Below are 1,153,433 nucleotides of genomic sequence, written 5' to 3'. Positions count from 1 at the left end.
CAAGACTAAATGGGCACATCAGCTCAGGGGCAAGGATGAGAAGGCAGGAGGGGACAGGAAAACTGGTAACAGGGAGCCCAAGGGTGAGAAGGGGAGAGTGTCGACAAGTCAAGGGGTTGGCAACCAATGTCACAAAACAATATGTGTGTTAATTGTTTAATGGGAAACTAGTTTGTTCTGTAAACCTTCATCTAAAGTACAACAAAAGAAGTTAAAACAAAAAACAAAAGGGTGGTGAATTGAACCCAACCAGAGGCAACTGGTCACAATCTTGAAAACCCTATGATCAGTTCTACTCTGTATATATCAGGTTACCATGACTTGGAATCAACCCTACAGAAGGGCAATGCATGTATGTCGGGTCCCTGTAAATACTAGTTTAACTTTTTACTGCTCTCAGTATGGCTACGGTGTTGGTTAAGGATGCTCCTAAACCTTAAACTTTCTTTTTTTTTATTTTTTAGTAAAACATGCCTTCCCTATAAATACATTAAAAGCCATGACTTTATAGGAACCAAAGGAAGCACAACTATTCAGGTTTTAATAATTCGTTTACTGAAACAAGCAGTAATTACCTTGATTCATGAGCAAACTTGGTTAGTTTTTAGCAGCTTGACTTTTTACAAAATTTAATCACTGTTTGAAGAAGTGTATGGCTTAATGGTGCATAAAAATTAGCTATATTAAAGTAATAAAGTGACCAGCAAATAAAGGGCTAATAAAGTGTTACAAAACATTACCTAAGTTATTGTAATGAAATATCACAAGCACCTGACTACTGATTTTTGATCATTTTTGACTATGAAAAGTACATTTTGTATAAAAAAGCAATGAGTCATGTTTTCAAAACATAATGTTTTGAAATATCTAGAACATAACTAAAACATGAAATTGTGCTACTATGAGCAGTCCTATGACTACTTGGATTTAACTACTGTCTTTTATACCAAAAGGTGGGAGTTCAAATCCACCAGGTGCTCCTTGGAAACCCTATGGGGCAGTTCTGCTTGGAATCAACTCCATGGCAATTTTTTTTTTTAATGTTAAAATACTTTTAAGACATTAATAAGTAAAATTTTAATATCTTCAAATTAAATACAGTGAGAACGTATTTATAATTTGACATATTCTTTCTGTTCTGTAATAAGGCATATAACAGATCAAGACTACTTTTTTTTAATTTATTTTATTTATTTGTTGTTGTTGAAAATATACACAGCAAACATCCACCAATTTAACAACTTCTACATGGAAACCCTGGTGGTGTAGTGGTTAAGTGCTACAGCTGCTAACCAAAGGGTCGGCAGTTCAAATCTGCCAGGTGCTCCTTGGAAACTCTATGGGGCAGTTCCACTTTGTCCTATAGGGTCGCTATGAGTCAGAATCAGCTCAGCGGCACTGGTTTGGTTTTTTGGTGCATGCACAATTCAGTAATATTGATTTCATTCTTCAAGTTGTGCAATCATTCTCACGCTCATTTTCCAAATTGTTTCTCTCTCATTAACATAAATCACTTCCCCTAAGTTTCCTATCTAATCCTTTAAGTATCTATTGTCCATTTGATCCCGTATAGATAGTTCTTAAGAAAGCACAATGTTCAAGGCAGACATTCTTTACTGGTTAAACTAAACTATTTTTTTGGTTTTAAGAAGACTTCGGGGGTTATTTTTGGTTTAAGATTTAAGATTACAGATTATCTCAAGGCAATAATTTTGGGAGTTCATCCAGCCTCCATGGCTCCAGAAAGTCTGGATTCTATGAGAATTTGAAATTCTGTCCTGTGTTTTCCCTCTTTTAATCAGAATTCTTCTATTTAATCTTTGATCAAAATGTTCATTAATGGTAGCTGGGCACCATCCAGTTTTTCTGAATGTCTTGACTTCCAATATGGCATAATGGACAGCCATTGCAGATCAAAATCATTACTTGCATTTTTCTTCTGATATTTCCATCAGGTCTCTAAGCCTGTTTAACTCAAGAAGAAATAGATTCCACAATGATAACATTTTTCAACCATAATGAAAAATTTTATAGTATAAAAAGCACTATTGTATACATTAATTTAATCCTCACTGGAACTTTTGAATCACATATTAGAATTATTTTTATTTTCACAAAGGGAGATTAAACCCATTGCTGTTGAGTCAATGCCGACTCTTACAAACCCTATAGGACAGAGAAGAACCGCCCCATAAGGTTTCTAAGGAGTGGCTGGTTGATTCCAACTGCCGACCTTTTGGTTAGCAGCTAAACTCTTAACAACTGCTAGTGTTTAACTGACTAGATCAAAACCAAAAAGCCAAACCCATTACTGTCAAGTGGATTCCAACTCAGAGAGACCCTATTGGACAGTGAACTGCCCCACAGGATTTGAAAGCCTGTAATCCTTACAGAAGCAGTCTGCCACATCTTTCTCATCGTTTTTTCACATCATTTTTTTATGGTTTTTTTTTAATCCTTACAGAAGCAGTCTGCCACATCTTTCTCCTGCAAAGCAGCTGGTGGGTTCAGACTACCAACCTTTTGGTTAGCAGCCAAGCTCTTAACCGCTGCGCCACCAGGGCTCCATTAGCTAATCAGTTCCCCTAAAATAGTTTTGGAGTCTTATTAAAGAAAAGAGAATTTATGCAATAAATATTAAAAAAATTATTATTAAAGATTATAATTATTCAAATGAGCTTGAAACTAATAAATTAAATATATTTTATTTCAAAAAGAAAACACATAAAATCAGGATATTTCCACAGCTAATTCTAAAAAAAAAAAAAAATTCTAGCACTGTTTAATTTGTTTTTTTCCATTAATAGAACCTTTTACATTTTCTTTTTCTCCTGTGCCCTCTACCTTTTCAGCTAGCAGCAACTCATTCTTTCCTAACTTCTTTTCTGTGAGTAAAATTTGACCTTAAAATATCTTCTTTCTTTGTTGGCCTAAAATCAACTTTACTGAAGTATGAAGTGTGAGTAGTTCATTAGAAAGTAACCTGGATTTGTTTTCTTTGTCTTCACACTGAGCTGTGTAGCATTGGTAGATTACCAACTTCTCTGAACTTACCATGTAAAATAAGAATTAAAATACTCGTTCCATAATGCTTGCTGTGAGGAATATGAGATAATATATGTCAAACATTTTTGTACAGTAAAACAATCTTTACTGGCCATGAATTGTCATTGTATATCTGATTTTTAATGACTTTGACTCTCCAAGTAGATAATAGCTGTTTATTTTAATTTTACTCCTGAGGCATAAAAGCTGTCTTCTGTTTAGAACTGAATATTGGGGAAACACTCTAATTTGTCACGATTAAACCTATGGGGTCCATTTGCTTCAGAGTTCTAAAATTGCTTTCTTTTCCCTTACTAAACTCACAATATGAAAAGTTCTTATCTAAATTATTTAGAGCTCTAAAGAAGTTTCAAGTCAATTCTTGATATTATTGGATATTTGTACAAGAACAGAACAGACCATGTGAACTGAATTATTCATCTCCAGGTATGCCTTTATAAATAAGTTAAATCTTCATACTTAACCTTTTTTTTTTTTTAAAGCATCTTTTATGTCTCATGGTTTAATATTAAATAACTATAAAAGATGTAGAATGTCTCATACCTAGAATTTGTAGCATGATTTTGGCTTTTAGAATAAAATGATAAATTCTGTAGTCTACTAGAATCATATGATTAAATTGTGAAACCACTTGTTTCACATTTCTATACTTAAATTTTAAAAGTTCCTTTATGTATTTTTCTTTCATTCATAATAACTTTTCAAATGATGCTATTTGACAAACATATATTCTTAAAAAGTGACTTAGATTACATTGCTAGCTAGCCTAGTTGCATTCTGAACTTGCCAGTGAGTAACCACATATTTTCCAGATCTGGTGAAATCATATAGCTAAGTATCCATTCACCATTCCTACACTAATAGCCCATCAGTACTATTCAGTTTATTGGTGAATAGGATTTTTTTCCCTACTGTTTTGTTTAGACCCCCTGTAGTTCATGGTTCTGCATAGGCGTTAGTCATTTTCTCTGTCAAGTAGCCTAATAATGCTGAGGAGGTGGTATCATTACAGGGCTTAGTTATCTTTTGCCTGACAGGGGATGTAAATTCTCTTTTAGCAATTTTAAAGAGATAGCTAATAAGAACAAGAAAATGACATGCTGCCGGTGTTACTTTAATTTTCATTTAGAGAAAAAAATTCTTAGCAAAAAGTTAGCCATGCTTTTCACTTATTTTTTGTCAAGGTATAATATCATCCATGTTATCCAGTTCACAGTTCAGTTTGGAAATAAAAAATGTGCTTTTGAGAGACTTTGGACTATTATACTTTTGTCATACTAACCCCTATTTGTAAGATTTAGCTGGATGATGTTCTAATAACAAAGGAACATTTTCCTGATTTTATACATGTGAAAATAATTTTGGAACTGAAGAACCCTACATAAATTAGCTGGCAGTTTTAAATTTAACTTCAGATTTAATTGAGGACTATTTATAAAAATGGAGCCCTGGTGGCCCAGTGGTTAAGAGCTACAATTGCTTACCAAAAGGTCAGCAGTTCGAATCCACCAGCCACTCCTTAGAAACTCTGTGGTGCAATTCTACTCTGTCCCATAGGTTCTCCACAAGTTGGAATCTACTGGATGGCAATGGGTTATTTTTAATTTTTTTTTTTAATAAGAACATTCACCAAGAAAAATAAACTAATTAAAGCAGAAAGATTTCAGAAGAGTGCTACTCAGAAGAAGATGAATATTGAGATTAAGATTTCTGGAGTATAATTATAATTGGGAATTAGCAACAATTATGAATAATAAACTGAATGAAAAGGAAAGCCTCAATTTTAACCTCCAATTAATTATTGAAGGAAAGTAAAGTCCTCCCCTTTCTTATCTTCTCCATCCATCATGAAATCATATACCAACTCCTGTTACTCTTACCTCTTTGGAACCTTTAAGATAGTCCTTTTAATTTTAAAAAAGAAATCTCTGACCATTATTCATGCATCATCCTCCAAATGGCATTCCCACCTTCCTACACACTCTCTCCCATCTATTTTTCCACTGCCCAAAGTTATCCTCTGAAACACAACACTCATCTTGTCACTCTCCTGATTTAAAACCTCCAGTATCTCCCCATAACCTTCAAATAAAGTGTTTCCTCTTAATATCATATACTAGGTGCTTTGTGATTATGCCGTCTTACGTTTTCAGCCTCATCTCTCTCCAATCACCTCACACTCTTGCCATGTTAAGTTTGCCACATCTCTTTCTCATCTGGTCTGCTTACATGGCCTCCATACATTTTGCGTTATTCAATCAATACCTCATTACTGTACTTCAGATCTCTACCCAGGTATCAATTCCTTTTTCCCATCCATTTCCATAGTCATGGTCACAAAACTAGTTTAGGAAATGTCTGTGCTTAGAGCAACCCTTTGAGTACCACCATCACACCATTTTTCACATGGTAATCATGGTATTTTTTTAATCATGGTTTTATTGTGTAACTCCCTACTGTAGTTTTCTCAAGGATGAAGCCTAAACAGTATTTGTCTGTGCATACCCAGAAACTATTGCTTTACTAGGTACATATAAAGTAATTGCTGAATGAAAGAATTTGTAATAAATTCATTGGGTCATGCATTTCTATCAAGTAAAAGCTATCAGATAAGTGACTTATTTCTCTTCCCTGTTCATTTTATTCATTAAATATGTTTAAAACATAGCTAATATTTTAATTTTTGAAAACAATCTGAAGCTACTATAGAATTAAGAATAGGAGAAAAAGGAGTGGCATCTAAATGTTTTATTATGCATAGCAAATGAAACTGTATATCAAGTGCACCATCCAAAGAAGTAAATATGCTCTGGTATTGTGTTTACTGTCTGCCAAGCACTGAATACTGAATACTTTGCTTGTATGAACCTAAGTATGAAAACTCTATGAAGTAGGTATGCTATTACTGCCATTTTGCAACAGAAAACTAAGGTAGAGAAAGTTAAAACAATTTTCTCAAAGTCACATGGATAGAAAATGAAGAGTTGGGGAGTTGAACTCACAAAGTTTAGCTATTGTATTTATGTATTTAATCACTCTACAATGCCACAATTTGTGAGGTGCCAGACATACATTCAGGGAAATGAAATATGTTTCCCATTTTTATCCATATTACAAATGTTTCTAGGATTTGATGTGTTAACTAGCTACCTTTCTACTGTTTCTCATTCAACCATAGATTATTCGTGCAATAACCATGGTTAAATTTAGCTAATTTAAGTAACTAAACAATGTTGTCAGTGACAGAATAATATTCATACACCTACAAGGAAGACCAAATAATACCACTATTATTCAAATTTTTGCACCAATCGCTAATGTCAAAGATGAAGAATTTGAGGACTTTTACCAATTTATGCAGTCTGAAATTGATCAAACATGCAATCGAGATGCACTGATAAATACTGGTGATTGGAACTCAAAAGTTATAAACAAAGAGAAAGGATTAGTAGTTGGAAAATACGACATGGGTGATAGAAATGACACCAGAGATCACATGACAGAATTCTCTAAGACCAATGACTTATTCATTGTAAATACCATTTTTTCAACAACATAAATGATGATTATACATATGAACCTCGCTGGATGGAATACACAGGACTCAAATTAACTACATTGCTGGAAACCAAAAATGGAGTAACTCAATATTATCAGTCAAAACAAGGAGTTAAAGAACCAAAAAGGAAGAACACGCTTGGCATTTCTCAAACTGAAAGAACTGAAGAAAAAATTCAAACCTTGAGTTTTGATGTTGAAGGATTCTATGGGCAAAATATTGAACAATGCAGGAAACATCAAAAGAAGCTGAATTATATGAAAAAGAACATGGCATCAGGACTGGAGGAAGACTCATTAACAACCTGTGATATGCAGATAACACAAATTTGCTTCCCCCCCAAAAAGGGAAGAAGACTTCAAGCACTTACTGATGAAGATCAAAGACTACAGCCTTCAGTATGGATTATACCTCAGCATGAAGAAAACAAAAATTCTCATAGCTGGACAAACAGAAAATACTGAAGTTGTCAAGGATTTCATTTTCTTTGGATCAACAATCAAGTCCCATGGAACCAGCAGCCAAAAAATTAAACAACAAATTTTACTGGGCAAATCTGCTTCAAAAGACCTCTTTAAAATCATACAAAGCAAAGATGTCACTTTGATAACTGAGCTATGCCCAACCCAAGCCATGGTGTATTTAATTTCCTCATATGCTTGCTAAAGCTGGACAATAAAAGGGAAGACTGAAGAAGAATTAACAAAACCTGGACAATAAAAGGGAAGACTGAAGAAGATTTGACATATTTGAATTATGATGTTGGTAAAGAATACTGAATATACCATGGACTGCCAGAAGAACAAACAAATCTGTTTTGGAAGAAATACAGTGAGGATGGTGAGACTTGGTCTCACTTACTTTGGACGTGTTATCAGGAGAGCCCTATCCCTGGAGAAGGACATTAAGCTTGGTGAAGTAGATGCTCAGTGAAAAAAAAGACCATCAACGAGATGAGTTGACACAGTGGCTGCAACAATGAGCTCAAACATAGCAATGATTGTGAGGATGGCACAGGACCATTTTGCTGTATGTACAGTCACAATGAGTCAGAACCACTCGAAGGCACCTAACAACAACAATGAAGAAAGAATAGTGGTTTCTAATTAATGACTATAAACTTGTGATTATCCTCTGTCTTGGTTTTTTAGTGCTGCCATAACAAAATACCACAAGTGGGTGTCTTTAAACAACAGAAGTGTATTGATTAACAGATATGGAGGCTAATGTCCAAGCAGAGCATGGGCTCTAGAGGAAGGTCTTCCCATTTCATAGCCCCAGGCATTCTTTGGCATTCCTTAGCTTGTAGATGAATCCTCACATAATCTGTTCCTCCTGTATGCATCTCCGTGTCCATTCACCTGTTTTTATAAGGCACCTCTCAGAAGGGATTATTTTCAGGACTCATCTTTATGACCTCATTACCCTAACAAAAGAAAAACCCTATTTGCAAACAAGGTTACATTCACAGGACTTAAACATATCTTTTGGGGGAGAGGGACACAATACAGCTCATATTATTCTTTTTCTTACGTTTTACTTTTTCTGTATGTACTTGACCCAGACTTCTAAAGGCACTTCAAATACCTTGTAGCCAGAGGAAAGCTTTTAAAGCCAAGTTAAACAAAACAAAGGAAAACAAAACCAATCCACCAAACAAACATCTTTATCATGGCAGTGCCTTGCTAAATATGAAAACACTGTCAAATTTAGGTGTTAGTTGCCAGGAAGGAAGATGTAATATTAAATTTTTTTTAAAGTTTCTCATACATTAGAGAATTCCTATTTTATGATGGTGATACAATGTTATTGTTCAGTTTAACTTTCACAAATGGAAAAAGTTTGTTTGTTAGACATTTTTAACATTGACTATAAGCAGATAAGGAACCAGATTTAATGTCAGCAATAATTTGTGTACAGTAACTAAAGCACTAGCTTCTTTAAAAATCCACTTCCAATTAATTACCAAGTGATAGATATGACCCATTTGCATGTAGATTGCTTAAAATGAACAGTGGGCGTTCTAACAGTTGTGATTATTTAACTCAATCTCTTTGTCATAGACAGAAACAAACCAATAATAAGAATTAAGGAAGAGGTCTTAATTCTACTGGTCATGTACTTTAAGATTCCATCTAAGTAATCTTTTTTTCCTCTATTAAAGTCTGTTCAATTTTTTCACTTATACTACACTAAGTTATAATATTGTTTAAAATTAAATTCATACATATATACATACATTATCATTATAAAAACAATATAGTATACTGGATGTATCCATGTTTCAAGCTTTATCAGTGCCTTCTGCTGCCTATTTGATCTTGGCTATGGCTCTTGTCCTCTTGTATCTACCTACCTGCATGTTTGGAAACCCTGGTAGCATAGTGATTAAGAACTACAGCTGCTAACGAAAAGATCAGCAGTTAGAACCTACCAGGTGTTCCTTGGAAACCCTATGGAACAGTTCTACTCTGTCCTCTAGGGTCACTATGAGTTGGAATTGACTCGATGGCAACTGGTTTGGTTTTGGTTTTATCTGCGTGTTAGGAAAATTAAGCACAATATTACACAGAGGGGAACACTCAGTTGTCTTAGTTACCTAACCCCACTAGTACTGCTTTAAAAAAAAATACCTCAAGCAGATGGCTTTAAAGAAAATAAATTTATTTCCCCACTGTTCTGGCAGCTAAATGTCAAAATTATGGTCTCAGCCTTCTCCATTACTTCTTTGTAGGCAGCCCTGTGTGTTCCTTGGTTCCTTGGCAGTTTTTTTGTAGAGAATTATCGCATGGCAGCTACCTTCCCTGTGTGTGTCTGTGTCTGATCTGCTCTTTTTATAACTCAGAAATGATTAGATTTAGAACGTACCCTACTCGAATTGATCTGATTAAATATAGCAAAGAAAACCCTATTTCCAAACAGATTACAGTCTCACTTTAATCCATAACAATAAACATTTGTGGCTTCTAGTGTTGCTGCAATGACTATTCTGTGGGCTGCTGTTGTATTTATTTTCGATAACAAAGGGAATAGTTTTTGGGTTCTCAGAACCACGTAACCAGAAGTAGAAATCAAAGGTTTTAGTTTCCTAAAATTTCTATTTTCTCTCTACAGTTTTTCCTCATAGATCTTCAGGGTGGGTGTTTCTGTGTTTTAGGCCATTCCTCTACCCTCTATCAAAGAGCTAGCTCAGTCCATGTCCTAAGTAGCCAGTCTTTTATTCTCAGATGTCCAAACAATTTAAGCCCAGGTAGATACCTTTCTGAAGTACCTGGTTGGGGCAAATGTTACTTTGCTCAGCTGCTAACCGAAAGGTCACAAGTATAAGTCCACTCAGAGGTACCTCAGAATAAAAAGTCCTGTCAATCCGCTTCTGAAAAATCAGCTAGTTCCAAAAAATCTGCCTTAAAAACCCTTCGGAACACAGTTCTACTCTGATCCTCATGGGGTCACCATGAGTTGGAATCAATTCAAGGGCAACTGGTTTAGTTGCTTTTCCATCTAGCCTAAATCTCAGTCCATTTGTAAGGACTATGTTTAACATAGATCAGATTGCTTCCTCTTTCTCAGTGAATTTGACAGATACAGGGCTTTTCTAGTCTAGAAGTCCCTAAAGGATTTTAAGGAAGGTTTCTGAGAATTTTTTCATTTAATTTCCTTTTTAAATCTTTCAAAAAAATTAAGAGCCAAGATGTCAAAGTTGATCACAGAGAATCAGGGAATTTAAGAGATAACTTTTGTTTACTTTGACGACTGAACAACAAAAAGATAAATAACCCAATCATGAAATGGGCTAAGAAATTGTATAGATATTTCACCAAAGAAGACATTCCAATGGCCACCAAACACATGAAAAGATGTTCAACGTCATTAGCCATCAGAGAGATGCAAAGCAAAACCACAATGAGATACCATTTCACTCACGTTACTGTTGTCGTTAGGTGCCGGGGAGTTGGTTCTGACTCATAGTGACCCTATGTACAACAGAACAAAACACGGCCCAGTCCTGTGCCATCCTCACAATGGTTGTTATGCTTGAGCCCATTGTTGCAGCCACTGTGTCAATCCATCCCATTGAAGGTCTTCCTCTTTTTCACTGACCCTCTACTTTACCAAGCATGATGTCCGTCTCCAGGGACTAAACAAACCTCTCATCCTTAGGTTACTAGTTGAAACACAAACCACTTGCACTACCCAGGGACCTATTGACCTGCTAGCTTGTGATAATATATAGTATCACAATGGCTTATTTGATAATCTAGATGGTACTTGGATACTGGGCTGTAATGCTAAATTATACTAAACAGATAAACTCAGATAATGGCTTTGGGAACTGCTATAGGTAAAATAATGGTCCCCCCAAAGGTATCCATACCCTAGTCAAGAGAATTTGAATGTTAACTTACATGGCAAAAGAGACTTTGCAGATGTGATTAAATTAAGGATTTTGAGATGGGAGATTATCCTGATGGCCTCTAAATGCAATCACAAGTGTTCTAACTAAGAGGAGATAGAAGAATTGACAAAGAAGGAGGTGATGTGAGGACTGAAGCAAGATGATACACTGCTAGCTCTGAAGATGGAGAGTAGCGCCCATGGCAAGCAATGCAACAAATGCAGCTCGAGAAGCTGGAAGAGACAAGGAAACAGATTCTCCCCTAGAGCCTCTGGAGGGAGTATGGCCCTGCCAACATCGTGGTTTTGGGCCAGTGACTTTGGAGGACTCATGACCTCCAAAACTGTAGGAGAGTTAATGTGTGTTGTATTAAGCCACCAAGCCTGTGGTGATTTGTGATAGTAGCCACTGAAAACTAATGTGGAAACTGATAGGTCTTTATTGTTTGGCTTGTTATTTGATTTTGTTTGGCATTTAAACTGTGATTTGAAGGAAGTTCTTACCCATTCTTCCCCTCCACTATGAATTACACTTGGTAGTTATTAGGTAAACAATCACAGTATTGGTACAATGAAAACAGTAAAAATACTATAAATGTCAACCTGGAAAGGATGGAATAGCAATGTCTCACCAGGCTGAAGACAGGATTTAGGAGAGCCAGGGCCTCATGAAACAGGCATTCCATTTAACGTAAAATCAAAATATTTACATAATTTTAAATATTTTAAATAACCTTGGCAATATATGGTATTTCCTTCTGTTAAGGGCCAAAATATGTCAAAAAGTGTAAATGCTGTGCCTGTAAGGTCAGCTGAAGTCCTCAGACTGTTTTTTCTCACAGTCTCACCTACACATGCACCCAACATCTTAAATATGATTTGACTTGCCCTCAAGTCCATTAATCAGGCTTTGTCCTTGGGCTTCTAGTCTGTCCTAGCACTAATTTTGTGACCATACCTGCTTTAAGATCCTAAACTAAGGATTTTGAGATGGGGAAAAGGAAAGCAGATATTCTTCCTCAGTGGGAGCCCTTTTATTGTACTAAGAAACAAAATGCAGATGAGGTGGATGGGCTGTTCATAAACAAAACATCACTATCACATAAATATATTCACCCAGTCAAACTGGGTTAACAAACACCCTATATTTTCATACTTCTGTTGTTGGTTTAGTAACTATTAGCTGCCCTCAAGTCAGCCCCCAATTTCTGGTGACCTATGAACAATGAAACAAAACATTGCCCAGTCCTGCACCATCCCCATGATTGGTTGGGGACCAAACTGCTGTGATCCATAGGGTTTTTACTGGCTGCTTTTCAGAAGCAGGTCACCAGGGTGCTTTTCCTAGTGGGAGTCTGGAAGCTCCACTAAAATCAGTTCAGCGTCACAGTAACACACAAGCCTCCGACGACAAATGGGTGGTGGCTGAGCACCAGGCGCGTTGGTAGGGAATGCACCTGGATTCTCCCACGTGGAAGGTGAGTAGAGGTGAACCACTACTGCCCTCTTGGTTGCTTTAGAGAAAAGAAAACATTATGTTCTCTGACTTTTAAATAAATACCATGGTCTGATCTATTTCTTCCTGAGAATTCTTGTTCTTAAGAAAGGGCATACATATATTTCAAAGAGGAAGAAAATCATAGCGTTTCAGTTAGAAAAGACTTTTAAGGCTATATAGTCCAACATTCTGACCGAAGGCCAGACTGTCTCTGAGGGATGGTCAATAATTTATACTTAAACATTTCTAACAACCAGACTTTCACTGCTTCCTGAATTTGAACATTCTCTTTTTAGAGCTGGTCTATTAATAGAAGTTACTCTACTTTGGATGGAAATCCATTCCTCTCCATCTTCTTTTTCTCTCTATCCTTCCTCTCCCATATTGCTATGGAACTATTTTGGGTTCCATGTGGTGTAAAAGAAAAAGCCCTGATTTGGAATTTTACTGATCTACATTCAAATCTTATTTCTCCCTTTTACTAATGGTGTGACCATGCATAAATTAACTAATTTGAGCCTCAATTTTCTCATCAGCAAAATGGAGTTAATTATATCTAAATCACAAGTGTGCTGTGAAAATTAAGGAACGTAAAGTCTCCTGGCATAGTCCTAATACAAAGTGGATATACCATAAATCTTAATTAGTTCCCTTATTCATCTTTGGGCCAGAAATAATATGGTGGCTGCAAATAAAACATGGTGAAGAGGGGCAGAACATTTAGAATTTGGGGATTTATAAGCAGAGATATGCAATAGTTACCTTTTAGTTTCATGAATTGTGTCAAAATTTTTTTTTTAATTTAAATATTGTTTTGAATTTTTGCTGTGTCCTTCTTATAAATAGACAGTGTTTTTCAACTAAATTCTATTCCCAGCGTTCATTTTGGCAGTTTTTTTTGTTGTTGTTGCTGCTGGTGGTGGTAGTGTTTCTTTGCAATATAAACTAGATATGTTTGAAAACCCGTGTAGTTATTTTTCTCTTTCTAATGTTTAATCACTTTCCTTTCCTAAGTTGACTGAGAACATATCATCCGTGAGTTAATTTTCAAGTCACTAATTATAAAAGGATTTTTTATAGCTTACTAGTCTTTATGTTGACTCTTAGACAACAACTGGATCCCTCCTTTCTTGTAAAGGTATAATTTTGTTCAAATTTCAGCTCCATTTTCCCCCCAAAGATTTTTAATAATACAGCATTTCCCAATGACTTAAGTGTTTTTTTTTTTTTTACATTGATCTCTCTCTAAAATAATGGTACTTTACACAGCACTAGACATGAGACCTCCCACTTCAGTCTTATATTTTCTTTGTCTAATAATGGGCATGCAATTGGAAATGCTTTTGGGGGGGGAACATTTGACACTATCATCTCATTATTATTATTGCTTTTTTCTCATTCTATTTCTAAAGAAAGGGAGCTGAAACCTATAAATATTCCAACTATAAAATCATTTTTACTGACTTTAGTAAAATGACAAAAGTAATACCTAGAAAAACCTGTATTCTTGTCTCTGCCATTTTTTAATGAAATGTCCAGAAAGAATACATTAAAGTCTTTAGAAATGTGTAAAGGTGCTTAAATGTATAAATGATCTCAAGCTAAAATTCTTATTTTATTAATATCTTATGAGTCTAAAATACATCCGTTTTATATACATATATATAGTAGCTGTTTTCATAAAAATGGTTCTCTAATTGATTATACATTCAACGGAATTGAAAACCAACTGAAAACAAACCCAGTGCCATCGAGTCGATTCGGACTCATAGCGACCCTATAGGACAGAGTAGAACTGCCCCACTGTTTCCAAGGAGTGACTGGCGGACTCGAACTGCCGACCCTTCGGTTAGCAGCCGTAGCACTTAACCACTACCCACCAGGGTTTCCCAATGGAATTGAAGGGGAACTTATATACATGTGTTTTAATATATAGGCATTAAAAAAAAAAAAAAAAACTGCCATAGAGTTCATTCTGACTCATAGTGACCCTATACAATATAGATGTTCAGGTTATGTAGAGAAATCATTGAAAAAATGAAATGATTGCTTGAAATTGAGGCTTTGTCTATTTCAACTCCTCCAAAATATCTTTAAAGTGAAGCTGTGACTCACTGAGTTTTAAGGTATCCTTGATGTTCAACGTCATCCTAGTGACAAGAGGAAGTGCTGAGATCTCTAAGCAGAATCCTTTGGTTCCTACCATCTCCATGGTAATGTCCCTAGGCCTCCTGGTCCCCAGTGCCCTACTGGTATCTAATAAGGAAGACTGCAATTTATAAGCACAGTCTGTCTTTTGATCTCTGGCAAGGCTAGATTGATATTATGGTTTGAGTTTTGTCTGTGACCCCGAATAGGTCCATGACCCAGAATGGTGCCTCTGTAGCCTTCAGATATAGGTCCACCTCACCAGCTTCTGTAGCAGCCCACTCAGGCACATTCCTCAGCCCACACCTATAGCTCACTTCTGAATCACTCTTCAGTTCATTCATGAACTTCTGTATATATTCCAGACCACAAGGGTCTCCTGTTTAGCTAAATTCAAGCTCTTTCTCTGTCAGCCAGTGATGTATCAAGTAGTTTACCTTGACCAGATCAACCCCTGGGGTCTTTTCTTTACAGAGTTCCCATGAGAAGCATCTGTCTTAGGACTCCTTCATACTAGTCTGTTTCTAAGACTATATCCTTGATCAGTCATGAGAGGGTAATGGGAAAAGGCACGAATCTAACACAGGTCCACAAATCTTTATCTGACACCCTTGGAGCCAGATGTGTTTCAGAATTCAGAATTTTGGGAGTTTTAGAAAGGTAATCGGGTATATATACCATGTATTTCATTATACTGTCAATAGGATCTGAGGCAATACTCCCTAATGAAATGCATTAGTGTATATGTGTGTACATTAATGCATGCTACACAAACATATACACAGTATAAGTGTGAAACACATTCAACCTAAATGTAAAACACATGGACAAGATAGAGCCTATATATCTACCAGTATCAGTCAGTTTCTGCTCATTATTCCTACACTAGAAAAGAAAAATAACCTTGACCACCAGACTTGGCCTGGATACAGTAAGAATATAAAGGATATCTCTGCCTCCTGGGAGGTGAAACAAGTTTAGAAATTCTCTCTATCTCTTCAAAATTCTGACTTTCAAAATTTTCTTCTTCAGGAAAGACTCAAACCTGCCCTTCCTGCCTTGGGGCAGTAAATATTCTAACTCAACCTTAGACAAGGAAGGCTGCAAGGAAACATGATTTAAAAGTACAATTAAGTGTCAGGAGCCTAAGATTTGCAAATTATAATACAAGCTACACTGCAATGTGGTGAAACCATGAATCAGTCCTGTTCCTCTAGCTGCAGTATTCACACTCTTAAAGACCACACTGTCTCCCATCCACACTGGCTAACTTTTCTTGTGTATTTACCATATGTAAGACGCCTTTCTAAAATGTTTATGTGCATTAAATGACTTTATCTCACAATAGCTTTGGAAGATATTATTATCCTCATTTTATAGACAATGAAATTGTGGCTCAAAAAAAGTCATTAACTTACCCAGGGTCACATGGGCAGCGAGTAGAAGAATTAGGATGTGAATTCAGGTAACTGACAAACTCTTTCTAGTACCTTTCTTAAGGGATTCAAGATTCCAGATAGAATTCATTGAAAAAAAAAAAATCTTACCCATAAATTGGCTCATTTACTAATGAAAACTTTGTATTTCCTGAATGCTAAATGCAACCATCAGTTCTCTATTGATGTTGGTATTATTTTATTTTGTTTATATTTTAAGCAAAATGTGTCCTTTAGTGCTATCATGTGGAGAAGTTTCAGTCTACATTTGTCATCATGCCACACATTATGGATTGAATTATGTCTCCCCAAAATATGTGTTGGAGTCCTGACCTCTATACCTGTGGATGTAATCCTATTTGGAAATAGAGTTTGGTTTTGTTTTGTAAACAAAGCCATCTTAGTGTAGGGTGTGTCCAAAACCTAATCACTTCTGAGTTATAAAAAGAGCAGATTAGACACAGTGACTAGCACAAGTGGCAGGGGTTGGGGGGGGCAGATGTCTCATGGGGACCACCAAGGAACAGAGGAGTGCTGGGGCTACAGAAGCTGAGACAAGGATCTTTCCCTAAAACCCACAGAGAGAGAGAGCATACCCCTACAACCAAAAAAAAAAAAAAAACACTCATTGCAGTGGAGTTGATTCTGACTCATAGTGATAGGGTCGGTATGAGTAGAACTGCCCCATAGGGTTTCCAAGGGGCCACTGCTGATTTGAACTGCCGGCCTTTCAGTTAGCAGACAAATGCTTAACGACTGTGCCACCCGGGCTCCTCCCCTATAACCAGTGTCCTGAAATTTGCACTTCTAGCTTCCTGAACGTCAGAAAATAAATTTCTGTTCTTTAAAGCTAACCACCTGTGGTATTTCTGTTCTAGTTATAGCCTTACTAGGAAACAAGACACCATGCTGTAAGTCTCTTACTGTGATGAGCTCTGATAAAAAAAGAAGCTAATAAAGAAAGAAAAAGTTAAGCAAAGGCACTAAGGGCTCAGTGCTAACTGAAAATGAAATAAGCCATTCAGATTCCTTCACTTCAGAGCATCATTGTTGGTGTTTAAGTAATTCTAAAACCGTTCTTGGCCTGACCATTTTTAGAGATGGGTTGAACATAACTCTGTATGTCAAAGAGAGAACTATATAGAAAACTGTATATATATTTATATGTATATAACTATATAGAGGTTTCAAGGCTCTATTTCATCACATACTATATGCACTTACACAAAATGCTGTTTAAATCTGTAAAATTGGTAAAACATCAAATTTGTGAGTTACCTGTGAAAATTAAATGAGATAGTGAATGTTAAATTACTTTGTAAAAGTAATGTATATCTCTGTGAAGAGTTTGTTTTACCAGATTACAACTTATATTAGTCATCTAGTGCTGCTATAACAGAAATACCGCAAGTGGATGGCTTTAACAAAGAGAAAATTCGTCTCTCACAGTGTAGTATGCTACAAGCCCAAATTCAGGGCATCAGCTCAAGGGAACGGCTTTCTCTCTCTGTTGGCTCTGGAAGAAAATATTTGTCATCAATCTTCCCTTGGTCTGGGAGCATCTCAGTGCAGGAACCTCAGGTACAAAGGACGCCCTCTGCCCCTGGCGCTGATTTCTTGGTGGTATGAGGTTCCCAACTCTCTGCTTGATTCCCTTTCTTTTTATCTCTTGTAAGATAAAAGGTGGTGCAGGCCACACCCCTGGGAAACTCCTTTTGCATTGGATCAGGGAGCTGACCTTAGTAAGGGTAATCTGACCCACCCTAATCCTCTTTAACATAAATTACAATCACAAAATGGAGGGCAACCACACAATACCGGGAGTCATGGCCCAGCCAAATTGATACACACATTTTGGGGGAGGACATAATTCAATCCATGACACAACTACTAATGTTAAACTAATATAGGCAATAATCATCAGTGAACGCAAAAACCTTTGGGTTAGAAGATATTCAAGTATTAAAGTGCCTCTCCAGAGATTACTTATTAACTGCAAAAGGAAAAGGGAACCTTTACAATGAGGAAATACAGTGCTCACCATCCCAAAAATGTTATTAAAAAATTAGCATTACTAATAATGAAACAAACTAACATTACACTGAGAAGGATACAGTATCACCTAGGAGTGGGGCGGCGCAGGAGTGGCATGGGTTGGTGATGTAATTGTGAGGAATCAATTAGGCAGATTTAAATTTAAGCTTATTCTTTAAAACACCTGGCCAGATCTCTTCATAAAGGACAAAGGAAAAATCTGTAGAATGATTAAAGAGGCTAAAAAAACCTTGATAACTAAATGCGTGAAATTTGGCTCCTGGGTTTAAATAAAAAAAAGACGTTATTGAGCCAATAGAAAAAATTTACACATGGAATCCATGTTGGATTATGTTATGAAAGCAAAGTCAGATTTTTTGAACCTTATTTTGATATACTCGTAATGCAGGCGAGGTGATACATGCTGAAATAAGTAGGCAGGAAAGTACCTAATTACCTAAGCAAAAAAAAAAAAACTATTTGTGAGCTGAGTATGTGTATGTGTGTAAAAGCCAGAGAAAAAGAGGGGAAGAGAAGAAGGAAAAACAAAGAGAGAAAACAAATGTGGCAAAATTTTAATAACTGCTAAAACTAGTCGAAAGAAGAATATACATTTATTGTATCATTGTTTTAAATGGAGGCAAATTGTTTTAGATATGAATATAATTGCAAACATTCAGCATGTATTTGTGATTTGGTAAAAAGGTTCCTGGAATACAGTTAGGAAGTGTGGGTTTTAACTATGCTACTAACTGATGGGGTAACCTTGCTGTTTAACCCCTTTTTCAATTTCCGCATAGGTAATGGATTTTTTTTTAATGGATTAGATAATCGCCAAAGTCTTTTTAGCTCTTAAATTCTATGAACATAAAACATTAGAATTGGAATTGATTCATGCAAGTTTGTGAGGAAGGCAAATAAGGAAGTTCTAAAGGTTGTTGAGTGTAGTATAGACCCAAGCTTAGAATCAATTGAAGACATATTAGGGAAAAGTGAAGAGGCCCTTGATATGAGGATGGGTCACTTTTAGGTCTACTTTATGCCTTTGTCCATTATTTTTCTATTGTATTTCCCTTATGCCTCACTGCCAATATTCTAATTGAAAAATTTTCTGAGCCAGGGTGACTTACATAAAGACGTTTCGATTGCAGAATTGTTCACATAACACAAAAACGAAATGCATATCACCAGTGTTTTTATTGCTTCGAAGAGTGAAATTGAATAAAAATTTGATATATCTGTGCAGTGTATTCAGGTAATTTACATAGAATTTTGAGGTTCATAAAAAAACCTCTTCACTCAACAGACCTTCGTGACACCACATAATAGATTGATTTTTAATGTAGTGTAGTGATTAGTCTCAGTGAGTAGAGATTACGGACTATAATTAGTTTTGGTGACTTAGAAAAAATATTATCTATGGTGATTGATGATACTCTAGCTATGTATGTGAGATTCCATAATTAAATTTAATTATATTCAAAGCATGTAGGGATTTTATGCCAGTTTAGTTGTACATCATATATTTATTTTCCTGATCTCAGGATTCTTCAGTAATATTTCCACCACCCTAATTGTATTTCTACAGATTCATATAAAATTTTTCCTTGTTACTGATTAATTGGAAAAAGTCAAATCATATGGCTAATGCTACTTTGAATATACACTTTAAATAAGATATTTCCAAACAAATGTTCTAATTCGGGGCATTCTACAAAATGCGTTTTATCAAAAACAACCTTGATTTTTTTTTCTCTGAGACTGGGGTTATTTCAATGCAACTAAATTGGATAACTAATTACTTGATCAGTATAATTAATTTCTTTAATCCATTTTATAGAGGCCTCTGGCTAATATAGAATATCATATGATTTATTTTCTTAATCTTAACCTTAATCCTACATACTTTGGACATGTTGTCAGGAGGGATCAGTCCCTGGAGAAGGACATTATGCTTGGCAGAGTACAGGGTCAGTGGAAAAGAGGAAGACCCTCAATGAGGTGGATTGACACAGTGGCTGCAACAATGGGCTTAAGCATAACAACGATTGTAAGGATGGCTCAGGACCGGGCAGTGTTTCGTTCTGTTGTGCATAGAGTCGCTGTGAGTCGGAACCGACTCAACAGCACCTAACAACAACACCAACATTTTCTTAATCTGAATTCCAGATGCTGGAATAACCAGCACAATATGTTTTATTTCCAAATTTATATGTAAACGGGTTGTATGATCTCCCTTGACTAAAAAAATTTATGCTCAGGATACCAAATAAATAAACAACCCATTGCTGTCAAGTCTATTCCAACTCGTAGCAACCTATAGGACAGAATAGAAACTGCTGCATAGGGTTTCCAAGTCTGTAATCTTTACAGAAGCTGACTGTCAACATGTTTCTCCCTCAGAGTGGCTGCTGGGTTTGAACCACTGAACTTTCAGGTTGACAGTTGAGTGATTAACCACTGTGCCACCAGGGCTTCTATGCTCAGGATAAACAACAACAACAAAAAAACTGTTGCTGTTGAGTTGATTCCAACTCAGCGACCTTAAAGGACAGAGTAGAACTTCCCCATAAGGTCTCCAAAGAGCAGCTGGTGGATTCGAACCGCCGACCTTTTGGTTAGCAGCCAAATGCTTAACCACTTTGCTACCAGGGCTCCTATGCTCAGGATAGAATGATTAAATTTTGAATAATATTATAAAATACAGACATTATCCTGTCTTCTCCTTCAAGGTTTAGTTTCCTTGCCTCCCTTTCAACCCTAAGAAAACGTTTTTATACAAATTTGGCATGACATGGATGGCCCTTACCAACTTGACCACTACGGAAATTTCTAAGGAACCCCAGCATGCATGTGAAATTCATGTCACACCAGAAGGTCATTCCTCAACACCTTGTGCATTTTCACACTCTAATGCCTTTTTTTTTTTAATGCCTTTACTGAGGTGTAGTGTCATAGTCATAAGGAAGGTTCATAAATGTTCTATCTCACCTTCTTTGCCATGAAAATTGTGAAACTATACTTTTCTACGCCCTCTGAAGGCTGTATGACTTATTTGAGCCAGGTAAATATGAGCAGAAGTGTGTAAATTCCAGGCGGGAGTTGAAAGAGAGAGTGAATTACTTACCATATCATTTCCCCTGGCATGATGACCATGGAAGCATGGACCCCATATAGATGGTGGTCTCCATCAGCTGGATTGTCTGCAGTGGCCAAAGTTTCTGTATCAGTCAAGCCCCTTGCAGGAAATAGAATTCAGCTAACTTGGTTCAAATGAAGATACTTTAACAAAAGGACTATTTACAAATATGAGCCAAAGTTAAGGGAACTTAAATGTCAAGGCCCCTCAAGATCAGCAATGAGGCCTGAAGACATAAAAGGAGGAAATAGAATTATAGCATCACCAAAACCAGAAACCCACTGTCATCTAGTTGATTCCAACTCCTAACGATCATATATAACAGCATAGAACTGCCCCGTAGTGTTTCCGCAGCTGTAATCTTTACAGAAGCTGGCCGCCACATCCTTCTCCTGTGGAGCAGCTGGTGCGTCCCAACAGCAGACCTTTCAGTTAGCAGCCAAGCACTCTAACCACTACTCCACCAGAGTTCCTTTTATAGCATCACGGTTCTAGCTACAGCTATGGAATAGGGGCCACCTAACTGGAGTTAAGATCCAGAACACAGCCACTCCCAAAGACATGACACCGAAGCAGTGAAGGAGCCCAGAGGAAATGCCTATAACTCTCTCTGATATCCCTGAAATACCCAGTTGCTGTCAGGTCAACTCTGATTCATGATGGCCCCATGTGTGTTGGAGCAGAACTGTGCTCCATAGCCTTTTTCAATGGCTGAATTTTTCTGAAATAGATCACCAGGCCTTTCTTCTGAGGCACCTCTGGGTAGACTCAAACGTCCAACCTTTTGGTTAGCACCTGAGTGTGTTAACCATTTTCACCACTGAGTGACTCCATGATATCCTTTAGATGCCTATAATTGGCTACACCCAACCAGAAGCCATCCGGCAAGGGATTCCGGGCAATACAGTCTATAGCGTTAAGTTTCCTGAAGCATTCAGACACTAAGAATTTGAGCTTGTGCCGCAGTACGACATAACCTATCCTGGAGGACAAAGAAATTGATACTAAAAGTGGTATGCTACTGTAATAAAAACCTAACAAATGTGGAAATCATTTAGCGATTGGCCAATATTAGGCGAGGAAACTGTTATCAGAGGCTAGAGAGGTGGCAATCTATATAATGCAGTGATAAAATATTTGAAAAAGCTCCACTTATGGTAACATTAAAAGCAGCACATGTGCCTAACGATGTTGTAGCTTTAGATCAAATGACTGGAACACTGACAATTGGTACTGTGTGTTGATTGCAATTGACTGCTGGTTGTACTTGGTAAGGTAACATAAAAAAGAGGTGAGCTCAGAAATGAATTATCAGTGTGTGAGTGGGAATGAAAACAGAGAATGTGTCCACATTTTTTTTTTTTTTAAAGCTGAAATATTACAACATTGAGCAATGCTTGGTGTTACAAAGACTGATTAAAACTCAGCTTTACAGCAAATAACAAATGAAGAGTATGGACATAACAACCGTTGCTGAAACCTCTGAACAGAGCGTTAGCATAGAAACGCATCGAGTAGTGGCGCCCAGTAAAGCCTTTCACTTAGACCAAATAGCACAAGAAGAAAATAAAGGTGCTGTTCTTCCAAGAAAGGAGTCCTGGTGGTGCAGTGATTAAGTACTGGGCTGCTAATGGAAAGGTTGGTGGTTCGAACCCACCAGCCACTCTTCAGGAGAAAAATGTGGCAATCTGCTTCCATAAAGAATGAAAGAAAAAAATTTTTTTTTTTTTTTTTTTTTTTAATACAGCCTTGGAAACACTATGGGGTATTTCTACTCTGTCCTATAGGATCACTATGAGTCAGAATTGACTAGATGGCAAACAACAACAACAAGCTGTCCCAAGTAAGCTGATAATTTTATGGTACTTTTTTTTTGTAGCTGTAGTGGTCATTACAAGATAGGTCAGCCTGCCCTCACTCATATACCTGTAATGTTTTCTCTGCTTTAAATACTATCCTTTGCTTAGGTATCTCTTAGGCAGCTGGGGCGTTTGTGGTGAAGTGTTTCATTCAACATTTGCTCAAACATCCTTTTAGTGCGATTTCCTTTAGTGTGCTAGTAAGATAAAGATGATTATTTGCCAGACTCCTTTGCAGCTAGGGTTTAAAATATGATTTAGTTTCTGGAAAACTTGAATTCAAAGTTTAAATAAATGAAGAAAAAAAGGAAACAACATAGAAAACATCAAATTTGTTGAGATGGATCTATCATGGGGAAAATGCTTCTGGAAATAGTATATTTCTTTATCTTTGGATTTCAGCTAAGCAGAACAATATTGGAGCTAACGGAACAGTAACTTCCTGATTCTTTACTTTCTTGAATATTGTACCTTAGCAGGCCTTTTGCATGTTGTTCTAAAATGTTGTTCTAGGCAACATTATTAGAGGACCAGACTAGAGCTGTCAAATGACTTTGTAAGCATGCAATTACCTAAATTAAAAAAAACCTGTTCTATTTAAAATTGGTAGAATGATTTCTATCCAGTAACCAAATTCTAACTGATATCACAATTTTGTCCTACTTGTCATGTTGTTTTAGGAGCCATTGAATTGGTTCCAACTCATAGTGACCCTACATACAGCAAAACAAAACACTGCCTGGTCCTGTGCCATTCTCACAATTGTTGATATGTTTGAGCCCATTGTTGTAAGCACTGTGTCAGTCCATCTTGCTGAGAGTATTCCTCTGTTCCAATGATCCTTTACTAAGCATGATGTCCTTCTCCAGGGACTGGTTCCTCCTGATAACATGTCCAAAGTACCTGAGTCAGAGTCTTGTGATCCTCCCTTCTAAAGAATATTCTGACAGTACTTCTTTCATGACAAATTTGTTAGTTTTTTTGGAAGTCAATGGTATTTCAATATTCCTTGCCAACATCATTAATTCAAAAGCAGCAATTTTTCCTAGGTTTTCCATATTCATTGTTCAACTCTTACATGCACATAATTTGGATCAGGCACACCTTAGTCCTCAAAGTGACATCCTTGCTTTTTAACTCTTAAAAGTGGTCTTTTGCAGCAGATTCAGCCATTGCAATACGTCGTTTGATTTTTTTGCCTGCTCTTTCCATGAGCGTTAACTGTGGAGCCAAGTAAAATTAAATCCTTGACAACTTCAAAGCTTTCTCCATTTATCATTACTTTGCTTATAGGTCTAATTGTGAGGACTTTTGTTTTCATTTTTTTTTTTTATGTTGAGGTATAATCCATACTAAAGGCCAAAGTCCTTGATTTTCATCAATAAGTGCTTCAAGCCATCTTCACTTTCAGCAAGGAAGGTTGTGTCTGCATATCACAGGTTGGTAATGAGTCTTCCTCCAGTCCTGATGCTGTGTTCTTCTCATAGTCCAGCTTCTCAGATTATTTGCCCAGCATACAGATTGAATAAGTATGGTGAAAAGATACAACCCTGAACCAAACCTTTCCTGATTTTAAATTATGTAATATCCTCTGCTTCTGTTTGAATAACTGTGTCTTGGTCTATGTACAGTTTCCTCATGAGCACAATTAAGTGGTCTGGAATTCCCATTTTAGTAATGTCGTTCATAATTTGTTATGATCCACACAGTAGAATGCTTTGCATAGTCAAATAAAACACAGGTAAATATCTTTCTGGTATTCTATGCTTTCAGCCAAGATCTCTCTGACATCAACAATGACATCCTTTGTTCCCTTGATCCACCACCTCTACTGAATCCGGCTTTAATCTCTGGTAGTTCCCTGTCGATATACTGCTGCAACCACTTTTGAATGATCCTCAGCAAAATTTTACTTGGCTGTGATATTAATGGTATTGTTCAATAATTTCCAGATTCTTTTGGACCACTTTTCTTTGCAATGGGCACAAATATGGGTCTTCTCCAGTTGGTTGGTGAGGTAGCCAACCGACTCAATGGCACACAATAGCAACAACATGCCTTCCTTTCTTGTCTTTTTCCTTGTGAGTTTATGACTATTTTATTCCTTTAGTGACATTTCACTAAGATTTTTGGAGGGAGAAGATGCAGTGTAAATCTTCAACTACCCAATGTTCAACTAGCCATGGTTAACTAGAAGCCCAGAAAAAAAAAAAAAAAGCCTGTTGCTCTTATGTCATTTCTGGCTTATAGAGACCTATAGGACAGAGTAGAACTGCACCATAGGGTTTCCAAGGAGCCGCTGATGGATTCGAACAGCCAATTTTTTGATTAGAAGCCAAGCTCTTAACGACTGTGCCACGAGGCCTCCACTAGAAGCCCTACTCCTCTCTTACTTATCTTTGTGTTCTCAGTGACTTACCCTGATGCAAAATAATAATTAAATAGTTTTAAATTTAATTTTTATTTAGATATTTATAAGCAATTAGCACTCAAAATATATGGCAACTAATATTGAGTCATAAGTACTAAAAATGTACACAACTGTATGCTGATGACATTTGGATTCAAAAATTAATGAATATATAGTAATGGCATTCTAGAAAATGGCAGGCAATATTATAAGTCACATTTAAACTATTTTAATGGAACAGGGAATGGGCAATTTGCACTAATAACTAGTCTTTTTTAAGTAAAGACTTTACTAGTTTAGTACCTCAGGGAGAGAATCATTCCTCAGATTAAATCTGAGACTGAGATCTGCACCTAGTCTGTGCAATGCAGTTTTATTATTGAGGTGAAATGCTTCACATTTCAGAATGTCACATATCACACACATTATTATTGGAATAGTATTAGAATTTTCCAACATATAACATCTATCTGTATTGTGGATTGAATTATGTCCCCCCAAAATTGGAATTCAGTGGTTAAAGAGCTTGGCTGCTAACTGGAAGGTTAGCAGTTCGAATCCACCAGCAATTCTGCAGGAGAAAGATGTGACAGTCAGCTTCCAGCCTTGGAAACCCTATGGGGCAGTTCTACTTTGTCCTGTAGGGTTGCTATAAATCAGAATCGACAAGATGGCAATGAGGTTGTACCTGTGGATGTAATCCAATTTGGGAACGGGATTTTCCTTGTTATGTTAACAAGGCTGTATCAGTGTGGGGTGTATTTTAAACCTACTCGGTTTTGAGATATAAAGAGCAGATTAGACACACAGAAGTAAGCACAAATCGGGAAGACAGATGTCCCTTGGAGATCTGTAAGGAACACTGAGAACACTAGAGAAGCTGAGGCACAGATTTTTCTCCAGGGCAGACAGTGATAAAGAGAGCCTTCCCCTAGAGCTGGCAACCTGCGTTCAGACTTCTAGCCTCCTAAACTGAGAGAAAATAAATTTCTGTTAGTTAAAGCTACCCACTGTGGTATTTCTGCTATAGCAGCAGCACTAAGAAACTAAGACAATCTGATCGAATCAAGGAGTAATGTGTTTGGTTTATCAATTCCTTGAATTATTTCTAGGGTAAACTAACAAGTCTTTTAATCTAATTATCAAATTATAAGATATTTTTACTGTATTATTCTGGGCTAGATTTAAGGAAGTTCCTTTTGACTAAGACTATGTGTTCCCTCTTATCGAGAAAGGCCCCAAGCATTTCACACAGATCAGAATTGACTGTCAAGCTTTGGGAGAAGATCAAGTCTCCTTCCAAGCAAATCTTTTCAATACCATATGTGTACTCCTGGTAAATAATCAAAAAAGAACTAATGAAAAATATAGTAAAAGTACATCATTCTGTATTCCAAACAATTTAATTCATTATTTTGTTAATCTATAAACTGTTGAACTGACCGATTATTTTATCCATGGTTTTTAAGCACATGATTTAAAGTATATAATTTTTAGTTTTGAAATTTTCCAATTACAAAAATTTTATATTTTTAAAATATAGACCATAGTTTGGTCAATATTTGAAATGTCCAATTGTTATTTTTATAAACTATTTTTAGAGTGGCCTCTATAAATTTCAAGGAAATAAATGCAGAATTTTCACTCCCAAATATGTTGAGGCACAGATCTAAGTTATGCTGAATCAGTAAGTCAGTCAGATAAAACAATTTCGGAGAGTTATACTAGGTCAGAATTCAGAAGTCTGGGTCATTGACCAAATCTTACATTTTCCTGGGATCTTAATTTTAAATATTAACAATAAATAATTTGGAATAAATGGGATTTTCCAACTTCCTGATAAATAATTTATTTTTCCAACTTCTTTACCTCTTAGCCACTTTCAACACTGTACCCTCTCTTTCTTTTAAATTAATCTCATTCTTGGATTTCTTGACATATCTCCATTCTACTTTCCATTTTAAGTTTCTGGTTATACTCATCTTTGTTCTATTTATAGTCCTTTGCCCAGTACTTTTCTGAGAACTTAACTCTTCTACTCAGCTAGTCGAAGCTTGGCCCCAGACCCCGTGTTTTTCTTCCACTCTGCCTTCTCTCTCCTGATAATCTAATCCATGTCTATTGCTTTAAATGCCATCTCTAGAAAACAGCCTCTAAATTCACGGCTCCAGTGAGACTTAGGTGTCACCATCAACTTCTTAATCAGCATCTCTATGTGGATAAATCAAAGCCAACTCAAAGTTAACCAGTCCTAAACCAAATTCATCATCTATTTTTCACTGTTTCTCCTTCACTATTTCCATTTTCGTGAATACTTTCATGGTTTATCCAGGTGCATAAGACAATAGCCTAGGTGTTATACTTAATACTTCCACTCTGTCACTCTCATATACAATTATCCATCGAGGTTTGTCAAAGACACCCTCTAAATATCTTTCAAAATTATTTATCTGCATCAATATCACTCTTACGCTAGGCCGAGCATCACCATCTCTTGCCTGTACTAATACAGATCCCTTCTAGTTGGCCTCGCTTATACGTATTTTCTACTTTCCAGTCAGTTTACCACACTTCAAATATAATAGCCATTTTGAAAATTACATCTGTTAAGGTTGCCCTTTAAAAGCTATGTCTCTTAGGGGAGAGAGCAAAAATCCTTTTTTTTTTTTTTTGACATACAGGTAGTACATGATCCTTCCTTGGTTATAGGGTCAAGTTTAATATAGTGGTTATAAACAATGGTCAGGCTGCCTGGATTCAAATCTAAACTCTATCACTCATTATCTATGTGAAATATGGAAGGTATTTTCTTTGAGCTTCTGTGTTCAGATGTACTTAGTTCATAAAATTGTTTTTAAAATTGATTGAGCTAATACATATAAAGTACTTTGAACAGTGCCTGGCATTCAATTAGGCATCAATTTATCATAGTATCAGTATAATATTTTCTATTTCATTTCATAACTTGCCCTTTCAATCTCTGTTGTTTAACCACAATACTGTTTGTTTGTTTAAGTTTCTCAAAAACCTATGCTCGGCTCAACCCTGGGACATTTGACCAAGCTACTTCCTGTGCCTGAGGTTCCCTCCTCCTCACCTCTACCTCCACATCAAAGATTTAACTCTGACCCATTTCAATCTTCCTGAAAAGTTCCCCTAATATTAAACTAGTTTCCCTTGGTGTAGGATTTTATAGCCCTCCGTACCTTCATTCATAGTCCATATAAGTTTGTAATTAAATACTTATACAGTTTTTATATCTTTCTCACTAATTATACTATAAAGACTCTGGGCACATGAAATGGGTAACTTTTATTCCATGCTTTTCATCATTATTTTATCTTTTCATTAACTAACCTGGTTAAGGTGCTTTACCTAATCATATCAGGAGAAGTATGTTGTCATTTATTAAGGAAATTATCAAAATTTGGAGATAAGGCAAGATTAATGTAAATTTGAATGGATAAAACCAAAAAAATCAAAACCCATTGCCATCGAGTCAATTCCAACTCATAGCGACCCTACAGGACAGAGTAGAACTTCCTCATAGAGTTTCCAGGGAGAGTCTGTGGATTCAAACTGCTGACCTTTTGGTTAGCAGCCATAGCACTTAACCACTACGCCACCAGGGTTTCCAACATAGAGGAGGATAAAAATAAGTTTCCTTTATATTTGTACTAAATGAGTTCCATTCTTTCAATATAATGGTTTATTTTCCAAACTCTCTTATAATATGTATATTTTGTGTAGAAACAATATGGTTTCCATAGGAGTCCTAGTTAAATGTGCAAACTCCACATGTTGCTGTTAAAAAAAAGTTCCTCCTCTCTTCCCTTTCGTTATCCAAAAAAAACTTCAGTTGAAATGTCCAGGAATTTCCATACTTCACAAATAACAGAGGGGAAATGTCAAATTCATTGTGATTCCATGATGCTACACTGATGACTAGGGAGTAGGGGTTGCCTTAAATTACAAGACATCTGGGGCAGAGTCTCTGGCAGCAGTAGAATGCTACCAAAGCATCAGTTCTCTGCTCCTGGGGCAAAGGGCAGTGGCAGTGGTGATCTATCACCAGCAGAAAACATAAGCTGTGGTGAGACAGTAGTGCCTGAAGCTATGAGTGAACTTAGAGGTCATGTCTAGAAGGTGGTAATTGTGTTTATGCCCTTCGTTTCAGCTGCTACCCTAGTTCTAAAAGGAATTCTCTTTCAGACACATCCTTCAAGGAAAGTGACTGTTCCAGTGTTTTACTCAGTTGAAAGCCTATCATTATCCTTAAGGACCTAAGTCACATAAGTAACTTTTTACTTGCATTTTAGCCCATACAGAGTCAGTTTTGTGGATTTCTGGGCTCTTTTATTTTTTTTCCTTTAGCTGTGGGCGTCCTCTTACAAAAGGAACCCTAGTAGAACAATAGTTAAGCATTGGGTTGCTAACTGAAAGGTTGGCAGTTCAAACCCACCAGCAGCTCCATGGAAGAAAAGACCTGGAGATCTGCTCCCATAAAGATTTCAGCCAAGAAAACCCAACAGGGCAGTCCTAATGTATCCTATAGGGTCACTATGAGTCGGATTCGGCTCAACAGCGCACAACAAGAACAACCTCCTCTCATGTCACCAACGGAGTTTTCAAACCCCATTTGAGAGTCACAACCATGACTCCTTTAACCATTGGCTCCATTCTGGGAGAAAAATGGAATATACTTTCATAATCCTCCATAGGAATAACTAAGCTTCCATCAGTTTATTCGGAATGGAGCATCTTTAAAACCAACATGATTTTTTAATTCACAGTCTCTCTTAATATAACTTTAATGAGTTACTGTACTAAGGGAGATTCTTGTCCACTGTGAGAAAGGAAAGGATGAAGTAAGTAAGGGAAACAGAACACCATACTGCTCCCTATGTTTTAGGATCTTTTACATGCAGTTGTTTTAAATTTTAGATTTCAATTAACATATCACTTGATTGGCTAAATAATATCATTCTCCCATATACCCTTCACTAGCTTCCTATTTTATATAAGCCCTACCCCCCCCCCACTATAGTTCTGGTGGCACAGTGGTTAAGAGCTCTACTAGTAACCAAAAGGTGGCCAGTTCAAATCCACCAGCTGCTCACTGGAAACCCTACAGGGCATTTCTACTCTGTCCTGTAGGGTTGCTATGAGTTGGAATCGACAGCAACAGGTTTGGTTTGTTTTTGGATTTTCACAGTTCTCCAACACTCTCTAAAATGTCCATTTTATGTGCTTCTGGATCCCTAGAAATGCAACCATTAAGGGCACAGCTGCTAACTGAAAGGAGGGTGGTTTGAGCCCGCCCAACTGCTCTGTGTGCAAAAGACCTGATAATCTGCTGCCATAAAGATTACAGCTTAGGAAACCCTATGGGGCAGTTCTATTCTGTCACATAGAGACACTATGAGTTGAAAATCGACTCGATGTCAGCTAATAACAACAACAAAAGTGCTTTTGGTTTAAGAAAGTATATTTCAGAAAAAGCATAATTGGAGAAAGGATTTCTGATTAAACAGGAATTTGAATAACATAAAAATAATTTCTATATATTATTAGCTACCTTCTCTGCTTGAGCAGCTGAAAACTTCCGCTGTTTCACTTCACGATGCTGACTTATCACACGTGAGCCTCCAGGAAAGCGTGTATTGCCGTCGAGCGTGCAAATAGACTTATGGAGAAACTTTATGAAGACATTTTACAGTAGAACACATTATTTATAAGCTATTATACTTGGTGTGTGGTCCTTGATAAATTAACAGTAGTTTTTACACTCTCATGTTTTACTTTCATTCTCATACATAAAACTAGCTTGGGTGACCTGATTCTGCCACGGAACCCAGTTATGACTAGACGTTAGGGGAAGAAGCCCTGGTTGTGGTAATCACAGTTGACCGGCTGTGCTATCAGTGAGCACGGTACTTCCCAATAGCAGACAAATTCTGTGCCAAAGGCTTCACATCAAATTTAAACCAATGTCGTCACTGATCAAGGTTGCCTTGTTCAAATACAAACAATCCACTTCCCTCTGCAAACTAATTGAGCCTCAATGCACTCTCTTACTTTGCTACCCTGGTTATTAATAGTTCCAAAGTCTGTAATAAATCCCAAACCCTATAATCAGTGAGGAAATTGTGTTTGGTTGGGTGACATAACTTATAATTAGAGATAGATAGATTGCATGCTGTTATACTTGGGGTAACTATCAGTGATAAATGAACTGCAAATGCACATATTTCTGTGGAGATCAATTCAGGAAAGAGATGATAAATGTAAATAACTAGACAAAATGGAATTGAGTGCCCAAGCAATGCATTTCCGATGAAAAGTAGTATGGAGTACAGCTTCACTTCAGAATAAAGGGTTAATCGAGTCTTCTTAAAGAAGACAATGTCAAAATAAGCAAAAAACGACAAGACTTGAAAACAGCAGTGGAATGAGCTTGTCCGTGAATTTGTAAGGTATAAAGTATATCTGTGTGTGTGAGTGAATATGTTGTTAAGAATTGTGAAAGGCAAAGAAGGTTCTATGACTCCCCTACTGTCCTTTCTAAAAAGAAAGTGTCTAGGAAGTTGTAAAGATTCTACAGTAAAGAAATATATTGATGGAATGAACCAATAAAATACCTAGTTATAGGAAATATAATTTCTAGAGAACTGTTCAGCTGAAAGATAATAAGCAGGCAAATAAATACTTTCAAAAAATAAATAGAGCCAAGCTTGAAGGTTAGTAATCATGCAGTTTTTTCATGAAGACTTGGAGTTCCTGATATGAAAAGGCCTGTATTTGGCATAAAGTAAATCTAGTAAGTACTAATGCTCAGACTTGAGAGAAAATCACTTTCTCTCGTGGTCTAGTAAATTGCAATCAATACTCTGCTTTCCTAGTAGTCGAGATTTTTTTTTTTAATCAATTTGTCTGCAGTTACCAAAGGAATATCATGCAGAGGTAATTACATGCTGTTCTCACCTTTTGAAAAGTAGTACTTCTTTCAAATAGTGCTTGGATATAGCTCTTGGCCCTGTACAAAATTCAAAAGGAATCTGGAGAAACTACAGAGGAAAATATATCCTTCTGTTTGATTTCATTTCAAAGTTATATAGCTAAGAATTTAACTGCTAGTTATAAAAATGTTATGTGCATCTCTTTGTGTGACTTTTATAATTTTATCGGTAGCTCTATGTAAAGAAAAAGCTGTATGTAGAGACCTATATTTAAAAGATACATGATTTTCCTTTTATTATCTAAGATCTTTACTCCTTTTGTTAATTATAATTATACGTCTTTTAGGTTCATATGTTTTCATAGTTTTTTAGCAGACATAGATGAAGTTATACTGGGTAACATTTATTGGACATTTGCCATGGGCCAGGCTAAAGGACTTTACATGAATAAACTTATTCTATCTGCAGAATGAATCTTGGAGGCAAGGATTTTGTTTTCATCCCAATTTTACAGATAAGACAAAAATAAGGCACAGAGAGGTTAAGTCATGCTTTTGGTTACAGAGTCCTCGATGGGCAGATCCAGGCTTTAAAGTCAGCAGTTAGCTCTGGAGCCCAATACTTGAATGCAATGCCATATTTTCTCTTTTAAAAAATACCCACTAAAACAAAGGAAGAAGAATGTTTCTTAGAAACAGCTTTTCAGGCAAATCCACCAGAGGCTTGCAGAATGTGATACTATTTATTGTAAAAAAGTAAAAATTACCACAAAGAAAGATTGTTGTAGGCGGTTTGGTTAGGACAAAAAAAAAAAAAAAAAAAAAGACAGCCGTGGTGGCACAATGGTTTAGTGTTCCCTACTAAGTAAAATTTGGTGGTTTAAACCTATCCAGCAGTTCTGTGGGAGAAAGACCCAACAGTCTACTCCCTTAAAGATTCCAGCCTAGAATAGAAAACCCTGTGGGCAGTTGCACTGTCACATGGGGTCACTATGAGTTGGAATCGGCTGGTTGGCACTTAACAAAAACATAAATAATTAGAGTCTGTACATGGACAATACACTAAGATACTGCCAAAACCTCAGTAAGAAAGTATTATTTTAATACATAAAGTACTTAACACATTAGGGGGTTTTTGTTCCTTGATGTTATGCCTACAGGGTGGATGAAGGATGATAAACACAGGCAAGCTTTTGTTTTGTAATGATTACAAAATTCCTTGTTTTCATATAATGGTATATAATCATTTTTAAACAAAAATGTCCTGTGTTTCATAACTGTGTTTGAGAGTTTTTTAGACAACCTTTTAGAACTACAGTGTTTTACAAATATCGGAGTACCAAGTGTGAGAGCACCTCTCTGTGGTGGAAAGTTATTACTATTTTTCAAAGAGAAAAAACTGATGTGTTCTAGTTATCACTGAATTGTTCAAGAGCTTTTTTTCTTTCTTTTTTTTTCTGAGCCGTCTGCTTTTCTCCTGACTCCTACGTTTTTCCTCATTTTTCTGTTAATTATTACTAGGAAAGAAAAATAAGCAAAGCCCTCAATTAATATTCATGATATTATGCTACTCTTTTCTTTCAGAGAAAATGACATGATAGAATTCTGAATTCTGTGAAGAATCACGCCTAAAATCATGACACCATATTTCTTTCTTGTATATGTCTAAGTCTAAATGTATTTCTGTTCATATCCTGGATACAAAGACAATATTTCATTCAGGGTTCAACCACCAAAGAAGCAGAACCACTAAGAAAGGTTATACACATGTATATACAGGAATTTGACCTTAAGAAATTGTGGCAGTTTGTTAAGCAATCACGGTAAAACAGTTGCTTTGTGTCTGATGCTAGAGCTTGACCTCTACAAGGTAGGCAGTATGGAAGAGAAGATGGATATAAAGTAGAGCGAGAACAATCAGGATCTCGTAAACACAAGCTGGAGGCCACGTGAACATACTGAAATCTGTATCATTTATTGTTGACCTCAGTGGTGTGATTGTTCTGCAGAAGCCAACATCCTTGGTTGTGGAGCTAAATACCCACATCTGACTCTAGAGTCAGAAGCTAAAGCAGCATTCAGTAGAAGGTGGGGAAGTTGCACACTGGGCTACAGCTTCACACCAATGAGATGAGCCAACAGACAGATGAAAACGTGTGTGTGCTCTAAAATGTCTGCAGCTACTTTTCTGCTCCCCAAATTTCCCATTAGAAATTGTTGGTGTTCCACATTAACCCTTTCGTGGCCCAATTATTGTTGCCTTTTAATTTTTTGTTGATACTACATGTTTTCAGTAATAGAGGTCATGCTGAATCATTATGTCTGAATTTTTGGTAGACGATATAGATTTTGTTTTATTCCTCCTTCCAAAAACTGTACCCTTGGAGTCCAGAGGTACATATGCATACCCCTTATAAACACAAATTCTACCCCTAGAGTCCAGAGGTACATATGTGTACCACATAAAAAATTTTCAAACTTCATGTTTTTCCTACCAAAAATTCAATGAGTCAGCACTACATCATACAATACCCTATAAAAAGAGTAATTTGTGTCAAAAGCCTATTTTTTTCCATTTCTAACTGTTATTTAGGGCCCTGCCTGACAGCAGCACGTACTGTCAGTGGAGAAATAACTTCCCAAAGGACCCAGAGGTACAAAAAGTAAGTTGTAGTTATAGTACGCCGCCACTTCTGAATGCGTATAACCAGAAATAGAAAACAAAATTTTGGAAACTGTAGTTTAGTCTGGAAAAGTTGATGCATCACAAAACTGCCAGTTTACTCCAACTTTACTCAACTTGGCACTCATGTACATCTTCTCAAACCAATAAACTAATCTCCAAATAGCAATAAGAAAGTCGTGCTTCTCCCTAACACGATATACCTATCCCATATACAACTGAAAACACATTAACCCTTTCCCCAGAAAAGATAGAAATTCCTTTTTTTGTCTTTGGGGGATACTCATTCTTCTTCTAGCTGATTCATTTTCCATCTTTGATATCCCATGACTTAAATACTGAGATAAAAAGTTAACTGCCCTTAACACACCTTGTTTAAGATGATTAGAGAATGAGAGGGGGAAGAAAAATACAAAAGGAAAAAAGTTATTTATGTATATTATATGTTGTTGTTTTTGTTAGGTGCTATCAAGTCAGTTCTGATTTATAGTGACCCCATTAACAACAAAACAAAACACTGCCTGATCTTGTGCCATCTTCACAACCATTGCTATGTTTGAGCCCATTGTTGCAGCCACTATGTCAATCCATTTCACTGAGGGTCTTCGTTTTTTTTGCTGACCCTCTACCAGAAAAAATCTGCTTCTACAGGAGCTAGTCCCTCCTGATAACCTGTCCAAAGTATGTGAGACTATTCTTGCTTCTAAGGAACATTCTGGATGTACTTGTTCCAATACAGATGTGTCCCCTCCTCTAGGAGTCCAAGGGATATTCAATATTCTTTACCAACACCATAATTCAAACACATGGATTCTTCCTCAGTCTTCTTTATTCACTGTTCAGCTTTTGCAAGCATATGAGGTGATTGAAAGTACCATGGCTTGTGTCAGGCTCACCTTAATCATTAGAGTGGCATCTTTGCTTTTTAACACTTTAAAGAAGTCTTTTGCAGCATATTTTCCCAATGCAATACATCCTTTGATTTCTTGACTGCCGCTTCCATAGTTATGGACCCAAGCAAAATAAAATCCTTAGCAACTTCAATATTTTCTCTATTTATCATAATGTTGCTTATTGGTCCAGTCTTGAGGACTTTGTTTATGTTTAGGTGCAGTTCATACTGAAGGCTGTAGTCTTTGATCCTCATCAGTAAGTGCTTCAAGTCCTCTTCATTTTCAGCAAGCAAAGCTGTGTTATCTGCATGTTGCAGGTTGTTATTGAGTCTTCCTTCAATCCTGTTGCCACATTCAGATATTTCTCAGATTATTTGCCCAGCATACAGACTGAATGCAAGGAATAGAAATTTCTAGAACATTTAATTGTGTTCATCCATTACCTGTACATAGATCAAGATGCAGTCTTTCAAACAGAAAAAGGAGATACGGCATGGCTTTCAAATAGTAGAAGATGTGTGTCAGGGTTGTATCCTTTCACCATATATCGTATATATTATATAAAAAATAAATGCCATTTATTACATATAAAATGTCATATATATGATATGCATTATATTATTTATTAGGAGTCACTGGGTGGTGCAAATAGTTAAGTGCTCAACTACTAGGCAAAGGTTTGGTGGTTCACACCCACACAGAGATGCCTTTGAAGACAGGCCTGGCAATCTGCTTCAGAAAGGTCACAGCCTTGAAAGCCATATGGAACAGTTGTACTCTGCACACATGCAGTTGCTCTGAGTCAGAATCAACTTGATGGCAACTAACAACAACATATTATTTATTATTATTAATATTTATGCATTTCAGAATTTCTTATCAAAATAATAAAGAAGCACTGATAACTATTACAGTCTTTGTTTTCCAACTGTTACATGGTCAGGGTTGGTATTTATAACTATGTTCTTCTACTACCCATTCCATTAACCCCTTGCCCTAAGCAAGCACCCCTCTGGACTATTAGCAGTCCTGCTTGAATTCAGTCATGATAATTTTTCATTGATTTTAATCATAGATCATAGGAGGACTAATGGGAAGCCTAGAGAATCCATCCTTGCCTGCATTGTGCAGTAGCAACCCAATTTTACCGTAACAATTAAAAAGCAAGCACAGAAATTCCATTATTTCCTGATAACTCAAGATCCCAAACTGGCTACGTGGAAATCTCAATTCAGTTCAGTGTAAATATTGTGTGTGTGTGTGTGTTCCCTGTTTGGAATTAAGACCTCTAGACTAGCAGAACCTAAGATTGTGGGGACAGGAAGCAAATATTTTTCTAGTGGATCACTTAAAGTAATACTGAGAGAAGCCATTCCTATTTACTTACCTTGAGTCCTGGGCCCATGAATTCTGACTGTGGTAGATACAGTACCATAGATGCATGATGAACATATAGCACATTCTGTAGGACATTACCTCTGCCTCACAATGTGTTTCCACCTAGCTGGTGTCATAGCCAAGTCCTTAAAACTCCAGTCCACCATATTATAAGGGAAAATTATAGTAAAACCAGTTAATTCCATGATCCTGAACGTGTTGCCACACTTCATATGCTGTGAAATAAGTTCCTTGGTTAAAATTGATGCTGTAGAGAATAGCAAGATGATAGATAAGGCATGTTGTATGTGCACAGATGGTAGTTTATTAGGTTTGGCAGAAAAATTGCGGGAAGCAAAGAAGATTCATATTCAGAGTGTCTATTCCAATAAGAACAAAATACTGATCCTTCTCTGATGAACGCAGTCCAATTTAATCAATCTGTTGCCACGTAGCTGTCTGAACCCCTTGGAAAATGGAGCCATATTTGGAAATCAGTGTTTGTCTCCGCTACTGGAAAACTGGGCACCCAGTAGTGGCTGTAGCCAGGTTATAATCGATGAGTTGAGGTCCATGTTGATGTTGTTATGAGGTACCCTTGAGTTGGTTCTGACTCATAGTAACCCCATATACAGGGGAATAAACACTGCACAGTCCTCCATCATCCTCACAATTGTTGCTATGTTTCAGCCCATTGTTGCTGCCACTGTGTCAATCCATCTCTTTGAGGGTCTTACTCTTTTTTGCTGACCCTCTACTATACCAAGCATGATGTCCTTCTCCATGACGTCATGTTCCCTCCTGATAACATGTCCAAGGTACATGAGATGAAGTCTCACCATTCTAAGAGGGCATTCTGGCTATCCCTGTTCCAAGACAGATTTGTTTGTTCTTTTGGCAGTTCATGGTATATTCAATATTCTTCACCAATACAATTCAAAGGCATCAATTCTTCTTTGATCTTCCTTATTTACTGTCCAGCTTTTGCATGTAAATGAGGCAACCGAAAATACCATAGCTTGAGTCAGGTGCACCTTAGTCCTCAAAGTGATATGTTTGCTTTTTAACACTTTAAAGAGATCTTTTGCATCAGATTTGCCCAATGCAATACATCATTTGATTTTTTGACTGCCTCTCCCATGGGCATGGATTGTTCATCCAAGAAAAATATTGGTCAGTGAAAACCTTATGAACCAGGTTGACAAGCCTATGTGTAAGTTTCATCCTTGCTACTATATTCACTTTGGTCATAAGCCCATTCATCAATAGCAGGAGTGACAGATGCCCACAGATCAGTTCATCCAATTCATCTGATTATTGAAATTTTCTTCTGTTGAAGAGGTGTTTCTTACCCTTTAGTGAGCCTTTAGAGGGAGTATAAATGTCTTCAAACCCTGTGTCTGTTTAAACAATCTCTCCACATATCTCTTATCACCTATTTACCATTCATTTCCTTCCAAGTTCTTGACCATTCAGCCAAACCACTGGCCTCACCTTATGTATCCATATAGACTTATATCTCTGGCCATTTTTCCTTCCAGGTAAAATTAACAACCAAGTGCATTGTTGAAAGTTCTGTCCACTGGGAGGATTTCCCTTATCACTGTTCACCAGGGCTATCCCAGAGTGAGGCTGTATATTCCAGCTACCCACTTTCATGAGATGACTGAATATCGTGCAGAAACATCTATAATCCGGGCCTGAGATTTATCACCCTCAGTCAACTGGCTGTAGGGAATTTCCAATGAGGTCATGGATCTAGGATGGATGACAGAGGGCAATGTAGCAGAAAGAGGGTCCATGAGCACTTGGACTGCTTCCTCATGCTACTTATGCCTTCAGGGTCTGATCAAGTCCTATCTCGTATATGCTACTTCCAATTGATAATGAAGTTCTGCTATGCATGCCCAACTTTATGGCTCAGTGCACGGACAAAACCCAGTTTGTGATAGGCAGCTCAAGTGGGTCCATGGTGAAATGTTCAGGCTCTTCTAAACCCTAGTAGGAAGCAAAAGGTTATTTATCAAAAGGAGAGTAGTTACCTACAAGAGATGGCAGGGCTTTCTTCCAAAATCCTAATAGTCTTGTTATGATCCACCCACAGTGGCCTAACAAAGGCTTCAAACAGCACCATTATCTACCACTAACACTTTGAGCACAATTGGATCTGCTGAGCCATATGGCTCATCAGAGCAGCTCTTGCAGCAGCCTGGACCTGTTGTACAGGTCTCTTTTATTCTGAGCTACACTCAAAATGGCAGCTTTTTGGATCACTTCGTAAATGTGTTAAAGTAAAACACTAAAACAAGGAAATCCATTAATTCCTATAGTCTTTTGGGGGAGGTGGGATAATTTCCTAGAGACAAACAAATTTTAACACTTTCTAAGTATGCTCTGATTCCTTAAAAAATAAATAGAATTTCAAATAAGATTTGGAGATATTTATAAAGATACATGCAGTGAATTTCAAAACTGTTCATCTACACTCTCTAAAGATTTAATTTCTTCCTTATCAAAAATAAAATGCATTTAAATCAATGCTTAAACTCAAAGTAAGTGTAGTAATATGTACCCGTGATTCTATTTATCTGGTAATGTCTTTGGTTTAAAATATTGGCAAATATTGTTGCAGTAAGTTCATTCATTTTAGTAAATTCAGTACATGTTGATTTCTAGAAGTGAACAATAAAAAGCTGAAAATTAGAGTTCACAAAAAGTGTTGCTGTATTGGTAAATATAAATGGTGGGTGAAGTTGAAAGAAATTTTGATGACTTAGCCTACAGAAGAGAAAGCTAAAGGGAACTATGTCTTTGAAGAGGATGTAGAAATTTCTAATCAGCCAATAAACAAAAAAAGAAAAAGAAAGGAAAGAAAAAAATAGATTCTCAGTATTGAAAGTGTACTCTGTAGAGTCAAAAAACAGAGGAGTAGAGTGTTTAGATACCTTTTAGTTTCATTTTTATAACTAGTTTTTAATCTAGAAATCATAAATGCTTATACTCATTACTGATATTTAATAATAAGGTGAAACCTGAATTTTTAGTAAACAAATGATTTCTACTACAGAAGACATACTCTGTTCCATTTTCTCTTTGCCTACATCTGTTTCTAACTTGGATAATTCATTTGGTTTCCCTCTCTGCTACATGTACACAAATTAAACAGAAGGTTTACTCAACATGCTGTTTATTGAAGTTAACACCTTGTTAAGATACAGTAAATTCACTAATTTATTTGCTATATTTAAGACTAATACCTTATTGTACAGCAGGTTTTATTCCATGTTTTCCAAAGAGGTGCTGATGTAAACCTCCAAGCTACCAATGTTACTGTTAAGAACTCCTTCTCCTTTTGTTAAAGTGCCAATTCCCATTTTTCCCTGCTGTGACTTTTGCTTCTACTCACATGGAGACTGCATAGTGTCTTAGGCTTCAGGAAATCCTCCTTACTAATTCATATGGGTGAGAGACTCCTTGTAGAAGTACAGATGATTAACTGCAAGCTCTCCTGCTGTTCTCAGTCAGTAACCAGCTATGCTCCTGGTTGAACAGATGTTTCTTTTTTAGATCTTTAAGAACTATAATTGGGTGGAAAAATAGCATGTTTTACTTAATTCAATTAACTATTTGCATTCTTTTGTTAAAAAACTTATAATTTAAAATTCACATAATATGTGCTTTTGAATAAATGAAGGGATTATGAAAATGCCCACTAACTGTCAGCCAGTTTCTTGTGCTGTGGTTGCCTCCATTTTGTTGTGACACTGGAAGCTACACCCCCAGTATTCAATAGCCAGCATGGTCACCAATGGTGGACAGGTTTCAGCTGAGCTTCCAGGCTAAGTCAGACTAGGAAGAAGGGCCCAGTGATCTACTTCTGAAAAAATTGGCCAGTGAAAATCTTATGTATAGCAGCGGAACATTGTCTGAGACAGTGTCAGAAGAGCTGCCTCTGCAAAACAGAGTCAACCTTAATGATGTAGATGGAGTCAAGCTTTTATGACCTTAAATTGCTGATGCGGCAAGACTCAAAATGAGAGGAAACAGCTTTAAACACCCGTTAATAATTGAAATGTGAAATGTACAAAAAATGAATCCAGGAAAATGGGAAGCTATCAAAAATGAAAATGAAACACATAAAGATTGATACCTTAGGAATTAGTTAGCAGAAATGGACTGGTAGTAGCCATTTTGTATCAGATAATCATATGGTCTACTATGCCAGGAGTAGCAAAGAGGAATGGCATCACATTCACCATCAAAAAAAGAAAAATAAAATTTCAAGATCTATCCTGAAGTACAACACTGTCAGTGATAGGATAATATCCATATGTCTACAACGAAGACCAGTTAAAATGACTATTATTCAAATTTACACACCAAACACTAAGGCCAAAGATGAAGAAATTGAAGATTTTTACTGGCTTTCACAGTCTGAAATTGATCAAACAGGCAATCAAGATGCATTGATAATTACTGGTGATTAGAATGTGAAAACTGGAAACAAAGAAGAATCAGTAGTTGGAAAATATGGCCTTGGTGATAGAAACAATGCCGAAGATCAAGTGATAGGATGTTGCAAGACCAACAACTTATTCATTAAAAATAACTTTTTTCAACAACATAAACAGTGACTACATGTGTGAACATTTCCAGACGGAATACACAGGAATCAAATCGACTACAACTTTGGAAAGAGATGATGAAGAAGCTTGATATCATCAGTCAGAACAAGGCCAGAGACCAACTGCAAAACAAACCATTAATGGCTCATATGCAAGTTCAAGTTTAAGCTGAAAAAATTAAAACTAGTCCATAGAAGCCAAAATGCTACCTTGAGTGTATCTTCCCTGAATCTAGAGGTAATATTAAGGATAGATTTGGTGCATTGAAACTAATGACTGACGACCAGACTAGTTGTGGGATGACATCAGGGACATCATACATAAAGAGAGAAAAAAGTCATTAGAAAGACAAGAATTCTAGAAAAGACCAAAATGGATGTCAAAAGAGACTCTGAAACTTGCTCTTGAACACAGAGTAGCTAAAGCAAACAGAAGAAAAGATGAAGTAAAAGTGCTAAACAGATTTCAAAGTTTGCAAGAAATCAAAGTAAAGTATTATAATGAAATGTACAGAGAACTGGAGTTACGAAACCAAAAAGGAAGAACATACTCTGCATTTCTCAAGCTGAGAGAATGGAAGAAAAAATTCAAGCCTCGAATTGCAATTTTGAAGGATTCTATTGGTAAGATATTGAACAACAGGAAGCATCAAGAGAAGATGAAACGAATACACAGAGTACTGTAGAAAAAGAACTGGTTGATGTTTAATCATTTCAGGAGGTAGCGTACGATCAAGAACCAACGGTATTGAAGGAAGAATCCAAGCTGCACTGAAGGCATTGGAGAGAAACAAGGCCCAGAAATTGACAGAATACCAATTGAAATGTTTCAAAAAGTGGATGAAACACTAGACGCACTTATTTGTCCATGCCAAGAAATTTGGAAGACTGCTACCCAGCCAGCTGACTGGAAGAGATCCATATTTCTGCTCATTCCAAAAAAAAGATGATCAAACAGAATGTGTAAATTACTGAACAATGTTATTGCTATGAGTTGGAATCGACTCTACAGCAATTGGTTTTTTTTTAAGAGTTATCAATATCACATGCAAGCAAAATTTTGCTGAAGATAATTCAAAAGTTGTTGCAGGGAACTGCCAGAAATTCAAGCCAAATTCAGAAGAGGATGTGGAACCAGGGGTGTCATTGCTGATGTCAGATGTTTCTGGGCTGAAAGCAAAGAATACCAGAAAGATGTTTACCTGTGTTTTATTGACTATGCAAAGGCATTGAACTGTATGGATCCTAACAAATTATAGATAACATTGCAAGGAATGGGAATTCCAGAACACTTCATTGTGCTCATGAAGAACCTGTACATAGATCAAGTGGCAGTTGTTCGGACAGAACAAGGAAAGGTGTGTGTCAGAGCTGTGTCCTTTCACCATCCTTATTCAATCTGTATGCTGAGCAAATAAGCCAAGAATCTGGACTATACGAAGAAGAACGGGGCTTCAGGATTGGAGGAAGACTCCTTAACAACCTGCATTATGCAGATGACACAACTTTGCTTGTTGAAAGTGAAGAAAACTTGAAGCACTTACTGATGAAGATCAAAGACCACAGCCTTCAGTATGGATTACACCTTACTTAACATAAAGCAAATAAAAATCCTCACAACTGGACCAATGAGCAACATCGAGATAAATGGAGAAAAGATTGAAGTTGTCAAGGATTTAATTTTACTTGGATTCACAGTTAATGTCCATGGAAGCAACAATCAAGAAATCAAATGATGTATTGCATTGTACAAACCTGCTGGAAAAAGACCTCTATAAAGTTTTAAAAAGCAAAGAGGTCACTTTGATGACTAAGCTGTGCCTGGCCCAAGCTATGGTATTTTCAATATCCTCATATGCATGTGAACATTGGATAATGAATAAGGAAGATTGAAGGTGAATTAATGTCTTTGAATTATGGTGAAGAATACTGAATATACCCTGGTCTGCTAGAAGAATGAACAAACCTGTCTTGGAAGAAGTACATCCAGGATGCTCCCTGAAAGTAAGCATGGTGAGACTTCCTCTCATGTACTTTGAAAATGTTATCAGGAGGGTCCAGTCCTTGGAGTAGGACAGTATGCTTGATGAAGTAAAGGGTCAGTAAAAAAAAGAAAGACCGTCAATGAGATGGTTTGACACAGGCTTAAACATGCCCACTATTGTGAGGATGACGCAGGACCAGGCAATGTTTCGCTCTGTTATATAAAGGGTGGCTATGAGTCAGGACCTATTCAATGGCACCTATCAACATCAATGAAGCTAAATGATTCTTTTCCATGTGTCTATAAAATATGTTGCACAATGTATGACACTTATAAAGGGAAGCTTAACCAGAATTCAGAGAATTGTGTCTGAATGCATGTGTAACTAACTTGATAAGAAAGGTTTGGTGTTTGTCTAAGGTTCTCCGAGGTAAGGTAACTTATCTATTTAGATACTGGCTATATCTCTGCCTTCTAACTAAAATATTAAACATCCAATAAGTTTTAAAACAAAATATTATACTAACATATTAATAATAGTGTAGTCATATGGCAGAAACCCTAGTGGCGTAGTGGTTAAGTGCTATGGCTGCTAACCAAAGGGTAGGCAGTTCGAATCCACCAGGCACTCCTTGGAAACTCTACAGGGCAGTTCTGCCCTGTCTCATAGGGTCGCTAAGAGTTGGAATCGACTTGATGGCACTGGGTTTGTTTGTTTTTGGTAGTCATATGATTAGGGTATACAGGAGAATGATTTAAAGAAAACTTTTAAAAATCCAATTATAAAAGCACTTCTTATTTATACAGTATTTTTGTTGCATGCAAATATCAGTAGATTCTTTTAATTTACCTTTATTTTTAATTCATTGTTTTTATTGTTGTAAAAATGTCAATAACGCAACATTTGCCAATTCAACGTTTTCCATATGAACAATTCAGTGAGACTAATTACATCAATCACGTCATGCAGCCATCGCCAATATCTCTTGCCAAATTTTCCATTACCATAAATAGAAACTCAAAGCTTCCTAAACAATGACTCCTCTTACCCCTGTTTTAATGAATATTAGAATAAATGTTTTTAAGAATAAACAATACATTTAGTTATCTATAAAATTATGTGAAAGGAATTAAAGAAATCATAAACTTCAGAGATGGAGCATTTTTCAAATATGACTCATAGTTCTAAAATTTTTATTGACAGATAAGAGCAGATGAATCAACATAGCAAAGTTTTTATTCAAATGATCACTCAGTATTTCATATTTATTACTTAATTACATAATAATTTAATATTTGTCTGAATTGAATTAATATGGTACATTAATATATCAGAATACTGTTTAACTATAATTGTGGGTTAGTCAACCACTTAGAACAATAGGATCCAATAAGAATGTTCCTCTGGGTACTTTTTTTGTTAGGCATATATCATTCAAGATCATTCATTTTGGTTTACATATTTTTAATCTGAAATGGAAGACTATAACTTATACTTTGTTTTAGAGAATATTAGGAAATTCTGTGGAGCTACTTTATAATTTTGGAGTTGGGGCCTGTAGATAACCTCTGATCTTAAATACCAAATTATTTAATATTAAGGCTTAACTATATGTAGGTGTTATTTTGTAGACATTTTATCGGCAGTATTTCCAGGATAATTTATACTAAAAATAAATATAGAGAACCATAAAATATGAGAGTTAGCTATAAATCTAGAGAAGCACTCTTATTTTTAAATCACTTCACTATCCCATCAATTATCATCTTGAAGTATCTGAATTTATATAAACCAAGTTTATAAAATTACTAAACCTATGCTTAAATTTAAGTGACAGAGGTTAAAACATTCAGTGAATTTCTTTTATATGGCCTTTCTAGCCATGGTCTTATAACTCCCACAAAACAGTTGGCTGGGACTGTGCAAATAAGGTGTGTAAAACTTTTGCAAGGATTGGACATTTTACTATGACTTTGCAAATAAGGTGACTGTGGCCTACCAAAGGGGTTGGTTAGTTTTGAGATCCCCTTAGGCTTAAAAGCTCCAACCCCACAGAGGTTTGGGGGTGGGGGAGCTTCACTACCAACAAGAAGAGGAGTCTAGAGCAGAGCACGTCCTCTGGACCAAGAGGCTGGGGACCCTGCCCTGAGAACCTCCTAGACCCAGAAGAAGAAGAGAACACTGAAGATGACTGAGACAGAGGTGATGAGGCTGCACCACCCATGGATCACGAGCTGAATGCCTTCAGGCGGGAGGCTTGCCAGCAGAGCTAAAAGAGCTGTAACACTGGGCCCAAGCAGGGCAGAGGCCTGAGTGTGTCCTGTGCCAGGGTTGCACTCGTCCTTTCACCCGGCAGTGGGGGACCTGGTTAGCATGGCCGCAAGAGATGCCACAGGCCCAGGAAGCATGGTGAAGCCAGCAGCAGAGGCTTAGAAGGGCCTAGTGGCAAAGGCTCAGGAGATCATGTGTAGGGGTCTTCCAGCCACAGGCTGAGGCTCAGCAGCAGAGTAGAAGCCTCAGGAGCCATGCAAGCCCCACAAGCAGCACGGTGGTAGCTGGAGGCAGCAATGACATGAACACAGCAATTGACCTGAACCATGGCATACATGCCCAGCAACATAAGAATGGACACAGGTAATTTGGGAAAGAGTAAGCAGCTCTCCTTTGGGAATATGTTGTTATTGTTTAATGTCTGCTTTCTATAAATAATAATAACGGCTTTTACTTTGCCAGCATCGCGTAAGTTTCTCATGTGTCTGGCTCCATGACAGATGAACACAGCAGCCATATAATGGTTGATACCAGTGGGTGTATGTGTCTCATTCCTAGCAGTCTGATGGCTGCCTGCAACTTTAAGGCACAGCCTGTCTGTGTGAAATGCAGACAGACATATACATATAACATTTATTTAAAATACAGTAATGATATTGGTATTTGTTCTTTGCTTGATTTTATGTTTTCTAAGCTCTTACTACTTTTTAGCTATACCTAATAAAGACAAATTCTTTACGGTCTGTAATATGTCCAGATAATCAAAAGTAAGACAGCAAAGAATTAGAACTACTGTAATAGTGAATAAAAAAAAAAAAAAAAAAAAAAAATTTTTTTTTTTTTTTTTTAATAGTGGAGCAGTTAAGCACTAGGCTGCTAACCAAAGGCTTGGTGGTTGAATCCACCAGCCACTCCCTGGAAAAAGATGTGGCAGTCTGCTTCTGCAAAGATTACAGCCTTGGAACCCTATGGGGCGGTTCTACTCTGTGCTAGAAGGTTGTTATGATTCAGAAGTGACTCGACGGCAACAAGCATAAAGGAAGTGTTTCGTTTAATTTTACTCAAAAAGATGGCAATATGATAAAAGCAGATTGAGTAGATTGATATTTCACATGTAGCTAAATAGAATTTTACTAATTTATTGTGTAGAGTTTATTCTCAAGGACTTGTTTAGATATTTTATTTAGAAAACAAATCCATGCAATGGTTTCAAATGTGCAAGAGCAACCGAATGATTTTTTTAGTTTTCCCCAGGTTAAGGGTGTTGATTTTGTACTTATTTTCTATTTGAGAAATCTTTCCAAATTATTCTGAAAAAGCCTGAAAAATTGGAGAGGAGTTTCTGAATAATGATAAAAGGAGGTTCTTTTATTTATTTATTTATTTATATTAGTGATGCCTTGAAAAGGAGAAAACATTTAAAGATTAGGATAGTAGAAAAATTAGCATTCAAGTGTCATAGTAAATTCAGAGAGAAGTTTCACTAAACGAATATCAAACATATGGAATATGTCACCAAGAAGACCAATTAAAAATGTGATAAAAAAAGTGTCAGCATTTCTAGTGGAACAAAAGCAAAATAAGACAAGAGAACAAAAGTAGATGCTTGCTTTATTGAAGAAGTTTAGCCATTGTTGTTCTTCCTTTTCTTAATACAGAACATGCTGTCTCTCAGTTGCTGTAAACAGGGAGCCCTGGTGGCACAGTGGTTAAGTGCTCACCTACTAACCAAAAGGTTGACTGTTTGAACTCACCAGCTGCTCCTCAAGAGAAAGAGGTGGCAGTCTCCTTCTGTAAAGGTTACAGCACTGAAAACCCAGGGGGCGGTTCTACTCTGTCCTGTAGGGGCCACTCTAAGTTGGAATGGACTCGACAGTGATGGGTTTTTTGGATTGGTATAAAAACCTGAATAGCAATCTTACCTTTGCATATGCAATATTTTAAGTTAACATTTTTCCTGTCAGACTTCTATTCGAAAATACACATTCTTGAATTTTTATTCTCTAATTATTTCTATCATTCATTTTGGGATGACTGTACAAAATTCTGAATACTTTCAGTGTAAAATTCAAAACTTACATTTTCATTCTGATGTTATCATATTAGATCAATATACATTCAATTCTACATAGTGAGACAATCTTTCACAGGTAATAGATCCCAATCATTTTCCTTCACTCCCTAAACAGCTTCACCACTTCTCCAGATATCAAGTTTAACAGTTAAAAATTCAGTATTTGCTGCTAAGGCATCCTGTTCTTTCTGCTGAAATGCAAATCCCTCTAGATACATAATGTATTCAGACATAATCAGCTATATCTTCTGTTAAGATGATTCTTCTTCTTTTTTCTTTTTATTTTTTAATTTTTCAACCAGGCTATTGCTTGAGAGAAACTGTAATGTGGGTTTAGAAAATATTTGATTAAGCACAGAGGATTGAGGATGTTGCCAGGTGTAGAGTTTTGACCATGCAAAGGTAAATACAGTCTCTGAGCAATGAGGGAAACAAAAAGGACCTAAAAAAAAAAAAAAATTTTTTTTTTTTTTAGACCTCTGGAAATAGAAAATGGATGTAAGAAAGAGAGGAGACAACAGAAGGAAAATGGAGACAAATTTTAAAAAACTAATTCAGGAAGAAAGAAAAAATATTGTATTGGAATATTTTAAAGAAAACAGCACTTTTATATGAATGTGCTTAATTTGGAGAGAATGTGGAGCTCAAATACTTGGAAGAGATATGGATCTGGCATTTTCAATTTTTGTCAGTAATTTTTGGAGGGTAAATAATATCTATAACAGATTATGAATTGATGGATTTGGGTATCATGTTTATTTAGGAAGGAATGAAAGGCTTTCTAAAGCACTGCATAGTCCAATATAAAATTTTAGAAGTAGATAAAATCTACGGCAAATTATTTTATGTTCAATTTAAGCTTCTATTATGCTTCATATAAAATTGAGACTGGATTCTTCTGGAAAGAAATTTTAATGCTGAGATATCAAATTGCATAACAGAGTCAGTGCATTATAAATTAAATTAAAAACTAGTATTTTCTGATTTAATGATATGATTAAAATAAATTATAAACATATAAATGAAATATAACCAGACTGCTAAATATTGGAACACAAGCTTCTTCTGGTATATTTATATGTAAATAGCACAAAAATATTACCAATCACATAGTATTAACCACATTGTTAATATTTCTGAGATGTCTTTGAATCTGCAGTGGTCCATCAGATTTGCTTTCCCTGGGAATTACTAAAGCTATGAACATCCCTCTCAATGCTTTAAAATTGTTCTATTTACACAGAAAAGAAAAGAATCATATGGTCATCTCAATCAACACAGAAAAGGCATTTGGCAAAGTCCAATGCCCATTCCTGGTAACAACTCTCAGTAAAATATGCATAGAAGGGAAATTCCTCAACATAATAAAGGGCATCTGTGCAAAACCAACAGCCAACATCATTCTTAGTGGAGAGAAGCTGAAAACATTTCCCTTCAAAACAGGAACAAGCAAGGATGCCCTTTATCACCACTACTATTTAACATTATGCTGGAAGTCCAACTAGAGCAATAAGGCAAGAAAGAGAAATAAAGGGCATCCAAATCAGTAACGGAGAAGTTAAACTCTCCCTATTTGTGGATAATATGATACTATGCATAAAATGCATAGAAAACCCAAAAGACTCCATGAGAAAACTACCTGAATTAATAGAAAGACTTGGCGGAGTAGCAGGATACAAGATAAACCTACAAGATAAACATACAAAAATCAGTTGGATTCCTACACACCAATAAAAAGAATGATGAAAAGGAAAACAATATCATTTATAATAGCCCCTAAAAAAGTAAAATACTTAGGAATAAATACAGCTAGGTATGTAAAAGACCTATACAAAGAAAACTAAAAAATACTACTTCAAGAAACCAAAAGACATCTACATAAATGAAAAAAACATACCATGCTCATGAACGGGTAGACTCAACATTGTGAAAAAGACGATTCTACTACCCAGTCTAAAACTACAATGCAATCCCGATCCAAATACCAACAACATTCTTTAAGGAGATGGAAAAACTAATCATTAACTTTACATGGAAAGGGAAGAAGGTCTGGATAAGTAAAGCACTATTGAAGAAGAATAAAGTAAGAGCACTTGCACTACCTGATCTCAGAACCTACTATGCAGCTATGGTTGTCAGAACAGCCTGGTACTGGTACGACGACAGATACATTCCCCAGTGGAACAGAATTGAGAACCCAGATGTAAATCCATCCACCTACGGTCACCTGATCTTCTACAAGGGCCCAAAGTACATCAAATGTGAAAAAGACAGACAATTTAACAAACGGTGCTGGCGAAACCGGATGTCCATCTGGAAAAAAATGAAACAGGATCTTCACAGCATTCACAAAAGCTGTATGTCCAGTGTCAGAACGTCCGGCACAATCTGTCTGCTTGGTTGATACTCACTAAGCGTGTGTCGAATGAATAAATCTGAATTTCTCTTCCACAGCCAAGAGCAGAGTGGGTTTTACCTGTTTCCTCTTCTTCATTTCACATGCACATTCACACCTGCACCACCTACTGAAATTCCTTTTAACTAAATTCTCCAATTTTTCCAAATTGCAAACACAATAGCTATTTTCACTTCTTTTATTGAACTTCTCTCTCATTTGTGCTTGTTCTTCTACCCCTTCTTTTACAAGTCTTTCCCAAAGTCTTCTGGTTTACCATCTTCAGGTTTTTCTCTAAACTCTATGATAACTCTTCTCCTTCCTTTATCTGGTACTTAAAGGCTAACAAAATCCAGAATTTTGTCCTTAGTCATCTTTCCCTACTCTAGCTCTTTTCTTGTGAAATTTTTTCTAATTTCCTTCAAATCTATAACCTATACTCAGGCATCTATTTTCTTCTATCTCCTACATTTGTTCCGTACATTCAACTGCCAGTTATACTTGACTCTACCATATATGTCATGTATAAAATAAACTTCTTATCTTCTTCCATAATAACCTTTTTCTCTTGCATTCTCTGTCTGTGAAAAATACCAACAATTACCTAGTACCTTATTCTAAAATCCTGTCAAGTGTAGGAACTAGCTCTTACTTCCTTCTCACTTCTCATTGGTCTACCACTAAAATGTAACTCAGTTCTTCCTCCTTGACATCTCTGTTACTGCTGCTTTAATTTAGTACTTTATATTTTATTCATGTTTGAACTGCCAACCTTTAAGTTAGTAGTCTGGCACAAACTGTTTGTACCACCTAGGGATCTTTGTGAATGATGTTGTTGTTGTGTGCCACTGACTTGATTCCAACCCATAGTGACTCAGTGTGACAGAGCAGAACCCAATACACTTTTGGGGCTGTGATCTTTACAGGAACAGAGTATCAGGTCTTTTCTCCCTTGGATGCAGACGGTGGGTTTGAACCTCAACTTTTAGTTAGTAGCCAAAAGCCTAAGCATTGCACCAACAGGGCTTATTTTGTGAATGATATTGTTGTTGGTAGCTGCTGCCAGTCAATTCCAACCCATAGTGACCCTATGTATAAAAAAACAAAACACTCCCCAGTCCCATGCCATCTTCCCAATTGTTGCTATGCTACAGCCCGTTGTTGCAGCCACTGTGTGAAACCATATTGTTGAGGGTCTTCCTCTTTTTCATTAGCCCCCTACTTTACCAAGCATGATGTCTTTCTCCAGGAATTGGTCCCTCTTGACAACACGTCCAAAGTACAGGAGAGGAAGTCTTGTCATCCTGGCTTCCAAGGAATATTCTTAGTATATTTCTTTCAAGACAGATTTGTTGTTCTTCTGGCAGTCCATGGTACACTTATTATTCTTTGCCAACACCATGATTCAAATGAATCAATTCTTCTTTGGCCTTCCTTATTCATCGTCCAGCTTTCACATGTATATGAGGTGATTGAAAGTACCATGACTTCAGCATTTGATAAAAGGTATTAATTATTCTCATGTTACAAATAAGAAACATTTTTCTTCAAGAGTTAGAGTCCTCCAGCATCATGACACCATCACATCTTCATAACATCAGATCTTAGAAAGGATTTTCTCCAAGTTCTAGTGCCAGCCTAGAGACAATTGTTTTGTCTCCATTATATTTGTTTTGCATCCTGAGATCCTTTAGTCCAAATCTGTGGGGAAATTACTATTTCAAAGACATGAGGCCAGAACTACAATGATCATGATTCCAAACACAATTTAAAACAAATAACTATGGCAGTATTTTTATATCCTTACTAGAAGTTGTGATAGAAGAAGCATGGAAATTCTGTATAACAGACATCCAGTATGTATTTATACACCCATATGCATATAACTGGGTATGCATATGCCGGAAACCCTGGTGACGTAGTGGTTAAGTGCTACGGCTGCTAACCAAAAGGTCAGCAGTTTGAATCCGCCAGGCGCTACTTGGAAACTCTATGGGGTAGTTCTACTCTGTCCTATAGGGTCGCTTTGAGTCGGAATCGACTCAACCCTTGCTAGGATGTTTTATACTCCCTCTCCCCACCTCCCCCGCACCCTTCTCCACCAAAAAAAAAAGGCAATGGTGTCAGGTAATTCACTTAATGACATTAGTATAAACCAAAAAAACCAAATTAGTTGCCATGCAATGGATTCTGACTCATAGCAACCCTATAGGACAGGGAAGAACTGCCCCACCTTAGCGTTTCTAAGAAGGGGCTGGTAGATTTGAACTACTCGCCTTTTTGATTAGCAGTCTAGATCTTAATCACTGTGCCACCAGGGCTCCTGAATATTGTGTTGTTGAATTTTCCAAACTGGTACTTTAATTTGTAAGCCTATTTTTTATTTATTATTATTTATGGAGACTTGGTAACTCAGTGGTTAAAGAGTTGGCTGCTCTCCGAAAAGTCGAGATTTAAGCCTATCGGCCGCTCTGAAGGAGAAAGACGAGGCGGTCTGCTTCTGTAAAGGTTATAGCCTCGGAAACCCTTTGGGGCAGTTGTACTCTGTCCTGTGGGGCCTCTTTGAGTTGAAATTGACTCGACTTCAGTGGGTTTGGGCCTTTTGGGGTTTATTTATTTCTTGAATTTAAGGCATAGATTTTCAATTCCTTATTAAGATTTTAGATTCCAGCAGCACATTTTAATTTCTGACTTTTATTCTTTTAGATACTGAAGCTTTGCACATCTAAAGTAATAAACAAACATAACTTTTTATGAAAATCCTGTCTTCAATGAAAATTTAGTTTCTAGTCTCCTAATCACTCAACCAGAAAGAATAGAAGCAGCATTTGCAAACAAATGGTCTTTGTTCTAAAATAGTTGTCATTTCTTGTTCCGATTCTCCCCTATTCCATGTGATGCTCTCCCTACACTCTGTCACTTTGCTTTTCCTGCAATTATGTCAAACCCTGATTATTTTGATTCAAGATTTAATTCATTTGGCATTTATTGAAGTTCTGCCAAACAGCATCTTAGTTATAAGGCATACAAATAGAACACAAGCACAGACTCTATCCCTCACCATTCACAGATGACGAAGCCAACATTTATTCCACCTAATGTATACCATATTGCCTCTCCTACAAGTGATAAGCAAAACTTTCAAGCTCCAAACACCTACCCACAGAGAAGATGTTATGTATATTATTCATGAATATAAAGAGTTCAGAAATATTAGACACAAAGGATTTAAGTGGTCAGGCCAACCTTTGAATCTAGGACTATATAATATGTATAACTATATAATATGTCTATGACACTATGCTGCTTCAAAATACTGGGTTTTTTTTTTTTTTGTATCAATACATGTTCAACATTATCATAAATTTGCTTAATATAAATTATAAATTTACATCTGATTCAATATTACAGAATCTTAGGTATGTTTTTGAAGTTTTACTTCCCAATAAAACACATTCAGTGTTCTTTGGTGTTTTTCTTTTCACACCTTTATTTGATATATAATAAATTGCACATACATAAACTGTATAATCTGATAAATTATGACATATGTATCCCATTATTCTTTTCTCGGCCTTTTACTTGTACTTATAAATATTATACATTTTACTTATAAATTCCACTTTCTATTGTTATTAAAAGTAGCCCCCAATTCATGACATACTCAAGTTACGACAAACTGCACTTAAACTGTCTGTGTCTATTTTCTTTTTTTAATCTTATCATTAGTATATGACAGAACATTGCAGCACTAACTTGCTGATGTTATTATTCTCAGATGTTCACTCTAACATGTTCAATGATTGAATTTATGAAGATATTAATAATAAAAGGCAGTAATAATGAAAACCAAAAAAAAAAAAACAGGTATTCGACTTCAGTCAGAAACAACTGACAATGGAGTTACCGGACAGAAGTCCGTCGTAAATCGGGGACTAACTATATGTATTTAAACAGTCAGCTATTATATTAGTAAATGTAAATAATAAAAAAAACTATATATTTACATTTACAGAACTCTTTATATAGATAGTCAGCAAACCTTTTTTTATAAGTCATTTAGGCTCTGTGAGCCACATAGAGTCTCTGTATCATATTCTTCTTTGCTTTTTCTTTAAACTCTTTAAGCATATAAAAACCAGTCACATATCATGGCCTGTACAAAAAAAAAAAGGAAACCCTGGTGGCGTAGTGGTTAAGTGCTACGGCTGCTAACCAAAGGGTCAGCAGTTCGAATCTGCCCGGCGCTCCTTGGAAACTCTATGGGGTCCTTGGAAACTCTATGGGGCAGTTGTACTCTGTCCTGTAGGGTCTTCTATGAGTTGGAATCGACTTGACGACACTAGGTTTGGTTTTGGTTTGCTACAAAAATGGAGCACATTTGGCCTGTGGGACATGGTATGCCAATCTCTGGTTTATGTCCATATTTCTATCAGGCATCATTTTTCTTCTGCCTGAAGGATATTCTTTAACACTGATCGTAGTGAGAAGATGCTATTAAGACATTCTTTCAACTTTTCTTTGTCTAAAAAAAAGCTTTTATCTTTCCCTCAACCCTTTTTAAATTCATCAGTGTTTTAGAAAGACATTTTCATTGCCTATGGAAACCTAAGGGAATCCTGGTAACACCGTGAATAAGCACTCAGCTGCTAACTGAAAGGTTGGAAGTTCAAACTCAACAGCTGTTCCTCGGAATAAAGGTGTGGCTGTCTGCTTCCATAAAGATTACAGCCTTGGAAACCTTATGGGGCAGTTTTACTTTGTCCTACAGGGTCACTATGAGTCAGAATTGACTCAACGGCAATGAGTTATAGAATTCTAGATTGACGGTCTTTTTTTTTTTTTTTCTTTCAGTACTTTAAAGATGTTTTCCACTGTCTTCTTGCTTGCTTTGTTTCTAACAAGAAATCTGATGTAACCCTAATTTTTGTACCTCTGTATATAACATAGAAATCTGGTGGCTTAGTGGTTAAGTGCTACGGCTGCTAACCAAAGGGTTGGCAGTTCAAATCTGCCAGGCGCTTCTGGGAAACTCTACAGGGCAGCTCTATTCTGTCCTGTAGGGTTGCTATGAGTCGGAATCAACTTGACAGCACTGGGTTTGGTTTTTTTGGTTTTTGGTACATAACATGTTTATATCCTCTGGCTTTATTTAAAATATTCTCTCTTATGGTTTGAATTGTGTCCCCCCAAAATGTGTGTCAATTTGTCTAGGCATGATTCCCAGTATTATGTGATTGTCCACCATTTTGTTATCTGATGTGATTTTTCTGTGTTCTAATTCCTACCTCCATGATGTTAATGACGCAGGATTAGAGGCAGTTACGTTAATGAGGCAGGATACCTCTTTTGGGATATAAAAGAAAGAAGCAAGCAGAGAGACAGGGGGGCCTGCTATCAACAAGAAAGTGGTACTGGAAACACAGCACATCCTTTGGGCCTGGGGTCCCTGTACTGAGAAGTTCCTAGACTAGGAGAAGATTGATGACAAGGGCCATCCCCTGGAGCAGACAACCTGAACTTGGACTTCTAGCCTCCTAAACTGTGAGAGAATAAATTTCTCATTGTTAAAGCCATCCCCTTGTGGTATTTCTGTTATAGCAGCACTAGATAGATAACTAAGACAGAATTTGGTACTTGTAGTGGGGTGCTGCCCTAGCAGATACCTACAATGTGAAAACGATTTCAAATTGAGTAATGGGTAGAGACTGGAAGAGTTTTCAAGCACATAATAGTAAAAGCCTAGATTGCCTTGAGAAAACCCTAGTGACGTAGTGGTTAAGTGCTATGGCTGCTAACCAATAAGTCAGCAGTTCAAATCCACCAGACACTCCTTGCAAACTCTATGGGGCAGTTCTACTCTGTCCTATAGAGTTGCTATGAGTCGGAATCAGCTCCATGGCAATGGGTTTACAGGGTTTTTTTTTTTTTCTAGATTGCCTTGAAAAGACTGTTGGTGGAATTATAAACATCAAAGATAATTCTGGTGAGGGCTCAAAGGTGAGGAGAGCTGTAACACAGGAGATGGTATCGATGGGGAGAAGCAGCAGCAGAGACACAGCAGCAGCAGAATCGGGAGACCAGCAAGAGGTAGCATGGGAGCCAACCCACAGAGTGGGAGCCAACCCACAAAGCAAGAGAATTGAGTGTCTTTGTGCAGGAGGCTTCCAGGCAGAGTGGGGTGCCTCTGAGCATTTACTGGTAAGCTAGGCTTGCCGACTCACAGAACCAAGAGAGCTGAGCGCCTTCAGACAAAGTGGAGTGGGGCACATCCAGGCACTTACCGATGGAGTTAAAGAGCTTTGGAACAATTTCCAGAGCAGGGCAGGCATGAGCAAACAAGGTATGAGGGGCCGAGAGGCCAAGGAACCAAGAAGCAGAAGCCGAGGAGACAAGGAACACAGGAGAGTTACCTCAGTCTCAGAAGTTAAGGTCATGACCTCTGAGGTCTCAAAGGGTGGAGCCATGGCCTCTGGGGTTTCAAAAGGTGAGGCCACAGCCTCCTGGTTTTTAAAGAGTCAGATCTTCACCAACTTGATTCTAGGGTGTAGAGTTGCCATCCACAAGGGCCGGATCCACTGCCCAAAGCTGAGGGGGTGGGGCTGCCATGCCTAAGGGATGGAAGAATGGGGCTGAGGAAGTAGGGCTGCCACTCAGCTAGACTAGGAGAATGGGGCCACCCAAAGCCAAGTGAGCCAACTTGCTATTCCAGTGGGCCTGGAAGGCAGAGCTGAAGCCTAGGGACAAGGGACCTCCACCCAGAATCCAGAGAGTGTGGCTAACACCCAGAGACTGGAAGGTAGGGCCATTTCCTAAAGGCTCTTAGAGAAAAGAAGATTATTTTCAAGCCTTGAGAGCTAATGTAATGTGTTCTGTTGACTTGCTTGGTGCCTGTTATCCCTTCCTTCCCCCCAGTTTCTCCTATTTGTAATGGAAATGTCTAGCTTGTGCCTGTTCCACCATTGTACTTTGGAAGCAGATAACTTGTATTCTAGATATCACAGATGAAGAGGAACTTTTGGATTTTGGACTTGGAGTTGAATTAAGACTTTTGCTATGATATGATGGGTAGAATGTGTTTTACATGTGGCAAGGACATGAATTTTGGGGGGCCAAAGGGTAGAATCTTATGGATTGAATTGTGTCCCCCTAAAATGTGTGTCAACTTGGTTAGGCCATGATTCCCAGTATTGTGGGATTGTCCACCATTTTTCCATCTGATGTAATTTTCCTATGTGTTGTAAATCCTACCTCTGTGATGTCAATGAGGTAGGATTAGAGACAGTTATGTTAATGAGGCAAGACTCAATCAACAAGATTAGGTTGTAACTTGAGTCAATCTCTTTTGAAACATAAAAAAGAGAAGAAAGCAGAGAGACAGGGGGACCTCATACCACCAAGAAAGTCGTGCCAGGAGGAGAGTGTGTCCTTTGGACCAGAGGTCCCTGCACTGAGAAGCTCCTAGCTCAGAGAAAAATTGATGACAAGACCTTTCCCCAGAGCCAACAGAGAAGAAAAGCCTTCCCCTGGAGCTGGCACCCTAAACTCAGATTTCTAGCCTTCTAAATTTTGAGAGAATAAGTTTCTTTGTTAAAGCCATCCCCTTGTGGTATTTCTGTTACAGCAGCAAGACATGCTCTTTACACCAATTTTAAGCAGTTTGGTTATGATACACGTTGGTATATATATATATAAAAAAAAAATTGCTGTCAAGTCGATTCTAACTCACAATGACCCTATAAGGCAGGGTAGAACTGCTCCATAGGGTTTCCAAGGCTGTAATCTTTACAGAAGCAGACTGCTACAACTTTCTCCTGCAGAGTGGCTGGTAGGTTCGAACCCTCACCTTCTGGCTAGCAGCTGAGCACTCAACCACTATACTACCAAGGCTCCTCACCTTGGTACAGAACCATAATTTTAGGTTTATTAGAATTCTCGAAGTTTCCCCATAGCTCGCTGATGCTCTGTTGCTATTTATTTTTCTTCACTTTCATGTTAAATTGTGGATAGTGTGTATTGCTATCTCTTCCATCCACTAATAATTTCTTCTGCAGTTTTTAATCTGTTATTAATTGTACTGGGTGTATTTTTTTTTTATCTCAAACACTGTAGTTCAATTTGCGGCTTTTTTTATATCATCCTCTTCTACACTTAACTTTTTCAGTGTGCGGAATACAGTTTAATTGATTTCTCCTCACTTTAGGCCACATTTTCCTGCTTTTTTTTTATGCCTGGTAATATTTATTGGATTACAGATATTGTGAAGTTTACTTTTTTGGGGTGTTCAATTTTTTTGCATTCCGATAAATATTCTTAAGCTCTGTTTTGTGATACAGCTAATTATTTGAAAATAGTTTGGAAACCATTTCTCCCTTTTTATATCTTGCTTTTAATGTGTGTTAGGTGAGAATGGAGCACTGCTCAGTCTGGGCTAATTATTACCCGCTACTTTTTTTTTTTTTTTTTTACTGAGCAAGGGGGTCCTGGTGGTACAGTGGTTAAGAGCTCAGGCTCCTAACTAAAAGGTCAGCAGTTCAAATCCACCACCTCCTCCTTGGGAACCCTGTGGGGCAGTTCTATTCTGTCCTATAGGGTCACTATTATTCGGAATTGACTCAATGGCAATGGGTTTTTGTTTGTTTGTTACTGAAGTAAGATCCTTCTGTGTACTCTATTCAATTCCCGGTGAATTGTGCAATTTTCCAGTCTGTTTGGTGGGAATGAGTACTATTTCCAGCTCTGTACATCTAGTACTGTTTCTCCTAACCCTTTTACGCGATTCTTTCCTGGGCCTCAGGTAATTTTCTCATATAGATCGGCTGAATAGTCAAGGGGAACCCTCTGCAGATTTCCAGGCATCTATCTCTGTGAATCTCTTTCCTCACTGGTAGTCTGTTTTAGAAATTCTAGCCAACTTTGTTTCCCCAGACTCAGCTCCATCTCCTCAATTCAAGGCTTTCATATGCTCCATTTCAGTTCCCTCTCTCTACACATAGCTTCGAAATTCTCTCAAAGCGGCAAGATGGTGCAAAATTAGGGCTTACCTCATTTAGTTCTTGTCTCTCAGGGATCACTGTTTTTCACTGTCTGATATCCACTGTCTTAAAAACCAGGTTTTATATATTTGGTGAGTTTTTGTTTGTTTAGGTAGGGAAGCGGGAGTGGTAAATCCATTCCCTACTCCTCATCTTGGCAAAAAGCAGAAGTTATCCATCAGGTGTTTTTACTCAATTTTACTACTATGATCATGCCTTAGGCATCCAAATATGGGTATGGAGACCTAATATTGAGGTAAACAGAAATTTGTTTTATTTTTCTTTGTGTTCATTTTAGCTATATATTTTTTTATAAATTTTTAAAATATATTTAAATATATCCAGACTTTATTTCTAAATATATATATATATATTTAAATATATCCAGACTTTATTTCTAAAGTTAAAACTTTTCTGTTTCTTATTTGCTTTGATTCATAAGGATACCCATGTTGTTGAATATAAGGAGTTTGAATTAACCTGATTACTACTTGAATTTTTTTCCAAAGGCTCAACGACTATTTCCAAGTATATTTCTGGCTTTGAGCTTCCAGGATCTTCCAAACTAAGTTCTCCTTTCCTCATTTTGTGGAGCAAAGCACTTTGCATATTATACTGGTTACAGCTTAATGTAATTATTTGTTTCCAAGTCTGTCTTCTCCATTCCTCTGGAGCACTAGAATACAGAATACCTCATATTAATGAGTGTAGCCAGAGGATTTAGTACAGTGTTTGACATAGAAGATACTAAGTAAATGTTGACAAAAGAAGAAAGGCAAGAAGGCTTGCAGGCAGGCAGGTCTGAGCAGTGAAAGAGCCAGAGTGTAGCTATTGTACAGTGTAGCACAGAAGTAAGGAGCATCACACGTGGAAACTGACTTCCTTGAGTTGCCTCATAGCTCTAGCTTTTGCCATGTATTAGCTATCAGACTGTGAACAGTTTACTTATCATTCCTGTGCTTTAGTAATCATCTATAAAATGAGCATAATAATAAGATTTTGGTCACAGAATTTTAATGAGGATTATGTAACTGGAATAACAGTTACTACATATGATATTAGCCTTATTATGCACAATTGAATATAGCTGTAACAGTCTGATGTAATTAATATTTTGCTTCACATGGCTTCTATTATTATTCTGTATGGTGAAAGAATCAAACCATCTCCAAATCCTGTGAATTTTATCTCCTAATTATCTCTCCAATCTATCTAGCTTCCCCTGTCTTCTGAGCAGCCAATGCACCAAAATCTTCCATCCCACTGTCTTAGTCTTCTAGTGCTGCTGTAACAGACATACCACAAGTGGATAGCTTTAACAAATACAAATTTATTCTCTCATAGTTTAATAGGCTAGAAGTCCAAATTCAGGCGCCTCCTCCAGAGGAAGGCTTTCTCTCTCTGTTGGCTCTGGGTCCTTGTCATCAATCTTCCCCTGGTCTAGGAGTTTCTCAGCACAGGGACCCCAGGCCCATAGGACATACTATCTCCCAGCCCTTGTTTCTTGGTGGTATAAGGTCTTTGTGTCTCTCTCTTTTATATCTCAAAAGAGATTGACTCAAGATACAACCTAATTTTGTAGCTTGAGTACTGCCTCATTAACAAAATTGCCTTTAATCCTGCCTCATTAACATCATAGAGGTAGAATTTACAGCACGTAGGAAAACCACATCCGATGACAAAATGGTGGACAATCACACAATACTGAGAATCATGGCCTAACCAAATTGATATACATTTTGAGGGGGACACAATTCAACCCATAACATTCTTTCATAACAGTTTTCTATCAGCTCTGGCTCCTTTTCAATCTTTTCTCTTTTCTACAGGCAAACAATGATCTCAAAAGTTAAATCTGATCACATCCTCTCCTAAGCACACAAACATAACTAAAATGTTTGATTAACTTTCTAATTCTTTAGGATAAAAATCTCAAATCTTTAAATGCCCTATACACGACTAGCTCATCTGAGCTACAAACACCTTCCCAGCCCAATTCCAGGTCATGTACCCCATTCTCTCACACTAGCTGTTTGTTCGTTCTGTATTCTCTCTACTATAGCACCTTCTGTCTCCTGACATTTTCCACTGTGGCTGCTGCATTCTCCATCTTCTGTATTCGAATCTCCCCTAAGACATCCCTAGCAAGTAATTTCTACTCTTCCTTCAAATGTCAGACAAGCCACCAATTTTTCAAGAGACCCTTTCTTTCCTCCCTGGAATAGGTAAAATCTCCCTAGTATATGTTTTCATAGAGCCATATACCCTTCTTTGTACAACTAATCCCAGTAGCAGTTATTTGATTTTGCATTTATTTGATTAGTATCTATTCCCATCAGATGCCTGTAAGCTTATTATTGAATTCTGAACCCCAAGAGTACTACCTGGCACATGGTGGTCACTGAGTATGAAGAAATAAATTAATAAAAATATTTATTTATTTATTTATTTTTATGAACCAGGTGGAGTGCCTTATGCAGAAAACCCCACATTTGAGAAATCTATCTATTCAAAGGGATTTTACCCTAAAATTCTTATCTCAAACTTCAATGGCCAATTGAGTCGAAAGTATTAAAATAATTGTCCTGATCCTTCACTTTCAGGTACACAGAGGTCAATTACCAATTATTATGCATTTCAGATACTTGATGCCAACTAGGTAGAGAACTAAGAAAGAAGTAAGAGAAAATAATAAAATGGTATTCTACTCAGGGAAACGCTAAGTACCACAATACATCTGAGAAAGGAAAGAAAAATCTGAAACACAAATTGAAAGGGCAGGAATTATCTAAAAGACTGTAATGCCATATAAAGAACTGAGTGACGGTAGATAGCAAATTGTTCATGAGATTATAATAGAAATCCAAAAGGGCGATTATTCCTTGTGCTGAATATCAAAATGCATTTTGCTGCCAAGAAGTAAGATTATAGCCTCTGTGTATTAAAAATAAAAGCAGTGCATGACAATCCACTGGCTCCTGTTGGGCATTTGATATGGAACATACAGGAAACTGTTGAGTAAAAATTATTTTAGTATGTGGATCTGGGTACTTTCACAGCTATGGGAGGGCGATAAGTTACAACACTAAGCTATTACCCTTCAAAGTATGTTTCAATTATGAACTGATGACATGGAGTTTCAAATCTCCTCCTCTAAGAAATGCTTTTTTTGCACTTCGCTTTCTTCTCCAGGAAATCCCTGCCCCAGCTAGCCTCCCATCTCTAACATTGCTATTTCCTCCTTGCCACTGGTGTGTTTGTGTGCGTATGTACTAAATATACATGTGTGCACCTATAAAGCATCATCATGATTCCAGCTTTGCTTCATCCAAAACACCTGTCTATATTACCCAAATGTATATAGTTTCTCAAGTTCAAAAAAAAAAAAATCCTGTTAAAATTACTACTTATTTCAACTGAGCAAATCTTAACCCATGAGACTTAGAATTCTTATCTATAAAACAGAAATAATAATGATTTGTTTGTGGGATTGCTATGAGTCTTTAAAAACAGTGTATATAAAAACTATTAGGAATTTTTGAAATGCTAATTTCTCTTTTACTTTAAGAAAATAGTAAATGATTATAAAAAGATATATTGTGTGAATTAGCACCATGAACTTCCTATGGCATTTGCTTCTCTGTAATCTTTGTGCAGTTGAAGTGAAAATGTCTTAACATTGTCGAAAATACAATTTTATTATTTAAAGCAATATTTTTGCACTGCACATCAAGATCTTCTCTAAAATTGATGAGACTGAAATTTTCATTTCTTATCTAATATTTACCATTATGCTGGTGGTAAGATAAGATTCATAATGTTTCCTCACTTGGCTCAGTACTAAAATCTGAGACAAAATCATGGGCATAAATTCTTATGTGAATCATTTTGGACAAGATATTAACCTCAATACAAGGTAGAAGGCTGATGAAATTCCACAGAACATTGAATCAGCAAATTCTTATTGAACCATCCAACATGACTCTATTCTGAATGATAAAAAAGAGATATATCACAAAAAGATCCCTAACTTCAAGTGCTTTTTCTTTTTAAAGTAAAGAATATTTATCCTCTTAAAACAAGCTCATTTGTGCCATTTATCAAAAACAGAACAGCGAACCTACCACTCTGACCAAAATCAGTAGGAGGTTCTGTTTAGAGTGGGAAAAAAATGTAGAACAAAACTCAGATTCACACAAAAAGACCAGACTTACTGGTCTGATAGAGACTGGAGGAACTCCTGAGACTGTGGTCCTCAGAAACCCTTCTAACTTGGAACTAAAGCCACTCCAGGAGATCACCTTTCACCCAAATAATAGACAGGCCTATAAAATAAGCGGTAACAACTCTGAGGAAAGTACTTCTTAGAACAATCATTTATATGAAACCAAAACTGCAACACTGCCCAAAGCAAAGAAGAGAAGGCAAGAAAGGGCGGGGAAACCAGCTGAATGGGAACGGGGAGCTCAGGGTGGTAATGCGGAGAGTGCTGACATATCGCAGGGACTGCAAGCAATGTCACAGAACAATATGTATATAAATTATTGAATGGGAAACTAATTTGCTCTGTAAACTTTCACCTAAAGCACATTTATGTGTTCAGAGAAAAAAAAAATTGAAGGACATATAGAATTGGGCGAATCTCCTGCAAAAGGCCCCTTTAAATTATTGAAAAGCAAAGGCATCTCTTTGAGGACTAAGATGCACCTGACCCAAGCCAGGGTATTTTCGATTGCCTGAAAATTGGACAATGAATAGGGATATATTGAAGAAGAATTGATGCCTTTGAATTATGTTTTTGGCAAAGAATATTGAATATACCATGGACTGCCAGAAGAATGAACAAATCTATCTCGGAAGCACTACAGCTAGGATGCTCCTTAGAATCTAGGATGGTGAAACTTTCCCTCACATACTGTGAACATGTTATCAAGAGAGACCAGTCCCTGGAGAAGTACATCATGCTTGGTCAAGTAGAGAGCCAGCGAAAAAGAGGAGGACCTTTGATGAGATGGATTGACACAGTGGCTGCAACAATGGGCTCAAACACAGTAATGATTGTGAGGCTGGCCCAGGACTGGGCAGTGTTTTGTTCTGTTGTACATACAGTTGCTAGGAGTCAGAAGTGAATTGATGGCACATAACAGCAACAAGAACAATGAGTATTAGGGGCAGTGGTAGTTCCGGGGCGGAACTTTCTCCTTCTGTGCAGACCTGGGTTCCGCCTCCAGCCTGTGTACCTCAAGCGCAGCCACCAACTGTCTGCCGTGGAGGCTTGCGTGTTGCTGTGACGCTGTGCAGGTTTCAGTGGAGTTTCTGGACTGCGCCTGGTGATCTACTTCTGAAATTCAGCCAATGAAAACTCGATGAATCACAATGCTCCACTCTGCAACGGGTCCTAAGGGTGCTGCAGGACCGGCTGCATTTTATTCCATTGTGCATGGGGACGTTACGAGTCGGGGACCAATTCCGTGGCAGCTAAGAACAACTATAAGTGAGGATTAAACAAGCTAATAAACAGAAAGAAAAAAGAGTGTGACGAGAAAGTGTGATAGATTAATTTTAAAAGGTAAAGTACATCTTCACGGAAATTTAAAAAGGGTGTTTCTGGCGTAGAATTCCTACAACTATGTGATAGTCATTGAGAACCCAGTGTGAATTCTGTTTTAATATATAAATATATAGCTTCTTAGTAAAAAGATATCAAATAAAATAAAAGTAAGAGTTAGTGTTCTACAAAACAAGCATTTTAACTCCTTCAAGCAGGAATGTAAGGTAGAAACCTTGACTTTATCAAGCTCCATCATGGCCCTCCAAGTTTCTCCAAAGACTGGAAGTAGGGGATGGGATGGAGTGTCCAGGACATGTGTTTTTGGTTACTTTTTTTTAAGTGCCTTTCCAGAATGTGTCCAGCATCTCTCTTTCAAGTGTGTAAGCATTTACTACCCAGTAATACTGTTTTTTTTTAATACTGTGGCGGAAACCCAGGTCGCATAGTGGTTAAATGCTATGGCAGTTCAAATCTGCCAGGTGCTCCTTGGAAACTCTACGGGGCAGTTCTACTCTGTCCTCTAGGGCCACTATGAGTTGGAATCAACTCGACGGCAGTAGGTAATACTGTGGCATCAATTAGAACTCTGAGACAAGAAAAGTCTTCTAGCATCATTCTACACATATACCATTAAGTCTTCACAACTAGTCTGCATGGTCAATATTGTTCTCTTTTATAGGACAATAATATAAGGAGGTGAAACAACCATCCTAAGATCACATAGCTAGAAGGAAGAATTTCAGAAACTGTAATGCAAATCTCTAAAACCCACTATAATTCTATAAGGTGGAATCTTATTTGACAGTCAAGTTTGTTGGCCCGTGTTAGTCTGAGGACCCTCCTCAAGTTTATGGCAGCAAGACTAATTTCCCATTTCATTCACTGGAGAAGATAGAATTACTAACACACTGCCAGACTTGTTCATGTTGGTTCAGATAGAGAACGGAACAGGGTTTGCATGGTGAAATTAAATGAGGTAAGGCAGTGTAAGTAAAAGGCCGATAATGCAGTGTCTTATAGAAAAAAAGAAAAAAAAAAGTAGTATATTGTTCTTACAGCATTTTTACCCGGTAGACATCTCAGCTTTCATGTGGTTATCCAGAAATAGGAGTTCTGATTGCTATTTTGCTATTCCCTAGTACATTGTCATCATCATCCAGGTCAAAGCTGGATTGATATATGCAGATTCCAGCTAGAGAGAAAAGACACATGTGAAAGAGACAGTTACTGTCTGAGGACTCCTTCAAGGAAGTAGCACATCTCCACCAATTCCATGGGTGAGGACTTAGTTCACGGCCACATCTAACTAGGAAGAAGGTTGGGCAATCAAGCAAAGCTGGGCAGCCAATATCTGACTATACTCCTAGTATTATGGAAGACGGGAAGAACAAATTATGGTGGGAAACTATCACTATCTGACGCAACAGCAAATGGCAAGAACTGAGTAGAAGTGAAAGAAGACAATAAAGTTGGGAGGAGGGACACAATTCACAAAGGTGATGTGCAGTCATAATATTTGATAATGAAAATCATGTCAGTACCAGGGGTGGTAATGACACTTAGAAGGTCCACAAGAGACTGAATGTTTGAGGGCAAGGATTAAGTTAGATAAGAAAGAGTAAGGTTTGTAAGAGGAATTAGAGGAGGCAAGAAGAGGAAATGAGAGAAGAATGTTTTGTAATAAGCAAACAACAAATAAATAAAATTAAAACAAAGAGTCCAGAGAGCAGAGTTCCAGTAAGGAATTTACCACTGACTTTTTTAGTAAGGTAGGTAAGTCACATTCTATCTGGATTTTTTATTTCCTCATCTAAAAATTAAGGATGTCATATTACAATATGATGAAGAATCTTTGCAGCTCTAATGTTTTGGTTGTATAAGAAGACCCTATAAACAAAATGATCCACTAAACCATGGCAATTGGAATTATATGCTAAGAACAGTATTTGAGGAAATTTGTCTGTATAAAAAGCATTTCTGGAGCAGATGTGATGATAAAGATAGCTTTATAAAGCCCAGTTTGTTAAAATAAATAAATAAATGCTCTATTAGAATGATTGTAGTGGAATTTGAAAGGAAAGACAAACTTCTACAGCTGCACACTTCAAGACAGTAGCCACTAGAAATATGTGACTACTCTTTTACTTAAGAGATTTATTGAGCAATAATTGACATACAAAAAACTGCATGTTTAAAGTGTCCAATTTTTTGATAAATTTTGACACCAAAATCAAGAAAATAAACATATTCATCATCGTCAAACTTTTCCTCATATCCCCTTGTAAACTCCCTTTTTCAACTGTCCTCATCCCCTTCCATCCCCAGGCAACCACTGAAGTGCTTTCTGACACTAAAGGTGTTTGCATCATCTAGAATTTTATATAATTGGAGTCATACAATATGTACAATTTTTACTTTTTAATCTTCCTTCTTTCACTTGACACAATTATTTTGAGATTCATTCAGATCACTACGTATATCAATAGTTCATCCCTTTATATTGCTGAGTAGCATTTCATTGTATGAATGTAGTAGTTTGTTTATCCCTTTACCTGTTAAACGACTTTTGGGTTGATTCCGATTTTGAGCTATTATAAATAAATTTGCTATGAACAACCATGTGCAAGTCTTACACAGATAAAGTGTTTTCATTTGTTTTGAGTAAAAACCTAGCCATGGAATAGCTGTGTCACATGACAGGTAAATGTTTAACTTTTTAGGAAACTACCAGACTTTTCCAACGTGGCTATAACATTTCACATTCCCACCAGCAGTGCATATGACTGCCAGTTAATCCACGTGTTTGTCAGCACAGGCTATGCCAGTCTTTTTAATTTCAGCCATTCTAATAGATGAGTAATGGTTTCTCATTGTGGTTTTAATTTTAATTTCCCTTGATATTTGTATATGTGATTTTATGGACCATGATTTTATTATCATACCAAAAAAATCATTGGCTAATCCAAGGCAACAAAAAACTCCCTATGTTTTGGTCTAGAAATTGTTTAATGTTATTTTAGTTTTTACATTCAAGTCTATGATCCATCTTGAGTTAATTTTTGTGCATTGTGAGTGACATGAGTCAAAGTTCATTATTTTGCATATGAATATACAATTTTTCCATCTCCATTTGTTGAAAATGCTATTCTTCCTCCACTAAATTACCTTTGCACCTTTGTCAAAATTCAATCGACTATATTGGCACTGGGTTCTGGGTTATATACGTGTAGGCCTTTCCTGTACTTGATTCTCATCCTCTGAACTATTTGTCGGGACATCAATACTACAGTGTCTCGATTACTATGGTTTTTAAAATAAGCCTTAAATTCAGGTAGCATATGACCTGCAAATCTGCATTTCCACCTGAATTTTAGAAACAGCTTGTCAGGAAGAACATTGACATCTTGATAATATTAGCTCTTAGGCTCCACGAAAGAACATAATATATCTGTGCACTTATTCAGATGTTTTTAATTTCTCTCAGTAACATTTTGTGGTTTTCAGTGTACTGCTCCTGCACATCTTTTGTCAGATTTACCCCCAAGGATTTCATATTTTGATGTTTCTGCATGGAGACAAGGTAAATGGGTGTTTCCTAAACAGCATGTGTACGGCAATACTAAAAGGACAAAACATGTATGATGCAAAGTTTTGTCAATTAAACTGTCTCAGGGATCTCTTTTCTTCCATTTAAAAATACCTTGAAAAAAATATTGAAACACTTTTTTGTATTACTTGCCAAAATGCTTTAGTACAGTTTTCAAACCACTGAGAGTTATGACTGATATAAGAAGGGCTCTAAATACTTCAATCCCTTGCTCAATGCTTCTTGAAACTTTTTCACCACTTGGCATAATAGAATGTGATAATGTTTGTATAGCATGCTAACATAAACAGGAGAGGAGATGGGAATATTTACAGAATTTAGACAAAATAAACTCATCATATAATCCATTACATAATTATAATTAAAAGAAAATAGAAGATATTAGAAAATATATTAAATATTAAATTTGTGTAAGATTTCCAAATAAGAGCTTCCATATTTCAAGGTAGTTTATATTCCACGCTCCTCCAGACCATTTAATATCTAATAGTGCTCTAGATTTTTGCATAAAAACTGAGGTATCATCTATAAAGAATTCTCTCTCTCTGTTTAAAAGTTTCATCTTTTATCTTCTTCTACTTCTTTGCATTAACTATCAAAGAAATGTGGTGGTTAACACCACTGGATTCATAACGTAGGAAGAATTTCAGTAGCACTGAACCAAAAAGTTGTTGCCTTTGTGTGGAAAATCAGAGATCTATAAAATATAAGCAACTACAAGGGGAAACATGAGCAACGAGACTTCTAGGAGACTTATTTCAGAATATAGTTTGCAGGGCACACTAACTAGAAAAGAATTGTACCTTTAGCCATAGTACCTTAGTTGTCCTGAGCCATGAAGAAAAATAGCAAAAGTGACATAAACACAGCGTGTAAGGGATAGAATGCTCAAAAAAAATTTGACAATGCACAATGATCATTTTGTGAAAGCTTCTGTTTTCCTTGTCTCATAACGGCGATGAGATACTTGCCTATTATTTTTAAGTGCCCAACCAATTCAAGTAACTCTCAAAAGTATTTGACTCAATGGCAAAACCAAGAGCTTTATACAATTTACATACACAACATTTATTTGAAAAGCACTGAACATACAGTGGAATATGTTATATATAACTTAACTAAACAGTGAGTTTACAAATTGCATCCAGGAAATATTTGTACATTTCTATAAAGAGGCTGATGCTTCACTGGGTGTTAGGGATTGAATTGTATCCCCCCAAAATGTGTATCAACTTGGCTAGGCTGTGATTCCCAGTATTGTGTGGTTGTCTGATTTTTGTGATCTGATGTGATTGTCCCATGTGTTAAAAATCCTACCTCTTCGATGTTAATGGGACAGGATTTGGTTGTGTCTTGAGTCAATCTCTGTTGAGATATAATAGAAGCAAGCAGAGAAGAGGGGACTTCATGCCACCAAGAATGAAGAACCAGGAGGGGAGTGCATCCTTTGGACCCAGGGTCCCTGCACTGAGAAGTTTCTAGAACAAGGGAAGATTGATGACAAAGCTCTTCCCCCAGAGTCAAGAGAGAAAGCCTTTCCCTGGAGCTAGCACCCTGAATTCAGACTTCTAGCCTCCTAGACTGTGAGTGAGTAAATTTCTCTTTCTTAAACCCAGCCAGTTGTGATATTTCTATTATAGCAGCGCTAGATCACTAAGATAGTGGGGTTTTCTTGATTAACTCTTTTACACCAAATTACATCTCAACTAAAATTATCCATGCTTGAATTTTAAAAGATCTGTCTATAATATATATTAGAAACAAATATTACTTTGCTAATTCTTATAAATTTAGAGTTAACAGATTTTATTTGGTTAAATATAATTTTATTATTATAAAAAATAATATAGGTCAAGCCTTAAATATAATTTTATTATTATAAAAAATAATATAGGTCAAGCATTCACAAATTAAAATATAGTGTAAAAACAGCAGTTCCCTACCCCATGCTATTCCCAGTAGCAATTATTTCCAACTCTTTTAGGTGTTTCTTCCTGAATTTATATTCATATTTATAAATAATACCCATTTGAAGCTAATTCTTGATTTTGTTTTTAGTCTCAGCTTTTACTTCTTTGTTAGGAAAAATGAAAATTCTCCTTTCTTAATCCAATCTCTCTTTATACTCCTACATTTCCATCTTTCATAATACTGTTTCTGACTAAATGAAAATTTATATTATTGAACTGTATAAATATTATTCAGAACTAAGCCAGAGCATGTATTCCAAATACATTTCAATTTTATGACTTTTGTTATCCCTAGAGTTAATATTTAATTTGTTTCATTTCTTTGCTTAGTTTTCTAGGTCCCTGTCACAAATTAATTTGTAATCTCTGACAGTGTTCTAAAAAATACTTATTTTCTATATTCAAACACATCAGGCATTCTATTATTTTTATTTTTCTTCTTTTGAGAACTGTTTTCTGGACCCCTCCAACCTCCTGTTCTAATTAAATTGCTTTATAAGTCAGCTACAGAGATTTTATTCTGAGATTTCCCTGCTCCATCATCTTGGATATTCTTTTCATTTCTCTCCTGTATTAAATCCCCTATGGTACATCCCATGTCTTACTCTTTGTTGGTTCACTTCTTTGGATTGGGCGTATCTTCCAGTTAATTCCAAAAAAGGGTACATTGGGGAGACATATCTTGTTCATTCTTTGCAAATCTGAAAATGTCTTCATTCTCTACATTCACACTTGATTGCTATTTTGGCTGAGTATAGAATTGTACATAAGAAGTAATTTTCCTTCAAAAATACAAAGAGGTAATAGGGAACCCAAGATTGAGAAGGAAGAGTGTTGACATGTCATGGAATTGGTAACCAATGTCACAAAACAATATGGGTACTGTTTAATGAAAAGCTAGTTTGTTCTGTAAACATTCATCTGAAGTACAATAATAATAATAGAATTTTAAGTTAAAAAAAATGCAAATGACAAAATGAAAAAAAAAAAAACATATGAAGAGCATCTTCCTCTGTCTTCTAGCTTCCAGTGTTGCTTTTATGAGGCTTAACATCATATTCTCTCTCTCTGTATGTCTCTTCCACTATGTCACTGAAAGGGTCCTAGATTTTTCCTTTGTATCTGATGACAAAATTTCAAGAAAATGTGGCATAAGGAGTATTTTCCTTAATTGGTCTGTGCACAATGCCACTTAAAAACTTGTAACTAATATCCTTCAATTAAGATAAGTTTTATTGTAACTAATACCCTTCAGTTAGGATAAATTTTGTTATACTTTTCTGTAATTTACTTCCACCTTCTTTGTTCTCACTTTCTGGAAGTCCTACTGGTCCCACGTTTGACCTCCTAGACTGATCTCATTTTATCTTTTTCTAATTTTCCAATCCTTTCTCTCTCTCTTTTTTTTTTTTTTGATACACTTTCAAATATTTTTTTCTCCCTGTATCTTCTATTGAAATTGATATAAATATGTTACTATATTTTACATTTCCAGTTGATCATTATTTTTCTCTAACTATTCTTGTTCATAACATTGTCATTTTTTCATAGATGACTTTCCTTAGATACCCAATGTAATTAATTTAATATCTTGGAAAGTAGCCTGAATTTCACATTGACTGGTTTCTTTGATGTTCGTTTCATGAGTTGATCTGTGTATTTCATATCAGAGGTTTTGCTTTTATGTCTCATTATCTTTGCATATCCATTAATATTTAAGACTGAGACTCAAAAATCTGATTGGAAGCTCTTTTTGATGGAAAGTTGGACTTTTTGCCTGGTGGACTTGCAATAGGATTACTGAGCTAGGACTTGGTCAGTTTATTGGTTCTCTCAATTATCAGCATGTGTATAGTTCTTTTCCTTTTGGCTTGTCAGTTTTCTTTAAAAGTCTTTCCCTATCTTCCATCTACAGCATCCTGGAAGAAACCAAGCAGAGAAAGAATTTGGGAGCTTCATATCATTCATTATACAGACTTCCATTCGTTTCCTCTTCTCAAGCCAGCACCTCACTCCGATTCTCAATTATGCCTATTTCCTGAGTCCAGCCGTAGTCTAGATTAACCCGCTCAGAAAGAACTGTTAGTTTACTACAAGTGGTGGCTGAGAAACATAGGAAGTTCCAAAAATTATATCATTCAAACAGTCTCCATTTTACCATCTCTCACTCTCATTTTATGAAGTAACAATGACTCCAATTCTGAGGTAATTCAGGGCTTCGCAGCTCCAATTTATTCATGTCTTCTTGAGTTTCCTCCCTACAAACTGAGTGAGGCTTCAAATTTGTATGTACTGTTTAGGTCATTCATCAATCATGTTTATATTTCTCAGTTCCTAGAATTTTGTTGATGTATACTCTTTGTTTTTTGTCCCCCCCCTTCAGAGTGTCACATTCTTATATGCTGTATAAATATTACATATTCTTCAGTACTTCCATTCCCGCTTTTTGTCAATAGGAAAGAATGTAGAAGCACTGAAGAAAACAGTGTGGAAAGCTACTCTCAGGCCTCGTTTCCCAAATCTTCCTTTACCATACCAAAAACCAAAACCAAACCTGTAGTCACTGAGTCGATTCAGACTCAAAGCAGGGTCCCTATAGGACAGAGCAGAACTGCCCCGTGGGGTTTCCAAGGAGCTGCTGGTAGATTTGAACTGTCGACTTTTTTGTTATCAGCCAACCTCTTAACCACTATGCCACCAGGGCTCCTCCTTTAGTATAAAATATGAAAAACATAAAATATTTTTTCTGCTACCTTTTGCCTAGGTATGACCCTAAAAAAAAAAAAGACAGAAGTCATTTGGGTTTCTAAGAAAGCATTATAAAGGAGACACTGAGGAAGTTAATGGTATGTTGACAATTGAAGCCATCCTGAAAATGTGTCTTAGTGTCCCTTAGTAAAGATGCAAACTGGAAAGTAGGATCTTTGAACTTCAATGATACCCTTCAGTAGCTACAGCAACCTTGGACTGCCATGTCTTGGATTTTTTTTTTTTTTTTTTTTTATTGTGCTAAGTGAAAGTTTACGAATGAAGTCAGTCTCTCTTACAAAAACCTATACACACCTATACACACCTTGCTACATACTCCCAATTCCTCTCCCCCTAATGAGACAGCCCAGTTCCCTCCCCCGACTCTCTCTTTTTGTGTCCATTTCATCAGCTACTAACCCCCTCTACCCTCTCATATCCCTTCCAGACAGGAGATGCCAACGTAGTCTTAAGTGCCCACCTGGTCCAAGAAGCTCACTCCTCACCAGCATCCCTCTCCATCACATTGTCCAGTCCAATCCCTGTCTGAAGAGTTGGATTGGAAATGGTTCCTGTCCTGGGCCAACAGAAGGTCTGGGGGCCATGACCACTGGGGTCCTTCTAGTCTCAGTCAGACCATTAAGTCTGGTCTTTTTCCGAGAATTTGGGGTCTGCATCCCACCCCTCTCCTGCTCCCTAAGGGGTTCCTTATTGTGTTCCCTGTCAGGGCAGTCATCGGTTGTAGCCAGGCACCATCTAGTTCTTCTTGTCTCAGGCTGATGTAGTCTCTAGTTTATGTGGCCCTTTCTGTTGTCTTGGTTTCTTCTTACTGAAAGTAATCAAGTTGCTACTTTTCAAGTTACTATACTTGTCAGCTTTTCTTAGCTGACATGGACCCTCTCTCTAGGTAGTAACACACTCGGTGTCCATATATTAATGAACACCTTCAAAAAACTCAAAAATAATAGAAAGTTATGAGCTCTAAAGCTTATTCTTATAGATTATTCTCTCAAATTGGAAATAATTGCTTTTTAAAATCTTGATTGAATTAAAATTTATTAAGCTTAAAAGCACTAATTTTTTGCTTTCAACAGCTTGTTTTGCTTTTTTCAGGTCCCTGACTTTTATGGCGGTCATACATCCCAGAATATACCCCACTAGATACACCTGTCATGAGTGTGTTTCATATTCTGTACAATAGGGAGATGTAACCAGCATACATAAAAGATTTAACAGCCTTCTTAAAATATACTACAAATAGAGGAAGTTAGAATAAATAATTATAAATATGTACCTGGCAAAGGTATCAACAATAATTTTAAAATGAAAATATATAAGATGTTCACGCCTATTAAATAAAAATAAAATGCATTTTATAGACAAGCATGCCATATTAATTTCTAGAAGCTAAAGGGCTAAAAGATATTTTCAATACTTTTCATTAATTATGTGATTAATTGGAACTTTAAGAAAAATTACATTGAAAAACTGCCTAATTTCCAGAAAGCATTGATGTTAGAAGCAAATTACTCAGAGAGGGAATTGTGTGGTTATGTTTGCATGAGACATACAGTCCCAGGGGCATTGTAAACATCAACAAGCACCATTTTGTCACACTAGTATTACCTTTCACCGAAGTTGAGATATCTGACAAGCAAAGTCTCCATGCTAGAATGCACAGACTCCCAAGACACCTTGGGCTTTCAATGATCTTAATCCAGCTTGTTGGATTTCAAAAGAGCTTCAATAAATTGAAAAGCCCAGGGGGGGTTCTTTTCTCCATACACACTGAACAAACAAGAATCAAGTTTTTACAAAGTTGAAGAGGATTGGTGATTATGCTACCCACCCTCATTTTTGTTCAAATGCTCTTTTTATTCTCAAGTGAAATAAATTTGGAAATTGTTTACTCAGTATTGAAGCAGTACCACTTCATTAAAAAAAAAAAAAATTAGCTTTCATTTCTTTTTTTTTTTTTAATTTAATGCACATGATAATATTCTGGGGGAAAAAGTGTGATTTGGTTTCATTTGGGATTAAAGCTGGGCACTTTACCTTTGATACAATGTAGGGAGTAATAGAACTTTCAATAACATTTATGCAACAGTTCTGCAATAGCTCTAAGTCATCTATTAGCTGATACAATTACTAATACCCTAATCCATATTATTACCATTTGTTTGGACTAACAAAAGGGCTTCATAATCATTTTAACCCCCAAATTTTCTCTAATCAATTTTCCATGCTTAGATCTCTATCTAAAATCAAATCTGATCATGACACTCCTTCCCATGAAGTCTTTAATGGTGTCTCATTGCTTTTCGGCCCAAATCCTTTAATCCTTTCCCACCATCTCTGGTACAGTTTTTTAAACCCTCTTTTTGTGTGTGTGTTAGAATTACTACAGCTCTTTCCAATACGAATCTTCAGGCAGCATGCACTATTCCATTTGCTCGAACAAGGCTTCTTACTGACTCTGCCCCACAACCTAATCATTCCATAAAATCCTCAGCCCAAAGAATTCCTTTCTAACCTCTGAGACTCAGAAATTCCCCCATTGTATGATTTCATAGTAGCCTCTATTTCTCTTTTGCAGCAATTGTGAACAAATAACTATCTGTGTATCTAGTTGAACGATGTCTATCATCCGTGCTAAAAGTTAATTTCCACGAAGCCAGTTCTATGTCTATTTTGTTCCATCACTGGACCGTCATCACTGCATAATAAAAACTCAAGCTTAATGAATATTTCTTGAACATACAAATTAACAATGTACACAAACCCCACATGCAGCCATGGCAATGCCAGATAATTAAGTGCTAAACTAAATTTTACTTATCATTATTATAATGTATCCAAAGAGCTCTGTCACAGAGACCTTAGGCTGCCCATAATGTGCAATTACAAACGTGGAAGCTATATGCTTTCCATTTTCACCACCACCTAAAAGGAATGCTTGAATTAAGTGAGGAAGAGTTACGTCAACAAAGGTATAACCTTCAGCCCTCTCTAATTTTGAAAAGGGTTGCGTTCACAATAATCAGTTCCTTGTTATTAGTTACAAGTACATGCAATAAACCTGCTGCCCTTGAGTGGATTCTGACTCACAGCCACCCAAAAGAACAGAGTAGAAGTGCCCTATAGAGCTTTCAACGAGATCCTGGTAGATTCAAACCGCCAACCTTTTGGTTAGCAACCGTGGCACTTAACCACTATGCCACCAGGGCTTCCATATTATGCAATACATCCCATAAAATTATGATGGAGGGTCAGCAAATAGATTATAAATGCTACAAAATACCTTGTAGACTAAATATTTTTTCCAAAAATTAAAGAAAATTATCTCATATGCTTTTTTTAACATTTAAATTTGCCCTCAATTCTTTGCTGCTATTAGATGTAAAAAAAAAAAAAAAATTTTTTTTTTTTATTAGATGTGGTGAGTAGATGAAGGTTGTTGTTGTTGTCAGGTACCGTCGAGTCGGTTACAACTCATAGCAGCCCTATGCACAACAAAACAAAACACTGCCCGGTCCTGCGCCATCCTTACAGTTATTGTTATGTTTGAGCCCATTGTTGCAGCCACTGTGTCAATCCACCTCGTTGAAGGTCTTCATCTTTTCCGCTCTCCCTGTACTCTGCCAAGTATGATGTCCTTCTCCAGAAACTGATCCTTCGTGACAACATGTCCAAAGTATGTAAGATGCAGTCTTGCATATAAGGAGCATTCTGGCCACACTTCTTCCAAGACAGATTTGTTGGTTCTTTTGGCAGTCCGTGGTATATTCAATATTCTTCACCAACACCACAATTCAAAGGCATCAACCCTTCTTCAGTCTTCCTTATTCATCGTCCAGCTTTCACATGCATAAGATGTGATTGAAAATACCATGGCTTGGGTCAGGCACACCTTAGTCTTTAGGGTGACATCTTTGCTCTTCAACACTTTGAAGAGGTCTTTTGCAGCAGATTTGCCCAATGCAATGTGTCTTGATTTCTTGACTGCTGCTTCCAGGGCTGCTGATAGTGGATCCAAGTATAATGAAATCCTTGACAACTTCAATCTTTTCTCTGTTTATCATGATGTTGCTCATTGGTCCCGTTGTGAGGATTTTTGTTTTCTTTATGTTGAGGTGCAATCCATACTGAAGGCTGTTGTCTTTGGTCTTCATTAGTAAGTGCTTTAAGTCCTCTTCACTCTCAGCAAGCAAGGTTGTGTCATCTGCATAACGCAGGTTGTTAATGAGTCTTCCTCCAATCCTGATGCCCCGTTCTTCTTCATGTAGTCCAGCCTCTCAGATTATTTGTTCAGCATACAGATTAAATACCCAGTGCCGTCGAGTCGATTCTGACTCATAGAGACCCTATAGGACAATAGATATGGTGAAAGAATACAACCCTGACGCACACTTTTCCTGACCTTAAACGAATCAGTATCCCCTTGTTCTGTCTGAACAACTGCCTCTTGATCTCTGTAAAGGTTCCTCATGAGCAAATTAAGTGTTCTGGAATTCCCATTCTTCGCAATGTTATCCAGTTTGTTATGATCCACACAGTCGAACACCTTTGCATAGTCAATAAAACACAGGTAAAAAATCCTTCTGGTATTCTCTGCTTTCAGCCAGGACCCATCTGACATCAGCAATGAAATCCCCAGTTCCACGTCCTCTTCTGAAACCGGCCTGAGTTTCTGGCAGTTTCCTGTCGATATACTGCTGCAGCTGTTTTTGAATGATCTCCAGCAAAATTTTGCTTGCATGTGATATTAATGATAGTTTTATAATTTCCACATTCGGTTGGATCACGTTTCTTGGGAATAGGCATAAATATGGATCTCTTCCAGTCAGTTGGCCAGGAAGCTCTCTTCCTTATTTCTTGGCATAGACGAGTGAGCACCTCCAGTGTTGCACCTGTTTGTTGAAACATCTCAGTTGATATTCCATCAATTCCTGAAGCCTTGTTTTTTACCAATGCCTTCAGAGCAGCTTGGACTTCTTCCTTCAGTACCATTGGTTTCTGATCATATGCCACCTCTTGAAATGGTTGAATATCGACTAATTCTTTTTGGTATAATGACTCTGTGTATTCCTTCCATCTTTTTTTGATGCTTCCTGCATCATTTAATATTTTCCCCATGGAATCCTTCACTATGGCAACTCAAGGCTTGAATTTTTCTTCAGTTCTTTCAGCTTGAGAAATGCCGAGCGTGTTCTTCCCTATTGGTTTTCCATCTCCAGCTCTTTGCATATGTCATTATAATACTTTACTTTGTCTTCTCGAGAGGCCCTTTGAAATCTCCTTTTCAGTTCTTTTACTTCATCAATTCTTCCTTTTGCTTTAGCTGCTCAATGCTCAAGAGCAAGTTTCAGAGTCTCCTCTGACTTCCATCTTGGTCCTTTCTATCTTTCCTGTCTTTTCAGTGACCTCTTGCTTTCTTCATGGCTGATGTCCTTGATGTTATTCCACAACTCACCGGGTCTTTGGTCACTAGTGTTCAATGTGTCAAACCTATTTTTGAGATGGTCTCTAAATTCAAGTGGGATATACTCAAGATCATATTTTGGCTCTCGTGGACTTGCTCTGATTTTCTTCAGTTTCAGCTTGAATTTGCATATGAACAATTGATGGCCTGTTCCAAAGTCAGCCCCTGGCCTTGTTCTGACTGATGATATTGGGCTTTTCCATTGTCTATTTCCACAGATGTAGTCAGTTTGATTTCTGTGTGTTCCATCTGGAGAGGTCCATGTGTATAGTCACCATTTATGTTGGTGAAAGAAGGTATTTGCAATGAAGAAGTCGTTGGTCTTGCAAAATTGGGTCATTCGATCTCCAGCCATGTTTCTATCACCAAGGCCATATTTTCCAACTACTGATCCTTCTTCTTTGTTTCCAACTTTTGCATTCCAATTGCCAGTAATTATCAATGCATATTGATTGCATGTTTGATCTATTTCAGACTGCAGCATCTGATAAAAATCTTCTGATTCTTCATCTTTGGCCCTAGTGGCTGGTGAGTAAATTTGAATAATAGTTGTGTTAACTGGTCTTCCTTATAAAAAAAAAAAAAAAAATAGCCGTGTGGATATTATCCTATCACTGACAGTGTTGTACTTCAGGATAGATCTTGAAATGTTCTTTTTGGCGATGAATGCAACACCGTTCCTCTTTGAGTTATCATTCCCAGCATAGTAGACTATATGATTGTCCAATTCAAAATGGCCAATACCAGTCCATTTCAGCTCACTAATGCCTAGGATATCGATGTATATGTGTTCCATTTCATTTTTGATGATTTCCAATTTTCCTCGATTCACACTTTGTACATTCCAGATATGAATTATTAATGGATGTTTGCAACTCTTTCTTCTCATTTTGAGTCGTGCCACATCAGCAAATGAAGGTTCCAAAAGCTTTACTCCATCCATGTCATTAAGGTCAACTCTACTTTGAGGAGGCAGCTCTTCCCCAGTCATCTTTTGAGTGCCTTCCAACCTGGGGGGCTCATCTTCCAGCACTATATCAGACAATGTTTCACTGCTATTCATAAGGTTTTCACTGGCTAATGCTTTTCAGAAGTAGACTGCCAGGTCCTTCTTCCTAGTCTCTGTTAGTCTGGAAGCTCAGCTGAAACATGTCCTCCATGGGTGACCCTGCTGGTATGTGAATACCGGTGGCATAGCTTCCAGCACCACAGCAACACGGAAGCCCCCACAGTATGACAAACTGACATACAGCGTTGCAATTAATTCAGAATTTACATCAATTGTACTTCGTCTATAATTTAGGAAGGTGGAGGATAATATATATCTTTTCTAATACATGGAGAATAAGTGAGAGTGAAGGAAGCTCGAAGATAATGAAGGTCCTCGCAAGACTGTTATATCAGTAAAAAAAAAATTCAGGTCAGGAAACAGAAATTATTTGAGGTATTTTAAGCAAAAAAGAATTTGGTGGAGAATTGGATGTTACCAAATTGTTGGAAATACTGAAGCTATCTAGGAATGAATCACATTAGCGTACAAAACTGACCTCTGAAATCTTCCTTGAGGCTATGGCGGAACGAATGCATGGGTTCATGGGCACAGCATTGTATGTACTAATCCAGGAATTAGGGAGTAAGAATAAACGCACCATTGACGCTATATAGCCACCACACACAGGAGACCAGCATATGTACAATGGAACATTACTGCAGAAGGAACTCAAATATCAACAACTTTGCTTACTAGCAGAAAAGGCAAAAAGACAGGAAGATGGCTACTCTCACCCCTCTGCCGTCTTAATGGCATACAAGAACATTCAATTAGGGAGATTTAATTTGTGCACTGAAATTGGGACATCCACTACAGCTGTGAAGGATAGAATGAGTACCATGACACCAGACTTAAGTCTACTGAACAAAGAAAATAGCTTTTCTAAAAAACTGACTTTCAAATTTGACAAGGCAGTACCACTTTATAGAATATTTTAAGAAGATAACCAGGTGGTAATGAATATTACTTCTATGCTGGGAACCCTATTATTCTTCATCAACCCCTTAGTTCCTAACATTATTGGGTATGTGTGTTTGTGTGTGTGTGTGTGTGCGCGTGCGTGTGTGTTGGGTGAGGGGATAGTAGGTCCTACAAATTTTAAACACAACTGTTATTTATCTTTTTTTTTCCATGTCCTCACTATTAATGTTGTTAATTACTTATTTAAAGAAGTTGCTGTTGTTGTAGTATATTCTAGTACGTTATTGTTAGGCACTGTCGAGTTGGGCCCCAATTCATTGTGATCCCATGTGTTACAGAGTAGAACTGCTCCATAGGATTTTCTTGGTGGAAATCTTTATAGAATCAAATTGCCAGGTCTTTCTCCTGCGGAGCCGCTGCGTGGGTTTAAACAGGCAATCTTTAGCCTAGCAGCCAGTTGCAAACTGCTTGCACCACCCAAGCTCCTTACTAGTATACTGGTGTCCGTTATTTCTATCATTTATGAGGGCATATTGTGCACTAAGATACACACATGCTGACACATGCATACACACACAAATATATAAATAATACATGTTAATTACAGAAACCCCGGTGGCTCAGTTGTTAAGTGCTACAGCTGCTAGCCAAGAAGCTAGTAGTTCAAATCCACCAGATGCTCCTTGGATACTCTATGGGGCAGCTCTACTCTGTCCTATAGTGTCACTATGAGTCGGAACCGACTCAAAGGCAACAGGTTTATACGTTAATTAAAGCCTAATTGTATCTATCCACACACTAACCAGTGATGCCACATCTTTGTTGTATACATAGCCCAGCTTCTCGTATTATTTTTTAGCATACAAATTAAATAAATAAGGTGTAAGAATACAACCTTACCAAAAAGACAATAAAATCTTACCTGTTAGATAATATTTCAAAGTTTAAGAAGTTTGGAGTGAAAACAGTATACACTCAGCTCTGAAGTCTTTATAGAAGATGATAGCCCTGACTGGTGGCCAAAAATAATTTTAGTCTTAATTATCCTTTCTTTCAATTATTTTTTTTTTTTTTGAGTAAATGTGTTAGTCGATTCATTTAATGGTTCAAACTTAATGTAACTGAGGTGATAATCCAAAAAGTGCATTTAGGACTAAATACTTTTTACATTTCCATTTTACTGAAAAAAGAAAACTTCTTGAATTATGCTTACAGTAATAAATTTGTTACTTATTAAATATTGATTACCTAATATTTTAATAAAATTTCATGGTGCATATGAAGAAACAAAGTTTCAAGTTGTTAAGGTCAAATTACTAGTTATTACAGTAATATTGTATATAGCCTTATAATGTTTTTAATTTATAAGAATATATAAATTCACTCTCCCAAGTGTGCAACTGACTCTCTTCACAGCTCAGATTTAATTAAAAAATTCCAGACTTGGTTACAGGGCTATGCAATTTCCAACTTTATAAAATCCTAATACTCTAGTGAACACTTGTTATGGAAAATATAGCTTTTGCAACCCAAGAGATACATGCATAATTTCATATCACCACTAATTGATTAAGCAAACCCTTCAATAATCTCAGCTCCAGTTCTGCATCTGAAAAATGGGCATATAAAATTTAACTTTGGGTTTGTTTTGAGGATGAAGATAATATGTTAAAATTACTTGCCAACCTTGAAATGCTTACTAAATTTTGGACGCAATAGATGAATAAGATGGAAAGGGAGATAAACTGGAGATACAGTCAGCCCCTGGTTATTAATGAGATCCATTCCTAAATCTTGTTAAGCATTAGGTAGACAAATGTTTGCCTTAGTATATAGTACATATATTTACTTTTCTGTGCATGGGAACCCTGGTGGTGTAGTGGCTAAGTGCTACAGCTACCAGGTACTCCTTGGAAACTCTGTGGGGCCATTCTATTCTGTCCTACAGAGTCACTGTAATGTCAACAGCAGTGGAGTTTGGTTTGGTTTACCTTTCTGTGCATATGAAGCTCCTAAAAAACACTTCCAAATCGTGCAGTGTTTTCATGAGCATCACAAAGTAGTGCAGGCATTTGTTATTATGAACCATTGTATTTAACTCAAATTTTTAATATAATAGGCTTTATGGCAGTCCATTCTTAAGTATGAATGAGTTGTCTGTAAGTTGGATGTTCAAAACCCGGAGGCTGTAATTGATTTTGGTTTAAGTCCTGACAAAAGTAATTATTTGCTATTTCATTAAGTTTTTATATGACAAAAACCTTACTTTTGAGAGTCCATTTTCTAATTTATGGTGCCTGGATGGTGCAAATGGATAGCATTCGACTTCTAATATAAAGATTGGTGGCTCAAACCCACTCAGATGCATTTTAGAGAAAAGGCCTTGTGCTCTGCTCCTGTAAAGATTTCAGCCATGAAAACCCTATGGAGCAATTCTACTCTGTAGCCCATTAGTCAGAATTGACTCAATGGCAATGGGTTGGTTTGTTTTTCTTACTTATAAATAGAAAGATTTAAACCTGCCTTGCACAGTTATGAACATTAAATGAGATAATATGTAAGAAAAAGCAGGGGAGGCGGAGCCAAGATGACAGACCAGACAGATGCTTCCGTCGATCCCTCTTTACAACAAAAACCTGAAAAAACAAGTGAAACAAGTATATATGTGACAAGCTGGGAGCCCTGAGCATCAAACGCAAGCTTAGACAATGAACTGAGGGATAGGGGGAGGAAGAGGCCGTTCAGAAGTGGGGAGAACTTACTGGACCTGAAATGTGGGGAGCCCTCAGGCACCATTCCCAGAGCGGCAGCAGCAGGCTGGTCCTAGTTTTCCACCACAGTTTCCTCAGGGAGAAGCAGCCAGCCACACAGCCCACTCACACCTCCGGAATCTGAGGAGAACAGTGCGCTGTCAGAAAAGCTAAGTACCTGCGTATATTTTACTGCACCCCCACCCCCCGCCCCCAAGCCGGCTTCAGTGACTGAATCCCTGGGCCTGAAATAGACCCTGGTGAGCACCTAGAGCCATCTTCCCAGCCTTGGAGAAGGAAAAAAATTGCAACTGGGGGGAAAAGATAATCTGCTAGCTCCATTAACTGGGGGAGCTCAGGACAGAAGCTGCTCCTGTCCAGGCATAAACCGTCCGTGGACCTTGAGCATTTTCCCTTCTGCATGGACCTGTGTGGGCCGATTTTGGGACAATAGGGCCTTGTAGGCAAACTCCAACCATTTCAGCTGTGTGGCGGAAAGGTGGGTGTTTGACATTTGACATTGCTTTCCCTACTAAATAAGGTCCTCACCTACCCACATCAGAGACCTGAGGACTGGTGGCTCCTCTCAGCTCACCCAGCCACCTGTGACAGGGGTCCAAAGATAACTGGTATCTCCCAGTCCTTACAACCACAAACGTTGGGTGACCATGGTCCCTCTGCAGAACTCACCCACCAGCACACTGTAGGGAACAGAGATGCATTTTCCTCAGAGACACTTGGGGGCTGATTGTTCAGAGCATGACCCACTCCTGCAATCAGAAACTGGTATATATGCCAATCACCCTTGCCCCTCTAAGAGTGTAGGACAGAGCCTGTACCACACACTTGAAACCTGTTACCTGGAAAATTGACCTGAATTCATACAAGAAAACTGAATGGACTCCTGGACTGATGTACCTATTAACAGCTCTTGCCAGCTGGGGACAGGACACCAGAGCTCCAAAGGTAAAAATAATCAAGCTAGCTCACTCAAGCAACCCATAGGGGTATACCAAAACAAAACAAAGCAAGCAGCTATGACAGAGTAAGCAAGCATAAACTAATACAATAACTTATAGGTGGCTCAGAGAAAACAGTCAATATCCAGTCACATAAAGAAACAGACCATGATTACCTCAACAGGCTCTCAAAGCAAAGAATCCAGGGATCTTCTAGATGAAAGTGCATCCCTGGAATTACCAGATGCAGAATACAAAACTTTAATATGCAGAACCCTTCAAGACATCAGGAAGGAAATGAGGCAATACGCAGAACAAGCCAAGGAACACACAGATGAATCAACTGAAGAAATTAGAAAGATTATTCAGGAACATAATGAAAAGTTTAATAAGCTGGAAAAATCCATAGACAGCAATCAGAAATTCAGAAGATTAACGATAAAATTACAGAATTAGATAATAGAAAGTCAGAGGAAAAGAACTGAGCAACTAGAAGCTAGAATTTCTGAACTCGAAGATAAATCACTTGGCACTAATATATTTGAAGAAAAATCAGAAAAAAGAACTTAAAAAAATGAGGAAACCTTAAGAAACATGTGGGGCTCTATCAAGAGAAATAATCTACAAGTGATTGGAGTACCAGAACAGGGAGTGATAACAGAAAATACAGAGAAAATTGTTGAGGATTTGTTGGCAGAAAACTTCCCTGATATTGTGAAAGATGAGAAGATATCTATCCAAGATGCTCATCGAACTCCACATAAGGTAGATCTTAAAAGAAAGTCACTAAGACATATTATAATCTAGCTTGCCAAAACCAAAGATAAAGAGACAATTATAAGAGCAGCGAGGAATAAAAGAAAAGTCACCTACAAGGGAGAGCCAATAAGAAAAATCTCGGACTACTAGGCAGAAACCATGCAGGGAAGAAGGCAATGGGATGACATATTTAAAAAATTGAAAGAAAAAAATTGCCTGCCAAGAATCAGATATCCATCAAAACTGTCTCTTAAATATGAAGGTGAAATTAAGACATTTCCAGATAAACACAAGTTGAGGGAATTTGTAAAAACCAAACCAAGACTACAAGAAATACTAAAGAGAGTTATTTGGTTAGAAAATCGATAATATCAGGTATCAACCCAAGACTAGAACACTGGGCAGAGCAACCAGAAGTGAGCCCAGACACAGAAATAAAAAAAAAAAAAAACAAGATTAAAAAAAAAAAAAAAACAACACAGTGCAATGGCGATGTTATTATATAACAGAAGACAACATTAAAATAATAAAGAGGGACTAAGAAATGTAATCATACACCTTCCATATGGAGAGGAAGATACGGCAATAAAAAGAAATAGAAGTTATAAGTTTAGAAAAATACGGGTAAATAATAAGGTAACCACAAAGGAGACAAACTATCCTACTTATCAAAACAAACTACAAGGGAAAAATACAGACTCAGCAGAAACAAAATCATCAACAACAAATACGATGAAAGGCAATATATAAAGAAAATCTACTCAGCACATAAAATCAAGTGGGAAAAAGAAACTGTAAACACACAAAAAAGGCATCAGAATGATAGCACTAAATTCATACCTATCCATAATTACCCTGAATGTAAATGGACTAAGTGCACCAATAAAGAGACAGAGAGTGGCAGAATGGATTAAAAAACAAGATCCATCTATACGCTGCCTACAAGAGGCACACCTTAGACTTAGAGACGCAAAAAAACTAAAACTCAAAAGATGGAAAAAAATATATCAAGGAAACACCAATCAAAAAAGAGCAGGAGTGGCAATAATAATTTCTGACAAAATAGACTTTAAAGTGAAATCCGTCTGAAAGGATAAGGAAGGACACTATATAATGATTAAAGGGAAAATACACCGAGAAGATACAACCATATTAAATATTTATGCACACAATGACAGGGCTACAAGATACATAATACAAACTCTATCAGCATTGAAAAGTGAGATAGACAGCTCCACGATAATAGCAGGAGACTTCAACACACCACTTTCGGTGATGACAGGACATCCAGAAAGAAGCTCAATAAAGACACGGAAGATCTAAATGCCACAATCAACCAACTTGACCTCGTAGACATATATAGAACACTCCACCCAACAGCAACCAACTATACTTTCTTTTCGAGTGCACATGCAACATTCTCTAGAATACACCACAAATTAGGTCATAAAGCAAGCCTTAGCAGAATCCAAAACATTGAAATATTACAAAGCATAAGGCCATAAAAGTGGAAATCAATAATGGGAAAAGAAACCAAACACTTGGAAAGTGAACAATACCCTGCTCAAATAAGACTGGCTTATAGAAGACATTAAGGATGGAATAAAGAAATTCATAGAATCCAGTGAGAACGAAAACACTTCCTATCAGAACCTTTGGGACACAGCAAAAGCAGTGCTCAGAGGCCAATTTATATCAATAAATGCGCACATCCAAAAAGAAGAAAGGGCCAAAATCAAAGAATTATCCCTACGACTTGAAAAAGCAGAAAGAGAGCAACAAAAGAAACCCACAGGCACCAGAAGAAAACAAATAATAAAAATTAGAGCTGAACTAAATGAAATAGAAAACAGAAAAACAATTGAAAGAATTAACAAGACCAAAACTGTTTTTTTTTTTTTTTTAAATCAACAAAATTGATAAACCACCAGCCAAACTGACAAAAGAAAAACAGGAGAGGAAGCAAATAACCTGAATAAGAAACGAGATGGGCAAAATTACAACAGACCCAACTGAAATTAAAAGAATCATATCAGGATACTATGAAAAACTATATTCAAATTTGAAAACCTAGAAGAAATGGATGAATTCCTAGAAACACACTACCTACCTAAACTAACACAAACATAGGTAGAACAACTAAATAGACCCATAACAAAAGCAGAGATTTAAAAGGTAATCAAAAAGCTCCCCCCCCCCGCCCCCGCCAAAAAAGCCCTGGTCCTGATGGCTTCACTGCAGAGTTCTACCAAACTTTCAGGGAGCAGTTAACACCACTACTACCAAAGGTATTTCAGAGCATAGAAAAGGATGGAATATTACCAAATTCATTCTAAGAAGCCACCAAATCCCTGATACCAAAATCAGGTAAAGACACCACAAGAAAAGAAAATTATAGACCCCTATCCCTCATGAATGTAGATACAAAAATCCTCGACGAAATTCTAGCCAATAGAATTCAACAACATATCAAAAAAATAATTCACCAGGACCAAGTGGGATTCATACCAGGTATGCAGGGATGGTTCAACATTAGAAAAACAATTAATGTTATCCACCATATAAATAAAACAAAAGACAAGAATCACATGATTTTATCAATTGATGCAGAAAAGGCATTTGACAAAGTTCAACAGTCATTCATGAAAAAAAACTCTCAACAAAATAGGAATAGAAGGAAAATTTCTCAACATAATAACGGGCATTTATACAAAGCCAACAGCCAACATCACCCTAAATGGAGAGAGCCTGAAAACATTTCCATTGAGATCGGGAACCTGACAAGGATGCCCTTTATCACCGCTCCCATTCAACATTGTGCTGGAGGTCCTAGCCAGAGCAATTAGGCTAGAGAAAGAAATAAATGGCATCCAGATTGAAAAGGAAGAAGAAAAAGTATCTCTATTTGCAGATGACATGATCTTATACACAGATAACCCTAAGGAATCCTCCAGAAAACTACTGAAACTAATAGAAGACTTCAGCAGAGTATCAGGATACAAGATAAACATACAAATATCAGTTGGATTCCTCTACACCAAGAAAAAGAACATCAAAGAGGAAATCACCAAATCAATGCCATTTAAAGTAGCCCCAAGAAGATAAAATACTTAGGAATAAATCTTACCAGAGATGTAAAAGACTTACACAAAGAAAACTACAGTACACTTCTGCAAGAAACCAAAAGAGACCTACATAAGTGGAAGAATATACCTTGCTCGTGGATAGGAAGACTTAACATTATAAGAATGTCTGTTCTGCCAAAAGCACTCTATACGTTTAATGCAATTCCAATCCAAATCCCAAGGACATTCTTTAATGAGTTGGAGAAACAAATCACCAATTTCATATGGAAGGGAAAGCAGCCCCGGATAAATAAGGCATTACTGAAAAAGAAGAACAAAGTGGGAGGCCTTACTTTACCTGATTTTAGAACCTATTGTACCGCCACAGTAGTCAAAACAGCCTAGCACTGGTACAACAACAGATACGTGGGCCAAAGGAACAGAATTGAGAATCCAGACATAAATCCATCCACATATGAGCAGTTGATATTTGACAAAGGCCCCAAAACAGTCAAATGGGGAAAAGACAGTCTTTTTAACAAATGGTGCTGGCATAACTGGATATCCATCTGCAAAAAAATGAAACAAGACCCATACCTCACCTCATGCACAAAAACTACGTCAAAATAGATCAAAACATAAATATAAAACCTAAAACAATAAAGGTCATGGAAGAAAAAACAGGGACAAGGTTAGGAGCCCTACTACATGGCATAAACAGTACACAAAACATTATAAAGAATGCAGCAGAAAAACTAGATAACTGGGAGCTCCTAAAAATCAAACACCTATGCTCATCCAAAGACTTCACCAAAAGAGTAAAAAGATTTCCTACAGACTGGGAAAAAGTTTTAGCTATGACATTTCTGATCAGTGCCTGATCTCTAAAATCTACATGTTACTGCAAAAACTCAACTGCAAAAAGACAAATAACCAATTAAAAAAATGGGCAAAAGATATGAATAGACACTTCACTAAAGGAGACATTCAGGTAGCTAACAGGTACATGAGGAAATGTTCAGGATCATTAGCCATTAGAGAAATGCAGATCAAAACTACAATGAGATTTCATCTCACTCCAACAAGGCTGGCATTAATCCACAAAACACAAAAGAATAAATGTTGGAGAGGCTGTGGAGAGATTGGAACACTTACACACTGCTGGTGGGAATGTCAAATGGTACAACCACTTTGGAAATCGATTTGGCCCTTTCTTAAAAAGCTAGAAATAGAACTACCATACGATCCAGCAATCCCACTGCTTGGAATATATCCTAGAGAAATAAGAGCCTTTACGCGAACAGATGTATGCACACCCATGTTCATTGCAGCACTGTTTACAACAGCAGAAAGATGGAAGCAACCAAGGTGCCCATCAATGGATGAATGGATAAATAAATTATGGTATATTCACACAATGGAATACTACGCATCGATAAAGAACAGTGAGGAATCTATGAAACATTTCATAACATGGAGGAACCTGGAAGGCATTATGCTGAGTGAAATTAGTCAGTTGCAAAAGGACAAATACTATATAAGACCACTATTATAAGAACTTGAGAAATAGTTTAAACTGAGAAGAAAACATTCTTTCGTTGTTACGAGAGGGTGGAGGGAGGAAGGGTAGGAAAGTGGCATTCGCTAATTAGTAGATAAGCACTACTTTAGGTGAAGGGAAAGACTGCACTCAACACAGGGGAGGTCAGCACAATTGGGCTAAACCAAAAAAAAAGAAGTTTCCTGAATAAACTGAATCGTTCGGGGGGGAAAAAAAAAATCAAAGGTCAGCATAGCAGGGGCAGGGGTCTGGGAACCATGGTTTCAGGGGACATCTAAGTCAATTGGCATAATAAAATCTATTAAGAAAACATTCTGCATCCCACTTTGAAGAGTGGTGTCTGGGGTCTTAAACGCTAGCAAGCAGCCATCTAAGATGCATCAATTGGTCTCAACCCACCTGGATCAAAGGAGAATGAAGAACACCAAGGAACAAGGCGATTACGAGCCCAAGATACAGAAAGGGCCACATGAACCAGCGACTACATCATCCTGAGACCAGAAGAACTAGATGGTGCCTGGCTACAACCGATGACTGCCCTGATAGGGAACACAACAGAGAACCCCTGAGGGAGCAGAACAGTGGGATGCAGACCCCAAATTCTCATAAGACCACACTTTATGGTCTGACTGAGAGTAGAAGGACCCCAGTGGTCATGACCCCCAGACCTTCAGTTGGCCCAGGACAGGAACCATTCCCGAAGCCAACTCTTCAGACATGGATCGGACTGGACAATGGGTTGGAGAGGGATGCTGGTGAGGAGTGAGCTTCTTGGATCAGGTGGACACTTGAGACTATGTTGGCATCCCCTGCCTGGAGGGGAGATGAGAGGGTGGAGGGGGTTAGAAGCTGGCGAAAAGGACATGAAAAGAGAGAGTAGAGGGAGAGAGAGCTGTCTTATTAGGGGGAGAGTAATGGGGAGTGTGTGGCAAGGTGTATATGGGTTTTTGTGTGAGAGACTGACTTGATGTGTAAACTTTCACTTAAAGCACAATAAAAATTATAGAAAAAAATTAAAAAAAGAAAAAGCAGCAAACTGTGCTGATATAATCAATGCTTTTCATATGAGCTCTGAGGAGAGCTCTTTGCATGGTGTTGGGTAGACGGCATTGCTAGGCCAATGAAATCATAGCCAAAGAAGGATTAGTAGGCTGGGGCTACTCAATGGCATTCCAAACACCTAGGGAAAAAACAAAATAACACTTCAACTAATTCCTAGTCAATCACCCACACCACCACACCCAAGTACTTTGTTCTTGCCGGAAATCACACCCCCTACTAGAAAAGGAAGGAAGTTGTATTCAAAGGGACCTGTGCTGGATTTTGCACCCGGGTCAATTTTTACTGGTTATTTGATGTACAAGTGCTATATCCATGATCTATTATTCTTATTGTTACTAGGTCCTACTGTTTTATGTACTGAAAACAACAGAATTTCCATGCCATCGCCAGGGTAATGACAATTTTACTTCCATCTCTATTGTTTCTTATCTAATTTTAAAGACACACAGAATGAATGTAAATGTGTTTTACTTTTGAAAACGAAGACACGAGCACATTATATTACTGCACAAAAGACTGAAGTCTTATTTTATTTGAAATTATGCCCTTTTTTAAATGATATTGGAATCTGCACATGATGCAGTGTGGCAAAGGATTGAAGAAAACAAGTGAAAACAACTGCATTATTCTAAATTGTTGCTGCTTATTGTCACATAATTCCATCGAATGTTCATGTCTCACAAAACTATGTGATGTAAAACATGTTTAAATGGTAATAATTTCACACTATTTCTCCAACACATACACAATTGTACGTGCATGCACAAACACACACAAAATCAAACACTGTCATCAGCATTATATATAAGGAAACTTACTGGCACTACTGCTTATTTACTACTAAATTTTTAAAGAAAGCATATACAGCCCTTTTTTTTTTCCTTTTTCTGAAGATTACAATGATGCTTAAAAGGTACCAGCAATCTCAATCTTGTGTCCAAAAAATTCTCATGAGAAAAAGAAGACAGAGGAAGACAAAGACAGTCAGAAGGCAAAGAAATTACCTGAAAAATAACTCAATGAATTTCTCTCTGACTCCTTCATATGCACTAAAAGCCCCTGTTGTGCATACCTTAGACATGGAGGTTTATTAATATGCAGCAAGCGTAAGTGGAAACAGTAATGCACAGTCAAATTTAAAAATAGAAGATTTATGAGAGGAAAATCCTTCAGTGACTTGATACAGGTTCACATTTTGATTTTGACCAAAAAAAATAAACATCAGTTTGATTGGGCATCTAAATCAATTAATCTTGGCTCAATTGTAGCAAGACCCATCTTAAATGACATAAGTATAATTATTAGGAAAATGTTTCTTCAGCTAAATGGCCTATGATATCTACTACTCTCTGTTTTGCTATTATGGCTTTTTAAAATAATACTTTATCAAAGATTAGGGGAGAAGCACAACACTGAAAAATTGAACTATCTCAAGAGTGTGAAATAAATTCTACTACTGTCATAGCTAATATGTGAGGAATGATGTAAAGTGTGTTTACACTGAAATATAATTCCAAATAAATTATTTTAACTCCCTATTTTGGATCCTCACGTATACCCTTGTGATTCTGATTTCTTTCAAGAAAACCTCAAGCCTCATTTTTACAACTGCACCTAAAGTACAATGTCTGATCTCCACTGAATGTTATATTCCCTGTTATAATAATATTTCATTGGTCCCTGTAGAATCAATTTTAAATTTAATTGACTAGAAAGATGAATACTGTAGCATTGTAAAAATAAAATTGCCAAACCTTCATAAATGATGTATCTATTAAAACAAGAGTTATAAAATTAGAGAATTACACAAATATTTGCTGAGAATTTCTTTGTGCTCTCCACGGTGGTTGGTACTAGAGAGAGAGAAAAAAAAAAAAAGAGCAGCCTCAATGATTTAATAATTTAGTGAATAAGATACACATCCTTTCTGAAAAACTTATTATTTTCTGTTTTTTTTTTAATTTGTCAATATGATTAATGAGCCATGTGCCACATATGCATTATTCTTCTTGAAATTCATGGTTAAAAAAAAAAAATCATTTGTTTGGTGGCCATTGATTTCTTTCTCTGGGATTAGTCAGTTTCATAATATTTGCTCACTTTTCTATTGCATTATTTGATTTGGTCTTACTAAGTTCCAGGGTTCTTTTATATAACACGATACTTTATTGGTTGTATGTATTGCAAATATATTCTTCCAAAGTGTGGCTTTTTTTTTTGTAAACTGGATTTATTTTATCTATTATCATATAAAGGATTTTTTAAATTTTAATGTACTCAATTGCGTCAATCTTTTCCTTTTATGTCTATGCTTCTATTTTAAATAATTTTGTATTTAAATAATTTCTAATGCTGAAGTCATAAACATAGTCTCCTGTATTTCCTTATGTAACTTTTACAACTTTGTCATTTTTATATATACTATGACATAAAGATAAAATTTTAGGTTTTTTTTCCTTCATGTGGACAACTAGCACGATACAATTATATTTTGTACAACTCAAAACACACTAAATCCTTTTTCCGAAGATGCACAGTTAATACATCTTGTGTTTTATGGTGAGTAATGGGATAAGAGAGGAAAGAAAACAAAGATATTTGATACAAATACAACACACACAAATAAATTAATAATAAACCAAGGAAGAAATACTTACAACAATAACAGCCCTCATTTCTGCAACTGGTCATGTGCTCGTACCTGGTATTTGTGAGTACCTTCTTCCACTGTTGTTGTTAGGTGCTGTCCAGTCAGTTCTGACTCATAATGACCTTATGTACAACAGAACAAAACACTGCCCAGTCCTGAGCCATCCTCATGATCGTTGTTATACTTGAGCCTATTGTTGTAACCACTGTGTCAATGCATCTCATCGTCTTTCTCTTTTTTTTTTTGACCTTCTACTCTACCAAACATGATGTTCTTCTCCAGGGATTGATTCCTCCTGATAACAAGTCCATAGTGTGTGAGATGAAGTCTCACCATCCTCGGTTCTAAGGAGCACTTTTATACCCATTCTATATTCCCTTCGCCCTCACCAAGCATCACAGCTGTTCATCGTTCTTTGCCTGGTGAGGTGACCCAAATCTGCATTCCACAAGGTGTAATTCTTAGGACATCAGTACTACAAGATCCTCCTCCAAAGGAAGAAGGTGAATACATTTGGGAAACCCTGTGAAATCATAAATGGTTGTTGTGTTAAGCTGCTAAGTTTGTGATAATTTGTTACACAGCAGTAGAAAACAAAGAAATATGATAAACAAGTGTATATTCAGTGGCACAGGATAAACATGGGAGAACTTAAGAGAAAATTGTCTATCCAGATTTTGGAGAAGTATCAACACTTTGTTTTTTTTAAAGAAACACAGTTTTCTAGTTTAAAATTATAAATTTATGTGAATATATAAGATAAAACATTATAGGGATATAGTCTTGAAAGCAATACCAAAGTGCTTCTTCAATATTAATACAATTGTATTAAATATCCTAGGAATGCCTCCAACTCCTTCCCCGAGACCATCTGTGCAATGTCTACTTTTTCTCAGAGACACAGTTGCACAAGCTCACATTTTATCTCCTTCACAGGCACTTTCCTGACTCCTCATATCTCAGCCTGCCTTCGGTCCTCCTCTGACAATATCCATCGGTGTGTTGTTCTAGAAGTAAGGCCAGGTGTGGTCTTATTTGTCTTTGGAACCATAGTAACAGGCACAATCCTTGAAACAAGGTATTTCCTGAATGAATAAAAATAAAAACTACATTATGTATCTTCAGATTAGGACAGCTGTATGTCATGTTGATTTACATGTAAATTATTCTTCCACTGAGATTCACTGTTGATATTTTATTTTTTAATTAAAAAATAAACTTCTTGTTTTTAAAAATAAATACCCAAAGTGATTCTTGGAATAACTTAGTAGCTTATATTTCCTCTTTTGCCTATATTCTTTTGTACAAAACTGAGACTGGGGATAAATTCTCATAGTGAATAGAAGCCTGAAATTGTCATGTGTTTGTTTGTTTGCTTTTAATTAGCATGTTTAATATATTCTTGACAGCTTCCTGCACCTCTGAAATGGATTATTGTGTTTCTTTGGGTTTTATCTCAGTAATTAAACTTTTCTGAAATTACTTAGGGATTAATTAGATTTTTTTTAATTCAAAAAAATTGCAATTGATTTTTAGAGTAAAGTAGGAAATCTCCTAACTGCCTGAGGCCACATTTAGAATGGTGATGGAATTGCCTTTGCCCAAAGCATCAGTAATTTGGATATGTGTGTGACTTCTTGACAGCTTGTGAATTTATGAGAAATGAGACAAAAAAGAGGATGGGACAACATAGCCTTGCTATCTCAATTCTTTATATATTCAATCTAAATATTCATTTGAATAATGTTTCTTGGACTTTTGAAATGAATGTAAAAGCATAATTCAGAAAGTAGGTACCAACTTCCCACCTTGTGTTGAGTTAAGAAATAATCCTTAACCAAAATGGAAAAAAAAAAAAAACTGGCTCAAGAGTTGAAGGCTGACATCTTACCTAAGACTGAATGTCATTTTGCTGGTTCCTTTAAAGCAAAAATGGATCAAGGGGCAACATTTTATGGAAGATAGTTTCCATTTCTAAGAAACAGAAATAATCTCCCAATATGCAAAGCTGTGGAGAAAAGGAAATATGCATTATTGTGAAGTGACAACTTTTTCTGACTGGAAATTTGTTTAAAAAAATTTTTTTAATATATGTACAGTAAAATTCACTCTTGGTGATATACAGTTCTCTGTGTTTTGAGGAAAGCCTAAAGTCATGTATTTATCACCATAATTCCATACAAAAGTGTCCTATCACCAAAAAAAAAGAAACACCTAATGCTACACCTCTGTAGCCAACACCCTCCATCCCAACCCATCTCTGGAAATGACTGATATTATCTCTGTCTTTTAATTTTGTAGTTTCCATAAATCACATAAATGGAATCATACAGTATTATCAATAGGTTTGGCTTCTGTCACTCAGAAAAATGCTAAGTGACAAATTCCATTCTTGTTTGATTGTTGAGTACCATTCCATTGTTTAGGTGTCCCTGGGTGGCACAAATCATTAAGTGCTGGACTACCAGCAAAGAATGAGCCCAGAGGCACCTCAGAAGGCAAGTCTAAGAATCTGTTTCTAAAGATCACAGTCTTGAAGCCCTTATGGAGCAATTTTCCTCTGCACACATAAGTTGCCATGAGTCGGAATCAACTTGACAGCCACTAACAACAATAATTGTATGGATGTACCACTGTTTCCATTCAATAGCTGAAGGTATTTGATTTATTTGCAGTTTTTGATAATTTTGAGTAAAGCTCTTAAAGTCATTTATCTCTAGGTTTTTGTGAACATAAGTTTTAATTTTTCTTGGGTAAATACCTAGGAATAGGATTTCTGGGTCATATGACAAACATATATTTTACTTTATAGGAAATTGACAGATTATTCCAAATTGGTTGAACCATTTGGCATTTCCCACCAGTAATGTATGAAAGATCCAGTTGCTCCCCATCCTCACGAGTGCTTGGAATTGCCTGTTTTTTTTGTTTTTTGTTTTTTTTTTTAACATTTGTATTACATGTGTAGTGGTATCTCACTGTGGTTATAATTTACTCATTTCCATTTCTCTAATGACCACTTGATGGCACAGTGTTTTAATGACTCGTGATGTAGACCATCTTTTCATGTCCATATGTGAAATTGATATATATTCTTTCTTGAGATTTCTGTTCAAGTGTTTTCCACTTTTTTTTCCCGAAGTTTGTTTACTTATTGTTGAGTTTCGAGAGTTCTTTGTGTTCTTTATGAATACACGTCCTTTGTCAGTCATATGATTTGCAAATATTTTTCCCAGTCCATTGCTTGTCTTTTCATTCTCTAAGCAGTATATTTCACAGAATAAAAATTTTAATTTTCATAAAATGCAATTTATCACTATGCCTGTGAAAATTACAAAAATCATGTAGTTCTTGTGGAGTTTAGTGTTTCTCCTCATGGGTCACACTTCATATCTTGCCTTTTGGGTCCTGCTGGGGCTTGGTTCTTTTTTAGGTCTAGAAGCAAAGATGGGTGGTTCCTGGGGACAATCAATAGTGTATTTCAAGGTATCTACCAAAAAAAAAAAAAATTTTTTTTTTCTTTTTTTTGCCTCGGGGGGAAGCCATTACAGTTTTTTCTCACGTGAGACTGGGTTAATCTCTTCAGATGAGAATAGAGGGCCTGCTTTTACTGGCATGAAGACTCAGCAAAATTTAAGGGCTCAGTATACCCAGCTTCATCAGCATCTGCCCATATAATTCAAAATGGCGTTTTAATTCAGCCACTCATAGGATGAGACTGGGTTTTATTTTCAGCAATCTCAGCTCTGTTCCTACAGGACATAAGATTTTATTTCAGGGCAAACATAGCAACTTTCAGGTAATTCATGTGGTACTTGAGCTAGGAATTTGAAGCCTTGCGCTCATCCTTTCCTTTGCACATTTTGTCCAGCAAAAGTAAGAACAATCAACCAATGTCGTTATACTCATAAGTAAATGATCAGGAGTGTTCAATCTATATGCCACATCATGCCATAGACTATCAGCCCTCTTTACTATTAGAAATAGTCATTAGTGACTTTAAATCTAACCAGATTTGAAAATCAATTCCAGAAACCCCAAAACCAATTCAGAAAACTTATTCTTAACATTTTGCTCCTCTAAGATCAATTTCAATACCAAAGTGTCTTATGGTTCTCAAGATAAATAGAAGATAGAGCCAGGAAGAGATTTTTAAGTAATTGTCTCGTGCAATTGTAAGGGACTGGCAAACCCAAAATTGTAGGTCAAACCACAGGCTGACGACTCCTGCAATCTTGTGTCACAAAATTCCTAGGTCAGGGAACTGGAAGAATGAAGGAGTTCTGGCAAGATGTTGACTTAGCCTGGAGGCAGAATACACCCTAGGGAAAACTCAATTTGCTCATAAGGCTTCCAAGTGATTGGATGAGGCCCACCAACATTATGGAAGATAATATGCTCTACTTAAAGCCAGCTGATGCAGTCACATGTAACAACTTCATAACAGCATTTAGACTAGTGTTTGACAAAAAAATTGGGCACCAGAGACAAGCCAATTTGACATATAAAATTAACCATCACATAAGATATTACTCTTAAACGTAACTGTATCAAAAATTTAAATACATGTGAGTGGTCTAAACACCGAGTTAAAAAGTAGAGACTGAGAGAGAGTAGATTTCTGAACTGAGAATATTATCATGATAAAGAAGTTGGCTCCATAATAATAAAGGAACTAATTAATCTAGAGGACAATTTTACACATGCACACCTCTCACAAGAGACTATCAAAATATATGAAGCATAAACTGATAGACACACAAGGAGAAACAGGCACATCCACAAAAGTTGTGAAAGATTTTTAACACCATTGTCTCAATAATAGATAAACAAGCAGGCGAAATTAATCAAGGATATATGTCTTGGTCATCTGGTGCTGCTATGACAGAAATACCACAAAGTGGATGGCTTTAACAGAGGTTTATTCTCTCACAGTCTAGTAGGCTACAAATCTAAATTCAAGATGTCAGCTCCAGGGGAAGGCTTTCTTTGTCATCTCTGGAGGAAGGTCCATGTCATCAATCTTCCCTTGGTCTGGGAGCATCTCGGCACAGGAACCTCAGGTCCAAAGGACACACTCTGCTCCTGACACTGCTTTCGCGGTGGTATGAGGTCCCCATGTCTTCCTGCTTGCTTCTCTCTTTTACATCTCAAGAAATTGGCTTAAGACACTACCTAATCTCATAGACCTCATCAGTATAATTGGTGCCAATCCATCTTATTATGTTATAGTGATAGGATTTACAACATATAGGGAAATCACATCCTAAGATAAAATAGACAATCATATAAGGGAATCATGACCTAGCCAAGCTGACAGATGTTTTGGGGGACACAATTCAATCCATGACAATATAATAGACTTGAATAACACTCTCAGCCAACTTGACCTAATTGACGTTTGTAGAATACTCCACCCAGCAACATTAAATACATATTCTTTTTTAAATATACATGGATCATTTAATAATATAGACCATATTCTGGGTATCTTAGTCACGTAGTGCTGCTATAACAGAAATGTCACAAGTGGATGGCTTTAACAAAGAGAAATTTATTCTCTCACAATCTAAAAGGCTAGAAGTCCAAATTCTGGATGCTATCTTCAGCAGAAGGCTTTCTCTCTCTGTCGGGGGAAGGTCCTTGTCATCAATCTTCCCTTGGTCTGGGAGACTGTCAGTGCAGGGATCCCGGATACAAAAGACACGCTCCCCTCCTGGTTCTTCATTCTTGGTGGTAGGAGATCCTTCTCCTCTCTGCTTGATTGTCTCTTTTATACTTAATGAGGCCTCTAATCCTGCCTCATTAACATCATAGAGGTAGGATTTACAACATATAGGAAAATCATACCAGATCACAAAATAGTGTACAACCACACACTACTGGGAATCATGGCCTAGCCAAGTTGACACATATTTTTGGGAGACACAATTCAAAACATAACACTGGGTAATAAAATAATTCCCAATATATTTAAAATGATTCAAGTAATACAAACTATGTTCTCTAACAACAATCAAATTTTTAATCAAAAAGAGAAATTGCTTAAAAAAAAGAAAGATTGGCAATATTTGAAAGCTAAATAACCCACCTCTAAATAGCCCATGTGTTTATGAAAAAATCAAGAAGGCAATTTGAAAGTATTGTGAACTGAATAATAAAAAGAAATATAATAAATCAGAATGTTTGGGATGTCACTATAGGCAATATTTATGTCTATGAATTTTAAAATAAATGGACAAATTCCTTGAAAAAGTATGAAAGCTCACCCAAAAGAAATAGATAAGAAATGTCCTATATCTATTCAAGAAATTGAATATGTAATTTACACCTTCCTACACTGAAAACTCTGTGCTGGGATGGTTTCACTAGTAAATACTAACAGACATTTAAGGAATCAGTAATACTAATGTGAAGCAAACTCTTCCATGAAATTGAAACGAATATCCCTCAAGAAACTAAATGTGAAAATTCTAAACAAAATTTTAACATATTGAATCTAATATTATATAAAGAGGAAAATCCATCATAATCCTGTGGGTTTAGCCCAGTAATACAGAGTTGGCTTAATATTCAAAATCGAATGAAGTAACTCATACTGACAAGTGAAAAATAAACACTGTATGATCATCTCAATCGACACAGAAAAACATTTGAGAAAATACAACACTTGCTATGGATTGAACTGTGTCTCTAAAAAGAGATATGTTGACATCCTAATCTCTGGTTCCTATGAACATGATATTATTTGGAAATAGATTCTTTTATATTTTCAGTTAGGTTAACATGAGGTCATATCAGAGTACGGTGGGTCCTAATCCCATCTGAGTACTGGCCCTAATAAAACAGGATGAAAGACAGAGAAAGACATACAGAGAAAGAATGCCATTGATGCTGCAGCTGCAAGACAAGGAATGCCTGGAGCTACCAGAAGCTAGGAAAGAGGAATGGAAGAGTTTCTCCCTCAAAGCCTAAGAAGGAATTAACATGGCAATATTCTGATCTAGGATTCTCAGTATCCAGAAATGTGAGACAATAAATTTCTTTTTTTTTTTGAAGTCACCCATTTTGTAGGATTTCGTTACAGCAAACCTAATAAACTAACACAACATTCATCCCTAATTCCAAGTCTCGACAAACTAGGAATAGAATGGATCTTCCTCAAAACTCAAAAGGGTATCTTCAAAAGACACACAGCTAACATCATTCTTAGTGAAGAGAGTACTTTCCTTGTAGAGATCAGGAATAATACAAGGATATTTGTTCTCATGATTTCCATTCAAAATTGGTTGTAACCAGTGTGGTAAAATAAATAAATAACAGAGAGATGTACTATAATTCAATTCTCCTCAAATTGGTTTATAGACTCAACGCAATCACAAAATCCTAGCAAGAAATTTTATATAAGTTGACAAGCTGAATATAAAATCCATACAGAAATGCAAAGAACCTAAACCAAAACCCACTGCCATCAAGTCGATTCCGACTCATAGCAACCATATTGGACAGAGTAGAACTGCCCCATAGAGTTTCCAAGGAGTGCCTGGCGAATTCATATTGCCGACCTCTTGGTTAGCAGCTGTAGCACTTTAACCACTATGCCACCAGGGTTTCCCAGAATAGCTAAAACAACTTTAAAATAAGAGCAACACTGGGAGACTAACACTACCTATTATCAAGAAATAAGGTTATAGCAATCATGCAGTGTGATATTGGCATACATATAGACACACAGAAGAATGGAAGAGATTACAGAGCCTATAAACAGAGCCACACATATGTGAACAATTGATCTCTGACAAAGGTGTAAAGGGAACTTAGTCAAGAAAGTATAGTCGTTTCAAAATATATTACAGGAAGTATTAGAAATACAGATGCAGAAATAAAAATATTAATTTTGATCCATTTCTCACTTCATATAAAATAATTAAATTGAGTGGATCACAGAGCTACATTTTAAATAAAACCCAGTAAAAAAACAACCCAGTGCACAAGAGTCAGAATATAAGATGATAAAATTTCTAGAAGAATCATAAGAGAAAATCTCTGTGTCCTTGGATTAGGAAAAAAAAAAAACAAAGATTCCTGGAATATGATACAAAAGGATGACCCATAAAAAAAGAAATTCATAAATTAGAATCCATCAATATTAAAAATCTCTGCTCCTCAAAAATAAATACCTTTAACATACTGAAAAGACAAACCATAGACTGAAAAATAGTATTTTTAAAGTTTATATCTCATGAAGGACTTGAATCAAAACTATTAAAAGCTCTCTCAAACTCTAATAATAAGGAAACGACCCAATTAAAAAATGGGCAAAAGCTTTGAACAGATGCTTTAAAAATTAACACATGTAAATGTTCGTTGTTAGTCATTAGAGAAATGCAAGTTAAAACCATAACGATATACCACCACAAGTCTATGAAAACAGATATAAGTAAAAAAGACTAACCACATGAGTGGGAATTGATTCAACTGCAATGGGTTTTGTATCAAACTTTGGCGAGGATATGAAGGAAATGGGACTTTCCTATACTGCTCTTGAGAATGTAAAATTGTAAAAACACTTTGGAAAATCATTTGGCAGTTTCATAAAAAAGTTAAACATACACCTAGCACACAATCCAGAGCCCTGGTGGCTTAGTGGTTAAGAGCTTGGCTGTGAACAGAGAAGTCAGCAGTTCAAATCCTCCAACCACTCCTTGGAAAGCATATAGGGCAGTTCTACTCTCTCCTATACAGTCGCTATGAGTTGCAATCAACTCGACGGCACCTAACAAAAACAACAACGATATGATCCAGCCATTCCACTCCTGGGTGTATACCCAAGAGAAATGAAAACATAGTTCACAAAAAGACTTGCATACAAATATTCATAGCAGCTTTGGCATGGCTGAAACCTAGAAACAACCCAAATGTTGATCAGTAGGTAAATGGATAAACAAATTGTGGTAGGTACATAAAACAAGATACTTCTCAACAAAAAAATAACAATGGTACACTCAAAAATATGAATGAATCTGAAAATAAATTTGCTGCGTAAAAGAAACCAGACAAATAAAGAGTATTCATTGCATGGTTCTACTTACATACAACTGTAGAAACAATCTACAGTAAAAGAAGTAGATCAGCGATTGCTTGTAGGAGGAGGGAGGAAGGGACAAATAAAAAAAACACACCAGAAAATTTTTGTGTGTAATCGATACATTAATTACATTGATTGTTGTCATGTTTTTACAAGTGTATAAAAAAAAATCATACATTTTAAATCTGTCATTTATTGTATACCTAGTATACCTCAATTAAGATTTTTAAAAATTTTTTATTGTGCTTTAAGTGAAAGTTTACAAGTCAGTCTCTCATACAAAAATTCACATACACCTTGCTATATACTCCTAATTGCTCACCCCCTAATAAGACAGCCCACTCCTTCCCTCCACTTTCTCTTTTCGAGTTCATTGTACCAGCTTCTGATCCCCTCCGCTCTATCATCTCCCTTCCAGATAGGAGATGCCAACATAGTCTCAAGTGTCTACTTCAGCCAAGGAGCTCTTTCTTCACCAGCATCCTTTTCTATCCCATTGTCCAGTCCAATCCCTGTTTGAAGAGCTGGGTTTGGGAATGGTTCCTGTCTTGGTCTAACAGAAGGTCTGGGGGACATGACCACCGGGGTCCTTCTATTGTCAGTCAGACCATTAAGTCTAGTCTTTTTACAAGAATTTGGGCTCTGCATCCCACTGAAGTAGAGAAAATAGTTTTCTCCAGTGTTTTAATACTAAAGTAGAGAGAATATATTTTCCTTGTTTGTTTTAGTATAGCTGTATAAACTGACTAATCTCTAGAAAATGGCTTAGGTTCTGTTCAAGATATGGCTGAGCAGTCTGTTGCACTCTTAACAAACACCCTAATACCTTACAACATGTTTTCTCCTATTTACAATGGGTGATTGAGAACTTGACATAACTAACACGATAATGATACTTTAAGTAATCTCTGAAAACATTTTTTTCATTGCACCAAGTGCACCAGTCTCTTACACAGAGGTGCAGAGCTTTCTAAGCTCCTGTGGCCTTGGTCTGTCTTCTCTTCTTTGCTCTCTTGAGAAATGGCCTTCGGCCTATAAGACGACAGCTAGAAAAGCCTCTGGATATTTTAAATCTACAACTTTCTTTCTTGCTCCCTAACTCAGCCAGAGTGGAGTTGGCAGAGCATTTCCACTAGCAGAGAGATTCTTTTTTTTTTTTTTTTTTTTAAATTTTTATTAAGCTTCAAGTGAACATTTACCATTCCAATCAGTCTGTCACATGTAGGTTTACATACATCTTACTCCCTTCTCCCACTTGCTCTCCCCCTATTGAGTCAGCCCTTACAGTCTCTCGTTTCGTGCCAATTTTACCTTCTTCCATCTCTCTCTATCTTCCCATCCCCCCTCCAGTCAAGAGTTGCCAACACACTCTCCCGTGTCCACCTGATTTAATTAGCTCGCTCTTCATCAGTATCTCTCTCCCCCCCACTGACCAGTCCTTTTCATGCCTGATGATTTGTCTTCGGGGTTGGTTCCTGTCCTGTGCCATCAGAAGTTCTGGGGAGCATTGTCTCTGGGATTCCTCTAGTCGCAATCATACCATTAGGTGTGGTCTTTTAATGAGAATTTGGGGTCTGTATCCCATTGGTCTCCTGCTCCCTCAGGAGTTGTCTCTTGTGCTCCCTGACAGGGCAGACATCGATTGTGGCCGGGCACCAACTTGTTCTTCTGGTCTCAGGATATTGTAGGTCTCTGGTTCAAGTGGCCCTTTCTGTCTCTTGGGTTCTTAGTTGTCGTGTGACCTTGGTGTTCTTCCTTTGCCTTTGCTCCCGGTGGGTTGAGACCAATTAATGTATTTTAGATGGCTGCTTGTTGGCATTTAGGACCCCAGGTGCCACAATTCAAAGTGGGATGCAGAGTGTTTTCATAATAGAATTGTTTTGCCCATTGATTTAGAAGTCCTCTCAAACCAAGTTCCCCAGACCCCAGCCCCTGCTTCGCTATCCTTTGAAGCTTTCATTTTATCTCGGAAACCTCTTTACTTTTAATCCTGTCCAATTAGGCTGACCTTCCTTGTTTTGAGTGTTGTCTTTCCCTTCACCCAAAGCAGTTCCCATCTACAGATTGATCAATAAAAAGCCCTCTCCCTCCCTCCCTCCCTCCCTCCCCCCTTTGTAACCACAAAAGTATGTGTTCTTTTCCGTTTTTTCTATTCCTCAAGATCTTATAATAGTGGTCTTATACAATATTTGTCCTTTTGCAACTGACTCATTTCGCTCAGCATAATGCCTTCCAGATTCCTCCATGTTATGAAATGTTTCAGAGATTCGTCACTGTTCTTTATCGATGCGTAGTATTCCATTGTGTGAATATACCACAATTTATTTACCCATTCGTCCGTTGATGGACATCTTGGTTGCTTCCAGCTTTTTGCTATTGTAAACAGAGCTGCAATAAACATGGGTGTGCATATATCTGTTTGTGTGAAGGGTCTTGTATTTTTAGGGTATATTCCGAGGAGTGGGATTTCTGGTTTGTATGGTAGTTCTATTTCTAACTGTTTAAGATAACGCCAGATGGATTTCCACAGTGGTTGTACCATTTTACAATCCCACCAGCAGTGTATGAGAGTTCCAGTCTCTCCGCAGCCTCTCCAACATTTATTATTTTGTGATTTTTGAATTAATGCCAGTCTAGTTGGTGTCAGATGGAATCTCATCGTAGTTTTAATTTGCATTTCTCTAATGACTAATGATCGAGAGCATTTTCTCATGTATCTGTTGGCTGCCTGAATATCTTCTTTAGTGAAATGTGTGTTCATATCCTTTGCCCACTTCTTGATTGGGTTGTTTGTCTTTTTGTGGTTGAGTTTTGACAGAATCATGTAGATTTTAGAGATCAGGCGCTGGTCTGAGATGTCATAGCTGAATATTCTTTCCCAGTCTGTAGGTGGTCTTTTTACTCTTTTGGTGAAGTCTTTAGATGAGCATAGGTGTTTGATTTTTAGGAGCTCCCAGTTATTGGGTTTCTCTTCATCATTTTTGGTAATGTTTTGTATTCTGTTTATGCCCTGTATTAGGGCTCCTAGGGTAGATCCTATTTTTTCTTCCAAGATTTTTATCGTTTTAGTCTTTATGTTTAGGTCTTTGATCCACTTGGAGTTAGTTTTTGTGCATGGTGTGAGGTATGGGTCCTGTTTCATTCTTTTGCAAATGGATATCCAGGTATGCCAGCACCATTTGTTAAAAAGACTATTATTTCCCCAATTGACTGACACTGGTCCTTTGTCAAATATCAGCTGCTCATACGTGGATGGATTTATATCTGGATTCTCAATTCTGTTCCATTGGTCTATGTGCCTGTTGTTGTACCAGTACCAGGCTGTTTTGACTACTGTAGCTATATAATAGGTTCTGAAATCAGGTAGGGTGAGGCCTCCCACTTTCTTCTTCTTTTTCAGTAATGTTTTGCTTATCCGGGGATTCTTTCCTTTCCATATGAAGTTAGTGATTTGTTTCTCTATTCCCTTAAAGTATGACATTGGTATTTGGATTGGAAGTGCGTTGTATGTATAAATGGCTTTTGGTAGAACAGACATTTTTACTATGTTGAGTCTTCCTATCCATGAGCAGGGTATGTTTTTCCATTTAAGCGTGTCCTTTTGAATTTCTTGTAGCAGAGTTTTATAGTTTTCTTTGTATAGGTCTTTTACTTCCTTGGTAAGATTTATTCCTAAGTATTTTATCTTCTTGGGGGCTACTGTGAATGGTATTGATTTGGTTATTTCCTCTTCGGTGTTCTTTTTGTTGGTGTAGAGGAATCCAAGTGATTTTTGTATGTTTATTTTATATCCTGAGACTCTTCCAAACTCTTCTATTAGTTTCAGTAGTTTTCTGGAGGATTTCTTAGGGTTTTCCATGTATACGATCATGTCATCTGCAAATAGTGATAGCTTTACTTCCTCCTTACCAATCTGAATACCCTTTATTTCTTTGTCTAGCCTAATTGCCCTGGCTAGGACTTCAAGTACGATGTTGAATAAGAGCGGTGATAAAGGGCATCCTTGTCTGGTTCCCGTTCTCAAGGGAAATGCTTTCAGGTTCTCTCCATTTAGAGTGATATTGGCTGTTGGCTTTGCATATATGCCCTTTATTATGTTGAGGAATTTTCCTTCAATTCCTATTTTGGTGAGAGTTTTTATCATAAATGGGTGTTGGACTTTGTCAAATGCCTTTTCTGCATCAATTGATAAGATCATGTGGTTTTTGTCTTTTGTTTTATTTATGTGATGGATTACATTAATGGTTTTTCTGATATTAAACCAGCCTTGCATACCTGGTATAAATCCCACTTGATCAGGGTGAATTATTTTTTTGATGTGTTGTTGGATTCTATTGGCTAGAATTTTATTAAGGATTTTTGCATCTATGTTCATGAGGGATATAGGTCTAAAATTTTCTTTTTTTGTAATGTCTTTACCTGGTTTTGGTATCAGGGAGATGGTGGCTTCATAGAATGAGTTGGGTAGTATTCCGTCTTTTTCTATACTTTGAAATACCTTCAATAGTAATGGTGTTAAGTCTTCTCTGAAGGTTTGGTAGAACTCTGCAGTGAAGCCATCTGGGCCAGGACTTTTTTTTGTTGGGAGTTTTTTGATTACCATTTCAATCTCTTTTTTTGTTATGGGTCTATTTAGTTGTTCTACTTCTGTATGTGTTAGTTTAGGTAAGTAGTGTTGTTCCAAGAATTTATCCATTTCTTCTAGGTTTTCAAATTTGTTAGAGTACAATTTTATGTAGTAATCTGATATGATTCTTTTGATTTCATTTGGTTCTGTTGTGATGTGGTCCTTCTCGTTTCTTATTCGGGTTATTTGTTTCCTTTCCTGTTTTTCTTTAGTCAGTCTAGCCAATGGTTTATCAATTTTGTTAATTTTTTCAAAGAACCAGCTTTTGGCTTTGTTAATTCTTTCAATTGTTTTTCTGTTCTCTAATTCATTTAGTTCAGCTCTAATTTTTATTATTTGTTTTCTTCGGGTGCCTGATGGATTCTTTTGTTGCTCACTTTCTATTTGCTCAAGTTGTCGGGACAGTTCTCTGATTTTGTCTCTTTCTTCTTTTTGTATGTGTGCATTTATCGATATAAATTGGCCTCTGAGCACTGCTTTTGCTGTGTCCCAGAGGTTTTGATAGGAAGTATTTTCATTCTCGTTGTTTTCTAAGAATTTCCTTATTCCCTCCTTGATGTCTTCTATAACCCAGTCTTTTTTCAGGAGGGTATTGTTCATTTTCCAAGTATTTGATTTCTTTTCCCTAGTTTTTCTGTTATTGATTTCTAGCTTCATTGCCTTGTGGTCTGAGAAGATGCTTTGTAATATTTCGATGTTTTGGATTCTGCAAAGATTTGTTTTATGCCCTAATATGTGGTCTATTCTAGAGAATGTTCCATGTGCGCTAGAAAAAAAAGTATATTTTGCAGCAGTTGGGTGGAGAGTTCTGTATAAGTCAATGAGGTCAAGTTGGTTGATTGTTGTAAGTAGGTCTTCCGTGTCTCTATTGAGCTTCTTACTGGATGTCCTGTCCTTCTCCGAAAGTGGTGTGTTGAAGTCTCCTACTATATATGTGGAGGTGTCTATCTCACTTTTCAATTCTGTTAAAATTTGATTTATGTATCTTGCAGCCCTGTCATTAGGTGCGTAAATATTTAATATGGTTATGTCTTCCTGATCAATTGTCCCTTTTATCATTATATAGTGTCCTTCTTTATCCTTTGTGGTGGATTTAAGTCTAAAGTCTATTTTGTCAGAAATTAATATTGCTACTCCTCTTCTTTTTTGCTTATTGTTTGCTTGATATACTTTTTTCCATCCTTTGAGTTTTAGTTTGTTTGTGTCTCTAAGTCTAAGGTGTGTCTCTTGTAGGCAGCATATAGATGGATCGTGTTTTTTTATCCAGTCCGTGACTCTCTGTCTCTTTATTGGTGCATTTAGTCCATTTACATTCAGCGTAATTATAGATAAGTAAGTTTTTAGTGCTGTCATTTTGATGCCTTTTTATGTGTGTTGTTGGCCATTTCATTTTTCCACATGCTTTTTTGTGCTGAGACGTTTTTCTTAGTAGCTTGTGAGATCCTCATTTTCATAATGTTTAACTTTGTGTTTATTGAGTCGTTACGTTTTTCTTGGCTTTTTTCTTGAGTTATGGAATTGATATTCCTTTTTGTGGTTACCTTTTTATTTACCCCTATTTTTCTAAGTAAAACCCTAACTTGTATCCTTCTATTTCGCCTTGTATCACTCTCCATCTGGCAGTTCAATGCCTCCTATATTTAGTCCCTCTTTTTGATTATTTTGATCGTTTAGCTATTGAATTCCATGATTTCCTGTTGTGTGTATTATTTTGTTTATTTATTTATTTTTTAGAATTAGTCTTAATTTGTTTGTTTTTGTGCTTTCTCTGTTTGAGTTGCGTTGATATCAGGACGTTCTGTTTTGTGACCTTGTATTGTGCTGGTACCTGATATTATTGGTCATCAGGCCAAACAATCTCTTTTAGCATTTCTTGCAGTCTTGGTTTAGTTTTTGCAAATTCTCTAAACTTGTGTTTATCTGTAAATATCTTAATTTCTCCTTCATATTTCAGAGAGAGTTTTGCTGGATATATGATCCTTGGTTGGCAGTTTTTCTCGTTTAGTGCTCTGTATATGTCGTCCCATTCCCTTCTTGCCTGCATAGTTTCTGCTGAGTAGTCTGAACTTATTCTTATTGATTCTCCCTTGAAGGAAACCTTTCTTTTCTCCCTGGCTGCTTTTAAAATTTTCTGTTTGTCTTTGGTTTTGGCAAGTTTGATGATGATATGTCTTGGTGTTTTTCTTTTTGGATCAATCTTAAATGGGGTTCGATGAGCATCTTGGATAGATATCCTTTCTTCTTTCATGATGTCAGGGAAGTTTTGTGTCAGGAGTTCTTCAACTATTTTCTCTGTGTTTTCTGTCCCCCCTCCCTGTTCTGGGACTCCAATCACTCGCAAGTTATCCTTCTTGATAGAGTCCCACATGATTCTTAGGGTTTCTTCATTTTTTTTAATTCTTTTATCTGATTTTTTTCCAGCTATGTTGGTGTTGTTTCCCTGGTCCTCCAGAAGTCCCAGTCTACATTCTAATTGCTCGAGTCTGCTCCTCTGACTTTCTATTGCGTTGTCAAATTCTGTAATTTTATTGTTAATCTTTTGGATTTCTACATGCTGTCTCTCTATGGATTCTTGCAACTTGTTAATTTTTCCACTATGTTCTTGAATAATCTTTTTGAGTTCTTCAACAGTTTTATCAGTGTGTTCCTTGGCTTTTTCTGCATTTATCCTAATTTCATTCGTGATATCTTTAAGCATTTTGTAAATTAGTTTTTTATATTCTGTATCTGATAATTCCAGGATTGTATCTTCATTTGGGAAAGATTTTGATTCTTTTGTTTGGGGGGTTGGAGAAGCTGTCATGGTCTGTTTCTTTATGTGGTTTGATATGGACTGCTGTCTCCGAGCCATCACTGGGAAACTAGATTTTCCAAGTAGTCAGCTAAAAAAAAATGCAGTCAGATCCCTATCTGAATTCTCTCTCTGGCTCCGGGTATTCGGATGTTAATGGGCTCGCCTGGGGAGGGTGAGGGAGGGATCTGAGAGCTAGGAGTGTAGCACCACAGAATATAGAGCTGAACACCACGTTCACGCTCCGCCCCCGTTTGCCAAAATCCGGGCTGGACGGGTCCCTGGCTAGGACACTGCTTTCCTTGCTCGGAAACCAGTCCCTTCCTCCTGGGGACTTCCTCCGGTGCGCGGCACCGCTCGTGGGCACTGGGTGGGCGTTTCCCGCACGAACGGGTGGGCCCGCCCCCAGGGTCTATTCAGGGCAATAAAAATGGACTCCTTGCTCACGCCCCGCTCGTGCGCGCGCCCAAGCCCCAGCAGGGTGGCACTCTGTCTGGGATGCTACTTTCTGCGCTTTGGGACCAATCAGTTCCTCCGCACGGCCAGGTGGGCCTGCCCCCTGGGTCAATTCAGGGCAATAAAAATGGACTCCGCGCTCACGGCCCGCTCGTGCGCGCGCCCAAGCCCCAGCAGGGCGGCACTTTGTCTGGGATGCTACTTTCTGCGCTTTGGGACCAATCAGTTCCTCCCGGGGACTTCTCCTTCCAGTGTGCCGCACCTCTCGCGCAAACTGGGAGGGCGTCACTCGCACGACCAGGTGTTCCCGCCCTCTGGGTCAATTCAGGGTAATAAAAATGGACCCCGCTCTCATGCCCCGCCCGCGCGCGCGCGCGTGCCCAGATCGCAGCGGAATGGCTCCCCGTCTGGGATGCTGCTTTCCCTGTTTTGAGACCAGACACCTCCGGGGATTTCTCCCTCTGGTGTGCCGTGCCACACGCGCGGACTGGGTGCGCGTCCTCCCGCACGAACGCGTGGGCCCCGCCCTGGGGTCACCCCAGGGAAACACAGCTGACCCCCCCCCGCGCGCGCCCCGTCGGCTTCTCGCCTAACTCCCGGCGGACAGCAGGGCACCCCAGCTGGGACGCTGTTCTCCCCCCTCTCAGATCAGTCACTGCCTCCCGGGTGTTTCTCCCTCCGGCTGCGCCCCTACGCCGCCCGCGCCAACCTGCTAGGCTTCCTCCTGGGATGGGTTCGGGGGGGAAGGGGTGGGCCCCCTTTCTGTGCCGTCTGCCCCCCTGGGCTCTGCCCCAGATCGAGCTCCGAAGGTCACCTGCCTGGTGCGCTGGCTCCTAGTTCTGAAAACAGTCGCTGTCTGCCCGTATTTGTTCGTCCTCCGTCTCTAAGTCTGTGCTTGTTGTTCAGAGTTCATAGATTGTTATGTATGTGATCGATTCCCTTGTTTTTCCGAGTCTTTGTTGCAAGAGGGATCCGCGGGAGCGTCCACCTAGTCCGCCATCTTGGCCCCCCTCCAGCAGAGAGATTCTTATGTGAGTTTTTTTCAGCCTGTTACAAACATACAGATTAAAGTCCAGATGTCTGACAGGCATATCTTTAGTGTAATAAAGAGTTTCTTGTAGTTGTTTTGTGATGTATAAGGCCATCTGTGGACTGCGTGATCAAAATATTACATGACCCTGAACTTCCCACTATAAAACACTCCCACTAGCTCTTTAGAATTAGACAGAATTTGGGAGAAATTTAACACCCTCTGTCTCTTGAAAACCGGTATTCAATAAAGCCCTCTTTTTTAAAGGGGTTACTGCTTACCTCCCCGTGTCTTAGTATTGGCTTTGCAGCAGGCAGCTCGAACCTGTGATTTGTGATAACACCACTGCTCTCCTATTCCCTCAGGGGCTCTCTGCTGTGTTCCCTGTCAGGGCAGTCATTGGTTGTAGCTGGGCACCATCTAGTTCTTCTGGTCTCAGGCTGATGGAGTCTCTGATTTATGCGGCCCTTTCTGTCTCTTGGGCTCATAATTACCTTGTGTCCTTGATGTTCTTCATTCTCCTTTGCTCCAGGACGCTTGAGACCAGTCGATGCATCTTTGATGGCCCCTTGCTAGCGTTTAAGACCCCAGAAGCCACTATCCAAAGTGGGAGGCAGAATGTTTCCTTAATAGATTTTATTATGCCTCTGAAACCATGGTTCCCAAAACCCCGGCCCCTCCTATGCTCACCTTCGAAACGTCCAGTTTATTCAGGAAACTTTTTTCCTTTTGGTTTACTCCAGTTGTGCTGACCTCTCCTGTACTGTGTGTGGTCTTTCCCTTTACCTAAAGTAGTTCTTATCTACTATCTAATTAGTGAGTACCCCTCTCCCACCCACCCTCCCTCCCCCCTCTCGTAACCATCAAAGAATGTTTTCTTCTCTGTTTAAACCATTTCTCCAGTTCTTATTATAATGGTGGTCTTATACAGTATTTGTCCTTTTGCAACTGACTAATTTCACTCAGCATAATGCCTTCTGTTTCAAAGATTCATCACTGTTCTTTATAGATGTGTAGTATTCCATTGTTTGAATATACTGTAATTTATTTATCCATTCATCCATTGATGGGCACCTTGGTTGCTTCCATCTTTTTGCTATTGTAAACAGTACTGCAATAAACCTGGGTGTGCCTAAATTAGTTAGTGTAAAGGCTCTTATTTCTCTAAGATGTATTTCAAGGAGTGGGATTGCTGGATCGTATGATACTTGTATTTCTAGCTTTTTAAAGAAGCACAAAATCAGTTTCCAAAGTGGTTGTCCCATTGTACACTCCCACCAGCAGTATATAAGTGTTCCAATCCCTCCACAACCTCTCCAACATTTATTATGTTGTATTTTTTGGATTAATGCCAGCCTTGTTGGAGTGAGGTGGAATCTCATTCTAGTTTTGATCTGCATTTCTCTAATGGCTAATGATGGTGAGCATTTCCTCATGTATCTGTTAGCTACCTGAAGGTCTTCTTTAGTGAAGTGTCTGTTCATATCCTTTGCCCATTTTTTAATTGGGTCATTTGTCTTTTTGCAGGTGAGTTTTTGCAGTATCATGTTAATTTTAGAGATCAGGCACTGATCAGAAATGTCATAGCTAAAAACTTTTTCCCAGTCTGTAGGAAATCTTTGTACTCTTTTGGTGAAGGCTTTGGATGAGCATAGGTGTTTGATTTTTAGGAGCTCCCAGCTATCTAGTTTTTCTTCTGCATTCTTAATAATGTTTTGTGTACAGTTTATGCCATGTATTAGGGCTCCTAACATTGTCCCTATTTTTTCTTCCGTGATCTTTATCATTTTAGATTTTATATTTAGGTCTTTGATCCATTTTAAGTTCGTTTTTGTGCATGGTGTGAGGTATGGGTCTAGTTTCATTTTTTTGCAGATGGATATCCAGTTATGCCAGCACCATTTGTTATAGCAACTGTCTTTTCCCCATTTAACTGACTTTGGGCCTTTGTCATTTATCAACTGCTCATATGTGGATGGATTTATGTCTGGATTCTCAATTCTGTTCCATTGGTCTATGTATCTCTTGTTGTACCAGTACCAGGCTGTTTAGACTACTGTGGCGGTATAATATGTTCTAAAATCAGGTAGAGTGAGGCCTCCCACTTTGTTCTTCTTTTTCAGCAATGGGTTACTTATTTGGGGCCTCTTTCCCTTCCATATGAAGTTGGCGATTTGTTTCTCCATCTCATTAAAAAAAGTCATTGGAATTTGGATCAGAATTGCATTAAATCTATGGATCGCTTTTGTTAGAATAGACATTTTTATAATGTTAAGTCTTCCTATCCATGAGCAAGGTATGTTTTTCCACTTATGTAGGTCTCTTTTGGTTTCTTGCAGAATTGTTTTGTAGTTTTCTTTTTATAAGCCTCTTAGATCTCTAGTAAGATTTATTCTTAAAGTATTTTATCTTCCTGGGGGCTACTTCAATGATATTGATTTGGTGATTTCCTCTTCGATGTTCTTTTTGTTGGTGTAGAGGAATCTAACTGATTTTTTTATGTTTATCTTGTATCCTGATAATCTGCTGTACTCTTCTATTACTTTCAGTAGTTTTCTTGAGGATTCCTTAGGGTTTTCTGTGTATAAGATCATGTCATCTGCAAATAGAAACACTTTTAATTCTTCCTTGCCAATCTGGGTGCCCTTTATTTCTTTATCTAGCCTAATTGCTCTGGCTAGGACCTCCAGCACAATGTTCAATAAGAGTGGTGATAAAGGGCATCCTTGTCTGGTTCCCGATGTCAACAGGAATGCTTTCAGACTCTATCCATTTAGGATGATGTTGGCTGTTGGCTTTGTATAAAAGCCCTTTATTATGTTGAGGAATTTCCCTTCTGTTCCTATTTTGCTAAGAGTTTTTTATCCTGAATTGGTGTTGAACTTTGTGAAATGCCTTTTCTGCATCAATTGATAAAATCCTGTGTTTCTTGTCTTTTGTTTTATTTATATGATGGATTACATTATTTGTTTTTCCAATGTTGAACCATCCCTGCATAAAAAAAAAAAAAATGCATACCTGATATTAATCCCACTTGGTTATGGTGAATTATTTTTTTGATATGTTGTTGAATTCTATCAGCTAGAATTTGTTGAGGATTTTTGCATCTCATTTCATAAGGGATATAGGTCTGTAATTTTCTTTTCCTGTGGTGTCTTTACTTGATTTTGGTATCAGGGTTATGCCGGCTTCATAGAATTAGTTTGGGAGTATTCCCTCCTTTTCTATGCTCTGAAATACCTTTAGTAGTAGTGGTGTTAACTCTTCTCTGAAAATTTGGTGGAACTCTGCGGTGAAGCCATCTGGGCCAGGGCTTTTTTTTTTTTTTTTTTGTCAGGAGTTATTTGATTACCTCTTCAGTCTCTTCTTTTTTTAGGGGTTTATTTATTTGTTCTACCTCTGTTTGTGTTAGTTTAGGTAGGTAGTGTGTTTCTAGAAATTCATCCATTTCTTCTAGGTGTTCTAATTTCTTAGAGTACAATTTTTCATAGTCATCTGATACGATTCTTTTAATTTCAGTTGGGTCTGTTGTGATTATGCCCATCTCATTTCTTATTTAGGTTATTTGCTTCCTCTCCTGTTTTTCTTTTGTCAGTTTGGCCAATGGTTTATCAATTTTGTTGATTTTTTCAAAGAACCAGTTTTTGATCTTGTTAATACTTTCAGTTCTTTTTCTGTTTTCTATTTCATTTAATTCTGCTCTAATTTTTATTATTTGCTTTTTTTCTGGTGCCTTTTCAACGCTGATAGAGTTTGTTTTATGTATTGTGCAGCCCTGTCATTGGTTGCATAAATATTTAATATGGTTATATCCTCCTGGTATACTGTCCTTTTAATCATTATATAGTGTCCTCCTTATCCTTTGTGATGGATTTAACTTTGAAGTCTATTTTGTAAGAAATTAATATTGCTGCTCCTGCTCTTTTCTGATTGTTGTTTGCTTGATATATTTTATTCCATCCTTTAAGTTTTAGTTTGTTTGTGTCTCTAAGTCTGAGGTGTGCCTCTTGTAGGCAGCACATAGATGGACCTTGTTTTTATTCCATTCTGCCACTCTCTGTCTCTTTATTTGTGCATTTAGTCCATTTACATTCAGCGTAATTATGAATAGGTATGAATTTAGTGCTATCATTTTGATGTCTTTTTTTGTGTGTTGATGGTTTCTTTTTCCCACTTAATTTTTTGTGCTGAGTAGATTTTCTTTATATATTATCTTTTCCTCATATTCGTTGTTGATTTTGTTCCTGCTGAGTCTGTATTTTTTTCTTGTATTTTATTTTGGTGAGTAGGATAGTTTGTCTCCTTTGTGGTCACCTTAATATTTACCCCTATTGTTCTAAAGTTAAATCTAACTTTTATTTCTTTGTATCGCCTTGTCTTCCTCTCTATATGAAAGATCTATAACTACGTTTCTTAGTCCCTGTTTATTGTTTTAATGGTGTCTTCTTTTTTTTTTTTTCTTTTACGTAATAACATCACTGTTTCCCTGTTTCGAGAGTTTTTATCTTGATTTATTTTTGTGATTTCCCTGTCTGGGTTGACATCTGATTGCTCTGTCCAGTGTTCTAGTCTTGAGTTGATACCCGATATTATTGACTTTCTAACCAAAGCACTGCCTTTAGTATTTCTTGTAGTTTGGGTTTGGTTTTTATAAATTCCCTAAACTGCTGTTTATCTGGAAATGACCTAATTTCACCTTCATATTTGCGAGACAGTTTTGCTGGATACGAGATTCTTGGCTGGCAATATTTTTCCATCAATGATTTATATAAGTCATCCCATTGCCTTCTTGCCTGCATGGTTTCTGCTGAGTAGTCCAAGCTTGTTCTTATTGACTCTCTTTTGTAGGTGACTTTTCATTTATCCCTATCTGCTCTTAAAATTCTCTCTTTTTCTTTGGTTTTGGCAAGTTTTATTATATGTCTTGGCGACTTTCTTTTCAAGTGTACCTTACGTGGAGTTTGATGAGCATCTTGGATAGATACCTTTAAGATTTTTTAAAAAAGAAAAAACTTTTAAAAATCAATGTGTAAAACACTCAAAAAGCAAAATAAAATAAAACACTGTCTACTGTATACAAGTCTGTAGCTTTTAAAATAACATCAAAGGAAATATTGCTGGTTGAAAAATAAATTTATTCCATGCTCCAGCTTGTAGGCTAAATTGTTGCTAGAGCTGTGACCTTTGAAGTCTTCAATTACTTATTAGTAACTGCATTTTTACCTCTGAGTTTCCTTACAGAGCTTACTTAAGAGCTTGTATCAATCCCTGAGCAAAAGGTCAGAATATTGCAGTGTAATACGGGCTTTCATTATTTCCTTATAAACTATGACATTTTCGAAATGTCAGCATCAGAGAAACCACAACGTTGTTCACTCTTTCTTCTATGAAATATATAACATGGAAAACATATGGAATAGTTTCTATTGTTGTGGTATATAATAAATGGGGAGAAATAATATAAGCATATATATTTTCATTTTTCTTTTAGAATTTAAAGGGAAACTGAGGTATGTTTCTATGTTACCTAAGAATATAAATCACATGGGTGTCATGTATCATATTTTTTCATATTAAAATATCTCAAAATTAATTTTCTTGCAAACCTAAACCACATAACAAGTCAGTAAAATTCGTAGGTAGACTTAAAATGAAGAAAATATAAACCAGTAAGACATTCTGTATATATTTGGAATAATTAAATAAGCATAAATAGTTCTCACGCTGGAGTAAAAATGCTTTTCAATGGCTCCTGTAAAAATATAAAAATTTTATGCATTTAGTAGTTAACTATGAAGCTCTGGTGGCACAATGGTTAAGTGCTCAGCTATTAACCAGAAAATTGGTGGTTTGAACACACCCAGAGGCTTCATGGGAGAAAGACCTGGCAATCTGCTGTCTTAAAGATTACTGCCTAGAAAACCCTTTGGGGCAGCTCCACTCATTCACATGGGATCACCTTGAATCAGAATTGACTTGACAGCTCCTAATAACAGCAGTAGTTAACTAAAAGTTTCTTAATTTATTCTACTATATTGATTTTAAAGTATGTTATTCTGTCTTCACTCAGTACAAGATTTAGAAAGCAATTTATGTTAATCAACTGCATATGTACTCCAAAGACTACTGGTATAAATATGCCACATACATTTCCATTTAAACCAGCATATTGTTTTTCCATAACATCTGGCTTCCATTAGACTACAGCAATTTAATATTAGTTACATTATATCTTATCCAATTTGATTTATTTAACACTGGGTTTTTGGAACAGTATGGTGAAAAAAAGAAGCCGTGTTTTATTATTTTTGACAGCTAAGTTTTTTATGCTAGCAGAGTAGGAGAATACGTATGAATTGGGGAAAGCTGTCTTCTAATTGGGATTTATTTCCCGTCAGATCAAGATAAACAAAAAGTGGCATATACATACAATGGAATATTATTCAGCCATAAAGAGCAATGAAATTCTGATACATGCTAAGTGAGTGAGCCTTGAAAACATTATGCCAAGTAAAATAAGTCAGCATAAAAAGACAAATATTGCTGACCACATTTAGATAAAATATCTAGAATAAACAAATGCATAGAAAAAAAGTGTATTAGGGTTGCCAGGTGCTGGAGGGAGGAGGGAATGGGAGTTATTGCTGAAGAGGTACAGGGTTTCTGTTTCTGATGATGTAGAACTTTAGGGAATAGGTAGTATAATGTAGTAAAACATAGTTAATGTAACTAATGTCACTGAATTGTACACTAAAAAAAAAAATGGTTAAAATGACAAACTTTTTGTTTATATATTTCACCAAAATAAAATTTTAAAAATAGGTGAATAAGTAGGGGGTATTTTTTTATGGTAATATGAGGAGCCCTGGTAATGCAGTTGTTAAAGCACTGGGCTACTAACCAAATGTCTGTGGTTCAAACCCATCATCCTCTGCACAGGAGAAAGATGTGGCAGTCTGCTTCGGTAAAGATTACAGCCTTGGAAACCTTATGGGGAAGTTCTACTCTATCCTATAGGATTACTATGAGTCAAAGTTGAGTCGACAGCAATGGGTTTTATGGAGGGGGTATTATAATATGGTAGAATAAAACACTGATCTGGAGGACTAAGAATTGACTCACAGCTCTAGCTATCCCATTAAAAGTATCACCTAGACAAGTCTCTTTAATGTAGCAGTCTAAGTTTCCTCATGATAACATGATAGCCAAACCAAAACCAAACCCATTGCCTTGGAGTCCATTTATACTTATAGCACTGATGGTGCAATGGTTAAGCACTGGGCTGCTAACCTAAATAAAGGTCTGCAGTTCAAACCCACTAGCCACTCCTCAGGAGAATGATCTGGTAATCTTCTTCCAGATAGATTACAGCCTTGGACACCTTATGGGGCAGTTCTACCCTGTCACATGAGGTTACTACTAGTCATAATCCACTCAAGGACAATAGATTTCTTTGAGAAACGCTGGTGGCACACTGGTTAAAGCATTCAGCTGCTAACCAAAAGGTTGGCAGTTCAAACCCACAAGCTGTTCCTCAGAGGAAAGATGTAGCAGTCTGCTTCTGTAAAGATTTATAACCTTGGAAACGCTATGGGGCAGTTCTACTCTGTCCTATGGGATTGCTTCACGTCAGAACATGATAGTACATAGCATTCATTGAGATCCACTCCTAGGAAACTAGGAGAGGTCTAGGGAAAGAATCAATAAGGCCAAGACCCTGAGTTAGACTACCAGCCTCCGGATCTGGGAGTAAATAAATTTCTGTTCTTTAAAGCCACCCACTTGTGGTATTTGTGTCACAGCAGCTCTAGCAAACTAAGACAGGGCATTATTGAAAACCATTCCAGCAAGGGAAAGAGAAAAAGGGGAAAAAATCTATTCCTGAAGGAAGGGCAAAAATACCTGTTGGTCCCAGACGTACTTCTGAAGATGAAGCAATATTACCAAGAAGGCTCCTTAATCAGAACTATACAGAATGCCTTCTGTCCCATATCACCAGCTAACATATGGTCTACTGCAGGGTGAGAACATGGAGAGAAATATACACTATGAGATGCAGCAAAAAGAGTACACCTAAAATTGTGAGTACACATCGGAAAAAAACCACTGATGAACCAGTCCTACCGAAAATGTGAAGTAACAAAGTAACACTGAAGATAACGATATCAAAAAACAAACTCTTTGCCATCTAGTAGATTCCTACTCATAGCGACCCTATAGGACAGAGTAGAGCTGAACCATAGGGCTTGCAAGGTGCGGCTGGTGGATTCAAACTGCCTTCCTTTTGGTTAGCGGCTGAGCTCTTAACCTCTGCACCACCAAGGCTCCAAAGATAACAATAAAGCAACCAAAACCTGTTGCCTTTGAGTAGATTCCAACTCATAACGACCCTGTAGAACAAAGTAGAACTGCCCATAGGGTTTCCAAGGAGAGCCTGGTAGATGCAAACTGCTGACCTTTTGTTAGAAGTTATAGCTCTTAACCACTACACCACCAGGTATCCAAAGACAACAATAGCAGCAAAAAATTCTGACTAGGTGAACTCATCCACTCTTTTTAAAAGCCCAGCAGAAGAAAAAAAAAAAAGGTAGGCACAATTCCAGGTGTAAAACTAATTATCTCAGCCTCCACTATTGTAAAAAACGTGTCCAGCTTTTAACGAAAAGCAATGAGGTGCACATATCGACAAACCCAAAAACAAAAAGCAAACAAAAAAAAACACTGTAAAGAGACAAAGCAATCAATAGCACAATATGATTCAGATGCTGCAGAATGAAATAGAGAATTTAAAATAACTATGTGTTGCCATGAACAGAACTGACACAGTGACAACTGGATATGTCTTTGGTATGATGTTATATTAGGAACTGTATTCATGATAAGAAAGGTAATTTCACTAGAGAGATAAAAAATTAAAGAATCAAATGAAAGTGCCAGCAACAAAAAGTAGAGTAACAGGTAAGCTCTTCATTAACTCCACACAGCTGAGAATCAGTGAACGTAAGGCTATCTTGAAGATATATCTATACAGAGCAACACAAATCACATAAACTGAAACACAAACAGAAAAAGGAGATTCAGAGAGGGAGTCTCTAAAGAGTAAACATTATGAAAAGCAGGAAGTGGAAGCTGTCAAGAGACACACTTTTTTTCTGTTCTATTGGTCAGGACAGTCACAATGTCATCCCAGATTCAAAAAGGTGGAGAAAGGCACTCTGTCTCTTGAGGGGAATAGCCAGTGTTACGTTGCATAAGAGCATGTGAGACTGGAGATCCTGTTGCAGCCATCTTTGGAAAATATAATCTGGCACATAAATATTTATTGAATTCTCAGCGTGTGAAATGGTTAAATGCCTTAGGATATGTAGCAACCGTATCTCCTAACCATCTCGAGTGCAACTCCGCAACAAAAAGAAAAATCAAATAACATAATACGAGGTAAACCCAAACCCACTGCCGGGGAGTCGATTCCGACTCATAGTGACCCTATAGGACAGAGTAGAACTGCCCCATAGAGTTTCCAAGGAGAGCCTGGTGGATTCGAACTGCTGACCTCTTGGTTAGCAGCTGTAGCACTTAACCACTATGCCACCAGGGTTTCCTATAATATAAGGTAGAATGTGCCAAATATCATAAGCAAAGAACAGAGTGCTATGGAATTTCAAAGAAGATAATCAACTTTTCCATGGAAAGAAATTGGAAAATAATGCATGTGAGAGTTGGTATGTGAGATGACCATTAAAAAAAAAAAAAGAAAAACAGATTTTTGTTTCCATGAGGAAAGTGAAGAACACAGAGCTAGTGAATATGTAAGTTGTGGAAACATAGAAGCAAAAAAAAAAAGTGAAAATGTTCTGGTATGTTTGTGAGAAAAAAGAATGAACATTATGTATAGAAAAAACCCTGGAAGTTAAAAGAAGGATGCTGATATAGAGGGGAGAGGAAAGGGCTCACTAACCTGAGTACTGGCAATGGATCAGGCAGTGTTCTGGGTGCACTATATAACTGAACTCACATAAATCTTCATAGCCACCTTGTAGCTTTTATTACATATATGGGAAGCCGGGCTTCCAGAGTTTCAAAAACTTGTCAAAGGCAGAATAGATAATAAATTCTCATCCAATTCCAGGGCTTCAAGTTATACATTTCACCAAGTGTCTCTCCTTTAAAGAAGGTTAACTCTTTGATTTAGAATTTAGTGGAAATTCATAGAAGGATAAGGGCAAGAATGTGAAACAATTTTAGTTATGCTTAAGAAAGATTTGAGAGGCTTGGAAAAAGAATCCAAAAAAGCAGGGAGACACCTCAGGTGGTCATTGCAGTATTCTATTACAAGAGATGTGAGACCTTGAATTAGAACCAGGCAGAAAATACGAAGAATAGAGAACTAATTTAAAAGGACTGACAGATTCAACGTAAGATTTTATAACCTATTGTATACATGCCTATGAGATGTGTGGAGACCAGTGGACCAACAATTAACCCAGGGTACAAGAGTGATTGGTATGGGTTTAGGCAAGGAAGATACTTGAAGACATACTTGATCTTTGAAATATTGATGAAATAAAAAAAATTAAAAATAACAACAGCGACAACCAACATTATCAAAAGACAGATATAATGGCATCATAGAAAAAACATTAGCAATAGCCTCAAATATTAAAAAAAAAGGATAAAATTTCTCTGAAAGCCCTGTAAACTTAAAAAAAAAACTTAGCTACCAAATATACATGAGAGGCAGATGGAATTTATGATTGACCTGGCATGGATTTTTATGATCTGTGAAGTTTTGAGTATTTATAAATGAGACAACTATAAAACCATCAGCAATTTCCTACTGTTTCTCATCCAGGCAAAGGCCCTTGATAATGGAAATATTAAAAAGTGAACTTATGTTACAATTGCAGAATTTTACTATTTTATTTCTCTCAAAGAATAATTCAATATTTTTATACTAGTCAGAGGGTTATTTTTCAGTGAAACACTGCCTCCATGTACTGGGAAACAAAATAAATGGGATAATATTTCTTTCAGATATATCAGCTGGCTTCTTCCCTTGTGAACTATTGATTCATAGAATAATACGCTTTTTTTATCTATAGTAATTTAAATTAAATCCATGTTATATATTAGACTAATTTTATCTTTACAGCTCCCTAACAGGAGAAAAATTGATTTTGTATTCTATTATCTACATTAAATAATTCTGGAAACTGTGGCCTAGAGGAATTAATTACCTAGTCTTATGGTTGTTATACAGTCAGTACAGATACTGTTGTTGCAGTTGTGGGGACTTCCAGTTGGTTCCTATTCATAGCGACCCTGTGCACAACAGAACTAAGCACTGCCAGGTCCTGTGCCATCCTCATAATCATTGATATGCTTGAGCCCATTGTTTCAGCTACTGTGTCAATCTATCTCATTGGGGGTCTTCCTCTATTTCGCTGGCCCTCTAGTTTACTAAGCATGACGTCCTTCTCCTGGGACTGATTCCTTCTGATAACTTGTCCAAAGTATGTGAGGCATAGTCTCGCCATCTTTGCTTCTGAGGAGAAATCTGGTTGTACTTTGTCCAAGACAGATTTGTTCATTCTTTTGGCAGCCCATGGTATATTCAATATTCTTAATCCTCAAGGTGATATCTTTTCTTTTCAACACTTTAAAGATGTCTTTTGCAGCCAATTTGCCCAATGCAGTACTTCTTGATTTCTTGACTGCTGCTTCCATGGGTGTTGATTGTGGATTCAAGTAAAATGGAATCCTTGACAACCTCAATCTTTTCTGTGTTTATCATGATGTTGCTTCTTGTCTAGTTGTGAGGATTTTTGTTTTTTTTTTATGTTGATATATAATCCATGTTGAAGGCTGTGGTCTTTGATGTTCATCAGTAAGTGCTTCAAGTCCTCTTCACTTTCAGCAAGGAAGGGTGCATCATCTGCATATTGTTAATGAGTCTTCCTTCAATCCTGATGCCCTTCATAGGGGCCGGCTTCTTGGATTACCTGTTCAGCACATAGATTGAATAGCTATGGTGAAAGGATACAATCCTGACACACACCTTCCCTGACTTTAAACCATGCAGTATCCCCTTGTTCTGTTGGAATGACTGCCTCTTGATCCATGTACAGATTTCTCATGGGCACAATTAAGTGTTCTGGAATTCACATTCTTCACAATGTTACCCATAATTTGTTATGATCCACACAGTCGAATGCCTTTGTGTAGTCAATAAAACACAGGTAAACATCTTTCTGGTATTCTCTGCTTTCAGCCAGGATCCATCCCATCTGACATCAGCAATGATATCCCTCCTTCCAAATCCTCTTCCAAATCTGGCTTCAATTTCTGGAAGTTCCAAGTAGATATTCTGCTGCAGCTGTTTTTGAATGATCTTCAGCAAAATTTTGCTTGAGTGTGATATTAATAATATTGTTTGATAATTTCTGCATTTGGTTGGATCACCTTTCTTGGGAATAGGCATAAATATGGATCTCTTCCAGTTGGTTGGCCAGGTAGCTGTCTTCCAAATTTCTTGGCATAGACAAGTGAGTACTTCCAGTGCTGCACCCTTTGTTGAAACATCTCAACTGGTATCCTGTCACCTCCCGGAGACTTGTTTTTTGCCAGTGCCTTCAGTGCAACTTGGGCTTCTTCCCTCTTCTTCCTTCACCAGTTCCTGATCGTATGCTACCTCCTGAAATGACTGAAAGTTGACCAGTTGTTTTTGGTATAGTGACTTTATGTGTACCTTCCATCTTCTTTTGATGCTTCCTGTGTTGTTTAATATTTTCCCCATAGAATCTTCAGTATTGCAACTCGAGGCTTGAATTTTCTCTTCAGTTCTCTCAGTTTGAGAAAAGCTAAGCCTGTTCTTTCCTTTTGGTTTTCTAGCTCCAGGTCTTTGCACATGCCATCATAATATTTTACTTTGTCTTCTTGATCCACCTTTTGAAATCGTCTGTTGAGCTCTTTTACTTCATCATTTTTTCCTTTTTCTTTAGATATTCGACTTTCATGAGCAAGTTTCAGAGTCTCTTCTGACACCCATGTAGGTCTTTTCTTTCTTTCAGCCTTTTTAATGACTTCTTGCTTTCTTCATAAATGATGTCCTTGATGTTATTCCACATCTTATCTGGTCTTCGGTCATTAGTGTTCAGTAATTCAAATCTATTGTTGAGATGGTCTCTAAATTCAGGTGGACTATACTCAAGGTCATACTTTAGCTCTTGTGGACTTGTTCTAATTTTCTTCAGTTTCAACTTGAACTTGTGTATGAGCAATTGATAGTCTGATCTGCAGTCAGTCCCTGGCCTTGTTCTGACTGAGAGTATTGAGCGTTTCCATCATCTCTTTCCACAGATGTAGTGGATTTGATTCCTGTGCATTCTGTTGGTGAGGTCCACATGTATAGTCGCCATTTATGTTGGTGAAAAAAAGGTATTTGCAATGAAGAAGTCATTGGTCTCGCAAAATTCAGTCATGTGATTTCCAGCATCATTTCTATCAAGGCCATATTTTCTGACTACTGACCCTTCTTCTTTGTTTCCAACTTTTGCATTCCAATCACCAGTAATTATCAGTGCATGCTGATAGCATGTTCAATCAATTTCAGACTGCAGAAGTTGGTAAAAATTTTCAGTTTCTTCATATTTGGCCTTAGTGTTTGGGACATAAATTTGAATAATTGTCATATTAACTGGCCTTCCTTGTAGAGGTATGGATATTATCCTATCACTGACAGCACTGCACTTCAGGATAGATCTTGAAATGTTCTTTTTACGATGAATGCAATGCCATTCCTCTTTAAGTTGTCATTCCAAGCATAGTAGACCATAGGATTGTCTGATTCAAAATGACCAATACCAGTCCATTGCAGCTCTCTAATTCCTAGGGTATCCATCTTTATGCATTTCATTTTTGACAATTTCCAATTTTCCTAGATTCTTACTTCTTACATTCAAGGTTCTGATAATTAATGAATGTTTGCAGCTGTTTCTTCTCATTTTCAGTCATGTCATCTCAGCAAATGAAGGTTCCAAAAGCTTGATCCCATCCATGTCATTAGGGTTGTCTCTACTTTGAGGAGGTAGCTCTTCCCCAGTCTTATTTTGAATGCCTTCCAACCTAAGGCACTCATCTTCTGGTACTATATCAGACAATGTTCTGCTGCTATTCATTAGGTTTTCACTGGCTAATTCTTTTCAGAAGTTGACTATCGGTTCCTTGTCCCTTCTCTTAATCTGGAAGTTCAGCTGAAACCTGTCTGCCATGGGAAACCCTGCTGGTATTTGAATACCAGTGACATAGCTTCCAGCATCACAGCAACACACAAGCCCCACAGTGCAATAAACTGACAGACTTGTGGGGAGTACAGATATTAGAACTCCAAAATTCTAACAGTCAGAATTGATACTGTTTCCCCTAAGTTATTGATTATGTAATCAATATTAAAAAAAGATAAAATTTACCTAAATAGTATTTTATTCCATCTTATGCCTAACATATTTACAGGTCTTAACAAACTTTGTTGGTGTTGTTAGTTACCACAAAATTGACTCCAACTCATGGTGACCCCATGTATCAAAGAATGAAAAGTTCCACACTGTCTTCATGATCCTTGGTATGTTTGAGTTCATTGTTGTAGCCATTGTGACAATCCATCTCACTGAAGGTTTTCCTTGCCTTCACTGGCTCTCCATTATACTAAACACGATGTCCTTCTCCAGCAATTGGTCTTTGCTGATGATGTGTCCAAAGGAAGTGAGTCAAAGTCTCCAACAGTATTCCGTGATCCATAGGGATTTCATTGGCTAATTTTCGTAAATAGATTGTCAGGCTTTTCTTCGTAGTCTGTTTTAATGTGGAAGCTTCACTGAAACCTGACTCCCATGGGTGGCCCTGCTGGTATTTGAAATATCAGTGGCATAGCCTTCAGCTTCAAAATAACATGCATGCCATCACAGTGCAACAAAATTGAAAGTCAGGCGGTGGCAAAGGACTTCACCTTCATGAAACACACATACTACAAACTATATACATAGTACAGTCTATATTCATAGATGTCTGTAAGACTAAAAAAAAACCAAACCCATTGCCATCAAGCTGCATCCAACTCATAGTGACCCTATAGGACAGAGTAGAACTGCGCCACAGGGTTCCAAGACTCCAAAATTTACAGAAACAAAATGCCACATCTTTCCCCTAGGGAGTGCCTAGTGGCTTCAACCATCAAATCTTCAGTTGGCAACCTAGTTCTTAACCGCAATCTTAATTTTTGAGCTGATATTGAACACCTTATATATCACTTCCTAAAAAATCCTATCTGGAAAAAAAAATTAGTATTTTCTGTATATGCATTGGGTTATGTTACTGTGTATAAACACATTATGTAAATACATAATGTGTATATATATGTTTATATATATACACATTATGTATACAGACATACATATTATATATACATAATATATACATTATATATACATAATATATGCACATTATGTATGCAAATATATATATACACATGTGTACATAATATAGACACAATATGTGTACAGGCATATATGTATACATACAAAAAAAGAAAAAAAATTTTTATATGTATATATATTTATTTATATACTGTGTATATACTGTGTTTATATGCAGTAACATAACTCAGCACATATACAGTAAATACTATTTGTTTTTTCTAGATAGGGCTTTTTAGAAAATGAAATGAAAGTTAGACATTCAACGCAACTAAAAAACTAAAATTTTGTCAATATTGGACCTGCTGATCCACACTAATCTAATCAAATTATTACTTAGTTTTTGTAAGGGGGAGGGATTGTTGCCCTATCTTTAATACAAGTAAGAGACCATGAGCTCCAACTGACATCCTGCCCATCCTGATAAAATTTGCTAAAAACAAACATTTTGATATTCCTACCAAAAATGTATCACCTTAGTCTAATCATGAGTAAACACGAGACAAAACCAAATAAAGGGATCTTTTTACAAAATGTCTTGTAATTAAAAAAAAATTCAAGTCATGAAAGACAAAGACTAAAGATCTACTCTGGAATAGGGAGACTAAAGGGACATCGCAATCAAATGCAACGTGATCCTGGGTTAGATTTTGAACCACAGAATTCTTTTCTTTTTCTATACAGAAATTAGTGGAACAATTACAAAATTTGAATGTCTGGTTTAGAGGGAGTCCTGTTGGAGCAGCTCTTGACTATTAATCCAGTTAGTTCAAACCCACCAGCTGATCCACAAGAGAAAGATGTGGCAATCTGCTTCTGTGAAGATTTCAGCCTTGGAAACCCTAGGGGCAATTCCACTTTGTCCTATAGGGTTGCTGTAAGTTGGAATCAACTCAATGGCAATGAGTTTTTTTTTTTTTTTTTTCCGTAGGTTAGATATTGATATTGTATCAATATTACCTTTCTGATTTTGAAATTGAACTGATGTTATGTATGAGAATACCTTTGCTTTTAGGAAAGCCACAATTACTCAGAGATAAAAAGGCATCATGTCTGTAACTTACTCTCAACCATTACAGAAAAGAGCACACACACACACTGAGAGAAGAAAGGAAAAAAAGAGGGAGAATGATAAATAAGGTGTCTTGTAGGATTTTATCCTAAAAAATTAATAGATATTCAGGTTTGCCATACATAAACTCCTTTATTTATTGAAAAGTAGTTATGGCAAAGCACACAAGTAAGCCCTTACAAATCTTATTTAGAAACTGTGAATCAGAATAAGCAATTATAATTACAATGTTAATTCAGGGACTCAAATCTTTAGACTTCAGGCTGTTACCATTAATGACAGTTTTCAGGAAGAAGGCTTAGCCACAGCTCTAACAAGGTGAAAGTCCCCCATTGCTAGGGTCCCAGGTCATACAGAGTTTCAGTAATCTTGAGTGAGCAGAAATTTAACATTTTTATGTGAATTTGTCGCCTTGTATCCGCATGATAAAGGCCAATGTGACATCAAAGACTAGTGTGTTATGCCTTTTCTCCAGAAATAGAGATTAGCTGAATGGTGCATCTTTTCTTCAAGTTAGAGATTAGGGAGGTTATTTAGATTTATGTCTCAAGGCTAGTTTACAAAAATAACTATGTTATTACTTCTTTTATCACAGATATCAGGTCACAGTCAACTTAACTTAGAAGTTGTTTACCACATCCTTCACAAACTTCTATGTTTCTATAACTTTTATGAATTACTAATTTCTATTTAATGATGTACAGTTATTGGCACAGTGATTAAGTTCTCAGCTGCTAACCAAAAAGTTGGCAGTTCGAACTCACCAGCGGTTTGGCAGGAGAGAGATGTTACAGTCTGCTTCCTTATTCTACTAAAAGTCAGAGTCAACTCAATGGCAACAGTTTTCTTTCTGTTTGCTTGTTTCTTAGTTTATAGTTAATGTTAGCCTCACGAAAGTAGACTCACTTGTAAGTTGATATTATGAGTGCTTATATGCACGTGTTTTGAAAGTATAATAGTGACTTATACCTTATGGGATTTGAGATCATTATAGAAATGTACAGAACATAAGGTAAAACACTAGCTTCGGGAAATCTCAATGATTACTGTATGGGGATTTGTTGTATTATATTTGTAACTTCTCAATAAATTTGAAATTTTTTTCTATTAGTTTCTTCTGTAAATAGGATCAAATAATTCCTTTTTTGATTTACTTGTTCAAATAATCGCCCTTTTAAATAATTAATATTTGTGTAAGGAGTATATATGGAAAGGGGGAGGCCCTCAGCAGTTTTGTCCTCATTCCAACAAAACCAAACCTGTTGCCGTTGAGTTGATTCCAACTCATACCAGCCCCATAGGACAGAGTAGAATTTTCCCCTAGAGTTTCCAAGAAGGGGCTGGTGGATTCGAACTGCCAACCATTCAGTTCATAGCTTTAGCCCTTAACCACTATGCAACCAGGGCTCTAGTCTTATCCCCAAACCTCTTGCTGTGGAGCTGCTTTTAACTCATACCAACCCTATAGGACAGAGCAGAACTGCCCCATAGGGTTTCCAAGAAGCAAATGGTGGATTTGAACCGCTGACTTTTCAGTTTGCAGCCTTAGCTCTTAACCGCTGTGCCACTAGGACTCCCAGTAGCACCTTAACTCTTTGAACACTCCTTAGAATAATCCCTTTCCCTCAACTTTATCCATGTATTGTCCCTTTCTTTATACTCCATAGTACTCCATACTTCTGGTCCAAGCTATGATTGTCTCAGTATAAATAATCACTCTCTTTTCTGGATTTTAATGTCTTAAAAGATAGGTACTGGGTCAAATGCCTTCCAGGTGCTCATCATTGATGCAGTACATTTAAGAAAAAACAATGTGGATCCCAGTGTTAGGCATGCCTGTGTGAATTAAGCAAATTACTGAACCTCTTTTGAAATTCAATTCCCTAATATGCCACATGGGAAGAATAACTTTCATTTTACAGAGCAAAATGAAAGATTAATTCTGTTAATGTATTTAAAAACTTGGCATGTTCTCAAAGTGCAATGAAAGTGAAAATAAATTTTGAAAAACTTCGTAGAAATGATACTAAAATCCATGAACATAATGAGGTGTCAACAGAAAACAAAATGAAGCATATAATATAGAAACACAGTGAAAAATAAGCTATGTACCTATAATTCCTTTCTATAAATAATCTGTAAATTTTAATATCAAACGATCATACAGAAATATTTCTAGCCACTCCTTTCAGAGGGATAGTGGAATATTCATTAATTTTATGCAGGAAGAAGCAGTTTATTAAAAAAAAAAAAAATTGGCTACAGTGTTCATTTTCTTCTCCAAACAAAAAGATGCTCATTTCCTAGCATAGCTCTTAGCGTAGCACTCAGAAAACATTTTGTTGAATGGATTATTGAGTGCCATTAGTGAATGAATAACTATTCTTCACTTCTTTCTATTGTAATAGAACCCTCAAGTTTTACTGGGGCACACACTTCCAACCTCAAGTGAGCCTCAAAGCACTTCAGAAAAAAAAAAAAAAAAAAAAAAAACCTCAAGCAGCACTAATTCACATCTTTTAACAAATGACAAAGCACATAAGGAAACAAGGAAGCATGGGCAAAAACAAAAATCTTAAAGAGATGAATCAAGTCACAAGGCTTACATAAGGAGGGAGGCAGTGAGGCGTATGCCATTTCTTTGACATTTCTGTTTATAGCACCACAACACTGGAAACAAGATGAACAGATTGGATTAATTCAACACATGAACAGAATGATTTGTTTAATTAACATGTTTTAAGTGTATTTTATGAACTTAAATTACAATATATAATGTCAAGGGACCTGTGCATTTGACATTCAAAGCTGAATACTTATTAATACCCTCCTATACTTTTTTTTTTTATACAACAAATTATTTTCAGTAATAATAATGCAGTATCCCACTTTGGTGAGTGGCATCTAGGTCTTAAAAGCTAGCAAGCGGCCATCTAAGATGTACCAATTGGTCCCAACCTACCTGGATCAAAGAAGAATGAAGAACACTGAAGACACAAGGAAAATATGAGCCCAAGAGACAGAAAAGGCCACATAAACCAAAGACCCAGCTGCCACCAATGACTGTCCTGACAGGGAACACAACAGAAGGTCCCTGATGAAGCAGGAGAAAAGTGGGGTGGAAAACTCAAATTCTAGTAAAAAGACCAGATTTAATGGTCAGACTGGGACTGGAGTGATCCCAGATGACATTGCCCTCAGGCTCTCTGTTAGCCTCAAATTAAAACCATTCCCAAAGCCAACTCCTCAGACAAGGATCAGACTGGACTGTTGTTGTCGTTGTTGTTAGGTCCCAAAAAGTCGGTTCCGACTCATAGCGACCCTATGCACAACAGAACGAAACACTGCCCGGTCCTGAGCCATCCTTACAATCGTTGTTATGCTTGAGCTCATTGTTGCAGCCACAGTGTCAATCCACCTTGTTGAGGGTCTTCCTCTTTTCCGCTGACCCTGTACTCTGCCAAGCATGATGTCCTTCTCCAGGGACTCATCCCTCCTGACAACATGTCCAAAGTATGTAAGACGTAGTCTCGCCATCCTTGCTTCTAAGGAGCATTCTGGTTGTTCTTCTTCTAAGACAGACTTGTTTGTCTTAAGACACATGTCTGTCAGTTTATCGTACTGTGGGGTCTTGCCTGTGGCTGTGATGCTGGAAGCTATGGCACAGGTATTCAGATACCAGCAAGGTGTCCCATGGAGGACAAATTTCAGCTGAGCTTCCAGGCTAAGACAGACTAGGAAGAAGGACCCAGCAGTCTACTTCTGAAAAGCATTAGTCAGTGAAAACCTCATGAATAAACCGGACTATAAGACATAAAGTGATACTGGGGAGGAGTGTGCTTCCTATCTCAAGTAGACACATGAGACTGTGTGGGTGGCTCCTGTCTGGAGGAGAGATGGGAAGGTTGGGGGGACAGGAGCTGGTTGAATGGACACAGGAAATACAGGGTAGAAAGGAGAATTGTGCTGTCGCATTACAGGAGGAGCAACTAGGGCCACATAACAACGTGTGTATAAGTTTTTGTATGAGAAACTGACTTGAATTATAAATTTTCACTTAAAGCACACTAAAAAAAAAGATTGCCTCAAGACACACACACACACACACACAATAATAATCGTGCACTAATCATCACTTTTCCCTGAATTTTTCTCTTTAGTTTTAAAATAAAAATCAATTTAAAAGTACAAATATCAAGTTTAAAAACATTCAAATTCAGAAAATATTTCATATAAATATATCTAAAAGTGTACATACCGTGCAAAAATATTATATCTCATAGCTCACAATCTTTCACCGTCTTAATTTTAAACTCAAGCAAAACATAAAAATAAAAAATCTCCAAGTGGTCATACAAAGTAGCAGAATTGAAATAAATTAAGTTCTGTTTCTTCATCTTTACCGTCATTAAGCTATCATATTCCATTTTCAACAACTAGGGTTTCTTAACCAGGGTTCCATGAAATATTTGTTTTCAGCAAGATGTCGCTAGGGTTTCCAAGAGAGAACATGCTTGATATTAAAATAAATATATATATATTTTTACTTTACATACTACATGAAACTAGTGATCACAGTGATGAGAAATGACTCAATAACCGCCTTAGCAATTGTATTAGAGGGCATTCAGCTCCAGTTAGCAGTGTACACAAGGGCAGTGTTCCTTTGGCTGAGACCATTGCCAGTTTTTGATGTGAGACAGGAAAGGCTGTTGATTACTGGTGAGCATTCTATTGCATGAAAGGGATGACTGCTCATAATGTCATTCTCTCCCTCTCCAATTTGCTCTCCCAAGCTGCCCTCGCATATAGCTGACTTACTTGAAAAAGAAAACATGTTATACTTCTATAAAAGGACTGAGGAACAAACTTTAATTCTAAGTAAGGAATTGTTACATGTTGCAAAATGCCCCTGCCATTTTGTTGCAGTTTTAAATGCTGCAAAGCATGGATTATACAAATGAGAAGAGAATTGTAGTATGAAGTTTTTATTCTTGCGCATTTATCGTGACCTTCCGTTTTGTATTTGATTAGCATTTATGTTTTCTAAACTTGTCTGAGTGTCCAACGATTGACCATTTTTGAAGATGATGTGGGAAATGGAAGAGAAGGATCCTAGGTCTAGGACTAGGAATAAATCTGATGATATTAGTGATGAAGAATTCCCATCTTCTTCTATCAAACTTTCAGAGAAGAGTTAACACCACTGCTACTAAAGGTATTTCAGAGCATAGAAAATGACGGGATACTACCAAACTCATTCCATGAAGCCACCATATCCCTGATACCAAAACCAGATAAAGACACCAAAAGAAAAGAAAATTATAGACTTATATCCCTTATGAACGTAGATGCAAAAATCCTCAACAAAACTCTAGCCAATAGAATTCAACAACATATCAAAAAAATAATTCACAATGACCAAGTGAGATAAATACCAAGGATGCAGGGATGGTTCAACATTAGAAAAACAATTAATGTAATCCACCGTATAAATAAAACGAAAGACAAGAATCACATGATTTTATCAACTGATGCAGAAAAGGCATTTGACAAAGTTCAACACCCACTCATGATAAAAACTCTCAGCAAAATAGGAATAGAAGGAACATTCCTCAGCCTAGTAAAGGGCATTTATACAAAGCCAACAGCCAACATCACCCTAAATATAGAGAGCCTGAAAGCATTCCCATTGAGATCGGGAACCAGACAAGGATGCTCTTTATCGCCGTGCTTATTAAACATTGTGTTGGAGTTCCTAGCAAGAGCAATTAGGCTAGATAAAGAAATAAATGACATCCAGATAGGCAGGGAAGAAGTCAAAGTATCTCTACTTGCAGATGGCATGATCTTATACACAAAAAACCCTAAGGAATCCTCAAGAAAACTACTGAAAGTAATAGAAGAGTTCGGCAGAGTATCAGGATACAAGATAAACATACAAAAATCAGTTGGATTCCTCCACACCAAGAAAAAGAACATCGAAAAGGAAATCACCAAATCAATGCCATTTACAGTAGCCCCCAAGAAGATAAAATACTTAGGAATAAATCTTACCAAAGATGTAAAAGACTTATACAAAGAAAACTACAGTACACTTCTGCAACAAACCAAAAGAGACCTACATAAGTGGAAAAACATACCTTGCTCGTGGATAGGAAGACTTAACATTATAAAAATGTCTATTCTACCAAAAGCAATCTATACATTTAATGCAATTCCGATCCAAATCCCAATGGCATTCTTTAATGAGATGGAGAAACAAACCGCCAACTTCGTATGGAAGAGAAAGAGGCCCCGGATAAATAACGCATTACTGGAAAAGAAGAACAAAGTGGAAGGCCTTAGTTTACCTGATTTTAGAATCTATTATACCACCACAGTAGTCAAAACAACCTGGTACTGGTACAACAGACACATAGACCAATGGAACATAATTGAGAATCCAGACATAAATCCACCCACATATGAGCAGCTGATATTTGACAAAGGCCGAAAGTCAGTTGATGGGGGAAAAGACGGTCTTTTTAAAAAATGGTGCTGGCATAACTGGATAAAAAAAAAAAAAAAATCCACCTGCAAAAAAATGAAACAAGACCCATACCTCACTCCATGCACAAAAATGAACTCAAAATGGATCAAACACCTAAATATAAAAGCTAAAACGATAAAGATCATGGAAGAAAAAATTGGGACAACCCTAGGAGCCCTAATGCATGGCATATACAGTATATAAAACATTATTAAGAATGCAGAAGAAAACTAGATAACTGGGAGCTCCTAAAAATCAAACACCTATGCTCATCCAAAGAGTTCACCAAAAGAGTAAAAAGGCTACCTACAGACTGGGAAAAAGTTTTTAGCTATGACATTTCTGATCAGCGCGTGATCTCTAAAATCTACATGATACTGCAAAAACTCAATTACAAAAAGACAAATAACCCAATTTAAAAATGGGCAAAAGATATGAATAGACACTTCACTAAAGAAGACATTCAGGTAGCTAACAGATATATGAGGAAATGTTCACCATCATTAGCCATTAGAGAAATGCAGATCAAAACTAGAATGAAATTTCATCTCACTCCAACAAGGCTGGCATTAATCCAAAAAGCAAAATAAATAAATAAATAAATAAATGTTGTAGAGGCTGTGGAGAGATTGGAACACTTCTACACTGCTGGTAGGAATGTGTAATGGTACAATCACGTTGGAAATTGATTGGCGCTTCCTTAAAAAGTTAGAACTACCATACGATACAGCAATCCCACTTCTCGGAATGTATCCTAGAGAAATAAGTGCCTTTACACGAACAGATATATGCAGATATATGCACAGCTATGTTTATTGCATCACTGTTTACAATAGCAAAAAGATGGAAGCAACCAAGGTGCCCATCAATGGATGAATGGATAAATAAATTATGGTATATTCACACAATGGAATACTACGCATCGATAAAGAACAGTGAGGAATCTGGGAAACATTTCATAACATGGAGGAACCTGGAAGGCATTATGCTGAGTGCAATTAGTCAGTTGCAAAAGGAGAAATATTGTATAAGACCACTATTGTAAGAGCTTGAGAAATAGTTCAAACTGAGAAGAAAACATTCTTTTGTGGTTATGCAAGGGGGGGGGCGGGAGCGGGGTATTCACTAATTAGATAGAAATCTTTTACAAGAAAGACTCAGGATTGGTGCTTGAAAGAAAGTCAGTTTAGACATGGTATCTGGCCTCACTGAGCCGAAAAATCTAGCTAGGATGCAGCACACATGCATAAATCACTTTTCAACAACGGTATACTTACTTGGAAAAAATAAGCTGCACGTTTGTGTGGTGTAATAATCAATGTTCACTATGACAGGAGAGTGAAATGTAAGTTGGCTTTGGTTTCTATAAATAGACCTTAATTAGGTCAAGGGGTGTGTTTAAAAGCTTCCAGACCGGAAACAATATGGACAAATGTGGGAGATATGTATGCCTTTGGCATATTAGATAGCAAGTGAGAAATTTCATTCTTTCATTAAATATTCAACAAATATATATTGAGTTCTTCCTGTGTGCCAGGTATTAATGCTAAGGAATGTGGATCCAAGAGAATAAAACAGATACAGTGTGCTTGTGGAGGTGTGTATAGTGAGGCAAGTGGAGAAATAGCTAGGATTCCAAGTTCATAATCTTTATCACCAACAAAATTTCATCACAGTGGGTATAGATGTTAAGTAATTACCTTACAGTTCTAAAATGTTAGTTTTCTAGGAAAAGGAACGAATTACTTAGTCATAATAATACAAATATTCTTTTTTTTAAAGCTGGAAATTTTTTTTAATTGATAAGAAATTTGATTTGAAGTTCCACACTGTATTTTCATATTTCTTCTTTTAAATGATAAACTCAAGCAACTACACAGAAAAAAAAAAATTTTTAACTTGGTGAACATTGTATTCCCGTATCTTTGTTGCTAGATCTTTTTTTGTTTGTTTTTTAATTTTTATTGTGCATTAAGTGAAAGCTTACAAGTCAGTCCCACATACAAAAATTTATATACAGCTTGCTATATACTCCTGGGAAACCCTGGTGCCATAGTGGTTAAGTGCTAGGGCTGCTGACCAAAGGGTGAGCAGCTCGAATCCTCCAGGTGCTTTTTGGAAACTCTATGGGGCAGTTCTACTCTGTCCTATAGGGTTGCTATGAGCAGGAATTGACTCTACGCACTGGGTTTGGTATTGGTTTTCATGTACTCCTAATTGTTCTCCCCCCAATGAGACAGCCCAATCCTTAAAAATATGGAACACTTCACAAATTTCCTTGTCATCCTTGTGCAGGGGACATGCTAATCTTCTCTGTATTGTTCGAATTTTAGCGTAGGTGCTGCCGAAGCAAGCACCAAATATTCTTTACATAAAATCAAAAAAAAAAAAAAAAACCCACTGCCCTGGAGTTGATTCCGACTCATAGCGACCCTATAGCTATTCTTTACATAAAAAAAAATATATATATATAGATACACAAATTATGAATCGTGTAAAGGAATGTTTATGCTAATATTATTAGCAAAATTGTCAGGGATGCTGAAAGTATTAGGACACCCTCGCCATTCAACTCTCTGAACATGTGTCCCGGTTATTAGCCAATATGTGTGTCCCCTGAAGAAAACATGGCTGAATTTTTGTTTGTCTTTTTTTTCATAAATCTAGACATTATTATTTGAGTCAGCCACACAGTTAAGAATACCAGTGAAAGATTCATTGACTGCTCTCTCCATCCAGGACTAACAACACAGCAGATGGCAACTACTATAATTGGTTCATAATCTCTGAATGCTCATGCTATTTCGTGAATTTAATTTCAAATAGGGGAATGAAATGTTTTAGCTATACTGTGAATCAGTTTATACAGAATAAGCTCAGGTAACTTTTGATTATTCACAGTTAGCTCCGGGGCATTTATAGAAAACATGTTATCATCATTTCCTTAACATTTAATGGCTTCATACAATATAATATATATTATAATTCTTTAAAAATAAAAGATTTGGGTGCCCCTATAAAATAGTTTTTTATTTATTTATTTTTTAATAGGATGTGTGAAACAATGGACTATTGTAAATGCCAGTTCTGTTTTCTATCACCTAGAAACATGATTCGTGTGTAACAAGTTCCCAAATATTAAATACATATGCACATGCCTAACTATAAATGTACCAAAGATCATGAAGGTGACTCAGAACTGGACATTTCGTTCTGTTATACATAAGGTCGCCATGAGCGCGAGCTGACTCCACATCAACTAACAACAAAATATAAATTTGAAGTTATTTTTAAACTCAATAATGTTCAATTAGCAGTTTTATTTTGTTTAAGATAATACAACATTATTCATTTTTAATAAAATTGGGTAGTGACACATATGGTTAAGCACTCAACTACTGAGCCAAAAGGGTGATGGTTTGAACCCATCCAAAGGTGCCTTAGAAGACAGGCCTGGCAATCAGCTTCTGAAAGATTACAGCCTTTAAAGTCCCATGAAGCAATGGAACTGATTTGACAACAACCAACAACAACATATTTGTGTATATATGTATATAAAACCAAACCAAACCCAGTGCCGTCGAGTCAATTCTGACTCATAGTGACCCTGTAGGACAGAGTAGAACTGCCCCGTGGAAATTCCAAGGAGTGCCTGGCAGATTCGAACTGCCGACTCTTTGGTTAGCAGCCGTGGCATTAACCACTACGCCACCAGGGTTTCCATATACACACACACACACACACACACAAGATTTTTTATTAAAATCACAATAAAAAATATAGCTTTGTAGAGTGAAAAATGAACCCTTAATGTCAGAATCGACTGGATAGCAATGGGTTTGGTTTTTTTAGTTTGGATTTTTTGACAGGCAACACATTTCTAGGATTATATTGTTATTCTCTCCACATGTTTGCCTTGAGACCTACCATCTTCCTAAAATGTAACCCAGCAATCTGACCACAATAGATTGCTACTGGGGTAGACACTGATCCAAGTTGTGCTAGTAGGTTCCTTTACTGAGAATGTTAGATCAGCCAATTAGAGAGGGAAACCATTTTCCCCGGTGGCTGGACATGTTATAAAGTTTTACTTGGGACTATCAGAAGCTATTTTTCTTGACACATTGAAAAAAACTAAGCTGAAGCAATAAGTACTAAAGCATGTGTAGAGAGTAAAGCAGATATAACAGGAGAGAGGGAGTGTAAACCAAATGGTCTGGTCTTTGACTGGCTTTCAACTGGACAATAGAGGTGATTGGCCTAGGCTTGTTCACCTGGCAGTGTCAGGATTCCATAAAACAGAACAGAAGCATGCAAGGTCCCTCGAGGCTGAGGCTCAGAAGTGGTACACTTCCATATCTGCCACATTCTACTGGCCAAAGCAAATCACGAGGCAAACACATATTCAAAAATTGGGGAAATAGACTATACTTCTTTATCGAAGGGAGTCCCTGTATGGTGTTAATGAATAATGCTCTCAGCTGCTAAATAAAAGATTGAAGGTTGCAGTCTATCTAGAGGCACCGCAGAAGAAAGGCCTGGTGATCTACTTCTTTAAAAACTAGCCATTATAAACCCTATGAAGCACAGTTCTACTCTCACACACATGGGGTCACCACCAGAATCAACTCTTTGGCAACTGTTCTGTTTTTTATTGGTGTTTACTGAAGGAGTGGCAAAGTCATATTGCAAAAAGCATAAATACAGGAAAAAATGAGAAATTGGTGCCATTACTATAATCGACCTACTGATTTCTAACCTATACAAAGGATGACACATTTTGCATGTTGTTCTACACCTCTCTTTTTTAATAATTTATTTTTGTTGTTCTTTTCGAGAATATACAGAGCAGAACATATACCAATTCAACAACATCTACTTTTACAATTCAGTGACATTGAGTGTCTTCTTTGAGTTGTGCAACCATTCTTACCTTCTTTTCCTGAATTTTTCCTCCCCCATTAACCTAAACTCACTCCCCCCTAAGATTTCTACCTAATCTTTTGAGTTGCTGTTGTCGGTTTGATCTCATATAGATAGCTATTAAAAGAGCACAATCCTCAAGGCTGACATTCTTTACTAGTTAAATTAAATTAATGTTTGGTTTTAAGAAGATTTCAGGGAATATTTTTGGTTCAAGGTTTAAAGATTATCGCAGGGCAGTAGTTTCAGGGGCTCATCCAGTTTTAATTGCTCCAGAAAATCTGGATTTCATGAGAATTTGAAATTCTGTTCTGCAGTTTCTCCCTTTTGATAAAGATTCTTCTATAGAATCTTTAATCAAAATATCCAGGCAGGGAGGAGCCAGTCAGTTCTCCTTGTCTCATAGGAAAGGAGGCAGTTTTTTCTTGGAGGCAATTAGCCACAAATTCCATTTTCCTCTTCCTATCCTTCTTTCTTTTTTGCTCCAGGTGAATAGAGAGCAATTGTTGTACCTTGGATGACCGCTTGCAAAATAATCTCTAAAATAGTTCATGCATTAAATACTTCAGAGATTATTTTCTATCAGTGCATAAAGAATTCTTTGTTATATTTTATAGCTGCATAGTTGTTTGTACCATAATTCATTTTACTCCTTTTGCTTAAGAAACATTGTTGTATTGAGAAGCCTTTTATATTAGTAAAGTAGTTGCTTTGCACCTGAAAGAGTATATACAGAGAATAAGTTTTTAGAAATTGAATAACTTGTTGAAAATGTATGTACATTTGTAATAATTATAGTTAGTGAAGAATTTATAAGGTAAAGGTCATACCAATTTATACTCACAGTAGAAATGTGTATGAGTCCTGGTTACCCCATATTCTTGGACCAAAACATCTAATCAAACTTTTTGATCTTTCCCAATATGATAGGTTAAAAATTAATTTTTCAACATGATTTAAATAAACAAATGAGGTTGGACATCTTTTCATGTACTTAATGATCATTGTATTTTCATTCAAAGCTTTTGGCTATCTCTTCGTTGATTGTTAGCTAATACCAGTGACTGAATTTAACTTTATGTGAAGAAAAATGTATGTAGCCTTCTCAGTTGGTTGACAATTCCCTTGAAAGTGTTTTCTCTGATTCTTGGTTAAGTATTTGATTTAGCCTAAGTTATACTCTGAACAAGGAGCCCTGATGGTGTAGTGTCTAAGCACTCAGCTGCTAACCAAAAGGCTGGCAGTTTGAACCCACCAGTGGCTTCATGGGAAAAAAGACCTGGTGATCTGTTCCTGTAAAGACTACAGCCTAGAAAACGCTATGGGGCAGTTCTACCCTGTCATATAGGGTCACTATGAGTTGGAGTTGACCTGATGGCACCCAACAACATACACTCAACTTACTCATTCTTCATTATTGCTTTTTTGCTTATTTGTTTATGTTAATATATATCAGTCTTTCCACTGACCTCTGGTCACTGGAAATATATGTATGAATATAACTTTTTCCCACAAAGAAATTATGGTTTTGTGGGGAGACTATTCAAACAGAAAGATAAATATTAGAATAGTTACATAGAACTGTGGAAGCACACCAAAAGTTACCTAATCCAGAATTAGGTAGGAGAAAAATGTTAGTGAAGGAGACTCTTGACAGATAAATAGAAGTAAACCAGTCAAATCATAGTGGGAGGCATTTACTGCAAAGGGAGGAGCATTTGTTAAGGCTCAATGTCAAGAATATGCATTTTTATTTTAAGAAATTTAAATGGAAAATATTCTTTATAATTTAGAAGTTAAGTAGTCTTGGAACTAGAGTTATAAATCAAATGTGAGAGAGGGTTTTGTGAGAGATGAAACTAGAAAAATAAATGAAAGCTTAGGAGCTGAGACTTTACACTAAAGATTCCCTAGAGGATTGTAAGCATCTAAGTGACAGGAAGAGTTATACATTTTAGGAAGAAAACATCGACTCAGTAAAGAGAATGAGATAGAGCAGGACTAAACAGGTGGCAGTAAGGATGCAGGCAAGAAACAATGAGGGATCGAAAGTGAGGCGTGACAAAAAGGTCAATGATGGCCATGAAAGCCGGACAGCATGCACCGGTTATGCACGAGATAAATGTTTGGGATTGTCAGGAAGTGGCTTTCAGAAACAAGGAGAATATGAATCCACCCCAGTCATGAAGGTACATGGAGTGGCGGATACCGCGCACCCTACAATTCAGCGATCAGCTGGCTATCAAGTAACATCTTATGGATGAAGATAATTTAGTTGATTTATTTTTAATGAAGGCAAGAAGGTATGGTGAACATTCTTCAAACAGGTTAAGGATATATTTTGCTTATCATGCAATGGACTTTGAAAAAAAAAATAATAACGGACTTTACAGAGGTCAAAATCAAAGATTTTGGAGAGTAGAGAACAACAGGGGGTTGGAGCTGAGGAAACAATCACAGAGCATTTTGGGGATGGGAATTAAGGGGGAAAAACAGGCAACCAGAAGATGATAACATAATGAGCTGATAGCAAAAAAGACAAGGAAGCAAATGATGTAAGATTAATCGACCTCAAAAGTTCAGATAAAATTTGACATAAAATTGTCAATGAAGGCGTAAGCAAAGGTTTCAACTATGAGTAGAGACTGGGCAAAGCCAGCAGTCAATCTAAACTTAACTTTGTATGTGCTTCTTTCCAAGGAGCATTTAGGGGCTAACACAAATCACTCTCACCCAGAAACATTCATTTCGTCAGTAATTTCCGTTTCTATCATTATTAACAGTGTAGCTAGAACATCTCAGAAAACAGTATAACTTTCAGAAAAATCTGACTTTTTTTAGATGCAGTAATAGCCCTGCATTTTCCAACTTTATATTGAACTAATATGGCACCCACGGAATTTCTGAGACTAGGCGGAGTCCAGTCAGGAGAGAAAAATCATACCAGTTATTTTAACAGGGAGAATTAAAAATAAAAAAATGTTAATTTGATATGAAGTTGTTAACTAGGTAACTGAAAAATCCCAAAAGAGAAGTTATCGTGGAGGTAGCAATTGTAGGAAGCAACTATCATACCTAGATCTGGACAAATAAACAGAAAAGACTGAAATTATGTTAAAACTTAGAAGCTTGGAGAGGAAGCCCCAGGACCTCTGAGAAGGGAATGCTGCTCAGTCGGTGCTAGTACCTCTCAGGTTTGTGAGGGGGCTCCATTGGACTTGGAATCAGGGTCTCTGAGAGAGCTGCATAAAGGCTGGTCCTGCAAAGTATTATAAAGATTTCAAGCTAGATTCAAACGTTGCCATGAGAAGGCGTTGCTGCTGCTCCTGCTCCTGCTGCTGCTCCTGCTGCTGCTCCTCCTGCTGCTACTGCTGTTCCTGCTGCTCCTGCTGCTGCTGCTCCTCCTGCTGCTGCTCCTGCTGCTCCTGCTGCTGCTGCTCCTGCTGCTGCTGCTCCTGCTGCTGCTGCTCCTCCTGCTGCTGCTGCTGCTGCTCCTGCTGCTCCTGCTGCTGCTGCTGTTCCTGCTGCTGCTCCTCCTGCTGCTGCTCCTGCTGCTCCTGCTGCTGCTGCTCCTGCTGCTGCTGCTCCTGCTGCTGCTGCTCCTCCTGCTGCTGCTGCTCCTGCTCCTGCTGCTGCTGCTCCTGCTGCTCCTGCCGCTCCTGCTGCTGCTGCTGTTCCTGCTGCTGCTCCTCCTGCTGCTGCTCCTGTTCCTGCTGCTGCTGCTGCTCTGGCTCCTGCTGCTCCTGCTGCTCCAGCTCCTGATGCTGCTCCTGCTGCTGCTGCTGCTCCTGCTGCTGCTGCTGCTGGGATGAGAAAGAACTGCTAGAGTGATTCTCATAGGACCTTGAAGTAGACAGGAGGTAAAGCGGAAGGAACAAGTCCCTAGTCTCTCAGTTTCCCTCTAGCACCTTCTGTTGGTAACGTCTAAGAGGCAGACCACTGGCAAAGTAGAAGTATGCTCCTCAGAGTCCCAACCCCAGTATCACCACAAAGCCCAGTACGGAGGTGGGGTTGGAGATGAGAGATGATTGCCTAAGAGCCAGCACAATATACATTTGTTACAGTATATTTAAAAAAAATAAATGTAATTATATGTGGATGTGGTGTGTTTGTATATAAGGAGCCCTGGTGTCGTAAGGGTTACACATTCAGCTGCTAACCTAAAGCTGGTAATTCGAACCCACCAGCCACTTCTCTGCAGGAGAAAGATGTGACAGTCTGCTTTCTTAACAATTACAGTGGAGGAAACCCTAGAGGGCAGTTCTACTCTGTTCTATAGGATCACTGTGAGTCAGAATCGACTTGAAAGCAACAGATCTTTTTGTTTGTTTTATTTTGTTTTGTTTATATATGTGTGTGTGTATAATTACATATAAAAAGTTTTTCTGTTATACACATGTGTATATGTTGTCATTGTTGTTAGTTGCTGTCAAGATGATTCTAACTCTTGGCAACCCTGTGTGTGCAGAGTAGAACTGCTCCAAGGGGTTTTCAAGGCTGTAACTTTTCAGAAGCAGATCACCAGGCCTGTATTAGGAGGCGCCTCTGCTTGGGTTCAACCATCAACCTTTTGGCTAGTAGTCGAGAGCTTAACCATTTGTGTCACCCAGGGATGCCCATAAACACTTTTGAATGTGTGTGTGTGTGTGTGTGTGCGTGTGTACGTATTCACTGGAAAGATCTCCTAGGGCATCCTTACAGAACCTTTGTCCTTTACTTACCTTAGGCGTGAACTTTTTTTTTTTTTGCACTAGTGTGGATCCATATTAATTTTGCTTTTCTGGTAATGTTACTTTACCTTTAGTAATCTAGTGTAGTATTTGGATAAACTGTCTGCTGTCATAAAGCAGCTAGAAACATCACTCATTACAGCAATGAAAACCTTGTCGGCCTTAGTAAATGAAAGATGCATTAATATCTGGCTTGCAACTCTAGCTGAACATCCTGCTTCATTATGAGGGAGAGGAATCAGCAAATCTGCCATCTGTCAGCATTCCCTAGCACAGACTCTTCTTTCTCCTGCTACTTCACCTGTGAGCTGAATACTCATTGTTTTCCAGGATGGCAGTATCATGCTTGGCTCCTTTGACAGCAGCGTTTGAAAATCTATTTGTCTGGTCACCTTAAATCATGCAAATATTTTTTTTGTGTCTTTCACTGTGTACTTTTCATCAAGCTCCCATGAGTGCCCCTTTTTCTCTATATTTAAATGATATTGCCATTCAGTGAAAGAAAGGTAAAATAGATACATTTTTCCTTGCATAATCAAGTTGTTAGTAGAGCTGCAATATGCAATGAATATATATTTAGGTCATTTGAGCATTGCTATTTCACAGGAGAAGTTCCTGGGTGGTGCCAACAGTTAAGCACTCAACTACTAAGCTGAAAAGGCTGGTGGTCTGCACCCAACCAGAGGCACCTCAGGAGGCAGCCTAGGCCATCTCCTTTTGAAAGGTCACAGCCTTGAAAATGCTACAGAGCAGTTCTACTCTGCAAGCACGGGAGTGTCACGAGTTGGAATCAACTTGATGGCAACTAACAACGAATTTCATAGGAGCTTCAGCTTTATAGTCAAAAAGCAGTCAGAATTCTGGTGGAACTTTGCTCAAGGAAACAAACAAAAAAATGATGAAAGGCTTAAAAGGAATAAATCATTAGAAAAAATGATGATATCTTAAAACAAGTTTATATTTTTCTGAACTGAATCACTCCTAGAGCATAAATTACTCAGTAAGTCTTTTGTGGGGAATACTCACCCACAACAAAGATTAAGTAAAATTGAAATACACAGATTGCACCCTTTCACTTAATTTTTTATTAAGCATCTCTTCCTAACCATCTCTCAGGACTAAAACGTACACATTAGTTCACACAATATTTTTTCTCTAAAATACTGTGGTTACAATAAGTTTGAAGGATCCTATTCGTGTAAACCAAACCAAACCCAGTGCCATCAAGTCTATCCCGACTCACAGAGACCCTATAGGACAGAGTAGAACTGCCCCATAGAGTTTCCAAGGAGTGCCTGGCGGATTTGAACTGCCGACCTTTTGGTTAGCAGCTGTAGCACTTAACCACTACACCACCAGGGTTTTTTGTAACCTGAATAGTTTGTATTATTCTTGAGTGAATCCTGTTATAATGCTGTGCAGCTGAATAGGAGACCAAAAAAAAAAAAAAAATCATATGAGTTAAGATTAGTTCTATGACAGAATAATGCTTTAAAAACATTAGCAGCAAATATTTAAAAGAAAATATTTTAGAGAATAAAATTACTACATTAGTTAAATGAAAAGGTAATGATTTGATTTTTCACTTGGAAAAGAAAATCTGGTTGGAGGTGGTGAAAGAAACTAATAAGCCCAAAATTAGAGCTCACAGTCAAAAAGAACAATTTTTAGAATTTTCCTGAGTACTATTTAAGAAATTTGAGACTCTGCTAGCACTACAATAATGACAACCAATTTAAATTTGAAAAACTAAAACTTTTCTATCAATGTGTTTCAATTATATCACAGAGTTGTTGTTAGGTGCCCTCAACCCCGTTCAACTCATACCGACCTTATGTACAACAGAACAAAATACTGTCAGGGCCTGCATCTCCCTCACAATCATTGCTTTGCTTGAGCCCATTGTTGCAGCCTCTGTGTCAATCCATCTTGTTGAGGGTCTTCCTGTTTTTCAATGACCCTTCCCTTTACCAAGCATGATGTCCTTCTCCAGGGACTGGTCGCTCCTGACAACATTTCCAAATTATGTGAGACAAAGTTTTGCCATCCTCCCTCCCAAGAGGCATGCTGGCTGTACTTTTCCAAGACCAGCTTATTCATTCTTCTGGCAGTCCATGGTATATCCAGTATTCTTCACCAACACCATAATTGAAAGGTGTCAATTCTTCTTCGGTCTTTCTTATTCATTCTCCAGCTTTCACATGCATATGAGTCAGTTAAAAATACTATGGCTTTGGTCAGATGTACCTTAGTCCCCAAAGTGACATCTCTGCTTTTTAACACTTTAAAGAGGTCTTTTGTAGCAGATTTGATCAATGCAATATGTCATTTGATTTCTTGACTGCTGCTTCCATGGGCATTGATTATGGACCCAAGTAAAATGAAATCCTTGAGGATGTCAATATTTTCCCCATTTATCATAATGTTGCTTACTGGTTCAGTTACGAGAATTTTTGTTTTCCCTCATGCTGAGGTGTAATCCATACTGAAGGCTATAGTCTCTGATTTTCATCAATAAGTGCTTCAAGCTCTCTTCACTTTCTGCAAGCAAAGTTGTATCATCTGCATATCAACCTGCATATTGCAGGTTACTAATGAGCCTTCCTCCAGTCCTGATGCCCCATTCTTCTTCGTGTAGTACGACTTCTTACATTATTTACTCAGCGTACAGAATGAATACCAAAAACCCAATCCCATCTCTGTTGAGTGGATTCCAACTCATAGCAACCCTATGGAACAGAGTAGAACTGTCCCATAGAGATTGCAAGGAGCACCCGATGGATTCAAACCGTCAGCTATTTCGTTCGCAGCCGTAGCACTTAACCACTATGCCACCAGGGTTAATACTGATTGAATAAGTATGGTGAATAGATACAATCCTGATGCACACCTTTCCTGACTTTAAGCCATGTAGTATCTCCTTGTTCTGTTTGAACAACTGTCCTTTGATTTATGTACAAGTTCCTCATGAGCACAATTAAGCCTTCTGGAATTCCCATTTTTCCCAATGTTATCCATAATTTCTAATGATCCACACAGTCAAATGCTTTTGCATAGTAGAAAAAACACAGGGTAAATATATTTCTGGTATTCTCTGCTTTCAGCCAGATTCAGCTGACATCAACAATGATATATCTAGTTCCATGTTTTCTTCTGAATCCGGCTTGAATTTCTGGCAGTTCTCTTTCAATGTACTGCTACAACTACCTTTGAATGATCTTCAGCAAAATTTTACTCGTGTGTGGTATTAACGATATTGTTTGATAATTTCCGCGTTCTGTTGTATCACTTTTCTTTGGAATGAGCACAAATATGGATCTCTTCCAGTCAGTTGGCCAGGTAGCTGCCTTCCATATTTCTTGGCATTGACAAGTGAGTGCTTCCAGCACTGCATCTATTTGTTGAAACATCTCAATTTCGTTAATTCCTGGAGCCTTGTTTTTTGCCAATGCCTTCAGTACAGTACAGCTTAGACTTCTTCCTTCAGCACAATTGGCTCTTGATCATATGCTATCTCCTGAAATGTTTGAATGTCAACCAATTCCTTTTGGTGCAATGACTCTGTATTCCTCCCTTTTTTTTTGATGCTTCCCTTGTAGTTTAATATTTTCCCTTCAGAATCTTTCAATATTGCAACTCGAGGCTTCAATTTTCTCATTAGTTCTTTCAGCTTGACAAATGCTGAGTGTGTTCTTCCCTTTTGGTTTTCTAACTGCAGATCTTTGCACATATCATTACAGTACTTTGTCTTCTCAAGCTGCCCTTTGAAATCTTCTGTTCAGCTCTTTTACTGCATCATTTTTTCCTTTCACTTTAGCTACTCTACTTTCAAGAGCAAGCTTCAGAGTCTCCTCTGACATCCGGTTTGGTCTTTTCTTTCTTTCCTGTCTTTTCAATGACGTCTTGCTTTCTTCAAGTATGATATCATTCCACAACTCATCTGGTCTTTGGTCATTAGTGTTTAATGAGTCAAATATATTTTTGAGATGATCTGTAATTTCAGGTGGAATATACTGAAGGTGGGACTTTGGCTCTCATGGAATTCTAATTTTCTTCAACTTGAACTTGAACTTGAATATGAGCAATTGATGGTCTGTTCAGCTGTCAGCCCTTGGCCTTGTTCTGACTGATAATATTGAGCTTTCCCATCATCTCTTTCCACAGATGTAGTCGATTTGATTCCTGTGTGTACCATCTGGTGAGGTGCATGTGTGTAGTCACTGTTTATGTTGTTGAAAAAGGTATTTGCAATGAACAAGTCATTTGTCTTGCGCAGTTCTATCATACAATCTCAGGCGTGGTTTCTATCACTTCAGCCATATTTTTCAACAACTGAACCTTTGTCTTTGTTTCCAACTTTCACATTCCAATCACCAGTAATTACTCTAGAATCTTGATGGCATGTTTGATCAATTTCAGACTGCAGAATTTTGTAAAAATCTTCTATTTCCTCATCTTTGGCATTAGTGTTTGGCGCATAAATTTGAATAATAATCATATTAACTGATCTTTCTTGTACTAGTATGGGTATTATCTATCACTGACTGCACTGTAAGTAAGGATATATCTTGAAATGTTCTTTTTGACGATGAATACAATGCCATTTCTCTTCAATTTGTCATTCCAGGCATAGTATACCATATGATTGTTCAGTTCAAAATGACCAATACCAGTCCATTCCAGCTCACTAATGTCTAGGATATTGATCTTTATGCGTTCCTTTCCATTTTAGACAACTTTCAATTTTCCTAGATTCATACTTCGTACATTCCACTTTTCTACTATTAATGGATATTTGCAGCTGTTTCTTCTCATTTTAAGCCCTGTCACATCAATGAATGAAGGTCCTGAAAGCTTGACTCCATCCACATCACTAAGGTCCACTCTATTTTGAGGAGGCAATTCTTCCCCAGTCGTATTTTGAGTGCCTTCCTTCCTGAGGGGCTCATCTTTCAGCACTATATCAGACAAGGTTCCACTGCTATTCATAATGTTTTCACTGGCTCATTTTTTCAGAAGTAAACAGCCAGGTCCTTCTTCCTAGTCTGTCTTACTCTGGAAGCTCAGCTGAAACTTCTCTGTCATGAGTGACCCTGCTAGTATTTGAAATACCAGTGGCATAGCTTCCACCACAGTAGGACAAACTGACAGACAGAAAAAGTATAGTACCTGTAATGTACATGTAGCTATATACCATGTGCATGGGAATGAAACAAACCAACTTCAGGATAGTGGACACCTCTGAGGAAGGAAGAAGTGAAGGAATGGGATAGGGTAGGGGGAAAGAGTTTTAGTTGTGTCTGGTCTATCTATTTATTTAAAGATTTTGGAAAACATGTACATGAAGGGAGAAAATGAGCAAGGAAAGTACATTGTCTTGACGACATTGACTTTGGCTAATCTCAAGGTTAAAAATAGGTTAAGCCTACATATGAGCCTAATACAAGTGTGTGTTGGTTTTTATTAGTTTTGATGTATGGTGTGATTATAGACCTTACCAGAGTAAATTGTGGCAATTCAAACTTACATGCATCATTTGATAGAGAAAATGAGTTTATGTACCTGTAACTAACGTAAAATGCATTACATTGTAATGAAGTGTAAGCAGGTAGGAAATAAAATTTATAAGCTGATGTTTTAAAAGAACAGAAAGAATTTCTACTGGTAAAAAATATCAGCTCATTTTATAGGTATTTAGCGAAAGGACTATAATGTGTAAGTGGCACAAGATAATTCACCAAGTAAAGTGTCTTTATGCATTGATAGAGGATTTCTTCTGCAGCAAGAAGAGGCAAAATGTGAGCTAATTTAAAATATTGCACATAAATTTAAATCTAAGATTATAATAAAATAACCCATCTGTATATGGAATCATCCTGTTCCTCTTACCCTTTTTTTGTAAGGCTATAAAACAGGAATTCCTGCCTCTTTAGAAGTACTAAATACAAGTAGCTGCCAATCCTTCTCTCTCTCACAGGCTCCTCACCACGGCAGGACTGGCTTGTCAAATGTCTGACTGGAGAGACTGGCAAAAGATCTGAGCATGCATAAATCAACTCACCTGGGATCTTTCCTTTTAAAGGGTAATTCTCCCACGGCAACAGTGGTCTATTGTTAGTATCCCTAACAGAGACTTTGTTCTTGCAGGGGGATACATATTTCCAAACTACATTTCCTAGAACCATTAGTTGTTGTTGTTAGGTGCTATCCAGTAGATTCTGACTCATAGAAACCCTATGCACAACAGAACAAAACACTGCCCAGTCCTGTACCACCCTCACAATCATTGCTATGTCTGAGCCTATTGTTTGAGCTACTGTGTCAGTCCATCTCGTTGGGGGTCTTCCTCTTTATCGCTGACTCTGTACTTCACCAAGCATGATGTCCTTTTCCAAGAACTGGTCCCTCCTCCTGATAACATGTCCAAAATATGTAAAACAAAGTCTCCCCATCCTCCCTTCTAAGAAGCATTCTGACTGTACTTCTTCCAAGAGAGATTTGTTCATTTTTTTGGCAGTCTATGGTATATTCAATATTCTTCACCACCATCATAATGCAAAGGCATCGAATTTTTCTTTGGTCTTCCTTATTCATTGCTCAGCTTTCTCATGCATATGAAGTAATTGAAAATACCATGGTTTGGGTCAGGTGCACCTTAGTCCTCAAAGTGACATCTTTACTTTTTAACACTTTAAAGGGCCTTTTTGTAGCAGATTTGCCCAATGCGATGCATCATTTGATCTCTGGACTGCTGTTCCATGGGCTTTGATTGTGGATCCAAGTAAAATGAAATCCTTGACAGTGTCAATATTGTCTCTGTTTAAGTAATGGGGAAGCCAGCACAACTTGTGCAAGGCAAGGTCATGGAAGCTCCATAGACACATCCAAACTCCCTGAGGGACTGAATTGCTGGGCTAAGGGCTATGGGGACCATGGTCTTGGGCAACATTTAGCTTAATTTGCATAACACAGTTTACAAAGAAAACGTTTTACATTCAACTTTGGTGAGTAGTGTCTGTCTGGGGTCTTAAAAGCCTACGAGCAGCCACCTAAGATACAACACTGGTCTACCCCTTTGGGAGCAAGGGAGAATGAAGAAAACTAAAAATACAAGGGAAAGATTAGCCCAAAGGACTAATAGACCACATCTACCATGGCCTCCACCAGACTGAGTCCAGTACAACTAGATGGCGCCTGAATACCACCACCAACTGCTCTGACAAGGGATCGAAATACAGAGTCCCAGACAGAGCTGGAGGAAATGTAGAACAAAATTCTAACTCAAAAAGGACCAGACTTATTGGTCTGACAGAGACTGGAGAAACCCAGAGGGTATGGCCCCCAGACTCCCTTTTAGCTCAGTAATGAAGTCACTCCTGAGGTTCATCCTCCAGCCAAAGATGAGACAGGCCTATAAAACAAAACAAGACTAAAGGGGCACACCAGCCCATAGGCAAGGACTAGAAGGCAGGAGGGACCAGGAAAGCTGGTAAAAGGAAACCCAAGGTGGAGAAGGGAGAGTGTTGACATGTCGTGGAGTTGTTAACTAATGTCATAAAACAATATGTATACTGTGTAATGAGAAACTAGTTTGTTCTGTAAACCTTCATCTAAAGTAAAAAGAAAGAAAAAGAAAAAAATACATATATTTTCTCTGTTTATCATGATGTTGTTTATAGGTCCAGTTGTGAGGATTTCTGCTTTCTTTATCTTGAGGTGTAATTCACACCGACACCATCAGAAAAAAAAAAAAATCGGAGTAAGGGTAAATTCAATTCTCCTCTTGGTTGGACCCCAAGGTCTGGATTGGGAAAAGCCAGAAAAATCCTGATTCTAACTGCATGTCCACACCTGCACTATGTTCATTAATTCATCTCTAAACCATAAATAATCCTGATATTTTTATCCCTGTCTGGCTTCTTGCTTTATTTCTATTACAAATTGAGAGGGGAAAGTGTGAGATAATTTGATATATTTAATCAATTACTACCTTCAGAGGCTAACATACAAAAAAACCTTCACTGTTACTCTCATTATATTTAGAAAGTTTGGACTTCCTTGCCTTCTTGAACTACTTTTAATGCATAGGATAAATAATAATGTATAATTATACATTAATTCTGTAATAATTCATTTAAATATTAACCTGCCCCTAGAAAAATATGAGCTTGATAAGGACAGTAACCCTGTGTGTGTGTTTTTTACTACATCATTACCAGGGCCCAGTGCAATGCCTGGCATATAGATAGTTCTTAGAAAATGTTTGAAAAATAAATTAAAAAATTATTCATTGAATTCACATCTTGATACTTCTGTGAAATACTGTATTAAACACTATAAATATGATTCCTGGTTTTAAGGAGTTTTGTATTTTCTATCCTTAACAAAGCCCCCCATTCCAGTTATCTGTATGGTAGCATCTCTGACAAATAAAATATTCACTGACTAAAAATGAGAATATGTTATGATGTTATTGGAGTCCTGGTAGCATAGATATTAAGATATTAGATATTAAGAACTCGGCTACTAACTAAAAGGTCAGCAGTTCAAATCCACCAGCTGCTCCTTGGAAACCCTACGGAGCAGTTCTACTATATCGTATAGGGTCACTATGAGTCAGAATCAGCTCGACAGCAATGGGTTTAGTTTTTTGGGTTTTATGATGTTATCAGAATTGTCCATAGGTTGAAGAAATGCAGCCCCTGAAAATTTAACTTGCAAAATTTTTATTTTTATTCTCTTTTTCAGAGATCCAAAATGCTTATATAATTCCAGGCCACCCTTGCTTTTTTTTTTTTTTCAGTTTGCTACTTTTAAGCAATAGCTTTGTAAAATCCACACATCGCTATGGTCTTTCAAGCTTCAAAGCAGAAAGAGTCATCTTTCCCAAGACAAACGTCTTTGCTAAGATGCTTGGCTTCCTTCCTTTCTTCCTTCATTTGTTCCATGAATAATGTATTCAGTGCCTGCAATGTTCTTCTTTCCAGAAAGACCTTATTACAGGTACTGACCAGTGTAGTGAAGAAAAACAAAGCAGAGAAAAGGGATGAAGTGTCTGATGGGTGGGGTGGATGTTTTGATATGTAAAATATTTCTTTGATTGAGTGATATTTGAGCAGAAATCTGGAATAAAGAGGGGGAGAAAGTCATGCCAAAATCTAGCTGGAGAGTGTTCTGAGTATAAGAAACAGAGTGCAAAACCCCTAAGGTGACAATTTGGGCTTCTCTGAGGGACAGTAAGAAGGCTAGTGTGGAATGAGCCGTATTAGCTTTTGAAATGAAATACTACCCATCCGTTTCTGTCCTCTCTCTTTAACTCCACTTCTCCCTGGGATGTTCTGAGAATCCCCTATAACCCCGTTCTTTCTTTTCCTCCACAAAAGCTCCAGATGTTGTTATTAGTCCATAGTGTAATTTGATCAGGAGTTCCTGAGTGGCACAAACACTTTAGCACTGAACTACTAACAAAAAAGTTACCCATTCAAACCCACCAAGAGGAGCCTCGGAATCTGACCACCTGCTTCCGAAAGGTCACAGCCTAGGAAGCCCCATGAAGTGCCATTCCAGCCTACACACACAGAGTAGCCATGAGTCAGAGTCTACTTAAGAGCAACTGGTTTGGGTTTTTTTGTTATTGTTTTAGAATTTAGTCAAGCTTTTCAAGCTGAGATTGTGCATAACTTTGCAAGAAACTAAGGGACAGGTATATGTTCAATATAAAGCTAATTGTGTGACTCTTACATAAAAACAGACTGCTTCAAACAACTCATATATGTTTGTTTTAGCTTCAATCTCTCATTTCCAGACTTATTCAGTAATTTACAAATTTAAATTAAAAACAAAATAAAACTCATCCAGAGACCTCAATAAACTAAAAATATTGAACCCTGTCCCTTAACAGCCCCATCTAATGAGCAAATCCTTTACATTTACAATCCTAAATATCTCCCTTATTTCACATTTGGGTAAATGTGCCAGACTACTGTATACTAGAGCCCTGGTAGCATAGTGGTTAAGAGCATGGCAGCTAACCGAAAGCTCAGCAGTTCAAATCCACCAGCTGCTCCTTGGAAACCCTATGCGGCAGTTCTACTCTGTCCTGTAGGGTTGATATGAGTCGGAATCGACTCGACAGCAGCAGAATTGGATTGGGATACTAACTACTAGAAGAATTAAGAGGCTCATCTATCATCAATTTAGACCTAAGTTTGCTGAGTCAGAATAGACCCATGGGCAAGGGTTTTTGGTATTGCAACAGCATTCCATTCTTCAACCTCATACTATTCTCTAAAGTGCAAAGGCTCTGAGGCAGAGTTAGGTCTAACATGTTGAGAAGCAGAAAGGAGTCCTTGAACACTCTTATAAGGACTTTGGTTTTTACCCTTAGTGAGATGGGGACAAGTTAGAAGGTTGTGAGCAGAGAACTGCCATGATTTAACCTACATTTTTAAAGAATGACTCTCTCTGATCTAACGTAAATACCCTGTAGAGGGCAAGGATGGAAACAGGAGGCCAGTTAAGAGGCGACTGCAATATCGTGGACCAAAGAAAATGGTTGCTAAGCCAAAAGTAGTAATAGTAAGGATGGTGACAAGTGGCCAGATTCAAATTATTGGAGGTTGAGACAATAGGAAACACCGACAGATTAACTGTGGGGCGTGACAGGAAGATAGGAATTTTTTTGGATGACACCAAGCCTTTTTCCTCAGCAACTAGGAGAGATTTCTCTTTAACCAAGATGAGGATGACTTCAGATTCAGTTTCAGAGGAAGAGATTAGGAGCAAAATACTAGTCATATTACATTTCACAATCTATCCGGTATCTTAGTGGAAATGTCAGTTTGGGAGTTGGAACTAAGAGTCAGAGATCAGAGGAGAAGACCAGTCTAGAGATACGCTTGTTTAAATCATCAACATAGAGATGGAAATTTAAAGCCATAAGACTGTTGAAACGGATTCCAGGGCGGGCGGAGCCAAGATGGCGGACTAGGCAGACGCTATCTCGGATCCCTCTTACAACAAAGACACGGAAAAACAAGTGAATCGATCACATACATAACAATCTACGAACCCTGAACAACAAACACAGATTTAGAGACGGAGAACTAACTAATACGGGGAAGCAGCGATTGTTTTCAGAGCCTGGAGCCAGCGTACCAGTAAGGTATGGCACAAGCACAGAGACCTGCTCCATCCCCCTGAACTAACCCCGAGAGGGGGACCAGCCGGTTCCGCGGGCGGCGTGGGATGCAGCTGGTAGGAGAAGCGGGGACTGGTCTTGGAACAGGGAAAGCAGCTTCCCAGCCGGGGAACCGTCCCGCCGGGATTTGGACTGGACGCAGGTACAGCATAAACACGGAGAGCTGCTCCACCCCCCTGAACTAACCCTGGGAGAGGGCCCAGCAGGTTCACGCGGGCGGCGTCCGGTAGGAGAAGTCCCCGGGAGGCAGCGACTGGTATTGGAGTGGGGAGAACAGCATTCCCAGCCGGGACACTCGGTCACGGCACAAGCATGGGGAGCTGCTCCACCCACCTGAACTAATGCCGGCAGGGGACCCAACTGGTTCGCGGGGGTGGCACGGCAACACTGCTGGAGGGACGCGAAGTCCCCGGGAGGCAGCGACTGATTTTGGAGTCGAGAGTGCACCGTCCCAGCAGGGGAGACTTGACCCTGGGCGTGGGGCTGGAAACGGAGGATCTGACCATGACTCCAGCGGGCCAGACCCCCTGGGGGCAATCTTCACACAGCCAGCACACATAGGCGACGTGCCCTGCGGGAATCTCAGATATAATAGTCATTCCAAGCAAGACAAGCAACTCTGGCTATATTCTGAGGTGCTACTCTCCTATCTCTCTGTTCCCTCCCCCACCCTCCCCAGGCGCCTTCATTAACATCCGAATAGCCTGCGCCAGAGGGAGAACTCTGATAGGGATCTGACTGCTTTTTTTTAGCGGATTTTCTGGAAAAACTAGTTTCCCAGTGATGGCTCAGAGACAACAATCCATACCAAACCACTTAAAGAAGCAGGCAATGACAGCTTCTACAACCCCCCAAACAAAAGTATCAAAATCTTTCCCAAATGAAGATACAATCTTGGAATTATCAGATACAGAATATAAAAAACTAATTTACAGAATGCTTCAAGACATCACAAATGAAATTAGGCTAACTGCAGAAAAAGCCAAGGAACACACTGATAAAACTGTTGAAGAACTCAAAACGATTATTCAAGAACATAGTGGAAAAATTAATAAGTTGCATGAACCCATAGAGAGACAGCATGTAGAAATCCAAAAGATTAACAATAAAATTACAGAATTAGACAACACAATAGGAAGTCAGAGGAGCAGACTCGAGCAATTAGAATGCAGACTGGGACATCTGGAGGAGCAGGGAATCAACACCAACATAGCTGAAAAAAAATCAGATAAAAGAATTAAAAAAAATGAAGAAACCCTAAGAATCACGTGGGACTCTATCAAGAAGGATAACCTGCGGGTAATTGGAGTCCCAGAACAGAGAGGGGGGACAGAAAACACAGAGAAAATAGTTGAAGAACTCCTGACACAAAACTTCCCTGACATCATGAAAGACAAAAGGATATCTATCCAAGATGCTCATTGAACCCCATTTAAGATTGATCCAAAAAGAAAAACACCAAGACATATTATCATCAAACTTGCCAAAACCAAAGACAAACAGAAAATTTTAAAAGCAGCCAGGGAGAAAAGAAAGGTTTCCTTCAAGGGAGAATCAATAAGAATAAGTTCAGACTACTCAGCAGAAACCATGCAGGCAAGAAGGGAATGGGACGACATATACAGAACACTGAAGGAGAAAAACTGCCAGCCAAGGATCATATATCCAGCAAAACTCTCTCTGAAATATGAAGGCAAAATTAAGATATTTACAGATAAACACAAGTTTAGAGAATTTGCAAAAACCAAACCAAAGCTACAAGAAATACTAAAGGATATTGTTTGGTCAGAAAACCAATAATATCCGATATCAGCATACCACAAGGTCACAAAACAGAACGTCCTGATATCAACTCAAATAGGGAAATCACAAAAACAAACAAATTAAGATTAATTGAAAAAAAAATACACATAACAGGGAATCATGGAAGTCAATAGGTAAAAGATCACAATAATCAAAAAGAGGGACTAAATACAGGAAGCATTGAACTGCCATATGGAGAGGGATACAAGGCGATATAGAACAATACAAGTTAGGTTTTTACTTAGAAAAATAGGGGTAAATAATAAGGTAACCACAAAAAGGTATAACAACTCTATAACTCAAGATAAAAGCCAAGAAAAATGTAACGACTCAACTAACATAAAGTCAAACACTATGAAAATGAGGATCTCACAATTTACTAAGAAAAACGCCTCAGCACAAAAAACTATGTGGAAAAATGAAATTGTCAACAACACACATAAAAAGGCATCAAAATGACAGCACTAAAAACTTATTTATCTATAATTACGCTGAATGTAAATGGACTAAATGCACCAATAAAGAGACAGAGAGTCACAGACTGGATAAAGAAACACGATCCATCTATGTCCTGCCTACAAGAGACACACCTTAGACTTAGAGACACAAACAAACTAAAACTCAAAGGATGGAAAAAAATATATCAAGCAAACAATAAGCAAAAAAGAAGAGGAGTAGCAATATTAATTTCTGACAAAATAGACTTTAGACTTAAATCCACCACAAAAGATAAAGAAGGACACTATATAATGATAAAAGGGACAATCGATCAGGAAGATATAACCATATTAAATATTTATGCACCCAATGACAGGGCTGCAAGATACATAAACCAAATTTTAACAGAATTGAAAAGTGAGATAGATACCTCCACAATTATAGTAGGAGACTTCAACACACCACTTTCGGAGAAGGACAGGACATCCAGTAAGAAGCTCAATAGAGACACGGAAGATCTAATTACAACAATCAACCAACTTGACCTCATTGACTTATACAGAACTCTCCACCCAACTGCTGCAAAATATACTTTTTTTTCTAGCGCACATGGAACATTCTCTAGAATAGACCACATATTAGGTCATAAAACAAACCTTTGCAGAGTCCAAAACATCGAAATATTACAAAGCATCTTCTCAGACCACAAGGCAATAAAACTAGAGATCAATAACAGAAAAACTAGGGAAAAGAAATCAAATACTTGGAAAATGAACAATACCCTCCTGAAAAAAGACTGGGTTATAGAAGACATCAAGGAGGGAATAAGGAAATTCATAGAAAGCAACGAGAATGAAAATACTTCCTATCAAAACCTCTGGGACACAGCAAAAGCAGTGCTCAGAGGCCAATTTATATCGATAAATGCACACATACAAAAAGAAGAAAGAGCCAAAATCAGAGAACTGTCCCTACAACTTGAACTAATAGAAAGTGAGCAACAAAAGAATCCATCAGGCACCAGAAGAAAACAAATAATAAAAATTAGAGCTGAACTAAATGAATTAGAGAACAGAAAAACAATTGAAAGAATTAACAAAGCCAAAAGCTGGTTTTTTGAAAAAATTAACAAAATTGATAAACCATTGGCTAGACTGACTAAAGAAATACAGGAAAGGAAACAAATAACCCGAATAAGAAACGAGAAGGACCACATCACAACAGAATCAAATGAAATTAAAAGAATCATTTCAGATTACTATGAAAAATTGTACTCTAACAAATTTGAAAACCTAGAAGAAATGGATGAATTCCTGGAAAAACACTACCTACCTAAACTAACACATTCAGAAGTAGAACAACTAAATAGACCCATAACAAAAAAAGAGATTGAAACGGTAATCAAAAAACTCCCAACAAAAAAAAGCCCCGGCCCGGACGGTTTCAATGCAGAGTTCTACCAAACTTTCAGAGAAGAGTTAACACCACTACTTCTGAAGGTATTCCAAAGCATAGAAAATGACGGAATACTACCCAACTCATTCTATGAAGCTACCATCTCCCTGATACCAAAACCAGGTAAAGACATTACAAAAAAAGAAAATTATAGACCTATTTCCCTCATGAACATAGATGCAAAAATCCTCAACAAAATTCTAGCCAATAGAATCCAACAACACATCAAAAAAATAATTCACCCTGATCAAGTGGGATTTATACCAGGTATGTAAGGCTGGTTTAATATCAGAAAAACCATTAATGTAATCCATCACATAAATAAAACAAATGACAAAAACCACATGATCTTATCAATTGATGCAGAAAAGGCATTTGACAAAGTCCAACACCCATTTATGATAAAAACTCTTACCAAAATAGGAATTGAAGGAAAATTCCTCAACATAATAAAGGGCATCTATGCAAAGCCAACAGCCAATGTCACTCTAAATGGAGAGAACCTGAAAGCATTTCCCTTGAGAACGGGAACCAGACAAGGATGTCCTTTATCACCGCTCTTATTCAACATCGTGCTGGAAGTCCTAGCCAGGACAATTAGGCTAGACAAAGAAATAAAAGGTATCCGGATTGGCAAGGAGGAAGTAAAGCTATCACTATTTGCAGATGACATGATTATATACACAGAAAACCCTAAGGAATCCTCCAGAAAACTACTGAAACTAATAGAAGAGTTTGGAAGAGTCTCAGGTTATCAAATAAACATACAAAAATCACTTGGATTCCTCTACATCAACAAGAAGAACACCGAAGAGGAAATAACCAAATCAATACCATTCACAGTAGACCCCAAGAAGACAAGATACTTAGGAATAAATCTTACCAAGGATGTAAAAGACCTATACAAAGAAAACTACAAAGCTCTACTACAAGAAATTCAAAAGGACATACTTAAGTGGAAAAACATACCTTGCTCATGGATAGGAAGACTTAACATAGTAAAAATGTCTATTCTACCAAAAGCCATCTATACATTTAACGCACTTCCGATCCAAATTCCAATGTCATATTTTAAGGGGATAGAGAAAAAAATCACCAATTTCATATGGAAGGGAAAGAAGCCCCGGATAAGCAAAGCACTACTGAAAAAGAAGAAGAAAGTGGGAGGCCTCACTCTACCTGACTTCAGAACCTATTATACAGCCACAGTAGTCAAAACAGCCTGGTACTGGTACAACAATAAGCACATAGACCAATGGAACAGAATTGAGAACCCAGACATAAATCTATCCACGTATGAGCAGCTGATATTTGACAAAGGACCAGTGTCAATTAATTGGGGAAAAGATAGCCTTTTTAACAAATGGTGCTGGCATAACTGGATATCCATTTGCAAAAAAATGAAACAGGACCCATACCTTACACCATGCACAAAAACTAACTCCAAGTGGATCAAAGACCTAAACATAAAGACTTAAACGATAAAGATCATGGAAGAAAAAATTGGGACAACCCTAGGAGCCCTAATACAAGGCATAAACAGAATACAAAACATTACCAAAAATGATGAAGAGAAACCCGATAACTGGGAGCTCCTAAAAATCAAACACCTATGCTCATCTAAAGACTTCACCAAAAGAGTAAAAAGACCACCTACAGACTGGGAAAGAATTTTCAGCTATGACATCTCCGACCAGCGCCTGATCTCTAAAATCTACATGATTCTGTCAAAACTCAACCACAAAAAGACAAACAACCCAATCAAGAAGTGGGCAAAGGATATGAACACACATTTCACTAAAGAAGATATTCAGGCAGCCAACAGATACATGAGAAAATGCTCTCGATCATTAGCCATTAGAGAAATGCAAATTAAAACTACGATGAGATTCCATCTCACACCAGCAAGGCTGGCATTAATCCAAAAAACACAAAATAATAAATGTTGGAGAGGCTGCGGAGAGATTGGAACTCTCATACACTGCTGGTGGGAATGTAAAATGGTACAACCACTTTGGAAATCTATCTGGCGTTACCTTAAAGAGTTAGAAATAGAACTACCATACAACCCAGAAATCCCACTCCTAGGAATATACCCTAGAGATGCAAGAGCCTTCACACAAACAGATATATGCACACCCATGTTTATTGCAGCTCTGTTTACAATAGCAAAAAGCTGGAAGCAACCAAGGTGTCCATCAACGGATGAATGGGTAAATAAATTGTGGTATATTCACACAATGGAATACTACGCATCGATAAAGAACAGTGACAAATCTCTGAAACATTTCATAACATGGAGGAACCTGGAAGGCATTATGCTGAGCGAAATTTGTCAGAGGCAAAAGGACAAATTTTGTATAAGACCACCGTTATAAGATCTTGAGAAATAGTAAACCTGAGAAGAACACATACTTTTGTGGTTCCGAGGGGGGGAGGGAGGGAGGGTGGGTGAGGGTTTTTTATTGATTAATCAGTAGATAAGAACTGCTTTAGGTGAAGGAAAAGACAACACTCAATACATGGAAGGTCAGCTCAATTGGACTGGACCAAAAGCAAAGAAGTTTCCGGGATAAAATGAATGCCTCAAAGGTCAGCGGAGCAAGTGCGGGGGTCTGTGGAACATGGTTTGTGGGGACTTCTAAGTCAATTGGCAAAATAATTCTATTATGAAATCATTCTGCATCCCACTTTGAAATGTGGCGTCTGGGGTCTTAAATGCTAACAAGCGGCCATCTAAGATGCATCAATTGGTCTCAACCCACCTGGAGCAAAGGAAAATGAAGAACACCAAGGCCACACTACAACTAAGAGCCCAAGAGACAGAAAGGGCCACATGAACCAGAGACCTACATCATCCTGAGACCAGGAGAACTAGTTGGTACCCGGCCACAATCGATGACTGCCCTGACAGGGAGCACAGCAGAGGACCCCTGAGGGAGCAGGAGATCAGTGGGATACAGACCCCAAATTCTCATAAAATGACCAAACTTAATGGTGTGACTGAGACTAGAGGAATCCCGGCGGCCATGGTCCCCAGACCTTCTGTTGGCACAGGACAGGAACCATCCCCGAAGACAACTCATCAGACATGAAAGGGACTGGTCAGCGGGTGGGAGAGAGACGCTGATGAAGAGTGAGCTAATTATATCAGGTAGACACTTGAGATTGTGTTGGCAACTCTTGTCTGGAGGGGGGATGGGAGGATAGAGAGAGAGGGAAGCCGGCAAAATTGTCATGAAAGGAGAGACTGAAAGGGCTGACTCAAGAGGGGGAGAGCAAGTGGGAGTAGGGAGTGAGATGTATGTAAACTTACATGTGACAGACTGATTGGATTTGTAAACTTTCACTTGAAGCTTAATAAAAGTTAATAAAAAAAAAAAAAAAAAGACTGTTGAAATGAAGAGATCAAGGACTGAACCTTGAGCACTCCAAATTTAGGAAGATGAGGAAATGAGATAGAAATAAAAAAAAGAAGGAGACTGCATTTATTAGGGTAACTCTGGGTATTAAAACACCTAGAGGCCAAAATGTAGATAATGACTCAAATACAATAGAATTTATTCTTCTTGTTCACATAAGTGTCCCAAAACAGTGTTTCAGGTTGGCAGAGGCAGCTTTCTTCTAAGTGGTCATTCAGAGATCAAGGCTAACAATCTCTAAAGTTGCTGAGTAAAAGAAATTGAAGAAAAGAAGAATGTAGATTTTTATAACCATCTAGAAGTTCTACCATAGAACTGAAAAGTGTAATCAATGAAGTAGGAGGAAGATCAGAGGAATATGAAATCCAAGAAGCCAGTTGAAGACAGTTTTTCTAGGAGGAACAAAATAATCAATTTGTTAAATGCTTCTGATCCATAAATATATATAGAGAGAGAGATACCCTATAGGACAGAGTGGAACTGCCCCATAGGGTTTCCAAGGAGCTGCTGGTGGATTTCAACTGCCGACCATTTGGTTAGCAGTCAAGCTCTTAATGACTATACCACCAGGGCTCCGTATATATTTTTGTACATATGGACAAAGAGTTGATAATTAGATTTAACTATGTGGTGGTTATTTGTGTCTTAGAGTAGTAGTATAGTATAGCAGCTAAGATTAAAAAAAAAAAAAGATTAGGGACTACAAAATCTGTGTGCCTGGATTTTAATCAGACCTCTACTACTTAACAGCTGTCTTAGTTGCCTAGTGCTGCCATAACAAAAATAAAAAAGATACCACAGTTACGTAACTTTAAAGAATAGCAATTTCTTTCATCACGGTTCTGAAGGCTAAAACTCAAATCAGAGTCCTGGCTGTGTTAATTCCTTTTACTAGCCTCTCTTCCAGTTTCTAGTGTCCATCAGCAATCCTTGGCAAAAAACATGGAATCTGGCATACAGATAGAAAAATTGGACTTAGAAGTATAAGCAGTTTATGTCTGGTAAAACAGATAAAGCAGAGGTCTTAGCTCATGAAAATTTGGGACACAGGAAGGATAGATATGGTGGGGAAGATTGTAGAAGGACTTTTTCAGTCATTTAGATTTTTCACTGTGAGATAAAAGGCAGAATCATCAGCTGTATGCTACTGTGCTTTTTATATAGCACACTATCTGGTATAAAGTAGACATACCAAAATATTTTAGTAGGTACTTGAAAATATCTTTGAGGGAGCCAATACTCAAGTCCCTTTGTGTGATAGACAAAATAAAGATGTCCACATCTTAATCCCTAGAATCTGTGAGTACGCTGCCTTCCATGGCAAAAGTGACTTTATTGATGTGATGAACTTAAGAATCTTCAGATGGGGAGGTTATCCCAGATTAGTCAATAAACAAAAATCCAAACCCGCTGCTGTCAAGTCGATTCTGACTCATAGTGACCCTGTAGGGCAGAGTAGAACTGCCCCATAAGGTTTCCAAGGGATTAGTCAATAGGTCCAATGTAATCACTAGAGTCCTCATAACAGAGAAGAAAGGGTCAAAGTTAGAAAAAGGAGGTGTGACACAGAACCAAAGGTTATTATAGCCATCAGCTTTGAAGATAGAGGAAAGGGCCAAAGGTCAAGAAATGCAGTAGCCTCTAAAAAAAAGAAGCTGGAAAAGGCAAGGAAACAGATTCTCCCCAGAAGGAAGCCTCCAGAAGGAACACTCTCCCAACACCTTGCTTTTAATCCATTAAAACTTTATCTTGGACTTCTGGCCTTCAGAATTATGAGATATTAAATTTGTGTTGTTTTAAACTACTAAGTTTTTGGTAGTTTATTACAACAGCAGTAAGAAACTAATATACTTGGTAATTAAACTGATCACTCCTATGAATTAGAAGCAATACAGGCTCCACATATGTATAGGAGCTGAGACGATCTCAGGAAGATTTCACTGATCTATCTCACTCCCACATAAACACTAAGATAGCTTTTATCTGCCTTCCATTACCCCACCATTTGATCTTTAAGGTGGAGAATTAGATGAATTCTCTATGATGATAGATAAGTATGATAGAGATATCTTCATGTCATGTATGGTTTTAAGATGAAAACAAAAGCTCTAACATTATAGACATGCTTCATTTTAGTTGCAGATATTAGATCTACTTCTATTCTTGTATACAAAAAAAACTATACTCTTGTATAGATTATGGAAATTCTTTATAGGATTCAGTCTTAGAAACCTGCAAATGACATGCAGGTGGATTCAAATTTGAGAAAATATTGGCAAGTGTCTAATAACCTTTTGCACAGTCAGTTGTGAAAGTGACTTTCAGTGACAAAATATATTACACACATTAAAATATTTAAGCTTTCTGGACATATCGTGAATCCTAAGGCAATGGGTATTTTATTTTTGATGCAGCTAAATGCATCTGCAGCTTGATGGCCCTCATAAGTAATAATCTGAATTGCCTATCAGAGGCAAGTGCCTGAGTTATTTACAAAGGAAAAACGGACCCAATAATGCAACGTGTCACCATTTTATGCAAAAATAAAGTAAATCTGGCAGCAAAAATAATGAAATGCGATAAGCCATACACTTGAAATCTTACATGCCACATTACCAAAAAAAAAAAAAAAACTTCATAAAAATATAGCCTTAGGGAAATAGAATTCCAATACATTGCCTAGATGATCAGCCAAAGCGCTGACTCTAAAAGTCCTTGTAATGACTCCAGTCATGACTTCCCAAAATGTCTGTAAAAGTCCCATGTCTTCTAAGACTTTTGCTCAGGCTCTCTATTTCTGATATTATCCCTTTCCTCCAAACAAAACAAAACAAAACCCACTGCCATCGAGTCGATTTCGACTCATAGTGACCCTATCCTTAGCTCCTCTAAAACAAATTCTATTTCTTCCACAGTTCACGTGTTATGGCTGCCATCCCTCTGTGGGTTAAGGTGAAAAACCCATTCTAAAAAGTGTTCTTCGTTTTATTCATCTTCATTTTATTTTAAGCCTTCATTTTATTCATCAGATGCCGATATTCTTGTGATAGTTATTATTACGCAGATTTAAACACACAATAACGAACATCTGTTTTTACTTTTGACATGCAACTTCTTTTGCAACTTCTTCACAACAGATTTTTATTTTTTTTAATTTGTGTGGTATTTACAACGAATCATCATTCTGCCCACAATGTCTCAATATTGATTATGTAATTTATTGCCTAAGGGAAGAACACGGATGTTATGGAAAAAGCATAGCCTTAAGAAACAGTCTCTGCCATAATTTAGTTGTGGGTGCCAAGTAAAGTTACTTCCCTCCTGGCTTTATTCCCTCCTTTGTAAAAAAATGGGCATTAGCAATTTCTGCTAGAAGAAAGAATAATTTAGACTGTTTAGAGGAAGTGATTAAGGTAAAGTGCTTGCGAGCATCTAATACCCTGGTTGGAGCATACATTATGATAACGATTTCTTACCTTTCATTTTGTAAGGATATTGGTATCATGAATAGAACAAGTGCTAGCCAAAACAGTTAGGAGCACTGTGTCTATTTTTGGCATGACTGATCCAACACCAACAGAAATAACAGCAACTATAGGAGTTCATTCCTGTTATCTGATTTCTTCAGTCCTGTGATTCTCAATGTATGGTTCGGGGATCCCGAGAGATCTTTATCAGAGGGTTAACGATGTCAATTTATTTTTTTCAAAATTATATTAAAACAGTATTTCCCTTTTCACTCACATTCTCTTTCACATGTGTGCAGTGAAGTTTCCTAGAAACTACACGATGCCATTTATCGTAGCAGTGTAGAGGATAAGTATGAGAACTGAGCCATCTTCTAATAATCCAGATAGTAAGGAGATATATGTCGAGCAATGACATGCTTCTAGTTTTTTAAAGAATATAGTTATTTTTCATAAAAAATATGTTATTTATGTTAAAAAGTAATGGATGTATTGCTAGTTTTTAATTAGTAATATTTTTAAATGTCTCGGTTTTCATTTCTAATATTGTAAATATTGATCGATAATCCACAAACAAAAAAAAAACTTTTGAGAGTCTTCAATACTTTTTAGGGATGTAACAGGGTCCTAAGGCCAAAATGTTTTAGAGCCGTTACATTAGATTTTCTACCAGCAGGGAACCCTTCACTGTCACGCCATTTCACTTAGATCACTTTGCGTCTCCAATGTTTTCTCCTAGGGTAACATGACTTGCCCTGCTTCCCTTAGAGTATTCATAAGAATACCCCTTGCATTGAATATATTTAACAGTGATGGAAATGGAAAAATACAAATTCTGTCTTAATAGGAGAGTTTAAATTTTCCAACCCATACTTGTTAATCTTATGAAGGAAGACTGTTGAGAGCAGGGGATATAGATCTCCTTATTTGTACCGGGCATAAAGGCAGTCTTCCCTCAGACCTGGTCTGAACCATGAGCCATTCATCTTTCTACATGTCCTTGGGTCTTGTCTCTAGAAGTCTCTCCCTCCAACCACGCTGAACTCTGAACACCGTAGCCCACTTCTCTGTTGAGACAATGCACTTTACTTCTTTCCTCCAATTCAACTTGGATTGTGAAATGAACATCTTGTTCTAGATTCCTGGCAAATTCTAACTTTTTCCTGCTGAATTAACTTATTCATCTGGAAAGTCTTATTGACTTATGCTTAAAAACCAAAAACCAAACTAAGTGCTGTCGAGTCGATTCTGACTATAGCGACCCTATAGGACAGAATAGAAATGCCCCACAGAGATTTCCAAGAAGCACCTGGTGGATTTGAACTGCTGACCCTTTGGTTAGCAGCTGTAGCACTTAATCACTATGCCACCAGGGTTTCCAACTTACGCTTAGAGACTCTTAAAGAGTCTCCAAAATAACATTGACTTTAAAAATTACTGTATTCTAACCCTGTCATCTAAGCCAGAAGTGACCTAAATTTTTTAAACTTTATACTCTAAGAAAGTGATTGATTTGTTGTTGTTGTTTGGGCATGTGATGCTTCTAGAACTTATCAGTTCCCATAGTCAAGAGTTGTACTGTCCAATAGAGCTATTGAGCACTTGAAATATGGCTGGTCCAAATTCAGATTTGTTGTAAATATAAAGGACACACCAGATTTTGAAGACTTAGTACAAGAAGACACAGTCTATTCCTCTGTCAATTACTTTGTCCTCCAAACTGTTCTTCCTACTTTCACTCTTCTATCTCTACAATTCATTTCCTATGTAGCAGCTAGAATGAAAACATAAATTACTCCTCAAGACTGCCTGTGTCATGAAAAAAAGGAAAGTCTGAGAAGCTAACAGTCCAGAGGACACAAAGAATAAATTACAACTAGACTGTTGTTACTGTTGTTAGGTGCTGTCAAGTTGGTTCCTATTCATAGTGACCCTATGTACAACATAATGAAATACTGCATGATCCTACATCATCTTCACGATCGTTGCTATGCTTATGCCCATCACTGCAGTTACTGTGTCAATCAAAGGTCTTCCTCTCTTTCACTGACCCTCTACCCTCTACATAATGTCCTTCTCCAGGGACTGATCCCTCCTGACAACATCTCCAAAGTACATCTTCAAAGGAGCACTCAAGTCCTCTTCACTTTCAGCAAGCAAGGTTGGGTCATCTGCATATCACAGGCTGTTAATGAGTCTGCCTCCAATCCTGTTGCCCCATTCTTCTTCATATAGTCCAGCTTCTCAGACTATGTCTGCAGCATACAGATTGAATAAGTATGGTGAAAGGATACAACCCTGACACACACCTTTCCTGACTTTAAACCATGCAGTATCCCCTTGTCCTGTTCGAACAACTGCCTCTCAGTCCTAAGTACAAGTTTCTCATGGGCACAATTAAGTGTTCTAGAATGCCTATCCTTCTTAATGTTACCCATAATTTGTTATGATGCACACAGTTGAAAGCCTTTGCATAGTCAATGAAACACAGGTAAACATCTTTCTGATATTCTCTGTTTTAGCCAAGATTCATCTGACATCAATAATGATATTCCTTGTTCCATGCCCCCTTCTGAACCTGGCTTGAATTTCTGGCACTCCCTGTCAATGTACTGTAGCAACTGCTTTTCAATTATTTTCAGCAAAATTTTACTTGCCTGTAATATTAATGATATTGTCTAATAATTTCCACATTCTGTTGCATCACCTTTTTTAGAATGGGCATAGATATGAATCTCTTCCAGTTGGTTGGCCGGGAAGCTGTCTTCCAAATTTCTTGGCATATATGAGTGAGCACCTTCTGCGCTGCATTCGCTTGTTGAAACATCTCAATTGGTATTCCGTCAGTTCCTGAAGGTTGTTTTCTACCAATGCCTTCAGTGCAGCTTGGACCCTTCCTTCAATACCATCAGTTTTTGATCATATGCTAACTCCTGAAATGGTTGAACATCCAGCAGTTCTTTTTGGTACAATGACTCTGTGTATCCTCTCCATCTTCTTTTGATGCTTCCTTTGTTGTTCAATAACTTGCCCACAGAATCCTTCAGTATTGCAACTCCAGGCTTGAATTTTTTCTTCAGTTCTTTCAGCCTGAGAACTTGGTTTTCTAACTCCAGATGTTCACACATTTAATTATAATACTTTACCAGACTAAACCACAACTAGACTAGACTAGACTACATTATACTAGACTATTTTTTTTATACTAGACTAATCCTTTGCCATCCAGTCAATTCCAACTCATAGTGACCATATAGAACAGACCACAGTGTTTCCAAAGAGTGGCTGTTGGATTGGAACTGCTGACCGTTTGATTAGCAGCCAAGCTTTTAACCACTGTACAACCAGTGCGCCACAGCTAGACTAGAGGACACTAAAGAGATACAGTAACTAAATGCAATAGAAAATTCAGTGAAATCCAAACAAAGTCTGAATTTTAGATAATGGTAATGTACCTGTGTTAATTTCTTACTTTTGATAAATTTATCATAATATTGTAAGATGTTAACAATGAGAGAAACTGGGTGAGTGGCATACAGGAATTCTCTGTATTAACTTTGCAACTTTTCTGTAAATATAAAATTATTCCAAAATAAAAGTTTATAAAAAATAAGTGAAACTATATTAGCTTTTTGTTTTGAGTCTTTCAATGGTTTCCTATGCTCATAAAATGAAATCCAAGCTCCATTACTAAGAAGGTCTCTGCCCACCTCTCTGTTTTTATCTCATATACTTCCCTGGCTTCACTACTATCTAGCTATTTTGGCCTCTCTTCTCCTCATTAAACATGCCAAGATCAATCACACTTCAGGTTATTTGTATTTACTGTTCCTCCCATTAGTTACTGTTCCTGTCTAGAACTCTTTTCTTGAAAATACTCTGATGGTTGACGGCTTTCATCATTCGTATCTTTATTTAATGTCACTTCTTCAGAAAATATTTCCAATAATTTCCTTACCTGAAGTTACCACTCTCCCCTGAGGCATTTAATATCATGTTATCCTGATTAATTTATTTATTTTATAATATTTCAGTATATGAAAGTTAATATATTATTTTCATAATTATATTTTATCCATTTCTTTCAATTAAAACATAAGCAGGAATATTTCCTAATTTGTCATGGTTTAATGTCCAACATCTAGAAGTGCACTAGTAACAGTTTCAGTTTTTTTTAATTGTATTTTTGATGAAGGCCTACAGAGCAAATTAGTTTCTCATTAAACAATTAATACACATATTGTTTTGTGACATTGGTTGTGACCCACAAAATGTCAACACTCTCCCCTTCTCAGCCTTGGGTTTCCCGTTACCAGCTTTCCTATCCCCTCCTGCCTTCTCATCCTTGCCCCTAGGCTGATGTGCCCATTTAGTCTTATTTTGTTTTATGGGCCTGTCCAATCCTTTGTTGAAAGGTGAACCTCAGAAGTGACTTTAGTACTAAGTTAAACGGGTGTCCAGGATGTTCCACTTAATAGGTAATTATTGCTGCAGAATACAAATTGGTGGCAGAAAAACAATTTATTAATATCACTCATGGTTCTGTGGATCAGCACTTGAGACAGGGCATAGCAGGGATGGCCTACTCTTGTTCTACAAGATTTGAAGCATCAGTTAGGATGAAGCAAATAGCCTGGCTATTTGGCTCCTTCAATCATATCGTAGACAGCTTAAATTGAGTTGAGGATGTATTGTTTCTCCATGTGGTTCTTTCCAGTATTTCCTCACTGCATGACAGCTGGATTCTAAAATAAAGAAAGCAGAGGCTGCTAGGCCACTAAAGGGCTAAACCCAGAACTTTCTTCTACCTTTTTTGTTGTTAAATCATTCATAGGCCAGATGCAAATGGATAGAAAAAAAAGGCTTCACTTCTTGTTGTGGCAGGGATAACAATGCAGAAGAGCACTTAAGATCAGAGATGCTGTAGAGCCAACTTTGGCAAATACAACCAGTCCACTATATATGGTCACAACAATTCACAACCTTTCACATGCAAAATACACTCACACCTTACCACAGATTCCCAATGTCTCATTCTATTATGGCATCAGATCTAAATCTGCTGCATGACATCCAGAGCCTCAGCTGAGGTAACCAAATGGCAGGCAAGTTGGCACTGGCTGTCAGATCAGATAGAAGCTCAGCTGGAACTGCCAGATGGGCACCTTGGTTGCTCTCCATTTCAGCCTCTCTAGGGCTCCCACAAAGCTGGGTTCCAAGAGGCATGAAGTGAAAGCTACAAGACCAAGTAAAGGCTACATGTGTATTCAATCATTTATAGCATCCATAGCACCAACCCAAACTCAATGAGAGGAAGAAATAAACTTCATGACTTAATAGAGCATAATATTTCAAAATATGATCTCATCTGAGGGAATCCTTATCCTAGGTCCACCAAATAGTATTCTGTGACCTTATACAATTTACTAAACCCTATATCTTAGGTTGGGTTCTCTAGAGAAGCAAAACCAGTAAAGCGTATAAATATATATGGAGAGAGAGTTATATCAAGGAAATGGCTCACATGGTTGCAGAAGCTGGAGTGTCCCAAGTCCATGAATCAGGATACAGGCTTCTCCTGATTCAGGTAGCCACAGGGGCTGATGAACCCAAGACTGGCAGGTCACAGAGTAGGGCTGCAGAGATCGATGAACTCCAACGTTAGCAGGCAAGACTGCAGGTAAGCTGCTTGCTCAAGTCCCAAGAACCAGAGGTGAGACAAACAGGAGCGAGCCGCAGAATCCAGAACGAGCAAAAGCCCACAAGCCTTGTCAGAATGTCCACTTATATTCAGTGCAGGCCACACGCCCAAGGAAACTCCCTTTCAACTGATTGGCTACTCACAGCAGATCCCATCATAGAGGCAATCATATAACATCAAATCTTATCACGGAAGTGATCACAACATCATAAAACTATCAAACCACTGAGAATCATGGCCCAGCCAAGTTGATACACAACCTTAACCATCACACTATATAATGCTTGGCTCCCTTGTCTGTAAAATGAGAATGATAATAATAAGGACCTTGTTGTTCCAGTTGTTGTTACTTGCCAACAAATTGGCTCCAACTTTTTGTATAATAGAAAGAAACATTGTCCAGTTCTTTGCCACCTTTGTGATCCTTGGTTTGTGTCCGTTGTTTCAGCTATTGGGTCAATTCACCTCATTCAGGGTTTATGTTATTGCCTTGTTGTAAGGATTAAGTGACTTGATTTCAATAATATATTCAGAAAAGTATTTGGCACAGAGTGCTTGCCTTGTTTTATCTCTGTCTCTCTCTCTCTCTTTTTTTTTTTTACATCCTCTATATTTTAGGTTCCTATCTCTATATCTTCTATGGCTGTTGATTGTGGACCAAGTAAAATGAAATCCTTGACAACTTCAATCTTTTCTCCATTTATCATGATGCTGCTCATTGGTCCAGTTGTGAGGATTTTTGTTTTCTTTATCTTGAGCTGCAATCCATACTGAAGGCTGTAATCTTTGATCTTCATTAGTCAGTGCTTCAAGTCCTCTTCACTCCCAGCAAGCAAGGTTGTGTCATCTGCATATCACAGATTGTTAATGATTCTGCCTCCAATCCTGATGCCCCATTCTTCTTCATATAGTCCAGCTTCTCGTATTATTTGTTCAGCATACAGATTAAATAGGTATGGTGAAAGAATACAACCCTGATGCACACCTTTCCTGACTTTAAACCAATCAGTATCCCCTTGTTCTGTCTGAACAGCTGCTTGTTGATCTAGGTAAGGGTTCCTCATGAGCACAGTTAAGTGTTCTGGAATTCCCATTCTTCGCAATGTTATCCATAATTTGTTATGATCCACACAGTCGAATGCCTTTAACACAGATAAACACCCTTCTGGTATTCTCTGCTTTCAGCCAGGATCCATCTGACATCAGCAATGAAATCCCTGGTTCCATGTCCTCTTCTGAAACCAGCCTGAATTTCTGGCAGTTCCCCGTCAATATACTGCTGCAGCCATTTTTGAATGATCTCCAGCAAAATTTTGCTTACGTGTGATATTAATGATACTGTTCTATAATTTCCACATTCAGTTAGATCACCTTTCTTGGGACTAGGCGTAAATGTGGATCTCTTCCAGTCAGTTGGCCAGGAAGCTGTCGTCCATATTTCTTGGCATAGACGAGTGAGCACCTCCAGTGCTGCATCCATTTGTTGAAACATCTCAATTGATATTCTGTCAATTGCTGGAGCCTTGTTTTTCACCAGTGCCTTCAGAGCAGCTTGGACTTCTTCTTTCAGTACCATCGGTTCCTGATCATATGCCACCTCTGGAAATGATTAAACAGCGACTAATTCTTTTGGTATAATGACTCTGTGTATTCCTTCCATCTTCTTTTGATGTTTCCTGCATCTTTTAATATTTTCCCCATAGAATCCTTCACTATTGCAACTCGAGGCTTGAATGTTTTCTTCAGTTCTTTCAGCTTGAGAAAAGCCGAGCATGTTCTTCCCTTTTGGTTTTCCATCTGCAGCTCTTTGCACATGTCATTATAATACTTTACTTTGTCTTCTCGAGAGGCCCTTTGAAATCTCCTTTTCAGTTCTTTTACTTCATCAATTTTTCCTTTTGCTTTAGCTGCTTGACGTTCGAAAGCAACTTTCAGAGTCTCCTCTGACATCCATCTTGGTGTTTTCTTTCTTTCTTGTCTTTTCAATGATCTCTTGCTTTCTTCATGTGTGATGCTCTTGTTGTCATTCTACAACTCCTCTTGTCTTCGGTCACTAGTGTTCAATGCATCAAATCTATTCTTCAGATGGTCTCTAAATTCAGCCATAGAAGCAGCAGTCAAGAAATCATGAGACACATTGCATTGGGTAAATCTGCTGCAAAGGACCTATTTAAAGTGTTGAAGAGCAAAGATGTCACCTTGAAGACTAAGGTGTGCCTGATCCAAGCCATGGTATTTTCATTCTCATCATATGCATGTGAAAGCTGGACAATGAATAAGGAAGACCGAAGAAGAATTGACACCTTTGAATTATGGTGTTGGTGAAGAATATTGAATATACTATGGACTGCCAAAAGAATGAACAAATCTTAGAAGAGGTAAAACCAGAATGCTCCTTAGAGGCAAGGATGGTGAGACTGTGTCTTACATACTTTGAATGTGTTGTCAGGAGGGATCAGTCCCTGGAGAAGGACATCAAGCTTGGCAAAGTACAGGGTCAGTGGAAAAGACGAAGACGCTCAATGAGGTGAATTGACACAGTGGCTGCAACAATGAGCTCAAGCATAACAACAGTTGTAAGGATGGTGCAGGACCAGGCAGTGTTTTGTTCTGTTGTGCGTAGGGTTGCTATGAGTCAGAACCCAACTCAACAGCACCTAACCAGCACAACAACAGTCTCTATATCTTAAGCCTCTCAAAGAAATCTATATTTGCTGGGAGCCAGCATATAACCTTTCCATACTCAGCTCAGCTTATGTTTCTCCTATTTCTTAATTTATTATGTATTATGAAAGACAAGAGAGTATAGAACTAGCTCTCTGAAGGAATGAAAGAAAATGTGAGTGCAACAAAACAGTATTGTTTTGTTTGGGGGCTAACTTTAATAAAATTTTACCCACACTACTTGCTTTTTTTATTTCTTATTTTTTAGTATAAGATATTTTGAACATTAAGGACATGGTGGCCAATTTTGTAAAGTTGTCCTGAGCATGAAATTCTACTCCGTTAGGACTATCTTGGTGTTTAAAGTAATAGTCTTATTAACTGGTCATCCCTGTAGGCTTATGGATATTATCCTATCACTGACAGCATTGTACTTCAGGATAGATTTTCAAATGTTTCAGGAATCAAATTGACTACAGTCGTGGAAAGAGACAATGGAAAAACTCAATATCATCAGTCAGAACAAGGCCAGGGGGCTGACTGTGAAATAGATCATCAATTGCTCATGGGCAAGCTCAAGCTGAAGCTGAAGAAAATTTGAACAAGTCCAGGAGAGCCAAAGTATGACCTCAAGTACATCCCACCTGAATTTAGAGACGATCTCCAAGAATAGATTTGAACCATTGAACACTAGTGACTGACAACCAGACAAATTGTGGAATGACATCAAGGATATCATCCATGAAGAAAACAAAAGGTCATTAAAAAGACAGGAAAGAGGGGGGCCAAGATGGCGGACTAGGTGGACGCTCCCGCGGATCCCTCTTGCAACAAAGACTCGGAAAAACAAGGGAATCGATCATATACATAACAATCTATGAACTCTGAACAACAAGCACAGACTTAGAGACGGAGGACGAACAAATACGGGCAGACAGCGACTGTTTTCAGAACTAGGAGCCAGCGCACCAGGCAGGTGACCTTCGGAGCTCGATCTGGGGCAGAGCCCAGGGGGGCAGACGGCACAGAAAGGGGGCCCACCCCTTCCCCCCCGAACCCATCCCGGGAGGAAGCCTAGCAGGTTGGCGCGGGCGGCGTAGGGGCGCAGCCGGAGGGAGAAACACCCGGGAGGCAGTGACTGATCTGAGAGGGGGGAGAACAGCGTCCCAGCTGGGGTGCCGTGCCGTCCGCCGGGAGTTAGGCGAGAAGCCGACGGGGCGCGCGGGGGGGGGGTCAGCTGTGTTTCCCTGGAGTGACCCCAGGGCGGGCCCCACGCGTTCGTGCGGGAGGACGCGCACCCAGTCCGCGCGTGTGGCACGGCACACCAGAGGGAGAAATCCCCGGAGGTGTCTGGTCTCAAAACAGGGAAAGCAGCATCCCAGACAGGGAGCCATTCTGCTGCGATCTGGGCACGCGCGCGCGCGCGGGCGGGGCATGAGTGCGGGGTCCATTTTTATTACCCTGAATTGACCCAGAGGGCGGGAACACCTGGTCGTGCGAGTGACGCCCTCCCAGTTTGCGCGAGAGGTGCGGCACACTGGAAGGAGAAGTCCCCGGGAGGAACTGATTGGTCCCAAAGCGCAGAAAGTAGCGTCCCAGACAGAGTGCCGCCCTGCTGGGGCTTGGGCGCGCGCGGGCAGGGCGTGAGCGCGGAGTCCATTTTTATCGCCCTGAATTGACCCAGGGGGCGGGCCCACCTGGCCGTGCGGAGGAACTGATTGGTCCCGAAGCGCAGAAAGTAGCGTCCCAGACGGGGTTCCGTCCTGCCGGGGCTTGGGCGCGCGCACGAGCGGGGCGTGAGCACGGAGTCCATTTTTATTGCCCTGAATTGACCCAGGGGGCGGGCCCACCTGGCCGTGCAGGTGACGCCAACCCAGTTCGCGCGAGAGGTGTGGCGCTCCGGAAGGAGAAGTCCCGGGGAGGAAGTGACTGGTTCCCGAACAGGGAAAGCAGCGTCTCAACCCGGAAGTCATCCCGCTGGGATTTGGGCGCGCGCACAGGCGGGGCGTGACCGCGGGATCTAATTATAATCGCCTGAATAGACCCTGGGGGCGGGCCCACCCGTTCGTGCGGGAAACGCCCACCCAGTGCCCACGAGCGGTGCCGCGCACCGGAGGAAGTCCCCAGGAGGAAGGGACTGGTTTCCGAGCAAGGAAAGCAGTGTCCTAGCCAGGGACCCGTCCAGCCCGGATTTTGGCGAACGGGGGCGGAGCGTGAACGTGGTGTTCAGCTCTATATTCTGTGGTGCTACACTCCTAGCTCTCAGATCCCTCCCCCACCCTCCCCAGGCGACCCCATTAACATCCGAATACCCGGAGCCAGAGAGAGAATTCAGATAGGGATCTGACTGCATTTTTTTTTAGCTGACTACTTGGAAAATCTAGTTTCCCAGTGATGGCTCGGAGACAGCAGTCCATATCAAACCACATAAGAAACAGACCATGACAGCTTCTCCAACCCCCCAAACAAAAGAATCAAAATCTTTCCCAAATGAAGATACAATCCTGGAATTATCAGATACAGAATATAAAAAACTAATTTACAGAATGCTTAAAGATATCACAAATGAAATTAGGATAAATGCAGAAAAAGCCAAGGAACACACTGATAAAACTGTTGAAGAACTCAAAAAGATTATTCAAGAACATAGTGGAAAAATTAACAAGTTGCAAGAATCCATAGAGAGACAGCATGTAGAAATCCAAAAGATTAACAATAAAATTACAGAATTTGACAACGCAATAGAAAGTCAGAGGAGCAGACTCGAGCAATTAGAATGTAGACTGGGACTTCTGGAGGACCAGGGAAACAACACCAACATAGCTGGAAAAAAATCAGATAAAAGAATTAAAAAAAATGAAGAAACCCTAAGAATCATGTGGGACTCTATCAAGAAGGATAACTTGCGAGTGATTGGAGTCCCAGAACAGGGAGGGGGGACAGAAAACACAGAGAAAATAGTTGAAGAACTCCTGACACAAAATTTCCCTGACATCATGAAAGAAGAAAGGATATCTATCCAAGATGCTCATCGAACCCCATTTAAGATTGATCCAAAAAGAAAAACACCAAGACATATCATCATCAAACTTGCCAAAACCAAAGACAAACAGAAAATTTTAAAAGCAGCCAGGGAGAAAAGAAAGGTTTCCTTCAAGGGAGAATCAATAAGAATAAGTTCAGACTACTCAGCAGAAACCATGCAGGCAAGAAGGGAATGGGACGACATATACAGAGCACTAAACGAGAAAAACTGCCAACCAAGGATCATATATCCAGCAAAACTCTCTCTGAAATATGAAGGAGAAATTAAGATATTTACAGATAAACACAAGTTTAGAGAATTTGCAAAAACTAAACCAAGACTGCAAGAAATGCTAAAGGAGATTGTTTGGCCTGATGACCAATAATATCAGGTACCAGCACAATACAAGGTCACAAAACAGAACGTCCTGATATCAACGCAACTCAAACAGGGAAAGCACAAAAACAAACAAATTAAGACTAATTCTAAAAAATAAATAAATAAACAAAATAATACACACAACAGGAAATCATGGAAATCAATAGCTAAACGATCAAAATAATCAAAAAGAGGGACTAAATATAGGAGGCATTGAACTGCCAGATGGAGAGTGATACAAGGCGAAATAGAAGGATACAAGTTAGGGTTTTACTTAGAAAAATAGGGGTAAATAAAAAGGTAACCACAAAAAGGAATATCAATTCCATAACTCAAGAAAAAAGCCAAGAAAAACGTAACGACTCAATAAACACAAAGTTAAACATTATGAAAATGAGGATCTCACAAGCTACTAAGAAAAACGTCTCAGCACAAAAAAGCATGTGGAAAAATGAAATGGCCAACAACACACATAAAAAGGCATCAAAATGACAGCACTAAAAACTTACTTATCTATAATTACGCTGAATGTAAATGGACTAAATGCACCAATAAAGAGACAGAGAGTCACGGACTGGATAAAAAAACACGATCCATCTATATGCTGCCTACAAGAGACACACCTTAGACTTAGAGACACAAACAAACTAAAACTCAAAGGATGGAAAAAAATATATCAAGCAAACAATAAGCAAAAAAGAAGAGGAGTAGCAATATTAATTTCTGACAAAATAGACTTTAGACTTAAATCTGCCACAAAGGATAAAGAAGGACACTATATAATGATAAAAGGGACAATTGATCAGGAAGACATAACCATATTAAATATTTACGCACCTAATGACAGGGCTGCAAGGTACATAAATCAAATTTTAACAGAATTGAAAAGTGAGATAGACACCTCCACATATATAGTAGGAGACTTCAACACACCACTTTCGGAGAAGGACAGGACATCCAGTAAGAAGCTCAATAGAGACACGGAAGACCTACTTACAACAATCAACCAACTTGACCTCATTGACTTATACAGAACTCTCCACCCAACTGCTGCAAAATATACTTTTTTTTCTAGCGCACATGGAACATTCTCTAGAATAGACCACATATTAGGGCATAAAACAAATCTTTGCAGAATCCAAAACATCGAAATATTACAAAGCATCTTCTCAGACCACAAGGCAATGAAGCTAGAAATCAATAACAGAAAAACTAGGGAAAAGAAATCAAATACTTGGAAAATGAACAATACCCTCCTGAAAAAAGACTGGGTTATAGAAGACATCAAGGAGGGAATAAGGAAATTCTTAGAAAGCAACGAGAATGAAAATACTTCCTATCAAAACCTCTGGGACACAGCAAAAGCAGTGCTCAGAGGCCAATTTATATCGATAAATGCACACATACAAAAAGAAGAAAGAGACAAAATCAGAGAACTGTCCCGACAACTTGAGCAAATAGAAAGTGAGCAACAAAAGAATCCATCAGGCACCCGAAGAAAACAAATAATAAAAATTAGAGCTGAACTAAATGAATTAGGGAACAGAAAAACAATTGAAAGAATTAACAAAGCCAAAAGCTGGTTCTTTGAAAAAATTAACAAAATTGATAAACCATTGGCTAGACTGACTAAAGAAAAACAGGAAAGGAAACAAATAACCCGAATAAGAAACGAGAAGGACCACATCACAACAGAACCAAATGAAATCAAAAGAATCATGTCAGATTACTACATAAAATTGTACTCTAACAAATTTGAAAACCTAGAAGAAATGGATAAATTCTTGGAACAACACTACTTACCTAAACTAACACATACAGAAGTAGAACAACTAAATAGACCCATAACAAAAAAAGAGATTGAAATGGTAATCAAAAAACTCCCAACAAAAAAAAGTCCTGGCCCAGATGGCTTCACTGCAGAGTTCTACCAAACCTTCAGAGAAGACTTAACACCATTACTATTGAAGGTATTTCAAAGTATAGAAAAAGACGGAATACTACCCAACTCATTCTATGAAGCTACCATCTCCCTGATACCAAAACCAGGTAAAGACATTACAAAAAAAGAAAATTTTAGACCTATATCCCTCATGAACATAGATGCAAAAATCCTTAATAAAATTCTAGCCAATAGAATCCAACAACACATCAAAAAAATAATTCACCCTGATCAAGTGGGATTTATACCAGGTATGCAAGGCTGGTTTAATATCAGAAAAACCATTAATGTAATCCATCACATAAATAAAACAAAAGACAAAAACCACATGATCTTATCAATTGATGCAGAAAAGGCATTTGACAAAGTCCAACACCCATTTATGATAAAAACTCTCACCAAAATAGGAATTGAAGGAAAATTCCTCAACATAATAAAGGGCATATATGCAAAGCCAACGGCCAATATCACTCTAAATGGAGAGAACCTGAAAGCATTTCCCTTGAGAACGGGAACCAGACAAGGATGCCCTTTATCACCGCTCTTATTCAACATCGTACTTGAAGTCCTAGCCAGGGCAATTAGGCTAGACAAAGAAATAAAGGGTATTCAGATTGGTAAGGAGGAAGTAAAGCTATCACTATTTGCAGATGACATGATCGTATACATGGAAAACCCTAAGAAATCCTCCAGAAAACTACTGAAACTAATAGAAGAGTTTGGAAGAGTCTCAGGATATAAAATAAACATACAAAAATCACTTGGATTCCTCTACATCAACAAAAAGAACACCGAAGAGGAAATAACCAAATCAATACCATTCACAGTAGCCCCCAAGAAGATAAAATACTTAGGAATAAATCTTACCAAGGATGTAAAAGACCTATACAAAGAAAACTATAAAACTCTGCTACAAGAAATTCAAAAGGACACGCTTAAATGGAAAAACATACCCTGCTCATGGATAGGAAGACTCAACATAGTAAAAATGTCTATTCTACCAAAAGCCATTTATACATACAACGCACTTCCAATCCAAATACCAATGTCATACTTTAAGGGAATAGAGAAACAAATCACTAACTTCATATGGAAAGGAAAGAATCCCCGGATAAGCAAAACATTACTGAAAAAGAAGAAGAAAGTGGGAGGCCTCACCCTACCTGATTTCAGAACCTATTATATAGCTACAGTAGTCAAAACAGCCTGGTACTGGTACAACAACAGGCACATAGACCAATGGAACAGAATTGAGAATCCAGATATAAATCCATCCACGTATGAGCAGCTGATATTTGACAAAGGACCAGTGTCAGTCAATTGGGGAAATAATAGTCTTTTTAACAAATGGTGCTGGCATACCTGGATATCCATTTGCAAAAGAATGAAACAGGACCCATACCTCACACCATGCACAAAAACTAACTCCAAGTGGATCAAAGACCTAAACATAAAGACTAAAACGATAAAAATCTTGGAAGAAAAAATAGGATCTACCCTAGGAGCCCTAATACAGGGCATAAACAGAATACAAAACATTACCAAAAATGATGAAGAGAAACCCAATAACTGGGAGCTCCTAAAAATCAAACACCTATGCTCATCTAAAGACTTCACCAAAAGAGTAAAAAGACCACCTACAGACTGGGAAAGAATATTCAGCTATGACATCTCAGACCAGCGCCTGATCTCTAAAATCTACATGATTCTGTCAAAACTCAACCACAAAAAGACAAACAACCCAATCAAGAAGTGGGCAAAGGATATGAACACACATTTCACTAAAGAAGATATTCAGGCAGCCAACAGATACATGAGAAAATGCTCTCGATCATTAGTCATTAGAGAAATGCAAATTAAAACTACGATGAGATTCCATCTGACACCAACTAGACTGGCATTAATTCAAAAATCACAAAATAATAAATGTTGGAGAGGCTGCGGAGAGACTGGAACTCTCATACACTGCTGGTGGGATTGTAAAATGGTACAACCACTGTGGAAATCCATCTGGCGTTATCTTAAACAGTTAGAAATAGAACTACCATACAAACCAGAAATCCTACTCCTCGGAATATACCCTAAAAATACAAGACCCTTCACACAAACAGATATATGCACACCCATGTTTATTGCAGCTCTGTTTACAATAGCAAAAAGCTGGAAGCAACCAAGATGTCCATCAACGGACGAATGGGTAAATAAATTGTGGTATATTCACACAATGGAATACTACGCATCGATAAAGAACAGTGACGAATCTCTGAAACATTTCATAACATGGAGGAATCTGGAAGGCATTATGCTGAGCGAAATGAGTCAGTTGCAAAAGGACAAATATTATATAAGACCACTATTATAAGATCTTGAGGAATAGAAAAAACGGAAAAGAACACATACTTTTGTGGTTACAAAGGGGGGAGGGAGGGAGGGAGGCAGGGAGAGGGCTTTTTATTGATCAATCTGTAGATGGGAACTGCTTTGGGTGAAGTGAAAGACAACACTCAAAACAAGGAAGGTCAGCCTAATTGGACAGGATTAAAAGTAAAGAGGTTTCCGAGATAAAATGAAAGCTTCAAAGGATAGCGAAGCAGGGGCTGGGGTCTGGGGAACTTGGTTTGAGAGGACTTCTAAATCAATGGGCAAAACAATTCTATTATGAAAACACTCTGCATCCCACTTTGAATTGTGGCACCTGGGGTCCTAAATGCCAACAAGCAGCCATCTAAAATACATTAATTGGTCTCAACCCACCGGGAGCAAAGGCAAAGGAAGAACACCAAGGTCACACGACAACTAAGAACCCAAGAGACAGAAAGGGCCACTTGAACCAGAGACCTACAATATCCTGAGACCAGAAGAACAAGTTGGTGCCCGGCCACAATCGATGTCTGCCCTGTCAGGGAGCACAAGAGACAACTCCTGAGGGAGCAGGAGACCAATGGGATACAGACCCCAAATTCTCATTAAAAGACCACACCTAATGGTATGATTGCGACTAGAGGAATCCCAGAGACAATGCTCCCCAGAACTTCTGATGGCACAGGACAGGAACCAACCCCGAAGACAAATCATCAGGCATGAAAAGGACTGGTCAGTGGGGGGGAGAGAGATACTGATGAAGAGTGAGCTAATTAAATCAGGTGGACACGGGAGAGTGTGTTGGCAACTCTTGACTGGAGGGGGGATGGGAAGATAGAGAGAGAGGGAAGAAGGTAAAATTGGCACGAAACGAGAGACTGTAAGGGCTGACTCAATAGGGGGAGAGCAAGTGGGAGAAGGGAGTAAGATGTATGTAAACCTACATGTGACAGACTGATTGGAATGGTAAATGTTCACTTGAAGCTTAATAAAAAAAAAAAAAAAAAAAGACAGCAAAGAAAGAAAAGACCAAAGTGGATGTCAGAAAGGACACTGAAAGTTGGTCCCAGATGCCGAGTAGCTAAAGCAAAAGGAAGAAATGAAGTAAGAGTTGGACAGAAGATTTCAAAGGGCAGCTCGAGAAGACAAAGTAAAGCATTATTATGAAATGTACTAAAACCTGGAGTTAGAAAACCAAAAGAGAAGAACAAGCTCAGCATTACTCAAGCTGAAAGAACTGAGAAAAAAATTCAACTCCGGAGTACAATGTTGAAAGCATCTACGGGGAAAATATTAAATGACCCAGAAAGCATCAAAACAAGACAGGAGGAATACACAGAGTCAATGTACCAAAAAAAATAGGTGGGCATTCAACCATCACAGGAAGTAGCGTATGATCATGGACCAATGGTACTGAAGGAAGATGTCCAAGTTGCACGGAAGATATTGGCAAAGAAAAAAAAAAGCTCCAGGAGGTGACGGAACACCATTTGAGACGTTTCAACAAACAGATGTAGCCCTGGAAGTGTTACTAGTCTCCGCCAGGAAATTTGGAAGACAGCTACCTGGCCAACTAACTGGAGGAGACCCATATTTGTGCCCATTCCTAAGAAAGTTGATTGAACAGAATGCTGAAATTATAAAACGATTCCATTAATATCCTACACAAGTAAAATTTTACTGAACATCATTCAAAAGTGGTTGCAACGGTACATTGACAGGGAACTACTAGAAATTCAAGCTGGATTCTGAAGAGGACCTGGAACAAGAGATATCACTGCTGATGTCAGATAGATCTTGGCTGAAAGCAGAGAAGACCAGAGAGATATTCTTTGTGTTTTATTTTACAATAACTAAAAAACTGTGTTTTCTTTTACAAAAACTAAAACATAAATAAATAAAATATTTATTTATTTACGTTTTAGTTTCCTTTGCTTTATTAACTATGCAAAGGCTTTTGACTGTGTGGATCATAACAAATTGAAAGAATGGGAATTCCAGAACACTTAATTGTGTCATGAGGAAACTGTACACAGACCAAGAGGAAGTTGTTTGAACAAAACAAAGGGACACAGAAAATTAGGAAAGGTGTGTGTCAGGGCTGTTTCCTGTCAAAGTACTTATTCAATCTGTATGCTGCACAAATAATCCAAGAAACTGGGCTATATAAAGAGTCAGGCATCAGGAGTAGAGGAAGACTCATTAACAATCTGTGATATGCAGATGACCCAACCTTGCTTGCTGAAAGTGAGGAGAACTTGAAGCACTTACTGATGAAGATCAAAGACTATAGCCTTTAGTATAGATAATACCTCAACACAAAAAAAACAAAAATCTTCACAACTGATCCAATAAAGAACATCACAATAAATGGAGAAAATATTGAAGTTGTCAATGATTTCATTTTACGTGGATCCACAATCAACTCCCATGAAAGCAGCGGTTCAGAAATCAAATTACCTATTGCATTGGGCAAATCTGCTGCGAAAAACCTCTTTAAAGTGTTTTAAAAGGAAAGTACACCAGACCCAAGTCATGGAGTTTTTAATTGTTTCATATGCATGCGAAAGCTGGACAATGAATAAGTAAGACCGAAGTAGAATTGATGCCTTTGAATTATGGCGTTGGCAAAGAAAGTTAAATACACCATGGACTGCTAGAAGAAAGAACAAATCTGTCTTGGAAGAAGTAGAGCCAGAATACTCAGAAGCAAGGATGGTGAGACTTTGTCTCACATACTTTGGACATGTTATCAGGAGGGACTAGACCCTGGAGAAGGACGTCATACTTGGAAAAGTAGGTGGTCAACGAAAGAGAGGAAGACCCTCAACAAGATGGGTTGACACAGTGATTGCAACGATTGGCTTAAGCATAACAATAATTGTGAGGATGGGGCAGGACCGGGCAGTGTTTCATTCTGTTGTACATAGGGCCTCTATAAATTGGAACCAATTCGATGGCACCTAAAAAAACATCAGAACTGTCTTATATTTCTAGAAAATTAATTTATTACTTTTAGCAGTTCAAGAGGTGTAACCTATGACAACACAAACAAGTTCAGTATTTCGAACAACAAAAAATAGAAACCCCATCAACTGAGCCAAATCTACAGTATTTCTAACAGGAGTAAATTAGTTATAAACTCCTACTTAAATGTGATTATTTTTACTAGAAAAAATTGCATATGATTTTTTTTCTAATGAAATAATTAGAGTTACGGAAATAGCATTTTGGTATGTGAAAGTTAAAATGCTATTAAGAATTTTGAGCTGAGGTTATTGGAAATAATGGCAGATATATACATATGCATTTTGCAAAGTGTAGACACTGTTTCCTTCAGAAATATTGATCAGATGTAGAAATTGAGTGTAACTCATTTAAGCAGAGAAGGCTGAAATGGATATTGAATAATTTAAAGATTTCGGTATCTTACAGAATCACCAAGAATGGGAAAAAAAAAAGAACATTGCGGTCCAGTCGATTCTGATTCATAGAGACCCTATAGCACAGAGCAGAAATACCCCATAGAGTTTCCAAGGAGCACCTGGTGGATTCGAGCTGCCAACCTTTTTGGTTAGCAGCTGTAGCTCTTCACCACTACGACACCAGGGTCTCCCCACCAGCGACACTGGACGATAATGAGCATCATATCACAAAATCATGATGACTGAATTTTCTGTGCCAGGATTTGGACTACTGTTGCTGTCACTGCTCTTCACAGGGCAACACCATTAACCACCACCCAAGCTGTATCTGGAGACCTACTGTTGCTGTGACTGCTGCTTTCATCCACCGGAATGGATTATCCCATAGATCGTACTACTTTCTGTCACAAATCCAGGTTCAATATTGTGGACAGGTATACCCCATCGGGAGCTCTGGTGGCATAGTGGTTAAGAGCTTGGCTGCAAACCAAAAGGTCTGCAATTTGAATCCACCATTTGCTGCTTGGAAACCCTACAGGGCAGCTCTACTCTGTTGTATAGGATCACTACGAGTCAGGGTCGACTTGACCACAATGGGTTATACGCCATTAACTGAGCCTAGGTAACTTACCCAAGCTCAAGGAAGTCTGGGAAAGTATTTCATGTTTGCAACTTCTATCCAGATATATAAGTTGCAGGGTCCCCTAAATGTAGAAATGGGGTTCAGATTCAAGGTGCATTCACTCTAGAAGCATTTCTGCTTATCACTATTCCACAATTTACCAGAAGATAATATTATAAGTTCACAATAAAATTATTTTACAGTTTTAAAATCTGTATTAACTTCCACTGACATACTGCAACATTTATTTTCAAGGTCAAAGGAACTGTTTTTTACTTTTCTAATTATAGATAAAATACATCCACAGATCTGTGGCAAGGTGATGACTTGAAATTTTCAGTAGTTAGCTTCCTTTTTTGTTCCATGTGTGAGTGGTGATTATTACCATTTTGTCAATATATTTTGATTTCTCTAAATTAGGTATTAATTTAACAATTAACAATATATTTGAAGAATCTGTGTATGCATGTGTGACCAGCCCAGGCTGGATTTTGGCATAGATTGAAGTCAAACTGCAATTTTGAAGTTGCTTGAATTGCTCAGGGGCATCCATTCTAAAGTGTTATCTTATTTTATTGCTAATACAAGTTGAAACATATACATAAAATAACAAATAAAACATAAACTAATGAGCCACATCTTCAAACAATAAAATACAAACTTAACACATTGAAAAACAATAAAATAGCCTGTTCACAACATGTGTATTTTGAATTTCCTTGAAACTCTTTAATGAGGAAACCAGGGGTAAAATTTTCAAATCATTTTATTTATTTATTTATTTATAGAAACTTGGACATCTTAGCATTAGTGAAACAGATCTCAAATTATGAGCAAAAGAATTACAAAGAGAGGGAGGAAAAACTGAGCCTGAATTTTAAGTGATGGTGGTGTATGGTGCACAATTAACATTAAATTATGATGCTATTTGGCAAGGGAACAAATTACAGCACTCTGCCTTGCAAGTTCCTTCAGCCTTTCCTAAGGGAAATATATGCCCAGAGAATCAACCAAGGAAAGTAACACTTTGTCATTGATTGGACTTTAGCATCTCATCCTCAAAACAGAATTATAGTAAGTCAAAAATATTCTGTATTTTCTATTTTGTGGGCACTGTATTCAATGCTAAAGAATAAAAAAACAAAAACAAAATCCATTGCTGTAGACTTGATTCCAACTCATAGCAACCCTATAGAACAGAGTAGAACTGCCCCATAGAGTGTCCAAGGAACACCTGGTGGATTCTAACTGCCAACCCTTTGGTTAGTAGCAGTAGCACTTAACCACTACGACACCCGGGCTTCCTATTCAAAGCCAGGGACATCAAAATAAAAATCAGCACAGGGCCTTCCCTTTTGGAACTCACAGTCCAGTGGTAAAAATATAGATCAGACAAATCACCTGCAACAATTAACTAAATAATTCAAATTGTGGCAAGACAAATCACCTGAAACAATTAACTAAATAATTCAAATTGTGCCAAGTGTTGCAAATAGGGTGGATGAAGAGTTTAAAAGTGGACCTAACTTACTGAGGAGAAAGGTGAGAAGGATTCCCCGAGAAGTTGCAATGAACCTGAGACGTGAAGGATGAGTAAGAGTTTTCCAGACTGAGTGAGGAATGAAAAGATGCAGCAAGTAATGAGGAAAATGGGTTGATTGAATAAAGCATGAAAGAAGGGAGACCAGTTTGGCCCCTACTTCAGTAGGCTAGGCAGGCTTGACTAACTGAAATTCCTTACCAAACATAAAAAAAAAAAAAAATAGGCAGACCTAAAAGCAAAGAAGACGAAATTTTTAGTCCTGGTTGTTACCCTGAAGCCTAAACCCAAAGCAAGGTCACATGAAAGCATTTAGAAACAGGTTTTGAGAATGTATTTTCTCATGTTGCTTAAACGGTCCCCTGCTTTGTATTCTATGGAAAGTGTTTTGCCAGATTCAAGGATGAGTTTGAGTTGACATGACGGGAAATGCAAGCAGTCTGTCAACGCATGAAAAGCATAAGTAACATCTGGCTATGATACCAAGAAATATTGCCATGGAAATTATTCCCCCCAAGCTACACTACTTTGAGTCTTTTCACAAAAACATTTGGCTTATTTTAAAAAGCTTTTACATTTTGAACAACTATTTTGAATCCTCTCACTGAGGCAGAATATCACCTAGCCATATTGAAGAATAAGAAACCCAAAGTAACATAAGTACTAATTTGAATGCAGTCTATTTTCAGATACATAGTTGCACTTAAATATATTAATATATCAAAGGCTGTATCCAAGCCATGTCCTGAAATCAGTGCAATGTGAATGAGCTGTTTCTCTTTGGATGATGGGTATGTGAATTGGGACTGAGAGAGTGAATAAGACAGCAGAAATATCAGGTCTACATGAAGAAAGGAAGAGTGAGAGGAAATAAATGAATGTAAAATATTTTATGTTTCTTATTCTTAACTGATCTAACATAAAACAATTTCTTCAAAATAATAATAACGTTGTTGTTGTTAGGTGCTGTCAAGTCGGTTCCGACTCATAGCGACCCTATGCACAACAGAACGAAACACTGCCCGGTCCTGCACCATCCTTACAATCGTTGTTATGCTTGAGCTCATTGTTACAGCCACTGTGTCAATCCACATCATTTTAGGGTCTTCTTCTTTCCCACTGACCCTGTACTCTGCCAAGCATGATGCCCTTCTCCAAGGATTCATCCCTCTTGACAACATGTCCAAAGTATGTAAGATGCAGTCTCGCCATCCTTGCCTCTAAGGAGCATTCTGGTTGCACTTCTTCCAAGACAGATTTGTTCATTCTTTTGGCAGTCCTTGGTATATTCAGTATCTTCTCCAACACCACAATTCGAAGACGTCAACTCTTCTACTGTCTTCCTTATTCATTGTCCAGCTTTCGCATGCATATGATGTGATTGAAAATACCATGGCTTGGGTCAGGCGCACCTTAGTCTTCAGGGTGACATCTTTGCTCTTCAACACTTTGAAGAGGTCCTTTGCAACAGATTTACCCAATGCAATGCATCTTTTGATTTCTTGACTGCTGCTTCCATGGCTGTTGATTGTGGATCCAAGTAAGATGAAATCCTTGACAACTTCAATTTTTTCTCCATTTATCATGATGTTGCTCATTGGTCCAGTTGTGAGGACTTTTGTTTTCTTTATGTTGAGGCGTAGTCCATACTGAAGGCTGTGGTCTTTGATCTTCATTAGTAATTGTTTCAGGTCCTCTTCACCTTCAGCAAGCAAGGCTGTGTCATCTGTATAACGCAGGTTGTTAATGAGTCTTCCTCCAATCCTGATGCCCCATTCTTCTTCATATAGTCCAGCTTCTCATATTATTTGTTCAGCATACAGATTAAATAGGTATGGTGAAAGAATACAACCCTGACACACACCTTTCCTGACTTTAAACCAATCAGTATCCCCTTGTTCTGTCCAAACAACTGCCTCTTGATCTCTGTAAAGATTCCTCATGGGCACAATTAAGTGTTCTGGAATTCCCATTCTTCGCAATGTTATCCATAATTTGTTATGATCCACACAGTCGAATGCCTTTGCATAGTCTATAAAACACAGGTAAACATCCTTCTGGTATTCTCTGCTTTCAGCCAGGATCCATCTGACATCAGCAATGAAATCCCTGGTTCCATGTCCTTTTCTAAAACCGGCCTGAATTTCTGGCAGTTCCCTGTCGATGTACTGCTGCAGCCGTTTTTGAATGATCTCCAGCAAAATTTTGCTTGCATGTGATATTAGTGATATTGTTCTATAATTTCCACATTCAGTTGGATCACCTTTCTTGGGAATAGGCATAAATATGGATCTCTTACAGTCAGTTGGCCAGGAAGCTGTCTTCCATATTTCTTGGCATAGATGAGTGAGCACATGCAGTGCTGCATCCATTTGTTGAAACATCTCAATTGATATTCCATCAATTGCTGGAGCCTTGTTTTTCACCAATGCCTTCAGAGCAGCTTGGACTTCTCCCTTCAGTACCATCGGTTCCTGATCATACGCCACCTCTGGAAATGATTAAACATCAACTGATTCTTTTTGGTATAATGACTCTGTGTATTCCTTCTATCTTCTTTTGATGTTTCCTTCATCTTTTAATATTTTCCTCATAGAATCCTTCACTATTGCAACTCGAGGCTTGAATGTTTTCTTCAGTTCTTTCAGCTTGAGTAACACCGAGCATGTTCTTCCCTTTTGGTTTTCCATCTTCAACTCTTTGCACATATCATTATAATGCTTTGCTTTGTCTTCTCGAGAGGCCCTTTGAAATCTTCTGTTCAGTTCTTTTGCTTCATCAACTCTTCCTTTTGCTTTAGCCGCTCGACGCTCAAGAGCAAGTTTCAGAGTCTTCTCTGATATCCATCTTAGTCTTTTCTCTCTTTCACAATATATTATATGATTATAGCATACTGAGAAGTGAAATGAAAGATAGCACTGTCATAAGGGATGGGAGAGAGGAATTAAGAATACTCTGTGTCTTTTTTTCCTAGGGCTACCAAATTCCACAAAGTGCCTTTAAATAACAGAAATTTGTTGTCTCACAGTTCTGGAGGCTACAAGTCTGAGTTCAGAGTATAAGCAGGGCAATGTTCTCTTCCTGTAACTTCTAGGGACAGATCTTTACTTGTCCCTTTCAGTTTCTGATAGCCCCAGGCATATCTTGGTGTTCCTTGGCTTATAGATGGACATGCTGTCTTTTTTGTGTGTGACTGTGATGGCTAATGTTATGTGTCAACTTGGCTAGGCTATGATTCTCAGTGGTTTGGCAGACATTGGATTGATTGCCCTTCCATAATATAATATACGTTAATCACCTCCATGATGTGAGCTGATGTGATCAGCCACTTACTTGAAAGGGGCATTTCCTTGGGGGTGTGGCCTGCCTTTAGTATATAAATGGATGTTCTGGCAAGGCTCTCTCTCCCCCCCACCCCCACCCTGCAGTCTTCTTGTCACCTGACCTCTGGTTCTTGAGACATAAGTCCACAGAAGTCTTCAGCCTACCACTTGACCTGCCGACTTTGGGTTCTTCAGCCCCTGCCACCACATAAGCCAGCAGAGGTCTTCAGTCTGCTATCTGACCCATGAATTTGGGACTTACCAGCACCCACAATGGTGTGAACAATTTCTTCATAATAGTATGGGCCATTTCCTTAAAGTAAATCTCTCTTTATATTTTTATATATACACTTCACTGGTTTTGGTCCTCTAGAGAACCAAGACTAAGACAGTGACTCTGGTTCCCTGATCTCAAAGAAAAGTATACTTGATATGAAGCCCTGGTGGCACAGTGGTTAAGAGCTACAGCTGCTAACCAAAAGGTCAGCAGTTCAAATCCACCAGCTGCTCCTTGGAAAGATTACGGGTAGATTTACTCTGCTCTGTGAGGTCTTTATGAGTTGGAATCAACTCAACAGCGCGCAATAACAACATAATTTTATGGTAACAGAGGATATAAAATATTATTATATAAAATGCTCAATTAAATCTATAGAAGAGTGGAATACAAAGAAAGAAGAAGAAGAGGAGGAAGAAGAAGAGGAAGAGGAGGAGAAATGGGGAAGGAGCAGAAGGAACAAAGAACAGGGGCAGCAAATAAAAACCACTTACCAGCAAATAGAAATTAATAGGAGCCAAATTGTAGATATTAATCCAACTATGTCAATAACTATTTTAATGTGAATGGTCTAAATACACCAATTAAAAAAAGAGAGAATATCTGAATGGATTTTCTAAAAAAAGAAAAGAATCATACACACAAAGCCAAAATTCTACTACGTGTTGTCTATAAGAAACCCACTTTATAAAGACACAGGTAGATTAAAAGTAAAGGGATATAGAAAGATATTAAAAGAAAGTTGGAGCAGCTATGTTAATTTCAGACAAAGCCAAATTCAGGGCAAGGAAAATTATCGGGGAAAGGCGGGCACTACATAGTGATAAAAGGGTGAATTCTCCAAGAACACAAAACAATACTTAATGTGTATGTGCCTAATAACAGATTCAATACATGTGAGGCAAAAGTAGATCAAACAGCAAGTAGAAACAGATAAAACCGCTATGACAGTTAGAGATTCCAACACCCCTCTATTAGTAATTGACAGATCCAGCAGGCAGAAAATAGTGATATGGTTGAACTGAACAGTACCACTAATCACCTGGATGTAATTGACATTTATAGAATACTTCATCCGACAATGGCAGAACATACATTCTCAAGCACACATGGAACATTCACCAAGACAGACCACATACTAGGTCAACTGGAAGATGCTCTGATGGGTTAAAGGTGGGACAATATAAGAATCAACATGAATAATAGCTGTAATAAATTATAACACTTTATAAGTATATGTAAATAGTTAAGTTTAAAATTTTATTTTAAAAATCTCATTGACCATTTGGAGAATGCTAAAGAACAAAATCATTAGTCTGAAAACTAGTTAATAAAAGGAAAAAAAAATAAGCATAAAAAAATGGACTATAGGTGAAAGGGAACCTACTGAAGCTTAGAAGAAAGAATTTGTAGCTATTCAGCTAAAACTGGGAGGCTGATACATTGGATCCTTGAACATTAAAATGGAGACCGCTCTCTTCTAGGTTGTTGTTAACCGAATTCTACAAAAAAAATAGAATAGAAAAGCATGATTTTTTTCTTAGTTTTAACAGATTTTTACTGCAGATTCATAACTTCATATAACCATGTAATAAATGGTTAATGGGTGATGATGAAGGTAAAGGAAGAAGTCTCATTTTAAATAGTTAAACAAAATAGCTTAGACGAACAGGTCGTAGCCATGATACATTTATGTTAGTTTTGCAGAGAATCTTCCATTTCAATTTGCGCTCATATATTATCATTGTGGGCCATTATCCCTATGTGTACATATTAATAATTCCAGGTGATAAAAATAAGATATCTTTAAAATGAACAGCCAAATTTATGTGTAGACTAGACGGCACTGGGTATACATATATATAATATATGTCATGATCTTTAAAAATTAAAAAGCCTGCAACCCAAGTGACTTGAAGAACATTTTTAATCACTCATCCATGAGTGCCAACCATACTGACTTCCTTGTGAATTCTTTAAGTAAGTAATCCTTGCTTGGTTTGCTGAAGTGATACCTGAGGCCACTGTTTCCAACAAACCAAACTACTGACAGGGCGGTTACATACTTTCCTGACAGTGTCTGATTATTTGGATTCTAAAAGAATCAAAGCCTACAGGCAGATGCAGTCCTGGGGTCTACGTACCAAAGAACACACAAAAGATGTGTTTCTGAACTGATAAAAGAGTAGCAGCAAGCACTGAATGAGACTCAAAAAATCAAAAGCATAGTCAGCTTTCCTGTGACCTTGTGAAAACCCTAGTCCTCTGATATAACCAACGTGGCTAAGGAGACCCATGCTGAGAGCAGCCTCTGGCAAAAGTCATAAGAAGTGCTACAGTATCAGTCGTTGGTCTGATGGTTGGTTGGACTGGATGGTTGCCTGGTGCAATGCCAAGTACTCACCCTTTAGAAGATATCTACTAGCCTTCTATTGGGCACTATCTGTTGAAAGACAAACTACTGAAGCACCAAACAACTCTAAGACCAAAGATTCTGACGATTGTATGTGTTTTCTAAGGGACACAACACATTTAAGTATGGAAGGACTCGATTTTTTTTTTTTTTAATCACTGATTTAGTTATAGAAGAATGGTTTTTGTTATGGTTGGGTACTGCCAAGTTGATTCCAACTCCTAGCAACCTCATGTAACAAAGTAGAACTGTCCCTTAGGGTTTTCTAGGCTATAATCTTTATGGAAGCACATCACAAGGGCTTTCTCTCATGGAGCCAATAGATGAGTTCCAACTGCCATGCTTTCTGTTAGCAGCTAAGTACTTAACTGTTACACCAACAGGGCTCTTTATAGCATGGTTAGGAATATAGAAAAGAGCTGTGGGAGGTGTATACAGAATCTACGAACAGTAAACTTTGCCTGCAGCAATTATTGCTGTGACGTTCCAATGGTGATTTTCTATTTCCCTCATTCTTTTAGTTATTATTTGAAGTCTTCAGTAAGAAAGCTATATCCCTTTCCATTTATATATTGATCAAATGTATTCCTTTACAAAATAATGAATTAATAGCAGTATGGACTCCTGGGATCCCTGGTGGCAGAGTGGTTAAGAGCTCAGGCTGCTAATCAAAAGATTCACCCTCAGGATTTTATTGAGGCTTTTTTCAGTTTGTTTTTATGTCCATCCTTTTTTTTTTTTTTTTTCCTAGCTCTCACTTACTTTCCAAAACCACAAGATGTTCCAGGCTCATCTTGTATTTTTCTTTGCCCATCCTTAGAATCAGCCATTTCACCAAGGATCCTTGGGTCCTTTTATTAGAGGATAATATTTACAAACCAAGCTGGGGAAGACATTGCTGCAATAGACAGAAGCAACACAAAAGGAAGACCCGAAGCCAAGCAGAGAGATCCGAAGTAAAGAGGGAGAATATATTCAGGAATAAAAGCACTGGCAAATTCACTCAACATAAACACAAGGTATTATTAGAGGAATTTGAAGTCTCTAGTGGAGTGGAAATAATGACAATAACAAAAAACTTCAAACCCAGCCTAACTCCTGAAGATAGTAACACAAATACCTATGCTAAACTCCTAATGGAAGAAAAGTTGAGCTTATCTCAAAGAATAAAAAATATTTAACTCAGTTTCTGTGAGTCCCTGGGTGGTAAAAACAGCTAATGTATTTGGCCACTAACCAAAATGTTGGAGGTTCAAGCCTACCTAGAGACTCCTTGGAAAAAAGGCCTGGTGATCTGCTTTCAAGAAATCAACCACTGAAAACCCTATGAAGCATAGCTCTACTCTGATATACATGGGTCACCATGAGTTGAAATCAACTCAATGGCAACTAGTTTTGTTTTACCTCAGTTCCTACTGTCTTATAAAACATGCATGCATTTCAAAAGAAAATATGAGGCAAACAAAAAGGCAAGAAAAAGTTATAGTCTGAAGAGAAATCAGTAATAGGGAAAAGACTCAGATAGATACTATATAGATTGTGGAAAAGGAACCAGAAGGAAGTAATTAATAAAGACTAGACCAGACCAGAGGTAAATGAAATAGGAAATAGAAAAACTAAAGAAAGAATCAACAAAATTGAAAGTTTGTTTTGGGAGGTGAAAATCAATTAAAATTGGATAGTGGTGATTGGTGAGCAACATGGTGAAAGTAATTAAAATGGATAAAGTGGCAAATGTTTTGTTACCTAAATTTTACCACAAAAATTTTTTAAAATGTGCATGATCTTTATGGAGAAAATTATAAAAATTTATTCCAAATCATATATCAGATCTAGATACTGGAAAGTAATATCTCAATAGTGGATTAGATGATTCACGGTCACAAAGATGCCAATTGTCCCCAATTTCACACACAAATGTAATGCAATTACAATCAAAGTCCCAACAGGGATTTTTATGCATTTTAATTCACTGATTCTAACAGTTATGTGGGAAAAAAAAGAGGCCAAAATAGCTCAAATAATTTTGAAGAATAGGAATAAATTTGAAGGCCTTGCTACAAAAGATACCACAGCATATTGTAAAACCATGACATTTAAGATATTAGTTAAGAGAAGGAGATAACAGAAAAACGAAATAGAACCGAACAGAGACTAATACAGGTGACGTTGCCAATGATTGGAAGAAGGAATGGAATTTTCAGTAAATGATGCTGAAAGAATAAATATCCGAAAAGAAACATAAAAAAGAAAAAAAAATCTTTTTTTATAGACAACATAAATTAGAATTACATAAGATAAATAAAAATAGCATAACTTAATACAGATTAAAATAGCATAATTTAAATAAAACTGGATACTTACTTCACATCTTTCTAAACTAAAATTTTTATAAGATAAAGGAGATATTTTTATGGTCACACGGTAAAAAGGTATTTCCTAAACACTACCAAACACAATCCTTAAGAATGTCATCAAAAAAAAAAAAAAAGTGAAAGAAAAAGCTGCATACAGCCATGGAAGCCGCAGTCAAGAAATCAAGAGACTCATTGCATTGGGTAAATCTGCTGCAAAAAGGACCTATTTAAAGTGTTGAAGAGCAAAGATGTCACCTTGAAGACTAAGGTGTGCCTGACCCAAGCCATGGTATTTTCAATTGCATCATATGCATGTGAAAGCTGGACAATAAGGAAGAATGAAGAAGAATTGACACCTTTGAATTGTGGTGTTGGTGAAAAATATTGAATATACTATGGACTGCCAAAAGAACAAACAAATCTGTCTTAGAAGAGGTACAACCAGAATGCTCCTTAAAGGCAAGGATGGTGAGACTGCGTCTTACATACTTTGGACGTGTTATCAGGAGGTATCCATCCCTGGAGAAGGACATCATGCTTGGCAAAATACGGGGTCAGTGGAAAAGAGGAAGACCCTCACCGAGGTGGACCGACGCAGTGGCTGCAACAATGAGCTCAAGCATAACAACATTGTAAGGATGTCTCAGGACCGGGCAGTGTTTCGTTCTGTTGTGCATAGGGTCGCTATGAGTCAGAACCGACTCGACAGCACCTAACAAACTACAACAACCTATCCTGATTACATTAATAAGTGAACTCCCTCAAAACAATTTAAAACAAAAGAAAAAGAAATGAGCAGAAAATTCACAAAAGTGGATATTTTAATGACTAATAAAAAGAAAAGAAAAATTTTTGAGTTGATTCCAACTCATAGCAACCCTATACGACAGAGTAGAACTGCCCCATAGGGTTCCCAAGGAGCAGCTGGTGGCTTCGAAATGCTGACCTTTTGCTTAGCAGCCAAGCTCTTAACCACTGCCCCACCAGGGCTCCAGTGACCAATAGATTTTGAAAAAACTATAATTGCTCAATGTCTCTAATAATAAGAAAGATATAACTTAAAACCAAGATGAGATACCACTGCACATTGTTTAGATTGGCAATTATGAACAAAACTGAAAATACCAAGTACTAGCCAGCACGTAGAACACAAGGAACGCGTGTCTGCTGCCAGAAGGACCAGGAATTAGTACAAACACTTTGAGAGCCAACTGCGTGATATTCAGAAAATTTGAAGATCTGAAGGCCATATTACCAACTCATTGTCCTATGAGACATTTGATCTAAAAAAAGGTGTAAGGAAGAAAATAGAAATGCCTACCCTATGCTGCTTATGTGAAGTTTAAAAACACATAACTTAATAGTATACATTGCTTAAGTTTACACATATAGAGTGAAAGTATAAGAAATATAACCCAGTGCTGTCGAGCCGATTCTGACTCATATCGATCCTATAGGACACAGTAGAACTGCCCCAAAGAGTTTCCAAGAAATATACAGGAATAAAAATCATCAACAGTAGAGTGGTGATCTCCTAAGTAGGGAATGGAGGAAAATGCTCTCAGGGAGGCGTTAGGAGGCTATCGGTAATATTTTACTTCTCAAGCCGGTTGCTGGATAAATGGCATTTATTTTTGCATGTTCAAACTATTTTGCAGTAAAATCTGTAAATAAATATTAATATTTTAAAAATATAAATGCAAGTACACATCACAAAACCATGTTTATCTTCCAAATTGTATGTAATTATTATGCATATTTACTTCTTTTCTAGAAGCAGCTTACTAACAAAAACTAATACGTCTAAGAACAAAATTGTGCCAATTTTTCAGAAACTAGGTAAACATATTTGTGAAAACTCTTGATGCTTTATAGTTAATTATGTCTGTATTTCCAGTTTGTTCAGTTTCCCTTGAAATATCTAATGATTATATTATACATCTATTTTCCCCTGAAAGAATTCCACACACTTTTATGAAAGTCAATAGATCCTATTGGATAATTCATGTGATTCTGTTATTATTTTCATTAATACATAATTTTTTATGACATCCTGCATACCAAACATTTAATCATAAGATTTGACCTTGTTTTTGTATTATGTAAACCTATATAAATCGTAATTTTGCCAATAATACTGGTACTTGAGTTTCCAAAGTAATTTATTTTCCCCTTGGTTAATCAGCTTAAGCTAATTTGCCCTTGGAAAAGGGCTTCACTTTGGGCTCTGAATTTCTTCCTTGGCAAGCTAAAAGTGCCACACTTATGATATCAAAAAACAACCTTCCACATCTAAGATTCTCCTTGTTATTATCATTGATATTCACTGTTAGCTCTCGGCATTCTTTGGACCTTAGTCAGAGAGGCTGACATAATTCTTAATGAATGTAATAAGTTCACAATCTAAATTAAACAGCCATAGGAAATACATCACATGGGAGAAGATTGAAATGAAGTCATATTCCTCGCAACCAGGTTCATGAAGAATAAATAGAGGTTTTGGATAAGCAAAAAAAAAAAAAAACTAACGCCGAATTAATAATGTAGGGTTAACACGGTTCGTAAGAAAAAGAAATTGAAATGGCCCCTTATCTCAGTGTCATGGATTGAATTATGTCCCCCCAAAATATGTTTCAACTAGATTAGGCCATGATTCCCTTTTGTGATTTTTCTACATATTATAAATCATAATCTCTACCTGTGGTTAAAGAGGATTAAACCCGGTGCCGTCGAGTCGATTCCATTAGGGTGGAATATAACACCCTCGCTCAGGTCACATCCCTGATCCAATGTAAAGGGAGTTTTCCTGGGGCTTGGCCTGCACCACCTATTATCTTACAAGAGATAAAAGGAAAGGGAAGCAAGCAGAGAGTTGGGAACCTCATACCACCAAGAAAGGAGCACCGGGGAGAAGAGCGTGGCCTTAGGACCCAGGGTTCCTGCGCAGAGAAGCTCCTAGTCTGGGGGAAGATTGACTAGAAGGACTTTCCTCCAGAGCAGACAGAAAGAGAAAGCCTTCCGCTGGAACTGACACCCTGAATTTGGATTCTAGCCTACTAGACTGTGAGAGAATAAATTTCTCTTTGTTAAAGCCATCCACTTGTGGTATTTCTGTTAGCACTAGATGACTAAGGCACTCATCCAGCCCAACTCATGGCAACTTTACCTGTGTCAGAGTAGAACTGAACTCCACAGGGTTTTCAATGGCTGATTTTTCAGAAGTAGATCCCCTGGGCGTTCTTCTGAGGTGTCCCTGGGTGAACTCTAACAGCCAGTTTTTGGTTAGCAGCTAAGCACATAAACTGAATGCACCACCCAGGGACTCCCAAAGAATGGGCTCTAGGAAGCCTAAATCCAGAGGCATTGGTGCATGCTCACCATTAACACTTACTATGAATAGCACATATTTTGGTGACCTTTTTCCTATTACACTTTGCTAACAATTGTTTTTATCTCATATCATTAGATGCTAGACTATTTTGAAAATTTAATGATTATATTATTTCTTCAATCTTTTCCACAATGTTTAAAAATTAGGTTTATAGATGGAAACATTTCTGATTTTAAATGAGTTTTTATGTATAACTCATAATGTATTTAACTTTCTTCTCTTTTAAAATATAACTTTGTTTTAAACAGTTTTAACTTCTTTCTAAAGTATTTAAAAAAACTGTTGCTCTTGTTAGGTGCCTTCCAGTCGGTTCTGACTCAAAGTGACCCTACAGGACAGAGTAGAACTGCCCCATAGGGTTTCCAAAGAGCAGCTGAGCTAAGCTGTCTTGGTTAGAGTAGGGCAGAGAACTATTTTAAATTTGAGCACAAAATGGTGCTATCACAAGCAATTCCAGATATAACCAACTTCTATGCTAAATTATTTGAGCTTCGCATAAGCATCTTTCCAAGTCAGGCTTTTAAATTTTAAACTTCTCATTAGTCAGTGTCTTTCCCCAACATATTTTGTATGTCAATGTCTGTTTCGAGGTCTGTGATTTAATTTTCTTTTCTTTTTTTGTCACTCCCACCTGTTGTTGATTCACTTCCCCTTCAAAGGAGATCAATGAAGTCTATTTTCTTGAAAATCATATACAGTATTGGTAAATCAGTATTTCAAAAAAAAAAAAAAACCAGTATAATTCTGTGTGTATGTGTTGTTTTTGTTTATTTGTTTCCTCTTGTTTAGCAAAAGAGGTATTTTTCTTTCTACAAAAGTCAATTAATGTACCGGTCACAATCTGAACAAGCATCTGAGGCAATAACAAGCTCAATAACAATGTGAAAGAGTATTTTCATTAATTTGGCCGGGTCTTTCTCTTTCCTCACTGTCTGGATCTCCATGTGTTGAAGGGCTTGCCTAGCCAACAGAGGCAGCAAACAAGGCTCTTCTCCAAGACGCCAAGAAATGCGGAGAGATTCTTCACAAAGCCTTGCTCCCAGGTGATTCAACTCCCTCACATGGCATTCTGCCATCTTGTGCCAAAAAGGATATGGTTACTAACTGAGTGTTACTGTTTTATGAGGCACAAAATATTGAGGATTTTAAGGCTGCAACTTACCTGGAACCTAAAAGTAAAATCTGAAGATTGTTGAGACTCTCATTGTGTCATTTAGAAGGTAGCAATTGCAAAGTGTCAATGGCCCAAAGATAAGAGCTGAGCACTCATGCACTGTAAAGGTTAATTTATTGCAACTTTAAAGGGAAAATTTAAAAATCTCAGAGTGTGTGTAGAAAATAATTTCTGCAGTACTTATTAACACAGAGAGCATATTCATGGTACCTCTTTTAGACCAGAGGTCAACAAACTTTTTATGTTTCAACTACTCAGCTCTCCTATTGCGGCTTGAAAGCAGTCATAAACAGTAAGTAAAGGAATGATAATGACTGTGTTCTAATAAAAATTTAATTCCAAAAATAGGTAGAATTAAATAGTTAAGTATAAATTTAACAACAACAACAACAAAAAATTTTAGGGCTTGTAAGCTAAAAACTACAAAACATTGTTGAAAGAAGTTAAAGAAAGCCTAAATAAATGAAAAGATAGCCTAATTCCATGAGCACGAAGACTTAATATTAAGATGGCAAATCTCTCCACATTGACCTATACTTTCAATACATTTTCTGTCTGAATTCCAGCTGACTTTTGCAGAAATAGACCACCTGATCTTAAAATTCTCATGGAAATGCAAAAGACCGGAATAGCCAAAACAATCCCAAAAAAGAAGAACAAAACAGCTTTCTGATTTCAAACTTACTAAAAAGTTACAACGATCAGGAACGTGTGGCACTGGCATGAAGACAGACGTATAGATCAATGGAATAGAACTGAAAGCCCAGAAGCAAATCCTTATATTTATAGTCAATTGATTTTCAACATGGGTGCCAAGACCACAGAGGAAAGAATAGTCTTTTCAACAAATGATGCTGGGATGCTGGAGATATATATATATGTATGCAAAATAATGAATTCGAACCTCTGCATTACACTTTGGAGCCCTGGTATCACAGTGGTTAAGACCTCTGCTGCTAACCAAAATGTTGGCAGTTCAAATCTACCAGCCACTCCTTGGAAAGTCTATGGGGCAGCTCTACTCTGTCTTATAGGGTCGCTATGAGTCAGAATCGACTGACGGCCATGTCTTTTGGTTACATCCTACCTTACACAAACATTAACTCAAATGGATCACAGACTTAAATATAGGAGATAAGATTATAAAACTCCTAGGAAAAACAGAAGAGTAAAATTTTGTGGCCAATGGTGACAAAAGCACAAGTGATGAAAGAAAATATTATTAATAAACTGAAATTCATACAAGTTAAAGACACTGTTCACCATCAAGAAAGTGAAAAGACACCTCATAGAATGCAAAAAAATTACTTGTAAATCATATGTCTAATAGGAAACATGTTCCCATAATTTATAAAATCTCTTACATAGAAAAAGACAAATAACCTAAAGTAAAAATGAGCAAAAAATTCTAATAGACATTACCAGAAAGAAGACATGCAAATGACAATTAGCACAGTAAAAGATGATCAACTTCATTAGTCATTGTGTTGTTGTTGGGTGCCATTGAGTCAACTCCAACTCATAGCAACCCCATATGACAGAGTAGAACTGCCCCATAGGGTTTTCTAGCCAGTAATCTTTACAGAAGCAGATTATAGGTCTTTTTTCCACCTCCCACTGAGTAACTGTATGGGTTTGAAACCACCAATCTTTTGGTTAAGCAACCCATTGCTTAACCATTGGAACACGAGGGCTCCTTAAGGCAATGAAAATCAAAACCACAATGAGATAACATTTTACACTCACTTTAAAAAAAAAAAAAAGTTGCCATCCAGTAGATTCCAGCTCATAGCAACTGTATAGGACAGAGTAGAAATGTCCCATAGAGTTTCCAAGGAGCACCCAGTGGATTCAAACTGCTAGCCTTTTGGTTAGCAGCCATACTGCTTAACCACTACACCGCCAGGGTTTCCTCACACTCACTAGGTTGCCTAAAGTAAAAAAATAAAAAAGACAATTATATCAAGTATAATTAATGTGAAGAGATTGGAACCCTCATTTTTTACTGGTGGAATTATAAAAATTGTAAAGTAATATAGTCACTTTGAAAGAACTTCGAAGTTCCTCAAAACGTTAAGCAAAGTTACCATATCTATTTCACATAATAAAAATAACTAATACTTATTGAGTGCTTATTAAGTATGGAGTGAGTCCTGCTGGCTGCAGTGATTCAGAGCTCTGCTGTTAACCAAAAGATTGGCAGTTCAAATCCACCAGCGGCTCCTTGGGAACCCTATGGGGTTACTGCAAATCCAAATTGACTCGATGGCAACGGGTTTTTTGTTAAGTGCATTAACTCACGTAATTCTCACAACGGTTATATAAAGTACATAGCTTATATATATATATATGTTAAATGAAAAACCTGAATACATAATTAACTTGCCCAATATTACATAAGTAGGAAGTTGAGGGTCAGGTTACATACCTAGATAGTTTGATTTTATAGTACGTACTTTTTTTGCACTCTTTTTTAAAACCATGCTATAGTGCCAACTTTGTCCCATAAATCAAAATCAACTTCAGTCCAACAAAATAAAATACATTCATGTCAATTGCATAGAAATGCAACCCTACAGATTCTTAGTAACTGAAAATAGTCCTGTTAGAAATTACATACTTTTACTAATGGTAGGATTTGACTGCTAATGAAAATTGATTTCCACTCTTTTGCTTTCTAGCTAGGTTGCTTTGAGCAAATTATTTAACTTCTCTAGCCTCAGTTTCCTTGTGTGAAGTGCACACAGCAAAACCTACCTTATGTGATTGTTGTTTTTGTTAGTTGCCATCAAACCAGTTCTGACTCATGGCAACCCCACACGTGCAAAGCAGAACTGCTCCATAAGGTTTTCAAGGCTGTGAACTTTTCAGAAGCATACCTCCAGGCCGTACTTCAAAGGTGCCTCTGGGTGAGTTTGAACCACCGAACTTTCAGTTAGTAGTCCAGGGCTTAACACTGCACTACCCAGGGACTCTACATATGATCGTTAGAAGCATTAACTGACATAATGCATGTGACAATGCCTAGTACAGAACTTAATGATTTATACATGACAATAATGCTTTGACAAATTACTACAAAATGTGGTGCCTTGAAACAAACAAACAAAAAGAAGTATTTATTTGCACTCCTTTCTGTTGATCATTTGAGGGTCGACTGATCAAGGTTGAGCACTGCTGAACTTGACTCCAAGCTGCAGGCCGGGTCCAAGTCTGCCTGTGTCTTTTTCATCCTCCTCGGACCCATGGGCTATTTGAAGCATATTCTTTTTGTTGCACTGACGAAAGAGCAAATCCAACCCCAAGAACACATCTCAAGCTTCTGTTTGCATTACCAGCTTACATGCCATTGGCCAAAGTAAATCACATGTTTGAACATCAAGGGGCAAGAAAGCACCCTTTGCCTTTAGTGGAAGAAACTACAAATTCAGAAGGCAAAGGTTACAGACAGAGAGGGAGTGAAAACTGAGGCAAAATTCCATCTTTCAATGATTTTTGGATAATTCTAGGGAATGAATCTATCAAAAAAATTATATTGGCTTCATTTAAATATCTCATTCCGTCCAAACCTTGAATTTCAGGAATAAGGAAACCGCCTTTGTATTTGAACAAGCTCTACTTGAAAAAGCTATTTACACACAAGCATGAAGTAGTGTACGATTATTATTTTATAGTTATTGTCAATATTATTATAACCTTTATAAAGCAAAGAGAAGCTGCATGAATAAATTTCTCCTGTAACCTTCATTTTCCTTTCATGGAGACTATTTCCTCCAAATTTAATTCATGGAGTCTTTGCCCATGTCCAGTCAAGGTAACTACCATTACCATAGATAGAAGCCAAGTGGTAGTGACAGTTATTTCGTTGGCCTTTATACAGCCAAAGCCATAGAAAACCTACAGAAGCTATTTCATACCCAACAAATATTGTTTCAGTTCCACATGACCATTTCCTTCTTTCATTTTTTTTTTTAAGCTATAACTAGAAAGCAGGAATAAGAATAAAAATCAATATTCTGGTCTCAGTCATACTCAAAATGTGTTGCAAAGGTGATGATCATCCAGGTTTGGCTTTTTTCCTCAATATTTGTGGTAATAATCTATACCATTCTAAGTGAGGAGTTAAAAATACTAAACAAATTATATAAAATATTCACCTATAAATATGTTTTATTAAAAATAATAATAACACTTAATTTTAGTTAGAATGCTGTTATAGAGACTGGAAATTGGCATTGCTTTATTTTGGAATATATTAACAATATATTCCAAAGCCCTTACTCAAAATGTTCATAAATTTTGACACAGAATCGCTATAAATAGAAGCCTTTGTCTCTGACTGACAACTGGGCCACCGATAGAGTTTTTGATAATATGCCTTAGTCATGTGGCAACAGTGATATTTCCGTTATTATAGCCCAGAATCAAAGACTTGCCTAGCTGGTTGCAAGCTCCTCTAGAGAACTGCGGGCCTCCCCTGCCAGGACAGAGCTTTTATCTTTAGACTTAAGCCACTAAAGCCCACCAGGGCACATGACCTCTGCAGGCCAGTGAGTCACAAAATGAAGAGGCGAAGGACAGGGACTGAGCTCTGTACATGTTCTTAGTTCTCGCTTCCAAATTTATTGTAACAAGGGGCTGAAGATAGTGCAGTCATGACTGTCTCCACCTCTTAGGAAATATCAGAATTGAAGAATAAGTATTCTCACACAGATCTAAAAACAGATTACAAGTCATAATCAGAGATACAAAGATGTATACCCAAACAAGTATTAATGACGGTAATAATGATAGTGGCGTATAAGGCAAAGGACTTAAGCTATCCATTACGTGGTCTCCCTGAGGAGACAAAAAGCACAACAGTTATTTTTACAGAGTTCTATATAAACCAAAAAAAGGATCGTTTATTAGGTATTGGAGAATCAAAAAGGCAAACGGGGGACTTTAAGGAGCCATGGAGGTAGCGGCTGCAGAAGCAGCTGCCACTCTGAGGACTGGGAGAACAAATCAAAGAGGCTAGGATTATCAAAACTGGGAAATTTGGAGGATGGGTCCATGGAGCTAGAACTCAAATCTCTAGGGAGAAATCACTTCTCAGTCAGAGCGGGCATCTCTGAGCTCAGAGCAGGACCCTATAGGCCTATGCCTGGACTTCTGTGGAAGGGACACAAGGCAGCTAGTGACGGTGTCTCTGAGGGGGCACAATGAGGCTGGTTGTGGGAGAACAGCAAACTGAACGCAGCACCAGCTACCGGAACAAATTCTTGCTGCCAGGTGAAGAAGAGAAACTGGGGTGACTCTGACAGCAACAGAAAACAAACATGAAAACTGCAGGAAGCCGATGAGAAGGAGCGAGGCTTTTCTTCCTTCTCTAGCCTTCCGCTAAAACTCCGTCTTGGCAGAGTCCAACAGGCAGCCAACTGGAAAAGCAGACATGAGGTCTGCAGAGCCACAAAGCTGAATGTAGAATGGTGGGGTTGGCGCTGAAAGATAATGGCTTAATAACTGGCCATATGGGAATGGTTACATTTTGGTGTATATAAATCATGGGATATTATATAGCTATTAAAACTGTGTTTTGAAGAATCCTTAACAGCTTTTGAAAGCCCCACACTATAATAATAAGTTTAAAAAATCAAGATGGAAAACTGTAATGTCGTCTGATGTAATATTGAATATACATACCACACTGAGATAGCCCTGCAAGGAAAAACACCAATATGTTAGTAGCAATTACGTCTGGGCATTGGGATTGGGAATTATAATTATTTTTCTTTTAATATTTTTATGTGTATTCTAAAATCTCCATAATGCATATGCATAATTAACAATAAAAAAATAGTACAGCTTATTTAGATATATTGCATGCACGTGCTTTATTCAAGCAAAAATGCTACTGAGAGATTCGTGTTAATGATAAACAGAGTATTTTATTTTTTAACTTCCCTTCATTGTGAATATTAAAAACCAAACCTGTAGCTGTCAAGTCAGTTCTCACTCATGGTGCCCCTGTCTGTTACAGAGTAGAGCTGAGCTCCATAAGCCTTTTTCCTGCAGTGCTGCTGGGTGCATTTGAACTGCCAATATTTCATTTAGTAGTCAAGTACAAATTGCTTGTGTCATTGAATGAATTCTGTACAGGCTGAATTAAGTTGTACAATTCCAACTTCATATTTGAAGAAAAAAACTAGTACTATAACTACAGTATTGGGAAAGATTTTTATTAATCATTCTTAATGTAAGAAATTCAAGTTTTGCCACTCTTGTCAAAAGCTGCAGACCACTTCTTTCTCAGATTTAACTCATTTCTTGACCAAACTTTAGATGATGAAATCAAACTATGATACATTCAAAAGTATTTTTCTCCCGCTGGCATAGTGCTTACAATTTACAAATCTCCTTCACATAACAAAACCCATGAAGATAGATAAAACAGAAAATGTTCTGGAAGAGTTTATATTTGTATATTACACATATGTACACACACACATTTCAGGCAGTATTCCGGGCATTAAAAATACTCAGTCTGAGGGGAAAAAGACATTAAGCAGTGATTTATAATATAACTATGTAACAATATATTGGTGACAATATAAATGGTGCTGTGAACAAGTCTAATGAGCAATGAATTTTAGGTTGAGAGAGTAAGGAAAGACTGAGTCAGAGACATTGAAGATGAGACCTGATGTTTTTAAGTTTAGGAGTAATCAGCATGGAGATTTCACATAAAGCTTGGAAGTTCATAAAACTGCTTTTGAAAAGAATGTAGGGTGAGGAGAGTACAAGGCCTGAGTACCACAGAACATTAGCATATAAAGCAGACAATGAAGTCGTGGAAAAAGAGATAGAGGATGAGTCAGAGAGGAAAAAATGTGAGGTTGTGGGAAACAAGAGTATTCCATGATGTCAAAAACCATTTAGAAGCCATGTTAACCAAGAATGAAAACTGTCCATTTGATCAAATCAACATAAAATGGTAAAATGAAGAGTGTACAACAACCTACAAAATAACTTAATCTTAACAAAACCCTGGAAGGAATTATTTCTAAAATAAATATTTCCTTAATTTTGTATCTTATTTATCTAAAGTTATTTTTTGTTTGTTTTTTTTTCTGTAACAATTTCCCTTTAAATTTAGTTCATGCTTGCCACTGTCCTGAATGGTGCATTTGGGCAAAATAAATCTTCTGGAAAATATGTATTTCCATCTGGCATAAAATTGTTCTGTTACATGAATTTCATAGGTGCAAGACCCATTACTGCCATCTGTGGAAAACTGTCTTAAGAAATATAAAAATACACAATGTGCATATTATAAAAGGTATCCCTTTAAATGCAGAACCATACATAGCAGCTCTGTGATAACCTTGCTTTTCTCTATATGTTAATGACTGATTGTTGTCATTGTTATTGTTATGTGCCTCAAGTTGGTTCCAACTCGTAGCGACCCTATGCACAACAGAACTAAACAGTGCCCGGTCCTGAGCCATCCTTACAATCCTTGTTACACCTGAGCTCATTGTTGCAGCTACTATGTCAACCCACCTCGTTGAGGGTCTTCCTCTTTTCCACTGACCCTGTACTCTGCCAAGCATGATGTCCTTCTCCAAGGACTGATCCCTCCTGACAATGTGTGCGAAGTATGTAAGACAGTCTTGCCATCCTTGCTTCTAAGGAGCACTCTGATTGTACTTCTTCCAAGACAGATTTGTTCGTTCTTTTGGCAGTCCATGGTATATTCAATATTCTTCACCAACACCACAATTCAGAGGCATCAATTCTTCTTCAGTCTTCCTTATTCATTGTCCAGCTTTCACATGCATATGATGTGTGATGTGATCGAAAATACCATGGATTGGGTCAGGTGCACCTTAGTCTTCAAGGTGACATCTTTGCTTTTCAACACTTTAAAGAGGTCCTTTGCAGCAGATTTGCCCAATGCAATGCGTCTTTTGATTTCTTGACTGCTGCTTCCATGGCTGTTGATTGTGGATCAAAGTAAAATGAAATCCTTGACAACTTCAATCTTTCCTCTGTTTATCATGATGTTGCTCATTGGTCCAGTTGTGAGGATTTTTGTTTTCTTTACGTCGAGGTGCAACCCATACTGAAGGCTGTGGTCTTTGAACTTTATTAGTAAGTGCTTCAAGTCCTCTTCACTTTCAGCAAGCAAGATTGTGTCATCTGCATAACGCAGGTTGTTAATCAGTCTTCCTCCAATCCTGATGCCCCGTTCTTCTTCATATAGTCCAGCTTCTTCTGTTATTTGCTCAGCATACAGATTGAATAGGTATGGTGAAAGAATACAACCCTGACGCACACCTTTCCTGACTTTAAACCAATCAGTATCCCCTTGTTCTGTCCAAACAACTGTATCTTGATCTATGTACAGATTCCTCATGAGCACAATTAAGTGTTCTGGAATTCCCTTTCTTCGCAATGTTATCCATAATTTGTTATGATCCACACAGTTGAATGCCTTTGTGTAGTCAATAAAACACAGGTAAACATCCTTCTGGTATTCTCTGCTTTCAGCCAGGATCCATCTGACATCAGCAATGAAATCCCTGGTTCCATGTCCTCTTCTGAAACCAGCCCAAATTTTTGGCAGTTCCCTGTCGATATACTGCTGCAGCCTTTTTTGAATGATCTTAAGCAAAATTTTGCTTGGGTGTGATATTAATTATATTGTTCTATAATTTCCACATTCAGTTGGATCACCTTTCTTGGGAATAGGCATAAATATGGATCTCTTCTAGTCAGTTGGCCAGGAAGCTCTCTTCCATAGTTCTTGGCATAGACCAGTGAGCACCTCCAGTGCTGCATCTGTTTGTTGACACATCTCAATTGATATTCCATCAATTCCTGGAGCCTTGTTTTTTACCAATGCCTTCAGAGCAGCTTAGACTTCTTCCTTCAGTACCATATGCCACCTCTTGAAATGGTTGAACATCTACTAATTCTTTTTGATACAATGACTCTGTGTGTTCCTTCCATCTTCCTTTGATGCTTCCTGCATCATTTAATATTTTCCGCATAGAATCCTTCTCTATTGCAACTCGAGGCTTGAATTTTTTCTTCAGTTCTTCAGCTTGAGAAACGCCAAGCATGTTCTTCACTTTTGGTTTTCCATCTCCGGCTGTTTGCACATGTCATTATAATACTTTACTTTGTCTTCTCGAGAGGCCCTTTGAAATCTCCTTTTCAGTTCTTTTACTTCATCAATTCTTCCTTTTGCTTTAGCTGCTTGAAGTTTAAGGGCAAGTTTCAGAGTCTCCTCTGACATCCATCTTGGTCTTTTCTTTCTCTCTCGTCCTTTCAATAATGTCTTGCTTTCTTCATGGCTGATGTCCTTGGTGTCATTCCACAACTCATCTAGTCTTCCATCACTAGTGTTCAATGCAGCAAATTTTCTTCAGATGGTCTCTAAATTCAGGTGGGATACACTCAGGGTCGTATTTTGGCTCTTGTGGGCTTGCTGTGATTTTCTTCAGTTTCAGCTTGAACTTGCATATGAGCAATTGATGGTCTGTTCCACAGTCGGCCCCTGGCTTTGCTCTCTTTCCACAGATGTAGTCAATTTGATTTCTGTGTGTTCCATTGTATTGGGCTCATATTTTCCAGAGATCTTTTTTATGGAGTTCTCCTTCTACAAAATGGTAGAGTTCCCCCCAAGCCTGTTCACAATATGTCATCCATGCTTCATTGCTCTCCTTCTTTTGCTTGAGTACATTGACAAGAAATCTCATAAGAAAAGATGAATAGGAGATGTATTATCTTAGTTATAGTATATCTGAAAATGACTTTATTCTATTCTTAGAAGACATTAATAGTTTTAGTTGCTGTAGAATCAAAATGGAAAACAGTTTCTCTTAAACTTTAAAGGCATAGCTCTGTTGTCTTCTAGCACAGGGCCTGTCAAAGAAAAATTTGCTTCTAACCAGAATTTCATTTCTTTTCAGATAGGCTGCTTTGTGTGTCTGGTTTTTTTTTTTTTGCTCTCTGGAAACTTTAGAATGTTCTTTTTAATGGTGTTACTGTTGTCGTGTGCCATACATTTGATTCCAATCATAAAAACCCCATATTGTAGAGTAAAACTACCCCATAGGGTTTGCTAGGCTGTAATCTTTAAGGGGGCAGATGCCAGGTCATTTCTACTGAGGAGTGGCTGGTGGCTTCCAACTACTAACCTTTCAGTTAGCAGCCAAGCGCTTAACCATTGCTGCACCAGTGCTCGTTTTTATAAATATTAGTGGCCCTAAATATCACAATGTGTCTAGGTATATCTGGTAGCCATTAATTATCCTCAGCAAAAATTCCTGTCTCTTTTCCTTGGGCTCTTGTGGTAGGTTGACCCTTGTAATCAGTTCTGACCAGTGAGGGTGAGTGAAAGTGACACGTGCCCTTTGGAGCAGAGTATTTGGTTGTTGATGGGAGACTCTCCAGAGTATTCTCTCCTTCTCCCACGATGACCCGCAATATTCCAGATCATGATGATTCAGCCCATTGGTTTCTAGTTTGAGGACTATGCAGAGCAGAGCTACCTGAGACCTTTAATAGAGAAGTTCTCAGGTATGAAGTAACCTGTATTGCTTTCAGCCACTGAAATTTGGGCTTGTTTATTAGCACACCAATTGCCAGTCTAATTGATACAATGTGTTCTCTACCTTTTCATTGTCGTAAGCACTAGATGGACCCCTTTAAAGGGAGACTTCTATCCTTCAGCCATGAGAAATTTCATCTGATTTATTTATTCATTAATGTATTTATTTTGAAAATTTCTTCCTCTTGGTTTACAGTGCTATTTCTTTAAGATTTTGTAACTTGGATTTTGCAGTTATTGAATTGATCTTCCATTTCTGTATTTTCTCATATTATCCTTTTCAATTTTAACGTATTTTCTTTCAGCTTTCTATTGATTTTTTTTTAAATTATTTCAGTTTTTAACTTAATTTTTTCTTGTCTTTTGTTTCCTTTATATATTGGTCTTTGTTACAGAATCAACAGTTTTCCTAGTCCAAGATAGTCTTTATAAGGTTTTCTGTTGTTCTTTGATTTATCTCCATTTCTTTTCTGATTTAATTTTTTTTGTCTATTAGTGAAATAGAGAAAATACATTTTCTGGTGTTTTAATATTAGAGACAATATATTTCCTCATTTGTTTTAACATAGCTATATAAGCTATGATTAATCTCTAGTCTTTAAAAAATGGCACAGGTTCTGTTCAAGATATGGCTGAGCAGTCTGTTCCACTCTTACAAACACCGTAATACCTTACAACGTTTTCTCCTATTCACAATGGGTGATTGTGAACTTGGCATAACTAACGCCATAACGATGCTTTAAGTAATCTCTAAAAACATTTTTTTATTGCACCGGCTGCACCGGTCTCTTCCAAAGGGGTGTGGAGCTCCCTCAGCTCCTGTGGACTTGGTCTCTCTTGTCTTCTTTGTTCTCTTGAGAAATAGCCTTCAGCCTATAAGACGACAGCTAGAAAAGCCTCCTGATATTTTAAATCTACAACTTTCTTTCTTGCTCCCTAACTCAACCAGAGTGGAGTTGGCAGAGCATTTCCAGTAGCCGAGAGATTCTTATATGAGTTTTTTCAGCCTGTTACAAATATACCGATTAGAGTCCAGATGTCTGACAGGCATATCTTTAGTTTAATAAAGAGTTTCTTATAGTTGTTTTGTGACATATTAGACCATCTGTTGGACTATGTGCTCAAAACATTAGGTAACTCTGATCTTCCCCCTGTAAAACTCTCCCCCTAGTTCTTTAGAATTAGACAGAATTTGGGAGAAGTTTAACCCCCTGTCTCTTAAATACCGGTATTCAATAAAGCCCTTTTACTGTTTACCTCCTCCTGTCTCAGATTGGCTTTGCAGCAGGCAGCTCGAACCCACGATTTGCGATAATATTTGTGTATTTTGGTAGCTCTATTTCTTCTTTTCTTCTTTTAGCATTTCATTAATTTTTGTTGTGTATCGTTACTATTCAACTTATCCTAGAGGTGTGTGGATGAAGTGTTGCTGTTCCTGTCAAAAGCCACAGTCCATCACTGTACTCTTAATCCTTCTTGCCTTCTTGGAGACTGCCCTTATAGAGTTATTCCTTCTGAACCTCTCCTGAATTGTTCATTTTTCACTCTGTCTTGGAACATTCTTTTTTTAAAAGAATGATTTAAAAAAGAAAAACAAACAAACCCTCCCATCTTCCACATCTCCCTCTAGGTCTCCCTGCTCCCATCTCTGTGTTTCCCTCTCATCTTTTCAAAAAAAAAAAAAAGTATACTTGCTTCCTTCACTTCCTCATACTCCACTTACTCCTTAACCAAGCCCATTTGACTTCTGCACTCTTTGCCTGTAAAACTGCTCTAGCCAAAGCCACAAAGTTGCCAAATCCAATTGTCACTTTTCTGTTTTGATTTTAGTTTATTTCTTAGTACTCACCAAGACACGACCATTCCTGACTTTATGAAATTCTTTTTTTCCTTTAGGTTTCTTGATATTATAATCTTTGTAGTTTCTATTATCTCTCTGGAAAACTTTACATACTAAAGCACCCTTTTGGGATTCTTGAACTTTGTTAGAATAACCAAAACTCAAACCCATTGTCACTGAATCAATTCCAACTTATAATGACCCTATAGGCCAGAGTAGAACTGCCCTGTAGGGTTTCCAAGGAGCGGCTGGTGGATTCAAACTGCTGGCCTTTTGGTTAGCAGCTGAACTCTCATACACTGTGCCACCAGGACTCCATTGTTAAGAGTAGTAAGGACTAAGCCAAAAAAACAAACCCATTGCCATTGGATCAATTCTGACTCATAGTGACCCTGTAAGACAGAGTAGAGCTTCCCCACAGGGTTTCCAAGAAGCAGCTGGTGAATTCAGACTGCTGACCTTTTGGTTAGCAGCCAGGCTCTTAACTACTGCGCCAACAGGGCTCCAATAAAGGTGAGAGTTCTATAAAGATACCTGTTTAAGTTTTTTAACAAATTTTCTCAAATTATGAGCAAACGATGCTTGGAAAAGGAGGGAAGTTGTTCCACATTTATTAATAACTAATATCTCAATCAATTCTGTGGAACATTGGTTTGATGTAGGGAGATATTATCAATCACCGGTGAATATTTTCAGAACAGTTAAAAAGAACCTTTGTGTTAACGACTGGTGACAGAATAGCTGGTCATATCAGATCTCTTTTTATGGACTGCTAGATTGCTGTATGAGTCAGTAATCGACTGGACTGCAGTGAGTTGAGTTTCAGAAGCCCAATTAAAAAAAAAAATCAAATTGGAGAAAGGAAAGACCGATTGCATTGTATTCATGTTAGTATTTTTTCTTCTTTCTCCTCTAACCACTTCCTGAACAAACGGTTGAAAGAAAAAATCATGCCTGAAACACCGGAAATCCTAGCATTTTGAAATATAAAACCTAGCAATTCCATAAAGTTTAGATTAATATATTTTTTTTTTTTTTTTAGAATCAAGATATAAGAATTCTTGTTTGGTTTTTGTTAATGAAGGGAATTAGTGCAGACTTACATTTTCATAAATGGGGAAAAATTATGTACTGTTCCTATAAGATTGAGTCAATCTGCCTAACCACTTGCAAGAATGTATAATAAGTGTATACCATCATATAACCATATAATTTGAAACTGGTATATTAAAACCTACAATGAAAAAGTTTCTTAGACACACACCCTGAACTTAAGCACTATATGCTAGCATCCTATAATGAAGCTAGAAATTACTCTTTTTAATGTATATTTACTTCACATATTTGAAATGATCATAAATCAATAATTGGATGTATGTGCACTCATAAACAGAAAGAAGTAGTAGGAAAGTAATTATTTGCTATAAATATGCCATATTTTTAATAAAACCAAAGCTTTCTATGTTTTACATAAATTACATTATTTTCAAAATGTTTTCCACTAAACATTCTTCTTGGAGTTTTTAGTAAGTGCAATATGAAAAAGGATTATAAAGTCAAATCACTCCATAATGTGTTCCCCTTTTGGAGATTCCTGAACTTTGTCAAAATAATAAATACCAGTGTCCTGTAAACATATCTGTTTAAGTTTCTTTTCTGTATTTCTCAGGTTACATGAGCAAAGAACAATTACTTGGTATAGGCTACAAGAGCTGCACTTTTTAATTACAAATAGATCATCTGCTGACAATCCCCTGGGTTCCATTCATCAAACAGTCACAGAAATAAAAATGGACTTCACCCCATTTCCAATAGGGATATGCATCTTATCACCTCCGCTGTGAGTCCTTTCTGCAGCCTATTGTTTAAGGTAACACCATTTGCTAAATTCTGTGCCTCTCTTACGTCAAAGGATTTTAATTTGCCTTCTTTGCAATGCAAGAGGGTTTCCTCTGATCATCTCAGACCAAGCTGCAAAGTCTGCTCTATTACAGGAAGGTGATGTTGAAGCGTTCTACCAGAGAGAATGGAACTCTAGGGCCTAAAGGGAGACACCATTGCCCAAGCCTTATCCCTAATTCAGGACTTAGTTTCAAGATGGTTAGGGATAGTTTTATTTATCTCTAGAATCTTTCCTGTCCCCAAGACTTGGAGGGCTTTATTATAGTCTGCGAAGAGAGAGAAAAGTTCAATTAAATCATTTTTGTCTCAATGGAGATACTAAAATGCAAGAACGAATAATCTTGGCACAGTTATTCTTTATGGGGGTGATACTTGAAGCACTGAATGTTCTTTTCAGCTTCTAAAGGGAAGGGTGAACAGGTAGAATGTACAGGCAGGAAAAAGAAGATAACACTCTACACATCATCAATCATCTAGCATATTATCTCCTTAAATGGATTAGAAATAAACAAAGTCATTCTATATTCTGTTCTTTTTTTAATGAAAAAAATGAAAGTAAAAAGCAAACATTTAGTCTTTATTAAGAACTAAAATTCTCTTGAATGACATTAATCTTTTTTCAAAAATATTTCCCTTCTATAAAGTATTTTTATCAACTCGTAATAGAGATAATTTTTTAGACCTTAGAATTTCGTTTGACAAAAATTTAGTCATTTAGGAGCTAAGTCATGATTAGCTGTATTTTTTTAATTAATTATTCTAATGGAAAAAGTTTATTATTATTAATATTCTTTCACTCTTTTTGGAGATTATTTTTATTAGAAATGAAGAAGACAATACCCCTTGATAAATAACAAGGGGCAAAGAATACAGTATTATGTCAGTTTTTACATGTTTAATAAAGAAGAAAAACTTTTTTTGGGGGGGTAGTTGTTAGCTCATTACCTGTGTTAAGCGTAAGATTTAAATCACAAGGTAATATGATTTTTCTATTACTTTTTCCTTAAATGCAATCTAAATGTTCTATCAAGTAAAGGTTACCTTCTCTATAGATGTACTTAGCTATGGACAAAATAATAAAAGAAAAACTAAGATAGTTTTGAGTTTCATTAATTAAACTTGCTAAGCTGAAAAAAGAGAATTTGCTCTCTGAGATAAACTTCAGCACTGTAGTGTTTCATGCAGCCTAATTCTTCTTATTCATAAATAGATTGTTCAGAAAATATGTGCTTAAAGTAAATTCTTAAAAAGAAATATATATTTAATTACATTAATTTTAAATTAATCACACCTTATACAAAGCAGCATCCTGCTGGTGCTATTTGAATAAACTGAATGATAAAAACGTGACATTTCTTCTAGGAAATAAAGAACATAAACTTAATAAAATAAAATAAAATAAGTTTCCACTTCTTAGTTTTAAATCTAAATGTATTTACCATCTTTATAAATAAGCCAAGGAGAATGTGCTGACAAAATTTCCATGCCTTATTTGTTTGAAATAGAGCGAGTACTCAATAATGGACTACCTTTGATTTACAAAAACAGCAATTTCGTATCATTCAAACTATTAAATAAAACAAAAATTGACACATAGTAAAAAAAAGTGAGCTAAAGGCATTAAATTACAATTAAACTTGTCATTGTCTTGTGAATGAGCCTTTAACTTATCTTTATATTAAGAGAAATAATGAATTATAACTCAAGTAAGAACAAAGGCAGTATTGTAGACCGTCTCTCTACACAAATGTAGGTAGCACATATTTTGTTTATACCGCTATTTCATGTGCATAAGCTCATTGCTCCTCAAATGCATCTCCTAATAGAGATCGGAAACACACCTAGTCATTGTGCTGTTAAGGACTCAGAAGCTTTGGGAGGTTAAGTAACTTGGTAAGAATTACAAACCATTGAGAGATGGAGTCTGATGCTACCGTACCATATCTCCCCTCTTAAGAAAGAGGGGCTATGCACAAAAACAATTGTTTTTCAGAGGAGTCTACTTTTGTGTGGAAACTTTTTTTTTTATTGTGCAACAGTTTCCTCAGCATTGCAGAATTTTGACATCCCTGGCCCTTGACCACTAGTGGACAATCAAAAATTGCCCCACACTATTTCCAAATCCTACCTCCAGCTGATAACCACCACTACATTATATAGCAGTGCTTCCCAAACTTTTTCACTTCATTGAATAAAGAAAATAGTATTTGTATAGCATGCAGGGACAGACTGGAGGGAAACTGGACTCTATCTAGGACTCAATGAAAAAAATTATTTTTGTTATATTCTGTTTATGTGATAAATAGTACTAAAAAAAAAAAAAACTAAGCAGGTATTAAATACAAAATTGGCGTTCAACATCAATATAACAGTTTTCCTGATTATTGAATGAGAAACACAACCTTGCTTTCATAAACATAATATTTTACACCAGAATTTATGCTTGAAATAGCTATGCACAATTTTGGAACATGTCTTTTTACTGATGAACTCAACATCAATGAGAAATTTTGTAAGTGGTAGCAAATGGCAGTAGAGCACCACATTTTCTTCAACTGACAGATTCTCCTACCCCATCATTAAATGGACTTTAGTGGATACTTCAAGTGTGGATCATTTTTCTAAATGTATCACATCTTCTTTTTCTATCCTTCCAATTTTGAAAATGTTGTGGTATGGCTAAAGTTTTTTTAATCACACAATTTTCATATTGAGAATTTCAAAATAAGAAAAAGCACTTCACTAAGCACATAGGAATCACTCTACTTTGATTTAACTTATAACACGGAATAAAACTAACCAGTGAAAAATTTAACTTTTTTTTCAAAGTTAAATGTTTGTCTTAAATAAAAAAAAAAAAAAAAAAAATCTTCTGTCACTACACATTAATACATTTTCAAGTGGATTTTTCATTTTTCTTTTATGCGATATCACATATGCAGATATCAGATATGAAAAATATTTTTATTAATCTATTTTATGGTGAAACAATATAACAGAAAATACTATAAAATATGCATTCAAAATTTAACATATAACTACAAACCAAGTGCTCATTTAACCACTATCAGGTCAAGAAATAGAACATTATCATCTCTCTGGAAGGCACATCTTTCCGGAAGGCACAGAGTGTTCTCTGCCTGTTTCCCTGATACAGCGCACAATCATAACTTTTCCTTTGTAGTTTTATGCCCATGAATACTTCCCAAAGAACGGAGCTTAAAAAAGGTAGTCATATCAGTTTCTCTGTTTCTCTGTCTCTGATTCTCTGTCTCTTTTTGTCTGTCTCTCTTTTTCTCATCCATCTCATTTCTCTCTCTCTCTCTCTCTGTGTGTGTGTGTATTGAGCTTCAGTTTGGATTCAGAGGGTTTTATTTATTTAATGTTTATATTTAAATTAAGATGTTACTCTTTCTGATTCTCATTTTTTCCCTAAATTTAGCCATTGGAAACCTCAGTCTGTCATCTATGTCCTTTTGACAAGCCTCCATCAGTCTTTGAACAATACTACTATTCCAAAGCTATTTTTTTGAAGAAACTTCTTTTCAACTAATCCGAAAAGTTAATCATTCACACATATTTTATTACTATTTCTTTTTTAACTGGTAAACTTTTGGGGAAAATGTTCCTTTAGTATCCTTTAAAAATCCTATGGCCTTTTTAGTCACCTAATCTCACTTTTCCATTTTGGGAGGGGGGGGGAATAGAAAATGCAACTGCCACAGGTAGTTTTTTTTAATATATGTATTAAAAAACTTAATTACATCATTTAAAATGGAATTCAGGCATATAGGCAAACATTAACTTAAAATTCAGATCTGTAGGTAAACTTTAATATAAAAGAGCTTCCCTTCTATGCCAGTTATCAATTTATTGTATCTGAGCTCCAAATTCACCCTTCACTGCCTGTTCTACAAAAATGAACCTGGGCCCTTTAAATATTTCTCTTTTTTCTTACCTGATGAGATGTTTAGTTTTATTAGGAGAGAAGACTGGAAGGACACTGGAGAAGGAAGAATTTTTTTTATGTTTTTCTATTTCTGGCTCCAGTGTGCTCTTTCACTGTGCTCCTTCAGTCAGCAGGTTCTCCAGATTTGGATTCCTGTAGTAAGCCGCATCTATGCCCTCCTGCATCTGTACTGTACAGGGCACGGTAGCCAGAAGCTTCCCTTGACACCCCCTTGGTTGGCTTCACACAGAGTGCTGCTAGTCAGGCACCTCGCTCTGAACAGCACCCCTGATATTCCTTTTTTTTATTTGGTGAGTTCAGCATACAGCCTATCTCTGTAGGCAGCTTCCCTGGTACATTTACAGCAAGCTCTACCAGCACAGAGTCACAGCACCTTCTCCGCTATCTAGCAATCTACAGGGTCTGGATCTCAGCCTCTCGGAGTGAGCGATGCTTCTTTGGATGCTTAATCTCAGTTTTAGAGACAGTGGCTGCTCCTTATACTTACAACTCCTGAATTTTTTAGATTTTACTTCTTACTAACCAAACTGTTATTACTCCAACCCTCTGCTACTATTAAAAAGTCATTATGTTAAACTTTTCCTACTCAAATTACAGAGCCTCTGGCTGGTACAAATGGTTAATGTGCTTGGCTATTAACCAAAAGGTTGGAAGTTTGGGTCCACTCACAGGCATCTCAGAAGAAAGGCCTGTTGATCTACTTCCAAAAAGTCAGCCATCGAAAACCCTACGGAACATAGTTCTACTCTCACACACATGGGGTCATGAGTTTGAAATTGACTCAATGACAATTGATGGTGGTGGATTCAAATTACATTGTGTCTTCTCACTCCTGTTTGGACCCAAACTGATACATAATTGGTAACAGAGTGGTAGCAGGAGCTAGAACTGCCAGAATGGGGTCTTGTAATTGGTTTGGCACTGCTCTTGGAATTGAGCAGAGTGCTGAGCTCCTTGCCAATGGGAAATGGGATGATTGTATCCATGACATTCAGTGGCATGCTGTTCAAACTAATTCCTGTGACTGATTGTGATGAAGTGTCAACTAAAGCACATTGCCTTGGGATTCCAAGTACCTGTTACGCTGAGCATTATTGCAATAATGATGACCAGAAGGACTACAGCGTGACAGAAGTTCTTTTTTGAGGTCACTTGAGGGTTATAGAAAGACAATGACAAGCTCAGATCCCTGATCTCTCAGCTCAAGTCATGTTGTGAGGACCAAAGAGCTTCTAAAACAGCTCTAAAAGAATCTTTTAATTTTTGTAGCCACCTGACTTGTATTACTGAGAATCAAGCACAAAATTTAAATGTGTGGGTTGCTGACTCCCAGCAACAGTTGAATTCACAGACTCACTAGGTTTCACGAGTGAAAATTAGGGCATTGATTTGGAAAGCATAGAACTTGAAATTCAGATGGAGACTCTGATTTGATTTAGATAAAACTGGCAATCTTAAATAATCAAATCACTTAAAACTCCTTTACCAGTGAGTCTGAGAACACTATCCTTCCTTTGCTTAAAAACCCTCTGATAACCTCTTCTAGAGCAGATGACTTAGAGGCAGATGCTCAATTTTCTTAATACCCATCACAATCACAATGACATTAAATTTATAATTAGTGTCAAATCTTACCATGCTCCAAGAAGATAGTTACACTGTATGACTCTTAAGTAAATCACTTAGAACCTTAAGAATTGCAAAACTTTGCTAAAATATGTTAACAGAAAGGAACCTGGGGTACAAATCTGGGGTTCTACGGATGTTTACCAAGGTAAGTAGAAGACACTACTAGCCTGAGCCAAATTCATTGATGTGGATGGTGGAATAGACTGCTATTCCAGGCCAAATTCTTTTGTATGGATGCACTTACAGAAATTCTGGATTTAAAGCAATAGCTTGAGCAGCTGGTGAAGGTTCTAACAGCTAACATGCTTGGTTGACTGAAACTTGGACTCAACTGTTTAACGAGGCTGAAGTGCCTGAGATTTCCCTGGCATGACATGAAGGAGTGATTTTTAAAATGTCTTCATTGAATTTCATCTTTTCAGAATTAATTCTTGATTTAAAGCTCATAAGCTTTTCTATTTACAGCCACACAGTTGCACAAACTTACGGAGCCTCTCCATAATACCCAATTTGTCTCAAGTGTTCATTTTCACTTTGAATAATTCATCCCTAGTGACTTTTTTTAGTATTGCTTTGCAAAACACGCCACGTTCTTGCATTTCTCTGAGAGATTCTAACTACACTATATTACCCAAGCACATTTATTGATGTCTGAAGATTCATTGACTTGTGATGAAGACGATTTAATAATCTTCTGAATTAGTGTCATTTTTATATCACTTGGCATGCAAAGCATCTTATAATAAATAGCATTATTCCAAAGTATTATCTTTTTATTTGATTTATTTGTTGGTCCAGGACATGGCATTGACAATTTCTCTGCTGCATGATGAAATGAGTAATTCTCTCATTTTGTTAGGCATCTTGGCCTTAGCTATTAAAGATGCCACTTTTTAACTAATTTTGTAATCTTCATCTGATACTTTTTTCTAACAAAACTCAAGAAAGATCTTTATTACTTATCTTGTATTTGTAAATGCTTAATAACATTTAATTATTTTTCTGCATAAAAGTTTCATTTGTGTAAGGTGGGTGGCAGAGTTTGCTTTGCACCATTTCTTGAGTTGATAATTTTTTGTGCAAACAAACCATTTGGGTTGAGAGGGAGAAGAATTATAGGGCACACAAATCCAAATTTAAACAATCCTCATTAGTTGCCTACTCTTAAAACAAATAATTATTTTACTACTATGCTTGCCTTGCAAATATGATGAATTTACATATTTATGTCAAAAAAGTTGACAATAGGACAAGCTAAAGTATATACAAAAAGAAAATCTATTTGAATAAAAAATACTTAAAAGGATTGTACACTTTATTGCTTCAGAAACAGATTTTCAAAAAAAAAAAAGATGAGTTTTTTTTTCTCATTCAACAGTTTATATACAAATTGTTTTGTGACATTGGTTGCAATCCCCAGGAAGTGCCAACACTCTCCCCTTCCACACTCCAATTCTCCATTTCCATCCATACATTTCTCCTGTCTCTTTCTGCCTTCTTATCATGGCTTTTGGGCAGGTGTTGTCCTTTTGGTCTTATATACATGATCGAACTAAGTTAAATTAAGAAACATGTTCCTCACTTGTGTTATTTTTTGTTTTATAGGCCTGTCTAATCTTTGACTGAAAGGTAAACTTCAGGAGTGGATTCTGTTCTGAGTTAAAAGGGTGTCCAGGGGACATAGTCCCAGAGTTCTTCCAGTCTCTGTCAGACCAGTAAGTCTGGTCTTTTTTTGTGTGTGTGAATTTGAATTTTGTTCTATATTTTTCTCCCGCTCTTTCTGGGGCCCTCTATTGTGATCAGTGTTAGAACTGTTCGTGGTGGTAGCTGGACACCATCTAGTTCTTCTAGGGTTAAGCTGAGTGGAGGCTGTGGTACTTGTGGTCCATTAGCCCTTTGAACTAATATTTCCCTTGTATCTTCAGTTTTCTTCATCCTCCTTTGCTCTGGACAGGATGGGGCCAGTAGGTGTGTATTAGATGATCATTCGCAAGCTTTTAAGACCCCAGACACTACCTACCACAGTTGGATGTAGAACATCTTCTTTTTGAGCTCTGTGATGCCAATTGACCTAGATGATCTGAAACCATGGTCCCCAGCCCTCAGCCCCAGTAAATCAGCCCCTCAGGGTTTCTAATGTATCTATGAAGCTTCTATGAGTTTGCCTTGGTCAAATTGTGCTGACTTCCCCTATATTGTGCACTGTCTTTCCCTTCATCAATGTTTACACTTATCTACTTTTTTTTTTTTTTTACTATCTAGTAAATGATTTCCCCTCCCCAGCCCTCTCTCGTCTTTCTTAACCATCTTTCTTTCTCTGTGTAAATCTTTTCTTCAGTTTTTATAAAGGTGGTCGTATAGAATATTTGTCCTTTTGCTATTGTGTTATTGACTTATTTCATTCAGGATAACGCCCTACAGATTCATCCATGTAGTGAGATATTTGGTGGATTCATCACTGTTCTTAAGGTTGCATAGTATTCAATTGTGTGTATATACTATAATTTGTCTATCCAAATGGGCATCTAGGTTGTTTCCATCTATTTGCTATTGTGAGTAATGTTGCAATGAACATGGGTGTGCATATATCCATTCATGTGACAGCTATTATTTCTCTAGGATATATTCTTAGGAGTGGGATTGCTGGATAGAATGGCGTTTCTATTTCCAGGTTTTTAAGGACGTGCCATATCATTTTCCATAGTGGTTGGACCATTTTACATTCCCTCCAGCACTACATAAGAGTTCCAATCTCCCTGCAACCTCTCTAACACTTGTAACTTTTTCTTTTTTTGATTAGTGCCAGTAATGTTGGGGTAAGATAGTATCTCAGTGTAGTTTTGATTTCCATTTAATGATCACGAGCATTTCCTCATGTTTCCATTTGCCACCTGAATGTCTTCTTTGATGAAGTGCCTGTTTATGTCCTTTGCCAATTTTTTAATTGGATTATTTTTCTTTTTGTTGTTGAGGTGTTGCAGTATCTTGTAGATTTCAGAGATTAGACCCTTGTTGGGTATGTCATAGCCAAAAACTTTCTCCCAGTTTGTAGGTTCTGTTTTTACTTTTTTGGCCAAGTCTTTTGATGAGCATACCCACCCACCACTGCCGTCAAGTTGATTCCGACTCATAGCGACCCTATAGGACAGAATAGAACCAGAGCATAATAAGTGTTTAATTCTTAGGGGCTCCCAGTTGTCTAGTTTATCTTCTGCATTGTTAGTTATGGTTTGTATCCTATTTAAGCTGTGTGTTAGAACTCCTAGCTGTTATCTGTATTCTTAAGAACATCTTTTAAAAATAATATCAAAATTATGGTACACAATAAGCAGAATAAAATTGTTAAAATGTATATGTCACTTAATTCAATAACTAAGATCTATAAATTTATAAAATATAAATATTGTTTATGCTCATGTATGATAAAAAACAAAAGGATTCATATACTGGAATCATGAAAGCAAACATTCTCCTGAAGTTAATAAATTTAATTAAACAATGTTTAAGTAATTTTTTTCTTAATTTCTAAAACAAAATGTCATTATGAAATTTGATCCAAAATCATGATTTGAGTGATTGCTAAATTTAAGGTAATTTACAAAATAAGGCATGACTCTCTAAAATCACCTAATAATGGTGGTAACCATGTAAACATAATACACGTACATCTCTTCTATGTTTGCAGGAGAAAAATATGAAAAGTAAGAACAATTTTTAAAGGGAAGAAAACGTGAAAAATTATTGTCTGTATGGGATACAAATGATTTCCCTGATGATAAATTATGAGAAAATAAGTAATCAGACTAATTGTGATGATTCAAGAGAAGAGTCAGGGAACAGGTTCGCGATGTATCAGTGGGCCTAACACACCAAAATACAGAAAGCCTTACACACCAGAATGATAGTTATAGGGAATGAAAATTTTCAGTGGACATCATACAAATAGTGTTTAAATGAAGTTTCGATGCTTATAAATGTTGGATAGTCATGAAAAATGACTTGTTTATAACTATAAACAATATTTAGCTGTCAAAATCTCATGGCATACCTGTAACATTCACAGCACAACAAAAGAGATGCTTTTCTCTTCAGTTTATTTAGGGGAAACGGACCCACAGTGCTTGTTAATGTAGGAGAGATCATTTCCTACACACGCAGATTTGGACTATGTTCTCCACAGGTCTCACGTGTAACCAAAGTTTTAATCTCATATTGGAAAATATGAGCTTTCCATTCTTCTAATGTCTTTGCATTTTAGACTTAACTGTGATGTGAGCGTATGATATTTTGAAATTGTTGAAAGGACACTTTCTTCTTGAGATTGTGCTTGGTGAAAACAACTAAAGCCCAAGCCACCTCTTGTTACACTACTGAAATTTTCAGCTAATAAATAACAGACAACTTTGTGTCAGTGCATAAAACAAGGTGGGTTTTCAAGGATCTACCCACCTATAAATGATGTCAACAATCACATGGACAGTTCTAGTACACAAATTTGAAGGAAAAAAAAAAAAAAAACTAAACCTGTTGCCACCGAGTTGATTTCAACTCATAGCAACCCTATAGGACAGAGTAGAACTGCCCCAGAGGGTTTCCAAAGAGTGCCTGGTGGATTTGAACTGCTGACCTGTTGGTTAGCAGCCATAGCTCATAACCACTAGTGCCACCAGGGTGTCCAATATGAAGAAAGATCCAGTGAATTTTGGAAAAGTCCAGAGATGGTGGTATAAAGTAGTTGTTAAGAGCATGAATTTTGGAGCCTGACTGCCTGAGTATAAATCTTGGTTTGCCAATGCTAGTTTTTGTGACATTGAGCAATATTTTCCTTAACCTCTTTTTGCCTCAGTTTTGTCGTCTATAAAATGGCAATAACAATAGCACCTACCTCATACAGATATTATTGCAATTAAACTGAGATGATATTTTTAAAACACTTAGTAACTAGTGCACAGGAAGTGTTTTTACGTACTTTTAATATGAGTAAACCATAAAAATTTAAAATACCTACACATGAATTAAGAAATTGGTGGACAAAAAACATATATTGAGACTCTTCTCCTAGGGATGACGAAGAAACGTGACAGAGTTGAGAAAAAGAGTAGGCTTAACATCTAATAAATCAATAAAATATGCAGATAAGGTGATAAAAGGTGATAGAAACTGCAAATCGATGCACTGCCATCTCAAGTAATGCAATGAAGTTTATTAGCAGGTCTTCAAACTTTCTGAGGAAATTTTAGGGAAAGTAAAAAGGACAGGAACATTCTTAAAATAAGTTTAAGTATGTAGAATTTTACATGCTTGTAATAATCCTCAAGTACATAGTTATAATATTGTATAAAAATGCAAATCGTTTTTCAAAAGTGTTTAGCTAAATTCAGAGTAATTATAATCATAGGTACATGGTAAAATGTTCAAGTGTTCCTAATTTTTTGAGACAGATACTATGAAAACAAATAAATTATTCAACAACACATCATTTTGATACTTCAGCCAGGTGACTAGAGGTTTCATAAGCCTAACTTAATACTATGATTTCTATATTTTTATGACATAAGTCTGAGATATCTAAAAGAAGTGAAACTATTTCTGAAAACTGCACTAGCCTCCTAACTGGCCTTTCTAATTTTACTCTTGCCTCCCTCCAGTCTCCTTTCTATTCAATACCTGAAGTAGCCATTTAAAACTAGAAATCAGATCATATATCCCCTCTATTTAAAATACCTTCATGATTTCGAATCACCTGCATTTAGGTAAAACTCAAAAGCTTCATCATCTCCGTACCTGTTTGTATAATAGAAATGTGGGGAAATTATGTAGCAGAAATAATGGATCCAATAATGACTGCAATGTTTCAGGTAGGTTTTGTATTTGCAGGAGGAGACCACACATGCACAAGAGAACACACATACACAAAGACTTTAGTATGTTCCCAGTTTAATTAGCCAAGGATGTATGATTGCAGCAATGGCATGTTGGCCCAACAGAGCAGGAGCAGACGCAGACTGAGTACCACATCTCTAGTCCTTAGAGAAGTTAAAAGGAGCAAAGTTAATGATAGGCCAGTAATTGGCGGTCATTAGTTTCCTAGAATATTGCCATAAGATTGCTTTCTCTTTGGAAAGGAAAAAGTCTAGCATGGAAGCACACTATGAGCTTCCTTTCTCTCATTGCCACCTTATTAATTAAATTACTTTCTCCACAAGAATTCTTGGTTTTGTTTTTTTCAAGAGAAAGCCCATAAATAATTCAAAGTTCCATCACTGAAAAATTAGTCTCCATATTAAAACATTTTCAAAATTAAAATCCTTACAAATTTCCTCTCACTTTTGTTTTTCTTATTTTTCCCCATAAAGATGGGTCACGGTGTAAGTGTGCTGTGTTCTTTCTTCAACCCATCGAGCCAGAGTTGTCATACATTGAAATTGATGTAAACTTTTCAGTCACTTGCAAAGATAGAAAGTGTTTAAACTTTACAGAGCTTGGAAGAATCAATAGGACACAAGCAAATAACACACCCATAGACAAGTTCCGTAACTGTGATGTATATAACCAACATCATAACTGAAGCAGCATTTATCAAACAAAAGTCATGCCTCATTTTGCTATTGTCAGTCATGGAACACTTCAGAGAATCCCCATTCCACCCTCTCTACCACAGGGAGAAGACAGAGGAAATAAAAATCCTGGTTTCAGCTTTATTAGAATGGCAGTCAATCCAGGTCAGCTGTCTAGAATTTACTACATGTGGATATAAACTCAAATGGGAGACATTTCCCCTCAACAAGTTAATTGTGGCCGTATAATACCTATATGCTTGGGAGAAAACCCACCCAATCATACTTTTATTAGTTTTATAATGGATTTCCCTGAAGTCCCTACTTCTTCCCTTTGACATCTATCCTGTATATTTAAAATGTCTCAATTTTACCTCTCTTTTGAACCTCACTGCCAGGCACTTCAATGCAAAATGTAATATGAGGTATTTCTAGGGATATAATCTTCACCCCCTCAAGAGAAACTTTACATTTATTGGAGGCAAATCTCCAAGCAATATTTATGACTGCATTATCCACAATTCCAATTCTCTGCTTGCTTCTCTATGCATCCTACAGAATTCCTATGCTTCATCTAAAGCTTACAGTTGATATAGAAATGCTTATATCCATGGAAGGTACCTACCTGGTCCCTGCATTTGTCCTGGCTGAAGGGTTATACTCAGTACATTTTTGAAGACAAATTGACAGTATTGAAGCCATTACTGGGATTCTGGTGGTTATAGCAAAGATCAGTATCTCAGTATTTCTTTAGGAATATACTCCACCCTATTACCTCACCTTCCTTCCATACTTCAATTTTCTTGTCCTTGAATAATTATTTCAGTTGCAACACATGCTTTCTTTCCATGTCTTCTTTATTTGTCCCATTGATAAATGCACCTTATATTTCATTTCCCTCTCTTTTTACAACAATTACTTCCATGTGGAGTCTGTAGACCAGGTGAAATAAAATGAAAAATTCTCATCCTGCTTCTTTGTTAAATTATATTTTTTTTTCCATTTTTTGTATTTTCTTTCCACTGTACAGGTATCAAATAAAACTTGCATTTTATAAATGTCTGATATTCTCCTTCTAAATATTGAAAAATAGATTTTTGTTCCTTACCACATTTATACATGGTCTCTGTCTTTCACTGTAGTTTTCCCACAGCCTCTAAGAAAATTTGATAGCCATAGTCTACCAAGAACTCCTTTAAATTGTCTTCCTATTCTTTGAGTTTTAAACAAATCCTTTGGGCTTTTTGCTCCAGCCAAGAAGATGACATATATCCTGCATAGTATGCGGCCTTTGTATTCTTTGCCTATTATTATGTTACATTGCCTTGTAGCTAATTGGCCTGCACCTATGATATCTACAGCTATGGTTGGGCTTACCAGATGAATAAATAAGAAACAATTTGAAAGTGCATGGTACAATAATGTGAGGGCAAGCTATATGAATCTTCAAGTTAATATTTTCAGGGCTCACTCTTTATACCGTATGAAATTGAAAGCGTGATAAAGAAGAACAGAGTTTGGAGCTACCTAACAAATACAGATATTAGACTTCCCTATCAATGAATTACTTCAATAAGCTAAAAGCTAAAACACAAAGTACCAAGTCTTTATAATCCTTTAAAAATTATAATCTAAGAACTAGAGACCCTGTTGATGTACATAATGCCTTTATTCTAAAACACTAGACCCTTTTCACGTACTGGTTCAGATTCTTGAGGATTTTCTGACATTGTAGTGATCAGTTGTACACCTACATCAATGACTTTCTCAAACCCAGATCACGAACTCATAATTTCACGAAAATTTGATCCAAAACATGCCCATCAGCCAAAAAAAAAAAAAAGGAATGGAAAAAGTCACAGTGTCTCCAGTGCCCATTTTGAAACTAAGCTGGGCAGCCTGATCCCAGCTGCAGAGCAGAATTGCTTGGGTGCAACTTGCAAAAAAGGGAATGGAGAGAAGTAGACATTTTCTGCATTCCTATACCTCTACAGACATAGAAGAAAACATTCTAAGAAAGAGAACAAGCAAGTTTTTGCCAGGGGCTGTAAGTTCAGTTTTCAGATCCCACTGCTTGATCAGAGAAAGAGAAAGGAGTGCAAATTGGACTCGAATCAGGTTACTGCATCAGAAGCTTGAATACAAGAAGATGAAAAAGAGAGTTGTATGTTTTAAACAAACTACACCTGTCACTGCACGGATGGTGAAACTTCAGCTCACTTACTTTGGACACAACATCAGGAAAAATAAATTGCTAGAAAATGACATTATATTTGGTAGAGAGTCAGCCAAAAATAAAACACTCCATGAGATGGATTAAAACAATAGCTAAGACAATGGACTTAAAACACCAACCATCATAAAGGTGATGCAGGACCAGGAAAGGTTTCATTCTGATATACATAAGGCCCCCATGAGTCAGTGCTAACTCCACAACAACTAACAACAGCAACAGGGTCACTAGTAAAAATTGACCAAACCACATCCTGGGCTTTAACAAAGAAGATTAGCCTTTCTCCTACTTAAAATGAAATAGAAAGGTAAAAAGAATATTGCTCTCCACAGAAATTATTACTAATGATATATCAGCATTCAATTTTTTTATGCATCATAATATGTATTATGCTATGTAGTGTTATTATATAGGTACATAAGTGTATTAACTATATATTGTTTTCATACCTTAGGTTAGAATGTTCTTGTTCTAAATCAAGAATAACTAATGATGTCATCAAAAACTTTTTGCTGGGCATACATTCATATTCCAGGATTGTTTGTGTTGACTAGATGAAACTCAGATCCAAATTTGCCTTCATCCTACCTATAATGCCAATCATTAAGAGAAATGGAAAAAGAAAACTCATAGTTACTAAGTAGGAAAGATCAGTGTTTTACAGCTGAATACATTTCTGTATCACAATATATCAAATTCCTAAGGATACTTCAAAAAGTTGGGAAACATGAGAGGCAGGGCCAAGAAGCTGGAAGAGTCAGATGTTTCCTGTGATCCCTCTCACAATAAAGACCCGAAAAAACAAGTAAGTTGATTATATATGACAATATAGGAGGCCAGAATATTAAAGACAAAGTTGAGGAGTTGGACTGAAGAGCAGGGGGAGAAAGACACAGTTCAGAAGCTGAGAAGAAGTGGTATACCTGACCTAGCTGGCACCCTGCAGGTTGAATCGGCTGGCACATACAGACTGAGGCAAGCAGTAGTGCTCAGATCGTGTTTTACCACTTCAGAGAAACCGAGTGGTGGAGGGCCTGTACAAGCCTCCAGAGCCAGAGAGAATCAGCACCAGATCTGTGAAAGTTAAGTGCAAGTGTCTAACCTACTGCACAGGTTCAAAATAACCCTTCCCCCTCTGGGACTTCCATGAAGGAGAAATGCCTCTCTTTTTGTCACCTGCTCCCTCCCCGCTCTGCTCCAGTAATGTTCTGACAGTGTTCACCAGTTGTTACACACCCTAGGCCAGAATTAGGACCTATCACACTAGAGCCAGTCTCCTGGCTTTAGGGAGGGGACAAACAAACAACCAAACAAAAAAGAAACTGCCAGCTCCCTTAAGCTGGGTGCTCAGGGTTAAGAGTGCCCAAACCAGTCTTGTGGCTTTAAAAAATTGCCATGCCCTTAAGTCAGCAACTCAGGGAAGACACTGCCCCCTTGCCTAGATAGAGGCATAAGAGGTACACAGACTTCAAGTGCTTTTCACCCCTGCCTAGACCTGTGTGGGCTGATTCAACAGAGTAGGCCCTCATTAGCATAGCAAAATAGAGTATATACCTGAAGCCTATTTTCAACATAAACAGCTAAGGAGGAGTGGTAGATTTGTGATGTTTGACACCAACCTGCCCATTAAGCAGGGTCCTCACCCACCCACATCAGGGGCCTGAGGACTGGCGACTTTACCCATTCCACCTAGCCACCCACTACAGGGGTCTGAGATTAAGTGGTGCCTCCCAGACCTTACAGCCAATAGCTTTGAGTGCCCAAAGTCCAGCTGCAAAACCCATGCACCTACACCTACACACTCTAGGGGGCAGAGACATGCCTTCCACCCAGGCACTCAGGGGCAGCCATCAGCCCTCTACCTTGCTCAGCACATAACCCCTACTGCAGCCAGATGCCAATGCCTGCTCCAATCACCCCTATGTAGCCCTGCCAGTCTAGGACTATAGGTGAGAGTCTGCAACTCACACTAGGTGGTCAAGAACCTGGACACCTGAGCTGAATCCAAACAAGAAAAGTAAATGGACTCCTGGACTCACACACCTAGTGGTGCTCTAACCACCTGGTGACAGGATGTGAGAGTTTCAAGACCTCAATAACCAAAGTACCTCACATGCCCACCTTATTTGGGCATATCAAAACAAAACAAGAAGCAGTAAGCAACATGCAATAAATAAATACAACACTTATTACTTGGAGGCAACAGTCAACATCAAATCTCATAAACAGGCAGACCATGATGGCTTCAGCAAGCCACCAAAACAAAGAACCAGAAAACCTCCCTGAGGAAAATAAGATCTTGGAATTACTGGAGGTAGAATTCAAAAGATTTAATATACAGAGCTCTTCAAGAGATCAGGAAGGAGATCAGGAAGGAGATCAGGCAACTCTCAGACCAGGCCAAGGAACACACAGACAAAGCAATAGAGGAATTTAGGAAAGCTATACCTAAAGACCAGAATGACAAATTTACAGGCTGCTAGAATCCATAGAGAGACAGCAAATAGAAATCCAAAAGCTTAGCGATAAAATTGCAGAATTAGGCAACTCAGTAAAAAGCCATAGGAGAAGAATTGAGGCAATGGAATTCAGAATTAGTAAGACCGAAGATAAAGAACTTGACAACAATTTATTTGAGGAAACATAAGATAAAATAATTAAAAAAAAAAATGAAGAAACCCTAAGAATTATTCATGACTGTATCAAGAGAAATAACCTACCAGTCATTGGAGTACCAGAATGGAGGGGTGAGTGGAGGAATAATAGAAAATACAGAGAAAATTGTTGATGATTTGCTGGCAGAAAACTTCCCTGATATTGTGACTGATGAGAAGATATCTATCCAAGAAGCTCATTGAACCCCACACAGGGTAGATTCCAAAAGAAAGCCACCAAGACATATTATAGTCAAAAGTGCCAAAACCAAAAATAGAGAATTTTAAGAGTGGCTAGGGCTAAACAAAAAGTCACCTACAAAGAAGAGTCAGTAAGACTAAACTCTGACGACTCAGCAGAAACCATGCAGGCAAGAAGACAATGGGATACATATACAAAACCTTGAAGGAAAAACATTACCAGCCAAGAATTATATATCCAGCAAAAATATCCCTCAAATATGAAGGTGAAATTAGGGCATTTTCAGATAAACAGAAGTTAAGGGAATTTGTAAAAATCAAACCCAAATTACAAGAAATACTAAAGGGAATCCTCAGGCTAGAGAACCAATAATATCAGGCAACAACCCAGGACAGAACAACCAGAGATCAACAAAGATAAAAAAGTCACAAAAATAAGTCAAAGTTAAAACACTGAAAATAGGGAAACAGAGACATCAATATGTAAAAAATGACAACATTAAAACAAAAAAAGGGACTAAATAGTGTAGTCATAGAACTTTCATACGGAGAAGTTAAGGCAATATCAAGAAATAAAAGATTGGTTTAAACTTAGTAAAACAGAGGTGAACTTTTAAGGTAACCACAAAGAAACTAACATATCTACTCATTAAAACAAAAAAGAAGAAAAACCTAAAGATTCAGCAAATACAAAATCAAAAACAACAAAAAAGATGAAAAGAAAATAATAAAGAAAAACAACTCAGCATAGAAAATTAAGAGGAATAGAGAAACTGTCAACACCACAAAAAAAAAAAATCAAAATGACAGCAGTAAACTCATATCTATCAATAATTACATTGATGTAAATAGACTAAATGCACCAAGAGACAGTGAGAGGCAGAATGCATGAAAAAAAAAAAAAAAACGATCCATCTACACACTGCCTGCAAGAGATACACCTTAGACTCAAACACAAAAACAAACTAAAAGGATGCAAACAAATATATCAAACAAACAATGAAAAAAGAGCAGGAAGGTGGTATTAATCTCTGATAAAATAGACTTTAAAGCAAACTTCACCACAAAGGGTAAGGAAGGATGCTATAAATTGATTAAAGGGTCAATACACCAGGAGGGCATAACCATAATAAATATTTACGCTCCCGATGACAGGGCTCCAAAATACATAAAACAAACTCTAATGGCATTGAAAAGAGAAATAGCTCCACAATAGTAGTAGGAGACTTCAACACACCACTTTCGATGAAGGAGAAAACATCTAGAAAGAAGTTCAATAAAGACACAGAAGATCTAAATGCCACGATCAACCAACTTGACCTCATAGGCACATACGGAACACTCTGCCTAACAACAGCCAAGTATACTTTCTTTTCCAATGCACATGGAACATTCTCCAGAAGAGGCCACATATTGCACCACAAAGCAAGCCTTAACAGAACACAAAACACTGAAATATTACAAAGCATCTTTTCTGACCATAAAGCCATAAAAGTAGGAATCAATAACAGAAAAAACAAGGAAAAAAAAATCAAATACATGGAACCTGAATAACACCTTGCTCGAAATCTACTGGGTTATAGAAGAAATCAAAGATGGAATAAAGAAATTCAAAGACTCAAACGAGAATGAAAACACATCTTACCAGAACCTTTGAGACACAGCAAAAACAGCTCTGAGAGGTCAATTTATAGCAATACATGCACATACCCAGAAAGAAGAAATGTCCAAAATCAAAATACTAACCCTACAACTAGAATAAATAGAGGGAGCAGCAAAAGAAACCCTCGAGCACCAGAAGAAAGGAAATAAAATTTAGAGCAGAGACTCCATTAGCCTGAGATCAGAAGAACTAGATGGTGCCCAGCTACCACCAACGAACTCCCTGACAGGGAACATGACAGAGTCCTTGACAGAGCAAGAGAAAAGAGTGGAGCAGAACTCAAATTCATATAAATAGACCAAACTTACTGGTCTGACTGAGACTGGAGGAAGTCCCGAAGTCATAGCCCTGGTAGTTGTGTGAACCCAGAACTAAAATCATTCCTGAAGCTCACGCTTCAAAGATTAGACTGTACTATTAAACATAAAATCATACTTGTGAAGAGTGTTCCCTTTCGTTCAAGCAGACACACGAGACCAAATGGGTGGTTCCTGTCCGGAAGCAGGATGAGAAGGCAGGAAAGGACAGGAACTGGTTGAATGGAAACAGGAAATCTAGGTTGGAAAGGGTGAGCGTGCTGTCATGTTACAGAGATTGCAACTAATGTCACATAACAATATGTGTGTAAATTTTTGTATGAGAAATTAACTTGAGTTGTAAACCTTCACCTAAATCACAATTTAAAAAAAAAAAGTTGTAAAACATGGCTCACATAAAAAGATTATATATTCTCTATTTTTCGTAAAACTATCTTGCTCAGGAATAAACTATTTTTTATACCTCTGGTGTCTAAATCCAGTACTCTTTCAGCTCCAATTATGGTAGCAAAATAATTTGTTTTTAATTTTCAGAACAAAAGTGTACTAAAAGAAAGAACTTTATCCCATAAGGAAATCAAAGAAACAAACTCTCTCACAATGTATGCTTTTACCAGTAGCCCACCCTCTACTCTGAAGGAAAATTTAAATGCCACTAAACCAACTCAGGAAATCAATGAGAAACACATACATCAGCTGTATGAGTTGCTTATCAATGAAGAAAACCAATGTAAAGGATAAAGGCTATTATAAAAAAAAAAAAAATCACATAGAGACAGGAAAATCTGAGGAAAGGAAATTGTGGTACCGGGATATCATGTGGTTCACCTATTTATGCTGAGTGTTTAGAAAGAATGTACAACTGAAAATATAATGAAAGGAAGTAGAAACCCAAACCGTTGAAAGCGTCATGATATTATTCAGCAGGAAGCCTGGTAGCATACTGGTTAAGTGCTACGACTGCCCATCAAAGGGTCGGCAGTTCGAATCTGCCAGGCGCTTCTTGGAAACTCTATGGGGTAGTTCTGCTCTGTCCTATAGAGTCACTATGAGTCGGACGGAATCGACTCGACAGCACTGGGTTTTTTGTTTGTTTGTTTGTTTTGTTTTATATAAACCTATAAATTTCTTATGGGAAAAGAATGGGTTACTTTTTATCACCCCAATGCATATTTTGCCATGAAAATAGACTCAGGCGTTTGTTAATACAGACTCTGATACAAAAGATCTTAGTTACAATTTCACCTTCAGAGCTTTATTTCAGTGACTTTCCTATGAGAAAAGTTTCACCTATATGAAATTCTACTAACAGATCGTACACATCAATGGATGTCTGTCCTCAAGATCCACACCCAGACTTTTGTTCTGGAACTGGATATGTGTTTTCAGCATCCTTAGTCTAAAAAATTTACAATGCATCCTTAACCATATTTAATTAATACATTTAGAAGATGTGTACATAGGTTTATGTCTTCAGAGATTAGAAGTCTCAATAAAATCACCACCTAGAATATCATTCTTCAATCTATATAAAGTTAAATTTTCTCCATGTGTTTATAATGGTCTTATTACTGCCATTACATTCTTCCCACTGAAATGATTATATTCTAGAATTTATTACAAGTTGGTAAACATTCTTGTTCTGAATAGAGAAGAATCAAATACTTTTTACCGAGATCTGTATTGACGAAATTCTAGGTATATCATAATTAGATCTAAATTTGACTTCATACTACCTATAATAAAAGGACAAAATATATCAATGAACATAAAAAAATTATTTCATTATTTTGGCAGCCTAACGATATTCAGGAGCCCTGGTGGTGCAGTGGTTAAGAGCTTTGTTGCTAATCAAAAAATTGGCAGTTTGAACCTACCAGCCTTTCCTTGGAAACCCTATGGAGCAGTTCTACTCTGTCCTGTAGGGCCACTGTGAGTGAAAATGAACTTGATGGCAACATGTTTCGTTTTTGAGGTAATGATATTTTGTTGGATTAACTAATAATGAAAGTGAACTCAAATCAAGAGATAGTAACTAAGTATAGAAAGATGATTTGTTGCTTTGTGGGAATACATTAATCAATAAGAAATGATTTGTTGTAGTTTTATATATGTCTAGAAATTTTTTAAATCTCCTCCCTTCAAGAATTAGAGCTTAATTTATCTTTCCTAGGGTGTGAGCTGACATGGTGACTCATTTCTAACAAATAGAGTAATGCAGAAGTGGTGGTGTGTGACTGTGAATCTAAGACATAAAGGGCATATGGCTTTTGTTATGGCCTCTCTCTGTCTGTTGAATCATTCCCTTGTGTGAAAGCAGCCCCATGGAGAGGGCCATATGGTAAGAAACTGAGGCCTCCTTGCCAACAGCCATATGAGTGAGCTTGGAAGCATATTCCAATGGAGCCTTCAGATAACTGCAGCCTCACCTAACCTCTTCACTGCAACTAACTCACTCCTGGATTCCTAATCCTAAAATTATGTGAGATAATAAATGTGTGTGGTTTTAAGCTGATAAGTTTGGGAGTAATTTTGTTATATAACCATAAATAACTAATACCTAAAAACTGGTAAAAGAGTCAGACATATTCCATAATACAGGACCAGTTATGAAAAGTTTTGAATTGTTCTTCAAAAACTATATAATAGAAAAATGGGAAAATTATATAGTAGAAATAATGGATCCAGTAATGAATTATACCGTGGTTGTGACATTTCAGATAGCTTATGTATTTGCAGAAAGAGACACCACACACACACACACACACACACTATAAGGGTTTAGTAAGCGCCTAATGGCAAGATGGCCAGATTAGCAGCAGATGAAGATTATCTGAGTACCACACGTCTAGTCTTCAGAGACCCCAAAGGGCAAGGTCAATGATAACCAGATAATTATTCTTTTTTCCTAACAATGTTAGGGAGAAATAAATTACCAAGGCTTTATGGTCATGAATGTTTTCTCTCTTTCTTCATTTGTTTCCATTGCAGGTGTAAATATTACTATTCAGTATAAACGGCTCTCCATTGTCCTGAGATCCAAAATATGGTATAATTTGAGACTGGAAGACAAACAATTGCCTAGAACATAGCAACAGGGAGTTGATATTGTTGTGAGTTGCCTTGTAGTCAATTCTGACTGCTCCACAGAGTTCTCAAGGCAGTGAACTTTTGGAAGCAGATCACTGGGCCTGTCTTTCAAGGCACCTTTGGGAGGGTTCCAACCACCAACCTTCCTCTGTGTGCGTGTGTGTGTGCGTGTGCATGTACGGTAATTTCCTTCAAATACATAACCTAGCTGAAATCTTGCAACCACAGTGCCACTCATTATTACATCCATTACTTCAATGGTTCTGAACCTCAAATGTGAAAAATAATGGATATGTCACCATTATAGCCCTCCGGCCTAATTTAGTAACAAGGAAATAGCAGTCATAAAATATAAAAGCTTCATAAATATTTGCTACATCTTCTCTAGAAATACTTCAGTTGGACAAACAAACATGAAAACCATGTATAAATGTTCTTCTCTAGATATACTTGGGAATTTAAATATTTCATTTTTAATACTCTTTTCCACTTTTAATATTTCATGTAAATGATATTCTGTGCATATGTGGAATCAGATTTTGTTAGACAAGGACATTTACATTCCTTTAACAATGTTCCTCATTCTGTAATTACCCCCTGAGGATGCTGTCTAACTTACAAACCTCCATATATTCTACTTTAAATCTGACAGGGTGTTTACAAACATTAAAACATATATAACTCTCTTAATAAGCTATATTTTTAAAAATTTTGAACTACTGGCTGATGTGTTTCTGCAACCCTTTGTAAAAACCAAAAAAAAAAAAAAAAAAAAGGTAAAGGTAAATCAATGAGTCTAGGCAAGGTATGGTAAATAAGTAAATTATACAGCATGTTAGGCAACTGGAAGAGCAATGGTGCCTCAGCATACTCTGAAAAATATTTTTTAATTTGTCTGTTCTAGCTTGTAACACTTTTACAATATATTGTGCTGTTCATTAGTCAATTCTTCTGTATACCTCAGCTTCCCCAGAAAGTGAATATTGAATCGTTATTACTGAAAATGGTGATAGGTTTAACAGCTACTACATGCACTTGTAGGGTGGCTATGAGTTGGAATCGACTCAACGGCAGCAGGCGGGTTCACATGCACTTGTATATTCGCTCAGCAATCAAATTATTTGTCACCAGGAAGAGACTCAATTAACTCAAAAGGAAAACCTAGAGAATGCAGATACAAGGTGAGGACCTAACCTGAATTTTACTCTGTAAGGAGCAAAAATTCAGAATCAGAACTCAATTCAAATATTCATTTTTCAGTAAAGAGATGACTTTTTATGAGATAAAATACACACCAGAGAAAGTAAATGGAGCATTTTATAGATCTGAATTTCTTTAACCTAACTTCCATTAATAATTGTTTTATATGAATTTTCAAATGAAAAATAACCTTGGGATATTTCAGATATGAAATAGCTTTTATAAGATAGCAATTATAAAAGCAATGTTTATTTACATTAACACAATTTCTTCTTTCCTACAATTTTTGCCTTCCTACGATACTTAACTGTTTTCAAAATGTAAATATTAAAGATAGTTAATAATAGGTAAAACTAATGGAGCACGTAATAGATACATAGAAGGGGTGATACATACATACAAGGCAAACAAAAAGAAAAATTACTAATGCCCGTTGATTCATTCAATCAATATTTATTGAGTACCTACTATATGGCAGTCACCATATATCAGATACAGCAATCAGATACAAATACATCACATACGACAGGTTACAAAATAGACAAAACTCATTGCCCTTTAGAGCTGACATTTGGGGAGAGAGCAGTAAGTAATACAGATGGTAAGTAAGTAAATTATATAGCATGTTAGGCAAGTGGAAGAAAAGCTGGGCATTTTGATTTAAGGGTCTGGGAAGCAAACTAGAGGTGAGATACATATATTCACACTTAATGAATAATTTCCAGTTAAAAATGTGACTCATCATATCACAAAACAGATGAAAAAATAATAGAAAATCCTCTACCAATAGTCATATTTATAATTGTTTCTTTTGTCTACAGATAAGGTCTGGGTAAATGTGGGGGCAGGGGTGAAGGAGTAGAGGTGAGTGTGGCAAATGGAATTAAGGATGAATTTCTCTGAGTCACACATGTATTGAACAAATAATTATTGTCTTCTGTGAACCATGTACTGGGGATACTAAGGCAAAGAAAATAAACAAATGAAAATTATCTGCTAACAAGACTAGACAGGAAATAAATAAAACAAATAAATCTGTGGTGTGTCAGATATGATAGATGCTATGTGAAATACAGCAAGGAAAGGAGATAAGGAATACTGGTGTCTGAGGAGGAGTAGGAGCAGGGTTTGCAATTTTGCACATGGTGTGTTGAAAAAGAGCCTAAAGGAAATAAGGCAGCAAGTCATGCAGCTATCTGGAGAAATAGTGCTCCATCTCAAGAATAGATTTGACACATTGAACACTAGTGACTAAAGACCAGACGAGTTCTGGAATGACATCAAGGACATCATACATGAAAAGAGGAAAGGAAGAAAAGATCAAGATGGATGTCAGTGGTGACCCTGAAACTTGCTCACAAACATTGAGCAGCTAAAGCAAAACGAAGAAATGATGAAGTAGAAGAACTGAACAGAAGATTTCAAAGGGCAGCTCCAGAAGACAAAATGAAGTATTATAATGACATGTGCAAAGAGCTGGAGAAAGAAAACCAAAAGGGAAGAACAAGCTCAGCTTTTCTCAAGCTGAAAGAACTGAGAAAAAATTGAAGCCTTGAGTTGCAATAGTTAAGGATTCTTGGGGAGAAAATATTAAATGATGCAGGAAATATCAAAAGAAGATGGAAAGAATCCACAGAGAGTCATTACACCAAAAAGAATTAGTCAGTGTTCAACCATTTCAAGAGGTAGGCATATGATTAGGAACCAATGGCACTGAAAGAAGAAGTCCAAGATGGTCTGCAGGCATTGGTGAAAAACAAGGCTCCAGGAACTGATTGAATATCGAGATGTTTCAACAAACAGACGCAATGCTGGAGATGCCCACCTGTCTATGCCAAGAAATATGGAAGACAGCTTCCTGGCCAACTGACTGGAAGAGATCCATATTTATGCCTATTCCCAAGAAAGGTGATCCAACCGAATGTGGAAATTATAGAACAATACAATTAATATTACATGCAAGTGAAATTTTGCTGAAGATCATTCAAAAACGGCTGCAGCAGTATATAGACAGGGAACTACCAGAAATTCAGGCTGGTTTCAGAAGAGGACGTGGAATCAGGGATATCATTACTGATGTCAGATGGATCCTGGCTGAAAGCAGAGAATACCAGAAGGATGTTTACCTGTGTTTTATTGACTATGCAAAGGCATTCAACTGTGTGGATCATAACAAATTATAAATAACACTGTGAAGAATGGGAATTCCAGAACACTTAATTGTGCTCATGAGGAACCTTTACAGAGATCAAGAGGTAGTTGTTCAGATGGAACAAGGGGATACTGATTGGTTTAAAGTCAGGAAAGGTGTGCGTCAGTGTTGTATTCTTTCATCATACCTATTCAATCTGTATGTTGAGCAAATAATCTGAGAAGCTGGACTATATGAAGAAGAACGGGGCATCAGGATTTGAGGGAGACTCATTAACAACCTGCAATATGCGGATGACACAACCTCGCTTGCTGAAAGTGAAGAGGACTTGAAGCACTTACTAATGAAGGTCAAAGACCACAGCCTTCAGTATGGATTGCACCCCAACATAAAGAAAACAAAAATCCTCACAACTGGACCAATGAGCAACATCATGATAAACAGAGAAAAGATTGAAGTTGTCAAGGATTTCATTTCACTTGGATCCACAATCAACACCCATGGAAGCAACAGTCAAGAAATCAAAAGATGCATTGCATTGGGTAAATCTTACGCAAAGGACCTCTTTAAAGTGTTGAAAAGAAAAGATGTCACCCTGAAGACTAAGGTGCACCTGACCCAAACCATGGTAGTTTCAATAGCATCATATGCACCTGAAAGCCGGACAGTTAATAAGGAAGACTGAAGAAGAATTGACACCTTTGAATTGTGGTGTTGGTGAAGACTATTGAATATACCATGGACTGCCAAAAGAATGAACAAATCTGTCTTGGAAGAAGTACAACCAGAATGCTCCTTAAAAGCAAGGATGGCGAGACTGTCTTACATACTTTGGACATGTTGTGAGGAGGGATCAATCCCTGGAGAAGGACATCACGCTTGGCAAAGTAGAGGGTCAGCGGAAAAGAGAAAGACCCTTAATGAGGTGGATTGACATAGTGGCTGCAACAATGAGCTCAAGCACAACAACAATTTTAAGGCTGGCGCAGGACCAGGCAGTGTTTCGTTCTACTGTGCATAGGGTCACTATGAGCTGGAACCAACTCGATGGCACCTAACAACAACAATACTCCAAGGAGAGGGAACAGCAAGTGTAAAGGCCCTGAGACAGAAGCATACCTGCCTAATTAAAAAAAAATAATATTAAGGCTGGTGTGACAGGAATGGTTTGCCCTTGACTACTAATCTAAAGGTTGGCAGTTCAAACATGCCCAGTAGCAGTGTGGAAGAAAGGCCTGGTGATCTGCCTCTGTAAACTTTATAGCCAAGAATATCCTATGGAGCAGTTTTACTCTGGCATACATAGAATAGCCATGAGTTGGAACTGACTCGAAGGCAATGGGTTTGTTTTTGGACTACAGCAGAGTGAGCAGAGGGGGAAGGGAGAAGAGTAAGAAGTTAAGGCAGAGAGGTAACAGGAGTTCAGGTTTAAATGTAAATTATTAAACTTGAACTTTACTGTAAATTGGAAAGCCATTGTTAGTGGCATGACCTGACATGGTTTATTAAGAGCGTTCAGATGTCTGTATTGAGCACAGATTATGGGAATTTAAGAATAGAAATAGCTAAAGCAAGGAGATGAGTTAGGACACTTAAATCAGGATGTCGTAGTAGAAGCAATAAGAATTATAAAATGTTGGATATGCTTTAACAGAACAGTTGACAGGATTTGCTGATAATCTTGATATGAGGTATGAAAAAAAACCAGCAAGAAACAAGGATAACTACGAGGTTTCTGACCTACACACATTTGACATTGTTGTTTATTAAAAGTAGAAGATAATGAAGGAAGCAGTTTGAAACTTCTAAGTTTTGAACTTGTCATTACTAAGTAATTAATGAATTTATCATTACATACCTACTATATATTTAAATGAAGTTTTAAAGAAAGCAATTGATTGCTACTTTCTTATGAGCCTGCAGCCCATGGGATACATTTAAGTTAGAGATTTAAATTCAAGGTCCAAAAAAACAGTGTTTGAAGTCATACAACTGTATAAGATCACCAAAGAGATTATGTATCACTAAAGATGAAGAGGCCCAAGGATCAAACTCTGAGGCACCCCAAATTTAAGAGGTGAGGGAGAAGAGGAAAAATGAGCAAAGAAAATTGACAAGTGGTAGTCACAGAGGTATAGCTAACAAGAAGATTCTTAGTGTCCTATAACCCAAGAGAACAAGTGTTTCAAGGTAGAGAAGATGCACTAAAATTGCTCTGTCAAGGTGACCAGTATATCTACACAGCTAATTCCAATGGTCAATTCTTGGTCCTCATTGCATTTGATCTATCAGTGGTAGTTGACATAGTTGATAATTGGTTTTTCCATCAGAGAAACTTCCTCAGTCTCATGGGAGGAGAATAGACTTGAGTTGGTATGGGAAACCTGCATAAACATGAACCTTTATGGAAAGTATTATTATTATTATTTAGCACAAGGGAGGGCAGAGTCTAGGTCCAACTAGTGAAAGTGCATAGCATAGAGGCTTAGTTAACCTCCTGTCCTTCCCCTGTCTTCAGACTACAGGACTAATAATGGTTCTTACATGTTATCTGCTAGAATAAATCAATCATATCTTAGAATGGGTAGAAAATTGTCATGAAGGATTAACCCACTCTGTATCAGAACAAACAGGAAATCTTAACAAACTTACGGTAACCATGAACAAAGCAAAAAGAATGACACTATGTAAACACAAAGTGGAAGGAAAAAAAAGAAGGAAGACATGGAACGGAGACAAGCAAGATGAAAAAGGAAAAGAAAAAATGCAAGAAAGAACTAAAAAGAGGACAAGAAGATGACACTGATGAACATAAGTGAGGAAGAAAGGAGGGAGAGAGGAAGGGAAAGCAGCCTGCAAAAGACAGGCGAATAATCTAATCTAGAAAGGACCACCAGTTGTAACAAAAAAGCTTTACCTGGAAAAGCTCATTATAAGAGCTTTTGATGAAAACATGTTTCTATGAAATGAGATTTTTTTAAAAAGTGAATTGCTAAGGCATTATGTGAAAAGTGAGACTGTAGTGGAAAAAAAAATTAATGGAGAACCAAAGGAAATTACAAATAATAAGTAAGTTGAAAAGAAAGAAAATAGAGACACAACTAAAAACTGCATTGGTGACTTACAGGGAAGTCTAAGAAAATCACTTTGAATGTAGAAAAAAATGTAAAGAAATTAAATATATATAAGAGAGAAGAAAATAAAATACATATCAGAAAATATGTTGTACATGGGAATAACTCCACTCCCTGAAGTCAAGAACGGAAAAATAAATAAATAATTAAAATACAACAGAAAAATATTCATTTGGTAATATAACATTTTTCCTAAAGGAAAAAAACAAATTTGTTTATTGAAAGGGCACAATGTTTCATGAAAAGAATTGATATAGAACAAGAAATATCCAGATGTATGCTAATGAAGTTACTGAACTTCAAAGACAAAGGATTTTTCAGACATCCTAGCATAATTATCACATTCCTTATGACGTTCCTTACAAATGAAGGTTAGAAAACGTTATCAGGCTGGCCCCAGACTTCCAGACATTTTGCATTGCCACATTCATTGCCAGAATGTGGTAGAGCAATTTCCACAAAATTCTGAGAAAAATAAAGAGCAATGCAGTAATGTTTACTATAGAATCCACCAAACCTATCATTCAAGTCTAAAGGCAGTAACTAATATTCTCAAGAATGGAAGAGTACCAATGATCCCCATTGAATGAGATGAGCACAAAAGTAAAATTATTCTATATTTTAAAAAATCTACCCACCCAACAGATGATTAGAAAAACCATGGTAAAGTGGTTTTACACACTGCTAATAAGGACTTAATTCTAAGATGAAGCTTATACAACTGCAGGAAGATAAATATTATAAATGTTGACAAATTTAAAAAGAAAAATTAAAAATAAGAAAATATGTACACATTTCTCTCCAGGTCTTTTTAATGGGGATTCAAAAGATACTGAATCTGGCAAAACAAGAAATAAGAATGTCTCTATATTATTTAAAGTTATGCTAAAAGACCCAGGAGAAAACTTATAATAACATTAATAATTAACATGTGTTAGGAGATATGGTAAGGAAAATAAGTTGAAGGAAGTTAACTTAGTTCTGTCAGCTATTGGCTTCCCAAAATGTCCACGAGAAAAACTAATGTTGATTTTAAGCAAGAAAACCTGTTTATCAGACTTATTACAGCAAGCGAGAACACTATTTTGACAGAGACTGACTATGTCTCAGAGCGGGGAGGTCACATTGAAAGGGCTGAGCTTGATGATATTAATGTGGTCTTGCAAGGCAGGGAACTGATTTGGACTGGATAACAATTATGACATAATAGCTTTGCATTGCTGAGCACAGAGGGGTAAGAGTCTTGAAGTGAATATTGATAAGTAGGCTGCAGTAACTAGCAGCAACAATCTTGATAAGTAAACTGTTTGGGCTGGTTAATAACCTTATCTTTGACAAGTAAGCATTTGGTGGAGCAAGAAGCTAAATTATTTTTGCATAAGCTCAATATTGTTTAACACACAAAAGTAAAGTACTCGGGTTACTTAGCATAAAGACAGGAATGTGGATTTGGGCCAAAATTTCTAGTACAGGAATAGGAAAGTATACTGGTTTCAGTTCGCAATAACCTATTTGGTTGTTCCTTTGCCCTACAGGGGGGACAAACTGTTACCATCTGGGAAAATAACGAATCCAGATCTATACAAGTGTTTGTCGTGTCGTGGTCATGTGTCACATTTCTAATGGTAGTTGTTCCAACATCTCTTAAGTGTCAAATGTCAAATTTTCTTTATTTCCTTCTTTGTGGAATCATTTTATAGAATCGCAGCTGTGCGGCTGCATTCTCTCAGGAACCAAAGACAAAGACCAGATTCTTTGGGTAAAGTTCATGTAAACCTCACAATAGAGGAAAGTTCTTAGTTTGCTTTAGACTCCCAGACTTCAATTGTAGATTCTTCTTTTTTTTAACTAGTAGAATTTTGTCTTATAGAGATGTAAATAATCTCTGTGCAATGAAATACCAAAAAACCCATAGCCAGTGAGTAAATTCAAACTCATAGCAACCGTATAGGACAGAGTAGAACTGCCCCATAGCATTTCCAAGGAGCAGCTGGTAGATTTGAACCACTGGCCTCCTGGTTAGCAGCCAATTTCTTAGCCACTGTACCACGAGGATTTATGTCATGGTTGAATTGTGTCCCCCCAAAATACGTGTATCAATTTGGCTAGGCTATGATTCTCAGTATTGTGTGATTGTCCACTATTTTGTCATCTGATGTGATTTTCCTATGAGTTGTAAATCCTATCTCTGATATTAATAAGATGGGATTAGAGGCCATTATGTTAATGAAGCAGGACTCAATCTATAAAATTAGATTGTGTTTTAAATCAATCTCTTTTGAGATATAAAAGAGAGAAGCAAGCAGAGAGACATGGGGACCTCTTATCATTGTGCTGAGAATCTCCTTGACCAGGGGAAGACTGAAGACAAGGACCTTCCTCCAGAGCTGACAGAGAGAAGGCCTTCCCCTGGAGCTGAAGCCCTGAATTAGAACTTGTAGCCTAACAGACAGTGAGAGAATAAATTTCTCTTTGTTAAAGCCATCCATTTGTGGTACTTCTGCTATACCAAAACCAGTGCCGTCGAGTCGATTCCGACTCTTAGCGACCCTATAGGACAGAGTAGAACTGCCCCATAGAGTTTCCAAGGAGCACGTTATATAGCAGTACTGTATAATGAAGACATTCAACAATAACCAGTTTTTATCTAACCCAGCAGTCATATTCTCTTCTAAATAACCTAGCTTCTCAGGTGAGTTTTGAACTGGTTATAACATCATACTGGTTCCTTCATTAATTAATTAGTTGAATAATATCTTTGTTCATGTTATATATTACATACCGATGACTTTGCTTTTTTGAAAATTATATTCTAACAAATGTAGGTGACAAACCAGTTTTATTGGCAGCTCCTGTAGCTTGTAACAAAGAGGAACCACAGATAGTTTCACATCATATTACAGTTACAAGGAATTCAAAAATACCCCTCTCATTTCGAATTTGAAATTACAGGTTGTTACTACACTTATATCTACATCATTATTGAAAAAAAATTATAAAGACAAATTTTGGTATATCAATACAATTGTAATATTTACCATTGTATTTCACTATATTTAAATTTTCTCTGCAATCCTAGGAACATCCTTTTCCTTTAGAATATATTACATGTCTGTCCTGCATCCTTCACTTCTGCATAGAGTACTTTTCCTCTCTTGAAGAACTCCATTCTTACTCTTAATAAATAAAGATTTCAGCAGGTGAGAACATGATCCAAGTCACTCATATCAGAGTTAGTCCTAAAATGTTTCATACTAGAACTAAGTAAAAAGGGTTTTTCACTCTGGTGATACAACTGGAAAGAACAGAGTTTTAGAAGAAGGGATCAGTTTGATAGTCCATTTTATGTATCAACTTGACTATGCTAAAAACCTGTTGCCATCGAGTGACCCTATAGGACGGAGTAGACCTGCCCCATAAAGTTTCTAAGGAGTGCCTGGTGGATTTGAACTGCTGACCTTTTGGTTAGGAGACGTAGTACTTAACCACTACCCCACCAGGGCTCTAAGGATCTCAAATGTTTCAACTAGGAAGTGACACATGGTCACTAACCATTGACAAAATTAGCCACTTGGCCTGGCTAACCACCAAGGGGCTGGAAATTGTGGGAGAGCACATGAATACACAATGAGCAGGAAAATCTCTCTGCTACTGTGTGGTGCAGTCACATATTCAGAGTTGAATTTAACTGAGTATTTTCAATTGGGAAACCCTGGTGGCATAGCGGTTAAGAGCCTACAACTGCTAACCAAAAGATCAACAGTTCAAATCCACTAGGTGCTCCTTGGAAGACCTGTGGGGCATTTCTACTCAGTCTCATAGGGTCACTATGAGTTGGCATCGACTCAACAGCAATGGGTTTGGTTTTTTACTTTATTTTCAATTCAGCATAATGAAACAAGAGGGCAAGAGATCCAAGGGTTATTAAAATAATTAACTATAAAAAATTTAAGCTTAGAAACGAGGGAAGAAATGTCATAAGAAGAGTGAGGGAAAATGAATGCATTGCAGTTCTCAAAGGGTCAATGGATTGTTGTAAGCATATTTCTAGAGGAAGAAAGCTGGAAAGACTGGGGTTAGAACACAGTGTAGAATTCATGTAAACTAGAAAAAAGTTTTACATTTTAATGGAAAACTCTGCATCATCTATAGCACATCCTTGCAGATTATCAGATTCTAGCCCTGTTCATTGTCTTTGGGCTATTTTACAAGTCTTTATAAATTGCAGGTAACTGATAGATATGCAAGTTCTGCCCTATCTGGTAGCAAATTAATTGATTTTCTACTTCCCTATAGAAGATTTTCGTTTTGTTTTTCATTTGCAATTCATCTCAACATTCCTTTCACCATATATATTTGTGTTCTTTAACTTTTCTATTAAATTGAATACAACATCTGGTCAGTTTCCTAACATATGAGTAAAATATTTTTAACACATGTTCATTTTTATTTCTGTGTATAAGTCATGATTTTACCGTTCTATGAAAATCATTTTTTAACAGAACGGAGATTCTGAAGGGGTGTGTTTCTGTTATTGTTTTTGGTAAATTCTAAGACATGATCAAGGGAATGAGTGGCTGAAGTGTGGTGGAAGATAAGATCATTTCAAACCAAAGAAACAACCCATTGCCATAGAGTTGATTCGGACTCATAGCGACCCTATAGGACAGAGTAGGACTGCCCCGTAGAGTTTCCAAGGAATTCTAGCTGGTGGATTCAAACTGCCGACCTTTTTGTTAGCAGCTGAGCTCTTACCCACTGCAACACCAGAGCTCTAAGATCATTTCAGGAGGCATAAATTCAAATGCAAATTGAAAATAAAAGGTCATAATTCTCCTTGTTAAAAATAAGAGAAAAGGTTCCCTCCTCTCCTCCCCTGTTCTCTCGGAATTCACTTTAGATAATTTTAATCGTAAATACTTTTTCTATCACTTTTTAAAGTAAATTTAACTCAAAGACCAGGCAGCAACCTCTTTAAGATGTACCTTCAGGTAATCCTGCTCTAGAGTTTTCTGGAAAGAGATTAGCATAACATCAGGTGTCCCAGGACCCAAAATGCAAATCTATGTCTGACCTTAAAGACACTAGAAAATTAGCAATTTCATCCTGAACTCATGAATGTAATGGATTGTAGCCACTCGTCTATGCGAAGGGTCAGATTCCTTTCTGTCTTTGCAATTGCTTCAGTGAATTGCCTGTGATGCGTCAGGTTCTGGTTTAACACTTATTCAATAATAAAACTTTTCTTTCTCTTACGTATTTTCTGGTTTGGAAGTAGATTTTATTTTCAGTAACCTTTCTGAAACAGAGGGTGGATCCAGAAATTGAACAGAGAATTGAAAGGCTCAGCTACTACATATTAAAATCCCCAAGAATTAATCAGGAATCCTCCTGCAGAATCTGATGGTAATCCAGTAGCGAAACTATTTGATAAATGGAGGCAAGTTTGGTAAAGAACTGGGGGGAGCATAGTGGATCACATGAGTTGGAATCGAGTCGAAGGTACACAGCTCTCCTTACTAGGGCTGGATATTTTATTTTATTTTTAGTTGACAAAGTTAAGGACTGGCTTGAGGTTTTCTGTGGTGATGGAGGTAAAAAAGAATAAAGGACACATGAGATTAATGCTGATCCTATGGCTAATTATTGAACATAACACAGGTATGCATAGGTAAGCACATACCAGTGAACATCAGTCTTCCAAGAGAAACAGTTAATTTTCAGAGATCATAGTAGTTTAAATACATATATGGGGAAAATAACAACCCTGGATGTACATTAGAATCACTTAAAGATCCTTAAAAATGTACAGATGTCCAGGTTCCATATTCAGAGATTATGATTTAATTGGTTTCCAATGGGGACTGGCCATTAATATTTAAAAAAAAAAAAAAGCAAAAAAACTCCTCCAGGTAATTATAACTTGCAACGGGAATGAGAACCACTGGGCTATAGTTACAACTCATTTACTTTGCCAAATAGAGCTTTTAGTATCTGAATCTTTGTTTATGCTTTATTAGCTGTTTCTCTATACCTGAGAAGGACTACAATTACACTGATCTCAGCAGGAATGGGAGGAAGCCCAAGGTGGCAGGACACGGAATTGGCTCTTAACCCCTCCACTGAGGTTTTACGGTTATTTAGGCACCAGGACTGATGTGCTAATTGGATCTCTGAAAAAAATGCCACTAGTTGTGATAACATTAATCCTGGGTCCCTGGGAACAGAATTTACAGACCACCTACCAAAGTTTTTCTTGATTTATAGAGCCTGAGTAAAATAACCATAAGAGCCTTTGACCTTTACTCAACTCATACCTAACAAGGAGTATATTATCAGCAGAGTCATCTAATGAAAGGCAGGCCTGGTTACCTTGAGGAATGTCACCACTGTTACACTGGGGATCAAGTGGCAGATAGAATTTCTACCCAGTGCTCACCTCATTGTCAGCCCAGGGACTCAACTAATTCAATGTTTATTTCCCAGTTTCTGACTATATAGTTGGAGTTGTATATATTTTATTTGCTATTACTGTCTTAGTATACCTCACTAATACTATCTCTGACACTTGCTACAAAGTACAAAAATTACTACAGTAGGCCAATGCCGGTCTGTAACTGGTATTGTCACACACTGTGTGCCCAGAGGAGTCCTTGGGTGTTGTAAATAGTAAAATGCTTTCAGTACTAACTGAAAGGTTGGCAGTTTGAATGGACCCAGAGGCACCTCAAAAAGAAGGCCTGGTGATCTGTGATGGAGTGTAGTTCTACTCTGTACTCATGAGATTGCCATGAGTTGGAATCAACTCAATGGCAACATTTTTTGTTTGTTTTGTTTTGTTTTTTGTGGCCTAGATGCATTAGCCATAGAGAATATTCAGGTATATAGGGTCAAATGGGCAACACCATATTTCAAAGTTTTGGTGTTGTCTTGAAGAATGCAATATATCATGTGAACCAGTAACCAACATATGATTCTGTTTCTACTATGGTCAGAATAGATTGCTGTGAATGTTAAGAGATGGAGCTGCAGGTAGTTTTTTTTTTTAAGATAATAAAATTTTATTTATTTATTTTATTCTACTTTGGAAAAAAATTTACTGCTCAAGGTAATTTCTCATACAAAAATTTATACACATATTGTTATGCGATACTTGTTGCAATCCGAGTTGGAATCAACTCGAGGGCACTGGGTTTTTTTGTTTTTTGGGTTGCAATCCCTGTATGTGACAGCACACTCTCTCTTTCCACCCCGGGTTTCCCATGTCCATTCAAACAGCTCCAGTCTCTTTCTGTCTTCTCATCCTGCCTCCAGAAAGGAGCCGCCTATTTAGTCCCATCTACCTGCTTGAACTAAGAAGCACATTCTTCACAAGTATTATTTTATGTTTTATACTTCAGTCTGATCTTTGTCTGAAGGGTTGGTTTCGGGAATAGTTTCATTTCTGGATTAATAGGTAATCAGAGGGCCATGTCCTTGAGGGTTCCTCCAGTCTCAGTCAGACCATTAAGTCTGGTCTTTTTAAGTGAATTTGAGTTCTGCACCATACTTTTCTCCTGCTCCATCAGGGACTCTCTGTTGTATTCCCTGTTAAGGCGGTCTTTGGTGGTACCCAGGCACCATCTAGTTCTTCTGGTCTCAGGCTGATGGAGTCTCTGGTTTATGTGACCATTTTGTCTCTTGGGCTAATATTTTCCTTGTGTCTTTGGTGTTCTTCATTCTCTTTTGCTCCAATAGATGTATGTTAGATTGCTGCTCACAAGCTTTTAAGACCCCAGACGCCGCTCACCAAAGTGGGATGCAGAACATTGTTTTAATAAACTTTGTTATTCCAGTTGACCTAGATGTCCCCCAAAACTATAGTCCTCAGGCACGTGCCCCTGCTACTTTGTCCCTCGAAGTGTTTAGTTGTGTTGAGGAAACTTATCTTTTTGTTTAGTCCAGTTGTGCTGACTTCCCCTGTATTGTGTGTTGTCCTTCCCTTCACCTAAGATAATTCTTGTCTACTTTCTACTTAGTGAATTCTTCTCTCCCTCCCTCCCCACTCTCGTAACCATCAAAGAATGTTTTCTTCTGTGTTTCAACCATTTTTTGAGTTCTTATAATAGTGGTCTCACACAGTATTTGTCCTTCTTCCACTGACTAATTTCACTCAGCATAATGCCTTCCAGATTCATCCATGTTGTGAAATGTTTCAGGATTCATCATTGTTCTTTATCGTTGCATAGTATTGCATTGTGCGTATGCGCTTTGTTGGTGGGCATTTATCTGTTGGTGGGCATTTAAGTTTGTTTCTATCTTTTTGCTATTGTGAACAGCACTGCAATGAACATGGTTGTATGTATGTCTACTTGTGTGATGGCTCTTATTTCTCTAGGATATATTCCAAGGAGTGGGATTGCTGGATTGTATGGAAATTCTATTTCTAGCTTCCTAAGGAAGTGCCAAATCTATTTCCATAGCAGTTGTAACATTTTATATTACCACCAGCAGTGTGCAAGTGTTGCAGTCTCTCCACAAACTCTCCAACATTTACTATTTTGTGTCTTTTGGATTAGTGCTAGCCTTGTTGGGATGAGATGGTATCTCATTATAGTTTTGATTTGCATTTCTCTCATGGCTAATGACAGTGAGCATCTCCTTACTTATCTAAAAGCCACCTGAATGTCTTCTTTGGTGAAGTGTGTGTTCATACCCTTTACCCATTTTTTAATTGGGTTGTCTTTTTGTTTTTGAGGTTGTGCATTATCTTGTAGATCTTAAAAATTAGACCCTGATCGGATATGTCATAGCCCAAAATTTTTTTCCCAGTCCGTAGGTTGTCTTTTTACTCTTTTGGTGAAGTCTGTAGTGAACATAAATGTTTAATTTTTAGGAACTCCCAGTTATCTAGTTTCTCTTCTGGTGTTTGTGCATTGGAAGTTATGCTTTGTATTCTGTTTATGCCATGTATTAGGGTTCCTAATGTTGTCCCCATTTTTTCTTCATGATCTTTATCATTTTAGATTTTATATTTAGGTCTTCGATCCATTTTGAGTTAGTTTTTGTGTATGGTGTGAAGAATGGGTCTTGTTTCATTTTTTGCAGATGCATATCCAGTTATGCCAGTACCATTTGTTAAAGAGACAGTATTTTCTTCATTTAATGGTCTTTGGGCCTTTGTCAAATATCAGCTGCTCATAAGTACATAAATTTATGTCTGGATTCTTAATTCTGTTCCGTTGGTTTATGTATCTGCTGTTGTACCAGTACCAGGCTGTTTTGACTACTGTGGTGGTATGATAGGTTCTAAATTCAGGTAGTGCGAGGCCTCCCACATTGTTCTTCTTCTTCAGTAATTCTTTACTTATTCAGGGCCTCTCCCCTTTCCATATGAATTTGGTGATTTGTTTCTCCATCTCATTAAAAATGTCCTTGGAATTTGGATCAGGATCACATTGTATCTATAGATTGGTTCGGGTAGAACTGACATTTTCACAATGTAAAGTCATGGCCAGGGTTTGTTGTTGTTGTTGGGGCTTTTTAATTATCTCTTCAATCTCTTCTTTTGTTATAGGTTTACTTAGCTGTTCTATCTCAGTTTGTGTTAGTTTAGGTAGGTAGTGTGTTTCTAGAAATTTGTCCATTTCCTCTAGGTTTTCAAATTTATTGGAGTATAATTTTCATGGTATTCTATTATGATTCTCTTAATTTCAGTTGAATCTGTTGTGATATCGACCACCTCATTTCTTATTCAGAGTTAGTTGCTTCCTCTCCTGTTTTACTTTTGTCAGTTTGGCCAATGGTTTTTCAATTTTGTTGATCTTTTCAAAAAAACAGCTTTTGGTCTTGTTAACTCTTTCCATTGTTTTTCTATTCTCTGATTTCATTTATTTCAGCTCTAATTTTTATTATTTCCTTTCTTCTGGTGCCAAAGGGGTTCTTCTGCTGTTCTCTATTTGTTCATGTTGTAGGGTTAGTGTTTTGATTTTGGCCATTTCTTCTTTTTGGATGCATGCATTCATTGCTATAAATTGACCTCTTAACAGTACTTTTGCTGTGTCCCAAAGGTTTTTGTAGGATGTGTTTTTATTCTCATATGATTCTATGAATTTCTTTGTTCTGTTCTTGATTTCTTCTATAATCCAGTAGTTTTTTGAGCAAGGTGTTGTTCAGTTGCCATGTATTTGAATTTTTTCCTTGGTTTTTCTGTTATTTATTTCTGTTTTTATGGCTTTATTGTCAGAAAAGATGCTTTGTAATATTTTGATGTTTTGGATTCTGTTATGGCTTGCTTTGTGGTCCAATATGTGATCTATTCTGGAGAATGTTCCAAGTGCCTTGGAAAAGAAGGTATACTTCACTGCTGTTAGGTGGAGTGTTCTGTATATATGTCTATGAGATCAAGTTGGTTGATCGTAGCATTTAGATCTTCCATGTCTTTATTCGGCTTCTTTCTGGATGTTCTGTCCTTCAACTAAAGTGGTGTGTTGAAATCTCCTATTTTTGTGGAACTGCCTATTTCTCTTTTCAATGCATAGAGTTTGTTTTATATATTTTGAAGCCCTGTCTTTGGGTGTGTAAGTATTTATTGTGGTTATGTCCTCCTGGTTTATTGACCCTTTAATCATCATATAGTGTCTTTCCTTAACCTTTGTGGTGGATTTTGCTTTCAAGTCTATTTTGTCAGAGATTATTATTGCCCCTCCCGTTCTTTTTTGATTGTTGTTTGCTTGATTTATTTTTTTCCCATCCTTTGAGTTTTAGTTTGTTTGTGTCTTTGAGTCTAAGACGTGTCTCTTGTAGGCAGCATATAGATGAATCGTGTTTTTTTTTTTTTTTTTTTTTTTAATCCATTCTGCTACTCTCTGTCTCTTTATTGGTGCATTTTGTTCACTTACATTCAGCATGATTGTTGCTAGGTATGAGTTTAGTGTAGTCATTTTGATGTATTTTTTTTGTGTGTTTGTTGACAGTTTCTTTGTTCCACCTAATTTTTTGTGCTGAGTCATTTTTTTTTTATGTATTTTCTTTTTACCTTTTTTCATTTTTGCTGATTTTGTATTTGCTGAGTCTTTATGTTTTTCTTCTTTTTTATTTTGATGTGAAGAATTGTTAGTTCCCTTTGTGGTTATGGAGGTTTTTTTTTTTTCATGATTGCTTGTAATGATATATTTTGGAGACTGATAGGTAGAGAAAGAGAGAGAGATGGAGAAAGAAAGAGAGCTGTTTTCCTTTCTATTGTTCTCAGGCTTTCCTGGCTTAGAGATTTTAGTGCCTGAGGGAAGAACTACAGAAGGACTGGACATCACTAGAGATCCTGAATTTGGAGGTGGATGAATTAACTAAGAAAGTCCTTGTGTTCTCTCTCTTTGAAGAGGGTATACAAATCAGACAGAGTTCATGATATGTCAGTTAGGTTTTACCCTATAACGAATCACTCCAAAACTTAGTAGCCTAAAACAAGAAACATTTATTACTCCTTATGATTCTGTAGATTAGATGGTATTTCTTCTGATCTGAGCTATTTTGGCTCATTCGTGTGGCCATCTGGAAGATGTGCTGGTGTGAGGTGGTCTAGGATAGCATCACTCATATGTTTGGCAGGCTGTTAGATCTAGGAGGTCTCAACTGTGACCACTTGTCTATTCTTCACGTGATTGCACATCCTCCAGTACATCAGCCCAGGCTTATTGACATTGTTTTCACATAGTCTTAAAGAGGAGCAAAAGAAAGTAAATCTAATGAGCAAGACTTTTCAGGACTTCTGCTTCCATCTTGCTTGCAGATGTCCCATTAGCCAAAGCAATTTACAGGGTCAAACCTACAGTCAATACAGAATTACATGAATCAAAAAAGAAAATCATTGTAGCTCTTTTTGCAAACTATCTCCCACACTTGTTCACAACTGACAAGACCACATTTCCTTATATAAAAGAGCGATTTTTAGACAGATATTGGAACTAGTACTACTAACCAGAGAATAAAGAAACAGGCTTGGAAAACAGGGAAGAATCAATGAGGATCTTTAAGTTTGGAAGGAAAAACAACGTAGTCAAAATAATAGTATTATATGCTACAATACTTGCTAGACATTCCATATTTTGGGGCATCACAGATGCTTTTGTAAGGCAGAACAAATCAATTCTAACCAATCCTTCACCTTATCAGCTCTTGATTGAAATCTTAGGTGTGGCCAAGAGTAGATCACAGGAATTAGGATAGTGGAGAACTTCCACCTTTATTTTTTCATAGTGGAGGCAGGGAAGGGCATCCCACTAATTCTACAAATAATGATGAATCACTCTAAAATAGGAAGGGCAGATATTGAAAAATCACACACACATATTGACACACACACACATGCAACACGTACACAGAATGGGCACTGTGGGGAGATGGTGTTCAGTTGCATCATTTTGAGAAAAAGCCTACTCAATCTTTCAGCTCTAGGAATTTGAACCTTGGGAGTAGTGGCACAAATGAGCAAAAACTTGAAGTTTTTTTAAAATCACTTTTTGTATCATGAAAATGTTCCTGGCCTTTCTGAAGACTGATTTACCAGCTTTTCCTTTGCTATTGTTGTTGGGTGCCAGTCAGGTCAATTCCAACTCATAGTGACCCCATGTGGCAGGGCAGAACTGCTCCATAGTATTTTCTAGGCTGTACTCTTTACTGAAGCAGATCTTCAGGTCTTTTCTTTTGCAGAGCCACTGGGTGGATTTGAACACCAATTTTTAGGTTAACATCTGAGCACCTAACCCTTGCACCATCAGAGTTCCTTTTTCGTTTGCTAAGATCAGCTATATGTATAATCAAAAACACACACTCATACAGAAATTGAGGTAGAAAGAGCAAAAGAAACACATATGCAAAATTAATGAGATTTGCATCTCCTACTCTTGTCCACTTTATTCTGCCCATGCACATTAGTAATTTCTTTCATTTCTTTAGGACTGAGCAAATAGATTTTGAATTCAATCATTACCCTTCCTATATAACAGCATCAGTATCAATGGAACGATCCATCTTTGTTATCTAAACTCAAGTTTGTGGCTTTGAGTAGGAAAACAAAAAAAAGAAAACTTTTGAAGTAAAAGAATGTTCTTACCTTTCCTTCCCCATTTCTACTCAGACATGCATTTCTTTTTCACTTCGTGCTCTGGCACATACTCACACATAAGCATAAAAAATTAGAAACAGGCATTTCTTAAATAGTGTGTGGACCAACCGAACACAATTAGTTTAAAAGACATACTTTCTCAGTCTTTGAGTAATATGTGGTATCCAGCATTTTTTAGCATTTATAAGATAAAGCCTGTTAGTCAACAAATATTTTCAAAAATCAATAATCCAAGGGTTAGGGGAATAGAGATAGGGCCATGTATCCTGACTTTGGGAAGTGTACAGTCTATCAAGGAAAACAAACATTAAACAAATGCAACTTAATTATTGGGTCCTCCGTTTCCTCTTCAGGAATTACCTTATATGAGAAGAAAATGAACTTGTCTCAAGTCTCATACTGAATCACCTGGTAGTAGTTTGTGTGTGTGCATGTGTGTGTGCCCCATGTCTTCCTCCTCATCGCTGTCAGCTTTGTCTTGAACCACAGGTCATTTTATTGTTGAACACTATGCAGGCCCTTTATTCTCCAAGTATCAGACAAGAACAGGGGCAACAGAAAGCAGTTTCTCCTCCCCACCACCTACATGATACTTATAATGAAGCTGTACTGAAAGAATGTACCCTAGGGATGCAGGTCCCCTCCCCTAGTGCTTTAGCTGTAAGTTTTCCTGGAGGTAGATGATTATGTAATTGTATGCTGGCAATATCTAATCTTAGGTCCCAGATGGGGAGGTAATTTTTTTTTCCTTTGACACCATTAAAGCTGACCATAGACAGTCACATATCTTGAGACCAGACTGTTTCAAGAAGCCTCCCTCTTCCTCTTCTTTGCCTCTTCTTCTGCATTTGACCTCTCCAGATTCTTCCCCTTCCCAACCATATAAGCCTCAGAGCCCTTTGCCCATTTGTTCCCAAGGCCCATGACATATTTATGGGGCTATACAGGCGTGGAACAGATCTCTGGGTCAACTCACCAGGGGAAGAAGGACATTTTACACTTTCCTCTCCATCTCAATTACAGTCTATGTAATATAACTAAAGAAAATACCACTTGGTACATGCCAATTATTCACTGACAGCTACAGCCCTCAATGAATTCATTTTTCCTCATTGACTCATCACAACAAGTTTCTTTAAGTAACAGAATTTATTGAAGATTTGGGTCAATGAGGGAGGAAGGGGCAGATACATTGATTTATAACACAGAGAAAACATTTAAAACAAATATCAGATATGTTTTTCATAAAAATTCATTTTATCACCTCCAGCACTGAAAACTTCTCTGTCCAAAGCTTCTCCCAGCTCACTCCTGTACTCATCTACCACCTGTCATATGTTGTTCAGACCTTCCTTCTCTTACTATCCTCCTCAATAGACTTATTCCTTTTTCTTCTCTCCAAGTCTCTTTTGTTTTCTTCTTATGCAGGTTAGTTGAACTGCCACTTGTCTAGCTCCAGCCCATTCAGGTTATTGCCACAGAAGCTTCTCTTTTAGCCAAACATGCCCAATAGTGTATTCCTATGAGTCTGAACTGATTGGATGGCAATGGGTTTGGTTTTTAAATAGCAGGTACATTCTCTCCCTGAAAGGAATTCTGTAATCAGATTTTAAAAGTTTGTTCCTTCCTTATTATCAAATACTTAAGGGTCACTATGAGTCGGAATAGACTCAATGGCAACTTTTTTTTTTTTAATCATACTACTAAGTATGATTACGATTTAGTTCAAGTATGGCTCTCAATAAATATTTTTGCATAACTAAATGAATAGTGGATACATAGAAGTTAGCCAAATCTAGGGGATAATAATTTGAGGCAGAAGAAATAGCTCAGGTACAGTGTTTATTAGGGAAAGAGCAGGTGGCATACTTGAAAAACTGAGAATTCATTGTAAGTGGGAGATAGTGATCAAGAGGTGAGATGGAAGAGGTAAAAGCACGGATCAGATTATACCTATTAGGCCTGCTAGTTTATTTTGGTCTTTTTTGTAAGAGTAATGAGAAGCCTTTAAATGATTTTAACCAAGAATCAACTTAAATTTTGGAAAAAAAATTTCTCACTACAGTTTGGAGAAAGGAATGGAGAAGTGCAAGATTGGAGTTAGACTTATTGGTGTAGCCCTGGAGTAAACTAAGAGTTTATATCTATTGTCCGTATCTATAACGATTTTCCCCTACAAACATCATTTTCTAATTTCATTACCCAGATACCACTGCCAGTGGTGTCAAGCTCCTCAGAGCTGTTGACAGAGCCATTTGGTATGAGTCCTGGCTCAAGATCAAGCTTGACACATACTCCCATCAGCAGAGCCTTCTTTAAGCAAGTGTTTTGCTTTAAATTGCTAAGCAAGCAATGGGCACAAGCACAACTTTATCATTAGCGACCCATAGAGCACCATCCCTGCCATGACACAAAATCACAGAGTTGATGCTGGTTGACCATTTTTCTACTTGGCCAAAATGCCCTACCATTTAGCTCTTGAATGCCCCAGGGCTAAGTAGTTGCCTCTTTAAAAGTGAGTACAGTGCACCATAGCAGAGTGTAAGATATGGCAATCACAACACAGATATGTTTAGAGACATGATCAATATTCTATACACAAAACAAATTACTTACCCTTGATAATCATCTACAGCCTCTAATTTATTCTATGATGATATTGGAAGAGTTACAAAACGCAATTGGTTTGAGACTCAGATGGAAACTGTCTTCTATCTATGAGACAGACAGATGTGAAATTACTTGGCTAAGTTACTTCAAGGTTATATGAACTCGGTAATTGCTTTGGTGGCTACTTCATATAAAGGAGTAAACGAAAAGATGCTGTTCGGGACTATTGGAAGATGCCTGGGAAGTTTGATTCTTTTAATATCGAAAAATTGCTCTGAAAGCCCAAATAATTATGAGGCAGGGCCAAAAAAACAAACAAACCTACTGCCGTCGAGTCGGTTCCGACTCATAGCGACCCCATAGGCAGGGCACCTCTTGTAAATACCATTTAGTAATGGTCATCTAAGAAAAACTTTACAAATGTTACAGAACTCTTTATACACTAAGCTTTTTCACTTACAGATTCTTTTTTTATTTTTCCAGTATCTTTCACCTTTATTTTTCCTAGAACCCAGACACGATTGTCTCAGAGGCGGTAAGCGGCTCAGTGCTACTTAAGTCTCGGTTTAGACTCTAAGTGCTGCGTTCTTTGTAAACGTGAAAATGCACATTTCGAAAAGTGGGAAATTGAGGAGATTATAATAAACTCACTCAGTAATACTACACAAAACTAAGTTCTCTACGTAACAGGGCCTTTATTACAGAACGCGGCCTTCTTCCAAGGCCGCTTGTATATAAACATTACTAGTTACTTCCACTTTTCTGTCCTAACCAATATTAAGCATTCCAACCAACCCTACTCCCGTTGCTTTTCCACCAGGTTCTTAAAGACCCCTCTCCTTAGACAGGTGAAAAAAACACTCAATTGCTGCTTGAAGCATTTCAGTTAACCCTGAATAGTTTTAGCAGAGAAAACAGAATTATAAAGCTTCAGTGTTGACCAAAAGAAGACAATGATTTCTCATCAAACTTTGTTTTAATGGGTCTCAAAATTCTGTGACAGATTTTTGGTCAAGTTGTTTCCATTTAAAAAGTACTAATTTAAAAACTAATAACTTAAAACTGCCACAGACACAAAAGAAGCAAATGGTCCACAAAACATTCTTTTCCTTCTGAATGCTTTACAATGCACGGTTATCATTAACCAATCTTTTACTACGAAACTTAAATGGTCAATTGAGACAAACAGTTCTGAGACTTGTCTTCCATCACTGGTTAAGACTGGGGTGGCAGGTGTTATGGGTGACAGTCACTTAGCCTTCTGAGCTTCCTGAGCAGACTTGGTGACCTTGCCAGCTCCAGCAGCCTTTTTGTCCGCTGCCTTGATGACACCATAGCAACTGTCTGACTCATACGGCGAACAGCAAAATGACCCAAAGGAGGATAGTCAGAGAAGCTCTCAACACACGTGGGCTTGCCAGGAACCATGTTAATGATGGCAGCATCACCAGACTTCAAGAATTTGGGACCATCTTCTAGCTTCTTGGAAACACTGGTGGCGTAGTGGTTAAGAGCTATGGCTGCTCGCCAAAGGTGGGAAGTTTGAATCCACCAGGTACTTCTTGGAAACCCCATGGGGCAGTTCTATTCTATCTGATAAGGTCACTAGGAGTTGGAATTGACTCAAGGGCAATGGGTTTGGTTTTGGTTTTCTAGCTTCTTACCAGAATGGCAATCAATCTTCTTTTTGAGCTCAGCAAATTTGCAAGCAATGTGAGCTGTGTAACTATCCAGCACAGGGGCATAACCACCATTGATTTGGCCTGGCTGGTTCAGGATCATCACCTGAGCAGTGAAGCCAGCTGCTTCCATTGGTGGGTCATTTTTGCTGACACTAGCTACATTGCCACAACGAATATCTTTGGCAGAGACATTCTTGACATTGAAGCCTACATTGTCCCCAGGCAGAGCTTCGCTCAAAGCTCCATGGTGCATTTCCATAGACTTTACTTCAGTGGTGACATTGACTGGAGCAAAGGTGACCACCATGCCAGGCCTGAAAACACCAGTCTCCACCCTGCCCACAGGGACAGTGCCAGTACTACCAATTTTGTAGACATCCTGGAGAGGCAGATGAAGGGGCTTGTCAGTTGGACGAGTTGGTGGCAGGATGCAATCCAGAGCTTCAAGCAGCATGGTTCCATGGACATTACCATCCTCATGGGTGACTTTCCATCCCTTGAGCCAAGGCTTGTTGGCACTTTGTTACAGCGTGTTGTCACCATTCCAACCAGAAATTGGCACAAATACTACTGTGTCAGTGTTGTAGCCAATTTTCTTAACCCTAACACTTTGTTATTTGCTCAGTTTTCAGTTTATCTAAACTGTGTCTGTATAGGTAAAATTGCCAGAAGGACTCACTGTTCAGGAAGCCTGTAACATTTTGCAGATCTTGTACTATTACTCGTAGCTCCTCTGGCTGTAGGGTGGGTGGCTCAGTGGAATCCATTTTGATAACAATTAGTTGTTTCACACCTAATGTGTAAGCCAGAAGGGCATGCTCACAGGTCTGCCCATTCTTGGAGATACCAGCTTCAAATTCACCAACACGAGCAGCAACAATCAGGACAACACAGTCAACCTGTGATGTTTCTGTAATTAGGTTTTTGATAAAGTCTCTGTGTCGTGGGGGCATCGATGATGGTCACGTAATACTTGTTGGTCTCAAATTTCCACAGGGAGGTATCAATGGTGATACCTCGCTCACGTTCAGCTTTCAGTTTATCCAAGATCCAGGCATACTTGAAGGAGACCTTTCCCATCTCAGCAGGTTCCTTCTCAAATTTTTCAGTGGTTCTTTGTCAGTCCCACCACATTCGTAGATGAGCTGACCTGTGGTGGCAGACTTGCCCTAATCTATGTATCCAATGGGGACGATATTGATACGGGTCTTTTTCTTTTGCATTTTGGCTTAGACTTTGCAATAGTTTTCACCAACACCTGTGCTATTGCAGCAAATCTGTTGAGAAAAAGCTCTGACAGATTCTTAATAATACACTTTTAAAAGTTTGTTATTTGCAGTAGCTGAATGTCGATATTTCAGCAAACTCAAGAAAAAGGAAAAAAAAAAATCATGACCCCCAAATGAATTTCTATAAAAATAAAATTACTTTATTAAGAGTGTTAAACTTTTAGTACAATCTAATAAGTGTCACAACTATATTGGAAAATAGGTAGAATTTTTCAAAAGACAGATTTCTTATTTTAAATATCCGTGCCTGACATGTTTACATTCAAAAGTGATCAAAGAACTATCTTTTTCTCTGTTAATTTAGGATTTTTACTCTTCTTCTTGCTTCAAATTAAGTTCTCTCAAGAGGAATGAGAAGTGTTCACACTGATTTAGAGGACTTTGAGTAATTAAAAAAAAAAAAAAATTCCCTTCCTTTAGTTTAGACATTATAAATCAAACACAGCTTCTTAATTATCTTTAGCAACATGTTTTCCAGGCTAAATGTCAGTCATTTCATACTCACTTCACAGCATGCTGTTCACCCAAAACATTAAAAAGCAATTAATCTTCATTAAAAAAAAATTATAAAATAGTATTTTTTAAAAAAATCAAATCATTCATTGGCCCAAAATATGTAAAGTTGAAGTATTTTTTAATTGTTCTTCCTTTCTACTTCTTTTATTTCCAGATTTGAATTCTCAGAAAAGGTAATAAATATTTTTATTACTTCAGTTATTTCTGTATTTATATTATTCACTTGGATGGATATTTATAAAATCTTTCATTCTGAGACTTTAGACCGTTTCTGCATTGGGCATTATTCTAGATAAAAATAAATTTTAATTGAATTAAGCCACCAAGATTATAGTGTTTATCTATCACTGCAGGAGGGCCAAGCCTGTCCTGACTAATATGTTATTATAAAGTATCAGTTTCTTTGTGAGATCATATGACAAATTGACAGATATTTTGGGGTCTTATTCTGTTCTATTAAAATTTGGAATCTATTACATTTGACACAACAAGGTGCAATTTTTGAAATAATAACAATAAGCAGTAATAAAAAGTACTTATAACTGTAGAATTATTACTTTGGTCATATATAAATTCAGTGTGCATATATGACCATGCACGATATTTACAAACCCCAACTTCAGTACTTCCTTCAGGTCTAGTGAAACAGCGTCCCATAGGCACTGCCTTATCACAAGTTCAGAGTTTTCAGAGAAGAAAATACATTTTTGTATTGCGATGACCTGTCTTAATTACCTAGTGCTACCATGATAAATGCCACAAGTCCCTGTCAGGGTTTGGTCGTGTCAGCTTCTTCTTTGGGCCTCTCTCCTAGTTTCCGGTGTCTGCCGGCAGTCCTTGGAATTCCTCTGCTGGAAATCCTTGGCATTGCCTTCCTTGTAGACGGGTTCTCACACGGACTCTGTCTTCCCCTTGTGCGTGTCTGTGTCAGTTCTGCTCTTTTTATAAAATACCACTCAGAAGAGATTAAGTTTAGGATTCAGCTACTCTCATAGGCTCTCACTAAAATAAAAAACATGATCTCTATTTCCAAACAGGATTAGTTTTACAGGGTTGTGGAGTGGTGGGGGGAGGGGGGATTAGGACTGCCACGTTTCTTTTTGGGGAACACAATGAAGTCCATAGCATGGCCCAATCAAGCTTTCGTATTCCGCATGAATATAAATAACATAAAGATCATTGAGTGGCAACCTATCAATTTAAAAATGTTTTCTTTTGCAATTGTACTTAATTTTCAAGTGCAAAGGTACCTGGCCTGGTATCACGTGAAATAAAACAGGTGTTTTATATACATGGTGGCAAAAGAGGAAAATAAAAATTTTGTATGAAACTATATTTCTTTGGGATTTGATTAAATCATAGCGCAATTTGTTAAAAAAAATTCCTGCTATTGCTTATCCTCAGAAAGGCAGATCATTGCCCTGAAACATTTTTAGACAAAAGTAATAAAATACAACTCTACCAAATCATCAAGTAGCACATGTAGCTTAATTATAAACTAAATACCTGTTTTAAAGAACCGTTTGCTATAAGCTCAGATTGGTCTATCGTAATCAAAGCTGGCCTGCTCCGCAAAATCAAACACACTGGGAACGGCCTTGCAAAAAGGGTAGAGATGATCAAAATGAAATAAAAATGGTCTCTCGCTCCGCAGGGCGAATGCATCCTCTGCCTGAAAAGTTTCTCAGCAGGTGATATTTAATTCTTGAATTTGCCCTAAGTCTGCCCCTTAGGTTTGCAGTCTGAGGGATATCTCATACACCATTACCTCAGACTGAGAACTACTGATTTGTGAATCACATACCAGCTAGGGTCCAACCTGGGGAGAGACGCCACACAGTAATGTGAACAGAGAAAGTTTAATATAAAGAATTATTAATATAGCGTGAAAGTATGCCAGATTGGCTAATAAAATCTAAAGAGGACTTTAAAATAATATAGGAATAGCAGATACAAGGAACATCTGTTATCTTCGGGGATGAAACAGAGTATCAAGGGAATAGTGTCCCAAGGCTGAAATCCAGACGTTTTTGGAGACGGTGCAGCTATGGCTCAGAGACCGGCGGCGAAGTCACTGTGGTGCTGTGGTGGAACTTACTGGAGATCCACCCTCTAGGGTTCCAGGAAGAGCTGCTCATGGGCAAGGATCCCCCTGTGGGTAGCTGCTGGGCACTGGGTACACTGACCACTACATAGTCTAAGAGTCTTGTTTTGGAGAAGCTGCCCACACTCAGAAGCCTCAGGAGTCTGGCACTACGGAAGTTGCAAATGCTGCAGGAGCCAGTCCTTGACTGAGCAATCAGGTTTTTCTCAGGATTCTTTGGTCTGTGTGCATTGGTGTTTCCCAACATCCGGTCTAGGATGTAAAGGGGGCAAAAAGAAAACCCAGGGAATTTGCCACCGTGCTGTTCCTCAAGGCCTGGTTCTCTAGTCAGTCTTCTTTCTTCTCTCCACTTTCCAGAGTTTTCTTGTTTGTTTTATATACAATGTCCAGGGTTTTTAGCTGGACTTAGTGGCGAGAATAGGGAGATATGTGTATACTCCATTTGCCTGGAACAGTAGTCTACTTTTATATTTAAAATTATTTTTCTTTCCTCTAACCAGTGATTCCAACCAGTGATTACCTGCCTTTAAATTACTGTATTGAGGGCATTATTCATTATTTTGTAAACAAAACCGAACACAATCTTCTAGTACCTATATTAGTTTTTCCCTCACTTCCTTTTCTCCTTTCCTTTTTTACGTTTCCCTTTCTCTCTTCCTCTTTCTTTCCCTCTTCCTTCCAACCTGCCTTTTGCTTTCCTACCATTTAATTATTAAAAATCTCCTATATTAAGAAGAAATTCAACAGCAACTTATTTATGACTATTTTTTCCAATGAGATTATCTTCATATTTCAGTTGAGATAACAAAGTAACAAATTTGATAGTTTCATTGAACATGCAATTTGTCTAAACAACTAAACTTTGACAAAGAACACCAAGAGTTTTCATCATCAGAAATAATTTTATTATTTATTTCAAAGCAATTCAATGTAACTGGTAGCAAAATGGTACATAGACAATAAACAGAACCAACCGAAAGGGTACAAGGACTATTATTGATTTTGTTTTTTTTCATGTGCAAGTAGAATTTAATTTAAAAAGGCAACCATTTCTTAAAAGGCTATTATAAGCATGTTCTTATTCTTTAAGTAACAGAAAAGCTAATAAACTACCATTAATATAGCAAGCTGATATGAATTGTGTCAAATATTAAATTTGGACTAATGTTCATAATCAAAAATACTTATTTAAGATTTTATCAAATAATTTCTAGTTTTATAGGAAATGTAATCATGTCCTAGCTTAAAATCCTAGTCTTAAGGACTGCCATTTTGTAAAAACGCTGACCTTGAGATCCTGTGGGGAAACAGAATATTTGTAAAATCTTACATTTATTTCTAAAAATAACTGCAATGGAGCAAGGAAATGTCAACTCAAAGAAACATCATAGTTGACTACAGATTAGCAAATAAAAAAAAATTAAAGTTATTGTTGTTCTCCATTACATATATAAGTCCAATTCTGTCTTTAGTTTTGCAACTTTTTATATGACTGTGTTTGTCAAATGTATTTTATATGTGTTTATAACATATACAGATTGATATACATACGATCTTTCTAAGTATTAGGGGAAATTCTTGTTGTTCTTGTTATTGTAAAATGAGGGTAGGATAGTAAAAAAAAAAAAAAAAAGGTAAAAAAAATTGACATTTCATGTTTTCTAAGCCAAATTATACAATAAGTATAATCTTTGATTTTCAATTTTATTTTATAGAATTATTGGGGGATTATTAAGCTTTCTTTATCCATGCTTTTTAATCCTTCTGTTTTCCTTTCAATTAATCTGCTTCTCTATGAAAAGAAAGGATAAAATGTCCCATTCTAGTCTTATATATACTATTTTTTTTGCCAAAGTAAAACATAATGTCAAATTCAGAAATAAAAAAAATACAGAATTAGAAGAAAAATATATTTTTTAATTTCCCAATATTTCACCCACAGATATACCTTAAAAAAAAAACAAAAAAAAACCCACTGCCGTTGAGTTGATTCCGACTTGTAGGACCCTACAGGACAGAGTAGGACTGCCCGATAGAGTTTCCAAGGAGCGCCTGGCAGATTCGAACTACCAACCTCTTGGTTAGCAGCCGTAGCACTTTGCCACTACGCCACCAGGGTTTCCAGATATACCTTTCCACGCTTTAAATACCTGTAAACTATGTATACATTCTCTTGTGCTTTTTGGCCTGTTTCCATTAAAAAAAAAGGGGGGGGGGAAAACAATACAGACAAAATCACTGATGCCATCAAGAGTCAATTTACCTTTAAATTTTGTTGTAAATTTCATTAACAGTTATGCCAAATTCTGCATCATTCATATTAAATTTAAAAGTACATATTTTAAATTATATGTTTTTTTCTTACTATGCTAAAACATAGTTCCTCTATATGATTTTTCAAAGTTAAATAAAATGTTTTTACATACAAAAGTTTTTGTGATTATTTTAATTGTTGTTCTGTGCCATTGAGTTGATTCTGACTCACGTCTACCCTGTCAGACAGAGTAGAACTGCTCCATAGGGTTTTCTAGGCTGTAATCTTTATCGGAGCAGGTTGCCAGGTCTTTTCTCCCTTAGAGCGGCTGGTGGGTTCAAATCTCACACCTTTTAGTTAGCAGCCAAGTACTTAACCATTGTGCCACCAGGGCTCTTGATTATTTTAATATCCAGGGCATAAAGGAGGACTTTTAGTATTTTGAAATGACTTTGTATTTCATAAAAAGTATAATTTTGCATCTTTGAATTTTAAACTATCCTTCCAATTAGTATACTATACAAATATATGAAAAATGTTAATGCCCACGAGTCTAATGAAAATCATAGCTGCACATTTCAAGAAATCCAGTTAAAATACCAATTTTTGGATTAAATGTATACCAACAAATTGTGTGTTAAGTATCTTCTCTATGCTACGCATTCTTTTAGGAGAGCAACAGATGATTTGTTTTTTAGTACACTTCCTGTATGTCATATTAAAGTTTTAAAAATATTCAGGTACTTAATATTTCTTTCCGTTTATGTTTTGGTTTCTTAAGTGTCATAAAACATGCTATGACCATCTCAAATTCTAAAATGAATATGGTCCCATATGAAAAGTCAGACAAAAAAAGATTAAAATGACTTAAAGATGCGTATTCCAAAGCAAACTATGATCCTTAGATGAAAATCAGCCACCCAGTTTGTTAATTTCTTTGTAGAGAAGACTAGACCTTTATAATGATTCCAATTCGATATAACAGCAAGTTTAAAGAATATAAAAATGACACACTAAGGAAAGCAACAATTTCCATGTCCATTGTGATGCACAAAAAGGAGTTGGATTTTTTGTTTACGTTCATAAAACTCTAATCATTTTAAAATTGGCTTCATGTGGTTCAGATCATTTTCAAGTAATTAATAAATATAATATTTAAATCTTCATGTTTTAATCTAGTTTTCCAAAATCATTCCATTGATATCTTTCAAATATTAATGGGAAGGAGCAATTATTAAGCAGCACATGAAGTTTCAAAATAATCTATAATTAGAACAATTTTTTTTTTTTTTTTAAATATGAGAGAATTGAACCTATTCCAATCTCGTTTGTTTCATGTCAGCAGCACTTTTGTCCTAAGGGTTAGAGCTGTCTTGAGCAAAGTCCTGGTAGAAATAAAAATGTCTCTTTTCTTTTTATCATAGCTGAGTTTCTTCCCGAGCGTCTTGTCCAGTGGCATTGCAGAAGCTGTTTTTTCGACTGGGTTCACTGTTTGGAAGGTAGGCCAATGGATCTGGTCGGATTAAATATCTAATAAAAAAACAAAACAGTGTTTTAGTAATTAATAAAGACAAAATTAATTCACCCTAACACTTTATTATTTGCTCAGTTTTCCGGTTATCTAAACTGTCTCTATAGGTAACGTTCACGGAAGGACTCACGGTTTACTAGGCCTGTAACATTTTGCAGATCTTGTATTATTACTTCCATACCTGAGAATATTTTTTTATTTTGTTTACCTGAGAATATGAAGATGAATGCTTTTCAATCAAGCATCATTTTTTCAATTATAATCCATTTCAGCACTTTATCAAAAAGACCTAAATTCTAAAAAAACAACACGTGTATAAATTTTTGTATGAGAAATTAACTTGAGCTGTAAACTTTCACCTAAAGCACAATTAAAAAAAAAAAAAACCTAAATCCTAGCCATTGTTCTTCCATTACCCAACTTATTTTTATTATTGAAAAAGCTAGAAATTTGACCTAAGTAATTGCTATAGTCTCTTCAAATTTAAATATTCTGTGATTTTATAAAGTTAATGATTTTATAAATGCTATTTTTTTTTTTTATGGCTAATATTATGCACAGTGTCTGAACTACCTTATTACCTAAAAAATATGAACCTAAAATTCAGGTTATGGTATAGTAAGCAATTATAAAACCAAACCAAACCATTGTGGCTGAGTCTATTCCAACTCATGGGGACCCTGTTGGACAGAGTAGAACTATACCACAGGGTTTCTTCCAAAGAGTGGCTGGTGGAGTCACACTTCTAATCTTTTGGTTAGCAGCCAAGCTCTTAACCACTGGGCTGTCAGAACTCCTAAGCAATTTTACCATAGTATATAAAAATAATTCTTAACTGATTCTACCAGTAACTAGAATAATGTTCAACGGGCAAACTCAAATATTTCATTTATGTTAAAATTTAATTTATGAAAAGTCTTTCACTTCAGACTGTCCAATGATAACATCAGTGTCCACTTCCTTAGCACCTGTCACATGTAGAACATTGTTCTAGGACTTAGGCATAAAAAAGTCACAAAACTTGATGCATGTCCTTCAAAAGATTAGAACTTAAGAAGCAGATATAAAGGAGAAAAAGAAGTTGTAAACATTCCACAAAGAGAAAAAGAATGACAGAGGGAAACAGGGAAACCTTTACTGAAGAGGTGTGAGTCCAGCTTGTCTCTCCAGGCTTGAGTGGAGAAGAGCTGGGAAGCAATCATAGGCCTGGACAATAGGCAGTAGGGAGAAGGGGTATTCCTGGCATGCACAGAAAGTGAGATTGATTTTAGAAGATTGGTTAGAGCAGGGGATAAAAACCAGTTGTTGCTGAGTCAGTTCTGACTTATGATGACCCCGTGTGTGTCACTGTAGAACTGTGTTCAATGGGGTTTCCAGTAGTTGATTTTGTGGAAGTAGATCACCAGGCCTTTCTTCTGAGGTACCTCTAGGTGGACTTGAACCTTCAAAGTTTTGGTTAGCAGCTGAGCATGTTAACCATTTGCACAATCAGAGACTCCAACCAGGGAATAAACCAAAACCAAACTCAACCCGTTGCTGTTGAGTACATTCCAACTCATAGTGATACATAAAGTTGAAAGAAAAGATAGGAAAGAGCTAATGAAGGCATTAAGTTTAAGGTTAAATAGTTTCAATTTCTGTTCCAAAGGAAGGAGGGAAGGAAAGTATATATATGCAATACAGCATTTAAGAAAGTCATATTCCAAGTGCAATTAAAACTAGTGTTTAATAGTTTTATAATAATTTTAGGAGGAGGTACTAAAAATGAACAGAAAAACCAGTTTAAAAGTCAGAGCTCTAACAAAGATTGTTCTTTTCCTTTTAAAGACTAAGAGAAAATATAATTTGTATCCCTTAGTGAAAATGAGAAAAGGCAATTTAAATCACTGAAGTCTATTTTCTTCAATCAAATAAAAGTTGAGATTAGAATCCTTGGGTTTATTAACTGGATTTTTGTTATCTTTTTTTTTTTATGCACACTGCTTTATAATTACTTTCAATATAAACAGCAGTATAGATTGATAAAGAAAACAGTGCACATTAAGTTTTTTAACGCCATATTGTCTAGTGATTTATTGTTCTTTGACTCAAATTAATGTTGTCCCTTCATTTAAAGTAAGCTTTGAAAATGATTTTTTTGAGAACATAAAAAATATGAGTATAATCCATTATCCCCTAAATCCATTGATATAGCTACAGAAGTTGCTTTCCTTATTATCACTAGTAAAACAACAGGTCAAATAAAATAAATTTCTTAAACTGTGTTTGTATACACTACTTCTCACGGTAGGCATTTTTGCACAACAATTTATCATTTCTCCAGCTACATTAAAAATTCATTATGTCAATACCACAAATCCAGATTATCGTAATGATGTGACCAGTGGTTTTTTTTACAGCAGTCAAACGGATGTTTTAGCTTAAAACTAATAAAAATAATAAAACTAATTTAAAAATAGTACTCAAAAGGAGAAACATTCTCTGAATATGTCTATTCTATCTAGACATAGCCATCCTCGTTAGTATAGTGGTGAATATCCCCGCTTGTCATGAGGGAGACTGCAGTTCGATTCCCCAGCGGGGAGGCAGATGCCCTTTGGAAACCCTGGGGGCATAATGGTTAAGAGCTACAGCTGTTAAACAAAAGGTCTCCAGTTCAAATCCACCAGGCACTCCTTGGAAACTCTATGGGGCAGTTCTACTCTGTCCTATAGGGTCGCTATGAGTCAGAATCAAGTCAATGGCAGTGGGTTTGGTTTTTTTTGGTTTATCTAGACATATTATAACATAAATTATTTTATTTGTAAGTGCAAAAGTTTTGGAAATTAATTCAAATTAAAAACATGCATATATGATGGAAAGACATGTTCACACACTAAAAAGACAGATAATATCTTCCCATCCTGTCAGAAATAATAATGGGAAATAGTTGTATTAGGCTCAGGAAACTTACAATTCATTATGAAATACAAGTCAGATAAATATAACTAAAAAAACTATATAATGAAAGGAATTATAATTTATTTGAAAAAGGGGTATAAGAATATTGAGATCGTAGGGGCAGACTGGAGAATTAACAAAAGCTGTCTGTTTTTATGTGTTTAAAGACTAATAAAATATGGGAACAAGAAAAATAGAGCTGTGTGGTTTTGTTATAGTAATAGACGAAGTGGAGGCTCTAGAATAGGCAGTGGAAAGCCACATGAATCATAAATAAGATGTTCTCTTCTAGCTTGAAGTCCTCCGTAAATTTAACACCACCACTGGATATAATTTTGGAAGGCTGCCTTAAGCACTCTACCCACTGAAATTGCCATTCATCTGATTCCCCAAAACTCCTATGTTCTAACCTTCGTCATTAGATAACAAAATAAAGCATTATCATACTTGCTGGTTGTGTCTTTACTGCATTCTAGGAATATTTTCACATGGACTTTGGGTCCAAGTTATTCTACTGATGTATTTTCCAAATGAGTTTGTGAAATGCATTCCTCTTTCCTCCCTAGAACTGAACATTATTCAATAGTTCAAGGTTCATCTTTCTACTTTTTCCTCTTTATGTATCTCTTCTTTGGAACATGCATTCCCTTTTTTACCTTTACTCATTTAGAAGATGAAAATTAAAAATTTTCTATATAGAACTAACTTTTCTTCAAAGCTTCAGTCTGTATCTCTACCTGCTTTCTAGACATTTCCACTTAGCAACTTAAACAATGTATCTAAACCCCAATGCATCATCTCTTTTATTTCCCCAGACAACAATGCTTCCCTTTCTCACTTGACAAACTGCCTCCCCATTCTGACTTGTTTCAAGGAACCAGCAATTTTTTTTTTTGCAAATACACAGATTCGAAAACTCATAATCTAGTTTCCACTTCCCTCGTCAGTGACCAGGTCTAACAGTTTTGACTTCATAAATTCATTCGCATAGGAACCTTCTTTTATAATCCATTATCTTGATGTTATGACAGCTTCTTATCTTCCTCAGGCATGACAATAGCTTTTTTGACTTTTCCCCCTACTTCCAGACTCATCTCAACTCTAATCCACCCTACAAATCAACTCCACTTCCAGCATGGCTCCCTTGAAACAAGCAAACCCTTTCCGCCTCCACCTACACACTCCCACTGAGCTGGCAACACACAAAAGGAGACTTCCGATCCCTTTGCTTATTAGTAGCTTTAGTTCTAACCCACTTCCATGGGTCTATTTTATGCTCTACATGAGAAATTGTCCTCACTTTTCCTAATGTCTGACTTTATTATTTATTTTCCTGAATATATATATAAAAAAAAATCCCATGGTCTTAAATCCAATGAGGCTCTTAGATTTTTGGTATTTGTTTAATGTCACTAATACAACCTGAAGTTCACTATTCTGAGTAGGGGTCTTGATCTAGCCCCGGCTCACAGCCATGTACCTATAGGGCAGATACTTGTTAAGATTTTATCTTCTAGCTTACACCAACAACTGCCAAATTCCCTTAATAAATCCTATTAATTGCTTGTTCCTATGCAACTAAATGCTGCCCATTGCCTATAAAGTCATGTTTAAGCTCCTTATTTTGTCATTTAAGATCTTTCAGAGTCAGGTCTAATTTACTTACCACAGGAATGAAAATAATACAAAGCTTCTGCTCCAATCGAACTGGACTGCATTTGCCAGTTCCTACATAACATATTTTATCAAGCCATTTTCCTGTTGTGGAGTGTCTTGTTTTCCACCTACACAAATCCTATGTACCATTCATAGACCAGTTCACATCTTATCTTATCCTTTGTAATCATTCTCATTCACTGTAATTTTTTTTTCTTCTTGAATTTAGAAAAGCACTGTTAGCCTACCCACTCATTTGCTACTGACTTAATTCATGACAAAATCATGCTGTATATTGCTATTAAATTTTTCATGCTTAAATTATAGTTTTACTAATTAGAATGTGAGTAACTTAAAGTCAAGGAAAATGTCTTATTCAACTCTATACCACACTCTAAGGCAGTGCTATCACATTTGTAAATATACAAGGTATATTTTTCAATGGATCAAATTATTTCTATAGACGTTTTCTTAATAAATGTTTCAACTTATTTTACTTAGGCTTTTAGAAACTCAGACATATTTAGAACTAGATAACATGGAATATTTCAGGTTTTCCTTTGAGTAGCTCTCTTCTTAGTCCATGTATCTGCTCATGTTTTGTCCAATATATACCAGCTTGCAGAATACAGAATCCATGCTTCTATCTATCTCCTTTTACCCTTAGAGTTCTATAATACTTTTTAAAGTACTGCACACAGAAAATTAATTTAGTTATGGAAAAAAATAAGTAAATAAAATGCATTCGTATCACAAGAAAAATAAAAGACTGTAATGGCCTAGATAAAAAATATAAGAATAAATTGATGGCTTTCTAAGAATAAGTGCCTTAAATGAGAGATGAAATCAACTTACACCACATCGTTCAGCTCTATCCTGGTATCTGGAGATGGGTTAATCAGGATGTAGGAGAGGGTACTTTGATGATCATTCATTTCATCTAGAAGATAAATAAATGCCAAGTGTGTTATAATATTTATAAAAATTGCAGGAATTACTATAGAGCAGTTTATGTGCCAACCATATAGCTATCAACTAAAAATAGATATAGTTTAGCCCACAGCATGACTATATACATAGTTTGGCTATTTTCAGATTACTATCATTGGAAATACATGACAGGTACTCATTTTTTGTTCCAATAGAAGATAAAAGGAAGTATCTAATTCTGTTCAGAACCATATTTATTTTCCACCCCTTAAACCATTACACAGAAGTACTTTGATGAGAGTGGTAACTGGATAAGATGCTTACTTGACTTGCTATGCTTATGAATTAGAAAAATAAATGCAGTTACAGTCGGTAATCACAGAAAGGAATATTCATATGGGAAATACTGTTAAAAGTCACCTAGTTACACTGTATTTAGGAAACATAGTAGCTAAAAGACCAAAAATATGTTTGATTTCATTACATGATCTACCTGATATAAGCTACTCCATTGTTTTTTGCAAGGGGCCCTGGTGGTGAAGTGGTTAAAGAGCTCAGCTGCTAACTGAGAGGGCTGTGGTTGGAACCCACCAGTGGCTCTGTGGGAGAGAGATGTGGCAACCTGCTTCTGTAAAAGATTCAAACCAAACCCAAGTGCTGTGGAGCTGACACTGATTCAGAGTAGAACCACCCTGTAGGGTTTCCAAGAAACGGCTAGTGAATTCAAACTGCTGAACTTTTGGTTAGCAGCCAAGCTCTTAACCACTGATTACAGCATTGGAAACCCTGTGGGAGGTTCTACTCTGTCTTATGGAGTCACTATGAGTTGGAATTGACCCTTTTTTTTTGGTTTTGACATCAACAGGTATTGTTTTTTCAGAATGCAAAGAAGATTACAGAAGAGAATTTAACTCTAAGTTTTCAAGGACGTGAACTACTAAATCATTTGTTTTTCTTAAAATACATATATATTTCTAAAATATAAGGCTGTGCCTTTGTAGTTTGGCAAGTCATTCTGATGACTTATTCTCAGGCTGCAAGGCTTGGAGAGCTAACTGAGCATTTTATAGGGTGTTGAGAAACAAAAGCTAACAGCTTTTTGGGGTCTCAATTTCTTAACTTTCAAGAAAGTAAAGCCATGTTGACATATAATCCAAAAACACCTAATTCCTCTAGAAGGTAAGTTTTAGACCGTATGGATGCTCTTAAAAATTTTGTTCTAAAGCTAAAACTGTATTTTTGTGCAAATAGTGTGCCCATGTAAACAATGCATCCACACATATAACTTATGGAAATGATGAAATTAAGTAAAACATTTCTGGCATAGTACATATTATTTGCATAAAAATGTGATAGTATCCTTCCAGCCACTTCTTTGCAGACAACTTTGGCTCCTGAAAGAAATACTAAACTTGGCAATTTACTCCAAAATCTAAGAATATGTTTCTTACCAACAGAGACATATCAATAGTTAAATGACTGCATCAAATGAAAACAAATGTCTTCTTAGGCCAGTGTAGCTGACCTTGACCCTCTATAATATGTAGATCAATAAATAAATAATAATAATATTTGATAATAATATATATCAAAACAATGTTTACCACTGGGCTCATCTGACTAAAAACCTGATGATTGATTGTATGTGAAAGACCTAACATTTTTTCAGTTATGACTTTTCAAGTTGATAATCAGACGTGTCCCATTATTAAAGTATGTAAATGAAAATTCTTATCTTACAAAGCAGAAAAATTACTGGATAAGTTTGTCCATGAAACTATTACCATCATAAGATTATCAAATTAATATTCAAATAAAGGAATATATTCAGTTGCACATCTATGGGGTAAAGCATAGATTGTATCATACCATTGGGGTAGGATTACCAGATGAAATACAGTTAAATTTGGATTTCAGATGAAATAAAACAATAATTTCCTAGTATAAGTATGCCCTAAATATTGCATGGGATATACTTATGCTCTATTTTTATTTACTGAATCCAGAAATCCTAAGTAAGGGTAGTTGGTTAACTCAATTGGCTGGATCTTGGGATTCCAATGAGTTTATAAGGATGAGCTTGCTCTAAATAATGTACAATTCCTAATGAAAGCATGCTATACTGGCAAAATGTCTCCAGGATCATCTTTCTATATAAAAAGCTTTTTTCTCTCTGAGAAATTTTCCCTGGTGTGGATTTCCACAATTGCTTTGCAATGGAATAGAGATTGACAGTGCATTTTTGAGATTAAAGCATAATACTCTAAAATGTAACAGGTTCACAAGGTAATCCTCATCTCACTTCAGTATGTATGACTTGTTTCCTTTTATACACAATGGTATTATTGAACTGTGATATATGGAAAGCAGTATTAACTCATAAATTTTTAATCAATTTTAATATGAAAATTTTCCTGATCATTAACAGGATGTTGTATTCATTTTCAGCTCTGGGATCAACCAAAAACTCTTGGTGAAAAGCAATCTACAAATATAATGCAATCTTGATCCACATACCAACAGCATTCTTTAAAGAGAAGAAAAATGTAATCAACATTTTATGGAAAGGGAAGAGGCCCCTGATAATTAAAGTACTATTGAAGAATAAAGTAGGAGGACTCATACTACCTGAACTCAGAACCTACTACATAGCTATGGTAGTCAAAACAGCCTGCTACTGGTACGATGACAGATACATTCCCCAGTGGAACAGAATTGAGAACCCAGATGTAAATCCATCCACCTACGGTCACTTGATCTTTACAAGGGCCAAAGTACATCAAATGGGGAAAAGACAGTCTCTTTAACAGATGGTGCTGGCAAAACTGGATGTCCATCTGCAAAAAAAAGAAACAGACAATACCTCACAACACACACAAGAACTAATTCAAAATGGATCCAAGATCTAAATTTAAAAAGAAAAACCATAAAGATCATAGAAGAAAAAATAGGGTCAATGCTAGTGGCCCTAATATACAACATTAACAGGATACAAACCATAACTAGCAACACACAAACTTCAGAAGATAAGCTAGATAACTGGGATCACTAAAAATTAAACACTTATGCTCATCAAAAGACTTCACCAAAAGAATAAAAAGAGAACCTACAGTCTGGGGGGAAAAAAAGTTTTTGGCTATGACAAATCCGACGAAGGTCTAATCTTTAAAATCTGCCGAAAAATCCAACTCCTCTACAACAAAAAGACAAATAATCCACTTAAAAAATGGGCAAAGGATATGAACAGACACTTCACCAAAGAAGACATTCAAGTAGCTAACTGACACAAGAGGAAATGCTTGCAATCACTAGCGATAAGAGAAATGCAAATCAAAAACAAATGAGATACCATCTCACCCCGACATCACTGGCATGAATTAAAAAAACAGAATGACAAATGTTGGAGAGGCTGTGGGGAGATTGGAACCCTCATGCACTGCTGGTGGGAATGCAAAACGATACAACCATTTTGGAAAACAATAAGGGGCTTCCTTAGAAAGCTAAAAATAGTAATACCATATGATCCAGCAATCCCATTCCTAGAAATATATACTAGAGAAATAAGAGTTGTCACATGAATACACATGTGCATGCCCATGTTCACTGCAGCATTCTTCACCACCTAGATGCCCATCAACAGATGAATGGATAAACGATGATACATGCACACAAAGGAATGCTATGCAATGATAAAGAACAATGATGAATCTGGAAAGCATCTCACAACATGGATGAATCTCGAGGGCATCATGCTGAGTGAAATCATTCAATCACAAAAGGACAAATATTGTATGAAACCACTACTATAAAAACTCATGAAAAGGTTTACATACCAAAAGAAATAATCTTTGATGGTTACTAGGGAGGAGAGGGGTAGGGATAGAAAAACACTATCTGGACAGCAGATAAGTGATAACTTTGGTGAAGGATAAGACAAGTACACCATACTGGGGAAGCCAGCAAAACTTGTCCAAGGCAAGGTCATGGAAGCTCCACAGACATGTCCAAACTCCGTGAGGGACCGAATTACTGGGCCGAGGGCTGCGGAGACCATGGTCTCGGGGCAACATCTAGCTCAGTTGGCCTAACATAGTTTATAAAGAAAACATTCTCCATTCTACTTGGTGAGTAGTGTCTAAGGTCTTAAAAGCTTGTGAGCAGCCATCTAAAATACTCCACTGATCTCACCACGTCTGAAGCAAGGCAGAATGAAAAAAACTAAAGACCCAGGGGAAAGATTAGTTCAAATGACTAATGGAACACACATACTATGGCCTTCACCAGACTGAGTCCAGCACAACTAGATGGTGCCTGGCCAACACCACTGACTGTTCTGACAGAGATCACAATAGAGGGTCCCGAACAGAGCTGGAGAAAAATGCAGAACAAAATTCTAACTAGCAAAAAACAAAACAAACAAGCAAACAACAACAAAAAAAACAGAGCCTGGAGAAACACAGAGAGTATTGCCCCTGGACACCCTTTCAGCTCAGTAACAAAGTCATTCCTGAGGTTCGATCTTCAGCCAATGATTAGACAGGCCCATAAAACAAAAGGCGACTAAATGGGCACACCAGCCCAGGGCAAGGATGTGAAGGAAGGAGGGGACAGGAGAGCTGGTAATAGGGAACCCAAGGTTGGGAAGGGAGAGTGTTGACGTATCGTGGGGTTGTTAACCAATGTCATAGAACAATGTGTGCATTGACTGTTTAATTTGAAACTAGTTTGTTCTGTTAACCTTCATCGAAACTACAATAAAAAAATAAAACAATAACTTGGTGACCTGGCTTGCCTGTAAATGTTGTAAAAATTATCTAGATAAGTGAAAACTATCCAACAATAGATATAAATACTGTACCAATATTTTTTGCTGCTCGAACAACATACATTTTTCTTATAATACACTTAGTTTTGTAAAGAACTTCAGTAATTGGAGCAAATGCTTTGGTAATGTGCTCAACTCAATTATCCCATATGGTTATATCGAGACATGGATAGTATCACAATCAGAGTGAACTATTTACTTTTCTTCCTTGCCCCTCCCTGGCTCCGCCTCAAGAAGGAAAAATAACATAACCACCTGATTAGTTTGAAAGAGGTTGCTGGTTGAAGCCTGGCTCTCTGGTTCTCTTTCCTTCTCTTTCATGTCTCCCTCTCTACTGAAATGATTAATTTTGATCTGGTTGCTCTCTGACAAGCTGCTTTGTTAGGAAGGCCTGCATTTGTTTTTCTCTTTGTTTGAGTCTGTGCTTAAGAATTATGGAACGTGGTTTTAAAAAGCCTGTTGTTGTCTCATAAAAAACTACCTTCAGGGGCGGAGCCAACATGGCAGACTAGGCAGACGCTACCTCGGATCCCTCTTACAACAAAGACACGGAAAAACAAGTGAACCGATCACATACATAACAATCTACGAACCCTGAACAATAAACACAGATTTAGAGATGGAGAACGAACTAATACGGGGAAGCAGCGATTGTTTCCAGAGCCTGGAGCCAGCGTACCAGTCAGGTACGGCACAAGCACAGAGAGCGGCTCCACCCCCCTGAACTAACCCTGGGAGGGGGACCAGCCGGTTCCACAGGCGGCGTGGGACACAGCCGGTAGGAGAAGTCCCCGGGAGGCAGTGACTGGTCTTGGAGCAGAAAGAGCAGCGTCCGAGCCGTGGAACCGTCCCGCAGGGATTTGGACTGGACGCAGGTGGCTTCATTAACATCTGAATAGCCTGAGCCAGAGGGAGAACTCTGATAGGGATCTGACTGCATTTTTTTTTTAGCGGATTTTCTGGAAAAACTAGTTTCCCAGTGATGGCTCGGAGACAACAATCCATATCAAACCACTTAAAGAAGCAGACCATGACAGCTTCTCCAACCCCTCAAACAAAAGAATCAAAATCTTTCCCAAATGAAGATACAATCTTGGAATTATCAGATACAGAATATAAAAAACTAATTTACAGAATGCTTAATGATATCACACATGAAATTAGGATAACTGCAGAAAAAGCCAAGGAACACACTGATAAAACTGTTGAAGAACTCAAAAAGATTATTCAAGAACATAGTGGAAAAATTAATAAGTTGCAAGAATCCATAGAGAGACAACATGTAGAAATCCAAAAGATTAACAGTAAAATAACAGAATTAGACAATGCACTAGGAACTCAGAGGAGCAGACTCGAGCAATTAGAATGCAGACTGGGACATCTGGAGGACCAGGGAATCGACACCAACATAGCTGAAAAAAAATCAGATAAAAGAATTAAAAAAAATGAAGAAACCCTAAGAATTATGTGGGACTCTATCAAGAAGGATAACCTGCGGGTGATTGGAGTCCCAGAACAGGGAGGGGGGACAGAAAACACAGAGAAAATAGTTGAAGAACTCCTGACAGAAAACTTCCCTGACATTATGAAAGACGAAAGGATATCTATCCAAGATGCTCATCGAACCCCATTTAAGATTGATCCAAAAAGAAAAACACCAAGACATATTATCATCAAACTCACCAAAACCAAAGATAAACAGAAAATTTTAAAAGCAGCCAGGGAGAAAAGAAAGGTTTCCTTCAAGGGAGAATCAGTAAGAATATGTTCTGACTACTCAGCAGAAACCATGCAGGCAAGAAGGGAATGGGACGACATATACAGAACACTGAAGGAGAAAAACTGCCAGCCAAGGATCACATATCCAGCAAAACTCTCTCTGAAATATGAAGGCAAAATTAAGATATTTACAGACAAACACAAGTTTAGAGAATTTGCAAAAACCAAACCAAAGCTACAAGAAATACTAAAGGATATTGTTTGGTCAGAGAATCAATAATATCAGATATCAGCACAACACAAGGTCACAAAACAGAACGTCCTGATATCAACTCAAATAGGGAAATCAGAAAAACAAATTAAGATTAATTAAAAAAAAAATACACATAACAGGGAATCATGGAAGTCAATAGGTAAAAGATCACAATAATCAAAAAGAGGGACTAAATACAGGAGGCATTGAACTGCCATATGGAGAGGGATACAAGGCGATATAGAACAATACAAGTTAGGTTTTTACTTAGAAAAATAGGGGTAAATAATAAGGTAACCACAAAAAGGTATGACAACTCTATAACTCAAGATAAAAGCCAAGAAAAATGTAACGACTCAACTAACATAAAGTCAAACACTATGAAAATGAGGATCTCACAATTTACTAAGAAAAACGCCTCAGCACAAAAAACTATGTGGAAAAATGAAATTGACAACAACACACATAAAAAGGCATCAAAAAGACAGCACTAAAAACTTATTTATCTATAATTACGCTGAATGTAAATGGACTAAATGCACCAATAAAGAGACAGAGAGTCACAGACTGGATAAAGAAACACGATCCATCTATGCGCTGCCTACAAGAGACACACCTTAGACTTAGAGACACAAACAAACTAAAACTCAAAGGATGGAAAAAAATATATCAAGCAAACAATAAGCAAAAAAGAAGAGGAGTAGCAATATTAATTTCTGACAAAATAGACTTTAGACTTAAATCCACCACAAAGGATAAAGAAGGACACTATATAATGATAAAAGGGACAATTGATCAGGAAGACATAACCATATTAAATATTTACGCACCCAATGACAGGGCTGCAAGATACATAAATCAAATTTTAACAGAATTGAAAAGCGAGATAGATACCTCCACAATTATAGTAGGAGACTTCAACACACCACTTTCGGAGAAGGACAGGACATCCAGTAAGAAGCTCAACAGAGACACGGAAGATCTAATTACAACAATCAACCAACTTGACCTCATTGACTTATACAGAACTCTCCACCCAACTGCTGCAAAATATACTTTTTTTTCCAGCGCACATGGAACATTCTCTAGAATAGACCACATATTAGGTCATAAAACAAACCTTTGCAGAGTCCAAAACATCGAAATATGACAAAGCATCTTCTCAGACCACAAGGCAATAAAACTAGAGATCAATAACAGAAAAACTAGGGAAAAGAAATCAAATACTTGGAAAATGAACAATACCCTCCTGAAAAAAGACTGGGTTATAGAAGACATCAAGGAGGGAATAAGGAAATTCATAGAAAGCAACGAGAATGAAAATACTTCCTATCAAAACCTCTGGGACACAGCAAAAGCAGTGCTCAGAGGCCAATTTATATCAATAAATGCACACATACAAAAAGAAGAAAGAGCCAAAATCAGAGAACTGTCCCTACAACTTGAACAAATAGAAACTGAGCAACAAAAGAATCCATCAGGCACCAGAAGAAAACAAATAATAAAAATTAGAGCTGAACTAAATGAATTAGAGAACAGAAAAACAATTGAAAGAATTAACAAAGCCAAAAGCTGGTTCTTTGAAAAAATTAACAAAATTGATAAACCATTGGCTAGACTGACTAAAGAAATACAGGAAACAAATAACCCGAATAAGAAATGAGAAGGACCACATCACAACAGAACCAAATGAAATTAAAAGAATCATTTCAGATTATTATGAAAAATTGTACTCTAACAAATTTGAAAACCTAGAAGAAATGGATGAATTCCTGGAAAAACATTACCTACCTAAACTAACACATTCAGAAGTAGAACAACTAAATAGACCCATAACAAAAAAAGAGATTGAAACGGTAATCAAAAAACTCCCAACAAAAAAAAGCCCTGGCCCGGATGGCTTCACTGCAGAGTTCTACCAAACTTTCAGAGAAGAGTTAACACCACTACTACTAAAGGTATTCCAAAGCATAGAAAATGACGGAATACTACCCAACTCATTCTATGAAGCCACCATCTCCCTGATACCAAAACCAGGTAAAGACATTACAAAAAAAGAAAATCATAGACCTATATCCCTCATGAACATTGATGCAAAAATCCTCAACAAAATTCTAGCCAATAGAATCCAACAACACATCAAAAAAATAATTCACCCTGATCAAGTGGGATTTATACCAGGTATGCAAGGCTGGTTTAATATCAGAAAAACCATTAATGTAATCCATCACATAAATAAAACAAAAGACAAAAACCACATGATCTTATCAATTGATGCAGAAAAGGCATTTGACAAAGTCCAACACCCATTTATGATAAAAACTCTTACCAAAATAGGAATTGAGGGAAAATTCCTCAACATAATAAAGGGCATCTATGCAAAGCCAACAGCCAATATCACTCTAAATGGAGAGAACCTGAAAGCATTTCCCTTGAGAACGGGAACCAGACAAGGATGCCCTTTATCACCGCTCTTATTCAACATCGTGTTGGAAGTCTTAGCCAGGGCAATTAGGCTAGACAAAGAAATAAAAGGTATCCGGATTGGCAAGGAAGAAGTAAAGTTATCACTATTTGCAGATGACATGATTATATACACAGAAAACCCTGCGGAATCCTCCAGAAAACTACTGAAACTAATCGAAGAGTTTGGCAGAGTCACAGGTTATAAAATAAACATACAAAAATCACTTGGATTCCTCTACATCAACAAAAAGAACACCGAAGAGGAAATAACCAAATCAATACCATTCACAGTAGCCCCCAAGAAGATAAGATACTTAGGAATAAATCTTACCAAGGATGTAAAAGACCTATACAAAGAAAACTACAAAGCTCTACTACAAGAAATTCAAAAGGACATACTTAAGTGGAAAAACATACCCTGCTCATGGATAGGAAGACTTAACATAGTAAAAATGTCTATTCTACCAAAAGCCATCTATACATTTAACGCACGTCTGATCCAAATTCCAATGTCATATTTTAAGGGGATAGAGAAACAAATCACCAATTTCATATGGAAGGGAAAGAAGCCCCGGATAAGCAAAGCACTACTGAAAAAGAAGAAGAAAGTGGGAGGCCTCACCTTACCTGACTTCAGAACCTATTATACAGCCACAGTAGTCAAAACAGCCTGGTATTGGTACAACAACAGACACATAGACCAATGGAACAGAATTGAGAACCCAGACATAGATCCATCCACGTATGAGCAGCTGATATTTGACAAAGGACCAGTGTCAATTAACTGGGGAAAAGATAGCCTTTTTAACAAATGTTGCTGGCATAACTGGATATCCCTTTGCAAAAAAATGAAACAGGACCCATATCTCACACCATGCACAAAAACTAACTCCAAGTGGATCAAAGACCTAAACATAAAGACTAAAACGATAAAGATCATGGAAGAAAAAATTGGGACAACCCTAGGAGCCCTGATACAAGGTATAAACAGAATACAAAACATTACCAAAAATGATGAAGAGAAACCTGATAACTGGGAGCTCCTAAAAATCAAACACCTATGCTCATCTAAAGACTTCACCAAAAGAGTAAAAAGACCACCTACAGACTGGGAAAGAATTTTCAGCTATGACATCTCCGACCAGCGCCTGATCTCTAAAATCTACATGATTCTGTCAAAACTCAACCACAAAAAGACAAACAACCCAATCAAGAAGTGGGCAAAGGATATGAACACACATTTCACTAAAGAAGATATTCAGGCAGCCAACAGATACATGAGAAAATGCTCTCGATCATTAGCCATTAGAGAAATGCAAATTAAAACTACGATGAGATTCCATCTCACACCAGCAAGGCTGGCATTAATCCAAAAAACACAAAATAATAAATGTTGGAGAGGCTGCGGAGAGATTGGAACTCTCATACACTGCTGGTGGGAATGTAAAATGGTACAACCACTTTGGAAATCTATCTGGCGTTATCTTAAACAGTTAGAAATAGAACTACCATACAACCCAGAAATCCACTCTTAGGAATATACCCTAGAGATACAAGAGCCTTCATACAAACAGATACATGCACACCCATGTTTATTGCAGCTCTGTTTACAATAGCAAAAAGTAGGAAGCAACCAAGGTGTCCATCTACAGATGAATGAGTAAATAAATTGTGGTATATTCACACAATGGAATACTACGCATCGATAGAGAACAGTGACGAATCTGTGAAACATTTCATAACATGGAGGAACCTGGAAGGCATTATGCTGAGCAAAATGAGTCAGAGGCAAAAGGACAAATATTGTATAAGACCACTATTATAAGATCTTGAGAAATAGTAAACCTGAGAAGAACACATACTTTTGTGGTTACGAGGGGGGGAGGGAGGGAGGGTGGGTGAGGGTTTTTTATTGATTAATCAGTAGATAAGAACTGCTTTAGGTGAAGGGAAAGACAACACTCAATACATGGAAGGTCAGCTCAATTGGACTGGACCAAAAGCAAAGAAGTTTCCGAGATAAAATGAATGCTTCAAAGGTCAGCGGAGCAAGTGCGGGGGTCTGGGGAACATGGTTTGCGGGGACTTCTAAGTCAATTGGCAAAATAACTCTATTATGAAATCATTCTGCATCCCACTTTGAAATGTGGCGTCTGGGGTCTTAAATGCTAACAAGCGGCCATCTAAGATGCAGCAATTGGTCTCAACCCACCTGGAGCAAAGGAAAATGAAGAACACCAAGGCCACACGACAACTAAGAGTCCAAGAGACAGAAAGGGCCACATGAACCAGAGACCTACATCATCCTGAGACCAGAAGAACTAGTTGGTGCCCGGCCACAATCGATGACTGCCGTGACAGGGAGCACAGCAGAGGACCCCTGAGGGAGCAGGAGATCAGTGGGATGCAGACCCCAAATTCTCATAAAAAGACCAAACTTAATGGTCTGACTGAGACTGGAGGAACCCCAGCGGCCATGCTCCCCAGACCTTCAGTTGACACAGGACAGGAACTATCCCCGAAGACAACTCATCAGAAATGAAAGGGACTGGTCAGTGGGTGGGAGAGAGACGCTGATGAAGAGTGAGCTAATTATATCAGGTGGACACTTGAGATTGTGTTGGCAACTCTTGTCTGGAGGGGCGATGGGAGGATAGAGAGAGAGGGAAGCCGGCAAAATTGTCCAGAAAGGAGAGACTGGAAGGGCTGACTCAAGAGGGGGAGAGCAAGTGGGAGTAGGGAGTGAGATGTATGTAAACTTATATGTGACAGACTGATTGGATTTGTAAACGTTCACTTGAAGCTTAATAAAAGTTATTAAAAAAAAAAAAAACTACCTTCAATGATCTAGTTTTTATCAGCCATAAATCTGATACTTCAATCATTCCTTGTGCTTATTTTTTGTTTTTTCTGAATTCTGGAGGAGAAAATGTGTTAAGTTTGCTGGCTCTTTAGAACCATTGACATCATCTGTTGCAGCAGCACAAATTTATTAAATATAGTTCTGCACCAAAAATGTAGCAAAAATAAAATAAATTCACTCGAAACGTTCAGCTTCATAAAGCAGAGTATCAATATTCTGCTTACCATCCAAAAAAGATAACTACTAAGAGAATCTGTTGTTAATATATTCATTATGCTCCTGATAGCCAAACTTTGACCTTGGCAAAATAAAAAGAACCATATAGTTAAAATTGATTTCATTGAAATTAATGTTTCATCACTGAGAAAACTGTTTCAATGAAACTATTCTGGGAGGAGGGGCCAAGAGGTGGAATAGTCAGATGCTTCCTGTGGTCCCTTTTACAACACAGACTGGACAAAACAAGTGAATCAATTATATTTGACAATCTAGGAGCCCTGAACATCAAAGGCAAAGCTGAGGAATCAGACTGAGCGACAGGCGGAGGGAAAGACAGCTAAGAAGTAGCAAGGATTTGCCAGACCTGACCCAGAGGGAACTGGCACCCTGCAGGCCGAATCAGCTAGCATGATTGGTGAGGCAAGCAGTGGCTTTTGGGACGTGTTTTCCACATCAGGAGAGAGCAAGTGGCAGAGAGTCTACTCAAGCCTCCCGAACTAGTGAAAAGCAGCTCTCCATCAGCAAAGATAAGTATATGCATCTAACCTATGATGCAGATCAAAAAGTACCCCTTTTGGATTTGTACTTTTCTCCCATTTACTTGCCTCCTCCCTGCTCTGCACCACTTCTCGGGCAGGCTTCAGTGATTGTTGCATTCCCTGGGCCAGAATTAGGACCCACTGTGCATGCTTAGCCATTCTCCCTGCTTTGGAGAGGGAAAAATTAACAAACAGGGAAAAAAAAATCTGCCAGCCCCCCTAAGCCAAGAACTCAGGGCAGGCACAGCCCCTTTGCAGAGGCACAAGCATAAAGAGTCCACAGACTTTGAATGCCTTTTACCCCTGCGTAGACCTCTGTGGGCCCGTTTCAATAGTGTAGGCCCTCAGCACAGTACAGCAGGGTATATAACTGAAAACTATTTTCAACTGTATCAGCTATAAGATGGAGTGGAAGATTCGGGACATTTGACACGGCCCTGCCAAATTTTTTTTTTTCTGCCAACTTAGCAGTGTCCTCAACTACCCACATCAGAGGCCTGAGGACTGGTGGCTCCACCAATGCCACTTAGCCACCCTCAATGGGGTCCAAGAATAAGTGCTGTCTTGCAGTCCTTACAGACAACAGAATTGAATGTCCATAGTCTCCTACCCACCCATGTGTTCTAGGGAACAGGAACAGCCTTTCCACTCAGACACTCATGGGCAGCCTTCAGCCACCTTCCTTGCTTAGCACATGACCTTCTACTGCAGTCAGATACCTGTGCCTACTCCAATAATCCTTACCCATCTAGGATTGTAGGTGAGAGCCTGCACCACACACTTGGTGACTGACTACCTGGTCACCTGAGATGAATCCATACAAGAAAGGTAAATGGACTCCTAGGCTCACATACCTAGTAACAGCTCTAACCACCTGGTGACAGGACAGGATGTAAGGGTTTCAAAGACACCAATAATCAAACTAGCTCACATGACCAGCCATCTGGGCATATCAAAACAAAACCAAACAAGAAGCAAGGACCCAGTAAACAAACACAAAATAAATATAATAACCTATTGATGCCTTGGAGACAAAAGTCAATATCAAATCACATAAAGAGGCAGACCATGATGGATTCAGCTAGTGCCCAAAACAAAGAATCAAGAAACCTTCCAGAGCAAGAGAATTTCTTGGAATTAACAGTGATAGAATTCAAAGATTTATAATATACAGAGCTCTTCGAGAGATCAGGAAGAAGATCAGGCAAAGACAGAACAAGCCAAGGAACACACAAAGCAATACATGAACTTAAGAAGCTTATACAAGAGAATAATGACAAATTTAACAGGCTGCTAGAATCCACAGAGAGACAGCAAACAGAAATCCAAAAGTTTAACAATAAAATTTCAGAATTAGGCAAATCAATATAAAGTCATAGGAGCAAAATAGAGGCAGTGGAAGTCAGAATTAGTGAGATTGAAGATAAAGCACTTGACACCAATTCATCTGAGGAAAAAACAGATAAAAGAATAAAAAAAAAAAATTGAAAAACCCTAGGAATTATGGTAGACTTATCAAGAGGAATAACATACAAATGACAGGAGTACCAGAATTGGGAAGGATAACTGAAAATACAGGGAGAATTGTTGAAGATTTGTTGGCAGAAAACTTCCCTGATATCGTGAAAGATGAGAAGATATCTACCCAAGAAGCTCATCAAACCTCACACAAAGTAGATCCCAAAAGAAAATCACCAAGACATATTATAATCAAACTTGCCAAAACCGAAGATAAAGAGAAATTTAAGAGTGGCTAGGGATAGATGAAGAGCCACCTAGAAAAGCACAGTCAATAAGAATATGCTTGGACTACTCAGCAGAAACTATGCATGCAGAAAGGGAATGGGATGACATATATAAAACCTTGAAGGAAAAAAATTGCCAGCCAAGAATTATATATGCAGCAAAACTGTCTCTCAAATATGATGGCAAAATCAGGGCATTTGCAGATGAACAGAAGTTTAGGGAACTTGTAAAAACCAAACCAAAATTATAAGAAATACTAAAGGAAGTCCTCCAGCTAGAAAATCAGTGATATCAGATAACTAGAACACAGGACAGAACAACCAGATATCAACCCAGAAAGGGAAGACACAAATAAATCAAAGCTAAAACACTGAAAATAGGGAAAAAGAGATGTCAGCATGTAAAAGATGCCAATATTAAGACAAAAACAAGGACCTAAAAAATGTCCTTCATATAGAAAGGAAGTGAAGGTGATATAAAGAAAAAAACATAGGTATAAACTTAGAAAAATAGAGGTAAATATTCAGGTAACCACAAAAGAAACTAACAATCCTACACATCAAAATAAGAAACAAGAAAAACATAAAGACTCAACAAATACAAAATCAGCAATAATGAAAAGGATGAAAAGAAAATATAAAGAAAAATGACTCAGCACAGAAAATTAAGTGGAACAAAGAAACACAACACACACATGACAAAAGACATCAAAATGACAGCACTAAACTCATACTTATCAATAATTATGCTGAACGTAAATGGACTAAATGTACTACTAAAGAGAGAGTGGCAGAATGTATTAAAATAAATATGATCCATCTACATGCTGCCTACAACAGACACACCTTAGACTTAAAGGCGCAAACAAAGTAAAACTCAAAGAATGGAAAATATATATATCAAGTAAGCAACAATAAAAAAAGAGCAGGGGTGGCAATATTAATCTCTGACAAAATAGGCTTTAAAGTAAAATCAACCACAAAGGATAAGGAAGGACACTATAAATTGATTAAAGGGCCAATACACTAGGTACACAACTATACACGACCATAATAAATAATTATGCACCCAAGGACAGAGCTCCAAATATATAAAACAAACTCTAACAGCACTGAAAAGAGAAATAGACAGCTCCACAATAATAGTAGGAGACTTCAACACACCACTTTCGGTGAAGGACAGAACATCCAGAAAGAAGCTCAATAAAGACATGGACGATCTAAACACCACAATCAACCAACCTGACCTCATAGTCATATACAGGACATTCCACTCAACAGCAGCCAAGTATACTTTCTTTTCCAACACACAAGGAACATTCTCTAGAACAGACCACATAGCAGGCCATAAAGCAAGCCTTAACAGAATCCAAAGCATCGAAATGTTACAAAGCATCTTTTCTGACCGTAAGGCCATAAAAGTAGAAATCAGTAATAGAAAAAGCAAGGGGAAAAAAAAATCAAATACATGGAAACTGAACAACACCTTGCTCAAAAACTAAGGACGGAATAAAGAAATTCATAGAATCAAGTGGCAATGAAAATACATCCCGCCAGAACAAGCAGTGCTCAGAAGTCAATTTATAACAACAAATGCACACATCGAAAAAGAAGAAAAGGCCAAAATAAAAATATTAAACCTACAACTTGAAGAAATAGAAAGAGGGCAGAAAGAAGCCCCCAGGTATCAGAAGAAAGCAAATAATAAAAATTAGAGCAGAATTAGATGAAATAGAGAACAGAAAAACAATTGAAAGAGTTAACAACACCAAAAGCTGATTCATTGAAAAGATCAACAATATCGATAAACCACTGGTCAAACTGACAAAAGAAAAACAGGACAGGAAGCAACTAACCCAAATAAGAAATGAGACGGGCGATATCACAACAGCCTCAAATGAAATTAACAGAATCATAACAGAACACTATGAAAAACTGTACTCTAACTAACTTCAAAACCTAGAAGAAATGGACAAATTTCTAGAAACCTACTACTTAACTAAAAAAAAAAAAAGGAACACAAACAGAGGTAGAACAACTAAATTAACCTATAACAAAAGAAGAGATTGAAAAGGTAATTGAAAAATTTCCTACACAAAAAAAAGCCCTGGCCTGGACGGCTTCGCTGGAAAATTCTACCAAACTTTCAGAGATGAGGTAACACCACTACTACTAAAGGTATTTCAGAGCATAGAAAAAGGCGAATACTCTCAAACTCGCTCTATGAAGCCAGCATAACCCTGATACCAAAACCAGGTAAAGATATCATACAAAAAAGAAAGCTATAGACCAATATCCCTCATGAACTTAGATGCAAAAATCCTCAACAAAATTCCAGCCAATAGAATTCAACAACATATCAAAAAAATAATTCACCATGACCAAGTGGGATTCATACCAGGTATGCAGGTATGGTTCAACATTAGTAAAACAATCAGTGTAACCATCACACAAATAAAAGAAAAGAAAAGAAAAGAAAAGAAAAGAACCACATAATCTTATCAATTGATGCAGAAAAGGCATTTAACAAAGTCCAACACCCATTCATGATAAAAAACTCTCAGCAAAATAGGAACAGAAGGGAAATTTCTCAACAATGAAGGGGATTTATAGAAAGCCAACAGCCAACATCGTATTGTCCTAAACAGAGAGTCTGAAAACATTCCCCTTGAGAATAGGAACCAGACAAGGATTCCATTTATCACTACTCTAATTCAACATTGTGCTGGAGATCAAAGCCAGAGCAATTAGGCTAGAAAAAGAAATAAAGAGTATCCAAATTGGTAATGAAGAAGTAAAAGTATCTATTTCCAGATGATATGATCTTATGCAAAGAAAACCCTAAAGAATCCAAAAGAAAACTACTGGAACTAGTAGAAGATTCGGCAAAGTATCAAGATAAACATACAAAAATCAGTTGGATTCCCCTACACCAATGAAGGGAACTTGGAAGAGGAAATCACAGAATCAATACCATTTAAAACAGCCCCCGAGATGATAAAATACTTAGGGATGAGTCTAATCAGAGACGTAAAAGACCTATACAAAGAAAACTACAAGACACTACTGCAAGAAACCAAAAGACCTACATAAATGGAAAAATATGCCTTGTTCATGGATAGAGAGAATCAACATCTTGAAAATATAAATTCTACCCAAAGTGATCTACAGATACAATATAATTATGATCCAAATTCCAACGGCATTTTTTAATAAGAAGGAGAAACAAATCACCAACTACATATGGAATGGGAAGATACCTTGGATAAGTAGAGCATTACTGAAGAAGAAGAATAAAGTGGGAGGCTTCTCACTACCTGATTTTGGAATCTATTATACAGTTATAGTAGTCAGAACAGCCTGGTACTGGTACAACAACAGATACATAGACCAATGGAAAAGAATTGAGAATTCAGACATAAATTCATCCACCTATGAGCAGCTGAAATATGACAAAGGCCCAAAAAGTCCATTAAATGGGGGAAAAGACAGTCTCTTTAACAAATGGTGCTGGTATAACTGGATCTCCATCTAAAAAAAACATGAAACAAGACTCATGCCTCACACCATGCACAAAAACTAACTCAGAATGGCTCAAAGACCTAAATATAAAATGATAAAGATCATGAAGAAAAAGTAGGGACAACATTAGAAGCCCTAATACATGGCATAAACAGAATATAAAACATTACTAACACTCCAAAAACACCAGAAAAGAAACTAGATAACTGGGAGCTCCTAAAAATTAAACACTTACGCTCATCAAAAGACTTCGCCAAAAGAGTAAAAAGACAACCTACAGACTGGGAAAAAATGTTTCACTATGACATATCTGATCAGGGTCTAATCTCTAAAATCTACAAAATACTGCAAAATCTTAACACAAAAAAGACAAATAACCCAATTAAAAAGTGGGCAAAGGACATGAACAGGCACTTCACCAAAGAAGACTTTCAGGCAGCTAACAGATACATGAGGAAATGTTCACAATCATCAGCCATTAGAGAAATGCAAATCAAAACTACAATGAAATACCATCTCACTCCAATGATGCTGGTATTAATTAAAAAAACACAAAACAATAAATGTTGGAGAGGTTGTGGAGAGACTGGAACACTTATACGCTGCTGCTGGGAATGTAAAATGATACAACCACTTTGTAAATTGATTTGGCACTTTCTTAAAAAGCTAGAAATGGAAGTACCATAAGATCCAGCAATCCCACTCCTTAGAATACATCCTAGAGAAATAAGAGCTGTCACACATATACATATATGCACACCCATGTTCATTGAAGCACTGTTCACAATAGCAAAAAGATGCAAACAATCTAGGTGCCCATCAACCAATGAATGGATAAAAAAATTATGGTATATTCACACAATGGAATATTACACAACGACAAAGAACAAGGAAGAATCCACAAAGCATCTCATAACATAGTGGAATCTGGAATGCATTGTGCTGAGTGAAATTAGTCAGTTGCAAAAGACAAATATTTTATGAGACCACTATTATAAGCACTCAAGAAGGGGTTTAAACACAGAGGAAACCATTGTTTGATGGTGGAGAGGGAGGAAGGGAGAGGGGTATTCACTTACTAGATAGTAGACAAGAAGTATCTTAGGTGAAGGGAAGGACATGACACAATACAGGAGAAGTCAGTACAACTGGACTAAACCAAAAACTAAGAAGTTTCTCAAATACAACTTAACACTTGGAGGGGCAGAGTAGCAAGGGCAATGTCTAGGGACCATGGCTTCAGGGGACATCTAGGTTAAGTGGCGTAACAAAGTTTATTAAGAAAATGCTCTGCATCTCATTTTGATGAGTGGCGTATGGGGCCATCTAAGATGAATCAATTGGTCCCAACCCACCTGGAGCAAAGGAGAATGAAGAACATCAAAGACATAAGGTAAAGATGAGCCCAAGAGACAGAAAGGACCACATAAATCAGAGACTACCCAAGCCTGACATTGGAAGAACTAGATGGTGCCGGACACCACCAATGCCTACCCTGACAGGGAACACAACAGAGATTCCCTAATGGAGCAGGAGAAAAGTGGAGTGCAGGATTCAAATTCTAATAAAAAGACCAGACTTGAAGGTCTGGCTGAGACTGAAGGAATCCAGGAAGACATGACCCCCAGACTCTGTTAACCCAGAACTAAAACCATTCCGGAAGCCAACTTTTCAGACAAAGATTAGACTGGATGCTAAGACATAAAACGATACTCGCAAAGAGTGTGGTTCTTAGTTGAAGTAGATACATGAGACTAAATGGGCAGCTCCTGTCCAAAGGCAAGATGAGAAGGCAGAAAGGGACAGCAGCCAACTGAATGGACATGGGCAATCCGGGGTGGAAAGGAGAAGTATGCTGTCTTAGAGCAACTAGGGTCACATAACAATATGTGTGTAAATTTTTGTATGAAAAACTAACTTGAGCTGTAAACTTTCACTTAAAGCAGAATAAAAAAAATGAATAAAAGAAACTATTCCTAGCTTGAAAAAAATTTAAAAAGATGGATTAAAACTTGTATAAGAAATTCTGTGAGGTAAAATTCAATGTTCACTACAGTATATACAAAGAAACTTATTTTGCAGTACTAATCAGTATATAACCCGCTGCCATTGTGTCGATTCCAACTCACAGAGGCCCTATAGGACAGAACTGAACTGCCACATAGAGTTTCCAAGGAGGAGTTGGTGGATTTGAACCACTGACCTTTTGGTTAGCAGTGGAATGCTTAACCTTTGTGCTACCACACAATTCCTTTATTAAAATCTTCAAACAGCAAATATTCTGGTTAATTAAATAAAGGCTCATTCTACAAAAGTAAGTTTGAGTTTTTGTGTTTGTTTTTGTTTCTAAATTTCTCTATGGAAGTATTTTAAGAGTGCTTTTGAGAGAGGAGAATAAAATTTGATAAGAAATTTTAATCTTACGTATATTTGCATAGAAAAAATTTTTTTTCTATGCGTAGGTTAACATTAAATACTTCTGAAAACACGTCTTTTGTATGTTATATATTAACACTAGTAATGAGAGGAACATTTCAAATAATTCAAAAGTAACATCAAGAAACAGTTTAGAACGAAGGCTCTGAAGCATTACTGCCTGCATTGAAATCCTGGTTCTGCGGCTTTAGGAAAATTATTTAATCTCTCTGTGCTCCGTTTCCTCACCTATAAAATGGGGTATAATACTGCTAACTCCTAGGCTACTTTTAGGATTATATTATAAATATCCAAGCCAGACCAAACCAAACCCATTGCTTTCGAGTCAATTCTGACTCATAGCGATCCTATAAGACGGTAAAACTGCCCCATAGGGTTTCCAAGGAGTGGCTGGTAGATTTGAACTGCCGACCTTTTGGTTAGCAGCCTGAGGTTTTAACCACTGTGCAACCAGGACTCCATTATCCATATATAAGTCATAAATATGATGGAATATTGTTACCTTTAATATATAGTTCTTAGGCTTATTATCTGATTAATAGCAAGTGCTATATAAAGGTCACCATTTTAATCATAGCAGGCAAAATGCAACCTATAATTTTTAAATAATAATTGTATAAGTACTGTAATATGAAGAAAATAAAACAGAGTAATGTGATACCATTTCCAAGTGGGGGCTCAACTGTCTTTAGGGGCACCAGACGAATCTTCTCTGAGGCAATGACAGACAATGCTATGTAAAGATTGGGAAGAAAGGTGTTCCAGGCAAAGAGAATAGCAAGTGTGAAAGTCTGAGAAGGCTGTGTTTATGTTGCAGAAAGCAGGCCCCTGAGACTGGAGTAAAGTGAGCAATGAAGGGATTAATTGGAGAACATGTTGTAAAGGTAAGACAGGGTGAGATTCTGTAGGACTTTACAGACCTTGGTCAGAAGTTTGCGTTTCATTCCAAGTGCAATGAGAAGCCATCGAAAAGTTGTAAGGGGAAAGGGGTGTGGAATGGTGGCATGATCTAATTTCCTATTAAATACATCACTTCGGTGGCTCTGTGGGGAATGAACTTCACAGCCTCGAGTTTGAACTAAGGAATATTAAGTGGTCATTGCAGAATGGAAGCCCAGGTGAGGATGAAGAGAATCAGTGGAAATAGAGGAAATTAGGGGAAAGGGAGAGCCAGAGTCAGAAAGAAGGACACACACACACACACACACACAGTTGGTTTTAAGATAGGAGATAACGCATCATGTTTTAATGCTGATAGAAAAATCAAGTAATAGGGAAAAAATGGTGCTGTACCAGAGTGGGCATAGTTTTCTTCAGTCACTGCAAACAAATAATTTTTTCAGGGAAAATACTCTCAGTTGTACAGTATTTATTTCTCTGATAGAGAGATTGATGATTTCATCTTCCCTTATACCGAACTTTTATTCATATATGTGTTATCCGCTATCAAACTATCTAGTTTACAGTGCTGAGCTAATTTGCATATGTATTTCAGTTTAGTACAAAACTATGCCTATGGTGCCTTGAAGCAACTATTTTGGACAAATATTTTGTCCGTTTTTACTGAACTGACCAATCTATTGGTGTCAGAGAGAGCGAGAGTGGTTAGAGATAATGTTAAAAGAGTAATTATATTTAATCAACCTTGATTTAAAGTGATTTCCATTATTGTTGTTAAAAATTGTTGTTAGGTGCCTTCAAATTGGTTTCAAATCATAGCAACCCTGCAGAACAGAGTACAGCTGACCCATAGGGTTTCCAAGGAGCTGTTGGTGGATTTGAACTGCCAACCTTTTGCTTAGCAGCCAAGCTTTTAACCACTATACCACCATACACTAATTTAGAAGTATTTTACAGTAGACAAGATAAACTTTAAGAAACAAAATGAGTGAACTCACTTAAGTTTTCTTCATATGACTATTCAGAAAACAAGATTAGATGAACAATTAGCAAAACAAGTAGCATAATGTAGGGCAAAGCTTCAGAAATAGATCAATTTCAACTATGCCATGAGCCACTCCATTGCTTACTAGCTACATAGGCAAAACTAGTTATTTTAGACTCAATTTTACTTTTATAATGGATTATTCAACATTTCTTAATCTTTTAAAATCTCTCTCACCATTAAAACGTAAAAAATTAAACACTAAAAAATTAGAACCCTCTCACCTTTGCTTAATGTGATAGGGAATTAAAAACAAAGTAAAAGTGAACCTTGTGTCTAAATACACTCACTTCTTCAGTGGTGCAAAGTCCTATTTTGTTTTGTCAGAATGCTTTCTCTACCCATGCCTTCCCAACTGTTGATGTGCCTTTCAGGACTGGTGTGCGTCTGGTGAAAGCGAGCTGCTCAATAAATGCTAGTTTCCTTCAAAATATTATGACAACCAACAACTTTTCATATTAAGTGATGTGAACTCAAACTATACAGATGGGCCGAAAAGTAAGGAACATATCCTAAAATAGTCCTAAAATAGTATGTTAGTTGCATTTTCAAATAAGGGGTTCAGTATTTTTTAAGGGGAAATACTTTCAAATTTAAAGATATGACTCTAATTAATGTCTGATAAAGAAGATAAGTACACTACAGAAAGTATTTTGGGAACAACACAAATCATGTATTAATTATATACTTTTTCCAATTAACAGTTGGATCTATTGCTTTAAATTTAGAGGTATTTTGCTTGAAAAGATATCTGAGGGTCAACCCAAAGTATACTGAATGTATTATTTGAACAATTTAAAAATAAGTATATACACTATATTCTGATTTTGTGCTGTTGTTGGTAGGTGTCATCGAGCTGGCTCCAACCCATAGTGACCCTACGTACCACAGAACGGAACACCACCTGGTCCTGCGCCATGCTCACAATCGTTTCTATGCTTGAGCCTATTGTTGCAGCCACTGTGTCAATCCATCTCGTTGAAGATCTTCCTCTTTTTCGCTGACCCTGTACTTTACCAAGCATGATGTCCTTCTCCAGGGACTGATCCCTCCTGATAACATGTCCAAAGTATGTAAGAGGTAGTCTCGCCATCCTTGCTTCTAAGGAGCATTCTGGTTGTACTTCTTCCAAGACAGATTTGTTCGTTCTTTTGGCAGCCCATGGTATATTGAAAATTCTTCACCAACACCACAATTCAAAGGCGTCAATTCTTCTTTGGTCTTCCTTATTCATTGCCCAGTTTCTGCATGCATATGATGTGATTGAAAATACCATGGCTTGGGTCAGGCCCACCTTAGTCTTCAAGGTGACATCTTGGCTTTTCAACACTTTAAAGAGGTCACTTCCAGCAGATGTGCCCAATGCAATGCGTCTTTTGATTTCTTGACTGCTGCTTCCATGGGTGTTTGTTGATTGTGGACCCAAGTAAAATGAAATCCTTGACAACTTCAATCTTTTCACCACTTATCATGATGTAGCTTATTGATCTGTCACGAGGATTTTTGTTTTCTTTATGTTGAGATGTAATCCCTACTGAAGGCTCTGGTCTTTGATCTTAATCAGCAAGTGCTTCAAGTCCTCTTTTCTTTCAGCAAGCAATGTTGTGTTATCTGCATAAAGCAGGTTGTTAATGAGTCTTCCTCCAATCCTGATGCCCTGTTCTTCTTCAGTCCAGCTTCTCAGATTATTTGCTCAGCACACAGATTGAATAGGTACAGTGAAAGGATATAACCATGATGCACACCTTTCCTGACTTTAAACCATGCAATATTCCCTTGTTCTGTCCAAACAAATGCCTTTTAATTTATGTACAGGTTCCTCATGAACATAATTAAGTTTTCTAGAATTCTTATTCTTCGCAATGTTATCCATAGTTTGTTATGATCCACACAGTCGAATGCCTTAGCATAGTCAATAAAACACAGGTAAACATCTTTCTGGTATTCTCTGCTTTCAGCCAGGATCCATCTGACATCAGCAATGATGGCCCTGGTTCCACGTCCTCTTCTGAATCTGGTCTGAATTCCTGAATTGCTGCAGCCACTTTTGAATGATCTTCAGCAAAATTTTACTTGTGTGTGATATTAATGATATTGTTCGATAATTTCACCTTTCTTGGGAATAGGCATAAATATGGATCTCTTCCAGTCAGTTGGCCAGGAAGCTGTCTTCCAAATTTCTTGACATAGATGAGTGAGTGCTTCTTATCTTGTATATATTATATAATCTGTCCATATGACTTAGAGAATCGATCTGTGATTAGTTGATAATCATACCTTATCACATGATATGCTTTATGCTCAATTCTGTCATGTAGTAATGTTAACTGAGCACCATTATGCTAAATGAGCCACAAATATTTCTTAATCTGGGAATATGGCAATAAACATGACAGGCAAAGTCTGACTTCAGGGATCTTTTTTAGCAATTTTCTAGAGACGTAATATACTGTGTAATAAGATCTTTGCCAACCTTTGACCTTCAGGATTAAAAAAAAAAAGGAAGAAATATAGCTAATAGATAGTAATGGAATGAGTAAAAAATTCATTTTTCTTTTAACAAATTAAAAAAGGCATAAATGTATCTTTTTATGTTTACTCATATATTTACCATTTATTTTGTTTAGATTCAAATTTCCATTTGGTATTATCTTCCATCTTAACTTTTTTTTTTTTTTTTGGCATGCAGATCTGCTTTTGACAAATTCTCTGTTTTTGTTTGTCTTAAAATGTCTTTATTTTGCTTTAATTTGAGGAAGATATTTTTACTGTGTATAAGCTTGTAGTAGACTGCCCCTGCTCCCCCCAGCATTGTAAAGATGTATCTCTACTGTTTTTCTGATTGGCAAAGTTCCTGAAAAGAATTATCCTGTCATCCTGTATTTGCTCCTCACTCTAAAGTGTCTTTTTGTATTGGCTCATTTTGAGATGTTTTTATTATCATTGATTTTCAGCAATTTTGATTATTGGGCCTTAGCATTATTTTACTTTTAGATTTATATTACTTGGCTTTCATTGAGCTTCTTGGATCTTGGATGGAGTTCCCATTAAATTTGGAAAGACTTTGACCATTATTTTTTCAAATATCCATTCTCTTCTCTCCTGTGATTCCAATTACATGTATGATAGACTACTTGGTGTTGTTCCACTGCTTACTAACACTCTATTTTATGGTCCTTTTTTCCCCCCTCTCTGCTTCATTTTGGACAGTCTGTTGCTATGACTTTATGTTCACTGATGTTTTCTTCTGCAGTACCTATACTGACATTAATCCCATTCAATATATTTTTCATTTTTAATACTGAAATTGTGCATTTCTAGGAACTTCAGTGTGGTTTCTTTTATATATTCCATTTCTCTCTTTACCATTCTCATGTTTTCCTCTACTTTCTTGAACATGGAAAGCATATTATAATAGCTACTTTAACGCCCTTGTTTCTGGGTATGTTTCCATTGATTTTCTATTGCTAATGGGTCATACTTCTCTTCTCTCAAAGAACAAAGTTACATGCTTTTTGTCCAATACCTGAAAACTCCTGTTTTACACACACACATATGTACGTAAATATATGTATCATATGTATAGTTACATATATATGATTACATATCTATATCTCTTGATCTATATATAGTTCTTTTGTTATTTAAGTTGACATCATAAATAGTTCCCTGTTCTTGTCAGAAGAGGAAGTTTCTCCTTATTGTTTTAATGCATTTAGAAAGTTTATTCTTTGCTCTTCCATTGACTATTTCTACTCAATCCATAAAAATGCATCAAAAGGAGAAAGTTCAGTCAACCCATTAACTTTTTTACTCAATTACAAGAAATGTTTTATTTTATCCAAATTGGCCACAATTTTCTTACACATACGGCAGAATACACACTTGAATTTCCAGTCATAAAAACAAAAATATTTTTATATTTAAGTGCAATTAAGTAAACACCTTGGTGAAAATCACGTAAAAATTTTGGTATGACTGGAAAATTACTGTTCTTCAAAGGATATGATACAGCTTCATGCAAAGAAACTTCATAGTTTTAATTTAAAATGACATGGGGAATTCATTGCTCAAATATTTTCATTTACTACAAATCACTGTCAACTCAGCAGTTACCCCTTTGAAAGTTTAATCACTTTATCTATTAAGTAAAACCATTTAGTTTGTTTCTTCTATTAACATTTTACAGGTGTAATGAGATCCACATAAACCAAACCCATATATGGATCCTTCGGTTTCTGACTACCATCTTGTGAGAACGGATCAGTTCAGCCAATATAGAATCACATAAAATCATTCATTTTCTGGTAATCTATGTTGGGAATATATTGGTTATATATTAATATTAACGTACTCAGTTATATAGGGAAATGGTGAACGACATATTTCAAAATAAAGAGCTCAGTGCCAATTTCTATTGAAATAAAACATTATAGATGAAGTCATTAACATGAGCTCAATACTTACATTATTTCTCCTAAGTAATAAATGAAACTAAATATTCTACAAGAATTACCTAAGTATGACACTATGTACCCCTTTGGTAATTTGTTTTATCAAGAACTTAGAAATAACTTTGTGCTATAAAAAAGTAGGTGGCTTATTAATTAGAATTATGTGAAGTTTTTTTTTGTAAAAACATGAAAATGATCAATGAATTATAAAACAGTCTGTAAATGTAAGATGATGGTGTTGCTATTACTACTACTACTACTGCTATGTTTATCACAGATTTGGGGTATAGATAGCAATCGTCTATTGTCAATTTTGTGTATTTCTTTTCCATAAGAAAGATAATGCCTATAAACTAAGTCAGCAAGTTAGCAATAAAAAAAAAGTTCGTTAGTCTATCCATTTTTTCATGCAAATTATAAACTTATTTTACTAAAGAGTTCTGATAGTTATAATAAAGGAAATATCTGGCCATTATCATTTACCTCTTTGTCACTTAAAAATATTTATTTTTATTCTGCTTTTGGTCTTTCATCTTTAACTAACAGTATGAAACTTGCAAGAACTGACATCAAAATCTGCTGACATCTGTAGCAGCAATCTCACCAGGAATACTTGTTTGTCTATTTATACATTAAAAGCATCTGTCATTCTATGGGCTAATCACTAAGATTCTGCTAATGCTTAGAAAGAGAATTTTCCCTCAGTGTTTGAGCCATTTGAAATAGATAGTTGAAGAATAATGCTAGTTATTAACATAAAGTAATAATTATTTACATTTTCACTATAGTTTATAGGTTGCAAACTCTTTTCACAGACATTACAATGTGACAGTTGTAATTATTGCATATATACCTTGGGAAGATTTTTATTATCCTCACTTGGTGGTTGAAGAACATGAAGTTCAGAGAGTTAATGACTTGCCTGAGAACACACAGCTATTTAGTAAGCAATGAAGTGAATAAGTTTTAAAAATTATAGTGAACAAATTGACAAAACATATTAAAAAAAGAAGCAAATAGAATTTTTAAATTGTCACTTTAGCAATTTACCCAAAACATTCAGGTCCTCAAGTGTCATCTTCCAACCCCTTGGGGGCAGTTACTTTTCAGAACTGATTTTTTTCTGATTTAGAAAGTAATAGTGAGCATATAATGTATATAATCTAGCATCTGCAACAGGATGTGAAGCAGCAAATTCATATTTCTGCAGTAAAATATTTGAATACTCCCAATAAATAGAATAAACAGAAGATGAAAAAAGATTCAAGGAATTTGGGTCAGGTTTTGCAACCAAACATGTTGAATGCCACACGTATGTAAAAATTTGGTTTTCTGATATTTTGGATCTTGAAACTGCAAATGAGGGATTGTAATCTAATCAACATCTTTTGGTTATAAGTTTATGTTTACCTCAGATAATTCATGCATAAAAATTTATATTAGCTTTATTTATTTCAAACTTGCCTGTAGAAACAAACCTTATATCAGAAAACATTAAGCATTTTAATGATGCTAATAAATTTACAAGAGAGATGGTCAGGAATTTGGTTCCTCCTTAGCCTTAATCATTTGGATAAGACATTTGTATTCTCATAGGTTTGATCACAAGCAGGGGAGATTAGAGCAAGATGGAAATATGAGCACCTACACATTCCCATCAACCTCAAAAACATGCAAAAAAAAAAAAGCAGAAACTGGCAGAACCAATTTTGTCAGAACACTAGAAATAGTCAAAGGGTTACAGCAAGTAAGCAAATGTGGAATTAAGATAAAGGCTATTTCTAAATGGTAGGACAGCTTTGGTTTTCTGTCTCCTGCCTGGACCCTTGTCTGGTTCAGCATAGCCATCTTAAAGTGTCAGGGAGAGACTCAGATCTCAGGCTCTAGATGGAGCAGAAAAGAATTCATTCACAAATTATTGTGTGTCTGTCCTAACTTGTCTAAGATCTGCATGAAGGATGAAGCATGGCATTCATGAGGGAGAGTGGGCAATGACCATCGGCCTAAAGCTGTAACCATCTGTAACCACCTGTAGCTAAAGAGTGTGATTTAATTATACAAAAGACACCTCAAGACTAGGAGAAAGTTTCTCTTCTAGGAGAGAGTTTTTTTTTTTTTTTTTTCTCCAGAATCTACCGCTTTAAAAGCTACCATGTACATGGGGTAACTGAGAAAACCACACGAAAGCCAAGCAAAAGATGTATGGTCAGTAATTACCTGAGACATCCCTATGCTTTCTCCATAGATTGATCCTTAGGCCCAGTGCAAGTCTGGCTAACTGTTGAAGGAGGGCCCTGGCACAGAACCAGTTTTCAAACACAGGGAGAGGTCACCTTTCCTCTGGTATTCAAGGAACTCTCTATCAAAATACTAGTTGAACACAAGCCAAGAAATGGAGACTTCAGTGCCCACGCATAATCAGGATGGTAGCCTTTCCAAAAATAGGAGATGACTACAATCTATAACAATTACCAAACCAAACAACAACAACAAAAAAATCCTGGGGAAGGGAAGAATCAGAGTTCTGGAGTTACCACATTATAATACTCAAATGATGTAATTTCACCAAAATTTACAACGCATACAAAAAAATAGGAAAGCATGGACTGTTCAGACGAACAAAATTAAGTGACAGGCACACTTGGGGAAGCCCAGATAAAGGACTTATTAGTCAGGGACTTTAAAACAACTGTATTAAATATGCTCAAAGAGCTAAATGAAAACATGGGCAATGAACTGAAATATATCAGGAAAACGATACATGAACAAAACAAGAATAATAGAGAAAGAAATTGTAAAAAAAGAAACCAAAAAGAAATGCTAGAGCTGAAAAATATAACTGAAATGAAAAATTCACTGGAGGGATTTGACAGTAGATTTGAACTGGCTAAAGAAAGAATAGGCAAACTTGAGGATAGGACAATTGAAATGATCATGTTTGAGAAACAAACAAACAAACAAAAAACATGAATAGAGCCTAGGGAACATACAGGACACCATTAAGTGGACCAGCATACACACTTTAGGAGTTCCAGAAGAAGAGAGAGAAAGGAGTATTTAAGCATAGAACAAAATTTCCTCAACATGGTAAAAGTCATTATGAAAAACTGACAGCTAACCTCATACTAAACAGTGAAAGACTGAAAGTATCTCACCTAAGATAAAGAATGAGACAAGGATGCCCACTTTGACCACTATAGTTCATCATTGTACTAGAAGTTCTAGCAGAGCAATTAGATAAGAAAAAGAAATTGAAAGGCATCCAAATCAGAAAGAAGTAAAACTATATTCATAGATGACGTTATCCTATACATAGGTAATCCAAAACAGTCCACAAGAAAGCTACTATAGCTAATGAATAACCCAGCAAAGCTGCAAGATAAAAGATCAACACTCGAAAATCGGTTGTGTTTCTGCACACCAACAATGAACAATATGAAAAGAAAATTAAGAAAACAATTCCACTTACAGCAATACCCAAAAGAATAAAACAGCTAGCAGTAAATTAAATCCGGGAGCTAAATGATATGTGTACTGACAATTATAAAATGTGCAAAGAAACTAAAGAAGACTTACATAAATGGAAAACATACATGTTAATGGAGTGGAAGGCTTAACAGTAAGATGCCAATAGTACTCAAAGCAATACTACTCAATTACTACAGATTCAATGCAATCCCTACAAAAATTTCAACTTTTTTTTTCCAAAATGGAAAATATAATCCTAAAATTCATAAGGAATTATAAGGGCCCTGAACAAACAATAAGATCTTGAAAAAACAAGAACAAAGTAAGAGTACTCACATTTCCAGATTTCAAAACCTACTATGATGCTACAGTAATCAATACAGTGTGGTACTACTGGAAACATAAACACATAGACCAATTGAATAGAATTGAGAGTCAGAAATAAACCCATATACCTGAGCCAACTGATTTTCGACAAGTGTGCCAAGTCCATCCAACAAGGAAAGAATAGTCTCTTCAACAAATTGTGCTGTAACAACTGGATCTCCACATGCAAAAGCATTAAGTTGTACCCATATTTTACACCATATGTGAAAATTAACTCAAAATATATCAACGATCTAAATATAAGAACTAAAATGACAAAACTCTTGGAAGAAAACATAAATATAAATCTTCAAGAATTTGTTTTTGACCATAGATTCTAGATGTAACACCAAAAGCATCAGCAAAACAAGAAAAAAGTAGATAAAGTACACTTCATCAAAATGAAATAATTTTGTGCATCAAAGGACTTAAAAAATAAAAGTAAAGAGGCAGCCTAAAGAAAGGGAGAAAATACTTCATAGCCATATACCTCACAAGGATTTAATATCCAGAATACATAAAGACCTCCTACAACTCATCAACAAAAAGACAAAGAAGACATAGAAATGGCCAGTAAGCTCATGAAAAGATGTTCAAAGTCATTAGTCATCAAGGAAATTCAAAACAAAACCAGTATGAGATAAAAATTCAACCCCCAGGATACCTATCAGAAAAATGGAAAATAACAGGTGTTGGTGAGTATGTAGAGAATTTGGAACCCTCGTGCACATCTAAAGGAAATGTAGAATGGTGCAGCTGCTATGGAGAACAGGTTTGTGGTTCCTCAAAGGGCTAAACACAGAATCACCATATGACCCAGCAATTCCATTCCTAGGTATTTCTAAAAGACTTCAAAGCAGGAACTCAAACAGATATTGGAATACCAATGTTTCATGCATTATTATAATACCCAGAATGGAAACATCCTAAGTGTCCATCTTGAGATGAATGGGTAAACAAAAGGTGGTATATGCATACAATGAAATATTATTCAGTCATAAGGAGAAATAAAGTCCTGATACATGCTATGACATTAAGCCCAGTGAAATAACTCAAATAGAAAAGGAAAAATACTGTATCACCCCATTCTTATGAAATACACAGAATAGGCCAAAGCATAGAGACAAAAGCAGATTAGTGGTTACAATGGGTTGGGGTGAGGGGAAAATGGGAAGTTTCCATTTGGGGTGATAAAAACTGTTAGACATAGACAGTAAATTTGGTTGCACGACATGGTGAATGTAATTAATGTTACTGAAGAATATATTTAAAAATAGTTAAAATGACAAATTCTTGTTGTATATATATATATTTTTATATTTTAGCACAATAAAAAAGGAAACAATGTCTCCATTATTTCATAATTGAGTTTCCATGTAATATAAAAGCAAAATTCAGATATAACAATCTTGTTTTAGATTTTATGATTTCCTTTAACTTCTTCCTTTTCATATTTATCTTCATATTTTTTACAACTGCCAATTCCCTCATAATCTTAAAGCAATAATTTCTACAGCTTCAAGATTCATACTTCCAAAATTTACTTGAAGCAAAATTTATTCACTTGGTACCTTTCAGCACCTTTTTAAGCCTGGTATATTTTTTTGTTTCTCTCGTTTTAAACCATGAGATCGATCATGAAATTGTTTGGGTCACATATAAACGACATCCTATGGGAACTATGGTGCATGAGAGCATCTTCTATAAATAATTATTTTACATTCTTTAATTTTTGGTTAAGCAAAAATAATAGAGGAATACATGATTATGATATGTATGACAATAATTACAATTTGTGCTTTAAAATTATTGCTAATAGTTTCAGTGAAAATTAATACAAATTTTTGCAAACCACATGGAACTAATGATATTCTTGTAATTTTGTGTCCTGTTTATGATTAAATTATGCAACAGAGGTCACATCTAGGCAGTTAATATTTTTTGCCACAAGATGAATTATGAAACACAGATATGCATGTTTTATTTTAAACATTTGCTTGAAAAACCCTACAGATTTTTTAAAAATGTGAATCATAGATCAAATCTCTCTTTAGTGTAAATCCAGCTGACTTTATATCTTATTTTGAAGAACAAAAAAGAAAGTACATTTCTAACAGCATTTTAAGAAAACATAAGTCATCCCCAAGTCTTAGCAGAACTTATAATAACTATATTCAGCCATGTATTTCTCTTTAAACTTTACAGTAATTGCTATTGCTTTGGTTATCATTTCATTATTTTACTATAAATTACTTACATAGTTTTTCTTTCTTGTTTTATTTTTTATTTCACAGAATGCTTCAAAAAGTTTGACTTTCTACTACATATTAGGCATTGCCTATGAGGTGGTGAGGTGGTAGTTTGGAAACCCTGGTGGCATAGTGGTTAAGAGCTATGACTGCTAAGGTTAGCAGTCCAAATCTACCAGGTGCTCCTTGGAAACCATATGGAGCAGTTCTACTCTGTCCTACAGGGTTGCTATGAGTTGGAATCGACTGGACGGCGAAGGGTTTTTTGTTTATTTTTTATGAGGTAAACAAACAAACAAAAAAACCAAACCTATCGCCATCCAGTCTATTTCGACTCATAGAGACCCCATAGGACAGAGCAGAAGTGCCCCATTGAGTTTCCAAGGAGTGCCTGGTGGATTTGAACTGTCGACCTTTTGGTTAGCAGCTATAGCACTTAACCACTACACCACCAGGGTTTCTGAGGGGTTTATGAAGTAGTTACTATATATTAGACTTTTAAAATAGAGATGTGAACAAGTTAGATGTAACCCATATCCTCAATGACAAAAGAAGCATAGTTACCAAATATTAGTCGAAATACTAATATTTTTAATGTATTTACTTTTCAGTGTTTCTTTATGATTTACCAATGACTTGTAATTAAATTAACTTTTTCTTTTTTTAAAAAAAGTTAATGTCAAGTCAACTCTGAATCATAGTGATCATATGTGTGTCAGAGTAGAACTATGCTCCTAAGGGTTTTCAGTGTCTCATTTTTCAGCAGTAGATCACTAAGTCTTTCTTCCGAGGCATTCTGGGTGGACTTGAGCTTCGAACCTTTCAGTTAGCAGCCACGTGCACTAACTGTTTATACCACCCAGGGATTTTTCTTCCAATATATAACTTCTAAAGCAGCATTTTTGGGCAAATTTGTAATTAGACAATTTGAGAATAAGATTCAAGTTTATATCTTGATGTTTTTGGGTGTTAGAGGGAATGTTAGATAAAAGATTGAATATGAGCTTGGATGAAGAATGAAAAATAGTATTAGAAGTAAAAAAAAAAATACAAGTAAGGAAATAAAATATATAATGGCAAGTATATATGAACTGGCTCAACAAGTTTAAGTTTAAGAATTTAGGAGTCCTGGTCATGCCGTGGTTAAGAGCTTGGCTGCTATGCAAAAAGTCAACAGTTTGAATCTACCAGCCACTCCTTGGAAACCCTATGTGGCAGTTCTACCCTATCCTATAGAGTCCCTTTGAGTAGGAATCGACTTGAAGGCAATGGCTTTTTTTGTTTGTTTGTCTTGACTAAAACTTAAAAGTCTAGGGAAGAAAAGAGATGATGATAGATAAGTAAAAAAGGACTAAAGACTACCCTAAGATAATTATCCCAAGCTTTTGTCAGTTTGTCATAATGTGGTGGCTTGTGTGTTGCTGTGATGCTGGAAGCTATGCCACAGGTAGTCAAATACCAGAGGGGTCATCCTTAGTGGACAGGTTTCAGCTGAGCTTCCAGACTAAGACAGACTAGGAAGAAGGACCTGGCAGTCTACTTCTGAAAAAAAATTAGCAGTGAAAACCACAGGAATAGCAGTGGAAAATTGTCTGGTACTGTGCAGGAAGATGAGTCCCTCAGGTTGTAAGGCACTCAAATTACAACTGGGAAAGAGCAGACTTCTCAAAGTAGAGTCAATTTTAATGACATGGATGGAGTCAAGCTTTTGGCATCTTCATTTGCTGATGAGGCAGAACTCAAAATGAGAAAAAAAAAATAGCTGCAAATGCCCATTAATAATAGGAACATGGAAAGTACTGAGTATGAATCTAGAGAAATTGGAAATCATCAAAAATAAAATAGAATGCATAAACATCAATAGCCTAGGCATTAGTGAGCTGAAATGGACTGGTATTGGCCATTTTGAATCAGACTATCATATCATCTACTATCCCAGGAATGACAAACTGAAGAAGAATGGCATTGCATTCATCATCAAAAAGAACATTTCAAGATCTATCCTGAAGTACAACATAGTCAGTGATAGGGTAATATCCATATGCTTACAAGGAAGATCAGTTAATACAACTATTATTCAAATTTATGCACCAACCACTAAGGCCAAAGATGAAGAAAATGAAGATTTTTACCAAATTCTGCAGTTTGAAATTGATCAAACATGCAATCGGGATGCATGGATAATTACTGGTGATTGGAATGCAAAAGTTGGAAACAAAGAAGGATTGGCAGTTTGAAAATATGGCCTTGGTGACAGAAACAATGCCAGAGGTCATATGATAGAATTTGGCAAGACCAACAACTTCTTCATTGCAAATAGCTGTTTTCAACAACATAAATGGTGGCTAAATATGTGGATCTTGTCAGAAGGAATACACAGGAATCAAACTGACTACATCTGTGGAAAGAGAATATGGAAAAAACTGAGTATCATCAGTCAGAACAAGGCCAGTAACCAGCTGTGGAACAAACCATCAAGTGCTCATATGCAAGTTCAAGTTGAAGCAGAAGAAAATTAGAACAAGTCCATGAGAACCAAAGTATGATCTTGACTGTATTCCACCTGAGTTTAGAGGCCATCTCAAGAATAGATTTGATGCATTAAACACTAAGGACCAAAGATCAGAGTAGTTGTGGAATGACACCAAGGGCATCATACATGAAGAAAGCAAGAGGACATTAAAAAGACAGGAAAGAAAGAAAAGACTAAAATGGATGTCAGAAGAGACTCTGAAACTTGCTTTTGAACATCAAGTAGGTAAAGTGATTGTAAGAAAAGATGGAGTAAAAGAGCTGAAGAGAAGATTTCAAAGGGTGGCTCAAGAAGACAAAATAAAACATTTTAAAGAAATGTGCAAAGACCTGGAGTTAGAAAACCAAAATGGAAGAAAACACTTGGCATTTTTCAAGCTGAAAGAACTGAAGAAAAAATTCAAGCCTTGAGTTGTTATATTGAAGGATTCTACAGGGAAAATATTAAACAACACAGAGAGCATCAAAAGAAGATGAAAATAACACACAGAGTCACTACCAAAAAGAATTAATCGATATTCAACCATTTCAGGAGATAGCATATGATCAAGAACCAATGGCACTGAAGGGAGGTTCAAGCTGTACGGAAGGCATTGGTGAAAAACAAAAACCAAACCAAACCAAACGCAGTGCTGTCAAGTCAATTCTGACTCATAGAGACCCTATAGGACAGAGTAGGACTGCCCCGCAGAGTTTCCAAGGAGCACCTGGCAGATTCGAACTGCTGAGCCTTTGCTTAGCAGCCGTAGCACTTAACCAGTATGCCACCGGGGTTTCCAAGACTAGAAATTGATGGAATATCAATTGAGATGTTTTAACAAACAGATGCAGCCTTGGAAATGCTCACTCATCTACGCCAAGAAATTTGGAAGAGGGCTGCCTGGCCAACTGATCGGACGAGATCCATATTTATGCATATTCCAAAGAAAGGTGGTCCAACAGAATGCAAAAATTATTGAACGATATCGTTAATATCACACACAAGTAAAATTTTGCTGAAGATCATTCAAAAATAGTTATAGCAGTACATCGACAGGGAACTGCCAGAAATTCAAGCCAGATTCAAAAGAGGACTTGGATCAAGGGATAGCCATTGCAGATGGATCCTGGCTGAAAGCAGAGGATACCAGAAAGATGTTTACCCATGTTTTACTGACTATGCAAATGCGTTTGACAGTGTGGATCATAACACATTATGGATAACATTGCAAAGAATGGGAATTCCACAACAATTAATTGTGCTCATGAGAGAACATGTACATAGGCCAAGAAGTAGTCATTTGAACAGATCAAGGAAATACTGTGTAGTTTAAAGTCAGGAAGGGTGTGTGTCAGGGTTGCATCATTTTACTATACTTATTCAATCTGTATGCTGAGCAAATAATCCAAGAAGCTGGACTATATGAAGAACAGGGCATCAGGATTGGAAGAAAACTCATTAACAACCTGTGCTATGTAGATGACACAACCTTTCTTGGTGAAAGTGAAGAGTTGAAGCACATACTGATGAAAACCAAAGACAACAGCCTTCAGAATAGATTACACCTCAACGTAAAAGAAAAATCCTCACAACTGGACCAATAAGCAACATCCATGATAAATGGAGAGAATATTCAAGTTGTCAAAGATTTCATTTTACTTGGATCCACAATCAGTGTCCATGGAAGCAGTAGTGAAGAAATAAAACAATGCATTACACTGGGTAAATCATTCAGAAGAATAAACATATAAGAATAGCCAGGGAAATACTCAAAAAGAAGAATGCAGGTATTAAAATATACTATAAAACTACAGCCTCTATAATTAAACAGTGAGTACTTTTACGTGAATAGGCAGGCGTAACATTGTTACACAACAGGAAGTCTAGAAATAGGCTTAATTACATGTACAAATTTGGTATCTGGTAAACGAAGTATACAAAATCTTTGGAGGTATATGTTTTAATAAATGGCATTGTATAATTGAATTTGGAAAATATATTGGAAAAATAAAAATTTGTTCCATCACCCACCATATACATTAGGATAAATTCCATTAGATCAGATATTTAAATGCAAAATATAATGCCAAACATTCCTCTCTAGCCTTGGAAAGCTACACTAAGACTCAAAATCTTAAGCAATAAGGGAAAAGATAGAAAAAATGATTATATTAAAATACTTGATGAAAAAAAGGACTAATGTAAGCTGAGAAGAAATATCTGCAACAAATATTTCAAATAGAGTTAGTATTCTTAATATATAAGCAACTTAAAAAATAAGAATCATATAAAAAATTTTGGCTAAAGGTAAACAGGTCATTGAAAATGGCCCTTAACCACATGAAAAGATGCTCAACTTCACAATAATAAGAGGGTATACAGAGATACCACTTTTCTCCTACTAGAATGGCAAAACATCCAGAAGTTTAACAACATACTCCATTGAAAAAGTTTTGGGAAAATAGACTCTCATACTTTACTGGTACGAATACGAAATGACAAACATCTAAGGAAGAAATTTGGCCAACAACATACGTACTTAAACTTTATTCCAGTATTTTCACTTTTAGATCCATCCCAAAGATAAACTGGCCAAAAGATGAAAATCTATATTCATAAAACTACTAATGGCAGGATTATTTGTAATCACAAAAGACTGGAGAAAATCCAAATATCTATCAAAAGGGACTAATTAAATAGACTACAGTATGCCCACACAACAGAATATTGGGTAAAATATCTATCAATAAAAAACCAGTTAAATAGATGACAGTACGTCCACAGAATGCAGTGCTGGGCAGCAAAAAAGAGTCAAGGATTATCTCTGTATTTCAATCAGCCTATGATCTCTGTAAAAAAAAATAAAATAAAATAAATTTTTTTTTTTTTTTTTATGATCTCTGTAGGGTCACTGTGAGTTGGAATCAGCTTCAGGGCAATGGGTTTGGTTTTTGGTTTTTTGATGATCTCTAGGACATACTGTGAAAGAAGCAACGTGGAAAAAATGAACATATCATGATGTCTTCTGTATTCTAAACTTTATGTTTGAACAATGGAAGGACAAACTATTAAAAAATATATATATATATGTATGTATTTATTATCCATGAGGGAGGAAAGAGACCCTGTGGCAGTAACAGGGAGAGAAAGTTAAATGTCCTTGATTATACCTTGTATTGAACATTCAATTTGGGCACCACGTAAATATTTAAAATAAATACAAAACAAATTTAAATTTTAGAAAAAGCAATCCCCAGACATTGAAAGTGAAAATGAGCCTAAATTTACATCAAGTTGGTGGTTTACCTACACGAAGAGGAACTATTCCAAGCCCTAAACAGATTAATTTTGCTATATATCCCTATTGTGCTGTATAACCTAAGGTAAAAAATATAAAACAAAATGAAAAAAAAATTTTTTAGTCATTATGTTGTTAGTATTAGCATTGCATTATTATTCTGAGTCTGCTTTATGTATATTGTGGAACAAAATATACCATAATTCTATCATTTCTGGTGGTGGTGACAACCATGATTCTAAGTGTTGGAGAAAGGAAGATACAAACAGTGAAATAAAAACCTTTTAGCCCTAAATTTTAATCATGTGACTGTACAAACTCATAAAATATCTACCTATCTACCTACCTATCTATCATCTATCTGTCCCTGTCTGTCTGTATATCCATCTATTAGCTCTGTTCATTAAAAGTTCTGAGAACTCCAAAATGGAGCTATACATGAAAGCACCACACCGTCGCTCCACAGCAAAGACCCGAAGAACTAAGTAGAACAGAGACGAATGTCAATCCTGGAACCCTAGGTGTCAAATGAAGAGATAAAGAACTCAACCAAGCACCAAACGGAATAAGAAAACTGACAGAACAGAGAGGAGAGATATTAGCTAACGGCGCACAGATTCACCATCTTGGTCTCCTCAGTCACCAAGAATGGCAGACAGGGGAGTCAGGAAGGCAGCTTCATGGAGCTCCCAGCAGGAGACAGAGTACCCAGTAATCAGTGATACATGCCTTCTAACCACCCACCCTTCTTCCCCCTGCTCAGCTTCACCTGCTTCTCGGCAGGCCCTGGTGGCTCCAGTGGGGAGGCCTCAGTTCCTTGCCACTTGGATTTGCCCCACCCACACCGGCTGGCTCCTTCAGTGCAATTTTTTGTTGCTGTTGTTGCTTTTTACAGCTTCTTTGGTTTCTTCTCTCTCTCTCATTCCCTTCCTTTCTTTCGAACACCTGGCTCCATGTGACATCCCCCCTCCTTCTTGACAGGCTGTAAAGTGCTGCTTGCCTGGGGAACCACTTCCCTGGTCCACACTGCCATGCCAGTGGGATCCCTAGGGGCATTTTTTTTCTTCTTTCCTTTGTTTTTCTTCATTTCTCAGTTTCTATTATCTCTCTATTTTCCTATCTCCTGGATACCTGTGCTATGTGCCATCTCCGCCCCTTCTAGAGCAGCTGTGCAGTGCTGCTCGGCTTGGGAGCCACTTCCCTGGTACACGTGGTCAAGCCAGTGGGCTCCCTTGGGGATTTTTTTTCTTTTCTCAACTTCTTGTCTTTACCATCTGTCCCTTCTTTTCTCCTGATACCCTGGTGCCATGTGCCATCTCTGCTTCTTCTAGACAGGCTGTGCAGTGCCACGCAGCTGGGAAGCTACTTCCCCTGTCCACACAACCACACTACTGGGCTCCCTTGAGGCATTTTAAATTTTTCCGTTCTCTCTTCATTTCTTTTTGCAGTTTCTTGTCTCCCTCTACCTTCCTTACCCTTCTACTGAACACCTGGCACCATGTGCATCTCTGCTCTTTCTTGACAGGCTGTGTAGTGCCGCTTGTCAGGGGAACTGCTTCCAGTGGGGTCCGTTGGGGTAATTTTTTTTCCTTTCTTTCTTCTTTTTTTTCTTGGTTTCTTGTTTCTCTCCACATGCCTTCCTTACCCTTCTCGTGAATATCTGACACTGTGGGCCACTTCTGCACCTTCTAGAGGGGCTGTGCAACATCGTTTATCTGGGGACCTGCGACCAGTGGGCTCCCTTGGGGCAATTTTTTTTCCTTTCTTTTTTTCTCGGTTTCTTGTCTCTCTCTACCTTCCTTCTTTTCCTTCCTCCCAACCATCTGGCAACTTTTTTTTTTTTTTCTCAGTTTCTTGTCTTTCTCTTTACATTTTCTCCTGACCACCTTGCTGCATGTCTTTCTACTTTTTTTTTTTTAATTATCTAGTTTCTTATCTCTCTTTCCCTTCCTTCCTTTCCTTTCTCCCACCCACATAGCTGCATGTGCTGTATCTGTCCCTTCTTGTTGGGCTGTGCATCACTGCCTGGCTAGAAAGCCACTGGTACATGGCTTCCCTGAGTCTACACCACTCCAATGACAGGCTCCCTTCACACTTTTTTTTGTTTGTTCTTGCTTCTCTCTGCTCTTTCTCTTCTTTCCCACACTCAATTAGCTCCACATATCACAAGCTCCCTCCTCCCTCCTGCCTATCTGCTGTACATGCTGAGCAATGCACCCATGACCAGCACAGGCACACTCTATTGGATTGGACTGACCCCCAACCCTGCCCTGTTGGCCCCAGTACATGCCACAAATGATCCATTCCAGCTCCTCCCCTTCTGCTGGACCTGCCCTGCTGCACCACAGCTGAGTGACTGTCCCAGCTCATGGAACAAGGTGGTGAGAAGTAACGTGCCCACAGACAAGCAAACACCAGAGAACACCCAGCCTGCCTGTTCAGACATAACCAAAATAAAAAAAGCCCTGATGATTCTCCTATGAAGCCAGCTTATGCATTTTTGTGTCACTAACAGTCAAAATGGTAATCTGCCATATTGCTTACAGGACAAGCCTGGGGTTATACTGTTCAAAAAAACAGCTAGAATTGTATGAACACTCATTTACTAAAATTTTTCAGAAAAAAAAATCAAAAAGTAGCTGAATAACAGCTAACAAAAGTACTCATAAATATGACTATAGCCCTATAAGAAGTATACTCAGACACTTAATATCATGAAATGAGTGAATGGCTGTTAATATATTTTTTAAAGAAGGATTTTTTTTTTTTTCCTTTTGATTTGCTTCTTAATGTAAGACCTAGTGTGGTTATGTAAAAATCACGGGTCACATTGAGCCTATATTTAAGTCATTGAAATATAATTATGAATTTCAATTATATATGGAATCCAGACTCTAATACATTTCAACTCTATTTTCTTGAACAAGGTCATTAACCTCTGACTTTCAGGTTCTTGAAAGATAAAATGATAAAGATACAAAGAGATACCTATCAAACTGGGATTATAAGGAGTCCATGAAAACACACACTAGATGGAAAACACCTAGAATAGCTCTCGGAGTAAAGTAGATACTCAGGAAACATATTTCCTTTCCTAATTTGAACACAGGCAACTACTCTTAAACTAATTCTTAGATTGATTTTGTTCCTTATGTGCATTATCTTAAAGTTGAGACTTAATAAAGTTAAAATGGAAGGAAATATGGAATGTATTCTATTTTATCCTTAAATGTATTCTATTTTATCCTTAACCTTCATGAAACTGATACAATTTTAGCTCCAGGTTTAGACAAGCTATATATAAAACAAAATGAAATACCTTTTATTCATCATTTGGTTTTCACTGGGTTGACAAAATTTTTAAAAATAAAATTCATACAGTAATAAATAATATATTTAAAGTTATCTTTGCATTATTTATTTAAGTTGTGTCTATATGGTCTATGGAAACCCTGGTGGTGTAGTGGTCAAGTGCTATGGCTGCTAATTGAAGGGTTGGCAGTTCAAATCCACCAGGCGCTCCTTGGAAACTCTATGGGGCAGTTCTACTCTGTCGTATAGGGTCGTTATGAGTCGGAATCGACTCAACAGCACTGGGTTTGGTTTTTTTTGCTGTATGGTCTATATGGCAATAATGGATCAACATAGAAACCTAATACTGATTGAGACAAATATGCACAATATGGGATCATGCACTACATGAACTTTAAAATTAGAGCTCTTGAAGAATTTGTTTCTGTGCCAAAAAAAAACTAAACAGATTTTATAGAGACAGTTTGGTTCATCTATAGTTGGTACATTTATTTACTGAACAAAGCCTCAAATTTATTATCTCAGGCACTGGAATAGATAGGGGGTGTGTGCATGTATGTCTGTGTGTGTAAGAGAGACTTTGGTGACAGACACATCTGTATATAAATTCCATCTCTGCTATTAACAAGCTACTTAGCAAGTCACTTGACTTATATTTCCTCATCTCTAAACCAGAAAAAGATTGTCTGGCTCAAAGAGTTTGATAAACATTAAAAATGAGATAATGCATAGAAGATGTTCAGTACAGTGCCCCAAAACTGAGTGTTTAAAAATGTTAGCACTTCATTTTATTATTATCATTATGATTTGAAGTATGATTAGATGTGCCACCAGTTCCTACACATTAGCCTGTAAAATAAAAATGTGATTCTTAAATACTAAATTAGATCCAATTATACGATAACTAATGGCAAGAAATCACAAATCCATATGACACAATATTTTTAAAGAGCATACCATATCCTACTGTGGAAAGACCCAAGTGTTTCATTCTATTTTTCACAAGTTCAGCAAGCTCTTGTCTTTCTGACCTCCGGTAGAGGTTCAATCGCTGCTGGGTTATCTTCTCAGCTGTTTTACCACTGTGTTTTGGACCTTTTCTGCTCAGTCTTCGGGCCCACTGCATGCTCTTTCTTCGCAGCAAGGGGTGGTCTGACTGGTCGCTAGATGTCGAGTTGCGGTGGTTGCTGCGGTGGTGACCTTGTTCTTTGGTATCTTTGGTGTCTTCCCACTCTTCTACACTGATAGATATTTGAGACTTTAAAGAAGAGAGAGATTGATGATGAGATATTTTAGAAATAATCATAGCCTAGAGTCGAAATAATATTCATTTGGGGGTCCATTTGCTAATATCATGGTATAATTATATACCCACTCATGAACATTTCCATAGAAAGAGCAGAATCATGATCATTGATGCTAACTACCTGTTACTAAAAATATTTTTAGAAAATATGTTTCTGAACTTATCTGTGAACCAGATAAAATATCTTATTCTCCAATACAGATTTTCATGAAAGGATTTAATTTTTTATGCATAAGAATTTTCTTTTAAGTGACACTGTTAGCATATGGTTATTTGAAACACACAAAGTTAACTTAGATATTTACAACTTTATTCAAATAAAGTCCATATAATGGACTTTATAAATCTATTACAAATATTATACAGATAATTTCAACAAAGATTATAAAAATTGTTTTGGGGGGGATTATTTTAAAATGATTTTGAAATTAGTGCTCTTTCTATAGATGGAACTGGAATAAACTTTTAAAAATATGAAATTTTTTATTCCATCATATGATCCACAAGGAAAAAAAAAGCACTTTTTAAACTCATGCATTCATAATTCATCACATAAAATGCTTTTCTGGGTAAAATATTAAAACATATTTTGGGAAATCTTCTGAGTGTTCTAAGTGAAAATATATTGTGAATGTTAATGTTTCACAAATGTCTTATAGAATCACAACTAAAACTTAAACCAGGCTAGTCTCCATAGGAAGGAAAAACAATCAGCAAATTCATAATGTCTATTTTGATGTACTCTTTCAGTATCAAATCTGAGTTTTAAAGTAAGAAGGTCTCCTTTGATTATAGGCCCTTAATAAGTAAAAACTTCCTGTTTCAAAATTATTGCTTTTCATACCAAGAAGTCACATAAAGTGGAATATTGATCAAAGCAGAAAGTCTTACTTTCTAATATGCACATGCAAATGAACAGATTCCTGAGTTCTAGTATACAATAGGTGCAGCGTTCAGGAAGAGGCTAACTGCCATTTCCCTTCTATGGACGGAAGTTTGAGCTTCATTTATAACATGCGTGTACTGTTGACTTTCAAAGTAACGGAATTTAAATTACCAATTTAAGTAAGGTGGGGAAGTAGGTCCAATAAAATCCTTTAAAAGTGAATATAAATTATTGAGGCTCAGTCAGTCTCTTACATAAAATTCCCAGTGGGTAGCTGTAAAATTATGTCACACTTAAAATCAAATACTCATCTGCATTTCTTTTTCAAAACTGTAGTGTATCAGAGTGATCTCAGAAATACTTAACCTTCATATCTTCATGATAAGAGAACATTTGATTCAAAGATTTTAGAACCCAAACGTTAGTTATCAGAACTTACGTTGATAGCATTAGGGTTTTTTAATACTGTGGTTTCGTGATAATGAACACCTACATAATTCTTAACTTACTCAAATCTCACCTCACTTTGTAATATATTGAAAATCCCCTTTTGTGAAACTAAAATACATATACTCTTGAGTAATATCTTTGCTCAGAAGTTTACATGTACCTTTTCACAAAAATGAAAACATGTTGATCATTCATATCTTAGGTATTTGCTTCCAGAGTTTTGTTAACCACAATCTTAAGTTTATTTGAAGTGAACAGTCTGTTCCTCTTTCTAGGCAGAAGCCCCTTGGAGTAATAGATTTCCTACAAATACGTTGGAATAGTACTCTTTCCAGACGAAATACTCAAGGCATTATGTTTATGTAATGTTACTTATAATTCAAGCCATAGAATCATGAGTTAACACACAGTACTGACAGGAGAGGGGATCTGTTTCTCTTTGATGCAAATCATGAAACACTATTTGCCTTTGTAACTGGTTTTTCTTTGTTATCTATATGAGGCATTATGCAGAACATATCTAAAACATTAACTGAAGCCTAGGCATACCTTAAAAAAAAAAAAAAAAACCTTAGCTAAGCAATATTGAATACCCTATTCATCACTGTTTTAAATTGCTCCAGGAAGGGAATATTGTGATTTGTCCATAAAAATCCACAGGAATCGTAAGCACTTAAAAAAAAATAATTCTATAGCATAAGTAACATCTCTTTGCAGGTTTCACTTAATTTTAAAAACCCAAACTGACACCTAAATTGTTCTTTATATGTTCGGAATTTACATGCTTTTCTTCAAATCTTCCAATATGACACAATAAAAAGTATACTGGATTTTTGTGCTTTTATACACAAATTCGAACACAATTTCTGATGTTTCTGACCTCTCTCCCTACAACAAAACTGCATAACCTCTATGTAAAATAAGAACAATACTACCCACTGTCTACCTCACAGACAGCTAACGTACAAAGGAAAGGCCTGTCAACTGTAAACTTCCACATACAATAATTCTACTATACAATATATCCTAGTTAGCATTATTATCCACAGGGTCAACAGCATTGGTGATAAATAGTAATTATTCTATTCCTGAGTGCTGAATGTGTGTGTGCACATGTGTATCTGTGTGTTTTAAAAGAAGGTCAATTTATAAATATACTTTTGGGCTGTTATTTTCCCTTCTGGTTCTAACTTTTTTATTTTCAATGTAGTATCATGATCTAGTAGAAACAGTGTAGTGCTGGGATACACAGCAGCATGGCGTTGAAATATGACCTTTCCTGAACTTGGAGTCAGAGTGATAAGTGGTTAAATCCAAGAGCTCTGGCATCATATGGATCTGGATTTAAATATCAGTTTTGCCACTTAATTGCTCTGGATTCTTGGGTATATAATTTAACCTCTCTAAAATCATTCCCATTTCATGATCTAAAAAAATGGCCATTGTAGTAGTATTTTGCCCACAGGTTTTTTTCTGAAGATTAAAGAAATAATGCATGAAAAGTATGTAGTTTAGTTCCTGTGTCAGCAAATGCTCAATAAATGTTACTTAATATTATGGCTTGTGTGACCTTGTACAAAAGGATGGTAAAAGGGAGAGAAGAAAAAGAAATAATTAAGTGTGGCATGTGAAAGACAAACATGGGAGTGAAAATGAGAGGAATGACTCATAATTTTGGTTCAGTTTTCTTGGTCAGTGTCTATATTTCACAAGAGATCAAGGTGCTATAAACAAATCCTTGGGGGAAAAGATTCCTTGATTAAAGTTAGGTGAATCTTAAGAAGAGCGGAAGTATTTCAAGTGAAAGTGGAGGTTTATTATTCCATACCGTTCCTATGAATTATTCAGCATCATTTCTATGAATAAATGGAGAACTCTAGTTTGCTTCTTTTGTACTATTATTTTCAAAAGCCTAATGCAATCATTAACCTGAATAATCAAGATTAAATGAAAACACTTGTGAGAATGAAAAAGACACTGGAAGATTTCATATGAAAACATGCTTTCTGGGAACATATTTATATAGTTCAATGAGGAAATGAAAAATTCATATAACTACTCAAACATTTTTAATAAAAACTTAATGTTATCACTTTCTTAAAGTTTTACTATTTTCTAATTAATCACAAGGTGGTTAAAAAAAGTTAATCTCTTCAAAAGGGTAACTATTGAAAACCTTATAAATAAAAAATTATTTCTTATGCCTAAAATAGCTTGATTAATTCCACTGTTTTCAGAGAGGTCAAAAGTGTCAGATTTATAATATATCAAACACTCTTTTCCACACCATATATAAATTATTTCCAGAAATATGTGCGCACACACACACACACACACACACACACCTCAAAACGATTCAACTTCCTCTCATTTTTTTTTTTATAGGACAGTTATTCATGTCTTAAGTTATTGGGCAATCTGTAAAACAAAGTGGTATTTTAAGATAAATTAATTCACTCAGTAATATGAAAATGAATGTAATCTGGATTCATGGCTCCCTTAAGAATAGTTTTATAAGCTTTGTAATAGATTTAAACTATGCTACCTAATTTATGATTCAAGACATTCAGAAGCATTGCTAAGGAGGAAACAGAAGAAAATAAAGTCACAGATGATGTGTTCGTTTAGCATCTCATAAAATGATCCTATCTAATGTTTCCCATTAAAGAATGTAAAATTGTAAGAACATTAGAGAGACCATCTAAATTTAAATTTATATGCACAGTGGCTAGTGACACTGGGTTCAGTGGAAATTGCTTTTTAAATCTATACAAAGATGTTTCGCCAATTTACATTAAAGCAAAATTTAATATGCTCCGGTAGCTGTGATCTAAGCAGATAAAAATAGCTAGTTATATTATTTTTATATGTATTTTAATATATTTCCAGAGATAGAGAATAACTAATCTTATAATAAAAAAAAAAAACCCTGAATTTAGGATCAAGTGATTAGGTTATATCTTCAACCACAAAAGGCCTATGCTCCATAACCTTGAGGAAATCAACTGAGCTTCTCATAAGCTAGTGATAATAATACTTACCCTATTTTTGTTCTTCTGTTTCTGTTGAAAACCCATTAAGCAATCTCTACATATACAATTCAATAACATTGGTTACATTCTTCACGTTGTATCACCATCCTCACTATCTCTCCTTGTATTATTTCACCACCATTGACTCAGTGCCTCATAAACTACTTATCTATGTTTTAGAGTTATTGTTGTCAATTTGATCTCATATTGCTAATTATTTAAAAGAGCACAATGCTTAAGGCTAACATTCTTCACTAATTCAGGTAAATTGTTATTTAGTTTGAAAATGGCTTCAGGGGATTGTTTCAGTTCAAGGTTCAAAAATTTTCTCAGGGTAAGAGATTCGGGAGTTTCCAGCCTCAAGGGGTCCAGTAAGTCTGGGTTATATAAGAAATTTGAAATTCATTTGTACATTTTCCTCCCTTTTATTCAGGATTCATCTATTGATCAAAACAGTAATGGTAGCTGGGCATCATCCAGTTCTTTTGCTTGCCCTGGTTTTCACAACAAAGAAAAAATTATGAGACTCAGTTATACCTGAGAACCCACTCAATTTGCAAGGTATTGCCTATACTTTCAGGGTAGTTACCAAATATAAAAGAGAAAACAAATGGGTAAGCCACACCTTAGTCATCTGCACCATTACTTTGCCTAAATGCTCCATGGTCATAACACCCATTGCCCTAAAATATCTCAAAGTAGGCATACATACCATGATACATGAGTAATAAAATTAAACTAAGCCTTTGTCAGTTACAACTGGCTTGATAAAATGCTCACTCCCAGATAGTTAATAAGACTCAATATAAATTAAAAAAGGGTCTTCAAGGATTGAAACTTATTAGAAAGGAACTATTTAGAGAAGGGGTGATAATTCTTACTGTTTTTCTATTTAAGAGACAGTTTGGCCCATTTTTAAACCTGGAAAGAATGAATGGAGCTTCACGATGGGGTACTACAACCTTAATACCACGGTGCTACACATAAAGGTCTCCATATCCAACAGTATTAAAATTACTGACTCCATCAAATCACCAACAGGTAAATACTTTGCAGTCATAGACTTAGCTAATATGTTCTGTTAAATGTCTATTTCAACAGCCTCATCACCTTTGAAGAGACACAATACACCTTTACTTGGTTACCCATAGATAGCCTCATTCTCCCTGCCACCACAAGCAATCTTTGCAGTCAAGTTCTTTACTGCATCCAACTTTCTACAGGAACACAGGTATGACATTATATTGACGATATCTTCATCCAAGGAAATTCTTTTGACACATTTATTTGGGAAACATACAAACATTTATGAAGGAGCAGAGGAAAAAGTATGTCATTGTCCCACACGAAGCACAAGATCCCACTACTTTGCTAAGATTTCTGGACATTATTTAGTCAGTCAATGGCTGCTCTATTCCCTACGCTATCAAGAAACAACTATTGATCTTATCAGTCCCACAATGTTAAAACAAACCTAATATTTTTTAGGATTTGTTGTTGTTGTTGTTGTTATGGAGGCAGCATATTCCTTGTTTATAAATTTTAGTTAAGCTCATTTATACTGTTACTCACAAATTGTCCCATTTTGAATGATGCCCCCTACAACAAAAAGCTCCAGTATGTTTCCAAATTGTAATACAACATACAAGCACATTAGTAACCTACCAGAGACTCCTTCACTAGAAAGGTTTTAACAACCTCCTCTCATGCCTCCTAGTGGCTCTGAGCCACCCATGGTGGTTAAGTTGTCAATGGATTTCTAGTCCAAAGAACTGTCCTCCTTGGCCCCAAGCTATATGTCATTAGAGCAGCAAATGTTGGTCTCATACTGAACTTTTCTAAAATGAAAGGCTCTCTCAGGCCTCAATCCCGTGACCCTCCATACCAAACTGCCTCCTATGCCTGGGGTCATGAAAGCAGTACCCCACAACGTCAACATGGCTATTGAAGCCTCCTAGCGAAAATGAAAATGATACCTACAGGATGGAGCTAAGCCTGTGCCCTCTAGCATATACCACCTGCAGGAAAGGTGGCCTCCTTGCCCTCGGTCCCTTATCAGGGGCTGGAGGAGGTCTTCCTCTCCTAGATCCCTTGACTACCTGAGAAGCCCCTTGGGACTAAGTTAGCAGCAAAGCAAAAAAATAAAAATAAGAAAAGCTTGTTGCCATCGAGTCAATTCCAACTCAGAGCAACACGATAGGACAGAGTAGAACTGCCCCATGGAGTTTCCAAGGAGCATCTGGTAGATTTGAACTGCCGACCTTTGTGAGTAGCACCTGAACTCTTAACCACTGCACCATCAGGCTCCATATATTCATGGATAGCAGTGTCACCATTACACATGATGGAGCTCACTGAAGAGCTGCTTTTATCCCTCAACCAGGACATCAGTGATAAAGGATGGGATCCAAAGATAGGCACAATTGGCCAAACTTCAAGCAGTCATCTTATCACTGGATGCCCTGGACAATAATAGACCCCATCTGCACATTTTTACAGACTCTTGGGCCATTAACTATGGTATGGCTGTATGGCAGCAACAATTCCTTATCCAAGATGGCCCTCTATGGGATAAAGAAATCCTGGAATCTCTTGTCTCATAAATACCCAAAATACAAATCGAAGTCTCACATGCCTCTACACATATTAAAACTACAATACAAGACCTCATCAAGACACTCCTTATCCCCTTTGGAGTTCTAGGCATCATAATAGTGACGAAGAAGCATATTTCACTTCACCAAAGCACACAACACTGGGCTTCTGAACAAGTCATTCAAGTACTGACTCAGCTTACAGGCCTCATCAAGCATCATAATGGGTTACTTAAATTCAAATTCAATTAAATGAAACAAGGCACATTTCAGTCATCCGTCAAAACATTAAAGATGAATTGTAATAGGAAACCCAAATTGTAATACAGCCTGACTCTACATGTTTGACTACTCCTTCCCTTACTGTCTCCTATCTGGGCAAGTTGGTAAGAGAGCTGGTGCCTCCTCCATTGGCACCAGCCAGAAATTCAAACTACAAATCCCCTGGCTTGTCACAGGAACCCTCAGTCCAGCTCTAGCCCCTAACCACAACAAAAGCCAAGTCAGTTACCCCTCCTTGATCTCTCAAGCCATTTGCAGATTTGCTTGACAGCCCAAGTTGCTATCACCCAAAAGCCTCATTATACCTCTTGGCGTGTGTGAATCATTATCTGTCTTGATATCCAAACAAAATTTTGGGTGGTGTAAACATCCACATGGGTAGAGTGATCAAAACACGTTTCCCCCAAACAACACTCAAATCATTCCTGCAACCATTAGTTCTCAGTATTAAAACATATAAAGAAATAATGCAATACATGGCTCAGCCACTTAAAACCAAAAATTCATTGCTGTTGAGTCAACTCCGACTCATAGTAACCCTATAGGACAGAACAGAACTTGCCCATAGAGTTTCCAAGGAGTGCCTGATGAATCTGAACTGCGGACTTTTTTTTGGTTGGCAGATGTAGCTCTTAACCACTACACCACCAGGGCTTCTCTCAGCCACTTAGGAGCTTTTAATGTATTACGGAAAACAAGGCATTTCCCCATAAACATTTGCCTAAGAATTAAGGGTAAAAAATGATTGTCAAAATTAGTGACAGAGGTAGTACAGATAAAATTGTACAAAGAAAGAATCTGATAATTTGAGCATATTTAAAAGGATGACCTTATGTTGAGAAGGATACCTGGGACTGAGTTCAGTAAATTTTTATTGTGCACATGAGCAAGGCACTGTGCAAGGCATATGAGATACAATAATGAACAAGATAGGCATGGTTTAGAGGTAACAGCTTAATTTCAAGTTTTACATATAATTTCCTCAGTTGGGACACAGTAAGTAGGAGGAAAATGAGAAATTAAGACTATGGGGCTATATGGAAAACATGGAGGGCAAGGAAAGTGTATTTTTCACAGAATGAAATGGGTAATGGGTATTTTAAATTGTTCTCGCCACATTTTTTCCTCTAATATAGGTCCTATAAATAATATCTATTGTTATAGAGACACTGAGGAGAAGAAGAAATAAGAAAAAGTCATTAGTTTATTTAGGAACACAGCATTATCTATGATATAAGCTTCTTTAATATAGGCTATCCGTTCTCCATTCCTGTAAGTATATCATAGAAGTTACTGTTGACTCCGAGAGGTGAATTTCCTAAGTATTAATTTGTAATATTTAAAATTCTTCTATAAAGTATTCATGATTATTTTGAGCTGTGGTATCAGAAATATATTTCAAATATTTATTGAAATTAATTATATCACATTTCACATGGTTCTGCATATGCCATTAACACTTTTTTTTTCTCATGAATCATAAAAATCCACCTCTGTCACTGTGCAGGAACTGAACCATTCCTGAAGCCAACTTGTCAGACATGGATCGGATTGGACAATGGGTTGGAGAGAGAATCTGATGAGGAGCGAGCTACTTGCACCATGTGAACATCTGAGACTATGTTGGCATCTCCTGTCTGGAAGGGAGATGGGAGGGTAGAGGGGGTTAGAAACTGGCAAAATGGTCATGGAAGGAGAGACTGGAAGGAAGGAGTGGGCTGAGTCATTAAAAAAAATGGGAGTATGTAGTAAGGTGTATATAAGTTCATATGTGAGAGACTGACTTGAATTGTAAATTTAAAGCACAATAAAAATTATTTAAAAAAAAATTTCAACCAAAGCAACTTTAACTTTTGATTTACAAGGAAACTAAAAAGAGGTTTTCCACAACCAAGTGATTCTTTTCACGCCTAGAAATAACCAAACGCTAGGCCATATGTTCCTTTTACGCATACACAAAAGTCCATTTCAGGTATATATGTTTGAGTTTTTATGTATTATACGTGCTTATATATGTGTATAAAATATTCTTATGATGGTAACAGCTCTGTCACCTTCACAGTATAATTTTCACTTATCATTTTCCAGAATTACAGAAATGTATTGTCTAAGGTAATGGTTTTGACAACAGGTGTTATATGCAACATAGGGTAGGCCAGTGAGGCTATCACTCCATCACCTCCAGCATATAACAGCCCAGGAGAAAGGATATAGACATAAAGTTTTGAAAAGTTACCCCAGTGATTCTAATATGATCACAGTACCTCCCCTACCGTGCCCAAAACAACTTACACACACACACACACACACACACACATGCACATGCGCAATACCCTTCTCCATCTTAGCATTCGAAGAATGACTTCCCTACAGCATATGACAGTTCTAGATTATGGATACACGGTCCTGCGGAAAGTTTCTATGATAATGACTTAATTAAACAACAGATACAATTTTATAAGATTTGGCAAACATGGAAATTCATTTTCTTATATAAAGAATCTACACGAAATAGTAGTATCTAAGTATTCTGCTGCTTACAGATCACCACTCCCCTTCGAAGACCTGGGTGACAAAGATCAGTTTTACAGGTTTCCATTCACTTCTGATTTTGCAGACTTTAGCAACCATTTGACAAGGAACTGTGATTAAAGGCTTAATTTACTTCCCACGGCAATGCAAAGTGGAATAACGATCTACATGCAATTTAAGATGTTAAGTGGAAAGAAAGCCATAGCTATGTTGTTAAATCAAATAGACTGGATACATCTAAATAGCCTCCTTGAAATAAGCCTGCCAATGAGATTTTCAATAAGTTAAAATAAGTAAATAATGCATTAGGAAATGTTTTCCTAGGGTTGGGCATGAACGTGCTTAAAAATCAGTAAGGCTAGTAAATACAGGATAAAAGAAATACAAAAAAGGTAAGAAAATGATTTGAGAGTAAAATTTTTATAAGTGAGGAAGCAGAAAATTTGGAATGTATTTTAGATTGGTGAATGTATGTGTTCAACTAATATCACAGGTATTTATCCAAATCCCAGGAATATTTATTATGATTTTATTTATAAATTGAAGTGTGTCAATGCAAATATTTTTTCAGGCAGTACCATCCATTCAAAAAGGATGCACCAGTATGTTGAGATAAGGTCTGCTATTCTAAGTACTTTGCCACATAATTACTTGCCATTAACTCAGAACAATTCACTTGACACTATTCTGTTTCTAACGAGTGAATTGATTATCATATGTTCTCTACTTAGTCTTCACTCTGCTGCATGTTGAGAGTAGCCCAATTTCACACACAGCTAGTAAACGGAGGAGGCAAGATTTAAACCCAGATCATTTGGTCCAAGTCCTGTAATCATTTGGTTAGACTAAATAACTGGATGAATGATTCGTAACAGGAACAGGAACATAGTGAGTATCTATAGGCAAATTCATAGAGACAGAAGTTTATTAGTGGTCACCAGGAGCTACGGGGAATGGGAGAAAGGGAGGTATAGCTAAAGAAGTACTACGTTTCTGTTTGGGGTGACGAAAACATTTTGAAATGGATGGTGGTGATGATACAACATGGTGAATGCAAGTAATGTCACGGAATTGTACACTTAAAAATGGTTAAAATGCTAACTTTCTGTTATATATACTTTACCACCATAATGTTTTTAAAGTATATATATATATATATACATATATATATATGATATACATTTATATATATAAACCCATTGCCCTCGAGTTGATTCTGACTCATAGTGACCCTACAGGACAGAGTAGAACTGCCCCATACGGTTTCCAAGGAGCACCTGGTGGATTCAAATGGTCAACCTTTCGTTAGCGGCTGTAGCTCTTAACAACTACACCACCAGGGCTTCCATTTATACATATATATTTATACAGAATATGTATGTTATAAAATATAATATAATATATATTATATATAATTTTAAAAAATACATTTATAGAATTATATATATATATTTAAAGTATAAGTATATACATAAGGGGCCCTGGTGGCACAAAGTTTAAGCGCTTGCCTGTAAACCAAAATGTTGATGGTTCAAACACACCCAGTGGCTCTGTGGGAGAAAGACTTGGCAGTTTGCTCCTGTAAAGCTTACAGCTTAGAAAATCCTACAGATAGTTCTATTCTCTCACATGGGGTCACTATGAGTCAACAACATATATAATATGTATACTATACATATATGGAAACCCTGGTGGCGTAGTGGTTAAATGCTAGGGCTGCTAACCAAAGGGTCGGCAGTTCAAATCCAGCAGGTGCTCCTTGGAAACTCTATGGGGCAGTTCTACTCTGTCCTGTAGGGTCGACTATGAGTCGGAATGGACTTGGCGGCACTGGGTTTTTCTGGGTGGGTATACATATATATACTAAGAATTTTACTTTAATTGTGGTAAATCAATTACATTATATCAACATCACAATATTACCAACGGTCAATGATGACTTCTTCATGTCAAATAAATTAAGGCTATTAAAGAATAAATTCAACATTAGAGTGCTAGAGAAATCCATCACAGATCCTATTGTTCCCATAACCCTCTCTAAGAGGACCAGCCTGCATATGAAGAATACTGATGGCTGTTTCATGTCACATGACCCCCAATCCCCTGTACACCCAGAAGATTTCACTTAAGGTGGGCTGTTCACTAAAGGACAGACAATCCACTACTGGTCAGAGACAAGCTGTTAATATGGATTTTGTGGGTCTCCAGAGGAGGAATGTCACAAGGACCATGACTGAATATGTCAGATTGCTTAGACTATGGTTTAGAAATAGCATCATCCAGAATTAATGTTCAATGGTTAGGCTAGAAAAAAAATGACCTGAATTATAACTGGAGGCACCTCTGTTTTGACCCCAGAATATTTATTCATATATCTAAATAAAATTGATATAAAATTTTAAACATGAAATGAATATAGAGGTCTGTGTACATTAGTGTATGTATACACACACACAGATACATACATTTATATAAACTGATTTTCTCTCATACAATTCCAAGCAGCTTTTATAGATGCTACTCATTTTTTTTTACTCATTTAAGGATAACATCACTTTTTAAGTCATAACTTGAATATGAATATTCTCTTGATCTGTTTCTTGACATATATGTTACTACTGATGGATGGAAAAATAAAAAATGATCAGGTATTATACTAATAATGTCAATTACTATTACTAAAAGTATTACTGCCGCCACTATTAAGAGTATTACCGCATTATTATGTGACAGGCACAGTGCTAAGTGCATTGTATACATTATTTCATTTAATCTTTACAACATTTTTGTGAGGCATGTATTACTACCCCCATTTTACTAAAACTGAGAGCTTCTCCAAGGCCATATTACTATTATGTATGGCAAAGGCAGGTCTGCTGGACTTCAAAGTCTGGGCTACTAACCAGCACACCACATGGCCTTGCATCTATTCTCTACATACCATCTTTTTAATTAAAGCTCTTCCCTCAAACAGCATTTGCTATTAAACAGAGCCCCTGAGCGTCATAATGTATACCATTCATCAAATGTAGAATGAAATGTGTCCCAATGACAATGGCACACACTACCACAATTATCATCAAGTTTCCTCTACACCTCAAAGAAAATATGAACCAATACTCTGGATAACGTTTCAGAATCTCTTGGCACACTGCAGGGATTATTATACCATGTGAAGTAAAACAGTTTCTGAAATTACATCAGTCTGTAACCTACAAACTTTTAGGTCTCATCAACCCATGTACTGAGAATAACCTCAGGGTTCCCCAGTACAGTAGGTGAAGGACTTGTCTTAACTTTTGCCATTTGAAGAGGAAAGGCAAAGTTTTTTCAAATCACCTTAAAAATCACAGTCACATCTTGAAATATCTTTCATTATTAAGATTAATGAGAAAAACATGTTAAAACATAAATACACTTTAGAATTTAGTCTAAAATAGAAATTAACAGAAAAGAGTGATTAGCGCGTTTTCTTTCACGTAAATATTTTTTCCAAAGCATCAATTTCTGCCTTAAATTCTGTTAATATTGGCCTTGAAATTTTGAAAGGACAACTATTAATGATACTGCACAATTCTACTTGTATAAATTATACATTTAAGAAATGAGCCAAGATAACTGACTTTTAGACTTTTTAAATATGCTATGTACATTTCTTTCTCAATGCTAAGATATTTATATATTGATATTCTAAAAAAATCCAAATTTGATTAATATATAAACATTACTGAAGACAAAAAAGGTGAAATTAATTTGCAATTCTATTAGGGAAACACAAATACACTAACTTGAAAATACAGCATTTAGAAGCATTTCAGCTTAATTGATTTTTCTTAAAAAAGAGATTCGAAAGATGGAAATATTGAATTCAGTCTTGATTATCTTTTCCCTTATTATCTCTGAATTCATACATTAAACCATTTGAGAAAAGGGAGACAAACAAAATACTTACTTGTGATGCTATTTCTCGAGGCTGACACAAAGGGAGGGGAAAAAAACACACAAAACACAGTTTAAACAATGACTAAAACATAATACATACACAAAACAACAGGCCACAAGGATAAAATATGACATACATCCAAATAACACTTACAGTCTAATTATGTATTTGATTATTTATCAGGAGGCTTTTCAATAAAAATAGACAAAGCATAGTTATTATTTAAAAGGTTTTTAGAAAGTTGTTCTGTTTAGATTATTTTGGGTGTGTGTGTGTGTGCTAAAATTTCTTTCTAAGATTTGATAGAAAAAGTGGTACGGGTAGAAAAGATTTTTGGATTTTGCATTGACTATGGAATCTAAAACTTGAGGTTCCAAATCAATATACTTATTTTCTTGTAATACTCATCAGTTCTAAAGAACAATAATGTATTTATTTTTAAATATGTAGAAGTGAAATTTTAAACTACATTTTTTTAAAAAATAATTCAAGACTAACTCTATCAATTATTAACCATTGTTACAAAAGTAAGGTATGTATAATAAACATTTTCTTATGAGCTTCTTGAGACTGGTATTCTCAGGATTCTTAACACATGGTCCAATGAAATGAATGTTGTTTGAGTGAACAATGGTGAAGAGGATGGGTAGCCAGAGTTTTGCAACTATTCTATGCTAATTCATACTAAAATAATCTTAATTTAATAATTTTGCCCTTTGTAATAGGTAGGATTTTATTTTAATAATATATTTCAAATGTTACTATATAGTAAAAAGTGAATGATTGAGACTGGGACCAAACCAAACCAAACCAAACCCGTTGCCATCCAGTCGATTCGGACTCATAGCGACCCTGTAGGACAGAGCAGAACTGTCCCGTAGGGTCTCCAAAGGAGCGCCTGGTGGATTCCAACTGCTGACCTTTTGATTAGTAGCCGTGGCACTTAACCACTACGCCACCAGGGTTTCCCTTCAGGGTAACATATTCCATAAATTTATTGTGTATATGTAAAGTGGCTGGTATCTTAATATGCTCTTAAATGATCATTTTCTAGTTTCTTATAAAATTATCATTGGTTATAGTATACTTCAGGCAACTGGGATATTTAATGCACCAGAAAATTGGAGGCCCATAGAGGTCCATTAACCAAAACCTAGTGACAAATATATTTATTCATTCAGAATTTTTCAGATTTTGGATAGATAATACTGTATCATATACTCTATAGAAGTAAATACCCACAGTGGGATCTGGGGTAGTATTTTATAACAAAACACATTAATATTTCTGTAATGAAAAGTATAAATATTCACATTAAATGGAAAAGTAAACACTATATGTAATCTGTGCTGCCCATGCAGGTTGCCTCAAAGGTGGTCCCAGGATATCATGCAAGACTACTAGGCTGAGGGTCCAACCTAGTAGCAGTAATCCCACCATGGGTGCTATGTCCATCCTGTTCGACTGAGTCATACTCACAAGATATTGTGTTAGCAATATTTTATTAGTCACAGAAAGCAAACAACAAACAACAAGAACAGATTCATGGTTAAGTCTGTCCCCTCTGGGGTTGGAAGATTGTCAGGGTGAATTGGAGACTCCTCTACGTGTGCTCCATGTTGCGTGGTAGAAGAGGGACCCCAGAAACCTTTATCTACCCGATTTTATAGTGCAGGGGTCAGGCAACTCGTTTGAGTTAAGCACAGCTTCATATTTTATGGCTTAACAACCTAAGGATAGTTAACAAGTGCCAGCTGGAGTTCCCCTGGGCCTGGATTGAGTTTTTATCTTCCCAACCCTAATGCTTATCTGGGCAGAATGCCAGGCTTCAGGGTGAGCTGTGCTTTTTTCCTGAAGCCTCGGAACACTATCAGGAGGAATGGGGGGAACCATGGCCGCTGGGCTGCCCAAGGACAAACCTTCCATATAATCTCCCTACAGCTCAGGTCACATTTGGCCAACTAACGAATTTAGTGAGCTTTTTGGATTTTAAAATTGTGGACTGAAATGCTGTTTCCCTTTCTCCTTGAGATACCATGAGTCCTTGCCCATGTTATATTTGTTTTTTGAACCAAAAGAATCTAGTGTTTGCAAAAAATCTCTTAAATACACACATATAGATGGTGGTAGAAATTCTTCTGTCATGGTAACATGCAACTAGGTAGAAAGGAGCAGATCCAGCTGTATCCTACTTTCCACAAACTGATTTTCCAGACATTCCGTGCACCTCCACTTTACTCTGTGTAGTGTGTGTGTGTGTGTGTGTGTGTGTGTGTATTCTCCTTATACTAATATAGCCACCCAGAAAACTGTGATAGTGCTCCAGGTCTTTTATCAGTTTTATAGATTTTGATTAATGAATATTCCTTATCATTTGTCTTCTCAAAGATAACTGCTAAAGCGTTCAGTGTGTCCCCTACCCTCACAGCCAAAGCAGTGTTATAACATACAATGACCTTATTTTGTCTACACAGAACATGGGAAGCTATTGAAGATAGGCTAAGAAATGAAGTGGAAGGAAAACCTACATCTGCCTTTTATTTTTTTTTTAAACTCCATGAAAAAAATAAGGAAGACCTAACCCATCGATTAACTCTCTGTCATCCAGTCGATTCTGACTCATAGCGACCCTAAAGGACAGAGTAGAACTGCCCCACGGGGTTTCCAAGGAGTGGCTGGTGGATTCGAACTGCCAACCTTTTGCTTAGCAGCTGTAGCTCTTAACCACTACACCTCCAGGGCTCCAAGGAAGGCCTAAAGTCTTAATATTAGTTTATCTCTACTACACCCTTATATAAAAAATTGGCATTTAATAGAAATTTTTCAAAGAATAAAGTAGAATTTAACACTTAAAAATTAAACTATGAGTGAGTCTAATATCACTAATCTTGCCTGTAAACCTAACAGTTTTTGGTTTTATATGGGGGTGTGCTGCTGGGCAAGTACTAATATTTATGACTTAAATAGTCACAAAGAATTTTATCCTTTTTTTTTTGGGAAAAATAGCATCTCCCATCATCATCTCTCCTCTCTCCCTCTCCCAGGACTCCTCCGATTGTATGTGTTTTAGCTGGGTATGTTGGTCTCTATCTCCCTAACATGCTACTTTGCTATTTCTCAGTTTTTTCAGGTTTTACTTTTATCTATTGATTTCTCACCATGAAAGAAGAGGAAATAATAACCCTTTCCACTTACCACATCAACTCTGTCATCTCCCATCATCTCAAAACAGTTCAAATGTAATTTTGGTTGGACCGAAATTCAGGGCATGTTATAATGAAGTGTAACTTACAAATTGGCTATGTAGGAAGCATGGTTAGTACTCATTTCCAAAAAACAACAACAAAAAATTTTTTTATCATGGTGATGTTATATTCCTAGAGTTAATCATTCTCACTTTATTAACTGCTTAATTTAATATATCTTATTGTTATTAGCTTTCTTCAAGTTGGCCCCTGACTCATGGGGCTCCCATGCACAATGGAATAAAATGCTGCCTGTCCTGTATCATTTCCATGATTGATTGTGGCTTGGACTGTTGTGATCTGTAGGGTTTTCATTAGCTGATTTTTGGTAGTAGATTGCCAGGCCTTTCTTAGTCTGTGTTAGTCTGGATATATACTTTTCCATAATTCATTCGAAACACTTTGTGAATTGTCTAATTTCGCTCTCTCTCTTTTTCTTTTTCCTTAAGCTCATTCCCTCCAACCCAGTGTCTCGTAACCACTAATAAACTTTGGTCTCTATGCATTTGTCTGTTCTAGATATTTCATACAAGTGGGCTCATGCAATATTTGTCCTTTTGCATCTGACTTATTTCACTCAGCATAATGTTTTCAAAGTTCATCCATATCATAGGATGAGTCAGAACTTCACATCTCTTTATGGGTGAATACTATTCCACTGTACAAGTCAGAATCGACTCGATGACGATGGTTTTTTTTTTGGAATATATATACCACACTTTGTTTTTGATCTTTTGATTGGCACTAGAGTTGTTTCTATCTTTTGGGTGTTGTAAACAGTGCTGCAATGAACACTGGTGTACAAGTATCTGTTTGAGTCGTTGCTTTCAAGTCTTTTGGGTGTATACCTAGGAGTGGAATTGCTGGATCATATGATAATTCTGTGTTTAACTTTCTGAGGAATCTAATCTCTTTTTAAGACATTGAGATGTTTCAGGAATTCTATAGATTTCATCTTCCTGAAGAAATCCCTCTGGAGTCTTCTGACTGTCTCTAATTTGCACTGGCTGCCCTTCAGGCCTGGTGGTCCTTTCAGCGCCACCCTGGGAATTCCTTTGGCCTCATTCTCGTGTTGATTCCTTCTTTCCTAGGGTATTCTCTCATTTTGGTGGGAGTCATTTCCTTAGAAAGCAAGCATGAGAAGTACATTTGTGGAGAATATGCATATATAGAATATGTTTTATTCTACTTTTACTCTGGTTTGATAGTTTTGACAAATCATAGAACCCTAGTTTCAAAATAATATTCCTTCAGAATTTTGAGGTCTTTGTTCCATTGTCTTCTGGCTTGCAATGTTGCTATTGAGAAATCCCAAGCAATACTTTGGATGGGATCCATACCTCAACCTTCTCCCCAAACCCACTGTAAGCTTTTAGTATCATGTCCTTTCTTTCAGAGTTCTGAAATTTTATGATAAGATGCTTCAGCAAATCTATTTTAATCCACTATGCTGAGTATTTGGTGACCCTTCCCATTTGGAAACTAACACCTTATATTGAATTATTAGACCAATATTTCATTCCTTCCATTTTGCTATCTCCTTTTTCCAAAAATTTTGCAATTCAGATCTTAGACCTCTTGGACCAGTTTAACTTTGTTTTGTTCACTATTTTCCATGTTTTGAATTTTTGTCCTAATTTATCAGTGATTCCTTCAACTTTATGTTATAAACTTTTAAGTTTTTCATTTCTGAAATGTTATTTTTGATTTCTAAGAGTTCTTTTTTATTCTCTGAATATTCCTTTAAAAATAGCTTCTTGTTTATCTTTTATTTTTGCAATATTTTTTCTTTTTATTATATTAACTATAGATTATAATTAAGTATATACTAATTAAAGCTTATAACTCTAATACATATTTAACATATAAAACTCATCGATTTTAAATGTATAATTTAATAATGAGTTGTATAACTATCACCATAAATCAGTTTTAGGATACTTCTGTTACCCCAGTAAGTACCCTCCCTCGTGTCCACTCTGTTAATCTCCATTTCTGTCCCCTACCTCTACCACACTGGGTGGTGTGGCGGTTAAAGCACTCGATTGTTAACCAAAAGGTTGGCAGTTTGAACCCAACAGTTACTCTGCAGGAGATGTGGCATTCTACTTCTGTAAAAGATATACAGCCTTGGAAATCCTGTGGGGCAGTTCTGCTCTGTCCAGTAGGATCCCTGTGAGTTGGAATTGACTAGACAGCAGCAGGCTTGCTTTTGGTTTTGGCCTCTGCCTTAGTCTCACTAATCATTCTCTCTTTGTATCTTTGCCTTTCTAGGCATTTCATAGAAACATAAGCAGACAATATGTGGCCCCTTGTGTCTGACTTCTTTCATTTAGTATAATGTTTTTGAGGTTCATCCAAGTCTCACCATGTATCAATGGTCCTTTTTCGTTGCTGTATAGTATTCCCTATTATGGCTATCTCACATTTTGCCCATTCATTCACCAGTTGATGAACATTTCAGTTCTTTACAATTTTTGGCTATTTCAAATAATGCTGCTTAACAACGTTACATGTAAGTCTTCATGTGGGTATATTTTCACTTATCTTGGGTAGATATCGAGGACTGGAAGTTTGTGTTTATTTTTTTAATTTAATTTTCTTCTCTTTTGATGGTTTCTAATTTTTTGCATCACTTTTTTCCCGTCTTGTTTGTTTGTTTGGGCATTTGTACCAACGTTCTTCAGAATGCACATTTTTTGTCGTTTTCTCAAACTTACTAGCAGCGGACTAATAAACCAAAAGCTCTGAGTGTGGTTTCTTGATTACAAGTTTCCTGGTGACCTGGCTCTACTGCTGAACCGGAGAGTCTCCTAAGCCAGTATCTTTAGGTCTTGCTACTTAGATCGGTCAGATTTCCTAGAGAAAACTCTTCCAATCTGCTGATGAAGAGTAAAGTAGACAGAATACACATTTTCACGTAACCAACCCCCTGATTTCCTGCAGCAGTATATCGACAGGGAGCTGCCAGAGATTCAGGCTGGTTTCAGAAGAGGAGGTGGAACCAGGGATATCACTGCTGATGCAGATGGATCCTGGCTGAAAGCAGAGAATACCAGAAGGATGTTTACCTGTGTTTTACTGACTATGCAAAGGCATTCAACTGTGTGGATCATAACAAATTACAGATAACATTGTGAAGAATGGGAATTCCAGAACACTTAATTGTGCTCATGAGGATCCTTTACATAGATCAAGAGGCAGTAGTTCAGACAGAACAAGGGGATACTGATTGGTTTCAAGTCAGGAAAGGTGTGCGTCAGGGTTGTATTCTTTCACCATACCTATTCAATCTGTATGCTGAGCAAATAACACGAGAAGCCGGACTATATGAAGAAAAACGGGGCATCAGGATTGGAGGAAGACTCATTAACAACCTGTGTTATGTCGATGATACAACCCTGCTTGCTGAAAGTGAAGAGGACTTGAAGCACTTACTAATGAAGATAAAAGACCACAGTCTTCAGTATGGACTACACCTTAAGATAAAGAAAACAAAAATCCTCACAACTGGACCAATGAGCAACATCATGATAAACGGAGAAAAGATTGAAGTTGTCAAGGATTTCATTATACTTGGATCCACAATCAACAGCCATGGAAGCAGCAGTCGAGAAATCAAAAGACTCATTGTATTGGCCAAATCTGCTGCAAAGGACCTCTTTAAAGTGTTGAAGAGCAACGATGTCACCTTGAAGACTAAGGCGCGTCTGACCCAAGCCATGGTATTTTCAATCGCATCACATGCATGTGAAAGCTGGAAAATGAGTAAAGAAGACTGAAGAAGAATTGACGCCTTTGAATTGTGGTGTTGGCGAAGAATATTGAATATACCATGGACTGCCAAAAGAATGAACAAATCTGTCTTAGAAGAAGTACAACCAGAATGCTCCTTAGAAGCAAGGATGGTAAGACTGCATCTTACATACTTTGGACATGTTGTCAGGAAGGATCAGTCCCTGGAGAAGGACATCTTCCTTGGTAGAGTACATGGTCAGCGGAAGAAAGGAAGACCCTCAATGAGGTGGACTGACACAGTGGCTGCAACAATGAGCTCAAGCATAACAACGATTGTAGGGATGGCTGAGGACCGGGTGGTGTTTTGTTCTGTTGTGCATAGGGTTGCTATGAGTCAGAGCCGACTCGATGGCACCTAATAACAACTATAACAACAACTGCTGCCCTCAGCTGTGTCTACTGCCCTCCAGTCCACAGATGGTGTGTGTGCCTTTTTCATAGAATAAACTTCCAACCTTGGCCACTGTGGAGCGAGGGACAAGCACACGGCTGTATGGACTGAGAGAATGGGGATCTGACAAGAATATGTCAGGTGTTTTAATTCAAATTGGAGCCGTTGTGGTGCAGTGGTTAAGCTGCTAACCTAAAGGTCAGCATTTCAAACCCACCATCCACTCTGCAGGAGAAAGATGAGGCAATCTGCTTCCATAAAGATTACAGCTTTGGAAAGCCTATGGGGGCAGTTCTACTCTGTCCTATAGGGTTGCTATGAATCAGAATCAACTTGATGGCACTGGATTTTTTTCAAATCTAATTAGTGAATGACATTTCTACTTCTTGAAATCTAGTGTCATTCTAATCAAATAAGAAAAAATTGGCTTCTTGGCAAAGATGAATTGCTGAACTTCTCTTGAATCATATGATACATACGAGAGACTGTGGAAGGTATGTGCTAATTTTTCATTTAATTGGATTTATTAAATGCTTATCCTCTGTTTTTAAGTCATTAGAATAAAAATAATGTTTTTCCTCTTAACCCCAACCCAATGCCTTTACTGAGTTAAGATTTTGTTTGATGCCTCCTCTTTCTTTTAAATAGAAAACTGATTTAAGAGATACTCAATTCAGTGATATTTTTGCATCTTGCAAAGATGCAAATTGAAGACACAGTTCATCATATTACCTAACATCTCTTAAATAAGGGAGCACAGAATACATCTATTTTTTTAACAAGAGACCAGGAAAACAAATCTTTTTCAGGAAGAACTTGTATCTTTTCAAATATGACACTAATTACTACATAACATAGTTTCATTTTTGCTTTATTTGCCAGGAAATTAACAGTTGAATTCAAGGCTCAACTGTAGCAGCAGTTCATTTTAGATTGTAGAATATAGTAAATTCTCTGCTTCTATTTTTATTAATATGTTTTGTTATAAAAATTCTTGAAGGTCCTGTTTTTATATTTAATTAAGTTACATCAAATATTTTTTGCAATAGTGTATGTATATATCATATATATATATAAAATGGGTATATAATATATATAATCCAAACCCATTGCCATGAGTTGATTCCGACTCATAATGACCATATAGTGACCCTACAGGACAAGAGAACAAAAATCTACTCTGTTACTCAAACCTCCAACTTTTTGATTAGCAGCCAAATACACTGACCGTTTGCACCACCCAAGGACACCATACTTTTTATAAAGTCCTTCTTTTCTATAAATAGGTTAGCTAATTTTATTACCATCTGGCTTAATGATTCCACGTATTATTACAATGCTAAGACGGATTTGAGTCTCATCCCCATTGCCGTCGAGTCAATTCTGACTGATAGAAATCCTATAGGACAAAATAGAACTGCCCCACAGGATTTCCAAGAGTGTAATATGTACGGAAGCAGACTGCCACATTTTTCTTCCATGGAGTGGCTGGTGGCTTTCAAACCACTAACCCTTCAGTTAGCAGCTAAGTGCCTAACCGCCACACCACCAGGGTTCCTTGAGCCTTGTTATTGAAGTAATTTTAGATAAGACCAAAAAAAAAAAAAAAAAAGGAGATGGATAACCAAAATTCAAATAATTTTGGGGTAAATGATTAAGAAAAATACTTCAATACAATTATTTATATGAAAGAATTTTATAGATACTGATAGGATAGTGCATTTGTCCAAATTTTTACGGCATAAGACTTTAATTTTAAAAAGTGATATTTTACTAAAAACATATGAATACTCAGGAACATAGACCTACGTGACATGACCAGATCAAAATTTTCAGATGTATGCAGCCATTAGAAATTCTGTTTCATAGTAGGAGACTCTACTTTGCTTTTAAATTTACTGAGCTTTTCTCTGAGAAAGTCTGGCAGTGCTCTTGGCCTCAGAGTGGTCTTCAATCTTGAGATTGAGAAATGTGAATTTCAATTTTTATTAACTACTCTCAGCTTTACTTCTTTTCAAATGCTAATGTATGGAGTTAGAGAGTGTATTAGAAAGCTACCTTGCTTGATTTATGTATCAGAACCTCAAGGTTTACCTTGAATTAATTTGTTTCCTGACAATCATCTGGAAACGGCAAATCCTAGGTCTAATCTACAAAAGGCATCCAAAAACCAAAGTCCACAAACTCTGAAATAGTCCCTTAGTGCAAAATCTTTTGCAAAGCTCTGACACGGTTTATAACACAAATAGTTATAATTTTTTTTTGTTTCTCTGACTTAACTCTGTATGTTCAGAACAGCATTAGTTTTCATTTTCTACTACATTATTTCAAAAATCCTTTAATTTCCAAGTTTATGAATGGCTGCATTTAATCGATTTAAATGTCACAGCAGAAATAGTTTGGTATTTCCAAACCTCAGATGCAGCAAGTTTCTGAGACTCAGTCCTGTAGATTCCGATGGGGACATCTCCTGTAGAAGAACACAACTTCTGATAAAGTCTGGCATAAGTTCTGATCCATAAGTCATCCTCAGTGATTTTCATCTGTAATGTGTATGAATTATTTACATATTAAACTTTTTAGCAAAGGAAAACCCAGTGGTTATTTTTTATTTCTTAAAGGCAAAAGCTATCAGTATTTTGAAATCTCAAAATGACATTTCCTAAGAGCTTATCCTTTTTTTTTTTTTTATGTATTAAACATATTTACTGCACTCCACCTCAGTTTATTCCTGTGGTTCACTCAAACTTAAGAAAACCAAGTACTCAATTTGTGGCAATAGGGCACTGTATGAGTTGCATATCAATAGGGAACAGGGAACTGGTAATTGATTGGGTGATGCTGGAAAACACATGGAGAATCTTTTGAATGTTGCAATAACTGAAGACTGCTACTGGTAGTCAGTAGGCAACAGATGCTAAAATCTTAAAATTCAAGAGACTCCAGCACAAAGAAGAAGAAAGATGTATAGTAACTTGGGCACCGGGCCAAAGGCAGGAGACATGAGTTCTAATCCCTTTTTGCTACACAAGAATTTGAATTGTTAGCAAGTCATTTAATTACATGCACTTAGGAACAGTACATTTAGCTACAAAACAATGGGGTTAAGTTGGCTGATCTGTTTTCTTGGACAGTATGGCAGTCTCTGAACATGTCAATTTCAAACCGCAAGATAGATAAAGTGCTGGTTCAGAATTTTTTACAGGATGGCTATTTCTTATGATTATTAATTTAAAATGAAATTTTCCCTGAAAAAATTAAAGTAAAACTAAAACTCAAATGCTAATTTTTGGACATACATTAGAAAAAATATACAACATAAAAGAGTTAGCCAAGTACTATGAGGGTGGATTTCAGAGTCTTCTATCATAACAATCTTCTAATCCAGAGATTATTAACTTACAGAACAAAGAAACCCTGAGCCTGGTATGGTGTCCAGTCCCAACAGAAGTCTGGTGATAGAAATCATGTAATCCTTCACAAAAGACTGCAATATAAACAGAATATTTATTTATTATGTGTATAAAGTCCATATATAACTTCTAGAATTGTGAGCACCTTAACCCCCTGCTGTTGAGTGCATTCTGACTCATAGTGACCCCATAGGGTTTCCGAGGCTGTAAATCTCTACGGAAGCAGACTACCACATCTTTCTCCCGAGGACCTCCTGGGGGTTTCAAACTGTCAGCCTTTAGGTTAGCAGTCAATTGCTTTGACCACGGTGCCTAAGAGGCTCCTTGTGAGCCTAATAGCATACAATAACCTTAAGTATGTCAGAAAATTCTAGAAAATAATTATTCCTCTTATTTCCTTATGAAAAGCTTAACCATCGGTGTTTATTTAGTACACTGACAAAACAGATTTTATTTCCTTTTTTATTGTGCTTAATGACCTATTACCAGACTGGTAAAATTTATTGTATGCTATTTTTTTTTTTTATTAGTTGTAGTAAAAACATTTTTAGATTTTTTTAGTAACACAAAACTATGAGTTGAAATAAAATGGTGCTGGTTATATAAACTTAAAATTTTTAAAATAAATTTGGAATGAAATATATCAACCAGTTTTGTTTTTTTAATTTAGAATTAAGCTTTATGTTAGTAATTTTTAATTATTTAATAATATCTAAATATTAATAGTACATTTTAAAATACTTTGATAGGAAATTATAAAAATATTTTTGTTATAACACATAAAACACATTTGGATATGTTAATAGAGTACTATTCAAGTTAGAATACAAACTTAACATTTCAAATTTCTTCAATTCTTATCTCTGAATGAAAAAAAGTTTCCAATGAATACAAGTTGTACCACTGCATAACAATTATTTAACACACTGTATGAAAAAAATTTTTTTTTCTTTTATGAAATGACTACCCTGAGTGAGATCTTTAACTGTTAAAAAATGAAAAATTTATACTATAAATATAGTTGTTTTACTTAGGAAATACTTTTAAAAATGTTATTCCTTTTAAATAAATCTACTAGATTAGTTTGTTGCTTACTAGTTCACAGGTAGTTCTTGCGTTATGAATGTCCAACTTACGGACAACTTGTACTTAAGAATGGACTGCCATAAAGCCTATAATATTAAAAATTTGAGTTAAATACAACGGTTCATAATAACAAACTCAAGCATTGCTTTGTGATGCTCATGAAAACACTGTGTAGTTTGGTAGCGTTTCTTAACCACTGTGCCACCAGGGCCCCTTTATATACATAAAACCAAAAAGCAGATTGCCATGGAGTCAATTCCAACCCATAGCAACCCTAGAGGACAGAGCAGAACTGCCCCATAGTGTTTCCAAGGAGTGGCTGGTGGATTCAAACCATCGACCTTTTGGTTAGCAGCCGAGCTCTTAACGACTGCACCACCAGGCCCCTTTACATACACAGAAAGGTAAAATATACACTATATACTAAGATAAACATTTGACTAACTGACACTAAATAAGAACCATAAGTACCTGTTCCAATTTAGCTACAAATTCGACTTAAAGATTGACTTAGGAAAGGATCTTGTTCATAACCCAGGGACTGACTATTTTACTGACAGCTAGTCTACTTTACTGGGTCAGCTACCAAAAGCAGAGAATAAGGAGAAGAGTCTATTTCTTTTTATCAGGCCAAAGAAGTGAAATTTAGTCTTGGGAGGAGTTGAGACATGCACCTTTAAAGACCATCAATCAACTGCATTTGTGAACCAGTGTGTGCTAAAGGGAAAACCTGGCAGTACAGTGGTTAAGAGGAGTTATGGTTGCTAACCAAAAGGTTGGTAGTTTGAATCCACCAGGTGCTCCTTGGAAACTCTATGGGACAGTTCTACTCTGTCCTATAGGGTTGCTGAGTCGGAATTGACTCCATGGCCATGAGTTTGGTGTTTAGGTTTTCGTTGCTAAAGAAGAACAATTTTAAAACAAAATTCTCCTGCACATGAAAACAGCATTTTCTAAAATAAAGAAGATAAAGTATCCATGGAAGAGAAGATTTGGCAAATGACTAAATGATTTTAGAGCCAGAAGTGGTAATACAGCCAATTTGTTTACTGTAGTGGTCACTAACACATTGCTCATCCAGTGGCCATTTGTCTTATAACTTAATTAGGGCATAGCCAAGAACCAGAAGTGAGTCAAAAGATGCAAACAACAGCCCACACTGGTATCGTGAAATCGAGGCATTAAACCCCATGAAATTTACTCACAGAAGAATATTTTTCATTTCCATTCATTGTCTATATTTTATTTTATAATCTGGTTTCCAGCTCTACAAAGATGTGAAAGGAAATTATTTCCTAGATTTTACTAATTCTGAGTCCTCTAAAAAAATCTAGCTAGGTTATTTTAAACAACAAGTCAACAAACTGAGTTATGAGTTTTAAGCCACAAAACTTTTTAATGAAATAAGATATAACTCAATGATATAGAAAGTAATACAAAACATTACAAACAGAAAGAGTAAGTGTTGTATTGTGAGATTTTTGCTTTAGTTATACACATATACATACACATATGTGTGAAGTGTGTTTTGGATTATAATGCAAAATGTAATTTTATTCTATGACTATTTAAGAGTCTTGAAAACTGCTATTCTAGCTTACTTTTTCTGAGGTAGTTTCAGAAAACAGAGTTTTCTATATTTCTAAGATAAAATGTGAGGCAAAAATGGAGAGGAAGAAATAACTACTGCTTTCCACATCTACGGAACAATTTTGCTTTTACTTACCTTATGCATTAAACTTCCCTATGATATTTCATATAAACATGTGATGTTCTTGTTGTTATTGCTAGCTGCCACTCAGCTGGTCCTGACTCATAGTGACTTCAGGGAGAACAAGATTGGGTCACTGTGTTTCATAGGGTTTTCGCTGGCTGATTTTTCAGAAGTAAGCCTTTCTTCCTAGTCTGTCTTAGTTTGGAAGTGCTGCTGAAATCTATTCAGCAACACGCACGCTTCCAGGGACAGATGGATGGTAGCTGCACTGAAGGTCCATTAGTCAGCAATCAAACCTGGGTCTCCACTTTGAAAGGCAAAAATTCTACCACTAAACTACCACTGTCCCCTAAACATAGGACAGTATTCTCACACTTAATCGTTTGCACACCCCAGGGACTCCAAGTATAAGATCCTACGGTTAAAATCTGAAAACCAGTGGTGTATAATAATACCCAAACATTTTACTGCTATTGATGTGTCTTCAGTTTCAACACTATTTTTCAAACAATCCTGCCCCTCCAGTACTCCCTTTAAGATATCACAAGTACCTGTGTGGGGTAATGGTGCTTACAGGTGGGGCCTTACTTCCTGAAGTGCCCAGATACAGTGTCTGGAAACTTTAAGGCAAATAAGAATGTTTATTCTTCTTTGCTGTGTTTGTTTCTGCATTCATGTGGCATCAGCAGACGGTTATTGACATTGCCAGAGGCATACCCATGGGCAGAATTAGCCCAAGGCCAGTAAGAAAAAGCTTTAGCTATCTTTAGAAGCAAAAAAAAAAAAAAAAACCCTGCAAAGAAGGGCCTGGTAGATTTGAACTGCTGACCTTTTGATTAGCAGCCATAGCTCTTAACCATTAAGCCACGAGGGTCTTTAGAAGAAGGTGTATAAAATATATAATCAAAAGGTGAATAGTCATAATAAAATACTTAAATGCTCAATTTGCAATTAAAGTTAAATAATTTAAATATTTTCAGTAAAAAAAAAAAGCCTTTTTTTCTTTTATTGAAAATATTTAGAGATTGGCTGATTACTTGAATCCGAAAACATGAAATATTACTTCCATTTAGATTCCAGCAGGGTTAAATGTATTAAATATATTTGTGCAAAAGAACATCTTTATGAGCTTCTTAGGTATAATAAAATTACAATTTTAACTTTGTCATTCAGGAGTAAACTAAATAGTTCTTAGTTGTAAAATCCTTTTTCATATTTTTCTAAAGTAGGCAATATTGTCCAATGCTTAAAGTGGCCTTGGTTTATCAGTTTATTGACATCAATTTGTTATTTTATTTCAAACCAGAAAAAAACCTATAAGGTATGCTGTCTTTTTTTTTTAATCAAGCAATTTTTCCTAGCTTTTTTTTCTTTTCTTAAATCTAGTAACATTATTAGAATAGCATGCAGAGTGTATTAAAGTGTCAGAATAAACACTGCTGGACACTGGCACCAAAGAATTCCTATAAAAATGTCCATAGACTATTCTAAGAAACAATGCTTTTTTACCAAATGTTTCATAGGAATGTTTATGTCATTAAATAAACGGAATAAAATACTGAATTATGTCTAGAACTGATTTTCAACTTAACAGCCCCGTGGGAAATACTAGATGAATTCTTCATTTAAATATACTTTTTTCAATTTATAAATATACATACATTAGACAGAAAGAGAAAAGTATTGCATACCTGATATAAAAGTGTGTCCAACATGCTGATGCTAAACACCCTCCCAGCAGCAAAAGGCAGTCGAAACATAAAGGCCAAATTAGAACCTCTCTCCCGTTCTTTCTGCTCAGACATTCAAGACAGAAAAATTTGTAAGTATTCTATATTTTTTGTGTTTCTGTCAACTTAAACACTTCTGATAGATGTGAGAAAAAGATATTTTCATCATATGGTACTTAGCTATGAATGTGCCATTACTTCACTTATATTTGGGTTTTTAAAAAAATTCCTTTAGTTTTTAGAACCAAGTTTCCTTAATCAATTAAAAACAAAACAAAAAAAAACCCACTGCCATGCAGTCGATTCCAACTCAAAACGACCCTATAGACAGAGTAAAACTGCCCCATATAGTTTCCAAGGAGCGCCTGGTGGATTCAAACTGCCGACCTCTTGGTTAGCAGTTGTAGCACTTAAACCACTACACCACCAGGGTTTCCTAATCAATTAATACACCCAGTATTTCATAGTTTAAAAAGGTTCATCCTTTCATATGATGAACACTTACTGACTTTTCATACATGATTCATGAAAAGGGTTTAGATGACATAAAAGAAGCAAATACAATAAAATTATTTAATCAAATGTAAAAAAAAAACTCGAGTCATTTAAATGTATCATATATAACACCTAGAGAATTTGCTTTTAAATATTCTCATATGTGAGGACACACACACGCACACACAAAAGGCAGATAGGAGCCATCACATCCAGTAGTTTCTAGCTGTTATCTTAGTTTTCATTTCTTCATCTGCCTTTAAGTTGTGCCAGCCACACCAATCTGCAATTAAGTGTCCATAAATTAGGGGAAAAAACTGCATTTGTGTGTATACAAACGTGAGTGTGTTACGGTGTATGGGGATTTCTTTTTTAAAAATTCCATTGCTATTATCTTGCCTTAATAAATGAAGGCATGAGAAAAACGAAACCAAACCCATTGCTGTCGAGTCGAATCTGACTCATAGCAACCATATAGGCATGAGAGTAAATATGAAATTTGGGTGTGGCTGGAAGGAGTTTCTTAAGAATACAAGTAAGCCTTGAACCTGTCAACAATCAGTGACCATACACATGTGCTAGTTTCCTTTGTTGCTGAATTTTCTTTACTAGGAAAAATAGATTAACTAAGCAAATAAGAAATCAGCCCTCACTTTTTATCGAGGAAACAGTAGAAATAAGCCTGTATATCTAATGTAGCAAATTTGAAGGATATGAAAAGAAGGATAGTCTCCTAATCTCCCAATGTGAAGAATGGGTGGGGGTGAGTAGTAAAGAAAAAAAGAGTCTTGGAGATAAACTAGGGCTGCTGCTATCCCTTATTTTGATGATATATGTGACTCCTGGGCTTCTTCAGGGACACAAAGATGAGGTCGGGGCTCAGCAGAAGCCAGTAAGGCAAGAGGAGTTACCTGCGTCACTTCTATAATGTCTATGTGGCTAAGAAAAATGTTCAGACCATGAATATTCTCGCTTGAGATGTAAGGAGAAAGGAAATGGAAAGGGAGGCAAGTGGAGCCCCTATTTTCATCTATGTCCATTCCATAATCATAATATCATAATTTACAAGCTAATATAATTAGTTAGCCTAGTTGTCAACAGTGCTTAATTTGAACAGCCCCTGTAGGTGGCTTGGAGACTACCAGAATTCAGCTGTTTTTATCACAGGGATAGGTAGGCTTTCCTCTGAATTTGGTGCCAGATCTAGTTCTTAAGGTGTGGCAAATATCCTGAAGAAGTCAAAACCATTGTATCTTAAGGCCAAGTATCCAGAATAAAATGTTAAGGTCCCTCAGAATTTGAGTTTCAGGATCAGTCAAGGGCCAGGTAGTGAACACAGAGATTGTTGAGTTTTCTCATGGATTATCCTTGATGGCCCAACTGTTTCTGGACAAGATTTTATAAGCCGAGGGCCCTCTCCTCCCTTTATTGTTTTGCTTTTCTAGCCAATTAGGGGCAGCGGACACATTGTTGCTGTCGTTGTTGTTAGGTGCCAAAGAGTCAGTTCCAAATCACAGTGACCCTATGCATAACAGAATAAAACACTGCCTGGTCCTGTGCCATCCCCACAATAGTTGCCATAATTGAGTCCACTGTGTCAATACACCTCTTTGAGGGTCTTTCTCTCTTTTGCTGACTTTCTACTTTACCAAGCATGATGCCCTTCTCCGGAGACTGGTCCCTCCAGACAACATGTCCAAAATATGTGAAATGAAGTTTCACCATCCTTGCTTCTAAGAAGCATTCTGGCTGTACTTCTTCCAAGACAGATTCATTTGTTCTTCTGAGAGTCCATGGTATATTCAATATTCTTCGCCAACCCCATAATTCAAAGGCATCAATTCTTCTTTGGTCTTCCTTACTCATTGTCCAGCTTTCACATGCATATAGATGATTGAAAATATCACAGCTTGGATCAGGTGCACCTCATCTTTGCTTTTTAACACTTTAAAGGTCTTTTGCAGCAGAATTGCCCAAATGCAATTTGATTTCTTGACTGATGCTTCCATGAACATTAATTGTGGAATCAATTAAAATGATAGCCTTGACAACTTCAGTCTTTTTTCCCTTTACGATAATGTTGCTTATTGGTCCAGTTGTGAGGATTTTTGATTCCTTTATGTTGAAGTGTAATCCACACTGAAGGTTGTAGTATTTGATCTTCATCAGTAAGTTCTTCAAGTCCTCTTCACTTTCAGCAAGGAAGGTTGCGTCATCTGCATATTGCAGGTTGTTAATGAGTCTTCCTCCAATCCTGACGCCTCATTTTTCTTCATATAGTCCAGCTCCTCAGATTACTTGCTCAGTATACAGACTGAGTAAGTATGGTGAAAGGATACAACCCTGACACACACCTTTCCTGATTTCAAACCATGTAGTATCCCTTTGTTCCGCTGGAATGACTGCCTCTTGGTCTATGTACAGGTTCCTCCTGAGCACAATTAAGTGTTCTGGAATTCCCTTTCTTTGCAATGTTATCCATAATTTGTTATGATCCACACAGTTGAATGTCTTAGTATTTTGTTTCATCTTCTAATTTTCTGTCATGTGTTTTCTTCTTTTTTTAATGTTAAATTTAGCTGGAGTAGAACTAAGTATGGAATAAATATGTTCACGTTTAGACCAAAAGAATGGCAGTGCTTTAGTGGTGGCAGTGGAGAAGTGTAGGAGAGTTCTCTGATGGTGATTATGTGTGTGTGGTAGCGTGGGAGAAAGGGGAGGGCCCAACAGCAGGCACAAGTGGTGATCCAGAGAAGATAGGGGCACGGTGCAGATTTTCGTAAGTACAGGAAGATATAGTGTCAAACACTGTACAAAATCAAGTAGGATGGATACTGAGAAAAGCCATGATTTAGTAATTAGAACATTATCCCTACCCCAGCTTTCTTCTTTCTACCCTTTCAGTGAATAACCATCTAGTCTCTGACTTTAAATATTTCATTCTGGAATCTATTATGAATTGAATTGCATCCCTAAAAATGGTATGTTGAAGTTCTAACATATTCTTGTGAACATGATCTTGTCTGGAAATAAGGTTTTTGATGATGTTATCAGTTCAGTTAACATGAGGTCCTACCAGAGTGGGGTGGGTTCTAATCCCCTCTGAACACTACACTTATAAAACCGAAGAGACATAGAGAGGTAGACAGAGGAAGCACGCCATGTGACACTGCAGCTGCCAGCCAAGGAACACCTGGAGCTATCATAAACTACCAGAGCACCAGAAGGTAGGAGAGAGGCATGGAACAGATTCTTTCTCTCGAAGCTACAGAAAAAAATCAACATGGCCGTCACCCTGCTCTTGGACTACCAACCTCCAGAACTGTAAGACAAGAAATTTCTGTTTTTTTTAAAAAGCTATCTACTTTGTGGAATTTTGTTAGTGCAGCCCTAGGGAAGGAACAAAACTCTGAAATGCACAAGTTAGCTTACCCACCTTTCCCAAACTCCATTTCTGAGTATCAACCTGAACATATCCCTGTAGACTTAATCTCAGGTTACCAAGATGAAGTCTATATTATGCCTCAGCAACCAAAGTAAAAAAAAATCTACCTTCTCCCTGTCCTGTTCTTCTTCATGTCCTTCCTCTCCCACCATCTATCAAATTTCCAAATTCTATCACTTTCCCATGCAATTATGTTGTCTCATCTATATTCCACTGCTATATCACTTGTTGAGTTTTAAACATACTACTGATTTTTCCAACCTCAATTCTTATGTTATTCCAACTCATACTATTGATGCTGCTAATTAATTTTACTAACAACTCTGGTAATGTCATTTTTTTGGTTGAAAAGTATAATCTTAGCTCACCCTGCAACTCAGACATTCTTAGACATTCCTAAAGAAGATGGAGTCTGGACTTCTGTGACAGTTACACTTTTCCTGGAAAAAGAGTTTGTCCAGGCAAACATGCTTGAGTCTGACATGTTCTACGGTTAGAAGAGGGGATGGTCTTTGGTGCACAGTTGTTTATTTACTTAGGTTATTCTTACCCAACAGTTTGCAGACTGAGAGGATACATTTGCTGAATCTGGTGAGTTACTCTCTGTGTTTCATGAAGACTTAACCAATATTTCAAAACTTTTATTATTCACCTAAATAAAACAATGCTTTATTTCAATTACATTATATAGCACATTTACTTTTCCAAAAAAGTATTCCTTAGCACATCTGTGTGCACAACATTTGATTACATTCCCAGTTCACACATTATATTTTCCAAATGCAGAGCTGGCTTTTTCCTACAGTGATCACCCAGGAGAAAATGAACTCTCTTCCTATCTTTGCCATCTGAATCCTATTGATAAGTATCATTTTTATGACAAATACATTAGTTTTAATATTAACTCTATTCATTATTAAATGCACTAATCAAATGCCAAGTCATTCATTTATTTATTCATCATTTAACAAATATATATTAAGAATTCATATATGATCGTAGCATAGAGTGTAAGTATAAGGACTGGTTATAGAGGTCAGAAATGAGACTGGAATAGTTACCATGGACTTGATCTTGAAGTATCAGGATATTTTTCAGAAGAAAAGGGTCTCTATTAATAATCTCACTAAAAAAATGGCATAAACTGAGACTGGGACAAACTGAACATGTGGTCATACTATTTTAGACCCACGTAAAGAATTCTGAATTTCATCTTAAGGGTAATGAAAAAAAACTAAAGTGTGTTTAAAAGGAGGAGGGATATGATTATATTTGTATTTTAGAATGCTCTGACGAAATGGAAATGGATTGGGTATAGAGGAGTGATACAGGACAAGATAAACTGGGATGTTGCAGAAATCCTAGTGAAAACTGAGAGTATACTTCAATATTCGCAGAAAAGAGATCTTATACAAAATATATTAAGACATTAAATTTGAGAGGGTGCGATGATTGAATTTGGTAATAAAGTATAAAGAAGATGAGGATTATACCCAGGCTTCTGGATAACTGGGTGGATGATGGAGCCCTTCTGTAAGCCAGGAAATATGGAGGACGAGCAGATCACTAGTTGAGATTTGAACTTGAGTTTCAAGGTCAGTGGAAATGTATTGTTGGCAATTAAAAACAGAGATCTATCAATCAGACAGCACAACATAACATTGGTTTGGAGCTTGGATTCTGTAAACATATACATGGGACTGAAACACACGTTGCCACTGACTAATTGCATGACCATATACAAGTTACTTAAACTCCTTGTTCCTCTGCTTCATCACCTGCAAAATGGGATTCATACCGGTATCTACATCCTATTGTGCATACAGTAAATAAAATACCTAAAAAACATTGCATGTGATAATCCCTAGTAAATACTATTAAGCTACTATTATTAGCTCTGTGAATATGCCAAATTATGCATCGCCCCAAGGCCTTTGTGTGGCTTTCTTTTTTCCTGTAATGCTGCTTTCCAAGCTCTTATCAGGCTGGCCTTGTGTTATCCTTAATGCTGCAACTCAGATATCACCTTCCACAAAAGGTCCTTCTTTAGTACCTTATCCAAAGTAGGCCTTTCCCAGTAGCTCTTGAATATAACCCTGTTATTTCATTCATAGCTCTTTTCATATGATAATTCCTTTTTTTAAAAAAATTATTAATTTTCTGTCTTAGCTAGACTGTAAGTTTCAGGAAGGTAGAGACCATGTTTCTGTCACATAAACAATACTTAACAGTTTATTACAGTTTAAAGCTTATAGTGTTCTTACTCAAGGAAACAATTTGAGGCCCAATGTCTCTCTCTTCCCACTGCCATTCTTTAATGGAAGTTTGAAGATGTAAAGGATTGTAATGTTCATTTTATGTCAAGTTCTTTTACTTTAGTATTTCTTTTTCCTTTTGTTAAGGGTGTAACAAGATAAAATGATAGGTAATTCTATTACTGCTTCTAGTATATACATATGTTACAATTCCTTTTTAAAAAAACAGTATTTTTTCCCTGGTAGAATTCTGCATTCAGTTGAAGTTTCAATGATAATTTTATGTTTTCCTAACAACCACTGATCTAAAATAAAGTAAAATACCCAGAAGAAATCTGAGTCATCAAAATCATTATTTAAATATCCCAGGAACTTTAATACACTTGGTCTTAACTATCTCTTCCATTTGGTTTGCTATCATGAACATGTGCCTTTGTTGGAAGAAGAAAACTGTTTCTGGCAGAAATTTTGTTTCCTCTAATCTGTGTCCATTCAATACCATATGGAATGAGATGATAAAATTATTGGATTTAGAAGAACAGTGTGGGAGGTGAAAAAAAATTAAAGAATTTTATTGGTACCAAATAAATGGCTCGCTTATTTACATTTTCTATCCTCTACTGTCTAAACTACAATCCCTTTACTTTCCTATATTCTGATTGACATCCTTTCCCCTGATGCAATCATGCTGTAATATCCCAAACTGGTGGCTTTTCTCAGCATTCATCTTTCTTGACCTCTCTTACCAGGTTTGACACAATGCCTTCTAATTGTGAAAATCTATCTTTCTTTAGACATCATTCCACTTCTTCCATCCTATCCTTTGAATTCCTCACTCACTTTCCATGAGGCTCTCCTTTATATGAACCTCAAAATTAAGTCCTCAGCTAATCTTCTCTCCCTCGTGGCTTTCTTCCTTTGAGACTGTATCTTCACTTAAAGCTTTGAGTTTATACATCTACGTGCACAACTTTCAAGTCATCATATAGAAAAATACACACAAGTGCACATACACACACATTTTTCCCATCCTTGTTCTGAGTCTCATTTATGTCATTTTTATCTCACCACTTATTACATAACACAACTTTAACGTACTTAAAAATAAATGTATCATCAACCTCATTAAAGTCAGTACTTTCCTCAAACTCTCTCTTTAGTTTTACCCGATACGTAGCTGTTCACCCTGCCAATATCCTAGCCCAGGCCTTTATTATCTCATTCCTGATTAATTGAAATAACTTACTAAGTCTTTTCCTTTCTCTCGTAGATAAACATAGAAATGACAGATTAATTTCATGAAAGCATAAATCTGATGATGTCACCTCCCCTGAGCCCTCACTTAAATATTTACCCTGGCTCCCCATTCACTCCATATGAAGTTTCAAAAACACAGAATTCAAGGTGCTCCACAGTCTGTCTCCCAAGCACTTTCCACAATGACTTCTCAGTATGCCCAGTGTAGATCCTCGATGAATTACATCGGCTATCAGGCTGTATCCTGGAAAACCCTTCATTATATCAAGCTCCACCCCACTGTTTATAACATCCCCATTGTATAGGATTCCTTGTTCTCAACACCAGCTCTCCAAGTCCTCTTCATCCTCTAACGTGCACATAATGCGTCACACTCTCCAGAACCTTTTCATACCGAGCTAGAGATACCGCACTTCTGCTTGCGTGAATAATTCAGCATTCATGAGTTACTGCCTTTTTATTATTAACTTTCTTTACGGGGGAAAAAGGAACATGCCAAGGATTTCACAACACCATTTTCAAGGCCCACTGAGTTTAAAGTTGTTTAAAAAAAAGTAAGATCTCAAGTGATTGGTTCCATCCAGATAAAAATATATTCCACAATGACTTTCTTTCTTGGCATCTAGAAAATGAAGACGTTGGATTGGTTTTCTTTCTTTCTTTTTTATTGTACTTCACCAGTGCAATTTTCACATACGGGAAAATAAGAATTAGAGATGACAAATACTTCATCTTAACCATCCATTCCAGTTTAAATTATCATTTACCTACCTCTTGATGTTTCAAAAACAACAATATATAGTCTAGAAGTTCCAAATTGACAGCGCTCAGACCAAATCTAAAGAAGAGTTTTATTCAGCCCGCACAATTTCCTGAACCTTAATAAGTTTCCAATCTTTAGTATTTAATGTAAAAATCTAAATTTCTCCCTTCTTTTGAATTTGGAAAATCTGGTATCATGGATCATGGCAGCAACTGGCCAGAGTTGAAAGCATCTGCTCCCTTCTGGATTCACTCTTTCTTATATGTGACCCGCTTTGCTAATTCACATTACCTTCTTGTTATAGACTCTTCAGTTTTATACTTCTGAAGGTAATATATTTAGTCTAAATGAGTCAAGGGGTCTACTAGCTATTACCTTGTTTTAAGAATAACTTGGATGAATAGAAAATATTAAAGTATAAAGTTAAAAATGTGTGTTAAAGAAAAAAATAGAAAATTATTAATACAGAATATTCCTATAGCTTGTAGAAGAAACTCTAAGCAATACAACCAGAAATATTTAACAATCTACTGTATCAACATACATCAGGCACCGAGCTAGGTTCATAAGATGCAAAGATAATTAATAGAAGGTCCCAATCTGGGAGAAATTCATAATTTTACTGAGAAACAGTCTTATAATCAAATACACAAGGTCATGTGATGTAAGTGTATGGATGTCTAAAGACGATAGAGATGGTGTCATGAATGATACCGCATCAGAGTTGAGCCTGGAAAGAGAATTAAGTTTGCTAAGTACAGAGAATGTATAGTAATGCATTCTGTACATGTGATCTTATTACTTTTATATTTTTATAGGATGAAAAAATTAAAATATTTTTACTTTTTGGGGTTTTATAAGTTAGAGGTTGAAAAATTAACCATCACTGTTCTTTCTTGTGCTTTTATAAAACTTTAAAATATACACGTAGTTATTAAAAAAAAAAAACTGACAGGTTATGTATCATTTAAAGCTGTTCAAAAGTTGTAACACATAAAACACAGCTAAAATTTAAAAATAACAAAAATGGCTAAATCAACAATAATAGCCATGACAAGAAAAGACCTAAAAAAAAAAAACCTTACAAAAAAGCAAGTGCCTCACTGAAAAGAGATGAAGAATTAGAACCACCCAAAATGTGTGCAGAGTCAGCAGGAATCCACCATGGGGGAAATTTTAGAACAGAAAAGGTAAGAAAATAACGTTGGCACAAAATTGGAATGAGAGACCCCACTACTTTTAACTAGAGTATCAGTTTAGAAATCAGGTTTTGAGTGGGGTTGGAAAAAAGTTTGCCATATTTTATGGAGCACAAAAACCATCATTACAGAGATTAGTATGCAAGAAAACCTATAAATTTAAAGGTAACACTTAACTATCAGAATTTTAAAAGATAATTGGAATTGCATAAGTTGCATTCGAAAGTTTTATGGCATGGAGGAATGCCGGTGTACATGCCAAGATGATTTTGAAAAATTAACAGAAGACTCGTTCAGATGAATGAGTCATTGCTCGGTCTAGACTTTTTTGTAGTTTTGAGGCTCCCTTCCCAAAGACTGCTCCATACGCTATGCTTCCAAAAAACTGTGTAAGTAAGCTATAATTACATGATCACATGATAGTTTTGTTATAATTATCTTTCATGTTGTAGGTGTTCAATAATAAGGCTCACCAGGCCAAAATCAGTTTCAAAGTAAATATCAAAATCACATATGAATTATGGTCTGTTTGATTTATTAAAAATTAAACATTATAAGTTTGGCTTTATGATTTGATGGTAGTGTTCAAAGCCCTAGAATGAAATTTAAAATTACATAAAATTACATAATTTAAAATTACATAAACATGTAATATAATACTTACAGAAATTACAAAACATAGAGAATAGTCAATATTGCCTGAGGCCAAACATTTCTCTGAAAAAAAAGTTTAATAAGAATTTGGAAACTTCCGTATTCAATTATTGTGATACGGTTTGATAATAATAACATATAAAAAAACAAACAAACATATAATATATACTAATGAGTATATCAGGACTGTATGTTTCTAGAGGCCCATTAAAAGCCTGGGTGTTACAGGCAGTTTGCAATTGGTTGCTAACTAAAAGGTTGATGGGTGGAACCCATTCAGTGGTGCTTTGGAAGAAAAGGCCTGGCAATCTGCTTCTGTAAAGATTACAGCCAAGAAAATCCTATGGAGCAGTTGTACTCTGCAGTACATGAATCAGGAGCCAACTTGACAGCAGCTAATAACAACAAGAGACCAATCATGGTAAAACCTAGAAACTGAGTAAGTTGGAAACCTGTCGAAGAGGAAAACTCAAATATTTTCACTAAAACGATTGTTGTTGCTGTTGTTAGGTGCCATCCTGTCACTTCTAACTCATACTGGCCCTATGTACAACAGAAGGGAACACTACTCAGTCCTGTGCCATCCTCAAAACCGTTGCTATGGTTGAGCTCACTGTTATAGCCACTGTGTCAATCCATCCTGTTGAGGGTCTTCCTCTTTTTCTTTGACTTTAGCAGCATGATGTCCTCCAGGAACTGTTTTCTCCTGATAACATGTCCAAAGCACATGAGACAAGGTGTCACCATCTTCACTTCTAAGGAACGCTCTGGCTGTAATTCTTCCAGGACAGATTTGTTTGTTCTTCTGGCAGTCCATGGTATATTCAATATTCTTCACCAACACCATAATCCAAAGGCATCAATTCATCTTCAGTCTTTGTTATTCATCGTTCAGTTTTCGAATGCATATGAGGTGACTGAAAATACCATGGCTTGGGTCAGGCGTACCTTACTCCTCAAAGTGACATCTTTGCTTTTTAACACTTTAAACAGCTCTTTTGCAGAAGATTTGCCCAATGTAATACGGCATTTGATTTCTTGACTGCTGCTACCATAGACATTGATTGTGTATCCAAGTAAAACGAAATCCTTGACAACTTCAATCTTTTTTCCATTTATTATGATTTTGCTTATTGGTCCAGTTGTGAGGATTTTTGTTTTCTTTACGTTGAAGTGTAACCGATACTGAAAGCTGTAGTCTTTGATCTTCATCAATAAGTGCTTCAAGTCCTCTTTGCTTTCAGCAAGCAAGGTTGTGTATCTGGATATTGCAGGTTGTTAATGTGTCTTCCACCAATCCTGATGCAGTGTTCTTCTTCATAAAGTCCAGCTTCTCAGACTATTTTCTCAGGATACAGGTTAAATAAGCATGGTGAAAGGACGTATTCCTGATGCACACCTTTCTTGACTTTAAAGCAATCAATATCCCCTTGTTCTGTTGGAACAGCTGCCTCTTGGTCTACACACAGGTTCCTTATGAGCACAATTAAGTGTTCTGGAATTCCCATTCTTCAAAATGTTATCTGTAATTTATGATCCAAACCTTTGCATAATCAATAAACCATCTTTCTGGTATTCTCTGCTTTCAACCAAGATCCATCTGACATCAACAATGATATATGTCATTCCACGCCCTCTTTTGAATCTGGCTTCAATTGCTGGCAGTTCCCTGTTGACTTACTGCTGCAACTGTTTTTCAGTTATCTTCAGAAATGTATACTTTCATGTGATATTAATGATATTGTTAGATAATTTCTGCATTCTGTTGGATCACTTTTCTTTGGAATGGACAAAATATGGATCTCTTACAGTTGGTAGGCCAGGTAGCTGTCTTCCAAATTTCTTCGCATAGATGAGTGAATGTTTCCAGCATTGCATCCCTTTGTTGAAATATCTCAATTGGCATTCTATAAATTCCTGGAGCCTTATTTTTTACCAGTGCCTTCTGTGCTGGTTGGGCATCTTCCTTCAGTACCATCGGTTCTTGATTATATGCTACCTACTAAAATGGTTGAACATCGACAAATTCTTTTTGCTACAGTGCCTCTCTGTATTCCATCTTTTTTTTGATGTTTCTTGTGTCTGTTCAATATTTTGTCCATAGAATTCTTCACTATTGCAACTCAAGGCTTAAATTTTTTCTTCAGTTCTTTCAGCTTCAGAAATGCTGAGCCTGTTCTTCCTTTCTGGTTTTCTAGCTCTAGCTTGCATATTTCATTATAATACTTTAACTTGTCTTCTCAAGCTGCCTGCTGAAATCTCCTGCTCAGCTCTTTAGTTCATCATTTCTTCGGTTCTCTTTAGCTCCTTGACATTTAAGAGCAAGTTTCAGAGTCTCTTCTGACATCCATTTTGGTCTTTTCTTTCTTTCCTGTCTTTTTAATGACCTTTTGCTTTCCTCATGTATAATGTCCCTGTTGTCATTAGATAACTCATCTGGTCTTTGGTCATTAGTTTTTAATGAGTCAAATCTAAATTCAGGTGGGATGTACTCAGAGTTGGACTTTGGTTCTCGTGAATTTGTTTTAATTTTCTTCAGCTTCAACCTGAATTTGTGTATGAGAAACTGATGGTTGGTTCAGCAGTCGGCCTCTGGTCTTATCCTGACTGATGATATTGAGCTTCTTCATCTTCTCTTTTCACTGATGTAGTCGATTTGATTATTATGTATTCCATCTGGCGAGGCCCATGTTTACAGTCACTGTTTATGTTGAAAAAAGGTATTTGCAGTGAATAAGTCATTGATCTTACAAAATCCTATCAGGTGATCTACAGCATCGTTTCTATCACCAAGGTCATATTTTCCAACTACTAATCCTTCTTCTTTGCTCCCAAGTTTTGCATTTCAATCACCAGTGCATCTTGAGTGCACGTTTGATCAATTTCAGACTGCAGAAGTTGGTAAAAATCTTCAATTTCTTCATCTTTGGCCTTAGCGGTTGGTGCATAAATTTGAATAATAGTAATATTAACTAAGTCTTCCTTGTAGGCATACGGACATTACCCTATCACTGACTGTGTTGTACTTCAAGATCTTGAAATTTGTTTTTGACAATGAATGTGACCCCATTCCTCTTCAATTTGTCATCCCTGGTGTAGTAGACCATACGATTGTCTGATTCAAAATAGCCAATACCAGTCCGTGTCATCTCACGAATGCCTAAGATATTGATCTTTATGCATTCCATTTCTTTTTGAAGACCCCCAATTTCCCTAATTCATATTTCATACACTATATGTTCTGATTATTAATGGATGTTTGCAGCTGTTTCTTCTCATTTTGAGTCAAGGTGTATCAGCAAATGAAAGTCCTGAAAGGTTTTCTCCATCCAAATCATTAAGGTTGAGTCTACCTTGAAGAGGTATCTCTTCCCCAACTATATTTAGAGTGCCTTCCAACCTTTTTTTTTTCCAACCTACCCAGTGCCCCAGTAATGTCGAGTCGATTCCGACTCATAGCGACCCTATAGGCCTAAGGCGCTCATTTTCGGGCACAATATCAGACAATGTTCCACTGCTATTCATAAGGCTTTCACTGGCCAATTCTTTTAGAAGTAGATTGCCAGATCCTTCTTCCTAGTCTGTCTTAGTCTGGAAGCTCCCCCTGAAACTTGTTCACCAATGGGTGGCTGTGATGCTATTTGAAATACCAGTGGCATAGTTTCTAGCATCACAGCAACATGCAAGACACCACAGTACGACAAAACGATTATTATAGCCAAATATTCTCTAATGGCTGTAACCTTTGAGACATGGACAGAATCCGAAAATCACTGATATCGCAACCCAAATACAAGGAAGTACGGATGCAAAAGCTGAAAATATTTCCAAGAAGTAAAAGCGTCAGAGGTGAAGGCTCAGTCTACCACTTCCTTCTGCATTTTTAGTGTGTATGAGAGTGTACTCTGCATCATTAGTGTTCTCTAAGTTCGCCCATTCTTTACATTTTTGCCTTTTCTGTCTGTTTTTGCCTGTGAATTTTTTCTAGTAAAGAGCAACATCCATAAGTTTGAAAGAAGGTAAAAAATACTAATAAATTCCTTTATTTTCATTAAAATCTAGCAAAGCACACTATTTTCCTTGTCTTAAGAGGTATTATTCTTCCTCTCATCTTTAAGTTTTAGTTTTTGCTTTGCTATTTATAATTTTGATACATGTTATTACAATTTTCAAAATCTACTCCTTTGTTTCTTTGAAATTATTTCCTTCACATTTCTTTTTTCTTCCAAAAAATAGAGAAATATTTCCTCACTTAACATATTCACTGTGTGTACAAAAGCAAAAACCTTCTTCTTGTATTTTTTTCTTTTCCTTACTGAAGTGTAGCAACTTTATCATGTAATAATGTTGATAGCTTTAATTTTTTCTTTTTGTGTGAAATATTCATATTTTCGAGACTATAGGACTATAAATTACTTAACTTTTATAAATTTTTTTTCTCCAAAAAAAAAGAAAAGCTTATTCCTTCACAGCCATGAACAAGAGAGTGAGAAATTTATTTCTGAAAGAAAGCTCGATGCTGTCAAAATGATACCCAAAGAGAAAAAGGCCATCAAGGAAGCTGTAATTAAGTTGAAGTGTGGAAAACACAAACTTACTCAATCACAAAAGAAAAGGATTAAAAAATTGAAAAATACATAAACAACAGCAACATAAACGTCAAGAAAAAAAGAGAGGGAAATTTTGGAGGAATCAGCAAATCTTTTTTGAGTGGTTTCTTCAAATCTGCATCAACAATGATTCATTACAGGACCTATCCTACAAGCAAAGCCAAAGAAACTGCAAAAAAGATGACAATGATGAAAACCTGCTATTAGAAGAGCCTGAGTCTTTAAGTCGCATAAGTTCTCAGCTCTATAAAAGCTTTGGAAGAGTTTAGAAAATTCTAAGAAGACCAAGAATATTTTGATAAGGCTACTGAATTAGAAATTTGTTTCCATAATTTCATCAAAAAGCTAAAATAAATTAAATGTTGGTGTTAGATTTTTTTAATTATATTTTTATTAGAAGGTGAATTTTACCCATTTCGTTGTTTGAATAGTATATGCATATAATCGACTGGGTTAGATAATCTATATAAACACACAAATCATAAAAATGGTTTAGTTTCTTTTCCAGTCCTATACAATTGAAAAGAAACACTTTTTGGGTGTTTTGGAGGTAAGGTTCTTAATAGAAAGCAATAAAAAAGTGGTAAGACTGCATCCTGTCTAAGATGGAAACTTCCAAGACCCAGAAAAACAAGGCAGTCCTATTGAGTTCCAGCTCTGACAGAAGAAAACACTGCCCAGTCCTGCACCATCCTCACAATTGTTGTTAATGCTTGAGCCCATTGTTGCAGCCACTATGTCAATCCACCTCATTGAGGGTCTTCCAGTATGAATTACAAAATGTGATCTAACTATAGGCTGTCTACAAGATACTCTGGAAATAAAGACCCATATAGTTAAAAAGTGAAAGGGTGGAAAAAAAAATTCCATGCTAATAGCAACCATAAGAAAGTTGGGGTGGCTATATTAATATCAGATAATATAGGCTTTACACCAAAAACAAGAAATAAAAGACACTATTTTTTTTATATATAATAAAAGTGTCAATTCATCAAGAATATATAACAATTAAAAAATACCTAACTACTGAGTCCCAAAATATATGAGGTAAATATTGACAGAATTGAGGTAAGAAATAGACATCTCTACAGTAATAGTTGGAGACCTCAGTATACCACGTTCGATAATGGATAGAACATCTACATAGAAGTTCGATAAGGAAATAGAGGACTTGAACAACACTACAACCAAAGTAACAACAGCAGAATACATATTCTTATCTAGCACTCATGGATCATTCTCCATTATGTTATTTCACAAAAAGAATCTCGATAAATTTAAAAAGATTAAAACCATACAAAGTGTGTTTTCCAATCACAATGAAATGAATGTAGAAATCAGTAACAGAGGGAAATTAAAGAACACAATTCTAAACAAACAATGAGTCAAAGAAGAAACCATAGGGAAATTAGAAAACACTTAGAGAAAAATGGAAAAGAAAGTGCAACATACCAAAACTTATGGGATGCAGCAAAGGCAGTGCTCAGAAGAAAATTAATAGTTCTAATTGCCTACATTAAAGAAATGAAAAATCTCAAGGCAATAACCTAAAATTACGCGTTCAGCAACTACAAGAGGAAACTAAGCCCAAAGCTCACAGAAGGAAGATAAAAGTAATGATTAGAGAAGAGATAAATGAAATAGACAATAACAAATGGAATCAACAAAACTAAAAGTCATTTGTTTGGAAAAAATTTACGTACTTGACAAATCTTTACCTAGACTTACAAAAAAAGACAGAAAGAGAGAGAAGACACAAATGTCTGAAACCAAAAGTGAATGTGGGGGCATTTCTACCAATCATACAGAAATATAAATGATTAAGAGAGAATACTATGAACATTTGTACATGAAGGAATTAGATAATCTCAATGAAACAGAAAAATTTCCAGAAATAGATAAGTTACCTAAACTGATTCATGAAAAAACGGAAACTCTCAATAGATTTATAACAAGTGGAGAGATTGAATCAGTAATCAAAAACCTCACCAAAAAAATGTCCAGAATTAATGGACATAAAAAAATTCACTGATGAATTCTGCCAAACATTTAAAGAATCAACACCAATTCTTTTCAAACTCTTTCTAAAAATAGTAAAGAGAATACCTCTTACCACATTTCTGAAGTCAGCTTTACCCTGATGCCAAAGCCAGATAAAGACATACAAGAATTGACAATTACAGAGCAATACCCCTTATAAATATAGATGCAAAAATATCAACAAAATATTATTAAACCAAATCCAACAGCATATTAAGCATATTATACACCAAGATAAAGTGTTATTTATCCAAGTAATAAAAGGACGCTTCAATATAAAATCAATCAATGTAATAAAAAAAAAAAATTTTTTTTTCACATTAAAAGCACAAAGGGGGAAAAAAAAACCTAAATGATTGTTACAGATTGAATAGTGCCTCCGCCCCCAAATAAGGAACTTCGGAAAGGGCAAGTTGGATGTTACACCACATGAGGAACCAAGGAACAGAATCTGAAAAGAGACAAGAACCTTCGACGAGAGCCAAAGAGAGAGAAAGCCTTCCCCTAGAGGTGATGGCCTGAATTTGGACTTCTAGCCTCCAAAACTGTGAGAAAATAAATTTTTGTTTGTTAAAGACACCCCACCTGTGGTATTTCAGTTATAGTAGGGTTTAGCACTAAGAAACTAAGACGATGATTTCAATTGAGGCAGAAAAGACGTTTGACAAAATCCAACACGAATTCATTATTTAAAAAAAAAAAAAAACTCATCAAACTAAGAATGGAAGAGTAATTCCACAACATAATATAATAAAGGACTTTTATAAAAAAAAAAAAAAAAAACACAGTTAACATTATGCTTAATGGTGACAGACTGAAAGCTCTCCCCTAAAATCTGGAAGAGGACAAGGATGCCTGCTTTCACCATTGCTATTCAACATTCTACTGATAGTTCTCTGAAACAATGAGCTCAAGCATAACAACGACTTTAAGGATGGCTCAGGACCCAGCGGCGTTTCATTGTTTGTGCATAGGGTTGCTATGAGTCGGAACCAACTCGATGGCACCTAACAACAACAAGAACAACTGATAGTTCTAGCCAGAGCAACTAGGCAAGAAAAAGACATAAAAGGCATCAAAACCAAAAAAGAAGAAATAGAACTATACCTTCTTCTCACTTATTGAATATCTCATTATCCAATATTTTGCATTTATGACAATAGTAAAAAATCTACTATTTGACTGTTTTGTACATTAATGATGTACATCTGGCAGTAATGAACGTCGAGGCACAAGGTGAGAGTAACGCTGGCTTTGATGGTCAAGAGTATGTGTTAACTTGGCTGGACCAAGATTCTCAGTGATTTGTCAGTTATGTAATGATGTAATTTGGCAGTTGTGTAATCACATAATTTGACAGTTATTCAATGATATAATTTAGCAGTTATATAATAATGTACTCATCATCCATTTTGTGATCTGATGTGGTCAGTCTCCATTTTTGCATAGCACTGATTTCGCATAACGTTCTTTGGGATGTAACCAGTCAATAAGTGGGAAGAGGGTGTGTTTCTATTTGCAGATGACATGACTCTATATGTAGAAAATACCAAAGAATCCACAAGAATGTTACTAGAGCTAATGAACAAATGCAGCAAAGTTGCAGGGTATAAGATCAACATGTAAAAATCAGTTGTATTTCTATACACCAACAATAAACAATCTGAAAATAAAAACAAGGAAATTCCATTTACAACAGCAACTAAAAGAATACCAAGGAATAAATTTAACCAGATAGGTGAAAAATTCCTACACTGAAAACTATAAAACATTGCTGAAATATATTAAAAGAGATTACATAAGTGAAAATATATTCTATGTTCATAGATTAGGAGACTTAATACTGTTAAGACGTCAACTACCCAAAGTGATCTATGTATTTAATGCACTTCTTAGGCAAATTCCAACAGTCTTTTTTTTTTTTTTTAGGATATGGAAAAGCTGATCCTAAAATTCATATGGAATTGCAAGGGGTACCAAATAGTGAAAACAATCTTGAAAAACATACGAAGTGGGACAACTCACAATTTTCAATTTCAAAATTAATTATAAAGCTATAGTAATCAAAACAGTGTGATACTGGTATAAGAATAGACATAAAGACCAATGGAACAGTATTGAGATTCAAGAAATAAATCCATTGTTGTTAGGTGTTGTCGAGTTGGTTCTGACTCATAGCTACCCCATGTACAACAGCTTGGACTCTTCATCACTGGGCAAATCTTTGTTATTCATCACGAAGGAAACTACACTCCAATTTTGGTTGGCTTCCTAGTTTTTTTTTTTCCTAGTTACATTTTTTGCTTGTGAATGCTAAACTAAGCTACACTTTCCTCCCCTTTTATATTAAAAAAGTGTAATATCATAGAATGTTTTGTCTTGAACATCAATGGTCTTAAATTTCACTTACTGCAGTGACTTAATAGCTATATTATCTTGAACAGATTACTTAACCTGTCGTAGTTTTCTCAGCTGGAAACAGGGAATAACAATGATTTCCCCACGTCCCTAAAGGAGCAGTCCTAAGACCCCAATAACACCATGTATGTGAATCAGCTTTGGAGATGGAAATGAACAGACCTGAGTGCAGCAAACATACTTCCCTGCTCAACAATGTTTCCCAGGACTCAGGAGTTGGTGGTCTATCTTGCCACAGTAAGCAATAATCTCAGCTTTGTCTCGGGTTGTGTTGATGGCATTTAGGAGGCTAGCTTTCAACAAAGCCTACAACCTTTCTGACCTTGAGGATTTTTGAAAGCTGCAAAGCCCTATATAAATACAGATCCCATGATATAGTAAATCACTAATATTATCAATACACCTTGCATTTTAAATGAGTATATACATATCTTTTGCATTTAATTCTTCAGTAAGTCATGTTTTCAGTTTATGATTAATAATGATAACACAAGATAACTTTGTCATACTCACTTGTGATGGAAATGGTTCATATTCATCAGTTCAGATTTTTTAAGAAGATTGTAAATTAGAAGCTTAGCCTCAAAAAAGGAACTCAAATAGCATTTTTATTTTTATCATTTCATGGCATTTCTTTCTATATAGATGTGTATAGAAATTTCCAGAGTTACCCATTCAATCAAAATAGTTAAATCTGATATTCTTTATAAAGTGAAATCTTACCTTTTCCAGTTTTGAAAGAGCAAGAGAGTAACAGTCTTTGGCTCTGAATTGCATGAATCTCATGTTGGCTGGGTGAGTAAGCTCTGTGATAATACTGAGACTGGAAAACAACCTACATTTCAAAGAAACATTTGCATTACACTAACAATCCAATATGGTATTTTTTTTATAACAATATATTTATGAGCGAGCGATTCTTAGCCTTAGGCAAAGTACTACACAAAACTCCCACAGCAAGTGATGCCGCATAAAGTGTTCTGCACAACGGAAGAAAAGTGAAACACTAGTCTCCAAAGTATATTTTAACCACATTTTAGCACAATAGGAAAAATAAGTTTCGTCATTTGGCTTTTATTAGAAATTTTCTCTCTAAAACTATGAAGCAGTCAAGAAACTGAGAGGTGATTTAAAAAGTTACACGGTTACTTTCTGGACAACACTGAAAGGGAAATTTATAAGGTGAATATTCTTACTGGCAGAAATTTTACATTCTGAGTTCACGGTCCATTATGTGAGCTGTTTGCTCTATGACTTCTTGTTCTCATAGTAGGCAACTTCTAAATGTCAAATCTTACCAGAGTGTACTTCTGAGAAGAAACATTTTAATTTAAATAAAATTTTATTGTAATGAATTGGGGTCAAGACAAAGCATGGACAGTATTGTTCTAACTGGACTCTGGGGATTTTCACATGTCCCATACCTTTGAACCACTTTCCCCCCAATTTCCTTCCTCCCCAAAAATATCCACGAGCATGTGAACATAAATGATTTTTTCTCCTTTTTCCCTCAGAGAAAAGGGACAGAATATAGCAGTAAAGGCCTTTTTATTTTTCCTGTTATTGATGATCTGATTCTTACCTGGTATATCTATGTACCACTGGTAGCTCTCCTGGTTCAGACAGTTTGGGGTTCTCTGTGGCAGGCTCTCTGTGTGATACTCAGCATGTCTTTAAACTCAGACATAACCACTGCATTCCCATCACTAGGTTGAGCCCACACCTTGAACTCTGGGAATAGAACTGACTGAAAATAGGCAGGATATAAACAGCCTGTCAGTGGCTCAACAACAAATCAGCTTCTACTGCTGATCTCACTCTCACTTCCTGCCACAGTTCCAGTAGTGAGGGAGATGCTGCTTCCACGTGTCTGAGCACTTGATTTGGTGCCTCACAGAGAAATGCGCTTCTTAGGAAGATGGGAGCCCTGTCCCTGAACTGTAGCACTACAGATAAATTTTTAACTGTCCTCAGCTCTAACTCCCTAGTGCTCATTGCTAATTTGCTAGGATCTCTCCCTTCTCCCCGAGAGAGTGGGCTGCCGTGGCTGATTAGCATCCTGAAGAGGGTCTGTTACCCCCAGCCTGTGGTCGCCTGTCTTTCAGGTCTGGCTATACTCTGGGCTTTAATCACCATCCCAGTTAGGACACTAAACAATTCTTAGTTTCCTTCAGAACTATTCATGAAACTTGTATGCTCTTTTGCCTACCTCTGTCGACCAATAAACCAGTTGCCATCAAGTGGGTTCCAGCTCATGGCAACCCCGTGTGTGTCAGAGTACAACTTTGCTCCTTAGGGTTTTAATGGCTGATTGTTTAGAAATAGATCACCAGGCCTTTCTTCCAACGTGCCTCTGGGTAGATTCAAACCTCCAACCTTTCAGTTAGCAGCTGAGCATGTTAACTGTTTGTTACAGTCCAGGAACTTCCATGGATAAGTCGAGCCGTGTCATCAGCTATTTCCATTCCTTACAATAGGAAGAAATATTGCTAGTATAATATGGCTTAATTTCTATTTTGAGAACAAATTAGCTGAAAGGTTGGCAATTCAAATTCACCCAGAGGCACCTCAGAAGACAGGCCTGGTGATCTGTTTTTGAGAGATCACAGCCTTGAAAACTCTGTGGAGCAGTTCCACTCTGGACACATGGGGTCGCCTTGGTTCAGAATTGACTCCACTGGCAACTAACAACAACACTGAAATGATGTTGGCAAAATAACAATAGGATTGTAATTCCTTATGCTGATTTTTAACGTTAAAAAGATAGTGCTTTTATTTGTGCAATTTATCACAATAGTCCTGTGACTTTGAGTTGTCTGAGGGAACTCAACCTGAGATTCTATGAAGGAGGGTATTGTGAACTTAAAGATAAGGTTTGTGAAGTGCTTAACACAGTGTCTGAACACACAATAGGTACAAAAGTCTTAGTTGTGGTGGTATTACTATTGTCTAAGCATTTTTCCTTTTCTCATGTTGCTATTTCTGCCAGAAATGCACTTTTTTCCTCATTTTCCTTTCTCATCACCTTAAAAAAAAAAAAACCCTTTAAAGTTCCTCTCAAATCTAATTAAGATTTAGAATCTCCTGAAGTCAGAATCACTCCCTCCATTTTGGCTCCCTGTTATTTGATTTATACCCCTTATTATGCTACGTCTTGCACTGTTGTTGGTTTTATCCACACCCTGGCTCTCCTACTAAATTATAACATCTAAAAAGGCAAAGTTTCCCTCTGTAAGGATAAATACAAATCACAAAGAAAAGTAATAATTATTCTCCCCTGATATATTTCCCCTCCCTTTTATTTATTTATTTATTTTGTCTTAGAGGATTTATCTTAGAAAACTTTTAATTGCAAATTCTCTCTCTGCCCCTTTGATATGTATGCAAATCTTTTTAAAAGGTAAATAAGCCTAGGAATATTAGTCTTTCACAGGGAACTGGGAGCCATCTCTTTAATTAAAAGGCAATCATCAAGGAAGATAGTGCTCCTATCTCCATATTTCCATGGAAGGGAAGGTAGGAGTCTGGCATGTGGCTCCAAGTTGCAAACTATCCCTTGTCATAAAGATACAGTAAATGTATTACTATGTGAATTTAGGATGGAAACCCTGGTGGCACAGTGGTTAACAGCTACGGCTGCTAACCAAAAAGGTTGGCAATTCGAATTCACCAGGTGCTCCTTGGAAACTCCATGGGGCAGTTCTACTTTGTCTTATAGGGTTGCTATGAGGCAGAATCAACTTGACAGCAATGGGTTTTTGGTTTTTGTCTATAACAAGGAACCCTGGTGGCGCAGTGCCTAAGAGCTCAGGCTGCTAAACAAAAGGTTAGCTGTTCGAATCTACTAGCTGCTTCTTGGAAACCCTGTGGGGCAGTTCTCCGTCCTATAGGGTCACTGGGAGTGGGAATTGACTTGACAGCAACTTTTTTTTTTTTAAGTTAATCTATGACAAGTGGAACTATCAAGTCTGCTTGCTTGAGAATGAGTTATCATTTATCTTGAGAACATGTATGCAATGGGTTGTAACTGGAGGGCTGTATAAAAAGAGTGAAGTTTCTTTTTGTCTTTGTAAATCACTTTAGCGGATTGTCAGTGATGCACATCACATCCTGGTTTAATGTGAATTCAATAATAAAACCGACTTCCTTCTCTTCAACCTCCGTTGATAGGTTTTCTGCATTAGAGGATATATATATATTTTTTAATTATATTTCTCCAACACTTTGTCAGTGTTTACTACTGCATTCTATTCCTTTAATAAATAAATCTTTGTTAAAATAAACTACTCCTCAATTCTCATTCGTGCATTTTTGGATAAGAGGTTTAATAGATAAAATCTCGATGAAGAGGATGTTCCAATTTAACTAAATTCGTTTACAGGAAAACATTGTATTATCTATATTCTGCATGCCTTTTTCTTCTAGAAGCCTTACTCTTCTTCTTACTCAAAAGTCAACTAAGTAGTAAATCCAATAAATCAAAGTTAATTTTTTTGAGCAACTCTTAAAAAGTTAGAATAGTGACCTGATGGAGAAAATATCAATGACTTCTTGGGCAAGCACAACTCCATCTGGTAACCCTAAGAAATGCTGTCAGCTGCCAAATCTCGTATCAGCTGGCAGTTTCAAAAGTACTTTTTAAGAAAATATTTTAAAATAATGATGTCATTAAAAGTATTTACAATAATACAGGTTGTCAGAGGCAATATTCAATAATCTGTGATTACAGAAACAAAATTAATAAACAATGGTACAAAAACAAATTAATGAAAACAAAGCCCTATAACCTTATTTGGAGTCCCTGGGTGGTACAACTGCTATAGACTGCTAACTGCAAGGCTGGAGGTTCACGTCCACCCAGAAGCACCTTGGAAGAAAGCCTGGTGATCTACTTCTGAAATATCAGCCACTGAAATCTATGAAACACAGTTCTATCTCTGACACACATGGGAACACCATGAGTCAGACTAGACTCAAGGACAACTAGTCACTGGTATAGCCACATTTAGGCATTAAATCCTATCCATGCTCTAAGACTCTAAAAAGGGCAATTAGCTTACTTAAGGTTCTCCTCTTTGCCTTTTCCCTTTTTTATCTTTTGGAAGGGATAAACAATTAGGAAAAAGTGTCCATACAATGGTAGTACCAGAAATTTCTGGAGCACTATTCTCAGAGTTTCCCACGGATCTTGTGGTAGATTTAGGAAGCCCACTATTACAGGACAGCAAAGTTACAAACACTCCTGCCTGATAATTCAATGTCCATCTGCCTGACTTCTTTGCTTCTGAATGTTTTCCACTTGTATTAGAAATCAAGTGAGTCACTTATTACACCCTCAAATCTCAGAAAACTATTCTTATGATTTACGTGCCATTATTAGTTTGCAGATGAGGAAACTGAGGCACAGAAAGGCAAAATAACATGCTCAGTGGAAACAGAGAGTCTGGGCCTTACCCAAGCAGTCAGGTTCTAGAGCTTTCCTTAATTATTATATAAATAGGTGGGTAGATCACTGGGAAGGAAACTCAAATGGCCCAAAATAACATAACGTATTACGAAGAATATCTAGTGGCATGTTGGAGTTTCTGATATTAAATGTCAATACACAATTTTAAAAATATAGCAGTTTGTATTCTTTCTCTATCCTGAAATAGTTGTTGCTGGGTCACAACTTCGTAATTGTTATTTTTATTTACTGAGCTCCATATTTAATATTTAAGTTAAAGAAAATTACCAAGCATTTACTATTAGCAAGCTCTGGTCTCTAGGTGATACAAAGATGTAAAAAGTGAAATTCCTGATTTTAAACACTCTGATCTAACAGAAAAACAACGAAGATTGATGAATTAAAAAGTTGTGCATGTTTTTCTAGGAGTGATAAATCGTGGCTGACTGAATGCTCACAGATAAGTAGCATGAAGACACTAGTGAATGGCTAGCACGTGAAGAACATCTGTAAAAGCTAAAAGCAATATTTATCAGAGAAAATAAAAATTAATGAAAATTAATTTCATTGTTTGGAAAATTATTTTCTCTGACAAATATCACTTTTAGCTTGTACATATGCCATTATTCTAACTTAGAAGAAATTGGTGTTGAATCGGTTGCCCTTGCTTATAATCTTTTTCTAACATGTTATTCAAACAGGTATGTACACACATACGTAGTTAGCTAGATATGTTATATATGAGATTTTGGTAAAAGTGAGTGATTATATGATTGAGTGACCTGGTCATTGTATTTTAGGTGACTTGTAGAGTTCAAATTAGATAGGAAAACAAAATTTATAGAATGTGCCATTTCTGCTGTGTATAAATGAACTGACTCCCCTTAATGTTATTTTAAATGGAGAAAGTGAATGTCTTAGCTAAGCCTGCCACCTAGTGAAAATTTAGGGGTATATAATACATAACATACTATCGTGCAACACTGCCCATTTATATCTATAAAATAATTTACTTCTGAGGAGGCGGGGCCAAGATGGCGGACTAGGCAGACGCTACCTCGGATCCCTCTTGCAACAAAGACACGGAAAAACAAGTGAATCGATCACATACATAACAATCTACGAACCCTGAACAACAAACACAGATTTAGAGACGGAGAAGGAACTAATACGGGGAAGCAGCGATTGTTTTCAGAGCCTGGAGCCAGCGTACCAGTCAGGTACGGCACAAGCACAGAGAGCTGCTCCACCCCCCTGAACTAACACCGGGAGAGGGCCCAGCCGGTTCGCATGGGCGGCGTGGCGACGCAGCCGGTGGGAGAAGTCCCCGGGAGGCAGTGACTGGTCTTGGAGCCGGGAGAGCAGCGTCCCAGCCGGGGAACCGTCCGGCCGGGATTTGGACTGGACGCAGGTACGGCATAAACACGGAGAGCTGCTCCACCCCCCTGAACTAACCCCGGTAGGGGGCCCAGCCAGTTCGCTCGGGCGGCATGGGACGCAGCCCGTAGGTGAAGTCCCCGGGGGGCAGCGACTGGTATTGGAGAGGGGAGAGCAGTGTCCCAGCCGGGACACTCGGTCACGGCACAAGCACGGGGAGCTGCTCCACTCACCTGAACTAACCCCGGAAGGGGGCCCAGCCGGTTCGCCGGGGCAGCACGGCGACGCGGCTTGCGGGACGAGAAGTCCCCGGGAGGCAGCGACTGATTTTGGAGTCGAGAGTGCACCGTCCCAGTAGGGGAGCCTTGACGCTGGGCGTGGGGCTGGAAACGGAGGATCTGACCGTGACTCCAGCGGGCCAGACCCCCCGGGGGCAATCTCCACACAGCCAGCATACATAGGTGACGCGTCCCGTGGGAATCTCAGATATAATAGTCATTCCAAGCAAGACAAGCAACTCTGGCTATATTCTGAGGTGCTACTCTCCTATCTCTCTGTTCCCTCCCCCACCCTCCCCAGGCAGCTTCATTAACATCTGAATAGCCTAAGCCAGAGGGAGAACTCTGATAGGGATCTGACTGCATTTTTTTTTAGCGGATTTTCTGGAAAAACTAGTTTCCCAGTGATGGCTCGGAGACAACAATCCATATCAAACCACTTAAAGAAGCAGACCATGACAGCTTCTCCAACTCCCCAAACAAAAGAATCAAAATCTTTCCCAAATGAAGATACAATCTTGGAATTATCAGATACAGAATATAAAAAACTAATTTACAGAATGCTTCAAGACATCACAAACGAAATAAGGCAAACTGCAGAAAAAGCCAAGGAACACACTGATAAAACTGTTGAAGAACTCAAAAAAATTATTCAAGAACATGGTGGAAAAATTAATAAGTTGCAAGAATCCATAGAGAGACAGCATGTAGAAATCCAAAAGATTAACAATAAAATTACAGAATTAGACAACGCAATAGGAAGTCAGAGGAGCAGACTCGAGCAATTAGAATGCAGACTGGGACATCTGGAGGACCAGGGAATCAACACCAACATAGCTGAAAAAAAATCAGATAAAAGAATTTAAAAAAATGAAGAAACCCTAAGAATCATGTAGGACTCTATCAAGAAGGATAACCTGCGGGTGATTGGAGTCCCAGAACAGAGAGGGGGGACAGAAAACACAGAGAAAATAGTTGAAGAACTCCTGACAGAAAACTTCCCTGACATCATGAAAGATGAAAGGATATCGATCCAAGATGCTCATCGAACCCCACTTAAGATTGACCCAAAAAGAAAAACACCAAGACATATTATCATCAAACTCACCAAAACCAAAGATAAACAGAAAATTTTAAAAGCAGCCAGGGAGAAAAGAAAGATTTCCTTCAAGGGAGAATCAATAAGTTCAGACTACTCAGCAGAAACCATGCAGGCAAGAAAGGAATGGGACGACATATACAGAGCACTGAAGGAGAAAAACTGCCAGCCAAGGATCATATATCCAGCAAAACTCTCTCTGAAATATGAAGGCGAAATTAAGATATTTACAGACAAACACAAGTTTAGAGAATTTGCAAAAACCAAACCAAAGCTACAAGAAATACTAAAGGATATTGTTTGGTCAGAAAACCAATAATATCAGATATCAGCACAACACAAGGACACAAAACAGAACGTCCTGATATCAACTCAAATAGGGAAATCAGAAAAACAAACAAATTAAGATTAATTAAAAAAGAAATACACATAACAGGGAATCATGGAAGTCAATAGGTAAAAGATCACAATAATCAAAAAGAGGGACTAAATACAGGAAGCATTGAACTGCCATATGGAGAGTAATACAAGGCGATATAGAACAATACAAGTTAGGTTTTTACTTAGAAAAATAGGGGTAAATAATAAGGTAACCACAAAAAGGTATAACAACTCTATAACTCAAGATAAAAGCCAAGAAAAACGTAACGACTCAACTAACAAAGTCGAACACTATGAAGATGAGGATCTCACGATTTACTAAGAAAAACGTCTCAGCACAAAAAAGTATGTGGAAAAATGAAATTGTCAGAACAGACATAAAAGACACATAAAAAGGCATCAAAATGACAGCACTAAAAACTTATTTATCTATAATTACGCTGAATGTAAATAGACTAAATGCACCAATAAAGAGACAGAGAGTCACAGACTGGATAAAGAAACACGATCCATCTATGTGCTGCCTACAAGAGACACACCTTAGACTTAGACACACAAACTAACTAAAACTCAAAGGATGGAAAAAAATATATCGAGCAAACAATAAGCAAAAAAGAAGAGGAGTAGCAATATTAATTTCTGACAAAATAGACTTTAGACTTAAATCCGCCACAAAGGATAAAGAAGGACACTATATAATGATAAAAGGGACAATTGATCAGGAAGACATAACCATATTAAATATTTACGCACCCAATGACAGGGCTGCAAGATACATAAATCAAATTTTAACAGAATTGGAAAGTGAGATAGATACCTCCACAATTATAGTAGGATACTTCAACACACCACTTTCGGAGAAGGACAGGACATCCAGTAAGAAGCTCAATACAGACACGGAAGATCTACTTACAACAATCAACCAACTTGACCTCATTGACTTATACAGAACTCTCCACCCAACTGCTGCAAAGTATACTTTTTTTTCTAGTGCACATGAAACATTCTCTAGAATAGACCACATATTAGGTCATAAAACAAACCTTTGCAGAGTCCAAAACATCAAAATATTACAAAGCATCTTCTCAGACCACAAGGCAATAAAACTAGAAATCAATAACAGAAAAACTAGGGAAAAGAAATCAAATACCTGGAAAATGAACAATACCTTCCTGAAAAAAGACTGGGTTATAGAAGACATCAAGGAGGGAATAAGGAAATTCTTAGAAAGCAAAGAGAATGAAAATACTTCCTACCAAAACCTCTGGGACACAGCAAAAGCAGTGCTCAGAGGCCAATTTATATCGATAAATGCACACATACAAAAAGAAGAGCGAGCCAAAATCAGAGAACTGTCCCTACAACTTGAACAAATAGAAACTGAGCAACAAAAGAATCCATCAGGCACCAGAAGAAAACAAATAATAAAAATTAGAGCTGAACTAAATGAATTAGAGAACAGAAAAACAATTGAAAGAATTAACAAAGCCAAAAGCTGGTTCTTTGAAAAAAATTAATAAAATTGATAAAACATTGGCTAGACTGACTAAAGAAATACAGGAAAGGAAACAAATAACCCAAAAACGAAACGAGAAGGACCACGTCACAACAGAACCAAATGAAATTAAAAGAATCATTTCAGATTACTATGAAAAATTGTACTCTAACAAATTTGAAAACCTAGAAGAAATGGATGAATTCCTGGAAAAACACTACCTACCTAAACTAACACATTCAGGAATAGAACAACTAAATAGACCCATAACAAAAAAAGAGATTGAAACGATAATCAAAACCCCCAACAAAAAAAAGCCCTGGCCCGGATGGCTTCACTGCAGAGTTCTACCAAACTTTCAGAGAAGAGTTAACACCACTACTACTGAAGGTATTCCAAAGCATAGAAAATGACGGAATACTACCCAACTCATTCTATGAAGCTACCATCTCCCTGATACCAAAACCAGGTAAAGACATTACAAAAAAAGAAAATTATAGACCTATATCCCTCATCAACATTGATGCAAAAATCCTCAACAAAATTCTAGCCAATAGAATCCAACAACACATCAAAAAAATAATTCACCCTGATCAAGTGGGATTTATACCAGGTATGCAAGGCTGGTTTAATATCAGAAAAACCATTAATGTAATCCATCACATAAATAAAACAAATGACAAAAACCACATGAACTTATCAATTGATGCAGAAAAGGCATTTGACAAAGTCCAAAACCCATTTATGATAAAAACTCTTACCAAAATAGGAATTGAAGGAAAATTCCTCAACATAATAAAGGGCATCTATGCAAAGCCAACAGCCAATATCACTCTAAATGGAGAGAACCTGAAAGCATTTCCCTTGAGAACGGGAACCAGACAAGGATGCCCTTTATCACCGCTCTTATTCAATACCGTGCTGGAAGTCCTAGCCAGGGTAAGTAGGCTAGACAAAGAAATAAAAGGTATCCGGATTGGCAAGGAGGAACTAAAGTTATCACTATTTGCAGATGACATGATCTTATGCACAGAAAACCCTAAGGAATCCTCCAGAAAACTACTGAAACTAATAGAAGAGTTTGGCAGAGTCTCAGGTTATAAAATAAACATACAAAATTCACTTGGATTCCTCTACATCAACAAAAAGAACACCGAAGAGGAAATAACCAAATCAATACCATTCACAGTAGCCCCCAAGAAGATAAGATACTTAGGAATAAATCTTACCAAGGATGTAAAAGACCTATACAAAGAAAACTACAAAGCTCTACTAAAAGAAATTCAAAAGGACATACTTAAGTGGAAAAACATACCTTGCCCATGGATACGAAGACTTAACATAGTAAAAATGTCTATTCTACCAAAAGCCATCTATACATACAATGCACTTCCAATCCAAATTCCAATGACATTTTTTAATGTGACGGAGAAACAAATCACCAACTTCATATGGAAGGGAAAGAAGCCTCGGATAAGTAAAGCATCACTGAAAAAGAAGAAGAAAGTGGGAGGTCTCACTCTACCTGATTTCAGAACCTATTATACAGCCACAGTAGTCAAAACAGCCTGGTATTAGTACAACAACAGGCACATAGACCAATGGAACAGAATTGAGAACCCAGATATAGATCCATCCACGTATGAGCAGCTGATATTTGACAAAGGACCAGAGTCAGTTAATTGGGGAAAAGATAGCCTTTTTAACAAATGGTGCTGGCATAACTGGATATCCATTTGCAAAAAAAGGAAACAGGACCCATACCTTACACCATGCACAAAAACTAACTCCAAGTGGATCAAAAACCTAAACATAAAGACTTAAACGATAAAGATCATGGAAGAAAAAATAGGGACAACCTTAGGAGCCCTAATACAGGGCATAAACAGAATACAAAACATTACCAAAAATGACGAAGAGAAACCCAGTAACTGGGAGCTCCTAAAAATCAAACACCTATGCTCATCTAAAGACTTCACCAAAAGAGTAAAAAGACCACCTACAGACTGGGAAAGAATTTTCAGCTATGACATCTCCGACCAGAGCCTGATCTCTAAAATCTACATGATTCTGTCAAAACTCAACCACAAAAAGACAAACAACCCAATCAAAAAGTGGGCAAAGGATATGAACACACATTTCACTAAAGAAGATATTCAGGCAGCCAACAGATACATGAGAAAATGCTCTCGATCATTAGCCATTAGAGAAATGCAAATTAAAACTACGATGAGATTCCATTTCACACCAAGAAGGCTGGCATTAATCCAAAAAACACAAAATAATAAATGTTGGAGAGGCTGCGGAGAGATTGGAACTCTTATACACTGCTGGTGGGAATGTAAAATGGTACAACCACTTTGGAAATCTATCTGGAGTTATCTTAAACAGTTAGAAATAGAACTACCATACAACCCAGAAATCCCACTCCTCGGAATATACCCTAGAGATACAAGAGCCTTCACACAAACAGATATATGCACACCCATGTTTATTGCAGCTCTGTTTACAATAGCAAAAAGTAGGAAGCAACCAAGGTGTCCATCAACGGATGAATGGGTAAATAAATTGTGGTATATTCACACAATGGAATACTACGCATCGATAAAGAACAGTGACGAATCTGTGAAACATTTCATAACATGGAGGAACCTGGAAGGCATTATGCTGAGTGAAATTAGAGGCAAAAGGACAAATATTGTATAAGACCACTATTATAAGATCTTGAGAAATAGTAAACCTGAGAAGAACACATACTTTTGTGGTTACGAGGGGGGAGGGAGGGAGGGTGGGATAGGGTTTTTTATTGAATAATCAGTAGATAAGAACTGCTTTAGATGAAGGGAAAGACAACACTCAATACATGGAAGGTCAGCTCAATTGGACTGGACCAAAAGCACAGAAGTTTTCGGGATAAAATGAATGCTGCAAAGGTCAGCGGAGCAGGGGCGGGGGTCTGGGGAACATGGTTTGCAGGGACTTCTAAGTCAATTGGCAAAATAATTCTATTATGAAATCATTCTGCATCCCACTTTGAAATGTGGCGTCTGGGGTCTTAAATGCTAACAAGCGGCCATCTAAGATGCAGCAATTGGTCTCAACCCACCTGGAGCAAAGGAAAATGAAGAACACCAAGGCCACACGACAACTAAGAGCCCAAAAGACAGAAAGGGCCACATGAATCAGAGACCTACATCACCCTGAGACCAGAAGAACTAGTTGGTGCCTGGCCACAATCGATGACTGCCCTGACAGGGAGCACAGCAGAGGACCCCTGAGGGAGCAGATCAGTGGGATGCAGACCCCAAATTCTCATAAAAAGACCAAACTTAATGGTCTGACTGAGACTAGAGGAATCCCGGCGGCCATGGTCCCCAGACCTTCTGTTGGCACAGGACAGGAACCATCCCCGAAGACAACTCATCAGACATGAAATGGACTGGTCAGCGGGTGGGAGAGAGATGCTGATGAAGAGTGAGCTAATTATATCAGGTGGACACTTGAGATTGTGTTGGCAACTCTTGTCTGGAGGGGGGATGGGAGGATAGAGAGAGAGGGAAGCCAGCAAAATTGTCACGAAAGGAGAGACTGAAAGGGCTGACTCAAGAAGGGGAGAGCAAGTGGGAGTACGGAGTAAGATGTATGTAAACTTATATGTGACAGACTGATTGGATTTGTAAACGTTCACTTGAAGCTTAATAAAAGTTAATAAAAAAAATAATAATTTACTTCTACTGAACTATAACATTTTATGTTTACAGATTAGGTTCTCCAATAGATTTAATGTGTATTTCAAAAAATACCAACACTTTACATCAATTTCTGGGCTTTAATATGAGCTAAATACATTTTGAGTATAGAGCATTTTAGAAATAAATTGATATAATAAGTCCTATTTCCCAAGGGGAAACCCTGGTGGCACAGTGGTTAAGTGCTACAGCTGCTAGACCAAGGTCGGCAGTTCAAATCCGCCAGGTGTTCCTTGGAAACTCTACGGGGCAGTTCTACTCTGCCCTATAGGGTCACTATGAGTCAGAATTGACTCGAAGGCACTGGGTTTGGTTTTTGGTTTGGTTTATTTCCCAAGGTAGTAGGATCATTATAAAGCAATTTTATAATTAAAGAATAATATAGTTTGTTCTATTTAAAAGTTTTCCTTTTTTATTGTGCTTTAGATGAAGGTTTACAGAGCACATTAATTTCTCATTAAACAATGAATATACATATTGTTTTGTGACATCAATTGCCAAGCCCACAACGTGTCGACACTCTTTCCTTCTTGACCTTGAGTTCCCTATTACCAACTCTCTGTCCTCTCCTGCCTTCTTGTCCTTGCCTCTGGGCCAGTGTGCCCATTTAGTCTCATTTTGTTTTATGCACCTTTTAATCTTTGGCTGAAGGGTGAATCTCAGGAGTTACTTCAGTACTGAGGTGAGGTAAAAGTGTGTTTCGTGGCCATACTCTCGGTTCTCCAGTCTCTATCAGACCAGTAAGTCTCGTGTTTTTTTCTAAGTTAGAATTTTGTTATACATTTTTCTCCAGCTCTGTCTGGAACACTTTATTGTGATCCCTGTCAGAGCAGTTAGAGGTGGTAGCCAAGCATGATCTAGTTGTGCTGGACTCAGTCTGGTGGAGGCTGTTGTAGTTGTAGTCCATTAGTCCTTTGAACTAATCTTTTCCCCATGTCTCTGATTTTCTTCATGCAACCTTGCTCCAGACAGGGTAGAATAAGTGGAATATCTTAGATGGTCACTCACAAGCTTTTAAGACCTCAGACACTACTCACCAAAGTAGGATGTAGAACATTTTCTTTATAAACTATCTTATGCCAGTTGAGTTAAATGTGCCCCAAGACCTTGTTCCCCAGCCCTCAATCCAGAAATTTGGTTCTTCAGGGAGTTTGGATGTATCTATGAAGTTTCTACGACCTTGCATTGGTCAAGTTGTGCTGACTTCCCCAGTACTGTGTATTGTCTCACCCTTCACCACAGTTACAAATTCCTATTTAATGTTTTTCCCTCCCCACTCTTCCTCTCCTTTGTAACCATCAAAGATTGTTTCTTTCTGTATGTAAACCTTTTCATGAGTTCTTATAATAGTGGTCTGATACAGTATTCGTCCTTTTGTGATTGACTTATTTCACTCAACATAATGACCTCCAGATTCATCCATGTTGTGAGATGTTTCACAGATTCATCATTGTTCTTTACCATTGTGTACTATTCCATCGTGTGTATGTACCATTGTTTATCCATTCATAAACACAGGTCATTAAAAAGAAATGAAAAAAGAAAAGACCAAAACGGATGTCAGAAGAGACTCTGAAACTTGCTCTTGAACATCCAGCTGCTAAAGGAAATGGAAGAAATGATGAAATAAAAGAGCTGAACAAGAGATTTCAAAGAGTGGCCCAAGTAGACAAAGTAATGGGCATTTAGGTTGTTTCTGTATTTTTGCTATTGTGAATAATGCTGGAATGAACGTGGGTGTGCATATTTTTCTATTCATGGGATGGCTCTTATTTCTATAGAATATATTCCAAGGAGTGGGACAGCTAGATCATATGGTATTTCTATTTCTAAACACCATATCACTTTCCAAAATGATTGTAGCATTTTACATTCCCAAAAGCAGCACATAAGACTTTCCTATCATTGTTGTATGTTCTGACTAAGTGATACGAAACCCCCATGTGTCCGTCAGTTTGACATACTCTGGTGGCTTATGTGGTGCTGTGATGCTGGAAGTTATACTACCAGTATTCAAATACCAGCAGAGTCACCCATGGTGGACAACTTTCAGCTGGGCTTCCAGACTAAGACAGGCTAGGAAGAAACACCTGATGGTCTATTTCTGAAAAGAATTAGCCAGTAAAAACCTTATGAATAGCAGTGGAACACTGTCTGATATAGTGCCTGAAAACAAGCCCCTCGGGTTGGAAGGCACTCAAAAGACGACTGAGAAAGAGCTGCCTCCTCAAAGTAGAGTTGGCCTTAACGACTTGTATAGAGTTAAGCTTTCGGGACCTTCATTTGCTGATGTGGCATGACTCGAAATGAGAAGAAACAGCTGCAAACATCCATTAATAATCCGAACATGGAATGTAAGAAAATTGGAAATCATCAAAATGAAATGGAACACATACACATAGATATTTTAGGCATTAGTGAGCCGAAATGGACTGGTATTGGTCATTTTGAATCGGACAATCATATGGTCTACTATGCTGGGAACAACAACTTGAAGCAGAATGGCATTGCCTTCATCGTCAAAAAGAACATTTCAAAATCTATCCTGAAGTACGATACTGTCAGTGATAGGATAATATCCACCTATTATGAAATCCAGTATATATGAATGTTATTCAAATTTATGCACCAACCACTAAGGCCAAAGATGAAGAAATTGAAGATTTTTTACCAATTTCTGCGGTCTGAAATTGATGGAATATGCAATCAGGATGCATTGATAATTACTGGTGATTGGAATGCAAAAGTTGGAAACGAAGAAGGATCAGTAGTTGGAAAATATCGCCTTGGTGACAGAAACGATGCCGGGGATCACATGACAGAATTTTGCAAGACCAACCACTTCTTCATCGCAAATACATTTTTTTCAATAACATAAACTGTAACTATACACATGACTTCACCAGATGGAATACACAGGAATCGAATTGACTACATCTGTGGGAAGAGATGGTGGAAAAGCTCAATATCACCAGTCAGAACAAGGCGTGGGGCCAACTGAGGAACAGACCATCAATTGCTCATACACAAGGTCAAGTTGAAGCTGAAGAAAATTAAAACAAGTCTATAAGAGCCAAAGGATGACCTTGAGTATATCCCACCTGAATTTAGAGACCATCTCAAGAACAGATACGACATGTTGAACAATAATGACTGAAGACCAGATGAGTTGTGGAATGATATCACGGACATCATACATGAAGAAAGCACAGGTCATTAAAAAGAAAGGAAAAAAAGAAAAGACCAAAATGGATGTCAGAAGAGACTCTGAAACTTGCTCTTGAACATCCAGCTGCTAAAGGAAATGGAAGAAATGATGAAGTAAAAGACCTGAACAAGAGATTTCGAAGGGTTGCCCAAGTAGACAAAGTAAAGTATTATAATGACATTTACAAATATCTGGAGTTAGAAAACCAAAAGGGAAGAACATGCTTAGAGTTTCTCAAGCTGAAAGAACTGAAGAGAAAACTCAAGCCTCTAGTAGCAATATGCGGAAACCCTGGTGGCATAGTGGTTAACTGCTACAGCTGCTAACCAAAGGATTGGCAGTTCGAATCTGCCAGGCACTCCTTGGAAACTCTATGGGGCAGTTTTCATCCATTTAAACTACAATCTATGAGTCGGAATCGACTCGACGGCACTAGGTTTGGTTTTTGGTTTGGTTTAGTAGCAATACTGAAGGATTCTATGGGGAAAATATTAAATGATGCAGGAGGTGTCAAAAGAAGATAAAAAGAATACACAGATTCACTATACAAAAAAGAATTGGTCAATGTTCAACCATTTCAGGAGGTAGCATATGATTAGGAACTGATGGTTCTGAAGGAAGAGGCCCAAGCAGCACTGATGGCTTGATTGAAAACAAGGCTCCAGGAATTGACGGAATAGCAACTGAGATGTTTCAACAAACAAATGTAATGCTGGATGGGTTCACTCATCTATACCAAGAAATTTGGAAGAAAACTACCTGGCCAGCTGGCTAGAAGAGATCCATATTTATGCCTATTGAAAACAAGTGATTCAATTAAATGTGGAAATTATCCAACAATATCATTTATATCACATGCAAGTAGAAGAAGATCATTCAAAAGCAGCTACAGCAGTACATTGACAGAGAATTGCCAGAAATTCAAGCTGGATTCAGAAGAGGACATGGAACCAGGGATATCATTGCTGATGTCAGATGTCATATGGATCTTGACTTAGAGTAGAGAATACCAGAAAGAAGTTTACCTGTGTTTTATTGACTATTCAAAGACATTTGACTGTGTGGATCATAACATACTACGGATAACATTGCGAAGAATGGGAATTCCAGAACACTAATTGTGCCCATGAGGAACCTGTACATAGATCAAGAGGCAGTCATTTGAACAGAACAAGTGGATACTGCATAGTTCAAAGACAAGAAAGGTGTGTGTCGTGGTTGTAACCTTTCACCATACTTATTCAATCTGTATGCTGAGTAAATAATCAGAGAAGCTGGATTATATGAGGAAGAATGGAGCATTGGGATTTGAGGAAGACTCATTAACACCTGAGATATTCAGATGACACAAACTTGCTTGCTGAAACTGAAGAGGACTTGAAGCACGTACTGATGAAAATCAAAGACCACAGCGTGCAGTATGGATTACACCTCAACATAAAGAAAACAAAAATTCTCACAATTGGACCAATAAGCAACATCATGAGCAAGGTAGAAAAGATTGAAGTTGTCAAGGATTCCATTCTACTTGGATCCACAATCAACACCCATGAAAGTGGCAGTCAAGAAATCAAACAACGTATTACAGTGGGCAAATCTTCTTCAAAAGACCTCTTTAAAGTGTTAAAAAGTAAAGATGCCACTTTGAGGAGTGAGGTGTACCTGACCCAAGCCATGGTGTTTTCACTTGCCTCATATGTATGCAAAAGCTGGACAACGAATAAGGAATTTCCGACTGAAGAAGAATTTATGCCTCTTAATTGTGGTGTTGCTGAAGAATATTGACTATATCATGGACTGGCAAAAGAATGAACAAATCTGTGTTGGAAGAAGTACAATAAGATTGCTCCTTAGAAGCAAGGATGGCAAGACTACATCTCACATATTTTGGATGTGTTCTCAGGAGGGATCAGTCCCTGGAGAAGGACATCATGCTTGGCAAAGTAGTGTGTCAGCAAAAAAGAGGAAGACCCTCAACAAGATGGACTGACACAGTGGCTGCAACAATGGGTACAAACAGCAACAATTTTAAGGATGGCGCAGGACTAGGCAGTGTTTTGTCCTGTTGCACATAGGGTCCCTATGAGTCAAATCTGATTCTGTAGCACCTAACAAGAACAACAAGTGATATGAATACAATTTTGGAGATATATAAAGTAGCTATGGACTAGTTCACTGCCAACATTAGTCATTCAATAAATATTTATGACATGCCTAGTTATGCTAACCAATAAAAACAAGAAAATATATCATATACTCCATTTCACAGACTATTAAGAGAGCTCTGAAACTTCTTCTGTTTGTATTTTAAAGCAAAACAAATAGTGCTTCCACTCCTCGGAATATATCCTAGAGAAATATGAGCCCTCGCACAAAAAGATATATGCACAACTATGTTCATTCCAGCACTGTTTACAATAGCATAAAGATGGAAACAACCTAGGTGCCCATCAACAGATAAATGGATAAGCAAATTATGGTTTATTCACACAATGGAATGCTGCACAATGATAAAGAACAAGGATGAATCTGTGAAATATCTCATAACATGGATGAACCTGAAAGGTATTAGGCTCAGTGAAATTAGTCACAAAAAGACAAATACTGTGTGAGACCACTATTATAAGAACTCAAGAAAAGGTTTAAATACAGAAGAAAACATTTTTGATGGTTACAAGGGTGGAGAGGGAAGGAAAGAGGTATTCACTAACTAAATAGTAGGCAGGAATTGTTTTAGGTGAAGGGAAGGAGAACACACAATACACGGGAAGTCAGGACAACTGGACTAAACCAAAAGCTAAGAAGTTTTCTGAATACAACCAAACACTTTTAGGGCCAGAGTAGCAGGGGCGGGGGCCTGGGGACCATGGTTTCAGGGGACATCTAGGTCAATTGGCATAATGAAATATATTAAGAAAACATTCTGCATCTCACTTTGGTGAGTGGCATTGGGGGTCTTGAAAGCTAGCAAGCAGGCATCTAAGATGCATCAGTTGGTCCCAACCCACCTGGTGCAAAGGAGAATGAAGAACACTAAAGACACAAGGAAAATATGAGCCCAAGAGACAAAAAGGGCCATATAAATGAGAGACTCCATCAGCCTGCAAATGGAAGAACTAGATGGTGCCTGGCTACCACCAGTGACTGCCCTGACAGGGAATATAACAGAGAGTCCCTGATGGAGCAGGAGAAAAGTGAGGTGCAGAACTCAAATTTTAGTAAGAAGACCAGACTTACTGGTCTGACTGAGACTGGAGGGGCCCAGAGGTCATGGCCCCTGGACCCTGAACTCTCTGTTAGCCCAAAACTAAAACCATTCTCTAAGCCAACTCTTCAAGACAAAGATTAGACTGGACTATAAGACATAAAATGATACTGGTGAGGGGGATGTTCTTGGCTCAAGTAGACACATGAGACTAAGTGGGCAGCTCCTTTTCGGAGGCAAGATGAGAAGGCAGAGGGGGACAGAAACTGGTTGAATGGACAACGGAAATACAGAACAGAGAGGACGAATGTGCTGTCACAGTGAGAGCAATTAGGGTCACATAACCACGTATGTACAAGTTTTTGTATGAGAAACTGACGTGAACTGTAAACTTTTACTTAAAGCACAATAAAAAAAGAAAAACAAGCATAAGAACAAACAAATCTAGAAAAATTTTACACTATCGTAATCAAGAAGTCCCTGGGTGGTGTGAATGACCAATGCACTCAGCTGCTCATTGAAAGTTTAGAGTTTCGAGTCCATCATTCAGAGGCTCCTTGGAAGAAATGCCTGACCATCTAATTCCAAAAATCAGCCACTAATAACCCGACAGAGTTCTACTCTGAAACCCATAGGGGTCGCTATGAGTTGGAATCAACTTAATGACATCCGGCTTGAATTTTTTAATTTTTTGTTTTAATCAAAATATGACTTACTAAGCTAGTATGTTACACTGTAAATTCTGATCTTTCATGTCGGCCAGAAATTATATTTTTAACTAATAGGGAGAATACATTAATAAACTTAGATATATAGATATGTTTAGCTACGTGAATAAAGTTTTAGGCTATAATTAACTACCAACACTTTAGGATGTCTGAGTTAGTAATAAATGAGTGTATACAAAATAGCAGGTATCTTCCGGTTTTCATCCATTTAAACTACAGACAATCTAAACATTGAAAATCCTTTGGCACTAAATAAAGGAATTACTCTTGCAGTTACACATATCCAGCATTTATTTTAAATTGTCTTATTTTATAGTTATATTATTTTGAAGTACGTTATTTCCCATATGTATACCCAGGTTATTTTCTCAATAAGGTTACTGTAGCAAAGTAAAGACAATATTTAATTTTTTTTTTTTAAACTTGCCTTTCTATACCGGCAATACAAAAGTCTTCTAACTGGTCTGCTCTCATGGAAAACCCTTGCTTTCCTCAAAACCATTCTCCACATTGAGCTAATATGATGCTTTTAAAACTTGGTGCCTCAATGATTTCCCGTTATTCTTAAATAAGATCAGGTTATTAATAAACTCAGTGACGTCGAGTCGATTCCGACTCATAGCGACCCTATAGGACAGGGTAAAACTGCCCCACAGAGTTTCCAAGGAGCACCTGGCAGATTCGAACTGGCAACCCTTTGGTTAGCAGCCGTAGCACTTAACCACTACGCCGCCAGGGTTCCCAGGTTATTAATATGACCTTCAAATCCTCAAATTACCTGGATTCTAATTTCCATTTTAGCCTCATATCACACCAGCCTTCCCCTCGCTCTACTCCAAGCCCTTGAATATGCCACATTCTTAGCATCTTTGTATATGCTGCCCCACCTGGAATGTTCTACACACCTTTTGTCCACTTAACCTCTATTCATCCTACAAGTAACATATTAAGTACCAATTCCTCAGGGAAGTATTCCCTGACCCATAGGACTAGGTCAGATATTCTTGTTATCTGGGTCTATATAACACTCTCCTTTTTATAATAGTTGCTACACTTCTAATTCTTTAGTTAAATCTTCAAATGACTTTGCTTAATATCTTCCTTGTCAGACTATTAGCATCCTGAGGCCAGGAGCTCATCACTGAATAAGGAGCCATAGGATCCTGCATAGACTCAGACACTTACTAGATGTTCAATAGATATTTCTGGGCTAAACATACTGTATTAACAATTTACAGTTGAGAGTGACCTTAGTATTCATCCTATACAACCATCCATTTGATGCAGTAATTTCTTTATCACTTTCAAAACAAATGATAAATCCATGACTTGTTTGAATGTTTCCAAGAGCTCCTGACCTTACAAGGCTACTAAGCTAAATGTTAGAAAACACAAGCAATGGTAAAAAACAAAAACTTCTCCTTCACGGTAAAACAAAATCAATCCCCAAAAACATCTACGTGAAATCACTTCTGGATTCAAATGAAACTAGTAACTATGTAATTCTGTACCATATCGTACTAAACATTATTCTGGGTTCTCTCCAGAGGAACTTCTGTGTCCCAACTCTAAGGCAAAGTATTGTCATCTCCCTTTTCTCTTAACTCACAGGTTTATGTTCTAGGCCTGTATCTGCCATTATTGTGCTATATGTGCTAGCCAATTGTTTAGGATTCCAGGAGCCTCATCTGAGTAACGAAATAAACATAATCCCTTCCCATGGGAACCTGGAACCTCTGGGATAAAGTCTGTCCCAGAGGAGGTTTGCTGCTGTAAAAGGCTACCAAAAACCCACAAAGGTGAACACAATATGAAAGAAGGAACATGTCCGGGTAAGTGAGCAAAATTGACTAGACTGTTACGAGACGGAGTTATTCAGGCACAGCGTGACCGAGGCTGGAGACACCTCTTGGCTGAGCCATCTGACACGAAGAGAATGCTTCAGGAGTGCTCTTTGAACATGTCGGTGTTATAATTTTCAATGCTATACTCTTGAGTGTTGGAATGTTCTAGCTTGGGATGCTGAAGTATGGAGAACTTCCTTTTTAGGTGTACTCTGGAAGGAATGACAGTTCTCTCAAAGAATCATGCAGGAACCAAACTAACAGATGCATAATTGCCACAGTGGATGAAGACACACTGAATTTTGTAGTTTGATTTTCAACCACAAAACCCTGTTTAATTTACAGATGCAAATCCAGATGAAAAGGAATTCTCCCTATGCCTTCATCTGTCCAGCACATACACACACATATCTAATTAGTGAATGGATGAGATTCTTCCATTTTGCCTACGGTCCTTTTGAACTGTATAACCCTGAAGGGTCCTTAGACAATACGGGGAGAGGGGAGGCTTGTTAAGTGATGCCGTCTGTACTAGTAATCCCGGAAAGTACAACCTCAAGTGATCAACTTGAGCTTCTGAAGAAAAAAATAAGGTTAAAAAAATTTAACCATATTTGCATCCAGCCTGGTAAAACAGGCCATACCACTTACATAAATAACTGGTGAACCAGAGCAATCTTACTTTCATTTTATCCTGAAACTCCATCTCATTCCCGTCTCCTGGGAGCTAATGTATATTTAGATTGAAGAATTTTCTAACTTATTACTTGGTAGTTTTAAAAGCTGAAAATGTAAAAGTCAACATACCCTACATCAAAATGGAATATCACAATAATCAAATCAAAATGACAAATGTCCACATAATCATTTACAAATGTTAAAATAAAATGTAACATCACTTCATATAAATTAATGACATACAGTAATCTTTATTTGCTGAGTACATACAGATACTAAGGAAACCATAAGATTTTTCTTTTCTAGAAATTAACAAACCAACAAAAAATATCACATCTAACTTCTTGCTAAGTATTCTACATAATAAAAATGCCATGACGTTTCCACTGAAAATACCTTTTGTGATCACTGCACTTCAGAAATATCAATTTGGGGAAGTGTTCTTTTAATAAACAACAGCTGCCAATTATCCTTTGCCTCTTATGTGCCAGGCACTGCTGAGTACTTAACTGGAATCATTCCAGTGGACCATCATCTCAGGAACCTTGCTTGGCAGTATGATGCCATAGTATGGACATGTTCAGACTGCCTGGATTAAAGGCAAGTTGACTTTAGGCTTTGGAACTCTTCTGGTTTAAATCCTGGCTCCATCAATACTAGCCGAGTGATTCTTATAATGTCTGTAATTTACTTTAAAATACTTCAGCATAAACACTGTAGTAGGTGCATGTGTCAGTTTAAGTTACACTCCAAGCGCAGCTAGCTTTCTAATTCACCTTCCAGGGTGACTCAGTTTGATTTTCAATAGGAAAGTCCATATCCCAGAATTGGCTAGCAGAACTGCTTCTGTTGCATATACTTCTATCAACATCAGACATTTTACTAATTAACCAATTAGAAATTGATTCTCCACTGAGGAAATTAATAGTATTCACAAAAATGTGTGAATTGGCTAAGATATTTTAGAGATACAGCTCACTCTTTTATAATCAAGGTGTAAGAATTTAGTCTCTTTAGTGATGGGGCCCCAAGCATAAATCCTAAATAGTCTGGTATATAGCCACTGTGTCTGAGGATTTCTGGTTGCCTGAAGCTTCCTTAAAAGGGTAATAGACTCCAACTCTGCAATGTCTGTCTCCAGGGAATTTCAAACAAAGTGGCAGATACCAAAAAAATTTTTAAAAACCTGTTGTCTTCCAGTTGATTCCAACTCATAATGACCCTATAGTACAGAACAAGGCTGCCTGTAGAGTTTCCAAGGAGTGGCTGGTGGATTTGAACTGCTAATCTTTTGGTTAGCAGCTGAGCTCATAACCACTGTGCAACCAGGGCTCCAAGTGGTAGATAGAGCACCTAAAAAGACAGAGAACCGGAAGCAGGATAAAGAGAAAAAAAAGGCAAAGAAAGTAGAGCTCAGTGCTAGCCCATAGTTGGAACTGACTCCATGGCAACTAACAACATAACAACAGCCCATAGTAGATAATCAGTAATTATCTGTTGAGGGTTTCTGCACAGGAATGACTATAATAACTGACAGTGGAATTTAATCTGGATAAGGAGAGAAGAAAAGAACTCATGTGATGTGGAATGATGAAAAGGTAGTAGGATCAGTAGATTGCAGGTTCCAGAGGGTTAAAGTCTGTTGGAGTTGGAGTATTAGAATAAGTGAGGCAAAAAATAATTAGTAGTTGTCATAAAATTGAATGCCAGAAACTGAGACTATGGAGGGTAAATCATTGCTAGCCCAAAGTCAAGACTATGACCGTAAGAATGGATGGCTCAGGTAAAATGAAGGACAAGAATGATACCCCAGGGTATTGAAAGGACCATCTCTGTAAGACAGTTGAAATCACCAAGATTATAGTAGAAGCACAGTTCGCTGGTAAGAGATACAGTGAAGCAGGGACTAAAATCTTCATGAAATGAAGGAACAATGACCTCAAGGTAATAGTTAACTACACCTATAAAGTGGAAACTACCAAGTATGTATTATTTTGTTTACTTATATAGGTAATATTTCTTATATCATAGGGACCTATAAGCTTCTTACTTTTTTAATATGTAAGACTAGCCTAGGTTAGCATGCCTGGATTACTATTCTATGAATTACTCCATAAAAAAAGAAAAGTTGCATAGAATTCTTTTTTCCTGAAAAATACTGTCTTGTTGTTGTTTGTTATTAGGTGCTGTTGAGTCAGTTCCGACTCATAGCGACCCTATGCAAAACAGAACGAAACACTGCCTGGTCCTGCGCCATCCTTACAATCGTTGTTATGCTTGAGCTCATTGTTGCAGCCACTGTGACACTTGACCTCGTTGAGGGTCTTCCTCTTTTCTGCTGACCCTGTACTCTGCCAAGCATGATGTCCTTCTCCAGGGACTGATCACTCCTGACAACATGCCCAAAGTGTGTAAGACACAGTCTCGCCATCCTTGCCTCTAAGGAGAATTCTGGCCACACTTCTTCCAAGACAGATTTGTTCATTCTTTTGGCAGTCCGTGGTATATTCAATATTCATTGCCAAGACCACAATTCAAAGGCATCAACTCTTCTTCGGTCTTCCTTATTCATTGTCCAGCTTTCACATGTGTATAATGCGATTGAAAATACCACGGCTTGGGTCAGGCACGCCTTAGTCTTCAGGGTGACATCTTTGCTCTTCAAACACTTTAAAGAGGTCCTTTGCAGCAGTTTTGCCCAATGGAATGCGCCTTTTGATTTCTTGACTGCTGCTTCCATGGCTGTTGATTGTGGATCCAAGTATAATGAAATCCTTCACAACTTCAATCTTTTCTGTTTATCATGATGTTGCTCATTGGTCCAGTTGTGAGGATTTTTGTTTTATGTTGAGGTGTAATCCATACTGAAGGCTGTGGTTTTTGAACTTCATTAGTAAGAGTTTCAAGTCCTCTTCACTTTCAGCAAGCAAGGTTGTGTCATCTGCATAACGCAGGTTGTTAATGAGTCTTCCTCCAATCCTGATGCCCCATTCTTCTTCATATAGTCCAGCTTCTCGTATTATTTGTTCAGCATACAGATTAAATACATATGGTGAAAGAATACAACCGTGACGCACACCTTTCCTGACTTGAAACCAATCAGTATCCCCTTGTTCTGTCTGAACAACTGCCTCTTGATCTATGTAAAGGTTCCTCATGAGCACAATTAAGTGTTCTGGAATTCCCATTTTTCGCGGTGTTACCCATAGTTTGTTATGATCCACAGAATCGAATGCCTTTGCATAGTCAATAAAACAGAGGTAAACATCCTTCTGGTATTCTCTGCTTTCAGCCAGGATCCACCTGACATCAGCAATGATATCGCTGGTTCCACCTCCTCTTCTGAAACTGGCCTGAATTTCTGGCAGTTCCCTGTCGATATACTACTGTAGTTGTTTTTGAATGATCTTCAGCAAAATCTTGCTTGCGTGTGACATTAATGATATTGTTCTATAATTTCCACATTCGATTTGATCACCTTTCTTGGGAATAGGCATAAATATGGATCTCTTCCAGGCAGTTGGCCAGGAAACCATCTTCCATATTTCTTGGCATAGACTAGTGAGCACCTCCAGCAATGCATCTGTTTGTTGAAACATCGCAATTGATATTCCATCAATTCCTGGAGCCTTGTTTTTCGCCAAAGCCTTCAGAGCAGCTTGGACTTCCTCCTTCAGTACCATCGGTTCCTGATTATATGCCACCTCTTGAAATGGATGAACATCGACTGATTCTTTTTGGTATAATGACTCTGTGTATTCCTTCAATCTTCTTTTGATGCTTCCTGCATCATTTAATATTTTCCCCATGGAATCCTTCACTATTGCAATTCAAGGCTTGAATATTTTCTTTGGTTCTTTCAGCTTGAGAAACGCTGACGTGTTCTTTCCTTTTGGTTTTCCATTTCCAGCTCTTTGCAGATGTCGTTATAATACTTTACTTTGTCTTCTCGAGACCCCCTTTGAATTCTTCTGTTCAGTTCTTTTACTTCATCAATTCTTCCTTTTGCTTTGGCTGCTCGATGATCAGGAGCAAGTTTCAGAGTCTCCTCTGACATCCATCTTGGTCTTTTCTTTCTTTCCTGTCTTTTCAGTGACCTCTGGCTTTCTTCATGGATGATGTTCTTGATGTCATTTCACAACTCATCTGGTCTTCAATCACTGGTGTTCAGTGCATGAAATCTATTCTTCAGATGGTCTCTAAATTCAGGCAAGATATACTCAAGGTCATATTTTGGCTCTCGTGGGCTTGCTCTGATTTTCTTCAGTTTCAGCTTGAACTTGCATATGAGCAATTGATGGTCTGTTCCACAGTCAGCCCCTGGCCTTGTTCTGACTGATGATATTGAGCTTTTCCATCATCTCTTTCCACACATGCAGGCAATTTGATTTCTGTGTGTTCCATCTGGCAAGGTCCATGTGCATAGTTGCTGTTTATGTTGGTGAGAGAAGGTATTTGCAATGAAGAAGTCATTGGTCTTGCAGAATTCTATCACTCGATCTCCAGCATTGTTTCTATCACTGAGGCCATATTTTCCAACTACTGATCCTTCTTCGTTTCCAACTTTCGCATTGCAATCGCCAATAATTATCTTTGGCCCTAGTGGTTAGTGTGTAAATTTGAATAATATTCGTATTAACTGGTCTTCCTTGTAGGCATATGGATATTATCCTATCACTGACAGCGTTATACTTCAGTATAAATCTTGAAACGTTCTTTTTGACGATGAATGCAACACCATTCCTCTTCGAGTTGTCATTCTCAGCATAGTAGACTATATGATTGTCTGATTCAAAATGGCCAGTACAAGTCCATTTCAGCTCACTAATGCCTAGGATATCGATGTTTCTGTGTTCCATTTCATTTTTGATGATTTCCAATTTTCCTAGATTTGTACTTCCTACATTCTAGGTTCCAATTATTAATGGATGATTGCAGCTGTTTCTTCTCATTTTGAGTCATGCCACATCAGCAAACGAAGGTCCTAAAAGCTTTACTCCATCCACGTCATTAAGGTTGACTCCACTTTGAGGAGGCAGCTCTTCCCCAGTCATCTTTTGAGTGCCTTCCAACCTGGGGGGCTCATCTTCCAGCACTGTATCAGACAATGTTCCGCTGCTACTCCTAAGGTTTTCACTGGCTAATGCTTTTCAGAAGGAGACTGCCGGGTCCTTTTTCCTAGTCTGTCTTAGTTGGGATGCTCAGCTGAAACCTGTCCTCCATGGGTGACCCTGATGGTATCTGAATACCGGTGGCATAGCTTCCAGCATCACAGCAACACTCAAGCCCCCATGGTATGACAAACTGACAGACACATTTTGTAGTCAGTGAAAAAAAATGACAGTGGTTTTACAGGACACAGGAAAGAAGAGACCAGAGGTATTTATTTTGCAATTTAAATGTCTAATATTTCATTTGAAATGTTTTGCTATCTATCAAAAAAACTACACCCACTGTCTAGTTAATTCTGACTGTGATGATCCCATGAGTAGAGAGTAGAACTGCTCCGTTGGGTTTTACTGGCTGTAATATTAATGAAAGCAGATTGCCAGGCCTTTCTTTAGCCGGTGCTGCTGGGTGGCTTTGAACTGCCAGTTTTTTGTTAGTGGTTAAGCAAAACCCCCTTGTGCCACTGAGAGACCTGTAGGTGTCTATATGGACCATGAAAATTAAGTAATTTCCAAAAGACTCTACCACTGAAAATAGTCAAGTCTGATAGTCAACATATCCAAAGTTTTTCATTCATTCACTCATTCAACATGATTTCCTCCTCAGCCAGAAACCCAGGGAAGAGCAGACTTTGCACAGTTCACTGCCACGTGTATATCTGCCCTTACTTACACTGGTCATTTTGTTTGAAAATATTATTGGGGTTTATTATTATCTTGGAATCAAAAGAATTCCTTCCAAATACGCACTAGAAGTCAAATCAATAGAAACTTCACTATAATAGAAATAAATTCACAGTAATTGGCAAATTAAAATGGCATGTTTAATAAAAAAAAAAAAAACTCAGAATCTTCTCCTGTTAAAACTATAATTAAGATTCAGTGGGAGGCGGGGCCAAGATGGTTGATTAGGTAGATGTTATCTAGGATCCCTCTTGCAACAAAGACTCGGAAAAACAAGTGAATCGATCACATACATGACAATCTACGCACCCTGACCAACACAGATCTAAACAGTTGACCTGAGTGACAGGTGAGTGAAAAGCTGCACCCTGAACCAGCGACCACTTCTGGAACGCGTGACCCACTCCACAGTCTTGAGCCCTCACGGTTACCTGATGCCGAGTGGCAGGGTTGATAGCGGCTTGCTGAGGCTGGGCAGGCACAGGACACAGCCCTAATGCCTAGGCCCTGGGGTAACCTCCATAGAGACTCAGCCAGCGCAAGCAGGCTGCACACTGACATGGCTAAGGAGAGAACGAACAAGCAAACACAGGGAAGCAGCGACGGTTTTCGGAGCCTGGAGCAAGTGTCCCAGTCAGAAAACCTTGGCACCGGGCTTTGGACTGGGCACAGGGGAGCTGAACACGGCATCCTGAGATGGTGCCAACATGGGATGCAGCCCTAGTCCCCTGACGTGACCTTGGGGGAAGCCCAGCCAATGCACGCAGGCAGCGTAGCGACACGGCTGACAGGAGGAGAAGTCACCAGGAAGAAGTGACTGGTTTTGGAGCCGGGAGTGAGGCATCCCAGCCGGGGACCATGGTGCTGGGCTTTGGACTGGGAGCGGAGGAACTGACCGCGGCTTCTGAGACAGCACATGCACAGGACTGGGGCCTGACCCTCGGGGGCAATCTTGACCCAGCCAACGCACACAGGCTACACACCCCTCAGGAATCTCAGATAAAACAGGCCTCACCAAGCAAGATAAGTAACTTTGTCTATATTCCTGGGTGCTACTCTCTCCTATTTATCTGATCCCTCCCCTCCCCTTCCCAGGCAGCTTCATTAACAATGGTATTTCCTGGGCAAGAGAGTGAACTGCTCTGTGGGTTTTTTTTTTTTTCGGTCTTTTCCTAACCCATTATCCTGGCCTGAGAGAAGCAGCTACAAAAAACCGAGGGACCAAGAATCCTTCCCTGACTTCCCGAAATTGCACTAAAAATACAGAACCAGCTCCAGCCAAGCATATGAGATCCACAGTCTTGGGCTTTCATCCCTGTAGGCAACAAGGCGGCTACTATAATGCAAAGGCAATTCTGATAGTGATCTGACTGTAACTGTTTTAGCCAATCACTGGAAAGACAAGTTTTCCAGGTCTGATATCTCTACCTATTAAACAGAGCCCTCACTGACCCACAGCGGGGAACTGAGGGCTGAAGCTCCACCCAAGCCACCTAGCCTCCTGCCATAGGGGTCTGAGGATAGTGACACTCGCCAATCTGTAGAAGTACATGCATTGGGTACCTAAGGTACAGCTGCAGAGCCCACCCACCAAAGTGCTTTAGGAATAGAGACACACCTACCTCACTGGAACTTGGGGGAAGCCTGTCAGCATCCTGCCCCCCCGGAATGTGACCCCCTGCTGCTACTAGAATATGGTGCACAAAACTACCACCACTACTCCTCCAAGTGAATAGGTGACAGTGTGCCCCACACACTTGGTGACCCAAAATCAGATTCTATTCAAGAATACTGAATGGACTCTTAGGCTTATATTTCTGGTAACGGCCCAAACCAGCTGGTAAGAGGACATAAGTGATTCAAAGGCTACAACAATCAAGACAGTGCAATCTAGTAGCCCATCTACATATATTGAAAGAAAACAAGATAAGACTCAGTGAGCAAATATAAAATAAATCATTACAATATCTTATAGATGGCTCAGAGACAGCAGTCGATAACAAACCACATAAAGAAGCAGACCATGATTGCTTCTACAACTCCACAAATTAATGAATCAAAATCCTTCCCAAATGAAGATACAATCCTGGAATTGCCAGATGCAGAATATAGAAAACTAATTTACAGAATGCTTCAAGACATCAGGGATGACCTCAAAAATGAAATAAGGCAATCTACAGAAAAAGCCTAGGAACACACTGATAAAGCAGTTGAAGAACTCAAAAAGATTATTCAAGAACATAGTGGAAAAATTAATAAGCTATAAGAATCCATAGAGAGACAGCATTCAGAAATCCAACAGATTAACAGTAAAATTACAGAATTAGACAACTCATTAGGAAGTCAGAAGAGCAGAATCGAGGAATTGGAATGAAGAGTGGGGGAGCTGGAAGATAAACCAATTGACACCAATATAGTTGAAGAAAAATCAGATAAAAGAATTAAAAAAAATGAAGAAACCCTAAGAATCATGTGGGACTCTATCAAGAAGAATAACTTGCGTGTGATTGGAGTTCCAGAACAAAGAGGGATAACAGAAAATACAGAGAGAATAGTTGAAGATCTGTTGGCAGAAACCTTCCCTGACATCATGAAAGACAAAAGGATATCTACCCAAGATGCTCATCGAACCCCCTATAAGACTGATCCAAAAAGAAAATCACCAAGACATATTATCATCAAACTTGCCAAAACCAAAGATAAAGAGAAAATTTTAAAAGCAGCCAGGGATAAAGGAAAGGTCTCCTACAAAGGAGAATCAATAAGTTCAGACTACTCAGCAGAAAACACGCAGTCAAGAAGGCAATAGGATGACATATATAGAGCACTGAAGGAGAAAAATTGCCAGCCAAGGATCATTTATCCAGTGAAACTCTCTCTCAAATATGAAGGCAAAAGTAAAACATTAGGAAATTTGCAAAAACCAAACCAAAGCTACAAGAAATACTAGAGGAAATTGTTTGGTCAGAAAATCAATAACATCAGGTAACAACACAACACAAGGTCACAGAACAGAACATCCTGATATCAACTCAAATAGAGAAATCACGAAAACAAAGTAAGATAAATTTCAAAAAGAAAAAAATGCTCAAAACAGGGAATCATTGAAGTCATTATGTAAAAGATCACAATAATCAAGAAGAGGGACTAAATACAGGAGGCATAGAACTGCCATATGGAGAGGAAAACAAGGCAATATACGACAACACAAGACAGGTTTTTACTTAGAAAAATAGAGGTTAATATTAAGGTAACCACAAAGAGGTCTAACAATTCCATAAGTCAAAATAAAAACCAAGAAAAACATAACAACTCAGCAAACATAAATTTGACTACTATGAAAATGAGGAACACACAATTTACAAAGAAAAAGCCTCAGCAAAAAAAGTGGAAAAAATGAAATTGTCAACAGCACACATAAAAAGGCATCAAAATGACAGCACTAAACTCATTCTTATCTATAATTACACTGAATGTAAATGGACTAAATGCACCAATAAAGAGACAGGGAGTCTCAGACTGGATAAAGAGACACGATCCGTCTATATGCTGCCTAGAAGAGACACACCTCAGACTTAGAGACACAAACAAACTAAAATTCAAAAGATGGAAAAAAATATATCAAAAAAGAGCAGAAGTAGCAATATTAATTTCTGACAAAATGGACTTCAAAGTTAAATCCACCACAAAGGATAAAGAAGGACACTACATAATGATTAATGGGACAATTGATCAGGAAGATATAACCATATTAAATATTTATGCACCCAATGACAGGGCTGCAAGATACATAAAACAAACTTTAACAGAACTGAAAAGTGAGATGGACACCTCCACACTTAGAGTAGGAGACTTCAACACACCACTTTCGGAGAAGGACAGGACATCCAGTAAGAAGCTCAATAGAGACACAGAAGACCTAATTGCTACAATCAACCAACTTGACCTCATCAACTATAGAGAACACTCCACCCAACTGCTGCAAAGTATACTTTTTTTTCTAGTGCACATGGAACATTCTCTAGACTAGACATAAAACAAACCTTTGCAGAATCCAAAATATCAAAATATTACAAAGCATTTTCTGAGACCACAAGGCCATAAAAGTGGAAATCAATAACAGAAAAATCAGGGAAAAGAAATCAAATACTTGGAAACTGAACAATACTCTGCTCAAAAAAGACTGGGATATACAAGACATTAAGGAGGCAATAAAGAAATTCATAGAATGCAACGAGAACGAAAACACTTCCTATCAAAACCTCTGGGACACAGCAAAAGCAGTGCTCGGAGGTCAATTAATATCGATAAATGCACACACACAAAAAGAAGAGCGAGCCAAAATCAGAGAACTGTCCCTATAACTTTAATAAATAGAAAGCGAGCAACAAAAGAATCCATCGGGCACCAGAAGAAAACAAGTAATAAAAATTAGAGCTGAACTAAATGAATTAGAGAACAGAAAAACAATGGAAAGAATTAACAAAGCCAAAAGCTGGTTCTTTGAAAAAAATAACAAAATTGATAAACCATTGGCCAGATTGACTAAAGAAATACAGGAAAGGAAACAAATAACCCAAATAAGAAACAAGATGGGCCATATCACAACACACCCAACTGAAATTAAAAGAATCATATCAGATTATTATGAAAAATTGTATTCTAACAAATTTGCAAACCTAGAAGAAATGGATGAATTCCTAGAAAAACACTACCTACCTAAACTAACACAATCAGAAGTAGAACAACTAAATTGACCCATAACAAAAAAGAGATTGAAAAAGTAATCAAACAACTCCCAACAAAAAAAAGCCCTGGCCCGGACGGCTTCACTGCCCAGTTCTACCAAACTTTAAGAGAAGAGTTAACACCACTACTACTAAAGGTATTTCGAAGCATAGAAAATGATGGAATACTACCTAACTCATTCTATGAAGCCACCAAATCCCTGATAACAAAACTAGGTAAAATTACAGACCTATATCCTTCTTGAACATAGATGTAAAATTCTCAACAAAATTCTAGCCAATAGAATTCAACAACTTATCAAAAAAATAATCCACCACGACCAAGTGCGATTTATACCAGGTATGCAAGGTTGGTTTAATATTAGAAAAACCATTAATGTAATCCACCATATAAATAAAACAAAAGACAAAAACCACATGATCTTATCAACTGATGCAGAAAAGGCATTTGACAAAGTCCAACACCCATTCATGATAAAAGCTCTCAGCAAAATAGGAATTGAAGGAAAATTTCTCAACATAACAAAGGGCATCTATACAAAGTCAACAGCCAACATCATTCTAAATGGAGAGAGCCTGAAAGTATTTCCCTTGGGAACAAGAACCGGACAAGGCTGCCCTTTATCACTGCTCTTATTCAACATTGTGCTAGAGGTCCTAGCCAGAGCAATTAGGTTAGACAAAGAAATAAAGGGCATCCAGACTGGCAAGGAAGAAGTAAAAGTATCTCTATTTGCAGATGACATGATCTTATACACAGAGAACCCTATGGAATCCTCCATAAAACTACTGAAACTAATAGAAGAGTTCGGCAGAGTCACAGGTTGCAAGATAAATATACAAAAGTCACTTGGATCCCTCTACATCAACAAAAAGAACATCGAAGAGGCAATCACCAAATCAATACCATTCACAGTAGCCCCCAAGAAGATAAAATACTTAGGTATAAATCTTACCAAAGGTAGAAAAGACCTATACAAAGAAAACTACAAAGTACTACTGCAAGAAACTAAAAGGGACCTACATAAGTGGAAAAACATACCTTGCTCATGGATAGGAAGACTTAACATAGTAAAAATGTCTATTCTACCAAAAGCCATCTATACATACAATGCACTTCCAATCCAAATTCCCATGACATTTTTTAAAGTGATGGAGAAACAAATCACCAACTTCATATGGAAGGGAAAGAAGCCCCAGATAAGTAAAGCATTACTGAAAAAGAAGAAGAAAGTGGGAGGCCTCACTCTACCTCATTTTAGAACCTATTATACAGCCACAGTAGTCAAAACAGCCTGGTATTGGTACAACAGGCACATAGACCAATGGAACAGAATTGAGAACCCAGATATAAATCCATCCACATATGAGCAGCTGATATTTGACAAAGGCCCAGTGTCAGTTAATTGGGGAAAAGATAGTCTTTTTAACAAATGGTGCTGGCATAACTGGATATCCATTTGCAAAAAAAGGAAACAGGACCCATACCTCACACCATGCACAAAAAATAACTCCAAGTGGATCAAAGACCTAAACATAAAGACTTAAACGATAAAGATCATGGAAGAAAAAATAGGGACAACCTTAGGAGCCCTAATACAAGGCATAAAGAGAATACAAAACATTACTAAAAATGATGAAGAGAAACCAGATAACTGGGACCTCCTAAAAATCAAACACCTATGCTCATCTAAAGACTTCACCAAAAGAGTAAAAAGACCACCTACAGATTGGGAAAAATTTTTCAGCTATGACATCTCTGACCATCGCCTGATCTCTAAAATCTATATGATTCTGTTAAAACTCAACCACAAAAAGACAAACAACCCAATCAAAAAATGGGCAAAGGATATGAACATACACTTCACTAAAGAAGATATTCAGGCAGCTAACAGACACATGAGAAAATGCGCTCGATCATTAGCCATTAGAGAAATGCAAATTAAAACTACAATGAGATTCCATGTCACTCCAAAAAAAAAAAAACAAGGCTGGCATTAATCCAAAAAACACAAAATAATAAATGTTCGAGGGGAGCTGCGGAGAGATTGGAACTCTTCTACACTGCTGGTGGGACTGTAAAATGGTATAACCACTTTGGAAATCTATCTGGCATTTTCTTAAAAAGTTAGAAATAGAACTACCATACTACCCAGAAATCCCACTCCTCGGAATATACCCTAGAGAAATAAGAGCCTTTACATGAACAGATATATGCACACCCATGTTTATTTCAGAAACAATACTCACTGTTTACAATAGCAAAAAGCTGGAAGCAACCAAGGTGTCCACCAACGAATGAATGGTTAAATAAATTATGGTACATTCACACAATGGAATACTACACATCGATAAAGAACAGTGACGAATCTGGGAAACATTTCATAAGATGGAGGAACCTGAAAGGCATTATGCTGAGTGAAATTAGTCAGATGCAAAAGGACAAATACTGTATAAGACCACTATTATAAGTTCTTGAGAAATAGTATAAACTGAGAAGAACACATTCTTTTGTGGTTACGAGAGGGGGGAGGGAGGGAGGGTGGGAGAGGGTTATTTACTGATTAGTTAGTAGATAAGAACTACTTTAGGTGAAGGGAAGAACAATACTCAATACAGGGGAGGTCAGCTCAATTGGACTGGACCAAAAGCAAAGAAGTTTCCAGGATAAACTGAATGCCTCGAAGGTCAATGGAGCAAGGGCAGGGGTTTGGGGACTATGGCTTAAGGGGACTTCTAACTCAATTGGCATAATAAACTCTATTATGAAAACATTCTGCATCCCAGTTTGACCTGTGGCGTCTGGGGTCTTAAATGCTAACGAGCGGCCATCTAAGATGCATCAATTAGTCTCAACCCACCTGGATCAAAGGAGAATGAAGAATACCAAGGTCACACGATAACTATGAGCCCAAGAGAGAAAGGGCCACATGAACTAGAGACTTACATCATCCTGAGACCAGAAGAACTAGATGGTGCCCAGCCACAACCGATGACTGCCCTGACAGAGAGCACAACAGAGAACTCCTGAGGGAGCAGGAGAACAGTGGGATGCAGACCCCAAATTCTCATAAAAAGACCAGACTTAATGGTCTGACTGAGACTAGAAAAAACCCAGTGGTCATGGTCCCCAAACCTTCTGTTGGTCCGTGACAGGAACCATTCCCGAAGACAACTCATCAGACATGGAAGGGACTGGACGATGGGTTGGAGAGAGATGCTGATGGAGAGTGAGCTACTTCTATCAGGTGGACACTTGAGACTGTATTGGCATCTCCTGTCTGGAGGGGAGATGGGAGGATGGAGAGGGTTAGAAACTGGCAAAACGATCACGAAAGGAGAGATTGGAAGAAGGGAGCGGGCTGACTCATTAGGGGGAGAGTAAATGCGAGTATGTAGTAAGGTGTATATAAGCTTATATGTGACAGACTGACTTGATTTGTAAACTTTCACTTAAAGCACAGTAAAAATTATTTAAAAAAACTATAATTAACTTTTGCCAAGCATGGGATCAAAAAGTATTATTTTACTTAAATTAATTGCCTATAAATCTCACCCCTCTGAATTAATTTTCGAACCTAGAATTTCCTTTCTATCCTCTGGAGGAAAAAAAATGCTCTACATCTGTCGTATTTCAAATATGTGTTTTGCTACCTTTAGATTAATACTTAATACAGTTTAGTAACACATTAGCTATATTCCAAGTGGGCTGCTGTATTTTAGTAACTTTATTATGTGTATTCCTCTTCTGAACAACTGGTTCCCGTGCAAGTCTGGGGTAGGTCTAACTTAGTACTTACATTTCCCACATGCTATGACAGATTCTTTACATACTTGATCTTGAATCCTTACATTAACAAGGTGGGTTGATTATTTTTCACATGCATTTTACAGGTGAGGGAAACTGAGTTTCAGGGGGGTTAGGAAACACACTTAAGGTCACAAAGTTAATAAGTCTGCAGGAGGATTTGAATATCATCTCCAATGAACCTGGGACCTTTGGGATAGAGGTTGTCCCAGATGAAGTTTGCTGCTATAAGGTTCCAAGGTCTCTGACTTTTCTAATCTGCCACATGAAAGTGATAATTATACTGCTAATAATTATAGTTCCTAACATTTACTGAGGAAACCCTCGTGGCATAGTGGTTAAGTGCTACAGCTGCTAACCAAAAGGTCAGCCATTTGAATCTGCCAGGCGCTCCTTGGAAACTCTATGGGGCAGTTCTAGTCTGTCCTATAGGGTCGCTATGAGTCAGAATTGACTTGACGGCAGTGAGTAAGTAACATTTACTGAATAATTAAAGACTATTGGGTATTTGCTAAGGGATTATATATTTCTAAATCTCACACCACCTTATAATTATGACACCGAAGCTTAATCAAGGAACGTAATGTGCCTATGATCATACAATAAATTTTCAGCTGTGCTGGGACTCCCATCTAGGCTGTTCTGAATTCTGAACTCAAACTATAACCTGAGATAATTTACCTCAATATGTGCCTTATTTCAATACGAAAATAGGAAGATGGTGTGAAGCGGGGGGTGACAGAATGGAAATTGTTTTATTCACTTTCATAATTTGGTAGCTCAGATTTCATTTAGGTTTCTGCAAAAGTTCCAAAACTGAAATAACCTTCCAGATATTTAAATTTTCAAATGATCTTAAGGAGAATCAGTTCAAGGGAGAATATGTCTTGGTGTATAGATAATTTTGTTGTTGCTTCTTGCATGGATCTTTCTCTGGTCAGGATTGCTCATTCTCACCCAAAGATGATCATACTGAAAATTCACACTGGAGCGAGGTTATTTAATGAAACACAGGGAAGAGAGGATAAAGTTGGGGCTTCTCACATGGGTAAATTACCTGTTCACAGTCTTGCAATCCTTCCGTCTTAGTTACCCAGTTATGTAAATGCATGTTTGGTCACTGCTAGGCGTAACATCAAATTTAAAACATAGATGGCTTGCCATAAACCATGACTGCTACATATTTGGTGTTAAGAAGTATCTGCTTTATGATCAAATGAGTGCATGAATGATTGGAAATTCAGTGCAAGCACCTCATGTTCATTTCTCACACACAGAGTCAGAGTCAAATACTTCACGCATGTTTACCACCAGGTAAACAACAGGGTTGGGTTATTCAGAGATTTACCTGAAAAGGGTCTGTACATTTACAATCGTTTTGGCATCTGCCATGTAGTCTTCTTCGGCACTCATGGTACTTTCTTTATCCACAACCACCATGTTGGCAGCAAAAGTCACTCCACACCTGAGTAAATCATCTAGACTTTTATAAAAATAAGCGGAGAAAAAAGGGTTTTAAATAAATCACAACATTAGGATCAATGCTACATTTTGCTTATCTCCTGAGCCTATACAAAGAATGTACAGGTAGATATTGATGGGAACAATAATACAGTACTCTCTGTTGATATAGAATAAATCGTATGTTTGGATTCTTCACATTTCATTAGATTTCAACTGTTTCAAAACATGTGCATTAAGATTTTTTATTTAATAATATCTATTTTTTAATTAGTTATATAATTAAAATAATGAAAATATCCATTTTATAATCAAATAGAACATTTTAGATCTTTCTTTTTACAATTAACACACTCAAAGATGCAATACTTGCATTTTTAACCCTAAGATACACCTAGTAAAGCATAAATGAATACTTTCTGTATTAGTTTTGATGGTCAAATGTAATAAATAAACATTACCACAAAATATTTACATTTAAGTATCTATTAGTTTTTATGGCAGAGTTATGTTACAGGTTGTTTATACACAGTCATGAGCATGTGTATAGTATATAATATCTGTTGTGTTCAAGCCTATAGTCTAGCCAGCCTAAAATTTTTGAGTATGAGTTTGAATAACCTGATTTTTTTGGCTGCCTTAAGCAACCGCTAAGCTAGGGTACAATTTCTTATGAGCAATAAGAGTCAGCCCTCTCTCCTATTATTCTTCCAGTGAATTAAAAAAAAAAAAAAGTTTCCACTGAAGCTGAAACAGGGAATTTATTATTCTCATTGCCTCCGCTTCATACAACCTAAAAAAATAGGATTGAATTGGATGAGGGAGACTGAACTTGAAGGCAGGCAGGAATGCTCTAGGCACAGAGATGATTGAAGACAGGCAAGAAGAGATGGGTAAAATTGGAAGTGCAAAACGTAAAGAGCCTTAGTTTCTTTTAGAGTTTTAAGTTGAGGAGTCAAGCCCTTGAGGATCTTTTCAAAGTGTATGATTGGTTGCATAAACCAAGTCTCTTTAGAGGGAATTATGTTCCTTTTATGGGAAGGCAGGTCTTTCCCTGTTATAAGGCGAGAGAGTATTACAAAAGCCGTAAGTCCAAATCCTCCAGAAAAAAATGAGATTCTATGGCTAGAGATTATATGGCCAGGACTGTGGAAATAGAATGTTATTCTAAATACATTTCCTATGGAGAGAGGTGCCAGGTCCATAATATCCAACCAATACGATGGATGACCTTCAAGTTTAAATCTCTATAAATACTTGGGTCTTCTTTGATCTAGGAAATTCGGAATTGTTCTTACATCTATAAAAATACATTTAAAAAAAAAGAGGTAGATGGAAAATGAATGTGATGTTTCTCACTATGGACCCTAAAAAAGAAACCTAAATTGTACCCTTTCACACCACGTTATTATAACTGTAAACTACTTTCTCATATGTCAGCTCCTACAATCTCTTTTTACTGCATTTAAAAACAAACTATTGCAATTATTGACATAGAATAGGAAAAAATAATTTGACAGAAGGCAAGCTTGACTAGATAAAGATACACAGATAGAATTTAAGATAGGAAAGATGAATGTTCCACCAGAATAACGTAATGAAGTTGAATTTTATACTTCACAAAAATTTCACTAGCAAAGTCTCTGTGGTACGTAGCTAACAACCTAAAACCCTCTTTGTCAGTGAACTCCATCCTCAAAACATCGGCTGCTGTAGCTTACACCTAAACTTGGAAAATTATTATAGTAATTATGATTAAAAAATGAGTAATGTATAGAAAATACAAAAAATTACAATATTTCTGAAAAATCAAACTTTTTTGTTCATGTTTTAACTTTAAAATATTAGTTTTTAGTTATTGAATATTTGCTGCATTGTATTTTAACCTTTTTAAATAAGCTCCTGACTTTTAACTCGTATCTACCATAATTTTCCCCACTACTCTACCTAGCAAGGCAAATGCCTTATTTTTACTTCAGCACGGTTGCTTTACACAGTTTGGCCACCAGATGGCAGTACAGGAAAGAGGTCAATCTGGATGGAAAAATTGTCACATAATCTGGCAATGCCTCCCTCTTTCCACCCACTTTTTCTAAGGAGGACTAGAATGTGAATGTAGGAGTGCAAGGAAGTGCTTGAGAGTACCTTTTCATTTGTTCATAGAGTCTTTTTTTTAATCGAAAATATTAAATATATACAAAAGAGACTTGTGTAATGAACCTCCGTATCACCCAGCTTCAAAAATTACAGGATTTGATGCCTTCTGTTTTTCTTTTCCTCTCTGCAAGTACCTCTCACTTTTATAGGGAAATATTTACTTCACAGTTTACATGAGAAGATGCTGATAGGAGATTTATTCTTTATTTTTTAAATATACTATATTTCTAATTAGTCTAACAGAGCATTGTCACTTCAAAGCAACATCGGTGGTTACAAAATAAGGGTGGATTTTATTTCGAATTCGACTTTCACGGATTTCGGTAGAAGTTTTAGTATACCTAAATTACATTTCAGTTAATTGGTTAGTAATAAGACAACAGATGATGTAAGTGACGGTATGTAGATTGAAGGCTAAACACGTTTTAATCCGGCGTTTGATCTTTAATGTGTCCACAGTCAATAAACACTTTCAAAATTACAAAACGTAGGGTTTTTTCTAATCTACAGGATACAATAAAAGCCATAAGGTTCTCCATTGTTAAATTTTGCCATTTATTTTAAAAGGTTCTAGCTGAAAGTTTTTTTTTTAATGGAAAAGTAACATTTTATATTATTTCCAGTGTATTATTTTTCTGATTTTTTTTTTTTATATTTGTATAAGGTCACCTTGATGCATATGTAAGAATTTGTACTTCGATCCTAATGCATTGCACATACTTGACCTTTTAATTAACAAATAATTTAGAAATTACAGACTCTGGTATATGTGACTAGAATAAAGTAAACTTTTAAGTACATGGTTCAATTCATGTCTGACTTTTACCATGAGCATTTCAAAATTATTTTGAAGTTTCCAGAAATTATGTTAATGCTATCAATGCAACACAATGCTGAACCTTTAGGTTTCCTCTATCACTATGTCGACGCTAATGATGATGTTCTTACAAAAGGCGCAAAACTGAAATAATTTTAGAAACTGAGCAAACTTGACCAAATTGACATGCAGCAAGGTTTTCTTTTTCAGCACTAGGGTACTGTTTAGGAATTTCAGGTGCAAAATGTATAACACAAGAACATAAGCTTGACATGCAAAAGATACCACCTTTGCAATACCGACATGACCAAGTACACTCATCATGCAGCAACGAGGCACAGCACATGACAAATCACAGGACAGCACGCCAGTAAGTGTGCAAAGGCCGTGTCACCTACTTGTCAATAGAGCCCACCATGTAGTAAACCATGGGAAACCAACAGATTGCATCCAGAAAATGCATATCTGGCCTAAGTAGCAGATGGGTTACAAAATGAAACACAATGTCACACAGTGGTAGCACTTCTAGGGAAAGGAAGTAAGTTGACTTAGTTCGCATTTCCAAAACTAAACACTGCTAACAAGATTAATTTTAAAGTGATATTTTTGTTAACATTAATCAGAAATTGTTATTTGCACTTGTTATGAACAACAGAATGTACTCATAATCATAAAAACAATTTGTATTTCAATTATCTAAATCAGAAACATTATGGCATAAATCTACCAAGATACTGAATTGATCCTCTCACTTAGGAATAAAGAAACTTCATTAGTGAATTTGAAAGTTACTTATGTGAAGAAAGCCTTGCAAAATGAAAAACTAATGATTACTGTTTTTTTAGAAATCTTAAGCATAGGGAACCAAATTAGGATAATGAATAAGGGCAATCTTCTCCAAGGGATATATATACATAGAATGAAAACATTCCCCCTAATATATCAATAGATCAACAAATCAATAAATAAATATATGTACCAATGCAAAAAAATGAATTATATAAAATTAAAATGAAGGTAAATCACTTTTCATTTTATTTACTCAACAGTTATATTGAACAAATATTTATTATAACTGAAATATTTACTTATCTGCAGATTGTCAAAGAATCATAAGCCTGGAAGATTCCTTAGAAATTATTTAATCTATTGCATTTACTTTATAAAGTTATTAATTCACTCAGGCACCCTATTCACCTAGCACATAGGTACCCAAAGCATTTTATATAACAGACAGTTTAATATACTTCTGCATATGCAAAAAAAGAAGATAGTATTAACTTGTACTATAAGAAATACAGAGTCTTTAGGAAAATATATATAAAGAAGCACCAAATTATAATACATGTTTTAATTTGGAAAAAAAGGTAATAAAGTATGCTGAGGAAGCAGAATTGGGTAACAATCAAGAGGCGATATCTAATATGTGTGCTGAAGGATGAGTAGGAGTCTGCCTGGTGTAAGAGAAGAAAATCCCAGGTAAACAGAATTATAAAAAAAAAAAAAAAAATTATTTTTTATTTATTTTTTTTATAGCACCTACATTTTCCCAGGTATTTATCCCCAGTTAGATAACTCTTCTCCCTGACTTATCTTCTTCCTGTTGATCATTCTCAACCCTCTTTACACACTAAAGAAAAACATGCTCGATACGTAGAAGCATAAAAACAGAAGCCTTCCAAAGACTGTCACTGTTGTAATATTGATTAAATTTCTCCCGTCATTAAATTTCTTTGTGACTTTTTAAACAACCCCAAATTGTTACACCTTATAAATATAGTGCCATAGTTAATTTTTAAAAGTCTTCAATTATTGGATTTACAATTTATTTTGAATAATTCGCTGTTAATTGTTGAGGTTTTACATTATTCCTTGCTATTATACATAACACTGCTACGGAATCTATGGTTAAAATTTTTTTAGCATGGCTTTTCATAATGTACTTCAAAATGTTTATGGAAAACTTATTACTGAATCAAGAGTCATAAACATTTTTTTAAGATGCTGATGTTTGTTTTTGTTTGCAGATTATCATTCTTGTATATTGTCCACAAATACTATACCAGTACTATATAATCCCAGTAGTAGTAAATGATAGTGCATATAATAGAGACTCCTAGCTTTCCTCTCTTTCTGGGCACTTCTCTGCTTCTTAAAGGAGGGTCATCCAGGCCAGACAGTTTACCTGCTGATACAAAACCCTTCTGATCTCTTTCTCCCGTTTTAGTGGTTGGGGAAGCACATGGGAGGTTACAAATGTCAAGCCTGGATTGCTGAGCCAAGGAATAGAGGAAAGCCATTCTGAGTCACCTGAATTTCCAGTGGTGTTTTTGCAACCCAGAAAAAAACTCTCATTGTTTTACACCACTGAGATTTGTGGGATTGAAAACTCTTTAGTGTATATCTTTTTCTGGCTATTTTTATTTTATCACTCTTAGATCTGAAAAAGTCATAGAGTTCCAGTCAGATAAAGTAGCTCAAGTACCCATAACTTCTGTGTAGCAGAGTTGAGTCTATAATTCTTCGTTATTAATCGCAGATAAATACCCTGGCTGGAATCATTGCCTTTTTAATTTGACCCATCCTCTTAAGTCTAAAAAAAAATTTTTTTTTCTTAAGTTGATATCATTTCAATTTCTTCATGCTGCCCTCTGTGACAGATAAATTCTTGCACCAGTATTTAATATTATTGAATCATATGTTTAAACAAAGATGTTGAACGTTTTCTCTGTGTAACTAGAAGTACTATGGTCATTGACGACAAAGTCAAAGTTAAGTCATTATGCTACATCGATCCTTTTACAAGTTAAAACTAAAAAAGGGATTCTTTCTATTTGTGGTTTTTCTAGTAGAGATCATTTATCAAAATGATTGCCTTGGTCTAGGAAATTCATGAATTTCAGTAATATTCATTTCTGCCACAAAAGTGTATTTACAGTACACAACTAAATCCCTAGAAGTCAGAATTAACATCTGTATTGTGATAATGCCATTCATCCTGACATGAACTCAGCTATGTTACAAGCTAAATAAAATCCCATGAACCATTATCTAATGTAGGGGGTCTAATGCTGTATATTGTTTGCAAATTTAATTTTATATAAATATCAGATTGATCTGCTGCTGCTCTCAGTAAAGATGGTTTAAAAGGAAACAGGAAATGTAAAGAATAAATTGATTGCACATTTAGCGGTATTGTGTTGGCTCATTTACATAAATTGGCAAGAATGCTTATTGCACTAACGTGGTTACTATATCTTACCTGTTGCCGTCGAGTCAATTCCGACTCATAGCGACCCTATAGGTCAAAGTAGAACTGCCCCATATAGTTTCCAAGGAGCGCCTGGCGGACTTGAACTGCCAACCTTTTGGTTAGCAGCTGTAGCACTTAACCACTACGCCACCAGGGTTTCCAAAGAGGTGAGCAGTTGATAAATAACATAACTACAATCATAAGCTTTTAACAGAATAATCTTTTTAGTCACTGAGAGACATTTAATTGGCGAGGAAAACCGTCACAACTGTATTGAAAGGCAAGTACTGAGAAACATTACAAAATGGAAAATATTCATAAAAGTAGGAGACATACCTTTTTTATATTACACTCCCAAAGTACAGATGAATGAAGAGTTGGACTTAGAAAAATGAATCCATAAACAGGATAAAATGTATGAAACTTCTTATCTGACTGCTAAATAGAGAAAGCCTATCTATGCTAAAAATTACATTAAGAAAATGTGATGGAAATAACTGATAGCTTTAACCATATAGCTGGACATAAAAATTTTTAAATAAACACAAGATTGTTACCTATCCAACACCCACTGATAGAACTGGCATAATAAATAGAGTCGTTCAAAAAAATAAGAGAAAATGAACATGACAGGAAAATGGATCAAGGGCATAATTAATAATGCATAGACCAAAAGAAAACCTGCTGAAACTAATAAGTAATAAAAGAAAGATAAATTCAACAAACACAAAAAATAACTGATGCTAGTGAGTAGAAGAAAAATGAATGCATTCATCAGAGTCCTAACGTTAATTCTAATAAGAAAGTTGATGACTTATGAGGCTATGACCTCCTACCCTTATGAAAACTCTCATTATAAAAACTGTCACTTTATGAAAGTATTAATTAGTAATTGCAAGGAAATAAAGAGGTTTGTGAATTTGCATGGATTTGCAAAATCCAACACCATTATTTCTTTCCCGTTTAACTAATAACTAACGTAAACAAAATTTCTTTACTTCAAATATAAAAACTGAGTGCAGTTAACTTTGAAAGCAATTAGGATATTAATTAACTATTATTTCTTTTTTAAAAATACAGATACAACTTCAATATTTTCCCTATATATGTGTATCAATACCTACGTATGTCTTTACACAATGAGTTTATTAGTTAGCATTTCATAATTCCTTTTAAATAGTTTATTTCTTCCTAAAAAATATACAATTAGTTTAATTTCAAGTACTTGGGAAACTTTTTTTTGTTACTTGGGTTTTCACACACTGTTTGAATAATGACAGTGTTTTTTTGTGTTTGTTTTGATTGGCAGAAGAGGAACTGACATTTCCTAGCTGTGTTTTATGAGTCAGATGGGAGTAGTTGGTGGTTCAGTGATAGAATTCTTGCCTTACGTGCAGGAGTCCCAGCTTCAATTCTGGCCAATTCACCACTACCTGTCTGTCGGTGAAGGCTTGTGTGTTAAGGAGCTTCCAGGCTAACAACATGGACTCGGAAGAAAGGCCTGGCAATTTACTTCCAAAACTCAGCCAATGAATGCCCTATGGATCCCATTGGTTCCATTTGCAACCAGTCCTGGGGATGGTGTTTCATTCTGTTGCGCATGGGGTCGCCAGGAGTCGGGGGCTGGCTCCATGGCAGCTGACAACCACGCTGCACTAACGCTTTGTTTACGTTATCTTATTTAGTTTCGCAGTAACTTAAGATAAGATGTTATGCCCATTTTATGAACGGGAAAACAGGCTTACAGAGATTCAGTAACGCATAACAGGACTACAAGAAGGTGACTTTAGACCTTATCACAGATCCATACGAGTGCGAAGTTTAAGCTTCTTTAATGTGGACTCTGACGCATCAGAAGTTTTATCATTACTATTGAAGTGAGCTGAAATGAAGTTCTTGGCATTCTATTCGAGAAGAAGATTGATTTAATAAACAAATAGTATAAACAGGTCTTGGGAAATTTGAAGCATAAGCCTGGATCTTGCATTTAATCTTTGTGTGCCTTTGGGTAAGATACTACGAAGCTTCTGACTCCCTTTCGCCTCTCATGAAATAGCTTTATCAGATGACTAGATGAACTTTAAGTTTGGGGTGGTAATCAAAATATTTAAAATCAGTATGGCACAACAACCAATCAGAATCAGATGGTCAACCAGTTAGAACTGACACAAGTCCTAATAAACCAGTACCAAGAGAATTTGTGAACGCAATTTGTTTTATTTAGAGATCTAGAAGGCTTTCATTTGGAAACATTTTGAACACTTATTTTGGCTTATTATGTATGCATGTATTATAAGTGAACTTACTTTAACATCTCAGTTATTATTTATTTCCATTATACTAAATAAATTGATCTTTGAAATAAATTTCCTAAAGAGCCATGCACTGAATATTATTTTCAGTAATACTCATGTAAATTAAAAAAAAAATCAAACCCCACAAAAACTAACTACTAATTGTGCAAGTACAACAATCATTACTGTATAAATTCTCATGACACAGAAATATTTTTAAGAAGAAAGCATCATATTTCTTTGGAATACTGTGAAACTGATTACAAAATACAAGCCATGGCAGAGCAACAGGCATCACTTTGTTGAATTTTTATTTTATTTTTTTAAAGGATTACATAACACATCTGGGAACCTTATTTATTAGTGTTTCATTTTTGTTTTCTCATTCCTGACCAAAGGAACAGAGGACAACAAATAAAGATTTTAGACACCACTTTCAAGAAGCACACAGGAAGCTATTAAATTTTACAGCGTGCACTTCTACCCAAATCCTTTGAAATAAAGTCAAATCCCACAAAAAATCATCTAAAAACAATATCATGTGAATCACTGGACTCCAAAATGTAAATCTTAGGAAAAAAAGAGGGGATTTTAAACAGTAAAATAATCAAGAGTTAAAATACACTCTCATTTCTAAAAAGAATTGACAAAAATATTTTTTCCCACATATAACTGGAAGTGAGGTAAGGTCATACAAACATTTGAGAATGAACAATAAATTAGGAATAACTTGCAGGTTCTAGTCCTAGAATTGACCTTGGAAAGGTCAGTGAACTTCTTCAAGTCTCTGCTTCCTCATATGCAAAATAAGAGGCTGTGGTTTAACCAAGTCACATGGATTTTGGTTCATTTAAATATTATCCTTGTGACTTGTAAGCTTTGAGATCTTGAGCTGTTTGGCCCATCCATCTCTCTGAGGCTAAATCATTAGTACATGATGTAGATACAGTTCTTATGGGATTAAAATAAAATGTCTAGTGTGATGACACAAGGAATGGTGCAGTGGTTAAGTACTCAGCTGCTAACCAAAAGGTTGGCAGTTTGAACCCTCCTAGTGGCATGGTGGGAGACAAGACCTGGTGATCTGCTCATATAAAGATTAGAGCCTAGGAAACCCAATGGGGCAGTTCTCCCCTGTCCTCCAGAGTCACTATGAGTGGGAACCATCTCGAAGGCACCCGACAAACAGACAGTATGATGACTGACATAGTAAATGCTCAACAGTTATTACTACAATGAACAGAGGGTGGATGTAAACATTAACTTATATGGTCCCATTCAAATAAAATATTCTATGATAAAAGCCACATCTATTACTTATTATATATATACTTATGCTACTGATCAATTTGCATTTGCCAATAATTAGGAGAAACAGTTTTCAGATTTTTCTGTAACTGATCAGATTTAGGGATTATGACTGAAGAAACAACACTTGAATTTTACAATTCTAATATGCAAATCAATCAACTGTTCAGGAATCAGGCATTTTGGTAAACTATTTGTTCAAAACCAGGAAGGAACTGATTTGGCTATAGCTACTACATAATCTATATGAAGTACATGTGTGAAGGACTCTAGGTTCTTGCCATCTTCTCACCTGGGATAATGAGAGGTGGAGAAAAGGAGTTAAGTGTTTCTGAGATGGGATTACTGAGCATGACTAAAGATTGTTCCATGGAATGAACTCCACTCCCCTGTATGGGTAGACTGAGTCTTTTGGGAGGTTTTCACCTGAAGACAAAATTATGTCAAAGTAATATAGAGCAGGGAAAGGATAGTTTTAACCTTAGCCCTGACAGAGGGATTCTAAAAGACAATTCCATTTCTTTTTTCTTCTCAAGCCTCTTCCTATATTTCTGTTACCTGGGACCTGAATTAATCCAGTCTCGCCCAAGACCTACACAATGGGGATGCTCTAAGCCAATCAATTTGTAAATGCCCATTTTGAATTCTGTCAACTGGGGAGTGGGCAAGAAGAGACAAAACCTGAAAAACTGAATTCACATCGTTACTTGAGCATCTCTGGCATGCCGGCTCATCAAATACTTCGGAGCTTCCTACCAGAGAAGCTTCAGGATAGGGGAGCTGTTCAAAAGGTTTTGGAGGCACTGCAGTTCAAACCAAACCCACTAACCACTTCTTGGAAACCCCATGGGGCAGTCCTAGTTGGTTCTACAGGGTTGGAGTCGATGCAAAGGGTCTGGTTTGGTTTTTGGATACAACCACTATATCCATTCCACAACCTAGTTTTTATTCTCCTTAGATTTATATTAAGGATCTTTTATATCTTCTGACACTGGACCCAAATTTCTGTTTCCTTATATCTACTCTAAACATATCTCGTGTTTTCTCAGACGTCAAAATTGAATCAGAAAAGTCGAGGAGTTGCCATACTTAAAAAAAAAATTGTCAAATGAAAACTCTATAGGTGTGCTCAATTTTTAGAGTTGATTACCATTGTGATGATGATATTAAAAAATTGCATTAATGATAACCTCTGTATTGTTTTTTTTAATATCGGTATATTCAGAATAAACAATGGCAAAAAGTTGTAATATATTGTAGAGATGCAGCTGTTTTGAGAAAGTACTTTTCATAATTTTGAAACAGAGAGAAAGTAACAAAATTTGGCTAAATTTAGTTAATACTGAAATTTGTGTCATTTTGAAATGAAAGGGGAGCACTGGAGGATCATAAAATCTGGTATCGATCTAAGGATCATCTGCTACTAATTTCAAGTCAAGGAGACAAATATCATAGTTTTATAATACAACGGTTTTGACTATTATATTGAGCGATCTATGTTTATACTTTCATAAGAATTTTATAATAATGAAGTAGTCTTATTTCACAAAAATAAGTCAGACCAACGTTTTCAAAATAAAATGTTACAAGATGCAAGTTTTAACAGTGGAAGAATTCTAATAACTTATGAGGATGCTTCATAGTCTAAGTTATAGAAATAGATCGTTAATATGCTCATGTTAATTAACGGTTCTTTAGAAAGACAGCAAAATTGTCCAGTTTTGGCAGATTTTCCAGGCTAGTTCATTAATTTAGGGGAAATTACTGTAATTATTTCAGTGGTGTACTTCCTACTTGTATTGTGAGTAAAATGGCCACTTGCAAAACAGCTTTAAGTGAAATGCTCAGAGTATTCCAGCGATGTTTTAGGTTGTATTTGTGAAATAAATAACTTTTTTTTTTTAACACAGCACTGAAGATACCTTCTGACCACTCATGAGCCATAATGTATCTGATTTAAAATATTCCATATAAATTAAAAGCATTTATATTTATGTACATAATGTAATATAAAGAGCTATTTTTCTTGTTTGTGTATTTTAAAATATACTTACGGGTTATCCAATAGCAGTACTATGGGATTCAGTTCTTTCTTTGGTCTATAATATGCCCTGAGAGGAACAATAAAATTGTACAATCCATTTCCAGCTGTTTCAGCTGCAACTATAATTAGTTTATTTTTGAATCCATAGGCTTTTGCATCCTCATAGTAGTTATGCTGGCAACTCTAGAGAAGAAAAATTACACAAAAAATGCCACTTTTATATTCCACTAAAATATAGTGAAAAAATTTAGGATAAATGAAAATGTAAAATTAACTTAGCAAGTAAATCTCTTACTTTCTAACAAATTTGAAAATAGCTACATTTTTTGTGCCTAGTTCTCCAGGCTGTAGTAAGAAATAACACGTGTACTTAGACATGGAAAACGCATTGTAGCTATGTAGCTTGATATCAGGAGCCCTGGTAGACTCAATGGTTCAGCGCTCGGTTGCTAACCAAAAGGATGGCTAGTCAATCCCCCCAGCTGCTCCATGAGAGAAAGATGTGGCAGTCTGCTTCCGTAAAGATTACAGCATAGGAAACCTTATGGGGAATTTCCGTTCTACGCTGTCCTATAGGATTGCTATGAGTTGGAATCTGGTCAATAGCAATGGGTAAGCTTGGTGCTGGGGATGAACAAGGTCAGCAAGTCATGCATATGTTCTTTTATAAACGAAAACTTGGGGTTAGATGATTTCTGGGTATCTGTATTTTTAAAATCATCTACCTCTGACTTTCATTTCCAGAAACATAGTAATATTATATATTACATAATTAAATACCCTCAGATACATTTCCGGTACTAAAGTACCTAAAGTGATGGACTGAACAAAACAAAACCAAAAACAAAATTGAAAAATCCAACTGTCTAAATGCAGAGCTGAGCTGGCAAGATAATGATGGAAATATTCAAAAGCAAAATAAAAACAATAACACATTGCCAAAGCTCACTGTTGCCCTGGAGGTACTGTGCTGTTTCCCTGGGGTCTAGAATTTTTTTAATTTCATTGGACTTAGCATTACTAAAACAAGGCTATTTTAAACTAAATTACCTGCATGGAGAACTGTTCTGATCTTTCACCTCGATGTGTCTCTATATGCATTTCCTTTTAATTATTCAGGCTGAGATTAGTTCTTTTCTGTCAGTTTATCAAATGTAGAATAGACTTAGCCCTTTTCTTGTCAATAAAAATTACCAAACCCTGGTGAGCATAAGTCACCATAATTCCAAAACCCAGTACCGTCAAGGTGATTCCGACTCACAGCGACCTATAGGACAGAGTAGAACCGCCCCATAGAGTTTCCAAGGAGCGCCTGGCGGATTCGAACTGTCGATCCTTTGGTTAGCAGCTGTAGCACTTAACCGCTACACCACCAGTGTTCAGCAGAAGCAAAAACAAACCAGAGAATCAGACCCACAAAGACTACAGATTCTGCTGTCTTTAGATTCACAATAGAAAATGAACATATTTAATATGTTTTTAAAAATAAAATAGAACATTTAAAGTGTGAACAAAGAGAAAGACACTATTTAAAATATCTAGGCAGATGTAAAATATATATATACATAACTTCTAGAACTGAATAATATACCAATAAAAATTAGAAATACACACTCAAATTTGACTACAGCAAATTTGATGCAGTTGAAGAGAAATTAATGAACTGCTGGACAGAATTGAAGAAATTACCTAGATTGCAAGGTAGGGAAGAAAAGACATAGAAATTAAGATAGAAAAACCAAGGAACTTGGAAGATAGAGGAAGGAGGTCTAACATATACTTAGAATATATGAAGAAGAGATAAAGGAGAATCGGGAAGAAGCCCTATTTAACTCTTTGGTGACCCAAATATTTTCTGCTTTGACTTTTTTGTTAATACCATGTGTTTTCATTAACAGAAGCATTCTGAATCATTGAGTGTGTCTGGATTTTTGGTAGGCAGTATAAATTTTTTCTCTTGCTCCCTCCCACAAGCTTACCCCACTGGGGTCTACAGGTACATATGGTACATTGCAAAATTTCCATTTTTCCTACCAAAAAATTCAGACACCTCATACAATACACTGTAAAAACAGTCATTTGCAGCACACAACAATCTCTTCAGTTTCAAGCAGTGATAAAGGCCCCTGCCTTGTGGCTACATGCACTCTCAATGGTATAGCAGCTCAGCAATAAACTGCAGGGACTGAAAAAGTTCATAGTCCCTATACATACCACTAAGCATGAATAAAAAGCATGAAAGGGTTAACTAAATATTGTCTGAGTATTTTCTAGAATCGGTGACAAACTCAAATTCCCAGCATCAGAAGTCCCAAAGAATCCTAATCCAAATAAAGAGAAACAGTCATACACCTTACAAAAAAAGTGTTGAACAACCAATACAATGAGATCTTTAAAAAGCACCCAGAGAGAAAAGGAGACACACCTATGAGAAATAACAATTAAAATGATGACTGAGTTCTCAATAGCAACAGGGAACACAGAAAGCAGTAAGTAAAATCTGTAAATTGCTAAGGAAAAAAAAAAAAAAAAAAAAACCTAGTAATTGGACACCCAGAAAAACTCTCAAGAATAATGGTAAAATAAGGGCATTACTAAAGAAACCAAAGTTGAAAATTTTTACCACCAACAGAATCTGTCTAATAAAATCTGTAAAGGCTAGAATCTATGAAGTAGGAAAATGAACGTAGAAGGAAGGTCTAAGGTCTAAGAAAGAATGGGAACAAAGAAAATGGTAAAGAAAAAGTGCAACAGGAATTCATTGGAAGTATGACTGGGGAATTATTAACATCAGCAGGATCTGAAGTCATATAAAAGGATAAGGCCACTCAGGAAGAGGTCACAGAAGGTGAAGAGTGATAGGCTGATGTTGGGACCTTAAGAGCTTCAATATTTATGAGATAAGCAGAGGAAAAAGAACTACCTTCCCTAAAGGAAACTTAGAAGTAGCTCAAGCAGTAAGAAATGAACAACGAGAGAACAGTCTCTTGGAAATGAGGGAAGTTATTTTAGTGTTGATAAACCTTGGCCAGACCAGACTGCTGACACTGGTGCAGAATTACTGGGCGATATAATCCCAAATCACTCGCTTCACTGATGCAGTAGAGTCAGTTGGTCTCCATAACACCAAGGTGAGTACCCATTAACATAGTATTCTACCACCATCCAACCCAGCCTTACCTAAATAACTGGCAACCCTTGACATCACCTGCCAATTAACAACACTCAGAAACTTCACTTTCCTATATGGTAGGAAAGTCTTCTGGCTCTAAAAGATCCTCCATTTCTCCTCCCCAGATCATTATCTCTCAGGACTTAACCTTTCAGATGGAAGAGACTTCCTGCTTGGAGATAAAATATTTCCACTCTTTGGTCTCCAAATGTTTCTCTTTCTTTAACTGTGTATTAAAAAGAAACGAAATACCACCAGAGGTGAATTCAGGATTTGTGGGTTCTGAAGCTTATGTTATTTTGGGGATCCTCTTTAAGGAAAAAGCAGAAAATATTTTAAAGAAAAATTAGTCACAGGGTTTTGAAAGGAGTCAGTGAAGGTCAGGAATCTTATGATTTATTAATGTTCTGGAAAATACACAGCTAGACAGCAATATCAAACAGTAAAGTATAATAAGGACTGGAAATAAATAAGGCCGTGAGAGATGGCGCTGTCCATCACAACGGGCCCAGATGAAGATTTGGGAGCAAAGGTAAAGATTCAGAAAGTCACTGCAGGAGGAAAAAGTCAAGAATCTTCTAATGTTCTGTTAATCTTTCTAAGAGTGACAGGAACACCCAAGATTCACAATGTTTATCATATGAAAAATGCAGTAACAGCAAGAGTATTAAGAAAAAATATTATGTGCTCACTTATTTATTAAATTCCCGGTACACTGTGTTAAGCCTTTTGCATGTATTAATTTACATAACCCTTACATAAGCCCTATTAAGGTAATATTAAAATTATACCCATTTTACAGATGAGGAAACTGAAATTTAATGGTCAAAAACTTGCCCAAGTTGCACAGCTTCTGGTGGAAGACCTGGGATTTGGACTGTAACTCCAAAATTTAGACTAAAAGGAGAAATTCCTGGTTAGAATTAGTGGCACATTTGAACCTCTAGAAAAGGTGTGAAGACCTTTTTTTTTAAATCTCCTTTCATGTTCTTATGGAGGATAACTCGTATAAAGGTCAAGTCCAACAGCCATATTGTGAAAAAGAGTTAAAAAAAAAAAATCTTGCATTCTTGGACTCTCTTCTTTTTGGATGGATTTTCTAGAACATCCAGGCAGGAACCAAGAGCTACAGTAAAACATTTGGGACAGGAAGTATGAGACAAGACACTGATGATACTAGATTCCTGTCTCGTCAAAAATGAATCTTCCTGGCTAACATGTGGACTAGCTCAGCTCGTCATATCAAACGATTCCACGTTGAGATTTGAGGCAAAAATGTCTGAAAAAATAAATAGTGCACATTTGACCAAAGTTATTTTGGGGGGATTCTGGATATTAGGGATTCATAAATTTGATATTCTAGCATCTCCGTTTTCCTCTTTTAAAAGATGGCTGGCTGATCCAATTTGGTTAATTTAAAGGGTAAAGCATTTGGGCAATCTCTAGAGCATTTGGGAAAATAAACATTACCACTTTATGTTGCTATATTTACCTCTTAAAAGACAGTACCCTTCAAAATACTTTAGTCAAAAGACTTGACAAAATTATATAAATGCATATAATTGTAAAATGCCACATTTTGTTTTTGGAGAAAACAAGACCAACAAGTGCTTACCTTGTCTAATCTTAAGCAGCAAAATGGCACTTTTTCATGAAGGAGATGACAAAATGTGGGTGAACTTCCTATATATGGAGAGTAAGGGGGGTAGCCTTTAGCATACCTGTAAAACAATATGAAATGTTACCTGTGGGTTAGGCATGCACAGGTAGAAGTTTAAGTTATGGTCACATTTCTCTATTTTGATATTAGATGCAAATAATTCTTTATGTTGCCATTACATTTTGATAAAGAAACAGTTTAGTTCAGCGGTAGGCAAATTACTCTCTGTGGGCCAATCACGTTTTTTGCGAGTTAAGAATTATTGTTAAATTTGTTATACGGTTCAAAAAAAGAATAATAATATTTCATATCATATGAAATTAAAATTTCAGTACCCATAAAGAAAGTTTTATTGGAACACAGCTGTAGTCATTCATCTTCATGTCATCTGTGCCTGCTTTCGTGCTACATCAGAGTTCAGTAGTTGCAGGAAAGACCATACGGTCCTCAAAACTTAAAAATTTTACTCTCTAGTCCTTCCTAGAAAAAAATTGTCATCTCCTGGTTCAGAAGATTTGGATATATTTTTGGAAATAGTAATATTAGTTTTCATAAAACTCTTTTAAAGCAAAACACACTTTTATTCTTCACTCTATCAATATTCTTAGCCATAGATGCATGACAGAAAGGCAACAAACGACTGAATTAATTATTCAGTTAAGTCTCCACCAAATACAGTTTTTTTCTGTTTGTTTTTCTTGCTGGAATCACACTTAAAATATTATCAAAGACATTCAGTTTTTTTGCTGACTTTCTGTAGTCACCTGCACATTTCGCTATACTAATTTTCAAAATGGAACTATCAAAGAATGGCAGCATAAATGAAAACTAGGAAATAAAAAAATCAGTAGAGGCATAAATCCTTTCTCCAATATGGAAGCTCTTGAATTTAATAAAAATTCACTTACTAAACTAAGCAATTCCCAGAGCTACTTGAAACTAGATTTCAGACATCACGGCTGGCAGGGTAAAATAGAATACATCTTGCAAATTTACAAGATGAAAACACCCACTATTACTTCAACATCTCTTTCAAATTTTCTAGAAATAAAAAATTCTGTCAATTTTTTATTCAATCACACCCCACAACACTCTTTCCTAGAAAGATACTGGCTACTAGAACTTCTTCTTGTTCCCATCCTGGATTCCACATATATATCTGAGTACTCAAACCATTATGAATCTAATAATTCTATCCAAAAATCTGTTGCCTTTGAGTCAATTCCAACTCACAGCGACCCTACAGGATGGAGTAGAAATACCCCACAGAGTTTCCTGGGAGCAGCTGGTGGATTTGAACTGCCAGCCTTTTGGTTAACAGCCGAGCTTTTAATCACTGCACCACCAGGGCTCCAATAATCCTAGCACAGATGAAAAATATTATCTTGGAGAGTGGATTGTGTTCTGTAGGAACATCAAACATTTTTGTAATACATGGGGAAAATGTGTAGGATTTAAAAAAATAATCTTTCCAAGTTCCAATGATATTTTAGTTCACATTAGCTCAACTCAACATCAATTGATCATTTAATATATGAAAACATTGGGAGAAATGTTAGGATATGATATTATTGTTGTCATTACTACTAGTACCTCCACCACCCATTGCCCTTGAGTTAATTCCTACTCATAGCAACCCTATAGGACAGAGCAGAATTGCCCCATAGGGTTTCCAAGGAGCACCTGATAGATTCGAACTGTCGACCTTTTGGTTAGCAGCCATAGCTCTTAATCACTGTACCACCAGGGCTCCTAGCAGTAACTAACACTTAATGCTTACTCTGCATAAAGCAAGACCATTATATTAATTAATCTTCATATTAACACTCAAAAAAAAAAAAAAAACCATTGCCATCGAGTCAATTCTGACTCACAGCAAGACCATTATATTAATTAATCTTCATATTAACACTCAAAAAAAAAAAAAAAAACCATTGCCATCGAGTCAATTCTGACTCACAGCAACCCTACACTATGCGGTAGTAATTATACCCAGTTTACTGATAAAGAAATTGTGGGCCAGATAATTTGATCAAAGCTACTTGCTCACCATCAGTATATAGTGGAGCTGGTCTGTGAAATAAAGTCTTTCAGATTCCACAGTCAGGGTTGTTGATCACTGTTGTTTCCTCTACAAAGGGCAATACGGGATGTGGAATATGACATATAAACAAACTCTAGTGTAGGCTAAAATGTGATTAATACTATACAGGTTGGTACTATGTTGCTATGGAAGCTTAGAAAAAGGGAGATGATATTTCATTTATTCATACATTCAAAACACTGTTGACGTATACTATAGGAAAAGACTCTGCTAAAAACTGAGATAAAAAATAGGCAAGGACAATTTTACGGAGGAGGGTGTATTTACATGTCATTAAACTGAATGTCAACATAGAGGTGGAAGAAAATAAATGTGGCAGGCACAATTTAATTTAAAAAAAGATAGAATTATGAAAATGTAGCTCAGGTCCTGGGAAAATTGGTATGCATCTTTTTTGTAAAGATAAAGAATAATTTAGAGAAAAATGAGGTTGGAAATAAATGTTGATGGCCAGAAATTCAAGGGCTTTGATTGTTTTATATAGTCAAGGCTGACACAAGCTAATCAGAAAGGTGTTTTGGTAAAAGTTATGTAGGAATGATTCTAGAATTTCAGGAAATGAGGACATTAGTTCCCCATGGCAGGCACAAAACCCAATAAATCTTACACCGAAGAATATCTAAACGTACTCTAAATTTGAGGATATTTCTTCATCTGGTGTAGTTTCATCTTCCGACTGATCGCTCAGAAGATCACATGTTTGAATTGATGATGTATCTGCAACCTCTAAAACAGGAGCAATGCTAGGTCTTCTCATCTCTTTGCCTCCCTCTGAAGGAAGAGACAAGGTAGGGCCACTTGCTGATCTACAGCTTGTATCTTGCAAGTCTATAGCCACAGTGCCTAAAACAAAGAAACACGAAAGTCTATCAAAGCATTTGCCATCCATATGACATATTTACCATTTTGCAATCAAATTAAAATAAAATGCAATCAATATAACTAAGAAGTATATTTTACATATACTTTAGTTCCAAAGGTTAATCATTTCTTTTCCCTAGATAAGAAATTCTATATTTGTAGGAGGGAAACCCTGGTGGCAGAGTGGTTAAGTGCTATGGCTGCTAACCAAAGGGTCAGCAGTTCGAATCCGCCAGGCACTCCTTAGAAACTCTATGGGGCAGTTCTACTCTGTCCTATAGGGTTGCTATGAGTCGGAATCGACTCGACGGCACTGAGTTTTATATTTGTAGGAAACTATATTTTTTCAGTCTAGCTCTGTAGCACAAAACATAAGATCTGTGAAATCCTAAAGTATTTAAAAAATTAATGTGACAAAGTATACATTATTTACATTTCTTTAAAAATTTAATTTTTGTTGTTGTTGGCCATTTCTATTTTGTGAATTTCTCATTATATCCTTTCCCACCTGTTATGGATTGAATTATGTCCCCTCAAAAATGTGTGTATCAACTTTGCTGGGTCATTATTTCCGGTATTGTGTGGTTGTCCTCCATTTTGTGGTTGTAATTTTATGTCAAAGAGGATCAGGATGGGATTGTAACACCACCCTTACCCAGGTCACATTCCTGATCCAATGTACAGGGATTTTCCCTGGGGTATGGCCTGCACCACCTTTTGTCTCTCAAGAGATAAAAAGGAAAGGGAAGCAAGCAGAGAGTTGGGAACCTCATACCACCAAGAAAGCAGCCCTGGGAGCAAAGCATGTCCTTTGGACCTGAGGTTCCTGCGCTGAGATGCTCCCAGACCAAGGGAAGACTGATGACAAGGACCTTCCTCCAGAGCCAACAGAGAGAAGGAGTCTTCCCCTGGAGCTGGTGCCCTGAATTTGGACTTCTAGCCTACTGGACTGTGAGAGAATAAACTTCTCTTTGTTAAAGCTGGAAACCCTGGTGGCGTAGTGGCTAAGCGCTACTGCTGCTAACCAAAGGATCGGCAGTCGAATCCACCAGGCACTCCTTGGAAACTCTATGGGGCAGTTCTACCCTGTCCTATAGGGTCGCTGTGGTCGGAATCAACCCGACAGCACTGGGTTTGGTTGGTTTTTGGTTTTGTTAAAGCCATCTACTTGTGGTATTTCTCTTACAGAAGCACTGGATGACTAGGACACCACCTTTTCTATTATCTTTTTTTATTGATTTGTAACCACTTTTTATATTAGGGAAATTCATATTTTACATTTATTCACTCATTCAACAAATAATTATTGAGTACCTTTTTTTTTTTTTTTAACTATGTGGCAAGCACTGTTCTAGACTTGGGATATGCAAAGAACAAGACCGACGAGGTTTCTACACATACAAATTTTATCTTTAAAATAACTAAGTCCAAAAATGGAAACCTTGGTGGCGTAGTGGATAAGAGCTACAGCTGTTAACCAAAAGATCAGCAGTCTGAATCCACCAGGCGCTCCTTGGAAACTCTATGGGGTAGTCCAACTCTGTCCTAGAGGGTTGCTATCAGTTGGAATTGACTCAATGGCAATGGGTACGATGGGTATATAAGTAGACAAATGAATGAAATCATTTTAGATAATGATAAATAACATACAGAAAATAAAACAGAATGTTGTGCTAGAGGACAGTGGTGTTGAGGGGTAGGAAGAGAAACAAACTACATTAGGTAGGCAAAAAAGGCCAAATCTGAAGTTATGACATTTGCTTTTCAATCTGAAAGACAATAAGGAGCACACACACCAAGCAAACAGCAGTTTAGAGCTAACATTTTAAGGTTATTTAATACGTAGGTGTCCCTAGGTGGCACAAATGGTTAAGCACTCAACTACTAACCAAAAGGTTGGAGGTTCGAACACATCCAGAGGTGACTTGGAAGAAAGGCCTGATGATCTGCTTCCAAAGATCGCAGCCTTAAAAACCCTGTGGAACACGGTTCTACTCTAACACCCGTGGGCTCACTATGAGTCAGAATCAACTCAGTGGCAACTGGTTTTGGTTAAAAGTCACAATCCTTACATTGAGCTCCAAAGCCCTACATGGTCTTGCCCCTTTTTACCTCTTTGACCTCATCCCCTCCTACAGCGTTCCTCATTGTGTTTGAGCACAGGGGCCTCCACTGTTCCAGGAGCATGCCAGTCAGGCTCACGTCTAGGGCTCTTGTACTAGCTGCTATTTCCTATTGGAATACTCTTCTCCAGAATTCCACTGGGCTAAATCCCTCATTTTCTTCAAGTATTTGCTCAAATATCACATTTTCAATGAGGTCTACCAAATACCTCTTTTAAAATCTAATCTTCCCAAAATTCATAATCCCCTTTACTAGCTCTGTTTTGAACCCTCCCCCATATTACTCACCATTTTCTAACATATTAAATAATTTACTTATTTATTTTACATACTTTTTATTGCCTGTCTTCCCCCTGAAAAAACATAAGCTCTGTGAAGGGAGGGATCTTTGTCTGTTTATCCACAAACACTAGTAAGAGTTTCTAGAGGCATGGGAAGAAGACTGGGGGTTGATCCTGCAGTTCAGAAGAAGGAAAACAAAGGTACATGCCATGAAAGTGACAGCGGCCATGGAGAGCCGTGAACGGCTCTAGGGGGTATTTAGAGGGCACCATGGAGAGCCGTGAACGGCTCTAGGGGGTATTTAGAGGGCACCATGGAGAGCAGTGAACGGCTCTAGGCGGTATTTAGAGGGCACCATGGAGAGCCGTGAACGGCTCTAGGGGGTATTTAGAGGGCACCATGGAGAGCCGTGAACGGCTCTAGGGGGTATTTAGAGGGCACCATGGAGAGCAGTGAACGGCTCTAGGGGGTATTTAGAGGGCACCATGGAGAGCCGTGAACGGCTCTAGGGGGTATTTAGAGGGCACCATGGAGAGCAGTGAACGGCTCTAGGGGGTATTTAGAGGGCAGATTCAATAGAATTTGGGGAATTATGAGGTATGAGAGGAGAGGGATGGTGAAAAGTCTGGGCTGTGACTTTACAAATAGAAGGATAATGATGCCAACTGTTTTTGGCTAACAAATGGAGGAGGAAATGATTTTCAATGAGGGAAGGGAGATTAGTTCATTTGAATATACTGAGTCCGTTTTTCCTGTAAATACAATGAACAAATGGCAGTGACCAATAGGTAGTTGGATATATTGTTGTGAAGAGAAAATTAAATTAACAAATTAGGAAAGGGGCTCATTAGTTTATATAGGGCAATAGAATCATGAGAGCCAATTCAGGAAGAATGAATGCATGTGATGCAGACAAAAGACTATAGCGTGTTTCAAGAAGAACATGATTAATATTTCCATATGCTGTGGAGATGTCCACTGGATTTAGTAACAGACAGGACAGTGGTGACCTCAGCAAGAGGAGCTTAAGCTACACAGCTGCAGATGTCAGAATGAACTCAGTAGAGACATGGGTGGGAAAATAAGAATTAAAGACTGCACCTAAAGACAACTCTTAGGAAGAATTTGTCTTGAAGATGGCATGACATGAGGTTCACAAGTGTGTAGTATGTGTGTGTTCGTGTGTTCATGTGTGTGTGCTGGTACACAGATAGAGAAAATGAAGAGAGAGAAAGAGAGACTTAAGCATGTTACCGATAGGAATCGGCCGGTGATTAAAAGCAAAAACAAAACTGAACTTGTATAATAAGGATGAATTAAAATAGTATAGTCACTGAGAAAAATAAAAGACAACTGAGAGTATAAGTAGAAGTTAAGAAGGACACATGTTCCTTCGTGACAAAGAAGAAGCAAAAGAATTACTGAATGGCTGCAGCTTTGTAGGTGGTTTAGTGGCAAAATTTTAAGGAAATCCTTTCTCATCTTGGTCTATTTCTTTTTTCTTTTCTGTGTAATAGAAGTCAAGTTCAATGTTGCAAGGGAGATGGGTGATGGAAGGAGAGTTTTCAGAAGGGTATAAAATATCTGAAAGATCCTTTTTTGATAATGGGATAGAGAACTGACAAGAGAAATGTATAAATGGTGAGTACTTACAGTCAGAAATATAAAATAGTTATTGGTTGCATGTCTTTAATAAATGAATTAATTAGTGACTTAACAACTTAGAAATAAAGTCCTGTAAACCTAGTTCAAGGAGACCTGGGGGCACAGTGGTTAAAGCTTTCAACTGCTAACTAAAAGGTCAGCAGTTCAAACCCACCAGCCATTCTCTGGAAGAAAAATGTGGCAATCTGCTTCCATAAAGATTTACAGCCTTGGAGACCCTATGGGGCAGCTCTACTCTGTCCTACAGGTTCACTATGAGTTGTAATTGACTCCATGGCAGTGGGTTTGGTTTTTTTGGTTTAAACCTAATTATATGTAATTTGTAATATATAGGAACCCCGGTGGCCTAGCAGTTAAGTGCTCAGGCTGCTAACCAAAAGGTCAGCAGTTTCAATCCGCAGGCGCTCCTTGGAAACTCTATGGGGCACTTCTACCCTGTCCTATAGGGTTCCTGTGAGTCGGAATTGACTCAATGGCAACAGGTTTTGTAATAAACACCAGCATATTTTAATTTTACTTAAAAATTTTTAGTAAGAATTATATTTATCATTATTATTTTACAAAGAAACTAATGGTATTTACAAACTTGTTTATACTTACCCATGCTGGCAATTATACTATGTACAGGTAATCTGGAAGGTCCATGATAAAATGTCCTTGATACATTGCTTTTTCTCTGCTGGTCTTGGTTCTTAAATGCCGAATTTTCTTCTTTGGTAATATTAATATAAAAGCATATATCTGTAGCATTCATAATGTATCGAGGACCTGGATTCAGCAAAATGTTTTTATTATCCTCTCTCCTAACACCAATCAAACAGACGCCAAACCTTAATTAAAAAAAAAAAAGTTTAAGAATTGTAATTCAGCAAAAGTCTTAGTCTTTTCTTTTTTCAAATTACGTATTAAAATTAGTAAGACATTGTAAGATAGAAGAAAAATTAAAACCCCAAGTCAGAGAATTTTAAAATTTGAAAGAATCTTAAAATTTCAAGACTCTCATTTTTATAGGAAAAGAAACTATGGCTTTTTAGCGGGTCTTAAAGTCAATTTAGTTGATTATGTCCAATATTTTTTAAAAAATGAAATACAACTGAAACTATCACCATATGTCATACGGGAACAATATTGTTTCACTATTTATTTGTTTAATTTTTGGCATACCTGGTTTAATATGAAATCTTACTTTGGTAAAAAAATAATTATTTTATATATTTTATATATATACACACACACATGCACACGCACACACACATACACACCACCATCCTAAATGAAAGAAGCTTAAACCTAAATCTTATTCAGGGCACCTGAATTTAAGTACTTATTTTTAACATTTTTGGTTTACTCTGATTTTTAGAAAAAAAAAAAAAAAATAGTCCTTAATAAGTGTGTGGCTTAATTAGGAGAAATAACAACTTTAAATATAACATATGTTACTTATGCTACTTAAAACTTTCTTATATATCGCTTTGGGCAATGTCCAAAATACAAATTGTCCTAATTATTTTTATTTCAATATTTCTTATATTGTTACAATATAAATGAACTTCAACAATATTTTCAAATAAAGACAGTATACATATGAAGAATCATATTAAAATTAAAGTTGCATATATATATTGTTGACTAGATATATTCTAAATACCAAAAGAATATGTTATAATATATTGATATATTTGTAATACTGATATTATTTTCATGACAGACATAATTTTTAACTTTTTAAAGTTAATATTTCTTTCTTTTAACAAAAGGAAAAATAATGACCTATGTTTGAATTCGAAGGCACTATCAATTTTTACTGGAGCCGTAGTGACACAGTAGTTAAGCACTTCGCTGCTAACTGAAAGGTCAGGGGTTTGTACCACCAACCACTCACAGGAGAAAGATGTGGCAGTCTGCTTTCATAAAGACTACCGCCTTGGAAACCCTATGGGAGGCCTATAGGGTAGCTACGACTTAGAATCAACTCGATGGCAACAGATTTTGTGTGTGTGTGGTTTATCATTTATTTTTAACTTATTTCTTTAGGCAAAGCAAGCTACCATCAGAATTTTTTTTAATGCAAACTTTAAAAAACAGTATTACTTTGTTAAAACTTTTGATCAATACTTTAACATTCAGAAGATTAATTTTCTTAGATTTGTGAATAGTGAAAAACTGATAGTGAAAAGGTTTATATAGTATATTCTTACTAAATTATAATTTATACCTGATAGTCTTAATTTGTTGTAGAGACAATAACAAAGGTCATATCTCAAATATTTCAATAATTATGTAAAGAAATCCCAGAATACTAGCAATTCACGAGCACCAGAATGGGTTACAGTTATAAAAATTTGGTTTAATTACATTTTAATATCACTCTGAAAGCAGAAACATACTTTTTGTGTGCATGAAAAGAGGCATATGTAAAACTCTTCCCTTCATATTCAGCAAAAAATGTGCTTTCTTCCAGAACAATGTGGTACACTTCATTCCCAGAGCATCTCCCATACATCTTCTGCCACTGTTCTGGTGATTGTTGGCCCTCCCTGCAACAAAAACACACACACATACACGCACACAAATAAAGATAAAAACACAGTGAATGTGGTTAAAAATGGTTACTATATATAATCTAGAGTTTTCCAAATATAAGAATCAGCCAACTAAGTCTAAAGAAGTATCTACATGGCACTGCAGATGATAGAAATACTAGCAAAGAGTTGGCAAAAAAAAGAAATTGAAATTAATATTATATATGTATAATGTTATATTAGTTTCAAAAACTCTGCAAGTATTATCAACCACTCTTCTGTCACTTTGTCCTAAGGTGGTAGCTTCCATGTTGCTGTGATGCTGAAAGCTATGCCACCGATATTTCATATACAAGCAGGGTCACCCATGGTGGACAAGTTTCAGCAGAGCTTCCAGACTAAGACAGACTAGGAAGAAGAACCTAGCAATCGACTTCTAAAAAAAAAAAAAAATGGATAGTGAAAACCTTATGAAATGCAGGGGAACACTGTTCGATACGTGCTGTAAAATGAGTCACTCAGGTCGGAAGGCTTGCAAAATACTACTGAGGAAGAGCTGCCTCTTCAAGGGAGAGTCAATCTTAATGACGTGGATGGAGTAAAGCTTTTTGGACCTTCATTCGCTGATATGGCACAACTCAAACTGAGAAGCAGCAGCTGCAAACATGAATGAGAAATCACAATGTGGAATGTACAAAGTATGAATCCAGGTAAATTGGAAGTCATCAAAAATGGAACAGAATTCATAAAAATAGATATCCCAGGCATTAGTGAGCTGAAATGGGCTGGTATTGGCCATTCTGAATCAGACAAGCACATGGTTGACTATGCCAGAAAAGACAAATTGAAGAGAAATGATGTTGCATTCATTGTCAAAGAACATTTCAATATCTATCCTGAAGTACAAGCTGTCAGTGATAGGATAATATCCATACACTTACATGAAGACCACTTAATACTACTCTTACTCAAATTTACACATGAACCACTAAGGCCAAAGATGAAGAAACTGAAGATTTTTACCAACTTCTGCAGTTTGAAAGTGATGAAACCTTCAGTCAAGATGCATTAATAATTACCAGTGATTGGAATGCAATAGTTGGAAACTAAGAAGAAGGATCTGTAGTTGGAAAATATGACCTTGGTGATAGAAACAACACCAGAGATCCCGCAATAGAATTTTGCAAGACTTTGGTTTTTGGGTAACGACTTACAGCAAATACATTTTCTCAAAAACATAAATGACGATGATACAGGTGGATCTCGAGGGATGGAATATACAGAAATCAAATCGACTAAATCTTGTGAAAGAGATGATGGGAAGTGCAATATCATCAGTGAGAACAAGGCCAGGGGCCGACTGCATAAATGGCCATCGGTTGCTCCTATGCAAGTTCAAGCTGAAGCTGAAGAAAATTAAAACAAGTCCACGAGAGACAAAGTACGACTTTGAGTATGTCGCACCCAAATTTAGATACCATCTCAAGAATGGATTTGAATTATTGAAACTAATTACTTAAGACCAGACAAGTTGTGGGAGGACATTAAGGACATCACACATGTGGAAAGTAAAAGGTCATTAAAAAGAAAGGAAAGAAAAGACCAAAATGGATATCAGAAGAGAATTTGAAACTTGCTCTTGAATGTCCAGTAGCTAAAGCGAATGGAAGAAATGATAAAGTAAAAGAGCTGAACAGAATATTTCAAAGGGCTGCTCCAGAAGACAAAGTAACATATTTTAATGAAATGTGCAAAGGCCTGGAATAAGAAAACCAAAAGGGAAGAACACACTCAGCACTTCTCAAGCTGAAAGAACTGAAGGAAAAATTCGAGCCTCAAGTTGCAAATGTGAAGGATTTTATGGGGAAAATATTGAATGACACACACACATACAAAAGGTGGAAGGAATACGCTGAGTCACGGTATCAAAAATAACTGGTTGATATTCAACCATTTCAGGAGGTAGCATATGACCAAGAATCAATGATACTAAAAGAAAAAGTCCAAGCTGTATTAAAGGGAATGATGAAAACAAGGGCCCAGGAACCGACTGAATGCCAAATGAGACATTTCAACAGACGGATGCAGTGCTGGAGGTGCTTGCTCATCTAGGTAAAGAAATTTGGAAGACAGCTTCCTGGCCAACCAACTGGAACAGATCCATTTCTGTGCCCATTCCAAAGAAATGTGAGCCAACAGAATGTGAAAATTATCGAACAATATTATTAATATCACAGGCATGTAAATTTTGCTGAAGATCATTCAAAAGCGGTTGCAGCAGTACATCAACAGGGAACTACAAGAAGTTCCAGCTGGATTCAGAAGAGGACATGGAACTAGGGATAGCATTGCTGATGTCAGATGGATCTTGGCTGAAAGCAGACAATACCAGAAAGATGTTTACCTGTGTTTTATTGACTACACAAAAGCATTTGACTAAGTGGGTCATAACAAATTACAGGTAACATTGTGAAGAATGGGAATTCCAGAACACTTAATTGTGCTCATGAGGAACCTGTACATAGGCCAAGAGGCAGTCATTCCCACAGAACAAGGGGATAGTGAGTGATTTAAAGTCAAGAAGGTGTGCTTCAGGGTTGTATCCTTTCACCATACTAATTTAATCTGCATGCTGAGCAAATAATCCGAGAAGCTGGACTATTTCAAGAAGAACATGCCATCAGGACTGGAGGAAGACTCATTAACAACCTGTGATATGCACAAGACACAACCTTGCTTGTTGAAAGTGAAGAGGACTTGAAGAACTTACTGATGAAGATCAAAGACTATAGCTTTCAGTATGGATTGAACCCCAACATAAACAAAACAAAAATCCTAACAACTGGACCAATAAGTAACATCATGATAAATGAGGAAAAGATTGAAGTTGTCAAGGATTTTATTTTACTTGGATCCACAATCAAAGCCCATGGAAGCAGCGGTCAAGAAATCAAATGACTCATTGCACTGGGCAGATCTGCTGCAAAAGACCTCTTTAAAGTGTTGAAAAGCAAAGATGTCTCTTTTAGGGCTAATATGCATCTGACCCAAGCCATGGTGTTTTCAGTCACCTTATATGCATGTGAAAGCTGGACAATGAATAAAGAAGATGGAAGAACAACTGATGCCTTTGAATTATAGTGTTGGTGAAGAATATTTAATAAACCATGAACTAGCAAATCGGTCTCAGAAGAAGTACAGCCAGAATGCTCCTTAGAAACAAGAATGGTGAGACTTTGTTTCGCATACTTTGGCCATGTTATCAGGAAGATTCAGTCTCTGGAGAATAACATAACCCACTGCCATCGAGTCAATTCTGACTCATAGCAACCTTATAGGACAGAGTAGAAGTGCCCCATAGAGTTTCCAAGGAGCGGCTGGTGGATTCAAACTGTGAACCTTTTGGTTAGCAGCTGAGCTCTTAACCACTGCGCCATCAGGGCTCTGGAGAAGAACATAATGCTTGGTAAAGTAGAAGTGACCCTGATCAAAAAAGAGGAAGACCATCAATGAAACAGATTGACACAGTGGCTGCAACAATGGGCTCAACCATAACAGAGATTGTGAGAACGGCCCAGGACCGGGCAGTGTTTCATTCTGTTGTACATGGGATCGCTATGAGTCGGAAACGACTCAATGACACCTAACAACAACAATTGCATCTAATACTGATGGGTATGTTCAGTTGCCACTCATAAACTTCTACAGTAAATAGTTATTGAGCTCCTGCTATGTGCCAGGAGGTTCTAGATTCAAGAGTTATGTCAATTAACAAAAAGAGCAAAAACATTTTCTCTCATGGAGCTTTTAGTTAGTGGGGGAAGGCTGACAATAAACAAAAGAAATAAGCAAATTATGTTGTGTGTTAGTGGTAAGTGTCGGGAAGAAAAATAAAGCAGGAAGGGAAATCGAGAGTTTTTTACGGAGTAGTTTTCAATTTCAATAAAGTGACTGAGGAGGGCCTTACTGAGAAGATGACATTTAAGCAAAAATCTTGTAGAAGGTGAGAAGGAAACGGTTAACTGGGAGAAGACAGCTCCAGGCAGCAGTACAGGTAATCCCCGTTTGTAGGTTCGCTTTACACCACTTCACTTTTATGAAAGACCTACGTAAGTACCAGTTTTAGCTAACCGAAAGAAATCCAAGAGGATTTTTGCTTTTACAAAAAAAAATGGTGCCAAGTGGGAATAGCATTCAGCATTTGTTTTGCAGTGAGCCATTAAAGGGGCAGTGCACGCCCACAGCTGTGAGAGTGGGGTCACCAAGCTCCTTTCCCAGGAACTACACTCAGTATCTGAGCATCAAGCCACCAGAGCTCTCAGCTGTGTCTGTGAGCATTTGTGTTTTATCCCGATTTATTTTGGTATGATTTGGTAGGTTCTTTCTGGGGCCTGGGAACACTCAAAAATTTCTCCCATTAAATTAATGGTAATTGTTTCTTCTTTTTACACCATTTTGGCTCAGGAAAGGTTTCAGAGGAATGCTATACTTCAGGATAAGTGGGGAAACCTGTAGCAGCAAGTACTTCCCTGAGGCAGAGAAATGCCTGGCTTAACTCAGGATAAGTAAGGAATCTAGTTTGAGTGGAGGTCTGGGAAAGGGCAAAAATGAGGCCAGAGAGGAATGAACATTAATTCTTGCTAGTCTGCAGACAGAACGGACATATAAGTAGAATTTTCTTATCTACACGAAAAATACTTGGGACCTTGAGATAGATAATAAAATACAACATTAAACCACCTCAGTCTACTCGGATAAGGCTTATCCATTCCTACTCTTGAATAGCAGAGCCTCTTATGTTATCAGATACGAAAACAGAAATCTGAATTCTAAGACTAAAAGTTGCAAATACAATATAAAAGGTAATAATTTGCCACCACTAGATGGAACTGGAAAGCTGCTGGCCGTTCACAGGATGAGAACTACTGTTGAAAATGTAGAGGATAGATAAATGCTATATAGTTTTCAAGCATTACCAAGAGTGAACAGAAACAATGAACACTATCTGAGAAAGGATCTATTATAAGGAGAAATGAAATAGTACTCAAAATTAAATTTGAAAGGCTGACTGTTTATGAAGGTGAGCAAAATTCACTGCACTTAATGTTGGTTTCTCCTTCATTAATCCCAGTCTGATTTTTTTGCAATGCACACTAAATTTAAAAAAAAAAAAAAAAATCAGGTAACCCTCAAGTTGATTCCGACTCACAGCTACACTATAAAAAAAAAAAAAATTTTTTTAATAGGACAGAGTAAATTGTCCCACAGGATTTCCAAGGAGTGGCTGGTACATTTGAACTGCTGAATTTTGGTTAGCACCCTTTTTTATGCAAACGTGCTAAATTCAAGCAGAAGCTAATTATTGAAAACAACAAAAACCAAATATCAAAAATTCTGAAAGACTTTTCATCTTTTTTTAATCTGTCAAGTGAAAAAATAAATTCATCTATCATGACTACACCGCATTTTCAGCTCTTTAACTCCTTTATTAAGAAAGTAATTTCTCACTGATTTTTAAACTGTTCTACTCCAGCAGTAATAAAAAATTATATCTAATTATACTTCTCTCTCTCAGAGCACAGCCTGCTTGCTTTCTGAATATCAAATGTTTAGCTTCTATTCATGTACTTCAAGCCCTGTAAACTTACATTATCTTGCTATACGGGTTCCTTTAATTTAGAACATCATATTGACTTTTCCAGGAGAGTTTTATTCCACAAGTATTCATGTTTAGAAAAATAGAAGTTCTGGAAGCTCTTATTGTTGTTACTCACTTTTAATCACTTTGGTATTTTTTTGTCATTTAAAAAAATTATAACTAGGAAGTTTCTTTGTTGCCTATCCATGTTGTCTTTTTCTTTATACTCAAGTTATGTAAACTAACTTTACTCTAGCTAAAAGACATCTTTACTACTCAAAATTAAATTTGAAAGGCTGACTGTATATGAAGGTAAGCAAAATTCACTGCCCTTATTGTTGGTTTCTCCTTCATTAAACCCAGTCTGATTTTTTTGCAATGCACACTAAATTAAAAAAAAAAAAAACAACAGGTAACCCTCAAGTCGATTCCGACTCACAGCAACAATATAGGACAGAGTAAACTGGGACATAATACATAACAAATCCATATTTAAGCAAAGTTTAAATTGTGTGCTGCTCTGTACTGTATATTGATCTTTCTGTTGATCAAAATGTATTTATGCTTGCATTTCCAAAATTTCTAATTATGAAATGTATCCACATGTGATTAATTTTTATGAATGAATGAATACCAAACCACATATTTTTTGACTCTTAATTCAGTGCTATTTTTTAGCATTTTACCTCCTTGAAAAGCTTAAATTTTGACCAGCCCCCCCAAAAATTCATGATTCCAAATCCTGAGCTTAATTAAAAGTTTTGAGGTCAATTTTAATAATTTATGTTATTTAACTTTGTTAATGTGTCATTTGTTGTTGTGTACTAGTGAGACTATTCTGGGAGAATATCCTCAGAAACCATATATCCTATAAGAATCTAGTAATTTACGTATATATAAAACTTAGGCAACTTGACAACAAAAAGGCAAATAACCCAATCCTAAAATGGGCAAAGGGCTTGAATAGACATTTCACCAAAGAGGACATTCAAATGGTCACCAAATACATGAAAAGATACTCAACATCATCAGCCATCAAAAAGATGCAAATCAAAACCACAGTGAGATACAATTTCACTCCCACTTTAGAATGGCTAAGGTTAAAAAATAAATAAGTAAATAAAGAACAAATGTTGGCAAGAACTTGGAACCCCTACCCATCGCTGTTGGTAGTGCAAAATGGTACAGCCATTTTGGAAAACATTGTGGCAGTTCCTAAAAAAACTAATAATTTCACTCCTTCATAAATATCACATTGCTTTTTAATTTTTTTTTTTAAATTATTCTTTTGCACCGTCCTGCAACTACAGGGAAAAAAAAAAAAAAGCTCTTGTAAATATGTGAGTCAGGGCAGATGTAAGACAATTGGGAGTGGTCAGGCTTGTGTGAGTTGGTTGTTTCATGTCCACTGAAAGTCATATTGAAAGAAAACGATTCAAAAGAAAAAATGTTATAGCATTCTGGTGGCAAAATTAAACCTATCTGCTAGCAGAATTTGGCCCACTGGTAACCTCAGAAGAACCCTGGTGGTGCAGTGGTTGTAGCGCCCAGCTGCTAACCAAAAGGTCAGCGATTCGAACCCACTGCTGCTCTCTGGGAGAAAGATGTGGCAGTCTGCTTCCATAAAGACTACTACCTTGGAAACCCTACGGGGCAGTTCTACTCTGTCTTATAGAGTCACTATCAGTCAGAATGGACTCGACGGCAATGGATTTGTTTTTTCTCTCTCTTTTTTTTTGGTAACTTCAGATCTACTTGTTATTTTTTAACTTTAAATAATATACTTGAGAAGAGTTAACACCACTACTACTAAAGGTATTTCAAAGCATAGAAAATGATGGAATACTACCTAACTTATTCAATGCAGCTAGCATATCCCTGATACCAAAACCAGGTAAAGACACCACAAAAAAAGAAAATTACAAACCTATATCCCTTATGAACATAGATGAAAACATCCTCAACAAAATTCTAGCCAAAAGAATTCAACAACATATCAAAGAAATAATCCACCATGACCAAGTGGGATTTATACCAGGTATGCAAGGTTGGTTCAATATTAGAAAAACCAGTAATGTAATCCACTATATAAATAAAACAAAAGCCACATGATCTTATCAATTGATGGAAAAAAGGCATTTGACAAAGTCCAATACCCATTCATAACAAAAACTCTCAGCAAAATAGGAATTGAATGAAAATTCCTCAACATAATAAAGGGCATTTATACAAAGCCAACAGCCAACATCATTCTAAATGGAGAGAGCCTGAAAGCATTTCCCTTGAGAACGGGAACCAGACAAGGATGCCCTTTATCACCGCTCTTATTCAACATTGTGCTAGAGGTCCGAACCAGAGCAATTAGGCTAGACAAAGAAATAAAGGGCATCCGATTGGCAAGGAAGAAGTAAAATTATCTCTATTTGCAGATAACATGATCTTATACACAGAAAGCCCTATGGAATCCTCCAGAAAACTACTGAAACTAATAGAAAAGTTCAGCAGAGTTTCAGGTTACAAGATAAACATACAAAAATCACTTGGATTCCTCTACATCAACAAAAAGAACATCGAAGAGGCAATCACCAAATCAATACCATTCACAGTAGCCCCCAAGAAGATAAAATACTTAGGAATAAATCTTACCAAAATATAAAAGACCTATACAAAGAAAACTACAAAGTACTACTGCAAGAAACTAAAAGGGACCTACATAAGTGGAAAAATATACCTTGCTCATGGATAGGAAAACTTAAAAAAACAAAAAAACTTAACATAGTAAAAATGTCTATTCTACCAAAAGCCATCTATATATACAATGCACTTCCAATCCAAATCCCAATGACATTTTTTAACGTGATGGAGAAACAAATCACCAACTTCATATGGAAGAGAAAGAAGACCTGGATAAGTAAAGAATTACTGAAAAAGAAGAAGAAAGTGGGAGGCCTCACTCTACCTCATTTTAGAACCTATTATACAGCCACAGTAGTCAAAACAGCCTGGTACTGGTACAACAACAGGCACATAGACCAATGGAACAGAATTGAGAACCCAGATATAAATCCATCTACATATGAGCAGCTGATATTTGACAAAGGCCCAGTGTCAGTTAATTGGGGAAAAGATAGTCTTTTTAACAAATGGTGCTGGCATAACTGGATATCCATTTCCAAAAAAATGAAACAGGACCCATACCTCACACCATGCACAAAAACTAACTCCAGGTGGAACAAATCCTAAACATAAAGACTAAAACGATAAAGATCATGGAAGAGAAAATAGGGACAACCTTAGGAGCCCTAATACAAGGCATAAACAGAATACAAAACATTACTAAAAATGACGAAGAGAAACCAGATAACTGGGAGCTCCTAAAAATCGAAAACACCTTTGCTCATCTTGGAAACCCTGGTGGCGTAGTGGTTAAGTGCTACGGCTGCTATCCAAAGGGTTGGCAGTTCGAATCCGCCAGGTGCTCCTTGGAAACTGTAAGGGGCAGTTCTACTCCGTCCTATAGGGTCGCTATGAATCGACTCGACAGCCCTGGGTTTGGCTGGTTTTTTTATGCTCATCTAAAGACTTCACCAAAAGAGTGAAAAGACCACCTACAGACTGGGAAAAAATTTTCCCAGCTATGACATCTCTGACCAGCACCTGATCTCTAAAATCTGTATGATTCTGTTAAAACTCAACCACAAAAAGACAAACAACCCAATTAAAAATTGGGCAAAGGATAAGAACATGCACTTCACTAAGAAGATATTCAGGCAGCTAACAGGTACATGAGAAAATGCGCTCGATCATTAGCCATGAGAGAAATGCAAATTAAAACTACGATGAGATTCCATGTCACTCCAACAAGGGTGGCATTAATCCAAAAAACACAAAATAATAAGTGTTGGAGAGGCTGTGGAGAGATTGGAACTCTTATACACTGCTGGTGGGAATGTAAAATGGTACAACCACTTTGGAAATCTATCTGGTGTTTCCTTAAAAAGTTAGAAATAGAACTACCATACAACCCAGAAATCCTACTCCTCGGAATATATCCTAGAGAAATAAGAACCTTTACACAAACAGATTTATACACACCCATGTTTACTGCAGCACTGTTTACAATAGCAAAAAGCTGGAAGCAACCAAGGTGTCCATCAACAGATGAATGGATAAATAAATTACGGTATATTCACACAATGGAATACTACACGTCGATAAAGAACAGTGATGAATCTGTGAAACATTTCATAACATGGAGGAACCTGGAAGGCATTACGCTGAGTGAAATCAGGCAGATGCAAAAGGACGAATATTGTATAAGACCACTATTATAAGATCTTGAGAAATAGTTTAAACTGAGAAGAACACATTCTTTTGTGGTTAAGAGAGGGGGGAGGGAGGGAGGGGGAGGGGTTATTTACTGATTAGATAGTAGATAAGAACTACTTTAGGTGAAGGGAAGGTCAGCTCAACTGGACTGGACCAAAAGCAAAGAAGTTTCCGGGATAAACTGAATTCTTTGAAGGTCAGTGGAGCAAGGGCAGGGGTTTGGGTACTATGGCATCAGGGGACATCTAAGTCAATTGGCAAAATAAATTCTATTAAGAAAACATTCTGCATCCCACTTTGAAGTGTGGTGTCTTGGGTCTTAAATGCTAACAAGCAGCCATCTAAGATGCATCGATTGGTCTCGATCCACCTGGATCAAAGGAGAATGAAGAACACCAAGCTCACAAGATAATTTTGAGTCCAAGAGACAGAAAGGGCCACATGAACTAGAGACTTACATCATCCTAAGACCAGAAGAACTAGATGGTGCCTGGCCACAACCGAGATGACTGCCCTGACAGGGAGCACAACAGACAACCCCTGAGGGAGCAGGAGAACAATGGGATGCAGACCCCAAATTCTCATAAAAAGACCAGACTTAATGGTCTGCCTGAGACTAGAAGAATCCTGGCGGTCATGGTCCCCAAACCTTCTGTTGGCGCAGGATAGGAACCATTCTTGAAGACAACTCATCAGACACGGAATGGACTGGACAATGGGAGAGAGATGCTGATGAGGAGTGAGCTACTTCTATGAGGTGGACACTTGAGACTGTGTTGGCATCTCCTCTCTGGAGGGGAGATGGGAGGGTAGAGAGGGTTAGAAACTGGCAAAACGGTCATGAAAGGAGAGACTGGAAGAAGGGAGCAGGCTGACGCATTAGGGGGAGAGTAAATTGGAGTTTGTGTAAGGTGTATATAAGTTTATATGTGAGAGACTGACTTGATTTGTAAACTTTCACCTAAAGCACAATAAAAATTATTTTAAAACAAATAATAATGTACTTGAAACTCTGTTCCATCAAGTACAGATGCAATCTTTCGACTCCCCATTTTGTAAACTGAGGATATTAGTTATTCTCTTACCTACCACATTTTCTCCCCACTTTTATTCCCCAAGTTTTATTTGCTGTATAGTTAATTTTACATTGTTGAAGTTGTAAATATTTGTATTTTGTGCACTAACTATAAACAAGTCATCTGGAGCAAAAGAGAAAGAAGGAAATCCAGGAATCAGAGAAAGAAATGGACTACAAGACTAATTGTCTCCCTGAACCACACTGCCTCCTCTACCTTGAAATCAGAAGGACTAGTGGTGCCTGGCTACCACTACTGAATGTTCTGAGTAGGGACACAGCAGATGGATCTTGACAGAAAGGAGAAAAATGTGGATCAGAACTTCAAATTCTTAAAGAATCCAGAGTTTCTAAACCAACTAAGACTGGAAGAATCTGCTAAACTATTGCCCTAATATACTCTTTAAGCCTTGAAGTGAAACTACTCCCTGAAATTACCTTTTAACTAAATAGCATGTTAGCTCAAAAATTAAAGAATGTCATCCTTGAGTACTGCATCCTTTTAAACAATTATCTATATGAGATCAAACTGACAACAGTTACTCTAAAGCATAGATGGGAAGTTTGGGGAGCTGTGAGACTAAGTTAGTGGGAGTGAACAATTAGAAACAATGAGAATGTTGACACAATGTAAAGACTGTAGCCAATGTCACTGAACATTATGTATACAAACTGTTGAGTGGACACATGTTTCGCTGTGTATAAATTCACCAATAATACAATAAAATGTTGAAAGAAACTGTAGAGAACAATGAGTGGTGATTCTGCTGTTGTGATTATTGCATTATGGTTAACTGCAGAATCAAGTGGAGTACTATACTTATATAACCCTTTAAGCAGTTTCCTGAGATACTCAAAAGTGAATGTTTGTATAACTTATTTTACTTACTGACAACTTACTGGGCAGTGTTATAGCACGTTTGACTTTGCTTTATCATAGATTTTTAATCTTAGAGTTGATGATTGTGTTTCATTGGGAGAGGAAAAAGATGCCCCCTTTGCCACAAGTCATCTTATATATTGATTTTACTGAATTCTCGCTCTCTTGTTGAGACTCAATACCTGACTTTTTAAATTTGGACCCATTGTTTCATATCTCTATCATAACTTCGTAGTGTGGTAGTAGAGGTTGTTCATGCAAGTTTAGTCTAGAAAGAGGCTAACATTCTTGCTTTCCCAATGGCTCTGAGGACTATCCATATTTCTTCATAATTATCTTTATGTTTGTTGCTGTTTATGTTGTTAGGTGCCATCCAGTTGGTTCCAACTCATAGCAACCCTTTCTACAACAGAATGGAACACTGCCATCATGCATCATCCTCACGACTGTTATGCCTGAGCCAATTGTTGCAGCCACTGATTCATCTCATTAAGGATCTTCCTCTTTCTTGCTGACCCTCTAGTTTACCAAACATGATGTCCTTCTCCAGGGATTGGACCCTCCTGACAACATGTCCACAATATGTGAGACGAAGTCTCACCATCTGTCTTTCCAAGGACTATACTCACTATATTTCTTCCAGGACAGATTTGTTCCTTCTTCTGGCAGTTCATGGTAAATTCAATATTTTTCACCAACAACATAATTCAAAGGCATCAATATTTCTTTGGTCTTCCTTATTCACTGCACAGCTTTTGCATGCATATAAGGCAATTGAAAACACCATGGCTTGAATCAGGTGCACCTTAGTATTCAAGGTGATATCTTTGCATTCTAACACTTTAAAGAGGTCTTTTGCAGCAGATTTGCCCAATGCAATGCTTCATTTGATTTCTTGACTGCTGCTTCCATGGGTGTTGATTGTGGATCCAAGTAAAATGAAATCTTTGACAGCTTCAAACTTTTCTCCATTTATCATTTTGTTGCTTACTGTTCCAGTTTTGTGAGAATTTTTGTTTTATGTTCAAATGTTATTCATATTAAAGGGTGCAGTCTTTGATCTTCATCAGTAAGTGCTTCCAGTCCTCTTCACTTTCAGTGAGGAAGCTTCTGTCATCTGCTTATCTCAGGTTGTTAATGAGTCTTCCTCCAATCTTGATGCCCCCTTCTTCTTCATATAGTCCAGCTTCTCGGATTATTTGCTTGGCATACAAATTAATTAAATATGGTGAAAGGATACAACACTGATGCACATCTTTCTTGACATTAAAGTAAGCAGTATCCCCTTGTTCTGTTTGAACAACTGCCTCTTGGTATAAGTACAGGTTCCCTCATGAGCACAATTAAGTGTTCTGGAATTCCCATTCTTTCACAATGTTATCCATAATTTGTTATACTCAACATAGTCAAATGCCTTTGCATAGTCAATAAAACACATGTAAACATCTTTCTGGTGTTCTCTGCCTTCAGCTGGGATCCATCTGATATCAGCAATGATATCCCTTGTTCCATGTCCTCTTCTGAATCTGGCTTAAACTTCTGGCAGTTTCCTGCTGATGTACTGCTGCAACTACTTTTGAACGATCTTCAGCAAAATTTTACTTGTGTGTGATATTAATGATATTGTTTGGTAATTTCTTCATTCTTTGGATCATGTTTCTTTGGAATGGGCACAAACATGGATCTCTTCCAGCTGGTTGGCCAGGAAGCTGTCTTCCAAATTTCTTGGCATAGACCAGTGAGCACCTGCAGCACTGCATCTGTTCATTTAAACAACTCAGTTGGTATTCTGTCAATTCCTGAAGCCTTGTTTTTCGCCAATGCCTTCAGTGCAGCTTGGACTTCCTCCTTCAGTGCCATCGGTTCTTGATCATATGCTACCTCCTGAAATGGTTGGACTTTGACCAATTCTTTTTGGTACAGTGACTCTGTGCACTCCTTTCATGCTCTTTTGATACTTCCTGCATCATTTAGTATTTTCCCAGTAGAATCTTTCAATATTGCAAATCAAGGCTTGGTTTCTTTCTTTAGCTCTTTCAGATTGAGGAATTCCGAACACATTCAGCCTTTTCATTTTCTAACTCCGGGTCTTTGCACATTTCGTTATAATCCTTTTTTATTTTTTATGTCTTCTTGAGCTGCCCTTTGGAATCTTCTGTTCAGCTCTTTTACTTCATCAGTTCTCCCATTCGCTTTAGGTAGTCTACCTTCAAGAACAAGTTTCAGAGTCTCTTCTGACATCCATTTTGGTCTTTTCTTTCTCTCCTTTCTTTTTAATGATCTCTTGCTTTCTTTTTGTTTGTTTTTTGCTTTCTTCATGTGTGATGTCCTTGATGTCATTGGATAACTCATCTGGTCTTCAGTCATTAGTGTTCAATGCATCAAATCTATTTTTGAGATGGTCTCTAAATTCAGGTGGTATATACTCAAGGTCATACTTCGGCTCTAGTGGACTTGTTCTAATTTTCTTCAGCTTCCACTTGAACTTGCGTCAAAATAACTGATGGTCTGTTCCACAATCAGCCCCTGGCCTTGTTCTATCTGATGATATTGAGTTTTCCATTGTCTCTTTTCACAGATGTAATCAATTGATTCTCAAGTATTCCATGTGGCAAGGTCCACATGTATAGTTGACACTTATGTTGTTGAAAAAACGTATTTGCAATGAAGAAGTCATCGGTCTTGCAAAATTCCATCATCTCTGACATCCTTTCTATCACCAAGGCCATATTTTCCAACTACTGTTCCTTCTGCTTTGTTTTCTACTTTCATACTATAATCACAGTAATTATCAATGCATCTCGATTATATGTTTGATTAATTTCAGACTGCAGAAGTTTGTGAACCTCAGTTTCTTCATCTTTGGCCTTAGTGATTGATGTGTAAATTTGAATAACAGTCTTATTAACTGGTCTTTCTCGTAGTCGTATGGATATTATTCTATCACTGACATGGTTCTACTTCAGGATAGATCTTGAAATGTTCTTTTCAATGATGAATGCAGCACCATTCCTCCTCAATTTGTCATTCCCAGCATAGTAGACCATATGATTGTCTGATTCAAAATGGCCAATACCAGTCCATTTCAGTTCACTAATGCCTAGGACATTGATCTTTATGTGTTCCATTTCATTTTTGATGATTTCCAATTTTCCTAGATTCACACTTTATACATTCCACATTCTGATTAAAAATGGATGTTTGTAGCTGTTTCTTCTCCTTTTGAGTCATGCCACATCAGCAAATGAAGATCCCAAAAGCTTGACTCCATCCACATCGTTAAGGTCAATTCTACTTTAAGGAGGCAGCTCTTTCCAGTCATATTTTGAATGCTTTCCATCCGAGGGGCTCATCTTCCTTCACTATATCAGACAATGTTTGGTTGCCATTCATAAGGTTTTCACTAGTTTATTTATTTATTTTTTTTCTGAAGTAGACCACCACGTCCTTGTTCCTAGTGTGTCTTAGTCTGGAAGCTCCACTGAAACCTGTCCACCACAGATTACCGTGGTGGTATTTGAGATACTAGTTACAGAGCTTCCAGCATCACAGCAATATGCAAGCCACCACAGTATGACAAACTGACAGATATGTGGAGATCTTTATGCTTAAATTAGCTAAATAGGATACTCTTGTGTAGAGTTAAAAACCCTAACCAATATTTACTTTTCTCCCATTCCACAAGTTTTAAGATTTTCTTTTTTTCATTATTGTTGTGAGGTGTCCTTGAGCCAATTTTTGGCCCATAGCTACCCCATGTGACAAAGTAGAACTGCCACCTAGGGTTTTCTAGACTATAATCTTTAGAGAAGCACATCCCCGTGTTTTTCTCCAATGAAACTGTTGAGTGAGTTCAAACCGTCAACATCTCAGTTAGAGCTGAGTGAGTTTGCACCACCAGGGCTCCTCACTACTAATATTTTGTAATTATCAATTGAATTGTGTCCCTTCAAAATATATGTTGTAAATCTTAGCACCTATACTTGTGAGCATCAGTCTATTTGGGAATAGGGTTTTCTTTGTCATGTTAATGATGCCATATCACTGTAGGGTGTGTCCTAAGCCAATCATCTTTGAGATAAATATTTTTTAAAAAAAGCACAGAGAAGAAAACACAAATGGAGAAAGATTTGATGCCATGTGGAGATCATCAAGTTACTAAGGGAGAGAACCTGAAAAAGAAAATAATTTTCCCCCAGAGAGAACAGAGTCTTCCCCTAGAGCCAGTTCCCTGAATTCCTACTTCTAGCTCCTAAACTGTGCCCAATGGTTAAAACACTCTGCTACTAACTGAAATGCCTGTGGTTTGAACTTACCAGAGGCTCTGAGAAATCTGCTTTTATAAAGATTATCGCCTAGAAAACCCCTACTCTGTCCTAAAATCTCCTGTAAAGATTACAGCCTAGTAAACCCCTACTGTGTTGCTGAGTCAGAATTGATTGTATGGCACACGAAAACAATAAAGTCATCATTTCTATTATAGCAGCATTAAGAAACTATAGGGTCACTAGGGGTCAGAATCAACTCAACAGCAGTGGGTTTGGTTTGGTTTCAAGAAACTAAGATACTATGTCTCTAGGGGTGGTTCTTTGTTATTTATTATGATTCACGGTGGAGACCTATTTCTTATAATTTCTTATATTTCATTTTCTCTATTCTCTTTTTGGGATCTCCCACTAAATCGGATATTATCTCTCCTGTGCGGCTTATCTTTTTTGCTTATTTATTCCATCTCTTTACATTTTTATTTGAAATCCTCAAAGATTTCAATGACGTTAACTTACAAGATTTTATTTAATTTCAGCAATCACTATTTTAATTTCCACAGGTTTTTTTTTTTTTTAATTTTCTGTTTCTCAACCATAACTCTTTTTTTAAAATCATCTTGAGAATAATAATTATAATCATTTTAAGCTACTTTGGATTTGTGTATTTCTTATGGCCTTTGCCCTCTTATTATTAAAGAGAAAATCAGCTCTATCATAATCATAATCAACATATTTTAGTTAAATATTCTAAAAATTAAAACTCTATAAACAAAAAAAGTTATTATCATTTGTATTCCTTTGACCATCATCATCTTTCTACAATTGCTCAATAGACTTCTGAACTGTTATTTATACTCCTCTACTTCTCAAATATATATTTGAATCTCTTTTTTAGTATATATTTGTTTGCATTTACTGAGAATCACCGTGCTCCCAAAATATATATTTGACTCTTCTTTCAGATGCTGTGATCTTTTGATTTTTTTTTTTGTTTGTTTACTAGCAAGTCCAAGACTAAGCCTTTCCTACTGACTCAAAACAATTTCTGTAATGACAGAGGTAGTTGATCTGCTTCTGGCTGGGGATATTCTCCTCATTTCATCATGCATGCTGATATTCAGCAAATAACAGGAGCAGTATTTCAAAATTCTGACGATAGTGAGATAATACTGATGTTGAATCAATTCCTTTATATGTGAATATAATTTGTTAGATGGCAGGCTTTACTTCATGGTGAACAAAAAGTCATCAAGCTATTCAGTCTGGGGCCTCACAAATGGCAGATTATACAGTGTTGAGTCCCAAAACCACACTAGCGGATAGCATATACTTCAGACATTTTCTTCAAATACAGTGCAATCTCTCACCCTTTCCACTTCCTTTTCCCCGATGAAACCTAAAGGTTCTTTGTTCCTTTATCATCATTTCAATGAGGGTCTCATGAGGGAGAGCAGATAAATGCATATGGTTATAAAAGCATATAGTTAGTAAACTACTCTGAACCAGGGACCACAATGAAGCATCCTCAGTGCATTTATTTAATGAATGCTTACTGGGCATCTATGCTGTAAAAATATTGAAGAAAGTTTAACAGTGAATAAAATATGTTCTTTACACTGAATGAAATTATAGCCTAGTAATTAAAAAAAAAAAATTAAAAACACAAAAACAGACCATAATACACGCTCTAGCAGAATATGATAAAATAAAATTCAATGTGAAGTCATGGATGAGAGGTACCACATTAAATTGGGTGGGTTTAAAAATATTCATAAGGAGAAAAAAAATTTCAATGTAGCAAAATTCTGTAGGACAGCAGAAGCAATGGTTTCAATTTGGAGATAATAACATTAAAAATTAGGTACAAGGTAGAAACCACAAATATATTAGGATCATGTTATCTGGAGCATAAGGAGCCCTGTTGGTGCAGTGGTTAAGTGCTCAGCTACTAGTCAAAAGGTCAGTGGTTCAAACTGAACAGCTACTCTGTGGGAGAAAGATGTGACAGTCTGTCTCAGTAAAGAAAACTGCCTTGGAAATTCTATGGAGCAGCTCTACTCTGTCCTGTAGGGTTGCTGTGAGTTGGAATGGACTCTATGGCAATAGATTTTTTGTTTGTTTGTTTTATTTGGAGCATATTCTATGTATAAGAGAATCACAGCAGATAGGGATATAAAATCAAGACCAGGGCATGAAGGGACTTAAGAAATAAAACTAAAGAATTTAAACCTAATTAGACAATGTATGTTGAGCTTTTAAAGGTTTTCCAAGAAGCGAACTAGCAAAACTATGATAGTATGCCAATTTCAAATATATTTACCAGAATACTGTTCCAGTTGATCTTCTAATAGGTGTGCTTACTGTTGTTAGATGCCATTGAGTTGGTTCAGAATCCTAGTGACCCTATGTACAACAGAAGGAAACACTGCCCGGTCTTGCACCACCCTCACAATCATTGCTATGCTTGAGTCCATTGTTGCAGCCACTGTGTCAAGCCATCTCATTGAGGGTCTTCCTCTTTTTTCACAGACCCTCTACTTTACCAAGCATGATGTCCTTCCCCAGGGGCTGGTCCCTTCTGATAACATGTCCAAAGTATGCGATACAAAGTTTCACAACCCTTGCTTTTAATGAGCATTCTGGCTGTACTTCTTCTAAGACAGATTCATTCGTTCTTTTGGCAGTCTATGGAATATTCAATATTCCTTGCCAACATCATAATTTAAAGGCATCAATTCTTCGTCAGTCTTCTTTATTCATCATCCAGCTTTCGTTTTCATATAGGACAACTGAAAAGACCATGGCTTGGGTGAGGAGCACCTTAAGTCTTTAAAATGACATCTTTGCTTTTTAATACTTTAAAGAGATCTTTTGCAACAGATTTGCCCAATGCAATGTGTCATTTGATATCTTGACTGTGGCTTCCATGAGTGTTGATTGTGGATCCAAGTAAAATTAAATCCTTTAAACTTTGATATTTCTTCCATTTATTATGATGTTGCTTATTGGTCCAGTTGTGAGAACTTTTGCTTTATGTTGAGGCATAATCCATATTGAAGGCTGTGGTTTTTGATCTTCATAAATAAGTACTTCAAGTCTTCTTTGCTTTCAGCAAGCAAGGTTGTGTCATCTGCATATCACAGGTTGTTCATGAGTCTTTCACCAGTCCTGATGCCAAATTCTTCTTCATGTACTCTCCAGCATTTCAGATTATTTGCTCAGCATATAGACTGAATAAGTATGATGAAAGGATAGGACTCTGATGTGCACCTTTCCTGACTTTAAACCATACAGTATCCCCTTGTTCTGTTTGAATGACTGTCTCTTGATCTAAGTACAGGTTCCTTCTGGAATTCCCATTCTTTTGCAATGTTATTCATAACTTGTTATGATTCACACAGTCAAATGCCTTTGCTTAGTCAATAAAACACAGGTAAACATCTTTCTGGCATTCTCTGCTTTCAGCCATGATCCAGCTGTCATCAGCAATGATATCTCTTGGTCCGCCTCCACTTCTGAATCCAGCTTGAATTTCTGGCAGTTCCCTGTCAATGTACTGCTGCAACCGCTTTTGAATGATGTTCAGCAAAATTTGACTTGTGTGTAACATTAATGATACTGTTCAATAATTTCTGCATTCTGTTGGATCACCTCTCTTTGGAATGGGCATAGATATGGATCTCTTCCAGTCAGTTGGCCAGGTAGCTGTCTTCCAGATTTGCTGGCATAGACAAGTGAGCACTTCCAGTGCTGCATCCTTTTGCTGAAACATCTCAATTGATATGCAGTCAATTCCTGGAGCCTTGTTTTTCACCAGTGCCTTCAGTGCAGCTTGGACCTCTTCCTTCAGCACCACCGGTTCTTAATCATATGCTACATCCTGAAATGGTTGAACACCAACCAGTTCTTTTTGGTATAGTGACTCTGTGTATTCCTTTCATCTTCTTTTGATGCCTTCTGCATTGTTTAATATTTTCCCTGTAAAATCCTTCAATAGTGCAACTCAAGGCTTAAATTTCTTTCTTTTTTTTTTTTTTATTTCGTTCAGCTTGAGAAATGCTGAGCGTGTTTTTCCCTTTTAGTTCCCTATCTCCAGGTCTTTACCTATGTCATAATACTTTGTCTTCTTGAGCCACCCTTTAAAATCTTCAGCTCTTTTACTTCATCATTTCTTCCTTTTGGTTTAGCTACTTTATGTTCAAGAACATATTTCAGAGTCTCTTCTGACATCCGTTTTGGTCTTTTCTTCCTTTCCTGTCTTTTTAAGGACCTCTTGCTTTCTTCCTGTATGATGTCATTGCTGTCATTCCACAACTCATGTGGTCTTCGGTCATTAGTGTTCAATGCATCAAATCTGTTCTTGAGATGGTCTCTAAATTCAGGTGGGATATACTCAAGGTTGTACTTTGGCTCTCGTGGACTCGTTCTAATTTTCTTCAACTTCAACTTGAATTTGCATAAGAGCAATGGATGGTCTGTTCCACAGCTGGCCCCTGGCCTTGTTCTGACTAATGATACTGAACTTTCCCAAGATTTCAATTAGCAGATGTAGTCAATTTGATTCCTGTGTATTCCACTGGGCGAGGTCCATGTGTATAGTCACCATTTGTAGGTGTGCTTAGAGAAAGCATTTCTCATATAGCCAAACAAATTTTTGATACACCTAACAAAATGTCTTTATGTTGAGATTTGCAGCGTACATTAACCTACATAAAAGAAAAATAAGAGTGACTTCAGGTGTAGCATTTCTTTTTTGTGTGTGTGATTACCTCCATTCAGACATCCAGTCTTGAAGTAGTTTAGTTTATTCCCATGGGGAAAATTGAGAAAGGATCACCAGGGGTATACAGGCAATACCATCTTTCTTAATTTCTAAGGTTAATAAGGCAAGTTTCTCTGGAACCAGGAGAACTATTTGCACAGTGGGAACAATTAACAACTTGTAAGATGTGTTCCAGCAGAACTAACGGCATCCCCCACACGCACATCCAAGAAAATCCATAGAATTTGGAACACGGTAGTGAGAGACGGGAGAATTTTAGAAGAGCAAGTAAGAACGGTTGTGCAGTTTCTTGATGTAGCTATATCCACATCACACTTCCATCCATAGCTGAATGTGAAAAGGAAAGTAAAAATATGGGAAGGAAATACAAAGAGGTCAGAAATCAGGAAATTTCAGCAGCAGAAAGGTCCACATTCTTTCCCAGGCTGTAGTTAGCTAAAAAGCAGCCTATGCTGAGCCTTGAAGCAGGGTAAAAGGGTTGGTAGGCTGATGCAGCCAGATAAGAGGCACCTACACACCCTACCCTCTCCCTCTCACAAAAATACACCGGAAAATGAGTTTAGCAAAAAGATACCTATATATATTCTATGATCCCATTCATGAGCTAATGTATAAACCCAAGACGTAAACTTTGGACCCTAAGGAGACACCAGAGGGATGTGAGTGGAGAACTTGCCATGGGTACCTAATGGCAGTGGTATCTCAGTGGGACTCTTCATAAGAAAGTTCTCAGGGGTAACAAAGTTGGGCAGATGTGTACCCTCAATGCATCTAGTGTTAAGCACTGGCTTACCAAGAAGCCAGTCAGGAGATGAAGAGTGGACAGCTACACTGGCTACATGAGAAGAATATGAGACCAGAAGAAAAAGATACACTTCCCATCGACTGCTGCAGGAAAGTCACTAGGGTGCTAACGGTGTGGGACATTAGTGGCTGGAAGGAGAAGCGTGGTTTGGAGAAGCCTGATAATACTCTCAAATTTGACTGAACAACTGAAATTTTTTTAAACTTAATTTGCTTGAAACCCTACAGATTGATCTACTAATGGAAATTGGGGCTCAGATATATAATATTACCTCCATTTAAGTTCATTTTCTTACATCCCAAATGTTAATTGGCTAAAACATTATAGTAACCAAACATACTATTACTATTTTTAATTTTTGTATGTTTCATTCTAAAAGGAAACCAAAGTGCCTCTCATCCTCACCAGTACTCCATTTAATCCACCTAACAGGACAGAGGTTATTGAACTGGATTTGCCAGATTACAAAATATAATACTGGATAACCATTTTATAGTGCAAAACTTTTCAACAGAGTTAAAGATAGCTCATTTGAGCAAGCTTCCCTTTTTTTCCCTTTCATGCAGTCAGAGTGGTAATTATAATCTCTCATTTTTTGGAAACTTTCTCTTCCTCCCACACGGCAGCTGATTCTCTGGGTCCTCTGTAACCAGTCTAGCATTAAAGGCAGAAAAGTGTCTCACTCTCTTTTGGTCTCTCCCTCTTTCCTTACTTCCTTCCCTGTGGTCTTTCTTGTTCCTTTTTGTGGTCACGGTGAAAGACATTGGATTCTGCCTTTCTCTCATCACAGTATTTAAAATTGGAGACGCTGTGGATGTAGGCAGGGCCAGATTAAGGCATTTGTGGTGCCCCCTTCTCTTCTTACTCATGCATTTGGACAGGGTATGTGAGATATATATGTGTGTGTTTGTGTGTGTGTGTGTGTGTGTGTGTGTATATTGGGTGAATATTGGGAGAAAGTAGCAAGAGTTACACTCGACATCCCACCCCCACCTTGCATTTACTAGAAATAGTACCCTCTCAAGAGACAGCTGAGATAAGGAGTTTCAATTACATGGGCGTGGACTGTAGGAGACAGATGTCAACAAAGTCGTTGAAGTGGTAGGGGCCTCATAGCTTCAGCAACCTTTCGAGCGGGCACTCTCATGACCCCGTGTGAACTTTACTTCCAACCGGCACATTCTCACACACCAGAGCTGGTATCAATTTCATTTAGTGTCCTGCCAGTTCCCTTCCGCTGCAGCACTCGCTTTTCCTTGTGTCCTGTCTGCTTGGTGTCTTTGGGTCTTTACTTTGGACAACTGGTGCCCATGTTTTGTTAATGCCCTATGCACGTATTTAACTTGCTTATTGGGTAATCCATCCCTGGCTTTAGGGTTATAATAGACAAGGAAGGTCTCACAGCTAATTTGGATCAGAGGTCACTGGCCTCACTGAAGCCAGAAGAACTCTGGCACCTTCTGGATGAACCACCCCAGATCACTGGAGTTCTGCTTGGGAATTGGGTTCAAGGTGCTACGGTAAAACAAAGTACGGCTTTGCCTTCTATTGACCTTGCTCTTTGTTATTCTTCAAAAATATTGTTTTCTTTAAGACTTTTCGGGGAGGGATTCTCCAGTCAAAACACTGTTTGAAACCCACTTAAAGCACTTTCACATCAAGCAGATTCATATGTTTAAAAATAAATGTTTAATTCCTCAGCCTTCTTTTGTCTTTCAGGATCGTAGGTACTTTGGAGAATGCTGGCCAGTTATTTGGTAGGCTGTCCTTTAATTTAAGTTTGTCAGATGTTTTTCCTCATTAGGGATTTTTGGCAAGACTACCAGGGAAATGATGTTGTATCCTCAGTGCATCAAATCAAAAGGCACAGGATGTCAGCATGTCTTTGTATTGGTGACGTTTACTGTGATCTTTTGGTTAAGAAACGGTAAAGTTTCTATTTTTCCCTCACAGCTATTAAATATGTTGAGGACACATGTTGACACCACACAATTATCCTGTTTTACTTCAAACTTTCACCCATTAATTTTAGCACCCATTGAGGAAACCTGTTGAAACAATTATTACTAAGGAGTTTACATAATGGTGACATTTGGCTAACATCACCTATTAGAACATTTCTATTTCTGTCTTTCCTTCTATATTTATTAATAGAAATTCTTTGATAGGAAATAGTTATCCCCTCTCTCCCATTTATTTACTCCATCATTTATTTCTATGAGCAGGAATTCACAGATATTTATTTTCTATTATAGGCTAAAAGACGCTACCATTATTATTTATTTTGTTGCTCAAATTGCTTCATCTTGGGCCATTAGGAGCTCCTTCAGGTTGGCTCTTGGGTCATTTTGAGAAGCCTCCATACTTTTCTGAACAATTTTTTACTTTGTCACACCATAATATTTTCCAGGCTCATTGTATTTTCCCGACCACAATCCAGGTATCAACCACTACTACAAGGAGCACTGATTCCTTTTATTGGCAAATTATTTTTAGTAACGAGTGTCTGAATATTAGATGTGCTCTTTGCTACTAGGCTGTCATTACCTCTAGGTTGTTTGAGTGAAGAGAGCTAGAATTCTATGTATATAGATTAACATACACACATACACACACCACACCTGTATTTCTCTATCTATATTTGTGTATACTGGTATTAAAAACCATGAGTTTACGCTGATTCCAATCTCTCCCACAGCAATTGTCACAGAGTGGAGGGGTGGAGGAGGCTAAGGACACACACACACAAAAAAACACAACTAAATGCAGTGTGGGATCCTGGAACAGAAAAGGGACATTAATGAAAAAATGGAGAAATTCAGATTAGGTTAATAGAATTGCACCAATGTTAATTTTCTAATTTTGATAATTACAGTATGATTATGTAAAATGTAAATGTTAAACCAGCGCCCACTGAATTGACTCGTGGTGAACCTATGTATGTCAGGGTAGAACTGTGTTCCATAGGATTTTCAGTGGCTAATTGTTCAGAAGTAGATGGCCAGGTGTCTCTGGGTAGACTTGAACCTCCAGCCTTTCAGTTAGGAGCTGAGAGTGTTAATCCTTTGCACCACCCAGTGACTCCAAAGGGGAGCTCTTATGGGAAGGGTATGTGGGAGCTTTCTGTATTATTTTTGCAAATTTTCTCTAAGTCTAAAATTAGTTACAATAAAAAAGTTAATAAAAGGCATTAAAAACATAATGCTTCAGCCAGCAATTTCAGATCTCACTGGAGTACATAATTATATTTTTCATTAAAACTCTAATGTCCATCCAAAAACATCATTAGCCAAGCTTTGGAAAGCCAATTCGCTGACTGTGTGAAATAGCAGAACCACTATTTATACGCCACTCACAAATTAACCACCCTGCACTCTGGGCTCAATGAGCTCCCACTGCAGTTCAACTATTAAGCAATCTCGGGTGAAGTAATTTTTTGAGAAAGCCTAAATATACTTACGTTTCAATGTGCACAATTATAATGCTCATGACTGAAAGTTAAACAAGGCCTTCTCTGTGTTATCTTGCAAATGTTCTGAATCTGATTAAAGGTACAATAAAACTTTACAAGTTAAGGAAACGGTCATGATGCGGGGTATTCTCACTTTCATCTTCCATTTTAAAGACAGCAATTACTTTGGAAACAACAGATAAAACTTAATAGGGTTTATAACTTAATTTTTTTCACAAATACTATTACAGCAATACCCAGATCTTACATTTCTAGATCCCAGCAAGTTAGTGAAGGGCTTCTTACAAAATAACCACCCTGAGTGGTTTATAAAATGTTATAAAATTTATAAAAATTGCAACTTTTTAAATTTTTTAAATTTGATTTTGCTTATAAAAGCAGCTTTGCTTCTCCTTTGCATTTAATATGTATTTGTGGAATGTAGCATTTTTAGAAGCACGGATAGCAAGACTACACCTTACATGTTTTGGACACGTTATCAGGAGGGATCAGTCCCTGGAGAAGGACATCATGCTTGGTAAAGTAGAAGGTCAGCGAAAAAGAGGCAGGCCCTCAAGGAGATGGATTGACACAGTGGCTGCCACAATAGGCTCAAGCATAACAAGGATTGTGAGGATAGCGCAGGGCCAGGCAGTGTTTTGTTCTGTTGTACACAGGGACCCTATGAGTTGGAACTGACTCGAGGGTACCTAACAACAACAGCAGCATTGGAATTCTTACATCTTTTTTATCCATCCATTCAAAATACTTAAAATATATATTTATATCATCTACCATTTGATTTATATTTGCAAGTCTTTGTTTACTTGAAACTTCCTTGTTTAGATTTTTTTAATCATGTAAATCAAAATTCTTTCACCATACTCTTGTATTTAATGTGTTATCATTATCTGGCCATGATTTTTTTTTTTTTTTGCCATCGAGTCAATTCCAGTAACGTCAGCATGTCAGAGTAGACTGTACTCCACAGGGTTTTCAATGCTGATTTTGCTAGCACTTTTTATTTATTTACTTTTACAAAGTTTTATATTCATATTGTTTAACTGGTAACTGCCTTTTCAAATTATGTGTTTTCCTATATTTTCATTTTTTTTTCTCATATTAAACCAAACCAAACCAAACCAAACCAAACCAAACCCACTGCCGTCAAGTTGATTCTGACTCATAGCAACCCTATAGGACAGAGTAGAACTGCCCCATAGAGTTTCCCAGGAGCGCCTGGCAGATTTGAACCGCCGATCTCTTGGTTAGCAGCCGTAGCACTTAACCACTACGCCACCAGGGTTTCTCATATTAAGGACCTTTTAATCACTCTCCCTTATTTAAATTCTCTATATAATTCATTTCTTCCATTAAAACCTTCAGAAGCTCACTAAAAAAGTACATTTTTTAAGGAGACACCTTATGCCTTTTATAACATAATTTGTCTTTCCTCTATAAAAATCTTTTATGGCTGAATAATATATCACTTCAGAACAAAAACGTCCGGTATTGTATACATTGGAGTCATCATTTTCAAAATATATTTCATCTTAATCTCCGTAATCCTTAAAACAATGGATCAAAAGATTGGTCATGGTGAAGATATATGCCATCACTAATGCCTATTGCTTGAGAGCATTCTAATGCATATTTGCTTATTCACGTCATTCTTTGTTCCAAAAAGAAAAAAAAAAAAAGTTACAGACATTTATTCTATTGCATTAGTTAGAATTGCTCTATTTTGGTGCAGCCTCTGAAATGTTCTGACTCAGATATGAAATACATGTGTGGAAGGTCTGGGAATTTTTCCACTCCATTACAAATATAACATATGGTTCTGGATCTCCTGCTGTCTTGAAAGCATCTCACTTGCTTTCCTCAAAGTATCTCTGATCAAAACTGAAGGAAGGATTTTGAAGGGTATAAAATCTGACTCCCTTGATATAGATAAATACAGCCAATGAGAGAACCAAAGAAGAACACTGCTTTAAAAACCAAGCATTTGAGCTGTTTCTTCCATCTTGACAATATTTTGGTGGGCTTTTAACTGTATTGAGGCAAAGAGATCAAGATGGAAATAAGTATCTTATGGCCACCTACCACATTTGGGCATTGCTGTATATAATCTCCAGAATCATCCTGCGAGGTTATTTCATCCAATTCTATGGCTTCAAATGGTGTTTATATGCTGTCAAAGTGAAATTTATATCTTCAGTACAGACTTTGCCTTCACCTTCAGACTGCATACTGGACAAAATCTTGGGAGTCTAGCAAGTATCCTAACTTGTTGTGCTGTTAGTTGTCATCAGTTGATTCTGACTCATGGCAACATCACGTGTGCAGGGTAGAAATGGTTTCCAAGGCTGCAACATTTCAGAAGCAGATCACCAGGCAAGTCTTCTGAGGCACCTCTAAAATAAAAATCCTGATCTAATGTGGTCCTTCTTATTGTGACAAATCACAATTCTATTCCACAGTTGCCCGTTCCAACAAAATGCAATATTTCTTGACTCTTCTGTTTCCCTTCCATCCATATCCAATTCATCAACAAATCTTGATAATACCTTCAAGATCTAAAATCTGAGCACTTCTCACCACTTCCACACCTCCATCCTTGTCTATGACACTAATTCTCTGGCTTGAATTATGCCTATAGTCTACTAATTGCTCTCTTGCTGTTGTGCAACCAAGAAGTCAAAACTTTTGTTTCCCTTATAAGTCAGAATTTATCACTCCTCTGCCCAGAACCTTTCAATGATTTCTCAGCTTAGAGCGGTAATAGCAAACATTCTTATAAAAGCCTAGAAGACCTGCATGATCTGGGGCCATTTTTCCTTTCCGATCTCATCTTTTATTTCTTCTTTCCTCACTTTGCTGTAGCTACACTGGGCTCCTTGCTGTTCCTTACATCACCATATGTGTTTGCATCTCAGAATCTTTCTTTTCCCTCTGCCCGGGAAAATCATCACTCAGATAAATGCATGGCTCATTACCTTACCTCGCCTTGCTCATTGTTCAAATATCAAATCCTCAATGAGGTCTTACCTACTAGATCATTTAAGCTGGATTCCCTGCTAAATTCCTGCACTCCCTATTGCCCTTTCCTTTTTTGTTTTTCTCATTGCATTATTGCCTTCTGAGACATTATAATTTTACTTAGATTTGGTTTGTTTATTATCTCTGTCTCCAAATAGAATGAAAACTCCTTAAAAGCAAAGATTTTTCTGTTGGTTTTCTTCTCTATACATAACACCTAGAATGATTCAGCTACAAAGTATGCATCCAATAACTCTCTCTTAAATGAATGAACGAGGTAAAAAAATTATTACCTCAGATAAGATGACTGAGAATTAAATGGGTTTTGTCATTGGCTCAATGCTGGTTGAGTGTAACAGCTGGTGAATCAACCATTTCTTCCTGCCAAAACCAGTGTTCTTTCCACTATGACACATTTCCTCCCTGAATTTATGAGTTCTGTTTACAGAATGAATGCTACCAGACAGAAATAATTTTAGTTCTGATTAAGACATGTGGTTCCCAAAGAGTCTGATTTTAGCTGCTACTTTAATAATAATTTTTTAATTCATACATTTTATAATATAATAAGTACATTTTATAAGAAGTACAACCAGAATGCTCCTTAAAAGCAAGGATGGCAAGACTACATCTCACATACTTTGTACTCTGGACATGTTATCAGGAGGAATCAGTCCCTGCAGAAGGACATCATCCTTGGTAAAGTACAGGGTCATTGAAAAAAAGGAAGACCCTCAACAAAATGGATTAACACAGTGGCTGTAATAGTGGGTTCAAACATTACGATTGTGAGGATGGGAAGGACGGGACAGTGTTTCATTCTGTTGTACATAGGGTCGCAATGAGTCAGAAAGTCGAAAGAATCTAACAACAACATAACAATAACTTGCATGTTTTCAGTTCTTTGACAGACGATATACAATAAATTCAGGTAAACGATTCATTTTCAAAAAGTAATAATATAAAAACTATAGTCTTAGCTTGCATCACTATATTCCAGCTCTCCCTTTAATGAACATCAGTGAACCTCATTATATTTCATTTACAAAACGTAGGCTATCAGTATCATTTGTATGATTTAATATACCTGATGCTAAGATTCTTTAAGCATAATGACCATGCCTATTTAACTTTCCATTCTTCATGATATATATCATAATAATTCAAATGATTTAAAAAACATATGATTCTAAATAAAGGTGTTTATATATGTGTGTGTACTTATGTGCATATATGTATATTTTAAATTTTAAAACTATTTGCATTGCCAACAGATATACTAAAGTTAAACCCATAGTCTAGTACGCAAAATACAACTGTATTCTTAATGTAAAATTAGAAAACACAATTTTATCACTATACTGAGTGGTCTCATTAGATGTGCTTTAAGATGTCCCTTGAAAATATACACACAATTTTAATGGTAATTACCACTCTCTGACAGAATGATAGAAGCTGTTGTATTGATTACTCCATAATCTTTCACATACCCTTCTCCCTTGGCTTTCTCCACAAAAGAAGTTAGATGTCTAAAATACTTCTTTCCCAGAATCTTTTTAGAGGCAATGGTAATCACCTGACTCAGTAACACAGTTCTGGCCAATTAGATGTCAAAGGCAATGTGTGGGACTTCTTGGAAAGCTTTAAATAGTCTCAGCTGACAATAGTTTCCCCATTTATTATTCTTCCTTCTTCCTTCCTGAAAAAGAACAGGCATTTTGTGATTGTTGTTGTTAGGTGCCGTTGAGTGGGTTCCGACTCATAGCAACCCTATGCACAACAGAACACAACATTGCCCGGTCTTGCGCCATCCTTACAATCATTGTTATGCTTGAGCTCATTGTTGCAGCCACCATGTCAATCCACCTCATTGAGGGTCTTCCTCTTTCCCGCTGACCCTGTACTCTGCCAAGCACGATGTCCTTCTCCAGGGACTCATCCCTCCTGACAACATGTCCAAAGTATGTAAGACGCAGTTTCGCCATCCTTGCCTCTAAGGAGCATTCTGGCCACACTTCTTCCAAGACATATTTGTTCGTTCTTTTGGCAGGCCATGGTATATTCAATATTCTTCACCAACACCACAATTCAAAGGCGTCAACTCTTCTTCAGTCTTCCTTACTCATTGTCCAGCTTTCACATGCATATGATGTAATTGAAAATACCATGGCTTGGGCCAGGCACACCTTAGTCTTCAGGGTGACATCTTTGCTCTTCAATACTTTGAAGAGGTCCCTTGCAGCACATTTACCCAATGCAATGCATCTTTTGATTTCTTGACTGCTGCTTCCATAGCTGTTGATTGTGGATCCAAGTAAAATGAAATCCTTCACAACTTCAATCTTTTCTCTGTTTATCATAATGTTGCTCATTGGTCCAGTTGTGAGGATTTTTATTTTCTTTATGTTGAGGTGCAGTCCATATGGAAGGCTGTGGTCTTTGATCTTCATTAGTAAGTGCTTCAAGTCCTCTTCACTTTCAGCAAGCAAGGTTGTGTCATCTGCATAACGCAGGTTGTTAATGAGTCTTCCTCCAATCCTGATGCCCCGTTCTTCTTCATATAGTCCAGCTTCTCGGATTATTTGCTGAGCATACAGACTGAATAGGTATGGTGAAAGAATACAACCCTGATGCACACCTTTCCTGACTTTAAACCAGTCAGTATCCCTTTGTTCTGTCCAAACTACTGTCTCTTGATCTATGTAAAGGTTCCTCATGAGCACAATTAAGTGTTCTGGAATTTCCATTCTTCGCAGTGTTATCCATAGTTTGTTATGGTCCACACAGTCGAATGCCTTTGCACAGTCGATAAAACACAGGCAAACATCCTTCTGGTATTCTCTGCTTTCAGCCAGGATCCATCTGACATCAGCAATGATATCCCTGGTTCCACCTCCTCTTCTGAAACTGGGCTGAATTTCTGGCAGTTCCCTGTCAATATAATGCTGCAGCCGTTTTTGAATGATCTTCAGCAAAATTTTGCTTGCGTGTGATATTAGTGATATTGTTCTATAATTTCCACATTCAGTTGGATCACCTTTCTTGGGAATGGGCATAAATATGGATCTCTTCCAGTCAGTTGGCTAGGAAGCTGTCTTCCATATTTCTTGGCATACACGAGTGAGCACCTCCAGTGTTGCATCCGTTTGTTGAAACATCTCAAGTGATGTTCCATCAATTCCTGGAGCCTTGTTTTTCACCCGTGCCTTCAGAGCAGCTTGGACTTCTTCCTTCGGTACCATCGGTTCCTGATCATATGCCACCTCTTGAAATGGTTGAATATCGACTAATTCTTTTTGGTATAATGACTCTGTGTAATCCTTCCATCTTCTTTTGATGCTTCCTGTGTCGTTTAATATTTTCCCCATGGAATCCTTCACTATTGCAACTCGAGGCTTGAATTTTTTCTTCAGTTCTTTCAGCTTGAGAAACGCCGAGTGTGTTCTTCCCTTTTGGTTTTCCATCTCCAGCTCTTTGCAGATGTCATTATAATTCTTTACTTTGTCTTCTCGAGAGGCCCTTTGAATTCTTCTGTTCAGATCTTCTACTTCATCAATTCTTCCTTTTGCTTTAGCTGCTTGACACTCAAAAGCAAGTTTCAGAGTCTCCTCTGACATCCACCTTGGTCTTTTCTTTCTTTCCTGTCTTTTTAGTGACCTCTTGCTTTCTTCATGGATGATGTCCTTGATATCATTCCACAACTCGTCTGGTCTTTGGTCACTAGTGTTCAGTGCTTCAAATCTATTCTTCAGATGGTCTCTAAATTCAGGTGGGATATACTCAAGGTCATATTTTGGCTCATGAGAACTGCCTCTGATTTTCTTCAGTTTCAGCTTGAACTTGCATATGAGCAATTGATGGTCTGTTCCACAGTCGGCCCCTGGCCTTGTTCTGACTGATGATATTGAGCTTTTCGAGTGTCTCTTTCCACACATGTAGTCAATTTGATCTCTGTGTGTTCCATCTGGCAAGGTCCATGTATATAAAAAAAAATATATAGTCGCCGTTTATGTTGGTGAAAGAAGGTATTTGCAATGAAGAAGTCCTTGGTCTTGCAAAATTCTATCATTCGATCTCTGGCATTGTTTCTGTCACCAAGGCCATATTTTCCAACTACTAGTCCTTCTTCTTTGTTTCCAACTTTTGCATTTCAATTGCCAATAATTATCAATGCATCTCGACTGCATGTTCGATCCATTTCAGACTGCAGCAGCTGATAAATATCTTCTATTTCTCCATCTTTGGCCCTAGGGGTTGGTGCGTAAATTTGAATAATAGTCATATTAACTGGTCTTCCTTGTGGGTGTATGGATATTATCCTATCACTGACAGCGCTGTACTTCAGGATAGACCTTGAAACATTCTTTTTGACGATGAATGCAACACCATTCCTCTTTGAGTTGTCATTCCCAGCATAGTAGACTATATGATTGTTCAATTCAAAATGGCCAATACCAGTCCATTTCAGCTCACTAATGCCTAGGATATCGATGTTTATGTGTTCCATTTCATTTTTGACGATTTCCAATTTTCCTAGATTCATACTTCGTACATGCCAGGTTGTGATTATTAATGGATGTTTGCAGCTGATTCTTCTCATTTTGAGTCGTGCCACATCAGCAAATGAAGGTTCCCAAAGCTTTACTCCATCCACGTCATTAAGGTCGACTCTACTTTGAGGAGGCAACTCTTCCCCAGTCATCTTTTGAGTGCCTTCCAACCTGGGGGGGCTAATCTTCCAGCACTGTATCAGACAATGTTCCGCTGCTATTCCTAAGGTTTTCACTGACTAATGCTTTTCAGAAGTAGACTGCCAGGTCCTTCTTCCTAGTCGGTCTTAGTCTGGAAGCTCAGCTGAAACCTGTCCTCCATGGGTGACCCTCCTGGTATGTGAATACCGGTGGCACAGCTTCCAGCATCGGAGCAACACACAAGCCCCCACAGTACAACAAATTGACAGACACATGGGGGATTTTGTGATTACACACACACACACACACACACACACAAATGGTGATTACAAGGGCAAAATTTTTAATATTAAGGCCTACATTTAAACCTTTACATTGATTTCTAAGGAATAAATGACTTTCCTCCTTACCAGGCAGAGATACTGTTGACTGTCTCTGGATCTCTTTTTCTACCCTCTCATTTGCAATTTCAATCTCTTTTTATTTACCGGTACTGTCATTACTGGGTGGCTATGAGTCAGAAATGACTCAATGGCACATGACAAAAATACTGCTAATTGCAGTCTCTGGGTGGTGCAGTTGGTTAAAGGAGTTCAGCTGCTAACCAACAGACTGGAGGTTCATGTCTACCCGGAGTTGCCTTGGAAGAAAGGCCTGGTGACATACTTCCAAAAATCACCCATTGAAAACCCTATGGAGCACAGCTCTACCTGAAGCATATGGAGTCACCGTGAATCAGAATCAACTCAACGGAATTGGTAACTATGCTAGTTAAATTTGAAAGTAAACAAAAGATATATATACATCCATGCATAAAACCAAAAACCAAACTGGTTGCTGTTGAGTTGATTCCAACTCATAGCGACCCTATAGGACAGAGTAGAACTGCCCCATTGGGTTTCCAAGGAGCACCTGGTGGATTTGAACTGCCAACCTTTTGGTTAGCAGCCATAGCTCTTAACCACTACACCACCAGGCCCATACATACATACATGTAAATATATATCTAATAAAGCAATTCTAAATTTCCTGTGTAATCGACCTTTCTTTCTTTTTTTTTTTTTTTTTCGTCTTCATGGACAAATGTAATGTAATAGTAGTCTTTAATTAGCCAGGCTTCACTTTCTTATTGTTCACATTTGTTTTCTTAGACTTCTTCAGAGCCCAGTGACCTACTTTCACGAATTGAATTATGTCCCCCCGAAAATGTGTGTATCAATTTGGCTGGGCCAGGATTCCCAGTATTGTGTGGTTGTCCTCCATTTTGTAATTGTAATTTTATGTTAAAGAGGATTAGGGTGGGATTGTAACACCCTTACTGAGGTCACATCCCTGATCCAATGTAAAGGGAGTTTCCCTGCGGTGTGGGCTGCACCACCATTTAAAAGGAAAAGGAAGCAAGCAGATTGTTGGGGACCTCATACCATCAAGAAAGCAGTGGTGGGAGCAGAGCATGTCCTTTGGACCCAGAATCCCTGCTCGGGGAAGCTCCTAGTCCAGGAGAAAAGTGATGAGAACGCCGACAGAGAGAGAAAGCCTTCTCCTGGAGCTGATGCCCTGAATTTGGACTTTTAGTCTCCTTTACTGTGAGGAAATAAAATTCTCTTTCTTAAAGCCATCCACTTGTGGTATTTCTGTTATAGCAGCACTAGATGACTAAGACACCTACTAAGTCCATTTGTTCTGTGACCATCCTTTGGAAACCATTCATATTGTTAATTACTCAGTTCTTCTTAAAACTTTTTATTCCACTATGCTCTACTGTGTTTGTTTTCCTTTCCCCTTGCCTGCTCCTTCAAGTAAGAATTTCCCAAGGACATGTGCCAAGGCAGAGAGCAAATCCTCACTACTTCTGCTTTCACCTCTAGGGAAGTGAATGGCACTGATCATTCTCCTGAAACCAAGGGTAGCAATTCTTACCACCACCTGTATCTGTATTAGAATCCAAATACATCCAATATCAAACCATTTTCCCTTCTGCCAAACTGTTTCATAATTCTCTACTGTCCAGGCTCAAAAGTGGGAGGTGATTTTGTCCTCTTTTTTCTCTCTCCTAGACTCATATCTAGTCAGTGGCCAACTTCTGGAAATTCTACCTTTGCAATATTTTTTTATAACTATTCTCTCTTTTCCTTACCCACTGATTATCACTGAGACCAAAAAATACCACTTCTTGCATAGGACAAATGAAATATTTTTATAAACATGGAAAGCAAAAGAAGAAGAAAATTAAATGTTGCTAAGGATAAAATGTTACCAAGATGGGTCAGCTGACTGCCTGATAGATTGGCATTTCCTTTTTGAAATCAAGGCCCATTTTCCAGTCAGATTCAAAATGAGATTAATCAACTGGCCTTCAGTAATAGTGAACTTAAAGTCACATTGTTAGCAAGGTGGTCATAAAAATCAAAATGCTAATTTAATTAACAATAAGAAATAAGAAATACTACTGCCAATAGCATTGGACATTCAAATGTAAATAAAATGAGCAGTTCTAAGAAATGAGAGAAAAAATACTGTTCACTAAGTGTTAACAAAAAAATTTTTTTTTTAAGTGTTAACATATAGGATAAACTCTAATGAATAAAAAGAACACATTTATCTGAAGTCATCTAGAAGTTACTTTATGCCTAGCCTAGAAACAAAATGGATAAATTAACATACAAAAAATTAATACGCAAGATCGTAAGACTGTTAATCAGGCCTGGGAGCTGCATTAAGGCACCAGCTAAATTTTGATAGTTGTTGTTAGGTCCTATCAATTCAGCTCCAACTCACAGTAACCTTATATAGTACAGAACTAAACGTTGCCTGGTCCTGTGCCATCTTCCTGATCATTGGTATGTTCGAGTCCATTGTTTTCGATATTGTGCCAATCGATCTCATTGAGGGATTCCCTCCTTTTCCCTGACATTATAATTTACCAATTGTCATGGATTGAATTGTGTCCCCAAAAGTATGTGTCAACTTGGCTTAGGCCATGATTCTCAGTATTGTGTGATTGTACACCATTTTGTCATCTGATGTGATTTTCCTATGTCTTGTAAATTCTGCCTCTATTATGTTAAATGGAGGCCCTGGCAATGCAGTAGTTAAAGAGTTTGGCTGTTAACCAAAGGCTCAGCAGTTCAAATACGCCAGCCAGCCACTCCTTGGAAACCCTATGGAGCAGTTCTGCTCTGTCCTATAGGGTCACTGTGAGTCAGAATCCACTAGTAGGAAGTGGGTGGTGGGGTGAGGGTGGGGAACTTATGATGTTAATGAGGCAGGATTAGAGGCAGTTATGTTAATGAGCCAGGATTCAATCTACAAGATTAGGTCATATCTTAAGTCTATCTCTTTTGAGATATAAAAGACAGAAGCAAGCAGAGAGACAGGGGAACCTCATGCCACCAAGAATAAAGAACTAGGAGTGGAGAGCATCCTTTGGATCTGAGGTCCCTGCACTGAGAAGCTCCTAGACCAGGGGAAGATTGATGACAAGGGTCTTCCCTCAGAACCGACAGAGACAGAAAGCCTTCCCCTACAGCTAGCACCCTGAATTTGAACTTCTACCCTCCTAAACCATGAGAGAATAAATTTCCCTTTGTTAAAGCCATCAGCTTGTGGTATTTCTGTTATAGCAGCACTAGGTAACTAAAACATCAACTATAATGTTCTTTTCTAGCAATTGGTCTTTTCTGACAGTTTGTCCAAAGTAAGCAAAGTCTCGCCATTCTTACTTCTAAGGAGCATTCTGATTGTACTTCTAAGACCAATTTGCTCTTTCTTCTGATAGTCCATGGTATATTCAATATTCTTTACCAATATCACAACTTGATTGTGTCCATTTTTCTTTGGTCTTCCTTTTTCACTATTCAGGTGTGGCATGGATTTAAGAGACAACTGAGAAGATCATCACTTGGGCAGGAGCATAAGAGGCCCCAGAATACAAGAACAGCTTTTTAAAAAATTATTTCTATCATTTTAACAGGTAGGTAGTTCATCCTTGATATGTGGTTTCTGTCTGTGTCTCCATTTTCGCTGGTTATAATATGAGGAGAACTAAGAAAGGGACAGTGGTGGCTAAGTGGGTAAGTCTAATTGTGGAACAGAATTGGAATTACTGTGACCTGAAACAGTCTGTCACTAAAAGAGCTGACATTTTGATCTCTACTTTCTGACTGACATTGTCTACCACATTTGTTTCAGAACTCACATTTATTTATTACTTTAAATACCTAAAATCCACATAGCACTTTATTTAAAATGACATTTTAAGTTAGACCATTTTAGACTTTATATGATATTTATTTTTGTGCTTGTTGGATACTAAAGTCTTAGCTTATCTTTTCACCTTGTGTCAACTAATAGAATACATTATAAATCGTAAATATCAATCAGTTTCAACAAACAATGCCATTTCTTACAGGGTGAAATTTTAATAATATTATTTTCTCTTTTTCAACGGAAAACTCTGAGTTTATTGTACCGCTTTGTTTGGTATGGTAATGCTTGCATAAGGCATTTTCTAGAATAATTAAAAATTTTCCCATTATACTACTTAATTCAGCTCCTAAGTTTGTTCTTTTCTTATGAAATCAATGTATTTAGGTTCTCTAATTTCTGCTTATGCTCAAGGGCAAAACTGCAAACATATTCTGTTAATAAGTGCATCTTTATTATGTCTTCAATTAATGTAATAATTTAGAGAATTTGGTACAAATTGCTTTTGTCAAACAATACTCCAATTAAAATACATTAAAATGCTAAATTAAGTGATCTCCTGTTTGGGGTGACTATTTGTATTCAAGTTTGTGAGCAAAGATGGGATTCAAGTGCTAAGTTGCGTTGTTTCATATTTGTAGGACCTTGATTTTTATGACTCCCAAAAGAGAAAATTTTAAAAAATTAAAAATTTGAAGTTATCAAAACGACATAAAACACCGTCATATGGTATTTTTTTGTAGTGAATATGAAAAATTTAATTTAGAACTTTATTGATATCCATCTTGGAGGCTAGTTACTGGTAAAATATGATCTAATGAATTGTTTCATACTGTACTCAATTTTGCAAGCTGCTTCCAATTCATTTTGTGAGAAGCTGGAACATAAGTGATAAATATTACTCAATTTGCTCCATAGGAGTTAGCATTATTATGCAGAAGTACAAATAAGGACATAAGTATCAAGGAAAATACAAATTATGATAGAAATTTAAAACCAAAATGGAAAAAACAGAATGCAGACACACAAGTTACTGTGTCTTTGTTATTGCAAAAGTTGAGCAACATAGTTGAAGCTAAACTCTTTGTATGATAAATTTAGTAATATTTTAAAAGGTTATTTTGTAGTTCATCAAAAGTAAAAAAAAAAAAAAAGATTGTTCTTCAAAGGACACCGTCAGAAAAGTGAATAGAGAACTCACGGAAAAGGAGAAAATATTTGCAAACAATATATCTGATGAGGGACTTGTAGGTAGAATATATAAAGAATTCTCACAATTCAATAATCAAAGACAAGCCAGTTAAAAGATGGGCAAAGGATTTGAGTATTTCTCCAAAGAAAATATACAAGTAACCAATAAACACATGAAGACAAAAAAAAAGCTCAACGTTATTAGCCACCTGAGAAATGAAAATCAAAACTACAATGTGACACTACTTCACACCCACTAGGATGGTTATAATCAAAAGATAATAACAAGCATTGGTGAGGATGTGGAGAAATGGGGACCCTCATCATTGCTGTTCTGTATGTAAAATGGCGCAGCTGCTATGGAAAGCAGATTGGTGATTCCTCAAAATTTAGGCACAGAGTTACCATATGACCCAATTCAACTCCTAGGTATATATCCAAGAGAAGTGAAAACGTATGTCCACAGAAAAACCTATACACAAATGTTCATAGTAGCATTCTCCATAATATTGGAAATAACCCAAATATACATCAATGGATGAATGGATACATCAAATGTGATATATCCACACAATGGAATATTAGTAAATCATTGAAAGTAATGAAGTACGGATGCATGTTAAAATATGGATGAACTTTGAATACCAAACATCTGTCAGTTTGTCATACTGCGGTGGCTTGTGTGTTGCTGTGATGCTAGAAGCTATGCCACCAATATTTCAAATAAGAGCAGGGTCACTCATGGTGGACAAGTTTCAGCTGAGCTTCTAGGAACAAGAACGTGGTAGTCTACCTCCGAAAAAATTAGACAGTGAAAACCTTATGAATAGCAGCGGAACATGGTCTGATATAGTGCCAGAAGATGAGCCCCTCAGGTTGGAAGGCACTCAAAAGGCAACTGAAGAAGAGTTGCCTCCCCAAAGTAGAGTCGGCCTTAATGACATGGATGGAGCCAAGCTTTCAGGACCTTCATTTGCTGATGTGGCAAGGCTCAAAATTAGAAGAAACAGCTGCAAACATCCATTAATAACAAGAACGTGAAATGTACAAAGAATGGCTCTAGAAAAATTGGAAGTCATCAAAAATGAAACAGAATGAATAAATATCAATGTCCTAGACATTAGTGAGCTGAAATGGACTGGTATTGGCCATTTTGAATCAGATAATTATATGGTATACTATGCTAGGAATGACAAATTGAAGAGGAAGAGCATTGCAATCTTTATCGAAAAGAACATTTCAAAATTTATCCTCAAGTACAATGCTGTCAGTGATAGGTTAATATCCACACGCCTACAAGGAAGATGAGTTCGTATATTATTTTTCAAATTTACACACCAACCACTAATGCCAAAAAAAAAAAAACAAAGATGAGGAAATTGAAGATTTTCACCAATTTCTGCAATCTGAAATTGATCAAACATGGATTAAAGATGCATTGATAATTACTGGTGATTAGATTGCAAAAGCTGAAAACAAAGAAAAAGGATTGGTAGTTGGAAAATATGGCCTTGGTGATAGAAAGGACGCCACAGATTGCATGACAGAATTTTGCAAGACCAATGACTTTTGCATTGCAAATACCTTTTTCCACCAACAAAAATGGTGACTATACACATGGGCCTTAACATAGGTAATACACAGGAATCAAATTAACTGTATCTGTGGAAAGAGACAATGGAAAAACTCAAGGTCATCAGTCAGGACAAGGCCGGGGGCTGACTGTGGAACAGACCATCAATTGCTCATATTCAAGTGCAAATTGAAGATGAGGAGGTCTACGAGAATTGAAGTATGACCTTGATTATATTCCACCTGAATGTAGAGACCATCTCAAGAATAGATTTGACTTAAGAAACACTGATGACCAAAGACTAAAGGAGTTGTGGGATGACATCAAGGACATCATGAATGAAGAAAGCAAGAGATCATTAAAAAGACAAGAAAGAAAGACAACACCAAAATGGATGTCAGAAGAGACTCTGAAACTTGCTCTTGAACATAGAGTTGCTAAAGCGAAAGGAGGAAATGATGAACTAAAAGAGCTGAACAGAAGATTTCAAAGGGCAGCCCAAGAAGATAAAGTATTATAATGAAATATGCAAAGACCTGGAGTTAAAAAGCAAAAAGGGAAGAACATGCTCAGCTTTTCTCAAGCTGAAAGAACCGAAGAAAAAAATTCAAGCCTGATTTGCAATATTGAAGGATTCTACGCGGGAAATATTAAACAATGCAGGAAGCATCAAAAGAAGATAAAAGGAATACACAATCTCTCTACCAAAAAGAATTGGTTGATGTCAATCATGTTAGGAGGTAGCATATGATCAAGAACTGATGGTACTGAAAGAAGTCCAAGCTGCCAAGTCATTGGCATAAAACAAGGCATCAGGAACTGAGAAAATACCAATTGCGATGGTTAAGATTGTGTGTCAACTTGGCTGGGCCATGATTCTCAGCGTTTTGGCAGCTGTATAATGTTGTGATCACTTCCCTGTTGAGATCCCATATGTGATCACCCCCATGATAGGATCTTCTGTGAGTAGGCAATCAGTTGAAAGACAGTTTCCTTGGGCATGTGGCCTGCATGGAATATAAGTGTACATTCTGGCAAGGCTCAGGAGGCTTTTGTTCTTCTGGATCCTGCAGCTGGCTCCTGTTCATGTGACCTCAGGTTCTGGGGACTTGAACTAACAGCTTACCTGCAGTCTTGCCTGCCGATCTTGGGATTTGCCTATCTTCACAGCCTGTGAGCAAGAGCCCTGCTCTCTGACCTGCCCATCTTGGGTTCACCAACTTCTGTGGCTACGTGAATCAGGAAAAGCCTCTATCCTGACCAACCAACCTGGGACTTTCCAGCCTCTACAACCTCGTGCCCCCATGTGTCTGTCAGTTTGTCATACTGTGGGGGCTTGCATGTTCCTGTGACGCTGGAAGCTATGCCACTGGTATTCAGACACCAGCAGGATCACCCATGGAGAACAGGTTTCAGCTGAGCTTCCAGACTAAGACAGACTAGGAAGAAGGACCAGGCAGTCTACTTCTGAAAAGAATTAGCCAGTGAAAACCTTATGAATAGCAGTGGAACATTGTCTGATATAGTGCTGGAAGATTAGCCCCCCAGGTTAGAAGGCACTCAAAAGACAAATGGGGAAGAGATGCCTCCTCAAAGTAGAGTAGTCCTTAATGACTTGGATGGGCTCAAGCTTTCGAGAACTTCATTTGCTGCTGTGGCATGACTTAAAATGAGAAGAAACAGCTGCAAACATCCATTAATAATTGGAACCTGGAATGTACAAAGTATGAATCCAGGAAAATTGGAAATGGTCAAAAATGAAATGGAAAGCATAAACATTGATATCCTAGGCATTAGTGAGCTGAGATGGACTGATACTGCCCATTTTGAATCAGACAGTCATATAGTCTACTATGCCAGGAATGACAACTCAAAGAGGAATGGTGTTGTATTCATCATCAAAAAGAACATTTCAAGATCTATCCTGAAGTCCAACGCTGTCAGTGATAGGACAATATCCATATGGCTACAAGGAAGACCAGTTAATATGACTATTATTCAGATTTACACACCAACCACTAAGGTCAAAGATGAAAAAATTGAAGATTTTTATTCGCTTCTGCACTCTGAAATTGACTGAACATGCAATCAGGATGCATTGATAATTACTGGTGATTGGAATGTGCAAGTTGGAAACAAAGAAAAAGGATTGGTAGTTGGAAAATATGCCCTTGGTGATATAAACAACAAAAAAAAAAAAAAAAAATTTTTTTTTTTTTTTTTTTTACCAGAGATCAAATGACAGAATTTTGCAAGACCAACAACTTCTTCATTGCAAATACCTTTTTTCACCAACATAAACGGCAACTGTGCACATGGACCTCACCAGATGGAACACACAGGAATCAAATTGACTACATGTGTAGAAAGAGATGATATAAAAGCTCAATATCATCAGTCAGAACAAGGCCAGGGCCAACTGTGGAACAGGCCAGTAATTGATTATATGCAAGTTCAAGCTGAAACTGAAGAAAAGCAGAGCAAGTACACAAGAGCAAAAATACCACCTTGAGTATATCCCACCTGAATTTAGACATCATCTCAAGAGTAGATTTGACAGGTCAAACACTAATGACCGAAGACCAGACAAGGTGTGGAATAACATCAAGGACCTCATACACGAAGAAAGCAAGAGGGCATTGGAAAGTCAGGAAAGAAAGAAAAGACCAAGGTGGATTTCAGACGAGACTCTGAAACTTGCTCTCGAACATCGAGCAGCTAAACCAAAAGGAAGAAACAAGGGAGTAAAAGAACTGAACAGAAGATTTCAACGGCAGCTCGAGAAGACAAAGTATTACAATGACATGTGCAAAGAGCTGGAGATAGAAAACCAAAAGAGAAGAACATGCTCAGCATTTCTCAAGCTGAAAGAACTGAAGAAAAATTAAAGCCTCGAGTTGCAATAGTGCAGGGTTCTACGGGGAAAATACTAAATGATGCGGGATGTATCAAAAGAAGATGGAAGGAATACACACAGTCACTAGACCAAAAAAGAATTAGCAGATGTTCAACCATTTCAAGAGGTAGCATACGATCAGGAACCGATGGTCCAGAAGGAAGAAGTCCAAGCTGCACTGAAGGCACTAGCGAATAACAAGGCTCCAGGAATTGACAGAATATCAATTGAGATGTTTCAACAAGTAAATGCAGCACTGGAAGTGCTCACTTGTCTATGCCAAGAAATATGGAAGACAGCTTCCTGGCCAACCAACTGGAAGTTATCCATATTTATGCCTATTCCCAAGAAAAGTGATCCAAACGAATCCAGAAATTACCAAACAACATCATTAATATCACAAAGAAGTAAAATATTGCTGAAAATCATCCAAAAGTGGTTGCAGCAGTTCATGGACAGTGAACTGCCAGACGTTCAAGCTCAATTCAGAAGAGGACACGGAACAAGAGACATCATTGCAGATTTTAGATGGATCTTGGCTGAAAGGAGAGAATACCAGAAAGATGTTTACCTGTGTTTTATTGTCTATGCTAAGGCATTCAACTGTGTGGACCATAACAAATTATGGATAACATTACAGAAAACGAGAATTCCAGAACATTTCGTTGTGCTCATGCGGAACCTGTACGTAGACCAAGGGGAAGTCGTTCAAACAGAAAAGTGAATATTGCATGGTTTAAAATCAAGAAAGGTCAGGTGTGTCAGGGTTGTATCTTTTTGTCATACTTATTCAATCTGTAAACTGAGCAAAGAATCAAAGAAGTTAGACTGTATGAAGAAGAACGTGGCAAGAGGACTGGAGGAAAACTCATTAACAGCCTGCAATATGCAGATGACACAACCTTGCTAGCTGAAAGTGAAAAGAACTTGAAGTACTTATTGAAGATCAATGACTACAGCCTTCAGTATGATTTACACCTTGATATAAAGAAAACAAAAATCCCCACAGGTGGACCAATAAGCAGAATCATGATACATGGAGAAAGTATTGATGTTGTCAAGGATTTCATTTTACTTGCATCCACAAATAATGCCCTTGGAAGCAGCAGTCAAGAGATCACACATTGTATTGCACTGGGCAAATCTGCTGCAAAAGACCTCTTTAAAGTGTTGAAAAGCAAAGACGTCACTTTAAGGACCATGGTGTGCCTTACCCAAGCCATGGTGTTTCCAATCACCTGATAAGCGTGCAAAAGCTAGACAATGAATGAAGACTGAAGAAGAATTAATGCATTTAACTTAAGGTGTTGGCAAAGAATATTGAATATACAATAGATTGCCAGAAGAACAAACAAATCTGTGTTAGAAGATGTACAGCCAGAATGTTCCTTATAAGTGAGGTTGGCGAGACAGTCTCACACGCTTTGGACAAGTTATCAGGAGCAACCAGTCCTCACAGAAGGACAGTATGCTTGGTAAAATAGAGGGTCAGTGAAAAAGAGGAAGACCCTCAAGAAGATAGAGAGACACAGTGGCTGCAACAATGGGCTCAAGCATATCAGTTGTGAGGATGGCTGAGGACTGGGCAGTGTTTAGTTCTATTGTCACTGTGAGTCAGAACTGACTCAATGGCACCTAAGAACAAGAAGCGAAAGAAGCCAGTCTAAGAAAAGACTACATATTGTACCATCTCATTTATATGAAATATTCAGAATAGGCAAATTTATGAAAACGAAATGTAAATTAGTGGTTGTCTAGGACTGAAGGAACTGGGGGAGAATAAGGGATGACTACTAAAGAGTACAGAGTTTCTTTACGGAGTGGTGAAAATGTTCTGGAATTAGATAGTGTCAATGATCGCACAATTCTGTAAATACACCAGAGCTTCAAACTGGTCTGTTCCTGCTCTTGCACCCCTGCTGAGAATTTGCATTTCTAATAAGATTCCTGCTGAGAATTGCATTTCTAACAACTTACCAGAAAGTTATACATAAGAATCACCTGGGAATCTTGTTAAACTGTAGATTCTCATTCACTATACCTGGAGCAGAAATGCAAATTCTCATCAGGGAACTTGTGAGAAATGCAAATTCTCAGCAGGGGTAGAAATGGGGTTGAAGCCCTGGAGTACACTAAAAACCACTAAATTGTACACTTTAAATGGGTGAATTATACGGTATGTGGATTATATCTCTATAAAGCTCTTTCAAAAAAGTTATTTTGAGGAACTATAGCATGTACTCTGGCAGTTAGTTGTGGAAGGATTTTGCATATTGATCTTATTTACAGGAAACCCTGAATTAAGTAAGGTACAACATCTTCAGCAATGTCACCTTCTTTTTTAATAAGGCAAAAATTCACTTAAGTATATTGGGAATAGTCCTAACTTAAGGTCAGTACAATCCGTTCACCAGGCAATTCTGTGAGTCATTACATCATATTTAATAGGAGTTTGGCAATGCAATTGTAGCTTCCATCTATAAGTAATATGCTGTTTTTATAGAGTGTCAATAGGTCTCATTTTATTATCTGTACAATAAGGGAGCTGGTCTAGATAGCCAACTCTCTAACTGTACACTTCTATGACAAAGACGGCATGGTAAAATAATGAACACTTGTAGAGAGTTTTACAAATGTTCATTTAATTAATGTCAAAGTATTTTTCTATTTTATGTAATTGCATCATAATTGTTGAGCGTTTCTTTTAAAAAATTATTTCTTCTTCTATTCTGTTATACCCTTTCTATGGCCGAGATTAGAAGACTATAAATATAGAAAATAGAAAGATTTCTATTTAGAACTTTGAAAAAATTGTTTCTGGGAAACTCTTACTGTTCCAATAGAGCAGAGATGTAATTAGAGGTGAGAGTGAAATCTACCTTATTCCTTTTTTTTTTTTACATTTTTTTAAATTTTACTTTAAATGAAGGTTTACAGAACAAACTAGCTTCTCATTAAGCAGTACACATACTGTTTTATGGCACTGGTTAACAACCCCATGACATGTCAACGCTCTCCCTTCTTGACCTTGGGTTCCCCATTACCAGGTTTCTGTCCCCTCCTGCCTTCTTGTCCTTGCCCCTGGGCTGGTGTGCCCCTTTCGTTTGGTTTTATCGACATCTTTGGGGGAAGGGTGAACCTCAGGAGTGGCTTCATTACTGAGCTAAAAGGGTGTCTGGGGGCCATACTCTTGGAGTTTCTTCAGTCTCTGTCAGGCCAGTAAGTCTGGCCTTATTTTGTGAGTTAGAATTTTGTTCTAATTTTTCTCCAGCTCTGTCTGGGACCCTCTTTTGTGATCCCTGTCAGAGCAGTCAGTGGTGGTAGTCAGGCACCATCTAGTTGTACTGGACTCAGTCTGGTGGAGGCTGTGGTAGATGGCCCATTAGTCCTTTGGACTAATCTTTCCCTTGTGTCTTTAGTTTTCTTCATTCTCCCTTGCTCCCAAAGGGGTGAGATGAGTAGAGTATCTTAGATGGCCGCTCACAGGCTTTTAAAATCCCACTGGGCATTTACTATTTCAATTAGAAACTTATACCATCTAGTATCAAATCCCAAGAAAGAATTTTCTTTTTTCTGGATTTATTTAACTGAGCACTTTGCTTAAATAACTATCAATCAACTTACTAAATGTAAATAATCATAAGCAAAAGCATCACAGTGAAATTGCTTAGAAAATCAACATTTTGTTTAAAATATCAAGTTACGAATAGAGAAAAAGTACAAAGTGCACTAATTATATTTTCCTTGACTTCCCAAGTCAAAAGTAACCTCTACATTTTATGTAACTGTATCAAAATAAATAACGACAAAAAGATTCTGATGATACAATTTCCTGCATCTACCTACAAATGCATATAAGGAAGGTATTTTCTATAAGCTCTATATTACATTACATAATTGTATACGACTACCTAGCCCTTGGAAACCCTCGTGGCATAGTGGCGAAGAGCTATGGCTGCTAACCAGAAGGTTAGCAGTTCGAATTCACCAGGTGCTCCTTGGAAACCCTATGGGGCGGTTTCTTTTTTTACCTAGCCCTCAAGTCTCTAATAATTATAAAAGTGTAAGTTTGAGGTCAATTACATTCATACAGCTTTAAGATAAAAATTAACTTGAGAAATAAAAAAAAAAAAAAAAATGGGTTTAAGATCTTATACTAGTTACTATAAAAATCACTTTTAAAAAATTTTTTTGTTGCACAGGTACTAACCCCCAAAACAGAAGCTGTATCCCAACCCAAGGCCTGACAAATGAGGTCAACAGAATTTATGACGGAAAAAAAAAGAATCTCAAGACTCTAAGAAAACATAGCAAATCATTACCAATTTTTCTGTAGGCCTCTGACCCCCATCAGATAAAGATAACTCATACAAATACAAGCATAGGTACATCTATAGCTTTATTCCCCAGTTTACTATTTTCCTAAATCATATAATGACACTTACTTTTTATATAATCAAAATTTTTTTATCTTAAGGAAAAAATATACTTACTGTCCTCTAGAAGTATGAACCAGTAGTGTAATAAGCGTAGATGTTGCTGGGCATATACAGTTTAAAGCTAACATGGCGTATTTAAACTCTTCTTCACAAACAACATGATCTGTTTGAAATAAAATAGGTAAATTAGAAAAGAGAGTGGTATTTTTGAAAAACAGAAAACAATGAATAAAATAGCAAAAGTTTCAATAGAAACACATTTGTTTTAGAGATGTTTTTACAAGTGCAATTTTATTTCCTGGAGCAATGTTTCATAAGAAAGAGAGTACTAGACTATGAGTTAAGTGATGGGCAGGGACAGGGTTGTCCTATTCTGTTCCCAGTTCTGTCTTTAATAAAATTAGCAACCTTTGGCAAGTTGCTTAACCTTCCTATGCCTCATTTGTAAAGGGAGTAAGGAGTAAGTAGGACTGAGGTGTAGTCTTGAAAACAAGCCAGATACTTTCAGGTTCATCTTTGAAATCTCCTTTAGTTCTGATAATTACATGGTATGCAACTGAACTTTAAAACACAGTATTTTTTAATCAAATTCATAGTCACATAGCAGAAAGTCCTTGAAAATGACTATGAAAAGATTTGATAGATAATATTTGCCTTATAGATAAATAATAAACTTTATATTATTAAAACAACTATAATGTCAATCAAAATTAATGCTAAAATAAATTGAAATTGCCATTTGACCTTAAGACATAAGGGTCATAAACTCAAAAGATAACAGGTAAGGTAAGGTTACATTAGGTTAGTCAGGTAACGTTATAAATGGAGACTGAATGATGTGGAAACAGTACAGAGTGCAAATGGGAAGGTGCAAACCCCAGGTGAAGGAGAATGATACTATTCAGCTGCAGCATATTATTCCACACAGGGATGAGGGCCCCGATCCTAGATATTCAATTTTTCACAGAAATAATATTTTAGAGAAGTGATTATAGCATTGTTTATTTTGGCGGGGGAAGCTCCTTCCCAGGTAAACAATTATGGCTGGTACTGAAAATAAAGATGATGTTGGAAAATCTAATAAAATAAATATTCTGAGGCAGAAAATAGCAGTTTTAGCTAAATTAAGGGGTAGAAGATGGAATCTTTCAGTGAGCCAGATCAATAATCTGAGCACATACACAGTACAATTTATGAAAAAAACAAGAACAGTTTACTTGGAAAATTAGTTCAGCAAATGCTCTGAACAGATAAATATCAACTTTCGTCCTGTGTTTGACATTAGATAATCTGACATATTTTTTCTTCTGTGTTCATTCATTTCCTTATTTATTTATTCATTCATTTATTTTCTCGTTCACATTTTACGGCAGAAATTATATGCTATTGATATTTCCTTAAAACTATCAAAATCTGCTAATAACGTCTTTCTTTTTCTTTTTCCTTGTATTAGGAAAACCCTTTATATTATGGAAACCCTGACGATGTAGTGGGTAAGAACTACGGCTGCTAAGCAAAAGGTCAGCAGTTTGAATTCATCAGGTGCTCCTTGGAAACCCTATGGGACCGTTCTATTCTGTCTGATAGGGTCGCTGTGATTTGGGATCAACTCAACAGCAATGGATGTGGTTTGAGTTTTATATTACGATATAAAAAAGAAAATTTAAAAATATGTAACCATTATACTTCTTGCTTTGCAGAAAGACAGGTAATATGAATCAAATTTTGAATGTGGAGAAGTCTACAGAATATTTGCAAAAGAACAGTGTCTCTAACCTACCATTTCAGTATTTCTCAAAATAACTTTTGAGTGTACATGGTCGATCTGTGAATATAAAGTAACGAAACTGCTAAATGCAGAATGTTACTACTTTAGAGTCATGGAATAGCAATACATGGGGTGCCTGTAAATTTCAAGCAAAAAATTGCAACATATCTTGTCTTAGAAAAATGTGTATGTTTATAATGACATAAGACAGAACATTTTAAAATCCAAACTGTACCCTAAAATGTGGGATGTGTGCACCATGTGCAACCACTGACCTTCCTTTATTATAATAGATAAACCGTATTTCCTCCAGTAGGGGAGCCATCGGTATATGTTAACATTACAAAATGGGCAAAACCACTGAAAGCACAGATTGGCTAGAAGCTGTGATGCTACATTTTGAATTCTTTCTTAACAATCATTGGTACGGGTTTCAGTAATGACCGTCAGGAGGGTCTTCATTGGTCCAACCAATTTCTAATCACTAAATGCTAACAGAAAAAGATAAGAGTGGAAGGTCTTTTGTGTTCTGTTAGATTGGCGTATGTGAAAGGTTCCCTAAAAGATACTTTCCAAGATTATCCTATCTATTGTCTGTATACCTCAGGGCCCAGTTGATGTGTCCTTGGGAGTCCTTGTGAGCCCAGCTCCAGCTGGGTCACATTCTGTATGCTCAAGGACAGGGAACAATGACTCCAATATTATTTCCTAAATCAGTGGGTCACACAGCCCCTTGGAGACTGCAGCTGTCTGTGTGGCCCCAGCTGGCCCCTTGGAGACCCCAGATGTCTATGTAGCCCCAGCTGTCCGTGGCATTTCAACCTGAGCCAATTAGGACGATGCGGCCTCTGCAGAGTGAGATGCGAAATAATCTGGGCCCTCACCCTCTGACCCACGTGGGTGCCTGGGCCATGCTGGAAGGCTGAGAAGAGTATTCAGAAGTGTGGGCTCCCCCCTAAAAACCAGCTGTGGTAGTTTGAAAATATCCCATCTTATTCTTCTGAAATTAAAAAAAAAAAAAAAAAGGATCCTCTTACTTCCATTTTCCTCAATGAATATGTATACCTGGTTTGGAGGGAGATGGCTAAGGGAGAGTTGTGTTGCACTGGTTCATTTGTTAAAAACTACACAACCCGATCCCAAGAGTATGCTCCCTGGCCACCCTTTTAACTCAGTACTGAAGTCACTACTGAGGTTCACCCTTCCAGCCAAAGATTAGACAGGCTCATAAATCAAAATGAGACTAAATGGACAGACCGGCCCAGGGGCAAGGACAAGAAGGCAAGAAGGGACAGGAAAGTTGGTAATGGGGAACCCAAGGTCAAGAAGCAGAGTCTGGACAACTCATGGGGTTGGCAACCAAAGTCACAAAACAATATGTGTATTAATTAATGAAAAACTAGTTTGCTCTGTAAACCTTCATCTAAAGCACAACAAAAAATAAAAATAACTACACAATCTGAGGGTGCAGGAAAGGGAAAGACTAATAAATTTCAAGTTGTCATTTTCATTTTTGCACATGCCTTCTTCTACAGTTTAGTAAAAGTTTTGTAATATCAGCTCTTTATCAGCCCATAGAACTAAACGTATATATTGTATACTACCAGTAATGGAGGCAATTCTACACATCAACACAAAGACTCTTTTGAATTATTTTAGATACACTGAATTACCTAGGAACACAACTATTGTGTAAATTAAGAGAACATTGGCTTTATTCTGTTTAGCATTGCATGTGAATCGTCAATACAAATTTAGAATGTGTGGTTACTGGTATCGGTCAGCGTTTGTAGCTGTCATATGCTCGTTGGTGCAAGCATGTCTCTTCCATGGAGTCTTCTTATAAATTCATACCTAAACATTCGCATATTCAAACAGATGCTTCTGTATTATTACTTATTTCCCTTGTTCCTCCTTCATATTACAACTAGGGTATTACATTATTTAAAGTTTTGTGTTTAGATAGTTATATTGTCTCTGAATTTAACTACAGAAAGTAAAGCATTATGAAATATTTTTTTAATTTTTATTGTGCTTTAAGTGAAAGTTTACAAATCAAGTCAGTCTCTCATACAAAAATTTATATACACCTTGTTATATAGTCCTTCCTAGCTGCTCTCCCCATAATGAGACACCACACTCCTTCCCGCCACTGCATGACAAAATATTTGCTGTAAAAAAGAGAGGCATTAGAACAAATAGGTTGAAAACCACTGTCATATAAATGAGTTAGTGTATAATTATCATTAGATTTTTTTTTGTTTGTTAAAAAGCAAATCAGTACTCTTTAAGCACTATGGATGGAAGGAATGGAATATAATAATTATTCAACTAAATAATTTTCCTTTGCACATATTACAAGTAGCTCAAATGTAATCTATAAAATAGATTTAGATCTCTAGACGTCTTCCCTGAGGCCCACACTCATTCCAACTCCTGGGACATTTTTTAATATTAATCATTATTCAGTATTCACTGACCTGAGTTAGAAAACTGAGAATATTCACTGATGTTACTTTACCCCTACTTTCCCAGCACCATCTGACAGCCAAGGTATGTTAATTATATCACTAAAACCCACTCAGGGTTCCTTTCATCTCCCCTTTGGCCGCACTCACATTAGAGTTCAAATCCCTTATCTATAGTTCTTAAGCCCAGATTACAAATTTTGAAATAAAAAATATATATATATTTAGATTTTCAAAAGCAATATTCTGAATTTACTATACATTGTGTACCATATCCAGGAGTATCTGGAGAAGGAAGATATGCTTGAACACACATTTATTTCTATACTGTAAGATATGAATATTTACAATAAATGGAAAATAAAGGTCATGTCAGCTCAGAAAAGGGGTTGCTACCAAGTAAGATTAGGTCAGGTCAGATTTTACCCCCCAATTGAAACATAAAAATATTTTTGTTTTCAGAGTTTTCTGTATTTTGGGATTGCATAGAGATGACCCCAAACGCACAGAAGCTTTGTTTGTGTCTCTCTTTGCCATCACCCTAATTGAGCTGACTGTCAGTCACTCCTAAATATTCTTTTAACTTTAATGGAACAGAAGATGGTCTTAGAAAAGGCACGCCAAGAGGCCAACAGGTTGCATAAATAACCTCAACCCTCAAAACGATATTAGACTCTCGGCAGCCCAGGCTGTACCTGCCACAGATATCGGCCAGGGGCAGAACAGTTAGAACACTATAAAAAGCTGTCGGGTAGTTGGTGTACAGCAAGGGCCCCAAATCAGAGGAGCCTTAGAAAAGTTCAGGATGTACAAGAAGGCCCCAAGGAAAATCCCTCCAGCTTCCTAAAACAGGCGTATGAAGCATACCAGCAGTTTACTGATATTACTGATATATACTGAAGACCCAGAGAATGCCAGGTTAATAAATACGACTTTCATCAGTCAGAGTGCCCCTGACATCAGACAGAAACTTCAAAAGTTAGAAGGAGGTCTAGGAATGACTACTTCAGAACTTGTTGGGGTTGCCTTTAAGGTCTTCAATAATCGGGACAAGGTACAAGGGCAAAAAGACATATTCCTGGCAGCAGCTCTTGGAGGTAATCCGCCACCCTATAAGTCCTCGTGGGCCTGAAAAGGGCTGGTGGCCAACTCGCAGTTCCCTCAAGTTAGGCCCCAGACAGTGTGCCCACTGGATACAAGAGTGCCCCTTGCAGCCAACCCAGTCCGAGCAGGAAACCCATAACACAGCTCATGTCAGTCGATGACTCCGAAATGACAGGGCCCAGGGGCTCCCCTGCACCCAGCCCCTGGTTTATGATTACTCTCCCTACTTTAATCATTCAATGCATTTACAAGGATGACTAGATAGGGGTAGTGGAGAGAGAAGACCCATGAGGAGCCCCCAGTTACAGTGCCTATGGGCAGAAAACTTACTGAATTCTTAGTACACACGGGCACGACCTATCATGTCATGCACAACAGACCAGAAAGCTGGAGAACATGGCCTCTGCTGCTGTCCCAGGAACACAGGGGAACCATCCAGCCGCCTCAGGCAGGGATAAGTCTGCAGTCCTAGCCCTCGGCCAGCTTCATTTGCAGGGTGGAGCACCACCAATCAGAGGCAGAGGAGGCACACAGCTTCAAGGCCTGGCGAGATGGTCACCATCCTTACCTCACCCCAAAGCATAGAAGGCCTGTGACAGCAAAGAGTATCTATCTCAGCTGGTGGGACTAGAGGAAAGAAAGCTTACTAGAGATGCCATCTTTGAATAACGTTCTATGATCAACAATTATACACTGCTATGGGGTTCTCACATAATTTATGGGGGTCTCACATAATTAAAGGATCAGGTGGCCAAACAAGCTGCTAGAACGAAACCCCCTAGCCACTTGCCTTCCTTTAATTCCTAATCTTCAGCTACCGGAAAACCCTCAGCGCACTGAATGTGATATAAACAGAGTTTGTCAATGTGGCTTTGACCTTAATAACAGAGCGAAAGATGGATATTTGCACAATTTCCAAGGAGAGGTGTTAGTACCAGAACACCTGATGCACCTGATACCAGAAGCAGGCCCACCACCTCCTATGTCTGGGATAGGAGGCATCCTGCAGGATCAGACCCGGAGAAGACTGCCAAGTGGCCTTAACCGTTACGCCAACGGCTATAGGAGGTTTCAAGTATCTTTTAGTGTTTATAGATACCTTTACCAGATGCGTACAAGCCTTCCCGTTCTGAAAGGGAAAGGCATCCTATGCCAGGGGTGAGGCCAATTTGCATTTCAGTGCTTATCCAGCATGTGTTCTTCATTTACAAGGCAATTTCCTTTGCTTCTCCTAGCATCTAAGCAACTTTTATCAGCCTCCTAAATCTTAGGGGTGGAGCAAGGTGGCAGAAGCTGGCGAGTAGCACTGGTGCTCAGAAGCCAGAAGCCATCAGTGGGTGTACAGTGTTTATGGGGGGGTTGCTAATTGGATTGAAGGGAAAACATTAATGTGTGAAAGGGCCTGGCAGCAGGAGAAAGCCAATAAAGTTTCTAGTGGCAGTATAACAGAAGGGTCCTGGAGACCATCTGCCCGGGTTCAAATCTTGACTCTACCAGCTTTTGATTTTAGGTCAAGGGGCTTCACTTCCAGGGGCTCAGTTTCCTTATCTGCAAAATAGCAGTAAACAACAGTGGCCACTTTATAGGGTTAGTTGTAAAGATTAAATAAGATCAGCTGAAAACCACTTAGCTCGCTGCCTGGAATACATTAAATTTATATTTCTTTTTGTGAGTTTGGCAGGAAAGGTAAGGGGATTAAGCTCTCCTTTTCCACCTTCCAGGTCATTTTTGCCTGCCACCCTCAGGAGCTAATCATTCCTTGCCTGTTCCTAGGTCCCCAAGTCCCTAAAACCATATCAGCAGGAAGGTGCCATATAAATTGTCCAACCCTTGTACTTTAAGGAATTGCTACATCTGAAAGGGGGATTGTAATCTGACCCTCCAAATGCCAGTAAATTTCCATTAGTCCTTAAACTAACCCAAGCCAGATTTGGCCCACCCTGCATACACAAAAGGGCCAGCTGTGATTCCTAATAGACTTCAACAGAGGACACAGCATCATGTAGAATGAATCAGAAGAAAAATCATCACCCGGACCCTATTCTGAAGTGAGAGATCTGACAAGCACATCACCTTCTGTTTCCTGGCTGCCTTCTAGAATTTTCCTGGCCCAGTACACCTTCAAGACTGCCATCTTGCCGCCCAAATCACATATAAGCCCTACTTCCCATGGCTTGAGGAGTTGGATCTAAGGAGCTTCCTCCCAGCTCCTTGCTCTGTGCATTGCAATAAAGTTACCTTCTCTCTCTCAAAGACTGGTGTTCAGATTATTGGCAAGTCTGAGAGCTCTGAACAGAATTCATCTTCTAATGTTCTGTAATACTTATGAGTAATATTATTTTGGGAGCCAATGTGCTATCTATCTAAAGGCGACCTACAAGGTTAGTTTCAGTTCAAAGTTTGAAGGCTACTTCAGGGCAATAGACGCCAGGTGACCTCCAGTGTCAACTGGTCCATTAAGTCTCTTAAGTAATTTGAGGTCAGTTCTACACTTTTCTCCCCTTCTCTCAGGTATATCTATTGTGGGTGCCTAAGGGATTTCTCAAATACTGATAATCTTTTGCCTGGGTCAATAAAACAGCTTCCTAACTATACTTGTAACTTCCAACTCCAGTATTCCATCTACTACCAGTCTACTAAAACTCTGTTGTCTAAGATATTGCCACTAGCAAAATGAGGCTATTTAAATTAATTAAAATTAAACACAAATGAAAATTCAGCTCCTTCATTGCACTAGAGACATTGTAAGCGCTCAATAACACTTCTGGCTACTAGCAACAGTATGGAACAGTGCAGATATAGAACATTTCCATCATTGTATTGTATACTTCCAGACAACATGGCACCATAGACAGAAGCGCCACACTGTCCTCCACAGCAAAGACCCCAAAAACTAAGTAAAACAGATACAAACGTCATTCCTGAAACCCAAAGTATCAAATGAAGACATAAAGAACTCTGCCGAACACCGAATGAAATAAGAAACTGACGAAGGACAGCCAGGAGAGATATGTATGGAGGTAGCCTATCAGCTAATGCAGCATGGATTCACCATCTTGGACTCCTGCCGGAGATCAGCAGACAGGAAGCACAGGAAAGCAGTTTCACAGAACTCCCAGCAGGAGACAGAGCACCCAGTAACCAGTGATACACACTTTTCCACCCCCCATGCTCTCCCCACTGCTCTGCCTCTGAGGTTCCTAGCTGGCAGCGACGGCTCGGCTAGCTGGGAAGTGCAGTGTCCATGCCACTTGGATTAGTCCCACTCACGTCACAGATCAGTGAACAAAGAGTACAGGAAAACCGATTCACGAAGTTCCCAGCAGGAGACAGAGCACCCGGTAACTGCAATATATACTTTCCTAATCCCCACCTTCCCCCCGCCCCCCAGCCTCTTCTGCTTCCCACAGCCAAAGTCTCTTGGCCGGAAGAAAACTGCTTCAGCCCCAGGCTGCTTGGATTCTCCCTGCCCACGCTGACTGGCTCCTTGAGTGCCATTTGTGTGCTGCTTTTTTCTGTTTCTTTTGGTTTCCTCTGTTCCTCCCAACACCTCCGCTCCTTACTCTTGAACACATGGCTCTGTTTGCCATCTTACTTCTTCTTGAAAGGCTGTGAAATGCTGCTCGACTGGTGGAATCACTCCCCTGGCCCACAACACCATGTTGGTGGGATCCTGGGAATTTTTTTTTTCCCCTTGCTTTGCTTTGTTTACTCATGGAGACCCTATAGGACAGGGTAGAACTGCCCCATAGAGTTTCCAAGGAGTGACTGGCGGATTTGAACTGCCAACCCTTTGGTTAGCAGCCATAGCACTTAACCACTACACTACCAGGGTTTCCTATGAGTCGGAATCGACTCGACGGCACTGGGTTTGGTTTTTCTGGTTTTGCTTTGTTTTGTTTGTCCATTTTTCCCCCCATTTCTTTTCACAGCTTGGGAGCCCCTTCTGGACAGGCTGCACTGCATGGCTTAAGAGCCACTTCCTCAGTCTGTGCAGCCCTGGGGGCATTTCTTTTTTTTTCCTCTCTTTTTTCCTCAATATTTTCCTTTCTGTCTTTCTTCATTTCTCAGTTCTCATCAACCTATACTTATATTCTTTTCCTGTCTCCTGTATACCTGGCACTGTGTGACATCCCTCTAGCCAGGCTATACTGCACAGCCTGGGAACCACTTCTCTGGTCTTTGCGACCAAACTGGTGGGATCCCTGGGGGCTTTTCTTTTTTTTCAAACTTTTATGTAGTTTTTTTTTTTTTTCTGTTTCTTTGTCCCTTTTTGTTTTTCTCCATTTCTCGGCTTCTCATCTCTCCACTCCAACAGTAAGCTTCCTTACCACTCTTTTTTTGTGTCTTTGTTTGTTTTTGGTTCCTGTCCCTGTCTCCTCTCTCTCCTCTTTCTTATAAACATATTAGCTCCACACATCAAAACCTCCCCCCTTCTTCCTGCTGACTGTACTGTGTGCTGAACATCACATCCCCGAGAAGCACAGGCACAGCCTACCAGAATCTGCACAGCACTGATTCCTGGCCCACCCTGTCGGCCCTAGTATGTGCCAAAAACAATCTATCCTAGCCCCTCCCCTTCAGCTGAATCTCCCGTGCTGCACCATAGGTGAGTGACTGGTCCTGCCCACTGTACAAGGAGGTAAAAAGTATCATGACCACAGACGAGCAAACAACAAAGAACACACAGCCTGACTGCTCAGACAGAACCAAATAAAACAAAAACACAGGACAAAACAAATAGATATACAACCAATAAAAAAAGAAAATAACTACTGAGTGTCCTGAAGACAGCAGACAATATGAAAACATATAAAAATTTGGGACAGGATGGTTCAAAATAAAACACCCAGATGACTTTCCAGTAGAAAAAAAGGAACTAGAACCAGCTGACAGGCAACTCACATCTCTAATATTCAGACCTATCAGAGTTAAGCAAAAAGCAGACAAAAATGAGTGGATCATGGAACAATTGCTGATAGAAAACTTCTCTAACATGATGAAAGACAAAAACGAGACCATCCAAGAAGCTCACTGAACCCCATATAGGCTCCCCCAAAAAATCACCAAAGCATACCATAATCTAACTTGCTAAAACCAAAGACAATGAAAATATCCCGAGAGCAATTCAAGAAAAGCAAAAAGTCACATAGAGATAATAAACAATAAGAGGAAACTCTGATTATTCAGCAGAAACCATGAAAGCAAGAAAGCAATGAGATGACATATATAAAAACTTTGAAGAAAAAAAATTGCCAACCAAGAATAATATACACTGTAAAACTTTCATTCAAGTATGACGGTGAAATTAGGACATTTCAGATAAACAGAAATTAAGGGAATATGTAAAAACCAAACCAAAATTACAAGAATTATTAAAGGAATTCCTTTGGTCTGAGAACAAACATCAGACCACAGCCTGAATCTAGGACACGAGATTGTACCAGCCAGACACCAGTGCAGGAAATAAACTCTCAAGTACTATCCAAAACCAAAAGGATTGCAACAGGGAACCAGAGGGGTTAATCTGTAAACAACGACAACGTCAGGACAGTAAAAGACAGGGCAAACAGTGTAGGTATACAACTTTCTAATGGAGAGGAAAGCAAGGTGATACCAAGTCATAATAGGCTAATTCAAACCTAGGAAGATAAGGGTAAATTTCAAGGTAACTACAAAGAAAGTTGACAAACTTACTCATCAAAATAAAGAAGAAAAACAAAGTCTCAATAAAAACAAAATCTACAAAAATGAAAGAAATGAAAAAGAAATCCACAAACAAAAGGAACTCACCACAGGAAAGTAAGAGGTAAAAAGAAAATGTCAGCACCACAAAAAAAAAGCACTACAAAATGACTGCAATAAACTCACACCTATCAACAATTACACTGAATGTAAATGACCTAAACACACCCATAAAGAGACACAGAGTGACAGAATGGATGGAAAAAAAAAAAAAAACAGGATCCATCAATATACTGTCTACAGGAGACATATCTTAGAAACAAAGACATAAATTTACTAAAAATTGAAGGACGGAAAAAAATTCATCAAGCAAATAACTACCAAAAAAGAGTGGAAGTGGCAATACTAATCACAGATAAAACAGACTTTAAAGCAAAATCCACCATGAAAGACAAAGGAGGGCCTATACAATGATTCAACAGATGATCCATCACTGAGACTTAACCATTAATAGACATGAACGCACCCAATGACAGGGCCCCAAAATACATAAAAGAAACTCTAAAAGCACTGAAAAAGAAATTGGCTGTTCTGCAATAATAGGAGGCTTCAACACACCACTCTCAGTAAAGGACAGAACATCTAGGAAGAAACTTGACAAAGATATAGAAGAGCTAAAGGGCACAACAGCCAAATATATAGAACACTCCATCCAATAGCTGCAAAGTACACATTCTTTTCCAACACACATGGAATATTCTCCAGAATAGGCCATATCTTAGGACACAGAGCAACCCCCAAGAAAATTCAAAGCATTGAAATAATACAAAGTATCTTCTCTGACTACAACGTCATCAAAGTAGAAATTAACAACACGAAGGACAAGGAAGAAAAATCAGTGACACGGAAACTGAGTAACACCCTGCTTAAAAAAGCACTGGGTAATAGAAGAAATCAGAGATGGAATCAAAACATTCCTAGAACCAAACAAAAGTGAAAACACATCATACCAAAACCTTTAGGACACAGCAAAGGCAATCCTCAGAGGTTGATTTAAGGCTATAGATGCACACATCAAAGAGCAAGAAAGGGTCCAAATCAAAACATTAGCTACACAACTTGAACAATTACAAAGGGACCAGCAAAAGAAGCCCATAGTTACCAGAAGAAAGGAAATAATAAAGATCAGAGCAGAAATAAATGAAATAGACAATAGAAAAACAATAGAAAGAACCAACAAAACCAGAAGTTGGTTCTTTGAAAGTATCAACAAAATTGACAAACCACTGGCCAAACTGACAAAAGAAAAACAGGAGAGGACACAAATAACCCAATAAGAAGTGAAATGGGTGACATTACAACAGACTCCACTGAAATAAAAAGGATAAAAGAGTTTTATGAAAAAATACACTCAAATTTGAAAACCTAGAGGAAAAGGACAAATTTCTAGAAGCACACTACGTAACCAAACTAACACAAAATGATGTTGAAAATCTGAACAAACTCATAACAGGAAATTGAAAATGTAAAAAAAAAACTCCCAAGAACAACAAAAAAACCCTGGCCCAGATGGCTTCACTGGAGAATTCTACCAAACATTCAGAGAAAAACTTACACCAGTACTACTCAAGCTATTTTGGAACACAGAAAAGCAAGTGATATTTCTGAATTCATTCTATGAAGTCAGCATAACCCTGATACCAAAACCAAAGACACCATAAAAAAAGACAATTGCAGAACAATATCTCTCATGATTATAGATGCAAAAATTCTCAACAAAATTCTAACCAATAAAATTTAGCATCATATCAAAAAAAAAAATACACCACAACCAAGTAGGATTCATACCAAGTATGCAAATATGGTTCAACATTAGAAAATAAATCAATGTTACCCACCACATAAATAAAAGTAAAGAATCACATGATCATCTCAATCAACACAGAAAATGCATCTAACAAAGCCCAACACCTATGTCTGATAAAAACTCTCAACAAACGAAGTATAGAAGGGAAATTTCTCAACATAATAAAGGGCATCCATACAAAACCAAGAGCCAACATCGTTCTTAATAGAGAAAGGCTGAAAAAATTCCCCTTGAGAAAAGGAATAAGACAATGATGCCCTCTATCACCACTCCTATTTAACATTGTGCTGGAAGTCCTACCTAGAACAAGAAGGCAAGAAAAAGAAATAAAGGGCATCCAAACTGGTAATGAAGAAGTTAAACTCTCCCCATTTGCAGATGATATGATACTGTACATAGAAAACCCAAAAAACTCTACAAGAAAACTACTGGAACTAATAGATTCAGCAGAGTAACAGGATACAAGACAAATACACAAAAATCAATTCGATTCCTATACACCAATAAAGAGAATGATAAAAAGGAAATCAGAAAAACTATACTATTTACAATAGCCCCTAAAAAAATAATATACTTAGGAATAAATCTAACCAGGGATATAAAAGACCTATACAAAGAAAACTACAAAACACTACTGGAAGACACCAAAAGAGATCTACATAAATGGAAAAACATACCACGCTCATGGATAGGCAGACTCAACATCATGAAAATGACAATTCTACCAAAAGCTATTTACAAATACAATGAAGTCTCAATACAAATACCAAAGAGATGGAAAAATTTATCATTAACTTTATATGGAAAGAGAAGAAGCCACGGATAAGCAAAGCACTATTGAAGAAGAAGAATAAAGTAGGAGGACTCGCACTGCCTGACCTCAGAACCTACTATACAGCTACAGTAGTCAAAATAGCCTGGTACTGGTACAAAAACAGATACTTGACCAAAGGAACAGAAATGAGAACCTAGATGTAAATCCATCAACCTATGGTCACCTGATCTTCAAAAAGGGCCCAAAGTCCTTCAAATGGGGAAAAAGCAGTCTTTTTAACAAATGGTGCTGCCAAAACTGGATGTCCATCTGCAAAAATATGGAACAGGACCCATACCTCACCCATGTACAAAAACTAATTCAAAATGAATCAAAGACCTAAATATAAAGCTGAAAACTATGAAACTCATAAAGGAAAAAATAGAATCATTGCTAGAGGCCATAAACACAGCGTTAACATGATACAAACCACAACCAACAACACACAACTTCAGAAGATAAGCTAGATACCTGGGGTCTTCTAAAAATTAAACAATTATGCTCATCAAAAGGCTTCACCAAGAGTTAAAAGTAAACCTACGGACAGGGGGAAAAACATTGGCTATTACAAATCACAAATCAGACTAAGTTCTAATCTCTAAAATCTTCAGGAAAATCCAATACCTCTACAACAAAAAGACAAATAATCCAATTAAAAAATGGGAAAGGAAATGAACAGACACTTCACCAAAAAAGACACTCAAGCGGCCAATATACACATGAGGAAATGATCAAGGTCACTAGCCATTAGAGAAATGCAAATCAAAAGCACAATGAAACACCATCTCACCTTGTGATTACAGGCATAAATCAAAAAACAGGAAACAACAAATGTTGGAGAGACTGAGGAGAGATCGGAACTCTTATGCATTGCTTGTAGGAATGATTCACCATTTGGAAGATGATATGGCGCATCCTTAGAAAGCTAAAAATACAAATACCGTATGAACCAGCAATCCCACTCTCAGGAGTATAACCCAGAGAAATAAGAGTCGTCATATGAATAGACATATGCACAACCATGCACAACATCAAAGGCAAAGTTAGAAAACGAACTGAGCAGAAGAAGGAGGAAGAGATGGTTAAGAAGCGGAGAGCTGTTACTGGACCTGAATCACTGGGAGCCCTCAGGAACCATTCCCAGGATCAGCTGCAGCGGCCTAGTACTAGCATTCGGCCGCAGTTTCTACAGGGAGAAGCACCAGCCACACAGCCTACTTACATCTCCAGAACCAGAGAAGAATGCCACTCTCGGCAAAAGCGAAGTAATTGTGTATATTTTACTGCGCCCCCAACACCTAGCCAGCTTCAGCAGCTGTTGATTTCCCTGGGCCTGAGACAGACCCTGTTGAGTGCCTACACCCATACTTTTGGTCTTAGAGAAGGAATAAATTCTCAGTTGGGGCAAAAGATAATTTGCCAGCTCCACTAACTGGGGGAGCTTAGGACAGAAGCAGCTCCTATCCAGGCATAAACGGTCCATGGACTTTCAGGAACTTTCCCCCCTGCATGGACCTGTGTTGGCCTATTTCAGGAGAATAGGCCCCCTTGTTGGCAGATTGTTTCAGCTGTGCAGTAGACAGCTGGGTGTTTCATGTTTGACAATGCTTTGCCTATTAAACAGTGTCCTCACCTACCCACATCAGTGGCTGAAGGACTGGTGGCTCCACTCAGGTCATGCAGCTGCCCATGACAGTGGTCTAAGGATAACTGGTACCTCCCAGTCCATACAACCAAAAACATTGGGTGTCCATAGTCCATCTGCAGAAAACACCCACTTGTACACTCCATGGAAGATGGATGTGCTTTCCTCAGAGAAACGTGGGGGAAGACTCTCAGGCCCCTGCCTTGTTCAGAGCGTGACCCCGGGCTGCAACCAGATACCAGTAACTACATCAATCACCCCTACCCCTCTGAGACTGTAGGGCAGAGCCTGTACCACACACTTGATGAGCAGCTACTTGGACACTTGAGCTAAATCCATACTATAAAATTTAATGGACTCCTAAACTGATATACCTGATAACAGCTCTAACTATCTGATGACAGGGTGTCAGAGCTTCAAAGGTTAAAATAATCAAGATAGCTCACTCAAGCAAACCATCTGGGTATATCAAAACAAAACAAAGCAAGAAGCAATGGTACAGTAAGCAAACATAAAATAAACTAATACAATAATGTATAGATGGCACAGAGACAGTAGTCAGTATCAAATCACATAAAGAAACAGACCAGGATAGCTTCACCAAGCTCTCAAAACAAAGAATCAAGGCATCTTCTAGATGAAAGCACCTTCCAGGAATTATCAGATGCACAATACAAAAGTTTAATAGACAGGACACTTCAAGACATCAAGAAGGAAATCAGGCAATACACAGAACAAGACAAGGAACACACAGATAAAGCAGATGAAGTAATTAAAAAGGTTATTCAGAAACATAATGAAAAATCTAATAAGCTGGAAAAATCCATAGCAAAAACAAAACCCACTACCCTCGAGTTGGTTCTGACTCACAGCAACCCTATAGAACAAAGTAGGACTGCCCCACTGAGTTTCCAAGGAGGGCCTGGTGGATTTGAATTGGTGACTTCTTGGTTAGCAGCCGTAGCACGTAACCACTATGCTACCAGGGTTTCCGGAAAAATCCAAAGACAGACATAAATCAGAAATTCGGAATATTAACAACAAAATTACAGAAGTAGACAATTCAATAGAAAGTCAGAGGGGCAGAATTGAGAAAATTGGAAGTCAGAATTTGTAAACTTGAAGATAAAGCACTTGGCACCAATATATTTGAAGAAAAATTAGATAAAAGAATTAAAAAAAAAATGAAGAAAGATTAAGAATCATGGGACTCTATCAAGAGAAATAATCTACACGTGATTGGACTACCAGAACAGGGAAGGATAACAGAAAATACAGAGAGAATTGTTGAAGATTTGTTAGCAGAAAACTTTCCTGACATAATAAAAGAAGAGAAGATATCTATCCAAGATGCTCATCAAACTCCACATAAGGTAGATTTTAAGAGAAAGTCACCAAGACATATTATAATCAAACTTCCCTAAACCAAAGATAAAGAGAGAATTTTAAGTGTAGCTAAGAATAAACAAAAAGCCACCTACAAAGGACAGTCAATACAAAATACGCTCGGAATACTCGGCAGAAACCATGCAGGCAAGAAGGCAATGGGATGACTTATGTAAAGAATTGAAAGAAAAAAATTGCCAGCCAAGAATCACATATGCAGCAAAACTGTCTCTCAAATATGAAGGTGAAATTAGGGCATTTCCAGATAAACAAAAGATTAGGGAATTTGTAAAAACCAAACCCAAACTACAAGAAATACTAAAGGGAGTTCTTTGGTTAGAAAATCAATAATATCAGCTATCAACCCAAGACTAGAACAAAGGACAGAGCAATTCTGATGTCACTCCAGACAAGGAAATCACAAAAATAAATCAACATAAAAAAACACTTAAAACAGGGTAACAGTGATGTTATTAGGTAGAAGAAGACATTAAAACAATAAAGACAAACTAAGAAATGTTGTCAAAAGTCTTTCATATGGAGAGGAATACAAGGTGATACAAAGGAACAAAAGTTAGTTTTAGAATTAGAAAAATAGGGGTAAATATTAAGGTAACCACAAAGGAAACAAACTATCCCACACATCAAAATAAAATACAAGAAAAAACTAAAGACTCAGCAAAAACAAAATCAACAACAAGAAAGAAGAGGAAAAGACAATATATAAACTGCTCAGCACAAAAAATTAAGTGGGAAAAGGAAACTGTCAACACACACAAAAACATCAAAATGATGGCGCTAAATTCATACCTATCCATAATTATACTGAATGTAAATGGACTAAATGCACCAATAAAGAGGCAGTGGCAGAATGGATAAAAAACATGATTTGTCTATATGCTGCCTAAAAGAGACACACCTTAGACTAAGAGACACAAACTAAAACTCAAAGAATGGAAAAAATATGTGAAGCAAATGACAATCAAAAAAGAGTAGGAGTGGCAATATTAAATTCTGACATAACAGACTTTAAAGTTAAACCCACCACAAAGGATAAGGAAGGACATTATATAATGATTAAAGGGACAATATACCAGGAGGATATAACCATATTAAATATTTACTCACCCAATGACAGGGCTGCAATATACATAAAACAAACTCTAACAGCATTGAAAAGTGAGATAGACAGCTCCACAATTATAGTAGGAGAATTAAACACACTGTTTTCAGTGAAAGACAGGACATCCAGAAAAAAGCTCAATAAAGACACGGAAGATCTAAATGCCACAATCAACCAACTAGACCTTATAAGCATATACAGAACGCTCCACCTAAGAGCAGTCAAGTATAGTTTCTTTTCTAGTGCACATGGAACATTCTCTAGAATAGACCACATATTAGGTCATAAAGCAAGCCTCAGCAGAATCCAAAACACTGAAATACTACAAAGCGTCTTCTCTGACCATAAGGCCATAAAGTGGAAATCAATAACAGAAAAAGCAGGGAAAAGAAATCAAACACTTATAAACTAAACAACACCCCACTCAAAAAAGACTGGGTTATAGAAGACATTAAGGATGGAATAAAGAAATTCATAGAATCCAATGAGCATGAAAACACTTCCTATCAGAACGTTTGAGGCACAGCTGAAGTGCTAAGAGATCAATTTATATCAATAAAGGCACACATACAAAAAGAAGAAAGAGCCAAAATCAAAGAATTATCCCTACAACTTGAACAAATAGAGAGCAACAAAAGAAACCCTCAGCCACCAGAAGAAAGCAAATAATAAAAATTAGAGCAGAATTAAATGAAATAGAAATCAGAAAAAAAAAAAGCAAAGAATTAACAAGACCAAAAGCTGGTTCTTTGAAAAAATTAATAAAATTGATAAACCAGTGGCCAACTAACAAAAGAAAAACAGGAGAGGAAGCATATAACCCAAATAAGAAATGAGATGGGCGATATTATAACAGACCAAGCTGAAATTAAAAGAACCATATCAGATTACTATGAAAAATTGTACTCTAACAAATTTGAAAACCTGAAAGAAATGGATGAATTCCTAGAAATACACTAGCTACCTAAACTAACACAAACAGAGGTGGAACAACTAAATATGACCCGCAACAAAAGAAGAGATTGGAAGGATAATCAAAAAACTCTAAAAAAAAAAAAAAAAAAAAGCCGTTGTCTGGACGGCTTCACTGCAGAGTTCTACCAAACTTTCAGAGAAGAGTTAACACCACTACTACTAAAGGTATTTCACAGCATAGAAAAGGATGGAATACACCCAAACTCATTCTATGAAGCCAGCACATCCCTGATACCAAAACCAGATAAAGGCACCACAAAAAAGAAAATTACAGACCTATATCCCTTATGAACTTAGATGCAAAATCCTGAACAAAATTCTAGCCATTAGAATTCATCATATCAAAAAAATATTTCACCATGACCAAGTGTGATTCATACCAGGTATGCAGGGATGGTTCAACATCAGAAAAACAATTAACGTAATCCATCATATAAACAAAAGACAAGAATCACATGATTTTATCAACTGATGCAGAAAAAGCATTGTCCAACACTTATTCATGATAAAAACTCTCAGCAAAATAGGATTAGAAAGAAAATTCCTCAACATAATAAAGGGCATTTATACAAAGCCAATAACCAACATCACCCTAAATGGAGAGACTCTGAAAGCATTCCCCTTGAGATCGGGAACTAGACAAGGATGCCCTCTATCACTGCTCTTATTCAACACTGTGCTGGAGGTCTTAGCCAGAGCAATTAGGCTAGACAAAGAAATAAAGGGCATCCAGATTTGCAGGAAGAAGTAAAAGTAACTCTATTTGCAGATGACATGATCTTATACACAGAAAACCCTAAAGAATCCTCAAGAAAACTACTGAAACTAATAGAAGAATTCAGCAGAGAATCAGGATAAAGATAAACACACAAAAATCGGTTAGATTCCTCTACACCAACAAAAAGAGCATCGAAGAGGAAATCACCAAATCAATACCATTTACGGTAGCCCCCCAAAAGATAAAATACTTAGGAATAAATCTTACCAGAGATGTAAAAGGCTTATACAAAGAAAACTACAAAACACTACTGCAAGATACCAAAAGAGACCTATGCAAGTGGAAAAATACACCTTGCTTATGGACAGAAAGAAAGACTTAACATTGTAAAAATGTTTATTCTACCAAAAGTGATCTATAGATACAATGTAATTCCAATCCAAATTCCAACGGCATTTTTTAATGAGATGAAGAAACAAATCACCAACTGCATATGGAAGGGAAAGAGGCCCCGGATAAAAAAAGCATTATTGAAAAAGAACAAAGTGGAAGGCCTCACTCTACCTGATTTTAGAACGTATTACACTGCCACAGTAGTCAAAACAGCCTGGAACTGTTACAACAGACACATAGGCCAATGGAACAGAATTGAGAATGCAGACATAAATCCATCCACAAAGGCCTAAAGTCAGTTAAATGGGGAAAAGACAGTCTTTTTAACAAATGGGCCTGGCATAGATGGATAACCATCTGCAAAAAAATGGAACAAGAGCCATACCTCACACCTTGCACAAAAATGAGCTCAAAATGGATCAAAGACCTAAATATGAAACCTAAAACAATAAAGATCACGGAACAAAAAATAGGGACAACGTTAGGAGCCCTAATACATGGCATAAACAGTATACAAAACATAACTAACAATGCAGTAGAAAAACCAGATAACTGGGAGCTCCTAAAAATCATACACCTATGCTCATCCAAAGACTTCACCAAAAGAGTAAAAAGATTACTACAGATTGGGAAAAAGTTTTCAGCTATGACATTTTGGATCAGCACCTGATCTCTAAAATCTACATGGTACTGCAAAAACTCAACTACAAAAAGACAAATAACCCAATTAAAAAATGGGCAAAGGATATGAACAGACACTTCACTAAAGAAGACATTCCGGTAGCTAACAGATACATGAGGAAATGCTCATGATCATTAAAAAAACCATTAGAGAAACGCAAATCAAAACTAACATGAGATTCCATCTCACTCCAACGAGGCCGGCATTAATCGAAAAATCACAAAATAACAAATGTTGGAGAGGTTGTGGAGAGACTGGAACACTTCTACACTGCTGGTGGGAATGTATGACGGTACAACCACTACGGAAATCAATTTGGCGCTTCCTTAAAGAGCTGGAAATAGAACTACCATAGGATCCAGCAATCCCACTCCTTGGAATATAAATATCCTAGAGAAATAAGAGCCTTTACACAAACAGATATATGCACACCCAAGCTCATTGCAGCACTGTTTACAATAGCAAAAAGATGGAAACAACCAAGGTGCCCATCAATGGATGAATGGATAAATAAATTATGGTATATTCACACAATGGAATACTACACATCAATAAAGAACAGTGATGAATCTGTGAAACATTTCATGACATGGAGGAATCTGGAAGGCATTATGCTGAGTGCAATTAGTCAGTTGCAAAAGGACAAATATTGTATAAGACCACTATTATAAGAACTCAAGAAATAGTTTAAGCTGAGAAGAAAACCCTGTTTGATGGTTACGAGATGGGGGAGCGAGGGAGGAAGTGCAAGCGGTATTCACTAATTAGATGTAGATAAGAACTGTTTTTGGTGAAGGGAAAGATAACACACAGTACAGGAGAAACTAGCACAACTGGCCTAAACTAAAAGCAAAGAAGTTTTCTGAATAAACTGAACTCTCCGAAGGCCAGCATAGCACAGGCAAGGGTTTGGGGACCACGGTTTCAGGAGACATCTAAGTCAATTGGCATAATTAAAATCTATTAAGAAAACATTCTTCATCCCACTTTGGAGAGTAGGCTCTGGTGCCTTAAACGCTAGCAAGCAGCCATCTAAGAGGCATCAATTCGTCTCAACACACCTGGAACAAAGGAGAATGAAGGAAACCAAAGACACAAGGTAATTATGAGCTGAAGAGACAGAAAGGGCCACACAAATCAGGGACTACATCAGCTTGAGACCAGAAGAACTAGATGGTGCCCAGCCACAACCGATGACTGTCCTGGCAGGGAACACAACAGAGAATCTCTGAGGGAGCAGGACAGCAGTGGGATGCAGACCCCAAATTCTCATAAAAAGACCAAACTTAATGGTCTGATGAGACTAGAAGCACCCCGGTGGTCACAGTCCCCAGACCTTCTTTAAGTCCAAGACAGGAACCATTCCTAAAGCCAACTCTTCAGACCAGGATTGGACTGGACAATGGGATAGAAAATGATACTGGTGAACAATCAGCTTCTTGGATCAAGTAGACACATGAGACTATGTTGGCATCTCCTGCCTGGAGGGGAGATGAGAGGGCAGAGGGGGTCAGAAGCTGGCCAAATGGACAGTAAAAGAGAGACTGGAAGGAAGAAGCGTGCTGTTTTATTAAGGGCAGAGCAATTAGGAGTATAGAGCAAAGTCTATATAAATTTTTGTATGACAGACTGACTTGATTTGTAAACTTTCACTTAAAGCACACACACAAAAAAAGATGAATCTGGAGGGCATTATGCTGAGTGAAATAAGTCAGTCATAAAAGGACTAATATTGTATGAGACCACTACTTTATTGAAAAGGTTTGCACACTAAAAGAAATCAATCTTTGACAGTTACGAGGGAGGGGAGGGGTGGGGATGGAAAAACACTAAACAGACAATAGATAAGTGGTAACTTTGGTGAAGGGAGAGACAGTACACAACATTGTGTAAGCCAGCAGAACTTGTACAAGGCAAGGTCATGGAAGTTCCATAGACACATCTAAGCTCCCTGAGGAGTGGAATATGGGCTGGGGGCTGTGGGGACCATGGTCTTGTGGAACATCTAGCTCAGCTGGCATAACATAGTTTATAAAGAAAATGTTCTACATTCTACTTTGGTGAGTAGCATCTGGGTTCTTAAAGGCCTGTGAGCGGCCATGTAGGATATTGTCACCCCTTCAGGAGCAAGAAAGAATAAAGAAAACTAAAAATACAAAGGAAAGATTAGTCCAAAGGACTAATGAGCCACGTCTGCCAAAGCTTTCACGAGACTGAGTCCAGAACAACTAGATGGTGCTTGGCTACCACCACTGACTGCTCTGACAGGGGTCACAATACACGGTTCTGGACAAAGCTGGACAAAAACGTATAACAAAATTCCAACTCAAAAAGATAGGCCAGACTTGCTGGTCTGACAAAGACTGGAGAAACCCTCAGATTATGGTCCCTGGACACCCTTTCAGCTCAGTAATAAAGTCACTCCTGAGGTTCACCCTTCAGCCAAAGATTGGACAGGTCCATAAAACAAAACAAGACTAAAGGGGCACACCAGCCCTGGGGCAAGGACTAGAAGGCAGCAAGGAACAAGAAAGCTGGTAACATGGAACCCAAGGTGAAGAAGGGGGAGTGTTGACATGTCGTGGGGTTGTTAACCAGTGTCACAAAACAATACGTGTACTAACTGTTTAATAAGAAACTATTTTGTTCTATAAATCTTCATCTAAAGTACAATAAAAAAAGTTCTACTGATCTACCAATTGGTTAATGATCTCTCATAAATCTTAAAGCATATAGGATATATTTCGAATTCCTTAAAATGTCATTCACAGACTGTCAGAATTTGAGTAATCTTACTTATATAATGTACCACCCTTCCCCTGCCCCTTCTTAGTCTTACTGATGCTTTGTTGTTGTTGTTAGGTGATAGTTATCTAGTGCTGCTCTAACAAATACCACAAGTGGGTGGCTTTAACAAAGAGAAATTTATTCTTTCACAGTCTAGGAGGCTAGACGTCCACATTCAGGCCATCATCTCCAGGGTAAAGCTTGCTTTCTGTCAGCTCTGTGCGAAGGTCCTAGTCATCAATCTTCCCTTGGCCGAGGAGCATCTCAGCACGGGGACCCCGGGACCAAAGGATGCACTCTGCTCCCAGTGCTTCTTTCTTGGTGGTTTGAGATCCCCATGTTTCTCTGCTTGCTTCTCTGTTTTATATCTCAAAAGAGATTGATTTAAGACACAACCTATTCTTGTACATTGAGTTCTGCCTCATTAACATAACTGCCACTAATCCCATCTCATTAATGTCGTAGAGGTAGGATTTACAACACATAAGAAAGTCACATCAGATGACAAAATGGTGAACAATCACACAATACTGGGAATCATGGCCAAGCCAAGTTGACACTCATTTTTTCGGGGGGGGGACACAATTCAATTCATAACAGGAGCCTTCAAGTCACTTCTGATACATAGCAACCCCATGTGCAACAGAAGAAAACATTGCCCAGTCTGTGCCATCCTCACAACTGTTGCTGTGCTTGAGCCCATCATTGTAGCCACTGTGTCAATCCATCTCATTGAGGGTCTTCCTCTTTTTCACTGATCCTCTACTTTACCAGGTATGATGTCCTTCTCCAGGGGATGGTCCCTTCTGATAACATGTCCAAATTAAGTGAGATGAAGTCTAGTCATCCTTGCTTCTAAGGAGCATTCTGACTGTACTTCTTCCAAGACAGACTGGTTTGTTCTTCTGTCAGTCCATGGTATATTCAACATTCTTCACCAACACCATAATTCAAAGGCATCAATTCTTCTTCAGTCTTCCTTATTCATTATCCAGCTTTGGCGCACATATGAGGTGATTGAAAATAGTATGGCTTGGTTCAGGCACACCTTAGTCCTCAAAGTGACATCTTTGCTTTCTAACTCTGTAAAGAGGTCTTTTGCAGCAGATATGCCCAATGCAATACATGTTTTCTTTCTTGACTGATTGTAGATCCAGGTAAAATGAAATCATTGACAGCTTCAGTACTTTCTCCACTTATTATAATGTTGTCTATAGGCCCAGTTGTGAGGATTTTTGTTTTCTTTATGTTGAGGTGTAATCTACACTGAAGGCTGTAGTCTTTGATCCTCATCAATAATTGCTTCAAGTCCTCTTCATTTTCAGCAAGCAAGGTTGTGGCATCTGCATATTGCCAGGTTACTGACGCTAAGATGACTCATTTATAGTAATGGGAAAAGTCAGAATATCATATGGGTATGAATGCTGGTCAGTGGGTGGATGTGCAGACGGAAGTTTACAAAATATTTTTTCTTCCTATGATTCTATTCATTCTACAAAATATGTAAAAATTACTGTTAGTGAGAAGGCTGGAGGTAAGAGGAAAAAATATGGCATCATTGTTTAGAAGAGAGAGGGGTAACAGATGAGTGAAACACAGAATGATTGCTTCGTAGTTTATGGGTTCCTGGAAATTAGCGATCATGAATTTAAAGTGGGAGTAGTCAGCAGTTTTCTTTGTTGTTTTTGTTTTGTTTCCTCTACCCACATTCAGATGCATGGAATAAATAACATCAAAAACACCCAAAGTTGATGTGGATGAGAAGTTGGTAGAACTGATGAATTGTAGGTCTCAGTGTGGTCAAAACAAAGTTGGGATTTTGTGGAACTGGAAAGATAGGAGATGGTGGTCAGAGACCAGGACATGGTCTCTGAATGGAGATGAGGTGGGGTCACATTTACTGGTAATGACAAGGTAAAGAAAATGACCATGGTAGTTGGTGACTGGGATACAATGGGGGATAAGAACATTGAAGGAGGGAAGATTAAGGAAACCTAAGAATCATTTTCACAGATATCGAATTCACCCGGTATTATGACCAAGAATTATTGGAAAGAGTGGCAGTGAACTAGGATATTCAGTACTTTTTCAGGTTTGTCAACTACTTAGATTTTCCTTTGGAGACATTTCAGGTCACAAACTGCGAATTTTTATCAAGTAATTTCCAATTAAAAACAACACAAATTTATACAAAATGTAAATATTATAATATTTATATAATGTGTACTGTAGACATACATCTTTGGCAGAAACTGCTATATCCCCCCCTCTCTTGTTACTCATTTTCCACTGTGTTTGCGAAGCCACCTATCTACGGAGACTGTAACTCTGGAAGAGGTGGTTGGAAAGGACAAGAATACTAATGTGTGTTGACAGCACATTGTTGATTTTAGTCATGTGTACATGAAGGTATAATCTGAAGTAAGAATTTATCATTTTGCAAGCAGAAAGAAAACTAAAGTTCTCTTTAGTAAGGCATGTTTGTTTGCAACCTGAAAACTGAAGCAAGAGTGCAGAAATTAGGACTCTTGAAGAACAGGAAAAGTGAACTGTGCCCTAAATAGCATCAGACCACACTCTTCCAGATCAACAATAGGGCTTCCCATTAAGAACAATAAAGCCAGACGTGTAGCAAGGATCAAATTAAAGCACTGCCTTCCCTTGCAAACCAGCGGTTTCGAATGATGTCCAAGTAGCTGCCATGCAAGCAAGAGGAAGATACAAGAAGGGCAAAAAAAGCTGGTAAATAAGGCCAGTTTCAGAAAGTTCACAGAAGAGAACTTTGTAATTGTGGATAATTGTGGACACATAGAACTGAAAGGAAACAGACCAGAATCCTACTAAGATTTCGAAGAAAACCACAAGCCTGACCTCCAAAGCCTGTGATTGTTTGGACGCTAAAAGAAACCTTAGGCTCCCGAATCTGCATCAGCTAAAACAGTGGGCTTCAGAGATTCTGCAGGCCCAAAGGAGAAATCCTCCGCAATTTCAGCTTCAGAGGTAAACAAGGACAAACTTCCCATTGGGCAAACTCAGGGGTCATGCATGTGAACAGACAAAAAGAGTGCCTTCAGAGAGGAGAATTAGGATCTAATCAAGGCATTTACTGTACCACTTAGCGGGTTTCTGCAATTTGTGCCTCAGGATTTCCTTATTGCTATGAATTGCTTTGTCTTAATCCTTCTTCTCGTCTCCAAAAAAAAAAAAAAATATTTTATTACATTTATCTTGCTCATATGCATGCGAAAGCTGGACTATGAATAAGAAAAACCAAAGAAGAATCGATGCCTTCGAGATATGATGTTCATGAAGAATACTGAATATACCATGGACTGCCAGAAGACGAACAAATCTTTCTTGGAAGAAGTACAACCAGAATGCTTCTAAGAAGCAAGGATGGTTACTTTGGACATGTTATCAGAAGGGAGTAGTCCCTGGAGAATGACATCATTTTTGATAAATTAGAGGGTAACGAAAAAGAGGAAGAGCCTCAATGAGATGGATTGACACAATGGCTGCAACGATGGGCTCAAGCATAGGAACAATTGTGAGGATGGCACAGGACTAGGCAGTGTTTCCTTCTGTTGCACATGGGGTTGCTATGAGTCAGAACCAACTAGATGGCACCGAACAACAACAATATCTTGTTCTAGTATTATATGAATGTGAAGTTGTCGTAGGGCAGCTAATTATTTTATCGGTGGGTATGTTGCCACACCATTAGAAGTCAGATCTAGATCTGACTTTGCATTGTCTAGATATTGTGGACTTTGAGCTGGATGGGGTGATTGATGGAAGTTCGGAGTATTTTCCATAGGAGATGGATGAATATATTTAATATATGGGAGAAACATTGTGCATGAGTACTTGACTGGCCAAAGGTTTGGATGGTGGCTGAAACTACAATTTTCCCTCAATATCAACTCTCTCCTCCTTCCTTTTAGTAACAGAGGCTCTCATTTCTCCTCACCAAGCTTTAGCTGGATGCATGGCTGGCCAGCTGGAATTACATTTTCCAGCTTCCTTATTAGGTATGGCCACATGACTGGGCTTTGTCCAATGAGTTATGTGCAGAACTGTGCTATTTCTGGATTATTTTTTGAAGACAAAAGCACCTTCCCTAAACACTTTCATTTTTGCTGGCAGGACCACATATGTGGCAAAAGCCCAACTTTGATTATGGAGAAAAGGTAACTCTTTGCACCATGAAATCAGTCCAGTTTTTCCTTATGGCTTCTAATTTCCTTCACTTCCTTGAGGAAAGTATTTCCTGTTCCAATATTATATACATTAAATTTTCAATATTCTTCTCCTTGTTTTAAAGTTTCTGTTGTTTGTTCTGATTTAGATCTTTCTCCACTGTTAGTTGTTGATAAAGCGTAAGCATATGAAGTCAAGTGATGTCACCACTGAATTTACAAGGCCATGGGCAAGTTTCTCACTCCCTCTCAGCTTCATGTGCATTGTGTTTAAAAATGTGAGTAAGAATAGTATTTATCTCACAGGGTGTTATGAGGAAAAATTAGACAAGGCTTATAAAATGTTAATCAGAATTATAAGTAAATATTAAATATCACAGTGATGCATTATTAAAAATTATGCAATCTCACTTAACTATTTTGAAAGAATGTTAAAAATATATTTTTAAAAATTCAACTGTGAAAATGATCCATTGTAAAATTATAACAGGATTCACTGATGCAAAAATGCTGATTTCTGATGTATGCTCATGTGCGTCTATTTATGTGTGTCTGAATATGCTCAGAATATAGTCTGCAAGGACAAACATCTAACTCTTAATAGTTACTACCTCAAGGGGTAGAGAAGAGTTTTGGAAGGATATGACTTTTTGAAATAGTAGAAATATGTGAGGTTCTTGTTTCTTTTTTGATAGTGTTGTTTTTAAATTTTTCAATTTAAAAACATATAAAATAAACAATTACAATTAAAGATACAAATTTATATATGGATATGAATATGAATTATTTTTCAGTCCCCTTTACTTCATGGAAAATAAAATTGATAATTACTTTTTGGCAAAGCAGAATTTTTTTAAAAGTCTGCCTCATAGTATTTTTTTGTATGATTAAAGTACTAGAAGCTTCTTGCATGTAGTTGCTAGGAAACAGGTCTTTAGAAAGCAGTAAACAACAGCACAAAGTGCACTAAACCAATCTAGTCCTGGGCTTTGATTTACAGAAATCAAATATCCTTTGGAAAAGAGCTTTTAAGCAGAAACTCAAACCAAGGCCAATTAAAAAAATTGCACATCATTGTTTTCATTTTATGTGGAATATATTTGTTACATAGATGGACTGAATACACTTAAAGAACTCTCATGTATATCTTTTGCTTCTTGGATTGTTTATAAGCATGAGTGGGCTGATTGCTATGAAAATTAAGATCAGCACAGATAATCTCGAACAATCAAGTCAGTTTTATTCTGATTCTGTTGTTTTAATTAATAAAATAACAAATCTGTGAATGTGTTGTGTATGAACATACGTGTACACTCGCGATCGCGCCGCACACATCAGAGATTTCTGCCAATTCTACGATTTTGAGGCAGTCTCCAAATGTTTGATAAGAGTTCTAAGTAAATCTTTAAACATCATTTAGTTCACATGACCTATATAGAAAATACTTTAAAAATATATAAAATGCAACCCAACTTGAGATTTGAAGTATTTTTTAAGACAGATTCCTTTTGCTTTAGTAACGTTGAGTGAGAAGAGCAATTTTGTGTTTTTCTAATTTACTGGGATATTATTTTAATGTCTTAATGTTTTTTTAAATGGTATCATGCTAATTCAATGTGCAAAATAAATTAAATTTCCTGCATCCCAGAGCAAAACAGCTTTTATTTTTTTATCCTCCTTTTTTTTAAAAAACTTGTCAGAAAAACACAGACTTCTTAATATTTTTTGGAAAATTACTGTCTTCAGAGTCTACTTGCTTTAAGTTCTTACCTAAATTATTATATGCTTGCCCACTTGAGACAGTATATGAAATTTATTGACTCCTCTTAATTGTAATATAATAATACCTCAATGGGATGCCTGAACTTGGGTTCATGGTGACACTAATCTCACCAACATTTGTGTTTTTGTTTCTGTTTTCCAGCAGTGCTCAGTCAAGGAGCAGGAAAAAAGGTTTCATTTGTACAGGATTTTGTTTGTTTATATGTTTGTTTATTTTCAGTCAGGAACTATGAAAAATATATAAAAGCAAAGGACATGTTTGACACGAGGTTGATTGAAATAAGAGACTGTAAAGTTCATGGAGTTTAAAGAGGGCAAAATAGAAAAAAAAAAAAAGAGCTGAGGCACGGGGAACCTAATAAGATGATGCGTTAGAATAATGTTTCTCAAGTTATTTGTGGTGAAAGATCAGTGTTCATTTCTTTTATTTTTGATCCACTGTGTTCCATATACAGAGCTACTGTGCACGACTGGTACACGGCTCATGCCACGTGCAACTCGCCTACCGCTTGCCATGACCCAAATTAGTGTATTCACTGTTCAAAAAGACAATTCACTGATTATGCACTTGTCGGCTGTTATGGCAATGTCAAATCGCTACCAAAACTTCTACATGCTTACGCTTAATGGCTGCACCTATCTTGCAGTAGCCTGATAAAAGTTTGTGGGCTAAAACTAGTCTTTGGACCACACATTGAGCAGACTGCATTAGAAGCTTTGATGAGAAGAGTGTTTAGATTGAATTGGGGTGACAAAGTGAGCAAAATAAAAGGGCAGAAGAATGAGTTTGGGTATTGTGAGGTTTGAATAGTATTAATAAGATTGGCTTCATCTGGAGTGATGATAAGGTCCAAAAATATCCCCCTATTACATGCATGTCTTTTTCATCCCAACTCTCAGGAAATTATTGTCAATTAAACCAGAAAATGGATCTTCTGATTAAGCATTAACAAGATTAACCAGTTGCCATTGTGTCACTTCTGACTCATAGCAACCCAGCTCAAGTCAGAGTAGAAATCCACTCCATAGGAGTTTTCAGTGGCTGTGATCTTACGGAATTAGATCACCAGGCCTTTCATCCACTGCACCTCCAGGTGGAGTCAAACCTCCAACCTTTCAGTTAGTAGCACAAACTGCACCATACAGGGACCAATAAGATTAAAATATAACACAAATTTAACACTTGATGGAATGCACTATAAAGTAGGAAAATATTGCAAATGTATTGTAGTGAAATTAAAGAATCACAGTGTATGGAACCAGAAAGCATGACTTGATTCTGATGTCTTTAAGCATGTAATTCTTTGAGCGACTCTGCCTAGTATCAAAATAGAGAAAAAGGTAGAGTCATTTATATCTGTATTATAAAGATGCAAGCTTCAGAATAAAATAACATAGGAAACCATGCAGTAAACTCTTACGTCCCATAACAAGTTTTTTTCTAAATGTACACAATATTTGTTAATATGCATTGACATGAAACTGCACCTCCCCCCTCCCAATAAGGAATAATGTTACAACTGGAATTAAGTCCTTCTCAATCCTCCTTGGCCAAAGAGAACCCATAGCCAAATTTACGGTTGTTATTTTTAATCTGTGACAGCCATTGGGTATTGCCATTATCCAGACTACACTGCAAAGGAATATCTCTCCTTTTCTTCTGAATTAGTCACTTAGGATCCACTTATTGTCCGCTGTTTGTCTTTTGAAAGTCACCCGTAAGAATTAAATACTTCCCTTCTACTTCAAAATGTCCACTTGTCCTGAATTAAAATAAATATTTATATTAAAATACAATATATTTGAAACTATATTATACATACAATTAAAATATATTTTGCTTAGATTATTAACTTTATAAAATATTACCTAGTTGTAGCTACCATCTAGATGCTTATCTCAGTATCTTTCCTTTCTATATAAAGTTGGAGGTTAGTTTTTTCCATTTAATTAAAGAATGTTGTTGGGATTTGGATTGAGGTTGCATTATATCAATAAATCGTGTTGCCTGGTAGAATTGACATTTTCACAATGTTAAGTCTTCCAGTCCATGAGCATGGAATATTTTTCCATTTATGTCAGTCTCTTGGTTTCTTGCAGTAGTGGTTTGAGTTTTCCTCGTATAAGTTTTTATATCCCTGTTTAGGTTTATTCCTAGTTTTTTTAATCCTTATAGGGGCTATTGTAAATGGTATTGTTTTCTTGATTTCCTTTTTGGAGTCCTCCTTCTTAGTGCAGAGTAACCCAACTGATTTTTGTGTGTTAATCTTGTACCCTGCCACATTGCTGAATCCTGCTATTAGTTGTATTAGTTCCATTAACTTTCTTGTGGAATCTGTGTGATTTCTTATGAACAGGATCACGTATGTGATTGTTACAAGTCAGAATCAACTCCACAGCAACGGGTTTGATTTTTCGGGTTTTTATTTACCTTTGCTCTGGTTAGGACTACTAAATAAGAGTGGTGATAATGGGCATCCTTTTCTCATTCACATTCCCAAGGGGAATACTTTCAATCTTTCCACTGAGACTAATGTTGACTTTTGGTTTTACATTTATACCCTTAATTACGTTGAGGAATTTCCCTTCTATTCCTATTCTGCTTAGAGTTTTCTTTAGGAAAGGGTGTTGGATTTTATCAAGTACCTTTTCTGCATCGATTCTGAAGATAATGTGGTTACTTTTCTTTTATTTATATGGTGAATTATGTTCATTGGTTTTCTAATGTTGAACCACACTTGCATTCTTGGTATGAATCTCACCTGATCTTGATGTATTATGTTTTTGATATGCCATTGTATTCTGTTGGCTAGAATTTTTCCATCTATATTCACAAAGGATATTGGTCTGTAATTTTCTTCTTTTATGATATCTTTCCCTGGCTTTGGTATCAGGGTTATTAGGGAGTATCCCTTCCTGTAATGGATTGAATTGTGTCCCCCCAAAAATATCTGTCAACTTGGGTAGGCCGTGGTTGCCAGTATTGTGTGATTGTCCATCATTTTGTCATCTGATGTGATTTTTCCTATGTGTTGTAAATCTTATCTCTATGATGTTAATGACATGGGATTGGTGGCAGTTAGGTTAATGAGGCAGGACTCAATCTACAAGATTAGATTGTGTTTTATGCCAATCTCTTTTGAAATAAAAAAGAGACAAGTGAGCAGAGAGACATGGGGGACCTCACATCAGCAAGAAGCACTGGGAGCACAGGGTGTCCTTTGGACCCAGGGTCCCTGTGCCGAGAAGCTCAACAAGGGGAAGATTGATGACAAGGACCTTCCTCCAGAGCCTACCGAGAGAGAAAGCCATCCCCTGGAGCTGGTGTCCTGAATTCAGACTTCTAGACTCCTAGACTGTGAAAGAATAAACTTCTGTTTGTTAAAGTCATCCACTTGTGGTATTTCTCCTACAGCCGCACTAGGTAACTAAGATGCGTCCTTTTCCACGTGCTGAAATAGTTTGAGTAGATTTGGTGTCAACTCCTCTCCAAATGTTTGGTAAAATTCTCCAGTGAAGTCACCTGGGTATATTTAGGTTTTCTGCCTCATTTGTGTTAGTTTAGGTAGATACTGTGTTTGTAGACACTTGTCCATTTCATCTATGTTTTCATATTTGTTCGAGTACAATTTCTCATGATATTGTTATGATCTTATTTATCTCCGTTGATACTGTTCTAATGTCACCCATTTCATTTCTTATTTTGATTATTTGCATCTTCTCATTTTTTTCCTTAGTCAATTTGGCTAATGGTTTGTCAATTTCACTGATCCTCTGAAAGAACCAACTTCTAGTCTTGTTCATTCTTTCTATTGTTTTTCTGTTTTCTATTTCATTGATTTCTATTCTTATTTTTATTATTTTCTTTCTTCTGGTAACTGTAGTCTTCTTTTGCTGTTCCTTTTCTATTTGTTTAAGTTGCTGTGCTAAGTTATTGATTTTAGACCTTTCTTCTTTTTTGATGTATGCATTTATTGCTATAAATTTTCTTCTGAGCACTGCTTTTGCTGTGTCTGAAAGATTTTGGTACGTAGTGTTTTCATCCCCATTTGATTCTAAGCAACTTTTTAAATTATATTTGTAACTTCTTCTATGACCCAACAGTTTGTAAGATAGATGTTTTTCAGTTTTCAAGTATTTAATGTTTTCTCCTTTCTCTTTCTGTTGCTGAGTTCTAGTTTTATACCATTATGGTCAGAGAAGATGCTTTACATTATTTCAATGTTTCTGAATTCACTGAGGCATTTACATTCACTGATTATCAACTGGTATGAATTCATGCCTGCCATTTTGTAACACTTTGTGGTGTTAACAGTTTGTTTGTTCTTCTTAATTTTATGTGCTGAGTTCTTTTTGTATATGGATTTTCTTTGCCTACCGTTCATTTATGTTGTTTTTGGATTTACTGGATATTTTTTATTTTCTTCTTTATTTTTGTGAGTAGATTTACTAATTTTCTTTGTGGTTATCTTGCAGTTTATGTTTATCCTCCTAAGTTTAAAGCAATCTGTTATATATTGAAATCATCGTGACTTCCTCTCCATAAGGAAGTTTGATAACTATACCATTTATTTGCCCTTTTTGTTTTGAAGTTGTCATCATTTACATTTTAACATCTCTGGTTCCCTGTAATTGGTCTTGTGGCTTTATTTTACTTTTGTGATGTCTTTATCTGGGTTAGTATCTTGGTAATGCTGTCATGCGTCTGATGTGGCCTCTCTGTCTGAAGAAATTCCCTTAACGTTTCTTGTAAGGCTACTCTGGTTTTTGCAAATTCTCTTACTTTCTGCTTATCTGGGAATGGTCTAGTTTCACCATTGTTTTTAAAAGACAGTTTTTGCTGGATACATGATTCTTGGTTGGCAATTCTTTTCTTTCAGGACTTTATATATGTTATCCCATTGCCTTTTTGCCTGCATTATTTCTGATAAGAAATCAATACTTAGTCATATTGGTGCCCCTTTGTAAGTGATATTTCATTTTTCATGAGCTGCTTTCAGAATTTTTTTCTCTGTCTTTAGTTTTGGAAAGTTTGATTATGATATATGTTAGTGAATTTCTGTACAGAGTTGTTGAGCTTCTTGGATGGAAACCTTCTTGTCTTTCATGACATTTGGGAAGTTTTCTGCCAATATATCTTCAAAAATTTTCTCTGTACATTTCTTTCCTCCTCTTCTGGAATTCCTATCATACATAAATTATTCCTCTTGATGGTGTGCCACATAACTCTTAGGCTTTCTTCATTTTTTTTACTAATTGTTCATAATACAAATTAGTATCAAGGGATTTGACTTCTATTTCATTGATTCTTTCTTCCATTGATTCAATTCTATTTCCACTGAGTTATCAATAACTTCCAGAGTTATCTATATCGGGTATTTTATTGTTAATCTTCTGAATTCCTAGCTGTTTCTGTATGGTTTCTATTTGTCTATTGAGTTTGTCATTTTGTTCTTGTATTGTTTTCCTCAATTATTCTAGGTTTTTTCCTGTGTTTTCCTTCATCTTTTTGAGGAACCTAAATATAAGTCTTTTGAATTCTTTATCAGGTAGTTCTTTTATCATTTCTTCCTCAGGAAGCTTTCTGTCCCTTTATTTTGCTCACTTGTCTGAGCAAACTTATCCTGTTTCTTCATATGATTTGTTATTGTATGCTGTTTCTGAGCCATTAAGGTGTTTATATATTTGTTGACTGTATGTTCTGCTCTGATTCCTTTGTTTTGTTTTGAAATATCAGGAGCTTTGTTTCTTATCTTTCTCTTTAGAATTTCTTCCTTATTTTGTATGATTTCAACTGTTTTGTGTTGCTGGTCTATGTGTGACTTTGGTGATGTTCATTGACTAGGTGCAATTTCCTCACTAGTAGTTATGGTGGGTCACACCCAAGTGTGAGTCCTCTTTTGTTAGGCTGATAAGTATTCCCTTAAAGGACTGAATGAAGGTGCAAGAGCAGATTTTTTATGTTTGTTCTGCTCTGATTCTTTTGCTTTGTTTTGAAGTATCAGGAGCTTTGTTTCTTATCTTTCTCTTTAGAATGTCTTCCTTATTTTGTATGATTTCAACTGTTGTTGTTTTGTGTTGCTGGTCTACGTGTGACTTTGGTGATGTTCATTGACTAGGTGCAATTTCCTCACTAGTAGTTATGGTGATAAGTATTTTTTTTTTTTTAGGCTGATAAGTATTCCCTTAAAGGACTGAATGAAGGTGCAAGAGCAGATTTTTCCCTAATGTTCGGTGGCAATAGTTGGGTGGTCAGGGTCCCTGCACAATTCTTGTGGGATCATGAGGTCCTTCTGAGGTGGTACTAGCAGTTAATGTGTCTGCTGAAGGTCAGGGAAGGACATTTCCATAGGCTCTGTAAGGCAGCGCTACCCAAACAGATTGGGCAGCCCTCTCTGTATGCACAAATTCACATCTCAGTAGGTAGTGGAAAATCAAGAGGTCTCAGTGCATGTGCAGTCAGCCTGCAAGAACGTCTGGGTGTGGGATGCGTGACTTTGCAGCCAGGTGGCCATTGGATGAGGGCACTAAGATCTCCCACTTGTCACTGGACAGAGGTATGGATGGAGTCTGTTGGGATGTCATGGACATTGCTGATGAGGTGTTGTGCCTGTCCAGCCAGTCACCAGCTGGGGGTACAGGGAACACTCCCACCAGTCACTAGGTTATGGGTGCTGTTCGTGCATGCCACCAGTCACCAGCTAAGAAGGGTGGGGGTGCATGCATCACTGGTCACTAGGCAGGAGGTACGGGAGAATTCTCCACCAGTTGCTGGGCAGATGAGTAGGTGGGGCAGCAGGAGGGGGGCAGGCAATGCCGGCATGTGTCACCAGTTGCCTGGACTTGCAGGGTAGTAGGGGGGTAGCTGGGGTAGGCACCTGATGCTGGTCGCTGGGTGGGCAGGGGTGGGTAAGAATGGTGGTTGCATGCCACCAGGTAGGTGGGGTGCCATGGCAATGGACAGGGTAGGGTAGAGCTGTGTGTCCCTGGTCATTGGGAAGGCAGTGAGGGGGATGCATGTGCTTTTGACCAACCAGGCACAAGTGCCAGGGCACTCCCCATAGGCTGCAGCTGATGACTGTGGCCTGGTCTCACCCAAATGTAAGAGGAGGGCTGCCTGAAGTCAGCCCAGGTGGGGGACCTCCAGGTGCCACTCTACGGATCCACTACTCTGTGGGATCCATCACCCCAGTGGTCAGGGATTGCAACTGGTGAGTAGTCCCATCCCTAGTTCCTGACACCCTCCTTGCTCTGTGGTGGCCACAATCCCTGGACCTCTCTCCTGCCTTTCTGAACTCTTGCCTTCTTAGATCTAGTTCATGTACTGCTCACCTTGCTTCATTCCAGGTTTGCCTACACAGTACCTCTGACCCCTATTAGAAATTCCGTGAAGATGCCTTCCTGCCTGTGCTCCTCATACAGGAACACTGCTTGCTTTGTCTCAAGATGGCCATGTTGAGCTGGGCAGTTGGCAGGGTCCCTATGATCCATAAATATTCTTGTTCACTGTTTTCATTCAATTTCTTTTTCCATTCAGCATTCAGTCTAATTCTTCATCCTTTCACTTGATGCTCAGAGTTCCAAGATTGTCATCTATATCTGTTTCCCTTAATTTCTTGGGTCTTTTTTTTTTTTTTTTTTTGCTATAGGAGAGATGGTATGGTGTGCCTGACTAAGCCACTGTCTTGGGCCAGTTTCTTGGGCTTCCAAGATTCTTGCCTCCTGGTGTATGCATCCTGTATAATTCTCTCCCCTTGAGTGAAGCAGGGCATGTAAAGATGATGGAATTACACCCCTGTGGTTAGTTTACCATAAATAGCAAAAGTGGATCAGTTAACTTTGAGTTAATGAAACAGAGATTATCTTGGTGGACCTGACCATAAAAGAGGGACTAGGCCCTTTCTGAAAGGAGAGATTCAAAGCAGCAGCTGAAGCTTTCCTGTTGGCCTTGAAAAAGAAAACTGTCATATTGTGAAAAGGGCCACATGGCAGGGAACTGAGGGAAGCCTCTAGGAGGAGGAGCCATAGTATTGCAACTACAGGGACTGAAACTTTCTGTCATGAATTGAATTGTGTTTCCCAAAATATGGATTGTAAATCTTGAACCCCTGTACCTGTGGATGTAACCCCATTTGGGAAAAAGACCTTCTTTGTCATGTTAATGAGGTCTTAAGTCAACCATTTTAAAACCACTAACTTATGGTATTTCTGTTGTAGCAGGACTAAAAAACTAAGACATCTTCCAACAGCTACTGAGTTTGGAAGAAGACCCCAAGCCTCAGATGTCTTCATAGACCCAGCCCATATCTTCATTGTAGGCTGGGGAGTTAATGACCAGAGGACCCAGCTCACCCAGCTAATCCTGACCCACAGAAACTGTGAGATAATAAATTGGTGTTGTTTTAAGCAGATGTTTGTGATAATTTGTTGCATAGCCAACAAAAAATTAATACAGATAGGTTTAGAATAGCCTCATTCCAGGTATAATTCTTGGTCCTCCAGTGGCATAAATGGTTCTTGCTCAACTATTAACCTGAAAATTGGAGATTTGAATCCAAACAGTAGTTCCACAAAAGAAAGGCCTGGTGATGTTTCTGTTAAGATTACAGTAAAAAAAAAAAAAAAAGAAAGAAAGAAAGAAAAGCCCTAGGAGCAGTTCTACTCTGTAACACATGGGGTCGTCATGAGTCAGAATAGACTTGACCGGAAAGGGTTAGATATAGTTCAACCTTACTAGTTATGCATGACTCTTCTGAGATTTCAAGTGCCTTGGCTGTTGACCATGGTATCTCCACTATGGCTGGTTAGAGCAAGAAAGTCCTCCGAGTAGTCTGAGCTCTGGAAATTGTTCTGCTAATGATTTCCTGGTTGTTCTTCGCCTGACCTCTGGTATTTCATTTTGTGCATGCATAACATAATGCTCAGAAAAAACTACAGGGACCTGTATTTAGATTTCTGGTGCTTTGTGTCTATGTGACTCCCTGTTCTCTCAAATTATTTTTTACCCATTACTCATTGAACATTGCCCATATACATAAAATCCATTTCATATATTTTTGCATATTTTTATTTTACTGGATTTATAGTACTACTATTTTAATAATCTTAGCGGATTCTTTTAGGTTTTTTAATCTTATACTATGAAGTATGCTACTAATATACTATGTATTAAGCACAGGGTTTATCACTGGAGATACAAAGCACTTAAACTCATTCTAGGTTTAACAGACATCAAAATAACTAGAAATCACTCATTTAACTGTTATAAAAGAAATCACATTAAATGTGGGGATATATAAAAGAGACGAGAGTTGCAATGGCAAAATAAAGACACTGATTTTACTCTTTCCTTTGGCTCCTGTAGCCAATTGATTAAGTCTTACAGAGTATATCTGAAATGTTTCATGAATCTATTCTCGCTCTCCATTTTGATTATCACTTCTCTGGTTCAATTTTTCAGTATCACTCACCTGAACAACTATAATAGTCTCCTAAATAATCTCCTTTATCAGGTACTTTTTGTCCTCTTCACTGCCCTGCATATTTCACCTAGAGTTATTCTATTATCTAATTAAAATTGTGTGCCTTTTCCTAAAAGTTTTATTAGTCTGTCATTACTTCTCCAGCAAACTTCCAATTCCTTAATAAAACACAGCCAGAATTCACAATCACACACATACACACACAGACTGCACACACACCCATAAAATATGAAGTTCCTATGCAATGCCAGATTAAATAAATACTCCATTTTAATAATTATTATCTCTACTCAGATGACCACCCTTCCATTAGGATCTTTTTTTTTTTGAGTCATAAAATGTATTTTAAGACACTTCAATGAAATAGCAATTATGACAGGAATGGGATGAAATATTAAATCACGAAAACCTTAACTATCTATAACAGGTTTATCAGACTGATTAAATTCATCAAGGAAAATCAAATCCAATGAGATTAAACTATGGCTGGAACCAGGGATTTTTATACACATGGAGGGAGGCAAGAACAGGGGAGGGGGATTGAGGGTAGCAACTCATGCTGTATGTAGAAAGGAAAGGCTCAGCTGGAGTAGCATTCTTGGGAATTTTGATAAAGCAAAAATGCACTGGCTCACTGATTCTTAAAGGGTGGGGGCAACAAAAATTAGAAAAGCTATCATTGGGATAGACAGTCCATCTTGTCCTCCATTATATCACTAGTGCCTAGAACAATGTATTGCTTACAGTAGAACTCAATAAAATTGAGCTGAATGAGTGAATGATAGTGAAGGGGGACATCCCTGATCTCCTTCATAAAACATTTATATGAAGGAACTATTTTTAGACTGCAAATCATAAGTCTAGGATATGATATATATTCTTGACACATTCCAAAGTTAGAAGAAATAATCTATTTTAGGTTTCAGAACCATGAAATTAAGTCTATGAGAAATACACAAGTGCAAGAAAATCAACGGAGGGCAACATGACAATGCGTTGAACTAACTAAATTATAAGTGGTCTGCAAAACAATGGCTTGGAATACCTAATGTTCAGTGGCAATTTAATCAATTGCCAGAGAGAACAAACAGGAAAGCTGGTACGGCTTTTTAATAGAGTCACGTATTAAAATCATAAATGCTTCAAAAAATAGGTTATTGCCACTTTGTTAGGAGGAGAGAAATGTAAGAAAATACTACATCTAAAAAATAATCTATAACAATATTAATTTCTTAATTTTGATTAAATGGACCATAGTTATGTAAGATGATAACATTAGGGGAAGCTGGGTGAAGTATGGGAACTCTCTGTATTACCGTTATCACTCTTCTGTAAATCTGAAATTATGTCAATAAAAAAGAAAGTAAATACTGTGAAAAATAAAAAGTTGATATAATAGAGGATTAAAAAATACAAGTATAAGAGACATTTTGGGGGAAAACTGATAATATTTGAATATGAATCATATCCATAGAATTATGGATAACCCTCCTTGGGGTGAAAACGGTATTCTGGGTATGTAACAAAATGTCCTTACTCTTAGAAGATGGATGCTGAAGTAAAAATGTGTGTATTTGAGTGTGAATGTGACTGTTCCAATGGCTCTATGTGTGTATGTATATATATACATACGTATATATATGCAGAAACCAAAAAACAACAACAACAACAAAAAAAATGAACTCGTTGCCTTTGAGTCAATTCCGACCATAGCAACCACATAGGACAGAGCAGAACTACCCCATAGGGGATTAAACAAATGTGACAAAATGTTAACAATTGTTGATTGTATGTGGAAGGAATACAGCTTTTCATTGTATGATTGTTTCAAACTCTGTATGTCTGATTTTTTTTTTAAGTGAAAAACAGCGGAAAAAGACACAAACTTTGAAGATTCTCCAAATTGTGCTGGTTTTGAACATGGCCTTATGTCAAGAAGTTTCTGATGATCTCCACCAGGAAGAAACAAACAAACAAAAAAAATCAAACTGAAAAGATTCCCATCTAAAACTGGAGAATATTGAAAGATTTGATGTTTTATCTATTGAGAATATAAAAATCTAAAGCATTATATTCTAAACTACATTATAAGACTGAAGTTTAAAAGTATGTCTATGTGGGTGTGATATGGGAAAGGAAGACATTATTCCCCATGAAAAACTCACACTTCCTCATTTGATGAAAGTCAAGCCTTGCATATACATATGTTATTTAGAAACAGTTATGATAATTTGCAATATTTATATCACTTAGAAATATTTTTCTACTCTCTTTTTTGGGCAGGAAAAAATGAGGCAACAGGATGTCTGGTGATGTGGTAAAAAATAGGTGGTGGCTAAGCTGAGACAAGACCTTCAATTTTTGATCATTTTTCTAGATCTGGCATTTTCCATCTTAAGTAGGTTCACTACACATATGTATATGTATGTGTAACTGTATGTATACGTATTTGTTGTTTTTATTAGGTGCCCTTGAGTTGGTTTTGAACAGAATGAAATATTGTGCAGTCCTGCAACATCCTCTCAAATGTTGTTACATTTCAGTCCATTGTTGTAAGCCACTGTGTCAGTCCATCTTGTTGAGGATCTTCCGCTTTTCACTGACCTTCTACTTTACTAATCATGATATCCTGCTCCAGTGACTGGTCCCTCCTGTTAGCAAGTCCAAAGTATGTTATGTTTATGTATATATGTTCAAATCCACCAATTGCTCCTCAGAAACACTATGAGTTGGAATCAACTTGACAGCAATGCGTTTGTTTTTTTTTTTTTGTTATATATGTGTCTATACATACACACACATATGTATGTGTATATACGCACACACATTGTTTTTAAAAGCTAGCCATGACTATATACTATATACTATAACAAAGGTAAATGTTTATAAGCTATTGTCAACAGTATTGGTAAAAATGTATTTACTTTTCTCTGTATTTTCAACATCTTGTTGCTGTTGATTTTTCTTTTTAATTCCGGGAAGAACAACTTCCTACTGTTCTAGTACAATGATTCATTCTTCTAGGCATGTTTTAGTTGTAAAGGAGAACATATTTTATTCAATCAACCTTTTACTGTGGGGATATAGTTCTTTTTTTCATTCATGAACTATAATTGTCACTTTGTCACTTATGAAACATCATAATTGAAGCATGAAAGATAAAATTTGTAGGTAATTCACAGCTTCACTTACGAATTGGTTTTTCTATTCTTTACTCCTACTTGGAGATAAAAATTTACTAATTTGATTTTATATATAATTCCATCTGCTAAAATGAAGTTGCAATTTTTAGAGGACCCACAACTTGGAAGAAAATTAGATGATGAAGTGAAGGGAACTGATAACTCCCAGGTGACATGACATTTTATTTGAGTGGGGTAAGAATAAAGTGTCAACCTGAAGTTAGCAATGCATTTACTGCTCTAACAGAGATTCATCTCCCACTGATTTTTTGAGGAACTGAGTCTGACTAGGAGATACGTAGCAAACTTCTTTCAGATGCAACTGAGTGTATTTATGGAAAACTGCCATTACATGTATCATATGTTTCAGTACTGTCATGGATTGAATTGTGCCCCCCAAAAATATCTGTCAACTTGGCCGGTCATAATTCCCAGCATTGTACGTCTACCATTTTGTCATCTGATGTGATTTCCCTATGTGTCGTAAATCCTATCAATATGATGTAATGAGATGGATTAGTGGCAGTTATATTGATAAGATCTACAAGATTAGATAGTGTCTGAAGCCAACCTCTTTTGAGATATAAAAGATAGAAGCAAGCAGAGAGACATGGAGACCTCATACCACTAAGAAAGCTGTGCTGGAAAAAGAGTGCGTCCTTTGGACCTGAGGCTCCTGTGCTGAGATGCTCCCAGACCAAGAGAAGACTGATGACAAAGACCTTCCACCAGAGCCGACAGAGAGAGAAAGCCTACCCCTGGAGCTGGCACTCTGAATTCAGACTTCTAGCCTACTGGACTGTGAGAGAACAAACTTCTCTTTTTTAAACCATCCACTTGTGGTATTTCTGTTAGAGCAGCACCAGATGACTAAGACAACTAGCAATTGCCACTTCTTATAAAAACACTGTATTGGTAAAAATGTTTCTCACTGGCAAATAGATTTAACATAGCCAAAGCTACACGACCATTTGACTTCTGAACTATGGAAGTAGATGAAAAAATAAATAAACCACAGGAAAGAATCTCCTAAAAACAATGATATTAAAAAAAAAAAAATGATTTTGTAGGGGGGGAAATGCAGAAGAGATTTTCAAATTCTCATGGATTCCAGACTTTCTGGAGCCATGAAGGCTGGATGAACCCCTGAAGCTACTGCCCTGAGATAATCTCTAAACCTTAAACCAAAATATCCTCTGAAGTCTTCTTAAAACCAAACAATAGCTTACCTTAACTAATAAAGAATGTCTGCCTTGAGAATGATGGTCTTTTAAGAACTATCTATGTGGGATCAAATTGACAACAGCAACTCAAAAGATTACACAGGAACCTTAGGGGGCAGTGAGTTTATCATAATAGGGTTAAAACAACTCAGGAAAGGAGGGTGAGAATAGTAGCACAACTTGAAGAATGTAACCAATGTTACTGAATAGGACATGTAAAAATGGTTGAATTGGTGTTATGTCTTGTGTACACTCTCAACAACAAAACTAATAAAACTTAAAAAAATAATAATGACATTATAAAAGAACGAAAGCACCCATATACTGGAAAGAGGAAACCATTGAGTTTGCGCTGACATTGATTGTGTGAAGACATGATAAGTACCTACTCTAAAACACAAACAGCAATCATTGAAAACGTGCTGGGGAATGTGAAGAGTAGAAGTAGGCTTGTAAATCCTATTTGTGAATAGTCAAGAAAAAATGAAAATAAAATGTTTGTAACAATCCAGGTGAAATTTGACCATGCACGGACTAAGGTTATGGCAGTAGGTAGGGATGAAACGTTCAGGGTGTTCTACCCATAGGACTTGATGATGGATTAGATGCAGAGGATAAAAGAATGACTCAGATTTTTGTCCTGAGTTCTAAGTAGGTGGCTCAGGGAAGATTGAGAAACAGATTTTAGATCAAAAATTATAAATAACTATTTTTAGATATATTAATTTTGAGATGTCTATTTTATTTTTATTAGGAACAGTCCCTGGGTGGTGCAAACAGTTAAGTGCCTGGCTAGCAACTGAAAAGTTGGTGGTTCGAACCCACCCAGCGACACCTTGGAAGAAAGACCTGGTAATCTGCTTCCAAAGGTCACAGCCTTAAAAACCCTATGGAGCACAGTTCTCTGCAATACATGGGGTTGCCATGAGTCAGAATTGACTCTAAGGTAACTGATTGTTTTTTTTTTTGTTGTTGTTTATTAGGATCAATAGGAAATATTGACTATGCAGTTAGATATGCAACACTAGAGCTCATGGCGGGTATTCAGAGAGACACCTAATTTTGAAAATCATGTGAATGGGTGAGATCCCCAAGGAAAAGGGATATATCAAAAAAATAAAATTTTTTTGACTTTTTTTTGTAGAGAATCTTATAATATGTGCATAAAGGCAATTTTAATTCTCATATTTCAAAGTTTATTTTTTGTGTTTGTTTCTCTAACCTTACTGCACTCCTTAGGATTTCCAGGAAAATGCTGAGTAAAAGCGGTTTAATCAGGCATTGTTTTCTTATACCTAAACTTAAGGATAGACTTTCAATGTCAGCATTATATATGATTCTTTCTAGGTTATCATGTAAATAAACTGCCTTAGGTTAAGTTCTGTTTCATTCTCAGCTCTCTGACAATTTTTGTTTGTTTTTATCATGAAAAGATGTTCCATGTTCTCTCAAATGGCTTTTCTTATCCACTGAAATGATGATATGCTTTCTCTCTTTAATAGGATAATCTACTTCAGGAATGATTTCAACTTAGCGATGATATATCATTTTGTAAATGCATTACTTGTCTTGTTTTGCTAATATATTTAATTTCTGAATTATGTTAATCAACTAAATTGTTCTCCAAAGGTCATTTCTCATACTATCTGTCATGAGTTTTATATCCAGGCTAAGTTAGCCCCATAAGATGAGGTGGAGAGATATCTCTCTTTTTTCATCTTCTGGAAAAGTGTGTAAGTTTAGAATCCTGTGCTTTTTGAATACCTGTAATAAGTTGTTGGTAAAACATTATGGATAAGCTTCAGTAACTTTTCCTGGAAACAAAGAGAATACCCACGGCGTGACCAAAGTTAACAATGCCACTAAGAAGCCCACAAGAGAAAAGAATGTTTGTATTAAAGAACATAGCATATATAATTCGGAAACAACATCAGCAATAACCAAAAAATGAGTGTATGGTCACATACGTAAATGTAAAGGCATACACACGTACAGGTAGGTACAGGTGTGTACACGTGTGTACAGTCAGAACTATCTATAGGTACATGTACATGCAGATATGTTTGTGCATGCATATATACTCATAGGGGATGCAGTCAGATACTTCTGGGGCATAACCAAATACTTTCGAGATTGATTTTCTGTGATAATTGAAATTATGCTTATTTAACATTGAGGGTCAGAATATAATGCATATTATCAAATGAGTATGGCTTAAGATTATCGCAATTATATATTTCAAAAATCATTATTAGTTAGCTATTGCCCTTTAAAGCACGTAACCCCAAATCCTAGTGACTTAAAAGAACCACCATTTTTTTTCTCACAATTTTGTGTGTTAAGATAACTTTTTGGGTTGGCTGATAGGTAAGCTGGATGCTGAACTTAGGTACGATGCTTGGGATGATGAGTCTCACTTTCCATGTGGACTTATATTATTGCGGAGGTTAAACCAGGTTTCTTCACATGCTGTCTCAGAGCAGTGTTTCAATAAAAAAAAATGATGATGTCATTAGTAGGAAGGCTAGCGGCTATAAAACAGCTGGCCCTTTCAGGCTCAGCTACATATATTGTACAGTGCAACTTTTGTCACATTCTACAGGTTCAAAGCAGTCACAAGGCCAGCCCATATTCAAAGGGTCTGAAAACAGGTTCCACCTCTTCATGGAAACAGCTGAAAGGTCACATTGCAATGGGACACAGACATAGGGAACATCAATCTTTGGGGGCAATTATTTGAACAATCTACCACACAAACCAAGCTTGATACCTTGTCTTTTGAAAGGTAAAGTCCACAATCTTTTTAATTTCATGCTGAGATATATTATATTTGTTTGAGGGCCTCATACATTACCCCAAACTGTTTTTATGACATTCTAACGAAACTAGGGTGTTTTCACCTTTTAATAACGAAACATGAGCTTCCCTGAGATGTTGTAATCTCAGCCGTAAAAGAATACCGACACTACACAAAGGAATTTTAACAGGTGCTATCAATGAAAGATACTGAGAGAAGCTGTTGGGATAGAATTTTTAAATAATACATTCATTCTAATGTGTTTATCAAAATAATGATAAAACAAGAATTTGAAAGAGAAGCAATGCAATAGTCTCTGTAATTTTTGTTCGAAAAAGTAAACCATTTCGTTTGATCTGTCTGTTGGGAGCACATCAATGGCTCTCTATAGAAGAGAAAGAGAACCAAAGCTTATTCTGAATTTCAGTTATAACAAATTCATACTTGTGAACCATCTTCCCAAACAATACATATAGTTTTAAGAAGCAGTTTCTTCTTAAGCACGTATTTATTGAATACCTAAGAGGTTGCAGACAATATTTATTTAATCTTTACTGCTAACCCCAACCAACAGAAAGGAGACTATATATATATGGTCACTTAACAGGCAAACAAACTAGGGTTCAGATTATTAAATTGATTACCTAAGTCTTAAGTGGTGACACTTAAATTTAAATTCATATTTTTAGGAATTTGACTATTACTCATATCAGTACTGCCTCCCTAAAGAATTTTTTAATAACAAGTTATTATCCGGTATGATGAAAATTTTGCAAGAAAAAAAATTCCTTTATAATAATCCAAATAAAGGAGTATATGTTGTTAAGAGCTACAGCTGCTAACCAAAACTTCAGCAGTCTGAATCCACCAGCCACTCCTTGGACACCCTATGGGGCAGTTCTCCAGTGTCCTATAGGGTCGCTGTGAGTTGAAACTGACTCGAGAGCAACACGTCAGCTCAAACGTCTTGTAGATAAATAATTGGCATTTACTGAATGCTAATTATATAGGTAACAGGAGGTAGGAGTACTTTACATACATATTTCCATTTAATTTTATAGAACTGTGTACCAAGGAAGTGCTGTTATTTTTAGTTTCCAGTTGAGGAAACAGGCTTAAAGACATTAAATGAGTTGTCCTAAGTCTTGCAGCTGGTAATATGGTAAAACTGGGACTTGGATTCAGGTTTGGTCAAATATCAAAAGCTGAACTTTTAAGATTTTGCTTTTTTTTTTTTGCCCCATTTTTAAAGGACTTTCTCTTATCTTTGCAATAAAAGACTCTTTGAAAATAATAGTACGATCCCTATTTATAAGGACTCCAAGTGGTGCAATGGATAAGTGATTGGCTGCTAACTGAAAGGCAGGTGGTTCAAACCTACCAGCCACTCAGTGGGTGAAAAGATCTGGAAATCTACTCCTATAAAGATTACAGCCTAGGAAGCCCTATGGGGCAGTTCTACTCTGTCATACACAGTCACTATGAGTCAGAGCCGACTAGATGGCACCTAACAACAGCAATCTCAATTTATAGATGAGAACATTAAGCCCAAAGGAGGTTGAGCCAAACGCCATCATCAATCACATGTTTTCCTAAAAAGAGGATAAGGGCCTTTAGGGCAAAAGCCATGTCAGTTCAGTTCACTATTTTATGCCCTGCAACGGCCACAGCACTCATAAAGCTAGAGCTAGTGCCCATATTTTGGGAGCTTCAAATATATTTGAGGACATTCATATACATGTTAAAATTACATGAGCCCAGAGCTAATAATTAACAAAACTGGGAAAAAAAGGCCCACTTTAAAGGGACCTAAAATATAAGTAAAATTTAAGGTAGTATTTCCCAACCCTAGTGAGGAAACGTGAGGATAACCAAAAAGATTCGGAAAAAAAGAATGAAGCTCTGGCGACCTCTCAGGCCATGTAATCAGAATCTCTGCAACAAATGCTTTAAAAATCTTCCAATGAGTTACCACTGTGAAGCCAGAGTAGAAAGGCACTGATTTAAGTTGTTGGCTATACATTTTTGGAAAAAAAAAAAATGATGATGTCATTAGTAGGAAGGCTAGCAGCTACAAAACAGCAAATTAAAGGGAAATAATCACATGGTTTTCGAACCTTTAGTTTAAGATTTCTCAGTGTTTTCTATTTTTTCATTCAAGCATAATATTCTAATAGGTGTCATGAATTGAATTGTGTGTCCCCAAAATATGTGCCAACTTCACTAAGCCATGATTCCCAGTGTTGTGTGATTGTTCTCTATTTTGTGATGTATTAGGAATCCGAACATCTGCCTGTGGTTAGAGGGAAGATTAGGTTATGTTAAAGAGGATTAGGATGGAAAGCAACACCCTTAGTCAGGTAACAGCCCTGATCCAATGTAAGCAGAATTTCCCTGGGGCATGGCCTGCATTACCTTTTCAGGAGAGAAAAGCAAGCAAAGAGAGAGGGACCTCATGCCACCAAGAAAGAAGTGCCAGGAGTGGCGTGTGTCCTTTGGACCTGGGGTCCCTGCACTGAGAAACTCCTAGACCAGGGGAAGATTGATGACTTCCCCCAAAACCTACAGAGAGAGAAAGCCTTCCCCTGGAGCTGGCACCCTGAATTTGGGCTTCTAGACTCCTAGATTGTGAGATAATAAATTTCTGTTTGTCAGAGCCATCTGCTTGTGGTATTTCTGTTATAGCAACATTAGATAACTAAGACAGTAAGCGTTCTGAAGGAAATGTTTTGCTGACATATAGCTAAGATGATTTAATTTTAATGACTTGACACTTTAGATTATTAAGATTAAAATATCATATCAGAAACAACAAGATTGTTATACTTTGAAATAACTATCTGAATGAAAATTAGTTCCTTTCTCCTACAGAAGCATTTAGGAACAAAATCAAGTACTATTTTACTGTTCAATTTCCTAACAGCTCAAAGTATAACCTCATATGATCTTTTTAAGCAGTGTTTCTAACAAAAAAATTCATGTCTCATTTTCTGGAATTGTTTCAAATGCCATCCCCAAATTAAACCTATTTAAATATACCTGAGTACATTTTATTATTCTCTTGCATAGTTTATATATGTGCTAAAAATAATCTATAGGGAAGTAATATATTTCTATATATAAACTGAAGATCTGGTATTTGAAGCCTGTGTCAGTGTTATACAGAAATCTATTACTAATCTACTTAGGCTTACTTAGATAACCTGTAGTTTCAGTTGCTAAAATCACCGAATTAGATTAAAAAAAAAGTAAAGACTCAACCCCAAAATATTACCTTGCTACATATTAAATTGGAAAAAAAAAATCCTCACAACTAATAGATGATAAGGAAATCCTTTTCTGCTCAGTACTATCTTGAATATACTAATTCCCCACTAACTTCAGAGACATGACTCACAATAACAACTGAAGTGTGAGAAAATTCTAAGGATTTCATTGGAGACTAAACTTACCAGCAAATTTGATATGGAATTTATTTTCAGGCTTTAATATCTGGACATATAAAGGACAATTTGGAGCAAAATCTTTCACAGCCCATGCTCTCAAAATTGTTTGGTGATCCTGAAATGATAAAAATCAAAATATCATGAAATAAATTGAAAGGCTTATAATGTAAAAAAGTAAACAATCATTAAGCAATCACTTCGACAAATGATTCCATTCATGGTTTACAATTAAGCCTACAAAATAATTAATTGTGAGGACTTATCTTTAGGAAGATTTTTTATTCTATAAAATGAACCAAACCAAACCCGCTGCCGTCGAGTGGATTCCGACTCATAGCGACCCTATAGAACAGAGTAGAACTGCCCCATAGAGTTCCCAAGGAGTGCCTGGCGGATTTGAACTGCTGACCTCTTGGTTAACAGCCGTGGCACTTAACCACTACACCATCAGGGCTTCCTTGTATAAAATAGAGCAATTTAATAGCTAATTCAACCAATGCCAGTTACCAGCACTTAGAAAACTAGCATAGATTAGGAGGGGAGTGACTGTTGTTGTTAATTGCCTTCAAGTCAATTTTGACTCATGGTTATCCCACGTGTACAGAGTAGAACTGTTCCATAGGGTTTTTAAGGCTGTGACCCTTTGGAAGTAGATCATCAGGCCTGTCTTCCAAGGCACCTCTGGGTGGGTTCGAACTGCCAGTCTTTCAGCTAGTAGTCAAATGCTTAACTGTGCCACCTAGGGACTCCAAGGGAATGGCTAGCCAGGCTTAAAAATAAATTTCCCAGAAAATTCCTACAGGTCAGAAGCCTTCAGGAAACAGCACAGTTAATAGTGTGCAATGGCAGTTAGTTTCCATGGAGAAAAAGAAAATATGGGGTTATAATTTAAAATATGCTAGAAAGATTGGAAAAAGGGAAACCACTGCAATGATCATATGTGTAGGGAACATATTATTTACTATATAACAAACAAAAAAAAAAATCACTGCTATTGGGTCAATTCCAACTCACAGCGACCCTATAGGGTTTCCAAGGCTGTAAATCTCTATGGAAGTAGACTGCCACATCTTACTTCTGCAGAGCTGCTGGTGGTTTCAAATTGCCGACCTTTCAGTTAGCAGTCAATCACTTTAACCACTGCACCACCACGGCTCCTTTTTAATATAATCCAAAACAAAACCAATCCCAGTGCCATCGAGTCGATTCCGACTCATAGCAACCACATAGGACAGTGTAGAACTGCCCCATAGAGTTTCCAAGGAGCGCCTGGCAGATTCGAACTGCTGACCCTTGGTTAGCAGCCGTAGCACTTAACCACTAAGCCACCAGGCTTTCCTTTAATATCATATAATAGTATTAATATAATAATAATATAATATTTTAATAATATAATATACTATAATATAATATATAAGTAGTACAGGTAAAAGGTAAAATGATTTGACTCCTTGTCTTTTTTTTTTAAGATGATGAAGTACTCTCAGATACAAAAAGCATTATTTGAAAAGTATTTTAAAAAATGCTAAGGCTGAGGCAGGGAATCAAAACCATGCTTAACATGAAAAATTACAGAGTAGTGACCCATTAAATAATTATTTAATAAGTTGAATAAATCAAGGCAAATTATGGGAGCAATACGCCACATAGTCAGCTAACGCATTTCTAAAAAGGATGCACAAACATGCTGTAGGGTTGCACTGTCCATATAGTCGTCACTCTCTACGAGCCAGAATCAACTCCATGGTGGCGGGTTTGGTTTTATTGGTTTAGCTACATAAAAAAAACAAAAAAAACAAAAAAAAAACAGTTCTTTAAATGTAAACGAACTAAAATTCAGAATTCAGTTAGTCAACCACTCGAATCACATTTCAAGCACTCAATAACCACATGTGGCCAGTGATGACCATATGAGTGGAGATACAGCGAATTTCTGTCATCACAGAAAGTTCTATTTGACAATGCTGGTCTAGTGAAAGAAAACCAAAAGCAAACCAAACCCAGTGCCGTCGAGTCGATTCCGACTCAAAGCAGCCCTATGGGACAGAGTAGAACTTCCCCATAGACTTTCCAAGGAGCGCCTGGTGAATTCGAACTGCCGACCCTTTGGTTAGCAGCCGTAGCACTTAACCACTGCGCCACCAGGGTTAGAAATACAGATAGATATGACAGGTTGTTTTTTCAAGTACAGAAAGAAGCTGTTGCTGATGGCTGATAACTTCCCGTTGCATGAAAATAGATGAATGTAAACCAGAAGCATGTAAGTGGACAATATATATTTTGCAGGCAAACATACAAAACATGAAGATGACTCTAATAAGGTTACTAACATTCATTAAATGAACATCCATGTTCATGCAATAGGGTTTAAAACTGAGATTGAAGTTAGAATTATATTTAGTTGTTACTTTCTTTCACCAGAAGTGCAAAATTTCAAATACAAAAGAAAAAAAGTAAACCATAATCTAAATAAAAAGTACCCAGAAAAAAAAGTAAAAAGTACATATATGTGTATATCTATATATACATATAGATATGTGTGTGTGTGTGTGTATATATATATATATACCCATTGCTGTCGAGTCGATTCCAACTCATAGGGACCCTATAAGACAGAGTAGAACTGCCCCATAGAGTTTCCAAGCAGCGCCTAGTAGATTTGAACTGCCAATCTTTTGGCTAGCAGCCATAGCAGCCAACCACTATGCCACCAGGGCTTCCATATATATAATTACATTTTTTTAGTTTAGTGTTATGGTAAATATAATACTTGCCTTGGGCAAGTTAGAGCTCCTCATTTGCAAAATGTGGATAATGTCTATCTCATAGGATTGGTACAGTAAAATAGCACATGTAAAGCATTTAACAGCTCTTGGGAGTTAGTAAAGGCTAAATAAATGTAAGCTGTCTTAATTCTGATGAGGAACATTTTACTAATAACAGAAGCAATATTATTAAAGATTATAAAAATTTAAGTAAAGACCATGGATGAATTTCTTAGCGAAAAGATTGTAAACCGAGATTTAACTGCTGGCTTTAGCAACAAACGTGACATTAAATATTAGAAGAGGGAACAGAGGAAGCCAAGAGTACTACTTCCAGTAGGGAGAAGTAAGCCCCTAACAAGTCCTACTTCCTGCAGATAACAACTATAAACTCTTGAAAAATCTAAACCAAAATTATATAAAGGCTCTGGAGAATGAATAAAAGCAGGTATATTTTGGAGAGGAACCGAAACATAAAGGAAGCAACTGGCATGCAGTAAGTTTCCCTTTCTGCTGCCCTGACTTGAGGGCAGCTGTATTTACCACACCAGCACAGGGTGGCTGAAACTCCCACAGCAAGTTTGCCAGAAGAACCAGGGAAAGATGACTAGAGTAACCAGGACCACGGAATACTGAGTGCGGTATCCCAGAAAAGGGAGGGCCAGAAACCACACAACATTGGCTGACCCCTGAACCATGCATGCATGAGGCAGAATAAAATAATTATGAACCATGGACAAATGCAAGAGTGATACAGTTAGCATTTTTTGAGGTGAGCCAAAGCAATTGGCTGCTAACACAAAAACATCAATATTTTTTGAGAAATACAAGAGAATCCAAGGTTCCACAACATAACACAATATCCAGGATACTACACAAAAGTACTTAATATATGAGTTCCAGGAAAATGTGACATATTTTCAAGAGAAAACAAACAAACAACAATAGATGTTAGCATCTAGATGACATGGATGTTAGAATTATCAGACAAGGACTTAAAGCAGATACTATAACCATGATTGATGAGGTATCGGAAAATATGCTCATAATAAGTAAAAAGAGAAAAGTCTCAACAGGGTAATAGAAATGGACACCATTCCCCTGGTTGTTCTTTGGCATTTTTATCTCAAACTGGACTCATCTTCTTGCTGGTAATCCTTCCTTTTCCAAGAAGAAGACCTATTAGATGCCAAATCCTCTGCTCCTACATCTCCCTTGCTGCTACATTCAGTCAGTTCTCAAATCTTCTAAATATCTAGTATGTCCACTTCTTTTCAACCCCACTGCCACAACCTGAGCCCAAATAACTATCACTTCTGCCTCAGAGCAAGGGCAAGAGCCTCCAAGTCAGCTTTTCTACCTCAAACTTTAAATTCTTCAATAATTTGTTGTTTGTATCTTGTTGGTTTCAAGCCAAGATCTGGTTGTAGCACTTGTCTGATTAAAATTCAATGGCTTTCCATTACTTTTAGAATCAAGTCCAAAAATGTGCAAACAAGGCTTGCAACATCTTTAATTAAACTGCCCCCAACTACTTCACCAAACTTTGTACTCTATACTCCAGCCATAATTCACATTCTCCTCTGTTGAACCTGCAGGACTTCTGACGTGGAACCGTTAGCCTCGAACATTTTTCTTGGTTAAATCCTACTCGTGACTCTAGTCTCTGCTAAAAAGTCACATAGTCTGGGAAGCTTTTTCTTTTAACTGCCTGTAAACTAGGATAAAATCCACGCTAGCTGTTCTCATTGTATCTTATAATTACCTATCATAGCATTGTTGTGGATAGTTGCTGCTGCCACTAAACAGGCCAGACTTATGGTGATCCCGTTTGCAAGGGAATGAAATGCTGCCTAGTCTTGTGCTATCCTCACGATTGGTGGCAGACTGAACCATTGTGATCCACAGGGTTTTCATCAGCTGATTTTTGGAAGTAAGCTTCACTGAAACTTATTCAGTATCATAAAAACCCAGTGCCGTTGAGTCGATTCTGACTCATAGCGGCCCTGTAGGGCAGAGTAGAACTGCCCCATAGCATTTCCAAGGAGCATCTGGCAGATTTGAACTTCTGACCCTTTTGTTAGCAGCCATAGCACTTAACCACTACGCCACCAAGGTTTCCCTCAGCATCATAGAAACACGCAAATCTCCACTGAAAGACGGGTGATGGCTGGGAATCGAACACAGGTCTCAAGAATGGAAGGCGAGAATTCTACCAATGAACTTCCGCTACTCCCATCATAACATTAATTCTACCTAAGTTTCAGGACTTTTTCTACTCCCCTCTAAACCATAAGCTCTATGAAGGCCATGTTTATGGTGTGCTTACTGTAGCTCATCCCTAGCACCTAGCATTCATTTGAATTAATATGTATTTGTGGAACAAATGAATACATGGAAGAATAAGAAAAACATGATTCATAGGGATACTGTGAGCATTAAGTAAGATAACATAGAGTGCCAGGTACACAGAAACCATTCAGCAAATATTTCAACTCAAAGAATGATAGATGGTACGAGGAACCTATCTCAAACGTCTACAAATCTTCCTTGTGTTAATCATGCATTGTGTTCTCCCAAGATATAACAACATGAACGATCCCATGAATGGAGCATTAAGTGAGGATAAGGATAAGAGGTAGCATTATACTATGGCACAAGCCTCAGACCGAACATAGACAATAAACACTTCCCTAACACAGAAAAGAATACTGGCACAGAAACAAGATTTTCAATTAATTCTTCTCAAGGCAGAGGGCGAGATTGATTTTTTAACTTTTACTGCTGAAAATTTCAGCCTTAAATAAGATGTCTTATATTTAATTCTACCCCAAAATAAAAGCATCAATTATAACAACTTGGGAATAAACAGACTGTAATAACAAAAGCAGGTAACACAGGGCCTTACTGGGTCATCTAGGTGTGAATGCTACTGTCAGAACAGACGTTTCAGCGAAGGCCAGTGTGCTTTAAAATAAAATCAGCTAAGACTATCTCCAGAAAATGCAACTTTAAAACAATGTAGGTGTTTTTAAAAAAATTATTTTTCAATATTTTAAGGACTTAAATCACTTTGCCTAGGGCAGGAACCTCTTTTACAACTCCAAAAGATCCATGGGAGACCGAAAACATTTTAGGTTAAATTTTATATATGCATTCTTTTCCACCCTCCCCCTGGCAAGACATTTCCATTAGATTCTCAAATGCCTATGACAGAGAAAACAGTAAAACATTGTTCTGATCAAAGGTATTTTCCACCCCAATTTTAAATTTATAAAATACATTCGCTGCACACAGCAAATGATAGATGTATTTTATATGCTTTTTAGTGTATTTTGCTAATTTTTGTATTGGAAGCTTTATGTTTTAAGATCGCTAATTTAAAAAGTAAACCTGATTTATGAAACTTAGCGAAAACCAAACCCATTGCCATCAAGTCGATTCTGACTCATAGTGATACTATAGGACAGAGTAGAGCTGCCCCATAGGGTTTTAAGGAGCAGCTGGCATAAATTAGCTCCTCATTTATAGGCAACGAAACAAAGTAGTCACAAACATTTATACAATAGAGTAAAACATCTTGTGGCAAGCTGGAGTACAAATTTTTCCTAGAAGCATTCAAATTTGTTTTTTTGTAAACAATTATTGCCAAATATAATTCCAGAGAACAATTTTCTCAGAGAGGTCCCTATTAAGGCTTTCTGTAAGATTAGACTCAAAAGTTCTTTGAAGACAAGATCCTATTTTATTCACAATTATATTGACTGAATTTACCAGGAAGACTGATAAATTATAGGATTAGGTTATATACATGTATATCTAATAACATCAAAAATTAAATGCAATTCTAATGCATAGGATCTAAAATATCCATCTTATCTAATTAATTGGTTGGAATTTATGACCGAATTAAGGAAACTACATGTTGTAGCTAGTTGTCCTCGAGTCAGCTCCAGCTCCTGGAAACCCTGTATACAGCAGAATAAAATGTGGTCTGGTCCTGTGCCATCTTCACGATCACTGGTATGCCCAAATCCATTGCCTCAGCCATTGTGTATTTTGAGTGCCTCCTAATCCAGGGAGCTCATCTTCCATTACTATATCAGATCTATAGTTTTGATCTATAGGATTTGCATTAGGTTAATTTTCAGAAGTAAATCACCAGGCCTTTCTTCCTAGTCTGTCTTAGTCTGGAAGCGCCTCTGAAATCTATCCACCATGGGTGACCCTGCTGGTATTGGGAATACTGGTGGCATAGCTTCCAGCATCACAGCAACAATTAAGCCACCAAAATACGACAAACTGACAAATGGGTGGTAGAAGGAAACTGCATAGATCATTGTAACTAATTGTGATTGATGTCTTCAGAGAAGTATGCTTCAAATTTGATATATACTTGTAAGTACAAAAGTAATTCAGAAGTGTTCTTAAATAAAATGCATAACAAATCATACAAACAAAAACCCTATCAAGTCCAAAACATTAAAATGTGTTTTTTGCATTTTAGATTAGTTGGTTATTAGAAAGTAGGTCATTAGAGTAACTAGTTTTAATCAAGTTGAGCTGCAGGTCTCACCCACACCTACATGCTCAGCAGTGACCCAATCTTTGGGACCAATCTTCACTAGAGTCAAGAGAAATAAGAGAAGCTTTAGTTTAGCATTCTGGACCTACGCATCAAAACACATATGGCTGCTAGTACAGTTTTATCCTCCCACCAAGTTTAAAGGACATCACTCTTGGTAAAGTGGAGGGTCAGTGAAAAACTGGAAGACTATCAACAGACAGACTGATACAGTGGCTGCAACAATGGACTCGAACATAGCAATGATTGTGAGGACGGTGCAGGACTGGGAAGTATTTCGTTCTGCTGTACGTAGGATTGCTATGAGTAGGAACCAACCTGACAGCACCTAACAAAAACAACAACCAATTTAAAGAGGAGGAATTTTATATTACTTTTGAAACCAAAACGTCATCTTGGTTTCCAGTTTTAGGATTACATGCACTACCTTGCTCTTTTCAAAGTTCTTTCAAGGATTGTAATCCTGCTTTTAATTCCCATTCTAGTAACTCAAAGTATGTTAACTCCTGACACATACTTAATGACAAACAACTGCTAGCCTGTCTAGATTTTCAGAGAAACCATATTTCTAGAGTCTTACCAGAAATGTTGGCCCTTAGCCAAAATTCAAATATATTCCCAGTTCAAAAGCTGACCTTCTGCCCTTCTGAAAGTTCTCTTGTTATTTTGTACTTGTCCTGAGTTCCAGTAAATCATTCAGAACCCTATTCCCCTTAAATACCATGCTTTCCATGTTAAGCCTTTTCTGATTTTGAAGGAATCTACCCTCAATTAAAAAAAAAAATTCATTGCTGTTGATTTGACTCATAGTGACTACAGGACAGAGTAGAACTGCCCCACAGGATTTCCAAGGCTGTAATCTTTACAGAAGCAGACTGCCACATCCTTCTGCTTAGCAGCTGGTAGGTTAAAACCACTGACTTTTTCGTTAGCAGCTGAGCACACAGCCACTGCTCCACCCAAAATAAATAAATAAATAAAAATAAATCCCATTGGTGCCCAGCACAGTAGAGCTGCACTCCACAGAGTTTTCAAGGATGCACCCTTTTGGGAACAGATTCCCAGGCCTTTTTAAAGAGGTGCCTCTGGGTGGGTACAAACCACGTACCTTTCAGTTAGTAGTTGAGCACTTAACTATTCGCTACACCCAAAGACTCCTCTGCCGTCAATACCAAATCCAAATCCAATTCCATATCTTAATTCTTTTGAGTCTTCCCTGATCTATTTATGGTGTTTAACAACGTTATGACCACTGTGTCCTAAACTCTCATAAAACTCATTGATATACAGATGTCAAATAACAAGTGATTCATAAAGAGGCTAGGCTATCCTGAAAGCATGCAAATCAAGTCCTATGAGAGCCATCTGTCAAGAATTTACCAAAAGATATTTCAGGGCGGCTTAAAAAACAAGTTATATTTGTGATTTCAAGAAGTATTTGCAACTTTAAAAATTCTATGATTTTATAAATTGGAAAGAAAGGGCTTCTTGAGAAAAGATTTTTAACCACTGCGTTGAATAAAAAGCAAAATAAAGTTGCAAAATCTCCCTAAAGAATGTAATGCACATTTTATTAGGGAACAACACAGCACAAATGATTATGTACTAAAATATTTCAATGCACCGAACAGATCTGCTTAAAACAAAGCAAATATTAAAAAAAGAAGAAAAGCATAAATTACAATCATTTTATCTATGCTCTTTTCTCATGCTGTCCGAAAGGAGCAGCATATAGAAAAAATTACATTTTGAACACTGATTGCTTTCTTAGATTTCATATGTTCAAAAATTAATGTAATAATCAGAAAAAAATGAGTGTCTGACATTTAAGAGGAAAGCTAACAGACTGGTATAAGTTTTTTTTTTTTTTTCAGACTGTAATACCATCTTTGAAGTCAGAGTATAGTTAAATACTAGGTCTGTGAGCTACTAACCACATGTTGTTAAGAAGGTTAAATAAAATAGCTAACTGGAGACTTGGTTATTAATCTACATATTGGAGATAGTAATAACTTCCTTACAGACTTGTTAGAAATATGTGAGTGCGTGTGTGCGTGTGTGTATGTATATATCCTAAACTGTGATAAATGGTAAATGGCAGGGATGTTATTACGTATTTATTTGTCTTTTTACTTGTAAGAAGCCAAAAAACCAGACACGTTACCCTCAAGTTAATTCCAACTCACAGCAGCCCAATAGGACAGAGAAGAACTGCCACATAGTTTCCAAGGAGAGGCTGGTGGATTCAAACTGTCAACCCTTTGGTTAGCAACCAAGCTCTTAATCGCTGCACCGCCACAGCTTCTCTAAGAAGCCAGAAGTCTAAAAATTAGGAGTGCCAAGAAAGCTAAAAGAACAAAGCAAACTTTATTGGTTTTACAGAACAAGGTAACTCATGTAAAAATTCAACTCAGCAAATCAAACTCTTTCACCATTGAAAAGATAAGCCATCTAAGAGGGTGAATCCATTTGTTTCATGTATTATACTGATTCAGAGACACGACTTAGCTTTCGATTGATCTTTAAATTAAGAGCACACTTAATGATAGAGTGAGGGAGCTAGATACTATCGAAGTGTCAGAGCCTTTTCAGACATATAAAAAAAAAAACAAAACATCCTTCTGTTCACCCACTACTTCTTGCATTCCAGTTCACTCTCCAGCACTGACTCCAATGAATGGCCAAAATCATCAGCACCTTCAATCTCTTCACGATACCACGTTTTGTTATCTGTTACCCTTAACCCTATGTCTGCACTGGGCTGCTTACAAGCTTACACCTTATTTTTCACCAAAATAATCAGACGCTTGCATGCACAGTCATTTTGCTTATTTCTCTCTCTCATTCAGGCCAACTCAAGTTCTGGTAATATTTTTTTTTTCCCTGAAGTCTTATTTCTCAGTTTTATTGGCACTCCAACTTTATTATGATTAGTATTTGCAGACTGTATCTCCCTCCATCCTCTTAACTTTAACCTAATAATGTTTTATTATTTTTAGGTGATATTTTGTGTATGGTATCTGATATGGTACTGGTTTTACAGATCCAGCCTGAAATTCCCTGCCATATCATTGGAGTGTTTAGTCCATTCACATTTAATATAATTATTGACACGGTTATGTTTAAGTCTACTATTTCATATTTATTTTCTATTTGTACCATCTGTCCTTTGTTTTCTCTTTCCTCTTTTCCTGTCTTCTTTCAATTAACTGAATATTTTTAGTATTTCATTTTATCATCTGTGTATCTTTTTTATAGGTAAATATGTGGTTTTCATGACAAGCTACTTGAACAGCTGCCTTCATTCTAGACTAGTCTATCCCTGTAACTGTAGTGTGTCATTTCTGGAGCCTCTAATGAATACTCTGGATGTTTAACAAGTTCTCTCAACTTTGGTTGGAAGTCTGTTTCTTAACTCTGCATAAGGTCTGGCTGTTATTTTATTATCTCTCTCTCTCATCCTATGGATGCATTTCAGCCAAGACTCAAAGGATCCCCTATGCATATTTCTGAACTTTTTCTCTGCATAGCTCCCTCCTCTTGGTCTTCTGTCCCACAGATTCCAGCCTTCACCTTCCTTCTCCCCAAAACAAACATAGAAACAAAAAAACTCTGATCTCCATCTTATCAGCTCAGTTAAACTGCTGTGAACTGCTTAGATTACACTAAAACAAACAAACAAAAAAAACCTAGTGCTGTCGAGTCAATTCCGACTCATAGTGACCCTATAGGACAGGATAGAACTGCCCCGTAGAGTTTCCAAGGAGAGTCTGGGAGATTCGAAATGCTGACCATTTGGTTAGCAGCCATTTCCACTACTACAGCAAATAAATCAAAGCTACCATTATCTCTCACCTAAATTATTCTTGTGCTTCTAACTGGTCATCCTTCTTCAGTTCTCTGCATCGCACTGCTCTCCCCTCTTTCATATGCACAGTCTATTCTATGCATAGCAAGCAGAGTGATCTTGTAAAATGTAGTACAGGTCATATTACACCTCTACTCAAAACCTTCTACTCAACATCATTTAATGACTTCCCAACTGGACTTAAGATAAAACTAATGTATTGCAAGGAACCTTTTTTCCAGACATTTGTTCCCTGCTAACTCTGCTGTAGTCACACTGGCCAACCTTCTCATTCTTGAACATGCAAAACGTGTCTCAAGGCCCTGTACTTTGTGATAGCCAATCTCTAAAATGACCTCTAAAGACTCTCAACTCCTTTTTTAATGGTCTCCTCATGGAATGAGAGCTGGTCTTTGTGACCTAGAACACTGCAGAAGGGACTGTGTACAATTATTGAAGCTAGGTCATAAAAGCATTGCCCTTCCTGCGCTGGTGTTTTGGATTGGTCCTTCTGAGTGAAGGCAGGCATCAGATCATGACGAAACTTAGGCAGCCCTGTGAAAAGTGAGATGCTCAGGTGGCAACAGATAGCACCTACTGGCAGTCATGGAGTGAACCACCTGAGAAGCAGATCCTTCAGTGCCAGTCAAGCCTTCAGATAGCTGCAGCTGAGCCAACATCTGCTACAACCTCATGAGAGATCCCAAGCCAGAACTGCCCATCCAAACCATCCCATAATTCATGGCTCTCCGAAACTCTGAGAGATGATAAATAATTAATGCCACCTGAAGCAACCACATCTTAAGATAATTCGTCACACACCAATACGCAACTAACAAACATTATTTTTTTCTTTTTGGGAAGTTCTTCCTCCAAGTATCTGCATGGGTTCCTTCACTTAATCCAGGTCTTTGACTAAGTTTTCCATTATCATAACATAAATTTCATCAGATCAGGGGTTTTAGCTGCACTGTTCACTGCTGTGCCTCACACCAAGCATTTGCAATCATGCTAAGCATTTCAAATTTTTGTAGCATTAATGAAAACTAAGGGGTGTCCCTAGGAAAAAGGTCACATCATACAGAAGATCTTTAGCCATGTTACTTTTTCCCCTCTTTCATACTATCCCTTTAGGATTCCATATTCCTTAGCTCCAAATTCCTTCTTTGTACCACACAAAATCATTTCCCCATCCTCTGAAACCATGGTAGCATAGCCATTCAGGCCCTAAACTTTCTTTAAGAAGGTTATTTTGATAAAGAAATCAGCCACATGATGCTAGTTTGAGAAAATTAAAGTCTTGAAAAAACGAATAAATATAAGATCTGTAATATTTCCTTTGACAAACACTATGTCTCTTGTAAAATGTATTTTATCAGCATTTCTTCAAATAGCCTTTTGAAGTCTCCTGTTATCTGAATACAAGTTCTGCCCTCTCATTCACTCCTTTGTATCACAAGGTCAAAAGGACTTTTCTACCCTGCTGACCACAAGGTAATTCTAGAAGACTTTGGGTTATAAGTGCTCATTAAGAAAAACCCTAGGCGGGGCCAAGATGGATGACTAGGTAGAAGCTATCTCGGATCCCTCTTGCAACAAAGACTTGGAAAAACAAGTGAATCGATCACATACATGACCATCTACGAACCCTGACCCTCAAACACAGATATAAAGAGTTAAGCTGAGTGACAGAGACTGAGAATGAACAACCACAGGGAAGCAGCGACTGTTTTCGTAGCCTGGAGCCTGCGTCCCAGTCAGGAAACATTGGCGCCGCGCTTTGGACTGGGCACAGGGGAGCTGAGAAGGGCATCCTGAGACGGCGCAAACACGAAACGCAGTCCTAACCCCCAGAAGTGACCTCGGGGGAAGCCCAGCCAGTGCACGCAGGTAGCGCAGCGACGCGGCTGACAGGAGGAGAAGTCACCGGGAGGCAGCGACTGGTTTTGGAGCCAGGAGTGCAGCGTCCCAGCCGGGGAACTTTGGATTGGGCTTTGGACTGGGAATGGAGGAACTAACCATGGCTTCTGAGACAGTGCAAGCATGGGATGTGGCCCTGACCCTCAGGGGCAATCTCCACCCAGACAGCGCACACAGTCGACATGACCCTCGGGAATCTCAGATAAAACAGTCATCTCAAGCAAGATAAGTAACTTTGTCTATATTCCAGGGTGCTACTCTCTCCGATTTATCTGAACCCTCCCCTTCCCAGGAGGCTTCATTAACATTGGAATTTCCCGAGCCACACAGTGAAGTGCGCTGCAGTTTTTCTTTTTCTTCTTGCTCTTTTCCTAACCCATTCTCCTGGCCTGAGAGAAGCAGCTACAAAAAACCCAGGGACCAAAAATCCTTCCCTAATTGGACTAAAAACACAGAACCAGCTCCAGCCAAGCATATGTGATCCACAGTCTTGGGCTTCCGTCCCTACAGGGAACAAGGTGGCAATTATAATGCAAAGGCATTTTTGATAGGGATCTAACTGTAACTGTTTTAGCAGATTACTGGAAAGACAAGTTTCCCAGGTCTGATATCTCTGTGTATTCAACAGAGCCCTCACTGACACACAACAGGGAACTGAGGGCTGAAGCTCCCCCAGACCACCTAGCCTCCTGTCTTAGGGGTCTAAGGATGGTGACACCTACCAATCTGTAGAGGTACTTGCATTGGGGGCCTAAGGAACAGCTGCAGAGCCCACCCACCAAGGTGCTTTAAGAATAGAGACACACCTAACTCACTGGCAGGTGGGGGAAGCCTATCAGCATCCTGCCCCGCCTGCTGCTACTAGAATCTGGTGCAGACAACTATCACCACTACTTCTCTAGGTGGACAGATGACAGTCTGCACCACACACTTGATGACCCAAAATCAGATTCTAATCAAGAAGAGTTGAATGGACTCAGGCTTGTATATCTGGTAACAGCCCAAACCAGCTGGTAATAAGACATAAGTGATTGAAGGGCTACAACAATCAAAACAGCACAATCTAGTAGCCCATCTACGTATATTGAAAGAAAACAAAACAAGATAAAACTCAGTAAGCAAATATAGAATAAATTACTACAATATCTTAGTGATGGCTCAGAGACGGCAGTCGATATCAAACCACATACAGAAGCAGACCAAGATTGCTTCTACAACTCCCCAAACTAAAGAATAAAAATCTTTCCCAAATGAACATACAATCCTGGAATTGCCAGATACAAAATATAAAAAACTAATTTACAGAAAACTTCAAGACATCAGGGATGACCTCAGAAATGAAATAAGGCAATCTACAGAAAAAGCCAAGGAATACACTGATAAAACTGTTGAAGAAATAAAAAAGATTATTCAAGATCATAGTGGAAAAATTAATAAGCTACAAGAATCCATAGAGAGGCAGCATTCAGAAATCCAAAAGATTAACAGTAAAATTATAGAATTAGACAATTCAACAGGAAATCAGAGGAGAAGACTTGAGCAACTGGAATGCAGAGTGGGGAATCTGGAGGACAAGACAATTGACACCAACATAGCTGGAAGAAAATTAGATAAAAGAATTTTTACAAAATGAAGAAACACTAAGAATCATGTGGGAACACACTGATAAAGCAATGGAAGAAATCAAAAAGATTACTCAAGAACATAGTGGAAAAATTAATAAGCTGCAAGAATCCATAGACAGACAGCATTCAGAAATCCAAAAGATTAACAATAAAATTACAGAATTAGACAATGCAATAGGAAGTCAGAGGACCAGATTCAAGGAATTGGAATGCAGAGTGGGAGATCTGGAGGACCAGGGAATTGACACCAATATAGCTGGAAAAAAAAAATCAGACAAAAGAATTAAAAAAAAAATGAAGAAACCCTAAGAATCATGTGGGACTCTATCAAAAAGGATAACTTGCATTTGATTGGAGTCCCAGAACAGGGAGGGATAACAGAAAACACAGAGAGAATAGCTGAAGATCTGTTGGCAGAAAACTTCCCTGACATCATGAAAGACGAAAGGATATCTACCCAAGATGCTCATCGAACCCCATTTAAGATTGATCCAAAAAGAAAATCACCAAGGCATGTTATCATCAAACTTGCCAAAACCAAAGATAAAGAAAAAATTATAAAAGCAGCCAGGGATAAAAGAAAGGTCTCCTACAAAGGAGAATCAATAAGAATAAGTTCAGACTACTCAGAAGAAACTACGCAGTCAAGAAGGCAATGGGATGACATATATAGAGCACTAAAAGAGAAAAACTGTCAGCCAAGGATCATATATCCAGAAAAACTCTCTCTGAAATATGAAGGCAAAATTAAGACATTTACAGATAAACACAAGCTTAGAGAATTTGCAAAAACCAAACCAAAGCTACAAGAAATACTAAAGGAAATTCTTTGGTCAGAAAACCAAATAATATCAGATACCAGCACAACACAAGGTCACAAAACAGAACATCCTGATATCAACTCAAATAGGGAAATCACAAAAACAAATTAAGACTAATTTTAAAAACAAAATAATGCTCAAAACAGGGACTCATTGAAGTCAATATGTAAAAGATCACAATAATCAAAAAGAGGGACTAAATACAGGTGGCATAGAACTGCCATATGGAGAGGGATACAAGGCGATATAGGACAATATAAGATAGGTTTTTACTTAGAAAAATAGGGGTAAATATTAAGGTAACCACAAAGAGGTATAACAACTCCGTAACTCAAAATAAAAACCAAGAAAAACATAATGACTCAGCAAACATAAACTCAAACACTATGAAAATGAGGAACACACAATTTACAAAGAAACACGTCTCAGCACAAAAAAGTAAGTGGAAAAATGAAATTGTCAATAACACACATAAAAAGGCATCAAAATGACAGCACTAAACACATATCTATAATTACACTGAATGTAAATGGACTAAACGCAGCAATAAAGAGACACAGAGTCTCAGACTGGATAAAGACACACGATCCGTCTATATGCTGCCTACAAGAGACACACCTCAGACTCAGAGACACAAACAAACTAAAACTCAAAAGATGGAAAAAAATATATCAAGCAAACAATAAGCAAAAAAGAGCAGGAGTAGCAATATTAATTTCTGACAAAATAGACTTTAAACTTAAATCCACCACAAAGGATAAAGAAGGACACTACATAATGATTAAAGGGACAATTGACCAGGAAGATACAACCGTATTAAATATTTATGCACCCAATGACAGGGCTGCAAGATTCATAAAACAAACTTTAACAGAACTGAAAAGTGAGAGAGACACCTCCACAATTATAGTAGGAGACTTCAACACACCACTTTCGGAGAAGGACAGGACATCCAGTAAGAAGCTGAACAGAGACACGGAAGACCTAATTGCTACAAGCAACCAACTTGACCTCATTGACTTATACAGAACACTCCACCCAACTGCTGCAAAGTATACTTTTTTTTTTCTAGCGCACATGGAACATTCTCTAGAATAGTCCACATATTAGGTCATAAAACAAACCTTTGCAGAATCCAAAACATCGAAATATTACAAATATCTTCTCAGACCACAAGGCCATAAAAGTGGAAATCAATAACAGAAAAATCAGGGAAAAGAAATCAAATACTTGGAAACTGAACAATACCCTGCTGAAAAAAGACTGGGTTATAGAAGACATTAAGGAGGGAATAAAGATATTCATAGAATGCAACACGAATGAAAACATTTCCTATCAAAACCTCTGGGACACAGCAAAAGCAGTGCTCAGAGGTCAATTTATATTGATAAATGCACACACACACAAAAAGAAGAAAGAGGCAAAATCAGAGAACTGTCCCTACAACTTGAACAAATAGAAAGTGAGCAACAAAAGGATCCATCAGGCACCAGAAGAAAACAAATAATAAAAATTAGGGCTGAACTAAATGAATTAGAGAACAGAAAAACAATTGAAAGAATTAACAAAGCCAAAAGCTGGTTCTTTGAAAAAATTAACAAAATTGATAAACCATTGGCCAGACTGACTAAAGAAACACAGGAGAGGAAACAAATAACCCGAATAAGAAACGAGATGGGCCACATCACAACAGACCCAACTGAAATTAAAAGAATCATATCAGATTATTACGAAAAATTGTACTCTAACAAATTTGCAAACCTAGAAAAAATGGATGAATTCCTAGAACAACACTAGCTACCCAAACTAACACAATCAGAAGTAGAACAACTAAATAGACCCATAGCAAAACGAGAGATTGAAAAGGTAATCAAAAAACTCCCAACAAAAAAAGGCCCTGGCCCGAACAGCTTTACTGCAGAGTTCTACCAAACTTTCAGAGAAGAGTTGACACCACTACTACTAAAGGTATTTCAAAGCATAGAAAATGACGGAATACTGCCTAACTCATTCTATGAAGCCACCAAATCCCTGATACCAAAACCAGGTAAAGACATTACAAAAAAAGAAAATAACAGACATATATCCCTCATGAACATAGATGCAAAAATCCTCAACAAAATTCTAGCCAATACAACTCAACAAAATATCAAAAAAATAATCCACCACGACCAAGTGGGATTTATACCAGGTATGCAAGGTTGGTTCAATATTAGAAAAACCATTAATGTAATCCATCATATAAATAAAACAAAAGACAAAAACCACATGATCTTATCAATTGATGCAGAAAAGGCATTTGACAAAGTCCAACACCCATTTATGATAAAAACTCTCACCAAAATAGGAATTGAAGGAAAATTCCTCAACTTAATAAAGGGCATCTGAACAAAGCCAACAGCCAACATCACTCTAAATGGAGAGAGACTGAAAGCATTTCCCTTGAGAACGGGAACCAGACAAGGATGCCTTTTATCACCGTTCTTATTCAACATTGTGCTAGAGGTCCTAGCCAGAGCAATTAGGCTAGACAAAGAAATAAAGGGCATCCGGATTGGCAAGGAGGAAGTAGAATTATCTCTATTTGCAGATGACATGATTTTATACACAGAAAACCCTATGAAATCCTCCAGAAAACTACTGACACTAATAGAAGAGTTTGGCAGAGTCGCAGGTTATAAGATAAACATACAAAAATCACTTGGATTCCTCTGTGTCAACAAAAAGAACATCGAAGAGGAAAAAATCAAAACAATACCAATCACAGTAGCCCCCAAGAAGATAAAATACTTAGGAATAAATCTTACCAAAGACGTAAAAGACCTACATAAAGAATACTACAAATTACTACTGCAAGAAACTAAAAAGGACCTACATAAGTGGAAAAACATACCTTGCTCATGGATAGGAAGACTTAACATAGTAAAAATGTCTGTTCTACCAAAAGCCATCTATATATACAATGCACTTCCGATCCAAATTCCAATGACATTTTTTAATGTGTTGGAGAAACAAATCACCAACTTCATATGGAAGGGAAAGAAGCCTCGGATAAGTAAAGCATTACTGAAAAAGAAGAAGAAAGTGGGAGGCCTCACTCTACCTCATTTTAGAACCTATTATATAGCCACAGTAGTCCAAACAGCCTGGTACTGGTACAACAACAGGCACATAGACCGATGGAACAGAATTGAGAACCCAGATATAAAGCCATCCACATATGAGCAGCTGATATTTGACAAAGGCCCACTGTCAGTTAACTGGGGAAAATTTAGTCTCATTAACAAATGGTGCTGCCATAACTGGATATCCATTTGCAAAAAAATGAAACAGGACCCATACCTCACACCATGCACAAAAACTAACTCCAAGTGGATCAAAGACCTAAATAAAGACTAAAACGGTAAAGATCATGGAAGAAAAAATAGGGACAACCTTAGGAGCCCTAATACAGGGCATAAACAGAATACAAATCATTACCAAAAATGACGAAGAGAAACCAGATAACTGGGAGCTCCTAAAAATCAACCATCTATGCTCATCTAAAGACTTCACCAAAAGAGTAAAAAGACCACCTACAGATTGGGAAGGAATTTTCAGCTATGACATCTCCGACCAGCACCTGATCTCTAAAATCTTTATGATTCTGTTAAAACTCAACCACAAAAAGACAAACAACCCAATCAAGAAGTGGGCAAAGGATATGAACACACACTTCACTAAAGAAGATATTCAGGCAGCCAACAGATACATGAGAAAATGCTCTCGATCATTAGCCATTAGAGAAATGCAAATTAAAACTACGATGAGATTCCACCTCACTCCAACAAGGCTGGCATTAATCGAAAACACACAAAATGATAAATGTTGGAGGGGGGCTGTGGAGAGATTGGAACTCTTATACACTGCTGGTGGGAATGTAAAATGGTACAACCACTTTAGAAATCTATCTGGCATTTTCTTAAAAAGTTAGAAATAGAACTACCATACAACCCAGAAATCCCACTCCTCGGAATATACCCTAGAGAAATAAGAGCCTTCACACAAACAGATATATGCACACCCATTTTTATTGCAGCACTGTTTACAACAGCAAAAAGCTGGAAGCAACCAAAGTGTCCATTAACAGATGAATGGTTAAATAAATTGTGGTATATTCACACGATGGAATACTACGCATCGATAAAGAACAGTGAGGAATCTGTGAAACATTTCATAACATGTAGGAACCTGGAAGGCACTATGCTGAGTGAAATTAGTCAGAGGCAAAAGGACAAATATTGCATAAGACCACTATTATAAGATCTTGAGAAATAGTATAAACTGAGAAGAACATATACTTTTGTGGTTATGGGGGGGGAGGGAAGGAGGGTGGGAGAGGGTTATTTACCGATTAGTTAGTAGATAAGAACTACTTTAGGTGAAGGGAAGGACAATACTCAATACATGGAAGGTCAGCTCAACTGGACTGGACCAAAAGCAAAGACGTTTCCGGGATAAACTGAATGCTTCAAAGGTCAGCGGAGCAAGGGCGGGGGTTTGGGGACCATGGTTTAAGGGGACTTCTAAGTCAATGGGCAAAATAATTCTATTATGAAATCATTCTGCATCCCACTTTGAAATGTGGCGTCTGGGGTCTTAAATGCTAACAAGCGGCCATCTAAGATGCATCAACTGGTCTCAACCCACCTGGATCAAAGGAGAATGAAGAACACCAAGGTCACACGATAACTAAGAGCCCAAAAGACAGAAAGGGCCACATGAACCAGAGACTTATATCATCCTGAGACCAGAAGAACTAGATGGTGCCCGGCCACAAGCGATGACTGCCCTGACAGGGAGCACAACAGAGGACCCCTGAGGGAGCAGGAGATCAGTGGGATGCAGACCCCAAATTCTCATAAAAAGACCAGACTTAATGGTCTGACTGAGACTAGAGGAATCCTGGTGGTTATGGTCCCCAAACCTTCTGTTGGCCCATGACAGGAAGCATTCCCGAAGACAACTTATCAGACATGGAAGGGACTGGACAATGGGTAAGAGAGAGACGCTGATGAAGAGTGAGCCACTTGTATCAGGTGGACATTTGAGACTGTGTTGACATCTCCTGTCTGGAGGGGAGATAGGAGGGTAGAGAGAGTTAGAAACTGGCAAAACTGTCACGAAAGGAGAGACTAGAAGGGCTGACTCATTAGGGGAGAATAAGTGGGAGTATGGAGTAAGGTGTATGTAAGCTTATATGTGACAGACTGACTTGATTTGTAAACATTCACTTAAAGCTCAATACAAATTATTTAAAAAAGAAAGAAAAACCCTAAAATTTAGGTGTTTTCAGAACTGAAGTATGATTTTCCCAATTCTTTTCTAATAATCATTTCCCTCCTTCCTTCTTGCACCACAGTTTTGAGTAAATGACAAAGTCTTATTTTACTTTCTATCTAAGTCTTTTCCCCGAAAAGATTCCCAAAAGGAGTTATTATACCACGTACTAAAATGATAAAATTTTCTTCATATAATTATAACTTAGACATACTTTCTTCTTATTTTAATAGAAATTAGTTTAATTCTACCCATTAGTATTATTTTGAATACAAACTAAAATTTGATGAGAAAGGTTTTTAAAATTTTTCTTTTGTATTCGATATACATAATCAAAGAGGAAGCACTGCAACTACTACAGAGCAGCATCATCTGGTGGGAATTCTCCATAGCGTAGAAGGTTATAGGCACAGTAGTTAGCTTGGTTACTCCCTTTTCTTTACCACAAGCCAGGGAAGAGCACAGGAACATTTTCCAGCCAAACTGAACAACTGACTAACACAAAATGATTCACTGTCCTGCAGCCCCTCCCCCTTTTTTAACAGTCACCATCTTGATGAATTGTGATGACAAATGAGAAAAGAAAACATCATTTGGAGCCCAAACTGTAGAGTTAAGGAATCATGATATAACCCATTAAGATAGAAAATAGAGAAGGACAAGCCATTTTTCAGAGTTTTATGATGAGTTTAATTTTTTGACATTCACAAAAGCCTGAGAACTTTTGGAACATGTCCACAAAAATACATAATCATCAATTATATCCATGAACATGGATTTTAGGACAAAGAAGGAATTGTGCTAAAGAAATTAACGTGGGAATGATTAACATGTTGCTGGCAATTTAAACTTGAATGTTGGTTACATTGTCCAGAGAAAAGTGTAGAAAATCAGGTAAAAATATCCCAAAGAGAATATCCTGGGTATTATTGATATTTAAAATATAAAAAAGGGAGGAATTTTTGAAAGAAAGTGAAAAGGAATGGACTAAGAGTTAGGAAGGAATTTACGAAGAATTAGGTCACAAAAGCAAGTAAAGAAAGAAATATTATGAAGGAGGAAAGAGGCAACAACTAAGTTGAAAAGAAAAATAAGGCAAGCAAGTAAGAGAAAAATAAAAAGTAGTCTCCACTAGGGAACCCATGGCGGGGGGTGGTGGGGATCAGCGGGGTGCAAGTCTAAATCCAGGGATCAAAGGAGGTCATAAGGTTGAAATAATGAGTGTTCCTCTTTCAAGTAATTGGATATAAAGTGGAGTCATAAAGAATGAGTAATGCCAAGAGGAAGAAAAGTGGATTGAAATAATAGCCCAAACCAAAATCAAACCTGTTGCCTTCAAGTCAATTTTAACTCATAGCAACCTAGAAAAATACTCTCTAAGAAACAAGTGCATGGTGTTATTTTGTGTGTACTCTATCTTAATAATTGATGGGCTTTATGATTGTATTTTAAGTTAATCTTTCAACTTTTTAAATTGATGTTTCAATCTATACTTTCAAAGTTCCCCAACATTTCTTAGGTCTCTTCCACACTTTTTCTCCTCATAACACTTATCACTAATATCCTATACTTTATTTAATTTGTATTTTTCTTATCATCTCTACTAATATATAAGCTCCATAAAAGCAGATTTTTTTTTTACTGTTATGTTCATTACTGTATCTCCAGCTGGTACATCAATGCTTGAGCCATAGAATATTCAATAACTATTTTTTGAATGAATGAATGGTTTAAAATATAGGTATGCTGGGGCATGCTGTTTTGTTTTGTTTTGTTTTGTTTTGTTTTTCTGTGTTAAATACTATGCTCATCTCTCTGAGTAGGATACAAAGAGTTATATCCATTAGCCTCATGGAAATTTGAAGCTAAATGGACATGTAAATATGAAATAATAGTGTAAACAAAAAAATCAATGTATGATAGAATATATTGTCATCAAGTAGATTCTGACTAATGGGGACCCCGTACGTGTCAGGGTAGAACTGTGCTCAACAGAGTTTTCATTGGCTGATTTTTCAGAATAACATCACAAGACATTTCTTCCAAGATACCTCTGGATGTACTCAAGCTTCCAAACTTTCAGTCAGCAGCCAAGTGTGTTAACTGTTAGCACTACACAGAGATGCCGTATAACAGCATAAAACAAAACAAAAAAAAAAAAACCCAAACTCATTGCTGTTGAGTTGATTCCAACTCATGGTGACCCTTCAGGACAGCGTAGAACTGCCCCATAGGGTTTCCAAGGAGCAGCTGGTAGATTCAAACTGCCGACCTTTTGGTTAGCAGTCAAGCTCTTAACCACTGGTAGGAAAAAGGCACGGGGATTTTAAACATGTCCTCATTTTCAAAGAAAGAAATCATCAAATTATGTCTAACATTAACAAATCAAAAATTAGAGATTTGTGCTGTGGACAGCCATGGAGAAGAAACAGCTTCATAAAGTTAGAAGTGGTTTCTTTAAAAGACAGTCTAAGGGTGGGAAGGAGCAGAACAGAGAACTGATGCCTGGGACCCTGAATATGTGTTTTTCCGGTTATAGTTTTTAAATAGTGGAAGCATACGTGTATCCCATTCGAACAGTAAGTTATTATCATCAACGGAAGCAGTTCCATGTGAAGGAAGGGACTTTGGACTCACACTGACCTGGGTAAAATCCAGCCTCTGCCACTTCGAATGAATCTGGGAAATCTAACTGCCATCTCTGAGCCTTGGTTTTCTCATCTATAAAATAATTGTTGTGAGGATTTCAGGATATAATGTGCACAAAATGCCTGGGCCTAGAAAAGCTACTCAATAAATATCAAATCTGTTTGGTTCTTTTATTTTTTAATTCGTCCATTTTTTATTAAACGAACAACTGAACTAAAATATGTATACCAACTGCAGCAATGCTGACTAAAACTATACATTCCTTATATAAACAAGCATTTTTTTATGTAGAAAAGTCAAATTACCATATCAGAAAATTCAAAAATTGGATCATTTTAAGAAAAAAAGATAGTTATTAAAAAAAGTATATATTATTATAATTCTAAGGGTATACATGCTTCTTTTTTTTTAATTAAAATCAGAAAGGATACTGACCTCAGTGAAATTACAACCCAATGATTTTTGAAAAAAAGAGTTTAGTTATTCAATATAAAAACAAAAAAAATTACTGAGGCAGTTGCTTTAATTATAAAAATAAAAAATTTTTTTTTTTTTTTATAATTTAGCACTTTTAAATTCATGATTATCCAGTAATTTTTAAATAAAAAATAACAAAATTTTACATACGTATATATTTATTTTTATGAAATATTGTCTGTTCTATAGAAGAATCATTTGGAAAAAAAGAATACCTATTAATTTTTCATTTTGATATTATTCAGACCTCCTCCCCTACCAACAATGAGAAAAATGTACACAGACTAACTCTAGGGTTTACAATGTTCTGCCTGATTAAAAACTGTTGCTATTAAAAGAACAAAAGAACTTATTCATTTAATGTTGTAGACTCAGCAATAATAACTGAATACGTATCTTTCAGAAATAGTGTGCAATCAACATTTTTCAAAAGTTGTACCATGTCTCATGAAATAATTTTCATAATATAGCAGATGATTTAGTACCACACTTAGGAAAATTTATTTTAAATTATGCCTAGTATCAAAAATTTGCTATACAGAGTTACAAAATGCACTTCTGTGTACAATAGATAATCATGGATCCATTATGCATAGGTGCAGGAGAAAGACATTACAAGAAAAATCTTATCTATTAAAAAATAATGCTTGGAATGTTCATTCTAGGAACAAATATTTAAAATATACTCTAAATTAATGTAGTAAAACCTTTGAAAGGTGGGACCTGTGTAAGATGGAAACCTGTGAAGGAAAACTCAAATATTTTCCACTAAAATGAGAGATAAAGAAGTTGTAAGACTGCACCCTGTCAAAGGTGGAAAACTTGTGAGACCCGGAAAAACAGAGCAGTTCCACTGAGTTCTGGCTCTCACAGGTTTCACTGTATAACTTTGTGAAATCATAAAAATGTTATTAATTAATTACAAATATTTAACCTTGGAATGAAAGCTAAGGGAGGAAATCGTTGTTTTCGCCCAATTCTTATTTATTTAACAACTACTTCCCCAAGGTCCATGAAATTGACCTTATATTTTTGGTCATTTTAAAAAACAAGGTAAAAACTCTTTATGACTCTTTCCCCAAGGTCCATGAAATTGACCTTATATTTTTGATCATTTTAAAAAAACAAGGTAAAAACTCTTTATGAATCTACACGGTTAATTTTAAGAAGCTAATATCAGTTTTAATACTATTTTTCAGGCCACTAAGGAGTACCATTCATTAAAGGATAGAGAACGTCCCCAGTTAATCGCCTATAATTTTCCTACATGACTCAATTGTTTAATGTCAGTGAACTTGATTAAAATTAGAAAGACCTGACAGTTCTCGGCCAAGGACAGTGTATCTTGTCAGGTAAGACCTGATTCCAGACCTCCTGACTCTCCCAAGACTCTCGGCTCACTAGAAGCACATGAAAATAACAGCAACACTGAGTTAATCATACTAAGCGTAAAAGTCTGAAGAGTTCACTTTACTCTAACTGAAGTAGTGCACGGTAAATGATTAAATTGTAGCCATGTTGGGTAATTATAAAGGAGGAAACCAAAAAAACCAAACCCATTGCTTTCCTGTCGATTCCAACTCACAGCGATGCTATAGGGCTGAGTAGAACTGCCCCATAGGGTTTCCCAGGAGTGGCTGGCGAATCTGAACTGCTGATCTTCTTGGTCAGCAGCCGAGCTCTTAATCACTGCACCACCAGGGTTTGAGTTAGTTATTGTCTTCCTCCACCTACCTCCCAAAGGGAACAAAACTGGGGAGAGGCAATTAAAATGGTTTGGCTGAGAAGGATTATTATTGTCTGGGTCAAGCCAGGTAGTCACAATATAGTCTATACAAAAAGATATAAATCAAACAAGATAACCTAGATACTTTGCAAAATGGAGAAAAGACGTATTTATTATCCTCTGAGAGATAAAAGTGCAGAGATTTCAACTCTCCTGATAGAGTTTAAACCAAACAGTGGGGCAGATTGTGGGAATTACTGAACCAACCTCTCTGAAGGAAATCGTACAGTATTGTACTCAGAAGAAACTATGCCAGGTCCTTCCTAAGACATCACACCTAACATGGAAGATTGTTCACTACCAACAGTATGATGTCCTTTATAATAACACTGTTAAGTAATTAAAATAGTCCATAATTTTTCCAGGTTTTTATATTTTTCTAAATAAATCTTTTTTGCATCATTGTGCCCTCATATACGTAAAGATGATTTTAAAAACAGGTGAATGGTCGCCTACTGCTTTGTCCAGATACGAGCACAGAAGGAATAGTTCTCTATTCAAGTTCCTAAGTCTTTTTGTTTTTCCAAGGACTGTAGACACTGCTATGAATTCCTGTGAATGCACCCATACATAAAACAGTTCACAGACTCTCCAGTCTTTGCCAAAGGAACAGAAATATTGAACACTTAGGGCTACTTATGGGCATTTGTTTTTCTCCCTTACCCTTTCTGTCTGTCAAGACCTGGAACTTCCTTCAATTACCAGAACCCAGTGATACTCTTCTTGTCCCTATGTTCAAGGCACAATAAACTCTGACACTGACTTCCCTGCTGAGTTTTCATACGATTTACTTGCTCTCCCTATACCTACCGACCCTTTCCTACTCTGATAAACTTTTCACAACTACAATGGTACTTTATCATTAAACTGACTTTCTGTAGTACAACAGCTGTTGAGTGCTTCACCTGGCATGCTTTATATTTTCTTCTCTTGATCCACAGGTATGAATAAAATAGAATAGTTTGTCCCAGTTCTTTAACAAATGTTGAATTAAAAAATACTATAGTATATGAAAGTTTATTTAGTTCAATTTCAAATTTACCCATTCTTTCGTGGTATCTCAAGAGTTAAATGAAGCTGGTATGAAGAGAAGCCTGTTTATCTCCATAAACCAAGGCTCATTTCATACTAATGACCTTTTTCCTAGGCAAAGACGCTTTTCTAGAATCCACTTCACTAAAAAAAAAATATATATATCAAAGATATAAACTTACTTGGAAACCCTGACGGCAGAGTAGTTAAGAGCTATGGCTGTTAACCAAGAGGTCGGCAGTTCAAATACACCAGACACTCCTTGGGAACTCTATGGGGAAGTTCTACTCTTTCCTGTAGGGTTGCTATGAGTGAGAATCGACTTAACGGCAATGGGCTTATACACTTAAGTCAAAAAAAATAATAATTCCATAAGTTCATAACAAAGAACAGGAGCTTCCTCTCCCACCTACTCGCATGCCATACTTCCACTTCACAGAAGCAACCATTTTAAATCCCTAAAGCTGATTATTCCATTATTTGCCCCTATATTTCCAAATATGATTTTATTACTATTTCTTCATTTTTCTATTTTAATATTAGCTACTGATTTTCTACTATGGAATAAAGGATATTCCTTGTCCCATACCACCCTTCTGCCCATTTCCCTTTCACCCATTCTTTGGATAGAGTTCAATAATTATGTTTGCTAACATCATTATTCAGTGTTCACCTTGTTATGATATTATTATCACTATCATTCACGGTAAAGTATGGTGAATGCTACAGTTGTGTTTCCAACCTTGAATAATCTGTTTCCTCTGGAGTTAAAAAATTATTTCTTTTTGCATTTATTTAGTTTTTTAACCACTTATTAAAGTTCAGAGTCTATCCCAAAGTGTAAATGTCCTCTCAATATATTCAACCACTCAGGTAGGATCCATTTCACCTCTTTTTTTCTCAAAGGCAGCTCTCCCAAAGCTCTCCATTCTCTACTATGGTCAGAGTGTTTGCATTCTGAGTCTGCTACACATCTGTTGCCCTAGGACTCCCTTTTACCACAACTCTGGGAATTCCCATTCTCTCCTCTATGTTGGATAAGTTTTCTTCATTCATTCCTTTGTTTTGGTAAAATACATCTTCCAGCATCATCCTGAGATCTGTGCATTTTTTTAAATCTTTAATGTCTTTTAATATCTTTTATCCTTTGTCATAGTTACCTACTGCTGCTGTAACAGAAATACCACAAGTGAATGGCTTTAACAAAGAGAAATTTATTTCTTCATGATAAAGTAGGCTAAATGTCCAAATTCAGGGCATCAGCTCCAAGGGAAGGCTTTCTTTCTCTGTTGGCCTTCTCATTAACCTTCCCCCAGACTCAGAGCTTCTCCACGCAGGGACCCCAGGTCCAAAGGATGCACTCTGCTCCCAGCACTGCTTTCTTGGTGGTATGAGGTCCCGCCTCCCTCTGCTTGCTGCTTTCTTTTATATCTCAAGAGATTGCCTCAAAACACAATCTAATCTTATAGATTGTGTCCCACCTCACTAACACAACTGCTGCTCCTCCTCTATCATTAACATCATAGAGGCAGGATTTACAACATATAGGAAAATCACATGATACCAGGAATCACGGCCCAGCCAAATTGATACACACATTTTTGGAGGGACATAATCCAATTCATGACACCCTTCTATCCTGAAGTACAATACTGCCAGTGATAAGATAATGTCCATGTGCCTACAAGGAAAACCAGTTAATACACAATTACTATTCAAATTTACACACCAACGATGGAGACCAAAGATGCAGACATTGAAGATTTTTACCAACTTCTGCAATCTGAAATTGATCAAACATGCAATCAAGATGCATTGATAATTACTAGTGATCGGAATGAGAAAGTTGGAAACAAAGAAGAAGGATTGATAGTTAGAAAATATGGCTTTGGTGATAAAAATGAAGCCAGAGAGCACATGACAGAATTTTGCAAGACCAACAACTTCTTCATTAAAAATATCTTTTTTCCACAAAGTAAACGGTGACTATACATGTGGATCTCACCAGACGGAATGAATACACAGGAATCAAATTGACTACATTTGTGGAAAGAGACAATGATGGAAAGATGGAAAAACTCAATATCATCAGTCAGAATAAGGTAAGGGGACAAATGTGGAACAGACCATTAACTGTTCATATACAAATTCAAGTTGAAGCTGAAGATAATTAGGACAAGTCCATGAGAGCCAAAATACAACCTTGAGTATATCCCACCTGAATTTAAGAGATCATGTCAAGAATAGATTTGACATATTGAACGCTAATGACCAAAGACCAGATGAGTTGTGGAATGACATCAAGGACATCATACATGAAGAAAGCAAGAGGTCATTAAAGAAAGAGGAAAGAAAGAAAAGACCAAAATGGATGTCAGAAAAGACTCTGAAACTTACTCTTAAACACAAAGTTGCTAAAGCAAATGGAAGAAATGATTAAGTAAAAGAGCTGAACAGAAGATTTCAAAGGGCAGCATGAGAAGACAAAGTGAAGCATTATATTGAAATGTGCAAAGGTCTAGAGTTAGAAAACCAAAAGAGAAGAACACACTTGGTATATATCAAGCTGAAAGAACTGAAGAAAAAATTCAAGCCTCTGGTTGCAATTCTGAAAGATTCTATGGACAAATGATGTGTTAGGGTTATATCCTTTCACTGTACTTATTCAATCTGTATGCTGAACAAATAATCTGAAAAGCTGGAGTATATGAAGAAGAACACAGCATCAGGATTGGAGGAAGACTCATTAACAACCTGTATTATGCAGATGACACAATCTTGCTTGCTGGAAGTGAAGAGGACTTGAAGCACTTACTGATGAAGACAAAGACCACAGCCTTCCGTGTGGATTATACCTCAACATAAAGAAAACAAAAATCCTCACAACTTGACCAATAAGCAACATCATGATAATCGTAGAAAAAATTGAAGTTGTCGAGGATTTCATTTTACTTGGATCCACAATCAACACCCATGGAAGCAGCAGTCAAGAAGTAAACAATGTATTGCATTGGACAAATCTGCCAAAAAAGATCTCTTTAAAGTGTCAAAAAGCAAAAAGTGAGCCTGACCCAAGTCACGATGTTTTCCATTGCCTCACGTCTGTGAAAGCTGGATAATGAATAGGGGAGACCAAAGGAGAATGGATGCCTTCGAATTACGATGCTGGCAAAGATTATTGAATATCTTATGGACTGCTAGAAGAATGAAAAATCTGTCTTGGAAGAAGTACAGTCAGAACGTTCCTAAGTAAGTATGGTAAGACTTTGTCTCACATACTTTGGACACATTATCAGGAGGGACAAGTCCCTGAAGAAGGACATCATGCTTGGTAGAGGGTCAGCGAAAAAGAGAAGACCCTCAACAAGATGGACTCATACAGTGGCTGCAACAATGGACTCCAGCATAACAACTATTGTGAGGATGGTGCAAGACCAGCCAGTGTTTTACTTTGTTGTACATAGGGTCACACTGAGTCAGAACCAACTGGATGGCACCTAAGAACAATAACACCTTCTCACCTGATTGAAATTTTGCCAGGGTATGAAATTCTAATGGAAAAATCTTTTCTTCAGAATCTTGAAAGCATTGCTCCATTGTCTTCTGGCTTGTGATATTATTGTTGAGAAATTTGAAGATATTTTGTGAACTTTATCCTTTCTTTATCTTTGTGAACTTTATCTTCTCTTCTGTCTCCTCCTAATTTTCATTCTCCAACTTCTCTTTTGCTTCTCATTTCTTTCTCCATCTCTCTGACTAGTTTATGTCATTTGTTGTTGTTTTTCTATTATTCTTTATTGAGTGGCCCTCTTACGTTGAGAACTGTCTAAGAAATTTAATTGTATTATATCTTTGATAATATTCTCTTCTCAGTTTTCTTGACTCTTTCCTAAACTCCCATTATATGAATATTGTTTCTCCATTTCTAGTCTTTTAATTGCCTGTTTTTTACTTCTCTTTTCCATTGTTTACTTTTATTATTCATTTTATTATTCTGCATTCTTCAAATATACTTAGGTTTATCTTCTAAGCCTATTATTGTGTTTTTAACTTGGTAAGCTACTTTTAATTTCTAGTTCTTTTTGGTTCACTGGAAGTTTCTTGCTTTGTTTTGATTTTTTTTTTAATACTGTACTATTCTTGCTTTACATATGTGGCATCTTCTCATATTACTCTGAGAATATTTATTAAATACATATTTTAAAATTTTTCTTTTTCCTGAATTGTATGGCCTCTTTTGTGTTTCCTCTAAGCTTCTCTTTTCTGTATAGTTTAGGCTTCTTTCTTTATCTTCTCTTTCTTCTTCTTGCTAGGAATTTTCTCCAATGTCTAGTCATCCCTGTTGGAGGAGTCAAATACTTAGGAGCTGTTGAGACCTATGTGAGCGAGGGGAGTTTATATTCAGATGGACTTTATTGTAGGGTAATCAATCTAGAATACTGCACTGGGGAACCTCAAATTATATATATGCATATATATATATATATATATATATACACACACACACACAGGAAGTACCTGACTTATGATGGGGAAGTGAGTCAAATACTTTTTTTTTTTTTTAGTTTTCATAGGCTGTTCTACAGCATTGTTTTAAACAGTTAAATTGTAACACTGAACATCTGTGAGTGAACATCTGAGAATGATAACATCAGAAAATTACATGCTGAAACATTGTATGTAGTATATATTACTAATGATAAGACGTACACAAAAAAGACAAAAAAAAACCCAAAAACCAAATGGTTCTAAGTGCAGTTTGTCATAACTCGAATACCTTGTAACTCAGGGACTACCTGTGTATGAATACATGTGTGCGTGTGTGTGTTTGTGTCTGTGTATACATATATATGCATACATACACACACACATATACTTTAAATATATATTTTCTCTTCTGATGGATCACTTTCCCCGGAGAAAATTCCCCCAAATTTGACTCAATGAAGATATGGATCTTGTTGTTAAGATCATGCAGCCATTCAGGACGAGTCTCACATCAGTGAGACAACTTGCTTTTAATCCCCCTGATATTAGCATGGTACCCAGACCCTCAGCTGTGCCTAGTGTTTCTAAATAGAGACTCTCTCTGTATCAAATTCTGCAAGTAGTAATCCTCTTCTCCCTGGGTGAGGAGAGTAACCAGCCACGGCTACATAGAGGGGATCAGGGAACCTAATTGCTCTTCTTACAGACTTTTAACCACTATTCTCATGTTTAGTCCTACATGCAGCCCTACTTTCAGAGGCATCTGGTGCCCCTAATTCCTGAGATGTTTCAGGTTCCATTGCACACAGCAGACTCCTTCGGAGTTTTTTTCCTCTCTCAGCTTAAATCTGGATTCCTTCTGTCTGTTAAGTCAGTTACCACTCATCCATCTGTTTTCTTGCTTCCAAAACTGTATAAGTGTTATTTCATCTGCCATTCCCTTTGTCTTTGTGGCTATAGGCCTTCTTCTTCATTTCCTGTCAATTTAGTAGAGTATCAGGAGAAAATGGAATGCATTTGTTTAATGGAAAACTCCCAGATTCACATTGTAAAGGGTACTCTAGAAGACTTTATGTATTTATTTCCTAATGCACATTCCTTCCTTGTTACACAAATGTATTGCAGGTACCAAAAGACTGCAACTATTTTAAAACCAATTTACCCCAGGAAGAGCACAAGACTTGCAATTATAGAACTCAAATAATTATAGAAACAAAAGGCAGATTTTGTTCAACTAAAATTCATGTATTCAGTAAATACGTTTGGAGTACCTACTATGTGGAACCTAGAAAGCAACTATTGAGGGTAGTGTTTAAGTAGGCTCAGGAGGGTCTGTTCTGAATTAAGGTAGTGATAAAACAAAAATCATATTAAGCAAATAATAGAAATTGATATGATTTGCAAAACAGGGTAACACATCGACTAAGGAGTCAAAAGTGTTCCAAAGGTTAAAGCACCTACAAAGATTCTTATACTCCATTTTCTCCTCACTGCCATGGAACCAGGTCCACAACAGTGTGCTTATATTGTAACAGCTTACCCTTAAACACAGCTTCTAGTCTGACCTTGGAGTTTCTAGAAATTGACTGCACATAGGTAATTCTTCAATGCTTAAGGAAACATAGTCTTATTAAGCTACTTACTACCCTATTGCATAACTTAGAGGTGACTTTAGAAAACCAGTCTTCTCAAGGCTGAAGCTTCAAAAAAGATCTCAGAACAATGGCCTGGGTAGGTCACCCCAACTCTATGGAATCCAAAATATGGATTCCAGGAGAATTAAACCTACTCTCAGTAGTAACTGTAGAGAATATGGAGGCAGGTAGATTTAAACTGGTGGAGTCAAATTGCCAACATTTTGGTTAGCAGCCATAGCTCTTAACCACTATGCCACCAGGGTTTACATTTTGTTTTACATAATATATATGTGTATATAAAAAAAAAATATATATATATGTATTTTAAAGGAAATATTTCACAAACTTTATAATTAATTGTTTGGTCTAGTCCTTCTTCAAATGAAGGAGGAGAAAGTCAATTTAAAATGAGTAAAAAGTTTAGGTAGATAGAGGGAGGACAACACAGAGCCAGCCACAGTCAAGATTTACAGTCCTAAACCAGTACAACTGAGAACATGCCTAATAGGTGCCCCCAAAAGAGGCAAAACAGGTACCTAAAAGAACTATGCATATTTTTTCTTTCTTCCCAGAAGTGTTCTCATTTGTCTGTGTTCTGGATGTGACCTGAGATGGACTCACTGGCTAAGAAACACAGGAGGTAGCAGGAACTACTCTATATACATTTAAAAAATCCTTTTTTTTAAATAATAAAATTAAAACACACCTAAAAAAATAGAAGTTATGATTTGGTAACTTATACAATTTAATTTAGTTATGAGCCTATAGACGTAAAAAATAAAGAGATCATATAGGCCAAGGTTCCCAAACTGGGCTGTGCTTCGGAATCCCTAGAGAATGTTTTTAAAAATGTACAGATTCCCAATTACCACCTCAGACACTGTGCACAGAATTTTCACAAATGCATTTTTTTTTAATCTCTCCAATTAATTCTGATGTGGTGTGCCTGATCCATCTGCCTTGTTTTTAGGTGATATCTGATAAAAACAAGGTCTAGTTCTGTTTATATATAACTCATTTCATTATGATCAGCAGAAAAATGAAGCAATAGTACAAAATGACTTCAAGGACACTGTACAACGCAACTACTCTTATTATGTGGCAAAGGTAGTTTAGATATATCTGGTCTTATTGAATAAAATTGTTTAAATCACTAATCATTAGTGTCGGCAAAAAAAAATCAATTTAAAAAAATATTCTCAAGTGGAAAGCATAACTTACAAAAGGAGATTTTAGAAACTTACAGATGATGTCCTATCTACTTCACAACGGCTGCTCAGAATAAAACAGGCCTCAGCATCATCCATCCTGAATGCAGACAGAAAAACGAAACGATCACACACTGGAACATCCACTGCCTGAAAACTAGAATCTTAACGCTTAGTCTATGTGTCCCACGCAAACTACATATAACTATGTGTGCCCTCAAGCTTCAATGAAAGTTGAAGATCATGACTATATTTGACAATGAACTTGCCCTGAAAAAAAACATGTGGGATTTATTATGTAGCTGAATATTTTATGACAGGGAAAAAAAAAAAAAGATGCCAAATTTTATTCTCTTTTTTATGATTAGTTGTATTTTCATAGACATGATCTGATTAAAGTAAAGGGGGGTAATATTGGCCTTCATTTTATAATTATATTTTAACTACAATGTCTCAATCAAAGAGAGAGAAAGCAGAAGTGCTCAGAGTTCAGAAGTCAAAATCTCCTGTATATTTAAATTTCCTGGAGAGGATTCATTATCCTATCCCCAAGCCCCTCCTACATACATAGGCTTTATATTTCTTAAATTTCATGATAAAGAGTTAGTGATTACCTTTCCCGGCATGACAGATAATGTTCCAAAAACATAAGCATGTTTTATTTTTAAAATGAGTAATGATTTATCTTACTAGTTAACAGTGATAAAATAAACCTTTAAAAATGTATATTTTTTTCTACTGAGAGGAAAAATAAAAGTCCATGGAATTTGACCAAACCAAACAGTTGAGGAGCAATGGTTATAAAGATCAATTGTGTATTAAATAACATTTTCTAAACATAATTTTTTACAAAGCAATTCAAAACTCATGCAACTGACCTTTAAAACTTGTTTGGAGAATCCTACTCCTTGTTCCTTGCATGGGGAATTGTTTTGAAGAATGTATTAGTTAACATTAAATCCCAGATCTTTTATATGAAATTCGGGTTATAAATGAACATAAAAATAGATGCTCTGTCACTGTAACTTCTCTCTCACCCCATCTTTTTGGGAATTACCAGCCTGCAACCTCTCTCTTTTCCTCATTCCCTATTTTAATTATTACTATGTAGGAATGCTTCTTGTAAATATGATGAATTTTGTTAAGTAATCATTTAATACTATTAATAATAAATTAGGTGTATTGATACAAAATTGTATGTAGTTTAGATTCTAATAGCTTAGGTTGACCTGTTAGGTAGAAACAAAGCTTCTGTATTTCACACAAGCTCATACTGAAAACGATATGGCTATTATTTTTTATGTGAAGGACTTCACTCTGATACAACAAATTAAGCATATTAATGATCAGCGCAGATGAATATGGTGAGTCATATTAATGTCTAAGGAACTATTTCTTTAGCGCTCCCACATGATGAAAATAGATAGCAAAGGAGCCCAACATAAAACCAAAATTTATTTGAAGTACTGAAGAATCTTACTTATTGCAGAACTGATATGTACAGTGACAACAAACGTCGAGCATTTAATTTGCCAAAAAGACTAATATAGTCTCAAAGAAGCTTAATTTTCTAATTAGGTGTCATTATATTCACTCTCTCCTGACAATTTATAGTTATGTTTAGTTTAAGTTACTAAGGCGGTGAAAGAATCACTGTTTTATTAACCCCTTATATATAAATCTAAAGTAATGTCAGAGCTTCTGTTATTAGGTATCTAGTCATTACTTGAAGGACGAGACAAAAAGGAGGTTGGAAATCTGTTCCATGGAGCCGTTTATTTTTCTTCCTTTCTTTTTCCATGGCTCCTTTCCCACACGACACAAACAGAATATACACAGATCACGTACTACACACACACACATACACTACACTATACAGAAGAAAAAAAAAATAACCATAAAAAACACTTATGCCAGAAAATTCAATGAAGAGGTTTTTAAATCTAATAGAACATATAAGAAAACTCAAGGATAAACAGGAAGAAGTGTTTAAAACTTTAAAAGCAAGAGAAAACATGGAGCAAGGCCACCTCTGCTAAGGATCTCTTCCAGCTTCTGAAATTACAGATGTTGTTTTGCAGACACTCTAATTCCCTGGTGTCCAGAGTCTGCCCAACCATGCTCTCACTCTGCTCAAGTGGTGTAACCTCTCATGACCTGTCACAAATCTTTAAGGCTATGTCACTCTTAGGCTGCGTTGGCTGGCACAGGCACAACAAAACAGGATAATTAACTAAGACCTGTCACCCTTCTGATTACCCTAGCCCCGCAAGAACTCATGTCTGTGACCCCCAGTAACACACGTGTTTTCTGCCCAGTCAGTACACATTACAAACTCTTTAAGGTTTAAACACTCACCCAAACTGTTCTGGTATCTCATGTAATGTTTAGCCCAAAATAAAAACGGTATTCATGGACCTGGGGACTACTCTGAAAGTAAGTCTGAATAAGTCAGCTCATCTCTGACAGCTTAAGATAATTCCTCCATGACACCATGCCACACTTCCCCCTGGCTTGTGTGGACGTGGTTTGTTGAAATTCTTCCACTGCCACTAGGACGGAGAAGAGGTGCAAACCCAGTGATTTTATGTTTCCAGCCTTTCAATTTGACTAACGGTTTTACTAAATTCATGAGCTCTGGTGATGCAAGTGGTTAAGTGTTCAGCAGATAACTGAAAGTTTGGCGGTTCGAACCCACCCAGAGGCTTCTCAGGAGAAAGACCTGGTGATCTGTTCCCACAAAGATTATAACCCAGGAAACTCTATGGGGCAGTTTTACTCTGTTACATGGGGCCCTTGTGAGTCAGAATCAACTTGACAGCACCGACAACAACAACAACTAAGTTCTATATTCAAAACACTTTTGCACATCTGGCAACACTGAAAATTGCTAAAACGTGGAGGAGAAAAAAAAAATTAAAGTCCTTGAAACGTAACTGTAGGATGGAATATAGATAAGGGATACCTACTTTGCTCTCAATAGGTCCTGATCTTTCAGGGCTGAACCTTGAAGGTAGATAACTCTTTGTGACCACATTGGGATCTGCAGCACCCTTCGAACTTGCACGTCCATTTCAGTAGGACACAGAATCACCACATAATAATCCTATCCAAAACAAATTGCACCATGAGATAGAAACAGTCATTTTTTTACTAAAAAGGTAAATAAAATACCTAAGACAATTCTGAACCGTGATAAAGCTGAAACGAATTCTTGCTAACAAATAATAGTTCACATTTACAATCTACATATATGTTAAATAGCACTACTCTATAATAAAAATATCTGAGAGATAAAAATCTCACCCATTAATAAATGAATCTTATTACCATCCAGAGAAGGTTATCACCACTAATACTCATGCTATGAAGTTCGCAGCTATAACTAGAGGCTGATTCTAAAATATATATTAATCTCAGGCAAAAGTGCTTAAGTATTACTTTAAGAATCAAAATTGTGATAATATATTTTGATAATATTATAGTGAATTGATAATTTTTAAGTTTCTGTACGGGTAAGTTTTCATAAAAATATTGACAATATTGTGGAAATTAAATATTAAAGTTTGAGAACAAAATATTTTAAAATATATATATGGTCTTTTGAAGGAATATTGAAGATCTCAGTGATGAAATGGTTCAGGAAAAAAAAAAAAAAAAACCCACGACAAATAAACATGAATGTGCTCAAAGAAAATGAAAATGCATTTGTATAATTTAAATTTCACTCATAAATTAGGCTATTTTATAATATATAAAATATTATTTTAAAAGGTCTCAAATATATTCACGAAGCAACCTTTTTACTTTTATTGAGAGAGATAATTAGATATACTCAGAACTATCTTGATCTATAGGGTCACTATGAGTCAGAATAGACTCAAATGCAACAGGTTTGATATTTTTATCTTGATCTCTGGAGATTGCCAAACTTCTTAACACAAATTCATCGAGGAAAACCAAGATCTTCAAATAGCTGTTTGCTGTTTGAACCAGACTATGTGCGTTAAGCGGGGAAGGAATGTGCCTAAATCTACATTGGCCCAATACCTGGACAAGTAGAGAAATTATTTGAGGATTTTATCTATATAGACAGATGAAGAGATTTTTCTAAATTCATGTTCTCAATTCAGTTAATTATTGTCGAATTTTTGGCCATTTATTGCTGCTATAAATAGACGTAGTTAGACTACAGGAAACAAAAGAAAGAAATAAACTTTCAATTTTCCATTAGTAATATCTGATAAAATTCTTAAGTATTCAAATGAACAGATGATGTTGAAACGGCTGCTTCATTGTTTTATTACAGTTTATTTTAAAAATTCACTGCTTCATAAAAATGTGATTTATGTTTTACCCAAGGGAGAAAAAAAGAAATCCTTTTAATTCAAAGAAAACCCTTTTTTTTGTAGCATTCACACAATTCCATCTGTCTTCTCAGCGTAGATGCAGACAGAAGCTTAAAACTCTGTGTATTCCTCCAGCATTTTTTCTATGTTCTTGGTTATATTTGTAGTTCTTCATCTATTCTTTCTAAATGTGTCTGTATAAATAACAAACATCCAGAAGGCAAACTGCACCATCAGCTAATTGAGTTTGAAAATATGTTATTAGGTATGATCCAGTATAGTGCATAATGTAATTGAAATGTACCTGTAGTCTTGGATGAGCGTAGAATTCATTTAAAAAATCCATAAGCAAATCAATCTTCAGTGAGCTGACACACAGAACAACATGCTTTTCAGTTTGAGCTCTGTGTCGACTATAGTTCCCACCTGACTTTTGCCTCTCCATCCATAAATAGGCCAGCTGTTCAAACTGTAATATATTTTCACATTTGAATGAAAAACACCAGACAGGAAAATAAAAATCAATGCAATGTATCTATTGTTTATTAGATATACTCAATTTCTTAGACGGATTTCATTGAGATTAGAATTATCAGTGTTCTTTCAACAACAGACTTTTCATATAATTGCTAAAGAGGCTGCAAATGCCTTCCAGGGGCTTCAGGTCTCTAAGGGAACAAATTAACATGATTTTCCTACTACACTAAAACAGGTCATTAAGAGGTTTATGCCCCTGTTTTATGTCCAGTGGAGTGTGTAGCCGTGAAATGTCATCTGTTGAGTGAAAAACAAAAAAAGCCTCGTCTGTATTTCTTCCAAATCCTTGTGTTCATTTCAGCCCGCATTAATCAAACGGCAGCTACCCTTACCACAAGACACAAGGCCACAATCTAGCTGTACAGAAGCTGGTATCTGAGGGAAGTAGAGTTTGCAAGGGAGGGATGTCAGGAGGGAAGAAAGGCATGAAGGCCGAGGAATGGGAATGTCACAGTTGTACCTATGCAAGGTGTATTTAGGTACATTGTGGTCAAAGGTTGTGTAATGGAATATGCAGGTTTGATTTGCATTTGCTATATGCTGCCTTTGGCCTGCTAATCCATGGGCACCCAGAGCTTATTGTAGGAAAGGATTGGAAATTGCATTTATATATTTTTAGTCTCATTTTCTATCTCCGTTCTTTCACAACACCCCATATACTCCCCAAGGTGATGCATAATATTTATACATCATCTTCAGATTCTGTTTGACCAACATATGTAATCAATATTTTCTCATTATGAAATGTGGCTTTTAGGTTTATTTTTAAGAATGAAAAGAAAAAAATTATTTCTCAAGTTTATTTTCTTGATCTATCATCCTATAGTTTCCTATATTTAAAAGAAAGCGTTATGAAGAACTGAAAACAGATATGAGCTATCAGTAGTAACTGGGGGGGGAAAAAAAACCTTAATGTTTCTATATTATAAAAAGATATTTCTGAGACAATTTTAGTTAGTGAATAAGATGCAATAATAACAGGTATTAGTATATTACTGTTGGATAAATAAATCAGCCTGTATTTCTTATTAAATGTGAAAGATTCGATTTCATAATGTTTGTGTATTTCTATAAAATTCCACGTTATATTTACCTGTATGGGTAGAACCACAAGAGCAACACAGATCATAGCAACCACAAAGAGCTTGGAGGACCAAGTTTCAGGAGTGACATCCCCAAATCCTACCGTAGAAAATGTCACAATGCAGAAATAAAGGGAGTCAAAGAGATTCAGCTTCTTTCCTATTCGTTCGAGATGCTGGATTCCACAAATGCTAGAAAAAGAAATATGCATTAAAATTAAAGCTTTCATATTGGATGTATTTTTTTTTTATCATTATTCTTTTGAAAGCCAAAGCACAGTTTATAAAGCCATTCAAAGTTGGTTTTTTTTTTTTTAATATTTTATGGTGTGTTTTCTCAACCAAATGCAATTTTTATGTTAATTTTATTCCTATATTAACCATATATAGTCAAATTTCAAGAGTTAGCCCTTAATGGTTTTCAAAATATCACAAAGTGTATCTTCAGAGCATGTAAAATTAATATGCTGAATTTTACTAATGACTTACACACACTTTGAATACACTTGCCACAATCATAAAGACCAGAAATTCCTAAATGTCTTCCCTTTCAAAATACTATGGTTTGTGTTCATTTTGAAAGAAGAGGGACATTTTACTATTGAGAAAGATGTGAGGAGTTAACAATTGCCAAGTAATGTTCAAAGAGAATACTTAAAAGGGCCAATCTATACAAAGCTGCTGACGGTGTGAAAGTAGGGACAAGTATAGAAATTGTTATAATTGCTAAAAAGGCATTAGAGATAGCACAACTATTACATTTTTAAAAAGTGAGATGACCAAAGATACATACATTGTGCAATATTGGAGAGAGGCAAACTGCAACATAAAAACTGTGTGTAATGGAATGCTGGTCAGCAATAAAAAGGGAACCAAGTACTGATGCATGCTACAACATCAAAAACCTGCTGAGTGATAGAAGTCCGAAGGAAAAGGCCATATATTGTATGATTCTGTTTACATCAAATATCCAGAAAAGAAATAGAGAGCAGACTAGTAGTTACCTAGGACTGAAGGTAGGAAAGCGATGATGAAATATTCTGACACTGAGTTTTGGTGATGGCTGCACAGCCACACTGTACATGATTGAATTCTACACTTACAAGGAGTAAATTTTAAGGTATTTATGTTATACTTGAAAAGAATCAGTGCATACTTTTGGACACTTGCTTGGGCTTCTGTGCACCAGCAGATCTAGCTCAGTTATCACCATGAGAAAGCAATATTCACTGTTTTAATCGCAGAAATCTCTTTTCTATTTTTTAAAGGTAATCTCCCCTATCAGCCCAATTACATGTCATAAATACTCATTTGTCTTTAAAAATAAGGCAAAGTATAAGCTGGTAACCACTATAGTTAGGTAAATTGTAGGCAAGGAAGTAGGTGGACTGAGGGACAGAGGAAAGAGAATAAGGTAGGTACTTATGGTTTTAATTCTGAGGCAAAAACTATTTTTTTTGTTTGTCTTTGTTGTTCTAACCTACAGGCCCCCAGAATTGTTTGGCGTAATTACTCTTGCCCTATGTTTAGGAATTGTACGTGAGCTGCCAGGTCACAAGCACACCAAAACCAATGAGCAGATTCACATCGCATTACTTGCTCAGCTGCCTCTACCCAATACTGTCAAGCTAATGATGAAACGATTCAGATGCAGCCATAATACAGCCAAAGACAATGACAGACATTTCTGTGGAGTACATTTTTTTGTTGTTGCTGTTGTATTAATTTTATTTAAAATAATAAATGTTTAAGAATGTAAACAAATTATACATAACTTTTACACTTAATTAGAAAATGGAAAGATTAGAAAGATAATTAGGTCACATTGTTTAAGGATTTAGATGAGATTTAAGGGTTTATTATATCTTGCACGTCTATAAACTAAAAGTCAAACTCTATCATAGATAAATATATATATATATAATCTTAACTTAAACTACCATAAAATCTTCTACTGTGCTTCCTGATCTCCAGTCAGTTCTTTCTTTCGTATAACTTACTCTTGAAGGCAACATTTATATTCTTTAAACACAGCTTGGCTCTGTGAGTCTCTGGTTCAAAAACTGGATTCTCATCACTGAAAGAACACTCTAATTTGTGGTACGATAGATTATTATAATAGCTGCCAATGAATCAAGTCTCCCTATTCCACTCCCCTTTGCAACATGATATTTCTACACCTCCCATCAAGATGTGAAGTCTGTATCTCGGCATCCTTGAATCTGAGCTGGCCTTAAGACTTGTTTTGACCAATAGAAGATGGTGGAAGTGGGTGGGTTGCAGAGCCTAGTCTTAAAGGACATTGCAGTTTCTGCCCTTGCCTTCTTGGAGCCTGGAGACGCCCATACTGTGAAGAAGCCTAGCCCAGTCTATGGGAGGATGAGAGGCCACGTGGAGGAGAACCAAGGTGTCCCAATCGCCAGCCAGCACCAATTGCCAGCCATGTGAGTGAGGCTCACCTCAGGCCTTCCTATCAGGCCGTCAGATGATCAAGTTAGGTGAGACCAGCAGAAAAATTGTTCCAGAGTCCAACAACAGAATTACAAGAAATAAAAAAGCGTCCTCTTTTAAACCATTAAATTTTAAGATGCCTTGTTATTCTGAAGTAGATACCCAGTACCATATAGAATAACTAGGCTGGCATCTGGATCTAATCTGGTTTCACTTGAGCTTGTCTCCTATTCACTTATTATTTGTACTAGTTATTTATCAAAATATAGACTTCTTTTCCCCAATACGTCTACCTTGAACCAAGATAGTCCTTTCACTTAAAAGCCCTCTGTCCTCATTACCTATTACAATTCCCTTTTTTTTTTTTTCTTTAAATCCCAGACTGACTATGAAGTCTTCTTTGAACCTCAAATTAGGGTTCTCCTCTCTCTGAATTCTTAAAGCCTGTATGAGTTCATGTCTTAGGAAACTAATCTTTTAGAAAAATGCCTATATTTAACACTTAATATTTATCACCTCAACAAAACTAGCGTCTCCCTTATGACCGTAATTATATTGTATTTATATCTTTATTTCCTACTGCACTTAGCACAGAATGCATATTAGCCACTCAATAAATAACTGCTGAAAGAACAAAGGAACTGATTAAATCATAAATAATATATGCCAAACAAACTTCAGAAAACATTTTATGTTAATGTTTTAGTTTTTTATTATGGTATAACGAACTTTCAAAACTTAGTGGCTTCAAACAGTAGCAATTTATCATTTCGCATGATTCTGCGGATTCTTTGGGAAGCTTCTCTGGGCTTACTCATACAAATGCATTCAGATAGAGGTTCAGCTGAAAGGTCCAAGATGGTTTCACTTCCATGCTCAATGGTCAGTGTTGATTGTTGGCTGAGGTGCCTTGGTTTCTACATGTGGCTTCTTGTCCTCCACTAGTATTAAGTGGGTTCCTTACATAGTAGTCTCAGGACAACATTCCAAAAAGAAAAAAATGGAGGCTGTAAGGTCTCTTAAGGCCTAGCTTTTTCTGCCCCATGCTATAGATCAAAGCAAGTCACAAGGTCAGCCCAGAACGAGACTCCATCTCTTCATGGGAGGAGCTGCAAAGTATTGTGGCCATGATTTTCAATTCACCAAATTATACAATATAAATGATAAGACCTAGCATAACATATAAAATTAAATAAATTTCATTGAAAAAACCACATTAAAGTCAAAGGTATTTAATTTCCATGGTACTGCTCTAGCTGAATCTATACATACAATCACTTTTAAAGCCCTTGTGGTGCAGTGGTTAAAGTACTTGACTACTAACCAAAAGGTCAGTGGATGGAACCCACCAGCACCCCAAGGGAGAAACATGTGGCAGTCTTCTTCCGTTAAGATTAACAGCCTTGTAAACCCCATGTGGCAGTTCTACCCTGCCCTAGAGGGTCACTATGAGGCAGAATCAACTCAACGGCAATGGGATGGCATAAAAAAATGCCACTTTATTTGATCTGGAAAATCCACACAAGCCTTTCACATATTTATTAATATCATACTTAAGCTTAAAGGTACCAAATTTTTATGCAAATAACACACGGCTTCTGTTTGTTTGCCAACTGCACCCACCCTCATGAGGTATTTTCATAAGCAGCACTATGTCAATTTTTTTTACACTTTGCTGTGCAAAAATTAGCACATAAAGAGAAAGAAGGAAACCAAACACTCAAAGAAGAAACTAGTCTAAAGAACCAATAGTCTATACAAACAAGGACATCACCTACCTTGAGACCAGAAGAACTAGATGATGCCTAACTACCACTACTAACTGTTCCAACTATGAACCCAATAAATGGCACCAGAGGGGAAGGGAGAAAAATGTAGAACAAAACTAAAAAAGGCAAGACTTACTGGACTGGTAGAGACTAGCTGAAACCCCTGAGACTACTGACTACTGCCCTGTGATACTCTTCAAACTTGGAACACAAACCGTTCTCGAAGGTCCCCTTTCAGATTGGCCCATAAAATGAATAACAACACCTGTGAGTACTGTGCTCCTCAAAATAATTGTCTAGATGAAGCCAAATGGCTAACATTCACCCTAGACCAAAGATGAGAAGGCTAGGGGAGAAAGTTGGATTAATGGAAACAGAACAAACAAAATGGAAATAATGAGGATGCTGATATACTATGAAGAATGTAACCAATGTCACTGAACAATATGTATAAAAAAAAATTTTTTTTATAGATATTGTTAAATGAGAACCTAATTTCCTGTGTAAACTTTCACCAAAAACACAATAGAATATTTAAAAAAATAAATAAATTAGCATAGCACAGTAACAAAAGTACTTCGCAGGGGAAGGGTCTGATTGGCAAATAAACGTAGAAAGTGCGCATTACTTGAGTAAAAACACAGTATATCCTAAGGCTCTCTACAACAATATGTAAAATGAAGACTTGCACATCAGCTGTTATATGCTTGATATTATTGCACAAAAACAAAAAAGTCAACTTAAAAACATAGGACAGATTAAGTTGAACACAATGAATTAATTTTAGAAGTTACTCTCTGATTTTCAATAGACTCACCAGCTGGTTTCTCTTAGGGTCTCATTAAACGAGCCATTGCTTGTGTTCACAGATGAGTATGTCATTACATTTAAGAAATGCGGATGTTAATAAACTATCTTCTAATGCAATAAACATTTCTGTAATGAATGAACTTAGCATCTCCCCAAGAGAATATAAGGGAGAGTATACTTAAATATCTAGTCTATGAACAAAGTAATCTTTTAAAATTATTGGTCAGATCTTGCTGCCTCTCTATTCAAATAGCTCAATCATTTTTAACATGCTACTAAGATCCAAAAGCTCCTGTTTTTCTCTGAACTCATCTTTGAATGTGAGCTACCCCCTAACTCACTGCCCTCAAGCCACGTTGGTCTTTGTGTTATTCCCTAAACATGTGAAGCATGCACAAAACACAGAGCCTTTGCACTTGTGATTACTCCCTCTACCTGGAATACTCTTCCTCCAAAGAGCCACAGCTTCTGCACATGTGTCACTTCATCAGAGAGGCCTCCCTCAACCACCTAATCAGAAGTAGAGCCACCTGTCATACTCTATCACTTTGCATTGCTTAAATTTTCTTCAGAATATTCACCATTCCCTACGTTTATATTAGAGAGCTTTACATCTCCTTTACTAGAATATAAGCTTCATAACTGAACACATTCTGTTCACTGTCTTATCTCCTATGCCTAGTAAAGCATTTGATACATACTAGGCACTCAATAAACATTTGTTGAATGAGTAAATGCAAGTATAATCTGGAAAACGTTTTTCACAGAATGAAAAGATTGAAAAATTAAGGCTTAGATATATATTGATTAGTATATTTGTAAAAGGAATGCTTGGGAAATTATACCTAAATGCAAATTGTGCCAATAGTAAAAATGTCATAATAAACCAGAAGACTGTTTTAACAATTCTTCCAAGCAAAATACTTTACATACTACAATGCATACATAGTAAGTATAGCATGTGGGAGATAGAAATCCATTTTATTTTGTTTTGTTTCATGGTATGGACAAGAAACAAATTCAGGCATGGCATAAGTCATGACGATTAATTTAAAAAAAAAAACTGAGTTTAATAATCAGTTCAGCAAAAGATGTGACCTCAGTCAAGATATGGTAACCATTCTTTTACTGGCATAGTGCCATGACTTCCACAGAATAAACTAATACATTGCAAAATCCTACCTTTTTTTATTAATGGGTGTACACCTGCACGCACAAAGCAAAATTTCTCTACCACTGCCACTGAGTACCTCTCACCATTCAGAAATGATCAACCATTTTCCAGTGGCATAGCTACTATTGGCTCCAGGGAAATGAATTTCAATGTTATTTTTTCAATCTTTCTCAATCACCTCTCCACACAATTGTACAACAAGGAGCAAAATGAGCTGTTAAATAAAACTCTGAATTTCACCAGAACAATTGTAACACAGCATAGGGTATACATGATGAAAGGAAACTGAACAATTCAAATGACTGAATCTGAAGCAATAACAATATGAAGGTGTCTACTGACACTGATAAAAGACTTGTCTATTCCCACATTCTCAAAAGCCTCATTCAAATCATGGTTATATCCCCCATCACTGCAGCAAACTGGTTACTTCAATGAATTCCTCTATATTGCTAAATTCAGTGGTCATTTCTTGGTCCTGATCCTCAGAAGCACTTGACACAGTTGTTTATTCTTTCATCCCTGAAATACTTTCTTGCTTGACTTCCAGGACACCACATTCTTTTTGCTTTCCTTTATTTCCTTAGTTACTCTTTCCATCTTCTTTGCAAGTTCTCACTTTTTTTCTCAACCTTTCAATTTTGGAGTGACCCATGGCACAACTGTTGGTTTCTATCTACACTCACTCTCTTGGTGTTCTTATTCCAATTCCTGGCTTTAAATTCTATCTTTATGTTAAACATCTCCCAGATTTATATCTCCTGTTTGCATCCTTCTTCTGAAGACAAGCTTATAAATTAATTTCCTTTCTCAACTTCTTCACCGGAATGTCTGATAAAAAAAAATTTTTTTTTTTTTTTAGACATCTCAAAATTGACATGTCTAAAACTAAATGCTAAAGTTCCTCTCTCAACATATTCCTCCTGAATTCTTCAACATCTGATGATGACAAATCCAGCTTTCCAGTTGCTTAAGCTAAAAGCCTTGGAGACGTCTCCCTTTTTCTCACAACCCATATGTAATCTCTCAGCAAACTGCACTACTTCTAGCTTCAAACTTTACAAGAATCTACAATCACTATTTACCATTTTCACTGCTTTCACCATGATTCATGCCACCATCATCTCTTGCCTACTGCAAGAGATAGTCTTACTCTTCCCCCAATAGACAAAGTTGTCCTACCAAAATATGGGTCATATTATCTTATTCCTCTACACAAAGCCCTGAAATAATCCCCTATTTCACTTAGACTAAAAGTTATCATTCTTTCAGTCACTGAAACATTCTATGTCATTAACATATTAAACAATTGTTTGGAATAGTGAACTAAATTTACTACAATAATTATTTGCTATTTACCCAATGTTTTTTGTCTGTTCGTTGTTGTTGTTGTTTTGCTCATCTTCTACTTTTATCCATGTGGTTCAGCTACACTGGCATTCTTGCTTCCTGACAAACATGCCAGGCATAGTCCTGACTCAGAGCCTTGGTGTGGACTCCTCTCTGACTGGAACATTGCTACTCTAGTTAGCAATATGGCTAACTCCTCATGTCTTTCAAATCTTTACTCACATGCCACCTTCTCAATGATACCTACCTTGACATCATGTTTAAAATTTCAACCTTCCTCTAGAGCTCCTAAGCTTCCTTGTTTTGATTTGTTATTTAAAAATAATTTACTCATTTATTTGTTTGGTGTTCATTGTCTGCCTGAGAGTAAAGGTCTATTAAGGCAGACAGTCCCATGCAACAATAGGCTCAAGCATATCGAAGATTATGGAGATGGCACAGGACTGGGCAGTTTCCTTCTGTTTTATATATATAAGGTCGTTATGAGTTGGAGCCAACTAACAGCAACAACAGTTGAAACAAATGTCAGAGTTATAGATACTAATTACTAGGGAGAGTAAGGCCTGAAATACCTGTTCTTAGCACTTGAATACTTTAAGTGATATTTATTAAAAGATTGTGGAGAAGTCAGTAGATTTATAGAGAATTGCATCTGTCTTCTCTGACAAAGAAGTATTTAGTCTTGCCATTTAATTATACTGGATTCCACAGTCAGGGTAGTGGTCAGATGAACATTTTTTGCATCCATTTTCTTTTATCTTTGATATGCTTGAGCCTGCTGTTGCAACTGGAAACCCTGGTGGCATAGTGCTTAAGTGCTACGGCTGCTAACCAAGAGGTCAACAGTTCAAATCTGCCAGGCGCTCCTTGGAAACTCTATGGGGCAGTTCTACTCTGTCCTATAGGGTCACTGTGAGTCGAAATCAACTCGACGGCAGTGGGTTTGGTTTTGGTTTGTATTGTTGCAGCTACTTTGTCAATCCACCCCATGGAGGGTTTCTCTCATTTTCACTGATACTATACTATACCAAATATGATGCCCTTTTCTAGCAAATAACATTTCCTGAAGATGTGTCCAAAGTAAGTAAATAGAAGTAAGCAAACCTCATTGCTTCTATGGGGTATTCTGGCTATATTTTGTCTAAGGCTGTTTTGCTCGTTCTTCTGGAAGTTCATAGTATATTCAATACTCTTCACCAAGATCACAATTCAAATGCATCAATTCTTCTTTCTTCTCTTGTTGTTGTCCAACATTGGCATGCATAAGTGGCCAACAGAAAAGATCATGGTTCGGGTAGGTTGCATTTTAGTCGAGTGGCGTCTTTGCTTTTTAGAACTTTAAATCTTAATACCATAAATGGAAAAATTGAAATGCATGACACTAATTTATTGAAACTAAGTCTGCTTTTACAATATGTAAGTAAACTGTATATTTAAACTTTTGTCTTTTATAAAAACAAATTGAATATTCATGTAGAAAGCTTACATTTATTTAATCCCATTACATTCTGTTATGTCACTAACATAGTAAACGATTGTTTGAATTATTGAACTAAATTTATTACAATAACTATTTACCAATCAAATGTTTTACCTGTAATCCCATTCATGTCGCTCTTAATAAGTATGGTGTACTCTAATACCAAGGTCTGTCAATCAGGTTAGTTACATGCCATCATATTCAGACAACTCTCGAACTTACGTTTTACGGAAGAAACAAATCTCTCTCAATAAAAGGGACAGATTTGCATATAATACCTATGTTCAATCCGGACTCTACTGTTACTTTCACATTAACTTCTGCAACTATTTCTCTCTTTTTTTTTTTTTTTTTGTTCTCTAGTTTATGCAAGAAGAAATCACATTACTTGAATACTTAAAATAGTTTAGAAGGGAATTTTACAGAAATTTGCCTAGCTTTTTTTTTAATCAGATTCTAAAAGTAGAATATTCAGAGTATTTATGAAAAAAATCCTTTAAACCTCCTCCTAGGATCATGAAAATTAGAATTACAAATAATTTGAAAATTACTCGTACCAAGTTTTTATTTTGCAAAAGATAATCGTAAGACATGGAGAAGTTTAATAAAAAGGCAGAGGTCAGCAGCTAACGGATACATGAAGAAACGCTTGTGATCATTAGCCATTACAAGGAAAAAAAAAAAAAAAAACATTGCCATTGAGTCAATCCCAACTCTTAGTCACCCTACAGGACAGAGTGCAATTGCCCCACAGGGTTTCCAATAAGTGGCTAGTGAATTCGAACTGCCAGCCTTTTGGTTAGCAGCCAAACACTTAACCACTGTGCCACCAGGGCTCCATGTCACAACTTTCCTATACCAGGAGTTGAACCTGGGCCACCTAGATGAAAACAAGGAATCCTAACGACTAGCCATTAGAGAAATGCAAATCAAAACTACGGTGAGAAACCATCTCACCCCAACATTACCAGTACTCATCAAAAAAAAAACCAAAATAAATCTTGGAGAGGTTGCAGAGAGAGATGAGAACTCTTGTGCACTGCTGGTGGGGGAATGTAAAATGGTACAACCACTATCGAAAACAATATGGCACCTCCTTAAAAAGCTAGAAATAGGAGTATCATATGATGGAACAATCATACTCCTAGGAATATATCCTAGAGAAATAAGAGTTGTCACACAAATAGGCATATGCACACCCATGTTTATTGCAGTGTTATTTGTAATAGCAAAAAGATGAAAACAACTTTCTAAGTGCCCATCAACAGATGAATGGATAAACAAATTATAGTACATATACTCAATGGAATACTATACAATGATAAAGAACAATGATACATCTGTGAAAAATCTCACAACATGGATGAATCTGGAAGGCAATATGCTGAGTGAAATAAGTCAATCACAAAAGAACAAATATTGTATGAGACCACTACTATAAAAACCCAAGAAAAGATTTACACACACCCACAACATCTTTGATGGATCTCAGGAAGGGAAGGGGTAGGGAAAGGAAATCACTAACTGGACAGTAGACAAGTGTTAACTTTGGTGAAGGGAAAGACAACACACAATATTGGAAAAGTCAGCACAACTTGAACAAGGCAAAGTCATAGAGGCTTCCTAGACCCATCCAAACCTTGAGGGAATGAGGTACCCTTAGGGCTAAAGGCTTGGGACCATGGTCTTGGGGAACATGTAGGTCAATCGGCCTAACATAGTTCATGAAGAAAATGTTCTCCACCCTACATTGTTGAGTATTGTCTAGGATCTTAAAAGCTTGAGGGCAGCCATCTAAGATTCATCTGTTGGTCTCACCCTGTCCAGAGCAAAGGAGAATGAAGAAAATCAAAGACACAAGGTAAATATTAGTCCAAAGGACTAACGGACCACATGAACTACAGCCTCCACCAGCCTGAGCCCAGGAGAACTAGATGGTGCCCCGCTACCACCACCAACTGCTCTGAAAGGGATCACAATAAGGGTCCCAGATACAGTGGGAGAAAAATGTAGAACATAATTCAAATTGACAAAAAAAGACCAGACGTACTGGCCTGACAGAGACTGGAGGAACCACCAAGCCTATGGTCCCCTGGACACCCTGCTAACTCAGAACTAAAGACAATCCTGAAGTCTGCATTTCAGCCAAATATTAGACAGGCCTATAAAACAAGCAGTGATACACATGAGGATTGTGCTTCTTAGTTCAATCAAGTATATGAGATCAAATGGGCAACACCCGCCGGAATGCAAAGACAAAAAGGTAGAAAGGGACAGGAAAACTGGATAAATGGACAAGGAGAGCCCAGGGTAGAAAAGGAAAGGGGGAGAATACTGACAAATGGGGGAACTGCAACGAATGTCACAAAATAATCTGTGTATAAGCTTTTGAATGAAAAACTAATTTGCGATGTAAACTTTTACCAAAACCACAATTACAAAAAAAAAAAAAAAAAAAAGTTGGTTGTCTTGTTTCACTTTATATGGCCATACCATCATTTTCTGATACCACTTATGGAGTGTCTATATGGAACACGTGAAGAGCGTTAAGTGTATTTACCAACTTTTTGTATACTGTTTTGTGTACTGTTTTGGTTACAGGCCATACAAACGGAAATGTTTTGAAGGTAAGAAATATAAGAAAGATTCCACTGATCTGTGTGAGTTATTCAAATAAAATATACTTTTAAGTTGTTCATATAACTCTTCAAACAACAATTCAGATATTTTTAGGAAGGAATGGAAGAAAGAATGTCTTCAGGCTAGGTGGACAGACAGACAGTTTTTGCTGTTGTTGCTGTTCTTATTTCATAATTCTTAAAACCAAGATAGTTTTAGTATGGAAACACCCTTGGTTTGCATTGTACAGATACATTAATATTTCATGTATTCTTTAGCTATTCTGCCAAGAAATGTAAATGCTAAAACATGTTACGTAAGAAATTGAAGCTATTCAATGATTGTAATTCATTTTTTAATATAGATTATCTTATTTCATTCACAGATGTCTTTGGAACCACTGTTGAATCAAAACTGCCTCCTTTCCCTGGTCATAATTGATGAATTTCAGTTAATTATTATTTTGAATTTGCACCCAGAAGTGATTTTCATGATGGGCACAGATTTCCTGATAAACTAAATCCAAGGAAGGGATAAAATACAGCAGAGGGAAAATCTCATAACCCATTACGCCTGGTCGTAAAAGAGGTCCTTTCAGTCAGTTTAGGACCAGAATCAAACCTTTTAAATTATGGCCTCAATTGAAATCAGCAGAATTTAATAACATGGCATTAGAAAAAAATAATCATAGCTAGTGGATATGAGCAAACACTATTGTCTTTAAATTTTCTAGTAGTCAAATTTAATATTTTTTTTGTCTGTGCAGCAATATTTCTAAAGCTTTCTTAAAATGCTTGGACTTAGTGAGTCTTTAACTGTAACAAAATTTTTGTTTATTATCTCATATCCTCTGCCTAACATTTTAAATTAAATAATTTAGTGCAATTTAAAAGATAAAAAATAAACCAAAACCACAATGTGTTCTACTTTACTTTTTGTAAAAATACCTGTAAATTTTAAATAACAAGAAAATTATTTATATAAAATCAATGGGTGTAATAAAATTTTACTTAAGCATTTCATAATAGAAGCCACCAAAAACCAAGCCACTTCCATCGAGTTGATTCCAACTCATTGCGACCCTACAGAATAAAGCAGAGCTGCCCCATAGGGTTGCCAAGGCTATAGTCTGTATGGAAGCAGATTACCACATCTTTCTTTTGTGAAGCAGCCAGTGGGTTCAAACCACCAGCTTTTGGGTTAGTGGCCAACCACTTTAACCACTTCACCACCAGGGCTCAAGTCACCTTATATCCTAAAGTAAGACATATTTATTCATCCCAGACAAATGCATTTATTTATGGTTTACTGGTACCGGGCTTTGTGGTGAATGCTAGAGATGCAGAGATGAATGCGACAAAGCTCCTTCACCCTTGTCTGGCAAAAGAGAGTCTCTAAGATCTAAAGTGAACAACTGTGACCTCATCTTAATGACACTAATAAAAATAATATGATTAATAATCAAATATATAACATAACTTGCTCGATGCTAACTTTATAAATTACTTAAGCTTTTAAAACTTCATGATCCTCATTAGAAAAGTAAGTGTAACAAAATTAATTTCTTCATGCAGTGATTGTAAGGATTAAACGAGCTAATGCTCAGTGAAATGGTTCACATGTGACAATGACAGATGAATTTCAGTAGTGCTTCATCTCCAGTCTCAGCATAAAAACGACAGAAGCACAAAAATGAGTGAAATGTAAGGATCAAATATACATGCAAAAATGTTAGGAAGCCTTTGTTTTCTTTTTAATAAAAAAAAATGATACTATTAACAACAGAATCAAGGACTATGAAGAGAGAGACAATTAGCAAATCCAGCAAAACCTGCAAAAGCTGGAACCTGTGTACGGCAGAAGCCTGTCAGAGAAGGAAAATTCACTGCATGTTTATGAGGTAGTATTCTTAATACAGAGGGATAGAAAAGTGATAAGCACCCAGTCAAAGACCCGGAAGAACAAGGCAGTCCCATCAAGTTCCAGCTCTGACAGGTTTCACTGCGGTATGTCTAGTCCTCTTTTCTATGCATTTGCTAACAAGAATATCAGCAGCAGAAAATCAGCCAGGAATTAATGAGTAGCTATTAATCTTTTTTTTATTTATCTTGTCAATTCCTGTCTCCACCCTGTGATTCCCAGGAAATGAGAAATATGGGCAAACATCCAGAGCTCCAAGAAGTTAGGCAATTTGCAAGGTTAACCTACAATCTGTAACTATTTAGAAAAAAACAATTGTGCTGATATTAGTTGACCTTTGGAGGGTTTACTGTCATCATTTATGGAAACTGACAACTAATTCTGGTAAAGCATTAGGGGAAAAAAAAAAAGATCACTATTTCTGTGCCAAAATGTCAATACCAGTCTAGTGGCTTGTTTTAAAAGGAATTCTTCATCACTAAAGGTTGCTTAAATGCAGTGATTTTTACTGTAATTTACAAAGGATAGTATGTTATATACATATTTATATAGTCCAGTGAACTAATAAATACATCATTTTGTGGTAACAATCTTAAATATTAAATAGTAATGTTTTGAAAGAAGATTCCTAATAAGAGTCTATCTTCATATACTGCATTACACATACACTCACAATTATAATTTAAATAGGTACTTAGTTTTACATGACGTATGAATTTTATATTTTTATGAAGATTAAATATACCTATGTTTTGAAATTTTATGCTCCTTAGGAAGCAGAGAATTCTCACCAAGTATATATTTATATTTTCACATAACTGGTCTATGTTCACAACAGTGAGCTTCAGCTGGATTTCCTAAGCTAATTCACAGAGCTATGTGTCTTAACGTAATTTATTTTTAGATAAATATCCACTTGCGGCAAAAACTTTTCCTAAGGTTACTGTCACTGAATAAAAATCCTTTAGGAATTTCGTAACATGGCACTCTAACAAGTTTTTCTAAAATTAAAGTAGACATCCATTTTAAACTAAGCAAATTAGAGGACAAAATACCAGTCAAATACATCTTTAAACAGGTACTCAGAACTTGATTACCACAAACTAATACCAGAAAAAGGGATAAGCCCTTGGGATTTTTATATCATCCAATAATTCCACACTGAATAAGAGATTAACCAGCCTGGTAGACAACTAGAATCATATCAAACAATTACAGCTCTAGCGGGGTGTAATGTTTTATTTGAGTTTCAACCAGTATTTATTTTCCAATATGTCCTATAAATATAAATATATAAATATTAGGTGAAATTTTTCAGGTGGAGAGATGGGAGAGCTCTGTAATTTTTGGACATGTTAAATTGCATGTTGTTTTAAGATATGCAGGTCTTATCCAGTGAGATGATGTATTTTATTAATATATGCCCCTGATAAGGCGATTCTTACATTTCTTGGGTAAGACCAAACTTGACAGTGATTTTTTTTTTTTAACAATTATAATTTTTTCAGTTACCAAAAAAGAAAAATAAAGTAACATGCACTTGTTATTACAAGGCAAAGAATTCAGAGACATATAATGGAAAAGTTACTAATATCCCACTCATATCTGGCCCTTGAGGTAATTAATGTCTTGTAAGTATTCTTTGCTTGTTTGGTTTTTTGTTTTAGTTTTTAGTTTAAATGCATATAGGTCAATGTATGTTCCATGTGAAGTCAGTTTAGCAGCAGTGTTAAGCAGATACAGGATTCTGCAGTCAAATATATTTGGGAACTATGATTAAAAAAAAAAAAAAGGTATTTTATTTACCAAATGACTCTTCAGATACTTTCAGCAGGATAATATTTATTATGAGTCTCTGAGAGTAGAATATACTTTTGTAGGACTAACCAAACTTGCATGTCAAAGTTCTTATCTTGATTGAGTAATCTCAAGAGATTAATGTTTTAACCCCTGAGGGAGCAGCAGACCAGTGGGATGTAGGCCCCAAATTCTCCTAAAAAGACCAGACTTAATGGTCTGACTGAGTTTAGAAGAACCACAGTGGTCATGGCCCCCAGACCCTCTGTTGGCCCAGGACAGAAACCATTCCCGAAGCCACTCTTCAGACATGGATAGGACTGGACAATGGCTTGGACAGGGATGCTGGTGAGGAGTGAGCTTCTTGGATCAGGTGGACGCTTGAGACTATGCTGGCATCTCCTGTCTGGAGGGGTGATGAGAAGGTAGAGGGGGTTAGAAGCTGGAGAAATGGACACGAAAAGAGAGAGTGGAGGGAGGGTGCGGGCTGTCTCATTACAGGGAGAGCAGTTGAGAGTATGTAGCAAGGTGTATATAAGTCTTTGAGTGAGAGACTGACTTGATTTGTAAACTTTCATTTAAAGCACAATAAAAATTGGAAAAAAAAGATTATGTTTTATGAACTGTTATTGTTGTTTTGTGCCATCAAGTCAATTCTAACTCATAGAGACCCTATATGACAGGGTGGAACTGCCTCCATAGGATTTCCTAGGCTGTAATCTTTAAGAGAGCAGATTGCCAGGTCTTTTCTTCTACAGTGTCCAGTGGGTTCGAACTGCCAACCCTTTGGTTAGCAACAAAGCCCTTAACCATCCCACTACCAGGGCTCCTTGTTTTATGAGCCATACTATGAGAATATCAGCCCATAGTCGGTACTTTATCTAAATGTTTTAGAATCACGTTTGCTAAATCATAAAATGACTTGAATAATTTCTCATCTTTGTCCATGCTCTGGGGAGTTTTTACACAGCCCTGGTTTAACTGCTCCTAAAAGGAACTCAATAGTGAAACAGTCAGACCCTAAAGATTGTGTTTTCTAAATGGAGATCAAAAGATATAATTTTAGAATACAAAATTTAAAAAGTGTTCATTCTTACCTTAATCTCAATTTAATACTCATTAAATATCTATAAGCATACATTTTAAAATGCCTTCTATAGATCCACAGAATCAATACGCCTCACTCAACATTTCTTTTGGTTGACTTTCTATAAATCTGTACCTACAGCACTTCTGACAAAGCACAGTTTATAAACACGGGCCCACAGGAGTCATACTGAGCAACGAACAAGGAGAGAAGAAGCTTCCTCATCCAGTTCACAAAGAAACAGGAAGAACACAACGGATTTTTTCATAAACAGAGCAATTATTTTAAACATGGGTTACCAAATTGAGTGACATAGTTATCTAGTGCTGCTATAACAGAAATACCACAAGTGAATGGTTTTAACAAATACTCATTTATTTTCTCACAGTTTAGGAGGCTAGAAGTCCTAAATCGGGGTGCCAGCACTAGACAAAGCCTTTCTGTCTCTGTCCGCTGTGGGGGAAGGTCTACACCAATCTTTCCGTAGGTTTAAGAGGTTCTCAGTGCACAGCCTGGGTCCAAAGGACATGCTGCTCCTGGCTCCTCTTTCTTGGTGGTAGTAGGTCCCTCTGCCTCTGCTCACTTCTGTCTCCTTTTTTCTCTTGTAAGATAAAAGGTGATGCGGGTCACACCCCGGAGAAATTCCCTTTACATTGGGTCAGGGGTGTGACCTGAGTAAGGGTGTTTCATCCCACCTTAATCCTCATAAACATGACCTACTCCTGCCACATTAATGTAACAGACAGTTCACTCCCCAATGGAACCACAACCACAAGCATAGAGGATAAAAATGGAGGATAATCAGATCACAAAATGGAGGACAACCACACAATTCTGAGAACCATGGCATAGCCAAGTTGACACACATTTTGGGAGGACACAATTCAGTCCATAACATTGAGCATGCCATATGGAAAGCAGGACTCAAAATTATATTTCATTAAATAAAATTATTATTATTATTTTCATTAACTGCTGTTAGCACTTAAACTCATTAAGGATACTTGTAGTAAAATATTTTAGTAAAAATTTATAGTCATGATACATATTACATAGGCTTTTTAACTTCCAATTATCTTTAGAAATAAAAGACTAAATCAAGAAGGTATTTATATTTTTACTCTCATTTTAGCTAAATATTCCTCCACTTAGAAACGCTATCAGCTTAATTTACATATTTTAAAATCAATATTTTTTTCTTTCATTCACCTAGTAAAAGAAGGTTCACCAGGGTATGACTATTTCCATATTTTTTAAAATAAAATATCATGGGTAAGACAGTAAATGAAGACAATGATATAAGGCTACTCTAACCATCTAGAGTGGTGAGTGTTTTCTTATACTAAACATTTCAATCGAACAGATTCCCCACTGCCAGTCACTAGTCCTATAAAATATATTTCTTTAAAGAAAATAATGTTAAATTTCAGCTTATTGCATCCCCCTCTTCTTAATTAATGATTTAAATGAACAAAAGCACCTACCACCTGCCTAATAAAAAAAACCCGTTGCCGTCAAGTCAATTCCCACTCATAGTGACCCTACAGGACAGAGTAGAACTGCCCCATATGGTTTCCAAGGAGCGCCTGGTGGACTCAAACTGCTGACCTCTTGGCTAGCAGCCGCAGCTCTTAATCACTATGCCACCAGGGTTTCCATCTGCCTAATAGTCTTCATAAATTTTAAACATACTCATAAGCCTATGGGCCATTACTATTGAAATGTACACAGATGGAAGTAGTTTTTTGTTCATGATAGGAAGGATAAAGCTTTTAATCATGTCGTGTTTTGTTATGCTTGAATTCCTTATGTTATATGCTGCACGGAGCATGCATTCTTATTCATCCATAAACATTTGCTATGAAATGTGTACAGTGTCTCAAAGTAAAATGCATTTCCCACTGTGAATTGTGAAGAAAGCAAATAAATAGACAAAGTAGTGGGATAAGGGACCTTTTCCTAGGAAGCTGTCTTGAGGCAAGACAAAGCAGTCTTGAGAGAGGAATAAAATAGACTACACCAGGTGAGAAAAGGAGAGACAACATTATGGTCAAAGGCAATAACACAGTATAGTCAAGACTCAAGTGAAATCAAGAACTTGTTCTTCTTAAAGCCCCCATTCTGCTGTTGTTGTGAATATGAAGAGATTAAACCCTTATGGGAAAAAAAAATACAGACCATTATCGACAGCGGAAAAGCTATTATAATTATTCCCATATTTTTTTAAATATATTCAGGATAAGATAGTAAATACAGACAATGTGTTACTTAATCATCTTATATTCCAATTAATAAATTAAAACTTATTTCTCATATTTCCTACTTTTTGCTCCTGAAAAACTTTAGGATTTCCTCTCCTAAAACTACAGTCTAAAAACCAGAACCAAAACCATTGCTGACTATTCCTGTAGGGTCAGTATGAGTTGGAATGGACTCCACAGCAACAGGTTTGGTTTTTTGTTTAAGACAGAGTATGACTGCCCCTTGGAGTTTCCAAGGAGTGCCGGGTAGATTCGAACTGCTGACCTTTTGGATAGCAGCCGAGCTTTTAACCACTGCACCACCAGTGCTCCAAAGCTGCAATATAGTGCTTATAATTTTAATATTTTTCTATTGTAGATAATATCATTTATTGAGTGCCTATTACATGTCAGGCACAGTACTAGGTACTAGGAAGACAATACATGTAAAACCAGGCGTGCCTGCTCCCTTGAAACTTACAGTCTAGTGGAAGACAGAAAATGACGACTCATGTGAATACATATAAATATATAAAACGGTGCTCTCGTATACATGATTGAACTGTGAATCATGACCCCCACGTATGCTACTGTTGGCCCTACAGACTTATCTAATCTTTGGCTGAAGGGTGAACCTCAGAAGTGACTTCAGTACTGAGTTAAAAGGGTGTCCAGGGGCCATACTCTTGGGGTTTCTCCAGTCTCTGTCAGACCAGCAAGCCTGGTCTTTTTGTGTGTGTGCGTGAGATTAATGGGCACACGCCCAAAAGCAAAGACAAGAAGGCAGGAAGGCACAGAAATACTGGATGAATAGAAACAGGCAACCTGGGGTAGAGAAGGGGAGAGATTTGACACATCGCAGGGTTCACAACTAATGTCACAAAACAATTTGTGAATTAACTGACTCAGAGAAGGAGGAAAGAATATTCTAGGGAGGAGGGAGTTTAGTATGTTAAAGGGAAAAAAAAAGCCCAGACTTCCGAGCAGGGGAAACAATAAACAAAAGATGTAAGATGAGAATAAAACGGTAGAGAGGTCCTGATCATACCGGAAATTTACAACATATCAAGTGTTTTTTATTCGTCCGAAGACAAACAGAAACTCTTTGACAAGCATTACCCAAGTGGTGACATCATCAGATTTGCATTTCACAAAGGTCACTTTGTGAACATGAGAATGGACTGGAACGGAGCCAGGGTGGACTCAGGTAAACCAGTTATAAAACCTACGGGATTTGGTGACTATGTATTGTGTAATACAACAGGAGGTGTAGAGGTTGACTCCTAAATATCTGGATTGCACAAAAGATTGTACGAGAATTGCTATTTCAGAGATGTGGGCAGTTTTGGGAAGAAATTTCAGAAATCTGCTTTTGGACCTATTTCCTTTGAGGAATCTAAGAGAAGGAGTTACACATGTGGGTCAGAAGTTTACAGGAGGAGTCTGAGCTGAAGACATAAATGTAAATCTTTAAAAAAAGAGTGCAATTACAGCCGTAGAAACTGACCCACCACGATTTGGCTAGTAACCATAGTCAGGTTTTTTTCTGATGCATATGTTTAGAGGAAAAGTTGAGTTCTTTAGTTGGAACTTTTCCACCAACCTTGCTGCCACATGTTACAAAACGAGAGTAAATCTTAGGTCAAGTTCTACCACATATAAAAACACTTATCAATCCCTGTTCTGCAAACTGGAAGAATTCGCAATCTTTTTGTACATACCAATAAACACCTTGAAAAAACGGTTTAAGCCAAGGCAAATGTGAAAATATACTGAAGGCAGGTTCAGCTTACTGTCTTGTCAAATAAAATGACAGGATCATTTGCTAAATGGGATGAAATAGGTTTGAAAGGGTCTCTAAACCCTAAGGCACCACTCGCAAAAGGCTAGGGTTTTATATTGACCAGATTCTCATAATCCAGTCATTCAAAGGTAGAAGCAACCAAACAACTCTTTCTTACTGACCACAGGTCTTGAGAAGTATTTCTAATTTCTCTTATGTTCATTTGAAAGTATTCTGGCAAAGGTTTATTGATGCTAGAAACCGGCCGCAGCCACTGGACTACTGGGTTCTTTTTAGGGTTTTTCCTATGCTTATTAGTCATCCCTAGATTTTAACTCGTGCGGGTATAAAACCAAAACCAAACCCATTTTCTTCGAGTCAATTCTGACTCATAGCAACCCTGTAAGACAGAGTAGAATGGCCGCATAGTGTTTCCAAGGAGTGGCTGGTGGATTCGACCTGCCGATCTTTGGGTGAGCGCAGAGTTCTATGCATATGTATTTATAATACATAATATTTACTGGATTACAGACAATATAACTAAAATGTACACTGTATTCCTGAAGTCCCTGGTTAGTGCATATGGTTAATGCGCTCAGCTGCTGATCAAAAGGTCGAAGGTTCCAGTCCACCCAGCAGTGCCTGGGGAGAAATGCGTAGCCATCTACTTTTGAAAATTCATCCCCTGAAAACCCTATGGAGCACAATTCTACTCTGACACACACTGGGTCTCCGTGAGTAGGAGTTGAGTCACCTTGACAGCAACAGGTTTGGTTTTTTTGATTATAATACGTTCATAGGAAATAAATTTAAAATAAAACGACAAAAGGGCCTAGAACTGACCTCTAAGAGACTACATCATTTAATGATGCTCCTATAAAAAAAAAAAAAAAAAAAAATTTTTTTTTTTTTTTTATAGAGTGGGATAGAAGGGTTGCAAAGGTGATAAAAGAGTGTGTGAGGATGTAGGTGTATGTGCACATATATGGAGTGTATGTGTGTGAATAACAGTGTGCCCACATGCCCACAGGCACTTTCATGGTCTCCATATACATATCAATTTTTATGTAAACTTTCTGATTTTACTATCAAGGCTGATTTATATTAGCTTTCTGAGTTCCACTGTGATGTCAAAATATATCTGTGCCCCTAGAATGTAGAAATAGGTCAATTGTTCTAAGGTACATATTTTCTTTTTTTCCCCTTCTAAAGATTAATTTTAAAAACAAAGCAAAAAAATAAAATACTGGTCTGTCTTTTTTATTTGTACTTTCTCTTGAATTATTTTAAAAAACAAAACAAAGAGGTATTTCTGAGAGAAAGAGCTTCAAAATAATACACAGTTCAAAGGAACTTTTGATTGCAAAGAAGATATAATGGAATTTTGCATAAAAATCAACAATGAAAGGCATTGTTATCATTTTACTTGGCCAAAGTATAGACTTCAGAGTAGTAGGAACAAAGAGAGATGAGGCCAGTGAGGCAAGAGACAAATTATAAATTACTGTATAAAACACCAAGAAATTTTCATTTATCTTGAAGTCTCTGAAGGCACAAAATAAACATTTTAAGCAAGAGAATGAATGATGTGATGAAATCGGGGCATAGTGAGCTTATGAATTAAGGTCTGCTGAAGTCTGCTGACGTCCTGGCTGGTTACCACTTCCCCACACAGCAAAAATATTTACACTAGCCTTTTAGTCTCTAGGTTGAAAATCCCCTTTAAGACTCTGTCCATACAAATCATCCAAGTAAAGTCATCACTCTGTGAACAGGAAATAATGGATGTAGAAAAGCTGGTAAGATCTGTCCTAGAGCATTTTCGAAGTTGAGTGCCCTTGCTTCCCTGCAATATACTGTTTTTTGTTTTGTTTTTTGGGGTAGGGGTTTGAATACATTTCACTTATTTGATTGAGTTTTTAAAAGTGAAGTGGACGACCAGTCAATTTGGTTAAAAAAAAAAAATTAGCTTTAAGAACTATTAATTGCCATCATATCTTTATGCATGCATATTAAAAGATCATACAAATAAAATAAAATACACATGTTGTTGTTAGCTGCTTTTCAGTCAGCCCCAACTCATGGCAACCCCACGAACAACAGAACTGAACGCTGCCTGGTCCTGCACCACCCCGTGATCGGTTGAAGATCAGATCACTGTGACCCATAGGGTTTTCACTGGCTAATTTTCAGAAGAAGATTGCCAGGCCTTTCTTCCTAGTCTGTCTTAGTTTGGACATTCCGCTGTAACCTGTTTGCAATACGCAAGCCTCCACTGACAGGTGGTGGCTGTACTTAAGGTGCATTGGCTTGGAATCCAAAGTGGATCTCCTTTACGGAATGCAGACAAGAGAATTCTATTGAACTATCGATGCCTTCATTAAAATATGTATACATCTGCCTAATTCTCTTCAGAAAAGGTTTGATTTGGCAATGTATTTTTTTAACTTTCAACTTAGTAAGAAGATACTCAGTTTACATGACCTTGTACATGTGAATTATGAAACGGCACCAATATCAGCTAAATTAAGCCAACTTATATTCATTTTACATTCTCCCACAGTAAAAGCTTGCTATTTACTGCCACATAGCAAGACCACTTTTAAATATGCAACATCTGGTCAACATTTTCCAGAAATCAAGTCAAGCATAAAATACAGCTTTAATTTATTTTACCTGAAATGGTCTAACTGTCATTAACAAAAAAAAAAAATAAAAGAGAGGAGATAGAGCCAAGATGGCGGAACAGACAGACACTTCTGGCGAGCCCTCTTTACAGCAAAGGCCTGAAAAAACAAGTGAAACGAGTATATTTGTGACAAGATGGGAGCCCTGAGCATCAAAGGCAAGCTTAGGCAATGAACTGAAGGGCAGGAGGAGGAAGACACTGTTCAGAAGTGGAGAGGAGTTACAGGACATGAATTGTGGGGAGCCCTCAGACACCATTCCCAGAGTGGCGGCGGTAGCAGTGGAGGGCTAATACTAGCATTCTGCTACAGTTTCCTCAGGGAGAAGCAGCCGTCCACACAGCTTACTCACACCTGCGAAGCCTGACAAGAATGGCACTCTTGGCAAAGGCTAAGTACTTGTATATATTTTACCGTGCCCCACCCCCACCCCCAAGCCAGCTTCAGCAGCTGAATCCCTGGGCCTGATATAGACCCTGGTGGGCACCTAGGGCCATCCTCCCAGCCTTGGGGAAGGAAAAAATTTGCAGTTAGGGGTAAAAGATAATTTACTAGCTCCATTAACCAGAGGAGCTCAGGACAGAAGCAGGTACTGCCCAGGCATAAACCGTCTGTGGACCTTGAGCACCTACCCCTTCTGCATGGACCTGTGTAGGCCTATTTCAGGACAATAGGCCCTTCTTAGCAAACTCCAACCATCTCAGCTGTGTGGTGGAGAGGTGGGTGTTTGACTTTTCACATTTCTTTGCCTATTAAACAAGGTCCTCACCTACCCACATCAGGGACCTAAGGACTGGTAGCTCCAATCAGGTCACCCAGCCACCTACGACAGGAGTCCAAGGATAACTGGTACCTCCCAGTCCTTACAACAAAAACTTTGGGTACCCATGGTCCCTCTACAGAATTCATCTACCAGCACACTCTAGGAAACAGAGATGTCTTTTCCTAAGAGATACCTGGGGGTCGGTTCTCGGCCCCCTGCCTTGTTCAGAGCGTGACCTTCTGCTGCAATCAGATACCAGTATATACGCCAATCACCCCTGCCCCTCTAAGACCAGAGGACAAAGCCTTTAACACACACTTGATGATCAGCTACCTGGAAACCTGAGCTGAATTCATACAAGAAAACTGAATGGACTCCTAGACTGATATACTTGATAATAGCTCTTGCCAGCTGAGGACAGGTCACCAGAGCTCCAAAGGCTAAAATAATCAAGCTAGCTCACTCAAGCAACCCATGGGGTATACCAAAACAAAACAAAGCAAGCAACTATGACACAGTAAGCAAGCATAAATGAATACAATAACTTATAGATGGCTTGGACACAACTGTCAATATCCAGTCACATAAAAAAATAGACCATGATCATTTCAACAGGCTCTCAAAACAAAGAATCCAGAGATCTTCTAGATGAAAGTGCATTCCTGGAATCACCAGAGGCAGAATACAAAAGTTTAATATACAGAAACCTTCAAGACATCAGGAAGGAAATGAAGCAATACGCAGAACAAGCCAAGAACACACAGATAAAGCAAAGGAAAAAATTAGAAAGATTATTCAGGAACATAATGAAAAGTTTAATAAGCTGGAAAAATCCAGACAGACAGTAATCAGAAACTCAGAAGATTAAAAATAAAATTGCAGAATTAGACAACTCAGTAGAAAGTGAGAGGAGCAGAACTGAGCAAGTAGAAGCCAGAATTTCTGAACTCGAAGATAAATTACTTGACACTAATGTATTTGAAGAAAAATCAGATAAAAGAATTTTAAAAAGTGAAGAAGGCTTAAGAATCATATGGGACTCTATCAAGAGAAATAACCTGTGAGTGATTGGAGTACCAGAACAGGGACAGATAACAGAAAATACAGAGAAAATTGTTGAAGGTTTCCTGGTGAAAAACTTCCTTGATATTGTGAAAGACGAGAAGATATCTATGCAAGATGCTGACCGAACTCCACATAAGGTAGATGTTAAAAGGAAGTCACCAAGACATATTATAATCAAACTTGCCAAAACCAAACATAAAGAGAGAATTATGAGAGCAGCGAGGTATAAATGAAAAGTCATCTACAAAGGAGAGCCAATAAGAATAAGTTTGGACTGCTCGGCAGAAACCATGCAGGCAACAAGGCAATGGGATGACACATTTAAAAAACTGAAGGAAAAAAATTGCCTCCCAAGAATCATACATCCAGCAAAACTGTCCCTTAAATATGAAGGTGAAATTAAGACATTTCCAGATAAACACAAGTTGAGAGAATTTGTAAAAACCAAACCAAAACTACAAGAAATACTAAAGGGAGTTCTTTGGTTAGAAAGTCAATAATATCAGGTATAAACCCAAGACTAGAAGACTGGGCAGAACAACCAGAAGTCAACCCAGACAGGGAAATCCAAAAAAACAAAGCAAAATCATTAAAAAAAAAAAAAAAAAGTGTAAAACAGGGTAACAGCGATGTTATTATAGAAAAGAAAACAACATTAAAATAATAAAGAGCAATGTTATTATATAAAAGAAGATAACATTAAAATAATAAAGAGGGACTAAGAAATGTAATCATACACTTTCTATATGGAGAGGAAGAAGCAGCGATATAAAGAAATAAAAGTTAGGTTTAAAATTAGAAAAACATGGGTAAATAATGAGGTAATCACAAAGGAGACAAACTATCCTACTCATCAAAATAAAATACAAGGGAAAAATACAGACTCAGCAGAAACAAAATCAACAACAATGAATATGAGGAATGGACAATATATAAAGGAAATCTACTCAGCACATAAAATCAAGTGGGAAAAAGAAACTGTCAACAACACACAAAAAAAGACATCAAAATGATGGCACTGAATTTATACCTATCCATAATTACCCTGAATGTAAATGGCCTAAATGCAGCAATAAAGAGACAGAGAGTGGCAGAATGGATTAAAAAAAAAGACCTGTCTATATGCTGCCTACAAGAGACACACCATAGACTTAGAGACACAAACAAACTAAAACTCAAAGGTTGGAAAAAGATATATCAAGCAAACAACAATCAAAAAAGAACAGGGGTGGCAATATTAATTTCTGACAAAATAGACTTTAAAGTTAAATCCATCAGAAAGGATAAGGAAGGACACTAGAGAATGATTAAAGGGACAATACACCAAGAAGATATAACCATATTAAATATTTATGCACCCTATGACAGGGCTGCAAGATACATAAAACAAGCTCTACCAGTATTGAAAAGTGAGAGAGACAGCTCCACAATAATAGTAGGAGACTTCAACACACCACTTTTGGTGAAAGACAAGACATCCAGAAAGAAGCAAAGTAAAGACATGGAAGATCTAAAGGCCAAAATCAACCAAATTGACCTCGTAGACATATACAGAACACTCCACCCAACAGCAAATAAGTATATTTTCTTTTCTAGTACACATGGAACATTCTCTAGAATAGACCACATATTAGGTCATAAAGCAAGCCTCAGCAGAATCCAAAACACTGAAATATTACAAAGAATCTTCTCTGACCATACGGCCATAAAAGTGGAAATCAATAACAGGAAAAGCAGGGAAAAGAAATCAAACACTTGGAAATTGAACAATACCCTGCTCAAAAAAGAGTGAATTCTAGAAAACATTAAGGATGCAATAAAGAAATTCAGAGAAGCCAATGAGAATGAAAACACTTCCTATCAGAACCTTTGGGACACAGCAAAAGCGGTGCTCAGAGGCCAATTTATATCAATAAATGCACACATCCAAAAAAAAAGAACAGGCCAAAATCAAAGAATTATCCCTACAACTTGAACAAATAGAAAGAGAGCAACAAAAGAAACCCACAGGCACCAAAAGAAAACAAATAATAAAAATTAGAGCTGAACTAAACGAAATAGAAAACAGAAAAACAATTGAAAGAATTAACAAGACCAAAAGCTGTTTTTCTGAAAAACTCAACAAAATTGATAAACCACTGACCAAACTGACAAAGAAAAACAGGAGAGGAAGCAAATAACCCAAATAAGAAATAAGATAGGCGATATTACAACATACCCAACTGAAATTAAAAAAATCACATCAGATTACTATGAAAAACTACACTCAAATTTGAAAACCTAGTAAGAAATGGATGAATTCCTAGAAATACACTACCTACCTAAACTAACACAAACAGAGGTAGAAAAACTAAATAGAACCATAAAAAAAGAAGAGATTGAAAAGGTAATCAAAAAACTCCCAACAAAAATAAGCCCTGTTCTGGACAGCTTCACTGTAGAATTCTACCAAACTTTCCGAGAAGAGTTAACACCACTACTACTAAAGGTATTTCAGAGCACAGAAAAGGACGGAATACTACCTAACTCATTCTATGAAGCCACCATATCCCTGATACCAAAACCAGGTAAAGAAACCACGAGAAAAGAAAATTATAGACTTACATCCCTCATGAATGTAGATGCAAAAATCCTCAACAAAATTCTAGCCAATAGAATTCAACAACGTATCAAAAAAATAATTCACCATGACCAAGTGGGATTCATACCAGCTATGCAGGGATGGTTCAACATTAGAAAAACAATGAATGTAATCCACCACATAAATAAAACAAAAGACAAGAATCACATGATTTTATCAATTGATGCAGAAAAGGCATTTGACAAAGTTCAACACTCATTCATGATAAAAACTCTCAGCAAAATAGGAATAGGAGGAAAATTCCTCAACATAATAAAGGGCATTTATACAAAGCCAACAGCCAACATCACCCTAAATGGAGAGAGCTGGAAAGTATTCCCACTGAGATCGGGAACCAGACAAGGATGCCCTTTATCAACACTCTTATTCAACATTGTGCTGGAAGTCCTAGCCAGAGCAATTAGGCTAGATTAAAGAAATAAAAGGCATCCAGATTGGCAAGGAAGAAGTAAAAGTATTTCTAATTGCAGATGACATGATCTTATACACAGAAAACCCTAAGGAATCCTCCAGAAAAATACTGAAACTAATAGAACGGTTCAGCAGAGAATCGGGAAACAAGATAAACATACAAAAATCAGTTGGATTCCTCTACACCAGAAAAAGAACATCGAACAGGAAATCACCAAATCAACGCCATTTACAGTAGCCCCCAAGAAGATAAAATACTTAGGAATCAATCTTACCAGAGATGTAAAAGAGTTATACAAAGAAAACTACAGTACACTTCTGCAAGAAACCAAAAGAGACTTACATAAGTGGAAGAACATACCTTGCTCGTGGATAAAACTTAACATTATCAAAATGTCTATTCTACCAAAAGTAACCTATACATTTAACGCAATTCCATTCCAAATCCCAACGACAATCTTTAATGAGATGGAGAAACAAATCACCAACTTCATATGGAAGGGAAAAAGGCCCTGGATAAATAAGGCATTACTGAAAAAGAAGAACAAAGTGGGAGGCCTTACTTTACCTGATTTTAGAACCTATTATACCACCACAGTAGTCTAAACAGCCTGGTATTGGTACAACAACAGATACATGGACCAATGGAACAGAATTGAGAATCCAGACATAAATCCATCCACATATGAGCAGTCGATATTTGACAAAGGCCCCAAAACAGTTAAATGGGGAAAAGACAGTCTTTTTAACAAATGATGCTGGCATAACTGGATATCCATCTGCAAAAAAATGAAACAAGACCCATACCTCACTCCATGCACAAAAACTAACTCAAAACGGGTCAAAGACCTAAATATAAAATCTAAAATGATAAAGATCATGGAAGAAAAAATAGGGACAACATGAGGAGCCCTAATACATGGCATAAACAGTATACAAAACATTATAAAGAATGTAGAAGAAAAACTAGATAACAGGGAGCTCCTAAAAATCAAACACCTATGCTCATCCAAAGACTTCACCGAAACAGTAAAAAGACTACCTACAGACTGGAATAAAGTTTTTAGCTATGAGATTTCTGTTCAGCACCTGATCTCTAAAATCTACATGAAACTGCAAAAAGATAAATAACCCAATTAATAAACGTGCAAAAGATATGAATAGAGACTTCACTAGAGAAGACATTCAGGTAGCTAATAGATATATGAGATGTTCTCAATCATTAGCCATTAGAGAAATGCAGATCAAAACTACAATGAGATTTCATCTCACTCCCACAAGGCTGGCATTAATCTGAAAAACACAAAATAATAAATGTTGGAGAGGCTGTGGAGAGATTGGAACACTTCTACACTGCTGGTGGGAATGTCAAATGGTACAACCACTTTGGAAATCGATTTGGCACTTTCTTAAAAAGCTAGAAACAGAACTACCATATGATCCAGCAATACCACTCCTTGGAATATATCCTAGAGAAATAAGAGCCTTTACACGAACAGATATATGCACACCCATGTTTACTGCAGCACTGTTTACAACAGCAAAAAGATGGAAGCAACCAAGGTCCCCATCAACGGATGAAGGGATAAATAAATTATGGTATATTCGTACAATGGAATACTACGCATTGATAAAGAACAGTGAGTGAGGAATCTGTGAAACATTTCATAACATGGAGGAAGCTGGAAGGCATTATGCTGAGTGAAATTTGTCAGCTGCAAAAGGTCACATAGTGTGTAAGACCACTATTATAAGAACTTGAGAAATAGTTTAAACTGAGAAGAAAACATTCTTCTGTGGTTATGAGAGGAGGGAGGGAGGGTGGGAGAGGGGCATTTACTAATTAGATAGTAGATAAGTTTTATTTTAGGTGAAGGGAAAGACAGCACACAATACAGGGGAGGGCAGCACAATTGGACTAAACCAAAAGCAAAGAAGTTTCCTGAATAATCTGAATGCTTCGAAGGTCAGCGTAGCAGGGGCAGGGGCCTGAGGACCATGGTTTCAGGTGACATCTAAATCAATTGGCATAGTAAAATCTATTAAGAAAACATTCTGCATCCCACTTTGGAGAGTGGTGTCTGGGGTCTTAAATGCTAGCAAGTGGCCATCTAAGGTGCATCAATTGGTCTCAACCTACCTGGACCAAAGGAGAATGAAGAACACCAAGGAACAAGGTGATTACGAGCCCAAGAGACAGAAAGGGCCACATGAACCAGCAACTACATCATCCTGAGACCAGAAGCACTAGATGGTGCCTGGCTATAACCTATGATTGCCCTGACAGGGAACACAACAGAAAACCTCTGAGGGATGCAGACCCCAAATTCTCATAAGACCAGGCTTAATGGTCTGACTGAGACTAGAAGGACCCTGGTGTCACGGCCCCCAGACCTTGTGTCCGCTCAGGACAGGAACCATTCCCGAAGCCAACTCTTCAGACATGGATTGGACTGGACAATGGATTGGAGAGGGATGCTGGTGAGGAGTGAGCTTCTTGGATCAGGTGGACACTTGAGACCATGTTGGCATCTCCTGCCTGGAGGGCAGATGAGAGGGTGGGGGGGGAGATTAGACGCTGGCGAAAAGGACACGAAAAGAGGGAGTGGAGCGAAAGAGCAGGCTGTCTCATTAGGGGGAGAGGAATTGGGAGTGTGTAGCAAGGTGTATATGGGTTTTTGTGTGAGAGACTGACTTGATTTGTAAGCTTTCACTCAACAAAAAAAAAAAATTTTTTTTTTTTTTTTTACTTAAAGCACAATAAAAATTATTTTTAAAAAAATGCTATCTTATATTCCAGTGGAAATCGTGGTGGCATAGTGGTTAAGTGCTATGACTGCTAACCAAAAGGCTGTCAGTGTGAATCCACCAGGCACTCCTTGGAAACTCTACTGTGGCAGTGCTACTCTGTCCTATAGAGTCGCTATAAGACAGAATCAACTCAACGGCAATGGGTGGGTTTTTTAATATTTTATTAGCACTTTATAATTTGTAAGATACTTTTATATAAAGCATCTTGATCTTTGTGGTTATTCAGCACTGGGCCCCATTTCAATTTTTAGATTATAAAATAGAAAAGATTCAGAGGAAGGCAAACAAACAAACAAAAGTCCTGAGAAGAAAAGTTAAAGCGTTTGGGGAATATTTGGCTGGAAGGAAAGAAAACTGAGTGCTCTCAATTGCCAACATAAAAGATAATTATAAAGCAGAGGATTGAAAGTGCTTTTTCACCTTCACAGTAGGCATACTCGAGGGAACATGCTCATATGAAATTCCAATGAGATATTTAGAACATCCTTAAATCAATGTGCTACCAAAACAGGAACCTAAAAATAAATACCAAAAACTTATATATAAAGACATATCAAAGATCTATAATAAATATAATTCATGGGCCTAATGGACAGGAACTACAAAAGGAATATTAACTGGCCAAATGGACCTGGATTATTAGGGATAAACAAATATTCTGTACAGCATTTGCGGTAGCAGAATGCTGGTAAAAGTTAATATAACCCTAGGGTAGGGAGAGAGCATCTGCTCAAGCAATGAATGCAGATAAAGGCAACAATGCTAAAATGAATCTCTCAGTAGTCTGCATTAAAATACTTTAAAACACATTGGCAAAGACTAAGGGCAAGAAAGAGGGTAAACAATGAAATAATGTAGAGAACTTGCTAATGGGAAACGGTGAGAATAACAGCAACGAAGCCTGACCCTGAATATGAGGTTTCTAAAGAACACAGTTGACATGAAAAAGTCTCTGAGCAATCTGAAGAGTCAGGTAGCAGAACAGGAATTAATAAGAATGGAAAGACAAGGAAAAAGATGAAGAATTAAAAAAAAAAAATAGTTTATGGTGGTTTAAAAAGATGTATGAATTCAGCATGGATTCTGTTGCTTGACGGTAGGAAATTCTTTACAATAATAAAAATGTACTGTAAAATCTCTGACGTTAATGTTTTAAAATAGACAACCATCTGGGTTGTATGGTATAGAAAGGGCTATGTTTGGAGAAGTGGAAGCTAAAAAATATTCTCAGATCCATTTTAGTAAAACGATTCTGTATTAAAATGTTCCACTATAATTATGTTTTTATCAAGTTTTCCTTGCATGTTTACTAGTTTTTACTCTATATATTTAACTATCCTGTTTTTCGGGCACCTAGGTTAAATGAATACCATCTCTCCTTATAAACTGTGCCATTTATCCTTATACAATGTCTCTTATTACCCTGTTAAGGTTTTGTTTTTGATCAAAGATCCTACTTCGTTCTATCACTAAATGCTCTCTTCTAATCCCTTGACTTTAATAACCCCTATGCTGACCATTATCATATTTAGACTTTCAGCCCTAATCCCTCTCCTGAAAACCAGGCTCTGATAGCCAAATGGCTACTCTATATCTCCCCTTAGATTTTTCTATTCTTTTTTTTTTTTAATGAGTTTTTGGTGAATGTTTACACAGCAAGTTAGGTTCCCATTTGGCAATATCCTTACAAATTGTTCAGTGACATTCCCTACATTTATCACAACATGTCAACATTCTCTTTAATGTGTGTTCTCCTTGTTCCATTTCCAGTACTCTAGTTTTCCTGCCCCCTTATGCTTTCATCTCTGCTTCTGAATGATTATTGACCTATTATTGGTCTCATACCTGGTTTTTAGAGCAGCAATCTATGAGTAATATACTTTATTTTGTGTGCCCCTCTGCTATTTTGCTAAACGGTGATCTCAGGGGATAGGCTCAGTTCTAGGTTTAAAGAGTGCCTCAGGGCAATAGTCTTGGAACCCACCAGCTCCTCCATGGGAGAAAGATGTGGCAGTCTGCTTCTGTAAAGATTGCAATTACCCCTAAGCTCAATAGAGGCGAGAATTTTGATCATTTGAAATATTGTTCAACCTCCAGCACCTGGAACATACTAAAAAAATGAATTGAATAAATTAATGAACATTGTCAGTCGTCTTTTTTGTAAGTTTGCATTTTCTTGCTATTACTTTGAAAACTTTCTTTCTCACTTTAAACATATTTCATATAAAGAACATTGCTTTTTCACCTTATCAGACAGTCCATTTTTCCATTGGTGAATTCCATTCCTTCCTGTGTTTATTTTTCCTTTATAAATGTATTAGTTTTCTATTGCTGCAACAAATTACGACAAACCTGGCATTTAAAATAACACAAAATCATTATCTCACAGTTCTGTAGGTTAGACATCCAGGTGGACTTGGCTAGTTTCTCTGGCTGTGAGTTTCACATGGCTAAAATCAAGGTGTTGGCTGGCCTGGGCTTTCATCTGGAGGCTCTGAGGAGATTCCACTTCCAAGCTCATTCACATTGTTGGTAGTTCAATTCTCTGGGGTTGTTGGGCTGTGGTCCCTGTTTCCTTGCTGGCTATTGGCCTGGGGTCATTTTCAGCTTCTAGTGATATCCCACACTCCCTAGTTGTGGTCCCCTTCATCTTCAGAGCCAGAAATGGAAGGTCTGGTCCTTCTCACACTTCAGATCTGTCTGACCTTCTCTTCTGCCTCGCCCCTCCTTTTCTCCTAGTTCTCTGACTCCAGCCAAAGTTCTCTGCTTTTAAAGGTTTATGAAGTTAGATTAGGCCTACCTGGTTAATCTTGGATAAACCGCTTATTTTAAGAAAGCAACTTGACAGTGACGGGAAGTTACAGCAAAGTCCCTTTTGCCATAAACTAAACCAAACCCGCTGCCGTTGGCTCAATTTCAACTCATAGCGACCGTACAGAACAGAGTAGAACTGCCTCAAAGGGTTTCCAAGGAGTGGCAGGTCAATTTGAACTGCTCTTAACCACTGCACCACCAGGGCGCCTCCTTTTGCCATAAAGGGTAATATAACCACAAGTTACAGAGATTAGTGTGTGAGTATCTTTGGGGGTCATTCTTACTACCTATTTAAATAAGTACTAAATAACCTATAAGTGAATAAATAAATAACCCATGTGTAAACAATGTATTGTTTCCTCTCCATAAGAATAAGCAATTTTCTTTTTCTTTGGAGTCAAGTAATTTTAGTAGAATATGCCAGGTGTAGGCTGTTCTCAAATTTTAATCTCTAGGCTTATGTCTTCTTCAGTAGACTTTTTCCTATTATTCATTTAATTATCATTTTTCCTCTATCTTTTGCTTTTGCCCTTACTGAAAACCATCGTATTTATCAAGTCTTCTGGATATATCCTCCAAGTCTATTCCCTGATGTTTTCTATTTCCTTGAGCAAGTTCATTTCATTAAACATATATCTTGATAATTGGTTGTCTTCCCTGCTTTGGTTGCTTGCTCTTGTAGGTGAGTCATTGTTGGAGTTTATTGCTCCCAGGGCCAAGGGTGCCTTTAGTGGCAGCAGTCCTGGAAGGCGGCAACAGTCTGGCTGCAAGACTCTTGTTGAGGCATCAAAGGAAACCTGTCTGTACCCTGCTCTTCTCAAGCTTCTCATGCTCAGGGGACAGAGCGGTCTCAGCCCTTCAGGCTTTCCTCAAACCTTTGGGGGCCAGACAGACTGGCCAAATTAACCCCAGCCAACGTCCACTTGGGTTGCACAAACAGTTAAGCATTCGGCCTACTGATTCAAAGCTGGCAGTTAGAATCCACCCAGAGGTGCCTCAATAGAAGGTCCTGGCGATTTGCTTCTGAAAGGTCATAGCCATTAAACACCCAGTGAAGCCAGCTCTACTCTGATACGCATGGAGTCGTCATGAGTTGGCGAAGGCTCGATGGCAACTGGTTTGTTTGGTTTTTAATATCCACCTTCCACGGATGCCCACGATCAACATCTCCCTAGGTACACATTCACTCCTCACTCAAGGGCCTTTATTGTAGTCTCATTTTCTCCAGCTTACCCAGTAGTAAAAAATACTACAATAGCTTTCTCCTTGGCACCTTTCTTGTCCTGCCTTCCCACTTGTCCCTGCAGCTTCTTACCTCAGGAGACACAGTAAGTACAAGCAAGCAGCAGAGGGAAGAGGGGCAAGATGTGCTAATGAGCTTTATGCCCAGGATCTTCCTTTCACTTCGCTACTTCGACATGTCTTAGTTTTATTTGCACTGAACTGTAAGTAGAAAGCCTCCGTCTTTTGAGTTAAGTATTTTTAATGATACATTAAAAGCTGGACAATGAATAAGGAAGACTGAAGAAGAACTGATGGCTTTTAACTATGGCGTTGGTGAGGAATATTGGATATACCATGGACAGAAGAATGAACAAATCTGACTTGGAAGAAGTACAGCCAGAATGCTTTTTAGAAGCAAGGATGGCAAGGATTTGTCTCATGTACTTTCAACATGTTATCAGCAAGGACTGGAGCCCTGAGAGAACAGTGGTTAAGAGCTTGGCTGCTAATTAAAAGGTTGGCCATTCAAATCCAAGTCTTGGAAGCCCTGTGGGCAGTTCTACTCTATCTTACAGGGTTGCTATGTCCTATAGGGTCTCTATGAGTTGGAATTGATTTGACAGCAACGGATTTTTTTTTTTATCTGGAGGAAACAGTCCCTGGTGAAGGATACCTTGCTTGGTAAAGTGGAGGGTCAGCAAAAAAGAGGAAGATCCTCAATGAGATGGATAGGCACAGTGGCTACAACAATGGGCTCAAACACAGCAGCAACTGTGAGGACGGCACAGGACTCAGCAGGGTTTCTTTCTGTTGTACATAGCATCGCTATGAGGCGGAATTAACTCAATGGAATCTACCAGTAACAACAAATTATCCATTTTATCACCACTATTGGTTTACTGGAACCCCGGTAGTGCAGTGGTTAAGAGCTCAGCTGTCAACCAAAAGGTAGGCAGTTTGAATCTACCAGCTGCTCTTGGAAATCCTATGGTGCAGTTCTACTTTACCCTGCGATGTCGCTGTGAGCCGGAATTGACTCAACAGCAATGGATTTGGATTTGGATGTTTTGGGATTGGTTTATTAGCTAAGTCTCTTTAGTTTATTCATTTTATTCTTACCAACTGTTCTAGGCCTTAGCATTTCAAGCACACTGTAAGAACTTAAAGCAGGGTAACTGAATTTGCTCCATTATGTCCCTTGTGCTACCTTGTTGCCATACAATTTATTTCTATGTATATCACTTTTCTAACTCTCAAAATGTGTCTTTCTTCTCTAATTCCTGATTCTGGCTTTCCATTAGATAGAAGTCAAAGTAACCACAATAATGCCTAAGTCTTAATTTGCATTTCTTATTTTATCCCTCCTTGCCTCCCCTGGTAACATTAACAGAGGAAAAAATGATTAGATGAAATTAAATTTTATCTGTTCTGAACACCATGAGTACTTTTTCATACCAGTAACATAATACTTACTCTCTTGTAAGATTTTCCAAAACATTCTAAGATTCTTAAGGCCGGATACCAGAAATATTCATCTCTATAACCATAACTATCATGAAACGTATACCAAGGATTTAACAGACATATACTGAATTTCATAGAAACATCAGACACATCTTACAGAAAAAATTAGCCAAATACCCTTGAAACAGTAGGCATGACACAGTTAAACAGAAGAATATGCGAGAGCATGTGTGTATGGGTGTTTCTGCAAAAAGTACACTTACTTGTGTTAACACAAGTTATCTGAAAACCATTCCTTTTTATTTTTCAGTGGGGAAAATTTATTCCTCAAGTGACGTCCCAATCAAAAAGTGAACTATTTCCTACCGAAATAATTTTTTATCCCTCAGATTTTGTATTCAACACTTATTCAACAAGCACGTATTATGGACTTTCTATAGGCATATGGTAAAACTGAGAAATACAGAGTATACAGTAGCCAGTTTAGAAAAAGAATTGAGGTGTATCACTGTCATGAAAGCATACAGAAAAATAAAAACAAAACTATCCCCATATTAACAAATAATAGTGACAACAAGAATAATTCATTGGTTCATACAGTGAGTTGTCCTTTCTAATAGTAAATATAAATTAACTCAATGACTCTCGAAACAATCCTATGTGTTATTATTATCCACATATTGCATTATCTTAAACTGGTCGTGTAATTACTGTTGTCATTGCATGCTGTAAGTCAATTCTGACTCATAGTGACCCCATGTGACAGACCAGAACTGCTCCATTGCGTTTCCTAGGCTGTAATCTTTATGGGAGCAGATTGTTGGTGGGTTAGAACCATCTACCTTTCAATTAGCTACCGAGAATTTAACCATGGCACCACCAGGGCTGCTCATAGTAGTTAAATGATGTGAAGCTATAATCACTGAATTAATTAATGCAAACGTATAATTTGAACCCAGGAGTATATAGTTTCAAAATTTATGATTTTTGCCATTGTACCAAAAAGCAAGCACACTTTTAAGCTTACCAAAGAAAGCAACTCTCTATAATCACTCTGGTCTGATATCAACTATCATTAAGATAGAAAATGAAGACATTCATAAGTAACAAAATGTAAAATAACCGCATGAAGAACAACCTGGGTAAAACACACATGATAAATAAAAAAGGTTAAGTACACAAAGATCCAGACTAAGTCAAAATGGAGACTATTCATTACTGATTTTTAAGTGATCTATTTTAGCCAATGTTTCTTACCCAACAAAACAAGGAGGAGCTGCCAGTTTACAACATGACTCAGCCTGTACTGACCCAGAGGAGACTGTACTCACTTGCTGTCCGTACCACCTGCTGGACAGAGAGCACTCAGGAGCACGTTAAGGCTTCTAACTTCAACATGTACAGCAATGATAGATCTAGATTCTTAGCCGTGGTAAGAGCCAGAATTAGAAGGTGGGCCCTAGGCACCTGGGAGGTTTATGGAGTTATTCAAGGCAAATCTCCCAGAGTAATGGATGGGACTGAACAGACCCAGCAGGAGACTTACCACCTTATATCCCACTTGAGCCCCAACTCGCAACTGGGCCAAACCTAGCCTATTTTACTGTCAGGTACGTTTTTGTTAATATAAACAAAATGAATATGTAGATCTGCAATATTCTCATTCTAGAGGGGGTAAAAACCAATATTAAAAACCAGAAAAATAATATAGGAAGCAAAAAACTATGCTGATTAAGTATATCTTTCAAATACTGAAATAATTTAAACGAATTAAATAGTTTTTTTTTTTTTTTTTTTTTTTACAATTTCAATGTTAGGTTAAGTACTTCTTAGGAAAATATGTATCATTTATTAAAAATGTCTCAAGACTATCTCATAAAGAATGTCGGGTCCAAGTTAGGAATCTACTGAGCTTTGCTTCCTTTCAAAGCATTCTTAAGTATTATCTTTGACATACAGCCACAAAAAATAATTGCAGTGTTGTGTAATACTTGAGCAATTATTTAATGAGAATTAAAAATACAAACTCTCATTTTCTGAATAATCGTAATTAATTTGCTTATTTATAGTGGATTCTACAAATATAATAACAAAGGCACATTAATTACTAATTGCTTACCCTGTGCTTTTTAAATATTTCTTTTAATGTTAACTATTAGTAATACAAGCTTGTCAGACTCTAGTAAAGCTTATAGGGATAACATTAACTAAAATGAAAGGAAAATATTGAGACTGTAAGGCTTTTCACCACCTAGTAAATGTCAATTTGTACAACAAAAATGTTTTCTGAGAAAAAAAGGCACACGTCAGTATAACCTTAAATACCCTTGTACTCCTATGAATTCCATTGTTGTGCACAGTTACTGGGAAAATTTAATTAGCAATGACATTCTGTACTGAAAGCATCTAGCACTTTGATTTCATGCCCATAATTCAGACATTAGCATTGAAATCAGCCCCAACTTGCACTCCAGTGTTTTATAGAATGAATACCAATTAAATGGCTCCAAAAAACCACTTTCATTACCTGTATAGCTAATACTCCCCCTGAGCTTAGAATAATTTGAGGTATTGATATTTTATATATTCTAGTGAATTTTATTTGTCTCCCACTGTTGAAATAAATTTCTCACTCTCTTGGGCATCATCCTTGAGTCATGCAAAAAAGGTTAGTGAGTCATGCCTTACAAATTAAACTGCAGTCAAGATACAGCCCAATTTCATAATCCTCGACAAGTGACCTGTGCCCTAGTGCATAAACATGCATTTTATTTATTTCAAAATGATAGAAGATAGAATTTTCTGGAGAGAACCAGACTTTACATCAGATGGGAAAAGCAAAAGCAAAATTTCAAGGAAAAAAAATAAAAGGAATATATAGCAGAAAAACAAAGAATACTAGAAGAGGACTGGAAGACAAAAACCTGATAGTACATTTTGATAAATACATATGTATCATAAATGTTATTAATATTACCATGGCTTTCTTATGTTTAACCAATCTGTACCTGAGTTCAACAGAAAAAATCAAAAAAAACAAACCCACTGCCGTCAAGTCAATTCCGACTCATAGCGACCCTATAGAACAGAGTAGAACTGCCCAATAGAGTTTCCAAGGAGCGCCTGGCAGATTCATAAACTCGGTAATTTTATTACCTGTTCTGTTTTTGCAAATTCTAAAATTAAATAAAAGGGCAGATTGCCAAGGCATATGTTCAGAAGTAATACAGAGACAAAATTAACAGCAAAAATTGGACCTATCTGAAAGTTTCTTTTTATAAGGCATGTGTCTTTAATTGAGGGTATTTCATACTGTTTGCTGCTGTTGCTAGGTGCCTTCAAGTCAGTTCTGACTCAGCAATTCTACAGGACAGAGTAGAACTGCCCCATAGAGTTTCTAAGGAGCGACTGGTGGATTTGAATTTACGACCTTTTGGTTAGCAGTCAAGCTCTTAACCATTGTGCTACCAGGCCTCCTCTTGCGTCCCCTCTTATTGATTAAAAGGTTGTAGAAGTTTTACCACCCAGTTATAGCTCTTCTAAAGAAGCAACAATTCTAGAATACAATTTTCATAAAACTTACATATTTCCCTAGAAGTTTATGACTATAAACACTGCGTCTCATGACTTCACACCAAAGTTAACTGTGAAAAGATAGCACTTAATGAACATTTTCAAGAAATATGGTCTGAACATGCTTTCTGTTATTGATCGGTACTGTCTTAGCCGGTGCTGCTATAACAGAAATACCACAAGTGGGTGGCTTTAACAAACACATTTATTTTCTCACAGTTTAGGAAGCTAGAAATCCAAGTTCAGGGCACCAGTTCTAGGGAAAAGCTTTCTTTTGTCGGCTCTTGGGGAGGGTCCTTGTCTCTTTTCAGCTTCTGCTCCTCAGTTCCTTAGTGATCTTCATGTTGTGTGGCATCTATCTTCCCCCATCTCTGCTTGCGTGCATGCTTGCTTCCTTGTTTAATCTGTTCTTTTATATCTCAAAAGAGATTGACTTAAAACACACGCTACACTAATACTTCCTCTTTAACATAACAAAGAAAACCCATTCTCAAACAGAGGTATTTATGTTTGTCATTAGGTGCCATCAAGTAGATTCTGACTCATAGCTAACCTGTGTACAACAACAAACACGGCTCAAACCTGTGCCAACTCCACAATCATCGCTATGCTCGAGCCCATCATTGCACCTACTGCATTAGTCCATCTCCTTGCGAGTCTTCCTCTCTTTCACTGACCCTCTAACTTACCAAGCTTGTCTTCTTCAGGGACTGGTCCCTCCTGATAACACGTCCAAAGTTATGTGAGATGAAGTCTCACCATCCTCGCTTCTAAGGAGCATTCTGGCTGTACTTCTTCCAAAACAGATCTGTTCATTCTTTTGGCAGTCCACAGTATATTTAATATTCTTCGCCAGCACCACAATTTAAAGACATCAATACTTTGGTCTTCCTTATTCATTGTCCAGCTTTCACATGCATATGAGGCAACTGAAAATACCTTGGCTTTTGGATCAGGTGCACCTTAGTCCTCAAAGTGACATCCTTGTTTTTTAACACTTCAGAGGTCTTTTGCAGCAGATTTGCCCACTGCAATACATCATTTAATTTCTCAACTTCTGCTTGCATGGGTGTTCACTGTGGATCCAATCCAAGTAAATGAAATCCTTGACAACTTCAATCTTTTCTCCATTTATTGTGATGGTGTGAGAATTTTTTATTTCTTTATGTTGAGGTATAATCTACAACACATATTTTTGGGGACGCAATTCAATCCATAACAGATACCATCAAGTCGGCTCCAACTCATACCTACTTAGGCGTAACAGAACAAAACGTTGCCAGGTCCTCAGCCATCCTCAAAATCATTGCTGTGTTTAAACCCACTGTTACAGCCACTGTGTCAATCCACCTCATGCTTAGTTTACAATATATTTAAGTATAATCAATTGGTAAGGATATGATATTTCTCTACCAGAATGTTATTGCTTATCAATCCAGCGAATATTTGTTAAGCATCTAGCTGTTCCAACCACCATGAAAGATGCTGGGGATAAAATGGTTAGAAAGCCAAATTAAGTCCTTGCTCATGCATGTTATAAAAGTCTAGTGAAAAACACTGATAATTAAAGAAGCATTATATATTTCACAAGTTTTTTGAGTGCTGAAAAAATATAAAGCTTGGGCACCTCCCAAAAATCAAGTAGCCTTCAACATAGCTTTGTAAAGGAGCTACAATCTAAAAGTTGAGTCGTAAAGAGTAAGTAGGAAAGAGGGAGGTGGGGAAGTTGGACTTTTAAAAAAATCTTAATATGACAATACTTTGTGTAAAATGGAAAATTACACAAATCATATTGAATGCAATCATTGAATTTTGCATTTTGTGTTAATTTTTGATGTTTCTTTTCATTTTTCTTGATGTTTTAGGACTTTGTTTTGTTTTGGTTCATTTTCCAAAAATTATACATATCCAGTATGAAAATCTAAACCATAGAGGAAACTATAAGGAATAAAATTGAAAAATCATGACATATCCATATATAATCACTTGATATCATCTCATCTACATCACTATAGGTACATAGAAATATGAAAGATAGGTGGATGAACAGGTAAATGAAAATAATCTCACCAAATTGAGATAATATGAATGAGGTAATTTAGTCAAATATATTTTTTTCTTAAAATATAAACAAAGATTTAGAAACTTTCTGAATTTAAGGTAAATTATCCATACAGAAGGGATAATGATGAGTAAAAGATCTGTCTGGAGTTAATCAGAGAATATTTTTTAAAAATTAAGAGATTGTCATCTTAATGTCTTTTATTACACTGTAATTCTACTTGAAGTAGTAACTTAAAAATTCACAATAGTAAAGATTTGAGGGAATTATAATAATATTTGATTTATTTTGATTATCAAAGGTTAATGACTTCTAGGACGTCATATAAATGATACTATAATGGTTAAGCAGGTGAGCTCAGGAACCAGTTTGCCTAGGTTCAAATCCTAGCTCTGCTTCTAACTGTGGACCTTAGACGAATTATGTAACCACTTTGTGCCTCATTTTCTTGTCTGTAAAATGAGGATAATAATAATACCTACCACAGAAGTTTGTTGTAAAAAATTAAACAATTTCATGTGCATAAAACCCATAGGAAAAAATATGAAATATGAAATAAGTATTGGCTGTTATTCTTATTATCGCATGGTCTCTTTGGAAACTGAGTACTCACATCTATTTCTACAATAAAACTGATTTATTTTTTATATCTTACTTCAATCGTCTTTCTTCTTTCTTTAATTTTGCTTTATTTCTTAGTTGGTTAGATTGTATCAAAGAGTAATTTCTCAAGGAGGCCTCATCTGTGTCATACTCCTTAAATGTGTTCATTTTTGAGAATACCAGTTGATTGCTCTTACACTTGTATGATAATCTTGGCTGGAATAAAATTATTAAGTCACAAGGTCTTTCTCTCAGGGCTTCGTAGACCTTTTCCACTGTGACCTGGCATATAGGGTGTTCTGAAGAACACTCAGGCCAGACTGAGTTTCTCCTCTTATAATTAATTGACTTGTTTCTTTGGGCCTTCATGCTCAAGGTTTTGTTCTTCACTCTTAACAATCTTCAGTAACTTCTCCAGGATGCATCCTGTTGCCAGTCTTACTATATTATTATTATCCTTTTGAAGAGTGAGACTATTTAGTTATCAGGTTGAGCTCTTTTATTTCACGTAACATTGTTTCTATTATGACTTGAGCCCTTTTTTTCTTTAAAAAAATATTGAAGCCCTCTGTTTCAAGGGCTCATGGGAGAAAGATGTGGCAGTCTGCTTCCGTAAAGATTTACACGCAACTTTGGAAACCCCATGGGGCAGGTAGTTCCACTCTATCCTATATGGTCGCTGAGTCAGAATGGGCGGTGGTGGGTTTGGGTCTTTTTTTCAAGTGGAGCCATTATATGTATTTTGAATTTCCTTTGTCTTTATTATTTATCACCTTCTCTTCAATCACAGGAGTAGTGACAGATAAAATAAGCCTAATCAGTCCACAGCTTTAATTCCATGTTATTTCCAACTTCCTCTTTCCAAATTTATTGCATTTTCTGGCCTGTGGCATATACCCTTAGGCCCATGCAGCTTCTATAAAGCCCACTAGAAGTCATCAGTTCTCTGTTGGTGCTAGTATGACACCTTTGGCTTCCCCCTCATTCCTTCGCACTACCTTGAAAATGGGAATCTCCTTTGGCTAGGATTCTGAGGCAAAGAAATCAAAAACACATTGTCTCCACCTCTGCCTAGATAAATCTTCTGCTGCACTTCCCCTGACAAAGTGTAGTGTGAAAATGGAGTTCTCCAGGATCAGAGTCAATATGTTGCTATTGCTTATATCACTATTTCTCATATCCTATATATATTCTAATATCTGGAGTATATCCTTAAGAATATGGGATAATATATTTTCTAAGTTCTTGTTTGTTTGACTGTAAAAACGGTATGCGGGCAATGTCTGCCCTCCTCTAACTTCACAAGGGGAAAGGAGAACCAAGATCAACAGCCCAAGGCTGATTCCTATGAGGTGGAGGTCAGACAGTCCTCCTCTCTGGGCCATCTTTACAAATTCTGACACCGACCATCCCTCAGACAGCACTCTCTATGTCTGCTGGGTTTGGTAATTCACTGCAATGGCCACACAGAACTCAAAGACATTACTCACTGTTATGGGGTTTATTAGGTAAGTAACAGTTACAGTTCATGCTCGGCAACTCCCAAGATACAGTTCTTCCATCATGATAGCCTCCTCCCAGCCGTTCCCCGACCCTCAGTCTCTGCCCACAGGCACTCAGCTTTCTCTCTCCACAGACAGGGAAGCCCACCACACCTTCTCCTGCTGCCGATTCTTTCCTGCTGGTTTCTCCCTCCTCAGTGGTGCTGGGCTCCTCCTCACTGCTCTGGAATTGGCTCTCTTTTAAGGCAAAACTGACCAGTCCCCTTGGTAGGTCACAATTACCCTATCACACAATCACCTGGGTGGGAGTTACAAGACCATGGCTAGAAAGACCACACATATTGTAACATTTCTTCCAAACTACAGTACGTATCTTCTCATTATCCACTGTAAAGTGGCTGTTCACCTTAACAGTTGAATTAGTAAATAGAAAAGCATTTGGCGTTCAAATAAGTATTAATCAAGGATGTGCACAAAAATTTCAAATACTTTTGAATTAAGCATGTAAATAATGCTTAGGTGATCACATTTTAAACACTAAAGAAGTGGGTTTAATTTTCTCTGAAATAAGACTGAGCAAGTGAATTGTTTTTTTTTTACACTGTACCAAAACAAATAACTGTTAAATAACACAACTCTTTAGTTATAGCTCTGTTAGCAGCCATAGCACTTAATCACTATGCCACCAGGGTTTCCGACGAAGGAACAGGAAAATATGTATACTTGCATACCATTTTAAACATAAAATTAAAGCTTTAAAAAATAGGTGCAAAATATGTCCATCAGAGCAAAATTTTTAAAAATGCATTATAAATTATACTACTTATTATTGGTAAGAATAATTTGGTAATTAAGCTAAAGTCATGTACTTAATTCCCGGATCTACCAGTTTACTCTGCTTTGTTTCAGAGCTCCCGGCTGAATCACAAATCCCAGCTGTCTTGGAAACGTGCATTACTGATCAAGATGGGTACGTAGCAACATGCGGACGTATTAGCCCGATTTCATTACAACGACAGGAAAAACAATTCTGAGAACATTCCCTACTGAGAGTGGGTCAGCAGCTTAACTTTTATTTCAGTTTGGCACTGTGCATAATCTCTCTTGTAGACAGATGCATAATGATAGTTCTTTGTAATGTGAATAATGGTGAAGAAATGATACATTTTAAAACTATATAGAGGCCTTCTAAAAAAGGCTATTGGTAAGACTCCAAGATTCTAGAACAACACAGTCAATTCATCAAATATTAGTCCTGAATCTTTGGGGCTTAAATTAAAATGAATTTATCAATAGTTCTAATTTGGAAATATACTGATAGTTTTGTTCTATGATACAATGTAACAACAATTAGTTATGACTAACCTTGCTACAGTGTAAAAAGGGCATCTGAGATATTCTTATTTATGGGAAAGGCAGGAAAAATAATGATAATTTGCAACATGGTATATGGCTCAATATTCAGAGAGCAGGGCCAGAAATGATGGAATCTTTATTTACAGGGAATACTTCTAAATTCTTCTAATATAATTTTTATTTTTTAATCTTTAAAAAATCTTTTCCCTGTCTGTTGCCTAGAATCATTTTCTTAGGCACTATACCTGTGGTTTCTACTAGTCACCTTATTCTAAGATCTAATAAGGAAAACTGCTCGGGGCAAAGTGAGATAAAAGACATGGGTATGCTGTGATGCTGTGTTCAGAAAATTAAAAGTATTAAATGCATCCAGATATCAAGAGGATAAAACAGCAACCCACAGACTGGGAGAAAATATACGTAAAACACTTGTCTCATAAAGGACTTGTATCCAAAATATATAAAGAACTCTTAAAACTCAACAATAAGACAACAAAAGACCCACTAAAAAATGGACAAAAAAAATCTAAACACCACCTATCAGAAGTAGATATACAGATGGCAAATAAGCATATGAAAATATGCTCAACATCATATATCATAAAGGATTTGCAAATTACAACAATGAGATGCCACTACTCACCTATTGTGTTGTTGTTGTTAGGTGCTGTTGAGTAGCTTCTGACTCACATCAACCCTTTATACAAGAGAACAAAACACTACCTGGTCCTGCAAGATCTTCATGGTCCTTCTTATCCTTGTTATGAATGGGCACAGCCACTGTGCCTATTCATCTCATTGAGGGTCTTCCTTTTCTCACTGACTCTCGACTTTACCAAGCATAATGCCCTTCTCCAGGAACTGGTCCCTCCTGATAACATGCCCAAAATATGTGAGATAAAGTCTCATCATCCTCACTTCTAAGGAGCATTCTGGTTGTACTTCGTCCAAGACAGATTTGTTCCTTCTTTTGGCAGTTCATGGTCTATTCAAAGACCCGCAATCTTCTTCAGTTTTCCTTATTCATTGCCCAGCTTTCACATGCATATGAGACAAATGAAAACACCAAGGCCTGGGTCAAACACCCTTTAGTCTTTAAAGTGACATCTTTGCTTTTTAACACATTGAAGAGGTCTTTTGCAGCAGATTTGCAATGCATCCTTTGATTTCTTGACTGCTACTTCCATGGGCATTGATTATGAATCCAAGTAAAATGAAATCTTTGACAGCTTCAATCTTTTCTTCATTTATCATGATGTTGTTTACTGGTCCAGTGGTGAGAATTTTTGTTTTCTATGGAGGTGTAATCCATACTGAAGGCTGTGGTCTATGATCTTCATTAGTAAGTGCTTTAAGTCCTCTTCACTTTCAGAAAGCACAATTGTGTCATGTGCATATCACAGGTTGTTAATGTATCTTCCTCCAATCCTGATGCCTAGTTCTTCTTCATATGGTCCAGTTTCTTGGATTATTTGCTCAGCATACAGATTGAAGAAGTATGGTGAAAGGATACAATCCTGTGTCACACTATTCCTGACGTTACCATACCAGTGTCCCCTTGTTCTGTTGAAACTGTCTCTTGTCTATGTACAGATTCTTCATGAGCACAGATAAAGGTTCAGGAATTCCCATTCTTCACAATGTTACCCATAACTTGTTATGATCCACAGGGTTGAATGCCTTTGCACAGTCAATAAAACACAAGTAAACATCTTTCTGTTATTCTTTGCTTTCAACAGGGATTCACCTGACAGCAGCAATGATATCCCTCGTTCCACTTCCTCTACTGAATCTGGCTTGAATTTCTGTCAGTTCCCTGTCGATGTACTGTTGCACCCGCTTTTGAATGATCTTCAGTAAAATTCTACTTGTATATGATACTAACGATATTGTTTGATAATTTCTGCATTCCATTGGCTCACCTTTCTTTGGAATGGGTACAAACATGGATTCCTTCCAGTCAGTTGGCCAGACAGCTGTCTTCTAAATTTCTAGGCATAGGTGAATGAGCACTTCCAGTGCTGCCTCCTTTTGTTGAAACATCTCAATTGGTGTTGTCCTGGATCCTTGTTTTTTGCCAATGTTTTCAGTGTAGCTTGTGCCTCTTCCTTCAGTACCATTAGTTCTTGATTATACTCTACCTCCTGAAATGACTGAACACCTACCAATTCTTTTTGGTACAGTGACTCTCTGTATTCCTTCCATCTACTTTTGATGCTTCCTGTGTCATTCAGTATTTTGCACATTAAAAAATATATTTATTTATTTATTTGCTCATAGAAGCCTTCAATATTGCCACTGGAGGCTTGAATTTTTTCTTCAGCTCTTTTAGCTTGAGAAATGCTGAACATGTTCTTCCTTTTTGGTTTTCTAACTCAAGGTCTTTGCAAATGTTATTATAATACTTTGTCTTCTCCACCTGCCCTTTGAAATGTTCTGTTCAGCTCTTTTACATAATTTCTTCCATTCACTTTAGCTAGTAGGCATTAAGTGCAAGTTTCAGAGTCTCTTCTGACATTCATTTTGGTCTTTTCTGTCTTTTTAACAGCCTCTTTTGTTTCCTTCAAGCAAGATGTCCTTGATGACATCAAGGACACACCTATTCCAGAACCAAACCCGCTGCCGTCGAGTCGATTCCGACTCATAGCGACCCTATTGGACAGAGCAGAACTGCCCCATAGCATTTCCAAGGAGAACCTGGCGGATTCGAACTGCCGACCTCTTGGTTAGCAGCTGTAGCACTTAACCACTATGCCACCTATTACAGTGGCTAAAATCGAAACAATTGGCAACACCAAATGCTGATAAGGATGTGGAGCAACAGAATCTCTCATATGTTGTTGGTGAGAATGAAAAATGGTGTAGCTACTTTGGGAGACAGTATAGCAGATTCTTACAAAACTAAACATAAAAAAAACATAGGCTTACCATATCATCCAGAATCACACTCTTAAGTGTCTACACAAATGAGTTGAATACTTATGTCTATACAAAAACTTGCACACAATTGTTTATAGCAGCTTTATTCATAATTGCCAAAATTGGAAGCAACCAAAAAGTCCTTCAGTTGGTGAATGGATTAAGAAAAAAGGATGGTACATTTGATATTCAGTGATAAAAAAAATAGTATATTATTCAGAAAGAAAAAGAAATGAGTTTACAAGATACAAAAACCGATAGCCCAAGCCAAGCCAAGCCCATTGCCATTGAGTTGATTCTGACTCATAATGACTCTATAGGAGAGAGTAGAACTGCCCAGTACGAAAAGCTATAGAGGAATTTTAAATGCATATTACTAAGCGAAATAAGCCAGTCTGAAAAAGCACTGTGCGATTCTAATTATATGACTTTCTGGAAAGGGCAAAACCATAGAAAACCAAAACCAAACCCATTGCCGTCAAGCGGATTCTGACTCATAGTAACTCTACACGACAGAGTAGAACCACCCCATAGGGTTTCCAAGGAGTAGCTGGCAGATTCAAACAGCCAATCTTTTAGTTAGCAGCCAAGCTCTTAACCACTGAGCCACCAGGAAAAAATCCGTGGTTGCCAAGGGTTTAAGGGCAGGGGTTGGCAACAAGGTGAAGCACAGGACGTTTTAAGGGAAGTGAAACTATTCTGCATGACACTGCAATAGTGGATACAAAGCATCACGCATTTGTTTAAACCCATAAAACTGTACAACACAAAGAGTGAACCCCTACTGTAAACTACTGACTTTAGTTAATAATAATGTATCAGTATCAGTTCATCAATTGTAACAAATGTACCTCAGCAATGCAAGTTGTTAATAACTGGAGAACCTGTACAAGGGGAGAGGAGGTATATAGAAAATTTCTGTACTCTCTGAATAATTTTTCTGAGAACCTAAAACTCCTCTATAAAATTAAGTGTATTGCCAAAAAATAAGTGTATTGCACCCAGAGAGATACTACCATTATGTTTAACTTAACAAGGATAACTAGAGTATTAGAAATATGTAGGGAGTGCAGAAAACCTGAGTGCATCACAGTTGAGGAAGATAATTTCCCATATTTTCTGTTAAATATATTTTCAGACATATTAGTTCAGTTCTGTAGTTTTATTAGTAGATTGTCATGCTTAGAACACCTATAAAGTAATTAATAAAAATCCATTGCCGTCCAGTCGATTCCAACTTATAGTGACCCTACAGGACAGAACAGAACTGCCCCACAGGGTTTCCAAGGAGTGGCTGGTGGATTCGAACTACTGACCTTTTGATTAGCAGCCAAACTCTTAACCACTGCACCACCAGGGATCCAAGGTGATTTTTTTTAGTATAACAGAGTGGAAATTAAGGCCAGATAAACTAACTTGACCAAGGGCTTCAAGAAAGTATAGCCTTGAATTTTAAACAACGAATGTACAGAGGAACTTTTGCAATTAATCAGTGGCTGAAATGTCTTATTGTTCCTCAGTATCCAGTGTTTCTCTTTTCCATGGCAGCACAATATTCAGTGGGTCACACTGCTGCCCAGCTAGACAACATTTTCTCAGGCCCCTTGAAGCTCCCAAAAACCATTGCCATTGAGTCAATTTTGACTCATAGTGACCCTATAGGACAGAGCAGAATTGCCCATAGGTTTTCCAGGGTATGGCTGGTGGATTCAAACTGTCCACCTTTTGGTTAGCAGCTTGAGATCTTAACCACCGTGTCCCCAGGACTCCATTCCTACGGTGAATATATAACCAAAATCTAGTCCATAATTAGGAATCTAAATTATATATCCAACTTTTGGATTGTACATTAAAAAGAAGGGCCATACCCGCTCTATTTTACTACCATTTCTGTAGGCTGGTGTTAGGATGCAATAGCAAGACTAGAACAGCCATCTTGAACCATGATGGTAACCATATTTTGAGAATAGCAGAAAAATAAAATATAAGAAAACTTATTTCCAACATTATCAAGTTGGTGTACCAGTTCTGAACAGATTATCTAGAGTTTTGTGAATAAAAGAACAACATTTACATTTCACTAATAATTGTTTTTCCTGGTTGACAACTACTCTTTTGACTTCAATTTCAAATAAGACTTATTCTACTTTATTATGATTATCAGTATTCATGAAGTCATTTTGCTTGCAATGCTAGAATATACGAAAATCCAAATTTAGTTCATTCTAAATAATTTAATTCATTCTAGATCCTTATAATTTAAAAACATAATGAGATGAATATTAAGGTATATGTGATTAAAGCAATAGCTATGTAGCTAAGCATAACTCTATAATACTTGCACATTAAGAGGCAGACTCATAGCTCCACATTGGTCACAGCTGAAATCATTAGATAGCATATGTCAAAACCACCACTCAACTACCACCCACAAACCCACACACACATCACCAACAACAGCAACTATAACTAGAAATAAAACAAGTAGTAAAACATTCATGATTCAAATGATGAATATATTATATACCGGAAATTTCATGTAGATCACAAAAACTCCTTATCTAGCACTGTTTCATCCCTGGGTATAAGAAAGTTACAGAATTCACCCATTTGCTTCTTTTGAAAATAAAAACTAATCTCCCAAAATAGAAGTCCTAGGCACAAAAGAGGAGCAGAGATCTCACTGGAGATGGTCCTGTACTGTGGTGAGGATATGCCTCCTGAGCAGAAGTACTGAAGTGTTATCATGTTAAAAAAAAAAAAAAAAAAAAATCCGTATTTGGCATTAACATTTCAATTACCTCTTTATTAATTACCCTTTAACAGAATCCCACAATATATCTAGAAATCACTAGGTTTTTTTTTTTTGGAATTTTCCTTTCAACAATTTAAAAATTAACATATCCATACATATATAAAAAATTTTAAGTACTTTTCCTCAAAATGAGAAAACTCCTAAGTTAATAAAATAATGACATTTTATTAAAATTAAGGGAAGTCATTGCTGTTAGTATTTCATATTTATGCAGTCAAATGTTTACTGGATAAACTATAAAACAATTCCTGAAGAGTTAAAAAATCTAAAAAATAGTATGACACTGTGTCAATTTGAGAGGGCTGTTTTATACTCAAAGGCATCATGCAAAGTAGCTGTCATATCTGCATACCCGTATTTTCATATACACACATAATGCATATTAATATATGTTTATCTCGTTCTGTTGTGCTAGAGTATGTGTGCATTCCTACTTCCTAATTAGCTTTTTCTCTCCTAGTAGGGTCAAATCCGGGTCAGAGCACACTTACATCTAATATCTAAGACTCCTGCCAAACAGACACATTATTCTACCTCATTTTCTGGTTTTCACATTTTTTTCTCTATTTAAAGGCCTGCATGAATCTCTATGTACAGTACACCGTTTCACATTGAGTTGTTCTATAATTGCCAAAGTGTGACCTTCCGTAAGAGGAACTGTTTTCTGGAACAAAGCAAAGGGCCCGGTCTTCCCCCGCACTGTCAGAGGACTCACTCCTGCTTTCTGCCTGATCGCACACTAAACATCATGTAGATGAAGCAAAGGCGGAGACAGTGAGGGGCAATGACGGTTTTTTCAAAAACGTTTCTGCTTTGAAGACTGTGGATACTGAAAGGCACCTCCATGTCAGCGGCTTGATGGAGAAATTCTTGTTTTGACAACTGTGACATGCAGTACAAATTCTTGTGATTTTGCTGTTTATAGTGTTTGGGGAAATGTCAGAGCTGCAATAAATATCAATACCAAATAGTATATGTGCTTTCTTGTTGTTTTTTTTTTTTTTTTTTCTGTAGGCTAAAAGAAGAACTTAACTTCTATTTCTGTGGGTTACTGGTTACTTTTCCTGGCAAATATTATTCTATTTCATTTTCGTCAACTACTAACTAGATTTTTATATTGTTTTCCTTAGAAACTATAATTAAAGAAAACAGAGTAAAAATGCTGATATGCACAATCTTACCAGGTGAAGATAAGACATAGTAATGTAGATATTAAAATCAAAACTTGATTAAACATTGCAGACTGTGTACGCTGAATGGCTCTGTGCAGATCATTCTATAACAATACAGAAAAAAGCATATTGTAAATTTTGATAAATACTAAATATGCATGAGTTTAAAACACATTACATTTTAACTACACTGTGCTTAATGAATATATATGCTTTAAATTAACATAGCAGCATATTTATATAGGTCTTAGGTCTACAAATAACCATACAATTCATATTCCAAAGTAACACTACAGAAAGACCACAAAAACACTGGATTTCATTTTGTGTGCCTTGTAAACGCTTGGAAAGATGTTCCATTAAACTCAATTCATATTCCAAAGTAACACTACAGAAAGACCACAAAAACACTGGATTTCATTTTGTGTGCCTTGTAAACGCTTGGAAAGATGTTCCATTAAACTCCCCCCAAATCTTTCATGGTTAACATAATCTATTATGGAAATTTCTCCATAATAAACAAAAGATCAGAAAATAAGATATTCAAAGAAGGTGGATGTAACAGCTGGGTGAAACTAAGATCAAATCTCATTTTCTGAATCATAAAAATAACAAAAATTATAGCAGGCAATTTCAAATAAAAATTGAATAAGAAGCCAGTGAACAAAATTTTTTTTAAAGGTTTGATTTCATTAATATTAAAATAGATGTAGATTCAAGATATACTTTGCACATTTCCAACTGGTTAACAATAAAAACAATTATAACACCCAATGGAGTTTAGTTTGCAAATAATGAGCACTAAATTATGATACCAGTCATGTAATTTGTTCTAAATTTTTGGAAAGCAATTAGGTAATGTAGGTTAAAATTCAGAAATATGTTTTTTATGTTCTTCATTAATTCATTCATTCATTCATTATTTACCAATAACATCTTTAAATAAACAACATGAAAATTATGAGATGGGAACAAGCATTTATGTATGTTAATCTTTAATACAAAATGATAATACTCATATGAAATAATGAATGTTAATTACTATTAAAATATGCAGTAAAACAAAACATGGTTAAATAAATTGATCAGTATCGATATAATAGACTTAGACACACCCATTAAAAATGATCTAAAGAGGAATATTTACTAATACAGAAATCTACTACACACTGCTATATGAAAAAAATTCCAGTTATAAAATTGAACAAATAAAATAAGCCCACGTCTGAAATCTGTGTGTTTCTGTATAGGAAATATTGGAAGTATATAAATATTACTAGTGTTTAGTCTTTGTGACTTATGGATGTTTATAATTTTTGGCTTTATATTTTTCTGTTTGCCTCCAATTTTGTAATAAGAATCTAATGGTTTTAAAATCAGTATAGCATAAATAACCAATACAAAAACCTCAATGAGCCAATATTTTTTTCTTCCTCCACCACACATTTAATTAGAACTGTTATGAAAACAAATAACTAAATTGGTTAATTAGAATTTCACCTCTCATCCTTTTTTTTTTTCTGGAAGAAGGGTTAGCAGAAAAACAGATAAAAGTTTAGCAACGAGCAAGAAGAAGAGAAGCAAAATAAAAAACTAAAATAAAATAGAAAATGAATCTTAAATGAGTACTGCAAAACATTACCTTTTATCTCAATGATTGACTAATAGTCCCTCTCTTGGTTATTTTTTTCCAACAACTAATAACATGGTAATAGTCAAAGAGTCCTTCCCTATGCCTGGTGTATTTTTCTTCACTGGCAATTTCAACAATCTATGCCTATTGAAACAAGTGTTTCTTTTGAGCAATCAACACCTCATTGTCTGTGCAAACCATTCCATTGGCCACACACCCCCATCCTTTTTCCATGCATTTTCATGAGACTCCAGTGGTTACTTAACGTGACTGTTTAGAAATATTTACCTGCTATTATAAATATCCAGGAGCCCTGATTGCACAGTGGTTAAGAGCTCAGCTGATAACCAAAAAGTTGGCAGTTTGAATCCACCAGCTGTTCCTTGAAAACCCTATGGGGCAGTTCTACTCTGTCCTATAGGGCCGCTATGAGTCAGAATCAACTCACTGGCAATGGGTATGGTTTTCTGGCTGTGAATATTCAAATATTTTCCAAATACCCCTTTTGGCCAAACCTTGGGTTAAAATGCCTGTTTAAAAGTTATTTAAAAGAAAAATAAGTTTATCTCCCAACAAATTTTATTTTTCTATGTAACTAGGCTTAAGAAGCCCTGGTAGTGCAGTGGTTAAAGCAATGGATTGCAAACCAAAAGGTCAGCTGTTCGAAACCACCAGTGGCTCCATGGGAGAAAGATGTGGCAGTCTGCTTCCTATGGAGATTTACAGCCTCAGAAAAGCTATGGGGTCACTATGAGTCAGAATTGACTTGATGGCAGTGGGTTTGCTTCTGGTTTGTTATGTAGCTAGGCTTAGTTTTTAGTATCTCTCTATTTTTTATTTTTTTAAATAAAACCTAAAATAAATTTACATTTAAAAATTAAGAAGTAGAGTATGGCTAATTATTATGTAAATCACTTGTTTAAAACAAAAATGTGATTAGATGGCTTTATTAGTACATGCTAAACAAAAAGGGAATAAAATTAATAATTGTGTCCTTACTACGTTTATACCAGACATAATACTACTCAAGTATAGATCATACATGTTTGTGTGCATGTGTGTATGAGTGTATGTGTAATTTAATTTAATTCTCAGAAAGCCTATAATATAGGTATTTATTTATTTTTTGCCAAAACAGAAATGCAAAAGAAAAGTTAAATCATCTGCCTGTTAGAGTGCTTAGCATGCAGTGGATCCATTATAACATCTGCAGACTGAAGGCATGAACAGCAAATGTTTTACAGCTAGGTTATAAGTATTGAAGCGTACAGTAAATGTATTTGGGTCATAGGTATAAACCAGTCCTTCCAAACAGGTCATTCTTGGGCAAAGTACAACTGTGGGACAGCTCTCGGTTCTGCATCTCTTACCCTATCTTCTGCTTCTCTTTCTCCCTCCTACTACCCCACTCACCCCCACCCCAGCCAAATCTAAAAAGATGGCTTTAAAAAAGGGGTTTCTAGCTCCAACACACAACCCTACAAATTTACACGGAATATGAAACTACTACAGTTAAGTGTGGTTTGACAGCATCTCCTGCCTAAATCTTTAAAACCAGGGATCCCATTATAATCCACAAATTGCAATGGAAGTGAAGTTTATTTGCATCCAGAAGACTGGCTATCTAGTTGGACTCATATAAAAGCAATTAGGTTTTGGTTTGCTGACATTTAGAAATCTGAACCACTTTTGTTCAACAGATTATAGGATCTCACAAAAGTAGGGACTTGGCAATGTCAGCATTTTGCAAGTTTTCATTCTCAGTGGGATATAAACCAACAGATAGCTTATGTATTCATATTATGTATTATATTTGATAGTATTTTACCAAAAAATCATTTTATGAACATTTAAATAAAACTCATTACTAAGATACTGAATTGCCTTCAAATAAGTTTAAAAATGAAGCATTTGGAAATTTAATGATAATTAAATAAATGCCAATAGTATAATTTTACATTTTATGGGAGAAAGCAGAATGTGAAAGTACCAAACTAAAACACCAAATCACCATCTCTCTTTGATATGAACACTGAACGTAAGAAGGAAATAAAGGGATTTTAAAAATATTTTTCTTTTAACACTTCACTTTAATACTCACAATCATATTTTCCAAGGCATGTTTGGCAAGCCAACAATTTAGAAAGACTGGCACAAATAAATTCCTTAAGGAAGGCCAGAATATCTGAAAAACAAACGAAAACTACAACTTTTCTCTCAAAGCAAGAAATTATATCCAGTAGATCAAACAGAAATGTAGAACAAACAAAAAAAGTCATTAAGGACAATGAAAACATGTGGCAAATACTTCATACTCATATTATGAATGAAACGGAAGGAATAGATAGGATCTTTTCATTCATTGTCTCTTAGGAAAATTTTTTTACTGTAAAACCATAAAGAAAATAAGTTCTCACTAGATGTCAGCTATATGTAAGTATGCTAATTATATCATAAAGCTTTTAGTGTGACCACATATGGTAAACATAGACTCTTTCCTGCAAAGGAAGCTGAAAAGCAGGAACAAGGAGAGAAGATTCTGCCCTTTTAATACATGACCACTTCTCACTATCTTTGGATTCAACAACTGTAAGTGACATTGAGGAATCATGTTCAGTTGGAATTATATTTAGTTAGCCTCATTGTTTAATCTAGTTCCAGTTGCTCCTTTAAGTAAATACTCAAATTAAAATAATTGTCAGAAATGAGCAACTTCAGATATCTACTTAAATTATAATCCCAACAATAAAAAAAAAAAAAAACAATAGGCATTATTAAAACTCTATCAAATTGAGATTAAAATCTAATTTAAAAATAGGCAAATGCTGGTTATGTATTTTGGGAACCAAAGTAGAATAGGATCACGGTAGCATGGGTATTACATAGAACTTTGAGAAAGAAGGTGTTGCTGCTGCTGCTCGTCTGATTTTTGGCAACCTTCTTACTAAAGAGAAAGTTGGATTTAGTAAGTTCTTTGGTTAAACTAGAGATAAATATATTTTCAGTATGAGAAAATTTTCATAGATAAACATTTGATTCTACTCAGTTTCTCTATTTTAAAAGAAATATTTCTACCATGTAAACAAGAAATGGAGTAAATACTTATTGATCTGTGTGGGCAATATTTACTTTTGTTCAAGAGGCAGCTCTAGAGTGTATATTTCTAAAAAGCATTTCATTTTGCTGTTGTACTACATCTCATTAAAAGAGTTTTCATTTAATAGCACAGTCCAGTTTTCCAACCCATTTTCCTGTTTATTTATTAATACTGTGACTCTAACCAAAGTTTAAATCCATTTATTTCAGCTAATACATTATGTAATGGTATTTAGACTTAAAGAATCTTCTTAAATCTAACAACATAATTATTTTTAGATTCTTTTAGCACTTACTGAGATAATGAAGGGAACCGCATTAATTATTTCCAAGACGAAGGGTATTCGTAAAATCTGTTCCCAGATGTTTCCCTTCCAAGAAAGAATGAATAAAAATGAAAGTCAATTATACTGAATTCCATTAAAGGGAAAAAAGGTATAACTTAGAATTTCTCTAGCAATAGGGACACTTATATTAACAGAACATAGAATCGTTATGTAAAGATTATTTTTCTGAATGTAACTGTACTCTCTCAATTGTATGGTAAATTTAAGAAGTAAACCAGATGCTCCTGATAGCCCTTGAATATTACACATAACGTATTTGATCATATAATATTTCATGGAAGGAAAATTACTAGTAAAATTAAAACACATTAATAAAACCTATGGAGTGAACTTAAAAATGACTCAGCTTTTCATTATAATAATTATATTCACTAACTATAAAGTACACTAAATAGTTTGCAAAACACACACTATATGATGGTTATTAACACTGCTTTTTGTTTTAATAAAATTTCAACAAAATTTATATTTCATAGAGTGGCCCACATTTAGAACCTCATAACCCTAAGGAAAGGAAAGGTTCTTTCAATCGTCAAGAACCTGACTCACACAGGTCAACAGTATTAATCAGAACATAATTTGTGGGGCCCAGGGCAAAACGAAATTCTGGGCCTCTTGTTCAAAAATGATTAGCAATTTCAAAAAGGTGACATCAGACATTAAAATAAGCTGTTGCCCTTCTCACTGCAGCACCCTGTGAAAGTGCACAAGTCCCTGATATTAACAGGTCTTCACTGAAACATGCTCAAATGGTGTCCAACGGCACAAAATTCAAAACTTCCTAAAGCAGCTTATTCTTTTATGAAAAGAGCTACTTATTGGAATGGGGAATTGAAATCAGCTGCCCTGGATTTTCCAATTATTTTATAATACCGATTGTTATACTCGGAGTCGGTCTCAGGTCTCCTTGAGGCCCCAAAGGCCTAAAATTACAATGAAATCAAGGTGCTAAGGTACTGAGGAATGGTTTTGTTAGCGATGGTTCATTACCCACCTCCAGTGGTAGAGGGGTTGTATGTAGAGGACAGCAGTGAGGACTTCTCTCCAGAAGGATGTTAGAGGAGCTACAGTGTTTCTTTCATCACCTCAAGCTAAGTGAGAAGGGCCCAAGGGAACCAATTAAAGAGCTTGGCTCAGACAGAGGTTAGTACTTGACTCACGGTAAAAATGTCTAAAAATGAGGAGATGGCAGAGCAAAGAGATAGAGGGCCCAAATGAGAGTGAGCTAATGACAAGGCGAAGGTGCCTTTTTTCTAAGAAGCAGCCACAGACCCTAAAGGATGTAACCAGTGTTTTACATCAAGTGTTTACATCAAGAAGTCAGGGTTTGGGTGTAAGCTATTCAGGACCAAACGGAGACAGTATGGCCCTCAGGGAGATTCAGCAGAGACACAAAGGCCCTCTGGGGACAAAGGGCCAGCACTTGTAATTGCCATGCTGAGGGACCCAACACCAAACCATAACTGTGCCAGTCAGGCAACTCCATCCCAGATGTTGGCCTCACTTCCCTCACTGTTCCTCCTCAGCCCTGGAGGGGCCAAAAGCAGCTGGTTTCCAATAAAAGAGGTGGTGGAAATAGGAGATAGCGTCCATGATAACCCTTCACCCCAAGTAAGTATAAGCTAAGGAAGGGCAAAAGCAATTTTAAACTTTTCATACATTGATCCTAATTTCTTAAGTACTTAACTGAAACTTGCCTTGCAAATGGAGAGAAGAAAAGCTATGGGGCCTGCTCTAGATTTCACCCGATCTGTATGGACCAGAAGGAAGATTCACGAACATGAAGGAGAAGGATGGGAAGCTTAAACTTTCCCTTAGTTGCACTGAGTCAGGCCTGTTCAATAAACTGGTTATAAATGGTTATAGTTAGGCATTTTTTTTTAATTGTACAGGTTATATACTACTATCTCTTCAAATGTTTTTGCATGACTCAGTTTCCAGAAAGCTTAACATTTGGCTACTCTTTTCTTGCTGTGTTTTTACTTGAAATTGTACATCATTCAGAGGCATCAATAATCGTGCACAGGAAAAGGGACTGAGCTGACCAGCAAAAAAGATTAAGGGTATGGGACAGTTACCGCTGATGATACACAAGTATATTTCCATTAACACACAGAACAGATTAATAGTTTCTCTGACAGGTGTGACACACTGGACAAATTGGTCCATGGTAAACAAAAGTATTTTATATCCCTGATGGCTCTCTTCCCTTCATTTTCATATATACCACATGAATTCAGACTTATTTTTTACTTGAATCCTTACAAAAAAAATCCCTAACTGTTATCTGACTTGGTTGGGTCCTGTTCTAACTTATCTTCCATATTAACGCCAGAGGAGTCTTTCTTCAATGCCAGATTCCCATTGCCAACACAATAAAATCCAAACTCCCCTCATTATATTATATGAACCTGCACGATTTGGACTTGGGCTACTGGTCTGACTTATACTTACTCTATTTCTATCCCTACCATGAATTCAGCCACAAATTCAGACACACGGAATGTTACTCAGTTCCCTGGACAAGTTAGTGTATTTTATACTTTTTTAACTTGACTCACGCTTCTCCCTCCGCCTGGAAGGCCCTACTTCTCATGCCTCCAGCACTAATCTCCTTGTTTATATGCCTATTGGGGCTCAGAGAGTATGTAAACGAATGAATGAAACTCTCAGATTTTTTTATACATACTCTTTTCCTTACTTTACATGTTTGTTTTACTTTTTAAACTTCCTTATTTACTTATCTTTCTGTTGAATCTAAATAGAAACACTTGAAAGAACTTCATTGTTTAAAGCTTCCCTAAATGTAGCCAAGTGTAAATTATTAAACTTGTAACCACAAGAGTTCATTCAATAGAAATTTTCTGGAGGAAAGCAGTTTAAGAGCTCTTGGCTATATACCAATCTTAAGTAATTTCATCTATGCTGTTAGCTTCAACTGATGATCAAAAATAACCTGATGACTTCCAATATTGCATCTCGAGCTCAGATGACTATTGTATCTCTTGAGATTTTGATGCAGGTCTCCAATTGCCTAATCAACTGAGTCATGGATGTCTCAAAACCATCTTTAATGTCATATGTTTAAACACAAAATTTATGATTTTTGCCCTGACTGGCCCCCAGCAGCACAAGCCAAAAATTGTGGGGGTAACCTTTTATATCTTCCTTTCACACATTACATATAATTTGTCAATAATACCTCCTAATTCTGTTTCTAAAATAGATCATAACGTAGGCAGTTGTCAATCAGTTGAAAACCTTTAGAGCAAAAAAGAAGTTACATGTGTTCTGCGTTCAGACTATAAAGAGACATTTTGTCAAAAAACTTACTCCACTCTTCTGTCACCCAACCTATAGATCTTGGACTTGTCAGCTCCCCACAATCTCATGAACCAATTTCTTGAAGTAAATCTCTGATTTTTGATAGACTTTTTTTTTTTTTTTAGTAGATACAAAGAGACAGACAGGCCAAAAGTAAATAAATAAATAACTTGCCGTCAAGTCAATTCCAACTCACAGTGCCTCTACAGGACAGAGTAGAACTGCCCCATAGGGTTTCCAAGGAGTGACTGGTGGATTCAAACAGCTGACCTTTAATTTAGCAGCCAAGCTCTTAACCACTACGCCACCAGGACTCTGACAGATAAGTAGATAACGCACCTATCTATCTATCTATCTACCTATATCTACATATATTTAATTCTAAGGAACTAAGACACTCCTAAATAAAAACTACTACTACATTATTTCAACCATGCTATTGCTAATTCAGAGCAAATTCACTTCCATTTTATAGCAAGTAAATGATCTACCTACTGAGGATTAATTTTAATGATATAAAAGTATACAGTTTAGCAATGTGTTCACTGATAAAAACAAATAATTGTTCGGTTATATTCATTGGGTCTAATTTTAGGATCTCAGATTTTCTGCTGAATTTAGAGACATTTTTCACAAATTATCACCTCTAAAATAAGCTAATGAAAAACAAATATAGAAAGTATCCCTAAGTTACACTGGATATTAAGGAGTCCTAATGAGACTAATGTCATATAAATCCACAGGATAAAAGCAACTAATACAAGAAAAGAGAAGATACAACAACAGAATGCCATCATGTAGAGAAGCATAAAATAAAATTCAAAAGACAGGCACTGTGTGTTTTAAAATTATGCCAAATACTTGCTTCATTTAATCTTATTTTCATGAAGGAGATAAAAAGCACTAGTCTCCATTCAAAAATAATTCCTTAATTAAAAAAAAAATTGCTAAGTAGTAGCTTCCTTTGTTGTAAGTGTGTAATTCTATGTTCCTCTTTTCATCAGTGGTATTCAGTAAAATATACATAACCCTTAATTCAGCTATTCTACATTTGGTATGGGTGTATCATTCTTTAATCAGTAATAAACCACTAAAGTATGTGCTTTTCTAAAGTGTATCACACTTTTATTTTTATTGTACAGAAAAATGTAAGTTTGGGCTATTAGCTTGGTAACTGCAAAAAAATACTTTAAAAAACATGTATGATTTATGACAATTTAGTTGTTTTTAGTCCAGTTTGGGCCAAGAGAATGTCCAAAAATAGTTCATTCTTAAAGGTTAAGAATATTTACATTTAAAATATTTCATGAAAAAGTTTCACAACTTGTTTTTCAGTAAATTGAAAATGGTGTTAAGAAGGCCGGCTTTAATTTGCATTTCTAAGCTTAACAAGATTAGGTTTACCGTTTTCAGGGACCTGTAGGCAGAACCACCAGAACCATTATAAAGTACCAAGGAGTCCTAGATATGACCCCATCGTGGTGTGAATTTTTCAAAAGTAATGCCTTTATTAAAAAAAGATGATCACACAAAAAAGAATTGCAGATTTAACAAAAGGCTTCTAGGTATGATGAATTTTTATTTTGAAAGATTTGGAAATTGTGCTTAGATTTGTTTTTATTTTTTCAGGTTCTAATGAATTCATGTGTATAAATAGAATCAGCAGCCCTGGTGGGGCAATGGTTAAGGTGCTTAACTGCTAACAGAAAGGTCAGAGGTTCAAAACCACCAGCACTCCGTGGGAGAAAGGTGTGGGAGAAATCTGTTTCTGCAAAGATTTCTAACCTTGGTAACCCTACGGGGTCTCTATGAGCAGGCATGGACTCCTCAGCAGTGGCTTAATGAATGTGTGCATAAATAGAATACTGTTTTCAAAGCAGTTAATAAAGAATTAGAGGTATTTAAAAAAACAATTTTTTTTTTTTTTTATGGTAAAAGAAGAATAAGAACTTTAGTGTAGGCTGATTACCTCAACTGCTTTGCCAAATAGTTACGAAATGAATGGAATGGTGGTTTAAATACAGACCTACACTTCTTTTTTTTACACTTCAGAATTAAAAACACAAAATATAGCTGATGTCACAGAATTTGTATTCATTATTTACTAACCTGAACATGTACTTTAAGTACTTTAGCTCATTTTGCTTTTACTCATCAGTCTTTGTTTTTGAAATGCTAGGTAAACTGAGGCTGCAGCGTCCATGACAGTTTAAGCTGTTTTCATTTGTTAAGGATTAACTCATGTATGCTTATTTTACAAGGTCTAACGTCAAGAATTATAAAGTGCTTGAAGAAAATTATATAAAGTATATTTTTAATTATTGCATATATATTATATATATAAAAAGATATATGCTATCTTCGTGTGGATATAGATATAGATACTGGCATAGATAAAGATATACATATTTCCAGACAAGTATCAAAAACAATATTAGAAATGGATGCAATTACTAATGCAATATCAATTTCTGCAGGCTTATTATTTTTCTTAAAACCTCAGTATGAGGGGAGAAGCTCTATTTTAGATTCTGCTAACCAGAACCTTATTTTTAGGTCATTAATAGTTACCAATTACATAATTTACTCATTCCAAAAAAAAAAAATTTATCCAATACTCTATTGACAGAGTCCAAAGAGTGCATGGATTTGACTGCATTTATGGGAGGAAAAAGAAGGTAATTAAAAGCAACCACCCTTCCACTGCCACACAACTCCTTTTTACTATTTCTGTCACGATGAGTCGGAATTGACTCAAAAGCAACAGGTTTGGTTTTTTGCTTTGATTTTCTTCATAACATGCAGGACTTTACTACCATCTACCTCTCCTTGCAGGCCCTCCATCTAAGCCATTACTGTTTATGAAGATCAGGATGGAAATATTATTTATCCTCTAGCTTTGCTCTCAATTTATAAAGGACAGGAAATAATTAATTATAAATGTCATCATCATATAATTGCAATGGAAAATTATCTTGAATCTGTGTTTTTAAAATTACTTCTTAAATTAGGGCTAAGACTTCTATTAGCAAATTAGCAAAGTTAATTTCATATTGGTTTTTACCCAGAAGTTGGATCAAATACATTCATAAATGCAGATTCATATTTTGGCCAGGCTATATTTCTTTACACACTTCTGTACTAATGGACAGGGTATACTTAATTTAAAAAACAACAAAGAACATATACCTAATTTTTTTACAAAAATGTATTACTTTTTATATCTCACATTCAACATTCTTCACACACTTGTGTACTAAAAAACTTTGAAGATAAAATCTGAGATATTAACTTACCTGATTTTATATTATTTTTCTATGTATCCAAAATGCAGATTTGTCAATCTGGATTTATAAATCAAAATATTTATAGAGCACCTATTGCAAAGGGAAAAAGGAGCCCTAGTGGCACAATGGTTAAGCACTTGGCTGCTAAGCAAAAGGTCAGCTGTTTGAACCCAGCAGCCTGCTTTCAAGAATGTAGCCTTGGAAACTCTATGGGGCAGTTCTTCTCTGTCCTATAGGGTCGCTTTGAGTCGGAATCAACTTGATGGCAACAGGTTTGGTTTTGGTTTTAATGAAGGGAGATATATTAGCACACCATTAAAAGATCTTTCGTCAACATCTTAGTGTATACCTATCTAGATAATTTAGTAATAAGATACTACCATGTGCGAGCTCTTTCACTGTCTCTTTTTTAGCTTCAAAATATTCCTTCAAGCACTATTTTCCAAAAGAAAGGAAAGCATCCAAAGCTGATTGTTGGACATCAGGTGCCTATTCCTGCTTATTACTTTGTATACACTTTGTAAACACTGCATGTCAAATCTGAGTGCTTTCCCAGCAAAACCTCGAATTCATCATTTCTAAAATCCTTTCCATTATTCCATCTAACTTGACCCCAGCCTGACTCATCATCCTGATATCATTCTTCCTTAGTTTTGCTGCCACATTCCCAGTCATTCTGGCTGACTTTAAAATATTATTTGTCTTTTTCCTTCTTCTCACCTATTGCAACAAATCAGCTGATGGTTTCTTTAGTTTCAACCTCCATAATTCATCACAAATCAAATCTGCCAGTTCCTTTCCTCCAGCCAACATCTCTCTCCAGATTCTCCTTTATGCCTCAATCATGGCGGTGTGATGACGGTTTGCCTGTGCTGCACAGAGGTTCTGAACTAACATCCCTAAAATTTAATTATAACTGTATTGAACAACCTCATCAAGTTCTCATTACATGGTTTTTAATCATGGCTCCCAAACATTGTCCCAATTTTTTTTTCGCCCCAGCAATATCTTAAAAGAAAAAAAAAAACCAGTTGCCATTGAGTCGATTCCTGTTTATCAGGGTAGCCCTGCCACTGAGTCGATGCCCATTCATCAGGGTAGCCCTGCCACTGAGTCGATGCCCGTTTATCAGGGTAGCCCTGCCACTGAGTCGATGCCCGTTTATCAGGGTAGCCCTGCCACTGAGTCGATGCCCGTTTATCAGGGTAGCCCTGCCACTGAGTCTATGCCCGTTTATCAGGGTAGCCCTGCCACTGAGTCGATGCCCGTTTATCAGGGTAGCCCTGCCACTGAGTCGATGCCCGTTTATCAGGGTAGCCCTGCCGTTGAGTCGATTCCCGTTTATCAGGGTAGCCCTGCCACTGAGTCGATGCCCATTTATTAGGGTAACCCTGCCACTGAGTCGATGCCCGTTTATCAGGGTAGCCCTGCCACTGAGTCGATGCCCGTTTATCAGGGTAGTCCTGCCACTGAGTCGATTCCTGTTTATCAGCGTAGCCCTGCCGTTGAGTCGATTCCTGTTTATCAGGGTAGCCCTGCCACCGAGTCGGTGCCCGTTTATCAGGGTAGCCCTGCCACTGAGTCGATGCCCGTTTATCAGGGTAGCCCTGCCACTGAGTCGATGCCCGTTTATCACGGTAGCCCTGCCACTGAGTCGATGCCCGTTTATCAGGGTAGCCCTGCCACTGAGTCGATGCCCGTTTATCAGGGTAGCCCTGCCACTGAGTCGATGCCCGTTTATCAGGGTAGCCCTGCCGTTGAGTCGATGCCCGTTTATCAGGGTAGCCCTGCCACTGAGTCGATGCCCGTTTGTCAGGGTAGCCCTGTTTCCCAGAGGGTTTTCAGTGGCTGGCTTTTCAGGAGTAGACCCACCAGAGCTTTTCCAAGGCACCGCTTAGTGGACTCAAACTGCCAACCTTTCAGTTAGCAGTCAAGCATGTTAACTGTTTGTACCACGCTGGGACTCCAAATATTTTCTTAAATACCCTATAGTCTGACCAAACTTAAATAATTACTATTTCCCCCATTTTATATATATATATATTCCTTCCTTCATGACTTTGCTAATTCTACCAATCCTTTCCGTTCTGTCTTTTCACATTTCCTGATTAAAAGTAACTATTTTTTTTTTTTTTTATTCAAGGCCTCTCCTTAAGACATTCGAGTACTTCCTTTTCCTCTCATAATATGACCTATCTTTATGAACCCTCATAGTACTTCATTTGTGCCTTAATGAACATACCTATGAAATTCCACCTGGTGTTATTATTATACATATAATTTTCTCCTGCCCACCTCTCTTTCTAGATTGTAAACTCTTTGAGAAAAGAAATTATACAGTGCACAGTGTCAAGCTCTTCATCAAAGATGAGCTCAATAAAAAATAAAATTAAGAGAGTTCATTAAAACAATTACTAACAGACATGTTTTCACTCTCTCAGTGTTTCTTGTATCAGTCAGGAAAAGTGGTTGAGAACAATAAAAAGCCAAGCAATTCCATTTGCTTGCCTTACTGTAAGCATGCATGTAATAGGTAAATTAACCCACAGGAATTAGTGAAGTACTTTTAAGCCACCAAGGAAACTGTTACCATATTACCACGGTTTCTTATCACGTACTAGAAAGGCCCAAAATAATTAAAGTGGTTTAAGAGATGCTTGCCTTATCCTTATAGTATAAGTTATAAACAGAGGAATACTGGGTAAACGTTTATAAAGTGTTCTATCAGCAGAAAACTGCTAGGTAAAATAACTTACCTTATAACTGAGGTAACCAAGTAATATTGTTTCAAATAGACTTATCAATGCCACTGAAACCTAAAATATAAATTGCAACTTTATGAGAAAATGCAATATAATTAAAATATAAAGTCATGATTTTAGTAACTAGTATGTTCGTGTGTGAACTTTATTAAGAGGTGTATTGGCACATTAACTTCTATAAACAGGCAACAGACCAGACTTTGCCAACTCCTGCACTACAGCTTAGTTTTTGTAATTTCTAATCTCCTAAATAAATGTCTTTCATCTTTATTCCCAAGTGTAAAGGTGAGTATAGAATAGTCAGATGAGCTGGAATTTGCAATGCTATGCAAAGAATAGGTTTTATGTTGTGTTCTTACCATACACAATTGCACACAACTACCCCACCACAGATAACTGCCCTCTTCCTATAACATCACCTTCTCCTCCAGTGTATCCACCAAAAACAATAATTTCCTTCAGAAAGTACAGAAAATGAAAAAATACAAGCTTCAAGTTCAATAATGTGTTGAATTCTATCGCGCACCTCAGACAACCTGAAACAGCAACATCCTTAAGCACTAAACAGCACAGACCAAATCAGCACTTCAAGATCCCTGGGATTTTATTTGAATGAACTTCGTAAGTGATCGCCTGTTATCAGCTGGAAGTGTTAGTCTTATATCGTCTTCAACAAATTTCCATCTTTCTCTATACTCTCTAATGTGTACATAATTTCCACTGATTAATTATCAAAAGTTTTTTGTTGCAACAGAAAAAGTAACCGGAAATGACATCCAAAATATTCTCTGTTAAAACCTCTTAGCATCTTAGGATGCATGAACAGAATCAAAATAAATAAACATAAACAGAAAATAACTCAGACAGCAACAACACATTTTTCGAGGCTTAAAAGAAATCTTGATGAGAAGGGCAATTAATTACCCCAGAGTTTTAAATTTTGTCTTCTGCTGGTGTGAAAATTATGAATTTAAATGGCTATTAAAACATGAGAAGAATAAAAAATTTAAATGTGCAGCAATGTAAGTCCAATATGTGCAGAAATATGTGAGTCTATAAGAGAAAACTGAGCCTCTTGGATTTTTTCCTATTAAATAAAAGTAATTCTAACAGACCAAAATACATTTCAAGGCCATAGATGACTATTCATATACATATATATTATTATTGTACTTTAAATGTGCACCTCACTTAAGGATAATATAGGAATCTAGCTCAAAGGCTACACTTTTTAATGAACACTTAAATATTTGAAAACAACTATTTTTAACTCTTTTGTATTTGTAAATCAATGTGGCATTAACAAAAGTAACTGTAAAAAACATAACTTATCTTCAAAAAACAATGAAAAATTCAGATATAATAAAAACGATTTCACAGTTATGATCATAGCACATACATGCTTAATATAACCCAATACCACATACAAAATGCACAGACTTCATGATTATCCTAACTTTAAAGACAAATCAAACATAAACCATGCTTGATTTAAAAGTTGTTTAAAGGATTTTTCATAAGCAATGTATCTTAGATTCTATCCATTTCCTCCAGATTCAACTGTCTTCTGGCCCCCAATAGTTTTTTTGTTTGTTTTTTATGTTAGCCACTTTATTCTTCCAATTAATCAGAAAATAAAAAGTATCTGTAGCAGGAGAATAGGAATATAGGAGGTAGGAAACTGTACAGAGTTTGCTGGGCCTGAAATTCGATGGAAAAAAGAACAAAGAAGTACAGGAGACTCTAGGGAACATGTCAACAATATAATTCAGACAATATAATTGCTCTGCCTCATATTTTCTTACCCTTTCTTGAGAACTTCTTTTATGCCAGGACTTACTTTTTGTTTCTATATACAAAATATTTGCTTAGAGACCAGGCTCTTAACTACTGGTGACACGATACATTCAGTCATTTGTTTATTGTTTAACAACCACTTATTGAGATTCTACCATGTTCCACTGGGGATGTAAAGTGAAAAAGCAAACATGGTAATGGTACTTTTTTTAAATATTTTATTGTGTTTTAGGTGAAAATTTACAAAGCAAATTAGATTCCCATTCAACAATTCATAAACAAATTTTCTGAGACGATGGTTACAATCCTGGTAATGTGTCAGCACTCTCATCATTTCCCTTCTGCCTGTACTGTTTCCATCCATCCAGTTTACCTACCCCTTCCTCCTTTTATTTTGGTTTTTGGGTAAATGTTCACCAATAGGTCTTGTATAGTTGATTGTTTAAAGGAGCACATTCCTCATGGATGTTATTGTTTATTTTACTATTTGGCTGAAAGGTGACCTCTGGGTGTGGCTTCAGTTTCAGGTTAAAATGGTATCTTAGGGTGACAGTCTTGGGGGTTTCTCTAGTCTGTATCAGTCCAGTAAGTTTGGTCTTTTTATGAATTAGAGTTTACTTCCACAAAATTCTTCCACTCTAACGGGGACCTTCTATTGTGTCCCTGGTCGAAAAAGCAGTGGTGGTAGCTGGGCACCATCTAGTTCTTTCAGGAGCCAGCAACATATGATCAAGAACCAATGGTATTGAAGGAAGAAGTCCAAGCTGCACTGAAGGCACTGACAAAAAACAAGGCTCCAGAAATTGACGGAATACTAATTGAGATGTTTCAACAAATGGATGCAGTGTGGGGGTGAGGGTGTTCACTCGTTTATGCCAAGAAATTTGGAAGAAAGCTACCTGGACAACTGACTGGAAGAGATTTGTATTTGTACCCCTTGCAAAGAAAGCTGACCCAACAGAATGCATAAATTATTGAAGAATATCACTGATAGTGCATGCAAGTAAAAATTTGCTGAAGATTATTCAAAAGCGGTTGCAGCAGTATATCAACAGGTAACTGCCAGAAATTCAAGCCAGGTTCAGAAGAGGATGTGGAATGAGGAACATCACTGCTAATATCAGATGGATCTTGGCTGAAAACAGAGAATACCAGAAAGATATTTACCTGTGTTTTATTGACTATGCAAAGGCATTTGACTGGTGGATCATAACAAATTTTGCATAACATTGCAAAGAATGGAAATTCCAGAACACTTAATTGTGGTAATACAGAACCTGTTTATAGACCAAGAGTCAGTCCTTCAAACAGAACAAGGGGATACTGTGTGGTTTAAAATCAAGAAAAATGTGCATCAGGGTTGTATTCATTCACCATACTTATTCAATCTGTATGCTGAGCAAATAATCTGAGAGGTTGGACTATATGAAGAAGAACATGGCATTAGGATTGGAGGAAGACTCATTAACAACCTGCAATATGCAGATAACACAACCTTGCTTGCTGAAAGCAAAGAGAACTTGCAGCACTTACTGATAAAGATCAAAGACTACAATCTTCAGAATGGATTACACCTCAATGTAAAGAAAACAAAAATCCTCACAACTGGACCAATTAGCAGCAACATGATAAATGGAGAAAGTATTGATGTTGTCAAAGATTTTATTTTGCTTGGATCCAATCAACACCCATGGGACCAGCAGTCAAGAAATCAAAAACCATATTGCACTGGACAAACCTGCTACAAAAGACCTCTTTAAAGTGTTGAAAAGCAAAGATGTCATTTTGTGGACTAAGGTGTCCCTGACCCAAGCCATGATATTTTCAATCACCTCATATGCCTGTGAAAGCTGGACATGAATAAGGAAGACTGAAGAAGAATTGATGTCTTTGAATTATGATGTTGGTGAAGAATATTGAATATATCGTGAATGAACAGAACAAACAAGTCTGTCTTGGAACAACTATGGCCAGAGTGCTCCTTAGAAGCGAGGATGGCAAGACTTCGTTTCACGTACTTTGGATATGTTATCAAGAGGGACCAGTCCCTGGAGAAGGAGATCATGCTTGGTAAAGCAGACAGCAAAAAAGAGGAAGACCCTCAACCAGATGGATTGACACAGTGGTTGCAACAATGGGCTCAAGCATAACAACAATTGTGAGGGTGACACATGACTGGGTGGTGTTTAGTTCTGTTGTATATAGGGTTGCTATGAGTAGGAACCTACCTGATGGCACCTAACAACAACAGGAACAACGTAGAGGGTCAGTGTTAAAAAGAAGACCCTCAAAGAGATGGATCGACACAGGGCTGCAACAATGACTCAAACATAACAACGACTGTGCGGATGGTGCAGGACCAGGTAGCATTTTGTTCTGTTGTACACAGCATCATTATGAGTCAGAAACGACTGGATGGCACCTAACAACAACAGCAGTTTTATAGTGTTATGGTCAGAGAAGACATTTTGTATCATGTCAATGTTTTTTAATCTATTGAGGCTTGCTCTGTGGCCCAGAATGTTGTCTATTCTGGAGCACGATCCACATGGGTTGGAGAAGAATATGTACTGTGTTGCTACTGGGTAGTGTGCTCTGTATATGTCTATGATGTCCAATTGGTTGATATCTTCTGTTTATTTATTGAGTTTCTTTCTAGTTTTTCTATCTATCATCCAAAGTGGTGTGTTAAAGTCTCCTACTATTATTGTAGAACCGTCTCCAACTCTTTTCAATTCTGTTAGAGTTTGCTTTATGCATTTTGGAGCTCTGTCATAGGGTACACAAATATTTATGATTATGTCTTCTTGGTGAACTTACCCTTTAATCTTCATATGATGCCCATCTTTGCTTCTTTTAATGGGTTTTGACTTAAAGTATATTTTCTCCAAAATTATCCTACTCCCGCTGTCTTTTGGTTACTGTTTGCTTGATGTATTTTTTCCATCCTTTGATTTTTAACTTATTTATGTTCTTGTGTCTAATGAATGTATCTTGTAGACATATCATAGGTCATTTTTTTTTTTTTTTTGGTCCATTCTGCCACTCTTTCTCTCTCTCAACTGGTACATTCATTTATATTCAGTGAGATTAACAATACGTAAGAATTCATTGCTGTCATTTTGCTATACCTTTTCTTGTGGTGTTAATGGTTTCTTTGTTCCTCTTAATTTTCTGTACTGAGTTCTTTTTTTATTATGGGTTTTCTTTTCCTACCATTTGCTGTTGTTTTTGTGTTCATTAAGTCTATTCAATTTTTTTCCTCTTTATTTCGGTTAGTAGATATATTAATTTTCTATGTAGTTACCCTGAAGTTCACCATTATCCTCTTAAAACAGTCTGTTGCATCTTGAATTCACCTTGACTTCCTCTCAGTATGGCAGTTCATTAACTACATCTTTTATTCCACCACCACCACCCCACCTTTCTTTGACATTGTCATCACTGGCAGCTTATCACCTCTGGTTTTCTCTGGTTAGTCTTGTAGCTTTATTTTACTTACATAAAATCTTTATCTAGGCTGGTATCTGCATGATGCTGTTGTGTGTCTATCTCATGTTGTTGTCTGTTGTTGTTGATTCTCTATCCAAAGGATTCCCTTTAATATTTTTTCTAAGGCTGATCTGGTTTTTACAAATCCCCTTAATTTATGCTTCTGGGGATGTCTTAGTTTTGCATCGTTTTTGAAAGACAACTTTTCTGGATATATGATTGTTGGTTGGCAATTCTTTTCCTTCAGGGTTTTATATATGTCATCCCATTGCCTTCTTGCTTGCATGCAAGCAAGCACTTAGTCTTACCGTCCCCTTGTAAGTGATATTTTGTTTATTATTAGCTTCTCTCAGAATTTTTTCCTTGTCTTTGGTTTTGGCAAGTTTGATTATGTTATATCTTGGTGAATTTCTTTTAGGGTCTATTTCATATGTGGTGCGTTGAGCTTCTTGGATGGCAACTTCCTTGTCTTTCATGATATTTGGGAAGTTTTCTGCCAATTTATCTTCAAAAATTCTCTCTTTACTTTTATTTTCTCCTCCTCTTTTAAAGTTCAGTTATGCATAACTTACTCCTCTTGATGATGTCCCACATATTTCCGAGGCTTTCTTCATTTTCTTTGTTCTTTTTTCTTATTGTTCCTCAAACAAATTAGTATCAAGGAATTTGTCATCTATTTCGCTGATTCTTTCTTCCATCTATTCAATTCTACTTCTGTGTCCTTCCATTGTGTTATCTATTTCTGATATTTCATTGCTGATCTTCTAAATTTCTAGTTGTTGTTTTTGTATGGTTTCTAATGGTATATTGAGTTTGTCATTTTGTTCTTGAATTGTTTTCCTGAATTCTTCTAGGGTTTTTTTCTGTGATTTCCTTGATCTCTTTGAGGAGCCTAAATAAAAGTCTTTTGAATTCCTTCTTAGGTAGTTCTATTATAATTTCTTCCTCAGGAAGGTCTTCTTTCCCTTTATTTTGCTCACTTGTTTGAATCATCTCTCCTGTTTCCTCATATGATTTGTTACTGTCTGCCCTTTTTGAGGCACTAAGATGTTATTTTATTTCTATATTTATATATTGATTGTATGTTTGTTTTGTTTTGATATATCAAGGCAGGTGGGGCAAGCATGCTCCATCGATCACCAGTCTGGCAGCACAAGAGCACTTGCCACCTATTGCCAGGCAGAAAGGGTAGGGGTAGAGGGGAGGGCAGTGAGGAACAAGTGAGTGGGGATGGGGGCATGCATTACCTCCAATCATCTATCTGGTGGCAGAAGAGCATGCACTGCCACTTGCCAGGGGGAGATGATGGGTGCAGCAGGCATGTGCCAATGCAGCTCATTGGTCTAGCAGCATAGGAGTGTGCGCTGCCACTCTCCAGGTAGTTGGGTTTGAGAGGGAGTTGTTGGGTGAGGGATAAGAAGGGTCTCCTATTGCAGTCCCTGGGTGAGCAGTATGGTGGGTGATGGAGGTGGATCATGACACTGGTCACTGGTTGGGCATGGGGAAGGGGAGAGTGCTCCCCTCTTCATCAGTGATAGGCTTTGATTACTTTTTCAGGGGTTATATAACAGGAATACCAAAAGTAGTTGGGGAAAATTTGTGGAAACTTAAGACACTGGTTTACTTTGTTTTCTCCACACACATTAAATCTCTCCAAAGCCTAATAATCCTGATCACCAGAAAATCCCTACAAGCTAGAATGCAGAACTAGGTCAAATATGATGAAAGGAATAAAATTTTATCTAATGTGCTCAAGATTAATTTGGCCATAAGACAAACTTATCTTAAACATCAACTGTTTTCTATCCAATAATAAATCTTTGTGAAATATCAATAAACACAAAAACATAGAGATAAAACCAAGTTGTACATAACCTGTAAGCCCCATAAAGGTAGACTTCTGTTCACCCAAAAGATATGAGACCTATGAAAAGAATGATAAGATGTTAATTAAAAAAATGTGAAGAATGCATTCATTTGAAAAATTCAATTAAAGTTTCAAATATTTAAAATAACGGTATCATAAAAAAGACAAAAACTATCAATACTAACATAAAAACTTTATTTTAGCTGATATTGAGTTTATTTCAGCTGATTTTCTTGTTAGCTGATATTGAGTTCTATCCAGGAAAACAATATTTAATTTCATCTTGAGTTTCATGTTAATAATGTATGAAAAGATTAAAAAATAAATAAGCCATTGCCATTGAATTGATCCCTACTCCTGGCAACCCCACCTGTGCACAGTAGATCTGATCTATAGGGTATTCAAGGCTATGACCGAGATGTGTGAGTGGGTTTGAACCAGCAACTTTTTGGTTAGTAGTCAAGCATTTAACTGATTAATAATGAGTCATTATTTAAAGAATGATTATAGCAGGTCAGAAAAACCTCAAACTCTTTACTAGTCAATTCTTTATCGAAAATTCATTGAAGGCCTACTGTGAACTCTAACACATATGGGGTTGCCATGACATCAGAATCAACTGAACAGCAACCAGTTTCCATTGCTAAATTGTAAGATTTTGTTATTTTTAAAGCTCTTAATATTGGGCAATAAAAATTGCGCATTATAAATAATCAGAATAGTCAGTAACTCAGGTTATAAATCACAATAATATTTCAGACTTGGATTTTTATAAAATATTTACCATACCAACAAAAAAATCCGTGACTGGGATTAGCATAAAACATTAGGAAGAGCAAGGAGTCAGTACCCTTAAATACTCTATAGTTAGAAATTGCTTATACTCTGCAAAGAACACCATAATGCTTTTAATTTCCCACTATTTATCATTTTCCACTATTCATACCCTTATTTACATTATTTGTTGTCCAGTTGATTCAAAAGTCTGACATTCAAGCAATATACCCTACTTGGAAAAAGATGAAAATAGCTACATTGTGTTGACAGGGAAGTAATGGAAAAACCCGAAAACAAACAAAATGTAATAATACCCACTTACTCTTTCCAAAAAAAACCAAACCTGTTGCCATTGAGTCGATTCCAACTCATTGCAACCCTACAGGACAGAGTAGAACTGCCCCATAGAACTTCCAAGGAGCACCTGGTGGATTCAAACTGCCAACCTTTTGGTTAGCAGCTGTAGCCCTGAACCATTATGCCACTCTTCAGAGCTATGAAATATGACTCAAGGAGTAACATAAAATATTAAGTGTATTTTAAGTTCTGGGGCATTTTCTTTTTGGCAATACGTTAAACAATAATGAGGAATAATGAACTCTTTAAGCTTTGTGTTTTAGAATGTTTTTGGAAGACTTTCAAAGATACTACCTAGTATATTAGACTAAAGTGCTCTAGGGTTCCAGAATATCACATCTTCCTGGCTAATGGACATCTTCAACTGCTCCAAACCAAGCGTGTGATCTTTCTCCAGAAAACTTGTCCTCCTTTTGTTTTTCACATCTCAGTAAATGGCACCAAATTCCATTATGTTAGGCCACCCCCAAACTCCAGTGTCATCTTAGATATTTTCCTCTCCTGGGTCTGTTAATACTTAATCAGTTAGTTGCCAAACCTTCTCAATTCTTCCTACCAAATTTCTCCAGAATTCATTCACTTTTCTTCATCTCCACCTCAAAACCACCTTAATCTAAGCTATTTCTCACAATTGGATTTTTACAAAACCCTGTCGATAGAGACCCTGCACCTACTTTGGCCTTCTCCAATTTTTCTCCAAATTGCGACTGCACTGATTCTTTCAAAATGCATTTTAGATCACTTCCTTCCATTGCTTACTGGCTTCACATTTTTATTAGAATAAAGAACAAAATCATTTAACTGGCATTCTTAGACTTCTTCAACTGTGACATGATCCTACCTACCGCAAGCCCTTTCTACATAGTCTTCCCTCATCCTAGAGCTCTCAGCAAAACCCTCTATTCCTCAAGATAAAATTTCCTGAGACTTCTCCCTGATCAACATAATCCACTAATCTCAGGCAATGTTAGAAACCTACCCTTCCTGGCACTCACCACAATTTTCACTTTATATTTATTTGTAAAATAAATCTTCACTGCCAGTCTCCCTGCCTAACTGAAAGTTCCATATGATTAAATGCTGCATCTATTTTACTTACAACTGCAGTTTCAATCTCTTGTTGAGTATATGTACTAGGAACATGACTTCATGAGTACTATCTACATGCTGAGTCTTAGACACTCAGAATAAATGAGTAAATGGTGCCAAAAAAGAGAAAGACATGGTTGATGGGTTCAGCAACACAGTCCTTACCTTTTAAATTCTCAATGACATTTGAGAAATCAGACCAAAAAAGGTATGTAAAAGGGAAGAAAGGTATATGCACTGATTTTCAAGATGGAGAAGTAACCTGCTATAAAAACTACTACATAATCAAATAGATAGCAATTCTTGCAAATAGTATAAAATAAATTCCTAAAGAGACGTTCCTGAGCACTTTCAAAGGGAATTTGTAATTAACATGGAATTACTAATAGCTAGTTTTCTTTTAGTTAAGTCAAACTACATTTTTTTTTTTTTTTTTGGACCTAAGATGTTAACCTGGGTTTGTTATAGAAACATCACAAAGTACCTGAAATTTAATAACACTGAAAAAAGATACCACGATTTTGGGGGCAAGACTAAGTCATGAGGAACAGGCTTCAAAACCCATAATTTTTTTTTTTTTTTACAAGCCTTGGATACATAATTTTCAACATAAAGTGAAATCTCCAAAGGTAAGCTATCATTTTCATCCATTTCATTAACATTGAATTGGCCAAATATATAGAAGGCAAACTCATAAATTCTGGTAAAAAGCAAGTGTTCAAAATATCCTTCATAAAATGGATTGTGGGAACATTCCCAGGTACTCTCCAAAAGAATGAGTAGGGAAACTGAAGCTAATAGCCAGGCCAGAATTTCAAATGAACCTTCAATCCAACTGACAAAAGAGCAACTACAGCAATTAGTGAAAGAAAATATATACTAGAATACTTACTGGAACACCGTTTATAACAGAAAAAAAAAAAAAAAACAGAAACTACCTGAAAAACCAACAGGGAAGTTAAAGTAACATCATTAACAACAAAAACAAAAGGTGCCATTACAGAGAGAAAAAAAAAAGTCACTGATAAAAACTACATATATAATATTGTTCTAACTGTGTGATATTATTGTGTATTACGTATGTATATGTGTATATAGGCAGAGTGAATTTTAGAAAGACTGGCCAACAAAATGCTAAAATTACTTATTTCTAGGTATTAAAACTTTAAGTAATTTTGACTTACTTTTCCTTTCCAACTGTAATTATATTATGTTGTTGTTAGGTGCCCTTGAGTTAGTTCTGACTCATAGCAACCCTATGTAAAACAGAACTAAACACTGCCTGTTCCTACAACAAACAACAGGCAGTGTTTCGCATCCTCAAAATCATTGTTATGCTTGAGCCCGTTGTTGCAGCCACTGTGTCAATCCTTCTCGTTGAGAGTCTTCCTCTTTTTCTCTGACCCCCCACTTCAACAAGCATGATGTCCTTCTCCAGGGACAGGTCCCCTCTGATAACGCATCCAAACTATGTGACATGAAATATCGGCCATCCTTGTTTCCAAGGTGCATTCTGGATGTACATCTTCTAAAACAGATTTGTTCATTCTTCTGGCAGTTCATGGTATATTCAATATACTTCACCAACACCATAATTCAAAGGCGTAAATTCTTCTTCAGTCTTCCTTATTCATTGTCAACTTTTCAAATGCATATGAGGTGACTGAAAATATCATGCCTTGGGTCAGACACATCTTAGTCCTCAAACTGACAGTCTTGCTTTTCAATACTTTAAAGAGGTCCTTTGCAGAACGTTTGCCCAATATAATCTTTTGACTTTTTTTTTTAATTTTTATTGTGCTTTAAGTGAAAGTTTACAAATCAAGTCAGACTCTCATACAAAAATTTATAAACCCCTTGCTATGTACTCCTAGTTGATCTCCCCCTGAGAGAGCACACTCCTTCCCTCCACACTCTCTTTTCGTATCCATTCAGCTAGCTTCTGACCCCCTCTACCATCTCATCTCCCCTTTAGACAGGAGATGGCAATATACTTTCATGTGCCTACATGATCAAAGAAGCTCATTCTTCACCGGTATCATTGTCTATCCCATATTCCAGTCCAATCCCTGTCTGAAGAGTTAGCTTTGGGAATGGTTCCTGTCTTGGGCTGACAGAAGGTCTAGGGACCATGACCTCGGGGGTGCTTCTAGTCTCAGTCAGACCATTAAGTCTGGACTTTTTATGACAATTTGGGGTCTGCATCCCACTGCTCTCCTGCTTCCTCAGTGGTTCTTTGTTGGGTTCCCTGTCAGGGCAGTCATCAGTTGTACAAGAGCAACATCTAGTTCTTCTGGTCTCAGGCAAAAGTAGTCTCTGGTTTATGTGGCCTTTTCTGTCCCTTGGGCTCATAATTACCTTGTGTCTTTGGTGCTCTTCATTCTCCTTTGCTCCAGGTCAGTTGAGACCAATTAATGCATCTTAGATGGCCACTTGCTAGTGTTTTTTTTTTTTTTTTTTAATAATTTTTATTGTGCTTTAAGTGAAAGTTTACAAATCAAGTCACTTTCTCACACCAAAACTTATACACACCTTCCTACATACTCCCAATTACTCTCCCCCTAATGAGACAGCCCGCTCTCTCCCTCAACTCTCTCTTTTCATGTCCATGTGTCAGCTTCTAACCCCCTCTACCCTCCTATCTCCCCTCCAGGTAGGAGATGCCAACATAGTCTCAAAGGTCCACCTCATCCAAGAAGCTCACTCCTCACCAGCATCCCTCTCCAACTCATTGTCCAGTCCAATTCATCTCTGAAGAGTTGGCTTCAGGAATGGTTCCTGTCCTGGACAAACAGAAGGTCTGGGGACCATGACCACCAGGGTCCTTCTAGTCTCAGTCAGACCATTAAGTCTGGTCTTTTTATGAGAATTTGGAGTCTGTATCCCACTGCTCTCCTGTTTCACCAGGGGTTCTCTGTTGTGTTCCCCGTCAGGGTGGTCATCGGTTGTAGCAGGACACCATCTAGTTCTTCAGGTCTCAGGATGATGTAAGTCTCTAGTTCATGTGGCCCTTTCTGTCTCTTGGGCTTGTAATTACCTTGTGTCCTTGGTGTTCTTCATTCTCCTTTGATCCAGATGGGTTGAGGCCAATTGATGCATCTTAGATGGCTGCTTGCTAATGTTTAAGACACCAGGGAACAAAGTGAGATGCAGGATGTTTTCTTAATAGATTTTGTTATGCCAATTGACTTACATGTCCCCTGAAACCATGGTCCCCAAACCCCTGCCCCTACTACACTGGCCTTTGAAGCATTCAGTTTGTTCCGGAAACGTGTTTGCTTTTGGTTTAGTCCAGTTCTGTTGACTTCGCCTGTATTGTGTTTTGTCTTTCTCTTCACCTAAAGTAGTTCTTATCTACTATCTAATTAGTGAATACCCCTCTCCCACTCTCCCTCCCTCCCACCTCTGGTAACCACAAAAGAATGTTTTCTTCTCAGTTTAAACTATTTCTCAAGTTCTTACAGTAGTGGTCTTATACAATATTTGTCTTTTGTAACTGACTAATTTCACTCAGCATAATGCCTTTCAGGTTCCTCCATGTTATGAAATGTTTCACAGATTCCTCACAGTTCTTTAACTATGCATAGTATTCCATTGTGTGAATATACCATAATTTATCCATTCAGCCATTGATGGGCACCTTTCTTGTTCCATCTTTTTGCTGTTGTAAACAGTGCTGCAATAAACATGGGTGTGCATATATCTGTTCGTGTAAAGGCTCTTATTTCTCTAGGATATATTGCAAGGAGTGGGATTGCTAGATCCTATGGTAGTTCTATTTCTAGCTTTTTAAGGAAGGTCCAGATCGATTTCCAAAGTGGTTGTACCCTTTGACATTCCAACCAGCAGTGTGGAAATGTTCCAATCTCTCCACAACCTCTCCAACATTTATTATTTTGTCTTTTTGGATTAATGCCAGCCTTGTGGGAGTGAGATGAAATCTCATTGTAGTTTTGATCTGCATTTCTCTAATGGCTAATGATCATGAACATTTCTTCATGTATATGTAAGCTACCTGAATGTCTTCTTTAGTGAAGTGTCTATTCATATCTTTTGCCCATTTTTTAATTGGATTATTTCCCCTTTTGTAGTTGAGTTTTTGCAGTATCCTGTTTTTTTTTTTATAGATTTTAGAGATCAGGTGCTGATCAGAAATGTCATAGTTAAAAACATTTCCCAGTCTGTAGGTAGCCTTTTTACTGTTTTGGTGAAGTCTTTGGATGAGCATAGGTGTTTGATTTTTGGGAGCTCCCAGTTATCTAGTTTCTCTTCTGCATTCTTAATGATGTTTTGTATACGGTTTATGCCATGTATTAGGGCTCCTAAAGTTGTTCGTATTTTTCTTCCATGATCTTTATCGTTTTAGATTTTATGTTTAGGTCTTTTCATCCATTTTGAGCTCATTTTTGTGCATGGAGTGAGGTATGGGTCTTTTTTCATTTCTTCACAGATGGATATCTAATTATGCCAGCATCATTTGTTAAAAAGACTATCTTTTCCCCCATTTAACTGTTTGGGGACTTTGTCAAATATCAACTGCTCATATGTGAATGGATTTATGTCTGGATTCTCAATTCTATTCCATTGGTCTATGTATCTGTTGTTGTACCAGTACCAGGCTGTTTTGACTACTGTGGCAGTATAATAGGTTCTAAAATCAGGTAAAATAAGGCCTCCCACTTTGTTCTTCTTTTTCAGTAAAGTCTTACTTATATCCGGGGCCTCTGTCCGTTCCATATGAAGTTGGTGATTTCTTCATCCATCTCATTAAAGAATGTCGTTGGGATTTGGATCGGAATTACATTAAATGTATAGATCGCTTTTGGTAAAATACACATTTTTATACTGTTAAGTCTTCCTATCCATGAGCAAGGTATGTTTTCCACTTAAGCAAGTCTCTTTTGTTTTCTTGCAGAAGTGTATTGTAGTTTCCTTTGTGTAACTCTTTTACATCTCTGGTAAGATTTCGTCCTAAGTATTGTATCTTCTTGGGGGCTACTGTAAATGGCATTGATTTGGTGATTTCCTCTTCGATGTTCTTTTTCTCGTGTAGAGGAATCCAACTGATTTTTGTATGTTTATCTTGTATCCCCATACTCTGCTGAACTCTTCTATTAGTTTCAGTAGTTTTCTTGAGGATTCCTTAGGGTTTTCTGTGTATAAGACCATGTCATCTGCAAATAGAGATACTTCTACTTCTTCCCTGCCAATCTGGATGCTCTTTATTTCTTTATCTAGCCTAATTGCTCTGGCTAGGACCTCCAACACAATGTTGAATAAGAGCAGTGATAAAGGGCATCCTTGTCTGGATCCTGATCTCAATGGGAAAGCTTTCAGAATCTCTCCATTTAGGGCGATGTTAGCTATTGGCTTTGTATAAATGCCCTTTATTATGTTGAGGAATTTTCCTCCTATTCCTATTATGCTGAGAGTTTTTATCAGGAATGGGCATTGAACCTTGTCAAATGCCTTTTCTGCATCAATTGATACAATAATGGGATTCTTCTCTTTTGTTTTATTTATGTGGTGGATTACATTCATTGTTTTTATAATGTTGAACCATCCCTGCATAGCTGGTACGAATCCCACTTGGTCATGGTGAATTATTTTTTTGATACGTTGTTGAATCTGCCAGAATTTTGTTGAGGACTTTTGCATCTACGTTCTTAAGGGATATAGGTCTATAATTTTCTTTTCTTGTGGTGTCTTTACCTGGTTTTGGTATCAGGGATATGGTGGCTTCATAGAATGAGTTTGGTAGTATTCTGTCCTTTTCTATGCTCTGAAATACCTTTAGCAGTACTGGTGTTAATTCTTCACTGAAAGTTTGGTAGAACTCTGCAGTGAAGCCTTCCCGGCCAGGGCTTTTTTAAGTTGAGAGTTTTTTGATTACCTTTTCAATCTCTTCTGTTGTTATGGGTCTATTTAGTTGTTCTACCTCTGTTTGTGTTAGTTCAGGTAGGTGATGTGTTTATAGGAACTCATCCATTTCTTCTAGGTTTTCAAATTTGTTAGAGTACAATTTTTTGTAATAATCTGATATGATTCTTTTAATTTCAGTTGAGTCTCTTGTAATATCACCCATCTCATTTCTTATTCAGATTATTTGCTTTCTCTCCTGTTTTTCTTTTGTCAGTTTGGCCAGTGGTTTATCAATTTTGTTGATTTTTTCCAAAAACCAGCTTTTGGTCTTGTTAATTCTTTCAATTGTTTTTCTGTTTTTTTATCTCATTTCGTTCAGCTCTTATTTTTATTATTTGTTTTCTTTCGGTGCCTGTGGGTTTCTTTTGTTGCTCTCTATTTGTTCAAGTTGTAGGGATAATTCTTTGATTTTGGCCCATTCTTCTTTTTGGACGTGTGCATTTATTGATATATATTGCCCTCTGAGCACCGCTTTTGCTGTGTCCCAAAGGTTCTGATAGGAAGTGTTTTCATTCTCATTGGATTCTATAAATTTCTTTATCCCATCCTTAATGTCTTCTGTAATCTAGTCTTTTTTGAGCAGGGTAGTGTTCAGTTTCCAAGTGTTTGAGTTCTTTTCCCTGCTTTTCCTGTTATTGATTTCCACTTTCATGGCCTTATGGTCAGAGAAGGTTCTTTGTAATATTTCAAAGATTTGGATTCTGCTAAGGCTTGCTTTATGACCTAATGTGTGGTCTATTCTAGAGAATGTCCCACGTGCACTAGAAAAGAAAGTATACATGGTTGCTACTGTGTGCAGTGTTCTGTATATGTCTATGAGGTCAAGCTGGTTGATTGTGGCATTTAGATCTTCCATGTCTTTATGGAGCTTCTTTCTGGATGTCTTGTCCTTCACCAAAAGTGGTGTGCTGAAGTCTCCTACTATTATTGTGGAGCTGTCTATCTCACTTTTCAATACTGGTAGAGCTTGTTTTATGTATCTTGCAGCCCTGTCACTGGGTCCATAAATATTTAATATGGTTATATCTTCTTGGTGTTTTGTCCCTTTAATCATTATATACTGTCCTTCCTTATCCTTTCTGTTGGATTTAACTTTAAAGTCTATTTTGTCAGAAATTAATATTGCCATTCCTGCTCTTTTTTGATTGTCGTTTGCTTGATATATTTTTTTCCATCCTTTGAGTTTTAGTTTGTGTCTCTAAGTCTAAGGTGTGTCTCTTATAGGCACGGTATGGACAGATCTATTCTCTAATCCATTGTGCCACTCTCTGTCTCTTTATTGGTGCATTTAGACCATTTACATTAAGGGTAATTATGGATAGGTATGAATTTAGAGCTATCATTTTGATGTCTTTTTTGTGTGTTGTTGACAGTTTCTTTTCCCCATTTTTTTTATGTGCTGAGTAGATTATCTTTATATATCGTCCTTTCCTCATATTTGTTGTTGTTGATTTTGTTTCTGCTGATTCTATATTTTTTTCTCGTTTTTTTATTTTTTTGAGTAGGATAGTTTGTCTCCTTTGTGGTTATCTTATTATTTACCCCTATTTTTCTAAATTTAAACCTAACTTTTATTTCTTTGTATTGCCATATCTTCCTCTCCATATGGAAGGTGTATGATTACATTTCTTAGTTCCTCTTTATTATTTTAATTTTGTCTTGTTTTATATAATAACATCGCTGTTACCCTGTTTTGCACTTTTTCTTTTATTCTTGCTTTGCTTTTTTTTGGATTTCCCCATCTGGGTTGACTTCTGGTTCCTTTGCCCAGTGTTCTAGTCTGAGTTGATACCTGATATTATTGATTTTCTAACCAAATAACTCCCTTTAGTATTTCTTGTAGTTTTGGTTTGGTTTTTACAAATTCTCTAAACTTGTGTTTATCTGGAAATGTCTTAATTTCACCTTCATATTTAAACCAAAAACCAAACCCAGTGCCATGGAGTCGATTCCGACTCATAGCGACCCTATAAGACAGTTTAGAACTACCCTGTAGAGTTTCCAAGGAGTGCCTGGTGGATTTGAACTGCCCACCCTTTGGTTAGCAGCCGTAGCACTTAACCATTACACTACCTTCATATTTAAGAGAGACAGTTTTGCTGGATATATGATTCTTGGCACATAATTTTTTTCCTTCAAATTTTTTAAAAATGTCATCCCATTGCCTTCTTGCCTGCATGGTTACTGCCAAGTAGTCCGAGCTTATTTTTGTAAGCGACTTTTCATTTATCCCTCACTGCTCTTATAATTCTCTCTTTATCTTTGGTTTCAGCAAGTTTGATTATAATATGTCTCGGTGACCTTCTTTTATGATCTACCTTATGTGGAGTTCGATGAGCATCTTGGAGAGATATCTTCTCATCTTTTACGATATCAGGGAAGTTTTCTGCTGACAAATCTTCAACAATTCTCTCTGTATTTTCTGTTATCCCTCCCTGTTCTGGTACTCCAATCACTCATAGGTTATTTCTCTTGATAGAGTCCCACATGATTCTTAAGGTTTCTTCATTTTTTTTAATTCTTTTATCTAATTTTTCTTCAAATATGTTAGTGCCAAGTGATTTATCTTCGAGTTCAGAAATTCTAGCTTCTACTTGCTCAATTCCGCTCCTCTGACTTTCTATCAAGTTGTCTATTTCGTAATTTTATTGTTAATCTTCTGAATTTCTGATTGCTGTCTATGGATTTTTCCAGCTTTCTAAACTTTTCATTATGTTCCTAAATAATCTTTCTAATTTCTTCAGTTGCTTTATCTGTGTGTTCCTTGGCTTGTTCTGCATATTGCCTCATTTCCTTCCTGATGTCTTGAAAGGTTCTGTATATTAAACTTCTGTATTCTGGCTCTGGTAACTCCAGGAAGGCACTTTCATCTAGAAGATCTCTGGATTCTTTGTTTTGAGAGCCCGTTGAGGTGATCATGGTCTGTTTCTTTATGTGACTTGATATTGACTGTTGTCTGTGAGCCATCTATAAGTTATTGTATTCGTTTATGCTTGCTTACTGTGTTGTAGCTTCTCGCTTTGTTTTGTTTTGGTATACCCCTATGGGTTGCTTGAGTGAGCTAGCTTGATTATTTTAGCCTTTGGAGCTCTGATGTCCTGTCCGCCAGATGGCTAGAGCTGTTATCAGGTATATCAGTGTAGGAGTCCTTTCAGTTTTCTTGTATGAATTCAGCTTAGATTTCCAGGTAGCTGCTCATCAAGTGTGTGGTATAGGCTCTGTCCTACAGTCTTAGAGGGGCAGGAGTGATTGGCGTATATACCGGTATCTGATTGCAGCAGGGGGTCATGCTCTGACCAAGGCAGGGGACTGAGAACCAACCCCCGAGTGTCTCTGAGAAAAGTGCATCCCTGTTTCCTAGAGCGTGCAGGTGGGTGGGTTCTGCAGATGGACCATGGGCACCCAAAGTTTTTGGTTGTAAGGACTGAGAGGTACCAGTTATCTTTGGACCCCTGTCACGGCTGGCTGGGTGACCTTAGTGGAGCTATGAGTCCTTAGGTCCCTGATGTGGGTAGGTGAGAACCGTGTTTCATATGCAATGTCAAACATCAAACATCCACCTCTCCACCACACAGCAGAAATGGTTGGAGTCTTCCAACAAGGGCCTAGTCTCCTGAAATAGGTCCACACAGGTCCATGCGGAACGGAAAGGTGCTCAAAGTCCGTGGACTTTTTATGCCCTGACAGGAGCCGCTTCTGTCCCAAGCTCCCCCGGTTAGTGGAGCTAGTAAATTATCTTTTCCCACAATTACAAATTTTTTCCTTCCCCAAGGCCAGGAGGACGGCTCTAGGTGCTAAGCAGTGCCTATCTCAGGCCCAGGGAATTCAGCCGCTAAAGCCAGCTTGGGGATGGGGGGCATGGTAAAATATATTCAAATACTTAGCTTTTGCTGAGAGCGCTGTTCTTCTCTGGTTCCAGAGCTGTGAGTACGCTGTGTGGCTGGTTGCTTTTCCCTCAGGAAACTGTAGCCTAAGGCTAGCACTAGCCCACCACTGCTGCCCCTCCAGGAATGGTGCCTGAGGGCTCCCCACAATTCAGGTCCAGTAACTCCTCTCTGCTTGTGAAGGGTCTCTTCCTTCCCCTGCCCCTCAGTTCATTTTCTAAGCTTGCCTTTGAAGCTCAGGGCTCCCAGCTTGTCACAAATATACTCGTTTCATTTGTTACTTCCAGCTCTTTGTTGCAAAGAGGGCTCCCCGGAAGCATCTGCCTATTTTGCCATCTTGGCTTCACCTCCTAATTTTCTGACTTCTTGACTGCTGCTTCCAAGTGCAATGATTATGGATTCAAGTAAAATGAAATCCATAACTACTTCAATATTTTCTCCATCATGATGTTGCTTATTGATCCAGTTGTGAGGACTTTTTATTTCTTTATGTTGAGAAGCAATCCATACTGAACGCTGTAGTCTTTGATCTTCACCATTAAATGCTTCAAGTCCTCTTCATTTTCAGCAAGCAAGGTTGTGTCATCTGCATATCCTAGGTTGTTAATTTGTCTTCCTCCAATCCTGATACCACATTCTTCTTCATATAGTCCAACTTCTAGAATTATTTGCTCATCATAGATTAAATAAGTATGGTGAAAGAATAAAACCCTGATGTACACCTTTCCTGACTTTAAATCACACAGTATTCCTTTGTTTTGTTCGAACACCTGCCTCTTGGCCTATATACAGGGTCTTCATGGGCGCAATTAAGTACTCTGGAATTTCCATTCTTGCAAATGTTATCCATAATTTGTTATGAGTCACAGAGTCAAATCCCTTTGCATAGTCAGTAAAACAGAGATAAACATCTTGCTGGTATTCTTTGCTGTCAGCCAACAACCACCTGACATCACCAATGGTATTCCTCTTTTGAATTCAGCTTGAATTTCTGGCAGTTCCCTGTCAATGCACTGCTGCAACCATTTTTGAAAGATCTTCATCAAAATTTTACTTCTGTGTGGTAGTGATGATATTATTTGATAATTTCTACATTCCATTGGATCACCTTTCTTTGGCATTGGCACAAATACGGATCTCTTCCAGCTGGTTGACCAGGAAGCTGTCTTCCAAATTTCTTGAAATAGATGAATAAGCACTTCCAGCGCCCATCTCTATTGGTATTCCATCAATGCCCGGAGCCTTGTTTTCGCCATTCCCTTCAGAGAAGCTTGGAATTCTTCCTTCAGTACCATCAATTCCTGATCGTATGCTACCTCCTGAAATGGCTGAACTTCAACCAATTCTTTTTGATACAGTGACTCTGTGTATTTTTTCCATCTTCTTTTGATGCTCCCTGCATTGTTCAATATTGTCCCCCTAGAATCCTTCAATATTGCAACTCAAGGCTTGAATTTTTTCTTCATGTCTTTCAGCTTGTGAAACCCTGAGCCTGCTCTTACCTTTTGGTGTTCTAACTCCAAGATTTTGTACGTTTCATTATATTACTGTATCTTCTCGATCTGCCCTTTGAAATCTTCTGTTCAACTCTTTTATTTCATCATTTCTTTAGTTTGTTTTGGCTACTCTATGTTGGAGAGCAAGTTTCAGAGTCTCTTCTGACATCCATTTTGGTCTTTTCTTTCTTTTCTGGTATTTGAAATACCAGTGGCAGAGTCCCCAGCATCACAGCAACATGCAAGCCACCACAGTACAACAAACTGACAGACGTGTTGAGACTTAATTTGTAATAAGCATGAAACATTGATTGTATCATAAAAAACAAATTTTGCTCTTTAAAAATATAAAAAACAAATATAAGAACAAAACACAAATAATAAAATTTCATAACATTCGATCATCCAGAATTAGAATCTGGTTTAAAGATAAAATTCATGTATGAAGCATTATGTAAACTGGAAGAACCATACCAAACAATGGAAAGGAAGACAGGAGTTGAACATAGAAAGTTGATGATACATAGCCTCAGCCACTTTTTATAGCACACTTACTTATAGCCTCTCCTGAGGGTAGAAAAGTAGCTGCTGAAAGGCTCAGACCAGCTTTGGCAGAGAGGGTGGGGGTAAGGTTGTGAACATGTTAAGTAGTACAATAAAGCATTTGGTAAACACTCACATGAATTTAATAAGGACAACATGTGGGACAGAATTCATAGGAAATGATCTGTAGGTCACAAACTCAAGATGAATCCATCGTTTACAGCCCTCCACAAAAGCTAATCCAATACTCTACTATATTAAGAGAAATACAATATTCTAAATCAGTGAGGTAAACTGTAAAGCTCTCAGAACCATAACGCATACTGAGAATGAGGTACTAAGTACATTAATAGGCCCCATTTTAAGAAGGACAATACCTGTGGAAACACAAAGTGACCAGGATACTGAAGTATAGAAATTACAGCTTCCCCAATATAGTAAGAGAATTTTGCAATAATTTAATCTGTTCAAAACACTGAAAATATTAAATAACTGGTTAGATAACACACTGTCATGGGTGTTGTTCGGAAGGGGATTCAGCACTGACCCTTTGAGAGAATGGACATTAAGAGTCTTCCCAGCAGACAAATAGTGGCTGTGTCAGAGACGGTTCTATCGGCACCCATGCTCTCTCTTCATGGTACAGAGTAGAGTCCAGAAAGGAACTCTCCAACCAGTGACTCCGTTTTTCAGCTTTGTGTCCAGGTATGATGGCGTGGCTGATTCTCGCATGAGATCTAAGTATGAAATGCCAGTGAAAATGCTGTTTCTTGTTTGTTGGTCAAAACCTTTAAGAAGTGCGTGAGCCTTCTCCATGCTCTCCTCTTTCTGAAAGCTACACATAAAGAACTCTGAGTTCTTAGGTCAGCACACAGCCAGGAAATTCAAGTGGCTTGCATATAACACTGTCCTTACCATGTTTTTTTTTTGTGTGCGTAAGTGTGCAAATCATCACTACCCACTGATCAACAGCACCAGCCCTAGACTTTACTTAGTAAACAAAAAGTGTTTTTTGAAATTTAAAATTATTTGTGGATCCCTTGGCTACTCTATTAAAAAAAAAACTTGCCAATTCTGACTCATGGCGACCCCCTGTGTGTCAGTGTAGAACTTTGCTCCAGAGGGTTCTCAATGACTGAATTTCTGTAAGTAGGCTGCCAGGCCTTTCTTTAAAGGCACCTCTGGGTAGACTGGAATCTCCAACCTTTTCATTATTAGCTGAATATGTAAACAGTTTGCACCCTACCCAGGCACCCATCCACATTAATTTATAGGGTAACCAATATTATTGAGAGAAGAAAAGCATGCTTAAAAGCTGTAACATGATGCTGTTCACTGCTTTTAGTTATTAAATATTATCACGACTGAATGTCTTCTTTTAACAGTTGTTACCCTACTAAGGAAGAAAATCTTTAGAAGTTGAATATCACCTGAACATTTTTGACACTGGTGGTACAGTACAAATACCATAAAGTATAAGCACATTCATATGCTTCTTATCTTTGTCTCTATCATCTGATGATAAAAAATTATAATCATTTGTGAACATAAAAAGTGGAAAAGGATGTCTAAGTGTTGCCACATAGTGAAGAACTGACAGCACCAGGAGGCAGTTAGTCCACACTGATGTCTCATCTCTCAATGTCATTGATAAACTACGTGCTGGGGGTGTGCTTCCTCAGCTTATACCTTTAAATCATCTTCTACAGACTATGTGGACATCACAGCTTGCCATTTGCCCAATTTTGTACGTTTAACGGTAAAATTATTTTCATTTCCTTAAGTCTGTCCATCCTTAACAACATCATCATGTTGGTTATGACTAGCAAAAGGGGCTTAAAAATAAAGCAAAGCAGCACAATAACCTGCAGCTTTGTTATGTCACAGGCTATAATTAAATAAATCTCTTTGCTGAAATAGCCTCATTATTTTAAAATAGGGCCTGTGCCCATAAAGACCACTTCTGTTTTTCATTAACCAATCCTGCATTGACATTAGGCACTGAACAGAACATTGCATTCAAATGGAGCCATAAGTTATTTTATTATGTCTTTAATTACAATAATCTGATTTTTCAAATGTATATCCTCTATAATTACAGCTGAACATTCTTAGTAATATTGTATAGAAGTTAATTGGAGGAAATCTTTTCCTCATAATGGTTTCAAATAATACAATTTTACTCTCCTATCACCGTACAGTGCCCTCTCACCCTTAGGAGGATCCTATCAGGTCTCATTTTATGATTTTCAGATCTGGCTAATGTACATATAATTTATAAACCAGCAAAATTTATAACAGTCCTGCTAAGTTTTAAGAAAGATTTGTAACATGCACCATATTTAATAACACATAGAAAAATGTAATACATGTAAAGTGCACTGACATCTCCAGGCAGTAGTCTTCAGTCTTTCTTGATTGTACTACACTATCAATAAAACTGTTCAGCATACTTCCATTCATTCGACAACATTTACTGACCCACCAAATCCTATACTAAGCAAGAGAGCTACAAAGGCCCTTGCCCTTCATGAGGGTACAGGGAAGACAAAAACATGACCAGGGCAACGCGTTAGGTGTTGTGACAGAAGTATACACAGGTGCCTGGGAGTAATGCAGAAACCCCTCCTATCTCAGAGTGTAACTGAGCTATAGGGATTGATGTCAGGGAAGAGTTTCAGACATACCATTATCCAAGAAAGTGTTATTCTAAAGGCCCTGGAGTCCTAAAGAAAGTCAAAACGGATGAGCAGTAAGGAGCAGGACTGGAAGACAGATTCCATAAAGAAGAAGCAGAATGTTCCAAGGTCCAAGACAAGAGAGAATACAGTATGTTTAAGTTACTTCAAGTAGTCAGCCTGGCTGGCGTAGGAGGCTGGTGCCGTGAGGTACATAAAAATTTGACAGGGCAGAGGTTTGGGGACCATGGTTTCAGGGGACATCTAAGTCAGTTGGCATAATAAAATCTATTAAGAAAACATTCTGCATCCCACTTTGGAGAGAGGTGTCTGGGGTCTTAAACACTACCAAGTGGCCATCTAAAATGCATCAGTTGGTCTCAACCCACCTGGATCAAAGGAGAATGAAGAACACCAAAGACACAAGGTAATTATGAGTCCAAGAGACAGGGCCACATAAACCAGAGACTACATCAGCCTGAGAACAGAAGAACTAAAGGGTACCCAGCTACAACCGATGACTGCCCTGACAGGGAACACAACAGAGAACTCTGAGGAAGCAGGAGAACAGTGGGATGCAGACCCCAAATTCTCATAAAAAGACCAGACTTAATGGTCTGACTAAGACCAGAAGGATCCCAGAGGTCATGGTCCCCAGACCTTCTGTTAGCCCAAGATAGAAACCAAGCCCAAAGCCAACTCTTCAGATAGGGATTGGACTGGACTATGGGATAGAAAATGATACTAGCGAAGAGTGAGCATCTTGGATCAAGTAGACACATGAGACTTTGTGAGGAGCTTCTGTCTGGAGGGGAGATGAGAGGGCAGAGGGGGTCAGAAGCTGGCTGAATTGACACGAAAACAGAAACTGGAAGGAAGGAGTATGCTGCCTAATTAGAGGGAGAGCAACTGGGAGTAGATAGCAATGTGTATATAAGTTTTTGTATGAGAGACTGACTTGGTTAGTTAACTTTCACTTAAAGCACAATAAAAAAAAATCCTGCTTTTATTTATTTATTTGTTTGTTTGTTTGTTTGTTTGTTTGTTTATTTATTACAAGGGACCTTTATTTACTCTTTTATTTAGCAAATGACTTTTGAGTGCCTACTTTGTGTCAGGCCCTGGGATTCAGACAACAACCTATGCCCCATGGAGTACACATCCTAACACACATGACATATACACACAAAGAAAAAAAAGAAAAATATGTAGAATATGTGAAAGAGATAAAGACAATAGAGAAAAATAAAAAGAGAAAAGGGAGTCTTGTGAGAATATTACAATTTTAAATGGGATATTTAGATAAAGGCATTACTGAAATTATAATTTACAGTAAAGATCTGAGAAAGTGTGCCTTCAGCTACCTGCTGGAAGGGAATTTGAGCAAAGGCAACAGTAAGTGCAAAGTCCCCGGGCTGGCAGTGTATTTAGCAAGATGCGGGAACAGAGAGGTGGCCAGTCTGACTGCAGCAGAATGGGTACGAGATGAGTAATAAGAGGTGAAGTTAAAGACATAACAGGGCTTCTTACAGGCTGTATGGTCATTGGCATTTAGAGCAGAGCCTTGTCAAGATCATACTTACAAGTTCAAAGGAATACTGGCTGTTACGTTATGAATAAATTGACCACAAGAAAGCTATTAGAGTTAAAGAATGAATTCAGTAAAGTAACAGGATACAGGGTAAATGCACAAAAATCTGTAGAATTTTTATACATCACCAATGAGCAATCTGAAAAGGAAGTTAAGGAAATAATTCAATTTATAATCCCATTGAAAAGAATAAAATACTTAGGAATTAATTTAACTAGAGAAGTGAAAGACCTGTATACAGAAAACTTTAAAATATTACTAAAAAAATGAAAGATGACAAATAAATAGAAGGGCATTCCATGCTAATGGTTTGGAAGACTTAGTATTATCAAGATGTCAATACTACCTAAGGTAATCTATAAATTCAATGCAATCCCCATCAAAATTCCAACACCCTTTTTGACAGAATTGGAAAACCAACTCTTAAATTTATATGAAATTGCAAATGGCCCCAAAGAGCGAAAGCAATCTTGAAAAAGAGGAAAAGAGTAGGAGGACTCTCACTTCTCAATTTAAAAACATATTAAAGTTACAGAAATCAAAACAGCCTGGTACTGGTATAGACCAATGGAATAGAACTGGGAGTCCACAGCATGCGCACTTACAGTCAATTCAACAAGGGTGCTAAATACACCAAATGGGGGAAAAATATCTTTAATAAATCTTGCTAGGACAACTGGATTTTCACATGTAAATGAATGATGTTAGAATCACACAAAAAAACTAACTCAAAATGGATCAGAGACCCAAATGTATGACCTAAAATCATTAAATTCTTAGAAGAAAACATAGGGGGAATGCTTTGGGACTTCATCTTCAAAAACAGATTCTTAGATATGACACAAAAAGCACAAACAAAAAAACACAAAATAGGTAAATGGGATCTCATCAAAATTAAAAATGTTTGCATGTCAAAGGACTTTGTCAACAAAGTGAAACGAAACCCTACAGACTGGCAGAAATTGGGGGGGGTGGAAATTATGGGTGGTGCTCACAGTTTGCAATCAGCTGCTAACCTAAAGGTTGGAGGTTCAAACACACTCACTAGTTCCATGGAAGAAAGCCCTGGAAATATGCTTCTCTAAAGATTACAGGCAAAAAATCTCAATGGAGCACTTCTACTCTGTAACAGATGGGGTCGCTACGAGTTAGAACGAACTCAACAGCAATGGGTTGGGTTTGGGTTTGGGTTTTGGTATATATGTGGTAAGTATTTAATAGCCAGAATATATAAAGAACTTGTAAAACTTAACATGAAAAAGACAAACAACCCAACTGAAAAAAGAACAAAATATCTGAATAGACATTTCAACAAAGAGGATATACAAATGGTCAACAAGTACATGAGAAGATACTCAGCACCATTAGGCATTAAACTCCATTGCTTTCGAGTCGATTCCTACTCATAGTCACCCTATAGGACAGAGCAGAACTGCCCCAGAGGGTCTCCAAGGCTGTAATCTTTACAGAACAGGCTGCTACATCTTTCTCCCACAGAGCGGCTGGTGGGTTTGAACAGCTGACATTTTTGGCTAGCAGTTGAGCACTTAACCACTGCACTGCCAGGAATCCCTTAGAGAGATGGAAATCAAAACCACAATGAGATACCATCTCACTCCCACTGGGATGACTAAAACTAAAAAAAAAAGGAAAACCATAAAATAACAAATGTTGGTGAGGATATAAAGAAATTAAAATGCTGATACATTGCTGACAGGAATACAAAATGGTAAAGGCACCGCGGATTCCTCAAAAAGTTAAACATACGGCTACCGTAAGACCTAGAAATTCCACTCTTAGGTGTACACCTAAGAGACTTGAAAGCAACGATGCAAACATACACATATACCAGTGTTCACTCTAATACTATTGACAAGAATCAAAAGCTGGAAACAACCCAAATACCTATTAACAGATGAATGTATAAACCAAATATGGTACAAAATACAATGTACTCTACCATAAAGAGAAATGAAATCATGATTCATGCCACAACATGGATGAACCTTGATAATACAATGCTGAGTGAAGTAAGTCAATCACAAAAGGACAAATATTGTATGAGCTTACTACTATGAAGTACCTAGAATAGGTGAGTATATAGAGATCGTAGTTTAATAGTGGTTACCAGGGGTGAGAAGAAAGAGAAATGAAGGGGATTATTGCTTAGAAAGCATTGAAATTTTGTTTGTGGGGATGGGAAATTTGGCAAAGGATACTGGGATGTTTGCACAACATGAAGTCATTGATCTCACTGAATTGTATACACGAAAAAATGTTGAATTGACAAGTGTGTTGTTATCTATATTTTTACAATAATAAAAAAAGAATAAACTGAAGGGAAACAAAGGCAGAATTTGCAGGACTGTTTAGGGAGCTATTGCAGAAATCTGGTGAGAGAAGAAGGTGGTTCATACCAGAGTGTTTGTTGGCAGTTAGGAGAGATTGGATGCTTGATGTGTTCTGAAAATAGAAATGACAGAATTTCCTGGTGGATCTGTATATGCTGGGGAAGGGATGAGCAGTCATTCATTGAGCTGTGGAAGAGCACAGAAGGAGTCAATCGGAGTATTAGGTCTTGAACATGGTAGGTTTGAACACAGTGGGGTAAGAATTCACATAGAAAACCTGAATATGCAGTTGGAGCTTAAAGGAGTGGGAAGGCACTGGCTTCCTGTGGTAACTGAGTTAACAGGGCTAAAAGACATAAAAAGGAGCCCTGGTTCTGTTGACGCAATATGTAAGCACTCAGCAGCTAACCCTAGGTTGCCAGTTCAAACCAACCCAGGGGCTCTACAGGAGAAAGACCTGGCGATCTGCTTCCGTAAAGACTACACCCAAGAAAAGCTTATGGGGCAGTTTTACTCTTTCACATAGGGTGGCTATGAGTCAGAGTCAACTCAATGGCACTGAACAACAATAACAAAAGCCATAGCCATAACAAGATTAGTCCTGACAATCTCAAGGCAGAGAGTGCAAATAGCCCAATGTTTAAAAATATCAAAAATACCAAAATATAGTTTTCTCACAGAGTGAAAATTACCACAGGATGGCAAATATTCCTTCTCATCCTTATATTTTCACTTCTAACAAAGCGGTTCATGTTGTTATGTTGCTGTTAGGTGCGCTAGAGTCAGTTCTGACTTCTAGCAACCCCAGGGACTGGACCCTCCTGATAACATGTCCGAAGAATGTGAGATGAAGTCTCACCATCCTTGCTTCCAGGGAGCACTCTGGCTGTACTTCTTCCTTGACATAATTGTTTGTTCTTCTGGCACTCCATGGTATATTCAAATATTCTTTGCCAACACCACAACTGAAAGGCATCAATTCTTCTCTGGTCTTCCTTATTCATTGTCCAGCTTTGATACGCGTATCAGGAGACTGAAAACACCATGGCTTGAGTCAGGTGCACCTCAGTCCTCAAAGTGACATCTTTGCTTTTGAACACTTTAAAGAGGTCTTTTGCAGCAGATCTGTCCAATGCAGTATGTCCTTTGATTTCCTGACTGCTGGTTCTACAGGTGTTGATTGTGGATCTAAGTAAAATGAAATATTTGGCAATGTTAATCTTTTCTCCATTTATCATGATGTTGCTTATTGGTCCAGTTGTAAGGATTTTTGTTTTCTTTATCTTGAGGTGTAATCCGTACTGAAGGTTGTAGTTTTCGATCTTCATTAGCAAGTGCTTCAAGTTCTCTTCACTTTCAGCAAGCTAACCAAGGTTATTAATGAGTCTTCCTCCAATCCCGATGCTGTGTTTTTTTTCATACATAGTCCAGCTTCTCGGACTATTTGTTCAGCATACAGATTGAATAAGTACTGTGAAAAGATGCAACTTAGATGCACATCTTTCTTGATTTTAAACCATGCAGCATTCCTTTGCTCTGTTCAAACAACTGCCTCTTGGTCTTATTTACAGGTTCCTCATAAGCACAATTAAGTGTTCTGAAATTCCCATTCTTTGCAACTTTATCTATAATTTGTTATGATCCACACAGTTGAATGCCTTTGTAAAGTCAATAAAACACAGGTAAACAACTTTCTGGTATTCTCTGCTTTCAGCCAGGATCCCCCTGATATCAGCAATTATCATTCCACGTCTTATTTTGAATCAGCATGAATTCCCTGTCAATGTACTACTGCAACCACTTTTAAATGATCTGCAGCAAAATTTTACTTGCATGTGATAATAATGATATTGTTTGATAATTTCCAATTTTTTTTGGATCACCTTTCTTTGTAATGGGCACAAATATTAATCTCTTCCAGTTGGTTGGCCAGAAGCTGTCTTCCAAATTTCTTGGCATAGACGAGTGACCACCTCCTGTGCTACATCTGTTTGTTGAAAAATCTCCATTGCTATTCTGTCAATTCCTGGAGCTTTGTTTTTTGCCAGTACCATCAGTACAGCTTGGACTTCTTCCTTCAATACCACCGGTTCTTGATTATATGCTACCTCCTGAAATAGTTAAACATCGATCAATTCTTTTTTGTACAGTGATTCTGTGTATTCCTTACATCTGGTATTTATGCTTCCTCCATCATTTAATATTTTGTCCATAGAGTCCTTCAAAATTGCAGTTCAAGGCTTGAATTTTTAGTTCAATCCTTTCAGCTTGAGAAATATCAAGACTGTTCTTCTCTTTTGATTTTCTAACTCCTCTCCAGGTCTTTCCACATTTTGATATGTTACTTTGTCTTCACAAGCTCCCCCTTGAAATCTTCCATTCAGCTCTTTTACTTCATCATTTCTTCCATTTGCTTTAGCTACTCGAGGTTCAAGAGCAAGTTTCAGAGCCTCTTCATTTTGGTTTTTTGTTTCTTTCTTGTCTTCTTAATGATCTTTGGCTCATACATGTTTATGTATTAAATATAGATATAGTGACAGATCTATAATTATAGCTCATTAAATAAATAATATATATAATTATCAAATTGTTACACTATAAAACTTCACTTTTTAATATGTAACTTATCTCCAAACCCTTTAGTAAATACGGAATCATTTCACTATCTAAATAAGCTGAAGAGTAAGCAATTCATTTAAATGCATATTATGACTTCATATTACATTTTACTTTGATCTTTTCTTTTAATTTTTTAAGGTAAACATTTTACACGGAAAAAAAGTACTCAAATTTAAGTTTTCTACTCTGTAAATTTAGGACCTTGGACAGGGGTCCAAGACAGGGATGACATAAAAATTATTCATGCCATTACACACACAGTTCCCTTCCCACCTGATTCTAGCAAAAGATAGAGCTTAAAAGTCCATAAAAGAATAGTAATCCAGTTTAATAAATAGAACATGATAATGAATGGGGGGAAAAGGCTGTTTGATTCAAACAAGAAAAAATTACACAGGCTGAAACGGAGACATCAGCTAGATGGCATTTCAATATGTACTTGAGAGTCTCCATTCAAGAGAAATAATGCAAGTAAAACTAAAAATACCTATAAAACTGGCACAGAGTAGTGTAAACCATTTGGGACTACATGTAAATCAAGAACAATAAAGCCTTCAGGTTTTTAAAGCGACTGACCAATTTTAAACAATTACTTATGTACGCTGATGTTCATTGGAACACTATTCACAATAGTTTAAAGGTGGAAACAACCCAAGTGCCCATCAACAAAGAATGGATAAACAAAGCGTAGTACATACATACAAAGGAACATTACTCAGCTTTAAAAAGAAATGAAGTCCCAATATATGCAACAACACGGATGAACCTCGAAAACATTACACTGAGTAAACTAAGTCAATCACAAAAGGACAAATAATATATAAACTCATTTATATGAAATGGAAAGAAAAGATAAATAGATGGACACCAGCTGTTATTAGTGGTTGCCAGGAATGGGGGCGGGAGAGAGAAAAGGAATTAATTTCTGGGAAGTAGTGAACTTTTGTTTATGGTGATAGGAAAATTGGCATCACCTGGGGTAATGGTTACACAACTTGACAAATGTAACTTGTATCACTAAGATGTACACCAGAAAAAGGATGAATTGGCAGATATAGCATTATATATAATTTTACAACAGCAGTCAAAAATATAATAATAAAAAGAGAGGCAGCAGTTGTTGATACTGCTTAGGCACAACGGAACATCTCATGGGGTGAATTTTATTGGTTTGAAGGTGTAGGACCATGGTTTTGAGGGTCTGTCTAGTCAATTGTCCTAATGTTGCTTTTAAGAATCTCTGTTCTAACTCCTAGTTCGATGAGTAGTCCCTGGGGTCTTAAAAGCTTGCATGTGGCCATGCAGGATACTACAATTGGTCTCTATTTTCCTGAAACAGTACAGAAAGAAGGGACCCAGGAATTGAAGAAGGAAATGGACTACAGGTATGTTTGCCTCCATGAACTACCTCCACTGCCAAGAGACCAAAAGAATGGAATGGTGCTCGGCTACCATTACTGAACATTTTGATCGAGGACCCAGTAAATGGATCCTGATCAAGAAGAGGAAAAATATGGAACAGAATTTCAAATTCTCATAGGAACTAGATTTACCAGACCCGTAGAGACTAGGGGAACCCACAAATCTATTGCCCTGAAACAATCTTTAAGACTTCAGCCAAAACTATCCTATGAAGTTTTTTTTTTAATAAACAGCAGTTTAGCACAACTAGTAAAGAAGGTTCTCCTTGAGCATTGCGCTCTTTTAACAAAATAATCTACATGTGATCAAACTGACAACAGTTAACTCTAAAAAGCAAAGAAGAAGTTTAAAGGACAAAGAGTCTAAATTAATGGTGGCGAAACAACATGGGTAGCGATAGCGAGAATGGTGACACAATGTGAAGAATATAACCAATGTCATTGAACGGTACATGTAGAAAATGCTGAATGGGCGCATGTTTTGTTATACATATTTTCCCAAAAATAAGATAACAATTGGAGTACTTACAGAAGCAAAAAAGATTTATGAGTTGGTGTCCAGTATTAGCATTACGCTAACAGACAAACATTAAAATAGAGACACTTATAAAGAAAACACAAGCATCATATGCATGTATTACCTGAGATCTACATCAATTTAATTTGTGACACACATCTAAAAAAAAAAAAAAATCCTTGAAAAAATGAATTCTATATAGCATAGTTTAAAATCATAGTACAATTCAAAGTAATCAATGGATCAATGGTGAAGATCAAATAAAGATACCTTACCATTCATTTCCTTGTGAAGGGTTTTCCAGTAGCACTCGGATTATGTATAATAAACAGCTTAATAATTTGAGAGAAAAATTGAACAGGCGTATTCTTAAACCTTCAAACAAACAAAAGTTTGATTTTCATCTGAACATAGTTCACAAAAGACTAAAAGAATTGTCAAAAATATCGACCTTAAGCGTAGCACTTAAATTGTGTTTAGAAAGTTCAATACCATAATTGTCTAAACTCTCTGAAGTTCTAGGTACCTGAATTTTATTAACTAAACAGTGAAATAAAGAATAATTTTAACAGAATACATGAAATGCAAACAATAGATATTATACACTAAGTCTAAGTTTGAACATTCAGAAGCCACAAATTTTATGTCCAATAAAATTGTGTAAAATATCCTTAAAATTTTAAGTTATTTTACACATCTATAAATTTGTAAATCAATTTTAGCTAGCTAGGAAATTTAGCTGCTACAAATTCACAGACTAAGTTATAAATCTTGTACTTTCAGAGCACCTTGTAGATTTGAGAATAAGGAGATCATAACAGCCTATGATCACACACACACAGAAACACACACACGTGTTGTTTCTATGATTTTAAGTTGAACCAGTTGAACATGACTTTTCACTCCAAGTTAAATATCAGTGAAATATTAAGATTGCCACATATGAAACTTCTAAATTACGTTAAGTCACAGTTATCCAGCCTGTAATTCTTAATGACGACAAAGAAAGGTGATTAAGCAAAACATGCTTTACGTCTGATTAAAAGAAGCATTACTCTTTCTGCAATATCAGATGGTGTCTGATTAACGCATTATGAATTAAATTCTGAGAAAGGCCTTCTCATAATTATTACTCAATAAAATCTAGAAACGAAATATATCACTTATTTAAAATTTTTTACTCAACTATAATGTGAGTGTTCTTGAGGTAACATTTCTTAATAAAACCACTCAAACCAAACCTATTGCCATCATGTCAATTCAGACTCATAGCGAACCTATAGGATAGAGCAGAATTTCCCCATAGGATTTCCAAGGCTGTAAATCTTTACAGAAGCAGACTGACACACCGTTCTCCCTTGGAGCAGCAGGTGGGTTCGAACTGCCGACCTTTCAGCTAGCAGCCAAGTGCTTAACCACTTCACCACCAGGGGCTCCTTCATTTATTAATAGTAAGAAGTGAATGCTTTTTAATTGTGTGGTTTTTTCCTATGCTTTCCTATTAAAATGCTAGGTACAATTTACGGGTCAGATTCTTTGTACAGTCTTTTAAATAATTAATGAAATTACCCTGGGCTTATAGACACTGGTCTCCTCAAATGACTGCTTAGTCCAAGCTGGCTATGGATGAAGTATTAAAATAATGCATCTGTCTTTTCGGGCCTGGAGGGATAAGATTGTTGGTAGTGAAATCAAGGAAAACTATTCAGATATGGCCTCTTTCAGTAATATCTATTGGTGCGGCTTCCTTGGAAACTCTAAACAACCGGGTTTGAAAGGCGTTACTTAGTCCCAGCCTTAACACTGAAGCTAACATGCCACTGAAGTCTCTAACCAGTGCACCTTAAATATTGAAATATTTCCTGTAGCCAGTATTTAGGTACCTTCTCACAATTCAGGCTTTTCTTTTTGAACCCTACAGAAATCCTCAAGAGGATTAGGGGTTAAAATCCACAGAGCTGAAAATCTATACCAATCTAATACAGACCTCTGCATTCTTTGTTGTCTTTTTAAGAGTAATCACGTGAAAAGCTATATATTGGCTTTTAATATATTTTCAAATATGTGATATTATGGAAGTCAGTAAGTGTCTCTGGCACTTCAAACTTGAACGGGCTGAGGAGGGCAGTGACTATTCCAATTTCTTGTCCTCCTGAAATGCCAGTGTTTTCCACATTTGTCCGATGATAAGAATTATTGAGATGCTTAAAGTCTGCATCTCACCCTACACTTCCTGATTAAAAGTTTCCAGGGAAGGATGCTGGGGATCTATTTCAGAGCATCCTAGATGTTTCTCATTATTAGGCATGATTGGGAACCACTGAACTCTCTCCCAACTAAATCAGTACATGATTCCGAATTGTGGTCAGTCAGAAGTGCCAGAGCCTTGGTGTCACAGTGGTTAAGAGCTCAGGCTGCTAACCAAAAGGCTGGCAGTTAGAATCCACCAGCCACTCCTTGGAAACCCTATTGGGTAGTTCCACTCTGTTCTATAGGGTCACAACGGCAATGGGGTTTTGGGTTTGTTTTCCAAACTGGAAGCTTTAGGTGTGCTTGACAGTTAAAATATTGGAACGCTTCATTTAAAGTTTTCTCCTAATGTTCCTACTAACACAGCCCACACAGAAGTCTACTTATTAATGTGGAATTTGTGGCATTAAAAGTGTTCAAGAGACTTTAGCACCACAAGACGTAACTTCTATAGTTTTCTAAAATTTTACTACCTGGCAGATGAGATTAGCAATTACATTACCTTTTTAAAGTGGTTAAGTGCTCAGATGCTAACCTAAAGGTCAACAGTTCAAACTTACCAGAGGCTATGTGGAAGAAAAGACCTGGAGATTGGCTCCAGTAAAGATTACAGCCTAGGAAACCCCATGAGGCAGCTCTAGTCTGCCATGTAGGGCCAACCACTATGCATCAGAATGGACTCAAAGGCACACAAGAACAACATTGCCTTTATATAAAAGGTATTTTGCAAAATGATTGTACAGCTGGAAATTTTTGAGGTAATACATGTACAACAATATAGAAAAGGGGAATGAAATGAATGACTTACTTGATCTCTGGTTTTTAATAAAAAATAACTTTAGTCTCTCTTTAAATGTGTTTTCATTCATATAGAATTCAACTTGTACCCTGCAAACAGAAAAAAAGTAATAAGTTTAGGTGAATTCCACCATATTTTTTATTTTTTTTAAATCATTAAATATAAATGAATTTTATAATTTTCAGTCTGTAATTTAAAGACTAATATATGAGAAAATTAAAATAAATTGTTTGATTTAATACATTACATGAGTTAAGTGAATTCCTCACTGCAGAAAATGACAATTGAGTCCAAATTTCATTTTTTGGAGAGAAACAGTTACTATTTTAAAAATCATAGTTAAATATCACATACAGTCAATTCAACTATTTGTATTAATGAGTGTAACCAGTGGTATGAATAATTCAAAACAGCTAATAATCAAGAGTCCTTAATATGTGTCTTTGAAAAAATTTTGAATCAGTTTTTCACCAATTTTTATTCCCTGTCACAAAAATCAACTTGATGCATGAATAATTTGGTTTAGATGGCACCACCCCAGAATTACTGAGTCAGAATCAAAAGGGGCAAGACCTGAAAATCTACTTTTAACAAACCTTTCCCTCCATGTAGAGCCTATGAGGGACATCACATTACATGATACATAACCTTATTTATTATTTAGCCTCATAGTAACATATATGTGAACCAGTAAAGGAGTGACTCATAGAATGCTAAAGTTACCACTAAGAAATTATAAAGCAGATAAAACAGAGGCTGAATTTTATGTATTTAATTCTTTATAAAATAATAACAACTTAAAAAATTAGAAAATTTTTAATAAGTGTATTTACTTTTTCCCTATATTCTGGCAAACTCTTATTTGATAGGGGCATAATTAATATTTTCAAAATAATGATTGAAAAAATCTTGCACAACGGCTTGTTAGTAATCATCCTGCGAAATTTTATTAATTGAATAGTCTCGAATCCATTTATTATAAGTTAGGATTCCAAAAAGAAGAAAGCATTGTAATGTTTACATAAACAACAAAGATTTCATTTGTCCTAATATCACAAAATTTTGATGATACAATGTATTTTTTTGCATGAGTACCTAAGTGAGAGAAAAGTGGGAGAGAAAACAATGGACATGACAGTATTCATGTATTAGAGAAATATTTCATCAGTATATTATCATTTCTCCAATATGCCACATATTCTAGAAGACAGAAGAGTCATTTAAAAAGCAGTCTCATGCCACAAAAGTAAAAGGGCTTTTTGTATTGATTGCAACCCAGGTTTTATCTGTTATACCTTCTGAAAAACTTGAATGTTCTACAGCTTTTATCTCTTATCCCTAAAGAAAATATTCCTATCCACAATTTTAATTCATTTTTATCATTTTTTCGTTTATTTTTCATCTTAACTGATTTTTTCACCTGATATGTAAAATAATAACACAGAATTCAAGCTTCTCTTGCTAATTTCTCCAGAAAGGAGCCTTAAAGATTACAATATCTTCCAACTGAACACTTCCACACACATGCCTGTGTGCATGTGCCCACCCACACACACATACACAAACCTACACACTCACAGACACAAGTAAGGTAAGTGTACCCACATGCACACATGTGGACACAAAACTCCCTTAGTATCTTGGAAAATCTTCGTTGGATCTGTTTCCCTGGTTTATCAAATGGCTGATAGACTAAATTAGTTTAAATTTGCCATGGATGCAAAAGCAGATTTGAGAGGATACATGGCTATTACACAAATAATTCAGCCAAGGCCATGCAAATTTGCTTTCCAGACTTATAAAATTTATAAAAGCTCATTCTTTAAATATCTGAAGTTAGATACTGAGTATATAAGACAAGTGCATTATTGGACTAAAACGAAAAAGTCTAAAGCCTTAATCAAAATGTTGAGTATGGTGGTTAGTTTTATTACGAACTTGGCTAGGAGCAACCTGTTTTTCAACTTAAACACTAATGTAGGTGTTACTGTGAAGATATTTTGTAGATATGGTTAACATCTGCAACCAGTAGACTTTAAATAAAGATTACCCTCAGCAACCTGGATGGATCTCATTCAATCAGTTGAGGTATTGAAGTTTCCCTGAATAAGAAAAAATGGCTCTTGTGCAATTTAGCTTCAGCTCCTGCCCAAGTTTCTAGTTTGCCGGACTCTACTATGGATTTCAGACGTGTCAGCCCCCTATGTAAGCCAATTCCTTGAAATGAATAATTTTAGGAATGTCTTGAGGAAAAAAAAAATTTTTATATATATATATATATACATACACACACACATAGCAAGTTAATATATACAGCTCCCAACACAACTGCCCGTTTTAAGAACTTTTCACCGAATGTCATTTCTGTGTTTCTGGATTGTGGCATCCTCCCAACCCCATGCCTGGTGCTCTGACTCTAATGAGTAAGGAGAAAAAGTAATCTCTCGTGGACTACTGCCAAAGTTCTCTCATTCTATTATTCCACTACCAAACTCTACGTCTGATTTACATGAATGGGAATTACACATTTCTAAATGCACTAAATGAGTCGGAACTGACTCAGCAACACCTAACAACAAGAACAAATGTACTACATTTCTCTAAGTTTCTGACTATTTTTCTACTCATTTCTTCCAGCAAGAATCTTCCTGATGACATAGCAGTTCTCAGACATATCGTTAAGTCCATTAGAATGTAAACCAAATTGAGTTCTGTTCACTATCATATTCCTAATATCTTCTACAGTACTTAGGACTTAGTAGGCATTAACAGTGATGTGTCAAATGTCTAATTGAAGGGATAGTGAGATCCCCACTGTCTTCTTTGGTACAGATCTTAAGGTCTGTCAGTCAATATTATGGCGGGGTAGTTAAAAGCATCTTCCTTCCTTTCCTTAGGTTATAACTATTGGAGGATGCAAAAATTGGATTTGTGGTGAGCTGAATCCATGAAGCTTTTTCTTGGCCTATCTTAATCTACTTTGTGATTAATGTCAATTCTCCTCAGATTTCTTTAAACAGGCTTTATTTCAATTTTGTTAATTTATGGGTTTGTTTATTTGTACTTTACCCATGGCTCCGATAAATACTTTTGGTGAACTTACTCTAGTATCATTTGACTTTTGCAACATTAGCATGACTTGCATAAGGCAGTCATAGACTTTATTTTATGTACAAAGAGACTCAAATAATTTTATTGACTTGCCCAAGTTCATACACATAGCACTGACCCAGCTGGGACACTGGTCTTTCCATTACTTCCATTACTCTCATTAAGTTGACACTTTATTTTCTAGGGGAGTTCTAGGTCATTTGTGAAAATTTCACAAAAGAACAGTGCAAACGCCAGGTCCACATGGGAATGGGGAGAGATGTTTGTTTAGTTCTGTCCATTGACTGTTGACTTAAACTAGGTTCCTATCTATTTCCAAATATTCATTCCTAACTCTGGTAACTAAATTGTTTAACACAGCAACTATTAATGTGGAGACCTCTAAATAAATAAAGACAAAATAAATAAACCTGAGATCCACTTTTCATCTTGAAAGACTATTTTTGCCAATTCATTCTCAACTGAATATCTACGCGGATTCCAACTTTTACTACACGCATAAAATAACCTGACTTTAGTTGGTTCAGTCCTTCCTAAAGCATTACTCAACCACATTTTGCTTATTCAGTCTTTTTTTTTTCTAATTTACTTTCAAAGTTATTCAAACCTAACTTTCTCACTTTCTTTAGCTGGTAACAGCTTATAAGGAAGCAGAGATTAATTCTGATGTTATCTAGCAGCAGCCTGTGTATTTTTAAAATAAAATTTAAATGATGTAATTTCTGGGAGGTTAAACCAGCTACTATATATGATAGATAGATAGATGATAGATAGATGATTGATGATAGATAGATAGATACATACATAGATACATAGATGATACATAGATACAAAGTTAAGGAGATGCAGGCTTACATATACAGTGTAAGCATGTGTATGTATGTTTGTATGTGTGGTGTGATGTAATGGCAATGAGCAAAGAATCTGTGAGTGCTAATCATCAGAAATTAATTTTTATTATAAATAATGCTGAGAGACCCTCAAAAACTGCATTCACTTTCCTGTCTCTCCTTGGTAATCATGATTTGCAGGTAGTTGGAAACACACAATCTTATGGTTTTCAAGGTAAAACACATTACAAATCCACTCAAGACTACTTTTGTACTCAAGTCTCTCCTTGGTTAGAAAACTTATGCCCTTGTGTACAATGTTCATCTGCAGGACCTACTTCTGAACTTTTCCAATTTACGTAAAATAATTAAATCTAAGCAAACCCAATTTGACTTAAATCAAAGTGGGGGAAATAAAAAATAAAAAAAGCTAGTATAGATTTTTTTTTTCCATCCTTAAATGGCAAGGAAACTCTACTTCTTTAAGTTCCAATCACTAAAAAAAAAAAAAAAAGTATTTCCAAGAATGGACCATTTATTTCTTTTTATTCTGTTAAGTATATAATAAAGGGAAGCAAGTATACACATCATTTAGGCTTATAATAAGTTACCTTTGAGAATGATTATGTACCATCCTCTCCTCTAAACACAAAAAAATAGAGATAGGTCATATGCTTCAAGATCAGGACCATTTTTTTTCTCCTACCCCATCTCCATTTCCCATCACATACACACACCAAAGTGCCCAAATGTAAAATACATACACAGATATGTACACATATATACCTAAACATATATAGAAGAAAAAAAACATACATACCTACTGGAAATATAAAGCTTATATAACATGTAAATATGAAGCCCCCAAAAGGCTTATAAGCTTATACACTTACATAGAGGCTTATAAGCTTATATAGACTACAGGTAGCATGGCCCTACCATAAGTTTAAGAGCCTCCCAGTCAAAACACATTAACAACTACAACACACAGACCCTAAGTTCTTCTGCTATATAACTATAAGACAAAACAAACATAAAATATATCATGAAATCTTTATCCTGATTGGAATATTGCACCACTCATTTCATAAAACTTTGAAGGAAATTATGATGGTGTTTCTGCAGCCTAAGGTTTCTAGGAATCATACAGTTAAAGAGCAAAGCCCACTTACGGGAAAGATGTATGTGTGTTTATGAGCAGGAAATCACTGGGTCTCAAAAGTTAGGCCATGTTTAACAGATGCTAGTTATTACATGAAACTGGAAATTACATGAAGAGCCTCATATGCAGTGCAGGAGGCACTTTGTATTTCACGATTCAAACTGGCACATGCTTTCTTCCCACCGATGCCATAAGATTCTAAATCAACTCTCCAAACCATCTCTTCCATTTTGCACCTCATAGGGAGAGGTCTTATTCAGTAATAGTCACCCCGCACCAAGAAACAGAGGATGACACACCTGGTTAGGGCTGGATGGAGAGGTACTTTGAACTGTAATGGTTTTATGTTTACTAAAACTATTTGCATTCTTGTAAAAATTTGAGGTCTTGTAAAAATCTGATCATGCCTACTCTACTAATGCTAGTATCTTGAAAATATACTTCCAAGCATTTCTCCTACTATATATGCACACTGATTACTAAACCCATCTGGGTCAACATGACTAGGATAAAACTGTGAAACACCTGTATCAATTTGACCTAATTGATTGCTCCACGGTGTAAGACAACAGATGACGTCATTGTTTATTCAGAAAATTCCTACAGATCGATTTATTGGAAACAATAGTCTGTTCATCTGGGCAAACAAATCACTTATCGAACAATAGTTTACTCATTGAGGCTTGCTTCAATGTCCTCTTTGGTGACAAGTCGGTTCACGTCTTTTGCCCATTTTATAAATGGGTTGTTAGTCTTTTTGTTGAGTTATTGAAGTTTTCTATATATTTGGAGATTAGATCCTGTCTAAGTTATCCAGTGCTACTATAACAGAAATACCAAAGTAGATGCCTTTAACAAACAGAAATTTACTCTCTCATGGTTTAGGAGGCTAGAGGTCCAAATTCAAAGTGCCAGATCTAGAGGAAGGCTTTCTCTCTATGGCAGTTCTGGGGAAAGGTTCTTGTATCCTTTTCATGTCTATGGACATGATGTTCGTTGGAGATCTCCATGTGTCTCGGTATCAAGGTTCTCAGCACAGGGTCCTGGGTCCAAAGGACATGTTCCACTCCTGGCTTTTCTTTCTTGGTGGTAGTGAGGTCCCCCCCATTCTGCTTGCTTCTCTCACCTTTTATCTCTTGTACAATAAAGGTGTGACTCAAGCAAGGGTGTGACTTGAGTAAGAGTGTGACTTGAGTCACAACATCTTTTAAGGCTGTGACTCAAGATACAAACCACACTGATTCTGCCCCATTAATATATAGTGGTTAGGATTTACAACACATCACAAAATGGAGGATAATTACAGTAGATCAGAAAATGGAGGACAACCATATAGTACTAGTAATCATGGCCTACCCAAGTTGATAAGTATGTCCACCAATCCTAAATGATTTATCACAAACTTTGACCCTTCTAAATTACTTTCCCACCTTGAAAGATCCGTTTTACACCACTTGATACATATTTCAAAGCAAAATAAATAATTCATTTCTGACTTATCCCTTCTGAAACATTTCTAAAGCTTACTTGCTTACTTCAGTTAGTTGGAATAACTTAGTTTTGCTTTATTAACAGCTTGTCTAGTAACATCTCAGTAAGTTAAATTACATGATACAAGGAATTACCCCACACCCACTGCTCCATAATGCTTTCTGTTTGTTTACACAAAAATAGAAGATAAAGGCCAAAATCATCATTTGTAACAACTGCATGATATTCTACTATACTAACTTCCACCACTTTGTCATCAACCCCCTACTAATGGATTTTTAGTTTCGGTCTGTTTACTATGATAAATAACATTAGAGGAAAAAAATAATTTGTATACAAACATGAAATAATCTGAAATCTAAACATAAAATCATGCTTAAATACATGAATATATGTATATTCATAGGAATAGATCAGTACAATAAATATCTGGTTATAATATTCTTACCTTCTGAATTTAAAAAAAAAAACCTCTCAATACACTTTCCCTAAATTCTTCAAGAAGATAAACACTGATAAACTTAAAATGGAAAAATATTATACTAAAGAATAATTCACTGTCATTTGTGTCAGAAAAATTACCCAAAATTTGGAAATAGGCAGAATGGGTAAGTTGGTGTTCTTTCAGTGTTCAGTGTTGACCATGACTTCCTATTTTCTGTGCCATTTTACAACTGGGAAAGACTAGGCATTAATATGTAAAGTTTTGTCCAATAGAGATGCAACCAATCTCTTCCTAATAAATGGAATAACTCCAAGGGATATGGTTGAACCCTGTTGGACTCTTCTGGAAGGGTCTAACCCAGCAATCTTATGCTAACATTGCCTAGGAATCCTAGCTTCTTATATGCTTTGTGGACCAGTTCTAACATCTTACTGTTACCTTCGTTAGTTAATGAGTTGAATAAAATTTTTGACATGTTTTTACAATTCTTTATATGAGGGGCATTTTTTCAACCTTTTGAAAATAATACTTTGATGTTCATCTGCAAATTAATAAGCATGTCTTAGCAACTGCTAGTATAATTTCAGTGGGTGCAATGACTAGAAAACAAATTATTATTTATGTTATAAAACTAATCCATAAATTCCATATTATTCCCATCAAAACCACATATGGTGTTTTCTGGAAGTTCATAAGCTGATTCTGTGAAGTGTAAAGGACCAAACTAAACAAGACTTTTAAGAAGAACACAGACATTTCCCCTATCTCATTATCAAAACTTTTTATGAAGCTATAGTAATTAAGATATTATAGAAGTGTCATAGGGAAGGACAGACCAGTGAATAAAAACAGAGTTAAGAAATTGACTCATGCATGTATCAAAACTTAATATAAATCAAATATTAATATACATATACAGGGGCGGGGCCAAGATGGCGGGCTAGGTGGACGCTACCGCAGATCCCTCTTGCAACAAAGACTCGGAAAAACAAGTGAATCGATCACATACATAACAATCTACAAACTCTGAACAACAAACACAGACTTAGAGACGGAAAACAAACAAATACGGGCAGACAGCGACCGCTTTCAGAACTAGGAGCCAGCGTACCAGGCAGGTGACCTTCGGAGCCCAATCTGGGGCAGAGCCCAGGGGGGCAGACGGCACAGACAAGGGGCCCAGCCCTACCTCCCCGAACCCATCCCAGCAGGAAGTCTAGCTGGTTGGCGCGGGCGGCGTAGTGGCGCAGTCAGTGGGAGAAGCACCAAGCAGGCAGTGACTGATCTTGGAGCAGGAAGAGAAGCATCCCAGCCGGGGAGCCATCCCACCGGGAGTTTGGCGGGAAGCGGGCGTGGCGCGAGCGGGGGGATCAGCTATATTTCCCTAAAGCGACCCCGGGGCGGGGCCCACACATTCTTGCGGGGGACACCCACCAAGTTCGCGTGTGCGGAGCGGCGCACCGGAGGGAGAAGTCCCCAGGAGGAAGTGACAGGTCTTGGAGCGGGGACAGCAGCGCCCCAGCCGGGGAGCCGTCCCACTGGGATTTTGGATAAAGCGGGCAGGGTGTGAGCGCGGCGATCAGTTATATTCCCCTGAATTGACCCAGGAGGCGGGCCCACCTGGTCGTGCGGGTGACGCCCACCCAGTTCGCGGGAGCGGTGCAGTGCACCGGAGGGAGAAGTCCCCAGGAGGAAGTGACAGGTCTCGGAGCGGGGAAAGCAGCATCCCAGCCGGGGAGCCGTCCCACTGGGATTTGGGCACGCAGGCGGGCAGTGAGCGCGGGGTCCAATTATATTCCCCTGAATAGACCCCGGGGGCGGGCTCACCCATTCCTGCGGGAGACGCCCACCCAGTCCGCGCGAGCGGTGGGGCGCACCGGAGGGAGAAGTCCCCGGGAGGAAGTGACTGGTCTCGGAGCGGGGAGAGTAGCGTCCCAGCCGGGGAGCCGTCCTGCCGGGATTTTGGCGGACGGGGGCGGACCGTGAATGCGGGGATCAGCTCTATATTCTGTGGTGTTACACTTCTAGCTCTCTGATCCCTCCCCCACCCTCCCCAGGTGGATCCATTAACATCCGAATACCCTGAGCCAGAGGGAGAATTCAGATAGGGATCTGACCGCATTTTTTTTTAGCTGATTACCTGGAAAATCTAGTTTCCCAGTGATGGCTCGGAGACAGCAGTCCATATCAAATCACATAAAGAAACAGAAAATGACAGCTTCTCCAACCCCCCAAAACAAAAGAATCAAAATCTTTCCCAAATGAAGATACAATCCTGGAATTATCAGATACAGAATATAAAAAACTAATTTACAGAATGCTTAAAGAGATCACAAATGAAATTAGGATAACTGCAGAAAAGGCCAAGGAACACACTGATAAAACTGTTGAAGAACTCAAAAAGATTATTCAAGAACATAGTGGAAAAATTAACAAGTTGCAAGAATCCATAGAGAGACAGCATGTAGAAATCCAAAAGATTAACAATACAATTACAGAATTAGACAACGCAATAGAAAGTCAGAGGAGCAGACTCGAGCAATTAGAATGTAGACTGGGACTTCTGGAGGACCAGGGAATCAACACCAACATAGCTGAAAAAAAATCACATAAAAGAATTTTAAAAAAATGAAGAAACCCTAAGAATCATGTGGGACTCTATCAAGAAGGATAACTTGTGAGTGATTGGAGTCCCAGAACAGGGAGGGGGGACAGAAAACACAGAGAAAATAGTTGAAGAACTCCTGACACAAAACTTCCCTGACATCATGAAAGACGAAAGGATATCGATCCAAGATGCTCATCGAACCCCATTTAAGATTGATCCAAAAAGAAAAACACCAAGACATATCATCATCAAACTTGCCAAAACCAAAGACAAACAGAAAATTTTAAAAGCAGCCAGGGAGAAAAGAAAGGTTTCCTTCAAGGGAGAATCAATAAGAATAAGTTCAGACTACTCAGCAGAAACCATGCAACCAAGAAGGGAATAGGACGACGTATACAGAGCACTGAAGGAGAAAAACTGCCAACCAAGGATCATATATCCAGCAAAACTCTCTCTGAAATATGAAGGAGAAATTAAGATATTTACAGATAAACACAAGTTTAGAGAATTTGCAAAAACTAAACCAAGACTGCAAGAAATGCTAAAGGAGATTGTTTGGCCTGATGACCAATAATATCAGGTACCAGCACAATACAAGGTCACGAAACAGAACGTCCTGATATCAACGCAACTCAAATACGGAACGCACAAAAAGAAACAAATTAAGATTAATTCTAAAAAATAAATAAATAAACAAAATAATACACATAACAGGAAATCAATAGATAAACGATCACAATAATCAAAAAGAGGGACTAAATATAGGAGGCATTGAACTGCCAGATGGAGAGTGATACAAGGCGATATAGAACGATACAAGTTAGGATTTACTTAGAGAAATAGGGGTAAATAATAAGGTAACCACAAAAAAGGAATATCAATTTCATAACTCAAGAAAAAAGCCAAGAAAAACGTAACGACTCAACAAACATAAGGTTAAACATTAAGAAAATGAGGATCCCACAAGCTACTAAGAAAAACGTCTCAGCACAAAAAAGCAAGTGGAAAAATGAAATGGCCAACAACACACATGAAAAGACATCAAAATGACAGCACTAAAAACTTATTTATCTATAATTACGCTGAATGTAAATGGACTAAATGCACCAATAAAGAGACAGTCACGGACTGGATAAAGAAACACGATCCATCTATATGCTGCCTACAAGAGACACACCTTAGACTTAGAGACACAAACAAACTAAAACTCAAAGGATGGAAAAAAATATATCAAGCAAATAATAAGCAAAAAAGAAGAGGAGTAGCAATATTAATTTCTGACAAAATAGACTTTAGACTTAAATCCGCCACAAAGGATAAAGAAGGACACCATATAATGATAAACAGGACAATTGATCAGGAAGACATAACCATATTAAATATTTATGCACCCAATGACAGGGCTGCAAGATACATAAATCAAATTTTAATAGAATTGAAAAGTGAGATAGACACCTCCACATTTATAGTAGGAGACTTCAACACACCACTTTCGGAGAAGGACAGGACATCCAGTAAGAAGCTCAATAGAGACACAGAAGACCTACTTACAACAATTAACCAACTTGACCTCGTTGACTTATACAGAACTCTCCACCCAACTGCTGCAAAATATACTTTTTTTTCTAGCGCACATGGAACATTCTCTAGAATAGACCACATATTAGGGCATAAAACAAATCTTTGCAGAATCCAAAACATCGAAATATTACAAAGCATCTTCTCAGACCACAACGCAATGAACCTAGAAATCAATAACAGAAAAACTAGGGAAAAGAAATTAAACACTTGGAAAATGAACAATACCCTCCTGAAAAAAGACTGGGTTATACAAGACATCAAGGAGGGAATAAGGAAATTCATAGAAAGCAACGAGAATGAAAATACTTCCTATCAAAACCTCTGGGACACAGCAAAAGCAGTGCTCAGAGGCCAATTTATATCGAAAATGCACACATACAAAAAGAAGAAAGAGCCAAAATCAGAGAATTGTCCCTACAACTTGAATAGAAAGTGAGCAACAAAAAAACCCATCAGGCACAAGAAGAAAACAAATAATAAAAATTAGAGTTGAACTAAATGAATTAGAGAACAGAAAAACAATTGAAAGAATTAACAAAGCCAAAAGCTGGTTCTTTGAAAAAATTAACAAAATTGATAAACCATTGGCCAGACTGACTAAAGAAAAACAGGAAAGGAAACAAATAACCCAAATAAGAAACGAGAAGGACCACATCACAAGAGAGCCAAATGAAATTAAAAGAACCATTTCAGATTACTACGTAAAATTGTACTCTAACAAATTTGAAAACCTAGAAGAAATGGATAAATTCTTGGAAAAATACTACCTACCTAAACTAACACATTCAGAAGTAGAACAACTAAATAGACCCGTAACAAAAAAAGAGATTGAAACGTTAATCAAAAAACTTCCAACAAAAAAAAGCCCTGGCCCAGACGGCTTCACTGCAGAGTTCTACCAAACCTTCAGAGAAGATTTAACACCATTACTACTGAAGGTATTTCAAAGCATAGAAAAAGACGGAATACTACCCAACTCATTCTATGAAGCTACAATCTCCCTGATACCAAAACCAGGTAAAGACATTACAAAAAAAGAAAATTTTAGACCTATATCCCTCATGAACATAGATGCAAAAATCCTCAACAAAATTCAAGCCAATAGAATCCAACAACACATCAAAAAAATAATTCACCATGATCAAGTGGGATTTATACCAGGTATGCAAGGCTGGTTTAATATCAGAAAAACCATTAATGTAATCCATCACATAAATAAAACAAAAGACAAAAACCACATGATCTTATCAATTGATGCAGAAAAGGCATTTGACAAAGTCCAACACCCATTTATGATAAAAACTCTCACCAAAATAGGAATTGAAGGAAAATTCCTCAACATAATAAAGGGCATCTATGCAAAGCCAACAGCCAATATCACTCTAAATGGAGAGAAGCTGAAAGCATTTCCCTTGAGAACGGGAACCAGTCAAGGATGCCCTTTATAACCGCTCTTATTCAACATCGTACTTGAAGTCCTAGCCAGGGCAATTAGGCTAGACAAAGAAATAAAGGGTATCCAGATTGGCAGGGAGGAAGTAAAGCTATCACTATTTGCAGATGACATGATCGTATACATGGAAAACCCTAAGGAATCCTCCAGAAAACTACTGAAACTAATAGAAGAGTTTGGAAGAGTCTCAGGTTATAAGATAAACATACAAAAATCACTTGGATTCCTCTACATCAACAAAAAGAACACCGAAGAGGAAATAACCAAATCAATACCATTCACAGTAGCCCCCAAGAAGATAAAATACTTAGGAATAAATCTTACCAAGGATGTAAAAGACCTATACAAACAAAACTACAAAACTCTGCTACAAGAAATTCAAAAGGACATACTTAAGTGGAAAAACATACCCTGCTCATGGATAGGAAGACTTAACATAGTAAAAATGTCTATTCTACCAAAAGCCATCTATACATATAACGCACTTCCAATCCAAATATCAATGTCATATTTTAAGTGGATAGAGAAACAAATCACTAATTTCATATGGAAGGGAAAGAACCCCCGGATAAGCAAAGCATTACTGAAAAAGAAGAAGAAAGTGGGAGGCCTCACTCTACCTCATTTCAGAACCTATTATACAGCCACAGTAGTCAAAACAGCCTGGTACTGGTACAACAACAGGTGCATAGACCAATGGAACAGAATTGAGAACCCAGATATAAATCCATCCACGCATGAGCAGCTGATATTTGACAAAGGACCAGTGTCAGTCAATTGGGGAAATGACAGTCTTTTTAACAAACGGTGCTGGCATAACTGGATATCCATTTGCAAAAGAATGAAACAGGACCCATACCTCACACCATGCACAAAAACTAACTCCAAGTGGATCAAAGACCTAAACATAAAGACTAATACGATAAAGATCATGGAAGAAAAAATAGGGACAACCCTAGGAGCCCTAATACAGGGCATAAACAGAATACAAAACATTACCAAAAATGATGAAGAGAAACCAGATAACTGGGAGCTCCTAAAAATCAAACACCTATGCTCATCTAAAGACTTCACCAAAAGAGGAAAAAGACCACCTACAGACTGGGAAAGAATTTTCAGCTATGACATCTCAGACCAGCGCCTGATCTCTAAAATCTACATGATTCTGTCAAAACTCAACCACAAAAAGACAAACAACCCAATTAAGAAGTGGGCAAAGGATATGAACACACATTTCACTAAAGAAGATATTCAGCCAGCCAACAGATACATGAGAAAATGCTCTCGATCATTAGCCATTAGAGAAATGCAAATTAAAACTACGATGAGATTCCATCTCACACCCACTAGACTGGCATTAATCCAAAAAACACAAAATAATAAATGTTGGAGAGGCTGCGGAGAGATTGCAACTCTCATACACTGCTGGTGGGATTGTAAAATGGTACAACCACTTTGGAAATCTATCTGGCGTTATCTTAAACAGTTAGAAATAGAACTACCATACAACCCAGAAATCCCACTCCTTGGAATATACCCTAGAGATACAAGAGCCTTCACACAAACAGACATGTGCACACCCATGTTTATTGCAGCTCTGTTTACAATAGCAAAAAGCTGGAAGCAACCAAGGTGTCCGTCAACGGATGAATGGGTAAATAAATTGTGGTATATTCACACAATGGAATACTACGCATCGATAAAGAACAGTGACGAATCTGTGAAACATTTCATAACATGGAAGAACCAGGAAGGCATTATGCTGAGCAAAATCAGTCAGAGGCAAAAGGACAAATATTGTATAAGACCACTATTATAAGATCTTGAGAAATAGAAAAAACGGAGAAGAACACATACTTTTGTGGTTACAAAGGGGGGAGGGAGGGAGGGAGGGAGAGGGCTTTTTATTGATCAATCAGTAGACAAGAACTGCTTTGGGTGAAGGGAAAGACAACACTCAATACAAGGAAGGTCAGCCTAATTGGACTGGACTAAAAGCAAAGAGGTTTCCGGGATAAAATGAAAGCTTCAAAGGTCAGCGGAGCAGGGGCTGGGGTCTGGGGAACTTGGTTTGAGGGGACTTCTAAGTCAATGGGCAAAATAATTCTATTATGAAAACATTCTGCATCCCACTTTGAATTGTGGCTCCTGGGGTCCTAAATGTCAACAAGAGGCCATCTAAGATACATCAATTGGTCTCAACCCACCTGGAGCAAAGGCAAAAGAAGAACACCAAGGTCACACGACAACTAAGAACCCAAGAGATAGAAAGGGCCACATGAACCAGAGGCCTACTTTATCCTGAGACCAGAAGAACTAGTTGGTGCCCGGCCACAATCGATGTCTGCCCTGTCAGGGAGCACAACAGACAACTCCTGAGGGAGCAGGAGACCAATGGGATACAGACCCCAAATTCTCATAAAAACACCATACCTAATGGTATGACTGCGACGAGAGGAATCCCAGAGACAATGCTTCCCAGAACTTCTGATGGCACAGGACAGGAACCATCCCCGAAGACAACTCATCAGGCATGAAAAGGACTGGTCAGTGGAGGGGAGAGAGATGCTGATGAAGAGTGAGCTAATTAAATCAGGTGGACACTGGAGAGTGTGTAGGCAACTCTTGACTGGAGGGGGGATGGGAAGATAGAGAGAGAGGGAAGATGGCAAAATTGGCACGAAACGAGAGACTGAAAGGGCTGACTCAATAGGCGGAGAGCAAGTGGGAGAAGGGAGTAAGATGTATGTAAACCTACATGTGACAGACTGATTGGAATGGTAAATGTTCACTTGAAGCTTAATAAAAATTAATTAAAAAAATTAATATACAGCAAAGATGGCATGGCAGTTAATTAGAATAAAAGGGAATTATTCAAAAATGGGTTTTTTATGATTATCTAAACACAAAAATAATGAAATTGGGCCTCTATCTTATACCATACAGATTAAGTCAGTTTGAGAAACATTAAGAACCATTTTAAATTCTTCTTAAAAAATATAGGGAAACATCTTTTTTGACCTTTGAAAAGTGAAGGAGTATTTAAGATACAAAAAATAATAAATAATAATACCATAAAACACCTATAAAATCTTTGCCTAGAATGATAAGGGTGTAAACCAATAAGTAACTTTACTGATGGGCTCAGGACATTCCTATAGCTCAATTAATCAGAGACAATAATCTGCGTACCTGAAGTCTTAAAGAGAGTAGAAATTACTTTTTATTAGATTTTATTTGAATTTAATGGTAACTCTGCTTGACCAAACAGCGAACAACAGATTAGTATTAAACTGACAACATATAGATAAGAGCAAATTGGTTTACCACAAAAAAGTTTTCAAATTAATTCTGGATTCCGTTTCTGACAATATGTTAAACCAGATGGCCTGTGAAACCCTGCACACTTAATATGCTTAACATACATGGCTTATCTGCGTGCCAAGTGCAGGAAATTCTTAAAAGCCAAAAAGACGAGAAAATAAAAATTTAGGTAAGTAACCTAGCACAAATGTGGAAATTATCGAACAATATCATTAATATCACATGCAAGTAAAATTTTGCTGAAGATCATCAAGAGTGGTGGCAGCAGTATGTAGACAGGGAACTGCCAGAAATTCAGGCCAGATTCAGAAGAGGACACGGAACCAGGGATATCATTGCTGATGTCAGACAGATCCTGGCTGAAAGCAGAGAATACCAGAAAGATGTTTACTTGTGTTTTATTGATTAAGCAAAGGCATTGGACTGTGTGAATCATAACAAATTATGGATAACATTCTCATTGTGCTCATGAGAAACCTGTACATAGATCAAGAGACAGTTGTTCAGACAGAACAAGGGTATACTGCATGGTTTAAAATCAAGAAAGGTGTGCGTCAGGGTTGTATCCTTTCACCAAACCTATTAGATGTGTATGCTAAGCAAAAAATTTGAGAAGCTGGACTATATGAAGAAGAATGGGGCATCAGTATTGGTTGAAGACTCATTAGCATCCTGCGTTATGCAGATGACACAACCTTGCTTGCTGAAAGTGAAGAAGACTTGAAGAACTTACTGATGAAGATCAAAGACCACAGCCTTCAGTATGGATTACACCTCAACATAAAGAAAACGAAAATCCTTACAACTGGACCGATAAGCAACAGCAGGAAAAATGGAGAAAAGATTGAAGTTGTCAAGGATTTCATTTTACTTGGCTCCACAGTAAACACCCATGGAAGCAGCAGTCGAGAAATCAAAAGACATTGGGTAAATCTGCAGCAAAAGCGAAGATGTCACCTTGAAGACTAAGGTGGGTCTGACCCAAGCCATGATGTTTTCAGTCGCCTCATATGCATGTGGAAGCTGGACAATGAATAAGGAAGACAGAAGAAGAATTGACGCCTTTGAATTGTGATTTTGGTGAAGAATATTGAATATATCATGGACTGCCAAAAAAATGAAAAAATCTGTCTTGAGAGAAGTACAACCACAATGCTCCTTAGAAGCAAGGACAGTGAGACTATGTCTTACATACTTTGGACATGTTGTCAGGAGAAAGATGTCATACTTGGTAAAGTAGAGGGTCAGCAGAAAAGAGAAAGACCCTCAATGAGATGGACTGACACAGCAGCTGCAACAATGGACTTCAAGTATAACAACAATTGAACGCACGGCGCAGCACCGGGCAGTGTTTCGTTTCATTGTACATAGGGTAGCTATGAGTTGGAACTGACTCAATGGCACCTAACAACAAGCTAGCACTGAAGGCACTGTTCGCTCTGGAGCTATCTATCAATCCTTGGTGGCATGAAGTTTGTATTTTGACAGGCCACAGACCTGCTGGGATATCAGAGATCCCCTACAAAGAGCCAGGGTCCATGAATGGCAACACTGTCAGTGCATGAACTAAGAAAACTTCCTTACAACAGAAGCAGACAGTGAATGCACTTGGCAGTTATGGTTGTGGTTCTGTATGGAACCAAAAGGAAGAAAGAGAGAGAGAGACTGAAATTTGCTAACAATAAGATTAAAACCATTGACTCCAATTTCCCAGCTCTTGTTCTTTCTTTAGGTCACATCATCTCTCCACCAAAACTGCAATTATTAAGGTCACCAGTGACCACTACATGGAAAAATGTGCAAATCAGGTCTCAGTCCTCACCTTTTTCTATCAGCATTAGACACAGTTGATCACTTCCTTGTCTTTGAATCACTTTCTTCATTTGACTTTCAGGACACACCATTCTCTTTATTTTCTACCTTTTGAGTAACCGTGGTTGATTTTTTTCTCTTCAGTTCTTAAAATCAGTCATTTTCGAGCTTTACCCAAAATAGAGATCTTATCCAAATCCATGCCTTGAAATCTCTCTTCTCTCCTAAACTCATATATTCAACTGTTTACTCAACTTTTCTACTTGGATCTCTAGCAACTCAACGTATCCAAACCTAAATTAATGATTCTCTTTCCTGAAACCTTCTCTTAACATCTGAGTTGATTTCAAATCAGTCCTTCTGGGTATTATTCCTGAATACTCTTTTCCCTTGAGCACATATTATTATTATCTAGAGTTCCTTGAGTAGTCAAAGTCTTTTAGCTGAACAAGAAAGAATTTTAAAAAATGCTTATAATAAACATGTTCAGTCAACACTTGCAATAGTGACCTAAAGATATTTAAACTTGCCTTCAGGTTAAAATTTATTTTCAAGGCAAGACAGGAAAACACAAAGCAAAACAAAACTATAAGTGATAATCAGAAATTGTGAGCCCAAATGAAAGCTCCATCCATGTATCAATTTACAAAAATAAGTGCAAAATTTTTCATATCGTTGAAAGTACTATAATGTGCAAAATCTTCTAATGCATGACCTTCATTTATACAGGACTACAAAAACTGCCCAACTGAATCCCTGGTATGAGTGATGTACAGTGGCACAGAGGGAAGTATTAGAAAGGAAATGACCACACACTTTCTTCTTCTCATCATCTTACTGTGACTGACAAGGAGGTACTATGATCTAACCTGCTTATTTCCCCTGTGTCTATCCAATCCTTTCCTCTAATTAATTCCAATTATGGCTTCCAAGATGCTATAAAATTTCAGACTTGGCTTAGGGAGAATAAATTTTGTCATCTCATAGTTTCATAAAAGCTCATTAAACTCAAAGCTTCACACTAAAGAGGTATTTATCAGTTTTTGCTCATAATTATATGCCCAGCTGAGTGCGCCTAGAGCATAGCGGATGCTCACCCGTACACATGGAATTAAAAACTAGTCTGCAGGAGCTGCTTCTAACACTCCGTTAGCATCCAACGTTGACAGCTATCAGCACGCAGAGGCTGGCAATCTGTGGCTGCTGCCATCTGGCATATATGCTGGGAAACAGAAACTCCCAAATAACCTTGTTCCAAAAGGGAGAACACATTTGATAATCTGAGAATGCATGATTCTGATTAGCTGTGGATGATACGAATAGCCTAGCAAGCTATTTCTTTATTTCTTCAACTAGGCTTAATGACCATACAAGTTATTGGACTTTTAATTTGTAAGTCACTACCTTTCAATAAATAAATGACTCCTAAATTAACTAACCTTTCTTTTTGTTGTCTTGCTTCTAGGCTTTGCCTTGCTTCCCTAAGGTCTCATTTTAGATGACACCTGAACTTTCTTCCTTCCCAAAATCTTACTTAAGTGACACATATATTGCTTGGTGTGCTTAATTTCTTCCACCATAGTACTTATTACAATGCATTGGAACTTTCAGTTTAATGGTCTATATCCTGCCAATCAACCTCAGAATAACTGGTTCTGTGCCACAGGACATAGGACACACACAAAAAAAGGATGGAAAAGATACATTTTTAAAAACATTTATATAATTTATAAATTTTATATAAATTTAAATTTGGTATATTTACATTATGAAAGTATACTCTCCTTGAGCAAAGTAGAAACAGGTTAGCTTAGTGCTTTACAAGAATAATGAGCAAAAACAGACAAAAATAGATAGGAAGCTACCAGATGGAATACATCGTTAACAACATCCAACTATGAGCCTTATCAGGAGTTGATTTGAGGGCAGGCTTCTCACTGTGTGTTTCTCTAAAGCTGCTAATAATGGCTCTGCTTAGCTCTAAAATTGTAAGGGCAGAAACTGTGTCCATTGGGTTCATTTTAATTGTGTTTTCAGCACCTAACACAGTGACAGGTACACATATTAGGTGCTCAATACACTTGCTTAGCATTGAATCAATTTTTCTATTTAAAATTTTTCTTTTTGCTCTTGTTCTTATTTACATTTTTATGTTAATATCAGTTTTTAGGAAACCCTGGTGGCATAGTGGTTAAGTGCTACAGCTGCTAGCCCAAGGGTCGGCAGTTCAAATCTACCAGGCGCTCCTTGGAAACTCTACAGGTCAGTTCTACTGTGTCCTATAGGGTCGCTATGAGTCGGAATCATCTTGACAGCACTGGGTTTGGTTTTTTGGTTTATCAGTTTTTAAATCTATTTTGCATATTTTTTTCTAATTTTAGTCATCCCCTCTTTATATTAATAATGTTAGGGCTTATATGGGTTTCCCCAAGAAGAATCTCCCTCAACCTTCCCCTCCATTAAAAAAAAAAAAAAAACTGTTGCCGTAGAGTTGAGTCCGACCCAAAGCAACCCTACAGGACAGAGTAGAACTGCCCATAGGGTTTCCGAGGAGCTGCTGGTAGATTCAAGCTGCCAACCTTTTGGTCAACAGCCAAACTCTTAACCACCATGGACTCCTTTCCCTCCACAGATCACCAAATAAATCAATAGTATTATCATCACGCTTTTCCTGTGCAGGAAGAGCACCACAGAAAAAAAAATGTGTGTGCATATATATATATATATATATACATTCATTCAGAATAAATATTGTATTTCACATAAATTATTGGTAATATGTGGCTAAATATGTGCATACTATTAAAACATCTGGAGTTCTTGGGTGGTGCAAACAGCTAACACACTAAACTGTCAATCAAAAGGTTGGAGGTTCAATTCACCAAAAGTACCTCGGAGAAAGGCTTGGCAATCTACTTCTGAAAAATCAGCCACTGAAAACCCTATAGAGCACAGTTCTATTCAGACACACATGGGGTCGCCATGAGTCAGAAATGACTCTAAGGTAACTGGTACTGGTATTTAAACATTTACTTAAATATTTACCTAAACACTGACATAAATAAATGTATTGTTGTTGTTGTATGCTGTCAAGTCGATTCTGACTCATATCGGCCCTATAGGACAGAGTAGAACTGCCCCATAGGGTTTCCAAGGAGCAGCTGGTAGATTTGAACTGCTGACCTTTGATTAGCAGGCAAGCTCTGAAACAGTACATGACCAGGGCTCCAAATAAATTTAAATATTGATTTATATATTTAAATAACTAGTCAATTGTTTCATTTTAACTATTTAAAAAATATAAGATAGCTGATTTCCATGTATTTAACTTTGATAGATGTTTTTTCTATTACAAATCCTAAACCTAAGTCACTTAAGTAATTCTGCTAAAAATGTCTATTTGAATCATGAAACTATTTATCCTTGACATGAATATGCAAGATATTCCTAGACCAAACAAGTCTTAATTTTCCATTATCGGAAGTTTTAGAGGAAACAAAAATGATTATAGCAGAACTCAAAGAATAAATGACACAAGGCCACAATAGATGACTTGGTCCATTCTAGAAAGCCAGCCTCTTGTCATAACCCATGTCCCTGGTGTAGGAAATTTGAAAAATACGTTTGGAAATACTTAAGGAAAACTCTAAGTCTTGGCTTACCATAATTTCCAATATTCATAGAAAGGTACTACGGAGATCCTGGTACAAAGCTCTTCCGACGATTTCATCATGAAAATACTTTTACTAGCAGCCACGACCATGGTGCTAATTACAACATGGCCCTTTCCATGACCTTGAGGCTTGCCACCAGAACTCATAAGGCTGCCACCTCACATCTTCACCCTTAACAAGAATTCCTTTTAACTCGAGATATAAGGCTGCTAGGTTTGTCCTAGGAGGCACTCATTCCACACTATGACATAGATGACAAACTCTGAAAGTATTAAAAAGCATGCAAATCTGCTTACAATTCTAGAACTTATGAAAATATGCATGTTAATTTTCACTCATAAAAACTGGGAGCAAGCCATGACTCTCCATCAACAAGGAAGGTGGTCTTTAGAAGCCAGAGATCACAAAAGTGTGGAGGAAGTCTCTTCTAACAAAGAGTCCTCTTTGCCACCTATGCAGCCTCCACCGGGCCCAGATGGCTAGGCCTCACCTGCCTGCAAACCTGGGAACCAACCAGAGCTAAGGCCTGTCTCCAGGGTTGGCGGAGCAGGAAGGTGGCGAGGCGAGGTGTAGGGGTCTGCATAGAGGTCTAGGGCATAGCCAGGTGATGGTGGGCCCTTGCTGCCCTAGACGTGGCAGGCAACCCCCCACCAACCTCTCCATCCTCCCCAACCCCCACTACTCTGTGGTGGTGCAGAAAGCATGGTGGGGAAGTGGGACCCACCATGTCACATGCATCCAGAGAAGAGCACGTCAGATGGAGGAGTGGGGGCACCATCACGAAAGACTGTTGCATAACACTGATTTTCACATAAAGACCTGGTCTTTGGAACCTAACCATGTTGATAAGTGAGGAGCAGGTGTACATATTAATTCATGTTAACGAGGGTTAAAAGTTGATTTACAAGTCCATAAATGAATCATAGCCCGAATTGTAAACAAGGTATAAGTACTAAATAATAGTACATATGCTGGAAACATTATCATTAGAGGTACCAGCAGTTTCTGATGAAGAATGGTTCTAATATATATGAAGAGTCAATAAAATCTATAATAAACAACTTACTAAATCTTACATAAATCAAAATAAATTTAAGGTCTCTCGTAAGTAAAACGTGCCAGACTGGGGATGGCTGCAGACGTGGCTTGAAGCAGGAGCTCATCAATTTTACCAACATCTTTTTTCTCCAGTCCCAACTTTGTTTCCCTTGCTTTATTTATAAACAGATTTTCCCTCAAGGCAGCAAGAAGCCTACTCCAAAATTATACCTTCTCATGTTAGGTCTGCTGAGAAAGAGACACAACTCTTTACTGGGATTTCAAGAAAAAAAAAACTTTATTCTGTCTCAGTGGATTTGATTTTGTCACGTATCAATCCCTAAATCAAACACTGAGGACAGGCAGTGAAGTTATATGATTGGTTTAGCCTTGGTGACATTCTTCAATCCCAAACCGAGGGCTTGAGCTAGGGATGGGATGAGAGGGCCCTTAGGCCCATAGGCTAAGGGTGAGGAAAAGGCGGTTTTCAGAGAAAAATCAAAAATTACTGGCAAAAATGAGAAAACAGATAGCAAGAGGGATTTTAAAAAACAACAAACAGATGTCTACTAAAGAGACTGGAAGTAAACATTTGTCTTATGGCTAACTTCATATTCAAAACTGATTTTTCATGTTTCATAAAGTGCTGTATGTAAAGTGATCAGTGCTCTATCATTTAATGTCAGTGTTTTACATGTATAAGAAACACAGGAGATGCTGTGTAATTAGCAAAGTTCATATTAAAGCACTATATAATAAGATTTATTTTCAGTGTTAAGATCTCCACTTTCCTATCTTACATATCATTGTTATAAGTAACATTGAAAAATGCAACTGGAATTAGATTATGACGTTTCTACACTGGCACTATTTAATATAGTATTTTGGGTATCTTCCTATTGAGGTAGTTTCTAGCTATCAAAGTATCATTTTTTTTTTTTCACCTCTAGGTACAGGTAAAGTGGACAATCAAACACTAAATGTAATTTCATGTTAATAAACTGTCTTCTAGCTTAGAAAAATGGGATTGAAACCAAATGCCAAGTTTCAACTTTTATAAATGCAATTAATGTTTTATTATAAAATCTTCAGTTTTTTCATCTATTTCATATTGTTATGGTTGAAGTAGAGAAAGCGAAGAGAGGTGATGATGAAGAGGTGGCAGGGTTTTTTTAAGTCACGTTAAAGAGTTTGAGCTTGGACTTAAAACTAATAGTAATGGAGAATCATTTAATTAGAGAGTCATTTTTTAAGATTTGCAGGTTTTGAAAATCTTTGTCAGTATAGAGATTACATTAAAAGAGTCATGAGACAAACAAACAGTTATTTAGGAATAGAAGACAACTTGGTAATTTGCTGGTCCTTATGAACAGCAGGGAGAAGTCGAATTTGACTCCCAGGTTTCTGGCTCAAGTATCTGGGTGCCATTTACCAGGATAGCTAACGCCAGAAAAAGATTAGCAATTCAGTGGATTTTGGCTGTTAGACAATGCTGGGTGAACAGATAGAAACTGACATCCATTTTATACATAATAAATTTTAGATTTCCATGCAACATCTAAGGAGCTACAATAGTCAAAACTACAGCTGCTAATCTAAAGGTCTGTAGTTCGAACCCACCAGATGGTTCTGAAGAAAAATCTATTACCACAACTGCCTAGGAAATTCCACTGGGCAGTTCTACTTTGTCATATAAGGTAACTATGAGTTGGAATCGACTCAGTGGCATACAACAGCAACAACATGCAACATCTAGCTACAGGTATGGAGCACAAAAAGGGAATGTTGAGTCAATAGCTGAGTACATCCAGTTTAAAGAGGGAGCTACTGATACACACCTCCATACATCCCTGGGAGACATATTTGAATCTAGATGCCCAAACATTCACTTCCAAACATATGATGGAGTATCACTCGTTCTGACTCTTGGTTTTATCTGAATGATCCAATATATTCTTGTGTGCTCTCCAAATGTGGCAAGGCACCAGCTGTGTCTTGCACTTTTTTGCATCCCCCTCAGTGTGTTGAGTCTACAGTGTGTCCCGCAAAAGTCCTTGTTAAAGAAACAAAAGGGCTTCTAAAATGGTAAATTATCTCTTTTATTCATTTTGATGTGAAAAGGCAGACTTCATACCATTTGTGAGAACCATTTTTTAGCTTCAATAATTTGTCTTTTGTTATTCAAGTATAAGGTATTACTACCACAAAGGCTGAAAGTACAGGCATAGATATACATCACACCACAATAAAGTTAGGTAAAATTACCTGAAATGTGTTCAGAGTTATTCACATGGAAATAATGACACTTTACTACCAAAAGAGAGTGACATAAAATGAATGATATTAATTATCTACCAAATTTTCTGAAAATGAGGTCATTATCATTACAGTTTCAAGTTCTTTAAAAGCTGCCTGAATTTCATTCATGGGGAAGAATATTAATAGAAAACCATTATTCTATTAATATGAATCAGCATGCGCTCTTTCAAAGCAGTTTATAGTTCTAGCATATGAAGGCTATATGTTTAATTACTCAGAAACTTTCATTTAAATAAAAATATGTTATAACTTGAAAAGATCCAATTAGCTTAAATAATTTAATGTAAAGCAAAATGCTAGTGCACATGAAAGAACATAACTGATATGAAGAAATATATTACACAATGCACAGAGTTGAATGTAATCTTCAGATGTTAAATCTATTCTCTAATTTGTTTAGTTCAGCAGTTTCAATGAAAAAGTTCAATCTGGAGGTCGAGAAACTATTCGAGAAACCTGTTTTACCACATGATGGGCATTTCAACAACTAGTCCAATCTCTTGATCTTAATTATGTGCCTGGCATATAGAAGGAAATTGATAAATATGTATAAAATTGAAATAAAAGAAAAAATGATCCCAAATAATATAAACAAAATAAAAAATATTTTCATTACCAATGAAAATTTTTATTTCCAAACTGTATTGTGTTATATTAACTAATCATACTATATTAAGTCCCAAGGTGTATCATAGCATTTTAATATATGCCTACTCTACACCAGGCATATAATTTTCATTTAATACTGCAAAAAGTCCTTTAGGCTAAGAATTACACAGATGAGATTCATTAGGCTCAGAAGATTCACTGTGTTGTCCAAGATCACACCGCTAATAAGTCATAAAACTGGAATTCAATATAATTTACAATGAAAGTAAAATGCATTTTGAAAACTCCATTTCTTATACTTTATCTTGTATAACACACTAGATGCAAATTGTCATGGTCTCCTCTTCTACACAAGAAATTTCTCATGGCTAATTTTTATGTGGAGCCCTTATGGCACAATGGTTAAGAGCTGGGCTGCTAACCAAAAGGTCACAGTTTGAATCCACCAGCCATTCCTTGGAAACCCTATGGAGCAGTTCTATTCTGTCCTATAGGGTAGCTATGAGTCAGAATCCACTCAACGGCAATGAGTTTGGGTTTTTTTTTTTTTTTTTAAATAGATAGAAAACTGAAGCTTAGAAAAGAGATTTGAACAGAGGTGCACCCCTTTCCCATACAGTGACAGAGTAAGAACTGAAAACAAGTCTGATTCTTAGATCATGGCTCAGATCAATGTACCAAACTTCTCCTGCCATTTCTTCCTTACTTTTAACTTATCAACTTACTTAGCCTCAATGGATTCCAATTAACTCCCTTTAATAAGCATTTTTTTGAAAAAAAAAAATGATAACAATCAATAATGGAATGGCAACCTCCACGTCACCAGTCTATTGGTCTCTGTTACTAGTTCTACAGATGAGGAAACCTTGATAACATAGTGGTTAAGAGCTCGGGTGCTAATCAAAAGGTCACAGTTTGAATCCGTCTGCCATTCCTTGGAAACCCTATGGGGCAGTTCTACTCTGTCCTATAGGGTCGCTATGAGTCAGAATCAACTCAACAGCTATGGGTTTTGGCTTTTTGTTGTTGTTAATTTTTATTTATAGATAGAAAACTGAAGCTTAGAGAAGATATTTAAACAGAGGTGCACCCCTTTCCCATAGAGTGACAGAGTAAGAACTGAAAGCAAGTCTGATTCTTACAATATGGCTCAGATCAATGTACCAAATTTCTCCTGCCATTTCTTCCTTACTTGTAACTTATCAACTTACTTAGCCTCAAGTTGATGCCAATTAACTACCTCTAATAAGCATTTTTTTAAGGAAAAAAAAAAAAACAGGATCATGATCAATTGATCTCTGTTACTAGTTCTACAGGAGATGAGGAAACCCTGATGACATAGTGGTTAAGGGCTCAGCTGCTAACCAAAAAGTTCGAATCCACCAGGCGCTCCTTGGAAACTCTATGGGGCAGTTCTACTCTGTCCTGTAGGGTCACAATGAGTCAGAATTGACTCAACAGCGAAGGGTTTATAGGAGAGGACCAGGTCTACTACTCCAACTTCCAGATCTAAAATTAAAAGTATATGCTTTTTATGTCAAAATATCCTGCTTCATTTTTTAAACAATTTCCTAACCTCCTTACTTCATCAGTCCTGTGATCATTGCAAATCTACAGACAGAGAAGCCCTTTTTTATTTTAAAAAAGACAATAGTCTCTATAAATAATAATGTTCTCATACTCCCAATATGACAATACTGGGTGGCCCCATGTAGTCACAAAAGTTGAGAAATGGTCTTTAGTTACCACTAATTTTATTGTTCTAAGCTTTCCTCTAAGCGTAACAGAAAATTCTCAGCTGCCATTTCAATTGCAAAGACAAGTTATGGGTGATTCCTTTATCCACATTTCTTAGAGTAATTTACAATCTTTCTGTTATAGCAAGAACCAAATAAAAATTACATGCATTGACTTCCCATTTGCCAAAGAAGGTGTTATTGACTAAATAGCCTATAAGAAATGCACTAAATCTTTACTTATTATGGGTTATTAAACAAACACTTAGTTTACCATAGTCCATTTAAGGAAGAAGTGCTTTAGTTTTAAGTGCTCATCATAAAAAATACAGCTCTTAGTGGAAAAGAAATTTTCTTTTAAGGAAGTTTCCTTCTTGATGGCACATGGCTGTTTGTAACTAATGAAAATTGGCTAGCACTTCCCTTGCTCATTAGGTAGCATTATTCACTTGACTGGTGACATCAATGTATTTGTAACATCCACACCTGCAATGCTGGCAGCCTGGCCTAAAACTTAATGATCAAAGGAGCAAGAGCAGGCATTTTGAGAGAAAGCTATTCTAGTCATCCAAGAGCAGAAAAAGTCAGGCGTGATATGATTTTTCATTAGATTGCCTCAAACATTTCATGCTTACAATTATGCTATAAATATTTAACTCTTAAATATACATTTTCAAATACACAATGTGATACAATGACTATTTTTAGAACAAATGCTAGGCATAACACACTGAAAATAACTTGCATTTAAATAATAACATTAGGTAAAGGCTGTTGAATTCAGACAATCTGATAACGATTTAAAAATAAATTGCTGAACATAATAATACTAAAGCTAAAGAAACTTTTTAGACATGTATATCCCTTATTGATCTTTAAAATAAATATATTTAAAACATGCCAGGCAAGTTCATTTGAAACTACAGATTATGGACAGCACTCTATTTTGGATGAAGAAACAAGTAAAGAGCAAATGATTATAGCTTTAGCCATGTCGACAACAATATTCAAACATAGTTTTCATGATTTCAAGCCCTTAATGTTACAGTTTCTCCTACGGTACCTTTTTCTTGAATCAGTTATTGATGACGGAAGTCGTGGAAAAGGTACAAGTGTGGATCCACAAGGAACTAGCTGTGGAGACATGATCTTCTGCTCAGATATTTGTAAGAGTAAGAAATTTGTTTATAGCCACACACTCCTTTAATCCAGTTGCATCATCAAAGGAATGGAGTCTTTTGTTTTTATCATTACTTCTAAAGGATTTTATAGGATGTTAACATTTGGGTTTCAGCAGCTGATTCTAATTCCTTTATTGCTATCTTTGATTCAGCATCATTTGACAGCCTATTAAGGAAATGTTGATGAGGCAGGAAGGCCAGTGTGCTGGGTAACATGATTATTTTACAGAGCGCTGTGCATTCATTAATAGCAAATAAGTCATCGCAGTATTCCTCTCCACTTCTGTCTAAAAATCTCTTACTTGTTTTTATTTAGTCACAAAATGTTTGGTGTTCAAAACACAGGACTTACCTCAAAAAATATATATATATATAACCTATAACCTTTTCTTTGGTAAAGAAAATAAGATGTGAATTTTAAGAAAATCCATGATGAGGAAATCATGTCTACCAAATACACAACCTTTAAACACAAAAAAATAGGCAGCAATCAAACACACTAGCAAGAACTTTCTGCAATAAAAAATACATACTCACTAAATGTCAAATTCCAAGAGACTACTCTAGTTTCAAAAGTGCCCTGCAAAATGGCTGACATATTGAAGGGCACAATAAACAGGGAGAAGTTTTTATAGCATAACAGGAATTGAAGAACAAACAAGAGAAAACCGTGCCTGCATAAATTAAAAAAAAAAAATCAAGAAAACATATAAAATGTGCAAATCCCATTAAAAGGCAAACAAAATGTTGGGAAGATACTCGCAATTTATATGACAACAATGTTGCACAGTAGTATATAAACACTTCTTATAGCCTTACTTTTCTAGCCTTGTTTTTGAATGTGAAAAAAAATCAAAGCAAATTAGTTGTCGATTAACGGAAAATCAGTTAAATATTTTTTGGAACGTGAAATAGTATGCAATCGCAAATAATAATGGAAAGCTATTCATAACAACAATCCGGTTACCAAATACTACTGCAGTTTATTCCTGTTTAGATAAAGCATATACATGTAAATATAGGGGAAAAACCTAAAATATTATACACCAAATTATTAGCATTGGTGAGATCATGGTTTTTGTTTGGTTTTTATATTGGAGGACATTGTTGCTAATTACTATTTTCCACCTTTCCTATAGGGTCCATGTACAACTTACATAATAAAAATAAAACACCAGCAAAATAAGACAAACCACTTGTAATCAGTAACATCATTACCACAGGTTTAACCATGATTTTACTTCCTAAAATGCTTACCCCTTGAAACTCACTTTTTGAATGCCATATACTAAGATTCAAATAACTGCTCTTGGTTGACATTAGGTAATTTTAAAATAGACCAGCTGGAAATCTTATCAAATGTAGGGTTAGAAATGAAATATCCTTGCCCTAACTGCTATCTACTAGCTCAATTAGATTTCAGCTGTCTGCCAACGCCCCAGGGTTATCTTTTAGATTCAGACAAAAATGAAAAAGAACAAATCAAAGGTCACATATTTTTGTAAATAACAATTTTACAGAACATTAATTCTTGACCTTGTCACTACTCAAGGATCAAGAAGCACATCTAGTATCCATATAACTTATATTCTGTGAATAAGCTGTGGGGTGTCTTTATTCATTCCTTCAACTGCAGTGTGTTGGCTCCCTTGCTCTTTAGCACTTTGGAGGCATTTTCTTCAACTCAGCTGACTAGATCCATACTTTCCTACCAGTCCCATCAGAAAAAAAAGACATCCTCACAGTTCTTAGAGCAGCATCTCTGAACAGATTCCCAAAAGGACAGTTACCATCTGAGGATTAAAATAGTGAAAGGCGAAGAATGGAGTAAAAAGAGGACAAAGCTTATAGTCACACAGACTTCCATTCAAATACATCCATGGGACTAACTAGCCATGGGACCTGGAACACACCAAGGTTATTTAAACGATCTGAGATTCAGTATTCTGTAGGTAAACTGGAGATGGTAATTCCTGCTTCTTTAAGTTACTGATAGGAGAAAGATGTGGCAGTCTGCATCCATAAAACATAAACCAAAAAAAAAAAAAAAAAAAAAAACACTGCCATCAAATCGATTCCCACTCAGAGCAAACCTATAGGACAGAGTAGAACTGCCCCATAGGGTTTACAAGGCTGTAAATCTTTATGGGACTAAACTGTCACATTTTTCTCCCAAAGAGCAGCTGGTGAATTTGAACCACTGACCTTTCCGTTAGCAGTCAAGCACTTTAACCACTGTACCACCAGGGCTCCTTCCATAAAGATTATTGTTGTTGTTGTTGCTGCTAGGTGCCACCAAGTTGGTTCCAACTCACAGCAACTCTATGTACAACAGAACAAAACACTACCCGGTCCTGCACCATCCCCACGATCATTGTTATGCTTGAGCCCACTCCTGTAGCCACTGTGTCAAACCATCTCACTGCAGGCTTCTTCTTTTTTCCTGACCCTCTACCAAGCATGATGTCCTTCTCCTACGGCTGGTCCCTCCTGACAACATGTCCAAAGTATGTGAGACAAAGTCTTGCCATTCTTGCTCCAAAGGAAGGAACACTCTGGCTGTACTTCTTCAATACAGATTTGTTTATTCTCCTGGCAATCCATGTTATATTCAATATTCTTCTCCAACACCACAATTTAAAGGCGTCAATTCTTCAGTCCTCCTTATTCATTGTCCAGTTTTCACATGTATAAGAGGTGAAAACACCACGGCTTGGGTCAGGCGCACCTTAGTTCTCAAAGTGACATCTTTGCTTTAAAGAGGTCTTCTGCAGCAGATTTGCACAATGCAATGCATCATTTGATTTCTTGACTCCTGCTTCCATGGGCATTGATTGTGGATCCAAGTAAAATGAAATCCTTGACAACTTCAATCTTTTCTCCATTTATCATGAGCTTATTGGTCCAGCTGTGAAGATCTTTGTTTTCTTTACGTTCAGGTGTAATCCATACTGAAGGCTGTAGTCTTTGATCTTCATCAGTAAGTGCTTCAAGTCCTCTTTGCTTTCAGCAAGCAAGGTTGTGTCATCTGCATATTGTGGGTTGTTAATGAGTCTTTTTCCAATCCTGGTGCCCCATTCTTCTTCATATAGTCCCACTTCCCTGATTATTAATTCAGCATACGGACTGAATAAATATGGTGAAAGTATGCACACATTTCCTGACTTTAAACTATGCAGTGTTTCCTTGTTCTGTTCAAACAACTGCCTCTTCATCTATATGCAGATACCTCATGAGCACAATTAAGTGTTCTGGAATTCTCATTCTTTGCGATGTTAACCATAATTCATTATGATCCACACAGTCAAATGCCTTTGCATAGTCAATAAAATACAGGTAAACATCTTTCTGGTATTGTTTTCAGCCAAGATCAAACTGACATCAGCAATGATATCCCCTCATTCCATGTCCTCTTTTGAATTCAGCTTGACTTTGTGTCAGTTCCCCATCAATGTACTGCTGCAACCACTTTTGAATGACCTTCAGCCCCTATGGGACAGTTCCACTCCATTCTATAGGGTGGCTATGAGTTGGAATCGACTTGACTGCAATGGGATTTGGCAATCTTTCCCACGGAGCTGTGGTGGTGCAGTGGTTAAGCACTTGGCTGCTAACCAAAAAGCTGGCAGTTCGAGCTCACCAACTGCTCCATAGGAGAAAGATGTAGCAGTCTGCTTCAGTAAAGATACAGTCTTGGAAACAATAAGGGGCAGTTCTACCCTGTCACATAGGGTTGCTATGAGTCGTAATCAACTCCACAGCATAGAATTTTTTCGGTTTATTCTTTATGGAAGCAGAATGAAAATAAAATGAGAATGCATATGAAATACCTAATACAGAAACTGACATGGAGAAGCCTCACAGTTAATGTTTTCTTTCTCATATGTTTATTAACCTGATTCTTATGATATGGAGCCCTCCTGGCACAGCGGTTAAGAGCTTGGCTGATGAACAAAAGGACAGCAGTTTGAATGCACCAGACTCTCCCTGGAAGCCCTATGAGGCAGTTCTACTCATTGGCGTTATTACCACACAGGTTTGACAGACTGTCATTCCAAAGCAAATGAACTATTTTAGTAAGGCTACACAGTTAGTGAAGTGGTCAAAGGGCTCGACTGTTAGCTGAAAGGTAGGTGGTCTGAAACCACCAGCAGTTCCACAGGAGAAAGACGTGGCAGTCTTCTTCCATAGAGATTTATAGCCTTGGGAACCCTATGGGGACACAATGAGTTGGCATCCACCAGACAGCAGTGCGTTTGGACACAATACCTTCACTAAGAAATACAGATTTGTCAAAAGTTTATTAACATTATGAAAATAACTCAGGAACCTGGTGAATATGTCAGCAGAAATCTCTAGTCGGTCTGTACTGGAGTTTCTCTCCATGAAGTAATCAGAGATGTCTTTGTTTCAGCAATTTAATGTAATTAGACTAAAATGGCTGTGGGGAGAATTGACTCCTGGAGCAATATTTCCAAGCATTTACAAGTTATATAAAGTGACTACTGAGAGTACCTAGGTAGTCTATTAGGCTTACGTGTGAGTTAACTTTCTTGCTGTGATTATGCGTAAGTGCAAAGACATTCACATTTGTGGTTTAGTTTCCTTTGCTCAGTTTTACAGTCAAATGTCGTTTTTAGTAAACAAAGTCTTCATCAATCTTTTTTTTTTTTCTCTTAAGGAAGGGATGCCTTATCACGGAATTGTATTTATTTACTTCACAGTGATTGGAAAAGAGGATCAAAAGAAATAATATTCTCATTTAACACTAAAGTCCATGAGACATCTTTTCAAAACACCAGAGTTTGAGCAAACAGTGCCTGCTGCCAGGAACAACTCATTCTGACTCTGAATAGTATCATAAACACCAGCAGTGGCCAAGCAAGAAACAGTGAGAAGTAGGTGATTCTTACAATTTCCATGTTTTGAATTTGGACATCATTTGAGTTTCCAGAAGAAACATTAATAGAACCATTCAATAGCTAAATTCATTTTTAAATTTAACATGCTGGAACTCTTCAACATTTTTTCTTGTAGAGCTTAAACTTGTAACATGTATCTTATAAACCAGAAAGATAAGAAAATGTTGAGACAAGTAAGAAAGAAGTCACGTATAATCCTTAAGATCATATGTTTCTTATTTAATCCCTGAATTTTCATAATATATAGCAGAATTATATGTGAATGATATTTATTAAATGAAACCAAGAGAAAAAGTAAAAAATATTTGAGCAGACGGCAATCACCAAGAATGCATCAAGAATACATGTGTCCCAGTTACATTTTCTGCCCATGGAGGTTTATTGGCAGACATTTGAGCCACTTTAGTATGTTCTGGCATCATGGCAGATCCTACTGCAACTGTCTAAAAACCAAGGAAGCTGGTCTGTGCCACATTTGAGTGTTGAGATCCATTCATATGAGGAAATGCCTTCCAGATGCTTCCAAGAGGAGTAACTGTGAAACTTTTGTATCTTCTGGTTTCTGTACAGCAAGATAAGGCTTGCAAGTATAATTACTGCTTCCTTTGTGTTATCAGGAAGGTGTGGTTACCACCATTCAGAAATACTCAAGAAACTGAGTTATTTTTGGAGTGAAAACAGTTTGTGATGCACCTCCTGGGCCGTGGGACTGCTATGTCCCATGAGTGTGGTGTGCTTCAGAAACATGGTGCCAATATAGCCCACTCAAAATCAAACTGATAACAATTACGTGCAGCAAATGCAATGTTTATTGAGTATTTCCTCTGTGTTTTTTGAAAGCTGAACAAGATATTTTATGGCTTATGCGTAACCAGGAAGTGTGATGCACTTCCTGGGCCATGGGGCTTATATATGCCATGTGTGTCATGTGATCCATGGAACATGGGATCAATATGTTCCACTAATAATTGGGACCCCATTTTTTCAAATAATAAAAAACTACCAACAAACAATGATTCAGCATTCATTCCATTAGTTTAAAAAACATGGCACAACCATGAAATTCGAAATATAATTCACCCATAAAAGGTATATTCTTTAACATGTGTCATGATTCTCTGTAACTTAGCCAAAATCCTTTACTTCCACCCTCTAGTTGAACATACTCATGTGTAAAGGGGTTTTTAAATGATAATATTCCACTCTATTAATATGCTTTGATGAATACTCAAGTTTTTGAGTTCTTCTTACAAAGGAAGGCTTAGAACAATTTGGGAGCCCTGGTGCCACAGTGGTTAAGAGCTTCGCTGCTAACCAAAAGGTTGACAGTTCAAATTCGTTAGCCACTCCTTGCGCAGTTCTACTCTGTCCTATAGGTTTGCTATGAGTCGGAATCAAATCGATGGCAGGAGGATTTTTTTAAAGAACAGTACAGCTTATAACATAAGACACTGCAGTGAAATAAAGGAATCAGGCTCTTACTTCTCCATATGAACCTAGCAATATTATATCCTTCCACGTAAGTTTTGTTGGTTCAAGATTTACCCCTTCTTAAGTACAGGAGCAGTAATTCAGAAGCAAAAGATATTCTTCAATTTCAGAGATCTTTATTTGTTTATAACAAAATTCTTTCCTTTTCTGAGCAAACCAAAGATAATATAAGTGATATCGTAAATAGAATTCGTATTGTCAAGTTAGTTACTAAGGTGACTAAATTAGTTACTGATTACGTTTAAGGATATCACAGTTCAACTTAGGTTTTTCTTACACCTACCAGTATCTTCTAAAGTGCAAGGTTTTCTCGCTGATGCTGACAGAAGAACTAAGGTGTAATGAAGCTCTCTTCCAATGTCCAACAATGACTGGCCTTCTCAGGGTTCTTACAGAACCAAGCAAACTATCCCTCAGTTACAAAAGATCATGGTTCTTATTTCTCTATGGAGGTGTCTTTATGTCTCATAATTATAAGGATAATTTAAAAAGGGAAAAATGATGATCCACAAAGAAGTAACTGTAACTATGAGCCAACTGTATGAGCATTGGAGCTCTGGGGGCACAGTGGTTAAGGACTTATGGCAGCTAACCAAAAGGGCAGCAGTTTGAATCCACCAGCAGCTCCTTGGAAACCCTACGGGACAGTTTTATTCTGTCCTATAGGGTCACTATGGTTGGAACCAACAGGAAGGCAATGGGTTTGAGTTTTGTGCTGGCATTAATACTTTTATGGAACAGCGTGCATTTGGGAACATTTCAAGTTCTTAAATGTTGGGGGGTGTTTCACTTTCCCACCTATAAAACAAAAAGATTTGACTAGTTTCCTAGTAAGTCAGAAACCTTGTGATTCTTTAAATCAATCTATGTGGAAAGAAAAGGCTCAGTTTCATTGCAGACGAACATATTTATTCATTCAATAATGTTTATGCCTTACATTGTGCTTGACATCCTATATCAAGAAGTGAACAGAGGAAACATAGTGCATGTTTTCAGAGAGCTTAGAGTCTATGTTTCATAAATCAGAAGAAGCAAAAAATAAACAAACATAGCAATAAGTGTTTAATTACAAATTGGAATACGTGCTATAAATGAAAAGTACACGATACTAAAAGAGCGGATAGATTGAGAGGGTGGTAGGCAGAGAAGTTGTCTCCACTTATACCATATTCCTGGGCCAAGGCAGTTCTTTTCTCATGGGTAATCTTCCCAGAAAGCAATTTGGTTACCAAAAAGTGGGCTTCCATTCACAGCTTCGAGGTAGTACATGATACCTCAGTAAGGCCTGGTATTCTTGCACTCAGTGGGCAAATGACACATACTGTACTATCTCAGAAAAACATATTTTGGAGACTATCCCCCATAGCTGATGACTGTCTATATTTCAATGTTGAATGTCTCTGATATATAATCATTTTCAGTATGTTTATTCTTTGAGAGAAAATCATAACCAGAGGCATTGTTCCATGGAGTAAACTGTTATTTCCTACTAGATCAAAAGGAAATTGTCTCTGCATTCAAAGTACACAACTGCCTAGGTGCATTATTTTAAAGTTTCTCGTTTTGAAATCATATTTCAGCCAATAAATATGTGCAAGTCACAAAATTATTATTAACATAGAATTTGTTAGACTTGTGAGACTAATTACATGAGCTGATACAGAAATGCCTATGTCCTAAGGTTATTCTCAAATGAAGAATAAGAAGGAAATAGGGAGGCCAGGAAAGCTTTGTGAACTAAATTAGGTAGAACAAACATATTAAAAGAAAGCTTGTTTCTTGGCCTTTAAGATATTAAAAAAAGGAGGAGGAACGGAAGCTTTTTTAAAAACATTCGATTAAAAGATAAAGATCTGAGACAAAGAAAATTCCAAATCCATTAAAACAGAGTTTTTAAATTTTTCTCAATTTATATTAAATAACTTTATAAACATATTTTGTCACTTTGAGGACTAAGGTGCACCTGACACAGGCCATGGTATTCTCAACTGCCTCATATGTATGTGAAAACTTGACAGTGAATAAGGAAGACAGAAGAATTGATGCCTTTGAATTACGGTTTTGGCAAAGAATATTGAATATACCATGGACTATAAGAAGAACAAACAAATTTGTCTTGGAAGAAGTACAGCCAGAATGCTCCTTAGAAGTGAAGATGGTGAGACTTTGCCTCACGTACTTTGGATTTGTTATCAGGAGGAATCAGTCCCTGGAGAAGGACATCATGCTTGGTAAAGTAGAACATCAGCGAAAGAGAGGAATACCTTCAACAAGATGGACTGACACAGTGGCTCCAATAATGGGTTCAAACATGGCAAAAATTGTGGGGATGACATAGGACCAGGCAGTGTTTCCTTCTATTGTACGTGAGGTAGCTTTGAGTTGGAACCAAGAGGATGGCACCTAACAACAACAATAAGTATACTGCAAGAGAGATAAGACCCCTTTATGGAACTGATGCAACCTCACTCGTTTCTCTAATGAAATAATGAAAGGAATGGAGGAGAGGAAGAAAAAACAGATGAATTATCAGCCTTCCCAATCACAGAAGTGGAGAACTAGAAACAACATGGACCAAATACTACTATATACCGTTCAAAACACCCCCGTCCCTTTTTTTCTGTTTCTCTGTGATTCCATGTACAATTCTGATTATAATTTCCCTTTCCATGTATGATTTAGTGCAAAAAGTCACTACCCTAATATTACGGTTTGCATGCCAGTCATATTTTAGTTTACTAATCATGACTTAGTCACTCTGAAATCATTGACTTTCAGATGCCCTCACAAAACCAAATGCCTGACCTAAAATGAATCTGAAACATAAACCATGGGGACCTCATTAAGGTAAGGGCCACTCTTACATATTCATCAAGTGATCAACCATTATCTCATTTTTTTTCTTTGATTTGGCTTTATCTTTGAAATGAAAGGACAAAATTTCAATTATTCAGTTGTCACCTATTTGTAAAAGTGTTTATCCTAGGCGATACTAACTCAATGGATTTCATTTTAACTGGATCCACAACCAATGTCCATGGAAGCAGCAGTCAAAAAATCAAACAATGTATTGCAATTGGCAAATCTGCTGCAAAAGATCTCTTTCAAGTGTTAAAAAGCAAAGATGTAATTTTAAAGACTAAGGTGTACCTGACCCATGCCATGGTATTTTTAGCCTCACATGCATGCAAAAGCTGAACAACGAATAAGGAAGACCAAAAATGAGTTGATGCATTTGAATTACGGTGTTGGCGAAGAATACTGAATACCCTATGGCTGCCAGAAGACCAAACAAATAATTCTTGAGAGAAGTACAGCCAGAATACTCCTTAGAAGTGAGGATGGCAAGGCTTCATCTCACTTCCTTTGGACATGTTATCAAGAGAAGGACATCATGCTTGGCAGAGTATCCGCAAAAAAGAAGAAGTCCCTCAATGAGACAGATCAACACAGGGGCTGCAACAATGGGCTAAAAGGTAGCAATGACTGTGAGGATGGCACAGAACCGAGCAGTGTTTCATTCTGTTCCACGAAGGGTCGCTATGAGTTGGAACCAACTCCATGGCACCTAACAACAACAACATTGGAGCCCTTGTGGTGCAACAGTTAAGCACTTGAATGCTAAGAGACATACTGTAGGTTCAAACCCATTAGTCATTCTGCGGAGAAAGACGTGGCAGTCTGGTTCCATAAAAATTACAGCCAGTAAAGACTGTTTCTTTCTGTGTGTAAACTTTTTTGTAAGTTTTTATAATAGTGGTCTCATACAGTACACATCCTTTTGTAATTGACTTATTTCACTCAGCATAATGCCTTCCAGATGTATCCACGTTGTGAGATGTTCCGCAGATTCATCATTGTTCTTTATTTTTGCATATTATTTCATTGTGTGTATGTACCATAGTTTGTTTACCCATTCATCTGTTGATGGGCACTTAGGTTGTTTCCATCTTTTTGCTATTGTCAGTAAGGTTGCAATGGGTGTGCATATGTTAATAAGAAACATGGGTGTGCATATGTCCATTCATGTGATGGCTCTTAGTTCTCTAGGAAATATTCCTAGGAGTGGGATTGGTGGATCTTACAGTATTTCTATTTCTAGCTTTTTAAGGAAATGCCGTATCATTTTTCAAAATAGTTGTACCATTTTACATTCCTACCAGCAGTGCATCAGGGTTCCAAGCTCCCTGCAGCTCACCAACATTTGTTATTTTCTATTTTTTTCATTTGTACCAGTAATGTTGATGTGAGATGGCATCGAAACTCACTGTAGTTTCAATTTGCATTTCTCTCTAATGGCTAGTGATCCCGAGCATTTACTCATGTGTCTTCTGTTAGCTGCCTGAATGTCTTCTTTGGTGAAGCATCTGTTCATATCCTCTGCTCATTTTTTAACTGAATTATTTGCCTTTTTGTTGCAGGAGTGTTGAATTTTCCTATTGATTTTAGAGATCAGACTTTTGTCGGGATTTGTCATAGCCAAAAATTTTTTCCCAGTCTGTAGGTTCTCTTTTTACTTCCCATCTGGAGCAAGGGACTATGGGCAAAACCAAAGACACAGGGGAAAGACTAATTCAAAGGACTAACGGAACACAACTACCACAGCCTGCACCACACTGAGTTCAGCACAACTAGATGGTGCTCAGTCAGCTACCACCTCCGACTGCTCTGACAAGGATTACAAAAAAGGGTCCTGCACAGGGCTGGTGAAAAATATACAACAAAATTCAAACTCACAAAAAAGACCAAACTTACTGGTCTGACGGAGACCGAAGGAATCCCAAGAGCACGGCCCCCAGAAACCCTTTTAACTCAGTACTGAAGTCACTCCTTAGGTTCAGCCTTCAGCCAAAGATTAGACAGGGCCAGAAAACAAAATAAAACTAAATGGGCACACCAGCCCAGGGACAATGACAAGAAGGCAGATGGGGACAGAAAACCTGGTAACAGGGAACCCAAGTTTGAGAAGCGGAGAGTGTTGACATGTCATGGGATTGGCAACCAATGTCACAAAACAATATATGTATTGTTTAGAGAGTAACTAAACCTTGCTCTGTAAACCTTATCTAAAGTACAATTTTTAAAAATTATAGCCAAGAGAACCCTATGAAGCAGTTCTACTCTGTCACATGGGGTCACTATGAGTGGAAAATCAACTGACAGCACCTAACAACAACATTGCTAGCATAGATTCAATTGGAGAGCCAGGGGAGCCCCAAATCAGTTAATGCTAAATCTGACTTAAAAAGGACAGTTTGAGTATTCTTAAAATATCCTAACCTCTGCTTATTATCCTAGGACCTCCCAGTTGAAAAATTAACTTTAAAATGTATTAAGAGTATTGGGGTTTGAGAAATAAAATATGCACTTTATAAAATGTATCTCTGTTTGAACTTAAATAAAATAATTGGCTTTAACCTCCTCTTGGTATTTTATTATGTTACTGCTTTAGATTTTGTCCAAACTAGGGCATTTCATGTATTTCATGCAGTCTTTTTAAACACCTTCCTGAAGAGAAAAATTAGAAAATAACAATAAAAGTAGAAAATAATTAACATATCACAAATAAATTATCAATAATAAAACCAACACAATTTCTTAAGCTATAAGTAGGCTTGACAATTCTGTTTTTCAGAAGATTGATATAAGGATATAAGAAAATTATATTTTTCTTGGGGAAAACAAAGTATACAGCAACAAAGTGTCATTGGACACTGCGTATGTGTCGCATACTACGTTGGGTGCTGGGAATATAGAGCCTTTGAAGGGCTTTCTTAAATCATTATTACACAAACTAATGTGTAATTATTGCTATACTGAACATTTTTCAAAAAAGTAATCATATTTTTGACTAAAAATTTCTAACTGATTGCTATAAATCTCCAAATATTAACATGTTGCTCTTTTACACTGTATACAAAACACAAAAATAATAATGATAAGTTCAACTAACGTTTCTAATGCTTTAAGCTCTGTAAGTTAGGAAAACATAATTCCATATTTTTGTCATCTGTTTTCAATTTAATCACAGTTTATTTTTTAAATAAACTACTCAAAAGAAAAGGACATGTTTACCTTATGTGTCTTGGTTGTCACTCATCGATCAGTAATGACTGCAATTCTTAGAAATAGCATAAAACACAATGGCAAGAGTCATTTTGGAAGCAGATAAGAAATAAATAATTCTAACTGACATCTAGGAGTCATTCAGCAAGTCTCCTAAATACCAATCTCTAAAATGATTGTTAAATAAAATTAAAGAAATTGTTGTGTTGATTATGACTCATGGCAACCCCAGGTGTGTCAGAGTAGAACTGTGCTCCATAGGTTTTTTAAGAAGTAGATTACCAGGCCTTTCTCCTGAGATGCCCCTGCGTAGACTGGAACCTCCAACTTTTTGGTTAGCAGAGAGCATGTTAATCATTTGTTCAACCCAAGGACACCTTTTGGTGTCTTTTTTTATTGTTGTTAGGTGCTATTGAGTCAGTTCAGACTCAGTGACCCTATAGTAGAGTAGAACTGCCCCATAGGGTTTCCAAGGAGTGGCTGGTGGATTTAAACTGCTTTCTCACCTTTTGGTTACAATTCGAGCTCTTAACCACTATGCCACTGATATATAAAGCCCTATAATTTGGGACCAATAATTTAAGTGATCAGTTTTCTGCCAGACTGTTCTCAATAGACTGGAGGTCAACCTACAAATCCCTAAAAGGTTTGCACAATTTGTATCTCCAAGTATAAAAAGAGAATATTTTATGGCATAGCTGATGATTGGTCCAGGTCCTGACCAGCCAAATGATTACCGCATTTTCACACAAACAATGCATGCCTTCCCAGTTTGTTTGCCAACCACTCCCCCACCTCCTGCAATGTATTTTTGTAAGCATGCTATGCTAATTTTTACCACAACATGTAAAAAAAAAAAATTGGCATAGTGGTGCTTAAGAAAATACCTCACAGAGGGAGGGAGTAGCTGGCAAACAAATGAAGAAGGTGCATGTTATCTGCATAAAAATATAGCAATGGATTTCATTCTATTGGTGAAAGATTCAAATACAAACTCAAACCTTAACCTTACACAAACAAATGATAATATTACAGTGTCATGTTTACTTTATTACCACAACAGCTACTTAAATAATTTAATCAATTCCATATTTATTCCCAAGAAAGGTGATCCAATCGAATGTGGAAATTATAGAACAATATCATTAATATCACACGCAAGCAAAATTTTGCTGAAGATCATTCAAAAACGGCTGCAGCAGTATACTGACAGGGAACTGCCAGAAATTTAGGCCGGTTTCAGAAGAGGACTTGGAAGCAGGGACATCACTGCTGATGTCAGATGGATCCTGGCTGAAAGCAGAGAATACCAGACGGATGTTTACCTGTGTTTTATTGACTATGCAAAGGCATTCGAATGTGTGAATCATAACAAATTATGGATAACATTGCGAAGAACAGGGATGCCAGAACACTTAATTGTGCTCATGAGGAGCCTTTACATAGATCAAAAGGCCGCTGTTCGGAGAGAACAAGGTGATACTGATTGGTTCAAAGTCAGGAAAGGTGTGAGTTAGGGTCGTATTCTTTCACCATACCTATTAAATCTGTATGCTGAGTAAATAATATGAGAAGCTGGACTATAAGAAGAAGAATGGGGCATCAGGATTGAAGGTAGGCTCATTAACAACCTGCATTATGCAGATGACACAATCTTGCTTGCTGAAAGTGAAGAGGACTTGAAGCACTTACTAATGAAGATCAAAGACCACAGCCTTCAGTATGGATTGCACCTCAACATAAAGAAAACAAAAATCCTCGCAACTGGACCAATGAGCAACATCATGATAAACGGAGAAAAGATTGAAGTTGTCAAGGATTTCATTTCACTTGGATCCATAATCAACAGCCATGGAAGCAGCAGTCAAGAAACCAAAAGACACACTGCATTGGGTAAATCTGCTACAAAAGACCCCTTCAAAGTACTGAAGAGCAAAGATGTCACCTTGAAGACTAAGGTGCGCCTGACCCAAGCCATGGTATTTTCAATCGCATCACATGCATGTGAAAGCTGGACAATGAATAAGGAAGACCAAAGAAGAACTGATGCCTTTGAATTGTGGTGTTGGTGAAGAATATTTAATATACCATGGACTGCTAAAAGAACGAACAAATCTGTCCTGGAAGAAGTACAACCAGAATGCTCCTTAGAAGCAAGGATGGCGAAACTGCATCTTATATACTTTGGACATGTTGTCAGGAAGGATCAGTCCCTGGAGAAAGACATCGTGCTTGGCAGAGTACAGGGTCGGAGGAAAAGAGGAAGACCCTCAGCGAGGTGGATTGACACAGTGGCTGCAACAATGAGCTCAAGCACAGCAACGATTTTGAGGATGGCTCAGGACCAGGCAGTGTTTCGTTCTGTTGTGCACAGGGTCCCTTTGAGTCGGAATTGACTTGATGGCACCTAACAACAATAACAATCAACTCCTAAAATATTATGAAACCAATTCTATGAAATAAATTATCTATCTAGTAAACACGTTTGAATTTGAAGAATTATAATTTGAGTTAAAACAATGTGTTTCCTGTGTTGTTAAATTCTCTTTTAAAAAGTAGTCAAATTTTATTTACTAGCAACACTGTGAGTATAATTCAATGCTTCTGCTGAATAAAAGGATCAAATTTAATTGTTTCTATGTACAGAAAAGGGGATGTGTGTATTTATAGGTTTTATAGTTCCCATATAAGAACATTATATTCTTTCTCCAATCACTGTCAAAAACAATCTCCCAATATTGGTATGTCATTCCGTGTTGTTCTGAAATCTGAGAATTTAAGAGGAAATGGAACAAAATTGCAAGATTAATAATTAAATTTTACATAAAACTGCAAGTCAGAGACTACATTTGGAAAAAAAATCTACTCTATATTTCAATTTCCATTTGCCAATTTTCCAACTCAATTCTCCTTAAAAGGAAGTTAGAAGAATCAAAATCACTCAAGGGAAAAAAGATGTAATCCAAAACAAATACCAATTCAATTTTCCTATTTATGTGTTTAAGAAAATAACACCATTAAACACCAACCAACCAATAAAGAACAAAAAATTTTTGAACACAAAATACTTGGATGGCTGAAAAATAATCATTCAATTCTACAAACATGGAGTCAGGCAAGCTTATGTCCATAAATATAGTCCATCCCTTAACAAGTATAAAAAACCCAGTAAAAAAAAAACTGGGTTTTTTTATACTGGAAATATTGCTTATCCTCCTTTTCTCATTAATTCAGCTGTAGAACAGAATTAATAATATCTACTTCATAGTACTGGTGACTAAAATGAAATCAAAGTGTCTAGCACCTAGTCATTATCTGATAATTGATAATCTCTTCTTCTCTGTTTTTTCTTTTTTCTTCTCTGAGTAATATATTAACAGGACATATAACACAGAAATATCAACAGAGAAATTTTAAACAATATTTTGGATAAAGTATACAAGCCAAAAAATCAATTAGAAAAGAAATGATGTATGTTACAGACCTCAACAACAGATCGTGCTTGTTTTAGAATAATGGTTGGCCATCTATGTATGACCCATAAACCAAATCTTGCCCACCTCCTGTTTTTGTATAACCTCTGAATTAAGACTGGTTGTGGCATTTTTAAACGCCTGAAAACAAATCCAAAGGAAAATAACATTTCAGGGCATATGAAATTTAAATTTCAGGATCTGCAAATAAAGTTTTATTGGAACACAGACATGCCTTTTCTACGGCTGCTTAGAGAGCAGAGTAGCTGTGATAGAGACTGTACAGCTTGCAAGGTCTAAAATAATTACTATCTGGTCCATTACAGAAAAAGTTTGCTGTACCCTCCTCTAGTATCTTCTACCATGTTATATTTTATTACTTTGTAACAGCACATTTAAGAGATTCAGTTTTTGATTATGGACATTTCAGTCTTAACCATCTGATGCCACACTACTTCCTCTGAGATCAGATGATGTTGTAAAACTAAGAATGGTATATACTGTTAGGGAGTAGGAATTGCATAGTTACAGGACAAGATTGGGACAAAAATTTTCCACTGTACCTTCATATATTTATTATTAATGTGTACATGTATGACTTATTCAAATAGTAAAGACATATGTTTATTTTTTAAAAGATTAGGTGTCCAAACTCTTTAAGCACTTTTTTCTTTTTTTGGCAAATTTATATATAAACACACACAATATATATAATTTACAAAAGAAATACACAACAGCATTTGTAATTTTAAAAAGAATGATTTCAAAGGTTTCAATAAATAATTCACTTACACTAAGCTATCTACCTAATTCTATTTAAAAAGCACAGGTTCTAAAATGTGATTTTGTCTAACAATAAGGACTTCTTGATTAATTTCTTATAACATGATCAGAATATGTATTATGTTTCCATAAACACATTGTTTTTAAATAATTTTTATTGTGCTTTAAGTGAAAGTTTACAAATCAAGTCAGTCTCTCACATATAAACTTATATACACCTTACTACATACTCCCATTTACTCTCCCCCTAATGAGTCAGCCCGCTCGCTCCTTCCAGTATCTCCTTTTGTGACCTTTTTGCCAGTTTCTAACCCTCTCTACCCTCCCATCTCCCTTCCAGACAGGAGATACCAACATAGTCTCAAGTGTCTGCCTGAAACAAGTACCACACTCCTCATCAGAATCTCTCTCCAACCCATTGTCCCGTCCATTCCATGTCTGATGAGTTGTCTTCGGGAATGGTTCCTGTCCTGGGCCAACAGAAGGTTTGGGGACCGTGTCCGCCGGGATTCTTCTAGTCTCAGTCAGACCATTAAGTCTGGTCTTTTCATGAGAATTAGGCATCTGCATCCCACTGTTCTCCTGCTCCCTCAGGGGTTCTCTGTTGTGCTCCCTGTCAGGGCAGTCATCGGTTGTGGCCAGGCACCATCTAGTTCTTCTGGTCTCAGGACGATGTAAGTCTCTAGTTCATGGGGCCCTTTCTGTCTCTTGGGCTAATTATCTTGTGACCTTGGTTTTCTTCATTCTCCTTTGATCCAGGTGGGTTGAGACCAATCAATGCATCTTAGATGGCTGCTTGTTAGCATTTAAGACCCCAGACGCCACATTTCAAAGTGGGACGCAGAATGTTTTCTTAATAGAATTTATTTTGACAATTGACTTAGATGTCACCTGAAGTCATAGTCTCCAAACCCCTGCCCTTGCTCCACTGACCTTCTAAGCATTCAGTTTATCCCGGAAACTTCTTTGCTTTTGGTTCAGTCCAGTTGAGCTGATCTTCCCTGTATTGAGTATTGTCCTTCCCTTCACCTAAAGTAGTTCTTACCTACTATCTATTCAGTAAATAACCCTCTCCCACCTTCCCTCCCCACCTCCTCTCGTAACCACAAAAGTGTGTGTTCTTCTCAGTTTAAACTATTTCTCAAGTTCTTACAATAGTGGTCTTATACAATGTTTGTCCTTTTGCATCTGACTAATTTCACTCAGCATAATGCCTTCCAGGTTCCTCCATGTTATGGAATGTTTCCCAGATTCCTCACTGTTCTTTATCGATGCATAGTATTCCATTGTGTGAATATACCATAATTTATTTATCCATTCATCCGTTGATGGGCACCTTGGTTGCTTCCATCTTTTTGCTATTGTAAACAGTGCTGCAATAAACATGGTGTGCATATATCTGTTCGTGTAAAGGCTCTTATTTCTCTAGGATACATTCCAAGGAGTGGAATTTCTGGGTTGTATGGTAGTTCTATTTCTAACTTTTTAAGGAAACGCTAGATAGATTTCCAAAGTGGTTGTACCATTTGACATTCCCACCAGCAGTGTATAAGAGTTCCAATCTTTCCGCAGCCTCTCCAACATGACAACAAATATTTTAAAGACAAAAAAATGGGACAACTTGCGAGCATTTTACTTATGGATATAAAACTTCAGAGAACACTGATCTGAAGCAAACACAGACACTTTTATAGAACTCTCATCCCATGAAATATAGAGTACCAGATAAAGGAGATGGAGCTATAAGTCTAGGATATCTGAAAGTGGTTGGAAGGAATTAGACCCCAGGACAACTTTTTATATTGTTCCCTTTTTGTATGATTCCCCATCTGGTTTCACTGCCTCACCCTCTGGAGGTTCAAGACTCAAGGTAATGGGACTTAGGAGCAAATAACTTATTGGATAAAGAATAGTGAATCTTTCCATGGAACTTAGAGGTTGTGGGGTATTTCTAAGTCCAATATTTCATTCCTTCAGCCATTCAACAAAAATATTTATTTATTGAGTGTTTGGTATTGGTAAGGTGCAAAGCATGGTGTTAAGGATACAGCGGTAAACAAAAGTTGCATTCTCCTCCTCATGAAGACAATAAGCAAGTGATTCTGTTAAAAGATAATGAGTATTCAGGAATTACTGGTATGTATGTTATGAAATTAGAATTAAGGAAATATATACAAGGAGGATTTAAGCTGATTCAGAATTCAGCAGGGCCCTCACCGACAAAATAGTCAAGGAAAAGAGATCCAAATGGTAGGAGCCATTTAGAGAAAAATCTGATGGAACATCAAGGAATGAAAAATGTTCAGGGAAAAGTGAATGATAAATCAACAGTATGAGACATCTTATACAAGGTTACGTTGTTTTTGTTGTGTGTCGTCAAGTCAATTCTGACTCATAGTGACCCTATGTGACAGAGTAGAACTGCCCCATAGGGTTTCCTAGGCTGTAATCTTTAAGGGAGCAGATTGCCAGGTCTTTCTCCCATAGAGCCACTGAATGGATTTGAACCTCCAGCCTTTCAGTTAGCAGCCAAGTGCTTAACCATTGCACCACCAGGCCTCCTTATATCAAGTTATAGATAAGTAAATGTTTAACAACTATGTAAGCAAAAACATTACGATATATTTGTGGTAGTCTTAAAGGCTACTGATTTACAACTCTTAAAATGAATTCATCAAAGTTTCATGAATAAGAAATTTGGTTCATGATTTAATCTGTAGCTTTCGAACAATTATATTTGATGTGCAGATAATTATCCCATCTGTCTCTCAGCAATATCTTCGAGAATTAACATTTTAACACACTGCAATTGTGAAGATTCTAAAATCAGAAGACTAAAGCTAATTCTCAGTAAAATGTCTCAGGTACATCCCATGAGGTATTATTAACCTGAAGTCTCTTCCATATAGCCATAGAGCTGAAGTTTTCAGACTGGACAGCAAAAAATCACAATTAATTGCATTTTTTAAACTCTCAGATAAATCTGTGAAAAGTAACAGATGCACTGATGGAAAAATGTTTCCACTGGGAGATAATAGGAGTCCAGATAAGAAACAAGTTTAATAAAAAATTATTAAGATAATCTCTATGAGTTTTATGTATAATACATAATTGTAATAATGTTAGAACACTTCTAACTTCATGACGAATGATGAGAATCATCATCAGCCCAAAGCTGATTCCTATGATGTAGAGGTCGGACATACCTCCACTCTCCAACCTTTTTACCAATTCTGACACCAGCCGTCCCTCCCGTGGCACTCTCTACTTCTCATCTGGGTTTGATAATCCATTGCAAAGGCCACAGAGAACTCACAGACCATACTTAGAGTTAAGTGGTTTATTAAGGAAGTAACACGCTGTTGTCAGGATCAAGAGGCTACAACTCAGAATCAGGATCAGGAAGCATGAAGGCAAATCTCCCTTCTTCAGTGCAGAATAGCTCTCTCAGCTGTTCTTAGCACCCTGAGGACAGGCTCCTCTCAGCCCCCTCAGGAAAGCTCCTCTCAGTCCCCTCAGGAGAGGCTCCTCATGCCCCCTCAAGACAGGCTCTTCTTGGCCCTGCCATCTGTCACCACCCACTCTGCCAGTGGGCCCCTTCTGGGCCTCTTGCCTCCTTGAGTGTTACAGCCCTTGACCCATGTTATGTCACTTTTATGAGGTTTCTTGCCTCCTCTCTCTCTGCTTCTTTCTTCTCCTTTCTTCCTTCTGCTTCTTCCTGCCACTTCTCTTCCTACTTCTTTCCATCTCCTAAACTCTGTGGGACTGGCTGCTTATATACACAACTCCTTTGCAATTTCAAGGCATGGCCCCTCCCACTGGGGGGATCACAAACTCACCAATCCGCTCTTGGTAAGCCACAGACACTTCATTTGCAGAGTAGGCTACAACTCACCTCATTTAGATACTATATTTACCAATCCCTGCAAGGTGCCTACCAATCATCTTGTGCTTCAGGCTGCAGAGCAGAACCAGATAAAAAGTATCAAACCAAGTTGTTTACAGCTTACCCAGGAAATGTCGATCAACCTGGACAAAAGTAAGAAACCCTCTATGGTAGAAAACTAGGGCAAAGATAACTCCTCAGGGCTAAGGGGAAAAAATCTCTCAAGCTGTTTTTCCAAAGAACGAAGGCGAAAGGCCACGTAACGGAACTCATTTCACCGCATTATGTTTGAAGAATCATTCATATTGCTTTCACATAAGTTCACTAAAATTTCATGTAATTATATTATTATATGAAAATTAATATCTTATTCCATTAAATAGCAATTATTCATATCAATATGAATAATAATGATTCATACTAATTCATAGATGTCTGCTATTATTTCATATAATTCTGGATGGTTCTTACCATAGGAAATATGTCATATTTCATAATGTAAAAATTTGACTCATTATACACCTATCAGAATAAATTAAATAAAATAAGTAGTAAAAATACTGAATGCTATTTTGAGTGTGGAAGACTGGTGGTAATGTACATGGTATGGTCACTCTGGAACAGTTTGGCTGTTTCTTAGAAAACTAAACACGAAACTACCATGTGACTCAGCAACTACACTCTTCGGCACTTTTCCCAGGAAAATAAAAACTTACATTCACACAAAAACTTGCACACAAATGTTCAGAGTAGCTTTATTCATCATAGCTCAAAACTGAGAACAGCTCAGATATCCTTCAATTGGTGAATGGCTAGACAAACTATGCTACATATATATATATATATATATATATATAATGGAATCCTATTCAGCAATAAAAAGAAACAAACTATTGATACACACAACAACTTGGATGAATCTCAAAGAAACCTAAATATTTACAAAAGGTGATTGCATCAATGAGGTACAAAATGCCTACACAAGAGACTGCCTTGCAGTTTTTAAAAAATCATCAGACAGCAACTGATGCACTGTTACGAAAGTATCTCCAAGATTTTTTGTGAAGTAAGAAAAGAAATATACGGGACAGACTACACAGTCTCTATCATTTGTATAAAATTTCTCTGCAAGCATACACCATAAACAGATGGTCCAGGAAAGCCAATTGTTTTGTTCTTTAAAATAAAAACTGGGTGAAGTCAAAGGTATGAAATAATTTTCACTCTATTCCTTTTTATATACGTTTTAAAAGTTTAAACTATGTGAATCTATTATGTATTCAAAAAATGACTACATACATACGTGTATAAATATATATATATAGATATATAGATAGATATATAGATGGATGGATGTATACACAGAGAGAGAGAGAGAGGAAACCCTGGTGGTGTAGTGGTTAAAAGCTACAGCTGCTAACCAAAAGGTTAGCAGTTTGAATCCACCAGGCGCTCCTTGGAAACTATGGGGCAGTTCTACTCTGTCCTATGGGGTTGCTATGAGTCAGAATTGACTGGATAGCAGCAATGGGTTTGTGTGTGCGCGTGTGTGTGTGTGTGTATTTCAGCTTCTAAACTTTCTTCCTAAAGTAAAACAATATTTTACTTCAAATCAGAGTTGCAATTAGAAAAATGAAAAGGACAGCATGGGGAAATTTAGATTTAGAAGCTGGAAATAAATTTGCTATGTCTTTAGCCTGAAAGTGAATGGCTGGATATCAGAAACACACGGTGGTTTGGGTATTTTCCATGATATGCTTCCATACACTCACTGAGCAGCCTTTTTATCCTAATCTGTTTTCAGACATAGAGTTCAGTGGAAAAGGAATGCCTTAAGCAGCATTAAGGCCCATTGGCAGGTTTAGCATTTTCTTGTCTCATTAAAAAAAAAAATTTTTTTTTTTTGTCTCATTATACATGATCAAATTGGTTTTGTAATAAAAATATCTCCCATGAGACTAACCAGTGTGATTTTTCTTAGGATGTGAACAGTGAAGAGAAAACTTTGAAATAAAAACTGACTTCACAAAAATAAGAAATCTGGGTTTAAATCTAATGTTTGTTATGTTTTTCCAGACAAGAGAAAAGAAAAACACAAATGATTAATCATCATTCCTAGCAAAAGATCTTTTCTTAAACTAAGTCCAGTGGACTTCTGAAATACATAGGAAGTTAGATGACATGGAATTTGGTTCAAATATGTTTATATTTTCTCCATGCAGGCAAAAAGCTACTTGCATGTATTATAACTCCTATAAAAAATGAGAACCCTGGTGGCATAGTGGTTAAGTGCTACGGCTGCTAACCAAAAGGTCAGCAGTTCAAATCCACCAGGCACTCCTTGGAAATCCTATGGGGCAGTTCTACTCTGTCCTATAGGGTCACTAGGAGTCAGAATCGACTCGACGGCAACAGGTTTGGTTTTGGTTTAAGCGATGAGATGCTTCCCACAGTCCTGATCCCACCATCAACCAGTAAGAAACTGTGAAGGTTCAGTGTTTTACTTCCATTATAGGTTTCTGAAAACCAAAAAAGGAAGCCTTGGGAGGCAAGCAAGATAGAGCAATACAATAACTACAAAAAACTAAAAAGAGGAAAAACGGAAAAGCCTTGTGACCACGATGGGTGACCAAAGAGAAACCTGGAAGCCAAGTCAAAACTACACTCCACTTGCCTTTTATTTTTAATGACTTTATTGAAATATAATTCACACAGTATGCAATTTACCTACTTGTATACAATTCAGTGGCTTTCAGTATATTCACAGAGTTGTACAATCATCACCAAATCTAATTTTAGAGCATTTTCATCTCCCCAAAAAGAAACCTCATACCCATTGGCACTCACTCTACATACCATCTACTTCCCATCCCTGATGTTGTCACTGTCGTTAGCTGTCTTGGAGTCGATTCTAAACTCAAGACAACTCCAGAGTAGAACTGCTCCATAGGGTTTTCAAGGCTGTGACCTTTTGGAAGCAGATCGTCAGGCCTGTCTTCCTAGGTGGCTCTGGTTGTGTTTGAACCACCAGCCTATCAGCTAGTAATTAAGCACTTGAACCATTCATGCACTCAGGGACTCCTTCCCCCCAACCGTATTAATCTACTTTCTGTTTTACAGATTTGCCTATTCTGACGGATTGTCTATGTGACTTTTTTGTGACTGGCTTCTTTCACTCAGCATAATGTTCTCAAGGTTTATCCATGTTGTGGCGTGTATCAGTACTTCAATTCTTTTTTTTTTTTACTGAATGACATTTCACTGTATGACTATAACTACCACATTTTATTTACCCATTCTTCAGTTGATGGATATTTAAGTTCTTTTTATTTTTTGCCTATTATGAATGATGCTGCTATAAACCTTCATGTACAAGTTTTACGTACATTTTTTGCGTTTTTGTTTCTCCTGGGTATATATCTATGACTGGAATACCTGAGTTATATGGTAAATATACGTTTAACCTTTTGAGGAACAGCTAGATTGTTTTCCAAAGTCACTGCACCATTTTACATTCCCACCAGCGGCATATGAGGGTTTCAATTTCTCCATATCCTCAAAAAAACTTGTTACTGTCGTTCTGTTGTACATAACCATTTTTGTGGTTGTAAAGCGGAATCTCTTTGTGGTTTTGATGTTCATTTCTCAGATGTCTAATGATGCTGAGAATCTTTTCCTGAGCTTGAAGGTTATTTGTATATTTTCTTTATGGAAATGCCTATTCGGAACCTCTGCTTATTTTTTAATTGAGTTGTCTTTTTAGTATTGATTCTGGGTTTTTAGTATTGAATTGTAAGAGTTCTTTATATGTTCTAGATACAAGTACCCTATCAAATATACATTTTCCCCATTCTGTGTATTTCATTTTATTTACTTAATGGTGCCCTTTGAAGTGAAAACATTTTAATTTTGATGAAGTCCATTTTATCATTTTTTTTCTTTCGTCACTTATACTTTGGTGTCATACAATTTGTGTCTATCATAAAAGGAAAAAAACTACGTATCTTCTGAGAGATCTAGGCTAATTAGCTACTCCTCTCATCTTTTGGGCATATGGACCTTCTAGTAACAGCAATCATCAGTTCAGCATTTACATTAGCAATAGATGAACACCATCCAATAACTCAACATTTTAAAAGTCACCATATCCTGTAGCCAACTAACACCACAACTCAAAAAACCCACTAGTCTCCTGAAACAGAAAACTTCAAAGGGGCAATGGTAGCAAAGAAAGATAAACCTAAACATCAGAGTCTGCTGAGCAATGAGATCTCCTGTTTACTAGAAAAAAAAATACTACTATGTTGAAGTAGAAGGCAAATAAAGAAATATGAACATGCCAGTAGAGTTCCTGAGAACAGAGAACATATAAAATGGAAAACCAAAAAATGCATTAAAGATATTATAGAAGAAAACATCCCTGAAATAAAGAAATATCAAATCTGCAGCAATGTAAGGCATGCTCTACACCACAAAATTATGGATAGTAAATACTCAAAACTAAGATATATTCTGGTAAACGTACTGAACTTCATAGAAAAAGGGTTTCATATATATTCAGGAAAGTAAAATAATGGCTTAGGTAGAATAGAATGATTTGAGATTTCTCCACAGAAATAATAAAACCAAAAACATAGCAATACCTACAGTATTATGTGAAGGAGGGTCACAAAATAATTATACACCCACTTAATCTGCCCTTCCAATATAAAGCCAACATACCTTCCCAAGCATGCAAGAAGTCAAAGAAAACAATATGCATTAGACTTTCCTGGAAAGAGAACTAAAATATCTAATGAAACTCTGCCATTTAAGGGATGTATCAAAATAAAAACTCAGGAGACACTGAACTTATGTTATGGATGATGGTACAATTTGGGAAAAGATAATGCTAATGTTTGAGCAACATAATGAACATAATTAAGGTCACTAAACTGTACATGTGAAGAGTGATGAAATGCCAAATACCTAATTACATATATATTTAACATAATAAAAAAAAGAAAGAAAAAACAAAAATTAAGGATGGATGATGTCATGATAAGTACTGCTGGTGAGACAATACCCCCCTAAATATAAAAATAAGCTTAAACAACTAAAATACAATTGCAGAATGGAATGTGAGTATTACAAATTTTCAATTGTACAAAAAAAAATGTTCTTAAAAAAAAAATTGTGAGTATAAGGCAGTGCAGGGATACATATGTCCTCACCCTTCACTGCAAGGACAACAGGTGTCTCGAGTTGAATCACATCCATTTCACAATGTTACTACGTTTTAGAAGACTTTTAAAATGTAGTAGCATCTTTCATTTTAAAAGGTTCTTGTGTGACTGCAACAACAAAGAGAGATCTGAAAAGAAAATCAAGAAAACAATTCCATGTACAATAAAAAAAAACCACTGCCGTCGAGTCGATTCCGACTCATAGCAACCCTATAGGACAGAGTAGAACTGCCCCATAGGGTTTCCAAGGAGTGCCTGGCGGATTTGAACTGCCAACCTCCTGGTTAGCAGCCATAACACTTAACCACTACGCCCCCAGGGTTTCCCCATGTACAATAGCATCTAAAAAGAATAAAATACCTAAGAATAAACCTAACCAGGGATGTAAAGGAATTAAACAATGAAAACTTTAAAACGCTCCTGCAAGAGACTAAAACAGACCTAAATAAATGGAAAGGCAGTCCATGCTCATAGACTGGAAGACTTAATATTGTGAAAATGTCAATACTACTCAAAGCAATCTACAGATTCAATGCAATCTGGATCAAAATTCCACTAGCATTTTTTACAGAAATGGAAAAACTGATCTTCAACTTTATACGGAAAAGTAAGAGGTTTCAAACAGCAAAAGCAATTTTGAAGAACAAAGTAGGAGGCTTCACACTTCTCAACTTCAAAACTACTATACAGCTACAATAATCATAACAGCCTGGTCCTGGTTTACTGACAGTCACACAGACTAATGGAATAGAATTAAATAGAATATTCAAGAGGCCAACAGACACATGAAAAGATATGCATCATCACTGGCCATTAGAGAAATGCAAATCAAAACAATGATGAGATACCACCTCACCTCTACTGGAATGGCAATGATCAAAAAAACAGGAAATAACAAAAACAAAGATTTAAACCCTCATTCATTGCTGGTGGGAATGGTAAAATGGCACAACCGTTGTGGAAAACACCACCACGATTCCTCAAAAACTTAAAAATAGATCTACCATATAATTCAGAAATTCCACTCCTAGATATATACTCTAGTGACCTAAAAGTAGTCACACAAACAGACATATAACATCTGTATTCATTGCATCACTATTTACAATAGCAAAAAATGTATAAACAACCTAAGTAGATAAAAAACGTGGTGCATATATGTAATGGAATATATTACACAATCATAAAGAGATGTAAAGTCCTGATACATGCTAAAACATGGATGAACCTGGAAGACATTATGCTGAGTGAAATAAGTCAACCACAAAAGGACAGGTACTGTTTGACATCACTTGATATGAAAAGACAAGAGTAATTAAATATATAGAGACCAATGGTATGAGTGGTTACCTAGGGCAGGAAGGAGGAAGGAGACAGAAAATCATTCTCTGGGAGGTAGTGGGTTTATGTTTATGGTGATGGGAAAATTAGCCTCAATGAAGGATAATGGTGTACAACTTCTATCACTAAGCTGTACACTGGAAAAACAGCAAAATGGCAAATAATACATTATATATAATTTTATAAAAACAACAGCAAGCAAAAAAGAAAAATGAGGCTAAAGTTGTTTATACTACTTAGGTACATCCAACCACCTCATGAAATTAGCTCTGTGGTTAGAAGGTACAGGGTCATGGTTTGTGGGGCTGTGCAGTCAATTGGCCTAATGTTTTTAGAGTCACTGTTCCAATTCCTAGTTCGGTGAGTTGTCCCTGGAGTTTTAAAAGCTCGTCAGTAGCCATCTAAGAGACAACAATTGGTCTCTATTTGCCTGGAGCAGCAGAGGAAGTAGAACACCCAGGAATAAGAGAAGAAAATGAACTGCAAATTTAACTGCCTCCTTTGCCATTAGACCAGAACTGGATGGTGCCCTGCTACCATTACTGAACGCTTGAATCAAGGATTCAATACATGAATCCTGACCAAAAGGGGAAAAATGTGGAACAGAATTTCAAATTCTTACAGAATCCAGACTTACTGGACCTACTGAGACTGGAGGAACCCCCAAATCTAACATTTTGAGAAAATCTTCAAACATCAAGTGAAATTATCCCCTGAAGTCATCTTTAAACTAAACAACAGTTTAGCTAAATCATTAAAAAAAAATAATCAAATTGATAACAGTAACACTAAAGCATAGGAAAGAAGTTTAGGGGACAATGAGTCTAAGTTAATGGTGTTGGAACAGTATGCGCAGAGACAGCAAGAACGGTAATACAAGCTGACACGAATGTAACCAGTGTTATTCAATTGTATAAGCAGAAATTTTTGAATAAGTGTATGTCCTGCTGTGCATATTTTAACCAAAATTTAATAAGCAATAAAAAAAGGGAAAAAGCTTAAGGAAAAAAAAATAATGATAAGCAATCACATGTAAGCAAATAACATTTTTATGAAAAATAACTATACATATTTTTTTAATTAAAAAAAGAGGAAAAAAAGGTTCCTTTATGGCACAAACGGTTTGCACTCAACTGCTAACCTAAAGGTCGGCAGTTCTAATCTACCAAGCAGGGCCACAGATGAAAGGCCTGGCAATCTGCTTCCATAAAGTTCACAGCACAGAAAAGCCTACAGAGCAGTTCTACTCCATAACACACAGGATTGCCATGAGTCAGAATCGACTTGACAGCAACCGGTTTGGTTTCTGGTTTTGTTTCATTTCAAAATACTGTACAAAATAGAATTCCGTTTTAGAAAAATCCTCTGTCTCTCTCACTCTCTCTCCATCCAAGAAAATAATCTAAGAGCCTAAGAGAAAAGCATTTTGAAGCAGTACTTCTGAAACCTTAGGTGAATACAAATCAGCTAGGAATCCTGTTAAAATGCAGGTTCTGAATCAGCGGGCCTGGAGTGAGTCCAGAGATTCTGCACTTCCGATAGGCGCCCAACACTGCACATTGAGTAATAAGGTTTCAAGAAATTTCACAGAGTTGCTCATTAAATAAGCAGGTCATTTATAAGCCACGAAAATAAGAATAAGACAGGAATAAAAGGAAACTATACTAACTAATAAGAACAGTAAAAACCACATCTCTAAATTGACACTTCTACTGTAAAACTTCAACCACCTAACAACAAAAAGACAATCCAATCAAAAAATAGGCAAAGGACATGAATAGACGTTTCACCAAAGAGGATATTCAAATAGCCACCAAACACACGAAAAGATGCCCAAAGGCATTAGTCATCAAAGGGATGCAAGTAAAAACCAAGATGAAATACCATTTCACTCTCACAAAGATTCAAAAACAAAAAAAGATAGCTAAGATTAAAAAAGCACAGAAAATAACAAAAGGTGGCGAGGATGTGGAAAAATTGGAACTCTTATCCATTTTCTGTGAAATACAAAACGGTACAGCTGTTGTGGAAAACAGTGTGGTTGTTATGTCAAAAAAAAAAAAAAACCTAAAATTGAACTATCACACGACCTAGCAATTCCACTGTTAGGAATATACCTGAGATATGGACATATGTACACCAGTGATCATTGCAGCACTATTCACAATAGCCAAAATGTGGAGACAACCTAAGTGCTCATCAACGGATGAATGGACAACCAGAATGTGATACATACTACAATGGCATACTACTCAGCCAGAAAGAGAAATGTCTTGATACGTGCTACAACATAAATGGAGCTTGAAGAATTATGCTGAATGAAATAAGTCAATCACAAAAGAATAGACATTGTATGACAGCACTTATATAATAAGACAAAATAGAGACTAAAGTTTATTAGTGATTACCAGGGGCCAAAGGGAGGGAGAAGAGGGTAGCTATTGCTTATGGAGTATAGGGTTTTGGTTTATAGTGATGATTAAGGGTAGTTTTGCACAGTCAGTTAATTACTTGCTATTAGTAACTTGTACACCTGTAAAAAGCTGAATCGGGAAAAGTCGTGCAATAGATATGCTTACATCAACATCAACAAAAACAAAAAAAGAGTAACTGATAAGGCTGCTTATGTATAACAAAATACCTCATGGGATTTGGCTCTTTGGTTGTTTAGGCTCATGGTTTCATGGGACATCCCAGTAAACTGGCCTAATATCATGTTTAGTGTTTCTGTTCTACCTCCTAGTTCACTGTATGCAGTGCCTGGGGTCTTAATAACTTGCAAACAACCATCCAAGGTGCAACGACTGGTCTCTATTCACCCGAAGCAATAGACAAAGAAGAAGAGTTAGGAAGAGGAGGAGGAAACGATATGTGTGGCTAATTGCCTCCGTGAACACTTGCGTCCTTTGCGATGAGACCAAAACTGAATGGTGCCAGACTACCATTACTGAATGTTTTGATCAATGATTCTATAGAAGAATCCTGATCTAATGGGGAAAAACGTAGAACTGGAGTTTATCATGGAATCCAGATTTTCTGGAGCCATGGAGATTGGATGAATCCCAAAAACTGTTGCCCTGAGATAAATTTAACCCTTAAACTTTAAAACAAAACTACCCTCTGAAGTCTTCTTTAAATAATAGGTTGTTGTCAGGTGCCGTCAAGTCCAATCCGGATCAAAGCAACCCTATGCACAACAGAACAAAACACTGCCCAGTCTGCGCCATCCTTATGCTTGAGCTGTTATGCTTGAGCTCATTGTTGCAGCCACAAATAATAGGTTAGATTAACTAATAAAGAATGTCTTCCTTGAGCCTTGTGCTTTTTTAAAGAACTATGTATATGGGCTGAAACTGACAACAGAAAGTTGAAAGATTAGATAGGAAACTCAGAGGCCAGTGAGTTTATGTCAATGAGGGAAGAATAATGCAGAAAAAGAGGGTAAGAATGGTTGCACAGCTTGAAGAATGTAATCAATGTCACTGAATTGTATATATAGAAATTTTTGAATTGATGTATGTTCTGCTGTGTATATTCTTAACAACAATGTTAAAAATAAAATAAATTTTTAAAAAATGATAAAATCTATTTAAAAAATGCATTGGGTATATGACCAAGTTTTAATGGATTAGATATGTTATGGATTGGATTGTGTCCCCTAAAAATGTGTGTTGTAAATCCTAACCTCTACGCTGGTGTTTATAATCCCACTTGGGAATTTGTTATATAAATCAGACTGGCTAGTGTAGAGTATGTCTTAAGTCAATCACTTTTGAAATATAAAAGAGATTAACAAGCAAGTCAAAGCAGCAGTGAGAGGAAAAATAGATGCCAAGCCACATGAAGATCTCCAAGGAACCAGGAGACAGAAACTAAAGAGACAAGGATCTTACCCCAGACTCCCCAAAAAGAGAAAGCTTTTCCCGAGAGCCAACACCCTGATTTCAAACTTCTAGCCTCCTAAACTGAGGAAATAAATTTCTGTTTGTTAAAGCCATCCACTTCTGGTATTTCTATTATAACAGCACTAGGTAACTAAGACAGAATTTGGTACCAAGAAATGGGAATGCTGCTCTAAGAGATACCTAAAATGTGGAAGTGGTTTTGGAATTGGGTAATGGGTAGAAACTGGAAGAGTCTTAAGGTGCCTAATAGTAAGAGCCTAGATTACCTTGAAGAGACTGTTGGTAGAATTACGGATGTCAAAGGCAATTCTGGTGAGGGCTCAGAAGGAAGCGAGGAGGGCTGTACAGAAAGTCTCTCTCATTCTAGAGAATACATATGGAGTCAGCAACAGAATGGTGCTAGAAATGTGGATGTTAAATGTGCTTCTGATGAGTATTTAAAAGGAAATGATGAATATGTGATTGGACAATGGAGGAAAGGCAATGCTTTTTGTGCAGTGGCAAACAATGGGTTTGAATTATGTTAAATGTCTGGCAGAAAGTAGAACTTGTAAGGGAAAAACTTTGATAGTTGGCTAAGGAGATTTCTAAGCAAGGTCTTAAAGGGGCCACATGGTTTCTCCTTGCTGCTTATAGTAAAATGTGAGGAGAAAGAGATGGACTTAAAAATGAACAAAAAACTTAAAGTTTTGCAAATCACCAATTTCATACAGAAAGGAAAGAGGCCCCGGATAAATAAGGCATTACTGAAAAAGTAGAATAAAGTGGGTGGCCTTACTTTACCTGATTTTAGAACCTATTATACCGCCACAGTAGTCAAAACAGCCTGGTATTGGTACAACAACAGATACATGGACCAATGGAACAGAATTGAGAATCCAGACATAATCCATCCACATAGGAGTAGTTGATATTTCACAAAGGTCCCAAAATAGTTAAATGGGGAAAAGACAGTCTTTTTAACAAATGGTGCTGGCAGAACTGGATATCCATCTGCAAAAAAATGAAACAAGACCCATACCTCACTCCATGCCCTAAAACTAACTCAAAATGGATCAAAGACCTAAATATAAAATCTAAAACAATAAAGATCATGGAAGGAAAAATAGGGACAACGTTAGAAGCCCTAATACATGGCATAAACAGTATATGAAACATTATTAAGAATGCAGGATAGAAACTAGATAACTGGGAGCTCCTAAAAATCAAATACCTATTTTTTTTTTTTTTTTTAAATCCAAAGACTTCACCAAAAGAGTAAAAAGACTACCTACAGACTTGGAAAAAGTTTTTAGCTATGACATTTCTGATCAGCTCCTCATCTATAAAATCTACATGATACTGCAAGAACTCAACTGCAAAAAGACAACCCAATTAAAAAATGGGCAAAAAATGTGAAGCGACACTTCACTAAAGAAGACATTCAGGTAGCTAACACACATATGAGGAAATGCTCACGATCATTAGCCATTAGAGAAACGCAGACCAAAACTACAATTAGATTTCATCTCACTCCCACAAGGCTGGCATTAATGGGAAAAACACAAAATAATAAACGTTGGAGAGGCTGTGGAGAGATTGGAACACTTCTACACTGCTGGTGGGAATGTTAAATGGTACAACCACTTTGGAAATCGATTTGGCACTTCCTTAAAAAGCTAGAAATAGAACTACCATATGATCCAGTAATCGCACTCCTTGGAATATATCCTAGAGAAATAAGAGCCTTTACACAAACAGGTATACGCACACCCATGTTTATTGCAGCACTGTTTACAATAGCAAAAAGATGGAAGCAACCAAGGTGCCCCTCAACAGATGAATGGATAAATAAATTATGGTATATTCACACAATGGAATACTACACATTGATAAAGAACAGTGAGGAATCTGGGAAACATTCCATAACATGGAGGAACCTGGAAGGCATTATGCTGAGTAAAATTAGTCACTTGCAAAAGGACAAATGTTGTATAAGACCACTATTATAAGAACTTGAGAAATAGTTTAAACTGAGAATAAAACATTCTTTTGTGGCTACGAGAGGGGGAAGGGAGGAAGGGTGGGAGAGGGGTATTCACTTATTAGATAGTAGATAACAACTACTTTAGGTGAAGGGAAAGACAGCACACAATACAGGGGAGGTCAGCACAATTGGACTAAACCAAAAGAAAAGAAGTTTTCTGAATAAACTGAGTGCTTCGAAGGCCAGTGTAGCAGGGGCAGGGGTCTGGGGAGCATGGTTTCAGGGGACATCTAAGTCAATTGGCATAATAAAATCTATTAAGAAAACATTTTGCATCACACTTTGAAGAGTGGCATCTGGGGTCTTAAATGCTAGCAAGCAGCCATCTAAGATGCATTGATTGGTCTCAACCCACCTGGATCAAAGGAGAATGAAGAACATCAAGGACACAAGGCAATTAGGAGCCCAAGAGACAGAAAGGGCCACATGAACCAGTGGCTACATCATTCTGAGACCAGAAGAACTAGATGGTGCCCAGCTACAACCAATGACTGCCCTGACAGGGAACACAACAGAAAACGCCTGAGGGAGCAGGACAGCAGTGGGATGCAGACCCCAAATTCTCATAAAAAACCAGAGTTAATGGCAGGACTGCAACAAGAAGGACCCCAGTGGTCATGGCCCCCAGACCTTCTGTTGGCCCAGGACAGGAATCATTCCTGAAACCAACTCTTCAGACATGGATAGGAGTGGACAATGGGTTGGAGAGGGATGCTGGTGAGGAATGAGCTTCTTGGATCAGGTGGACACTTGAGACTATGTTGGCATCTTCTGCCTGGAGGGGAGATGAGAGGGTGGAGGGGGTTAGATGCTGGCGAAAAGGACACGAAAAGGGAGAGTGGAGGGAGAGAGCAGGCTGTCTCATTAGAGGGAGAGTAATTGGGAGTGTGTAGCAAGGTGTATATGGGTTTTTGTGTGAGAGACTGACTTGATTTGTAAACTTTCACCTAAAGCACAGTAAAAATTATTTTTAAAAAATCACAATTTTATTATGAGATTTGATGTATCATATCACAGACTCCAGATATCCCCCCTTTAGTCTGTTTACTATTTGAATTAAATACTTCTAAATCTCTAGTGGGGGCAGTCATGGTTCAGTGGTAGAATTCTCATCTTCTATCCAGAAAGTCCTTGTTCAACTTCCAGGCAATGCACCTCATGTGCCGCCACCATCCACTTATCAGTGGAGATTTTGAATGCTACTATGATGCTGAACAAAGTTTTCTGGTGGCGCAGTTGTTAAGCTCTTGGCTGCTGACCCAAAGGCCAGCGGTTCGAACCTACCAGCTGCTGTACAGGACAAAAAAACCTGGCAATATACTCACCTAAAGATATAGCCTAGGAAGCCCTATGGGGCAGTTCTAGTCTGTCATATAGGATCACTATGAGTCAGAATCGACCCACTGCACATAGCAACAGTGCGTCAATACGTGTTTAAAATCTTAGATGTATTGTAAAAATGTCTTGGGGGCAGTGTCTGACCTCCTCCAACCTCACAAAGGGAAGGAGACTCATGATCAATAGCACAAGGTTGACTCCCATGAGGTAGAAGCCAGACAAGTCTCTTCTCTCCGCCATCTTTGCTAATTCTGACACCAACCGCCCTTCCCACAGCACTCTCTACTTCTCTGCTACATTCAATATTTCATTGCAATGACCACACAGAACTCACAAACTAGACCATACGCATGGTTACGGGGCTAATTAGAGAAGTAACAGCAACAATTCAGGCTCAGGAACACTCAGGATACATTCTTCCATCAGGACAGCCTCTCCCAGCCATACTGGCAGACAGACCTCTCCCTAGCCCTAGGCCTCTCCTCAAAGGCGTTCAGCTTTCTCTCTCCATGGGCGGGGAAGCCTACCACACTGTCTCCTGCTGCAGGGTCTCTTCTTCCACCACTTCTCATTGTCTTTAGGGTTACAGCTTTCAATCTCTCTCTCTCTCTCTCTCTGTCTCTCATGGTCTCCTGCTTCCAGGAGCTTCTCAGCACAGACCAAAAGACGTGGTCTGCACTCTGCTCTGAAATTGGTTCCCTTTTAAGGCAAAACTGGCCAATCCCCTTGGTGGGCCACAATTACCCTATCATGCAGTCTCCCCCAGTCACCTGGGTGGAAGTCACAAGACCATGGCTAGAAAGGCCACACACACTAAAGTAATTAATCTCAGCACATATACAAAATGCCAAGTACATATATTACTCCTAATTACATAGTTCCAAAAATAGCAAACCAAAAGACATACAAGTATAGTGATACGATAGGTAAGCAAATAATTATCCTGCTGCCATGGTGTGAATTTCAGTATCTTCATCCAATTTCTAATTCTCTTCCCTGAAAACTAGAACCTCTCATTCTAAGGACTAAGCAAAATAATCACAACCCCAATTATGAAATATACCCCAATCTCAATTTTCTTCCTATAAGCCCCAGATCAGAGTACTTTTACACAAATTTACCAAACTTATGAAACCTTTCAGCCCAACTCTGCATAGTTCACAAAATTTTTTTTGGTTTCTTAAATTTTTTCAGTATTCCACAAAAATCAACAGCTTCTCTCACATTCAATCCCACTCCCATATGCTTATTATCAGCTTAAAGGGGGGAAAAATCATTGCTCAAATAGACCAAATTTCAAAATGTATGTACTTGCTCTGCAGGAATCTGCGAAAATAATTTAATCCCAAAGATTGTGGCAAAATTATTTGGAAAATCAGACATTTGAGACATTTGGATTGTCTATATTCCTTTTAACTGTTTAAGTACCATGTGTAAGAAAACACAGGATGAAGACTGCTTATTCAAAACATGGAACATTTTCTAATCACTCTCATTAAAAAAGTGGATTTTCATGTCACATACAAATAACGTCTATATTATACATGCCATTGTAAATAAAACATGATCAAAATGAAGAAAATAACTTTAGTCTTGTGTTAACATACAGGACAACATTTAGGGTTTTATGCATCGATCACACTTATATTTTATCCATGTACACAGGTTTAAAAATAAGTACCTGTTCACTTGTAGAGGTTCTAAAATAAATCAGGCAGCAGACACCAGAAAACTGAACATGCTCTATTTTTCACTTCTATTCCCTTTATACTTAGTTATCATGGGAACCTCTGTCTCCTTCAGGCACACACTTTTGTTCTCTGAACCGAAGGCTGTGGGGGTAGTAGGAAGGATAAAGGACGGTAGGACAAAAAACGATGATTAAGAGTCAATCCAGGTAGACCCCATGGAAAGTTTTAATGCCAGGTGAGAAGATAATGCTCTTAATAATATTTTTCTGAATACAAGGAACTCTTTACAGTCAATATACTTATGATTCATGATTTCAGATATTTCCAGAAGTTGTGCCAAACCATGTTCCCTCAGTTCATGGTGCAGTTTTTCATAGCACTGCCCTTATGGGAGTCATTGAAGGAAGTGAGTAGGCTCAGCTTGGCCTCCAGGGGGGCAAATAAAGTTCAGAAGCTCCCTTTTCTTGCCTCTCCTATGCCTGGTATTTAAGAGATTGAGGAGGATTAACTCATGCTCAAATACACTCTGGGCCCATTAGATCTATTTTAAATTCGTAACTCCTGTTGAACTATTTTCATCAGATGTAACACAAAAGCACCGAGCAGTAAGAGCTGTTTTTGTTTTGGTTGGAGACAGAAAACATAAATTTGATTATTTTGGAGTGTTTCTGTAAAGAGTTGGTATGAGATGGAACAGGAGCTAGTCTGTAGCAAGTAGACATTGGCCTTTTGAGGATGCTGAAGATGGGAGAGCTGTTTTAAAAAGGAGAGGGATTCTGAAATGACAAAGAAGCGTTTCAAAAACAAACTTTGACTACTTAACTAATTCATTTAGATCATGATGGCTGCAGTTCTTGCAGGCTGTGGATATGTAAAAAGCAGTATCACATAAACTTAAAACATGAATGGTACTTAGAAGACCCTTTCTTCTACTCCTTAGAAGGAGACCTTCTAAATCATCCATGAAAGTTGAACATCCATCATTTGTGGTTAGTGTTGGTGATATGGAACCTACCTCATCAAGATGGGTTCCATTCTTAAATATCTGCTTCCTTATTCCTTTCATGTGTTTTCCTGAGGCTTCTTACCATCTCTGTGTTGCTCTGAACCATGATACAAATATGTTTTACTTTCCAATTATATTCATTTATAAAATTCACGCTGTAGGCTGTATTTAGTGGTAAGAAGGTCATTGTTGTTAGGTTCCGGTGAGATCATAGAGATCCCATGTATAACAGGATGAAACACTGCCCAGTCCTGTACCATCTTCATAATCATTGGTATGTTTGAGCCAGTTGTTGCAACCACTGTGTCAATCCATCTCGTTGAGGGTCTTTGTCTTTTTCACCAACCCTATACTTTACCAAGCATGATGTCCTTCTCCATGGATTATTCCTGATAACTTGTCTAAAGTAACCAAGACGAAGTCTTGACATCCTTGCTTCTAAGGAACATTCTGGCTGTATTTCCTCCAGGACAGATTTGTTCATTCTTCTGGCAGTCCATGGTATATTCAATATGCTTCACCAACACAATTCAAATACGTCAATTCTCCTTCGGTCTACCTTTTTCATTGTCCAGTTTTCGCATGCATATGAGGCGACTGAAAATACCTTGGCTTGGGTCAGGTGCACCTTAGTCATCAAAGTAACATCTTTGCTTTTTTAGATTTTAAACAGATCATTTGCAACAATTTGCCCAATGCAATACATCGTTTGACTTCCTGACTGCTGCTTCCATGTATTTACCCATAGCCGTTGAGTCGATTCTGGCTATAGCTACCCTTTAGGACAGAGCAGAACTGGTCCACAGAGTTTCCAAGGAGCGGCTGGTGGATTTGAACTGCTGATATTTTGGTTAGCACCCAAACTCTTAACCACTACAACACCGGGTTCCACCATGTATTTATAAATATTTCTGGCATATTACAAAATCACATTACTTTTAATAAAGTACCCAGATTCCTATTACATTCTGAACTTCTCAAAATAAATGTTACATGTCACGGTTAGTTATAGCTGCAACATTCAACAAGGATACTCACTAAGGCAGTTAAAAAACAAAAACAAACCCACTGCTGTCCAGTCGATGCCGACGCATAGGGACTCTACAGGACAGAGTAGAACTGTCCCATAGGATTTCCAGGGAGTGGCTGGTGGATTCTTACTGCTGACCTTTTAGTTAACAGCTGAGCTCTTAACCATTGCACCACCTGGGCTCCACTAAGGCATTCCGAAGTGGGAGGTAAAAAGGCTACAGTAAACAAGGTCACTTCCTGGAGAAGCTTAGCTCAGAGCTCCAGGAAATTGAACGCAGGTCTCATACCACACTCTCTTCCCTTCAATTTTCTTTTATCATGAGGAAAAACTTTCACTCTTTTAACTGCCTTAGTGGGTATCCTTGTTGAATGTTACACTTATAACCAACCACGGCATGTAAGATTTATTTTGAGAAGTTCATAGCGTAACAGAAATCTGGGCACTATATTAAAAGTAATGTGATTTTGTAATATGCCAGAAATATTTATAAATGCAATAAACCTCAAATTCTTGTCAATTCTGCTGTTTTTCCTGCCAGTTTCCATCAAATCATCACTGTAGCTGCCTACCCAATCCAACTCCTCTCTTGAATGTGAAGTAGAAAAAGGAAGAAAAAATTTCAAAAAAGAGGAATCAAAAACAAGACCAAACCCATTGCCAATGAGTCACTTCTGACTGATAACGACCATGTAGGACAGAGTAAAACTGCCACCATAGAGTTTCCAAGTCTGTAAATCTTTACAGAAGCCAACTGCCATATCTTTCTCCCCCAGGCCACTTGGTGGATTCTAAACGCTGACCTTTTGGTTAGCAGTTCAGCACTTTAACCACCGCACCACCAGAGCTCCTTAAAAAAGAGGAAAGAGCAATATGAATGCTTATATGCCACTAGGAAACAAGGAGATCATATTCTGATTCTAAAACGACATCCCCCGGTTCTCACAATAAGTCATGCCCATCTCTACATTATAGTTTTTTTTTTTTTAAAGGAATTCCTAACTGTTTTACCATCAAAATTATGAATTTTTTCATTTTCTAAGTGTTTCATAATAGTTCGTAACAGCTATAACATTCTCATTCTTCAAGGACAAATATAGATGGCATAAAACCTCATTACATTTTTTCAGAATTCTGATAGTATTTGGATTTTTCATCATAATTTTGAGTAAGAATTAATTGAAAACACAGAAACTGTTCTATGCTATTTTTTAGGAATACAACGCTCCTAGTGAAGGTTCCCACAGAACTGTGTCACTTGCAATAGGCGACTCAGTATTACTTAATAGTCAAGATGTAATTTCTCAGGGCCTCTGTGGACATTCTCCTCATATAAAGCTTATGACTCAATATGATCTCTGTGGTAAATAAATAAATGGTAGGCCGACAAAAGAAATGACAATCTGACCTAGCATGCACATTGAATTTTTTAATTAACAGCAAATAACTTCATTTTGCTTACTGCAGCCCCCTTCTAATTTCATCAAATTGGTGACAAGTAGGCAGAGAAAAGAATTAGTAAAAAGTCAAAAAAAAAAAAAAAGATTGATATTTTTGAAGGCTTTCTTGTGAATATGACCAGGCAATCTGCTTGATCAAGTAGGTCAACAAATCAATTTTGCAGTATGGCTATTCATTTAAATGAAAACATGTATTTCCTCTTTTAAGGCACATCCCCACCCCAACTCCAAGGAAATCAAACTTCTTTATCAAGGAATACCTTTCAGAGTTACTAAGAAGCAGCAATGATATGTGCCTAACTATTCTTATGTGGCAAGATCTGAAAGTTACACATTTTGCCAGGGAATGCTCTATGACATTCTATCTCACTGTTGTCACCTAAATGTTACAAATTAGCATCCTGGCAGAGAGGGTGATGTCTAATACTTTCCCAAAAAGCTCTCTTTAACTGCAAGCTGATATTATAATAGAGTGATTGATTTTTATATCTAATTAGAAAATGACCTCATCTAATGAGCCCTGTGAGATTTTTTTCATCAGTAGCAGCATCCCCATCCCATTCACTGCTGAGGAAATTGTCAACGCAGCTCTCAAGTATCACATGAAAATGTGCATATACAAACTACACATGCCAAATACAATCAAGTGGTTACATCTAGGAAATTCCACTTCAAATTAAAAAGTAACAAGGAAGATCACAAAGTAAAAGATATTATATCTGATTTATGATTTTTAAATAATTTTTACATTTCAAGTTGGAAGTATAATTAAATTACATATTTTAAAAAGTAATTGCATTAATTATGTAAGCACATTTCTTGTTTTTTTGGTCTGCTGCTTTTGTATGGGAGGAATAATCCTTACAACATAAAAAAAAGAGAGAGGAGGCTTTCTACAACCGGTGCAACAAGCCAAGTAATGTGTCACTTACCAGAATTGCTAATGTTTTGGAGGACTTGGTCAATGATTTGCCAGAAAAACAGAACCAAAAACAAACAAGCAGTAGACTAAGGATAAGAAGACAAAATGCTGAATTAAATGGACTCATGGCTCAACTCCCATGCTGGCTTTTTTTCCTACATATTTTTCATGTTTTTCTGTTGATTTTTGCTTTTACATAGTTAAGATGTATCTTTTTTTTGGAGCTGAAACTTCTTTATTATTTTGTGAAAATATAGTAAAACTGAAAAAAATATGCACAGAATCAAATGTGCCCATTTTCCAAATGCTTCTATTATGTATAGAAAATCTAGTCATAATTCTTTAATTCCATCACACTTTTTACTTGCTGTTTTATGAAAAGGTGGCCATACATTATTATTCTTCATAAAGCAAGAAATACCTTGAGAGGCTGGTCTGTTTGAAATACAAATGGAGTACCGTAAAAAAAAAAGCTGTGTGTAAATAAAAAATAAGTACGTAAACAAATGGCTATTTTACCTAAGAAACATAAATTCACTGAATTCTTTTCCTTAAATTGATCTCACCTGGCTAAGACCTTTCAAAAATCACCTGAAGACTGAATTGTGTTTTCAACTATTGTTTTAGGAAATTATTTATTTTTAATATAAGTTGTTGGAGAGAAATGGAATATGGCTTCTGCTATTTAATATTATAACATCTTATTTATGAATAACCTGACAATTATAGAAAAAAATCTCCAATGTTACTGAAGACTAACTGAAAATATGTTTTGTGTCTGTTTAGGAAGTCATTCTATGAATACATATATTCATAAATTAATAAACAATTCTTCCAATGTTGAATATATACATTGTGTCCAGTTTTATAATATTACAAATAAACTACAAATAGTAAGCACTTTTACATGTAAAGCTCTTACTGTTTTCATATTATGCATTCAAGTTAGAGTCCCAGAAGCGGATTTACTTGAACAAAGTATTAACATTTCAAAGCTCTTCATAAATATTGCCAAATCACTTTGCAAAGGGTTGTACATTTTACATTCCCGCTAGTTAGAATGTTCCAGCTTCGCTATACCCTTTTCCTTACTAAATAGTATAATCGTAAAAAGTGTTTCTAAATACAGCATCTCACTTTAGTAAGCATTTCTTCTCTTATCGGTGATGTATTTTTCCGTGGTTAGTATTGATTTCTGAATTTTCTATTTAAAAATTTTCTATTTAAAAACTCTATTTGAGAATTTTTATAGTAAAGAAGTCAATCCATTACTGTATTTTTCCAGGGTATTACCTGCCTTTTGATTTGTGAAGGTTTGCATGTATGTGCAAGTGTGTATGTATGGGGCATTTTAAATCAAATTAAGTCATCCATTTTCTTCAAGAGATATATTTCTACAGTCATTTTGTATTCTTGGGAAGCTTTTCTCCATTCACGTATTTGCTAAATACTCAATTACATTCTTTTTAATAATTAAATCTTTTCATATATTGTCCTTTTTTATTGATTTCTCTAAAAATATTTATAAGGTGCCTATGTCTCATCATGGAAAAGCACTTTAAATTCCCCATAATGCAACAGTGAACAAAAACTGATACTGTCCTTGTGCTCAGGTAGCTTAAAGCCTACTGCAAGAGAAAGCTATTCTTGAAAGGCATGCTTCAGCTGAGATGTAAAAGATGACAAAGTCTAAATTAGGTGGAAAAAAAAATTAGGTGAAGGGGGTGATAAAGCAGAAAAATAATCATGTGCCAAAGCAATGCTGTATGAGTTCTGATAAAGTAAAATCTAAAAAATGTAGCTGGAGATGTGTGGGAGGGGAGTATGGAGAAAGATAAGGCTGGAGAGGTAGGTAACGGCACCATTTGGCACTGTAGGCCATCTTAAGTTTCCTGGTCTTTATCCTAAGACAAAGGGAAAGCATTAAAATGTTTTTAAGTTGTAAAGAGGGAAGACATGCTTAGTTTTGTATTTCAAAATTATCTCCTTGGCTATAGAGCGGAGAATGGTTTGGAGGGCAAAAGTGTCTCCCAACTAATGAGTAGTTCAGTGAGAAATGGAAGAGGCTTGGAACAGGATGAGAGTGATAAAGGAGAGAAGTAGATGCATTCAGGAGATACTTTGTTTACAAAATCAATAGGATTTGGTGATGAATTGGATATCACAGTGAGAGGTTTAAAGATGACTCTCAAGTTACTTTATAACAGAAGGGATGTTGTCCTCAGACATAGGCATCACAGGAAGGAAGACAATGTGCTTGGTTTGGAACATATTAAATTCGAAGGGACTGAAATAAATCAAACGAAAATGGTAAGTTCGCATTTAGAGAATTTACTTTTAATTTTTTTTGGTGAGTGAAGTAAGATTCCAATTTCTTTTTTTTTTCCCTATATGGCTAACTACCCGAGAACGATCCCTGGGGGTACAGTGGATAAGTGCTTGGCCGCTAACTGAAAGGTCAACACTTTGGTTCAAATCCACCAGCCACTCCACGGGAGAAAGATGTGGCAGTCTGCTTCCATAAAGGTTACAGCCTTGGAAACTCGATGGAGTAGACTTGGTCCTATAGGGTCACTACAAGTAAGAATCAACTCGATAGCAAGGGGTTTGTTTGTTTGTTTGTTTGTTTGTTTGTTTGTTTGTTTGTTTGTTTTACTACCCCAGAACAAATTCTGTTTTTGCTTGATATCTTTAACAACTTCCCCTCATGTCAAAAACAAGCAAATAAACAAACCAAATAAAAATAACAAAACCTGAGTTCTTTTCCTCAACACCAGATATTTTTATTTTCATTTTCTCTAGACAACACTAGAGTCCCTGGGTGGGGCAAATGGTTAAGTGTTTGACTACCAACCAAAACGTTGTTAGTTCTAACCCATCCAGAGGTGCCTAAGAAGACAGGCCTGGCTATCTGCTTCTAAAAAGTCACAGCCTTGAAAACCCAATGGAGCAGTTTGAATCTGCACACATGAGGTTGCCATGAGTCAGAATCAACTCAAGAGCAACTGTCTTAGTCATCTAGTGCTGTTATAACAGAAACACAACAAGCAGATGGCTTTAACAAAGAGAAAATTATTCTCTCTCACAGTCTGGTAGGCTACAAGTCCAAATTCAGGGTGTCAGCTCCAGGAGAAGGCTTTCTCTGCTGGTTCTGGAGGAAGGTCCTTGTCATCAATCTTCCCTGGTCAAGGAGATTCTCAGCACAGAGACCCTCGGATCCAAAGGATGCGCTAGTCTCCTGGCTCTTGTTTCTTGGCAATATCCCGTGTCTCTCTTTTTGCTTCTCTCTTTTATATTTCAAAAGAATTTGCTTTAAGATACAATCTAATCCTGCAGCTGTAGTCCCGCATCATTAACATAACTGCCAATAATCCCACCTCATCACATAATAGAGAGAGGATTTACAACACAAAGGAAAATCACATCAGATGACAAAATGGTGGACAATTCACACCATACTGGGAATCATGGCCTAGTCAAGCTGACAGACATTTTTGGGAGACACAATTCAATCCATGACAGCAACTAACAACAACAGACTCCACTATCCAAATCTAATGTAGAATCTTTGTTTCAAACTCCTTTCTTATTCTTCACCCACTCTCTGTTTAGAAAATTATCACACAGGCGTAGGAACTTGATTCTTTAGAACCTGTTCCAGTATTCAAGCTTTCCTACATCTAAGAATTGGGCTCCAGATTACATTTATTATATGGATTCAACCTTGTGCCTTTCCTACCAATTGTCAAGATTCTAGGGCCCTAATCTTGAACTTGTTTATTAGCCCTCTCAATTGCCCAAAAGGGAAAGCCAGGAGACATTAAGAACACAAGGGAAAGAGAAAGCATTTCTTTTCATTATTCTTTCTTAGAAGGTTGGGTTTTCATCCCAAGGTGCTCCTCTATCCCCCCACATTTAGTTTCCAATCACTGGCAATAAAGAATTACTGGATTAATACAATTGTCAGTGTATATTGGGGAGTTACTGTATATTAAAATCATCATTGTGGACTGCTACACTGAAATGCAACCACCTCAATGGAATGGACACTGTCTTTTCTTTTTTATCCCAAATAATAAATATTTGGCCTCTACTAGTAGCTCAATAGGTATTTGCATAGCTGAATAACAGGCAATGAAAGAAAAGATAATTTGGGGCAGGAGATCACTAGAGACCACTTAAAGCCACAGGCTGTGAGAAACCTAACAGTTTATCTCTAGGTCAGATTTCATCTACGGAAAAACTACCTTATAAATAAATAATAAACAAATAAATTTTTATATGCAAAAAGGAAGTTTGCTTATTTAAAAAAGTAATAAAATAGTAAATGGCAGTTATCTGAATACAGCAGCTTAATGAAGTGGATGATTGAGGCAAGAAACTACTACCTGTATGATTTCATATAAAAGAATGTAGATAAACAGATAATTCAGTACCAGACTTGATGGCCACAGAAAGTTAGGTTACAGAATTTAGGCTGTGTCCATGAGGCCAAGGAGGAGGCATGGGGATACTACAATCAACAAGCAATGACATGATCAAAGCAATTTTTTACGACTAGGGATATGGCAACAATGTGCCAAATAAATCAAATGGGTTGGAACTGGAAACAAACAACTAAGGAGGCTACTTCAATAGGCCAGATTGGAAGTAATGAAAAAGTAGATTCAGGTGGAGGGAGTGAGAATGTAAAAAAAAGGGAAACCTTATGTAACCTAAATGGAAGCTTACCTGTAGTTTCAAAAATAAATAAACTATACTTAGAGTTCCATCACACTAGTATCAACTGACAAAAAGCTATGTAAAAGACACTTCCCTTTGAGATAAAAATGATTATTATTACCATAGGTAAAGGTGGTAAACAAATGTCTCGTAAAGATGTCAACTTAATATGGGTACCTGCTATGAGAAAAATAAAGGCTTTACATAAATAGATTATGAGATTCAGCACTCTGTTCTACTATAAGATTTTTAAAGGCAAGATAAAAATATTGCTGGGTTTTTATCCTATACTTAAAACTTTTGAGAAAATATTTTGAAAAGTCAGTGATTAAATATACATAAACTATAAGGTGTCGCATATATTTTACCGTGGCACCCCACCCCCAAGCCGGCTTCAGCGGCTGAATCCCTGGACCTGAGGTAGACCCTGGTGAGAACGTAGAGCCATCCTCTCAGCCTCGGGGAAGGAAAAAATTTGCAACTGCGGGGAAAAGATAATCTGCTAGCTCCATTAACTGGGGGAGCTCAGGACAGAAGCGGCTCCTGTCCAGGCATAAACCATCCATGGACCCTGAGCACCTTTCCCTTCTGCATGGACCTGTGTGGGCCTATTTTGGGAGAACAGGCCCTTGTTGGCAAACTCTAACCATTTCAGCTGTGCGGTGGAGAGGTGGGTGTTTGACGTTTGACATTGCTTTGCCTATTACACAAAGTCCTCACCTACCCACAACAGGGACCTAAGGGCTAGTACCTCCACTCAGGTCACCCAGTCACCCACGAGAGTGGTCCAACGATAACTGGTACCTCCCAGTCTTTACAACAAAAACATTGGGTGCCCACGGTCCCTCTGCAGAACCCACCCACCAGCACGCTCTGGGGAAGAGAGACACTTTTTCCTCAGAGACACGTGGGGGTTGGTTCTCAGGCCTCTGCCTTGTTCAGAGCGTGACCCTCTGCTGCAATCGGATACCGGTATATACGCCAATCACCCCTGCCCCTCTAAGACTGTAGGACAGAGCCTGTCCCACACACTTGATATCGGCGACCTGGAAACCTGAGCTGAATTCATACAAGAAAACTGAATGGACTCCTAGACTGATATACATGATAACAGCTCTAGCCAGCCGGGAACAGGACGTCAGAGCTCCAAAGGCTAAAATAATCAAGCTAGCTCACTCAAGCAACCCATAAGGGGTATACCAAAACAAAACAAAGCAAGCAGCTATGACACAGTAAGCAAGCATAAACTAATACAATAACTTATACATGGTTTGGAGACAACAGTCAATATCAAGTCACATAAAGAAACAGGCCACGATCACCTCAACAGGCTCTCAAAACAAAGAATTTAGGGATCTTTTAGCTGAAAGTGGATTCCTGGAATTACTAGACGCAGAATACAAAAGTTTAACATACAGAACCCTTCAAGACATCAGGAAGGAAATGAGGCAATACAAAGAACAAGCCAAGGAACACACAAATAAAGCAACTGAAGAAATTAGAAAGATTATTCAGGAGCATAATGAAAAGTTTAATAAACTGGAAAAATCCGTAGACAGCAATCAGAAATTCAGAAGATTAAAAATAAAATTACAGAATTAGATAACTCAATAGAAAGTCAGAGGAGAAAAATTGAGCAAGTAGAAGTTAGAATTTCTGAATTTGAAGATAAATCACTTGGCACTATATATATTTGAAGAAAAATCAGATAAAAGAATTTAAAAAAAAAAAAAGAAGAAGAAACCTTAAGAATCATGTGGGACTCTATCAAGAGAAACAACCTACGAGTGATTGGAGTACCAGAACAGGGAGGGATAACAGAAAATACAGAGAGAATTGTTAAAGATTTGTTGGCAGAAAACTTCCATGATATCATGAAAGATGAGAAGATATCTATCCAAGATGCTCATTGAACTCCAAATAAGGTAGATCTTAAAAGAAAGTCACCAAGACATATTATAATCGAGCTTGGCAAAACCAAAGATAAAGAGACAGTTATAAGAGCAGCAAGGGATAAAAGAAAAGTCACCTACAAAGGAAACCCAATAAGAATAAGCTCAGACTACTCGGCAGAAACCATACAGGCAAGAAGGCAATGGGATGACATATTTAAAAAATTGAAGGAAAAAAATTGCCTCCCAAGAATCATATATCCACCAAAACTGTCTCTTAAATATGAAGGCGAAATTGAGACATTTCCAGATAAACACAACTTGAGGGAATTCGTAAAAAACAAACCAACACTACAAGAAATACTAAAGCGAGTTCTTTGGTTAGAAAACCAATAATATCAGGTATAAACCCAAGACTAAAACACTGGATAGAGCAACCAGAAGTCAACCCAGACAGGGAAATCCAAAAAAAAAAGCCCAACACAGGGTAACGGCGATATTATTATATAAAAGACGACAATATTAAAATAATAAAGAGGGACTAAAAAATGCAATCATACATCTTCCATATGCAGAGGAAGATACAGCGATACAAAGAAATAAAAGTTAGTTTTAAATTTAGAAAAATAGGGGTAAATAATAAGGAAACCACAAAGGAGACAAACTATCCTACTCATCAAAATAAAATACAAGGGAAAAATACAGGCTCAGCAGAAACAAAATCATCAACAAAAACAAATATGAGGAAAGGACAATATATAAAAAAAAATCTACTCAGCACATAAAATCAAGTGGGAAAAAGAATCTGTCAACACACAAAAAAAGACATCAAAATGATAGCACTAAATTCATACCTATCCATAATTACCCTGAATGTAAATGGGCGAAATGCACCAATAAAGAGACAGAGAGTGGCAGAATGGATTAAAAAACAAGATCCGTCTAATATGCTGCCTACAAGAGATATGCCTTAGACTTAGAGACACAAACAAACTAAAACTCAAAGAATGGAAAAAAATACATCAAGCAAACAAAAATCAAAAAAGAGCACAAGTGGCAATATTAGTTTCTGACAAAATAGACTTTAAAGTTAAATCCATCAGAAAGGGTAAGGAAGGACACTACAGAATGATTAAAGGGACAATACACCAAGAAGATATAACCATATTAAATATTGATGCACCCAATGACAGAGCTGCAAAAAACATAAAACAAACTCTATCAGCAGTGAAAAGTGAGATAGACAGCTCCACAGTAATAGTAGGAGACTTCAACACACCACTTTCGGTGAAGGACAAGACATTCAGAAAGAAGCGCAATAAAGACACAGAAGATCTAAATGCCACAATCAACCAACTTGACCTCGAAGACATATACAAAACACTCCACCCAACAGCAACCAACTATACTTTCTTTTCTAGTGCACATGGAACATTCTCTACAATAGACCACATATTAGGTCATAAAGCAAGCCTCAGCAGAATCCAAAACACTGAAATATTACAAAGAATCTTCTCTGATCATAAGGCCATAAAAGTGGAAATCAATAACAGGAAAAGCAGGGAAAAGAAATCAAACACTTGGAACTGAACAATACCCTGCTCAAAAAAGACTGGATTATAGAAGACATTAAGGATGGAATAAAGAAATTCACGGAATCCAATGAGAATGAAAACACTTCCTATCAGAACCTTTGGGACATAGCAAAAGCGGTGCTCAGAGGTCAATTTATATCAATAAATGCACACATCCAAAAAGAAGAAAGGGCCAAAATCAAAGACTATCCCTACAACTTGAACAAATAGAAAGAGAGCAACAAGAGAAACCCATAGGCACCAGAAGAAAGCAAATAATAAAAATTAGAGCTGTACTAAACGAAATAGAACACAGAAAAAAAAAATTTTGAAAGAATTAACAAGACCAAAAGCTGGTTTTTTGAATAAATCAACAAAATTGATAAACCATTGGCCAAACTGACAAAAGAAAAACAGGAGAGGAGGCAAATAACCCGAATAAGAAATGAGATGGGCGGTATTACAACAGACCCAACTGAAATTAAAAAAGAATCATATCAGATTACTATGAAAAACTATACTCAAATTTGAAAACCTAGAAGAAATGGATGAATTCCTAGAAACACATTACCTACCTAAGCTAACACAAACAGAGGTAGAACAACTAAATAGACCTGTAACAAAAGAAGAGATTGAAAATGTAATCAAAAAACTTCCAACAAAGAAAAGCCCTGGTCCAGACAGCTTCACTGCAGAGTTCTATCAAAAGTTAAGAAAAGTGTTAACACCACTACTACTAAAGGTATTTCAGAGCACAGAAAAGGATGGAATAATACCAAACTCATTCAATAAAGCCACCATCTCCCTGATACCAAACCCAGGTAAAGACAACACAATAAAAGAAAATTATAGACCTATATCCCTTATGAGGAAACCCTGGTGGCATAGTGGTTAAGTGCTACGGCTGCAAACCAAGAGGTTGGCAGTTCGAATCCACCAGGCGCTCCTTGGAAACTCTAAGGGGCAGTTCTACTCTGTCCTATAGGGTCGCTATAAGTCGGATTCGACTCGATGGCAGTGGGTTTGGTTTTTTTTTTCATCCCTCATGAATGTAGATGCAAAAATCCTCAACAAAACTCTAGCCACTAGAATTCAATAACATATCAAAAAAATAATTCACCATGACCAAGTGGGGTTCATAACAGGTATGCAAGGATGGTTCAACATTAGAAAAGCAATTAATGTAATCCACCACACGAATAAAAGACAAGAATCATACGGTTTTATCATTTGATGCAGAAAAGGCATTTGACAAAGTTCAACACTCATTCATGATAAAAACTCTCAGCAAAATAGGAACAGAAGAAAAATTCCTCAATATAATAAAGGGCATTTATACAAAGCCAACAGCCAACATCACCCTAAATGGAGAGAGCCTGAAAGCATTCCCATTGAGATTGACAACCAGCAAAGGATGCCCTTTATCACCGCTCTTACTCAACATAGTGCTGGAAGTCCTTGCCAGAGCAATTAGGCTAGACAAAGAAATAAAGGGCATCCTGATGGGCAAGGAAGAAGTAAAAGTACCTCTATTTGCAGATGACATGATCTAATACACAGAAAACCCTAAGGAATCCTCCAGAAAAATACTGAAACTAATAGAACAGTTCAGCAGAGTATCGGGAAACAAGATAAACATAAAAAAATCAGTTGGATTCCTCTACACCAACAAAAGAACATCGAACAGGAAATCACCAAATCATTGCCATTTACAGTAGCCTCCAAGAAGATAAAATACTTAGGAATAAATCTTACCAGAGATGTAAAAGACTTATAAAAAAAACTACAGTACACTTCTGCAAGAAACCAAAACAGACTTACACAAGTGGAAGAACATACCTTTCTCATGGATAGGAAGACTTAACATTAAAAAATGTCTATTCTACCAATAGCGATCTATACATTTACTGCAATTCCGATCCAAATCCCAAGGACATTCTTTAATGAGATGGAGAAACAAATCACCAATTTCATACGGAAGGGAAAGAGGCCCCGGATAAATAAGGCATTACTAAAAAAGAACAAAGTGGGAGGCCTTACTTTACCTGATTTTAGAACCTATTATAGTGCCACAGTAGTCAAAACAGCCTGGTACTGGTACAACAACAGATACATGGACCAATGGAACAGAACTGGGAATCCAGACATAAATCCATCCACATATGAGCAGTTGATATTTGACAAGGGCCCAAAACAGTTAAATGGGGAAAAGACAGTCTTTTTAACAAATGGTGCTGGCATAACTGGATATTCATCTGCAAAAAAATGAAACAAGACCATACCTCACTCCATGCCCAAAAACTAACTCAAAATGGATCAAAATCCTCAATATAAAATCTAAAACGATAAAGATCATGGAAGGAAAAATAGGGACAATGTTAGGAGCCCTAATACATGGCATAAACAGTATACAAACCATTATAAAGAACGCAGAAGAAAAACTAGATAAATGGGAGCTCCTAAAAATAGAACACTTACGCTCATCCAAAGACTTCACCAAAAGAGTAAAAAGACTACCTACAGACTGGGAAAAAGTTTTTAGCTATGACATTTCTGAGCAGCACCTGATCTATAAAATCTACATGATACTGCAAAAGCTCCACTGCAAAAAGGCAAATAACCCAATTAAAAACTGGGCAAAAGATATGAATAGACACGTCACTAAAGAAGACATTCAGGTAGCTAACAGATATATGAGGCAATGTTCACAGTCATTAGCCATTAGAGAAATTCAGATCAAATCTACAATGAGACTTCATCTCACTCCCACAAGGCTGGCATTAATCTGAAAAACACAAAATAATAAATGTTGAAGAAGCTGTGGAGAGATTGGAACACTTCTACACTGCTGGTGGGAATGTCAAATGGTACAACCACTTTGGAAATCGATTTGGTGCTTCCTTAAAAACCTAGAAATATAACTGCCATTAAGATCCAGCAATCCCACTCCTTGGAATGTATCCAAGAGAAATAAGAGCCTTGACATGAACAGATACATGCACACCCATGTTTATTGCAGCACTGTTTACAATAGCAAAAAGATGGAAGCAACCAAGGTGCCCATCAATGGATGAACGGATAAATAAGTTATGGTATATTCACACAATGGAATACTACACATCGATAAAGAACAGTGAGAAATCTGGGAAACATTCCATAACATGGAGGAACCTGGAAGGCATTATGCTGAGTAAAATTAGTCATTTGCAAAAGGACAAATATTGTACAAGACCACTATTATAAGAACTTGAGAAATAGTTTAAACTGAGAAGAAAACATTCTTTTGTGGTTACGAGATGGGGGAGGGAGGAAGGGTGGGAGAGGGGTATACATGAATTAGATAGTAGATAAGAACTACTTTAGGTGAAGGGAAATTCAGCACACAATACAGGGGAGGTCAGTGCAATTGGACTAAACCAAATGCAAAGAAGTTTCCTGAATAATCTGAATGCTTCGAAGGCCAGCGTAGCAGGGGCGGGGGTCTGGGAACCATGGTTTCAGGGGACATCCAAGTCAACTTGCATAATAAAATCTATTAAGAAAACATTCTGCATCCCACTTTGAAGAGTGGCATCTAGGGTCTTAAACGCTAGCAAGCAGCCATCTAAGATGCATCTAAGGAGAATGAAGGATGCCAAGGACACAAGGTGACTAGGAGCCCAAGAGACAGAAAGGGCCACATGAACCAGCGACTACATCATCCTGAGACCAGATGAACTAGATGGTGCCAGGCTACAACCAATGACTGCCCTGACAGGGAACACAACAGAAAACCCCTGAAGGAGCAGGACAGCAGTGGGATGCAGACCCCAAATTCTCATAAGAACAGACTTAATGGTCTGACTGAGACTGGAAGGACCCCGGTGGTCTTGGCCCCCAGACCTTCTGTTGGCCCAGGACAGGAACCATTCCCGAAGCCAACTCTTCAAACATGGATTGGACTGGAAAATGGGTTGGAGAGGGATGCTGGTGAGGAGTGAGCTTCTTGGATCAGGTGGACACTTGAGACTATGTTGGCATCTCCTGCCTGGAGGGGAGATGAGAGGGTGGAGGGGCTTAGAAGCTGGCAAAAAGGACACGAAAAGAGAGAGTGGAGGGAGAGAGCAGGCTGTCTCATTAGGGGGAGAGTAATTGAGGGGGTGTAGCAAGGTGTATATGGGTTCTTGTGTGAGAGACTGACTTGATTTGTAAACTTTCACTTAAAGCACAATAAAAATTATTAAATATATATATATATGTACATAAGGTGCATGACAAAATATTCACTAAAATGCACACGAACAAACACAGAGACCAAAACATCCATTTTCAGAAAATTAATTTTTAATCAGTGCACTTCTTAACCAAAGATTGTACTGGCTGAATACTAACTACAAAATTAAATATCAATTCCTCAGTTTGCAATTATTGTTGTTGTTGTTAGTTGCTGTTGAGTTGATTCTAACTCATGGTGATCCCAAGTGTGTAGAGTAGAACTGCACTACATAGGGTTTTCAAAATCTGTGACCTTTCTGGAGCAGGTCAGCCTTACTTCTGAAGCAACCCTGGGTGGGTTTGAACCATCAACCTTGGGTTAGTAGTCCAGTGCTTAACCACTGAGCCTCCCAGGGACTCCACCAATTTAGAAGGGGTCCATCATAAAACACTTTACACATCTTCCAGTCATAACTCTCATTTTTCCTCTATGTGGACATTAATGTTTTAAACTATATACCATTTCTTGAACTTAACTCCCTTTTGCATGACTTCTTCCATCTGCTTGGAATACTCTTCTTGATAACCTAATCTCTCAAAATCTCTTTATCTGTCAACAAAACTAATATATCACCTCTTCCTGAAGTCTAACCTCCTTAACGTGGCTTTCAAGTCTCTGCATGATGATACTGAATTGCAGATGTTGTCATTGTTATAAATTTAGGGCCTCCTACAATCCCTACATGGAAACCCTGCTGGCGTAGTGGTTAAGTACTACAGGGGCTATCCAAAGGGTCAGCAGTTTGAATCCACCAGGCACTCCTTGGAAACTCTATGGGGCAGTTCTACTCTGTCCTATAGGGTTGCTATGAGTCGGAATCGACTCGACGGCACTGGGTTTGGCTTTTTTTTTTTTTTTTTAACAATCCCTACACAAGCTCAACCAAACACCAGGAAGTGAGAGGATGAGATTCTGAAAAGGTATACAGTTAATCACCTGGAAGGACACCTCATCCTGTGTCATAAGCAATTAGTAATGGGATGTGCTAATTTAGGTAGAGTAATAAGAACTTGACAGAGCAACCTTGTGTGATGGTTTCTATTTTATCTCTGAAGTGGAGAGTTAAGTCTTCTGTTAAGACATGAAGGTAGTGAAGAAGTTGAGGATAATGGAAAATGTTTCTAAAGATCCGGTACAGGAAGTTGGATATTATGGGAAGCAGAACTGCTGGGCAGCATTTACCTGCTGAACGGTCCCAGGACTTCAATTGTATACTTTATAACTCTATGCCTTTCCTTTGGGTTCCAACTTATGCCATGTGGTTTTCTTCACCATTCTCTAATATTTGAATGGAAGACAATACTCTCAAAAACATAACTTCCAACAGGGAAGTTATGTTTTTGAGAGTATTGTCTCCCTGAGGGAGCAGGAGAGCAGTGGGATGCAGACCTCAAATTCTCTTAAAAAGACCAGACTTAATGGTCTGACTGAAACTAGAAGGACCTCGGAGTTCATGGTCCCCAGACCTTCTGTTAGCCTAAGACAGGAACCATTCCCAAAGCCAACTCCTCAGACAGGGATTGCACTGGACTATGTGATAGAAAATAGTTTGATAAGTCTTTTGGGGTAAAAGCTAAGAACCTAATAAAATGGGACATCAACTGGATAAGAGAGGCTGAGTAGTTCTTCCATTAAAAACAAGGAAACCATTTTTCTACATTGTAAGTGAAGAGAAGTGAGTGGCAGGAAAAGAAAGGATAGAATAGACAAGCTACCAAAACTGAAGTTAGCTTCTTGGATCAAGTAGACACATTAAGCTATGTGGGCAGCTCCAGTCTGGAGGGGAGATGAGAGGGTAGAGGGGGTCAGAAGCTGACCAAATGGACACAAAAACAGAGAGTGGAGAGTAGGAGTGTGAGTGTGCTGTCTCATTAGGGGGAGAGCAACTAGGAGTATATAGCAAGGTGTGTATAAATTTTTGTGTGAGAGATTGACTTGATTTGTAAACTTTCACTTTAAAGCACAATAAAAATTTAAAAAAAAACAAAAACAGAACTTCCCTGAAATTTGTTCCTTCTCAGACTGAGCTGTTATTGTTGTAGTTAGGTGCCATCGAGCCAATTTTGACTCAGAGCTACTTACTCCATGCCACAGTAGAACTGCCCCATAGAGTTTTCCAGGCTGTGATCTTCACAGAGCAGATTGCCAGGTCTTTTCTCCCCTGATGCCACTGGGTGGGTTCTAATGCCAATCTTTTGGTTAGCAGCTGAGCACTTAACCATTGCACCAATAGGGCTCCTTCAGACTGGGTTACGTAACCTGTTCTTAATACCCAGTGGTAATCTTCATCTGCATTTACCATAAATTACAATGTTTCCTTTATGTTATGTAATGAATGTGCTTCTCTCTCTCTCTTTTCGATCTGGCACAATTCAAGTACTTAGTAAATGTTGGTTGAATGCATGCCAGAAAGATATTATAAGAGGTATCATAGAGAAATAACACATATAGCTCTGGACTTCAAGGAGCTCATAGTCTATATAGTCAAATCTATTGATGTGTTCCTTTGTATTATATTTCTATCCTGTTAAAACAATGATAATACAGAACAAGAAACAGGGCAGACGCCACTCAGTTAGTCATTACTATTGCAATTCTAATTCTAAAAACCTTCCATTCTATGAAATCCTAAATATTAATTTCTATTTTTTCCTAGTTTTTCTAAGCTGTTTATTTTATGCTTAGCTTAATTTACTGAAAAATTTGTATACTGTTTTTTATTTATATGGTCAGCTATATTTCTAAATTTCTTTCTTTACAAGTTTTATCACAGTGCTTATTGAATATTTCTGATGCCATATTAGCTTTTACATTAACCTCCTAACATTTCAGAACTTTTATACTGTTGACTGATCTCTATAATTATATTTAATACCATATTGTTTTAAAAGGACATATTTTCCTTTTAAAATATGCACTAATATTTGGTAGTGTTTGTCTCCATTTTTTCAAAATGACTTCTTGTATTCTCAATATTTTTCACATTAATCTCATAGAGACATTGATTTTTCAATAAAAGGGATACTTAAACTTTTATTGCCATTGTAATAAAGCTATGAATTTATCTGCTATTTAGCTACTACATTAGAAACAAGGTATATACTTATATTTGTCTAAGTCTTTATATCTCCCAATTAAATTTTATAGATTTTTTCAGGATTACTTGGAAAAGTTTACTTCTATAGCTATGTATGGCAAAACATAACTGAAGTAGTTCATGCTGGAGAGATCTCACAGTATCCTTGAATTCTTGTTGTGAATGAAGTTAATTCAAGATGATGACAAGAGGGAAGTAATATTGGCTGTCCACAGAGAAGAGAATAGCAGGCGAGGGGCTTCAGATGTCTATTCAACCTTAAGTAGCTGGAGCTCACGTTGGTAGTCAAAATGGCCAGATTGGGAGAAAATTTAAGGGCTGTACTTTTTTCTGTGTTGCTAAAACATCTATTAAAAATAAATTTATGCTTTTCGATCTATACATTTAATACAATTCTGATCCAAATTCCAACAACATTCTTTAATGAGATGGAGAAACAAATCACCAACCTCATAGGGAAGGGAAAGAGGCCCCAGAGAAGTAAAGCATTATTGAAAAAGAAGAACAAAATGGGATGCCTTACTCTACCTGATTTTAGAACCTATTATACCGCCACAGTAGTCAAAACAGCCTGGTACTGGTACAACAACAGATACATAGACCAATGGCACAGAATTGAGAATCCAGACATAATCCATCCACATATGAGCAGCTGATATTTGACAAAGGCTCCAAAAAAGTTAAATGGAGAAAAGACAGTCTTTTTAACAAATGGTGCTGGAGTAAATGGACATCCATTTGCAAAAAAATGAAACAAGACCCATACCTCATTCCATGCACAAAAATGAGCTCAAAATGGATGAAAGACCTAAATATAAAATCTAAAATGATAAAGATCATGGAAGAAAAAATAGGGACAACGTTAGGAGCCCTAATACATGGCATAAACAGTACATAAAACATTACTAACGATGTGGAAGAAAAACTAGGTAACTGGGAGCTCCTAAAAATCAAACATCTATATTCATCCAAAGACTTCACCAAAAGAGTAAAAAGATTACCTACAGACTTGGAAAGTTTTTAACTATGGCATTTCCAATCAGCACCTGATCTCTAAAATCTACATGATACTGCAAAAGCTCGACTGCAAAAAGACAACCCAATTTAAAAGTTATAAACAGACACTTCACTATAGAAGACATTCAGGTAGCTAACAGATACATGGGGAAATGCTCACGATCATTAGCCATTAGAGAAATGCAAATCAAAACTACAATGAGATTTCATCTCACTCCAACAAGGTTGCCTGCCATTAATCCAAGTAACACAAAATGATAAATGTTGGAGAGGCTGTGGAGAGACTGGAACACTTCTACACTGCTGGTGGGAATGTCAAATGGTACAACCACTTTGGAAATCGATTTGGTGCTTCCTTAAAAACCTGGAAATAGAACTACCATACCATCCAGCAATCCCGCTTCTTGGAATATATCCTAGAGAAATAAGAGCCCTTACACGAACAGATATATGCACACCCATGTTCACTGAAGCACTGTTTACAAAACCAAAAAGATGGAAGCAACCAAGGTGCCCATCAATGAATGAATAGATAAATAAATTATGGTATATTCACACAATGGAATACTATGCATCGATAAAGAACAGTGATGAATCTGTGAAACACTTCATAACATGGAGGAATCTGGAAGGTATTATGCTGAGTGCAATTAAGTCAGTTGCAAAAGGACAAATATTGTATAAGACCACTATTATAAGAACTCAAGAAATAGTTAAACAGAGAAAAAAATATTCTTTGATGGCCACAAGGGGAGAGGGAGGGAGGGTGGGAGAGGAGTATTCACTAATTAGATAGTAGATAAAAACTATTTTAGGTGACGGGAAAAACAACACACAATACAGGCGAGGTCAGCACAACTGGACTAAACCAAAAGCAAACTAGTTTCTGGAATAAACTGAATGCTTTGAAGGCCAGTGTAGCAGGGGCAGGGGTTTGTAGACCATGGTTTCAGCCAACTCTTCAGACAGGGACTGGACTGGACAATGGGTCGGAGAGGAATGCTGGTGAGGAGTGAGCTTCTTGGATCAGGTGGACACTTGAGACTATGTTGGCATCTCCTACCTGAGGGGAGATGAAAGGGTAGAGGGGGTTAGAAGCTGGCGAAATGGGCAGGAAAAGAGAGAGCAGAGGGAGGGAATGGGCTGTTTCATTAGGGGGAGAGCAACTGGGAGTGTGTAGCAAGGTGTATATAAGATTTTGTGTGAGAGACTGACTTGATTTGTAAACTTTCACTTAAAGCACAATAAAAATTAAAAAAAAAAAAAAGCTAAATAAATAAATTTACCCTTTTGCTTTGATTGTAAGCCAGTTGGACAACTGCTTCTGTGGATGGGAGGTGAAGAGAATTGTAGAAAATATTCAACCAAGCTGATGAATTTCAAAGTCACTCAAGAGCTATAAAAGATTTCTGCTTATATAAGGGAAGTTCAGATCAACAAAAAATCTTCAAGGCCAGAGGACCCTCAGCCTGAGTAGAAAAAGGGTTTTGGGGAGAGGGCCTTCTGTAAGAGTGGTATAGGTGATTCAAGAAAACCCCTCATTCCACTAAAAACATTAATTTTTTTTTTTAATCTGGATGCCAAGGAAGAAAGTAGACAAGACCGGCAATAAATATTTTTGTCAAGAGAGCATTTGCTCATTCAGACGAATGAACTGAGGAAATAAGCTGTGATTTTGAAACCCCAAAGGAGAGAACAAAATGGACCAGAAGCAATATTTGAGGAGATAATGGTTAAGAATTTTCCAGAATAAATGAAAGACACAATCCAGAGATTCCAAAATCTGAATGATTCTGGAGATTAAATTAAGCAGGATAAAAATAAAAACCCACATATTATAGAGATGGTACAGTGAACAAAAGTCAAAAACAACCATAAAACACAAGAGAAAAAAAGACTACCTTGAAAAGGGTGACTTATTGAAACCTAATTTCCCAAAAATAAATGTATAAAAAGAAAATAAAACAAATTTTCTGTGCTGAGAAAAAATAACTTGCCACCTAGAATTCCATACCAAACAATAATATTATTTAAAAGTGAAAAGAAACATTCAGAAGAACAGAAATAAGAACTCTCCATTGGAAGACAATCAATAAAATTATTTCAGCCATAATGATCCCAGATGGAGGATCAGAAAAATATAGGAAAAGTTAAACAAAGGCTGATTATGGAATTTAAGGGGAAAAACCATCCATTTAGGACAGCTGGTTTTCTAGAGGGGAGAGCCAAAGGTTCTCCTGTAACCAAACAAAATAACTAGACAATGTTGTCTAGGGCAAGGAAGAAGGCTCAAAATGGTGAGTTGCACAAATCTCTGTAGAGTTGTCCTTGTGACTCGAATGTATTTTGCGTCCTTTTTGTACACGAAGAGAACATGCAGAAAATTTTTACAATTTCCATCTAAGAACTTTCTCATGGGACCATAAGAAGGTGATAGTTTTATTATCTCAAGAGTAGGCAAGAATTTCCAAAAATCAACAAACGCCTTTGGGAAAATAGTTTGATAAGGCTTTTGGGGTAAAAGCTAAGAACCTAATATAATGGGACATCAACTGGATAAGAGTGGCTAAGCAGTTCTTCCATTAAAAACAAGGAAACCATTTTTCTACACTGTAAGTGAAGAGAAGTGAGTGGCAGGAAAAGAAAGGACAAAATAAACAAGCTATCAAAAGTGAAGTTAGAGTCTACATAGGAAAGTACGTGTGTGATGGGGTTGCCTGACATTAAAATTGGAGCAAAATTTAGAAATATATGTGGTTCCCATGATGAACTAATTTAAAGAGAATGAGAAATGCAAGGGCATGACTAGAATGCTTGTTTCTAAAGCAATTCCAAAGCAAAAAAAAAAAGAGGGTCCTACAAATCAAGACCATTATTGGCCAAATTGAGTCTCTTACTAATTTTTTTTGCAGGAATAATATTTATAAAGACCAAATCAAAAAGTTGTTTCTACTGACTGCTACATCCATCATGTTATATGGGGAATACAGTAGCCCCCCTTATCCACGGGGATATGTTCCAAGACTCCTCTTGTATGATGAAACAGCAGATAGTACCGAACCCGATATGTACTATGTTTCATCCTATAAATACATATCTATGATAAAGCTTAATTTATAAATTACGTACAGTAAGAGATTAACAATAACTGATAATAAAACAGAACAATTTTAAAAATATGTTATAATAAAAGTTATGTGAATGTGGTCCCCTGGGCAGGACTCAGCCGGATAGCAAGAGATTTCATCATGCTACTCATTTAACATTTTCAGGCTGTGGTTGACTGTGAATAACTGAAACCAGGGAAAGCAAAACTGTGGATAAGTGGGGGGGGGGGCTACTGTACAGGGAATTGAACGGCATGGAGAGGAACCTTAACAATTGGAATAATAACACTGGAAAGACTCCAGGGGACTTGGGAACCTTAAAGTCCCTATAAAATTTTCAGTACAATTCTCACTGCTTCTTATTAGCGTGAGGAAGCCTAATATTTTCCCTTTGTGGAAAAAATCTCCATGCTTCAAGCTCTACCTCTCCTTTTTTGTGGAGTCAGAATTCAAACTCAATAAGGTTCTTAAGTATATAATACACTAACACTGGAAGTAAGAGTTCCATTTGGAGAAATTAGTGGAATATGAAAATTCTTGTTGTTATAAATTCCGTAAATATTTGTGTTAATAGCTACTTGCCACTGCCATCAAGTCGATTCCGACTCATAGCAACCCTATAGGACAGAGTAGAACTGCCCGATAGAGTTCCCAAGGAGCGCCTGGTGGATTCGAACCTCCGACCTCTTGGTTAGCAGCCATGGCACTTAACCACTACGCCACCAGGGTTTCCAACAGATACTTACAGTGTATTTTTAGTACATAATTTTGATTGCACCTGCATAAACCTAACTTGAAAAGAATCGGATTAACTTTACCATGCTATAGAAGAAGAACTCTGAAGATGTGCTGAATTGAATTTAATTTTGGGAACCTCACCCCTACCCTTTCATATCACATTTTGATGTCATGCTCTGACTAATACCAAGTAATTTGAAAAGTTTTGAACTTTGAGTAGAGAATACTATTTTAGTATTGAGTAGTACTTGAGTAGTATTCACAAAGCAGGAAAATTCTCTACATATATTATAAGCTGGTAGATTCAATGGTACTCAAATTGTCTGTGACAAATTGGGGTGCTATGTGGAACTTGTGACAAGCTCTCATAGAAGGAAAATATGGGAGTGCCTAGGATTCAGAAGCAAGAATAAGCCCTCCTTGATTGAGGAACCATCCTTTTCAGGAGCAGCTACAACCTGGCCTGCCACTGGATCCTGGTGAAGACTAAAGGCTGGACCATTAAACAGCAGGGCATTCACCTTGAAAGTGCCCTAAAATAACTGACCATATCTAATTCATCCAGCCATAAACTCAAATATGCATCATTTCCTCTGAGGGAAATGCCCTGAAGGTACAAGTAATCTATATGAACAGAATACTCACTCTCCTAGCCTACTCCTGCCATTCTGTTCTGATATGGTCTTCGTTGTGGACTGTATTCCATTCCCCAATAATTAATGTTGTAGTCCAAACCCCTGGTAACTGTGAAAGTAACCTTGTTTGAAGACAGGGCCTTTGAAGATGTTATCAGTTAACAAGAAATTATACAGGAGTAGGGTGGGTCCTAATCCAATGTGAGTGGTATCCTATAAAATTAGAGAAGAGCAGAGAAACTCATAGGGAAGAAAACCATGTGTGGTTGGAGTTATGCTGCAGATGCAAGTCAAAGAACACACTGGCTTGCAGGTGAGACAGGAAGGGATCTTCCTAAGAGTGACAAGAACTGTTCTTCCCCTACAATCTTCAGAGAAAGCATGGCTTTGCTGACACCCTGAATTCAGGACTCCTAGCCTGCATAATTCTGTGATAATATATTTCTGTTCTTACAAGCCATCCAGTTTATGGTGTTTTGTTATGTTTCAGCCCTGGGACACTAATGGAGTCCCTGGTTGGAGCAGTTAACATGATTGGGGGCTAACAAAAGCTTGGTGGCTAAAGTTCACTCAAAGGAGGCTCAGAACAAAAAGTCTAGAGATCTACTTCCAAAACATCAGCCATTAAAAACCTTATGGACCCCAGTGTCAACACATAGGGCCATCATGAGTTGGAAATGCCTCAACACCAACTTTTTACTGGTTAGGATACTAATACAGTCGCATATGGCAGATTATCTATTTTAATTCCTATCTTCCCCTCCCCACGAGAAGATAACCTCTATGAGGACAGAGATGTTTGCCTATTTTGTCCACTGGTCTGACCTTAAGACTTTGAACACTGAATGGCACATAGCAGATGCTCAGTACATATTTGTTGAAATAATAAATGCTTTAGATTAGATAATTTTCCAAAGAGCTAGGCAGGATGTGGTTATTAAGCAGAGAAGAAAGAAACAAAGTCAACTGGAGAAAACGTTTATAGATCCATTTAGAGTATCTTTTGGAAGAACTTGGGCAGCATAGGAGAAAATTTGAAGAAATCTCAAACTCTGCTTTCTCAAAATACTAATTTGAAGGAGAAAGAATGAGAGGTGTTAAGTTTATCCTCAGAGAGCATTACAGAATAATAGCATTGGAGCTGTTCAGACACAGAGAGCTGAAAGAAATCGGAGAGAGAATAAAATAAGCCCCTTGGAGTAGATTTTTGGTCTCCAAGAGATTGGAGCAAAGCCAGTTTTTCAACACAAGCCAAGAATCCCCAAAAGAGATATGGGTTCCTGGTCATTAACCATACTCTGTTTAATGTGCCTCTATTGTGGAAATTTTGTTTATAAACAAGATAGTCAATCATACACTTCTGCTAAGCAAACTAGAGCCCAAATGGCACAAATCCAGGGGGAGGCACAGTGCTGCTAAGATCTTTGTTATCAGAGATCTAGTGACTTGATTACAGTCCCAGAGATGGAGATATCCCTTGCCATGGAAAGAATCCACCTCAGCTCAGAAAAGAGTGTGGAGGAGCTCTTGGGACTTCATAAAGCAGAAATGTCTATTATTTTGTTTTAATACTGGAAATAGTACATACTTCTGGCAATGTGCAACAATGCTAAAAAATATGACCAAGCAAATGTTAAAGCTTATCTAAAAGAGATTAGAAAATGAGAACCAGGGTCAGAGAAACCATCTAAAGGGGTAGCATCACAGAGTGCTGGGACGGTACATTTAAGCATCTTCACTGTGGTGTTGGTTACATGAAGTGCCACATGTAATAAAAGTACATAGAGTGGTACATATAGGAAATACAAACAGGTAAGTGCATGTATAACTGATTGTTATAGTCATCTAGCACTGCTATAACAGGAATACCACAAGTGGATAGCTTTAACAAAGAGAAATTTATTTTTCACATAGAAGTCCAAATTCTGGGCATCAGCTCCAGTGGAAGGCTTTCTTTTTCTGTCAGCTCTGGAGGAAGGTCCTTCTCATCAATCTTCCCCTGGACTAGGAGCTTCTCCGCACAGGAACCCCAGGTCCAAAGGACACGCTCTGCTCCTGGCACTCCTTTCTTGGTGGTATGAGGTCCCAAACTTTCTGCTCACGTCCCTTTCCTTTTCTCTCTTGAGAGATGATAGGTGGTATAGGCCACACCCCAGCTAAACTCCCTTTACTTTGGATCAGGGATGTGATCTGGGTAAGGCTGTCACATTCCACCCTAATCCTCTTTAACATAATCTAATCTCGATTCATTAACCACAGACAGAGATTAGGATTTATAACACAGGAAAATTACAACAATCACAAAATGGAGGACAACCACACAATAATGAGAATCATGGTCTTACCAAGTTGACACACATTTTTGGGCAACACAATTCAATCCATGACACTGGTAGAATCTGAATAAACTCTTTGGATTGTACCAATGTCAGTTTTCTGGTTTTGGCATTGTGTCACAGTTACACCAAATATGAACATGACTGTATCCATAATCTTTACTTGAGTGCACGTCAGATGATGGAAACTCAATCAATGTATTAAAAGCATGAAATCATAAGTATACACAAGTAATTATCTCAGACTTTTAAAAATTTGGCAATACTGAATCTTTTTGAAAAAGATTCAGCAATGCTCTCCCCTCTCTTCCTTCTAGCTATGTTTCTCATAAGTATTTCTAATACTAATATATATCCCATAATACAATAATTAATCACATACATAATCATACACATACATGCACACATACACATTCCTACCATGGAAAAATATTACCCATGAAAAGTTCAAAATACAATGATGTAATTAGATAATTTGTATCTTTAAGAAATGATTCCTGGACTGTAAGGAGCTTTTCCAACAGAAATTTGAAACCAGATATTATATTCATTTTTGATATAGCTCATAACACAGCCAAATTTTCACTCAAGCAGAACTAACTTCAGTACAGAGAAGCAGTATGTTCAAAACACAAATCTTAGTAGGTCACTTCATCTCTTAAAAGCATTCAGTAGCCTCCTTCCCCATCACAATCAGGATAAAAAATCCAAAAAACTTGAAAAGGGTATATAACGGGCTTTCATGATGAAGAACCCAGATATCTTTATAATCTCCTGACATTCACATTCTCCAGGTCCCCTCACAGTTCTGTACTTTTGCACATGCCATTCCTTCTGTATGTTCCTATCATGATGACCTGACTGACTCACTCAGCAGTTCATCCTCTTCCAATCCTCTCCCTGTTCTTCCTTTAATACTCATAGCCTTATCATGGCATGCCACATGGCACTCTTATTTACTGTGCTAGGCACTTAGAGACTATAAATGCTTTAATAGCAAATTTATTTATAATAGAACTTGACATATACAGCGTACTCGAAGTTTCTTGAGACACAGACAGGCTGACTGAGGTTTCAAAGATATGGAAAAATCAGTCAAATATACAAAATTGGGTACTAAGAGATCTAATACGCTAGTACACTAGAGTCGACCTAAGTTTGAATTCTAGCTCTGTCACAGCTACATGGTCCTGAATAATGTATTTACTTTCTCTGAGAATCAATGATTATTAGTATCACTAGTCAACCTGGGGAAAGGAGGAAATAATACCTAATTTTAGGTAGGTTCTTATGAGGCATAAATGCAATAAATATGCAAAATGCCTTATCAATAAATACCAATAAATGGAATTTTGTGTACTCCTTTTTATTAATAAACTTGGGATTCTACATCTCCACCAAATATACTTGTAAAGGGCTTTATTCAAATAGATCATCTAATGTGGTTTTCACAACCACCCTATGCGACAGTGAAAGTTACGTTTTGTATTCAAAAGAAGAACTAAGAGTCACAGATTTTACACAACTGATCAGGAAATAGGTAGCAAGAGAAACTCAAAAACTTGGGATCCAAGTTTCCTCTTTGCTATTTCAGTACTCTGTACACTATACAGCAAAATTCCCCTTTCATTCATAGGATATCATGCACATACCTAAAATGGAATAACAAACCAAGCTATAAACTATAAACTGTTTCCCTAAAAGAAATAATTTATAATAAGGTCTTCTTAATAATTACACAATTTTCTTGCAGAGATATATTTATTTTAAAATTAAGGAGAATTTAAAACTAATGTGAGATGTTATGGATACATCATCTGTGTAAAATTCATATATGCTTTTTGTATTGTATTATTCAATTATGATTGACAGACAAGTGGTGGCTGTGCTCAAGGTGCATGGGCCAGGAATCAAACCTGGATGTAGGTGACAGCTGGTCAAAAATGAGCTGGTGTGGAAGAACAGAGGTAGGCCGAGAGGTCTCTAGAGGTGGCTGGTCATTCTAGGCAAAGGAACTGTCAAGCAGCAGCCATAATATGGAGGAAGACGTGAGGCAGAAAAATCATTAAGATGCTTCTCAGAAGTACAGTTGAAAGATGACAGGCACCTCAGTTATAACAGTAAAGACGAAAATGGAGACATGGAAACATCTATTTGAGCCATCTACAAAGTATAATCAATAAAACCTGTGGTGCACTAAGCATTTGGGTAGAATTTAATCTTACAGGCTTACATGACTGGTTGAATGTTAGTGTTATTCTCCAAAACAGACAATACCAGTAGGCAGGTAGTTTTGAAGACCTGATATGATCAATTTGGGGCATTCCACATTTGAGGTATCTATTGGACAGAGATACAAAAACATCCAGTAAGAAGCAGGATGTATAGTTTTAGAGCTCTAGATGGAGGTGTGAGGCAAAGACAGAGATTACAAGTCATTAACAGATTTATTAAAGTCATTGCCGTTTGAATGACACAGCCTAGAAAAGAACAAATTTTCAAGGAAGAACCATTGGTAAAATAGTTTTTAGGTCCAAGTAAAAGAAAGGAAACCCGCAAAGGAGAGCTGAGAAAGAATGGGCAGGAAATAAACCAAAGAAGAATGTTATAAAAACCGAGAAGGAGGTTTCAAGAAAGATGAGAAGGCAAATCAGAGAAAATTATCCATTAGACTTGGCATGATGAAGCTCATTAGAAATTTTAAAAGGGGTAGCTTTAGAGGAGCATCAGGGCACTTCAGCAGGCTGATAAATAAATGAGGGACAACAGCCCAAGAATAAATGAGGGCTTAGTGACATACCATGCCATACCCTACAACAAAGAACAAAGAAAACAAGTGAAACAGACATAGAAGACAACCTAGGAAGCCAAAACAGCAAATGGAAGAAAGAAGAATTATATCAAACACCGAATGGAAGGAAAAACAATAAAAATAGCAAATGAAGAGATTTACAGATCGTAGGCACCCTGCCAGCTGGCCCTGCACAGTGTGGCCATCTTGAGACAAATCGAGCAGTATTCCTGGGTGAGGAGCACAGGAAGGCAACTTCACAAGACTGTCAATAAGAAACAGAAATACTGTATAGACAAACCCGGAGCAAAGTAAGGTCAGCAGAACATGAATGGATGTCAGGAAGGAAAATGCAGGAAGGCAGGCAAGAGCCCTGGAGACCCAGTCAACCACAGAGCAGGGAGGGAACCAGAGAATAGGGACAAGTACTCATCAGCAGCCAACCCTGATCATTTGGATGGGTTGTGTTCACAGGGCAGAGGATCCATAAAGTGGCTGCAGGAGATCCCCCACCGAACCAAACTCAGGACACCCCCTCCCTCCACTTTCCTCACATTTGATAGGGGCCAGGTGATGAACGCTGGCTGCACTCTATGCAAAGTACCCTGGCACCCACACCAAAGACCGGGCGAGCACACTCACACCTTCCACTCCTGCATTCCAGGTGATCAGTGTCAAGCCGCCCTCACCCTGCTCATGACTGACGATGCACACCCACACTGTCCACACGGCAACCAACAGGACACACTCCCACCAGCCATCACCGCAGCCCAGAGATCCGTGATGCACCCTCCCCTCACCACCAGACCAGCAACCAGTGAGGCATGACTGCCCTGCCAGCCGCACCTCACCAACCACTCACTCTGCATGTCCAGCGATCAGTGGCAGCAAACGCCCTGTGCTGCCAGACTGGTGACTAGAAGTGCACGCCCACCTGTCCCTACAGCCCCTACCACACCACCTGCCCAGTGACCAGTGGCAGGTGCTACTGTACCTTCAGACCAGCAACCAAAGGCATGAGCTCTCCACCTTTCCCCACACAGCAAATGGCGGTGCAAGCTCCCATACCACCCACCTGGTGACCAGTGAACCATGCACCCCTGACCCTATCACCCAGCATCTGGAGACACACACACAGTGCCCAACCCAGTAACCAGTGAGAATGCTCCCTGTGCCCAGGCCTAGTAACAGGCCAGAGAGACACTTCACATCACCAGCAACACCAGTCATATCCTGACAGGTGCCATCTACACCTCTGCCAAACAACAAGCATGAGATTCTGGTGACGTCATCCATCATCCACCTGCTGTAATGTCAGACATCCACACTAAAGCAGATTCCACAGGCCAAGTGCACTTGCACTGAAATGCTTTGATCCTATACCACCAACTGAGATACCAATTAATGCATGCGTAGTGGGACTACATCACCCATTTGAATAGCACTCCCTCACAGCAATACAGAGATGTATGGTCTCACTATTATAAAAAGTCAAGAATAGATGTACACAAAGAAAGCAACATTCTTTGGTGGTTAACAGGGAAGGGAAGAGGAAGGAGAGGAATCACTATCACTTGTTATTTTTGGTGATGAGAATGGCAATACAAATGTGGGTGAATTCTGCACAACTTGATCAAGATAAATGAAGACACTAAGAAATATACAAGAATAAGGACAATTTTGGAAGAGGGAGTCCAAGATTGCCACATAGTCAGATGCCTCATAATGTCCCACTTCAACAAAGGCCCAAGAAAACAAGTGAAACGGAAATAAATGACAATTCTGGAACCCTCGGCATCAAAGGCAAGGCTGAAGTGGAAGGAGACGTTGTACAAAAACAGTGGACACAGAGAATTATGTATGCTGGCACCCTGCTAGAAAAACCTGCAAAGTGTGGCCGCATTGAGACAAAGCAAGCAGTGTTCCTACCCAAAGTCCTCATCACCTGGTGCAAACAAACAAGAGCAACTCTGCACCCATGTCCAGAACCAGGCAGGAGTTAAGCGCACTCACCTCACCCACCACACCACACCCAGCCCCCTGTGCCACAGGCCACGGACCTGCAATGCTCCCTCTACCTCCCTCATCAATCCCCCCTGCACACGATCTCAGTCCAGCAGCACCCAACATGTCCTGACCACTGAGCTAGGACCCACAGACCACAGTGCCCACTCCTTCACACAGACACTCATGCCAGGGACCCAGAACCAGCACCACCCCCTCTTCCGCCCACCCACTCATGCCGTACACTGTGGTCTGGTGGCTCACCCTCTTCCGTCCACCCACCCATGCAGGGGCAACCGAGACCAGCAGCACCTGCTCCTAAGCCCAGCCACCAAAGCTGGGGCCCTCCTACCAGCAGCATCCACTTTTCCACCGAGCCACCGATGCCAGGGGCCGAGGGATGGGCAGCACTTCCTCTTCCAGGCAGCCAACTGTGTTGGGGGCCCAAGGACCGACGGTGCCTGCTCCTAGGCCCAGCAGCCTACATCGGTGCCCTGTGGACTAGTGGCACACACTGCTCTGCCCAGCCGCTGGAGCAAGAAGCCCATAAACTAAAGGTGCCTGCTGCTATGCACAGCCACCCGCACCGGTGATGCACAAACAAGTGGTATCTCCAAATCCCTACAGCCACCTGTGCCAAGGACCCATGGACCAGCAGCACAGCCTCTGCCACCTTGCTCTAGCAAACAGGGGCACACCCTCCTAGCGGGTACCTGCAGACTGGCCACACCCCATCTACCTCGCCCCTTTAAAAGCCCCTCCCCCCCGAAACTAGAGGCTTGGACCTGCTCTGACCATCCCTGCGCACACCTTCACACCGAGGACCATTGGTGAAAATTTTCATACCACCCACCCTGTGACCAACAACCCGGGCACCCTCTCCCTGACCACCTGGCGACCAGAAGTGCACACACCCAATACCCAGTCCACAGACCATTAAGAATGCTCTCTGCACCCATGCCCAGGTGACCAGCAGCAAAAGCACATCAACTGATCAGCAATGCCAGCTACCTCCTCAGCTGCTCCACAAGTGCAGCAAACAGAGACCCATGCTCACGTACCCAGCCAGTGCTGCACCCACTCAGAGACAGGTGGTGAGAGCTCCAGTGAGGCCAGTGGCCAAAGTAGCATGCACACCCAGCCTACTCAGATGTATCAAACCAAAACAAAACAAAGAATCAGAACACAGCAAACGAACATCCAATAAATAAATGTAATGATACCTTAAAGCCTCAGAGACAAGAAACAATATCAAATCACATAAAGAAGCAGGTTAAGATGGCTCTAGTAAGTGACCAAAATAACAAACCAGAAAACCTTCCAAAGTAAGAGATGGTAATGGAACTACCTGACAAGGAATTGAAAAGGCTAATATATACGGTCCCCCACGTGTCTGTCAGTATGTTGTACTGTGGGGGCTTGTGTGTTGCTGTGATGATGGAAGCTATGCCACCAGTACTCAGATACCAGCAGGGTCACCTATGAAGGCCAGGTTTCAGCTGAGATTCCAGGCAAAGACAGACTAGGAAGAAGGACCCGGCAGTGTACTTCTGAAAAGAATTAGCCAGTGAAAACCTTATGAATAGCAGCGAAACACTGATATAGTGCCGGAAGATGAGCCCCCAGGTTGGAAGGCACTCAAAAGACAACCGGGAAAGAGCTGCCTCCTCAAAGTAGAGTCGACCTTAATGAGTGGATGGAGTAAAGCTTTCAGGACCTTCATGTGCTGATGTGGCACAACTCAAAATGAGAAGAAACAGTTGCAAATATCCATTAATAATCAGGCCCTGGAATGTACGAAGCATGAATCTAGGAAAATTGGAAATTGTCAAAAATGAAATGGAATGCATAAGTATCAATATGCTAGGCATTAGAGAGCTGAAATGGGCTGGTATTCACCATTTTCAGTCGGACAATCATATAGTCTACTATGCCGGGAATGACAATTTGAAGAAGAATGGTGTTGCATTTGTCTTCAAGAAGAACATTTCAAGATCTATCCTGAAGTACAACGCTGCCAGTGATAGGATAATATCCATATGTCTACAAGGAAGACCAGATAATATGACTATTATTCAAATTTACACACCAATAACTGAAGCCAAAGATGAAGAAATTGAATATTTTTATCAGCTTCTGCAGTCTGAAATTGATTGAACATGCAATCAGGATGTATTGATTATTACTGGTGAGTGGAATGTGAAAGTCAGAAACAAAGAAGGATCAGTAGCTGGAAAATATGGCCTTGGTGATAGAAACATGGCTGGAGATGAAATGATAGAATTTTGCAAGATCAACAACTTCTTCATGACAAATACCTTTTTTCACCATATAAACGGCAACTGTACACATGGACCTCGCTAGATGGAATACACAGAGATCAAATCAAATACATCTGTGGAAAGAGACAATGGAAAAGCTCAATATCATCAGTCAGAACAAGGCCCGGGCCGACTGTGAAACAGATCATCAATTGCTCTTATGCAAGTTAAAGCTGAAACTGAAGAAAATCAAAGCAAGTCCATGAGAGCCAAGATATGAACTTGAGTATATCCCACCTGAATTTAGAGACCATTTGAAGAGTAGATTTGACACACTGAACACTAATGACTGAAGACCAGACTAGTTGTGGAATTATATCAAAGACATCATACATGAAGAAAGCAAGAAGTCACTGAAAAGGCAGGAAAGAAAGAAAAGACCAAGATGGGTGTCAGAGGAGACTCTGAAGCTTGCTTTTGAATGTCGAGCTGCTAAACAAGAAGAAAAAATGATGAAGTAAACGAAACGAACAAAAGATTTCAAAGGGCGGCTCAAGAGGACAAAGTAAAGTATTACAATGACATGTGCAAAGAGCTGGAGATAGAAAACCAAAACGGAAGAACAAGCTTGGCATTTCTCAAGCTGAAAGAACTGAAGAAAAAATTCAAGCCTCAAGTTGCTATAGTGAAGGATTCTTTGGGGAAAACATTAAACAACACAGGAAGCATCAAAAGATGATAGAAGGAATACAGAGTCATTATACCAAAAAGAATTAGTCGACATTCAGCCATTTCAAGAGGTAGCATATGATCAAGAACTGAAGGTACTGAAGGAAGAAGTCCAAGCTGCACTGAAGGCATTGGCGAAAAACAAGGCTCCAGAAATTGATGGAATATCAATTGAGATGTTTCAAAAAATGGATGCAGCGATGGAAGTGCTCACTCGTCTATGCCAAGAAATATGGAAGACAGTTTCCTGGCCAACTGACCAGAAGAGATCCATATTTATGCCTATGCCCAAGGAAAGTGATACAACTGAACGTGGAAATTATCGAACAATATCATTAATATCACACGCAAGCAAAATTTTGCTGAAGATAATTCAGAAGCAACTGCAACAGTATATCGACAAGGAACTGCCAGAATTCAGGCCGGATTCAGAGGAGGACGTGGAACCAGGGATATCACTGCTGATGTCAGATGGATCCTGGCTGAAAGCAGAGAACACCAGAAGAATGTTTATCTATGTTTTATTGACTAGGCAAAGGCATTCGACTGTGTGGATCATAACAAATTACGGATAATATTGCGAACAATGGGAATTCCAGCATGCTTAGTTGTGCTCATGGAGAGCCTGTACATAGATCAAGACACAGTTGTTCGGATAGAACAAGGGGATATCTCACATCATTCACAAAAACTAACTTAAAATGGATCAGACCTAACTATAATACCTAAAGCTATAAAGAAGATCATGGAAGAAAAAAAAAGAGACAATGCTACAGGCCCTGATATATGGCATAAACAGAATACGAAACATCACTAAAAATGCGCAAACAGCAGAAGATGGACTAGATTAATGGGACCTCCTAAAAATTAAATGCTTAATGCTTATCAAAAGACTTCTCCAAAACAGTAAAAGAGAACATACAGACTGGAGGAAAAAAAATTGTTTATGACATGTATGACAAGGATCTAAGCTCTAAAATTGTAAAAGACATCAATATCTGAATAGCAAAAAGAAACAATCCAATTAAAAAAATGGGCAAAGGATATGAACAGACACTTCATCAAAGAAGACACTGAGGCATCTAACAAACACATGAAGAGGTGCTCCAGTCATTATGCATTACCCTGTTACCATCAAGTTGATTCTGACTCATAGCAAGCCTACAGGACAGAGTAGAACTGTCCCATTAGGTTTCCAAGGAGTGGCTGGTGGATTCGAAATGCTGACCTTTTGGTTAGCAATCGAGCTCTTAACCACTGTGTCACCAGGGCTCCCATTAGCCATTAAAGAGGTGCAAATCAAGACTACAATAAAGTATCATCTTGCCCCAGCAATAATTTCACTAATCAAAAAAAGAAAATCACAAATGCTGACAAGGTTGTAGGAAGATTGGAACTCTTATACACTGCTGGTGGGAATAGAAAATGATACAACCACTATGGAAAGAGGTATGGTGCTTCCTTAAAAAGCTAGAAATAGAAGCACCTTATAATCCAGCAATACCACTCCTAGATACATACCCTAAAGAAATAAGAGCTGTGACACAAATAGACATATGCACTCCTATGTTCATTACAGCATTATTAACAATAGCTAAAGGATGGAAACAATCTAAGCACCCATCAATGGATGAATGGATAAAAAAACTGGTACATAAACACAATGAAATACTATGCAATAATAAAAAATAAAGACAAATCTGTGAAATATCTCACAACATTGAAGAATTTGGAGGACATTATGCTGAGTGAAATAAGTCCATTATAAAAGGAAAAATACTGTATAAGCCACTAAAAAAAAAAAAAAAACAAGGAAAGGTTTACACACAGAAAAAAAAAAAAAAATTCTTCAATGTTACCAGGGAAGGGAGGAAGAGGGAGGGAAAACTACTAACTAGCTAGAAAACCAAACCAAGCCCAGTGCCGTCGAGTCGACTCCAACTCATAGCGACCCTATAGGACAGAGTAGAACTGCCCTATAGAGTTTCCAAGGAGCACCTGGCAGACTCAAACTGCCGACCCTTTGGTTGGCAGCCGTAGCACTTAACCACTAGGCCACCAGGGTTTCCAACTAGCCAACTAGCTAGAAGACACATGTTAATATTGGTAAAAGGAAAGGCAATACACAATATAGGGAAAGTCAGTGCAACAGAAAAAGAACACACAGAATGAAAGGCAGGAATAAAGGACAACTACAGTAATTACTATAACATAGAAAGTCCTGCAACAACAGTATTCACAAACAAAAATTTACAAATGGAGAGACAGGTAGATAGGTATGCTACAGAGGTATAGGAGTGTGTAAGGGTGCACACTCACCTTCAGATAGGTCTGGTTGTGGATGTTCCTACATACATAATTTTAAGTGATGCATGTATATTAATACAGACAATACAGCACATAAGGGATGCTGTCGTGGAAACTTCTTAGACATAACCATACACCGTGTGGGATGAAGTTCCTAGGCTCAAAGGTGAAGGACCACAGATGAGTGGGAAATCTACGCCAATTAGAATAACATAGTCCATAAACACAATGTTCTGCATCCCACTTTGGTGAGAAGCGTCTGAGGTTTTGAAAGCTTGTGAGCAGTCATCCAAGACAAAACTATTGTTCTCTTTCTATCCGGAGCAAAAGAGTCAGAAGAAAACCAAAGACTCAAGGACTAAAAAAACAAAACACCAAAACCATTGCCGACGCTTCAATTCTGACTCATACCACAGCCTACTCCACCCCAAGACCAGAAGAATTGGATGGTGCCCAGCTGCCACTACCAACCGCTCTGACTGGGATCACAACAGAGGATCCCAGACAGAGGTAGAGAAAAATATTGTCATGGATTGAATTGTGCCCCTAAAAATATATATCAACTTGGTTAGGCCATGATTCCCAGTATGGTGTGGCTGTCCTCCATTTTGTGACTGTAATTTTGTGTTAAAGAGGATTAGGGTGGATTTGTAACATTCTTACTAAGGTCACGTCCCTGATCCATTGCAAAGGCAGTTTCCTAGGGTGTGGCCTGCACCACCTTTTATCTTATAAGAGATAAAAGAAAAGGGAAGTGAGCAGAGTGGGAGGGACCTCATACCACCAAGAAAGAAGTACCAGGAGTAAAGCGCGTCCTTTGGGTTCTGGGTTCCTGCATGGAGAAGCTCTCAGTTCAGGAGAAGGCTGATAAGAAGAACCTTCCTCCAGAGCCTACAGAGAGAGAAAGCCTTTCCTGGGAGCTGACACTCTGAATTTGAACTTCTAGACTACTAGACTATGAGAAAATAAATTTCTCTTTGTTAATGTCATCCACTTGTGATATTTCTGTCATAGCACCACTAGATGACTAAGACAAATAAATAAATAAAACAAATTCACAAAAAGACCAGACTTACTGATCTGACAGAGACTGCAGGAACATCCAAGACTATGGCCCCAAGACCTCCTCCTGAACTGGAACTAAAGCCATTCTGGGACACCATGGTTTAGCTAAAACATAAATAAAAGACAAACGAAAACCTGTTGCCGTCGAGTTGATTCCAATTCAAAGTGACCCAACAGAACAAAGTAGAACTGCCCCATAGGCTTTCCAAGGAGTGGCTGGGGGATTCGAACTGTCAACATTTTAGTTACCAGCTGAGTTCTTAACCAGTGCACCACTAGGGCTCCAAAACATAGATGCTATTGTCATTGTTGTTAGATGCCGTCGAGTTGGTTCCGACTCATAGAGACCCTGTGTAAAACAGAATCAAACGGTGCCCGGCCTGCACCATACTCACAATCATTGTTATTCTTGAGATCACTGTTGCAGCCACTATGTCAATCCACCTCATTGAGGATCTTTCACTTTTTTGCTGACTCTCTACATTACCAAACATCATGTTCTTCTCCAGGGACTGGTCCCTCCTGATAACACGTCCAAACTTTTTGAGATGAAGTCTCACCGTCCTCACTTCTAACGAGCATTCTGACTGTACTTCTTCCAAGACAGATTTGTTAGTTTTTCTGCCAGTTCATGGTATATTCAATATTCTTTGCCAGCACCATGATTGAAAGACATCAGTTCTTCTTTGGTCTTCCTTATTCATTGTCCAGCTTTCATATGCAGAGGAGGAGATTGATTTTGCAGCAGATTTGTCTAATGCAATGCGTCGTTTGATATCTTGACTGCTGCTTCCTTGAACATTGGTTGCAGATCCAAGTAAAATGAAATCCTTGACAATGTCAATATTTTTTCCATTTATCATGATGCCGCTTACTGGTCCAGTTGTAAGATTTTTGTTTTTTTATATGTTGAGGTGTAATTCATACTGATGGCTGCAGTCTTTGGTTTTCATCAGTAAGTGCTTAAAGTCCTATTCACTTTCAACAAGCAAGATTGGCCCATAAAACAAACAATAACACACAAGAAGAACATGTTCCTTAGAACAATCAATTACATGAGATCGAAAGGGCAACATTTGCCCAAAAGCAAAGATAAGAATGTGGGAAAGGATAGAAAATCAGGATGGAAGGGAACAGGAATGCAGGGAGGAAATGGTGGGAGTGCTAACACACTGTGGGGAATGCAATCAATGTCATGGAACACTTTATCCACAAACTACCTAATGGAAAGCTAATTTGCTATGTAAACTTTCAACTAATGCACAATAAAAAAAGTTTTTTAAATAAGGACAATTTCAGTAAATGCTAATAATATATACAATTTTGCAACAACAGTAATAACAACCAAAAAATATGTGTGAGGTTACACAGGTAGATATGCATGCATATATAGTATATAGGAAGGCATATGGGAGTAAATGCACATGCCATGTATAGGTGTATCTGTAGGCATATGTATACATTCTTTTGTGTGTGCTGCATGTATATCCACATATATAACAAAGCACATAGGAACACAGTCACGGAGGCTTCCGAGACATATCCAAACAACTGGCAAGATTGTTTTACTGGTTTCAGTGGTTTATTACCATAGCCTAAGGTGACAATTTAGTCAACTGGAATAACATAGCCCATAAGGATGATGTTCTCCATTCTAGTTCGGTGAATAGCATCCTGCTTGCGAGCAGATATCTAAGATCCAGCTATTGGTCTCTACTTACATGGAGCAAAAGAGAATGAAGGAAATCAAAGGCTCAACGAGAAAACTAAACCGTAGGACTAACAGCCCACAAGAACCATGGCCTCTTCTAACCTGAGACCAGAAGAACTAGATGGTGCCCAGCTACCACTAGTGACCATTCTGACCAGGGACATAATAGAAGGCCCCTGATAAAATGGAAGAAAGCTATAGAACCAAATTCAAATTCCTAAAAAAGGCCAGACCTACTGGATCGATAGAGATTAGAGGAACCCTCAAGACTACTGCCTTAAGATATCCTTTGAACTTGAAACTGAAGCTATTTCTGAAAGTCACCTTTCAGCCAAATAATGGACTGACTTATAAAATAAACAATATCACCTGTGAGTAATGTGCTCTCTTAAACAATCAACTACATGAGACCAAATGATCAACATTTACCCACAAGGAAAGATAAGAAGGCAAAGGTAGAGAGATCAACCAAAACAGAACAAATGGAATGGAAATAATGAGAATGATGACACATTGTGAAAACTGTAACAAATGGCTCGAACTATTTGTATAAAAATTGTTAAATAGGAGGTTAATTTACTGTGTAAATATTCACCTAAAACACAATAAAATATTATTTTAAAAAAAGAACACTCGACTCAAAAAAAAAAAAAAAAAGAATAAATAAAGGGTAGAAAAGAAAAATGAAAGCTGAAAGTGGGGCAGCATGGAAATGAAATGAGCAAGGGACTGAAGGTCTTGATGATATGTAAAAATGAACCAGTTCAGTGTTAATAAGGAAGTACAAGGGCTGGAAGGACAAGCACTGGAATGCTGCAGTGTTAAGTTTCCAGAAGTAAAAAAATTCTGGTAATGCTAAGTTCCAGCGTCTGCCCTTACAAAACGATCCTGAAGAAAACTGTGTAGAAGTCACCAAACAAAGGAAATACAGAGGCAGGGTTCTGAACATATTGTCAACTATCACAAGAAAAGGTAAAAAGGGTGATAGCAGGACTTGAAGTAAAAAGGAAGAACTGAAGTTTGCATTCAAATCCTCCATGATTATGGACCCCCAGTGCCGTCGAGTCGATTCCGACTCATAGCGACTCTATAGGACAGAGTACAACTGCCCCATAGAGTTTCCAAAGAGCACCTGGTGGATTCGAACTGCCGACCTTTTGGTTAGCAGCTGTAGCACTTAACCACTATGCCACTGGGGTTTCCTGATTATGGACAGATAGACAAAAAGTTGACAGAACACCGAGACAAGGAAAGAAAAAAGGTCATAATAAAAACCTTCAGAGAAACAGACATAATAGTGGGTAAATTGTAAGAGCAGCAGCAATACACTCCCAAATGGTGGTATATGGGGAATAGTATGAAAATAAGATTTCGTAAAAATGAGTCTAATGCTACAGCTTGCCTGCTATTAAAATAAACAAATGGAGTGAACATTCCTTGAAAAAAAACTGAAGGTAGGGAAATTTATATATGATGACGTGGGAGTTCCAGAAAGAGGAGTTAGAAGAGAGGTCAGTTACCAGGCAGCTAAAGCAGGCGATAATAGAGGCTAAACAAGTATGCTGAACAAACAATCTGAGAAGCTGGACTACGTGAAGAAAAACGGGGCATCAGGATTGGCGAAAGACTCACTAACAACCTGCATTATGCAGAAGACACAACCTTGCTTGCTGAAAGTGGAGAGGACTGGAAGTACTTACTGATGAAGATCAAAGACCACAGCCTTCAGTATGGATTACGCCTCAAAAGAAAACAAAAATCCTCAAAACTGGACCAATAAGCAACATCACAATAAACAGAAAAGACTGAAGTAGTCAAGAATTTCATTTTACTTGGGTCCACAATCAACACCCACGGAAGCACCAGTCGAGAAATCAAATGATGAGCCGGGGCCAAGATGGTGGAGTACTCAGATACTTCCTGTGGTCCCTCTTAAACAAAAACCTGAAAAAGCAAATGAATCGATTAAACATGACTATCTAGGAGCCCTGAAAACCAAAGGCAAAGTTGAGGAATCAGACTGAACAGCAGGGGGAGGGAGAGACAGTTCAGAAGCAGCCTGATCTGGTGGGAAATGAGCCATGAGGCAAGCAGAGACACTTGGGATGCATTTTCCATATCGGGAGAGACCTAGCAGTAGAGAGTCTAGTCAACCCACCAGAACCACTGAAAAGCAGTGCTCAATTGGCAAAAGATAAGTAAATGTGTCTAACCTACCACACGGATGAAAAACATCCCTTTGAGAAAAACCTCTCTCCCATTTACTTGCTCCCTCCCCACTCTACACTGGGTTCTGAGCCTGCTTCAGAGACTGCCGCTTAGCCTGGGCGTGTCTTGCGCCCTGAGCCATTCTCCTGGCCTCGGAGGGGGAACAAATTAACAAACAGGAGAAAGTAATCTGCCAGCTCCCCTAAGCCAGGTACTCAGGGCAGGCACAGCTCCTTTGCTTAGGCACAGGCATAAGCAGTCCACAGGCTATGAATGCCCTGCATCCCTGCATAGGCCTATGTGGGCCCATTTCAACAGCTGTGGCAAGTTCGTGACATTTGACACCACTCTGCCTATTAAGCAGGGCCCTCACCTACCCACATCAGTAACCTGAGGGCTGGAGGCTCCACCCATACCACCTAGCTACCCGTGACAGAGTTCCAAGAATAAGTGGTGCCTCGCAGTACTTACAGCCAACAGCATTGGGTGCCCACAGTCCAGGTACAAAATCCACCCATCTACATGCTCTAGGGAACAGGGACACACTTTCTTCCTAGACACTCAGGGGCAGCTGTCAGACCCCTGTCTTGCTCAGCACAAAAACCCCTATTGCAGCCAGACACCTGTGCCTACGCCAATAACCACTATATGTCTAAGACTGTAGGTGAGGACCTGCACCACACACTTGGTGACTGATTACCTGGACACCTGAGCTGAATCCATATAAGAAGAGCAAATGGATCCCTGAGCTCACATACCTAATAACAGGTCTAACCACCTCATGACATGACATTAGAACTTCAAAGGTGCCAGTAATCAAACTAGCTCACACAAGCAACCTATTTGGACATACCTAAACAAAAAAAAACCAGGAAGCTAGAACACAGTAAGCAAACCTAAAATAAATAAATATAATAACTTATAATGGCTTGGAGACAAAAGTCAGTATCAAATCACATAAAGAGGCAGACTGTGATGGCTTCAGCAAGCTTCCAAAACAAAGAATCAATAAATCTTCTGAAGGAAGAGCACTCTCTGGAACTACCAGAGGTAGAATACGAAAGATTAATATACAGAACTCTTCCAAGAGATCAGGCAAAATGCAGAACAAACCAAAGAACACACAGACAAACCAAAAGAGGAACTTAAGTAGATTACGGAAGAGCATAATGACAAATTCAACAGGCTACAAGAATCCATAGAGGGACAGCAAACAGAAACCCAAAATATTAACAATATCAGAATTAGACAACTCAGTGGAAAGTCATCAGAGCAGAACTGAGGCAACAGATGTTAGATTACTGAGATTGAAGATAAAATACTTGACATCAACATAGTTGTGGAAAAATCAGATAAAATAATTTAAAAAAATGAAGAAACCCTATGAGTTATGTGGGACTCTATAAAGAAGAATTACCTACGAGTGATTGGAGTACCAGAACAGGGGGGAATAACAGAAAACACAGAGAGAGTTGTGGAAGTTCTGCTGGCAGAAAACTTCCCTGATATCATGAGAGATGAGAAGATACCTATCCAAGATACTCAACAAACTCCACATAAGGTAGATCTTAAAAGAAAGTCACCAAGACATATTATAATCAAACTTGCCAAAACCAAAGATAAAGAGATAATTTTTAGGGCAGCTAGGAATAAACGAAAAGATATATACAAAGGAGAGTCAGTAAGGCTAAGCTCAGATTATTCAGCAGAAACCATGCAGACAATACGATGATGGGATGACATATATAAAGCCCTGAAGGAAAAAAAAAAAGCCAACCAAGAATTAGATATCCAGCAAAACTGTCTCTCAAATATGATGGTGAAATTAGGGAATTTCCAGACAAACAGATATTTAGGGAATTTGCAAAAACCAAACCAAAATTACAAGAAATACTAAAGGTGGTTCTCTGGTTAGAAAATCAATAACATCAGATAACAACCCAAAACTAGAACCCAGGACAGAACAACCAGATATCAACATAGATAGGGAAGTCACAAAAATAAATCAAAGCCAAAACACTGAAAATAGGGAAACAGAGACATCAATATGTAAAAGATGACAACATTAAAACAAAAGAGAGATTAAAAAATGTAGTCATAGATCTTTCATATGGAGTGGATGTCAAGGCAATATAAAGAAATAAAAGATTGGTTTAAACTTAGAAAAATAAGTGTACATATTTGGGTAACCACAAAGGAAACTAACAATCATACACATCAAAATAGGAAACAAGAAAAACATAAGGACTCAGCAAATACAAAATCAACAACAATAAGATGAAAAGAAAATACATAAAGAAAAACAACTCAGCACAGAAAATTAAGTGGAACAAAGAAACTGTTAACACACATACATAAAAAAAAAAGATATAAAAATGACAGCATTAAACTCATATAATAAAAAAAAAAATTTTATTATTATTTTTTTATTATACACCTATCAATAATTACGATGAATGTAAATGGACTAAATGCACTAATAAAGAAACAGGGAGTGGCAGAATGGATAAAACAACACAATCCTTCTATATGCTGCCTATAAGTGACACACATTAGACTTAAAGGCACAAACAAACTAAAATTCAGAGGATGGAAAAAAATATGTCAAGCAAATAACAATCAAAAAAGAGCAGTAGTGTCAATATTAGCTTCTTAGAAAATAGACTTTAAAGTAAAATCCACCACAAAGGGTAAAGAAGGACACTACGTAATGATTAAAGGGTCAATACACCAGGAGGACATAACTATAATAAATATTTATGCACCCAATGACAAGACTCCAAAATACATAAACTCTAACAGCATTGAAAAGAGAGATAGACAGCTCCACAATAATAGTAGACTTCAACACACCACAGAACATCCAGAAAGAAGCTCAATAAAGACACGTAAGATCTAAATGATGCAATCAACCACCTTGACCACACAGACACAAGCAGAACACTCCATCCAACATCTGCCAAGTATACTTTCTTTTCCAACACACACGGAACATTCTCCAGAACAGACCACATATTAGGCCATAAAGCAAGTCCTAACGGAATCCAAAAAATCACAATATCACAAAGAATCTTTTCTGACCATAAAGACATAAAAGGAGAAATCCATAACAGAAAAAGCAAGAAAAAAAAAATCAAATGCATGGACACTGAACAACACCTTGCTCAAAAAGGACCAGGTTATAGAAGAAATTAAGCACGGAATAAAGAAATTCACAGAATCAAATGAGAATGAATACATACTACCACAACCTTTGGGATAGAGCAAAAGCAGTGCTCAGAGGTCATTTTCGAGCAATAAATGCACATATCCAAAAAGAAGAAAAGGTCAAAATCAAATCATTAACCCTACAACTCGAACAGATAGAGAGCAGCAAAAGAAGCCCTTGGGCACCAGAAGAAATCAAATAATAAAAATTAGAGCAGAACTATATAGAATAGAAAAACAATTGAAAGAGTTAACAAGTCCAAAACCTGGTTCTTTGAAAAGATCAACAAAATTGATAAGCCATTGGTAAAAATCATGAAAGAAAAACAGGAGAGGAAGCAAATAACCCAAATATGAAATGAGATGGGCAATACCACAACAGACCCAACTGAAATTAAAAGAGTCATAACAGAATACTATGAAAAACTGTACTCTAACAAATTTGAAAACCTAGAGGAAATGGACAAATTTGTAGACAAACACTGCCTACCTAAACTAGCACAAACAGAGGTAGAACAACTAAATGAACCTATAACAAAAGAAGAGATTGAAAAGGTAATTTAAAAACTTCCAACGACAAAAAAAAAAAAATAAAAAAGCCCTGGGCCTGATGGTTTCACTGGAGAATTCTACCAAACTGTCAGAGAAGAGTTAACACCACTACTACTAAAGGTACTTCAGAGCACAGGAAAGGATGGAATACTCCCAAACTCACTCTATGAAGCCAGCATAACCCTGATATCAAAACCAGGTAAAGACACCAAAAAAAAAGAAAATTACACACCTGTATCCCTCATGAACATAGACATGAAACTCCTCGACAAAATTCTGGCCAATAGAATACAACAACATATTACAAAAATAATTCACCATGACCAAGTGGGATTCATACCAGCTATGCAGGGATGATTCAACATTAGAAAAACAATCAACATAATCCATCATATAAATAAAACAAAAGACAAGAACCACATGATCTTAACAATTGATGCAGAAAAGGCATTTGACAAAGTCCAACATCCATTCATGATAAAATCTCTCAACAAAATAGGAACAGAAGTGAAATTCCTCAACATAATAAAGAGCATTTATACAAAGCCAACAGCCAATATCACCCCAAAGGGAGACAGTATGAAAGCATTCCCCTTGAGAACGGGAACCAGACAAGGATACCCTTTATCACCAATCTTATTCAACATCATGCTGGAGGTCCCAGCCAGAGCGATTAGGCTAGAAAAAGAAATAAAGGGCATCCAAATTGGTAAGGAAGAATTAAAACTATCTCTGTTTGCAGATTATATGATCTTATACACAGAAAACCTCAAAGAATCCAGAAGTAAACTACTGGGACTAATAGAAAATTTCCACAAACTATGAGGATACAAGATAAACATACAAAAATCATTTGGAATTCTCTACACAAAGAGAACTTCTAAGAGGAAATCACCAAATCAGTTCCATTTACAATAGCCACCAAGAAGATAAAATACTTAGGAATAAATCTAACCAGAGACGTAAAAGACCTATACAAAGAAAACTACAAGACTACTGCAAGAAACCACAAAAGACCTATGTAAGCGGAAAAACATACCTGGCTCATAGATAGGAAGACTCAGTATTGTGAAAATGTCAGTTCTACGCAAAGCAATCTACAGATACAATGGAATTCCAATCGAAATTCTAACAGTAATTTTTTAATGAGATGGAGAAACAAATCACGAACTTCATATGGAAAGGGAAGAGGCCCAGGGTAAGTAAAGCATTACTAAAGAAGATGAACAAAGAGGGAGGCCTCACACTACCTGATTTTAGAACCTATTATACCATCACGGTAGTCAAAACAGCCTGGCAGTAGTTCTCATGGATAGAATTGTGTCCCCCCAAAATATCTGTCAACTTGGCTAGGTCATGATTCCCTTGTATGATTGTCTACCATTTTATCTTCTGATGTGATTTTCCTATATGTTGTAAATCCTATTACTATGATATAATAAGATGGATTAGCTGCAGTTATACTGATGAGGTCTACAAGATTAGATAGTGTCTTAAGCCAATCTCTTTTGAGATATGAAAGAGAAAAGCGAGCAGAAAGACATGGGAACCTCATGCCACCAAGAAAGCCGCGCCAGGAGCAGAGCATGTCCTTTGGACCTGAGGTTCCCACGCTGAGATGCTCCCAGACCAAGGGAAGACTGAATACAAGGACTTTCCTCCAGAGCAGACAGAGACAGAAAGTCTTCCCCTGGAGCTGGTGCCTGAATTTGGACTTCTAGACTACTGGACTGTGAGAGAACACACTTTTCTTTGTTAAAGCCATCCACTTGTGGTATTTCTGTTACAGTAGCACTAGATGACTAAGACACTGGTACAACAACAGATACATAGACCAATGAACAGAATTGAGAATCCAGATGTAAATTCATCCACCTATGAGCAGCTGATATTTGACAAAGGCCTAAAGTCCATTAATTAGGGAAAAGACAGTCTCTTTAACAAATGGTGCTGGTATAACTAGATATCCACCTGTAAAAAAATTAAACAAGATCCATATTTCACACCATGCACAAAAACCTACTCAAAATGGATCAAAGACCTAAATATAAAATATAAAACAATATAGATTATGGAAGAAAAAAATAGAGATAAAGCAAAGAGCCCTAATACATGGCATAAACAGAATACAAAACATTACTAAAAATCAAACACTTATGTTCATAAAAAGACTTCACTAAAAGAGTAAAAAGACAACCTACAGACTAAGAAAAAAATTTTGGCTATGCCAAATCCAATCAGCTTCTAATCTCTAAAGTCTACAAGATACTGCAAAACCTCAACAACAAAAAAGAAGAATAACCCAATTAAAAAATGGGCAAAGGATATGAACAGGCACTTTACCGAAGAAGACATTCAGGTAGGTGGCTAACAGATACATGAGGGGAATGCTCACAATCATTAGCCATTCAAAAACCCAAAAAATTAAAATTAAAAACAGAACAAACCCGTTGCCATCCAGTCAATTCCAACTCATAGTGACTCTATAGGGCAGAGAAGAGCTGCCCCATATGGTTTTCAAGAAGCACCTGGTGGATTTGAACCGCTGACCTTTTGGTTAGCAACCAAAGCTCTTAACCACTATGCCATCAGGGTTTCCCATTACCCATTAGAGAAATGTAAATCAAAATTACAATGAGATACTATCTCACCCCAACAAGGTTAGCATTATTCCAAAAAACACAAAATAATAAATGTTGGAGAGGTTGTAGAGACACTGCTGGTGGGAATGTAAAATGGTACAATCACTTTGGAAATCAGTTTGGCGCTTCCTAATTAGCTAGAAACAGAAGCACCCTTCGATCCAGCAATCCCATACCTTGGAATATACCCTAGAGAAACAAAAGCCCTCACACGAATATATGCACACCCATGTTCACTGCAGCACTGTTCACAATAGCAAAAAGATGGAAACAAGCAAGGTGCCCATCAATGGATAAATGGATAAACAAATTATGGTGTATTCACACAATGGAATGCTATGCAAGGATAAAACAAAATGATGAATCCGAGAACCATTTCATAACACGGATGCATCTGGAAGGTATTATGCTGTGCGAAATTAGTCACAAAAGGACAAATATTGTATGAGACCACTATTACAAGAACTCAGGAAAAGGCTTAAACACAGAAGAAAACACTCTTTGATGGTTACTAGGGTGGGGAGGAAGGGAGAGGGGTATTCACTAACTGGATAGTAGATAAGAATTATCTTAAGTGAAGAGGGAGGAAGGGAGAGGGGTATTCACTAACTGGATAGTAGATAAGAATTATCTTAAGTGAAGAAAAGGACAATACACAACAGGGCAAGTCAGCACAGGTGGACTAAACGAAACGCTAAGAAGTTTCCTGAATATAACCAAACACTTCAAGTGACAGAGTAGCAGGGGCAGGGGTCTGGGGACCATGGTTTCAGGGGACATCTAGGTCAATTAGCATAACAAAGTTTATTAAGAAAATGTTCTGCACCCCATTTTGGAGAGTGTCCTCTGGGTTCTTAAAAGCTAGCAAGTGGCCACCTAAGATGCATCAATTGGTCCCAACCCATCTGGAGCAAAGGAGAATGAAGAACGCCAAAGACACAAGGAAAATATGATCCCAAGAGACAGAAAGTGCCACATAAGCCAGAGACTCCATCAGCCTGAGACCAAAAGAACTAGATGGCATCTGGCTACCATCAATGACTGCCCTGACAGGAAACACAACAGAGAGTCCCTGACAAAGGGAGAAAAGTGGGGTGCAGAACTCAAATTCTTCTAAAAAAGACCAGACTTAATGGTCTGACTGAGAATGGAACGACCCCAGCGGACAGGGCCTCTGGACTCTGTTAGCCCAAAACTAAAACCATTCCCAAAGCCAATTCTTCAGACAAAGATTAGACTGGACTATAAGATGTAAAATGACACTTGTGAAGAGTGTGCTTCTTAGCTCAAGTAGATACATGAGACTAAACAGGCAGCTCCTGTATGGAGGCTGGATGAGAAGGCAGAAAGGGACAGGAGCTGGTTGGACAGACACAGGAAATACAAGGTGGGAAGCAGGAGTGTGCTGTGACATTATAGGGAGAACACTAGGGTGACATAACAATGTGTGTATGAATTTTTGTATGAGAAACTAACTTGAACTCTAAACTTTCACTTAAAGCACAATAAGAAAAAAAAAGGAATTCAGGAAATTAAAAAAAAAAATCAAATCACGCACTCTATTGGGCAAATCTGCTGCAAAAGGCCTCTTTAAAGTGTTGAAAAGCAAAGATATCACCCCAGGGACTAAGGTGTACCTGACCCAAGCCATGGTGTTTTCAATCAACTCACATGCATGCAAAAGCTGGATGATGAATAAAGAAGACCAAAGAATTGACACCTTTAAATTGTGGTGCTGATGAAGAATATTGAATATACCATGGACTGCCAAAAGAAATGAACAAATCTGTCTTGGAAGAAGTACAACCAGAATGCTCCTTAGAAGCAAGCATGTCTAGACTATGTCTCACATACTTTGGACATGTTATCAGGAGGGATCACTTCCTGGAGAAGGACATCATGTTTGGCAAAGTAGAAGGTAAGTGAAAAAGAGGAAGACCCTCAACGAGATGGATCGACACACTGGCTGCAACAATGAGCTCAAGCATAAAAATGATTGTGAAGATGGCAAAGAGCTGGGCAGCGTTTTGTTCTGTTATACGTAGTGTTGATATGAGTCAGAATCTACCAGACAGCACCTAACAACAGACAAGTATAGAGATACATGAACATATTCTCAGAAAGTTATATTGTAAAACATTATAGTGACTAGAAATACTCTTGTCAAAAGAAAAATCCTGTCAATTTTTTCTAATGAAATTTTATGTTGATTAGTAAATCAACAGGCCTTGGTAACCAGGGACCTTAGGACTCAGAGTGGAATTAACTGGCTTCAAGATTCCAAATGAAATTGTGAATAAACTCTGTGAATAAAATTCATTATTTATCACCCAGCCCAGTATTCAGGAGACTTGGTGCATGGTTCCAAACAAAGCAAGCACGATGTGTTTGGGCTGCGGGGAGTGCTTTAACTCTGGACAAACCAGGTACTTCCTCTATCCTGGGCCCCATGGAAAAGAGCCAGCACACGTGTCCTTCTACTCAAAATAAGGGTCGCTTTCAGGTAGAAAAGAATGCTTGCTTAGTATGAGCAAAGCATTTATTATTGTCAAGCATGAATACAATAAAGTGTAAAAGGAGGTTGGGGTCTAGTTGGGGAGCCTGGAGATACAAAGAAAAAGGACCTGTGAAAGGAGTGGTTTAAAATGAAATAAAATAATAAGATCCTCCAAAAAGAGGCAGGTTAGGAAGAAAAACCAAAAGAAGGTGGCATGGGAAACAACAGAGAAAATCAACAGTAATATTCTTGAGCTACTATGCAGTTCCAGGCTCTGTGTAAAATACTTTTAAAAATTATTTCTTCAAAAAGCGATTGGTACTTGATTTGTGCATCAAAAACGCAGGTGGTGAGTAAATAAATTGTAAAGAGAGTGAGAGAAGCTTAAAGATCTTTACATGTGTTCTACACATATATTTGATCTATATTTTGATCATTCGGACCACACATGTTTATTTTAACGATCAGTACCATTTATTCACTTTGATATTTCTGCCACCTCCATAAGCAATTTGTGCAAAAAAGTGAACATGATTGGCCAATTTATTGGAAATGACTACACTATTTATTAAAGCCAAAAAGAAGCTAATTAAAAAAAAAAAAACACTTATCATAAAGATCACCAAATAAATTTGATGACTTATGAATAAAAGAGCAATAAAAGAAATGGAATTATTTTAGATTTGTTTTAATGAAAAACCTGGTCTTCTATTCACCTGTTCATTTGGTTTACCAATTCAATTCCTTGGTTATAGTCTCAGTAATGCATAGACTGAAAATACAATCACTGAACTGGATTTTGAAGACTTACATTTAAAAAAAACTTCATACTTTCAACTGCTTTAGCATTTACATCCCACCAATCAACAACATTAATGAAACCCAACTTTTTTAGTTCTATATTAAAACCAAAAAAAACAAATCCATTGCCATCAAGTCGATTCCAACTCCTGGTGACTCCATGTGTTACAGAGTAGAACTGTATGATATAGGGTTTTCTTGGCTGTAATCTTTACGGATGTAGATTTCCAGGCCTTTGTTCCATGACATCAATGGGTGGTTCGAACCACCAATCTTTAGATTAGTAGGGGAGTGCAAACCATTTCCGCCATTTTTTTTAGAAAGCCTTTTAGTTCTAGGTACTGGGACCTTTTCTGCACTACTTAGAATGAAGACATATCATACCCTTCCATGTATGAGAGATGTTTTCATATCTTTAGCATATTCTGAATGACGTAAGATTTTTGGATAATGTTTAAAAGCATATATATCCAGGGATATTTATTATTACATGCAACTGAACTTTATACCTCAACTTCATTAAATTCATAATTATATAATTATTGCATTAGTCAAGCCCTTCTCTTCTTGCTACTGAATTTCCTGATTTTGTAGGCTTAAGCTTTGTAGATTTTTAAACTGTTGATTTAACACTTTAAAACTGTCAGTAACATTATCAAGGATTTAATCATTTTTGGGCTTAAATTGCTTTGTTACTAGTTGTTAATAATTTGGACTTCCTCTGTTGCCAGAAACATTAAATTTCTTGTATGCAATGGCTCCAATTAATGACAGTGACTGATTTGGTATTAAGAATCACCTTCTTATCCTGCTATTGGGAGAATCACCCTCTAATCATTTTCTATCTTGTGAAACAAGAGTTTTCAGGAAGACAAGAGGGAAATATGTAACCATGGACATATAGTTTAGACAAAAAACCCATTGACGTCGAGTCGATTGCCACTCACAGCAACCCTATATGGCAGAGTACAACTGCCTTATAGGGTCTCCAAGAAGCAGCCGGTGGATTCGAACTGCTGACCTTTTGGTTAGCAGCCAAGGTCTTAACCACTGCACCACCAGGGCTCCCCATAGTTTAGGCAGCTACCAAAATTAATACTGAGGGAAAAAATTTAAAAAAACAGAAAAGCAAATGTTAAAATTTCTTCCACAGTATCTCACCACTGTTGTTGTTTGTTGTTAGTTTCTACCGAGTCAGTTCTAACTCATGGAGACCCCACGTGTGCAAACTCAAATTGCTTCATGCGGTTTTCAAAGCTGTGACCCTTCAGAAAAAGATCAGCAGGCCAGTCTTCAAGGTGCCTTTGGGTGGATCTGAACCACCAACCTTTCAGCTAGTAGCTGAGCACTTAACAGTTTGCACCACCCAGGGCTAATCTTACCATTAAAAACTATATATTCCTCATGGACACCTCCCTCACCCCCTTATTCTTTTTAAGAAATATGTCTACATTGAATAATAACAGCAGTATTCAATAACTGCTCACATAACAGAAGTCTTATTGTCTGTAGTTATGAGAGAGAATTCTCTCTGACTTAAAGCTTGATTCTCCAAAGCACAATCACCAAAATGTTAAAATGTACTCAGAGCTCATGAAACAGCAATAAAATTCTGCTATCAAGATTCTGGTTTTCTCAAAGCATTTTAATAAACTGTGGGAAATACTCTAAATGCAGGAAAACATTCAAATAAAACTTTTAAGAGAACTGGCACTTCATATATTTAGAATGTGTCTTCCAAAAAAATTGTCTGAATCATAATTTTTAAAAATCAAACAACATACCATGACTTCTAAAGTGTGACAAGGTATTCTAAAATCTAACATACTACTAATAAAATCTCCCACTTGTCTGTCATTTTGTCCTACTTGCCCGTTGCTCTATTGCTGAGATGCTGAAAGCTATGCCCTGGTATTGAAATACCAGCCGGGTATTTGAATGGTAGACAGGTTTCAGCTGAGCTTCCATACTAAGAGAGGCTAGGAAGAAAGCCCTGGCAGTCTACTTCTGGAAAAAAAAAAGCCAGTGAAAATCTTATGAATACCAGCAGAACACTGTCTGATACAGAGCCAGAAGATGAGCCTCTCACGTTGGAAGGCATTCAAAATACAACTGAGGAAGAGCTGCCTCCTCAAAGCAGGTTGACCTTAATGACGTGGATGGCGTCAAGCTTTCAGGACCTTCATCTGCTGATGTGGCACAACTCAAAATGAGAAGAAACAGCTGCAAACATCCATTAACACAAATATGGAATGTACGAAGTATGAATTTAGGAAAATTGGAAGTTGTCAAAAAAGAAATGGAACACATAAATATAGATATCTTAGGCATTAGTGAGCTGAAATGGGTTGATATTGGAGATTTTGAATTGGTCAATCATATGATCTACTATGTTAGGAATGACAAATTGAAGAGGAACAGAGTTGCATCCTTCGCCAGAAAGAACAGTTCAAGATCAATTCCGAAGTACAACACTGTCAGTAATAGGAGAATATCCATATGCCTACAAGGAAGACCAGTTAATAAGACTATTTTTCAAATTTACGCCATCAACAACTAATGTCAAAGATTAGAAAATCGAAACTTTTTACCAACTTCTGCAGTCTGGAATTGATCAAACATGCAATCGGGATGCATTGATAACTACTGGTGATTGAAATGTGAAAGCTGGAAACCAAAGAAGGATCACTAGTTAGAAAATATGGCCTTGGTGACAGAAAGGATACCAGAGATGGCATTGTAGATTTTTGCAAGGCCAACGACTTCTTCATCAAAAATACCTGTTCAACAACATAAACAGTGACTATATACATGGACCTTGTAGAAGGAGTACACATGGATAAAATTGATTACATCTGTGGAAAGAGATGATGGAAAAGCTGAATATCATCACTCAGAACAAGGTCAGTGGCCCACTTCGGTACAGACCATCAATTGTTCATATGCCAGTTCAAGCTAAAGCTGAAGAAAATTAGAACAAGTCCACAAGAGCCAAAGTACAACCTTGAGTATATAGAGACCATCTCAAGAAGAGCTTTGACACGCTGAACACTAATAACCAGAGACCAGACAAGCTGTAGAATTACATCATATATGAAGAAAGCAAGAGGTCATTAAAAAGACAGGAAAGAAAGAAAGATAAAAATGGAGATTGAAGAGACTCTGAAACTTGCTCATGATGTAGAGGAGCTAAAATGAATGGACGAAATGATGAAGTAAAAGAGCTGAACAGAAGAGTTCAAAGGGCTGCTCCAGAAGACAAAGTAAAATATTATAATGACGTGCAAAGACCCAGAATTAGAAAACCACAAGGGAGGAACACACTCAGAGTTTCTCAAGCTGAAAGAACTGAAGAAAATATTCAAGCCTCCAGTTGCAATACTAAAGGATTCTATGCACAAAATACTGAAAGATGCAGGAACCATCAACAGAACATGGAAGAAATACAAAGTCACTGTACCAAAAAGAATTGGTCAATGTTTAACCATTTCAGAAGTTAGTAAATGATCAAGAACCCACAGTACTGAAGCAAGAAGTACAAGGTGCACTGAAGGCATTGGCAAAAGACAAGGCTCCGGGAACTGACAAATTACCAATTCAGATATTGTTAACACATGAATGCAGCACCGGAAGTGCTCACTTGTCTATGCCACAAAATTTGGAGACAGCTACCTGGCCAACCGACCGGAAGAGATTCATATTTATGGCTATTACAAAGAAAGGTGTTCCAACTGAATGTGGAAATTATTAAACAATATCATTAATATCAGACACAAGTAAAATTTTGCTGAAGATCATTCAAAAGTGGCTGCAGCAGTACATCAACAGGGAACTGCCAGAAATTCAAGCTAGATTCAGAAGAGGACATGGAACGAGGGATATCATTACTGATATCAGATGGATCCTGGCTGAAAGCAGAGAATACCAGGAAGATGTTTACATGTGTTTTATTGACCATGGAAAGGCATTCAGCTGTGTGAATGATAACAAATTATGGATAACGTTGCAAAGAAGGGGAATTCCAGAACACTTAATTTTGTGCTCATGAGGAACCTGTACACAGATCAAGAGTCAGTCATTTGAACAGAACAAGGGGATATTGCACAGTTTAAAGTTAAGAAAGATGTGTAACAGAGTTGTATCCTTTACCCATACTTATTAAATCTGTATGCTTAGCAAATAATCCAAGAAGGTGGACTATATCAGGATTGGAGGATGACTCATTAACAACCTGTGATATGCACATGACACAACTTTACCTGGTGAAAGTGAAGAGGACTTGAAGCACACACTGACGAAGATCAAAGACTACAATCTTCAGCATGGATTACACCTCAACATAAAGAAAGTGAAAATCCTCTCAACTGGACCAAGAGCAACATCATGATAAACAGAGAAAATACTGAAACTGTCAAGGATTTCATTTTACTTGGCTCCACAGTCAACACCCATTGAAGCAGTCGTAAAGAAATCAAACGATGCATTCATTGCATTGGGCAAATCTGCTACAATAGACCTCTAAAGAGCTAAAAAGCAACAATGTCACTTTAAGGACTAAGGTACGCCTGACTCAAGCCACGGTGTTTTCAATCGCCTCATATGTGTGCAGAAGCTGGGCAATGAATAAGGAAGACCAAAGAAGAATTGATGCCTTTGAATTAAGGTGTTGGTGAAGAATATTGAATATACCATCCACAATCAAAAGAACAAATCCGTCTTGGAAAAAGTACAGCCAGAATACTCCTTAGAAGTGAGCACTGTGAGACTTTGTCTCATATACTTCAGACATGTTATCAGGAGGAGTCTGTCCCTGGAGAAGAACATTAGGCTTGGTAAAGCAGAGGGTCAGCAAAAAAGAGGAAGACCCTCAATGAGATGGACTGAGACAGTGGCTGCAACAATGGGCTCAAGCATAACAGAGATCTTGAGGATGGCTCAGGACCAGGCAGTGTTTCTTTGCATTGTATATAGGGTCATGAGGAGCCCTGGTGGCGCAGTAGTTAAGAGTTCTGCTGCTAACCAAAAGGTCAACAGTTCAAATCCACCAGCCGCTCCTTGAAAACCCTATGGGTCAGTTCTCTGTCCTATAGGGTCACCATGAGCCAGAACTGACTGAAGGACAACGGGTTCATGAGTCAGCAGTGATTCCATGGCACCTAACAACGACCAATAAAATAACAACAAAACAACTATCATTTATTTAGCAGTTATTATTTCCCTGTACTAAAAAAAAATTTTTTCTTTTTACTCAGCTACTGGCATTTCATGGTTTACCTCTCAATGTCTACTATTGCCTTCATTTTACAGATGAGAAAACTGGTAACTAGACAGATTAAATAATTGTCCAAGGCCATACAGCTACTAAATGCTGGAGGCTGGATTCAAACCCAACAGTATCAGTTGGTCAAGAGGTTATGCCCTCAAAGCTATACCACACTCTTATTAATAAAAGCTATACTACACTTATATTAATTCCTTTTTAATTATGTAATTGCTTACCATAATGCCAAAATTCACCAAGTATTATCATTTATTAACATTCTATTTAATTATTCAAATTACTAAATACAATGCTTGAATTGCAGAGGCCTAATTTAGGTGGATTCTTATAGGATTTAGGTGGATTCTTATAGGATTTAGCTCAGCAGACTTTAATAATTTATAGACATATGTTTATATAAATTTTCAATACAAAAAAAATTTTTTTATCTTTCATTTAGATTTCAACCTTCCATTTTAAAGAAAAAAAGTTACAAATAATCCATAGAGCATATAACGCCAACTCTTTGATATTTGCTTTTACAGTTAAATGTCTATGCAACTGCCTAGGTAGGTATCACACCAAAAAGTAAAATAAAGGTCCAATACAAAAACCTAAGATAGCTCAAATTACCCTGTTTTGACATACTGGCATACTGCACTGCTCCAACTATCTAATTCATTCCAGAAAGAAATGGATTCATCTTTTAAAAAATAGTAGAGCGCTCTGACTCAATACTTGCCAGGCCCTCTCCTTCATATAAAAAAAAAAAGAAAATTCTTTTTTTTTTTTTTTAGGGTGGAAAAATTACTATCATCATAACCAATACTTCAGAAGACCTTTCCTGTCAGCTGAAGGGGGGGGGGGGCGGCAAATTCTCTTATTATTATTAAACTAAACTGCCATTTCAAGAGGGAGGCTTTTAAATACCTCAAATTTTGGAGCTTATCTTCTGCAAGGTTATTATCTAAATGTGGACTGAACAGGCAGATAAAACAGAACAAACATTTAAAGGAAAAACTGTTACTCTGCTTCCCCGGGTAAAGTATGCCACAAATGTGATGATTTACCTGAAATAATTAAAATCTGAATATTATTTATTTAGATCCTTAAGTTTTTTCTAGGGAGCAAAGTCCATGTCTGATTGTTCATCTTTTTATTTTTTATCAACGCACAGTAAAACAGAACTTATTAGCAAGACAAAAACATTGCCTGGCTGTAAGCATTTTAACATTTTTTGAAATGAGTAATTTTATTGTCATTGCTAATTCAAGAACTGTGTATGTCAATTTCCTGTCTCTGTGTTTTTGTTTTTTTTTTCCACTTATTTAGCCAATGACAGGTTGATAAATGTAATATGTGAGAAAAGTAAGAAAGACTAACGTAGTGCTCTGTAGTCAACATTTGATAAGCCTGTATTTTACAATGATGTAGAAACTATGAAGTTATGGGTAGCAATTAGCTTTTACCAAATAATAACTAATACACTGCGGTGTGATGGATCACTTCTGCGTGGTCTTCCTAGCCAGGGTCTTATAACTCCCACCTATTATTAGTGATTAGGCAGGACTGTGCAGATAGGGATTGGGCAATTACGCCATCTCACTGAGCTTGAGGTGATTCACCCCAGATGCAGGAAAGAAAAGAGCCCACCACCACCAAGGAAGGAGAGACCTACAAGAGATAGCCAGGTGGGCTTCCCGGCCCACAGAGCAAGAAAGCTGAGTGCCTTTGGGCAGAAACTGAGGGCCAGGGAGAGAGGTGTGCCTCGAGAGGCTGTACTGATGGAAGAACTGTATCCTGAGTGTTCCTGAGCCTGAACTATAACTGTTACTTCCCTAATAAACCCCATAACCCTGAATGTTGTCTGTGAGTTCTGTGTGGCCACTGAATTGAATTATGGAACCCAGCATAGAAGTAGGGAGTGCTGTGGGAGGGACGGTTCGTGTCAGAATTGGTAAAGATGGCAGAGGAGGTGGGAAGTCTGACTTCTGCCTCATAGGAATCAGTCATGGGCTGTTGATCTTGATTCTCCTTCCTCCTTGTGAAGTTAGATGAGGCCAGATACCACCCTCATGCCATTTTTACATATATGGAAAAATTATTATATATAGAAACTGGAACATACTCTCTGGACTACAATTTGGTAGTATACATTAAAAGCCATGCTCATACTCATGCTCATACTCACTGACAGAGTAATTCTACATTAAGGAATTTATTCTAGGAAAATCATCAGAGATGCCTAGAAATACTTAGAGACAAAAATCTAAAATATGAGCACAAAAGCAACTTAAATGTGTAACAAAAAAAATCTAGCTAAACAAATATGATACACTCCTTCTATGGAATATTACACCGTCAAAAATAACCTTGTTTCAGTAGTCCACTTAAAGATAGATTCCACTTAACAGATTTGAGTAGGTCTACTGAATAACAGGAGTCCCTGAATAGCGCAAATAGTAAGGACTCTACTACTAGCTGAAAGGTTGGCGGTTCAAACTCACTCAGAGATGCCTGAGAAAACAAGCCTGAGAACCTGCTTCTGAAAGATCACAACCTTGAAAACCTATGGAGCACTTCTACCCTGCACACATGGGTTCGCCATGAGTCAGAATCGACTCAATTGCAACTAATAACAACTTAACAATACATAAATTTTAAAGAGCAGTCGACCAAGCTGTATCTTCCATGGTATAACTCCCTTTGTGTAAGCTTTATCCTTAAAGTCACTATATATATAAAACAAATGTAAGTATATGTGTATGTGTGAGCAGTCAAAGCGATTTTTCATGATCTTCTTTTAATAATTTTTGACATTAAAATGTGCTGACTGTATTAAAAATATTTTCATTAGAATTTAGCATAATACTTGAAGCCTGAAAATATTAGGAGTAAATGAAAAAAACTGATTTTTAAAACAAAAGAATAAAATTATCAGAATGGTTTATTTGAATTTTCTAAAAGGATTAAAGAAAAAAAAATTTGCCTCATTTTTCTTCTATCTTTGGAGTGTCCGTTCAGCCAAAGACTCAGTTCTCTGAGACAGGCCCCTACCATCCTCAATTCAAGAAAATACCTCTTTCTTATAAAATTACACAAGATGAGTATGTGTATTTGTGACATTTATTAAATTCATTAAAATTTATTATATTTGGTTACCCTTGAGCATCTCTGATACCGTTGAGTTTCCATAGGTGTTGCCTTTAAATAATCTGTTTTACTCACTGTGTCAGGTACTGAACTTACAGACTATTACACTTGTAATAGACTATATGAGGCCACTTCATTAAAAGAGCTTTTTAATTTAGGCATACAGATTTCTAAATTAATTTTTATTAAGCATTACCTAAGATGTGCTCCTACAAACCTTCTAAAAGCTATTTTTTTAAGAAATTCATTTTAACTTTCCTATTGCTGTCTTTAATACCAGAGAAAGAGTTTTTGTAACCGTTGTTGTTTTAAAAATAGTGTAGCTCTCTAGACTGTGGGGAATCAATAAAATGTTAAAGCAGATATTAAAAGGAACAAAGCCAAGTAAAATGCTTGTCAATCTTTGCTAATCCCACAATTCTGACTGGGTATGGCCCTTCTTCACACAATCCAATTTAAACATGTCAAATCAGCAAAACTCGAAAAGGGCGGGGCATAAAAAGAACTACATAAAAATCCTACATCCACCGTAAGTGATCAACAGATGCCTGCTGCTGACAGACAAAATTATATTTATTAATGAGCAGATGATACGCGACAAGAAAGAGAAACAGTAGTCACTGAGATGCAGGCTAAGTTTCAGATGACAGTCCCAGCCCCATAAGGAGCCCTGCCCTCCTCTCCTCCCAGCCCACTTTGTATCCTGACAGGGCCTTCAGGCTCTTCTTCACTGCTCTTCTCAGTCATGTACAGCATGACCTTCTGGGTAAAGAATGATTTTTTTTTTTAGTAAGGGCATTTTGGCAGGCAAGTGCTCCATCAGTCATAATCCTGGTGGGTGGTCTAGTTTAAAATTTTAGGTAAGACCAAGTCCTTGCTTCTAAGTTGCTTTTTTGAGGATATTTGGCAAAAAAAAAAATTTTTTTTTTTTTTTTAAGGAAGAGTTCATCTCAGCCACAGCTGTGAAGCAGATTCCCTTCCTTATCATCTATTGCCCCAGCACTGAGGATAGCAAAACTCCCTCAAAAGCTAGATGATAAATGCTGATTTTGTTAGAAAGAAGCTTTGTTTTCACAGGAACAAAATGGAGCAGCCAACAATTTTCCAAAGAGCCTAGTTAGAAGTCGATGGCGTGTTTATTACATTGTTATTTCCATAAGGAAATTTGAGAACATGCATATATTGGACCATTCTGTTTGCCAAGAGAAGAATTGGAACCCTTGCTAAAATTGTAATTTCCTCTGATAACTGCTCAGAATTAAAGAAGAGGAAAACAATCAAAAGGTTAAAGTATTAGAACTAGGTTATTATTACTTCATAATAGTCAGACCCTCGCTCCATCCCAACCTCCCATCTTCCCCCACCAGTGTTCCACATACCCAGTAATTTACACTCTTCGAAGCGATCAAGTCCTTCAGGGGAGGCTGAGCCCATCCCAGTTCCAGGAACAGTAGAATGCAACTTTTCTAAGTCACTCCTAGCGGTCTCTTTGTCTTTACCAAGATTTGGTTCTGGCATGCTTGCAGGGGCATGTGGCAGAATTTTAGCCAATAGGATATGAGGGTAAATCTGTTGGGATGCCTCTGGCAAGCACAATTCTCTGTCTCTGGATTTTGTCACTGTTTGTGATACCTGCAACTACAGCAGCCACCCAGGGCCAAGGAGAACCACTGCCAGAGGACAGGCTAACCCAAGAAAATGCTTAGGGGAAGTTAGAAGTACCTGTCCCCTAAATAACATTCTTGAGCCCACCCTGAAACTGCCTTACTTCCAGATTTCTTGCTTTGTTAAGTGCACTGATTATTTAGGCTATCTGAGCTGTGTTTTCTATCGTTTTCAACTGAAATAATGCTAATCGATAGAGAATTTTTGCTACTTGATGTCAGGCATTTAAGTCCTTCTTATTTTTAGTTAACTTTTCTACCATGCACCTAGGATTGCTTAACCTTCCCAGTCAAGTCATGAAGAATACAAAACCAGTAAATTTAAAACAGCTTAAGTTCAATATAGTAGCTTTTACGTGTATGTATTACTTGTATCCATGACCCATGTGTCAGTCTGTTGTACTGTGGTGCTTCGTGTGTTGCCAAAATGCTGGAAAGCTATGCCACAAGTATTTCAAATACCACCAGGGTCACCATGGTGGACAGGTCATCAGGAGGGAACCATCCCCAGAGGAGGACATCATGTTCGGTGAATTAGGAGGTCAGGCAGGGCGAAAGAGAACCTTGGTGGATGGCTTGGCACAATAGCCGCAATGTCAAGGTTGCCACGTGTGAGAGTCAACTCAATGGCAGCTATCTATCTAGTACATGTATAATGCGTATCACATAATCATTTTTCCTCTGTACTAGCTCCATAATTTTTATACTTTGTTTTTTAAAATAGTATGCTATACAATAATTATTTTTCCTTTTTCCCTTTCTGAGTTCAGTTAAGTACCCACAAAAAGAAAAAAAAAAAAAAAAACATGGCCGTTGACTCGATTTTGATTCATAGCGACCTTACAGCAACCTTACAGGACAGAAAAGAACTGCCCCATAGCGTTTCCAAGGAGTGGCTAGTGGGTTCGAACTGCCAACCTTTTGGTTTACAGCCAAGCTCTTAACCACTACACCGCCCACCAGGGCTCCTCAGTGGAGGTAGGAACATCTTAATCTTTTGTTTTCAAAGACATCACCAAAAACCTCAACTCAACATCAGCCCTCAACTCTTGCTTGCTGAATTGAATTAAATTCCATCAATAATGAAAATGAGTATACTAAAAAGCACCTTCCTTGGGTGCTTTTCAAGGTACATTAAATACTAGAAATTTTGCCTTCTAGAATTTTACAGTGCAAATGGATAATACCAAAGTGCATTGAAAGAACACGATAAACAGTAATCTGTAAAACCCCTCTGCCACAAACTGTTCCTCTTATTATATTTGCTCTCATTTCATGGCATCAACAGTCTTTATCCCAATCCATTCTCAACTCTCGCTGACTACGCTTTTGAAGTTTTTTTTTTTTTATTGGATTTTTTTTCCATTTTCATTGTCTAATGTCTTTTATCCCATTAAAGCAGCTTAATAAATCTTCCCATTCTATTTCTTCCAAACTATTCCACATAGTTCTGAAATAGCAATTCCACTAAAGCTACAACTATGCTTGCTTATTCAAAACTTTTCGACAACTCCCCACAGCCTAAAGACAAAAAAAAAGTTCAACTCTTTAGCTTGACAATATAAATACTCTACGATCTTATCCAAAAGTACCAATATGATCCATTACTGATCCTTACATATCCTGTATTGTTTCCATTAACTCTATCTACTGCGTTTTTTCTAGAACATGCCCTATGCAGAACCCTGTGCCTTTGTGCTTGCCATTTCCACTCCATTTCTAATATATTAATTGCAATATACAAAATTTACTTTCTTAATAAGCTTTCTTTCCAAGAAGCTTTCTCCAATATTCCCATAGTACTGTTCCACAAACCATGTTCTAGCTAATAGAGTAGTTATTTTTGTATGTCTTACTCCCACACAATATAAGCTCAAGGACTCTGTATGTCTGAAATAATCTTTCAAATGCTTCTCATATACCATCCTGTCCTCACATGGAAAGAGAAATAAGTTCAATTAGAGTACAGTTTGGGATCCTCAAAGGCACATCCTCTTCTCTTCTTTATCAGGTTTACTAAAACTAGACATTACTTGGAAATCGTTGTAGGAGGAATAGAATTAGCAAGCTTATAAGTGACTAAAGTTTGTCTCTCTCTTACCTGCTATGTAGCAGTGAAGTTCCAAATGTAAGGATGTACCACAAGCTTCTTTCTGGTACTGAAAGGGTGAGTGCAGTTAAATGCCAAAGAGTCACTCCATGTGGCAAAGACAAACAGGAAAGGGTCTGACATGGTACAAGGAATAAGACTGGGGGTATACATGCATTAGAAACGTGCCTTGTTCCATTTAAAGCCTTGGGTCATGTTTCCATGCCTGTCATTGATCCTTTTTACAGATTTTTTTCCTTCAAAAATACCATTATTTATTCATACTAGCACAGCATAACTGAAACATACTCCAAACTGTTATTGTTCTTCAAAAAGAAATTTACAGGACTAAACACCAAAAAAAAAAAAAATTCCATTCTGTTCCTCCCAATTACGTAAGTGTTACGGCCATCACCTATTTGAGCATGAGGTGGGTTTGATCATTTACAACACCTCCACAAGCCCCCTGGACAATGGCACCGCTGGCTGTCAAGGAAATTGATGGCTTTCACTGAGCAGCTCCCTGTGTAAATTCCAGAACTCACTTTAACAACCATTTGAACTGTCACAGTATGAATTATGGACTGAAGCACATTCTTCTTTGCCATTTCCAAAGGAAAGCTCCTTGTGAATATTAAACTAGATGTGGAAAAGGCATTTTCAAGTCAAATGATTTAAACTACCCCACCCAGGTTTAGAAAGAGCTTTAAAAAACACTTCTGTTTCCATGAGGAAAAAATAACCCTAATTCAAATCACCCCTCATTTCTGTTATAATAATATACATATGTATGTATATATGTGATGCATGAAAACCCTGGCGGAGCAGTGGTTACGAGCTACAGCTGCTAACCAAAAAAGTTGGCAGTTCGAATCGACCAGGCGCTCCTTGGAAACCCTATGGGGCAGTTTTACTCGGGTCACTATAAGACGGAATCAACTCAATGGCAAGGTGTTTTTTTGTTTTGTTTTGTTTTTGTGTGATGCATATACATATTCATAGACATTACTTATTTTTTCTTTTGAGAATAATCTTCCCGATTTTACAAAATTAAAAATCACGGAACCTTTGTGTAAAGCACCTATATTAAATAGCGTAGGAGGATCCAAAATAAATTGAAGAAATGGCCTTTTCCCTAAAAAAATTATATGCTATACCTATTATAAAAAAAAAAAAAACTATATACACCTGAAATAACATGAGAACAATTATAAAACAATGCAACAAGTAAAATATTATTAAACAGCTTGAATGATTTCAAAGATTTCATTGATAAAATCTGGTTCTGTGTCCAGTTCTGGGTCCTATCATAGAGACGACAACATGTACAGGAAGACACGCAAGATGTCCTCAAACCATGGTCTGATACAAGCAAAGGCACTGAAGCTGACATCAGCACGTGAGGTGAGCATGAAAAGATTTCTGTGAGGTGAGTGTGAAAAGATTTCTGTGAACAACTATAGTGATTAAATTCCAAGAAATATTTTGGGAAGAAAAGTCAATTAATGAAGGCCACTGAATGAATGCTGAGTTGAGCCATTTAAATTTCACGTAATAAGAATTAGTGATATAACAGATTTTAAAAAACTGAGTGTTAAAATCATGTTTTAAGAAGATGATGATAAAAATGGTACTTAGATTGAATGAGATTTGAGTTGACTGTGGAAAATTACTGAAAAAGGGGGCTCGGAGAATAGACTTGAAAAATAGAAGTAGGCTAGGAAGTGCCACAGTCATTTAAATAAGAAAGGAAGAAACCCTACCAAGAAAGGTGGAGTCTGATAAAATTTGAGAAAGAAGATGAAAAAATAGAACAAAACCACTATAAAGTTTTGAACTGGAAAATTTAGAGGCTTATAGTGATAACTGGTGATGGGCAAGTTGTAAAGATGTTCTTCGTGTTTTATTTATATGATATCAATTACTTAGCAATCTAAAATGTTATAATTGTTATGTGATCTCTCTCTCTCTAAATATATGTATATATATATACACACCAACCCTTTGTACTGCCAACCTTTTGGTTAGCAATCAAACACTTAATCACTGTACCACCAGGGCCCCATGTATATAGTTATATATATATGTACACGTACATATATATAATGTCCAATATATATCACATAATAATATAAAATACATGCATACATAGATATAATTATATATATAAATGCATATATGTAAACATAGATTATAATAAATATAGTAAATATAGATTTATAGTACTATATATATATAACTAAATTCAGTGTTGTTACAAAATCTTAATACAATGTTAAATTTCATTATATTTACTTTAAGCATTTGTTTAAATAGAAAATAAGTTAATTAATCCAGTATCTGTGAAGAAGTGAGAATAACCACATGCAGGTTCTCAACAAAGAATATAACTCTAAACTCTTTGCTGTCTCTATTATTAATCAAAGCCTCCTATGTAAGAAAACGTATTTAGAGAAAATTTCCTGAAAGACTTATAATCTATCAATTACTTTGGATGTTCCTTTTTATGTCCTACAAGAATAACTGAAATGCATGTGTGTGTGTATGTGTGTGTTTCAGATCTAGTTTAAGCGAAAAATTCTTTCTAGTTATATCAGCACCTGGCAGTGAGAAATGTTACAAGAAAGGGTCCTATGAAGCCTGCCATTCTTTTATGATAGGGGAAAGGGTGAGAGAATATTGTACACCAACCAAGAATCCACAGGGGCAACGTCCTTTAAATTTGAACACCAAGGAAAGCTGCATTTTTCATCTTCGGTAACTGATCACGTCTTCCTTGCTCTAGCTAACTTTGTAGCCCATCTCCAGTAACCACATAATAACTCAGGATATTCATATTGTGTACCAGTTCTACACCTGACCTGATTTTCCCCCTCATTCTTTCTTTATTCTGGCACATTTTCTATTAATTTTATGCTATTATCTATACATTTCTGTGAACCACTAGAAACTTTTGGAACAAGGTGAAATACACTAACAAGAAGGCATAAGTGTTAAGCCCTAGGTCAAGTAATTTCACATTTAAACCTCTTAACATCTCTACAATAGTTTCATGATCATCAGCATAGTGGTTAAAAAAAAAAAGTGAATGTCACAGAGGTACAAACGCATTAGGGAGAAAAAGTATCAGTAGGAAACCTCAAAGTCCCACTAAGAAACACTGAAAAAAAATAAATAACAATATCAAAAGAAAGATAATTGCTGTGCAATAACAAAAAGTTTCAGAATGGATGTCCCTGGCCAAAGCTTCCAAAATGGACATTTTAAAAGTCTTAGTAACTGAATAATATGATCTTAGGTATGATCCTTTGCTTCACATACGTTCAAATTTTCTTTACTTTTCTCATATTCACTTTCATATAACTCTGTTTTCTCTTAGTAACCATTTTGCTAAACCACTATCTTTATTTTTCTCCCAGGATACTAATTACCTTTAGCCTTTTTCTAAATAATAAATTGGTGAATAAAAAGATCAGTAAATAAAATGTTTGCTTTAGTTGTTTTTACCAATTTTCTATTTCAACCAACTCTCTTCAGTCAAAAGAACAATGCTCTAGATCTATAGTGCCAACTTCAAAAGTTTCAAAGCTTTCTTCTTGAATCTGTCATTGCAATACTGGCTTTGTTGTTGTGGTTCTGTGCCATCCAGTTGATTCTGACTTACAGTGACCCTACACGAGAGAGTAAAACTGCCCCAAGGGGCTTCTTTGGCTATAATTTTTACAGAAGCAGATCACCAGAGGAATGCAAGCACTACGTAATTTCTCTGCTTTCAAAATCATTTTCATTTGTATTTTCTTGTTATTTAAATACCATTAAATCATACTTGTGTAGTATAGTTAATAGGCATAAAATATAGATTCTGAATCTTTGCAGTTTTGTGACTTAGACCGAGTTACATAATTCTGTGCTTCAGCTAATTAATCTGAAAAATAGGAAAAATACCAGAACCTCTCAAAGTCAATGTGAAGATTAAATAAAAGAATGCACGCATTATGCTGAGAATAATACTTGGCATGCACGAAGCTCCTAATACTCAACTATTTTTTTTAACTAACTTTTATTGTGCTTTAAATGCAAGTTTACAAATTAAGTCAGTCTCTTGCATATAAAATTATATACACCTTACTACGTACTCCAACTAACCCTCCCCATAATGAGTCAGCCCACTCCCTCCTTCCAGTCCCTCTTTTCGTGACTCTTTTGCCAGTTTCTAACCCCGTCTACACTCCCATATCCCCTCCAGACAGGAGATGCCAACATAGTCTCAAGTGTCCACCTGATGCAAGTAGCTCACTCCTCATCAGCATCTCTCTCCAACCCATTGTCCAGTCCAACCCATGTCTGATGAGTTGTCTTTGGGAATGGTTCCTGTCCTGGGCCAAAAGAAGGTTTGGGGACCAGGACTGCAGGGATTCTTCTAGTCTTACTCAGGCCATTAAGTCTGGTGTTTTTATGAGAATTTGGGGTCTGCATCCCACTGTTCTCCTGCTCCCTCAGGAGTTCTCTGTTGTGCTCCCTGTCAGGGCAGTCATCGGTTGTGGCCGGGCACTATCTAAGTTCTTCTGGTCTCAGGACAATGTAAGTCTCTAGTTCATGTAGCCTCTTCTGTCTCGTAGGCTCATAATTACCTTGTGACCTTGGTGTTATTCATTCTCCTTTGATCCAGGTGGGTTGAGACTCATCGATGCATCTTAGATGGCCACTTGCTAGTGTTTAAGACCCCAGACGCCACACTTCAAAGTGGGATGCAGAATGTTTTCTTAATAGAATTTATTTTGCCAATTGATTTAGGTGTCCCCTGAAGCCACAGTCCCCAAACCCCCACCCTTGCTCTGATGACCTTCGAAGCACTCAGGTTATTCAGGAAACTTCTTTGCTTTTGGTCCAGTCCAGTTGTGCTAACCACCCCTGTATTGACTGTTGTCCTTCCTTTAACCTAAAGTAGTTCTTATCTATTATCTAATCAGTCAATAACCCTCTCCCACCCTACCTCCCTCCCCCCGCTCGTAACCAGAAAAGAAGGTGTTCTTCTCAGTTTAAACTATTTCTCAAGATCTTATAATAAGGTCTTATACAATATTTGTCCTTTTGCATCTGATTAATTCCACTCAGCATAATGCCTTCCAGGTTACTCCATGTTATTAAATCTTTCATAGATTCATCACTGGTCTTTATTGATGCGTAGTATTGCATTGTGTGAATATACCATAATTTATTTACCCATTCATCTGTCGATGGACACCTTGGTTGCCTCCACTTTTTTCATATTGTAAACAGAGCTGCAATAAACATGGGTGTGCATGTATCTGTTCATGTAAAGGATCTTAATTCTCTAGGATATATTCCGAGGAATGGCATTTCTGGGTGCTTTATAGTTGTACTATTTCTAGCTTTTTAAGGAAATGCCAGATCGATTTCCAAAGTGGCTGTACCATTTTACATTCCCACCAGCAGTGCAGAAGTGCTCCAATCTCTCCACAGCCTCTCCAGCATTTATTATTTTGTGTGTTTCGGATTAATGCCAGCCTGTTGGAGTGAGATGGAATCTCATTGTAGTTCTAATTTGCATTTCTCTAATGGCTAATGATCGACAGCATTTCCTCATGTATCTGTTAGCTGCCTGAATATCTTCTTTAGAGAAGTGCGTGTTCATATCCTTTGCCCAATTTTAATTGGACTGTTTGTCTTTTTGTGGTTGAGTTTTAGCAGAATCATATAAATTTTAGAGATCAGGCGCTGGTCGGAGATGTCATAGCTGAAAATTTTTTCCCACTCTGTAGGTGGTCTTTTTACTCTCTTGATGAAGTCTTTAGATGAGCGTAGGTGTTTGATTTTTAGGAGCTCCCAGTTATCTGGTTTCTCTTCGTCATTTTTATTGATGTTTTCTATTCTGTTTTTGCCTTGTATTAGGGCTCCTAATGCTGTCCCCATTTTTTCTTCCATGATCTTTATCATTTTAGACATTATGTTTAGGTCTTTGATCCATTCGGAGTTAGTTTTTGTACATGGTGTGAGGTATGGGTCCTGATTCATTTTTTTTGCAGATGGATATCCAGTTATGTCAGCACCGTTTGTTAAAAAGACTATCTTTTCCCCAATTAACTGACACTGGGCCTTTGTCAAATATCAGCTGCTCATATGTGGACGGATTTATATCTGGGCGCTCGATTCTGTTCCATTGGTCTATATGTCTGTTGTTGTACCACTACCAGGCTGTTTTGACTACTGTGGCTGTATAACATGCTCTAAAATCAGGTAGAGTGAGGCCTCCCACTTTCTTCTTTTTCAGTAATGCTATACTTTTTTTGTTTTACACTTTTCCGGGGCTTCTTTCCCTTGCATGTGAAGTTGGTGATTTGTTTCTCCATCACATTAAAAAATGTCACTGGAATTTGGATCAGAAGTGCATTGTATATATAGATGGCTTTTGGTAGAATAGACATTTTTACTACGTTAAGTTTTCCTATCCATGAGCAAGGTATATTTTTCCACTTATGTAGGTCCCTTTTAGTTTCTTGCAGTAGTACTTTGTAGTTTTCTTTGTATAAGTCTTTTACATCTTTGGTGAGATTTATTCCTAAATATTTTATCTTCTTGAGGGCTACTGTGAATGGTACTGATTTGGTGACTTCCTCTTCGATGTTCTTTTTGTTGATGTGGAGGAACAACGGCACTGGGTTTTTTTGGAGGAATCCAACTGATTTTGTACGTTTATCTTGTATCCCAATACTCTGCTGAACTCTTCTATTAGTTTCAGTATTTTTCTGGAGGATTCCTAAGGGTTTTCTGTGTATAAAATCATGACGTCTGCAAACAGAGATAATTTTACTTCTTCCTTGCCAATCCAGATGCCCTTTATGTCTTGGTCTAGCCTAATTGCTCTGGCTAGGACCTCCAACACAATGTTGAATAAGAGCGGTCATAAAGGGCATCCTTCTCTGGTTCCTGTTCTCAATGGAAATGTTTGCAGGCTCTCTCCGTTTACGATGATGTTGGCTGTTGGCTTTGTATAATTGTCCTTTATTATGTTGAAGAATTTTCCTTCAATTCCTATTTTGGTGAGAGTTTTGATCATGAATGGGTGTTGGACTTTGTCAAATGCCTTTTCTGCATTAATTGATAAGATCATGTGCTTTTTGTCTTTCGTTTTACTTATATGGTACATTACATTAATTGTTTTTCTAATATTGAACCAACCTTGCATAAAAAAATACCTGGTATGAATTCCACTTGGTCGTGGTGGATTATTTTTTGATATGTTGTTGAATTCTATTGGCTAAAATTTTGTTGAGGATTTTTGCATCTGTGTTCACGAGGGATATAGGTCTGTAATTTTCTTTTTTTGTGGTGTCTTTACCTGGTTTTGGTATCTGGGATATGCTGGCTTCATAGAATGAGTTAGGTAGTATTCCATCCTTTTCTATGTTTTGAAATACCTTTAGTAGTAGTGGTGTCAACTCTTCTCTGAAACTTTGGTAGAACTCTGCAGTGAAGCCGTCCGGGCAAGAGCTTTTTTTTGTTGGGAGTGTTCTGATTAACTTCTCAATCTCTTTTTTTATTATGGGTCTATTTAGTTTTTCTACTTCTGATTGTGTTAGTTTAGGTAGGTAGTGTGTTTCTAGGAATTCATGCATTTCTTCTAGGTTCGCAAATTTGTTAAGAGTACAATTTTTCATAGTAATCTGATATGATTCTTTTAATTTCTGTTGGGTCTGTTGGGATATGGCCCATCTCATTTCTTATTCGGGTTATTTGTTTCCTTTCCTGTGTTTCTTTAGTCAATCTGGCCAATGGTTTATCAATTTTGTTAATTTTTTCAAAGAACCAGCTTTTGGCTTTGTTAATTTTCACCTGTTTTTCTGTTCTCTAATTCATTTAATTCTGCTCTAATTTTTATTATTTGTTTCCTTCTGGTGCCTAATGGATTCCTTTGTTGCTCGCTTTCTATTTGTTCAAGTTGTAGGGACAGTTTTCTGATTTGGGCTCTTTCTTCTTTATGTATGTGTGCATTTACTGATATAAATCGACCTCTGACCACTTCTTTTGCTGTGTCCCAGAGGTTTTGACAGGAAGTGTTTCCAGTCTCGCTGCATTCTATGAATTTCTTTATTCCCTCCTTAATGTCTTCTATAACCCAGTCTGTTTTGAACAGGGTATTGTTCAGTTTCCAAGTATTTGATTTCTTTTCCCTGATTTTTCTGTTATTGATTTCTACTTTTATGGCCTTATGGTCTGAGAAGATACTTTGTAATATTTCGATGTTTTGGATTCTGCAAAGGTTTGTTTTATGACCTAATATATGGACTATTCTAGAGAATGTTCCACGTGCGCTAGAAAAAAATAAGTATACTTTGCAGCAGTTGGGTGGAGTGTTCTGTATAAGTCAATGAGGTCAAGTTGGTTGATTGTAGCAATTAGGTCTTCCATGTCTCTAATGAGCTTCTTAGTGGATGCCCTGTCCTTCTCCGAAAGTGGTGTGTTGAAGTCTCCTACTATAGTTGTGGAGGTGTCTATCTCACTTTTCAGTTCTGTTAAAGTTTGTTTTATGTATCTTGCAGCCCTGTCGTTGGGTGCATAAATATTTAATATGGTTATTTCTTCCTGGTAAATTGTGCCTTTAATCATTATGTAGTGTCCTTCTTTATCCTTTGTGGTGGATTTAACTTTAAAGTCTATTTTGTCAGAAATTAATGTTGCCACTCCTGCTCTTTTTTGATTGCTGTTTGCTTGATGTATTTTTTTCCTTCGAGTTTTAGTTTGTTTGTGTCTCTAACTCTAAGGTGTGTCTCTTGCAGGCAGCATATAGATGGTTCATGTTTTTTAATCCAGTCTGAGACTCTCTGTCTCTTTATTGGTGCGTTTAGTCCATTTACATTCAGCGTAATTATAGACGAGTTTAGTGTTGTCATTTTGATGCCTTTTTATGTGTGTTGTTGACAATTTCATTTTTCCACTTACTTTTTTATGTTGAGGTTTTTTTTCTAAATTGTGTGTTCCACATTTGCATAGTAGTTGAATTTATTTTTGCTGAGTCATTATGTTTTTCTTGATTTTTATTTTGAAGTATTGAATTGTTAGGCCTCTTTGTGGTTACCTTAATATTTACCCCTATTTTTCTAAGTAAAAAACCTAGCTTGTATCATCCTGTATCACCTTGTTTTCCTCTTCATATGGAAGATCTATGCCTCCTGTATTTAGTCCCTCTTTTTTGATTGTAATCTTTTTCATAATAACTTCAATGGTTCCCTGTTTTGAGCATTTTTTTTCTTTTTAAAATTAATCTTAATTTGTTTTTGTGATTTCCCTATTTGAGTTGATAACATGATGTTCTGTTCTGTGACCTTGTGTTGTGTTGTTATCTGATATTATTGATTTTCTGACCAAAGAATTTCCTTTAGTAATTCTTGTAGCTTTGGTTTGGTTTTTGCAAATTCTCTAAGCTTGTGTTTATCTGTAAATGTCTTAATTTCACCTTCATATTTGAGAGAGAGTTTTGCTGGATATATGATCCTTGGTTGGCAGTTTTTCTCCTTCAGCGCTCTCTATATATGTCATCCCATTGCCTTCTTGACTGCATCATTTCTGCTGAGTAGTCTGAACTTTTTGTTATTGATTCTCCTTTGTAGGTGACTTTTCTTTTCTCCCTGGCTGCTTTTGAAATTTTCTCTTTATCTTTGGTTTTGGCAAGTTTGATGATAATATGTCTTGGTGTTTTTCTTTTTGGATCAATCTTGTATGTGGTTCGATGGGCATCCTGGATAGATAACCCTTCATCTTTCACAATGCCAGGGAAGTTTTCTGCCAACAGATCTTCAACTATTCTCTCTGTATTTTCTGTTATCGCTCCCTGTTCTGGAACTTCAATCACACACAAGGTTTTCTTCTTGATAGAGTCCCACATGATTCTTAGGGTTTCTTCATTTTTTTTTTAATTCTTTTATCTAATTTTTCTTCAACTATATTGGTGTAAATTGCCTTATCCTCCAGCTCCCCCATGCTGCATTCCAATTCCTCAATTCTGCTCCTCTGACTTCCTATTCAGTTGTCTAATTCTGTAATTTTACTGTTAATCTTTTGGATTTCTGAATGCTGTCTCTCTATGGATTCTTGCAGCTTATTAATTTTTCCACTATGTTCTTGAATAATCTTTTTGATTTCTTCAACTGCTTTATCAGTGTGTTCCTTGGCTTTTTCTGTAGATTGCCTTATTTCATTTCTGAGGTCATCCCTGATGTCTTGAAGCATTCTGTAAATTAGTTTTTTATATTCTGCATCTGGCAATTCCAGGCTTCATTTGGGAACGATTTTGATTCTTTAATTTGGGGATTTGTAGATGCAATCATGGTCTGCTTCTTTATGTGATTTGATATCGACTGCTGTCTCTGAGCCATCTGTAAGATATTGTAATGATTTATTTTATATTTGCTCACTGAGACTTATCTTCTTTTGCTTTGTTTCAATATACCCAGATGGGCTACTAGATTGTGGTGTCCTGATTGTTGTAGCCTTTGAATCACTTATGTCCTATTACCAGCTGATTTGGGCTGTTACCAGATATATAAGCCTAAGAGTCGATTCACTATTCTTGAATAGAATCAGCTTAGGTGTCCTGATTTTGGGTCACCAAGTATGTGGTGTAGACTGTCGCCTATTAACTTAGAGGAGTAATGGTGATAGTTGTATGCACCAGATTCTAGTAGTGGCAAGGGTCATGCTCCAAGGAGGGCCAAATGCAGACAGCCCTCCCCCATGTGCCAGTGAGATAGGTGTGTCTCTATTCCTAGAGCACTTTGGTGGGTGGGCTCTGCAGCTGTACCTTAGGCACCCAATGCTTGTACCTCTAAAAATTGGTAGGCATCACTATCCTCAGACCCCTTTAGCAGGTGTCTAGGTGGTTTGGGTGGAGCTTCAGCCCTCAGTTCCCTGCTGAGGATCAGTAAGGGCTCTGTTTAAAAGGTAGAGAGGTATCAGACCTCGAAAACTTCTCTTTCCACTGCTCTGCTAAAGCAATTACAGTCAGATCTCTATCAGAATTGCCTTTGCATTGTAATAGTCACCTTGTTCCCTGTAGGGATGAAAGCCAAAGACTGTGGATCTCTTATGCTTGGCTGGAACTGGTTCTGTATTTTTATTCCAGTTTAGGGAAGTGAGGGAAGGATTTTTCCCCCCTGGGTTGTTAATTGCTGTTTATCTCAGGCCAAGAGAATGTATTAGGAAAAAAAAAAAACCTGCAGAGCACTTCATTCCCTGGCCCAGGAAATTCCAATGTTAATGAAGCCACCTGGGGCAGGGAGCGACCCCTTCTTGCGCCATCTCAGGAAGCCGTGATCAGCACCTCTGCTCCTAGTCCAAAGCCCATCGCCAAGGTTTTCTGGCTGGAATGCTGCACTCCAGGATCCAAAACCAGTCACTGCTTCCCTGTGATTTCTCCACCTGTCAGCCATGTGTTTGTGCAGGCTGCGTGTGCTGGCTAGGTTTCTGCTCAGGTTACTTCTGGGGGCTGGGGCTGCGTCCCCTGCTTGCACCATCTCAGGAAGCCGTGCTTAGCTCCTCTGCGCTTAGTCAAAAGCCTGGTGCCAAGTTTTTCTGACTGGGACACTGGCTCCAAGCTCCAAAAACAGTCGCTGCTTCCCCATGGTTGCTCATTCTCTTGTCAGCCACATCAGTCTGCAGCCTGCTTGCGCTGGCTGAGTCTCTACCGAGGTTACTCCAGGGGGTTAAGGGTTAGGGCTGCATCCTGTGCTTGCCCCGTCTCAGTAAGCTGCAATCAGCCCCACCACTCTGGCACCAGGGAACCGCGAGGGCTCAAGGCTGTGGCACAGGATGCCTGTTCCAGAAGTGGTCGCTGCTTCAGGGCTTGGTTTATCACTCCCCTTTCACTCAGGTTAACTCCTTAGTTCTGTGTTTGATGGTCAGGGTTTGTAGATTGCCATGTATGTGATCTATTCACTTGTTTTTCCGAGTCTTTGTTACAACAGGGATCCGCGGTAGTTCTACCTAGTCAGCCATCTTTGCCCCCTGTTGACTATCTTTTTGATAAGTACTTTTCAATATCATCATCCAATTTTACTTTATCTTCTGTATTTTCAGTAGGACGTAAGGGAAATTGCAAATGAAATCCTTTGTGGGGAGATAGGCAAAAGTAGAGAACTTTTCCATCTATAATTTACCAGTGCAATTACCACATGGTGCGGCAATGACGCAAGTCATTACCCCTTACTACATACTGGTAGTTGTGCAGCTTACTGATCGTTCTATCTGATTCTTAGGCAAGCAAGTGGTATTTCAATCTTTGACAAACCTGAGACTCCAGGTTGCTGCTTATTAAACCAGACGTCTGGCCCCTGTTGCTAATAACTGACTGTTTCCAATACGTGGACGACCTACATGCTTTCCCACCAGGAGTTAAATGAGGTTGAAATGTGTTAACCTGCTTTTATCCCTCTTCATACTGTGATTTACAAGATGGGCTAAGCATGCCCTTGTAATAACAATTCATCATTTATGATTCTGGGCAAAGTCCAGTACAAGAAAGCCGAGAACAAACAGTCCTCTAGTTCTCAGATTCACTGTCTTTTGGCTTTTTATGCAAAGTCCATTTCTCACACAAATTACATACTGTGAAAATTGGAAGTAATACAGTTCTGAGTTCAAGAAAGGCATGCACAGAGGGAAATGATTTTCACTCTTTAAAGGCACAGCATAATTGCGGTGGTGCCCAAAGTACTGCAACACAGCTTGAAGAGAGACCCACCTAAGACTCTAACCAGGAAAGGGGTTAAGGAGTTGGAGATATTCTGCCAGTCACAGTCCCTTAATGACCAGCCAAGCTTGATGATTTGGGTTTCTGTTTCAGTTCCCCTTCACCGCTTCTATTTGTCAAAAAGATGAAGGTAAACGTGATAAATCCAAGGAAAAAAATGTGGCAAGAAATTTCACTGCCTTTGGTCTCCTTCTTTTGTGGATTCTCTTCTACCCCACCCCAGAAGCATTTTCCCTCTATTCCTCCCAGGTAACTAGGGCTCTCCAGCCTCCTACCCTCTTCATCCCTCAACTCTAAAACTATCTCCACTTCCCAGTCAAAAGAGACAAATAAATCAAATATCACTGATGCACTGACTATTTCATTTTGCATAAATGATTTATCCTTCCTGGTATGTGCAGTGGTTCCTTCTTCCCCTGAAATCACACTACATCTAAGACTCTTTTAGAGTCAGCTTGTTCTAGTTGTATGTAGTTAACCAGGAGTGGAGGTGAGAAATGTCTAATCCACGCCTCTGCTTCTAAATGACCAGATACAGAGGAACCAATGCCAAATTTCACAGTGTTTTTTTAGCCTTCGTGGAGCCTGGGTTTTTATTTATCTGCTGAAGATACATACATGATCACTCTTCCTACATGGAAGGTGACAAAGTTGAATTCTACCTCAGCCTTTTTCTTTAAAGAAATCCTCCCACACCTTTGTGAGTTTCGGAAATGGCTTAATGCAAACAGCTGATCAGAGGACTTAATAACATTCTGTTTTAATAATCTTTATTATCCCTGGCTCCTAACTTGTATCTATCTCCCTTATGCTCCCTCTTGGATCTCCCAGTGTCCAGGTGGCCTTATCGTAAGAAGATAACACATTCTGAGCAACTGGCTTTAACTGCAACCTTAGTAAGCCACTCCCTCATCCAGTGATCGATCAAACACCTTAAGTTTCTTTAAAAACTTTGCAGCCTTTTGTTTCAATGGAGTCAAACCCAAATTTGTGTTTGAGTTTATCCCTCTACAACTATAGAGTCCCTTTTCCTTTGTCTTCCCATTCTTTTTTTAAACAAGTCACAAAAAAAGGCATCCTTGCCTGTTTAAAATTGGTATGATTTGTACTTTGACATAGGTACCCAACCAATTTCCCCAGTGGCTCAGGTTGCTCCAAGACCCAGGATGCTGTGACAAATCAGCAGACCAAAAACAGATGAACAAAAATTAGACTGGAAGAAAGATCAGGAGATGCTTGGACACAGAATATTCAAGGGAACCTCAGCTCCTAAGGAAACACAGTCTTTGTCCTTTAATACATGAGTGTATAATTAAGGAAACTACAGTGACACAAAACATATTAGTGGAAAAGTTGTTACTAATGATTGTTTTAGGCAACAGAAAGCTAATAATGTGGTTTGGCCAATGAAATAAAATTCATGATTGTGATATGTGGTGATTTTCTTGATTTCTATGTTAACTAAAATTAAGCACAATAATTATTATTTATAAATGTATATTAGGTAATAATTTTTATATGGATCATATTAAGTGCTTGATGGATTAGCAAAGTTCTGTTTCATTTAATTGAAAGAGTAGAATACACATCTATGCTCACTTTTTATAATCTGTTCATAATACTTGGTTGTTTGCTTATGACTTTAAAAACCTCACGTATCGCCACCATTTCTACCAGAAAGAAGTGCTTCTGGTCCTGTTTATCCATGTCTACTGTACCTGGGCAGTGCACTCAATATAAGAAGGGATTCAAAGTCCTCTACATCTGCCTGCACTTTCTACAAATTTTTAAGACTTCATTCCACCAATTTTGACTTTGCAGTGAGAACCGACCAGGTCCACCCTTCTCTTGGCACTGTTCTGTCTCCAGAGTTGATTTTCCACATAGCCAGGCATAGCTTTAATGACAAGGTATGTGACCCCTAGCTTATATTCTCCTGCCCAATCTACTGAACTCCAGACTTAACCCCCAACAGACTCCAGATTTTCCTTAGTTCCTTGAAAATGCCTGCCACTCTCCTTTTGCCAGGCCTTTATGCAAGCTGTTCCCTTGGTCTGAAATATTCCCAATTTACCTAATAATGTCCTCTCATTCTTAGACTTAGCCCCAGCATACCTTTCTCTGAAAACTTCCCCCAAACCACCTTTGTGTCTACCAGACTACACAAGGTCCTCGAATCATGCCCACTATTGCATCCTGCAATTTTCATTTATAGCCTATAGCAATTATACTTAAGCTGATTTGTGTGACTGTTTGATTAATGTCTTTTTTCACTACTATAAACTCCATCTGGGTAGGAACTATGTCTATTTTGCTCACAATATTATCCCTAGTGCCTACTGCAGTTCTTGAAACTTACTAGGTGTTAAATATTTGTGAAGCTAAGATGCTAATGCTATTAAGGATTTCCACACGCTATTTTAAAATATGTTAAGTTCCATGTTTTAATGCCAATGTGGAGGTTTCTCACTGTACTACTTCTCTTTTGTGAGTAAGTTTGAAAAGGGAAAGACCAGGGCAAGAAACATATCAAAGCCAGGTCCCCACAACTCTTTCAGGGCTTTCTTCAAAATCTTCAGGAAGGTGTAATTTAGCAGAAACAAAATTGGCTTCACTAACATAGTGACCATTTTAACCTGCTGATGTTATGGTAATGTCCAATCTATTCTACATCAATGGCACCTATTTTCTGGCCTTGTATACAGGCCTACTACATCTTTTTTTTAAAGGTATTCCCCATTGGATTACATAAAGAATATAAAAGATAAATTGCTCCAAACTACATTCAGTCCTAGATATATTATCTCAAATTCCTATTTCTTTGAAAAGATGTCTAATAGTCATATCCTACTCTGAAAAAGAAGTTGAGCAGCAGACTTCCAAGATGATGGCCATGTGAGCATATCTAATATCCTGAGCCACCCACACAAACACCAAGAAAAATAACTAGAAATCTATACTCAACCTCATAAGAACTGCTCCAATTAAAAGACAGAGAGAGGCAGATGGATTAAAAAAAAAACAAGATCCAGCTATATGCTGTCTACAAGACACATCTTAGATTTAAAGACGCAAATAAGTTGTAATGAAAGAATGGGAAAAAATATTCCATGCAATAGTAACCACGAGTGCCAAGGTGGTGATTTTAATATCATACAAAATAGATTTTAGGTCAAAGTCTCTTATAAGAGACAAAGAAGGACACCATAAAATGATAAAAGGGTCAATCCATCAAGAAGATGTAACAATTTTAAATATATATACATTTAACATCAGAGCCCAAAATCTATAAAGCTAACATTGACATAACTGAAGGGAGAAATAGACAACTCTACAGACCCTGCAGAAATAAAAAGGATCAAAAGAGAATACTATGAAGATCTGTAAACCAAAAAAGTAGATAACCTAGAGGAAATGGACAAATTCCTAGAAAGACATAAACTTCATACACAGACTCAACAAGAAACATGAGATCTCAACAGACGTATAACAAGTGATGATATTGAATCAGTAATTTAAAACCTCCCAAGGGAAAAAAAAAAAAAAACCTTAGACCAGATGAATTCACTGAGGAATTCTACCAAACATTTATAGAAGTGACTCAAATCCTTACACTTTTCCAAACTACAGAAGAAGAAGAATACTTTCTACGTAATTCTACGAGGCTAGCATTACCCTGATATCAAAAGTCAGACAAAGCCACCACGAGAAAAGAAAATTACAGACCAGTGTCCTTTATAAATATAAATATTTTTATAAATATCCAGGTCCTTTATAAGTATAGGTGCAAAAGTCCTCAAAAAAATACTAGCAAACCAAATCCAAAAGCACATTAAAAGTATTATACACCCTGACCAAGTGCGACTTATTCCAGGAATGCAAGGGTGATTAAACATTAGAAAATCAATCAATACACCACATTACTAGAACAAAAGAGAAGAACTACATGATCATCTTAGTCAGTGCAGAAAAGGTATCTAACAAAATCTGACACCTGTTCATGACAAAAGCACTCAACAAACTAAAAATAGAAGGAAAATTCTTCAATATGATTAAGGACATTTATGAAAAACCCACAGCTAACATCATACTAAGTGGAGAAAAGCTGACTGCTTTCTCCTTAAGATCGAGAATAAGACAAAGGTGCCAACTCTCACCACTGAGATTCATATATATTGGAAGTCCTGGAGAGAGCAATTATATAAGGAAAATAAATAAAAAGTATACAATCAAGAAGGAAAGCTACTGCTTTTATGAAGATGACATAATCCTATATACAGAAAATCCCAAAGAATCCACAAGAAAGCTATTAGAGCTAATAAATTAATTCATCAAAGTGGCAGGATACACTGTCAACGCACAAAAATCAGTTGGCTTTCTATACATCTCAGTGAGCATTCTGAAAGAAAATTAAGGAAACAATTCTATTTCTTTAGCATCTAAAGAAATAAAATACTTAAGAATATATTTAATCAAGGTGGTGAAAGGCTTGTACACTCAAAACAATAAAAATTCCTGAAATTAAAGGTCTAAAAAAACGGAAGGACATACCATGTTCATGGGCTTGAAGACTTAATATTGTTAAACTGTCGATACTACTCAAAACAATCTACAGATTAAACACAATCTGTCAAAAGTCCAAACGTCTTTTTTTTTTTTTTCAGAAATGAAAAGTGAACTACAAGGGACTCCAAATAGCCAAAACAATCTTGAAAAAGAAAAACAAGTGGAGGACCCACACCTTCTGATTCCAAGACATACTATAAAACTGCAGTAATCAAAAGAGGCAGTACCAGTATAATGATAAATATACAGACCAATGCAATAGAATTGAGAGTCAAGAAATAAATCCATGCATCGATGGCCAACTGGTTTTTGACAAGGGTGCAAAGTCCATTTAATGGGGAAACTGGATTTCCACACAAAAAAGAATGAAACCAGACCACACCTCACACCATATAAAGAAATTAACTCAAAATGGATCAGTGACCTGAATCTAAGAAATAAAACCATGAAATTCTTAAAAAAAAAAAAGAAGTAATGTTGCAGGTTCTAGTTTTTGACAGTGGATTCCTAGATATGATATCAGAAGCACAATCAATAAAAGACAAAATAAGTTAGACTGGATAAAAATTAAAAACTGTGGTTTATCAATGGACTATCAGCAAAGTGAAAAGAAAACCTACAAATAAAAAGAAAAATTTGGTGGAACCAATACCAGCTAAAGGTTTAATATCCAGAATATATAAAAAAAACTCCTACAATTTAGTAACAAAAAAGACAAACAATGCAATCAAAAAAATGGGCAAAAGACTTGAATAGACATTTTACCAAAGAAGATATACCAATAGCCAACACATTAAATGCTCATTGCCCTTGAGTCAGTTCCAACTGCTGCAAATCCATGTGTGTCAGAGCAGAACTGTGCTACTCTGGGTTTTCAATGGCTGATTTTTCAGAAGTAGGTCACCAGCCCTTTCTTTCAAGGTGCCTCTGGGTGGCCTCAAGCCAATAAGCTTTACAGTTAGCAGCCAAGCGCTTAACCCACTTACACCACCCAGGGACTCCAAATGACCAACAAGCACATGAAAAGATGCCCAGTGTCACTAGTCATTAGGTAAATGCAAATCAAAACCACAATAAGACACTATTTTACTCCCATTAGAATGGCTAACATCAGAAAAACAGAAAACAGCAAGTGTTGGCAAGGATGTGGAGAAATTGGAAACCTCATCCATTTCCGGTAGAATTGTAAATTGGTGCAGCCCTTGTGGAAAACAGTTTAGTGTTTCCTCAAAAAGTTAAACAGAGAATTACCATATGACTCAGCAATTCCAATCCTAGGTATATACACAAAAGAACTGCAGTCAGGAATGTATGCATATACTTGTGTACACCAATGCTCATTGCAGGGTTATTCACAATAGCCAAAAAGTGGAAACACCTACATGTCCATCAAGTGATCAACAGATAAACAAAATGTGACATACACAACTCAGTGGAATATTACTGGGTCATAAACAAAAATGAAGTGCTGATACATGCTACAACATGGATGAACCTTGAAAACATTATCCTAAGTGAAATTAAGTCAGTCATAAAAGCACAACTATTATATGATACACATATATGAAATACCCAGAAATTGGCAAATATACAGAGACCAAAGTTTATTATTGGTTACCAGGGGCAGGAGGGAAGAGAAAGGGATAGTCATCGCTTAGGTGGTGCTTAGTTTCTGTCATTTATATATTTTTATACTTATATACACAAATATATATAAAACCACACATTATAAAAAGAAAGTCAAAAAAAAGAAAAGTAATTGAACAGATAAGGATAATATAATATCAGCATGGACATGGTGTATCCTATCCAGGTTACTTTTCTTTCTTAGCTCACAATGTTTTTATAGATGTCAGTTATTTAAATTGCAACTTCACTGCTCTGTGATGGTTAAGATCCTTGAGAAAAGCATTTTTTTTCACAACCCATAAAAAATATCCCATATGCAGCTGAGGATTGTCAAAGAGTGAAAGTAACTGTTTTTCTAGATCATTATCTATTGTTTTGCTTAGTTTTACAGAGAAATTTGTAATTACCAATTTAAAACTCAGGAAAAGCATTAGTTTAAAAAACATCTTGATGGAGGTTTAAAAAACATTGCTCAGAAAAGGTCAAGCTAGTTTAATTTCAAACTATAAAGCAAGGACTAAATTCCAATGTAAAAAAAATATTTTTTTTTTGCTTCACTTCTAAAGATAATTTTGATAAGCATACTGCATACGATGACACTGCCAATACATAAATACAGTAATATAAACAGATGAACCAACAATAACAAAACATATTATTTAAGAATATATAAAATATTTTAATAAACAAGAACGGGACTTGTAAAAGCCAATAAAAATATTGAATTCACTATTTTCTAAACCCAAACCAAACCCATTGTCATTTATTTCAATTCGTAGTGACCCTACAGAACCGAATAGAACAGCCCCCACACGGTTTCCAAGGCTTAATCTTTATAGAAGCAGACTGCCACATCTTTCTCCTGCAAAGCAGCTAGTGGATTCGAACCAGCAATCTTTCAGTTAGCATCCATGCCCTTACCCACTGCACTATGAAGTCTCCTTCACTATTAACCAGTTGCAACTCATGGCGACCCCATGTTCATCATACTAGAATTACGTTTTGTAGGATTTTCAATGGCTGTTTTTTCAGAAGTAAATTGCCATGCCTTTCTTCCTAGTTTGTCTTAGTCCGAAAGCTCCACAGGAACCTATTCGACTTCATGGCAATACTTGAGCCTCCACTGACAGACAGGTGGTAGCTGCCTTTGAAGTGCACTGGCAGGGAATGGAACACAAGTCTTCTGCATGAAAGGGAAAAATTCTACCACCGAACCACCACTGCCCCCTGTATTTCTCATGTTATTGTTGTGTTCCATCAAGTAAACTCCAACTCGCAGTGACCCTACAGGACAGGGTAGAACCACCCCATAGGGTTTCCTAGGTTGTAATCTTTACTGGGGCAGATTGCCAGGTCTTTTCTCCCACAGAGCGCTGCTGACTTCAAACCACCGACCTTTTGGTTAGCAAAAAAATAAAACCAAACCAAACACATTGCCGTCAAGTCAATTCCGGCTCGTAGAGACCCAATCTGACAGAGTAGAACTGCCTCCTCAGGGTTTCCAAGGAGCAGCTGGTGGATTCAAACTGTGCTCCTTTTGGTTAGCCGCCCAGCTCTTAACATTGCGCCACCAGGAATTCGACCAAGTGCTTAACGGTTGTGCCACCATGGCTCCTTGTATTTCTCAGACTATCTCTTAAATCTATTTTTGCAGAAGTTGAATTACATTATTACCAGAGAAGGGAAATAGTATATTAATAATTTCGATAAAACAATTAAGTTAGCTGAAATAATTTTCTTTCTTGTACTCTGAAATATGATTTGCATCTTTCCTCAAGATTGAGTTGGAGCTACAACAGACAGACAGTTTGGAAGAAAGTTTAATTTCTTCAAAATGTCATATACCTTATATGAAAAATGAGATTACTACACTCTAACCTCCTTGATCCAAGACTTTTTATATGCGGAGGTACTGCGAAAAGTTAAAAGTGCAATACTCACAGAAAAGGTATTACATATACTGAAAGTGAATATGTGATAGTGGTTTAGTGAAATCAAACTTTAAAAAAATAAATTCTTAGTAATTTGAAAAGCCACGTTTAATTTTTTTTTATAAGAGTAGGTCAAAAGGAAGAGGTTATATATATTTTGATATAAAATATGATGCTCAGATTCTTAGTAACTATTGAAAAACTATACTTACCGAACAAAGCATTTTCTCTGCATTTTATGTATTTCACTACTTAAGTCTAAAGTAATTTTTGCATCAAGTTGCCTAGTCAGTTTCAATTTTTTTTTTGCCTTTTTCATGGAGATTTCTCTTAATACAGTTAATAGTCCTAAGAAACACAGTATTGTCTGGATTCTTTATCTAACAATAAATGCTTAAATCAATTTTATAGGTTACATATATGCACGGCTGATTCTACTATATAAATACAGCAAACAGTAAAAAACAACATACTATTCTTTTTAACGACACTTTAAATATTTTAAAAGTACATTTATTGACCTAAACTTATGAAGGAAAAAAAACTTAGAATTCTAAGTACTTTAAAATAACTACTTTTCAAATAATACATGATTTATTATGAGATAAAATTGATAACATTTGGATCGAATAGACACATGAGACTATGTTGGCTTCTCCTGCCTGGAGGGGAGATGAGAGGGCAGAGGGGGTCAGAGGCTGGCAGAACAGACACGAAAAGAGAAAGTGGAGAGAAGGAGTGTGCTGTCTCATTAGGATGAGAGAAATCAGGAGTATATGGAGTATATAAAAACCAAAACCCAGTGTCATCGACTCGATTCTGACTCATAGCGGCCCTACAGGACAGAGTAGAACTGCCCCATAGAGTTTCTAAGGAGCACCTGGCGGATTCGAACTGCCGACCCTTTGGTTAGCAGCTGTAGCACTTAACCACTACGCCACGAGGGTTTCCTAGGAGTACACAGCAAGGTGTGCATAAATTTTTGTATGAGAGACTGACTCAATATGTAAACTTTCACTTAAGGCACAATAAATAAATAAATAGATTGATAACACAAAAATCTGTCTAAAACACATTCTCCCCAATTTAATTTGAATGTATAAAGTATGACTTTTTGCAGTATATCTAAAATTTCACATAATACAAAAGGTAGGCAAACATTTTCTCATTTTATAAATACTTTTTAAACTGTAAATTGATTCACTTGTATTTTGGTAAAATCCTATTATGGTTTGAAACACTACAACGCATTAGGTGACTTGTTTGCATTACTTTTAAATGCCACCTATAAAGTATGAGATATACTTAAAATTACTGCTATTGAGACAACTGACCAAATTTTTTAAAACTATAAAGACCTCAGTGAAATAAACGGCCTACTCTTCTATCACTACATCTGAGAACTGTCCACTAACAGTGACTGGAGTTGTGACAATTTATCCACCTCAAGTGCATTGTGTTCCAAACTTTAAACTCCGTAAGTCATGATGAGGGATGAGAAGGACTTGTCTCAGTGTCTGAAGGTGTTTCCAAAATATTAACCAGTTATCTCCAGGAGGATAACCTAAATCTTTATTGTTTTATGAATCACAGAAATATTAAAACAGAAAACAATGGATTTTTGGCACTACAACAATTCTCCATATCAGACTGGCTTCCACATAAGACAGTTAACTTCAATCTCTAGGTATAGTAATTTCAATCACAGAGTAACTCTGAAGATACTAAACATTAACATATTAAACTCAGAATATACTAATATATTGAGTCCTCTTTAATATAGTGAATTGAGCTACCTTATTTTCAAGCAAATGCTGGATATCATATCAACAAATGGTGCAGGATCTCCCTGACAGAATATTAAAACTGAATTTCTGCAAGGTCATCACCATACCATAAATAATACCGTCCATTTTCTGGGGGGAAATCCACTTCTAATTATATCTGTGAACACTTCCAGACTAGGTACTCTTTCATTTTCCTCTTTTTATGCTCCACAAACCTAACTTAATGAGGCCCTGAGATGTAGTATGCATTCAAATATTAGTTAAATGGCTAAGTGGCCATTGGAGAAATACAAACCTCTTAAATTAGATTTTTATGCTTTACTCAGGATGCCAAAGCAACAAATATGCATCATATATGCAAGAGACATCCCTAAGGCACAAGCAGTAATCTCATTCTGCAACTCTCAAACTTTTTCATAACCCCACAGAACGAATGTTATCCACATGCTAAATTCTCTGCACTGCTATGTCTAACTTTTGTTCCTTTATATGCCACTCAGAAAAGGATATGAGAATGCAAAGGAGGGAGGTATAATTATGCAAGGATGGCATTGAGACTATATATATACACATATAAACCAAAAATCAAACCCATTGCCCAACTCATTGCAACCCTATAGGATAGAGTACAACTGCCCCACAGGGTTTCAAGCAGCAGCTGGTAGATTTGAACTTGTGACTTTTTGGTTAGCAGCCAAATGCTTATCCACTGTGCCACCAAGACCCTATACATATATACACATACACATATATATGTATATATAATTATGCATTACATATTCATTACATAAACAGTATGTATTACTGATACAGTATTTCACGTACTACAGATACATTACACATGAATTGTATATATAGTATGTATTTCATGTATTATAAAAACTATTTGTGTGCATATACATCCTTTCTTCACTCATCGACATGGTTGGATTCCAAAGACCAGGTCATTATGCAAAATCGCACTATTCAAAAATGGAGCGCCCACTTCTTGCATTTCAGTTATACATGTCCCCACCTTCCAGCGGCACGTACTGTCAGTGGGACAACAGCTTCCCTATAGCCCAAGAGAAACAGGAAATATAAACAAACAAACAAACTCATTGCCGTCAAGTCGATTCCAACTGGCAGCAACTCTAGTGGACAGAGTAAAACTACCCCTTAGAGTTTCCAAGGAGCACCTGGTGTTGGGCGCTACATGCCCCACTGGTCATGTTAATGCACAAAATAGTGGGATAGTAGATATTTTATTATTGCCGTAAGTGTCAGATGTTGGACAATGAAATAATCTGTAAATGAGGAGAAGGTGTACATACATATTTTTTCCTCTACTGAAAGGAGGCACAACATAAATTTGGATGATCTATCCAAAGTTAGGGGCCCTGGTGGAGCAGTGGTTAAGAGCTCAGCTGCTAACCGAAAGGCTGGCAGTTTGAATCCACCCATCATTCCTTGGAAACTCTATGGGCCAGTCCTACTCTGTCCTATGGATCACTATGAGTTGGAATCGACTGGACAACAATGGGTATCCAAAGTTAGTTCCACAAAAAGCTAAGGTATAGAGTATACACTTCCTATACCCTATAAACAAACTCTTTGCCGTTGAGTCAATTCCTACTCTTGGCAACCCAGTAGGACAGAGTAAAACTGCCCCATAGTTTCCAAAGAGCACCTGGTAGATTTGAACTGCCGACCTTTTGATTAGCAGCCATAGCTCTTAACCACTATACCACCAGGGTTTCCCTATATCTTATAGTCCCACCAATATGTCCCATTTAACACCACCCCTTCATCTATCTCTTATGCTTCACTCATTTTTATATGCTAGTCAACCAATCTCTGCTAAGATTTAATTTAAAATTCTTAAGGTGAGGAGTATGGTGGAAAGTGTCTACCATCTCACAGTTGGGAGAAAATTCCACCATCATATCTAGGAACATGACAATCTAGATACAGAAGATACAACTTGGTTTAGATTTCCCAGAAGCAGACCCAAGGTAAGGACTGAAGTATAAGTAGTTTATTTGTGAACTGATCCCAGAAAATACCAGTAGGGAAGAGGGGAAAGAATCCATTAATCTTGGATTATTAAACCAGGTACCATGGTGGGCAAATGGAACTCAAACCCATTGGAGAAAGAATAGAACAAGCCTCAGAGTTATCTCAAGCAACAAGCAGGGAACCTAAGGTATATATTCAACTACTCTTTATCCACCATTGGTTGAGGACTGTTTCGGAAGCATTTACCTTGTGGTTTCTGGTTTTTCTCTATGCAGGCTTGGTGTGCTTCAGGGGCCAGTGAGAGAAAAATTCTCAGGCAGAAGATGTCCTTAGAAAGCACTCTGGAGAATCTGGGCAGAGCACCAAACTCATTTATTGGTGGAAACTACCTGCCTGTACCTATATGAATGAGTGCTTCCACCTCAACTCTGTGTAACTGAGTCCATGAAGATAACTGAATAAGGTAAGACTGCTATTCAGACTTAATTGCAAAGTGAGATTTCAGACTATATTAGACAAAAAGAACGGCAAACTGCAAATGAGAACCGAGGAAGTGAACCAATATTTAATAAGCACCTAAGCAATGCTAGGCTATAAAATTATTTTTATAAATTAAATGGGTTAAGTGGAAAGAAGTTGAGTTTCTTGAAGGATTTAAGTCACAAAGAACTCCGCTCAAGTGTCACCTTTACATTTGTAAGGTATATTACCCAAGACAAAAATTTAACTTCCCAGAAACTCAATCTCCTACTCCCTAAAATAAAAAATAACTGCCTATTTTTCTGGGATTGTGTGAGGATAGACCATGACAACATATAACATAGGTAAAACACTAGTCAGTGCTTGGTGCCGACTAAGATCACTCCTTCCTTGTCACAATGTTATGAGGTATGATTTTTGATTGCAGAAATAAGTTTACTAAGTCTTATAATGGAAAACCTGGTGGCGTAGCAGTTAAGGGCTGTGGCTGCTAACCAAAAGGTCAGCAGTTCAAATCTACCAGGCACGCCTTGGAAACCCTATGGAGCATTTCCACTCCATCCTATAGGGTTGCTATGAATAGGAATCGACTCCACAGCAACAGGTTTGGTTTTGGTATTTTTAGGTCTTACAATGGCTGAATGACTTGACCAAGCCCACTAAGCAAATAAGCAAAGGGTTGAGGTCTGGGCCCCTATGAGTCCAAAGATCTTGTCTTCAAATTCCAAAATTTGTGCTAATAAAAAATGGAACCAAAACCAAATATTAATTTGTCATCAGGCCACAAAATAAGTCAAATCTTCAAGTACAGACCTTATTTTAATGAGAATTTGCCTTGATTTTTAAGTTAAAGTTGGGCTAGCACCACTTTTATTGTAAACGATATTTTAAAAGATTGTTCAAAACTTTTTTTAAAAAATATATCAGTGTCTCGTTTAGGTAGTATTCAACTAACCAGGTCTTCTTTATATCAATTAACCAGAACACCTTTCTTTCCAAGTATACTGGTTAACTGGTATTTGCTCTTTTAATTTTTACCAATATATGTGTTTTTCCCTAAAAAAGAAGAAATTAAAGTATTATCTTCTAAGAAACATCCACATCCCTTTAAATTACTAGTATAAAACCGAATAAGTTCATAATTGATACCCAAGATAAAATCCCCAGTGTTTAGGGACAGGAGTCGGCATCGGAAGGTGAGACGTGAGGAAAAGATGGAGGTGTATTGCCCAGTGGTTGAATGGGCAGCAGATGTTAGACTGGATCAATAAAGGATCTTGTATGTTAAAATAAAACAACAATACCAAACTGAACTTGAAGGAAACATACCAATTCAGTTGAGAGTCTAGTTAGTATACATGTGATTTAAAAAAAAAAAAAAATGTATGCAATACATGAATTGACTATTCCAGAAAATACTAAATTCAAACAAACACAAGGTAAGGTTTTTAAGTAATGATGAGGAGATAGCTGGAGGCATTTCAGAAGTTTAACTAGACAGAGTAGTTGATAACATAGATGAAACATATAGGCAATATTTTGCTAATAATCAATATTCTGGTTTTGAAACTGTTTGGATTTTGAGACATACATAACACTAAAAAAATAATTATGGAAAGGCTGCATTGCACTATACCAACTCCATTATTAATACACCATTATTAGTCACAATTACCTGTTCAAAGTGAATATTTTTCTATTGCAAAGGTTGTCGTTTTCACTAACTACCTGTTACGGATGTAAACCAATTGTCTACCTGCAACTCCAAATGTTTAAACCGTACAAAATTCCCAGTAGGAAATAAACACTCAATCAAGACAACACTGACAAGAAGTACATAGGTGCGGGAGATTTAAGTTTTTAACGTGTTTTTTTAATCAAGTTGGGCATATTTTCGAAACTGATTAACACCTAAAGGGAAAAAAAAAAAAAAAAAAGCAAATCATTTGGTACTGATACTGTGTGCCATTTGGATATACCGTACCTCTGATAAAAGCCTTATACGCACCCTAGGGAAGCACAAAGACAAAAGAATATGCACCGAATAAATGCATTACAAGGAAAAGAAAGTGAAAAAAGGGTTCCTTGTCTATAGCAATTGCTCTACAGAGTCAAAATGGAGAGGCACATCAAAGAGTGCCTTTTACTCCCTCCCCCAGTCTCACAGTCTCCCTTTCTGGCTCCCTTCTCCTCTTCTCTCTCTCTTTCCCCCCTTAGTCACCCCCCACCACCACCCGCGTCTCTTTTCCAGCTATCTTTGCAGAACAACGTTGCACCATGTCACTCACCTGTCGTCGTTTTGCCATCCTTGGTCCCCTAACAGCAAATCCCGAAACCTGTACCTGGGAGGCAGAGGGGGCACTTCGCTCTCCAAATCAACCATCCTTCCTCAAACAGTGGGAAATATAAAACGACAAATGGAGAGGAGGGAAAAAGAAAGAAAATACTGCGGAGTAGGGGGAGAGCACTAATGAAATATTGTGGCCGAGAGAGGAACAGGAGGGAGAACGGGAAGGGGAGTGGGATGGGGGAGGGGGGTCTGCTCTGAGCCGGAAGCTGAGGCTGGAAGGGGCCTGGCTCCTCTTTCCTGAGGGTATAATCGGGGCGATACAAACCCAGCCCTGGAGCAAAAGTCTGGCCCAGACGTGAATCAACGCTGCCACGGAACCGCCCCCAGACTCGGTACCGCCTCTGGTCCCCAGGAGTGGGGGGAAGGGAGAGGAGAGGCGGGAGTGCAAAAGTTACTTAGCCGAAAAAACCGCGTGGTGCCTAGAAAGAGGGGAAGGGGCGGGAGCGCGCGCCGCGTGATGGTGAAGCACTTTCCAAAGAAGCAGGTAAAAGATCCTCCTCCAAGGGCAGCTCCCGGCTGCGGTTCCCTGGGGCGGGCGTGCACCGGGCACAGCTGAGGGCAGGCGGGAGCAGGGGACCGGGTCTGGTCCAAGACGCCACCAACTGTGCGCCCCCGACGAACGCCCTTAGGAGCTGCCGCTGTGGGCCGAGCCAATGAGGCTCCCCCTCATTAGCATAACACAGTGACGGCACGGGGGTGCCTTGGGGACAACCAATGGGGGCGAGCTAATTAGCGGATTCCCGGGCTCCTGACCCATCTCTGGGAGGAGGGGGTGCGGAGTGCTTGGACGGTTCCTAGGTGCTACAACCAACTTCCCTTTGATCTTCTCCAGCCGAGGTGGGCTTTGCTGGAGAGGGAATTCCCAGCTTTCGCCCCAGGAAAGTCTCATTTTTACTCACACTCTGAAAAAAGGAGGTATTTTCCTGACCCGGAAAAGGATGAAGGGCTTTCATAGACCACGGAAAAGAAAAATTGAATGGTAACTAGGAAAGTGCATTGAAACGCATTAAGGATTATACAGTAGTAAGTAACTGTTTCTCCTGTTGTTGCTCCTAGCACTGTTGTGGGCTTATGGGTTCTACGGGCCCCATCCTTACGAAAGCTCCTATCGGTTGTTCACACCCCAAAAGAAAAAGTGAACCTAGATTTTGTTTACGGTATCACCGCTGCTTACAGGAACCCTGCTATACAAGTCTTGGTTTGTTTGTTTCCACATACTTTTCTTCCTAGCAAGAGCTGATTTCATCAGGGTACATATGAACACGCAGACAACTACAGGACACGCTCTGGGCTAGGCCCTGAGAATATATTATTGCCCATTCCATTAATGCTCCCACAGTACGCCCAGGGAAACAAGCCTTATACTTGAAGTAACAGAATAGGATAACCCGTTGCCTTCGAGTAGATTAGGACTCAGACCCTATAGGATACTGTAGAGCTGCCTCATAGAGTTTCCAAGAGCGCCTGGTGGATTCAAACTGCCAACCTTTTGGTTAGCAGCTGCAGCACTTAACCACTATGTCACCAGGGTTTCCATAGAACATGATAGAAGTTGTAAAGAACATAAAAAGAACTTGGAAATACCTGTGAGATAACACAGTTATTCCTGGAGGAGTCAAGGAAGACTTATTGAAAATGAACTAAGCCTTATATATTCGTTTGCATGGCACTTAAGGGAAGGGAGGAGATGTGAGACAGGGAATAGCATGAGTAGAGACAAAGAGACAAAAAAATGAAGAAAGAAAAAACGTTTGGCTTGCGCAAAATAGTGATTAATTTGGTACGTTTCTCAGTAGAGATCATGTAGAGAAGGTCTCTAAAGAAGCTAGAAATGCTGGAAGAAATCAGCCAGATTTCTCTTAGCAGATAAAAGAGGATGAGTACCTAGACCAGAAGAATCACGGTGGAAAGAGAACAATCATAGCCTATGTCTCTATCATCAAAATTCTACCCATTCTTCTAGAGGTATCCCACAGGATCATGTCCTCCACTAGATTTCCAGAGTCTTCCAGCTGGCTCTGATGACCTTCTTCCTTTGAACCGTTTGTACACCTTTTAAGTACATTGCTTTCGTAGTGCTATCATACTCTGCGTGAAGTTTATCTCTGCATTTCTCTTCTGTCTCTGTCCCTCCTCCTGTGGCTTATCTTTCTAGCACAGTGCCTTGAAAGTAGTAAAACCTGAGTAAATACATGCTGAGATATATTAAAAGCTTGTAAACCTAAGACATTAATACTTTTTTTTCACATTTGCATTAACCCCAGAGTCAGAGTTACATTATTTGTCTATATTTCTTTTGCATGAACTTTTGTAATTATTTTGCCAAATGAGAAAGTTATATCAGTACATTATTAATTGGTGTAAAAAAAGAGAATATGTGGTTTATATTTTGAACTTTATGATCCGCTAGTAAGGTGGCTGTATGAGAATTTACTTTTTCAAGGTTTCAGGTTAATATTTACATTATTATAGTCTGACTTCATATATTTGGATGACTCAAAAATCTGAAATATTTACATATCAGTAACAATCTCAGGAATCAGGAAATTAAACAAAAAAATTATTAAGTATTAGACACCTAAGATGCAGAAGGTTAGAGAGTAAAACAATATTTATTTTTAAAAAGTTTAAAGCTTAGCACCCTTATTTTATACATTTGTAACAATCTTAGTTATTTGGTTTCTAAGTACCCAGATGATTCTAAAAATGCAGCTTAGGAAGGGGCAGGTAGATTAAACAGGAAAATAAATAAATCAATCAAAACCTACTCAGCTAATAGTGTCACAGCACAGCTGTTAAGGGTACAGAGAACCCCAATGTGTCAAGCCAAACCCTTGGAAACTACTGCATTAATGTACGCTTTTTTGTGTTGTGTGCCTAAATATTGTTGTCAATGTGAAGAATCTTGGACCACTAAATTTAAGAAAATTAAAAGAATAATACAGTATAAGAAATATGATACTTAGCATTTCTTAAAACATAGCACTATTTGGGCATTGAAACTTAAATTTAGAAGGGGAAGATCAGTTGGCTCTTTTTTTTTGTAGCAGACTTTTATTTTTTTTCTTTTGTCATTAATTTTGACTTTTAATTCTCCCGCCTGCCTTTCCGTACTTTAAGCTTTTAATATTATGTCTTGACATTCCCTGCTGTTAAAATATATTTTTCTTTCTCGCTTTTTACCTTGGTTTCATTTGTCGTTCATCTTCTGCCTCATGACATCTTTCTTTCTCACTCTCTGTGTTTGTGTGTGTGTGTGTGTGTGAGCACGCGCAAAAGCTTTCATTCTACTATAACATGAGGTTTAATTTTTGGAAAGTTTTAAACTCGGTTCTGTACATTACAGTTTTGCACTTTGTACACTCATACTCTTAAGCCCCCTAGTCAACAATTAATGTAGAGTAGAGCAATAAAAGAGGTTGGTTCTTTACTAACAGATAGAATTCACCAAATGTTTTTCAAATTTTTATGCTGGTGGAATGAGCATCCAGAATGAGGATTTGAGAGAAATCTGGATCTCTAATTTACAATTTTTTTTTTTTAATTTTCTACCAAACACATTTGAGGATATCCTAATTTGTCCCCTTCCTTTTCAATAAGGGTGTCTTTGTCATCTAAAACCTGTTGCCATCGAGATAATTCCAACTCATAGTGACCCTATACGACAGAGTAGAACTGCCCCATAGAGTTTCCAAGGAGCACCTGGTGGATTTGAACTGCTGACCTTTTGGTTAGCAGCCATAGCACTTAATCACTACTCCACCAGGGTTTCCCTTCGTCACCTAGGTCTGCTATAGCAGAAATACCACAAGTGGATGACTTTAACAAAGAGAAGTTTATTCTCTCACGGTAGGCTAGAAGTCCAAATTCGCGGCGCCAGCTCCAGGGGAAGGCTTTCTGTCTCTGTTGGCTCTGGAGGAAGGTCCTTGTCATCAGTCTTCCCTTGGTCTGGAAGCATCTCAGCCCCTTGGTCTGGGAATATCTCAGCACAGGAACCTCAGGCCTAAAGGAAGTACTCTGCTCCTGGCACTGCTTCTTGGTGGTATGAGGTCCCCCTGTCTTTCTGCTCGCTTCTCTCTTTTATATCTCAAAAGAGATTGGTTTAAGACACTATCCAATCTTGTAGATCTCATCAATATAGCTGCCGCTAGTCTATCTCATTAACAACATAGTGATAGGATATACAACAACATAGGGAAATCACATCAGATGACGAAATGGTAGACAATCATACAATACTGGGAATCGTGACCTAGCCAAGTTGACAGATATTTTTGGGGGACACAATTCAATCCATGACAAAGGGTGGAAAAAAGCCTTTAAAAAAAATTCAGGTTCCCAATACATTGATTGATTATGCCAGTGTTTTGGCTTAAAAAGGAAAGGTTTATTCCCATGGATGATGAATGAGGAATGGTTTTATTAACTGTTGACAATGTACTGACAATTATCTTGTGAATAATGAACACAGGAGCTATCATAGAATATGATGGAGATTTTGACTGAAAACTCAAACATACATGTATATTCATGTATCATTTTTAGGACAAAATTCTGTAAACTGTCAGTGATTATATCTACATTGCCCTGAAAAAATATTTTAAAATAACATTTAAAAAGAAAAACCTTCCTGTATCCTAGGATACCCACTTTATAATGTTCCATCTTTGTGGGCAGAAAAGGGCAGGATAATCCACATCCATTCGGATAGCATCATTAAGCTGCATAGCATCTCAGTGTGAAGGAGACAGGTGTTCTACTACTCTTTCAACAAAAATATATTAAGAGGGTACTATGAATTAAACATCTCATAGTGTAGTGAACTGGGAGGAGTAAGGGTAAGAGTACAAACCATTAAGCAGTTAAATAGAATGTAATAGGTGTTGGTAGTAATTAGTATTGGCTGTTGTATTGCCACTGGTGCAAATGGTTAACATGCTCAGGTTCAAGTCTCCCCAGAGGTGCCTTGGAAGAAAGACTCGGTGACCTACTTCCAAAAAAATCAGCCATCCAAAGCCCTGTGGAGCATAGTTCTACTCTGACACACATGGGGTTGCCATAAATTGGAATCGACTTGAGGGTAACTGGTGGTTATGTTGCTAGGGAGCATATAAAACCCACTGCCAGAGATAACATATAGAGACAACTACATCTGGTTTTGGAAAATTAGGGTGGGCTTTCTGGAGGAGATGATATCTATACCGAAGAATGAGAAAAAGTAGGGGAGTACGGTGAAAGCAGAGGAAGTAACAAGAACAAAGGTGCAAATGTTCATTTTGTTGTTGGTGGGCAGAAAGGGAGAGAGAAAAATGGCAGGAAGATTGGCAGCTATGAACCACCTTCACTTAAGAAGGACCACATCTGGAAGAACCTTGTATACTGTGCCAGCAAGCTGAGGTTTTATACTGAAGACAATGATGAATTTTTTGAGGATTTTAAGCAGGTGCGTGGTAAAGTCCAATATACCATTTGGAAAGATCTCTGTGGTAGCAGTGTAGATAATTGATTGAGGGGGAGAACGAGAATGGAAAAAAGAAGGCTGTTATGGACTATAGAGTCTTTCAGGTGAGATATGCCAGATGCCTGAATTGAGGCAGTGGTTATAATGCAGATGGCAGGTAGAAGACAGATTTATAGGAAATTAAGAAGATAGAGTTGATAAAAAAAAAAATTGATAGGACTTGATAATTAAGAGATTGTGAAAGTTAATGGAAAGCAAAGAATCAATGATACTTTCCAGGCTTCTGAGGGGCATAGGTTGGTGGAGAGTATTATTGTTGGATGAGAGGAGAATACAGAAGTAGGTCTGAGACAGAAAATGATTTCATTTTCTCATTTGTAGAAGGTTAAGTGGCAATGCAAGAAGGTTTGAAAACATGGGTCCGAATTGTTATTGTTTGTTAAAGTCAACTCAGTTCTGATTCATGGTGACCCCATGTCAGAGTAGAACTGCTCCAAAGGGTTTTCAAGGCTGTGACCTTTCAGAACAGATCACCAGACCCATCTTTCGAGGCATCTCTGGGTAGGTTCAAACTGCCAACCTTTCAGCTAGTAGCCACCCAGGGACATAAATATCAGGTACAAGTTCTTGACCGAAGATGCAAAATTGGGAAGCATCAATATACGGGTAGCTGTTGAAACCAAGGAAGGATAAATGCACGTGGTTGGTAGTACTATGAGGAAAGAAAAAGGCTGAGACTGAAGCCATAAGGTGACTGAGGAGAGGGATGGATTAGAGAGGTGGGAGCAAAGCAAGAGGGAATTCAACGTCTACTGCCAAAGTAGGTATATGTGTTTCTCTATTTTCTTGATTAGTTTTATTCTATGAACCTAGCTTCCAGCTAAAATAGATCCTATCTACAGAAATAAAAATGTAACAAAACCTGTCCTATATTCTAAGCATGTCCACCTCCATGAGCAGAATCATTTTTATTTCAGCAACACTGAAAAGAGGAAGTAGAGAGAAAATAAAAGGCAGAATATCACATTCATTTCACCAATTAAACTTGAAAAGCACAGGTAAAGAATATTGGGGAAGACCATTTGAAGATTTATGAAGACGTTCCAATAATTAATTTACCCACTTGTAGTGTTTGTTTTTCTTTCTGCAAACCTTACAATGGAAACCTGCCAAGAGGCAGGTAACATTTTATTAATAGTAATATACTCTGTGATCTTGCTTCTTTCTCCTAGCTCCCTCTAAATACACACATTATTCAGCATCACTATTAATGATAACACACCTCATCTCCATTTATCTGTCTCTAAACCCTCTTTGCTGTGACTGAATTTTTGCAGGAAGAGCATAGAGCCCAAGGAGGAACTATTTACTACCAAGTATGAGTCAGTAACTCTGAAGCATGATCTCCTACAACAGTTCAGAAGTCATGCTTGCATTTTTCTTCTACCTTCAGAAAATATGTATTCTTTGTGAGAAAAAAACTCTCCCTCAAGTTAAGAAAACTACAATTTTTATCTTGAATCTTCCCATCCTTACATTGCTCATGTCCCATAGCCTGACCATTGATAGACTGAGGGAGGCACCCCTATTTTTGATCATTCCTTTACCCTGACTCTTGTCCTCTCTGAACCTGCTAAAGCAGGGAATGGCTACTGGAACTTTGCCTTTGTCAATACTTGGCAATTGGTGGTGATCAATAACTGTTCTATGAGTGAATGAAAAAATCAGTAAATGGATTAGGTCATATCTTCGTCAGCATTCAAGCATAAGAACATGCTACTGTTAAAAATAGTGGAAAAAATGTAATGGTGACAGTGTGAATTACTCTTATGTCCCTGAAAAAATATTAAGCTCTTTACAATAATTCTGAAAAATAAATAATACTCAGCTAATATGATGAATGAGAAAACTTAGGTGTAGAAAATATCACCAGAAAGGAGATTCTAGGTGAGGATTCAAATTCTTGACTTTCTGACTCCAAAGCGCATGCTTTTTGCAATATGTCTGAGAAAGAAAATTTATATTCAATAGCTAGTAGATGTTTATGTTTATCTATTAGTAACCTAAATGATAAAATTGCTCTATTGCTGTCCTTATCCACTACACTCCAACCTCAGTTTTATTCTCTCCCACCTGAGGGCCTTTCCAATCCACCTGCTTTCCCTTCACTATTCTTCCCTTTATCTTTGCACAGCTACCTTCTTCCCACCATTCTTTCAACATCACTTCATCAGAGAAGACTTCTCTTCTCACTTGATACAAAGATGCCGCCTAGATGCACCATACCATATCATACTACCTACGATTAGTTTGCTTTTAAACAATTTATTACTGTCTAATTTATTGTATTTATTCCTTTCGTTTTGTTTGTTCATTTGTTTTCCTGTTTTTTTCTTTTTTCTTGTTACTCCACTCCTACTACAGTGTAAGCTCCATAAGGGCAGAGATCTTGTCTATATTTTCATCACGTAGAAAAACAGAATATAATACGCGCTCAGACACAAAGTTTGCTGAATGATAGAAAACAAAAAAGGAAATAAGGGAGGGAAAATGGAAGGAAAAAAATTTTTTGCTCAGATAATTACCTAAATTTCCCAGCTCTAATCTGCAAAAATTGTACTACACATATCCAAAAAAAACAAAACCAAACCCAGTGCCGTCGAGTCGATACTACACATATAGACTGTATTTTTACGTGTGTGTGTGTACATGTACATGTGGCATACATAAGTAAGGCATGCACATTTTAAAAAAGCATTTTGTCAAAGCTTTGTATTGAGGCATATTTGAGAAAATACAGCAATGCTTGCAAGAAGGAAAAAGCATAGGGTATGGTCTTGGCAACTAAAATGGTTTTACTTGCATGTGTAATATTTTCTCTTGTTTTTATTGATTCCTATTATGTAGAAATTCAGTCTACAAGGAGCAACATTCTGGGTGATTGTTATTCTATTGTTATAGTATATCAACACATTATAATGTGCGGTTGCTATCTGTTCCAGTATTAAAAATGACCCCAAACTCATTAGGTAAAAATGTATCAGAATTTGGTAATACTTTATGAAATGTATTATTTTCCTCATTTTGAAGATGATTAACTGGAGGTAAAGAAAGATAAAATAAATCCCTCAGTAGCCATTTCAGTGGAAATGGTATAAAAATCCAATTTTCCTGATTGTTAATGCAGTGCCCCTGGGCCATAAGCTAACTGTAGTTTTATTGCATATACCATGATGGCACACACAACACAGTACAATTCAAAGAACAAAAATGTTGCCTACTAGTGGGAAATTAAGAAACATTCACTCTTTTTTTTCCATAAAGTATTAGATACATTGAGGTAACTGGTATATATAAATACATAAAATCTTTGGTATTTATATATTTTCTTTATCCACAAAGCTGTATTGTAAATATTAATTATAATGCCTTTATATACCAAATTTGGATTTTTATTTATTTTCAGATATCTCACCACTTCAAGGTGCAAAATGGTAGCTCTGTGTCCACTACCATCTTAGTTTGTACAGCAGAGGTTTCTTTGTGTGCGTTTATTTTGATAATTTCAGTGTTTAGTGTGTATTTTTCTATTGTACAAAAATAAGATAGAAGCAGAAAAGTTTGAATATCAATACCAATGAGAAGACATTGAATATTCATACTTACAGATTGAGAAGGGAAGGGAAATCAGTACACACTGCCATAAGCAGCAACTGTTCAGTCTCATCTGAGCATCCTGTCTTTAGGAGAAGAACAAAATCATAGAACATGAGATGCTAGAGATATGTCATTGAAGTTGATATTTTCTTTTTCGTTACCTGAGATTGGAGTATTTCAATCAACATGTACCTCTTTTTTTTTTTTTAATGTACCTCTGTTATTTTAAAGTAGTGAGTCAGCATGTACACCATTTTTTAATATAAGCGCAACTTCAGATGACTCTAGCCAGAGATATACAAAAGTCATATCACCCTTTGCCTCCCCCCATGCCCATTCCCATCACCCTACACCCCCGTCTAGTCATCTAGTGGTGCTGCAACAGAAATACCACAAGTGGGTGGTTTTAGCAAACAGAAGTTTGGCCTCTCGCAGCCTAGTAGGCCAGAAGTCCAAATCCAGGGCATCAGCTCCATTTCTGTGTTGGCTCTGGAGGAAGATCCTTGTCATCAGTCTTCCCCTGGACTAGGAGCTTCTCCAAGCAGGAACCCTGGATCCAAAGGATGTGCTCTGCTCCTGGTGCTTTCTTTTTGGTGCTGTGAGGTCCCCCTGTCTCTCTGCTTGCTTCTCTCCTTTATATCTCAAAAGAGATTGGCTCAAGACACAATCCAATCTCATTAACATAACTGCTGCCTATCCCAACTTATTAACATCACAGAGGTAAGATTTACAACACATAGGAAAATCACATCAGATGACAAAATGGTGGACAATCACACAATACTGGGAAACATGGCCTTGCCAAATTGATACACGTATTTTGAAGGGACACAATTCAATCCATGACAACCCCCTTCCTTTCTCCCTGCCTCCCCTTAACATTGGTGATAAAGTATACAAGTTCTGAATCCAGGCTGCTTGGATATAAATCCTGGTATTTATTAGCTGCTTGACCTTGAGCAATTTATCTGAGGTACTTCAGTTTCCCCTTCTACAAAACAGAATAATTAGAATACTTATTTTTTGATGAACAAATATGTTAATACATATAAATATCTTAGAATGGTGTTTGCCACATAGTTTGCTATTGTTATTACATGTGTTTTTCAAAATGTATGAATCTAAATTTTTAGGAGACTTCTTCTTAATATAAACTCCCCTTCACTGTTTAGCAACTAATGAATTTAATTACGGTTTTCAAATTTCACACAACTGGTTGAACAGCTTTGATTACCTTTCAGTAGATAAACTAAAGTGTTTACCCTCAGAGCAATTGAAGCAACATAAATGTACTGAAGTTAAAAAAGAAAACAAACCTGGATCCTTCGTGATTCTCCTGAACTCCCATGGAAATAATAAATATGGATAATCAGACAAGTATCTTAAATATTCTCTAGTTAGAAGCCAGATCATGTAGGCATTTAAAATTAAAACAAGCATCTTGAATTATATTCAGATGCAAAGCAGGAAAAAAATGTGCACCATATTGAGTTCAGAAGCAACAAGCTGAACATGTGCTACAGAGCTAAATGAGTAATGGAATTTTTACACTGGTTCCACGCAGACTCTATGGTGGCAGAAAATAAGGACATGGCAAAAAACGATCTGGAAATGTCAGAGTCAAATCAATAATTAAGAGGAAAGTTCACCACCTACTACTCAAATATCAATACAAAATATATGAAACTACTGATTAGCTTGCAGAAATAGAATATGTATTTAGGAATATTAGCACTAACTTTTTTGATAAGAAATTCATCCATATTTACAAAACAGAAAGGGAAACTCAACTTTGACTTGTCCTGTGCACTTTTTCTGTTTTCTTTCTTTTTGCCCATGAGGTTACAAGCCCACTTTGGCTTAAGCACTGGAAAAATCACCAAATTGTACCAGGTGGCCTAGAAAACTTGAATGTTATTAAGGTATTAATGACCTGACAGCCAAAAGCCAACTAATGTCCTGAATCAGGGATAGATTATTTTTCCAGGAGTTGACTACCAAATTCTCCAAGGCCTTAATTAGACAGTTTATCTCTTTTATTTAGGCAAACTTTTAACAATATTTTATCCATAATTTAGTTATGTGTGGATATTACATTCACTAAGATTGTGAATGTAATATCCACACAAATCAGATAGAATTATTTTTTTAATTGCCGACCAATTCTTTCTTCCTTCCTATCTCATTTTCCTTCACTGCTAAAATACATCTGCTGCAGATCAGCTCTCTGATAAGCCAAATCACAGATGAAGAACTGATGCCAAGTTTCCATGTAAAGCTCAGTCAAGTGAGGAAGAAGCCATATTATTCATGCTAGAGTCACATGAAATCTAGTGAGCAGGCACAGCTCAAATAGGAGAGAAAATATAGCTTCCCAAACTGTAACCCAATAGTAACAAATAAACCCATGTCAGAGATACTGCAGGAGTTAGACTGAATTCTACAGGGAGAACCAAGTTAACAAAAGTGAAATGTGGATGCTCAATAGAGAGGAAAGATTCTAGGAAGTAGAATCAGATAGAGGAGCCGAAGGAAGAAGAGCATCAAAGAATATTAAGGTGCGTATGACATACCCAAATTAGCAGACTTCAATTCTCGGACAAGGAGATTTTGTCATTATTTTTAAAGAACAAGGACCAAAATGACTTGGTATATTACTTAGGATGTTCTTGATTTTTAGTAACAGGATACCTGATCTACAAAAAAGAAAAAAAAAAAACCTGTTGCTGTAGAGTGGATTCCAACTCATAACATCCCTATGGGACAGAGTAGAACTGACTCACAGGGTTTCCAAAGCAGCTGGTGGATTTGAACTGCTGACTTTTGGTTAGCAGGTGAACTCTTAACCACTGTGCCACCAGGGCTCCACCTGATCTACAGTGCCATAAAAAAGAATAAAAGAAATTTATCAACTCACATAATTGAAAAATTGAGAGAGAAGCTTCAGCCAAGGCTTGTTTTAATGACTTAATGATTCTACAAAGGAACTGGTTCCTCTGTATTTAATTGTTCTGCCTTCTATGTCCCTCCAAATAATTTCCAGATGGCTGCCAGAAGCTCTGGGGGCTAGTTCATTTACTGTAATAAAAACAATTGAACATCTTTAAACCTAGGATTCCCAGCAAAACTAAGAGCTACCAGAGTAGGTATCCTGAGTATATGGTTTTCCAATCTGCAACAAAAGAATGAAGCTCATTAAAATAGTCTAGCCTCTGTGGTTTATTTTTCCCCCAAATCCAAAGCAACAACAGCAGGAAACAGAATAGACTTCAGAGACTGCATCAACTTAAAGTACAAATGTAAAGTCTATTCCTAGATGATATTGCAATCAGGATTTTGAGAGATTATGTCCCAGTTAATTATACTGTACTTCATTTTTGGTCTGCCAGCATCTTGTTCTTATGTATAACAATCCTATCCTTTCGTTTGATCACAGTGGGACTTTATCACCCATTCCTACACAACTGCTTGGACATATGACCCACCTTAGGTCAAACAGTGTGGACAATGGGAAACAGCAATTGTTCATATATGGATATTGGAGGAGAGAAATTATTTTTCTGCTTGGGTTTCTAACCAGCGATTTTGTGTGTCCTTGTGAATGACTTGAAAAGAACTAGCACATATTTTGGAGCAACAAGAGATATTTTAAGACTCTGGATCTGGCAGTGAGTAAAGGAAGTACGACTCTTAGAATTCTCAGTCACTGAAACCAATAAATCCTCTTTTTGCTTTAAATGGTTTGAATTGGATTTCTATCACTTGTGTGTGAAAAATTCCTGATCAATGTATTTCTCTGTCACATATGGCAGCCTCCTCAATAATGAATAATTACTAGTCATTTCTTGGCTAAATACCAGAATTTTTTCCTCATAGAACTAAGTAGTGTAACATCTTTAGTTTTTGTTTTTTGTTTTTCAGCAAATTCCACTGCTGTTTGGATGCTACTTTTCAAATCACTGGCATGGACTAACATTCCATACTCCCACCACAAAGTATCTAAACTACCTGATCCCATAGTAAGATTTAAAATTTCACTTTAATAGCAAGCTTTAAAAGATAAGCAATTAAAAATGTTTTACTGACCAACCTTTTATCCAATTTTACTGTATTATCTCTGTGGAATATTTAATAGAATGAATTAAACTTTCTTCCGTTCTATAACTTTATCCATTTTCTTCTGTAATGCCAGTGGAAACAACAGCCAAGTGTAAAAAATGGACACTACTCCATCTTTAATGAACTAGGAGATCATGCGCCCAAATCACAAACTCCGAAGAAAATATAAAAATAAATATAAAAATACTAGGACCCAAATGAGGGATGGTATTAAGAGCAAACGCAAACTCTGAGAGATGCTTTAAATAGTATGGATGTCCTTCAAAGTAGATGGTACAGCCTCAAATGATCAGTACCTTATATAGAAGGTGAGAATAGGATACAGGTTTTCTTCAATGAGACTGATGTGTGAGGGAAGGCTGAATAAGAATCTGCATAGATGCATCATCTCTTCAGAAAGCAGACAAGAAGAGCGCATACACCACTATTATCCAGGTGACACCTAATCAAAGCCAACTGAAAACAAATAAATAAATGATAAATATGTCTTAAACACCTGGAGCATAGGGCTTTGATTTCAACATTCTGCAGACCTTCTGCTTACCAGACGTGTGGAAGGTAAATAACCAAATGGAGATTTTTACCAAGGAGATGACAAAACAGCAATGATGAGGGTATGTCCTACCCTGCCATTACTTCACCTTACATCTTTTCACCCTTAATTATATTTCTGCAGATATTTGGACCAGATATGTGTCCCATTCAAACTTAGTAAGAAACTAAAAGAAATAAGCACAGATAGCATAGATTAATCAAATAAATAGGTGAAAAAAATAATGTAAGAAGAAAAAAGCAGATAAAGAAATCACCATTAGAAGGATTAGACCTTAACACCAAAAGATAGTTTCTACTCAAGTCTTGTTTCTGAGTTCAGATAAATTAAAGAAAACATGAAGGAAAAATTTGAAGACCAGAAATAAAAAATAAAATCACAGAGCTCAGGAAAAAAAAAAAAGTGAGAGAAATAACACAATTTTGAAACCAAAGCGATATCAGAAGTAATGTAAACATATCTATTCATTCACACACACACACACACACACACGCACAAGTCTGTATTTTGTAATTTGGGACATAGATGAAAGGCTTGAGAGAATCAACCAAAATAGAATGGAAAATGATTAAATAAAACTGATTAGATATCAAATCATGGATATGGAAGGCTAACAAAGGAAATACAAAATACGCTTAACTGGTGTTACTAAATATAAGAACAAAACATTCAGTAACACCAGATGACACATAATATGTGAGAATAAAGCATATTTAAAAATCCAAAGATTTCTTATAAGTATACTTTTCTAAAAATAAAAAAAGCCTTCACTTACAGATTAAGTGAGCGTATCGGATTTTAGGAAAAGTTGACGCAGAATACTAAAACTAAGAAAAATACTAGAGAAAGCAGAATAGATACTCTATTAAGACTGATGAAAAGATTCATCAAGATTGCTGAATACAAGATAAACTTACAGAGTCAGTGGCTTTTCAGAATGAAAAATGCCTGATCAAACTTAATAAACCAATGACAGATTGGGAAAATCTGATATTTACAATATTTAAAGCCAATAAGAGGATACTTTCTAGACTACATTAAAAAAAAAATACTACATAAACAGCATGTTATATAAGAAATTTCTGCAAATCAACAATGAAAAGGTATGATGTTATGGAGTGAATGTGTTCCCCAAAATATGTGTTGGAATCCTAGCACCTATATCTACGGATACTAATCCCACTTGGGAATAGAGTTTTCTTTGTTATGTTAATGAGGTCATATCAGCATAGGGTGTGCCCTAATCCTAATCACTTTGGGATGATATCAGAAGCAGCATAGACACAGAGACAAGTGCAAACCAGGGAAGACAGATGCCTCATGGAGATCAACAAGGAACTGAAGAACAGAAGCTAAAAGAGACAAAGATCTTCCCTCAGAGCCTAAAGAGAGAGAAAGGCTCTTCTTTGTTTGTTGTCCTGAGTTTAAACTTCTTACTTCCCAAACTGGGAGAAAATAAATTTGTTTGCTTTAAAGGTACCCACTTGTGGTATTTCTGTTACAGCATCAGTAGGAAACTAAGAGTTATGACTTACCATTAAAAAACAAAAAAAAGGATATGAGCAAACAATTCACTGCAAAGGAAATGCAAATGTTTCCAAAATACGTGAAGTATATGAAAAGAATTCTTACACACATTAGTAAACTACAAAAAACAAACAAACCAACCCACTGCCGTCAAGTCAATTCCAACTCATAGCGACCCTATAGGACAGAGTAGAACTGCCCCATATGGTTTCCAAAGAGTGCCGGTTGGATTCTAACTGCCAACCTTTTCATTAGTGGTCGGAGCTCTTAACTGCTAGCCACCAGGATTTCCATATATACCTTACAGCCGAGTAATTCCACTCCTATATATATGCTTTAAAATATTTATATACTTGTGCACCAGTAGACATGCGACACGTATAAAAATGTCCATAACAGCATCATAATGTCTATTAACGGCCAAATGGATAAATTATGGTTTAGTTACACAGTGTATTCCATACAGTAATGAGAAACAACAAACTACAACTACCAAGAACAATGAAGATGAGTCTTACAAACGTAATGAGCAAAAAGAGCAACAAAAGAGTACAGTGTATGATACCATTTGTATAACATGTTAAAACAGACGAAACACTCTGATTTTAGATGTTGGAATAATAAAGAGTGGCTTCTGGTATGATGGTAATTTTCCGTTTGTCTTTGTGCTCTTTACATGGATTATGTAAGGTTATGAATTACCCTCATTCATACATAATACTTCAATAAAGTGTTTTTTTTTTTTTTCTTCAAAAAGACCTTGTTAAGTAGGCTTGAAATCAAAAGCTTAAGGTAAAGAAAATTGATATTATTAAACCTAGGGCAATGAATTAGGACTTAATTATTCTTTTCCCCATAAGGAAAATCATTGATAGAATGCAGGCCTGGAAATTTAACCTCCTTTCTTTTTTTTTTTTTCACATTACAAAATTTAATTCAAATATAGTTATTGAAAATACACACACCTCTTTTCATTTCATAGTATACATCAGTAAACAAATGTTTGGAATAATCAAAAATAAAATCTTACAGTTATCTTCCAACATTCTATATCTGGGGAAATTTTTATTTTACCAATGAATTTTCTCACTTTCTATTTTTTTTTTTAATAAGAAAACTATTTCAGCTATTACATGGAAGTTTTAAAGGATTTCATTTTACTTGGATCCACAGTCAATGTCCATGGAAGCAACAGTCATGATATCAAACAAAGTATTGGATTAGGCGAATCTGCTGCAAAGGTCCTCTTTAAAGTATTAAAAAAGCAAAGATTTCACTTTGAGGCCTAAGGTGTGCCTGATCCAAGCCATGGTATTTTCAATCACCTCATATGCTTTCGAAAGCTAGACAATGAGTAAGGAAGACTGAAGAAGAACTGATGCTTTTGAAGTATGGTGTTGGTGAAGAATGCTGAATATACCATGGACTGCCAGAAGAATGAACAAATCTGTCTTGGAAGAAGTACAGCCAGAATGCTCCTTAGAAGTAAGGATGGCAAGACTTCATACTTTGGACATGTTATCAGGAGGGATCAGTCCCTGGTAAAGTAGAGAGTCAGGGAAAAAGAGGAAGACCCTCAATGAGATGGACTGACACAGTGGCTGCAACAATGGGCTCCGGAATAGCAACAATTGTGAGGATTGCACAGGACCAGGCAGTGTTTAGGTCTGTTGTGCCTAGAGCTACTATGAATCTGCACTGACTCAACAGCACCTAAGGACAATGTTTCAGCCGTTAGAAGTCAGGCTAATGGTTATTCCTTTGGAGAGTAATGACTAAAAGAGAGCCTGCAGGGGTTTCTCAAATGCTGGTGTTGCACTGGCTTTTATCTATATGCTGGTTACATGCATACACTTATTTTTTTTTTTTAATTAATTCAGCTCTAGACATGATTTGTGCATTTTTATATGACCGTATTATAACTCAATAAATATTTATATTAAAAAAGAAGAAAAACAAGCTCAGAGATATGAAATTGGTGGGGGATAGAAAGTCTATTAAAATTATTTTTTCTGTATCTCTGTTATATCTGTGCTAAGGAAAGAATATACTATTTTGTAACTCCAAAAGGTAAATAGAATTTGATTAAAGATAGTTAAAAAGTATCTTTTGGGCATACAGGGGAAAAATCATGCAAAGGAAAAAATCTGAATGACATTGGACTCTTTCACATAATCATATGTTACACATGAGTGAAATAATATTTATAAAATCTTGGAAAAAGGAAGTGTGACTCAAGACTTTATATTTAGTCAAGTTGACATTTTAATATAAAAGAAATAAATTCATGAATATGCAAGAAATCAAGGAAGGGAGTCCAAGAGCTTGTCTTAAAACTTTGATTATGAAATACAGAAAAAAGAAGTTGAATCAAAATTAAGATCTCAATAACAGAGAAGGCACAGTTGGAACAAACTGGTGGTAATAAATAAATAAATAAATCCACTTAGACATAAAATTAAGATTTGAAGAAAATGGAAAAAATTAGTAATTAAGTTGAAAGTATGTTAGAACCATAGAATGAATGTTAAATATAATAAAATAAAGAAGGGAGGGATTGGAGGTAGATAGTAGGACTGTACTTCCTCATAGCATTAATATTAAATACATCTACAAAACTGGCTTTGTATGAAGTGCTTCTGCCAGAACCACTATCTGTGAGCTCACCAAATGCCTTCTCCATAGTCATAATATTCCTCACAGCATTGCTTTGGATCAAGAAATTCACTTCATGGTAAACAAAGTGTGGCAATGGGCCTATGCCCATGGAGTCCACTGATCTCACCATGTTTCCCATCTTGAACTATCTGACTTGATAGAATAATGAAATGTCCTGTTAAAGTGCCATTACAGTTACAGTGCCAGCTAGGGGGCAATACCTTATGGGGATGGGGCAATGTCCTTCTGTTTATGCTCTAAATCAGCATCCAAAGTATGGTGCTGTTTTTCTCAGGTCCAAAGTTCATGGGTGCAGGATTCAAAGGGTAGAAATAGGAGTGAACTACTCTTCATTAATCCTAGCCAATGACTAGCAAAAATTTTGCTTCCTGTCCCTGTGACCTTAAGCTTTATTGGTCAAGAGACCTTACATCCAAAGAAAGGAATGCTTCCACCCAGAGAAACAACAATGACTCCATTGAACTGCCTCTGAAATAGCAGACAAAGAAGAGAATTACTTTGCTGACTACGGTGATTGATCTTAATTACCAAAGAGAAATTGGACTGCTACTACATAATGCAGGTAAGAAAAAGTATTTCTGGAATACAAGAGCTCCCTTAGGGTATCTCTTAATACCACTATGCCTTGTGATTAAAGTCAAAAACTACAACAATTCAGGTAGGATGGAGCCCTGGTGTTGCAGTGGTTAAGAACTTGGCTGCTAACCCAAAGGTCGGCAGTTCAAATTCACCAGCCGTTCCTTGGACACCCTATGTGGCAGTTTTACTTTGTTCTGTAGGGTCACTATGAGTTGAAATTGACTTGAGGGTAACAAGTTTACTATGAGTTGGCCACTAAGCCTCTGTCAATTTGTCATACTATGGTGGCTTGCATGTTGCTGTGATACTGGGAGCTTTGCCACTGCAGAACAGATCATCAACTGTTTAAGTTCAAGCTGAGGAAAATTAAAACCAAATTCACAAGAGCCAAGATACAACCTTGACTATATTCCACTTGAATTTGGAGACCATCTCAAGAATAATTTCCCTGCATTGATCCCCTAATGACAGAAGACCACGTGAGTTGTGGGAAGACATCAGGACATCATACATGAAGAAAACAAAAGGTCATCAAAAACACAGGAAATAAAATACCAAACAGATGTCAGAGGAGACTCTGATACTTGCTCTTGAACATAGAGGAGCTTAAAGCAAAAGGAAGAAATGATGAAGTAAAAGAGCTGAACAGAAAATTTCAAAGGGTAGATTGAAAAGACAAAGTATTATAATGACATGTGCAAAGACCTGGAGTTAGAAAACCAAAGGGGAAGAACACATTTGGTATTTCTCAAGCTGAAAGAACTAAAGAAAAAAAAAATTCAAGCCTCCAGTTGCAATTTTGAAGGATTCTGTGGGCAAAATATTGAACGACGCAGGAAGCATCAAAAGAAGATGAAAGGAATACACAAAGCCACTGTACCAAAAAGAACTGGCTGTTGTTCAGCCATTTCAGGAGATAGCATTTGATCAAGGACTGATGGTGTTGAAGGAAGAAGTCCAAGCTGCAATGGAGGCATTGGTGAAAAACAAGTCTCCAGGAACTGACAGAGTACCGACTGAGATATTTCAACAAACGGAGGCAGTGCTGGAAGTGCTCACTTGCCTATGCCAAAAAATTTAGAAGACAGCTACCTGGCCAACTGACTAGAAGACACCCATACTTTATCCATTCCAAAGAAAGGAGATCCAACAGAACACAGAAATTAATGAACAATATCATTAATATCACACACAAGTAAAATTTTGCTGATGATAATTCAAAAACAGTTGTAACAGTACGACAAAAGGGAACTGCTAGATATTCAAGAGAGATTCAGAAGAGGATGTGGAAAAAAGGATATCTTTGCCGACGTCAGATCGATCTTGGCTGAAAGCATAGAATACCAGAAAGATGTTTACCTGTGTTTTACTGAATATGCAAAGACTTTCAACTATGTGGGTCATAACAAATTATGGATAACATTGCGAAGAATGGGAATTCAAGAACACTTAATTGTACTCATACAGAACTTGTACATGGACCAAGAGGCAGTCATTCAAACAGAGAAAGGGGATACTTCATGGTTCAAGTAAGGAAAGTTGTGTACCAGGGTTATATCCTTTCATGATACTTATTCAATTATTATGCTGAGCAAATAATCCAAGAAGCTAGACTATATGAAGAATGTGGCATCAGGTTTGGTGGAAGGCTTACTAACAACCTGCAATATGCAGATGACACAGTCTTGCTTGCTGAAAGTAAAGAGGACTTGAAGCATTTGCTGATGAAGATCAAGGATTATAGTCTTCAGTATGGATTGCACCTCAACATAAAGAAAACAAAAATCCTCACCACTAGACCAATAAACGAACGTCATGATAAATGGAGAAAACATTGACATTGTCAAAGACTTCATTTTACCCATACTGACAATCAACGCCCATGGAAGCAGCAGTCAGGAAATCAAACGACATATTGTATTGGGCAAATCTGCTGCAAAAAGTCCCCTTTAAAGTGTTAAAAAGCAAAGATACCATTTTGAGTACTAAGGTGCACCTGACCCAAGCCAGGATATTTTGAATTGCGTCATATATATGTGAAAGTTGGACAATGAATAAAAAAAGACCAAAGAAGAATTGATGGCTTTGAATTATGGTGTTTGTGAGGAATATTGAATTCACCATGGACTACCAGAAGAATATAGAAGTCTGTCTTGGAAGAAATACAGTGGGAGTGCTCTTTTTAGGCAAGGATGGCAAAACTTCATCTCATCTTCTTGGGGCATGCTGTCAGGAGAGGCCAGTCCCTGGAGAAGGATATCATGCTTGGTAATGCAGAGGATCAGCAAAAAAGAGGAAGACTCTCGACAAGATAGATTCACACAATGGCTGCAACAGTGGACTCAAACATAGCAATGATTGTGAGGATCGGGCAGGACCTGGCGGTGTTTTGTTCCATTGTACATAGGATCACTATGCACTGGAACCAGCTCGATATCACCTAACAACAACATTATGAGTCCTAATCAATTCAACAGCACACAACAACAGTAACAATTATTGGCCAAGATCCTTTGGGAATGAAATTTTGGGTCACCTGGTGGCATAGTGGTTAAGAGATATGGGCTGCTAACCAAAAGTTCGGCAGTTTAAATCCACCAGACCTCCTTGGAACCCTGTGGGGCAGTTCTACCCTGTCCTATAGAGTCGCTATGGGTCAGAATCAACTGGATGACAATGGATTTAGTTTGGTCTGGTTTTAATCAGGCAAAGAACCACAACCAGCGTAGGTACTCAGTGGGGTCAAAGGGAATACAGAATGGATGATGGAAGAAGTGAAACATATTGAAATATCAGCTATGACCAGGAATTAATTGACTAATTACAGGAGAGAGGACTGTAATTGATATGAGTATTTCTTACTTATTTCCACAGATTAAACAACTAGCGCCAATATGTCTGAAAATATGTCCACGATAGGTAGATTCCTAGAGAAACATACAAGTTAACAAAATTGATTAAAAGAATTAGGAAGTTTGAACAGTCATAGAACCATTAAAAACTGTCCATCTTCAGCTAAAACTTAAAAGCTAAATACAATAAGTCCCCTGAAGTCTCATTATTTCTCATGATAAGTCAGACATAAGTGGTCTGTGTGCACCATGGCCAAGGTTCCAGGAGGAAAGAGGTTACCTGGGCAGGATGGATATGGGACTAAAAGAATCAGTACCATCTCCAGTTAATGTGGTTGTTAGGTGCCATCAAGTCAGTTCCAACTCATAGTGACCTTATGTACAGCAGAACAAAACACTGCCTGTCCCTGCAACATCCTCACAATCATCGTTATGCTTGAGCCCGTTGTTGCAGCCACTGTGTCAATCCATCTCGTTGAGGGTCTTTTCTTTTTCACTGACCAGTTCATGTTACCTCTATTTAAGTTACCCTGAGGTGGCCGCTAACCTAAGGATCAGCGGTTCAAACCCACCAACAGCTCTGCTGGAGATGTGGCAGTCTGCTTCCATAAAGTTTACAGCCTTGGAAAAACCTATGGGCAGTTCTACACTGTCCTATACAGCAGTTATGAGTCAGAATTGACTCAATGGCAACAGGTTTTGTTTTAGGTTTAAGATGGGCTTGGTAATGCCTTTTAACGAGAAATGTTTGAAGTAATCTCAGGAACAACACTAGGGAGTGTGCATACTGAGGGCCACGTAAGCAAACCAAGGGCTCAGTTAAAAACCTTGAATGCAAGCAATGCTGACATCAGCCAAAAGTCTTTTCTCTCCCTGGGCTGTCTCAGTTGAGTTGTGCCAAATCTTTGCTACAGTACCAAAAAGAGAAGGAAATGAGCCCCCAAGAACATCCAAATTTGTCTATTATCAGTCAAACCCTGGTCCCTGGAAGACTCATTGTTTACAAGTAGCTATTGGTCTGGGAGTAGAGAAATTTGCAGAGTATTTCCTGAGAGTGGAGCATCACTGAGAAACCACACAGCTGAGTTAAATTGCAAGTGGCATATTCAGACTTTTGAGGGATTCATATTATGAGACATTGCCCAGAAGATTTGTAGGAGGATATTTCAGGGTATTTGTACATATCTATAATAGAAAAAGAGACTATTTATACCCCTCATCGTTCCACCCATATCCTAGGGTTGGGCATTTTCACAACCAACGAGTTAAATTATTTCACTCTGTTGGGAATGAGCCAGACTGATTGTCCTTTTTTCAGAATGATGATTTCTATAGAAACTCAAAAGTTGCCATGTCGTTCTCATAAGGAATCTACGGGGACAGAGGAGGGTGTCTATAGAACCACTTGAGGCAAAGTAAATGTTCAAGTTCATGGATGCTCAGGTATCCTTAAGTTGAGCAATATGATCTTTCCCTCCAATCACTGAGTTTAAAGCAAGCATTTAAAAATTTGCCTATATATCTTCAAAAGTCACAGCAGAAATAAAATAAGAAGAGGAATATACTGTTCCGGAAAGAAGGGAGATACACTGTTCCTTTCCCAAATTTTCTCATTCTCTATTCACTAACTCATGTCTTTCTAAAAGCATAGACAATTCAGAAGGAAGATATGGCCATGAGAAACATAAATATTTGAAGACAGTCAGATCAACTGACCTGTAGAGGCCTTTGCATGTGTAGTAACAAATGGCAAAAGTTGTGAACATAACAGTGATTACTTGGCAGCTTCATTATCTTCGTGTGTTTGAGCATAGACCTTGGTGTATTTGAGCTTAGGCGTTTTACTTAGATGAAATCACTGAATTTGGGTGGGGAATAACATAAAGTTCATGAGTAAGTTGTATCTGGTTTCATATATCTAGTTCTTATATTTAGCTTCTGATTGTTTCTGTGATTTTCCTCAGAAAGCCTGTAACTCTAATCTAATCATGAGAAAAACTTCAAACTCCAACCGAGTGTCATTCTTCAAAATATCTGATAAGTACTTCTCAAAGGTGTCAGTGAAACAAGGAAAGTCTAAGAAACAGTCACAGTCTAAAGGAACCTAAAGAGAGGAGACACACTGACTAAATATATCATAACACCCTGAATAGAATCTTGGAACAGAAAAAAGTTCATTAGTAAAAACTAAAATAATCCAAGTTAAGTATGGAGTTTAATTAATCATAATGTATGAATATTGGTTCAATAGTTGTAAAAAATGTACCATAATAATTTAAGATGTTAACAATAGGGAAAAGTGGGTAGGTACCATCTTCTAATATTTCAGTAAGTTGAAAATTTTTCTAAAATAAAAACTTCATTAAAATTAACACAAGGATAAAAATAAATACAAATGTTCTAATATCTATTAAGGAAACGTACTTCATTATTAAAAACTTTCCACGAAGAGAAAAAAGTGAGTTTGGTAGAAATTCATGCAAGCTAGCCTGTTCAACACTTCCTCATTTTTATCAAAGTTCAGTTTGAGTGTTATTAAAAATTAAATTGGGTTCCCCCAAATTCCTGAAATCTTGGCCTCTATACCTGTAAGTATGATCCTGTTTGGAAATAGGGTTTTCCCTGTTATGTTAATTAGATCATACACCAGTCAGGTGGGTTCTAAATCTAATCACTTCTAAGTTAAAAAAAAAAAAAAAGAGCTGAATAGACACAGAGGCACACACAGGGAGAAGAGGAAGACACACAGTGGAGACAGATGCATCTACATGGGTTGCTGGCAACTACTGGAAGCTGAAGTAGACAAGGAAGGAAGTCCATCCAGAGCAATGCTCTGAATTTGTTCTTGTAGCCTCTGGAACTTCGAGAAAATAAATATCTGTTTTTTAAAGCCACCTACTTGTGGTATTTGTGTTACAGCAGCAGTAGGTAACAAAGACAAGTGTCTTCATTGTTTTGAAGACATTCTTATTCCATCATTTATGTTCTTTTTCTACTCACTCATTACAGTTATTGTGTTACATTTATTTGTATCTTTGTATGTGTACATCTGTTTTACAGTAAGTTCTTTGAGTCACAATCTGTGATTGCTTTTCTTTTGTATAGCTAGTACCCAGCAAACGTAATCATATATAGATGCCAATATGTGTTGATTCAATGCATGGTGATTTAATTATTAAATTTAATGACTAATTCATTAATTATTATGACTAATTCATATAATTAACTATGGAAGAGAAATAGCTAAAGAACAAAGTTATGCGAGTGCCATATAGGAAACAACAAGAAGTTAAAAAAATCAATAAGACATATCTGGACAAGGTTAGAAAGAAGTCCAAAACCAAAACCAAGCCCGTTGCCATTGAGTCAATCCCAACTCATAGCAACCCTATAGGACAGAGGAGAACTGCCCCATAGTGTTTCCAAGAAGCACCTGGTAGATTTGAACTGCTGACCTTTTGGTTAGCAGTTGTAGCACTTAACCACTATACCACCAGGGTTTGTTAGAGAGAAGTAAGAGCAAGAAAATTCAGTATCGTGGAAGAACAGAAGGTGAAGTTTTAAGAGGAAAGGTCAGTAGTGCTAAATGCTAGAAAGAGAATGTGGGGAATTTTTATTAAGATTAAATGTTGCAGGTTAAGTTGTGCCACAAAAATGTATGTTCAATTCCTAACACCCAGTACCTGTGAATGTAAACTTATTTGAAAATAGGGCCTTTGCAGATGTAATCAAAGTAAGAGAAGGTGGGCCCTAATCCAGTGACTGGTGTTCTTATAAGACAAAGTGGAAGGAGATTTAGACACAGAGACACAAAGACCCATAAAGAAGAAGGTTATGTGAAGACGAAGGCAGAGAATAGAGTAATACAGCTGCAAACCAAAGAACATCAAGGATTGCCAGAAACCAAGGGAAGCTAGGAAGAGGAAAAGGATTCTTCCCTAGAGCCTAAAGAGAGGGCATGGCCCTGCTGACACCTTGACTTAGGCTTTCTAGCCTCCAGAACCTCGAAGGAATAAATTTCTGTTGTTTTAAGCCATCCAGTTTGTGGTAATTTGCTATGGCAGCTCTAGAAAACTGATACATTCAGAAAGCAATTAAATGATTAGGGAGTTTTTTTGGTGGTATTCCAAGACAATTGTTTTAGAGGAATAATGAGAGAGAGAAACCAAATTATAAGTAGCTGAGTTTTTTTGAGTAATGAAGGATTTTAGTGGTCAAGTGTTTGGCTGCTAACCAACTGTTGGCAGTTCTAATCCACCAGCCGCTCCTTGGAAACCCTATGGGGAAGTTCTGTTCTGTCCTATAGGGTCACTATGAGTCAGAATCCACTTGATGGCAGCAGGGTTGTTTTTTCGTTTGTCTTGAGTGAAGGATTTAATGCCATATTCATAAATAATTCTTTCAAAAATTTCAGAGATCAAAACAAGAAAATTATAATTTTTTACTTATTAGTTTAACAATTATTATTTTTATATTTAACAATGATTTTAAGTTTGTGGCAAAATACATACTTTCATATGTTATTGGAGGTTTGGAAATTAAGGCAACATTCTTGGACAAAAGTTTGGAAATGGCTTGGAACATAAAAATGCGTAGAGTCTTTGATCTCACAAATTTATTCCCACTTTAGAAATTTCCTTCCTAAATGTATTTTATCCAATACTACATACATCCATTTTCACAGTTAAGGCCATTTTGAAGAAAGAGATACTATTTTTCTTTTTTCTCCTGCTGTGTAAACTAGCTCAGCTTTTCTTTGCAGCCAGCTCTATGTGTGAAGAATCCGGATACCATTTCATTTCATGTTACTAAGGTCAATATGTAGTTCAATCTTAAAATAACAGAAAAAACTAGACAAATACTTCTATCTGGCTCCACCCAGTCCTGAAGCCTGTTCTATGTTAGCCATTAGTTGCATATTGCTAGTAGAGAGATTACACCAACAACTAATAGCAACCATAATTTCCCCATGAATAGGTAGGCTTCAACTAACTTTGTATGTTGTCTTTATGAACAAAAGAAGAAGTTAGTATATTACAAATTTCATCCTAGGAATGTCTTGAGACAGCCTGTTTTTCCACTATTAATGCTTTTATAAAATTAGATGCTATAATCATTTTAAGATATCAGTATCAGAATAGTCACTGTTTCCTTTGTGTCCCACAAAATAGATCATTACAACCTGCTCCACTTTGGACGACTGCTGAGACAGGACTAAAGACAACAGATGCAACAAATATAACTGGCTATTTATTCATCAGGTCAACGATTTGTGTACATAATACTGTGACTTGGTAGTCTTCAAGACACCACAATTTTAATCTATGAAAAATGAAACAAATTAATTTCTGTAAGTAATCTAAAGGAATCTTCATCACCTTGGTATTCAAATGCATTTATAATTATTTCCCTGACAAAAAGAAAATTTAAATTAGGGTACTCTTAAGGAAAAAACATTATGAGTTCTTTTCAAAGCCTAGTATTGCTAAGATATGAATTTTGGACATGTACTTTAAAATTGTTTTTTGAGAAGCACTTTGTGATTGGAATTTTATTCTCCAATATCTAAAAAAATAAAAAAAAAAACTTCCTATTTTATAATCAAATGTCTTTTTGTTGATTTGCTGGTAAAATTAAATGGAATATTATTAATAATATGATGTTTAATTATTAGTAAGTAGGGTTTCTTAAAAGAATAAAAATTTTAACCACAGAGTTAGTCAAAACCATGTTGTTTTTTAATATGATATTGCCTCAGGCTGGATTTTATAGAGAAGCAAAACCAGTGCAGTGTATATATACACACAGAGAGAGAGATTTATACCAAGGAAATGGCTTATATGGTTGTAGAGGCTGGAAAGTACCAAGTCTGTGGGTCAGGTGTCAGGATGGAGGCTTCTCCTGCCTCATGGAGCTACAGAGGCTGATGAACCCAGGATTGGCAGGTCAGACAGCAGGTTGCTGGCTTACAGGCATGGAGGCTGATGAATCCAAGATCAGAGGGTAAAATGGCAGGCTGCTAGCTCAAGTCTGAGTATCGGAGTTCAAATGATGACAAGCTGAATTCAGGATCCAGAGAAGCACAAAAGCCAGTGAACTTTGCCAGAAAGTTCATATATATTTTATGCAGGCCATACCCCCCAAAGAAACTCCCTTTCAATTGATTGTCTGCTCATAGCAGATCTCATCGTGGAAGAAATTACAGTATATCATATCTCGTCCTAGAGGTGATTACATCATTACATAACTGCCAAACTACATCATAACTGCCAAACCACTGAGAATCATGGCCCAGCCACATTGACACACAATCTTAACCATCACAGTCCACCCCTTTGTCAACTTGGCATCTGTACACATCTCCTTAAACCATACACAATCCCTAAATTAAAACAACTACAAAGTCATGCTTCTGCCTAACATGATACAACTAACTAACCCCATTTACATCTTATAAGTGAAGAAAACAAAAATATTTGATGCCCAAATACAAAGAAGAAATACTCCTAACAGTTACATTCCTGATTTCTGCAACTGGTCCCATGGTTGTAGCTGGTATTTAGAAGGACTTTCTTCCGTCACTCATTCCATATTCCCCTTATCCTTAGCAAGCACTTCAGCTGGCCGTGGCTCTTTACCTGGTGGGGTGACCCATACCTTCATCCCTGAAGATTCTGGGCCATTAGTAGTCATGTCAGAATAGAGTTGCTGTAGTTTTCCGTTGACTTTAATCACAGAACATGGTAGTACTAAGACTCGCCCTAAGGAATTTCCTACATTCCAAACATACTCTTCTTTATGTCAGAATAGAGTTGCTGTAGTTTTCCGTTGACTTTAATCACAGAACATGGTAGTACTAAGACTCGCCCTAAGGAATTTCCTACATTCCAAACATACTCTTCTTTACCTCCATTACATAATATCAATTCAATTTCCTCTTAGTAATCAGGACCTATCACACCAGCCATTATGGTAAGTCCCTTCTTTGACCATTGAGACAGAGGCACAAGAAGCCCAAAGTGCTTGGGTGGCTTTCTTAACTTTCACTTCAATGGAATCGGTGATGTGTCTCCAGGTGGAAGCATTCTTCCCTTTGGAATTAAGGCCTCTAGACCTGCAGAGTAAAGGGTCATGGGAACAGGAAGCAAAAATTTCTCAAGTGGGCCTGGACTCATGAATCACAGCTATGGGAGAAACAGCACCATAGATTGGAAGTTGGCTTAGAGCATACATGGCCTCCTGGAGAATGTTGTCCCAGCCCTGCAAGGTGGTGCCATAAATGTGCCTTTAGAAGGCCATTCCATTGTTCTATCAAGCCAGTTGCTTCAGGATGATGGGGAACACGTTAAGACCAGTGAATTCCATGACCATAGGCTCATTACTGCACTTTGTTTGGTGTGAAGTGAGTCTCTCGATCTGAGGCAATGCTATGTGGGATAACAAGACAGTAGATAAGGCATTCTGTAAGTCCACAGATGGTAGTTTTGGCATAAACATTGCATACAGGGAAGGCAAATTAGTATCTGGAAAGTCTAGTCTAGTAATAACAAAATACTGCCTTTTCCGTGATAGAAGCAGTCCAACGTAATTGACCTACCACCAGGTTGCTGGCTGATCACCTCAAGAAATGGTGCCATATAGGGACTCTGTGTTAGTCTCTGCTGCTGGTAGATTTAGCACTAAATAGTGGCTGTAGCCAATTCAGCCTTGGTGAGTGGAAGTCCATGTTGCTGAGCCCATGCATAATCTCCATTCCTGCTACTGTGGTCACTTTGTTCATGAGCCCATTGGGCAATGATGGGAGTGGCTGGGGAAAGAGAAAAAGTGGTGTTCACAGATCATGTCATCGTATCTACCTGATTGTTAAAATCCTCCTCTGCTGAGGTCACACTTTGGTGAACATTTATATGATACACAAATATCTTCACTTCTGTGGCACTTTCAGAGAGATCTATCCACATACCTCTTCCCTATACCTTCTTGTCTCCAATTTTCCAATCATGTTCCTTCCAATTCTCTGACCATCCAGTCAAACCATTAGCCACAGCACATGATTCAATATACAGTCGCACATCTGGACATTTCTCCTTCCATGAAAAGTGAACAACCAGGTGCAGTACTCAAAGTTCTGCCCTTTGAAAGGATTTCCCTTCACCACTGCCCTTCAGCGAGGTCCCCAGAAAGCAGCTATAGTGCTGCCATTGTCCACTTTCAAGTTGTGCCTGCCTATCACACAGATCCATCTGTAAACCAAGTACAGGTTTTCTCTTCATTCATCAACTGATCATAAGGAACTCCGCATGAGGCCATAGGTGCAGACTGGGAGAGAGCAGGTAATGTGACAGGAGTTGATACCAGGGGCATTTGGGCCACTCTCTCATGCAAGTTACTTGTGTCTTTAGGTCCTGCTGGAGCCCAGTCTCATACATACCACTTCCCTTTAATGATGGAGTGCTTCTGGCATTTCCGACTTTATGACTCTGTGGGTCAGACAACACCCAGTTCATGATTGGCAGCTCAGACCACATGGAACATTGTGGACCATAGTTAAGAACTCAGTCTCTACTAAGACCCAGTAACAAAAAAGCTGTTTCTCAAATGTAGAGTAGTTATCTTCAGAGTATGGCAGGACTTTGCTCCAAAATCCTAAAGGTCCTGCCAAAGATGCCAAACAGCAATCCTATCAGCCACTGACATCTCAAGCACGATTGGATCAGTCAGATCATATGGTATAAATGGCAGAATGGCATGTACAGCAGTCTGAACCTGTTGCAAAGCCTTCTCTTGTTCTGGGCCTCACTCAAAACTAACAGATTTTTAAGTGACTTGATAAATATGCTAGAGTGGCACACCCAAATGAGGGATACTCTGCCCCCAAAATCTAAAGAGGCCGACTAGGTGTTGTGCCTCCTTTTTAGTTGTGGGAGGAGCCAGATGCAGTAAATTTTCCTTCACTTTAGAAGGAGTATCTCAACATGCCCCACAACACTGGACCCCTAGAAATTTTGCTGAGGTGGAAGGCACCTGAATTTTTGTTGGATTAATTTCCCACCCTCTAGCATGCAAATGTTTTACCAATACGTCCAGAGTCATTGACACTTCTTCCTTACTAGGTCCTACCAGCATAATGTCATCAGTGTAATGGACCAGTGTGATGTCTTGTGGAAGGGAAAGGTGACCAAGGTCCCTGCAGACTAAATTATGACATAGGGTTGGAGAGCTGATATACCCCTAAAATAGGACGTGGAAGGTGTATTGCTGGCCTTGCCAGCTGAAGGCAAACTGCTTCTGGTGGTCCTTCCAAATAGGTATGGAGAAAAAGAAATTAGCCAGATCAATAGCTGCATACCAAGTACCAGGAAATGCATTAATTTGCTCAAGCAATAAAACTACATCTGGAAACATAGTAGGAGTTAGAGTCACCATCTGGTTAAGTTTTCTATAATCCACTGTCATTCTCCAAGATCCATCTGTTTTTTGTACAGGCCAAATAGTTGAGTTGAATGGAGATGTGGTGGAAATCACTACCCCTGCACCCTGTAAGTCCTTGATGGTGGCAGTAATCTCTGCAGTACATCCAGGAATGTGGTATTGTCTTTGGTTTACTATTTTCTAGATGCGGGCAGTTCTAATGGCTTCCACTTAGCCTTTCCTACCATAATAGCCCTTACTCCACTCGTCGGAGATCCAATGTGTGGGTTCTGCCTGTTGCTGAGTATGAGGATTCCAATTATGCATTCTAGAATTGTTGAAATCACTACAGGATGGATTTGGGGACCCACTGGATCCACTATGAGAAAAATTTGGGCTAAAACTCCATTAATAATCTGACCTCCACACGCCCTCACCCTGACTGGTGGGCCATGTTTTGGGCCTCCTGGAGTTAGTGTCAGTTCAGAGCCAATATCTAGTAATCTCCAAAAAGTCTGATTATTTTATTTTTCCCCAACGAATGGTTACTCTTGTAAAAGGCGGTAGATCCCTTTGGGGAAAGATTAACAGTATCAACCTTGGACAGTGTAGTGGGGGTCCTTCCTCAAGTGGACTTGGCCTCCACTTCATTCAAGGGGTAGTGGGCCTATAAACTCACTCAAGTCTGGGAATTGCTTGAGGGGCCATGACTCTTTAATCTGGTGATTTGAGTTAGACCGCCTTTCACTTGACTTAGAATTCTTCCGCTTAGACAGATCAACTAAATATTTAGTAGATTTCCCATATATTTCATTCCTAGGGACACCATGACTAAGTGGTCAATGCCGAAAGTCCATGTGAGTCAGACTACTCTGATTACTGCTTTGACTTTGCTGTCCATTGCAGTAACCATGCTCACCTTGTCTTTGTTGATTGAGTGTTGCCACTTGGCCTCTACAACCATGGGGTCAAATCAGTCCCACTGTAGTTAGGTGTCTTAGTTCAGTTAGGTCAGCTCCCACTGTCAAATCTGACCTACATAAAGGAGCAATCACAGCAGTCTTCAAGGATGCTGGGGCTCCCTTCACAAATTTGTTCCTCACCATTTTGGTAAAAGGTGTGTCCTCTGGGCACTCAGTGTGTGGGCCTTGGGTTTAACCTGATAAATTCACTATAACATTCCAGTTTCCCTAAGTGTTTGGATACCTCCTTCTACACTACACCAAGGCAGGTCTGGAACTTCAACTTGATTTAGTGTAGGCCACCACATGCTCCCTGCTTAACTGACCTGACCAAATAAACTATTATATCCTTTCCTAACCTCTTGAGCTGAAACACTGAATGAAGAATCTGTGCTTAGTGGGCTCATACCAATAAACTCAGACTATTTTATTCCTTGTACCATTATCCTATATGCTTAATAGCCATTCCCACACACATTTCCCAGGTTTCTGTCTGTGCATATTAGAAAAATCAAGCAGTTCTTTTGGAGTATAGCATACCTTCTCTTGGATCACGGTTTATACTTCACCTTTTTGTACTCCCTGGGACTTAATTCTAGTTATAGGTCTAGAAGCCAAAGTAGATGGTGGGGTTGTGCTTTGAGGACATTCAACAATGTCTTGTAAGGCATCTATCTGCCTCAGACGCCATTACCCCAGCTGATATCTCAGACAAAGGCTCTCAGACACAGCTGGGTTAATCTCGTTAGGTGGGGGTGGAGGGGCTAATGGCTTTTTTGGCAGGTAGGATTCAACTTCCATTGAGTGTCCCCAACATAGAGTGCCCATATGACCCCATCACAAGTTTCAGGATCCCATTTCCTCCCAATCAGTGCCCATACTAACTTCAGACACCATAGGAGGTTGGAAATTCAATTGGTGTTGTAATCCAGTCTCTCTTACCACAAGACTGAGTTTGGTCATGGGCAATATCCGCTCTGTCATTACAAGAAATAAGGCTTTCTTTCAGGGCACAAATGGAAATTTCGAGGCCATTTATGTGGCACTCAAACTTTGACTCCCATGCTTTGAGCTCACCTCTCTTTCACCACTTTGTGTAGTGAAAGTAGGACCAACCAACCAGCTTCCTTATACTTCTCTTTCTGACAAAATTGTAGAAATGTATCAAACTTGCAACCACCCAGAGCCTCGCCTCTCACTACTGGTGGTGATGTTTTGCATATTTCTATTGTCACCTCACGTCATGGATTAGCAGTGCACTCTTTACTACTGGAAGCAGAGTCATCAACATCTTTAAGCAGATTTGAGAACCAATTTGGAAAGCTCCTTCTTACAATTTTGTTTCTCTAGAACCACTCTTGGTACCAACTGTCTTAGGCTAGGTTCTCTAGAGAAGCAAAACCAGCAAAGTGTATATATAGAGACAGAGACAAAGACAGAGATTTATATCAAGGAAATGGCTCACGTGGTTGTAGAGGTGGAAAACTCCCAAGTCTGTGAGTCAGACATCAGGCTGGAGGCTTCTCCTGACTCATGAAGCTGCAGGGGATGATGAACCCAAGAACAACAGGTGAGATGGCAGTCTGCTAGCTCCAGTTCCAATAACCAGAGTTCAGATGATGACAAGCCAAATGCAGGATCCAGAGAGGAACAAAAGCCAGTGAGCTTTACCAAAAACTGCATATATATTGGGTACAGACCATAACCCCAAGGAAACTCCCTTTCAACTGACTAGTTGCTCATAGCAGATCTCATCATGGAGGAGATTACATCATTACATAGCTTCCAAACTACATAGTAACTCCCAAACCATTGAGAATCATGGCCTAGACAAGTTCACACACAACTTTAACTATCACAGATATCAATAGAATTTTATATCTTGTCTTGGTTATCTAGTGCTGCTATTTCAGAAATACCGCAATTGGATGGCTTTAACAAACAGAAATTACTCTCCTCACACTTTCCAAAACCAAACCTATTGCCTTCAAGTATATTCCAAGTCATGGCTAGAAGTCCAAAATCAGGGCACCGGCTCTAGGGTAAGGCTTTCACTCTCTGTCAGCTCTGGCGGAAAGTCATTGTCTCTTTAGCTACTGCTTCCTGGTTCCTTGGAGGTCTCATGTGGCTTCGCATCTATCTTTTCCCTCTCTGCTGCTTTTGCTTCCTTGATTAATCTCTTCTCTAACTCAAAATAGATTTATTTAAGATACACCATACACTAATCCTGTCTCATTAAATAACAAAGAACCCATTCCCAAATGATATTATAACCACAGGCATAAAGATTAGAATTTACAACACATACTTTTAGGGGATACAATTCAATACATAATATTCCACCCTCTGGCCCCCCAAAATTCATGTTCTTGCCATATGCAAAGCACATTCGCCCCAACACATCCTCCCAAAAGTCTTAAATTCTGAATCATCTAAATTAATACGGGTGAGATATTAGGCATACTCCATCCTAAGGCAAAATTCTCCATTTGAGAATGTGTGAAATCTAGAATACAGGTTATCTGCTTCCAAAATACAGTGGAGGAATGACACAAGGTATACATCTCCTTTACAAATGGGAGAAACGTGAGGGAAAGAAGGGATAACAAGGACCAAGCAAGCCTTAAATTCAGCAGAAAAATTTACATTATCTCTCAAATTTTGAAAACAATCCCCTGTTTTCTGAGACCATGTAGGCAATGACCCTACCCTCCAGACTCTAGGGGTAGACCATGCTCTCTGGATTCTGGATGGAGGCCCCTTGGCCCTAGGCTTTAACTCCACTTACCAGTCCCGCTGGGTTGGCAACTCTGATCCAGCAGCTTTGGGTGGCTCCATTCTCCTAGTCCTTCTGAGTGATGACCCCATCCCCTCAGCCCCGGCAGGACCAGTTCCTCTGCCCCTTGTGTATGGCAACCTCACCCCCTCAGGTTTGAAGAGTGGCCCCGTTCACCTGGCACTTGTGAGTGGCAACCCCACGCTCCAGAACCGAGTTGTTAAAGACCTGGCTCTTTTAAACCTAGGACACTATTACTCCACTTTTTGAAACCAATGCAGCCCTGCTCCCTACACTCCTTTCAACAGTTCTGCTGATCTTCAAGCTGTTCCAGTAACGGTCTTTTTCTTTTATTAGAACACTACAGATGTAATTCCTTTTATCTGTTTCCTGCCTGTAGAATTCCAAGATGCAGACAGGGTTGTTTTCTTTTGTTCTTTCTCTGTCCCCTTCAGTCTAAGCTGATGGGTTTTCTGCTTTGATAGTTGGTTAGAGCCGTCAGTCACAAGCTTAATATCTTTAACAAAAGATCATGTAGCCACCTCCTTGAGTGAAAATTCTGAGACATGTGACCTTAGTTTGTACAACAGAAATTTCCAAACCTTTAAGTTTTTTTTCCTTTTTTTAAAATAATTTTTATTGTGCTTTAAGTGAAAGTTTACAAATCAAGTCAGTCTCTTACACAAAAACCCACATACACCTTGCTACACACTCCCAATTACTCTCCCCCTAATGAGACAGCCTGCAATCTCCATCAACTCTCTCTTTTCGTGTCCATTTCGTCAGCTTCTAACCCCCTCCACCCTCTAATCTCCCCTCCAGGCGGGAGATGCCAACATAGTCTCAAGTGTCCACCTGATCCAAGAAGCTCACTTTTCAGCAGCATCCCTCTCCAACCCATTGTCCAGTCCAATCCATGTCTGAAGAGTTGGCTTCAGGAATGATTCCTGTCCTGGGCCAGTAGAAGGTCTGGGGGCCATGACCGCTGGGATCTTTCTAGCCTCAGTCAGACCATTAAGTCTGTTCTTATGAGAATTTGGGCTCTGCATCCCACTGCTGTCCTGCTCCCTCAGGGGTTCTCTGTTGTGTTCCCTGTCAGGGCAGTCATGGTTGTAGCCTGGCACCGTCTAGTTCTTCTGGTCTCAGGATGACGTAGTCTCTGGTTCATGTGGCCTTTTCTGTCTCTTGGTCTCGTAATCGCCTTGCGTCCTTGGTGTTCTTCATTCTCCTTTGGTCCAGGTAGTTTGAGACCAACTGATGCATCTTAAATGGCTGCTTGCTAGCATTTAAGACCCCAGATGCCACTCTTCAAAGTGGGGTGCAGAATGTTTTCTTAATAGATTTTATTATGCCAATTGACTTAGATGTCCCCTGAAACCATGCTCCCCAGGCCCCTGCCCCTGCTACACTGGCCTTCAAAGCATTCAGTTTATTCAGGAAACTTCTTTTCTTTTGGTTTAGTCCAATTGTGCTGACCTCCCCTGTATTGTGTGTTGTCCTTCCCTTCACCTAAAGTAGTTCTTATTTACTATCTAATTAGTGAATGCCACTCTCCCACCCTCCCTCCCTCCCCGCTCTTGTAACCACAAAAGGAAGTTTTCTTCTCAGTTTAAACTATTTCTCAAGTTCTTATAATAGTGGTCTTATACAATATTTGTCCTTTTGCAACTGACTAATTTCAATCAGCATAATGCCTTCCAGATTCCTCCATGTTATGAAATGTTTCACAGATTCCTCACTGTTCTTTATCAATGCATAGTATTCCATTGTGTGAATAGACCATAACTTTTTTATCCATTCATCCGTTGATGGGCACCTTGGTTGCACCATCTTTTTGGTGTTGTAAACAGTGCTGCAATAAACATGTGTGTGCATATATCTGTTCGTGTAAAGGCTCTTATTTCTCTAGGATATATTGCAAGGAGTGGGATTGCTGGATCGTATGGTAGTTCTATTTCTAGATTTTTAAGGAAGGGCCAAATCGAATTCCAAAGTGGTTGTACCATTTGACATTCCCACCAGCAGTGTAGAAGTGTTCCAATCTCTCCACGGCCTCTCCAACATTTATTATTTTGTGTTTTTTGGATTAATGCCAGCCTTGTTGGAGTGAGATGAAATCTCACTGTAGTTTTGATCTGCATTTCTCTAATGGCTAATGATCGTGAACATTTCCTCATGTATCTGTTAGCTACCTGAATGTCTTCTTTAGTGAAGTGTCTGTTCATATCTTTTGCCCATTTTTTAATTGGGTTATTTGCCTTTTTGCAGTTGAGTTTTTGCAGTATCATGTAGATTTTAGAGATCAGGCGCTGATCAGAAATGTTGTAGCTAAAACTTTTTCCCAGTCTGTAGGTGGTCTTTTTACTCTTTTGGTGAAGTCTTTGGATGAGCATAGGTGTTTGATTTTTATGAGCTCCCAGTTATCTAGTTTCTCTCCTGCATTCTTAATAATGTTTTGTATACTGTTTATGCCATTTATTAGAGCTCCTAACGTTGTCCCTATTTTTAATTCCATGATCTTTATCGTTTTAGATTTTATATTTAGATCTTTGATCCATTTTGAGTTAGTTTTTGTGCATGGAGTGAGGTATGGGTCTTGTTTCATTTTTTTTGCAGATGGATATCCAGTTATGCCAGCACCATTTGTTAAAAAGACTGTTTTTACCCCATTTAACTGTTTTGGGGCCTTTGTCAAATATCAACTGCTCATATGTGGATGGATTATGTCTGGATTCTCAATTCTGTTCCATTGGTCCATGTATCTGTTGTTGTACCAGTACCAGGCTGTTTTGCCTACCGTGGCGGTGTAATAGGTTCTAAAATCAGGTCAAGTAAGGCCACCCACTTTATTCTACTTTTTCAGTAATGCCTTATTTATCCGGGGCCTCTTTCCTTTCTGTATGAAATTGGTGATTTGCAAAACTTTAAGTTTTTTGTTCATTTTTAAGTCCATCTCTTTCTCCTCACATTTTACTATAAGCAGCAAGGAGAAACCATGTGGCCCCTTTAAGACCTTGCTTAGAAATCTCCTTAGCCAACTATCAAAGTTTTTCACTTACAAGTTCTACTTTCTGCCAAACGTTTGAACATAATTCAAACCCGTTGTTTCCCACTGCACAAAAACATTGCCTTTCCTCCATTGTCCAATCACATATTCATCATTTCCTTTGAAATACTCACCAGAAGCACATTTAACATCCACATTTCTAGCACCATTCTGTTGCTGACTCCATATGTATTCTCTAGAATGAGAGAGACTTTCTGTACAGCCCTCCTCGCTTCCTTCTGAGCCCTCACCAGAATTGCCTTTGACATCCGTAATTCTACCAACAGTCTCTTCAAGGTAATCTAGGCTCTTACTGTTACAAAAAAAAGAGAATTTTTTTCTTTTTTAATGCACCCTAAAATTCTTCCAGCTTCTACCCATTACCCAATTCCAAAACCACTTCCACATTTTAGGTATCTCTTGGAGCAGCACTCCCATTTCTTGGTACCAAATTCTGTCTTAGTTACCTAATGCTGTTATAATAGAAATACCAGAAGTGGATGGCTTTAACAAACAGAAATTTATTTCCTCAGTTTAGGAGGACAGAAGTTTGAAATCAGGGTGTTGGCTCTAGGGAAAAGCTTTCTCTTTTTGGGGGGTCTAGGTAAAGATCCTTGTCTCTTTAGTTTCTGTCTCCTGGTTCTTTGGAGATCTTCACGTGGCTTGGCATCTATTTTTCCTCTCGGTGCTGCTTTGACTTCTTGTTTAATCTCTTATATTTCAAAAGTGATTGACTTAAGACATGCTCTACGCTAGCCAGTCTCATTTATGTAACAAATTCCCAAATGGGATTATAACCACCAGCATAGAGATAAGGATTTACAACACACATTTTTAGGGGACACAATCCAATCCATATCTAATCCATTAAAACTTGGTCATGTACCCAATGCATTTTTTAAATAGATTTTATCATTTTTTTTAATTTATTTTATTTTTAACATTGTTGTTAAGAATATACACAGCAGAACATACATCAATTCAAAAATTTCTATATATTCAATTCAGTGACATTGATTACATTCTTCAAGCTGTGCAACCATTCTTACCCTCTTTTTCTGAATTATTCCTCCCTCATTAACATAAACTCACGGACCTCTGAGTTTGCTATCTAATCTTTCAACTTTCTGTTGTCAGTTTCAGCCCCTATACATAGTTCTTAAAAAAAGCACAAGGCTCAAGGAAGACATTCTTTATTAGTTAATCTAACCTATTATTTGTGGCTGCAACAATGAGCTCAGGCATAACAACGATTGTAAGGATGGTGCAGGACCGGGCAGTTTGTTCTGTTGTGCATAGGGTCACTATGAGTTGGAACTGACTCGACGGCACCTGACAACAACAACAACCTATTATTTAAAGAAGACTTCAGGGGATAGTTTTGTTTTAAAGTTTAAGGTTTAAAGATTATCTCAGGGCAACAGTTTTTGGGGTTCATCCAATCTCCATGGCTCCAGAAAATCTGGATTCTACGATAAAATCCAGTTCTACATTTTCCCCCATTAGATCAGGATTCTTCTATAGAATCATTGATCAAAACATTCAGTAATGGTAGTCTGGCACCATTCAGTTTCGGTCTCATCGCAAAGGACGCAAGTGTTCACGGAGGCAATTAGCCACACATATCATTTCCTCCTCCTTTTCCTAACTCTTCTTCTTTGTCTATTGCTTCGGGTGAATAGAGACCAGTCATTGCACCTTGGATGGTTGTTTGCAAGTTTTTAAGACCCCAGGCACTGCATACAGTGAACTAGGAGGTAGAACAGAAACACTAAACATGATATTAGGCCAATTTACTGGGATGTCCCATGAAACCATGAGCCTAAACAACCAAAGAGCCAAACCCCATGAGGTATTTTGTTACACATAAGCAGGCTTATCAGTTACTCTTTTGTTGTTGTTGTTGATGATGTTGATGTAAGCATATCTATTGTGCAACTCTTCCCAATTCAAGTTTTTACAGGTGTACAAGTTACTAATAGCAATTAATTAACTGACTGTGCAAAAGGTGCTAAGCTACCCTTAATCATCACTGTAAACCAAAACTCAATACTCCATAAGCAATAGCTACCCTCTTCTCCCTCCCTTTGGCCCCTGGTAGTCACTAATAAACTTTAGTCTCTATTTTGTCTTATTATATAAGTGCTGTCATACAATGTCTATTCTTTTGTGATTGATTTATTTCATTCAGCATAATTCTTCAAGCTCCATTCATGTTGTAGCACGTATCAAGACAATTCTCTTTCTGGCTGAGTAGTATGCCATTGTAGTATGTATCACATTTTGGTTGTCCATTCGTCCGTTGATGAGCACTTAGTTTGTCTCCACATTTTGGCTATTGTGAATAGCGCTGCAATGATCACTGGTGTACATATGTCCATATCTCAGGTATATTCCTAACAGTGGAATTGCTAGGTCGTGTGATAGTTCTATTTTTAACTTTTTTTTTTTTTTTACATAACAACCACACTGTTTTCCAGAACAGCTGTACCATTTTGTATTTCACAGGAAATGGATAAGAGTTCTAATTTTTCCACATCCTCGCCAACTTTTGGTATTTTCTGTGCTTTTTTAGTCTTAGCTGTCTTTGTGAGAGTGAAATGGTATCTCATCTTTGTTTTTACTTGTATCCCTTTGAAGGCTAATGCCTTTGGGCATCTTTTCGTGTGTTTGGTGGCTATTTGAATATCCTTTTTGGTGAAGCTTCTATTCATGTCCTTTGCCTATTTTTTGATTGGGTTTTTTTTTGTTGTTAGATTGTTGCATGTATATATATAGTTTGATTATTAGAAGCTTATAGGATGTATCGTTTCTGAATATATTGTCCCAGTCTGTAGACTTTTTTTTTTTTGAGAGAAATTTAGGCTTGCAAAAATTTTTTGCAAAAAGTACAGAGTTTACATATACTCCTGCCTCCTGAACATTGTTTCTCCTATTATCTTGCATTTCTGTCATATATTTATTACAATTGATGAACCAATATTGATATCTTTTTGTTAACTAAAGTCCATAGTTTACATTAACATTCACTGTTTGTGTTGTACAGTCTCATGGGTTTTGACGAAGGCATAATGTCACGTTTCTACCATTATGGTATCATACAGAATAGTTTCACTGCCCTAAAAATTCTCTGTGCTCCATCTATTCATTTTAGCCTTAAACCCCCAACTTCTGGCAATCACGTATCATTTTTACAGTCTCTATAGTTTTGTCTTTTCTGGGATACCATCTAATTAGAATAATATAGTTTGTATCTACTTCAGACTAGCTTCTTTCTCTTAGCAATATGCATTTCAGTTTTCTCCATGTCTCTTAGTGGATTGATAGTTCATATCTTTTTATCGCTGAATGAGACTCCATTGCTTGGATGTACCACAGTGTGTTTACCCATTTAACTACTAAAGGACAAATTACTAGCTTCCAGATTTTGATTAATTATTTTAACAACTGCTATAAACTGTCAAGTGTAGGTTTTAATGTGAACATATGTTTTCAACTCATTTGGGCAAATACCTAGGAGGGCAAATGCTGGATTATACAGTAAATTTATGTTTAGCTTTGTAAAAAACTGCCAGACTGTCTTCCAAAGTGGCTGTATCATTTTACATTCCTTCCAGGGATGAATGAGTATTTCTGCTGATCCTCGTCCTCGGCAGCATTGGGTATTGTCTGTGTTTTGAGTGGTAGCTATTTAATATGTGTGTAGTGGTACCTCATTATTTCAATTTCCTAATGAGCTATGATGCTGAGAATTTTTTTTAAATGCTTATTTGTGATATATATCTTCTTGATGAGAAGTCTCTTCAGATATTTTGCCCATTTTGTAAGTTTTTTCTTATCATTGAGTTTTAAGAGTTCTTCATATGCTTTTGACACAAATCTTTTATCAGATATACGCTTTGCAAATATTTTCTCCCAAACTGTGCCTTGTCTTTTTACATTGTCTTTTGCAAAAGAAGTTTTTTTTTTTTTTAATGAAATCTGTTTTATAAATTTTTCTTTTTATTTCTTTTACTTTATAGATCATGCTTTCGGTGTTGTGTCTAAAAAGTTATTTCCAAACTCAAGGTCACCTAGATTTTCCCCTACATCATCTTCTATAAGTTTTAGAGTTTTCCATTTTACATGTAGGTCTATGATCCATTTTGTGTTAATTTTTTGAAAAATAGAATATCTGTCTAGGCTTTTTTTTTTTTTTTGCATGCTGAAGTCCAATTGTTCCAGAGACACTTTAAAAAAAAACAAAAACTATTGTTTCCCCATTGAATTCCCTTTGCACCTTTGTCTTAGATCAGTTCAATACATTTGTGTGGATCTATTTTCTGGCTCTGTATTCTGTTCCACTGATCTCTTTGTCTATTCCTTTGCCAACACCACGCTGTCTTGAGGTTGGGTAATGTTAGTATTACAATCCTGTTCTTCTTCAGTATTGTGTTGCCTTTCCATGTAAATTTTAGTGTCGATTTGTCCATATAGAAAAGTGTCTTGCTGGGATTTTGATTGGGATTGCATTGAATCCATAGATCAAGTTGGAAAGAATGGACATATTAATAATACTGAGTCTTTCTGTTCATAAACATGTGATATCCCTCCATTTATTTAGGTCATCTTTGGTTTCTTTCATGAGGATTATATATTAGCTCATATAGTTCTTATACATATTTTGTTACAATTATATCTAAATATTTTATTTTTATTGCTGCTAATGAACAGTGGTGTATTTTTAATTTTAAATTCCAATCATTCATTGGTAGTACTCAGTGTGATTTTTACCTATCTTTTATTGATTTGCTTGTTTATTTAAAAATTAATTAGAATTAAGGCAACAGACTCGGGTTTTTATTCTCAGGGAAAAAATAATACAGGTCAAAATTTAAATAGATACGTCAGACATTATTTTAAATCTGAATTTCATTTAAGTGATGACATATACGCTGACCTGATTGGTATATTGACTGGATAACTGATCATTTACTTTCAACTAGTTATATATCATAAAAAAAAAAAAAACATAGACAAGGTTTATTTTATTTTCCCCAAGAAATGATTAGTTCTATCTGATATGTGGTAGTATGTAGTTTCTTGGATAGGATAGAAAGAAAACGTACAAAATGAAATTACATACTATTAAAATGTATCTTTATATCATTACAAAAATGTTCAGTTGAGTCCCTCTGTGCCCACGCTAAAGATTGGAACAAAACCAGCTCTAAGAGTTTCCTCTCTCCAGAACCAAAATTAATTTAAAAGTTTGGTAATAATATATACTTGTAGTCAGGAAGGCGGTAAATGGTGGTTAAATGTTCAACTGTGCAACAGCCTGGTTTCGATTCTCAAGTCCATTGTTAATTTTAGCAAGTCATTACCTCTCCCTAAAGTTAGCTTCCTCATATGTAAAAAAGGAAAAACAAACAAACAAAAAAACTGGCTTGTTTTTTGTTTTGTTTTGTTTTTGAGAGAATTAACTTAGATAATACATTTAATACAGCACCTGACATATAAATTGGAGCCCTGATGGTGCAGCAGTTAAGAGCTTGGCTGCTAACCAAAAAGTTGGAAGTTTGAATCTACCAGCTGCTGCCGGGAAACCCTGTGAGGCAGTTCTACTCTGCCCGATAGGATCGTTATGACTTGGAATCGACTCAACAGTAATGGGTTTTACTTTTTTTTTTTTACCTATGTATTAATCTTTAGCAATTATCATTAGATCAATAGAGCTGGAAAGCTTGACATAAATTTAGTGCTTGGCCAAACAAATGACTTTGTTGGCAAATTTTTAATACAGCTTAGAAAAGGCTCAGAAATTTGCAGTTAGTTTTGTATGTTATACCCTAGAATAAATGCCTGGTAACCTGGGAAAGAGGGCATTAGAAGAGGCAGCTGGTATACAGAAGGAAAACTGATTCTCCGAAGGCTTTTAAAGTTTTTGCTTGTGTTCAGAAATACTGACTGGGGAAGTGGCCAGGAGATGGTAGTTTTCTCCTGTTTCTGTCTCCTCTTAAAGGGTTGAATCATTTGAAGAGCTTTTGTTTTAGTTCTAAAAACGCACTAATAATCACAATAAATATGGATCAAGGCCCTTGTGTCACTTTGTGACAGACTGAAATTAAAGAAAATCCAGAGTCACTTGTTCATTTCTATGCAATCTATTAAGTTGAATTTACTAGCAATGGCACCACTGAGAAAAGTAAATTTAATAATCTACATTGTTGTTGTTGTGTGCATGTGAGTCATTCCAACTCGTAGCAACCCTGTGGGACAGAGTAGAAGTGCCCCATAGGGTTTCTAGGCTGTAGTCTTTGTGGGAGCAGCAGAATGAGGAGATCAGTGAGAGACAGCACAGGAGCTGACCCACAGAGTGAGAGAGCTGAGTGTCTTTGCACAGGAGGCTTCCTAGTGGAGTGAGACGCCTCCGGGCACTTATAGATGGAGCTGGGCTTGCAACCCATGGAGCAAGAGAGCTGAGTGCCCTCCTGCCGAAGTTTACTGGCAGGGTGGGGTGCCTCGAGGGACTTAATGGTGGAGCTAAGAAGCTTTGGAACACTTGCCCCAGCAGAGCAAATGCAGGCTGCCTGAGAGGCCAAAAGGCCAGAGAACAAGGAAGCAGAAGCTGAAAAGACAAGGAACATAGGCAACAGAACTGCCTCAGTCTCAAAGGATAGGGCCACAACCTCAGAAGCCTCAAAGAGTGAAGCCATGGCCTCTGGGGCTTCAAAGGGTAGGGCCACAGCCTCCTAGGTTTCAAAAAGTCAGATTTTCATCAACTTAGTTCTGGAGCGTGGGGCTGCGTTTTAGGAATGCCAATGGGAAGGGGCCAGATCTGCTGCCCAAAGCTGAGGAGGCAGGGCTGCCATGCCCAAAGGGCAGAAGAAAGGGGCCTGCTGAAGATGAGGGGGAAGAGCAGCCACTCAGATGGACTAGGAGAATGGGGTAACTGAAAGCCAAGGGAGCAGTGTTGTTGTTTCAGTGGGTCTGGAGCCCAGGAGGTGTGGCCAACCCCCAGAGTCTGGTGGGCACATCCATTGCCTAAGTGGTTGTCAGAGAACAGAGTATTTACAGTATTGTGTGATTGTCCACCATTTTTTCATCTGATGCAATTTTCCTATGTGTTGTAAATCATACCTGTATGATGTTAACGGGAAACACTGGTGGTGTAATGGTTAAGTGATAAGGCTGCTAATCAAAAGGTCTGCAGTTCAAATCCACCAGGTGTTCCTTGGAAACTGTATGGGGCAGTTCTACTTTGTTCTATAGGGTTTCAATAGGGCCACTATAAGTCAGAATCCATCGACATCAATGGGTTTGGTTTTTTTTTTGGTTTATGATGTTAATGACGCAGGATTAGAGGCAGTTATGTTAATGAGGCAGTACTCAATCTCCAAGATTAGGCTGTATCTTGAGCCAATCTCTTTTGAAATACATAAGAGAGAAGTGAGCGGAGAAACAGGGGGACCTCATACCACCAAGAAAGTAGAAGCAGGAGGGTAGCACAATCTTTGGACCTGGGGTCCTTGTGTTGAGAAACTCCTAAACCGGGGGAAGATTGATGACAAGGACTTTCCCCAGAGCCAACAGAGAGAGAAAGCTTTCCCCTGGTGCTGGCACCCTCTAATTGGACTTCTAGCCTCCTAGACTGTGAGAGAATAAATTTTTGTTTGTTAAAGCCAGCCACTTGTAATATTTCTGTTATAGCAGCACTAGATAACTAAGACATTGTCTCTAGTCAGAATCAACTCCACGGCAACTAACAACATAGAAGAATTAGAGTTCAGGGAAGATAAGAAACTTTTCCCAGGTCATACAGAAGTGAGTAACCATGTGTGATTCAAACCCAGGTCTTTTGATCCCAATTAGATTTTTTTTAAATAGATATTTTTACTAGATATAGAATGGCAGATTGGCAATTTTTTTTCACCCCAATACTTTAAAACTGTTGCCCCACTATCTTCTTACTTGTATTGTTTCCTTTGGGAATCTGACACACATATCCTCTATATCTCTTTGTTTTTCTGTGGCTACTTTTTTTTTTTCTGGTCTTTTTTTTTTTATTAACTTTTATGGAGCTTCAAGTGAACGTTTACAAATCAAGTCAGACTGTCACATATAAGTTTATATACACCTTACTCCGTACTCCCGCTTGCTCTCCCTCTAATGAGTCAGCCCCTCCAGTCTCTCCTTTTGTGACAATTTTGCCAGCTTCCAACTCTCTCTATCCTCCCATTCCCCCTCCAGACATGAGATGCCAACACACTCTCAAGTGTCCACCTGATACAAATAGCTCACTCTTCATCGGCGTCTCTCTCCTACCCACTGTCCAGTCCCTTTCATGTCTGATGAGTTGTCTTCGGGAATGGTTCCTGTCCTGTGCCAACAGAAGGTTTGGGGACCATGACCGCCGGGATTCCTCTAGTCTCAGTCACACCATTAAGTATGGTCTTTTTGTGAGAATTTGCGGTCTGCATTCCACTGATCTCCTGCTCCCTCAGGGGTTCTCTGTTGTGCTCCCTGACAGGGCAGTCATCGATTGTGGCCGGGCACCAACTAGTTCTTCTGGTCTCAGGATGATGTAGGTCTCTGGTTCATGTGGCCCTTTCTGTCTCTTGGGCTCTTAGTTATCGTGTGACCTTGGTGTTCTTCATTCTCCTTTGCTCCAGGTGGGTTGAGACCAATTGATGCATCTGAGATGGCCGCTTGTTAGCATTTAAGACCCCAGATGCCACATTTCAAAGTGGGATGCAGAATGTTTTCATAACAGAATTATTTTGCCAATTGACTTAGAAGTCCCCTTAAAACATGGTCCCCAAACCCCCGCCCTTGCTCCGCTGATCTTTGAAGCATTCAGTTTATCCCAGAAACTTCTTTGCTTTTGGTCCAGTCCAGTTGAGCTGACCTTCCATGTATTGAGTATTGTCCTTCCCTTCACCCAAAGCAGTTCTTATGTACTAATTAATCAATAAAAAACCCTCTCCCACCCTCCCTCCCTCCCCTCCTCGGAACCACAAAAGTATGTGTTCTTCTCAGTTTATGCTATTTCTCAAGATCTTATAATAGTGGTCTTATACAATATTTGTCCTTTTGCCTCTGACTGATTTCGCTCAGCATAATGCCTTCCAGGTTCCTCCATGTTATGAAATGTTTCACAGATTCCTCACTGTTCTTTATCGATGCGTAGTATTCCATTGTGTGAATATACCACAATTTATTTAACCATTCATCTGTTGATGGGGAGAGTAGCACCCCGGAATATAGACAAAGTTGCTTATCTTGCTTGGGATGACTATTTTATCTGAGATTCCCGAGGGGCATGCTGCCTATGTGTGCTGGCTGGGTAGAGATTGCCCCCAAGGGTCTGGCCTGCAGAAGCCGCGGTCAGTTCCTTCGCTGCCAGTCCAAAGGTCAGTGTCAAGGTTCCCTGGCTGGGACGCTGCACTCCCGGCTCCAAAACCAGTTGCTGCCCCACGGGGACTTCTCCTCCCCCCAGCTGCATCACAGCATCGCTGGGCCGCCTGTGCGGACCGGGTGGGCCCCCTCCCGGGGTCAGTTCAGGGGGGTAGGGCTGCGCCCCGTGTTTGCACCTTAACAGGATATCCTGCTCAGCTCCCCTGTGCCCAGTCCAAAGCCCCGCGCCAAGGTTCCCAGGCCGGGACACTGCACTCCCGACTCCAAAACCAGTTGCTGGCTCCTGGCAACTCCTCCTCCAGCCAGCCGCGTCGCAGCGCTGCCCACGCAGACCGGCTGGGCCTCCTCCCGAGGTCAGTTCAGGGGGGTATGACTGCGCCCTGTGTTTGCGCCATCACAGGATGTTGTGTTCAGCTCCCCTGCGCTCAGCCCTAAGCCCGGCGCCAAGGTTACCTGTCTGAGACGCTGGCTCCAGGCTGCGAAAACAGTTGCTGCTTCCCCGTAGTTGTTCGTTCTCTGTCTCTGTCACTCAGGTCAACTCTTTAAATCTGTGTTCGTTGTTCAGGTTCGTAGATTTTCATGTATGTGATCGATTCACTTGTTTTTCCGAGTCTTTGTTGCAAGAGGGATCCAAGGTAGCGTCTACCTAGTCAGCCATCTTGGTCCCCTCTCTAATTATTTTTATGTAAAGAATTTGGTGAATCCTGTCCAAAAAAACATGTGCAAACCTGGATAAAAGTTGCCAGAAACAAATATTTCAGGGCGTTGGAAATTGCTTAACGGCAGACAAAAAATTGTTATAGATTCAGTGAAAGAATGACAAAAATTAAGAAATGCCAAGAGTGGTATCAGTACAAGGTTAGACACACAATAAAACAGAAGAGTCAAGAAATACACTCACACATATTCAGTCAAGTGATTTATCAATAACAGAAATACCAGAAGTGGATGGCTTTATCAAAGAGAAATTTATTCCCTCAGAGTGGAGGAGGCTAAATGTCTGAATTCAGGGTGCCAACTCCAGGGCAGAAGGCTTTCTCTCTGTATTGGCTCTGGGGTAAGGTCCTTGCCATCAATCTTTGCCTGGTCTAGGAGATTCTCAGTTTAGGGATCCCAGGTTCAAAGGATGTGCTTTCCTTCTGCCCTTCATTCTTGGTGCCATGAGGTCCCTGCTCTCCTATCCACCTGAGTGGCAACCATACACCCTCAGCCCCGCAGCCCTGTTCTTCTGCCCCTCGGGCATGGCAGCCCTGCCCCCACAGCTTTGGGCAGTGGATCTGGCCCCATCCCTCTGCCACTTGTGAAAGGCAGCCCGATGCTTCAGGACCTACTTGGTGAAGATCTGACTCTTTGAAACCTAGGAGGCTGTAGCTCCACTCTTTAAAGCGCCAGAAGCCATGGCTCCACCCTTTGAGACCCATGAGGTCATAGCCCTACCCTTTGAGACTAGGCAGCTGTGCTTCCTGTGGTCCTTGCCTCTTCAGCTTCTTCTTTCTTGTTCCTTGGCCTCTCGGCCCCAGGGCTTTCTACCCACTTCTGTCCTGCTGGGACAAGTATCCCAAAGCTCTTTAGCTCCACAAATAAGTGCCTGGAGGCACTCCACTCCATCAGTAAACTTTGACCAGAAGGCACTCAGCTCCTTTGCTCCAGTACTACAGTGCTGTCATGCTGATGTCCTCATTCTGCTGCTGGTATGTCTCTGCTGTGCTGTATCCTGTCATCTGAGTCATCTCCAGTATAACAGCTTTCTTCACTTTCTTCTGAGTCCTCAACAGAATTGTCTCTGACACTCATAATTCCACCAACAATCTCTTCCATGCAATCTAGGCTTTTACCCTTAGGTATTTTAAAACTTTTTCAGCCTCTATCCATTCACAGTTTCAAAACTGCATCCACATTTTAGGTATCTGTTAAGGCAGCACCCCACTCTCGATACCAAATTCCAAACTCTGACTTCTAGCATCTTAAACTGTGAGAGAATAAATTTCTTTTTATTAAAGCCATCCACTTGTATTTCTGTTATAGTAGCACTAAAACAAACACTTTGTTTAAAAACCACTCAGCAATAGAAGGAATCAAAGATGGAATAAAAAAATTCTAGAATCAGGGAAGCAGGGCCAAGATGGCACAATAATCAGATGCTTCCTGTTGTTCTTATGACAAAGATCTGAAGACAAGTGAATCAATTATATATGACTGTCTAGGAGCTCCGATCATCAAAGACAAAGCTGAAGAGCCAGGATGAGCAGCACGGGGAAGGAGAGACAATTAAAAAGCAGCAGAGAAGTGCCAATTGCAAGGTCACCAGTGCCTTGTTGGCTGGGTTGGCTGGCAAGTGTAGGCTGAGGTGAAGAGTAGCATTTGGGTTGTGTCTTATCACCTCAGGTGTGCCTGGGAGGTGGCAAGTCTGTACATTTCTCTGGAGCTAAGTGGACCTGCGAAAGTTAAGTGTAAGCATTTAACCTACTATGCAGAGGCAAAATAGCCCCTTCCTCCAGAGTTTCACAGTGAAGAAGTGCTTCATCCCCCTCACCCACTTACTGCTCTGCTCTACTCTGACACCAGTGTGGCAGTTTTCAACAACTACCATATACCCTAAGCTGGGAATTCAGGGTTATCCAAGCCATACAGTCTTGTGGCTTTAAAAAAGCCACACCACCTATACTGGGAACTCAGGGTGGGTGAGGAAGCCATGCTTCTTTGCCCAGCCACTGGTATAAGGGGTCCACAGACTTGCAGCACCCTTCATCCTTGTCTAGATCTGTGTGGGTGAATTCAATGCCACATGCCCTTATTAGCATAAAACAGCCAGACATGCATCTGAAGGCCATTTTCAAGTGAAGAACCCAAGGGAGAATTGCAGATTTGTGATATTTAAGAAGGGGCCTCGTCCACCCACACTAATAAATGAGATTGAAGATAAGTCCCTCGACACCAATTTATTTGAGGAAAAATCAGAAAAAAGAATTAAAAAAGAAGAATGCCTAAGGATTATGTGGGACAATATCAAGAGGGAAAAACCTACGAGTGATTGGAGTGCCAGAAAAATGGGTAATAACAGAAACAGAGAGAATTGTTGAAGATTTGCTGGCAGAAAACTTCCCTGATATTGTGAAAGACAAGATGATAACTAACCAAGAAGCTCAACGAACCCCATACAGGGTAAATCCCAAAAGAAAGTCATCAAGACATATCATAATCAAACTTGCCAAAACCAAAGATAAAGATAGAATCTTGAGAGTAACTAGGAATAAACAAAAAGTCACCTACAAAGGCGAGTCAATTAGACTAAACTCTGACTACTCAGCAGAAACCATGCAGGCAAGAAGGCAATGGGATGACGTATATAAAGCCTTGAAGAAAAAAATTTCCGGATAAGAATTATAAGTCCAGCAAAACTGTCTCTCAAATATAATGGTGAAAATAGGTCATTTTCAGGCAAACAGAAGTTAAGAAAATTTGTAAAAACAAACCAAAATTAAAAGGAATATTAAAGGACATTCTCCAGGTAGAGAACCAACGATAACAGACAACAATCCAAGAATAGAACACAGGACAGCTCAACTAGTTATCAACGCAGATAGGGAAGTAGCAAAAAAGAAGTCAAAACTAAAAGACTGAAAACAGGGAACCAGAGACATCAGTATGCAAATGATGACAATGTCAAAATGAAAAAGAGGGAATAAACATTGTTGGCATAGAATTTCCATATGGAGAGGAAGTTAAGGTGATATCAAGAAATAAAAGGTCTATTTAAACTTAGAAAAATGAAGGTAACCACAAAGGAACACACCTACCCAACGAAATAAAAAAGAAGAAAAACATACTGACTCAGCAAATACAAAATCAACAACAATGAAAAAGATGAAAAGAAAATACATAAAGCAAAATGACACAGCACAGAATATTAAGTGGAGCAAAGAATCTGTCAAAACCACACACACAAAAAAAAATCAGCATGACACACCTGTCAATAATTACACTGAACGTAAATTGACTGCACCAATAAAGAGACAGAGTGTGACAGGATATATTTAAAAAAAAAAAAATCCATGTATATGCTGCCTACAAGAGACACACCTTAGACTCAAAGACACAAACAAACTAAAATTCAAAGGATGGAAAAAAATATATCAAGCAAACAACAACCAAAAAAGAGCAGGAGTGGCAATATTAATCTCTGACAAAATAGACTTTAAAGTAAAATCTACCACAAAGGATATGGATGGACACTATATAATGATTAAAGGGTCAATACACCAGGAGGGCATAACCATGATAAATATATATGAACCCAATGATGGGGCTCCAAAATACATAAAACAAACTATAACAGCATTGAAAAGAGAACTAGACAGCTCCACAATAATAGTAGGAGACTTCAACATATCACTTTTGGTGAAGAACAGAACATCTCAAAAGAAACTCGATAAAAACATGGAAGATTTAAATGCCACAATCAATCAACTTGACTTCATAGACATATATTGAACACTCCACCCAACAGCAGCCATCTATACCTTCTTTTACAATGCACATGGAACACTCTCCAGAATAGACCACATTTTCGGCCACAAAGCAAGCCTTAACAGAATTCAAATCATGGAAATATTTCAAAGCATCTTTCCTGACCATAATGCCATAAAAGTAAAAATCAATAACAGAATCAGCAAGGAAAAAAAAAATCAAATACATGGAAACTGAACAACACTTTCCTTAAAAATTACTGGGTTGTAGAAGAAATCAAGGATGGAATAAAGAAATTCATTGAACCAAATGAAAAATTAACTTGACCTTTAAGCTTTAACATAAAATAATTGAAAGAGTCAACAAATTGGTTCTTTAAAGAGATCAACAAAATCAACAAACCATTGGCCAAAATGACAAAAGAAAAACAGGAAAGGAAGCAAAAAACATGAATAAAAAATGAGATGAGCAATATCACAACAGACCCAACCAAAATAAAAATGATCAGAATAGAAAACTATGAAAAATAGTACTTCAACAAATTTGAAAACCTAGAGGAAATGGACAAATTTCTAGAAACACACCACCTGCCTAAATTAACACAAACCAACGTAGAAAAACTAAAGAAACCTATAACAAATGAAGAGATTGAAGAAGAAATTAAAAAATTCCCAACAACAACAAAAGCCCTGACCCAGATGGTTTCACTGGAGAATTCTACCAAACTTTCAGAGAAGAGTTAACATCACTACTACTAAAGGTATTTCAGAGCATAAAAAAGGAAGGAATACTCCCAAACTCGTACTATGAAGCCAGTATAACCCTGATAAAAAAAGCCAGGTAAAGACACCACAAACAAAGAAAATTACAGACCAATATCATTCATGAGCATAGATGAAAAAATCCTCCACAGAATTCTAGCTAATAGAATTCAACAGCATATCAAAAAAATAATTCATCATGACCAGGTGGGATTCATTCCAGGTATGCAGAAATGGTTCAACAGTAGACAAACAATCAATTTAATCCATCACATAAATAAAACAAAACATAAGAACCATATTATCTTATCAGTTGATACAGAAAAGGTGTTTGACAAAGTCCAACACCCATTTCTGATAAAAACTCACCAAAATAGGAGTAGAAGGAAAATTCGTACACAAAATAAAGGGCATTTATACCAAGCCAATAACCAACATCATTACAAATGGAGAGAGATTGAACACATTCCCCTTGAGAATGGGAACCAGACAAGGATGCCCTTTATCATCACTCTTATTCAACATGGTGCTGGAGGTCCTGGCCAGAGGAATAAGGCAAGAAAAGGAAATAAAGGGCAGCCAAATTAGTAAGAAAGAAGTAAAAGTATCTTTATTTGCATGTAATATGATCTTATACATAGAAAACTCCAAAAAATCCAACAGAAAACTGCTGGAATTAATAGATTTCAGCAAAGTATCAGGATACAAGATAAACACAGAGAAATAATTTTGATTCCACTATACCAACAGAGAACCTTGAAAAGGAAATCAGCAAATCAATACCATTTACACTAGCCTCCAAGAAGATAAAGTACTTAGGAATAAATCTAACAAAAGACCTATACAAAAGACATAAAAAAACCTATAAAGAAAACCAAACCCATTGCCGTTGAGTCAATTCCGACTCATAGCGACCCTATAGGACAGAGTAGAACTGCTCTATAAAGTTTCCAAAGAGCATCTGGTGGATCTGAACTGCTGACATTTCCAACAGCAGCTGTAACATTTAAACACTACATCACCACCGTTTCAAAAAAAAGAAAAAAAAAAAGACCTGTACAAAGACACTACTGCAAGAAACCTACATAAGTGAAAAAACACACTATGCCCATGGATAGGAAGACTCAACATTGTGAAGATGTCAATTTTACCCAAAGCAATCTATAAATGCAGTGCAATTCTGATGCAAATTTCAAAGGCATTTTTTAATGAGATGGAGAAATAAATCACCAACTATGTGATATCTAGGTCAATTGGCTTAACAAAGTTTATTAAGTTTATCAAGAAAATGTTCTACCTCCAACTTTGTTGAGTGACGTCTGGGGTCTTAAAAGCTTACAAGTGGCCAACCCACACCACTTGGAGCAAAGGAGCATGAAGAAAACCAAGGATATAAGGGAAATATTAGCACCAAAGACTAAAGGACCACACGAACCAGATACTCCACCAGCCTGAGGCCAGAAGAACCAGATGGTACCTGGCTACCAGAAATGACTACCCTGATAGGGAACACAACAGAAAGTCCCAGACACAGCAAGAGAAAAATTTAGAACAGAACTCAAATTCACATAAAATGACCAGACTTAATGGTCTGACAGGTACTGAAGGAAACCCTAAAACTATGGACCCTCGATGCACTGTTAACCCAGAACTTAAACCACTGAAGCCTGCTCTTCAGACAAAGATTAGGCAGAACTATAAAGCAAAAAATACACGTGAGGAATGTGCTTCTTAGTTCAATCAGGCATATGAGACCAAATGGGCAGCCCCTGTCCAAAAGCAGGAAGAGAAGGCAAGAAGAGACTGAAACTGGTTGCATGGACACAGACACCCAGGTTGGAAATGGGGAGCATGCTGTCACATTGTGTGGATTGCAACTAATGTCACAAAACAATGTGTATATAAATTTTTGTGTGAGAAATTAACTTGACCAGTAAACTTTCACCTAAAGCACAATAATAAAAAAAATTCTAGAATCGAATGAGAATGAAAACACATCATACCAAGACCTTTGGCATGTGGCAAAGGCAGTGCTCAGAGGTCAATTTATAGCAATAGACACACACATCAGAAAAGAAAAAAGGGACAAAATCAAAATGTTAGCCCCACAGCTGGAAAAAATAGAAAGAGAACAGCAAACTAAACCCACAATCACCAAAAGAAAGGAAATAGTAAAGATAAGAGCTGAAATAAATGAAATAGAGAATAGAAAAACAATACAAACAATCAATAAAACTGAAAGTTGGTTCTTTGAAAGGATCAACAAAGTCAACAAACCACTGACTTAATTGACAAAAGAAAAACAGGAGAGGAAACAAATAACCCAAATAAAGAATGAAATGGGGGATGTTACAACAGACCAAAGAGACATGAAAACAATCATAACAAAGTACTATGAAAAAAATGTCTCCAACAAATTTGAAAACCTAGAGGAAATGGACAAACATTTAGAAACAAATTACCTAGCTAAACTAATACAAACTGAGGTAGAAAATCTAATCAGACCCTTAACGAAAGAAGAGATTGAAAAGGTAATTAAAAAAAAAACTCAAAAGACAGTCCTGGCCCAGATGGCTTCACTGCATAATTCTACCAAACATTCAGAGATCTTGCACTAGTACTACTAAAACTCTATTTCGGAAGATAGAAAAGAAAGGGACACTTCTAAATTCATACAATGAAACGAGCAAAACTCTGATACCAAAACCAGGCAAAGATACCACAAAAAAAAGAAATTTACAGACCAATATCTCTCAAGAATACAGATGCAAAAATTCACAAGAAAATTCTAGCCAATAGAATCCTGCATCGTATAAAAAAAATACACCATGACCAAGTGGGATTCATACCATGTATACAAGGGTGGTTCAACCTTAGAAAATCAAATGAATAAAACAAAAGAATCACGTGATCATTTCAATCTACGCAGAAAAGGCATTCAATAAAGTTCAACACCCATTCGTGACAGAAACTCTCAATAATGTAGGAATAGAAGGGAAATTCCTCAATATAATAAAGAGCATCTGTTGCTATGAGTCGGATTTGACTTGACAGCAGTGGGTTTATACAAAACCAACAGCCAACATCCTCCTCAATGGAGAGAGGCTGAGAACATTATCCATGAGAATGGGAACAAGACAAGGATGCCCTTTATCACCACTCTTATTTAACATTGTTCTGGAAGTCCTGGCTAGAGAAATAAGGCAAGAAAAAGAAATAAAGGTCATCCAAATTGGTAAAAAAGAAGTAAAACTATCCCTATTCACAGACAATATGATATTGTACGTAGAGAACCTTAGAGACTACAAAAAAAAAAAAAAAAAAAAAACTACTGGAACTAATAGAAAGATTCAGCAGAGGAGCAGAATTCAAGATAAACATTAAAAAATCAGTTGGATTTCTATGCACCTATAAAGAGAACTTCAAAAAAGAAACCAGGAAAGCAATCCCATTTATAATAGCCCCTGAAAAAATAAAATATTTAGGAATAAATCTAACTAGGTACATAAAAGACCTATACAAAGAAAACTCTAAAAAAGTACTGCAAGAAACCTACAAAAATGGAAAAACATATCAAGCTCATGGATAGGTAGAGTCAATATTGGGAAAATGTCAATTCTACCTAAAGCTACTGTCATGGATTGAAATGTGTCTGTCAACTTGGCTAGGTCATGATTTCCTTGTATGATTGTCTACCATTTTATCTTCTACGTGAATTTCTATTATAAATCCTATCACTATGATGTAATAAAATGGATTGGAGGCAATTATATTGATGAGGTCTGCAGGGTTAGGTAGTGTCTTAAACCTATAGGACACTATAAAAGACAGAAACAAGCCGAGAGACATGGGAATATCATACCACCAAGAAAGCAACACCGGGACTAGAGAGTGTCCTTTGGACCTGAGTTTCGTGCCCTGAGATGCTCCCAAACCAAGGGAAGACTGATGACAAGGACTTTCCTCCAGAGCCAGCAGAGAGAGAAAGCCTTCCCTTGGAGCTGGCACTCTGAATTCAGACTTCTAGCCTACCAGGTTGTGAGAGAATAAACTTCCAAAGCCATCCACTTGTGGTATTTCTGTTATAACGGCAGTAGGTGACAAAGACAGCAATCTTAAATACAATGCAATCCTGATCCAAATATCAACAGTATTGTCTTAGGCTGGGTTCTCTAGAGAAGCAAAACTAATAATGCATATAAATATATATAGAGAGATTTATATTAAGGAAACAGCTCACACATTTGTAGGGGTTGGAATGTCCCAAGTCCTTGGATCAGGAGAGAGTCCTTTCCCAATTCACAGAGCTGCAGAAGCTGGTGAACCCAAGATGAACAGGTTGGAGAGCAGGGATCCCGCTCACAGGTTGTGACGGTCGATGAAACCACAAGGCCGGCAGGCAAGACTGTAAAGTTTCTCCTGAGTCACTTAGCTGCAGGGGCTGGTGAACCCAAGATAGGCAGGTCAGGGAACAGGACTCATGCTCGCAGGCTGGGAAGACTGGTGAATCCCAAGATGAACAGGTAAGCTCCTAGCTGAAGTCCCAAGAGCCACAAGAGCCAGAGCGCAGACAAGAGACAGCTGCTGGATCCAGAACAAGCCAACAAGTTTTGCAAGGCAAGCAGGAAGGAAGTAGGTGCCAGAAGGCAGTGACATGAAGGCTGAGGGGGCGGTGAGCTGCCACAGGCCCACCCCTGCCAGTACCACTCAGCAGATTCCATCATGGGGGTGATCACATATCAAATTTCAACAGGAAAGTGATCACAACGTTGTACAACTGCCAAAATAATGAGAATCATGGCCCAGCCAAGTTGATACACAATCTTAATCATTACAAGTATTCTTTAAAGAGATAGAAAAACTATTCATTAACTTCATATGGAAAGGAAAGAAGCCTGGGATAAGTAAAGCACTACTGAAGAAGAAAAACAAAATAGGAGGCATAGCACTACCTGACCTCAGAACCTAGTATACAGCTATGGTAGTCAAAATAGCCTGGTACTAGTACAACAGCAGGCACATTGACCCATGGAACAGATTGAGAACCCAGATGTAAATCCATCTACCTACAGCCACCTGATCTTTGACAAAGGCCCAAAGTCCATTAAATCGGGAAAAGATAGTCTTCTTAACAAACAGTGCTGGCAAAATTGGGCATCCATCTAAAAAAAAATGAAACGGGATGCATACCTCACACCATAAAAATTCAAAATGGATCAAAGGCCTAAATATAAAACCAAAACTTTATAAATATCATGGAAGAAAAAATGCTGTCAACGCTTAACCAAAAAACCAAACCCGTTGCCATCAAGTGAATTCCGATTCATAGCGAATGTATAGGACAGAGTAGAACTGTCCCATAGGGTTTCCAAGAAGCTGCGGGTAGATTCAAACTGGCAATCTTTTGGTTAGCACCAGATCTCTTATCCACTGTGCCACCAGGTTTTCCAGTCAACACTAGAGGCCCTAATATACAGCATAAACAGGATACAAACCATAATTAACAATACACAAATACCAGAAGATATGCTAGATAAATCGGATCTTCTAACAATCAAACACTTATGCTCATCAAAAGATTTCACCAAAAGAATTAAAAGAGAACCTACAAACTGAGAAAAAAATTTTGATTATGACATATCTGACAAAGGTCTAATCTCTAAAATTGATAGGAAAATACAACACCTCTACAATAAAAAGACAAACCAATTTAAAAAATGGGTAAAAGATATGAATAGACACTTCACCAAAGAAGACATTTGGGCAGCTAACAGACACACATAAGGAAATACTCGAGATCCCTCACTAGCCATTAAAGAAATGCAAATCAAAACCACAACGAGATACCATCTCACCCTGACATTACTGGCACTAATCAAAAGAGAAAATAACAAATATCGGAGAGGTTGCGGGGAGATTAAAACTCTTACTCATTGCTAATGCCCATGCAAAATGATACAACCATTTTGGAAAATGATGTGGCGCTTCCTTAAAAAGCTGAAAATAGAAATACCATCTTATCCACTCCTAGGAATCTATCCTAGAGAAATAAGAGCCATCACACAAATAGACATATGCACACCTGTGTTCACTGCAGCATTATTCACAATAGCAGAAAGATGGAAACAGCCTAATGCCCATCAACAACGAATGGATAAACAAACTGTGGTACACAGACACAATGCAATACTATGCAATGATAAAAACAATGATGCATCTGGGAAACATCTCACAACATAGATAAATCTGGAAGGCATTATGCTGAGTGAAATAATCACGAAAGGACAAATATTGTATGAGACAACTATTATAAAATCATATGAAAATGTTTCCACACAGAAAGAAACAATCTTTGATGGTTACAAGGGTGGAGGGGGGGAGGAAAAACACTAACTAGATAGTAGATAAGTTGTAACTTTGGTGAAGGGTAAGACAGTTGACAATACTGGGGAAGTCAGCACAACTTGACCAGGGCAAAGTCATAGAAGCTTCACAGACACATCCAAACACCATGAGGGACAGAGCTACTGAGCTGAGAGCTGGGGACCATGGCCTCGGGAGACATCTAGCTTAATTGGCATAACATAGTCTGTAAAGAAACTGTTCTACGTTCTATTTTGGTGATTAATGCCTGAGGTCTTATAAGCCTTTGAGCAGCCATCTAACATACATCTACTGATCCCATTCTGGCTGGAGCAAAGAGGAATGAAGAAAACCAAAGGTACAAGGGAAAGATTTGCCCAAGGACTAATGGACCACAACTACCACCGCCTCCACAAAACTGAGCCCAGAACAACTAGATGGTGCCTGGTTACCACCGACTGCTCAGGCAGGGATCACAAAAGAGGGATCCAGACAAAAAGGGAGAAAAATATAGAACAAAATTCAAATTCACACACACACAAGGAAAAAAAACAAAAACAAAAACCAGACTTGCTGGTCTGACAGAGACTGGAGAAACCTGAGAGTATGGTCCCTGGACTCTCTTTTAATTCAGTACTAAATTCACTCCTGAGGTTTACCTTTCAGCCAAAGATTACACACGACTATGGGGCCAACAATAGCACACATGAGGAATGTGCTTCATAGTTTAATCATGTATAGGAGACTAATGGGCATATCAGCCTAGAAGCAAAGATGAAACAGAGAAACCAAGGAGGACAAGGGGAGTGGTGACACATTGTGTGGTTGGCAACCAATGTCACAAAGCAATTTGTATATTAACTGTTTAATGAGAAACTAATTTGCTCTGTAGAGTTTCATCTAAAGTACATTTTAAAAAAGTATACAAAAACTGGCAAATCTATTTCATGCTTTTAGAGATCAGGGTAGTGATCTTCCTTGTGTGCTGGGACTGGGGAGTGGGGTTGTTGAAGGGACTACCCTGGGTTTTCTGGGAAGTCTAATGTTCAGTTTCTTGACCTGGGCACTGGTTGCCCTTGGTTGCTATTCACCTTCTCCATATTCAGCAAATCGTATGCTTACATTGTGTTCATCTCTCTTTATGTATATTTCAATAAATAGTTTTTAAAATGAGCATCATTATTTCTTGATTTTTCGTTACTAAATTCATTTATGCTAAATGAGAGTGAGCCAGTTGCTTCACCCACTTACTGTGGTCGAGTTGATTTTGACTCATAGTGGCCTTCTAGGACAGAGTAGAACTGCCCTGTAGGGTTTCCAAAGCTGTAAATCTTTACAGAGGCGACTGCCGCATCTTTCTCCTCTGGTGGCTGGTGGGTCCAAACTGCCGACCTCTTGGTTAGCAGCTGAGCACTTTAGCCACTGTGATACCAGGGCTCCTTGACTGCCTCACACACATGTATAAAGAGCCTTTAGAAGACTAGCTTTTCATGAATTATGGAAAAAGCAGGCCCCAAAAGATCAGCCAGCACTGCATTCTTGGCAAAGCTTATTCAAGTTGCCTGGGTCTTGATTGCAAAAGTATTACCTAACATGAAGTTCTGTAAATGATTTTCAAAAGAGTTTTTGTTCTGAGCTTTACACACAACGAAGTTTGAATAGTTGCAGAATTTATGAAATGCACAAGACATCACCAGCTACTTCTTTGTGCATTCCAAGAACCTGAGCATGTTCCAACGGAGAACACAACTAGGTTTATGATAAACCAAAGAACAGGTCACAGTGTTCATAGTCAGTGGGAGTGCAGTGAGAATTGGCTCATACTCTGGCGCTCCTGGGGCCTGTGGTTGATTATTTTGTCTCACTTTGCAGAAGTTTCTGATGGGCGGAGCATCTAGTAATCCCTTTAATTTCTAAACTGTGTTTCAATTTCCTTTGGAGCCAGTACTTGCCTGCACTGATCACAATTTTTAGCAGAGGAGAATCTGACACAGTGTGAGCAGTGTCAGGTATCAAATGTTCCACTAAAAAGTCCCAGAATGAGATTTCCGGTAAAGATTGTTTGGCTTACGTTATGGACTGTTTGTATAGCAGAAGGTAAGTTTAAAAGAGACTTCTATAACTAACAAATGATTTGCTAATGGATTTTCATGGTGATAATTAAAAAAAAAATTATTTTGTAGCTTAATGTGAGTGGCTTTTGAAATTAAGTTTAATATAATTAGCTTATTTTAATAGCATAACTGTTTACTTAATCATAATTTTATTTAATGTAAAATTTAAGAAAATGTTTTAATGAACCTTTTTTATTTTATATCATTTTATTTATTTTGTTGTTGAGAATATACACAGCAACTCAACAGTCTCTACATGTACCATTTAGTGACATTGATTACATTTTTCGAGTTGTGCAACCATTAGGGAACATTTTTGAAAACTCTAATCTGTCATAATCATTTTTCTTGCCAACTGTTGTAAGATATAATTTACTTTTTTGCTTAGAATTTTTACCAAAATACTTTATGTAGAAATATTAAAAGTTGAGATAGATTATAGATAGATAAAGAGGGAGGCAGATAGATAGGTAGATAGAACCAGAATATAAACTATTCAATAAAAGCCTTCAAATCCTGTATGACTGGATTCTTTCCTCAGATGTAGATGTTAACTCTGCCTAAAGATGAATTCATTTATCATTTACAATTGATATTGCTGCAGCCTGAAAAATCTTATAAACGATCATTGTTTGCGTCTTTAGACTGAAAATATTAATGGAAATCTGAAAAACAATTGAATACACAATCTGAATTGTTCAGAAGTTTTTTTTTTTGTGGTTGTGTATGACATATTTATATGACATATTCTAGGAAAGTATCTTCTGGACTAATGAATATGAGTGCAGGAGTTTTTCTGATAGTAGTTAGACAATTTCTGGATTCACAGTGAAATTTAATTTGTTACTGTTTCATGACAGATTAAAAATATCCCTTTTACAGGACATTTGCCCTCACAGTTAGTAATAGGTAAACTCACTACAGGCAACATTGTTCAAATTGCAGGACAGAGTTTAAAATAACAGTTTCTCAGTTTTACCACATCGTTTCTGCTTTGTGGAATATTTCATGAACCAAAATTTTCAAGTTGATCTTTCAGATTTAGGGTTTAAAAATTGTATACTATTTAAAATTAGACCACACCCCAGAAATTTCGGGATGATTAAAGTGAACAAATTACAACTATGCTGAAATATGTCCAAGTACACACTGACTGTTGTTTTGGGGAACAATATGTTTGCTAATCCTGGAGGTTTAAAGGGCAGAAATGTTCTGTCAGACCCTTAAATACATGACGGAGTAAAGATAGAAAGACTCCATTCAAATCAGAGAATTCTTTTTTTTATATTATATTTTTTCAGGTAAACTGTGGCTTCAAATTGGCGTTAAATCTGATATGAAAAAAGAATTGACATGAATATTATAAGAATTAATTATAAATTAATAAAAAATACTCTTTATAAGGCTATAAGTGAATATTATTTATTAATGTCTACGGTGGTGCGCAATTTTAATACGGAGCCCTGGTGGTGCGCAATGGTTAAGAGCTAGGCTGTTAGCCAAAAGGTTAGCAGTTCAAATCCACCAGCCGCTCCTTGTAAACCCTATGGAGCAGTTCTGATCTGTCCTATAGTGTCGCTACGAGTCGGAATTGACTCGATGGCAATGGGTATTGTCTAATACTGAAAAATTGTGGTAGTGATTTATAATCCCAAATTCTATTTGAATTCCAATGCAATGAATCCACCCCCCCCAAAAAAAATATTTTCAAAGTTAGTGTAGTTAGCATAGGTGCCTACCCGCCCAGTGTGATTTAAAATTGTGCATTGGCTCAATTTTTACCAGTATCTTCTCTCCCCCCTTTAAAATACGTTATATTTTATTACCATACATTCAACCAATCTGAAATTTACATGGAATAGCAAACACTCTGAGAAAGTACAATAGGATAATTAAGTCTGATATTATTCCCCATAATCTACCTCAAATTACTGTAATCTGGTAACATTCCTGCAACAATTTTAGTGGAGGGAAGAATAAAAATGGATGAGGAAGAAGGTAAAAAGAATAGGAGGAAGTGACTCTGGAAGATGAGGTATTTCCAGGTAAAAGAGATCTGAATGAACTGCACAGTAAGCCCATGAGAAGGGGTCAAGAAAATGCCCACAAAAATGGCAAAACAGGGAAAAGTGGGCTAAGGCAATCCTTGCCTATTTGAAGTTTAGGCATACCCTGGTAATGCCTATGTTACTCTTTTGCTTTTATGGAATTTTCAACTAAAACTAACTTAGGTATTGAAAAGTAAAAATTTTTTTGGCTAGAAATAAGTTCCCAAATAAAGTTCAAGGGCAGATCACTAAAGATTCTTGTTTTTTGGCCTTTTGTTGCTAGGTCATGCACCAAAGTCTAAGTTGACCCATTACTATTTGCTCAGTTCTGGACTGTTCTGTAGACTTTGCCACTTCTCTTTCTTCCAGCAATGCTTCCTCCTCCCTCCCCCACACAATTTCCAGCGTGCCTGGGCCTTTGAGATTCTGCCAACCAATATTCTGTTTTTAGTTACAAATATGCACTTTACCTATTTCTTAACAACTTTAATAAGTCTCAGAACATAAGGCATGTAAAGGGCATATTGTAATTGAGAAAAAGTGTCACATTTTAGCTTAAAATTATAAAGAGAAATTAGTAAAAAAATAAAAAGTCTCAGGGAAAGTAAGGTAACTGAGCAGGGAAGAAAAAAAACACAAAAATCGTAGAATGATTTGACATAGCACTTCTATTCGTTTTGACATTTTAACTGAGAGAGCCAAGTTTCTCATAAACCTTGCTAACCAAACATGTAATAGATAGAAAAGTGATTATAGAGATGTTCCTTCCGACAATTCCGGAAGTTTTTTGAGCTAAATGAAAGTGATTCTTGACTTCAAAAACTATACAATAAATTCAAACTTGGGACCCATAGACCAGATGTACAATGGAATTACAGACAGTAGAAGTTCTTGGGTTCTGCAACAGAGCTTTAACTGCCATAAACATTGTCTCCAGGTCTTCACAAATCTTTGACGTCGGCTAGTTCTACTCTGTCCTATAGAATCGCTATGAGTCGGAATTGACTCAACAGAATGGATTTTGTTTTTGGCCTTGGTGCTGTCTACTAGGTCCTTTTCACAGGCCATCCACGATCTACAGTATAGTGAAAAGGATCCCAGATAGATTTATTTTCATTCATTTATTTGTCGGTTCATTCATTCATTCACTTTTCCCCCTCTGAGTGACTGCTAAGTGCCAGGCAGGGTGGTTAGCTGGTGGTTGAGTGAAGTCTTGCCTTCAGCGCAAGAGATCTGGATTCGATTCCTGACCAGTGCAGTTCACGAGCAGCCGCTACCCATCTGTCTGTGGAGGCTTGTGTGTTACTATGATGGTGAACAGATTCCAGCAGAGGCTCCAGACTGAGGCAGTGTAGGAGCAAAGTCCTGGTGAACTACTTCCAAAAACCAGCCAGTGACAACCCCGTGGCTCACGGTGGACTGACCCACAGCTATCACTCCGGCCTCGTATGGTTCAGGGCCCTCATTTTAATCTCACCCAGTGGCTAAGTTCCTATTCACAGCAAATAATCAACCCTTACAAAAACTAATTCTACAGATACTTACAGACAATGAAATTTAGGAGACTAAAATTGGTGCTGAATACTAATCGATGTTAGGAATTAACTATCCAAATGTTACACATTTCAAGAATCTTGATTTCAGCGGAACTCACAAACTGTATCCTGAGAGTAATTTGTTTCAGCCCTAATTATGACGTAATCGTTATTCTGTCCAGTTTCTCATGGCTATCTCCTGTTCTCTCATTATCTGTCTAAAAAAACCCCACAATGATCCTGGAATTATCTTCATTTTCACTGGTAATAATGTTTTTTAAAAAAATTGCATAGTAATTTTTTAAATTTTTACAAATATGATCTTATTTCTTCAAATGCTCGTTAAATGCAACATAGTCACTTTTCTACTTTTTCAAGAATTTAACTTTATTGCAACTGAATTTTTTTCTTCACGTACATGCATCTGTAACTTCTCATTTTACCTTAAATTATTCTCGTGTTACTTATAGAATAACCTGAATACCTCTTATATTAAAAAGCTAATTATATCATATCATATATATGCATATGTAAGTAATATGCTTTTATGCCAACAGGAGATAAGAAAGAAATTTAACGTAAAATATCTGCTTTTGCTATTTCCATTCTGTCTATTTTTATGAATTGATTTTGTTGTTTTGTTTTATAATATATTCTAATATCTACTAGATTTAGAATTGTTTTTATTGTTGTTAGCTGGTCTGGAGTTTACCCCAACTCACGGCAACCCCATGCACAACTGTGTTCCACAGATTTTCACTGGTTGATTTTCAGAAGTAGATCTCCAGGCTTGTCTTTCTAGCCTGTCTTTAATCTGGAAGCTCCACTGAAACTTGTTTAGCGTCATTGCAACACACCAGCTTCCGCCGACAGATGAGGAGCGGCTGCACGTGAGATGCATTGGCCAGGAATTGAACCCGAGTCTTTCAAGAATTCTACCAAGGAGCTATTTGTTTAAAATAATATCTCTTGGTCTTTTTTCCCAAAATAATTTTAGAAATATAGGAGTAATCAAGTAAAGAGACCAACTTTAGCCTGTCAAAACAATCTGGTACAAACTTCACAAAGTTTTCACAAATATATAAATATATGATGTTTTTTTCACTTAAGCACACTTTTCAAAGAAGTTTATAGACAGAGTAACATGGAAAATTAATTTGTTCTGTGTTCGAATGTCAAAAATATCTTAAAAATTTGAAAGTGGAAAAATTAAGTAAGTGGTGTTTATTAAAACACCAAGTATATTTGTTTTAGCTGGAACCAAAATTATGTAACTGTTTTCCTCTCATTAAAGTTGAAAAGATACCAGTTAATCTCCAATCCCCAAACCCACTGACATTCTTTATTTGCCGGCTGAAAATAATTTGACATTGAAAAATAAAACCAAGGGAATGAAAATTCACCCAGGTAGTGCTTTGTGAACAGAATTAATTGGAAATTAAATGGCTATGTAAACACATAAGACGGAGTACTCGTTGTTTAAACCCAAATAAATACTTAGGCACAAGAAAGCATACTTTACTCATTAACTTAGAACCCAGGAAGTGAGATGAATATTTTATTTTAAGTGTTTTAAGATAAATTCTACCTCAAAAAATATTCTGTGCTTTTGAAAATACTTTACCATGCCTATTCAATAAGTCCAATGCTCTGTTTTCCTCAAGAACTGCCAATTTAATTCAAACAAATGTGGTGGTCGTTCTGCATACATGTTGACAGTTTAATTACTTCAGCCAAAATAGCTCTTCATTTTCTAATTAGAAATATTTGAGAATGTGGTTTAACTGAATTTGACCATTTAATTATTAGTCAGCTAAGGCAAATAAAAGTCATGTTCAAAATATCCTTATTTGCTGTTATTACCCAATACCACAATTAACCATTATTGCAAATATTTTGCTTTGACCTTAGTTGAGAATATTTAATATATTGAGGATTAGAACGAAAGAGGACAAGAAGGTATAAAAGTTGGAAGTCCTGGATATTAATGAGAATACCTCTGTTAACTATGAAAACCAAGACAGAAATGACCTTTACACTCAGGGAGCTACACAAATCTTAGCAAAGAAAGATAATTATGAATTGTATGCAATGTTGTGAAGGCAGTACAGTAGGAGCTGAGGATAGCACAGCCGGGGCAGCCGGGGTGTGAAGACTTTAACTGGGCTAGCCTTGGAGACCAGTGATGGGTGGGTTGCTTTCAGAAGTGAATTAGGGCCTGAAAGATGAGACAAACAGCCAGCCATCAAAAGTCTGTGCTAAAGTGTTCCAAGAGAAGAAAACAAGGTGTGCAAAGGGTTTGAGACAAAAGAAAGCATGTGTGTGATGCTGAGCAAAATATAAACAACAAACAGAAACCAGAGTGGCTTTGAGGTAGTAAATGGGAAAGGCAACGAGATGAGATCAGAGAGGATGGCAAGAGTCAGAGAAGGAGTTTCCAGGCAAAGGTAAGGACTTTGGAATTTCTTAGAAGTAAAAGTAGAAATCATGGCAGAATTTTAATCATGGGAGTGATGTGATCATATTTGCCACAATCACTTGTGGATCTGTGGAAACCGGGTTAGAAGAATGGGAGAGCGGAGGCACGAAGAGCAGTTAGGAGGCTTTTACATAATGGATGTGACAGATGCTGATGATCTGAACTAAAATTTTGGAGACGGCAGTGGAAAGGTAAAAAAATGTAGCTGTTAGTGATGGTTCTTAGCTGCCATCTAGTCAGACCCCAACTCATGGTCACCCCATGTGTCACAGTAGAACTGCTTCATAGGGTTTTCTTGGCTGTAGTATTTAAAGAAATAGTTTGCCAGGCCTTTCTTCCATTGAGCTGCTGGGTGGGTTCAAACCACCAACCTGTGGATTAGCAGCTAATAGCAAACCACTTGCGCCACCCAGGCTCCTGAAAAATGGTGTAGGGGTGATAATGTTTTTAGCTTACAGGGTCAAGAGACACCATCTAAAGTTGATGGAAACAGCACCAGAGATTTAAGTATTATTTGAAGTAAAAAGGGCATTCACTGGGAACTCTTTCTATATAGTAAATGCATAAATATTGTGAGAAGCTTGTAGGAAGATTATAGAAAGATATATCCTTATCTTTCATATCTGGTTGTCAAAAGCAATTAATTACAGTTGAAAAATCAAGAATTAGATGTACAAGGGTATTATCTGGAACTCATAGCAACCCTATAGGACAGAGTAAAACTGCCCCATAGGGTTTCCAAGGAGTGGCTGGTGGATTCGAGCTGCCAACCTTTTACTTAGCCCCTGAGCTGTAACCACTGCACCACCAAAAAAAAAAAAAAAAAAATTTTTTTTTTAAGGGCTCCTTAATAATAACCGGAAGAAAAAATGCTTCTGGGGAGCAAATGGACTGAAATTTTTGTGAATGGATTACTTTAATAAAAACAATATAAATCAAAGAAATTAATTGATAAAATTAGTTCCCAAAATTAGCCTCATAGAAGGGAAAGAATTATGTTTTTCAGAGTGTTCATATGTTTGTGGAAAATAGTTCTACTCAAAATGTTGGCTTCTCCGTTTGAAATTCAGTTTATTTTTGCAGTAACCTGAACACCATAAAGTTGATCTGAATTATAAAAGTGAAAAACATGCATAAAGCCTGCGGTTAAGCTGACATTTTCCGTGTAAAAACATGGAGATGAAATTGAAAAAACACAGACGGCTTTTTTCTTTTTTTTTTATGGAGGGGGAGCGGGTTTGTGTTATTTTGTGATAGAATATTAGCACCACCTAGTGGAAGAAAAACATATTTACTTGAATTATTTTAAAAAAAATCGCCATGTGGAGCCACTTATTCATTACTTAATATAAATGTGTTAAAAATCTGCAAAAACTTTACAGACAAATTAGTGCATGTGACATCCCACATGAGTATTATTTTTTGCATAAAATATAATTTCAGATAGAGCTTTATTTCCACTAAAATTTTGTAAAACATTTTCATAAAAGATACATTCCATGATGGGATTTGGCTCAATTTTTTTTTTTTCCTTCTTACCTTTTCAAAAGAATTTCTAGAATAGAATGCTGAATCACTGTTATAAAACCAAGTAAGGAAAGTAAATTCACAATGAAAATAATACCTTAATAAATATGCATTGTGATAAGTACCCTAGAATTTTCCATTTTTAAAAAAGTGATGCTTCGGGTTGTGCTAAAATAATCATTCTAATATTAAGGATAGTTACATTTACATTGTTATATTCTAAATTTGCCTAAAGAGGGAAAAATAAAAATATTAAAAATAAAATCTAGGCTTGATCTTAGCTATTGATTTCCAGGGTGTTCTCTTTATATGTGACTTTTTTTTTTTTCCAAAATAAGAATCATACTGTGTATGTAAACTTTATTGCTTTAATATTTTTATTGTGAAACATAATATAGAAAAGTGAATGGAATAAGAATGTACTGAATGATATCATCCATATCACCTACGTGTATACCGTATTTTGATGCCATCTATATTTGTTTGCCAATCATGCCCTCCCCCCCATGACCTAGTTTCGTAAGTGCTACTATGCCCATTTTTCTGCAAAAAAAAATTAGCATAGCGCACTTAGGAAAATACCTCGTGGGGGGAGGGCGCAGTTGGCAAACAACATAGAAAGCACACATTATTTTCATAAAAATATGGTATACCTATTCTAGAATTTTATATAAATGCAATAATCCTTTAGTATTTGATACACTTTAATGTCTTTTTACTTAATGTGATTGTTATTTTTTCCATTTGTATCATTTTGTGGCATTGATGTACTCATCCGTGGCACACATAAAAAAAACATATTACTTATCTATTTGTTGATGGACATTGGAATTGTTCCTATTTTGACTATAGTAAACTGTACTGCTGTAAGCATTACCGTACATGAAATCTGGTTCAAATGTGCACGAATTTCTCTAGGACATATTCCTAGAAATAAAATTGCTGTGGGATAGACAATGCATATTTTGAACTTCACTGTGAGTTGCTAACCTCACTTCTGATGTGGTGGTTCCAGTTTCCCCTCCCACATAATGCTCCACATTCTTTCCAAAGGTGAGGAATTTTAGACATTAAATTTTTACCAATATCATGCTTTTTTCTTTTATTTTGGGGTTATTATGGTTTTAACTTTTATTTCCAGTTTTACTATTTTTTAAATAAATTTATTTACGATGTGAATTTTCTCTTTGGTGAGGTATCTGCACAAATCCTTTGCCCATTATGCCTGTTTTTTTTTTTTTTTTTTCCTAGCCTTGTCAGGTTTTGCTCTAAGGAAACCCTGGTGGCCTAGTGGTTAAGTGCTATGGCTGCGAACCAAAGGGTCAGCAGTTCAAATCCACCAGGCATTCCTTGGAAACCCTATGGGGCACTTCCACTCTGTCCTGTAGGGTTGCTATGAGTCGGAATCGACTCATAATGGGTTTGGTTTTGTTTTTTTTCCCTACAGGAGTGTAAACATTGTGAGATCAAAGACTTTGTCTGTTTTATTCATTTTTTTCGTCAGAAATTAGAACAGTGCTTAATAAATGTTTCCTGAATTAATGAATAAATAGTAGAATGCATTGCAGTGATTACAAATAATACTGCTAGGTATATATTGTCCTGGAAAATTGTTTGGTTATTTTTACATAGTGAATATTTTTACAAAATGATATAGATCCAATTTTTATACAATAAAATATATATTTTTAATATATTGTGACATACATTTGGGTAGACCATTAACTGCATAGGCATTTTACAAACTAAATTATCTTAAATACACTGTACATTTAAGTTATTAATTTAAGCACTTATTTTTTGTTTTTATTTTTTGTAGATTGTAAAGAACCTCCTCCAAAAAAAGATTCAGAAATTCTGACAGGTTCCTGGCCTGACAAAACATATCCAGAAGGTACCCAGGCTATATATAAATGCCGCCCTGGGTTTAGAACTCTTGGAACTATTATACTGGCATGCATAAACGGAAGATGGCTGGCTCTTAATCCATCCAGGATATGCCAGAGTAAGTACCTTATACAATTATGAAACTTGTGAAAATATTGAAAGTTTGATATTGTAACAATACTGGCTAAATTATATCAGTATTGTCATTTAAATACAAAACAATACACTATCATTACTTTTTAAAAAAGTGGTTATGATCTTGCCAAATTTAAAAGCAAGCATAGAGATAAGGTCAATTATAAAATAGTAACTTCGCCATTTCCTTTTTACTTTTCCATATCTTCACTGCTATCCTCTAATATCAAATATCTATGGCCCCAAACTCCTGCATAAAATGTGCTCCCCTTTATTACATACTAATTTTATATCTCTTTTTTTCCCCCTTATAGGAAAGCCTTGTGGACATCCTGGAGACACTCCCTTTGGTTCTTTCGAGCTCATAGTAAGAGGAGAGTTTGAATATGGAGCAAAGGTTGTTTATAAATGTGATGAGGGGTATGTAGCCAATTAAAGTATTGGTTTATTACAGAGATTGTCTATAAGATCAGTACTAGCTTATATATATTTTTTAATTATTCCATTTTTTTCTATGAGCATTTTTGTAAGTACCCACAAGTAACCTGAAAAATTAAGCTTAAAATGGGAAAAATTATATTTTGATACCATATAACATTAGAAAATAAAAGTGAGTTTTAATTACTCTGGTATAGTGTAGCTGTAGGATGCTGGGAAGATAGCATACATATAAATGAGTACTCACCCCAAAAAACATTCAACATAGTCTACTATGTGCAGAGAATGTGGCAATTCAATGTGTTGGGGACAATGGGAATTAAAACAAAATTTTTTTATTTTGAGAAAACCTTATAAAATTTAGGGGCAGTAAGAACTTTCACACTGAAATAATAGTAATAATTACTATATTCCAGTAATTACAGTGATCATAAAGATAGCACAGGATCAAGCAACATTTCAGTCTGTGATACATAAAGTCATCATGAGCCGGATCTCACATGAGGACAATTAACGACTACTAAGGTTCTATGGTCTGCAAATTATTCTTATCCTATGGAGCAAAAATGCTCCTCTCTTCAGAGTCATCGACTCCATGCCCTCTGACCATCCACTGGCTTTCCATGGGTAATCTCAATACTGTGTGACTTCCTCTGTTATTCCCAGCTAAATCGAAGATTTATTCTGAAGAAAGTTACTACAAGGAAAACCCAGGGTTGATAAAAATTTTATACTACATAAATATAAATAGTATCAAGAGATTATAAATGGTATCTTTTTTTAAAATTGTACTTTGAGTGTTCACAAGTCAAGTCAGTTTCTTACACAAAAACTTATACACGCATTGTTATGTGATCCTAGTTTCTCTCCCTACAATGTGATAGCACACTCCTCCTCTCCACCCTGTATTTCCCGTGTTCATTCAGTCAGCTCCAGTTCCCCTCTGCCTTCCCATCTTGCCTCTGGACAGGAGCTGCCCACATAGTCTCATGTGTCTACTTGAGCTAAGAAGCAGACTCCTCATCAGCATCATTTTATGTCTTACAGTCCAGTCTAATCTTTGTCTGAAGAGTTGACTTTGAGGATGGTTTTAGTTTTAGGCTAACAGAGAGTCTGGGGGCCATGTCTTCTGGGGTCCCTCCAGCCTCAGTCAGACCATTGAGACTGGCCTTTTTATTAGAATTTGAGGTCTGCATCCCACTGCTCTCCTGTTCCTTCAGGGTTTTTCTGTTGTGTTCCCTGTCAGGGCAGTCATTTGTGGTAAGCGGGCACCATCTAGTTCTTCTGGTCTCAGGTTGATGGAGTCTCTGGTTTATGTGGCCCTTTCTGTCTCTAGGGATCATATTTTCCTTTTGTCTTCGGTGTTCTTCATTCTCTTTTGATCCAGGTCGGTTGAAACCAATTGATGCATCCTATATGGCTGCTTGCTAGTGTTTAAGACCCGAGAAGCCAGTCACCAAAGTGGGGTGCAGAAAGTTTTCTTAATACACTTTGTTATGCCAATTGACCTTTATGTCCCCTGAAACCATGATCTCCAGTCACCCACCCCTGCTACTCTGTCCCTCAAAGAGTTTAGTTGTATTCAGGAAACTACTTAGCTTTTGGTTTAGTCCAGTTGTCCTGAATTCCCCTGTATTGCGCTGTCCTTCCTTTCACCTAAAATAATTCTTGTCTACTCTCTAGTTAGTATATTTAGCTAGTGAATACCACTCTCCCTCCCTCCCCACCTTCGTAACCATCAAATAATGTTTTCTTCTGTGTTTAAACCTTTTCTTGAGTTCTGATAATAGTGGTCTCATACAATATTTGTCCTTCTGAGACTAATTTTGCTCAGCATAAGGCCTTCCAGATTCATCCATGTTATGCAATGTTTCACGAATTTATCCTTGTTCTTTATCGTTGCTTACTGCTCAATAGTGTGAATATACTGTAATATGTTTATCCATTCATCCATTGATGGGCATCTTGGTTGTTTCCCTCTTTTTGCTATTTGTAAACAGTGCCACATGAACATGGGTGTGCATATATCCATTCACGTGAAGGCTTTTATTTCTCCAAGAAGTGAGATTGCTGGATCATATGGTAGTTCTTTTCCATATAGTCTACTATGCAGGGAGAAACAACCTGAAGATGAGTGATATTGCATTCATCAACAAAAAGAACATTTCAAGATCTATTCTGAAGTACAATGCTGTCAGTGATAGGCTAATATCCATATGACTACAAGGAAGACCAGTTAGAATGACTATCATTCAAATTTATGCACCAACCACTAGGGCCAAAGATGAAGAAACAGAAGATTTTTTACCAGCTTCTGCAGTCTGAAATTGATCAAACATGCAATTATGCATTGATAATTATTGGTGATTGGAATGCAAAAGTTGGAAACAAAGAAGAAGGATTGGTGGTTGGAAAATATGGCCTTGGTGATAGAAACAATGCCAGAGATTGAATGATAGAATTTTGCAAGACCAATGACTTCATCTATGCAAATACCTTTTTTCATCAACGTAAACAGTGACTATACACATGGACCTCGTCAGACGGAACACACAGTAATCAAATCGACTACTTCTGTGGAAAGAGACGATGGAAAAGCTCAGTATTATCAGTCAGAAAAAGGCCAGGGGCCAACTGTGGAACAGACCATCAATTGCTCACATGCAAGTTCAAGTTGAAACTGAAGAAAATCAGAGCAAGTCCACAAGAGCCAAAATATGACCTTGAGTATAGCCCACCTGAATTTAGAGACCATCTCAAGAATAGATTTGAGGAAGACAAGACTAGTTGTGGAATGACATCAAGAACATCATACACATGGAAAGCAAGAGGCCATTGAAAAGTCAGGAAAGAAAGAAAAGACCAAGATGGATGTTAGAGGAGGCTCTGAACCTTGCTCTCGAATGTTGAACAGCTAAAGCAAAAGGAAGAAATAAACAGTAAAGAAATAAACAGATGATTTCAAAGAGTGGCTCAAGAAGACATAGAAAAATACTATAATGACATGTGCAAAGAGCTGGAGATAGGAAAACCAAAAGGGAAGAACACGCTCGGCGTTTCTCAAGCTGAAAGAACTGAAGAAAAAATTCAAGCCTTGAGTTACAATAGTGAAGGATTCTATGGGGAAAATAGTGAACGACGCAGGAAGCATCAAAAGGTGATGGAGGGAATACACAGAATCATTATACCAAAAAGAATTAGTTGATGTTCAACCATTTCAAGAGATAGTATATGATCAGGAACTGATCGTACTAAGGGAAGAAGTCCAAGCAGCACTGAAGGCATTGGCAAAAAACAAGGCTCCAGGAATTGATGGATTATCAATTGAGATGTTTCAACAAACGGATGTAGTGCTGGAGATGCTCACTCGTCTATGCCGAGAAATATGGAAGACAGCTTCCTGACGAACTGACTGGAAGAGATCTGTATTTATGCCTATTCCCAAGAAAGGTGATCCAACGAAATATGGAAATTATCAAACAATATCGTTAATATCACACACAAGCAAAATTTTGCTGAAGGTCATTCAAAAGTGGCTGCAGCAATATATCGACAGGGAAATGCTAGAAATTCAGGCAGGAATCAGAAGAGGACATGGACCCAGGGATATCATTGCTGATGTCAGATGGAAGCAGAGAATACCAGAAGGATGTTTACCTGTGTTTTATTGACTGTGCAAAGGCATTGGACTGTGTGGATCATAACAAATTATGGATAACATTGCGAAGAATGTGAGGAACCTGTCTATAGATCAGGAGGCAGTTGTTTGGACAGAACAAAGGGATAGTGAGTGGTTTAAAGTCAGGAAAGGTGTGCATCAGGGTTGTATCCTTTCACCATACCTATTCAATCTGTATGCTGAGCAAATAATCCGAGAAGCTGGACTATATGAAGAAGAACGAGGCATCAGGATTGGAAGAAGACTCATAAACAACCTGCATTTTCCACATGACACAACCTTGCTTGCTGAAAGTGAAGAGGATTGAAGCACTTACTAATGAAGTTTGAAGACCACAACCTTGAGTATGGATTACACCTCAACATAAATAAAAACGTAAAGAAAACAAAAATCCTCACAACTGGACCAATAAGCAATACCATGATAAACAGAGAAAAGATTGAAGTTGTCAAAGATTTCATTTTACTTGGACTCAAAATCAACACCCATGGAAGCAGCAGCCAGGAAACGAAAAGACACATTGCATTGGGCACATCTGCTGCAAGCAACCTCTTTAAAGTGTTGAAAAGCAAAGATGTCACCTTGAAGACTAAGGTGTGCCTGACCCAAGCCATGGTATTTTCAATCTCATCATATGCATGTGAATGCTGAACAATGAATAAGGAAGACAAAAGAAGAATTGATGCCTTTAAATTGAGGTGTTTATGAAGAATATTGAATACACCATGGACTGCCAAAAGAATGAACAAATCTGTCTTGGAAGAAGTACAACCAGAACGCGCCTTAGGAGCAAGGATGGCGAGACTGTGTCTTACATACTTTGGACATATTGTCGGGAGAGATCAGTCCCTGGAGAAGAACATCGTGCTTGGTAAAGTACAGGGTCAGCAGAAAAGAGGAAGACCCTCAATGAGATGGATTGACACAGTGGCTGCAACAACAACATGGTAGTTCTATTTCAAGCTTTTTAAATAAGCACCAAACTGATCTCCAAAATGGATGCACCATTTTACATTCCCACCAGCACTGTATAAGTGTTCCAGTCTCTCCACAACCTCTCCAACATTTTTTATTTTGTGTTTTTTGGATTAATGCTAGCCTTGTTGGGGCGAGATTGTACTCACTGTACTTTTGATTTATATTTCTCTAATGGCTAATGATTGTGAGCATTTCCTCATGTACGTGTTAGCTGCCTGAATGTCTTCTTTGGTGAAGTGCCAGTTCATATCCTTTGCCTGTTTTTTAATTGGGTTATTTGTCTTTTTGTTGTTGAGGTTTTGCAGTAACTTGTAGACTTTAGAGATTAGATGCTGGTCAGATGCGTCACAGACAAAAATCTTTTCCCAGTCTGTAGGTTGTCTTTTTACTGTTTTGATGACATCTTTGGGTGAACATAACTGTTTGATTTTTAGGAGCTCCCAGTTTTCTAGTTCCTCTTCTTGTGTTTGTACATTGTTAGAAATCTTTTGTATACTGTTTATGCCATGTATCAGGGCTGCTAGCATTGTCCCTATTTGTTTCACCCATGATCTTTATTGTTCTAGATTTTATATTTAGGTCTTGATCTATTTTGAGTTCGTTTTTGTGCACAGTGTGAGGTATGGGTTTTGTTTCATTGCTTTGCAGATGGATATCCAGCTATGCCAACACCATTTGTTAAAAAGACTGTCTTTTCCCCATTTAGCTGACTTTGGGCCTTTGTCAAGTATCAGGTATTCATAGGTGAATGAATTTATATCTGAATTCTCAATTCTGTTCCATTAGTCTATGTATCTGTTGTACCTTTCCTTTCCATATGAAGATGGTGATTTGTCTCTTCATCTAATTAGGAAAGGCCATTGAAATTTGACCTCCTATGCATGAGCAGGGTATGTTTTTCCACTTATGTAGGTCTCTTTTGTTTTCCTGCAGTAGTGTCTTGTAAATTTCTTTGTATAGGTCTTTTACATCTCTGGTTAGATTTATTCTTAAGTATTTTATCTTCTTGGGGGCTTTTGTAAATGGATGATTTGGTGATTCCTTTTCAAAGTTCTCTTTGTAGTTGCAGAGGAATCCACCTGATTATATATTCTGCTTTAAGTGAAAGTTAACAAATCAAGTCAGTCTCTCATCAAAAAGTTATACAGGAGGTGGGGCCAAGATGGCAGAGTAGTCAGACGCTTCCAGTGAACCCTCCTACAACAACAACAAAAAAAAGACCCCCCCCCCAAAAAAAGAGAAACAATTATATTTGTGACAAGATAGAAGCTCTGAACATCAAAGGCAAACTTAGAAAATGGACTGAGCAGCAGGGGAGGGAGAGACGGTTCAGAAGTGGAGAGGAGTTGCTGGACCTGATTCCCCCGGGAACCTCAGGCACCATTTCTGGGAGTGACTGCAGTGGGCTGGTGGTAGCATTCAGCCACAGTTTCCTCAGGGAGAAACAGCCAGACTCACAGCATACTTATACCTCCTGAACCAGAGAAGAACGGTGCCCTCAGCAAAACTTAAGTACTTGCGTATATTTTACCATGCCCCCTGTCCCCAAGCTGGCTTTGGTGGCTGTTGATTTCCCTGAGCCTGAGATAGGTTCTGCTGCACATCCTGAGCCATTCTCCTGGCCTTGGAGAAGGAATAAATTCACAACTGGGGGACTAGATAATCTGCCAGCTCCACTAACATGGGAATCTCAGAGCAGAAGTGGCTCCAGTCCAGGCATAAACGGTCCATGGACTTTGAATACCTTTCTCCCCACATGGACCTGTGTGGGCCTATTTCAGGAGAACAGGCCCTTGTTGGTAGACTACAACTGTTTCAGCTGTCCGGTGGAGAGGTGGATGTTTGATGTTTGACATGACTTTACCTACTAAACAGGGTCCTCACCTACCCACATTAGGGGCCTAAGGACTTGTGGCTCCACTTATGTTAGGCAGCCCCCTGTGACAAGTCTTCAAGGATAAATGGTACCTCCCAGTCCTTACAACCAAAAGCACTGGGTGCCCAAGGTCCATCTGCAGGACCCACCCACCTGTGCACTCTAGGGAACAGGGGCAAGCATTCCTCACAGACAGGTGATGGTTATCAGTCCCCTGCCTTGTTCAGAGTATGACACACGGCTGCAACCAGATACTGGTACCTACATCAGTTACCCCTGTCCCTCTAAGACTGTAGGACAGAGCCTGTACCATACACTTGATGACCAACTACCGGGACACCTGAGCTGAATCCATATAGGGAAAAGTGAATGGACTCCTAGGCAGATATACAAGATAACAGCTCTAGCCATCTGGTGACAGGATGTTAGCACTTCAGAGGCAAAAATCAAGCTAGATCACTCAAGCAACCTATTTGGGCAAATCAAAACAAAGCAAGAAGCTAGAATACAGTAAGCAAACATAAAATAAACTAAAAATATAACTTATAGATGGCTCTGAGACAAGATCAATATCAAATCACATAAAGACCCAGACCATGATCACTTCAACAAGCCCCCAAAACAGAGAATCAAGGGATCTTCTGGAGGAAGGTGCCTTCCTGGAATTATCAAATGCAGAATACAAGAGATAAATATACAAAACTCTTCAAGACATCAGGAATGAGATCAGGAAGGAGACCAGGCAATATGCAGAACAAGAGAAGGAATACACAGAAAAAGCAGTTGAAGAAATTAAAAAGGTTATTCAAGAACATAATGAAAAATTTAATAAGCTGCAACAATCCAGAGAGAGGCAGCAATCAGAAATTTAGAAGATTAACAATAAAATTACCAAATTAGACAACTCAATAGAAAGTCAGAAGAGCGGTTTGAGCAAATGGAAGGCAGAATTGAGCAGATTGAAGACAAAGCACTTGGCACCAATATATTTGAAGAAAAATCAGATAAAAGAGTTTTTAAAAATTGAAGAAACCCTAAGAATCATGTTGGACTCTGTCAAGAGAAATAACCTATAAGTGATTGGAGTACCAGAACAGGGAGGGATAACAGAAAATACAGAGAGAATTGTAGAAGACTTGTTGGCAGAAAACTTTCCTGATATCGTGAAAGATGAGAAGGTATCTATTCAAGATGCTCATCTAACTCCACATAAGGTAGGTCTTAAAAGAAAGTCACCAAGACACATTATAATCAAACTTGCCAAAACCAAAGATATAGCGAGAATTTTAAGAGCAGCTAGGGACGGATAAACAAAAAGTCAGCTACAATGGAGTGTCTATAAGAATAAGCTCAGACTACTCGGCAGAATCCATGCAGGCAAGAAGGCAATGGGATGACTTATATAAAGCATTGAAGGAAAAAAATCGCCAGCCAAGAATCATTTATCCAGCAAAACTGTCTCAAATATGAAGGCAAAACTAGGACATTTTCAGATAAACAGAAGTTTAAGGAATTAGTAGAAAACCAAACCAAAATCACAAGAAATACTAAAGGAAATTCTCTGGTTAGAAAATCAGTAATATCAGATATCAACCCATGACTGGAACACTGGACAGAGCAATCTGATGTTGACCCAGATAGGGAAATCACAAAAATAAGTCAAGGTAAAAAATGCTCAAAACAGGGAAACAGTAATGTTGTAATATAAAAGAAGACATTAAAACAATAAAGAGGAACTAAAATGTAGTCATAGATCTTTCATATGGAGAGGAAGACAAGGTGATATAAAGAAACAAAAGTTAGCTTTAAATGTAGAAAAATAGGGGTAAATATTAAGGTATCCACAAAGGAGACTAACAATCCTACTCATCAAAATAAAATACAAGAAAAAAATAGAGACGCAGCAGAAATAAAACAACAACACTGAATAAGAGGAAAGGTCAATATATGCAGATAAACTACTCAGAACAAAAAATTAAGTGGGAAAAAGAACCTGTCAACAACACACAAAGACATCAAAATGTTAGCACTAAATTCATACCTATCCATAATTACACTGAATGTAAATGGACTAAGTGCACCAATAAAGAGTCAGAGAGTGGCAGAATCGTTAAAAAAAAAGATCTGTCTATATGCTGCCTACAAGAGGCACACCTTAGACTTAAAGACACAAACAACTAAAACTTAAAGAATGAAAAAAAAATATATCAAGCAAACAACAATCAAAAAGGAGGAGTGGCAATATTAATTTCTGACAAAATAGACTTTAAAGTTAAATCCACCATAAAGGATAAGGAAGGACACAATGTAACGATTCAAGGGACAATATGCTGGGAGGATATAACCATATTAAATATTTATGCACCCAGTGACAGGGCTGCAAGATACATAAAACAAACTTTAACACCATTGAAAAGCGAGATAGACAGCTCCATAATTATAGTAGGAGACTTCAGCACACCACTTTCGGTGAAGGACAGAACATACAGAAAGAAGCTCAATAAAGACACAGAAGATCTAAATGCCACCATCAACCAACTTGACCTCACAAACATATACAGAACTCTTGACCCAACAGCAAGCAGCCAAGTATACTTTCCATTCCAATATTCTAGAATAGACCACATATTAGCTCATAAAGCAAGCCTTATCAGAATCCAAAACATCGAAATGTTACAAAGCATCTTTTCTGACCATTAGGCCATAAAAGTAGAGATCAGTAACAGAACAAGCAGGGAAAAGAAATCAAATACTTAGAAACTGAACAATACAAATCCTGCTCAGAAAAGATTGGGTTGTAGAAGACGTTAAGGGTGGAATAAAGAAAGTCATAGAATCCAATGAGAGTGAAAAAACTTCTTACAAGAACCTTTGGGACACAGCTAAAGCAGTGATCAGAGGTCAATTTATATCAATACATGCACACATAGAAAAACAAGAAAGGGCCAGAATCAAAGAATTATTCATACAACTTCTTCAAATAGGAAGAGAACAACAAAAGAAACCATCAGGCATCAGAAGAAAGCAAATAATAAAAATAAGAGCAGAATTAAATGAAATAGAGAACAGAAAAACAATTGAAAGAGTTAACAAGACCAAAAGCTGATTCTTTGAAAAAATTAATAGAATTGGTAAAGCATTGGCCAAACTGAAAAAAGAAAAACAGGAGAGGAAGGAAATACCCCAAATAAGAAATGAGATGGGCAATATTACAACAGACCCAACTGAAATTAAAAGAATCACATCAGATTACTATGAAAAATTGTACTCTAACAAACTTGAAAACCTAGAAGAAATGGATGAATTTCTAGAAACACACTACCAGGTAAACTAACACAGAGAGAGGTAGAACAACTAAATAAACCCATAACGAATGAAGAGATTGAAAAGGTAGTAAAAAAAAAACTCAACAAAAAAAGAGTTCCACCAAACTTTCAGAGAAGAGTTAACACCACTACTACTGAAGACATTTCAGAGCATGGAAAAGGATGCAATACATCCAAACACATTCTATGAAGCCAGCATACCCCTGATACCAAAACCAGGTGAAGACACCACAAAAAAAGAAAATTACAGATGTCATGAACTTGGATGCAAAAAACCTCAACAAAATTCTACCCAATAGAATTAAAAACATATTAAAAAACAATTCACCATGACCAAGTGGGATTCATACCAGGTATGCAGGGATGGTTCTATATTAGAAAAACAATTAATGTCATCCATCATATAAATGAAACAAAAGACAAGGACCACATGTTCTTATCAATTGATGCAGAAAGGGCATTTGACAAAGTCCAACACCCATTCATGACAAAAACTCTCAGCAAAGTAGGAATAAAAGGGAAATTCCTCAACATAAATAAAGGGCATTTATACAAGGCCAACAGCCAGCATCATCCTAAATGGAGAGAGTGTAAAAGCATTCCCTTTGAGACTGGGAACCAGGCAAGAATGTCTTTTATCACCACTCTTATTCAACATTCTGCTGGAGGTCCTAGCCAGAGCAATTAGGCTAGATAAAGAAATAAAGGGCATCCAGATTGGTAAGGAAGAAGTAAAAGTATCTCTACTTACAGATGACATGATCTTATACACAGAAAACCATAGAGAATCCTCAAGGAAGCTACTGAAAGTAATAGAAGAGTTCAGCAGACTGTCAGGATACAAGATAAACATACAAAAATCAGTTGGACTCCTCTATACAAACAAAAAGAACAATGAAGAGGAAATCACCAAATCAATACCATTTACAGTGGCCCCCAAGAAGATAAAATACTCAGGAATAAATCTCGCCAGAGACATAAAAGACCTATACAAAGAAAACTACAAGACACTACTGCAAGAAAGCAAGAGAGACCTACGTAAGTGGAGAAACATACCTTGCTCGTGGATAGGAAGATTTAACATTGTAAAAATGTCTGTTCTACCAAAAGTGATCTATAGATACAATGCAATTCCAATCCAAATTCCAACACCATTTTTTAATGAGATGGAGAAACAAATCACCAACTTCATTTGGAAGGGAAAGAGGCCCTGGGTAAGTAAAGCACTACTGAAAAAGAAGAACAGAGTGGGAGGCTTCACTCTACCTGATTTTAGAACATATTATACTGCCACAGTAGTCAAAACAGCTTGGTGCTGGTACCACAACAGAGACATAGACCAATGGAACAGAATTGAGAATCCAGACATAAATCCATCCACTTATGAGGAGCTAATATTTGACAAAGGCCCAAAGTCAGTTAAATAGGGAAAAGGCAGTCTGTTTAACAAATGGTGCTGGCATAACTGGATATCCATCTGCAAAAAAGTGAAACAAGACCCATACCTAACACCATGCACAAAAAACGAACTCAAAATGAATCAAAGACACAAATATCAAATCTAAAATGATAAAGATCGTAGAAGAAAAAGGGACAACGTTAGGAGCCCTAATACATGGTATAAACAGTACACGAAACATTACTAACAATGCAGAAGAGAAACTAGGTAATTGGGAGCTCCTAGTAAGTTTTTTTTTTTTTTTTAAAGAATCAAACACCTATGCTCATCCAAAGACTTTATCAAAAAGAGTAAAAAGACTACCTACAGACTGGGAAAATGTTTTTAGCTATGACATTTTGGATCAATGCCTGAGCTCTAAAATCTACATAATACTGCAAAAACTGAACTACAAAAAGGCAAATAACCCAGTTAAAAAATGGGCAAAGGATATGAACAGGCACTTCACTAAAGAAGACATTCAGGTAGCTAACAGATACATGAGGAAATGCTCAGAATCATTAGCCATTCCATCCAGTCCCTAGAGAAATGCAAATCAAAACTACAATGAGATTCCATCTCACTCCAACAAGGCTGGCATTAATCCAAAAAACACAAAATAATAAATCTTGGAGAGGTTGTGGAGGGACTGGAACCCTTATACCGTGCTGGTGGGAATGTAAAATGGTACCACCACTTTGGAAATCAATTTGGCACTTCCTTAAAAAGCTATAAATAGAACTACCATACAATCCAGCAATCCCATTCCTCGGAATATATCCTAGAGAAATAAGAGCCTTTACACTAACAGATATATGCACGCCCATGTTTATTGCAGCACTGTTTACAACAGCAAAAAGATGGTGCAGCCAAGGTGCCCGTCAACGGATGAATGGATAAATTATGGTATATTCACACAATGGAATATTATGCATTGATAAAGAGCAATGATGAATCCATGAAACATTTCATAACATGGAGGAATCTTGAAGGCCTTATGCTGAGTGAAATTAGTCAGTTGCAAAGGGACAAATACTGTATGAGACCACTATTATAAGAACTTGAAAAATAGTTTAAACAGAGAAGAAAATATTCTTTGATGGTTATGAGAGTGGGGAGGGAGGGAGGGAGAGGGGTTTTCAATAACTAGATAGTAGATAAGAACTATTTCGGGTGAGGGGAAAGACAGCATACAATACAGGAGAGGACAGCACAACTGGACTAAACCAAGAGCAAAGAAGTTTCCTGAATAAACTGAATGCTTCAAAGACCAGTGTAGCGGGGGCCGGGGCGGGGGGAGGGTTGGGGACTATGGTTTCAGGGAACATCTAAGTCAATTGGCATAATAAAATCTATTAAGAAAACATTCTGCATCGTACTTTGGTGAGTGGCGTCTGGGGTCTTAAATGCTAACAAGCAGCCATCTAAGATGCATCAATTGGTCTGAACCCACCTGAAGCAAAGGAAAGTGAAGAACACCAAAGACACAAGGTAATTATGAGCCAAAGAGACAGAAAGGACCAGCGACTACATCATCCTGAGACCAGAAGAACTAGATGGTGCTTGGCTACAACCAATGACTGCCCTGACAGGGAACACAACAGAGAACCCTTGAGGGAGCAGGACAACAGTGGGATGCAGACCTCAAATTCTCATAAAAAGACCAGACTAAATGGTCTGACTGAGACTAGAAGTACCCTGGAGGTCATGGTCCCCAGACCTTCTGTTAGCCCAAGACAGGAACCATTCCCAAAGCCAACTCTTCAGACAGGGATTGGACTGGACTATGGGATAGATAATGATACTGGTGAAGAGTGAGCTTCTTGAATCAAGTAGACACATGAGACAATGTGGGCAGCTTTTGTCTGGAGAAATGAGAAGGTAGAGGGGGTCAGAATCTGGCTGAATGGACACAAAAATAGAGAGTGTAGGGAAGGAGTGTCCTGTCTCATTAGAAGGAGACCAACCAGGGGCATGGTGTATAGCAAGATGTATATAAATTTTTGTATGAGAGACTGACTTGATTTGTAAACTTTCACTTAAAGCACAATAAAAATTAAAAAAAAAATTATACACACCTTGTTATGTACTCCTAGCTTCTCTCCCCCTAATGAGACAGTGCATTCCTCCTCTCCACCCTGTATTCCCCATCTGCATTCAACCAGCTCCTGTTCCCCTCTTCCTTCTCATCTCGCCTCCAGATAGGAGTTGCCACATAGTCTCACATGTATCCTTGAGCCAAGAAGCTCATTCCTCACCAGTATCATTATCTATCTTATGTCCAGTCCAATCTCTGTCTGGAGAATTGGCTTTGGAAATGGTTCCAATCTTGGGCTAAAGAGGGTCCACGGTCCCTCTAGTCTCCGTGAGATCATTAAGCCTAGCCTTTTTACGAGAAGTTGAGATCTACATCCCACTGTTCTCTCACTCCATCAGGGATTCTCTGTTGTGTTCCCTATCAGGGCAGTGATCAGTAGTAGCCAGGCACCATCTATTTCTTCTGGTCTCAGGCTGATGTAGTCTCTGGTTTATGTGGCCATTTCTTTCTCTTGGGATCATCTTTACCATATGTCTGGTGTTCATTCTCCTTTGCTCCAGGTGGTTTGAGACCAATTGATGTATCTTAGATAGCTGCTTGCTAGCGTTTAAGCCCCCAGATATCTCTCACCAAAGTGGGATACAGAATGTTTTCTTAGAACATTTTGTTATGCCAATTGACCTAGATGGCCCCTGAAGCAGTGGTCTTCAAACCCCAATCCCTGCTACTTTGGCCTTGAAAGTGTTTGGTTGTATTCAAGAAATTTCCTTGCTTTTGATTTAATCCAGTTGTGCTGACCTCTCCTGTATTTTATGTTGTCTTTCCCATCACCTAAATTAGTTCTAGTCTACTAACTATCTAGTTAGTGCGTACTTCCCTCCCGACACCCGTAACCATCAAAGAATATTTTCTTCTGTGTTTAAGCTTTTTCTAGATTTCTTATAGTAGCGGTCTCATACAATATTTGTCCTTTTGCAACTGACTAATTTCACTCAGCCTAATGTCTTCCAGATTCCTTCATATTATGAGATGTTTCATAGCATCATCACTGTTCTTTATTGTTGCTTGGTATTCCATTGTGTTACTACACCATAATTTATTCATCCATTCATCCATTCATCCACTGATGGGCACCTTGGTTGCTTCCATCTTTTTGCTGTTGTAAACAGTGCTGCAGTGAACATGGGTGTGTGTATATCTGTTAGTGTGAAAGCTCTTATTTCTCTCGGATATATTCCAAGAAGTGGGATTGCTGGATCATATGGTAGTTCTATTTCCAGTTTTTTAAAGAAGCGCCAAATGGATTTCTAAAGCGGTGGAACCATTTTACATTCCCACTAGCAGTGTGTAAGTGTTCCAGCCTCTCTACAACCTCTCCAACATTTATTATTTTGTGTTTTTTGGATTAATGCCAGCCTTGTTGGAGTTGTTGTTGTCTTGTTGGAGTAAGGTGGTACCTCATTATAGTTTCGATTTGCATTTCTCTTATGCCTAATGATTGTGAGCATTTCCTCATGTATGTTAGCCGCCTGAATGCCTTCTTTAGTGAAGTGCCTGTTCATATCCTTTGCCCATTATTTAATTGGGTTAGTTGTCTTTTTGTTGTTGAGTTTTTACAGTATCATGTAGATTTTAGAGATCAGACCCTGATGTTTGTCTTTATTGCCATAAATTTTTGCTGTGTTCAAAGGTTCTGGTAGGAAGTGTTTTCATTCTCATTTGATTCTATTAATTCCTTTTTTCCCCATCCTTAATTTCTTCTATAATCCAATCATTTTTGAGAAAAGTGTTGTTCAGTTTCCATATGTTTGATTTCTTTTCCCTGTTTTTTCTGTTATTGATTTCTAGTTTTATGGCTTTATGGTCAGGGAAGATGCTTTGTAATATTTCAATGTTTGGATTCTGTTAAGGCTTGCTTTATGACCTAATAATGTGGTCTATTCTAGAGAATGTTCCATGTGCTTTGGAAAAAAAAGTATGCTTGTCTGCTGTTGTATGGAGTGTTCTGTATATGTCTATAAGATCAAGTTGGCTGATTGTGGTATTTAGATCTTCCATGCCTTTACTGAGCTTCCTTCTGGATATTCTGTCTTTCACTAAAAGTGGTGTGTTGAAGCTTCCTACTATTATTGTGGAGCAATCTCACTTTTCAATGCTGTTAGAGTTTGTTTTATGTATCTTGAAGCCCTGTCATTAGGTGCATAAATATTTAATATGGTAATATCCTCCCGGTATATTTCCCTTTTAATCATTATATAGTGTCCTTCCTTATCCTTCGTGGTGGATTTAATTTTAAAGTCTGTTTTGTCAGAAATTAGTATTGCCACTCCTGCTCTTTTTTGATTTTTGTTTGCTTGATATATTTTTTTCCATCCTTTTAGTTTTAGTGTGTGTGTGTCTTTAAGTCTAAGGTGTGTGTCTTGTAGGCTGCATATAGACAGATCTTGTTTTTTCATCCATTCTGTGGCTCTCTTCTCTTTATTGGTGCATTTAGTCCTTTTACATTCAGGGTGATTTTGGATAGGTATGAGTTTAGTGCTGTCATTTTGATGCCCTTTTTTGTGTTGTTGATAGTTTCTTTTTTCTACTTCTTTTTTTGTGCTGAGCAATTTTTATTTTTAAATTGAGTTTTTCTCTTTTTCATTGTTGTTGATTTTGTTTTTGCTGAGTCTTTATGTTTTTCTTGTATTTTATTTTGTTGAGTAGGATTGCTGGTCTCCTTTGTGGTTACCTTACTATTAACCCCTATTTTTCTAAGTTTAAACCAAACTTTTATCTCCCTATATTGCCTGGACATCATCTCCATATGAAAGTCTATGAGTACATTATTTAGTCCCTCTTTATTGATGTAATGTTATCATCTTTTACGTAATGACTTTGTTTTTTCCTTGTCTTGAGCAGTTTTCTTTTTTTTTAATGTTGATCTATTTTTGTGATTTTCCTGTCAGGCTTGATATCTTCTTTCTCTCTCCTGTATTCTGGTTTTGGGTTGTTATCTGGTGTTATTGATTTTGTAACCAGAGAACTCTTTTTAACACTTCTTGTAGTTTTGCTTTGGTTTTTCCAACTTCCCTAAACTTGCTGAGCAAGGCAGGGTCTGAAAACTTTCCCCCAAGGGTCTGTGAGGAAGGCATGGCCCTGTTCTCTAGAGCCCACAGGTGGGTAGGCTCTGCAGCCATACCCCATAGGCACCCAATGCTTTTAACTGTAAGAACTGGAGGCATCATTTATCCTTGGACCCCTGTCATGGGTGGTGAGGTGGCGCGGGTGGATCCACCAATCCTCAGGCCCCTCCATGTGGATATATGATGACCCTGTTTAATAGGCAGAGTGGTATCAAATGTCAAAAACCCTCTCCAGCTCACAGCTAAAACGGTTAAAGTCAGACCTCAAGCACCTATGGCCTTGAAATGTAACAATAAGAGTCTAGCTGCTGAAATGGAGCCACTTTGGACCATGCAGAGGTGAAAGGCATTCAAAGTCTATGGACTGCTTGTGCCTGGACAGGAACTGCTTCTCACGTAAGTTCCCAGGTTAGGGGAGCCAGCAGATTATTTTTCCCCTATTTGTTAATTTGTTCCTTCTCCAAGGGCAGAAGAATGGCTCAGAGAGTACAGCAGGATCTATCTCAGGCCCAGGGAAATTGACTGTGACTGAAGCCGGCTCAGGGAAGAGGAAGGAGCAATCAGATAGATGGGAGAGCATTCTTTCAAAAGGGGGAGCTATTAGATCCACACAGTAATTTAGATGGAATCACTTATCTTGTGCTGACAGCCCTGTTTTTTCCCTGATCCCAGAGGCATGTGTAGATTCTGTGCCACTGGCTCAGCCCTGCCCTGGTCGCACCAGGGGATTGGGGCTGCGCCACTTTGCTCACCTTCTTTTGCTGAAGTAACCATGTCCCAAACGCTACCCCTAGCCCTGCCACAGTCATACCAGGGGGCTGGGGCTGCACCACTTCACTTGCCTTCTTCCGCTGAAGTAATCCCGTCCTGTACGCTGTCAGCCCCACTGCAGCTGTGCCAGGGGATAGGGACTGAGGGGTGCCAGTTCCCACCAAGTCAGGTCAGGCAACACCTCACTGCTTCTGCACCATCTCTCTCTCCCTCTGCTACTCAGTCTGATTTTTTAACTTTGCCTTTTATATTCAGGGTTCCTGGTTTGTTGTATATATAATTGATTCACTTGGTTTTTGGGGTCGTTGTTGCAAGAGGGACCACTGGAAGCATCTGACTACATCATCTTGGCCACGCCTAATGAAATCCAACTAATTTTTGTATGTTTATCTTGTATCCTGATACTCTGCTGAACTCTTCTATTACTTCTATCACTTTCAGTAGTTTTCTTGTGGATTCTTTAGGGTTTTCTGTGTATAAGATCATATCATCTGCACATAGAGATACTTTTGCTTCTTCCTTACCACTTTGGATTACCCTTTATTTCTTTTTCTAGCCTAATTGCTCTGGTTAGGACCTCCAGCACAAAATGAATAAGAGTGGTGATAAAGGGCATCCTTGTCTGGTTCCCGTTCTCAACATGTTGTTGAATTCTATTGGCTAGAATTTTGTTGAGGATTTTTACATCTAAGTTCATGAGGGATATTGGTCTGTGATTTTCTTTTTTTGTGGTGTCTTTACCTGGTTTTTGTATCAGGGATATGCTGGCTTCATAGAATTGAGTTTGGTAGTGTTCCATCCTTTTCTATGCTCTGAAATACCTTTAGTAGTGTTGGTGTTAACTCTTCTCTGAAAGTTTGGTAGAATTCTCAGGTGAAGCCATCAGGGCCAGGGCTTTTTCTGTTGGGAGTTTTCTTAATTACCTTTTCAATCTCGTATTATAGGTTTATTTAGTTGTTCTACTTCTGTTTGTGTTAGTTTAGGTTGGTAGTGTGTTTCCAAAAATTTGTCCATTTTCTCTAGGTTTCCAAATTTGTTAGAATACAGTTTTTCATAGTACCCTGTTATGATTCTTTTAATTTCAGTTGGGTCTGTCATCATATCTCCCATCTTGTTTCTTATTAGTTTTTTGCTTCTTCTCCTGTTTTTCTTTTGTCAGTTTGGCCAATGGTTTATTGATTTTGCTGATCTTTTCAAGGAACCAGATTTTGGTCTTGTTAATTACTTTAATTGTTCTTCTGCTCTCATTTAATTCTACTCTAATTTTTATTATCTGCTTTCTTCTTATGCCTGAGGGCTTCTTTGGTGCCCTCTTTCTTTTTGTTCGTGTTGTTTGGATAATTCTTTGATTTTAGCTCTTTCTTCTTTATGGATGTGTGCAATTATTGCTGTAAATTCACCTCCAAGTCCTGCTTTTGCTGTGTTCAAAGGTTCTGGTAGAAAGTGTTTTCATTCTCATTTGATTCTACAAATTTTATTCCATCCTTAATTTATTCTATAACCCAGTAGGTTTTGAGCAAGGTGTTGTTAAGTTTCCATGTATTATTTATTTATTTATTTACCTTGCTCTTTCTGGTATTGAATTCTACATTTATGGCTTAATTGTCAGAAAAGAAGCTTTGCAATATTTTGATGTTTTGGATTCTGTTAAGGCTTGCTTTATGGCCTAATATGTGGTCTATTCTGAAGAATGTCCCCTGTGCTTTGGTAAAGAATCCTTGTCTGCTATTGAGTGGAGTGTTCTGTATATGTTTATGAGGCCAAATTGCTTGATTGTGGCATTTAGATCTTGTCTTTATTGCACTTCTTTTTGGATGTTCTGTCCTTCACCAAAAGGGGTGTGTTGAAGTCTCCTACTATTATTGTGGAGCTCTCTATCTCACTTTTCAATGCTGTTAGAGTTTGTTTTTTGTATCTTGAAGCCGTTTCGTTGTGTGCATATTTATTATGGTTATGTCCTCCTGGTGTAAAAAAGCAGGTGTATTGACCCTTTAATCATTATATAGTGTTCTTCCTTATCCTTTGTGGTGGACTTATTTTAATGTCTATTTTGTCAGAAATTAGTATAGCCACTTCTGCTCTTTTTTGGTTGTTGTTTGCTTGATATATTTTTTTAGTTTGTGTCTTTAAGTCTAAGGTATGTCTCTTGTAGGCAGCAGATAGATGGAGCGTGTTTTTTTTTTTTTTTTTTAGTCCATTCTGTCCTTCTCTGTCTCCTTTTGGTGCATTTAGTCCATTTACATTCAGCATAATTATTGATAGGTATGAGTTTAGTACTGTCATTTTGGTGTCTTTTTTTGTGTTTTGTTGAGTTTCATTTTTCCAGCTATTTTTTGGGCTGAGTAGTTTTTCTTTGTAAATTGTGTGTTCCTCTTTTTCATTGTTGTTATTTTTGTTTTTGCTGAGTCTTTATGTTTTTCCTGTATTTTATTTTGATGTATAGGATTGTTAGTCTCCTTTGTGGTTACCTTAATATTTACCCCTATTTTTCTAAGTTTAAACTAACTGTATCATCCCTATATCACCTTGATTTCCTCTCCATTTGGAAGATCTATGATTACTGTATTTACTCCCTCTTTACTGATTTAATGTTGTCATCTTTTACATAATGACATTGCTGTGTCCCTGTTTTGAGTTTTTTTTTTTTTTTATCTTGATTTATTTTTGTGATTTCCCTATCTGGGTTGATATCTAGTTGCTGTCCTGAGTTCTAGTGTTGGTTTTATATCTGATATTATTGATTTTTTAACAAGGTAATTCCCTTTAGTATTTCTTATAGTTTTGGTTTTTTTTTTTTTTTTTTTTTTTGCAAATTCCCTAAGCTTCTGTTTATCTGGAAATGTCCTAATTTCGCTTTCAAATTTGAGAGACAATTTTGCTGGATATATGATTCTTGGCTGGCAATTTTTCTTCTTTAATGCTTTCTATATGTCATCTCATTACCTTCTTGCCTGCATGGTTTCTGCTCAGTAGTGTGAGCTTATTCTTATTGATTCTCCTTTGTAGGTGACTTTTCGCTTATCCCTGATGACTCTTAAAATTTTTCGTTATCTTTGATTTTGGCAAGTTTGATTATAATATGTCTTGGTCACTTTCTTTTGGGATCTTTTATGGGATTTGATGAGTGTCTTGGATAGATATCCTTTTATCTTTCATGATATCAGGGAAGTTTTCTGCCAGCAAATCTGCAATAATTCTCTCTGTATTTTCTGTTATCCCTCCCTTTTCTGGTACTTCAGGCACTTGTAGGTTATTCTTCTTGATATAGTCCCACATGATTCTTAGGGTTTCTTCATTTTTTTAAAACTCTTTTATCTGATTTTTCTGCAAATATATTGTTGCCCAGTGTTTTATCTTTGATCTCGCTAATTCTGACTTCCATCTTCTCAATTCTGCTCTTGATTTTCTACTGAGTTGTCTAATTCTGAAATTTTATTGTTAATCTTCTGAATTTCTGATTGCTGTCTGTGGGTTCTTACAACCTATTAAATTTTTCATTATGTTCTTGAATAATCTTCTTGATTTCCTAGACTGCTTTAACTTTGTGTTCCTTGGCTTGTTCTGCATTTTGCATGATCTCCTTCCTGATGTCTTGAAGAGTTCTGTGCATTAATCTTTTGTATTCTACATCTGGTAATTCCAGGAATACATCTTCATCCAGAAGAGTCCTTGATTCTTTGTTTCAGGAGTTTGTTGACGCAATCACGGTCTGCTTCTTTATGTGATTTGATATTAAGACAGTGTTTTATCCACCTGAGGGATGTAAATTTTTTGACCCAGTTGTGAATCTAATGATAAAGTACTGTAAACTCTGCACCCATTTCTACTGTTTTGGGTTACTTGTCTTCATCCACCTTTCCTATACTGAATATATATTGAGTTGAATACCAGCCATTTGTTAGGATATTCAATATGCACACCTAGTTTTGTTATCCTTTGGGCAGGCAATCTTAAGAAATGCTGCAAAATGCTTTCCTGGAATTTTGCCTAGCTGGGCATGCAGAGATATGAGTTGTTACTTTTTCCTCAACCACTGGCATATGGATAGTCTCCCTCTTTTTCTCTGCCTCCCACCTCTTTCCATCTATATGGGTCTTGGGAGGCTCTGTGGAGAATTTTGTAGAATTTCTGGAAGAGCTTTAGTGAATAGATAGATCTATGGAGTGGACAGAGAATGTTAATCAGGAAATCTGTTTTCTCTCTTGGAAGGGGTAATCCTGCCCATTAGAAAATTCAGAGAAATACCTTAATAATTAATTATTTTGTTTATGTGACAGATGCATAGAGGAAATACTTGACTGCAAGCTTTTAATCTATCAAAATGACCATTTAAACTATTCAAATGTTTTCAATACATTGAAATGTTAGGAAAAAATCAACAACAAAAAAAGAAGCATTTTCTGAGGGAAAACGTTCATTTTGCTCATACAATGGGCAAAACAATACTTATTTGCAGATGAAGAAAACCTTTGTCTCTGTAGTATTTTTGCACATTTATGAATGGCCCATTAAAAAAAAAAAAACTCTCTCATGGTAATCAAAATACCTTCTCTCTCTCTCTTTTTTTTAATAAAGTTTTTTGCCTCTAGGTGTCCACTGTGACTAAATCCTTATCTGTAATAATGAAAATGCACTTGCTTGTTAAATGAGAAGGGTGCTTTGTCTTGATCTAAAGTCTCCGTCCCTGATTACACATCTTGTGCCTGTCGCAAGGAACTTATATTAAAGTAGAGCCTTATAGATGGGAAGGGCAAGCTTTATGAGTTACTGTAATGAGAAAAAGTAAATACTGAATGGATTCACAAGCCTACTGGACTCATTGACCATACTCTGGGAAAATCTCTAGGATGGGGATAGGGAAATGACAAGTGCTGAAAATAAACTACACATAAGGATTTTGTTTGACACTATACTAGATCATGTAGAAAGACCACAATATAAAATCCACAAAATATCACAATGAAGGATTGCAGGAGGTAGGTGTATTGAATAGAACTGAGGGAGGGGAAACATATAAGTAGCTGTTGGTTACTATGTTTTTAGCACAGCCCTGGTGGCGAAGTGGTTAAGAGCTTGGCTACTAACCAAAAGATTGGCAGTTCAAATAACCAGCTGCTCCTTGGAAACCCTATGGGGTAGTTGTATTCTGTCCTATAGGGCCACTATGAGTCAGAATTGACTCAATGGTGGTGGGTTTTTATGTGTATGTTTTTAGCTTTTTTTTTTTTTGGTGAGGGTTCATACAGCTTATTACATTATTATGTGTAACAAATTAACAAAAACGAAAATCAAACCCATTGCCATCGAGTTGAATTCTGACTCATAGTGACTCTATAGGAAAGAGTAGAACTGCCCCATAGGGTTTCCAAGGCTGTAAATCTTCACAGGAGCAGGCTGCTACATCTTTTTCCTGCAGAATAGGTGGTGGGTTGAATCACTGACATTTTAGTTAGCAGCCAAGTGCTTAACCACTGTGTCACTAGGGTTCCTTAACAAATTAACTACTCAATCAAAAAATAAGAATACTATGTAACCTGGTAAAACCCGGTGCCGTTGAGTTGATTCCGACTCATAGCGACTCTATGAGAATAATAATAAAAAAAGAATACTATGTACAAAACATAAAGGAGATGGTTTCATAAACCAAAGAATATGATTATTCCAAGTCCATGAACCTGAGCACCTGAGAGTCTTTCTTAAGAAAGACTTGAAATCGAAGGAAAGCATGGAAGGAAGGAAGAAGGGGGGGTGAAAGGAGGAAGGGGGCAGGCAGGAAGGAAAAAAGAAGGGAGAAAATACACGTATCATTAATTTTTGCTGAAATGGAACTTCCTTGAACTTAAACCTGCATATAAACACATTATTTCACCATTCTATTATTTTTGGATTTTCAGGTATCAAATGCTAGGTTCAGTTAATTACCGTGACTGTGAACCAGATGGATGGACCAATGATATTCCTATATGTGAAGGTAGATATGAAATTGTTTTAATGCACATTAAAATACCTAAACTATGAAATATTTTTCAAAATACACTACATTAAAATATCCTCAGAGTTTATGATTAAATTATTTCTTATTCAAAATTTTTATTTTTATGTTTTCAAGTACAATGCAGACTAGGTTTCTAGTCTTTTCATTGCTACATTGTTTTGCGTTTCAATTACCAAATATGAATACTGATCTAATAGTCAAGATATTAGAAATTAGGAAATCTAAAGCTCATTTTACTCTCCTTCTGGATTCTAGCCACTAAAAATACATACAAGGATCACTATGTAAACAAAGGTCAGAATTACATCTTCATTAATGGGCAGACACTTATTCAATAAACAACCAAATGCAGAGATCTCTGGTAAAAGCTGAAGTAGAGAACATGATGTAGCTATATCTCCCCGCTTCCATGCCAAGGGAGATTTTGTTGTGGTCTTGGTCTTACAGAAAAGAAACAGAAATAAGAAATAAGGGACAGCTCTGCCCTTTCTTACTCATCCATAGACCAAATGATGAAAAACAAAACTGTAGATCCTGTTTTCAAGTTTGAGCTAGAATTCCCAATCTCTGCTTATCATGGAAATAAAAGACCAATCAGAAGTCTTTCCTAGTCCCATAGTGAGAAATGGAAAGAGAGAGAGAAGTCAGAGGGAAGCAAAGTGACCTCTCAAACAATCCTGTCTCAAAAAGAGAATGGAAGACTTTTCATCTATGGAAATGAAAGGAAGGGATAAATTCTTCATGCAGAGGTGCTCTAGAGTACATCTACATCAGAATCAACTGAGGTGCTTGTTAACTGAAATTCATAGCTACTAAAGGAGACCTATTTTATCAGCATTTCTGAAGGTGAGGGGATAAACCCACTGCCTTTGGGTTGATTCTAACACATAGCGACCCTGTAGGACAGGGTAGAACTGGCCCATAAGGTTTCCAAGGCTGTAATCTTTACAGAAACAAACTGCCACATATTTCTCCAATGGTGTGGCTGGTGACTTCGAACTACTGACCTATCGATGAGCAGCCCAGCACTTAATCACTGTGCCACCACGGCTCCTTGGAGGTGAGAAGATAATGCCTGAAATTTACATTTTAACAAGCACCCCAGTCATTCTACTGTAAAATAAAGTTTGACTGCTATAACTTTAGGAAAGTTAGAAAATTTTAACTAAAATCAAAGGAAGTACTCGGATTACTTTGAACGTTGATATTGGAGAGGATACAAAAAATTAAGGACTATTTATCTATTGAAGTTAGTATGATAATAGAGGTTGATTTTACACATTTTAGCAATACAGTGTTATATTACTCTGGGGCACAAATGGTAATTTGTATATGACTATCCCAAGTTTTATATATTGCAATTATTTTGGAGACAATTGTTTGCTACTAAAAAATACAACTGACATTCAATGTAGGAACTTTTTTGCCCACTTCTGTAGAAAAAAATCAGAAGATAAACATACTAATTTTTTGTTACTTAGCAGCATATCTCTTTTGTAAACAGTATATCAAATGCTTCTAAAAGATACATTTAAGTAATTTGCTCCAATCTCATCTTGCTTGTAAACACACACACACACACACACACACACACACACACACACAGGTGGTGCAATGCTTAAGTGCTCAGCTGCTAACCAAAAGGTCAGCAGTTCATACCCACCAGTCACTCTTCCAGAGAAAAGACCTGGAGATCTGCTCCCATAGGAAATCCTATGGTGCAGTTCTACTTTGTCCTATAGGGTTGATATGAGTGGGAATCGACACAATAACAACAATGATACACACATGCACACACAAGTATCTTTGAAGTAAAGTTTTCCAATTATATTAGAAAAAGTTGTATTTATTTTTTCAGTTGTTAAGTGTTTACCAGTAACTGAACCAGAGAATGGGAGGCTTATCAGTGGTGCATTGGAGCCAGACCAGGAATATTCTTTTGGACAAGTGGTACAGTTTCAATGTAATTCACGCTTCATGCTAGATGGGCCTAAAGAAATTCATTGTTCAGCAGATGGTACGTGGAGTGGAAAAACACCAAAATGTGTGGGTAAGATACACTTATTCTTTATTTGATCTTTTGAATATTTTTAGCTTTTCTTATGAAAATATGCATTTGAATACATTGTCCATTATAAAGAAAGTAAATAATATAATAAGTGACTTTTATTGAGCAGGTACTTTTTCCCTGTAATTCATGTAAGTTCCAAACATGTGCTATCTTGTTTTACCTTCTAAACAATTCTTTGATTTATGTACTATTATCATCTCTGTTTTATATTTGAAGAAACTGAGGTCCAAAGATGTTAAATCACTGTTCTAAACTGCTAAGACAGAAATGGTAGAATTAAGATTCAAACCTAGGTTATTTGACACCAAAGTCCATGCTCTTAACCATAAGTACAGTGTACTTGCCTCTTATAGACTGAAATAGAATGCTAAGCATTTCTGCTTTAAGATGCATTATTATAATATTGGCCTCAGAAATACTTTTTTTTTTATTTTAAGAAGGGTGAATTTAATATTTATTTCTACTGATGCATTATTATGACATTCTGTTTTTTAATAATACTTCTAGGTAGTGGGTCTGTTTCATGTTTGCTATATTTGCATTGTGAGTTTAATATAAATATTAGATGAACAAAATTGAATCCACTAAATGAATCTTTGTCTTTTAAAAATAATTCTGTAGCAAATTGTAAGCCAAGATTTCTTTAGTTGTAATACTGCTGACCTATGACCAATCTGATGATTTTGGCTTTTGTAATGAAACATTGTGTTCCATTTGCTTGACTTAGCACTATACTTAATTCTACCAATACTTTGGCAGAAATTTCTGCAATTTTTATTTTTTAATGTCATCCAAAATTTCCAAATTCTTTAGACTTACATAGCCTAGTCTACCCCACAGTGAGATCCATGCAGAAGCATTCCTCGTCTTAGGAACTCTTTCTAACAAAACTAGCTTTTAGAGTCAATGATGATAAACTAATATTTATATTCAGCACAGTAAATAATGCATATTCTAGAGGTTCATGAAAAGAGTTTATATTTGTGCAACTGGATGTCTATGGCTAGTGAAACCTTCCTGGAATTGCAGATGCTCAAGAAAAGACTTAAAGGATGAATGGGGATATTTTAGAAGTTGAGAATGGGAACTGTACACCGTGGGGAGGAAGATGCAAATGCAGTGAGGCTTATGCTTATTGGTCATTCATTGTTCCTCGGGGGGCCCTAGTGTAGGACACAAGTAGGGAGAAGTCAGTGTTGGATTGTAGATAGGCCAGTGCAAGGTTCTGAGGTGCTATATACATGACCCTGAAGAATTTGGCTCTTATTCAGCCTGATTCGGGGATCAGTGAAAGATGGTAAGTGGAGCCACAGAGTGACCAGATGAAAGATCAGTAAGTTATACACTAGGAAAATGGATTAGAAAGATTGGAGATAAAGCAAGCCAGTTAACATTACAATAACCCCACAGGAAAAAAAAAAATGTTTGAGAGAAGATGGCATTAAAGATGATGGCCAGGTTCTTATGGACAGAAAAACTGGATGGGCGGTGAACCTACAAAAGCAAAAAGTCAGTTACTTTTCAGAAACACAATGACGAGGAGTTAATTTCATTGACAAAGTGTTTAGTCCATAATTACTTTGTAACTGATAACTAGAAAATGTGTGACTTTTGTTCACTTAGTGAAAATACCTATCACAGTAACCATGCATCTTATTCATACATTTGAAGAATGTTATTGGCTACCATTTATTTAAAGAATACTAACCAATCTTCAAATAAAATTATCGAAATTAATTAATCAAAATTTTAATGTCCTTTGGAAATATATGTTAAGAATAATAGATAAATCATTCATCAAGTCAAAACAAAACTTTTGTTTAGTTGGGTGATTTATGTAATGAAACAAAAGTTGTGTTTTTAAAAGACTATGTTATGTCTTGGCCACAGCCCTTTAATTCATAATTAGCATTTTGAAATTTGCTCTTTTCTCTTTAGAAATTTCTTGCAAATTACAAGAAATTATAAATGGATATGCTGTATCTCCAGACAAAATTTTCAAGGAGAATGAGCGATTTCAATATAAATGTAACCCAGGTTTTGAATACAGTGAAAGAGGAGATGCTATATGCACCCAAAACGGATGGAGTCCAACTCCTTCATGTAAAGGTAATATAATTTCTTTTCTATGTCTTTTGTTATGTACTTTAATTAATCATTTAAATTCATATCATCTTTTTACATAAGCAATCTATTTTTTCTCCCAAGTGGAATATTACATTCTATAAATCAAACCAAACCAAACCCATTCCTGTCAAGTTGATTCCAACTCGTAGTGATCCTATAGGACAGAGCAGAACTGCCCCATACAGTTTCCAAGGAGCACCTGGTAGATTCGAACCACTGACCTTTTTGTTTGCAGATGTAGCTCTTAACCACTATATCACCAGGGTTTCTGTTAAGTTCTATAGGGGTCAACTATTTTAGAATAAAGATCTTATCTCAGAAGAACAAGACATAGAATTTTATGTTTGCAAGGTCTATTTTGAAATCAACTTGTAAGAGTCTGTCACTCTGAAAATAGAAATAAACAGAGCTAGGAGCTTTTAATACTTAATGAAGTAGTTGGTTCATTATAAAAAATACACCTTGAGCCAGGACTATAGCAAGCTAATTTCTATGAAATAAACAATTCTTAAATAATTGCTTTATGTCCTCTAAGTATTCAACTTTTGCTTTAGAAAGTAAATTTTATTGATGTCAAATCAGGAAGCCTTTAATGAATTAATTAGAAGAAGATGACTAGGGTAGGAGTCTACTGGGGGGAAGATGTAAATGGAGATTTTAATTAAAAACAAGCTTAATCTTAATCAACAGTGTTGTTGTTGTTTTTTGGTGCCATCGAGTCGGTTCCAACTCATAGCGACCGTATGTACAATAGAACGAAACACTGCCCAGTCCTATGCCATCCTCACCGTCATTGTTATGCTTAAGCCCATTGTTGCAGCCGCTGTGTCAATCCATCTCATTGAAAGTTTCCCTTTTTTTTTTTTTTTTTGCTGACCCTCTACTTTACCAAGCATGATGTCCTTCTCCAGGGGCCGATCCCTCCTGACAATGTGTCCAAAGTATGTGAGGTGTAGTCTCGCCATCCTTGCTTCTAAGGAGCTTTCTGGTTATAGTTCTTCCAAGACAGATTTGTTCATTCTTTTGACAGTCCGTGGTCTATTCAATATTCTTCTCCAACACCACAAATCAAAGGCATCAATTCTTCTGTCTTCTTTACTCACCATCCAGCTTTCACATGCATAGAAGGTGATTGAAAACATAGCTTGGGTCAGGTGCACCTTGGTGTTCAAGGTGATGTCTTTGCTTTTCAACACTTTAAAAATGACATTTGCAGCAGATTTTCCTAACGCAGCGCGTCTTTTGATTTCTTGACTACTGCTTCCATGGGTGTTGATTGTGGGTCCAAGTAAAATGAAATCCATGATCACTTCGATCTTTCCCCCGTTTATCATGATGTTGCTTATTGGTCCAGTTGTGAGGATTTTTGTTTTATGTTGAGGTGTAATCCATACTGAAGGCTGTGGCGTTTGATCTTCATCAGTAAGTGTTTCAAGTCCTCTTTACTTTCAGCAGGCAAAGTTGGGTCATCTGCGTAACACAGATTATTAATGAGTCTTCCTCCAATCCTGATGCCCCTTTCTTCTTCATATAGTCCAGCTTCTTGGATTATTTGCTCAGCATACAGATTGATTAGGCATGGTGAAAGGGTACAACCCTGACACAAACTTTTCCTGACTTTAAACCATGCAGTATCCCCTTGTTCTGTTCAAACAACTGCTTCTTGATCTATGTGCAGGTTCCTCATGAGCACAACTGAATGTTCTGGAGTTCCCATTCTTCGTAATGTTATGCATAATTTGTTCTGATCCACACAGTCGAATGCCTTTGCATAGTCAAAACACATGTAAACATCTTTCTGGTATTCTCTGCTTTCAACGAGGATCCATCTGACATCAGCAATGATATCGCTGGTTCTCTGTCCTCTTCTGAATCTGGCTTGAATTTCTGGCAATTCCCTGTTGACATAGTGCTACAGCCACTTTTGAATGACTTTCAGCAAAATTTTACTTATGTGTGATATTAATGATATTGTTCAATAATTTCTGCATTCAGCTGGATCGCCTTTCTTGGGGATAGGCACAAATATGGATCTCTTCTGGTCAGTTGGCCAGGAAGTTGCCTTCCAAATTTCTTGGCATAGACAAGTGAGTACTTCCAGTGCTGCATCCATTTGTTAAAACATCTCAATTGGTATTCCATCAATTCCTGCAGCCTCGTTTTTGTGCCAATGCCTTCAGTGCAGGTTGGACTTTTTCCTTTAGTACATTGGTTCCTGCTCCTATGGTACCTCCTGAAATGGTTGAATATCAACCAGTTCTTTTCGGTATAGTGACTCTGTGTATTCCTCCCATCTTCTTTTGATGCTTCCTGAGTCATTTAATATTTTCCCTATAGAATCCTTCAATACTGCAACTTGAGGCTTTGCACATGTCATTATAGTACTTTATTTTGTCTTCTTGAGCTGCCCTTTGAAATCTTTTGTTCAGCTCTTTTAGTTCATCATTTCTTCCTTTTGCTTTAGCTATTCGACATTCAAGAGGAAGTTTCAGAGTCTCTTCTGACATCTGTTTTGGTCTTTTCTCTCTTTCCTGTCTTTTAAATGACATCTTGCTTTCTTCATGTATGATGTTCTTGATCTCATTCCACAACTCGTCTGGTCTTTGGTCATTAGTGTTCAATGCATCAAACCTGTTCTTGAGAAGGTCTCTAAATTAAAGTGAGATATACTAAAGGTCGTACGTTGGCTCTCGTCGACTTATTCTAAATGTCTTCAGTTTCAACTGAATTTGCATATGAGCAATTGATGGTCTGTTCCGCAGTTGCCCCTAGCCTTGTCCTGACTGATGATATTGAGCTTTTCCATCATCTCTTCCCACAGATGTATTTGATTTGATTCTTATGTATTTCATCTGGTGAGGTCCATGTGTATAGACACCATTTATGTTGGTGAAAAAGGGTATTTGCAATGAAGAAGTTGTTGGTCTTGCAAAATTCTATTATGCAATCTCTGGCATTGTTTCTATCGCCAAGGCCATATTTTCCAACTACCGATTCTTCTTTGTTTCCAACTTTCGTATTCCAATCACCAGTAATTATAAATGCATCCTGATTGCATGTTCAATCAATTTCAGGCTGCAGAAATTGGTAAAAATCTTCAGTTTCTTTATCTTTGACCTTAGCGGTTGGAGTGCAATTTTGAATAGTAGTGGTATTAACTGGTCTTCTTTGTAGGCATATGGATGTTATCCTGTCACTGACAGTGTTGTACTTCAGGATGGATCTTGAAATGTTCTTTTTGACGATGAATGCAACACAACTCCTCTTCGAGTTGTTTCCAGCATAGTAGGCCACATGATAATCCAATTAAAAATGGCCAATATCAGTCCATTTCAGTTCACTAATGCCTAGCATACCAATCTTTATGTGTCCCATTTCATTTTTGGCAACTTCCAATTTTCCTAGATTCATAGTTTGTACATTCCACGTTCCAATTATTAGTGGATGTTTGCAGCTGTTTCTTCTCATTTTGAGTCATGCCAAATCAGCAAATGAAGGTCCCAAAAGCTTGATTCCGTCCATGTCATTAAGGTCAACTCTACTTTGAGGAGGCAGTTCTTCCCCAGTTGTCTTTTGAGTGCCTTCCAACCCGAGGGGCTCTTCTTCCAGCACTATATCAAACAATGTTCTGCTAGTATTCATAAGGTTTTCACCAGCTAAATCTTTTCAGAAGTAGACTGCTGGGTCCTTCTTCCTAGGCTGTCTTAGCCTGGAAGCCCAGCTGAAACCTGTCTACCATGGGCGACACTGCTGGTATTTGAACACCTGTGGCATAGCTTCCAGCATCACAGAAACATGCAAGTCCACACAGTACGACAAATGGACAGGCACATGGGGGGGGGAACAGTGATGTAAGTGTATAAAATAATCTACCTTTTCTGGACTCCACGATGGAAGGGTGTTGTACACCACCAAAGAGTTTATCTCAACTGTTCTTTGTCCACCAAAAATTATGTCTGGAATATGGTGTTCCTATCAGCATATTGCTTTTTAAAAAGAATGGTTTAAACTATCATGACCTGGATTAGAGCATATAGATAGTTGAAGAATTTTTAAGAAATCATACCATAAGAAGAAGAGAAAGAAGACAGAGCTATAAGATGATGATATTCTTGAGATATTTGGAAACATTTTTTGAAAAGGAGTGAGTTAGCATTTGATGAGGGTTGCCATGGTGAGTGAGACAAACAACAGTGTTCTCCAATATGGAATCACAGGACAGACAGAAGGCTGCTGTGATGGTAATTAAGAGTAAAAAGGATATGTGGCAGTAGATGAAATAGTTGTGGTTAAGTGCTATCGAGTCAGCTCCAAATCATAACGGCCTTATGTATAAAGAATAAAACATTGCCAGGTCCTGCACCATCCTCACATTCATTGCTATGTTTGAGTCCATTACTGGCAGCCGTTGTGCCAGTCCATCTTATTGAGGGCTTCTGTCTTTTCTGCTCACCCTCTGCTTTACCAACCGTCATGTCCATTTCCAGTAATTGGTCTGTCCTGATGTTGTGGCCAAAGTAACGGAGAGGAAGTCTCTCCATCCCTACTTTTAAGGAGCATTCTGGCTGTATTTCTTCAAGGACAGATTTGTTCATTCTTGTGGCATTCCATGATATATTAAAAATTCTTTCCATTCACCACAATTTGAATGCATTAATTCTTCTTTAGTCTTAGTTCTTTATTGTCCATATTCACATGCTTATGAGGCGATTGAAAATACCATGGCTTGGGTAAGTTGTACGTTAGTCATCAAAATGACATCTTTGATTTTTAGAACTTTAAAGAGATCTTTTGCCACAGATTCGCCCAGTGCAATATGTCATTTGATTTCTTGATTTCTGCTCCTATGGGCATTGATTGTTGATTCAAGAAGAATGAAATTCTTGACAACTGCAAATTCCTTGCCATTTATTATGATATTGTTTATTGGTCCAGTCATAAGGATTTTCATTTTCTTTAGGATCAGTTGTAATCCATACTGAAGGTTGTAGTCTTTTACCTTCATCATAACAAAAGATGAAATAGATAAGCTCTAAAAAGTAAGTAGAATAAAGGATGAGGAGCCAAATAAATAAATAAAAGTGATGTTTTGAGAAGGAAGAGAAGCGAGAGAAGATAATATTAGCTATTAGAGAACTTCAAGAAATCAGTGATCAACAGTCTCAAATATTACAGAGAAGTTCATCTGTTCAGTTCAACAAATAACTAAGGAATCCCTATTACATACCAATCAATGGAATATAAAGGATTTTTTTAATTGGAAACTGGAGAACATTTGTGATTTTTCTCAGAGTAGTGCCAGTGCATGGAGGTTTTAGAAGCCAGATAGCAATGGGTTGAAGAATTAATGGAAGGAAAGAAAGTGGAGATAGTAATCATAAAATGGTATTTCGAGGATCCTGTTTGTGAAAAAACGGAAGAAAGTAGCATATTAGCTAAACTGGAACAAAAGGTTGAGAGAGTTTAAAATAGGAGAATCTTGCATACTCATATGAGAGAGGGTGGTTGACAATGTAAGAGAGAGGAAAGGAATAAACAATTGTTTAGGATCCATGGGGAAATGCAAGCTCTGAAGTTGAGAAGCTACCCGAATTGAAAGAAACACCTTATTATCCAAGACTTAACAAAAGGTTTAAGCATGAAATAGATACAACTAAAGTTGAAGGAATTTTAGAAACAAATGAAGGGAAATCACAACTGATTGCCTCAATTGTTTTCTGTGAACACAAGGACTTATTGTTGATGAAGGAGCAATTGGGCTAGGTAGCTTGAGAAAAGTGAGGAGACTATGGGACAGTTCCTTTAGAAAAAAAAAGAGGAAGTAAATTAGGGATATATAAATGGGCAGTGTTGAGCAGTGTTGAGTTTCTACCACAGGTTTTTAGTTAAAATTACAACATGGCAGCAATAAAGATGGTCATGTGGCTTTTCTACAATGATACTTTAAAAGGAATGATATTTTATTAGAAAAGGGAGCTTGAAAAGTTTACCCATTGCTAAGATTAGCAGAGTTGATGGAGAAGAATGAGAAGGAGCTTTACCAATTGACTAGGTCAGGGAATAGCAATTAATTACAATAGATTGTTCCCTTTTTTGTATATAAAGTTTAGCTGGAATACAGCCATAGCCATTTGTTTATGTATTGTCTTTCTTTCCATGTGTCTGGAAGGAGGAGAACCAGAATACTTGTAAATAGTCCTTTAGACAACTATAGAAGCCAAGAAAGTGAAGACAGTGAAAAGAATACTTGAAGTGATATATGAGATCATTGCTAGATATGAGATGTCATAAAGTGTGTGATCGTCTTGGAGAAATAGAAGGATCATGAGTCCAAGCGGCACACATACATCGGTTAACAAATATAATCGAGCGATGTATAAGTAATAAACCAGGAAGGATATGAGGCTGTGCTCGTTTTTATGTTTTTTTTTTTTTAATGAACTAAGGATAAATAAATAACCTCTACTTTTTAATTTTCACGAATTACATCATGTTTCTCTTCAGAAGTCACATGTAATCCTCCTTATATTGCAAATGGTTACTACACACCTGAAAGGATTAAACACAGAAGTGAGGATAAAATCAGCTACACGTGTAAAAATGGCTTTTATCCTGCAACCAGGGGAAATACGGCAATATGTACTAGCAATGGCTGGGTACCTACACCAAGATGTAGCTGTAAGTTCCATTCATGTCTTGATCTAATTTATAAAATATGAAATGACTTTCTACTAAAAAAAAAAAAAAAAAAAAAGACAATAAAAGCAAATTGTTTTCTTATTGTGTACGTAAATTAGAACATTTTTAGGATTCTTTGCCTTTCAAAGTAGGCATTTCTAAGTATAATCAAAAGGACATTTTTGTATGTTAAATACTTTTAACTGTTTAAAATAATTTTTTTTCTCTAAATAATATAATTCTCCCAATATCTGAATTAAAGCATTAAGGAATAATAGTACCCCCTGACACCTAGTATATTAGTTACCTATTGCTCTGCAACAAATTTCTCCAAAACATATTGACTTAAAAAAAAAAAAAAAAACCTTTACTATCTTACAATTTCTATGGGTCAGGAATTTGAGAGTGGCTTAGCCGAGTTGTTCTGAGCCAGACTGTATTTTTTTGATTGCAATATGTTGACCAGGGCTGCAATCATCTGAAGGCTTGACTGGGCCGGAGTCTCTGGTTCCAAGATGGCTCACTCAACATGGCTTTTTGGAGGAGGAATCATTTTCTTGCCACATGAGACTCCCCATAAATCGTTTGAATGGCAGCTAAATTTTCTCAGAGCTAGTGATTTGAAAGAGAAGAAAATCTCATTGCCTTTTATGACACATTGTCACTTCAGCCATATCATTTTTGGAAGTGAATCACTAAGTCCCGCCCACACTTAAGTAGAGAGAAATTAGACTCCGCCATTGGGAGGAAAGAGTGTTGAAGAGATGGAACTTTTTTTTTTTTAATAAGTCATTACATATAGCAAACCACCGCTCAACAAAGTATTTTATTTCTGAGGATGCTTCCTTTGACCTTTTCCAAGTTTTTTAGGCCTCTGCTATTATATTTCTTTGTCTCTATCTTACAGTACATTGGAAAGGCAGACTACACTTACAGTGGATATTCCATGAAAACAGAAGTAATGATACAAATGATAAGCCAATTAACTTAGTGTTAATACAGACATAATTCAGAAACAAATTATCAAAAGTCTAAGTCCCTCAAACAGGAAACTGTTATAACTATGAAACAGATTCAAATAAGCATAAGTATTATAAGAAAAAATTGAGTAATTTTTATGGTTTATTTATGAAAATGATAGCCTAGCCCAGCCCAACTGCATATGGATCAACTGAGGCCAAATTATATCTGGACTTCAGCCAGGGACCTTCTGGAATTCTTGTGAACAACATGGAAAAATTGACTAATTTATTAGATATTTTGATTTTTCCTTAAACAGTATTACTCGAAGATCAGATGCAGCGCTCCATTCTCATACTTGGTCCATTTGTGTCATTAAATAGTCTTAACAGTTTAGCAGAAATGCAATACAAATTCACAAGTGGAATGACACAGGGAAGATGACAGTGAATCTGAATTATAATAGATTAGCCATTCAAAAAGAATGCTGTGTGCTAGGTTGAATCTAATAAGATGAATTTTAGCAGTGACAAATAACTATAAGATCCTGGACTTATGTGAAAGGAATCAACTACACTTATACAGACTTATTAGCAACAGGTATAAAAATTAGTATTTTAATTAATTTTAAGATCAGCTTGAGTCAGCGCTGTGATGTAACAGCACCGTAATGGAAATGCTAATGAGATCACAACCTGCACTGGTAGACATGTAAGAAGTGGAAAGAGTCTGCTTTTAGCCCTGTCAGTCTCAATGCTTGTCAGACTGTATATGGAGTATTATATTTACTTCACGGAAACACCCTGTAAAGGATAAAAACAGACTCAAATGTGCCCAAATGAGAGAGAATTAGGTAGCAGCTCAGGCCTGTGATAATAATGATACCACTTTTGATTATGCATCCTTTTTGTACCTTTTGAATAGAAACCCCGGTGGACTATTGTATTTGTTCATATCCTATGAAGCACCATAATGAGATGGATAACCACACTTGTTCTGCGGTCTGACCAAAAAAGGGTTTAAATCTCAGCTCTACAATTTAATGGGCAATTTCATTGAGTAATTAAGACTCAGATTCTTCAAATCAAAAGACTCAAGGTTGTTCAAGACAGAATTGGCAAGCCTTGATATATCATGATAAAAAGTGCGAAAGCCAGGTGTTTTAGGAAAAAATTTCAAATCATTAAAAAGTGGTGCAGAAAAGAAAACCTTGAATATATCTAGTAAGAAATGAGACTAATATTATCATTTTAATCTGCAACATGAGAAACATAGGGAAAATTGTAATAATTCTAAGGGAAATGGACTATAAGCTCAGATTTAATACCTAGAGAAAGTATCATCTACACAATTCTGGTTAAAAAAAGACATTTAGCATATGCACGCCTTCCAAGATTTTATCCATATAACACACCTGTAGAAACTTCTTCAGAAAATTCTTTAACCAAATGTGAAAAAGACCAGGTCATTGAACTCCAGTCAGCACGGATGAAGATGATTAAGAATAGCTGAGCATTGTGTGTACATGCTTTTAAAAAATATTTCCTAAAGTTTCTTAAAACAGGAGAATCATTTCATGGAAGAAATTATTTCTAGCCTGGTATTAAAAGTACTAAGTTGTCTTTATAATATCGTATAAAAATGGCAGAATTGAGCTGGAGCCAGCTTGGTGCTGTAGAGAGAAACACCAGGCAGTCCTTCCACAGCAAAGACCCAAAAAACTAAATAAAACAGAGACAAACATCAATCCTGGAACACTAACCATTAAATGAAGAGATAAAGAACTCAACAAAGCACCAAATGGAATGAGAAAATGACAGAGAACAGAAACGGAACAGAGATATGAAGTGGAGAACCCCTATCAGCTAACGAAGCATGGATTCACCATCTTTGACTCCTGATGGAGATTGGTGGACAGGGAGCATGGGAAAGCAGCTTGATGGAACTCCCAGCAGGAGACAGAGCACCTGGTGACCAGAGTTACACGTTTTTCCATCTCCCACCCTTCTTCCCCCTGCCTGGCCTCTGACACTTTTTGGATGGCTACAGTTGCCAGGCCAGGGAGGTGCTGGCTCCATGCAGCTTGGATTCACCCCACCCACATGAACCGGCCCCTTCAGTGCCATTTCTTTGTTGTTGCTTTTTGGGGGTTCTTTTGGTTTCTTCCCTTTCTCTCACCTCCTTCCCTTCCTTTCTCTCAACAAACACCTGGCTCCATATGCCACCTTTGCTTCTTCTTGACAGGCTGTGAAGCACTGCTCAGCTGAGGAGCTGCTTCCCTGGTCTGTATCACCACACTGGGGGGATCCCTGGGGCCATTTTTTTTTCTTTTTTCCTTCTTATTTTTCTTTGTTTTTCAGTTTCTCATCTCTCTCTCTCTACTTACTTTCTTTTCCTGTCTCCCAAATACCCGGCACTGTGTGCCATCTCTGCCCCTTCTAGACTGGCTGTACTACTAGACTGGCTATACCGCATGGCTTGGGAGCCACTTCCCCGGTCTGCGCCACTACACCAGTGAAATCCCTGGGGTCATTTTTTTCTTTTTCTTCATTTATCTGTTTCTCATCTCTCTTTACTTTTCTTTCTCCTGAACACCTGGCGACACGTGCCATCTCTGCTCCTACTAGACTGGCTATGCTGTGCCGTGCAGCTGGGAACCACTTCCCTGGTCCACGCCACCACACCAGTGGGCTCTCTCAGGGCATCTTTTCTTCCTTCCTTCCTTCCTTCCTTCCTTCCTTCCTTCCTTCCTTCCTTCCTTCCTTCCTTCCTTCCTTCCTTCCTTCCTCCCTTCCTCCCTTCCTCCCTTCCTCCCTTCCTCCCTTCCTCCCTTCCTCCCTTCCTCCCTCCCTTCCTTCCTTCTTTCCTTCCTCTCTTTCTCTCTCCCTCCCTTCCTTCTTTCTTTCTCTCTCTCTCTCTTTCTTTCTTTCTCTCTCTTCTCAATTTCTTGGCTCCGTCTACCTTACTTTCTTACTCTTCTCCTGAACACCTTGCGTTGTGTGCCATCTCTGCTCCTTCTTGACAGGCTCTGTAGCACCGCTCAGCTGGGGGCTCCCTGGAGGCATTTTTCTTTCTGTCTCTCTTTTTTTCATGGTTTCTTACCTCTTTCTACCTCCCTTCCTTACCCTTCTCCCGAACACATGGCACCGTGTGCCAGCTGCACTCCACTCTACTCCATTCCCCTTCACTCCTGCAGCACCATTTGGCTAGGAACCCACCTCTGGTGGTCTCTCTTGCAGAGTTCTACCAAACATTCAGATAAGAGCTTACACCAGTACTACTCAAACTATTTCAGAACCTAGAAAAGGAAGAGATACTTCTGAATTCATTCTGTGAAGCCAGCATAACCCTGATACCAAAACCAGGCAAAGGCACCACCAAAAAATAAAAACAAAAAAATTACAGACCAATATCTTTCATGAATATAGATGCAAAAATTTCAATGAAATTCTAGCCAGTAGATTTCAGCATCATATCAAAAATATATATATATACCATGACCAAATGGGATTCATACCAGGTATGCAAAGATGGTTCAACACTACAAAATCAATTAACATAGTCCACCACAGAAATAAAATAAAAGAATTACACAATCATCTCAATCAATGCAGAAAAGCCTGATAAAAACTTTCAATAAAATAGGTATAGAATGAAAATTCCTCAACATAATAAAGGTCATGTATACAAAACCAATGGTCAACACCATTCTAAATGGAGAGAGGCTGAAAACATTCCCCTCAAGAATAGGAACGAGACAAGAACGCCCTTTATCACTACTGCTATTTAACATTGTGCTGGAAGTCTTGGCTAGAGCAATAAGAAAAGAATAGAAAAAGAAATAAGAGCATCCAAATTGGTAATGAAGAAATAAAACTGTTCCTATTTGCAGATAATATAATACTATACATAGAAAACCCAAAAGACTTCACTAGAAAACTATGGGAATTAATAAAAAGATTCAGCAGAGGAGCAGGATACAAGATAAACACAAAAATCAGTTGGATTCCTATACACCAATAAAGAGAAAAACGAAAAGGAAATCAGGAAAACAATACCATTTATAATAATAAAAAAAATTTATAATAACCCATCAAAAATTAAAATACTCAGGAATAAATCTAACCAAGGATGTAAAAGACCTATACAAAGAATACTACAAACACTACCATAAGAAACCAAAAGAGATCTACATAAATGGAAAAACATACCATAGTCATGGATAGGTGGACTCAACATTGTGAAAATGACAATTCTACAAAAGCAATCTACAAATACAATGCAATCCCAATGCAAATACCAACAATATTCTTTAAAGAAACAGAAAATCTAATCATTAATTTTATATAGAAAGGAAAAAGGCCCGGGTAAGTAGAGCACAATTTAAGAAGAAGAATAAAGTAGAAGGACCCCCACTACCTGACCTCAGAGCCTACTGTACAACTATGGTATTTGAAACCGCCTGGTACTGGTACAAAGACAGATACATTACCAACTGAACAGAATTGAGAACCCAGATGTGAATCCACCCAGCTATGGCCTCCTCATCTTCAACAAGGGCCCAAAGTACAGCAAAGGGGGGAAATTCACTTTTTTAAACAAACAGTGATGAAAAACTGGATGTTCATCTGCAAAAAAATGAAACAGGACCCATACTTTACACCATACACAAAAACTAATTTAAAATGGATCAAAGACCTAAATATAAAACCCAAAACATTAAAGATCATAAAAGAAAAAAGATAGACTCAATGCTAGAGGCACTAATACACGGCATTAACAAGATACAAACCATAACTAACAATGAACTAACTCCAGAAGATAAGCTACATATGTGGGATCTTCTAAAAATTAAACACTTATGCTCATCAAAAGATTTCACCAGAAGAGTAAAAGGAGAAAGTAGGGGAGGCGGGGCCAAGATGGCGGACTAGGTGGATGCTACCGCGGATCCCTCTTGCAACAAAGACTCGGAAAAACAAGTGAATTGATCACATACATAACAATCTACGAACTCTGAACAACAAACACAGACTTAGAGATGGAAAACGAACAAATACGGGAGACAGCGACCGTTTTCAGAACTAGGAGCCAGTGTACCAGGCAGGTGACCTTCGGAGCCCCATCTGGGGCAGAGCCCAGGGGGGCAGACGGCACAAACAAGGGGCCCAGCCCTTCCACCCCGAACCCGTCCTGGGAGGGAGTCTAGCTGGTTGGCGCGGGCGGCGTAGCGGCGCAGCCGGAGGGAAAAGCACCCGGGAGGCAGTGACTGATCTTGGAGTGGGGACAGCAGCGTCCCAGCCGGGGAGCTGTCGCGCCGGGAGTTTGGCGGGAAGCTGGCGGGGCGCGAGCGGGGGGATCAGCTATATTTCCCTAAAGCAACCCCGGGGCGGAGCCCACACGTTCATGCGGGGGACGCGAACCCAGTTCGCGCGTGCGGTGGGATTTTGGCGAAAGTGGGTGGGGTGTGAGTGCGGGGATCAGTTATATTCCCCTGAATTGACCCAGGGGGCAGGCCCACCAGGTCGTGTGGGAGACGCCCACCCAGTCTGCGTGAGCGGTGCTGCACACCACTGGAGGGAGAAGTCCCCGGGAGGAAGTGACTGGTCTCGGAGCAGGGAAAGCAGCGTCCCAGCCGGGGAGCCGATCCTCTGGGATTTGAGCGCACGTGGGCGGAACGTGAGTGTGGGGTCCAATTATTTTCCCATGAATAGACCTCGGGAGCGGGCCCACCCGTTCGTGCGGGAGATGCCCACCCAGTCCGCGCGAGAGGTGTGGTGCACCGGAGGGAGAAGTCCCCAGGAGGAAGTGACTGGTCTCAGAGCGGGGAGAGTAGCTTCCCAGCCGGGGAGCCGTCCCGCCGGGATTTTGGCGGACGGGGGTGGAGCGTGAATGCGGTGATCAGCTCTATATTCTGTGGTGCTACACTCCTAGCTCTCTGATCCCTCCCCCACCCTCCCCAGGCGGCTCCATTAACATCCGAATACCCTGAGCCAGAGGGAGAATTCAGATAGGGATCTGACTGCATTTTTTTTAGCTGATTACCTGGAAAATCTAGTTTCCCAGTGATGGCTCGGAGACAGGAGTCCATATCAAACCACATAAAGAAACAGACCATGAAAGGTTCTCCAACCCCCCAAACAAAAGAATCAAAATCTTTCCCAAATGAAGATACAATCCTGGAATTATCAGATACAGAATATACAAAACTAATTTACAGAATGCTTAAAGAGATCACAAATGAAATTAGGATAAATGCAGAAAAGGCCAAGGAACACACTGATAAAACTGTTGAAGAACTCAAAAAGATTATTCAAGAACACAGTGGAAAAATTAATAAGTTGCAAGAATCCATAGAGAGACAACATGTAGAAATCCAAAAGATTAACAATAAAATTACAAAATTAGACAACGCAATAGAAAGTCAGAGGAGCAGACTCGAGCAATTAGAATGTAGACTGGGACTTCTGGAGGACCAGGGAATCAACACCAACAAAGCTGAAAAAAAATCAGATAAAAGAATTAAAAAAAATGAAGAAACCCTAAGAATCATGTGGGACTCTATCAAGAAGGATAACTTGCGAGTGATTGGAGTCCCAGAACAGGGAGGGGAGACAGAAAACACAGAGAAAATAGTTGAAGAACTCCTGACAGAAAACTTCCCTGACAGCATGAAAGATGAAAGGATATCTATCCAAGATGCTCATCGAACCCCATTTAAGATTGATCCAAAAAGAAAAACACCAAGACATATTATCATCAAACTCACCAAAACCAAAGACAAACAGAAAATTTTAAAAGCAGCCAGGGAGAAAAGAAAAGTTTCCTTCAAGGGAGAATCAATAAGAAAAAGTTCAGACTACTCAGCAGAAACCATGCAGGCAAGAAGGGAATGGGACGATGTATACAGAGCACTGAAGGAGAAAAACTGCCAACCAAGGATCATATATCCAGCAAAACTCTCTCTGAAATATGAAGGAGAAATTAAGATATTTACAGATAAACACAAGTTTAGAGAATTTGCAAAAACCAAACCAAGACTGCAAGAAATGCTAAAGGAGATTGTTTGGCCTGATGACCAATAATATCAGGTACCAGCACAATGCAAGGTCACGAAACAGAACGTCCTGATATCAATGCAACTCAAATAGGGAAAGCACAAAAACAAACAAATTAAGATTAATTCTAAAAAATAAATAAATAAACAAAATAATACACATAACAGGAAATCATGGAAATTGATAGGTAAACGATCACAATAATCAAAAAGAGGGAGATGTGATACAGATGGAGAGTGATACAAGGCGATACAGAAAGATACAAGTTAGGTTTTTACTTAGAAAAATAGGGGTAGATAATAAGGTAACCACAAAAAGGAATATCAATTCCATAACTCAAGAAAAAAGGGAAGAAAAACGTAACGACTGAACAAACATAAAGTTAAACATTATGAAAATGAGGATTTCACAATCTACTAAGAAAAACGTCTCAGCACAAAAAAGCAAGTGGAAAACTGAAATGGCCAACAACACACATAAAAAGGCATCAAAATGACAACACTAAACACTTATTTATCTATAATTACGCTGACTGTGAATGGACTAAATACACCAATAAAGAGACAGAGAGTCATGGACTGGATAAAGAAACACGATCCATCTATGTGCTGCCTACAAGAGACACACCTTAGACTTAGAGACACAAACTAAAACTCAAAGGATGGAAAAAAATATATCAAGCAAATAATAAGCAAAAAAGAAGAGGAGTAGCAATATTAATTTCTGACAAAATAGACTTTAGACTTAAATCCACCACAAAGGATAAAGAAGGACACTATATAATGATAAAAGGGACAATTGATCAGGAAGACATAACCATATTAAATATTTACGCACCCAATGACAGGGCTGCAAGATACATAAATCAAATTTTAACAGAATTGAAAAGTGAGATAGACACCTCCACATTTATAGTAGGAGACTTCAACACACCACTTTCGGAGAAGGACAGGACATCCAGTAAGAAGCTCAATAGAGACACGGAAGACCTACTTACAACAATCAACCAACTTGACCTCGTTGACTTATACAGAACTCTCCACCAAACTGCTGCAAAATATACTTTTTTTTCTAGTGCACATGGAACATTCTCTAGAATAGACCACATATTAGGTCATAAAACAAACCTTTGCAGAATCCAAAACATCGAATATTACAAAGCATCTTCTCAGACCACAAGGCAATGAAGCTAGAAATCAATAACAGAAAAACTAGGGAAAAGAAATCAAATACTTGGAAAATGAACAATACCCTCCTGAAAAAAGACTGGGTTATAGAAGACATCAAGGAGGGAATAAGGAAATTCTTAGAAAGCAACGAAAATGAAAATACTTCCTATCAAAACCTCTGGGACACAGCAAAAGCAGTGCTCAGAGGCCAATTTATATCGATAAATGCACACATACAAAAAGAAGAAAGAGCCAAAATCAGAGGACTGTCCCTACAACTTGAACAAATAGAAAGTGAGCAACAAAAGAACCCATCAGGCACCAGAAGAAAACAAATAATAAAAATTAGAGCTGAACTAAATGAATTAGAGAACAGAAAAACAATTGAAAGAATTAACAAAGCCGAAAGCTGGTTCTTTGAAAAAATTAACAAAATTGATAAACCGTTGGCTAGACTGACTAAAGAAAAACAGGAAAGGAAACAAATAACCTGAATAAGAAAAGAGAAGGACCACATCACAAGAGAGCCAAATGAAATTAAAAGAATCATTTCAGATTACTATGTAAAATTGTACTCTAACAAATTTGAAAACCTAGAAGAAATGGATAAATTCTTGGAACAATACTACCTACCTAAACTAACACATTCAGAAGTAGAACAACTAAATAGACCCATAACAAAAAAAGAGATTGAAACGGTAATCAAAAAACTCCCAACAAAAAAAGTCCTGGCCCAGACGGCTTCACTGCAGAGTTCTACCAAACCTTCAGAGAAGACTTAACACCATTACTACTGAAGGTATTTCAAAGCATAGAAAAAGACGGAATACTACCCAACTCATTCTATGAAGCTACCATCTCCCTGATACCAAAACCAGGTAAAGACATTACAAAAAAAGAAAATTTTACACCTATATCCCTCATGAACATAGATGCAAAAATCCTCAACAAAATTCTAGCCAATAGAATCCAACAACACATCAAAAAAATAATTCACCATGATCAAGTGGGATTTATACCAGGTATGCAAGGCTGGTTTAATATCAGAAAAACCATTAATGTAATCCATCACATAAATAAAACAAAAGATAAAAACCACATGATCTTATCAATTGATGCAGAAAAGGCATTTGACAAAGTTCAACACCCATTTATGATAAAAACTCTTACCAAAATAGGAATTGAAGGAAAATTCCTCAACATAATAAAGGGCATCTATGCAAAGCCAACAGCCAATATCACTCTAAATGGAGAGAACCTGAAAGCATTTCCCTTGAGAACGGGAACCAGTCAAGGATGCCCTTTATCACTGCTCTTATTCAACATCGTACTTGAAGTCCTAGCCAGGGCAATTAGGCTAGACAAAGAAATAAAGGGTATCCAGATTGGCAAGGAGGAAGTAAAGCTATCACTATTTGCAGATGACATGATCGTATACATGGAAAACCCTAAGGAATCCTCCAGAAAACTACTGAAACTAATAGAAGAGTTTGGAAGAGTCTCAGGTTATAAAATAAACATACAAAAATCACTTGGATTCCTCTACATCAACAAAAAGAACACCGAAGAGGAAATAACCAAATCAATACCATTCAGAGTAGCCCCCAAGAAGATACAATACTTAGGAATAAATCTTACCAAGGATGTAAAAGACCTATACAAAGAAAACTATAAAACTCTGCTACAAGAAATTCAAAAGGACATACTTAAGTGGAAAAACATACCCTGCTCATGGATAGGAAGCCTTAACATAGTAAAAATGTCTATTCTACCAAAAGCCATTTATACATATAACGCACTTCCAATCCAAATACCAATGTCATATTTTAAGGGGATAGAGAAACAAATCACTAATTTCATATGGAAGGGAAAGAAGCCCCGGATAAGCAAAGCATTACTGAAAAAGAAGAAGAAAGTGGGAGGCCTCATTCTACCTCATTTCAGAACCTATTATACAGCTACAGTAGTCAAAACAGCTTGGTACAGGTACAACAACAGGCACATAGACCAATGGAACAGAATTGAGAACCCAGATATAAATCCATCCACGTATGAGCAGCTGATATTTGACAAAGGACCAGTGTCAGTCAATTGGGGAAATGATGGTCTTTTTAACAAATGGTGCTGGCATAACTGGATATCCATTTGTAAAAGAATGAAACAGGACCCATACCTCACACCATGCACAAAAACTAACTCCAAGTGGATCAAAGACCTAAACATAAAGACTAATACGATAAAGATCATGGAAGAAAAAATAGGGACAACCCTAGGAGCCCTAATACAGGGCATAAACAGAATACAAAACATTACCAAAAATAATGAAGAGAAACCAGATAACTGGGAGCTCCTAAAAATCAAACACCTATGCTCATCTAAAGACTTCACCAAAAGAGTAAAAAGACCACCTACGGACTGGGAAAGAATATTCAGCTATGACATCTCCGACCAGCGCCTGATCTCTAAAATCTACATGATTATGTCAAAACTCAACCACAAAAAGACAAACAACCCAATTAAGAAGTGGGCAAAGGATATGAACACACATTTCACTAAAGAAGATATTCAGCCAGCCAACAGATACATGAGAAAATGCTCTCGATCATTAGCCATTAGAGAAATGCAAATTAAAACTATGATGAGATTTCATCTCACACCCACTAGACTGGCATTAATCCAAAAAACACAAAATAATAAATGTTGGAGAGGCTGTGGAGAGATTGGAACTCTCATACACTGCTGGTGGGATTGTAAAATGGTACAACCACTTTGGAAACCCATCTGGCATTATCTTAAACAGTTAGAAATAGAACTACCATACAATCCAGAAATCCCACTCCTCGGAATATACCCTAGAGATACAAGAGCCTTCACACAAACAGATATATGCACACCCATGTTTATTGCAGCTTTGTTTACAATAGCAAAAAGCTGGAAGCAACCAAGGTGTCCGTCAACGGATGAATGGGTAAATAAATTGTGGTATATTCACACAATGGAATACTACACATCAATAAAGAACAGTGACGAATCTGTGAAACATTTCATAACATGGAGGAACCTGGAAGACATTATGCTGAGCAGAATTAGTCAGAGGCAAAAGGACAAATATTGTATAAGACCACTATTATAAGATCTTGAGAAATAGAAAAAACGGAGAAGAACACATACTTTTGTGGTTACAAAGAGGGGAGGGAGGGAAAGGGCTTTTTATTGATCAATCAGTAGATAAGAACTGCTTTGGGTGAAGGGAAAGACAACACTCAATACAAGGAAGGTCAGCCTAATTGGACTGGACTAAAAGCAAAGAGGTTTCCGGGATAAAATGAAAGCTTCAAAGGTCAGCGGAGCAGGGGCTGGGGTCTGGGGAACTTGGTTTGCGTGGACTTCTAAGTCAATGGGCAAAATAATTCTATTATGAAAACATTCTGCATCCCACTTTGAATTGTGGCTCCTGGGGTCCTAAATGCCAACAAGCGGCCATCTAAGATACATCAATTGGTCTCAACCCACCTGGAGCAAAGGCAAAAGAAGAACACCAAGGTCACACGACAACTAAGAACCCAAGAGATAGAAAGGGCCACATGAACCAGAGACCTACATTATCCTGAGACCTGAAGAACTAGTTGGTGCCCGGCCACAATCGATGTCTGCCCTGTCAGGGAACACAACAGACAACTCCGGAGGGAGCAGGAGACCAATGGGATACAGACCCCAAATTCTCATAAAAACACCATACCTAATGGTATGACTGTGACTAGAGGAATCCCAGAGACAATGCTCCCCAGAACGTCTGATGACACAGGACAGGAACCATCCCCGAAGACAACTCATCAGGCATGAAAAGGACTGGTCAGTGGCGGGGAGAGAGATGCTGATGAAGAGTGAGCTAATTAAATCAGGTGGACACTGGAGAGTGTGTAGGCAACTCTTGACTGGAGGGGGGATGGGAAGATAGAGAGAGAGGGAAGATGGCAAAATTGGCACGAAACGAGAGACTGAAAGGGCTGACTCAATAGGCGGAGAGCAAGTGGGAGAAGGGAGTAAGATGTATGTAAACCTACATGTGACAGACTGATTGGAATGGTAAATGTTCACTTGAAGCTTAATAAAAATTAATTTAAAAAAAAAAAAGGAGAATGTATAGACTAGGAAAAAATTTTTGGCTATGGCATATCTAACAAAGGTCTAATCACCAAAATCTACAGGAAAATCGAACATCCCCACTAGAAAAAGACAAATAATCCAATTAAAAATGGGGAAAGGAAATGAACAGAAACTTCACCAAAGAAGACATTCAGGCAGCTACCAGACACATGAGGAAATGCTGGTGATCACTAGCCATTAGAGAAATGCAAATTAAAACCACAATGAGATACCACCTCACCCTGGCATTACTGGCACAGATAAATAAAAACAGAAAATAACAAATGTTGGACAGGCTTCGGGGACATGGGAACTCATGCACTGCTGGTGAGAATGCAAATTGGTACAACCATTTTGGAAAATGACATGGTGCTTTCTTAGAAAGCTAGAAATAGTAATACCATAAAGAAATATGATTCAGCAATTCTACTCCTGAGAATATATCCTAGAGAAAATAAGAGCTATGTCACGAATAGATGTACGCACATCCATGGTCACTGTAGCATTATTCACAATAGCAAAAAGGTGGAAACAACCTAGATGCTCATCAACAGATGAATGGATAAACAAGCTGTGGTACACACACACAATGGGGTATTATGCAACGATAAAGAACAATGATGAATCAGTGAAGCATCTCACAACATGGATGAATCTGGAGGACCTTATGCTGAGTGAAATAAGTCAATCACAAAAGGACAAATATTATATGAAACCACTAATATAAAAACTCATGAAAAGGTTTATAAGCAAAACGAAACAATTTTTGATGGTTACAAGAGAGGGCAGGATTGGGATTGGGGATGGAAAAACACTAAATAGACAATGGATAAGTGGTAACTTTGGTGAAGGGTAAGTCAGTGCACAATACTGGAGAAGCCAGCACAACTCGTAGAAGGCAAGGGCATGGAACCTCCATAGACATATGCAAACTCCCTGAGGGACCAAATTGCTGGACTGAGGGCTGTGAGGACCAGGGTCTCAGGGAACATCTAGCTCAATTGACATAACACAGCATATAAAGAAAATGTTCTCTATTCTACTTTGGTGAGTATCATCTGGGGTCTTAAAAGCTTGTGAGTGGCCCTTTAAGATACTCCATTGGTCTCACCCCGTCGTGTGCAAGGGATAATGAAGAAAACTAAAGACATGAAGGAAAGATAAGTTGAAAGGACTAATACACCACAACTACCACAGCCTCCACCAGGCTGAGTCCAGTACAACTGGATGTTCAGCTACCACCACCGACTGCTCTGACAGTGACCACAATAGGGGGACCTGGACAGAGCTGAAGAAAAATGTAGAACAAGATTCTAACTCACAAAAAAGTACCAGACTTACTGGCCTGACAGAGACTGGAGAAACCCCAAGAATATGGCCCCTGGACATCCTTTTAGCCCAGTAATGAAATCACTCCTGAGGTTCACCCTTCAACCAAAGATTAGATTGTCCCATAAAACAAAACAAGTCTAAAGGGGCACACCAGCCCAGGGGAAAGGACTAGAAGGCAGGAGGGACCAGGAAAGCTGGTAATAGGGAACCCAAGGTCTAGAAGTGAGAGTGTTGACATGTGGCATTGATAGGCAACGTTACAAAACAATATGTATACTAACTGTTTAATGAGAAACTAGTTTCTTCTATAAACCTTCATCTAAAGTATAAAAAAAAAATGCCAAAATTTCTGAAAGATATGAGGTTTAAACTTTTAATAAATAGAATAGCACTTAATCATATAATTCAAAATCACTCTAAATATAAGAATAACTCAATAAAATGCAATTGAATTGTACCCTATTTAAAAATAATTATTTTATAGACATTAAAGAAGCACCACATTCTTGAATTAAAATTAGAACTAAACAATCAAATCTTTACCATAGTATTAACTATTTGGATATTAAGAAATATCCCTTGTCTAATTTTTCTTATTCCCTCTGAGTAGATTTAGGAAGAGAAGGTAGGGCTCTGATTTCTGCTGGGAACAGAAAAAGAAAGGAAAGAGTAAACAAGGTGAGGGATAAATTAGCAAGAAAGAAGAGTCCTTCAACCAGGATGCTCAACCAAGGCTAGTGAGATGTGTACTCAAGGGGCCTGCGTGAAATGGGTCTGCAGTTTTCTTCTTGCAGAGTCTGTGTATAAATTTATACATCCTATAATGCAATTTCATCCTCATTAGTAAAGACCTCCTCCAGTAGTACTTCAGTGATCTGACTTTTTTAACTTGTCTTGTTCTAGAATTCCTAATGTAATGAATGAGTGTAATTATGGTAATAAGGGAACATACTTTACCAATGAAAAATTTAAATCTAATTTGATAGTTTATTAAGGTAAAAGATGACTTATACTGTTTTGTATTTTTTTATTCCAAGTGAAGCCTTGTGATTTTCCAGAAATAAAAAATGGATATCTACATCATCAAGATTATTATAGACCATACTTTCCAGTAGAGCTAGGAAAATATTACTACTACTACTGTAATAGTGGTTTTGTGACTCCTGAAGAACGCTCTGGGGGTTACATAACATGCAGAAGAGAAGGATGGTCACCAAGTGTCCCATGCCTCAGTAAGTAAACCTTTAAGAATTATATATTTATGAATCTTTCGGTGAGTAGAGAGAAAGCACTGAAGTGATTGCTTCTTGTATGATAAAAAACGGTGCATTAGGAAGAATGGTGCTAGTGAAAAGACCAAAATAGATTTATTCCTGAAAAACAAATGAGAAATAAAGATAGGAACTTTCTAAAATATCTCTAAGCTACATTTGTACATATTTTAATTATAAAAATTTCAGACAAATAGCATGGACTATTGATTTTTCTTTTTCAGCAACCATTTGGTAATAGCTTGACTCTTTGTCCCTTAGTTTATACATCATTTTTTAGATTATTACACATTCTAATTTAAACATTGCAAAGATAATTTTTGGTTCAGTTCAGTATTTGGACCAAACTCATATTTTTCATTTGTTATTTTTATGGTCCTTAGAAAGATGCCATTTGTATGATGTGGAGAATGGATATTCTCGTTATTCAGGAAGATATCGTTTAGAGGGTCGTTCTGTAGATGTTCAGTGCAATCGTGGCTACAGTCTTCCAAATGGACATAGCACCATTACGTGTACAGAGCGTGGCTGGTCCCCTCCTCCCAAATGCATCCGTGTCAGTAAGTAAGATCTCAGAAAATTTTATAAGATTGGTATATATTAACCATAGCAAAATGCAAGTACCAACTTCTCATTTTGCCAATGGTAACTATTTAATTTTTTATCCAAGCTTGTAAGAGTGTATATACAAGTCTCTTGATAAATATTGAGCAAAATAAATGAGCGTGTTCATTGATATTACTCAGGAATACAGTAAAATAATTTTGAATATATTACTTGTTGGTAAAAATAAGTCACATTTAATATTACATTGAAGTCACTAAATTGGTTTACTCGAAAGGATTTCAAAATTCAAGCCAAAATATCATTCATGTATTCAAGCAGTAATTCAGCAAATATTTCTGCTATATGTCTGTGTGTATAGCTAGGAATGGATTTTTTTGGACATTGTGTATGTTCCACTAAGGTGATTCCTAACAGTTTTCCATAGTGGTTGTACCAATATACATTTATAACAACAGTTCCTTGTTGCTCTACATCTTTGTTAATGATTGAGGTTACATTTCAATATTTATTAATTAAGTGGTTGTAAAATGCTATAGCATTACTCTTAATATGCATTTCTTTTATTAATTGAGTTGAGCATATACTCAAGTTTATTGGCAATTACTTTATGAATTGCGTTGATGTTTTTCTTAATTTATCATTTTAGGGAATTTTGGTATTGATTTGTTGGAACTGTCTATTCAGAATATTAATTTTCTTTCACTTATAAGAATTGTAAGAACTGCAAACAATTTCTTCTCTTCTTTTACTACATTCAATGTTATTCTTTCTTTCAGGATTAATGCTTCTTGTGTCTTAAGAAACACTTCTCTACATCAAAGACATAAATTATGCTATATTTTGTTTTTAAAAGTTTTAATATTTCACCTCTCCTGTTTATATATTCAATCCATTTTGGGTTTTAAAGTTTCAATATTTCACATTTCCTGTTTATATATTAAATCCACTTTGGGTTGATTTTTATATATGGCAATAACCAAATCTCTTAAAAAATACAAAAAACTCAACATTTCCTCAGTAATCTGTAATTTATTATAAATTACATGTTGGCTATTAATCTGAGTTCTCTGGTCTCTGACACAAGTACATTTTTAGCCAGTCTTCCAGTGTTACTATATTGCTTTAATTACAGTAAATTTAAATAAGGCTGGACACCTGTGGAAAACCTTTTACCCTAATATTTTTTCTTCATTATTTTCTTATTTTTCTTGTGGCTTTGCTCTGATATACACATTTTAATTCAGCTTAGTAAATTCTTTCTAAAACTTTATGTAGATTATATGGAATTATCTTAGAACTCCAGATCAATTTATGGAAAGCAGGTATCTTTATGATATTGAGCCTTCCTATTGATGAATGCTATATATTTAAATTTTTATTTAAGTGTGTTAGTTATCTATTGCTGCTATAACAGAAATACTGCAAGTGGATGGCTTTAACAAGCAGAAATTTATTCTCTCACAGTTTAGGAGGCTACAAGTCTGAATTTAGGGCACCAACTCCCGAGGAAGGCTTTCTTTCTCTGTCGGCTCTACGGAAAGTCATCAATCCTTCCCTGTTCTAGGAGCTTCTCAGCCCAAGGATCCTGGTCCAAAGGACTTGCTCCACGCCTGGTTCTTCTTTCTTGGTGGTACTGGATCCCTGTCCTCTCCTTGTTTCTCTCTTTAATATCTCAGAAGAGATTGACTCAAGATAAAGCCTAATTCTGTAGATTATATCCTACCTCATTAACATAATGGACAAGTCATTCTCAGATGGAATCGTAGCCACAGACATAGAGGCTAGGATTTACAATACACAGGATAATTACATCGGATCACAGAATGGAGGACAACCACAAAATTATTGCCTAGCCAACTTGACGGACATTTTCGGGGTCACAATTCAATCCATGACATGTCTGTTAGTTCTTTTCTATTATGCATTTTTGCTTATGAAAATTTCATAACTATTATGAATTATGTTTCTTATATATATATAAATGTATATATAACATGATTATTATTTCCTTAAGCTTCAGAAATGTTCTTTTAATCTTTGGTGATTTGATTAATATTATTAATCTTGCTTAAAATTTGGAATTAACTTTCATTTGATGACCTTTGAATTTCTTCACTGCTACTTTTGTTTGTTCTAATTTCTTATTTTTTTCTTATATTTCTGCCTGAAATTTATATTATTTTGCTTGATACTCTTTGAAACTTAAATATTTTCTCATTTTTTTTTTACACTGCATTTTCTATTCAGAGAGATTGCGTTGGTTTTTGTCTTCCAGTAACTTAATCACATTAAAAATTTTAAGCAATTACTTTTGAATTTCCAAGAGCTCATTTTTAAAATCAACTTTATTGAGGTATAAATTCCACAAAATAAAATTCACACGTATTTACTGTGTAAGCAATGAGTTTTGAAAAATACGTACACTCTTATGACCACAAATCCTCTCAATTAAGAGACAGTTTTAATCTCAGAAGAGAGTAACCTTGTGCCCTTTTCCACTTAATCTTCCCCCACACCGTTGCTCCAAAAGGTTGCCATGATACGGGATTCCAATGGGCTTTATCTTAAGTAATGTTCATCTTCCCTCCATTGGTAAAATCTTAGTCAATTGTAACAATTTCTGGCTCTAATAAACTGTACTACTGGGTTAATCTGGGTTTTGTTTATGTCAGGGCCTTGGAAGTTAGACAGCACCTAGGCAAATTACGTTTTCATTTATAAAACTCCATAGATGAGGGGAACCATAAGCCTTTCATAATTTCATTTCTTGTGATTCTGTTGCCAAAATCAAGACCATTGTTTTTGAACTCTCTCCACTTTGATCTGTTGCATGAATACTCTTGCCCATCTATGTTTTCTATCATGCTGTTGTCCTGTCTGTTCAGTTAATTTTACCCGTTCTTCTAAATTTGTGTTTTGTGTCCAAGTTGCCTACCATTGTTTTCCTAACTCTGAAAATAATATCCCTTCTAAGCACCTAATATAGATCAGTAACTAATTTTCCTCAGTATGTAGGTCTTCATTAAAGTCAAATTTGACTTGTCCTTGAACTCTTTGCCTGTGCCAATTTTGCCCAGGATTCTTTTGGTACATTTTAGACAATGTTCAATTATCTACCAAATATAGTATACCATTAACTTCTTATTGACTGAATACAATTTAAGAATATGTTTTGGATCCAAAAAAGTACACTTACCCGGAATAATGTCATATGCGTGGTAAAAAGAAAACCAAATCCGTTGCTGTGAATTCCGACTCATAGAGACCGTATAGGAAGAGTAGCATCGCCCCATAGAGTTTCTAAGGAATGCCTGGTGAATTCAAACTGCCGGCCTTTTGGTTAGCTCTTAACCAGTATGTCACCAGGGTTTACATACGGGTGGTAAAAAAAAAAAAATTACCCTGAAATACATTAGTTTGTGTATGCCAAAGATCTTCCCATAGGTGCCCATGGTGGATATTGAGGCTATCAATGGTTGATATGTAAGCCCACCATGACACCCTATACTGACATTGGATTTAGTTTTACTAGTTTTCTTGACCTTGATTATTTTCCTCTATCCACGAAAAATGGTACAGAACAAAAGTCAGGTAGTAACTAAATTTTTGTAAGAAGTCATAATAAATATGTTTGGCTTTGTGCTTGTCTTAGGCTGAGTTATCTAGAAAAGCAAAACCAGTAAAGAGTATAAATATATATAAAGAGAGAGGAAACAGCTCAGATGATAGTACAGTCTGGAATGTCCCAAGTCTGTGGGTCAGGATAGAGGCTTCTCCTGATTCATGTAGTCTCGGGGGCTGGCAAACCCAAGATTGGCAGAGCAGAGAGCAGGGCTCTTGCTTATAGGCTGCAAAGATCGATGAATCCCAAGTTTGGCAGGTCATATATTTGATATAGGCCACACACCCAAGGAAACTGTGTTTCAACTGATTGGCTACTCACAGCAGATCCCATCTTGGGGGTGATCACATATCAAATTTCAACAGGGAAGTGAGCACATTATACGACTGCCAAAACACTGAGAATCATGGCCCTGCCAAGTTGACACACAATCTTAACCATCACAGTGGGTTATATGGTTTCTACTGTGGCTACTTCACTGTGTTCTTGTAGCGTGAGAGTAGCCAGAGACAATATGAAAATGAATGAATGTGGCTGTGTTTCACAGAAACATTATAAAATGGATTTGATCCACGGGCAGTGATTTGCCAATCACAATTCAGAAGACTTGGGGTACATGATCGTATGAAAAATCAGGCATGCCAAAAATATTTTATGTCTGTGGTATCCAACACATAGTCATCCAAGTTATTGTTAACACAGTGGTCTGAGGCTCTGTTGTTGAACAAATGCTTCTGGGTGCATTCAGGAGTCCACAGCTCCCACAAGTTACTCCCAGTAGGAAGTCTCATACAATTCTCTCATACAAATAAGGTCTTATTAGAATCATTAAAATGTACCACATAGATGACTTCAGACTGAATGCTCTTATAATGTCCCAGAACCCAATCTGTACTGTCAGCTTCAGACAATGGATAATTTCTGCAAGCAACTAGTTTCATCTACATGGGCATAAGTAATTCTACCTACGAGATTATTATCTTCTTTTTCTCTCAGCATGCAACAAGGCAAGAAAAACTACCAAGGCAATTTTAGCTTTTCATTTTTGCAATATGTATGTTGGTTGCCTTTAGGCTACTACCTGAAAGGTTTGTGGTTTGAATCACCCAAAGGTGCTTTGGAAGAAGGGCTTGGCAATCTATTTCCAAAAGATGGAAAATCCTGTGGAGCACAGTTGTACTCTGAAACACATGCAGTATACATGATTTGGGATTGAATCAATATCAACTTTTTTTCTTTGTTTTTCATGATGTCTATCTAATTATGAAACCTTAGCTTGATCTTCAGACTGAGATAGCAACAGTATATCATTAGCATAATGAATAACAGTGCTTTCCAACTGAATCAAATCTTAATATTTTAAAATATGTTGAGGCAATAAGCCGAAGAGTTCAAATATACTTGTGGAAGAATAAGAGCATGCATAATAGTTTGTCCTACATGAATAGAAATTAACTTTGGTTTTCTTCAGAATAGTTACTGAAAAGCAAACATTAGCCAAATTGGTGACAGAGTACAAAATTTCTCTTAGCTTGTTGTGCAGCTTAAACGTTAATGGCATTTTGACAGATGCTTCTGGAAGCACTAGTTTTCTCAGTCTTCTGGAGTCTACAGTTAGTTTCCAGGATCCATCATTATTTCTCACTAGCCATACTGGGCTATTAAACAATGAAATTGTAATTATTAATGAACTTGCATATAATATCCTTAAAGTTGAAACTTTTAATTACATGTAGTAAATTGTTTTTATAATTTGGTTCTATAAGATTTGACAAATACATGAGTCATCTGGATAAATAAATATTCTGTATAAATAACAGTCTTATCACTACAAAAAACTTCCTTCATAGTACCCCTTTGTATTCACACCATTCTCCACCCTTAATGGATGAGAGTTCCAGTTACTCCCCAGCCTTGCTAACACTTGATATGGTGAAGTTTTTGTTTTACTTTGTTTTTGTTTTTTGTTGTTTTTTGGCCATTGTAATCTCTCATTCCCTAATGACTACTGCTGTTGAGCATTTTTTCCATGCTTGCCATCCATGTATCTTCTTTGATGAAACCTGTCAAATATTTTTTCTACTTTTTTACTATTTTTTAAATTGTTTATTGAAGTTTTGAAAGTTTGTAATATATTCTGGATAGTAGTGCTTTGTCAGATATGTGTTTTGCATATACTACCCTCCCCCTGATCTGTACCTTACATTTTCATTCTTTTTGTGGGGTCATTCATAGAGAAAATATGTTTAATTTTGATTCCAAATTTTCAGTTTTTTCTTTCATGAGTTATATTTATGGTGTCATATCCAAAAAGTGTCTAAGCTAAGACTATGTTCTCTTGTAGAAGTTTTATAGTTTTATGTTTTGAATTTAGTTATGTGATCAATTTTGAGTTAGTTTTTTGTATATGTGAGGAATATGATAATGTTCATTATTTTTCATTTTGATGCCTGATCATTATAGTACCGTTTGTTTAAAAGACTATTCTTTTTCCATTGAATTGGTTTTGCTCATTTATCAGGTATCAACTGACCATATATGTGGACCCATTTCTGGACTCCTTACTCTGTTCCATTATTCTATGTGTTTACCGTTTCACCAATATCACATACTGTTTTAATTACTGTGGTTTTTAGTAAGTCTTAAGAAATTTAGGTAGTATAAGTACTCTAACCTTGTTCTTCTGAAAAATTGTTTTGGGTATTCTAGTTCCTTCTACTTTCTATGTGAATTTTAGAATCAGCTTATTAATATTGTCTAAATATTTTGCCAAGATTTTGATTTGGATTACGATAAATTTAAAAATCAATTTGGGGCCAAATTGACATTATAACAATATTGAGTCTTTCAATCTATTAAGATGGTATATTTTTTATTTATTTGGATCTTCTTAAAATTTCTTACTTCAGTATTTGTTGCGTATACTTTATTATATTTATTGTTAGTATTTTATATTTTTGTTGCTGTTGTAAATGCTACCTATTTACAAATTTAGTTTTCCATTTACTTATTGCTAGAATACAAAAATATGATTGATTGTTGTCTATTGACCTTATATTTAGCTAGTATACAAAAATATGATTGATTGTGGTATATTGACCTTATATTTAGAATTCTTGTTAAACTGGCATATTAATTCTTAGAGTTTTTTTTTTTTGTAGATTCTTTAGAGTTTTCTCTGTAGAAAATCATACCAACTTTGACAAAGAAAGTTTTATTTCTTTCCATTCTCTCACTCTATGTATGATTTCTTTTTCTTGCCTTGTTGCACAGACTAGGTATTCCAGCACAAAGTTGAATTAGAGTGGGGAGATTGGGTACCCTTGTTCTGTTTCTGATCTTTGGAGGAAAGCATTCAGTCTTTCACTATTAATATATTGTAGCTTTAGGATTTTTGTAGATGCCTGCCTTAGACTGGGTTCTCTAGAGAAGCAAAACCAGTGAAGTGTATATAAATATGTATATATATTTATTAAAAAATATGTATATTTATATATATGTATTCATATATGTATATATATACAAATCCAAGATTGGCAGGTAAGACAGTATGCTGCAGGCTCACAGACTGCAGAGGCCTACAAATCTCAAGATTGGCAGGCAGCATGGCTGGCTGCTGGCCCAAGTCCCAAGAACCAGAAGTCAGATGATGATGTGCCTCATGCAGGATCCAGAACAAGCAAATGCCAGTGAGATTTTCCAGAATGTCCATACATAATGGATGCAGAGCACAACCTGAGAAAACTCTGCTTACATCTGATTGGCTGATCAAATCAGATCACATTATAGAGATGACTACATTATATGACAAAATGGGGAATAACTACATCATTACATAATGGCCAAACCACTGAGAAACAAGGCCCAGCCGAGCTGACACATAATCTTAGCCATCACAGTTCACCCCTTATCAACGTGGCACCTGTAGACATCTTTTAAACCATTTGAGATCTCTAAATAAGATAATTACAAAGTCATACGTGCGCCTAACATGATACAACTAATGTGTACAACTGAAAACACACTAAACCCATTTACATATTATATTTTAGAGGGAAGAAAACAAAAAATTTGACACACAAAAAGAAAAAAAACCAAACCCAGTACAGTCAAGTCAATTCTGACTCATTGCTACCCTATAGGACAGAGTAGAACTGCCCCATAGAGTTTCCAAGAAGCACCTGGTGGATTCCAACTGCCGACCCTTTGGTTAGCAGCCGTAGCACTTAACCACTACACCACCAGGGTTTCCACATGCAGGGAAGTCATACTCATAACAATTACAGTCCTCATTTCTACAACTACTCATGTGGTCATAATGGTATTAAGAACTACCTTCTCCCTCCACCCATTCCACATTCCTTTTGCCCTCTGTAAAAGACTGTGGTTCTTTTCCCAGTGGGGTGACCCAAACCTTTGTTCCTAAGGGCCTGGGCCATTAGTAGTTATGCCAGAATTGGCTTGATGTAGATTGCCTTTGACTTTAATCACCGGGCACGGTAGTACTAAGAGATATCCTCAGGGATTTCCAATATCCTAGACATACTCTTCTTTACCTCTATTATGTAATATCGATCTGATTTTTACTTGGTATTCAGGTTCAATCACACCAGCCAATACACACTTGTTGATACAGAGGCATAAGGAAAATAAAGTGGCCGGGTGGCATTCTTAACTTCCAATTCAATGGAATCAGTGCTGTGTCTCCCGGTGCGACCATTCTCTCGTTTGGAACGAAGACCTCTACACCCACAGAGCATAGGGTCACAGAGAAAGGAAGCAAAAATTTTTTGAGTGGGTCAGTGGGGGTAATGTTGAGTGGTGCCACTTCCATTTCCACCCCTTGATTCCTGGACCCATAGACCCTGGCTATGGGATAAACAGCATCATATATTGACCTTGATTTAGAGCATTTACAGACTCCTGGAGAACATTGCCCCAACACCGCAAGGTGTTGCCATCTACCTGGTGCCATAACTGTGGCCATCCCACTGTTCTATCAAGCCAGCTTCTTCAGGATGATGGGGAACATGGGAAGACCAGTGAATTCCTTGAGCATGGGCCCACTGCCATGCTTCATTTCCTGTGATGTGAGTCACTTGATCCAAAGTGATGCTGTGTGGGTTATCATGACAGTAGATAAGGCATTTTGTAAGCCCACAGATAAAAGTTTTGCAGAAGCATTGTGTGCACGGAAGGCAAATCCATATTCAGAATAAGTGTCTATTCCAGTAAGAAAGAAATGCTGCCTTTTCCATGATGGAAGTAATTCAGTGTGATCGACTTGCCAGCAGGTTGCTGGCTGATCACCTTGAGGAATGGTGCCGTATCATGGACTCAGTTTTGGTCTTCTCTGCTGGCAGACTGGGCACTCAGCAGAGCTGCAGCTAAGCCGGCCATTGTGTGTGGAAATTCATGTCTCTGAGCTCATGCATAACCTCCATCCCTGCCACCATGGCCACTTTGTTCATGGGCCCATTGAGCAATGATGGAAGTGGCTGGGAAAAGAGAATGACTGGTTTCCACAGAATGTGTGATCCTATCCTCTTGATTGTTAAAATCCTCCTTTGCTGAGGTCCCCCTTTGGCGAGCATTCATATGAGGCACAAACATCCTCACTTCTTAAGCCCATTCAGAGAAGTCTATCCACATACCTCTACCCTACATCTCCTTGTCTCTAATTTTCCAATCAGGTTCCTTCCAAGTCCCTGACCATCCAGCCAAACCATTAGCAACAGCATATGAATCAGTATACAATCGCACACCTGGCCATTTCTTCTTCCACACAAGGTGAACAACCACGTGCACTGCTCAGTGTTCTGTCCTTTGGGGGGATTTCCCTTCACCATTGTTCTTCAGGGAGGCCTCAGAAAGGGGCTGTAGCACTGCCGTTGTCCACTTTTGAATGGTGCCTGCATATTTCACAGAACATCTGTAAACCAAGTCCAAGTTTTCTCTTCCTTAGTCAATTGATCATAAGGAATTCCTCAGGAAGCCATAGGTACAGACTGGGAGAGGGCAGGTAATGTGACAGGAGTTGATACCATGGGCATCTGGGGCACTTTCTCATGCAACTTACTTGTGCCAACTTACTTGTGTCCTGCTCAAGCCTGATCTTATATACACCACCTCCATTTAATGATGGAGTGCTGCTGTGCGTATCCAACTTTATGGCTCTGTGGGTCAGACCTCAACCTGTTCGTGATGGGCAGCTCAGACCATATGGTGACTTGACAGCTCATGGCTAAGCGTTCATGCTCTACTAAGGTCCAGTAACAGGCCAAAAGCTGTTTCTCAAAAGGACAGTAATTTTCTGCAGAGGATGATAGGACTTTTATCCAAATCTTAACGCCTGCATTGTGATTCACCAATAGGTGTCAGCTAAAGACTCCACACAGCATCTGTTTCTGTGACTGACACTTCAAGCACCATTGAATCAGCTGGATCATACGGCACAACTGGCAAGGCAGCTTGCATGGCAGCCTGCAACTGTTTCAGAAATTCCTGTTGTTCTGGACCCCACTCAAAAATAGTAGCTTTTCAGGTCACTTGATAGACGGGTTCAGCACACCCAAATGTGAGGCACATGTTGTCTCCAAAATCCCAAGAGGCCCACCAGGTGTTGTACCTCCTTTTTAGTTGTGGTAGAGGCCACATGTAATAACTTATTCTTCACTTTAGAAGGAGTATGTTGAAATGACCCACACCACTAGACTCTTAGAAATTTCACTGAGGTGGAAGGTGCCTGAATTATTTTCAGATGATTTCCCACCCTCTAGCATGCAAATGTTTTACTAATAAGTCCAGGGTCATTGACACTTCTTCCTTTATTAGGTCTAATCAGCATAATTATCATCAATGTAATGGACTGGTGTGAGGTCTGTGGCAGGAAAAGACAATCAAGTACCCTGTGTATTAAGTTATAGCTCAATAGCTGCATACCAGTTACCAGAAAATATATTAATTTTCTCAAGGAATGAAACCATATCTGGAACAGCAGCTACAACTGGAGTCACCACCTGGTTAAGTTTATGATAATCCACTCTCATTCTCCAAGATCCATCTGTTTTTTGCACAGGCCAAATAGGCGAGTTGAATGGAGATGTGGTGGGAATCACTACCTCTGCGTTCCGCAAAATCTTGATGGTGACAGTAGTCTCTGTAATCCTTCCAGAAATGCCATATTGCTTTTGGTTCACTATTTTGCTAAGTAGGGGCAGTTCTAATGGCTTCCATCAGACTTTTCCTACCACAATAGTAGTTTTTCCTACCTTACTCCACTTGTCTTGGATTCGGTGTGGGGGTTCTGCCAGTTGCTGAGTATATGTATTCCAATTATGCATTCTGGAACTGGGGAAATCAATACAGGATGGGTTTGGACACTCACTGGATCCCCTGTGAGATGAAACTAAACTAAGACTCTATTAGTAACCTGACCTTCATATACCCCTACTCTGACTAGAGGGCCACAGTGATGTTTTGTGTCTCCTGGAATTATTGTTATTTCAGAGCCACTATGCAACAATCCCTGAAAAGTCTGAATATTTCCTTTTCCCCAATGAACAGTTACTCTCCTTTTGGGGAAGGCTAGGAGAAAGAATACCTGTATAAATTTTTGCTCTGTGTAGTGGGTCCTTCCTCAAGGAGGCCCAGCCTCCCCTTCATTCAAGGGGTTGTGGGTCTGTAAACTTTCTCAAATCTGGGAATTGATTGAGGGGCCCTTACTATCTATTCTGGCCATTCGAGTTAGCCTTTCATTCACTTGACCTAAAACTCTTTGTTTGTACAGACCAAGTAATTATTTAGTAGATTTCTCATCTTTTTCACTCCTAGAGACACCATGACTAAGTAGCCACTGCCATAAGTCCATACAAGTCATAATATACTGATTATTGTTTTGAGTCTACTTTCTATTACAGTAACCATACCCACCTCATCTTTGTTGATTGAGTACCACCACTTGGCCCCTACCACCACATGGTCCAGTCAGACCCATTGTAGTTAGGTGTCTTAATTCAGTTAGGGGAGCTCCCACTGTCAAATCTGACTTACATAGGGTAGCAATCACAGCAGTCTTCAAGGATACTGGGGTTCCCTTCACAAAATTGTTCCTCACTGTTGTGGTGAAAGTATGGCCTCTGGACACTCTGTGTGTGGATCTGTGAGTCTAATAAATTCACTCTAACATGCCAATTTCCCTGACCCTTTTGATACCTTCTTCAGTATACCAATGTCTGGTGCTTCACCTTGGTTTAGCATAGGCCACTGTGTAATCCATGCTTCAGTGGCCCAGCCAAATAAATTAGTAGATCCTTTCTTAACCTCTGAAGCTGAATCATTGACTGAAGAACCTGTGCTTAGTGGGACCAGGTCAACTAATTCAGACTGATCCAACTTTATCCTCCTTGCACCTTTATCCCACACCCTAAATAGCCATTCCCACACATATTCCCCAGGTTCCTGTGTGTTCATATTAGAAAAGCAGTTCTTTTGGAGTGTAGCATACCTGCTCCTAGGTCCCACTTTGTCTTCAGCTTTTGGGACTTGCTGGGACTTAAGTCTAGTTATAGGTGCAGAAGCAAAAATGGGTGGTGGGGATGTGTTTTGCAAACATTCAGCAATGTCTTGTAAGGCATTTACCCCAGGCAACGACTCAGATGCAGCCCCAGGGGTTATCTCATATAAAGGTTCTTTAGACACAGTCAGTTTAATCTCATCAGATGGGGGTAGAGGGGATAATGGTTTTACTGGGGAGGATGGCTTAGCAGACAAACATGGAGTAATCTCTTCAGATGGGAGTGAGAGGCTGGTTCAGTGGGCAGCAGTGATTCAATGGAATTTAGGGGCTCAGTGTCCTCAGCTCCCTGATTATCTGCCCATATATCCCCATCCCAAGTTTCAGAATTCCATTTCTTCCCGATCAATGCCCTCACTTTAATTTCAGGCACTATTAGAGGCTGGAAACTCAATTGGTGTTGAAAATCAGCCACTCTTACAATAAGACTGTGGGTTAGGTTTCCTGCAATATCAGCTGTGTTATTACAGGAAATAAGCCTTTCTTTCAGGGCTCAAGTGGCAACTTAGAGGTAGTTTATATGGTGCTTGAAACCCTAAGCTCATCTCTTTCTTTCACTACTTTGTCTAGTAAAAGTAGGACCAACCAACTAGCTTCCTTATACTTCTCATTTGGACAAAATTGTAGAAAAGTATCAAACATGTGATCATCTCCCACCCATACTTGATCTAGTGGTGGTGATATTTTCTGTATTTCTATTGCCACCTTATGCTATGGATTAGTAATGCCGTGTTTATTACTGGTAGCAAAGTCATCAATATCTTTAACACTAACCAGACTTTAGAACCAATTTAGAAAACTCATCCTTCCAATTTTGTTTCTCTAGAACCACTCCAAGTACCATACATTTTGGGCTGGGTTCTCTAGAGATGAAAAATCAGTGAAGTGTATGTATATAGATAGGTAGAGAGAGAGAACGATTTATCTCAAGGAACTGACTTATCTGTTGTAGAGGCTGGAGATTCCCAAAAGTCCATAGGTCAGGTTAAGGCTGGAGGCTTCTCCTGACTCACATAGCAGCAGGGCTGATGAATCTAAGGTTTGTAGGTCAGATGCTAGGATGCTGGCCCACAGGTTGTGGAGAACAATGAATCTCAAGATGCCAAGCAATATGGCTGGCCACTGGCTCAAGTCCCAAGAACTGGAGGTCAGATGATGATGAGTTCGATGAGCAAAAGCCAATGAGCTTTGCCAGAATGTCCATATATATTGGATGCAGGGCAGACCGTCAAAGAAACTCCCCTTACAACTGATTGGCTGATCACCTCTAATCATATCATGGAAGTGATTACGTTATATCACAACAGAATAACTACATCATTTCATAACTGCCAAATTGCATCATTACATAAGTGCCAAAATACATCATTACATAAGTGTCAAGCCACTGAAAAACATGGCCCAGCCAAGTTGACACCAACTCTAACCATCACAACACCCATAATGACTTTAAACAAGGTTCTTTTTTTTCCCAGTTTTATGGCAGTATTTATTTTTATCACGGATGGACATTAAAATTGCTTCCAAATGCTTTTTCTGTAATTATTAATATGATCATGTGAATTTTCTTCTTTACTCTGTTAATAGAGTCAATTACATTGGTTGATTTTGTAATCCCGAGACAGCATTACCTTCTAGTGATAAACCACCTTGGTTGTGATGTATTATATTTTGCACATATTGCTGGATTTAATTTGATAATTGTTTGTTCTGAATATTTGTGTCTATGTTCATGAGGAATCAGCTTGTTGTTTCTTTCGTATGTGTCTTTTTTACATTTTGTTAGCAGAATAGTGTTGGCCCTTAAAATGAGCTAGGGAATGTTTCCTTCTCCTCTACTATCTAAAAGATTCTGTGTAGGGCTGGAATATTTTTCTTTAATGACTAATGGAATTCACCACTGAATCCTTCTGTCCCTGGCTATTTCACTGCAGGATGATTTTTAATCACAAATTTATTTTTAGAATAAAAACAAATAAATTCATGTTTTCTCTTCATTCTTGCATTTGTTTTGGTAATTTTTTGTGTAAAGTTGTCAAATTTTAAAGGTAAACAAATGTTCATTAGTTTTGAATGTCTTGGGATCTGTACTGATGTTTTATCCTTCATTCCTGATACTGGTAAATTTTGCTTTTCCTTTCTCATGATTTTTCTAGCTACAGGACTAATAATTTCATGGATCTTTTCAAAGATCTAACATTTATTTTAATTGTTTTATTTCTATTCTTTATTCAGTTCCCATGTCATTGATATTTTGTTCTCATATTTTTGTTTCCCTTCCTCCATAATTCGGGTTAATTTATCCCTCAGTTTCTAGATATCCATGGTAGAATCTTTGATCATTGGTATTAAAAACTTTTTTTAAATGTAATCAATGAATTCAAAAGTGTCTTTCTAAGCATTGTTTTAAATGCACCCTACATATTTTGATATTTTCCATTTTATATCACACAATTAATATAATTCCTAATATTCTATGTGATTTTTGTTTTATCCATGGTTTATTAAAATGGTTTATTCAAAATGTATTAAGTTGCTATATTTTATTTGCTGTCTATTTTTTGTTATTAATTTGTAATGTAATGTACTCCGATGTCAGTCGTTTGAAGTTTGTTCAGATTTGCTTAAGGGCCCAGCATATGCACTTGAAAATAATATATATTCTTGGTGTATACTTTAAGTCAAGCTGCTTGATAATATTTTAGAAGTCTTTTTATTTCCTTACTGATTTCCTGCTCACATGTTCTATCAATTATTGGGGAAGGAGTATTGAAATCTCTAAATATAAATGCAGGTATGTCTATTTCTCCTTTCAGTTTTGTCTGTTTTTATTTTGTTTCCTTCATTTTGAAACTCCGTTATTACCTAAACACAGTTTGGATTTTTAGGATTTTTAGTGCATAGATCTTTTTATTATATTAGTGTTCACCATTTGTTCCTTAGCTAAAATTTGATGGCCATCTTTATCTACAATAACATTACTGTTTTCGAAGTCTATTTTGTTTGATACAACATAACCACTCCAGCTTTCTTACCTTTGCATGATGCTTCATTTTCTTGTAAATTATTTGTTACTTTATGCTTAAATGGGCTTCTTTTGGTCCACATGTCTTTAAATCTTGAGGTTTTTATGCAGACTAACGATAAGCGCCTTTTATTTTGTGTTAATGCTATTTACAAGTTTTCAATAACAGCATTATGAAGGTATAATTGAAACAAAAAAAATGCACTTATTTAAAATATATAACTTGATAAATTTTGACCCATATGTATACACCTGTGAAATCACAAACCACAGAGTGAACATAGCCATCACCCTCAGAAATTTCTTCATGCCTTTTTGGAATCCATCCTCCCTGGCCTATCCCATTATCCCTACCACTCCTGAGCAAACACTATCTGCTTCTGGTCCTTATTGCATTGTCGTGGAGTTGATTCCAACTCATAGCGATCCTGTAGGACAGCGATCCTGTAGGACAGCGATCCTGTAGGACAGCGATCCTGTAGGACAGTGATCCTGTAGGAGTGGCTGGTGTATTTGAACGGCTGACCTTTTGGTTAGCAGCCAAACCCTTAACCACTGCACCACAAGGGCTCTGTTCCTTATAGATTTGATAAATATTTTTTTATGGTTATATCTTAGTCAGGGTTCTCTACAGAAATAGTACACACACATAGAGAAAGAGAGAGAGCGAGAGAGGGAAAGTATTATTTTAAGAAACTGGTTCATGTTATTGTGGGAGTCTGGCAAGTTCAAAAGCTACAAGTCAGGTGACATGCTGGAGACCTGCTGGCTTGTATCCCAGCATCTGTAGATCAGGCAACAGAGAGAGCAAAGAGTAAGAGTGTTCTGGCTAAAGGTCTATTTATAGTCTGGTGACAGAACACACTGCAGAGAAGCTCCCTTTTTGCTCTTAAGAACTTCATCTGATTGATTGAGTCCCACCGACATTATGGAAGGTAATCTGCTTTAATGAGGCCAACTGATTTAATCACGTGTAACCACTTTAAAACAGCAATTATACTATTGTTTGACCAAACAATTGGGCAGCTTAAAAAAAAAAGATTAGGTAAATTGACACAACAAATTGGAAATTATATAAATGAAATCGCATACTACGTACTTTTTTCTTGTCTGGTATCATTTACTCAAAGTTGCTTTAAGATCCTTTCATGTGGTTTCAATGCTTTATCCAATTTATAGCAGAGAAGTATCTTATATGGTATACCATTATTTGTATATCTATCCATCATTTATTGAATGATATTTCCAGGTTTTGGCTATTTTAATTAAAGCTTTCATGAACATTTGTATAGAAGTGTTTATTTGAATATATGCTTTCATTTCCTTTGGGTAAATACTTAGGAGAGGAGTGGTTGGCTCACATGGTAGGTATACAGTTAACTTTATAAGGAAGTACAACACTGTATATATCAAACTGGTTGTACCATTTTACATTCACATCAGAGCTGTATGAACGTTCCTCAACATTTAGAAAGTTGTTTTATTCTGAACATTATAAAGATATACACACTTACCTTAAAATGGCTTTCATTTGTATTATATTAATAACTTGGTGTTAAGCATTTTTTCATGTTATTATTTGCTATTTAATTATCTTCTTTGTTGAAGTGTCAGTTAAAATCTTTTGCCAATTTTTTTTTAAGCTGTGTTGTTCTTATTGAGTTTTCAAAGGTTTTATGTATACTCAATAAATCTCCTTTATTAGATACATGGTTTAAAATATTTTATCAGTCTCTGACTTGTCTTTTCATTCTTGTAACATTACCTTTAGAAGAACAGAGGTTTTTCATTTCGATGAAGTACAACTTATAAATTTTCTTCTTTCACGAACTGTTTTTTCTAAGGTTTTTGTTTTATTTGATGTCATATGGAAGAAATCTTTGCCTATCTCAAGGTAGTAAGATTTTACTTTATGTTTCCTTCCAGAAGTTTTACAGTTTACATTTAGGTCTATGTTTCACATTAAGTTAAATTTTGCATGTGATGAGAGTAATGGAGTAAGCTTCATCAATTTGAATTTTGGTATTCCATTGTTGCAACACCTTATTTTGAAAATAGTATTCCTCTCTACTAAATGGCCTTAGCATAGTAAAATATCAGTTGTCTGTTGATGTTTGGGTCTCTTTTGGGACTCTCTATCGTGCTCTGATGAACTTTACCTTGACACCAACAATACCGTGCATTGATAACTCAAGTTTTTTAATGTCTTGACGTTAAAAAAACTAGTGTTAACCTTCCAAATTTGTTTATTTCTTTCAAAAGGTTGTTTGAGGCCCTTTTCATTTCTATAATACCATTTGAATAATCTTGATGATTACTAAAAAAAAAAAAGTAATTTTTATGAGGATTGCATTGAATCTGTAGAATTCGTTTTGGGAAAATTGACTTAAGATTTTTGAGTCTTCAGACCCGTGAACACATTATGTCACTTCATATATTAAGTATTCTTTAATATTTCTCAGCAATATTTTCTAGTTTTGGATGTAAAGATCTTTCACACATTTTTTTCAGATTTATTCCTAAATATTTCATATTTTTATGCCAGTGGACACAATGTTGTTTTTCTTATTTCAATATCTGGTAGTTCATTGTAAGTATATGAAAATAAATTGATTTTTTGTGGTTATTGATCTCATCATATCTTGTAAGCTTGCTAAATCCACTTATTAATTCTAGTAATCCTTTGGATTTTCTATGAAGACATCATGGCAACTGCAAATAAAAACCTTTCTACTTCTTTTCCAATCCAGATGCTTTTTATTTCTTATTTTTGGGTTATTTCACTGACCAAAACGTCAGTAAAATATTGAATAGTAGTGATAAGAGTATTTCTAATGTCTTCCTTTGGTTTTGGGAACAGGAGATTGCAAGCTTCCTAGAATGAAAAGGCAAATATTTCCCCCCCTTCTATTTTTGGACAAGTCTATTTAGAATTATAATTTTTTCTCCCTTAAATCTTTGGTAGAATTCACCATTGAAGGTACCTGTACTTGGGCTTTTCCTTTTGTGAAATTTTTTTTTAACCACAAATTCAACTTACCCCTGTTATCTACTCTTCATTGAGGCTTGGTAGGTTGTAGCTCTCAAGCAATTTGACAATTCATCTAAGTTGTCAAGTTTATTGGTATAACATTGTTCATAATATCCCTTTATTATCCTTTTAACATCTGTTGACATTGGTAATTTGTGTCTTCTCTCTTTTTTTCATGATCAATTTAAAGGTTTGCAATTTTATTCATCCAGGCTTTTTTGTTTCATTAATTGCCCTAATGTTTTTCTTTTTTTTACTTTGTTAATTTTTGCTCTGATCATTCTTTTCTTTCTTCTGTTTTCTCTGGTTTTAATTTCCTGCATTTTTTCCAATGCTTAATATGGAAACTGAAGTCATTGACATGGAACACATATAATTATCTAATACTAGAAATTTAGTGTGACAAATTTCCTCCAAACTACCACCTGCTGTGGTGGTTTGCATGTTGCCATGATGCCGGAAGCTATGCCACAGGTATTTCAAATACCAGCAAGGTCACCTGTGGTGGACAGGTTTTAGCAGATCTTCCAGAGTAAGGTAGAGTAGAAAGAAAGACCTGGTCATCTACTTCCAAAAATTAGCCGATGAAGACCTTATGGATCACAACAGAACACTGTCTGAATCTGTTGCTTTGGACACACCATTAGGAGAGATCCGTCACTAGAGGACAACATCGTGTTTGGTGAAAAAGTGGGCCAGCGAAGGTGAGGGAGATTGTTGGTAAGAAAGGTTTTTACAATGATTGTAAAGTTAGACTCGAAAATTCCAGTGATAGTGAGGATGACGCAGGACTGGGAAACGTCTCATTCTGTCAGCGCTGATGCTATGGCAAATAATAATCCTTTTATGGAATAGCACTCATAATCCCCTCATAATCAATTATTAGAAATCTAATTGTTTAATGGATCTGGAATCCTACAGCATGCTAGAGCTAGTTGTTACTGGCTCTTTCTTAGTGCTTGTTTTAAATCTTGCCTTGTTTCAAAAAACATTTAATAAAACTGAGCTTATTTTTCTGGCACTAGAATTTGGATAATTACAGTTACTTTAGATTTACAGTTACAAATGATTTATTATTTTATTATATTGTCATATTATTTGACTCTGAATAAAAAATGTTTATATTATCATATCATTTAACACGGAATAAAAAATGTTTATTAAATATATGCCTATTTTTTCCTTCTGCCTTCTTCCTTTAGAAACATGTTCAAAATCAGATACACTTATTGCAAATGGATTTTTTTCTGAATCTGAGTATTCATATCCAGTAAATAAACGAACACAATATAAGTGTAAATCAGGATACATGACAGCAGATGGTAAAACATCAGGATCTATTACGTGCTTGGAAAGTGGGTGGTCAACTCAACCCGTATGCATCAGTAAGTAATTTATTAGGGTCATTTTCTTGATGATAGTTTTACAAAAGTTTACTTTAACTTAATTATTTTGTACGGGATTGGAGGGTGCAGGTAGGGCTGACATGCTTCCATTTGTAAGGATAAATAAAACCCTTTGAGAAATTACATATATAGAATACAGAAATTTTATACAAATAATATGTAAAATTTATGTATGTAATATAGAAATCATATATATATATATATGTGATTATAGTACATATAGTTGGGTCTTTTCTTGCCTTTCTAGAGTAATTACTGATACGAAGGAGGATCATTTCATCTTTTCAGTTCAAGTTTTTCCTACTTTCAATCAATCTCGTGATTTAGAAACTGCTGAGGAAGCCTCGTGTATTCTGCCATAGACTTGTGTGTTTTCAGTTGAAACTTTCTTGTCTGTTGTGCCTGTGTTTAGGTGACCAGCCTCTCATATTGGAGTCCTTGCTCCTAGACATAAATGTCATGTTTTTAAGTGAAGAGATGAGTCCATAGTGCAGAATCCCAGGAGATTTGACCTTTATAATTTATAGAATTAATGCTGTAGGAGAGGTCCAGTTATGAAAATTCCTGCTGGCCTTTTGGAAAATCTTCACAAACATCTAGGTAGTGAAGAGAAACATTTCTTGATAGTGCTAAATTCTATTGTGTTGAAAGTTTTCCCTGCTCTACTACCTAGAAGTTTATAAAGATCCTCTAAGAACAATTTGCTTCTTTTGCCTTATTTACACACTTTATTTTCCCAAAGCCACTCAGTGACATTTTTGTAGTAAGAGATATCTCCCCTACTGTGCAATTATATTTTAATTTGTTTTTTTAATTTTTATGATTACTATAGCCTCTGGCTAAAGAAAAATGACAAAAGTTGCTCTCATATCAACTTGTTTTATACTAAATTGTGATCAAATATCTATTATAAGACTTTATTAAGGAAGAGAAAATGTCAGATATCAATTATATAGAACTTTATATCTAATTAATCCATTTTCTCTGGTATGTATATCTCAACTGGTAATAAGATTGGTATCTTAAATTAAAAAAAAAATGTTTTTTGAATGACTTGTTTTATTACCAGTTATATGACAAGCATATGACAAGCTCACAGGTATAACCAGAATTGAGAAAATGAACTTAAGATAAATTTTTCAGATGATTGAAGTGATGTGAAGAATGCTGTATACATAAACATACCTTTTTATTGTAATGATTTTAGGAGAACAATTTATCTTTGGTCTTCTTCGCTTATTTTTAAAAGTTACTTAAACATTAGCACATAATTGGGACAGATTTTTGCTTCTGGGATGGTATTTACTCAGTCAGCTTGCCCATTCAGTAACATGAAATGAAATCCTCAATTTCATCATGCATTAGAATCTTGTGACAAGCCATCATTTGTGAACGCCAGACCCAAAAGCAATGGCACAAAGTTTAAGCTCAGTGACCAGCTGGACTATGAATGCAGCGCGGGCTATGAAAACACAGGTGGGAGCACCACGGGCTCTATAGTATGTGGTGATGATGGCTGGTCTGACACACCCACGTGTTATGGTAAGTACTGTCGTTGTTTTTTTTCCTGGTATTCGTTTCTTTGGGGTAATTGGGGGTGATATAATCTGTATATGTTCCTCTGGGGGGTAACGGAATTATCCAGAGACATCCTTAAGGAACGCTGATTAAAATCAAGGTGTCTTCTTCTGATTTAATGTTAACTGGTAGGAAATGGTGTCCTGAAGCTCAAATAGCCTATCTTTAAAACAGTGCATCAAAGTAATGTTTTCTTTGGGCCACATACATTACAGATTTGTCAGGAAAAATAAAGTGTTTCCAAGTAATCTTAAATGAAAGATTTGAAATTATTTAAAACTAGGGTCACTATGAGTCAGAATTGACTTGACAACAACAGGTTTGTTTTTTTGTTTAGGCACCCATTACCAAATTGTGGTTAGTCGCAACCTTTTCAGCTGCTTTACTCCTGAGTTTTTGCTTTTGCTTTCCCACCTTAAGTGTAAAGTTCTTCAGTTCTTGCCAGGAACTTTTCATTTTCAGATATCAACACCTTCTCTGGACTATTCTGAAAACCTCTTGTGTTTTTACCAAACAGTTTCCTGTTTTCCACATATAGAAAGTACCTTTGAATCTATGAAAAATGGGTGGATATAGAGTATTCTAAACAAAAGAAATAATATATGGAAAGCTTTAGAAGAAAAATACATTTTGGAAATTGCCAGAGTGAGATGGGTGTAGTCAACACGTGGGAAAATTTTATGAGCTGAGGCTGGTTAGGAGGCAAAGGCAAGATTATCCAGGTTACTTCAGGGCATATTAGCATTGGGTTAATTTTATGCTTGATGAAAAGACATAAAAAAAAACCCTTAAAAAAACAATGATATAAATAGACTTTCATTTATGAAAGGTTTTTTGTTGTTGTTGTGGCTGTTCCTTGACATGGTGCATGTGTAGTCAAGTCAGGAAGGAGTGAGTCCTTGTAGAGTGAGAAATGGTGGGGATTCAGATAAGGTGATGACTGAGGATATGCAGAGCAGAGAACAAACTTGGGACATACCTGATGGTAGAAAGGAGAGGCGATGTCACTAAATGCTGGGTCAAGGAACTTTTATGTTTTGCTTTGTTTTCCAGAATCAAGTGTGTAAATAGCAATGCCATTGTATGCCTATCTGTCTGTCTCTCTGCATTGCTCATGCAGACAGGTCATACCTCAAACTTCCAGGCAGCCATAAGACTGCTAGGAATGAGTCACATACACACGTGGCATCAAGCATTCCTTGGGTGCTTCGTTCATCTGTGATCGAGCTGGGCACATGACATACATAGTGTTGACAAAGTGAAAATCAGTATTATTTATAGAAAGCAAACTATAAACAACAACAACAGATTCTCAAAGGGGAAATGCTTACCCTTTCCCAAATTACCCACGTCCCTTCTTATGTTGCTGGGTCAGCACTCCGTGGTTCAGGTCAGATGCTGTGTTCACATCATCTTCATGGCTCCCGAGTCTTCTCTTCTGATGCTGGGCCTTGCTGGGCCTCGATTTGTTCACAGGAAGACCCCTGAACAGCATATCCTTAACCTCTGCAGCTGAGCCTTCCCAGGCCTCTGCCACTGTCTTCTACCATGCTACCCAGACCTACACGACCTGAGAGCCAAATGTGTCCTGCCTCACTGCACAATGCAGATGGTCCTGTGACCTCAGCATGGGACACACGCGGGTCCCTGTCTAGCATGGGCGAGTGTTACAGTTCTTTTAGCTCCGTCAACAAGTGCCTGAAGGAACCTTGCTTCATCAGCAAACCTCCTTCCCAAAAGTGCTCACTCTCCTTGGGCTAGCAAGGTCACAGCTGATCTTGCAGTTCTTGCTGCTTGCTCTGCTGCTGCTGCTTCTCTGCTGCTTGGCTCTACTATACTTGCTGCTGCTTCTTGCCATCTGGTGACTTTTTCAGTGTTACACCTCTCTTTTCTGGGTCTAAGAGGTTCTCTGCACAGGGAACCTATGCTGAAATGATGTGCTCTGCTCTCAATGTTAGTGAGGTCCCTCTGAACCTCTATGGGGCTGTCTCTTCTGTGTAAATACTCCTTGTCAATTTCAAGGCATGGTCCCCTCAACAGGACCACGACCTGGCCAATCCTCTTGGTAGACTACAAGTCACTCAATTTGAATAGTAATTGTCTTAGTCATCTTGTGCTACTGTAACAGAAATACCACAAGTGGATGGCTTTAACAAAGAGAAGTTTATTCTCTCACAGTCCAGTAGGCTAAACGTCTGAATTAAGGGCGCCAGCTCCAGGGGAAGGCTTTCTCTTTCTGTCGGCTCTGAAGAAAGACCCTTGTGATGCATCAGTCTTCCCTAGGTGTGGGAGCATCTCAGCACAGGAACCTCAGGTCCAAAGGATAGCCTGTGCTTCCGGCACTGCTTTCTTGGTGGTATGAGGTCCCCATGTCTCTTTGTTCATTTCTTTCTTTTATATCTCATAAGAGATTGGTTTAAAACACTATCTAATCTTATAGAGCTCATCAATATAACTGCCATGAATCGACTCAAGGGCACTGGGTCTGGGTTTAATCTATCTTATTACATCATAGTGATAGGATTTACAACACATAGGGAAATCACATCAAATGATAAAATGGTAGAGAATTATACAATCGTACGAGGGAATCATGACTTAGCCAAGCTGACAGATATTTTGGGGGGACACAATTCAATCCATAACAGTGATATACCATTCCCTTGTAAGACTGTGGCCCAGTCAATCACTCTGTGGAAGTTATAGGACCACGGTTAGAAAGGCCACATAAAAGCTATTCCTTGCACTGGAGCCAATTTCTAAGATGGTGCTAGTAGGACAGAGACCACTTTCGGGAGGATATACCACAACTTATGGCTTGGAAACATTATGGTTGAACTACTCATGGTCATTTAAAATTAGATATATAAACAGGAGAGTTGGAACTATAGGTCTAGTCAAATGATAAACATTTGGATTATCAACCTATGAGTTATGACATCTAATTATTGAAGCATACAGAATGAAAAGGAAGAGAGTGTAGGCATAAGCCCTGAAATATTTCAACATGTAAAGTTCAAAGAGAAAGGGAATAGGTGAAAACATAGATGGAAAAAAGGAGGATTCAGAGAATCAGGAGGGGAAAAAAAAGAAACTAAAAATGAATCTGTTGTAGGCATGAAGAGAAGAAAACGTTAAAAGAGAAGAAGCATATGACATAACCGTATGTAGAAGTTTTCCTGTGACAGGTTCAGGATATGACTAGAGGAAATTATGCACCAATGGAAAGTTTTATTTATTCATTTATTTTTAAGATTGTAGCTATAAGAACATGCTGACTGCTGGGGACAAGGATGTGGTAGAGAGGGAAACAGAGATTGAATACAGCAGGTAGATATGTCCCTGTGACTACAGGAGGGAAAGGGAATCAGAGCTCCTGTGGGGATAACAGGCTTTGTGGCAACATGGCTCCCTTCAACCTTGTAACAGGAGGAAAGAAGGAAAATGGCTTTTGTAAATTGAATGCTGGAAAGAAGCAGGAGGTGATGGTTTCTATTTTCTGTGAAGTATGAGGCAATGTCATCTGAGAATGAGCAGTGTTTGGGGTAGGAGAAGGAGCAGCACTGTGCAGAGAGGAAAGGTTTAAGACACATACTGTGGAGAAAAGAGTGAGAGTATTACAGCAGTGAGGTAGACCTGGTTAGTGTGTCGAGGGCCCAGTTACTTTTGACTCATTTAGGCTGCTAACAAACACCTGTTAAATAGGCTACGAGAAAACAGTGAGAAATAAAATATAGACCTGCCTTTCCAGAGCTTTCATTGAAGTATAGAATAGTGTGGTTGGGGAGAACACAGTGGATTAAACCAAATAAAGAAGCACATGATAAACATATTTTAAATAAGATAACTGTAGACAAGGTTTGGATCATAGTTTGGATTTCTTTTCTGTGATTAGAGGCAGATACAGGTTTTTCGAAGTCAGACCTTATGCAATTTTGAGGAGCTTTCTTAAAAAAAAAAAAGGAAAACTATGAATACATAATTCTCATAGCCATTCCAATGCTGCTAGACATGACAGGAGAATGTGAAGCAGAGAAAGTTGGAATGACAGAGATGGTTGTAGGAATTAATGTGTTAAAAATATCTCCCTTTAGCAAATTTTATAAAAAATGTATGATCATGTAAACATATGACCAGCATAGTGTAGTCCTTCAGTAGCTGATTGAATGACAGCTTAATATTCTTTTAAAATATTCTTCCCTCAGATATTTGGCAGAAAAGTAGACACAGGTTGTCTGATATCTAAGTCTATATCAAATGTTCTGGAGTTCTTTTTTTTTGGTGCAAGTTTTCCAAAGAATTGTTGTCATAAACACTTAAAGTAAAGAAGAGGTTGCAACAATCTTAAAGAAGTGTGTTTTTAGGGTTAAAAGTTTACGCTAACATTTGCAGGTATCAGTACTAGGATTTACAATTTTGACTTTTGTTCAAAACCAAATATCTCTAATTCACGGTATACCCATTCAAAGGGTTTCTTTAATCACATTGCATAGGTTATTATCTCTACATAAATGTAGTAGTTGAAAAATACTCAACGATTGAGATCATTGTTTTTCTTCATAGGACAGTTTGTTCCACAACATGATGAGAAAGAAAATCTATATACGATGAGCACAAAACATGTAAACAAACAGAAATACAAAGAAAAGAATTGCTATGTAGTGGAATGGAATTGAAATTTAAGAGAGCAGTATTAGTGATTCTCATTCAAGTGTGATCTCAGTTTAGCTCCTAATCTCAACATAAAAATAAAAACAAAAGTGCATTTATTTAGTTATTTTGTAGTATTTTTTGAAATAGTTAATTTACATTTAATTTTATGATCATGTGTTAATATTTAACTTCTTGATGGCATGAATTTTCTTATTAGCATGATTCCAAGTCTTAAATTCTAGTTTTTAACTTTATAAATTAATGAGTGACTGTTTTCTTCCTTCTTAAAAAAATTCAATTATTTGACTTTTAATGATCCTCTAACTTAAAATACATTAGATATGGCATCACTCTTGCATTCTGGTTCCTCCATTGTATTAAAAGGAACCGTGATGGTGCAGTGGTTAAGTGCTTGGCTACTAACTGAAAGTCAGCAGTTCCAACCCACCTTCTTGCTTGCAGAAGAAAGATATAACAGTCTGCGTGAGTAAAGATTACGGCTTCGGAAACCCAATGGAAACCCAATGGAATTGACTTAATGGCAATGGGTTAATTACATCAAACAAAATATAAATTTTTATTAAATGTGCAATAAAAAAACTGTAGCTTCCTTTTCTTAATGTGAAAGAATAATTTTATGTTTCTAAAGTGAAAAAAATTAACCTTAAATTTTATAAATACCAGTGATAAAATGAGATCCAAAGTAAGCAAGTTTACTTTACAACTAAATTTTCAGGACACACATGTTGTTGTTCAATACCTTAATATTTCTCACAGAGCGCCACAAAAATTGACAGGGTGAACAAAAAATGTCAGGTTTTTTTTTCTAAGGAAAAGAGCTTATCTGATGCCCCTCTGTGTGCATAGCACCCAGCACCTCATTGTTGTATGACCATATAAAATTTATTTTGGCAATGATAAATTATATTTTCTCTTTAAACTATTTTACTTTTTTTTTTTTTTAAGAAAAAGAATGTGGTGTTCCTGATTTACCCCGAAACTTAGAAGCTTCACCCAAGAAAAACAAATACAGAGTTGGAGATATCTTGCGTTTCTCCTGTAGACAGAGACTTAAAAGAGTTGGAGCAGATTCCACTCAGTGCTACCACTTTGGATGGTCCCCAAGTCCCCCGACATGTAAAGGTGAATATCTTACAATTGATGGAACAACAATTTATTTCTTGGATATCAACACCTTTTTTTCCCTTTTTTCATTTTCTGTGACCTTTCAGATTGTAAGCTAACACATTAAGCCAGATATGTTATACCTGGGAAGGATATGGGTTGGGTTGTAGACAGCTCAGATAGATATCTCTCCAATTGCTTATTGAAATGTGTATTAGGAGTATTTAGAGATACATGTATGGCAGCTGAGACTGGAGATACACCTTCATTTTTTTGTTTTTTTTTTCCCCCTTTACCTGTAATGCCACAATTAATGTTGAATGTTTTATATAGATGAGTCTTACCCCAAGTCTCATTCTGCTTCTCTACACAACATTCCAACAGTTTAAAGTCAATTAAATCACCAGTCACATGTATGGCTTAATCAAAGTCAAAATATGTTGATCAACAGATTTTCTTAAGTTGTTGTACTTTTTCAAAAATTTTTGCAACAGTGTTTCCATGGAGTATGAATATTACTTTAATTATACAACCGTATTTGCTAATCTGTACACATCTTTAGAATATACAGATTATTGAACATATTTTAAAGTTTTAACTATACCTACAATGACCTAGTTCAGTGTAAGAAACAAATATACAAAAAAACATTGTCATCAAGATGATTCCAACTCATAGTGACCTTGTAGGACAGAGTAGAGCTGTCCCATAGATTTTCCAAGGCTGCACTGTTAATGGCCACAGATTGTCACATCTTTCTCCCATAGAACCACTGGTGGGTTCAAACCACTGACCTTCCACTCAGGTAGCAGCTAAGGTCCTAACCACTGTGCAACCAGTATCCCATGAAAACCAAACTCACCGCCGTCTAGTCGATTGCAACCTGTAGCGGCCCCATGTGGTTTCCAAGGCTGGACATCTCTAAAGAAGCAGGCTGCCATATCTTTCTCCTGTGGAGCCCCTGGTGGTTTCCAACTGCCAACTTTTCAGTTGACTCCTGCACCACCAGGGCTCCTGTAGTTCAGTAGAAGTAACAGGATTGGGAAATAAGAATCCAGGGTAAACACCGTTCCTTTTTCATTGTTTAAGAATACTGTCATGAAAGAAATAATAAACAAAATATTTCTTCACTTTGGTTAACTTTTTATTGTAAAAGAAACTACTTAACCATTATTTAAACAGTATTTCTACTGTAGGGCAAGTAAACTCTTGTGGCCCACCTCCTCAACTCCTCAACGGGGACGTTAAGGGAACAAAGAAAGAAGAATATGAACACAATGAAGTGGTGGAATATGATTGCAGTCTCAGATTCCTAATGAAGGGGTCTAAGAAAATTCAATGTGTTGATGGAAAATGGACAACTTTGCCTATATGTGTTGGTAATGTACATACAATATTAATATTTAAACTTGAATCAGCAATTGCATCTGTATTCATATGAAGACAAATTATCTTTTAAAGAGAAACTTATTTTTGTGAAATTTATGTAGCGGAAGAGAGTACATGTGGGGATATACCTATACTGGAGCATGGCTACAGCTTGCCCTCTGACCCTCCCTATCACCATGGAGATTCAGTGGAGTTCACTTGCAAAGAATCCTTTACAATGATTGGATACAGATCAATTATGTGTGTCAGCGGAACGTGGAACCAACTTCCTCAGTGCATTGGTGAGAATATACTTCTCAAATAGACATTTAATAAAGTGTATTATTTTTATCTTAAAAATATATTTAGAGATATTGCCTAAAATGTCATTTCTTGAATAGTGATGAATCTAAAGATTTGTTGTTTATAGATCAATATGTGTCTATTGGGGAAAAACATAAACTAGCAACAGAATATTAGGGTATTAATATGGTTTATTTTATAATTGTGAAGCTAAATTTTACCTACAGATTGTCATATAAGAGTACAAATTATCAGGAAACATAACTATTTTGCATGAATACCACTGTTGTTATTATATGACTCATTGCTTCAGGGCCTGGAAAAAAAGAAATAAAGTTGAGAAAATACCCATATTGCTACTCTTGCCTCTCTCAAAGCTTCTAACAGTGATCATTCCTTAGTCTGTTTCCAATGCAGCAAAAGGCAGTGAAGCTGCTGCAGAGTGGGGGGGCATAGGCCCTCTCAGTTGGGCTATAACTTAGTGACATGAGGCACTGAAGGTTGGGCCAGGAAACAAATCTGACATGGATTTCACTTATAAGAGATTCATCCTGCCCCTTTGATGGCCAAGTCCAGCTGGGAGGATGGGGAACCCAGATTCATTTTAACGAGTTCTTTCTTAAACTTTACCTGTGTGCTTCACTCAGAAGTTCTGGATGCCCACTCTTATTTAATCATCAGATCTGTAGACATTAATAAATTCCAGGAGAAGGTAAAGCTCAGGATCAAGCTCCAGGAGAACACGGATTCCTACCTGTTTTATTCACTTCTGTATTCCCAATACCCAAAAAACTAACTGGCTGACATAAAGAAGACATTCAATAGGGTTCGTGAAATGAATCAGTAAACTCTGTTTCTGATTAATCCTTACATTTTTGCTGAACGCATTCCTGTTAATGGCACCTCCAATCCTTCATGATCCAGCCTCACCTTTGTCCTCTTTGATCTCCATGAATGATTTCACTTCATTCCAGGTGGAGAGAAACCCAAGATAAAATCAAGCATAAGAACTGTCCGCTTTTCATTCTAACCTATACCAATACCTCAGCTTCAATTGTTATTCCTTCCTGAACTCAGAGTTGCCTTCATCAATTTAATTCTGTCCATGTATTCAGCCTAGTGTAACCCCCTTCCAGCCATTGTAGGCCTTACTCTACCGGTTAACCCCTCTCAGTGTTTTTTTTTTTGGTCCCTCTCTATTCTGGGTTCTTCACTCTTCCAGATGTGTTTATTTTTCACCTAATAAAGAAATCCACTCATAAAACCATTATTGACACAACATGTCAATGACAAAAACAACTCTTCTTGACTACAGATATTCCTGCAGTTACTATCCCTCAAAGAACACCTTGCTTTGTCTGTAGCATTACTCCAGATCATGTTGTAGGTCATTCCTTCCTAAAGATGGAAGTAATTTTTGTCTGAACTCTCTAGTATGTTTTGAATCAGCCTCCTTTCTTTCAGGGTTGTATTACAAAACTATTGCTTTTCTTTGGCCAATTACTTGACTTTGTTCAACCTCATTCAACACTGCTTTTCTAATCATTAACAAAAAATACTACCAACGACTTATATTGCTATTTTACCAAATTTGAAAAGACTCCCGTAATCTTAAAAAACAAAAAACAAACCAAACCCATTGCCGTCGAGTCGATTCGAACTCATAGTGACGCTATAGGACAGAGTAGAAGTGCCTCCTAGGTTGTCAATAGAGTGACTGGCGGATTCTAACTGCAAACCTTTTGGTTAGCAGCCATAGCTCTTAACCACTACACCAGCAGAGCTTCCCCCATAATCATAAAAAGAAAAAAAAATTTAATAATCATAGGATTACTGGAATATGTAGCTGTATAAAAAGTTTGCATAGTCTACATATTAACTCATTTTGAGCCAACAAAGATTCATTACTATGGCATTGCAATATAATTGGGGTATAGAATGATCTGGTGTATAAAATAACTTCTCAAAGACCCTAAGGTTATATGAGAAAATGGGTCAGGATTTTTAGCACCCCTTTCTTGGTTCAAGTACCTGTATCTGTTGGTTTTTGGGGGGGGGGGTGATCTTGAAGACAGCTGCTAAAATACTCAAATTCTGTATATTTTATATTTCACTACCTTTCTGAAAAAATAAAGCATTTAAACTAGCAGCTTCTTTGATTCTCTTGCCATAGGTAATATTTTTATTTTTAATGCTTTCATATTATTGATTAAAAATAATGTAGTGTCTTTTTACATCAGGAAAGTAAAAGTATATGCACATTTACATACATTTCAAATATGGGGCCACATTAGGCTGCATGATGAGTGTTCCATATGTAGACCGTCCAAGAGAGTGAACCTCTTAGACTCATCCAATTCCCAAAGTGCAATATATCTTTATGTTAGATGTTTACTCTGATATTTCAAAGAATGGACACAAAAGTTATTTTTACATGTAATAGTCCATCACATGCAACATGACCAGGAATAGCTGGATTGATAGAATTCATTGGCATAAATCATAATTTCATTATATCACCAATTCTATAGAGTTACATAGTAGATGCTTAAATTTTTATAATTTGTCTTTTCATGGGAATATTTTTATTTTACAGCAACAGAACAACTTGAGATATGTAAATTACCAAAGATACCTATATCTCATTCAATGCCATCAGATCAGACTGAATTTAATCATAATGCAAACTTTTCTTACACTTGTAAAGGAAAATCACAAAACAAACAAACAACCTGCATAAATGGAAGGTGGGATCCCGAGCTAACTTGCACAGGTAAGGTCTCTTTTATGATGTTTTTTTTTTTTTTTAAAATTATGCTGTTTCTTCCGAAATTGTAAAAGTAGTATCTTTGTGTCTTTTAAAGAATTAGTTATTACTACAAATACTTTTCAAGCCACAAGGTCATTTAAAAGCTAAACAAAACAATGTTTCTAAGTAATAATTGTATCTTCGGCATTAGTTGTCTGTATAACAACCATGCAGAAACTTGGTGGCTTTAAATCAACATCTGGGCACTAAGTTGTGCTCATTACTGTGGGACTTTTATTACACACAATCAACCCATATGTATGCCTACATCTATATTGATTATCTATCATCTATCATTTTTTCACCTCTAAAAAAACAACACGTTGCCGTGGAGTTGATTCTGACTCCATGACCCTATAGGACAGAGCAGGGTTTGCAAGGTAGATTTGAGCTGTTGACCTTTTGGTTAACAGCCAAGCTCTTAACCACTTTGCCACCAGGGCCCCGTTCTATCTCTATCTTGAAAATCTCGAGTCATACTGACACCTCCAATTCCAATTGAATAGCAGAGTTCATCCGAGTCTTCCCAAGCTTCTTGTCTATAAATGACTTCTCCAACTGTGAGAAACCTTGTACCACTACCCTCAATGCTTTTAACTGAGACAGGTCTAGCATACAGATGGTAGTTTCACACCAATCCTAAAGCAAACCTACTATCTACCGTTCAACATGTTTACGCTTTTTTTTTTTTTTTTAAGGAAGCAAGTAATATTTGTATTCAGTGAAGTGCACATATTCCTCTGCATTCTCTTCTAGAAGCTTGATAGTTTTAGGATTTGCATTTAAGTATATCGTCTATCTTGTATTGCTTTTTGAGTACAGTGCTAAGTACAGGTTGATGTTCTCTCTTTTTTTTTTTTTTGGTGGATACCCAGTTCCTAAAAACACATGATAAAAAGATCTTAAAATGAAAAGTAATTGACTGTAGTAGTGCTGGTTTATTTCTGGACTTTTTATTTATTTGTTTATTTATCCTTATGCCCAAATCACATTACCTTGATAACTGTAACTTCACAGTAAGTTGTGAAGCACGGTATTTGTTCTCCAAATATGATCTTCCTTTCAAGATTGATTTAATGAGCACCTGTGTATTTTTTTTTTTTTTTTTTTGTGTAGTGGTTAAACACTCAGCTGCTAACCAAAACGTTGGTGGTTCAAACCAACCAGCTGCTTTTCAGGAGAAGATGGGGCAGTCTGCTCCCATAAAGATTTACAGCCTTGGAAACCCTGTGGGGCTGTTCTCCTCTGTCCTGTAGGGTCGCTGTGAGTCAGAATCTACTTGAGGGCAATGGATTTTCATTTCAAGTTTGATAGCTATTCTGGTCTTTGTATTTCTATAAAAATTAAAAAAAAAGTATATCAATTTCTAGAAAATATCTGCCTAGATAATGAAAGAGATGGCATCAAATCTACAGACAAGTAGGGGTAATAGACATCTTAACCATGTTGGATTTCCAGTCCATAAATGTGATATATTTCTCCAATTATTTATATCTGATCCATTTTTCTCATGAATGTCTTTAGTGTAAAAGGTGTGCAGTTCTAAAATAATTATTCCTAACTTACATTTTTTGTTATTATAGTTGTACTATTTTTAAACTTCGGATTTTCAAATTTTTGAAACAGGTATAGATACACTTGATTTTTGCATATTAATTTTATACTATATTCCCTTCTTTATTTAGGTGTAGCTTTGTAGATCTTTTAGAATTTTCCATACACAATTATATCATTGCAAATTATATTTTTATTTCTCTGTACCATTTTTATGTTTTTGCTTCTTTTCTTATCTTCTGAAACTGTCTAGAACCTCCAGTAGAGTGTTGAAGGAAGTGATGAGAACAAACACCCTTGATCTGTTCCTGACCATTGGATATTTAGCCACAACTATGAAGTTTTGTTTTTTTTTTTTATGAAGTTAGCTTTAGGATTTTTAAAAATGCTCTTCATCAGGTTGAAGAAGTTTCCTTCTATTCCTAGTTAGTTAAGAGCTTTTATCATTAACGGATGTTCAACATCATTAAATAGTTTTGCTGCATTTTTTGATATGATGAAGTGATTTTCTTCTTAATTCTGTTAAAATGTTGAATCCCATATATTGGTTTTTGAATGTAAAACAAAGCTTTCCTTCCTTGGATAAACTCTACTTCATTGTAATATTTATTCTTATGATAATGTTATGACTACTATTTTACATTTTGAAGTATTTGATTTGATAAAATATAGTTGAGAATTTTTGTGTCTATGTGTTCATGGGGGATATTGGTGTTTACTTACAGTTTCTTGTAATATCTGCAACAGGTTTTGTTATCAGGGCTCTTGTACCCTCATATAATGAACTGAGAAATGTTCCTCGTTCCTCTGTACTTTGAAAGTATCTGTGCCATAAAACCTAGTGCCGTCGAATCTGTGCAATATGTATCTTATTTTTCCCTTAATGTTTTATAGAATTCATCTCTGAAGTCATCTGATTGTTTTAATTTTTTGAAATTTTTTTTTTTTTAATGAAGAATTCAATTCCTTTAACAGGTAGAGGGCTATCAGGATTTTCTCTGTTGTCTTTTGTCAGGGTATGGAAGTTGCATTATTTAGGAAATATGTCCATTTTATCTAACTTATCTAATAATTAGCATAGAGTTGTTCCCAATATTCACTTAATGTTCTGTGTTCCTTTTAATATCTGTAGGATCCTTGGTGATAGCTATTTTTCATCCCTAATACTGATCATTTTTGTTCTCTTTTATCTCGATCACTTGTCCCAGTTTTGTTTTCAATTGTATTAATCTTTTCAAATAATCTATTTTAAGGTTTTTAATTTTCTCCATTTCCTCTCTTTTGTACTTTTAGCTTGTTTATATTTATCTTGATTGATTGTCTCTCTTTTCTGTTTTTCTTTGACAATTTTCTCTCTTCTGTGGTCTTTATTCTCTTCTCCTTTCCCATTGCTTGAATTTAATTTTTTCTTCTCATTTCTTATGGTAGTAAATTAAAATGTGGCATTTAAACAATCCCATTTTCTAAATATAAGCCTTTGTTGTGATTGTTATGTGCTGTCGCATTGATTTCTGCTCATGGTGACCCTATGTGATAGAGTACTGTCAAAAAATTTAAATGAAAACATTACACATTGAAATCAATGGGATACAATGAAAACAGGAGTATCATCATTTTAAAATATCCATCAGCAAAAAAGGAAATAAAATAAAAACAATTGGCATTACAATATAGAATCTAGAAAACGACATACACCCGAAGAACTTAAAGGAAAGAATAAAGCATACATTAATATAAGATAATCAAAAATCCATATATATAGCGTATTAATAAATTTATAGTTCAGTTTTTAGGAAAATATGTAAATCAAACTCTAGCTAGACCTATGAAGGCAAAGAACAAGTTAAGAATATTTGAACAAAAAAATTTAAATATCAGAAAAAAAATACAAGAAAATAAATCTGTAAGTATACATTGAAAAATTATACAAAGAAATATAAAAACAATAATGAGGCAAAATATTTTTGATCAAACATAAAATACTCATACTGACTTAGGCAGAAACAGAAAACCTGAAGTTATTAATTGGGATTATTGAGGTTTATTCAAATATCTCCCTGGATAGATCACAAAGTGTGGGACAACTGAAAGGCCTCCCAAGGCTTCCCAGGGTACAGCTGTATGAGGCTTTGATAAAGGTAAAGCTCCCAGCACAAGAGGAAAAAGCAAAATCAGGGAGTCAGAAAGAGGTCAAAAACTCTCAGGTACAGCCATCCAGAGTCCCCTCTCAGTCAGACAGGACATGCCTCATCTTCAGATTATAAACCCACAAGATATACCTGAGGTATCTCAGTTTCAGGAGAGTTCAGACACAAGTTAACAGAGGGGTCTGTTATACCCTGTTGGTATATAACTAAAGCCAGGCTGTTTAATCTGTTAAACTGTGTGCCTATCATCAATCTAAATGTCACTAACTAGTGTAAACAAGCTATAAACAGTTTCACGTTTTGAATAAAAATAGCACACTATAAATCACTAGTGAACATATTTAATTCTTAATCTTGGCCAAGAGTCAGTACTAGGTGAATTGATTGTAAATTAATTCTTACTCTGGCTCATCAGTGGCACAGTGGTTAAGCTTCTGGCTGCTAGCCAAAAGGTCAGCAGTCCAACTCACCAGCTGCTTTTGGAAATTTTTTCGGGCAGTTTTACTCTCTCCTTTGTAGGATCACAATGAGCCCAAATCAACTCGATGGCAACAGGTAATCCTGTGAAATGTCCTAATGGTTAGAAATAATTAAAGTAGATTTTCTATAAATTATTCAAGATTGATCACAGAAAGAATCAAAGGAAGAAGCTAGAAGGAAAACTATAAGAATACAAACCAAAAGTGTTAATATTAAGATATTGTAAAGCTACAAAGAGCCCTACATGTATAAATATCAAAAAACTGTTGCCAACTGTCCATACTGACTCATGCCATAGAGTAGAACTGCCCCACAGGGTTTCCAAGGAGCTGGTGGATTCAAACTGCTGACTTTTTGATTAAGAGCTCTGGGCTGTTACAAACACTACATCACCAGGGCTCTATATATTAAAAAGAAACAAACAGAAAAAACACACCCATTGCCAACTACTGGTTTCTGACTCATAGCAACTCTACAGGACAAAGTAGAACTGCCCTATCGAGTTTCAAAGGAGCACCTGCTGGGTTCAAACTGCTGACATTTTGGTTTGCAGCTGTAGCACTTGCCCACTAAGCCACCAGGGTTTCTGCACCACAAATATAATAAAAAAATTAAAAAAAATTTTTTTTTTATAGAGCATAATAATTATTGTATGATCATTTATGATACATTGGTATCGAATATTCTATGTAGTAAAACTATCCTCTTTATATTTTTTAATTTATGATTTTTTTAATCAATCTAATTTTTGTTCTCAGAAGAAATAAAAAAACCTTGCCCACCTCCACCTCACATTCCTAATACTCAAAATATGACAATGACAGTGAATTATCAGGAAGGAGAAAAAATATCTATTCTCTGTCAAGAAAATTACCTAATTCAGGATGGAGATGAAATCGTGTGCAAAGATGGAAGATGGCAGTCAATACCTCGCTGTGTTGGTTAGTAGTTCATAACTTGCTTTAGAACATTCCTTCCAAATGAGGTTAATACTCTACAGTGCTTTGCATAATTGAACAATAAGAAACCCTTTCTCTGTGTCTATCACTCTTTGTCTAAAACAGTAAATTATAATCTTTGTGCCCAAATTAATCAGCATTCATTCACTTATTTTGTGAAATTAATACAGACAAAAGATTTAGGGATATTATTTAAATACCAGATAAATTTTTTGTTATTATTTCATTCCTCATGATGAACATGAGAAGAATGAAGGAGGATATTCAACAAGAGGATAGTAGCATAAAAAAAAAAAAATTCTTTTTTTTTTTTTAGTGGCATAGATTGTGACAATATCTATCCTTCCTTGCAAGTTCCAGATATTTGTTCAGTTTTTAAACAATTTTATTTATTTAAATATCTTATAATTTCAAATAGTATTTATTTTTATTTTTTTATTTAAACATATTTGTGTTTCACCCTTTGATCTCTTTTGTTTATATAGAAAAAGTTCCATGTTCTCAGCCACCTCATATTGAAAATGGAACAATTAACTCAACTACATTTTCAGAAGAAAGGAAAGAAACACCCACACCTAGACTCTACCCACATGACACTAAATTAACTTATGTCTGTGAAGAAGGTTTCAAGCTATCCGAAGAAGATGGGATAACATGCCACTTGGGAAAATGGAGTTCTCCACCTCAGTGTGTAGGTGAGGGCACATGGACAAGTAAATTTGTTTCCAGAATAATTTACTAAAAATAATCAGTTGTCACCAAAGTCATAAACCCAAACAAAAACCCAGTACCTTCGACTCGATTCCGACTCATAGCGACCAAAGTCATAAGACAGTATAATTTGTATACATAATTGTTTATGTATTTCAACATTAAAATAATTTTTGCATAATCAAATCAATTATTTTTGTTAATTTCACTAACTCATTATAGAATCCCTTTAAACTCTGCCATTTATTTTGTCTTAAAACGTGATGCATGCAATAATTAAATTTAGCTATTTATAAGTTATTTATAAGTTATTAAGTTGTAGTGTTTGCATTGCCAACTGGTATTTTTTTTTTTAATTTTCTAAATGTTTTTCCTGCAACGTTTTTTCTGATTTCTTAGAACATAATGGTACGTTTCCTAGGATCATTCATCTTCAATGCGTTTCTTTTTAACACTCATGACTGGCTAGAGAAAAAAAAAAAAAAAACTGGCTATATCCTTCATAAATGCATCAACATTGTAAGTCACTGTTTCTTGCTCAGGTTGTGACAGACAACAGAATGGAGGATTTAGAAAGTGTTTTTGCACCTTTTTGTGGTGTGATAGTAACTCCTGTGTTTTCACTTCTTTTCAAGTAAAACTGCTACATGGGACACCCAGTACATAAAATTAAATTTCAGAAGAAATGAAGCATGAATGCATTCTTTCATTGTTTTTTAAGGGCTGCCTTGTGAGCCACCACCTTTGATTGATCATGCTGTTCTGTCTCATGAGTTAGACAGCTACCAACATGGAGAAGAAGTTACCTACAACTGTACTGATGGTTTTGGGATTGATGGACCTGAATCTATAAAATGTTTAAGAGGAAAATGGCCTACCCTACCAGAATGCAAAAGTATATATTTTTAATTATCTTAATTAAAAGTGTATTTAATTTTATTCCACGGATGATAACCCAAAACCCAGTAGGTATCTTTTATTCAAAGCATAAATGGTACAAATAAGCAACTAAGCAGTAATTGCAGAGTTTAACAATTTATCTCTGGAAAATCCTAGATTTTGACAGAAAATTATAGTCTTAGTAATAAGAAAAGTTTGGCAACTTGGGCCAAATTATTTCCTTTTAAATCCTCTTGGGTGTGCTTTTAGCATCTCCTAATCTTTATTTTCAGACTTCTTGTCTTAATTTATAAAGCCCAAGTAACCCCTACTCATCAATCCAATTGTCATTCCCTCTGCTGTCAGCTTATCAATTATCTTCTTATTAATATATAATTCTGTAAAATATTTGAAGTAATTACACATAACTTAGATTCTTACAGAAGCAAAAAGAAAAAAATAAACCCATATACATAAGTGACTAGTATGGGGCAAGAATAAATCAGAATGCAAGCATTACGACTACCCATATCTCCTCAGGCTGCACTAGTGCCATTTCCACCTTGTGCCTTTTCTGAGTATAGAACAATTAAATGTAGTTATGTCAAGATTGTGTAAAACTTATTTTGTCAAGCTGTAAGAATAAGATCGTACAGTATTCATTAGTTTGATATGTAGCTGATTATTATTTTGGAATATAATTACCGAAATATATGTATTTTAAAGATTTACTAAACAAATGCATGTTTCTTTTCTTTCAGGTACAGGTTGTTCTAAATTACCCACATTTGCCAATGCCATACTCAAAGACCCAGAAAAAGAATCGTATAGGTCAGGAGAACAAGTAGAGTATGAGTGTGAAAAAGATTTCCATTTAGATGGGTCAAATATTGTAAAGTGCATCAAGAGCAGATGGATAGGTAGTCCAACATGCAGAGGTACTTTGATTAAGTTTCTAAATTTATTTATAAAGTGTTTTAGGCAATAAAATAGGGAATTATTTCTCTATCACTTGTAAAAAATGAGCCTAGAATGATATTGCATAGCTAATGGTTAATCTTATAGCCCAGTGGTTCTCAAAGAGTGGTCCCTGAGATAGCAGGTTCAGCATTTTCTGGGAAATTGTTACACATATAAATTCACGGGTCCACCCCAGACCTACTGAATCAGAAATTCTGGGAGAGGGCCCCTGACGTTGTTTTAACAAGCCTTACAGAAGATTATCAGGAGCCGTGATGGCACAGTTGTGAAGCACTGGGCTACTAACCAAATGGTGGGTAAGTCGAACCCTCCAGTAATTCTGCAGGAGAAAGACGTGGCAGTCTGCTTCCATAAAGACTACAGTCTTGGAAACCCTATGGGGCAGTTCTACTCCATCCTATAGAGTTTTTATGAGTTAGAATCGACCCCATTGCCATGGGTTTTCTTTTTTAATACAGAAGCGTATATACACACTTTCATTTGGGAACCAAGGCTATAACCTACTCTTGCTTCATATATACCTGACACTCTGAAGAATTATACATTGTGCATTATCCTATCTTTAAACATTTGCCAAATAAAATTAATAGAGTTGTTTTTATAAATTATAGATTTATTTTTCTATTATTTTATTCATCTCCAGTTTGAATACTTTCAATTAATAATCTTTCTCTTTCTTTAATTTTGTTATTCTTCAAGGCCAGCTCTTAGCTCTTCTTGACTTATTCTATAAGGAAGTGTATACAGATACTATGTTTCTAAGAGGCTAAAATTATGATTAATAAGCAGAATAATTACAAATCTAAATCTGATGTCACATAATATCTTTTTTCTGATTTTTTGTGGTTTCTAAATTCGTGCTGAAGTTATAATATATGATATTTAGTTTACTAAATTCCAAGATCATCCAGGACATCTCTCATTTTCACTGGTATCTGAAGATAAACGAGAGATTTAAGGATGTAGACGCTTAATGTTACAGCATATATTTTTTTAACCGACTTTTCCTCAATTTTTTGTATAATTTTTTAATTTTATCATGATAGGTTATCTACTGACTTTTAAAGCTCATTTGAAAAAACTTGCAATTTAACTTATTGATTTGTTACTCAGAATGAACCCTAGTGAAGAGACTATTTTTCTTTCTATTCAGATTTTTCTTGTGGGAATCCACCGGAGGTGAAAAATGCTAATATTATCTCAGAACAGAAGACTAGGTATCCACCCGGGGAGAGAGTGCGTTATGAATGTAACAAACCTTATTCCCTGTATGGCGAGGTAGAAGTGATGTGCCTGAGAGGAACCTGGACAGAACCACCTCAGTGCAAAGGTAGAATATCTTATTTCAGAAAAACATTGTAAAGAGATAGTAGCAATAACATACGTTGATATAAACATGCAGTAAAGTATTGCTTGTGGAATATTTTTGTTCAAATGCAAATAAAATTATAATGCTTAAAATCTAATTCTTGTTGTGGACTGAGCCAGGTAATATGATTAATTTGTGTATGAAAGATTTGACCCTATTAAATGAATAGATGGAATCTTAGAAAATCTGTTATCTTCAGCAGGAAGGCACTTAGTTATTCCCTGAAGAATAAATGTATAAAAGACAGTTTACATAAGTTTGACAGCTCTCTGAGAAGTGGAATAGACAGCTGGGGAGTGATCATAGGAAGTGATACAAATTTAGACACCTGCAGCAGGTAGATTATAATTAGAAGTGTGTGACTGAGTAAGCTCATCTAGGCAATTAGTGTTTCTAGAAAATGAAATCTGAACACTTAGTAATGGACACGCCAAGAGTTAGGGCTTGTAAAAGAAGAGGAGCCAGTAACAGAGTTTTTTTTTTTAAATAATTTTTGCCTGGTGTATTTATTTCCATGCTTGGGCTTGAAATTACCAATGTTTTGAGGTCTGAAGTGAGTTTTTTTAGACAGCGTATAGTTGGGTCTTGCTCTTATTCACACAGTTATTCTCAGTCTTTTAACTGGTATATTTGGGCCACTTGCATTTAAAGTAATTATTGATATGTTAGGGCTTATGTCTGACATTTTGCTCATTTTATGCTTGGTTCTTCTGTTTCTCATTCCTGTTTCCATTTTCTTGCCTTCCTTGTAAGTTTCTTGAGTGTTTTTTTTTTTAATTTTCTTTTTTACATATCTGTATTGCCTTTTAGCATATCTCTTTGTATAGTTGTTTTATCCAGTGGTTGTGCTCTGCAATACAATATAAACTAACAGTATGCCACCAGAGTTTCCACTCTACATATATACATATGTATATTATACATATATACAATATACGAATGTAATTTACGTCTACTTGTGTTGCTATTTCACTACTTCAAACAAAGCGTATAAGCTTTACTTCCATTTTGCCCAGTTACTCCATTTACCCCACCACATTTTTAATAGAAATGTCCTAAGTACTTTCTCTGCATACACTGAGCACCACATCAGATGATACAATTTTGTTTCAACAGCCAAAATTGAACAAACTCATGAGGAGAAAGAGAGTGTATTGTATTTATCCCTATTATTTTTTATCTACCCCAGTTTTCTTTCTTTCTTTCTTCCTGAAGTCTCACTTCTCCTTCTGTTATGTTTTCCTTTCTATTTGAAGAAATTAATTTAGCCATTCTCTAAGGATGGGTCCGCTGGAGACAAATTCTCTTAGTTTTCCTTTGTGTGAGAATGTCCCTATTTCCTCATTATTCCTAATTTGTGGTAGACAGTTCTTTTCTTTCAGAGTTTGAAAAATGTTGTATCACTTCCTTCTGACCTCCATTGATTTCAGATGGGATAACCCACTGTTGTTTGAATCCTTCTGCTCTTTTAGGTAATACATACTGTTGCTATAGCTGCTTTCAAGATTTTTTTTTTCTTTTACTTTACTTTTCAGCTATTTGATTACGATATGTCTTGTCACATATTTCTCTGATTTTATCTCGTTTGAAGTTCATTCAGCTTCTTGAATATGCAGGTTTATGCTTTATGCCCAACTTGGGAAATTTTCATCCATTTTATTTTGAATAATTTTTTATCCCCTCCAAACTTTTCTCTTTTTTCAACGTCCAAAATTTTCCTATTTTTCCAGAGAAATCTGAAACTCTGTTTACTTCTTTTCCCTCTATTTTTACATTGGTTAATCTTTATTACTTTATAATCAAGTTTTGGATTCACTCTTCTGTTATCTCCAATCAGTTATTGAACTCAGTGAATTTTTCAGAATGTTAGTGTATTTTTTAGTTACATAATTCCCGTTAAATTTTACCAATCATTCTCAGTTAATTTCAATATCTGAGTCATCTCAGTGTTGGCATCTGTCGATTGTCTTTCTCTTTTGAGATTTTCCCCAGTCTTGATATTATGTGTGAGTTTCAATTGTATCCTGTACATTTCGGGTATTATGTTTTGAAACTCTAAATTCTATTTAAATCTGATATTAAATAGACCTCCATTACCACCATGCAGGGTGCAAACCAGGCTTCCTATTTGGCCTCACTGACACCATGGAAAGGGGACAGGTGCCTTGTTACCTCAGCGTGTGAGCGAAGTCCAGGCCACTGCCTCTGCCCTGATGATCATGGGTGAGGGGAAGATGGTCTTTATTTCTTCTATGGTGATTTTCTAGAGTAGGTAGGGTATTGTTCAAAAGATTGCTGTCTTGCTAGGCTGCTCCTTTCCAGAGTCTTTGGTGTGAGAAACAGACTCTTCTCAGAACTATTCTGTCTGAACTGGATATTGATTCTGGGTTGCAGTCTTCTCCAGTGCCCAGTTCAGGATATACAGGAGACAAAAAGAAAACCCAAATAACTCACTATTATATGGTTCCTTGAGCCCCAAAGCCAGCTTCTTCTCTTTCTCTTTCAGGGTGTTCTTACTTTGGTTTTATGTAATCTGTCAAAGATTTTTAGTTATACTTAGCAGAAGTACAAGCACATATTTTTTTATTCACTGAATTTTTGCAAAGAATTGATGTTTCCTTTGTAATAAAATTAAAAAATGCCTAGAGACCCAATAGACACTACAGTATGTTATATCACAGAAGGGAAAAAATTCCTTTGTTTATCTTAGCTATGAATTTTTCTGCACATACTCATGAAGAAAAAAATTGATACTGTAATAGTGCAAAGCAGACATGTTTATTAATGTTTTAGTGTGTTTTAAAGTAGGATAAAAGGGAGGACTAAAAAATATTGTAGCTCTCAACTCAATTTATATTATTAGAATTCTTCAGTGAATCATTTCTTTCCTCAGAAATTTTACATATCATGTTTAATTGTATTTTGCCTCATTTTAATCTGTTTATTGATCTGATATCTCAATAAATCATATAACATATATATGTATATATATATATATTTAGATTCTGAAGGAAAATGTGGGCCCCCTCCACCTATTGAAAATGGAGACACAACTTCATTCTCATTACCCACATATGCTCAAGGATCTACAGTTGAGTACCAGTGCCAGGCCTTCTATGAACTTCAGGGCGACAAACATATAAAGTGTAGAAATGGACAGTGGTCAGAACCGCCAAAATGCTTAGGTAAGTACTTCAGTATTCTCCTGCACATGGAAAAATCAGAGTAATGAGGAAGATGTTTTACTATTTATACTATATTTATAAATTAGTGAAGAACCATTTTGTTGAATACTTGACTTCCAAATATTAATAAAGCAAAACCTGTTGCTATCGAGTCAATTTTTACTCAATGCAACTCCACGTGTTACAGAGTAGAACTGCTCCATAATATTTTCCAAGGTTAATATGTGAGGATATGAAATTTAGGAAATTCTTACTGAAATATAGATATGAACGTTTCTTTAATGCAAAACTCTTAATATAATTCATGTTATGATTCTTTGATAGTAACTTCGTTATCACTTAGGAAGTATAGTATGTCATTTTTGCCTTATTTACTCATTTCAGTTCCCTGGGTTGCACACACAATTTGCACTCATCTACAAACCTAGAGGTTGGAGTTTGAGTCCACCAAGCCTTGCTGTGAAAGAAAGGCCTGGCAATCTGCTTCTGTAAAGATTACAGCCAAGAAAACCTATGAGGCAATTCTATGCTGCAACATATGGGGCTGGAATTGACTTGGCAAGTCACAGTTGAATTGACTTGACTGCAATACGTTAGGTTATTTAGGTTTACCAATTTCACAATATTGAAATATACACGGTGATTTTTCACAGAGACAGTTTGGAAAGGTTTAGAGAAAGAATTCCTAAACCATTGAAACTCTGAAAGTCTATGAAAATAATTCTTTGTGTACTAGTAAGTTTTGTCTGTTTTTTCTTTCAGATGCATGCGTAATATCAGAAGAAATGATGGAAAAACATAATATAAAGTTGAAATGGAAACATGACAAAAAAATTTATTCAAAAACAAATGATACTGTTGAATTTACTTGTAAATGGGGATATACGGAAAAGACGCCAAGAGCAACTTTTCGAACAACTTGTCAGGAAGGGAAGCTGAAGTATCCCAGTTGTGAAAAATCATACTTTGGTTAAAACGCACTTATATAATCGATATACATACATATCCTCGATTTTGTATTATTAATCTAGTTTTTACAATCTTATTTTCTAAATGTTGTCATTTTTATTCGTAAATTAGAGTTTGCATTAAGTATTAAGTGAATGATGTAATTATAATTTGAGAGACCAATATCTGACACTGAAAAGCACCATATTAAAACTTGGCAAACCATAAAGCTATGTGTCCTGTTCCTAAAACATCCTTGGCAAGAAAGTAGAGGGACTTATTTCAGTGCCTACTTCAGTACATCACTTTCCTAAGTCTCAAAATTTTCAACAAAACGTCTGAGGATTTCTGAGATGCCCTGCTTCAGAGGAAATGGAAAAGATGTGGTGGTCTCCATCTTCAAAATAATATTACATGACTAACATGCAAAAACCAAACTAAGTCAGGCCCATGCTAGTAACAAAATATAAGCAATTATTTACCAGTTCTTAATATTAGTCTACTTACTTATCTATAGATAAATATGCCAAAAAAGATCAAATGTATGGTTTTCTGCAAGATGTCTAGCACACTTAACAATTCAAACTAATTACAAGGAGAGATTAAAATTGAATTGTGTTCATAGCAATCCTAACACTGACATAAAAAGTGATAAAAACCCAATAAACCAAACCAAACCCATTGCCATTGAGTCAATTCTGACTCATAGTGCCCTATAGGACAGAGTAGAACTGCCCCATAGAGTTTCCAAGGAGCGCCTGGTGGATTTGAACTGCCGACCTTTAGGTTAGCAGCCGTAGCTCTTAACCACTATATAAACACACACACAAATACATGCACACGATCCTGTAAACTCTGAATTAATGTCTATAGATCAAAGATAGGAAAGTTGGTAACATATTTCAATGACTATGTTTGGGTTAAGGAGCCCTGATGGCACAAATGGCTGCTAACCCAAAGTTTGGTGGTTTGAACCCCGCCAGTGGCTCCATGGGAGAAAGGCCTGGCAACCTACTTCTGTAAAGATTACAACCAGGAAAACCCTACTTGGTTCTACTTTGTCACATGAGGTCACTATGAGGCGAAATCAATGCGATGGCACCCATCGACAATATCGTACTTGAGTTTAGAGTTAATAGAAGCAAGTATTAGTGTTTAACTCCTTTATCCTTGCCTGTATTCTAAATTTTTAACATATATTTTAATCACAACAATGTTTTAAAATAAAGACGGCTTTTTAAACAGACAATACATTTGTTGGCTCTAAAGGCTTTGTAAGTATGGTAGAGCCTAATAATATTTTGATGATATTGTCTGTGTAGGAGAGTTTTGGTAAATATTCAATGAAAAGATTGTGAAATACAATTTTTATGTTCATACATTTCAAATAACTTTAAATGCTTAATATCACTCTTGGCTAGAAACATGTTTAATTTCTACAAAAATACAAAACCTTTAAAGATCAAACTCAATCTTACCAACAGAATTCAAAAGGGATCTGTAGGAACTGCAGTACTAAGGGAGCTGGGTGAAGAACTCTCTGTCCTTTTTGTTGTGTATCAAGAAGGGATTTCATTTGTTCAATTTGTCACAATCAATTATAGCGATTTCTTCTTTTTCAGCCCAAATTATTGCAAATTTGGCTAACGGGTGCCGTATTTGACTGGGTTCTGACAGTATTTGACATATTCCCATTAGCCTTTGTGCATTTTTCCTCTTGTAGCACAGCACAATGTTCTCAGCTCACTGTGTACTTCTCCTGCCCATCACCTGCTGTCAGGCATCTTTCCATTAGCTCTGATTTTATTATTAGAGGTCTAGTGGAGTGAAATTTAAGCCCCTGGTTGCTAACCAAAAGGTTGGTCGTTCGAACCCACTAGCTGTTTCCACAGGAGAAAGAAGTGGCAGTCTGCTGCCATAAGGATTTACAACCTTGGAAACCCTGTGGGGCAGTTCTACTTTGTCAAATAGGGTCACTATGAGTCAGGATTGACCCGATGGCACACAACAACAATTTAGACTACATGAATTGTGTACTATTGTGCTAATTGAGAATGTTCAATTCTCTTAAAAGTCTTAACGCTTCCAGTACCTTTTTTTGGTCAGATCTTTGAAATATAAATGACTTTTAAAATTCAGTAGTTTCTACTGGATTTTACAAGTAAAGCTTAATAATGTAGTTTTTAAGTAACTTTGTAATGTATTTTCTTTTTACTGTTTTCTTTCCGTTTTATGACATTTATAAAGATAGCATCCTCAGAGCAATGCTAACAGTATTAAATCACAGCTCGATTACTTAATGAAAGTTAAAATTTCTTTGCATTTCTTTTGTCCGAGGATGTTTGCCTCTAGGGTGTGTGTGAGTACTCTCTTCCAAAACAACTTGTAATAATTCTGATCTTTCCACGGTTACATTACCATATTGATGAAGTTTTAAATTTATTTACTGTAGTTCGTTTTAAATTTTAGGTTTTGCTTCTACTTCCCTTCTTTATATAATTTTGTTTTTAAACTATGAAATATACCTACAAAGAAACAAAAATTATATGAAAGGGTCTTTGGTGAGTAGTCTTATTTCCATCATACCTCCTTCTACCTGTTCCCTCATTGAATAAAGTGTTGTTTCCCACATGCTAGATATATGGCATATTTGTCTGTTTTAATTTGCATTTCGTTTATTAGGAATAAGGTTGAAAAATATCTAATTGCATTTGTTTTTCTGTCTCTCTTAATTTTCTGATTAAGGGTTTCATAGGGATCAATATCTCCCTAAAGAGAACTTTGGTAGAACTTCCAGGAGCCGCCAAGGGGAACACTGACAGAAAAATCACAGTGCACTCAGAAGTTCAAAGGTGTGCCTTTCCCAAATATTTATCAATCCAAGCCTGTGTTTCCAACTAACACAGATGACGTTTCCTATTCACCAAGTGTCCGGGAAACGGTGTTAGAAGAAGGTGAACACAAGGTCATTGTTCAGTGAAAGCTGGAGAAAGAGTGTCTAGGTTTCCTAGGGGTGCCATAACAAAACACCACAAAGGAGGTGGCTTTAGAGAATAGAAACTCACTGTCTCACAGTTCTGGAGACTAGAAGTCCAGATTCAGGGCTTGGGCACTAGTATGCTCTCTCTGCAAACTCTAGTGGAAGATCTTTCTTACCTTTTTTGTTTGTTTGTTTTAGTTTGCTTTTGTTGTGCTATCGATGAACGCTTACAGAGCAAATTAATTTCTCTGTCAGAGCAGTAAGTGTGGTCTTTTTTTGTGAGTTAGAATTTTGTGCTACATTTTCCTCTTGTATTTTTGGGGACCCTCTGTCATAATCCCTGTCAGAGAAGTCAGTGTTGGTAGCCAGGCACCATTTGGTTGGGCAGGACTCAGTCTGGTGGAGGCTGTGGTAGTTGTGCTCCATTAGTCCTTTGGCTTAGTCTTTCCCTTGTGTCTTTGATTTTCTTCATTCTCCATTGCTCCAGATGGGGCGAGACCAGTGGAATATCTTAGATGGCCACTCACAGGCTTTTAAGACCCCAGGCACTACTCACCAAAGTAGGATGTAGAACATTTTCTTTGTAAACTATGTTATGCCAATTGAGTTAGATGTCTCCTGAGACTGTGGTCCACAGCCTTCAGCCCAGTAATTGGTCCCTCAGGTAGTTTCATATGTCTTTGAAGCTTCCATGACCTTGCCTTCGTCAAGTTGTGCTGACTTCCCCAGTGTTGTGTACTCTCTTACTCTTCACCAAGGTTACCACACATTTATTCTCTAGTTAGTGTTTTTCCCTCCATACACTCCCCCTTCCTAGTAACCATCAAAGATTGCTTTTTTCTGTGTGTATACGTTTTCATGAGTTTTTATACTCGTGACCTCATACAGTATTTGTCCTTGTGTGACTGACTTATTTCACTCAGCCTAATGCCGTCAAGGTTCGTCCAAGTTGTGAGATGTTTCACAGAGCCCTCATTGTTCTTTATCGTAGGGGAAGTATTTCATTTTTTTTGTGTTCCATAGCTTGTTTACCCATTCATCTGTTGATGGGCATGTAGGTTGTTTCCATCTTTTTGCAATTGTGAACAATGCTGCAATGAACATGAGTGTGCACATATCTATTTGTGTGACGGCTCTTATTTCTCTATTATATATTCCTAGGAGTCTAACTGCTGGATCCTACAGGATTTCTATTTCTAGGTTTTAAGGAAGTGACATATCTTTTCCCAAAATTGTACCATTTTCATTCCTACCAGCAGTGCATAAGAGTTTGGATCTCGCCGCAGCCTGTCCAAGATTTGTTATTGATCCATTTCAGTGCTGTCAGGGTGAGACGGTATCACATTGCACTTTTGATTTGCATTTCTCTAATGGCTAGTGATCAGGAGTATTTCCCCATGTGTCTGTTAGCCTCCTGAATGAATGTCTTCTTTGATGAAGTATTTGTTCATGTCCTTTGCCCCTTTTTCAATTGGATTACTTGTCTTTTTGTTTCAGAGGTGTCGGATATTCCTATAGATTTTACAGATTAAAACCTTGCCAGATTTGTCACAGCCAAAATTTTTTCCCAGTCTGTAGGTTCTCTATTTACTTTTTTTGTGAAGCCTTTTGATGGGCTTAAGTGTGTAATTTTTAGAAGGTTCCAGTTATCTAGTTTATCTTCTTGGGTTTATGTATTGTCAGTTATGGTTTGTATCCTATTTATGTCGTTTATTAGGGCCTCTATAATTGTCCTATTTTTTCTTCTATGATTCTGGTAGTTTTTAGTGTTATATTTAGGCCTTTGATCCACTTTGGATTAGTTTTTGCATGGGATGTAAGGTATGGTCCTGTTGCATTTTTTGGCAGATGATTATCCATTTTTGCCAGCACCATTTGTTAAAAAGACTGTCTTTCCCCCATGTAATGGACTTTTAGATTTTGTCAAATATCAGTTGTCTGTAAGTGGATGAATTTACATCTCGACTCTCGATTCTGTTCCATTGGTCAATGTGTCTATCATTGTACCAGTACCAGGCTATTTGGACTACCTAGCTGCATAGTAGTTTCTGAGGTCTGGTAGTGCGAATCCTCCCGCTTTATTCTTCTTCTTCAATGTTGTTGTTGTTGTTAGGTGCCGTCAAGTTGATTCTCACTCATATCGACCCTATAGGAAAAAGTGGAGCTTCCCCATAGGATTTCCAAGAAGCAGTTGGTGGATTTGAACTGCCAGCATTTTGGTTAGCAGCTGAACTCTTAACCACTATGCCACAAGATAGTGCTTTACTTACCTGGGGCCTCTTTCCTTTCCATATAAAGTTAACGATTAGTTTTTCCATCTCATTAAAGAATGCTGTTGGTATTTGGTTCAGGATTTCATTTTATTTGTAGAATGCTTTAGGTAGAATTGACATTTTCACATCGTCGAGTCTAGCGATCAATGATCATTGTGTGCAGTAATCTCTTTTCTTTTATTAACTTTTATTGAGCTTCAAGTGAACGTTTACAAATCAAGTCAGACTGTCACATATAAGTTTGTATACACCTTATTCCGTACTCCCACTTGCTCTCCCCCTAATGAGTCAGCCCTTCCAGTCTCTCCTTTCGTGACAATTTTGCCACCTTCCAACTCTCTCTATCCTCCCATCCCCCCTCCAGACAGGTGATGCCAACACAGTCTCAAGTGACCACTTGATATAATTAGCTCACTCTTCATCAGCATCTCTCACCTACCCACTGTCCAGTCCCTTCCATGTCTGATGAGTTGTCTTCGGAAATGGTTTCTGTCCTGGGCCAACAGGAGGTTCGGGGACCATGACCGCCGGGATTCCTCTAGTCTCAGTCAGACCATTAAGTATGGTCTTTTTAAGCAAATTTGGGGTCTGCATTTTTTTTTTATCCCACTGATCTCCTGCTCCCTCAGGGGTTCTCTGTTGTGCTCCCTGACAGGGCAGTCATCGATTGTGGCCGGGCACCAACTAGTTCTTCTGGTCTCAGGATGATGTAGGTCTCTGGTTCATGTGGCCCTTTCTGTCTCTTGGGCTCTTAGTTGTCATGTGACCTTGGTGTTCTTCATTCTCCTTTGATCCAGGTGGAGACCAACTGATGCATCTGAGATGGCCCCTTGTTAGCATTTAAGACCCCAGACGCCACATTTCAAAGTGGGATGCAGAATGTTTTCATAATAGAATTATTTTGCCAATTGACTTAGAAGTCCCCTTAAACCATGGTCCCCAAACCCCCACCCTCGCTCCACTGACCTTTGAAGCATTCATTTTATCCTGGAAACTTCTTTGCTTTTGGTCCAGTCCAGTTGATCTGACCTTCCATGTATTGAGTATTGTCCTTCCCTTCACCTAAAGCAATTCTTATCTACTAACTAATCAGTAAAAAACCCTCTCCCACCCTCCCTCCCTCCCCCCTCATAACCACAAAAGTATGTGTTCTTCTCAGTTTATACTATTTCTCAAGATCTTATAATAGTGGTCTTATACAATATTTGTCCTTTTGCTTCTGACTAATTTCACTCAGCATAATGTCTTCCAGGTACCTCCATGTTATGAAATGTTTCACAGATTCATCACTGTTCTTTATCGATGCGTAGTATTCCATTGTGTGAATATACCACAATTTATTTAACTGTTCATCCTTTGATGGACACCTTGGTTGCTTCCAGCTTTTTGCTATTGTAAACAGAGCTGCAATAAACATGGGTGTGCATATATTTGTTTGTGTGAAGACTCTTGTTTCTCTAGGGTATATTCTGAGGAGTGGGATTTCTGGGTTGTATGGTAGTTCTATTTCTAACTGTTTAAGATAACGCCAGATAGATTTCCAAAGTGGTTGTACCATTTTACATTCCCACCAGCAGTGTATAAGAGTTCCAACCTCTCTGCAGCCTCTCCAACATTTATTATTTTGTGTTTTTTGGATTAATGCCAGCCTTGTTGGAGTGAGATGGAATCTCATCGTAGTTTGAATTTGCATTTCTCTAATGGCTAATGATCGAGAGCATTTTCTCATGTATCTGTTAGCTGCCTGAATATCTTCTTTAGTGAAGTGTGTGTTCATATCCTTTCCCCACTTCTTGATTGGGTTGCTTGCCTTTCTGTGGTTGAGTTTTGACAGAATCATAAAGATTTTAGAGATGAGGCGCTGGTCTGAGATGTCATAGCCGAAAATTCTTTCCCAGTCTGTAGGTGGTCTTTTTACTCTTTTGGTGAAGTCTTTAGATGAGCATAGGTGTTTGATTTTTAGGAGCTCCCAGTTATTGGGTTTCTCTTCGTCATTTTTGGTAATGTTTTGTATTCTGTTTATGCCTTGTATTAGGGCTCCTAAGGTTGTCCCTATTTTTTCTTCCATGATCTTTATCGTTTTAGTCTTTATGTTTAGGTCTTTGATCCACTTGGAGTTAGTTTTTGTGCTTGGTGTGAGGTATGGGTCCTGTTTCATTTTTTTGCAAATGGATATCCAGTTATGCCAGCACCATTTGTTAAAAAGACTATCTTTTCCCCAATTAACTGACTCTGAGCCTTTGTCAAATGTCAGCTGCTCATATGTGGATGGATTTATATCTGGGTTCTCAATTCTCTTCCACTGGTCTATGTGCCTGTTGTTGTACCAATACAAGGCTGTTTTGACTACTGTGGCTGTATAATAGGTTCTGAAATCAGGTAGAGTGAGGCCTCCCACTTTCTTCTTCTTTTTCAGTAATGCTTTGCTTATCCGAGGCTTCTTTCCCTTCCATATGAAGTTCGTGATTTGTTTCTCTATCACCTTAAAAAATGACATTGAAGTTTGGATCGGAAGTGCATTGTATGTATAGATGGCTTTTGGTAGAATAGACATTTTTACTATGTTAAGTCTTCCTATCCATGAGGAAGGTATGTTTTTCCACTTAAGTATGTCCTTTTTAATTTCTTGTAGTAGAGCTTTGTAATTTTCTTTGTATAGGTCTTTTACATCCTTGGTGAGATTTATTCCTAAGTATTTTATCTTCTTGGGGGCTACTGTGAATGGTATTGATTTGGTTATTTCCTCTTCGATGTTCTTTCTGTTGATGTAGAGGAATCCAAGTGATTTTTGTATGTTTATCTTATAACCTGAGATTCTGCCAAATTCTTCTATTAGTTTCAGTAGTTTTCTCGTGGATTCATTGGGGTTGTCTGTGTATAAGATCATGTCATCTGCAAATAGAGATAATTTTACTTCCTCCTTGTCATTCCGGATGCCCTTTATTTCTTTGTCCAGCCTAATTGGTTTGGCTAGGACTTCTAACACAATGTTGAATAAGAGCGGTGATAAAGGGCATTCTTGTCTGGTTCCCTTTCTCAAGGGAAATGCTTTCAGGTTCTATCCATTTAGAGTGATGTTGGCTGTTGGCTTTTTGCATAGATGCCGTTTTTTATGTTGAGGAATTTTCCTCCAATTCCTATTTTGCTGAGAGTTTTTATCATAAATGGGTGTTGGACTTTGTCAAATGCCTTTTCTGCATCAATTGATAAGATCATGTGGTTTTTGTCTTTTGTTTTATTTATGTGATGGATTACATTAATGGTTTTTCTAATACTAAACAAGCCTTGCATACCTGGTATAAATCCCACTTGGTCGTGGTGGATTATTTTTTTGATATGTTGTTGAATTGTATTGGCTAGAATTTTGTTGAGGATTTTTGCATCTATGTTCATGAGGGATATAGGTCTGTAATTTTCTTTTTTTGTAATGTCTTTACCTGGTTTTGGTATCAGGGAGATGGTAGCTTCATAGAATGAGTTGGGTAGTATTCCGTCATTTTCTATGCTTTGAAGTACCTTTAGTAGTTCTGGTGTTAACTCTTCTCTGAAAGTTTGGTAGAACTCTGCAGTGAAGCCGTCCGGGCCAGGGCTTTTTTTTGTTGGGAGTTTTTTGATTACCGTTTCAATCTCTTTTTTTGTTATGGGTCTATTTAGTTGTTCTACTTCTGAATGTGTTAGTTTAGGTAGGTAGTGTTTTTCCAGGAATTCATCCATTTCTTCTAGGTTTGCAAATTTGTTAGAGTACAATTTTTCGTAATAATCTGATATGATTCTTTTAATTTCAGTTGGGTCTGTTGTGATGTGGCCCTTCTCGTTTTTTATTCGGGTTATTTTTTTCCTTTCCTGTATTTCTTTAGTCAGTCTAGCCAATGGTTTATCAATTTTGTTATTTTTTTCAGAGAACCAGCTTTTGGCTTTGTTAATTCTTTCAATTGTTTTTCTGTTCTCTAATTCATTTAGTTCAGCTCTAATTTTTGTTATTTGTTTTCTTCTGGTGCCTGATAGATTCTTTTGTTGCTCACTTTCTATTTGTTCAAGTTGTAGGGACAGTTCTCTGATTTTGGCTCTTTCTTCTTTTTGTATGTGTGCATTTATCGATATAAATTGGCCTCTGAGCACTGCTTTTGCTGTGTCCCAGAGGGTTTGATAGGAAGTATTTTCATGCTCGTTGCATTCTATGAATTTCCTTATTCCCTCCTTGATGTCTTCTATAACCCAGTCTTTTCTCAGGAGGGTATTGTTCATTTTCCAAGTATTTGATTTCTTTTCCCTAGTTTTTCTGTTATTGATTTCTAGTTTTATTTCCTTGTGGTCTGAGAAGATGCTTTGTAATATTTCGATGTTTTGGACCCTGCAAAGGTTTGTTTTATGACCTAATATGTGGTCTATTCTAGAGAATGTTCCATGTGCGCTAGAAAAAAAGTATATTTTGCAGCAGTTGGGTGGAGAGTTCTGTATAAGTCAATGAGGTCAATTTGGTTGATTGTTGTAAGTAGGTCTTCTGTGTCTCTGTTGAGCTTCTTACTGGATGTCCTGTCCTTCTCTGAAAGTGGTGTGTTGAAGTCTCCTACTATAAATGTGGAGGTGTGTATCTCACTTTTCAGTTCTGTTAAAATTTGATTTATGTATCTTGCAGCCCTGTCATTGGGTGCACAAACATTTAATATGGTTATGTCTTCCTGATCAATTGTCCCTTTTATCATTATGTAGTGTCCTTCTTTATCCTTTGTGGTGGATTTAAGTCTAAAGTCTATTTTGTCAGAAATTAATATTGCTACTCCTCTTCTTTTTTGCTTATTGTTTGCTTGATATATTTTTTTCCATCCTTTGAGTTTTAGTTTGTTTGTGTCTCTAAGGGGTGTCTCTTGTAGGCAGCATATAGACGGATCGTGTTTCTTTATGCAGTCCGAGACTCTCTGTCTCTTTATTGGTGCATTTAGTCCATTTACATTCAGCGTAATTATAGATAAATAAGTGTTTAGTGTTGTCATTTTCATGCCTTTTTATGTCTGTTGTTGACAATTTCATTTTTCCACTTACTTTTTTGTGCTGAGACGTTTTTCTTAGTAAATTGTGAGATCTTCATTTTCATATTGTTTGACTTTATGTTTGTTGAGTCATTACGTTTTTCTTGGGTTTTATCTTGAGTTATGGAGTTGTTATACCTCTTTGTGGTTACCTTAATATTTACCCCTATTTTTCTAAGTAAAAACCTAACTTGTATTGTCCTATGTCACCTTGTGTCACTCTCCATATGGCACTTCTATGCACCTGTATTTAGTCCCTCTTTTTGATTATTGTGATCTTTTACATATTGACTTCAATGATTCCCTGTTATGTGTATTATTATTATTATTAATTATCTTAATTTGTTTGTTTTTGTGATTTCCCTATTTGAGTTGATATCAGGATGTTCTGTTCTGTGACCTTGTGTTGTGCTGGTATCTGATATTATTGGTTTTCTGACCAAACAATTTCCTTTAGTATTTCTTGTAGCTTTGGTTTGGTTTTTGCAAATTCTCTGAACTTGTGTTTTTCTGTAAATATCTTAATTTCGCCTTCATATTTCAGAGAGAGTTTTGCTGGATATACGATCCTTGGCTGGCAGTTTTTCTCCTTCAGTGCTCTGTATATGTCATCCCATTGCCTTCTTGCCTGCATGGTTTCTGCTGAGTAGTCTGAACTTATTCTTATTGATTCTCCCTTGAAGGAGACCTTTCTTTTATCCCTGGCTGCTTTTAAAATTTTCTCTTTATCTTTGGTTTTGGCAAGTTTGATGATAATAGGTCTTGGTGTTTTTCTTTTTGGATCAATCTTAAATGGGGTTCGATGAGCATCTTGGATAGATATCCTTTTGTCTTTCATGATGTCAGGGAAGTTTTCTGTCAGCAAATCTTCAACTATTTTCTCTGTGTTTTCTGTCCTTCCTCCCTGTTCTGGGACTCCAATCACAGGCAAGTTATCCTTCTTGATAGAGTCCCACATGATTCTTAGGGTTTCTTCATTCTTTTTAATTCTTTTATCTGATTTTTTTTCAGCTATGTTGGTGTTAATTCCCTGCTCCTCCAGATTTCCCACTCTGTGTTCTAATTGCTGGAGTCTGCTCCTCTGACTCCCTATGGCGTTGTCTAATTCTGTGATTTTATTGTTAAAGTTTTGGATTTCTACATGCTGTCTCTCTATGGATTCTTGCAACTTATTAATTTTTCCACTATGTTCTTGAATAATCTTTTTGAGTTCTTCAACAGTTTTATCAGTGTGGTCCTTGGCTTTTTCTGCAGTTTGCCTTATTTCGTTTCTGAGTTCGTCCCTGATGTCGTGAAGCATTCTGTAAATTAGTTTTTTATATTCTCTATCTGATAATTCCAGGATTGTATCTTCATTTGGGAAAGATTTTGATTCTTTTGTTTGGGGGGTTGTAGAAGCAGTCATGGTCTGCTTCTTTATGTGGTTTGATATCGACTGCTGTCTCCGAGCCATCACTAAGATATAAAAATAGTAGTGATTTATTCTATATTTGCTCACTGAGTATTATCTTGTTCTGTTTTCTTTCAATATACTTGGATGGGCTACTAGATTGTGCTGTCTTGATTGTTGTAGCCCTTGGTTTACTTATGACCTATTACCAGCTGGTTTGGGCTGTTACCAGATATATATGCCTAAGTCTATTCACTATTCTTAAGTAGAATCTGATTTTGTGTCATCAAGTGTGTGATGCACCCTGTCACCTATCCACCTTGAGAAGTAGTGGTGATAGTTGTGTGCACCAGATTCTATTAGCAGCTGGGGTTCACACTCCAGGGGGAGCAGGATGCTGACAGGCTTCTCCCAAGTGTCAGTGAAGTAGGTGTGTCTCTATTCCTAAAGCACCTTGGTGGGTGGGCTCTGCAGCTGTACCTTAGGCCCCCAATGCAAGTACCTCTACAGATTGGTAGGTATCAGCCTCCTTAGACCCCTAAGGCAGGAGGCTAGGTGGCCGGGGCGGGGGAGCTTCAGCCCTCAGTTCCCTGTTGTGGGTCAGTGAGGGCTCTGTTGAATATGCAGAGACATCAGACCTGGGAAACTTGTCTTTCCAGTAAATCCCCTGAAACAATTACAGTCAGATCCCTATCAGAAATGCCTTTGCATTATAATAGCCACCTTGTTCCCTGTAGGGATGAAAGCCCAGGACTGTGGATCACATGCTTGGCTGGAGCTGGTTCTGTGTTTTTAGCCCAATTAGGGAAGGATTTTTGGTCCCTGGGTTTTTGTGATTGCTTCTCTCAGGCCAGAAGAATGGGTTAGGAAAAGATCAAAAAAAAAAAAAAAGGAAAACAAAAACCACAGAGCAGTTCTTCCTCTGGTTCAGGAAATTCCAATGTTAATGAAGCCACCTAGGAAGTGGAGGGGAGGGTTCAGAAAAACAGGAGAGAGTAGCACCCCGGAATATCGATAAAGTTACTTATCTTGCTTTGGATGACTGTTTTATCTGAGATTCCTGAGGGGCACGTCACCTGTGTGAGCTGGCTGGGTAGAGATTGCTCCTGAGTGTCAGACCTGCGTCCCGTGCTTTTGCTGTCTCAGAAGCCGCGGTCAGTTCCTCTGCTGCCAGTCCAAAGCTCATGGTCAAGGTTCCCTAGCTGGGACACTGCACTCCTAGCTCCAAAACCAGTTGCTGCCTCCCGTTGGCTTCTCCTCCCACCAGCCGCATTGCTGTGCCTCCTATGGGAACCGGCTGGGCCCCCCCTGTGAGTTCAGATGGCTGGGGCTGTGCCCCGTGTTTGCACCATCACAGGATGTGGTGCTCAGCTCCCCTGCACACAATCCAAAGCCTGGCACCAAGGTTCCCCACCTGGGACGCTGCACTCCCAGCTCCAAAACCAGTCGATGCCTCCTGGGGACTTCTCATCCTGCCAGCCGTGTCGTGGTGCCGCCCGGGCGCACATGGCTGGGCCCCCTCCCGGGGTCAGTTCAGGGGGGTAGGTCTGCGCCCCGTGTTTGCACCGTCACAGATGTCGTGCTCAGCTCCCCTGCGCCCAGTCCAAAGCCCGGCGCCAAGGTTACCTGACTGGGACGCTGGCTCCAGGCTCCGAAAACAGTCGCTGCTTCTCTGTAGTTGTTCGTTCTGGGTCTCTGTCACTCAGGTCAACTCTTTAAATCTGTGTTTGTTGGTCAGGGTTCGTAGATTGTCATGTATGTGATGGATTCACTTGTTTTTCCGAGTCTTTGTTGCAAGAGGGATCTGAAGTAACGTCTACCTAGTCAGCCATCTTGGCCCCACCTCTCCATAGTATATTTAATGTTCTTGGCCATCACCACAATTTGAATGCATCATTCTTCTTTTGTATTCCTTTTTTATTGTCTGTATTCCCATTCTTATGAGACAATTGAAAACACCTTTTTTGGGGGGGGTCAGGAGCACCTTAGTCATCAAAGTGATTTTTAGAACTTTAAAAAGATTTTTGCCACAGATTTGCCCAATGCAATATGTCATTTGTTTTCTTCACTGCTGCTTCCATGGATATTGATTGATTCAAGAAAAATGAAATCCTTGAGGGTGGAGCCAACATGGTGTTTAAACAGAAGCACTACCCCATCCCTCCACAGGAAAGACCTGAAAAGCTAAGTAAAACAGAAAAAAAGTCAGTCCTGTCAAGTGAAGGAATAAATAACTCAAACAAGCACAAGCACCAAATGGCATAAGAAACTGACAGAGAACAGAGAGAGGGGAGAGCTACAGAGTGGAGGTCTTCTCTCAGCTAACATGCCACCTATTAGCCATCTTGGACCTATTAGCCACCAAGGATGGCAGAGAGTATGGGAAGGCAGCTTCATGGAACTGAGACAGCACGAGACGGAGCAGCTGGTAACCAGTGATACATGTTTCCCCACCGCCACCTTTTTCCCCGCGCTTGACCACCACCACTTTCCAGCAGGTGGTGGCCACTCAGCTGGGGAAGTGTTGGCTCCTTGCCACTTGAATTTGCCTCACCCCCACTGGCCAGCTCCTTCAATGCCATTTCTTTGTTGCTGTTGTGGCTTTTTAAAAGGTTTCTTTTCTCTCCCTTATCTCCTTCCTTTCCTTTCTCATGAACATCTGTCTCTGTGTGCCATCTCCAGTCCTTCTTGACAGCCTGTGCTGCTTCTCCAGTCAGTGTTGCCACACTGGTGGGCCCCTGGGGGCGTTTTTTTCTTTTTTGTTTTTCTTTGTTTCTTCTCTCTCTCTCCCTTTTTTCTTTTCATTTCTCCCTAATACCTGGCACCGGGTGCCATCTCTGCTCTGTCTTGACAGGTTATACCACTTCACCAGTCTGCACTGCCACACCAGTGGGCTACCCGGAGCCATTTTGTTCTTTTTCTTCATTTCTCAGTTGATTAACTCTCTCTACCCCTCTTCCTCTCCTTTCCCCTGGACACCTGGCACCGTGTGCCATCTCTGCTCCCACTTGACTGGAGCACTGCTAGGTGAGGGAGCACCTTCCTCAGTCTCTGCCACCACACTAACAGGCTCCTTTGGAGCTTGTTTTTTCCTTTTCTGTTTCTTGTCTGTCTACCAGCTTTCCTTTCTTTTCTTCTGAACACCTTGCACCATGTGCCATCTCTACTCCTTCTTTATGGGCTGTGCAGTTCAACTTGGCTAGGGAGATACTTCTCAAGTCTGCACCACACCGGTGGGCTCCCTCAGGCATGTTTTTTTTCCCACTTGTTTTGTTTTCTTGGCTTCTTGTCTCTATTTTCCTTCTTTACCCTTCTCCTGAACACCTGGTGCCATGTGCTATCTGCACCCCTTCTTGATGGGCTGTACAGTGCCTCTTGGCTGGGGACCTGCTTCCAGTGGACTCCTTTGGGACTTTTTTTTTCTTTTTTCCCAGGTTCTTGTCTCTCTCTACCTTCATACCTTTCCTTCCTCCCAATCACCTGGCATCTTTTCTCTCAGTTTTATTTCTCTCTACTTTTCTTCCTATCCTTTCTTCTGAACATCTAGCTGCGTGTGCCTTTCTCTCTCTCTCTCTTTTTAAATCTAGTTTCTTAACTCTGTCTCCCTTCCTTCCTTTCCTTTCTCCTGCCCACATGACTGCATGTGTAATGTCTGTCCCTTCTTGATGGTCTGGGCCATAGCACCGAGCTAGAAAGACATTGGCATGTAGGTTCCCCAGATCTGCAACACTACAACAGCAATTGCTTCAACACTTTTTTTTTGGCTTCTGTTTCTCTTTCCTCTTTTCTTCTTTCACACATCCATGTAGCTCCACACATCACATCCTCCCCTCTCCCTCCTGTCTGTTTGCACTGTGCACTGAACATAACACCCCTGAGTAGCACAGGTACAGTCTACCTGAACCTGCCTTGCCTTGGCCCCTAGTGCTGCCCTGTGGGCCCCAGTATGCGCAGCAAATGATATATCCCACACCTCTCCCTTCACTGGACCTGCTCTGCTGCACCATAGCTGAGTGACTGGCTCTGCTCATTCGACAAGGTGGCGAGAAGTATCATGCCCACAGGTGAGGAACAACAAAGAATGCCCCACCTGCCTGCTCCAACATATCCAAATAAAACTAAAAAAGGACAAAAAAATCTACAATCAATAAACAGAGAAAATAATTACCGAATGATCTGAAGACAGCAGACAATATCAAAACATTAAAAAAAAAAAAAAAAGGACAAGATGGTCCTGGTAGGCATCCAAAATAAAACACCAGATGATCTTCCAGCAGAAGAAAAGGCACTGGTACCATCTGATAGGGAATTCAAATGTCTAATATTCAGGGCTATCCAAGAGATGAAAAAAAAAAGTAGACAAAAATGAGGAAAAAGATAGACAAAATCATGGAAAAGATTGACAAAATAATGGAAGAATTCAGGAAAATAACACTAGAACAAAATGTCAAAATACACTCGCAACTAGAAATCAGACAAAAAAAAAAAACAACAATAAGAAATCTGAAGGATAAACAACAAGATTTCAGAAACAGACAGTGTCGTAGAAGGTTTGAGGAGCAGGTTTGAAACAATGAAAGACAGGATCAGCAAAACTGAAGATAAATATTTGGCTACCACTTTGAGGAAAAATCAATGAAAAGAATGAAGAAAAATGAAGAAACCCTGAGAATGATGTGGTATACTATCGAAAGCAAAAATCTGTGAGTGATCGAAGTTCCAGAACAGGGAGAGAAAATGGAAACACAGAGACGATCATTGAAGAATGGCTGACAGAAAACTTCCCTAATATTATGAAAGGTGAAAAGCTGACCATCTAATGAATTCAACGATATCCATATAACATAGACCCCAAAATAAAAACACCAAAGCATATCATAATCACACTCTCTAAAAACAAAGACAAAGTATCCTGAGAGCAGCTCAAGAAAACAAAAAGTCACATGCAGAGGAAAAACAGTAGAACTGAACTCTTATCACTGGGCAGAAACTATGCAGGCAAGAAGGCAATGGAATAACATATATAAAACTTTGAAAGAAAAAAAAATTGCCAACCAAGAAATATATTCTGTAAAACTCTCACTCAAATATGATGGTAAAATTGGGACATTTCCAGATAAACAGAAATTATCAGAATATGTAAACACCAAACCAAACTTACAAGAATTATTAAAGGGAGTCTTTCAGTTTTTTTTTTTTTTTTTTTAAGTTAGAGAATCAACAAGATCAGGCAAAAGGCTGAGTCTACAAGGCAAGACTGCATCAGCCAGATACCAGTCTAGGTAATGAACTCTCAAGGATAAAGCAAAACTAAATAAAAAATTCACAACAGGGAACCAGAGAGGTTAATCTGTAAACAACACAACATCAGAACAATAAAAGGGCATAAATGGTGTAGGCCTTTAAAAATGGAGAGGAAGTCAAGGTGATACCAAGGAATAAAAGAGTGAGTCAAACTTAGGAAGATAAGGGTAAATTAAAAGGTAACCACAAAGAAAGTTAACAAACCTAGCCATTGAAATAAAGAAGAAAAACATAAAGTCTCAGTAAACACAAAATCTACAAAAAAGAAAGAAACAAGAAAAGAATCCACAAACAATAGGAATTCAGCACAGGAGAGTCAGAGGAGCAAAGAAAATGTGAGCACCACAAAAAAAAGCACAACAAAATGACAGCAATAAAAGTCACACCTATCAGTAATTACACTGATCGCAAAAGCCCTAAATGCACCCATAAAGAGAAAGTGACAGAATGGATAAAAATACAGAACCCATCAATATACTGTATACAAGAAACACACCTTAGAAACAAAGGCATAAATTTATTATAAATAAAAGGATGGAAAAATATATCAAGCAAACAGCTACCAAAAAGAACAGGAGTGACAATATTAATCTCAGATTAAATAGACTTTAAAACAAAATCCACCATAAAAGACAAATAAGGGCATTATAATGATGATTAAAGGGGCAATACATCATGAAGTTATAACCATAATAAGAATCTATGCACCCAGTAACTAAAAACCTAACCTATTGCTGTTGAGTCGATTCCTACTCTTAGCGACCCTATAGGACAGAATAGAACTGCTGTACAGATTTTCCAAGGAGTGGCTGGTGGATTCGAAATGCTGACCTTATGTTTAGCAGCCAAACTCTTAACCACTGTGCCACAAGGGCTCAGGGCCCCAAAATACATAAAACAAACTCTAACATCACTGGAAAGAGAAATTGATAATTCCACAATAATAGTAGGAGACTTCAACACACCACTCTTGGTAAAGGACACAACATCTGTAAAGAATCTCAACAAAGATACAGAAGATCTAAAGGTCACATTCAGCCAAATTGACCTCACAGACATATATAGAATACTCCACCTGACAGCTGCAGAGCACACATTCTTTTCCAACATACGTAGAACATTCTCCAGAACAAAATACATCTTATGCTACAAAGCAACCCTCAACAAAATCAAAACATTGAGATAATACAAAGTATCTTCCCTGATCACATCACCATAAACGTGGAAATTAACAAGAGGAAAAGTAAGAAAAATAAAATCAAATACATGGAAACTGAATAACTCCCTGCTTAAAAACCACTGGGTAGTAGAAGAAATCAAAGATGGAATAAAAAATTCCTAGAATCAAACAAGAATGAAAATACATCATAAAAAAACCTTTGGGACACAGCAAAGGCAGTGCTCAGAGGTCAAGTTATAGCAATAGATGCACACATCAAAAAAGAAGAAATGGACAAAATCAAATCATTAGCTACACAACTTACACAAGTAGAAACAGAACAGAAAAAGAAGCCCACAGCCATGAGAAGAAAGGAAATATAATAAAGATCAGAGCAAAAATATATGAAATAGAGAATAGAAAAACAATGGAAAGAATCAACAAAACCAAAAGTTGGTTCTTTGAAAGGATCAACAAAATCCACAAACTACACTGATCAAATTGACAAAAGAAAAACAGGAAAAGACGCAAATAGACCAAATAAGAAATGTAGTGGAAGATACTACAACAGACTCAACTGAAATAAAAAGGATCATAACAGAGTCTATGAAAAACTATACTCCAACAAGTTTGAAAACCTAGAGGAAATAAACAAATTTCTAGAAACACACTACCTACCCAAACCGAGAGAAATAGAAGTTGAAAATCTGAACAGACTCATAACAAGACAAGAGATTGAAAAGTTAATTAAAAAAAAAAAAAATCCTTGGCCCAGATGACTTCACTGGAGAATTCTACCAAACATTCAGAGAAAAGCTTACACTAGTACTATTAAAACCAATATCTACCATGAATATAGATACAAAAATTCTCAACAAAATTCTATCCAATAGAATTCAGCATCATATCAAAAAAATAATACACCACTACCAAGTGCAATTCATAACAGGTATGCAAGGATGGTTCAACGTTAGAAAATCAATCAATGTAATTTACCACCATGTAAATAAAAGAATCACATAATCATATCAATCGACACAGAAAAGGCATTTGACAACGTCCAACACCCGTTCCTGATAAACACTATCAATAAAATGGGTATAGGAGGAAAATTCCTCAACATAATAAAGGGCATCTATACAGAGCCAACAGCCAACATTTATACAGAGCCAACAGCCAACATCACTCTTAATGGAGAGAGGCGAGAGCATACCCCTTGAGACCAGGAACAAGACAAGGAGTATCACCACTCTTATTTAACAGTGAGCAACAAGTCAAGAAAAAGAAATAAAGGGCATCCAAATTGGTAATGAAGACATTAAACTATCACTATTTGTGGATAATATGATACTATACGTAGAAATATCACCTCTCGAAATGGTTGAATATCGACTAATTCTTTTTGGTATAATGACTCTGTGTATTTCTTCCACCTTCTTTTGATGCTTCCTGCATCATTTAATATTTTCCCCCATGGAATCCTTCACTATTGCAACTCGAGGCTTGAATTTTTTCTTCAGTTCTTTCAGCTTGAGATAGTACTGAGGGAGGAAGTCCAAGCTGCTCTGAAGGCATTGGCAAAAAACAAGGCTCCAGGATTTGATGGAATATTAATTGAGATGTTTCAACAAACAGATGCAGCCCTGGAGGTGCTCACTCGTCTATGCCAAGAAATAGGCAAGACTGCCTCCTGGCCAACTGATTGGAAGAGGTCCAGATTTATGCCTATTCCCAAGAAAGGTGATCCAACCGAATGTGGAAATTATAGAACAATATCATTAATATCACATGCAAGCAAAATTCTGCCGAAGATCATTCAAAAATGGTTGCAGCAATATATCAACAGGGAACTGCCAGAAATTCTGGCTGGTTTCAGAAAAGGACATGGAACCAGGGATATCATTGCTGATGTCAGATGGATCCTGGCTGAAAGCAGAGAATAGCACAAGGATGTTTACCTGTGTTTTATTGATTATGCAAGGGCATTTGACTGTGTGGATCATTAACAAACTATGGATAACACTGTAAAGAATGGGAATTCCAGAACACTTAATTGTGCTCATGAGGAACCTTTATATAGATCAAGCAGCAGTTGTTCAGACAGAACAAGGGGATACTGATTGGTTCAAAGTCTGGAAGGGTGTGTGCCAGGGTTGTATTCTTTCACCATACCTATTTAGTCTCTATGGTGAACAAATAATCCGAGAAGCTGGACTACATGGAGAAGAACGGGGCATCAAGATTGGAGGAAGACTCATTAACAACCTGCGTTATGCAGATGACACAACCTTGCTTGCTGCAAGTGAAGAGGACTTGAAGCACTTACTAATGAAGATCAAAGACCACAGCCCTCAGTATGGATTATACCTCAACATAAAGAAAACAAAAATCCTCACAACTGGACCAATGAGCAACATCATGATAAACGGAGAAAAGATTGAAGTTGTCAAGGATTTCATTTTACTTGGATCCACAATCAACAGCCGTGGAAGCAGCAGTCAAGAAATCAAAAGACGCATTGCATTGGTCAAATCTGCTGCAAAGGAGCTCTTCAAAGTGTTGAAGAGCAAAGATGTCACCCTGAAGACTAAGGTGCTCCTGACCCAAGCCATGGTATTTTCAATCACATCGTATGCATGTGAAAGCTGGACAATGAATAAGGAAGACTGAAGAAGAATTGACACCTTTGAATTATGGTGTTGGCGAAGAATATTGAATATACCATGGACTGCCAAAAGAACAAGCAAATCTGTCTTGGAAGAAGTACAACCAGAATGCTCCTTAGAAGCAAGGATGGCGAGACTGCGTCTTACATACTTTGGACCTGTTGTCAGGAGGGATCAGGCCCTGGAGAAGGACATCATGCTTGGCAGAGTACAGGGTCAGTGGAAAAGAGGAAGACGCTCAACGTGGTGGATTGACACAGTGGCTGCAACAATGAGCTCAAGCATAACAACGATTGTAAGGATGGCGCAGGACCGGGCAGTGTTTCGTTCTGTTGTGCATAGGGTCGCCACGAGTTAGAGCTGACTCGACGGCACCTAGCTACAACAACAACATAGGTAGAAAACCTATAAGACTCCATGAGAAGACCACTGGAACTAATGGAAAGATTGATCAGAGCGGCAAGATATAAGATAAACGTACAAAAATCTGTTGGATTCTTATACATCAATAAAGAGAATGACGAAAAGGAAATAAGGAAAATAATATCATTTATAATAGCCCCTAAAAAAAATTACTTATGGATAAATCTAACCAGGGATGTAAAAGATCAGGTGTAATCTGTAGTGAAGGTTGTAGCCTTTTACTTCAGTCCTCAAGGTGATACAGCAGGAAGGATATGAGGCTGTGCTCATTTTTACACTATGTTTTTTTTTATGAATAAATAAATAACCTCTGCTTTTTAATTTTCGTGTACTATATCATGTTTCCTTTCAGAAGTCACATGTAATCCTCCTTATATTGCAAATGGTTTCTACACACCTCAAGGGATTACACACAGAATTGAAGATAAAATCAGCTACAGTTGTAAAAATGGCTTTTATTCTACAACCAGGGAAAATATGGCAATATATACTAGCAATGGCTGGGCACCGAAGTCAAGATGTAACCATAAGTTCCATTCATGTCTTGATATAATTTTTAAAATTTGAAAATGACTTTCTGCTAAAAACAAAAAACCACAGACACAATAAAAGCAAATACTTTTCTTATTATATATTTAGATTAGAAATTTAGGATACTTTGTTTTTCAAAGTATCAGAAACACATCTTTGTATGTTAAAAAAAATGTTACATACTCTTAATTGTTTAGCCACTCAAAATTGTGTCTGTGTGTATAGAAATATATATGTCTCTAAATAACATAATTCTCCTAATATCTGAATTAAAGCATGGAGAAATAACAGTACCATCTAACACCTAGTGTGTTAGTTATCTATTGCTGTGCAATAAATTTCCCCAGAAACATATCAGCTTAAAATGACAGATGTTTATTTTCTTACAATTTCCATGGGTCAGGAATTTGAGAGTGGCTTAGCTGGGTTGTACTGAGCCAGACTGTCTTTTTTCGACTGCAGTATGTTGACCAGGGCTGCAATCATCTGAAGGCTTGAATGGGCTGGAGGCTCTGCTTCCAAGATGGCTCACTCACATGGCTTTTGGGAGGAGGCATTAGTTTCTTGCCTCATGGGCCTCTCCATAAACTGCTTGAGTGATGGCTAACTTTCCTCAGAGCTAGCGATCTGAGAAAGACAGGAGGAAGCCTCATTGCCGTTTAGGATTCACTGTCACTTCAGCCATATCTATTCTTTGGAAGTGAATCACTAAATCCAGCCCACACTCAAGTAGAGGGAAATTTGGCTACACCATTTGGAGGAAGAAGTGTTGAAGAAGTTGTAGAATTTTTAAAATCATTGCATATAGCAGACTGCCACTCAACAAAGTATTTTAATTCTGGGGATGCTTCCTTTGCCCTTTCCCAAGTTTTTAGGCCTTTGCTATCGTATTCCTTTGTCTCTATCCCACAGTACATTGTAAAGGCAGACTACACTCACACTGGATATTCCTTTAAAACAAAGTAATAATACAAATGATAGGCCAAGTTACCCAATGTTAATACAAACATAATTCCAAAACAAATTATCAAAAGCATAAATATCTCCGAGAGAGAGAAGCTCTTATAACTGTGAAACAGATTACAATATGTCTAAGAATTATAAGGAAAATATCAAGTAATTTTTTATGCTTCATGTCTGCAAATGAGAGACCAGCCCAACTGAGGCCAAAAAGAATCTGTCGACATGCATATGAGGTGATAGAAAATACCACGGCATGGGTCAGGCGCACCTTAGTTCTTAAGGTGATATCTTTGCTTTTTAACACTTTGAAGAGGTCTTTTGCAGCAGATTTGTCCAGTGCAATGTGTCCTTTGATTTCTTGACTGCTGCTTCCATGGGTGTTGATTGTGGATCCAAGTAAAATGAACTCCTTTACAACTTCAGTCTTTTCTCTGTTTATCAAGATGTTCCCTATTGGTCCATTTGTGAGAATTTTTGTCTTCTTTTTGTTGAGGTGTAATCCATACTGAAGGCTGTAGTCCTTGATCTTCATCAGAAGTGCTTCCAGTCCTCTTAACATTCAGCAAGCAAGGTTGTGTCAGCTGCATAACGCAGGTCGTTAATGACTCTTCCCCCAATCTTGATGAGGTGCTCTTCTCCATGTAGTCCAGCTTCTCTGACTATTTGCTCAGCATACAGATTGAATAGGTATGGTGAAAGGATACAAAGCTGACCCACACCTTTTTTGAATTTAAACCATGAAGTACCCCCCTGTTCTATTCAAATGACTGCCTCTTGATCTATGCACAGTTTCTTCATAAGAACAATTAAGTGTTCCCACTCTTCACAATGTTATCCATAAATTGTCGTGATCCACACAGTCAGATGTCAATTTCTGCAGTATGAAATTGATGAAATGTGCAGTCAGGATGCATTGATAACGACTAGTAATTGGAACGCAAAAGTTGGAAACAAAGAAGAAAGTTCGGCAGTTGGAAAATATGGCTTAGGTGAGAGGAACGATGCCAGAGATTGCATGATAGAATTTTGCAAGACCAGTGACTTCTTCATTGCAATATCTTTCTCTCAACAACCTAAAAGGTGACATGAACCTAGCCAGATGGAATACACAGGAATCAAATCAACTACATCTGTGGAAGCAGACAATGGAGAATCTCCATATCATCAGTCAGAAAAAGGGCAGAGGCTGACTACGGAACAGACCATCAGTTACTCTTATGCAAGTTCAAGTTGAAGCAGAAGAAAATTAGAACAAGTCCTTGAGAGCCAAAGTACAACCTTGAGTATATCCCACCTAAATTTAGGGACCATCTCAAGAAGAGATTTGACACATAGAACACTAATGATAGAAGACCAGACGAGCTGTGGAATGACATCAAGGACATCATACATTAAGAAAGAAAGAGGTCATTAAAAAGACAAAAGGAAGAAAAGACAAAAATGAGTATCAGAAGACACTCTGTAACTTGCTCTTGAATCTTGAGTAGCGAAAGCAAACGGAAGAAATTACGAAGTAATAGAACTAAACAGGATATTTCAAAGGGGGGCTCAAGAAAACAAAATAAAGTATTACAATGACAAATGCAAAAACCTAGAGTTAGAAAAGCAGAAGATAAGTACACATTTGGCATTTCTCAAGCTAAAAGAACTAAAGAGAAAATTTAAGCCTTGAGTTGTAATTTTGAAGGATTCTATACAGGAAATATTAAATGACTCAGGAAGAATCAAAAAAGATGGAAGGATTACATGGAGTCACTGTGCCAAAAAGAATTGGTTGAAGTTCAGCCATTTTAGGAGGTAGCATATGATCAGGAACCAATGGTACTGAAGGAAGAAGTCCAAGCTGCACCAAAGGTATTGGTGAAAAACAAGGCTCCAGGAATTGAGATGTTTGGACAAATGGATGCAGTGCTGGAAGTGCTCACTCATCTATGCCATGAAACTTAGAAGACAGCTACCTGACCAATCAACTAGAAGAGATTCATATTTCTGCCTATTCCAAAAGGAGGTGATCCAACAGAATTCGGAAATTATTGGACAACATCGTTAATATCACTCGCAAGTAAAATTTTGCTGAAGATTATCCAAAAGCAGGTGCAGCAGTACATGCACAGGGAACTGCCCAAAATTCAAGCTGGATTCAAAAGTGGCCGTGGGACCAGGAATATCACTGTTGATATCATATGGATCCTGGCTGAAAGCAGAGAATAGCAGAAAGATGTTTGCCTGTGTTTTGTTGACAATGCAAATTCAGTTGACTGTGTGGGTCATAACAAATTATGGATAACATTGTTAATTAAGTAGTTTTTTTAGTAGTTCACCTGAAATACACTGGTTTCTATATGCCAAAAGTCTTCTCATAGGAGCCCTTTGTGAAAATTTGAGGCTATCAGTTTTAGATATGTAATCCCACCATGACACCCTATACTGACATTGGATTCGTTTTACTTGTTTTCTTCACCTTGATTATTGTTCTCTAGCCACAAAAACATGGTACAGAATAGGTGCCTGATAGTAACTAAATATTTGTAAAATGTCAGACAGTAAATATGTTTGGCTTTGTGAGTCAGATGGTTTCTGTTGCAGCTATTTCACTGTGTTCTTGTAGCATAGACAAAACGTAAATGAATGAGTATGACTGCATTTCACTGACACACCATTTACAAAATAGGGTTGATCCACAGGCAGTGGTTTGTTCTAAAGACACTGGGATACATGATCATATGACAAATCAGGAATGCCCAAAATATTTTATGTCTAGTATGTCTAGTATATCCCACACATAATTGTCTAAGTTATAGTTACACAGTGGTCCTGAGGCTTTGTTGTTGAACAAAGCCCTTTGAGTGCATCCAGGAGCAATAGTTTCCACAAGCTACCTGCCAAAAGAGGTTCTCCATTACAAATAAGTCTTGTTAAAATGAGATTGTTCTTATAACCTTCTAGAGCCCAGTCTGAAGGTTCAGCTTCAGACAAAGGGGAATTTCTGCAGACATATAGCTTATTTACATGGGCTTTATTATTTTTTTTTTTTAGTAACTATAACTATGGGATTATTATGTATTTTTTCTCTTAACCTCTCAAAGCTACCAAGGCAATTTTATCTTTTCATTTTTGCATTATGCATATTGGTTGCCTTCTGGTCAACAGTCTTCCTCCTACTTTTCATTTAGCATTAATTTTCACAATATCCTTTACCTAGTCACTAAAGCAAGGGCCATCAGGTTCAGCCAGAGGGTTAGTCCATAAGAATGGTAAAAATATGAGTCTGGCTACTGTTTTCCACTTTGTTCGTGCTCAATAATATGGAATACCAAAAAAAAAAGAAAAAAACCCATTGCCGTGGAGTCAATTCCAACTCATAGCAACCGTGTTGGACAGAGTAGAACTGTCCCATAGGGTTTCCAAGGAGTGGCTGGTGGATTCAAACTGTCTACCTTTTGGTTAGCAGCCAAACTCATAATCACTAAGCTGTCAGGGTTTCCGTAATATGGAATGGAGGTAGATAAAAACAAGCATATATGACTATCACGTCCATTGATTGGGTAAGAGGCAAAAATCATTAATTTCAGTTTAGAAAGATGAGAAGAATAAATAATCCACCACATAATGCCTTTGGGAATTCAGCCAGTAGTATTTAAAGGTATTATTATGGTTCACATTAACAACTGATCCTTCCTCTGAACTTGTAAATGGAATTAGGCTTTTTTTTAAATGTAAGATTAGGAAGCACAAAAGAAAACATTTTAGAAATAGCAAGGAAGTTTTTTTTTTTTTTTTTTAATTTCCTGTGTTATACCTCACCTCCTATCTTCCTTACAGTATCTCAAAAATCTATCTACAGGTGATCCCCCTTTACTTCCATTAATATTAAACTTTAGCACACATTTGTTTAGTCATGGAATCCATTCTTTCACTGTTATTACCGTTCCCCAATGCAATCAATTTTTTTTTTATTATTCTTTAATTTTTTTTTTTTTAATGTGGTATATGCAGTCTAGCCATTTTTTGGGGGGTGGTTAACATATTTTATAGCTCAGGCTTCAGTTATTTAATTGCTTACTCTTCATTTCTTCTTTTGTGAAGTTATTTTGCATATTCTTTGAATATTTTTCAACTAAGTCATTAATCTTTTCCTTTTTGATTTTGAAGAGCTTTTCATATTCATTTTGTTTTTCTCTTCTTTTTTTAACAGCGAGTCTGGAGGCCGTAGTTTCAGGGCTTCTTCCAGTCTGTCAGGCCATTAAGTCTGGTCTTCTTATGCGAATTTGAGTTCTGTTCTACATTTTGCTCCTGCTCTTCTGGAACTCTCTTTTACCAGGCACTAGCTGGTTCCTTTGGTCTCAGGCTGGTGAAGTCTCTGGTTCATGTGATCCTTTAGTCCTTTGGACTGATATTTTCCTTGTATCTTTGGTTTTCTTCATTCTCCTTTACTCCAAGTGGGATGGGACCAATCGATATATATTAGATGGCCACTCATAAGCTTTTAAGACCCCAAACACCATTCACCAAAGTGGGATGTAGAACATTTTCTTAATAAACTTTGTTATGCCAGTTGACCCAGATGTCCTTCAAAACTATAGTCCCAGGCCCCAGCCCCAGCTACTTCGTCCCTCAGAGTATTTGGGTGTGTCCAGGAAACTTTTTAGCTTTTGTTTTGGTTCATTTGTGCTGACTTCCCTTGTATTGTGTGTTGTGCTTCCCTTCACCAAAGTTGATCTTCGTCTACTATCTAGTTTGTGATTTCACCTCCTCTCCTCTCTCCCCAACACAGTAAATTTTTAATCAGTCCACTATATTGTGTGATAAAGCATATAAGTTCAGTTCATTGTATATGATACTTTTTAATGCCAACATTACACTGTACCGGCAGTAAAATATGATTTCTGATCAGGAGGACCAAATTGAAATATTTTCTGCTGTGAACCTCAAGATGTCAAGAGACATTTCTTTCAGTTACTAGGTATGAAAATCCATATACGGAACATATATCCCAGGGAAGAACATTGGTATCTATCTGGAAGCATGGATAACAAGTTAATATAATCCACCTGCCAGTGATGTGCTACTTCGCATCCCCTTGACCGGTGGCCCATAGGTGCTATCAGAGCCTGATGTTACAGTTTATTTTGTTAGTTTGTTTTTTCTGCTGGATTGTTTAATAGAGGCTATTAACATTCGCAGAAACCCTGGTGGAGTAGTGGTTAACAGCTGTGGCCGCTAACCAAAAGGTCGACAGTTCTAATCCATCAGGTGCTCCTTGGAAACTCTACGGGCCAGTTCTACTCTGTTCTATAGGATTGCTATGAGTTGGAATACACTTGACAGCAACCAAACAATCCACTCATATTTTGTGTTTTGATTGTTTAGTTGACATGGTAGAACCTTTCATCCACTTTTTTATTGATTTTTTTTTATAATTATTGAATTTTAGAGAGTTTGTAATTTATTCTAGATAATAGTGCTTTGTAAGATATGTGTTTTGCAAATACCACCCCCATCTGCATCTTACGTTTTCATTCTTTTTCTAGTGTTTTTTGTAGAGAAGATATGTTTAATTTTGATTCCAACTTATCAATTTTTTCCTTTATGCATTATATTTTTGGCATCATATCTAAAAAGTTTCTAAATGAAGATCATGTGCTCTTGTAGAAATGTTATAGTTGTATGTCTTAAATTTAGTTATGTGATCAATTTTGAGTTAGTTTTTGTATAAAATGTGAGGAATATGACAATATTCATTACTTTTCTTTTTGATACCTGATTGTTATAGTACCATTTGCTGAAATGGCTATTCTTTCTCTACTGAATTGTCTTTGCTCCTTTATCAAATATCAATTGACCATATATGTCTGGGCCCATATCTGGACTCTCTGTACATCTAGTTTATTCTTTTACCGATACCATACTCTGATTATGTTACTGTAGCTTTTAGCAAGTCTTAAGAAACTTAGGTGGTGTGAATCCTCCAACTTCGTACATCTGAAAAATAGTTTTGGATATTCTAGTTCCTTTGACTTTCTATGTACATTTTAAAGTCAGCTTATTAATATTATCTACTAAATATTTTTTTGAAATTATGGTTGGAATTGCAATAAATTTAAAAATTAATTTGGGATCAATTGACTTCATAACAATATTGAGTTTTCAATCTACTGAGATGGTATATCTTTTCATTTATTTAGATCTTTTTAAGATTTCTTACCTTTGTATTTGTTATGCACATATTTTGTATTTATTAATTATTTCACTTTTTTGGTGTTATTGTAAATAGCATTGTTTTCTAATTTTAGTTTTCCATCTGTTCATTGCTAGTACAAAAAATATGATTAAATGTTTTATGTTGGCCTTATATTTCAGGACCCTGTTAAACTGATATGTTAGTTTTTAGAGCTTTTTTTTTTTTTGTAGAATCTTTAGAGTTCTGTGTAGACAATCATACCATCTTTGACAGAGTTTTGTTTCTTCCTTTCCAATCTCTCTCTACGTATATATATTTTTTTCTTGACTCGTTGCATTGACTAGATTGTCCAATGCAAAGTTGAATAATGGTAGGATTCTTTTTTCAAAGAAAAAAGAATGTTTCATGTCATAAGTAAGAAATGTTTCCCTAATTCAAGATTTTAAGATTTTACTTTATGATTTCTTCTAGAAGTTTTGCAGTTTACATTTAAGTCTGTGTTTCATATTGAGTTAATTTTTTTTATATAATGAGAGGTATGGAGCAAACTTTACCTATTTGCATTTTGGTATTCCATTGATGCAGCACCTTTTGTTAAAAAGCGTTTTCTTTCTCCGCTAATTTGCCTTAGCATGCTTGTAAAATATCAGTTCTCCAAAGACGTTTCGGTCTATTTTGGGACTCTCTGTTCTGTTCCAGTGATCTTTTCTCTAACTTGACACCAACTACTCAAGTTTTTTTGATGTCTTGATATTTGGTAGTGTTAACTTTCCAACTTTATTTCTTTCAAAAGGCTATGTGAGTTTCTTTTCATTTCTGTATGACCTTCTGAACAATCATGACAATGGCTAAAAAAAAAAAAAATCTTGAATTTTTATGAGGATTGCATTGAATCCATAGATCAGCTTTGGGAAAACTGACTTAACAATATTGAGTCTTCTGACTTGTGAACCCTTTACATCTCTTCATTTATTAAGTATTTTTTAATATTTCTCAGCAATATTTTCTAGTATTTGATGTACAGATCTTGGACAAATTTTATTAGATTTATTCCTAAATATTTCATAATTTTGAGCCAGTGGGCTCAATATTTTTTTAATTTCAATTTCTGAAGATTCATTGCGAGTATATTAGAATAAATTGATTTTTTGTGTTTGTTGATTCCATCATATCTTGTAACCTTGAGAAGCTCACTTAATTTTAGTAATCCATTGGATTTGCTACATAGACTTCACGGCAACTGCAAACAAAAGACATTTATACTTCTATTCCAGTTGAGATGCTTTTTATTTCTTCTTGGGTTATTTTACTGACCAGATCGCCAGTAAAATACGGAATAGAAGTGGAGAGGGTAGACATCCACATATTCTTCCTGATTTTAGGGTAAACACATTCAGTCTTTCACCATTGAGATGTCTGTTTTTCTTTTCTAGCTTCTTAAAATAGCAAATTACATTGATATCTTTTCTAATGATAAACCATCCTTGTATCCTTTGATAACCTCTTTGATCCCAATTTTTTATTCTTTTTATAGAATTATGGAATCAATTGTTAAAATTTTGTTTAAGAAGTTTTACATCTCTGTTCATGAGGGATATTGATCTACAATTTTTTATTATTTCTAAAGTCTTTGGTTTTGGTAACAGGATAATGCTAGCCTCAAAGGATGAAATGGCAATGTTTCCCCTCTCTTCAATTTTATGGACAATCTATGTACAGTTATGATATTTTTCTCCCTCAAGTGCTTGGTAAAATTCACTAGTGAAGGCAACTGTACTGGTACTTTTCCTTTTGGGAATTTAATTTTTTTTTAACTACAAATTCAACTTAACTAATACATATAAGTATATCAATGTTATCTATTCTTTCTTGATTGAGCTTTGGTAGGTTGTGCTCTCAAGAAATTTGACAATTCATCTAAGTTGTTGATTTTATTGGCATAACATTGTTCATAATGTCGCCTTATTATTCTTTTAATTTCTGTTGATATTAGTAATTTGTGTATTCTCTTTTTTTTATGATCTGTCTAAAGGTCTACAATTATATTCACCTAAGATTTTTGCTCCATTAATCGCTCTTATTATTATTTTTTAATTTGTTTTTATTTAATTTATATTGTGCTTTAAGTGAAAGCTTACAAATCAAGTCAGTCTCTCACACAAAAACCCATATACACCTTGCTACATACTCCCAATAGCTCTCCCCCTAATGAGACAACCCGCTCCCTCCCTGCACTCTCTTTTCTTGTCCATTTCGCCAGCTTCAAACCCCCTCTACCCTCTCATCTCCCCTCCAGGGAGGAGATGCCAACATAGTCTCAAGTGTCCACCTGATCCAAGAATCTCACTCCTCACCAGCATCCCTCTCCAAGCCATTGTCCAGTCCAAGCCCTGCCTGAAGAGTGGCTTTGGGAATGGTTCCTGTCCTGGGCCAACAGAAGGTCTGAGGGCCATGACCACCGGGGTCCTTCTAGTCTCAGTCAGACCATTAAGTCTGGCCTTTTTATAAGAATCTGGGGTCTGCATCCCACTGTTCTCCTACTCCCTCAGGGGTTCTCTGTTGTGTTCCCCGTGGGGGCAGTTATCGGTTGTAGCCAGGTACCATCTAGCTCTTATGGTCTCAGGCCGATGGACTCTCTGGATTATGTGGCCCTTTCTGCCTCTTGGGCTCGTAATTACATTGTGTCCTTGGTGTTCTTCATTTTCCTTTGATCCAGGTGGGTTGAGGCCAATTGATGCATCTTAGATGGCTGCTTGCTAGCATTTAGGACCCGAGATGCCACTCTCCAAAGTGGATGCAGAATGTTTTCTTAATAGATTTTATTATGCCAATTGACTTAGATGTCCCCTGAAACCATGGTCCCCAAACCCCTCCCCCGCTATGCTGGACTTCGAAGCATTCAGTTTATTCAGGGAAATTCTTTGCTTTTGGTTTAGTCCAGTTGCGTTGACCTCACCTGTATTGTGTGTTGTCTTTCCCGTCACCTAAAGTAGTTCTTGCATACTATCAAATTAGTGAATACCGCTCTCCCATCCTGCCTCCCTCCCCACTCTCATAACCATCGAAGAATATTTTCTTCTCTATTTAAGCTATTTCTTGAGTTCTTATAATAGTGGTCTTATACAGTATTTGTCCTTTTGGAACTGACTAATTTCACTCAGCGTAATGCCTTCAAGATTCCTCCATGCTATGAAATGTTTGGCAGATTCATCACTGTTCTTTATCGATGTATAGTATTCCGTTGGGTGAAAATACCATAATTTATTTATCCATTTATCCGTTGATGGGCACCTTGGTTGCTTCCATCTTTTTGCTATTGTAAATACGGTTGCAATGAACATGGGTTTGCATATATCTGTTCTTGTAAAGGCTGTTATTTCTCTAGGATGTATTTCAAGGAGTGGGATGGCTGGATCGTATGGTAGTTCTATTTCTAGCTTTTTAAGGAAGTGACAAATCGATTTCCAAAGTGGTTGGACTATTTTACATTCCCACCTGCAGTGTGGAAGTGTTCCAATCTCTCCACAGCCTCTCCAACATTTATTGTTTTGTGTTTTTTTGGATTAATGCCAGCACTGTAGGAGTGAGATGAAATCTCATTCTAGTTTTGATTTGCATTTCTCTAATGGCTAATGATCATGAGCATTTCCTCATGTATCTGTTAGCTACCTGAATGTCTTCTTTAGTAAAGTGTCTGTTCATATTTTTGCCCATTTCTTAATTGGATTATTTCTCTTTTTGTACTTGAGTTTTGGCAATATCATGTAGATTTTAGAGATCAGGTGCTGATCGGAAATGTCATAGCTAAAAACTTTTTCCCACTCTGTAGGTAATCTTTTTACTCTTTTAGTGAAGTCTTTGGATGAGCATGGCTGTTTGACTTTTAGGAGCTCCCAGTTATCTAGTTTTTCTTCTGCATTGTTAGTAATGTTTTGTATAGTGTTTATGTCATGTATTAGGGCTCCAAATGTTGTCCCTATTTTTTCTTCCATGATCTTTGTAGTTTTAGATTTTATATTTAGGTCTTTGATCCATTTTGAGCTCATTTTTCTGCATGGAGTGAGGTATGGGTCTTGTTTCATTTTTTTTGCAGATGGATATCCAGCTATGCCAGCACCATTTGTTAAAAAGACTGTCCTTTCTTCATTTAACTGTTTTGGGGCCTTTGTCAAATTTCAACTGCTCATATGTGGATGGATTTATGTCTGGATTCTCAATTCTCTTCCATTGGTCTATGTACCTGTTGTTATACCAGTACCAGGCTGTTTTGACTACTGTGGCAGTATAGTAGGTTCTAAAATCAGGTAGAGTAAGGCCTCCCCCTTTGTTCTTTTTCAGTAATGCTTTGCTTTTCGGGACCTCTTTCCCTTGCATATGAAATTGGTGATTTGTTTCTCCTTCTCATTTAAGGATGTCATTGGAATTTGGATTGGAATTGCATTAAAAGTATACATGGCTTTTGGTAGAATAGACATTTTTATAATGTTTAGTCTTCCTATCCATGAGCAAGGTCCATTTTCCACTTATGTAGGTCTCTTTTGGTTTCTTGCGGAAGTGTATTGTAGTTTTCTTTGTACAAGTCTTTTACATCTCTGGTAAGATTTATTCCTAAGAATTTTATCTTCTTGGGGGCTACTGTAAGTGATATTGATTTGGTGATTTCCTCTTCGATATCCTTTTTGTTGGTATAGAGGAATCCAAGTGGTTTTTGTATGTTTATCTTGTATCCTGATACTCTGCTGAACTCTTCTATTAGTTTCAGTAGTTTTCTGAAGGATTCCTTAGGGTTTTCTGTGTATAAGATCATGTCATCTGCAAATAGAAATAATTTTACTTCTTCCTTGCCAATCTGGATGCCTTTATTTCTTTATCTAGCTTAATTGCTCTGACTAGGACCTCCAGCACAATGTTGAATAAGAGCGGTGATAAAGGGCATCCTTGTCTGCTTCCCGATCTGAAGGAGCATGCTTTCAGACTCTATCCGTTTAGGACGATGTTGTCTGTTGGCTTTGTATAAATGCCCTTTATTATGCTGAGGAATTTTCCTTCTATTCCTATTTTGCTGATGCTTTTTATCATGAATCAGTGTTGAACTTTGTCACATGCCTTTTCTGCATCAATTGATAAAATCATGTGATTCTTGTCTTTTATTTATGTGATGGATTACATTAATTGTTTTTCTAATGTTGAGCCATCCCTGCATACCTGGCACAAATCCCACATGGTCATGGTGAATTATTTTTTTGATATGTTGCTGAATTCTATTGGCTAGAATTTTGTTGAAGATTTTTGCACATAAGTTCATGAGGGATACAAGTCTGTAATTTTCTTTTTTTGTGGTTTCTTTACCTGGTTTTGGTACCAGGGATATGCTGGCTTCATAGAATGAGTGTGTTGGTATTCTGTCCTTTTCTATACTCTGAAATACCTTTAGTAGTAGTGGTGTTAACTCTTCTCTGAAAGTTTGGTAGAGCTCTGCAGTGAAGTCGTCTGTGGCAGGGCATTTTTTTTGTTGGGAGTTTTTTGATTACCTTTTCAATCTCTTCTTTTGTTATGGGTCTATTTAGTTGTTCTACCTCTGTTTGTGTTAGTTTAGGTAGGTAGTGTGTTTCTAGGAATTGATCCATTTCTTCTAGGTTTTAATTTGTTTAGAGTACAATTTTTTATAGTAATCTGATATGATTCTTTTAATTTCAGTTGGGTCTGTTGTAATATTGCCCATCTCATTTCTTATGCAGGTTATTTGCTTCCTCTCCGGTTTTTCTTTTGTCAGTTTGGCCAATGGTTTATTAATTTTGTTGATTTTTTTCAAAGAATCAGCTTTTGGTCTTTTTAATTCTTTCAATTGTTTTTCTGTTTTCTATTTCATTTAGTTCAGCTCTAATTTTTATTATTTGCTTTCTTCTGGTCCCTCAGGGTTCCTTTTGTTGTTCTCTTTCTATTTTTTTCAAGTTGTAGGGATAATTCTTTGATTTTGGACCTTTCTTCTTTTTGGATGTGTGCATCTATTGATGCAAATTGACCTCCGAGCCCTGCTTTCGCTGTGTCCCACAGGTTCTGATAGGAAGTGTTTTCATTTTCATGGGATTCTAGAATTTCTTTATTCCATCCTTAATGTCTTCTATAATCCAGTCTTTTTTGAGCAGGGTATTTTTTTAATTTCTAGTGTTTCATTTCTTTTCCCTGCTTTTTCTGTTATTGATTTCCACTTTTTGGCCTTATGTCCAAAAAGATGCTTCGTAATATTTCAATGTTTTGGATTCTGCTAAGGCTTGCTTTATGACCTAATATGTGGACTATTCTAGGGAATGTTCCATGTGCACTAGAAAAGAAAGTATACTTGGTTGCTGTTGGGTGGAGTGTTCTCTATATGTCTGTGAGGTCAAGCTGGTTTATTGTGGCATTTAGATCTTCCGTGTCTTTATTGAGCTTCTTTCTGGATGTTCTGTCCTTCACCAAAAGTGGTGTGTTGAAGTCTCCTACTATTATTGTGGGGCTGTCTCTCTCACTTTTCAATGCTGATAGAGTTTGTTTTATGTGTCTTGCAGCCCTGTCATTGGGTGCATAAAAATTTAATATGGCTGTATCTTCTTGGTATATTGCCCCTTTAATCATTATAGTGTTCTTATCCTTTATGATGGATTTAATTTTAAAGTCTATTTTGTCAGAAATTAATATTGCTACTCCTGCTTTTTTTTGATTGTTGTGTGCTTGATATATTTTTTTTTCATCCTTTGAGTTTTAGGTTGTTTGTGTCTCTAAGTCTAAGGTGTGTCTTTTGTAGGCAGCATATAGAAGAATCTTGGTTTTTAATCCATTCTGCCACTCTTTGTCTCTTTATTGGCTCATTTAGTCCATTTTCATTCAGCATGATTATGGATAGGTATGAATTTAGTGCTATCATTTTGTTGTCTTTTTTTGTGTGTGTTGTTGACAGTTTCTTTTTTCCACTTAATTTTATGTGCCGAGTAGATTATCTTTATATATTGTCCTTTCCTCATATTCGTTGTTGATTTTGTTTCTGCTGAGTCTCTATTTTTTTCTTGTATTTTATTTTGATGTGTAGAATAGTTTGTCTCTTTTGTCGTTACCTTATTATTTACCTCCATTTTTCTAAATTTAAACCTAACTTTCATTTCTTTGTGTCACTGTGTCTTCCTCTCCATATGGAAGATCTATGATTACATTTCTTAGTCCCTTTTCATTGTTTTAATGTTGTCTTCTTTTATGTAATAACATCATTGTTACCCTGTTTTGAGCTTTTTTTTTTTTTTTTTTTTTTTAATCTTGCTTAGTTTTTTAAATTTCCCTGCCTGGGTTGACTTTTAATGCCCTGCCCATTGTTCTAGTCTTGGATCGATACCTGATATTATTGATTTTCTAACCAAAGAACTCTCTTTAGTATTTCTTGTAGTTTTGGTTTGGTTTTTATGAATTTCCTAAATGTTTGTTTATCTTGAATTCTCCTAATTTCACCTTCATATTAAAGAGGCAGTTTTGCTGGATATATGATTCTTGGCGGGCAGTTTTTTTCCTTCAATTTTTTAAATATGTCATCCCATTGCCTTCTTGCCTGCATGGTTTCTGCTGAGTAGCCCGAGCTTATTCTTATTGGCTCTCCTTTGTAGGTGACTTTTCGTATTTCCCTCATTGCTCTTATAATTCTCTCTTTATCTTTGGTTTTGGCAACTTTGATTAGAATATGTCTCAGTGACTTTCTGTTGAGACCTACCTTATGTGGAGTTCGATGAGCACCTTGAATAGATATCATCTCATCTTTCACAGTATCAGGGACATTTTCCGCCAATAAATCTTCAGCAATTCTCCTGTATTTTCTGTTATCCCTCCCTGTTCTGCACTCCAATCACTCGTAGGTTATTTCTCTTGATAGAGTCCAACATGATTTTTATGGTTTCTTCCTTTTTTAAAATTCTTTTATCTGATTTTTTCTTCAAATATATTAGTGCCAAGTGATTTATCTTCAAGTTCAGAAATTCTGGCTTCTACTTTCCATTGAGTTGTCTACTTCTGTCATTTTATTTTTAATCCTCTGAGTTTCTGGTTGCTTCCTATCTATGGATTTTTCCAGCTTATTAAATTTTTCATTATGTTCCTGAATAATGTTTCTAATTTCTTCAATTGCTTTATCTGTGTGTTCCTTGGCTTGTTCTGCATATCGCCTCATTTCCTTTCTGATGTCTTGAAGGGCACTGTATATTAATCTTTTGTATTCTGCCTCTGGTAATTCCAGGAATGCACTTTCATTAGAAGATCCCTGGATTCTTTGTTTTGAGAGCTTGTAGAGGTGATCACGGTCTGTTTCTTTATGGGACTCGATATTGACTGTTGTCTCTGGGCCATCCGTAAGTCATTGTATTATTTTATGCTTGCTTACTGTATCGTAGCTTCTTGCTTTGTTTTGTTTTGATATGCCTAGGTGGGTTGCTTGAGTGAGCTAGCTTGCATATTTTTGCCTTGGGAGCTATGACATCCTGTCCCCAGATGGCTAGAACTGTTGTCACGTATATCCGTCTAGGAGTCCATTCAGTTTTTTTGTATGAATTCAGCTAAGGTGTCCAGGTAGCTGATCACCAAGTGTGTGGTACAGGCTCTGTCCTACAGTCTTAGGGGGGAGGGGTGATTGGCGTATGTACTGGTATCTGATTGCAGCAGGGAGCCACGCTCTGAACAAGGCAGGGGACTGAGAACCGACCTCTGAGTGTCTCTGAGGAAAGCTCGTCCCTGTTCCCTAGAGTGTGCAGGTAGGTGGGTTCTGCAGATGGAACATAGGCACCCAAAGTTTTTGGTTGTATGGACTGGGAGGTACCAGTTATCTTTGGACCCCTGTCACGGGTGGCTGGGTGACCTGAGTGGAGCTACCATTCCTCAAGTCCCTGATGTGGATAGGTGAGAACACTCTTTAATAAGCAAAAGAATGTCAAACTTCAAACACCCAACTCTCCGTGCACAGCTGAGATGCTTGGAGTCTGCCAATAAGGGCGTATTCTCCTGAAATAGGCCCACACAGGTCCATGCAGAGGGGAAAGTTACTCAAAGTCCATGGACTATTTATGCCTGGACAGGAGCCGCTTCTGTCCTGAGCTCCCCCGGTTAGTGGAGCTAGCAAATTATCTTTTCCCCCAATTGCAAATTTATTCCTTCTCCAAGGTAGGGAGGATGTCTTTCAGTGCTCAACAGGGCCTATCCTAGGCCCAAGGAAGTCAGCCGCTGAAGCCAGCTTGGGAGCGGGGGACAAGGGAAAATATACACAAGTACTTAGCTTTTGGCAAGAGCGCCATTCTTCTCTGGTTCTGGAGGTGTGAGTAGGCTGTGCGGCTGGCTGCTTCTCCCTGAGGAAATTGCCATTGAACGCTAGTACCAGCCCGCTCCCACCACTCTTGGGGATGGTGCCTGAGGGCTCCCGGCGATTCAGGTCTGGTAACACCTCTCTGCTTCTGAACTGTCTCTTCCACCCCTCCTGCTCCTCAGTTCATTTTCTAAGCTTGCCTTTGTTGTTCAGGGCTCCTAGAATAAAATTTTTTTTTTTTTTTAAAAGGGCTCCTAGCTTGTTGTAAATATACTCGTTTCACTTGCTTTTCAGGTCTTTGTTGTAAAGAGAGCTCATTGGAAGCTTCTCTCTATACTGCATCTAGGCTCTGCCTCCTACTTTGTTAATTTTTTATCCTTATTTTCTTTCTTCTGTTTCCCTTGAGTTTAATGTCCTATACTTTTTCTTATGCTTAATGTAGAAATTGAAGTCACTGATGTGGAACATTTTTTCTTTTCTAATGCAGGTATTTAGTGTGACAAATTTTTTCCAAAGTATGACTTACTGTGGTCACTTACATTTTACTATGATGCTCGAACTATGTCACCTATATTTCAAATACCACCAGAGTCACTCATGATGGACAGGTTTCAGGAAATCTTCCACACTAAGAAAGACTAGGAACAAAGGCCTGGTCATCTACTTCTGAAAATTAGAAAATGAATATCTTGTGGATCACAACAGAACATTGTCTAAATCGCTTGCTTTGGATGCATCATCAGAAGGGATCAATCACTAGAGGAGGACATCATGTTTGGTGAAAAAAGGGACAGCAAGTATGAAGGAGATTCTCAGTGAGAAAGACTGGTAAAATAGTTTCAAGGATGGACTTGAACATGCTGATATGAGAATGACACAACACTGGGCACATTTCATTCTGTTAGAGTCGATGCTATGGCAATTATCAATCTATTAATGGCTCAGCACTCATTTATCCTACTAAGAAATTATTAGAAATCTAATTGTTTAATGGACCTGGAATCCTACAGCATGCTGAAGCTCTACCAACAGCTGGTTCTTTCTTGGTGCTTGTTTTTAATCTTGCCTTGTTTAAAGAATCTTTAACAAAGCTTCTTGATTTAATATCTTAGGAAACTTATCATATTTTTCTGACACAAAAACTTGTATATTTACAGTTACTTCAGATTTTCATTAAACAATGACATTATTTTATTATATTGTTGTATAATTTGATTCTAAATAAAAGACTTATTGAACATATGCTTATCTTTTCCTTATGACTTCTCCATCTGGAAACATGTTCAAAATCAGATCTAAAAATTGAGAATGGATTTATATCTGAATCTAAGTATGTATATCCTGTAAATAATCAAACACAATATAAGTGTAAACCAGGATATGTAACAGCAGAGGGTAAAATATCAGGATCTATCACAAGCTTGGAAAGTGGATGGTCCTCTCAACACTTATGCATCAGTAAGTAATTTATTAGGCTCATTCTCCTGATGACAGTCTTACAAAAGTTTAATTAATTCTCTTTTCTAGAGTATGGGAGTGTGGGGTAGGGCCAAAATGTTTCCATTTGTAAGGATAAACAGATCTATTTAAGAATACATAATGTAGAAATTTTATATATTAGAATATAGAATTCATATATATTATATAGAAATCATATATGTAATATATACATCATATATACAATGTAGTATTCATACATATAATGTAGAAATCATATATATATGTAATTAGTTAGTTAGGTCTCTTTTGCCTTTTTAGAATAATTACTGATAGGAAGGAGGATCGGTCCATCTTTTCAGTTCAAGTTTTTCCTACTTTAAATCAATCTCATAATTTAGAAACTGGTGTGGGAGCCTCATGAGTATTCTGCTGCAGACTTGTTTGTTTTCAGCTGAAACCTTTGTGTTTGTTGTGCCTGTGTTTAGGTGACCAGCCTTTTTATTGGAGTCCTTGCTTTTTTTTTTTTTTTTGCTTTTAGACATAAATGTCATGTGCAATTTGACCTTTATAATTTAAGCAATTAATGCCATAGGAGAGGTCCTTTAATGAAAATTCCTTCTGCCCTTTTGGAAAATCTTCATAAACATCTAGGTAATGAAGAGAAATATTTCTTTGATTGTGCTAAATTCTGTTGTGTTGAATGTTTTCCCTGTCCCACTACCTAGACGTTTATAAAGATGCTCTAAGAACATTTTGCTTATTTTGCCCTATTTACATGCTTTATTTTCCCAAAGCTCCTCAGTATGTTTCTGAAGTTAAAGATATCTACCCCACTGGGTAACTACCTTTCAATTTTTTTTTCAATTTTTATATAGACTCTGCCCTCTGGCTAAAGAAAAAAATGATTAAAGTTGCCCTCATATTGACTCATTTTTTACTATATTGGAATCAAATAAATATTTCAGGAATTTATATTGGAAGAGAGTATGTCAGATAATAAGTATATAGATCTTTATATCTAATTAATCCATTTTCTCTGGCATGTATGTCTCAACTGGTAATAAGATTATCATCTTAAATTTAAAAAAAAGTTATTGTGGTTTTCTGAAAAAGAATTATGCAACTCTTATGAGTTGTTTTATTACCAGCATGTGACAAGCTCACAAGTATAAATAGAATTGAGAAAAACATGCTTAATATAAAATTTTTTTCAGATGATTTAATTGATGTGAATAATGCTGTATACGTAAACATACATTTCTATTGTACTAATGATTTCAGGAGAACAATTTATCTTCGGTCTTCTTAGATTATCTTAAAAAGGTACTTAAATATTAGCACATAATAATTGGGAAGATTTTTTTGTTCCTGGCATGGGATTCACTCTGTTAGGTTGACCATTTAATATGATGAAATGAAATCCTCAATTTTATCATGCATTAGAATCTTGTGATACGCCATTCTTTGAGAATGCCAGCGCCAAAAGTCATGGCACAAAGTTTAAGCTCAGTGAGAAGCTGGACTATGAATGCAGCGCTGGCATTTTTTTTTCTTATATTCATTTCTTTGGGATAATAGAATCAGTTTATGTTCCTTTTGGGTGTAATTAAATTGTCTGGAAACACTGTTAAGGAACAGTGGTTAAAATCTAGGTGTCTTCTTCTGATTTAATGTTAACTGGGAGGAGTTGGTGTTTTGAAATTCAAGAATAATAATCTACCTTTAAAACAGTGCGTGCAAATAATAGTTCCTATGGGCCACATACATTACAGATTTGTCATTAAAATGTAAATTGTTTTCAAATAACCCTAAATGCAAACCTTGAAAATATTTAAAACTTGGCACCCATTACCTAATTATGGTTAGTCACAACCTCTTCAGCTGTTTTACGCCTGAATTTTTGTCTTCCCACCTTGAGGGTTAATTGCTTCAGTTCCTGCAAGGAACCCTTCATTTCCAGATCTCAACATAGTCTCTGTACTATTCTGAAACCCCTTGCATGTTTACCAAACAGTTGTATGTTTTCCAGGGATAAAAAGTAGCCTTGACTCTGTGAAAAATGAGGGATACACGGTTTTCCAAGCAACAGAAAGAAATGTGCAAAGCTCTAAAAGGAAAATGCTATTTGGGAAATGGCAGGATGAGAAGAGTCTACTCGAGATGTGAGATAATTTTATGAGCTGAGGTTGGATAGGAGGCAAAGACTAGATTATCCAGATTATTTCAGAGAATATTAGCATTGGATCAATTTATGCTTGATGAAAAGATGAAAGAGTTTTTTAAAAAATGATATAAATAAACTTGCATTTATGAAAGTTTTGTTTGTTTGTCTTTGTTCCTGGGTGCTGTACATGAGACAGTCAAGACAGGAAGCAGTGAGTCCTTGTAGATTGAGAAATGGGGATTCAGATGAGGTGATGGCTCAGGAGATGCAGAGCAGAGGACAAATTTGGATATATTTGGTGGTAGAAAGGAGAGGCAATGTTACTAAATGTTGGGTCAAGGTACTCACATGTTTTGTTTTGTTTTTCAATAACAAGTAGGTAAATGGTAATGCCACCTTATGCCTGTCTGTCAGTCTGTATTACACATGCAGACAGGCTGTACCTCAACTTCCAGGCAGCCATAAAACTGCTAGGAATGAGATATACATACCCACTGGCATCAACCATTCCTTGGGTGCTACATTCATCTGTGATGGAGCTGGACACATGAGACACACAGTTTTGGCAAAGTGGAAAGCATTATTATTATTTATAGAAAGCAAACAGTAAACAATTACAACAGATTCTCAAAAGGGAAATGCTGAGCCTATCCCAGATTGTCCACATCCCTTCTTATGTTAGAGATCTGGTGGCACAGTGATTAAGAGCTACGGCTGCTAACCAAAAGTTCGGCAGTTTGAATCCAACAGCTGCTCCTTAGAAACCTTAAGGGCAGTTCTATTCTGAATGGGGCAGTTCTACTCTGTTCTATAGGGTCGCAATGAGTTGAAATCAACTCGATGGCAATGCGTTTATTCTTATGTTGCTGAACAGGCACAGTGTGTCCAGTTCAGATGCTGTGTCCACGTCACTGCTGCCTCTTGCTGCCACCATGCAGCTGGGGGCTTGCATGGCTCCCAGGTCATCTAGGAACAACTCACTGAGCCTTGCCTCATTCACAGGAATTCTCCTGCACAGGATATCCTGAGCCTCTGCTGGTGGGGCCTTACAGGCTTCCACCATTGTATCCTGCCATGCTACCCATGTCTAACCTGCCTAAGGGGCTGCATGGACCCTGCTTTGCTGCCCAAAGGGAAGAGTCAGGCAACCCCAGCACAGGGTACATGAAAGCCTCCGACTGCGGGAACAAGTGTTACACCTCTGTTAGCTCCATCAACAAGTACCTGGGCATCTTGATCTCTCAGCAAGCCTCCTGCCTGAAAGTGCTTAGCTCTCTCTCTCTAGGCCATTGAGGTCATGTTTGGTCTTGAAGTTCTAGCGGCTCTTACTGCTGCAGCTGTTTCTCTGCTGCTTGTTCCTGCTTGCTACTATTACCCACCATCTTGCGACTTCTTCATTGTTACAGCTCACTTTTCTGGGTCTAGGAGTTTCTCTGCACAGGGACCCCAGGTCCAAAGGATGTGTTCCTCTCCAGACTCTTTTTGATGGTAGCGAGGACCTTCTTAACCTCTGTGGGATTGGTCCTTATGTATGCCAACTTCTTGTCAATTTCAAGACATGGTCTTCCAAAAAGGACCGTGTCCTAACCAATCCCCTAGGTAGATCACAAGTCACTCAGTTTGGATAGTAATGTACCAGTCACTTGTAAGATTGTGGGAGTTATAAGACCATGGCAAGAAGGGCCATATAAAAGCAATTGCCCACGGCAATTTTCTAAAATGGTGTTGGCAGGACAGAGACTACTTTTGAGAGGAATAACACAAGTTTTGGCTTGGACACATTTTGGTTGAATTACTTATGGTTGTTCAAATTGGATATGTAAACTTGAAAACTGGATATATAGGTCTAGCCAGTAGATGTACATTTGGATTGTTGTTGTTGTTCTTAGATGCCATCAAGTTGGTACTGACACAGAGTGGCCTTTTGTGCAACAGAATGAAACACTGCAGGGTCCTGCGCCATCTCCCAAATCATTGTTTTGGTTGAGCCCATCGTTGCAGCCACTATGTCAATCCATCTCATTGAGGGTCTTCCTCTTTTTTGCTAATCTTCCACTTTACCAAGCATGATGCCCTTCTACAGGGGCTGGCCCCTCCTGATAACATGTCCAAAGTACGTGAGATGAAGTCTCACCATCCTCGTTTCTAAGGAGCATTCTGGCTGTGCTTCATCCAAAAAAGGTTTGTTCCTTCTTCTGGCAGCCCATGGTATATTTAATATTCTTCACCAACGCCATAATTCAAAGACATCAATTCTTCTTCGGTCTTCCTTATTTATTGTCCAGCTTTCACATGCATGTGAAGCAATTAAATATACAGTGGCTTGGGTAAGGCCCACCCTAGTTCTCAAAGAGAAAGAAACTTCATTTTTTTACCTTAGCTATCAATTTTGCAGGATATATTCATGAAGAAAAAATTGATACTGCAATATTTCAAAGCTTGTTTATTAGCATTTTACGTGTGTTTTAAAGTAGGATAAAAGGAAAAGCTGCGAAATGTAATAGCTCTAAATTTATGACAAGAATATCTTCAATGAATCATTTCTTTGCTCAGAAATCACAGAAGTCTTGATATTACACTTCATGCTTAATTTATATTTGTCTTAATTGAATCTGTATATTGAGCTGGTATCTCATTAAAACAAATAATATACACAATTTTAGATTCTGAAGGAAAACGTGGGCCACCTCCACCTATTGAAAATGGAGATGTAACTTCATTCCCATTACCCACATATGCTCAAGGATCATCAGTTGAGTACCAATGCCAGAGCCTCTATGACCTTCATGGTAACAAACATATAACATGTAGAAATGGACAGTGGTCAGAACCACCAAAATGCTTAGGTAAGTACTTCAGTATTGTCTTGGACCCTGGGGAAATCAGAGTAATGAGCATGATGTTTTGCTGTTTACAACATATTTATGAATTAGTGAAAAACCATTGTGTTGAATACTTGACTACCAAATATTAATACAGCAAAACCTGTTGCTATCAAGTCAATTTTTACTCTGTACAAGTCCATGTGTTACGGAGTAGAACTACTCCGCACTGTTCTCCAATATTAATATGTGAAGATATGAAGATTTAGAAATTCTTATTGAAACAATGGATATGAATTTTTTTAATGCAAAACTCTTAATATGATAATTCATATTATGATTCTCTGATACTAATATCTATCTCATAAAAAATATTAAGCATAATATGGCATTTTTGCATCATTTACTATTTTCAAGTTTCCTGGGTGGCACAAACAGTTTGCACTCATCTACTAGCCTGAAGGTTGGCAGTTTGAGCCCACCAAGCAGTGCTGTGAAAGAAAGGCCTGGCAATCTGCTTCTGTAAAGATTATGGCCAAGAAACCCTATGAGGCAATTCTATGCTATAACACATACGGTTAGAATCAACTTGACAAGTCATAATTGACTCAACTGCAATAGTTTAGGTTAGTAAGGTTTACCATTTCACAATACTTAAATATATATGATGATTTTTCACAGAGACAGTTTAGAAAGACTTAGAGAGAGAATTCCTAAACCATTATCTAACAATCTACTTGAAACCCTGAAAGTCTATGAAAATAATTTTTTGTGTACTAATAATTTTTATATGTATTTTTTACTTTCAGATACATGTGTAATATCAGAGGAAATGATGAAAAAACATAACATACAGTTAAAATGGAAATATGATGAAAAATTTATATCAAAACTAATGATATTGAATTTGCTTATAAATGGAGTTATAGGGAAAAGACACGAAGAGAGACTTTTTGAGCAACATTTCAGGCAGGAAAGCTGGAGTATCTCAGGTGTGAATAATGCCATGGTTAAAATGCATTTATATAATCAAAATACATACATTTCCTGAATTTTGTATTATTAATCCAATTTTCTCAATTTTATTTTTCTAAGTGTTGTCACTTTTATTGATAAATTGGACTTTTCATTAAATATTAGGTGAATGATGTCATTTTACCCTGAGACTAACATATGACACTAAAAAGCACGGTATTAAAACTTGGCAAACCAGAAAGCAATGTGTCCTGTTCCTAAAACATCCTTAACAAGAAATTAGAGGCACTCAGTTCAGTGCATGCTTTGGTTCATCACTTTAATAACTCTCAAAATTTTCAACAGAACTTCTGAGGCTTTCTGAGATGCTCTGTTTCAGAGGAAAGGGAAAAGGTCTGGTGGTCTCCATCATCAAAATAAAATTACATGACAAACGTGAAAAAAACAAAGTCAGACCTATGCTAGTAACAAAATATAAGCAAGTATTTATCACTTCCTAATATTCACCTACATATCTGTCTATAAATACATATGCCAAAAAAGATCAAATGTATGATCTTCTACAAGATGCCTAGCACACTTAATAATTCAGACAAATTATAAGGAGACATTAAAATCAAGTTGGGTATATAACAATCATAACACTGATATAAAAATTGATAAAAATCCAATAACATGTATAAGCACACACAAATATATGCAGATGATACCGTAAGCTCTGAATTAAGGTCTACAGAATGAAGAAAGGTAGGAAAATCAATGAAATATTCTAGTGACTACACTTGGGTTAAGGAGTCCTGATGGCACAAATGGTTAAGCACTTAGCTAGCCACTGAAAGTTTGGTGGTTCAAGCATTTTCACAACTTTGTCTGTGTAGAAATCAAACGGACAAACCAAACCCATTGCCATCGAGTTGAATCCAACTGATAGCGACTGTCTTAGCTCTCTAGTGCTGCTTTAACAGAAATACCACAAGAGGATAGCTTTAACAAAGAGAAATTTATTTTCTCACAGTCTAGTAGGCTACAAGTCCAAATTCAGGGCATCAACTCCAGGGGAAGGCTTTCTCTCTCTGTAGGCTCTGGAGGAATGCTCTTGTCATCAACCTTCCCCTGGTTGAGGAGCTTTTTAGCACAGGGACCCTGGGTCCAAAGGATGCACTATTCTCGTGGCTCTTGTTTCTTAGCTGAAAGACAGCCCCATGTCTCTTTGCTCACCTCTCACTTCCATATCTCAAGAGACTGGCTCAAGACACAATCCAATCTTGTAGATTTGAGTCCTGCCTCGTTAAATAACTGCCGCCAATCCCATCTCATCAACATCATAGAAATAGGATTTACAGCACATGGGAAAATCACGTCAGATGACAAAATGGTAGACAATCACAGAATACGGGGAATCATGACCCATCCAAGTTGACAGACATTCTTGGGGAACACAATTCAATCCATGCCTACGCCTATAGGACAGAATAGAACTGCTCCATAGGGTTTCCAAGGCTGTAATCTTCAAAGGAGCAGACTGCCACGTATTTCTCCTGTTCTATGTAGAAGAGTAATGGTAAATATTCAACAATAAGATTCTAAAACGCAATTTTTATGCTTATACATTTCAAATAGCGTTAAATAGTTAAATCACTCTTGGCTAGAATCATTTTTACTTTTTACAAAAACACAAAACCTTTAAAGATCAAACTCAGTCTTACTGATAGAACTTAAAAGGGATCTGAGGGAACTACAGCACTAAGGGAGCTGAGTGAAGAACTCTCCCTGTCCTTTTTGTTGTGTATATAAAGAAGGATCAGAGATTACATTTGTTCAATTTCTCACAATCGGTTACATTTTTCTTTTTGAAGCTAAACCTACCCCAAATTTGGCTAGTGGGTGCTCCTGACTGCTTCTGACATATTCGTATTAGGCTTTGCAGATTTCTCCTCTTGTAGCACAACAACACGATGTTCTCAGCTCACTGTGTGCTTCTCTTGCCCATCACCTGCTATCAGGCATCTTTCCATCAGCTCAGATTCTTTTATTGGAGGCCTGGCCCTTGGCTGCTAAGCAAAAGATTCGTGGTTCAAAAGCACTAGCTACTCCAAGGGAAAAAGATGTAGCAGCCTGCATTCATAAAGATTTACAGCCTAGGAAACCCTATGGGACAGTTCTACTTTGTCAAATAGGGTTGCTATGAGTTGGATCCACTCAATAGCACTCAACAACGGCTTAGACTCCATAAACTGTTATTTGAGAATGTTCAGTCCTATTAAAATCTCATCATTTCCAGGGCCTTTACTTGGTCAGACTTTTAATATACAAATGACATTTAAAATTCAGTAGTTTTATTGGATTTTACAATGAAAGATTAATGACAGAGTTTTTAAATAACTTTTTAATATATTTTCTCTTTCTTTTTACTGTTTTTCTTCCATCTTATAACACCCATAGAGCAATGCAAACATTACTATTAACATTTCAATTATTGAATGAAAGTTAAAATTTCTTTGCATGTCTTTTGACCCAGGATATTTGCCTCCAAGTTACCTTTGAGTACTCTCTTCCCAAACAACTTATAATAATTCTGTTCTCTGCATGGCTCCATTACCATATTGATGAAGTTTTACTTTTATTTGCGCTAGTTTGTTTTAAATTTTAGATTTTGCTTCCTTCTTCTTCCTTTTTTTTTTTTTTTTAATCTAACCTCATTTTTTAACTAGTGAAAAACACCTATGAATTTCAGAAATACAAATTATATGAAAGGGTCTATGGTAAGTAGCCTTATTTCCATCACACTTCCTTCTACCCATCCCCACATTTAATAAAGCAACCATTTCACTAGTTTCTGATAAATCCCTTCTGTGTTCATTCTGCTTTTCTTATAGTGAAGGAAGCTTATACTTCATCCTTATCTGCACCTTGCTGTTTTCATTTTAGAAGGTATCTCAACCAGTCCAATATTTTATTGTAATAGATAATGAATGATAACATGAATGTATTTACGTATATGTTATTTTTTATTTGTGTGGGCATATCATCAGAACATACAGCTAGAAGTGAGATTAATGGGTCAAGAGGTCAATGTTGTCAAGCTTCTACATTGTTTCCCACATGCTAGATATATGGCACATCTGTCTGTTTTAATTTTCATTTTGCTTATTATGAATAAAGTTGAAAAATATCTAATTGCATTTGTTTTTCTGTCTCTCTTAATTTCTGATTAAGGGCTCCATAGGGGTCAATATCTCCAAAGACAATTTTGGAAGAACTTCCAGAAGCTGCCAAGGGGAACACTGACATAAAAATCACAGTACACTCAGGAAGCTCAAAGCTGTGCCTTTCCCCAAATATTTATCAATATCAATATTATCAGTCAAGCCTGTGTTTCCAACTAACGCAGCTGACTTTTCCTATTCACCAGATTTCCAGGGAAACAGTGTTAGAAGAAGGTGAACACAAGGTCATTGTCCAGTGAAAACTAGAGAAAGAGTATCTAGGTTTCCTAGGGCTGCCATAACAAAATATCACAAATGGGGTGGCTTTAAAGGATAGAAACTCTCTGCAAACTCTAGTGGAAGATAATTCTTTGTCTTTTGTTTCTTTGTTTTGTTTTTATTGTGCTTTGGATGAAGGTTTACAAAGCAAATTAATTTCTCATTAAACAATTAATACACATATTGTTTTGTAACATTGGTTATCAACCTCACAACTTGTCAAAACTCTCCTCTTCTCGAACGTGGGTTCCCCATTAACAGTTTTCCTATCCCCTCCTGCCTCCTCGTCCTTGTCCTGGGTTGGAGTGCACATTTAGTCTGGTTTTATTTTAGTCTGGTTTTTATTTTATGGGCATGTCTAACCTTTGGCTGAGGGATGAACCTCAGGAATGACTTCAGTACTGAGTTAGAAAGGGTCTGGGGACAGTAGTCTCAGGGTTTCTCCAGTCTCCATCAGAGCAGTAAGTCTGGTCTTTTTTGTGTGAGTTAGAATTTTGTTCTACATCTTTCTCCTGCTCTGGCTGGGACCGTCTATTGTGATCCCTGTCAGAGCAGTCAGTGGTGGTAGCTGGGCAACATTTAGTTGTGCTGGACTCTATCTGGTGGAGGCTGTGGTAGCAGTGGTCCACTGGTTTTTTAGACTAATCTTTCCCTTGTGTCTTTGGTTTTCTTCAATCTCCCTTGCTCCAGATTGGGTGGGACCAGTGGAGTATCTTAGATCACCACTCACAAGCTGCTGATCCTCTCCTGCAGCTGGTCCTTTGCTGCTGTTTCTCACCATCTGCACCTTCTCCAGTGTTAACAGTTCTCCTCACTTCCTTCTGAGTCTTCTATCCATTCACAGTTTCAAAACCACTTCCATGTTTTAGGTATCTGCTAGAGCAGCACCCCAGTCTCCTGGTACCAAATTCTGTCTTGGTTTTCTAGTGCTGCCAGGACAAAAATACCACAAGTGGATGGCTTTAACAAAGAGAAATTTATTTCTTCACAGTAAAGTAGGCTAAAAGTCCAAATTCAGGGCATCAGCTCCAGAGGGAGTCTTTCTCTTTCTGTCAGCCTTCTCCTCAATCTTACCCAGGACTAGGAGATTCTCCACTCAGGGACTCTGTGTCCAAAGGGTACGCTGTGCTCCAAGCATTGCTTTCTTGGTGGTATGAGGTCCCCCTGTCTCTTTGCTCACTTCTCTCTTTTATATCTCAAGAGATTTCCTCAAGACACAGTCCAGTCTTGTAGAGTCCTGCTTCACACAACTGTTGCACACCTTCCCTCATTAACATCATAGAGGCAGGATTTACAACATATAGGAAAATCACACAATACAGGGAATCATGGCCGAGCCAAATTGATACAAACATTTTTGGGGGGACAAAATGAAGCGGGCAGTGATGAAAGGGTCATTAACCATCTCATAACAGTTGTTTCCAAGAAAAGTCTACTCTTGCTACATTTTTGTTACAACTTTTACAATACCTCACCATGATTGGTTGATTCCCCAAGTTACTTCTCTTCTCCTGGCAGGAGGCCAAGGCACAGGGGCACTAACTCTGAATCTACCCACTGTAAGACCTTCCTGGGGTGGCAGTAGTGAGCTGTAGCCATTTTTTTAGGGCAGTGCACGATATTTTTAGAGCCCTGTGCAAAAACTTATTCACAAAAATTATGCATGCTGTGCACATATCACAAGACTGAAGATCCTCCCCTTACTGTTCATGCATATGTATGTCACTCCCTACATAAGGAGCAAATCCGCCTTAGTTCAGGGAGCTAGCAGCCTTAGGTCAGGAGACCCTGCCTGCCTCCCAGTTTGCAAACTGTGAATAAACCTTTCTGTTCTTCCAACCCTGCATCTGGCTGGCTTCAATTTGCTAGTCTGCTGGACAAGGACCTATTAGTTGAGGGCATCATTTGGCACCCCAGATGGGACACAACGGAGACTCTGGCTAATTTTAAGTTAGGTCACAAAACCTCCTTCAAAAGGCGCCCTACACCCTCCATTGGGTCAGGAGGACTTTCCGGGTGGTACCAACCCTGTGTGGGACAACCCACAAGTCCTCTGTTGGAGAACAGAAAAGTTCCAACCACGCCATGAAACAGGTACATATTTTAAGTTTCGTTTTGGAGTAACTACTAAGTGGTGGATTGTGTCCTAGGTAACAGGTGTTATTAGGCCTTGTGGTGATCTTGTTGTGTCCTGGGGCTGAGTCGCCACCTGCCTGAAGGCACAGCCTTTGATCCCGACACCTGGAGGACACCTGGGGAGACACTTGCTATGTCCTGGGGCTGAGTCCCCCCCACCTGCATGTGGCACAGGTCTCCACCTGGTCTTTTGTCTCAACTCCTGCGTGTTTTTTGGTTGGGATCTGGTTACGGGATCTGGTTAAGTAATATTGTCTGTGTATCTCCTCCCAATCCCCCGTCCCTGTTTGTCCCGTGTGTTAGCTAGGAAGACTCGACTGGCTGGTGTCCAGGACTCTCCCTGCATGGGACGGTTTTATCTCTCTCTTTCTCTCTTCTAAGGAGTATACTGAAATATTCTAATTTCAGAAACTGTGTATTCTATAAGACACTAACTTACTTGGAGCAAAATATACTCCCCACCAACATTGGCTCTGGAAAATGTGGTACTTGAGTTATACCACCTGAGAGTGTTTATCAGGGTAACTGCATTCTGCACCTCCATATAGCCTGGGCCTCTGGAATACATCCTTCCGCTGACTGACTAATTAGAAGGGATAAGATCTATTAACAAGATGGGCACCAGTCAGTCCACCCCTAAACCATCCCCCTTAGAGTGCAACTTGACCCATTGGGATTTTCTTAAAACTGGTAACACCAAAAGGAAATATTTGAGGCTCCTCTGTGGTACGGCTTAGCCTAGATATAACTTAGAAGATCAGGAGAAGTGGCCGGCCGAGAGAAGTTTGCACTATAATACCATTTTTCAGTTAAATTTGTTTTATAAGAGAACCCATAAGTGGGATCAGGTACCTTATGTTCAAATGTTCATGACTCTGTACTATAATCAGGGATTACAACAGCAATGTAAATTGATGGCTCGGGTTAATCAGAAGTCTAAACAAGTTCTCAAGGCAGAAGAGCCTGAGATTGTGGTGTGACTGCCACCCCCATATAATTCTATTTACCCTCAGGTTCCCCAAGTGGTTCCTGCCCATTCTGGCCCCAGGATCTCGGGGCCAGCCCCCACTGATCCTGGAACCCAGACACAGGAATGTTCTTCCCACTTCACACTCGCAGTAGTGCTACATTTGACCAGGGACAGTCCGTTTCCTCAACTAGCCAGAGTATTGACAAAGAGGGTGATCCAGAAGTGGGCCAATTCCCCTTAAGACAGGCACCGGCCAGAACAAGAGCAGATGGAAGAATTAGGTACGCTTTGGTACATGTCCCCTTCACCACTTCAGATTTGTTTAACCAGAAAAATAATCTCCCAATACACCATCAGAACCCTCAAAAGATGAATGACATTTTTTCATCCATCTTTAATACCCATGAGCCCACCTGGGCAGACTGCCAGTCCCTGGTGGAAGTTCTTTTCTCTTCCAAAGAGAGGAGAATGGTTTTGGAAAAGGCTAGACAGTTCACTGATAAAGAACATAACGAAGTCTTTCAAAATCCTGATAAATTGCCAGCCAATGATGCAGAACCTGGAGTTGATCCAGAGTGGGATTAAAATTTTCAAAGGAGGGCATGAGTAGGCTGAGGCATTATAGAAAGTGATTACTAGAAGGCCTTAAAACTGGGGTAGAAAAACAGAAAAACCTCTTGAAAATGTATGAAGTAATTCAGGGACCTAAAGAAAACCCCTCCGAGTTTCTTGAAATAATTTTTTCAGGTCTTCTGGAGAAACACTGACATGGATCCTGAAGCTACTGAGAATCAATGAATGGTTAATATCATCTTCATAGGACAAAAAAAGCTGTACAGATATCCTCAAAAAACTCATGAAGTTGGATGGAGGACCAGGTATGACTATCTCTCAGTTGTTGAAATAGGCTTTAAAGTTTTTAATAACAGGGACTGAGAACAAGAGCAGAATGAGACTCGCCCAGCCAGACAAAAGGCTACCCAGCTGGTGGCCGCCTTAACTGGGAAGCCATTCTCTTCAACACATCAGCCAGAATCAGGAGAATGGAAAAAACTCTGCCAGCGGAAGTCTGGCACCCTGAGAAGGGACCAGTGCACCTACTGTTGTAAATAAGGACACTAGAAAAATGAATGCCCCGAATGAGGCAAGCCGGCCAAGCATATGGTGAGTGACTCCCAATCATGAAGGGACTTGGGGCTTCCCACAGACTGGCTGTGAGTGACAGAGACTGTCACCATCTCTGCTGAAGAGCCCCAGGTTAACCTAACGATAGAAGGAAGACCAGTACAATTCCTCTTAGACACAGGGGCTACCTACTCAGTTTTAAATGATCCCCTTACCTTACCCTTGCGTGCCAAAAGGACTGCAATTGTTGGTGTGTCAGGACAAGTAAATTATAAAAACTTTATAAAGCCGGCTATCTGCACTCCTGGAAGCCCCACTCTCACTCATCAGTTCCTATACATACCAGAGTGCCCAACCGCCTTATTGGGACAGGATTTTCTCTCCAAATTAGGGGCCAGTATTTCCTTTCATGGGACTAAAAACCCAGTTATCCAAATCCAGGCTCCAGCTGAGGAGGGCTGGCAGTTACAAGCAGCTCTCCTGCCCCAGAGGATAGAAGACACTTCCCAAATACTGGAACTCATCCTAGAAGCAGTAGACCTCATTGTATAGGCTAGTGGAGAGCCTGGGAGAGCAGTATCTACAGCCCCTGTGGTTATCAAACTAAAGGAAGGGGTGGGGACTCCCAATCTAAAGCAGTATTCCACTAGGAGAGAGGGTCAAGAGGGACTTCAGAAACTGGTAACCTGATTCTTGAAAACAGGGCTGCTTCGACCATGCCAATCAGACTACAACATATCCATCCAGCTGGTAAAGAAACCCAATGGAAAATACAGGATGGTACAAGGCCTAAAAGCAGTCAACCAAATCATAAGTGATATCCACCCAGTAGTCCTGAACCCCTGCACCTTGCTAGCTGTAGTACCTGGAGACTGTAACTACTTTTCCATGCTTGATTTAGAAGATGCATTTTTCTGCATCTCCATTGCCCAAGAATCTCAGGCACTGTTCACATTTGAGTGGGAAGACTACAGCACAGGACACAAGTCGCAATTAACTTGGACTATAATTCTCAGGGATTTAAAAATAACCCAATCATCTTTGGGGGAGCACTCAGTAGGGGTCTCCAGGGTCTCAAATTAGAGGAGGGGGTCCTGCTCTAACATGTCGATGACCTTCTCATCTCCAGTAAAGGGCATAAGGCCTCTGACCAAAATACCATGAAGGCTTTAAATCTCCTGGCCCAGCTGGTATATACAGTCTCAAAGGAAAACACCCAGATATCCCAGCTATATGGGATTCCTCATATCACAAGGAACTCGAACCCTGTCTCCTGCACACAAGGAAACCATTTGTGCCACTTGAGAACAGTCAAATAGACGAGAGCTCAGAGAAATTTGGGGTATGGCTGGGTTTTGTAGAATATGGATCCCAAACTTTTGACTGATAGCTAAACCCCTGTATGAAGCTATGAAACGAGGGGATGGAGGCCCATTCATTTGGTCTCCTAGCTGTCAACAGGCCTTTCAGGAGATAAAGGCTGCATTATTAAAGGCCCCCTCTTTAGGCCTTCTTGACTTGGAAAATCCTTTCCATCTTTACACCCATGAACACAAAGGGATGGCCCCAGGAGTCCTGACCCAGAGTCTGGGGCCTCACTAGAGACCCATAGGATACTTCTGCAAGCAATTGGATTTGCCCGCACAGGAATGGCCTTCCTGCCTGAGGGCAGTAGCAGCTACTGGGGAACTAATTCTAGAGTACAGAAAACTATCTCTAGGCCAGCTTCTGACTGTGCACACCCCTCACACCATGATTGCCCCTCTGGAACAAAAAGGAGGGCTATGGTGGACCACGGGCTGACTGGGTAAATACCAAGCTACCCCACTAGAAAACCCATCTGTAACTCTGGTCTCTGGAACCCAGTAAAACCCAGCCACACTATTGCCAATCCTCCTCTAATTCATGGCTGTTTGCAGATGATAGAAGAAATGTACTGCAGCAGATCAGACCTTTGAGACACTCCTTTCAAGAAAGGTCTCCCATGATATGTTGATGGGAGTCACTTTGTAGAAGAAGGAAAGAGAAGGGCTGGATATGCTGTTGTTTCCCTCCAACCCCTACAGGTTGTTGAAGCTGAACCCCTGCCTGTAGGGTCCTCTGCCGAAAAGGCCAAACTTGTTGCTCTAACCAGAGCCCTAACCTTGGCAGAAGGTAAGAGCGTGACAATCTGGACTAATTCTCATTAACAACTTTGGGTTAATCCATGCACACGCAGCAACATGGAAAGAGAAGGGCCTCTTAATATCCGCAAATAACGACATAAAATATGGGGAACAGATTTCGGCACTGTTGAAAGTTGTTCAAATGCCTCAACAGGTAACAGTAGTTCACTGTAAGGGACACCAAAAGGAAAACACTCCTGAGGCGAGGGATAATGCCCTGGATGGCTTCACACCAAAACAAGCAGCTAGAGGCATAACTCAGATTGCAGAACCACCATCAGTACAGGCCTGATCAGTCAGCACCCTCAGGAACACTTTAATCCAACATACACAGAGGAAGATTATGAGTTAATAAAAGAATGGAAATTTTCACTAGACCCCAACCAGTCACATGAGTGGTATAAAAACCCTGCAGGAATTACCTACTTACCACGACTCACAGCGTGGGATATTTTGGGGGGGCCTTACATAAAGCCACCCACTGGGGACAGGAGGCTACAGCCAGATGGATTAAGAGGCAAACCTTCAGATAGTAAAAAGAATTCAAAGACAATGCCATGCTTGCATCCAAAATAACCCTAAAAACTGGCCTCTTCTGCTCCCTGGTGTCCAGTTTAGGAAAGGGTTCAGCTGAAGACTGGCAAGTAGATTTTACAACTTTGCCTAAGGCCCCTGGAAACCTTAGTTACCTCCTAGTATTTGTAGATACTTTTTCCAATTGGATAGAGGCATTTCCAACTTGGACAGAAAAAGCTTTTGAAGTATCAAAGGTTCTGTCAGAACAAATTGTTCTAAGGTTCGGCATGCCCATCACTCTTCAATCAGACAGAGGGCCAGCTTTTTTCTCTGAAGTAACTCAACAGGTATCAAAGGCACTCAACATTACTTGGAGGCTACATGCTGCCTGGAGACCACAGTCTTCTGGACAGGTAGGAAAAATGGATCATACCCTGAAGGAAACTATATCAAAAATATGTCAAGAAACGACTAGAATTGATAAAGGCCCTACCACTGGCTCTCTTGAGGATTCATATAGCCCCTAGAAGGAGGCTTAATTTAAGTCTGTATGTAATGATGTATGGGCCCACCCATGTAACGATGTATGGGAGACCCTTCCAAATAGACCATGCTCAGTTTCCTAACAGTGAAGTAGATCCTAAAGGTCAGATTGAGGCTTTTCTCTCACAAATTCAAGCCTCCTTAACTGAAATAAAAGACTATACGACCTGGAGGCTGCTGGACCCTCCTGATGGGTCCTTATACCCCTTCTTACCAGGTGATTGGGTCTTATTAAAACATTGGAAGGAGGATTGAGACTTCTAGCCAATAGGGGAGAGACCCTACTTGGTGTTGCTAACCACATATCCTTCTCTGAAGCTTGAAGGAATAAAACCATGATTCCTGAGTAAAAGCAACAGCTGCCCCAAGCAGACAACAAGATCACGGAGTCTGACTGGATGGTAGAGCCATGAGAACGACTCAAGCTGTTGTTCCAAAGGCCCAGACCTGATAAGTAAAACTTTCTGCTAATAATGAACGTAGTCGAGATCTTAGGAATTGCCTTTGCTATAGCTCTTTGCCTAATATTCTGTTTGGCTTTTGCTTGCCAGCTGCCCATTTTTAGATTCACTTACTTCCCTTGGTGTTAAAGGTTTAATTCTCAATTAATTGCTTTTGTGAATAGAAAATTCTTAAGACGAAACCCCTTCTTACAGTCCTCCTGAGTCTCTCTACACTATCCCCTTCGGCACAGGGCTCCGAACACTGGGAAAATAATTATTTTTACCAAGTTTCAAAAGCCACCAGTGAAGGCCAGCCACTTCCTAATTCCCCCTGTGACTAACTGCCCCCAGGTGCCACCCCACTGTCAACTATACCAGCTTCCCCCCCAGAGACCCTTTGCTCCTCCCTTTCATTAAATCTCCCATGATTGGGTTTAACTCTACAGGAGTCCTCAACAAGACCTACCCAGCAGGCGTGTCCTTCAACATATGGCTCAAACAGGAACTAAACATGACCTACATCACGGCCCAGGCCCAGATAGAAAACTTGACTTTAATGGATAATTGGAACATCTCCCACCTCCAGGATTGTGAAATCTCCTTAAAATGCCAACAGCACTGCTCAAACATGCTGTTCCGTGAGCACAGTCCAAAAGGGCAAGGGAGCTTGTCTAGTGAGTGTTTGGGAGGAGGTGAGTTGGGCGCTCAACTTCAACACCTCCGTCCAAAAAGAAAAGGCAAAACAATCCTGTAATTCATTCCAGTGGGATTGTCGAGCACACAAATCACCTTTTCACCTAGCCCCAGCTATTTTGGCCTGTTGGGACAAAATCTTTCTGAGAACAGGTGGCTCAGGGAGGACCGAGATAATCTGACCACCATGCCTTGGAATCTCTCTCTCTGTGCCCCACAAGGATATGCCTGGGTGTGTGGTTACTCCCCACTACCTAGCAGTTCCTCCCCAACTAAGTTTCATCCTGATGGGTAGATCCTTGAGTGCCTAGGCCCCATGATTCATGGGGGAGAATGTACTTTAGGCTTCTTAAAGCCAACCCAGGCTTCTATATGTATCCTTGTTCCCTGAAGCAGCACCCAACACAAATAGATTTTAGTACTGATCCTGGCAGGAATTGGAGCCGCTATAGAAATGCTCACCCCCCTGAAGAGGATTTGCCTATAATGAGGCAAATTTAAAAAATTTAACCCAGACCATTGAGACCATAGCGTGGTCCACAGGCCGGGCAATAGAAACTCAACAAAAATCCTTAGACTCACTCCCTGAACAAAGTGGTCTTGGGCCACTGGATTGTACTGGACTACCTGCTGGCAGTACAAGGAGGAATGTGTGCAGTAGCAAACACCTCTTGCTGCACATATATAAATTCCTCTGGCCAGGTTGAGATCAATGTAAAAAAGATATATTATCAGGCCCTGTGGCTCCATAGTTTTAACCAAGGATCAAATGCCCAGGATATATGGCAGGCCATAAAAAATGCACTTCCCTCACTCACTTGGTTTCTTCCTCTGTTGGGTCCCCTGGTTGCACTTCTTTGGTCCCTGTATATTCAAGCTTCTTGTTAGAGTTGTGTCTTCTAGGATTGAAAAATTCCATTTGCAAATGATGCTCCAACAAGGCTTTTGACCTACCCCTCCAGATGAACCTGTGAGTCAATTCTATGAGGGCCCTATAGACATAGACCAATGCCCCTATTCAGCTTGAAGAAGTTACAGAAGAATGACCTTCACCCCTATTTCCCTTTAAGGTTAAAGGGACGAGTATTAGAGGAGGGGATGAGAGGGTTATTAATCATCCCATAATTGTTTTTCAGAAAAGTCTACTCTTGCTACATTTTTGTTACAACTTTTACACCTCACCATGATTTGTTGATTCCCCAGGTTTCCTCTGTTCTCCTGGCAGGAGGCCAAGGCTCAGCCATAATAACTTCGAATCTACCCACTATATGACCTTCCTGGGGTGGCAGTAGTGAGCTGCCACCATTTTTTTTTAGGGCCGTGCGCAAAATCTCATTCACAAAAATTATGCAAACTGGGCACGCATCACAAGACTGAAGATCCTTCCCTTACTGTTCATGCATATGTATGTCACTCCCTACACAAGGAACAAACCTGCCTTAGTTCAGGGAGCTGGCAGACTTAGGTCACGAGACCCTGCCTGCCTCCCAGTTTGCAAACTGTGAATAAACCTTTCTATTCTTCTTCTTTTTTTTTTTTATTCTTCCAACCCTGCATCTGGCTGATTTCATTTTGCTAGTCTGCTGAACAAGGACCTATTAGTTGACAGCTTCAATAATTCAGTTCATGAAACTATGTTATACCAACTGACCTAGGTGTTGCCCAAGACCATGGTCTAATCACGGGAGTTATTGAGAATTTTTATCAGGGTTAGACTTTATGGAATGCCTTTTCTGTGTTGATTGAGATTATCATATGATTATTTTTGTTTATGTGGTCAATTTCATTGGTTGATTTTATAATGTTGAGCCATCCTTGCACACCTGGTATGAATCCCACTTGGTAGGGGTGTATTCATTTTTATATGCTGCTGAATTTTATTAGCTAGAATTTTTACACCTGTATTCATGAGAGATATCGGTCTGTAATCTTCCTTTTTGTGATATATTTGCTTGGTTTTGGTATCAGGGTTATGCTGGCTTCATAGAATGAATTTGGAAGTATCCCTTCCTTTTCTATGTTCTGAAATAGTTTGAGTAGTACTGGTGCAAAATCTTCTCTGAATGCTTGGTAGAATTCTCCAGTGAAGCCATGGGGGCCAGGGTTTTTTTGTTGTTGTTGGGAGTTTTTTTTTTTTTTTTTTAATCTCTTCTCTTGTTATGGGCCTGTTCAGATTTTCAGCCTCAGTTTGTGTTAGTTTCAGTAGGTAGGAAGTATGTTTCTAGAAATTTGTCCATTTCCTCTAGGCTTTTAAATTTGTTGGGGTGTAGTTTTTTATAGTACTCGGTTATGATCCTTTATATTTTAGTTGGGTCTATTGTAATGTCCCACATTTCTTCTTTTTTTTTTTTAATTGTACTTTAGATGAAGGTTTACAGAACAGACTAGCTTCTCATTAAACGATTAGTGCACATATTGTTTTGTAACATTGGTTACCAACTCCAAGACATGTCAACATTCTCCCCTTCTTGACCTTTGGTTCCCTATTAGCAGTTTCCTGTCCCCTCCTGCCTTCTAGTCCTTGCCCCTGGGCTGGTGTGCCCCTTTAACCTCATTTTGTTTTATGGGACTGTCTAATCTTTGCCTGAAGGGTGAACCCCAGGAGCGACTTCATTACTGAGCTAAAAGGGTATCGGGGTTCGGGGGGCAAATACTCTCGGGCTTCTCCGGTCTCTGTCAGGCCAGTAAGTCTGGTCTTTTTTGTGAGTTAGAATTTTGTTCTACATTTTTCTCCAGCTCTGTCCGGGACCCTCTTTTGTGATCTCTTTCAGAGTTGTCAGTGATGGTAGCCAGACACCATCTAGTTGTGCTGGACTCAGTCTTGAATTGCGGAGGCTGTAGTAGTTGTGGTCCATTAGTTGTTTAGACTAATCTTTCCCTTGTGTCTTTGGTTTTCTTCATCCTCCTTTGCTCCCCACAGGGTGAGGACAGCGGAGTGTCTTAGTTGGCCTCTAACAAGCTTTTAAAACCCCAGACGCTACTCACCAAAGTAGAATGTAGAACATTTTCTTAGAGATTATGTTATGCTAATAGAGCTAAATGATCCCCAAGACCATGGTCCCCACAGCCCTCAGCCCAGTAATTCAGTTCCTCAGGGAATTTGGATGTGTCTATGCAGCTTCCATGACTTTGCCTTGGACACAAGTTGTGCTGGGTTCCCCAGCATTGTGTACTGTCTTACCCTTCACCAAAGTTACCACTTATCTATTGTCTATTTAGTGTTTTTCCATCCCTTCCCCCCCGCCTCATAGCCATCAAAGATTGTCTCTTTTTGCGTGTGAACCCTGTTATGAGTTTTTATAGTAGTGATCTCATACAATATTTATTCTTTTGTAATTGATTTATTTCACTCAGCATAATGTCCTCCAGATGTCTCCTGTTTCTTTTCTTATTTGGGTTATTTGTTTCCTCTCCTGTTTTCCTTTTGTCAATTTGGCCAGTGGTTTGTTGATTTTGTTGATCCTTGCAACGAACCGACTTTTGGTTTTGCTGATTCTTTTTATTTTCTATTCTCTATTTTTTTTATTTCATTTATTGCTGCTCTAATCTTTATTATTTCTTCTGGTGGCCGTGGGCCTCTTTTGCTGTTCTCTTTCTATTTGTTTGAGATATATAGCTAATGTTTTAATCTAGTTCCTTTCTTGTCTTTTGAGATGTGCGCCTATTGCTATAAATTAAACTCTGAGCACTGTCTTTGCTGTGTCCCAAAGGTTTTGGTATGATGTGTTTTCATTCTTGTTTGATTTCAGAAATTTTTTGATTCCATCTTTGACTTCTTCTTTTATCAAGTAGCATTTAAAAAAGTGTGTTATTCAGTTTCTATGTATTTGATTTTTTTTCCCTAGTTCTTCCTGTTATTAATTTTTACTTTAATGGCATTGTAATCAGATGAGATGCTTTGTACAATCTCAGGTTCTGGATTTTGTTGAGGGTTGCTTTGTGGCCTAAAATGTGGTCTATTCTGGAGAGCATTTCATGTGCACTGAATAAGAATGTGTACTTTGTTACTGTTGGGTGGAGTGTTCCTTATATGAGGTCAAGTTGTTTGATTGTGGCCTTTACATCTTCTGTATCTTTGTTGATTTTCTTTCTAGATGTTCTGTCTTTTACCAAGAGTGGTGTGTTGAAGCCTCCTACTATTATTGTGGAACTGTCAATTTCTTTTTTCTGTGCTGTTAAAGTTTGTTTTATGTATTTTGGAGTTCTGTCATTGGGTGCTTAGATATTTATTGTGATGGTTATGATTGTGTGTCAATTTGCCTGGGCTATGATTTTCAGTGTTTTGGCATTCATGTGATGTGTGGTCCCTTCTCAGTTGAGATTTGATATGTGATCACCCCCATGATGGGATCTGCTGTGAGTAGCCAATTAGTTGAAAGGGGGTTTCTTTGGACATGTGGCCTCTCTTGAGTGTGGGTGGAAATTCTGGCAGAGCTCAGGGGCTTTTGCTCATTCTGGATCCTGCAGCTGGCTTCTGTTCATCTGATCTCCAGTTCTTGGGACTTGAGGTAGCAGCTTCCCTGCAGTCTTTCCTGTTGATCTTGGGATTGGTTGATCTTCATAGACTATGAGCAACAGCCCTGCTCCCTGACCTGCTGATCTTGGGTTCACCAGCCCCTATGGCTACATGAGTCAGGAGAAGCCCCTATCATGACCCATGGACTAGGGATGTTACAGCCTGTACAACCATGTGAGACATTTCCTTGGCATAATCTCTCTGTCTATATATATATATATATATATATATATATATATATATATATATATATATATATATATATATATATATTATATGAGTTACTGGTTTTGCTTCTCTAGGGAACCCAGCCTAAGACGTTTATAATGGTTGTGTCCTCATGGATTGTCCCTTTAATCATTATATAATGTCCTTCTTTGTGTTTTAAGGTGGATTTTGTTTCAAAGTCTATTTTATTTGAGATTAGTATTGCCATTTCTGCTCTTTTTTGGTTGTTGTTGGCTTGATATAGTTTTTTCCATCCTTTGATTTTTAATATATTTATGTCCTTCTTTCTAAGTTGTCTCTTGACATATTGATGGATACTTTTTTTTTTTTTTTTAATCCGTTTGGTCACTCTTTCTTTTTGTGGGTGCATTTAAGGCATTTAAATTCAATGTGATTATGAATAGGTGTGAGTTTATTGTTTTCATTTTGTAGAGCTTTTTTTGTGCATGTGGTGCTGAAGTTTTCTTTGTCCTCTGACTCTCCTGTGTTGAATTATTTTCATTTGTGGACTTTTTTCTGTTTGTTTGTTTCTTCCATTGTAGATTTTGTGTTTACTAAGACTTTATGTTTTTCTTCTTTATTTTGATGAGTAGGTTTGTTACCTTTCTTTGTGGTTACCTTGAAATTTACCCCTTCTTCCTAAGTTTAGACCAGTCTTGTATTATTTGATAATGACTTGACTTATGCTCCATTTGAAAGTTCTATATCCACACCTTTTATTCCCTCTTTTATTGTTCTGACATTGTTGTCATTTACAGATTGATGTATCTGGTTCCCTGTTGTAAATATTTTAGTTTTGTTTCATCCTTGAGAGTTCTTCACCTAGGTTGGTATGTGGCTGATGCTGTCCTGTGTCCTAGATTCATGCTGTTGTCTGATGTTGTTGGTTCTCTAACTAAAGCTTTCCTTTAATAATTCTTGTAAGCCTGGTTTGGATTTTACATGTTACCTTAATTTCTGTTTATCTGCAAATGTAATTTTGTAATCAAATTTGACTGAGAGTTTTGCAGGATATATTATTCTTGGTTGGCGTTTTTTTTTTCTTTCAAGGCTTTATATGTATCACCCCCTTGCCTTCTTGTTTGCATGGTTTCTGCCAAGTAATGAGAGCTTAGTCTTATTGTTTTCCCTCTGCATGCGACTCTTGGTTTTTCATGAGCAGCTGTCAGGATTCTTTCTTTGTCTTTGGTATTAATGAGAGTGATTATGATATGCCTGAGTGATTATCTTTGGGGTCTATTCTATATGGGGTTCTTTGAGCTCCTTGGATGGTCAGCTTTTCATTCTTTCATGATACCAGGGAAGTTTTCTGTCAGCAAATCTTCAATGATCCTTGTTTTTCATATTCTCCCCCTGTTCTGGAACTCTGATAACACGCAAATTTTTGCCTTTGATTATATGTCACATTGTTCTCAGGGTTTCTTCAATTTGGTTCATTATTTTCTCTGATTTTTTTCTCAAACAATGTGGTATCCAAGGATTTGTCCCTAATTTCACTGATCACGTCTTCCATTGTTTCAAATTTGCTCCTAAAACCTTCAATTGTGTTGTTCATTTTTGAAATCTTGTAGTTTATCTTTTGAATTTCTAATTCCTGATTTTCTATGATTTCTAGTTGTTTGCTTATTTTGACATGATATTGATGTATTATTTTCCTGAATTTTTCCATTGCCTTGTCTGTGTTTTCCCTGATTTTGCCACATTTTCTATTATTTTTTCTAGCTTTTCCTTATTCTTGTCTGCATTTTCCTTCATCTCTTGGAAGCCCTGAATATTAAGAGTTTTGAATTCCTTATCAGGTAGTTCCAGTGCCTATTTTTCTACTGGAAAGGCACTGATGTTTTATTTTGGTTGATTTCTGGAGCCATCCTCTCCTTTTTTTAAAATATGTTTTGATAATGTCTGTTGTCCCTGGCCATTCTGGAATTATTTTCTTCATCTATTGTTGATTGTATATTTCTTTGTTTCATCCTGTTTTTTTTGTTTTATTTGGTTATGTTCGGGCAGGTGGTCTGGGCGTGTTTTGTTGCTTGCTCACCTGTGGGCATGATACTTCTCACCAAGTCATCCAGGTGGGCAGGGCCGGTAACTCAGCCATGGTGTAGAAGGGTGGGTCCAGTGCGGGGCAAAGGCAGACTGGGGCTGCTAGGGCTGGGCCAGCAAGTAGTGCAGGGTGGGCTCAAGGGGACCATATCCGTGGTTTCTCAGGTGCACGACCCTTGGCATTTGGTGCAGATAGGCAAAACAGAAGTGAGAAGATGTGATGTGAAGAGCTAAGGGGTGAGCGAAAGAAAAGAGAGAAAAATGCAAAAAGAAAAGAAAGGAAGGAAGAAAAAAAGATAAAAAGTAAATAAAATGAAGGCATTTTAGAATTTGGGAGGCGGGGGCATGGCAGATCTGGCAAGTCCTTGTGCTGGTAGCTCCCTAGCTGAGTGGTGTGTCTCAGCCTGTTGAGAAAAGGGCAGGAGAGGGGAAAGGAAGGAAGGGATAGGGAGAGAAGGAACAAACAAAAAAAACAAAGAAGAAAATATTGAACTGAAGGAACCGGCCGTTGGGGGAAGCTTGGACCTGGGGAGGCCAAGTGATACTGGCTCTTTAGCCAAACAGTGCAATATTGCCATTTAGAAGGTGTGAGGGATAGGTGGGCTGGAGAAAGGAAAGAAAGGAAGGGAGAAGAAACCAGAAAAGAAAAGAAAGGAACTGAGGGAGTCTGCTGGAGGGGGCAACATTGACCCATGAGGCTGTGCACCAGTGGCTGTCTAGCAGGGTGGAATGGTACAGCCTCCCCAGAAGGGGTGGGGATATCACACAGGGCTAGCTTGGAGGGAGAAAGGAAAGGAAGGAAGGGAGGGAGAGAGAATAAACTGGAGAAAAAAAAAAAAAAACAGCTCTGAGGGAGCCTGCTGAAAGGGGCAACCTGAATCCAGGAGGCCATGTGCCAGTGTGTCCTTATCAGAGTGATGTGGCACAGCCTGCCACAAAGGGGCAGGGACATCACATGGGGCTACCTTGGGGGGAAAAAGGAAGGGAGGGAGAGAGAAGAAACTGAAAAAAAGAAAATAAAAAATGGCTCTGAGGGAGCCTATTGGCAGGGGTGATGCAGACCTGGGGTGGCTGTGCACCAGTGGCTTTAGCTGGGGGGTGTGGCACACAGCCCATCAAGAAGGGGAGGGAACAGCACATCATGGGTGTTTTGGGGAGAAATGAATGGAAGAAGCGAGAGAGAGAAAAGCAACAAAAAAGCCACACCCCAAGAAAAACAATAGCAAAATCAAATAAACAAAAAAGGTAGTGAAAGGCTCAGCCAGTGGCAGGAGGGTCAAACCAGGCTGCAGTGAGATGTTATCTCTCCTGTCGAGTGACCATGCACTGTTGCAAAGCAACAGAGGCCACATAGAGGGAAGAAGGGTGGGGAGTGGGAAAGCGTGTATCCCTGGTTACAGAGTAATTTGTCTCCTGTTGGGAGAGCTGTGAAGTTGCTTTCACTTACTCCCTGTCTGCTGTCTTTCATATCTGAGGTACAAGATGGCAAATTCAGGCAGTAATGAGCTATTATCTCTGCAGCTGAGCAACCCATTGGAAAGTAGCAGAGGCCACATACAGGGAAGAAGGGTAGGGTGTTTCCCTGGTTATTGGGTACTCTGTCTCCTGTTCGGAGTGTGATTTATAAAACTATGAGAAAAAAAAAAACATTCTCTATAGCTGCAGAAATATCACCGCCAAATAGCTTCTAGAGCCTTGATTAGTTTATCTGCTGGTATTTCTATATTATCATGCCAGCAATTTTGAACCACTGGGACATGTAAGCATTCCGGCAAAAGTTTTTTTTTTTTTTGGTCCCAATCCACAATCCAGTAGTTGGATCCTGATGACAGCTGGCCTGCTTCCATTCTCTAATTTGATCTGTGACGGTTAATTGTCGATGTTTAAAAAGTGCTTCTGAGATTTTTTCCCCTCAAATTTTGGTGGGCAACATTTAATAGGTGTCAAATTTACAGGCTACTTAACTGTTCTATTAATATTATCTATTTCCTCCTTTTCATCATGATCATGAGTGGAATTATCATGGTTATGAATGAGGGTGACATCACTGAAGGGTGATTGGAAAGCGGCTTGTGTAGCTGCTCTATCAGCTAAGTTGTTTCCTTAAATTATCTCTTTGTGGAACCCCTTTGGGTTCATGGACTTGGATTTTAATTACAGCAGTCTCAAAGGGGAGCAGAATGGCTTCTAAGAGATCTTCTACTGAAGGGCCATTTAGCATTTGGCTCCCAGAAGAAGGGAGGAACCCGTTTTGTATGCATACCATACCAAAAATAATGAATAATGCTAGTAGCATACCTAGAGTCTATACAAATACTTACTGATGGTCTACCAAAGCCAATTTGCAAGCTTTTGTGAGTGTGATTATTTCAGCTTGCTGTGTTGAAGTGACTTCAGGAAGGCAGCCATTTTGGGGAGCTCAGTTGACGTAGTCATGGCATAACCCTCTGGTACTGAGAGCTGGTAGGTTCAGACTTTAAGTATAACCCATCTACAAATAAAACTAAATCAAGATTTGATAACGGGGTTTCTTGTAAATCTTGTTGTCATAGTTATCCAGTGCTGCTATAACAACAATACCACAAGTGGATGGCTTTAACAAACAGATTTATTCTCTCACAGTCTAGTAGGATGGTAGTTCGAATTTAGTGTGTTAGCTTTAGGGAAAGGCTTTCTCTCTCTGAGAAAAACACTTATCATCAGTCTTCCCTTTGTCAACAAGATTCTCAGTGCAGGAACCCCAGATCCAAAAGATGCACTCTGCTCCTGGCTCTGCTTTCTTGGTGGAATGAAGTTTCCCTGTCTCTCTACTGATTCCTCTCTTTCATACCTCAAAAGAGATTGATTTAAGACCCAACCTAATCTTGTAGGTTGAGTACTGAATCATTAACATAACTGTCGCTAATCTCACCTCATAAACATAGAGGCAGGATTTATAACACATAGGAAAATCACATCAGATGACAAAATGGTGGATAATCACACAATACTAAGAATTAAGGACTAGCCAAGTTGACACACATTTTTGGGGGGACACAATTCAAATCCATAACAGTTTTCTAAGAGACAAAAAAGCTGCTGAGTACGATTTAAGCAACTGTGGGGTGGATGGTCCTCATTATTAGGTAAAGGTAACAATGTAGATGCATTCAGAGAGGTTACAGTATGTAACTGAATATTAGAAGTGGCCAAAGGAGAACTTCATAAGAAGTTAGCCTGCTGGCCAACAGGTGTTGACTAAGTGTTGAATTTAAAAGGGCTGACACTTTACGAGGGGCATAAACATCAAGAAAATTTCCCCAAACTATATCTTCTGTGATCTTGACCCTCTAGCAGTTGCAGTGACTGCTATAAGGTAATGAGGGTAGCCCCTTGCAACATGGTCCAGCTGGATGATGTAATAACAAGTGGGTCTTTGTTGTCCTCTGTGCTTTTGAGTGAGGACTCCTGGAGCATTCCCAGAATCTTATGGACAAAAAGTGAAAATTCTAAATTATAGTTTGGAAGCTCTAGAGCAAGAGTGTAGCCTTGGTGGTACAGTGGTTAAGAGCTTCTTTTAGTTGAGTGATAGCATTTTTTCCATCCTCAGAGAGCTGGAAGGGATCAGGCTCTGAACTCTTTAGATGATGGTAAAGTGGTTAGAGCTAGCAAAGAAAAATTAGATATCCAAGTACTGCAGTGGCTGCAGAGACCTGGAAATCCTCTTAATTCTTTCTTGGTAATAGGGACAGGATAAGCTAAGATGATCTCTTTTCTTTTGTGGTCTATAGTGACCCCTTTTGCTGAAATAATATGTTCCAAGTTTTTAACAAAATATTCATTGACTGTAATTTTTCTCTGGAGACTTCGTGACCTCCTCTGGACAAATGTTGTAAAAAAGAGAATACTGTTGGTAAGACATGCCTGTTGAGAGTTAGAACAGACCAGTTAATCATCCACATATTGTCATAAGGTAATGACAGAAGGTAATGTGAACTGTAAAGTTTGTAAATCAACATGTAAAACTTGAGAAAAATAGGTGAGGAACTCAGTAAAATCTTGGGGCATGACAGTTCAGGTAAATTGTTGGTCCCTGAAATGAAGCAAACAAATATTGACTTCCAGATGGACTGAGATGTTAAAAAAAAAAAAAAGCACTGCGAAGAGCAACTACTGTGCAGTGACAGGCTTCAGGGTGAACATTAGAAAGGAGTAGGTGAGGGTTAGGAACTAGGGGGAAGTTTGGAATTACTATATGATTAATCTCACATAAGCCTTGTACAAATCTCCTGCCCCAATTGTTGGATTTCTTAACAGGGAAAACTGTTGCAAGGACTGCTGCAAGGGTTTATTAAGCCTTTAGCCAAAAAGTCATGAATTATAAGAACAAGTCCTTCTTTGGCTTCTCTTTTTAAAGAGTGTTGAGTAATTTTAGGTAAAAGTTTAGAGGCATTTATTTGAAGTTCAATTGGTTCAGCTGACAGGATCCGACCAACATTGGTAGAATTATTAGCTCATAAACTTTTGGGTACCAAACAAAGACATTCCATAGAACTGGATAAAGTAGGAGAATGACGTTTCATACTGGTAGCCCAAGTGCTTGTAAACAGCAAAAGTCTTCTTCAGCGAAGGTATATTGTATCAAAGGGTCTATCTTTTGATTGGTTTCTGGTAAATCTAACATTTCTCCTGTTCCTTAGAATTTTATTTGAGAATCTCATTTGAGTAGTAAATTTACTGGAGTATCTAAGCTAGGCAAAAAGGGTGCCTGTCCTCTATAGGACCCAAAGACACAGAAAAAGGCTGGGAATGGGTTAAGATCTGTTCTTAATTAGTGACCCCCACGGCTCTTGTGGTTTTATTACTCTAGGGCAAGGCTTTTTTAAATTTGTGTAGTTTATTGCAGATAAGGTAAAACCTGTGTCAATTAAAATTTTGCATTGTTCTTCATTTATTTGAAGAGTAGTTTCTCCCTGAGAGGTCAGTGCTGCAACAGGAAAAGCCTCTGATTTGTCCTCACAGTCCCTTCATTCTATTTGCCCCTGGCCTACGTCTGGTGTTAGGTTGCCTAGTTTAATTTTTAGTTTTAAACATTCCCTTTTGAAATGTCTCAGTTTTTTACAATAGTATCAAAGAGCAAGTTACTGGGCCCAGTCTTAGCCATATGTCAGGTGGACCTGTTTTGTGCGGAGAAATTTTGAGGATGGGTATGTAACTGCTGTAATTACAGGGCCATAAGTTTGTTTAACATTAGCTCTCTGTTCAGCTTCCTCAGTCTTGTGTTCAAGAATTTCTAACAACTTATAAGCCAGAGTGGCTAACTGTGGCACGCCCTCTTTTTCCCAGTCCAATTTGATATGTTTGACTAACTCAGCTAGCTCCAGATGGAAGCCATCGACAAAAAGGAATTTGAAAGCAATATGGGATTCAGACTCTTCTAGCTTTAAGCAAGAGTTTTCTCAAAAAAGTTTAGTCAAGTGGTCCCCATGGTCATAAACATTTTCATCTTTACTTTGTTTGCAGCTCTCGACTCAATGTCACTGGGTTTTACTGGGAACCTTGTTCCAATCTACTTTTCAGAGGAAGACCTTTGGGATAGTTTCAATAAGGTTTGCAATAGTAGTTCTTGTATATGCTATTAGTTCCATGCCAGGAATGTTAGGCCAGATGCTTTGGGATTCTATAGGATTTTTCCATCGGGCCTTTTCCATCCACCTGTGAGTTGGAATTGACTTGATGGCAATGGGTTTGAGAGTCACCTGGCTTTATCAGTGAATTAAATTATGTAAATCTGCCAGTCCAGGTTCATAGATATCAGCCAAGATTCTAGATTCTTGAGTGAATTTTTGAGGATCTTCATGAGGATTAGGAAATTCTTTAACAATAGCACAATGTTCTGCTTTTGACCAAGGGGCAAAAGTAAATTGTGGTGGCTTTTGACCCTCTTAAGAATGTTTATTTTTAAAAGGCATTGCGCACATAGGTTTTACATCTTCTGGAGGTTCTTTGAGATAATAGGGGGGTTCAGTAGGGGGGTTTTCAGTGGAGGAGGTAGATCAAGAGGGTTACAGGGCAGTATCTGCTGGAGTGGCAGAGGTAGAGGAAGGCAACTGGGCATTGGAGGCTAGGGTGAACTACAGATGCCAGGGACTTCACCATTTGGACAAAGGAAGCCATTTTGGGAAAGGGAGCCCATCTTAGATATCTAGTGCTGCTAAACAGAAATACCACAGTTAGAAGGCTTTAATAAACAGTAGTTTATTTTCTCATGTATTAGGAGACTAGAATTCTTAGTTCAGGATGCCAGCTCCAGGGGGAGGCTTGCTCATTCTCTTGACTCTGGGGGAAGGTCTTTTTACCAATCTTGCCCTGGTCTAGGAGCTTCTCAGTGTTGGTACCCCAGGTCCAAGTATGCATTCTGCTCTTGGTGCTTCTTTCTTGGTGATGTGAGGTCTCTCTCTTCTTTGCTCACTTCTCTAGTTTGTATCTCAAAGACTGACTCAAGATACACCCAATCCTGTAGATTCAGTCCTGCTTCATTCACATAACTGCCCCTAATTCTGCCTCATAAAAATCATAGAAGTTAGGATTTACAACACAAATGATAAACACATCAGATGACAAAACGGAGGACAACCACACAATACTGGGAATCATGGCCTAGGGAAGTTGACACATTTTGGGGGGACACAATTCAATCCACGAGAGAGACATTTTGGGGAAGGGAGCTATTTTGACAAAGGGAGTAATTTTGGGAAGGGGAGGGTGTAGAAGCTTCTGCTGGTTGGGTACTCAGCAAGGTTACAGAGCTCTGACACTGTAATTCTTTAATTTGTTTAGCTGGTTTTGAAAGAACCTGCAAGGAGGCGAATTATCATTTTGATTTCTTTTGGAAGCTTCCATGTACCAATCAGAAAATACCTCCCATTGCTTTAGTTTTATTTGTAAGCCCATAGCCTCTAAGTTACTGTGCAAAAGGTTTAGTTAATTCAAATGACCCCCACAATAACTTTTGGTCTTTTAAACTTCCCTCTATAAGTGCATGCCAGCACTTAGTTTTGTAAGACTAAAGTGGACACATAATGCTTAGTCATAGAAGCTGCAGGAGTTAGCTTATGACCTTCTGCTTCACTCTTGAAAGTGACAATTTCCATCTTATGGGGAAACTTGCAAATATTAAATACTTAAATGCTCATGAAAAATCCTACAGTGTACCAGAAAGAGAAGGCAGTTCAATAACATAGACTGACCATGAGATATCAGTCCCATCAAACTTAATTTGATAATAGACCCAGAAAGATGCTCAGGAGATGAGCAGAAAATGAAGGTAAAGGGGAAAGATAGATGATAAATCTCTAGAAAGAGTAACTTCACAGTAAGTGGAGGCTTTGGCCTGAGAGGCTTACTTCCAGGGAACCCAGAGAACTGGAGGAGATGTTTCTGGGCACAAGGCACCCTTGCTGGTACCAGGGCGAGATGGTTCCATGACTTCTCAGGAATGCAGAAGATAATGTCCTTCAGAATCATGCCACCTACACCAATGAATGTCTAAGAGTAAGCACCCATACTTTACTCTGGTTAAAGTTGAGAGATTTATTGAAAGTAAAGAGACAGCTGGATCCAGGAAGAGACTGAATTCTATCCAGTGAAATTCAGCACTTCAAAATGGCCACACTGCAGTGATGTTTCATAAGGGAGGAACAAAGAACATGAAGTACACTACTTGATTGGTATTTACAAACTTAGATAACCAAAATACACTACTTGATTGGTAGTAGATTATTCTAAGGCAGGACATCTTGTGGCAGGGATTTGTAAGGCAGGACTTCCTGTAATGGAAGCTCATAAGGTGATTAGCTTAAAGGATATACATGTCTTTCTTAGATTGTTTACAGTGTGGTAACTGCAAGGGTATTTTTATGATGGGGGGTGGGTCTCAGTGTAGTTATGTCATCATTACTGGCCATTCCTTAGTTTCATGATTAGAACTGCACGGGAGATGGTTGTTGATAGGGTGAAAACGAAGCCAGCAACAAAGAAGTCATACCCAAACCTCGAGCTGGCCATTTCAGATTTATCTCAGGTATCTCAATTTTAAAAATTCCCTTACACAACCTCATTCTAACCAAAAATTGAAAACATCAGACAGTTAAACATTAGCTATCTAATGAGTGTTTTTTTTTTTTTTTTTAATGAGTGTGTAGTATATTTAATTGAATGTTTATGTTGAGGTTTAATGATATTGAAAACATTTGTGAATTTAGCTTTATGAAATATAATATTTTAATTGAAGTGTTTATGTATGATATAGATCTTTCATCTGGTATATTACAAATATCTCCTGCCAATATAAGGCTTATTTTATTTTAGTTTTACGATAATGCCTTTTGGTGGCCATGAATTAAAAATTATTACTGATGTCCAAATTATTTTTTTAAATAGTTAGTAGTCTTTTTTTTGTAATGAAATATTAGTCTACCACCAATGACTGAATATATTCCAGTATTCATTCTTCTCAGGTTTTATCTTTTAACTACACATTTAGGACCATTGATCTAACTTAAACTGATTTATTTGATGTGAGAAACAGGCCAAGGTTCAGTTTTATTTACCAGCCCAAATCCAGGTTGTTGCTCCAACACTTTCGGGAAAAACTTTTTTTTTTTTTTCACATCAAAATGCATCAGTTCATAAAACTAGTGATTTACATGTGTGGTTTTATTTCTGGACTCTTCTCTTCCATTGATCAATTTGTGTATCATTTTGTCACTACTACACAGTGTTAAACAAGTCTAACAAGTTGTTAATTCTACACCAGATATTGTGAATAATACATTGTAGAAATTATACATTCTTGCATTTTCCTCTGAAAAATACTGACTTTCTTCTAAGAACTTTATTCCTGGTGGTACACAATTATCCTGTGAAGACCCAGTTTTAGGTTTCACTAGGGTGGGTCTATTTCAAATTTGTCTTAGTCTAATGCATGCTCTTTAATCATTCCCTGGGACACGGCACTTTTAAGACATATTCCGTTCTTAGTTTCAAAAGGAATTATGAGAAATTAAATAAGCTCCCGTGCCCTTGAACTCCAAATTCTTTCACCCCGACATTGGAAATGGCTGAATTTGTCAATGTTTTCAGCTCTGCTACAGTTGGTTTTTACTGGACTCCTTGGAATTCACAATGCTCAGAATAGAGTCAGTAAATAATTTAAGGGGTGGTTGTATGCAGGACTTGGGGGGATTATCTTGATGGGGCTTCCTATTGTCCTGTATTTCTCTCCTCGGTTGGCACATATTTTTCCAGCCAGACTCAGACCTCCAAATTAACACAAAAACAATACTACTTATTTCTTTTAAGCTCTATTATCAACACACCATGAGGACTGACTTGTGCCATCAGTTGAAAAGACTGGAAAAGATGGATCTCACAGGTTGATTTTATTCTTTTAAAGGTTAGATGCTTTCCAATTTGTTCTTGCTTTCGGTAACTCGAGTAGTTACATTTATTTTGAGTATATACGTTTTATTCATAGAAATTTAGTCAGATTATAAACTATTCTGGAAGTCTTGATTATTCATAATTTTAAATATTTTTCAATACTTAGAAGTTATTGTAGTTAAACGTACATATAATTTTTAAAACATAACTCTATGACTTTGGTCAATGCTTTGCTTTCTCCACCTTCATAGTAATATTACATAAAAAATATTATATACCTAATACTAATTTACTGTTTGAAGGCAATTCTTTGTAGCAAAACAAGACAAATATATTTTGAAAGATATATATTTTTCATATAAATATATTTATCTCTCTTTCTATATATGTATATACATATATTTTCATATATATATGAAAATAAAGAATAAAAGCAATCAGTAAATCAGTGAGAGGACAGTCCAGTTAAAGGAAAGTGAACCTTGAGTGATATTCCTTCAATAGAAGGGAAATCATTGTATGTGTCAGAATATATTGTGCCATATAAAAATGGTGCCTCAAAGCACTTCAATTATTTTCATTTTAAAGAATGTTCTGAAACCCTTGAACTAGCTACTATGATCAAGTGTGAGTTTAAAAAAAAAAAAAGCAGTTTTCTTTCCTAACCCCATATAATACAGATGGTTGACAATAGTCCAAACATCCTAGTTGATTTTTAGAGACCACTAAGTAATGAAGTTGGGTGGAGGGAAGTACAGGACAGAAGAAAGTTCTAGTGACATAGCTTGGATTGTGAGGGCTAATCACAAATTATTCAATTGGCTGAGGAATAAGTTGACCTATTCTGAAGAAATATTTAATTTGGAGACAATTCATCCTGTTCCTACAGAAAGTTGTATACATGTATAAAAGGTGATGAATTAAAGAAATGATTGTGAAGCCACTGATGAGAATTACCTAGAGATTTTGCAAAACTCACTGAACTTTGATATTTACTTAGTGACCTCAATTTACTTAGTTATATTGTAGTGTACTTAATTTTACACTCACAGTTGATAACTGGTAATGAAGCTGATTTCAAACCCAAAACAGTACAATTGGAATATGTATATTTATATATCATTGGGATCATCTAACATGCTGTTTCTAATCAATGTCCTCCTCACCTTGTGGGTGTCCTGTGCTGAGGGACAAGGTAAGTTAAAAACATATACAAATATTCAGCTTCCCTCATAAATGTAGCTTTATGTTATATCTACTTTCACATATTTGCAGTTTGGAATGAATTGACTGGTAGGAATATTCTGTATTGTGGGATCACAATGAAGTATACGTTTGGCAGAAATTATAATAACCTAAAAGGAAAACAAACTAAGTCATGTTGTCTCTGTTTCCTGAGTTCCAAAGTATGAGAAGCCATTCAATACTGCTTATCGAGACATGTGAATATGCTCATAAAGCCTTAACTAGAACACATGTCACAAGAAAAGCCAGACTCTGACTTGGAAATATGTGAGCGACTTTTTGTTTATAATACAAGGAATTTCGGAGAGTGTAAATATTTTCATAAACTTCATTGCAATGACAGTTTCAGATTCATATGTCAACACCTCTCAAAATGTGATCTTGAGTATGTATATGTATTTCATAGCAATTAAACACTAATAAAGCTGTTAGAAGCCATGAACATTATCATCAATAGTTCAACAAAATTAGTGGCATGTAAAGTTATTATCTCTTTTAGCAAAAGTTAAAATATATTAATTTGTAGTGTAATACCAATACATTTTAATTTACTTTTCTGAGTTTATTGGCAAACATTGCATACATCAATAGATAATTTGAAACCATTAACTCTTTAGTACCTGATTTTCCTCCTTTGTTATCATAATATGGTGCTTAATATTTTCTATATTAATTATGAAGGACCCCTGGTTACGCAATGGTTAAGTGCTCCACTGCTCATCAGCAGGTCATAGGTTCAAACCTACCAGCCACTCCACAGGAGAAAAGACCTAGCTATCTGCTCCCATGAAGATTACAGCCTAGAAAACCCTGTGGAGCTGTTCTATACTGTCCTATACGTCCACTCTGTGTCAGAATTGGCTCAATGGCACACAACAACAACAATATTAATTGTATATTTGTAAACAGTTTTAAGTTTCCCCTTTAAAAGCACCACAGTCATCCAGTTCAACTAGATTGAGGGCTCTGTCAACAGTGTACTTGCTGAGGAACCTAGCTGATGTGTAATTTGATTGTCTTTTTCCTGATTCCCAAGTGTATGCTAAAAGGTCTGTCTTCTGTTAGAGGTGGGAATAAAAGGATACTTCTAAATACAAGATATACATAAGAATGTGTCAACTTGTACGTGACCAGTGGAATTTGGACAAAGCCTGCCTGTGATTCCAGCTGAAAACTAGACTTTTTCAGTAAACTCTCTCTAAAGGTGGTCTTTAAGAAAACTACCCACTTAGTAAAAGGACACATGCTCAGAGATAAAAGTATTTTTATGTATCCAGTAACACAGTATTTATTGAGCAATACATTGTTTCGTGCTGCAATACCAAAACTGGAAAGAGATAACAAACAAAAAATCACATCCATGTTTCACAGCACTTCTCTTAAGAGATAAAACATTTTAACAATGAAAAATATGTACCTCAAAAAATATATACATCAAAGGATAAGACTCTATCAACATTCACAGATAAGTGAAATGATTCTCAACTCCTGAATTGGGTAGCTAGATGCCAGAGGTTTAAACACAGAAGTTGTGCCTGGCATATATTAATCACTTTAGAAATCTCTGCCAAACACTCCTGAGTGAGCTTGGGGAAGGATTATTAGATTGAGATCAGTGGCAGACGGAGAGATTACTCTGAGCAGCGGAAACAAGGGGAAACAAGACCATGTGTGGCTACTTATGAAGAATATAATACTGTAATTTGCTTGAACTTTAGAATTTCTGAATGAGTTCTGTGCTGTTAAGGTGATTCTGGTGCATACAGACACTATAGGACAGAGTAGAACAGACCGGTTGGATTTCCTAGATTAATCTTTCCTGGAGCAGATTGCCAGGTCTTTTCTCCTGAAGAGCAGTTGGTGGGTTCAAACTGAGGACCTTCTTGGTTAGCCGAGTGCTTTAACCATTGCATCACGAGGGCTCCTTTGAATGAAAATAACCAGGGACAACACTTGAAATTCCACTATCAGTTTATCTTTCCCCTCACCCACACCTCTCAAAGTGATGCCATTCTCATTTTTATTTTCAGATACACAGCCTCATATTTTACAGTGTTTCCTCTCACATCATCTAAGAGCTTTAGTTATTTGGGAACATCAACCTTGACAACTACCAAATGGAGAAAAATGCATTTCCTGGGATAACTTCTTTGTTAGTTGAATTGCTACATGTACCTTTTTCAAGCAAGGACAAAACAGATAAAAATAGAATGAAACAGACAAAAAATAAGGAAAAATGTGCTATTTTGATATAAGGACTTGAGCTTGAGAAGCATACCAGCCTCATTTTCTGAAAAGCACTCTAAAAAGGAATGATAATATTTATACATTTCCAATAAAGGGTAGTGATAATCACTCAAAAATGTAGAAACATACATAAATATTTCTAGAGGACCTTCATCAGAATTTAGTAATTATATCTTTGTTATTTTCTTTTTCTGATTTTTTAAATGAATATTTTATACTCAAATTCTCTTTGCTGAAAATGGGAAAGGTAAAGCAAGTGACAGATAAAGGAAAGAAATGGAGAACTATAAATAGCACGATACTTCTTAGGCTTGCAAAGTCTAATACATGGAATCACCTTTACCCTCTTCCTCTGAATTTACATTTTTGTGTGATTTTAATCTTGTAGGTACTTAGAAAAGATATATTATGCTACTCCAAAACTGACCTCCTCAAACAGCTTTGTAGGTTTAGAAATAGATTTTCCCAGTCCCCAGATAACTAATAAAAAAATAATAATAATAATACAAGTGGACAAATTCAGCTAAGTATAATAACAGCATTATCAATGTCATTATTTAAATAATGTTATTATTTTTCATTAATGTACGTATGACTTTTGTTTTTTCCAAGAGAGAACTTGCAATTTTCCAGAAATTAAACATGGAAAAACATATGGTGAAAATCAACCTAAACGAACCTTCCCAGTTGCTATGGGAAAATATTTGTACTATACCTGTGATCATAGCTACTTGTCTGCTTCACAGTCTCTCTGGACTCGAATAACCTGCACAGAGGAAGGCTGGTCACCAATACCAAAGTGTCGCAGTGAGTAAATGCTCTCACCATTATCTGGAAGAATCATTCATGAGTGGAGTGAGATGTCCCAGAAGGGACCAGAGAGTCTTCATAATCGTAGGGGTGGGGCCAGATGAGCTAGAAAAGTAATATGTCATTCTTCTCCTTTTCATAAGGAGTTGTTCATGTCAATCTAATGAGAAAGAATATATATATACACAGATATAAATACAAATATCTAAGTTTTAAAACCTACTTTTAAAGACAATCATTTTAACTGCTAATATTTAAACTGATTTTATAATGTGTGAACACAGCTTTTTTCAAGACACTCCATTTTTCTGCATAATATTTGATGTAAATTTGATAGTTTTGAATATTCAAGGTGCAATTTTGTTTATACTATTTGCTCTATTTTTGTTTTCCATTTATCACATCTTTTTGTTCCTTAAAATTATTTGTGTTATTCTTTCCATGAGTGTAGAGAAAAGGCAGAAAGTGAAAAAGAGAGCATCCTGACAGAGAAAACTGAGGTGTCACACTTAGGAGATCAAAGTCTTCTGCCTCCACCTCTGGAAGGCAATTCATGAGAATCAAAAGAGAAATAAAGATAGTAGCTTTTTTAATATCTAAAAATCTCTTACAAGTAAAAACTGCTTTCTATTATAAACCAAAGATTGATGGAATTGCATATTTATTTTTTTTAACATGCATAAACTAATCTTTATGTAGCTAGTTTTTACATACGATTTCTCTTTTGAAGATTGTGCAATGTTATACTTTCTAAATTCTATGTTATATATTAGTCATCTTTTGGGTCTTTTTTTTTGGGTCTTTAGGGCAGTGCTTTTTTCCTTCGGTGGAAAATGGGCATTCTTCGTCTTCAGGACAAATACACCTGGAAGGTGACACTGTGCAAATTTTATGTGACACGGGCTACAAACTTGCCAATGATCAGAGCAGCATTACATGTATGGAAGATGACTGGTCCTCTCCTCCCAAATGCAGCACTGCCGGTAAGTAAAATACTGTCCTCTAAGTGCCAGGTACGTTTTTGACTTTATAAAGAAATAACTGTATTAAATATATGCATTATTGCTTTTCTTGTCACTGTAACCTTTTCAGTCTATGGTTCCAATTGTCTAAGTAGGTATACAAATCTTTGGCTAGTCACTAGAAAATCAATGTATCTACTGTCATAAATTAAATACATGTAATAACAGAAAACGCTAGGCAAGAGTATAGTGAAAACCCTTGAAAGATACTGATGTTTCAGTAATTCGAATTTAATGTGTACAGTGAAATTATGGAAAATAAGACTACATTAAAGGTTAAATTAAAATTTTAAATAGATCCATAGTTAAAATATCGAATTTGTAGTATCATATGACTAATTACCATAGTTGTTTGTCATTTACCTAATTAAAAAATCCGCTGCCATTGAGTTCATTCAGACTTACAGAGATCCTCCCGGACAGACCAGAGCTGCCCCTTAGGGTTTCGAGGGGAGCAGCAGCTGGTGGATCCGAACCACTGATCTTTTGGTCAGCAGTCAAACGCTTAATCACCGCGCCACCAGGGCCCCTAAGAATCCTGAGAGTTTTGATTCGCGCCCCCCTCGCCGTCCTCCCCAGGAAGGCCCCCGCTGACAGGGCACACATCCCCAAAGGGCGCCTGGAGCCGGCCAGAAGAAACGACAAAACCAGACTCCTGAAAGGCCAGAATGATTCAGGGGCCGGGACCCGTCCACTCCCAGCCCTAGAGGGGCGAGCAGGACGCGTGCACCAGACCAAGGAGGAGAGGCCGTTCCGGGAGGGCCTGTCGGCTACACGCCGCCCAGGGGCAGTGGCGGTGGGCGCGGAGGGGACTGGGGAATCTTCGGTCGCCCGGGAAGCTATACACGCTAGGGCGCGGCCCGGATGGGAAGTCGGATCGACGACGAGACGAGGACAGGCGGCGGAGGGGGCGGGGGGCACCGGAAAGGTGGTGGCGCGGTGGGGGCAGTGGCACCCCAACAGCCCACCCCGGTCGCGGAAGCCCACGGACCCTCCGGCAAGCCTCGCGCGCTCCACGGCCGCACACCGCTGACTAGACCGGCACGCGCGGGGCCCTGACCCGGTCCAAGAGACCATCGCCGGCGGACACCATAGGCCGGGGAGGCCGGGAGCGACACCCAACGTGGAGAGGCCGGTTTCGGCCCCGGACCGGGGGCCACGCGGGACCACGGTGGATCGACGGCGGCGACGGAGGTGGGGGCGCGCGGAAGGGAGGCGGGAGCGCGCCGACGCCCTGGGAAAGCCTCGGACCGAATCGGTCGCCAGGAAGACGCACCGTGGTCTCATCGCCAGAGCATGAGTCCGGGGCGGCCCCATGACGCACGGAACGCCAGTTGGCCTCTGTAACCCGGAAAACCTCCCAGGGCCCGGCCCCAAGGGCGGGGGCCCCGCTGCGGAGGACCCCCGGTACGTCCATCCATCTGGTCCGGATTGTCCGAAATTACCCACATTTGCCAATGCCATACTCAAAGACCCGGAAAAACAATCGTATAGGTCAGGAGAACAAGTAGAGTATGAATGTGAAAAAGATTTCCAGTTAGATGGGTCACATACTGTAAAGTGCATCAAGAGCAGATGGATAGGTAGTCCGACATGCAGAGGTACTTTAAGTTTTTAAAGTTTATTTGTGAAAGTGTTTTAGGCAATAAAATATAGAATTATTTATCTGTCACTTTTAAAAAATGAGTTTAGATTGAGAGATGATATTGCATAACTAACGGTTAGTCTTCTATCCCAATGGTTCTCAAAGAGTGGTCCCTGAACTAGCAGCGTCAGCGTTTTCTGGGTAATTGTTATACATATAAATTCATGGGTCCACCCCAGACCTACTGAATCAGAAATTCTGGGAGAGGCTGTTTTAACAAGCCTTACAGAAGATCATCAGGAGCCCTGATGGCACAGTGGGCTACTAAGCACATAGTGGGCAGTTGGAACCCTCCAGTCACTTTGCAGGAGAAAGATGTGGCAGTCTGCTTCCATAAAGACTACATACAGTCTTGGAAACCCTATGGGGCAGTTCTACTCCATCCTATAGAGAGTTCTTATGAGTTAGAATCCACTGGATGGCAATGTGTTTTGTTTTGCCTTTTTTTTTTTCAGTACAGAAGATTATACACACACTTTCATTTGGGAACCAAGGCTGTAACCTACTATTGCTTCATGTGTACCTGAAACTCTGAAGAATTATGCAATGTGCATTATTGTATCATTAAACATTTGCCGAATAAAATTAATAGAGTTGTTTTTATAAATGATAGATTTATTTTTCTATTATTTTATTCATCTCCTGTTTGAATACTTTCAATTAATCATTTTTCTCTTTCTTTAAATTTGTTATTCTTCAAAGCCAGCTCTTAGCTCTTGACTTATTCTGTAAGGAAGTGTATACAGATACTATGTTTCTGAGAGGCTAAAATTATGATTAATAAGCAGAATAATTGCAAATACAAATCTGATGTCACATAATCTCTTTTTCCTAATTTTTTTATGGTTTCTAAATTCCTCAGAAATTTTGCATATTATGCTTGTTTTTTGCCTCATTTTAATCTGTCTATTGATCTGGTATCTCCAAAAATCGTATCTTTTATATATATATATATATGTGTGTGTGTGTGTGTGTGTGTGTGTGTGTGTATGTATTTAGATTCTGGAGGAAAATGTGGGCCCCCTCCACCTATTGAAAATGGAGACATAATTTCATTCCCATTACCCACGTACACTCAAGGATCAACAGTTGAGTACCAGTGTTGGGTCTTCTATGAACTTAAGGGTGACAAACATATAACATGTAGAAATGGACAGTGGTCAGAACCACCAAAATGCTTAGGTAAGTACTTCAGTATTCTCCTGGATCCTGGGAAAATCAGAGTAATGAGCATGAAGTTATATGACATTTACTAAATTCCAAGATAGTCCAGGACATCTCTTGTTTTCACTGGTATCTGAAGATAAATGAGAGATTTAAGGATGTGGAAATTTAATGTTACAGTGTACATTTTTTTAACCTACTTTTCCTCAATCTTATGTATATGTTTTTTTTACTTTATCTTGATAGGTTATCTATTGTTTTGAAAGGTCCTTTGAAAAAAACTTGCAATTTCATTTATTGATTTGTTACTCAAAATGAACCCTAATGAAGAGACTATTTTTCTTTCTATTCAGATATTTCTTGTGGGAATCCACCCGAAGTGAAAAATGCTAATATTATCTCAGAACAGAAAACTAGGTATCCACCTGGGGAGAGAGTGCGTTATGAATGTAACAAACCTTATTCCCTGTATGGGGAGGTAGAAGTGATGTGTCTGAGAGGAACCTGGACAGAACCACCTGAGTGCAAAGGTAGAATATCTTATTTCAGAAAAATACTGTAGAGAGATAGTAGCAATAACGTGTTGATATAACTATGTAGTAAAGTATTGCTTGTGGAATATATTTGTTCAAATGCAAATAAAATTATAATGCTTAAAATCTAATTCTTTTTGTGGACTGAGCCAGGTAATACGATTTATTTGTGTACGAAAAATTTGACCCTATTAAATGAATAGTTTGAACCTTAGAAAATCTGTTATCTTCAGCAGGAAGACACTGAGTTATTTCCTGAAGAATAAATGTATAAAAGACAGTTTATATAAGTTTGACAGGTCTCTAAGAAGTGGAATAGACAGCTAGGGAGTGATCATAGGAAGTGATACAAATTTAGACACCTGCAGCAGGTAGATTATAATTACAAGTGTGTGACTGACTAAGCTCATCTAGGCAATTAGTGTTTCTAGAAAATGAAGTCTGAACAGTTAGTCATGGACATGCCAACAGTTAGGATTTAAAAGAAGAGGAGCCAGTAATGGAGTTTTTTTTAATCTTTGCCTGGTGTATTTATTTCCATGCTTTGGCTTGAAACTACCAGTGTTTTTAGGTTTGAAGTGAGTTTTTATAGACAGCATATAGTTGGGTCTCACTCTTATTCATCCAGTTATTCTCAATCTTTTAACTGGTGTATTTGGGCTTTTTGCATTTAAAGTAATTATTGATTTGTTAGGGCATATGTCTGACATTTTGTTTGTGTTGTGTTTGGTTCCTCTGTTTCTCATTCCTATTTCAATTTTCTTGACTTCCTTGTTTCTTGAATATTTAAAAAAATTTTTCATTTTGATTTATCTGTATTGCCTTTTAGCATATCTCTTTTATTAAAAAAATTTGTTTTTCTTTGTATAGTTGTTTTATCCAGTGGTTGTGCTCTGGAATACAATATACATATGTAATTTACGTCTACTTGTATTGGTATTTCACTACTTCAAAGAAAGTGTCTAAATTTTACTTCCATTTTGCCCAGTTACTCCATTTACCCTCACCACATTTTTAATAGAAATGTCTTAAGTACTTCCTGTGCATACACTGAGCACAACATCAGATGATAAAATTTTGTTTCAACAGTGAAAATCAAACAAACTCATGAGGAGAAAGAGAGTCTAGTATATTTACTCCTGTTATTTTTTATCTACTCCATTTTTCTTTCTTCTTCCTGAGGCCTCAGTTGTCCTTCTGTTTTTCTTTCTAGTTGAAGAAATTAATTTAACCATTCTTTAAGGATAGGCCTGCTGGAGACAAATTCTCCTAGTTTTCCTTTGTCTGAGAATGTCTTTATTTCCCATTATTCCTAAGGATGGTGTTACTGCATATAGAATTTGTGGTAGACAGTTCCTTTCTTTCAGAGTTTGAAAAATGTTGTATCACTTCCTTCTGACCTCCGTTGATTTCAGATGAAATAACCCATTTTCTTTTGAATCCTTCTTCCCTTTTAGGTCACATATAATGTCTCTCTAGCTGCTTTCCAGATTTTTTTTCTTTTACTTTACTTTTCAGCTATTTGATTATGATGTGTCTTGTCACAAATTGCTCTGAGTTTATCTTGTTTGAAGTTCATTCAGCTTCTTGAATATGCAGGTTTATGCTTTATGCCCAATTTGGGAAATTTTCATCCATTTTATTTTGAATATTTTTTTATCCCACTCCACACTTTCTTCCCTTTTTATGGCAGTCCAAAATTTTTCTATTTTCCCACAGCAACCTGAAACTCTGTTTACTTTTGTTTGTTTCTTTTCCCTCTATTTTTACATTGGTTAATATTTATTATTTTATAATCAAGTTTTGGAGTCACTCCTCTGTTATCTCCAATCAGTTTTGAACTCAGTGAATTTTTCAGAATGTTAGTATATTTTTTAGTTACATAATCCCCATTAGATTTTAACAATCCTTCTTAGTTAATTTCAACATCTGAGTCGTCTCAGTGTTGGCATTTGTTGATTGTCTTTTCTCTTTTGAGTTTTTCCCCAGTCTTGATATTATGTGTGATTTTCAATTGTATCCTGTACATTTTGGGTATTATGTTTTGAACTCTGAATTCTATTTAAATCTGATATTTTAATAGACCTCCATTACTGCCATGCAGGGTGCAAACCAGGCTTCCCACTTGGCCTCATTGACACCATGGAAAGGGAACAGGTGCCTTGTTACCTCAGGGTGTGAGTGGAAGTCTAGGCCACTCACTCAGCCCTGATGATCATGGGAGAGGGGAAGATGGTCTTTATCTCTTCTATGGTGAGTTTCTAGTGTAGTCAGGGTATTGTTAAAAAGATTTCTGTCTTACGAGGCAGCTCCTTTCCGCAGCCTCTGGTTAGAGAAACAGAGTCTTCTTGGAACTATTCTGTCTGAACTGGATATCAATTCTGGGTTACAGTCTTCTCCAGTGCCCAGTTCAGGATATACAGGAGACAAAAAGAAAACCCAGATAACTCACTATCATATGGTTCCTTGCACCAAGGTCCACCTTCTTCTCTTCATCTTTCAGGGTGTTCTTACTTTGGTTTTATATAATATGTCAAAGATTTTTAGTTATACTTAGCAGAAATACAAATACACATTTTTTATTCGTTGAATTTTTGCAAGGAATTGATGTTTCTCTTGTAAGAAAAAAAAATGACTAGAGACCCAGTAGACACTTCTCTATGTTATATAACAGAAAGGAAAAAATTCCTTTGTTTATCTTAGCTATGAATTTGTCTGAATATATTCATGAAGAAAAAAAATGTACTGTAATACTGCAAAGCAGACACGTTAATTAGTGTTTTAAAGTAGAATAAAAGGAAGAACTGAGAACTGTTATAGCTCTCAAATTATACGATTAGAATTTCTTCAGTGAATCATTTCTTTCCTCAGAAATTCTACATACTGTGCTTGATTGTATTTTGCCTGGTATCTCAATAAATCATATAGCATATATATAAAAAAATATATGTATGTATATATTTAGATTCTGAAGGAAAATGTGGGTTCCCTCCACCTATTGAAAATGGAGACATAATTTCATTCCCATTACCCACGTATGCTCAAGGATCAACAGTTGAGTACCAATGCCAGGCCTTCTATGAACTTCGGGGTGACAAATATATAAGGTGTAGAAATGGACAGTGGTCAGAACCACCAAAATGCTTAGGTAAGTACTTCAGTATTCTCCTGGATCCTGGGAAAATCAAAGCAATGAGCATGATGTTCTGCGATTTATAATATATTTTATGAATTGGTGAAGAACTATTATGAATACTTGACTACCAAATACTGATAAAGTAAAACCTGTTGCTGTCGAGTCAGTTTTTACTCACTGCAACTCCACATGTTACAGAGTAGAACTGCTCCGTAGTGTTTTCCAATGTTAATATGTGAGGATATGAAGTTTTGGAAATTCTTACCGAAACATAGGATATGAAAGTTTCTTTAGTGCAAAACTCTTAATATGATAATTCATGTTATGATTCTCTGATAATAACATCTGGTTATCACTCAGTAAATATAGTATGTCATTTTTGTATTATTTACTCATTTCAAGTTCCTTGGGTGGCGCACACAATTTACACTGATCTACAAACCTAACGGTTTGAGTCCACCAAGCATTGCTGTGAAAGAAAGACCTGGCAATCTGCTTCTGTAAAGATTACAGCCAAGAAAACCTATGAGACAATTCTATGCTGTAACATATGGGGTTGGAATTGACTTAACAAGTCACAGTTGAATTGACTTGACTACAATAGGTTATTTAGGTTTACCATTTTCACAGTATTTAAATATACATGGTGATTTTTCACACAGTTTGGAAAGATTTAAATAATTCCTAAACCATAATCTAACATCCTGCTTGAAACTCTTAAAGTCTATGAAAGTAATTCTTTGTGTACTAATTTTTGTTTTTTGTTTCAGAAGCATGTGTAATATCAGAAGAAATGATGGAAAAACATAATATAAAGTTGAAATGGAAATATGACAAAAAAATTTATTTAAAAACAAATGATACTGTTGAATTTACTTGTAAACGGGGATATACGGAAAAGACGCCAAGAGCAACTTTTCGAACAACTTGTCAGGAAGGGAAGCTGAAGTATCCCAGTTGTGAAAAATCATACTTTGGTTAAAACGCGCTTATATAATCGATATACATACATATCCTCGATTTTGTATTATTAATCTAGTTTTTACAATCTTATTTTCTAAATGTTGTCATTTTTATTCGTAAATTAGAGTTTGCATTAAGTATTAAGTGAATGATGTAATTATAATTTGAGAGACCAATATCTGACACTAAAATCACCATATTAAAACTTGGCAAACCATAAAGCTATGTGTCCTGTTCCTAAAACATCCTTGGCAAGAAATTAGAGGGACTTATTTCAGTACATCACTTTCCTAAGTCTCAAAGTTTTCAACAAAACGTCTGAGGATTTCTGAGACGCTCTGCTTCAGAGGAAATGGAAAAGACGTGGTGGTCTCCATCTTCAAAATAATGTTACATGACTAACATGCAAAAACCAAACTAAGTCAGGCCCATGCTAGTAACAAAATATAAGCAATTATTTACCAGTTCTTAATATTAGTCTACTTATTTATCTATAGATAAATATGCCAAAAAAGATCAAATGTATGGTTTTCTGCAAGATGTCTAGCACACTTAATAATTCAAACTAATTACAAGGAGAGATTAAAATTGAATTGTGTTCATAGCAATCATAACACTGACATAAAAAGTGATAAAAACCCAATAAACCAAACCAAACCCGTTGCCATTGAGTCGATTCTGACTCATAACGCCCTATAGGACAGAGTAGAACTGCCCCATAGAGTTTCCAAGGAGCGCCTGGTGGATTTGAACTGCCGACCTTTAGGTTAGCAGCCATAGCTCTTAACCACTATGCCACCCATGTATAAACACACACACAAATACATGCACACGATCCTGTAAACTCTGAATTAATGTCTATAGATCAAAGATAGGCAGGAAAGTTGGTAACATATTTCAATGACTATGTTTGGGTTAAGGAGCCCTGATGGCACAAATGGCTGCTAACCCAAAGTTTGGTGGTTTGAACCCCGCCAGTGGCTCCATGGGAGAAAGGCCTGGCAACCTACTTCTGTAAAGATTACAACCAGGAAAACCCTACTTGGTTCTACTTTGTCACATGAGGTCACTATGAGGCGAAATCAATGCGATGGCACCCATCGACAATATCGTACTTGAGTTTAGAGTTAATAGAAGCAAGTATTAGTGTTTAACTCCTTTATCCTTGCCTGTATTCTGAATTTTTAACGTATATTTTGATCACAACAATGTTTTAAAATAAAGACGGCTAAACAGACAATACATTTGATGGCTCTAAAGGCTTTGTAAGTATGGTAGAGCCTAATAATATTTTGATGATATTGTCTGTGTAGGAGAGTTTTGGTAAATATTTAACAATAAGATTCTGAAATACAATTTTTATGTTCATGCATTTCAAATAACTTTAAATACTTAATATCACTCTTGGCTAGAAACGTTTTTAATTTCTACAAAAATACAAAACCTTTAAAGATCAAACTCAATCTTACCAACAGAATTTAAAAGGGATCTGTAGGAACTGCAGTACTAAGGGAGCTGGGTGAAGAACTCTCTGTCCTTTTTGTTGTGTATCAAGAAGGGATTTCATTTGTTCAATTTGTCACAATCAATTATAGCGATTTCTTCTTTTTCAGCCCAAATTATTGCAAATTTGGCTAACGGGTGCCGTATTTGACTGGGGTCTGACAGTATTTGACATATTCCCATTGGCCTTTGTGCATTTTTCCTCTTGTAGCACAGCACAATGTTCTCAGCTCACTGTGTACTTCTCCTGCCCATCACCTGCTATCAGGCATCTTTCCATTAGCTCTGATTTTTTTATTAGAGGTCTGGCAGTGTGAAATTTAAGCCCTTGGTTGCTAAGCAAAAGGTCAGTGGTTTGAACCCACTAGCTGTTTCCACAGGAGAAAGAAGTGGCAGTCTGCTGCCATAAGGATTTACAACCTTGGAAACCCTGTGGGGCAGTTCTACTTTGTCAAATAGAGTCACTATGAGTCAGGATTGACCCGATGGCACACAACAACAATTTAGACTACATGAATTGTGACTATTGTGCTAGTTGGGAATGCTCAATTCTCTTAAAAGTCTTAACACTTCCAGTGCCTTTTTTTGGTCAGATCTTTGAAATATAAATGACTTTTAAAATTCAGTAGTTTCTACTGGATTTTACAAGTAAAGCTTAATAATGTAGTTTTTAAGTAACTTTGTAATGTATTTTCTTTTTACTGTTTTCTTTCCGTTTTATGACATTTATAAAGATAGCATTCTCAGAGTAATGCTAACATTATTAAATAACAGCTCGATTACTTAATGAAAGTTAAAATTTCTTTGCATTTCTTTTGTCCGAGGATGTTTGCCTCTAGGGTGTGTGAGAGTACTCTCTTCCAAAACAACTTGTAATAATTCTGATCTTTCCATGGTTACATTACCATATCGATGAAGTTTTAAATTTATTTGCCGTAGTTTGTTTTAAATTTTAGGTCTTGCTTCTACTTCCCTTCTTTATATAATTTTTTTTTAAACTATGAAATATACCTACAAAGAAACAAATATTATATGAAAGGGTCTTTGGTGAGTAGTCTTATTTCCATCACACCTCCTTCTACCTGTTCCCTCACTGAATAAAGTATTGTTTCCTACATGCTAGGTATATGGCATATTTGTCTGTTTTAATTTGCATTTCGTTTATTAGGAATAAGGTTGAAAAATATCTAATTGCATTTGTTTTTCTGTCTCTCTTAATTTTCTGATTAAGGGTTTCATAGGGGTCAATATCTCCCTAAAGAGAACTTTGGTAGAACTTCCAGGAGCTGCCAAGGGGAACACTGACAGAAAAATCACAGTGCACTCAGGAAGTTCAAAGCTGTGCCGTTCCCAAATATTTATCAATCCAAGCCTGTGTTTCCAACTAACACAGATGACTTTTCCTATTCACCAAGTGTCCAGGGAAACAGTGTTAGAAGAAGGTGAACACAAGGTCATTGTCCAGTGAAAACTGGAGAAAGAGTGTCTAGGTTTCCTAGGGGTGCCATAACAAAACACCACAAAGGAGGTGGCTTTAGAGAATAGAAACTCACTGTCTCACAGTTCTGGAGACTAGAAGTCCAGATTCAGGGCTTGGGCACTAGTATGCTCTCTCTGCAAACTCTAGTGGAAGACCCTTCATTATCTTTTTTGTTTGTTTGTTTGTTTTAGTTCGCTTTTATTGTGCTTTTGACAAAGGTTTACAGAGCAAATTAATTTCTCTGTCAGAGCAGTAAGTGTGGTCTTTTTTTGTGAGTTAGAATTTTGTGCTACATTTTCCTCTTGTATTTTTGGGGACCCTCTGTCCTGATCCCTGTCAGAGAAGTCAGTGGTGGTAGCCAGGCACCATCTAGTTGGGCGGGACTCAGTCTGGTGGAGGCTGTGGTAGTTGTGCTCCATTAGTCCTTTGGACTAATCTTTGCTTTGTGTCTTCGTTTTTCTTCATTCTCCGTTGCTCCAGATGGGGCGAGACCAGTGGAATATCTTAGATGGCCACTCACAGGCTTTTAAGACCCCAGGCACTACTCACCAAAGTAGGATGTAGAACATTTTCTTTGTAAACTATGTTATGCCAATTGAGTTAGATGTCTCCTGAGACTGTGGTCCACAGCCTTCAGCCCAGTAATTGGTCCCTCAGGTAGTTTCATATGTCTTTGAAGCTTCCATGACCTTGCCTTCGTCAAGTTGTGCTGACTTCCCCAGTGTTGTGTACTCTCTTACTCTTCACCAAGGTTACCACACATTTATTCTCTAGTTAGTGTTTTTCCCTCCATACACTCCCCCTTCCTAGTAACCATCAAAGATTGCTTTTTTCTGTGTGTATACGTTTTCATGAGTTTTTATACTCGTGACCTCATACAGTATTTGTGCTTTTGTGACTGACTTATTTCACTTAGCCTAATGCCGTCAAGGTTCATCCAAGTTGTGAGATGTTTCACAGAGTCATCATTGTTCTTTATCGTAGGGGAAGTATTTCATTTTTTTTGTGTTCCATAGATTGTTTACCCATTCATCTGTTCATGGGCATGTAGGTTGTTTCCATCTTTTTGCAATTGTGAACAATGCTGCAATGAACATGAGTGTGCACATATCTATTTGTGTGACGGCTCTTATTTCTCTATTATATATTCCTAGGAGTCTAACTGCTGGATCCTACAGGATTTCTATTTCTAGGCTTTAAGGAAGTGACATATCTTTTTCCAAAATTGTTGTACCATTTTCATTCCTACCAGCAGTGCATAAGAGTTTGGATCTCGCCGCAGCCTGTCCAAGATTTGTTATTGATCCATTTCAGTGCTGTCAGGGTGAGACGGTATCACATTGTACTTTTGATTTGCATTTCTCTAATGGCTAGTGATCAGGAGTATTTCCCCATGTGTCTGTTAGCCTCCTGAATGAATGTCTTCTTTGATGAAGTATTTGTTCACGTCCTTTGCCCCTTTTTCAATTGGATTACTTGTCTTTTTGTTTCAGAGGTGTCGGATATTCCTATAGATTTTACAGATTAAAACCTTGCCAGATTTGTCACAGCCAAAATTTTTTCCCAGTCTGTAGGTTCTCTATTTACTTTTTTGTGAAGTCTTTTGATGGGCTTAAGTGTGTAATTTTTAGAAGGTTCCAGTTATCTAGTTTATCTTCTTGGGTTTATGTATTGTTAGTTATGGTTTGTATCCTATTTATGTTGTTTATTAGGGCCTCTATAATTGCCCTATTTTTTCTTCTATGATTCTGGTAGTTTTCAGTGTTATATTTAGGCCTTTGATCCATTTTGGATTAGTATTTGCATGTGATGTGAGGTATGGTCCTGTTGCATTTTTTGGCAGATGATTATCCATTTTTGCCAGCACCATTTGTTAAAAAGACTGTCTTTCCCCCATGTAATGGACTTCTAGATTTTGTCAAATATCAGTTGTCTGTAAGTGGATGAATTTACATCTCGACTCTCGATTCTGTTCCATTGGTCAATGTGTCTATCATTGTACCAGTACCAGGCTATTTGGACTACCTAGCTGCATAGTAGTTTCTGAGGTCTGGTAGTGCGAATCCTCCTGCTTTATTCTTCTTCTTCAATTTTGTTGTTGTTGTTAGGTGCCGTCAAGTTGATTCTCACTCATATCGACCCTATAGGAAAAAGTGGAGCTTCCCCATAGGATTTCCAAGAAGCAGCTGGTGGATTTGAACTGCCAGCATTTTGGTTAGCAGCTGAACTCTTAATCACTATGCCACAAGATAGCGCTTTACTTATCTGGGGCCTCTTTCCTTTCCATACGAAGTTAACGATTAGTTTTTCCATCTCATTAAAGAATGCTATTGGTATTTGGATCAGGATTTCATTTTATTTGTAGATTGCTTTAGGCAGAATTGATATTTTCACATCGTCGAGTCTAGCTGTCAATGATCATTGTGTGCAGTAGTCTCTTGTAGTTCTTTTTGTATGGGCCTTTTACTATCCCTGGTTAAATTTATTCCTAAGTATTTTACTTTTTTAGGGGCTGTTATAAGCGGTATTACTTTCCTGAATTCCTTTTTGTAATTCTCTTTATTAGTGTATAGGAATCCAACTGACTTTTGTATGTTTATCTTATATTCTGCTGAATCTATTAGTTCCAGTAGTTTTCTTGTGGAGTCCTTTGGATTTTCTATGTATAGTATCATATCATCCCATAATAGGGACAGTTTTACTTCTTTCTTACCAGTGTGGATGTCCTTTATTTCTTTTTCTTGCTGCATTGCTCTAGCTAGGAATTCCAGCACCATGTTAAATAGGAATCGTGATAAAGTGCATCTTTGTCTTGTTCCTGTTCTTAGGGGATTTGTTTTCAGCCTGTCTCCGTTAAGAATGATGTTGGCTGTTTGTTTGTATAGATGTCCTTTATTACGTTGAGGAATTTCCCTTTTATTCTTATGTCATTGCGAGTATTTTATCAGGAATGCCTTTTCTGTGTCTATCAAGACGCTCATAGGATTATTTTTGTTTCATTTATGTGGTGGATTACATTGATTGATTTTCAAATGTTGAACCATACTTGCACACCTAGTATGCATCCCACTTGGCTGGGATGTATTAATTTTTTTATGATGCTGAATTCTATTGGCTAGAATATTGTTGAAAATTTTTAAGATCTATATTCATGAGAGATATTGGTCTGTAATTGTCTTTGGGTGTGTGTGTGTGTGTGTGTGTGTGTGCCTTTACCTGTCTTTGGTATCAGGGTTATGCTGACTTCCTAGAATGAATTTGTAAATATCCTTTACTATTATTTTTTCCGAAATAACTTGGACAGTACTGGTGCAGACTATTCTCTGAATGTTTGGTAGAACTCTCTAGTGAAGCCACCTGGGCCAGGGCTTTTTTTGTTGTTGGAATTTTTTCTTTATTACCTTTTCGATCTCTTCTCTCGTTATGGGTCTGGTTTTTGACCTCAGTTTGTGTTAGTTTAGGTAGGTAATGCGTTTCTAGAAATTTGTCCATTTCCTCTAGGTTTTCAAACTTGTTGGAGTGTAGTTTTGTGTTATGATCCTTTTTATTTCACTGGGATCTGTTGTAATGACCTCCATTTCATTTCTTATTTGGGTTATTTGTGTCCTCTCCTGTTTTTCTTTTCTCATTTAATCCAACAGTTTCTCAATTTTGTTGATTATTTCAAAGAAACAACTTTTGGTTTTGTTGGTTGCTTCTAGTGTTTTTCTATTCCCTATCTCATTTATTTCTGCTCTGGTTTTTATTGTTTCCTTTTTTCTGGTGGCTGTGTGCACCTTTTGCTGTTCTCTTTCTATTTGTTCAAGTTTTATAACTAATGTTTTCATTTCATCCCTTTCTTCTTTTTTCATGTGTACATCTATTGCTATAAATTCACCTCTGAGCACTGCCTTTGCTGTGTCCCAAAGGCTTTGGTATGATGTGTTTACATTCTCCTGTGATTTTTTTTATTCCATCTGTGATTTCTTCTATATTCAATGGTTTTTAAGCAAGATGTTACTCAGTTTCCATATATTAGATTTTTTCCCTTCCAGATAGTAATTTCTACTCTAATGGTATTGTGATCAGAAGAGATGCTTTGTATTTTACCAAAGTTTTGGGTTTTCTTGAGGGTTGCTTTGTGGCCTAAGATGTGGTCTATTCTGGAGAACTTTCCATGTGCACTGGAAAAGATTGTGTATGGTGCTGCCATTGGATGGAGTGTTTCTATGTTTATGAGGTCAGGTTGTTTGATTGTGGCCTTCAGGCTTTCTGTCTTTGGTGAGTTTCTTTCTAGATGTTCTATACTTTACTGACAGTGATGTGTTGAGCCTCCTATTATTATTGTGGAACTGTCAATTCCTCTTTTTGTGCTGTTAGAGTGTATGTATTTTGGAGCCCTGTCATTGGGTGTGTATTTATTGTGGTTATGTCCTCATGGCAGATTATCCCTTCAGTCATTATATAATGTCCTTCTTTGTCTTTTGTGGTGGATTATGTTTTAAAAGTCTGTTTTAACTGAGATTAGTATTGCCACTCCTACTCTTTTTTGGTTTTTGTTTGCGTGTTTTATTTTTCGTCCTTTAATTTTTAATATATTTATGTTTTTGTTTCTAAGGTGTGTGTCTTGTAGACAGCATATTAATGGGTCCTTTTTAAAAAAATCCATTTGGTCACTCTCTGTCTCTTCGCGGGTGCATTTAAGCCTTTTATGTTCAAAGTGATTATTGATAGGTGTGAGTTTACTGCTGTCATTTTGAAGTGATTTTTTGTGGTGCTGATGTTTGCTTTATTTATCTTACTCTCCTGTGCTGAATTCTATTTGTTCGTGAATGTTTTTTCTTTCTTTCATCTTGGTAGATTTTGTGTTTATTGAGACTTTTTTTTCTTCTTTATTTCAATGAGTAGTTTTGTTAAATTTCTTTTTGGTTACCTTGAAATTTATCCCTATCTTCACAAGTTTAAACCAGTCTCTTATTACTTGACAACAGATTGACTTCCTCTCCATTTAAAGTTCTATACCTACACCATTTTTCCCTCTTTTGTTGTTTTGACATTGTTGTCATTTACAGATTGACATCACTGGATCCCTGTTGTAAATATTTTAGTATTGTTTCATTCTTGACTGTTCATTACCTAGGTTGGTATGTGGCAGTTGCTGTCCTGTGCCTTGATTCAGGTTGTTGTCATTTCTCTAACCAAAGGATTCTCTTTAATAATTCTTGAAATTTTGATTTGGGATTTTACATATCCCCTTATTTTCTGTTTATTTGGAAATGTCCTAATTTCACCATCATATTTGAACAAAAGTTTTGCAGGATATATTATTCTTAGCTGGCACTATTTTAAATTTCAAGATTTTGTATATGTCATCCTATTGCCTTCTTGCCTGCATGGTTTCTGCCAAGTAATCAGAGCTTAGTCTTCTTGTTTCCACTTTGGATGTGACTTTTCATTTTTCTCAAGCTGCTGTCAGGATCCTTTCTTTGTCTTTGGTCTCAGCAAGTGTTATGATATTTCTTGGTGATTATCTTTTGGGGTTTATCCTATATAGGGTTTGTTTAGCTTCTTGGATGGTCAGCTTTTCATCATTCATGATATTAGGGAAGTTTTCTTTCAGCGTGCCCTCAATGATCCTATCTGTGTCTTTCGTTCTCTTTCCTGGTTCTGGAACTCCGATGACATGCAAATTTTTGCTTTTGATTTTATCCCATGTCATTCTCAGTGTTTCTTCATTTTTATTCATTATTTGTCCTGACTCTTTTTCTCAAAGTGGTATTCAATTATTTGTCTTCAGTTTCACTGACCCCGTCTTCCATTGTTTCAGATTTGCTCCTAAAACCTTCTATTGCACTATTTTCGAAATCTTGTATATTATCTTTTGGGTTTCTAATTGCTATTTTTTTTTTAGGATTTCTAGTAATTTGCTTATTTTGACATTTGTTCCTGTAATGTTTTCCTGAATTCTTCCATTGCTTTTTCTGTTTTCCATATTTTGGCTATATTTTCCAACATTTTGTTTATTTTCCTTGCTTTTGTTTGCATTTTCCTACATGTCTTGCAGGGCCCTCAATATTAGAGTTTGAAATTTCCTATCAGGTCCTTGCAGTGCCTTTTCTTCTAGCAGAAAGTCATTTGGTGTTTTATTTTGGTTGGTTTCTGGAGATATCACCTCCTGTTTTACTTATGATTTGATATTCTCTGCTGTCTCCAGGACATTCAGGAGTTATTTTCTTTGATTATTGATTTGTTTGTTTGTTTTGCCCTGCTTTTTTGTTTTATTTGGTTATGCCCTGGCAGGCGGGCTGAGCATGTTTTATTGCTTGCACAATACTTCTCACCACCTTGTCCTGGTGGGAAGGGACAGTTGCTCACATATGATTCACCAGAGTGGGTCCAGTGGTGGAGAAGGGCAATGATGGGTAGTTTGTGGCAAGAACTGGTGCCAATGAGGTGCTGAGGACCAGTGCAGGGCAGGGTCAGAAGGATCACATCTGTCTGGCTCAGGGGTGTGACTCTCTGCATGTGGTGCAGATATGCAGGAGAGAAAGGAGAGGATGTGATATGCAGAGCTAAGTGAGTGAGTGTAAGCAGACAAAGAAGAAAGAGAAACAAAGAAAAGCAAGAAAAAAAAATGAAAGAATAAAGTGAATTAAAAGAAGGCACATCAGAATTTGGCAGGCAGGGGCTAGTCAGACTAGTCGAGTTCGTGTGCTGGTAGCTCTTTAGCTGAGTGTTATGGCTGAACCTGTTGAGAAGGAGACAGGATAAAGGAAAAGAAGGAAGGGATAGAGAGAGAAGAAACAAAGAAAAAAAATTGCGATGAAAGAGGTGGCTCTCGAGGGTGGCTTTGGCCTGGGGATGCTGTGCAATAGTTGCTCTCTAGCCAAGTGGTGCAACACAGCCCATTGAGAAGGGGCATGGGCAGCTCACAGGGCTAGGTGGGTTGGAGAAAGAAAAGGAAGGAAGAAAGTGAGAGAGAATTAACCAGAAAAAACGTGCTGAGGGACCCTACAAGTGGGGGTGAGGCAGATCTGGGAGGTCATGTGCCAGTGGGTCTCTAGCAGAGTGGTGTGGCACAGCATGCCAAAAAGTGGCAGAGATGTCACACAGGGCTAGCTTGGGGTGGGGGATAAAGGAAAGGAAGGGAGGGAAGGAGAAGAAACTGGAAAATAATGGTTCTGAGGGAGCCTGTCAGCAGGGGCAGCGCAAACCTCGGGTGGCCATGTGCAGATGGATCTGTAGCCAAGCAGTGTGGCACAGCTCTTCAAGAAGGGGAGGGGACAGCACATGGGGCTAGCTTAGGGGAGAAAGGAAAGGAAGGAATGGAGAGAGAAGCAACAACAACAAAAAAAACCCAAAACACAATAACAAAATCAAACAAAAATGGTGCTGATGGGGCCTGGCTGTAATGAGAGGGTGGACACAGGCCGTAGTGAGCTGGTATCTCTTTGGTTGAATGACTGTGGCATGTTGCAAAGCAACAAACAAAGAGCAAGTTACTGGGCCCAGTCTTAGCCACTTGTCAGGTGAACCTGTTTTGTGTGGAGAAATTCTGAGGCAGTTACCAAGAAAACCAAAACCCACCATCGTCAAGTTGATTCCGACTCATCGCGACTGTATAGGACAGAGTAGAACTGCCCTGTTGAGTTTCCAAGGAACGCCTAGTGGATTTGAACTGCCGAGGTTTTGGTTAGCAGCTGTAGTACCTAACCACTACACCACCAGGGTTTCCAAGACAGTTACAGACCACTGTAATTACAGGGCCGTAAGGTTATTTTGTTTAACATTTGTTCTCTGTTCAGCTTCCTCAGTCTTGTGTTCAAGATTTTGTGACAACTTATAAGCTAGAGTGGCTTACTGTGGCACGCTATCATTTTCCCAATCTAATTTGTGGTGTTTGACTAACCCAGATTGAGGCCATTGACAAAAGATTTGAAAGCAATGTGTTATTCAGGCTTTTCTCGCTTTAAACCAGAGTTTTCTCTAAAAAGTTTACTGAAATGGTTCCTATAGTCATAAACATTTTCATCTTTATTTTGTTTGCAACTCTGAACCTTGTTCCAATGTATTTTTCAGGGGAAACCCTTTGGGATAGTTTCAATACGTTTGTGACAATAGTTCTTGTATATGCTATTAGTTTCAAGCCAGGAATGTTAGGGTGAATATTTAGGGACTCTATAGGAATTTTTTATCAGGCCTTTTCCATCCACCTTTGAGTTGAAATTGACCTGATGGCAATGAGTTTGAGAGTCACCTGGTCTTATCAGTGAATTTATTAAATTATATAAGCCTGAAAGACCAGATTCATAGATATCAGCCAAGGTTCTAAATTCTTGAGTAAATTTTTGAGGCTCTTCATGAGGATTAGGAAATTTTTAACAATAATGTGAAGTTGCACTTTAGACCAGGGAAAAAGTAACTTCTGGTGGCTTCAGACGGGAAGTTTATTTTTAAAAGGCATTTTGTGAATGAGTTTTTCATCTTCTGGAGGTTCTTTGAGACAATAGGGAGGTTCAGTAGGGGAGTTTTCAGTGGAGTAGGTAGGTAAAGAGGGGGTACAGGGCAGTAAGTGCTGGAGGGGCAGGAGTAACGGAAGGGAGATGGGTTTCGGAAGTTGGGGGTAGACTGCGGATGCCAGGGACTTCACCATTTGGAGAAAAGGAACCATTTTGGGAAAAGGAGCCTGTCTCAGGTATCTAGTGGTGCTATAACAGAAATACCACAAGTAGATGGCTTTGATAGACAGTAGTTTATTCTCTCATGGCTTAGGAGGCTAGAATTTTGAGTTCAGAATGCCAGTTCCAGGAAAAGGCTTTCTCATTCTTTTGGCTCTGGGGGAAAATCTTGTTATCAATCTTCTGTGGTCTAGGAGATTCTCAGTATAAGCACCACTGGTACAAAGATGCATTCTGGTTTGGTGCATCTTTCTTGGTGGTGTGAAGTCCCTCTCTTCTCTGCTTACTTCTCTATTTTATATCTCAAAAGTTCGACTCAAGATACAACCTAATCCTCTGGGGTCTGGGGAACTTGGTTTGAGAGGACTTCTAAATCAATGGGCAAAACAATTCTATTATGAAAACACTCTGCATCCCACTTTGAATTGTGGCTCCTGGGGTCCTAAATGCCAACAAGCAGCCATCTAAAATACATTAATTGGTCTCAACCCACCGGGAGCAAAGGCAAAGGAAGAACACCAAGGTCACACGACAACTAAGAACCCAAGAGACAGAAAGGGCCACTTGAACCAGAGACCTACAATATCCTGAGACCAGAAGAACTAGTTGGTGCCCGGCCACAATCGATGTCTGCCCTGTCAGGGAACACAACAGACAACTCCTGAGGGAGCAGGAGACCAATGGGATACAGACCCCAAATTCTCATGAAAAGAACATACCTAATGGTATGATTGAGACTAGAGGAATCCCAGAGACAATGCTCCCCAGAACTTCTGATGGCACAGGACAGGAACCATCCCCGAAGACAAATCATCAGGCATGAAAAGGACTGGTCAGTGGGGGAGAGAGAGATACTGATGAAGAGTGAGCTAATTAAATCAGGTGGACACGGGAGAGTGTGTTGGCAACTCTTGACTGGAGGGGGGATGGGAAGATAGAGAGAGAGGGAAGAAGGTAAAATTGGCACGAAACGAGAGACTGAAAGGGCTGACTCAATAGGGGGAGGGCAAGTGGGAGAAGGGAGTAAGATGTATGTAAACCTACATGTGACAGACTGATTGGAATGGTAAATGTTCACTTGAAGCTTAATAAAAAAAAAAAAAAAAAAGATACAACCTAATCCTATAGATTGAGTCCTGCTTCATTCACATAACTGGCCCTAATCCTGACTCATAAAGAACACATACATTAGGATTTACAAATTATCATAATCACATCAGATCACACAAAGGAGGACAACTACACAATATTGGGAATCATTGCCCAGCCAAATTGACACATTGGAGGGGGGCACGATTCAATCCACAAGAGACATTTTGGGAAAGTGTGCTTTAGGGAGGGTGTTGGGGCTGCTGCCGAGCAAGTAGTCTTCAAAGTTACAGAGCTCTGACACTGTAATTCTTTAATGTGTTTAGCTGGTTTTGAAACAGTCTCCTGCAAAGAGGTGAATTTATCATTTTGATTTCTTTTGGAAGCTTTCAAGTACCAATTAAAAATACTTCCCATTGCTTTAGTTTTATTTGTAAACCCTTAGCCTCTAAGTTACTGTGCAGAAAGTTTAATTTAGTTAATTCAAATAACTCCCACAAGAGCCATTGGTCTTTAAATTTCTCTCCATAAGTACATGCCTGCAGCCTAAATACAACTGAAATGGGGACACAATGCTTAGTCATATAAGCTGAAGGAGTTCACTTATGGGGTTCTGCTTCAGTCTTGGAAGTGGCATTTCCCATCTTACAGGAGACTTGCAAGTGTCAAAAACCTAAATGCTCGTGAAAATGCTCCAGTGCACCAGGAGGAAAACAGAGTTCAGTAATATAGACTGGTCATGAGATGGCAGTCCCACCAAACTTAATTTGGTAATGAACCCAGAAAGATGTATAGGAGATGGGTGAAAAATGAAGGTAAAGGCAAAAGATAGGCAATAAATCTCTCAAAGAGCAATCTTCACAATAAGCAGAGCTTCGATCTGAGAGGCTTATTTCTAGTGAACCCAGATAATTGGAGATAGTTCTGGGCACAAGGGATCCTTGCTGGTACCAGGGCAAGCAGGTTCCATAACTTCTTGGGAATTCAGAAGATATTATCTTTCAGAATCCTGCCACCTACACCAAGGAACGTCTAAGTGTAACCACCCATACTCTGGATAGAGTAAAGTTGAGAGATTTATTGAAAGGAAAGAGACAGCTTGATCCAGGAAGAATCTGAATTCCATGCAGTATAATCCAGTACTTCAAAATGGTTACACTGCAATGATGTTGTATAAGGGAGGAACAAAGAACACAAAATACATTACTTGACTGGTATTTACAAACTTAAATCACCAAAAGACACTACTTGAGTGATAGTAGATTATTGTAAGACATCCTGTGGCAGGAACTTGTAAGGCAGGACTTCCTGTAACGGAAGCTCATAAGGTGATTGGCTTAAAGGATATATGTATCTTTCTTAGACTGGTTACAGTGTGGTAATTGCAAGGGTATGTGACTGGGGGCAGGGGTTCAGTGCAGTTATATCATCATTACTGGACATTCCTTAGTTTCATGATTAGGTCTGCATGGAAGATAGCTGTTGATAGGGTGAAAATGGAGCCAGTAACAAAGAAGTTGTACCCAAACTTCGAGATGGCCATTTTAGGTTTATCTCATGTACCTCAATTTTAAAAATTCCCTTACACAACCTCATTTTAACCCAAAATTGGAAACATTAATATTAGCTATTTTGCGAGTGTGTAGTATTTTTGAATGTTTATGTTGTTTCACTGATGAATAATGATATTGAACACATTTGTCAAACTAGGTTTATGAAGAGATTGCTGTAACATTTTAATCGAAGTGTTTATTTATGTATGATACATATAGATCTTTTGTCTGATATATTACAGATATCTCTTGCCAATGTAAGGCTTGTTTTATTTTTAGTTTTATGATAATATCTTTTGGTGGACATGAGTTTAAAATTATTACTTATGTCCAAATTATCATTTCTTTAAATAATTAGTTTTTTTTAAAAAAAGAAATATTAGCCTACCACCAATGACTGAATGTATTCCACTATGCTTTCTTCTCAGATTTTATCTTTTTAACTTCACATTTAAGACTATGATCCAACTTAAATTTATTTATTTGGTGTGAGAAAGAGGCCAGAGTTCAGTTTTGTTTCCCATTCCAAATCCCAGTTGTTGTGCCAATATTTCTGGGAATTTTTTTTTTTTTTTTCACATCGAATTGCATTGGTTCATAAAACTAGTGTGGGTCTATTTCTGGACTGTTCTGTTCCACTGATCAATTTATCTATCGTTTTGTTACTACCAGACAGTGTTAAACAAGTCTAACAAGTTTTTTGTCACTACCAGTGTTTAATAAGTCTAACAAGTTTTTAATTCTATACCAGTTCTTGTGAATTATACATTGTAGAAATTATACATTCTTGCATCTTCCTCTGGAAAATATTGACTTTCTTCTAAGAGCTTTATTCCTAGTGACACACGATTACCCTGTAAAGATGTGTTTTTAGGTTTTGCTAGATTGGCTCTCTTTCAGATTTGGCTTATTCCAATGCATATTCTTTAGTTAATTCCTGGGACATGGTACTTCTAAGACATATCCTGTTCTGAGTTTCCAGAGGAATTATGAGAAATGAACTAAGTCCCCCTAGCCTGGAACTCCAAATTCTTTCTCCCTCACGTTGGGAATGGCTGAATTTGTCAATGTTTTCCGCTCTGCTACAGGTGCTTTTTACTGGACTCCTTGGAATTCACAGCTCAGTCATGTGCAGATTTGGGGGGATTTTCTTGATGGGCTTTCCTATTGCCCTGTATTTCTCTCCTCAATGGACACATGTTTTTCCAGCCAGACTCAGACCTCTAAGTTAACATAAAAACAAGACTACTCATTTCTGCTTCAGCTATATCATCCATGCACCACGCGGACTGAGGTGTGCTTCCAGCTGAAAAGATGGAAAAATATGGATCTCACAGGTTGGTTTTATTCTTTCAAATTTAGACGCTTTCCAATTCTGCTTGCTTTTGGTAAATCAAGTAGTTGGATTTTGCCTCATATTGAGTACATAATTGTTATTAGTAGAAATTCAGTCAGATTATAAACTATTCTGGAAGTCTTGATTATACATAACTTTAAATATTTTTCAATACTTGGAAATTATTGTAGTTAGAGTAAAGAAATATACACGAAAATAATTTTTAAAACCTGACTCTATGCCTTTGGTCAATGATTTGCATTCTCCAGCTTCATAGTAATATTATATATTTAATACTAATTATCTGTTTGAAAGCAACTTTTATATTAAAACCTGACGTTTCAGAAGATATACATATTTCATATAAATATGTGAAATATATATATTTATCTCTATATATGCACATACATATGTATATTCATTTTCATATATATGAAAACAAATAATGAAAGCAATTAATAAGTCAGTGAGAGGACAGTCTAGTTAAAAGAAAGTGAGCCTTGAGTGATGTTCCTTCAATAGAAGGGAAATCACTGTATGTGGCAAAATATACTGTGCCATATAAAAAACTGCCTCAGACCATTTTAGTTAAAGGTTATTTTAATATTAAGGACATTCTGAAATCCTTGCACTAGCTAGTGTGATCAAGTGTGAGTTAAGGAAAAAAAAAAGTTTCTTCCCTAACTCCATAAAAATACAGATGGTTGACAATGATCCAAATACCCTAGTTGATGTTCAGAGACCTCTAAGTAATGAAGTTGGGTGAAAGGAAGTACAGGACAGAAGAAAGTTCTAATGACATGGCTTGGATTATGAGAGCCAATCACATATTATTCAACTGGCTGAGGGATAAGTTGGCCTATATTCAAAAAATGTTTTATTTCAGTAAGTTAACATTTTATATTACCTTTGGAGACAATTCATCCTGTTCCCACAGATAGTTTTATACACAGATAACAGGTGATGAATTAAAGAAATGATTGTGAAATCACTGATGAGAATTACCTAGAGGTTTTGTGGGTGTCCTGTGTTGCAGGAAAAGGTAAGTTAAAAACGTATGTGAACATTCAGCTTCTTTTTTAAATATTATATCTACTTTCATGTATCTGTAGTTTTGAATGAATTGACTGGCAGAAATACACTGAATTGTGGGATCATAATTAAGTATACTTTTGGGGGAAATTATAATAACTTAAAAGGAAAAAGAAATAGTCATGCTTTCTCTGTTTCCTGAGTTCCAAAGTATGAGAAGCCATTCAATACTGATTGAGACACGTGAATGTGCTCATAAAGCCTTAACTAGAAAACATGTCACAAGAAAAGCCAGACTTTGACTTGGAAATAATTCAGGGACTTTTTATTTGTAACACAAGGAAATTTTGGAGAGTGTAAATATTTTCATAGTCTCCTTTGTGATGATAGTTTCACAGATTCACGTCAAAACCTCTCAAAACGTTCATTTCAAAAATGTGCAGTGTATTTCATAGCAATTATTCATTAAAAAAGCTGTTAAAATCCATTAACATTATCATCAATTTAATAGTTCAACAAAATTTGTTGCATGTAAAGTTATTCTCTTTTAGCAAAATTTAAAATATTTTCTTAATTTCTACTGTAATACCAATACATTTGAATTTACTTTTCTGATTCAAGTAAATTTTGCACATATAAACAAAACCATTAACTCTTTGACTTTAGTAACTGATTTTCTCCATTATGATAATATAGTACCTAATATTTTCTATATTAATTATGAAGGAACTCTGGTTACACAATGGTTAAGTACTCAGCTGCTAATCAACAGGTCATCGATTCAAGCCCACCAGCCACTCCACGGGAGAAAAGACCTGGCTATCTGCTTCCATGAAGATTATAGCCTAGAAAACCCTGTGGAGCTGTTCTATACTGCCCTACAGGTCCACTATATGTCAGATTTGACTTACGGGCACACGACAGCAATATCAATTATATATTTGTAAATAATTCTTTTCCTTAAAGAGTAATATGTTAAAATATTACAGATATAATTGGTAGAATCTTTAATTTACCCTTAAATAAAAAATATTTTCGTTCATTAGTTTTAGTGTTTTTTTTCTAAGAGATATTTATTTGGTAGAACCCTTTAAATTTTTTACTTATATTTTACATTTTACTCCTTCTTTGCAATATTTTATGAACTCTTTTTTTATTGTGCTCTAAGCGAAGGTTTACAATTCAAGTCAGTTTCTCATACAAAAACATACACACATGTTATTATGTGATCCTAGTTGCTCTCTCTACAATGTGACAGCACACTCCTTCTCTCCACCTTGTATTTCCCTTGTTCATTCAACCAGTTCTTGTCCCACTCTGCCTACTCATCTTGCCTCCGGACAGGAGCTACCCACATAGTTTCATGTGTCTACTTGAACTAAGAAGCACACTCCTCTCAAGTATCATTTTATGTCTTATACTCCAGCCTAATCTTTGTCTGGAGTTAGCTTCGGGAATGGTTTTAGTTTTGGGCTACCAGAGAGTCTGGGAGCCATGACCTCTGTGTTCCCTCCAGTCTCAGTCAAACCTTTAAGGCTGGTCTTTTTGGAATTTGAGTCTAGAATTTGAGGTCTGCATCCCACTTTTCTCCTGCTGTATCAGGGATTCTCTGTTGTGTTCCCCCCCAGGGAAGTCATTGGTGGTAACCAGGCACCATCTAGTTCTTCCGATCTCAGGCTGATGGAGTCTCTCGTTTATGTGGCCCTTTTTTTTTTTCTCTTAAGCTCATATTTTCCTTGTGTCTTTGGTGTTCTTCATTCTCCTTTACTCCAGGTGGGTTGGGACCAATTGATGCATCTTAGATAGCCGCTTGCTAGCTTTTAAGACCCGAGGCACCACTTACCAAAGTGAGATGCAGAACATTTTCTTTTTTTTTAAAATAATTTTTATTGTGCTTTAAGTGAAAGTTTACAAATCAAGTCAGTCTGTCACATATAAGCTTATGTACCCCTTACTCCATACTCCCACTTAGTCTCCCTCTAATGACGCAGCCCGCTCCCTCCTTCCAGTCTCTCCTTTCGTGATGATTTTGCCAGTTTCTAACCCTCACTACTCTCCTCTCTCCCCTCCAGACAGGAGATGACAACACAGTCTCAAGTGTCCACCTGATACAAGTAGCTCACTCTTCGTCAGCATCTCTCTCCAGCCCATTGTCCAGTCCCTTCCATGTCTGATGAGTTGTCTTCGGAAATGGTTCCTGTCCTGGGCCAACAGAAGGTTTGGGGACCATGACCACTGGGATTCCTCTAGTCTCAGTCAGACCATTAAGTCTGGTCTTTTTATGAGAATTTGGGGTCTGCATCCCACTGATCTCCTGCTCCCTCAGGGGTTCTCTGTTGTGCTCACTGCCAGGGCAGTCATCGGTTGTGGCCGGGTGCCATCTAGTTCTTCTGGTCTCAAGATGATGTAAGTCTCTGGTTCATGTGGCCCTTTCTGTCTCTTGGGCTCATATTTATCGTGTGACCTTGGTGTTCTTCATTCTCCTTTGCTCCAAGTGGGTTGAGACCAATTGATGCATCTTAGATGGCTGCTTGTTAGCATTTAAGACCCCAGACGCCACACTTCAAAGTGGGATGCAGAATGTTTTCATAATAGAATTAATTATTTTGCCAATTGTCTTAGAAGTCCCCTTAAGCCATAGTCCCCAAACCCCCGCTCTTGCTCCGCTGACCTTTGAAGCATTCAGTTTATCCCTGAAACTTCTTTGCTTTTGGTCCAGTCCAGTTGAGCTGACCTTCCGTGTATTGAGTATTGTCCTTCCCTTCACCTAAAGTAGTTCTTATCTACTAACTAATCAGTAAATAACCCTCTCCCACCCTCCCTCCCTCACCCCTCGTAACCACAAAACAATGTGTTCTTCTCGGTTTATACTATTTCTCAAGATCTTATAATAGAGGACTTATACAATATTTGTCCTTTTGCCTCTGACTAATTTCACTCAGCATAATGCCTTCCAGGTTCCTCCATGTTATGAAATGTTTCACAGATTCGTCACTGTTCTTTATCGATGCATAGTATTCCATTGTGTGAATATACCACAATTTATTTAACCATTCATCTGTTGATGGACACCTTGGTTGCTTTCAGCTTTTTGCTATTGTAAACAGAGCTGCAGTAAACATGGGTGTGCATATATCTGTCTGTGTAAAGGCTCTTATTTCTCTAGGATATATTCCGAGGAGTGGGATTTCTGGGTTGTATGGTAGTTCTACTTCTAACTTTTTAAGAAAACGCCAGATAGGTTTCCAAAGTGGTTGTACCACTTTACATTCCCACCCGCAGTGTATAAGAGTTCCAATCTCTCCGCAGCCTCTCCAACATTTATTATTTTGTGCTTTTTGGATTAATGCCAGCCTTGTTGGAGTGAGATGGAATCTCATCGTAGTTTTAATTTGCATTTCTCTAATGGCGAATGATCGAGAGCATTTTCTCATGTATCTGTTAGCCGCCTGAATATCTTCTTTAGTGAAGTGCGGGTTCATCTCCTTTGCCCACTTTTTGATTGGGTTGTTTGTCTTTTTATGGTTGAGTTTTAACAGAATCATACAGATTTTAGAGATCAGGCGCTGGCTGGAGATGTCATAGCTGAAAATTCTTTCCCAGTCTGTAGGTGGTCTTTTTACTCTTTTGGTGAAGTCTTTAGATGAGCATAGATGTTTGATTTTTAGGAGTTCCCAGTTATCTGGTTTCTCTTCGTCATTTTTAGTAATGTTTTGTATTCTGTTTATGCCTTGTATTAGGGCTCCTAATGTTGTTCCTATTTTTTTCTTCCATAATCTTTATCGTTTAAGTGTTTATGTTTAGGTCTTTGATCCATTTGGACTTAGTTTTCGTGCATGGTGTGAGGTATGGGTTCTGTTTCATTTTTTTGCAAATGGATATCCAGTTATGCCAGCACCAGTTGTTAAAAAGACTATCTTTTCCCCAATTAACTGACACTGGGCCTTTGTCAAATATCAGCTGCTCATATGTGGATGGATTTATATCTGGGTTCTCAATTCTGTTCCATTGGTCTATGTGTCTGTTGTTCTACCAGTACCAGGCTGTTTTGACTACTGTGGCTGTATAATAGGTTCTAATATCAGGTAGAGTGAGGCCTCCCACTTTCTTCTTCTTTTTCAATAATGCTTTACTTATCCGGCGCTTCTTTCCCTTCCATATAAAGTTGATGATTTGTTTCTCCACCACATTAAAAAATGTCATTGGAATTTGGATCGGAAGTGCATTGTATGTATAGATGGCTTTTGGTAGAACAGACATTTTTACTATGTTAAGTCTTCCTATCCATGAGCAAGGTATGTTTTTCCACTTAAGTAGGTCCTTTTTAGTTTCTTGCACTAGTACTTTGTAGTTTTCTTTGTGTAGGTCTTTTACGTCTTTGGTAACATTTATTCCTAAGTATTTTATCTTCTTGGGGGCTACTGTGAATGGTATTGATTTGGTGATTTCCTCTTCGATGTTCTTTTTGTTAATGTAGAGGAATCCAGGTGATTTTTGTATGTTTATCTTATAACCTGAGACTCTGCCAAACTCTTCTATTAGTTTCAGTAGTTTTCTGGAGAATTCCTTAGGCTTTTCTGTGTATAAGATCATGTCATCAGCAAACAGAGATAATTTGACTTCTTCCTTGCCAATCCGGATGCCCTTTATTTCTTTGTCTAGCCTAATTGCTGTGGCTAGGACCTCTAGCACAATGTTGAATAAGAGCGTTGAAAAAGGGCATCCTTGTCTGGTTCCCACTCTCAAGGGAAATGCTTTCAGGTTCTCTCCATTTAGAGTGATGTTGGCTGTTGGCTTTGTATAGATGCCCTTCATTAAGTTGAGGAATTTTCCTTCAATTCCTATTTTCGTGAGAGTTTTTATCATAAATGGGTGTTGGACTTTGTCAAATGCCTTTTCTGCATCAATTGATAAGATCATGTGATTTTTGTCTTTTGTTTTATTTATGTGGTGGATTACATTACCGGTTTTTCTAATATTAAACCAGCCTTGCATACCTGGTAAGAATCCCACTTGGGCATGGTGGATTATTTTTTTGATATGTTGTTGAGTTCTATTGGCTAGAATTTTGTTGAGGATTTTTGCATCTATGTTCATGAGGGATATAGGTCTGTAATTTTCTTTTCTTGTGATGTCTTTACCTGGTTTTGGTATCAGGGATATGGTGGCTTCATAGAATGTGTTAGGTAGTATTCCGTCATTTTCTATGCTTTGAAATACCTTTAGTATTAGTGGTGTTAACTCTTCTCTGAAAGTTTGGTAGAACTCTGCAGTGAAGCCGTCCGGGACAGGGCTTTTTTTGTTGGGAGTTTTTGGATTACCTTTTCAATCTCTTTTTTTGTTATGGGTCTATTTAGTTCTTCTACTTCTGATTGTGTTAGCTTAGGTAGGCAGTGTTTTTCTAGAAATTCATCCATTTCTTCTAGGTTTGCAAATTTGTTAGAGTACAATTTTTCGTAATAATCTGAAATGATTCTTTTAATTTCAGTTGGTTCTGTTGTGATGTGGTCCTTCTCGTTTCTTATTTGGGTTTTTTGTTTCCTTTCCTGTGTTTCTTTAGTCAGTCTAGCCAATGGTTTATCAATTTTGTTAATTTTTTCGAAGAACCAGCTTTTGCCTTTGTTAATTCTTTCGGTCTTTTTTCTGTTCTCTATTTCACTTAGTTCAGCTCTAATTTTTATTATTTGTTTTCTTCTGGTGCCTGATGGGTTCTTTTGTTGCTCGCTTTCTATTTGTTCAAATTGTAGGGACAGTTCTCTGATTTTGCCTCTTTCTTCTTTTTGTATGTGTGCATTTATTGATATAAATTGACCTCTGAGCACTACTTTTGCTGTGTCCCAGAGGTTTTGATAGGAAGTGTTTTCAGTCTTGTTGCATTCTATGAACTTCTTTATTCCCTCCTTAATGTCTTCTATAACCCAATCTTTTTTCAGCAGGGTATTGTTCAGTTTCCAAGTATTTGATTTCTTTTCCCCGATTTTTCTGTTATTGATTTCTAGTTTTATTGCCTTGTGGTCTGAGAGGATGCTTTGTAATATTTCAATGTTTTGGATTCTGCAAAGGTTTGTTTTACGACCTAATATGTGGTCTCTTCTAGAGAATGTTCCATGTGTGCTAGAAAAAAAAGTATACTTTGCAGCAGTTGGGTGGAATGTTCTGTATAAGTCTATGAGGTCAAGTTGGTTGTAGCAATTAGGTCTTCCGTGTCTCTATTGAGCTTCTTACTGGAAGTCCTGTCCTTCTTCGAATGTGGTGTGTCTCCTACTATAATTGTGGAGGTCTCTATCTCACTTTTCAGTTCTGTTAAAGTTTGTTTTATGTATCTTGCAGCCCTGTCATTGGGTGTATAAATATTTAATATGGTTATATCTTCCTGGTCAATTGTCCCTTTAATCATTATGTAGTGTTCTTCTTTATCCTTTTTGGTGGGTTTAACTTTAAAGTCTATTTTGTCAGAAATTAATATTGCTACTCCTGGTCTTTTTTAATTGTTGTTTGCTTAATAATAAATTTTTTCCATCCTTTGAGTTTTAGTTTGTTTGTGTCTCTAAGTCTAAGGTGTATCTCTTGTAGGCAGCATATAGACGGATCGTGTTTCTTTATCCAGTCTGAGACTCTCTGTCTCTTTATTGGTGCATTTTGTCCATTTACATTCAGCATAATTATAGGTAAGTATGTGTTTAGTGTTGTCATTGTGATGCCTTTTTATGTGTGTTGTTGACAATTTCATTTTTCCACTGACTTTTTTGTGCTGAAACGTTTTTCTTTGTAAATTGGGTGTTCCGCATTTTCATAGTATGTGACTTTATGTTTGCTGAGTTATGTTTTTCTTGGTTTTTATTTTGAGTTATAGAGTTGTTATACCTCTTTGTGGTTACCTTAATATTTACCCCTTTCTTTCTAAGTAAAAACCTAACTTGTATAGTCCTATATCGCCACGTATCCCTCTCCATATGGCAGTTCTCTGCCACCTGTATTTAGTCCCTCTTTTTGATTATTGTGATCTTTTACATATTGACTTCAATGATTCCCTGTTTTGAGCATTTTTTTTTAATTAATCTTAATTTGTTTTTGTGATTTCCCTATTTGAGTTGATATCAGGAGGTTCTGTTCTGTGACCTTGTGTTGTGCTGGTATCTGATATTATTGGTTTTCTGACCAAAGAATTTCCTTTAGTATTTCTTGTAGCTTTGGTTTGGTTTTTGCAAATTCTCTAAGCTTGTGTTTATCTGCAAATGTTTTAATTTCGCCTTCATATATGAGAGAGAGTTTTGCTGGATATATGATCCTTGGCTGGCAGTTTTTCTCCTTAAGTGCTCTGTATATGTCATCCCATTGCCTTCTTGACTGTATGGTTTCTGCTGAGTAGTCTGAACTTATTCTTATTGATTCTCCTTCGTAGGAGACCTTTCTTTTATCCCTGGCTGCTTTTAAAATTTTCTCTTTATCTTTGGTTTTGGCAAGTTTGATGATAACATGTCTTGGTGATTTTCTTTTTGGGTCAATCTTAAATGGGGTTCGATGAGCATCTTGGGTAGTTATCCTTTCGTCTTTCATGATGTCAGGGAAGTTTTCTGCCAACAGCTCTTCATCTGTTCTCTCTGTATTTTCTGTTATCCCTCCCTGTTCTGGAACTCCAGTCACACACAAGTTATTCTTCTTGATAGAGTCCTTACGGTCTCATGATTCTTACGGTTTCTTCATTTTTTTATATTCTTTTATCTGATTTTTTTTTTTAGCTATATTGGTGTCAATTCCCTTGTCCTCCCAATCCCCCATCCTGCATTCCAATTGCTTGAGTCTGCTCCTCTGACTTCCTATTGCATTGTCTAATTCTGTAATTTTACTGTTAATCTTTTGGATTTCTGAATGCTGTCTCTCTATGGATTCTTGCAGCTTATTAATTTTTCCACTATGTTCGTGAATAATCTTTTTTATTTCTTCAACTGCTTTATTAGTGTGTTCCTTGGCTTTTTCTGTAGATTGCCTTCTTTCATTTCTGAGGTCATCCCTGATGTCTGGAAGCATTCTGTAAATTAGTTTTTTATATTCTGTATCTGGCAATTCCAAGATAGTATCTTCATTTGGGATAGATTTTGATCCTCTAGTTTGGGGAGTTGTAGAAGCAATCATGGTCTGCTTCTTTATGTAGTTTGATATTGACTGCTGTCTCCAAGTCATCTCTAAGATATTGTAGTGATTTATTTTATATTTGCTCACTGTGTCTTATCTTGTTTTGTTTTCTTTCAATATACGTAGATGGGCTACTAGATTGTGCTGTTTTGATTGTTGTAGCCCTTGAATCACTTATGTCCTATTACCAGGTGGTTTGGGCTGTTACCAGATATATAAGCCTGAGAGTCCATTCACTATTCTTGAGTAGAATCTGATTTTGGGTCATCAAGTGTGTGGTGCAGACTGTCACCTATTCACCTTGAGAAGTAGTGGTGATGGTTGTGTGCACCAGATTCTAGTAGCAGCTGGGGTTCACATTCCAGGGGGGGCAGGATGCTGACAGGCTTCCCCCAAGTGCCAGTGAGGTAGGTGTGTCTGTATTCCTAAAGTACTTTGGTGGGTGGTCTCTGCAGCTGTACCTTAGGCCCCCAATGCTAGTACCTCTACAGAATCGTAGGTGTCACCCTTCTTAGACCCCTCAGGCAGGAGGCTAGGTGGTCTGGGGGGAGCTTCAGCCCTCAGTTCCCTGTTGTGGGTCAGTGAGGGCTCTGTTTAATGGGTAGAGATATCAACCTGAGAAACTTGTCTTTCCAGTAAACTGCTAAAACAATTACAGTCAGATCCCTATCAGAATTGCCTTTGCATTATAATAGCCACCTTGTTCCCTGTAGGGATGAAAGCCCAAGACTGTGGATCACATATGCTTTGTTTGGCTGGAGCTGGTTCTGTGTTTTTAGTCCAATTAGGGAAGGATTTTTGGTCCCTGGGTTTTTTGTAGCTGCTTCTCTCAGGCCAGGAATATGGGTTAGGAAAAGACCAAAAAAAAAAAAAAAAAAGAAAGAAAAACCGCAGCGCACTTCACTCTCTGGCTGAGGAAATTCCAATGTTAATGAAGCTGCCTGGGAAGGGGAGGGCAGGGTTCAGATAAATAGGAGAGAGTAGCACCCCGGAATATAGACAAAGTTACTCATCTTGCTTGGGATGACAGTTTTACCTGAGATTCCTGAGGGGCGTGTTGACTGTGTGTGCTGGCTGGGTAGAGATTGCCCCCAAGGCTCAGGCACGCGTCCTGTGCTTGTGCTGTCTCAGAAGCCGTGGTCAGTACCTCCGCTCCCAGTCCAAAGCCCAGCGCCAAGTTTCCCAGGCTAGGACGCCGCACTCCAGGCTCCAAAACCAGTCATTGCCTCCCGGTGACTTCTACTCCTGTCAGCCGCGTCACCGCGCTGCCTGCGCACATTGGCTGAACTTCCCCTGAGGTCAGTTCTGGGGGCTAGGGCTGCGTCACGTGTTTGCGCCATCTCAGGATGCTGTGCTCAGCTTCCTTGCGCCCAGTCCAAAGCCTGGTGCCAAGGTTTCCTGACTGGGACACTGGCTCCAGGCACCAAAAACAGTTGCTGCTTCCCCATGGTTGCTCGTTCTCAGTCTCTGTCACTCAGGTCAACTCGTTAGATCTGTGTTTGATGGTTAGGGTTCGTAGATTGTCATGTTTGTGATCGATTCACTTGTTTTTCCGAGTCTTTGTTGCAAGAGGGATCCGAGGTAGCATCTACCTAGTCAGCCATCTTGGCCCCGCCTCCAAGATGCAGAACATTTTCTTAATGCACTCTGTTATGCCAACTGACCTAGGCGTCTCCTGAAACCATGATCTCCAGGCTCCCACCCCTTCTGCTCTGTCCCTCAAAGTGTTTGGCTGTATTCAGGAAATTTCTTAGCTTTTGTTTTAGTCCAGTTGTGCTGACTTTTCCTATATTGTGTGTTGTCCTTTTCTTCACCTAAAATAATTCTTGTCCATTATCTAATTAGTTAATACCCCTCTCCCTCCCTCCCCACACTAGCAACCATCAAAAAAATTTTTTATTCTGTGTTTAAGCCTTTCCTTGAGTTCTTATAATAGTGGTCTCATACTATTGTTGTCCTTTTGCAACTAATTTCACTCAGCATAATGACCTCCAGATTCCTCCATGTTGTGACATGTTTCATGAGTTCATCATCGTTCTTTATCATTGTGTAGTGTTTCATTGTGTGAATACACCATAATTTATCCATTCATCCCTTGATGAGCACCTTGGTTGTTTCCATCTTTTTGCTATTACACACTGTGCTGCAATAAAAATGGGTGTGCATATATCTGTTCGTGTAAATGCTCTTATTTCTCTAGGATATATTCCAAGGAGTGGGATTGCTGTATGATATGGTAGTTTTATTTCTAGCTTTTTAAAGAAGTACCAACCGATTTCCAAACTGGTTGTACCATTTTACATTCCCACCAGCAGTGTCTAAGTGTTTCAGTCTATCCACAACCTCTCCAGCATTTATTATTTTGTGTTTTCTGGATTAATGCTAGCCTTCCGGTGTGAGATGGTACTTCATTGTAGTTTTGATTTGCATTTCTCTAATGGCTAATGATCATGAGCATTTCCTCATGTATCTGTTAGCTGCCCGAATGTCTTCTTTGGTGAAGCACCTGCTCATATCCTTTACCCAATTTTTAGTTGGGTTGTCTTTTTGTTGTTGAGGTTTTGCAGTATCTTCTAGATTTTAGAGATTAGACGCTGACTGGATTTGTCATAGCCAAAATTATTTTCCCAGTCTGCAGATTGTCTTTTTTCTTTTTTGGTGAAGTCTTTGGATGAGCGTAAGTGTTGATTTTTAGGGGCTCCCAGTTATCTACTTTCTCTTCTGGTGTTTGTGCATTGTTAGTAATATTTTATATACTGTTTATGCCATGTATTAGGGCTCCTAGCATCGTCCCTATTTTTTCTTCCGTGTTCTTTACCATTTTAAATTTTATGTTTAGGTCTTTGATCCATTTTGACTTAGTTTTTGTGCATGGTGTGAGGTATGGGTCTTGTTTCCTATTCTTGCAGATGGATATCCAGTTATGCCAGCACCATTTATTAAAGAGACTGTCTTTTCCCCATTTAACTGACTTTGGGCCCTTGTCAAATATCAGCTGCTCAGAGGTGGCTGAATTTATGTCTGGATTCTCAATTCTGTTCCACTGGTCTATGTATCCATTGTGTACCAGTACCAGGCTGTTTTGACTAATGTGATGTGACAGTATAGTAGGTTCTAAAATCAGGTTGTGTGAGGCCTTCCACTTTGTTCGTCTTTTTCAGTAATGCTTTACTTATCTGGAAACCCTGGTGGCATAGTGGTTAAGTGCTACAGCTGCTAACCAGGAGGTCAGCAGTTCGAATCTGCCAGGCGCTCCTTGGAAACTCTATCGGGCAGTTCTACTTTGTCCTATAGGTTCGCTATGAGTCTTAATTGACTTGACGGCAGTGGGTTTGTTTTTTTTGTTTTTTTTTTTACTTATCCAGGGCCTCCTCCCTTTCCATATGAAGCTGGTGATTTGTTTCTGCATCTCATTAAAAAATGCCAGTGGAATTTGGATTGGGATTGCGTTGTATCTGTAGATTGCTTTGGTTGGAATAGACATTTTCACAATGTTGAGTCTTCCTGTCCACGAGCAAGGTATATTTTTACTTACGTAGGTCTTTTTTGGTTTCTTGCAGTAGTGTCTTGTAGTTCTTTATATAGGTCTTTTATGTCTCTGGTTAGATTTAATCCTAAGTATTTTACCTTATTGTAGGGAATTGTAAACGGTATTGATTTGGTGATTTCCTCTTTGATGTTCTCTTTGTTGTTGTAGAGGAATCCAACTGATTTTTTATGTTTATGTTGTATCCTGATATTTTGCTGAACTCTTCTATTAGTTCCAATAGTTTTCTTGTGGATTCTTTAGGATTTTCAGCATATAAGATCATATTGCCTGCAAAAAGTGGTGATAAAAGGCATCCTTATCTGGTTCCTGTTCTCAAGGGGAATGCTTTCAGATTCTCTCCATTTAGGATGATACTGGCTGTTGGCTTTGTGGAATGTCCTTTACTATGTTGAGGAATTTCCTTCTATCCCCTTTTGCTGAGAGTTTTTACCATGAATGGGTTTTAGACTTTGTCAAATGCCTATTCTGCATCAATTGATAAGATCATGTGGTTCTCTTCTTTTGTTTTATTTATGTGATGGATTACATTCATTGTTTTTCTAATATTGAGCAGTCCTTGCATACCTGGTATGAATCCTACTTGGTCATGACGAATTATTTACTTGATGTGTTATTGAAGTCTACTGGCTGGAATTTTGTTGAGGATCTTTACATCTAAGTTCATGTGGGATATTTGTCTATAATTTTCTTTTTTGTGGTGTCTTTACCTTGTTTCGGTATCAGGGTTATGCTGGCTTCATAGAATGAGTTTGGGAGTATTCCATCCTTTTCTGTGCTCTAAAAAACCTTTAGTAGTAGTGGTGATGATTCTTCTCAGAAAGTTTGTTAGAATTCTCCAGTGAAGGCATCAGGGATAGGGCTTTTTTTTTTTTTTCTTATGAGTTTTTTTATTGCCTTCTCCTCTTCTTTTGTTATAGGTTTGTATAGTTGTTCCATTTGTTTGTATTAGTTTAGGTAAGTAGTGTCTTTCTACAAATATTTTCATTTTCTCTAGGTTTTCAAATTTGTTAGAGTACAATTTTTCATAGTATTCTGTTATGATTCTTTTAATTTTCATTTGGGTTCACTGTGATATCGCCCATCTCATTTCTTATTTGGATTACTTGCTGCCTCTCCTGTTTTTGTTTTGTCTGTTTGGCCAATGGTTTATCAATTTTATTGATCTTTTTTTTTTTTTTTCAAAGAACCAGCTTTTGGTCTTGTTTACTCTTTCAATTGTTCTTCTATTCTCTATTTCATTTAATTCTGCTCTAATTTTTATTATTTGCTTTCTTCTGTTGCAAGAAAACTTCTTTTGCTGTTGTCTTTCTATTTGTTCGAGTTGTAGGGTTAATTCTTTGATTTTGGCCCTTTCTTTTTAGACGTATGCATTTATTTTATAAGTTATTTATTTTATAAGTTGACCTCCGAGCACTGCTTTTGCTGTGTCCCAAAAGTTCTGGTAGGATGTGTTTTCATTCTCATTTGATTGTTTGAATTTCTTTATTCTGTCCTTAATTTCTTCTATAACCCAACAGTTTTTTAAAAAGGTGTTGTTCAGTTTCCATATGTTTGATTTTTTTCCCTTACTTTTTCTGTTATCGGTTTCTACTTTTATAGCTTTATGATCACAAATGATGTTTTATAATATTTCATGGCTTTATGGCCTAATTCGTGGTCTATTCTAGAGAATATTCCATGCGTGTTGAAAAAGAAAGTATACTTGGCTGCTGTTCGGTGTACTGTTCTAAATATGTCTATGAAGTCAAGTTTCTTGGTTGTGGCATTTAGATCTTCCATGTCTTTATTGAGCTTATTTCTGGATGCTCTGTCCGTTACCGAACGTGGCATGTTGAAGTCTCCTGGCATTATTGTGGAGCTGTCTATCTCTCTTCAATGCTATTAGAGTTTGTTTTATGTATTTTGGAGCCCTGTCATTGGGTGCATAAGTACTTATTATGGTTAGTCCTCCTAGTACCCAGGATATTGACCATTTAATTGTTATATAGTGTCCTCCTTATCCTTTGTTGTGGATTTTAATTTAAAGCTTATTTTTGTCAGAAATTAATAGTGCCACTTTTGCTCTTTTTTTGATTGTTGTTTTCTTCGTATATTTTTTCCGTCCTTTGTGTTTTTGTTTGTTCGTGTCTTTAAGCCTAAGGTATGTCTCTTGTAGGCAGCATATAGACAGATCATATATATTTTTTTTTTTTTGCCACTCTCTGTTTATTGATGCATTTAGTCCGTTTACATTCAGTGTAATTACTGATAAGTATGAGTTTAGCGCTGTCATTTTGATGTCTTTTTTTCTGTGTGTTTTTGACAGTTTCTTTGTTCCGCTTAATTTTCTGTACTGAGTCATTTTTCTTTTCCTCTTTTTCATTGTGGTTGCTTTTGTATTTGCTGAGTCTTATGTTTTTGTTGTTTTATATTTTGATGTGGAGGATTCTTAGTTTTCTTTTTGATTATCTTAATATTTAACTCTATTTCCCTAAGATTAAACCAATCTTTTTTTTCTTTATATGGTCTTGACTTCCTCTCCATACGAAAGATCTATGACTACATTTTTTAGTCCCTGTTTTGTTTTAATGTTGTCATCTTTTACATACTAACGTCTCTATTTGCCTGTTTGGAGCCTTTTAGCTTTGATTTATTTTTGTGATTTCCCTACCTGGGTTGATATCTGGTTGCTCTCTCCCGTGTTCTAGTTTCAGGTTGTTATCTGATGTTTTTGGCTTTAGTGTTTCTTGTAATTTTGGTTTGTTGTTGTTGTTAGGTGCTATCATGTTGGTTCTAACTCATAGCCACCCTGTGCACAACAGAACAAAACACTGCCTGGTCCTGTGCCATCCTTACAGTCATCATTAATGTTTGAGCTCGTTGTTGTAGCCACTGTGTCAATCCACTTCGGTGAGGGTCTTCCTCTTTTTCACTGACACTGAACTTTGCCAAGCATGATGTCTTTCTCCAGGGACTAATCCTTTCTGACAACATATCCAAAGTATGTAAGATGAAGTCTCACCATCCTTGCTTCTAAGGAGCATTCTGGTTGTACTTCTTCCAAGACAGATTTGTTCATTCTTTTGGCAGTCCATGGTATATTCGATATTTTTTGCCAGCATCACAATTCAAAGGCATCAATTCTTCTTCGGTCTTCTTTATTCATTGTCCAGCTTTCACAAGCATATGACGCGATTGAAAATGCCATGGCTTGGGTCAGGCGCACCTTAGTCCTCAAGGTGACATCTTTGTTTTTCAACACTTTAAAGAGGTCCTTTGCAGCAGATTTACCCAATGCAATGTGGTGTTTGATTTCTTGACTGCTGTTTCCATGGCTGTTAATTGTGGATCCAAGTAAAATGAAATCCTTGACAACTTCAATCTTTACTTCGTTTATCATGATGTTGCTCATTGGTCCAGTTGTGAGGACTTTTGTTTTCTTTATATTGAGGTGCAATCCATACTGAAGGCTGTGGTCTTTGATCTTCATTGATAATTAATGAGTGCTTTAAGTCCTTTTCACTTTCAGCAAGCAAGGTTGTGTCATCTGCATAACACAGGTTCTCAATGAATCTTCCTCCAAATCTGATGCCCCATTCTTCTTCATATAGTCCAGCTTCTCGGATTATCTGCTCAGCATACAGATTGAATAAGTATGGTGAAAGACACAGCCCTGATGCACACCCTTCCTGACTTTAAACCAATCAGTATCCCCTTGTTCTATCCGGACAACTGCCTCTTAATCTATGTAAAAGTTCCTCATGAGCACAATTAAGTGTTCTGGAATTCTCATTCTTTGCAAAGTTATCCATAATTTGTTATGATCCCCACAGTCGATTGCCTTTGCATAGTCAATAAAACACAAGTAAACATCTTTCTGGTATTCTCTGCTTTCAGCCAGTATCTGTCTGATACCAGCAATGCTATCCCTGGTTCCACATCCTCTTCTGAAACCAGCCTGAATTTCTGGCAGTTTCCTGTCAATATACTGCTGCAGCCATTTTTGAATGATCCTCAGCAAATTTTGCTTGCATGTGATATTAATGATATTGTTCAATAATTTCCACATTTGGTTCAATCAGCTTTCAGTCAGCTGGCCTGGAAGCTGCCTTGCATATTTCTTGGCATAGATGAGTGAGCACCTCCGGCACTGCATCCGTTTGTTGAAACATCTTCAATTCCTGGAGCATTGTTTTCTGCCAATGTCTTCAGAGCAGCTTGGTCTTCTTCCTTCAGTACCATTGGTTCCTGATCATATGCTACCTCTTGGAATAGTTGAACATTGACTAATTCTTTTTGGTATAATGACTCTGTGTATTCCTTCCATGTTCTTTTGGTGCTTCCTGCGTCATTTAATATTTTCCCCTTAGAATTCTTTACTATTGCAACTCGAGGCTTGAATTTTTTCTTCAGTTATTTTAGCTTGAGAAACGCCAAGCATGTTCTTCCCTTTTGGTTTTCTATCTCAGCTCTTTGCACATGTCATTTTAATACTTCACTTTGTCTTCTCGAGCCACCCTTTGAAATCTTCTGCTCAGTTCTTTTACTTCATAATTTCTTCCTTTTGCTTTAGCTGCTCGAAGTTTGTGAGCAAGCTTCAGAGTCTCATCTGACATCTATCTTGGTCTTTTCTTTCTTTCCTGTCTTTTCAATGACCTCTCGCTTTCTTCACGTGTGATGTCCTTGATGGCATTCCACAACTCATCTGGTCTTTGATCACTAGTGTTCAACGTGTCAAATCTATACTTGAGATGGTCTTTAAATTCAGGTGGGATATACTTAAGGTCATGTTTTGACTCTCATGGACTTGCTCTGATTTTCCTCAGTTTCAGCCTGAACTTGCATATGGTCTGTTCCACAGTCAGCCCCTGGCCTTTTTCTGACTGATGATATTGAGCTTTTCCATCTTCTCTTTCCACAGATGTAGTCAGTTGGATTCCTGTGTGTTCCATCTCGTGAGGTTCATGTGTATGGTCACCATTTATGTTGGCGAAAGAAGGTATTTGTAATGAAGAAGGCGTTGGGCTTGAAAAATTCTATCATTTGATCTCCGGCATTGTTTCTATCACCAAGGCTATGCTTTCCAACTACTGATCCTTCTTCGTTTCCAACTTCCACACTCCAAGGGCTAGTAATTATCAATGCATCCTGATTGCATGTTCGATCAGTTTTGGTTTGGTTTTTGCAAGTTTCCTAAACTTCTGTTTATCTGCATATGTCCTAATTTTGCCTTCATATTTGAAAGACAGTTTTGCTGGATATGTAATTCTTGGCTGGTAATTTTTTTCTTTCAAGGCTATATGTATATATATGTCATCCCATTGCCTCCTTGCCTGCATGGTTTCTGCTGAGTAGTCTGAGCTTCTTCTTATTTCTCTCCTTTGTAGGTAACTTTTTGTTTATCCCTAGCCACTCTTATAATTCTCTATTTTTGGTTTTGGCAAGTTTGATTATAATATGTCTTGGTGACTTTCTTTTGGGATCTGCCTTCTGTGGGGCTCAAAGAGCACCTTGGATAAATAATTTATCATCTTTCACGATAGCTGGAAGTCTTCAACAAGTCTTCAACAATTCTCTCTATATTTTCCTTTATCTCCCCTGTTCTGGTACTCCAATCACTTGTAAGTTATTCCTCTTTATAGAGTCCCAAATAATTCTTAGTTTTTCTTCATTTTTTAAAATAATTTTATCTGATTTTTCCTCAAATATGTCTGTGCCTAGTGCTTTATCTTCAGTCTCACTAATTCTGACTTCCATTGCCTTGATTCTGGTCTTATGACTTTCTATTGAATTGTCTAATTCTGAGATTTTATTGTTAATCTTCCAAATTTCTCTTTGGTCTCTCTCTATGGATTCTTGCAGCCTATTACATTTGTCATTACACTCTTGTCTAACTTGCTTAAGCTCATCTAGTGCTTTGCCTGTGTGCTGCTTGGCTTGCTCTGCATTTTTCCTGATCTCCTTTCTAATCTCTTGAGTTCTGTATATCAATCTTTTGTATTCTACTTCTGGTAATTCCAGGAAGCTGTCTTCATCCAGTAGATTTCTTGATTCTTTGTTTTGGGAGCTTGCTAAAGCCATCATCGTCTGCCTCTTTCTGTGATCTTTGATTTGATATTGACTGTTGTCTCTGAGCCATCAATAGTTATCATATTTATACATTTTATGTTTTCTTACTGTGTCCTAGCTCCTTGTTTTGTTTTGATATGCACGAATAGGCTGCTTGAGTGAGCTAGTTTGATTATTGGCACATTTGAAACTCTAACATCCTGTCACCAGGTGGTGAGAGCTGTTACTCGGTATGTGAGCCCAGGATACTTATCCTGTAAGGATTCAGCTCATGTGTCCAGGTAGTCAGTCACTACCTGTGGTGCAGGCTTTCATCTACAGTCCTAGACAAGTAGGGGTGATTGGTGTAGGCAGAGGTATTGGGCTGCAGTAGGGGGTCACACAGTGAGCAAGGCAGGGGTTGACAACCACCCTTGAGGGTCTGTGAGGAAAGTGTGTCCCTGTTCCCTACAGTGCATAGGTGAGTGTGTTTTGCAGCCTGACTATGGGCACCTAATGCTGTTGGCTATAAAGCCTGGGTGGTACCAGTTTTTCTTGGACCCTTGTTACAGGTGGCTAGGTGTCATTGTTGGAGCCACCAGTACTCAGGCCCCTGATGTGGGTAGGTGAGGTCCCTGTTTAATAGACAGAGTGGTGTCAAATGTCACACACTTACCTCTCCACCATACAGCTGAAACAGTTGAAGTTAGACTTCAGGTATTTACCCTGTTGTACTGTGCTAATGAGGGCCTACACTGTTGAAATGGGCCCACACAGGTATATGCAGGAGTGCAAGGCATTCAAAACCTGTGGACCCCTTATGTCTGTGCCTAGGCAAAGGAGCTGTTTCTGCCCTGAGTTCCCGGCTTAGAGGAGCTGGCAGATTATTTTTCCCCTGTTCATTAATTTGTTGCCTCTCCAAGGCTGGGAGAATGGCTCAGGGCGAGTGCAGATTCCTTCTTCTGGCCCAGTGGATGCAGCCAGCTGGGAGCCAGTGCAAAGTGGAAAGGGAGCAGGTAGGTGGGAGAGAGGTTTTTCCTAAAGTGGTATATTAAACGCAGGTTCTTATCTTTTGCTGATTGAGGGCCACTTCTCACTTGTTCTGGAGGGTTGAGCAGGCTCGGCACTGCTCATTCTGTCCGATGTGGAAAACGCATTCTGAACACCACTGCTTGCCTCACCGTGTTCGTGCCAGTGGAATCGGCCTGTTGGGTGCGAGTTTCCGCAGGACCAAGTCTGGCAACTCCTCGCTGCTTCTCCCTCCCCTCGCTGCTTGTTCTGATTCTTCAGCCTTGCCTTGGATGTTCAGGGCTTCTAGCTTGTCATATATAACCAAGTCGCTTGTTTTTTTCAAGTCTTCATTGTGGGAGGGGCAACGGGAAGCGTGTGAGTGTTCCGCCATCTCGGCCCCACCTCCTTATGAATTTTTATTATATTTTTTTAAGTGTCTGCCATTTTCTCTTAAAATTCAACACTCATATTTTCAAGTTATGTAAATGGAAACTCTAAAGAGATTTAAACCAGAAAAATCAGTTGCTGTGGAGTCAACACCAACTCACTGTGACTCCGTGTGTGTCAGAATAAAACTCTGTTTCATAGGGTTTTCAGTGGCTGATGTTTTGGAGGTAGGTCACCAGGACTTCCTTCTGTGGTGCCTCTGGGTGGACTGAATCTGTCAACCTTGTTTTAGCAGTTGAACTTGTTAACCATTTGTACCAACAATGAGATTTAGGATACCTCATTGAACGTGACTTATCAGCACAATACAATTAAATGGACTTTATTTGTAAATTTGCAGGATAATTCATTTTAGTAATTTTGAATGCTGTGTTTGATATGTTATTAATGTCTATTTGGGCAAGTTCCTTCACTAACAATAACAACAACAGCAACAAAACAAGGCTTTCTATACAGTTTTATGTTTCTTGATTAAAATCAGCACAGTCATCAGGCTTAACTAGATTGAGGGCTCTGTCATCAGTGTACATGCTGAGGAACCTAGTCGATGTTTAATGTTATTGTCTTTTCCTCCTGATTTCCAAGGGTATGTTGAAAGGTCTGTCTTCTGTTAGAGATGGCAGTAAAAGGATATTTCTTAATATAAGACATAGCAGAGGAAGAGGAAAGTGCCAATTTGAATGTGACCAGTGGGATTTGGACAAAGCCTGCCTGTGACTCCAGTTGAAAACTAGACTTCTTAAGTAAACTGTTTCTAAAATGATCTTTACACATGTGCACAGATAAAAGTATTTTTATGTCAATATTTATTGAGCATACATTCTGTTTCATGCTACAGTACAAAAGTTGGAAAGGGAAAACAAACAAAAAAACACATCCGTGCTTCACAGCACTTCTCTTAAGACATAAAACATTTTTACAACTAAATATAACCCGTTGCTGTCAAGTCAATTCTGACTCACAGCGACCCTAAACGACAACTAAATGTATGTATAGCAAATAATATATGCATCGAAACGTAAGACAGTATTAACATTGACAGGAAGTGAAATGATTTTCAACTCATGAATTTGGTGGCTAGATAAGAGAGATTAAAAAAAAAAAAGCTCCAAACCCATTACCATCAAGTGAGTTTCGACTCATAGCAACCCTATAGGACAGAGTAGAACTGCTCTATAGGGTGTCCAAGATGCAGGTTGTGGTTTCCAGCTGCCAAAATTTTGGTTAGCAGGCTGAGCTCTTAACCACTGCACCACTGGAGCTCCAAGGGAGCAAGAGGAGGTCTAAACATAGAATTTGTGCCTGGCACATATTAATCGCTATAAAAATCTTTGCCGAATGTTCTTCAGTGAGTTTTTGGAAGGATGATTAGACGGAGATTAATGAAAGATAGAGAGATTACTCTGAACAGTGGATACAAGGGAACCAAAGATCATGGAGGTTCAACCGTGCGTGGCTATGTATGAAGAATAAAAACACTGTAATTTTCTTGAACTTCAGAATTTCTGAACGAGAGTTGTGTGCTGTTGAGGTGATCCTGACTCACAGTGACACTATAGGACAGAGTAGAACTGCCCTATAAATTTCCTAGACTATAACCTTTACTGGAGCAGATCACCAGGTCTTTTCTCCTGCAGAGCAGTTGGTGGGTTCACACTGAGAATCTTTTTTGGTTCGCGACTGAGTGCTTTAACCACTGCAGCACCAGGGCTCATTCGAATGAGAGTAACAGAGGATAATGCTTGAAATGCCATTAACAGTTTATGAGAGCATTTTTCCCCTCACCCACACCTCTCAAAATGATGCCATGCTCATTTTTATTTTCAGGTAAACCACTTTGTATTTTACAGTGTTTCCTATCACACCATTTAACAGTATTAATTATTTTGGAATATCAACCTTGATGCTACCAAAATGAAGAAAAATGAATTTCTCTGGTTAACTTCTTTGTTAGCTGAATTGGTACATGCACCTTTTTCAAACAAGGACAAAATAGATAAAAATAGAAAAAAAAGGAAAAATAGTGCTGTTTTGGTATAAGGCCTTGGCCTTGGGAAGCAAACCAGCCTGATTTTCTCAAAAGCACTATAATAATATTTATACATTGTCAATAAAGGGCGGTGATATTCACTCAAAAATGTATTAGCATACTTATACAAATATTTCCGGAGGACATTCATCAGAATTAAATAATTATATCTTTGTTGTATTATTCTGTTGTTTTTAAGTGATCTTCTGTTAATGAATATCTTACATTCAAATTCTCTTTGCTGAAAATGGGAAAGGCAAAGGAAGTGAGAGATACAGGAAGTAAATGGAGAACTATAAATAACAGCATATTTCTTAGACCTGAAAGTCTAATAGAATCACCTTTACCCTCTTCCTCTGAATTTACATTTTTGTGTGATTTTAATCTTGGAGGTACTTACAGAAGATACACATTATGTGACTCCAAAACTGATCTCCTCAAACAGTTTTGTAGGTTGAAAAATAGATTTTCCCAGTCCTCAGTTAAGTAATACAAGTGACAAATTCAGCTAAATATCGTGATACAATTATTAATGTTGTTGTTTAAATAAAGCATTATTTTTCATTAATGTATGGTATTATTTGTTTTTATTTCCCAAGAGAGAACTTGCAATTTCCCAAAAATAAATCATGGAAAAACATATGGTGAAAATCAACCTAAACAAATCTTCCCTGTTGATATAGGAAAATATTTGCACTATACCTGTGATCGTGGCTATATGTCCGCTTCACAGTCTCTCTGGACTCAGACAACCTACACAGAGGAAGGCTGGTCACCAATACCAAAGTGTCGCAGTGAGTAAATGCTCTCATCATTATCTGGAAGAATCATTCATGAGTGGAGTGAGATGTGCCAGAAGGGATCAGAGAGTCTTCACAATCATAGAGGTGGGGCCAGATGAGCCAGAAAAGTAATATGTCATTCTTCTTCTTTTCATAAGGAGTCGTTCATGTCAATCTAATGAGAAAAAAAAAGTATATACTTTTGCTAATTTTTATGTGACTAATTTTTATGCATGATTTCTCCTTTGAAGATTGTACAATGTAATACTTTCTAAATTCTATATTATATATTAGTCATCTTTTGGGTCTTTAGGACAGTGCTTTTATTTTCGGTAGAAAATGGGCATTCTTCATCTTCAGGACAAATACACCTGGAAGGTGACACTGTGCAAATTTTACGTGACAAGGGCTACAAACTTGCAAATAATCAGAGCAGAATTACATGTACGGAAGATGACTGGTCCTCTCCTGCCACATGCAGCCCTGCCGGTAAGTAAGATACTATCCTCTAGCGGCAGGTATGTTTTTGACTTTATAAAGAAATAAATATATTAAATATATGCATTATTGCTTTTTTCGTAACCTTTTCAGTCTGTGGTTCCAATTGTCTAAGTAGGTATACAAACCTTTGGCTGGTCCCTAGAAAATCAATTTGTCTACTTTCATGGATTAAATACAGGTGATAATAAAAACACTAGTCAAGAGTACAGTGAAAAATCCTTGAAGGATACTGATGTTTCAGTAATTCGAATTTAATGTGTATAGTGAAATTATGCAAAACAACTTAAGACTACATAAAGATAAAATTTTAAATAGACTCATAGTTAAAATACCATTTTTGTAGTATCATAGGACTATCATACTTGTTTGTCATTTATCTTTATTAAAAAACCCATTGCCATTGAGTTGATTCCTACTCATAGCAGCGCTATAGGACAAAGTAGAACTGCCCCATAGGGTTTCCAAGAAGCAGCTAGGCTAGTGGATATGAACCACTAACCTTTTGGTTAAAAGCCTGAGCTCTTAACCACTGCTCCACCAGGCCAGGAGTAGAGGGGTTGGTATAAAAAAGTTAACTTTCTGCTTGACTCTGCTGAAGCTGGGTAGTGCTGTGGCTTTTTCACTGGTGTTTGGCTAGAATATGGTAGATGTTAACGAAAAGGTTTTCTGTTGTTAGTCTGCCCTTTTCCTCATCCGTTGACTAAGGGAATGAATTTTCGTCTAGCTTTTCTGTCTGTGCTTCTTGGAGGCTCCAGTTTGGAGACTTCTACTCCACTTTGTCCAGGATATAAGGGAGGCAATGAGAGATCTGGAGGTCCCTAAGCAGCCCTTCTTCTACTTTCCTCCTTTCAGAGTCTTCCTATACTTTTTTGTTGTTAGGGGCATGGATTTTAGTTGTAAGAGAAAGGACATGGAAGGAATGGAGCTAGGCTTTGAATTTGATAAATTCTTTTAAAGTTGTGAAACGCTTTAATTCTCAATGTTTCTAATGTTTTAAATTATTGCTTGCCATATGAAATACTTTTACTATTTTTTAATTTACCCATGAATTTATAAACAGCAGTAAGAGAATGCTTAATGTTTTAACAAAAGTTTTAAAAGTCAGGAAAATAATAATTTTCCCATAGATTTTTAAGACTTCTTTGCATAATTTTAGCCTGAACCATTATTTTTATGGTCACACACTACAGTACAAAGAGAGAACTACCTATAATGAATTCTATTTTGGTACTGATTTAATTTTGTTATGAATCCTTTAAAGGCTTATTTTTAAGCTTTATTAAAACTGGCTTTAGGAGTCTTTACACCAGGACAAGTTTTTTCAGGATGCTAATAAGGCCACTTCTGTTATTTCTGCTGAAGATCTGGGTGTTCAAAGGGCTCTTTCTCCTCTGACTTGTCAAATGTGCATGTCTCCCTGTTTTGTGTGTCTTCTAGATATTGTTGACTTTTTTGTTCTCTGGTAGTTATTTTTTGCCTGTATTTTCACGGAGTTTCACCCTACACCTTTACAGCACATTAGTGTTCAGCCAAAGGCTCTAAAGGCTGGCAGTGCAGATTTGTAGAGGATTTTCCCTCCATAGTTTCTCCCTCTTTGTCCCTCTGTCTTGGAAATTCTAGTAACCTCAACTTCTTGAACACTGATTTTTGTTTCTTCCATTGAGCAGGACTGCTATTCTCTGCTTGGGTTCTTCATTCCTGTACTCTTGTCTGGAAATTGCCTCCAAGCTTAAAACCGATTTGATAAACAAGGCTCACCTCGTCTGGGATAATAGTGTCAAATAAAAACAAATCCAGACTTAGATAAAGAGGTGCTTTATTCAGAAAGAATGTTGCAAAAGGGAGATTTCTCTGATCTCTAAAATTTTCAAGCATCTCAAAAGTAAACAGAAAAAAAAATTCTTTTATAGGGAGGAGTAAATAGAGCTAGGAGGGGCTTTGTGTAGGAAAGGGCATGATTTGGTGGTGTGCAGCTGGTAAAACCAGTGTGCTTCAGCAGGAAAAGTTTCTTTTTGTGGTTGGCTGACTCACAGACTGAGCTATCAAGTGAGGGTGTTCTGCACATTAATGATTTAGTGCTTGTTTACACACGGAGGTGAGCCAAATTTTAGGGGCCTTTGGAGAGGAGAGGAGTACATGGATGGTGCAAATGATTGATGAACTCAGCTGCTAACTGAAAGGCTGGAAGTTCGAGTCCACCCAGAGGTGCCATGGAATGGCCTGGTGATCAATTTTTGCAAAATCAGCCATTGATAACTCTATAGAGCACAGCTCCACTCTGACACGTATGTATTGCCATGAGTCAGAGTTGACCCAATGTCAGCTGGTTTTTGGTTGGAAAGGAGAGAAGCTTGACTAAAGTTTGGTCAAGACAAAACAGAGTAAGAAATGGTCAACTGTGAACACCCAAGCAATAGGCATTGCCTGATTTCCAATGCCTGACAAAGGTTATTTTCATATATTTGATTCAGTTTCCTCATTATTTATGGTTGGAACTCTATTTTTCTTTGATTATTTTTGCATGATGGTAATAAATTTTATTATCAGTCTTCAAAAACTTAACTAACCTTGGCTAATTTTTTCTGTATTTTGTTTTCTGTTTGATTGCTGCATATGTATATATATATGTTATATATGTGTGTGTGTGTATGTATGTATTTGGAAACCTTGGTGGAGTAGTAGTTAAGAGCTATGGCTGATAACCAAAGGGTCAGCAGTTCGAATCCACCAGGAGCTCTTTGGAAACTCTATGGAGCCATTCTACTCTGTCCTACAGGGTTGCTATGACTCGGAATAGACTGGACGGTGGTGGGTTTTGGTTTGGTTGGATTATGCATATAATTCCACTTAAAGGCTTTTCTTTCTTTTTTTAAGAAAAAAATATTTTACTTAAATAATATTTTAAATAGTACTTTATTGTTTTCTTTTAAATAATATGTTTTCAGTGAAACTTTACACAGTAAATTAAGATCCCATTTGAAAATTTCTATGAAAATTGTTCAGTGATATTAGTTACATTTTTCAAAATGTGTCAACATTTCCCTTTAATTGTGTTTTGGTTGTTCTGTTCCCATTGTTCCACTTTCCCTGCCCCCTTACCTTATCATCTTTGCTTTAGAGTAATTGTTGACCTTTCGATCACATATAAATATTTTTTTAATAGAACATTGTTCGCATGGGTAGTATTCTTTGTTTTGTGTGCCAGTTTGTTATTTTGTTAAAAGGTGACCTTAGGTGATAGTTTTGGTTCAAGGATTAAAGACTATCTCAGGTGATAGTCTCAGGGAGACCTGTAGCCTCAAATAGTCCAGTAAATTTGGATTTTTTAAGAATTTGAGTTCTGTTCTGCATTTTTCTCCCATTCTATTAGCATCAGTCTACTGTGGTCCTGATCAGAATGGTTAGAACTGGGAAAAGCATAATCTAGTTCTTCTGGTCTCAGGGTACGTGAGCCCTGTGGCTTTTGTAGGCTTTTAGCCCTGCTATATATATTTTTTTTTTATGTAGCCCTGACTAGTTGTTTCTCTGAGACTTTGGTTTCCTCCTTCTTTCTTTTGCTCCTGGTGAGTGGAGACCAATAGTGATAACTCAGATGGCTTCTCACAAGCTTTTGAGACTCAGACACTACTCACCTCAATAAGATGCCAAACATGAACTTTGTGAATTATATTATGGCAATTGATTGACTTATCCCATGAGACTAAGATTCTAAGCTTTCAGACCCAGAAAACCAATCCCAAAAGATGTTTGACTATGTCTGAGAAGTATCTGTTACTGTGTCCTCTATGAATATATATGCATGCACACACATATCTGTATGTACACGTACATATATTCTATCTGTTCACATATATATACACACCTGCACTTACCTGTACACATATATGCCTGTACACATACATGTGTGACCATATACTACTCACTTTTGGTTATTGTTGGTGTTGTTGCAGAATTATATATCTCATATTCTTTAGCATATACATTGTTTTCTCTTGTGCACCTCTTAGTGGTATCTTTACTTGGGTCAAGGTGTGCTCATTATACCCATATTCAGTGCTACTTTTTCCTCCACTAAAAATAACAAGTATATCTGATCTAGAGATTGATTTCCCCTTCCCTTCCACCCGTCTCTGGTAACCACCAATGAACATTGGTCTCTGTACATGAATCTATTCTTATAGATTAGCATTTTGTCCTCCACATCCATCCATGTTATAATATGCGTTGTGGACTCCTCATTGTTTTCACCGGTTGCGTAGTATTCCATTGTGTATGTGCACCACATTTTGCTTATCCATTCATATACTGAAGGGCACTCTCAGTTATCTAGTGTGGCTATGACAGAAATAGCACAAGCAGATGGCTTTAACAAAAAGAAGTTTATTCTCTCACAGCCTAATAGGCTAGAAGTCTGAATTCAGGGCACCAGCTCCAGTGGAAGTCATTCAATCTCTGTCAGCTCTGGAGAAAGTTCCTTGTCATCAATCTTGTCTTGGACTAGTAGCTTCTCCAAGCAGAAATCTCAGGTCCAAAGAATATTCTGTTCCTGGCACTGTTTTCTTGGTGGTATGAAGCCCTCCGTCTCTCTACTCTCTTCTCCCTTTTATTTCTCAAAAAGATTGACTAAGGACACAACTTCATCTTGTATAATGAGTCCTGCCTCATTAACATAACCACCACTAACCTGTCTCATTAATATCATAGAGCTAAGGTTTACAACACATAGGAAATCACATTCAGATGACAAAATGGTGGACAGTCACACAATACTGGGAATCATGGCCTATCCAAGTTGACACACAGTTTTGGGGAAAGAATTCCATCCATCATAGGCACTTGGGCTGTTTCCATTTTTTTGCTATTGTGAGTAATGCTGCAATGAATATGGGTGTGCATATGTCTGCCCGCATCTCTTTTATTAACTGTTTGAGTTACCAAATATGGACATGGCCTGATCTGATCTAATAGTCAAAGTGTTACTGATTAGGAAGTCTAAAGCCCATTCTGGATTGTAGCCAGTAGAAATACATGCAAGTAATACTGTGTAAACCGAGGTCGGAACTGCACCTTCGTTAGTGGACAGACACTTATCCAATAACCAACCAACTGCAGGGATATCTGGTAAAAAACTGAAGTATAGAATATGATGTAGGTATATCTGCCCACTTCCCCACCAAGGGAGATTTTCTTGTGGTTTTAGTCTTACGGAAAAGAGGCTGGAGTAAGAAATAAGGGAGACCTCTGCCCTTTCTTACTCATCCATAAAGCAAACAGTGAAAAGGAGAAGACTGTAGATCCTGTTTCCAAATTTGACCTAGTAATCCCAATCTCTGTCCATCATGGAAATTAAAGAATAAAAGGCCAATCAGAAGTCTTTCCTAGTCCCACAGTGAGAAATGGAGAGAGAAAGAGAGAGAAGATAAAAGTGATCACTCAAACAATCCTGTCGCAAAGAGAATGGGAGACTTTTCATCTATGGAGAGGAGAGGAAGGGATAAACACTTCATGTAGAGGTGCTCTAGAGTACATCTAAATCAGAATCAACTGAGGTGCTTGTTAACTGAAATTCATGGCTACTAAGGGAGACCTATATTATCAGCATCTTTGAAGGTGGGGGGATAAACCCACTACCTTTGAGTTGACTCGAACTCATAGTGACTCTATAGAGTAGAACTGTCCCATAGGGTTTCCGAGGCTGTAATCTTTCTCCGTATTTCTCCAATGGAGCGGCTGGTGACTTCTTGCTTGTTAACACACACACGCGTGTATACATATACTTATATACATTTGTGTATATGTGTGTGTATGTACGCTGTTGTTATTGTTAGGTGCTGTAGAGTTGGTTCTGACTCACAGAGACCCTAGGTCCAGCAGTAGGAAACAATGCCCAGTCCTGTGCTATCCTCATAATCATTGTTATGCATCAGCCCATTTTTACAGCCACGGTGTCAATCCATCTGGTTGAGGGTCTTCCTTTTTTTCGATTACCCTCTACTTTACCAAGCATGACGTCTTTCTCCAGGGATTGAATCCTCTTAATAACATGTCCAAGGTATTTGAGATGTAGTCTCACCATCCTTGCTTCTAAGGAGCATTCTGGTTGTACTTCTTTCAAGACAGATTTTTTCATTCTTTTGGCGTCCCGTGGTATATTCAATATTCCCTGCGAACACCATAATTCAAAGGGGTCAATTATTCTTTGCTCTTCCTTATTCATCATCCACCTTTAGCATGCTTATGAGATGACTGAAAACATCATGCCTTGGGTCAGGCACACCTTAGTCTTCAAGGTGACATCTTTGCTTTTCAGCACTTTAGAGAGGTATTTTGAAGCATATTGGCCCAATGCAACGCATCTTTTGATTTCTTGATTGCTGCTTCCACAAGTGTTGATTGTGGATCCGAGTAAAATGAAATCCTTGACAACTTCAAGGATGTATGTGTATGTATATATTGTAGGAGACCTGGTGGTGCAATGCTAAAGCTCTTGGCTGCTAACCGACGTGAGAGGTTCAAACCCATCAGCCACTCCAACAGAGAAAAGACCTGACGATATGCACCCATAAAGATTACAGCCAAGGAAACCCTATGGGGCAGTTCTACTTTGTCCTATAGTTTGATATGAGTGGGAATTGACTCAACTGTAAATAATAACAAAAACAATGATGCACATACATACACATATTTTTGATGTAAAGTTTTCAAATTATATTTAAAAAAGTTGTATTTATTTTTTCATTTGTCAAGTGTTTACTAGCAACAGAACCAGATAATGGGAGACTTGTCAGTGGTACATTGGAACCAACCATGAATATTCTTTTGGACAAGTGGTACAGTTTGAGTGTAATTCACGCTTCACTTATTATTTATTTGATGTTTTGAACATTTTTAGCTTTTCTTGTGAAAATATATGTTTCAACACATTGTCCATTGTAAACAATGTAAATAATGTAATAACTGACTTTTATTAAGCTGGCACTATCTCCCTGTAATCGATATAAGTTCTGTACATGTGCCATCTCATTTTACCTTCTAAACAATTATTTGATTTATATACTATTATCATCTCTGTTTTATAGTTGAAGAAACTGAGGTCCAAAAAGTTAAATCATTTGCCCTAGCTTACTGTGACATAAATGGTAGAATTAAGAATCAAACCTAGGTTATGTGATACCAAACTCCACGCTCTTAAGCATGTGTTTGGCTCTTATAGGCTGAAATAGAATGCTAAGCATTTCTGCTTCATGGTGCATTACTATAATATTGGTTTCCAGAATTTTTTTAATTTTAAGAAGAATTCATTATTTATTTTTGATGCATTATGATGACATTCTACTTTTTTCTTTTTTTTATTGTACTTTAGATGAAGATTTACAGAACAAACTAGTTTCTCATCAAACAGTTAGTACACACATCATGTACTAACAACCCCACGACAAGTCAACACTCTCCCTTCTCAACCCTGGGTTCCCTATTACCGGCTTTCCTATTACTGGCTTTCCCTCCTGCCTTCCAGTCCCTGACTCAGGGCTGGTGTGTCCCTTTAATCTTATTTTGTTCCATGGGCCTGTTCAATCTTTGGCTGAAGGGTAAAACTCAGGAGTGACCTCATTATTGAGCTGAAAGAGTTTCCAGGGGCCATACTCTCAGGTTTTCTCCAGTCTCTGTCAGGCCAGTGAGTCTGGTCATTCTTTCTGAGTTAGAATTCTGTTTTACATTTTTCTCCAGCTCTGTCTGGGACCCTCTGTTGTGAACCCTGTCAGAGCAGTCAGTAGCGGTAGCCAAGCACCATCAAGTTGTACTGGCCTCAGTCTGGTGGAGGCAGTGGTAAATGTGGTCCATTAGTCTTTTGAACTAATCTTTCCCTTAAATTTTTAGTTTTCTTCATTCTTCCTAGCTCTCGAAGGGGTGAGACCAGTGGAGTATCCTACATGGCTACTCACAGGCTTTGAAGATTCCAGATGCTACTCACCAAAGTAAAATGTAGAGCATATTCTTTTATTTTTTAAGTTTTTATTGTGCTTTAAGTGAAAGTTTACAAATCAAGTCAGTCTCTCATACATAATACACCTTGCTATGTACTCCTAGTTGCTCTCCCCCTTATGAGACAGCACACTCCTTCCCTCTACCCTGTATTCCCAGTACCCATTCAGCCAGCTTCTGTCTCCCTCTGCCTTCTCATCTCCCCTGCAGACAGGAGCTGCCCACATAGTCCCATGTGGCTGCTCGATCCAAGAACCTCACTCTCACCTGTATCATTTTCTATCCCATTGTCCAGTCCAATCCCTGTCTGACTAGTAGGCTTTGGGAATTGTCCCAGTCTTGGCCTAACAGAAGGTCTGGGGACCATGGCCTCCAGGGTCCTACCCTCAGTCAGACTGTTAAAAAAGCCTGGTCTCTTTACAAGAATTTGAGGTCTGCATCCTACTGCTGTTCTGCTCCCTCGGGGGTTCTCTGTTGTGTTCCCTGTCAGGGCAGACACTGGTTGTAGCCAGGCACCATCTAGTTCTTCCGGTCTCAGGCTGATGTAGTCTCTGATTTATGTGACCCTTTCTGTCTCTTGGGCTCATAATTACCTTGTGTCTTTGGTGTTCTTCATTCTCCTTTACTCCAGGTAAGTTGACACCAGTTGATGCTTCCTGGATGGCTGCTTTCTAGCATTTAAGACCCCAGATGTCACTCACCAAAGTGGGATGCAGAAGGTTTTCTTAATAGATTTTATTATGCCGATTGACATAGATGTCTCCTGAAACCATAGTCCCCAGACCCTGGCCCCTGCTGCTCTGGTCTTCGAAGTGTTCAGTTTATTCAGGAAACTTCTTTGCTTTTGGTTTAGTCTGGTCGTGGTGACCTCTCCTGTATTGTGTGTTGTCTTTCCCTTCACCTAAAATAGTTCTTGTCTACTATGTTATTAGTGAGTACCCCTCTCCCACCCTCCCTCCCCACCCTCATAACCAGCAAAGAATATTTTCTTCTGTGTTTACACTACTTCTTGAGTTCTTATAATAGTGATCTCATACAATATTTGCCCTTTTGGGACTGACTAATTTCACTCAGCATAATGCCTACCAGAATCCTCCATGTTATGAAATGTTTCATGGATACATCATCATTTTTTATCGATGCATAGTGTTCCATTGTGTGAATTTACCATAATTTATCTATTCATCCATTGATGGGCATTTTCGTTGCTTCCATCTTTTTACTATTGTGAATAGTGCTGCAAAGAACATGGGTGTGCATCTGTCTGTTTGTGTAAAGGCTCTTATTTCTCTAGGATATATTCCAAGGAGTGGGATTGCTGGATCGTATGGTAATTCTATTTCTACCTTTTTAAGGACATGCCAAATCGATTGCCAAAGTGGTTGTAACCATTTTACATTTCCCACCAGCAGTGTGTAAGTGTTCCATACTCTCCACAACCTATCCAACATTTATTATTTTGTCTTTTTTGGATTAATGCCAGCCTTGTTGGACTAAGATGGTATCTCTTTGCAGTTTTGATTTGCATTTCTCTAATGGCTAATGATCGAGAGCATTTCCTCATGTATCCGTAGCTGCCTGAATGTCTACTTTGGTGAAGTGCCTGTTCATATCCTTTGCCTGTTTTTTGTTTTTTTAAATTTTGTTATTTGTCTTTTTGTTGTTGAGTTTTTGCAGTATCATGTAGATTTTAGAGATCAGATGCTGATCGGAGATGTCATAGTTAAAAAAGTATTCCCATTCTGTAGGTAATCTTTTTACTCTTCTGGTGAAGTCTTTGGATGAGCATACTTGTTTGATTTTTAGGAGCTCCCAGTTATCTAGTTTCTCTTCTGGTGCTTGTGCATTATAATAATGTTTTGCATACTGTTTATGCCGTATATTAGGGCTCCTAGCATTGTCCCTAGTTTTTCTTCCATGACATTTATAGTTTTAAACTTTATATTTAGGTCTTTGATCCACTTTGAGTTAGTTTTTGTATGTGGTGGGAGGTATGAGTCGTTTCATTTTTTTATAGATAGATATCCACTTATGCTGGCACCATTAGTTAAAGAGACAGCCTTTTCCCCATTTAACTGGCTTTGGGCCTTTGTCAAATATCAGCTGCTCATATGTGGAGGGATTTATGTCTGGGTTCTCAATTCTGTTCCATTGGTCTATGTGTCTGTTGTTGTAGTGGTACAGCCTATTTTGAATACTGCAGTGGTCTTATATATTAAAAAATCAGGTAGCGTGCAGCCTCCCACTTTGGTCTTCTTTTTCAGTAATGCTTTACTTCTCTGGGGCCTCTTTCCCTTCCATATGAAGTTGTTGATTTGTTTCTCCATCTCCTTAAAAAATTCCTTGGAATTCGGATCGAAATTGCATTGTATCTATAGATCGCTTTCAGTAGAATCGACATTTTCACAATGTCCAATCTTCCTATCCTTGATCAAGGTATGTCTTTCCACTTGTGTAGCTGTCTTTTGGTGTCTTGCAGTACTGTCTTTTTAGTTTTCTTTGTATAGGTCTTTTACGTCTCTGGTAAATTTATTCTTAAGTATTTTATCCTCTTTAGGGATAGTGTAAATGGTATTGCTTCGGTGATTTCCTCTTCAATGTTCTCTTTGTTGGTGTATAGGAATCCAACTGATTCTTGTGTGCTTGTATTCTGATACTCTGCTGAACTCTTCTACTTGTTTCAGTGGTTTTCTTGAGGATTCTTTAGGGTTTTCTGTGTATATGATCATGTCATCTGAAAATAGAGATACTTTTATTTCTTCCTTACCAATCTGGATGTCCTTTATTTCTTTATCTAGCCTAACTACTCTGGCTAGGACCTCCAGCACAATGTTGAATAAGAGCGGTAATAAAGGGGATTCTTGTCTGGTTCTTGTCTGGGGAATGCTTTCAGACTCTATCCATATAGGATGATGTCGACTACTAGCTTTGTATAAATGCCCTGTATTATGTTGAGGGGTTTGCCTTCTATTCCTATTTTGCTGAGAGTTTTTATCATGAATGGGTGTTGAACTCTGTTGAATGCCTTTACTGCATCAATTGATAAGATCGTGTGGTTCTTGTCTTTATTTTATTTATATGGTGAACTACACTGATTGTTTCTCTAATGTTGAACCATCCCTGCATACCTGGTATGCATCCCACTTGGTCATGGTGAATTATTTTTTTGATATGTTGTTGAGTTTCATTGGGTAGAATTTTGATTGAGGATTTTTGCATCTAAATTCATGAGGGATATAGGTCGGTAATTTTCTTTTTTTGTGGTTTTGGTATCAGGGATATGCTGGCTTCATAGAATGAGTTTGGAAGTATTCCATCGTTTTCTATGTTCTGAAATACCTTTAGTAGTAGTGGTGTTAACTCTTCTATGAACGTTTGGTAGAACTCTCCAGTAAAGCCATCAGGACTAGGGCTTTATTTTGTTGGGAGTTTTTAAATTTCCTTTTCAATCTCTTCCTTTGCTAAGAGTTTTTTTTTTTTTTTTATCTGAGAACGTAGAACATATTCTTTGTAAAATATGTTATGCCATTTGAGCTATATATTCCCCAACACCATGGTCTCCATAGTCCTCAACCCAGCAGTTTGGTCCCTCAGGGAATTTGGATGTGTTTATGGAGCTATCATGACCTCGCCTTGTATAGGTTGTGCTGACTTCCCCAGTATTGTGTACTGTCTTACCCTTGACTAAAGTTTCCACTTATCTATTAGGTGTTTTTCCAACCCCACCCCACCCCTCCTTCTTAACCATCAATAATTGTTTCTTTTTGTATGTAAACCTTTTCATGACTTTTTACAGTACTGGTCTCATAAAGTATTTGGCCTTTTGTAATTGACTTATTTCTCTCAGCATAATGCCCTCCAGATTCATCCATGTTATGAGATGCTTCACAGATTTCATCATTGTTCTTTATTGTTGAGTAATACTCCATTGTGTGTATGTACCACAGTTACCTATTCATCTGTTGATGGCCATCTAGGTTGTTTCCATTTTTTTACTATTGAGAACAATGCTGCAATGAACATGGCTGTGCATATGTCTATTGTGTGATGGCTCTTATTTTTGTAGGATACATTCCTAGGAGCGAGATTGCTGGATCATGTGTCTTAGTCATCTAGTGCTGCTATAACAGAAATACCACAAGTGGATGGCTTTAACAAAGAGAAGCTTATTTTCTCATGGTAAAGTAGGTTAAAAGTCCAAATTCAGGGTGTCAGCCCCAGGGGAACGCTTTCTTTCTCTGTTGGCTCTGGAGGAAGGTCCTTGTCCTCAATCTTCTCCTGGTCAAGGAACTTCTCAGGTGCAGGGACCCTGGGTCCAAAGGACATGCTCTGCTCCTGGCACTACTTTCTTGGTGGTATGAGGTCCCCCTGTCTCTGTCCTTGTTTCTTTCTTTTATATCTCAAGAGATTGCCTCAAGACACAATCCAATCTTATAGGTTGAGTCCTATTTCACTAACGCAACTGGTGCCCATCCTCCCTCATTAACATCATAGAGGTGGGATTTACAACATACAGGAAAATCACACAATACAGGAATCATGGCCCAGCAAAACTGATACACACATTTTTGGGGGGACATAATTCAATCCATGACTACATGGTATTTCCATTTCTTGCTTTCTAACGAAGTGCCGTATCATTTTCCAAAATGATTGTATCCTTTTACATTCCCACCAGCACTGCATAAGATCTCCAGTCTCCTTGTAGCCTCTCCAACATTTGTTAGTTCGTTTTATTGATTCATGCCGATAATGCCAGGGTGAGATGGTATCTCATTGTGATTTAGATTTGCATTTCTCTAATGGCCAGAGATTGTAAGCATTTCCTCATGTGCCTGGTGGCAGCTTGAATGTCTTCTTTGGTGAAGTGTTTGTTCATTTCCTTGCCCATTTTTTAATTGGATTATTTCTCTTTTTGTTGCAGAGGTGGATATTCTTATAGATTTTAGAGATTAGACCTTTGTCTGATTTGTAATACCTAAATTTTTTTTTTCCCAGTCTGTATGTTCTCTTTTTTACTTTTTTTGTGAAGTCTTTTGATGAGTACAAGTGTTTAATTTTTAGAAGATCCCAGTTATCTAGCTTATCCTCTGGAGTTTTGTGTTGTTGGTTGTGGTTTGTATCCTGTTAATGCCATGTATTAGGGCCTTAACATTGGTCCTATTTTTTATTCTATGAACTTCATAGTTTTTGGCTTCCTACTTAGGTCTTTGATCCATTCTGAGTTAGTTTTTGTATATGGCGTGAGGTATGGGTCCTGTTTCATTTTTTTGCAGATGGACATCCAGTTTTGCCAGCACCATTTGTTAAAAAGACTCTCTTTTCCCCATTTGATGGACTTTGGGGCCTTGTCAAAGATCACGTGACCACATAACACATCCAACACATATAACACATCTGTAAAAACTTCTTCAGAAAATTCTTTAACCAAATGTGAAAAAGACAAGGTCATTGAACTCAAGAGACATGAAAATGATTAAAAATAGCTGAGCATTGTGTGTACATGCTTTTAAAAAACATTTAAAAAATATTATCTAAAGTTTCTTAAAATAGGAGAATCATTTCACGGAAGAAATTATTTCTATTCTGGAATTAAAAGTACTAAGTTGTGTTTATAATATCCTATAAAAATGGCAAAATTGAGCTGGAGCCAACTTGGTGCTATAGAGAGAAGCACCATGCCATCCTTCCATAGCAAAGATGTGAAAAACTAAATAAAACAGAGGCAAACATCAATCCTTGAACCCTAAGTGTTAAATGAAGAGATAAGTCAACAAAGCACCAAATAGAATGAGAAACTGACAGAGAACAGAAAGGTAGGAGAGAAATGGGGTGGGGATCCCCTATCAGCTAACGAAGCATGGATTTGCCATTTTTGACTCCTGATGGAGACTAGCAGACAGAGAGCATAGGACAGCTGCTTCACAGAGCTCCCCGCAGGAGACAGAGCACCTGGTAACCAGAGTTCCATCTCCTACCCTTCTTCCCTCTGCCTAGCCTCTGCCACTTTTGGATGGCTACAGTTGTCAGGCCAGGGAGGTGCTGGCTCCATGCTGCTTGGATTCACCTCACCCACATCAGCTGGCTCCATAAGCGCCATTTCTTTGTTGTTCTTGTTGCTATTTTTGGCTTCTTTTAGCTTCTTCCCTTTCTCTAACCTCCTTCCCTTCCTTTTTCTCGAACACCTGGCTCCATGTGCCATCTCTGCTTCTTCTTGACAGGCTGTGAAGCTCTGCTCAGCTGGGGAACTGCTTCCCTGGTCTGCATCACCACACCAGTGGGATTCCTGGGGCCTTTTTTTTTTCTTTTTTTGTTTTTTTCTTTGTTTTTCAGTTTCTTGTCTATCTCTCTCTGTTTAACTTTTCCTGTCTCCCAAATACCCAGCAGTGTGTGCCATCTCTGCCCCTTCTAGGCTGGCTGTACCACATGGCTTGGGAGCCACTTCCCCGGTCTGCACCGCCACACCAGTGAAATCTCCTGTCAGGAGTGGCTGGGTGACCCAAGTGGAGCCACCAGTCCTCAGGCCCCGGATGTGTGTAGGTGAGGACCCTGTTTCACAGCCAAAGTGGGGTGAAACACCAAACACCCATCTCTCCACCTCACAGCTGCAGCAGTTACAGTCTGCCATCAAGGGCCTATTCTCCTGAAATAGGCCCAATCAAGTCCATGCAGAGGGGAAATGTATTCAAAGTCCACGGACAGTTTTTGCCTGTACAGGAGCTGCTTCTGTCCCGAGCTCCCCAGGTTAGTGGAACAGTTAGATTATCTTTTCCCCCAATTGTGAATTTATTCCTTCTTGAAGGCCTGGAGAATGGCTCAGGATGCCCAGCAGAGCCTATCTCAGGCCCAGGGAAATCAACAGCCACTGAAGCCAGCTTGTGGCTGGGGGAGCAGTAAAATATGTGCAAGTACTTACCTTTTGCCAAGAGTGCTGTTCTTCCATGGTTCTGGAGGTTTGAGTAGGCTGTGCGGCTGGCTGTTTCTCCCAGAGAAAACTGCAGCCAAACGCTACCCCTAGCCCACCACAGTCACTCCCAGGAATGGCGTCTGAGTGTTCCCGGTGATTCAGATCCGGCAACTCCTCTCCACAGGTAGTCATCAAGGCTACAGCACTCTGACACTGTAATTCTTCAATTTGTTTAGCTGGTTTTGAAACAGTCTCCAGTGAGTAGGTGAATTTATCATGTTGATTCCTTTTGGAAGCTTCCAAGTACCAAGGAAAAATATCTCCCGTTACTTTTGTTTTATTTGTAAACCCTTAGCCTCTAAGTTTACTGTGCGGAAACTTTAATTTAGTTAATTAAAATAACCCCACAATAACTTTTGGCCTTTGAAATTTCCCTCCATAACTGCGTGCCAGCAGCCTAAATACAAACCCAAATAGGGAGAATGCTTGGTCATATAAACTGGAGGAGTTCACTTAGGGGGTTCTGCTTCAGTCTTGAAAGTGGCATTTCCCATCTTATGGGGAAATTTGCAAGTATTAAAGACCTAAATGCTCGTGAAAATCCTTCGTTGCACTAGAAAGAAGAGAGTTCAATGATGTAGACTGGTCATGAGATGGTAGTCCCGCCAAACATAATTTGGTAATGAACCCAGAAAGAAGCATAGAAGATGAGCAGAAAATGAAGGTAAAGGGAAAAGATAGACAATAAATCTCTCAAAGAGCCTTCTTTGCAATCAGCAGAGGCTTCAATGTGTGAGGTTTATTTCCAGTGAACCCAGAGAACTGGAGATGGTTCTGGGCACAAGGGACCCCTGCTGGTACCAGAACAAGCTGGTTCCATGACTTCTTGTGAATGCAGAAGATAATATCCTTCAGAATTCTGGCCGCCTACACCAACAAAAGTCTAAGAGTAATTGCCCTTACTCTGGTTAGATTAAAGTTGAGAGATTTATTGAAAGGAAAGAGACAGCTTGATCCAGGAAAAGACTGAATTCCATGCTGTGAAATCCAGTACTTCAAAATGGCTACACTGCAATGATGTTTTATAAGGGAGGAACAAAGAACACGAAATGCATTACTTAACTGGTATTTACAAGCTTAGATCACCGAAAAACACTACTTGAGTGGTAGTAGATTATTTTAAGACATCCTGTGGCAGGAGCTTGTAAGGCAGGACTTCCTCTAATGGAAGCTCATCAGGTGATTGGCTTAAAGGATATATGTATCTTTCTTAGACTGGTTACAGTGTGGCAATCACAAGGGTATGTGGCTGGGGGCAGGGGTTCAGTGTACTTATGTCATTATTACGGGACATTCCTTAGTTTCATGTTTAGGTCTGCATGGTAGATAGCTGTTGGTAGGGAGAAAATGGAGCCAGCAAAAAAGAAGTCTTACCCAAACCTCAAGCTGGCCATTTCATATTTATCTCAGGTATCTCAGTTTTAAAAAATCCCTTACACAACCTCATTCTAACCAAAAAATAGAAGCCTAATATAAATATTAGCTATTTTATGTGTGTAGTGTATTTTAATGTTTATGGTGTATTTCACTGATCAATAATAATATTGAACACATCTGCGAATCTAGGTTTATGAAGTGATTTCTGTAATATTTTAATTGAAGTGTTTATGTATGATACATGTAAATCTTTTGTCTGATATGTCACAGATGTATCTCCTCCCAATATAAGGCTTATTTTATTTTTAGTTTTATGATAACACCTTTTACTGGACACGAATTTAAAAATTACTGATGTCCAAATTATCATTTTTCAAATAATTAGTACTTTTTTTTTTTTTTTAAGAAGTATTAGCCTACCACCAATGATCCAGTATATATCACTATGCTTTCTTTTCAGGTTTTATCTTTTTAACTTCACATTTAGGACTATAATCCAACTTAAATTGATTTATTTGGTGTGAGAAAGAGGCCAAGGTTCAGTTTTGTTTACAATCCCAAATCCCAGTTGTTGCTCCAACATTTCTGGGAAAAAATTTTTTTGTTTTTTAATATGACATTGCATAAGTTCATAAAACTAGTGATTTACATGTGTAGGTCTATTTCTGAACTCTTCTATCCCATTGATCAATTTATCTATTGTTTTGTTACTACCACACAATTTTAAACAAGTCTAACAAGTTTTTAATTCTATGCCAGATCTTGTGAATAATACATTGTAGAAATTATACATTCTTGCATCTTCCTCTGAAAAATACTGACTCTCTTCTAAGAGCTTTATTCCTCGGGGCAGACGATTAACCTGTGAAGACCTGGTTTTAGGTTTTGCTAGCTTGGGTCTATTTCAGATTTGGCTTAGTCCAACACATATTCTTCAGTTAACTTCTGGGACATGGTACTTCTAGGACAGTCTAAGATGTTCTGGGTTTCAAGAGGAATTACGCGAAATGAACTAAGCCCCCCTAGCCAGGAACTCCAAATTCTTTCTCCCTCACATTGGGAATGGCTGAATTTATCAATGTTTTCAGTAAAATGCTACAGGTGCATTTTACTGGACTCCTTAGAATTCATAACACTCACTGTAGACTCAGTAAATAATTTAAGGAGTGGCTGTGTGCAGATTTAAGGGGATCTTCTTGATGGGGTTTCCTATTGTTCTGTATTTCTCTCATCAATTGACACGTATTTTTCCAGTCAGACTCAGATCTCTAAGTTAACACAAGAACAAGACTACTCATTTCTGCTTAAGCTCTATCATCCATGCACCATGAAGATTAAGAGGTGCCCTCTGTTGAAAAGCCAGGAAAATATGGATCTCACAGGTTGATTTCATTCTTTCAAAGGTTAGATGCTTTCCAACTCTGCTTGCTTTTGGTAACTCAAGTAGTAGGATTTTGTTTCATATTGAGTATATAATTGTTATTAGTAGAAATTTGGCCAGATTATAAACTATTCTGGAAATCTTGGTTATATATAATTTTAAATATTTTTCAATACTTAGAAATTAGTGTAATAAATAAACATATACATAATTTTTAAAACATAACTTTATGACTTTGATTGGTTTTCTTTCTCCACCTTGATATTAATGTATATATTTAATACTAATTATCTGTTTGAAAGCAATTCTTTATAGTAAAACATGACAAATACATTTCAAAAGATATATATATTTCATATAAATATATAAAATATACATACATGTATATATTACATATATATATACTTGTATATATACATTTTCATATATATATGAAAATAAAGAATAAAAGCAAGTAGTAAGTCAGTGAGAGGACAGTCCAGTTAAAGGAAAGTGAGTCTTGAGTGACATTCCTTTAATAAAAGGGAAATCATTGTATGTCTCAGAATATATTGTACCATACAAAAATGGTGCCTCAAAACATTTAGTTAAAGATTATTTTAACATTAAGAAAGTTCTGAAACCCTTGCACTAGCTAGTGTAATCAAATGTGAGTTAAAAAAAAAGCAGTTTTCTTCCTTAATCCCATAATAATACAGATGGCTGACAATGATCCAAATATCCTAGTTGATTTCCAGAGACCCCTAAGTAATGAAGTTGGGTGAAAGCAAGTACAGGACAGAAGAAAGTTCTAGTGACATGACGTAGATTGTGAGAGCCAATGATGTATTATTCAACTGGCTGAGGAATAAATTGAACTATTTTCAAGAAAATATTTTATTTGGAGACAATTCATTCTGTTCCCACCAAAAGTTGTTTACATATATAAAAGGAGATGAATTAAAGAAATGATTGCAAAACTCACTGAACTCTGATATTTGCTTAGTGACATCAATTTACTTAGCTATGTTGTAGTGTACTTAAGTCCACAGTCACAGTTGATAAATGGTAATGAAGCTGATTTCAAACCCAAAACAGTACAAAGGGGATATGTGTATTTATATATCATTGGGAACACCTAACATGCTGTTTCTAATCAATGTCCTCCTCACCTTGTGGATGTCCTGTGCTGAGGGACAAGGTTAGTTAAAAGCGCATATGAACATTGAGCTTCCCTCTTAAATGTAGCTGTATGTTATATCTACTTTCCTGTATCTGTAGTTTTGAATGAATCGACTCGCAGGAATATTCTGTATTGTGGGATCACAATGAAGTATATACGTTTGGGGAAAATTATAATAACTTAAAACGAAAATAAAGTCAGTCATGCTTTCTCTGTTTTCCTGAGTTCCAAAGTGTGAAAGGCCATTCAACACTGATTACTGAGACATGCGAATATGCTCATAAAGCCTTAACTAGAAAATGTGTCACAGGAAAAGCCAAATTCTGACTTGGAAATATTTGGGGGCTTTTTTATTTGTAATACAAGGGAATTTTGGAGAGTGTAAATATTTTCACAGTCTTCATTATGATGATGGTTTCACAGATTCATATGTCAAAACCTCTCAAAATGCACATTTTAAGTATGTACAGTATATTTCATAGAAATTATACATTAATAAAGCTATTAGAAACCATTTACATTATCATTAATTTAATAGTTCAACAAAATTAGCAGCATGTAAAATTAATCTCTTTTAGCAAAAATTAAAATATATTCTTAATTTCTAGTGTAACGCTAATACATTTTAGTTTACTTTTCTGAGTTCACTGGCAAATTTTGCATATAAACAAACAAATATATAATTTGAAACCATTAACTCTTTGACTTTAGTACCTGATTTTCCTCCTTCATTGTCATAATATACTACTTAATATTTTCCATATTAATTATGAAGGAACCCTGGTCACATGATAGTTAAGTACTCCACTGCTAATCAACAGGTCACAGGTTCAAACCCACTAGCCACTCCACAGGAGAAAAGACCTGGCCATCTGCTCCCATGAAGATTACGGCCTAGAAAACCCTGTGGAGCTGTTCTATACTGTCCTATAGGTCCACTGTATGTCAGAATTGACTCAATGGCACACAACAACAATATTAATTCTATATTTGTAAACAGTGCTAAGTTTCTCAATTAAAGCACCACAGTCATCCAGTTCAGCTAGATTGAGGGTTCTGTCATCAGTGTGCTTGCTGAGGAACCTAGCTGATGTGTGATGTCTTTTCTCCTGATTGCCAAGTGTATGCTAAAAGGTCTGCCTTCCTTTAGAGACGGGAATAACAAGGTACTTTTAACTATAAGATATATATATAAGAATGTGCCAACTTCAATGTGACCAGTGGAATTTGGATAAAGCCTGCCTGAGGTTCAAGCTGAAAACTAGTCTTCTTCAGTAAATTCTAAAACTGCTCTTTAAGAAAACTATCCACGTGGTAAAAGAACACATGTACAGAGATAAAAGTATTTTTATGTATCCAGTAACACAGTATTTATTGAGCAACACGTTGATTCATGCTGCAATACAAAGAGCTGGAAAGGGATAACAAACAAAAAATCGCATCCATGTTTCACAGCACTTCTCTTAAGAGATAAAATATTTTAACAACTAAATATATATACAGGAAAAACTTACGCATCAAAAGATAAGACTATATTAACATTCACAGAGAAGTGAAATGATTCTCAGCTCCTGAATTGGGTAGCTAGATAAGGGAGGTTTAAACACAAAAGTTGTGCCTGGCACGTATCAGTCACTTAATAAATCTTTCCTGAATGTTCTTGAGTGAGCTTTTGGAATTATGATTAGATTGAGATCGGTAGAAGATGGAGGGATTACACTGAGCAGTGGAAACAAGGGGAACAAAGACCACAGAGGTTGAACCATGTGTGGCTACTTATGAAGAATAAAAGTGTTGTAATTTGCTTGAACTTTAGAATTTCTGAATAAGAGTTGCATGCTGTTAAGGCGATTCTGACGCATAGATGCACTATAGGACAGAGTAGAATGGACCCGTTGGATTTCCTAGACTAATCTTTACTGGAGCAGATGGCCGGGTCTTTTCTCCTGAAGAGCAACTGGTGGGTTCAAACTGAGGACCTTTTTGGTTAGCTGCCGAGTGCTTTAACCATTGCACCACCAGGGCTCCTTTGAATGAGAGTAACCGGGGATAATGCTTGAAATTCCATTATCAGTTTATGAGATTATCTTTCCCCCGATCCACACCTCTCAAAGTGATGCCATTCTCATTTTTATTTTCAGATACACAGCCTCATATTTTACAGTGTTTCCTCTCACATCATTTAACAGCTTTAATTATTTTAGAACATCAACCTTGATCACCGCCAAATGGAGAAAAATGAATTTCCCTGGTTAACTTCTTTGTTAGCTGAATTGCTACATGTACCTTTTTTTGAACAAGGACAAAACAGATAAAAATAGAATGAAACAGATAAAATAAGGAAAAATAGTGCTGTTTTGATATAAGGACTTGATCTTGAGAAGCATACCAGCCTCCTTTTCTGAAAAGCACTCTAAAAAGGAATGATAATATTTATAAATTTCCAATTAAGGGTAGTGATAATCACTCAAAAATGTAGAAACATAGCTACATAAATATTTCTAGAGGACATTCATCAGAATTTAGTAATTATATCTTTGTTATTTTTTTCTGATTTTTTAATGACTATTTTACATTCAAATTCTCTTTACTGAAAATGGGAAATACAAAAGAAGTGAGAGATAAAGGAAGGAAATGGAGAACTATACATAGCAGCATATTTCTTAGACCAGCAAGATATTTCTCAAATCTGCAACGTCTAATAGATAGAATCACCTTTACCCTCACCTCCTCCTCTGAATTTACATTTTTGTGTGATTTAATCTTGGAGGTACTTAGAAAAGATACACACATTATGTGACTCCCAAACTGACCTCCTCAAACAGCTTTGTAGGTTTACAAATAGATTTTACCAGTCCCCAGATAACTAATACAAGTGGACAAATTCAGCTAAATATAATAATAGAATTATTAATGTCATTATTTAAATGAAGTGTTATTTTTCATTAATGTATGAATGACTTGCTTTCCCACCCCCTCCCCCAAGAAAGAACCTTGCAATTTTCCAGAAATAAAACATGGAAAAACATATGGTGAAAATCAACCTAAACAAACCTTCCCAGTTGCTATGGGAAAATATTTGTACTATACCTGTGATCATAGCTGTGTGTCTGCTTTGCAGTCTCTCTGGACTCGAATAACCTGCACAGAGGAAGGATGGTCACCAATACCAAAGTGTCGCAGTGAGTAAATGCTCTCACCACTGTCTGGAAGAACCATTCATGAGTGGAGTGAGATGTGCCAAAAAGGATCAGAGAGTCTTCACAATCCTAGGGGTGGGGACCAGATGAGCCAGAAAATATAATACATGTCAGTCGTCTTCTTTTCATAAGGAGAAAGAATATAAATATATATATGAATATATATACTTGCCAAATATTATACAAATGTTTTAGTTTTAAATCCTACTTTTGAATACAAAATTTTAACTGCTATTTTTAAATATTTAAACACTGATTTTACAGTGTGTGAACACAGCTTTTTTCAAGACATTTCATTTTTCTGTATATTTGATGTAAAATTTGATACTCTTGAATATTTGAGGTGCAATTTTGTGTTTTCCCTTTATCACATCTTTTGTTCCTTAAAATTATCTACGTGTTATTCTTTCATGAATGTAGAGAAAAGGCAGAAAGTGAAAAAGAGAGGATCCTGACAGAGAAAACAGAGGCGTCAGTCACACTTAGGAGATCAAATTCTTCGGCCTCCACCTCTGGAAAGCAATTCATGAGAATCAAATGAGAAATAAAAATAATAACTTCTTTAATATCTAAAAATCTTTTACAAGTAAAAACTGCTTTCTATTACAAGGCAATGATTGATGGAATTGCGTATTTATTTTTCTTTTTTAACATGCCTAAACAAATTTTTATGTAACTAATTTTTACACGATTTCTCTCTTAAGATTGTACAATGTAATACTTTCTAAATTCTGTATTAGTCATCTTTCGGGTCTTTAGGACAGTGCTTTTTTCCTTCGGTGGAAATGGGCATTCTTCATCGTCAGGACAAATAGACCTGAAGGTGACACTGTAAATTTTATGTGACACGGGCTACAAACTTGCAAATGATCAGAGCAGCATTACATGTACGGAAGATGACTGGTCCTCTCCTCCCAAATGCAGCTCTGCCGGCAAGTAAAATACTGTCCTCTAAGCGCCAGGTATGTTTTTGACGTTATAAAGAAATAACTGTATTAAATATAGGCATTATTGCTTTTCGTGTCACTGTAACCTTTTCAGTCTATGGTTCCAATTGTCTAAGTAGGTATACAAATCTTTGGCTAGTCACTAGAAAATCAATGTATCTACTGTCATAAATTAAATACAGATAACAACAGAAAACGCTAGGCAAGAGTATAGTGAAAATCCTTGAAAGGTACTGATGTTTCAGTAATTCGAATTTAATGTGTACAGTGAAATTATGGAAAATAAGACTACATTAAAGGTTAAATTAAAATTTTAAATAGATCCATAGTTAAAATATCGCATTTGTAGGATCATATGACTAATTACCATAGTTGTTTGTCATTTACCTAATTAAAAAATCCGCTGCCATTGAGTTCATTCAGACTCATAGAGATCCTCCAGGACAGACCAGAGCCGCCCCTTAGGGTTTCGAGGGGAGCAGCAGCTGGTGGATCCGAACCACTGATCTTTTGGTCAGCAGTCAAACGCTTAATCACCGCGCCACCAGGGCCCCTAAGAATCCTGAGAGTTTTGATTCGCGCCCCGCTCGCCGTCCTCCCCAGGAAGGCCCCCGCTGACAGGGCACACATCCCCAAAGGGCGCCTGGAGCCGGCCAGAAGAAACGACAAAACCAGACTCCTGAAAGGCCAGAATGATTCAGGGGCCGGGACCCGTCCACACCCAGCCCTAGAGGGGCGAGCAGGACGCGTGCACCAGACCAAGGAGGAGAGGCCGTTCCGGGAGGGCCTGTCGGCTACACGCCGCCCAGGGGCAGTGGCGGTGGGCGCGGAGGGGACTGGGGAATCTTCGGTAGCCCGGGAAGCTATACACGCTAGGGCGCGGCCCGGATGGGAAGTCGGATCGACGACGAGACGAGGACAGGCGGCGGAGGGGGCGGGGGGCACCGGAAAGGCGGTGGCGCGGTGGGGGCAGTGGCACCCCAACAGCCCACCCCGGTCGCGGAAGCCCACGGACCCTCCGGCAAGCCTCGCGCGCTCCACGGCCGCACACCGCTGACTAGACCGGCATGCGCGGGGCCCTGACCCGGTCCGAGGGACCATTGCCGGCGGACACCATAGGCCGGGGAGGCCGGGAGCGACACCCAACGTGGAGAGGCCGGTTTCGGCCCCGGACCGGGGGCCACGCGGGACCACGGTGGATCGACGGCGGCGACGGAGGTGGGGGCGCGCGGAAGGGAGGCGGGAGCGCGCCGACGCCCTGGGAAAGCCTCGGACCGAATCGGTCGCCGGGAAGACGCACCGTGGTCTCATCGCCAGAGCATCGAGTCCGGGGCGGCCCCATGACGCACGGAACGCCAGTTGGCCTCTGTAACCCGGAAAACCTCCCAGGGCCCGGCCCCAAGGGCGGGGGCCCCGCTGCGGAGGACCCCCGGTAAGTCCATCCATCTGGTCCGGATTGTCCGAAATTACCCACATTTGCCAATGCCATACTCAAAGACCCGGAAAAACAATCGTATAGGTCAGGAGAACAAGTAGAGCATGAATGTGAAAAAGATTTCCAGTTAGATGGGCCACATACTGTAAAGTGCATCAAGAGCAGATGGATAGGTAGTCCGACATGCAGAGGTACTTTAAGTTTTTAAAGTTTATTTATGAAAGTGTTTTAGGCAATAAAATATAGAATTATTTATCTGTCACTTTTAAAAAATGAGTATAGATTGAGAGATGATATTGCATAACTAACGGTTAGTCTTCTATCCCAATGGTTCTCAAAGAGTGGTCCCTGAACTAGCAGCGTCAGCGTTTTCTGGGTAATTGTTATACATATAAATTCATGGGTCCACCCCAGACCTACTGAATCAGAAATTCTGGGAGAGGCTGTTTTAACAAGCCTTACAGAAGATCATCAGGAGCCCTGATGGCACAGTGGGCTACTAAGCACATAGTGGGCAGTTGGAACCTTCCAGTCACTTTGCAGAAGAAAGATGTGGCAGTCTGCTTCCATAAAGACTACATACAGTCTTGGAAACCCTATGGGGCAGTTCTACTCCATCCTATAGAGAGTCCTTATGAGTTAGAATCCACTGGATGGCAATGTGTTTTGTTTTGCCTTTTTTTTATAGTACAGAAGATTATACACACACTTCCGTTTGGGAACCAGGGCTGTAACCTACTATTGCTTCATATGTACCTGAAACTGAAGAATTATACATTGTGCATTATTGTATCATTAAACATTTGCCGAATAAAATTAATAGAGTTGTTTTTATAAATGATAGATTTATTTTTCTATTATTTTATTCATCTCTTGTTTGAATACTTTCAATTAATCATTTTTCTCTTTCTTTAAATTTGTTATTCTTCAAAGCCAGCTCTTAGCTCTTGACTTATTCTGTAAGGAAGTGTATACAGATACTATGTTTCTGAGAGGCTAAAATTATGATTAATAAGCAGAATAATTGCAAATACAAATCTGATGTCACATAATCTCTTTTTCCTAATTTTTTTATGGTTTCTAAATTCCTCAGAAATTTTGCATATTATGCTTAATTGTATTTTGCCTCATTTTAATCTATGGATCTGGTATCTCAATAAATCATATTTATATATGTATATATATATTTTTTATATATTTAGATTCTGAAGGAAAATGTGGGTTCCCTCCACCTTTTGAAAATGGGGACATAACTTCATTCCCATTACCCATGTATGCCCAAGGATCAACAGTTGAGTATCAATGCCAGGCCTCCCATGAACTTCAGGGTGACAAACATAACGTGTAGAAATGGACAGTGGTCAGAACCACAAAAATGCTTAGGTAAGTACCTTGGTATTCTCCTGGACCTGGGAAAATCAGAGTAATGAGCATGATGTTTTGCTATTTAGAATATATTTTATGAATTTTTGAAGAACCATTGTGTTGAATACTTGACTACCCAATATTAGTAAAGCAAAACCTGTTGCTGTCGAGTCAGTTTTTACTCAGTGCAACTCCACGTGTTACAGAGTTTTCCAGTGTTAATATATGAGGATATGAAGTTTTGGAAATTCTTATTGGCACATGGGGTATGAATGTTTCTTTAGTGCAAATCTCTCAATATGATAATTTACGTTATGATTGTCTGATAATAGCATCTAGTTATCACTCAGTAAGTATAATATGTCATTTTTGCATCATTTACTAGGTTCAAGTTCCCTGGGTGGCACACACAATTTGCACTCATCTAAAGGTTGGGGTTTGAGCCCACCAAGCAGTGCTGTGAAAAAAGACCTGGCAATCTGCTTCTGTAAAAAATACAGCCAAGAAAACCTATGAGGCAATTCTATGCTATAACATATGGGGTTGGATTAATTTGACAAATTATAATTGACTTGACTGCAATAGGTTAGGTTATTTAGGTTTACCATTTTCACAGTATTTAAATATACATGGTGATATTTCACAGAGACAGTTTGGAAAGATTTAGAGAAAAATTCCTAAACCATTATCTAACATTCTACTTGAAACTCTGAAAGTCTGTGAAAATAATTCTTTGTGTACTAATAAGTTTTGTTTGTTTTTTCTTTCAGATGCATGTGTAATATCAGAAGACATGATGGAAAAACAATATGCAGTTAAGATGGAAATATGACAAAAAAAATTATTTGAAAACAGGTGATACTTTTGAATTTACTTGTAAACGGGGATATAAGGAAAAGATGCCAAGGTGACTTATCGAGCAACATGATGGGAAGGGAAGCTGAAGTATCCCAGCTGTGAAAAATCATACTTTAGTTAAAATGTGCTTATATAATCAACATACATACATATCCTCAATTTTGTATTATTAGTCTAGTTTTTGTCATTTTCTAAATGTTAATTCGTTTTTATTCATAAATTAGAATTTGCGTTAAATATTACATGAATGATGTAATTATAATTCAAGAGACCAATATCTGACACTAAAAAGCACCATATTAAAACTTGGCAAACCGTAAAGCTATGTGTCCTATTCCTAAAACATCCTTGGCAAGAAATAGAGGGACTCATTTCAGTGCCTACTCTGGTACATCACTTTCCTAAGTCTAAAAGTTTTGAACATAACGTCTGAGGCTTTCTGGGACACTCTGCTTCAGAGGAAATGGAAAAGACCTGGTGGTCTCCATCTTCAAAATAATGTTACATGACTGACACGTAAAAACCAAACTAAGTGAGGCCCATGTTAGTAACAAAATACAAGGAGTTATTAACCAGTTTTTAATGTTAGTCTACTTATCCATCTATAGATAAATATGCCAAAAAAGATCAAATGTATGGTTTTGTACATGTCTAGCACAGTTAAAAATTCAAACTAATTATAAGGAGAGATTAAAATTGAATTGTGTTTCTAGCAGTCATAACACTGACATAAAAAGTGATAAAAATCCAATATGCATAAACACACACACAAATACATGCACACGACACTGTAAACTGTAAATTAATGCCTGTAGAACAAAGATAGGCAGTAAATTTGATAACATACTCCAATGGACTATGTTTGGATTAAGGAGTCCTGATGGCACAAATGGCTGCTAACCCAAAGTTTGGTGGTTCGAACCCAGCCAGTGGCTCCATGGGAGAAAGGCCTGGCAATCTGCTTCTGTAAAGATTACAACCAAGAAAACCCTACCTGGTTCAACCTTGTCAACATGAGGTCACTATGAGGCAAAACCAACTCGATGGCACCCGTCAACAATATCATATTTGAGTTTAGAGAAAATAGGAGCAAGAATTAGCATTTAACTCCTTTATCCTTGCCTGTATTCTAAAATTTTAAATTTTTGACATATATTTGAATCATAAGAATATTTTAAAATAAAGACAGCTAAAAAGGCAATACAAAACAACTACAAAAAGACACACAACAAACACAGACAACCCAATTAAAAAATGGGCAAAGGATATGAATAGGCACTTCACTAAAGGAGACATTCAAGTAGCCAACAGGTAATGAAATGCTTCTGATCATTAGCCATTAGAGGAATGCAAATCAAAACTACAATGAGATTCCATCTCACTCCAACAAGGCTGGCATTAATACAAAAGACACAAAATAATAAATGTTGGAGAGTTTGTAGAGAGCCTGAAACACTTATACACTGGTTGGAACGTAAAATCGTACAACCACTTTGGATATCGATTTGGCACTTCCTTAAAAAGGTAGAAATAGAACTACCGTACAATCCAGCAATTCCACTCCTTGGAACATATCCTAGAGAAATAAGAGCCCTTACATGAACAGGCAAATCCACACCCATGTTCATTGCAGCATTATTTACAATAGCAAAAAGATAGAAGCAACCAAGGTGCCCATCAACAGATGAATGGATAAATAAATTATGGTATATTCACACAATGGAATACTACGCATCGATAAAGAACAATGATGAATCCGTGAAACATTTCATAATGTGGAGGAATCTGGAAGGCACTATGCTGAGTGAAATTAGTGAGTTGCAAAAGGACAAATATTGTATGAGACCACTATTATAAGAACTCAAAAAATAGTTCAGACAGAGAAGAAAATATTTTTTGATGGTTACGAGAGAAGCAAGGGAGGGAGGGAGTGGGGTTTCAGTGATTAGGTAGTAGACAAGAAGTATTTTAGGTGAAGGGAAAGACAACACACAATACAGGAGAGGTCAGCACAACTGGACTAAACCAAAAGCAAAGAAGTTTCCTAAATGAAGGCCTCGAGGGCCAGCATAGCAGGGGCGGGGGTTTGGGGACCGTGGTTTCAGGGGACATCTAAGTCAATTGGCATCATAAAATCTATTAAGAAAACATTCTGCATTCAACTTTGGAGAGTGGCATCTGGGGTCTCAAATGTTAGCAAGCGGCCATCTAAGATGCATCAGTTAGTCATAACCCACCTGGAGCAAAGGAGAATGAAGAACACCAAAGACACAAGGTAATTATGAGCTCAAGAGACAGAAAGGGCCACATAAACCAGAGACTACATCAGCCTAAGACCAGAAGAACTAGATGATGCCTGGCTACATCCAGTGACTGCCCTGACAGGGAACACAACAGGAGTCCCTGAGAGAGCAGGAGAGCAGTGGGATGCAGATCCGAAATTCTCGTAAAAAAACCAGACTTAATGGTCTGACTGAGACTAGAAGGTCATGGTCCCCAGATCTTCTTTTAGCCCAAGACAGGAACCATTCCTAAAGCCAACTCTTCAGACAGGAGATTGGACTGGACAATGGGATAGAAAATGATACTGGTGAAGAACGAACTTTCTGGATCAAGTAGACACATGAAACTATGTTGTCATCTCCTGTTTGGAGGGGAGATGAGAGGGCAGAGGGGGTCAGAAATTGGCCAAATGGACACAAAATTAGAGAGTGGAGGGAAGGAGTGTGTTGTCTCATTAGAGGGAGAGCAACTAGGAGTATATTGCAAGGTGTATATAAGTTTTTGTATGAGAGAATGACTTGGTTTGTAAACTTTCACTTAAAGCACGACAAAAAGAAAAAAAGGCAATAAATACATTTGATGGCTCTAAAGACTTTGTATCGTAGAGCCCAATCATATTTTCATGATTTTGTCTGTGTAGAAGAGTTTTGGTAAATATTAAACAATAAGATTCTGAAATGCAATTTTTTATGTTCGTACATGTTAAATAACTTTAAATAATAGCACTCTTGGCCAGAAACATTTTTAATTTCTGCAAAAGTACAAAACCCTTAAAGAGCAAACTCAATCTTACTGACAGAATTTAAAAGGGATCTGTAGGATCTACAGCACTAAGGGAGCTGGGTGAAGAACTCTCTCTGTCCTTTTTGTTGTGTATATCATGAAAACGGCACTGGGTTTTTTTGAGTTAACATGAAGGAGTCTGGGATTTCATTTGTTCAATTTCTCACAATCGATTACAGCCGTTTTTCTTTTTGAAGCTCAAATTATTCCAAATTTGGCTAGTGGGTGCCCCAAAGCTGGCTTCTGACCACATTTGACATATTTCCATTAGTCTTTGCACATTTCTCCTCTTGTAGCACAGCACAGTGTTCTCAGCTCACTGTATACTTCTTCTGCCCATCACCTGCTTTCAGGCATCTTTCCATTAGCTCCAATTCTTTTTATTAGAGGCCTGGTGGTGCAAAATTTAAGTCCTTGGTTGCTAACCGAAAGGATGGTGGTTTGAACCCACTACCTGCTTCCGTGGGAGAAAGAAGCAGCAGTCTGCTGCCATAAAGATTTATAGCCTTGGAAACCCTGTGGGGTAGTTCTACTCTGTCAAATAGGGTCACTATGAGTCAAGATTGACCTGATGGCACACAACAACAATTTAGACTCCATTAATTATGCACTAGTGTGCTCGTTGACAATGTTCAATCCTATTAAAATCTCATCACTTCCAGTACCTGGTCTTTGAAATATAATTGACATTTAAAATTCAGTAGTTTCTATTGGATTTTACAAGTGAAGTTTAATAATACAGTTTTTAACTAACTTTGTGATATGTTTTCTTTTTACTGTTTTTTTTTTTTTCCATTTTATAACATTTATAAAGATAACATCCCCGGAGCAATACTAACATTATTAGCTGAATTACTGAATGCAAGTTAAAATTTCTTTGCATTTCTTTTGTCTGAGGATGTTTGCCTCTAGGTTGTGTGTGAGTACTTTCTTCCAAAACAACTTGTGATAATTCTGATCTCTGCATGGCTCCATTACCATACTGATGAAGTTTTAAATTTATTTGCTCTAGTTTGTTTTAAATTTTAGGTTTTCCTTCTTCTTCCCTTTTTTTATATAACTTCATTTTTAAACTATGAAATATAGCTACAAATTTCAGGAAAAAAACTATATGAAAGGGTCTTTGGTGAGTAGTCTTATTTCCATCATACCTCCTTCCACCTGTTCCCCCACTGAATAAAGTATTATTTCCCACGTGCTAGATATATGCCATGTTTGTCTGCTTTAATTTGCATTTTGTTTATTAGGAATAAGGTTGAAAAATATCTAATTGTTTTTTTTTTTTTTCTGTGTCTCTTAATTTTCTCATTAAAGGCTTCATAGGGATCAGTATGTCCCTAAAGAGAACTTTGGTAGAACTTCCAGGAGCTGCCAAGGGGAACACTGACAGAAAAATCACAGTGCACTCAGGAAGTTCAAAGCTGTGCCGTTCCCAAATATTTATCAATCCAAGCCTGTGTTTCCAACTAACACAGATGACTTTTCCTATTCACCAAGTGTCCAGGGAAACAGTGTTAGAAGAAGGTGAACACAAGATCATTGTCCAGTGAAAACTGGAGAAAGAGTGTCTAGGTTTCCTAGGGGTGCCATAACAAAACACCACAAAGGAGGTGGCTTTAGAGAATAGAAACTCACTGTCTCACAGTTCTGGAGACTAGAAGTCCAGATTCAGGGCTTGGGCACTAGTATGCTCTCTCTGCAAACTCTAGTGGAAGATCCTTCCTTATCTTTTTTTGTTTTGCTTTATTTGTTTTAGTTGTGCTATCGACGAAGGTTTACAGAGCTAATTCATTTCTCTGTCAGAGTAGTAAGTGTGGTCGTTTTTTGTGAGTTAGAATTTTGTGCTAGTTTTCTGTTTTTTTTTTTCACTGTCCGGGACCCTCTGTTGTGATCCCTGTCAGAGAAGTCGGTGGTGGTAGCCAGGCACCATCTAGATCAGCAGGACTTAGTCTGGTGGAGGCTGTGGTAGTTGTGGTCCATTAGTCCTTTGGACTAATCTTTCCTTTGTGTCTTCGTTTTTCTTCATTCTCCCTTAGTCCAGATGGGGTGAGACCAGTGGAGTATCTGAGATGACCACTCACAAGCTTTTAAGACCCCAGACACTACTCACCAAAAATAGGATGTAGAATATTTTCTTTATAAACTATGTTATGCCAATTGAATTAGATGTCTCCTGAGACTATGGTCTGCAGCCCTCAGGCCAGTAATTTGGTCCCTCAGAGAGTTTTGATGTGTCTATGAAGCTTCCGTGAACTTGCCTACGTCAAGTTGTGCTGACTTCCTCAGTATTGTGTACTGTCTTACCCTTCACCAAGGTTACCACTCATTTATTCTCTAGTTGGTGTTTTTCCCTCCATACACTTCCCCTCCCTAGTAACCATCAAAGATTGCTTTTTTCTGTGCATATACCTTTTCATGAGTTTTTTATACTAGTGGCCTCATACAGTCCTTTTGTGATTGACTTATTTCACTCAGCCTAGTGCCTTCAGGAAACCCCGGTGGCATAGTGGTTAAGTGCTACGGCTGCTAACCACAGGGTCAGCAGTTTGAATCTGCCAGGCGCTCCTTGGAAACTCTATGGGAGTCTATAGGGTCACTGTGAGTCGGAATTGACTGGATGGCACTGGATTTGGTTTGTTTTTTTTTAATGCCATCCAGATTCATCCAAGTTGTGAGATGTTTCACAGATTCATCATTGTTCTTTACAGTGAGGAAGTATTTCATGATGTGAAAATTTTTTTTTTTTTTTTTTATGTGCCATAGTTTGTTTATCCATTCATCTGTTGATGGGCACTTAGGATGTTTCCATCTTTTTGCAATTGTGAGCAACGCTGCAATGAACATGGGTGTGCACATATCTATTTGTGTGACTGCTCTTATTTCTCTAGGATATATTCCTAGAAGTCTAATTGCTGGATCCTATAGGATTTCTATTTCTAGGTTTTAAGGAAGTGCCGTACCATTTTCCAAAATGGCTGTACCCTTTTGCATTCCCAGCCGCAGTGCATAAGAGTTCCGATCGCACCGCAGCCTCTCCAACATTTGTTATTGATTCGTGCCAGTGATGTCGCAGTATCTCATTGTACTTTTGATTTGCATTTCTCTAAACCCAAAAGGTTAGCAGTTCAAACCTACCAGGTGTTCCTTGGAAACTGTATGGGCAATCCTACTCTGTCCTATAGGGTCGCTATGAGTCAGAATAGACTCGACGGCAACGGGTTTGGAGTGGCTGGTGATCAGGAGCATTTCCTCATGTGTCTGCTAGCCTCTTGAATATCTTCTTTGGAGAAGTATCTGTTCATGTCCTTTGCCCCTTTTTCAATTGGATTATTTGTCTTTTTGTTGCAGAGGTGTTGGATTTTCCTATAGATTTTAAAGTTTAGATGTTTGTTGGATTTGTCATAGCCAAATTTTTTTTCTTAGTTTGTAGGTTCTCTTTTTACTCTTTTGTGAAGTCTTTTGACGGGCTTAAGTGTTTAATTTTTAGAAGGTCCCAGTTACCTAGTTTATCTTCTGGGATTTATGTATTGTTAGTTATGGCTTGTATCCTATTTATGCTGTGCATTAGGGCCTCTAGCGTTGGCCCTATTTTTTCTTCTATGATCCTTGCAGTTTTTGGTTTTATATTTAGGCCTTTGACCCATTTTGGATTAGTTTTTGTGTATGGTGTGAGGTATGGTCCTGTTTCATTTTTTTGCAGA

General features: G+C 37.4%; 3 protein-coding genes, 1 non-coding gene and 2 pseudogenes across 6 annotated transcripts; 3 read left to right on the top strand and 3 right to left on the bottom strand.

Moving 5' to 3' along the window:
- Positions 1-137,291: 137,291 nt before the first annotated feature.
- On the bottom strand, positions 137,292-137,398 carry LOC111750969 (U6 spliceosomal RNA). The gene has a single exon (XR_002786040.1). It is a non-coding gene; the product is annotated as a U6 spliceosomal RNA (small nuclear RNA).
- Positions 137,399-261,178: 123,780 nt separating this feature from the next.
- On the bottom strand, positions 261,179-262,834 carry LOC100662949 (elongation factor 1-alpha 1-like; annotated as a pseudogene).
- A 3,483-nt stretch (positions 262,835-266,317) lies between these two features.
- Positions 266,318-828,705, bottom strand: KCNT2 (potassium sodium-activated channel subfamily T member 2). Of its 2 annotated transcripts, XM_023549164.2 has the most exons (28): positions 828,056-828,705; positions 671,367-671,446; positions 668,584-668,683; positions 643,072-643,120; positions 635,902-635,961; positions 626,484-626,558; positions 625,193-625,276; positions 621,468-621,562; positions 569,108-569,288; positions 567,782-567,946; positions 566,098-566,234; positions 563,165-563,228; positions 528,976-529,084; positions 479,498-479,606; positions 432,045-432,194; positions 430,258-430,487; positions 425,356-425,569; positions 422,578-422,683; positions 417,801-417,973; positions 405,805-405,939; positions 367,284-367,395; positions 347,386-347,487; positions 342,885-342,968; positions 341,896-342,024; positions 332,057-332,077; positions 317,980-318,280; positions 274,757-274,841; positions 266,318-269,304 (listed from the first exon to the last, which is right to left on the bottom strand). In XM_023549164.2, exons 1-28 carry the CDS (start codon positions 828,148-828,150, stop codon positions 269,193-269,195), a joined length of 3,357 nt encoding a protein of 1,118 aa, XP_023404932.1. In that variant the 5' UTR covers positions 828,151-828,705; the 3' UTR covers positions 266,318-269,192. The 2 variants fall into 2 exon arrangements, with proteins under 2 accessions (XP_023404932.1, XP_064132555.1); XM_064276485.1 differs by lacking the exon at positions 332,057-332,077 and having other exon boundaries at positions 266,319-269,304.
- A 59,679-nt stretch (positions 828,706-888,384) lies between these two features.
- On the top strand, positions 888,385-995,425 carry CFH (complement factor H). 2 transcript variants are annotated; one of them, XM_003410825.4, is made up of 22 exons: positions 888,385-888,826; positions 898,252-898,437; positions 898,769-898,874; positions 922,018-922,094; positions 923,977-924,168; positions 926,128-926,298; positions 932,821-932,994; positions 948,697-948,891; positions 949,314-949,490; positions 968,953-969,135; positions 970,522-970,698; positions 976,354-976,530; positions 977,709-977,891; positions 978,003-978,182; positions 980,780-980,956; positions 985,932-986,114; positions 986,618-986,827; positions 987,565-987,738; positions 988,484-988,660; positions 989,857-990,033; positions 993,075-993,257; positions 994,020-995,425. In XM_003410825.4, the coding sequence occupies exons 1-22, from the start codon at positions 888,769-888,771 to the stop codon at positions 994,229-994,231; spliced, it is 3,729 nt and encodes a 1,242-aa protein (XP_003410873.1). In that variant the 5' UTR covers positions 888,385-888,768; the 3' UTR covers positions 994,232-995,425. The 2 variants fall into 2 exon arrangements, with proteins under 2 accessions (XP_003410873.1, XP_064132554.1); XM_064276484.1 differs by lacking the exons at positions 968,953-969,135; positions 970,522-970,698; positions 976,354-976,530; ... (8 more) ...; positions 993,075-993,257; positions 994,020-995,425 and adding an exon at positions 950,962-951,531.
- Positions 995,426-1,050,789: 55,364 nt separating this feature from the next.
- Positions 1,050,790-1,080,955, top strand: LOC100655362 (complement factor H-related protein 1-like). The gene is made up of 7 exons (XM_010591098.3): positions 1,050,790-1,050,967; positions 1,051,640-1,051,885; positions 1,072,201-1,072,395; positions 1,073,205-1,073,381; positions 1,076,583-1,076,759; positions 1,079,728-1,079,910; positions 1,080,669-1,080,955. The coding sequence occupies exons 1-7, from the start codon at positions 1,050,790-1,050,792 to the stop codon at positions 1,080,878-1,080,880; spliced, it is 1,368 nt and encodes a 455-aa protein (XP_010589400.1). The 3' UTR covers positions 1,080,881-1,080,955.
- A 60,973-nt stretch (positions 1,080,956-1,141,928) lies between these two features.
- LOC100655077 (complement factor H-related protein 2-like) lies at positions 1,141,929-1,147,106 on the top strand (annotated as a pseudogene).
- Positions 1,147,107-1,153,433: the final 6,327 nt, after the last annotated feature.

This window comes from Loxodonta africana, chromosome 25 (assembly GCF_030014295.1).
Source record: "Loxodonta africana isolate mLoxAfr1 chromosome 25, mLoxAfr1.hap2, whole genome shotgun sequence".
In the NCBI taxonomy this organism is placed as follows: Eukaryota; Metazoa; Chordata; class Mammalia; order Proboscidea; family Elephantidae; genus Loxodonta; species Loxodonta africana.
This window is presented reverse-complemented; position numbering and strand designations above follow the sequence as displayed.

Excerpts from the sequence above, each read along its gene's own strand:
- KCNT2 (XM_023549164.2), bottom strand. The coding sequence starts at position 828,150 with ATGGTTGATTTGGAGAGCGAAGTGCCCCCTCTGCCTCCCAGGTACAGG. Across the intron at positions 425,570-430,257 it reads TAGTATAATTGCCAGCATGG|GCACTGTGGCTATAGACTTG; the intron begins GTAAGTATAAAC and ends TCTTTGTTTTAG. Across the intron at positions 405,940-417,800 it reads GTACTGCTATTGGATAACCC|TCTAGATGATTTACTCAGGT; the intron begins GTAAGTATATTT and ends TTTTTATAAAAG.
- CFH (XM_003410825.4), top strand. The coding sequence starts at position 888,769 with ATGAGATTTCCGGTAAAGATTGTTTGGCTTACGTTATGGACTGTTTGT. Across the intron at positions 898,875-922,017 it reads GTTTATAAATGTGATGAGGG|GTATCAAATGCTAGGTTCAG; the intron begins GTATGTAGCCAA and ends TTGGATTTTCAG. Across the intron at positions 932,995-948,696 it reads ACCTACACCAAGATGTAGCT|TGAAGCCTTGTGATTTTCCA; the intron begins GTAAGTTCCATT and ends TTTTATTCCAAG.
- LOC100655362 (XM_010591098.3), top strand. The coding sequence starts at position 1,050,790 with ATGTATGGGAGACCCTTCCAAATAGACCATGCTCAGTTTCCTAACAGT. Across the intron at positions 1,051,886-1,072,200 it reads TAGTGAGTGTTTGGGAGGAG|AGAGAACTTGCAATTTTCCA; the intron begins GTGAGTTGGGCG and ends GTTTTTTCCAAG. Across the intron at positions 1,072,396-1,073,204 it reads ACCAATACCAAAGTGTCGCA|GGCAGTGCTTTTTTCCTTCG; the intron begins GTGAGTAAATGC and ends TTGGGTCTTTAG.